At 31.7% G+C, this 1,130,957-nt stretch overlaps 23 protein-coding genes and 10 long non-coding RNA genes across 98 annotated transcripts; 21 read left to right on the top strand and 12 right to left on the bottom strand.

Moving 5' to 3' along the window:
• Nucleotides 1–5,241: 5,241 nt before the first annotated feature.
• On the top strand, nucleotides 5,242–11,739 carry LOC113518913 (uncharacterized). Its single transcript, XM_031910380.2, has 3 exons — nucleotides 5,242–5,281; nucleotides 6,487–6,645; nucleotides 7,328–11,739. The coding sequence occupies exons 1-3, from the start codon at nucleotides 5,242–5,244 to the stop codon at nucleotides 7,555–7,557; spliced, it is 429 nt and encodes a 142-aa protein (XP_031766240.2). The 3' UTR covers nucleotides 7,558–11,739.
• Nucleotides 11,740–14,565: 2,826 nt separating this feature from the next.
• On the top strand, nucleotides 14,566–34,248 carry LOC128200148 (uncharacterized). The gene is made up of 4 exons (XM_052892555.1): nucleotides 14,566–14,682; nucleotides 18,289–22,429; nucleotides 23,348–23,574; nucleotides 33,903–34,248. The coding sequence occupies exons 2-4, from the start codon at nucleotides 22,237–22,239 to the stop codon at nucleotides 34,164–34,166; spliced, it is 684 nt and encodes a 227-aa protein (XP_052748515.1). The 5' UTR covers nucleotides 14,566–14,682; nucleotides 18,289–22,236; the 3' UTR covers nucleotides 34,167–34,248.
• On the top strand, nucleotides 27,171–30,688 carry LOC128200137 (uncharacterized). Its single transcript, XM_052892485.1, has 2 exons — nucleotides 27,171–28,009; nucleotides 28,534–30,688. Exon 2 carries the CDS (start codon nucleotides 28,539–28,541, stop codon nucleotides 29,988–29,990), a length of 1,452 nt encoding a protein of 483 aa, XP_052748445.1. The 5' UTR covers nucleotides 27,171–28,009; nucleotides 28,534–28,538; the 3' UTR covers nucleotides 29,991–30,688.
• A 951-nt stretch (nucleotides 34,249–35,199) lies between the features above and the next one.
• LOC113518952 (uncharacterized) lies at nucleotides 35,200–47,728 on the top strand. The gene is made up of 5 exons (XM_052892554.1): nucleotides 35,200–35,359; nucleotides 40,567–40,779; nucleotides 41,362–41,482; nucleotides 42,407–42,540; nucleotides 45,017–47,728. Exons 1-5 carry the CDS (start codon nucleotides 35,200–35,202, stop codon nucleotides 45,391–45,393), a joined length of 1,005 nt encoding a protein of 334 aa, XP_052748514.1. The 3' UTR covers nucleotides 45,394–47,728.
• Nucleotides 47,729–61,513: 13,785 nt separating this feature from the next.
• LOC128200160 (uncharacterized) lies at nucleotides 61,514–65,572 on the top strand. Its single transcript, XM_052892613.1, has 3 exons — nucleotides 61,514–61,594; nucleotides 62,067–62,177; nucleotides 65,098–65,572. The coding sequence occupies exons 1-3, from the start codon at nucleotides 61,555–61,557 to the stop codon at nucleotides 65,337–65,339; spliced, it is 393 nt and encodes a 130-aa protein (XP_052748573.1). The 5' UTR covers nucleotides 61,514–61,554; the 3' UTR covers nucleotides 65,340–65,572.
• A 7,420-nt stretch (nucleotides 65,573–72,992) lies between these two features.
• Nucleotides 72,993–77,775, top strand: LOC116413797 (uncharacterized). 3 transcript variants are annotated; one of them, XR_008252568.1, is made up of 3 exons: nucleotides 72,993–74,891; nucleotides 75,147–75,679; nucleotides 77,333–77,775. It is a non-coding gene; the product is annotated as an uncharacterized LOC116413797 (long non-coding RNA). The 3 variants fall into 3 exon arrangements; XR_008252567.1 differs by lacking the exon at nucleotides 77,333–77,775 and adding an exon at nucleotides 75,901–76,548; XR_008252566.1 differs by lacking the exon at nucleotides 77,333–77,775 and having other exon boundaries at nucleotides 75,147–75,867.
• A 7,923-nt stretch (nucleotides 77,776–85,698) lies between these two features.
• Nucleotides 85,699–99,671, top strand: LOC116412713 (uncharacterized). Its single transcript, XR_008252563.1, has 2 exons — nucleotides 85,699–88,129; nucleotides 89,095–99,671. It is a non-coding gene; the product is annotated as an uncharacterized LOC116412713 (long non-coding RNA).
• Nucleotides 99,672–147,006: 47,335 nt separating this feature from the next.
• LOC113519049 (uncharacterized) lies at nucleotides 147,007–153,274 on the top strand. 3 transcript variants are annotated; one of them, XM_052892597.1, is made up of 9 exons: nucleotides 147,007–149,649; nucleotides 150,223–150,282; nucleotides 150,377–150,433; nucleotides 150,521–150,592; nucleotides 151,063–151,128; nucleotides 151,354–151,419; nucleotides 151,505–151,576; nucleotides 151,653–151,949; nucleotides 152,725–153,274. In XM_052892597.1, the coding sequence occupies exons 4-9, from the start codon at nucleotides 150,523–150,525 to the stop codon at nucleotides 152,967–152,969; spliced, it is 816 nt and encodes a 271-aa protein (XP_052748557.1). In that variant the 5' UTR covers nucleotides 147,007–149,649; nucleotides 150,223–150,282; nucleotides 150,377–150,433; nucleotides 150,521–150,522; the 3' UTR covers nucleotides 152,970–153,274. The 3 variants fall into 3 exon arrangements, with proteins under 3 accessions (XP_052748557.1, XP_052748556.1, XP_052748555.1); XM_052892596.1 differs by having other exon boundaries at nucleotides 150,220–150,282; XM_052892595.1 differs by having other exon boundaries at nucleotides 150,217–150,282.
• Nucleotides 153,275–153,627: 353 nt separating this feature from the next.
• On the top strand, nucleotides 153,628–155,037 carry LOC128200157 (uncharacterized). The gene is made up of 2 exons (XM_052892599.1): nucleotides 153,628–153,730; nucleotides 154,281–155,037. Exon 2 carries the CDS (start codon nucleotides 154,304–154,306, stop codon nucleotides 154,850–154,852), a length of 549 nt encoding a protein of 182 aa, XP_052748559.1. The 5' UTR covers nucleotides 153,628–153,730; nucleotides 154,281–154,303; the 3' UTR covers nucleotides 154,853–155,037.
• A 19,272-nt stretch (nucleotides 155,038–174,309) lies between these two features.
• Nucleotides 174,310–182,485, bottom strand: LOC116413809 (uncharacterized). Its single transcript, XM_052892536.1, has 4 exons — nucleotides 182,267–182,485; nucleotides 180,169–180,359; nucleotides 178,611–178,770; nucleotides 174,310–178,488 (listed from the first exon to the last, which is right to left on the bottom strand). Exons 1-4 carry the CDS (start codon nucleotides 182,376–182,378, stop codon nucleotides 178,370–178,372), a joined length of 582 nt encoding a protein of 193 aa, XP_052748496.1. The 5' UTR covers nucleotides 182,379–182,485; the 3' UTR covers nucleotides 174,310–178,369.
• Nucleotides 182,486–183,879: 1,394 nt separating this feature from the next.
• Nucleotides 183,880–190,550, bottom strand: LOC116413807 (uncharacterized). Its single transcript, XM_052892553.1, has 5 exons — nucleotides 190,506–190,550; nucleotides 189,759–190,155; nucleotides 188,576–188,860; nucleotides 187,174–187,335; nucleotides 183,880–186,565 (listed from the first exon to the last, which is right to left on the bottom strand). Exons 1-5 carry the CDS (start codon nucleotides 190,548–190,550, stop codon nucleotides 186,381–186,383), a joined length of 1,074 nt encoding a protein of 357 aa, XP_052748513.1. The 3' UTR covers nucleotides 183,880–186,380.
• Nucleotides 190,551–190,869: 319 nt separating this feature from the next.
• Nucleotides 190,870–191,591, bottom strand: LOC128200142 (uncharacterized). Its single transcript, XR_008252561.1, has 2 exons — nucleotides 191,408–191,591; nucleotides 190,870–191,316 (listed from the first exon to the last, which is right to left on the bottom strand). It is a non-coding gene; the product is annotated as an uncharacterized LOC128200142 (long non-coding RNA).
• Nucleotides 191,592–204,239: 12,648 nt separating this feature from the next.
• On the bottom strand, nucleotides 204,240–224,585 carry LOC128200140 (uncharacterized). The gene is made up of 2 exons (XR_008252560.1): nucleotides 221,873–224,585; nucleotides 204,240–205,751 (listed from the first exon to the last, which is right to left on the bottom strand). It is a non-coding gene; the product is annotated as an uncharacterized LOC128200140 (long non-coding RNA).
• Nucleotides 224,586–231,541: 6,956 nt separating this feature from the next.
• LOC113518767 (uncharacterized) lies at nucleotides 231,542–270,201 on the bottom strand. 7 transcript variants are annotated; one of them, XR_004223892.2, is made up of 5 exons: nucleotides 269,799–270,201; nucleotides 267,642–267,821; nucleotides 265,280–265,375; nucleotides 265,050–265,195; nucleotides 263,943–264,318 (listed from the first exon to the last, which is right to left on the bottom strand). XR_004223892.2 is itself a non-coding variant. In XM_031907980.2 (4 exons), the coding sequence occupies exons 2-4, from the start codon at nucleotides 238,656–238,658 to the stop codon at nucleotides 232,719–232,721; spliced, it is 348 nt and encodes a 115-aa protein (XP_031763840.1). In that variant the 5' UTR covers nucleotides 238,659–238,906; nucleotides 269,799–270,201; the 3' UTR covers nucleotides 231,542–232,718. The 7 variants fall into 7 exon arrangements, 1 of the variants encoding a protein (XP_031763840.1); XM_031907980.2 differs by lacking the exons at nucleotides 263,943–264,318; nucleotides 265,050–265,195; nucleotides 265,280–265,375; nucleotides 267,642–267,821 and adding exons at nucleotides 231,542–232,969; nucleotides 237,366–237,395; nucleotides 238,592–238,906; XR_008252559.1 differs by lacking the exons at nucleotides 263,943–264,318; nucleotides 265,050–265,195; nucleotides 265,280–265,375 and adding an exon at nucleotides 268,556–268,587 and having other exon boundaries at nucleotides 265,393–267,821.
• A 1,918-nt stretch (nucleotides 270,202–272,119) lies between these two features.
• LOC116412749 (uncharacterized) lies at nucleotides 272,120–279,854 on the top strand. Of its 2 annotated transcripts, none has more exons than XR_008252553.1 (4): nucleotides 272,120–272,446; nucleotides 274,635–274,802; nucleotides 276,039–276,068; nucleotides 276,431–279,854. It is a non-coding gene; the product is annotated as an uncharacterized LOC116412749 (long non-coding RNA). The 2 variants fall into 2 exon arrangements; XR_008252552.1 differs by having other exon boundaries at nucleotides 274,635–275,008.
• A 30-nt stretch (nucleotides 279,855–279,884) lies between these two features.
• Nucleotides 279,885–288,496, top strand: LOC116412631 (uncharacterized). Its single transcript, XM_052892552.1, has 5 exons — nucleotides 279,885–283,682; nucleotides 284,196–284,430; nucleotides 284,710–284,716; nucleotides 285,555–285,797; nucleotides 286,880–288,496. Exons 1-5 carry the CDS (start codon nucleotides 283,496–283,498, stop codon nucleotides 287,003–287,005), a joined length of 798 nt encoding a protein of 265 aa, XP_052748512.1. The 5' UTR covers nucleotides 279,885–283,495; the 3' UTR covers nucleotides 287,006–288,496.
• A 6,168-nt stretch (nucleotides 288,497–294,664) lies between these two features.
• On the top strand, nucleotides 294,665–297,800 carry LOC116412635 (uncharacterized). The gene is made up of 3 exons (XM_052892535.1): nucleotides 294,665–295,179; nucleotides 295,608–295,775; nucleotides 296,192–297,800. The coding sequence occupies exons 1-3, from the start codon at nucleotides 295,170–295,172 to the stop codon at nucleotides 296,428–296,430; spliced, it is 417 nt and encodes a 138-aa protein (XP_052748495.1). The 5' UTR covers nucleotides 294,665–295,169; the 3' UTR covers nucleotides 296,431–297,800.
• A 7,867-nt stretch (nucleotides 297,801–305,667) lies between these two features.
• LOC113518765 (uncharacterized) lies at nucleotides 305,668–310,388 on the top strand. The gene is made up of 4 exons (XM_026903743.3): nucleotides 305,668–306,264; nucleotides 306,488–307,255; nucleotides 307,331–307,567; nucleotides 307,641–310,388. Exons 1-4 carry the CDS (start codon nucleotides 306,186–306,188, stop codon nucleotides 307,850–307,852), a joined length of 1,296 nt encoding a protein of 431 aa, XP_026759544.2. The 5' UTR covers nucleotides 305,668–306,185; the 3' UTR covers nucleotides 307,853–310,388.
• A 58,395-nt stretch (nucleotides 310,389–368,783) lies between these two features.
• LOC116412666 (uncharacterized) lies at nucleotides 368,784–378,299 on the top strand. Its single transcript, XR_008252554.1, has 3 exons — nucleotides 368,784–372,393; nucleotides 373,199–373,239; nucleotides 374,359–378,299. It is a non-coding gene; the product is annotated as an uncharacterized LOC116412666 (long non-coding RNA).
• A 14,886-nt stretch (nucleotides 378,300–393,185) lies between these two features.
• LOC116412802 (uncharacterized) lies at nucleotides 393,186–399,392 on the top strand. 2 transcript variants are annotated; one of them, XR_008252551.1, is made up of 6 exons: nucleotides 393,186–393,297; nucleotides 394,385–394,611; nucleotides 395,188–396,006; nucleotides 396,328–396,475; nucleotides 397,237–397,449; nucleotides 398,590–399,392. It is a non-coding gene; the product is annotated as an uncharacterized LOC116412802 (long non-coding RNA). The 2 variants fall into 2 exon arrangements; XR_004223898.2 differs by lacking the exon at nucleotides 398,590–399,392 and having other exon boundaries at nucleotides 397,237–398,556.
• Nucleotides 399,393–413,169: 13,777 nt separating this feature from the next.
• LOC116412660 (uncharacterized) lies at nucleotides 413,170–415,366 on the top strand. The gene is made up of 2 exons (XR_004223848.2): nucleotides 413,170–414,065; nucleotides 414,491–415,366. It is a non-coding gene; the product is annotated as an uncharacterized LOC116412660 (long non-coding RNA).
• A 51,133-nt stretch (nucleotides 415,367–466,499) lies between these two features.
• Nucleotides 466,500–468,942, bottom strand: LOC128200139 (uncharacterized). The gene is made up of 2 exons (XR_008252550.1): nucleotides 468,723–468,942; nucleotides 466,500–467,293 (listed from the first exon to the last, which is right to left on the bottom strand). It is a non-coding gene; the product is annotated as an uncharacterized LOC128200139 (long non-coding RNA).
• Nucleotides 468,943–514,123: 45,181 nt separating this feature from the next.
• Nucleotides 514,124–515,605, bottom strand: LOC128200138 (uncharacterized). Its single transcript, XR_008252549.1, has 2 exons — nucleotides 515,455–515,605; nucleotides 514,124–514,737 (listed from the first exon to the last, which is right to left on the bottom strand). It is a non-coding gene; the product is annotated as an uncharacterized LOC128200138 (long non-coding RNA).
• A 49,912-nt stretch (nucleotides 515,606–565,517) lies between these two features.
• On the bottom strand, nucleotides 565,518–928,341 carry LOC113518763 (modifier of mdg4). Of its 50 annotated transcripts, none has more exons than XM_031912373.2 (5): nucleotides 928,185–928,341; nucleotides 927,867–928,101; nucleotides 927,235–927,789; nucleotides 927,080–927,157; nucleotides 565,518–566,901 (listed from the first exon to the last, which is right to left on the bottom strand). In XM_031912373.2, the coding sequence occupies exons 2-5, from the start codon at nucleotides 928,075–928,077 to the stop codon at nucleotides 566,675–566,677; spliced, it is 1,071 nt and encodes a 356-aa protein (XP_031768233.1). In that variant the 5' UTR covers nucleotides 928,078–928,101; nucleotides 928,185–928,341; the 3' UTR covers nucleotides 565,518–566,674. The 50 variants fall into 50 exon arrangements, with proteins under 50 accessions (XP_031768233.1, XP_031768776.1, XP_031768524.2 ...); XM_031912916.2 differs by lacking the exon at nucleotides 565,518–566,901 and adding an exon at nucleotides 567,601–568,164; XM_031912664.2 differs by lacking the exon at nucleotides 565,518–566,901 and adding an exon at nucleotides 572,485–572,708.
• A 5,444-nt stretch (nucleotides 928,342–933,785) lies between these two features.
• LOC113518862 (carboxylesterase 5A) lies at nucleotides 933,786–941,200 on the top strand. Of its 2 annotated transcripts, none has more exons than XM_026903882.3 (11): nucleotides 933,786–934,026; nucleotides 935,893–936,077; nucleotides 936,916–936,980; nucleotides 937,367–937,504; nucleotides 937,693–937,974; nucleotides 938,059–938,125; nucleotides 938,203–938,352; nucleotides 938,536–938,787; nucleotides 939,434–939,571; nucleotides 939,838–940,141; nucleotides 940,653–941,200. In XM_026903882.3, the coding sequence occupies exons 1-11, from the start codon at nucleotides 933,827–933,829 to the stop codon at nucleotides 940,909–940,911; spliced, it is 2,040 nt and encodes a 679-aa protein (XP_026759683.2). In that variant the 5' UTR covers nucleotides 933,786–933,826; the 3' UTR covers nucleotides 940,912–941,200. The 2 variants fall into 2 exon arrangements, with proteins under 2 accessions (XP_026759683.2, XP_026759684.2); XM_026903883.3 differs by lacking the exon at nucleotides 933,786–934,026 and adding an exon at nucleotides 935,272–935,425.
• A 3,188-nt stretch (nucleotides 941,201–944,388) lies between these two features.
• Nucleotides 944,389–952,817, bottom strand: LOC113519050 (glutathione S-transferase 1-1). Its single transcript, XM_052892534.1, has 6 exons — nucleotides 952,714–952,817; nucleotides 950,975–951,188; nucleotides 949,098–949,231; nucleotides 947,582–947,648; nucleotides 944,861–945,064; nucleotides 944,389–944,685 (listed from the first exon to the last, which is right to left on the bottom strand). The coding sequence occupies exons 2-6, from the start codon at nucleotides 951,113–951,115 to the stop codon at nucleotides 944,530–944,532; spliced, it is 702 nt and encodes a 233-aa protein (XP_052748494.1). The 5' UTR covers nucleotides 951,116–951,188; nucleotides 952,714–952,817; the 3' UTR covers nucleotides 944,389–944,529.
• Nucleotides 952,818–955,229: 2,412 nt separating this feature from the next.
• LOC113519051 (uncharacterized) lies at nucleotides 955,230–956,696 on the top strand. Its single transcript, XM_031907722.2, has 2 exons — nucleotides 955,230–955,459; nucleotides 955,544–956,696. Exons 1-2 carry the CDS (start codon nucleotides 955,326–955,328, stop codon nucleotides 956,214–956,216), a joined length of 807 nt encoding a protein of 268 aa, XP_031763582.2. The 5' UTR covers nucleotides 955,230–955,325; the 3' UTR covers nucleotides 956,217–956,696.
• A 1,795-nt stretch (nucleotides 956,697–958,491) lies between these two features.
• On the top strand, nucleotides 958,492–961,565 carry LOC113518813 (F-box/LRR-repeat protein fbxl-1-like). Of its 2 annotated transcripts, none has more exons than XM_026903810.3 (2): nucleotides 958,492–958,743; nucleotides 959,000–961,565. In XM_026903810.3, exon 2 carries the CDS (start codon nucleotides 959,032–959,034, stop codon nucleotides 960,088–960,090), a length of 1,059 nt encoding a protein of 352 aa, XP_026759611.1. In that variant the 5' UTR covers nucleotides 958,492–958,743; nucleotides 959,000–959,031; the 3' UTR covers nucleotides 960,091–961,565. The 2 variants fall into 2 exon arrangements, with proteins under 2 accessions (XP_026759611.1, XP_026759610.1); XM_026903809.3 differs by having other exon boundaries at nucleotides 958,492–958,754.
• A 468-nt stretch (nucleotides 961,566–962,033) lies between these two features.
• Nucleotides 962,034–974,218, bottom strand: LOC113511530 (phenylalanine--tRNA ligase beta subunit-like). Its single transcript, XM_052892604.1, is given in 13 exon segments — nucleotides 962,034–962,214; nucleotides 966,690–966,820; nucleotides 967,000–967,210; nucleotides 967,571–967,620; nucleotides 967,623–967,674; nucleotides 968,358–968,556; nucleotides 969,273–969,448; nucleotides 970,193–970,372; nucleotides 971,244–971,420; nucleotides 971,751–971,907; nucleotides 973,179–973,333; nucleotides 973,901–973,956; nucleotides 974,037–974,218. Coding segments are annotated over 13 exon segments (1,755 nt in total). The 5' UTR covers nucleotides 974,095–974,218; the 3' UTR covers nucleotides 962,034–962,061.
• Nucleotides 974,219–974,662: 444 nt separating this feature from the next.
• Nucleotides 974,663–1,010,612, top strand: LOC113518768 (AN1-type zinc finger protein 6). 3 transcript variants are annotated; one of them, XM_026903749.3, is made up of 7 exons: nucleotides 974,670–974,772; nucleotides 976,979–977,034; nucleotides 979,090–979,227; nucleotides 990,156–990,502; nucleotides 998,863–999,003; nucleotides 1,005,545–1,005,686; nucleotides 1,008,244–1,010,612. In XM_026903749.3, the coding sequence occupies exons 4-7, from the start codon at nucleotides 990,404–990,406 to the stop codon at nucleotides 1,008,390–1,008,392; spliced, it is 531 nt and encodes a 176-aa protein (XP_026759550.1). In that variant the 5' UTR covers nucleotides 974,670–974,772; nucleotides 976,979–977,034; nucleotides 979,090–979,227; nucleotides 990,156–990,403; the 3' UTR covers nucleotides 1,008,393–1,010,612. The 3 variants fall into 3 exon arrangements, with proteins under 3 accessions (XP_031769347.1, XP_026759550.1, XP_026759551.1); XM_031913487.2 differs by lacking the exon at nucleotides 976,979–977,034 and having other exon boundaries at nucleotides 974,663–974,772; XM_026903750.3 differs by lacking the exons at nucleotides 974,670–974,772; nucleotides 976,979–977,034; nucleotides 979,090–979,227 and adding an exon at nucleotides 981,091–981,505.
• On the top strand, nucleotides 1,001,351–1,005,538 carry LOC128200158 (uncharacterized). The gene is made up of 2 exons (XM_052892603.1): nucleotides 1,001,351–1,002,496; nucleotides 1,002,835–1,005,538. The coding sequence occupies exon 2, from the start codon at nucleotides 1,002,865–1,002,867 to the stop codon at nucleotides 1,003,339–1,003,341; it is 477 nt and encodes a 158-aa protein (XP_052748563.1). The 5' UTR covers nucleotides 1,001,351–1,002,496; nucleotides 1,002,835–1,002,864; the 3' UTR covers nucleotides 1,003,342–1,005,538.
• Nucleotides 1,010,109–1,027,008, bottom strand: LOC113518766 (scolexin B). Its single transcript, XM_026903744.3, has 6 exons — nucleotides 1,026,849–1,027,008; nucleotides 1,021,110–1,021,269; nucleotides 1,013,026–1,013,179; nucleotides 1,012,218–1,012,370; nucleotides 1,011,981–1,012,118; nucleotides 1,010,109–1,010,927 (listed from the first exon to the last, which is right to left on the bottom strand). Exons 1-6 carry the CDS (start codon nucleotides 1,026,952–1,026,954, stop codon nucleotides 1,010,772–1,010,774), a joined length of 867 nt encoding a protein of 288 aa, XP_026759545.2. The 5' UTR covers nucleotides 1,026,955–1,027,008; the 3' UTR covers nucleotides 1,010,109–1,010,771.
• Nucleotides 1,027,009–1,031,315: 4,307 nt separating this feature from the next.
• Nucleotides 1,031,316–1,122,545, bottom strand: LOC128200151 (progestin and adipoQ receptor family member 4). Its single transcript, XM_052892581.1, has 6 exons — nucleotides 1,121,853–1,122,545; nucleotides 1,104,168–1,104,386; nucleotides 1,061,204–1,061,307; nucleotides 1,060,395–1,060,532; nucleotides 1,041,826–1,041,966; nucleotides 1,031,316–1,037,625 (listed from the first exon to the last, which is right to left on the bottom strand). Exons 1-6 carry the CDS (start codon nucleotides 1,122,247–1,122,249, stop codon nucleotides 1,037,560–1,037,562), a joined length of 1,065 nt encoding a protein of 354 aa, XP_052748541.1. The 5' UTR covers nucleotides 1,122,250–1,122,545; the 3' UTR covers nucleotides 1,031,316–1,037,559.
• Nucleotides 1,122,546–1,130,957: the final 8,412 nt, after the last annotated feature.

The raw sequence follows: 1,130,957 nt of genomic DNA, 5'->3' as shown, positions 1-1,130,957 counted from the left end.
CTAAGATTAAGGAATTACATAGTATTGATAAAATTGTTAATTCATAGCAGGCTAGTGTACAGAAAATAGTATACGGCCGTATAACCCGTCCAAATTACAGGGGGGAAAGGGATTGTTAGTAATGGAGACTGAGAATCCCATTGCTAGCAATATACCCAACTAGGTCGACCTCCTCGCGGTTCTCCCTAGAAACTATCATGATCAATTTCAAATGAATTCATCATGATGGGCTAACTGGCCTGTTTTCATTCTCATCTATCACCCTTCACTGGTGCTCCGCCAGCGTATCCCGTTAGCGCAGGCGGGATTACCATTCCATTTTCATCCAATAGAAAAAAAAAACCCGTCCAAATTCAGACATAACCTGCTTGCATACTTTCTACATAATCTGTGTCAAATATATATTCTAGTAATTTAATATTTATCATTGATAAATAATTGACATATCAAACATTTTGTACATACACTACCCTGCTATAAAATGAAAAAAATAGCAACTAATGGTCAATCTTTTGTCCTCTTTTCGCTAATTATATTTGCATAAGAAGAAAATAGACAACTATATGATTCACAGTTTTTATTTTATCATTCCTTCTATGTAATTCCTTGATCTTAGGTCGTAACGGATCGTTTGTTAACGGTGGCTCCTAAAAAAAATGAAAAAGAAATAAAATTTATATTTAATGATAAGAATTGGAATTTATCACCAGTTGAAAGGCAAGTTGAAACAGTCAGGAAAACTGTGGGCCCACAAGAACGCATTCGTCTAGCTATCGGTGTGTGACTTGCACATATTCGTATCCCATCATTCAAACCGAATGTTGGGATTAGATTAAATGATTTTAAGCTAGTATTTTTATGAAAATAATTGGAATTATCATATAGTAGTAGGTACTTACCTTGATACGTATCGACAAAATCTTGCCTATCTTCACATACTTAGTGTATTAAATTGTAACAATTCCATTGTGTATTATATATAATATAATGATCTGCGAAATTAAAACGTTCTGCTTTTTTTAATAAGTGAAAATTATATAGTGATCCCGCCTGCGCAACACGGGGAATTATAGGTGAGGATGAAATAGGTCAGTTGACCCATTATGATGCCTTTGTCCTTACCCATATACTTATTATTAAAAATATTATGAGTTACTGAAAATTTTAAGATTGATTAAGCCGTCAAAGCACCGAGAAGTAACAAATAAACATACAGACAAATAAAGTCATTTTCATTTATATTGTCTTTAAAATGTATTTATAAAAATTGTTACAAAATTAAAAAAAATTCTAGAATACCATCTATATTAAACTTATTTCTATACCGAGTAATTTTCTCTTTTTCCTAGAATGAAATTATTAGTATCAGTTTAAGCCAATAGATTGCGCTGTAACAAAATTATTTAAAATAATACTATAATAATTTAACAGATGGCGTTTTAGTTACTTTCTCACACAGAATATGTTAAAAAACTATAATAATTTCCGACTTCACTTCAAGCCTTTTTCATTTACAGACATTAGATTTTTTTATAATTGAATTTCGAGTTCCTATTTTTTTATTAAGTAGTTAACCACATATACATTGTTACAAGATTTGCTAAATTGCGTTCCGTTACACGCTTTACAATGCATAAATGAAACATTCTAGAGGTAAATATAATCATTATAATGAACAAAGACAACTTCAAATTTTAAACAGATCGCCAAACACTGGTTATAAAAAATATCTTAAATAATTTACTGTAGAAAAAACTAAATAATTATGCCATTAACATTTTCAAAAAGATTTTTTATTTTCCGTTGCGTTGTGAAAAACGGTAAGTCATAGAAAAAGAAGAGACTACCAAAGATTTCTTGTTCTTAGGGTTCTTAGGTTCTTTATTTTAAATGTGTATGAACCCTTCATATCATATTTATCATAAAGTATTTTTTGCTGTCCTTTTATGTTTTTTGTATTATTTTATATTTGTACCAATTATTATCGTAAAATGAAACACTATTAAAAACCAAAAGTACAAAGTTAGCATAGTTAGAAAACGATTTCTTAGAAGATTAAGAACTGAAGCACAGAAAGAATAGTAAAATAAAAAAAACGCAGTTAATTTTCTTTCTTCTTCTTATGAAAAAACTGTGAGAAATTAGCTGTGTAATTAATTAGTAATTTTTCCAGAAGACTTGACAATTTTCATTTATTTTTTTGTGTCCCGTATTACATGTTTCTTTCATATTTATTTAGAAATATGAGAAAATTATTAATTTATTTCAGACAAATTTTTAAATAAGAATACTTCTTTAAACTCTAATCTAAAACCACCAACATTCGTAATGCTCTCAGTACAAATTCAAAACTTGTTTGATTTTTACGCTTCGCATCAATTGTACTCGATTCTACTTCAAAACTTTTGTCCTTTTCATACAAAGGAAAGATAAAATGAAATAGCGATAAACCTTGTTGTTTGGGATATTGTTTCTTCGTAGCTCGGAATAGGGTTTACGTACTTTGTAAATGTCAAAATAACTCTTTCGATGCCAAATAAATTATTGTTGTTTTAGTTAGTTAAGTGTTAAATTTTATAAAAATGCATCGAAATCGAGTTACTCGCGCGAAATTTTTTTATAGCTTTGTGCTATAAAACGGCATATTCCGTTTCAAAGCTGCGTTTTTTATGAGTCTCAATAACTTGTTATGTCAATTGTTTTGTAGTGTTATTTATCTATTATTGGTTAAAAAGTTATGAAAGAAATAAGTTATTCTGTTATATAAATTGTGCCGATTATTATTTGTGGCTTAAAGTTCCCGTTAAGTGTCGTTTTAGTGTAAATTTCGATGTGAAGTGAAAGTGTTGAGGTTAGTTTTTGTTCCCGCTTTAAAAAAGCAACTATTCCCAGTTCCTGGCTCCGGTTTGGTGAGTAATAGCGAGTAAGTTTTATTATGAGGGATTTCCATTAAAATTTTTATTATAATGTATTTTTTTGTTGAGTTAAATTACAGTTTATGTTTGTCATGAGAAAGAGGCAGGTATCTGTAATGAAAACATGAATATTTGGTACTATTCTTTAACATTAGGCTTAAATTTACATTCATCAGCACTCTTTTTTTATTCAAGAATAGAAAATGTAAAATTTGTTGAGGTCTAAATAAAGTACTTCCAAAGTTATACAATGTAAAATGTTAAACATTACCTATATTCTGAAATGATATGACATGCAGTTATTTGTTTATAGTTTGACAAATTAACTATAGTATTAGTTATAAGGAAGCTGACTATTCCTGTAATTAGTATGTTATTTTAATATCTTTGTCACAAATGACATTTCAATACAATATGATTTTTAGGTAATAATGTGATTAAAGATGAATGATTATCCAACACATAGAGGATAATCGAGGAGAGATACAGGAGGAGGCTTATGTTCAGTGGATAATAGTTTGTGAATTGAAAATGATATGTCATAGCAATTTATCAAATAATTTTTTAAATAACTTTAAATAATCATTGAATTAGTGTTTGATGTCACAATTTTTAATTGTGAGATCATTATTTTGATATAGTTCATTAGCCAAAATGTAAGATATACTACTACGCCTTACATACAATTTTGATCGGGTTTGATTCCTGGCTGTTGCTTCAATGTTCGGGATTGGACATTTTGAGGTGTCTGTTTGTAGTTACTGTGTGTTCTTGAACATTATGTTTGTATGTCACCATAGTATTTGATCATTATTAAAAAAAAAAATGGAGAATAATATTTTCTGGTACAAATCCCTCACTAAAATATGATATTGATACATCAGTGTAACTAATAACTTTAAAGTATTGTTATGTTGAATGACCATGACAACCTGTAAATGTCCCATTACTGGGCAGAGGTTTCTCTTTATTAAAGAAGAATGTTAAGCCTACCATTACCACATTGGCCAGGTGGTTTGGCATAGAGTTTTGTTTTAAGTTTTTCTCCTCTTGTATGTATGTTTTGTTGTGTTCCCTTCTAACAACTTTCTGAGGATGGCAACAAGTGGTGATATTATATTTCTACTTCATGACCAAATGATTTTTTTATAATTTAAAAATTTAATACTATTTTTAAATTATAAAAAAAAAACAAAACAACAGTCTAACATTTAAGTGAAAAATCCTATTTACATCCATAAGCTGTAGTAAAACTTACTACAGTGTGGGTGGTATGTTTGTTTACAATTGCCATTACTGTTGTATATACAACAGTGTTGGGTGTCAATCTTGATGACTATGGTGACATATCAATAAAAGTAGGTTTGATCCCTGTACAATATGAATAGTAATCTTGAGTATGTTTGTTTGTATTAATCTGGATGTATTGACCGTACTAGCCACAACTCATATGTATGACAGCACAAGTGTGAGGCTTATATATTATACAAACATTATAGGGTAGGATCTTATCACCATGTCTTGGACTACTTAAGTTGGATATTTATTGTTAGTTACAGTTATAACAATGAAGTTATATTTCTTCATGATTTGCCATTGTGTTTGTGGCAAGTCTGCGACAATAATCTAAAACTGTTTGTTTGTTCCTAACAATTCCTTTGATATAATAATTTTTAAGGTTTATATGGTCATGAGTCAACAATATCATATATGTTGCAAGAAATAGAGTTATTACATCTCAGGATAGTACTTATGGAAAATACTGTTTAGCCATAGACAAAGGATCGGTTGACTTGATGATGACTATGATGATGATCATGTATATGTAATATGTCACTAATTCCTGGAGTTACTGTGTATAGATATATTAGACAGTCTGTATATTCTGTGATGCCCAAATGTGTATAGTATATTCTGTGATGCCCAAGTCTATATAGTACCTTCTGTGATGTCCAAGTCTATATTGTGTATTATGTGATGCCCGAGTCTATATAATACATTTTTTAATGCCCAAGTGTATATAGTACCTTCTGTGATGCCCAAGTCTAATTTTGTGTATTATGTGATGCCCGAGTCTATATAATACATTCTTTGATGCCCAAGTGTATATAGTATATTCTGTGATGCCCAAGTGTATATAGTATATTCTGTGATGCCCAAGTGTATATAGTACATTCTGTGATACCCAAGTCTATATTGTGTATTATGTGATGCCTGAGTCTATGTAATACATTCTGTGATGCCCAAGTCTATATAGTATATTCTGTGATGCCCAAGTGTATATAGTATATTCTGTGATGCTGAAGTCTATATAGTATATTCTGTGATGCCCAAGTCTATCGGGGACCGTTATTGCTTTCCACCAGGTAGATTAATAATAATAGACAACTTGGATAAAGGTTGTCAACTGCACTAATTGAATTGATTTCAACTATGAAATTAAGAAAGATAAAAATATAAGAGAAAAACATCTTTTATCTCCTTATTTTATAATTTTTTTTTATCATTTTGACTTATACTGAAGTGAGGTTTTAATAACAAAAAAAGGTTGTGTGATGATGATGATTATAATTATAAATGTTATTGTGATGATCAGTGTAACCTATGTGGCCTATGTTCAGAATATTATCGCATAATTAAATATAAAATCAATGAGTGGAATACCATTTATGAAATTTGTAGTGGTTTTTTAAATAATTTTATAGTGGATTTGAGTCCTACTTTCAAGACAATATTGAAATACTAGTCACATTTCAATTCAATTTTATAGTATGAATCATTTGTAATAGTTATTTGATAGTGGTATAGATTGTTATTATAAATTTTAAAATGTAATTGTTTACCAATGGATTCGAATCCCATTCAAATGAAATCATAGTTGGCGGATCAACTATTTGAAATGGATCAACTTTGATTACTTTATTTCTTATCTTATTTCAAATTTAAAATAAAGTTAAAAATAAAGTCATGTCATGTCAACCATATTATTTTCCAAATAGTTACATAGATTTATAAGTATGTACATAATTTTTTGTGAGATACTTTGGAAATATTTTATAATAATACTTTATAGTGACAAAAATAGAATAGTACTATTTAGTTATCTATGAAAACGATTTCTGCCTTTATCAATTTGGAAATCCTTCAATTGAATTTCTTATGAACTTTTAAAAACCATGGTGCCATTACATCGAACTTTTTTAATTTAATTGAAATTGTATATTAAATATATTTATTTGATTTTTATTTAATAATGTTTTGTAACTTGTTATTAATTATATTAATAAATAAAGACGAAATAAAAAAAAATATACCCCAAATTCAGCAAATAAAGAACTGCGGAATGGCTCGTCTAATTATTTACCTATCCCATCCTTCATTCCTGTCAACACTTTAATTTTATTTTTAATTTTTTATATTTTTTTGTGCATGTTTTTCTAATTAGGTATTTTAAAAGTATTTTAGAACAACATGCACGATTAAAATAAATATTAAGTAATACGATCTATAATAATGTGTTTTATTTATATCCATTACTTATGGTATGGTTAATTTTGGGTTTTTCCATCAGTTCCGGCGCAGTTTATTCCCGGGAGAACGGGTGCTGGTCTGCTAATATTGAACGGCTTCACATTTTACATGAAGAATCACCAAGCGCACGGGAAGAAACAGTGGTACTGCTCATCGAGAGACGTGCACGGATGTCGTGCTGACGTCATCACGTACAAGGGTCTCGACGGACGGGACTACATTTCAATATTTCGCGGGAGACATATACACAATCCCCCACGCTTACGACAATGTCACGACGGCAGATATATAAGGGAAAAAGACATTTTTGCAAAAATGTTAAAGTGACTGTAAATGAATGATGTAGGTTGTATTAGTTTTTTATGAATAATTTTAAAAGATCATGTGATGTACTTATTGATACTACTTATACTGACGTGTCTTCTAAACGCAAGTTTCTGCTGTAGGGACCTGCTAGTTTGTAGGCAGTATAATTTTATGAGGAATTTTAGAAATACAGTATTCTGGTACATTTGTCTGGTTTTATTTTTTGACGAGTCCTTTTTTGTTTTTTTTTTTTATATAATAAGATGATTTATATTGAAATTTAGTTCTGTTCACACTGAGTTTCGCGAAATGGACAGACAAATTGTATTTTTACAAAAAAAAAAGTCTGTAGTCAAATTGAGAATAGTATAATATTGTTTGTCTTTAATATTAATTGTCTATAGTCTTACTGACTGTCAAACATAACCATAATAAATTCATTTATAATAATATACGTTATGAACGAATTTCGACCACTGGGCCACCACTGGTAATAATTACTTTTTCTTATTGTTGTAGATTTATTAAATTCCCCCTTATTTTGGTACATATATTAAAAAAGTGTTTAATTCCAGGAATTTATTATCTCCCGTCACACCGTACAGGGAGTATGGTGTTAATATTTAAAGATAACAAGTATTGGATCAACAATCGATACCAGAACACTATAAATTGGACGTGCCGCGACAGAAAGCGTCTCGGGTGCAACAGTTGTGTACAAACGACAGTTGAGGGAAGGTACATCAAGCACAAAGGTTTCCATAACCACGAGGACAACTATACGAAATATAATTTTAATGACTGATCCAAAGCCATGCCAGTTATAACTTCTGTCAAAAGTTATAGTGAATAATTTATTGTGTTCGCAGCGTCATTTGGTAAGTTTCGACCATTTGCTGCAAACGCGAAAAAGGACTGATTTAATCTTAGTTTTTAGTAAGTTAATATTATTATTGTATATGTACATAGCTCTCCGGGAGATGGCGTTTGAGTCTGAGGTTAATACCATATTTTTTTTAATTTAGTTGCACATAGTGCTACTTAAATGATTTTTAACAACTTTTGTACGTCGTATATATATGTAAGTGGAGGCTAGTGAGTGACTCTTACTCTGTACTTACTTCCTTATTCTGTGATGAAAGCAAGCGGAGCTCAGTTTAATATATGTTACATTACCTTTTTTTTAACCTTAGGGCGTTTATAATATTTAGAGCCACAATTCGCAGGTATTTTATTTGTTAAACCTTTATAAAAATATCACTAAATTATGGGTACTATTCTGTATGTGTCCATAATTTTAAAGTGTATCTGTATAAATCTATTATATCCTTAATAATTGAATATACAGTCGTCTTCTGTTTATTCATATGTACTTCATTAGGTTTATGAAGTGTACTTGATACTCATTTTAATCTTAAAAACAAAAAAGCAAAGTCTGTATCTAAGTGTTTTGACGGTTGATCCAGATTTGATCCTTCAGTGACATTTTAGTAGCGGTTGGCTTTAGTTTCTATCACAAAATTAAGTATATATTTTTTCTAGAGAAATAATTGATAAAGGTTCCTAAAGACTTCTAACAAAATCTGTATGAGTTTTTAGTAATTATTACTAATTAGTTGGTGCCAAACGATTAACACTAGGCTCTCAGCAGCGATCTAATAATTTGGCTGAAAATACCTCGTTTAGAAGTGAAACACGTGACGCAAAACGTGTGTGGACGAAATAGCATTTGGATATTGATAGTTAATATGGAAGATCGTAAAGTTCTGGTAATAACAAATTCAGTCAGTCTTCAAGTGTTGGCAGTTACATTCATACTAATGCTAGCGGAATTAAAAAAAATAATTTAACCAAATAACCATTGATATGTACTCTCGCTTACTTTTTCGCTTTCGCTACTTGAATGTCATGTGTTGAAGAAACAGAATATAAAGATCTCTTTGTCTGTATTTACAGAATAAGTCAAATTAAGGAATTTTCTTGAACTAATTAATTGAATGTAAGTTAAATTTAGTTAATCGACTGAAAAAATCTTTAAATATGTCTAATGTGATTGTTGTCACAGCGTCCGTCGTTTAAATCCTTAAATAGTCTAATTTCTAATTGTCTCAGTCTAGTTTGAAGATTGAAATTAAAGTAAAACGTGAAAATATTGTAAAAATATTAATTTAGCATTTATTATTCCCATATTAAAGTTATCTGTTACTTCTGTCCAACAAAATACGGTGTTGTGTGTGCTCGTGGGCGACGGTAGTCATTTACCATCAGGTGAGCCACATGCTCGTTTGCCCCTTGTGTTATAAAAAAAAATACATAATTTCTTTTTTTTTTAACCTGCGGAAATGTAAGGAACTGGAAACTTTGTTAACTTAGTTTTTCCTCCCATAAAAAAAATTACCGTTACAGTGAGTAATCTGCGTTACGAGGTCTCGAGTTTGATTCTTGGTCGGGCCAGTTCACGAAACGAACTTTTCGAAACTTTAACTAATTTTTTTATAATACAGTATTCTAGTTTGAAGACAGTATTTACTGATAATTTTAAAATTAGCTTTTAATGACGATTTTTATTTTGAATTAAATAAAAAAATGAATTAGTAAGAAAGAATAAGTTTGTGAGCTCGTATGTAGCACGAGTCTTAAGATTGTGAAATGGTCTTTTTCGTGATGCTTTTCTGTTACTTCAGATATTTCAAACGTAGTGTGAAAGAGTATTTAGCAGGTGTAGTGTGGCGAACCGTTGAAAGAAGAATATAATCATAGACTTTACTGTTTCAGTGTTCACTCAAGACCGTGTGGTCAAATGTGCTATTATAAAAAAATATAATTTGTTAATTATGTGTCAGTTGCTATTTTTGTCAATTCATAGCAGGTTAGTGTATAGAAAATGTTATACGGCCGTATAACCTTACCAAATTTAGATACAACCTGGTTGCATATCTTCTACATAAACTGTGTCGAATATATAATCTAGTAATGTAATATTTGCTTTGATAAACATTTTCTATACACTAGCCTGCTATAAATTGAGAAAAATGGCAACTGATGGTGTATCTTTCGTTCTCTCTTTACTAATTATATTTGCATAAGAAGAAAGGAGGCAACCATATAATTTACAGTTTTTATTTTTCATTCATTCCTTCTATGTAATTCCTTGTTCTTAGGATAAACCAAACTTTTGTACAAAATACATCAGTGCCAACTGTGCCATTGGTGGGCATTAAATGTAAAATCTAATTCTGTTTCACTCTAACGCATAACGTACTTTGACATTACTATCTTGAGAGGTACCTACATAGTTTAGATTTTGATCGTTCAATCGAGTCTCGTTGATTTTGCATTTTTTGTTTAAATAATGAATAATGATTGAATACTTACCCGTCAATACTTAATTGTAATGTAATTACGATACATTTATGTAATAATTATATATAAAAGAAATAATTTAGCATTCCTACTCCCCTAGTCTTAGCATTTTTACTATTATAAGTATTGTTCATATTTTAGTAATCTTATGATGTACTAATATACTCATATATAGTTTTAGAGAGTCCATAACGTAACTAGAAGCTTCTTAAAGCCTTAGAGATATTTAATAAAAATATTATAATAAAACATATTCTAGAAACTACCTAATTTGCCAAATTAAAATTAAAATATCCTGTAATCGTGCCGAAATATTCTTAGCCAATTTATACTGTAAAGAAAAAATAACAAGTTAAGCGATATAGTTTAAATATATAAAAAATATTAATACAATTAAAATTACGTATCAATTAATAATATCAGATAATTTTTATATACTTGTAATTTTTAAAGGGTTAATAATTTATAAAAAAAAAAATAATGATGTAATTAAATTGTATTTTTAACGTGAAGGTCAAAAATAAGTACCTACATAAGTATGTATATAATATTAGTTTCGGTTCCTTTTTTTCATTTGTTATTTTATTCGTAAAATTAATTACATAAATTATTTCGTTTATTTTAAATTTAAAAAGAATATCGTGGATAAAATTTTTCATATTTTTTTTATAAAAAAAATGTCAAATGGTGCTGCAACGATGTCATCGGTACTTTATAAGCAATATTAAAAAATATGGAATACATTTTGATAGATTCTATCATAAAATACCAATTATTACTGGGAAGGTACGAATTTCACTTGTTTGTTTTTTATGCATTGTGACAATAGTCTTAAATACTATTTTAATGAATCAATTCCACCTAGTGGCAAATATAAGTACTAGGAACTAGTTGTGATGGACGCCCATGATGTCCGTTGATCGGCGTTTTAGATCTAAAAAATCGCATTATGCGCTTGATATAATCTACATTCTTACATTTTCATTAAAAACAGCTATTACAACTAATTCATATTTGCAGTCTTTTGTCAACTTATTATTATATTTTAATTATTTATATCTGCTTTTTAACCTATTGAACTTATACTAACTGTAGAGAGTTCAATTTTACTTATGAGGGGTCGGGTTTTTTAAATAAATCGACTAGTGTCACTTTTTTTAGAAGGTTGAAAAATACTACTTACATTATTATTAGCAAGCAGTGTTTTTCAACCAATTGCATAAAAATATTATGAAATTTGTGGTATATTAAAATTTTTTTTTATTTTTATTTTGTAAATTATTATAGGTTTATGTTTTTATATTTCTTTTTTAATTTACAAATTAAGACTAAACACTAGTGAACCTTACGCTTCGTGTCATTATATACTGCTAGTAGTCTCATTAGTGTTGGCCTTATAAAAATTTGTACATTTGTTTTTTAATTTTATATTTTGTTGCACTTGTGGACTTATTTCAATAGGCACACATTACAGAGAATTAACAATCGTTTTTACAAAATTATTGTTGCAAAAAAGTAACTTATTTGCAGAATTACGTATATTATTATATTATATATATTTCTAATAATAATAATTGACAAAAATGATTAATATATATATATATATATATATATATATATATATATATATATATATATATATATATAATAACTCCATCTTTTGACTCTTGACGAGCAACTGTATACTAGTGTTTAGTTTTTACGTTGTAAGTATAGATGGCATTACTGTATTACAAAGTTTTGTTCACATTTACAGGTTTTTATTCTTACTGTAAAAATAATTATTTATTATCGCTTACAAACATATTAAGTAAGTTAAGTACGTACTTATTTAATTTATAAGTTATATACGAATAAAATTATCCTAGTCAATATTTTTCGTAGACCTATGTAAAGGTTTTATATATGAAATTGTGCCAAACACGAATTGTTTTTGTTTATAATAGAGCTCTTTAAATTGTGTACTAGTATGTATCTATATTATTTTACGTTGATATTTAGTAAATAATCGTGATATGTATTTTTATATAAATAATAGTACATAAAATAAACAAGACAGTAACAATTTTGTATTTGTTAACTATGTATTGTTGTGTACTATATTCTTTATTTGTTTAAATTCTTTCTTTCTTTCATTATATTTTCTCTGTAAAAAATTTGAAAAAGAAAATACATGTCAAGAATATTTACTAAATATATCAAGTGAAAAAAAGCGTACTGACTTTTGCAGTAATAGAATTGGAATCATGTCGAAAAGACGTCAAGTAGTAGTATAGTAACGACCATTTGACGTCTATTCAATGTATTCGATTTAATCCTTATTCGTCTACGTCAAAAGTCAGCTTGCTGATTATTATTACTGATCTCTGAAGGTGTGATGTGTGATGTAGACATCATCGAATTCTACGGCAAGGTAATTAGGAGACGTTCATTAATTATGTATGATTTTTTTTTAATTGGATTTCGTTTCGTCTCGTGATGATTATACACCTTTTTTTCACCTTTTTTTGGTAATTTTCTCAGTTTTTCCATCATACCCGTTAATTATTGGACGCCACCTTATAGAGCGTGACTAGTGGTTGTTCGAAAATAGAGCTCTGTCACTGGAATTATTGTTAGAACGTAGTGAAATTTTATGTAACTTTTTATATAATCTTTACAATTAATGTTGATTCTTTTTCTGAAATATAATACTAAATTAATGACTGCTAGTATTTTATATTCACATTTGATAATTAAATTGCTAAGTAGGTGATTGTATATTTGAGTAATAAATTCGCAAAATATTGGACCTTATTACAAATTTCAAAATTTAACAAACGTTGGCAGTATATGGGCTAGTGTACGTGGCGGATTTAATGAAGAAATTTGATATCAAGAGACTGGTATTTCGACATTTTGTTTTACGCTTTTAAAAAAAAGAGTTTACTTATATTAATTAGAGTTCATTTTAACAGTCTTTTTTTTCGATTTTCGAACATTATCGTCGTTCTTGTTTATGTAGCGGTTTAACACGAAGCATCTTCATTCTTTGGTTGCAGGTTTGTTCCCCGCATGATATAAATATTCATGAGCTTGTTTTTATTGGTCTGCGAATTGTCTATATGCTGTTATATACTTTTTTTTTGTGATTATTTAAAAAAAATATTTAATATTTCATATTAAATACTTTTTTTTATATCAAGCGTTATATAAGCTACTTCAAATTCAGAAACTACTTACACAGTTTGCTTAATACGATACTAGATGGCGGTGTGCGATACATCCAGGCTTATTAATTTATGGTGTCTAATTTGTGGGTGACGGTTAATTTGCAGTGGAGTTTATTAAACTGCGCAGCGGTTCATTATTAATGATAAAGGACAAATACTCATATTGTCGACAGCACTATTTAAAATATGGCGAGAGATGGCAATGTACCAAACGTATCACGACAAATTGCAAATGTTACATCATAGTCGGACCAGAAAAAACCGTAGTGGAAAGCGATGAATGTCATAATCACGAACCGACTAGATACTTCAAAAATGCAGATGGTACCTATATAAGGTTATGAAGGAAAAAAGATTGATATAAACTTTAATAATAAGATTTCGTTCTAGAAGGCAACGATAAAAGATATGAAAATGATTTTAAGCCGATTTTCTTGAATACATCTGTTTGGTACGCGTAATAAGAACAAATTATAATATATTTATTAAAAAGATATTGATATTGGTTGTCATTCTTAGTCATATAAAAAATAGATGTTAATAAATTATTTAAATTATTCTAAAAGTTTTAATGTGATTCACTTATACTTACCATAAATTCAATGCATTCCAGTATCAAATTTCGTACAATTGTTTCATCTAATTGCCGTGTGGTCCCGGTGTAGAATGGACCATTCCTTTATTTTCCGTGAGTATCGCAAAAGGTGACTAAGAGAAATTGTTGTATTAGCCGTTAACTATTGAATATATTCCCCCTAAGGGGGTTTTGCTAGTAGTTGCAACGCATGGCAGGCGAACTGGCAACCGCAGTTAGGTTTTGGAGATGTTTTAAGAGATACGCTGCTGCCCAACCCTCATCCCCTCTTAGTCGCCTCTTATGACATGCACGGGTAAGGAAGAGGTGGCGTGAATTTACAGGGTACAGAGGAATAACACCCAAGTCCTCAGGAAGGGCAACGCATGGGGGTATCAAAGGGCGGAACAGTATACTCTGTTGTGTCCATGGGACTGCTCATGTGTATAGGCGACGGTTACTACTTTCCATCAGGTGGGCCGTCAGCTTGTTTGCCATTTTAAGTTGTATAAAAAAAAATGTATGTATGTATAATGTATTTATTTTCTTTTTCCAGTCAAATTTATCAAAACGAGACTGCCTAAGAATAGAAGATTGTTGATGCTAAACAATTACACTTACAGTCAGCATTTCGATTTGCGTTTGGGGGTGCGCTACAGATGTACACAGGAGAAGTTGAAGTGTAAAGCTTCGGTGATCTATGACGAGAATACTGGAACACTGGTTAAAGTTAACGACAACCATAATCATGAACCGCCAGAGTACTTTTGTGACAAAGCAGGTTATTATATAAAATTGTAATTTAGTTAACGTTAAACTTTCACGTTGTTTACACATATTTTAAATACACTATCTAGATTTAACGCGATAAACTTTTAACCATATAAATAGTACCTACATACCTACTTCTGTATTGTCGACGTTTCCCAAGTCCTATTGTGACCACGACGCGATGTAATTCACGTCGAAACGTTGGCAATAAAGTAGCAGATACCTGCTTCTTTATTGCCAACGTAGTTAGTATTTACTTGCAAAAAAATTTCATAGCTTTAAGTACCGTTAGTGTATTTAAAATAGTAATTTGTCTGTCGTGGGTAAGGATGGCTCCAGATTCAGTACATTTCACGCTTGTGAAGTAATCACGCGATACACATGGGTCTGGAAACGTCCTGATTTTTTTTACATATTATTGTTGTATCTTATGGCTTTAGCTAGATTTGTTTTTGTTTTACATTAATATTAGCTCAATAGAATTTTTAGGTCAAACATTCTTTACTACTGGTTACGCATTATTACTAAAGAATGTAAGTAATAATCTATAGTAGTAATAAATATTGTTTAGCTTAGTAAACAAATTTATTACATTAATTTTATTTATATATTTTTATTTTTAGGAGTTTTTTTTTTGTCCTGACAACTCCAGTGTTAATTTTACTTTATTATGCAACTTCAGTGAGTTCTATCCTGAATCGTTTCTTCCAATTCTCCACACTACTAAAAATCCAGCTTAACTTGCGTTTGACTTGTATAATTTATTCTTTACTCCTTCTTTCTTTGATATTTTTATTAAGTTATTATGTATATTACCGTAGTTTTAACACCTTGCATCTTCTTAATTTAGTTATTTTTATAATATCTCATTTACACTTCTCAACTCAATACCTTCTCTTTTGTTGTTTTCCAGTCTAGTTTATCTTTCCCACTATTCAAAAACTCCATTTTATTTTTCTATTTCTGTTATTTCTTATCGTTAAAGCCATATATACTCCAAATGTTATTATATATAAACTTCTCACGGAATTCCTTTGATCCTATCCTTATATCCTTAAGGTAAATCTCCTATTATTTTACGCCCCTTTTGCGATTTTTATTATGGATCCAATGTCTAATACACACTTAGTATAATTTGCCATTCTACATCCTAGATTTGAAGATCTTAACGTTTCAGTCAAACAAATAATTGTATTGTTAAGAATTTTGTAAGTACACATTATATTTTAATGTAATAACTATCTATCGGATTAACTTACGTCTCTTATTGTCGAGAAAGCTCTACTAGTTTCGGGACCATCCGGGTCCTTAGTCATGAGTTTTTTCGACTAAAATACACATGAGTTAATCCGATAATTACTACATACAAAAAATTAAATTAAATTAAAAAATAATTAAATTTATTTTAATACTGCAAAGAATATTGGATTAATTACATATTTTTGTATAATTTAATAATCAATTTACAGTTGATTTCTTCATGACACCAAATAGCAAGAAAGTAGCGATGTATAAAGGACATTCGTATTACAGACAATGTCGCCTCAAGTCCGGGGAACGCTGGCTGTGTATTTTTCATACGAGAAAAGTTAAATGCAATGCTTATTTGGTTATTGATGTGAACGGTTTTGTATTAAAAGTAAATAATAATCATGCACATGATCCTGCGAAATTTTATCAAAGTAAAGAAGGGTATTATATAAGAATTTATTAAAAATACATGGCTTAGTCACTTGGGATAAAAATTAAATGTGATACTAAATTATATTTCAATCAAATTAGTCAGAATTGCCTCTATCCCGCGGCTTTACTCGCTTGAATTAGTGCATAAAGAGTCCTATGTGCTACGTTAGGATATATCCTACTCAAATACTAAATTTCATTTAAAATCGTTTAGCAATTTTTCGTGAAACAGTAAGAAACTTTCGTGTCTATAATTTTGATAGGATTATAGACACTTGCTCATCAACTTCATGTGCGGCACTTTCTCGCAAGTGTGCGAAATCCTAGAGCACTAAAAGGTCAGGATGCCATTAATAGTGTAACCCACATTGGTGTTTTTTGTAATAAATGGAATGGCAACTCCACCTGCGCTATCAGTTGACGCTGGCAGGATACCAGTGAGGTGGAAGGAGATTAGTTGGCCCATCGTGATAGATTGATCAAAAATTAACCACATAGTCTCCATGGATATCGCATGGTGGGTGACCTGTTACAGTATATTGCTAATACTGGATCCATTACATCTCGTTACTAACAATCCCTTTTCCCCAACCCTGGTGGTTAGCGGAGAAGCCAGTGCTCGTTGGCACATACGTTTGTCGATCCGCACGAGTGCCGCTCATGAAGTAATCGGGCTGCTACTACTAATGCAAATACATAGGATTAAATCAAAAGGTTCAGAAAATATTTTATTAATGTTCTTCGGGAAAGGTTTCCTTGAATTTTATTGCTATGTATCGGATTCTTACATTTTTCAGTCTTCGTAATCTTTCTTGCTTTATTACAAATTTTATTTGATTACCTTGTACATTTAAAAATAGATATTTACATAAAAATTATTTGACACTACGTAAGTTAAATTATGTAACAAATAATAAGTATTTTTTAAACCCATTATTTTAAATATTTTTAGTTGAATAACTATATCACATTTATATTATTTATTTATATACAAACCTAATTGATCAATTTTAATTTATAAAAATTTAATGCAATGATGTTTATACATACTGCACTTAATTTTTTATTTATAATTTAAAATTTACCAATTCATTTTGTATTAAATGTATCATTTTAGTAAATTATAGTTACTTTCTTTACAAATATTGAAATTAATAAATTTCTGACTGTAAATATAGATAATTTTGAATTGTTTGTATTAAAAAAGTGTTTATATGTATTTAAAAATCTTTATCAGTTGTCTATGTTGCATTGTATAAAGTTCTGATAATTTGGGACTAGATGGCGTTGTGTGTACTTTTTGTGTCCTAAATGATTTTTTTCCGCTCTAGTCGTATTCATTATCACGAACACAGAATATATTTTAATTATTTAACTTTCAAATGTATCATAAAATTAAGTTATACTTAAAAATATTGAATTTAATAAATTGTTGACTACAAATATTTGTATTAATGAATATGTACCAGAGGGAGATTTTGTACAAAAGTCGATTGCTTGGGTATCTCTGTCTCATTCGTATTTCAACTGTGAAGCAGTTGTGTTTGCATGGCTGTGTTTCGGTTTGAAGGGTGGGATATGGCGCGAATTTACTGCGTACAGAGGAATAACACCTGAGTCCTCGCAATGGCAACGCATGGGGCGTATCATGGGCGAAACAGTATACTCTGTTATGTACTGCTCATGTCTAAAGGCGACGGTTAAACTTTCCGTCAGGTGGGCATCAGGGCCGTCAGCTTGTTTGCCATTCTAAGTTGTATAAAAAAAATATATCACATTGTATTAGTCTGGATATATTATATATACGAGTATAATATGAAGGTATGTATTTATCAGTTATCTAATACCTACAGCAAAATGATTCTGCTTGGTTTATGTCTAGATGGCGCTGTTTATGTACTTTTCTTGTCCTCAATGAATGTTTTCGTTCTAGTCTTATTCATAATCACGAACGCCGGAAAGAAATTGGTGATGCGCAATAATTTTACGTACCGCAAACATTGCGAGTTGAAGTCTGGTGTGAGGTTGCAGTGTACCTCGAGTGTCTCGAAGCGTTGCAATGCCTACCTCATCGTGAATGCTCTAGGAAAAGTGGTGAAGTCCAACGAAGTCCACACACACCTCGCAGCTAATTATCACCGCACTGCCACTGGCGCGTACGTTAAGATTTAAAGGTATATTATTACTTCGGCCATATTGCTCGCAGAGTCAAGAAAACTTAAGAAGAATTACTGATAGTGAGCTTAGAAAACAAAAAAAATGTGAAGACCGAATACCAAATGTATAATAGGTGCAGGGAGCTTAGAAACTAAAAGATCTAAAGCTTCAATACTTTATAATAACAGTTAGCAATGGGTAAGAAAGCAAAAGATCTTAAAGAATACTAAAACGATGCTCAGATCAAGTATCGGGAAAACAATAGAAGCCTAGCCAAGAAGAAGTACACCAGGTAACGATTGTAACAAATGGAGGCAGTAAGAGTACATTGATGCTTTAAGATGGAGCCAAGATCAGCAATGTAAGATGGAGCCAAGATCAGCAATGAGAACATGATAAAAAGTACTACTGCGAGGGTGGAGTGTCAAGAGTTTCTAAATCATCTTTCTTGTACTTGAAGGTTTCAGTACTGATTTACCGAATGACGGCTCATCATATTCTCCGAAGTAAAGAGGGCAGAATGTAAAGTTATTTTAAATTGATGTTCGGCTTTCTTTTTTGAGGTGATGCCTAAAAGAATGGGTTCCCAATTTTATGTTTTTTGTGTGTATATATCACACAATATCTTCTTTCCTTACTCTAAATCTATTTTATTATAAATTATTATTTATATTTATATATTCATATCCACAGATCTTTTAATTTTAAATTTCGTTGTCGTGTTTTGTTGAATGTTTTTTGTGTGTATATATCACACAATATCTTCTTCCTTTACTCCAAATCTATTCTATTATAAATTATGATTTATATTTATACATTCATATCTATAGATCTTTTAATTTTATATTTCTTTGTCGTGTTTTGTTGAATGTCTTTTTTGTGTATATATCACACAATATCTTCTTCCCTTACTCCAAATCTATTTTATTATAAATTATGATTTATATTTATACATTCATATCTATAGATCTTTTAATTTTATATTTCTTTGTCGTGTTTTGTTGAATGTCTTTTGTGTGTATATATCACACAATATCTTCTTCCCTTACTCCAAATCTATTCTATTATAAATTATGATTTATATTTATACATTCATATCTATAGACCTTTTAATTTTATATTTCTTTGTCGTGTTTTGTTGAATGTCTTTTGTGTGTATATATCACACAATATCTTCTTCCCTTACTCCAAATCTATTCTATTATAAATTATTATTTATATTTATACATTCATATCCACAGATCATTTAATTTTGAATTTCTTTGCCATCTTAAAGATCTGATGATAATAAATCCAAATAGCTTCGAAGAGTCCATAAATTGTAATAAATATTTTAATGTATAATAATTATTATATCAATTATTGTTAAATGTTTATTAATATAATAAATGCTTGTTTACTGTCGTCGAAAAATATTGTATGAAATTAAAAATATCCTTCTATGCGTAATTGCGTAATTTTTTTAAATATATAATTACTGATTAATTTCAGTTATTGACTGCCCACTGCTGAAATATATTCTTCTTCTAGCCCTTCCCATAGATTGCCACAAGAACTGGCTCTAAACCATTCGCCATTCGATGTTAAAATGGTTAAGATAGCTTTACGGCTTTGAATATTTCCTTTTAGGCCATCTTTAATATCTATTACTCTTATTGAAATGAAAATTCTAATGATAATATTAATTAATATTATATTAATAATTATTATATATTAATTATTAATAATTATTAATTAATTATTATATAAACCATAATGTATCACCAACCATTACTAATATAAACGTTTCGAGGTTTATATTAGAGATAAAATATTCGGTAACACAATATCTGGCCAAATACTAGATTTAAAAAAAAATATTATAATATATTAAAATTATAAATGAATCGTTGTAAGGCAAATCCTTACTAATAGTATAAATGTGAAAGTGAGTTTGTTACCTTATTAACTCCTTAACGGCTTAATCAATTATTATGAAATTTGATGTAAACAGAATATGGGAGTAGCATATAGGCTATTTTTTATTCCAGACAGTAAATATCGGTCATGTGGAGGAAGTCGAGGATAAAAGTTAGTATTAACCCTTAAAAGCCTGATTTTTTAAATCAAATTCATAAATATATTACCTATATACCTTTTACTGTGTTTACTAATTGGGAAAAATAGTAAAAAAAATCAAAAGGATATTTTTATATATTTATTTAAAAAAAAACATTTGGTAACATGTAAACAGCCAAATATATAAAATAAAATCGATTGTAGGCGTCTAATGCGACTTATAACCCCGGTATCAAATTTGAAACTTCAGGTATTTAAGGGTTAAAAGAATAAAGGCTGACGAATCCATTGGTTTTGTGTAAATAGACTTCGGTAATCATTTACTGTCAGGTGAACCGCAAGCTAATATAGCTGATAATTATGATTTCTTTTATTTTAAAGTAAAAGAAGAAAATATAGAGAACACTTAAAAAATAACCTTTAATGAAAAGTGGCTTTCAAAAGGCGGTTTATATTAGCGATTACGTCGCCATTGAACTGAACTGATTTTCACAAAATTGGTTCAGGATTGGCCGGTATCGGAATAAATGACTATCCCTTTCATCTCTGGTTTATACAACGACTAGCTTTTTCCCGCAACTTTGTTCACGTGACCGGACATGTTCACTTACTCTGGAATAAAGAAAATTATAAGTAAGTACTGATTTGATTTGATTTGCATCAAGTAAAATATTTTTAACTAAATCACTCGCCACTCGTATGCACTATTGAAGCCATGGACTTAGTATACTGTACTACGCACTAAATTGAAGCAGTGCGAATAAAGCTTAATATAACTAACGCTTGGTCTTAATATTATATAGATAGATTATATATTGAGCCTCAAAAACGGATTAACTTTTTGTCAGCTAATTGTCAAATTAACTGACTTGTTTTTTATTAGTATTCTACGTACTTATACAATGTATCTTGACGTTTAATTTTTTAATCAATAAAATTAATTTTTGTGCATTAAAAAGGTACAGAATATAATTAATAATATGAGACAAAATAAATATAGAAGTTATAAAGGAAGCACTTATAACTATTTATCACGTAAAATTGTATGAAAAAGTTGACCCGTTTTTCTCGATGCTTTTGTATGGAGACACTCTATTTATATAATCTAAGACTAGGAATAATAGTAATAATTGAATCTAGAAGTGTTGATTTTAGTTTTAATACGATAAATTACTAGCACACCCCGGACATAAAAAAACGCCACGATCCGTGATTGTCACAACTACATGTAACGTCTGTACATGTTAAGATGTGTGCGTGTGTAGTTAGGGATAGCACGCCCTTCGATGTATTTTATAATCTCGATTGAGATGCGACGTTTATTCTCTTCAAACCTCATAAATAATATACCCTATCCTTCTCTGACATTGGCGGCTATTATAGCGTAGACTAGAGACATACATTAGAGTATGGGAGCTATAGCGTACTTCATAGGGGGTGAGGTCAGATCTCCTTTATGGGGTAGATTTACGTTCAGTAGTGGATAGTTAACGGCTGAAATGATGATGATGATAATGGCGGCAGGAATGTCTATACTGTACTACTTCAGTACTATTATACTGTGCTGCTAGTTTAGTATCTACAAAAGGATAATATTATAAAAAATAGTTCTTCATTTACAGCTGCACATACATACATTCAAACAAATAGTGGGAAAATACTACTTATGCTTGACCAGTTCCCATATTCCAAGCACCAAAAGTTGGTGGATGGCGCCCAGAGATGGCGTTGCACGATACGTCATTGTAAAGCTCACGTCATAACGAATCGTAAGGGTGTTATTATTAAATGTCAAAATTCACACGACCATAAACCGATGCAGTATGTATGCACACAAGGAGGTCTCTATGTTAGAGTGTGAATTCCATTAGATACTTTTTTATGGATGGTCGCACGGGTGGACATTTTTACATTTTAAAAAATGGCCATTAAAGGTTTATAACTTAAAAATTTATGTTTTTTATTTCTATATAACATCTAGGTCTATGTAAGTGTAAATTCTTTTACTACTACCTTTTTCTTACCGTATTCCTTTATTCATGAAAACTAGAACCTTCTAAAACCTATTTTTACTATTGGTGCATTTTGTCACTTAAATTAAGAATGTACCTAAAAAAAAATGTTAAATATAAAAAAAAATTGATTTGAAATGTAGATAAAACTTAACAAAAACGAACTTTAATAAGTGAAACTTTATATAATGAAACTCTTATTATTTATTGATGAATGTAGTCTTATATTATGGATAATCTAATAAATAAAAAAGTCAAAATAAATTGTCGAAAATTTTATATTGTTTGTCTGCGAATTGTAAAGGTATTACTATTTTTATATAGCTGTAGATGTATTCATAGAATGAGGCGAAAATTATCTATGACCTTCATTCCAAATACAACGTATGTATGCTAAACATGGCAATTTGTTGAATCTTTAAAACTTAAGAAATAACAAATAAATTCTATTTACATTATTTATTGTCAATGTTTGTGAAGACGTTTCCAAGTTTATTAATCATTAACTCTCAGACGCCTGAACGGATTGTAATGATATTTGGTACATAGATGGGTCAAATTATAAATATACACATAATATTAGTTCTAATTCATTCCAATTTCACTAAAATGAGTGTAAAAATTAGGATAAAAGAAGAAGAAGAGAGACTTAATTTTAGTGTGTGACTTTACAATATTCATGTATTCCTTAATCTATAATATTAATAATGCAATTATTTTATTCAAAGTTAAATGTAATATGAAAAGTGCATTTATATTTTACAGCAACTATGATTCTTACGAACAATGGCAAACATTTATTAATGTTCAACCAGTACGTGTACTGCAAGCATTGCAATCAGAAACAAGGTATACGATGGAAGTGCACAAGGAACGCATCGCGCAACTGCAATGCGTATGTGATTGTTAATGACGCGGGTATAATTGTTAAAGGAAAAGGCGTTCACACACACGAGCCTCCCAAGTATCACAGGAATCTGGACGGGACTTATGTTAGACTTTAAAGAAGATTCTTTTTTACGGTCCAGTCAATGTACAGTGTTTATAAATATGCAAAAATATACAGGGATTATTGGCAAATAGAATAAAAAAAATATTTAACAGCTTGTTGAAACGATTTTTTTTTCGGGTACCTTTTATGGTTGATACATTTCAAGAGGTACACGTTCATAAACTAAAGTATAACTATGTATTTGATCTATATTTCTTTCTTTTTTATTATTATTTTTTTAGTGGTATTTCGCGGCGCACTTTTGGCCACAATAGAATATCAGTGTTTTGCTCTTTTTAGGGCAAAGCAAAAAGCTGAGTTGTGGCCATTTTGCATTACTGTGGCACACGCATGAAGAAAAAAAATTTTATTATGTATTCTGATTATGTTTTTGGTTTTATTTTTTTTTAATCTTTTGTACATGTATCTTTTTTATCTTTTTTCACATTGTTTTTGTATCTTTTGCTGTTTGTGTGCTGTGCTGTAAGTTATGCAAATAAATTATCTATCTATCTATCTATCTAATATTCAATAGTGACACTTTTGTGATTATCACTGTATAATTTTGTATATTTGTGATATGTAAATAATCATGTAAACTCTAAAAGAAATACGAGATAAGAAAATTACCTTTAATTTTGATAAATGTTTAATTCTAGTATATTTTTTTATTTTGATTAGCTTTTTTATATACAATATACATTGACTACGTCCAGATTCTGCACTGTCACGAAATATCTTTTTTTAGTAATAATTAAAAAATAACATGTGAACATTATTAATGTCTTATTTGCAATATAATTTTGGTAATATAGTATAGTACCTTAAACAACTAAAAGAAAAATAAAAAGTAATAGATTTCAAATTATTTTTATACTTTAACTGTTCTTCTTGAAAGTTGTTTTAAATTTTCGCTTTTACAATAGCACTTTTTTAATCGTATCTCTCACTTTTAATTTAAGAGTTTCCTCTTGTCGGTGCAACTAATTCATTAATTTTCTTCTAGCTAGCTCTATTCTATGTCATAATACGATGTGACGCATAGTGTTTCTTTTATCTGTTCCATGTAGTAATTCCTAGGTCTTCCCCTTCCTCTTATGCCCTCTATTTTTCCTTCAATTATGCTCTTTAAAAACTCATGTCGTACGAGTATAAGGTGGCCCAGAATTTTGCCTCTTCTACTTTCTATTGTTTATTTGTTTATTTTGTTTGTTTTTATTATTGTTCTTTTCTCATTCACCCTTTTCAAGACTTCCTCATTCGTTACTTTTTCTGTCCAGCTTATCTTTTCCATTCTCTTCCATGTTCACATTTGAACCGCCTCATTCCTTGTCATCGTTTCCGTTGTTACTAAATCCAGTTTACCACTTACAAAGCAAAATTACCATATACACGTTATTTAACCACCATATCGTTAATTAATTACAGTATCATGTGATTTGAAATGCTTTAAATTTCTTTTAACCATTTACAAAGGAAAGTCTCAATTCGGCTATATTATTTTTTGTTTGTTACCTCATAATTCTGTTAGTTATTAACCGTTTTGTATAATTGTTTTTGCATTATTTGCATTATTATTTTATACAAAACAACTGTTTTTGCCACCATTAAAATTGGGTTTTTTTATATTATTATTATTGTGTAACACAATCTTATTTTTTTTTTGGGCTCAAAAAAGGATCTTTTATTTTAAATTATTTATGTAAATTATATGATACATTATATGAAAATTATTACTAGATTATGTTTTGTTGTACAGCATGTAAAATGATTCAGACGAATGTTGGAAGAACACTACTTCTGCATAACGAGTACCCATTTTCCAAACACCAAATATTGAAGTCTGGTGCTCAGAGGTGGCAATGCCCGAAACGCCCCTGTAAGGCCTACGTAATAACCGATCACCAGGGTTTTGTTTTTAAATTTAAATACTCACACAACCATGAGCCGGCGCGGTATGTACACACAGATGATGGTATTTATGTGAAAGTGTAACGTGTAAGTTAGATAACAAGAAAAAACTGACCTAAATATATATATATATATATATATATATATATATATATATATATATATATATATAATGGAGACGACCTTCGTAGAGCTGTGATAGACACGTTGCTTTTCGCAATAAGGTCTCGGTTCGATATCTAATCAAGCCAATTTAGAAAAAGAATTATTTTTAATTATATATTTATTTATTATTATCTTTTTTTAAATCTCCAGACTTATGTCTGGTTGTACTGGGTTGTGCCTTTAGATATTAAATTCATTATTATAATACCTATGTATCATTTATAATAATTAGATCATATTTTTAATGTAATCTACATATACAGCATAAATTATATATCACCCATATCATATATGTATATCACCCGAACGAAATGGATATGTAGTTACACTTTGCAATAGAACATACAGTAATACTAACCTATCTGTACATACATAGATTGCTAAAACATAACTTTCTCTTTGGATTTGCCGTAGTTTGGTAAAATTTGTATTTTGTATTACGAATATTAAAAAAAAAACATTACTTTTGCATTGTTGACATACAGTTTTAAGTAGATTGGATATGTTCATTTGTATCAGAAAACGCTGCAGTGAAATAATTATACTAGTATATATATATATGAATCAAGATATTCTTTAAATAAATTCTGCATTTGTTATGTTTTTTCTTTTGTAGTTATATTTTATAAAATCAAGATTTCCATTTCAAAATACTAAAATAATTAAAGTCAAAAACTTTTCCATTCCAAGTAAAATGCCATAAACCTATATCTTACAAAGGTCTTTTCTCCTTCACATTGCATAATACATAAATTGTTATTTTTAATAATATATTTTTAATTTGAATTAAAAAACCGTTTGGTTCCAAGTACAGATGGGCAAAGCACCGGGTTTAAACCCGGTGCTTTGGTAAAAAACCAATAAACACCCATAAACTCCCATAATCACCCAAAAAAATAGGTTTTTACGTATTTTTTTGAAAATATGTAAGTAATACCAATAAATTATTTTTATAAATTGTATTGATCAATTCTACAATATTAAATAAAACGTTAACTAATAATATTTCAGGAAATTTTAAAAATCTATATATAATAAAATGAAAGTAATTAATTTTCAGTGTTTTCATGTTGCAGTTGATCAACATGTTGGCCTTTTGCTTCCCGTAGATACTTTAAAATTTCTTCATAACACCTCGTTCGCACACATGGCCGTATATATTTAAATTCTTGAGCCACTAACAGTCCGAAATACTCATTTCTTTTATCCTCTTCTCCATAAATTAAGCATTTAGAACAGTTTGTTTCTTCTTTCAGTAAATTTTCTTTTACTTTATCCTCGTTTTTTTTCTTTGTTGCGACGACGCTGGGTAAATCATCTGGACACTGGGTCTCACTATCGCCAAATATATTTGGAGATCGGCTTCGGCTACGGCTTGGCAGACATTTTTTTCTTTCTACAATTTTAAATTAAATTTATTAGAATAAATGCTTCGAACACACGCGATCTAAGTACCTTTTGTGTTTATTATACCTTACCTACCTAGGTATAAAAAGAGTCCTTACGTAGATTTTCTTTTATTAACTGTTTTATACGAAGATCTTGATCTCTCAAATTAGCATCCATTTTACTTCCAGTGATTATCAACTAAATTAATAATCCACAAAGTATTAAATAACGTTTTTATGAAATATTTAGCACAAAAACAATACCCTTTAAATATCGATCGTCAGTAACTGTGGCTGACTTACCTATATTCTAGCAAGCAGGACTGCCAGATGTGAAGGGGAAATCCCCAATAAATTGTTGCATGTGACTGATGATGTGAGCATGTTCGTTTCATAATAAAAATGTTGCCAGGTAACCAAAAAGTCGTATGTTTTTGTGCGAATTACGATCATAATCTTTACGATCGTACATTAAAAAATAGACAAATAATAGTATGAGTACGATTTAAATCGTATATCTGTCAACCCTGCTAGCAAGACAGCGACAAAATCACGTTGCATAACAATGTAGCCCAAGCTTATATCTTATGAAATATACGGAAGAGATACGGACTTAGAAAAAACAGAAATGTTGTTCTTTGTGGAAGTCATTGATGAAATTCTATGTATTTTAGCCCGCAAACTTTCTTCAAACAAAAACAGCGCCATCTAGTATCGAGTTCTGTAATTATCTCTTTGTTTATGGATTTGAAGTAAGACCGCCACGCATGCAATACATTATGACTGGGGATTCCCCTATTCGTCGACGCTGAATATGAGGCGACGACAATCACTGTCAAACGTGTTCACTATTACTCTGACTCTGGTAACGTGACTTCCTGGTAACGTGTTAGGTAGGAAAAGCAGTAAAAAAGTGCATATTAAGGGAGCAGATTTGAAATAATATTTATACTTAACAAGAAATAATTAAAGGTAAGTGGATTTTTGAATGATACAATTATATCATGATCACTTAACAATTTTAACTTAAAATTAGATGTATTATTACAAGCTTTTATTTAGCTTGCGTTATGTAAATAAAAGTATGTAGGTATGTTCGTATGTTGATGCAATTATCCTCAATCCTCAACCGACTGGGATAAAATTTTCCATACACGTTTATTTTGGATGATAGTGCATAGTTAGCTGAGAGTCGTCATTGGATAATAATGGTGGATAGCCTAAGATGTGTACTAGATATTTATTTTTAACATAATATGCGTAAGTACCTAATCGAATTAAAGAAGTTGCTGAGAAAAATACAGAACAATACGATAATAAACTAGCGTCTGCGTTTAATCCTCCGAGGAGATGTAATTTTACAAAGGTTTTTTGTATTTATTTTATTATTTTTTTAATAAATTTATTGTAAATAACAAGAAATAATCATTGTAAAAAAATAGGCACTCTATTGTTGAATTTTCGTCAGACCAACTAATCATCGTTCATTTTTTTAGGTTCAATGGGGAGACCTAAAGATTTACGCATATGGGAGCACTACCGTACTTTACCAAACAAGTCTGTTTCTTGCAAGCTTTGTAATAAGGTCTACAAATTCAGTAATGCTGCCAAAATGCTTCAACATCTTATCACTTGTCCAAAATCTCCAGAAACATTAAAATACTCTATGAAACTTATAAAAGATAGCTCGTCCAAAACCAAAATGTCTGGACTGTCAGAGATAGAGACAAATGATTCTTTTATAAGCCCCTCGTCGTCTGCTAACACTACAATAAATGCTGAGTTTCAAGACACCGATGATCATATAAAAACAGAATTAGCGAGAGCTATATTTGTAACAGGGACGCCATTATCGATGGTGCAACATCCTTTATGGATACAATTTTTCGAAAAATTGCAACCAAAATTTAAAATACCTTCACGTAAAGCTTTAGCGACAAAATACTTAGATAAAATATATAGAGAAATGCGTTTTGAGTTAAATGAGGAACTAAATGCTTGTAGTTACTTACACCTTCAGTGCGATGGCTGGTCTAATTTAAGAAATGAAGGAATAATAAACTTTCTTATATCAAAACCTCAACCTGCATACGTTAAAAGTTTGAATACAGAAAGTAATCCTCACACTAGTGAATACCTTAGCCAAGAAGTTGAAAAAGTAATGAAAGTGTATGGAGCAAATAAGTTTCTTGTACTTATTGGCGATAACGCTAGAAATATACAAAAGGCATTCGAATTAACAAAACTCAAATATCCACATGTTGTTCCTCTCGGTTGCTGTGCACATATCCTTAACTTGTTGTGCCAAGATATTGTAAAGATACAAGAAGTAACTGTGTTTATTATGCAAGCCATAAATATAATAAAAACTGTTAAAAGGAGTCAACGATTAAGTTCCTTGTTGATAAAATCAAGGCAGGGTGAAGATTCTACACAAACACTAAAATTGCCTTGTGCTACAAGATGGGGAAGTCATGTTACTTCGTTAAAAAGTTTGAAAGCAAATAAGATAGCTTTGCAAATATTAACAGTTAGAGAAGATGTGGTAATTTCAAGAGATATTAAAGATTTAATTCTAAGTGATGATTTCTGGACGAAGACAGGGGAATGTATAAGTATTTTGGAACCAGTCACTGAAAGCATATTTTACTTAGAGAGCGACCAGAATCGTTTGCATCGCACATACATTACATTTAGAGATGTACAAGCTAAGATACGTTTTGCATTAAATGAGATTTCGACATTGAGCGAAGAAAGCAAACAGCAGATTCTAACATCAGTATCTTCAAGATGCAATATGGCAATGAGGCCAATACATTTTGCAGCATATATTCTAGACCCCAGGACTCTATCGAACTTACTCAAGAGGAAGAACTTAAGGGTATGGATTTATCTACAATTTAAGCCAACACTTAAGTTTGTCAAATGTAATGGCAGATTTGGCGTGTTATAAAGCTAAAGAAAACTTTTGGGCCAGAGGATTTGTATGGAGCTCATTAGATAGCATTGAGCCCCTAATATGGTGGAAAGGTATTTGTGGTTCCACTGAGTTAAGCAAAGTAGCGATTCGTATTCTATCAGCTCCCTGTACTTCGGCAGCCACTGAGCGTTCCTTTAGTATCCAAGGCTACATACATAATAACAAAAGAAATCGACTTACAACTGAAAGAACTGAAAAAATTTCATTCATTTGTTATAACTGGAATCTTAAACATAAAGCTGAATGCGAGGACATTCAGTTTAATGAAAAAATACCTTAGAAGCTTTCATTGAGCAAGTAAATGAACATAACAGTTTAGACGAAATAGAGCCTATCGAACCTATACAATTCATCGCTTGTAATAACTCTGAATCTGACAGTGATTGACTGTAGTTTTACATTTTACTTTCATCTCTTTCTTAATAAACTCAAAATCAAATTAAAAGTTTTTTATTCTGTAGGCTGCATAATAATATTGTCTATGTCCAGTATAGTGGACGTCTTGCGGCTGAGATGACGATGATGAAGTACAAAATCATAAACACCCAAAAATTTGGGTGTTTATGGGGTTTAAACCCAATAAACCCAAAACACCCGGTTTTTACCCACCAGACTTTAAACCCACCCAGGTGGATTGCCCATCTCTAGTTCCAAGTAAAATGCAATGTACCTAACAAACGTCTTTCTTTACTTCCCGTCATAAAATAGAAAAAAAATGTTATATTTATTTTTTATTATTGTAATTTTTAAATTTAAATTTAGAAACTGGATTCGAAATGGAACGTAAGTATTGTAAAACAAATATCTAACGAACGTACTTTTTTACAGCAACTATGATAGTCACAACTAATGGCAAACATTTGTTGATGTTCAACCAACACGTGTATTACAAACTGGGTACACAGATACACGGGACGCGATGGAACTGTACAAGGACTTCGTCGCGCCAGTGTACCGCGTATATGCTTGTGAGCAAGGATTCGAAAATAATTGTCAAAGGCCACGATGTGCATACGCACCCGCCTCCCAAGTACCATCAGAACGCCGATGGGACTTATGTTCTCTTGAGATCCAAGGATAAGTAATGGTTTCTCTATGACTAGTTTTTACCTGTGACTTCGTTCGCGTGATGGAAACAAAAAATGCTCATGTCTTTCTGCAACCCAAACAATACATGTAATTAATTGAAGAACATAAGATATACTGATTGATTAAGCTGTCTAAGCCTCAGAGATAATATAATAATTAGAACCATTTTGCGTAATTTTATGTGATCAATTAATGGATAAGGATAGAAATTTATTTACTTATATGCTTTTGTACATTCGCTTTTTATATAAATATCAGATTATAACGAAAATGTACACAGACGGTCTTATCCATTGAAAGGATTTCTTTTAGTCAACCTTGAGAAACCGAATGTAGAAAATATCTATATATATAAAGCATATATATATATATATATATATATATATATATATATATATATATATATATATATATATATATATATATATATATATATATATATAATAGTAGCTGTGTAATTAATAACAGAATATAGATAAATAAAATTATAAAACAAGTACATATATATGTATATATGTGTGTGTGTATTATATAGGAACTGTTTTCTCCGTGGATATGGCACTAGAGTGAAACTTTTTCACCGTGCAATTTGTATTTATTCGTGCCATATCTCTATAAAAAAAGGATGATTTTTTTCTTATCAATCATAATAAGTATTTTCAAATATTATAAAATTTCATCAGTTTTTCTGGCTGTAATGAAACATCCACTAAACATATTAATGAACATGAAAAAAATCCTATACATAGGGGCATAGCCAAACACCTTCTTGTATTAATAATAATATAATAAAACAAAAGTATTTGAAGAGAAAACAGGGGAATACGAATTAATTTATGATTTTGGCTGTTTTTCATTTATTTACCAAGAAGAGCCTTAGTTGTTCCTTACTTCCAAAGCTGGGTATAGTACGACAACATTAAATTTGCAATATACATATTTCTCAAAAATCCCGACTGAGTAATTTAATTAAAATACACGGATATTTAATACCTTCATTTAAATATTTATGTACTTCAACTTAATTTTGTATGGACTGATACTTTTATTATTTTAAATAAGCCCACGATAGTAAGTCTAAAATATGAAGTTAAATAAGAAGTAAAATATGAAATTCGAATAAAATAGATAATTATAATATTTGTTTATTATTTTATTATAAGAAGGGCCAAAATAAAAGTACCCGTAACCGGCGAGCGTGTATGAAAATATTGATGCATGTAGAAGAAGCGAAACAGGTTTGTTTTAATCGAAGCATTTGGCGTTCCATTGTTTCTGCCTACCCTTATGGGAGACAGGCGTGGCAGATATGTATGTATGTATTATAATATTTGTTCCATTATAAAAAAAAAGTACGAATTTATTTTTAATGTTGTTAGTATGATCTTATCTATGTAGTAATTTTATTTTTAAATGAAACGTTAGATAATAAAATTTAAATAATTGTTTTTTTTAATTATAAATAATAAGTGTTTTTTTTACTTATAATGATATATACATAATATAAAAATTGTCAAAAATGTACCTGTTCCATTATTATTAACATCATAGTAGTGTATAGTTAATAAGCAATACCTACTGACTTCAAATACTAGTGAAAATCACTTCTAACTTCCTTTTGAATGCTATAAGAGTTAATAATATTTACATCAATATATTGGAAATACCAGAGGGAGACTTTGTACAAAAATCGTTTGCTTGGACACCTCTGTCCCATTCGTGTTTCAACCGTGAAGCAGTTATGTTTGCATGGCTGTGTTTCAGTTTGAAGCGTGGGATATAGCAGTGAATTTACAGGGTACAGAGGAATAACACTTGAGTCCTAAGGAATGGCAACGCATTGGGGGTATCACGGCCGAAACAGTGTAGTATAGACATAACAATGCCCATGATACTGCTCATGTTTATAGGCGACGGTTACCACTTTCCATCAGGTGGGCCGTTAACTTGTTTGCCATTCTAAGTTGCATAAAAAAATTAATATGAAAGCCAAGTGCTTCTTTTAATTTAATTAGAAAGAAAACATTTATTGCCAACAACAAAAAAGTTACATAAATTATTAATTTAAAAAAAAAAACTTTACATTTGTTATTGCCAACGTGGTCACCACTCGGCATGTGCTGCAGCAATTTAATTGCTACAGCGCTGATATTCTGTGGTGCCCATGCTTTCTATTAGGTTTCAATCAATTCAGAATCACCTAATATATTACGTGACTCCAGTAAAATTTTGCCCATGTAAGATATTTACGGTTAACCCTCGATTAAAGGTATATAAATAAATAAATACCTTTGGGATTCACCAATAGATTATATTTATATAATCTTTGCAATGCTATAATTAATATAACTATCAATTTATTAATTTAAATCTATAGTTGCTATTCTCCTTATGTTTATAATAGTGAATGTTGTTGTGTATCTTGATTATCTATGGTCGAGGACCAATAAGACATCTGTGGGAGAGATGGAAAGACGAATATAAAATGGATCACCTGTCAGATTTAAATAAATAAAACTACTGAATAACAATTTTTCATTCATAATTATAACAAATGTAATGCAGTTAGTAATTATAACAAATGTAATGGAGTATAAAATGATGCTGTGTTATGTAATATTTATTTTATTAATGTATTGATTTGTGTTCTGTGATTTGTATTTGCTATAAATAAATAAATTAACACTAGAGAGAAAGAAATATTTATTTAGTGCTTAATTTCACATTGGTTTGGTTAATTATTGGTTAATTGATTAATTTTCCTATTAAGACAACAATATTACTAGTACTTATTAGATTATGTGGTATGTCTTTTCAGCTAACTTTATTCATACGAGTAAGGGCCATTTGTTCGTAATGATAAACGGGTATACATTTGGAAAACATTACAAGATAAGGACAGGAATGCGGTGGCAGTGCACACAAAGCCATTCAAGAGCTTGCAAGGCGTATATTGTGTTGGACAGTGGTGATCGTATTATAAAATCAATAACTGAACATTCCCACGACCCCCCGAAGTACCATTATTGCCCTAAAAATAATAGTTATACGAGATTTTAAATTAAACCAGTATCATATATTAACACTAATTACATTATAATTAAAATTAATATTTTAATAAACTGATCAAAGTACCTCAACATTTTTTATTTATTTACTTAAAAAATAATATAAAGATATAAGTAAATAATATAAATTACACTTATGGAGTACAAAAGGCGCTTTTATCGCTAAAGCAATCTCTTCAATATAACCTTAGGATAGAGAAGAAAAAATAAAGACAGTATCTATTTGGCGCAAGAAATGTAATCGTACATTTATAGTTCATGGAATTTATAGTTTTTTTTTTTTTATGTAGTATCTTCTTAAGAATCGTTGATATTTCAAATTCTAGATTTGTTAAAGGTCTCTTGTTCACTTGCTTAATGATTTCCTATCAAACAGTTTGATTTACAGGTTTTCATTGAAAACTATCAATTACTAATAACAATAGTAGTCAATCTTGAAATGTTGGCATTGACATGTTTACTAATAGTAGAGAAATTAAACAAAATAATTCTAATCAATTATTAATTGCTACGTCCATATTTATCATCTGTTTTCGTTTATTTAATCTGTCAGTTGTGGAAACTTCACTGATTTATGTAGTTGCTATCTAAATTATTTATATGTTCTAGGAATTGTAGGTTTCTCTAATAGAGTAATAAATAAAAATAAGTAAATTATACACGTGACTCGTTTATCCTACTACAAAACATTCATTTTAGTCCTGGTTTAGTTATCAGAACATTTGAAGTCTAAATCCACTATAAAAGCTGACTTGGAACTGCAAATATATTTCGTGCTAAAAGTAAAGAATAAACACATTCGTAAATAAAAAATCTAACATACTTTAATAAGTCTGTACGCATTGGTTATCTCATAAAATTTTTGTAATGTATTTAATCTCCAAATTTAGTTATTGTAAGTTATTACTATAATTGGAGCTATGTCTATGTCTCTAGTTATGTTAAGGTTATTTAAATTATATATTTAATTAAAGTTAATCTTTTCAGTTAACTTTATTCGTACGAATAAGGGTCGTTTGTTTATAATGGTCAACGGGTTTACATTTGGAAAACATTACAAGATGAGAACAGGAGCGCGGTGGCAGTGCACCCAAAATCAATCCAGAGCTTGCAAGGCGTATCTTGTGTTGGACAGTGAAAATCGTATTATCAAATCAAATACTGAGCATTCGCACGACCCTCCGAGTTATTATTATTGTCCTAAAACTGATAATTATATGAGATTATAAATTAACTTCGTATTTAACTGACTGTCGGTGACTGACAGAGTAGACGATAAATGACCGAGACACGAGTTGTCTAGGTCATTTATCCTATCAGATAAATTGATCAGATCCACACTTGTTTTGATGCTAGATTCCACAATGCCCTTCATACTCGTAGCGCCAAATAATACACACGGATGGGAGAACATCATCACAGAAATTGTGTTCCTGTAGGAGAATAACGACCCTCAGTAACAGAGGAGCATAACCCGAATTTCTTGATTTGAAAAATTTTACGTCACTCAGTTTATAGTTTTCTGTAAACTATGGCTGTATTGATATGTCTGAGTTTAAAAATATGACGTTACAATATCAAAGTTTAATCTGTTAATATTAATCAAATTTTCAAATATATCACGCATCACTTCAGAACGGCTACACGTATTTAGTTGATTCTTTTACACAAGATTACTATGCAAGAAAATGTTTGAAAAATTGCCCGTTGAAGTGAAAATTTTGAGATATGTAGACTTTCTACATATAAAAAGTTTTATAAACTGTCTCTAAATGTTTTAAGACTTTTTATATTAAATTATAATAAAATTGCAAATTATCAGATGTCTTTTTTTACCTATCATACAATACTCTTAAATACCTTGAACTGAATTAAATGAAAAAACATTAGTATAATAATAACATAAACAGTTAATGAATTTAACATAATCAATAGTCATTTAGCCATATTTTTCTCAAATACTACAAAATAAAAGGGATTATATACGTACAACTAGCAGCCATGTATATGAGATGTACAATGGTTATACAAAAGTAAAGATATGTTCAATAAAAGCAGGAGAACGCTGGTAGTGTACCATGGTATCTTCAGAAAACTGTAGAGCTTTTGTGGTTTTGGACAAAAATAATTATGTCGTGAAATCCAACAACATTCATTCATACAAGCTTCCATTAAGTGACAAGACTGAAACAGATTCCAGCTGATTACAAGTTTTAGAAATAAAATGCCTTTTAATACCGTTTATCTTTTACTGCACTTTAGAATCTACAGCATCTATACGCTATGAATTTGAAATTTCGGAACTGAATAAAACTAGAACTTGATTTTAAAATAACCGAAGAAACAAAGGCAAAATGGGTACAATTTTGGTAATGGTAATTTTGGTACAAAATGGGTAAAAATTTCGATTATTCGGATAATTTATAATAGGGTTTATGACGAATAATGCATTGCTTCTATCTACAGGTGTGATTACGATTTGTTTCATCGCATACATGAATTCTCATTGATTCTCAAATATTATATTTGTTTTAGAATATACAAACGGTTGACTTTTTTTTTTATTTAGCAACTCCAGAATTGAAGACAATGAAATTTACATTGTAAGCTTAGGAAAAAATTTGTAACAGAAATAAATAGGGTAAAGTATTGTATTTATTTGACCTCAAATAATAACGAGATATTGTTTGATTATATTTATTTTATATGTTATTATATAGAGATATAAATTACGTCATTGAAGTTATTATTTTTAACTTATGATTGATGTTTGTTAAACTTTTGTCTTTCAAGAAAAATGCTTTAACTTATTAAGAAGGAGTTTTTTCACTATTTAAGAGTTTTCTCTTGTTGGGCAATTTATGTATTCTTTTCCTGTCAGTTCTATTCTAGGTCATATCTTTGACCTCTGTATACGACGTGATACCTAGTATATTCTTTAACAATGTAGTTATTTCTCGATCTTTCCCTTCTGTTGCAATAGTTATTGTTTATTCTTAATATAGAATGAAAAAACTTTTGATTATAAAAAAATAAGGTCATCTATAAGATAATTATTCCCTCAAAGCTTAAGTAGCAGCGTCAGAAATGAATATTTCTAATAAGTTTCTATTTTCAGTGAATTATATCAAAACCATAGGTGGCCGTCTGTTTATATTACTGAACGGCCATACGTACTGCAAGCAGCTCGCCACAAAGTCAGGCATTCGATGGCGGTGCACAATGTGCGCCTATAAAAAGTGTAAAGCATATATTATCATTGACAAGAATGATTATGTTATAAAAGCTAACACCGTCCATTTACATGCACCTCCAAATTACCAAATGACCCAAGATGGAACCTTCATCAGGTTTCGGGTATGATAAGAGTAATTTATGATGGATTACAATTCATTATACCATATAAGGTTTAGTAGTAAATTTATCATGGCCTACTCGCTTTATTTAAAATACATCTGAATTTACTATAAAATACCAGGTACGTCAGATAATGATCTACTCATGTACGAATATCTTGATAAAGATCTTTTTTCTTTCCCTTTTTCTTTCTCTCTTTTTCTTTCTCTTCCATTCTTTTTTTCTCTCTTTCTTTCTTTTTTTAATTTTCATGTCACGTCCACTGGTCAGTAGCACAGACACTTGAACACAATTACGACAATGATAGGAATCTTAAACTAAGCATTGGTTTTTTTTTTGCTCAATGAATGTTGTTTGAATTTATTTTCAATTTACATAAATCAAATTGTTATTCTTCATACTAAAGTTGCCTTGAAAAGATCGGTATTTAACGATAAGGCCGCCCATTGTTGCCTCTATCTTGCTTTTATGTAATTAATTACTCATTTTTATGTACATACTGTTAATCTTTATAATCTGTACCATTCTTTGAAGGAAACAATAAAAAGTTTTTCTACCTGATTAGCGTCATTGAATTCCTATGTTTCCGTCAGTATATGTGCTACTGGGGATAACGTTATGAAAGATATCTTTTTTTTTATAAATATTGCACCATCTTCAATAGTACAGTAGTCAGTAGGCAATTATTATATTAATATATTTAAATTATAATGAAAAAAAAAATCTACTTTCCCTATAGCTTTATATGTTTTTCTGTCTTATTTAATTTTAAACTCATTGATCACTATTATTTTGCATTAAACTTGTAATGTAAATAACTTATGTTTGTTAATTTTTTTTTTTTATTATAGTTTCGAGTAGTCTTGGACAGTCAGGTTTTAACCATAAGACACCAATTCAATTATTTCTGATTAGAAATTGTTCAATAGGTGGACCAACAAATTTATTTATTATTTTTAATAGTAAATTTAGTGATAACCGCTATATATCGTAAAGTATAAAGATTTGTTATGTAGTCTACTTTGAATATAGGATGTATTACTTTTCAGTGAACTTTATCCGAACACAACACGGCAGTTATCAGGTGATGCTAAACGGTTATACATACAGCAGACATTACCGACTGAGGCAAGGGGGACGCAGGTGGCAGTGTTCAGTTCACGCATCGAAGAAATGTGGCGCGTTTTTAATAGTCAGCGATGACGCTAAGATAGTAAGGCGGAACGAAACTCACACACATCAACCTTCGAGGCTGATTCAGGATAGTGATGGAAGTTATATAAGAATTTAGACGCTTTTTAGACCTGAACGTTTCAAAATAGAAGCTCTGCATTTTAATTATTTTTTATATATTTTATCTGTATGGTGTACAACGCCTTTGCACGACGGTGCAAAGTATGAAACAGTTTTAACAATGACTTTATAATTAAACAATTTAATTTTACATACAAACTTTCAAACACTATGTAAATCAATCAATTCAATGTAGGTACCTACGTAATATGTCTACAGTATTTTTTTCTGTTGTTATTAAATCGTCTAATAAAAGCTATGGAAAATAATACTTTCGTATATTTAATTTGTGAACTTAATATAAATAATATTTAATTTCTTTACTTTGCACACAAACAAGCAATTAATATTGACGTAAAATCATATGTTATAGAAATCAAATATTGACATTAATTAATTATGAATTTAAAGGTTACATTATTATGAATATATATTAATTTGTTTCTACGCTAATTGGTTAAAATTTATTTATTTTCGCTAACATTAGTGTGTGTGTTACTGCAAAGTTCTACAACCTCCCATCATATCAGCCTTTAACTGTCCACTGCTGAATATAATCATCCCCCTTGGGGGGTATAATCAATATTTTCCTTTCTCACTACTTATTTTATTTAACACTATTTAACTTCAATATTAACAAAAATAATTTTTGTAAATAATCTAACTTTTGTAAACACATCATCGTATCAGGCTTTAAATGTCCACTGCTTAACATAAGCCTCCCCTTGGGGGATTTTGTCAGTATCTGCCACTTGGCAGACGGATTGGCAATCGCAGTTAGGCTTTGGAGATGTTTTAAGAGGGACGCTGTTGCCCATTCCTCGCCCTTCCTTAATCGCCTCTTACGACACTCATGGGAAAGGAAGGTATGACCTATTTTATGCCAGGACCACACGGCACACAACCTTCCATGTTAGCCATCAATTCGTCAATTAAAATACTCCTAATTAAATAACCAGTGATATGGATTTCCGCAAGATCAAATGAAACTTTTAATATTGTTCTTAAAAACAACACAAAGCTTAGATATACAGAGAAAATATGTATAAACCGGCATTGTTTCGATAATCTTTCCATCAGGCTAGTCGTTTTTCGTTTGCGAGCATTTGAAAGCTTTATAACAATTACGAAACATCATTACCGTCATGTCAATCGTTAACTCTACTGCTAAACATAGGTCTCCCATATTTCAGTTACCTTAAAAAGTAAAAAAAAAAAAACATATTCCTTTAATAAAAGGCCCGCAACACACTTCTTCAACAATTCCTCCGATATTGCGGGTGCTCATGGGCGGCGATAGTCACTTACCATCAGGTGAGCCGCGTGCTTATTTGCTACCTGTGTTATAAAAAAAGGAAAACCGAGATATGTAAGGAATTCGCGATTTTTATACTTTTTTTTTAGTGAGTAAATTCATGTTTCCATTACGACGGTTGCTGGAGTTTGTGACGTGTATCCTTTACCTTAACTTGCAGTCTACTGTCGGTATTGAACTACATTTTGATATTGGTGATAATTTAAAAAATATTTATTGAAAACAATGCTATTTTAGTAAATAACTTGAATTCTTTCTGCACTGTCACTTTTTCAGTTTCATAATTTTTTTTTCTAATGACCTCTGCCAGACAACTTGTACTTACTATCTTATTATAGTTTTAGTTTTAACTTTTTCCACTGATTTATCGATGTTGCACCTTTATCTATTTGTGCATTAAAAAGTAAATTTAAAATATTATTTGTAGCCGGCTTCATTCGCACAGACAGTGGGAAAACTTTACTGATGTTCAACGACTATACGTATTCTATGCACTACCGTTTGAAGTCAGGCATCCGTTGGCAGTGCAGCAGGCATTGCTCCAAGAAATGCAATGCCTATGTTATTCTTAACGAGTTTGGTGTTGTTATAAAAAAGGAAGTTTGTCATACACATGAACCGTGGAAGTATCACCGGGATAGTAACGGAGTTTATATTAGATTATAAGGCGGTCATTATCAACAGTTTAAAAAATTCAGTTTTAGAGCTATAGAAATGGACATCACCTAACATTTATATTATCCATTGTGTATGATCGAACAGCTTAAGCTAAAGAAACCCTTGAAAAAGGATGCCTAATTAACTTTAATATGAAACCAGAAACTGAATTCATATTGAAGAGACTTTTGTATAAATGATAAATTCGTTTATAAATCTATGTTAAAAACAGTATTTACATTGATATGTAGGACATATCTCATAGGATGTCATCAAAGGTAGAGAATAAACTCTTAATAACAATATTTTTTAATTTTTGTATTAAATATACATTAAGATCTTTTTATTCAATTTTGCATATTGTAGCTTGTATAAGTTGAAGTAAAATTAATTCAACAATATTTGAAAATATTTAAAAAAAGTTTTACCTAATCTTTTAATTCATATAAACATTTCGGATATCTAAATAAGCCTCGATCTTAAGAAGAAATAGCTGAGAGATGTGGATTTAAATCGAGATTCTTGGAAGAGAAACATTTCAATCTATTATTAAATTCAATTTCAGTGAAATATATAAAAACTTTCAAAGGCAACGTATTGGCGGTGTACAATAAATTTTTGTACTTCAAAGACTTTGCTGCGACGCGGAATACGATGCAGGTGTACAAGAAAAACTTCGATGAAATGTAAGGCGTTTATAGTCGTCGGTCCAAATGGGAATATAGTTACATTGAATGAAGATCATACACATGAGCCTACTACGTATACACAATTAAAAAGCGGTGCTTATCTTAAAGTAACAGCATAAATTTATGCTGACGTCCACCAGACAGAATCTGAATTTTATTATGAAGACCACTAAAACGACCATATGTTTGTTCTCTTTTTGATATAAGTGTTAGAGAGTTTCCAACAAAAATATATTTTAATATATTTGAATATATATTACAGTTTTAATTAAAATATCTATTTCTACTGTTTTAATTGTTATAAGTATGTTTCATTAGTACAGTTGTGTTATTCTAATGTCGTCTATATTCATTGGTTTATGTTTTAAAGTTTGAATAATGGTGTTCTACCTAATGAAGTTACATTGCGTTTACTAGCAGGTGTGGTAAAGATATTTTTAATAGTATTGCAAAGTTTATGTTTAGCATTTAATGCTATGTCTTTTTTATTATCAAACATGGCAATGTTATGAATAATGATGTAAGGTATATCTATTGAGCTAAGATCAATAAAAATATTTACAGAAAACATTCAAAATATATCAATATTAAAGTACCCAAAGGTTTAAACGGGTGCTTTTTTGTTTATCACATCTCCTTGTTTAGCGTAAACATATTTGCTCCTTAAATTAATGATTGGAAATCAATAATTAACCTGTCTCTATTCTTATTATATATATCTAGTAACATAGAGTTACTGTGTTTGCTACCTGAATTTATTAATTTTTAATATAATTATCATGTATATAATATCTGTAACTAATTATAACACGGTACACTAACACTACAGTCAATTTTCAGTATTGATGGTGAAGGGTCGCAATGGAAAAGACCTTTTGATGCTGGATGGGTACACTTACTACCAGCATAAACTCCTCCGTGACGGTTACCGTTGGAGCTGCACCCAGATGGGCTCCAGGTCGTGCAGAGGTTTCCTCCACGTCACAAACGATATGCTGGTGGTAAGAGCGAAAACGGAACATACTCATTCACCAGCGTCTTACTTCCTGGAAAACGTAAGTGTTTATTTCCTGTCTTCAACTATCTCGCTTTGATTATTTATGTGGTGTAATAGGTAATATTCCAAAGCTAATATTTCCAAGTTTAAGAATACTACAAACATATATAGAAGGTAGTACTATATCAACGCTATATCAATAAATGGTTTTAATATCAGGCCGTGAACTTAAAGATTTAATTTTTGCAAATGAAAAATTTTACTTTTTTATTCTATTTAACTTAAATTTATTATCATACAATAGATATAGATTTCTTATGATTACAGATATATAAGGCTTCAGTCTAATTTTACTTATATATTTTATTTCAGATAAAGAAAACACGTAAAAATAAAGAAGTCAGTAATCCATTCTCGGCTATGAAAATAACAAGCGTACAAGGAAACATGGGCGGTTGATAATAAATTTACAAAAAACATTAAAATGGAATAAAATAAAATTGGATTACGTATCAGAGGCATATAGGTATACGTACCTAGTATGATGTATATGTATATAAAAGAAATTCAATTAGACGTATTAATTTATTTACCTGTTATCGAATCATTGAAACGGAATATATAAAAATATTTCCATTGTGTTATTGAAATCGAATAACAGCACATACCTACAATTAATACAGCAAAAATCGATTAGTTATGTTCTTATAACAAGTGTATTAAAGTTATGGCTGGAAGTCATGTAATTAAAAGCTCATCAAAGAAGGCCATAGTCAAATATTTTAAATTACCATATTTTGTGTTTATAGTCGTCAAATATAACTCACAGTAATACACCTTTAAAAAAGCTGTTATCATCAATATTTCCTATCACAGCGTGATCGAATCTACAAGTAAAGACATTACATATAATGTGTTAACAATCAAATCGTTACTCGATTCTGTCCTATAGATCTGACTCGTATACGAAATCTTTGGATATAAAGTCCATAAATTTTAATTCATAGACACGTGTACATTTGTATTAGATATACCTAACGTGACCAGATGTCCCGTTTTGAACGGGGCTTTCCCATTTTATAAGTCCCTGTATCCCCGAAATGAACTCTGGGACGCAAAATAGATCCGTTTTCGAAAACTGCGTAAAAATGTGATTGATTAAAGGCGATGTTGATAATTAAGGTGAATATAAAAATAAACGTGCCAAGAGTTTATATTCTTACTTAAAGTCTTCACCAGTTATATTAAAACAAATTTGTTCCTCCGATTAATATAACTAAACAAAATGTTTAGTTATATTTATATTTATGGGGTATATTTTTTAATTCGTAACTTTTAAGCTAACCCTTTCTGAATAAATAACTTTGAAAGCGTTTTTTTTTTCATTAACTACCTGTTAATTGAATTAAATAAACCAATGTTGTATTTTGAGTCAAATAATAAATAGTCACGTTAGACATTTCAAACATTTATTTTTTTCGTATAAAATTTAATGAATACAAAAAAGTATTTATTTATTTTTTTACAAATTCTTAGATATGAGTATTTGACATTTGGCTTTTTGATGAGTTTGACAAATTTGCACAGTAGCACTTCGGAATTAGAAATAAGACATTATGCCTTAATACTAGACATGATATATTTTATTATAGATAATTCAAAATTATGTATGTAAATGTATATGCGCACATTATTCTAAATATATAGTAGGAATGTATATGCTATCTATTAAAATATATTTGCTTTTTATTTTCATTAAATTAATTTTTTAGATTTTACGGACCTCCACTATACTTTTTGTCATTATCTTTTTTGTGTCATTTATCAGCTTGCTCTCTTTCTCATCCTTGATATTTTTATTTTTCCTTTATAATTGTTAATTTTGGATAAGCTATTTTTAATAGATTATGCATATATTTCATTTTAAACTTATCATTGTTATGCTTTAATTATGTTATAACATTTATAATGAAATTTTTTTCAAACTTATTTACTTCGTTTATACAATTTTTATAAACTTGTTTGTAATTGCAAGTGCAATCAGTTATTTCCTTTATTTATTGATTCATATTTTTATTAATCTTAATTTTAACGTAGTCTGAAAAGAATAATCGTTCACATATCCCTTACAGGAATGTATATAATGGAAATCCTTTAAATATGTATTATTAGAAATTATTATTAGGCAATAAGTTACTATAATTATCTGCAATATGTAATAATTTAAGTGAAGCAGTTAAATTTATACTTTAGAAAAAGTATTATGGCTTGCCCAATATTTTACAGTATTGATTAAAATAATAGTATTTTCAACTCGAATTATATTTGGTTTACATTGTTTTTATTTTTAATTAAAATTACTTTTAAAATGTTGTTATTCTTATTTGAAAATAATACGTATCCTTAATTTTTAATATCCGATAATCTTAAAAATGAATGTAGTATCCTCCTGCATGACAGTTAAATTTAAGTTTGACGTAACGTGAGTTTGGTATAAAATAAATTCGTGTATTTTTATTAATTCTCATGCTTTTTTTTCACAGCCGAGTTTTACTTACGCCCCAATGGTCGCATCAATCTTCGCTTAAATAACTTTACATTCTACAAACATTTGAAAGCGAGGTCCAATGCTCATCGTTGGAGTTGCACTGCTTATGGTTCTAAATGGAAGTGTAAGGCTCATCTCATCCTCACGGATAAATTGGAGGTTCTTAAAGCTAACGTCGCCCACAGCCATCCTCCCAACAAACACAATTTAAAAGGGAAACCAAATTTTCATTTACCTGTTAACAATATGTTTAACGTCGTCAAACAAAATGGAGCAGGTCTCATACATGACTCTTTTGATGGAAGTTACCATTCTCCTTTACACGACTATTTGGTAGCTCATAGCGTTTTTAGAAATGAGTAATTTAGTTCGCATTACTTCAAATTGTATTTTGTATCATTTATACTTTATTAGTATGTAGGATTTGTGAGATTAGGACAGTAACGTAATACATTTTAAAAAATATCGGTGTAATAGAAAAGAACGCTTATGATAGACAGTGGTGTTTGGAAGATAGATTGTACAAGTACACTACAATAGGAATAATTTGCGAAACTTAACTAAAAAAAAAAAAAAAACAGTTTGAATAGAAAAAAATGTCGCAATTTCATTGAATAAAAAGTGTAATGATGAACTACAATATCGAGTAGAATATAGTTTTATAGTTGAGAGAATTTTTATATTATTCTCATTATCTATTGCCGTTTATTTTTTTCATATAAAACTTCCCTTCTAGGTTATTTATCAAATTATTTGTTAAAATGAATTTTAGTTTCAATATAATATTTTTTCCAAATTTCATTTCAACATGAACAGGATGGTCGGATGACGTTAAATGAATTACTTGGTCTTTACCGTAACATGTTTCCTTCATCCTCGGATTCTTCAAACGTAGCCTGAAAAAGTAAATAATAATCCGGCGAAGTGCGGTTAACCGTTAAGACTAAATAATTTCTTTTTTCGGTTGTTCATATTCATGGGCCATGTTGTCTCTGTGTTCGTTTACGATGGTGTGATCACATGTCGTGCTATAATGAAAAAGGGAAATATGTATGTTGTATTGAGGATTTCAATAAAAATCAGTTTAAACATTTTTGTTACTACTCGTACTACACAATGTTGTATGGAAAAGAATGAAAAACTTTACTGAAAACATTATCAATGTTTGTTCTTTTTTTTTTTTGTAATTTGAATTAACAAAAATATTGAAAAATCCTAATCATTATTAATTTTTTAATTATGTGACTGAATGTAAGTTTCTAAATTAATTACTGCAAACTTTAATATGTTTTTAAATTATTCAAAAACATAATACATTTTCATAGTTTTTAAATTAAAAAAAGTGCCTTAGCGTAGTACGTGTCCTTGTTAGTATAAGTTTTATACATGTAATAATGTTAACGATAGGAAACTCTCAGTAGTGTTTAAATTTGTGTGATATAAAAACTGCATTTAGCAACGTACCCAGTATTATTGTGTGATTCTCTACATATATTTTTGGAGCTAATACTATATTATAAGACTGCATGCTTTTTGTGATAAATATTGTATCTCATATATTGGATCTCGTTGTCAAATATGACTACATATTTGAGTGGACTGTGTTTTAGATTATAAATGTATTGAGACGACGCCTGCGTTTGCAGTTCTGGTATATTTTGTTACCAATATATCGAAGTATAAAGAAATCCTTCTAAGCGATAAGTTTGCATGTTTACTTTTGTTTTCTATGTAACCAGTTTTTCTTGTTTCAAATGTAAGCTTATACAAGCAAACAAACAAGCTATCTTCGTATTTTTGTCTTCATATCAGGCAGCGTCTTGAATAAGCAGCTTATCTTTTAGGTTTAACGTGTGCATGACATTTTACATTAGTTATATCATTATTTTTATTATTTCTTATGATTTGCTGATTTATTAAAATATATGCATAATTGGACTTGTTATTATTTAGATTACCTAATGTTACTTATTTACGTAATGACAATTTATCAATTATTTTCATCTATATAGCAAAAAATAATTAAAGATGCTCTAAGACAATTTTATGAGGTAATCCGTTTATTACATTTGGACCTTATATTACAAAGCATACGTTACAGATTTGAACGGAAATGAAACTGGTGAACTTATAGAACTTGTCAATGGAAAACAGTTACTAATTGTAAACGGTTATCCATTTTATAAGAAAGCGACACTAGCGAAATATTCTGGATTTGCTGAGCGCTGGTGCTGTACTAGATCCGACTGTACGACATATCTTCATGTCGGTGAAGATTTTGAAGTTCTTATGCAGAAACACGAACATAATCATCGTCCTACTATATTTAGAAGGTTGGCTACGGGGAAGTATGTTAGATTATAGGAGTTGGAAAGATTTGTCGCATATATTGTTCTGTTAATGTTATAATTGTGAAAGTTTATATGTGATGTTTGGAAATTTGCTATACAAACTAGAGCATAGATCAAAACAGGTTATTATACCTTACTGTTTATGGTATAACTTCTTTCTTCTAGAAAAGAGAAGAAAATGCACAGTGAATTTACGTGGGGGAAGACATAGAATGCAACTAGTGAGACACTCTCACTAGTGAGTGAAAGAGTTGAGAAATACCTATTATTTAGATTAAAAAAAAATATTTGTTCAAATTATTTGATGTTGTTAAATTTGTTGTTAAATTAAATCGTTATACTATGTCTGTTGTTAAATTAATCATATATCTAAAATTGGTGCCGATTTTGAGAATGTTGATAAATATTCAATTTAGACTGAATTATTTTTATTTTAATAATAATAACTACCACTCATTCATTACCAGGTCTTCACAACCTATCCTGTCCTGGGTTAAGGTAATGGCGTTCGTTGTTACGCCCAGATTTGAGTCAGTTTATATAAATTGCTCTTCCTATGAATCGAACACGAGAAACATTCTGATACGCAATTATATAGCATTTCTTTACTTTATTTAATTGTATTTCGTATTGTTTCTTCGGTATTAAAAAAATATGCTTTAGTATTAAAAGAACTTCTACATTAAGATTTTTCTAATGACTCTATAGACATCGTAAAAGGAATGATATCTTTCAGGTCACATGGAACGTAGAGGTAAACTCATAGAGTTACTAGATGGGAAACAATTGTTACTATTTAAAGATTATCCCTTCTACAAAAAAACTGTTCTGCGGTCCGTAAACCGATGGAGTTGTACCAGAAATAAATGTCCGGCGTACATTCACGCTGATGGAAATCTATTTATTACGATGGAAAAGAATGAACATAACCATTCCCCGACTGTCTTTTATAGATCTCAATCTGGTAAATACGTAAGATTAAGTCATGTGAAATAGAGAAAGAAAAGGTTAAACAGTTGAAACTGATGTATTAGCAGTCGTGAGAAAAAATAAGAATTCTGTTGCTATTTCATATTAAATTGTAAAAAGTGACTTGGAAGAAATAAAAAGCAATATAGTTTTATTCTATAGTTTTATTCAATATAGTTGTATTCTTTCATGGAAAATATGCTTTAATTTCTAATTTGATTCATCGTTATCTGTTACAGATATATGCTTAACATTGTTGCTATTATTTTTTGCTATTCGACTGAATGACTTTCTTGCTATAAATATATGTTTTATCTATAAAAGGAATAAAATGATAATAAATGTTGAACTGTTTTTATTATATGACCTAATGTAAAATTAATAGCGTTCAAATTCGAAATATCTGTTTCCATCCAAGTTGTTGTATCATTTAATACATTGAAAATTAGATTGGATAAACTTGATTCCAGTGATTATTTATTTATAAATGACTGTATGATTATTTATTTGTAAATGACTTAGTCTGTGTAACTGTAAAATGTAGCCTATATTTTCCATTCCAAATGCTGCGTATGACGCTTAGAGTTATCAAACAAACATGCATCTCATTATTAAACTTAAATAAGGATTATTGTATATTCCTTTTTTTATTTCTTTAAAAATATTTTATCTTTCATAAAGAACTAAGTAATTCTGGGTTGAATTAATGAACTCTCTTTCCCTCTCTCTCTTCCTCTTGCTTAGCTTTTTAATTACAAAGAAATTATTGGTTTATTAATTTCACTTTATGATGATTTTTGCCACTTAAATATTTATCAAATTGTATGTTATATTCACGTATACATTAAATTCTACAAATATAATACATAATTATATTTTAATGTCATAAACGATATATCGGAAACTATTGGATTGTTTTTCTAAACTATCATTGGCAAATTAACAACCTACCCCGGCTTTGCACGGGTATATTGGAGGATCTTTTTTTTTTAATAAAATACAATCTATATTACTTAGTAATGCAGTAGCTTTTTAGGTGAAAAATTTTCATTATTCAAAGGAGAAGTTCGAATTTGAATGCTGTGTAATATTAAATATACAGGTATTATTAACGTTGTCGCATTAGAAAACAAAAGCAAGAACCAAGATTATTATCTCATTTATTATAATAATGTATTAATTACAAGATGCATAAATATATTTTTTTTAAATCTGTTAATTATTTTTTGAGTGTATTCATTACAAACAAAAAAATCAAGTCTTTCCTCTTTACAATATTTATATGTTCAGATAATATTGGCGTAGTGAATGGAGAATTGTGCGCCCTTGCTCTGCAATGTGTGAGGTCCAAACTCATCTTGGCCTTGATAATGGCTGTCGACGTCATCGTATCTAAAAGTAGACACAATTCCATGTTCCAAATTGAAATATTAAACGCAAGAATATATTTTAGGATTCACAGGAAACGATGGCAAGCTTATACAATTGATAAGTGGGAAGCAATTATTGTTATATAAAGGATATCCGTTTTACAAAAACGTGGTTTTAAAGACGGTAGACCGGTGGAGTTGTACCAGAAGTAAATGTGTGGCGTATATCCATGCCGATGCAAATATAAATTTTATAGAACAGAAAAAAGAACATAATCACACGCCATTTGCGTTTTATCAATCTCACTGTGGTAAATACGTGAGAATTAGCAATGGGAAATAAAAAAAGAAACATAAGGGCCAGTAGCTGTGGTCAATGTTTCAAAAAATAAGTTAATAAATATTTTTGTTTAGAGTTCATGTTTTATTAACAGATTCATAAGAAAACTATTAGTATAAGAATCCTTATTAGGTTTCTGTATCTATTATTCTATATAGATCTGTTTATAACTTTATAATTCTAATATACTGAATCCTTACTAGTATTATAAATGTAATTAGTGTCTTAACGGCTTAAACAATCACATATATCTTTACTAATATTACAAAGAGGAAAAATTTGATTGTTTGTAATGGATGAACTCAAAAACTACTCGACGAATTTAAAAAAAAAAATATTTCACCTAGAAAGCTACATTACCAGCGAATAGCATAGGTTGTATATTAGTTTCGATAATTCTATTTATCCATGCTAAGTCGGATTGAATCACTAGTGTATTATGGAGGGTGGAGAAGGACATAGACAACTTTTATCCAAGTGAACACATCCAGGCACGCGAACAAAGTCGCAGGCAGAAGCTAGTACTTAAGTAGCTCAAAATTCTTAAGAGGGATAGCAAGATCGTAGTGGTATAATAGTCCGTTATGTTCTCGTCTATTGGCGACGGTTACACTTTTCTGTCAGGTAAGTTTCAATTTGTTAAAAAAGGAAATGTCATGTTGACTCATTCATTTCACTCGAAGAGACGAATGGTACTGTTGGGTTTCTCTCTTCATTCACTGCACAAACCACAGCCTGTTCCATACTTGCTTCCTCTTCTCAAATATGTCGAGGCCATGGATTCGGTTTCGCGTTTTACCGCAATCTCAGCGACAGTGGCATAAAATCTAACTTTTTCTTACATGGAGGAAGACTTTTCCCCCATCCTTTGCTTCCTAAAGGCGAATAAGAACACATACAGCGTGCCTCTCTTACCAGGTTTTGAATCGACGAGGTAGGCCCCCGCTTGTTAACTATTTTCTGAAATTAGAAATCTGTATTGAAATTGGATTGTTTAAACTCAAAAGCTTTGGGCTATTACAGGTTCTTCTGTACATATAACTGGTGAGTTGATCGAATTAATTCAAGGAAAGAAGCTACTACTCGTCAATAATTATCCTTATTACAAGAAACACGAACGGAAAGATGGTGCAACGTCACGATGGAGCTGTAATAAAACGTATTGCAAAGCTTTTGTCCGCGTTACCGACGATTATCGAATAATTGGAGGGAATTTTAACCATGATCATGTACCCAAGAAATACTATAAGTTATTTAATGGAAAATATACTACCATATAGAATGATGATGATGATACTACCGTATAGAATAAGAATAACACAAATGCTTTTGTAAATATAAAATAGAATTAATAAATTATTTATTATATTAGCCTTAAGTATTTGATTTCTGAATCAAAAACTACAAAAGCTATTTCAATGACACCTAACCTATTTTGGAGTCCAAATCCTTATGATATAACCACCTGTAATGCAGTGTTTATCAATCAACAAAAGTTTTTCTTATAACTTAATCAGAGCTCAAGTAAATATTTTTATTTTGATTTAACAATTCAATTCACTTGAAAAGGTTTGCTGGAAGAAATCTCACATTATGTTTGTGTACAATAAAAAAAAAAAATAAGCTCTTTTAGTGCAATGCAAGGTACAATGAGTAATCGTCGTTGTGGTAATTTCTATGGTATTGTTCATGTTATAAGGTATGACGGTTACGGCATCGGGCTTGTAATCTGCTAGTCGGTCATTCCTAGTAATTGTAAAATATGATGGGACATTTTTTATTCCATGGCCTAACATATTGAAAGAATTGTGATATGCTGGTAAATTGCTCCAATTTATAGACTTCAGAGGTAGTAAGTTTGAACTTGGTTGAGACCAAAATTTGTTAATAAAAACTTTTGATTATCATGTAATCCTGATGGGAAAAAATGTTAACAAAGTAATCCGGGTGCTGGCGGTAGACTCGCTCTCTGCCATCTTGGATTTTAATACAATCCCTATTTAATATTATTATTTTGGAGAATTAGGGGCTTATCAAATATAACGTTTTCCACTATGATAGTACTAGACAAATCCCTCTGACTGTGCCACTGAATATCCTATCTAGGATGTCTCTCAGAGAGGACATTCAGAGCCACGGTCATTTGCATATTATTGTATTTCTTATAACATATAATAATGTTAATTTTCAGGACGAATGATACAGTTCGTGAGTGGAAAAAGCATGTATCTAGTTAGAGGGTATACATATTACAGAAGGATTCCTGTGAGAAGAAGACAGGCTTGGCGATGGGCTTGTACAATGTCTAAAACTTGCTCAGCTTATATCCATGTTGACAATGATCTGAATCTTATAGGAATATCTAGCAGCGGTCACACTCACGAACCACCTAATATAAGAAGAACCTCTAATGGCCAATACATTAAATTATAACCTGTATTCTTTGCTGTGCAAACATGAGACTTGATTTTAAAATTTAAGAAACGAACTTTTCATAATTGGCTCAGATCTGGGTGTTCTGGGTTGTACCCTCAGAGATTTGTCGCCAGATTCCTCAATACAGGGTTTCCTAGCTTGTATACCAGACAATTGGAGTGATTGTTTGTCAATTTTTTAATTTGATTAATAAATATGAATCCCGTCCGTTGATATTGTATTAGAATACAATTTCCATATATTATTAATATTTTTATTATGTTCACTATTTTGTTAAATTAATTATTTCTTATATTTCCTTTTTTATTCGACTGTTTATTCCTTTAGTTTTTATTTTTCTTTAATATCCGTACATGATTTGAAAATAACCTTCCCATTCTTGTCTTTAAAAATTTGTAGTATTCTAAAATAGATAGCAGTGAAAAGCAAGATAAAATAGCTATCGACCAATAAAGAGACGGCATAGAATTTCAACTTTTTATACAATTTTTATTTAATACTTTTTTTTTAATTTAAGACTCTTTGATTTTAATGGTTAATTGTAGTTATTTAAATTAGAATTATTTTGTTCAATTCCGCTACCATTAGTATGTATGTGACGTGTTTAATTTTCAGACATATTATTAGATTGCTGCTTGGAGCCTAGTATTAACCGTTTGGCACTCAAACTGCAAAAACGTAAAACATATCTCGCAAAATGACAGTTGAAGTTTGATAGTAATATGGAAAGTTGTAGAACTTCTGATAGTTAATTGTGGTGGTTGATTTTCGAGTTTTGGCAGTTACTTACATACTAATGGCAGCGGAATTAAACAAAATAATTCTAATTAAAAAACCAGTGATATGGACTTCCGATATAATACCTAGTTCAGTAAAAGATTAGTTCTAGGTTTAATTTTAAGATTCCGTATACAAACGTTATATATTGAAGGGACAAATGAATGAATTTATATAAAAAAAAAAACAAAAAAAAGAAAAAAAGTAATATTTTACAACAATCCCCCAAATATTCAGTTTTGCATGCAATTTTTATTGGTTGGCTACTATAAACTGTAAGCGTTTTCAAAAAGAAGGAAAGTAATATCAGTTTCTTTTATGTTTATATTACATAATGTCTTCGCCAATATTAATACTTTGGTATGAATATATAGTACACAAAAAGCATTGGCCAAATTGGGAAATATCAATTTTTTCTTTTTGAAATCGCTTATAAATATTGTTTCATTTATTTTAAAGTAATCATAGAATGTTTCATCTATATAATTAGTTTTCAGTTATTAATATGAATATTGTTTTTTTTTTTAAACCATAATGAAAAATCTAAAATCTTCACTGCCTAGTTTTATTTAAAGTTCCACTCTTCACTGGTAGTCGAGTTCTATAATATTCATTAGTCGATTCCAATATCAACATTATCTAACGAAGGTTTTATTTACCTATTCTTTATTGCACAATAAAGTTTGTACAAATGGCAAATGTAATGCTTTGTGATATTCTCTACCTACTAACCATTAGGTAAAAAAAGTTTTGATAGCAGTGGTGGCGAACTTTTTTTCATTCTTATTTTACTGATAATATTAATTTCCCATTTGATCGTATAAAGCGTTTTACTCCAACAATCTTATTGTATCCAGACAAGAGTGGACATTTCCGTCATATATATTACCGGAAAACTTTTATTTGAATCTCTTTTAAGGTAATATTAATAACTCGCCTGTTCTAAAGTGTATTGTACCAATTTTTTTTAATGCAACTTAGAATGGTAAACAAGCTAACAGCCTACCTGATGGAAAGTGGTAACCGTTGCCTATAGACATGAGCAATGGATAACAGAGTATACTGTTTCGCTCATGACACCCCCTATGCGTTCCCATTCCTGAGGACTCAGGTGTTATTGCTCTGTATCCTGTAAATCACTGCCATATCCCATATATATACTATTATTATGTTACCGTATTGGATCTAACATCAAATGAAGCAATGAAATAAATAATTGTAATAATCTTTTAGTTAATTAAATATATATTCTTTCTTGTTCCCTTTTTTTTCTAATAGTGTATGTAATCAATGATACGTTTAATGTTTAAGGTAAACTTATTACTATGACAAATGGTCGAAAAGTTATAAAATTGAACAAGTATACATACACGCATCGAGGAGCAGCGAGAACAGGTAACGGTAATAATGCTTTCCGTTGGAGATGTATAAATTCGGACTGCAAATCATACCTCCTAGTATCCTCCGATTTGGTTATTGTTAAGGCCATCGAAAAACATAATCATGATCCGCCGATTTTAAAAAGAACAATAAGAGGACTGTACGTTGATTTGGATTGGTTCCCGAAAACCAAGTGATTTACCGTTGTTGTTTGGTGTTAATTTGGAATTGTACTGTAAACTAGCTTCTCTTTAAGTTGAAATTTCTAAAAATCTCAGTGAATGCTTGCATTGTAAAATAAACCTACGTTTCAAATAACATTCTAGGCTTATTAGTTTCAATTGTGTTAATAGATCGTCAGAACAGATTATTTTGTAAGTGTAAATAAATAAAACTACAAATGTAATGATGTAAATAATAAATGTAGTATAATTTCGCAATATGTATTACAATATTTTTATTATATATTTTTTTTCTATAACGTTGTTTGATTTGCTTCAAACCTGAAATGTCTAAGAAACTAATCAACTTCATTAGAAAATAATGCTTAGTAACAAATACCCTACCGCTATTGTAGCACTTGTGAAAGATTTACTCCTGATTTAAAAAATCTAACAAACTAATTTACCTCTTAGCTATAATTCTCTTGCAATAACACCAATAGTGTGAACTAACCGAATGCCGTTTCAGTGAACATATTCATGACGTCGAGGGGCAAAGAGCGACTCGTCTACCACAACTTTACGTATTACAAACAAAGTCGGACAAGAAATGGGTTTCGTTGGGGGTGCACTAAAAACCGCTGGCACAGGTGCAAGGCGTATTTGCACTTGGCAGACGATATGACCATCATTAGGAGTAATATGGACCACACTCATAGTCCATTCGGTACGCCAGTACGTAAATAACTTAATTGAAATGTGATATTACTATACAATACTAATTATTCGTAAGGTATTTTTTTAACAGTAACTATTTTATTCAATTCTGATTTTGTTAATTGGTTTTGTATTAAGTTCTTTTGAGCTATGATTTTATTCTAGTCTAATGTATTTTTTTACACAGTATTATTATATAACTTAATGATCTCCCGTGACTTTTATAAATTGTCATGGAATGTTTATAGCTTACTTATCTTACATATAAGTTCATAAAACATGAACTCGATTCAGTAGTGTTATCTATAACTATATCTACATTCAACATAAAGCTGTCATACAATTTTTCATACATACAGATAGAAATTGCAACAGAATTAACAAGAATCTGACCTCGTATAGATTGCTTTGATTTATCATTATAAATGAAAATATAACATAAATAGTTCAAGTTTTATAAAAATAAAAACTCAATTACACATTTCTTCGTATTTTTATATATTAGAAATCAACGTTAATTTTTTTTTATTTGAAACATTCGTAATTTCTAGAAATATAGCCTATTTGCTTCTCCGCAGACCTTGTTGAGTTAAATTCAGCATTAAAATACTTTTACCTTATATAAATTCTACCCCATCAGTAGATTATTTTTACCTGTGTTTGTTAATATATTCTTTTTGATAGTTATCAGCAGCTCATCAAAGTATGAAATCAGGTGCCTAATTGAACATTGTCTATGCAATCGACATTGTATATACAGACGTGACTGTATTTTTGACATTGTATTTTACTGATTATCAGATTTTTAATGTCATAATACTGAACAAATGGTATAGTTTGTATATATAAAATCATGAAAACCTTAATTTTTTTAAACTGTAATTGAATAATAATAACTTAGCTTGAATGGAATCTTGGATGCATTATAATTATGATTAAAATTTGTTAAATTATAAGATTATAACCTTAGATTATATAGAGAGAGAGTGTCTCCATACAAATTCATAGAGAAAAACGGGTCAACTTTTTAATATAATTTTGGCTGATAAATAGTTATGAGTGATTCCTTTATAACTTCTATATTTATTTTGTCGTATAAGTTTTGCATCTTTTTTTAACGCAAATCTCATTTTATTTATTAAATAATTAAACTTATATTTATGGCAAAATACATTGTGTGCATAATTATATAAGTATATGAACATTAAAAAAAACGAGTCAGCTAATTTGACAAATAGCTGACAATAAGTTGACTTGTTTTTGAGGTTCGTTACTCTGTCTATATAATCTAAGGTTATAATAGCGTATTAAATTTAATATAATTTTATTGATACAAATTCTAAAATCTCAATCAATACATTGTAACATTGTTGATTATATAATAGTTGTAATCGTGAAAAGAATTGTAAATAATAAAACCAATCTTGTAATTGATAGTTATAAGGATACAATAAAATTCTAGTCTATGATCAGCTAGTCATCTTAGATAGTAAATTTTGTTACTTTTGCACAATTTTAATGTTAAAATAAGTGTCCACTATGTACGGAACTAGACGTTTTATTCACACATACACAAATGCAGAATTTATTGAAATAGTCGAATTGTTAGTGAGCACAATTGCTTTTAGATATTCCACTATTTTTTGTTGCCACGATTTGAGTTCGAATTTACGGGATAAGTCGTAAAGTGTATGTCGATTCGAAATACTCTGTGATAATATTAATAAACTGAATAATTTTCCATTTTCATTTTGTGGGAAGTTGTTTAGTTTCATATATATTATAATTACTAGGTATCGGGTTGATATAATCTTTGTAACTAAATCTCTATGTTGAAAAAATTATAATAGAAAAAAAAATCTAGTATCGCCTATTGCGATGAAAATCGCAGAAGCTGTTATATCTTGTAGTGAATTGATATTATATATAATTGTCCGTATTTAAATTTATATTTGGTTTTAATGTACGTATATTTTTATACAAAATGATATTTGTGATTCCCTGTGAAAAAAAAAACTAATGCAAGAATAATTCGTATTATAAAAATTCTTGTTTTTTTTTATATATTGCTGAATATAATATATAATAAAATGTTGCCATTGGCTTATTAGACCACTGGTAGGGGAATGCACAGATAAATTTTTCTATTAACTAATTTGTTATTATATAATTTTTACACAACCGAAATTCGGCGATAGGGTTTTTGAAGTCAAGCAAAATTTTTTTAAGGAGTATACGCGAATAATCATTTGTAAGAAACATCTGTACTATTCCATAATTTTATTTTAATATTATTTATAATAGTGATTGATTATGATAAGGTAATATCTTACTATAATCCATCAACATTATCAATACTGTTTAAATATAAAAATAATAAAGAATCTTTCTGTAAACAAATCGATAATTGTGATACGATTGAATTATATGAAATGGTTTCCCCATTTCATACAATTGCATGAATGAAAAATGAGAAGAGTCCTGAAATATGTAATATTTTCCGTTGTTGGTATTGGTTATATCGATTTATTTCTGCGTATTTTTTTTTTTTTATTTCATATTGAAATACATTACTGCAAAATGAAGTTTGTTTCAGTAATAAAATTTAAATTCCGTTCTTTCTATTAAGTTCGTTCACAATTTTACAAAAATGCTTGCACATCTTTGTATAATGATAATCCTATTTTCTACGTGAATTTACTGGGTACAAAGGAATAACACCTGAGTCGTCAGGAATGGCAACGCATGGAGGGTATCATGGGTGAAACAGTATACTTTGTTTTGTCCATGGTACTGCTCATGTCTATAGGCAACAGTTACCATTTTCCATCAGATGGGCCGTCAGCTTGTTTGCCATTCTAAGGTGCTAAAACTCAAGGTGGTTTCATTAAAATATTTAGTATAAATATAAATAATTGTAATTTTTTTTTAATAAAAATGAAAAATATTTGAAGTAATAAATGTGGGAAAGGGCTTAATTTCGTCTCCCGATATTGGCGTATCCGTGTTAATAGGTATTTCTTGCATTACAAATAAAAAAAATCAAACATTGTATCAGTTTTACAATGTATTTTTCGAAAATGTATCCAAGTTGTATTGAAATGTATTTCGTGTTTGGTTCTCTTGTTGATTATTTATTTATTTAATTTTTAGCACAATTCATCGAAATAGCTGGAAAAGGATCGAAATTGCTTGTGTATCAAGAGTACACTTATTCAAAAAGTGGGAAGATTGCTGACGGTGGATACCGATACACGTGTTCTGGCCGTTTTAGGAAAAAGTGCAAAGCTTATTTCCATATTTCGAAAAATAACACGATCATTAAAGGATTCACTGAACACAACCATCAACCTTGTAAATTTGCTAAGACACAACAGGGCTACATTAAAATATAAATTGCATTAAATTGGTTTTTATTTAAATAAAAATGAAATATACTTTATAGTTCATCATATTTGAGGATTAAAATTTCTTTTACACCTCTCCATGTTAATATTATAACAATATAATATATGTACTACATATATATTATATTTCAATATACACTATTTAAGTAACAATCTTATATTACCCATATTATTTATACATACACAATAATATAAAATGCCAGACACAATATATATATATATATATATATATATATATATATATATATATATATATATATATATATATATATATATATATATATATATATATATTATTCTCAATTTCGTGTATATTATAGTGTAATATATGTGTAAATATAATTGTTAATTATATATATTTATTAGTTTATATATATAATTTTAGTATGTATGTATATCAATAATTAGTAGTACCGCATTCGATTATTCTGACACGTCCCTATAGTTGACTGGGAGAGAATGCTTTTAGCATTAAGTCCGCCATGTATACATATTTGTACTAATGAATAAATAAATATACATATAAATAATATAAATAACATTTCAAAACACCTCAACAACTTTTATTATCTTTGCGGAGTGCTCGGTTGAAAATTGGTCGTTGCAGTAGGCAAGGTGTCGCGAAACGTTTCAACAAATAATCGCCGGCTCATTCTATCAGTTTCTTGCAGCCCTTGTGGCTACGTGAACGACTGGCTTCACTCTACTTACCAACATCCCGGGTCACCCGCCCAACAATCTGAAACCGCTATGATGGTCTAGAGCAGGGGTTCCCAAATTTATTTTGTCTAGCGGCAGCACTTAGAGAATACATTATTTTTAGCGCCCCCATTTTTTCACCTACTTAAAAACCACTATTACTTCAAATTACAAATCACCCCCCAAGCCTCTATACAACGCCCCCATTTTTTTCTGGGTCTCTTACAGCCCCTCTTTAGGCCTGCAGCGCCCACAAGTGGGCGTTATCGCCCACTTTGGGAAAGGCTGGTCTAGAGATGTTTTTTAACTTTCGCATTGCATACCTATCTAATACGTAAATTACCTAATAACAGTATTACACTATTAAATTGTAAATGATAATTATATACCTATTATCAGTTAATTCCTGAACTTGCAGCTCAATTCATCCAAATAGCTGGGAAAGGATCAAAGTTGCTTATGTATCGAGAGTACACTTATTCAAGAAGAGGGCCAATAGGTAAAGGTGGTTCTCGGTACGCGTGTTCCTGTAAGTTTAGCAAAAATTGCGAAGCCTATCTCCACGTTTCGAAGGAAGATGTAATCATTAAAGCATTCAAGGAGCATAATCATCAATCCACTAAATATGCTAAAACACAAATAGGCTACTATAAAATATAAATTGGTTACATTTAAATATTTGAGATGATGTTATATATTTCTGTATAATAAGTAAAAGAATTTAAATTTGTTTTATATATAACTTTTTTCATAAATATATCTATATATCATTTACACAATCTTTTCCAATTTCAACAAACTATCTTTTCTATGTTTACTATCTTCTACACATCTCTTTATGAATGCCCATCCAATATTGTTTTTTTTTTTCACCTATAGACATGAGCAGTACCATGGACATAACAGAGTATACTGTTTCGCCCATGATACCCCCCATGCGTGGCCATTCCTGAGGACTCAGGTGTTATTCCTCTGTACCCAGTAAATTCACGCCATATCTCACCCTTCAAACCGAAACACAGCCATGCAAACACAACTGCTTCACGGTTGAAACACGAACGGGACAGAGGTACCCAAGCAATCGACGTTTGTACAAAGTCTCCCTCTGGTTTGTTTGTTTTGTCCTATGATGAACATTTAATATTTGATTCTTATTGTATTATTATTTATTGCATTTCCAGCTCAATACATACAAATAGCTGGAAAAGGATCCAAGTTACTTATGTATCAGGAATACACTTATTCAAAAAGAGGGTCGTTAAGTAATGATGGTGCCCGGTACGCATGTTCTTGTCGTTTAAGGAAACACTGCAAGGCCTATCTCCATGTATCGAAAGATAACATAATCTTTAAAGCGTATCTTGAGCACAATCATGAACCTCCTAAATATGCTAAAACACAAATTGGCTACATTAGAATATAATTTTTTTTTTTTTTTTTTTTTTTTTTTTTATTTATTGCTAAAAGTTTAGATAACATTAACATTGGTTACATTAGAATATAATGTATTATTAATAATCATTTAATTATTACAAAGCCACATTGAAGTTCAAATTTTATTGTAAAATTATACATGGATGTCAAATTATAATTACCATATTGTTGGCATATTATATTGCTTATATATTTTTATCATTAAAAATCTATTACTTTTATATATCTTTGTCTTAATAAATAATTGTTATATTACATAAAAGAACCTTCCACGCTATGTTAGATGTTTCCAAAAATCTATCCAATATATATTTATTATGTTCTACACATATGACTGTGTGAATATTCATTAAATTTTGTTAGTCTTTGCCTTTGCTTAGATTGTCGTTATTAAAAATTATAAATTGTGTTCATTTTATTATTATATTTGTTTTACTTTCAGCCCAATTTATCCAAATAGCTGGGAGAGGATCAAAGCTGCTTATGTATCAAGAATACACTTATTCAAAAAGAGGGCCAATAGGTAAAGGCGGTTCCCGTTACACATGTTCCTGTAGCTTTAGCAAAAATTGCAAAGCCCAGTTGCACGTCTCGAAAGATAATATCCTTATAAAAGCATTTACTGTGCACAATCATCAGCCTCCAAAGTATGCTAAAACACAAATGGGCTACATTAAAATATAAATTTCATTAATTTCACTTTTATTTGAATAAAAATGAAGGACACGAGTATTGACAGAAATGTTATCGTAAGAGAATTTAAATTTCCTGTTAATAAATATTTATTGCATTAAAACAAAATTTGTCTACACTCTTACTTTTTTTTTCCAAAAAAAACTGTCCTTTTGTATTTCTATCTTCTATCAATGTTCGTATAGTAATGTGCACTATACGAACATCGACCCTATATTGTCTGTCTTTTCATTAAATTACAATCTTAGTGTAGAAAATTTTGTATTATATGCTCATTATATAATTATTTCTTTAAATTCTAGTCCAATACATTCAAATAGCTGGGAGAGGATCGATGTTGCTTATGTATCAAGAGTACACTTATTCAAAAAAAGGGCTCTTATGTAACGGCGGTACCCGGTACAAGTGTTCTTGTAAGTGTAGCAAAAATTGCAGGGCTTATGTCCACATCTCGAAAGATAATGTAATTATTAAAGCTTTTACTGAGCACAATCATAAACCTCCTAAGTTCGTTAAAACACATTTAGGTTACATTAAAATATAAATTTTATTAAATTGACTTTTATTTGAATAAAATTGATGAATATCATATTTGAGGTAATACATTTTATCGTAATTAAAAGTATAAAACTTCTTTTATCTGAGGTTTTCCCGAGAGACTACAGCATGGGGTTCTTCAAAAGTTGGGGGGGGGGGGGGGTAAAGAGGTTTCTTCGGGGTCGGCAACGTACGCGTACGCGTAATACCTCTGGTATTGTAGGTGTTCATAGGCTACGGTAACCACTTACCATCAGGTGGGCCGTATGCTTGTTTGCCACCTCAGTGATATAAAAAAAAAACATCTCCGTGTTAATAAATATTTATTGCATTAAAAATCCATCCTCACTGTCTTTCATTTATTTCCAACGTTTTATCATTTGTATGTTTTCTATCTTCTACATATTTTTTTTCTTTTTTTTTACACAACTTAGAATGGCAAACAAGCTGACGGGCCACCTGTTGAAAAGTGGTAACCGTCGCCTATAGACATGAGCACCATGGACATAACAGAGTATACTGTTTCGCCCATGATATATCCCCCATGCGTTGCCATTCCTGAGGACTTAGATGTTATTCCTCTGTACCCAGTGAATTCACGTCATAACCCACCCTTCAACCGAAACACAGCCATGCAAACACAACTGCTTTACGGTTGACACAAGAATGGGACAGAGCTACCCAAGCTATCGATTTTTATACAAAGTCTCCCTCTGGTGAATATAGCAAAGTTTTAAACCTTCGCGCTGGATGTTATGTTTGATAAGATACATGAATTAACGCGATTATTTAGGTTAATTTAGATAATTTATCTAATTTAATTAACATGCAAATACATACAAATACTTAAGAATTTTAGTACTACTTAAACCTCTTGGGCTTGTGTGGCAGTTTACATTTCGTTCTCAAATGATTAGTACTGACATTGATATTCTGCTGTTTTAGCAAAGTTGTACAGAAAATATGCTCTTAGTTTCTGATGTTTTTACATAACAGTGATATCGCTTCGCAAGTCGGTAGGTAAAGAATTTACTAATCGCCGTATGAGGTAGGCGCTCGTTCACTCGCCATAGTAGTTTTTTACTCGGGTAATGCTCCGCTCCGTCACTCAAAACTAGCTTGTTTTGAGTGACGGAGCGTGTATATATAGCATGATTTTTTTTTTGTTTCCTGTTTAAGGAATTTTTTTATCAGTGAAAATGGTATGGTAACGTTAAACGCTTGCGGAGCACTAATTAAGGGTAAAAGATTAGAATGAAAACTGGCCAGTTAGCCTATCATGATGAATTCATCAGGAATTAACCATGATAGTTTCCAGGGAGAACCGCGAGGAGGTCGACCTGGTTGGGTATATTGCTAGCAGTGGGATTCTCAGTCTCCATTACTAACAATCCCTTTCGGGGGGGAAAGGGTGTTTAAGGAATTGTTCTTTAAGGCAATATATTACTTTTTCATGAATAGGCAGGGTTCGATAATACTTAAACAATTTGGAGTCAATTGTGAGATTTGATTTTAGGCGGGATAAATTTTAATATTCCGTGTTGTAATTTACATTATTGTATACATAATTGTAAATTAGTTACATTAAGATTGTTGAACATTGTTGGTTTCATGTTTTATATATTCAGTAAATGTGGAAGGACAATATATTTAATTACATATACAATATTATATATTATTCTTTCTTTCTTTATTCTTTATTGTACACAAAAGGTTATTGAAATGTAAAAACAAACATAATAGTGCACAAAGGCGAGCTTATCTCCAATAGAGATTTCTTCCAGCAAACCCAATATGAGAAAACTGACAGTTTATTAGTAGTTACAGTCATACATGTGTACCAATCAACTTAAATGTTATAGTTAAAAATAAATAAATAAAATGTCTTTACAATTGAAAAGACCGATAGGTATAAATAAATAAATAAAAATATATATAAGTAAATACATATAAATAGATAGATTTGTGTATAAATCTTCCACATTATTTAAGCAATAAACAACCTTTTCTATGTTTACTGTCTTCTACACATTTCTTTTTAAAAAGATCCATTTTTATCTTTGTTTTCAATTAGATTTTCTGTGTGCGCATTTATAAGGTTCTGTACCAAAAAGGTGCAAAGGAATCTTTATGGTGCGACTTTGTCCGTCGGTCCTTCCATTCGTCTGTAACAGCGGTATATCTCGATAACTTCTGATGCTATCGATTTTAAATTTGGAATAATTTTACATATCATTGGACCACACGTGTTGCAATGGAAATAAATATCCGTTTTGGACAAAACGAATATTCAAAATTTCAATATTAATTAAAAGTAATACTAGTCTACGTGGGTGTCTGAAAGACCTTCATTTGTATATTTTAAACTAATTATGATCGCAAATGTGAGAAATAGCCATCTCCATCCCCTAATCTCCAAAATTTGTAAAATGAAAAATATGAAATAACTATAGTTTATTGCGGGGGAAAAGGCGATATTTTAACTAGCACTGGTTTTGATAAATTATCAGAAAACCTCCAAAAAAAATTTAGTTATGCAATTCAAATTTTAAGCACAGTTATAGCTCAAAAAATACGAATATAAATTTCAAATTATAGTATCAACAGTATTAGGTGTCTATTTCGTATGAGAAATATAATAAAACTCATTTTATATCTTATTTATTTATTCATTTTTCTTTTTTGTATAGAATATGCTCTCGACATATGAATTGAACTCGCACCTGTCTTTTTTTATTTTGACAGTGTCTTTAGTTGAAGTATTGTAGATTTATTTATTTTTTGCTTTACTTTCAGCCCAGTATATCGAAATAGCTGGCAGAGGATCCAAATTGCTTATGTATCAAGAATACACTTACTCAAAAAGTGGGTCGATACGTAATGGTGGTTCCCGGTACACGTGTTCTTGCAACTTTAGCAAAAACTGCAAGGCCCATATCCACGTGTCAAAAGATAATATAGTCATTAAAGCTTTCACTGAGCATAATCATCTGCCTCCAAAATATGCTAAAACCCAAAAGGGCTACATTAAAATATAAATAAAAATATAATTAAATTGCCTATTATTTGAATTGAAATTAAGAATACCAGAGATGATGATTATCATAAATGAAAAGAGATGTCACGTTGCATTCTAGACTAGCCTTTCCCAAAGTAGGTGATAACGCTTTCTGCAGGTTAGGCCTGCAGCGCCCACAAGAAAGAGCGATAGAGAGCGCCACAAGGGGGGCGGTAAGAGACCTAGAAAAAAAATGGGGGCGTTATGTAGAGGCTTGGGGGTAATTTGTAATTTGAGGTAATAGTGATTTGGGGCAGTAAAAAATAATTTATTCTCAAAGTGGGCAGTAGACAAAATAAGTTTGGGAACCCCTGTTCTAGATGCACGTTACTAAGTGATGGCTAGCAAATCAATTTTCACTTTTTAACATTAATATAATTAATAATATGGAACGATAAATAAAAAGAAAATCGCAAATGGTTCTCAACGGTGTAGATGTTAACCTGCGGATCTCCAGTAATGGCCGATCGGCGCACGAGTCGCGGTGATTCGATTCCGTGATCGCGTCACCAGAACGCTCACGAACTTCGAGCGATGCGCCTGTGTTGCCGTTGACAATTTCAATTTATATATTTAGGCTCTATAAATTGAAATTGTAATGAAATTATTATTTTACTACTATATTTTGCTTATAAGCGTGTAATTGATTCCCGCTGGGGTGAGTTTTCATTTATTTTTTAACATTTGTACCTGTTCTTAAATAAATACAGTTGTTGAGTTGTTTCTAACTAAGTTAGATGAGACTTAGTGCTTATTGGTCCTTGACCCAAGCTTGTACCTACCTAATTACCTAGCTAGTACGCTAATGCTGATCGCCTTAAACCACCAGATGAAAACTTTGTACAAAAGTCGTTTGTTTGGGTACTTTTGTCCTATTCGTATTTCAACCGTGAAGCAGTTATATTTGCATGGCTGTGTTTTAGTTTGAAGGGTGGGATATGGCAGTGAATTTACAGGGTACAGCAGAATTACACCTGAGTCCTCAGGAATGGCAAGGCATGGGGGGTATCATGGGTGAAACAGTATACTCTGCTATGTCCATGGTACTGTTCATGTCTATAGGCGACGATTACTACTTTCTATCAGGTGGGCCGTCAGCTTCTTTGCCATTCTAAGTTGCATAAAAAAATGTGCTTGTGCCTGTTTCATTGCTGTAATGGAGACATCGCTGATTGCCTGCTTAGCTTGCTTGCTACATAGACAAGACCAACTTTGAGTACTATTGCTACCACTACCAATACCTCGTCAGGGCAGTAAATATAATAGTTACCCAAGTCTCGTTGCCGTGTGCTAGAAGGAAAAGGACATTATATTAGTACTAACACCGTTACAGTGGATTCATCAATAAACTACCTACCGCTGCAGAGAGTTGATCCTACAATGCTTTAGAATATATATTTTTTTATTTATTATTGTATGTAGACATTTTATATCAAATCTGTTCCTCATAACTTTGTTTTTTTTCAATCCATCTAATTTTTTTGTGCCTTCGTTTTCCGTTAAATATGTTCAATATCCTACTATTTTCATATATACTATATATATAGAATCAAATAATAGATTTTGTGGTCAATTTTTGCCATTTTGAGACTGTGAGGAATTATTTCGTTACTAGCTATATATTGCTATGACCAAAATTAAATTAGACGGGCGCAGGAAAATACTCTATATAATGTGGTGTTATAAAAAAATGTAAAATTATTTTAGTAAATTATACGGATGAATTACTATTAATACCTATTTTGAGGCCAAACATTTTGTTATGGAACGCTTTAATTTTAAGTTTATTATAAGTTATCGTTTCGTATGTAAGCATTTCGCTTGACTTCCAGCACATTACATTCAAATGGCCGGCAGAGGATCAAAGTTGCTTATGTACCAAGAATACACATACTTCAAAAGCGGCGTCATACGTGATGGTGGTTCACGTTACACATGTTCATGTAATGTCAGTAAAAACTGCAAAGCCCATATCCACGTATCGAAAGATGACATGATTCTCAGAGCGTTTACTGAACACAATCACAAACCTCCCAGATATGCTAAAACACAGAGTGGCTATGTTAGAATATGAAAATTCTACTATTAAAAATAAAAATATACTTTGATGGTATAAGTATTTTTACATGCCGTTTGTCCAACAAAAGTATTGCCTGAATATTTGAAATGTAATGGAAACAAATGTTTGAAGTTTATAACAGTGTCGTTTATTGGTAGCTTAAATAAATAAACATATATATATATATATTATTCAATGTAAATTTTGTGTTCGCTTTTGTACCTGTAACTAACACCCATTTTATTTTCTTTTTTTTTAAATATTTTTTTTTGTTTCCGACAATTCACAATTTCTGTCGGACATTCAAAGGTTGACTTGAAGAAATTTCTTTTACGGGATAAGTCCACTATTGTACTTTTTTTTTCTTAAGAACTCCGTGTCTTATAATTTAACCACTGTACAATAGCGTTAGAAACAAGCACGTGTAATCAACCTGTTATTTTTTTTTTTCATTCAAATTATTGTTGTATAATATATACTCACTTGCTAAATTACTAAATAGATAACACCAAATTTAATAAAAAAGTCGTAATGTAACAAGATTTTATACTAATGCTATGACTTACTGGTAATACTAAACGAAATTTGTTTTATAACTTAGTTCATTATTAACATATAATTACTGATTTAAATACAAAACTGTGGAACCATGCAGATGTTTTATTACAAAATCTTGGTAAGATGGTATTTTGGTATCTATACAAAAATTAAGTATTTTTAGTAATCAACCTTTTAATATGGAATATTACAATTTCCTTGTAATATATGAAAACTAAATAAATAATTGACAAAAAAAAATGTTTTTGAATTATTTCAATTGATATTCAATAATGAAGATTAACTCAACTCTACCTTCAGGAACTTTTATGAGGAATATCAGAGGATCAACAATATTGTTTGTTACTTCACGGTTATACCTATAAGAAGAATTCGTCAATTTGTATGTAAATCGTCAATGTAAAAAAAAATGCAAAGCCTACGTCCACGTCTCAAGAGATAATGTAATTTTTAAAACTGTTTTGACACATAATCACGATCCTCCAAAATACTGGTTCACCAAAGAAAAATATTTTATCCGAACTTAACTATTTATTTTGGTGTAGAAATTTTGTTTTAATATTTAATTTTATTAAACCTATTTTTGAGTAATTTTATATTTATTTTTTATTAACATGCTGTTGAATTTTGTGTGTTGAACTGTTGAATGTTTAAATAAGAAAAGACGTAGGGTGGGCTCACATATATTTATATATACATATATTGATTATTATATAAATAAAACACACATACATAGATAATTTAATTTATATCTACGTGTATACAAAAATAGTAAACAAGGCGGTAGAATCTCGACTGTCCGCGGTGAGAGAAGATGCCCCGCCTACATTCACGTGTCATGGCAGCCATAAAAACCGGTTTTGTAAACATACATCTCCATATGATCACAACGCGGGGTGTCGTTCGATCAATTGAATCTGACATTTTTGTCTGTTATAGAATAAATATATAATAAAGTATAAATTATGTATGTACGCGTATTTGTATTTATATAATTATATAATAATTATGTAGATATAAATATATGTGAGTTGCCTATAAATGTTTGAATTTGAAGAAAAGACGTGGGGTGGGCAGCTACGTCCCTCTTAAAACGTCTCTAAAACCTAACTGTTGTTATCTTCCAAGCCCCAAGCCTCCTCGTTTTTTGTTCAGTGTTGTTATTTACATTTATATTGAAGTGTCTTTATTTCCAGAGTATTATATGAAAACACTAAATGGAAAGATAATCCTTCTAATTTTAGTTTGAGATACGCGTGCGGCAATCGTATGTCACGAAGATGCCGTTTCACGTAACTTAACAATCGAGCTAATAATTTTCCTGAAGATGCCTGCCTCATTTAAAGATGAAACACTTGTCGCAAAATGCTCGGAGACGTAATGACAGTCGGATATTGATTGCTAATATGAAAGATTGTAAAATTTCTGGTTTCTGGTAACAATAATAGTAGTCAATCTTTTGAGTGCTAGCAGTCGCACACATACTAATGGTGGTGCAATTAAACAAAATAATGCTAATTAAATAACCAGTGATTCTACAAATTCTTTCAGAAAGCTACATTATCAGCGAGTAACATCAGCTACATATTAATTAAAAAAAAACCTACGAAAATAACAATATTGTAACCTAAGATATCAAAAATAATAAAGCCTATATAAAATACTATATCTTTCCATCTATCTAAGATTCAAGCATTCAGTTTCAAATAGATTATTTGGAATTATATAATGGCGGTTGTTGTCTAGAAAGATATTTGGAGATAAAAAGATGAGTTTATCAACACACAGTCAATGTATGTATAGTTACAATAAAGGACCACAGTCAATTAAAAAACTCACTTCTTATTTTCTTTCTATCTTTTTCTTCCAAATCCTTGTTTACTATTAGGCTCTGTCTACCACATTATTAATTTACCAGTTATTGCCCAGAACATTAATGTTACGAAGTAGATCTTAAGTAAAACTTAAGTTTTAGTTTTAAGAAATGTTTTTACATTTGGAATTTCAACAAGTTGTATTTGATTTTCAGTAAAATTCATAACATTGCCAAAAGGAAAGAGACTACTTATGGTAGACCGATACACCTTCCATAGAGGTGACGTACTGAAATCTGGCAACATAAGATGGCGATGTTCAGCACTCAACCAACGGTGCAATGCTCACGTAATTCTAAGCAGCGACGAACAAGCTATAATAAAAGCTCAATTGAATCATAGTCTACATAAAATCCTTGAATTCAAAGTAACCAATGATGGCACGTATATTAAAATTTAAAAAATCAAGGCGTGTCAAGATGGGATGACACGTGTTCGACGTTTAGTATTAGTTTTTTTTTTTTTTTTATTAAATATTTTTGTTTTATTCATAGCACATTGATAACTGTCGCTATTACATAAGCAAATGATAACGTTTATTATACAGATGAATTTATATCTCAAGTGTCAATAAACGAGACGATAGGAATGGAAAGGGAATCGCTTTGCGAAGGAGTACAATAGTACTATTATATTATTATTCAATACTCACTTGTGTGGACCAGTCTTTTAGAGATTGGGTATTCATATATAGCTTAGTGATAAGTTTAGATTCAAGGCATAATCCAATGTGTAGCGTGTCATAATGTGCGTGTGTGTGTGTGTGTGTGTGTGTGTGTGTGCTTTTTTCGTGACACATTGTTATTATTTAAAGACTGAATTTGATTGGCTTGATTGTAATAATTTAATAATGATTCAGTGTGAATTTACAGTGACTGATATGTTACAATAATTACGTCTAATTATGTTTAACATTACATTTAAAATAACATTACTAAAATGTACGAGTAGTAACGAAACTGCTAATATGCTGCTAATAATATGAATGACATAGCATATTGACAGATGTCACTACTACATAAGCATATGATGAACGTTTATACAAACACAAATGCGTTTATATGTCAATCGTTAATAAACTAGGCAAATGAAGTCAGTATAGGAGGGACAGGGACAGACTTGTAATGAGTGAAGATGAAATGGTAACCCCACCTGCGCTATTGATACACCCTGGCAGGTCACCTATTAGGATTAAGGCAGGTCAGTTGGCCCATAGTGGCCAATTGAACAAGAACTACTTTGCTTTCCAGGGGGGACCGCGTGAAGGTCGACCTGATAGAGTGTATTACTAGCAATGAGGCTATTAAATCTCATTATTAACAATCCCTTTTCCCCCCAAGGGACAAACTTTGCGAAGTAGTAAATTAGTACTTTTATATTATTCAATACTCATTTGTGTGGACCAGTCTTCCACAGACTGGGTATTTATATCTAGCTTAGAGATAAGATTATTCTTGAGGCATAATCAAATGTCTAGTGTATCGTAATATGTATGTATGTGTATGTGTGTGTGTGTGTGTGTTTTTTTTTTGTGTGTAGTTTAAATACTAATTTGAATATGGATTGTAATAATTTAATTACGCTTCAGTGTGAGTTTACTGCGACTGATATATTGTAATAATTACCTCAAATTAATTTTAACATTGCTTTCAAATAAAAATTATAAAAATTACTTGTGTTTCTGTCGAAAAATAACTGCTTGCGTTACTGTGTTTTGGTTTAAAGGTTGAAATATAGGAGTGAGAATGTAGGGTAATGTAAGAGGTTTAACATCTTAAGTTTAGTTAAGAGAATTAAGTGGGTTGCCATATCATGACTTAATGATTTGCTCATTTTTTTAACTCTGAGGTTGAATGATTCAATGAAAAACCGACTTCAATTGTGACATAACCAGTTATTTTTATTTAAAAACTAAACTTCTGAATTGATTTTGTTAGTTTCTATGGGGATATATATGTATATATCTGTAAGTATATAATTTTAGATAAAAAAGACTGATATCTGACGGAGTTATGAGGTAGCATACAAAAAAACAACTGAATTAAGGAGCTCCTTCTTTTTAAAGTAAGTTGAAAAAGTAGAAAAAATTTGCTAGAAAGGATGAAGTACTAATTATATATTTGACTTACGTTTTCTTGTTAAAAAAATGTGACAAAATTAGACAAATAATTTGAAAAAAATGTTATGAAATTTTTTAATTTGATTAGTTTTTTTTTTTTATACCACAAAGGTGGCGAACAAGTGTACAGCCCGTCTGATAGTAAACGATCACTGTAGCCAATGGACGCCTGCAACGCTGGGGGTGTCATGTGCGCGTTGCCGATCCTGAAGAAGTTTAACATACCCTTTTTTAAAAACCTCATACTGTAGTCTTTAGGGAAAACCTAAGCAAGAAGCTCATTCCGCAGTTTGAACATTTAAACTCAAGCGTGTGAGAATGAATCCCCTGTCGATAGCGAGCAATGCGATGAGAAAAGGAGGTTGCAGGCATAATTTAAAACAGTTACTCAAAATACAATCCGTTATTCAAGCAGTTGAACACACAAAGGGAGACAAAGTCTCGCCTTAGACTTAAGGACTCGATACTGTGAGTATCGTCAAAAATTCTCATAGCTCGTCTTTGAACCGAGTCAAGATGATCAAGCTGGTATCCAGATACCCACAGATGAAAGCAGTACTCCATGAGGGGCCGAATTTATTCATTTATTTATTTATTTTTGCAACTTGTACAACAGAAAACAGTGTTTGTCTCGGGGTGAAGTACCATTTCGCTTTATTGAGCACTCCGACCTTTATGGACGTCAGCTTGACCCTATCTTCTGGATGACCTCGGAACTCTGTAGGACTATGTACGTACCAGCGAAACTAATACTAGAAAAAAATATATCTATACATTTTATTTTTCAAATGTAAGTATAGATTTGAAAAATCTTGCCACCACTTTTTACGGTCCGAAAACCTTAGTTTCTAAATGTTTGTTCGAAACAATCTATACCTACCCATATCATGTACGTATCAAGCGAACAGTCAATTTAATTCAAAACAAAGCCGTTAATTTATTTTGACATTAATAAAATTTGTTAATTTAATATGTAATTATATTTATATAAATATTGACAGTATTAATTAAATATATTAAATTAAAATATATTTAATTAACACTGGTATAAAAGTAACTGAAAATACCGATGTGATTATGATTTGATTAAATTGAAATTACAGTCAAAAAGAAGACACCACGACTAACTTCAGCTGAAAAAGCGCAAAGATATAGAGACAGGTTAAAAAAGAATCCTCAAAAATTCGAAGAATACAGAAGGAAGAATTTAGAAAGAATGAAATTGAAATATAAATATATAAAAATAAGTCAAATGTCAGAAGAAGAAAAAGAAAAGACAAGACGATTATGGAGGGAGCAAAAAAGAAGAAAAAAGAATATTGAGACGCTATAAAAAAACGTTCAATTAATTTGAAATTGTTAATTGAAGTTTCTTTGTCGATCACAGTAATGATGATCACAAAAACTCGTAATTGTGTTAAATTTTTTATTATTATATGTTATAAATGCGAAAGTTTGTAAAGATGGACAGAAGTTTGTTACTCTTTCACAAAAAAATACTGAATGGATTTAAACAAATATTGGCCATCGGATAGGTTATAGCCTAACTTAGTACGTAGGACACTTTATATAATGAGCCACAGGAGCAGAGTCACGAGATACAGCTAAAAGTATCTAAAGATATCAGTTCAGAATATATAGAATGCATTTTTTATCGGATTTAGGAAGGCTGATTATTACGCCTCTGATATATTGGAATTATTCCTTAGTTTTATCGATTCTCTTCAAAAAATGAACTCAGAACTGGAAAAGAAAAGAAATATTTGGTAGATTTTAATTACTGAACTATAGAAAACATGTTTTCTGGTTAAACGACATCAGATAACTAACGTAAAAATATTTATAGTAGTTATTTTAAATTTTACTTGTGTTTATTTCTTAATTAATAACTAAATCAAAACAAAATTGCAACTTCAAAGATTAACTTTGAAAATATTTCCACAATAACACTATTATGGTTTTATGATATTTACGTTTACCAGAGGGAGACTTTGTACAAAAGTAAATTGCTTGGATACCTCTGTCCCATTCGTGTTTCAACCGTGAAGCAGTTGTGTTTGCATGGCTGTGTTTCGGTTTGAAGGGTGGGATATAGCGTGAATTTACAGGGTACAGAGGAATAACACCTGAGTTCTCACGAATGGCAACGCATGGGGGGAATCATGGGCGAAACAGTATACTCTGTTATGTCCATGGTACTGCTCATGTCTATAGGCGACGGTTACCACTTTCCATCAGGTGGACCGTCAGCTTGTTTGCCATTCTAAGATGTATAAAAAAAAAATTACCAAGAGTCGGCAAATAACAATAAACTGTTTGCGATTGTACTGAAGATAAGTATTTTGCGGTGTTATACAAACAATGAAACCTAAATGATCTCTTTAAAATGTATTGTTTGTAACTTCAACAAAATGCAAATGGCCAATTACTTTTGGGCGGAAGTGTATAAATAAAATGTCATCATAATGTTGTTCCTAATAGAATATGACGCTTATATACCTGTTATTTAATTAAAACATTTACTTTGAACATTATATACTCCCGAATTGATATTAACGTTAAATTTTATTATGTTAAAACATATAACATTTGAATAAGGAAGTACAATACTTATTACTACTAAAGCGAATTTCAAATACCGAAGATCGATATAAACTCATAAACGACACAAATATACAAACGACTATAATTCTAGATAAGGTAGACAGAGTCGATTGTGACCATGTTGGTGAAAATAGCATTTGATATCTTCTCATTTTGCTGAACATGCTGCCTTTAAAACACAATGTGAAAGGATGATGAATTTACCGCCATCTGTTGGTAGGCGAATTATTTTGGTTTATTACATTAAACAGAAGCTTGACTGAAGTTTGTAATTTAAATTGAAACACAAAATATTGGATGACTATAATCCCATGCAAAGTAAGTTGTATGTTATCGTTGTAGAATGTAACTCATAACTTTTCTGGATTTCGTTAGCATATTCGGGTACTGTAATTTTAATGACTGATTCCAAAAAAAGTTGCAATATCTATGAGTAATATGGGTTACATTTTATTTTGATTTTCACGTTGATGAAACGTCGGAGCTCAGTCAATGGTAACTATCTCATCATCATCAATCATCTGCCTGCTATGATTATTGGAAATATTTTTTATAAGACTATATTATTTTCAGATATTAATTTCATTGAATCAAGAACTGGCACGAGATTGCTTATGCTTAACGGGTATACTTTCCACAAGGTTTTAGAAAACAAGTTCTCTCAAAGGGAAAGGTGGAGGTGTTCCAGTAAAAAGAAGGGTTGTAACGCATTCATTGTGTTATCCAGTTACGATGACAGCATGGTCAGATGTTCAGAAGATCACAATCATTACCCACCAGCGTATATATGTAAGGATGGCTCGTATATTAAAGTGTAAACTGGAACGTGAAATATTATTAATACTCTAAAAATCTTAAAATTACACCATTATCTATCGTCTACTGTTTTTTTATACCACAGGAGGTAAATGAGCATGCAGCTTATCTGATGGTAAGTGACTACCACCGGTCGTGATTAGGCTATTTAAAAAAGAATGTGTTTTTTTTTTTAAAGTTGCCATGTCATGTCTGTTTGGAAATACTGCTGCTGAAAGTTGATTCCAAAGTTGATGCCAAACATAATCATGGGCTTTCCATTTTTGTCATCAAGAACCGATCCAGTCCAGGTATTGACTATTATTAGTATGGATATAAATTAACAATCTTCTTCTGTAGAACTATTTCACATTAACTAAATTATTGCGTACATGAAGTACTTAATTATTGTATACCCTGTGTTTTAAGTAATAATTTAATACCAAGTATTAGCTAGTAATCAGTTTAAAGAAAATATTATATTGTTCTTTGCACACAATGATTTTGTCTAATTGACCAAATATCATTTCAGTAAAATTAATTACATTGAATGATGGTAGAATACTTCTAATGGTCGAAGGTTATACTTTTCATAAAAACACCGCACTTTTGCGACACGGGGAGACGAGGTGGTTTTGCTCGTCGCGCAAGAAAAAATGTCCAGTATACCATATTGTAAATGCAAACTGCACCACCATTTTGAGATCTCACGGTGCACACAACCATATGCCGCCTACTTACCTTGTCAGAAATGGTTATTATGTTAAAATGTAGCTGACAATAAAATAAATATATACAAACATTGTCACTTACTACTATTATTATTTATGTCAAGAACGCCCTCTCGTGCCAAGAGTTTTTTACCATCTAACATATCTTTTTGGACAGCAGATTTATTTACTTCGTAACGCTCGCCGTAAAAATAGCATTTGACGTTGTCATTAGAAATTATAACAGCCCTCCTAGACAAAGTATAAATTAATCTATTGATAGAATTGTTATCGCTAGCGATTCTATGAGATAGAATGAGATGGAAGCATGTGCTCTCTTGCTTTTTCGTGTAAACGAATCTATTGACTTTTAGCAATATCGATAGATTCGTTTGCACCTTATGTATTATACCTATATATGTTAGCTTTTAACTTTCCACTGCTGAACATAGGCCTACCCCTGTTGGGGAAGGGGGGGGGGGGGGGGGGTTGCACTTGTTTTGGCATGGAGTAAACTTTGTCTAGAGGGATTGGAAGTGTTTTTTTTTAATGGATGAAAATGGTATGGTAACCCCGCCTGCGCTAACGGGATACACTGGCGGAGCACCGGTGAAGGATGATAGATGAGAATGAAAACAGGCCAGTTAGCCCATCATGATGAATTAAGGAATTATCTACGATAGTTTCCAGGGAGAACCGCGAGGAGGTCGACCTGGTTGGGTATATTGCTAGTAATGGGATTCTCAGTCTCCATTACTAACAATCCCTTTCCCCCCGGATTGGAAGTGTTATAACTATTCAAATTGTATAATAAAAATTAAAAATATGAAAGGTTAGTCACGTAATGAACTTTTAGATTCATCTGCAGATTGTGATAATATAATATACATATTGGTAAAGAAGAATAACCCTAAAGAGTACCAGTGATTATGGAAGTACTCATTTTTTTTTTAATAATATAATCAACAGCATGGTTAGAGATTAGGAATGGTAATATATAGCAATACTTATATATTACCATAATGTAACAATATCTATGTATAATGGTCCATCAACTCATATATTAAAAATCGGTTATCCAATATACATAGATATTCGACCGGTATGGGTGATATCGAAATGGATGATAGTCTTTTTTCCTTCATCAACGTCTAGACGAACCCAATATATAGATATTGGGGAGATACTGCTATTACTTAGTAGAGATTATATTTACTTCAAGCTAGCCGTTTTAATGACATCTTCATTTCTCAGGTATCATTGTAAACAGACCAAAAGGTCACGGGCTTATCTATAACGGATATATGTTCTACCGACATTTTCCGATACGAAACGGGTATAGATGGAGATGTTCGAAATTCCACGCGGCGCAACCTTGCAAAGCGTACATACATGTGAACAATTTGAACATTGTTTATAAGGATATGGCGTACCACACACATCCGCTCCCTAAGTTCAAAGTCACATCGGGTGGATTTTATATCCCAATTTAATTTTGTATTGTATACAGTACTATCATATGAAAACTTCAGATCCATAACTTTTTATTATAAAACATTTGTAATTAGTGTGCAATAGTTGTATTATATAGTTTTTAAATGTAAAATAAATCGAAATGAAAGTATGAAGTTTTTAAAAAGCTTTAAAATGTATATTGTAAGTATTATTTGCTTTCCTATGTTCTCAATAAAAATTTACAAATTAAATATATGTATGTTTTTTAAATACTCTTCGCCTAATATTGTTATGGTGAATGTTTAACATCCCCGATATAATGGTAAGTATTCAAAGATGTTTTATGAACTTTATAAAACTAAGAAATAGGTAATATACTGCTTTGACATTCTAACTAGATTCACTTTCATATTGGTTACTGTTTAGACAAACAGACTGAAAAATTCAGGCTTATAATATTAGTATGGATGGATACTATTCTTGTGAGTAACAATTTTCAAACAAAGCTAAATAACATTAATTATTTTATTACTTGTAATTTTATTTTGTTGAATTTTTTTTTATACATGTATGTTTAAAATTTGTTCACTTTCATATTTTCTTTTTACGATAGTTTAAAGTTCTTTATATCCACTAATGTAATATTTGATTTGTAAAAAGCAATATAAAAAGATATAAAAAATAAATATTTTTATTATAATTTACAATAACTAAACTTTCGAAAAAGATATTTTCTTTTATGACATACATTTTTTAAAAGTGTGTATTTTTACACACGATACCAAATAGTAGTACGTTTAAAAATATAAAAAAGAATATGACCTAATAAATAAAAGCAAAGAAAAAGTTACTGATCGATAAAATACAACTAAATATTGAGTAATTAATCATATTCCAAATTCAAATTTGTTTATAACAATAAAAAAAAACTACAGTTTGTACCACAGATTAACACCAGACTCGTGCAAACTTCGGGTTCTCACAACAAATGTCTAAATTGATTTTTAACTTATAGATAATTTTTAACTCAATATCGTTGTCGTGTTTCTTTCTTCTTTCCATGTCCTTCTGCAAGCAAAATAGTAACCCTCTTATTCAGAAAAATGACAATCTCTCATAATTCTATTTTGGCTATTGAACTGTTTTGTCTCTTTCCTTTTATGCTACATTCTCAATTTGAAAAAAAGTGACAAAACAGTTTTGAAGCAGATTTTAGTTTTTATAAATAAGGGGGTTCGTCTCCCATACTAACTTAATGTAATGTAACATGCCACAATGTGCCAGTTAGTATGGAAGACAATTTTTTTTTTTTAGTTTTAAAATTATGTTATTTTAGTAAAAATATCCAGTTTCATTGGTGGAGTGATAGGTTTCCTTTGAAAGGTTTGTCCCTTAAAGGTGTGGCCCCTCAAAGGATGCCTATGGTTTCGATTTCATCCCTTATACTACTTGGTTTTATAATTTTGTAATACCTCGTTCCAGTTAAACTGATAACTATACACAAAACCGGCAAACAATACCTCATGATGGACGGCTACACTTTTTACCGGCACATCTTCGTGAAATCAGGAGCCAGGTGGAGTTGCACCCATTCATCAAAGTGCCATGCTCATTTAATTGTATCGGAATCTGGTGCAGTGCTGAAGATTTCCGGTCAACATATTCATGTTCGACCTAAGTATCATGTATTGGCTGATGGAAAATATATCAAATTATAATGGATTCACTTAAAATTCAGAGGAATAACACCCGAATTACCAGGAATGGCAACGCATGGGGGGTATCATGGGCGAAACAGTATACTCTGTTATGTCCATGGTACTATTCATGTCTATAGGCGACGGTTACCACTTTCCATCAGATGGGTTGTCAGCTAGTTTGCTATTCTAAGTTGCATAAAAAAACATAAGAAAGGTGGCCGGGCGTAAAACTAAAAGTAAAAATTCCTCGACTATTAAGTTTCCTTAATAGTCAAGGACACCCACGGAAAAGGAAGGGGTGGCTCATTTTTTACCGGGACCACACGACAACTCTCATATTGATTTTTGTTAAATATCTCCCATGTAAAAATATTGTCTACTTATAATTTGATTATATTAGTAAGACTATTATGTGTGAGAAATATAGCTTAATTACAATATAATTCCACTTGTAAATACGGGAATAGTTGTTATACCTAGTTCATTTTATTGCAGGCCATGTCGCTTGTATTTATTTTGTTCATTTTCTTTTCTTTTTGTTATTTATCACAGGGAGTTCCCCCTCATACTCTACAACCTAGAACCTAGTCGCGTACAACTCGGTTTCAGAAATGTTTTCTCCCACGAACACTCAGGTTATGGGGATTTTCAAAAGGGGGATAAAGAGGTTTCATCAGGGTTGGCAATGCGCGATATTGCAGGCGTTCATAGGCTAAGGTAACCGTTTACCATCTAGTGGGCCGTATGCTTTTGTCACCTCAGTGGTATTAAAAAAAAATATTGTTTAAACATTTGTTTTAGTCCTATGATGTCAACAATTTATAGGCCACCTTAATGATATATAAATAACGGTGAATAAAACAAATGTCAATAATTTTTACAAGAGTCCAACAATAATTGAAAAGTTTTTTAAGGTTCCGTACCAATAAGATGGTTAACCTTTGTATGGTGCGACTATATCCGTCTGTCACAGCGTTATACCTCAGCAACTACTAATGCTATTAACTTGAAATTTTGATTAGTTTTGCATATTATTAACCCATATATATTACAATGGAAATATTTTTTTTTATTTTCTATGTTGGGGGGTCTAAACTAGATACCGAATCCGTTGATCCTTTAGTCTAAATGGATTATCAATCACATGAAAGGGTTACATCTGTACATTTTAAAATTGATTTTCATATATTTTTATGTTGTATAGTTTTTTAGTCACAGTCGAAAATGTGAGAAAAATATCCCTCTCTCCATATCTCCGAGGTTTCTAAAGCGAATACACTGAAATAATTACAGTTTATGATTATATATATGTATAATACAGGAAAAAAAATAGTGTTTCTAAATAGCACTGTTTTTGAGAAATTATCAAAAATCTCCAAAAACAAAATATGAAATTATAAACTGTAATATCAATAGTAATAACTACTAGATATCTATTTCGTATAAGAAATGCAATGCAGGTTTTTTTATATGTATATTTATGTACAGAACCCTGCATGTGAGTTCAACTCGAACCTGACCGGTTTTTTGTGGTATAATTTTAAATTATATATTACGATGTCTATGATCAATAAATGATTTATTTTGTGCATAATAACAATGGTTTCAATTATTACTATACTAAATATTTTAGATACCAGTTATGAATCAAAATCACTGTTTATTTCTCTGTCTTATGTATAGCAAAAGCTTTCTCTTTCTTTTTCTTTTCCTTTCTTTTATTCTTTGGTAACTCTGATTGCGTTAAGTTAAATTTATCGTTGGAATGTTAACTTAGAATAAATTGTTTATTTTTTTAATGTCTATATCTCTTTTCAATATGGATCGTGATAAATAATTATGTTCCTATCTTATCCCATATAATTTGGCTTTCTGTTTTTATCTTGTACCTATCTCTTATTGCTGTAATCTCAGTTTTTCCCGCTTATTCTGGTCCTATACTTCGCATAGACTATCTATTCTCCTTTTAGCTCTTTCTTTATTCTTTAAATCATCCATATCTATACTTCATCATCATCACCCCATTACCTGTTCACTGCTGAACATAAGCCTACCTTTTATAAGAGGGCTTTTCAGTAGTTGTGATTCTTGGTAGGTGGCTTGGCAACCGCAGTTAGACTGTGGTGATATTTTATCACCAAGTAATCTGTCTATGTTACGATGTAGGCTAAGAGAACCGTTTGTCAGACGTCTTTATCATTTATATTTATTAAGCATATTTTACATCATCTAAATTCGTGTCTTGTATATTTATTTATTATTTATTGCACAATAAATTTTTTACAAAAAGCGATTTTAATGCCGAATGACATTCTCTACGCTAACCATTACTAGCTATTAGGTAAAAAAACATGAAGCGTTTGAAAATGTCTGCAAAAGTATTAATAAATAAATTAATACAGTGATAAATATATTGTGATTAAGTTGTACGTAAATTGTACATGTTAACATCTAACGTAATAACGTAATATCTAATAACGCTTTATATTTTAGCTCCCCAAATTATCACCATGTTCAACGGAAAGAAATGTCTCGTGTATGACGGATACACATTCTTCTTCCGCTATAAAGTGAAGATCGGAGACAAATGGGTCTGCACAAACTTCCCCAGGTGCAAGGCTCAAATTATTTTGGACGAATCCTTAAATATACTGCACTGTATGGTCTACCATAATCATGAATCGAAACAGCTGCATATGTGCTCGGATGGCAAGTACATTAAGAAATGAGTCCGGGTTTCTAATAAACAATGTAATTAATGAAGGAAGGAGGAAAGTATTTTTATTGGTTGTAAATTTTTAAGGAGATATATCTAGTGGATATTTTGTGTATGTAAGTTCTTGTTGCTGTATTGTAAGTCTATTTTGATTATTTATGTTGAAAAAGTTTACTTAATTTTAATTATTGAGGGCTTTGTTTACATATATGTGTGTGTGTGTATATATATATATATATATATATATATATATATATATATATATATATATATATATATATATATATATATATATATATATATATATATATATATATATATATATATATATATATATCAGCCATTAAGTGTCCATTGCTGAACATAGGCCATTACATATATAGGTAAATTATAATATACACTGTGTACAAATTTTATAAGAGTTTCATTTATCAACGTTATTCATGTTACAACTGCTTACTACATTCGTACTTTTATATTTTTATGGGATTTAAAACAACTATTAAGTTGTTTTTGTTATTTTTCAGTATATTTTTTAAATTACCACTGGTATATTGTTGCGTAAATAAGGGAATTCCTGCTTGCATATGTATTTTCTAATGCAGTAAAATGACAATTCTTTTGTGCTGGTAACTATCAGTATTTATTTTTAACCGCTTTACTGAATTTTTAAATTCGGTGATGCCTGACAAGTTTTAAACTCGATAGGATCCCATGTTCATGAGCGCGGTTCATGGCTCATAAAATTAAAAAATCGTATATTGTAAATAAAATAATAACAATAGAGTACTTATGAGTTGCGACACTTCTCTCTCTTCGTCCTCTTCATTACTGAAGGTCGTGTCCTTGAAAGATGTCTGTTGCCTCTCTTATGATGTTATTCCATTTTACACGGTCTTCAGCTTCTCGCAGGGCAGCTGCAATCGACAGTCCCGTAACGGCGGTTACTTGGTCCGACCATCGATTAGGCGATCGTCCGCGTGAGATTTTTCCCTCTATCTTGCCTACAACCATTAGTTTATCCAGATTGTCGGACTGTCGTCGAGCAATATGACCGACACTTTACTGCGACACTTTATTGCGACACTTATTATTCAACAATTTCTACTGATAATTGTTCTTATATAATTAACGGCTTAACCATATCTTGGAGCTTTACAAGTGCAAAGCTTCAAGATATGGTTAAGCCACTAAGTAGCGGTGTTTATTCATGATGCCCATTAATCTTGCCTCTCATAATGTCACGGCCAAGTTTCCATTCAACGAGACGCTCGTAACTAAATTGTTGTTCTGGTTTTTAGCTTTACTCTTGTATTAATTTACTTTTAATTCAGTTTATTACACTCGCTAACAGAAAGACACATATTGTTTACGAAGTCTACACATTCTTCAAACATTATCACAACAAGATCAACACCAGATGGAGTTGCACAGCGTACCCGAGGTGCAAATCTCAAATGTACTTAAACAATAAACAGAAGATCGTCAAAGTGAATATTCTCCACAATCATCCAAAAAAACACTTACATCTTACCGATACAGGATATGTTAAAAAAAAACCATTAGACACATAGCTGCAGTTTTGTACCTTTAAAAAATATTTTGCATGTAAATGAAATACGAGTATGTAGATAATAATTAAGTCACGTGTGTGACAGATCGATGTTTACGACGTTAATCAGACCTCTTGAAAAAATAGACATTTAAAAAAAATATTTATTAAAACATAATGTGCCTTAAGAAAAGTATAGGAAAGGTGGAATAAGTTCTAAAATTAAAAAATAAAAATTATAAGATAATATGGTCAGATAGGACAAGAATATAATGATGATTGCAAATGACGATGAGTGGAAGATAAAAATTTCGCTATCTTGTCTTTTATTTGCGTATGGAGTCAACTAAGCCATTACACGTCGACCCATTGAAATATTTTATGCTGTTCCCTGCCTTTTTTATAAATTCTATGTATTACCATTGCGATATTCCGCGGTTTAAGATGTCTATAATCTCCTGGCTCTAGATAAGCCAATCACAGTAGACTAATACGCGTACTTACCAACGAATCACAGTTGCAAATCAGGTGTTCCATGGATTCTGATTCCTAACTGCACAATATGCACAGTGTATCTGAAGATAGACCCATCTTATAAAATAGTATGTGGCGTAGTTTTCCAAACGCTGCCCAGCCAAGTTGGATTCATCGATTAACCTCTCGGTCGAAGTTGAACTTACTGAATCTGATAAGTTGTCCCAGGTATGCATACTTGTCGACAACTTCGAGCGTAGTGTTGAACTCAACCATAACCGGTATAGGTGTATGTACCTTAGACATGATTTTAATCTTGTCGATATCTATTTTAAAACTTACCTGTTGAGATGCATTGTTGAGGTCATTGAAAATGGTATTCAAGACTTACAGGGATATTATAATATTTACTACATCATTGGAAAATCGAAAGCAAGCGATTTATTCACCATTAACGTTTATACCATATTTTTTCTAGTCCAGAAATTTTAAAAAATATTTTCCAAAACAGCTGTGTAGTTTCGAGGATATGACGTCACTCTTACTCCGACTACATTCTTACTCTGTCACAATTTACAGCTTTATTTTACAATCAAAATATTTGCTTTCAGGCGTAATGATACAAATGTCAAATGGCAAATCGCAACTTCTGTTCAAGAGGTATACATTCTTCAAACACTACCGCAGAAAGAACTTTAGTGTACGGTGGAGTTGTACGAGATTTCCCAAATGCAAAGCCTATATTTTCGCCGACGAAGACTTGTTCGTGATCAGTTATGTTAATGAACATAACCACAGTTGTGATCCTCTCCGTCAAATTTCCGACGGCACGTACATGAAAATTTATTAGTATTTAGTCATTGTAATACGCGCCTTCTTTCTTGTCTTAAGGAAAAGTTTAATTTTTGTATAAAATATATGATTGTGTACAATTTTCATAAGAAAGAATGTCAATGATTTATTATTACTGTATTCCTAAGTCTGTCTGTTATTCTTTCATTCTTTTATTTAGTGCCCACCAGTTTTTTTTTTTTTATGTTTTAGTTCCTAATTGTTTCTGTTGGGGAGTAAGGGATTGTTAGTAATTCGGTCTAACAGGCCCATTACTAGCAATGTAGAGTACATTGCTAGTAATGGGCCTGGCTCTATAGGTCAACTTCCACGCTGTTCCCCCTGGAAACTGTCGTAGTTAATTTACAACTGACTTCAAGAAAAAGGAGATTAACTTCCTCGTCAGATTTAGACTTCCTTGTTAGACTGTAGTTTTCTTTTTTTTATGTTTGTTGCCTCATAACTCTTCTCAACCGATTTGGAATTTGCTTTTTTTATCTGAAATTATATACTTGCAGCTTAGTTCTATAAAAAATTATCAAAATCGGTTTAGTATTTTAGTTTTTAGATCAAAATAACTGGTTTTCTCACAATTGAAGACAGTGTTTCTTTTTTTGTGGGATACAATCTTTTACTCTCTGTTTTATACACAAAGTATTATTTTATTTTTAATTTATCTATTAAAGTTTTACTAGTATTTAATATTTCGTTTGTTCATTATTTGGAGTTTGCGTGTCTTTGCTATAGCAGAATTGGATGCAACAATTATTTTTTCTAATATGACATTTGTAAAATGTACCATGTGCAAACAAATAAAATAATTCAAATTCTATTTGTGTTTAAGTTTAAAATTGATATTTTTATATATTTGGTCTTATCTGCTGAATAATGATTCTAATTTTTATCGAATATAAGTAAAATCAAAACAAATGATATTATACAAGAGGGAGACTTTGTACAAAAGTCGTTTACATGGGTACCTCTGTTCAATTCGTGTTGGTAACGTGAAGCGGTTGTGTTTCAGTTTGAATGGTGGGATATGACAGTGAATTTACAGCGTACAGAGGCATAACATCTTAGTCCTTAGGAATGGCAAGACTTGGGGGATGTCGTGCGCGAAACGGTATACTTTGTTATGTCCATGGTATTGTTCATGTCTATAGGCGACAGTTAACACTTTCCATCAGATGGGCTTTCAGCTTATTTGCTATTTTAAATTGCATAAAGAAAATTATCGTATTGAAATATTGAATATGAATTTCAGGGCTGCTATGCCAAAAATGATACAGACTAGTGGTTAAAATTTGTAACACTTCTCTTTTTTATTCACAGCTGAAATAATTTATACGATAAATGACAAAGAAGTTCTTAAATATCGAGGACATTACTACACTCGGGTTCCGGGATCGTCGACAAATCGATGGCGTTGCATAAACACTTCAATTTGTTACGTAACTCTCTGTTTTAACAACAATTTTGAGCTGAAAAAGGAGCCTAAAGAACATAATCATCCATCAAAGGAGTTCTTAAAACTATACGACGGGAAATATGATTCAGTTAGGTGCTACAAAAGGCGTCAATAATATAAAAAATATAACTTCAAAAATGCTAACATGGTGGAACAACTTGGATTTGGTTTTAGCATCCGAAATACAAATTCACAAATAAACAATAATACCAAGTGTCCGGTTGAACCTGTTATAGACTTTTTTGATTCTGTGTAATTTAACAGCCAAATTTTGAAGATTAAATCCTACACATTTTTATCCTAAATCATATATCACATAAATCATGACAACTATTTGAAATAAATTTATAGTACATACGAGGACTTATGTTGAACTTTAAAATATTATAATCATAGTAGTTTACTATGTAATAAACCTGAACCTGTGTCTGAAATCTGAAGAAATGTTGTTATGCCTAAACTTTAAAGACCTTTTGATATTTATTTGTCATACCATGAGATTATACTTGCTGTATGTTAGCTGTATTTTCATATTGAAAGAATGATACTCTAGTTGCAGTTTCAAGGTAAAATTAAGACGGTATAACAGAATTGAGAGAATGTTCTAGAACTCGGAACACCATTAAATTATTATTTCTTTAAATTTGGTTTCAATTTTTTTAACTGTAACGACCTGGCTGTAAATGTTCAGAACATAGTACATGGCAATGAAAATATATCTTTTACGTTTTATTGTCGTATGATTTTAAAAGCTGATTTTCCCATATTGGTTTCTGCACTTACCTAACCATTTATACCGTCAATTTTTAGTTCGTTCATTAACTGTGTATTAACTCTATGTATGTGACGTATATATTTAAAGACAAGTCAGTGAGAAACCAGTGATGTCATATGAACTGGTTTTACCTACGCTTGTACGCGTTCCTTACTAACCCTTAGATTTCATTCATATAATGACCTCATATTTGAACGGCATAACTGACCTACCTTTTATCAGTTTAAACCTACATTGATCTGTTGAACAGATCAATGGTATACCGATAGCCCAGTGGAGGTAACCATTCCTTTTTCATGTCATAAACAGAGTAGGGCTTATTTTCTATTTGTACTTGTTTTAAGAACTATCCTTATCGGTTATCGGTTTTTGAATGTGCATGAAATGCTTATTAATCTGCTGTTTCTTTGGATTGTATGCATAATTTTGGTTATTGTGTGACTGTTCTTGATTTTACTTTTCACATAGTGAAACTCTAACCATAAACGATTTAAGCTTGCTAAGATACTCAAAACTTCGAATCCGATGGTAAAAAAAATAAAGTACTTTACTGGAATTCCCTACTACTTTTTGAGTAACGGCCCACGTGATTGAAAGTAGTAATCGTTGCCTATAAATATGAAAAGGACCATGGATATAAAAGAATATAATATGTCGCCTACAATATTCTGCATGTGTTGCCATTCCTTAGGACTAAGGTCTGTACGCTGTAATTTTATTACAATATTGCTATATCTCACCCTTCAAGCAGAAACACAGCCATGCAAACAATTGCATCACGGCAGAAACATGAACAGGACACTTATTATTTAGATACAATCAAATAAAGATCATTTAAGTCTATAAACATAACCATAGACAATTTTGTTTCAGCGGAAATGATAACAACGGTGCAAGGCAGACAGTTTTTAAAATATAAAAATTATTTTTATGGTAAGACTCCTTACCTGAAGAGAAGGTGGCGGTGCGTGAACACAAGACGTTGTTACGCGTCTATGTCGGTTTCGGAAGACCTAACTATTATCAAAGAGCCATCGCCTCACAACCATACTACCAAACAGTTTATTATATTGCCTGATGGTAGATACCAATTCATTACGCAAGTTACAAATTAATTTTATTTGTTATACAACAATATCCTAGCTTTAGTTTTGTAGTACTAACACAGAATGGTGAGTACGTAAACAATTTTGTTTAAAAAAGTAATACATATATCTATATGTAAAGAAAGTAGATTATTTTTATGAAGTCAGATTCTGGGGCTTATAAAATACACACTATTTTGCTAAACTAGGTGTTATCTTGCAGAAAATCATATCAATGTTTATTTGATTAGAATTATTTTGTTTAATTCCGCTACCATGTTGGTAGCGGAATTAAACAAACTAACTACTTATTTAGCTACTTGATAGCGGAATTAAACAAAATAATTCTAACCAAATAACCATACCCATTATTATTAGTCACGTGTCTCGAATGTAGAAATAATGGCAATGGACTGTGTATATGAGTAAAACGTCTATTTATCTTCGTCTAACAGACACGACTATACTTTGTCTTGTTTACATTACCAATTAGATGGCAACGCATTAGATGTATACTAAACGGAGAGTAAACTCTATGACGTTCTTAATACTGTTTATATCTTTAGGCGATGGTTACCGCTTTTCATCATATTGACCGTCCTTTTGCTTACCAAGCCTTAACAAAACGCTCTTTTTTTCAGATTTTTTGTTTTAATTATTAGCAAGTTTTTTTTTCTAGAAATCTATTAACAATAAAACTAATGATAACAAAGTATGTTTTAGTTTAATTTCCTCTTATATATATATATATCTTTTGTGACAATAAATAGTTTTAGAATCTCGCGTAAATAAACCAACTGTTACTACTCTTCTGAAGTAGTTTTATGTATTTATTAACTTATCTAATTAAATTTTTTAAAAATTGATCTTTATAAAAGGCATTTATTTCAGTGTATCCTTCTCTCGCGCCGGTGTATTGTACTCTTTTCTTTAGTCTGATCATTGATATTTTTTTTACAGTGAAAGCAATAACAATGCTGGAGGGCAGACGGTTGCTGTTGTATAAAGGATATCTCTACAGTAAGACAGCAAATTTGAAAACACGCTGGCGGTGCATAAATACGAATAATTGTTACGCGGGTATTTGTGTTAAAGAAGAGGACGAAACAATTCTTATCAAGGAGTCACCGACGCCCCACAACCATTCGCCCCGAAAGATTCGAAGAATGTCAAATGGCAGGTACACGTTCGCGAAAAGAAGCTCCAGTCCTGTCTCGATTTATACAAGATATATTACACTAATGCATAGATGAATTGTATTAGACTAATTTTTTTTTAGTATTCTGTCTACGAGTACATAAACCGTAAGCTTAGATTATACAGATAGAGTGTGACAAATGAAAAACAAACGGACCCATGTTTAAAGTGGACACAGATATCCTCTGATATCGATTTTGAAGGCAACCATATATTTTATACCAGAGGGAGACTTTGTACAAAAGCCGTTTGCTTGGGTACCTCTGTTCTATTCGTGTTTCAACCGTGAATCAGTTGTGTTTGCATGGCTGTGTTTCAGTTTGAAGGGTGGAATATGGAATTTACAGGGTCCAGAGGAATAATACACCTGAGTTTTTAGGAATGGCAACGCATGTGGCGTATCGTGGGCGAAACAGTATACTTTGTTATGACCATAGTGAGGTGGGCCGTCAGCTTGTTTGCCATTCTAAGTTGTATAAAAAAGGCAATCGGTCGTTAAAATTGCGGCCATTTTGATTAACACTGATATCGGAACTATATTTGAAGTGTATAGGGAATGATCTGTTATCAATTTTGAACGCATTCGGTCAAATATCAAAGAAAATAAAAGTGGTGGCCATTTTTGTTAATTATGACACCGAATCTATATTAAATATATAGGTATCATCCCATATCGATTTTGAATGCAAGCGATCAAATAATAAATAACGTAAAAATGGCGGCCATTTTTATTAATTATGTCACCGGTATCGTATTTAACACTAAATCTACCAAACGCGGTGAAATACCATTTATGAAATTTAATTTAAAAATTTTCATGTTAATATAATATAAAATAAATTTTCACTTACTATACTTACTAAAGGTTTTAAGCATAAAAACAAATGTTTTTATGCTTAAAACATTTTTACCGGTTATAAGTGATTCCTTTATTATGCTTAAATGCTTTTTAACGGTTATAAATGATTCCTTTATTAGTTATATATTTGTCTTATAATTTTGTACATCATATCACTCATGTACCTTTTTAATGGGCAAGAATTTCTTTATTAAAACATTAAATTTAGATACGTCAAGTGTATACTAATAAAAAAACGAGCATACTAATTTGACAATTAGCTGAAAGAAAAAATTATAAAGTTGATCTGTTTTTAAGATTCGAGGCTCTATCTATATAATCTAACGGGCTTAGAACGCTAATGTTAAGGAAATGCTTGATAAATGCTGTGTATAGTATAGCGCTCATTTATTTTCTAGAATTTGTGATTAATAAATCATTATATTCTTAGCATTCTGTTTATTGTCCGTTATTAACTATGATAAATCGGATATTTATATACCAATCTCTACTAATATTATAAAAAGGAAAATAAATAATATTTGTATGTTTGTTTGTTCACAATGGATAAATTCAAAAATTACACAACTGACTTTAAAAATTTACCATCACTTTCACCTATAGAAAGCTACATTATCAGCAAGTAACATAGGTTAAAACTTATGTTCTTTTAAAAACAAACATAGTGTGTTTATAAAATTCTCGTTGTGCATGTATGTAGACATACAGCCTTATATTATTAAAAAAATTAGAGATCCCTACGAAAATTACAATATTCTATCCCAATGCATAAAAAAAATGCCTAGTGAAGTTAACATAACTAAAATATTAATTTATCTTTTTATCATTTACCTGTTCGAAGCCAGAGCGATTCGATAGTTGTTTATAAGAAATATCACTCTAATATCTTTACACGTTAAATTCATTTTCTTTAAAAGGATTAATAAATATTCCCTGTATCGTGTTATGTCAAATGACTAATATGATTTCAGGAAAACAAAATTGAAGTCTGTCTTAACTTTCAAATGTATTAAGTACATACTAAAGTCTAGTTATTGCTTGTCTCATGCTCTGAGACTAGCAACAACTAGACTGAAGAGTTCTAAAATCTTTAGCTTTTTTTACTTTACAACACAGGGGGCAAACTAGCATGCGGCTCACCTGATGATAAATGACTACCGTCGCCCATGATCACCTACAACACCAAAGGCATTACAGGTGTGCTGCCAATTTTTTAATAAGGAATATACTCTTGAAGGTTATGATACCGTATCGATTCGAAAATACTGCTTTCTTTCATTAATCTTTAGCTGTAGGGTTTTTACCCTTGTACATTCTATAGTTTTGTTTAAGATTCTCAAAAGTTGAATGTAAGATCCCTTTATGGGATAAGTCCACCATTGTATATTAAATCTTTTAATGCGTAAAATTATGTACAATAAAGATTTTACGATACAATACAATACAAAGAATTGTGATTAATAAAACTAATTATATTATTACAGCATTAGCTTATAGGTATTTCCTTTTAGTACTTACTCGACGCCGTGTAAGTCTTGGTATAGAATAGGTCACCCCATCCTTTCCCATGAGTGTCGTATGAGGCAACTAAGAGAGCTTATGATGGAGGGATAGGCATCAGCGTCCCTCTTAAAATATCACCAAAAATCAAACTGCGGTTGCCAAACCGCTTGCCAAGCGTTGCAACTACTGGCAAAACCCACTTATTAGGAAGGCTATATCCAGCAGTGGTTAGTTAATAGCTGATACAACAATTTACTCGGTAGCTGATTCCACAACTTTTCTCCATGAACCCGTTATCACCTGTTTCTGTGGGATTTCTCCCGGTAAATATGGAAGCATTGACTCTTAATACTTCAAATTAATAATTAAAAACCATTTTTTTTACAGTGCAAATAATAACCACGTTGCAAGGAAGACAGTTGTTGATGTATAAAGGACATTTTTATAGCAAGACTTCTTATTTGAGGAAACGGTGGAGATGTTTAAACACGAATAGTTGTTATGCAGGTATCTGTGTCGACGAGGATGACCAAACCTATATTCTGAAAGAGCCTCCTCCCCACAACCATTTGCCCAGAAGGTTTATCGTAATGCCTGACGGCAGATACAAAATCCTTAAGAAAAGTCTTTAGAATACTCTTAAATACAAGTGCAGTTTATTTTAATATTGTGTATAGAAGCTTAAGAAGGTTTGTCGAAGTAAATTTAGGAGTAACGCATCTCGTTACTAGTATAATATATAATAGTGTAATAGTATACTGTTTTTTATGCAACTTAGAATGATAAGCTGACGGCCACACCTGATGGAAAGTGGTAACCGTCACCTGTAAATATGAACAATACCATAGACATAACAGAGTATATTGTTTCACCCATGCGTTGCCATTTTTGAGGACTCAGGTGTTAGTCCTCTATACCCTGTAAATTCACTGTCATATCCCACCCTTCAAATTAAAACACAGCCATGCAAACAGAACTCCTTCACGGTAGAAATACGAATGGGACAGAGGTACCCAAGCAAACGACTTTTGTACAAACTCTCACTCTGATAAGATTGTGAAATTTACAATGGTACAATAGATTACAATTCCACTAATATTATAAATGTGTATGTCTGTGAAAGTGTTTGGGTGCTTGGATGTTCCTAATATAATCACATCAAACGGCTGAACAGATTTCAATGAAATTGTATACACAAATGGTCAATGTATAAAAATTATTAATTAATCAATTTCCTTATTAATATTATCAGCTTTATTCACATATACCTTATCGTAGTTACCGAAGGCTCTAGAGATTTATCACTTTTTCTGTTACTACTATCGAGTCTGTAACTGCCTTCCTTAGACGCGATAGGTGCTTTTAATCTTTAAATTGTGTCACAAGCCAATATAAAAAAAAGTTAATCTCCCTTATTCATAACAACTAAAACCTTCTACTTTATTGGATTATTTTGTTAGTTTACTTTCAAATTGGGAATTTAGTGTAAAAGAATGACAGAAAACAGTTCGATAGCTAAAAGTTTATGAGTTTTGACGTTTGTATGAATATCCCTTATTCATGTGCATATCTTTAACGTCCCATTACTGGGCATGGGTTTCTCGCCGTAAGAAGAGGATATAACCAACTACTATTCCCTCGTCAAGGCAGCGAGGGATAGGTTTTTGTTTATTCTGTTTTGAGTGCACTGTAGTTCTTTCTTTCTAATCTTAAATAAAAAGAATGATGACAGTGAATTTTTACTGTACCACAAATGGAGAAGGCTGATGTAAATATTTGTAATTTATTAATACTTGATATATTTATTATACGACTAGCTGACCCCGCGAACTTTATACCGCCTAAGAGTCGATTTTAAATTTTTTTAGTTTTTCTTTTTAATACTTATTCTGCTATTTGAGACGCCGGATCAGTTAGTAAGATAAAAAATTAAAAAGAAAGTTAATAAGTCAACAATTACATTTTGTGAAAAAACAAAAATTATAAAACACGCCGTACCAGGTCACTCGATTGTTTTACCTTCCCGGAACGTCTCCACTAACACTTGAACTTTATGGTATGGTATTAAAGTTCAAATTGACTTTTAAGTATTATTACGAATCGTTTGTATGATTTAGGAGTAAAGAAAAATGTTGTTTTTAGACTTTTTCAGGCATTTTTTTTTTATTTTTCTCTCCATAAGAACTATCCTCATACTTCAAAGAATATTCTAAAAATTAACTACCAAAATTGATTCTGCTATTCTCAAAATTTGCGCTTAGCAACACATTTAGCGATTCATTTCTATATTATAGATAAATGTTTGCCAAAATAATTATAGTACAAATAAGTTGATAACAATCTAAGAGTTGTTTTTGTTCGTTATTCCTAGTGTTTTCTTTTTTAATGGATGATAATGGAATGGTTATCCCGCCTGCACCAACGGTATATGCTGGCGGGGCACCAGTGAGGAATAATAGGCGAGAATAAAGAGACAGGCAGTCAGCCTATCGTGACGAACACACCCAGAATTCGGCATGACGGTTTTTAGGGGAGGCCGCGTGGAGGTCGACCTGACAGGGTATATTTCTAGCAGCGGGTCTGGTAGTCCGCATTACTAACAATCCCTCCCCACCTAAATTTTTTTTACAACACAAGGGGCAAACGAGAATGCGGCTCACCTGATGGTAAGTGACTACCGCCGCCTATGATCACCCACAACACCAACGGCATTGCAGGTGTGCTGCCGACCTTTTAAAAAGGAATATACTCTTTTCTTGAAGGTTAAGTTGTCGTATCGGTTCGGAAATACTGCTGCTGGAAGTTGATTCCAAAGAATGGTTGTGCGTGGAAGAAAGTGTCTTGAAAACGCACGGTGGAAAACCGCCACTCATCCAGATGGTTGGGATGAAACTTTAGTTTATGACGGGTTGTACGATGGTGAAAATCAGCAGCAGGTATTAATCCGAACAATTCCTCAGAACACTCCCCATGATAAATTCGCTAGAAGATGCAGAGATGCAACATCTCTGCGCAGTTTCAGTGGGTCGAGTCGGACAGTAAGGCGGTGACTATCAATAATTCGAGCCGCCCAAAATTTATAAATTTTTATGACAGTACCGCAACTGGGTATATTAATAATCAATAAAACCGGTTTTTTTTTTTCAGTGGAAGTAATAACCACGTTGCAAGGTAAGCAGTTATTGAAATATCAGGACCATTTTTACTGCAGGACGCCATACATGAAGAGACGGTGGAGATGCATCAACACGAACTACTGTTACGCGGGCATTTGTGTTCTCGACGATTTAACCGTTATAAAAAAACCGTTATGCCACAATCACATGCCGAAAGAATTTGAAATTATGCCTGATGGTCGATATAAGTTTTTTAAAAGTTTGTCATCTAGTTTATATAGAAATCAGTATCAGTATTCGACTAGAATAGCAAACTAAATCTATTTCAGTAGACGCCCACGCTTTCATATCTCTAGAATTCTAGACGGTATAAGAAATACGTTATTCTTGGTCTGGCTGTTTTTAGAATTTACTAATAAAAAGATATAACTTTTGTACTTCGTACGTTTCGCGCAGTTTTATATTTCAACTAATATTTTAATAAACGTTAATGCTATCAATTTGAAATGTGAAACATCTCTGATGGTTTTTTTTTATACAACTTAGAATGGCAAACAAACTGACGGCCCACCTGATGGAAAGTGGTAACCGTCGCCTATAGACATGATCAGTACCATGGACATAACAGAGTGTACTGTTTCGCCCATGATATCCCCCATGCGTTGCCATTCCTGAGGACTCGGGTGTTATTCCTCTGTACCCAGTAAATTCACGCCGTATCCCACCCTTCAAATCGAATTTATTTTTATTACATAGATTACTGTGTAGCTATATTTTATTTTACTACGGTGATATTCTCTGATGAATTACTATATAAGGTGAAATCTAAAACGTTTGCGGTTACGTTAAACAAAGAATACAGACAGAACAGAAAAATAAACAGAAAGTTTGTGAATCAACGATAAAAGTATTTTCATTAGTTTGTCAATTATAATTATTTTGTTTAATTCCGTTATCGTTAGTATGCGTATGATGATGTGATGATGAACGTTTGAAGGTTTACTTAGTAGAATATTGGAGTCCGTCAATATTGTTTTCCTTCCTTAGTTTAACTAAAAAAAAAGTACCGACTGAACGGAGGAGTGTGCGCGGACGCTTGCTCCTGTGAAATATATGTTATTGAGTGTTTTAAACTGTATATGCCCTGAAGAGTCCTTTTTTTTTACAACACAGGGGGCAAACGAGCATGCGGCTCACCTGATGGTAAGTGACTACCGCCGCCCATGGTCACCCACAACACCTACGGCATTGCAAGTGTGCTGCCGGCCTTTTAAAAAGGAATATGCTCTTTTCTTGAAGGTTATGTTGTCGTATCGGTTCGGAAATACTGCTGCTGGAAGTTGATTCCAAAGAGTGGTTGTCCTTCAGGGCATATACAGTCATTAAGAATTACTAGTCAGTAAGAATTTGTGTATACGTGCATATACAATTTGAAGAAGAATTGTCGACCATCTACAATAAAGAGAAGTCACGAAGTCGATGCCAGGTTAGTCCTTCTCGACTGATAGAAGTTTTTCCTTATAAAACTTTTCCATTGCGGTATTTTACCTTACAATGAGCATGTAAAATCGCTCTCCGGTAAGCTATATCAGGGTTTTTCGTGAGTGATGAAGGTACCTTAAAAACTCATAGCACTAAAGGATTTTCACACGAGTAGCTCGTGGATATGCTTCTGTAATAACCACTGATATACATTGAAAGAGACTAACAATTAACACAAAAAACAAATTTGGGTTAAACCCAAATTGAAAATAAATAAAAAGAAAAATATATGATCTACATACACTGCTATATAGTATATATAGTATATATATGCATATATAGTATTCAACACCAGTCATGCCTTCCATTTTTGTATAATTTGTAAATTGCTAATTAAATTAAAAAATGGTACTAATTATTGCAGACGATTTGAATTTAATGTAGAATTGACTCTTATCAGATATTTAAGAAAAATGACTGTATTTTTTTTATTATTACTATTTTTTTTCTTTATCTTATTTTTTATTTTGTTGTACGATTTTGGTATTATTTTGTTTCAGAAAACATTACAAGATTAAGGAAATAAAGATGTTTTAAATTTGACTGTCTTGCATTAGATTATAATTATATAGTTGTACATGGATTGGGCCCAAGCTATTTACCATCTTCAATTCTTTCTTTTAAATTTTTTTTCTTTTTTAGTATACGAAATAATATTGTCTGGCGGCAAGAAGTATTTAATGCTCAACGGCTATACATTCACGAAGGACCACAGGGTTATCCGTCACTTAGGGTACAGATGTACAAATACCACAATATGCTATGCAAAGATCCGCGTAGCAAATGATTTGACGCTGCTTAGTGACATCCCTATACATAACCATCGACCTCCCAAATACAGTATCCGTAACGGCACTTATATTAAATTGTGATGGATGCGATTCTCCTAAGTTGTTTTTTTTTTTTCCTTAACTCAACGCGTTTGGACAAGTTTGTTATTTTTTTGCTTGTAGAAATAAATAAATGGTTTTCCAAATGTAGTTGTTCTTCGTGTTTTCCAAACTTTTTGTAATGTTAAACAAATTCTCGTTTGAAAGAATCGTAATTTTAGATTTGCTTTATATTTATTCATTACATGTTTTTATCAATTCTGTGTCTAATTTAATAATTCTTTTTTACCATTCGTATTGTTTACTCCTTTCAGTTAGTCCCATATTAATTATGCCATTATTAAGTCGACGTTTTTTTTTTGTGAACAATTTTTTTATGTCACTTGGAGTTAGACCAAATAAGTTGACAATCCACCTGATGGAAAGTGAGAACTATTGATTAAGAGATGAACAATACTGAATACGCCCACGACCAAGGGCGTTTACTTTAGTACCCCATAATTATTACAAAAGTTAAGTAAATCATTAAATTCAGATTACATATGTACAACACATTTCTAATCTGGATTTCTTTCTTTGTATATATAAAATGATGTGATCTTAAAACAACATTATGTTTTGCGCAGGCGATCCCCAAGAAATAACATTGATTAATGGGAAAAAGTTTATTTTGTACAACGGTTACACGTACAGTTTCGGGTTCACGAACCGAATCGGCCAGCGGTGGCGGTGTAGCACAGGCTGCAAGGCCCACATAGTCGTCACCAGCAACAAGGAACTAGTTACGGCCACCGGGGTCCACACACACGTCGCACCCAATTACCACTTGTTGTCAAATGGCAGATATATGAAAGTTAATAAGAATTGATGTTCACGCCATGCATGCATGAACAGAGTGATAACTCGCCTCACCATCGACAGAGAGTTCACCCTCATACCCTATAGCCTAGATGGTCGCAAACAACGCGGTTTCAGAGATATTTTCTTCCACGAACACTCAGGTTATGGAATGAGGATTCCAAGGGTTTTCCAAGAGATTATATCATGGGGTTCTTCAAAAGGAGGGTAAAGAGGTTTCTTTAGGATCAACAACGCGCATGTAATACTCGTACCCCTGGTATTGCAGCCGTTCATAGGCTACAGTAACCGCTTACCATCAGGTGGGTCGTATGCTTTGTATTACGTATAAATATTTGTATAAAAGAAGGAAATTTTAGTTAATAAGACTTGATCGGCATAACTATTCCAAATATGTCTCCTCCATCCGTATACATCCCTTGATTCATCCATATACATTTTTCACACAACGCAAACACGTTTGTGAAAATTGAAATTCTGCCTTAAACAGGTCACAGTCTAGTGTAAAAAATGTATGTGTAAACATTTTTAATAAAGCTGATGAATCTGAAAGACGGTACCCTCGCCATCTCATTGGATTGGAATATGCTCGGCAAGATGTGGCCAAAAGAACTGTGACAATTATTTATGTTAACAATAGTTTCTATCTAGTCTTAAATCGTGAGATAGTTTGTTTATTTGTATTAGGCTTTTATTAATCTTTATCAATATAAAGATTTCATATTAAAATCGGAAAGTGATTCTTTTGCTAGATCTGTATAAAGTATTTTTTTGTCTACCATCAACATCCTACTTTAGTTATATTTGCCAAAATAATTGGAATATTTTTTGTGTTATTTGCAAATATTTAGTGTGATTTAATTAGTTTTAAATCATAAAGTGGGTGTTAGACATGATTATGTCGAAAATTGTTGTGTCGTTTAATTTTTAATTAATCTTTATATAAGCTTCATAATTTAGGTGTAGTGTAAATTATAGATGTTTTAAGAGATATTTCTCAAAAAATATTTTGGTATATGTCTGGTGTTATAAAGATGGGTTTTGTTAATCGATGCTGTGTAATATGGATTTGTTACTAACAATAAATACAATTATTCCATAAAATACTAGCAGTAGGCTGTACATATATAAATTGTTAATCTTTATCTTCTGTAACATCTATCATTACAGTTGAAATCGTAGTAAGAAAAAATATATAGTTTTACACATTGCCTATGTTTATATAGTTGTATATAGCTGCGCAGAGGTCTCACGTAAAACGGACCAAATGAGAGGTTTATTGCAGAGATGAGAGTCCGATTTACATTACATAGCTGCACAGATGAAGGATTTCATGACCACGAGAGAAATTCTCTGTATTCTATTTAGACGAAAAAAGTACGTCGAGCATTATCCTTCGTTTGTGCAGGTCCTATACTATTCATCGTTGCCATTTTACCTATAATTCCACAGTGTAAGGAAAAACCAGTGGTCCAATTCTTTTGCTTTATTCCGAATAATAACACGACATTTCGAGATTATATTACTCTACTTGAACATGTTCGTTGGACACCCGGTAGTAAAAAGTTCCTTAGGCTGTGGTATATAGATCGTAGTGTAGTCGGTTGGAGAAATAATATAATATTGAATATATACATGCTTTTTATTAAAACATTGTCCCCATTTATTTTTAATCATAAAACGCTAACCAGCTGCAGTAATTGTACATATTTAATAAAATGTGACGTTAAGCTATAAATTCAGGTTCACACAGCAGCAACTCTTCCAGCTATTTAAGTTGTTGCTAATATTTATGTTAACCTGCCAATTTTTACAGTCGCCAGTGATCAAAATCACTACTGTGTGGACCCAGCATAAAGATGTTTATAGTGTACAGATTTTTTAGGCCAACAAAATTTAAAAAAGAAATATTTATCTTTTTAATTGTTAGCAGTAAAGAAGAAAAGCATTCGAGATCATTGAAATATTTTTTTTTTAATCTGGAATGCTTTTTAATTTTTTTTTCTCTTAGGGTCCGCATAATTTTTTTTTTCTATTTTAATTTTAATTATTGTTTTTATGTTTCATGATATGCAAAATGTATGTTACCTTACAGGTAAATCAGCCCCACCATCGACATCTTACAAAGATATGTCGTATAGATTCGTGACATCTGAAAGAGGAAAACAAATTTTGCTTTGCGGAGGTTATAGATACTACTTAAAAAGACACACGCAAACCGGACGCACGTGGCGGTGCGTTAGAACTGCAAATTGTTCAGCGAAATTGATAATGGACTATCATTCTTACATAACAAAACAAGACCCGCATACTTGTGAGCCTGATTTCTTAAAAAATGAATTCAGCGATTTCGTCGAAGTATGCAAAAAGAAAATGTTTTCCGAACCCCATAAATCGGTTCCGAAGATATACAAGGACACGGTCGCCCAATGGGCACAGCTGGGACTGGCGGTGCCTACATTCGCACAAATTAAAAGCACCCTGTATAACAACCGTTGGAAACGAATTTGTGATCTTAGTAACACTTTGTTCCCATCTTAACTTTAATACTCATTGGTTTTGATTTTTATATTATTTTCTGCGAATTTTTTATTCGCGTACTTTATGTTTCGACGTATACTGTTATCATGCATTTTTTTACATCATACATGTTTCATATAAAATCTACAAAAAATTTCGTGCTACAATCCACAACTAAACTTAAAAGTGATATGATACAAGCCATAGATAAAGCGCGCGCATCGCACACAACTCATTATGTCGGGCATAGACAAAAACCTCAAGTTATAATTTTAAATTAGGAATTAAAAAATCTATTAAAGTAAATCATTTTATAAATGCTGGACAAAGATTCAGCATTACACGTAGCTGTACACGTTTTAGTATAAATATACTAAGTATATTTTAGTATATTTATAATAAATGTACTTTATGCTAAAACGTGGATCGGCTGAAATAATATTTCTTAGTATTTTTAGAATACTAATTAAATACACTGTATTACGAGTACTCTATTCTTGTTAGCTTCTTAATGTAAGTACTTTAAGGTAATACATAATTGCTTCATGTTTTAAACAAATAAATAATACATAAAAAATGTACTTTTATTTTAACAAAATTAATTTAGAGTATTTTACGCGAAGGCAGTGTAGGACAAATCACCAAGATGGAAAATGCTTTGACAGCAAGTAAATACCTAAATACAGATTCGATTTTAGTAAATTAACACTTGTAAATACTTAACAGTGTTCACGTTAACTATACATAATACAATATACTTCAGAAATAAAATATATTTATTATTTGAAGAAATAGGTGCAAAAAGTCATTTCGAGAACGTGTCGTAAGTAACAATCTTTTAACACTGGGTATAATCGTAAAGTAAAATAAGTTTTACAGATTTTTTTTTACCTATGGGCTAGGAATTTTGTCTAATGTTAATATCAAGTGATTATAGATTATATATATATATATATATATATATATATATATATATATATATATATATATATATATATATATATATATATATATATATACTATAAAATAAAATAACAAAAGAAAACAATTACTAGAATTAAGGGTAAATATGAAACTTTAAAGGAAAGACTATGACGAACCTCTGTTAAATCCTACTACCTCTCCCTTTAGTACAATTTTCCTGTGTTCTCTTTTAATTTTTCTTCGTCATTCTCTCCTGTTATATGTGTGCTATTAAATATGTGTATGTTTAATATCTATATAATGGGGGGAAAGGGATTGTTAGTAATGGAGACTGAGAATCCCATTGCTAGCAATATACCCAACCAGGTCGACCTCCTCGCGGTTCTCCCTGGAAACTATCATGGTTAATTACTGATGAATTCATCATGATGGGCTAACTAGCCTGTTCTCATTCTCATCCCTTTCACACAAAAACTATTGAACTAATTTGAAAGAAATTTGGTTGGTATACGAGAGCAATAATGGTAGATGATTGGTGAGGATGATAACAGGTCAGTTAACCCATCGTGATGAACTCCACAAGAATTAACCATGATGGTTTCCAGAGGGAACCGCGTGGAGGTCGATCTGACAGCATATATTGCTAGCAATGGGGATGTTAAGACACCATTACTGACTTACATTACTTCTCCCCGGTAAGTTATATATTAATTCAGCACATAGGATACTTTACATACTGATTCACGTGGGAGAAGTCGCGGGATATAGCTAGTAAAAAATAAATATTTATTACAATAATAACAATGGTTTGACCACAGGTTACCTCAAGAAAGTGACATTAATTAATGGCAAAGAAGTATTCATTTACAACGGATATACTTATTATTTAGCCTCACAAAACAATATTTCACAAAGATGGCGGTGTACCAACAAGTGCAAATCCACCATACTGATCTCCAATGAAGGAAAACTAATGAAATCCACCGGAGTACATACTCATAACGCCCCAGTATATCATGTAACGGCAAAAGGATTGTATGTCAAGATAAAATAATGGATGTACATATTTTATACCATTTTACTTTCATTTGAAAAAAAAAACAAATTCTGACGTAATTAGTTTTTTTTTTTTATGCAACTTAGAATGGCAAACAAGCTAACGGCCCACCTGATGGAAAGTGGTAACTGTCGCCTATACGAGTAGACATGAACAGTAATAACAGAATGTAATATTTCATTCGTGGTACTCCTTATTAATCATTTTAATTTAAGAACCTAAATTAATGTACCGACCTTGATCAAATTTCTATGGGACCAATTCTAAAATATCCTTTCTTTTAAAATGAAAAAAATCCGAAGTATTCAAGAAACTTCGACCAAGCTGCATACAGAAATAGTATCCGGGAAACTAAAGAACAACAACGATCGCACATGAAATATAATGTTCTAAAATATTTCATACAAACCACGCGGACATGTTCACCCAAAAAAATTTTTTTTTTTCCATTATCATGCCATATTTGTGTACTTTTTGTAATACGTTATAACTATAATTAAAGATTGTGTCTCATAAAAAACCGAATTCAGTTGTGACAAAGCCAGTTATTTTGATCTAAAAACTAAACTACTAAACCGATTTCCATAAAATTTCTATGGTACCAATCTGTAAATATGTCCTTTTAGATAAAAGAAGAATTTTTCAAATCGGTTTAGAACTGAGAGAGTTATGAGGTAACAAACAATTTTATAATAAGATGCAACACTTTAAAAAGATTCTGTAATTCTATCGGTATTACTTACCTCCTGTAATAAAATGGTAATACTTTAAACTTGTAATAATATCAAAAAGGTTAACTTAATATTAATGTGACGAAAGTTTAATAATTTTTAAAACTAATGCTCTTTTTTAAGATATAAGCATCGTATTACCATGAAGACTTTTGATTGAAGTCGAAATAATTGTCGGAAATGAATATTCAAGTAATGGTTTATAAATTTCTGTTGTTCTGTTGTATATAAGTGTAATTATTGCAGGAATCTCTGTGAACATATTTGAAGACAAGATATTAAGTTTGTAACGTCTCAGAGGGGAGGTCACATATTGTTTTACGAAGGCCATAGACATTCCCTTATGAGGAATTTGAAACAAGGCGCAACTGCATAGCGATGTATAGGCAGAAACCAATGTACTTTTACAATAAGTGTTGTTTTACTAGGAAACCTGTACACCAGTATGCGTCTGAATTTGTTAACAATGAAGTGAAAATGGTCCTTGAAATATGTAGAGTTATAGATGGACATTCAACTCCAATTAGTACAATATATAATGAAGAATCTTCAAAATTAAAACATTCGGTTCTTAACATAGACAACGTTGTGCCTGAGTTTAAAAATACTATTAAAACTCTTTACAGATATAGGTGTTAGAAAAAAAAGAAATCATAATGTATGCAAGAAAGTAATGTACGTTCAAGCAAAACTTATTAATTAGTTTTGCTTCAAGCTTGCTTGCATACTCTATTTGGGTTTAGTGGTTATATCACTATATTATGTATACACAAGTGAACTTACTTCGAACTGTGACTGAAGATAATAACTTCGATAACGCAAGCGTTCATGAACTGCATGGTTGCATCCTTAGTATACACAAAATCTACTGTAGCTATATGTAACAAAATTTTTAAGAACAGTGAGATAATGAATGAAATTGTTACAGGACCATGTCCAAATATTCAAACGCCGACTTCGACAAACCAAAACAATGAAGTTATAAAATTTATTACTTCTAAAAGGGGAGATCAATTATTGCTACATGATGGTTATAGATATACTTTAAAGAAGAAAACAAAGGAAGGCTCTGTATGGCTCTGTCTGCATAAACTACAGTGCACAGCACAACTGTATCTGGACACAAATTATTCTATAGTCAGAAAACATCTACACTATTGCACGCCTGACTATGTAAAAAATGATTTCAAAGAATTCCTTGAAGAATGTAAAAAGAAAATCATTGCTCGACCATTCGTTCCAATAACAAGCATATACAAAGAGGAATTTTCAAAATTGAACAATCCTAATCTTAAATCACATAACACACCCACAGCTGCTCCTGATTTTGAAAATGTTAAAAGTTCTCTTTACAAATACAGATATGATAAAAAGAAGTAAAAATATCCTTAATGTATTTCGAAATCAGTGTTCAGGAGTAAAATTTATTATATTTATTGGTGTACTAGTCAATATTATTGTGCAAGTTGTAACAGAGTAGATATAAGATTTAAACTAGAATATAGAAAGACGAATTTATCAAAATAGAGTAACATAATGCAGCCACCGATTTTAAAAGTAATAAAGGTTCTGTTTTTAAATAATACATGAAACCAAATAGAGAAAAATAAATAAAAATAGCTGTTAATACATATATATTTACAGAAGCACTGTTCAACTATAAAATCAATATTCATATATATTATGAATGTTTAGATATAGTACTCGTTTCAATGTTCAGATATAGTTCTCAGTGTTTAATTATAGTATCAGTGTTCAAATATACAATAACTGTTTAGATAATGGATCAGTGTTCAGAAATTCACTTTAGATAGATAGACAGATACTCTTTATTGTTTCTTCCAAAAGGTAACAGTAGTAAACTTATTATAGATACAAACAATTACAAGAAATGATCACAGTGAGAAAAGAATGGGCAGCCTTATCGCTAAAAGCGATCTCTTCCAGGCAATCTCTGGGTGGAGACGAATTGTTATAAACAGTTTGGTCGGATCTTTATTATTATTGGTATTAATATTTATGCTATTTATAGTTCCTTTGTACTTAGTAATTTTGACGGTTTTTACAAATAATTCATTCCAAAAATTATTTGGGATTGATTTTGGAAAGGGAAGCGGATAACCCAATACTCTTTTGTTGTATATATATATATATAACGTCTATAATATTTATATATTTTACTCTTACGTTTTCATAACTGTGTATTATATGTATGTGTGTACTCGTGGTGTTCGCGTGATTTGTGTATCTTGTGAGTTTAGTGTCACTATTGTAGTGCTAAGTTCTTTTACATTATTATTATTCTATTTATAATTACTGTACATGTTGTGATAGAATTGGTGTAAGAACACAAAATTTAAACTGATTAAAACGATTTTCTCCTAAAGACATTGTGTCAAAAATGAATATAACGTTTTAACTTTTCATAAACGTTCCCATGACTGTGTAATTATATTTTATATTTTTTTTTTTCTATTTTGACCTATAGAGGTAAACCACATGCTTGTAGAAAGTTCTATTTCACAGATAATGTCACAACAGATAATAAATTAAGCATTAAAATAAAACAAACAGAAAAAAAAATAAAAACCGAAACAAAAAATAATAGATATTACATAGTGTACTAAGAATCAGTGTTACTAAATAATTATGTGGATATGGATATACCTATTTATGTCGTTATGTGTTTAAAATTTATCTTTATGAACTAAATGTGATGCACACTGTAGATTATTGACCTATCGGAATGGATTCCTCCGCTTATGTGAACAATTAAATTTAGTCTAGTCAGTGATAAAGTAGATTTATAGTTGTCAAAAATGTTCAGAGTTTGTTCGAATAGATTTTAAAATCTATTCCTAACGCAATAATGATAATGTATCCTGTATCTTTTATTTCAAAAATCTAAATACATAATCTCAGGTCTCCAGCAAAAAAATTACCTTCCATTCTCGATAAATTTCTAAAAATGAATTGCTTTGTTTTCTGGAGTAAAATTTAAGTTTGAATGTTATTTCTTAAATTTCTATATCTAAAGTTATTTATACAAAAGTTTAATCCCCTTTTATGGCCGCATAAAAGATGTATTTTGAAAATAGTTTTTATGTCTTTCTTGCGTAGGAAGAATATATGTTTGGTAGTAATTTCAGCTCAAATCTTGACTGACTGTTATATTTGTTGTTGAATCCGTTTTATGGACTTGAAAAATTTGGTAATAAAATTATGATGTAGCAAATTTTTTTTTTCTAAAAAATCATACTTCTACCTGGAAGATTTGCAACGTGTATGTGCAGTTCAGGTTAATTGTAGTGTCACTAATAATACCGCAAAATCTAAAAATGTACATTTTGTAAAAATACAAATAGATACAACTCTAAATTATACTAAAAAAAAAATTAGAAAAAGAGATGGACGACAAGTATTGTTCTAACCGCAACGTTCCAACATAGAAAATATCTCTTTATAGTGCTGATAACCATGTTTGCGAAGTACTATTGGCTTTGTTATTTGAAATAATTTTTATTTTAATAACATTAAAGATTAAATTAAAGGAACTTAAAAACAGATCAGACAAAAAATGCTTGACTACGATTTGGGAATCGTAAAATGAATTCCTAACCCACAATTTCTTTTTAATTTCATATTAAGGTCATTCCTAAATAATTATTGGTTGCTTCATGCTTCAGAAATCATTTAACTGATGTCTGAAAGAATTATATTTATAGGACTACGTCTAAATTAGAAATTAACTGTCTCAAATTAACTTAAGTTTGCCATTGTAGTTGGTATTATATATATTAAGGAAAATTTTGTTTGTCAAATCATTATGTTAAACTGGCGCTGTTAGGATAATGCCTTATCTATAAATATATTTACTATGTACCATTACAACCTGCCCATTCTATGACCTATGATGCCGGCATAGAATGGGCCATCCTTTTCCATGGGTGTCGTAAAAGGCGACTAAGGGATCTTATAATGGCCAAGGGATGGGCAGCAGCGTCCCTCTTAAAAAATCACCAAACTCTCATTGCAGTTACCAATCCGCCTGCCAAACGTGGCATCTACTGGCAAGACTCATTTATGGGTACGCACTATGTTTAGCAGTGAATAATTTACGGCTGATATGATGATGAGCTGCCTTGAATAATGGGTGTACAAATAATAACATGTGTTTGTTTTATTCATTCAGGTAACTTGTTTTATGGGATGGCTACTGAATACAGAGTGGATCACAGGTTGACTAAGATTGAAAAACAAAAGCCACGATCCCTGAGCACTGGAAGAATAGTCAAGGAGACAGCCAGAAAGGATTGTAGAAATTGTACTAGAAACAAAAAAAGGGTCAACACTACAATGGAATGCAAGAATTGTCCTAGATGCCCCGCGTTATGTTTCAAGTGTTTTTTCGAATTACATCACTGCACTCCTAAACTGCAGCAGAATTACTATTTTTAAAAGATTGCGAAGGGATGAGATTTTCAATTCGCCCATATTTTTTGTCTATGCTACGCGATCTTTTTGCCAATTCTGAGCCCATGTTGGTAATTTTTGTTACAGTAGATAAAATTTCTTGTTAAAATTTATGAATGTATCTTTTCGTTTGAATAATGTAATAAAAAAATACTATTAGTTACTTTTTCAAATGGAGTCTTAACTTATAGAGTAGATATAAAATGGTCCTTACTGATCTTAAAACAATTTTCATTCAAGAAATTAATAATGAAATGCCAGTACTACTTAAGGAATAAAAATCAATTTTGTATATATTTATAATATTTAGATGATAAATATTTAATTTATTCGATATTAAATGATACATTATAAAACTGTAAATAATCGCTGTGCACTTCGTGGTAGCCATTGTACTCATTTAAATTTCAATATTTGTTAATCACATATTTAAAAAGAGTAATTGTTGATTTTTTTGCGAGTTCCTCTTAAAGTTGCGAACTTTCGCGTTTTCTTATATTTATATTTTTAATTTTGTTTGATGAGTTTTTTGTTGGTCTATCACAATTATAATAATTATATTAAAGCTGCAAACTAATCTTTGACTCCAACGATTCCCGTCTTCACTGAATGTTTGACTTACAGTTCTCGACACTACGTACTGATACACGTAAGTAACTAGTAATAACTTTATTTACTTAATAGTGGCATTAGAGTTACAATAGTCTATTTCTTCCAGACATATCTATAAGTAGCAAGAAACACACGCCCACATTATTCCACGATAAAGGAGACGTAAAATTTGTAACATCACAGAGAGGTGGTCAAGTCTTATTACACGATGGTCACAGATACACCCTAAAAAGGAAAACAAAAAAGGATTCATCGGCATGGCAATGTGTACAAAGTCAAAAATGCAAAGCACAGCTGTATTTGAATAACGAAAGTTGTATAATAAGAAAAACGGTACACCAATGTGCACCTGAATATGTAAAGAATGAAGTGAGAAGACTCCTTGAAATATGTAAAAAGAGAATAATTGCCGAGCCCTCAACTCCTGTCACCAGGATATATAAAGAAGCGTTCTCTATGCTGCAAAATACAGGACTCGATATAGACAATGTTGTCCCTAAATTTGAAAATATCAAGAAAACTCTATACAAGTGTAGAATTAAAAATAAATAATTGTTTACTTTAGTTGTTTTAAATTTGTACGCAAGTTGTAAAGTATTAAGCATTTATATTATTATATATTGTAATCATAAAAGAAACTATAATATTTATTAATTAAAATCAAAACCTGTTAATATGGCTATGGCTATAAATGTTTTATTATTAAATTAATTATATTAATTAATAAACGTTTAATATTTGTGAAATATTGTTATAATTTGTAGAATACAACTGTCAATAAATAATAACGTCTTACATAAAATAGTTATAATTCATTGTTTGCGTTGTGACTATTTGATGAAACTTCAATAAGAGTATATCGACTATATGGACTATTTTGTATATTATTATCTTAGAGTATATAGGTAGTGTCTCCATACAAATGCTTCGAGAAATGCAGGTCAACTTTTCCATACAATTTTGCATGATAAATATATGGATGATTACTTTATAACTTCTATATTTATTTTGTCTTATAAATTCTGCACCTATACGTCAAGATACATTGTGTGCGTAAGTATATAGAACACTGATAAAAAAACGAGTCAGCTAATTTGACAATTAGCTAATAAAAAGTTGACCCGCGTTTGAGGCTCGATGATCTATCTATATATTCTAAAATTATTGTATACATGATATATAGTTGTTTTACTTTTTTTGAATTGATAACAAAGAAATTTCTTTGTTATTAATATACAACAAAAATTCATTTGTTTATTTTTTTTTTACAGATACGATATTAATATTCAAAATCGGCGTACCGTCCAATGATAATGATGAATTTGAATATGTTACCTCAGAAAGGGGTGGGCGTATTTTACTACGGAACGGACGTAAATACTATATTAAAAGACAAACGAAGAAAGGTGTCATAACATGGCGATGCGTACAGAGGCATATATGCAAAGCTATTTTAATAGCAGATGGAACAAATATAAAAAGAGATGACAAGCATAAATGTAAACCTGCATATTTTGAGAATGAAATGAGTAAACTTCTCGAACTGTGTAAACAAAGAATTATAACAGAGCCCGATGTTCCTATTTCAGAAATATATAATGATGTTTTTGGAACGCTAAAAGGTTCGGAATTCGACGTGGACAATATTGTGCCTGCATTCAAAAGTATCAAGAAGACTCTAAATAAGATCCGAAATAATTCATTGTCTATGTTTGAGCAGTCCGAAGAGGATAGTTTGTAATGTGCCTCTGATACACTTAACAATGTTGGGACAATTATATAGTTATATTTTATGAAAATGGTTTGGTGATAAAATATTTTATGACGGAAATGTTAAATAAAACTGAATTTGTTTCTGATTTCTTTGATGGGCAATGACTTCTTTATATTTTTAACCAACTTAAAAAAAGGACAAGGCTGTGCTGAAGGTGTTCCATTGCATAGTTCTTTTTTATGTATGTCCACTGATTTCTTCGTTCATTATATTACAAATCTAATATCAGTTTATTTTTCGCTTTTTGTTTCTTTTTTTTTTTTTTTAATCAGTTTATTTTAAAAAGTTTGTTTTTCCACTCTTATTTTGTATAAGATTTTCTTACACAAAAAAAAACATGATTAAACCAATTATTTAAATTTTTGTTTAATAACTAAATTACTAAACTGATTTCGATAAATGTCTATAAAAATAAGTTCTGTCAGATGAAAAGGAATTTTCCAAATCGGTTTATAAATTACGGAGTTATGAGGCACCAATCATAAAAAAATACAAAAGAATTGTGCACAGGAAGTACAGAAACTATTTACCTTATTAAACGTTGGTTGCAAATATAGCGATACACTGGCTCTATTCTATAATTGTTGATTAAATAAACCAAGCATTGACTTGTTAATTCATCGTTCACTTCTCATTCATTTATCATTATCCATTTATCATAAATTTTTAATTCTTTGTTCTGATATGTTTATATTATGTCGTATATATAAATCTTAGAAAATTACATTTAATTATTTGTTAATATAGAATAATTCAAAAATGTATAATATGTAAATGGATATTATTATTTGTTTAAAATATATGAATCGTGTTTTATTTTATCCTTAAGAATTCTTACTTATATTGTAAATGTAAAAATTAACGGTAATAATCAGTCTTTATGAATCTATTTTGTTATACACATAATATTTGAGATAGGGGGAAGAGATTGTTAGTAATACGAACTACCAGTCCCATTGCTAGCAATATACCAAGTCAAGACGATTTCCACATGGTCCCTCCTAGTAGCTATTGTGCTGAATTCCAGGTGTATTCATTAGGATGTGCTAACTGATCTGCCTTATCATTCTCACCTATCATCCTTCAATGGTGCTCCGCCATATCGTTAGTGAAGTTACCATTTTAGTATTATCCGTTAAAAAATATTTAAGATATAGGAGGCTTCATTTATTTAGTCAAAAAACCTAGTAATACAATTTAGTTTTTACTAGTGTTTGTTAGTTTATTACCTCTTAGTGCCTTAATGGCTAAACCAATCCTTATGAAATTTGTTATACCTGTACTATATGAGATGAAGACAAACTTAGGCTGTTTCTTATCAATTAACATATAACGGTCACGCGGACGAAGTCACTAGTAAAAGCTAGTAGTTAATAGAGCCAGTGTTCCACTGTCCAGTCCAATGGTCCACTGCTGAACATAAGCCTTCCCCATAAGGAGAGTTTTGCCACTAGTTACCACGCTTGTTAAGCGGGGTTTTTTTTTATGGATGATAATGAAATGGTAACTACGCCTGCGCTGTCGGTATACACTGGTGTGGCACCAGTGAGGGATGACTAGTGAATATAAAAGGCAGGTCAGTTAGCCCATCATGTCAAATTCAACTATAAATTAGTCACGATAGTTTCCAAGGAGAACCGCGAGGAGATCGACCTGATAGGGTGTATTGATAGCAATGAGAACTAACCGCCCTATTACTAACAATCCCTTCCCCCCTGTCAAGCGGGTTGGCAACTGCGTTTTGAAGATATTTTAAGAAATTTAATCCTCTACCATTAAATATATAATATTAAAAGACAAAACCTAGGCAAAACTTTGCACTAACATTCTACAAGGATATCTGTGACTTAACAATTTTTTCTGCCACCAAGCAGCTCACTTTGCATGCTTTGTTTTTAAAAGTGAATTTCTAAAATTACCTTCCTGTTACAAGGGTCGATGACGGAATTTGAGTGCTGGTACGTAGGTATTAAAGGACTGCGCCGACCGTAGAAAACGAAGCAACATCGAAATATTATTGTTAAAAGTTTTGTAAGTATGTATTATGTTTCGAGAGCACTGTATGTATACGGGGCTGAACAACATAACTAGTGACAATAACACGGTAAACGAAGAGGAAATACTACGGAGCCCAGTCGTTCATACCCGAAAAGTTCCAAACACCGTCTGTCTTTTCTGTGACGATGCCGCAAGCGCCTACAGCGAGCGCGCGGCGGGCCGAGGCACGCAGTCAGGCTTGTGCTTGCGTCACAGTCACTCATGACTAAGGATCACGAATTGATTCCAAAACTAGTCGAGCTTTTTCGATCTAATTATATGTCATCATAACGTCGAAATATTTTCAATTTACATCTAAACTGATTATGATAATTCTAAAAATACAACAACTAACCTCTTTTCTTACAGTTGATAAAGAAGTAAAAATTGAAGTTACTGTACCATCCACGTCGTTTGAAGATATCAAATATATAAAATCTAAAAGAGGTGGTCGTATACTTCTTCGAGAGGGCCATAGGTACAATGTTAAAAGAACAACAAAGAAAGGTGTTGTAACATGGAGATGTGTACATAGAAATATTTGCAATGCAGTACTGATATTAGATGGAGGATCTATAATAAAGCAGGATATCCATCAATGTGCACCTACATATTTTAAAAATGAAATTAGTAAACTTCTAGATATGTGTAAACAGAGAATCATTTCAGAACCAGAGACGCCTGTAACGAAAATATATAAAGATGCGTTCGGAAAACTTAAAACGTCCGGACTCGATATACATAACATTGTGCCTGAATTCAAAAATATAAAAAAGAGTCTATACAAATACCGTTGTAAATAGATTTTAACAAAAATAAAATTATACTAGACGTCTACGGGAACATATCATAACTTGACATTCCATTAATAGTCAGGACTTGAAATAATGTTGTGCCTAAATTTGAAAATATAGAAGCATCTACAGTCTGTCAAATAAGAGTCTGCTTAATTTGTAAAAAAGATTATGTAATAAAAATAAGAAATATATAGAATCATTGTTCTTGATCCAAGCGAAGATGCAATAATATTAGTAACATGTTCAATCGCCACTGGGGTCGATAGTTGCTTGGTATCTCCTAGGTATACTTTGACCAAGTTTATGGCGTATTCGTATGGTAAAGACCTCCAAATGCGGCGTTTTTCAAGATAACTGCTTTAAAGTGTATACTCTTCTTCCACGAAACCTCTGCTGGACGTACGCCCAAACATTTTCAATTGGGTTGGCGTCGACCGTTTGAGACGGCCAATCCAATGTGACAATGCCAGATAGCTCCTTCCACTAAGCGCACAGTTTGCTACGGTGTTTGGGGTCATTGTCTTCTTGTAAGATCCACTCCTTATTTTTAATTTGATTTATTATAAATTTCAATCATTTTTGAATAATTTAGATTGTAAGTAAACAAGTTCAATGGCCCAAAACCCTTCTTTACTGTAGCACGTCATTTGATGTCCTGGTCACGGAATAGCTTACGTATAGTTTTGTAGGATATAACATACCCCTTTTGGCGCAATTTCATCTGTCCCTGTCGCAATGTTAGATCAGGATTGCGCCAAAATAAGTTTACTATGACTAATAAAGTCATAGTAAACTTTAGGAGTCACTTTACTTGTCAAGCCACGTTCCGGTAAGTCATCGAAAGTGTTTGTCTCATTATACCGCTGTACTCACTTCTATACGAATGCTTTTAACTTCCGCATGTAGATGTCAGCGGCTGCTTGCGACATTTTCGGACCTTTACGGTGAATACAAAGGAACACAGCCTCGTAACTCGAAGCATACGCAATGCTCATTGTGATTAACGTGTTTCTGCGATAAAAGATCGATATAAACTGATCGATATAAACTGAAACGTTCTCAAGATGCCATCTATCGGCGTACGAAAGAATTAATTCAACTCGTTTACTTAAAAATGAATTATCCTGACTACGCTCTTACTTGACAGACTGTATACTAGTATCAGAAATATTTGCAGTTTATTTTGAAAACGCTTACCTTTTAAATATAACAGAAACATTAATAACAGATGTGTTTGGAAAACTAGAAAAGCATACTATATTATCTACATCAGGAATCGATGCGAATAATATTGTTTTAATTTTAAATAAATTAAAAAAACGTATACAAATACAGATTGAACGTAATCAAGGAACAACATACAGCATAAGAAATATCCTTTTCCAATTAGTTTAACTAAATATTCTTTGATAATATTTGGGTATATTTTTCAGGGGAGCTCACAGAAATTATGCTGCCGAACGGACGAAAGTATTATATGTTCCAAGAATATAAATACTGCTTTGGTTTCGTGTCTCGGAAAGGAGAAAGATGGAGATGTGTTTCTAAGTCTCGCTGTAACGCTTCTATAGTTCTTACTGGGGATCACCGGTTTGTAAAAGCCATTGGATACCATACGCATCCTCCTAATAAATACCATATAACTAACGATGGAAGTTATATCAAAGTGTAGATTTATATCGATAGAAAATAGAATAGATTGGTGTTGTTAAAATTAAATTTAGATTTAAAAATAATTTAAGTTTAGAAAAGAAATTTAGAGGCATTCGTATGTACTAATAGGAGTGGGCAATAAAATATATTGAAATATCTATACGTTACAGTTACAATATGTGTATATTAACCCAATGACAGATACATTAAATATCACTTAGTCAATATATAATATTGAAATAAGAAGCCTAAAAAAATTAATTAATACAGATATTAGACTGACATGAAATGAAATGAAATGAAATGAAATGAAATGAAATGAAATGAAATATTTATTTGCTTTAAACAGACATTTGACATTGTAAGGGCCATGTGACAAAACTTTTTGGCATCTGTTTAATAAAATTAAAATTTATTCCTTAAATAAGGATACAAATTTAATTTAGACATGGGCGATATTAAAATTGGTGATGGCTTATTTCCTTCATCAATGTTCAGAGAAACAGAATATATAGATATTGGAGTGATACCGATAGAACCTATGTTTAATTAAAATTATAATCTTGTAAAATTATTCGAATATACTGTTTAATGAATATGTATAATTGAATGTTCTTATAATTTTGTTAAAACAACATCAAGTGTTACACACTCAACGAACAACAGTTGTTAAATTATTACTTGTAAATTATAGAAAATATTTTACGAACCATACATATGTTTAACACCACTCATAATTTTGCTGCGATTTCCGCCTTTTTATATTCATTTAAGATGGTTTTAATTATAATTAATGCATGCACGAGAATATAAGTGTTAGGTTTTTGTACATTGATGTCTTGTATTTAAAAATATGTCGTATATCTACTGTTGATTAAGTTGAAAATAGTAAATTTTATCACTATTAAAAGTAGTAAATGTTTCAAATAAATTGAGTGCATCATTAGATGTATTTTCTTTTTTCTTATGCAAATCATTGCATTGTACACAAACTATTTCATTGCAAGTACAACTTTTTGGCCAAAACGAATAAGACAGTGTTTTTGGGATCACCGTTGATTGTTAAACCATACTGCAGTTTAAAAATTTGCTCTGCAAAACAAGTGACTTCATTCCTGAAAAAAATAATTGGGATTAAGTTCTGAATAGATCCTGCCGATTGCATTGAAGAATTGTCTAAATCGGATCTGAATTGGCAAAGATATCGTATAAATTGCAAAATTTCTGAATTAAATCTTTAGTAACATTATAAAGAGCCTATTTGTTTGTCACACCATAGCTGCTAACGGCTTAACCAATCAATATAAAGTTTGATGTAGTAGTCGGCTCCATACCCTCTTTGTGCAAGACGATCACTACAATCCTATTTTCTTTACCACCCCATTCCATATTGTAATCTGATAATGAACACGAAAAAATATGTGAAATGGCGCGAAATCAAAAAAACTTTTTAAAATACTAAACGTGTTCCAAATTCGAAATAATTAAAAAGTTGAAAAAAGAAAAGTTTTTATGTAACAGTATTTATGGCCAGACTAGTTAAATAAAGAGTATAAGTAATTTATCCTTAATAATTTTCTTTACAGAATCGTTTAAGGTGATAACGTTATTGAACGGAAAGAAATATGTAATGTATAAAAAGTACACGTACTGTGTTGGTTACAATTCACGCTGCGGGCAAAAGTGGCGATGTGTGAAAACATCACGGTGTAATGCCTACATTATAATATCAGAGAAGGGCAAGCTTGTAAAAGTCGTCAGTAGCCATACACACCCGCCTGATGAGTACCATGTCACCGCAGAAGGAAGATATCTTAAACTTTAACACTCTTATATAAATATATTACTTCTAATGAAAACTATGTTTTATTTATGAATTAGTTCAACAAAAATAGAACATTTAGAATTTTTTTTTATTTCATTTTTATCTATTTTTTTTTTGTTCGTTTAAATCTTAGATAGTCATTCTTATTTATAAGAATTTATTAATTTATAAAATTTACTACTTAAAAAATAAATGTGCTTAAATATATATACATCATGTATAATAGTTACACCATACTTTTTATTTTATCCTTTTCGCGGACGTCATATACAAAGCTTTTTATCAACAGATAAAATTAATGTTACCCTGGAATTTCTGTCGCCCATCTATCGCCGCTGAAGATCGGTGGTCGAACACAATAAAATATAAATGCAGTATAAGTATATTCCTGAACACGCTTATTATAAATATGAATCTATCAGTGCCCGCTTTCATTGCGAATCGCCCGCAGAAGGAGACAAATATAAGTAAATGCAATGCTAAATTGCCGATCTTCCGCTTATGGAAGATCAAGTCACGCACACAACCGAACAAATGCCGAATGCTTACGGACTACGGCGGTCTATCGACGAAGTTACCAAGTGTGGCCGATTATAGTAAATTGTATGCAATTAGATACATAAGTAACGTAACGCTAGCTTTAAGATTTGATAATAAATAATTTGTCACGTTAATGTTTTGCTTTCCAGGCGATTTTAGAGTAATAACATTGATAACCGGCAAAAAGTATATCATGTACAAGAGTTACACATACTGCTTCAGATTCCGTTCTCGTTTCGGGCAACATTGGCGCTGCACGAACACTCATGACTGCAGAGCGTACATTAAATTGACTAATGACGGCTGTTTAATGAAGTCCTATGGAAATCATTACCACAGACCACCAGGGTATCATGTTACTTCAAATGGGTTATATATAAGGATATAATTGATATAAATTCCGGGAAATAGAAACAATTGAAGACTAGATTCTCCAACTATTGTCTGAAATACCCTTGTAATAGTTTTTTTTTTCTTAAAAGTTTTAAGTCACGGTACACCGGCGCTTTATCTTTCGGGTGATTTGGTGGTATATTATTCTGTCAATCTTAATCTTTCTTTATATCACCAGGGTGGCAAATAAACATACGGCCCACCATATGGTAATTAGCCATGGTAAGTGGTTACCGTAGCTAAAATGTACGTACTAATTGTAGCAGTAAAATCATCAAGTACAGGTAACAAGTCCATAATTTAGTTTCGCTTTAAAATAATAATTTAATAGAAGCGTATTTTGAGAAACAATTAAAAATCTTTCTATTTCATTATGAAAATATGAACAAAAAACATGTCTAAATATACATTTTAATATTTTTATATTGATATGTGTGTAAAATAAATAACTATTTATTTATTTGACTTTTATGTATCTAACTATATAATTCCACACAAAGACATAAGCCAGTCGACTGTCGGTTTGAGTAATTTCTATAAAAAAAATTTAAGTATTTCTGTCAGTTATGTACTCGTAGTAGCCATTATATAAGCTCTGCTTAGTTTTGGACTAGATGGCGTTATATTATGTATCCAGTGATAAAAAGATACTCTTTATTATTTCCTAGAAAAGATTGCATTAGTAAACTTAACATACAAACAAACAAATACAAGAAATTATCACAGTGAGAAAACAATGGATATGTTTATTTATTTAATTAATTCATTAAATGTACGTTTCTATTCAACAGATCAAATAGTACAAGACGCTAAAATAAGAGAAGGTAAAGTGTATAAAATGCTGGATGGATATACGTACGGTGCACCGAAGGCGAGCCGTTCAGAGATCAGGTACAGGTGCACAAGAGGCTGCAATGCATACATCTACCTCACACCTGACGGTCGGCTCGTCCGCGCTGTCGCCAATCACACGCATGAACCGTTTAAGTACCACGTTACCGCTGATGGTTACTATATTAGAATATAGACTTTATTATATTAAACATAAAGGTCAGTTTTGTAATAAAGTATAAGTGCACAAGCAACTACAATCCGCATAATATGTCTAACACATGACGGCCGAGTCGCCCTTATTGTCGCCAATCACACGCATGAACCGTTTAAGTACCACGTCACCGCTGACGGTTACTATATTATAATATAGACTTTATTATATTAAACATAAAGACCAGTTTTGTAATAAAGTATAAGTGCATAAGCAACTACAATCCGCATAATATATCTAACACCTGACGGCCGAGTCGCCCTTACTGTCACTAATCACACGCATGAACTGTTTAAGTACCAACCATGTTACCATTGATGGTTACTATATTAGGATATAAACTTTATTATATTAAACATAAAGACCAGTTTTGTAATAAAGTTTATGTGTACAAGCAACTATAATGTGCATAATATACCTAACACCTGACGGCCGAGTCGCCCTTGCTGTCGCCAATTAGACGCATAAACCGTTTAAGTACCACGTCACCGCTGACGGTTACTATATTATAATATAGACTTTATTATATTAAACATAAAGACCAGTTTTGTAATAAAGTTTAAGTGTACAAGCAACTATAATGCGCATATACCGCGTTAAAGCAAAAGTAAGCCCTATAGATTATAAAATGGATTGTAATCGGTTCAGTAAAATATTCCAATTTATGTTGCCAGTGCATTAGTTTTCTTTTATTTTCTTGCTAATTATATTACAAATTATTGACGTCAGGCAGGCGACCGGTCGTAAAACTAAAAGTCAAATCTTTTTGTAATATGGAATAAAACCTTACGCCGACCCCATACAATAATTGGGATAAGGGTAGGAAGATGATATATTACAAATTATAATGTCTTCAAAGCAAAATGCACTAACTTATTACAAGATTGTTTATTGGATTGTCAAATTATTACTGAAAGGATATATTAATTTAAAAAATTATAAATTGCTGTGTAAAATCCAAAAATAAATAAGAAGCATCGACACCGGCACTGTACAATCGTCCAACAGTCCAACATCCTAAATTGTCCCAACTTCTGGTCGATCCAAACAGACTTTAAACTCCAATAACGACACGTTCCGATATAATTCAATATGGAAAAAGTTGAAGTGATAATATTTTCAGCGCATATTTGCATGAGTTACTGCGCTAATCTATAAAGCTGTTTGTTTGTGCGAATTGGCCAACTCTTTTACTTTGGATACGATTTACTGCCATCGAAACGATTGTGTGCCAATAAGTTCCAACAACGTTGTAACGTACAACGACTACCTCTCTATACATGGAGGATTTGGAGAATTGGACGAAAAATTGGACTGTGGATTGTCACTACACAAACAAACCTTTTGCACTAAGGTATAGCGTACAAACATTTATCATTTCAACGTTCTCCATAATGGATGAAGTTGTAAGGTGGCCTTATTGATGTGCAACGACTACCAGTTTGTCATATTGTTTGACGATGGATGATGTATAAGAACACCTAATTCAGTAAGTTTCGCCATATCTCGGAGCGGTGGTCGGCTTTTAGTCTTCAATGATTACACGAGAAGAGATAAAGACAGTATTGCCTAATGACAAAAAGTGGTCCGGAATACAGACATCACAACCACAAGAAAGCAAGATTCATTAAGCGAGACAATATACTATTCAGAAATTATTCAGTCTAGAAAATTCAAAACATTTTAAATAATCAAGGACGTTAAATGACCCGCTTTCCACAAAACATTATAAAATTCACTTTGCGTAAATAGGTCTCTGGTTCGATTCTCGGTAGGGGCAATTTAAGAAACGAACATTACTAAATTTACTCGGATTTGGGAGTTCTGCGTTGTTCTTCCAAATGTTCATTACTCATGACACAAGGAATCCTAGCTTGAGTCTTGAACCTTAGCTGGATTGTTGTAATTGTTTGGAAGTTATTTTTGTTACTGTATTATTAAAAAAATTATAATCCGCCAAGTTTAACAGGTCTCTTGTCTCGAGAATGTAATATTAATAAACTAATACAGTATTATTTGCGGATTATATGAAATTAATTATTTAAAACGGCTTTTTAATTTTAGTTTTAAAATGCTGGTGTTTGTTGTTATTGAAATATTATATTAAAATATATTTAAGCTATGTGTTCCTTTGACATTACGGAATCTCAATCGGATTAATTTAAAAAATTGCTTCTATAGAGAGCGTAGGTTGCCATTTAGGGTGATACAATACTTGAATTAAATTTAATCAACAGCTTTCACTCCGACAAAATAACACCCACTTCTTGGCTGCTTCTCTCAGAGTCATTGACTCCGAATCAGTACTCAGTATAATAGTTATGATTAGTAATCGAACAGCCTTTCTTCTTCGTTTCAGTCACTCTTAATACATGAATTCTTTTCTCATTCATCATCTCACATACTTCATCTATATTACTATTCATACCTTCACATACATTCATAGTCACAATTTGGCATTCTTTTGACCTCTTTTTACCATTTGGAAAAACAGGGGAGACAATGTAACCCGTGGCATAACGCATCGCAATCGATAAGAAATTTATTTTATCCCCATACAAAATGAGTAATTTATAAACTAATTTCTGTGATTATCTAGCATTAAGTGTTAATATTGTTATATCATTAAGTATATTTTTCTACAGGAGTTTTTATAATGTTATGTACAAGCATAAATAAATGGTTTTAGTAAACAATCTAATATGCACTTAATAGATGTTCTTCTACTTTTTGTGGTAAAATCAGACTACCTGATTATTGTTATGATAAAACTTAACTTTATTAAATACTCATTACTGTTGGAGTACAAAAATGACAAGATATACACTATATTAATTTTATTTTTCTATCAAATAAGATTGCTATTGTAAGGACGTGTTTCTGGTGCTGTAATAAAACCCATCTGCTACCTCAATATTTTTTTTTATTTTTACCACTTCATAATTATACAACCGTTATCTGTCGTTGTCTTGATGATTACCTACTACGTACACGTGCATTTTGGTAGTAGGGATACAAAAGAAGTAGATAGACCACTTTTAGATTTTAAGTTAGATCTTCAGAAGTACAGCTGTAAAAACCGATTCTAGTTTCGTGCAGTAGTTTTTGCTTAATGTCAGAATACACACATCTGTATATACTGACAAAATTTCTAAAAATCATTATTTGTACATTTACTAGTCTTATAAGTACCCTCATATTAGTTTCTCCTAAATATCTCCTAAATCCTGAAATATACAGACATTGTCTAGTTACAATTTTATTATATTAATAATATAATGGAACAATAAACCCAACTGTGATCAGTACACGCTGGTAACGTACGCTGAAAGGATATATTTACATGATTGTTCTCAAATAAATTTTATAAAAATCAGTTGAGTAGTTTAGTTTTTACACTGTTTGTTTTTAATTGGTTTTGTCATAATTGAAGTCGATTTGTTTTTTTTTTGTGGGACACAATCTTTCTTTTATGTCGTTGTAAATGCAAAAATAGATTAAGATATTGTATCAAATAAGACTTAATATTAAAAGATTTTTTTAAGTTAAATATTTAATAAAAAAAAAATAAAAATAAATAATAATAATATGAACAATATGAACCAACTATACATGAATACTTTTTCCAGTAATTTTCGCCACATCGCAGAGAGGGCGTCAGCTTTTAGTCTTCGATGGTTACACATACGGCCTTCAGAAGCTCAGAAATGACATTGTCCAATGGCAGTGTAGTATGAAACAGGCAGGCACAACAAAAAAATGTACTGCGAAGATATTTACCGATGAAAATTACAAAGTACTGAAAATTGTTGGATGCCACTCTCATAAAAAGCCGAAATTTATAAAGCTAAATGATAAACTGGTTAGATCATATTCATGATCAATTTTACTGAAATAGGTGTTATCTTGCGGAAGTCCATATCACTGGTTATTTGATTTTAATCATTTTGTTAAATTTTGCTACCATTAGTCATATAATAATGGTAGCGACTGTGACCATAGCACTCGAAAGTTGACCGTGGCGGTCTTATTATCTTATATTCCTTTCTAGACATATGTTGTAAATTCGAAAATAACAGTATCCATTTAGAATATTGTTATTTTCTTATTTATTTCATCAATACAATTCATCAAATCAAATCATTGTGAACTTCAGTAAATTTGTAAATTTATTTATTTATTTATTCTTTATTGCACAATAAAACTTTGTACAAGTGGCGAGCTTAATGCCATATGGCATTTACTACCAGCTAACCATTAGGTAAAAACAGAAAGCGTATGAAGGGCAGATGTGGTGAAAAATATGTGACATAATTATAGCAACATACTGAAATAATTATACATAATAATACATAAGAAATACACAGATAACACATAAATAAATTGTCACTTATATTAAATTAATACAAAAAAAAAATACTAAAATCGATTTGTGTTTAGTTATTACGGCTTATGGTAGATGTTCACTGCCATGTTCATTACACATGGTTTATCTCAAGTTAGTTCCATTTAGTGTTATCGAAATTCTTAATTACATGCCTACGGTCACTTTCTATCATCGTACGGCTCGCCATCGACAGGGAGAGTTCACTCTCATACCTCACAGCCTAAATGGTCGCGTACAACGTGGTTTCAGAGATGTTTTCTCCCACGAACACTCAAGTTACGGAATGAGTTTACTGCCGAGGTTTTCCCAAGAGACTACAGCATGGGGTTCTTCAAAAGGGGGGTAAAGGGATTTTTTCAGGGTCGACAACACGCGCGGAATACCTCTGATGTAATACCGTTCATAGGCTACGGTAACCGCTTACCATCAGGTGGGCCGTATGCTTGTTTGTCACCTCAGTGGTATAAAAAAAAAACAAATAAAACAAGATTCTCCCATATGGCATGCATCACGTTTCTCCTAGGTCTTATTAGGATAAAGTTAAAAAATAGTTGCACACTATTTGCATCTCAGTCCAGTATTGTTTGATTTTGTTGTGCTCTCTCCCTAATAAATTGGTGCCACGCATGAATCAGCATCTTCTTCGAAAGAACATGGCATATAGCTGAGTAACACCATTTTATCGCTTTTTCTTTTTCATTATTTTTTGTTTATTGTTAAATGTTTTTTAATGTAAAATAAAGCACTAAATAAATATTTATTTCTTTCTTTCTTTAAATAGAAATGAATGGAAGTGAAACTCATTATTATGCTCATTATAAATTGGTGCCACGCATGAATCAGCGTCTTCTTCGAAAGAACATGGCATATAGCTGAGTAACGCCATGTTATTGCTTTTTCTTTTTCATTATTTTTTGTTTATTGTTAAATGTTTTTTAATTTGAAATGAAGCACTAAATAAATATTTCTTTCATTATTTCTTTAAATAGAAATGAATAGAAGTGAAGCTCATTATGATGCTCATTATAAATTGGATGCCACGCATGAATCATCTTCTTCGATAAAAGATACAAATGTTAATTTTTTTATACAGTTGTTTCTTTTTCATTATTTTTTGTTTATTGTTAAATGTTTTTTAAAGTAAAATAAAGCACTAAATAAATATTTTTTTATCTACTTATACAATTTCTAATAAAATTATGGAAGGGAAACTTGTTTATTTAAATTATTAATGGCAGAAGATTGTCTCATAATAACTACTTGATAAAAGATCTCTTCATTTTTTTATATCTTTTACTTTCATATTTGCCTGTGGATCTCTAGGTAATGATTCAAATTATTGTTAAAGGATTTTTTAATATGACAAAATTAGGGTAAAACACTGTTGATTTTTATCTACTTATCTCTCTAATAAAATTATTTGTTTATTTTATTTATTAATTTGGAAAACCTTTGTCAATCAAATTTCCCGTTATATCTTCTTCATTTTATTTTGCTAAATCTTTTACTTATATATATATATATATATATATATATATATATATATATATATATATATATATATAAAAGCAAATGTTTTTAATTCGACGTTCTCAAACTCTCGGCAACTTCAAAACCTTGTTATCCTAAATGACAGCTTTATTTTCTCCCATGATATTAACTATACTGTATTCCTTGTTTTATTTAATATCATTATTATTTGTTTTGATATATAAGAAAATACAGTCGTGAATGACTCTCATATATATATATATATATATATATATATATATATATATATATATATATATATATATATATATATATATATATATATTATTATTTTTATTAATGGTGCAGTAAAGTGTAATTAAATATGGTAAATAAATTTAATACATGTTTATTTGAATGTGAATCGTTATTGTAGTGTTAATCAAACTGTCTGGTTTACTGTGCCTTAATTGAAACATATATTTGACATAGTAATTAAAGTTTTTATTTGTTGTAACTTTTGTTTCTAATAAATATTTTTAAGTACATACATTATCTTTTTTTTATACTAAAAATAAGAACAATAATATGTGCACTTAGTGCTTGTTATAACTGCATGTGGAATATCTCATAGAAAATAGAAAATTATTACAAAGTACCTCAAAATTATATATAAAATTCAAACAATCATTGAAATCGACATTAATATGATAATTTTTTACAGGCACCTTCCTCTGGACCAAGCGAGGTGGAAAACATCCTCTACTTCTTCTATCAGGATATACATACAGCTACCAAAAGCAGAACGCAGATGGAAGGGTTTCCTGGTACTGTTCCAGAAGACTGAAAGGTTGCAGGGCGTCCGCAATCAGTTTTGGAACTAGAGCCTTCTCATACAAAGCTCATGATCATCCGCCTCCGAAACTGCCAGATAACATTGGAGACGCTGTACCTCCAGATAATGCTCTCCCCCTTTTCTTATAAAGTTTGAAATATTTAAAGATTTGTATGATTAATTCAAAATTTACATTTAATGTACAAATCAACAAGATGAACAGAACGCCGATCTCCTCTATTCTTATACTTCTCTTGTTTTGGTGAAGTAATCATACCAGAAGATTACAAAATCTGTTATACTTTAGTAATGTTTTAGAAAAACAGTATGATCTCCAATGAACTATCTCTATAATTTGCATGTACGACAAAGCAGACAGTGGCGTCACGTATTGTTACCTTTATGAATAACGATCGTAAAGACCAATTCCTACATTTTATCAAACACATTGAATTCAACACGCTGTACAGATCTCAAATACTGGTAAAATCTAAGAAGGTAACAATAATGTTTCAAAAATAGAAGAAATCTACTCCCAGTCTTGCAGATTAAATAGATCGATAAATTTCTGCCATCGTTAAAAATGTATAATTTCAAATAGACGCTTTACTAGTGTATAAAAGTTCTTCGAATCTTGCGATCAGGCAAATGCAGTGAAACAAATGCAATGAAGGGGTATTTATGGAGGTAATTTAACAGTGAAGTAAGATAACATGATGATAATGATAACTATAAGATCAAAATTAGGATTGCGTTATTGACCACTGAGGGGTTCCAAGACAGTGCAAAAAACCACTAGGCCATCACGCTCTTAATAAAGGATGAAATCGAAATCTTTAGCATAATTTTAAAAGTTCCTCTGCCAGTAAAACTAAACATTATTACCGAAAAACGATGTTCTCTGATCAGACCAGACCAGTGTTAAACAATACCATCAGTAGCTACAAGAAAGAACAATACCCCGGATGTCTGTATTTCATCCTGTCACATAGAACTAATAGTGATAACTATTATATCGTTAAATTAATTTGCCACTTGGGAGTTGAGTTTAAAATGACGAAAAATTTAAAGGTTCCCAAACTAACTTGACTGCTAGACGAGGCGTGTTAGTATGAGAAGCTCAGTATTGTTTGTCGTTTTCAATCCATGTTTCTGAAGAAAGATTTTGAGTTCACCCTTACAACTGCTAAGTAGCATAGCTTGCATTTATATCCTGTACAATTAACTATTTATTGATTACTAACCGTTAACGTTAACCACCTTTTAACTATTCCTAGTTTAAGAAACTTTAAGAAGCTTATCAAATTTCGTAAAATGACACTTGCACCAAACGTATATTTTTAAGCGTTTTTTTTTTTTTGTTTTTAAATAGAAGGTACTCTTTTTTTTTTTTTCTTATTTATATTATCTTCACTACCTTAAGTTATTATTGTTAAGAGATTTTGACAATCTCTTTTTCTAATACAGATACTTCTATATTGGTTCCATTTGTTATCTCTCTTATGGAAGTCGCATTGACTTTTTTATTTTGCAGAGCAAAATTTAACCATCTTACTAGTAGATATTTTAAATATGAAAGTAGATGTTTTAAATGCATATGTTTATTTATTATACAGCCATGCCTTAACGGCTGAGGTGATTTGATTGAAATTTGATCCATGACATAATCAATATCATGTCCTGGATTACGCAGGCTGAAATCGGAATCATTATGTTGTTAATGTTTTAAAGAATATTCTACTAGTGTAACTTAACGTTTTCCCCAAAGAAACATAAGTACAAGCAAATAAAAAAAATCTTTTGAAGATTTTTTTTCATGTGTGGAAATAACACTTTGAATTTTTTTTTTTCAATTTCGACTCATATTTCTTTGAGAAAAAATTTCCTTTACTGAAGTGATTTTGATTCCACCTGTGTACGTTTCTACTTCGTTAGGACATGTGTTTCGTTTTGTACTTTTGTTTCTATTTTACTCAAAATTGACACGGTTAGAGCCAGGGCTTATTGCTATTAATGTTGTAAATTTCAAAGATGTGATTTTATAGCGGAATTAGAGTTAAAGAGACTTGCTTATACAAGTTTTACAGAATGATAATAGTGTCGAGAAGTAATTCACTACTTTAAAAAAAAATCACGAAAAATTTGAACAAAGTCATGTGATTGTAGTTGTAATAAATTAAAAATAAGTAACCTAAAAAAAATATTGTAATTTTCGTAGAATTTTCTGACTTTCTAATCCTTACTAGCTAATTTGATAAAAACTTTTTTTTCATAAGCCTAGTACTTTTTTTTGCTATGCGACACGATTTATAGAATTAATAGTAAAATAATTGATGATATTTATAAATAAAATAAAATGTAAAGCAACTAATAATCCATATTCCCACGTTCAAATGAATGAAAACCACTTACTAGACAAAAAATATTTTTTATCATAATCCATGCGGACTGAGCTGCGGAATATAGCTAGTCAATTAAAAATAGTAAAATAACTTACATTTATTATAAAAATGATAACTTAATAATTTAACGAATGATATCGAAAAAGAAATAAATGATAAAGTTTCTAAGCGACTGTAAGGCTGACTGCAGACGGTGTGTTTAATACGTGCAGACGACGCGCGTTTCATGAGCATGCGTTTGCGTAAGGGCTCAAAATTAAGTAGAATCATTTGTGCCGATTCAAATGTTGTTTGTAACTAAATGTACCATGAAACATGTCAACGCATGTCATCTACTTAAAACACACCGTCTGCGTAAGCCTTATATGGTTATGATTTTTAAAATGGACGATTTAAAATGTGTTATATAAAATTAAATTGGAGAGAGGCCTAAATTTTTAACAATATTGCCCATGACTAGTTCCGTTTAACTATAGAATTTACATATTGAAGTAATAAAAGAAACCTACAAAAATGACTTCCTTTATTTTATCTGTTTGTCTCGTTTTGTAATTATTCATATATGCATAAGAAAATATTTAATTTTCGAACAAAAATGTCACAAAACCTCACTATTTTAATTATACGTGTACATTCATACACCGAAATGTGAACCCCATTGTAGACAAATGGCATTTATAGGAAATAAAGAATAAACATTTACACCCATATTTATTAAAACAATTTCTCATACAACTATTGTAGCTATTGAACTGTTTTGTCTCTTTCTCTCTCTTGTGCTAAATTCCCAATTTGAAAGAAAGTGACAAAACAGTGTAATAGTTAAAATAGGCTTGTAGCAGATTTAAGTTTTTATGAATAAGGAGGTTAGTGTATTTAAGGTAACAGGATAATTTAACAAGTCGAAATCTAGTGATTGTATTTTTAAAATTGAATATTCACTAATGTAAATATTTATTTTAACCTATCTTATTAAATCAATCACGTGATTGCGCGGTTTGTATGGAAATTTTTAAAAATATTTTCAGATTTAATGCTCTTTGTATGCTTTTATAATTTGCCTTAGAAGCACACTATTTCGTTTGATTTTACCGTCTCGATATAATAAGAGAACAAAATATATGCAATATTATTAAAAAATATTATTATTAAGTGTCAAATTAAGCATTAAATAAATATTTCTTTAATAGTATAAACATCCATAAAATTTCCTTGTTGTTATCTACGATATTGTCATACCTTATACATCCACGATATCATCGCTAACAATTAAAATATTATATGGAAACGATAAAATCGTACGATATCATACGGTATATTCAATTTTATGAATACTGCCAGTGGATCATATACGTTCCTTTAAATGCATTATATAGATAAATTACTGCATTTGATAAAACACAGTAATTTGTGAATAAATTTTATTGTATAACCACGAAATTGTATCAGTGACAAGTTTCAATAAACGATTTACATATAATCGAAATTATTTTTCAGTATATATAAATCGGAAATTATTCATCATTAGGTTTAACTTTATAAATTAATTTGCTATTATTTTGAACTGCTACCTTTACATATAACTATTAGATTTATGCTATATTAATGTTAGGACATTTTTATCTATTTTAGTGGTATATTTATACAAATATCTCCTAGTATTTAATAAGCATTTATATGTCATTTAATACCACAGATAAAATGAGAGGTACCAGTAAATTTACTGTACCCAATAACTTTTTTGTGTTTCTATAAAAAAAAAAAAAGTGTAATAGTTCCTTATTTCGACCATTTATGTAGGTCTGTTTATCATTAATTTAAGTATCAATAATGTATATCCAATAAATTGTAATTACTAAACATGGCTTTTATTTGTTTATATTTTAACACTTTAAATAATTGGTTATTTAAATCTGTTATAAATTCCGTATCTCTTAAAATTACAACTATATATGTGGGTTTTTAGAGTTAACGTACTTGAAAGAGAAATAGAGCTTTTATTACATATGAGATCGTAGATGTTACATAAATATTATTAATATAATAACAGGTGGTTATTCTAATTAACAGAACGTTATATATAAGATTATTTAAGATACAATATATCTAATAATTTATTATTTATTTTATAATAATAATAAATACTAACAATATTTTTTTCTTCAGGTATTCTTTTGCCATCAGGTAAAGGAAAACATCCGTTGCTGCTTTACAAGAATTTCACATACACTTTCAAAGTTCTATCAGGCACAGGAGTGTTATGGCACTGTTCTAGAAGGACCAGGACTGGATGTAAAGCATTCATTAAAACCTCCCCAAACCGAATGAACCTGATCCAAGCAGTTTACGACCAACATTGTCATCATCCACGATTGTCAGCTAATAAGAAAATAACAAGCCCTAGAGATTATTAATGGTACTACAGTTTTGTATGTACTTGTTTTGTATGTACAAATCTATATGTCATACATAAATAAATGAAACAATATTAATTTAAAACAGACTAGCGCCCTGGTTTGCACAAGTAGAGTAGTTTACCAAAGGGAGACTTTGTACAAAAGTCGATTGCTTGGGTACCTCTATCCCATTCCTATTTCAACCGTAAAGCAGTTGTGTTTGCATGGCTGTGTTTTGGTTTGAAGAGTGGGATATGGCGTTAATTTACTGGGTACGGAGGAATAACACCTTAGTCCTCAGGAATGGCAACAAATGGGGGGTATCATGGACGAAACAGTAAACTCTGTTATGTCCATGGTACTGCTCATGTCTATAGGCGACGGTTACCACTTTCCATCAGGTGGCCCGTCAGCTTGTTTGCCATTCTAAGTTGAATAAAAAAAAAGTAGATAGGTAGAAAGATTAGTTAATTATTCTATAGGTAAAGGATTTTTAAAATCTGTTAAGTAATTTTTGAATTTATCCATCATAAGCAAAAAATCAAATCTGTCCTTTTTAAAATATTAGTATAGATTAGAAAGAAATCCCTCGTCACCTCCGATTCTCATGAGAATTTTTGTAGAAAGCGTGGCTTTATAATACTCATGTTGCTTTCTATTAGTGACAGATTTGAGGATTACTTCTGTAATTCCATAATACTTAAATACAATAGACTACTTGAAAAAATGAAGATAAAAACATGCAATCCCGTAATGTGCTACGGTAAACTAAAAAAAGCGCTTTTTGTTTTTATCTATTTTCAGTAATCTTAATACTGTATACGAACGTCCATGTTCATGAACATGTATAACTAACTACATTATGTAATTTCTTTGTGCAAATAAAGAAATATATTGTTAAGCTAAAACTCTTAAATAATAACACCTGAGTCCTCAGGAATGGCAACGCACGGGGGGTATCATGGGCGAAATAGTATACTCTATTATGTCCATGATACTGCTTTAGTCTATAGGCGACTGTTACCACTTTCCATCAGGTGGGCCGTCAGCTTGTATGTCATTCTAAGTTTCATAAAAAAAATTAATTGTATATATTTAGGACTAAATAATTGTTTATTTCTATATTTAGTTAAGACTATTATTAGGTATATATTTTTTGTGTTTAAACCATGACCTAATAAAAGTAGAATAAATATATTAAACAAATTGTATCATTTTATGTGTTTATTAAATTCTTTTAGTCCCATTAATAAGTTACACGAAAAAAAAGTGAAGGGATTCTTACTAACGGGGACTAGTGACCCCTTGCTAACAATATAGAGTCGAATTCTCTCATTCTCCCTTCCGCCCTTCCTTCTGGAAACTGTAATGGTTTATGCTTGATAATTTTGTTACAATGGTTACAATTGACCTGCTTACATTCTCGACTGTCAACCCTTAATGGTGCCCTGCCAAAGTATACCGATAGAGCAGACAAGTTTTACCATTCCATTTCCTCCCACAAACAAAACTTACACGTGTTTATAATTGAATACTTACACTGTAATGATCTTTTTATATTTGTTCCATCATTTAATTCACTGTTTAGTGATGACCAGATATTAATTCAAATGATATTAGCAGGATATCACCCAAAATCATGATATTTTTTTAATATTAGAATATTTTTGTAGATTTCGAAATACTACCTGGTAGAGTTCATCCAAGACTTTTGATTAATGGTTATACGTATAAGTGGTTTCGAATGTATACAAATAACGAAATAAAATGGAGATGTTCAGCATGGCCCAGAGGATGCAGAGTATCTGTTAGAACAAAGATAGAGGATCCTAGCAAAGACTTTATTGTATTCGGCGAACATAATCACAAAAGACCCAATTTAGTTAGGATGCATAATGGCACTCTCGTTAAAGTGTAATTTTAATTATGTGTATAAATAATAGTTCTTAAATGATCAAAAGTAGTTTTAACCATTCAAAAACGGGGGGAAGGGATTGTTAGTAATGGGAAGGTTAGTTCCCATCGCTATCAATATACCTTATCAGGTCGACCCCCACGCGATTCCCTCTGTAAACCATCATGTCTATTTTATCGTTGAATTCGTCACGATAGGATGAATAACTGACCTGCCTTTTCATCCTCACCCTTCATCTCTCACTGGTGCCCCGCTAATGTATACCGATAGCGCAGGCGGGGTTACCTATCCATTATCATACATAAAAAAAACCATTCAAAAACATTAATATAGCTTGGTATTTTTATATTTTGAACCGTTTTATCGAATCACACGTATTTTGAATGGATTATTGTTATTTAATAATTTGAGAATTTTTTTCTTTAAGTATTGTAGTATATAGTATTTTTTTTTTATAGATTACGAAATATTGCCCGGTAGGATTCACCCAAGACTCATGATTAATGGTTACACATATAAATGGACTCGAATGTATACAGGAGGCGAAGTCAAATGGAGGTGTTCGTTGTGGCCTAAGGGTTGTAGAGCATTTGCTAGAACAAAGACAGAAGATCCAAGCACGGGCATTGATGTATTTGGCAAGCATGATCATGAAAAACCTACTTTTGTTAGGACACTAAGCGGCACTTTCATTACAGTGTAATTTTAAATATATGTATTATAAGTAAAAATTAAAATTGAAGATTTTTACTTTTTTATACACTATTGTTTGTAATTAACAGAGTATTTCGACCGGTTAAGAGTTTCGACTGTGGCGTATGTAGTGAAATTGGAATTTTAAGCCAGAGGTAAAACTGTGAATTTATCTTTACTACGCTACTATGAAATATATTAGGACAGAAATTTCGCGAATCAGATGGCGATGTTCATCGTGGTAGAAAGTAAACAGAGCAACAGAGCAAACAAATACAGAGGAATTTGTTGGCTTTGTTGTGATTAAAGAGCATAATCACGAAAATCCAAGTTTAATTGTTATTAGATTGCGAAATACTGTTTAGTAAAATGAACCCGCAACTATTACTAATGGTTACTTGTATAAGTGCTTTCAACATTAATGGCGAAATTAGATGGAGATATTCTTCATGGCCCTAGCGAAATAAAGAATTTATTACAACAAAATCAGAAGATCCAAAAGCAAGGTTCTTAATAGTTGACATGACACTTAATGACACTTCTATTAAAGTATAATTTCAGTTGTGTGTAAATATGTAAAAATTCTTAACCAATCTAATGTATTATGATTATCAATTAATGAACCTACCCATTTTTCAACAGAAACAGAAACTCTAATAGATTTAGTATGTACAAATGCCGTAGTCCGTGAAGTCTCTGTTAATACCATACAAGACTCACTTGGACATGCTATGATTAACGTGGTACTCTCCTTGAAAAAAACAAAATCCTCACCCAGAGTTATTACTTATAGACCCATAAAGAATATTGATTTTGACAACTTTAATCGCGATTTAAATTCTATTGATTGGGAAGGTATTGGCGAGCTTCCGTCTGTCGATGCTATGGTTGATAGATTTAATACAACGATTAAATCATTGTATGATAAATATGCTCCAGTTAAAACACGAGTCATTAAGGATAATAAGTCTTTGCCATGGGTTACTGACAACTGTAGGCGGATGATGGATTTACGTAATGCTGCATACGATAAATATAGACGGTCAGGTTCAGAGGTCCATAAAAGTTATTACCTAGTTTTGAAGAAGTTAGTAAAGAGTAGTATAGCTAATGAAAAGAAAGCATATTTTAATTATTATCTAAATTCTCAAATTGACAATAGTAAGAGTTTCTGGAAAGCTCTTAAAAATAAAATATTAGTTGATCCCGGCAAGAGTGATTCTCTCCCTTCGTCTTTTGATAATCCTGATGCAATTAACTCTCATTTTCTTAATATTCCTAATATACGCACTGTCCCTAATTCTGTTATAGACTTTTTTAAAAATCATCAGTTCTCAAATAATAATAAATCTTTTAGGTTGCAACCTGTACACGAAAGCGAAGTTGCTACTTATATAACATCTTTAAAGTCAAATTCGCTTGGGTCAGACGCCATTAATAGAGATTTTTTATGATACTGCTTACTCTTCCTCGAACACTAAAAATTATTACAGCCATTATTAATAAGTCCATCCTCAATAATGCCGTCCCCCAACAATGGAAAGAAGCGTTGGTTACCCCATTGCCCAAAGTTACTGAACCAACTGAATTTAAAGATCTCAGGCCTATAAGTATCTTGCCTTTTTTATCGAAAATCTTGGAGAAGGTCGTACATAAACAGTGAAATATGTGGAATCGAACAACATTCTACCAGAATTTCAGTCAGGGTTTCGTAAGGGGCGGGGTACAGTAACAGCACTACTAGATGTTACTGACAATATATTATCTGCAGAGGATAATGGTTGTGGTACTATCTTGGCGCTATTGGATTTCTCGCGCGCATTTGATAGTATTAATTTATCGCTTTTACTCTCTAAGTTGTCTTATTACGGTGTAGATCCTCTTTCGATTGGATGGTTCGAAAGCTATTTAAAAGGTAGACGTCAATCAGTTAAACTTGTTAAAGCCAATGGACATTACTTAATTTCTGAATCTAAATTGGTTGATTGTGGTGTCCCTCAGGGCTCTATCCTGGGGCCGTTACTGTTTTCATTATATTGTACTGATCTTGTTAATGTGATAAAGTACTGTAGATATCACTGTTATGCTGATGACGTTCAGTTATATATATCTGAATCACCTGAAAATATTCCGTATGCCGTGTCAATGATAAATGAAGATATGGATAAAATCGCAGAGTGGTCAAGCAAAAACTCCTTAGTACTTAATCCAGATAAATCAAAATGGATGATTTTAGGAACCAAGAAACAAGTGGTTAATATCTTAAACAATAATCCATCTTTATGTATCTTGGGCAGGAATATAGAACGCGTGAAGGAAGCTAAAAATTTAGGTGTTATATTTGATGAACAATTAAGGTTCGAAAGCCATATTTCGAATGTGGTTAAGAATTGTTTCTATCGTCTAAAAATTTTATACAGAATTCGCCATTTGTTATCGGTTAAAGTTCGCATCACTTTATGCGAGTCCTTAGTTTTATCTAGATTCAATTATGGTGACCTAGTGTACGGCCCTCGTTTACTTCGTAAAACGCAGCGGCTGATACAAAAAGTTCAAAACGCCTGTTGTAGGTTTTCTTTCAACATTTCTCCTCGTAGTCACATTTCACCCTACTTGAATATGGCGTCTATGCTTAATATGGAATCCCGGCGACAATTACATTTAGCTACTTTGTTATTTGGTGTAATGAAATTTAAAAATCCGGAATATCTTCACAGTAAGTTGAAGTTCTCCACTTTTTATGATAGGTATTATTCTAGATCAGTGCGACCACCACTGTCACTTCAATGTCATAAAACTGTGGCATTTACCGGCAGCTTTCGCTATCAGGCCACGAAATGTTGGAATAATATCCCACCGCCCCTCAGAATAATGACATCTTTACATACGTTTAGGAAAAATATTAAAGAAATGCTATTAGAAAAACAAAAATCGGTGGCGGAAGCTGTCTCCCTTTGTACAGTACATTTTTATTCTTCTCCGTCGTAGTACTTAATACACCAATATATGCATACTCATATACACATATGTATTATTTATTTGCGTTTATCTTTTTAGTATATTATAAGGATTTAATTATTATTATGATTATATGTAAGTCTATTTTATTTATATTGTTTATACTGTGTTTAAATTGATTCTTACCCATTTTTTCTCTCATATTTTAGTCTTATTACTTTTCTGTCACACCTTTAACAGACACAATTTAATTCTCTCCATCCTTGGGTTGTCTGGGAGGGATCGCTGTCTGGCGATGGGCATGCCTGCTGTTGCCTCTTTAATATGCTTTTATGTAACTAGTTGTATTTGTATAATTTAGGTATTCATTTTGTTTTGAGTGCTTGAAACTGATAGAAATTAACTTCTGACTACCCTTCTTCTAAATAGCGAGTATAACGAACGCACACTATGTATTTGATCTATATTTCTTTCTTTTTTATTTTTTTTTTTAGTGGTATTTCGCGGCTCACTTTTGGCCACAACAGAATATCAGTGTTTTGCTCTTTTTAGGGCAAAGCAAAAAGCTGAGTTGTGGCCATTTTGCATTACTGTGGCACACGCATGAAGAAAAAAAAAATTTATTATGCATTCTGATTTTGTTTTTGGTTTTTTTTTTTTTAATCTTTTGTACATGTATCTTTTTTATCTTTTTTCACATTGCTTTTGTGTCTTTTGTTTGTGTGCTGTAAGTTATGCAAATAAATTATCTATCTATCTATCTATCTATCTATTACATATTTAATATACTTTGGTCTATATTTTTAATTTATAATAAATTATGATTTTTTTCTTCTAATAATAAGATTATATAGTTATATATATTTTTTTATAGATTACGAATTACTACCTGGTAGGATTCACCCGAGACTTATGATTAGTGGTTACTCATATAAGTGGTTTCAATTATACATTAATGGCGAAATCAGATGGCGGTGTTCGTCGTGGCACAGGGGATGCAGAGCATCTGTTAGAACAAAGACTGAGGACCCTGGCGAAGGCTTCATCCTATTTGGCTATCATGGACACGACAGGCCCAACTATAACCGGTTTAAACCACTTTTGACCGGTTAAAAAATATTAACTTTGATTAGTGTTTACTTACCACTACGTACTTTTGGTTGTTTTTTGCAGCCACAAGTGTTTATTAAGTATCGTGACTCTTAATTGGATTTATAAATTGTAAACTATTTATAGATACAAGGCTAGTGCATGTAGTAAAATTCCTATCAGGTTAAAATTAGTTTACTTTAATGGTTAAGTATTTTTTGTTAAAAGTTATATAGGAAGTTCTATTTCAATTAATCGATGAAAACCTATGGTGTCCCACTGCTGGTCTAAGGCCTTTAACGCTGGATAAGTGCACGAGGCCTTATGAAATTGTTAAATTATCTCCCAATCGCGTCCGAGGTCTTCCACAATTTCTTTTCTACGAGTTATACTTTTATAATGTACTTATATGAATGTTAATAAGATAAAGGCTTTCCTGGAAACTATCTCAGTTATATCGCCATGATGGACCAACTAACTTGACTACCTCCTTACCTGTTATATCTCACTAGTACTCCGCTAACGTAAACCAATAATACAGACGGTTATCATTCCATTTTTATTCATTAAAAATTTACATATGTACCTTATAATGTTAGTCGTAAATTATATCCTATTATTTTTTTAATTATATAATTGTGAAAATTTGTAAGGATGGACAAATGTTTGTCACTCTTTCACGCAAAAACTACTGAACGGATTTGAAATAAATTTAGTATACGGGTAACTTATATCCTATTTTAGCACATAAAATACTTTATGTACTAATTTACATATATAAAGCAGCGGGATACAGTTAGTATTTATTGATGTGAATGTTAAAAACAAATAAATGTCATCCTAGTTCTATAGTTTTTAAAATCTTCATTGATTGAATTAAATTTATTGGATACCGAAAAATTTTTTTTTAAATTTGAAAGCAAATAAACGACTGGCTAGAAAGTAACAAAGTTAGTTTTAATGAAACAAACTTTATAAGTTTTAGTAAGGTGTAAAAAACACTAACATTATTTACTCAAAGATAAAATTTCAATCTCTATGCATTACATAGACGGTAACCTTGATTAGAATATTCACATTTAGATTATCAACAATTTTTTCTGTATGTTCAGAAAGGTAAATATAGTCCACCTACAATATTGACAGCGTATTGCGCTTATGTTGCAACGATATTAAGATATGGTGTTATTTTCTGGAGGAACTCAACAAAGAGTCTACCAAGTTTTTATGCATTCTAATTATAAAAAAAAACTTGCAATAATATTTCAATATTGATAATTGCATTTGTTTTGTGTCAGGCTAGATGTACATAATGCATTCTATGTTCCAGAAATTACGTATCTACCAACCGGCAAAAAATATCCAGTCATGGTTTTCCAAGACCACGTTTACAAACGTATCAAAATAAATCGTTCCGGAAAGACGTTTTGGAGATGTGTCATGATACACAAAGGTTGCATAGCTTACTGTTTGGTTGACGATAAGCAAGTGGAGATGCGTAACAACCACAACCATCAACCACCAAATTCTAGAACGAAGACTGGCCGATGGGTTACCTAATATAAAAATTCTAGTCTGCTAAATCAAAGAATAATAAAATTTTTAATTTCTAAAGTGAACTTGAACTAAATAGCACAGGACGAAAGTATTAAATTCAACTAATACAATAAAATTGTAAGTGAACAATGTTTGTACACTGAAGATATTAAAGAAAAATTTAGTTTAGGATTAGGGATCTTAATAAAAGCAATGGAAGCCAAAACAATATTTTTTTAGAAATGTGTCTACCTGTTTGACTGTATGTGTGTTTCAATACTACACCAAATATAATGCGGTTTTCATATTCGTATTCCCGAAGATCTAATTTAAAAAACTGACGTATATTTTGTTTCTACACCATCTAGCAAAAGTTTGTTTCATTGATTTTTCCATTTCTGAAATCAACGCGTATAAAGTAGCGGGCAAAAAGCTAGTTATCAACGTTCGTGTAATGTCCATTAAGAAATGATACTAAGTAAAAGAAATATATACGACTTTGTATAAAGCATATAAAACCAAATTTAATTTAAATAATATAATGAAATAAACTATTGTTGTTACATAAAAAGTTATATTATTTACCTTTGCGGTTGATGGAGACTGCAAAATAACCACGTATATAAAATCTTTAAAGGTTTCTGATCAGGAATTCTCGAAACGAGAATTTCTGGGAAATTTGCTCGATTTATGATGGGAAAATTTAAATATTTTCGATGTGAAATATATATTAAATCGCTGCATTGAATTTTGAATTATAATTCAAAATAGGATGTTTTTGATTTTCTCGAAGTATATCGATGTATGTTGATTCTAGTAACGTTATTTCAGTCAAGAATTAAGGATAGCGTTTTATGGAAACTGACTACGATGATGTATTTAGTTTATATACGTTTTTATTAAAAAAAATAGTTTATATTGTTGAAGAAAATTGTTTTTATTTAACTCCGCTACCATTATTATGTGTGTAACTGCCAATACTCGAAGATTGTTTAACACTATTACTACCATAAGATCCACAACCTTCCATATTAGCCATCAATTTATTAATTGTGTATATCAATTCTAATCAAATAATCGGTGATATGGACTTCCGCAAAATAACACCTATATAAAAAATTACTACCAACAGAGAAGTGAGTGTAACCGTCAAAAATATTACCCAAAAGTTGTAAACAAAAGTAAACGGTTACTGTAGCATAACAGCGAGAGCGTAGCACTTCTAATTCTGTTACTTTCTGTCACTCTTCAGGTGCTTTATAAAACCAATGTCATATAACGTGCATGAATCTTGTTATGTAATACCGATTTATTTAAAATCATTGACGTATTTTTTTTTCGCATATCCACTCTCAGACATGTCTTTGCGAAGCTTTGCTAGCAACCTGGGGTCAGTGCCAGACGATTCCGGAATGAGCACGGCCCAACTGTTCCCTCTTTATATACGCCTATGCTTGAGACTAAAATTCTTCAATAAAGTCAGCAAATTCGAGGTACGTGACTAATTGTATTGATGTCACCGTGTGGTCCCAGAATAGAATGAACCACCCCTTTCTTTTTCATGGGTGTCGTAAGAGACGACTAAGAGAATGTAATAGTCGAGGAATGAGCAAGCAGTGTCCCTCTTAAAACATCACCAAAGCCTAACTGCAACTACTGACAGAACTCTCCAATAAGAGGAGGCCTATGTTAAGCAGTGGCCAGTTAAAGGCAGTTATGATAATATAATGATGATGAAAATAGCAGTTGTATTAAAAAATAACGTCAAACACGAAACAATATAAATGCGTGGAACAGTTGATGATATTAATGTTGCAGATTTTCCACTAATTTCATAATCTAAATGAGGTTTGGCTTTAATCACTGTATTTGGTCTTCCTTTACAGATATCTGTTTAATACCGAGCAGCAGAAAATATCCTCTTCTCATGTGTAACGGTTACACTTATAAAAGATTCACAAAAGGCAAGAATGGTGTTCTTTGGCGATGCTCCAGTATTTTAAAAGGTTGTAAAGCTAAAATATTGAGTAAATGTGAGAATCCTTTAGATGGAATTATTTCATGTGACCTGACACATTCGATGCACCCGCCGCCACAGTTTTACCAGGCAATGAATGGAACCTGGATAAAGCGTTAACAAAGTCGCGTCTTCTAATAACCAACTAAGAAGAAATTAAGATAATAGCGACCCTGAAGAATAGAGAAAGGTGATCATGATGTTTTTCGTAAGAAGTTATAATTTGTAATGTACCTTTAACTTAAAATTAGATATTTGAGAGCTCTATTGGATATTTTGATCTGCGAGCGTTGAAAAAGCTAGACTAATGATGTTCTTACTAAAAAAATATGATTTGTAATATGACTCCATATATCTAAAAGCTCTCATAGCTCCAAAACAGATGCAGTGTGGCGACTACTGGCATAAGAATTTTGCCAGTATTCGCCACGCTTGGCAAGTGGGTTGGCAATCGCAGGTAGGCCTTAGTGATGTTTTAAAAGGGACGCTGCTGCCCATCCCTCGACCGTTCTCTTAGTCGTATCTTCAATACGATCAATTAGTTTATATATTATTTACTCACAAAAGTAATTACTTAGAAGTTATACTTTTCTAGATATTTCTCTAATACCCAGCGGACGAAAATATCCCCTTCTATTACTGGATGGGCATACATTCCGAAGGTTTTCTGTATGCAGCTCCGGTGACATTTTATGGCGATGTTCAAGCGTCATGAAGGGATGTAAAGCTAAAGTTATTAGTAGATATGAGAATCCCTTAGAAGGCATCGTCTTGCAGGATACAAACCACAATCATATTCCGCCACCGTATATTAAAAGGAAGGATGGCACATGGATTAAAGGAGCTTTCATCGGCACGTGTAAGCACGTGTAAGCGCGCGTTAGCATAGGTTTATGCATAATTGTTTTACACACAGACAAACACCTAAATGTGGTGTGTAAATTGATCTTGTAATAATTAACATTGGGTTGGTGCATATAAAATTGCCGATTGCGAAACAATATAAAACAGTGGGCGCGTATTACCGAACACGTTTTGACTTGTTCATTTTTGTTATTGGAAGCTAAGCATTGACCCTTGATTAATATTTTATATAATTAAAAAAAAAATTATGTTGTATTAATAACACCAAAATTTGTATTTTTTATTTCAATCGCTTCTGTTTTTTTTTTTTTTTATTTGTATTTTAAATCATAAAATTGAAACTGAATTAGCTAATTTATTAAATTCAAATTTAATGTCATTTTTTAAAGTTTTATTGTTTACCTCAAGCGTTGCCACCCTTTAGAAACTAAGAACTTGACAGATATTTTAAGACTTTCTTTACTTTGCAGCGTTTTATAGGACATCTGTACGGGGGCGGCGGCAGTTGGTAGTCGACGGTTACTCCTTCATCTGCAGAAGCTATTGTCTTCATCACGTCAAGAAAACCTGGAAGTGCGCCACGCACGCCGACTGCACAGCGAAAGTGCACACAGTGCAGGACGAAATTGTCATTTTAAATAATTGTCATTCGCATCAACTGATACGAAACAATTTCGTTTAAGGCCGTATATTTCCTTTTTTTTTTACTTGGCATATTTAGTAAACAACTCTTTTTCTTTTTAGAGTTCCGTACCAAAAAGGTAAAAAGGACTGCTGCGACTTTGTCCGTTCGTCCGTCTGTCTGTCACAGCGTTATATCTCAGCAAATACAAATGCTACGGATTTGAAATTTGAAATAGTTTTACATATCATTATCTCGCTCATACTGCAATGGAAATAATTGAAAAAATAATTTGATTTCCTTTGTTAGAGGATTCAAAACGAATACTCGAAATTTCAAAAGTGACATTCTAGTCTAAATGGGCTATCACATAAAAGAGCTTTTTATTTATTTTTTGCTGCGTAGTTTTTTTTTAGTTATGGGAGCAAAACCATAAGAAAGCTCTTAATTCCGAAGTTTGTGAAACGAAAAATTTATTTATTTATTAAACTTTTATACACCTACATAAATGGCGTATGGCTTAACACCATATGGCGTTATATACCAATCGACCGTAGGCAGGAATAACTGTACATAATAAAATATATTTGACGGTGCAATGTGATGAACAAATAAACAGAAAAATGCAATAATAACATATAAATAATATACATATAACACTCATATTATCTACATAATACATACCATATTATATAATAATAAATAATATCAGACGAAAAACAATTTAGATATAAGGACAATACCAGCCATCAGACAGAGCAAAATGTTTTAACGATATTACGATTCTAAGAATTTTTAATTAGAATAATGTAGTTTATGCTTGAATGCCGATTGCTTAGGGCAAATCTAATGTCAAAGTGTAAAGCATTCCAATGCTTGATAGACTGAATAGCGAATGAATTAGAGAAAAAGTCAGTATAGTGGACAGAAATATTGAGCATATCTAGAAGATCGAAGACAGAGGGAGACTTTGTACAAAAGTCGATTGCTTGGGTACCTCTATTCCATTCGTGTTTCTACCGTATTTGCATGGCTGTGTTTCGGTTTGAAGGGTGGGATATGGCGTAAATTTACTGGGTACAGAGGAATAACATCTGAGTCCTCAGGAATGGCAACGCATGGGGAGTATCATGGGCGAAACAGTGTACTCTGTTATGTCCATGGTACTGCTCATGTCTATAGGCGACGGTTACCACTCTCCATCAGATAGGCCGCCAGCTTGTTTGCCATTCTAAATTGTATAAAAAAAAGACATCAGTTACTGATGTGAAATTTAAATTTAGACTTAGGAAATTATTATTATTATAAATATATTATCCACCATAAACTGCCTTGGTCATCTCTTACGATACCAACGGGAAAGGAAGGGGAGCCTATTCCATGCCGGGACTTACACGGCGAACCCGTTATAATTATGTAATTATGTATAATTTAACATGCGAGGAGTGTTTACTAAATAAGCCAAGCGTGAAAAAAACAAATTTTAGAGATCTAGTCATTAGATAGGTTTTTGTTTATATAAAAGTATTTCCTTATAGTAGTATTAATTATTTTTCAACCGACTTCTAAAACATGGAGCTTCTCAATTCTAGTGTATTGTTTTTATGTTTGTTACGTCATAACTCCGTCAGTTATGAACCGATTTGGAAAATTTTTCTTTTATTTAAAAAGATGTATGTATTTACAGATTGGTTCCATAGAAACTTTATTAAAATCGATTCAATATGTTTATAAATCAAAATGCCTAGTTTTACCAGAATTGAAGTCGTTATTTTTGGAACATAATCTGAAATTGTCTTTTTTCTTATCAATTAGTTTTGTAATGTCAATGCTGTGTGAATTATTTGATTATATTTTTAAAATGTGTATGTGAATGTATCTGTGCATATGTGTGTGTGTGTGTGTTTTATAATGTGATTTAAAATATACATAATTGTAATAGATCTATAATTTTTTCGGTAATAAATTATGTTTTGTGTGTTTGAAGATCACTTATTTCGTTTAAATTGCAAGTTATCATTTTAATTAATTTATTTTAGATATCTTTATATATAAAAATTAATGCCACTTTTCGTTGTAATTTTATAACTCAAGAACGGACTCGCCTATCCAAACCAAATACTTAAGCTTTGTTCGGACTATTTAGTAGATGGTTTATGTGAAGTTTGCACAAAATCGGTCGAGAGGTTCTTCATTTATCACATTTTTTGTAACAAATGAATTCAATAAATGGCGGATCATTTTGCTAATGGGGATGTTTGTGTCAAATTCAAACTTTTTTCAGTGTTGACTGTACAAGCATGTTGTTATGTCATTCATGCGGTCGTTTCATTTTGGACGTGCTTCGATTAAAGCAAATTGTCGGCGATATTGATGTTAAAATTTATTTTTATCATTATTTCACTTTATACGTAGCGAGGCACGTACCGGGCCGCTAGTAGTTTTATAAAAAATACTGGCCTATATCCGCTTTGGAATGATTAATAATATTACTGTTATGTTTTTACCAGAGAGAGACTTTGTACAAAAGTCGTTTGCTTGGGTACCTCTGTCTCTTTCGTGTTTTAACCGTAAAGCAGTTGTGTTTGAATGGCTGTGTTTCGGTTTGAAGGGTGAGATATGGCGTGAATTTACTGGGTACAAAGGAATAACACCTGAGTCCTCAGAAATGGCAACGCATGGGGGGTATCATGGGCGAAACAGTATACTCTGTTATGTCCATGGTACTGCTCATGTCTATAGGCGTCGGTTACCACTTTCCATCAGGTGGGTCGTCAGCTTGTTTGTCATTCTAAGTTGTATAAAAAAAAATGTCCGTCTAAATAACTTTCGACACTCCACGTAATTTGTATAATAGATTTAAACATTAAAATGGTTATAGAGAGCTATTTGTATAGTACAGGATGCTATCGTTGAATTTTCTGTAGTCCTAATAAAGAAGAACAGTTCCATTTTTCGTTATTTTGTTATATTTCAGCGTTGTCGATGAAAGCTTTCCTCTGACATGTTGAAGAACCACCGTCACATTTCAACAACTTAATGCAAAACAATATTAAATTACACACATGTAATATCTTCTTTGAATATCTCTATCTACTGAACGCATAAAAATCTGTTGTGTAGTTTAAAAGATCTAAGATTTAAAGATGGCAGGAACCGACTTTGTTTTATACTGTGTGGATATTGATATAACAAATGGCAGATGGTACAAGCTCAGATTATATAGATAAAGCATCGAGTCTCTAAAGCAGGTCAACTTTTTATTAGCTAATTGTCAAATTAGCTGACTCGTTTTTACCAGTGTTTTATATACTTACGCATAAAATGTATCTTGACGTATTATTTAATAAATAAAATGAATATTTACGTATTAAAAAAATGCAGAATTTATAAGACAAATATAAAAGTTATAATAGTGATTACTCATAATTATTTATGACGCAGTATTTTATAAAAAAGTTGACCCGCTTTTCTCGAAGCATTTGTATGGAGATACTCTATCTATATAATATAAGGGTATAAGTTAATGATCAAATGACTAATTCATATGATTTTATAACATATTTGATTGAAAAATAGTCTATATTCCTCTCTCAAAATAAAGTCAGTATTTAGTGAAAAAAAAAATAGCTTGATGTGAAGTTATATTGAAAACTCACTAATAATGTAGAAGGTAAAGTTGTCCATAATCCAATACTGAACTGTTATTTTTTTTAATTAGGTACACAATTTCTTTAATAAAGACAAAAAGAACGCACCTATTCATTCATCGAGTATAATTTCTACATTTTTTACTTTTAAGGGTAGAAAATATACTATTTGCCATGTCTTTTAAATAATTGTTTACATATTATTTAATTCTTCTTTATTCTGTACCAAATTTTTTTATTTCTACATGTAAAATAATAAATTATTCATTTAATTCAAAATAATATTTTTTACCCACTTGTGTAATGATAGTATTTCCAAATTTCAGATTCTAAATCAGGTATAGTATTCGAATATAAAAGAATTTGTAAAGACTCCAAATTATTAAATGAAGCGGTACGGGAGGTAATCGAAGAAGGTAAAACTATCAGATCTACAGCGAAGGTATATCATTTATCGAAGTCAAGACTGGGAAGGCTGGTTAAGAAAACAAAAGAAACGTTACTGAATGATATGTTTATTAACGTTAAGTCACCCTTATCAGATTACAATGTGGAATTGGACTAAGCAGTTGTAGATAAAAAAACTAAAAAACATATACTCTAGTCGAAGACAAGACCAAAGCTAATAAAGTTATGTTTAAAAAAAATTATGTAGTTTAAAATTTTCTGTTAAACAACTAATGATGACGGTTTTGTAACAAAATCCGGCTTTGAGGCTTCAATTCTGTGCCTTTATATCATCATACATCAATGTCCAATAAATTATTTTTATTCTCATACATTGAACATTAATAACTGTGTACAACGAGTCTGTCTATTTGGGATTTTATGTGGCGTTATGTGATAATAAAAAAATTTGTAATATTACATCTTATAATATTATTTATAAACGAAAACAAAACATTAGCCGGAGGTGTTTGCCCTCTGATATACAGAGAGAGAGAGAGAGAAAGAGAGAGACAGAGTTGAAGTATAAGTTTAGTTTTTTTTTTTTTATAAATATATATTGCTATGAAAGCAATCATATAAGATTAGTATGTTTGAAATCAATAATGTTGAATTTGACATAAACACATTTTCCAATAACTCTGTCAACTCTTACGTACGTTACGAGTATATATCTTTTAAACACCCCAATTAATGTGAACATGTATTAATAAAATAATTTGAATTCGTTCCTCTTGATGTTTGTGTTTTTTGCAAAAGCAAATAATGTAACTAAGGGCTATATATTTAATGTATTATAATTCGAAATAGATACAAATTTCTGCAGGTTCTATATACTGTACTTCGTCTCAGCGGGGTGGTGTTATTTTACACGTAAACGAGTATACATTCAACAAACGCAACACAAGCGGGGACAGTATTACCTGGTACTGCACAGCTTACTACAACAACCCACCTTGTAAAGTTAAAGTTAAAACAGTAGGCATCCAAATCATCCACATGACTGGGAAACATAATCATTAATGAAACATATCACTTGTTGTAAATAATAGATTTATTTGTTATTACAAATTTTTATATAAATCAACATGTTGTTTTAATGATTTGAGCAATTTATCTTTTGCAAACCATACTTGTATAAATATGGCATTAAAATTATGAAAATGTAACATCTTAGTGCTCAAGAATGACAAATTCAATGTATAATTTTCATTAATTTTACAGTATATTATAGTACGACGTGTTATCTATAATTTTATAAAAAAAATGGACCACTTTCTACCAGAAGGGCTGTCAGCTTATTAATCCAGCTCGTTAAAAAAATATTAGGAAACATTTACAGTTTGCACATTATACCTGATTGCACATTTTTTTAAGCAACTTAGAATTGCAAACATGCTGATGATCGACCTGATGGAAAGTGGTAACCGTAGCCTATAGACACGAGCAGTACCATGGACATAACAGAGTATACTGTTTCGCCCATGACACCCTCCCATGCGTTGCCATTCCTGAGGACTAAGGTGTTATGCATATGTACCCTGTAAATTCACTGCCATATCCCTGCCACCCTTCAAACCGAAACACAGCCATGCAAATACAACTGCTTCACGGTTGAAACACGAATGGGATAGATGTGCCCAAGCAAACGACTTTTGTACAAAGCCTCCTTCTGGTATTAACTTCTTTATCCATAAATCATAGTCGAACGTCAAATCTGTTTTAGCTATTTTATCCTTGTGCCTAAATTCTCAATTTAAAAGAATGTGACAAAACCCTCCATAGGTTTCAGTTTTTATTAATAATGGAACATTTTTATAATACACAATCAACTAGTGGAACCCATGAAAATGAAATGAACAATATAATACTAATACCAGTAGATAATCTTCTTTTAATTATTAATATCAATATTATTCATTCTGCTATTAGGTCGGATTTACACGACGCTCAAAGGTGGGAAGGTGCTGCTGCTAGCAGGCTACCGGTATCATCGGGAATATGGTGATGAAATAAGGAGTTACTGGCGCTGTACCAAAAGGAGTTCACTGTCATGCAAAGGCAAAGTCAGAATCGTAGATGGACGCATCATATTACTGGGTGGACATAATCATCACGTCAACCATAAGCCGAATTTGATGTGCCTGTTATAATATTTTATCATTTTTATTTTGGTTTGTAAATATACGATACGAGAATTAAGTGCTACAAATATTTTAAAAGAAATGTAAACGTAAAGGTGATTCCATTTTGAGTGTAAGTTCTAATAGTACATAGATAAAGTTAAAAGAACAACGCAAAAAATATGTCCAACGAAGTAACGATTGCAAATTGTTTGTAAAATGTCTAACAAGCATATTTACATTGAATAAAAAAAAGAACAAGAATGTTTCGTGTTCAAACACAACATTGGTCCATGTATGTGTTACTAACCAAATTTTAAATAGAATTTAACGATACTTATCACTGATTGGAAAGTGGAAAAACTACAGTCTCAAAATTTCTACTGTAAATGCTGGAAGAATTGCTACTATAATTATAAATATAAATGTAGCAATAATTTTTTTACTGTAACAAATGGCAACGGAATGCAATATTATTTATATGAATACGTATACTACGTATTGCTTTTTTTTTTATTTATTTGAACTATTTGTCAGCTAGTTAGCTAGTTATTTGAACTAGTTGTTGACTAATAAAATTATACGCTACTCAATTATAATAATATTATTAGTAATTGTAAATATAGACATTTATTAAAAGTCTAATAATATTTTTTGTTATTAAATTTTAGTATATAAGTTTAAAAAAATTCTTAATACTGAAAATATGTTGATAACTATCTCATAGTCTGTCCAATAAATGTCTCACAAAATAAACATATGCAAGTCTGGTTCAACAGAATTTAATGAAAAGTATACATTTTCATTAAATTCTCTGACTAATAAAAATCACATTCAACAGCGTTTTGCTTCTTTTTTTCTTTTGGCTAAATTTTTATGTGCTGTCTGTCAGACTTTCGAGGAATTTATCAGCATTTATTTAATAAAATAACCTTTGAAACAGGTGTAGTTTACAAATATTTTAATATATCCAATATTCATTTTACAAAGATAAATCTTTTATTTTCATTTTTATTTGGATTTAGGTATAAAAATTTACAGTAATATAAATAATAAACTAACCTAGCAAGGAAAATCCGACAACAGGACCTCTCAAATACAATTAAAAGTACCTAGATTGGAACTAGTTCAGATAAATTATTTTCCCGATGCATTCCAATCGATAATAGGTACAGGGCCTCTTTTATATTATTACTATTTTAACGCTTAACCCTTTACACTCCGTTGTCGCCGTATTTGCGACATTAAAATGGTTACATTAAATCGACTGTCGCGACTACGCCACCGGTGACACGGTTGTTTTACTGACTCAGATGTACCCTTTATAAAATAGCTAAGAAATAAATGTTTTGTTTCATTAGAACGACTCCATTATTCTTTTACATCACAGGTATGTTCCTGTTAGTAATTAGTGCTAGAGTTATTGGTATCCTCTATGAGTTACTAGGCAGAAGTGCAAAGGGTCAATGGATAAAAATTAAAATAAAACCCCATAAATATAAGTAATTCTAAGTGTTGTGGTCCATAGTAGGTATATATATCCATATTCTAGTTTAAAGGGATATTTGTGAGAAATTGCTAGACTGTAACTCAATACCTTCATGTCACAAATAATAACAATTAATAAATAAATATTTTTCTATATAGTCGTAATTTTATTTCATATAATCCCCTCTACAACCCCATTTCATTAGATTTAAATTACTTTTCTCAGCAATCACTAGTAAATATGTGTCCCTAATGTAGATATGTTTTGCAGGAACAGAAAACTGTACTACGAACATACAAATCAGTGAAGTTGTATCAAAAGCGACTGAAAATGCTGGTAAGTGTAATACATTTGCCGTATGGTCCCGGCATAGAACGGACCACCAGTTCTTGTGAGAGTGTGTGTGTGATTGTGTTCCCGTGGGTGTCGTAAGAGACAACTAAAGGAATATGATGGTCAAAGGATGGGCAGCTGCATCCCTGTTAAAACATCACCAAAGCCTAATTGCGGTTGTCAACCCGCCTGTCAGGTATGGCAACTACTGGCAAAATCCCCCTTATGTAAGCCTATATTTAGCAGTAGTTAACGACTGATATGATGATATATTTAATGTTAATAGTTTTTAAAGTATAACCATAAAAATCTTTACATAATTCATTCTGCAATTAGATATGATAGTAAAACTACAGACTACAGGGTACAGAGGAATAACATCGTAATCCTAAGAAATGGCAAAGTATGATGAAGAATACCATGGTCTTCCAAGTATATAATGTGATACTGATGTTGCTGTTCATGTCTATAGGCGATGGTAACCACTTTTCATTAAATCCATTAGATCAGCCATCACCTCGTTTACCATTTAAAAAATAAAACAAATAAATACACATTACATGTTTTCAGAAGAAGAAACCATTGGCAAGGATAACAATATTAGTGAAGTTGTTCCAGAAGTCACACAAAATGCCGGTTAGTGTGAGATCTTTAATTTTAATAATTGCAATTATTTATCTGTTACGATTTTAATATCTAATCTAATTATAAAACACACTTATGTTTTCAGAAGCGGAAAAGAAGAATCAGATCGGTGACCCTGTAGCAGAAACGGTCCAAGATACCGGTTAGTATAAAGTGTTAAAGTGTATTAGTTTCAAATTGTAAATCTTGTTAAACTCGGCACCAGTAACTAATGTACATTTATTTTCAGAAATGGAAAACGTTTGTGTGGATAATGAAAATCGTGGAGTTGGAGACATGCCAGGAGACATACCAGATTCCGGTCAGTGTGAGGTCTTAATTTTCAATCGATTTCAAAAAGAAGGAAGTTCTCAATTCGGTTGTACTTGTACTTTTTTTATATTTGTTACCTCATAACTCCGTCGATTCTAAAGCTATTTGAAAAATTCGTTTTTTAACTTACAGCTTGGCCCTGTATAAATTATATCAAAGTCGGTTTACTAGTTGTTATAAAAACATAGAGGGCAAACAAGCTCACCCGCTACACCAATGCGGAAGTAACTGCGAATAGAGAAGAATGGGAGAGAAAAACATATTACGGTGACCCCAAATAATAATCTTATCCCGAGAAGAAAGAGGATAGAAAACTACGTTTTGTCATCATAAGGCATACAAATGTTAAATACATATCTGTAAAGGGTCTTCTTATGATTATGAGTTGGAAAAATTATTAACAAAATGTATATTTTAATTTTACAAGTGTCTAAAATAAAAATGTAAGTGTGTTTTCAGGTGCAGAAAACATTTGTATGGATATTCAACCCAGTGAAGTTGTATCAGAATCCAGCCGAAATACTGGTTAGTATAAAACCTTCAGTTAAAGTAATTTTTACAGTATGAACCTTTACGTATGAGAAATTTTATTAAAATAAACATTTCAGAAAATATAACGTCCGCGTGGATAATCAAATCAGTGAAGTTGAATCAGAAACCATTAACGATACTGGTTAGTATGTTCCTTTCAATTGTATTGCATTTTACATTGTGTAAATTTTATGAATAAGGAGTTATTAATATTTTCAGAAGCAGTAAATGTTCATATCAGTAACGAAAACAGTAAAGTTGAATCAGAAGCCATTCAAGATACTGGTTAGTATGATTCTTTCAATTGTATTGCATTTTACATTATGTAATACAATTGACTTTATGATTAAGGAGTTATTGATGTTTTCAGAAGCAGTAAATGATGAAAAACACATCAATAATGAAAATAGTGGAGTTGCATCAGAAGCTAATCAAGATATTGGTTAGTATAACACAATTAAATTTTAATTTCTAATTGTAAAGTTTATCAGCCTCAAGTTACAATAATATGTTTTCAGAAATGGAAAAGGATGGTACGAGTAATCGGATCACTGAAGATGCATTAGAATCCAATGATGACAGTATCTTTAGCAACAGTTGCAGCAGCATCAGCTCCTATATGGACAGCAGCTGCTCCGATGATGTCATTGAAGTTATCAGAAATGAAGCTCCAATAGAAATATCGTCTGACGGAGAGGAATTAGAACTTGAAAACAACAAAGAATCAGCAACCCCAACAGCAGTAACTACTATCCGTAATAGACCCAAAATGTATATAAAAAAAAGAGCTGGAGAACCTCTTAGTAATACTACTAGTAAGTTATTATGAATGATATTACTAAAACTTATTAATTCATTAACTTTGGCTATTAGTTCGATCTCAATGTTTAATACTTTAAAGTAATCGTGATCTTTCTGCCTATTCATAGCACACATTAGAATCAGCGTAATATAAAAATAGCCTTTTTTTTCATCTCTATTTATAATCAATCCCTTTCTATTTTTAGATTTTACTCCATTATTATGACTATTCAATCTATACTTAATTCATTATTTATAACACCATTTATTCTTTAGCATCATACCAAAACGTACCAACTTCCTACCGTTACCTTAGCAATCGTAACTACCAACGAATGCATTTCTAAGGAGAATTGACATGAGACATGCAACCGATCAGGAAACCAATAAATCAATCAGTACATTTATTTTGATTTAATGAATAATTCTGAAAAATTTACTGCAGAATATTTATATAATTATGACCATCCAATTTATAAAAGCCATACCTTCTATGTAATTGCACATCACAAGAGCACTTCAAAAGACAAAAGTCAAACTGTATCCCATGATTCGCTCGGTCAAGTCTGTTAAATTTCCTGTCACTCCAGCTTTAAATAAATATCTATTGAATCAATATCTACTCAATTAAAAGTTTTTATTAAAATTCATGATAGATACAAGATACAAAGTTCTTTATGAATTTCCACATTGTAATATTAGTACGGTACATTTGAAAACAAATATTTTATTATGTTTTATATTCATATTGTTTACATAATTTATACTTTTGTGATTGTCTGGTTACAGAAAAATCGAATGAAAAGGATCATGGTGATTTGTTAACTGAAAATAAAGTAGAAGCAGATGCACAAAACGATAAAAAACGCACACTATTCCATGAACATTTTATATACATTCTAGATTTTCAACATAAGAACAAAGCGTTCTGGAATTGTATTCATCGACCCAATGGATGTAGGGCCATAGCTATTACAATAGATTCAGAAATAGTGAGCATTATCGACCAACATTGTCACAATCATGATCAATAATTTTTTTTTAGTTAAATTAAATAAACTTTAGTTTAAAACTGAAACATATCCAAATTATAAATTTAAACTTTTAGTTTAAGCATAACTTAATTAACTGTTATGAAAAAAAATTGTTAAAACAATTTTTAAAACTGTCAGTCACTGGGATCGATTCTGAGGCGCAATTTAAAGAACAAAATTTTACCAACATTTTAACTTAATATTTTGATTTGATAGTTTCTCAAAATTATTCTTTTATGGACCATCATAAATTAAATTTGTAATAATTTAGACTTAAATCTTTCAGAAATTTAGTTCATATTGGTCCTTAGAATAAAGATTTCGCTGTGATATTAAATTGGAATGTTAATTTTAGAGATAGGTTTAAAGAAATGACACTTCAGTATCGACCTCAATATCTCCGCATATGGCGTCATCCCGAGAAAGTATTATATCATTTATGGACGATATCTATACTATATCGACTATTTTTTAAATGACATGTGACGATGCTACTAAACTTACGAGCATACTGACGACCTCGTCGCATGATTGAGATGTGTTTGCTTGATTGGAATAGACAGCCTATGTCCTCCATCCAAAATAGTATGTTTATATCAAATTTTATGACTATTGTTTAAGCCGCCAACGTATAATAAACAAACTCATTTTCCCATTTATTTAGTAAAGGGTAGTAATTGAAATGTGAGTCACCGGTTAAAAACTAACTGGGCTTTAACTAACTGCATATGATGGATTTTCGGATCGAACGCCATGTGGAGGTAGTGATTGAAATTTATTTAGTTACGTCTTTATTCATTTAGTTGAACATTTTCTAGTGTTAAATTGTTATTTTATTATCTTGTAGTAATGTAGTTTTTTAAAACTTTTTAATTGTAATTTTATACTAACGTTAAATCCCTGTAAAACCTATACGGATTTAAATTTTAATTATTTTTTTAAACTTTCATATGTGAACAAATCGTCACATCATAATTAGTGTTAAATAAGAAGAACAATTATCTAAGCACGTATAAACTAAAATATTTAATAACATAAACGCAATAGTAAAGAGTATTATGCTCGGAATATTATTTACGTGCCTTAACCATCATGGACGGTTGTGTGTATATTAATATGCATACATATAAATACTACTTAAAATCCTACGCCTATTAATTGTTATTCTTATAATTAACTACAGTTCTTGACAATAAATATGTTGCTACGAATTCATAATTTTCTTTTATAGAATAGAGGAATGACATGATTAGCCTTATATTCTAAATCATTATTAGTTTTTACTAGTGCCTAATAAATATGCGTTTTCAGAAGCAGAGAACGATTGTATAAATATGGTAATCAGTGGTGTTGAATCAGAAGCTATTCAAGATACCGGTTCAGATGATGATGTCATTGAAGTTGTCAGAGATGAGGCTCCGATTGAAATTCTATCTGATGGTGAAGAATTTGGACTTGAAAGTAACAAAGAAACTCAACTTGCAACGTTTAACGATAGTTTCCATTTTACATCAGTACCATCAATTGTAGACGTACATAGTGAATACAACGCTGACACTAAAGAAACCGTTGAAGACCCTCTAGATAATAATGCTACTAGTAGTAATGGTCAAGCAAATAGTATCGATGAGCCACTGACACAGATACCTGCTGTGTCTGAGATCACTCAAGAAACTACATCTGACTGTACTAACACAGATCAACCGACTACGAATCAAAATAATAAACAAGATGATAGTTTGATTGTTCCGGATAACTTGGCTACTAATGACTCGGCTACTGTAGAAGACAACACAAAGTTAGCAACTCAGGAAAATGTAACTATTGATAAATCTATAATACTAGAGGCAGCAAATGATGATGGTAGTGATACTAAAAATTAACTCCATTTTATATTTTTGGCTTAACACTTTATTTGTATTCAAGGTGTTATGTAATTTCCTAGTACGCATCTAGTTTGTATTAGAATGTTTTGTTATTTTAAGATTATTGATCTTCAGATATAATTTAAGAATATTGATTTCATTGTAATTGTATATCTAAACCATTAAAATATTATTGGCAAATATTTGTTGAATCTAGATACCTATTCATATTTACAATTGTGGAAAACTGAGCGAGCGTCAGAAATATATGTAAATATCATTATTATGTTTTGTCTGTGTTTGACTGATTACAGGAGAGAATGCATTAAATTCTAATTTTATATTTACTACAAGTGATCGGGGAGCGGTTGTACTAGTCCATGAAAATTTCAAATATCGCCAAGACCGTGTTCGTGGGTGCAGAGCGTATTGGAGATGTGTACAGCGAAAAAAAGGATGTAAAGCTGCAGTCGTTACTATAAATTCAATGTTAGTGAAGGTTTGCGGAATTCATTGTCACGATGAAGAATGTTCTTTCCATTTATAAAATTATATTAAAAAAAATGTTCTAATGTTGAAAGCATCGTCATTAGTCAATTTATTTTTGATAACTGTATATCAATTGTTATTAAATTATACTGTTTTCACTGACGTCAAATGTTAATAGTTGAAAACGATTGAATTGTAAAATTGTTTTTTTTTTTTCTTTCACGTTGCGATAATATGAGGTTGTCTCAATTTATTTCCTCAACCCCTTTCTTCCTTACGTGTGATAAACAATCATGTAATGATGTCATATGTTCCAAATACTATAAAATAGCAGTTTGCATATAGACGCTGTGTGGTCCTGGCATAGAATAGGTCACCCTCTTCCTTTCCCGTGGGTGTCGTAAGTGGCGACTAAGGGAAGGCGAGAGATGGGCAGCAGCGTCTCTCTTAAAACATCTCCAAAGCCTAACTGCAGTTGTCAATCCGCCTGCTAAGCGTGACAACAACTGGTAAAACCCCCCAAGGGGGAGGCTTATGTACAGCAGTGAACAGTTGAAGGTTGATATAACAATGATGATGATACAGATGGTCGATAGGTTAGTTTATAACTTCGTATACAGGGCGATATCAAAATTGTTATCGGTATGTAAAACTGAGAATATGCTCATGTTATAGAACATATAAGGATATAAATTTTGTAAATAAATAATTCAAAAACGAAATATTAATCTCCTGTACTAACTCAATAGCAGAACGCGGTGTGTTAGTATCATCATCATTATGTCAGCCGTTATCTGTCTGTCCACTGTTAAACATAAGTCTTCCCCATTGACTGTCATAATGTACGGGGCTAATACATCATTGTGGGGATTTTGCCAATAGTGGCTACACTTGGCAAGCGAGTTGTCAACCGCAGCTGGTGATGTTTTAAGAGACATGTTTCTGCTCATCCCTCAACCATTAAGTTTCATTACAATTCCATAACCATTCTATGCTTGGACCAGACTATGTTAGTGTGAGAAAGTGTTCAGCTTCATTGGTAAAATATTCCTTTTAAAGAATACTAACGATTTCGATTACACCCTGTAAATTTTATTAATATTTTTTACTGGTTACAGATTTAAGTAATAATTTTGTACTAACTAGAAGTCAACGAGGAGCAATTATACTAGTACATAACAAATTTAAATATCGCCGAGATTCTTGTCGAGAGACTCAAGCACGTTGGAGATGCATACGACGACAGAACGGGTGTAAAGTTGCAATCATTACTGTAGATTCAATGTTAGTGAAGATTAACGGAATTCATTGTCACGACGAAGAATATTAGAATGTATTCAAGTTTATATAAATTTTATTTGTATGGGGAAATTAAGATAAATAAATTTGTAGATAAAAAATTTAAATATCGCCAAAATTATTGTCGAGGGACTCAAGCATGTTGGAAATGCATACGGCGAATGAACGGATGTAAAGTTGCAGTCATTACTGTTGAATCAATGTTAGTGAAGAATAACGGAATTCATTGTCACGACGAAGAATATTAGAATGTATTCAAGTTTATATCAATTTTATTTATATGGGGAAATTAAGATAAAAAATTAGAAGATAAAATTTTTTAATATCGCTAAGATTATTGTCGAGGGACTCGAGCACGTTGGAGATGCATACGGCGACAGAACGATGTAAAGGTGCAATCATTATTGTAGAATCAATGTTAGTGAAGATTAACAGAATTCATTGTCACAACGAAGAATTTTAATTGTATGGGGAAATTTAAATAGATAATATTTTTATATTAAACAAATGTAAATTAAGTACAAATTGTACTTGTCTATAAAAGATTATTGTAATGCTAAAATATGTTGGAGGTGCATACAATAGTACTTTGAGTGTAAAACTGTCAATATTGGTAAAAATTAGCGGAAGTCATTGTCACGACGAAGAATGTTAGAATATATCCAAAGTTTTCCTTCTATATATACCATTGTTAAGCAATATATTTTTAATTACTTATTTTTTCCATATTTAAACGAATTTATCAATGTTTAATCTTGAGATTTGTACTTAAAGATAAACAATAATAAAAATATAATACTCCTGTTATTGGAAACAATAAACAAATTAAATTAATAATCTTTTTTAGACAGTATAATTTCGTGAATAATTCAGTGGAACTTATTAAAAATGTAAACAATCGGATGATTTTACCCGACAAATCCAATAGTCTGGTGATGTTCCATAATTGTACAAATCGTTGATTAATTATTTCGTTATTATTTAGTAATTTCATTTAAAAACTGTTTCTGTGATAATATCCACTAAATTTGTTTACCTTTTTTATTAAGCTTTATTGAAATAGACTACAGTAGAATAGTTATTTAAATTGGGCATTATTAATTTTATTTGCATTGTACTCGCTATAGGAACATTACGTGTAATAGGTGATAATTTTGTATTAACTAAAAGCAAACGTGGTGCAATTATATTAGTCCATAAACAGTTTAAATACTACCAAGATAATTCCAGCAGGAAAAAAATATGTTGGAGGTGCATACGGCGGCATAGTGGATGTCATCATGATGTCATACAGTCACTACTATAGATTCAACATTAGTGAAGGTTAGCGGTATTCATTGTCACGATGGAGAATATTAAATTAAATGTATTCAAATTTATCCTTCTCGATTCACTATTATAAATGAATATATTTTTTTATATCAAATCATATCTTTTAATTTATTTTTAGAAAATAAAAGTTGTAATGAAAAATATGTATCTTCATTGAGGGGAACAAATAATATATTTTTGTAATGAACATAAACCACCCACTCATTTTATCTTTTAATTCTCTTACGTCGCCCACGGGATATTTATGCAGAAACTTGATCGCCTATTGACATAAATATAAACATCGCAGAAATAATATACAAAAGTTGTTTGTTTAAATGAATCTCTGAAGTACATGTTTTTGTATTATTTTTTGAAGTTTCTTAAGTCCGCAATATCACGATAGAACCATTGGCGAAATCACGAGATACAGCTAGCATATTATGTTATTCTTATGCGCTATCAGTGTTAACTAACATATTATCTTTTGTTTGAAGAAAATTTCAAAATAAATCAACCTCCCATAATCGCATTGCTCTAATGCTAATATGGGAGGCTAAATAAATACATAAAACGACTAATACAGGGTGGCCCACTGTAATGAAAAAATATAAACTAATTACACACTATGAATAATATTTTTATTTGTAAATATAGTTAGAAAAATGGGAATTATTTTTTGTAAATAACGTCGTCCAAATGTAATCCGTTACAGTCACGACACTCTTGCAAACGCCTTTTTGTCGAACTGCGCGGCAGTCAGCTGAAATGCTTGCCATTTCTCTGCATGCTTGACCGCAGAGTCGTACACTTTAGGATAGCCCCACAAAAAAAAATCCATTGCAGATCCGCAGTTAGGAAATGTCTCCTCTCTTAGAGATGTTTTTGAATAACGATAGCAGTATTGGAGGTGTTCCATCCCCATCATCCTCCTTTAAAAAAGTAAGGCGTCTTTTGTAACTTTAGGGCTATGTCGCCCACGGGAACATGTCCGTTAATGTGGAAGTGTGCCTCATCAGAGAACATTATGTTATTGAACGAAGTAAACCGATTAAACATTTCATTATCATAATTCACTCTCTGAATAGCATCAGTTTCTGTTAATTCCACACAATATAATACTTTCTTCAAATCCGTTGTAACGATGTCAAAAACTTGATGTGTCCATGTTTTGTTCCTATGTGACATTAAATCGATAAACAAACCTTTGTGTTCTCGAAATTTACAATTGTTGTTTTGACAAAACTCGCGCACACAAAACGCACGGTGATATCGCGACAAAAATGGAAAATTCAAATTTTACTTTTCTAAGGACTTTGGGCCACCCTATACCTAACCCAGATGTCTCGGGAGAGAAAAAGGATTGTTAGTAATGGGGTACGACGTTAATTCCCATTGCTAGCAATATACCCTGTCAGTTCGACCTCCACGCGGTTCCCCCTGGAAACCATCGTGATAAATTATCGTCAAATTCGTCACGATGGGCCAACTGACCTGACTTCATCCTTATCTATCATCCCTCACTTGTCCCGCGCCAGCGTATGCCGATAGTGCAGACGGGGTTACTATTTTATTATCATCCATTACAGAACCCCGATGACTCATATAGAGCTATCTCTAGCGATATTCACTATTCCTATAAACTGATCTTTATAAAATTCGTTGTTATATTGCTAGAAATCATGTAAAGGGAAACGTCATTAAATAAACAAAAATTATATCACACATTAATAAAAATAAACAATTAAAGAAGGTATAATTAAAATAAAATAATATATAATTAAAGTAACTTCGATAATAGCAAACGTCGAATAATTGCACTTTATTATGTAAAAGAAAAATATAAGTTATAAAGTATGCCGTATTTCTGATATATGTTTTAATTTTTTTTTTTTTATAATTACAGGAGAGCCGAATTTTATATTAACTAAAAGTAAACGAGGTGCGATTATACTAGTGTATGATAATTATAAATATCGTCAAGACTACTGCCATGGAAACAAAATATCCTGGAGATGTATACGACGACATAATGGGTGTAAAGCGACGGCTACTACCATAGGATCGATGTTAGTGAAGACTACAGGAAGTCACGATCATAGCGAAGAAATGGATTCTTCTCTATAATAATATTGTTGTCATTTTTTATGAATGAAATAAAATCAATTTGTTATTGTAAAACAAAAATTATAATAAAATTATATTTATTTATCCCGTAAAATAAGTATGTTTTATAGAATATATTAAAAATAAAATCTATATTAATCATTCCACTGTTTAGGAATGGATTTTGTATGTAAAAGGCAAATATCGTTGATCCTATCCGGCTTGAAGGACCACAACAACGTATACTATTTTGGCCCTTACTAAATTATACTTTAATTTTAGGCCAACGTACAGCTGCTTTCGTAGAAGTGAACGGGCGTATGGCGCTGATGCTGGGCAAAAACCGGTTTATGAGACACTACATCAGCAGGCGGGGTAGGACCCGGTGGAGATGTTGTAAAGCTTTTAATAAATGTCGGGCCATCGCTATTACTGACGGGAACAGGATCGTAAAATTAAACAATTTTCATAACCATATTTAAAAAATCTCTTTAGAGTGGCAACGCTTGTCGACTTTCAGTGTTTAAAAATGATACTCTACTGTTCTAAAACTTTAACCATAGACTAATGTGCAATTTATCAATATTTTTTACGATAAAAACTGTTGCATGATACCTACTACTATGATGACGTTTTAATTCAGTATAAATACATTTTAAGTTCTGATTTTTGATCGACGTTGCCAGTCTTGAGATATAAACCCTGCTAAAGGTTTATACATTTTTTTTTTACAATTTTGATTCGTGTTTTGAACATGGTGCTGTATTTATATATTGTGACTTGTCTTTTGTTATTTTATTGATAGATTTTTGTTAAGTATCTACTCTTAAGTAATTTTTATACATTGGGTTTTTTATTTATATTTATTATTATGATATATTGGGAATTGTCTGATAAGAATTCTATGATATAGATCTTAAAGTACGTTAGGTCTATGGCGTGAATTTACAGGGTACAGAGGAATAACACCTGAGTCCTTAGGAATGGCAACGCATGGGGGATCATGGGCGAAACTGTATACTCTGTAATGTCTATGGTACTACCCATGTCTATAGGCGACGGTTACCACTTTCCATCAGGTGGGCCGTCAGCTTGTTTGCCATTCTAAGTTGTATAAAAAAAAAACATATATATTACGTATTCACATTTTCTAAACCACAGTATTAATTTTGATTCTGTCGATTCATGGCCTTTCTCATTTTTATTTTAATGTAAAATAAAACAACTATATGGTTGTTTTAAAGGTTTATTTTCGTATTTTTATTGAATAGATTTTCTTACTAAAGTGAATGTATACCTTTAAAAAAATATTAAATATAATATAAAAGGTACAATTATAATAAATTACAAATATATATTTGTAGCTATAGTAGTATATATTACAGACTTTATATTCAATGTAAATATATAGTTTAGAATTATAAGTGTTTTTAAAGTAACCGCATTTTGTTCAAATATCTTAATACATAATGATCCAGTGTCACAATATTTGTTCATGCTAATATCCGAAACCGCTCAACCGATTTTAATGGGATTTTTTTGCTCCAACTTGAGAGATAGGATAGTTTTTGTCTCGATAGGAAATATGAACCTCGTGGCGGTAGAAGGCAACAAAATGTATGCCAAGTCAGCTAGTCTAAATCTTTATGACTATAAAGATTTGAGTCTTTTTGTTTGTATAGTGTAAATAAAGTAAAAACTATTTAACCGATTTTAGAAATTATTCTATTTTAAAAATTCTTTCCACATAGAAAAGTACATTCCAGTACGAGTAACATGATCTGTATTTTATTTAAAAAAATATAAAAAATTTACCCATCTACCTGTGCTAAGCCGGGTACTGATATGTATTAGTACCCGAAATATTGTAAAAAAAATATAAATAAAAAATAGTTAATGTGGGTAGTATATAAACTGTAAGTGCATTTACAACAAACGATCCTAAGTGATAGCTAACCGTGATAATCTTTTACTATATAGAAATATTTGTTTGCATCAAATTATTTATATTTTATTTAATTTTATTCTTTTTTTATGCTTTTTCAACTCATATTATGCAAGGGTTTATTAGTCATTAGATTTGTAAATACTAAGAATTATACGTTGTATATATATTTTTTTATAATCATTATTCACTTTGTAAACAAAATCTCCAAGACTTACAATAATTAAATTTTGTCATATTGACAACATTTAAGTTTACATTACTTATACATATTAATTGTACTTAGTTCGGACATGAGAAATAAATTTCTCATATTTGTATTATAAAATTTAAACATTTCGAGCAGAAGAAGCAAACTTAGCTTTAAAAGAGTCCTATCAAATAAAAAATAATTAGAATTGAAACATTTTTTATTTCAACTGTATGTTCCTTTTAAAACCGAGCAAAAACTTTATCTAAGACTACTAATCGTTACAAAATATGTTACTAATGGGATAATTATAATTTTAAGTCCTATTTACAAAAAAAAAGGTCTACTGAGTTGGTCTCTGAACTCTCACCACACATAGACGCACCTAACGTGAGTCTGCGTTTGTGTGCCGAGTACATGTCTCACGCAGAATTTGCATCAGGGACGAACTCAGAGTAATACATTAATATTATTGTGTATATTTAAAAAAACATATTAATAATAATTTACTAATTTAAAAGAACCGAATTTCTTAAATATTTTATATAATATATCAGTAAAACAAAATTCTCTTTCAGTGCATTTGATCGCAAGTGATGGCTATCCGAAACTGATGTTTAAAGGGATTCTTCATCGACCCCATAATGCATATCGCAATAGAAGACTCCAATTATGGTACTGTACACATAGGAAGAGCAGCGGTTGTAAAGGCTGGCTTCGAACCTTGGACGGCAAGCTCATAGAAGCGAGCAGCCACCTTATGCACTCTTGTCAGAATATTCCTTACCAACCTTACAGTACCGACCATAATATGTACTAATGTTACATTGTCTATCAATCGAATGAAAAAAATCAATGTGACATTGGACGAGCCATTCCTTTGTTCAAAAAGTAGATGTTTCTAGAATGTACACGATTGGACCTATTCGTTACTAATCTAAACTAATATTGTAAAGAGGAATGATTTTATTTTTATATGTTTGTTTGTTGGTAATGAATATAACTCAAGCACTACTTAACCGATTAAAAAAAATCTTTTACATATAGATACATTATCAGCGAGTAATAATAATAGTAATAGGCTATATATTACGTTATAATAATTAGAGATCCCTACAAAAATTACAATACTGTAACCCAAGGTATCAAAAATTTTCCTATTAAAGTTAACATAAAATACTAATATATATGTAAATCTATCTACCCGTGCGAAGCCGTTACGGATCGCTAGTTAATAATAAAAAAAGCGAATCTTAAACATAATAAATTTAACAAAAAAAAACTATTAAGTATTAACGTAAATACCTTCTATAATATTCTTATATATATATATATATATATATATATATATATATATATATATATATATATATATATATATATATATATATATATATATATATATATATATTCGTTAGTCTCGTTAAAGCTCAGTCGCCTTGACCGATTTGAATATTTTTTGTTCCTAATATGAATATATTAGGAACAAACAAAAATACCTACTTTGAATTATTTATAATAGATGGCGTTGTAGGTGATATGAATTTCACCGGATCAACTAGTAACTAATCAATAATGTTAATTTTAAACTATAAGAGACGTAATTAGAATCATTAGAATCTTTTTAATAAAATGTTGTATAAGTGAATCTGAATATTGTCAACACAGAATTATACCTAAAATGTAAAGTTTTCTCATACTAAACTCTACTTGACAGGTTGACACGCCACGTATAATATGGTGGATAATATAATTTTTTTTTTTCATTTTTCAATATCTTAGTCTTCGTGTGTAAGTTCTTTTCTACTAATAGGACATTTTCCTAAAAGATAGCTAATCATTCCGATATTTTTCTTTATATATTTTATCTTAATATTGTACATTCCTAATAAGTACATTTACCGAAATTGTTTAACACCTAGTCAATTTATTATAAGTACATAATTTAATTAATCATTAAAATAAAGAAATATGTTTAAATAAAAATTAATTAGTGAGTCATTAAAAGACTACGAATTAGATATGTATAATGCCTCTCCAATATGTATAATATTAGATTCCTTTGGACATTCATGTGGGAAAAAGGTAATCACTCGTTTCGATATAGCACATACAGTTGGATATCTATATTTATTCCTATTAAAAATATGTTTAAATAAGAATTAATTAGTGAATTAATTAAATGACTTAGAATAAACCTTTTGTGTAATGCCGTTCTAATGTGTATATATTAGGTTTCTTGGTATATTGGGTTTCCTTGATGTGGGAAAAAAGGTAATCACTTATTTTAATAATGTGCGTACCAGTCGGACATTCATTTCGATCGAGTTCTTCATTTTAATATTATATTGTATATTGGATAAACAATAATTAATATATCCATTATTGGGCCAATATACAGGTATTGTAACTTAAATACCCTATTATTTATAGATTTTATGTCATCATCTCTGTTCATTCATTAAATATTATTAATTTCATTGTATAATTACTTATAAATAAATTGATATAAATTGTACTATATTCAAGATAAGTACTAAGTTGTTAAGTGTAACACAAATCTTAAATATTTACCCTCATATTAATAAAAACATCAAACTTCTCATAAACCTATTTTAGCTATTAAACTGTTTTGTCTCTTTCTTTTCAGTTATATTTCCAATTTGCTACAAAGTGATAAAACAGTGTAATAATTATAACAGGTTTGTGGAAAAGTTTAGTTTTTATGAATAAAAGGATTAATGTAATACATATAAGGACAGTATACTTTAAATAATAAAAGAAATTACAATATAAGTGTACTAAAAAAGGGGCATAAAACTTTGTTACGTGCTGTATTTTCCAAAAGTCACTAGTCAAAATTCTAATCATAAAGTCATACATAGATTGTACCTAATTGTTATATTTTATGGGAGAGGAAGGCTCCTCTTTAAGCAGAAGAAAGCCAATGTAACGGATACGGGGGTCAAACTGAATGTTTTTAGAAAATTAAATATTGATTAAATTAGCAAGTTTTTACCTTTATCTTTTCAAAATAGTGTCCATTCACTTCAATACATCGCTGCATCCGATAGAACCACTGAAAAAAGCACTATGCCCACTCGTCCTTAGGGATCTCTTCGACGGCTTTCTGAAACGTAGCCACAGCTTCCTCGGCGTCCATAAAACGTTTTCCTCGAAGTTTTCTTTTATTTTTCGGAATAAATAAAAATCGCAAGGTCGGGGCTATAAGGCGCATGACCCAGTAGTTCTACATCCGAGGTCGCTAAATAATCGATCGTTTGTCTGGCGGTGTGCGACAAAGCATTGTCGTGGTGAAGGAGGATTCTACTACGAGGTCGTTTCTCATGCACTTTTTCCAAAACACGTGGCAAACAATTGTTCCTGTACTACTCTGCAGTAATTGTTTTTCGATCTTCTAAAACAATTGTCGCGGAATGACCTGTCTTTCCAAAGAACGAGGCCACCATCTTTTTTCCCACGCTTCGACCTCTCTTCACTTTAGTTGGCAACTCCTCGGAAGGAAACACCCACTGAGCTGACTGTCTTTTAGTTTCGGGGTCATTAACAGTAAATCCAGCTTTCGTCTCCCGTAACTATGTCAAACACAGAATTTGAGGCACTTCCGTTAAATCTTTCATGCATTTCACGGCACCAATCAACATGACGGAGTTTTTGAGCCATGGTCAAATTATGAGTTATCCACCAGGCCCAAAGCTTTCTGACCGCCAAATGTTCATGGAAGATTTTGTGCACTTAACTCATACCAATCCCTAAGCATGCCCGGATCTGCTGATGGGTCACTCTTTTGTCAGTTTTTTATCACACGCCACACAACACTGATGTTATCTTCAGTCGTCGCCGTAGAAGTTTGTCCCTCACGCACAACATCGGTGGGTGAGATTAGTGCGACCACGTTTAAACTCATTAAACCAGTTGTAAACAGAGGCACGAGACGGGGCATCATCGTGAAAGGCCAATCGTAGTCTATCATAACTTTCTTGTTGACTTAGATGACATCAAAAGTCATAAAAAATAATCGCACGAAAATTTTCTCGTGTTAAGTTCATTCGTTACACAGACTATTTTCAATTTGCCGCCAAACCGTAAAACAAATGACAAACGAATAAATTATACACTCAGTATTATGCATAAAGAGTTCCATTTTCAAAATTTTTTCAGTTTTTTTTATTATATTGCTTTCAAGTAGCCAGTTTTAAAAATTTTCAGTGTAACCCTCGTATGGTCACTTTTTGTGAGAAAGAAAATAAATTAGATAAAAAATTTTAACTTTGAAATGTTATTTCTAGATTCATATATTTTTGCAACTTTCTCGCAATTTTCTATACTCTCGTTTTGGATTTAAACTATCGTTATATCCCACAATTCTACAGACAATAAATAGCTCAAATCAATATAATCAGGCCACATTTAATGAAACAACTAAAATGTTTAAAGTACAGATATCTCTAAAAACTACAAATTAGATAGTGACTCAATGTTACAATTGGTACTGATATTTTAAAACCTATGTGTAAACTTTAAAGATTAAAATTTCAAGAGGCTTCTACCCGTTTTTTTAACACTTTTTAAAACAGGTATTCATTTGGCATGTCCTTTTTTGTGTATGTTATGCAATATGTTTATCAATTCTGAACTGTTTTGATATTTTTTGCAATGGACTAGGTTTTTGGATGGATTGGAATGGATAAATCATCTCATAATTGATGTAAGTAGCTATTATTTTAAGAAGCAAAATCTTGCCGAAACTAATCGAGCTTTTTCAACTAATGTATACTTAAGTTAATCGGTTATTATTACATTAAAATGTGTACTTACGAAACTTCATAATAAAATCTTGCTTGTTTATTTTTATCTTAATTTGTATTGACGTAGTAAAAAGAAAAAAAAAACTAATTTTATATTCTCTTTAAATAGAAAGGGTGTAATAAACAGTGTATACAGTAAAAATAGTAGTACAGTACCTATAACCTTTGCTAGTCGACCCAAAAGTATTGTAGTATGATTTATTGACCCGACAGGGTATCATGTAAGGAAAATTATGGAAAATCATTGCAACATATTAATGCAATCCCTGCTTATATTTTATATGTGAAAGTGAATTTATGTGTTTAATTATAGCGCTATAACGGCGTAATCAATCCCAATGAATTTTTTTTTTAATGTATACCCGCCTGCTCTGTCGGTATACACTGGCGGGTGACCGGTGAGGGATGATAAGTGAGGATGATGCAGATCAGTTGGCCTAGCGTGTCGAATTCCACAATAAATCAATCAAAAGGGATTCCAATGGGAACTACAAGAAAGTCTACCTGATATACCCCATATTGCTAGCAATGGGGTTGCTAATTCCCATTATTAACATATTTTTTTTGATTTGTTAATATTATTATGTGTAAAGCGAAACATTGTAATGCTTTATATTTATAGGTATATGATGTAATATAAAGATTAGTTATAGATCTTTCTGTAAATCTACTTTGTCATAGTGACAAAAGTGCTGAAGATTTATTTCATTGATAAATTAATTCACGGCTGTACTCCTGTGAGACATGTAACTGTAGCACATGTGTTAGTCAAGATATGGTATATCTTTGTACCAAATTTATTTCCAAACCCATTTAACTATTCAAGAGTAATTGGGTAACAAATATATTTGAAAATTTAAATTTAACATTAGTAGAATTATATGTATATCTACTGATATATGGTTGCATATAACATTTATAACATTGCCCACTTGTAAATTACATAAATATAAACTTTTTCTCATTATCTGTTTAATTATATTAAAGATTATAAACATGTTTCAAAGAATTTGTAAAGATTTAGATTCTTTTAAATGTTTAGTGCTTATGTCTAGATTAGAAAAAAATATATTACAAAATTGGAATTAAAATATTTGTGTTCTAGTGAAATACACACATGTTGCACAATTAATTTAACAATTTTTTTAAATTTAATTTCTTTCCAAAATAGTATGTCAGTACAACGCCAAATTTTTATTGCGATAATTAATTATAATAGTTTATTTTTCTTTTCGATTAAACGTGTGCTGTGATTGTAGCTGTTTTATTATTGAAAATTGGAAAAGAGAGATTTTTTTTGTATCGTTTTATACCACGTGGCTGACAGCATACAGCTTGATAGTAAATGGTTATTATTGTAGTCTATAAACGTCTGCAATACCAAGGGATGTCACGTGCGTCTTGTCGACTGAAGAAATCTTAATACATCCTTTTTGAAGAACCCCATACTGTATTCTCTAGGAAAAACCTCGGCTCATTCCACAGTCTGAGCTTTCGTGGATAAAAATTCCCTTAAAATCTTCCTGTTCTCAATGACTTAAGCTTTACAAGTAAGACCCGACTTGTGGCTTATATAACAGTACTTTTTGTCTTGTTCGAACATTTTATTGATGAATGAAAATAATATAAATTAAAGAAAAATAAATATATTTATCATTGTATATTCAACCATGGAAAAAACATTAAATTATTATAATTATAAAAAACTTACAGTTATGTAATCATTCTTTTAAATACTTTAAAGCTATGCATCATTTCTGTTTACTAGGCACATTATTATTTTAAAAGGCACTGTCTTAGTATAACTACTTAATTGACTAAATCCGAGGAATGATTAGAAAATTGAGGTTGGAAATTACATCGGAATATATCTGAACTAAAAATTATTATTAATATAATCATAATTGTTCCGTTTATCATGAAATCAGATAGTTATGATTAATTAACATTAAATATTTATGAATAGATATTTAAACATCTAAATGCTAGAACTGTCTGCGACATTTTTTTTTAAGGTTTTAAAGCCAACAAAATGTTTTTTTAGAGAATGTTTACATGAGCAAAAGACTATGTTTATATACTTACGTAAATTTTAGTACTTTGTCATAGTGACATTAGCATAGATATTAAATATTTTAACGACTTTAAACAATAATAGAAAATGGTTAAAATGAACAATTTTACTTAATATTACACGTAAGTGTATCACAAATACCAGGATATTTTAGAAAACTTCTCTAAAATACGACTATTTGAAAGCTATTTAAATTTTTGAATTATTTTCACAGCTGTATAATATTTATTAACAATACAGTAACAATTGTGATCATATTTAAGGCTTACTTGTCTTGTTTCATGTTATGTTCATTGAACTAATTAAAATAACGATAGTACCATAGTATTATCATAGTAGTCACGTATTATTATTATTTAAAAACATTTATATTTTAACGCTAGGTGGATAGACAGTGTGAAAGGTAATATGCATAAAAGAGTGAGCCCAGAAATACCAGTTGATAGATATTTGTGGTAAATGAAGATATATTTTGCCGATCCCAAATAAATCGGAAAAGGCAAGGCAATGATGATTTATATTTTAACGTACAACTTTTTATACTTTTACAAAAAAAAATTATCAAAAATATTATTTAACAAATTATCAAATGTTTACATATTATAGCTCGTGACTCTACATAATTAATCGCTATAAAAATGTTGAATGTCATATAAAATTGATACTATGAATGATTATGGTCTAAGAAAGATCTTACAATTACTGTATTTTCAGTGGTGATGCTAGCTTTGCAGCCGAATGGTATACGTTTGCAGCACGTCCACCTGATCTTCTTGTTGTACGACTCGTGTTTGATGAATTTAAACCCGTCCACATGCACTACCAAATGACCACGACTGGATAAACCGAAGTGTACTGCAACAAAACGGTGATGTTAGAATTAATATTAATTGTAATGTAATCATATTCATAATACTTATTATTATATTATAATATAATAATTAGTAATAATAATTGTCATTGTAACAAAGATCAATCAAAGTTACAATTGTCACTATGACAATTTTGTCACTTTTATCAAATATATGCCTAGCGGTATATACACTCGTGAACTTGATATGTTTGACGAAATTGTCACAGTGACGAATGATAACCTTGCACGTTTAGTCAATATTTTTTTAGAACAGTCAAAACATGATACATTTTCATTATCTTATAAAGTCAGTTCGAACGAAGCATACACTCCGATTAATTTTGCAGACGCAGATTATATTAAATCAACTATTATTTGTATCAAAACTGGTTATTTCCATATAAAAATAAAATAAAGAAATTCTGAAAATTTATTCTCCTTTATTACAGTGTTTTTTCATTCACCTGTTTATATATCGCCATATACCAATTACAATATTTATTGTAAGTAGTTTGTATAAAATTATTATAAATGTGACTGCATATTTTTTAGTAATATTAAATATAGCAGATTTTATTATATTCTAAAGAATAATCCAACTGTATCATTTACAACATATTAATGAAAATATTACTACTTATATAATATAATTACATTTGAATTAAATTTAAATTAAAATTACGTGACATTACGTAGTTATTGTTATATAATTTAATTTTAAAAATTGTTTTTATTATTAATAGTGTAAAACAGTGCTCAAATCAGTTTTATAATATATTTTTTATTACAGCTGGTCTAATTGGCGCAGGGATCGATTGCATCGCCTCATACTGCCTCAGCAAGCAAGGCAAGATGGGTATCAATGTCGGCGGCTACAGGTTCCGATTTAACGGCTGTGCAAGAAATGGTAAAATCCGTTGGCGCTGCTCCCGGGGACCCTGGTGCAAAGCCGCCCTCCACACCTTCAAAGGGCGCATAGTCTATATACAGAGCACTCACAATTGTGGCCCCAAACCACCCTTTAATTAATACCATTTTTTTATATTGTTATTAATTATTTTAATCTAATTTATAACAAAATAGATATCTTATTTTTAGAACTTATTATTTTTATACATTTATATGTAACTAGTGACTCGACCTGGAATCGCACGGGTTAATAGAATTTTCGTAAATAATAGGTTTATAGCCTATGTTAATCGCTGATGGTGTAGGTGTCAACTTATCAGACTTATTACTATTAACTCAAACAAATATAGAATACATATAAAATTATAATCCACTAAGAATAAATCCAATAATTTAGAAACCAAGAACATATACCAAGCAGAATTTTCGATAGCAATCTATTTAATCACTACCTCTAGAGAAGTGGCAAACAAATCTAATGAGAGATACGTTTCCCTTAGTGCACACAAGAGAAAAACAAATCCCGCGTGTTGATTTCCCGTACTATCTCGTGTACGTGGTAACGATAACGTATCTATCAATAAATTTGTTTGCTATTTGTCTTGAAAATTCAGTGATATTCCCCTTTATTTATTTTTTTACAGATAATTTGTTTTTCAAAAACGCTTAAGATTTTCTTTTTTATTACAGTTTTCTTTGAATTCAAAATAACTATTTTAACAGTTTAAGTCACAACGTTAAAGTATCTAATAATGTATAAAGAAATCAAGGGTGTAGACATAATAGATTAGATATCTGGTTTTTATATATCTTAATATGTTTAATACGTTGCGAATATTAATCGACAGTTTACTTCTTTTTGTTTCAGCCCTATAACAATGTATTTATGTTTAAAATTAAGAAATAAAACAAAACTTTAAATGTAATTCTAAAAATTATAATTATTAATACCTGTGTTGTAAAAACAACTATTTCTGTGAGATTTTTTTGAAACTCGCATCTAAAATAATTGTTATACTTTAAAAAAATAAATATTTTCACTCACTTACGTTTTGTTATCGAATATGTGAATAGTCTAACATTAAGAAAGAAACCAGTACAAAATTTATGTTAAAAAATAATTTTGGAATGTGTAATAAGTAATTAATGTAAAAATATAATATAAATAATTGTAAATATAATGTAAATTATATCAATTATATGTGTAATTATGGCTCAACAAATACAATATCATTAATAGGGTTATGACGAAATAGTTACCGTCCCTTGATATTAAATTTTAATAAGCAATAATATTCAGAGTAACGTAATATATAAATTATATATGACTTTATTTTACATTTGAACCGTCGTTCACACCGAAAGCATACACTTAAAATAAAAATTGTGTTTAAAATATTTACAAAAAGGATTATTAAAATTGATTCAGAACTGACGAAGATATCGCGTGATATATACATAAATAAATAAAAAGCATTCGAAAATATCATAAAGTAATAATAAGTAATATCCTTGAATACTTTTTATTATCTATTCTCTGCTTTTATCATCTAAATAAAAACATTTCATGTTTTATACAACGTTCTTTACATTAATATGGAATAAGTAAAAATCGAATACTAACTACCCGTTTTATACCCGATTATATTGAAATTTATCTTTTTTTTTAAATAGATATAATTTAAGAAGACTTTACTTAATTGAAAATATTTCTATAATATATGTCATTTATGTTTTGTATCATCTAAAGATTTCTATAATTGATACATGTGTTTTAAAATTTATTTTCGTTATATATTTTTTTCTGTTATTAATTGTATGTACAAATACTCACATTTTATTTTGAGGTATTAATTTTCTCTAAATGTAACGTTATACCACGTTTTTCGGTCGTCATGTCGTTTTAGGTGGTCCAGTTTTTTATCTCTTCTATTCTCTATTGTATAACCTAAACAATTAGTTAATTATTATATTTCATTGGCGTACTTTAAGAGTGCTACCGTTTATATATCGTGACCATACATATCAACATGAGTATATTTTATTTTATTAAAAAATGTACGTAAGTGGCAACCCTATATATAAGTATTACCCTATGTATTACTATATATTAGTAAAATATAAAATCATCAGAATTAATTAACTTTTCATAATCGAGATTAAAATTAAAAATAATTTTACAATTTTTGTACATATAAATAGAAGAAAAATAAGCAGATTTGTTTGTTTATTGATTGTTGAACAAGTTTGTGAGTTCCTAATATGCGATTCCGATCACGAATGTATCGACTACAGATGATTCATTGTAAGATTTAAATTTACCGATGTAGGATCAAATACAGGGTCAGTTTATTCATAAGCAATTTATGAATTTGTCAAAATTGATAAAATTATTGAAATATTTGTAAAAAAAAATATTATTTAACGCTGTATATAAAAAGAGTGTAAATAATAGGTACTTATATATATATATATATAAATGTGAATTAGTAAATATTTCGTCATAGTCGTAGAATACTGACGGATCTGACAAAGATTACATATAAAGATCCGTCAATTTCTACGACTATGACGATTTTATAATGAAGTCTTCAAATTTAATCATTACATGAAAATAACTGCTCGATTACACGAATGAAAAATATACAACAAACTCTACATCTGTAATATAAAAGGTTCTATACATGGATAACATACAAACAGACTTATTTAGCGATCATAAGTAAGAGTTAAAATTAAAAACGTTAATTAATTGTAATTTAAAAATTTATTTTATGATTAATTTATATTTAAAGTTTTGAGTTAAAATTACACAATAGTAATTTATAATAACTTATAAATTTAATTTTTAATTTAAATTTAATTTATACTCTTGTATTTTATTTTTCATTTATTTTTATTTCAATAATGGTGATTATGAATGACCATTACGTTTTATAGTTTAAAACCTGTAAGCCTTTATGATATTCATTTTAAAATGTTTATTTGTCTTATGAACTAAAAAGGTTTAATGTACGTGCATAATTATTATAAATACAGGAAGTATCTACCTCTTAAATTGAATAATAGTATATGGTTGTGTATTTATTGCAGTAATAACTAAGGTAGTGATCGAAATAAATGCCAAATTGTGAGTAGATATAGCGATATTATATTTTGATGTGTAATTTGGTGTTATGAAATAAAACTAGTCATAACTGTTACTGTATGGTTTTATTTAATTATTTTCTTGTATAACTGGCGAATTTGCAGCTTTAATTAAGATAAAATATGTAGTTATTATTATTCCCTCTCAATAATTAATCCAAGATATGATTAATCTAGGTATTAAATTGCCTTTAAATCAATTAAGACTAAACATATTTGAGTAACCAACGTGTAAATATCAGAATGTTCATATGTTTTTTCTTTATTTACTCCTTTTACATCAACTTTCCTAAACAAGTGTCAAATATATCGATAGATATGTTATCGCTACCGCATACATGAGTTGGCGTTCCATCGTGTTCGTGATTTTTCTTATACGTGCACTAATGTATATATCTACAGATAATTTACGACTCGTCTTCTGCTTACTCTATTCTCTTACTCTCTCTACCTTAATCTATCATCTTGTTATTTCTAATGAATGCTAATGGAATTAAGGTCAAAAAGTAAAAATAGTAGGGACACTTGATACGGCACGACGAACTTATGAACATTATTATAGAAGGTAAGATAGAAGGAAGGAGGGGAAGAGAGTTGGTGTCGTGTCGTATCAAGAGGTGAAGAGACTCGCTGAAAATCGCAGTGAGTGGCAAGAGATCTACCAACAAGAGCACAGCTCTTAAAGAAGAATGTACTTATATATATTAATGTTTTCCATCGTCAAAAAGTAGGTGCAAATTTATATTAACACACACACATAGTCTTGTCTATAAATAAACTGTTCTTAGAAGACTCATACCATTGGATCATTTCAATTTGTAACAGTTCTATTAATTCAGGCTGCATTAAACGATTATTACTTCATTGCGGAATCATCATATAATACTAGTTATATGTCGCGGATTTACCCGCCTAAATTAGGACAAAAGTATCCTGTATAAATCTAGGATAATATTGTAGTCTATTTATATAACAAATCTCATTCAACTCCATTCATCGCTTAATTGTATAAAATCTTTCATAATTATAATATAATCAGCAGATAACAGACAGATATTAGTTGCCTGTATATATTTATTTACCTTTTTTACTAAGATCGATCGAGTACTCGTAGTTAGAGTTTGATGTAGTGTCATCTAGTGGGGTATGCAAAAAAAAAATTATTTCTTGTTTCTCATAACTATCGCAGTAGAAACTCCTTGGACAAAATAAAAATACTTATCACATATCAAGAACATTTATTTCAATACCAAAATATTAAAAATGACAAGCCAGTGACAAAAGTGACGGTTCAACTGATAAAAATGGTAACCGTCACCTTCATATTCTCGATATAGAAAAGAACCAATATCGTTCAACAGATTAGAAAGTGTCACATTTATATTAAACCAAAGACCCCCCCCCCCCCCCCCCCACCGGCTTTGCACATCTTTTTTTTAAATAAGTACTACTCACTAATAATTAGTAGTTTTCAATACATGAATTTTTTTTATATCAATCAAGGAGTTTTTGAGTTATCCATTGCAAACATAAAGTTTATATTAATAAAGCAATATGATAATTAGCCGCACTTATTTTATCTAAATAATTAATTATAATTTTAATTTTAAAAATATTATAAACAAATCGACAAGATCAAGTGAGTTGTACAAAGCTCGACAGATAGTATGAACTCGATGCTATGTTAGGATCATGTTCAAGGTTAACGAGTTTATATAAAAATTTGAATATCGAATCTGTTTTTTGAAAAACAAAAACTTGTATTCAACATTAAATATACTTTTTAATTTTTCAGCGAAACTAATATAATATTAATAATATGTACACAAAATGAAAAATTATTTACATAAACTTACTTACATAAAAGTAAGATAAAGAGACAACGGTAGGCGACCTTTTCGCTAAATAACAACCTCTTCAAGGCAAACCTTGAGAAGTGAGGACCCTGTATACCTAAACTATATAATGTAGCAACTGACAAAGGTATTAAACAATATTATTTAAAAAGTAAATTTATTTAACCCTTTTTTGCATGATTTTTTTATTGGTGAAATAAATCAAGGCGATATAATTCATGATCAATATTAATAGAAAAATGTTTAAAAAAATACATTTGAAAGTTATGTTTTTTTTCCGCAATGAACAATAAAAAGCTATCCAGACACGATCGACTTAAAGTGAACGTGTTCTTTTATATAATTTTTGGGCATTCAAAGTTATGATGGCAATTTCCACCATTATGCAAAAAAGGAAAAAAAAAATTAAGAACTAAACGTAATTATAGAACAATAAAACAAATGCAGTTAAAATATAACGTGTTCTTACCAAACTTTTAACATTAAATAAATTTTTCATTGTTCAAATATTGGGGCCTATTTTGAGGTACATATCACAGTGAAGTCTTTAGTTTTAAGACCATCATCATCATCATGATTTCAGCCGTTAACCATCCACTGCTGAACATAAGCCCTCTCCATAAGGGAAGTTTTGCCAATAGTTGCCACGCTTGGCATGTGGGTTGGCAACCGCAGTTAGGATTTTAGTGATGTTTTATGTGAACCAATGAACCATTATGTTCCTTTAGTCGCCTCTAACGACACCCATAGGAAAGCATGGAGTGGTCTATTCTATGCTGGTACCACACCGACAAGCACCTTATTAACTAAATTCCTAAAAGATTTAAGCCAAAATTTTTATAATTTTGGTTTACAAGTTCATAAAACAGTAATTTCGCTATACTATCAAATAAAAATATTAGGTTAAGAAATAAGTTTAGAGAATATACTTCGGATATAAGGAATCGCTTGTCCCTATTAATAAAATCGAATGCATAGTTTTAATAACGTTCTTTTAACCAAAGTATTGCAATATCTTAAATTTAAGAAATTAATTATTTCTAGTAAAAATAATGTGTGTATTTACAATGGCACTGGACATTGTGAACTGAACAAACAGGTCAATTTTTAAAAACAATTGATGACCTTTCAAAGTTTCAGACTGATTATTAAAAAGTTCTCTGCTAGCAAAGTAAATCGACAATAATTAGACAATATTATAGTTTTTACTAAAATTTGGATTGTGATGGCAGAAATGTATTTAAAAAATTCTAAAACAAAATATGAAGTAAGTATAACTTTTTGAGTTGTACATTAATATGCAATGTTTTTATGCAACTTACAATGGCAAATAACGACATGAACAGTACCATGTACATAACAGAATGTTCTGTATCGCCCATGATACCTCCCATGAGTTGCCATTCCTGAGGACTAAAGCGTTATGCCTCTGTGCCCTGTAAATTCACTGCCATATCCCACTCTTTAAACCGAAACACAGCCATTCAAACAACTGCTTCACAGTAGAAATACGAATGAGACAGAGTTACTCAAGGAAATGAGTTTTGTACAAAGTCTCCCTCTGGTTTGAACGTATTCTATGTTTCATATGTATGAGAAGCAGAGCACTCTAAATAAGAATCGAAAACATAAGAAAATGTTCAATTATTTTTGACAATTGACAGATAATTGAAATGTTGCGTCACTTTGTTAAGAACGCTCTAAAGAGAGAGAGAGGTGAGAATTTAGGTGTAAAAAGAATGTAGGTAGGTAGTGTCGGATCAAGTTTCGATAAAAACAAAAATGAAAATATATTTATATTTCAGATACATTAAAAAGTGTTCTGTTGGTGAATTAAAACGATAATATTACACATAGACTACTTTGCACCTACTTCATATTTTGCTTCGAAAATTTTCAAATACTGTTTTTTTATACTGTTTAATTACTGTTTTTGTTAAATTTTGCTACCAAAATCAAAAATTTTTAGTGATACCTTTATAAGAATATTAGCTTTTACCCACGCCTGGGACTGTAGTCTGCGTGACCGACATATCTTTACTGACCGGAATAAAAGTAGCCTTTATCCTTCTTCGTCCCAAATAGTGCGTGTATACCAAATTTCATAGTGATAGGTTAAGCCGTTAAGGCGCTATGAGGCAACAAACTCACTTTCACATTTATAATATTAGTAAAGGATTGTTAAATAATATTTCAGTTCGTTAACAGAACCTTTTTTGAATAATCAATCAAAAATATTCGAAATTGTTAATTATTTTTGATATTGACACACTTAGGAAAGCTTCCGATAAACACTCTTAAATACATTTCGTCATAGTCGTAGAATACTGACGGATCTGACAAATATTACATATAAAGATCCGTCAGTATTCTACGACTATGACGATTTGTTATATCCTAATTTGTACCATATAAAGAAAGTCAGATATGTGTTTTACATATCCAGTTAATAGGGAAAATACACACTATATTCCATTCCACATACTAATTTCGTTTTCTCTATAAACTTTTTATTACATAAGGTGCATTATAAGTAGTTGGACGCAGCCTGTTTTCTTGCTCTTTCCGGAGCATGCTTCAACCATATCTTAATTTGATCTTCTACTTGTTTGACAGTCACGTCTGGGGTGGAACTGGCAATAGCTTCTGCAAGTAAATGAAAGGTTACCATTGTCTACAGACATGAAGCACCGTGAGCATCACAGGATACACTATCATGCCCACGGTATGGAACTATTAGGGAATTATTTTCAAAACATTGTGCTCACCTATAACACACTTTCCCAATAGTAATGTTGAAAATGCTCTTTTGGAGCCTTTTCCGAAATAATTATACTTTGAAGCCATTGTATCTAGCATAAGTATTTTTAATACTCTTGATACTCTGTTTGCCAAATGTCGTCCACCGACAGATCTTATGTATTTGAACTGAAATAAAAATTGTTGAATGAATGAATGAATGAGTATTATACAATATAGGAAATAAACAAGACAATTTACAAACATAACGATACAATTTTATAAGTACAGTAAGGCGGTCTTATTGCTGAGGGCAATCTTTTCAAGACAACCTTAAGGTAATGGACTAATTGTTGTACAAGTAGGTATAATAGTGCTTTATAATTAAAAAAGCATCTTTTGCAAATTAAAAATATATAAAAATTATATACATATATACACACATTGTTGCATCATCGTCATCTTTCCTTACCTTCCTTATCCCAATTACTTGGAGTTAGCGTAATATGTACTTTCTTTGCTTTCTATTCATGCCAGAGGGAGACTTTGTACAAAAGTTTGCTTGGATACCTCTGTCCCATTCGTGTTTCAACCGTAAAGCAGTTGTTTGCATGGCTGTGTTTCGTTTTGAAGGGTGGAATATGGCGTGAATTTACCAGGGTACAGAGGAATAACATCCGAGTCCTCAGGAATGGCAACGCATGAGGGGTATCATGGGCGAAACAGTATACTCTGTTATGTCCATGTTGCTGCTCATATCTATAGGCGACGGTTACCACTTTCCATCAGGTGATCGTCAGCTTGTTTGTCATTCTGTTATATAAAAATAATTATATTCACAGTAATTTCAATTTTCACTCCCATTTTTCCCATATCGTCTTTCACACAGATCATCCATGTCTTTTTAGGTCTGCCATTGACCTTATAACCATCCACATTTATCCTTAAAACATGCTCCTCATCCCTCCGCATCACATTGACATACTAAGATAATTACTATTTTTCTTTTTGTCGATGGCATTACTTTCAAACTTCCTCTGACATTATTCTTTAAGACATTAACTGTCCACTCCTGAACATAAACTTACCCCCCATAAGGGAAGTTTTGCCAATAGTTGCCATGCTTGGCAGGTGGATTGTTAACCATTGGCTTTGAGATATGTTTTAAGTGGGACGCTGCTGCCTATTCCTTGCCCTCCTTTAGTCGACTCTTACGACAACCACGGGAAAGGAAGGGGTGGCCTATTCTATGCCGGGACCACACGGCGAATATACTCATTCTTAATTTTGTCCATCATTATTACACTATTTATTAGATATTCATACACCTTCAATATTAATATAGTTTTTTTTTTTATACCACTGAGGTGGCAAACAAGCATACGGCCCACCTAATGGTAAGTGGTTACCGTAGCCTATGAACACCTGCAATACCAGAGGTATTGCTGACCGTGTGTTGCTGACCCTGAAGAAACCTCTTTACCCCCTTTTGAAGAACCCCATCCTGTAGTCTCTCGGAAAAACCTCGAAAATATATAAAGCAAATAGACCATCCACCAAACCACAGCAAAAATCACGTTTACCTACCAAATTAATATATTTTCCTGGTTCATTTCTAAGCACGAGCTCAATTGCATTCAATTCATCATCATTTTTTATAGGAAACTGAAATTCATGGCGATAATTTTCCGGTTGTGCAGTTTCTTTTAACAATTCAGATATTTGTTCGTTTTGATTTTTTATAGTTGACAGTAGTGTTATCATTTCAACTTGATAAGCTGAAATTGGAAATGTATATTTACAATGTACTTAAAGACAATTTAGTGAATTAATTATATAGCAATGTAGGTTTTATATTTTATACAAACGAAACAAAACGGGTATGTTTTAATTTTTTAAGGGTTGTTTGTGTTTAAATCATATTCAAATTTTATTTCTCTTGTTGTATGGCCAACTTCATACTGTGTTACCTGATCATAGATGTTAGACAACGTAAACACTTGTGAACTTAGTTCCAATAAAGTAACAAAAAATACACATTATATAAAAATTATATAATTATAAATCATCTATAATAATATCTTAGTTTTTTTCTTGGATAATAATGTAATGGAAACTCAAGCTGGGTACCTATTGGTATATACTGACTGGGCACCAGTGAGGAATGATTGGTGAGGATGAAAAGGCAGGTCAGTTAGCCCATTGTGACCAATTCAGAGATAAATTAGTCACGATGGTTTCCAGGGGGAACCGCGTGGAGGTCAACCTGATTGACCATTGCTTTCAATATACCTTATATTGATAGCAATGGGAACGAAGGGGAGGCCCATTACTAACAATCCCTTCCCACAGTTCTCAGGGTTGGCAACGCATGAATATCACAGATACCGTGTACATACAATATACTGGTATTGTGATATGCATGACAATATGTGACGATTATCATTTTCCATTAACAAAGCCGTCTATTTAATCATATAAAAACTTTTTTTTGATTAATTTCCTTCTTGAACAAGCGTGTTATTTTAGTCATAATATATTTAAATAAGTACATATAGTGTTAATACAGGTTTGAAAAATTAACTGTTTACTTTCTTGTCAAAAGCTAACTTTAAACTATATAGCTTTTGTATAAACCTACTAAAGTTTATTTTGATTTTAATATTCTTCATAGCAAAAGACAATGGATAAAATTTTACTTATGATTACTTCAATAACATTGAAACCTTTATCTGCATGTTAGCAACGAAACACAACTCAATTCACTGGCATTGATATTTTAATTTTTTGCGTTTCTTATATTTTTTTTATTAATGTTAATGGAATGGTAACCCCGCCTGGCGCTAACGGTATACGCTGGCGGGACACCAATGAGGAATGATAAGTAAGAATAAAGAGGCAGGTTGGTTAGCCTATCGTGATGAATACACCTGGAATTAAGCACGATGGTATATAAACCATAGGTCGACCTACCCTCAGGTCGACGGGGAGGTCGACCTGAGGGTATATTGCTAGCAACGGTACTGGTAATCCACATTACTAACAAATCCTTCCCCTCCCCAAAGCGTTTCTTATATGTCATGAGGAACGTTCTAGGATAAACGATTAATCTCTGCTGAATTAACCATACGATCCGGAAACTTAAATACTAAATCAATTAGAAAGAATAGACGTTCTTTATCATTTTATTAAGCACTTCGTTCTACGTTCAAATATTATAAAACTATTTTCGAACAGGTGGTCTACCATGAAACGAAAATCCGAATTTTCGGGCTCAATTTCGAGTTTTTGTTCATACCATAATCGACCCAGTAAATGAAGCTTAACATTTCGTTCGTCATAAATCCTATTCTAATAGTCCAGAGAAATGGTATTTTAACTTTTTTAATAATTTTAAATGGCATATATTATGTAATTTTAACATCAAATTTCTGTTTCGTTCGTGCTCGAAATTTTGAAAAATAATTCATGGTAGGCCCTCAGATATGATATAAAAGCAAATTCTAAGGCTGGATATAAAAGGAGTATTGTTTAGATGCACTTTATACACTTCCCCAGTCTTGAAATTGCTCATGGGCAGCGATATTCAGTTACTATCGGATGAACCACATGTTTATTTGCACCAAAAACGCAGCAATAATAAATAACTACCCAATTTATTGGATTATTTTTAAAATTACATTACCTTTGTTTTTTTTACGTTGCGGTTTGCATGTTGTGCCTTTTATATACTGTGCATTATGTGAGATGACTTTATCGATGCATAATTTTGCAATATCTGAAAAAATGGGACACATTATTATTTATGTACCTATAAATAGTACAATGTAAAACTACTATAAATTGCAAAGTATAAAAAATTACTAGGTAGTTCTAAGGTGTTCCTACCTTAACTCTAGTATTGTATATAAATTACCATTATCAAGTTTTAATTTTATATTAAAATACCTATCTGTATTTGATTTAAATAAAACCAATTAAATGTAATTTTTTTTTTTATTATTTTAAAACAGTAAATACGTTGTGGTTACAATTTTTTATTTTGAGACTTCCTTCTTGGGCTCCACACTGTCAAGGACCTATAAATATGGAATTTAAGCAATTCATATGATTTTATAGGATCTAATCGGATCCTATTACGAAAATAAACACATGGTTGAAATATATTTATAATGATTGGTAATTAATAGTAAACAAGTTATTAAAACTAAATAAATATAGGTATCAATGATAATCAATTAATAATTTTCTATGTTTTAAGCAGAATCAGTAGTAATAAAACTAGTGTTTTTTTTATGGTTTGCGGTACAGTATTTAAGGCATCCTCGCTATTGGATACGGGTGACGGAATGCCTATACAAGAGGGTACATGGTGGGCGGAATAAAACTAGTGTTAGATTTACAATCTCGTGATCTTTTTTTTTTTATACATACAACTTAGAATGGCAAACAAGCTGACGGCCCACCTGATGGAAAGTGGTAACCGTCGCCTATATACATGAGCAGTACCATGGACATAATATCAAAACTAATAAGTAATAATAAATAATTACACTACTAATTTTAATAATAATAATTTAAATATACTTAGTATAACTACCACAATACAACTCTTGACGAGTTCACTGAAAAACTCTCCAACGGTTCGACGCACAGATGAAACAGCGACTGGTACGGGTTCTCGTCGCACGTAGCTGCTCTAAGGTGGCGTGGGAAAGCGATCCGGGGTGTTTGTCCCCCTTCTGTTGGTATCGCTCACCGCGCATAACTATGTGCAGGGTGTGCATCTTGGATTGTTCCATAAGGGATAACCACCATTTATAAACAAAACCCAATAATAATTAATTAAAAAAATCATTAATAGCAATAATTTATAAAAAAAACAGATCGGTGTCACAAAATATATTTTTCATCCTGTAACATGCCGCAGGCAGGCATATTTAGCGCGGGCGGTATTTTTTAAATGGTTACCATTCCATTTTTATTACTTAAAAAAATTACCTTAAAAAAATTTATTACTTAAAAAATCTGTTAATAGTGAAACTGAGCATTCATTTCAAAGAAATGGCTAAAATAAATAAAATATCGACCATGAAAGGTAAAACATGTCAAATCGTAACTTATCTTTCTTTCTAAAAAATACTTCAGTTTCACTAGTAGAAAATGCTACTTTTTTCTACATTACCTGTATATATTTCTCCAGCAGTTAATTTTATCTGGACCGAATATTTTTTTTAATTGCTAATAATGAAATGGGATACATCGGGAGTAGAAAAAGGGGTAGAAATAAAACAGGGGTGTGTGCCCAGTTTTAATTCGTGAATAATATTTACATTTCTTAATATTAAAACAAAAGACTGAATAGTGCTTCCCATTAAAATAAATATAAAATCTAATATTTAAAATATTCTCACAAACAATACAGAAATTAGGTACATAATTTTCATTTTAATTGATAGCAACTTTATATTTAGCTTCTTATATACAACTTATCTCGCACTGAAATAAAATAAAATTATTCATATAAATAAAACACTAAATAGCCTAATTCCTTTCTCCCAGCGATTTACATAATGTTTCAACCTACTTCAAAAAGAAAGGGTCTCAATTCAATTGGAGCGTGTATGTTACGCGATACATTTATTGCCACTATTTCGTCATAATCGTAGATAACTGACGGATCTGATAAATATTAAATATAAATCCGTCAGTATTCTACGACTATGACGAATATGATAATAGTTCTATCTCGTTGGATCTATATTTCCTTACACGATTAGCGCAGTCATTGTGATAAAATCGTATTTTACTTAACGATACGCAATTTCAATTAAATAATGACATACATACCTGATATTATTCCCAAAGTTGAGACCTCCCCTGGACTAAGCCCGTTGCGTAGGTACCGAGAATTAATATAATAATAGACGTGTGTATATATATATAAAGGTAACCCATGGTACGCCTTTACATATTTTAATTATAAACAGCCCACGAAAACATGAGTGCAAGAACTTTACAATAATGTCAATTAAACAAATAAAATAACTATTGGAGTCATAGCAATATTTAAAAATTAAGGCTAATTATTAATATTAATAAATAAGAAAAGTCAATTTTTAAAAATAATTATTTCTTTTCAATAACTGTATTTAAGGCGCGTTAAATTTCTAAAGAAGTAGTCAACCCAGATGGGATGGTATGTGTGGGGGCAACACATACGAAAATATGTAATGTGTCGTCGATCTTCCGCAATTGGAAGATCAGCACGCGGATGACCGAGCAGCCGCCGGATGCCAGCATTCCACGACATTATGTCGACACAACGACCGATATTCCGCGTAATGTGACCAACAGTAGGAAAATGTATGCGACCTGATAATGCATTGGCGTTCCATCGCAGAAGATCGGCGACCGAAGATCGACTTAATTGGTGCTAAGTATTACATACAAACTAAAATTTGTCACTACATCAAGTAGGTATATAATAAATATAATTCATGATTATTAACATAAAATAAACAGTTTTATTATATTACCATCTTTTTTTTATACAACTTAGAATGGCAAACAAGCTGACGGCTCACCTGATGGAAAGTGGTAACCGTCGCTTATAGACACGAGCAGTACCATGGACATAACAGAGTATACTGTTTCGCCCATGATACCCCCCATGCGTTGCCATTCCTGAGGACTCGGGTGTTATTCCTCTGTACCCAGTAAATTCACGCCATATCGCACCCTTCAAACCGAAACACAGCCATGCAAACACAACTGCTTCACGGTTGAAACACGAATGGGACAGAGGTACCAAGCAATCGACTTTTGTACAAAGTCTCCCTCTGATAAATGTCTATCTACCACCGCCACGTGGTGTATTTGCATGGGAGTTAATATAATAGAATAAATGATAATGTGCAATAAAATTTAAGCAAATATGACCTCTTAACTGATAATTATAAAGAAAAATATAACTAAATTTTTTTTACACACTTGTATGTCTAGTCGGTTGCTATTAGGACTTGCAGAGATGAGAAACTGTATTCAGCTGGCAGATGGCAACTGCGAATTCGCACGAACATGCGTGCACGTCAAACAATAAAATTGTGTACTCTGATTCGACGGTACATAAAATACGGCTTGGATTGCCCGTCGTCAACCTATATCCCTTATTCTCATCAACAGTCCAACATATTTACATATCTCTTACATCTATTATATTTATATATACATTGTTTATAGTTTTTATATTTACGAATACGTCGCATCTTAATATTCGTACGTTACGATGAACGCTTAAAATTGATAATAATCGTCGAATGAAAACCTCTTGACAATTGGCAATACAAATATAGTATATACGGTTACGCTAACACATGATAGATAGTAATAAAATCCCGGCTTTTTCTTTCTTTTTCATGCGTACATTAATATAAACATATTTCTAAAATAGATTTGTTTGATTCATTAATGAAAACGATTGTTCTTGTCAAAGTTAGATAAAATTACATTAATAAAACCAGCTATACAAGAAGCAAGTTTAAGGCAATGTTATCAATAAAGATCTAGCTATAAAACTGTTATATATTTATTGTATTGGTCATTGTGTCCGAATATGATTGCAAAAAACGTAAAATGTATTATTTTACTAATCAAATGCATTTTCAAAACCAGTTTTTCATACATCAAAAAGTTCTCTTCCACTTATATTCGTAAATATAAAGCATATTGGTATCTACTTTTTATCACAACACGAGTGATAATACAATAGATGGTTACCAAATGTTGGATCACCAACTTTACATAGGGGCAGTTATGATTTGAACACAGGAGACCACGCCATGTTCATCTTTCAAATGGTCCAATATCAAAGACATTGTTCGGACTTTGTCGCTGTTCTTTGAACATTTGTATTGGCAAATTTTACAGGTGTAGTATTTTGGGTGGCTTTGATCGAACACTTTCCATACCCATACGTCGGTTTCTGAAAAGAATCACATGAATTAATTAAATGTATTCACGACTGTAATCCTAAAATGTAACACCCAACATGTGCTCCTTACTCCGAGCATATTATCGATAAATGGATGACAGGATATTAGTGAAAGATGCAACCAATGATAATAAAGCGTCAGTTAACCCATGAGGAATTAACCAGAGGGAGACTTTGTACAAAAGTCGATTGCTTGTGTACTTCTGTCCCATTCGTGTTTCAACCGTGAAGCAGTTGTGTTTGCATGGCTGTGTTTCCGTTTGAAGGGTGGGATATGGCGTGAATTCACTAAGTACAGAGGAATAACACCTGAGTCCTCAGGAATGGCAACGCATGGGGGGTATCATGGGCGAAACAACTTATCATATAATGTATGATAAGTGTAGATATAAATGTACTGTATCCATCGCACACCACATCCAGCGCTGTATCCATCATAATTGGCTGAGCTGCTTTTCATTCTCACCCATCATCTCTTACTAGTGCCCCGCCAACGTATACCGTTAGCGCAGGCGGGGTTACCATTCCATTATCATCCATTTAAAAGAAAAAAGACGTGCGCAGCCGTGAGCAGTTTTTAAACTACTGTGAACACTTACCCTGTGTCTTGTTATGTATCATCTTAAGATGTCTGTTCATATTGCCGGTGGCGTTGCCGCCGTGACTGATGCTGCGATTGCATAACTTGCACTGCGCTATTGTTCCCGACATCTGGTTGAAGTACGACCACACCCAGCTGCGCCGCTTCATGGCTGATATGTCTGTTGATTTCAATAATTATATTGGTATACCATTGGTGTTTGTTTCATTATACACAGCGCCATCTAGTCCTAGACACTAGACAATTAAAAAACAGTTTTTTATAAATACATACATACATGTACACAAAGAAAACAAATACAAACAGACATACCCTTTAATAAAAATTATTGTATTGTGTGAAAAGTGAATCTGCAATAATCGAAAAGTAAAGCAATGTTAAACAAACCACGATCCTTATACAAGTTTGCACAATCTTTTCCTTCAAACCGAAACCACAATATAGACATAATAAATACATAAGTTCGGTCCTTCACGGCAAAATTGGGTACGTACCAATTGGGTTGGGTATTACCACAGGGAGACTTTATACAAAAATCGTTTGCTTGGGTACCTCTCTCCCATTCGTGTTTTAACCGTAAAGCAGTTGTGTTTGCATGGCTGTGTTTCGATTTGAAGAGTGGAATATGGCGTGAATTTACAGGGTACAGAGGAATAACACCTGAGTCCTCAGGAATGGCAACGCATTGGGAGTATCATGGGCGAAACAGTAGACTCTGTTATGTCCATGGTACTGCTCATGTCTATAGGCGACAGTTACCACTTTCCATCAGGTGGGCTGTCAGCTTGTTTGCCATTCTAAGTTGTATAAAAAAAAACGTAATGTTTTACTATCTTAATAAGAAATACTTAATCATCTTCATCATCATAACAGCCGCTATCTGTCCACTGCTGAAGATAGGCCTCCCCCATAGGAATCGGGGCTGTTGGTTGGTTTACTATTGGGGGGATTTTGCCAGCAGTTGCCACGCTTGGCAATCCCAATTTAGCCTTGGTGATGTTTTAAGATAGACGCTGCTGCCCATCCTTTGGCCACTAAGTTCCCTTAGTCGTCTCTTACGCATCCACGGGAAAATAAGGGGTGGTCCATTCTATGCCGGGACCACACGACACAAATAATTAATAAAAACAGTATTTTGTAACATTTTTAATTTAATTCTTTTATTATCTCATGTGTGATAGATGCTATTTATTCTGTATGACAACTTCCATCCTTATACAAGTACTTTTGATGTGTTCTGTGTGTACATGACATGTTTATATTAAACGCCATCTAGTGGCAACAAATGTTTTACCATGCGTAAGACTAGATGGCGCTGTAATCATAAAAATAAACATGACAAGATAGTAGAATCAAATTTTAATAGAAAACACGAAAAATATTACTTAAGAAAAACTCACCTGACTCCAACTCTTCATTGATGTTCTCGCAAGAATCATCCATCACTTTAAAAGCTTCCATATCTTCACTCTGCTCGAAGTCCACTTCTTTTGATTTGTCCTTTTTCAAATATATTTCCGCGTCGTACACGTCCGCGTGCCTAGTTTTAACGTGGCGGTTCATATTGTTCGTGTTGCAGCCCTTGATCGACAACACTATGTTACAGAGGTTGCACTGGAACATAGTATTGTCGTCTTTCACTTTTGTGAAATATTTCCACACCCAACTGCGTCTTCTTGTTTCCACTGAGAAAGAAAAATAATAAGAATTACACAATTTTTTTAATACAATAAAATTGTAACTCGACCATGTTGATTTATTATTATTATGTCCTCTTAACTGTCCACTGCTGAACATAAGCCTTCCATATAAGGGGAGTTTTGCCAATAGTTGCTATGCTTGACAGGTAAGTTGGCAACCACAGTTACACTTTGGTGATATTTTTAGATGGATGCTGCTGCCTATCCCTCAATATTAAGTCCCCTTAGTCGCCTCTTACGATACCCATGGGAAAGGAAAGGGTGGCCCATTCTATGTGGGACCACATGGATAGGCGATATCTGTCTGTATGTATCTATCTGTATGTTCCACCATCATGTAAAAATTACTGCACCATATTGGATGCTACTTTTACAATTGTGTTCCTGAAGGTTTAACTTAAAATCTGGTGTATGTTTTCTATTCTGTATATACATCTTATAGAGAAAACAATAGAATATCTATGTATATAATAACATACAATGGCGGGTTTATCCCATAGGGAGGTGTCTCTTATAGTCAATGTTGCCATTTGTAAAGACTTAGGTGTTATATGCCTTCATACCTAGTGATGAAGAGAATCTGTGAGACACAGTATGCATGTTTTTCTATGTGAAGTTTTACATTTAGATCTGGGTTGTTTCTTTAAATTTACTCATTGCCTCATTATTTTTATACAATTTAAATGGCAAATTAGCTGATGACCACCTGATGAAAAATGATAACCAAGCCTATAGATATGGTAACCACTTCTCTATGGCCAAGACCTCGACATACTTATATATTTTAACTTAAGAACTAGGTACTCGGTATGTGGCACTTTATTTATATAAACATGAAAATATTAATTTGTAATATTCTATAAGCAGCATTAGTTATACTTACAACTAATTAATTTCTTCTTTTTCACTGGTGACACGGTGCAATCGGATACAGATACAATTTTATCTATAACTGGTTTAGTCATCTCCTCAGTAGTTGCTTCACAGACTTCTCCAATGAACACCGGTTCATTTTCTGGGTCCCCGTCGTCCCTTAACACATTCAAATGTAGGAATTCTATATGGTACCCAGCTGGTGATGATGATGTATTATCTTTATGTAGATCATACACTTCTTTGTGATTATCTTTAATGTGATGAAATAAATCCATAGACTTCTCGTTGAACACAGTCAATACTTTTTCACAAATGTTACATTTGTATTCAGTAGCCGATTGTTTCATGTAATATATTATAACCCATTCTGGTAGTTCTGTAAACAAATTTATTATGTTCTCAATCTTTTATAATTTAATCTGCTGCTAATCTTAAGATTAGATGTATGCCATAATTAATAAAAAATATTGGAATTGTCTTTCAAAATAAAAGTGCATAAAATAAACAATAAATAAGGTTTTTCTTTTAATAGATTATATATTGATGTATCTTGAGATTTTTTGTATATTTTAAATTGCTAAATTCAATAAAGACATGCCAAGATTGTTTACTAAAACAGAATATACTTGCTTAAATTTCTTATAAATATAAATGAAACACATAAACTAAATACAATTCACAGTATCTTCAACAGATCAGATCTTATTTCTAAAAGAAATATAAGTAGTTTTATATAATTATAGAATAATTTTACACAATATTGATTTATGGTTTTTCTCGAAGATAAATTTAGATTCATACTAGTATTAATCAAGACAATTTATGACACCTAACTTGAACAAAATGATAGTCAATGACACCAACAGATTAGATTTGTATATAAAATTGTCACTGCACAAGTATCATTGTATTATGTTCAAATTATTTGTCAGTAATGTTGATATAACATAATAGTTTAATTTTCATATATTGTTCTAAATGTTCAATTTATTACAGCTGCTGATACATTAAATATCTTTAGTTATAATAGATATTTATAAAAATAGGTAAATTAAAAAACATGTTCATATTAAAAATTGATTTAATTACAATTTAAGGATAAACAAAAAGTGTATATGTAAATTGTATTGCATTTATTTCAATATATTTTACAATTATACAAATGTACAACCATGACCTCGCTTCTCGCTCTTGGATATATTATCACCTTTTAAATGAAACATTATTTAACATCACTAAAAAAAATTATTTACAAATATCTCTACAATATATTTGAATTTATACAGAAATGTTTCATTCAACAGATTAGTTTGAAATGTGTCACCGAATTCAATAACATATAGATCAGTCACTAAACATTGGTTTCTTGTGATTGTGGAAGTCCCTCACAACTTCAACACCATTTGCTTGCATATTAATCAAAGATATACAACCTGTTTTCTGACGGAACGAACAACACCATTGCTCTGCACCACAAAGCAATCTGCTTTTAAAAACATAAGTGTATCCTTTATACAGAATTTGATGACCTTTTTTTGTCGGTACACACTGCACAAAATCATCGCCTGAAACAACACAAGGCTCTGAATCAATGGTAGCACGACAAAAACAATAAACTTTCGATTCTAAATGTAAAATTCTGAATAAAAACAATACAAATCCCGCCAAGAATCTTTTGTTTTTATTTCATCCCAGATCGATTCATAATGTAACATGCACTTGTTTTGCATATAAATATTAATTTAAACATCTCTCTTTAATAAAATACATAATTTTGTAATAATTTTAAAGAGAAAATTGAACATTTTCATAATAAAAATAATAGAATGAAAATAGAGAAATGTACATGACGCAACCACGCTGTCAATGTGACATAATGACATTTGACGTTCATGTAAACCATAGACGAAGGTTTAACATCTTTGTTTTACAAACAGGAATATTGCAATATTAAAAATATAGAACGTGTAGGGAATTATGAATTCTTTGATTATAGATTGTTAACATTACTTTTAACAATTATATTAGAATAGCTCCAAAGGTGGTCAACAACTTCAGTCTAATAACAATCAAAAATAAATATAACGATTCAAAATTGTTTATTTATAAGCGAACTTAAATAACGAATATGTATTTTAAATTTTAATTTGAAAAATAAGTTCAAATTTGCTTTATGTATATTAACTTATAAAAAAGTCTAAGCTCCTTTTATAAACCGTAAAAACTATATTAACTCACTCATGACCATCTAAGAAGCTATAGAAGAAAAAATAAATATGTAATTTTTATTCTTAGCAAATTACGTAAGAATAATATTATTTATATTATAACCGTAACTAAGGGAATAATTGTTAGATTAGTGAAAATAAAAAAAATAGACACTGGCGCTATAATACAATCTATACAACTACATTCATCGATTATTAATTCGTCATTCAATAGATGGCGCTGTATGTTCTGTAATTCTAACATTGCTTAATTAATGCATATTGACTGTTATCACCTTTGATTAAATATAATTAGATATATCGGACAAAATTCAAAGATTTTTCATTCATAATTTTTAACAACAGTTATTCTATACAATTAACTGTAGAAATAACTATGTTGCACAAACCTACGCTTAAATGTATAAACTCTATAATTAAAGGTATATACCTACTTCCCAGCGAAATCAGAATAATATACTAACCTATATACTTATTTATTGTATATTGTATTTTTTTTTTTTTTTTGTAATACAGGGGACCAAAGCGCTTGCAGTTTATCAAAGTACATTGTGTACGTGAATATATAGAACTTTGGTAAAAAAAAACGAGTCAGCTAATTTGACAATAAGCTAACAAAAAGTTGACCCGTTTTTGAGACACGATGCTCAATCTATATAATCCTAAGAACAAGGAATTACATAGAAGGAATGATAAAATAAAAACTGTAAATCATATGGTTGCCTTCTTTCTTCTTATACAAATATACTTAATAAAAAGAGGAGGAAACATACACCATCAGTTGCTATTTTTCTCAATTTATAGTAGACTAGTGTATAGCTAAGAACAAGGAACTACATAGAAGGGATGATAAATTAAACACTGTAAATCATATGATTGCCTCCTTTCTTCTTATACAAATACGTACTTATTTCTTACCATCATAATGATAACATACATATGCCTATATATATCAACGCAAATGTAGTACAAAAATCCGAATGTCACATTTCTATCTAAAAGTAACACTTTAAAATGACACTGATTAAAATTAATGTAAATATAAGTGATTGTTGTAGGACGAAGCATTCGAGTGTAGAGTCGAATAATTTGCGAAAACACGAACGTTTGACATGACTCGAACTGAGATTTGAAAATCAGAAAGAATGTTATTGTTTAAAAACGAGTGCAGAATTCGGTGGAATACGCTTTATTTTTTAGTACGTTTGTTCCGTTATGGAACAGGCTATTGTCGGATACCATGCTGCCTAGTCTTCAATATGATAAATTGTCTGGAATGGAATGCGCTTTATTTTCAGTGACGCTTGTTTTTTTTTTTGTTTTTGATTTTGACACATAGATTAAGGATAGTACTTGGGGTATTTTTGACGTTTCAGTTTTTTATTTTTATTGCAATGTAATCTATGAAATATGCAATGAATTTTAACATTATATCTAAGTATACTTGTATAATTAAATACTAAACCGGAAGTAAAACATCATAGAATATAAATATATTTTTTCAAAGAAAGTCAGCGTTTAGGTGTTATGTATGAACGCATAAACGCTTAGCTAAGTGGTGACCATTTTGGTCGCATAATTCCTAATTAGGTTTAAGTAAGTAGTAACTATTATTAATATGCGCCAAATAAATATTACTCTTTTCTTTAATTTAAAAAATCGGCTCAAAATTGGAATTTGGGCTGCCATGTGTCTAAACTAAACTCTCTTAAATTAAAATTTTAAGTTGATGTCGCGGTAAAATCTTTATTGTAAGAACCAATATGAAATAATTTTCTAATAGATTGAAGTTAGTATTTTTAATTTTATTATTATTATTAATTTTTTTTTTCATAAAATGATCAAAGATTAAGGGATAGGTTTAGAGAAATGACACCTAATTAGCGGCCCAATTGGTTAACATACACAAAAGTACAAGTGTATTAAGCCTGTGCTTTAAAGTTGATGATAGAAATAAGAGAAATAAACCATAATTTATTGAATTAAAACATTGATTGCACAACAAATATTAAAGTAGAGAGACGGATTAAGGCAAACTAGGCGCGTGCCTAGGATCGCGAAATAACAAATGGGCTTGCGCGCAGAATTTTTAAACAAAAAAAAATATGTTAAATTAATTGTGTCCGTAAGTATCTACACACAATATAAAAGATATTTATACAATTTACCCAAACATTTATGTAGCCTTAAGAACGTGCGTATCGACGGCAGTCAGTTTTTCGAATTCTTGTTCGAATTTTTCCTGTCTAAAGAGAGAAATTATTTTCTTTCAACCCTTTGAATCATACTTATTGCTACCTTTAAACTATAATGACAATTGATAATTTCGCAAGACAAAAATGTAAACACAGAAACTGATTTTTTTTTTAATAATTGTCATTGAATTTGATTAGTATAAATTTTTCAAATTAATAATTCATAACTGCAGTTATCAATGTACTACTAGTTAAAATTTATAATGTAATTATGCCCTATTAGAGGAGCGCAATGAGGTGCTTGCCTAGACGCTCTCGAGATTTAATTCACCTCTGTAGGTAGGTACCTACTCTGTAAGTATTTATAATTATATAAGTACCTAGAGAGTATAAATGTAGGTACATTTAATTGGACGTTCAAGACCAATTACATTTATATTTACAATTTATCGAATCAAATAGATAATTTATCTATGTTCCTACTTATTATGCGGGTATTCTCATGCGTTCAAAGTGCGTAATAATGTCAAATTGTAATCGCAAATATTGATATCTATAGATAAAGTTTACTAATTAATATTACCAGTTTTTTTTTTTTTTTTATACAACTTAGAATAGCAAACAAGCTGACGGCCCATGTGTGACGGCAAGTGGTAACCGTCGCCTATAGACATGAGCAGTATCATGGACATAACAGAGTATACTGTTTCGCCCATGATACCCCCCATGCGTTGCCATTCCTGAGGACTCAGGTGTTTATTCCTCTGTACCCAGTAAATTCACGTCATATCCCACCCTTCAAACCGAAACACAGCCATGCAAACACAACTGCTTCACGGCAGAAACACGAATGGGACAGAGGTACCCAAGCAATCGACTTTTGTACAAAGTCTCCCTCTGGTAATCTATATGTCTTATATATGTATCTATGTAAATGTGACCACATCTCTAATTTTCGCGCTGAGCTCAAGTGGCCCCCAACACTTCGAAGCCGTGATTAGCATATACTTTCTCTTCTTTGTTCTTTTCTATTCAATACATCAAAGAGCGATTTACTCTGTGAAGTGAAGAGTCATGTTTCGCGTACCACGAATAATTTTCATCTAAAAATCCCTTTACAGGGGGGAAAGAGATTGTTAGTAATGGAGACTAAGAATCCTATTGCTAGCAATATACCCAACCAGGTCGACCTCCTTGCGGTTCTCCCTGGAATCATGGTTAATTCCTAATGAATTCATCATGATGGGCTAACTGGCCTGTTTTCATTCTCATTTATCACCCTTCACTGGTGCTCCGCCAGCGTATCCCGTTAGCGCAGGCGGGGTTACCATACCATTTTCACCCATCAAAAAAAAAGTCCTTAGCATCGTTTAAAAGAGAAGTCAAATCGCATTTTCTTTCATTATACTTATCCTTTTCCTTTCTTCTATAATTTCTTTGTACTATATCCGTTATATTTCCTTGTGTGTGTTATATATATATATATATATATTTGATATTTTTGTATAATATAGGTTTTGTAATTTATACATGTACAAATTGTTAACTCACTCTTGCGCCACCTACCCCCTTCTATCTGTTCTCCTTTAAACGAAGGTTGTCTGTAAAAAAATGTCCTAGCCAACATATTTCCCTTGAAATTTCTAATTGTCATTGTATATTTTTATGTTTTTAGTACAATTAAATGTTAAATAGATAAATATATAAGTATATTTTTTCAGATAATAAAAGGACATTGTAACTGACAGAATTATGAGGTAACAAACAAAAATAGTAGAACCGAATTGAGTAAGTTTTCAAAAGAAAACTTTCAAAAGAAGGATACTTTCCTCCAGGTGATTGTAAGATCGTTTACCATACATTACATTAATTATATTATTTACATTTATGGTGCTGTTTATGTTTATAGGCGACGGTTTTTTTAATGGGTGATAATGGAATGGTAACCCCGCCCGCGCTATCGATATACACTGACGGGGCACCAGTGCGGGATGATAGGTGACAATGAAACCAGGTCAGTTAGCCCATCGTGACGAAATCCACTAGAATTAACCACGATAGTTCCCAGGGGGAACCGCGTGGAGGTCGATCTGATAGAGTGTATTGTTAGCAATGGGTCAGTTAGACCCCATTACTAACAATCTCTTTCCCCCCTATAGGCGACGGTTACCATTTTCCATCAGGTAGAACATATTATCACTATTAAGTGTCATAAATAATTTATTTTAAGCAAATACTCTTTGAGTACAAGGATATTGAGAAAAAAAGAGAAAAATATATAACTCTCCTCTTTATTGAGAGGAACAATAAAGAGTTTTTATAACCTAGCCATAGACAATAGAGAGGAAAGGGATTGTTAATAATAGAGACCTAACAGCCCTATTGCTAGCAATATAACCTATCAGGTAGTCCTCCACACGGCTCCGCTTGGAAACTACCTCGGTAATTCATAATAGGACTGACTTGCTTATATCCTCACCTATAATTTCTCAATGGTGCCCCACCAGCATATACTGATAGTTTTTTTTTTTTTATTGGATGTAATTGGTATGGTAACCCCGCCTGCGCTAACGGAATACGCTGGCAGGGCACCAGTGAAGGGTGATCGATGAGAATGAAAACAGTCCAGTTAGCCCATCATGATGAATTAATCATGATAGTTTCCAGGGGGAACCGCGAGGAGGTCGACCTGGTTGGGTATATTGCTAGCAATGGGATTCTCAGTCTCCATTACTAACAATCCCTTTCCCCCTATACTGATAGTTTAGGCAGAGTTACCACTACATTATAACCCACAAAAAAAAATCCATAGACAACACTGTAGACTTGTTGATTTCTATTTATAATAAATTCAGTCGGCAACTCTTATCATTCACGATTACGTGTTTGAACTTGGGTTATCAGGTATTGAATTGATAACGCATCTACCTATGTCTAATGTGATATTGTATAAAATTTATACTCACTAACTTTCATATGCAACTTTGTATTTTTAATTTTTAAATTAGATTATCACTTCTAGATGGCGTGACTAGATGAAACACATACCAGATATTAATTTAGGTCTTAAGGAACTCAACTGCATTCAATTAGGTGCAATATTTTTTGCGTGTTACCAAAACAAAATTATTATTAATTTTTATTATTACATCAACCGTTAACTGTTCACTGCTGTTACTGTACGGGGGAAGGGGATTGTTAGTAATGGAGACTGAGAATCCTATTGCTAGCAATATTGGGTATATTACTAGGTTGACCTCCTCGCGGTTCTCCCTGGAAACTATTATGATTAATTCCAGATGCATTCATCATGATGGGTTAACTGGCCTGTTTTCATTCTCATCTATCACCCTTCACTGGTGCTCCGCCAGCGTATCCCGTTAGCGCAGGCGGGGTCACCATACCATTTTCGGACATCAAAAAAAAACTGTTCACTGCTAAATATAGGCCTCCCTTAAAGTAGTTGCCGCTCTTGGTGGGCGAGACATTGGCGATGTTCCAAGAGGTGCGTTGCTGCCCATCCCTCGACCATAAAGTCTCTTTAGTCACATCTTACGACATCCACGGGAACACACAAGAACTGGTGGTCCATTCTATGCCGGGACCACATGGTATTAATTGACATAAATTATACACAACAGGAACATTTTTAAAACTGTACTACGCTCGAACTTTAATTATTATGTTTATTTATTTATAAAATAGAAGTTCAAAGATTAATTATAAAATTCGCCCCATAGTGGAACATTAAAGCGGTTATTATGTAATTATATATTTATCAGTAGCGGTTCCGTACCTACGAGCAGATAAAAATGGCACACTATTTGTAATATAACGTCGGAAGGCCAGCAACGATAACATAGTGCCCCGTATTTTGTAACGAGAATGCGTTAAACAGTCTATAAGTAGCTACGTTCGGTGCAATAGTATGTAAACACTTAGGGCAGAAATAAATAAACAGCATCTTGCAACAAAGATCTTGTAACATTCAGTTATCGTTATTGTAAATTAAATAAAAATAAATATCATAAGGGGAAAGAGGATAGACGACTATTATTGGAATCAACCGTTAACTATCCACTGCTGAACATATGCCTCCCCCATAAGGGGAGGTTTGCCAGTAGTTGCTCCGCTAAGCAGGCGGATTGACAAACGCAGTTAGGTTTTCAGTTATGTTTTAATAGGACCACTAGAATTTATTTAATCTTAATTTGAAATAGACGAAATTTAGGCTGTTTTATAAAATTACGCCGATTATTTTTTTGGTGAAAAAAAAAATAACGGTCACAATAAATAGACAAGTAAAAAGTTAATGGTACCCCTCACATGTAACCATTTGTGAGGACTAAGACGTACCCTGATACCTTTGTATCTTGTAATTTCAACAAGTAAATATATTTATTTTATTTTAGTAACTATATTTGCAACAACATTTCTAATTTATCTATGTTACACTGTCATTGTAAAATTTATAAATAAATAAACAAACAAACAGACTAAAATCTCAATAAATATATATAACGAGCAACAAACAGATCTAAATGTTATCTGTCTATATGTTATAATGATGTTTAAACAGATTACATCTTGATACAACTATCATAATGTCACGAGAGTAGATAGAGAATTCGATATAATTGATAACGATGACTTATGCTCGGTAAATTTGATTAATTACTAGACGCAATAAGATCGTGCTTAACCAAATCAATTTATGCCATATCAGCCGCATTTATGTCTTGGAAAAATAAAAAAAATGCATTGTTATACCTCTGCACCCTCTGCACCCTCTGCACCCTCTGTAATTTCAGCAAGTAAATAACTGAATTTTGTATATAATTTTCTATAATCTTCTTACACATTAAGTACATCATATATATTTCACTAATCCAATAGTATGTTATTCTATTATTTGTATGTTTGACTCCTAACCTATTGGACAAAAAAGATAATATTAATCTTCGTACTTCGTACTCGTAATCGGTGTTATTGTACAAAAACTTGACTTTTGTACTCAGACACAAAAAAAAAAAAACAAATATATAATATTATTTGGTACGTTGAAACCAATTTCCTCATTCTCAAACTAGGATGCCCTATTTTATACAGTGTTTCCTACAAAGTGTATCTTTCAGCATTAATCCAATTGATTGAAATTGGTATCAAGAAGGATTATTAAGGTTCTCTGATATCCATTGCCTATGATAATGAACAACTGAGAATATAATAGTTCACAGTATCCACGTGGTTCCCCCTGGAAAATCTTGATTAATTCTAAATGAATTCGTCACTATGAGTCAACTGGCCTGCTTCCATCGTCGTTTATCACTTCTCACTGGTGCCCTGTCAACTTATACCGATAACGCAAACAAGGTTAAACATTCCATTTCCACCCTTTAAAAAAAAGTATGCAGAAGGCATTAAATACATCTGGTCAGACAACTTGAGGATCGCCTACAAAGTTCCAGTCAGTTTCTAACATTATTCTTTTACTCTTTCTTCCTCTTTCTCTCTTTTAGCACTCTCTAATCACTAGAGATATTTAATATATAAATTAGAGTCTAATTCATCTAGCGTACTCAATTCTAAAGCTCTATTTTCTAAATATTTCTCTAAAATTAAATTTTTAATTTATTTATTATTTATTTATTTAACTCTTTATTGCACCATAAATAAAAATATACAATGACAAGTGAATAATTCAAGTGAAATACAGTAACATAAATACAGATTGAAATATACACATAAAGGTACAAAAGGCGGTCTTATCGCTAGGGCAATCTCTTACAGACAACCTTTAGTTAAAGGAGAACAGATAGAAAAATATTTAATAGCACAAGAAAATCCTAGGAGCTCATAATAAAGGAAGATATTAGCTTAATATTATTTCGCTAAAACGGTTTTTTTTTTTTAATGAATGATAATGGAATACTAGTGAGGGATGATAGGCGAGGACAAAGCAGGTCAGCCTATCGTGATAAATTCAACAATAAATCAATCACGACAGTTTGCAGGGGAAACCGCGAGGAGGTCGACCTGATAGGATTTATTAATACCAATGGGGGTTAATTCCTATTACTAATAATTCCTTCTCCCTCCAATTAACGTGGATTATTAGATTATTTAGATTATTATTAATTAAGATATTTCGTAAATTTTTCATTTTATTATGCTAATGGATTGTTGTCCGTACCGTACTTCTTTTACGATGTCCTGGACATTACAGAGTACAAATTGAATTTTTACTTTATCACCAAACACTTGAAATTATGTCACTTTCAATTTCCCACGTACTCTTTACAGTTTATTGAACTTAGTTGCAACATTCTAACAAGATAATAGTTGTTATTATACTTACGTTAGCTCTAACTTTAATTCCACAATTTGTGAATTTACTGGGTACAGAGGAATAACACCTGAGTCCTCAGGAATGGCAACGCATGGGGGGTATCATGGGCGAAACAGTATACTCTGTTATGTCCATGGTACTGCCCATGTCTATAGGCGACGGTTACCACTTTTCATCAGGTGGGTCGTCAGCTTGTTTGCCATTTTAAGTTGTATAAAAAAAAAACAAGGGAAAGGGATTGTTAATAATTAAATCTAAATTCCTCATTGCTAACAATATACCCATCAGGTCAAACTCCACGCAGTTCTTCTAGTTAGTTCCATTACTAGCAATATACTCTGTCAGGTCGACCTCCACGTGGTTTGCCCTGGAAACCATCGTGGCTAATTCTAATTGAATTCGTCAGGATGGGCTAACTGACCTACTTTCATCCTCATTAGTCATCTATCACTGGTGCCCCGCCATTGTATACCGATAGCGCAGACGGGGTTACCATACCATCACCCATTAAAAAAAATACGTTTCATCTCATGCTCATGAGTATCCATACATTGTTGGAAAGTATGAACCCTTGAAGCTGATCTAGCTGCAGTGTAAAAATTAATTAATTAAATTTAATTAAAATATAAATGAATGTATAAATAATGTATGTATTTTAATAAATAAATAAAAAATAAATCTTTAACTTTAGATTTTAATAATGCCTTGTGAAATTCGAGCTCTAATATCTTCCTTATATCAGACATTTATATCATATTAGAGATTACGTTATCTCAGCCATAATCGTACGTATGGCTCACGGTCAGAAACGTTTAGAGGTTAAGACGGACTGGCGAACAGACATGCTTTGTTTTACAATATTCGATTGGACTTTGGTTGAGGTCACTTAATCATTTGCGGTCTTACCACAAAAATAATTTTAAACACTGCCTATCTGAACAGTGTTTAACAAAACACTAACTTTAGTCGGTGTAACAATGTTTGTTTGTAATTTTATATGCCAAAGTTTATAAACTATTTTAATGAAAGTTATTATTTTAATAACCTTTTGTGTTTATTAAAAAAGATTATTTTACATTATTGTTATACACGCTTTTATAATAAGACATCTGTTGCGGCCACTTTGACCAATTTTCTCGCTGGCCGCCAATACATTCGATATACAAAATCTAACTGCATTTTCACAAGACAAAGGACTACGACGATGATCGATTAAGAAGACGAACATCATTTTCAGAGAAGAAATATGCCTTTTAATTTAATGCTTTAGACGTCCATATTTCGACCCTCCGACCTTTGATCTTTCAACATCTAAACGTGTATTAAACATCTGTCTATCGCAAGTTTAATTTATTTGTGGTAAAACGATTGTCGTTTGTACTTAATTTTTTTACATACTTAAAAATAAATGTAAAAAAATAGCACCTACATGGCCGTGTCTCGTCTTTATCTTATCATACACAGATTGATGACATGTTAATTATCTATATATGAAATGAATGAAATAATTTTATTTAATTTATCAGAATTTCGACAGACTCGCGACATCGTCTGCGTAGCTAGGATATGTTGATTATTTAGGGTAAAAAGAAGCCTTATTTGCATCCCAAATAGTATGTATAGTACTTACCAAAAAATAGTGACAAATAATGAAACTCACTTTTAATTTTTTTTTTTATTAATGATAATGGAATGGTAAGAGCATATTCCTTTTTAAAAGCCCGTCAGCACACCTGCAATGCCGTAGGTGTTGTGGGTGAATGGAATGGTGAACCAAAAAAAAAAAAATGGTACCCCACCCGCGCTATCGGTATACACTGGTGGGGCACCAGTGAGGGATGACAGGTGAGGATGGAGCAGGTCAGTGAGCCTATCGTGACAATTTCAACAATAAATCAATCACGATAGTTTCCAGGGGAAATCGCGATGAGGTCGACCTGATAGGCTTTATTTTGAAATTTATAAAATTATTAAGAATTTCAATTTTTTTTAATTTCTTTATATATCCATACTAGCTGACCCCGTAAACGTTGTTTTACCACTTATTGCGAAATATAAAAATCGCAATTAAAATACAAGGGTTGGTCCTAAAATGATGAAAATTTAAAGTTGTATGTATTTTTCAATTCTAAATTATAATAAAATAAAAATAAAAACAATTTGTCAAAAAAATAAAAAAATAAAATTTTAGGGTGGGTCACTCTTCTCATTGAGGAGTATGAAAAATAGATGTCGGCCAGATTGTCAGACCTCAGCACACAAAATTTCATAAATATCGGTAAAGCCAATATGCACACAACACGTTTCATTAAACATCGGATACAAACAAACGTTCTTCCACATTCATCAATCTTTTCATACACGCTCGAGGAGTTTTAATTTGGCCCTTCTTCAGCACGTCGCCTATTTGGTCGACAACGTCCGTCTACCGCACGATAAATCTCTTTCGTACGAGAATTTTATATATTAGATATATAAAAAGAATTAAAGAAAATATATTCATCTAATGCAAGTACTTAATCAGAATCTGACTATAAAACCTTCTCAGTAGGTACTAACTCTACACGTGTTTCATATATTATTAGCACTATTGATTAATATTCATTAGGAAGCCAGTGTCAATAGTCAGTTATAACTTAATTCCTACCTTTGAACACTCCTTCATACAGTTTTTCATCGTATAGTTTAAGATTTTTTTTTGGACTTAAGACTTAAGATTGGCCAAAAAAGTTCACAAATTTTTCCTAATAATGTATTGATTACATTATTTTTATTGTTAGAAAGACAAACATAGCAGACGGTCCACCTGATGGAAAGCAAAAACCATCGCCCATGACCACCTGCAACACGAGAGTAGATGCTTGTACGTTGCCAATCTTTTAATTTTTTTTTTATACAACTTAGAATGGCAAACAAACTGACGGGCCCCCTGATGGAAAGTGGTAATCGTCACCTATAGACATGAGCAGTACCATGGACATGACAGAGTATACTGTTTCGCCCATGCGTTGCCATTCCTGAGGACACAGATATTATTCCTCTGTACCCTGTAAATTTACGCCATATCCCACCCTTCAAACCGAAACACAGCCATGCAAACACAACTGCTTTACGGTTGAAACACGAATGGGACAGAGGTACCCATGCAAACAAATTTACTAAATGTTAAATCAATACATTTGTGTAGTTTCAAAAATATACTATAAGACTTGGTTAATTCTTCAATCCAACTAGAAAACCTTTACTGCGAATAACAATTGATAATTTTTCATATAGGAAATAATCTCGCAGTCCATCGCCATATCCATAAAATTATTTTTGTATGTCAGGTGTGTTATGATTTAGTATTTGTCATATAATTGACTGATAATTTTATCATGTTTTGTACAAAATAAAAAAAAACAATTCGCTTTGTTTTGATTGCACTCACCACCTAAATTTATAATCGATCGATCAGTGTACATACAAAAGTACCTATCTTATAAATATTGTTCGAAAAATATACCTAATTCGATTCGATAATATTACTTTGTTAACAGACTTCAAATAAAGAGAATTAAATGTTCCACTGTATATATTTTTTTTATTTCTTTACTTTGAGCGTCTTTAATTATACATGAGTATGTATTTGGCAAGGATTCTTAAAAAAATTCGACATTTGGTTTTCAACCAAATTTCAATTCAATGACAATGACAAAAAAATGACAATTCGAAAATTTGGTTGTTAAAAGATTTATTTATTCAATATTTATCTCTACTTTGCAAATATATGCAGCTAAACTATAAAAATGTAAATTAGATATTTAACAAATAATATTGTTCTTGTTGCCGTGTAGGTCCCGGAATAGAATAGGCCACCCCTTCCTTTCCCGTGGGTGTCGTAAGAGACGATTAAGGGAGGGCGAAGGATGGCCAGCAGCGTCCTTAAAACATCTCTAAAGCCTAACTGCGGTTGCCGATCCGCCTGCCAAGCGTGGCAATTACTGGCAAACCCCCCAAGGGGGAGGCTTATGTTCAGCAATGGACAGTTAAAGGCTGATATAATTATTGTTCTTCTGTTTAATTTAAATAAATAAGTTTAAACTTTTACCATTACCACGCACTTAATTATATTTTACGAAACAATTATTACTCATACCGACAAAAATAAGAAATAATTTTACGTTATTTTTTGTAGGAAATATCTACAAAAGAGAAAAGTGTTTCAATATATGATACATAGATAGATAGAACTGTCCACTACTGAACGTAGGCCTCTCCCATAAGTGGGCTTTTGGTAGTAGTTGCCACGCTTGGCAGGCGAAGTAGCAATTGCAGTTAGGTTTTAAAAATTACAGCATCCCACTTAAAACATCACAAACAATACTAAACAATATTTTTAAATTAAAACTATTACTGCATATTATTTATTACTGTATATTGATTATTATTATAATTAAAAAAATAATACGTCCCTAACTCTTCCTAACTCTTAATGAGAAACATAAAAAGCTCAGCCTGACTTAGCAATGCGTGACGTCACTAATACTTTTTAATATACATAAAATATGTAACAATCAGGCACATAACATTATTGTATGTGTATTTTACACCATACGATATAGATACCGTATTACATACTGTTCACATTGGTCAACACGAATATGTTATTCTAAAACGCCATTTCCCCCAACATACTTTTTAACCTAATATTTTAAATTGATAATTTCGCAATATTACTATTTTATAGACCATCATAAATTAAATTTATGATTATTTTAATGTTAACCTATTAGAAATTTAGTTTATATAAATATCTACTTATACGTAAGATATCCCTGTGATATTAAAGTAAAATTTTAGAGTTATGTTTACAAAAATGGTACCACACAATCGACTGTATTGTATACGTAAATTAAAGGACATAAATATATTTTTAATGGCAACCCATGAGACGGTCTACGACAAAGTCTCGAGTACACTCTTGCGTTGCCATTTAGAAAAATATCTTTCTGGTTAACCAGCAGTATTACATATATCTTCTTTAAACGTCTGATTATATTTTTATTAAAGTTTATAATATTATCGTTATTTCTTTAATAAACCCAACAACCTTTTGATGCGTTCTCTGGCAGCTCCATTAGATTTTCCCGTGTTGCGCACAACGTCACATCTTGAATTTCTTCTATTCAAATGGCTCTGTATTTTTACATCATCTGTATGTATTTTAAGCTCTTGGCGCCGTCGCTCTGAAATATTAAACGTAATATTGTAATACTGATGTAAAATAAAAACATTTTAGACGTAGAACCATTTTGGTATGAGACGTGCTATCGATCGAGAATCAAAAATTAATGGCAGCTTTTATATTTGCATGCATTCGTATATCTGAAAAAAAAAAAGATATTGTTTCTAGTATAGGCAGTAAAAAATATTGTATATATAATTTTAGATAATAATTCTAATTAAAATAAAGAGCAACTCGGGGCATAACCCAGAAATAACCAGATCTCATTATTAATATGGTTGGTCTGGTCATAATAATGTTACAAAACACGATAATATAAAAATTACACTAAAACATAGACACCAAAATTTTTTTTTATAACAGGGCCCAATCGATCCTGCGACTCACCTGATGGTAAGTGACTACCGCCGCATATAGTTATAATATAAAATACAATAATTTATAAGTTATATAGTAAATAGTTTAAAATATAAAAAGAAAAAGTCTACTAAAAGAAAAAAAAAGTCAAAGAAGACAAAATAACCAAAGCCAATATTCTAAAACGAAAATAATAAGCCAGTTGACATGCTAATTTCCGAGAGAGATTATATTCGTATTATACACTAGCTTTATCTCGTAGTTCGCCCACATAAAAATAGTACATTAAGTATCCTATGTAAACCAAATTTCATTCAAATCTGTCCAATAGTTTTTGATAAGCGTTATAAACAACTATCATTATAAACTTCCGTATTTATAATACTAATAGAATTTTTTGATATAAATGACCTGAAGTTCTGTTTTGATACCTTACTTCCGCAAATGAAAATTAAATAATCACGGCACTGAAGCAAATGGACTTTATCATTTGTATTAAATTATAAAGTCGTTTATCAATATTCTGCAATAATTATAATATAGTTTTTGTTACACTCGTATATTACGAATGTACTTTGAACTGCAAGGACATAAGTGACGTTAGATGGATGATATAACAAATAAATTGGGTAGGCAGATATCTGGTTTATTTATTTATAACAATGTAGCAATTAATAATTATAATTGTTTAGTCCCAAAATGGAGTCATAATCAACATGAGATATTTTTTTTATTAAGTAAACAGTTAATTTATCTATAAAAAAATGCATATTCATCATAAGATCTCAAAACTAGAAACTTTGAGCCTTAAAATCCTTTTTTTTTTAAATTCCAATACGACAATTTTTAAAGGAAATACTACTTGAAAAACCTTAAAAAATTTGGCATTTTTTTTTATCCCTTAATTTTTTCCTCTAGTGTAATTAATATGTTAACATGGAAAATTGTTCTATTAACGCTATAAATACGAGAAGTTGCAGCAGTATGTTGTAAAAAAAGTAAAGACGTTTGAATGTCTTTTTTTTAATGGGTGACACATTTTAGAATGGTACACGTGGTAATATAGGAAACGCGTGGAAGTCGATCTGATAGGGTGTACTGCTGGCAATAGGGCTGTTAGACCCTATAACTAGCAAACCCTTTCTCTTCCAGATGTTTGGATGTTGTCTTAATCAAACATGGTTTGACTGAAACTTGGTATATAGATAGACTATATACTGATAGTTGTAGTTAGTTTAATTTTTTATTTTTATATTTTTTTTGTGCAACTTAGAATGGCAAACAAGCTGACGGCCCACCTGAAGGAAAGTGGTAACCGTCGCCTATAGACATGAGCAGTGCCATGGACGTAACAGATTGTTGTTTATATTCACGCGGGCAAAGTCTCAGTATACATAAATTTCTCTTGTATGACTACTAATGACTGGTAGAGAATGCCATCACCTGATGGCATTCTTTATTAGATTAAGTCCGCCCTGTAGGTATATTTTAATGCGTGCAAAAGTATAAATAAATGAAATTATATTAATACGCTCAACTTAATAAAGACCCATATCTCTTACCACATATTTTCCATAAATGCAAGGTGGAACAATAGTAACGTTATTAGATAATTTCAATTATACAATATACTTGGGCTCAGAAATTAAGGAAGCGTAAGTTCATGCCTTAGATTAGGTAAATAAATCGAGCATCGAGCATCAACACTCAAAACGGGTCAACTTTTTATCAGCTATTTGTCAAATTAGCTGACTCGTTTTCTTTATCAGTATTCTATATATTTACGCATAAAATGTATCTTGACATGTTATTTAATAAATAAAATGAATGTTTACGCATTAAAAAGATGCAGAATTTATAAGAATATTATAAAGGAATTACTCATAATTATTTATCACGCAAAATTATATGAAAAATTGACTGTGTACTCTGTTTAATCTAAGGTTCATGAATTTTCGTTATCTAAAAAAATGGCGGGAAACTCAAGTGCAAAATTTGTCCCGCGCCTGCTTCTAACTAATCTGTCAACGCATAACAAAACTACTATGTGAAAAACTTTATAACTGCTAGCTGCACACGTGTTGAACACATGGTAATGTTGCTAAAATTATCAAATGGACTTTATTTTGTCTGAACGTCACGATATTAACAGTGTTATATGCCAGTAAAAGTCATTGAAATATTCTGTTTATAGTCATTTAAATTTTATACTTGGAAGTGTTAATATTTATTTTTCTTCTAAAGAGAGTCGTGGCCCAGAAAATGTTGAGAATCAGAGTTATAACCCTTCTTCCTAACTTTTATTTATAGACTTGATTAGCTAGATAATTTGTAGATAGTCCATAATAACTTTTACGAGAAATTTACAGCATCTTAAATATAATTTTGAATTAAATTTTATTCAATTATACCAGCCATACTGTTCACCGTTGAACCTTTCCCTAAGGGGGGTTTCACAGTTTTTGGTAACGTTTTAAAGGGAACACCGTCGCCCATCCTTCAGTCATCAAGTTCCCTTAGTGGCCTCTTACGACACCCGCGGAAAAGAAAGGGATGGCCCATTCTAATTTGAGGCCACACGACAATATAAATACACAGGCGTTATCAATGTAAAATATACTAAAACTATGATATAGACGTTTTTGTATATCAATCTGTCTGTATGCGTGAAATCTGCTGGTGCTGGCATTACATGAAAACTAGCGCAAGGACTATAACACCTATTGGTGCAATTTCATCATGGTACGAAAAGAGTTTTCTATCGTTGTATCAGGATTTATGAAATAATATGAATTTCATGACCTTTTTTTATTGGCTGGTAGTGGAATGGTCCACATGTGCTCTCAGTATATGCTGGCGGGAAACCACTAAGAAATGATAGATGAGAATGAAAGCAAATCAGTTAGCCTATTGTGACGTAATGAATTTCACAAAAATCAACCATGACGATTTCCAAGGAGAACTGCATGGAGACCGACCTGATATGGTATATCACCAGCAATTGAGACTGTTAAACTCCATTACTAACAATTCCTTTTTCCCCCGTTCATGGACCTTAAAATTTTGTACACGTGTATGTAACTACGTGAACGAAGTCACGAGACAATGGCTAGTTTACAATAATATTTACAATATAAGCAGATAAGTTTTCTCACGTCTAATTTAGATAAGATATATAAAGTACAAAGTCTCATTAATGACGCACGGCATTCTGTTGATATAATTATATTTAGGTACAGTCACGCTACCTCCCTTATCGGACTTCGGCTGTAGTTACCTAAATATTTTTTTGCCTTGAATACTTTGTAAATAATTATAATTAACTGCCGTGTGGTCCCGTCATAAAATGGGCCACCCCTTCCTTGTCTGTGGGTGTCGTAAGAGGCGACTAAGGGAAATTAATAGTCGAGAGATAGGCAGTAGCGTCATTCTTTCAATATCACCACCGAATTGGAATGTTCCATCCAACCATCATGGGAAGTGTTCTTAGGAATTGTTCGGATTGATACCTGCTGCTGATTTTCACCACCGTACAATCCGCCACAAACTAAAGTTTCATCCCAATCATCTAGACAAGTGGCGGTCTTCCACCGTGCGTTTTTCAAGGCACTTTCTTCCACGCACAACCATTCTTTGTAATCGACTTCCAGCAGCAGTATTTCCGAACCGATACGTCAATATAACCTTCAAGAAAAGAGTATATTCCTTTTTAAAAGGCTGGCAGCACACCTGCAATGCCGCTGGTGTTGTGGGTGCTCATGGGCGGCGGTAGTCACTTACCATCAGGTGAGTTGCAGGCTCGTTTGCCCCCTGTGTTGTAAAAAAAATCACCAAAGCCAAACTACGGTTGCCAATTCATCTATCAAGTGTGGCTAGCCACACGGGGAGGCCTATATTCCGCAGTGAGCAGTTAACAGTTGATATTATAAAAAAAAATATATAATGACTTATAACAACAATATATGCTGGTGGAACACTAGTGATGATAATCATCAAATCAGCCATTAACTGCCCGCTGCTAACATAGGCCTTCCCCAGAGACGGTTATAAAGACCCGTTCTAAGCCACCTGCATCCATTGCAAATGATAAGAGGCTTCGCACGGGTGGACATTTTTATATTTTAAAAAGTGGCCATTAAGGCTGCACACGCGACGGAAGCTTAAAAATGGAGTAACTTCTTCCGTTTCATCCCCTTCACTGCTCTGCTCTTATTGATCGTAGCGTGATGAAAAGTATACTATAACCTGCCCAGGAGTATGAAGAATAATTGTACCAAGTTTCGTTAAAATCTATCGAGTAGTTTTGGTTTTTATAACGAGCATACAGACAGACAGACAAAAATTTTACTGATTGCATTTTTGGCATCAGTATCGATCACTAATCACCCCCTGATAGTTATTTTGGAAATATATTTCATGTACACAACTTACCTCTCCACAGATTTATTAAAAGTATACAGATAGATAAAAACAATAAATAATTATACTTACTATAAAAATAAATTTACTATCCTTAAATCTATGCTATTGTTTTTATAATCATCATCATCATATCAGCCCTTAACCGTCCACTGTTGAACATAAGCCTCCCCCTTGGGAGGTTTTGGCAGTAGTTGCCACGCTTGGCAGGCGGATTGGCAATCACAGTCAGGCTTTAGAGATGTTTTAAGAGGAATGCTGCTGCCTATCCTTCGCCGTTCCTTAGTTGTCTTTTAAGACACCCACAGGAAAGGAAGGGGTGGTCTATTCTATGCCGGGACCACACGGCCATGTTTTTATAATAAGTATTCTTTATTCTTTATTGTACACAAAATATAATGTTAACCACAATTCATTTGAAACATAATGTACAAAGGCGAGCTATCTCCAATAAAAGATTTCTTTCAGCAAAACCTTTTCATGTAAATTGTATGTTATTTTAAAAATGAAAAATAGGCAGTCATACGATCTGCATACACTGTATAAACACATAAGATATGTATACACGAAGAATATTACAATAATAATACAAACTACACATTATAAGTTACATAAAATACATAAACCCTGTAAACATACACATATACTTACATATATATATATATATATATATATATATATATATATATATATATATATATATATATATATATATACATATACACATATATAAATATACATACACATATAAATAATACGTCATTATAGTAATAAGTAATGCTCCCTTAGACGATGCTTAAACGTGCCTATACTTGTCGATTCCCTTATTTCGGATGGCAGACTTCCATAGTCGAATGGATATAACTGTAAAGGAATTTCCCAAAAGCCTGAGTATGATGTGGTGGAATTTTTAGAAGTAATCGTGTCTGAGAGTGAAGTGGAATATAAATATAATAATAATAAATAAAAATCTCTTGAATATAAATATTCATTATTTATTACAATGACACAAATCGTATGACAGGTGTCACCTGCACTGCAACTCTATCTATGTCACGATTAGGTCACAATATGGCAACATAGTTGTATATTGTATCAATACGTACTTATGTCAATAACATCTTTGTTTAACTGCACTGAACTTTAATCCGTTTAAGTTTATATTTAGAAGTCACGTATTATCTAATTCTAATTAAATAGGGAATACTTAGTTATCTAATACCGAATAGAACAAAGACCTAATCTGTAAACAATGGGGGGAAAGGGATTGTTAGTAATGGAGACTGAGAATCCTATTGTTAGCAATATACCCAACCAGGTTAACCTCGCAGTTCTCCCTGGAAACTATCATGGTTAATTCCTGATGAATTCATCATGATGGGCTAACTAACCTGTTTTCATTCTCATCTATCATTCTTCACTGGTGCTCCGCCAGCGGATCCCGTTAGCGCAGGCGGGGTTACCATACCATTTTCACCCATCAAAAAAAAATCTGTAAACACTATTGGAGGTTTATCCGTCAAAAAGTTCGTAGTGAATTTTTCTTTTTAATTAAAATTACCGTATTATCTAAAATATTTTTTTTTTTAACTGTAAGGATATATTTATAGATTGGTCGGTTTAATAGTTAAAGTTAAGTAGTTAAATCAAAATAACTGGTCGTGGTCACAATAGATTTTTTTTCGTGGGACATAATCTTTATTTTAATTAATGTAAATGTCTGTCTTTTCCGGGATTACGTAAAAGTAACTGAAAAATTTCAATGAAATCTTATTATAGTAATAGAGTAGATATTAACTGACCTTAAAAACTGTGTATTTGGTTTAAATTATATAAAAAAGCTCAGTTTAAACTTTTATATAAATAATATACAGCCTATGTTACTGATGTAGTCGATTGCTTGGATACCTCTCTCCCATTCGTGTTTCAACCGTGCAGCAGCTGTGTTTGCATGGCTGTGTTTCGGTTTGAAGGGTGGGATATGGCGTGAATTTACTGGGTACAGAGGTATAACACTTGAGTCCTCAGGAATGGCAACGCATGGGGGGTATCATGGGCGAAACAGAATACTCTGTTATGTCCATGGTACTGCACATATTTATAGGCGACGGTTACCATTTACCATCAGGTGGGCCGTCAGCTTGTTTGCCATTCTAAGTTGTATAACAAAAAAAAAACGTAGCTATCTATAGGTGAATATTAACAGTGTTAAGGTCTTTCTACAGGTGAAAGTTTTTAAAATCGGTTGAATTGATTTTGATATTATCTATTACAAACAATAAAAACCTCTCTTCTCTCTCTAAACTCTTTCTAATATTAATACAGACATAGAAAAATAATTTCGAGAACAGATTATAATGAGCCTTATACAAATACGCAGTAATATAAGTTTAGTTTAGTTTAATAGGTGGGCGCGATGTCGTACCTATATTTGTCACGAATCAAAGTCCAAGGAGTAATTACTTACCTGTTATACTGTCTCGCCATATCCAATATTGTTTTTGTTATTTTGGACATACATCGTATTATTCGTAGCTATTTATATCTTAGGTAAACATATTCTATTACTTTATGTTTCCTTAATTCTTAAATGCACTGTCTACTTATTTTTCAATTTGTTCATTAGTTGACTGTCAGAGAACACCTTTGTCGGTTAAATGTATATCTGCATGTATGTATCATTCTGTTTTAAAATTTAAATAAATATAAAAATTCAAATTACAGTCGAACATAGAACCTCTTCCTTTTTTAAAGCCAGTTAAAAAAAATTCGTACACAGGGTACCTATGTCCAATTAGTTTTTTCAGCCAAGCAGTTATACTTAAATTTGCTGTTTCGGCAAAGAACAAATATATTTATAAATTACATAATATCATGTCAAGCTTTACAGTTTTCACCTATTTAATAAGGTCTTATATAAATTTAATGCCCATAATATACCCAAGTATAATAATTTTTATATTAATCACAATTAGTAACAAATTCCGTTACTATCCTAACCAATATAAAAATTGTAAATTAAAATATATATAGATAGTAGCTTATGGTATGTTAGAGTGAAACAGGCATTTTTTTATACAACTTAGAATGGCAAACAAGCTGACGGCCCACCTGATGGAAAGTGGTAAACCGTCGCCTATAGACATGAGCTACTGCTCATGTTACGTCCGTGGTACTCCATGGACGTAACAGAGTATACTGTTTCGCCCATGATAACCCCCATGCGTTGCCATTCCTGAGGACTCAGGTTTTATTCCTCTGTACCCAGTAAATTCTCGCTAAACGACTTTAGTCTCATTTCTATGACTGCATTTCCATTGTATTAGTACCATAGACGTACTACGCACTGACAAAACAATCATAAAAACGAGACAAGAAAATGGTCACACTAGTGTGCGTGTGTGATAAATGTGTGCATGTGACAGGTCTGAATTTGTATGGATTTAAGATTGCAAAAATATAAAAATTAACATATTTGTTATAATTCTAATTTCAGTTCGTGGATATTGAGAACTTTATGTTAAATTAGATATATACTCGTATTTCAAGCAAATTTATCTGATAAAACATGCAATTTAGTGTTTCTTTTTTCTAATTTATATCCTATCTAGGTACACCAGACTTTTAGTTAACTACATTCATTTAAAACTAACTTTACTTTAAAACGTTAAATTTGAACTTGTTTTGTTTATACTCCCGCCAAATTAGCATCGAGCTTATATCATGTAACTCATATACCTACTTATATACTAGATATATATGTTATTCTAGCATATAAATATATTAGCATATAGATGAACTTAGAGCTTTGAAATGTGGTGCTGGAGAAGGATGGAGAAAATTAGCTGGAGGGATCGAATTAGCAATGAGGAGGTCCTGCTTAGGGTTAAGGAAAAAAGACAAATTATTAGAACTATTGAGGACAGAAGGGGAAAAATGTTGGGACACTTGATACGACACGACGAACTTATGAACATTATAATAGAAGGTACGATAGAAGGAAGAAGGGGGAGAGGGAGACCGAGACATAGTTACATTAGGCAGATCAAGAAAGGAGTTGGTGTCGTGTCGTGTCAAGAGGTGAAGAGACTCGCTGAAAATGATAGTGAGTGGCAAGAGCTCCACCGGCAAGAGCGCAGCTCTTAAATAGATAAATAGATAGCATATATGTATTTATTAGTTATTATAATGTCTTTATAGTTTAAAATCAATATTGAGTATGTTATACCTACTACGATGATGATGATTAGTCAATGATGGGCACAGTGTTTCAGAAGAGGAAAGATACTAGACAAACAAAAAAATATTAACAAGTTATAGCTATAAAAACAAACAAGGTCAATCAAAGAAGGTGCGTCGCGATGTATCATAAAAAATACAGCATGTCACTAGCGGTAAATTAATAAATCATAATATCATTACAATCTTGTTTTGACCAATTGACTGTTTTTTTTTGTCGTTAACTGTAGCTTATGCGATATATTCACTAATGAAATACCGATTTTAAAGATACTTTTTTTTAATTGGAACGACGAATTAACCATCGTTTTCTTTCTTGTTAGTCCGATATAAATTTACTCAATTTTTTTTTTGTAATTTTGCATAACACGAGTTATGAAAGTGCAGGAAGCAACAGTTGTAAGGACAGAGGTTTTTGACACTCAGTAGTCTGTCTGTCCCGATAGGAATTTGGCTTAAAGATAGATAGATAGATATATAAAATGTCCAACGGAAGGAATTTTATAAAATTTGCGATACTGCGGTTTTTTTTATCATAAAAATGTCGAATATATCTCTAGATATACCTATTTGCATTTGCCTTATCAGTGTCCTTGAATTGGGTACGAATTAGATATGAATTGATTCATAAAACGTAATTCCATAGCATATTGCTCGAGACTTTATATTAATGTTTCATTATTATGGTGTAATAATAGTTTTTTTTCATTAAGTATATATATATATATATATTCTTTATTGCACTTAAACAATATATTCGACAATTAGTTTAACAACTTGTTAGTAAGGGAGAACTTATCTCTGAAAAAGATCTCTTCCAGCCAACCCAGTGTAGTTAGAGAGAAAATGATTTAATTTGGGTAATCCAGTGCAGAAAATGTACAAGTGAAAATAATGTAAATACATCAAACACTATTGTGAATAAATATGTAAATAAATAAATAAATAAATAAATGAATAAATAAATGAATATCAATAGAGTTTAATAAAAATGAAAGCAAATATATTGGCTATGACCATAAACAACCTTCTGAATGGTAACCTCGCCTGGTATACACTGACGGGGCACCAGTGAGTGCTGATAAGTGAGGATGAAACAGGTCAGTTGGCTCATTATGACAAATCCATCAATAATTAACCACGATGGTTTTCAGGGGGAACAGCGTGGAGGTCGACCTGATAGAGTATATTGTTAGCAATGAGGCCAGACCCCATTACTAACAATCCCTTTCCCCGCAACGAAATGGGTGGGTTATGACCTTTTTTCCTCCATCAATGTCCAAAGAATGCAAGTTGAAGGCATGGGTAATAGCCATGCCTTAAACTTTGTACTACAAATTAAATCTGTAAAATAAAAAATAAAAAAGTATAGAACAAACTTCCTACATCAGTATTTCCGAACAGATACGGCATTGAAACTTCACGAGCATATTCCTTTCTAAAAGGCCAGCCACAACTGACGTTCGTAGGAATCCATGAACTGCGCGCTCGTTTGACCCTTATGTTATAAAAAAAACGAATTCTGAACCTCCTTCTTTCGAAAGTCGCTTAAAAGCATTATATTTCAAATTTTCAAACCTAAATGATAGTTAAGCGATTCGTTAGCGAGGTAAAACATTAATCCTGGAATATTAAGTATATGCATTAATTATGAGAATTAATGAACAAATGATTAATGAAAAGTGATTTAAATACGATTATACGCGTATATTAGGTGCAATTACTAACAGACTACTGTCTAACCCCATATCACCAAGCCTGGGTGTCTACCATGAAATGAATTTTAAAATTTTTTGACTAACTTTCGTATTTTTGTTTATTTCAAAATCCGCCCAGTATATGGAACTTAACATTTCGTTCGTCATAAATCTTACCATAAAAGTCCAAAAGAACAACATTAGTGAGAAAGGAATTGTTAATAGCTAACACATTGCCAGCAATACACCCTATCAGGTCGACCTCCACACGGTTCCTCCTGAAAACCATCGTGGTTAATTCTAGTGGAATTCGTCACGATGGGCTAACTGACCTGTCTTTTCATTCTCACCTATCATCTCTCACTGGTGTCCCGCCAGCGTAGATTAAAAAAAAAGGAACAATATTTTAATATTTTTAGACGGTATTATGTAATTCTAACATCAAATTTTTGTTTCGTTCGGCTCCAAAATTTCATAGGTCTTTTCTGATTTTTTGTTAAAAAAAAATTCAATCACATTCAGTGATCAACTTCCTACCCTTATCGCATTTATATAAATTTTGGGGTCGGCGTAATATATTTATATACATATTACCCAAGGTTTCGACTTTTATTTTTATAATTACATTCAATAACATAAAATGTATAATATAAGTGCTTTATATTATTCCCAAATTCGTGTATGTGTAAGTATATTTGTTATTCATATATATTTATTCGTTTATATATGTAATTTTAGTATGTATGTATATCAATAATTAGTAGTACCGCATTCGAGTATTCTGACACTTCCCTATGGTTGACTGGGAGAGAATGTTTTTAGCATTAAGTCCGCTATGTACACATATTTGTACTAATGAATAAATAAATAAATAAAAATAAAATCATACTACGTAGTAAATTATCGACAATGATTTATGAATGTATTTTATTATGTGCAATTTATATTTATTAATACTACGAAATCAAAGTGTAGTTCCAAATGATAAATGATAACCATTGTTTTTACCGATATGACTATGAATAACGATGCACCTAGAAAGATCTAGAAATAAATAGGTAAATAACTATGGAATCAAGCCAATAATTCTAGGAAGTTCTTCTTACATTTGACCATTTGTAACATTTTTTTAACCAACTTCAAAAAAAAGGTTCTCGATTCGGTTGTACTTTTTTGTATGTTACTTCATAACTCCGTCAGTTGTAAACCGATTTGGACAATTATTTTTTATCTGAAAGGATATACTTACAGATTCGTCCCATAGGAATTTTATCAAAATCGATTCAATATCAGACGATCAGTCAGTTTTTAAATTAAATTAGTTATTTGTTAGTAACAAAATAACAACTTTTTTTGTGGAACACAATTACAAAGGCAATTATTATTATAATTATATTATTAACATAATTCATTAAGGAAGTAATTTTTTTTTGGATTTTTAGAGGAACATACATTTCAAACACACACACCTCTTGCCCGGCGATTTTGAATACTTACTCTAATCCGGAAACTCTGGACTTCCCTTTTTGGTATATATATATGTATATATAATGAAAAAATATTTAAGACTCCCGTATTATTATTAGCTCAATTAATATTTTTTTGTCCATTGTAAAATTAAAAAGGTGCAGTTTCAAGTTAGTAAGAACTAACTACCATAGCTACTTTACTACCATAGGCGTATTATTTTTTTTAATGGGTGATAATGGAATGGTAACCCGACCCGCGCTATCGGTATTCACCGGCGAGGCACCAGTGAAGGATGATAGGTGAGGATGAAGCAAGTCAGTTAGCCCATCGTGACGAATTCAATAAGAATTGTTCACGATGGTTTCCAGGGGGTACCACGTAGAGGTCGACCTAATAGGGTATACTGCTAACAATAGGGCTGTCAATCTCCATTGCTAACAATCCCTTTCCCCCCATAGGCGTATTTAGATGGGGGCCAGAATTGTCTGGTACCTACACAATTCCACCTCCTCCTCTTTTGCTCCTGATACACATATCAGGAATGGAGCTTTGAGTTATAGACAAAGACATGTCTGAGAATACATAAGTAGCACCTTAAAAACAGCGCATGTGTATTCTGTTCTTTTTAAGAAACGATACGCGATTTTTATTATAAAAATAAAAACCTTATTTCAGACAGAGAATGAGAGCTTTGCTTTTAAATTATTATTAAAGTGAATTAAGTTAAAAAAATATTATTATTAAATAAATAAATAATAAATTATTACAAAAGTGCATAACAAACGTTTGTTATCTTCAATACAATGCAAATGCAATCGGAGAGGGACAGTAAGCGATTTATAATGCTCAATCATGTTGATTAATCATTCAGACGACTTGTTTGATACATGAGCTTTCTTGTTTGTAATATGAGACAGCATTTCTTGATTACATAGGCCCATTTAATAGCGATCCAGACATGATAAAAACCTTTGCAGAGATTCTTACTTTGTGAGATCATTTGCAAATATCATTATTTTGTCTTATTTTTATGTCAACTATTTATATAGACACGTCTCCATTTTTCATAGATTTGTTTTATAGTTGATAATGTAATAGACCTGGAATTCAGCACGATGCTTTTAAGGGGAGACCACGGAGAGGTCGACCTGACAGGGCATATTGCTAGCAATGGGTCTGATAGTCAGAATTACCAACAATCCCAGCTCGTTCTAATATCAAACCTAGTACCGTGGTCACATAAACATTCTACGTCCCACAGTTGTGTACGAATCTGTCTGACCCTACAAAAGGGGAGGAGGAGATAATTTTAATAATAGGGAAAAGCGACCCCATTACTAGCAATACATACTAATAGGTTGACCTCCATACAGTTCCCTATGGAAACAACTGTGAATAATTCCTGATGAATTCATTACGATGGGCCAACAGTCCCGCCTCGACATAAACATTCTGAATCTTTTACATAAATAACTATTCCAAAAATAGCACGGAAACACATTGAAACAACATACACATATACATGTTGATAATAGGAAAATGATCGGTCGTTTCCAAAAATAAGATCGCTTTAATTATTTTTATACATATTAATCATAATATATTATAAGCGTACATCCCTGTAGTCTGATGCTAAACGATCACTGTAACCAATGGACGAATTTAACAAGAATTAACCCTGATTTACAAGGGAACCACGTGAAGGTCGATCTAACAAGGTATATCGCTAGTCATGATAGCCTCCTACTAGTTCCCATTACTAACAACTCCTCTTTACCCTCCCCCTCCCACTTATGTCTCATTATGGTTATGATTAAGATTATAAATGCGAAAAATCTATTTATGTTTTAGATTTTACAGTAAAATTATACTGAGGCGATAAAAAAGTAGTGTGACAAATTATTTTGTACGTTTCATTTTAATTAAGTATTTATTTATTTTTATTTATTTATGTACACTTTATTGCACAATTTGTAAAATAGTAAACACATTTAACTGTAATAAGAAATGATACAAAAGGCGACCTTATCGCTAAGCAATCTCTTCCAGACAACCTTTGGGTAGAGAACATTGAGAAAAGAAATTATATATAAATATTTAACTCTTTAAACTTATCTATGTTTACGCCAGGTTCCTTACGAGTTAAGCAGAACCGAGTGCCAATTCCAAAAACTATTCTTACGCACATCGCTTGCTTTGTCTACTTTTATAAACTCTTTTAGCTATCTACAAGTATCTCGCATTCAATACCAGACGCTAAATATACCTTATTGAATTGATACGTATTGATAATGACTCATCAATATAATAAATCTACGAATCGGGAATTGAAATATGACTTTGGGGTCAAAGAACTGTATCTTTGCCATACTATTTTGATTATAGTCTGTTGCTAGCTTTTCGCTTGATACTTCGTAAACGTGGATTTTTTTTAATAGATGATAATGAAATGGTAGCCCCGCCTGTGCTAACGGTATATGGTAGGTGAAGGATAAGTGAAAATGAAAAGACAGGTCAGTTAGCCTATCAGTGGTGATTATCACACCTGGAATTCAGCACGATGGTTTCCAAGGGAGGACCACGTGGAGGTCGACTTGTCAGGGTATATTGCTAGCAATGGAACTGGTAGTCCACTAATAATCCCATCCTCCTTGAATTTCAGAAGTAGGAAAACTAATGATTAGACTACTTTTAGATGATGCTTCATAGACTATAAAATATAGCCATAGATTAAGGTAGACCTTTAGGAATACAACTGTGATAATCGCATACAATTTGGTAGAGTAGTTTTTACGTAATGTCGGAACAAACATATAGACAGACAAATTTTCTAAAAAATATTGTAGACTTGAGAGCAATAACATAGATCTAATTAAGCAACTCTAAATATCATTTTTTCACAAATATCTCTTTTTTATAGAAATAGTCACAAATTTATCATATTATTTTAGCACAGTATAATTGTGTCCCACAAAAAAAAACTGACTTCAATTATGGAAAAACCAATTATTTTAATATAAAACTAAACTATAGAATTGATTTTGATAACATTTCTATGCGACCAATCTTTAAGTATATGATCTAAGATAAAGAAAGAATTTTCCATATCGATCTGCAAATGACTGAGTTATGAGGTAACGAACATAAAAAATTAACCGAATTGAGAACTTCCTTCTTTTTGAAGTCGATTGAAAAGCATTCGAATAATTGTGCATGTATAGACATATTGGTCTGAGGTCTTCGTTATGTTTGTGATCACAGCGACGGTTATCACATTCCATCAAATGAGTGATTAGCTTGTTTGATATAAATTAATAAAAATACTGGGTATGAAATGCATATTTCTATTTACAAAAAAAAAATGTGTCAATGTCTATTGTCTAATAATCAATAATACAAGCTCTGCCTTTGGAGACTAGATGGCGTTGCACGATATGTAAAACTTAGATTATACGTTAAATTGTCTATGGTGTAAAAACTATTTATTACTATCACCTCAATTCGCAATTATTCCCAACTGTTGCAAAAGGCAGTAGTGTTTCAAAAAGTACCAACCGCAAGTATGTGTAAGATAAGACTTCCATGTAAACGGAAAACATATTTTTAATCCACCTAAGTACTTACTACAGTGGATACCTAATATCTTAATCATCTGGCCTTGAACCAGTGTAAATAAAGAAACAAGTGATAAACCGTCAGACGAGTAGGTATGTATAACTCGCTAAAATACAAAATCGTACTTCTTTAACTTGAATCACATACACTGAAGATACAACTTAATTTAGAAGTATTTCAACGGATTCGTACTTTGATACCGACTATGTTTTTATAGGCATATTAAATGGCACAATTTATTGAAAAATATGCTAAATGGAAATGTGGATAAAAATAATAGAGGTTTTTAAGTATCTGTTTATTAACGTTACTATAGTAAACTTACATACTTACTGATAGGCGGCACAGTATATTCTGTGCTATTCGTGGTGTCATTCTTGTCTATAGGGGACGGTTACTATTCCATTGGGTGAACCGTTCCCTTGTTTGCGTTCTAAGTAGCATAAACAAAATATAAGGAGGTATTAATAGAAAGGCAAAATTATACATTTTCGGTGTATTTACTTTTATTACCTCTAAATTATTTAAATTCATGTAATAAAAGTTATTTAACAAATATAATTCATATATTAAATTATAAAATATTTCACTGAGACACTTAATGAAGTAGTAATTGCAATTATATATATTTAATTTTTGAAATATATATAATTGCAATTTTAATTTAATAATTACATACTTATAAAATCTTTACTTAAAAATTATAAAATTGACTCATATTGCCTGTAGTGTAGTAACGAATAATACATATATAAATGATATAATATTTGGAATTACAATGGGCTTGAAGCTTTCAAAAGTACAATCAAAATTAAAAAAAGTAATATTTATACAATTTTCTTGTATAATTACATTTTTGTTCATAAATCAAAATCTTTAAAACAATGGTCACAATATTAACAGTAAATATAATAATTTTAATGATAACAAATGGAAAAAAAAAAACGAATTTTGTTAACAATTAATATTTTTAACATGAGATACAAGTGTAACATCAAATTAAAATTAATTACTTTCAATATTGTCATAATATTGAAACCTAAATTTTAATATTTACAAAACTTAATATATGTTTCACAATTACTTATACAGTTTCATTTAACTTGAATACATCTTACAGCTGCTGAACAATCCGAGCAGGCAATTAAGCCTTAAAATCTCAATTACGGAAAGAGGCAGTCAGGTTTACACACAACAAAGTGAAACACAATGTTTCGGAATACTTTTAATTGATACATATTACACTGCTGTTATGGAGCACTTCTATCTGGCAATGGTGGCAAACTGTAGGTCTTGCCATCAGGAGTCATCCAACATGTCGGTGGTTCATGGTTGTGTCGTCCAATACATTCAGTAACATTCCCAGCATTGTTTATCCTCAACTTCGCAGGGCAACACCTACTGAAGAAGTACCAGCAATACCATAATTGGCTGCCATACGCCTTTTTATACATAAATCGAAATGTGTGATTTTGATAAATGAACAATTTGGAGTTTCCTCTTGTATTTATAAATATGCCTGGGAACATAAATAAATATGAGTTACAACATGCATATTAAAACGAGGTATGATTGATTAAAATTAATTATTGCTAATGATAGAATAAGGAAGGAAAATAAATGAAACAAATAATCTTGTTGAATAATTTAATAGTTTGGTACTGCATGTAGTTTCTGTATTGTTTCCTGTAAAAGAGGTCAAAATACACATTTACAAATATATTAACAGTAAACAATACTGATTTTAGAGAAATGTGAGGTGTGTGACATTATTCAGGGCAAACACCTATTATTTTTTGCTACTCAATATGATTGGCCACAAATGGTCTAAAATAGAAAACACTGTCTATACAGTAATAACTAAAGTAACATTATGCATTTAATATTTTATTAAAATTATATTTTATTATTTTTGAGAACAGCTACAATATAGACACCATATTATTATAAAACAATACATATTTTAAAAAGAATAAAATTACAAATTTATCACAAAAATTATGGTAAATTATAAATTAAGAGTCTAGAAACTAATTAAAGCTAAAAATTTACAATTAAGAAAGTATAAATACAAAATAAGAGTCAATTCTGTTTGCTTTAAAAAGCAAAATTATAAAAAAAACTAGACCTAATACCTATATGAAACACTGTCTGAACACATTAAAATAATTTTTAAATTTGTGAAATATTTTGCACTAAACTATAGAAATCAGGAAAGCGATAACTTTATTATTATATAATCAATGTAAATTTTAAGAAGTTTTCTAGTCCTGTCTTTATAGAAAACTTTTGACTTTTTCAAAAACTTAACTTTCATCACTATTTATTTTTAAAGTAATCCACTAACACTATCACTTTAATACACCATTTTCACAACACTAATCATAATAAATTAGGCAAAATTTTATATAAATCCAAATAAAAGTTAAATTAATTCTGATTCCCGTATAAATACCTCAACAAGTGTATCACATATTTGCACTGGGAAACGTACGACGACGTAAGTTTGACACTGACATTTAATTTTTTTTATGCGTACCGGACCTACCTTAGTGTTGTACAATATAGCAATAACAGAGCGACGCCTAACACATCCTCAACCTACATGATTTGATAACATACTGCATGTTAAAGTCTATCTAAACATGTCATAATTTATCACTACGATATTTAAATATCTGATATCGTTGATTATTCGGACATTCTCATGCGTAGCGCACATTGCCTTTTACTAGCAAAACAAATAAGATACCGATGTATATAGATAATATTTTATCTCGATTATTTTTTTATTATTCTAAAGATAACTTATAAGTAATCAATTGAATAATGTTATAAATCAAAGTAAGTCTACAAAATATGATTTAATAAAAAGTTTTCAAACAATCTTAATAGATACTTATTTTAAACTTAACTATGAAGATATTTATAATACAATTGAACATTGACATTTCAATGATAGGTAACAAAGCAAATTCTTCTTTTAATGCTTCTACGATTACTGCATATAAAGGAACGCAATATAATATACGCATATAAGGTTACCGTATATTATTTAGATTCAATTGTTTTATAAGTGTGCGTAACGGCTGCGTCGGCAATGTTGCCCATTAGCCCTACAAAAGCTATCTTAGCCCGTTTTTTTCTTGATCCAACCTCTTTGTCTTAGTCCCTGTCATAAATTTAACCAGAGTTTCTCCAGTCAGAGCAAAAACTATTTATTAACAGCTAAATTTCGACTCGAGTTCTATAATTTTTAAATCAATAACAATATTTGCATTTTTTTATATTAAGAGAAATTTGTACAATATTTGTCCACGAAATTGATAAAAATATATGAGAATTTAGCACAATTTTATATTTAATTCTTTTTTATTATACCACGAAGCGGCACACAAGCATACAACTAGTCTGATGGTAAACGGTCATTGTTACCTATAGACGCGCACGTAGCCGACCTTGAAAAAACCTTAATACACCCTTTTTAAGAACCCCATACTGTAGTCTCTAGGGAAATCCTCGGTAGGGAGCTCATTCTACACCCTGAGTATTTACGGGAGAAAACTCTTTTAAAATTAGATTTAACCCTAAAACAAGAAAAAGAGTTGGCAACACTGTGAGTATGCGTGCGTGTTAATATTTAATAATAGTGTAGTGAGTACAGTGTTACGAATTTTAGTAGTTTTGTTTAGTTTTTTTTTTTTTTATTGCGTATCCCTATTTGCTTAGTGTATAAAGTGAAAACCAATTATTAAGGATATCATTTGTATCTAAAATAAGTATCAAGAGGTTATGATACATTTTTAATTTTAAGTTATTGAAGAAATATATGCGTTTTGTGGCATACATTGTAGTGAAATGTTCTATAAAACTTTCTATTTAAAAATTAGGGCACAAAGTATTTATAAATATGTTTTATGTTGAAATTGGTAAATAAATATTGAGGTCAAAACTTGCATGAGTTAACTTGAAAGTCTATCGTCAAGTATATTCCTAATACTTATTGTAACTCGTCATAATTATCTTAAGATATTTTAAATTATTGTTTACACTGTCTTTTCATTTGTGTACTTTAATAACTGGAATTTGAGATTACATTATGAATAAAAATTTGTATCTATTACTTGTACAAAAATCTATTAAATGTAGATATTTCAAAAATGATATTGTACCTACGTCAGATATAAATAATTTTGATTATAATAAATTCACATAATTACAAAAAAATGTTTTATTTTATTGATGCATGTTTTGTACCTGTGATAAAAAATAAATAATAAAATGAAACATTTATTAACAAACATAATTAATTTCAGTTGCCAATTTCATACCAACAAGAAAGGGGAGTTTACTTTTGGTGCATGATGGTTTTGCTTTTCGTCTAAAAAATAAACTGGCCTATGGGAAGAAACAATGGTACTGCACATCGAGAACAAAGACTGGATGCTATGTGGACATAACAACTGTTATACACCGTTTGGGAAATGTTATAAAAAGGGTACGTAATAGTCACAATCATCCGGCCCCTGGATTTTACAGACGAAACGATGGTTCATTTAGGGTTGTGTAATATTTTTTTTACTGAACTGTTTACCTGTTTATAGACTGATACTGACTTTCTACCTCATTTTGTACCTTTGATATTATAATATTTTTTTAGAATTTTTACTGTAAGATTATTATAATGTTAGAGATAGTGTTTACAGAAAATGCTTAGACTTTAAACAGTACAAATTATCTTAAATAATACTAATGCAGATGTTGTGAGTAAAAAAATTAAGAAATTATTTATAATTGTATTATGTAACCTATTTGTAGTAAGGCATTTTCACTTTTAGTATATATTAAAACAGAATTTTATAATTAACTCTAAATTACTTAAAATCTAAGCACATGCCAGTAATGTAGTGAATCATGTAAATTTTTTAAGTCAGTCATGTAACAGAAAAATAAAAAAAGTAAGAATGACTTTAAATATGTGCACTTGACTATTTTTAAAATGTTAGTAAAGACTGAGAAAATTAAAAAAAAAAAAACTTTTTTTTGTATTCAATCTTAGTGCCATGATGGCTACTCAAACGCTAACTAATAGATATTTTTCCAAGTAAGTATTAACATTATAAATGTGAAAGTTTTTAAAGATGTTTGTTGACCTTTTAAGTGAAAATGCCCAGTAGGTATTTATTTATATTTATAATTTTTTGTTTATAACCAAAATGATCATAAATGAAAGACTGATACAATTAAGCATACATAACTTCTACCTCAATATATTGACTTTTGTCTTGCCAATGAAAAATAATAAGTAAATAGTGTATGACAGGTTGACTAGTTGAACCATGAACATGTTTTAATTAAGTATAACATTTATAAATGAGAGAAATGCCAACTATTATACAAAATGTGCCTATACCATTATGGGTAGTAAGCCTTACTAGGGCATATAAATATTAATTGGTAAAAATAATTAATTTTAATCTAATGTGGCAATTAAGTTAATGTGGATGTAGGCCAGTGAAATTAGAAGGTAGGTACTTAATTATGGCTTAGGTAAATCAAAATTATATTTTATTTGTATTGTTTTAATTTATCCCCCCACCTAAAATATGAATAATAAATAACTTATTGCAATATTTTTTTCATTAACACAAAAAATGTTATATGTTTAAAAAGGTCAAAGCTGTAAGTTTTCTTATATAGTATTATTAAATAATGAATTATGTATTAATATTATATTTTTTATTATTTTATAATTATAAGATATCAATAACCCATTTAATTTGATTCTAATATTGTTTTATTGTTTGATCTTAATCTATTTTGAATTATTATTATTACAAATATGTAACTAAAGAATACATAATATTGTTATTATTAAAAATAAATTTTAATATTTAATTGTTTAATACTTTAAGATTGTTAAGTCTTTTGAGGCCAATTTGGAACTGTGTATATACTTTTTTAACTTTATATATAGTTATATGATGCATTTAGACATCCATTTAATATTTAATGTAAATTCAAATAAGAGTTTAAGTTTGTCATGTTTCAAGAAGTACAAAAATGTAAAAAGAAAAATAATAGAAAATGCTTTTTATTAGGGAGCCTTAAAAACTTTTTTTTGACTAGTAGGTAATTATTTCAATTCATTAATTTATTTGTATTTTTGCCAGCTTTTACGGGCCCCTCAAATTTTTATTGAGCATATTCTAACTTTTTCTTAATAGTTAAGAATCAATTTTAATAATAGTTTTGTTAATTTATATTAATGGTACTGCTAGATGGCGTTGTACGCAATTAAAACAAATAAATACCTTAAATTTGTACATTTTTATGATGAAGTCTAAGTAGAAATGGACTTATCATAAGTCTATAAATAATATAGTCTATTGGTTTTAAAATAAGTTTGACATGATGTTAGATTCCCATTTGTGAAAGTAGCCAGAACAGTGAAAAATAACGGCAAGAAACAAAACTTAGTTTATTTTTACAATAAAATACTCATATCCAATAAAAATATGAGGTACAAAATACATTAAGTACCAGTGTAACGTAAGACATCTTCATTTAATGGATATGTTACTCTAAAATTTAATATATTATCGGCATGTTGTAAAAAAATAAATGTACTTAATTTTTCACGGCAAACGGATGCGACTAAAATCTTTGATTTCCCAATTAAAAAGTAAAACATATTCTCTATTTACTTATGACAAATGTAAAATATTTAGCAATCATAAATTCTCTATGTTTTTGTTGTTGTATCAACCATTTAACTGTCCACTGTTGAACGTAGCTTCCCCTATAAGGTGTTGACAGTAGTTGCCACGTTTGGCAGGCGGGTTGGCAACCGCAATTTGGCTATTGGAGATATTTTAAGAGAGACGCTGCTGCCTATCCCTCGCTCTTCCTTAGTCGCCTCTTACGGCACTCACGGGAAAGGAAGGGATGGCCTATTCTATACCGATACCTTTACGGCTACAAATTCTCTTTACTTATCATAAATACGAAAGTTTGTTATCTCTTAGCGCTTTAACAACTCAACCCAACATAAAATTTAATACACGTTTAATTTGTTTTTACAATTGAAGGGTTTTTTTTATGGGTGAAAATGGTATGGTAACCCCGCCTGCGCTAACGGGATGCGCTGGCGGAGCACCAGTGAACGGTGATGGATGAGGATGAAAACAGGCCAGTTAGCCCATCATGATGAATTCATCAGGAATTAACCATGATAGTTTCCAGGGGGAACCGCGAGGTCGACCTGGTTGGGTATATTGCTAGCAATGGGATTCTTAGTCTCCATTACTAACAATCCCTTTCTCCCCTTTTAATACAGGTTTTGATGCCATTGCAGTCTAAAAGTTGTATATAAATAATAGAATATTATTTGTTAATATAATAACGTAATAAGCAACATTTTCTTTAAGTGCTCAAAGACTATGTAAGTGTCCATATTGACGATATTTACCGAATTTTAGGAACCTATAAATAGTAAGTACATCGATAAGACAAGTACGTGGAAAAAACCGCACGGAAAAAATTCGTAGTGTGAAAATGCGAATACGTATTAAAATATAAAATTAGATTTAGACACGCACATCATCTACATTCTATTTTTAAAGTTTACAAACATTTTGTTATTGAAACTTAAACCTTATTCTAAACGATATTAACCATTATGTGTTGTAGCTAAAGATTTTTTTTTTTTATTATGTTGCAGTCTGTGTACCATTTGGGTATGTTTTACTAGTTTTTGTTCCCGACTTTGATTTGTGTGATCGATATATGTTCTAATTTTTTTTTTCTTTTTCTAGTCTGCTAATTGGCAATCTGTTCCTTATAGAACAATAATCCAATCTGCTGTTTGAATGTCAGGTTTAAATCTTATTAATATATGATGAGGCCAATCCATTAACCAGCTCTCAGTCTCTGTGAATCTTTCTACCAGTCCTTGGATACTGTCTTTTTAATCGAGAGAAACTAATGCTTCCCGATCCCTGTAATTGAGCGGCCAATTCATTTCTATGGCTGTTCAAACTAGACTGATAGTTTTTGCTGAATGTCTCGATTTCCTGTTTTATCGTTTTCAGTTTGATGTCCATTAACATAAATTTATTACTTATATATTGTGATATTAAGCATGTTTCTTATTGTCTTACTTTGGAACCTTTCCAGTATTTCTATATTGCTGTTATATGATCTAATGGGGTAATCCCTATATATATATGATCTAATGGGGTATAATCTAATAAGGATAATCTAAAATGTAGCCTATGTTCTTCTCCATTCTATATTGTACATGTATACCAATTTCATAGTGATTGATTAAGACTAAAAGATAATAAACAAACTTTCGTATTTATATTTTTTTATACCACTGAGGTGGCAAACAAGCATACGGCCCACCTGATGGTAAGTGGTTACCGTAGCCTATGAACACCTGCAATACCAGAGGTATTACGCGTGCGTTGCCAACCCTGAAGAAACCTCTTTACCCCCCTTTTGAAGAACCCCATGCTGTAGTCTCTTGGGAAAATCTCGGAATTAGTAAGGATTATTGGATCTCCATAATTAGTATTTGACCAAATCATAATAAAATTCATTTCGTACAATCCGATAAGTTTAATGGTTCTCTCGAACTGCAAAAGTGATATAAAGTTTCGTTGGCATGTCGTCTCTATAGTAAAATAAAACTGTTAAGTGTGACTTGAACTCACTCGCCGAGAATTCCGCACATAAATAAAATAGTTTTACATTTTGCATTAGTATTAGTAGGACCAACAATATGTAAAACTATTCCAAATTTCAAGTCCATCGCATTAGCAGTTGCTGAAATATAGCACTGTGACAAACAGACGGACAGACAAAGTCGCATCATAAGGGTTTCTTTGTACCTCTTTTGTACGGAATCCTAACTAGCGTTCCGTTCCAACTTCGCCAAGTAGACAATCTCTACTTTTTTAAAATAAAATATAGCCCATGTAATCAATTTTTTTTAATTTTCACCGCATAATTACATTTCTGTTCTGCCAAACGTTTACTGGAGGAGAATGCTATATAGCATTAAGCCCGCTTTTTGTATCAGCCATTTTTTGTAATGTGGTCAATAAAGAATAAATAAATAAAAATCGCTAACCGCGTCTTTTTCACCGCTTACAAGTTATAAGCGTTGAAACTGACGCGGTAAATAGTAAGTTACTACGATCACAACAAAACTTTTGATATGGCTTTCACTAACATTAAAATATTTTTACGGACAGTGTATGTACTATGGATACAATCCGTACGAAGTCGGCGCCGGTCGTTAGTATGCGGTTTAGTATGGCGAATTTATTAACCCCCTGATGTAGCCCCATAAGTTTGTTACAATTTTTATTTGAATAAGCCATTTTTGCTGGTAATATAATAAATCAATTTCTCGACTAATTCCCTGTTTGGATTCTGTCCTCCTGATACTTTGTTTTATAAACTTGACGCTTTGGCGTTTTCTTTGGTGTTAAGCCCATCGTCGATAGATCCTGTCGGATAGATTGTTCGAGCCCAAATGGTAATATAATATTTAATGAAATTGTTAGCAAAGTAACTTATCTATAAACCAATCCGTGCTCAAATCTTTAGTAGGATAAGATAGATTTTAAATTATTATATACTTTTGACAATTTTAATATTGTATAATAATTTTAATAAAATTGGAAGAATAACGTGACTATTATTTATATCATCGTCATGGTAACCCATAAAGGTCCCGATAGTGGACACAAAACTTAAAAAAGATAGGGTATATTGTTATATAACCTATTAGATCGACCTCCACACGGTCCACCCAGGAAAACATCGTAGTTACTTACTTGAGATTTAGTCATGATAGGCTGACTGGCTGGCTCATACCACGTGGATATATGGTGATAACGCAGGCAGGAATACCATTACTTTTTCCATTAAAAAGTCCATAAGGTAAATAAGAATTTTATGTGTAAATAATACAGGTAAATAGATTAGTTAATATTTATTTCATAATTAAAAAACTAAAGTTTACAAGTTTTATAAATCGAATCTTAGAACTAACAATTTTAATTTCATAAGACCTGATTCAATCAAATCTGTGTACTGTTTTTATTTGCAGACGACTGTTGGCTTTTTCCATTAAATGGGCCAACTTAATGCTTACAAAAATACGATAAAGTTTTTCCTATGTATAGCTTGGAATAAGTTCCAGAAGGACCGAGGGCAAGATCATATGTGGGTACGTCCAGAAACATTCTATACAAATATTAAAACTCATATAAAAATACGAGTAATAAAGACAAATAGGGCTTAAAAATGGTTGGTAAAAACAGTAGCAATTGAATTTGGCCCCAATTACAACTTTGAATACATCTCAAAATAATAACATTATCAAATAATAATTATTTCATGATTATTTTTATACATAGTCCTTTTTCTTAATAAGTATACAATATTTCATTATTAATAAGTAATCACATATAATTATATCAATTAAGAGAATTCATAAGGAAGTATGGCAACATCGCAAATAACTGTCAATTTTCAAATTAATATTGTTATATTATATGTTTATATTTTAATCTACTAGCTTAATTTACGTGTAATCAAGGGTCACGAATTGGTCCCGAAACCAGTCGAGCTTTCTCGATCTAATAACACGTAAATTAAACCGGTAGTTATTAAATTAAAATATAAAGTGTGCTTACGAAACGTATAACAATAATGTAACATTGTATATTTTTTAATCATTATTTTAAAAACTTCTGCTAGCGAATTACGACATTAATCATGCAATAAACATTCTTATTAAGCTGTCACTAAAGAACATTTTCTGACAAAATACTTTTTAAATAATCAATTAGAAATATTGAAAATAGACAAAATATTTATGAAAATTAACAGATAAACCACCTGCTATCAGCCTTTGGAATAAAATTTCTGTAGACCTACGCAAAGCACACAATAAGCCTATTAAAAAAAAAAAAAACACTTCAAATATTTTTTGAGTCAACAAGATCAGCTCTAGCTACAAATTACTTAATAGTTACTATATCTCATAATGCTTATCGTTGTTTTAATATATAAATATATATTAAAAGTAACGTTTATAATAAATAAATGCAACGTTGCCATACTTCGGCAAGCAAAAGTTACAAACGATCTTAAAGGCAGCTACTGTAATAACTGCCTTTGATTGGTATTCCTAAACTTGGCTCGAAGCTTTCGGTAGGGCTGTGTGCATGGCTGCCGTACGCCCTCAGTACAACGTTGTCGTGTGTGGTGAAGAGATACGCTCGGCAGTTCTTCACCTTGGAGCAGTACCAACGCAGACCGGTCTTCAGAGGGTACGGATACTTGGAGTAAGTATAATTGTTGTATAGAAGCAGCGGCCGTCCACGTTTCGACATCACAACTGAAATGTTAAAATAATAAAGTTCACTATAGTAGGGAAAATGTAATTAAAAATATAAATCGTAATATCTATTAATGATAAGCGTGCATGGTGTAATTTTAGACATAGTACATTTAAATATATACACATAATGTTAACAGAGATTTAAAAGAGTAACTGTTGAGTTTCTTGCGAGCTCTTCTCAACAGATAACAACTTTCCGAACGCTGCAGTAGATTTAAAAAAAAATACGTTTTAAAAATGCTTGTAAACAAGTATATTTAAATATTTGAATTTGAATCTAAAACTTGCAGTATCACAAACAATTATAGTTAATAAAGTCTTATATATACAGATATATGTACAGTTAAACGCGTATTAATAACTGGGTTTAATAGAGTCCAACAACGCAGCAAGCATTGTATGAATTCAAAAAACCCAACATATTAAACTATGTTAAGTAAATATTTGCTAATACCTGTACATAAAATTTGATAATGTATTCTAGTATATAAGTTTATTCTTAATAAGAATGTACTTGTAAGACACGAAATTTGCCGTGTGGTCTTGGCATAGAAATGACCTGCCCTTGAGGGATGGACATTAGCGTCTCTCTTAAAACATTACCAAAATCTAACTTCGGTTGCCAAGCGACACGAAAATATATATACCTAAGAAAACTTGATTGATTCAACAACTATTTTGTACCTTATGCACTGCACAATAATATTGCAATGACAATCAATAGTCGGCGATGTTCTATAGAATATTGCAAGCAAAATTGGACATGTTTCAGACTTGACATTGACTAAATATATTAGATTATGTTACATTTATTAATAGCTCAAATAAATATTGTTTTCAAATAATGTTATTTGAAATACAATATTTAGTTGAGATACTATTGATCTTCTTTGCATCATTAATACTCATTTAAAGATGCTTATTAGCTCCAGATTTAGACATCAGTGTTGCTAGGTGTAATAAAACGTAAAAGTTACTCTATCTCAACGATAATACATTTCTCCAAACCATAAAATTTCTCTACAGGTGACTCGCATAAATTATAAAACTGTTTATAATAGTTCCCTTTAATAAACAAAAGTAATATTGTTTTATATTATACAAATATATTAATAATTATACAAATATATTAACAATTATACATAATATATTAAAATGTAGCAAAACAGGAAGAATTTTGTGAATTCAGCCAAGCCGTAAGGACTAACAAAGAAAAGATAGAATGTCTGTCTATAAGCAATTCACTAATAACTCATTTTTTTCTTTAAACTTTTATATTTATTATCTGGAACATAAAAAATGCCGCCATTTTTTTATTACAGCCAACAAATGGCTGACCGTTTTTTGACACTTGACAATGCATTTAAAAATTAAATCATCAAACTCTAAAATATGTAACAAACTTAGATTTAATACATAGATTGTGTATGCATACAAATACTTCTCCAAAAACAGATCAACTTTTTTATCCATGTATGCATAAATTGGGTTACCAGTATGTACAGTTGAATACTAAGTGCGGAGATTCATATTTCAGAAAAAAATTTAAAAATAAAAACGATACAAAATTCTTACGAATATACTCGTATTTGAAAAAAACAAGATAAAATCAGTGCATAATGACTCATAATGATACTTATTTTTATTGAACACTTCAATTTATAATATGTTTATAAAAATATATTTTCGTTTTTAAGCAATTGAAAACGGCTGCCATTTTAATTAATACATATATAATAATAAAAAATAAATAAAACACATTTATATTATTGTATCAGAAAAAAAATAGTTTAAATTCAAATTTAAGAATCGACCTGGTTTTGGAAGTTTTAAATTCAATTACTTGCAACATTGGAAAAAAAAGAGTATTATTTTTATTAAAAAAAAAAAAATCATCAGTCAAATGTCAAATAAATTGACTAAATTTTCACACGTATCTGATACCCGATGCTCTGTCTGTATAGTCTAAGATTACAAATTACCAACAAAATAGAGCCGATACCATTAAATCAAATATTAAATTACCTAGAAATAGTACATGAACCCGAAGTTCTACTAAAGGATCTTCTGTTACATGATTAAAAGTCAATGTGATTATCTTAAATTATATACATAGTGTCTCCATACAAATGCTTCTAGAAAAGCGGGTCAACTTTTTCATACAACATTGCGTGATAAATAGTTGAGTGATTCCTTTGTAACTTCTATATTTATTATGTCTTACAAATTTTGCACATTTTTAATGCACAAAAACTCATTTTATTTATTAAATAATCAAATATAGATACGTCAAGGGGCATTGTGTGCGTAATTACATAGAACACTAATAAAAAAAAAAAAAAGTTAACCCGTTGCACAGTGGGAACTTTGACTCATTTTCATCTCATAAATCTATAATTTCCGTATTAATAAAGATATGTACATGATTTTTTTTCCTGATAATCCAATTCTATAAAAATGCTAAGAGCATCATCTTTTGAATATGCTGTTATATGTGCCGGTTCATTAAGAAGATTACTGCGCATTTCACTCTTTTTTTCTGCCGGCAATGCTCGTAAAATATCAACGATGAATGCTCCATCTACTTCACCGCGTGACCTTAAACCCTGTACGTATGAGTTCAGTATGAAATCAAGTCCACAGGTATCAAGCAATCCCTTGTTTTTCCATTTCTTTGTACTCTCTGAACTGTCATCGTACGTTTTAGAAGGTCTTCCTCTTTTCTCTGTCGAAGTAGAAGGTTCAGGTTCGCAAGTAGTTTTTTCTAGATTTACAGTGAAAATGCCATCCAACCAATTGCTATTTTGATTTAAAAACTGTTCTTTCTTTCGACCACATTTCGTATAGCGTTGACGAAACTGAATTATGAAGGACTTCTGAATACTTGCGATAGTTTTTGCTATATTCGCATCTGAAGATTCGGTAAAATTATTTCGTATATAGTTTGAGATAGAATCAACATAATTTGTATCACTTTCAATCAATAAGAGACTTAAGTCGCGTCTGGTACACGAGAATTCACTCATTGCGGAAAGATAAGTAATTAACAATTGTTTAATAATGACAAATGCTTATGAACTGTAATATTTCATATGAAAATGCACTATTTTATACTTAATAACGTGTGCAAAATTACTTGATAAAAAATATTTATCATTATTATGCGGTTATGCGGTATAGAATAGGTCTGTATGGGAATGGAATCTAAATACTGTGTGAAATACTTGATAAGAGTAATGCAAAAGATAAAATATAAAGTAATAATTGAGCCAAGAGTATTTTTTTGAGTGTCCAGACAGAGAATCTCAAATACAGAAAAAAATCTTAATATACGTACTTAGAAAAAAAATCTCACCATGATATTATACTAGATTTAAATATATTACGCAGTGAAACTGCAAATGTTTTTTGCTATGAAATTACATTATATTTCCTAATAAATAAAACCAAAATCAGAACTTCGGTAAGCTTTGGCAACTGTCAAATCTCCAACTGAAAGTTTGAGAAAAGAAAATAGTACATATAACGATATATGGATATTTGGTTAGGTAATATTTTACTAAACTAAATATATTTTTATTTTGTAGTAAAGTACACACTCTAAGCATTCTAAAATGGTATCACATTATATGACTTCTATTGTTTTGATACTATAAAATTATACCAAACGAATTTAAGTTACATAATTATATTTGATTTTTTTTTATTCCTTGACTTTAGATGCTCTATTATATGAAATATGAATAGACAGAGATTGAATCATATTTATAATGATAGAGTAACTCTTTAGCTACAATTTGAGGTATTATACATGTATATCCACGGAGTTTTAGAAAAAGTATTTATGAGATGGTTTTCTTAGGCGAGTTCCCACTGTGCGTTGTTCAGGCTCGATGCTCACTCAACTACTGAATCGATAAACAATTTGTGTATCAACAATTTAAAAGATTCCTTTCGCATAAAAAATAATTTTGCGGATCGCACCTAGTGTCTTCGAGTAAACGAGAAACATACATGAAAAATTTAAAAAAAGACAAATAGAGAACCTCCTTTTCTGAAGTCAGTTAAAAAGAAAAAAACTGTTTTCTGCACTATATTTTTACGTTCATATGTTAACTTCGTTTATAATTTCTCTTGAAACTGTTTTTGCTTATACATTACTCGCTTTCTGAATTGACCTGTTCCCTTATTGCTCCAAGAAGATTATCCGGTTTTAAATAATACTTCGGCGGTGGATGGCAGTGTTCCTCGAATACGGACGTTATGAACATCTTGTCATCAGTGAAGACACAGCCGCGGCAGTTCTTGAGCGTCGAACAAACCCATCGGGACTTGTTTACCTTACTGTACTGCTTACGATACGTGTACTGTCTAAACAGTAACATCTCCTTACCTTTCCGAGACGTTATGACCATTGCCGTGTCTGTAACAATGGAACAAATATAGATATATACCTTATAATAATAAACTCTTTATTGAGCACAGTAGAGATGTATACAAAGAGTATTTATACAGAATGTGCATACACGAAAGGCGGCCTTATCGCTAAAAGCGATCTCTGATAGACAACATTATATGTATTTATTCTTTCTTATTAATATAATAAAACACTAGTAAAATTCTCCAGTTTTTCACGATTAAATCAAAAGGATATTTAACCTAGTGATGCGCGAAATCAAATTATTTTGTTATTCGATTAATTAGTAATAACTAATTTTATATTTTTTCACTACTAAATAATATACTAAATTTCGTATTGGAATGATTCTACTAACGAATAATTCTATGTAAATCACTAAAACATATTATTTATATATATAATATATATACTTATTACTTATATTATCTTTCCTACTACTATCGTAGCTTCAAAATCCACTACGTTAACAAAACGTCATACACGACCCAAAAAAACCAGCGGTCGACTACATTCTTTGAAATATTTAATAATTAATAAAAATTAATTAACTAAAGAGTATCGAAAGTTGCTAACAAAAAAAGCATTCCAATGAGCGTTTACGTTCATACCGACTCGTATATGAACAACTACTAATGAACGAATTTATCGATTAGCATATATATATATATATATATATATATATATATATATATATATATATATATAAATAAATGTTGAGATAGAATTTAGGATTGATTGATCTGTATAGCAAATTTCATCAAAATCCATTCATTCAGTTTTTGAGTAACTATTACGGCCCATCTGATGGAAAGTGATAACCGTCGCCTATAAATATGAAAATTACCATGAACATATACAGAGTATACTATTTCGCCCATGACACCCCCATGCTTTGCCATTCCTAAAAACTCAGGTGTTATTCCTTTATACCCTGTAAATTTACTGCCATATTCCACCCTTCGAACCGAAACAGCCATGCAAACACAACTGCTTCACGGTAGAAACACGAATGGGACAGAGGTACTCAAGCAAACGACTTTTGTACAGTTTTCCTCTAGTAAAATTTAAAATAAAAAAAAAATATTTATTTGTTTATTTTAAAAGGTACATCAGCAGTAATAAATCACTGCTAATGTACCTTTTAAAATAAACAAATAAATAAATGTTTTTGAATAAGGAAGAAATGCTAATTGACTCACCATCTTGATCTGCATCAATGGAGTCCAGTCTGGCCGGCGGATCATGATCGTGGTGTTCGTTCAGCATTATAATCTCATCATTCTCGCTCAGGTATAAGAACGCACTGCACAGTGTGTTAACGGAACAGTTCCAACGGTTCCCGTGCTTGGATGTATAAGCTTTTCTGTATCTATGCCCCTTGTATTGTAAGATGGCCTTTCCTCTACGAGATTCTAAGAATAACGCCACATTGTCATCTTCAACTTTATCGATAAATTCTGATTCCTGAACGGGCACATCTTCAGGATCGATTAAATCTTCTTTTATATCCGTATCTGTCAACAACGTGAGAATCTCTATTACTTTCTTATAGAATCTTCACATATTCATAGCACTTTCATAATACTGATATTAAATTAAAAGAAAAAAAAATATAAAAAAGTAATTTTATTCGTAAGTACTTATAAAAAGATAAAATCAAATATTGGCTTCTAATAACATTCAATATTATTGAACATAACAATAATTAAGTTACAAATCAACGTAGTATTTTTTTTTAATATTGTTCACATAGATTATAAGAGGCAGAAACTAATGCGACCATTTAGGTAAACTACGAAAAGTTACCCGAGTTATCTCTACTTTTCAACCGGTTTACACCTGCTAATATTCGAAATCACGACTGATTATAAACTGCTCGAAATGTCGGAATAATACAAACAAATTATCATAGTTTACGTAAATATTCGCATTAATTCCCATCTCTTATAAACCACAAAAGGCATGCATCAAAAAAATCTAAAACTTAATGTTTACATAATTCTATTTTGAAATGTCCTACACAGTATTGGTTCATGCGTGTGATCATTATGTATTAATTGTACTTCGTATTTTTCATTAACATGGACATAAACACTACATTTGTTTTGACTAAGCTCATTACAACGCCATTTTGAACCTTCTATAAAGTTTATATCTCTTTTAAATATGTACCCGTTTACTATTAGCATTGTGTTACCAGTAGATAGTGTGATAACTGCAACTAAAGAAAAAATAAACCTGCTATGTGAATTACTTGAATAGTATATAATAAAATGGAAGAGCTACATAGCCAAGTTTCATAAAACACACTTCATACTTATTATAATACATTCTTCGTATTCGGTGTGTTCTATAATAATCTTTTTAAATATCTACAGAACCAATATATCATAATTTAAAATCTACTACTAATGTGCTAAGACTAAGACCACTATGGTCTTTTTTCTAAATTAACATTTTGCACAATCTCTTTATTATACAGAATATTGATTTAAAAAATTTGCAAAATAAAAGTAGAACAAACTAGCTACATATATAAAGAAAAAAAAACACTATATCAACATGTAAACTAGTTAGTATATACAGGACTATTGTTAATACATTCTATTTTAATAAATAAAAAAAAAAATTAAAAAATAAATAATGTATTCTATAAAGATTTTACATATGGGTACGGTATTATTATTTTTTCAATTAAATTAATTAAGAAGCAAAATGTTTCTTATTTTAAAAAGTAATGTAACTTTTTTCCGATGTCTATAAATATATGTAACGAGAAATTAATGAACTCATTGTGTTTGTTTGTTTCTGACAAGAATGACTATATTGGCGGACTTATCCCATAAAAAGGATCTCTTTCAGTTAACTTTTGAATTGTGAGTTGGTGGAGACAAAAAAAAATATTAGCATTTTTTATTATATATTTACTAAGAAAAAAATAAAAAATAATAGGTGTTACAAGTTAAAACACGAGCACCCAGGGATAACAAGAACTGAAGGCGTTTAAGAGAGTGGAGTGAGGCAAATATCCTCCGGCTTATTTCACCAAAGTGAGTACCCCAGGACAAAGTTAGATCCATAACTATTCCCAGGTTTTTGACAGTGGCAGTGAAAAAAAATGTAAGTGTCATCAAAAACAAGATTTCCGACAATTACTTTGACTTCATCTGGAAGTCTTCTTTAAAGGACGTCTGTGATCTTGCCTCGCAGCGTCTCGCCTCGCAATGCGGCCGCAACTCGCATAGCCTGTGATGACGTCGGTGCGAGCGAGGGTAGTAACGAAGCCCGCAAAAACAGTGGTTTCATTAATTTCCCATTACATATATATACATATATATACATTAAGTGTTTCTTATTATCAGACTCAGACAGAATATATATTTGCCATTTATTTTTAGAATATTTCTGCGTGGATTATGATTACAGTTTAGATCATAGTATATTACATTTTCATCATTATCAAACTTCTTTCTTGTTTTAATCCTTTCATATAAATGTTATTTGTTTATTTTCTTAATTCATTTAGCCATAAATATTAGATATAATAAAAAAAATACAACTTAAATTACGACCCAAGATTACACAGCGACAAAAAAAAAAACTATGACAGTTCCTAATACAGTTGAAACATCTTCTGCCTAAACAGGTTTCGTAGTTAATGTAACTTTCTTAAGGAATTTTTGTGGCCGTAACAATTTATGGAATCTTAGTCGTGGATCTTCTATCATCTTTATGTGTGTAGATATGAAACTTGTATTAAGCGGTTTTTAATTTATAAATTTCAGCGAGAATCAACTTACTTGTATTTTATTAATATATATATATATATAATATATATAGATTATGTATAAAGATCTTTTTGCTCAATATAATTAAATAATACGCTCGATTCTGAGGCACATTTCTCTAAATCTATTTCCAAAATTGAAATTTCAATTTGATATCACAGCAGTTTTTTTATTCTAAATACAAATATAAACAATATTTCTAATACACTTAAACCAAAATGATTAAAAATCTAATTTATGATGGCCCATTAAACAGTAATTTGTAGAAATGATTTACTATTAAAGTATTAGGTTAAGAGATGTGTTTAGAGAATTAGCGCCTCAGAATAGGCCCCAATATATTACTATGTTTCCTTAATTCAAGAATGCACCGTCTACCTATTATATTTATTTATTATCACAATTGTTACTAAGGATTACAATGTCGTATATATAATTAACAATAATCGATTGAATCGATATTATTTTATGCAGAAGTTCGGATAATAGACAACCTGAGAAAAAACGCACTGGTTGGCACTTTAGGGTTTTTTAATACCCTTCAAAAAATAACTCTATACATGCCCCACCAGATTCATAGTATTGTGCTGAATCTAGACATTTTTCTTGCGTTACCTTGTAGTATTTTGTTTTCCCAATCTCCAAATAATAATAATTATATTATTATTTAGCGTTATATATTTTCTTTGGTGATATATTGTAAAAAAAGATTAATGAAAACTACCATGGGCATAACAGCAACATCGTCTCTGTACTATGTAATTTCATTGAGATATCCCGCCGTTCAAACCGAAACACAACCATGCAAACACTACTGCTTTACGTCAGAAACACGAATATGTTTCTACCAGAGGGAGATTTTGTACAAAAGTCGTTTACTTGGGCACCTCTGTCCCATTCGTGTTTCTACCGTTAAGCAGTTGTGTTTGTATGGCTGTGTTTCGGTTTGACGGGTGGGATATGGCAGTAAATTTACAGGGTACAGAGGAATAACACCCGAGTCTTCAAAAAAGGCAACGCATTGAGGGTATCGTGGGCGAAACAGTATACTCTGTTATGTTCATGGTACTGCTCATGTCTATAGACGAAGGTTACCACTTTCCATCAGGTGGGCCGTCAGCTTGTTTGCCATTCTATGTTGCATAAAAAGAAAATGTGATAGAGGTACCCAAACAGACGTCAAGTTTGGGACAGATGGCGCTGATAATTGTAATATATTTATATTACAATTTAATGTATGTGCCATCAGTATTCATGTAGTACCGTGGGGGGTCATGGTTGTGCTCACTGTTATAGCAAATGATTTGCCCGTCGCTATCCAATCGTAATTTCGCTTTACATTTGCCTGCGGAACGTCGGGAGCACATCCAGTAACGACTATCTTGTGTTACTTGATTGAATGTGTAATTATCTAACATAAGCAGTGAATGTTTCCCCCTTCTAGAGGGTATTAACTTGTATTCTTTGCCTGAAATTAAAAACAATTGTTTTGAATTTGCGCAATATACTCCTTTTGTAATGTACCCGATATCTCTCGTACTACTCATCAAGTAGATCTTGATCATCGAGTAGATATCGAATACCATAAAAAATCGGTGTTCAGACGATTTGGTTTTCGTGTCCATAAAAATACTATAGTCTAACCCCTTTATACAACAAAATCTAAAACGCCATACAAATCTACATTAATTAGAGTATTTTTGTCACTGTCTTTCATATTGAGAAATTTGTGCAAAAGAAACGAATGATTTCAATAATTAAAACAGGATTATGAGTGATTTGACATTTTTATGAAAAAGAGGTCATACAATTAACTGATATACAGATTACATCTATGTCTGTAGTTAATAAACTCTCATATTGTATGAGACATAACGTCATATCTTTAGCATCATTGACTATACGTTAGATCGAATATAAAGTCTGGACTATGGTACCCAGTGGAATTACATACATTTTACAACGCAAAAAAAAAATACGAATTGCAAACATAATCATAACAATTGGAATTGGTGATAATATTACTGTATTTCGGTTTAAATGGTGAGATGAGAGTGAAATTACAGGGTGTAGAAATCTTACACCACAGTTCTCTGAGATAACAACGAATGAGGGGTACCAAAGGTTTTTCAATATATTCTGTGATATCCATGAACTTCATCTTTATAGGCAATGGTTACTACTTACCATCCATCATTGGGTCGATAGCTTGTCTATTTATTCATCTATCTATCTTAAAATGTTGTCAATTAATCGATTGATGGCATATTTACGACAAATGTTTTTGGTAAGGTTAGCTATGCTTTCTATAATATTAATAGAAAAGTTATGTCTCATTTCAATAATAATTTATTTTAAAATAAAATAATATTGTATTTACAATCTTTGATTTGTATATAATAAACTAATTATATTACATCTGAGTTTCGGTGGTACTACTTTAAATTGTAAAATATTTTACTTTGTGATTAAGTCGAGAAAAATCATACATATATTGTAAGTACCTAAGATGCGTCAGAAAACTATATACAGTACATACACATTTGCTTCGCGTGTTTAAAACGCAATAGTTACCCTGTACTTTAAGTATCCGTACTTCTTTTGTTATAACAAGAATGCACAAGAACTGACAAAGAAAGTGAATTATAAAATTAAACCTTGTTTCAATAACTTTAAACTTTATTTTAAACGCGCTCTCTTCTAGCCATTCTGTGTGAACGAACACTAAGCCGGAATTTTCTTAATTAGCATATCAAATTACCCAAACTAAACGACCTATGTCTCTTATTAAAGCACGCCAAACATAAATAAGGCTGTTTTGGACAGCCTGTACAGTAAGTGGGCACTTTTTTCGTTTTATTCTTTGCCAGTTTGGTGCCATATATTGCAACATTGTTTTTATAACAACCATTGCAGTGTCGTCTCGTCACCCTCGTCGGACCTTCAATTCTGTGAAGCGAATGACTCCTTATGCTGCATTCTTCTGGAATAAAATTCCATTTTTAATTCTTACTAATATTATAAATATGGAAGCGAGTCTAATTGTTATCTCTTAGCGCCTTAACAATTGAATCTAGATGAGATGGAGAAAGACATAAATTACTTTTAAACCCGGTCAGTGACAAATTCGCGGGTAAAAGCTATTCCTTGATAATAATTTTTTTTTTAAATTATATAATAATTACACAGGGCGGAAGGGACAGATTGGCCAAAACGAAGACAGTGGATTCAGATACATGGTCTGAATCAGATGGCAGATTATTTGGTTACAGGATATGAACCATTACCATATAATTAACGATTCTTAATTTTGATACCGCGCAATGTATTTGAAATTTTATGTTCCGACGACGTCTCCAGTTGATACCTACACCGCACAGTCAATAGCACTTCTTCGTTGGTATTTTTCGTACACTTGTGGTGTTGACCTTACAGTTGATTTCGCGCGTCGCGGTAGAATTTTACTGCGTATTTATTACATTGCTGTTTTTTTTATGGTATTTCATAATATTTCGCTATAAAATATTTTTATTTCTTTATATTATGACATAATGATGATATTATTAATATATGTAGATAAACTTCATAGATTACATGATTTAAAAAAAAAAACAAGAAAAGCAAAAAATTAAAAAAAAATCCATTGGTTTTTATTTCAAAATAACGATCTGAATTTACTGTTTCAGTTTTTGCCACCCTGTCCCTTACACCTGTATAAGAAACCGACTTCAATCAAAGCAATAATAATAAGAATGTATTTTGAAATGATTAATTTCAGAAATATTTCAAAATTAATGATGTTTAAGTCATCACCGCCACATTCTATTAATATCAACGTATCTCCTATAAAAAGGCAATATGCCTTGCCCTTGTTCTTTCTTTACGAAAATTCTGAGAATTTAAAAATATAAATTCATGGGAAAGGAAAGAAGGTTCATTATTGCCTTGTCTTGTTTCCATTTTTTAAGATCGGCGAAGTACATCTTTTACTTCAACTCATATCGATGGTACTTCTTTAAGTTATAAAATATTTTAATATCTGATAGTCGGGAAAAAACATATAGATTTCTTTTTAATAAAATGCAGGGGCAAACTAGCGTGCGGTTCACCTAATGGTAAGTGACTACTGCCACCCACAATCACCCACTACACCAAAGGCATTGCAGGTGTGCTGAAGGCCTTTTAAAAAAAGAATAGGCTCTTTTCTTGAAGATTACAATGTCATATCGGTTTGTAAATACTGCTGCTGGAAGTTGATTCCAAAAAGTAGTTGTGCGTGGAAGAAAGTGCCTTGAAAAACGTACAGTGGAAGACCGCAACTCATCCAGATGGTTGATATAGTTACCTAATATCCGTAAACTATACTCGTATACAGTCCATATACATTTGCTTCGCGTCTTTAAAACGGAATACCCCGTACTTTAAGTGTCCCTTTTTATTTTGTTTTATGGAGAATGCTCGAGAATCGACAAAAAAAAAAGTGAAATACAAAAATAAACCTTGTTTCAATGATTTTAAATTTTATTTTAAATGCACTCTCTTCAAGCCTATCTGTGTGAACGAACACAGCCGGACTATTTTGATTACGATATCAAATTACCCAAACTAAACGACCTATGTGTCTTATTAAAGCAAGTCAAACATAAATAAGGCTGTTTAGGACAGCCTGGACAGTAAGTGGACACTTTATTCGTTTTATTCTTTGCCAGTTTGGCGCCATATATTGCGGCAGTATTTTCATAACAACCGTTGCAGCGTCGTCTCGTCAACTTCGTTGGACCTTCAAATCTGCAAAGCGAATGACTCCTTATGCTGCATTTTTCTGGAATAAAGTTCCATTTTTAATCTAAATATATATAAATGTGGAAGTGAGTGTTTATTATCTTTTAGAGCTTTAAATACTAAACCAGTTACTACGAGGTATACATATACTGCATAAGATAGAGAAAGACATGGGTTCCTTTTAATTGCGATCAGTGACGAATTCGCGGGTAATGCTAGTCCTTGATAATTTTTGTATTTAAAAATTATATTATTAAGACATAAGAAGCCAACTTCAACTTAACTAATAATAATAATCTATTTTGAAATTATTAATATCAGAAATATTTCAAATCAATTATGTTTATGTCATAATTACCACATTCCATTAATATCAACGGATCTCCTATAAAAAGGCAAGGCATATTATTGTCATTTCTATACGATAATTCTGAGAATCTAACATTAATGGGAAAGGGGAAAAAATCATCCATTTTATCATTATTACCTAGTCGTTTTTTCATTTATTTGGGGCATTACATCTTCTTCTTCCACAAATACCAGTCAACTTTCAGCTCTAGGCTCACTCCTCTTTCATACCCATAATATACTCAGCCATATTACCAATGCACAATTTAGGATAACAGTAAAGAAAGTTGAGGATAAAGCCAGGAGTTGGTTCATCATGGTATATTCATCAAAACAAGACAAGTTACAATTGTAATTATTTGTACTGACCCTCTTTATTTCGCATTTTAGGTCATATGTAATTTAATATTTGCTTTCTTACGTTAATTAACTATACAATAATAAAAATATGAACCCTGTAAACGATCAAGGTTCGAGTAAAGCAGACAAAGAAATGGGAGCAGTCTCGTCTCATTGTCGTTTCATTTGATCGTCTACAGAGTCTATAAGACTTATGCTTTAGAAACGGTTCTCTCGTGGTGGGAATCCGTTCGTAAACCATCATACATAGAATTTGTATATATCGTAATTAGATTCAGAATTGATTATTTCATGATGTGATTGAATATTTTATGAATTGGTTGTATTTCATGTCTGGTCAGAACAATGAATAATCGTTTAATGATACGAAATCTTAAAGGAATGGCTACCTCTTGATATGGTCAAACATTGTTTGAAAAATAGTTAATAAAATAATAAGAGATTTTTTTGTTTTGAAGAAGGCTAAAAATAGCAAATAGATGTCATTACAGCCATTTAAAAACTAGTGTATCTGAGGAAAACTACTTTCAATTAAACCGAGTAGCTGTTAGTAGATAGATCGATAGATTTCCAAGGCAAGACACTGTTCGTGTAGCAAAACTTCCTTACCTATTAACAATACATCATATATGACACATTTTTAAAAAATTGCCGTTTTAAACAACACATTATTTAAATAACAACGAATTAGTACCATTGCAACATTAAAAACAACTTTTGCTTAATGTATAAAAGATGAAAATAATGAATTTATTTATAATAATAAAAAATATTTTTTTATACAACTTAGAATGGCAAACAAGCTGGAGGCCCACCTGATGGAAAGTGGTAACCGTCGCCTATACACTTGAGCAATACCATGGACATAACAGAGTATACTGTTTCGCCCATGATACCCCCATGCGTTGACATTTCTGAGGACTCAGGTGTTATTCCTCTATACCCAGTAAATTCACGCCATATCCCACCCTTCAAACCGAAACACAGCCATGCAAACACAGCTGCTTCACGGTTGAAACACGAATGGGACAGAGGTACCCAAGCAATCGACTTTTGTACAAAGTCTCCCTCTGGAAAATAATCCAATTAACATTATAAATACGGAAGTTTGTAAGAATGGATGGAAGTTTGTTATTATTTCACGAAAAAACTATTGAACTAGTTTGAATGAAATACGGTCGGTATCTGAGTAGGTTATACCATAACTCAGCACATAGGATACGTTATGTACTGATTCACGCGGCAAATACCACAAGATAAAGCCAGTAACAAACAATTCTAAATATTGAACATATCAATTTAAAATTTTATTATATTTATTATAATCGAGATCAATTTTTAATATTAATTAATATCTACAATAACATTAAGGTGGCAAACAAGCATAAGGCCTACCTAATGGTAAGCGGTTACTGTAGCCTATGAACGCCTGCAATACCAGGGGTAATTACGTGCGCGCTGTTGACCTTATTAATATTATTTAGAATCAATCGGCTTAATTTTACAGATAAAATGTAACATTTACTCACATAATTGCTAGTCGTAATGGTACGATGTGAATGCATAACATTCGATTTCATTATAATTTTTTTAAATGCATACATTTTTATATTCGATAAATTGATTATAAATATAATACCCTGTACAATTTAGTCTTACACAAGTTTTTAGTAAACGATATTAAAGTAATACGAAACATTTCAGGAACTACGAATGGTTGATTTAAAAACAAATAATTTAATAGCTAATTCACAATAAATCTTATAGATAAAAACAAAGGAACATACATCGTATCCTACAAAAGGCTAAAAATTGATTTTAAATCTGATTTAATTTTTTTCTTACATTTCCTAAGAATATTTATTATATATTTATAAAATCTTTTTTTTTTAATAATTACAAATAATATTCTTTATGTCTAAATAATAAAAAAATGGTATACTTCCCGGAAAAAATGTGCAAATATACCTATCATGTGAATTTATCAGAACACATACTTATAAACTATATAAGAACAATGTACCAGTAGAAAGTTATACCTATTGGCCTAATTTAGTTTTGTAAATTAAAAATTACAAAGTATTTTTTTAATATGTAAGTTTATAATAAACAGATACTGAAGTATTCAATTATATAACTATCTTTTATAATTATAAAGGTACATTTCGAGGCGGAGATGTCTATCTGATTATATACTTATATTTATACAACCTTTAGCTACCATTTAAGACATGTTCACTGCCAAAAATATAAGATCATATTTAATTATATATATATATATATATATATATATATATATATATATATATATATATATATATATATATATATATATGTGTGTAACAGTTAAAATCCGTTTTTAATTATATGTTTTCCATGTACACGTTTTCCCTAGTTAAAAAGTTCTTTTTTATCAAATGACTATGTTATATCTGGAATTATCTAGTTAAAACTACAATTTACTGCTAACTTTGAAAATTAGTTGAAATTAGTATTAGATGAAACTTCTTTAAAGGAAACAAACTAAAAATAAAACAAATTGTCTTTTATAATATTCCTCAATCGAAATAGTTTTAACTAAATCGTTTCCATAAAAGGCGTTCTGCATAGTTAGAAATATTGAGTTCAGAAGGGGAAAAATGGTAGGACATTTGATACGACACGATGACCTAATGAACATTATAATAGAATGTAAGATAGAAGGAAAGAGGGAGACCAAGGCATAGTTACATCAGGCAGATAAAGGAAAAAGTTGGTGTCGTGTCGTATCAAGAGGTGATGAGACTCGCGAAAAATCGTAGCTCTTAAATAGGATAAATAGAGATATATAGTAATAGTTAGATTATTAGTATTAGAATTTAGTAGAAACTAGTTTTAACTAGAGAAAACTAAAAACGGATTTTAATTATAACATTATTCTATGTTTTGAACTTATCACTGTACCTTAGCAACTTAGTTTTTCACAACCTTAAAAAATTAGGAATATTCAATGTCACATGCATAAACAATTGTTATCTTTACAAAAATCAAAGACGTATTTAAAGGAGGGGTTGGGGGAAGGCGTGACGTCCTCATAATCGTCTAACGTCCCCATCTAGACAAGGAGCGAAGTTGTCAGCTATTAGCAAAGTCATATCTAAGAGTAAATATGCGCCCAGTTTAAGGGGCCCATCCGACTCTGGAAATTAATCTAAAATACGCCCATCACAAGAACACAGTATTAGAATAATAATATTCGTAACATAGACATTATATTTTTAAAACATATGTTCATTTTTCCTATCTTTATACATATATAACGGGAAGTTAACAAACTCATCGTGTTTGCCGTTTTCGACAATTGTTTCAACTATTGCGAGCTACGGCATGCAGGCAGTGTGAGGCGAGACGCTGTGATGTAAAGCATCATACGCCCCTGAAGAAGACCTGACGAAGGCCGGATGATATCGGAAACGGCGAGTTCGTTAATTTAATGTTCATTAGAAATTATAAATGGTCAGCCTAAAAGTGAGAAAGGAGATGCTTTACCTTTCTCCTCCGACCTCATAACACATTACATGCAAATAGTATATTATATAAACACATACATACACACACACACACATACCGATAAAAGACAACATGTTCAGAATACATAATACAATAAAAATATTTTAAATTCGAACATGGAATAACATATATATTTTTCTTAAAAACAGTTTCTTATTGACGAAGGAAAAACGATTACTTCGGTTGCATGAAATAATATATGGGGAGTACACACGGGAGTCTGTTGATTGAAAGTATAATTATGAAAATTGATTTGCAATTAGTTTCATAATTATATAATATAGTCACAAATAAAAAAATCAGACAGAAACGGAAGTTCTCCTGAGATATTCCATTTTTTAGAAGTCGCTTTATTTTTACAAGACATTTAATTTTGAACATACGAACCTAATCCTTATTTCAAACCCTTACAGTGTAGTTTCTTTATACAAGCCGTCTTCTGTCTTCTCATATACGGGAGGTTTGTGTGTGTGCTCGTGTGATATACGGACTAATTCATAATCATCGTTGACGTTGAGACATACGTTGCAGTTCCATTTGACTCTACCAGAACAATACCAACGCTCTCCCCCGGGAACCGGCGATGGGTTTGTAAAGGAGTATTTGTTCAACATAAGGATAGACGCTCCGTCTACTGCAGTAACAACTGTCACTGGAATGGAATAGGATATATGTAATAGGCTATCTATATACATAGAATTATTTACAATAATATAACAAGAAAACAGTACATGCTCATTTTTAAGACGTCTCTTATAGAAAAAATATATGTAATAATTTTATGATAAAAATATTATTTTATGCGTATATTTTTATTAATCTACGTAATATGGTATTTTGTCTTCTCCATTGAACTGTTTTCAAGTATATCTATGCTTTTGTTAGCTGGTAGAAAATGTCAATAGCATTAAATGCCTTTTGTGTCTTTTTTATGCCCTACGTGAACTGAAACTGAGAACTTAACAGAGAATAAGTTTTATTTCGGGAAACGAAACGGTTTTTGATACAGTAACACCGAATAAATCAAATTTGAAATAGGTACATCTCATATAAAAAAATCTTATTTGGAGTATTTTGAATCGTTTTTGATTCGTACTTATCTATGAAAATAATGTGTATAAGTATATAAATGGATTGCATGAGAATTTAATGAAATTACTATGTTTGTTTCCGACAATTGTTTCAACTTCATCTGGAAGTCTTTTTCAGGCTAAGTACGGTGATTACGTTGCAACCTCTTACCTACCTTGTGAGCCACATCGAAATGAAAAATACAGTCATCACCTTCCTATCCTTATCCCAATTATTATTTGGGATCGGCGTAATATGTCTTTTATCCATATTACAAAAAAAATTGGCTTATAGTTTTACGGCCGGCCGCCTGTCTGACGTCAACCCTCTTTGGGAAACGATTTGGGAATCTTTGGGAAAAATACAGTAAGTTCATTAAATTCCACTCCAGAATAGGCCATCCCTTCCTGGGATGTTGTAAGAGGTGATTAAGGGAAATTGATGGTAGAGGAATGGGCAGCAGCGTCCTTCAAAAAATCTCTAAAAGCCTAACTGTGGTTGCCAACCCGCCTGCGAAGCGTGGCAAATACTGGCGTATACTGAGAAGCAATGCCTTACCTTAAAGGACTCAATGCCCTATCTTAAAATGAAAGGCCTCAAGAAAATTAAACAGATTTGCTTTTTCGTAATCACTTAATTCTTCTAAAAAAGTTTTTTTGGCCTACCTTAAATTTGGGTCTAGCTACGGCCCTGGTTAATTGTGATAGATTCATTGTTCGTGTATTTTATCCACCTATACATTCGAGAGCGATTGCTAATCGTTATCACACACCACGCCTATTACTATAATAACCTGCACTTGACCACCAAATGTATGATAACCAATTTTTGTATAGCAGCCGATAGTCTGAACGTTATCAAACGATGTTCTTCATTTATTGCTTTACTGGCTCTTATCAGATTACTAATTAAAGCCGCGCAAGTCAAACGTTAGGAATAGGACACTAAAGTAGTTATAGTAAAACTATTTGCCAATAGAGGGAAAGGGATTGTTAGTAATGGAGTCTAACGTACCGAATACAAAATATCAGGTCGACCTCAACGCGGTTCCACTGGAAACTATCGTAGTTAATTCTAGTGGAATTCGTCACGATGAGCTAACTGACCTATCTTTTTATCCTTACCTATCATCCCTCTCTGGTGCCCCGCCAGCGTATACCGATAGCACAGGCGGGGTTACCATTTCATTATCACCTATTAAAAAAAATCATTCGCCATTTTGAAATTTTATTTCAAATTATCATTAATTACAAAACAACAAAAACCTCGAGTCTCGATTCCAGCGCCACCTAATCGTAGTATGTCATGCCCAACTTAATATAAATATAATTAATTCTTAAACATGTTGTTAATAAAAAAAAAAAATATTCGCTAATTTGCCACGACTAATACCTTTCGAATTCAGTAATAAATTAAACAAAATCAAATTGTCCATAAGTAGGCCATTGCAAATGAATGTAACTTAAGATTTATTCCATAAATTCAAAAAAGTATTTTAATAATAATAAATGGCACCAACGTGTAAACCTACTCATTGCAAAAATAATTTAAAAAATAGGTTCCGAATTGACGAGATATCACGTAATATAAATACAAACAAAAAAAATACAATCGAATTAAAGATCTTCTTTATGAAATCGCATAAAAGTTATCTGGAAGAAATTGCTTAGCTATAAGACCGCCTTTAGTATCACTTCTCAATAAAATTAACTGTATTTACTATTTTATAAATAGTATATAAAAAAAGTGTAAAATAAATAAATAAAAACGAGTAAAAAAATATACAAGTAATTTCATAGTTGACAGTTAGCATTTACCACCAGATGGGATGGCAAAATGTTTACCATTATAGTCCCATAAAAAGTAGATTTAGATATTGGTATTAGTTACTGATTATTCGAAAAATTTTACTTGTGGTCTCGACATAGCATAGGCCGCCTTCCTTTTCCGTGGGTGTCGTAAGAGGCGACTAAGGACCTTAACTATAGAGGGATAGGCAGCAACGTCCCTCTTACCACCTCTAATGTTTAACTGCGGTTACTAACCCGCTTACCAAGCGTGGCAAATACTTGTAAAACTCCCCTTATGGGGAAGGCTTACACGTTCAGCAGTGGACAGTTAAGGGTTGAAATAATATAATAATATTCGAAAAATAAAACACTTTTTAAAGAATATTTTTTTTAATCTATTTAACATTCCATTCTTACTCTTTACAGACTGCACTAAGGTTATTAAGTAACATTTGCTCCAACGATTTTAAACTAACTCTTACTACTATGATATGCTTAAGTTTGTGAAGATGTATGCATGAATGTTTGTTAGTCTTTCACACAAAAACTACGGATTTGAAAGAAGTTTTGGTAAACGGGGAGGTTATATCCTACCTTAACATACAGGATACTTTATATACTAATTCAAGCGCGCAGAACCGCGGCATACAGCTAGTAATTATAAAAACGAAAGCTAGCCAAGGTATATGTAGATATTTATTAGTCAATCTCATATAAATGACTTAATGGATTTTGATGTAATTCAGCACATTAACAGACTACACTTTGCAAATTATTATTATTGTAAATTTAATGTATAAATTTGATAAATTTAAATGATAAATTTGCTGTATAAATTTCTTCTATGGTATACTAGCTGTATACCGCGGATTGCCGCGTGAATCAGTACAAAAAGTATTCTATGTGTTAGGTTATGATATAACCTATTATTGTACCAATGTTCTGTAGTTTATGCGTGAGAGAACAACAAACATCCATCCATCTAAATATCTTTACAAATTTTCAACGCAACAAATGCCTTAAATAGATGTGTCACCGACCAAGTTTTAGATACTTCACAAACTGATTTTTATATCATTATAAATATGAACATTTTGAGGTAGTTCCGTAATGTCATAATATAAAAATATGTACTTAATATAAAAATTTATATTTTAAAATAAATGTTAGCACAATTTAGGTCAACTCTTACCAATTATACGTACGAGAGACAAAAAAAATGTTATTTACATTTAGTAAACACGCAATATAGCAAATATATTTTCGTTAACGATACAGATTTAAGAAAAAAATAAAAATTTTAAAGACAGCTTATTTCTATAAAAAAAAAATTGACTAAAATAAATTGTAAAGAAAAATAAACATAATTTTTTTCTTAATATTTAATCATGATGTTAATCTCCAGAAGTAAATAATGAAAGTCAATACGATTCTACTATTTAAAAAGACAACAAAAACATCTTATTAAAAATAAAAAATGTATCACGTGTCATAAAAAGATATTTATTTATTTACCTTCTTGTAATATAGTCTAACGATATGTAAGTAAATTTCTTTTTAACAATACTAGTATTGATATACTAGTAATTAGTATTGTAATTATTTGTGTTGGTTTTACTCATATTTTTAAATCGGGAGACCGAATAGTTTCGGTCTCGATAGGAGCCCTTATTTATGAGCACGGTTTATTACAATACAGTATGACTCACGATAGTTATTATTTTACACCATATAATAATTGCAATAGGTATGTAAAGAAATATAAATTATACACTTACTCATAATAATGTTTTTGTCTAACATATTTTTATTATTTAAATATATTATCTTAATACTACATATCTTAAAAGCTATTTTTTTTTCTATTTTTTCGTTATTCTCGTACATAAAGATGTTTTTATCTATGGATTAACATTAAATGTCCAATATAATCACTGATGGATGACAGAGGACCTTTATTTTTATAAGTATACCTAATATTCTTAATTGGGGGAAAGGGATTGTTAGTAATGGAGACTGAGAATCCCATTGCTAGCAATATACCCAACCAGGTCGACCTCCTCGCGGTTCCCCCTGGAAACTATCATGATTAATTCCTGATGAATTCATCATGATGGGCTAACTGGCCTGTTTTCATCCTCATCCATCACCCTTCACTGGTGCCCCGCCAGCGTATTCCGTTAGCGCAGGTGGGGTCATTCCATTTTCATCCAATAAAAATATTCTTAACTATAAATAAAAATACAAAAAAATATGTTCACGACTACAAACTCTAATGGGGTAGTCAAAAGTAATATACCTACTTTATTTATCGACTGTTAACATCGTAGTGATCGCCATTTCATGGAGCATATCCGTCATGGCACAGGGTGGGTGTACCTTTACTCAGATTAATTTGATTTGTTATCGACGTTTTCCATCACCGGAGAGTTAATATAAAATTTTAACGTGTGCCAAATACAAAGTGTTTACGCCAGTCAGATTAGAACTTACTACCTTTGTGGTCTCTAAATCGGGTTTGTATACCACAGGGTCGTAATGTTCAAACATGACAAAAACAACATAGATTTGACTAAATTGTTGCAAAATAAACATGTTTAGGTTTATCCTGTATAGAGGACGGTTCATGGGTATGAGCCTGATTATGATTCTTCTTTTTCGTTGCCACTATTTTTAAATTATCATCTGTAATCAGTTTCGCTTTGCACTCCTTCGCCTTACTCTGCGTACACCTCCATACAGTTCCTCGGTTCGATTTTGTGCTTCTAGAATAACTATAGTTTTTGTGCAAAAGTATGTATCTGCCTTTTTTTTCTTTCATTTTTATTAGAACTGGACCTGTAAAAAATATAAAATAAATTATTTTCTTTCATTAACGATAATTTATTCATTTTCATTATTTTATAATTAGTAAATTTTTTAATTTGTAGGTGATAAAATGAAAAACATACACATATATGAGAATCAATAATTTACTTAATTTCGTAATGTTACATATACATAAAACTATAGTCACAAGTTTGTCTAAATATATCTTAAATATTAAATTGTAAATCTTAACACATATGAAAAAGTAAAAACATCAGTGATGTTTCATTAAACAAATACATTCTACAAAATTATTTATAATTTTAATAAATATGACTAGTATTGTTGTATTTTTTTTTAACATCACTAAGCAATAACACAGTTTTTAATTTTGTTACTGTTACCATTACATTTTAAAGTGTTCTACATTCTATTTGTAGTTCTGCTTAGGTAAAGAGACAAATTATAAGAACTATTGAGGTCAGAAGGGAAAAAATGTTAAGACACTTGATACAACACGACAAATTTATGAACATTATAACAGAAATTAAGATATAAGGAAGGAAGGAAAGAGGGAGACCAAGGCATAGTTACATCAGGTAGATCAACGAAAAAGTTGGTGTCGTGTCGTATCAAGAGGTGAAGAGACTCGAAGAAAATCGTTGTGAGTGGCAAGAGTTCCATCGACAAGAGGGCAGCTCTTAAATAGAAAAGATAGACATTCTATTTCAATAAAATATCGAATGTTATTTGAATACATTAAATTAATTACTACTATATACATTTAATTAGATATATAAGACTTTATAAAAAAGTATAGTGGTAACCACTGTAGGTTGATTTATCAACACTTCATATAACACTTAAATTAGTAATAAATATAATAAAACATAAGATACAGTATCGCAGATATACTGCGATATTCTAATTTGTTAATTTTTTTTATCACATAGGTAAGAAATTCATACATTTTGTATTTTCTTTTAGAAAATACAGTAGGATACCACTTTTTTTTCCACGGCGAATTGTTTGCAAGTTGATCGTGAAAATATTAAATTTTACAAAGTTACTATGTATTGTAGTTACTCACATTTACTTACTGTTTTCATGCACTTTCTACTTACATAAAACTAATTGTGTTTATCAATGTGATCTATTATTGGCGTTATTTAGCAAGTGGTAATAATTGATTCTGACAAAAAATTCAATTTAAATATTAATAATATGCAGTTATCCTCCGAGTACTTAAATTTAATTAAATTATAATCATTAGAATCAGTTTACAATTGGCGAAGATATCTTGTGACATACAAATCGAAACAATCTAGTGAATTCAATTTTCTTTCTTATAGTTTGATTTGGTATTATAAATAAACAATTTATTTTTCATAATTCTTACAACATAATTGATTTATTTTACATCCATTTATTTCAAACATTCAGATTTTTTTTCAGATCTAGACAAACGATTACTATAATGTCTATGACAAGTCTTTATTATCTTTCTTTCTTACATCTAAATATATAAAATCATGTATGATAATTTGTACATACATACAAAGTGATTTTAATAATGTACATTGCTTATATGGTACATATTTCTTTTATTTATTTATTTATTCTTTATTGCACAATAAAACTTTGTACAAGAGGCAAGCTTAATGCCATATGGCATTTACTACCAGCTAACCAATAGGTAAAAACAGAAAGCGTATTAAGGGCAGATATGGTGAAAAATATGTGACATAATTATAGTAACATACTGAAATTATACAAAATTTTATGTATGTTATAAAGAGGCAAATAAATTTTATTTCCACTTGATATCATTATAACTGAATAGTTGGTGTTTACAAATTATTGCACATTTATTATTATATTAATTATGTCAATAAATATTTTATGTGACAAGCCATTAAAATGTTATGTAACAGGTATTATTGTATATCCCTGTATATACAGTGTTCCTCTGTAATATACAGAGGGTGAAATCTAAATAATTATAATCCATTTAATAGAAGATTCTACCAGTAAACCTGAACATTGTTCTCAAAAAAAAAAACAGTTAAAAACGACAAAAATAATTATGTCTCGTATACTCATCATGGCGAATCCAACTGTCAAATAAATGTCAAATAACTGTATTGGAAGAACTATAATTTTTATAATTATAAAATCCACGTTTATTTCTGAACGATGTTCAGATTTACTTGTTCACTGGTAAAATATTTCTTATAATAGTGCTAATGTCTTCGATTATATTCTGAATGTAAATATCGCAGCAACATTATAGAAATAAGAAGTAATTTATACCAAAATATACAAAGTGAAAGTGTTTGAACGCGCCAATTTCTGGAACATCAATCATCGGATTTGAAAACTTCTTTTTACATATGGTAGTTCATTTCTTGAGTAGGCTATTCAACATCACAGGTACAGGACAGGTGGTAGATTATACTATTGAAGAAATATTGTGATTTCTTAGTTTCCTTAACTACTTCAGGAAATAGCTACTACCCTCAATTCTCTTCGATATGCAGACGACTATTAAATGACGTTTTACGCTTTACGAATATGTATATCTTCAATATATATCTTCTTGTGTGCGTATTTTGTATCGTGTGTATGTTTGCCCTCTATATATTGCACTTTATTACAGAAGTCAGTGACAACTTTCACTTTGCACTTTTTCGAGTTCCTTGACGCACAATACCACGTGACATAGTCCTTTTTAGATAAATAGCTCTTGTTGTATGTGTAATCTTGATACAGCAGCATTGGCTCACCACGAGATGACTTCAAAATGTATGCTGGAGAAAAGTACATTCATTAATTTTGTAACAACAAAATTTTCATGTTAATGGTTCGATCAAATACAGGAATTAAAATAAAAAAAATATATTCAATTCTAAATATTAGAAAAATTACATTAATGAAATTACTTACATTGATAATTAAAAAGACAATCATAAAAGTTTCAGCATCTGCTCTTTTCGACGGAGGGACTTCTTTTTTTTACCACTGAGGTGGCAAACAAGCATACGGCCCACCTGATGGTAAGCGGTTACCGTAGCCTATGAACGCCTGCAATACCAGAGGTATTACGCGCGCGTTGCCGACCCTGAAGAAACCTCTTTACCCCCTTTTGAAGAACCCCATGCTGTAGTCTCTTGGGAAAACTTCAACTTTTTATGAATAAAAATAGTGACCCCGCTTGCGCTATTTGTGAGTTTATACCCAATGAGAGATGATGGATGAGAACAAAATATACCGTGGCAAATTCATGAGGAGTTAACCACAATAGATTCCAGGGTGACCTTATAGAGGTCATCTTGACCTATATTGCTAGTAATGCACATCACTACTACAAGTCTTTTTTAATTACAATCCTGTCCCCCGTAAGCCAGTGACTTAACTAGGTATTTAATCGATTGGTTTAAATATTTACAATCATACAAATACAGAGTCAGACGTCTTAGCTGTGTGCACTTTTTTAAATTTATAATGAATGTAATTCCGATACCTAGGTACAATTGGCAGAAAACAACTCGATAGACATACAATAAAATTGCGAAGTAGACGCCTTTGTTTGAAAAATTATGACTACATTACACAATCATAGCCTTACAATCTTGTCTTTTTATCAGATTTAATAATTTAAAATAAATAGACAATAAAAAAAACATACGTATGCTTTTACTGACATTTAAGTAGCGTTATTTAGTTGTTTATTTGAACTCACAGAGAAAAAGGTGTGTAAAAAACATATCGAAAAGAATATAAAAATACAAATATATATATATATATATATATATATATATATATATATATATATAAAATATATATATATATAAAAGGCCGGCTGGCCAAGTGGCCAGTCACTATTTCTTTTACACACTGTCATAAACAGACAAGCTCAGATTATCTTCGAAATGTGCCAAAATAATGCTAAATATAGAGAGACAGATTAAAATCATTCGATTGTTCAAGTTAATCAACGGCTTATTATAGTTTAATACAGCAATAAATCTTTATTGCATTTATCTATTACGATTTATAATACATTTATTTATATTGCTATATTAAATTTAAGCCGAACAAAGTCCGTTGGTGAAAGTCACAGATGTTACGAGATTAACTTTATCACATACCTATTGTGATATGACAAATATGGAATAATGATTAAATAATTGACAATTCTATAATAACAAATTTATTATTGGAATTAAAAAAAATAATAAAATATAAAAGAAAGAATAAAACAATAATATTTTGTTCTGCGCAATTTGAATTTTCTAATGTCATTGTATATTTACGAGTATATGTATTACGTTTAATAAAGAGTAAGAGGTAAACAAATAATGGACATTTTTTTTTCTTTCTAAATCGATAGCCACAAACTTTTGAGAAAGAAATATAATACATTCTAAATAACAATTTAATAAGTGCCACACAATCACACCACAAGATCTTCAAACTAGGATGTTATGACGAATCAGACTAATCACTTAGGGGCACAATCCAGAACACCTAACATTATATCCTTTAAAGGAACTTTTCTAATAGAGAAACATAACATTTTTATAAAACAAACAAAAAAATATATAAACTATACGTACTAACTTGACGGCTAGACTCGCTGTATTAGTAGATATCTTTCTGGAACACCTTAGTTCTTAATATATAATGCGCTATAATCATGTCAAAAGTTGCTATAGCGAGATATTTGGGTGAAGCCCAAACGTCATAAGTATGATGTAAAAAAATAATGAAGGCTCTAGATAAATAATATAAATTTATATTATGACAAAACACTTGTAAATGATTTATTTGAAATTAATGAATTATTATTCACTTAAAAGTATAAGTTCCACACAAGAGTTCCACTTGCATTTCATTAAACTGGTCATCTAATTTAGAAAACAAAGGAACACTAGTCGGGCTAGTGGCCGAGGTAGCGCTAGCGTACTGCTATGTGCTCGCAGGGAATGTAATTATTATAAACAAACTGTGGTGATAGATTCGTAGAAGCAATATTGGTCGTACTTAGTATATAAATACTCTCTTCAGTTGAAAACACTTGACAGAGTGGTCGTGGTTTACAGGATTGTCGATTAGGCTCTTCACGATTGAGGCCTTCGCAATAAGTTTTCATATATTTCTGCTCACAGCCGAGCATATAAATGGACTACCTATCTAAATATTGCTTAACAAAAGTCTTAGTGATTAAACTGTAGTCGGTGTAGTTCGTCACGATGGACGAACTGATCTGCTTCCATTTTCACCTAATATTCGGTAACAATCATTATTATAAAAAATAAAAATTCAGAAAATTTTATACCTTTCAGATGGGATGGGAAATTGGGATCCTGGAAAGTGAAACTCGATTGTCGATTCCTTCAATGATTTTTAGGTACAGTTTATTGAGATTTTTATAAAAAAAAAAACGATACAATTGCGGTAATCGTTTATACAATAAATACTCAAACGGTGTCTATTATGTCGACAGATAGATTATCAAGTTTAGCCACTTCGTACATAACGAATACCGTATTTTTAAAGGGTAATAATGGAATGGTAATCCCGCCTGCACTGTACACTGGCAGGGCACCAGTGAGAGATGACAGTTAAGGATGAAAGTAGGTCAATTAGATTTAATAATAAAATTGAATTGCAATGAGTTTCATAACAATTAACCAAGATGGTTTCCAGGGTAGCAATGGAATTGTTAGATCCCCATTACTAACGATCCCTTCTCCTTTCATTCCACGAACAAATCGAATTAAGTTCAAATAAATAGTTAATGGGGCAAATTAGACATTATTGACAATCCACCTAATAAGAGGAGGGATGGGGAGGGATTGTTAGTAATAAGGACTACTAGTCCCATTGCTAGCAATATACCCTGTCAGGTCGACCTCCACTGGAAACCATCGTGTTGAATTCCAGGTGTACTCATGGCGCTGAGCCGACTTGCCTTTTCACTCTCACCTATCATCTTTCATTGGTGCCCCGCCAACGTATAACATTATCATCCAGTAAAAAAATTAGAGGAGGATATTATAAGTGGGGACAAGTGGCCCCATAGCTAGCAAAAGAAGGTCGGGTTGACCTTCACACGGTCTCCCTGATAACCATCATGATTAAGTATTACACGCGATATAATGACTTAACTTTATCCTCATCTATCATCATTCACTGATATCCCATCAACATATACCAGCAAGCCTCGGTTCTTGTACTTCACACCAAGTTTAAACTTACTTGACTTCAAAAATCTCACTCGACACATAATTATTTCACAGTGTAAAGTGTCAAAATGTCTTACCTTAGTATAGAGTATAATATATAGTAAAGATACACAGCGGGAATTTAGCATTAATAAAAAGTATGCAATTCTATCTATACTCGTATATTTGACCTTCAGATTTAAGTAACTTTAGTCGCTTGTGTAAGTCGTAATGTGCGAAGGGCTTTATTTTATTAAACAATCATTTAAATTGTTCTAATGAGGACAGTTAGATAACTATCCTTAACAGTAATATAACATAGAAATTAATATTAATGAAATTAGAACGTTAAATACATATAGTATTCCATGGATCACATCTAAATTAAAGTTACGACTATGATAATCTAAAATGTACATTTTGTCTACATCTATATGTAATACATATAAGCACGCTGTATTTTTTAGCGAAAATAACAAAAAAATATCACAATATCAGAGGTGAAACGAAGATAATGTTGTATGAACCTTATATAGTATTAATAAGGTTCATTATAAGTTCTAATCATGTTTAAAATCATAATAAATGTAAAAATGCAATAATAAAACAGGGCTACGATTAGATGGCAGCCTTTTGATAGTCGTTTTGCCAAACATAGCGCTCTATTTATGTTTCATAAAATATTAAACTAATTTATAATTTACTACAATTAAATTTTTTATTTTTTATGTCGAAGTTGAGAATCCAGCATGCCTGTCTCATAAACGTCAGTAAAACCAGAGGCATCACACAAGCATTGCCGATTCTTATAAGATTAATAACTTAAATCAGTGTATTTCTTTCCTAATATTTTCAACTGATTTGAAAAAAAGAAGGTTCTCTATGTATTTGTCTTTTGTTTTTTTTATGCTTATCACCTTCTAATTACGTCAATTGTAAACCGATTTAGAAAACTTTTATCTTAAGGGTATATACTTACAGATCGGTCCCATAGAAATTTTATCAAAATCGGTTCAGTAATTCAGTATTTTAATCAAAATGAATGATTTTGCCACAACTGGCATCTTTTGTGGGACACCATTCTTAATTATTTTTATTGTGGATACAGCATGTACTATTAATACTTGAGAGGTACATAATCCGATACTAGTCTTCCAAGTCCGAAAGATCATCGAATCTCACAAGTGTATGATCGATTTCGTCCGTCATGTATTTGTCGCTGTGCCTGTCCCTGACTCTAACGTAAGCGCCTTTCTCATTAATGTAGAAGGTCGGTGGTGGATGGCTGTGCTCATTGTTGATAATCAGCAGCTCCCCAGCATTGGTCAGGGCGACTTGAGCGTAACATTTCTTGGAGCACCGCGAGGAACACGCCCAGCTCGTTCGGTTCTTGCTTTTGCAGTTCTGCGCGTATGTATATTGCTCGTAGACAAGTAATTTAAATCCCTTTTTTGATGTTATAAAGTGTATTTCTGCAACAATATAACATTGTATATAAAGGAAGCCTCTTTTAAAAGTTCTGAAGCCCTGGATGAAGAGAATAAGACAGAATGGGCGTTTGGCAAAATAATCTAAAATACACAGACATATTGTCTGTGAAAGAGAATAGATATTCCTCAAGTAATATGATTGAATTTTGAATAGAAGTTTGGAAATTATTTGTACTTTTGGAAATGCCGCGGCATAATATGTGTTGTATAGCTATGAAAGATTCAAAGATGTATTTTTTATTTATCCACCAAATTTTCTTGAGGAAATCTTCAGTTTCATGAAGGCAGGGTGAAACTGTTATCATATGTAGAAATAAAAATAAAAAACAACAACTTGTATAAAATATATATTTAATTATTTAATGTCATCAACTATAACTGTAATAATCACTTCCAAATATGAAGTATTTATTATAAAATAAAAAATAAAATTAAAATTAATAAATATCTTTATTAACCAACAACGAATTTGAGACCAGATGATACTTTGACTTTTTTAGGGGGATGGTTGTGATCAGAATTATAATTCAATACTACAAAGGGTGTTTTAGTTTCGTCGGTGTTGATGTGAGCTTTGCAACCCTTTTTGTGATGACTCGAGCACGTCCAATAGTTTCCATTCTTCTTTCTATTTCTCAAGGAGAATGTGTATCCACGGAATAATAGCATACCCGTGCCTCTTGTTTGCTTTGAGGGTATTAATGACACCGCTAGAACAAAAGGATTTGTTTTAAAAATATATGATTATTCATTGTTTATTACATTCATTGAGACTTCTATTTTTTTTTTTAATTGTTTTTGTCATCGTGAACAAGCCCTTATCGCGTTTAAGATCAACAGTGATTATTAGTAACATTAAGTTGTAATCTTTATAAAAAATACTATATGAAAACCAAAAATATTAAATATAAAAACATATTTGTACTATTTCTGTATCTGAATCCTTTAAAATGTTAATATTTAAATAACAACTATATAATACATTTTGAATGCGAATTACTTAATTTATACCCTAACAATTTCCTAAGCAAAAACAACAATTAAAAAAGAATTCCGAGATTTGTTTATGTCTATGAGCTTTACTAAAAACTGCATTAAATTTTTAGTTATATTTCATAATATTCTGAATTTGAACTGACAAAAATTCTATAGAACCAATTTATGAGTATATATCCTTTTAGAAAAATATTTTTTTTAAATTGGTTTAAAATTGACGGAGCTATGAGATAACAAACAGAAAAAAAAATACAACCGAATTGAGAACCTCCTTCTTTTTGAAGTCGGTTGAAAATCATCGACGTCATATGACATTTTTATTGAAAAAGTGTAAAATTGTGATCTTAAAAAAATCTACATAAATTCGCTTTTCAACAACGAATTTTACTCCTGTTGCAAACTCCTTAGTTCTTTTATATATTTAATTTTTATAATTATTTTTTACCTTTTTTGTTATCTGTTATAATCCTTTTCGCTATAGATCGTAGTCTGTCTTCCGTAGTTTTCTTTATTATATTTATTTTCCTTCAAACCCATTATTTAATTATACTAAATACATCAATATACATTCCATAATATTGCCCACAGTTCCTTAAATAATAACATCACAGTAAGTAAAAAAATGGGGTACGCTTAGTTTTCTATTTTCCATATGATTTAGAACAAAATACCTACTTAATTGCATCATCATTTTAGTCATTCAATCACTGTGATGTCCTCAGAATATGCTTTCGTGTGTGCGAATTTCACTATCATATCCCACCCTTCAAACTAAAACATAACCATGCAAACACATATACAAAATGCATATTTCACTTCAAATATGTTTAATCCTTACTTATAATATTATAAATGTGAAAGTGAGTTTGTTACCACCTTAACGACTTAGTATAAAGTTTGGTATATACATACTATATGGGACCGACAATTTTATAGGCTACTTTTTATTCCGACCAGTGAATATATCCCGGTCACGCGGACAAAGTCGCGGGTAAAAACCAGTTATAATTTAGAAACACAACTCATCACGAGTTATAAATAAGGAATATATTTGAATATAATAGTAATACAGATTAAAAAACCACTGGTTCGTAAACTGATTTGTTTCGTTCAATTGGCATACAATAAAAAGAAAATTTAAAAATCGCATTTTTAATGACATAATAAGAACACTAATCGTAATATAATGTATAATAAAAATATAAAGATGTATAATATTAATTATTATAATTTCACATGAAATTTCAACGACTTTCGCCTTTTATACAATTAAAACCTTTATTTCTACTAGAGATCATGAGAAATATCATAATAGGAAGAACTAAAAATTTAAAAACCTCCAAAAATGTATATAACAAGTTTTTGTTTACTAACGCACCGTATTAGTATGCGAGGCATACATTGTATTTTTTGTCGTTTTACGACTCAAATTTTTTGGCAAAAATGTTCATTTTTACAAGAACTATTAATTTACTACACTCTATTAATTTTACGCCTGTAACATTATCGAAGTAGGCAGAGAGAACAGAGCATCCTTTACAACTCTCATAACATTAACAATACTATCTTACCTCGAAATCATCAACATTTTTGACTTATTTCTCTGACGAGTTTAATCCATCTAATTTCCATGTACATAATGGTAAAAATATAATGACTAAATTTCATTACATTAGTAGGAATGACTAGCTGGAGTAAACAATAAATTAAAATTACACAAATAAACGTCCTCAGTCAATGTATATAAATACATTAAAAATAAATCATATACTTTTAAATAGAGCATCTCTCTACGAACGCTTCGTCAAAAACAGCCTAACTTATTGATTCTTATGTCAGTGGATCTACATCATAAACCATACAAACTTACTCACTTATACATAAAAACATCCATCTTATCATAAACCTACTTTAAATAGCTATTGAACTGTATCTTTTTCTCTTTCTTTTACACTCAATTTCCAATTTGAAAGAGAGCAACAAAACATTGTAATAGTTAAAATAGATTTGTAGAAGGTATTAGTTATTTTGAATAACACGATTCGCCTTTGTGTGTGTGAGCAAATAAACCAAAATATTACGGTCCTCACTAACACAAACAAATGTCCTATATTAAAAAAATACTCGTTCGGCCAATAGTTGGCTGAACTTTGTTTTTGAGACGTTTTTGACATTCACATACGTCTAGAAGTGTATGATCAAGCGTATACACTATAAACACCTTTCAATTCGATGATCATTGATAATTTTGAACACATAATAATCAATATTATGTCAATAGACACAAAATAATATATAACTTCATATACAACAAATTTTTACAAAATATATAAAAATTGCACACACTTGCTTCTTTTTGTAATTAAAAACAAAATTGTCAATTCGCAATTAAATTATGTTGACAATATTGATAATTAAAAATTACACGATAAATATACACATTACTAGACACGGGTAATATGGATACCGATCCGATATCTATATATTAGGTTTCACTGGACATTGATGGCGGAGAAAAGGTCATCACTCAATTCGATATCGCCCATATCGATCAGATATCTATTTTCGAATATGTTAAAAGTCTGTTATGCACTATTATTTTTTTTGAATTACAGACTTTTAACATATTCGTTATTGATCCAATAAACAGATATTGTAACTATAATATATAGATATTACACACTAAAAAGCCGTAGCTGACAGAAAATATAAAATAAAATACAATTTTACAATTGGAATAAATTATGTAGGAACACTGAATGAATTTCAAGTAATTTCATAATAAAGGTCCGACCCTGATAAAATATGAGATCAGATAACCAACGTCAATTCAATTTAGTTGGCTTTTTAATAATTGTTAAAATTAACTAATATTTATAATTACAAAACAGGTACATAAGTGATTATAATTATGGTAATATTTCCATATTATTCATGCTATGTAGTTTTAAAATTTTCTTCATTTTTCTTTTTGAATGCTCGTACACAATGCCGTTTCTAGTGTTAGTTATAAGAGGTGCTATGTGATTGTGTATACCGCGTATTTGTGTAATGTGATCCAAGAAGTCTGTGGTGAGAACAGATTGACACTGGATCCTGGCATACATAACACAGTACCAAGTCTTATTGCCTTCTTTTGTCGCGGGGCATTGTTGGCGAAATAAAAATCCATTGAATAGTAACACTTTTGCACCACGTGCTGTTAGGACATAGCGAGCTGGAAGAAAAAGAAAAGAAAACAATAAAATCTATTTAATGTATAATTTTTAAAGTACATACATAAAAATGTGTGTTATAAAAAGGAAACAGAAATCAGGTTGGGAAAAATAAAAAGAAAATACTGTTTCATTTAATTTATCAATAGAAACAAAAAAAAAAAACAGTTTCACGATATTTCAATTATATTAAAAAAATTTTATATTAAGAAAAATTGAACTATCTCAAAACTGCATAAAATTGTACTCTAGTACTTCATGATCATCATGAGAATGATGTTACAGTGAAGTTTTAGAGTTACCGTTTAAATTATACTAGGTACTTACCACAAATTCTTTAGCTCAAAGTTAATTTTATTACCAGGACATTTATTGAGAACTTAAAATAAATAAGACACCTTATTACATCAAAACTTTATTAAACACAATCATCTGAAATTGTAATAGACTAAGTTCCATATTTATTAAAATAAAAAAAAAAATACTTCATGTCTTTAGAAAATATTATTAAAAACCTACCTACATGAAGATAGGTATGCTATATATTCTATAATTGTACCTTGATAGGATAGACTGAAAATTATATGTAAAAAATAAAATAGATAATATGCAAACAAATTATATAGAACTAAGAAAGTTTGAGAAAAAAGAAACTTTTATAAAATACTTACAGATACTTTTAAACAAAAAATAAAATTTGTTATAAATACAAAAAACAAAATTAAAAAAAACTTACCATTACTGCTACTCTCTGGACATGCGACTTACCTGTAAAAATGAATTGAATGTTATTAATACACATTGTTATGTATGAAAATAATGGGTAATTTGCTTAATAACTTTTTTGTTAATTTATCTAAGTTAATTTATATATAATTATAATGACAATAAAAATAATTTTGCATAGGTTTCTTTTAGGTACCTCCAATGTACTATGGATAAATCATACATGCAGATTTCCCCTACAAGGCTGGCATAATCACTCATATGTACTGATGTCCCAACAAAAATAAATAAAAGAAACTGGTCAATTGCGAGTCAGACTCGTGCATATAATAGCATATCAAACTTGTGCCTTACCAGCATATACCATTAGCACAAGGCGAGTAACTATTCATTAAGAAAAAACCATAGTGGTTCTTTCTTAATGAATTTATCGCAATGGGCTATCAAATTTGTTTTACTTTGCTACAAATAGTGCAGGCAGGGTTATTATTCTATTTTTACCCCTTTAAAAAAATATGAAATTAATTGAACAAATATTTTTATTACTGCAATTCTATTCCATATAAGGAAGAAACAAAATTATGCAACAAGTTATTATATTTTATATTGCAAATAACTTAGAAAAGAATATATAATTTCATGTTAAAAATCTCATAGAAATTAAGAACAAGGTAATGCAATGCAAAAATGCACCAGAGGGAGACTTTGTACAAAAGTCGTTTGCTTGGGTACTTCTGTCCCATTCGTGTTTCAACCATTAAACAGTTGTGTTTGCATGGCTGTTTCGGTTTGAAGGGTGGGATATGGTGTAAATTTATAGGGTACAGAGGAATAACACCTGAATCCTCAGGAATCGCAACACATAGGGTATCATGGGTAAAACAGTATACTCTGTTATGTCCTTTGTACTACTAATGTCTATAGGCGACGGATACCACTTTCTATCAGGTGGGCCATCAGCTTGTTTGCCATTCGATGTATTATTCGTTGTATTTTTTTTATACTATATTTTACTTAATACTATATAGTATTCTCTCCCAGTCAACCTTTAGAAAAACAAAAATATAATTATGCAGTGACAAATACTGAAAATTATGAACAAGTATAAAATTGTTGAAACATTTGTTTGTTGACAAACATTATGCTAAAATATTATCGGCATGTGGCAAGCCGTGTTTCTAAATTTACAAAGTTATGAAACAAGTAATGTAACTTATAAAGTTGGTAAGAAATTGAAATTATTGAAAATATACCTTTATTCTTCCTGATTGGTTTAAACAGTTTTCTGAAGCAATATTCTGTCACTACACTTTAAATACCACTACAACATTTCTTCAAGCATTTTCACATCACTGAGAGACACCAATATAAACAAGGACTTTTGTTATAATTACCAAAGAACAATTAGCAAAATATTTAATTGCACAAAAATTGTTTAGCAAGTACATACAAATAATGCCTGTTACGATAGGATATGTATATTAGACGCGTATTTAAACACATTCTCACTCCAAAGACAAGCTCGATATAAGTTTAATAGGATTTCTTCCATAATTCAAGCAAATATTGAAAAATTAAAAGAAAAGAAGAAAAATAAACAAAATTTTTTAGGTTAGGTCAACCACAGCGTCACTCGAAATTAGTGATTACAGTAACGCTGTCAGACTGTCAGTGTCACGCGGCGTGAAATAAGTATGGTTATAATATAATACTGACCATGTACGATCCCAAAAAAATCGTATGGTATACAGTTCATATATCATTCAGTATTAATACCCAACAATATTTTAAAACAAAATAACATCACAAATAATAAGTGAGTGTTTTTAAAAATATATATTTAGTTTTTAATGTTTAATGTCGCAGATTCGGAATAATGAAACGTGATAAAAAAAAAATCTAAATCCATTCTTAATAAGTATTAAAATTATAAAGCAATTATAATTAGGAGAGTATTATACAAATTGAACCTAAAAAGAACATATAGGATTTTCATTTAAGTACAATAAAATATTGGTAATTGGCAATAGAAATGGCGAACCAAATGTTCTGGGATATTATAAATATAATTAATAACTATAAAACTATAATATGAATACTCTTAAAATAGAATGTGACGATGGTGAGAATCAATCTTAGAGTTTAATTTTTTTTTATATGTAGCAGTGGAATAATAACCCTGATTAGACTGTAGGTTTTTTTAATAGATGAAAATAGAATGATAACTCTGCCTAAGCTATCAATAAACGCTGGCGAGGCACCAGTGATAGAAAATAGGTGAAGATGGCCCATCCAAGATCAATCATAAGACCTAAGTTAGAATCTAGATGTTTCCCTTACTATCATAGTAATATCACAGGTATACCTGGAAAATGGTAGTAATGTCACTGCATGAACTATTCATTCTATATATAATGTAACTACCTAAGTTCAGTGGCGTAGCTACCGAAGGGTTAGACTGGGTAATGCCCCAGGGGCCCCTAATTTAGGGGTCTCTCGGACTCTAGCTTACAAACTATAAATTGAACTAGTGAAAATCTTTCACATTTGGAACATAAACTGGAACCTGGAAACTGGAATGCGACTTATTAAAGTCGCATTCCAGTTTCCAGGAATGCGACTTTAATAAGGACAACATATTTGAAAAAATACAGGGGAATTCCCAACAGGTCTCGAATATTATTGTATGAAACTTGCAAAGAGTTCCCCCATATTCTCAAGCTGTTTTCACAGTCACGTTCTGGAATGCACTGTTTCAACAGCACTCGCTTGGCGACGAATCTGAATTACAATAAATCTGGATTACGTCGAATTCGGAACATGACCAATACGTAATCAACGATTTTAAGTAAATAGTTTTTTAAGTTGGGACCTTAGTTTATTTTTGCCCTAGAGCCTTTGGTTACCTAGTTACGCCACTGCTAAAGTTCCTTAGATAATAGTAATTGATCAAGAATATAATATCGCTTTAAATTTAATGAAGAACTGAGTAGAAATTATTCTTATAGTATAATCACAGAGCAAATAATCTCTACGTTATAGGTATAGCCTTGCACTATTTAGTGACTATGGTTTTTAAACTTCTTTTAAAATTGATGTTTTAAAGAACTTAATGCATTTAAAGATAAGATTTTTTGCCTTTAACTACTATAATAACTTCTATTAATGATTTATGGTTTTTGAGACGGAATTAACGTAATCAATTAGTATATATGTGATCATGGCCGGTGTTACTCATTGTTAGCAATATATCCTATTTGTCTCTCCATATGGTTTCCCTGGAAATTTTTGTTTTATTCCTAATGAATTCGTCATGATAAGCCAGTAACCTACTTTCTCACTTTGGTATATTCATTTTATGATTTGGTTGATATATTATATTTTACATATACATTTCTAGTAAGTATTACATAATTTATTTTAAGGTAATGTGCGAGATTTGTCGGCGTTTACTGTTGTTTTAGTAAAAGTTCTTTAATAGTTCTCTTATTACGTTGTGTTTATGAAGTTAGTTATTATTATAATTAAAACTTTGTTCATTTTGACACTTTACAAAAACGGAACGCGCCATAAGTTTAGTTGTAAACACTTTGGTTATGTCAAATAAATTTGTTTACTATTTTCTTATTTTGTAATAATTTAGGTGGGTAACTTAATTAATATGGTAATGGTTAAAGTATATAATGGACATAAAAGTGCTTTACTTGGTAAAACTTAATAGATAACACCCATACAGCTTTGTTGTGACAACTCTATAACCTACAAATGTTGTGTGTAGTGTTCTTACTTGTTTACTAGTGGAATATGTGTTATTTTCTCAACAAATATGTTTAGTGTAGTGATTTTATCCTATAATGTGAGATAGTGAAGTGTAATTTGGGTTCCTGGTTGCAGATCACAGGTAAGTACATTGATGAACATACTGCAATTTTACTCAACATTTGTATTGTGTTTTGGATTTTTGTATACTTTATATTATATTCAAGTGCTTTAATATATGTAAATGATTATATGTTATGATTAAGATATATTTGTGTGTATATAGTTTTAAAACCATGCATTGAAAATTATGTTCAATATAAATGGTTTTTGTTGACATAACAATCTATTGACTTTAAAACTTTTATTTTATTATATTTTATATTAATTATATACTTTTTATAAATGTAATAAATGCAGTTATTATTTATTATCTATATATTTATTTAAGAATGTTGTTAATTAACTATTGAGGAAAACAAAAACAAAAATAATTTTTATAAGTATATCAGAAGTCGGATAACCTTTAAATAAAAAATTTTTTGTATTCCCCATAGTACACTAGTTTAATTTCCACTTATTTTCATATATATTTATTAAAAAACTATAATCTAAATAAAAGATTTGTACAAGGATCTATTGTTTTATTTTTTTTTTATGTTAGAATATATTTAAGATAACATAGTTGTAATAAAGTTATAAAATACTATTATAAGCTTGATATGTTATGTATGATAATAATTCTTACTAAAATAGTAAATATGAAAGTGAGTTTGTTTGTTATAGAGTTTAATGGCTTAACCAGTCATTATGAAATTTGGTATATACATATTACGCAGGATGGTAAAGGATATAAGCTATTTTTAATCTTAATCAGTAAACATATCCCGATCACAAATATGAAGTCACAGGTAAAAGCTAGTAGTTAAATATTATTAATAGACTTATGAACTCAATGTGACAGTAATATTAAATTTATCTGTTACATTTTAGCAATTTAATAGCTTGACTAATCATCCTGATATTAGGTGTCATATCATATTTAGTATGGAGAACTCATGGCAAATGGTGGTTTCTAAGAAATTTTTTCCTGCAAACACTCAGTCTGTAGACTAAGGTCCCTACCAAGGTTTTCCCTAGAGACTATAGTATGGGTTTTTTAAAAAGCGTATATTAAAGTTTCTTCAGGGTTGGCAAAATGCACACAGCACCTCTAGTGTTGCAGGTGTCCATAGGCTACAGTAACTGTTTACTATCAGACTGAATCGGGCTGAATACTTATTTGCCACTTTTTAGATATTAAAAGAAACATGTATGATTATATAGCGTGAATGCGAGGTGATGAACCAGGTAAGTGGCAAGCAAATCTATTGATGAAATCCTTATCGAATGCGACTCCATGGGTTAGAATGACATTGCTGAAATTAATTCGCTTGCCACTAGTCTAGAGGGTTTGTTCTCATTACCGCATTTACTATCATTTTAAGGTGATTGCCCTTCCTATTTTCATATTGTATGTATGTATGTGATTTTTTTATGATACTTATTATGTCAGTTAAGCTGATGACTTACCTGGCATGAAGTGGTAATAGCTGCCTATAGTCATGAATATAATCATGGACTATGCCTATTTGCCATTTATTTTGAATACCACGGCACTAGTTACAGGACTATCTAGTACCACAAAATCGGGAGGAAAGGGCTTATTAGTGATGAGATTTAATAGCCAGATTGCTAACAATACATCTTATCAGGTTGACCTTAATGCAGTTCTCCCTGGAAATCATAGTGGTTAATTTTTGTTCAATTGCTTACTATGGGCCAACTGACCTGTCTTCATCCTCACCTGTCCCTTCATTAGTACCCCGCCAGTGTATATCGATAGCACAGGCGGAGTTACCATTCTATTTTCACCCATTAAAAAAAAAGTACCACAAAATTTAATTCGATGTCTTTGATCACTGTGTTATATAGGATCGTTTTAGATCATAGTTTTTCAACATTATATTGTTCATCGCCCACTTTGCCTGAGTTACAGAAGTGAAATACCCACCACTCCCTGACTAAAACGAACCGTAAAACCTATAAACTTAGAGGAGATTCCTGTTCCTAATGCAATGTATCTATTAAAAAAGGGGTTGGGTATTCCCACCGGAACGGGAAATAACGGGATTCGCGTGAGTGAACGCGCAAAGATGTCTTTCTTCTACTTAATAAAATACTATAAATATATATAAAATAAATTCTGTATAATTTATTTCTCGTATGTTTTATTTTTAATGTAAAATCTTAAATATTAATTGTGAATCTTATATGATGCTTAATTTCAGGTCCCATACGTTATATACCATCTAGAAAAGGTTATTTATTGCTACTAAACGGATACACTTACTGGCAGGATGCAAGAAATAAAACTGCAATTTACTGGTATTGCTCAAAGAGACACCAGAAATGCAGGGCGTATATAAAAATGGATCACTTCAACAGTACAATATTGTGTGCGTTCACTAATCATAATCATGGCAAATCGAAATATGCCTACTGAATAATTATACCTATATATAATAAAAAAATAAGCTCATTTCCGTGTGTGATGACAGAGTAAAAAGAAAATGTGAAAGAAAAGGGAGACATTCCCTTTCGTCAGTGTTTTAAAAGGCGGCTAGTGGATAAAGCTCAAAAGACTAACCTTGTTAAACAAACGGTAATAGCTTTATCTGTATATACGTTTTCGCTACTGCGTACATGAGGCAAACTATAATAACCATGAGTGCTGTAATGAAAACGATTCTGCACACGCATTCTTTAATCATTTGTCCAAAGAAGGGTAACTTGAAATAAAGGTCTGATCAAATCATCTAGAAGTATGGTATCTTACTCATTATTGGCATATTTAAGAATATAAGGGGGGAGAAAGCTGGCTTTGAAAAAGCGCATATTCACCCTTACACGTGTCTTTGCCCATAACGGAAAGCTATGGAGCAGATCCCCCTCCTCTTAAATGCGCCTGTATTCGTATGGGATTCCCCATACCCGAATGTTAATGTTATGAAATAAAAATGCAACCTATTTGTTTGTTAAGTAGTATAAATATTATTTAAATCCTTATTCTCGTGTAAATAAAATTATATTGGTTGTCTATGTGTTATTTTGTATTTTTATGTTTGTATGTTTGATTTATAATAATTATCCCAATTTAAACGATTGTCTGTCTGTACGAAAGATATTAATGCTATAATTGCCGAATCCCGACAGATTTATTATTTTTGCTTTAAATGTTACGTACCATGTTTGTATTCAAGTCAATTTGTTTTATTGTTGACTTCCATCTAGGTTTTAAGACTTCCATTTAAGTCTAAAACCTACAGATATAATTATAATGTTGACGTAATCGCGGGCAGAGCTAATATAGTTACCTATATCAGCTCTGAATAGAATGAATAGTTTAGAATAGCAATTTCTATAGAGAAAGGGTTACACAAATGCCTATTGTTGTGAATAAATACTATAGCTAAGTATTAATACTGTACCTCTTTTAAATTACTTGTAAGAAAATAAAGTATTTATTTAATTTTTATGATAATATGTATAATCTGTCACAAGTTGATACACTGAATTTTATATTAAATATACTTTAGAAGTGCTTACAAATTATATTATGTAAACATACTGTAATGTAGTGAATATAATAGTGAAACTTTAGATTAAGATTAATAAATAAATTTTATTTTCAGAGCCTGTAGTGTACATTCCAGCTACTAAAGGTGTGTATTATGTAATTATTTTTTTATTTTTTGTGGTTTCAAATTTAAATGTTGAAACTACCGCTTTCTTGCGACTTCTAAATTTGAAACTTCCATAAGCATAAATATCCTATTTTTAATAATATTATAAACTAGTGATGTTATCACCTCTTCCATGGTTCTGCTCTCTTAGTACTTTATGAGAAATCGGCTGGTATCTAAAAATATATCGCCCTACCCCTTAAATCCTAATTTTATATAGATGATTTGTGTAGGAGGTTTATGTACTTATAGTATTTAAACGTCCTACACATCTTTTGCTCAACCAATTGTCTTTAAATTTGGCATAAACCACACATACTTAATAGAAACTATTTTTCCAGTGAAACCAACATTCGTTCACTACCGTAACGGACTGATTCTACTATACAACGGGTTTACGTACAGTAAATCAAATAGACTTAACTGGTATTGCTCAAGGAGGGTCACGTGCGGGTGCAAGGCGAAGGTTAAGTTGACCACTGACGAGAAATACATTGATAGGTTGGTGCACTACCATGTGCACGACCGCGAGAGATATGTGCTGTCAGCTGATGGGAGTCTGACTAAAGTGTAAATTTTAAATATTCTTTGTATATTGGATGATCTGCATTGATATAGTTTTAGGCTAGATACACACTGTAATTCTAGTCACAGTTCGTTCTAGGTCCAATCTCAATCGATTTGGTAAGTAGAAACATTTCGAGAGGCATCGTGCTGAGAACCGAATTGGACTGTATATATATTATGAACGCATTTTTGCTTCTTCTTTTCATTTAAGAGTTTCCTCTTGTCCGTGTAACTAATTCAAGGATTGGATTGAGATGGCGTGACAGCGTGATAGTGTGAATCTAACTTTAAGGAACTAAATATGCGGATTATGAAAAAAAATGTACATAAAATATTAAAACAGCGGTTAGTACTTACATTGCCATTGCATTATATTTAAGTGTTATATTTGTATATACTTCCTTCAAACCTTAAACTGAGTACAAGGACAATTTGTACGCAAACCTTGCCCACAACTCGTCGGAAATATTTTGCGTATGATTGGGAATCTAATGTATTGTACGTCAATGTAAATGTTCTAACTAAGATTTTTGATTTTTTTCACTGGAAAGATCTGTACATACATTAGCTATTTCTGTTTATGTGCAAAAATGTGACTTAAGGTGTCCCTTTCAAAATTTGTTTTGTCGATATTATAAAGATGAAAGATATGATTGTTTGTTAGTAATAATCGAACTTAAAAGCTACTCAACGGATGTTAAAAATTATAGAAAGAAAGCTATATAAAGCTCATAGAAAGCTATAATATCAGCCGGTAATACTGGTGGTACTTTTTGATAAATGCAGTAAATGGTTTGTTGCCTTCACGCATCATATTCACACTAATAATGATCAAACAAGCCCATTTTATTCCCATACATTATACAAGATCAAATTGATATGAAGTCATTTGCATGCTTTTAAGGGAATTCTCTATCAGTGAAACTAATAGTTATTCTCGAAAAGACGGACAGTTGCAAAAATTTCTGTTTCCCATACTCCTTTGACTCTCGTTGACTACTGTTCCTGTTTCGACTAGTTTCTTTGGAATTGATTTTTACTTTTTATTTACAAATACTCCCTAAAATAAATAACGTCAACGCCACCTGTACATTATTTTCAAATTTTTTAACATTGCCGGATTTCATGACGTTTGGGGTTTTAATAAAATTTTATGATGGGTGTTTATTTTGAGGGATGTTTCATAGATCGTATAAAGTATTTTAAAATTTGCCCGTTTCGATCTCATTGACACGAAAATTGTCGTGCCGTCGAGTGCCATCTTTGTTTACCTATTGCATAAAAATGCAGGTGTACAATTTTTAATGTGAATATTGTTATTTATTTATTTATATTTTTGATAACAATTATGTATTGTAAGTCTTTATGTTCCACGGCTATGTCGTGAGCAACAACAGCTGCTCGCGACACAGCCGTGGAATGCGCTCATGATTAAGAGCTCCTATTGAATTCGGATCAAGTCTGATCTCTGAATTTAAAACGTAAGTAAAGCCGACATAAACAATTACAATATAGTATAATTCACGTTTGTTAATGTAATAATCATAAAGCTGTTTCTATACGTTTCAAAAATATGTCTATAAATACAAATAAATGGATATTAATTTGATTTTTTTTTAATTCCTTACCCCTTTACTCTAAATCGTTTGAAGGAGGTGGGTCTCAATAAGGTACCCAATATTAAATTTTTGTATGATATCTAATGAATATAGGTATTTAATTAATGAACTTATCCGCTTACAATTAGGTAAACTGTGAATTTTATTGTCATCCTCGATGTGTTAAACAAATGAAATTCTTTTTTTTTTTTGCTTATAAGATATCCTGACTAAATTTCATATTTTTTCTTAAAAGCCTTAATTTTTGTTCACCTGTTCTCAAGCGATGCACTTACTAATTAACCGTTTTAATTTTTTATTACGTTTTATTAGCTATTAATTGTCCACTGCTGAATATAGGCCTCTCCCTATTGGGGGTTTTACCAGTAGTTTCCACGTTTGGCCGTCGGGTACGCAACTGCAGTTAGGCTTTAGGGACGCTGTTGCCCATACCTCACCCATTAAGACGGTTTTTTGTATATATGATTTAAAAAAAAAATAATAACGATACAATAAGCAGCAAAAATTAAAATAACTCTGTATTGCACCAATTACACATATTTAAATGTATAATAAACTGGGCATAAAATTACAAAACGTTTATTGTAAAACAATAACTTCCAAGCTTTTTTAAGGTAAGTGTTAGTCGTTATCAAAAGTACTATACATGAACGTTTACAGATTACCAAAACCCAGTAAACACCATTGCATACATTGGATGAATAATGTATGAGGTCAAAGATAGTTGAATATATTCGCCACGCAATGTTTATAGGATTTTGAAATTTTTTGTCTTCATTTTAATGCTATTTCACTCATGCAGAGTGTAAATTCATTCCAACCGTACAAAAAATGAACTTACTGATGTTAAATGGGTACACATAGTCGTAAATGGATTTTTTTTTGTGACACGGGGGCAAACGAGCATGCGGCTCACCTGATGGTAAGTGACTACCGCCGCCCATGGTCACTCACAACACCAACGGCATTGCAGGTGTGCTGCCGGCCTTTTATATATCAAACAAAAAAAAAGTAGTAACTGTTGGGTTCGTGTCAAGTTGAATGACAAGCATAGTATTATAAGCGCAAATGAAAGTCATATCCACCGTTGAATAATATACTGTTATCACGGGGACAGTGCTAGGAATATTATTAATTTGAAAATGAACTTAAACTTGACAATTTGTAGTGTCAATCAAGACACTCCACTTGGTGGAGAGTGAATATGGTCTCACTGTCCGTCAAGTGTTCGTGTCTCATGGACACCATAGAATATACAGTGTCGTTCAAGGTACCCTTAACGTGTTTATTGAGATATAAGTAAGTGTTATGCCTCCCTATTTAAATTTGATTATTGAAAAACAGGCGAAATATTTTAATTCCTGTTGGGTCAACGGATGAGGACCGTAGCAGGAAATACGATAATATTACGCCATGTCACCTATCGCGAGGACATGGTGTCTCTCTGTTGAAATCTTGTACATATAAATATAAACGATGATATTTTGTTTGTCTTTTTATGTTAATTCCAATAAGGAGCTTTCCGTTTCCCAGTTTTTTTTTGTTATTACGTAAGTGTAAATAAACCCGGTTATGTCGCTGATTCTAAACTGCTTTTGAGATTTTTTTTTGCAGTCGATACAGTTTTTCCTCAGCATCATTATCTAATTTGTCGTTTTCTGTAGTAGATGAAGAAAAAATAACTGCCAGTTATTTTTTCTTCAACATCAATAATTGAGGGAGTGCAGATATAATTTATCTATTACTAAAATCCTACAGGTAATATAATAAAATTAAAAAGGTTCATGAAAAGTCTGTAAAAAGGGGTTTTCCCTGAGAATTTGCAAGAGATTTAGATTTGATATTTGTATAATATATTTCTTGTTATAATTATCTTTCGTTTTATTTTAGTAACTCTATAACCTAAAATAGCGGTATATTTTAAAAGTATTAGTTTTAAAAGATATTTAGTATAGTTATATATTTTAGTTTTATTTTAACAGGATATTTCATTATAAAATTTTAATTTCAGCACCGGTGGGTTATCAATTCATTCCTAATCCAAAGGGACAGCCCTTGATAATGTTGAATGGGTATACCTACAGCAAACACAGCAAGAGTTTAAATTATTACTGCTCAAGGAAAAATATAGGATGCAAAGCTCGACTCAATCTAGCGTCAGATGGAAGGATAAAGAAGTGGTTCTGTTTCCACGTTCACGATCCTCCTAAGTTTGTGCTCACGTCGTCTGGACAATTTTTAAAAATATAATTTTTAGGTTTACGTGAAAAGTACAGATAGGGTTGCCAAAAAGTTAGATATTTGTTACCTCTTGCATCGAACAAACACATTGTCATTCTCATATTGTTATGTACCTAAAAATCAAATTGTTAGGAACTTAACATTCGTGGAATACTCTTTCTAATTACTACTTTATTTGTCATATAAGAGTAGATTTATTGTGTAGAGATTAATAAAATGTATGTAGACATAAGGATTTATCTCTGAGAAAGCAAGTCTAATCAACTACACGTTAAGTGCTTGGTGTAATCTACTTATTGGTAATTCCCATATGTGTGTTACATTGTGTGTTTGCTTTAACTAGAAGTTTTAAAAGTTAATCTCTTGGCGAATTGTGTGTACTCGCACTTTTAAGACAGATTTACGCTGTAATGCCGGTCAGTCTTCGATCTCGATCTAGTAAAATCTTACATAAGAAACTTTGTGAGCATTCATACTATTAGATAGTTCAGTTCCATTCCAGTTCAATTTCGATACTTACTCGAGATTGGACCGAGAACGAACCGTGATCGGCATTATAGTGTCATACTAGTCGTACAGTTTGGATACGATTGCACTTTGGGCTTAGCGGCAAGCATCATGATTATGATATCAATGAGCTCTCTCATCGGACATTGCTATCTCATTTTATCTATGTTTAGAGAGTCTATTTTTGAAGCGACTTCCAAAAGAGGTTCGTGTAAATTGTATGCGTCGCCAGTACCTTTTTTTAATTGGCTGTATACACTGCCGCTAGTCTAGATTTTATGTCTATGTTGCGCAAGTATGTCATTAATACTAAACTGATTTTCACAATTCTTTTTTTAAATCAATAAGGTTTACTCCCATGTTAGTCCCATGTTAATTTTGTAACGATTAAAGCTGTTTTTATTTGTGGGTAAAAGGTTTGTTTGTTGCGAAGTAAAATCTAATTGTGGACATGTAATTTGTTGTTCTAAATTCAAATTAACGAACGTGTCTACGACGGTACATCTCGTACTTCATTGGTGTCTGTATGTATTCAGGATTGAAGTCGCTTATTTGCGCCCCTTTTTTTTAATGGGCGAATACGGAATGGTATACCAAAGAGTGATGATAGGTGAGGACGAAATTAGCCCAGTTGGTTCATCGTGATGAATTTAACAAGAATTAAGAAATAACAAGTGGGAACCACGTGAAGGATGACATGATATGGTATATTGCTAGCAATGGCGTTTTGAGACCCCCATCACTAACAAATACTCTCTCCTTAACTCACGACGCCTTGGATACATAAATAAACGGTAGTAGGTACATTCCTTCCTGTAAATAGTATCTGGGGTTCGACTCTGAGTTAGACCAATTTATATTTCGGTCTTTGATATGGTCAGACGAAATGTGTAATTATGGGACATTTATCATTTTTTTCGCGCGTCTTGCCGCCAAGCTCTTGCTTATAGTAGCGTAGTAGTATCCAGGCTGTTAATTACCTGAATTTGTTTAAGATGTTCTTGTTCAAATATCATGTATTTACATTATAATATACAAATCGTCTTAGGTGCAGATGTAATACTGTCTGCCCATAGAGTAGATTTCCTATTATGAAAATCATAATGAAATTCATAAATGCTTGTGAAATAAAGTAAATTGCATGCTTGATTTTACTATGTGTTTTTTTTTTATATCGGTAATTATGGGTAAATGTTATATTGTCTGATATATTTCATATATATTTTACGTAACTCTAATATTCAAACAACCTGGTTGTATTTTATTTAAACAACTACCGGTTCAACTTACGTTTAGTTAGATCGAAAAAGCTAGACTAGTTTCGGAATCAAATCGTGATCCTTATTCATAAGTGACTGTGACGTGATTACGAGCCTATTTGCTTGCCTGCTCGTGCGTGCATCAATTTTGCGAATTCATTCCGAAATTAGTTGAGCTTTGTCGATCTAATTACACTTAAGTTAAACCGATAGTTATTAAAATTAAAATATAATGTGTGCTTACTAAACTTTTAACAATATAACCTGGTTGTATGTTTGTTTTATAACAAAAATCATATAAAAGTAAGTTAGGAACTTTACATCATCGCACCGATATAAATATAAATTAACTAAATTGCGTTACTGTAATGCTGCAAACTACTATAGCAGACAAAAACCTTCACATGGTCTTGTTTAATGTACAGACTCGTGTTGTGCCTGCATTAGTTAATACTAAAAAAATCATATCATTTAAAACGTATCCTCAAATGTCAATATGCAGCTGACACGCGAGAATTAAATATTAATGCTACAGCTCGCATTATCCATGATGACGCATTACATATGAATTTGGAAATTAGACAATTAGGTAATCCAGTATAGTCTTGTTGAATAATAACTGTCGTAAGTCAACTGTATTGTAATTATTTATATCAGCTTTACTCACGTGTTAAATTCGGGGTTGCCCGACTAGTTTCAAACTCAATAGGAGCCCTTATTTATGAGTGCAGTTCATGGATATGTCTCGAGCAGCATTGCGCGACCAGCGTGCTGTTTGCTGTTGCGGGTGATATGGATACCGATCCGATATCCATATATTGAGTTCCTCTGGAAAAAGGTTACCCATTTCGATATCGTCCATATCGGTCGCATATCTATTTTCGAATATGTTAAAAGTTTGGTATCCAATATTATTTTTTAGGTAACAGACTTTTAATATATTCGTTATTATACCAGTATATAGATATTGTAACTGAAATATATGGATATTGCTATATATTAACCATTCCTACCTGATACTATATACTTGTTTGGTGATGTAATATTGATTGTTTACAGCACGAATAGTTGTAGATATGAATAAGTTTTATTGTCTCGTTTGTATATATTAAAGTAACATCTAAGGTAGCAAAACTTAATGTTAGTTCAGTTCAGATGTATATTACGTTGAATTAATCCACGTTTATTCCATAGTGTAAATTTGATATTTCTTATGTATAATTTTTTTTCTCAATCAGAATGCCACTTCATACCAACTCGAAAGGGCAATCACCTAGTAATGTTTAACAAATTCACTTACTCCAAAGACAACAGAAGTCGCAGCAATTACTACTGTTCGAAGAGAAGTATTGGATGCAAGGCGCGGATCAAGTTGCTAGGAAATGGGAAAGTCATAGTTGGTAATAATAATCACGATCATGATCCACCGGAATATGTAGTGACCTCATCAGGAATATACGTAAAACTGAAGTGAAATTATGTTTTGATTTTGTTTGTATATGTACATGAGCACCTTGTCGAGATTTTCCCAAGAGAGAAGAATAAGGAAGAAGGGGGGGATGAAGAGATTTCTTCAAGGTCGGCAACGCGCGCGTAATACCCCTAGTATTGCAGGCGTGTATAGGCTACGGTAACCGCTTACCATCACGTGGGCCGTATGCTTGTTTGCCACCTCAGTGGTATAAAACAAAATGTATTTATTAAAGATTGTCTATCACATGGAGGTAGATAGTATATATTAATATGCTATGGATTCCTTTGTCTAATAATAAAATTTATTTTTCTTTTTATTTATTTGTTTTATTTTATTATACTTCGTTCAAAACATTAAAATCGTATTATTTATTCTTCTGTTTTTATTTTATAGTGTAAAACTGACATTTCTTTTTGACACATATTACTTCTTTTTTCAGATTTGCCATACGAATTCATACCAACTCCGAAGGGGAATCATCTCATAATGCTAAATAGTTACACTTACTCCAAAGATAACAAAAGTCGCAATTACTACTGTTCGAAGAAATCAATTGGTTGTAAGGCGCGGATCAAGTTGTTGGACAACGGAAAACTTATAGTTGGAGACAGTTACCACTGTCACGAGCCACCGAAATATGTAGTGACCTCTTCAGGAAAATATGTAAAAGTGAAGTAAAAATGCATATTTGTTATTTTGTAATCCCTTGTTTTTGGAAAATGTATTTTATTTTTCTGAAATAAAAAAGAAAATGTATCCATAAACGTTGCCACGTTCTAATAAAATGCTTTTTTATAAAGTTGTTTTTCATTTTAATGTTCTATGGTTTATCATTAAATATTAAATTAAACATTATATAGTAAAGTATAAATAACTCATTATATTTAATGAAATTATGTAATGAAGTGATGCCGTAAGAATACAATATGTGAAATATTGTCTTTAATCTCAAGGATGAAGGTGACTAAGGGGATACAGTGTAATCCACCAGTGGAAGAGAATGGAACTTATTAATCCGTTAGCATAAGTACAGTAAGCTAATATTATCCTCTTAGCTGTGGCCAGTAGTGGAACGCTTGTCTTTTAGTTTGTAATAAATAATACTTATGATTATATAAAAACTTTACCATTAAATTGAGAAAATCGAAGAATTCGGCTGTTCTTATTACGTTTTACCCAGATTCAACATCATTGTATGTATTTTATAATCATATAACTAACAAAAAAGAAACAACGTTACTATGTCAGCTAGTTTTCAATTTAATAGTAACTGCTACATTAGGTGCATCATTTAGATTTGTCATCAAGGGTAAAAATAATCAGTGTAATCATTACTATTTATTTTATACTTTTTATATTTTATATAGTAATCTATAGTTAACGTTGTTGGTGGTACAATTAATAATTTTATTATACAAATTAGAATGGCAAACAAGTTGACGTCCCACCTGATGTAAAATGGTAACCGTCGCCTATGAACATGAGCAGTACCATAGACATAACAGAGTATACTCTTTCACCCGTGATACCCCCATGCGTTGCCATTCCTGAGGACTCAATTCCTCTGTACTCTGTAAATTCACTGCGATGTCCCACCCTTCAAACCGAAATACAGTCGTGCAAACACAACTGCTTCACGGTAGAGCACGAATGGGACAGAGGTGCCTAACTAAACGACTTTCGTATAAAGTTTCCCTCTGGTTATATTTAGATGTAAAATTATTATCATGATATTACTGTTTGTTAACTTCAATAAAATAAAATATACTCTAAATTAAATGTAAATTAATAAATTTAGTTTTTTTTTTCAGTATTACCATATCACTTTATACCGACACTGAAAGGAAATAATCTCATAATGCTTAACAAATTTACTTACTCCAAAGACAGTAAGAGTCGGAACTATTATTGTTCGAAGAAGTTAATGGGATGCAGGGCACGAATCAAATTATTGGAAGACGGAAAAATCGTAGTGTATGACGATAAACATTCCCATGACCCGCCGAATTATGTAGTAACCTCTTCAGGAAAATATGTAAAAGTAAAGTAACTGGTTTGTAATGCTTCTTGATGTATAAATGTGATTTAAGTTATGATTAACATATGGCCAGTTGAATGAATGAATGAACAATATCTTTTCCGTTCTCTTCAAAGAATGTACGTCAGTTTAGTTTTTTAAGCGACTTTGAAACAAAGGAGATCCTCAATTCATCTGGTTGTTTTGTCTGCTTATTACATCGCCAAATCTGAACCATATTGAACAATTTTATTCGCAATCAATGGAGTCTACTCGCGTCTTAATCTCAAGTTAATGTTTTGTCCATTGAACCTGTTGTTTTTCTTCGCGGAACATTAAAATCGTTTGTTGCGATGCAAAATCTATTAGTAAACATATGATTCCTCATCTTAAACTTAAATATTTACAACATTTAAACATCTCGTCATTGGGGGGAAAAGGATTGTTAGTAATGCGGACTATAGGCACCCATTGCAAGCAATATATCCTAACAGGTCGACCTCCACGTGGTTCCCCCTGTGGAAACCATCGTGGTTAATTTTTGATAAATTCATCACGATGGGCAAATTGACCTGTTTCATCCTCACCTATCACCCCTTACTGGTGCCCCGCCAGTGTATACCGATAGCGCAGATGGGGTTACTATTCCATTATCATCCATAAAAAACGTTTCGTTATTTATTGGTGTGTGTTTTTGCGTGTGTGTATGTTGTGTGTTCACGATTAAAGTAACTTTTTTGCGTACTAACATACAGATACTTGTTTCATCACTTTTTGCTATCGGATGGTATGGAATGTTTGTAAAAAGTGAAGGAAGTGCTGATTAACATTGGATCAGTTCATTATTCTCGTTTCCAGAATTTCTATGACAATTTATCTAAACAGAGCCATCTATTGTTGTCTCTAATATATGATGAACGTATTAAAATAGTTTTGTCACTACGTGTTCGATATTTCATTTTGTAACCTTCTATATAGATTATTGTTAATACATTTGTTAAGAATGACCACGCATGATGGGTTACATCATCATCATTATCACTTTTGAAGTCTAACACGTATACAGATGTTTATATGATGTTGATTGATGGTTATTTTTCTTTCAGTTTATCAGTTTCTGCCGACTCGCAAAGGTCACCTGTTATTGTATATGGGTTATACATATTCAAAAGACAACAAAAGCTCAAATTATTACTGTTCCAAACGATGGCGTGGATGCAAGGCCTGCGTGAAGATCATTGAGGGTGTGATTGTAAAGGCATACTGTAATCACTGCCACGAGCCACCTCGTCGGTTTTTTAATTAGCTAAAGAATTTTACTGTATATGTCAGTGATCTTTAAAGTGTGCTTTGCTGGGCTCTGTAAGGTTTTTGCGAAGGATCTGCTGTAATGAGACCCAGAGAGCAAAGCATATCATATTTTGTCTGGTGGAAAAAAATTGTTAATAATGAGGTTTAATAGCCCCATTGCTAGTTATGTATTTTATTTTATTTTAATGAGTAATAATGGAATGGTAAACCCCACCTGCGATATCGGTAAACGCTGGCAGGTCACCAGTGAAAGATTATAAGTGACGATGAAAGCAAGTCAGTTAGCCCATCGTGACAAATTCCACTAGAATTAACTACGATAGTTTTCAGGGAGAACCGCGTGGAGGTCGACTTAATAGGGTATATTGCTAGCAATGGGTCAGTCATATCCCCTTACTAACAATCCCTTTCCTCACAATATTCTCTATTACGTCAACATCCACGCAGTTCCCTGTGAAAATCATCGTGGTCATTTCTTGTTGAATTCGTCTCGATGGGTCAACTGACCTGCTTTCATCCTCAATTGTCATCTCTCACGGGTGGGTCAGTACAATGTTGAGAAGTGGAAGCATATCTCACGGAATCGCGGAATATCCGCGTGAATCATAATATAAAATATGCTCTGTTTCAAATTAGGATATAAGCTATTCATGTACCAAATTTCATTTAAATCCGTCAAGTAGTTTTTGCGTGAAGAGTAGGAAAAATATCCAATCATTTATCTACACTTTTTCTGTAAAAATAGTAGTAGGTTTTTGATAAAGCTAGATTTTTCTTATTTTACATACATTCATACATACATATCTGTCACGCCTGTTTCCCATTAGGGTAGGCAGAAACAATGGAACGCCAAATGCTTCGATTCAAACAAACCTCTTTCGCTTCTTCCACATTCATCAATCTTTTCATACACGCTCGCCGGTTACGGGTACTTTTAATTTGGCCCTTCTTCAGTACGTCGCCTATTTGGTCAACATACGTCCGTCTAGGGCGGCCCCTACTGACATCTCCATTCATTGTTGCTCGATAAATCTCTTTCGTAATTCTTCTTTCATCCATCCTCTCCAAATAACCAAACCAACGCAACATTTCTTTTTCGATTTTTGTCACTACAACGTCTTTCAGTCCACACTTCTCTCTAATCACACTGTTTCTTACACTATCTTTTAATGTAATACCATACATACTTTTCAAAGCTCTCATCTCTATAGCATTTATCTTACTTTAATGCTTCTTCTGCCATACTCACGATTCGCTTCCATACATGAGTGTTGGTGTCAGTACTCCTTGAATTATGGCATGGCGAGCTTTATTTTAAAACTCTGTAAAAATGTTTTATTACAGATAAGAAAGTTTGAGAATCGCTGATTTCAATTTTAAATTTCTTTTATATTAAATGTTTTTATGTCAAATTCTCTGGTTTGTTTTCTGTTCTTGTCCCATGCTACGTAATTTTTGCAGTATTTTTTAATAAGTCTTGGCATAATAATGGTTTTAGTAATAAAAAAGCTATTTAGTTTTTTGTTGATCGCTGGTAATCAGGTAATTTTTCTTAATTTTTTTTTTTGTAATTTTAAATTACTGCAAGAACTTTATATTCTTGAATTAATAATTTCTTTAAAAGTAGCGCGCCTTTAAAAAAATATTAATGCAATTTTAATATTCTTCTAGATTATGCACAAAATTATTCTCTGATACAAACAACTAGAGGGAAAAAACATCTGCTTATGATAAATGGATACACGTATTCTCAAAAGAATCTGACGAATAATTATTACTGTTCAAAGAAGAACTCGGGATGCAAGGCTCGCGTCACATTGGGATGCGACGGGAAGATACTGCGAGCATGTTACGATCACCTACACCCTCCTCCGAAGTACATGACACTATCATCAGGACGCTATCTTAAATTATAATTGTTTTCAAATTTTAAATTAAATGATGTGTGAATTTAATTTTTAAAGACTTTTTACAACACAGGGGATAAACGAGCATGCGGCTCAACTGATGGTAAGTGACTACCGTTGCCCATGATCACCCACAACACCAACGGCATTGAAGGTGTACTGCTTGCCTTTTAAAAAGGAATATGCTCTTTTCTTGAAGGTTACATATAATATATTTTTTTATATATAATGTAAAGGTGAAAAAACAGAGCGGGGATCAATGGCTACAAGACGGTGGTTTCAAGCGAGTCGTTGCTGAAATTAGTAAACTGACATAAGGTGCAGAAAGTAAATACCACTTTTATAAATTGAAACCGAACTGGGTTCGTGATATGGCTTGTGAGAAATCACACTCAAGATGAACTAATCGAATGGACAAATTGAACATTACTGTGGGGCTGTATTAAATATGGTGCGCATTGAATGTAACTATCGGAAGCGCCAGTGGCCTGCTGTTAAAACTTCAATTGGTGCTTAACATTACCATCAACACCGGGTCACCCAATATTCTGCTTTTAATCTGTTGATAGACATTGATGCAGCGACGCCCTTTATCCGCAGCTTGATGCGTGATGCGTTTGAGAGCTCCAGTCCTAACAGAGAGGCTCTACGCGAATTGAGCCGCCAAAGAGCGTTGGATTGACTTCGGCAAAATCAACAAAAATAAGACTCCTATGCTAATCAAGGCAGAAAACGTTCCCGAAATATTGAATTACATTTATTGGTTTTTGCCAGGAACCGAGCACATTCGACGGACTTGTAATTGTAATTATTTCTCTTATTATTATTAAAAATAATTTTAGGCGGTGATTTATCTTGTTATAAAAAGAATTTCATTTTAAATATATAAAAATATATAGAATCTAGATAGAGCGTGGAATGTAAAATAACTTCGCAAAAAGAGATCAGCTAATTGTAGGCTGACGAGGCATTTTAAGTGTATTTAAATGTCAATCCTCATGTGAGGGTGCAAGAAAATCTGTAAATGTAATATTGATAATATAGTGAATAAACATAAATAAATTTAAGATTTGTAAAATAAAAGTCACAAATTTTAAGTTTAATTCATTTTTAGAGGGTAATTAGAAAAATAATGAAATCTATTCTTCTAGATCATGTTCAAAATTATACTATGATACCAACAAATAGAGGGAAAAAACATCTTCTTATGATAAATGGCTACACATATTCTCAAAAGAACTTGACGAAATATTACTATTGTTCCAAGAAGGACTCCGGATGCAAGGCTCGCGTCATATTAGGATGCGAAGGAAATATAGTACGAGCATGTTACGATCACCTACACCCTCCCCCGAAGTATGTAATATCGCCTTCGGGACACTATGTTAAATTATAATTGTTTCTAAATTTAAAATAAAGAATTTTTAAAAGCATAATAATTTTTTTTTATATAGAAACTAATAATTAATATGCATCTAGATGGAGTGTCGAGTCTAAAATAACTACCCAAAATACGATAAACAAATATTTTTGTTATATATAAAGCAACAATATTATATATTGTTGGTTTATGTTTTTTGTACGGAGTGTTCAAATGTCCAATTGTTTGTGAGGATGTACAAGTCTGAAAATATAAGATTGATTATAGTAAATATTAATAAATAATAGAGCAGTGACTAGTTTTTGAGTTTCATTTCAAACAATCCATTACAAACGATCAATTTTTTTTTAATATAAATTTAAAATACTCACCAATTAAAAGATTAATACAATTTTCAAAGCGATAAAAAATAACTAAATTTTTCTACATCTTGTTCAAAATTACACTATGATCCTACCAACTAGAGGAAGTCTAAAAGTGCAATGTGTATAATAAATAGCAAATATTTAATATTTTATTAATACATTTGCACGTTTTTGTGAAAAAGGTATTCAATTAGTACCTTCGAAGTATATGACATCACTTTCGGATCGTTATAATATATATGCATATACACACATCCATATTTATGTATTAATTTTTGTAGCTAATTAGATAAAGAGTTATCTTAGTAAATTTATTCAGAGAGCAATTAAATACATCAATTGTATCTGTTGGTTGGTTCGGCGTACGCAGAGTTTTTGTGAGCGACGCCTTATCTTGCTAGATAAGGCGTCGCTCACTGTGTCGGGCAGCAGCACTAACCTGCTGGTTAGTGCTGCTGCCCGACACAGTCAGCAGCCGTGGCCAGCGGCGACGTCACACATATCCTTTAGGGACACAGAAATTTACACAACTCAACACCTGGTTGTTGTTGATTTTACCCCTTATTAATTTAAATAAATATGACACTAGGCACATTTCCCTCCATACTCGCAACTCATTGCACCTTATCATACCTAACACAAATAAATTAGGATACATCAGTAGATAAAAATGATATACCCCATATTTCCTTAAATATGTACCTGATAAAATTATTCTGAATGCGCTTCAACATGAGATTATACTTAGCCATGTGGAGCCCAGACGACTGAATTGCACTCTAGGTTACTTCTGATTAATGCGTTGTACAAGGCAATAATGTCGTCGATATTTGTGAATCCATGAGACCGACGAAGTATGAAATAATTATATCCACACTTACTTCGATCGGCAGAGGGTCTCGTGAATTCTTCTTTTGTTTTCTCTAAAATTAGAGACCACAACATTCCTAAACAAAATAGAAAACTGTACTTGTGTTCTTTTGTTCTAGTCTTTGGTGAATATGAATTAATTCCGACATCAAGAGGCAAGAATTTATTAGTATTTGATAACTACTCATATTCTCAGATGAATAACACACTACATTTTTATTGTTCCAAGAAGAACTATGGGTGTAAAGCGCACATCAAGTTGGGATTAGATGGTAGAATAGTCAAGGTTGAAGGCATACACTCCCATTATCCGCCAAATTATACAAATATGATCACAAATTCAAGAAGATAATCAAGAAGAAAATAGTATAAATAGCGAATTTACCAGTAAGCTGTTTAGGATTGCGAATTTACCGCCCTAGTAGTCTAGTAGTTGTAGTCTAGGGCGCTAGATTTTAATGGCGGTAAATTTCAGGCCAAAGATAAATTTTTTTGTTAAGAACATAAATACAGTTAAACCTGGTTTTTTTTTTACAACACAGGGGGCAAACGAGCATGCGGCTCACCTGATGGTAAGTGACTACCGCCGCCCATGGTCACCCACAACACCTACGGCATTGCAGGTGTGCTGCCGGCCTTTTAAAAAGGAATATGCTCTTTTCTTGAAGGTTATGTTGTCGTATCGGTTCGGAAATACTGCTGCTGGAAGTTGATTCCAAAGAGTGGTTGTGCGTGGGAGAAAGTCTTGAAAAACGCACGGTGGAGGACCGCCACTCGTCCAGATGGTTGGGATGAAATTTTAGTTTATGGCGGGTTGTATGATGGTGAAAATCTGCAGCAGGTATCAATCTGAACAATTCTTCAGAGCACTCCCCGTGATAAATTCGGTAGAAGATGCACAGAGATGAAACATCTCTACGCAGTTTCAGTGGGTCGAGCCGGACAGTAAGACGCCGATCGTCAACAATTCGAGCTGCCCGACTTTGAATGCGGTCTAACGGAACGAGTTGGTACTGTGGCGCTCCTGCCCACAGGTGAGAACAGTATTCCATGTGTGGCCTCACTTGAGCTTTATATAGTTTCAGGCGGTTTTCTGGCGTGAAATACCGTCTTATTGAGTCTTTTGGAAGCTATCTTATTTTCCTTCCAAATGACAAAACTGACGTCGCTAGATATATCGACGCCAAGAATCCCCAGACTCGACTTATTATCGAGGGAAGTGCTCTGAAAGTGAGGAGATACGACAAACGGTGTCTTTTTTGCGGTGAAAGCGCAGACTTGTGTCTTCTTAGGGTTAAAGTGAACAATACTGCGTTAACCCAAAATCGAATCTTTATCGAGTGAAGTTTCGATTTCAGACACAAGTCTGTTCCGGAGCTCATCGGTATGTGCCGATGTGGTTAAGTGAGACATTAAGGGACCTGTAAATTTGTCTCATTTATAGAGATATTCTACTTAACCAGTTTCTCAGATATCCAGGTATAAATAAATATCTGTCTCATTTACTGAAGGTTCTAGTAATAGATTTTTAGATAGAGATTTCACGATACTCTGATAAACGTACACATTTTAATTCCCCTGTACTTCAGATCAATGTGATTGAATTTTTATTTTTATTCTGAATTATTTTACAAAGTGTAGATTTTGGCACATTAAATTCGACACAGACTTCATCGCGTGTCTTTCCACATTCATAAACGGCTATTAATTTCAGTTCTTCACGTACTTATAATGTTTTGAGTCTTCGTTTCGGCATTTTTCAAATAAACATTTGTATGTTAGTGCAGCAAAACTAAAACTGAAGGTCATTGAGGCTCAAACTTATTTAAGTGCAGAATTTGCGGATAGAATAAGTAAGTAATAATTTTAAATCCAAAATAGCCGAAGTTAGATACTATATCTAATCTGAGACACAGTTATAGCGATAACTATGACTATAAAATCGATAGAACGAAAACCAGATATAGAGGTTTGCTTCTAGTATTCTGACATTTCCTTAAAGTTGACTGCTTGAAGAGAATGCTTTTAGTATTAAGTTATATATTGTAAACATACAGTACTAATGAATAAATAAATAAATATGTTTCAAATTATATTTAGAACAGGTTTTATTAGTTCCCAATATCAGTACTGCAACAATTTTGATAATAAGTAAAAAAAATTATAAAAATATAACATGAGAATTATTACAGGCAAAATAGTGTTTATACCGACGCGAAAAGGCTCCCTGTTAATGTTAAGAGGCTATACATATTCGTTGAAAAGGCCGAACCTTTATTACTGCTCTAAGAGGAGTATAGGCTGCCGAGCGGTTGTCAAGTTAGGAAATGACAATGCAGTAGTGATGGCCGATCAGAATCATACACATGATCCTCCAAAGTATATCGTGACGGCATCAGGGGATTATTTAAAAATATAAAATGTTTTATACAGGGTGGAATCGAAATTATTACCGGTACAAAAGTCTAGAAATCTACCAATGCTGTAGAGTATATTAGAACAAAAAAAAAAATTTCTCGTTTTTTGACCCACGTTACTTTGCTGAAATTGTTCAGTTTTAATGGAAGAATACTCCCTTACAAAGATCCTGATTTCGATTTCATTCTATAGAATTTTGTATTGATTTTTTTTATAATAAATATTAATTTACTGCTATAAATATTTTTTGTATAATTTTTAGTAACAATTCTAAATTAAATATAAAACCTCACAGTACGATTTATATTTCATTACTACTTTATTATACATGTAAATATATAACGTACCAACTTTGTATTTGTGTGTATCCTAATAAGTAAATTTTGTAAGTAATTAAAGCAACACAAAACATTTTTGATGTGCCATTTATACAACACAGGCTAATATCAACAATACAACAATTTGTTGTTTAATAATGATTACAATAATTTGATAATAATAAAATATTATTGCAGACCATTAATATTTATTTTATACCAACACAAAAAGGTTTAGTTAAGTACCCCTTTATATTGTGGTTTATACCTAACGATGTCTGAAACGTTAAATTTTAAAAGCGAAATAATTTTAAATATTTCTGAACGATTCAAATAAATAGCGTAATAAAACCTTAGAAAGTCTTGCTTTATACTGTTTTTAACAAACAAAATGATAAGCAGACTTTAATGCTTTTTTTTAATTGAAACGTGGCGTATCTCCAATTGGGGTGAATACTCTGATAAAAGTATTTTTAAAAATGAAATCTTAAAGCTTAAATGTGAAGCATTTATTTTCAGATTGCATTCAATTTATCCCAACACCTAAAGGGAAGAAATTGCTGATGTTGAATGGATACACTTTTTCTCAACACTTGAATTCGTCAAATTTCTATTGCTCGAAAAAAGACCGAGGTTGCAGATCACGTGTCAAGTTGGGAAAGGATGGAAATATTGTTTTTGCAAACATAAACCATATACATAATCCACCAGTTTATATTGTGTCTCCATCGGGGCAGTACATTAAAGTCAGCAAGAAATAAAGAATTGTGTTCTACTCTTATATCTTCTATGGAATTGGCAAATAGATTCACTGTTTATCAGTTCACATGGAAACAGGTTGTAATTGTTACTTTTGCGATTATGAATTGTTTAATTGACACCTAACTGAAACCAATTAACTCCAATTGTGCGAATTAAATTGTAGTGTGTGTAACATGTACAATATTGTTGTTCTCAATATGTTTAAAAATACAATATTAAAAGAACAATGTGCTTATATAATAAATTAGAGTTGTTAATTTTTGAATTTTTTCTTTACGTGAAAGGACGGTAAGCTTGCATGCGGTTCATCTGGTAATAAATGATTATGACACTAACGATATCAGAGATCTAGTCGAGAATGGTAAAACAATGTTTATGCAGAAATACTTTCCTGTGAAGTGCATTGATGAAATTAACAAAGTAACAGTGTGAATAAAATTCTAAATACAATTTCAAAGATTAATTCTGTTACTTCCAAGTAAATTATTCTTTTCATTTGATAGGAAAGAGAAGTCCTGTTTGGAATTACTTTGAGGAATTACGATATAAGTCGGTGCGTTGCAAATTATGCGGAACGGTTATGAAGAAAAACATGATTAGACATTTAAGGATAAAACATCCGAGTTCCTTTGATGAAATGGAAGCAACTAGAAAAGCAACCACTTTTGCGGGTATGTGTTTTTGTGTTGATAGGTCTCTATGAAAACTATTAGTGATAGTATAATTATTACATAATGTTTGGGTTGCTTTAAATTCAAAAGCTCCACTCGATGGAAAATAGTAATCGTCTAATTTTTCAAGATAGGCAAATTAATTTTGCTGTCACATATAGTTCTTTTTATTTATTTGTAGGATCACCAACATAAATACAGTGAAGCATTTCATACAATTCACTAGTGTATGTGGGTTAACTGTTCTTACGTTTAGAGGCAACCGCAGCATGCTTTATGTTTGTGAAACATTATTTTGGGCTTGATTACTTAATTCTGTAATCGATATTTCTCATTTGAAACTGACCTGGGTTAAATGGGTCTCTCTATATACTTCTCCCTACACTCTATTTAATAAAACTTTCTTTTGCTTCTAGGTGTAATAAAAGAGCAAAACAAACAGTCAGAAAGGAGGTGTTGGACAAAAAAGTATTGCAGACGCGCTGGCGACATGATGTTCGCTTGTGTTATCTGTGGTGTTGTTTTGCGAATGCCCGACGGCTTGTTTAGCAACATGAAGCGTCACATTAAAAGCAAACATCCAGATGTTTATAAAAGTGAATCAGAGATCGCTAAAAAAACGCTTTTGGAATCACTAACGAAAGAATGCTATTGAAAAGAGAGAATATTTTAACAATTTACTGTTTGTGTTGCGACTTCTTCATGTAATTTCAATTATATCGACTATATCATATTATTTGAAATACTTGTACTTTTTCCCACCATCTTTAATAAAATATTTTTATTATTTATACACGCGACCGACTACGAGACATCAGGCCTGAAGATTTAAATTTATTATATATTAATATTATAAAGAGGAAGATTTTTCGTATGTTTCTTTATAATGCAGTCTAGCTGACCCTTTGCTAGCAATACACCCTGTCAGGTCGACCTCCACGCGTTTCCCCTGAAGATCATCATCGTTATTTCTAGTGGAATTCTTCACGATGGGCTAGCTGATCTGCTTTCATCGTCACCTATCATCCCTCACGGTTGTCTCATCAGCGTATATCGATAGCGCTGGCGGATTTACCATTTCATTATCAACATTAAAAAAAACTCTTTTTTACAAGGTATCTGATAATAATAAACATTCATAGACTAGATAGTGTCTATGAAATTGTTGTTAAATTTAAATTACAATAAGGTGCTGCATAATACGAATTCAAAGATAAGTAATAGCCTACTATAATAGCGAATACCACTAGAACGGTGTAAAAGCGGAGTTGCTTCTTAAGCGAGCGAATTGGGAAAATGTCAAGCTACCTTAGTTCGTAAATAGTATAATAAATAAATAAAACAGCAATTTTTAGTGAGAAATTAATGATTTTGATTAAGTGTTAAAGCTTTATAAGGTTTTTTATAATAAAACAATTTTAACATGTCTATGATATGACTATAGTTCCTATAAGTGTAGTTAGATGTATTTATCGACTGTTGCTAAAATAACTTATTGTGAATATTATATTTTTTTATATTAGGTGATATTTCAAAGCAAACGATGTTACCAATTTATGATATTTTGGCATATTTTAAATGTCTATTTATTCTTTATTGTACTCAGAATTTTATTTGTTTGTTAAATACAATTATTGTTATTTTATTATTAAGTATGGGGTAAGTTGTTATGTGTGCCATAAAAAGTATTTATAATATTGTAAGCTGAGACAAACTTTACAATTAAATAATATCTGTGGTATTTTGGTTAGCTGCAAATTGTATGTAATATGTACATTTATTGAAAAAAGAAATATGTTAAATAGAACCTATACACAATATTTCAAATCTTTTTCGCCTTTTGCAGTATTCTATAAATGCTGCAAGTAAACTTCACATATGATTTTTATGTGTTAAATATTTTCTTATTTATATGCTTAAATATAGTGTTTTTTTTTTATAAATTATATTTCATTTTGTTAAATTTTAGAAATTAATCTGTACATTAAAATTTAGTTATAATGTATTATTAGTGTAAACTAACCTGCTTCCTTTGTTTACGAAACAATTATTAGTGTATATATTCTTTTTAAAGTTTGTTTATAATTTATTGATGTTATTATTAATTTTTGTTTAAAATTTATTAGATATCATATTTCTTTACTATAATATATGAAAAGTATACGAATATATTTAATAAATTACCATTATTTAATTGTAAGAGCCTTTATTAATTTTATCCTGGTCAGCGTTGTAATATTAGGCTAATGATCTCTTATGGGTTTTTTTAGGAAGATATTAGCCTAATACTCCTGCTTTTGGGAACACACACATCAGTGCAATCAATGTCTCGTTGGGACACAGTGTAAGAAATAACCAGTGTTTCGACGCTTTTGGTATGTCTCGAACGATTACATGATGATTCGAGATCCAATTCTTTTTCTCGGTGTGTTCGTTGGATGACTGGTAGGAATGAGTACTTTGGACTAAGGTTAGAACGGTTATGGAATGGAACCACAGAGTCTGTATGTACTGTATAAGGAGGTACGCATGTTAATTATATAAAATACATAATGAGTATTCCCTATTACCCTCGTGGGTGATAACGGAAAGACATCATCACAATTTGTGAAAGTTGACATGAGGAGTTGTATTGCTAGACGAAGCAGATTTGTAAAACAGTGAGATACAGTGAGATGAGTGAATACATTTGGATTCTTTTAAAAAGTGTTTTACTAATGAAATTTTTATTTTTCTTTTAAAATATGGCTCTAAGAACGATAAGACATAAAGTGGCACATAATCACACGAATTGCGTGATCCTCTAGCTAAGATTCCTTGTGTTGTAGAAAATCAGGCACAACCTAGAACACTCAGAGCCGAGTTTAGTAGTTCATTTCTTAAATTTCCCCCACGGAGAATCGAATGGGGGCCTCATTACACAAAGTGGTGCACCTACCACTGTGTCATAGACGTTGTTAAATTGGTAGTTACTAGTAGAACACTCCTTTAAAAGTACCAATTGTAGTGATAAGGAATTAATTTTCACTGTATTTGTATTCATTCTGTAATTTATTTTATTTCAGTTGATCGTGAGTACAAGTTCATTGTAACTTCACGTGGAAACACACTGCTTATGGTGGACGGTTACACATATTCGAAGGGCAGCCATGCTCATAATTACTACTACTGTTCCCAACGTATTTCATTAAACTGCAAAAGTTCTGTGAAGTTAAACGGAAACGGTAGTATTGTTGTAGTGAAAGGACCCCATAAACATGACCCACCGAAATATGTGATTACATCTCGAGGAACTTACTGTAAAGTAGATGTAACTAACACATTTGTTCGTGTTAATAAGCGTAAATAACATGTATGCTATTGTATATAATAATATTTTTAAATTTAATTGATGAATAATCTTGCAAATTTTATCGAATTTATGTTATTTATTTATTTTATACTTTATTACACCAATTATAAAATAATATAAAATAATTAATTGTAATGAAAAATGATACAAAAGGCGGCCTTATCGCTAAGAATTTTTAAAATATCATATCGTATTGTTATCAAAACATGATTTACAATTTTTACATTATCCATGAAATAAATTTTGAACAGGGAAATTAATTTTATGAAACAAATCTTTTATTGAAATTTACAATATCTCTGAAATCACGCCCCCATCAGCATCAATGCTTTCACGGTTCCAGTTTGATGTTACGTTTATACCATGAAATAAAATTATCATACTAGATTCATTGCATCATCGCGCAGAGTAGACACCATTTTGGTGTTGTAAAACTGTTGCATGCAGTACAATAGTACCTTTAGTTTATTTCATTAGCATTTAATGAAAATTTTAATAATCAACAAATTGATCCAGTAATAAGACGACTATAGGCGACGGTTACCACTTTCCATCAGGTGGGCCGTCAGCTTGTTTGCTATTCTAAGTTGTACAAAAAAAAAAGACGGTCATCTAATGTCCAATAGTGGTACTAATAAAGTATTGATTAATTGATTGAATATTTTTATCTGTTACTGATTTAATTTAGAGAGAGAGTGTTTCTGTGGTAAATTCAACAAAATTTTGTTACCTGTTCATTAAGTTCTGTTGAAATAAACTGTAGAAATTTAAACGTGAAACTGTTATTTAAATGTTATGAAACTAATTTGTTATATAATGTATATATGAATATGGTGGTAAATATACACAGAACATCACTCGCTTGGTTCAGAATGTAATTTCAAGTCTGACAAATGATGCTATGCTAAAACAGACGCAGAACTTGTTCCGGACGATTACCTTATTTATAGTGTAAATAATGATATTTAAATAGTTTTCAAAATAGTTCATAGGATAGTGTTAAAAAACATTGATCTATAGTGTTAATTAATGGAAAGAGATGGACATTTTCGCTTTAATTTGTGAATGATTGTAATTCGTCGATTAGCCAACTTTAGAGCGACTAAGTTGTAATTTTGAATAGTTTTATAGAAAACTGTTTAAACTTCTATTTTTTCATTATAGTTAAAATATAATTGTTAATAGAAAATAAACATATAATTGTATCGATTAATGATAGAAATAACCATTGTCTATAGTTATTAGTAAGAGAAATAAAGCATTTTTCTTACGGTTTTTTAATACCCCATAAATAGTTAAAATAGGCAGGTAGGGCCGTATAGATAGCTAAATAGTATAATATGTGTTATAGAATGTAGGCTAGGGCATAAAATAGTGTCTAGATAGTATAATTCCTATAGAAAATAAGAAAATGGTCACGATAGAAATATAGGTCATAATAGGATCTTGGATCTATTTTATCTTTTTTGCACAAAATAGGTGCTAAAAAGATACAATAGATAGAACAAAACATAGGCATCCTTTAGAAATCTAGAAATAGATAGTATAACATTGTAATGTGCCATACGCGGCATCCGACATCATAATGATGACCCACGGCGTCCCGCTCGCTATATTCATATGAGGGTGTAGGAGAGCGGGGTCATATAAAAGTCGCGAATCGCGTTTTTTATCGATCATTCGTTAATTGTTCGAAAAACAGCGCGCAGAAAGGATGCCTAATGTTCATTATAGGTAGCCTTAAGTCCTATGTTACCACTTGTATAGATGTTTGAAAAATAAAAGAATTTGATAGAAGGGGTGAGGTCACTAGTTTGCTACTGGTCCGCAGGTCAGTTATAAACAATAGGCAATAGTGCCATATGACTCGCTCATACGCTGGCAGTTTGCCAGGCCTCGGGGTCTCACCCGGCAGACGAAGACCACGCAGAGCGAGCCACATGACTGAGTCGGTAGTAGCGCGGCGCGGCGACGACACAACTTGAAGGGGGCCAAAAAGCCCCGGGAGAGTTTCCCCTGCCTCTCTAGAAGGGTGTGAAACGACAGCGTACCGTTGACCACTGATTTCGCAATTGCACTCGCAACCGAACGAAATAGAAGGACACAGCAAGCTAGTATCTCGCCTCACTATCGCAAGATCCTTCGAATTCATCGTTTCATTCATCGTCATCGTTCACCCTTCAGATACGTTACCGGTCTTCTCCATTACTAGTTATCATGTCGTCTTCATGTCTTCATCGTGTCGTCATCTTGTCATTATCGTCGAGTTACTGTGTCGTCGGGTTATCGCATCGCACCTGGTCCTTCGTCACAGTCAATGTCTGCGTCGTCGACAGAGACCCGTTTAGGGCTCTGTCTTGTACACTCACTGTGTATAGGGGGCCGTTTTGGGTGGGATAGGTCGACGTCTGGGCGTACCAGCGCCCGGTGCTAGCTGACGTCGGGGGTAGCAGTGCGGCATCGCACAAGACTTTTTTTAAACCAACGTGCGTCGAAGAACAACAAGACATATGGTGCTACACAATCACACTATTCACCTGGTCCTCAAGCCGGGATATCCAGTGTTATGGGAAACTAGGTACAATCCAGATCACTCAAAGTCAAACCAATTTAGAAAAGTTATTTTTCTAAATTGACCTAACCGAACTTCCATTATGCAAAGCGGTAAGCTTTGCATAGTGTATCACACTATATGACTTCTATTGTTTTGATACTATAAAATTATACCAAACGATTTTTTTCATTCCTTGACTTTAGGTCACCGAAAATTTATTTTCATTGCTATAATATTACTTTAAAAGGATCTTGATTTGATTTCATTCTGTAATTTATTTTATTTCAGTTGATCGTGAATACAAGTTTATTGTAACTTCACGTGGGTACACACTGCTAATGGTGAATGGTTACACATATTCAAAGGGTAGCCATTTACATAATTACTACTACTGTTCCCAACGTATCTCATTGAACTGCAAAAGTTCTGTGATGTTAAATAGAAACGGTAGTGTTGTTGTGGTGAAAGGACCCCATAAACATGACCCACCGAAATATGTGATTACATCTCGAGGAACTTACTGTAAAGTAGATGTAACTAACACATTTGTTCATGTGAATAAGTATAAATAACATGTATATTATATGCTCATATATAATCTGTGTTTTAATACATATTTACATACAAGAAACGTTGCATGTTTTATTATAGATTGTATACAAGAAGTATCGATGTTGGATAAGGAAATATTCTACAAAAGACAATATAACATACACATTTTAGATTAAAAAAAAGAAAATATAGAAAAAGTGCTATTTGTACACTTAAAGACAAATTATACATAATGAACGAAATTTTTCATCTTTTTAAGAGTGAAAAAACTTTGGATATGTTAAATATGAATAATAAAAATAAGTGCGAAGAAGAACTTACGAGTTGTAGAAGAGTTGATGTTAATAGTGATATAATAATGTAGACTGTACTGATTTTTGTGCTTCATAATTGGACCTTCAAACAAAAAGATGATGAAGTATCAAAGTTGAGTGCGAAAATATTGTAGAAAATTAATGATAACAAAATATCTGTGTCTAGTTTGTAGCAATTATTTGAACTACTTAAAAGAGATATAAGAAATATGAATAGCTTTTTTAAGTTAAAGCATTGTTCAAATTATAAACAAGAAACAAATATTAAGAAGACTAACAAAAAAAAAAAAATTCTCTCCTTGTTGAAAGTGATATAATTTCTGTCAAATATTCAAATACAGCTAATGAAAATAGATGCGAAGAAAAAGAAGATACTGAACAAGTTATAGAAGAACGTGGTGGTGTAAATAATAATAAATGAAGCAGTTATTAAAGACGTTAAATAGAACAGTAGTTTCTTCATCGTAGAATACAGTTGAAACTACATAATTGTGAAATCGATATAGAAAAATATGTCACTAATTCAAAAATAGTAAAAGAATATAAAAAAATAGCTTAATTTCAGGGACAAGTTCTGATATAGAGAAAAAGTAAAGAAATTGTGTGAAAATCCTGTATTATGGACTCGTAAGTTTATTGTTGTAATATTTTGCATGGTAAGACATGTTATGTAGGAGACTATTTCTATTTAGTTTTTTTTTAAATTCCAAGAGGGAATGAAACGTGTTTGGAATTTTCTAGAATTTCACACGTACCCCGTGCGAGACGAAACGCTGTGATGCAAAGTGCAGTACACCTCCTGAATATAACTTCTGGATGAAGTGGAAACAGATGTAAAAACGACAAAGATAGTAAGTTCATAAAATTCGCGGTATACATGTATATGTAAAAATTTTTGAATATTCTTCATAGCTTTAGATGAACATCGTCTTTACGCATGTTTGTTTTGTAGCAAAATCTTAAAAAAGGTTTTAAACCTGACATGTCATTTCGGCTACATATAAGAAACTACGTAATAATATTGAAATGTGAGAAAGCTCATGCAAAAGGTCAGGTTATAAAATAATCTAAAGATATGTGTTTAAACTCAGGTGGGTTTTCTTAATTTACATTATTATTGTCATGCCAATGTTTAATAACTTATCTTCTATTTCAGATACTGATGTTGTTACTAAAACTTATTTTGACATTGACGAAGAAGGGTAATAGAAATGTAAATTATGTTTCACTATCATAATTTATGTAGACTGCGATCGCATTATATTGCTCAGCCACATACTTAGAAAAAAAATTTACGTTCATATACAAGTATATGAACTTTTTCAACAACAGACCTTTCTCTTACTATACACATAATTTATAATTTTAATAAATATATATTTATAGAGTGATGATATTAAAAACAATTAGAGATTGCGTTCTATAAAAACAAAATCTTCGATTGTGGCTCGAGACATTTCGATGTAAAAACTGAGATATTGAATCGACTTTGTTAGAAAAATTTCTACGGGACCAATCTATAAGTATATTATCCTTTCAGATAAAAAAAGAATTATCCAAATCTGTTTATAACCGACGGAGTTAACTCTTGTGCTGTTTAATATTGTTAACACCCCAATTTACTCTTAAAGACGAAGGCGGGGTTTTCCTTTGCCACAACAAATCCGATTATGCTTAGTGAGACATAAGTAATTTTAAATCCATTCTCCAGAATAACAATAGTGTGATTAGACAAAAAAATGCCTTTTTTATTTATAAATAAAATTGGAATGACTGTAAAGCAGTGTGAAGTCATAAAAATGTCATTGATCGTAAGTTATATCATTAGTATTTTAAACATCTGTGGTGAGTGTTTTAATGAAACCATATGTGTCGCATCACATGGTAATCCTTTCATTTAAATGATTTCACAGAACATTTTTTATACAAATTAGATTAATGCTTCCGTCAGTGGAAAGTAACAGGAGTAAGTATTAAAAGCTATTTTGCTGTACGTTCTTTTATTTGAAGATAATTGGTAAATTTGCCTGAGCTATTTACAATATACTGGCGAGGCACCAATGAAGGATGATAGCAGTTCAGTGGATCCATCGTTCGAATTCATCAAGACTAACTACGATGTTTTCTAGGGGGAATCGCATCGAGAACGACCTGCTAGGAAACATTGTCAGCAATGGGGTTGCCAATCCTTTACCAACAATCCTTTCTCCTCTCTTTTGCGTATGTTATTGTGTTGTATCTTGTATTCAATGAGGCGTTACCAGGCTTAATATTAACTAAACGAGTTACTGTTATTTCATATAGATATCTCACAAGACATTTTTTTATGCAACTTAGAATGGCAAAAAAGCTAACGGCCCACCTGATGGAAAGTGGTAACTATGAACAAGACATGAGCAGTACCATGGACATAACAGAGTATTGTTTTTCCCATAATACCCATGCGTTACCATTCCTGAAGGCTCAGGTGTTATTCCTCTGTACCCTGGAAGTTCACTGCCATATCCCACTCTTCAAATCGAAACAGCTATTCAAACAACTGCTTCACGGTAGAAACCCGATAGTTAGCTCCTTTTATATAGATGTTTCGAAAATTTTCCTTTTATAAAGGTAGACAAAGCGGTATTGAAATGATAAGTATGATCAAATTTCGTAAAACTTAATGTAAATTATCGTATTTATATTTTTATTATGTAATAATAAGTATATTATTATTATAATGATTAATAATATCTTGCGTGAAAGTTCTATTGGCTCAAATAAATCTAGAAATCGTAAGGTACTTTATCATGGTAAAGAAAGCATTTTTAGAGATTTTTAAGCATTTAACGTGTATATTAATGCAATCAACTAAAAATTGCTTACATATTTTTATTATACGTTTGCAAGTATGTAGTGTATAGCTTTTGTATAACTATTTTCTACAAGTGCAATGATAATGATCTTATTTTGTCGAAAATGAGGAACTCTGCTGTGAAATGCGTTGTTTTATAATTTATTTAATATAAGATTTGTTTTGAAATGTAATTATTTTATAGTGTTTAATATAAGTATTAATAATATAAAATATTTAGTGTATAATAAAGTATCATGCTTAAAACCGTGATTTATTATCTTATTCCTTTATTGACATTTACATATTATATCTCAAGTATATAATAATAAAACGATTATAATATGTTCATGATAATGTAGTATCTAATTATTTCTTTCATTATTTTATTTATTATTATAATTGTATATTTATTTAATAATCATTACAGTGAATGCTCTATATATAAGCAATTCATTTAAACCAATTGTAATAAAAAAAATCTTATTGGCAAAAGTTACTTATAGGGGGAAAAGGAGTATAAAAATACTTATCGTCTGGATAATATTTTTACATATTTCTTTTACTTACTAAGCTGAGTAAAACAAATAAAATATAAAGAATGTTGCTTATAGAGAGGTTGCTTATATAGATAGAGCGTTCGCTGTATATGTGTGTTTTAAATTAGTTACTACCAATTACTACCGAATATTTATCTGACAGTTTAATTTGTTAAACAGGAAAGAACATTAGTCAATTGTGGAAATACTTTAAATCAATAACAAAGAGACGTCAGCGTTGTCTACTTTGCGGAGTAGATATATGCATGAACATGGCTAGACATCTACGGGTCAAACATCCAATTGCCTATGAAAATTACAAAAGCCAGACATATCTTACACGGGGTATGTTATTTTGCTATTAAATTATTTGATATTGTTTAATTCCTTATGAAAACTGATCTAGAATATTTATATGAGTACAACCCATATTATTTATTGTTAATTTTATTAAGAGATTATACATTATTTTCTATCAGAAGGTTTTAACCTAAAAAATTACATAATTATTTTTAAAATGACGTAATGTTAATCTAACATTGTTATGTATTAATCTTATTTTTTGCAGCATCTAATGGAGAGGGATTAATAAAATATTTCAAAAAGTTAGCAAATTCCAGATATCAGTGTAATGTTTGTTCTCTTATTTTAATTGTTCCTACAGAAATAAATAATAATCTAAAAGCTCATATGGAAACAAAACATTCAGACATTTTTAGTGCTGAAACAAACAATACTGATTTACAATGTGATAAGAATCTTGACACATTATCTAACTCCAAGAATTATAAAATGAGGTCCCTCTGTTGGGTTAGAAAGTATTGTAGAAGAATTAATGTAAGGAGATATCAATGTTTAGTTTGTGGTAGTGTATTAAGTCTGTCAAATGGAAGTTTAGCCAATATGAAACGACATTTTAAACACAAACATCCTCCGATTTTTGACGAAGAAAAAAATACTACTACATTTACTATTTATGAAGTTGCACTACCTACTAAAAGTGAAAAGAATCTTACAACTTCAAATATAGTTGAAGAAAATATTTGCGAAGAAGATGATCATACAGAACCAGTCATAGAAGACAGTGTTGATGTAAATACTGACGTAAATGTCACTGGTTTATTTACATTATCTAATAAGTTGGAAACTAAGAAAGATGAAGAGCCTACAATTCAAAATACAAACGAAACTGAACAAGAAATTAATACAGATACAAATAATACTACAGAGACAAAAACACTAGACGAATATATAGAACTAGCTTTGATTTCAGAATCAAATCCTGACTTGGAACAAAAAGTAAAGGAATTGTGCGAAAAAACTGTATTGGGAAAACGTACGTTATTATTATTTTGTCGAGTGACATTGTTATCACAGTATTCATTATTCGTTATATGCATTTTATTTCTAGGAAAGAATAAAACGTGCATCTGGAATTTCTTCAAAGCTATCGATGAACATCGTCTTTACGCATGTTTTTTCTGTGGCAAAATAATAACTATATTTCCTCAAAGTGTTGGAAATTTGAGGCGTCATATTTCGCTCAGGCACAAGAAACCTTATTCTATAATATTAAAATATGAGGAAACTCAAGATAATAATCCAGTAAAACTCCAGTTCAAATCCAGCGAAAAATCTTTACAAGCTGGTGAGTTCTCAAGCTTATAATTTGAATTAGTTTACTTTTGTCACTGTGTTTAATGATATATCTCGTATTACAGAAACTGAAAATTTCGAGAAAACTTATTTCGATGTTGATGACGAAAATGACTATAAATGTAAAATATGTTCGATGGTCGTATCTTGTCTGGACAGCGATCGGACTGTTTTATTCAACCACATAAAGGAAGAGCATCCTGATGAGATTTTGTCATATGTAGAAACACCATCTACAGATGACTCGCTTAATATCATAATTAATGATTTTAAATAAATATACCCGTAAATTAGTACGCTGCAATATTTTAAAACCTTATATTTGAATTACTGCTTCCTTTCGGAGCGGTGTGGTTGTAAAGACGTGGTATAGACAATCTATTAGTGCTATATTTCACAATTTGTAACGTAGGCGCATTATGCCTATCTAGTGAAGTTATCACAGAAAGTGAAGATTAGCAACGCTACGTCTGACGGGTCACTTGTGCAAATGGGTGTACCTCAAGGATCTATTCTCGGTCCATTTTTATTCCTAGTTTACATTAATGATCTCCCATATGCCATGCAGGATAGATGCGGCATAGTATTGTTTGCAGACGATACTTCATTGATTTTTAAAGTTAATAGAATGACTAATAATTATGACGATGTAAATAGTGCTTTGCGGCGTCTCCTGCACTGGTTTACAACTAACAATCTTATGTTAAACGCTAAAAAAACAAAATGTGTTAATTTCTCTCTATCTAAAAGTTTTAATACTAATTGCAATATTAAATTAAATGACGAATCTCTCGAATTTATAGAATCTACTGTCTTTCTAGGAATCACACTAGATAGTAAAACACAATGGGGTGCACAAATTCAAAGCCTTGCAGCGAAACTAAGTTCAGCAGCTTTTGCCGTGCGTAAAGTTAGACAGTACACTGATACTGATACTGCTAGATTAGTCTATTTTAGTTATTTTCATAGTTTACTCTCTTATGGAATATTACTATGGGGAAAAGCGGCAGATATTAAGAATATATTCATATTACAAAAACGTGCCGTTCGATTCTACTGTATGAAGAGTCGTGACTCATTAAGAGAGAAATTCAAAGAGGCAAATATTCTCACCGTTGCTTCTCAATTTATATATTCAAATATACTATATGTTCATAAAAATCTTGACTTATTTCCAAAAAACAGCAATATTCATAATATTAATACTAGATTTAAAGACAAACTTGCTGTCCCCAAGTATCGTTTAGAAAAAGTTAATAGGTCTTTTATGGGAATAGGTATAAAAATTTACAATAAGATACCAAAGGATATGTTGGAATTACCCTTAAATAAATTCAAAACATCTGTTAAATCATATTTACTGAGCAAAGCCTATTACTCACTAAACGATTACTTGAATGACGAGTGTGCATGGCAATAGTTGTTCATGCACTGAATTTTCATTTAATGTTAGACATAGACACCTATATAAATATACATTGTAAATAAACTGGCTTTAAAAAAAAAAAAGTAATTCAATTGAGTTTTTTGCCAGTTCTTCTCAATTGGATCTATATACCGAACTGGACGGTAGGGTAAATATAAAATTATAATGTACAAATTTGACGTTCATAAGCGGCTAAAATGTCCTACATGAATAAATGATTTTTGAATTTGAATTTGAATTTAGTATTCATACATATGAAACAATTGCTTGATTTCATGCTATAGTTAAAGCCTTGTTCTTAGAATAAACAACTTCTACTATAGCCAAAATTGTGCCCCGTGCTAGGTGTTCAGTTAAAATATTGATTGATATGAAATCAAATGTCTTTATTTTGGATTATCACAGTATATTTTCTATTTGAAGATATTGTATTTATTAAATATCACTGGAATATATAATTTTGTTAAACTGAAAACAACATAAAACATGTATCTTTGTATCGAGTAATTATTAAATCTTTTTCTCGATTTTTAAAATAGTGTACTTTTATATGTTATTTTACATTATTATGTAAATAATGTAAAATAACATAATTGTTTTATTTATTATGTAAATAGGTACGTCTATATATAATGTACAGATTCATTGCTACCTGTAACAATGTATTAATCAACATTCTCAAAAATTAAGCATTTTTTTTAATGACTATCTAAAGAGTCTTAATGTCGAATAGTGTATAATTAGGTTTTAAAATTATTCTTTATCTAAACCCATGGACAATGACAACCTCTTTTGGATTATTTTAATAACGTATTTAATATTTAGTCAATAGTCCATGCATCCAGTATATTATGTAAATATCAATGAACACTGGAACGTTTGGTGATGAATGTATATTGTTAGAAATGTGTCTAACTAAATGTATCAATATTCCTACTGCAGGCAATGTACAGGTTGTAATCAAATTGTTTGAGATCATTAGAAGTTTTACCAATGAAACTGAACATTTCTTCCTGAAGAAAAATGGGTCAAAATCGGCAAACTTTAAAGTCTAACTTAATTGATAGTTAGCGTTTTTGACTTGTGTTTATTTGAATAAAAATCTCAGTTTTACTGATAGAAAATTCTCTAAAACGATGTTAATGTCATCCAGTATAGCAATTTGCCTCATGTTGACCACTACGCGGCAACCTCCATGTAATCACCGTGGTTAATTCCCAGCAAATTCATTAGGATGGGCTAATTAATATAACTTCATTCTTATCTACTATCCCTCACTGATATACCATAGGCGGAGTTTCCATTCCGTATTCATCTATATATATATATATATATACAGTGTACATAAATAATGTATATTTTAAAATAAATAAATATATATATCTAATTACATTTTTGTCTCTTAATTACTGATAATATTATTCCACAAAAGGCTATTTCAACAATGAGATATTTACATGAGATCAACATATTGGAGCAAACCTTAATGCTAAAAGAATTATCATAATTATAAAAAAGCTTACACTGCCACTATCGGTAAATAAAAGATTGATTGTCGCGAAATAAAAATCATGATAATCTCTACGCAAATTTACCAAAGACGAAGTATTTTTTACACGTTTTTAAGGCGTATACTAAAAACAATATTTGACCGCATAAAGAGAAGATCTAGAAATAAGTAGATATTTAGCTTAGCTATAGATATTTATATAATTAAGGTATCACAATTTTTGAGTTGTGTTGCTTTCTTTGCATTTGATGTCTATGTAACTAATTGCAAATATTGAAGCTTTTATGTGGTTTATTACGAGGTTTACATAATCGATGACTTAGTTATGTAAACCTCATGACTCGACTCCCAAAGTTAAAATTGATGATCACATACTTTGTGAAATAAGCTCACAAAAAAAAAAAAAATTGAATTTATACATGTACATAATTTTGGACTATGAGGGTTGAAGGAAACGTAACATACAAGTATATCTAAGTGAGATCTGTACAATATGAGTCTATTCTTTTTGGAGTACTACAACTGAGTGATATATTTTATATATGTTATACCAAGTGTTATTGTGACTTCGTCAGCGTGGCTTGTGTTAATTGAAATGTATAAAAAGTAGCTTATGTCCTCCATTGAATATAGTACGTGTGCGTCAAATTTCATGATAGTAGGTTGTGTGTCATGAAGCGATATGCGCCAACAAGTTTTATTTTTTAATCTACGTTTAATTTGGGATTTTTGTTTTTTAACATGTCAATCCCATAAAATTTAAACAAGTTATCTACTATTATAATTATGACTAAACAATACTACTTACTAATTCACTTAAGCACAAAGCAATTTTGGTAGTAGGAGCGCCAAGAAGTAACAAACAAGTTTTCACATTTATAATATTAACAAGAATGTAAACGAAATTAATGGTGTGTTAACACACTGCTTTACTTACCGCTGTTTGTGTGTTCAATCCCCGCATGCTACATTTTGTACTCGATAAGTCTGTTTGTTAACATTGTGTAAAATTAGTAAAATTTTATCATTATTTTCTTTTTCAGGTTATTACGACTACCAATTTATCGATACTGTAAATGGGAAGAAATTACTAATGTTAAACGGTTACACATATTCAAAGAATACTCAAGCTAATAATTATTATTATTGTTCTCAACGTAAATCATTGAATTGTAAAAGCGCTGTGAAATTAAATAGAGACGGTATCATTGTATATATTAAAGATGCTCACACACATGATCCACCTAAATATTTAATCACATCTCTAGGAACTTATTGTAAATTATTTAATTAATATTATAGATTGGAAGTATATAATCTAGCATCAAATGCATTATTTATTATTATATTCATATAAGTAAACTAAAGTATATATATATATATATATATATATATATATATATATATATATGTTTGTATATGATAATATTTATGTATTACTATTTATTATTAAAGGTTGTATGGAAGAGATTGCTTAGCGATAAGGCCGCCTTTTGTATCACTTCTCATTAATATTTACTGTATTTGTTATTTCTCTTTTTACTTGGTGCAATAAAGTGTAAATAAATAAAATAAATAATTAAAATATATGATATTGCGTAAACATATTGTTTTTTTTATACCACTGAGGTGGCAAACAATCATATGCCCACCTGATGATAGATGATTACACGCGTGTTGCCGGCCCTAAAGAAACCTATTTTTTTTAAGAACCCCATGTTGTTATATTTTGGAAAAAACCTGTTTTTTTTTTATTGTTGCAATTGAGCTCGAAATTCCTAATCCAAACGCAATGCAAGAATTTAGATCATTTGGTGAGATGTAATGTGAAGCGGCGCACATAGTACAATTTCATTACTTTTTATTCAAGTATCATGACAATAAATAAATATAAAATTAATTAAACTATAAATTAGCGTTCTATATACATTACAAGAATAATTTATTACCAAATTTGATATATAATAACAATTTTAACGTTTTATTTATATTTAAAGTAGTTAGTCTGATTTTTATTAATAAATGTAGGTAGACATTTTAACACAAGATTTGTTATAAGGTTGCCTCATACTGCGTTCAAATGTATTGAGTAGTCACTAGAGAACCTTTCATCGGATTTAAGTTCTTTAAGTTATATAGCCAAGTCGTTGTTGCTCCAGTTTTTGCCATTTAAACAATATGAGTCACTTTGCTGCTTTACAGGTATTCTTGTCTTGGATTCTATCATACCTTAAACGAGTATAACTCTTTCACAGCTCACTAATCATCTTAAGGATTCCTCGTGATTGTGTTTCATGATAATGAACAATATTTGTATAAATTCATTTTATCATTTCAGATTACTATCATTACAAATTTATTGACACTGCACGCGGGAATAAATTACTGATGGTAAACGGTTACACGTATTCGAAGAACAACCACGCAAAGAATTGTTACTATTGTTCTCAGCGTAAATCATTGAACTGTAAAAGTACTGTGAGATTGAATGATGATGGAGCTATTTTGTATATTAAAGATGTCCATACACATCAGCCGCCGCAATACATGCTCACAACACGAGGAACTTACTTCAAGTTATCGAACTGAAGTGAAAATTCTAAAATTGAATGTGACATCAGTAGCACAGAAGTATTAAAATAAAATGAAGTTTATTAAGAAGTAACTAATCAAAAGGTTATATCAAGCGAGAGAATACTTAGTATAAACATACATACTAATGTTCTAATAGTATTTTTCTTTGTTCGACAGATATTGGCGAACAATTTTGTACGGTGTTCTTTTGTAGACTAACTCTACTTAAAAGACTAGCTCTTGTTCAGTTCTCTTTATTTATTAACTACATTTGCTGTCTATTACATTTACCGTGTTATAAATAATTGTTTTAATAGTCTTAGCTTGTTTAGTAAATGACTGTTAGGAAAATATTTGCTACCCTTTATGGAGTAACCGAGATTGTATACGGCTTCGATTGCTCAGTAGACGTGAAGGGTGCAAATATTTTTGGATCTGTGTTTGGTTTTATTTGTCGAAAGTGATATTTACCTCGCTTAATAATAATAATTTAGTACTATTATCTATACTGTGATAATAATAAAATTTAAAGAGACATTATAATATATGCCGGTCATAGATAATATTATCCATGCATCTTATGTGTCTAAATTTGTTTCTTATAAATAGAACATGCCAATATTGTTGTGCGTAGGTGGTATATTTAATTATATGATGTGACTAAATATGTGAATTATATCAGAATAACCAAGTTTTATTTCTTACATATTCTAGTCATATATAATTAAGATTCATGCTCAAAAATGCTACGGATATGGCCAGTCAAATGAGGTAGAGGTTTTCCAATAAAGCACGATTACCCGATAAAAAATAATTAAAAATAGAAGAAGGGAAAGGAGCGACTATTGGCAAACCCCTCCATAAGGAGAAGTTTGCCAATAGTCGCCTCTTACGACACCCACGGGAAAGGAAGGAGTGACCTATTCCGAGACCTACACGGCTTAAAAATTATATGAGATCTATTAAAAAAGATATGAGATGTCTGAAATTTACCAAGATTATGACAAAGTCTAAAAATGTTATGAAGTAGTAAAATCAAAGTGAAATAAATTGTATTTTAAACATTAATGTTCCATTGTTGCTTCATTTCCGATAATCACTATTTTCTGTTCCCATGGAAAGTATGAAAAATCCTTTCTCAATGACCTTTGTATTTTCATTTAAACAAGACGATGATGATGATGGAAATGAATAATGAATAAAACCTAAACCAGCAGACATCAAGGACTTACTTTTTACCAGATTAGATAGATATTCTTTGTACTTCAGATTGCTGAAGAAAAGAGTGTAAAATATTTGTGTGTAAGTAGTTATATCCGGATTTTAAGTGCAATGTACAGTATGATGAATAATAAATTTGGTGTAATTAGATTCGTCTTAATCGTGAAAGTGCTGTAAGCTTTATAGCGCTAATGGTGTTATGCTTTTGGCGCATATCCCAAAAGATCACTTGGTAATTCGGGACGCGTTGCTCTGTATAGACGTGTCCGTTGGACGCCTGATACAGATTTTATTTTCAGTAATATTTATTGTCTATTTTCTCTTTATGTTTCAGAATATAAATTGATACCTACGCGTAGAGGGAAGCATTTACTTATGTTGGACGACTACACTTACTCGAAAATGAATTCAAAGTTCTACTGTTCAAAGAAACAATTGGGTTGCAAAGCCAATCTGAAACTGAACGACAACGGTAATATAATAGAGCGATATACTAATCATACGCACCCTCCACCGAAGTATGTATTTATGTCGGATGGGCGATTTGTGAAAATTAATTAAGAATTTGTTATAAGGACTCAAAAACTCAATAGGTTAAAAAGCAAGAATCAAAATACTATCTACAGGTCCCCTTTTTTACCTTTATATACACATCTACTGTATTTCACTTGAATTGTTTATATGTCATTGTGTATTTTCATGTTTTTGGTGCAATGAAGAGTTAAATAAATACACTAGATAGGTTTAGACTTAGAGGAGTAAGACAGCTTAAGGTTATTATTAATTTCATATAGCAACTTTCTGACGCTGTTATGGTTAAAATGGATATGTTTTTTTTTATTCCTCCAAAATGTGTATTTTTTATACAACTAAGAATGCCAAACAAGCTGACGGCCCACCTGATAGAAAATGGTATCCGTCGCCTATAGACATTTAAAGTCAAAACCTTGTCTCGTCTGTATGGATCTGAAGTTAGGGTTGTATTTGATGAATAGAAGACGATCACATGCAATTGAGATTATGTAAGTGACGCTTGTGCTTAATGAATGGTTATGTGACGGTGATGGTGCGTGATGGAAACAAATTGTTGCCATTATATTTTTTTTTTATTATTGAATAAGAAGTGGCATACCGTAGTTAGTACACCGCTTTAATTTTAATTTTATACAACTATTAATACTAAGTTTTTACTCGCAATTTTATAAAAGTTACGCGTCTCGTTGCATTTTTTTATCGCATATATCATGGGAAGAGTTCAGAGGAATTGTTCGGATTAATACCAGCTGTTGAATTTCATTACCCTACAATTCGCTATAAGTTATTTAACTTTCTGGACCATCTGGATGAGTTCCGATTTTCCACTTTACGTTTCTGTAGACACTTTATTCCAGGCATAATCAAACTCTGCAACTAACTCCAGCCTCAGTATTACTGTACAGATACAACGTTGAAACCTTCCAGAAAAGAGCATATTCCTTCTAAAAAGCCAGCAACTTTATGCCTTTCTACTAATGGGCGGCGGTAACCACTTACTATTGTGATGCTAATGATTTACTAGAGGAAGACTTTGTACAAAAGTCGTTTGTTTGGGTACCTCTGTCCCATTGGTGTTTCAACCGTGAAGAAGTTGTGTTTGCATGGCTGTGTTTCGGTTTTAAGGGTGGGATATGGCGTAAATTTACTGGGTACAGAGGAATAACACCCGAGTTCCCAGGAATGGCAACGCATGGGGGTATCATGGGCGAAACAGTATACTCTGTTATTTCCATGGTACTGCTCATGTCTATAGGCGTCGGTTACCATTTTACATCAGATGCGCCGTCAGCTTGTTTGCCATTCTAAGTTGTATAAAAAAAAATGCTGATGATGATGTGATGCTTGTCATGCTCGTTTGAATTTTGAATGTCATGCTCGTTTGCCCTATATATTATAAAAAAATATGTGAGTTTATAGTAACTTATAAATAAGTTACTAGTATTACTTAGTTTAATAGTATTACTTATGAAAAAATCAATTTATTTTGTGCATAATCTTATATATTATGTATCGTAACAAATTTTGGCTAGTAAGTAATATTGAATGAAATTTGACGCTTGTATTCTATTTTCATTATTCAGTATTTTTAAATAAAGAACTTTTATTTAATTTGTTTTTCTTCATTTGTAATCATATCCTTGAATTGATTAAAGATACCCCTCAAGTCACAATTAAGTCGACATATAAAACATTTATAAAATTCGTAAACATGTTTTTAATGTTTTTTTCCAGTAACGTATAAATTCATTCCTTCGTCACGTGGCAAATATTTATTAATGTTAGAAGGATACACCTATTCTCAAATAAATACTTCCAACCATTATTATTGTTCAAAAAAAGGTTCCGGTTGTAAAGCCAATGTCAAGTTGGGCAAAAAAGGGAATATATTGCAAAAACGGACTGATCACACACATGCGCCTCCGAAATACATTGTTACATCTGAAGGCAACTTTGTGAAGATATAAGAATCTCTATAGACATATATGCATAAGTGTCTTTTTATGAATTAACTGTTTGTATTGTTTACCGTAATAATATAATATTACGAATACTCCTTTATTATTAATATTAATTATGCGGATGTGGTAAACGAAACGCTTTACAAATACTGGTTTGTTTTTCTATCGTTGACTTGAGATTGTAACATTACCTTTCTCACTGGTAATGTCTATCATAATACCAATATATTTTTATTTGTAGTTGAATTAAACCATTATTTCCCTATGTTTATATCGTTTTATATCAGCGAGTACAATGTAATTAATAAACTTTTTACGAGAAATATAATAGACTATTTATATCACAGATTACAGAGAATATATCTAAAGACGGAACAGCGAAGTATATTCTTGACTGATGCTGACTTATAGACAGGATGTGTTCGGTTCCACGACACTGTCTTTATGCCCGGTAATTGTTTCCACTTCATTTGAAAGTCAAAGAGTACTTTCAAAGAGTTCATTTGTTCTTTAATCAATACTTCGTTTTAAAAATATCTTATACTCTTTTCTATACAAGTTTTTGGCGTGAATTTACTGGGTACAGAGGAATAACACCCGAGTCCTCAGGAATGGCAACGCATGAGGGGTATCATGGGCGAAACAGTATACTCTGTTATGTCCATGGTACCGATCATGTTTATAGGCGACGGTTACCACTTTCCATCAGGTGGGCCGTCAGCTTCTTTGCCATTCTAAGTTGTATAAAAAATACACATTTTGGAGGAATTTGCCAGTAGTAGCTATGCTTAGGAGGCGGATTGACAACCGCAGTTAGGCTTTGATGATGTTTTAAAAGATACGCTGCTCCACATCCCTCGACCATTAAGTTCCCTTAGTCGCCTCTTACGACACTCACGAGAAAGGAAGAGGTGGCCTTTTCTATGTCGGGACCACACAAGTGTATATTATTTGTATACTTAATTCATATTGTTCAGTTTTTTAATAATGTTTACCTATTAAATATGCTTATACCTTGACTAACTCTTATATTTGTAATATAATATTGTTATGAACTAAGATGGAATACACAGCGTACAGTAACATAAATGTTATTGATAAATACTTAACTGTTATGTTTGGCCCATTGTTTCTGTACCCTAATGGGAGACAGGCGTCAGATATGTATGTATGTATGTATGTTAACGAAGATATATGTTCACTAAAAATGTTTTTGAATTTTTGTATGTATTTTCTAGGTTATTTCTTATTTTGTGTACCTTTGTGACTGAACTATATATGTTCTGAATGAATTATATATTATAGTATTACAACTAAAGATTTCTATATTTTTTGTGCATTTTCCTGCTTTGGATAATTTTCTCACTGAACTATATTAAGGATGTATTCCTTTACCAGAGTCAGTGTTTCTACCGTGAAGCAGTTGTGTTTGCATGGCTGTGTTTCGGTTTATTGGTGTGAATTTACTGGGTAAAGAGGAATAACATCTGAGTCCTCAGTAGCAACGCATGGGGGTATCATGGGCGAAACAGTAAAATCTGTTATGTCCATGGTACTGCTTGTCTCGACGGTTACCACTTTCCATCATCCGTCAGCTTGTTTGCTTCTATTTTTATCTTTTTTATATGTTTGTCTATTTTTATATGTTTTCCAAATGTTTTCTAACAGAACTATTATATTTTGAATGTATTGTCATAATTCTAATAGGAAATATTTCATAAACAGGAATATCGTATCAAATAGTGAGATCCAAAATGGGGAGAGACCTTATACTAATCAATGGTCACACCTATTCGAAGACTGGCCGTACAGTATGGGTTTGTTCTAAGAAAAGGTCCAGATGCCGGTCAAGGTTGAAGACGAATCTCAGAGGTGACATAGTAGCGCTGTTCGATGAACACAACCACCCACCTCGACAGTACATGAGAGTGCCTAGTGGCAATTATATTTTACTGTAGTTAAACTAACTTAAGATTATATGTTTAATAACTTTCATGATAAAATTTTGACATAATTTTTTGACAATATCTTAATGTATCATACTGTTTATTCCTGCCCATATTTGATTATGCCGAATCCTGTTATTTAGACCGCACTGAAGAGCAATTAAACAAATTTGAGTATCTTCAAAATTTATGTATTCGCTTCCTATCTCTTCTTCTTCGTAGCTCTTTGCAAATATGATCACATTTCTCAATTCCCTACTCAACACAAGTGGCTCCCTATCTGTTTTCGTCGTGATATACATATCTTATCTTTCCTTTAAGCGATTATTTTTAACCCTTTTAAACCTGATTATCTAAAAGACCGATTCGTGTTTCTCAGTGAAGCTAATGACCATACTTCACGCAGTGTCAACAACCTCCATCTCAAATTTCCCGCTCACTCCACTTCCTTTTATTTAAAATCATTTACTGTTCAGACAGTTCGCCTGTGGAACTCACTACTTGCTTCTATTCGCTCCAACTCCCACAAGCTTCAAAACCTCTGTTAAATCATACTACCCGCTTCTCTACTATTTTCCTGTGTTCTCTCTTCATTTTCCTTCGTCATTCTCTCCTATTGTATGTATGATATATATATATATATATATGTTTGTATACATTAGTATTTATATAATAGTGCGCTACGTACCATTTGTCTTTTTTTCAATGTCCTCTACTCAAGGGTTGTCTAGAAGAGATAGCGAGAAGGCCGCTTTTTCGTATCATTTCTCATTAAAATTAGCTGTATTAACTATTATATAAATGTTGCAATAAAGTGTACAATAATTCAATAAATAATATATTGACAAAGGACCATGTCTATATTAAAAGCATAATTTATGTTAAGAAACTAGTCTCAAGACGTTGATTATATCAAGAATTTGCTTGCATGCTTTAAAATATGAAATAGAGCCAAGTTGTTTGAAATAAAAAAAAATCACTAAATCAATATATTACAGTTCTTGTTAGTCATCTAATTTTATAAATAAACATATAAACAAACAGAATAATCTTTAAAGTGTTAATTACACATATTAATTTAAAAAAATATGAATCTAGTTTCATTGTAAATTAAGCTTTAGAGTTATAAATACAGGGCAATGACTTGACGTTAGAAAATTAATAACATTTACTTAGTGCAAACTGTACAAAATTTAATAAAATTTATAATATGATTATAATGTGCATGAATAGGTTCATTAATTGATAATGTTACTTGTTATGATATTATACAGGGTGACGGCTGAAATAATGATACAGGGTGAAATCCAAGTCGCGAGTATTCTTTGCAGGAAGTATTCCACTAGCGAAATTGAAATTTTTCACCACAGAAACGTGGGTTGAAAAACAATAAATTATTTTGAGCCCCCCATGCCAATACAGCGCGTTCAGCTGTTTTTAAGTTTTTAATTCACAAAATATTTATACAAATATATTCCATAACATGAGGAGATTCTTAGTGTTACCACACGGCGGACACTTCATACAAAAAGGCTGTGATTGTCACAAGTACAGAAATAAGTAATGTCTATACATGTGGCAGTGTGTGCGTGTGTAGTTTTTTTTTAATGGTTGATAATGGAATGGAAACCCCGCCTACCACCAGCACCAGTGAAGGATAACAGGTGAGGATGATAAGGCAGATCAGTTAGGCCATCGTGACGAATTCCACTAGAATTAACCACGACGGTTTCCAGAGGAACCGCGTGGAGGTCGATCTAATAGGGTGTATTACTAGCAATGGGTCAATTAGACCCCGTTACTAACAATCCCTTTCTCCCCTGCGTGTATAGTTAGAATTAGCGCAGAAAAGCGTGCACTTCGATCTATTGTATAATGTGGATTGAGCTGTGACGTAATCCTCCTCATACATCGTAAGGATTCTATCCTCTATCCTTGTCTGGCATTGACGGCTATTGAAGCTTAGACTAGAGGCATCCATTAGACTATGGTATTTGACGCGTGTTTGAGAGGAGGTGAGGTCAGATCGCAGGGGGCAACGTTACGTACTGCTAACGATTCCGATTTTTCCTTTTATAGTATGATATAGCGTAATTAAACGATGTGGCTCCTACTCTACGCGTACCTCGAGTATGAGCGTCGCTTAGGTTTCTTTTTTTAATATTTTTACTCACACAGTATACTTCTACGACTTATTGTCTTAAAATCTAGTTTGATAGTTGGATGTATCTGTAAGGGTTCTGTTGCAAAGGAAATAAAAATGTTATTAGTTACATTACGTTACGATGTAAAAAAAAATTAATACGGAATCTCTTTGATGGGAGCAATGAGTAATATATTTATTTGAAGGTGAATGTATGGTTAATACATTGTTAATATACTGTCACTGGCGTGAATTTACTGGGTACAGAGGAATAACACCCAAGTCCTCAGGAATGGCAACGCATGGGGGCTATCATGGGTGAAACAGTATACTCTGTTATGTCCATGGTACTGCTCATGTCTATAGGCGACGGTTACCACTTTCCATCACGTGGGCCGTCAGCTTGTTTGCCATTCTAAGTTGTATAAAAAAAAAACACACACACACACACACATTTGTACAGTTCAATAATGTTGATAAGTGAACAGTTATTTATTTATTTGAAGATAAATTGTTTTAAAGGTAGATAAGTAATGTGAAATTAGTGTTCGTACTAAGTTTCTAGGGAAACGTAAATGTAACTAAACGATAATGTATCGACAAGTGAAGAATAAATTATTTATTTGTAAATTACCATTAAAAATACGTGAGCAAATTGGAGTACGTGTTTTAATGTTGTATTAACTTGTGTAAACATGATTATTAAATGTAATTTATGAATATTATAAAATAATATACGAAATTGGATTTATAATTTTGATTTTTTTACTTTATAACCATATACAAAATTATGGTATAAATAAATTTTAACTGTAATTTTGTATTTAAAATTTTTATTAAGTGTGATAATAATTTTTTCAGTCTTTTCCAATAACTTAAGATTGGCAAAGCCTTTTTTCCGTCCATTCTGATCTTGATTTGACCATCCCACTTGTCATATCTCTAACATTCATCTCTTATTACATTTATTAGGAAATTACAAGATGCAAAGATACTTATCTTTTGGATCTTTACATATTATAATTTTGTTTAATTTTGTGTCTATTTGTGTCCTTTTTTAAAAAAAAAAATGTTTTTATTTATTAACCATAATATCTCCAAACCAAGTTAACCTCTGTTCTTTTATCAATCGCAAAGAAAATTTCGGCTTTCAGTTCTCGTACATAATATTTTATCAAGTGTTATTAATTATGGTTTAAAATTGTATATTCAGAAACACCGTACGAGCTGATACTCTCCCAAAGAGGACGGCAACTACTCTTACTTAATGGATACACGTATTCCAGAGCTAGCCAACGACGATGGAATTGCTCCACAAATTATCCGTTCTGCAAAGCGAAAGTGAACATGACTGAAGATGGCCACATCCTGAGTGTTGAGAAACACACACATCCGGCGAAACAGATTATAAAAACAGTAGATGGAAAGTGCGTTCGGTACTAAAAGTACATAAAATTTAGAAGCATTATATAAGGTGATTAACAAAATCTAAAACAAAAACAAAGCTATCCTTTAGTAATATGGATGAAACCATATTACGCCGACCCCAAATAATAATTGGAATAAGGGTAGGAAGATGATGATGATAATCACTTTATGTGATTAACGCTGAGTCTTCTGAGTGAACAGCAACGTTTAAAAAAAAGTGAAGTTTTAAAATAGCTTGTAAACAAGTTTATTGAAGTACAGATTATTCTATCCTCTACCAGAGGGAGACTTTGTACAAAAATCGTTTGCTTCGACACCTCTGTCCCATTCGTGTTTCTATCGTGAAAAGCAGTTGTATTTGCATGGCTGTGTTTCGGTTTGGGTGGGATATGGCAGTGAATTGTACTCGTACAGGGTAAAGAGAAATAACACCCGAGTCCCCAGAAATGGCAACACATGGGGGGTATCATGGGCGAAACAGTACACCCTGTTATGTCCATGGTACTGCTCATGTCTATAGGCGACGGTTACCACTTTTCATCAGATGGGCCGTCAGCTTGTTTGCCATTCTAAGTATACATATCTGTCGTAAAAAATGTAATATTAGCTTTTCTTCGAAGAAAGTGATAGAAGACCTTTCTTGTACAGATTAGAGTTTATTCAATAGGTGTGTATTACGTAATATGAATTTGCTAAAATATGGATCTTCATCTGGGAATCCCATAGGAGCCAAGATTGGGAAGAAGAGATTTTTTGCTTGAATTTAATGTAATAAAAAAATACAACATACATACGAGTAATAATACAAACACAGATTCATACATTGATACAATATTATGTTTAGCACTTGAGGAAAAAAATATGAAAGCAAGTGATGGAAAATATATACAATAGTAATTTTATCTTAAATATTTTTTAAACTCTGCTTCATCACCAATGCCCCATGTAGCAATGTCTGTACACAGAATCTACGTAGGTTCGCGTCTAAAGCCACATTAATGGTGTTCAGTGGGCTCTGAATACGTGAATTCAGGAAAAAATTTGTTCGTACTCTTTATAGGTAAATATGTTAGCCTGTAAATATAATAAACAAAGTTGACATTAAATATAATAATGAAAGTATTTGTAGTTACTCTTGTTAGAATAGTAAACACCTGTTTCTGTATATCGCACTCAATATGGCATCCTATTTCAAAATTGGCATAAATATTTTTAATGAACTTCTTACCTTTAAAAAGAGCAACAACATCAACCGAATTAGAAAAAAACTTCTTTTTCTTAGAACTTTCTCTTTAAATTTCCCTGAATTGTACTGTCAAAGGACAAGGAATGATTTTTTTTAATTATATTATATTTTTAATTATATATATATATATATATATATATATATATAATCATAAGTGAAAGTTGCAATATTAATATATAAATATAAAAAATAAAATTATATTAGGTAACATGTTTTATAATTTTTTTAACATTGATTGAGTGACGATAATATACAACTTGTAACTTGTTCCATATCCAGGGATCCCTTATAGAGTGGTCAAATCACAGAAAGGGAAGGACCTACTGTTGATAGACGGTTATACATTCTGTCACAATAGTAACGGTAACTGGGGTTGTTCGTCAAGAAGTAAAACGAGAAATTGCAAAGCGACACTGAAATTAAGTATAAATAACAAAATTGTAAAAATAAATAACGCACATTGTCACCCACCAATTAATTATACGATAAGAAGTGGCAGACTGTACAGGCTGTGGAGAAATTAAAGTTATTATCTCAAGAACTGTAATACCAAATAGTACGGAAGTTGTAACAATTCCATTGCTAGCAATATACCCTAAAAAAATAAAGTCAACTTCTAAGCGGTTCACCCTGAAAGCTGTTGTTACTCTCAGTGGAAATCATCATGAACTGATCTGAGAGTCTACCATGAAATGAAATTCCAAATTGCGGACACAATTTCGTATTTTTTTTTAATACCGAAATCGGTCCAGTAAATGCATCTTAATATTTCGTTCGTGATAAATCCTGCCGTTAAAGTCCAGAGGAACGATGTTTTAACATTTTTAGTATTTTTAAATGGTATGTATTTTATAATAGTAACATGAAATTGGTGTTTCCATGAAATTTTGGAAATCATTTTATGATAGGCTCTCTGATTTCATACTCACCCATCATCTCTCATTGATGCCTCGCCTCAGCGTATAGTGATAGTGCAAGCAGGGTTACCATTCCATTAACTCCTATTAAAAAAAACAGTTGGTACATACAGTATTATGATGTTTTTAAGTTTCAAAAATTATATTATATAAATACATTTTATATTAAATTTGCATGTAATCCCGTCATAGAATGGGCCACCCATTCCTTTCTAATGGGTGTCGTAAAAGGCGATTAAAAGAACTTAATGATCGAGGCCTGATCAGCAGCGTCTCTAAAAACATTATCAAACCCCAACTGTGATTGTCAACTCGTCTGCCAAGCGTGATAACTACTGGTAAACCCTTCCTTAAGAGGAAGGCCTATGTTTAGAGGTGAACAGGTAATGGTTGATGATGATGATGATGTAGAATATTATATATATAATTTTAAACTATATAATAAAACTTTTGGACAACTTGTTTATAGTAGGCTATATTCTCCTGTTACCTAAAGATACTAGAGCCCAGCAGTGGGATCTTGGGTGTTTGGGCTGTGTAGTATTTGTACAATAATAAAATCGTCAAACGTGTTTGTTTGTATTATATGTATTGTATATTTATTCATCATATCAGCCTTTGACTGTCCCCTGCTGAACATAAGTCTCTCCCTTAGGGGGTTTTGCTAGTGTATGCCACGATTGGCAGACGGATGGCGGTAACCGCAGTTAGGCTTTGGAGATGTTTTAAGAGGGATACTGTAATACATCACTCATCGCTTCTTACAACACCTATGGGAACGGAAGGGGTAGCCTATACTTTGCCGGGACCACGCAGTCATGTATATTTATTACGATCTAAGAATTTTTATCATTGTTACTACTATACTATTTTGACATTATTAAAGTCGTACAACACATTTTATATATTAAAATAAATCTTTGCATCAATAAATGGATTTTCTTTTTAAATTGACATACGTAGTTGACGGTTTTTATCATTATTTATTATTTATTTAGTTTGTGAGCGCCGACATGATATATTAATAAATATGAAGAAAAATAGTAAGCAGCTATGTTTTACTTTAAATTGTACCTGTATTTCATCAATCACGTAATGAACATGATTCTCGCAGCAGGGTGTGAAATAAAATTTCTCTTCTATACTGAAATCTAGTGTATGTTTGTACACAAACACACAGATAGTTAAAGGGTAATAATAAACACTAACTAAAGTATGTAACAAATATATAAATTTATATGTAAAAACATGTTAAAATTATGACTTACTTTTGAAAGTACAGTACATGCACACGCACACGCACGCGCGCACACACGCGCACACACACACAGTTTCGGCCAATTTTTAGCCGAAACTGAAACTAAGGCCGAAAGTAGAACTTCTGGCCGAAACTAACCCAAACCGAAAGTTCGGTAGGACACTAGTAAAAACTTGTAAGTTAGGCGTATATGAGTGCCTGAAATAAAAAAAAAAAATAGGACATTTATTATTTATAATATTTAATATATATGTTACCGTAGGGTAATATGTTTTCATAGTGATTTAACTACGTAATTCTAACTACATGTATATGATATATTCTTTAGCAATATAAAGGTTGTAAGCCTCCTGCAGCCTAAGCAGTGATAAATAGAAATGAAACACAAGTACTTACAGTTCATTTAATTTAAATATCATACTATTAAATCATATATTTACTTATTTTACTTTTTATATGAGATATAACAAATAATATAACATAAATACCCAACTTCTGTCAATCTATTGACACTTATTTACTATAGCTTCTTTAGGACTTCCATCAACAATAATTGTGATATATTTTATATAATGACCACGTGGTTTTATTATACTTGTTCACTCTTGATACGTCACGGAGCTCCGCTATGTCCAACGGTTGGATAAGAACTACTTCCCCACCCAAATAACAATCTTTTATATCTACAGGGCCGACTTCGAGTAAACAAGTCAGCGAGACCACGTGTTCTTACAGTTTCATTCCTTTTTATTCGAGTATCATGATAATAAATAATTATAAAATCAATTAAAATATAATTTAGTGTTTTATATATATTACAATAATAATTCATAACAAAATTTGGTATAATAACAATTTTAATATTTTATTATATTTAAAGTTGTTATGCTGATTTTTATTAATAAATGTAGATACACATTTTAACACAAGATGTTTAAGTAAATTAATATAATTTAAAATAAATATCTAACAAGTGCTACATATGTTTTCGTAAGATTCTTATGTCCTTATTCATAAAAACTAAAATTTCCTACAAACCTATTTTCACAATGTTTTGTCACTTTGTATTACTTGTTGTCCCCAAGGAAGGTTTGAAGAACATTTAATAGGTACTACGGATCTTGCCATAAAGTTCGACAAGTACGTGTGATACGGCTGGTGTTGCAATCGTCCATGATTTCCACGGCTGCCTACTATTTGATGGACTTTATTCTTAATCAGTATTGGTAACTAATATAGAAATAATCACACATACAGTAAGGTCCTAATTAGTTACTTTTGAAATTTTTGATTATGACGTCTGTCAAGCATAGGTTCTTAGATGTTTACTAGCTATATTACGTAGCTTTTCTCGCGTGTACAAAGAAAAAACTTATTCATTGTTTTTATCAAGAAAATTTATCTATATAACAAAGTCTATTCAAATGTGTTCAGGAGTTTTTTTATGATACTTAGAATGGCAACAAGTTGATGGCTTACGTGGTGGAAAGCGATAACCATAGTCTATAGACATACGGCACTATGAATACCACAGAATATACTGTGATGCCCATGGTATCCCTCATGCTTCGCCATTATCGAGGACTTTGTTGTTATACCTTTGTACCCTGTAATTTCACTCTCATATCCCACAATTAACACCGAAACACAGCCCAGCAAGAACTGCTTTACAAAAGGTTGAACTCAAACATAGTAACTTCTATATTAACTGACTTGAAAAAGAAAGAGGTTCTGAATTCAGTTGTATTTCTTTATGTTTGTTATTCTATATCTTATTTCGAAAATCGATTTATAGATTTTATCAAGATCGGTTCACTAGTTTAGCTTTGAAATCATAATAATTGGTATTGCCACAATTGAAGTCAGTTTTTTTTTGGAATACAATCTTAATTATAATAAAAAAAGTTTATGTTAAACCTGTTATAGATATTTTTTAATGGTTGATAATGGATTGGTAACCTCGCCTGCGCTATCGATATACGCTGACAGGCAACGGGGTACCAATTAGGGATGATAGGTGACGATGAAAACAGGTCAGTTAGTTCATCGTGTCGAATTCCACTAGAATTAACTGCGATGGTTTCCAGGGGAAACGCGTAAAGGTTAACCTGATAGGATATATTGCTAGCAATAGGTCAATTAGACCCCATTATAAAACAATCTCTTTCCCCCACCTGTTATAGGTAATAATATTGTCTGTGTTTATTAAACGTTAATTATTTTTTCCAGAATTTTATTGCGGTATAGTCAAATCTCAAAGAGGCAAAGACCTGCTTCTTGTTAATGGCTACACTTACTCTTCTGTCCGTAGAAACTATTACATTTGCTCTACTGGATGTTTCAACTGTAAAGCTAAATTGAAACTGAGTGATGACAGAACTATAATGAACCTTTACAACCAACATAGTCATCCACCTAAAAATTATATGAAATTACAAGATGGTAGCTTTATACAGTTGTAATTGTATATTTTAATTTACAATAGTGGCCTTTTATATATTTTATATCGTGGCTTAATTGGACTGGAAATGTTATAAATGTGTTGTTGTATGATATATTTTATTATTTTGGAGTGATTTTAATTATTCTGTTTTTATTGTTAAAAGTTTTTTAAATACACATAATAAACTACTCTGATATTCATTATGTGCCTCAACTGTTCCAAATAAGCAATTTATCTATTAATTTATCCCAATATTTTTAATAGTTTTTTTTTTTAAGTTTTCGAGTGTCGACACGAATATAAATATTTTTTTAATATTGGTTGAAGTCCGAGAAAGTTAAATTTGAGAAAATTGTCTGGAAAAACGTAAAAATTCCATTTTTCTTATTCCCATACAAATCGTTCTTAACTGCTAGTACAACTATCACGGTGCAATTGTTTTTAAAGAACGATGTCTATTAAGTTAGTCAGTAATTATAATATATATATATATATATATATATATATATATATATATATATATATATATATATATATATATATATATATATATATATATATATATATATATATATATATATATATCTTCTTCTAGTACACACAATATAGCAAATCAAGAAAATGCAAATGATTCTTGTCAACGGTTGTACATATGCGGATAATCGTAAAAATTATTATGTTTGCTCTACAAGGAATTGTAAAGCAAAATTACAACTTAATAGTTTCGGTAAAATAATTGGCCTTTATAATGAACATAATCGGATGACTATGTTCTTACGTGGATCGTAAAACATAGTCATCCGGACCGTCTTCCATTTTGATAACAAATTAAAATTTATATTATGCTATTTGAAAATGTGTTCTTTAGTGCTATTAGTCTTTACGAAATTTAGCCCGATTTCATGTATTTTTTTTTAATACGTGTAACTATACAAGTTTTTTTTATTTATTATCATAAAAATACAGAATTACAGAAAGTATGTTATATTAACATTCAAAAATCACGACGGTTTATATTAATGCTGAATACATTAAAACTATTTAACTTGCATTAATATCATGCAAGAAATATTGTTTTAATTTACATTTGATGTTTTTAATAGTAATATTATCTCGTACATCGGTGGGTATTTGTTAATAAGTCGAGGAACTAGATATTCAGCCGTACGCTTACCATATATGTATGTATGTATGTATCACATAACATTTTAATTATAAAGCTGGTTAAATGACATTTTCACTAAATTTATAAATCTATATGTATATTTATTTCACCGAGTTATTATGTCTCGTATTATATATTCATGATATCACACATATACACATACAAATAATATTATTAATATATAATTAGGTTACCTATAATAAAATTACATATATAACCAAAGAACGCCACTGTATGTTTTAATAGTTTTGTTGTCCATGTTAACAGTTACTGTACTTACGTGTATCGTTTCTTCCAGAACTTACCTATGATATAGTCAAGTCACAAAGAGGCAAAAATCTCATTCTAGTCGACGGTTATACTTATGCGGCCATTAAAAATAAATATTACGTCTGCTCAACAGGACACCGCTATCGTGATTGTAAAGCAAAACTGAAGCTTGATAATTTTGGTAAAATAGTTGAACTTTATAATCAACATAATCATCCACGTAAAAACTATGTACAACTCAGAGACGGCACTTTTATTTCAATTTGATGACGAAGTAAAGTATACGAAATGTAGAAAGGTACATAGATAGATACTCTTTATTTTTTCCTCCAAAAGATTACAATAGTAAACTTATTATTTTATTATAAATATAAACAATTACAAGAAGTAATCAGAATGAGAAAACAATGGGCGACCTTATCGCTAATAGCGATCTCTTCCAGGCAACCTTTGGATGGAGAGGATTAATTATAAACAGTTTGATCGGAGGCACGATGAAAAGTCTACTACATTCTATACATATTTCTAAATATGGAGATAAATATTTTTGATGACATTAATCTTTGTGAAAAAATTTAGAATGTGTTCAATTTGTTTTTCACTGACTAGTCATTTGTATTGTTATAGTACATTTAAAAGTATCCTATTAAGTTCAATTAAATTCAATTATAATCATTGTAACATTTATGTACTTAAATATTTATATGATTATCGCAACACCTTTTTAGTTGTTTTTGCCTGTATTTACGTCTATCTAACTTTTTAGAATGTAGCTGTAATATAGTCAATTCGCAAAGAGCCAAAGATTTTTTAGTTAATAAGTATATTTATGCTACTAGTTTACGGCTTTTAGAAATCTGTAGATGATTATCTACATACAGAGGTTTATATAATTAGGTTATTCTTTTTATAAGTCTTACGGGTTCATTGACCAGTTTTCTAACTGACTGCATAATACTGGCTTGATAAAACATGCGACAAAATAAAATATATTAAGGTAAGAAAAAAAAACTAATATTTGAAATATAATAAAATATATTTAATTTGACGACTTGATTGATTTCTTACTATTCTTCTTAACATTCGTTTTTAATTGACGTCCACATTAATTATCCAAACGATCCTTCTTACTCACACATTATGTAAGTGTATGTGTGAGAAGGATGTGGGTAACATAGCTAAAGGTAACAAAGGTAACTTTACATAGATAAAGATTACCCTCCGTATTCATTAAAAGAGCATACCTCTCATAAACCTACTTTACCTATAGAAATGTTTTATCTTTTTCTTTTATACTAAATTCCTAGTTAAAAAGAAAGTGACAAAACAGTGTAATAATTAAAGTATTATTGATTTGTAGAAGGTTTTAATTGTTAAGTGTTGTTCTTGTTTGCAGTTACTATACTTATACATATATGTATTGTTTCTTCCAGAACTTACCTATGATATTGTTAAATCACAAAAAGGCAAAAATCTCCTTCTAGTCAACGGCTATACTTATACGGCTAATAGCAAAAATTATTACGTTTGCTCAACGGGATATAGCAACTGTAAAGCAACATTAAAACTTGATTGTTCGGGAAAGATACTTAACATAAACAATAAACATAGTCATCCACCTAGGAAGTATATGAAACTAAAAGACGGCACCTTTGTTAAATTTTAATGTAACAATATAATTGACTGTATGATTCATGAACAAAATTGAAACTTAATAATGAGAGAAAAATAGTTAACATAGTGCAAATAAGCATTCATAGTCTAAGAAATATATGAAACTAAGAAACAGTTCTTTATTTCATGTTTCAATGCTTTAGTTTTTCAATAGTTTTATTTTGAATATGTTACAGGCTTTAAAATAGGTATTAATAAAGAGTCTATATATTTCATGAGTTGTTACTTGAATCCAGATGATCCTGTCCCCAGTACATCCGGTACATCGAGACGACAGGATCACCCAAGAAGATTGTCAAAAGATCCGAAAAAACATAAAATGATTAAAATTTTTACAGGTGGCAAAAAAGCAAAACCTCAGAGACAATGTCGCGTTTGTGCGGCACACAAGAAAAAAAGTTTAACTTGTTATATGTGCCAATTTTGTGATGTGCCTCTTCACAAGGGGGATTGCTTTTTTAAATACCACACTGTAGAGAAGTATTAAAACTTAGTTTTAGTAAATAAGTTTAGAAAAGCGAACAAACGGAAAAAAAAAAACAATTTATTACACAGTTTATTTTGTAAATAAATCAATGCAATTTGTCGTTTTTTTTTGTTTGTTTTTACGATGTGTTTTGTCACAAAATAGAATGATTATTTTAATTGCTTTTACCTTTTATTTAAATAAAAGGTAGCAATTAAATAAATTAAATTAAATTAAAATTGCTTAGTTTTAGCAAGTGAGGTTAATAACCATAAGATAATTTTTACATTGTATCCATTATATTATTATATATTACGTCAGTATTATTGCATACGTTAAAATCTTCAAAACTCCTGTCCTGTGCAGCATATATATTACACTTCATATATATATATATATATATATATATATATATATATATATATATATATATTACAGTGTGTACACTTGTGTTTACTTATATTATTTCTTTCAGAAATTACCTATGATATAGTCAAGTCGCAAAGAGGCAAAAATCTTCTTCTAATCAATGGCTATACCTATGCGGCTAGTAGCAAAACGTTTTACATTTGCTCGACGGGATATCGCAATTGTAAAGCAACATTGAAACTCGATCGTTCGGGAAATATACTTAACATTAAAAATGAACATAGTCATCCGCCTAAAAAGTATATGAAACGAAAAGATGGCACTTTCGTTCAATGTTAATATAACAATATAATTGACCGTATCATTCAGGGTCTAAATACAAATGTAATGTTTTAAAAAAATTTTATACTTGATTCGCTTTTATTTTTTACTTTGTCTACCTGCTGATGTTATAAACGGGCTTCATTTTATTCGTTAAATTTGGATTAAATCATTGAAGCCCGATGATCATTTGATGATTTTTTTTTCAGAAAGTATCTATGATATAGTGAGGTCGCGAAAAGGTAAAAATTTGCTTCTGATCGATGGATATACTTATGCAGCTAATAGCAAAAACTATTATGTTTGCTCTGTAGGATGCAAAGCGAAATTGAAGCTTAATAATTCAAACAAAATAGTTAACATTTCCAATGAACACACTCATCCACGTAAGAAATATATGAAATTGAAAGATGGCACGTTTATTCAAATTTGAGGGAGAAATTAAATAAACTTTATTGTTCATAGACTTAGTACCGTAATTTTTTTTTTAATGGTGAAGGTGGAATGGTGCACCGGCCTATGCTAACGGTATACAATGGCGGGGCACCTATGAAGGATAAAGTGGTGAATAAGGTCAGTCAACCCATTGTAGGGTTCATCAACCATTCACCAGGAATCACAGTATTTTCCAGAGGAAACTAGCGTCCCAATTATTAACAATCGCTTTCCGAAGTATCGCAATTGTAAACCTGTTATTTTTAATCCACTTGTATTTTTTAATCTCTTTCAAGAATTAGTAACTTTCTCAGTTAGACTATTTTGTTTTTTTTTATGTATGTCATGCGATATCGTTTCTGATTATTTTGTTTTTCTATGTAATAAAATAATAAATAATTTTGTTAATAAATTTCCTTTTTATTTAATAATGAAGACAATTTGTAAGTTTAAGAACTACGTACGTTTACGAATGAAAACAATAATTTGAAAATGGGGTTATATGCCAAATTTCCTAAAAACGAGGCTCTCAGTCCAACTGATGAACTAATTTTTATAATATTTTTTGAGTCAAGATCGTGTCTATTCAAAGTTCGTTAGTTTGCTAGCCAAATTTATTAAAGTAACCATAACCAAAACAACCTTTAGATATTAAGAGATTTTTATAATCTTTTCTCAAAACATAAGTTAGGTCTACTTAAATATCTTACTATAAAATAAAATGTATTTCCAAAAAAAAAAATAATTTATTCATTCATTTGTGGCAAAACCAGTTATTTTAGTATAAAATTTAAACTACTGAAATTAGTATCGTAAATTTTTATAGATTAGTTTATAAATAAATGCATCATGTGGTAACATTCCGTGTGGTCCCGACATGAAATGGGCCACCTATTCCTCTCCCATGGGTGTCGTAGGAGGTAGCAAAGGGAACTTAATGGTCGAGGGATAGGCGACAATGCCCCTCTTAAAACATCGTCAGTGTTTTACTGCGGTTGCTAACCCGCTTGCAAAGCTGTACTGTAAAGTAGCTACTACTGGCAAAATTCCTCCAAAACGGAGAGGTCTGTGTTCAGGCGTGTAATGAATGTATAGCTCATATGACATAACAACCACACTGAGAATTCCTCCATGTTTTAAGTTAGTTGATAGTTTTGAGTCACAATGTTCGTTCAAGCTAATCTCCGAAATCGCTTAACCGATTTTAATAAAATTTTGTAATAGTTTGCATCAATTTAAGAGGTAGGATGATTTTAATTGTGATAAGAGAAAATGGACCCAATAGATGGCGGCAGAGGGCAAACTGTTTGATTTAATGGTTAGCTAGTTATCGTATATAATATTTGTTACAGACGCAGACAATGTGCCTTACGATGTAGTGAAGTCGCAAAAAGGTAAAAAATTAATTCTCGTCGGCGGGTACACTTTTGCTTCAGTTAGTAGCCACACTTGGATCTGTTCCATTAGGAAATTAAATTGTAAAGCAAAACTGAAGGTGGATTCTTGTGGCAGAATTGTGCTTATTAATAATGCTCATAATCATCCTGCTAAGAAATATATGAAACTCAAAAGTGGACAGGTGATACGACTTTGAAGTGTGATAATAATATGGCTGAATAGCTAGAGAAATCCTCTTCCATCACCAATGACTCAATAAATTTGAAAAGAGGTTGGTAGATCGCCTACGCGATAAAGAGACGGTCTTCCCTGATTCCACAAAATGTGGTACGCCTTGGCTGGTTGGTGACTGTCGGAAGTGAAAATCATCTTTTTTTATCATCGCATTGTTTGCCATTAACAGGAAATTCATCCTCATACGCTAGAACCTAAATGGTCACGCACAGTGCGGTTTCAGAGGAATTTTCTCCCACGAACGCTAAAGCTGTAAATGAGTTCCCTGCCATATTTTTCTTAGAGACTACATTATGGGATTTTATAAAAAGAGAGTGTGGATTGATTTCTTGAGGGTCGGCGACGTGCACATGATACCCCTAATGTTGCAGGCTATAGTGACCGTTTATCATCAGACGATCTGTATGACTGTTTGCCACTTTCGTGGTATAAAAAAAATTACTGTTAATATGTGTTGGTTTAACTAACTAAAGTTTATTTATAATATAATTGTCTTTTTTTTTTCCACTTTCAAATACTATGAGACTTTATTGTAAGTTAGTATGGCAAACAAGGTGATGGTCGACCTGAAAATATGTATATAAAAAAACAGTATTTCTATGAATAGTACCAAAATAAGTTTTTTTTACAACTTAAAATGGCAAACAAGCTAACGGCCCACCTGATGGAAAGTGGTAACCGTCGCCTATAGATATGAGGAGTACCATGGACATAACAAAGTATACTGTTTCGCCCATGATACTCCCCATGCGTTGCCATTCCTGAGGATTCAGGTGTTATTCCTCCGTACCCAGTAAATTCACGCCCACCCTTTAAACCGAAACACAGCCATGCAAACAGAACTGCTTTACGGTTGAAACACGAATGGGACAGAGGTACCCAAGCAATCGACTTTTGTACAAAGTTGTTTAGTATGCCATTACATGGCGTTGTGTGATATGTTTAATCTTATATAGTTATTTGTATTCCTGTTAACCAGAAGTCGTGTTCCATGTGGTCAAATCACAAAGAGGGAAGGATTTATTGCTAATAGATGGTCACAGTTTCTGCAAAGTCACCCAAAATTATTGGGTTTGTTCAACACGGAATCCAAATTGCAAGGCCAAATTGAAAACGGATAAGAATGGGAAAATTATTAATGTTATGAATATACATTGTCACCCTGCCAAATATATGTTGTATAATGGTAAATATATACGTATTTAAGAGAAGTTATTTAATAATAAATATAACGGATACATAGATAATAAAAATAACTGATATCGTATAGTGCTCGTTAGCCGTTAATAAATTTTGTCAAAAAAAGTGCTCGTATGGCAAAAGTAATACGAATACTTTTTCGATTTTATATACTAAAGCGACATATCCAAACGCCAACTGTGACGATGCTGTGAAAATAACTAATACTATGAAAGGTACTTAATAAAATTGGAATGTCAAATTTGTGTTTAATTTTAAAAATATCTATATCTATGGCTACAATGTATGTATGTATATATATATATATATATATATATATATATTATTATTATTATTATTATTTATATTGAATATAAGTCTCGCAAGAGAGCGACGTGATCAGACGAGGATTTAACTGCTGCAGTTCGTGCTGTAAAGATCGGGAAGTTAGATATGCAAAAAGCTGTAAAGCTATATAGAATCCATAGAAGTACTCGAATTAAATACGTCAGGAGTGGTAATTTGGTAAAAAAATTAGGCCGGAATTCTGTTTTAAACAGGGAACAGGAAGATGAACTTATAATCAGAATTAACAAACTAAAGGAATTTGGATTAGCTGTAACTGGTGATATACTCCGTCGTATAGTTTATAAGTTTTGTGAAATCAATGATATAAAACATACGTTCCACAATAAGTGTAAAATGGCCGGCAAAGATTGGTTAAAATCATTTACGAAAAGAAACCCAAATGTTTTAAATTTTGCATTTTCTACAAACAAAAAAGCTGGTGAAAAGATATTTTTACAAGTCTACGATGAACTAAATCTGAGAAATCATCCCGAAAGATTGCATAAGATTGTTTTCGATGACTTGCTGGGTGAAGATTTATCATTAAATTTGAATTAATTTCCATAGTTCATGTGTGTGATCTCATTGAGTTTTTGGTATTCCTACCGAGTCTTATATAAATATGAATATTTATCTTTGGTATTTTTTTAAGAATACACGATCCCTGCCTCCTCAGCCGTTGTTTTTGAACAATATGCAATATCTCTCCCTTTTCTTTTTCGCTTCATTCTTTTTTTTCCAACTTCCTTTACTTACTCGAAAGTTCTCTTATTTTTCCTCGATTCTTTCCTCAATACCTTAGGTGGCTGATACCATCAACAAATGCATTCTCAAGAAGAATTGACGTCAGACGGCGGCCGGTCGTGAAACGAAAAATTAAATCCTTAGGTAATTGATAAAAACATTAAGGCGACCCCAAATAATTAGTTTAAGGGCAGAAAGATGTTGATGATGCTTTTGCTTTTTTATTGTGCTAAAGTAACCATGATGGACATCATGGTTACTTATACAGGATTTCCCGACCTGAATGTCTAGTTCGAATCTGTTCATTTTTACTAATTTATTTATAACTGGACAACGTGAATTTAATCAATAATGTTAATCGTTGCCGACAATTGCCAATGAAAGGCGAAACACTACATATGTTGCCATTACGTATGTTGAAGAAGACATTCAGATGACATCGAAATAAAGGTAAAAAATAACAAACATAGTAAGTTCATTAAATTCTCGTTATCCATTTACATATAATTTTATCTGATTCATTCAATTGTAATATTTTTTTTTAATAATTACTATATTAAAGAATGTCTAAAAGTAAAACTAGTCATGTTTAATGTAGCAATGTCATTTACTTTATGTTTGTACCATTATGTTAAATATTGATTACAATTTTATATTATTGTACTAGGACTGAAATACGAGACAGTAACTTCTCAAAGAGGGAAAACCTTGATATTAATCGACGGATACACATTTTCTCAGCTCAACAGTGGTAATAGATGGATGTGTTCCCGCAAATTCCCAGGCTGCAAGGCAAAACTCATATTCTCTAATGATAAAAAGATCCAAAGTATTTGCAACATTCACAATCATCCAGCCCGCTGTTATACGAAGAATGAAAAAGGAGAAATAATTCGAATTCAATAGATTTATAGTGTTATATTTATTTTATTTACCATTCACAAATCCTGACCACTCTTGAATTAAATTCAAGTAACATTACAATACTAAAGAACTGTATTAAAAAGTGAAAATATTTAAGATGTCATAAATGACAAATCAAGAAATTATTATTTCTGTACTAATCAAGATGATGGTGTATGACACAATGCTAGTCCAGATCTTAATTTAAACCAGAATTACGTATTTGTAACATATGTTTTCATATTGGATCGAATAGCAGATTTTTTTATACCACTGAAATGACAAACCGACCTAGAGCTCGCTTGATGGCAAGCGGTTTAACGTTGTCTTTTTACGCCTGTTATACCAAGAGCATTAATAATAATAATAATAACTCCCTTTATTGAATAATAAGTTACATTTATTTATATCTGCTTGCCAACGAACTAGGCCGAGTCTGTATCTGAGTGGATAGTTAAATAACTTCCTGTGACTTAAATATTAATATAATTATAGCATTATGTAATATAACATCATTATGTGCGAGTTGCTGATTCAGACGAACCCCTTTACCACATTCTTTTGAAGAACTCCACACTGTAGTCTCTTGGAAAAGCCATGGCAAGCAGATTCTTAGTTTCCTAACTGTTACCGTACAAGACGCACGACTTGCTATTGGGGATTACAACATCCAAGAAGATGATGCTTGACTCTTACTTTGTTGTCATATGGAAATTATATTTATATAGCGATAATTAAAGGATGAAAAATTATTATAGGGAGCAGCTGTATTGTTATTTTTAAATATTGTATTATTATTTTATATATTATTGGTAATAACAAATAGTATAAGTTCATTAAATTGTTATGGTCTAGTTGTTATATAGAATTTTGTTTTTATTGTTGTACTATTATTATGAAATTCTAAAAAGGTTACATTGATTCACGGTTAAAAGTGAATTTACGGTTAAAATTTTGTTTACTTCATTGTAATATTTATTTTTTCAGATTGTCTCCAATTTATAGAAGTAGGAAAAAATAAAAGACTTCTTGTGATGAACGGTTACACATATTCTAAGTCAAAGCCGACACATTGGTATTGCTCTAGAAAACTCAGAGGATGCAAGGCTAGAATCATTCTGGATACATCACTAACAGTAATAAAAATTCACGATGACTGTCATAATCATGACGTACCAGTATTTAAGAAGTCCATCGCGGGATATTATATCTTACAGAAAGTAAATAATGAATGGAGTTAAATAAAATATTTAAAAAATATTGTATAATATTGATAAGAACAAAAAAAAAAAAAAAAAAAAGAAAGACAGCGCATGCTTACATGTTTTATTGTTATTGTCTATTGTAATATATTTTAAGAAATAATAAAATAGCTATCATCTTAAAGCATACCGTACAATGACTTATATTGTAAACTTATATGAATTTACTACCTAAGCACTATGTACAAATAACATGTTTACAAAACAGTTTGTTTTAGTTATTGTTTTTGTAACGTAATCTATTTGCATTATTCTTCTAATATTGATTCTTCGTAAAATTTGCATTATATCCACGATTATACTATTTATATATTAGCTACTTTTCTTGACTTTTTGTCTTTGTACAGAACTCTTTATTTCGTTGCCGTGGGAATTTCGAATGATCTGAATATTTGAAATCACTGCATAATTTTGTGTTCCTACAATTTCGACTGTACATTGATTAGTTTCTTTTATATACAGGGTAATATTGAGATTATTAGCCTTTAATGATAATATTTATTCAATAATAATATTTTTATTCAAGAAAAATGCAGTTGCATAAAATATAATTTACATTTATATTCAACGAGAAAATATTTGCATTACCATCAGTCCTCAAACTAGGCCAGACCTGTATCTTGGGGACTATAATTTTATGGGCGTGTTCAAACAAATAAGCATTAGTGTGGCTACAAAACTTGAGGTTCCTCTACTAAGATACGTTTCCAGCAATCAAATTAGTACATGACGCTCAAGGGGGTTAAAAAGTCCATCTTACAAGAATTATGATGGGAATTGCTTTGCATAACCCGCCGAGTTTAATAGGTCTCTCGCGCTGAACTATTACAACTATTACACTATTACATTTCCATTAGCGGGTTATTACAAAGCAAATCCTATTAATGATTTGTATAAAACCAATTTTTGTCGTTTTTATAAGAAATTGTTTAGTTTCATTGATAAAATATTATTAAGAGTATTCTAATAACTTCTATTTTGAACTGCATATAGAAAATTAGGATCCTTGTTAGGTACACGGTTGCGTATAAAGATACCTACATATTGTATGTATGTACATGTATAAGGATATATTAAACTTATCTACTTCCACATCGGAGTCCATTAGCACTATGTATACTTACTCCTACATCAAGTAGTTTTCCAATTGTAATCTTTTTAAATTTTTAGAAAAGAACTTTCTTGTACCTAAAATATAGTATATTAAATATATAGTAGTTGTACTAAACTATTTAGGTAATTTTAATTAGTGCGTATGCCTTATCCCTTGCTCTTTACAACACATTACCATCTCACAGCTCGACATTTGTTTTTCCCTAAGAATTTAATAGAGTAGACGATTTAGTATAGGGTATTAAATCGAGTTTCTTTTTGGTCTTTTGTATTATCCTTAGTCGCCCCTTATGGTGGAGATGAAACAAATGGTGTCAATTTCTTATTATATTTAAGTTCTTACTCCATCAGCACTTAGTACATATATGTATTTTTATCGACTTCCAAAAAGAAGAAGATTCTATGTTCAACTGTATATTTTTTTATGTATGCCCACTAATTTCTCCGTCAATTGTAAATCGATTCTAAAAATACTTTTTTATTCGAAAGAGTATACTTCTGAAGTGGTATATGCAACTGTGTGGAGACGCTTTTGATTTTATGCTATGATATCGTGAATATGTACGCTTTTATAATTTACCTTTGCATTGCACACCACGATATAATACAATTATATCCTTACGATATAATAATAGAGTAAATATGATTACGAATGATTGAAAAACTCTTTATTGTTCCCCATAAAGAATGATACAGATTATATATGTTAACAATATGTACATAGAAATATATACATATATAATAGGTATATTATACATGAAATATTACATGGAGTTGTATAGTATATATATATAAGCTTTTAAATTTTTACGACGGTATCGTTTATGGAAAAGTGAAAAAAGTGTTGACATACAATTGCATCAACTTTGATCTATTATATCGAAACGATATAATCGTACGATAATTTATAATATAGTAAATTATACAAGTGCACAATAACATTATTTTCTCAAACATGCTTGGAAATGTGAGCATTATTTTGACAATCTTCTTCAAGATAAATCAAAATTGCCGTACTGGCCAGATACATGCGGGCAGCGGCCGGCAAAAGTTGTATGAAAATCCATATCTGTCGTGTTTTGCGGCCAGATAAATTACTATGTAAACTCATATCTGTCCTGTAATTTAAAAATGGAATGACCTTTTACTTCGAAACATGGCTACCAAGGAGGTAACTAATAAAAGGTTTTATTTAATTTCGAACTGGCTTGCAAATAGAAAGCTGTTTATTAAAAAAAAAACAAAGGAACATTATGAAATGCGCGTGAAAAAATATTATTGTTCGTTATTCGTCATTTAACTTAAAAAGTAAAATTGTGTTTTTGATTTCCGCGCATTGTTTGAGAAAAGTACTATACAAGCCTTGGCCACAACAAGGCATTGATGGACTCACGTATGTGTGCCTCGGCTACACCTCGGCCCACATTTGCACGTTCGTCCATCAATGCCTCAGTTGCTGGCCGCTGCAGTAATGTAATGTTATTGATTGTAATATCTTTAAATCTATTATATTTTTACAGATAACTTTAAATTCATAAAATTGACTGGGAACAGGCGGATTCTTATGATAAATGGATTCACGTTTAGAATAGAATAGAATAGAATAGAATAGAAATCATTTATTCAAATAAACTTACATTGAAGCACTTTTGAAAAGTCATTACATTTTTTTTAATTTACCGCTCGTTCGGAAAGCTGTCTCATCACAAGAAGAACGAGCAAGAAACTTGCGTGATGCTCTTTTAAATAATTTTATTATTATTTTACATTTTTAAGTTTAATTGTGTGAATACAAACCACCAATTAGCACTAATTCAATTAAATACTCAAAAAGAAAAAAAAAATTGAATACATAACCAACTGGTTAAACAATTAATAAGAGGAAATCAGTCATAGTGATTAGAGCAGACCAGTCCCTACAAGCAGCACCCGTTCACGAGTATGACGGATGAGCCAGCCATCACTGCGCTCGACCATATTTTAGGGAGCCCAATGACCCGGCCCACCACGCCGCCACAAGTCTGGACATTTTAGTGAGCATGACTACTCAAAACACTAGACCACGTCAAAGCTACTCACAATTGCCATCTGATAGTTATAGTATTCACATTTTACATAAGAATGCATGCGGCAATTAATACAAAAAACCGCTACGCTTTCATATTTCTAAAATTAATCAATTAAATCAAGAAAGCAATGAGAAAATAAAATTATAACGTTGTATGCTAATAAACTAATTATTTACTTGATATGTTGTCATCTATGAATTCGTCTATCCTGTAATAGGCTTTCTTACATAAAAATTGTTTAATATAAGATTTGAATTGCCTCTCTGTCAGATTTAATGCAGATTCCGGCAGTTTATTATAAAATCTTATGCAATTACCATAGAATGAATTACTGATTTTGTGCAGACGGCATTTAGGTAAAATAAGCTTATTTATATTGCGTAAGTTTCTACTTGTACAGTCTTTGAGTTTTTTAAAACTCGCTAAGTTCTTCCGTGTATACATAATATTTTCATAAATGTATTGTGAAGTAACTGTGAGGATATTTGAGTCTTTAAAGCACTGACGTAATGACTCTCTTGAACCCATACCATAAATAGAACGTATGGCTCTCTTTTGTAAAACAAATATAGTATTTATATCGGCTGCTTTACCCCACAGCAGTATGCCATAAGACATTATGCTATGGAAATAACTAAAATATACAAGTTTAGCCGTCGCCACGTCTGTTAATTGCCTAATTCTTCTAATTGCATATGCAGCAGAACTGAGTCTACTGGCCAATTTTGAAATATGGGGCCCCCATTGTAATTTCGAGTCCACTGTTATACCTAAAAAAACTGTATCATTAACAAAATTTACTATTTCGTCATTAAGCAATAACTGTGTATTTATTAGTCTTACATTAGGAAGTGTAAATTTTATACACTTTGTTTTGCTGGAATTTAATAATAGGTTATTACATGTAAACCAATTTAATATTGCAGACATAGCACAATTTACATCGTCTAATTGATTACTTTGACGTCCAATTTTAAACACTAACGAAGTATCATCCGCAAACAGCACTATATCTGCAATTTTCTCTACCATAAAGGGAAGGTCATTTATGTAGATTAAAAAGAGAAAGGGGCCTAAGATTGACCCTTGTGGAACGCCCATCTTAATATTAGCTCCCTTAGATTTTACACCGTCAATATCTACAGTTTGAACCCTATCCTCTAAATAAGTTCTCATTAATTTTAGATCATTATCTCTTATACCATAATGTTCGAGCTTGTACAAAAGCGTTTTATGATCCACACAATCAAATGCCTTTGATAGGTCACAAAAAACTCCGAGTGCATCCTGTGACCTCTCCCAAGATTCGAAAATATGTGTCATTAGCGCAACACCTGCGTCAGTGGTAGACTTGCCGGCGGTGAAACCATATTGCTGACTGTGAAGCAGTCCGTTAACCCTGAAGTGATGTAACATTTGATTTAACATTATCTTTTCAAACACCTTACTTAGAACTGGCAAAATAGATATAGGTCTATAGTTCCCTGGCTCAAATTTATCTCCTGATTTAAATAGTGGGATTAATTTGCTAAATTTCATTAAATGTGGAAAAACGCCATTATCAATACATTTATTAAAAATAGTGGCTAGATATGGAGCAACAATATCTATGAAAGAACTAACTACTTTTACAGACATGCCCCAAAGGTCTTCCGTATTTTTTAAATTTAGCTGTTTGAATATTTTTATGATATGAAAGGGGCTAACATGTGAAAATTTAAATCTTAAAGAACAACAACCGATATTAGTCTCTAGTAATTTTTTTGCTCGAGATTGAGATGAGTCCAGAGAAGATGTAATATCAATCGGAATATTAGCAAAAAAATCTTCAAAAATATTAACTACATCTTTTGTTGTTGTTATTAATTTATTATCATAATTTAATGTAAATTGATTACAGGCTATTTTAGATCTTCCAGTTTCTTTATTTATAATGCTCCAGATGGTTTTAATTTTGTCAGAAGACTGCTTAATTTGTTTATTAAAATAATTAGACTTAGCCATAATACAAACTTTTTTAAAAATTTTAGAATAATTTTTTACATAAGTGGTGAATTTGTCATCAAATCGATATTTTTTTTGATCGTATAAATCAAACAAAATATTTCTACTTTTAAGTATTCCTACTGTTGCCCATTCCGTGAATTTAGATTTAACATGAACTTCTTTTTTCTTGAAAAATTGTTCATATTCTCCGGATAAAATATTAATTAGCTTGGTGTAAAGATAATCAGGATTATTACTAGATTGTAACAGCAAATCCAATTTATTTTTAATCGCGCTTTTGTATTTATTAATATTGTAAACGTTTATTTGTCTTTTTGATTTTTTATTATTGTTGACTTTATTGATTTGACTGCTAAACTTAACAACTTGACCACAGTGATCTGAAGGAAGTTTATTTATTATGAATTTTTCTGTATACTCGCAGTTACAAAAAACATTGTCAAGACAAGTAGCAGACGTGGAAGTTACACGAGTGGGTTCATGAAAGACATGACATAAATCAAATGACTGAAATAAACTAATAATTTTTGTACATGTGGGTGTGTTACAAAGAATATCAACGTTAAAATCTCCACATACAATAATTTTTTTAATACTATTAAATACTTTTTTTAAAATATCCTCCATCACCCCTTCAAAAACATTGTAATCACTATTAGGAGGCCTGTACACACATATAAGGATATAATTTTCTAGTTCTATACAAGATAATTCTATACAACACTCAATAGAAAGTCTAACAATGTCAGCACATTCCTTTACTTTAATATTATTTCTTGCAATTATCATAGACCCGCCTCTGTTAACTGACTTTCTATTGAAGCAGCTGACAACGTTATAATTATTTAAATTGAACATCATATTGCTTTCTTTAAGCCAATGTTCTGTGAAACAGACAATATCAATATTATACTTTTCTAAAAATAATTGTATAATTAACTCACTGCCGGGAAAACTTTGTATGTTCTGATGAACAATTATTAATTCTGATTGCTTTCCCTTTGTCTTTGTGAGCAGTTTAAATCTGCAGTCATAGTACTTATGTCACAAATATTAATAGAATTATCTGTTATGTCAGCATTTTTATGTTTAAGTTTACCATGTAAACTGTTCATGTAGTCAATATTATAAGCCACTAAAGTGGCTATTTTATTTTTAGATGATTTAGAAAGATACATTGTATCTTTTGTCAAATAAAAATCACTAATAAAACTATTAGTATCAAAAAATGTCAAAATGTCACTATGACGACATGTCAATGTATGTAATAAGTTATTCAGGTAATGTACCTTACTGTTAATTTTTTTATGAAGATGTCTATTTGTGTAAGGAAAAGCGCACAATACAATCTTATACACATTTAATTGTAATAAATATTCAATTCCTTTAATTACATCCTGCCTATTTAATTGAATACTATTACCAAAAAATAACACAATTGTGGTCATATTGTTCATTTTCGTAGACTTAATTTTATTTATTATTTGTGTAAATGATGCTTCTGGCATGCAGTAGTTTAATAAATCACCCTTAAGATGATACTTCAATATAGACCCAAAGTTACAGCCTATTCTGTCAGAGAACACCATTGTGCTACTCTTAGGGTTACAGTCACTGGCACAAACACCCTGAACTTCATTTTCCAGCACAGTTACAACTGAATTATTATTTGATATATTTGTGTGATTACATGTACAATGCTTAGTCAACGACTCAAAACGGTCAGCATTGTATTTACTGACATCAATCAGATCATCCATTGCTAAAATATGCTCCTGGATTTGTTTCTGAGAGATAATATACTTTGTATTTAAATCATGAAGCGAAGATTCTAAACTATTGATTTTTGAAGTTAGGTAGTCTGTATCAATGTCATATAACTTTTGGCTTTCCACTAACTTATTATTACACTTATTAATGTAATCATGCAATTTTAAATTATTCAAAGTGGTTTTTTTCAATAATTGTCCCTTTTTGCAACGCTTATTTAATATATTCCGATTCTTAATTATAAACTTTTTTAGTTTTAAATATTTTTTAAATTTATTATTACTCAACATACAAATATTACTGTTATAGTTGCCTAATTTAGGTGATGTATCACTAGTAAGGTCAATTACAACAGGATGGGTGCATGGAACTGTAGTAGAAGGAGGCACACAGTCAACACTAATAAGTTCCTCATATAAATTACTAATCTCATTACTTTGTCGAGATTCCAATCTTGTGTCTAGATCATTGATTTTAGAATATGCCTGCTTTAACTCAAGTTCCAATTCAGTGATACGCCTCAAGGCTTGCTCATGAGTGTCACTACATTGATGAAAGCTACTTATTAGTTCTTGAAGCTGATCCCGCTGCTCAATAACTTCCTGATGGCTATTATGAAGTTCTGACAATTCTGATTTTAATTGGGTATTTTTATTTATAATTTTTAAAATTTCATCTTCACTCTCTTCTCTCTCCCTGATCAACTTGTCACTGAGATCTTTGGATGCCTGAAGTTCTTGTAGGGCCACTTTAAGCTTCATCTCTGTCTGCCGTGCAGTTGTGGAACGGGTAGATAGTGACATTATTGAATATATGAATAGTTACTAGGGAGAGTGAAGTGAGTTATTTCTAAAAAAAGTATCACAACGAGAACAGCAACTGAACCTTACTTATTTTATGTGTTAAAATTTTGAATAATTTTTGTTAGGTATATTTATACGACCTATATTTTACAAGATTAAGTAAATGGAATTAGATTGTGCTCCTTTCCTTCAAATTACATTAATATAAAACATAAAATTACTTACAATATATTTTGTGGGTATATTTTTTCCTTCGACGTACGCAACAACTGAACTTCACAATTATTAATATCAATTTAACTTGATGTGAATATTTTCTATAAACATGTTTGCTCAAACAACTCCGAGACATTGGTATTGTTCTAAAAAGAAAAAGGAATGCAAAGCGAGGGTCTTCCTAAATAAGAACGAGACGGATATATTATTTTGTTGTAATAATCATGATCATAGTCCACCTGTTTACACAGAACTGCCCAACGGAAATTTTGTAAAACTTGTTAGTTAGTGTAATATATTAGTAGTGGTTTTTGTGTGGTATATATATGTCCGTACGTATTGCCATAATGGCCTGTGCGGACAAGGGACAATTTATCTGATGTCCAATTTTAATAAAGTACAACAACGTATTTTACGCAAACAACACCTTTTGTGCAAACTCGGTTTACACAAAGAGAAATTACCGCAAATATGATGTCCGTCGTTTGCGTGGGCCTTAACATTTATTTTTTCATTAAGAGAGTATTTTTTTTATTTTTATTCTTCAGTAAATGTCACTATATTCGATGATATTTTATTTAATTAATTTAAACTTTAATAATGTACAGTGAAATTATATGTATACATATAATTCTATGTATATACATAATTTAATCAGCTATTATACATCTACGGGGCATTTTAATTATTTAAATTAACAAATATTGGTATAAATTTATGTCGTATTTATTATGGTATACTTTGATTTTACCATTGTTTATGGTATTATTAATGAGGTATTTCTTGGTTTGCTGCATATGTATTAAAGGTAAACATAGTACAAAAGTCGTCTGCAGTGGTACCGCTATCGCAGTAGTCTTTCTGCCGCCAAGCTGTTCGGTTGTGTTTCGGTTTAAAGAGCAATATAGACATATACCACTGAGGAGAGGGAAGAGATTGTTAGTAATGGAGACATTGATCCCTATTACTTGTAATATTTCCTCTTTACGACTGCCTAACGAGTCTACTGACCTTCATCCTCATCGTTTCATCGTTCATTGGCACCCTCCTGTTGTATACCATTAACATACGTGGGTGCACCATTCCATTTTTATCTATTAAAATTTACCACTGTCCATCAAGTGGCGATCAACTTGGTTGCTATTCAATTTTACATAAAAATGTTTTATCACATAACAAATAGTATATAAGTGTTAAAATTATTCTTAACAAATGTATTGGAGGTATTTTCTATTAAAGCTAATTATCGTACTTATGTTTACAGATAGTGTTAAATTCATAAAATTGGCTAAGAATAGGCGGCTTCTTATGGTAAATGGCTTCACGTTTGCTCAAACTACTCAAGGCCATTGGTATTGTTCTAAGAAACAAAAGGGATGCAAAGCGAGAGTTTTCCTGGACAAGAACGAGACGGATATACTATTCTGTAATAATAATCATGACCATAGTCCACCTATGTACAAGAAATTAGATAATGGGAATTATGTGAAATTATATAGTTAGTACTAGTTTTTATTCACTAGTTTGGAATATTTATCAAATCGAACCATATTTAGAAATAACAGAATATTCATCGTGCCTCCGATCAAACTGTTTATAAAGGTTACCTAGAAGAGATCGCTTTTAGCGATAGGTCGCCCATTGTTTTCTCATTATGATTATTTCTTGTAATTGTATCTATAATAAGTTTACTATTGTAATCTTTTAGAGAAAACAATAAAGAGTATCTATATATACTAGATTTTAAGTCTATATATACTAGATTTTAAGTTAGATCCCTAGTAAAAAAAACTATGGAAACAACATATATATAATTTTGCTTTAAAATTGAAAATTGTCACACAATGCCATAATAATAAATCATCGTCATCATCATCATTATATAGAGCCGTTTTTTTAACTTCATTTATTTCATAACAATATACATTGTCGAAAACGTTATTATTAATACATCCTTAACTGTCCACTGCTAAACATAAGGCTCCCCCTTGGTGGGCTTGCCAGTAGTTACCATTCTTGACAAGCAGGTTAAAAATCGTTATAAATTAATAGTTGCTGAAACTAACATTTATTCCAATTGATTCAAAATAACTTTAAAACATCTTCATTGGGTATTGCCCCAAAATATCTAGGTTCGTTTTAATTGATCTAACAGTATAGATGAAGGAGTAGGAATGGAAGCAGTTTTTTATACCAATGAGGTGACAAACAAGCATACGGCCCCCTTGATGGTAAGCGGTTACCGTAGCTTACGAACGTCTGCGAGACGAGGGGCATTACGCGCACGTTGCCAACCCTGAAGAAACTTCTTTACGCCTTTTCTAAAGAATCCCAGACTGTAATTTTTTGGAAAAACCTCGACAGGGAGCTCGCTCTATAACCTGACCGTTTGTGGGAGGAAACATTTTTGAACAGGCTCTAAGGTATGAGATAATATGGTATGCGGCTGCAAGTAATGACAAATAGTGGTTCCAATACTAACAATATACTTGTTAATCTCAGCGCTGAGCTGGAGGGGATAAGTTTTTAGTAATGGGGACACTAGTCCCCATTTTTTAGTAATGCTCTTTTAGACCAGTCTTCACAGAGTCTCCCCAAGAAAAAAACGTAGTTACTTCCTTATGTTTAGTTGCTATAGATCAATTAGTCGTTATTAGTCATCCGATATTGATATTCCGCCAACATAACTCCACCCATTGTAAACCCAACAAAACAATTCCATTTTCGTTTATGTAAAAAATAGATAATGCACATTAAAACATCTGGCATTGATATAAGCTTTCCAATAGCCCTGTGGTTACAATAATTAAATTTCATCAATAAATTTATGTTACAGATGCCATCAGTTTCATAGATATAGCGCCCAACAAACGGCTTCTCATGGTAAACGGATTCACATTCTCACAAACAAACCCGATACACTGGTACTGTTCGAAGAAGCAGAAAGGATGCAAAGCGAGAGTTTACCTCAATGAGATCCAAACGAAAGTGAAATTCTGTAACAATGTCCACAATCATCCTCCACCAGTCTACAAGAGGACCGCCAAGGGATGGTTCATAAAAATTTCTGGTTAAAACTTAGAATATGATTTGTTACTTTTGTGTAATGTAAATAGGACTCCATTTTCCGCAATTAGTCTCTCATATGGGCCGTTGTGCGTAAGAGTCGTGGCTAGTACAGCCAACATAGCTCCGCCCAGAAGCACAGAAGCTTCCTGAGATCTTCACAGGCCTCACGTAGCGACCTCACCGTTCCGAGGATTTCTAAACGTTGATGGGCCACAGCTTCACATTCCAGGATTACGTGAGCAGCCGTTTCTTAGGCGTCGAAACAACCTTGACATAGAGGGCTGTCTGTGGCTCCTGTTGTGTATAAATGTTTGTTTAATTGGCAATGGCCCGTTATTATCCCTATCATTATTTTGAGAAAAATGTTGTTTTTGTGTAAAAAGACCATTATGAAATTTAAAAAATAATATGAAAATTTAATTTAAATAGATTGGATGATTACAGTAGAATCTTAATTATCCGAATATTCGATTATACGGACTTATTTTTTACTGTTCTAATTATAAATTAGATGAAGATTGTTAAATCAAACAAATTTTTTTTCGAACAAATAAAAAAAAATGGACTTTCGATTATACGGAATGTAGGTTTTATTTGATTAGGATAATCGAATTTCTACTATATTAACAAGAACATTAATAAAAATAATTAATAACATATAATACTTTATTATTTATTAGTCAACGTTAAGAGTCACAAACTTTTCCTAGTATTTTATTGAAATTAACTATTTTCTACAATAGATTATATTTTTTACATATTTGTATAATATATATATATATATATATATATATATATATATATATATATATATATATATATATATATATATATATATATATATCAGTGTGTTGTTTTTCAATTATATATTTATATAACTTAGAATGGCAAACAAGCTGACGGCCCACCTGATGGAAAGTGGTAAACGTCGCCTGTAGACATGAGCAGTAACATGGACATAACAGAGTAGATATACTGTTTCGCCCATGATACCCCCCATGCGTTGCCGTTCTTGAGGACTCAGGTGTTATTCCTCTGTAATAATTATATAAAATCTATAAAATTTTGTATATAATTAATATACAATATATCAATAATTAATTAACTATGTTTAAATGTTAAAATGTAATTAAATCTCCTACAGGAATATTATTACAAAGTTTGTAAAATTTCTTTATCTGTAATATTTATGCTAATATTATAAAGAGGGAAGATTTTTTTTTTATATGTTTGTTTATTTGTGATGGATAAACTGAAAAAACTATTCGACTTTTTAAAAAAATTTTTACCCATAGAAAGATATATTATTAGTAAGTGATACAGCTTAGATATTAATACAAAAAAAAAAAAACAAGAGGTCTCTACGAAAATTACAATAATACAACTGAAAGTATCAAAAGTTTATTAAAGCTAATATAAAATACTAATTTATCTTTTATCTATCTACCCGTGCGTAACCGGGGCGGATCGCTAGTCTTTAGTAAAGTATCTTTTTTTTTTTTTTTATATTTTGTTCTTTTCAATGTGTACCAGGTACCCGTCGTGTATTGCAATTCCTGAGGGCAAAGATGTCAATAGTCTATAATTCCACTGTCATATCCCAAAACTCAATTCATCATCATCATATTAGCTTTTGACTGCCCACTGCTGGACATAAGCCTCCTTCTAGAGAAGTTTTGCCAGTAGTTGCCACGTTTGCCAGGTGGTTTGGCAACCGCAGTTAGATTTTGGAGATGTTTTAAGAACCCTCGCCCTCCCTTACTCGTCTCTTACGATATTCACGGGAAAGAAAGGGACGACCTCTCTCTTTCGACGATTCTATGCTGGGACCATACGGGACTTAATTGGTAAAGACAAAACGCAACAACCAGTCTGAATGGAAAATGTTTGAAATTAATGAATTTGCATTTAACTACTGTTCTGTTTCCAGGATTTACATACATACGTACACGTCACAAGAATCTACTGCTTTTATGCGACGGCTACACATTTTCACAGCAACACAGTAAAAAGCATTGGTATTGTTCGAAAAAGAAAATTGGTTGCAAGGCGAGAATTAGAATGACTGATAGGGACGAGGTCGTATTTAGCTATCTTGTCCACACACACCCACCTCCCGATGTTATTGGCTTTAATAAATATGTATATAGCCAATAAACACACTATATACTAGCAATAGTTAAAATGAGTTACTTGTTTTGAGTTAATGAGATTTTAAAATGAGTTTTGCTGAAAATTTTCCAGTCCCATTGGATATTAGTTTGGTCAGGTGAAAGAATTAAAATACATTTTTGTTTAATTAGACTTTGTTGCTTTTTTTTATTTAGAAACTATTTTTAGGGGCTTTGACTTAAAAAAAAAACAAAAGCAATTCTTATAAGATTACTTTGTTGTCCGTGCGTCCGTCTGTCAAAACCCTTTTTGTTAGGAACGCGTGGAGGTATCAAGTTAAAATTAATATCATATATTCAGGTCTGCAATCTCCTAAAGCTGTGAAGAAATCAAACTTCCAAATTGACGCAATCAAAATAAACGGCCGTTTATATTCCATTTATATCGCGTATGTTGACATTCGCAAAGGGAATCAAAACCTAAAGGGTACTTCCCGTTGACCATGGAATCATGGAATTTGGCAAGAAACGATGTCATGTAGCACAAGTAAAGGAAAATATCCGAAAACCGTAAATTTGTAGTTATTTCACAAAATAAGTTTTAAACATGATTTTATGCGGAACCCTCATTGCGCGAGTCCGACTCGCACTTGACTAACATAACTTTTTATTTTTTCTAATTTTTTTTAGATTTGTTCTTTAAAATTACATGTGAAAAATATGGTAGTTGAGTGTTGAAAAGTGTAGTATCATTCTTAAAATACTATATATTTATTTATTTATTATATATTAGATATTTTTGTTGGATTAATGCTATAAAAATAAAGCTAAAATTTTTACAGGAAGAGTTTTAGTACGGCTGAAGAAAATCCTTAATCCCTTTGTAATAAAACACAGATTCTTTACAATATTGGAGTCCGTCAATATTATTTTCCTACCACCTTAATTTAACAAATAAAAAGTAACGGCCGAATGGAGGCGTGTGCGCGGACGCTTGCTCCTGTAAAATGAACGTAATTTGTGTGTTTTAAACTGTATGTGCCCAGAAGAACCTGTAAGAATTTGTGTGTGCGTATATATACGATTTGAGGAAGCACTGCCGATCACCTACAGCAGAAAAACTCACGAAGCCGATGCCAGGTTAGTCCTCCTCGACTGACAGACAGACAGAGAATATTTTCCTTATAAAACGCTTCCACTGCGGGGTTTTACCTTACACTTATGTACATTCACTTATAGTATAGATATTAGGTTATAGCAAAAATGTACACAGGCGGACTTATCCGTTAAAAGGATTTCTTCCAGTAAACTTTGAGAACCCGAAAGGAGAGTGTCTCTAAGGTTTGTAAATAAAAAATACATATATTAAAGTATGTATATACCCGCATTTCTGTTTTATTTATCTCCTTTATTACATTTATAATTTTATATTACAAACGTAATTTGTTGTTAAATTGATATTAAATAAAAATCTTGTTCTTACAGATGAACTAAGATACGTTATGACTGCCAGAGGCCATGTCTACATATATAAAGATTACACGTTCTCCTCAAATAAACACAAGCGACACCTGCGCTGTTCGAGGAAGCTGAGAGGAAAGTGTCCGGCTAAAGTGGTACTCGACGACGACGGGAAAGTGGTTTATGCTAACACCAACCACAACCATCCCCCTCCTAAGTATATTTTCTAAAGTTGTTTGCAAAAATCTTGAACAGGATATCATAGTCCTCGGGATAGGTATGGTCTTTTTCATTAGGACTTAATGAAAAGGTAATATAAAAATATGTTAAAATTTGTGACAGAAATGCTCTCTAAATTAGTTACAAATCAAAATATTTATTCGATTAGTCGTATTTTTTTTATTACTATTGGGCATGAGCTCTTGTTTTCCTTTGATGGATGATAATAGAACACTAGCCCCGCCTGAGTTACCATTCCATTATCATCCATTAAAAAAAAAAAAACTACAGCATGGGTTCTTCAAAAAAGGATTTCAGAAATTTCTCTATAGTCCAGGTCCAGGGCAACGCGCACATAATACTCTTGGTATTGCAAGCGTTAGTACGCTACGGTAAACGCTTAACATCAGGCGGACCGTATGCTTTTTTGCCATCTCAGTGCTATAAATATTAACATTTTCGTTAAGTTTTACTGAAACAGACTATTTAAGCTGTACCATTGGGGTATAAACCAGCATTAATAACGCCTGTCAGAGAAAAATTGGCGTCACAGTATATTCTGATGTCAGTGAAGATGTTTCTGTCTATAGGCAAAAGTTATCGGTTTCCATCAGGTGGACGGTCAGTTTGTTTGTTTGTTTCCCATTCTAAATTGCTTACAAAAGACATGTGAATGACACTTGCATGAATAGCAGTAATCAATATGAACATTTGTGACTTTTTCTTTTAATTTTCTTTATTTGTAATTTTTACTAAATTTATTACTGTAATCTTTTGGAGGGAACAAGAGTATCTATCTACTTATGGCAGTATATTTTCATAATTTGTTTAGGTTTGAAGTTTCCTAAATGAGTCAAGTTTCACGATTATTTCTTTTTTCTTTGAAAAAAAAAAAACTTAAGTAATTAAAAGTCTTCCATTTTCTTGCACGATTTATGCAAGTGTCATCCAAATAATCAATGTTAGATTTATTTTAGAGTAAATAATATGGATTATGACAATTATGTTTTATCAGATGGATCCTATCTTAGTGGTAGTTCCTAAAAGGAGAGAATGGATTTATTCAGCAGATTTGGCAATGAACGACAGAAGTTATTGTAGATAATATTATTTGATCTCTCTTATTCGTAGTTTACTATATAATTAGTAAAAAAAATCATTAGTAATTAGTAATCTCACCATTCAAGGCTAATTAATAAAATATAATTACTAATTTATATATTAGTAAAAGATAAAGGTTGCTTTATTAGAAATTTTAGGAATTATACATTGATTTTAAGTTTTATAGTATTTATTGAGAGTCTTAGACAAGTTTAATCATATAAATGATTGTATTAGAGTGCTTATCTAGTTATGCTATTATATGCTTGAAATGCAATTCGTTTTAATAATATAAGATATTGACATTTTATTGATGTCGTAGGGAGCTTGCGTTTGTAACTTAGACTCCTTAACATTAAACTATGCAAAGTTTATGAAACAATTATATTCTGTATTGAGTAGTATATTAGATTATTGTCTATTGATATTACTTCTATAATACTGTCAAATAGTTATATAATATTTTATAGTCTTATCTAAAAAAAAAAAAAACAAGAATCTCGATAAATCTCGTGTATATAATGGCTGCTTCTGATTAGATTAAAATTATTATATGCAGCTTCTCGTTGTGCAATTATATTTAAGAGATTAAAAAGTTTAATAAATTTAAAAAAATAATATAGCTTCCAAAGTGTATGAATATTATCAGTATTTAAACACTGATGTAAAAAAAAATCTAAGATTGACATGGCCATAAAATGGTTATTTTTAATTCTGTCCTGAATTAGTAGAAATAAGAATTATCTCAGAATGAAACAATAACGTGTATAATGTGAAACATATATATGTTTTTTTTTTTATATCAGTAAGCATATTATCAATAGATTCATATTTCAACAAATAAACCAAATTTTCCACCTTTTTGCGTAGTACAGTCTCAGAGTATCGTATCCTTGCGATTAGCAGGTATTTTGTTTGTTGTTTCTATGGTATTTTGTCGACTAAATGTTAAAGTTTAACTAATCTATTTGTAATTTCTCGTATATTGATGTTAACATGATCTAATTCTTTACATAGAGTCGATTTTACAAGATATTTTCGTGATAAAACTTAAGTACTTTATATAGCAGTTATTCCATTTACATATTCACTATGAGTATTAACATTATTATATCATATGAATGATTGGTTTTTTATTTCAGATCACCGTTTTTGCCATTTATTTTATTGAAAAATTTAAAAAGTTTTAGCGTTTCTTCATAATGTGTATTTTGAATTTTTTATAATGTTAAAAGTAATCTAATATCAGTTTGCAGTATAGATGTAGTATAATATACTACATTGCTTTATATTGCTAGTAAGAGTGAGTTATATATAGCAATATCTGTTTTACAGGTACAGTATCTTTACATATATTGGCCCAATAACAGGTATATTTTATATCAGTTATCCATTATATAATATATAAAAGAATAAAATATATATATAAATATATATATATATATATATATATATATATATATATATATATATATATATATATCGGATATTACCCATCCCTAATTGCTAGTCTGTATTGACAAACCAGCAATGTAATCATAAAAACGAGGCAAAAAAATGGTTACACTAGTATAAATGTGTACATGTGACAATTTCTAATTTATATGGAATTGAAGTTGCAAAAATAGCAATAATTCACGTATTTATGATTTTAATTCCAATTTGTGTACGTTTAGAACTTTATTTAGGTTAAATTACATACATTTGTTCACTAATTCTTGTACAAAAAATATTACGTAGTTTACACTGTATACTAAAATTGGTCTTTTTCACAACATATCTGTCCAAGATATGTTTGATTCTTTAAGGGATTACATGAATTTACAGCTTCAAAAATATATATATATTATTATCTTATTAATTTCTGAAACTTTAAATTATTATTCTAAATTTTCAAGTCGATCTGATTAAAAGTTTTGGAGATACAGCCTTGAGAAGATGCGCCCTCAAAGTTCAGCGCGTTGAGCCCTCAAAGGTAGGGTCAACGCGCTGCAATATCGGAGCAGTTGTTCGTCTACAATATAGGATATTTGAAGGTTTATTTAATTGTAAAAGAAGTACACAAAGTAACGTGATTATTGGAGACTTTCAACTATTATAGATAAATACCATTTTTGTTTCAATTCAATAAATAAATAAATGGATATTTAAAAATACATATTACTTTATAAAGCATATTTATTTGTTTACTCTTTCAACATACTATGTTGAAATCTAATCTCAAAGAATACGCATAATAATTCTTGGATTCGCTATATAAAATTTTTCTTTTTATGATGACCGCTTTTAATTAAAGTTCCCTCTGGAATTTTTTTTATTTAAATTTATTATTTAATGTAGTCGTTAAAAACTCGATAAGGGAACTAACTTCTGTATTTTGTAATTAGAATACTCAGCACTGTTAATATATATCCAGCCATCTCACTTACTATTCATAAATCTCACATGCCATAAAATTTTAATTCGAAATAAAACGTTTTATGATATATGTTTTCAGATAATACAATAAAAACACTAGTAACAAGACAAGGAAATATTTTTGTTTACAAAAACTTCACTTTCTCTTACAAAGGAAACACTAGACGTACATTGCGCTGTTCGAGATACTTCCGAGGGAAGTGTACAGCTAAATTGCTATTGGACGATAATGCAGAAGTTATCTACGAGGAAATAAACCATAATCATCCACCTCCTAAGTTCCATTACGATTATGAAGGGCCATGTGTTAAGGAAAGTTAACTGAGTATGTTTAATTGAAAACTAAAATAGGAATGGTTATTCTAATGTATAATGTGAATTTATAAATGTTTTATAAGATTTAAATTGTATTAATAAATTGTAATAAAATTGAAGAGAGTAATAAATGTGTATGGATGAAGGACCAAAAAGAAGGTGATACGAGTAAATATAATACGCTATTATAGAGGAAATTATTAATATAATAATGACAGTGAAATATCATACGTAAATATAAGAAAGATCAGATCCTAATATTAATAAGTATTTAGAACCTTAAAAAATAAGTGATTTGGCTTTTAAGGAAAGTATGTTAGCGATATTTGATGTCTCTGACAATAAATGCAATTTTTTTTTAATTCCTGTTATTATTCAACCTGTATAGCTTACTATAGAATGACGTTCTTCCTTCTTTCATCCACTAGTGTCCGCAGCTCGTATGCTCCAATCCATGCATTTTCTCTCGAGCTCATCTGTGTCTCTACTACTTGTACAACCTTTATTATCTTGTGAGACTCACTCTGTTATAATTACATAGAAGAATTTGTTTTATTACATTATTTATCCGTTAGCTACTTTACCATATACGCGTGGATTTTAGAAGTAGGATGACCAAAAAAGTTTATCTACTTATAGATGGCGTTTAAAGACAAAGTTTACACAAAATAATAATACGCAATTATTGAAATACATTGCAGTGAGTCAGTGGGTGCAGATGGCTCATGACCGTTCTTTATGGCAGTCTATGGGGGAGGCTTATGTCCAGCAGTGGACGGGTAATGGCTGAAATGATGATGATGATAAGCAAGTAATAAAAATAGTTTACAAAATATCCCAATTATGTTTATTTTAATCTTCTTTATAAAGTTACTCTTACAGTAAATGTAACATTGTAATGAAATTACAGTCTACAGAGTCATAGTACCCTAGTTCTAAGAAATGGGAACGCATGAAGGGTGTTGTGTGTTCGCAGTATACTCTGTGATGTCCATGGCTATGTCTATAGGCGATGGTTATCACTTTCCATCAGGTGGACGTAAACTTGTTTGCCATTCTAATTTGCATAAACGACCATAATCATGTACAATGGGAATACAAATATATTTTTTTACTATAGATGCAATTGTTCTTACTCTCTGATATTTCATGTTATGTCTTTATACCGTCAGGACACAAGAATAAGCTTCTCATGCTGGGTGGTTACACTTTTGCTCAAAACCATAGCAGACAACTCTAGTACTGCTCCCAAAAGAAACTGGGATGTAAAGCCAAAGTGTGTTTGGATGAAAATGGAACCGTCCTATATGCAGACTATGTACGAGTACATGGCCACGAGAAGCCTAATTATCACTTGACTGCATCTGGACATTACATTTTAATAAGATCTCGTTAGATACTCGTAAATAGTGTTTTGTTTTTAATAGAGAAAACACTAACTTTTTCATAACACTGGAATATACATATATCATTTCACAATACTGGATATTTGTTCATTGACGTAAAAAATTTGTAATTCGCCATTTGATCTTCATTCATTCATTTATTTATTTATTCATTCATTCATTCATTCATTTGATGTTATTTCATGTTTTTATCTCAGTGTCATTGCCATTTATTTTGAAATAATAGACTATTGAGATAGTAGAGAAAGATTACATGTGTTAATAACATATATCTGAGTATTTTTTTTATTTACATTTACACTTTCTAATTGTATTTAAGTTTAATAAATAAATAATAAATACATTAAAAAAATTTGCTTCTATTAAACAACGGTCTTAATAATATTAATATGAGATAAACAATATTCTAAAGTTCATTTACAAAATGTCAATAAATCCATTAAAGAAATAGGCAATAAATGTTATATAATAAGTTACCAAAAATATGTTAGACATATCTTTTAATTTTTTTTTTCATTTAAAATTTTTATTAAAAAAGACTAAGTAGAACCTAATTAATTAGTATTTATTAAAGAATGATTTATGACTAACGTTTTGGTGTTAGTTAATTTAAAATGGGATTTATAATATTCAAATTCTAAAAATCATAATGTAAACAGCTCTATCCCAAAGTTTTCTAAATTATGTGGGGTTTGTTTGTTCAGTTTTATGCCTCATTGTTTTTGCCTAAATATTACTAACTGTATATTCGAATCTCGACTACTTTTAAGAAAATGAGCCTAGACAAACGGTGTCACTGTTATTATTATTTACGAAGCAGTCCCTTTCAGGTTATTTCTTCATACCTTCTGGTCTTAAGTACCAACTGCTAATGCTGGACGGCTATACATTTTCACAAAATACTCATCGTCTTTGGTATTGTTCGAGGAAAAAGTACGGTTGTAGAGCAAAAGTGAATTTGGACCAGAATGGGCGCATAGCACATGCAGATAATCAGCACAACCACGAAAGACCTAACTACCACGTCACTGCCTCCGGTGATTATATATTAATGAGAACAAACAAAAATTGATGTTTTCTACAAAAATGTAAATAATTTATATTGTTTGAATATATTATACATATATTGTATTTAATTATAAGTTCTAAAATTGACAATATTTTTCTTTTATATAGTTACCAGTATTTACAATGAGTATGATTAACCTTTTCCACTTTGTTGTCGCTGTACTTACGACATTAAATGCACTGTCGCGGCTACGGCGACACGATTATTTAACTAACTCAGCGCCCTTTATAAAATAGTTAAAAAATAAATGTTTTGTTTTATTGCAACGACTCCATTTTTATTTTACATCACACGTATGTACTTGTAACTAATATAGTGCGGGGGAATGGATTGTTATGTGGACTACCAGTTCTATTGCTAGCAATATACCCTGTTAGGTTGACCTCCACGTGGTCCCCCTGGAAACCATCGTGGTCGATTCTAGTTGAATTTGTCAGGATGGACTAACTGACCTGCTGTCATCCTCATCTGTCACTTTTCACTGGTGTCCTGCCAGTGTATATCGATAGTGCAGGTGGGGTTACCATACCATTATCATCCATTAAAAAAATACAACTGTCCACTACCGTACATAGGCCTCGTCTTATTGGCAAGATTTTGCCAGTAGTTTCTACACTTGAAGTTAGCAACCGCCGTTAGTCTTTGGTGATGTTTTAAGAGGGACGCTCCTGCCCATCCCTCGACCATTTTGTTTAGTCGCCATTTACGACACCCGCGAGAAAGAAAACGGTTGCTCATTATCCTATGTCTATGTATGTATAACATAAGTTTAATTAGAAATTAACATTTCAGATTCAGAAGAAGAAATGTCAGATTTTGTTCGCTACTACAGGCGGTATAGTCAAAGCCATCCTCCAAAACCAGTGCCAAAAAGAAAGCCAGAAGTAGCCAGAAATCCTGTGAGTTTAGTGTCAGATATCCTCAATTCAGCCATTCAGGGATACGGCAAGAAAAAAGAATAAAATTGCTTTTATTATTTTTGAGGTTTTCGATTGATTTCTTTGAAAATATTTTATAATCCTACATTTGGGCATTCTTAATTAATAATAGGTTGAAAGAATCTCTAACAGTAATTGAGACCACAATCAGATATTGTCGGTTCGAATCCCGCTGGATCCAATTTTCGTAGATAGAACTTGTAGTTGGAACTTTTTCAGCCTATTGGTAATTTTAACAATTGGTTTATTTTGTATTGCAAGCTTGTAAGAAGAGCTAGTGTAAATAGAGATATTAAATTATTTTTGAAGTTTTTCTTGTTTATTTTTTAACCAGTTATATATTTACGTATTTTGCTTTCATCAACTCGGATTATATATCCAACCAGGTCGATCTCTACGTGGTCGCCCCTGGAAAACATCGTAGTTATTTCCTGATGATTCGTCATGATTGCCTAACTGGCCTCATTTCATTTTCATCTATCACCCTTCACTGGTGTCCCGCCAGCGTATTCCTTTAGCGCAGGCGTGGTTGTCATCCCATTTTTACCATAAAAAAAAATCATTAATTTGCTCTTGAATGACAAAATAACTTTTTTTTTATTATTCTTTATTTACACAGACGATATTCAATTAATACCGAGTCGTCGGGGAAAGGGTCAAATACTGGTCTATAGAGGTTACACATACGCTCATATGCACAATAAGAACCGTTGGTACTGCTCAAAGAAAGCGACTGGCTGCAAGGCGCGTCTTCTTACGTTCGACAACATGACCCAAGCTATGATACTACTTGAACACAACCATAGTCCTCCACGTTTTATCAGACAATAAAAGGTGCACTGTATCAAGCATAGACTTAGAATTAATACAATTAATACTCAATTAGACGGATTAATTGTTATCGTAAATAGTACAAAACGCATGCTCACGTTTCTGCTACAATATCCTGAGGCGAACACGAATAACTCCTATTTTAAATACAAAAGAAATACTGAAAATGGACCTAAGAAGACATCTACATTTTGAATGCCTAAGTATATAAAGTGGTACAAGAAAAGAAACCAGAGTATCTCTATAACAAACTCATCTGGATGAGAGATTAACATCTTCTTAACACACGAAGCAAGAGTAGAAGCGTATTATAGCTACTATATATAATATATATAGAATAATAATATATATATAATATATATATATATATATATATATATATATATATATATATATATATATATATATATATATTATATATATAATATATTATATATATAATATAATATATATATAATATATATAGAAGCGTATTATACTACCCATAGGAAGACGACAACTAGTGGGAGCTTTAAGTTCTCCACTGCTAAAATTTGACATGATCTGCCTCCACCTTTCCGTGGGGAAATGTCCCAGCTCTACTTCAAATGTAAACTAAAAAGAATACTATTGGAGAAACAAAATAAATGAGAACATAACCGTCGGTAGTATCTGATCCTCAATATGATATTGTACTTATGTGTGTGTGTGTGTGTATATATATATATGTATATGTATGTGCCAAATGTGAGCCTAACTGATAAATTTTCTTCCATTTTCATCTAGTATACCTACTATCTAAGAAATAATTCTTATAACAGGCATTTGTATTTGTACCTATTTGCAATTTTATTGGATTTTATAAGGAGAGGGAAACTTTGTACAAAAGTCGTTTGCTTAGGCACTTATGGCCCATGCGTGTTTCTACCGTAAAGCAGTTTTTTTTTTTTGTAAGTCTGTGTTTCAATTTGAAGGGTGAATTTACAGGGTACAGAAGAATAACACCTCAGAAATGGCAACGTATGGGGATATCATGGCCGAAACAGTATACTCTGTTATGTATACGGCACTGCTCATGTCTATAGGCGGCAGTTACCACTTTCCATCAGGTGGGCCGTCAGCTTGTTTGACATTGTAAATTGCATAAAAAAGAGAGTGACTGGCTGAAAACCAGCGTTGTACAGCTGTACACATTGCACTAGGACACTCACAGTATTAGCTGAGCCAGTTTCCTTTGCCTAATATGAGACACTTCTTATATATGTATTTTCTATTGAAATTGTGTTTTTCTGGCAGTTTTCCTTTTTATATTCTATTTGATTTTTTATTTTGGTTGATAATCCGGATAGTCATAAATCCGTATAACTAAGGTCCGGATGTATACAAGTTTACAGAAAATACAAGAACTGTAATATCTGACAAATTATTATTATTCTGTAGTACAGATTATCTAAATTGTAATAATATATTAGAAAATTCAGTAAATTTGTGAGTGAGAGCGTGGAATGTCAACTCTACATAAAAATGTAGTAGTTTTTTTCGAAAATTGTTTCATGTTCTGTTTATGTTAAGTGTAGGATATTTGTGGTCAATATGTCATAAACCATTCCGTTTATTAATAAAGTTATTTAGAATAGATTTTTTTTTGTTTTATAAAACAAAGTGTGTATTTAATTCAAATTGAAATAAAATAATAATTTTTTTTGTAACAATAATTTTTATTTTTTTTTTCTTGATAATATGAATAGAAATATGAGACTGTCTGATAGAAATCAAATTTAACCTAATAAATATTTATTAGGTTAAATTACAGTTAGGTACTACTATACTCTGCTCTTTTAGATTAAAGAACACCAAATGTTGATTTAAAACACAAATTCATTTTAGATTCAAAGTTGACAACAAACAAAAATTTACTGTTTTTTGACTATTTTTTTTTATTTTAACCGAATTCCATCATCATCACTTTTAATAATTAACGTTTGTTTATAATTTTCAGAGAAAATCATATTTTTACCAACGAATCGGGGTTCAGAGATAATTATGTACAAAGGTTACACATTCTCGTACCGCCACAAAAAACGTTTCTTAGTCTGTTCCAGTTATTTTAGTAAGAATTGCAAAGCAAAACTACGTATGGGGCCTGATGGTCGTACCATTTTAGTTGAGTATGAGAAGCATAATCATCCGGCGTCGCAGTACTATAAATCAACAGATGGCTATTATATTAAAATTAGATAAACATGTATTACTTTTATTCCAAAATTTGTTTTATTAAGTTGATGTTTAAATTATAAATGACTATTATTTTTATGATTATTTTTATTTTACTTAATTTTATTCTTTATCATTAGGCTTTTTTATATTTTATTCCTGTATACCATTATGTTACATTCATATAATATTTTTTCATACAAACCACCTTTGCTATTCGCGTTGCACCCGTGAACTGCGTTCATGATCAAGGGATCCTAATGAGTTCAAAACTAGTCGGGTATTTTCGAATTTAAAAAGTAGAGCAAAACTAAAATAAATAATTATAATAAAACCATCTTTTTGGAGTTTTCTATTCCTTGATATCCATGCGAAACTTTTTTTTAGTGATATAATTCTCACCGTATGTCTCATGTTATACCACATTTACTACCGTCTTCTCCACCTTCGGGTATTCTGTTTTACTCTTTCTATTAAAATTTTGTTAAATTATTTTATTTACTGATTTCATATTCTATTTCTCTATTTGTAATTGTGACTGATCATATTTTTTTTATCAGATCAATTACAATTTCTGCCATTAACACGAGGCACGACTGTTACGCTGTACAAAGGTTATACATTTTCATACCGGAATTGTAAACGCCAAGCTGTCTGTTCTAGCAAAAAAAGCAAGCAATGTAAAATGCACTTACGAGTTGCTGAAGATGGCAAGACTGTACTGTGGGTCTTCGACGTTCATAATCACCCCCCGCCACGTTACAATAAAACTGTTAATGGATATTATACTAAAGTATCTTAGCAAAAAGCATTTGTTTTTTTTTGTAATGTAGATCTGAGAAAAAATAAAACAAGTAACAAATAATTTAGTATCGTGCAGATATTTTCTCCTTAAGTAACATAATTTACATATTTAGTAATAAAAAACTATTATAATTTTATTAATATTAAATTAATATTCTTACGGCTAATTAAAAAAATCTTATTCTAATAATACATAGAAATATAACAGAGGTAAGCAAATGTACAAAGGCAAGGTCAACTCTAATAGAGTCCTCTTTCAGCAAATTCGCAAAAGTCGTTTGCTTTCCATCAGGTGGTCCATCAGCTTGTTTGCCATTCTAAATTGCATAAAAAAGAACCCAAAGGAAAGGAGCATGAATGTCAGCAGTTAGAGCGGTGTACAATATTGTGACAATTTTAAAATAGAACAGAATTAGACAAACTTAAGTCTATATATAACAAATTATATCATATTTAATCGTATATATACACACGTACATACAAAGCGTATGTACCTATAATGTAACGTGTAGTAATTTTTATAATATATTTTAAATGAATGAAGTTACAGATGTATTACAACGATGAAGAGCCTTAGAATTGGGATTTGTACTGCAACTAATCGTCAGTATTATTTTTCTAGAGGAATTAGAATTTCTGCTAACAGCACGTGGCACAGAAATTATATTATACAAAGGCTACACGTTCTCCTATCGGAATGGCAAACGGCAAGCAGTGTGTTCAAGCAGGAATAGCAAGGAGTGCAAGATGAGATTGCGGCTCGCCCTTGATGGCAAGACCATTTTGTGCACTATGAATGAACACAACCATCCACCTCCATTGTACCACAAAACGGCTCACGGACGATATATTAAAGTGAATTAGAAGAAGAATCTCAAATGAAAACTTTGGCGTTTCTTTAGTCTATGATTTTTCACACATATATACATATTAGTTTACCAGAGGGAGACTTTGTACAAAAGTCGATTGCTTGAGTACCTCTGTCCCATTCGTGTTTCAACCGTGAAGCAGTTGTGTTTGCATGACTGTGTTTCGGTTTGAATGGTGGGATATGGCATGAATTTACTGGGTACAGAGGAATAACACCTGAGTCCTCAGGAATGACAACGCATGGGGGGTATCATGGGCGAAACAGTATACTCTGTTATGTCAATGGTACTGCTCATGTCTATAGGCGACGGTTACCATTTTCCATCAGGTGGACCGTCAACTTGTTTGCCATTCTAAGTTGTATAAAAAAAAATATTAGTAATAGTTATAAGTTTTGTTATCTGTGTTTACCATTCTTGTATGGAGTGTTATGAAAAAAAAGCTTAATATGATTGATGAGACAGAGGTACCCAAGCAATCGACTTTTGTACAGTCTCCCTCTGGTAATGGTATGTAATGGTATACAATAAATACCATAGTCTACCCGTTGTATGAAACTGTTATTGTGCGACGTATGTTCGTATTAAATTGAAATTTATTTTTTTGGATTGTACCTATGTACTTATAATTTATTATTGTTAAGAAAACACAGTATTTTCAATTAATAAATAGTGTTTTATTTATGCACCTACTTTCATACCTTTAGCTGACGGTGTCGTGTCTCATTATGACAGCTTGACTTCGAAAAGTTCTCAATTCGATTGTATTTTTTATTTTATGTTTGTTACCTCATAATGCCGTCAGTTGCAAACCGATTTGGATTTTTTTTATCTAAAAGGATATTTGCAGGATAGGATACTTGCAGGTCCCATAGAAATTTTATCGAAATAAGTTCAGTAGTGTAGTTTTCAAATCATAATAACTGGTTGGAAAAAATAAGCTAAGAGAAACGCCACAATATTTTTAGGACCTTTTGAGTGTAGGGTAATATTTATTTTTTTATATATATTCTCTCTTACGTTGCTGAGATAGCTTTTAAACAGTACAAACAAAGAGTGTATACTGATTGGACATAAAAACGGAAGTATACTATCAAGTATTATTTGTTCACGGACTACTTGATGCTTTTTCAAACGACTTCAAAAAAGGAGAAGTTTCCCAATTCGGTTGTTTTTTGTTTTTGCAAGGTGAAAATGGTATGGTAACCCCGCCTGCGCTAACGGGACACGCTGGCGGAGCACCAGTGAAGGGTGATAGATGAGAATGAAAACAGGCCAGTTAGCCCATCATGATGAATTCATCAGGAATTAACCATGATAGTTTCCAGGGGGAACCGCGAGAAGGTCGACCTGGTTGGGTATATTGCTAGCAATAGGATCCTCAGTCTCCATTACTAACAATCCCTTTCCCCCTCCCAATTCGGTTGTAATCTTTTTTATGTTTGTTACCACGTAACTCGGTCATAAGTCGAATGGAAAATTTCTTTTTTATCTGAAAAAATATTTATGAAACCAATTATGATAAATAAAATATTTATCGTAATCGTTTTAGTAGTTTAGTTTAAAATAAAAATAACTCATTTGATCACGGTGGAAGTGGATTTTTATGTGGAACAAAATCTTACATTATTGGAATATATATATACTCCTGTTTATTATTTTGTAAAGTAGTTTTTTGTGATATAAAATCTTAATTATTATGTTAACTAATGTATGTATTTTGTGCCCTGTATGTCTTTTTTTTATACAACTTAGAATGGCAAACAAGCTGACGACCCCCGGAAAATGGTAACCATCGCCTATAGACATGAGCAGTACCATGGACATAACAGAGTATACTGTTTCGCCCATGATACCCCCTATGCGTTGCCATTCCTGAAGACTCGGGTGTTATTCCTCTGGACCCAGTAAATTTACGCCATATCCCACCTTTCAAACCGAAACACAGCTATGCAAACACAACTAGACGTAACATAATAAACGATAATATTGTACCTATCATCTGTAATATATTGAAATTATAATATTATATTTGTTTTAAAAGAGTTATTTTTTATTAATACGCACCTTTTACAGAATTAATTACTAAAAGAAAAGAGAGTAATGTCTTTTGACAATATGTATGTGTATATGATAATATATTGTCCATATGATAATATATAGCAGGGTGGCCGACTTGACTAGACCCAAGATCTACTGTTTACTAACGAAATCCTGTGCGATCTACCAATTACATACTTCTTGAAATTTCAAATGAAACAACATAGTGCTGTACACAATTATTGTAGTATTTTTTATTCTGTGTCCGGGATATATTGATTGACCGGGTTAAAAAGTAATATATGTCCTTCTCCATCACAAATAATATAGTCATAGACTTTTGTATATTTAAAGACTATGTAATTTTAGAGATAGTATATAATAAATGTACATAATGTGAACAGAGATTTGGAATTTTTGTTAACTTTCTTATAATTTCTTTTCTACAGGTATCTTTTCGAAACTATTACTAATACACAAAAAAGACGGTTGAAATATACTTTTATTTAAACGTACTTTAAGTTTATTTTGTTTTTAATGTATAATTAAATATTATTAATTCCAGAACAAGTTGTGATATTTCTCAATACACGAGGAACAGATACTGTTATGTATAGGAACTACACTTTCAACTATCGCAATAAGAAACGGCGTGCTGTTTGCTCTAATATCAACAGTATGAGGTGCAAAGCGACGCTCAATCTTGCACCAGATGGCAAAACTGTGCTGGCCGCTCAGAATGAACATAATCACGGACCGCCATTGTATCATAAGACATCTAGTGGACGATATATAAAAATTGGTTGAATCTATATATATATATATATATATATATATATATATATATATATATATATATATATATATATATATATTGATTTATGAATATATATATATATATATATATATATATATATATATATATATATATATATATATATATATATATATGTATTATATATATATATATATAGTTTTTATTTATTATTATTAGTTATATCTCACCTGTAAACAAAGAAACGACATTTAAAGTTTATTTTATAGCACTTGTTTAATTATATCAGTATTTTATTTATAAGTTTTAATTTTACTTTAATAACATAACCTAAAAATCCACACTTTGTCTTCGATCACGTCAATTCTCCGTTTTACTACTTGTGGCTCCATCTAACGTGTCTGGTAAACAACTTACAATCGCGCGGAGAGCGTCAAAATATCATTAAAGGCGGTTGCAAATCCGACTACAAGGCATGGTGACTCCTGCCGAAACTCCCCAAGGAAGAGGCCTGTGAAGGCCAGCAGTGATCAGTTAACGGCTGATATAATAACACTGGTCTACATCAAATTTACTTTTTACATGGAAATGTACTATATTGATTGTATTTCACTCGCTAATGATACATATATATATACAAGTTAAAATTCATAGTTAGCTCTTATTGTGCATTTGTGCCATATATAATATAATAGCGGGCAGTGCCATAGATTTATCACATTAATGATGATAATTCAACATATTTAGTGATTACCCGCGGAAATTTTATTAATTCATATTTATTAGTTGAGTTTAACGCTAACTGTATTTTGTTCAACAGTTAAAACGTGAAATTGTTGTTTTTTTTTTTATAATAGTGAAAATTTATTTTAGTGAAAAATCTACAGTTTTCATTATGTCGCGTAAATGTGGTTATAACAATGGTGTTGGGTTTACAAATAGGCTATATCAAGTACTGTTTTTTTTTTGTGTGAGTCGGGCTAGATCTTTACATTACATAAAAATATATTGGAATCGTGAACAAAGCCTGAATCCTGAAGAAAAGTACATCAAGCATCTTCCTCTAGTAAATTCTCAAAAAAATCTTCGACCACCGTTACATATTAAATTGGGACTAATGAAAAACTTTGTGAAGGCTCTCAACAAAAATGGATCAGCATTCAAATACCTGCGAAGTAAATTTCCTCGTATAAGCGACGCCATAATAAAAGAAGAAATCTTTATCGGACCTGATATAAGAGAGATTCTGAAGGATCAAAACTTTGATCCAGTTTTACTGGGCTTTGAAAAAGAATAAAAAAGAAGAATTCCACTAAGATATCTTGACAATAGAAGAGAGATACGATGCCGATGGAAGGCGTCAATGTTAGCGGACTACTTCTGGAATTTGAGAAGAGATACCCCTAACAGCGATTACAAAAGACAAACGAAAAAGAAGAGAAAATCATAATTAAAACACGTTTAAATATTTTGTTAATATTTCTATATTCCGAATTTCATATAAAAAGTAAAAAATAATAATAAATAAATATTGTTTTTTTTTTCAATAAATTGTTTTGTACTTTAACGTGTTACTAAAAGTCACATTTTGTATTTTAGGTATATTTCCAAAATAAGAGCTAATTAAAAAAAAATATGCGTGTTTTAGTATTTAGTAACCTCAAAGCAGTATGAAAATATAGTATTCAATTTAATGGCACACAAAAAGTTAAATTTTGTAGACCAGTGTAATATATAAAACATGTACCTATCTAATGCGACTGTCCGAACAAAAAGAAAACATAGCAGTTGGAAACCTGGTAGACCAATGTAAAACTTAGCTAAAAACAAGAAGCATCTATTGGCAACTAAATCATTTAAACAATTTTTATTAAAATTGGAAGGGAGAGGTAAGACTTTTTATCTTGGTCAGTCTATATATATAATAATTAACTATAGTGTATTTCCACTGGTACATTCAAATTTACTGACGCATATGTGTTAGCAGAGTAGCGCATGCAATAACGCATGCGTTTCTCTCTCTTTTCATTTAAGAGTTCTCTTGTCGGTGCAGCTAATTCACGCATTTTCTTCCAGCCAGTTTGATTCCATGTCATATCTTGGATCTCCTTGTACGATATGACTCCTAGTGTTTCCTTTGTCTGTCCCATGTAATTATTCCTCGGTCTTCCTCTTCCTCTTTTGCCCTCTATTTTTTCTTCTACTATGCTCTTTAAAAAATCGTCATATCGTATAAACTCGCTCAGCATTTTGCTTCTTTTATTCTTTTTTGTTTTATTATTGTTCTTTTCTCATTCATCCTTTTCAAGACTTTCTGATTCGGTACATTTTCTGTCCTACTTATCCTTTCCATTCTCCTCCATGTCCACATTTCAAATGCCTCAAGCATCTTTCTTTCCTTTTGCGTCTATGTTTCACACCCATATAATGCTATGTTCCGGGGCGAAAGGGATTGTTAGCAATGGAGTTTGACAGCTCCATTGCTAGCAATATACCTTTTTAGGTCGACCTCTACGTGGTTCTCCCTGGAATGGTTTCCAGTTTTCGTGAACAATTCCTGTTGAATTCGTCACGATGGGCTAACTGACCTACTCTATCCTCATCTATCATCTTTTACTGGTGCTCCGCCGGTGTATACCGATAGCACGGGTGGGGTTACCATTCCATTATCATCCATTACAAAAGAATGCAATGTTCCAAATGTAAGTTTTTATAAATTTCTTAAGGATAATTTTTGATATTTTCTATGTATATATGTTTTTCGTTATTATAAACCTGTAGCGTACTCTGTGATTATACTTCCTAAGTAGTTAAAGTTCTTAATATTTTGGATAAGTATGTTATTTATCTTTATTTGACTTTCCTTTTGTATTGTAATTGGTTTTTTAAGAATAGTGTGTATTTTGGTTTTATTTGTGTAAATTTTGTGTAACATTTTCCTTAAAAATTGTATCCATATTAATTTGATAATATTTCTAAATCTTTACGTGTTTCTGCTATTACTGCTATGCCATCACCAAATTTAATCTATTTAATTATTTTCCTATTGAACTGGACATCTTTATCGATAGAATGTCTTAAATTTTTCTTATAGCTGTCCTCTGTAAATAGTTAAATATGAGTGGTGGACAACCTTGTCTTATTCCTTGACGAATTCTTACTTTTCCTTTCTTCTCTCGTATTTTTTACAGTTTCTTGATATTTATATATTTCGTAGACTATTCTTCTATCCCTGAAATCTAACCCCGAATCCTTTAGTAATTCCATCATTTTCTTCCAATCTACTCTATCGAAAGCCTTCTCCAGATCTACAAAAGCGATATGTGTATTCTTCTATTGTAAGTCTCAGCGCTAAAAATGCCTCACGCGTACCTCTGTTTGCTTTAAATCGATACTGTCTTTCCCTAAATTGACTTTATATTGATCTTATTCTATTTTGTATTATTTTAAAAATTATCTTGTAAGTGTGATATACCGGTTAAGGTATTGAACTGTACCATACGAAATAAAATTTGTTTAAGTTTAAAATTGTTTTTTGTAATAAAAATATTGCCTTTAAACCTTATTAAAAACGAAACAGTGAGCACTGCTTGCAATGTAAAACGTAATAAATGTCGTTTGTTTCAGGACAAATTCAAATAGTGCCTAATTCTCGGGGAAAAGAAATTATCATGTATAAGAATTACACGTTCTCCTATCGTAATAACAGGCGGTTAGCGGTTTGTTCTAAAATCATCAGCAAGAAATGCAAAGCTCAGCTTAAATTTATGCCCGACGGAAAGACCATATTGCTCGCTCACACCGAACACAATCACGAAGCGCCCGTGTTTCATAAAATGTCTAATGGTAATTATATAAAAATTAATTGAATTTGATGGCAACATTATACGGGCTTGGTCATTTCAAGGCGTGGAAGGTAACCCCTATCACACAAAACTTTTTATAGGGCCGAAGGGTTATGTTTAAGGGGTATATATATATATATACATCTATATATATATATATATATATATATATATATATATATATATATATATATATATATATATATATATATATATATATATATATATATATATATATATATATATATATATATATATATATATATATATATATATATATATGCATATTTAAATTTAGTTAAGAGTGTACCAACATTTATATTATGAACTGGTAATTATTTGTTCGACATGTAATTGTTTAAAATAATTTATGGTATATATACTAATATAACAGTATATAAGTAGTTTTAATCATACGAACGCTAGTTGTATCCCACGGCGTTGCCTGCCTGAATCAGTAAGTATGTAAAGTATCCTATGTGCTAAGTTAGGTTAGGCTACCTAGCTGTGTACCATATTTCATTCAAATCAGTTCAGAAGTGGGGGAGATTGTTAGTATTACGGACTGTCGGTCCCATTGCTAGCAATATTCCCTGTCAGGTCAACCTTCACGAGGTCCCCCCTGAAAACCACCATGTTGAATACCAGGTGTACTCATCACGATGGGCTAACAGATCTGGCCTTTTCATTCTCACCTATCATCCCTCACTGATGCCCTGCCAGCGTATACCGTTAAATTTTTATTAATTCATTATTTTTGTCATATCCTACAATTCTTTTGACTTTATCCAGAATTCTTTTTTAAGGTGAGTATGGTGTTTATACCGCAGTCTCTCGCTTCTCAAAGGTGAGCGCAACTTATAAAGCTGGGATTTTTATGGATTTACAATTTCTGTCGAAAACGACATAGTTCATAAAAATTCAGTTATATATGTAGATAAAAAATCACCATAAGTTTTAAAAATAACTATTTTTAATAACTGCTTACTAATTACCGTGGCTCATTATCGTTATGAAATAACACAAAGGAAAAATTTTTCATTGTATAAAAATAAAAATAAAAAAATAGTAACGTGTGTATTTAATTCTTCTTAATGATCTTTAAGGGAACAGTAAAAGTCGTTGAAGGATTAGTTTTATTCACTTTAAAATCTTCCACTAGATAAACGAATCGACTCTACTGTAGAAGGTAAACTCTCTTGTGAATGGAGTTACCTCAAAGATCACAGATATAGAGAATACTCTCTATACAGGATCATGTGTCTGTTCAGCTATAATAAAATAGAAGACAGCGCTCCGGGATTTTCTACTATACAATATTAATAAAGTAATTAATTTAGCTTCGTGACATAACTAAATGAAGAATATAAAAATTGTTGTTCTTGTAGAGTCAGTCGCAGTCTGAGCGTTGAACCATCAACACTAGGCTCCGAGCAACAATCAATAAATTGCCTGATAATATCTCATTTAGAGATTTAAAAATATATCGCAACATATGTGCGGACTCAATGACGGTCAGTTTGATGACTAATGGAGAAGGTGGAGAGTCTCTATTAATTGTAGTTAATCTCGAATAATGGCAATTGATAAATTAAATTAATAAATTTAAATTAATTAAATAAAATTAAACATTGAAATCAATTTAATTAAATAAATTAAATTAAATTAAACATTGAAATAAATAAAATTATTTAAATTGATAAATTTAATGGAATAAAAGTAAATAATAATATAATAGTAGCGAAACGAAATAATATAATTTTAATCAACTCACCAGTGATATGAACTTCCGCAAATCGTTTCGGAGAAATTTTGGGGGAAAAAGAATGAACTTTAAAATAATTTAATTAAGTTTTTTTTTTATTCAATTAACATAATTATGTTTATCTAGGAAATAAAATAAATTACCGTTCTTTTTTCTATCATAATAGCTTAATATTTAATTACTAAAATGTTTGTTTCACAGGAACAGCACACATAATACCAGTTGCGCAAAATAAGACTGCGGTCATGTACAGAAATTATACTTACTCATACATAGGTACTACTAAGCGACATTTGATTTGCTCAAAGAAGAGAAGTGGTGGATGTCCAGCTCGATTAAAAGTGGATAATAACTTAAAAGTGCTATTCGCAGACGTGACCCATAATCACCGACCACCAATATTCATTAAAGGCATTCAAGGCATTTATCATAGAGTTTAATTAATTCAATTTATGAAATTTTGGCTTTTGGTCACAAGAAAATATCAATGTTTTGCTCTTTGAGGGCAAAGTATTAAACTTAGTTGTGACCATTTTGTGTTACTATGGCGCATTCACGAGATATTGGCGCATGAATTTACAAATAAATATTATTGTACAGATTTAACAATATCTAATCATTTAGACAGTTTTGTTAACCATTGTTTATTTTATTAGAACAACCTGTGCGAGACAATGTTTTAACTCTTTGCATTTTGGTGTCGCCGTATTTGCGATATTAAAATGCTAACATTAAATCCACTGTCGCGGCTACGGCGACACGGTTGTTTTACTGACTCAGATATACCCATTATAAAATAGTTAAGTAATAAATGTTTTGTTTTTTAATCACAGGTATGTACTTGTAACTAATATAGTGCTGGAGTTATTTCTATCCTCTATGAGTTACTAGGCTGGAATGCAGTGTTAAATATTATTTGTAATAGACCAAGAATATTTACAATATCTATGGATCGTCTCATCTTTTATTAATACGTTCCCGATTGAAGTTGCTTAATTACAAAGTGATTATACGCCTGTTTGTTTAAAAAGTAATTCCTCTTTGCAGATAAGATCTGCGTGCTACATTTTCCTGGCAACAAATCTATTGCACTATATAAAAATTATACATACTCGTATGTAACTGGCAGAGTGAACCATTTGGTCTGCTCTAAAAAGAGAAGGGGGAATTGTCACGCCCGTCTGAAACTCGACGATGACGGATATGTGATCTTTGCTACCGGAGTACACAATCATCCGCCTCCAAATTTTCATATATCATCCAATGGGACATATATTAAGCTGTAGTATTATAATAAAGTCGATATCACTATAATTCCGATCATGGTAAGTTTTCGATCTAGTGAAGTTATTATTAAGAAACATTGTATTTATATTATTTGATAATTCAGTTTCGTTCTAGTCATGATTAATTTGAAAGTATTTGCCACGCCGACATCGAGCCGGGAACGAACCTTAATCGGCATTATAGTCAGGGGTCTACCATGAAATGAAATACCGAATTTTCGGACTCAATTTCGTGTTTTTATTCATACCAAAATCAGATCAGTAAATGGAGCTTAACATTTTGTTTATCATAAATCCTACCATAAAAGTACAATGGAACGATATTTTAACGCTTTTAATATTTTAAAACGGTATGGTATTATGTAACTTTAAAATGAAATTTGTATTCAGTTCGGTTTCGAAATTTTGATAACATTTCACGGTAGACTCTCTAAATCTAGTCTTTTCAATATCGTGTGTTCAAAACGTATAACAAAAGGGAAAAGTTATTTTTCAACGCAATCGTGTATTTCTCTAAAGCTTTGGGGTTTTTTTTTTTTTTTTACTATAAACTTCATTAAAACAGTTTAAAGAAAATTAATGTAAATTAATTTTGTAAGAATTATTGTGTGTGATAATAATAATTTGTAAGTTTATTGAACATGTACGTTTTCTACACAGGAAGTGTGACGTACTTCTGTACAGAAAGTAGACTTGACCTTAATTTACTAGTATGAGATAAGTAGCATATTGGAGTCCGCTAGTCAATTCTTAATGTTAAAAGTAAATATCGTGCCAAGCAACATAAATTGTGTCATGGTCATGTTGGAATGTGAAATAAAAAAAAAATCACCAACCATTTCAATTATTTTTCGTGTTGAGTATATCATACCAGTCTTAACTGTCCAATGCTGAACATAAGTGAGTTTTTACTACTAGTAAAAAACCTGTACCTTTGAGTGTTTTACTAGTAGTTGCTACGCTTGGCAGGCGGATTGGTAACCGCAGCTAAGCTTTGGAGACGTTTTAAGAGGGATGCTGCTGACCTTCCCTCGCTCTCCTAAGTCGCTTCTTACGACGCCCATATGAATGGAAGAGGTGGCGTTTTCTATGCCGCCACGAGGATTTCGTGTAGTATCCAATGGGATATACATTAAGCTGTAGAATTAAACTTATTATAAGTATTTATATTCAACAAATATTCAACAAAAAATGCTAACGCAGGAGGTACTTAATTCGGTTGTATTTTGTTATGTTTGTTACCTCATAACTCTGTCAGTTCTAAACCGATTTGGAATTCTTTTTATCTGAAAAGATACACTTACTGATTAGTTTTATAGAAATTTTAACAAAATCAGTTCAGTGGCTTATTTAGTTTTTAGATTAAAACAATTAAGGTTTTTTTTTTTTTGTGGGACACAATCTTTAATCTGTTATAGTTCATATGGATAGATAAAACAATTGTCTTGGTTTTTACTGTTTAGCAATAATTTGTCATAAATTTATCTGTGTCAATTATAGTGTTTTATCTCCGTCAAGATAGATTCTTTATTTAGTAAAAATGTTAAAACTGTCTAAAGTGTTTATTGTAAAAATGTAGTAGTATAAAGTGTTTGTTTTGTGTGTTTATATGTATTGTGTATTTAAAAATTGCGTGGATTGTCATTTACTTTACTCTTGATTGTATTTTTATTCTTTTTGGCAATTTTCAGGTGACGAACAGATAACGGTTCTACCTACAACTAACAATAAAGTTATTTTAATGTATAAAAAATATTCTTTTTCATATAAGAATGCTAAAAGCAAAACTTTGGCTTGCTCAAAACGACTAAGAGGCAAATGTCCTGCTAAATTAAAAGTGGACTCTGAGGGGAACGTGGTGTTATCAGTAAATGAACATAATCATTCACCGCCAAATTATCACAAAACTGCCAATGGTTTATATGTTAAGATATCTTAAGTTTTTAATAAATGCCGTCTAATAATGATGAGAACTTGAAACGTGGAGGCGCACCTGATTTAATTATTAATGAGAAATCTCATTTAAACTTTTGTTTTATTCTCTTTTTAAAACAAAAAACTGTACTATGACCTTTTTATTTAATACCTCATCACAAAATTTGTCAAACCAGTAATATTTAGGATAGGAAAGGATATATATTATTTTTTTCAGGCAATCAACAATTTCAGTCAAAAAACAACAACAAAGGCGGATAAAGTTTATTTTTATTTTCAACTTAGAATAGCAAACAAGTTGACGGCCCACCTGATGGAAAATGGTAACCGTTTTGCCCATCACACCTCCCCATGCGTTACCATTCTTGAGGACTCAGGTGTCATTCCTCTGTACCCTGTAAATTTACTGCCATATCACACCCTTCAAATCGAAACACAGCCATGCAAACATAACTGCTTCACAGTAGAAACACGAATAAGACAGAGGCACCCAAGCAAACGATTTTCGTACAAAATTTCTCTCTGGTAAAGTGTCAAATAAAGACTAGAAGAGCATGATTGGTATAATTTACTGAACAGATATTAATACTTCTTTAAACGTACCGTGAAAAAGTACTCACTGATCCGTCATAGTGCGGCTAATCGTTGAAAGTACAGTTCTATTCTCGGTTGGTCGTATTCATGGACCATGTCGTCTGTATTCGCTAAGCATGATGTGGTCACATGTCGAGCTAATATTAAAAAAAAAACACGTCAAAAAAAACTAATTTAAATCCAATTGACACCTAATTGGTATTTGTTGTTTTGTATGCACATTTTTAGAGTATCTTTATCCCATTTTGTGTACGTAAGTGAATTAATAAATTTCTATAATTCTCTTACTAATTAATTACTGTGGTACAAAGTGATCTATATATATAAATTTATCTATATCTGTTTTTATTTGTATGCTGTATGTAATGCAGTTATCTATCTATCTATCTTTCTGTCTTTCTATCTGTCTATCTTTCTATCTTACGCAGTATCTAGGACGCGTTAAATTGTATAAAATGTAATTTTAAATGCTCTTTCCCTCTGCTATTTCATTTTTGAACATAATTATACAAGGTAAAGTCTTATGTAAACTGTTTTTTTAAATATATATCATATAAAAATATTTATTATTAAATACTACTTGTTCCGATAGATGCCGTTTTGTCCAAATTATTCTTTTTCCCAATAATAATAATAATGGGGATTAGCGACTTTAATTGATAATAATATTGTATAAGGTCGACTTCCACGCGGTACTTATTATAAACCATCATTTATTTATTTAATAGTTTTTTTTTTTTTGTAAAACGATTGTACAGACGGAGTGGCCATTCTATTTTATTAAGTGTAATGTAAAAGTAATTCAGCTCGGAAATACGATCAGGATCCATGACCTTCCTCTTATTAGTCAATTCAACTTTGATCTCTACAAGCTAGATAATTGCTAGAAGAAGAAGCTAGAGAATGCTAGATAATTTTGTAAATAGTATTTTTTACCAAAGGAAGAGAATGCTATATAGTACTCGTAGTATTAAGTCTGCCTTTTGTACCAGACATTTTTTTGTAATAAAGAATAAATAAATAAAAAAATAGTATACCTATAACCTGCTAGTTCTACAGTTTGTATATAATTGAGGGCTAACGTGGCACAGTAGTGGTCATGTTGCGTAAATGAGGTCCCGGGTTCGACTCCCGGTCGGGCCAATTTAGGGAACGAATTTTACTGCATTGGCTCGAGCCTGGGTGTGCTGGGTAGTATATATGTAGGTATTTTTTTCTATTTATGTAATATTTAAGTTTAAATATTAATAAACTGGATTTACATATCTATGGTGCAAGTTATTCATTTTATCTTATCGTATTATTATTATATAATTGTTAGTTATTGGAGGAAAGGGATTGTTAGTAATGAAGACTAGTAACCTGGTCAGGTTGACCTTGCGGTTCTGGAAACTGTCGTAATTAATGGCAGGTGAATTCGTTACGATGGACGAATTGACCTGCCTTTTTACTCCTCACTGGTATCCGGCGCGGGGAAAGGGATTGTTAGTAATGGAGACTGAGAATCCTATTGCTAGCAATATACCCAACCAGGTCGACCTCCTCGCGGTTCTCCTTGGAAACTATCATGGTTAATTCCTGATGAATTCATCATGATGGGCTAACTGGGCTGTTTTCATTCTCATCTATCACCCTTCACTGGTGCTCCGCCAGCGTATCCCGTTAGCGCAGGCGGGGTTACCACCCTTAAAAAAAAACTGGTATCCGGCAGGATCAAGGGTCGGCAACCAGCGGCTCGCGAATCACATGCGGCTCCTTGGATGTGAAGCTGTGTGATCTTTAATTCCATACGCAAATATTATTTATTTTATAAAAAAATAATAAATCGTTCTGGATTGATTAACAAGGATTAGGCACCAAACTCTATTTATGCAAGTACTATTTGTTGACAAGAAAATTTTTTATGGCAACACACTCACATGAGGAATAATAAATAGTCTTAATTCTTATTGATACTATTCTAATCTTGTATTTTCTTATTAATCCTATTGTTTTATTGTAGGTATATTTGTAGTACGTGGTAAGAAATGCATGGAGTATCAAGCGAATTTAAAAGTTGCCTTGTCCCAAATTATATCTAAGCAAATAAGTATCAGACAGGCGTCTGTACTGTACAGTATACCGAAAAGTACGCTCCACGATAGAGTAAAATTGTTTAAACAAGGTAACTACAGGCGAGCATACGCGCATATAATTCTCCATTAATACGATCCGGACCAAGATTCATAAGTGGACGTACTGTCGAAGTCATGGAACAAATATTAATCCTAGGAGAACAGTCTACACTGGAAGGATTACGCGAAATCTTGTTATAATATTTAAAGCTTTAAAAGTGAATATTGGAAGACCAAGATTCTTAAGTGGAAGTACTGTCGAAGTTATGGAAAAAGCATTAATTCTAAGAGGAAAGTCTACACTGGAAGGATTACGCAAAATCTTGTTATAATATTTAATGTTTTAAAAGTAAATATTAGAAAGTGTATTGCACAAACGTTGACCGCATTAATACCTCTGTTCATCCCGTATTTGAAGGTTTAAAGAGTATGACAGTGACATTACGGGGCAAGCAGACAACACCACAGATCTTAGGCATACGAAACGTATTGGAAATTCCATGGGTGTCATATTGGTGTATAACAATATGGTGTTCATAATACTATTCATGTTTATAGAGGACAGTTAACACTTTTAATGAGGTAGGCCCTTGATTGCCATTCTAAATTTTATAAAAAAAACTCTATTCACATTTAAAATATTAAAACCATATAATTCTTTAAATGAGTTTTATAGAAATGAAAAAAAGTTCATCATTTTGTCTAGATGTACTTATTTTGTAGCACACTTTGTAAGTATTACATCAAGACAAGGGTATTAAAAAACTGTATGAACTGTGACAGTCAATCAATACATAAAAAAAAAATAATGGGTGCTTTTTTAATCTTCCTGATTTTTTTAACACCAGCAAAATATAATCAATTAATAATATTCATATTAAATACTCTTTTATTATTATTTTGTAACTGTTATAACTTCGTGAAGGGAATTTATTTAATATCTTAGACTAAAGGATGATTTCCACCAAACGGTTTGCGTTATTCGGAACGGATTTTATAATCTTTATTCGATATGAAATCGTGTACACAGTATTTAAAGTCTATATTACCAAGCTGCGCACAGTAGTTTGACCGTGGGCATCTACTGCGACATGCGATTGTAACAGAAAATATGCTGCGACACGCGATTGGCTCCGTTCGCTTGTCGTCGTATCCGGTCGTTTCTTTTCGGCTGTCGTCGCGAGCGGCAAGGCCGTAGCCAGGCGGTGCTATTTATTTTTATTTTATTCTTCTCTGTTTTATGATTATTTTCTTTTACTCTGTTTTATGATTATTTTTTTCTTCCAATGAAATAGCTAACAATGCTGTAACCAGTAACCTTTTTCAAACCTTAGAATTTGTCAACATGGTAGAAAGGAAACTGTTAAACTAGGCGCACAAAAGGATATATTCATAAACGACTATGCGTCGACATCCTACCGGACGCGATCAGCTGTCACCGCATCCATTCGTATCCTTTTCGATCCGATGCGATGCTAGCCATTTGGTGGAAATCATCCCATAGTGTTTTTTTGTTCGGGAAATGTAGTTTACCCGCCGTGGTGCCTTGTTGCGCTAGTGTTCCATAAAATAAATAATATTGTTAAACTTAATACAATTTATAATTAAGCGATTGTTACCATTATTCGAACTTTTCAATAGTTACGTTTAATATTTGTTAATAACTTTATGTATTAACGTTGTAAATATAATTTTATTTTCATCTTTTACATTTGACTATGTTTTATTTTTTCCGAATAAATATTAATAATCTATTAAAACTATATTTTATTTCAGTACATTATTATTATTATTGATTTAATATTAATTTAATCCTTTTGGGCTTTTCAACTTCCGGTTTTTAATTAAAGATTAACCTCCTTTATTCATGAAAACGTCAAATCTATTTTAGCTATTGAAACATTTTATTCTTTTCTTTTGCCGTAAATTCTTAATTTGAAAGATAGTGACAACACACACTAATAGTTAAAATAGGTTTATAGGACCGTTTGTTTTTATGAATAAGGGGGTATTTGTATTGCTGATTTGGCATAAATTAATTTCTCTAGGATACTCACGGGATTTCAAGTCTGTAAAGGTTGTAAGAGAGTATCATTGTAACTAAACTAAATATATATATATATATATATATATATATATATATATATATATATATATATATATATATATATATATATATATACTCGTTTATTGTTTTTTCTACAAACATCAGTTACTATTATCATGTGAATATTTTTACAGATTCGCCGTTTAAACTGCTGCCGCTGTACAATAACCGATCAGTCATTTTATATAATAATTACACCTTCTCATATCACGATCATAGGAAATTGACATTGCAATGTTCCCAAAAACTAAGTACAAAATGTGTGGCCAGGATTAAGCTGGATAGATACGGTAATATCAGGTACGCTCTGTTGGACCACAACCATTTTCCACCGAAATATCATATGACAAGCGGAGGATTTTATGTCAAAACGTCTTAGAAAATGGAAGATTTATTTATTAATTAAATTTTGTTTTGTTTTACTTTTCAATTGATAATTACTATATAGAGTGAAATAGAAGTCGTTAGCATCCTTTTTCAAACGACTTCATAAAGAAGGAAAAGTTCTCAATTCGATTGTAGTTTTTTTTATGTTTGTTACCCACTATAAGCCTGTCGGTTCTAAACCGATTTCAAAGTAGTTTAGTTTTGAAATAAAAATAACTGGGTTTGCCACAATTGATGTCGCTTTTTTTGGGAAATACAATCTTTAATTATTAGTGTTCTCAAAACCAAAATAAATATTTTTCCCATAAAACGTGGTTCATCAATAATAATTTTGGTCCAATTGTGTTAATTGTCAGAGTGCAACCATCTGTCAAAATAAATGCTAATGATTTCAAATTCACTCAGTTCTTGATAGATATATTTTATTATTGAAAATAAAGTACAATAAAGGAAAAAAAGTTGTTTAATTCGTTGATATATTCATACATTGATGATTGTCATTAGTAGGATTGTACTATAATTAGAAACGTGAAAAATGTGTATGTAATTTATTCTGATTACATGTTATTTTTTCATGCAAAAACTACTTACTAATGCTGTTTTCTAAACTTTATTCTACATAAACTTAATGCAGAACCTCCGAATCTATGTTTGGACAGAGTTAAATGCTCTTTGTATGGAGTGTTAATAGATACAGTAATAATAATAATAATTGACAACCAGATAGCCAAAATACTCCATCAAAAAATAGTTCTCAAGTACAGTCTCGTGAATCAGAGGTTGCCGAACTATAATTACGATCTTCAGCCGGTCCTCGAAAGCGACAGCGTCAGACTCTACTGGGACCGATTCGTCACCACGGATAGGACAGTTCCTGCGAACCAACCTATCATGGTGATAGATCCGGCCGTCTCGAAGGTGTTTTTCGTAGATGTCAACATACCGCATGGCGAGAACCTTGTGAAAGCCGAAATCGAAAAGAAGAGGAAATATCTCGATTTTGGTCATGAGATGACCGAAACGCGGGGATTATTTCCACCGAAATTGTCCCAATGGTTCTGTCGTTGAGTGGTCATATTTCAATCAGTTTGGAACAATACCTCAGACGCTTGGGATTCCAAGGCAGTTCACTCCCGAAAAAGTTGTAGAAACCGGTGCTTTTGTTTACTGCCTGCATAGTACGCCGGTTTCTCTCTGGGCCCCTGAAATCTAGTCGACTGTGTTTCTACCGGGCGTTAATCTACCATTTCCCCTATTAAGGTGAATTTTGGTTTAAAAAAAAATTGTATGAACCCAGTTATAAGAAATGGGGGAGTGGAAGGATTGTTAGTAATGCGGATTGGTTGCTAGCAATATACTCTGTTAGGTCGACCTCCACATGGTTCTCTCTGGAAACCATCTTGCTGAATTTTAGATGTATTCATCACGATGGCCTAACTGACCTGCCTTTTCATTCTCACTCATCATCCCTCGCTGGTGGCCCGCCAGTGTATACCGTTAACGCAGATGGTTACCATTCCATTATCATCCATTGGAAAAAGTATTAGAAAGGAATAAGCAAGTATGTTATAAAAAATATACAAGCAATTCATAGCAATACATTTACTCAGCGTACATGTTGCCTTGACATCAAATTCATTGAGAATCATTAAAATCTACATTTATTTAGAAAAAAAGAATTACTCATTAATTAAGTTTTATTTATTATTTCCAATGCATAATAAATTCCTTATATAATTAACTGTAACTTCCAGCATAGAATGGGCCACCCCTTCCTTTCCCGTGGGTGACGTAAGAGGCGACTATAGGAATGGCGAGGGATGGGCAGCAGCGTCCCTCTTAAAACATCTTCAAAGCCTAACTACGTTTGCCAATCTGCCTGCTAAGCGTGGTAACTATTGGCAAAACCCCCCCAACGGGGAGGCTTATGTTCAGCAGTGGACAATTAAATAATAATATAATAATTAATTATATTATTTCTTTTAGCCCTAATCTTTCAATTTTATATATACTTATCACTGTATTTTATATATACTTTCTTTTTGTTTTTTTTTGTATATATATTGTTATATTTCTTTTTTAAGTATATACCAATATCTAATGTTATCTGTGTGCTGTTAGTGAGGCAAATAAATTAAATATCTAACTATCTATAAAAAATATTAAACAATATAAATGTATTTATTATTTCATTGAAAAATTAATCTGACTCATAGGTCGATTTTCGAACAAATTTTTGTTGTTAGATTTTCTTTTACATTATCCTCTAATACACGTCAATGTACTAATTTAATAATATCCAACAGATACGTACGAAGTGATTCAATTATCTAACAAGACTGTGATTCTGTATAAAGAATATACGTACTCCCAACAAGGACCGTCCTTCCGTCATCAGTATTGCTCGAGAAAAGCCACATTGCAATGTAGAGCGAAGCTGAAATTGGACTTGGAGAGAAATATTATTTTAGCATGCACAGATCACAATCACCCACCACCAAAACTCTACAAGACGGTCGATGGAAAATATTTTAAAATTAAATAGAATTGTAAAGCACTTAGGATCACTTTTGAGACAGTTTTCCTCATACTCATAATTGTATTAAGAGATGAACACGAACTGTAAAAGTGTTTCTAAAGAATTTATCAGTGTCATTGATAAACAGTAGTGAGAGTTGGGTGTAGTCTAAACTAATATTACAAAGGTGAAAGATTTTATTTTGTTTGTTATGAATAAATTCAAAAATGTTTAATAGATTTTAAAATTGTTTCACCTATAGAACGCTACATTATCTGTCAGTAATATGGGCCAACTCCCCTGCCAAGCGTGCCAACTGCTGGCAAAACCCTTCTTAATGGGGAGACTTATGTTTAGCAGAGGACAGTTATGGGTTGATATTACGATGATGTAATGAATATAGGCTGTATTAAAAGGAATCGTGTTAAGTTTTTATTTTTATTTTAGTTTTACCTGATTCTAATGTTCCAGTTCTTGTACTGCTCTTCTAACTCTTGATCTGTCTTTATTTTTGTTATTATTTCAGCCGTTAACTGTCCACTTGCTTGCTGCTGGACATAAGCCTTTTCCATAAGGGGAGTTCTGCCAGTAGTTGCCACGCTTGGAAGGCGGGTTGGCAACCGCAGTTAGGCTTGTAGAGATGTTTTAATAGGGACGCTGCTGCCCATCCCTCGCTCTTTGTTAGTTGCCTCTTACGACATCCACGGGTAAGGAAGGGGTGGCCCATTCTATGCTAGGACAAACATGGCGACATGTAAGTGTGGGTGGGTAAATAAGAGATAACATGAATATAGAGCTAATACTATTGAAATTAGTCCTTTAGGCAGTATGAAAGAACTGACTGCTGCTGACAAAGTATAAAAAAAGAAGGGGAGCGCAATAAATAGAATAAGAAAATTATATTGTAGTGGTTTGAGCTTGTTCCATTCCTTGTAAAATATATACATACATATAATTTTGTGTCATAAATGTCAAATTGTGGAACTATTAACACTGAATCTGACGTTACTGTTATTGTGTACCTACGTGTGCGTGCGTGTGCATATGGACGTCAGTGCATGCGTGTGTCTGTGAATTAGGTAATGTCACTTTCTACATTATAGTATATTGAATATTAAATCATATTTGTTTTATTATAATCAGTAATATTAGTATTTCTTTGTCTATCTGTATTGGGTCTTCCTGGCTGTGTCCCCAGACATTTGTTAGCTAGTTTGTCATAACACAAGGTAGGTGATCATGGGCGGCGGTAGTCATTTACCATTAGGTGAGACGCATGCTCGTTTGTCCCCTATGTTGTAAAAAAAAATAGCCTGACGACCAAGCAATTGATGTGATTATACTTATTCTTATTTAAACCGAATTCTTCCTGAATAATAAATTACACATTTTTCGATACAATTTAAAACAAGGGGAAAGTCACCTAATCGAAATTATCACTTAAAATAACATCATTGCATAATAACTATCGAGAGTTATACTACATTTTTGTTATATGTCGGCTTTAAAAATTTGAAGAAGCCAGATTAGTTTCGAAGCGATAGAAGCTCTTATTCATGGACCTTTTTCATGACTATGTCCCAAGCACTGCGCGACCATATAGCTCTTTGTCGCTGTTCGCATGCGGTTGTACGTATTTTAAAAACGTGAGTAAAACTGACTAAAACTGATTACAATACAGTAACAATAAGTAACTCACGGTAGTATTATCCGTGATGTTCTTTTAAGTGATGATTTCGATTAGGTGGCTGTCATTTTGTTAATTATTATCAGAGAATATAATTATTACGAGTAGACGGAAATTTAAGAAATATATACGTTTTATTTTTTCAGATACTTACGAGAATATTAAGGTGAACGGAAGATCTGTGATAAAGTTTAGAAACTTCACGTATTCTCAGCAAGGCTCCCAGCGTACCAACCTTTATTGCTCCAAAAAGGGCAAGTTGCACTGCACAGCTAAATTAAAATTGGACAGTGATGGCAATATCATACATATCAAGGGTGAACATAATCATCCACCGCCAAGGTTCTACAGGGATCTTCTTGGGAGATATTTCAAAATTGATTAATATTGCGTGATAGTCAAATAGAATTGAAGAAGTCTCTATCCTTATATACTCGTACATTCTTGTTTCATCCACCATTCTCATATACTAGTATTGTACTCTTGACTTCTTCATCAGATCGCACATGGTTTATGTAATCGCTACTACTCAGTTTAGAATTTCTGTGACAAATAGGGAATTTTCGCGGTATATTATGATTATTATTATTTCAACCGTTAACTGTCCACTAATGAACATAAGCCTTCCCCATAAGGGGAGTTTTGCCAGTAGTTGCCACGCTTGGCAGGCGGGTTGGCAACCGCAGTTAGGCCTTTCATGTTTTAAGAGGGACGCTGCTGCCCATCCCTTCACCATAAGTTCCCTTAGTCGCCTCTTACGACACTCACGGGAAAAAAAGGGGTGGCCCATTCTATGCCGGAATCGACACGGCGGTATACGAGGGGAGGTCAAAAAGTTCGCGGAATGAGGGAAAGGCAGTTGAAATTAAACATGAAACTATTATTCCTCTTCAATATATTCTTCCTTAACCTTAATAAATTTTTCGTATCTCTCAAATAATTTGTTTATATCATCGAAAAAAAAAAAAGGTTTATCTTTGCTGTCAAAATAGGCCGAAATTGCAAACTTGACTTCTTCATCGTCGCCAAATTGTTTACCACGTAGCTCCTTTTTCATTTTTGGGAATAAATAATAGTCGCTGGGGACCAAGTCTGGACTATAAGGTTTGAAAAATTAGACCACCCAATTTTTCAAATCCGCACCGCTCAATTCCGAGAATTTTTTGACCTCCCTTCGTATTATGATACTTTTAGAATATTATTGTAAACTTTGTCTGATTTTTACATCATAAGTGACCAGTTGTAAAAATAAGTTTATAATTATTGTTAAATGTTTACATATATTTTATATCTATATACAAAATAAAACATGAACAAACAAACAGATGTTCATAATCGTATCCAATTTACAATCACATATACATAATATAGTTGAAGTTAGTCTGTATGATACATTATGTTTAAAACTTTCATTTTTTATACATATATATATACATACATACTATATACATATATAACGGGAAATTATCGATTCATATTTGCTGTTTCCCACAATTGTTTCGATTTCATTTGGAAGTCTTCTTCAAGAGCAGGGGGGGGGAGGTCTCAAAGATTGACTGTAAGAGATCCCTCTATGGGATAAGTCCGCGATTGTATATTAAATCTTTTAATGGATTTAATGTAAATTATGTACAATAAATATTTTACAAAAACAACCCCCTGAACAAGACTTCCGGATGAAGTCGAAACAATTGTCGGAAACGGCAAATAACGTACGTAAATTTCCCGTTATATATGTACATAGGTATCGTATATATGTAATGTATGTTTAATGGAAAGCCGATATGCGAATGCTTTTAACATGTTTAGTAAACTTGGAGGTACAATGGAAAATGTGAATTTATTTGCTTGATCTACATTCACGTAAATCACGTTTATTATATGGTACTGTTTGCTAAGTTTGCTAAGTTACTTTCATAAGTTATTAATTTTTAAAAAACTACAATTACATCGTAGTATTTATTCATAATTATAAAATTTCTAATTGCATTTACAGAAACGTATGAAGTTATAAAAATTGGTATGAAAAATGTAATTCTATACAAGGAACACACATACTGGAAAGCGTCTGGCCAAATATGGTATTGCTCCAAGAAGTCCATGCTGAGGTGTTCAGCTAAACTGAAAGTGAACAAAGATGGCGCCATCATCGAAGCGAATTTGGATCATAATCATCCACGGCCAAAGCTGTACAAATCGGCAGACGGCAGTTATATTAGAGTGTAAAAAAAGATGTTGTCTGAATTAGTGATGTGCCGTGTCTAACTCGAATGCTTATAGGTTCTCCGGTATGTGTTTTGCTCTTTTGAGGGCGAAGCAATAAACTGAGTTGTGACCATTTTGTATTGTTATGGCACACGCACAAATGAAAAATTGTATTTAGCTTTATGTATTTTTTTATTCATTTATGTATATCATATTTATGTTGTAATATGTGAGCTGTAAGTAATACAAATAAATTATCTATCTATCTATTCGAGTACTCAATATACAGAACTTGGATTCACGGTATTCGAATACAGAGGGCCTACCATGAAATGTTTTCCGAAATTTCGGATTCTAACGAAACACAAATTTGATGTTAAAATTACATAATACTTACCGTTTAAAAACATTTAAAATATTAAAATATTATTCTTTTAGACTTTTATGGTAGGATTTATGACGAACGAAATGTTAAGTTCCATTTACTGGGCCGTATTAGGTATAAATGAAAACACGAAATTTAGTCCGAAACTTCGGAATTTCATTTCATGGTAGGCCCCCAGCATTCGAGCGCTTGCGATACTCGAATAGTACTTGAGTGTTTATTATAAGTTTTTCTCTTTCTGTTTCAGTATTATATTAACATTACCCTTAATTACTAAAGAAACATTTATTAAACATTATTTATTGAACATTTATTACTTTGATAGAAGTAAACTTTAAATATGAACTGAAAAAGTACTCAGGTCGAGTAAAGTACTCAAATACGCATACAAGTACTTGGGTATTTTTTTTTATAGGTGAAAATGGTATGGTAACCCCGCCTGCGCTAATGGTATACTCTGGCGGGGCACCAGTGAAGGGTGATAGATGAGAATGAAAACAGGCCAGTTAGCCATGATGAATTCATTAGAAATTAACCATGATAGTTTCCAGGGGGAACCGCGTGAAGGTTGACCTGGTTATGTATATTGCTAGCAATGGGATTCTTAGTCTCCACTACTAACAATCCCTTTCCCCCCAGTACTTGAATATTAGTCAGATTCTTCAAACATGAGTCGGAATTCGATTACGTTATTTAACGAGTACCAAAATACTCGAATATTAATAAACGCCTGTTCAATTTATATAATTTATATACTAAAACATTACCACCCTATTTATACAAATTTAAAACAATTGTTGAAAACAGCAAACACTGAATTTGTTAATTTTCCATTATACAATATATATAAATAGACATTATATTAAAAATGTATGAAATTAAAAAATAAAAATAATATTACCATTCTAGTTATATTCGTTTCTTTATTGTGTCTATTGTGGTCTGTCTGATGCAAACTGTACAATAATGCCTGTACAAAATGTAAATAAAGTATTAGCTTCATTTGACATATCTAAAGACTTCCACTGACTGTACTCGTAGGCATAAGTGAATTGAAATATAGCTAATTTTTTTTTTATGGTTTGCGGTGCAATATTTAAGGCATCCCGTCCTCGCTATTGGATACGGGTGACGGAATGCCTATACAAGAGGGTACATGGTGGACGCAATTTAGACGCAATATTTGAGGAGCACTACGGCCGGTTACTGCAACAAAAAAGAGTATGTGGTCGGCCCCCGAACTGGCGACCTCTGCTGTCTACCGGTCTCCAGTTCGAGGGAGAGTATAGCTACTTAGGATCGGCAACGCGCACGTGAAACCCCTAGTATTGCAGGCGTCCATAAGCTACAGTGACTATTTACCATCAGATGGACTGTATGCTTGTTTGCCACTATTGTGTTATGAAATAAGTGATGTTATCGACAGGTGTCTGTGACTGTCAAAACATTATCCCATATCACGACAAACAAATCGATTCAATTCATGGTAGTGTGATTCAATCGAAGGGTTATGTGAACTAAATAGACATGGGGGGAAAGGGATTGTTAGTAATGGAGACTGAGAATCCCATTGCTAGCAATATACCCAACCAGGTCGACCTCCTCGCGGTTCTTCCTGGAAACTATCATGGTTAATTCCTGATGAATTCATCATGATGGGCTAACTGGCCTGTTTTCATTCTCATCTATCACCCTTCACTGGTGCTCCGCCAGTGTATCCCGTTAGCGCAAGCGGGGTTACCATACCATTTTCATCCAAAAAAAAAACTAAATAGATATGTAAATATATGCTTTTTATTTTATATTGCCGCATGGTCCCATGGCATAGAATGGGCCTTTTTCCCGTGGGTGTTGCAAGAGGTGATTAAAGGAACTAAATGATTGACAGCAGCGTTCATCTTAAAATGTCACAAAAGCCTATCTGCAGTTGCCAACTCCTCTGCCAAGCTTAGCATCTACTGGCCAAACCCCCAATAGAGAGATTATGTTCGTCAGTAAACATATAACGGTTAATATGATAATACCTTTTATTGTTTCTTCCAAAATAATATTTTATAAAAAAAAGTACAAGATAAAAATCAAATAGACAGAAAACCTCCCACACAATTGGCATATATATTTAACGTTAGAATCGTTTCGGTATTGCTCCTGTGAGAATGAAAAAGACGTTGGACGTTGTTATCTCATTCTATCTCATGAATTCGCGATAACGATTCTGTCGATAGATTTCTTTTGCCACTTGTCTACAAAGTTTTTGCTTCACATATTAATAATATACCTATAGATAATACGACATCGCGACTGTCTCAGTCTCAGCTCTTACATCTGTAGTTTACGCCAATTTGTTTTTACGTTCGCAGCTAAATACAAATTAATCAAACTAAAGGACAAAACAGTGATATTATATAATGAGCACACTTTTTGGAAATCGACGGCTCGCTACCGCTGGTACTGCTCTAAACGGTCTGTACTCAAATGTGGTGCCAATTTGAAGGTGAACGATGACGGAGAAATTGTCGACGCGTACAATGAACATAATCATCCGAAACCAACGCTTGTCAAGTTGTCTGACGATATTTACTACAGAGTTTAAAAGATTTTTATTGTTACTTAGAACGTCAAGCACTGTCCGTCCATTTGGAAAATGGTAATCGTTGCCTATAGATACGATTTTAATACGTACTATATGCATTGTATTAATATCATGTGCTGAATGTAAATTCAATGTTTATATTTTGTAGTGCTCAAAGGATTTATCAGCAGTTCTGTGAATTATGAGCTATAAATTTGCAATTTGTATATTTTTGTAACAATAAGGGTGTTCCAAATGTTAATGTTATGTTTCCTTAAATATTTGTACTATATATTCGATTTTATATGAATGAATTAATGAAAACTCTTTGTAAAAGCACGTACATTGGTAAATCTTAAGTTTTACCTCTTTTTTTTCTTACTTACTTAGATCTTAATTTTTGTATCTTTGGATTTACTAATGCGAGTTGGTAAATGTGAGGTTTTTCTAAAAATAAGGTAATTTTTGTTTCTTTCACCAAACCAAACCTACCTTTCTGATCTTTTTTTTTCTTTACAGTGCTAAACATAATTTTAGACATGTTCAGTGTGTGATATTCGTAACTCACATTGGTGACTCCTAACATTTACTGGTAAAACTTAAGACTCACCAATGTACGGGCTTTTACACTAACATATATGTTATAAAGATTGACAATATGTACACAAACCAAAAATAATTTTTAATTACATAAAATTAATTACATAAAAGCAAGACAAAGAGGCAGCATTTGGTGGCCTTATCGCTGGATAGCGATCTCTTCCAGGTAACCTATCTTCTGCAAAGACAAATAATACTTTAGTAATCTGTATTAGATCATACAGATTTTAGAAGATTTATTATAAGTCTGAATTTTGACCGATAAATTTACAGTTTCTTTGTTTATTTGTCAATTAAGTTGTTGAAACAAATATTATTCTAATAATATTATTTTTTAATATTCGCTACTTCTGCCTTCTGCGTATATATGTATAAGTATCTATTTTTTTTATAATTTAGTAATGTAATAAATATACTTATTAATACATAATGTATATAGATATATAAATTGATATATTTTTGAAAAATATTTGTTTTAATGTACTGAAATTAAATATCTAATAATAAAACTTTTTTTGTACAAAAAATGGAGTATTATTATTTTTAAACCGATCAAGTATAATTCTTAGTAGAAACGACAATTTTTTTTTTGAAAATTTTGTGTCATTTTTTCTGGTGTTTTTTTAAATCTGGTATACATAATAGTGTTTTTTTTTTCGATAGATGAAAATGTAATAGCACACCTGCCTATGCTAACAGTAAACAGTGATAAGGCTCCAGTGAAAAATGAAACGAAAAAGATGCATTCAGGTCAGTTAGTTCATTGTGGCGAATAAGATAGATATCTCATCTTGACCCTTCGCTCTTGCTTTAATTATATTAAAGAATTATAGCTTGCTTTATTTCTCATAATAATCTATAACTGTCACTAACACCAAGATCCTCTGGTGTGGTGTTTTATTAGAAAGAAAACTGTAAATTAAGCTAAGGTTCCCTAATAACCATTTTTATTATGCGTTTGTTAGTGGCATAATGGGCAACATTAGCTTTTTGTCAAAATTATAAAATAGAAGATAAGGATGAACTATGATGGTTTCCAGGAGGAACAGCGTGGACGTCAATCTGACAGGGTGTATTGCAAGCATTGATCTTTTCTATTACTAACAATATCTTCCCTCTACATATAGCGATATATTTTGTATGAGCTACAATGTTTATCTAATGCTAGATTGCGAGATGCACAGGTTATAAAAGACAGAAAGGAACGTCCCTAAATCATAGATATGTAAATAAATAGATAGATAAATTATTATTATCCCATTCGTGTTTCAACCGTGAAGCAGTTATGTTTGCATGGCTGTGTTTCGGTTTGAAGGGCGTGAATGTACATGGTACAGAGGAATAACACCTGAGTCCTCAGGAATGGCAACGCATGGGGGTATCATGGGCAAAACAGTATACTCTGTTATGTCCATGGTACTGCTCAAGTCTATAGGCGACCGTTACCACAATCCATCAGGTGGGCCGTCAGCTTGTATGGCATTCTAAGTTGTATAAAAAAAATTTGATCGCAACAGTTCTCGTATCTCATCTTTACTAATATTACAAATGTAAAAGTGAGTTTGTTTGTTTATTTATTATCTCTTAGTACCTTAGAGTTTCAATCGATTGTCATGAAATTGGGTATACATGTATTATTTTGGGTATTTATCCTCATTAATCAACATATTTCGCTTACGAGGGCGAAGTTGCAGGTAAAAACTAGTAAACCATAAATGCGTAGTAATAGTTTGGTATTTTGAATCGAAATATTCTACTGCTGTATAGAAGGACAATTGAGGTTTTTGATTTTTTAATATTTTTTAAATCCATTTAAATTGTTTCACTCTTTCCACAGATAAATTCAGATTCATCAAACTAAATTACAAAGATGCCATCTTGTATAAAGATCAAGTTTTCACGAAAGCTTCGTCGCGTTATATCTGGTACTGCTCGGGCCGATCTCAGTATGGATGTAACGCCAGGCTGGTGATGAATGACGAAGAAAAAATAGTTGAGGTCTATGCAAAACATAAGCACCCGAAACCTATACTTAAGAAGTTGCCTGACGGAGCTTATTACAGGGTCTGTTATTATTTAAATTTTATTATATGTATTATCCTTAGATTATATAGATAGACGGTCTCCATGGAAATGCTTCTAGAAAAACGGGTCAATTTTTCATACAATTTTGCATGATAAATAGTAAAGTGATTCCTTTATAGCTTTTAAATTTAATTTTTCTTATAAATTCTGCACCTTTTTAATGCGCAAGAACTTTATTAGATAATACGTCAAGATACATTTTATGCGTAAATATATAAAATACTGATAAAAAAAACAAGTCAAAATTTGACAATTAGCTGACAAAAAGTTAACCCATTTTTGAGGCTCGACGCTCTATCTAAATAATCTAAGTAATCTACTAAAGGGACCAAAATGATTCTATCAATATAGTTGTTCAATACTTTTTAGCAAATATCACGCTAAAATCGCACTAGCTGCCTTACCCTTTAGATAACAGAAACACATCAAAGTATGCATTTTTTTCATTTACACGGCAGAGATAAATAAGATGCTAGTCTCTGCTCATAGACTTACGGACTTAACCATTAGGATATAAAAATTGTAATAACTATATGTATTTTCTATTATTTTTAGGTACGAACAAGATAATATGACAGATAAGAGAAGCAGTCTACGATCTTGTAAATGGTCATCCCTTAAAAAACCTCTTTAGTTTGTAAAAATTTATTATAAACCTTGAATTACTGTAATGGGATAAAAAATATTTTATATCCAAACGTATTTACAATTTTGACATTTATTATATCAGTAAAATTATTTATTAAATATGTGTTACAATAGTTCAATACTTTTATTTAATTTCCTTCAAATGTTTTATTTTTTTTTAGTTTTTTTTTTTTTATTTTCTTGATATTGTAATTACTAGCATCAGTTATGTAGACTTTTTATATATTTATCCCTCTGGTCGATTCTGAAGCGCCATGATCTATGTTCTAAAATTAAAGTTTCTATTTTATATTACAGGAAAATTATTATTCTAAGGATTAAAAGAAACCAATTTTATAATGTAAATGAGTCTGAATTACTTTCACACTTTCAAGTTGCATAATTAATGGTTTATAAGAGACACGATGCAATATTTTAGTTCTCTCTTATTAATCGTAAATGTGTTTAACGTTTCGCTTATCCTCAATTTGTTATTTTTTTTTTTTTACTCTATCTTCAGATAAATTCCAAATCATCAAAATAAATAACAGAAATGCAATTTTGTACAAGAGACAAGTTTTCGCGAAGGGTTCCTCGCGCTATATCTGGTACTGCTCCGGGCGGAATAGATACAGATGTAACGCCAGACTGGTGATGAACGATTGTGATAAAATCGTTGAGGTGGACGCAACACATAATCACGTTAAACCTACACTTAAGAAGATGCCTAACGGGGTTTATTACATGGTTTGTTGTCATTTTAATTCCTCTTTTTCTCTTTCTTTGCGTATGCGTGCGTGCGTGCGTGCGTGAGTGCGTGCATGCGTGCGTGCGTGCGTGCGTGTGTGTGTGTGTGTGCGTGCGTGCGTGCGTGCGTGCGTGCGTGCGTACGTGTGTGTGTGTGTGTAGAATAATAGTGTGTATAGCAGAAATATAATAAACAGAGATCTGTAAAACAATGGTACTCATAGAATTATAGATAAGTATTTTATTTTAAATATTATAATGAAATAATTATATATGTTTATTTTTTATGTTTTTTGTCATAATATTAATAATTATTTTTAGGTACGTGCTGCAAGGACTAGATAATGTGGACAATTTATTAAACAAAGCAAATTACTATCTCGCAAATCATTCAATCCAAAGTAATTTGTTCTGTTGTTAAAAATAGTGTATAAAAATATTTCTACATAGTGTTTTTCTAAGAGCCCAGGTATGTCGGCTAATATTTATAACGGAGTGTGAAAAGACAAAGAATTGATTTTTTTTTCTTGAAGAGACGAAGGAATTAGGTGTTTTTTTTTGTTTTTGCATTAAGTTACTTGATTAAGATAAAAGTTAATTAGTTGTTTTTATTGGTACTTATATTTTGTATATTTGTAAGAATTTAATAAATAAATAAACAATTTATTTTTAACAAACCATATCCTGCAACTTAACTCACTTCAAAAGCAGAACATGTGTTTCTTCTATACGCTAAACTTCATTCACATCCATCTAGCCTTTTTAATATGATTTATTAAAAAATATTGTATTATCAATCATGTTTATAATTTTTACATTAATAATGTACATAAGTTAGATTATTGATTAAAAACTTATTATATTATAATAGATTAATCGTTTTTTTTTATTCTTGCTCAAGTGTTAATGTTATAAGTATCTACTAGCTTCGTTGATACAGATTTTTTTTTATCAATCCACCCGATTCTGAAACTAATTAATCTGTAATTCTGTGTTTATAAATTGAAAAACGTATGTTTATTAGAATAGTATTCTTCTCTCTCTCTCTTATGAGTATTCCTGACAGTGATGGGTCTGGCTTTATGATCTTTCATATAGCAAGATTAAGATTCGTACTCGCATATACACGAGTCACAAAAATTCTTTGACCAACATATAAGAATATTAATAAAAATAATCTCCTTACGGTATATATCACATTTTACATTTCCTTTTATATTATCTCCGCAGATGCACTGAAATTTATAAAAGTAAACGAGAAAACTGTGATTTTGTATAAAGAACACACTTACTCGAAGGCGGCATCTCGTTACGGTTGGTATTGTTCCAAACGTACCGTACTCAAGTGTTCAGCCAAACTGAAGGTGGACGATGGTGGGATGATTCTTGACGAATACGCAGAACACAATCACCCAAAACCAACACTTATGAAGATGCCAAGTGGTGATTATATTAGACTTTAAAACAATTTAGAAGCCCGTTAGTACGTAGCCTGTGTTACTCTTCATATGCTATTATAAACAATAAAGAGTCTTATTAATAAATTTAAATATAAGAATGGCGCAATATGTAGATAAAGGAATCACAGAAAAGCTGATTTGCCAAACCTATATCCACTATAAAGCAGATATAATTACCAATTATTATTATAGCATAATTAATAACCCATTTCGACAAAAATTAAAATAAGAAACATATGTGGGTTTATGTATGAAAAATAATAAAAAAAAATGAAATATAGATAGTTAAATAGATAAACTTGGTAGAATAACAAAAATAAAATTACAAGAAAAGGTCAAATATAAGAAAATAATGGGCGGCCTTATCGCTAAAAAAGATTTCTACCAGGCAATCTTTGGATGTAGAAAAGTAAACTTCTTATAGTTTAGTGAAAGGCTTGATAAAATTCTATCCGTTTTTGAATACATTCTATATTTTTCTTCAAACATTCTATACTTTTCTTTCAGCTTCTCAAATGTTGAATGTAAGAAATCCCTCTGTAGGATAAGTCCGCCATTGTAAATATTTTTAATGTGTCCAATGTAAAGTATCTACAATAAAGATTTTACAATACAAAGCATGTAGAAACATTTTATTTATTACGTTAAAAAAAAAAAAGTTTTTTTTATTTAAAATGTAGTATTGTTACTAAAATTTCGAAATTTTTATATTATTTACTTTAGTTAGTATCGTTATCTTTCTTAATTTATTTTATGACTTACTGCTTTTCTTAAAACAAGTTGTTATAATTTACCAAAACTGTCACAAAATCCCATTAAATTTAACTGCAATGACTAAACTTTTGTAATATTTAAAATAAATCATTTTATCCGTGATCAGATTTAACTGGGTTCATCTTATATAGGATTTAGTGAAACCAAATTTATAAGTGGTAAAGACTACAAAATTGATTTGGAAATTGGGATCCAGTCCAGGAAATCAATTATGTAAGAGTTAAAGATTAAAAAACTGATTCTAAAATCAGGATTCAGGAGAAATCAGGTTGAAATATTTAAAGACTACAAACCAAATTATTTTGAAATTTCGGAATTCTTAAAACTGATGTTTCTGTTCTATCTACAGGTTCATCGCCTTACGAGTTCATAAAAATTAGGGATAAGAAACTCATTTTGTACAACAAGTATACATTCTCTTCGAAAGGACCGACTAACAGCCACTGGTACTGTTCCAAAAAAGCCGTACTCAATTGTCCAGCTAAACTGAAATTGAACAGGGACGGAGTGATTGTTGATGTAATCGATGACCACAATCACACACCACCTCAGCTGTTTAAGTCGACTAATGGGAATTATTTTAGGCATTACAATGTAACTATGAAAACTAAGTAAAATAACCTTTTAACCACCCCAGTCAGAATTGTCTACTGCGTTAACGCAGTAAGCAAAATAGATACAGAGTCTATGACAATTGAACAATATGTATCTACTATCTATCTATTTGGCCATATGTTCCTGACATAGAATAGTCCACCACTTACTTTACCATGGGTGTAATAAAAGGCGACTAAGGGAACTTAATGGTCGAGGTATTGGCAGCAGTATTTTTCTTAAAACATCAATAATGCTTAATTACGGTTGGCAACCTGTTTTCCAAGTATGGAAACTACTGGCAAAACCCACCAAGGAGGAGGCCTATGTCCAGCAGTGGACAGTTAACAGCTGTATCATCATTGTTAATATATATATCGACTAAAACGTTTTTCGTGCACTAAGATTGTTATAGATTTTCGCTAACTGTTGAGGTTAAAAGAATTTAGAATTTCATAAATAATAATTTTATTGGGATTCATAAAAGAAAACTAAGCACAGTTGTATTTCCATAAGATGAATTTGAATAAGCATTTAGAAATATTTAAAATCTTTTCATTTTGTTTGAAAAGCAATGCAGACAGACATGTCGATCTTTATAATGATTACCAATGTTTGACGGTTTAGCAACTGTTTCTTCTTCTTCTATTTGAATTTCAACTTGTTGCTCAAATGTTTAATTTGTGTGGGAATTAATTAGGGAATTATGTAGGTACATAATATAAACATTTGAGCAACAAGTCTGTAAGTAGATATGTAGATAGATAAGTAGATATTAGTAAATAATGCCACTTTAAACTGTTAGTGAATCTACTTATTATAAATTGTATTAGTTGTATTGCTACCGACAAAATAATTGTATACTGTCTTTCATTACAAAGTAATCGACACAAACCTTTATGATGTAAATTGTTTAGCGTATTAATTACTTTTTGCTTGCTATTTCGTGGCTTTTAGTAGTGAAATAATCATTGAAATGGATCACTTACAGATAGCGTATCAAGATAAAACATATACCAGATTTTAAGTAAGTATTTTAGGAATGCATCTGTGACCGCATCCAATTTGGTTTAGTACTTTTTGCGTAATGCCAAAACAAACATACAGAAAGATAGACCGTTAGACAAATAAGATTTCTATAAATTATTATTTGGCTCTTATTAAAACTCTTCATGTCAATTCATCTTAAGTATCTCCCATGTACAGATATTATCTATTTAAAATTGTATTAGTAAGATATGATTAGTAACTTACTTAAACGCCAAACAACTTAAAATTCCTATCATTGATAGAAATTAGCAGCGAATTTTAAAATAGAGCGAACACAAAAACTATGAAAGTCGTAGTGGCACAAGTTTCTTGCTTGAAAAACCCCGTCTTTTATTAATAATACTTAAATGCCAGTATTAACTAAAATAATATTGTGCTTGTAGACATTTTACGCTTAGTTTATTATTACTGTTACAACTATTCGTAGTTGATGAAATTATAATAATTAGCGTATCTGTACGTAATCACAAATAAATGTATGTTTTTAAATATATCTAGAATTTATAAATACACTTCGTTACATGTATTAGCATTTAACCCCTACTGATTCATTAAACTCAAAAACTATTAGACTACAACTAATTTTTATTTAATCTAATTTATTTATAATTTTTCGATATGTCGACTGATTAATATATAATCGATTATAATATACAATCGATTATATACAAAACCTTTTTATTTTAGCCAATTATTTATTAATCAGTAGACATATTGGAAAATTATAAATAATCATTTCATGTTATTAAATTTTATCTGGATTAGAATTTATTGTTTACTAATTGTGTCAAGTATATAAAAACCTATAGGTTATTTGTAATTAACTTGATTCTTAGTAAAATTAAATATTTTAAAGATTTTAAAGAACAAAAATATATAGTGCAAACGACTCTGTTCAAGATTTTGACTATCTATATCAAGCAACAAGGGTATTACCATTTCCTCAAGTTCAAATAAGAAATCGATAAATTGCGAACCTTCTAGCAAAGTGTTACCTAGAAAAAAGTATTCTGATTATTAAAAATGAGAAGAAAGTCGAGCGAAACTTGGACTCATAATGCAAAAACCTGAAAGGAAAATTGGTCGTTGGTAAAATTTTGAAACGTAAAGTAAATCTTTAAGTGAAACACAAATATTATTTAAGGAATATCGGCAAATGAACTCGTACAAAAAAAAATTGTCTTACCTAAACTTGGTGTGCTAATGGACTTGAATTGTTCGGATTGATACCTGCTGCTGATTTTCACCACCGTACAACCCGCCACAAACTAAAGTTTCATCCCAATCATCTGGACGAGTGGCGGTCTTCCACCGTGCGTTTTTCAAGGCACTTTCTTCCACGCACAACCATTCTTTGGAATCAACTTCCAGCAGCAGTATTTCCGAACCGATACGACAACATAACCTTCAAGAAAAGAGTATATTCCTTTTTAAAAGGCCGGCAGCACACCTGCAATGCCGCTGGTGTTGTGGGTGATCATGGGCGGCGGTAGTCACTTACCATCTGGTGAGCCGCATGCTCGTTTGCCCCCTGTGTTGTAAAAAAAAAAAAAAAAACTTTGAAGATACAAGCTTATCAGAGGCATGAGGCATTATGTACACTCATAAGAACCTAATAAATGGGCCAACTAACCTCTCTTTATCTTCACCTATCATCTTTCACTGATTTTTTATCAGTTTATCTGTATAGATATACGGGGATACCATGTCATGATCATACATAAAAAAAATTATACGTCTATGTTAAAGTTCTTATATGGCAAACATACATTTTCATTGAAAGGTACTTCGAAATACAACTGGTATTGCTCAAAAAAGTCACGACTACAGTGTCCAGCTAAACTGAATTTGGACAAAAATGGAAAAATTGTCAAACTTTACTCAGAGCACAATCACCCGCGACCGAATCTTTTTATATTGGCTAATGGTGCTTATTATAAAACTATTTAATATCGAGTAACATACATACAAACATATTAGTAGGATTTTCATGTTTATTTTTACTATTCAAATATGTTAGTTTTTGTGATTTGGTCAAATTTTTAACGTTTACAAAAATATCGTCTGTTTAGTCTATCCCACTTGTGTTTATGCCGCTCAGTTACATGACCGTGTTCCGATTTGAAGAGTGGGATATGAAAATGAAATTATGGTATACAGAGACATAACATCTTTGTTCTCATAGATAGCAATGTTTGAGGAATAATATGGTCATTACAATCATCAAGGAGTATTTGTTAGTAGAAATACAAATTACCTTAACTCAAATAAACTTTACAAGTATTATTAAATTGGCTTTTTTTTCTTTAAATCTATTGCAGAGTTCGGAAATTTGTTAGTTCTCAGGAATGGCAACGCATTGGTGGTATCATGGGCGAAACAGTATACTCTGTTACGCCCATAGTACTGCTCATGTTTATAGGCGACGGTTACCACTTTCCATCAGGTGGGCCGTCAGCTTGTTGCCATTTTAAGTTGTATATATATATATATATATATATATATATATATATATATATATATACAACAAGCTAGTTTAATTCAATAATTCTCGATTGTTTAACGACAATTTCTTATTCAGTTTAATTTTTCACAGGTTCATACGAATTCATCAAAATTAGAGATAAAAAGATCATTTTGTATAATAAGTATACATATTCGATGAAAGGACCACCCGGATCTAAGAGCCACTGGTACTGTTCCAAAAAATCAATGCTCAGTTGTCCAGCAAAACTGAAGTTGAACAAAGACGGTTATATTGTAAATCTCTTCGATAACCACAATCATTCACCGCCGGATCTATTTAGAACGTCCGATGGAAGTTATTTTAGATTTTAATATAACTAAATAAGTGCGTATAACTCTTATTAGGTTAGAGTCCACCATGTATTGTCATGTATCTATAAACATAAAATGCCAAAGAGTGCAACAAGTAGTCTCGTTGGTAAGAAGAAAGGGTACACAAAAGCAAGGACCCTGAATATCTAAACTATGTTTTAGATCAATGCTTTAGGCATCAGTGCTCTGTTGTTTTGTGAAACCATTATTATAATATCAATCATAATTAACATATACCTTAATTACCTTATAATGTAGTATATTTGTAACTAAGAATTTATCTGTAATAGACTAGTGCAACGTATAGGCGATGAAAGTTGAGTGTGTGCGTATCTCTCTCTTTCTCTCTTTTGTGTGCGTGTGTGTGATTATGTTTAGCAGTGCGTGTGATTTATTAATATTATATATACGGACTGGACTTATTGTCAGTCTCAAATGAATTACAAGGAGCCTAAAAGATATATGATTATCGTAATGTATTCAAATAATCGAAATTTTGAATATGAAGAATTTTTATATGTATTATTTGTTTATTTAACTAAAATTATTGACCAAATTAAAATATGGTTTAATTGCAATTAATTATTGACTTTAGAAAGATAACGTACATTGTTCGCGTACGTACGTTTATTAACAGATTAGACATACATTTTTTGTACTGAAGAATGTACCTAAATATTTCCTCAAAATTATTATTGACAATCTAGATTATCGCGAATCTATATAACTGAGAGCCAAATTAGCTGTTCTTGTAAATTTTGTAATGACATACTAATTTGAGATATCTTGAGGAAAATCATGTCTTTTCCTAATCATTTAATACGAATATCAGATAAAACCTAATATAAAATAAATTACCGTAAAGACATATTAAAATGTTGTTAGAATACGAGTAGATTGTAATATATATTCAAATAAATATAATAAATTTTCGAAAATGTATAAATTGTTTTTTCTTATTTATCGCCCTATTAGAAAAGCAGTTTCAATCGAGTAGTAAGATCGAAAATTTAGACTGTTTCTCTTTGCAAGTCTATTATTATTTTTATAATGAGTATTCTCAATTGATAAATTGTCAAAAGACTATATCGTCACTAATATTGTAAATGTGAAAGTGAGTTTATGTTTACTTCTTAGTGTCTTAACCAGTTACTATGAAATTTAGCATACAGGTACTGTAATAACGGAAGGGAGAAGGATATAGGCAATTTTTTAACCCAGTCACGTACACGAAGTACGTGATTAAAAGCTGATAATAAATAAATTAAATATATTATCTACTTTTAGATATTTAAAAGTAAATACTAATATATTTTCAATAATAATGTGTTATTGTAAAGTCTAGATTTTTAAGTTATCGGTGTTATGTGCCCGGATAAATTTTATAAACCCAAACCAAACAGTAGAGGTGTTATAAGTTTCGCCTTTCCGAGTTTTTTATTTGTGTCTGTAGCGTAGTTCTTCCAAATGGATGAACAGATTTCAATGATGTTTTCTTTATTTCATAACTGGATTAATTGGAATGAATGTATGTCTGTTTGATAATTTTTTTTTATATATTAAAATTATTATTTGCTTAATTATTTTTTTAAATGAAAACTTCTTTAGGCCTTGGACATTTTTTGAGATTCTATCACCTATATATGTAAGTCTCTACATATGTTGTGTATGCACGTACATAGATACACATGCATGTGGGCATTTTTTGTAATGGGAAAAACCGTTACGATATTATTATCGTTACCGACACCTCTGACGATCCAAAAATAACGTACGTAGTATAATTGTTCAACTTTTCACTTCTGTCGGCATTCCCGAAGTGTTATTGTTTTTTTTAAATTAAATAGCACGACATGTGACCACACTGTTATAAACGAACATAGAAATCGTATGGTCCATAAATGCGATTAAATATAAAATAATTTTCTACTCTCAATGGTCGATCATACCGTTTCACTGTTTTTTTTTTAATTGTTATTTTTTTTTTCAGATTATGCAGATTCGTATCAATTTATAAAGCTGGGCGAAAGGAATTTAATTTTATGTAATGAATACACATTTTCAATGCAAGGGGGCTCGAAATATAATTGGTATTGTTCTAAGAAGACTCGTCTACGGTGTCCAGCAAAACTGAAACTTGATAAAGATGGGAAAATTATTGAACTTTACTCAGCACATAATCATCCGCAGCCTAATCTTATTCAATTGTCAAATGGAACCTATTATAAAGCATAAACATATAGTTCGTTTCATTAGAATTAAATAAAAAGCTAAACAAAATCAAGGTTTGTTAAAATTACCAGAGAAACGATCTCTAATTGAAATTTGTAACAAATTACAATTAATCAATTGTTGATTGGACATTTGTTATCATTATATCAGCTGTTATCTCTGCCCGCTGCTAAACGTAGGCCTCCCCCATAAATTGGGGGGTTTGCCAATAGTAGCCACACTTGGCAGGCGGTTGGTAACCGCAGTTAGATCCAGCGGGTCTACCATGAAATGAAATTCCGAAATTTCGGTCTCAATTTCGTGTTTTTGTTTATACCAAAATCGGATCAATAAATGGAGTTCAACATTTCGTTCGTCATACATCCTATCATAAAAGTCCAAAGGAACAATATTTTAACATTTTTAATATTTCCAAACGGCATGTATTATGTAATTTTAATATCAAATTTCTGTTTCGTTTGGCTCCGAAATTTCGGAAAACATTTCATGGTAGGCCCTCTGGTTATGTTTTGAGCGAGACGTTTCTGCCTATCTCTCGACACTTAAGTTCCCTTAGTCGCCTCACACACATACTTACAATATAAGAACTAAAAACAAATTTAATGTTTATATATATAAAGACTCTGTACTAAAGCATATTATTAAATAAATGACTATTTGACTATTTAAATGACAAAATCCATGGATTTGAATATAGTATTAAAGTGTATTGAATTGATTGAAATTGTAATTATTGTAATTGTTTAAATCAATATTATTTTAATGTGGTAATTATTATAATTATAAATGACGTATCATAAGAGTCTGTCACAGATGTATATGATTAAAGATGTTTTAATTGATTGATTGATCATACCGACATCCAGGGGAAAGGAAGAAGCGGCCTATTCTATGCCGGGACCACACGGCGAATTCATTCATTCTTATTTATGGCATTTCATTCATTTATTTATTCATTCGTTTCATTTTCTTTTATTTTTATTAATGGCAACAAACAGTCATTTACAAAATATCAATACAATATACATTACAGTTTTACAACAATATACCTTATAGTGCCAATAATAGTATTTTAAATATAGAGTTATTATTCATGAAGTCCCATGGAAACACGCAAGAAATTTTATAACAAATCCAAAGCAACATATCCGTTACAATAAGTGGTGACTTTATTCCATTATCATCCACTAAGCTAGTGTTGCCGATTTACCTGACAGTATTCCAGTGAGCAGTGGAAGGTGATGTTGGATTCAGGTCTGTTGACTCGTCGTGATTAATTAATGGTGGTGTTTAGAGAGACCATGTGGAAGTCGACCTGATAGGAATAACATAGGGTATATAGCTAGTAATGGTACTAGCAATCCCTTTCTTCTTTACCACATTATAGAGAGGACATATCTACTTCTAGTTTTTTCTTTTAATTTATTTAGCATGCAAATACATTTAAAAAAATGTATGGATTTTTTAGTACCACTTAAACCTCTTGGGCTTGTGTGTAATACTTTACATTTCGTTCTCAAATCTCAATGTTTATATTAATATTCTGCTATTTTAGCAAGATTGGACAGTAAATAAGCTTTTAGTTGAAACTTTATGTTTTTAACAGTGATATTGCTTCGCAAGTCGGTAGGTAGACAATTTACTAACCGCGGTATGAGGTAGGTGCTCGTCCGCTCGCCATAGTAGTTTTTTGCTCGAATAGTGACTAGCTTGTTTTGCGCAGTTAAATGTATCTAACTTCTTAAAGAATGTACCGATTTCAATTCAGCTTTCTTCATTTGAGAACTTTTTTAATTGGGTCAATTCTTAGCATTTTTGTGAATTCATTGGTAATAATAAAATTTAGGTAATTCTAACAATGTTTATATTTAAAAATGATTACTGCAGAATTGAATGATATTTGTACTTTTAAAACATAATTAATATAATTATGTTCGCAGGTTCATACGAATTTATCAAGATTAGGGATAGAAAAGTAATATTATATAACAAATATACATATTCTATGAAAGGATCGTCGAAATGCAACTGGTATTGCTCAAAAAAGTCTGTGCTTAACTGTCCAGCTAAACTGAAGTTAAATAAAAATGGAGATATTTTAGATGTCTTTGATAAACACAATCACACACCTCCTGATCTATTTAAGTCGGCCGATGGAAGTTATTTTAGATATTAAACAAGAAGGAAGAAGGAGAAATAAGAAGAAAAGCAGTATGCTCTGAAAGCAGCCAGCGTTATTGCATCTACCTTTACCATCAAAATGTTACCCAAGCGATTATCTTCCCATTTGACTGAGAAGAATTAGATTTGGTTTCAGTACGGGCCTTAAGAAGGGGTTTTGAGGCTTAAGAGAGACGCTATAGGATTATTATGTTTTTTGATAGAGCGCCAGGTAGGTAATGTAAAGCCAGCATCGCCTGTTTTTAACTTTGTTTGCAAACCAAAGTAATATTTATGTTTAAAGTTTTTTGATTTAAAATTTATTGTTACCAATATATTTGATAAATAAATGAAAAAGTGGCTAAACAGACTCAAATTTTAAAATGAAAATAAATCTATTAAGTAAGACTCAAAACCTCTGTTCCTTTTTTCTGTGTTTTACTGCCTTTTTTTATTCTCTCCTGTTGTATATGTTTATGTATATTTATTTATATGTACATATATATCATCATCATCATCATATCAGCCTTTAACTGTCCACTGCTGAATATAAGCCGGGAAGGTGGGGTGGGGAAGCAGGCGGATTGGCAACCGTAGTCAGCCTTTAGAGAAGTTTTAAGAGGGACGCTGCTGCCCATTCCTCGCCTTCCCGTAGTCGCCTCTTACGACACCCACGGGAAAGAAAGGGGTGGCCTATTCTATGCCGGGACGACGGTTATATATACGTATATGTGTATATTAGTGCCTATATAATTGTGCGCCACCTACCCTTTGTCTTTTATCTCAATGTCCTCTACCCAAAGGTTGTCCGGAAGAGATTGCTTAGCGATGAGGCCGCCTTTTGTATCACTTCTCATTAAAATTTATTGTTTTTTTATTTTTATTAATAGTGCAATAAGGTGTAAACAAATAAATTAAACATGTATAAAATAAATAGGGTTTTAATTTAAGGACACTTGTATTATTTCGTCGTTTACTCGTATTTATATATTTTTTTTGTTATATACTTTTTAAAATATTAAATTGTATGTTCATAAAAAACTTTTATCTTTGTCTGTGCGTATTGGATAAACCAATTGGCCGGCATATATACTCGTAAGTAGCCTATGTCCGTCTTCATTCCATTTAGTTCGTGAATACCAAACTTCATGACGATCGGTTGAGCCGTTAAGGTGCTACGAAGTAACAAACAAGCTCACTTTTATATTTGTTATACTAGTTGTATCCCGTGGCTTTACACGTGTAAATCAGTATATAAAGTATCCTATGTTCCAATCTACGATACGACCTATCGATGTACCAAATTTTATTAAAACGCGTTTAGTAGTTTTTAAGGTAAAGAGTAATAAACATCGATCTATACTAATAGGCTGTGAGAATAACAACATAATGTAAGAGCTTTTGAATTTATAATAATAATAGAATTTGTAAGAATGTTGTAAATATATACCTAAAAATAAAGATTATTGTACAAGTTCAATGACCTTTTGATTTATTACATGTACGTACGAAAATTAAAACAAACCTAGATTCCCTCTACCTAAGAGACGTGACATTAATGTAATAAAATACATATAAATGTGATGAAATTTTATCTACAGACACATATGAATGTATCAAGATCAATAACAAATCGGTGATCCTTTATCAAGAATACACATACTCCAGGAAATGCTCGACCAGTTGGAATTGGTATTGTTCCAAAAAGACAATGTTGCAATGTAGAGCAAAGTTGAAGTTTAATGGAATAGGAGATGTCGTTGAAGCGCGGTTACAGCACAATCACTCACCGCCAAGACTCTTCAAGTCTGCTGATGGAAGTTACTTTAGAATCTAAGTTTGTTTATACTTGTTTTTTTTTTTTGGGTGTATTTTATATTTTGACGTGCCCCATTTTGATGGGTGAAAATGGTATGGTAATCCCGCCTGCACTAACGGGATACGCTGGCGGAGCACCAGTGAAGGGTAATAGATGAGAATGAAAACAGGCCAGTTAGTCCATCATGATGAATTCATCAGGAATTAACCATGATAGTTTCCAGGGGGAACCGCGAGGAGGTCGACCTGGTTGGGTATATTGATAGCAATGGGATTCCCAGTCTCCATCACTAACAATTTCTTTCCCCCCGGCGTGCCCCATTAGGCAGACGCAGGTGCGCTACGCTCCCAGTTTACGCGTTTACGCTCGCTTCCACCGGGGTGGGGGGTAAGGATTTAGAAATGGGGAGTGTGTTTGGAAAATATGTTTTATGTATTTATTAATTTGGGTGTAGGTGTGAGTTTCTATTATTATGTTTGGTTTTGTATTATTATGTTTTTAAGGGTGGAATTTGGGAATAACATGTGTGTGTTTGTTTATTGGTGTCGTAATGAGTATCTGTAATTGTTTAGTTTTATAATATGGTATTTAAGGTTGTATTTTGTGTAGATAGATAGAGAATTTATTTGCATTACTTACAGCACACAAACAACAATAGACATAAATGCACAGTGAAAATAGATAAAAAAAGACACATGTTTGTGTATGTTTATTGGTTGTGGTTTTGGGGATCAGTCTGCTTGTCGCGATAGGTTTGTGTGAAGGCGAGTTTGGGTGATTTATTGTTCGTTTACACTTGTGTGTTTCATATATATGTAGACAATTGTCTGCAAATACGTCGTTTCATATTCATTTATGGTCTTGGCAATTTAATAACTGCAAATTATTAAAGAGTTATTATTACATTCAATTTAATAATTGTTGTGTGATTAAAAACTTCGACAGTCAGCTAATCACTCTTAATTAAGTTGCTGGTAACCACAAGTTCATACTGTTATATTTTAATGTACTAACAACCGGATTGACCTACGTGTATTTTAGTCGAGTATACTTGACTAATTTCGGGACCATCCGGGACCCTTAGTCATGAGCGGTTGTGACGCGATCACTACCTTGACTGAATGTGTACTTACGAAACTTTTAACAATAAAAATCATACTATTAGTATATAATTTAATATTATATTTAGATTGTGGATTTAGGTCGTATTTTTAATGTCAAGTGTAAACTTTAACCTCTTTATAAAAAGTAAAATCTCTTACAAATCTATTGTAACTATGTGTTTAATCACGTTCTTTCATATCGGAAATTTAATGCAAAAAACAAACATTAAAAAAAACATGCATAAATGAAATAAGTTCTTAAAATGATTTACGTTTTTACGACAATGAAGGTTGGAGTTTAAAATGAACATTTATATTGTCTTGTACATGTAAGCATTTAAATTGTTTCGAAAACAACTTAAAACACTACGAATTTTAGGATAGTGTAATTAAGGAATCTACCTCAATTTAGTTCTAATGTAACTTATTACATTTTATACATAATTTTGTGTGATTGTCGAACTTGGATTAACGTTGCTTTACGCAAATAATGTCCAATGATCACTTTTCCGTTGACTTAGCCCACATACACTCAAAATAATCATTACTATTTGTATATTTAAAATGTGCATACATGTTTAATCATAAGTTGTATGTATGATTGTTATCAAGTATACAATATGTGAAATAACATTTCTTGATGTTGATGAAAAGTTATCAAAACAATTTTGTGACTTTACAAATATGTACATGACTATGCTAATCCCGTGTTCAATATGTTATTCGATTAAGTATAAAAATTTTGTCTTTGTAATGTATAATGTATATTAATTAATATATAATATAATTTATATCACGATATATCTATCTTTTATTTCTTGTATTATTATCATAGGCTGCCGCTTATAAACGTTTGCATTGCTTGGTACAATCACAGGTTGGTATTACAGGCACTCATAGGCTACGGTAATCCCGTTTACCATCAGACAGACCGTATGTTTTCTTGTATCAGCTGCTTACTGGGGATTTTTTTTGAGTGAGAATGGAAAAGTATCCCCGCCTGCGCTATCGGTTTACGCTGGCGGAGCACCAGTGAGAGATGATAGGTAAGAATGAAAGCAGGTCAATTAGCCCATCGTAAATAATTCCACGAGAATTAACCACGATGGTTTCTAGGGGGAACTGCGTGGGGGTCGACCTGATAGGGTAAATTGCTAGCAGTGGGGCTGTTAGACCCCATTACTAACAATTCCTTTCTCGCCGCTCACTGAGGTTTTGCCAGTAGTTGCAACGCTTGGCAGGCGGGTTGGTAACCGCAAGTAGATCTTTGGTGATGTTTTAAGAGGGAAGCTGCTGCCCATCTCTCCACCATAAGTTCCTTTAGTCGCCTCTTACGACACCCACGGGAAAGAAAGAGGTGGCCTACGTCGGGACCTATTTAACTACACCGGTTTGTCACCTTAGTAGTGTAAAAAAATGTCAACTGGGACTGAATTTAGTTCTGGAAATAGTTAAAGTAAATATTGATATCAAAGTATTTGAAATGGAGGGAATACATTAATAACTATAATTGGAATTTGAGGGTTTTACTAATATATGCAAAACACAAAATAAACACGACGATAGTTAAAATTAAAATATCAAAAATATAAATACAAACAAGAATATTTATATAAAAATATTAGCTGACTCGGCAAACGTTGTTTTACCATATACGTTATTTCGAGAATTATACATGAAAATTTATCCTACTACAATTATTATTTCGATTGCCATCTTGCAAGCCTATTCGGTATATAAAAATCGCGATTAAAAAAAAGGGTTTGATCCTAAAAGCGTGAAAATTTGAATTTGTATGTATTATTTTTCAATGCTAAATCATATTTAAATAAAAATAAAAAATTTAATGATGAATATAATTAAAATTAATTATTTAATTATAATTCCATTTGAATCGAAGCATTTGGCGTTCCATTGTTTCTGCCTACCCTAATGAGAGAGAGGCGTGACAGATGTAGTATGTATGTATGTAAAAAATTTTGTCATAAAATAAAAAAAAACTTTTATGGGAGGGTCACCCTTATCATTGAGGGGTATAAAAAATAGATGTTGGCCGATTCTCAGACCTACCCAATATGCACACAAAATTTCATAAATATCGGTAAAGTCGTTTCGGAGGAGTTTGGTAACAAACACCGCGACACGGGAATTTTATATATTAGATAGTAAATAGTTCGCTAACTATAAAACCATGTAATTAAATCTATGTAGATTTAAAGTGTCATAAGTAATAGTTTAGAAAATGGCCCATCAATGTACCAACTTATATATCAAATCCATTTTCGCGCATGTTTGAGTTGTCATCGTCATATCAGCCGTTAATTGTCCCCTACAGAACATTGGTATCCCCTTGGTGGGTTTGCCAGTAGTTACTGTGTTTGGCAGGCGGGTTAGCAATCGCAGTTGCTAATGAGGGATTATTAAATTCCCTTTATCGCGTCTTACGACACCCACGGTAAAGGAAGGAGTGACTCGTTCTATGCATGATCGAGTATTTAACAAATTACCCAAAAATTACACAAAATTTTTACTTTGAATGTAATGTTAAAAAAAATAAAAGTTAACTCTTCAATTTCTTTCAAATAACCAGAATCGTACGATATCATCTCAGTAAATCACAGGCCAGTGATTCTTTTCAAGGGATACACCTACTCTAAGAATGGTTCAAGGCACCTGATTCGATATTGTTCAAGAAAAGCATCGCTACGCTGCTCAGCCCGGATAATACTCGACTCTTCCGGAGAAATCGTCAAGGCTTGTATGGAACATAATCATCTACCTCCCAATCTCGTAAGAACCTCAAAAGGATCGTATTACAGGATGTGATAGCTAAATATATTAAATAAAGGGTGAAAAAGAATGCTAACATTTTTGAGTCTTTAGAATTCATTAAAACGAGTGCTTCATTTTTTTATTTATATTTTATTGTATACGTTAATAATATATAAAAAATATGACAGATGTAATCAAATGTACAAAGGCGAGCTTTATTGTAAAAGAGTTGTTCTTTGGAACACAATCTTTAGTTATTATTAAATTATTTCATATCTTCTTTATGTTTTTTTTTTTAATTTCTCAAACTATTTTAAATAATATAATAACCAAAAGTGTAATCAATAGAATTAAATACATGTCCTACAATTTTCGACTATCGCTTGACATTTACAAGTTACGCAATCAAAGGCGGGACGAGTTTTGAAATTAGACGAGTATTTAAAAAAATCATTAAACTCGATTTTTTTTATACAACTTAGAATGGCAAACAAGCTGACGGCCCCCCTGATGGAAAGTGGTAACCGTCGCCTATAGACATAAACAGTACCATGAACATAACAGAGTATACTGTTTCACCCATGATACCCCCCATGCGTTGCCATTCCTGAGGACTCAGGTGTTATTCCTCTGTACCCTGTAAATTCACGCCATATTCCACCCTTCAAACCGAAACACAGCCATGCAAACACAACTGTTTTACGGTTGAAACACGAATGGGACAGAGGTATCCAAGCAAACGACTTTTGTACAAAGTCTCGATCCGGTTCTTATTATAATTAAAATTAATATACATATGTTAAGTAATTCTTTGTTTTTCAAATAATATCAAAATGTATTCTAATTATGCTCTAAAAACGATATAAACCTTTGTGTAAAAGTGACGCGACATTCTTTTCAGTCAGACCAGTGTTGATGGCAATTTGCTATATAAAGAACTTATACATACCAAAAGAAGACAGTCTAAATCAGGGTCGGACAAGGCCGGAAGACTAGATAATGGTAGTTGAACCAGTTGGTATCGGCACCGCAAGCCCCGCAAGCCGAGCCGTGGGGGCCCCACGTAGGGCCTCGACTATATGACCAGCCCGACGCTGGTCTCAATTTAATATTTACTGTCTTAAAAAATCAACGCTATGTTGTGCAGCCATATAGAAATTTGACGATCACTGTAAATACTTTAAGCTTGTACAGAACGTAATCCGCCGCAAAAGTTATACAAGCCGTGTGATGGAAAGTATTTAAAAATTTGAATAGGTGAGGTATCTTTTTAAATTTTAAAATACATCTCAGTCCAAGGGTGTATATTATTTTAACCCCCTCATTCATAAGAACGTCAAACCCTCATAATTTTATTTTAGCTATTGAACTGTTTTATCTTTATTTTGGTACTCAATTCTTAATTTGAAAACAGGTGACAAAACTTTGTAATAGTTAAAATTGTCTTATAGAAGTTTTTAGTTTTTATGAATAAGGAGGTATGGGTAACTCTCTTAGGGTTAATTACACTGACAAATAGCTCCTTCATTTGTCAGCGAACTCCATTTGACGACAGACTTCTAAGTTTTATTACACTGTCAAATGTACAAAATGGTTATATATGTTTTAAAAACATAAACTACCTATGTTACTCATAAGAACTATAATCTTCTATGATCCAATATCATCATATTATTTTTCAGGTGCACTACCATACGAGGTTTTGCCTTCAGGGAAAGGCAAGAAAAACTTAATTTTGGTTGACGGTAATACATTTTCGGTGCAAGGTCAAAACTTGTATATTTACTACTGCTCTAGAAAGTCCAGCATTGGATGTAAAGCAAAAGTTAGGTTAAACAAAAACCAGTTAATTTATAATGCAGACTTGGTTCATAACCACGAACCGCCGATATTACACCGAACCAGTTGTGGGACAGTTTTAAAATTAACAACAAGGCGAAAACACTAATTTTATTATTATGATTACTAACTTAAAACAGTTCTATGATTTATGGTTTTGTTGACCGACTTCATAAAGAAGGAGGTTCTCATACATATCGACCCCCACGAGAAAGACCCCACGAAAAAGGAGCCCCATTCAATGCACCATTCTTCGATTAATTCCTAATGGAAGGTTAGAAGTATTTGCCAATAGTAATAGTTGCCTAATGGTGCATACTAACTATTGCATAATTAATGCAATGGAAGGGAATTAAAATGAGCAACTGCCTTATTGAGATATTACTTTATTAATATTTTTAATTGTATTATTAAATTTTTTTGTTATTGTATTTTTTTTTTATATATGGATTTAGTTGTACACAATAATTTAAGCCATTTATGTATTTGTATATTTCGAAATTTAATTAGAATTAGAACTAGGTAATATAATAATAATTTTGACAAATTACGTACCATTTTAACGGATCTACAAAGATTGGTGCGACTAGACCAGCATTTGTACTAGATGGACTCAGTTGAAGGAAACCTTTGCCCAGCACTGGGCTATCATAGGCTATGATTGATTAATTGATGTACCACTTATACTTAATTTAATTAACAAATGTTGAAAGCGTAATGTGATAGCCTAGATTAATTTTATTTAAATTTATTTTTTTATACGTTTTGTTCGACTCTATGTATCCTGATTCACATAACTTTAGGAACACCTGTTCAAAACTATACTTATTATATAACTTTATTTTGGTAACAATATTATTTTTATTATTACATGCTTACGATCAATAATGCTTTTTATTTATACTTTAGAATTATTTGTGATATTTGATTTAGTTTTTTTTTTTGTGTATGTTTCGTGATATATTCCTTATATCTGAACCTAATTTCATTGTTCATTTAATTAATTAAAATTATTTATCCACATATTAGTTCCATAGTTGTTCGTCAGAAATATAGGCTTTTAAAGAGAAATGCAAATAGGAATCTATTACGACACAGACATCCAAAATGGCCGAGTCCAATTCCGACTAATTTAGTAACTGAACTATTTATTAAATTTTTGCCACCAGATGGCGCTACCTTTAAATGTGTAGTAGTGGTATTAATATGGTATATAATTTTCAGGTTTAATATCATACGAAATACTGCCATCAGGGAAAGGAAAGAAGAATCTCATACTGGTGGACGGTCATACATTTTCCGTACAAGGCGGTAACCCATCTACGTATTATTGTTCCAGAAAGTCGAAGGTCGGCTGCAGAGCGAGAATTGGTTTGAATCAATATCAGTATATAGTGTCCATGCATTTGGTACATAATCATCCTCCGCCAATCATATGCAGAACCTCGGATGGTTTTGTTTATAAGATAACCAGACAATAGCCATAACATATTAACAATGTCCCACTGTTGGGCATGGATTTCTCCCCATAAGACGAGTAAAATAAAATGTAGAAGAGACTGTATGCACATGTTCTAAGAATACTCATTTTTCTATAAACATATTTTTCAAGTGTGTGCGGATATACAAATTTGAAAATTTGAAATTACATTAAAAAATAGCGATAAATACTCAAAAGATTCTCGAAAGCGATTTTTGATAACTGCATTAATTAATTTAATAATTAATTAAATTAATATTAATAATTAATTAATTGCATTATATTAGTTAAAAAAAAAGTATTGTAATCAACTGAGAATCGAACCCGTCGAATTTAAAATAAAAGTATTATTAGTGCACAGCTTCTACTTTATTTTATTAAGTAAGTCTTCCGTGTGTAAGGTAAATTAGTTAACAGTTTTTAATAACATTAAGTACGTATTTTAGTAACATTAAGTAATATATATATATATATATATATATATATATATATATATATATATATTATATATATATATATATATATTTATATATATATATTTATATATATATATATATATGTATATATAATTTTATATATTAAATTATCTATTAAAATAAAAAAGATTACTCAAAACAACCATACAATACTTTATTTAACAGTAGACAGAGTAACATAAACAAAATGTATCCCATCAACGTGTGGGCTCCATAAATTTATATGAACATATAAAACCTACTTCAACATTATGTAAGATTAAAAAAAAAGCATAGATATTATATATATATATATATATATATATATATATATATATAAAGCTTATTATCATGTTAATATACATTTTTTCATAGTATAAGTAGAATAATTTTAATTTTAAGTTACATATTAAGATTATTATTGTTGCATTTTAAATTTAAATATTATTAAATTGTCATAGATATTTATTTATCGACAGTTTATTATAACAGTTTATATTTTATTAAGATGCGATTTTTTACGTAATAATTGTTTAAGATTTTACCCCACAAAAATATAGACTTTAATTTTGGAAAATTTTACAAAAGTGAATGTGTATTATATAGGATCGTGTCGATTGTGAAAAGAATGATTGAAATCGGTTCAGATTGGCGAAGTGGCCGCGCAATATATAAAAAAATATGATCATTATACGTAAAACTATTATCATACGTAAAACTAAAAAACCAAATCTTTTTGTAATATGGATAAAATCATATTACGCCGACCCCAAATGATTGGGATAAGGGTAGGAAGATGATGATGATGATCATTTGTAATAAATTAATGAAAATCACAAATATCAGAAAAAATAGATGCGTATTCTAGCAGACTGCAGAACTTATTTGTTTTATTTAATAATTACTAATTACTAATAATTAATTGTTTTATTTTAAAATTTTCTATCCTTTCGACTTTTTAGTTTAAACATCCCTGTTATTCGTATTTTAATGTACACTAATTTTTTGTGATGATTAAAGCTATTGTCTTCTATTGTGGAGCAAATACTGCATATTGCAAGTAAAAATCTGCTTGTACGTCTACACACTATTTCGCGTTCTAAATTCAAATATTTTGAATCATAATGTCTTTACGAAATATCTCGTTCACGATCGAAGTGTTTTCTTTGCGGACCAAAATTTATTATAGTAATATTTTTGCCAATTCTATAACTTCAGAAAAAAACTCCGGAAAAAAATTTGTCTTCAAATTGCTACACATCTAAATACCATACTATACCAACCGTTAACTGTCCCTTGCTGAACGTAAGCCTTCCCCATCATGGGGGTTTTGCCAGTAGTTGTCACGCTTGGCATTATTCATTCTAATTAGGTGGTATTAATTTGTAGCTAAAAAGTAAATAAATTGTTTGATGAAATTTATTATTCTGTGTTAAAATATGGTACAATAATATGGTATAGTAAACAAAAGTTAGTTTTACACAATTTGTCATTGTTGTATCAGTTATTCCGTTCTGTGTGTTATCTATTTAAATTAATATCTTCTTTATTGTTCTATCTATTCATGATACTTTAAAATTCGTGTAAGATATATATTTGTACTGTAGATTGAAATGCTCACAAAATTTAGTAGCTATTAGTATTAGTAATATTTATAAGTTGTTATGATTGATAAGTATATTTTCATAAGCTGCGTTTATATTGTAATCATAAATAGTTGTCATAGAAATGTACCGTCTTCTATGTTTTATATACAATAAACTAGTAAAAAAACACATTTTTTAATCTTTAAAAATTTGTCGTTCATGTAAATTATCCATTGAAATGGACTATATGTTGATTTATATTTCATCCAAGCCTCCTTTAGACTTTAATAAAATAAAAATTATGTAAGGATCCTTTCTTACACAGGATAGAATAGGATGTGTAGTGTGTGTAGATATCGGAGTGTTAAAAGCCTCTAACTCTACCTACTTACAAATACCTAAGTTCATCAACTTTCATAACTAGTCTCTTATATACACGCAGGTTTTGGTAAATCTTAACTCTTACATAAAAACCATACAATAACTTTGACCACTATCTGTATCCTGTAATTTGTCCCGCGTGAATCAGTACATAAAATATCCTAGGTGCTAAATTAGGATATAACCTACCCGTGTACCAAATTTCATTTAAATTCGTTTAGTAGTTTTTGCGTGAAAGAGTAACCAACCTTAATCCACCCGGATAGAATCTTAGAAGATATCCTTACTAACTTTCATGTTTATAATATTAATAGGGTTATAGGATAGTTTTGTCCTGTACTTGCTATAGCATAGGATAGCTTATGCCCTGTCAAGTATAGGACATAAATTATCCTATATCTGTCTTTCTTTTTCATTCTTTTATCCAACATTCTTTTCATATGTCAAAACTGAAGCAACAATATATTTTTCTTATATCGACTTTTTTTTAAACTATTTCACGTAGTAATGTATTACCAAAACGGTCTACGAGTATTTTGTAGATTCTGTGTAGTGCATAGGTAACAATTACTCTAGCGTTGATAGCATTGATTGATTATAGATACTTTTATTTTCTTTCTTTTTTGTTCAGTTGGGTAACTGTCGTTTCAATACAATTGTTTTCTTCTGTCAAAACTTACTTTATTGATAATAGGGTTCTAACTAACTGGTTATTCTTTCAGGTTTTAAATTTGAGATGATTCACACACCGAAACGCAAGAAGCCACTGATGATGCTTCAGGATTACACCTTCGCACAGACGACCAGCGATGCTCGCTACTGGAACTGCAGCAGGAAGATGTCCAGCAAATGCTCTGCGAGACTCCGATTCAACGAACGCGGTCAACTGGTCTTATACGATCTAGTACATAATCATAGTCCGCCACGGTACTTCAAGACCCATGATGGCAAATACGTGAAATTGTAACTTACGAACGTCATTCAACATCAGCAGTCTTTTTTTTTTTGTCATCAGGAATGACAATGCATGATGGTTGTCATGTACGTCACAATATGTTCTGTGATGACTACTTTGCAGTTTGTAGACTACGATAACTACACTTTCCATCACCTAGGCTAGTAACTTGTTATTTTGAGTTACATAAAAGAAAAGATTTTAAAATGTTTAATTTATTTTTCTATTAAAGATTATATTTTTGATGACACATCAACGAATTTAATTCATAATATTTAGATATGATATATATAAATATCTTTTGATCCGGACGTTCTTAAAAGCGTTCATAATGAAGTATGGCAACGTCGCATTTATCTGTCAATTTTGAATGATTGAATGATTCATTCATTCGTTATTTGTCAATTTTCAATAACAAATGAATGTTTTTCAATGTTTTTGATTGATTATTTAAAAAGCGAACTGAAACGTTAATAATACTATAATATTGTTATTAAGATGCCACAAAAGTTTGGATTTTAGTGGCAAAAATGTATTTGAAAAATTTCTAAGCAAAATAATGATTAGGAAAAAAAATGTGAATTAGGTGCAAAGTATGCACCATAAATTTATATGTAATACATTCATCGTCATCATATCAGTCGTCATCTGTCCACTGCTGAACACAGATCTCTTCCCTATTGGGAGGTTTTGCCACTAGTTCCCACGCTTGGCAGGCAGATTGGAAACCACAGTTATGCTTTAATTCTATTTTTAAAAGGGCGCTGCTGCCCATCCCTTGTCTATTATGTTCCCCTGGCCACCTCTTATAGAATACATTCTATAATTGAAGGTTTTTGTTTGCTAGCAGAGCAGTTTTTAAATAATCTGACAGAAATATTGATAAAAGTGCAATTGTTTTTTAAAATTGACAGATAAATGCGACGTTGCCACACTTTAGTAAGCAAAAGTTACATTCGCTCTTAATTACCTTCAGTTAAATGAAGTAATACCCTTGAAAGATTTAGCAAAAACTTTAAGCATATTGTTTTTCACATTATGAGTAGTTGCTACTAATTATGTAATTTTTTTTTTTTTATTAGAGGAATTCTTCTAACCGTCACGTTTGAGATTATTGTCGTTAACATTTTTTTTTTTTTTAATATGGACGACTGCATTTATACTCATAGAACAAAATTATGGACATAAAATAGATTACATACATAGTTATGTCTGTAACTTTATGTTAATAATGATTATTTCTTTTTTAATAAGTTAAGATATATTTTTTTTATATTATAAATGCGTGCCTTTACCCCAATTTTTGTGCTCTCTCCAAGCTTGAATGGATAGGATTTCATTCATTTATCTCTTTAAATTATCTATAACTTGATCGCCTCAAGTGTATTGGCAACACTGTAAGCTTGTTTTTTTCTATCAACCGTAGTAGTGTGTACCCGTATCATTTTTTCAACCAACTTCAAAGAGAGGGAGGTTCTCAAATCGATCATATATTTTTTTATGTTTGTTACCTTATAATTCCAGTAGTTATAAACCAAATTGGAAAATTATTTATTTTATCTAAGGATAATAAGGAATTTATCTAAGTCAGTAGTTTAGTTTTGAAATGAAAATAACTGGTTTGCCATAATTAAAATAGTTTTTTTTTAATGAAACAAATTATTAATGTAAAAGATTTAAACACACCTAGGACGGCTCTCTGGCTGACAAGAATGACTCAGTATGAACTAGCGCTTTCATTAATCAATCCTAGTCAAAAATCATCTTCCATTTCTCTATTTCTATTGAAAATATAATATTTAGATTTATAAAATCTATAAAATGTTATTAAGTAGTTAGATAGTGCTAAACTTAATATTACATTTATTGTAATAATTCTCGTAGTTTAATGTTTACGTTACGAATACGTTACTTCTCTACGTTATCGAATTCTTTATATTAGGAAATTAAATGTGTAGAAAAATGTAATAAAACGTAGTGAAAATAAATAAATTTGAGCTTATCTTTCTTAATGCTGTGTAAATAAACTAGCAAAAAAAATACTCCGCGTCACTAAGATTGTTTGTAGTAAGTACTTAGTGTATTTTCTTAAAAAATTTAAAAAGAAAAGTTAATATTTAAATTACTAATTCGAAATTCAAATCGAAATTGACTATGTTGGTCTCTTTTTTTTACATTTACTATTGTAATAACGAGAAATGTTCTGTATCTTTTTATTTGTTTAATTAAAGAAACGGGAAAGTCTCTTGTTCCTGAAATTGATTTATTAGGGGCTTTATATAATAATAATAATAGATTGTTTGCAATTAACATTGTGTTGTTTATATCAGTATTATTAATAGCTTTGCTTATTATTGTTCCTAAATTAATAATAAATAGTACATGAAACATTATTTTATTCGTTTTTTATTGCTATCCTTCTCTATTCCAGTTTGTTTTGGAGTAATATAAATAAAATAATCTGACGATAATGTCGCAAACATTAAAGTGTTAATTTTTATTTTATTTTTATTCTTTTTTATTATCCTTTATTCACGATCTGCAACTTTTTGAGTTGCAATCCTTACAGTTGTCATTTTATACAAATTAAAAATTTTAAAAATGATTTTATCAGTGTTTAATTACGATATATAAGAAACTCTTGAACAAAATAATTGATTTCAAAATCACTAGATTAGGTGATGCCTTGTCTGTAAGTCTACATAATTTGGCGTTTGTTTAGACGGAGGACTTTTGTCCGTACAAGGCAAATTTTTCTAAACATCTGCCACGGATTCCGTACTTTCTTTGATATAATTTTGTATTCTATTTTATTAGACAAAATGTATATAGAATTCTGTTATGTATATTTTGTTCCAGTAAAACTTAATAAAAAAGTAAACAAATTAATAATTGTTCCGACCATAAAACAGTCTGGTAATGTCCAATATTAGTACAATAAAAAATCGATTGAATGAAAATCATTGAATATTTTGTTTTGTTACTAATTTAATTTCGTTTTGTCCATGTTGCTGTTAGTGTCTATTCGTATAGGTGACAGTTACCACTTGGGTGGGGCTGTCAGCTGATTTGCCATTCTAATGTGATAAAAAAAAAAACAAAAAAAATGTGTTTCTCTGATAATTCCAACACAACTCATTTACTTTTTCATTAGTTCTGGAATAGACTATTTTTTTTTTATTTCAGTTTTTTTTAATCGGTGATGATGGAATAGTAACTCCGCCTGCGTTTTCGGTATACACTAGCGGGGTACCAGTGAGTGATGATAGGCGAGGATGAAAAGACAGGTCAGTTAGCTCATCGTGATGAATACACTTGGAATTCAGCACGATGGTTTCCAGGGGGGACCACGTGGAAGTCGACCTGACATGACTGGTATATTGCTAGAAATGGGGCTGTTAATGAGCATGTCCATGGTTCTGTTGATGAAGTACCCAGGATGAAATGTAATGGCGTTAGTGCTTCTGGTACGTGTTGTGATGATGTGACGTACGTGAGCGGTCTCGCATTGACGATGGCTTCTGCTTCGAGTAAGAGTGTTGTTAAGGTTTCTTCCTTTAATATTTTACCGTTTAGACAGGCTCTCAGGGCGGTTTTGACAGTACGTATCAACCTCTCCCAGGCTCCGCCCATAAACGGAGATGCTGGTGGGATGAAGTGCCACTCGATTTTGTGAGTTGTCGCAACTGTTGTTGTCAAAAAATATAAAATTGAAATTACAAATAATAAGAACATTCTAAAAGTAAATGTATATAAAAAAAGTATAATAATGTCTAAAGAGTTTGCATCGGCCTGTCGCCAATAGGGGCCCTTAGTCTCCATTATTAACAATCCCTCCCCCCTTTTATTTTCAGATTTAAAATATGAAATCATAACAACATCCAAAGGAAGGAAACTAATGCTGTTCCAGGACCACACCTTTAACAACAGTTGGCAGTACAGATGTTGGTATTGCTCGAAGCGAAGATCTATCAAATGTCCGGGCAAGGTTATGATGGATAAATTAGGAAACATTTCCAGTTATTCAAGTCATAATCATTCGTAATCTTAATGTTATTTCTTTTTTTTTCCTAATGTTTAAATTATTATTATTAATTTGTTGATCTCTGTAATTTTTGTACTACTATAGTGGCAAACAAACATATGAGTCGTCTCTAATTTCTATGGATGCTAAGGATGTCACGCGCGCTTCGCTGACCCCTAAGAAACGTTATTACGCCCTTTTTGAAGAAAACCTATTTTTATTTATATTTTATGTACTTCCATATTTAATTCAGTTATGTATTTATTTTATTTGTTTATAAGCTAAGAAACTTTGACGGTTTTGGAATGTTAAATGTGACGTATGTGGTCATTTTACATGCTTGGTTAAAATAATTTAACAGCGATTGTGAGTGCCAAGATATCGCAAGAGTCATATATCACTAAATACAAAAATTATGACATGAATACATACACTAAATTTACCTATACAGAAATGCAAAAACTTTGACAAACTAACAAACAAATATCTCTGTCTTAAATTTGAAAAGGAATTAAATTATTAAATTGTAATGTATGTTGTTGTAATGCATGTGCATTGTGATGTGTATTGTTGTAATGTATGTTGTTGTAATGTGTATTGTTGTAATTCATATTGTTGTAATGTGTGATTTTGTAATGCATGTGCATTATAATGTGTATTGTTGTAATGTATGTTACTGTAATGTGTTTTGTTATAATGCACGTTGTTGTAATGTATGTTATTGTCTCTTCCGTGTATGTGTGTGTAATAGATGTTCGAATCGTAATTATTTATAATCTATAACGACGTCTATTATGCAATGATTGATATGGTTACCCAATACAATTATACAAATAATCGGACCAAAAAAAAATTTTTTTATTATTTATTATTTCTATTCTTTTTAAGTAATTTTCGCTAAATGATATCTATTGTAGACTTTTTACGTTCCTACGATTTCATTATTATACGATAGGTTTATAATCCATTATTTTATTAAATTGTATGAATATATTTTATTATTATATTTAATTGAAATATGTTTTCATATATTTTGTAACACATAATTTAATTTACTGAAATACAGTAACTCACTAACGTCCCACTGCCATGTTACCTATTAAGTTATTAGGTTTAGTGTATGTTACTAGGTATTTTATGTAGCGTTTTAATATCAGCTTAGATTTTTAACATATAATTAGTAAAAATTTTATTATGTTATTAAAAAAATACATATGATCATGTTCTTTGAACTGTTTCTCTTTTTGTTATACAACTTAGAATAGCAGACAAGCTGCCGGCCTACCTGATGAAAAGCGGTAACCGTCGCCTTTAGACACGAGCAGTGTCATAACAGAGTATACTGTTTCGTCCATGATACCCCAATGCGTTGCCATTCCTGAAGATTCAGTTGTTATTTCTCTGTACCCTGTAAATTCACTGCCATATCCCACCCTTCAAACCGAAACACAGCCATGCAAACAAAACTGCTTCACGGTAGAAACACGAATGGGACAGAGGTACCCAAGCAAACGACTTTAGTACGAAGTCTGGTAAATGTTCTCTGCATGACAATGTTCATAATCAGATAATCACAATTTTCATACTTCTTCGTATATGTATACGTAGAGCTATGTAAATAAAACTCTTAGAAACCATAGATTATTTATCATGGTGATGTTTAATCTATGGTTTAGAGACGGGAATTAACGCAATTATTTCGACATGACTTTGCTGCATGAAATATTTGCAAACAGTCGTGTTAATTCTCGTGTTTATTAAACTATAGATATATACTTATTCTGTGATTATATTCCCAGATATGAAATTCATCGTGTCGTCGCGAGGCAGTCGTTTACTAATGATCGGGAACTACACATATTGTAGAATAAATAAACACTCGAAAATGTGGGTATGCACAAGTAGGACTGCATACGAATGTGCCGCCAAAGTGCAATTAGACGAATGGAATTCCATTTTGTATCAACAACTCAAACATAATCACCCTCCACCCAAGTATTATATTAACCACAATGGTATTTATGTGAAAAAAAAGTATACAAGCAAACTACGTAGTTTGAATTCTTTGTAATGTTATAAATTTGATAATAAGTTTGTTACTTACCTCATAGCGTGTTAACAGCTAAGCTAAGCTAAGCTCAGCTCAGCTCAGCTCAGCGTAATCGTCATAAAAGGATATGATCCATTTAAGACTTGAATATAATTCAGTATCTCGAAAAAATTCAGAAAAACTGGTTTTTTCCAAATTTGATTAGAATAACCAGTTTTTCTGAAAATTATGTTTATTTCCGCTACTATTTATGAGTAGTATGTGTATGACTACCAACACTCGAATATTGACTACTATTCTTACTACCAGAAGCTCCACAAACTTCCATACTAGCCATCAATCTTCGACTGTCATTTTGTCAATTCAGAAAACCACAAGGTTATCTGAAAAATGGAATAAAATAAATTGAATGAGAAGTTTATTAGATAAACAATTATTTATTTTATTTTTTACTTCAAGTAACTTACCAGGTATATATATGTAAAGCAAAAATGAAGAAGCGGTGTAAAAATATTTAAATTATAAATTTTATTAAATTGAGTAACGGTGCGAATATGAATTACTAAAAGTAAACGAAACAAGGTTATAATTAAATATATTTTAAATTAGAACATACTTTGAATTCACTTTTTTATTTATACTGTACATTGACTAAGCCCAAAAAGGCATTTGGCGAAAAGAACATTGGCTTCTATTTAGTCCAGTCACGTAAAAAAGAGCGCTGGCGCAGTTAATAGTACTATATTTGCTATATTCTAAATAAATACTTTTAATTCTTTTTAATGAAGTTGTGAAATAAAATGTTAAAAAAAAAACTAACCAAAGTGTGAATTAAAATTTTAAACTAACGTTCCGGCGAGGAAAACTACCATTAACAAACAAATTTTCTCCAGTGCAATGGTGAATTCGCCCCTGCCATATGAAGTTTATTTTTTAAAATTACCTGCCATATTGAAATTATTTTTTTTAATGTAGACATGTGGAATTTATCACCATGGCAGCGACTAACGCCCCTGACTATCTATTTCAGTCGTAAGCGTATTTATTTTTATTCTTTTAAAAAAGAAAATAATTGAAAATTTACATAAAATGTGTAATGAAATGTGTTTGATGTAATGAATGTGAAATATATTTAAAAAAAAAGTATTAAAATAATTATTCGATAATAATCTTTTTTTATTTTGTCACTTGATAAACGTGATTATTATGAATCTTTTTTAAATTTTATTTCATTTTGTTCAGAAAACAAACAGTACTATTATAAAAAAAAAATTACTTAATAAATTTAATAACAAATAAACTTTCCACTAATAATATTATACACGAAACAGACGATATTTAAGGTTCAATAACCAACAGTAAATAAGCAAATAAATACTGTCACATTAAAGTGTCTATGTCATCTCTGATCAACCTTTTGTACATTGCAATCGAGTTACCAAATATATCGAATATCGGAGAATAATTTACTGTGATTGGTACAAATACGAAATAAAAAATGTATTTTCAGTATATTTTGTCTTTAAAAAAGCCACATGTTTATCAACATTATTGGAAGTTAATAAATGCCAAGTGTTTTACATACTATTTTTTTTATTTATTTTTAATACTTATTATTATCAGTGTTGTAGTTAACAGTTACTTAAAAGATGTATTTAAACGTTTAACTTTACTAACAATAGATTTTTCTATTGGAACAATAGAGTTTTTTTACTTAACTGGTAAATGCTTATCAGATAAAGGTTACGAAGAACTAAAATACAGTATTAATATTAAAAAGTTAAATTACAATATACTATTATTTTTAAAAGAGTTCGATTTTCAAACAAGAAATCCTTCGTTACTAATAAAAGTGAAAGTAGATTTGTTTGTAACCGCTTATCGCCTTAACGCCTTAAACCATCATTATAAGATTTGGTGTACACATAATGTTTAGGACGTAGGTTAATTTTTATTTCATTTAATCAACGAATTCCGGTCACGCAGAAGTTGCAGGTAAAAGCTAGTTAAATAAATATGAAAAAAATTACTTTTTTATGTATTTTCATTTTCTGTGTTTGTTTGTAACTAATACAAATAGACTATCTAAATAATAATTATTCTGTTGCCATTATATAATTAGCAACTAAAAGGATTATGCCTATTTTTCTTTTATAACATTTTTATTATTGTTCTTTACATTCAAATATGTTTGATGTCCGCAGATATAACGTACAAGTTCATAAAATCTACCCGAGGAAGTGTTTTGTTATTAGTAAGAAATTATACATTTTACAAAGTGAACAAGCTATCGACTTCTTGGGTTTGCTCGAAGCGGCTCTCCAGCGGTTGCACTGCCAAGTTGCGTATGAACTCTTTCAATGAAATCACACATCCACAGCTTGAACATACCCACCCCCCACCAAAGTTTCTGGTTACAGAAAATGGAACCTTCTTTCGTGTGTAATAGAGTTAAAGATTGTTATTAAGGAACCTCATATACAACAACAGTTGTTGTAGTTCGTTTGTTTATAAAGAATAACCTGTATACAGCCGATGGGATGAGGAACACAATTTTGAATTTAGAAAACTGTAATTTAATTTTAACCCTTTGAGTGCCGACGAGCGCCATCGCGCTCGTGCGCATTGCAACTAAAAGTGCCACGAGCGTCTCATAGCGCTCGTGAAATCAGTCGCTGTTTAGCTTGCTGTAAAAAAAAAATATTAAAATTGCATAATTTTTGGAGGAGATACAGCTTTTTTAGAGACAAGGGTAAATAACATCAACACGACAAAGATTTCTTTGGCATTTTTAAGTAGATGTGAGGAAAAATCAATGGCACTAAAAGGGTTAATACGACATCTACAAGTATATCCTATAGTTTGTTTCAAAAAAGAGAATAAAATGTAATAGAATAATAATTTTGTTTTCGGTCAAAATGCCATTTGCGTTATATATCAGCTGAAAGCCTAATTGCGGTTGCAAACACGACCGCCAAGCGTGGCAACCCTTAGCAAAACTCCGTTTGTGGAGAAACTTTATTTTTAACAGTGGACAGTTTTTTGTTTATACAACTTAGAATGCCAAAAAAACTGACGACCCACCCTGATGTAAAGTGGTAACCGTCGCCAATAGACATGGGCAGTACCATCGACATAACAGAGTATACTGTTTTGTCCATGATACTCCCCATGCGTTGCCATTCCTAAGGACTCAGGTGTTATGTGTGTCTGTACCCAGTAAGTTCATGTCATGACACAGTGCTAACTATTAAAGGCTAAAATGTAGGGAATAAATTATTAGACACGTCCTCTAAATGTCATCTGATGAATGCTGATTATCAATCCTTTATTGTATTAAAATTTATTTAATTTATAAAACTCTTGTATTCTATTCTTATAGGGATAATCAATGACGTTTTATTATATGTGAAGTAATAAAAGACTTGCTTAAAAGGTCTGGTTTTATTTTTCGTGAAGTGTCACGATCATTACATATGCGAACACTTGTGCAAATGAAGAAGTTCTTGTTTGCAAACCACATGTTCCCTTATCTTTACTACAGAGTTTTGAGTTTGACGATGCAATTATGGGCGCAAATTAAATTCGGTCTTAATACAAACCACAAAATTGTATTGATAACATGCAATGCGTGTTCTCCAACAAATTGTCCGGACAAATTGTCCTCTTTGCGGGTCTTCAAGTAGATATACCATATATAGATTTATCATCGTTAGTGTATACCTAATACCTTATACATAGGGGGGATAATGTATTGTTAAAACTGATGATTAGTAGCCCCATTGTTAGCAATATACCCTATCAGGTCGACCTCCTCGCGGTTCCTCCTGGAAACTATCGTGTTCTTTTCCAAGTGAATCCATCCCGATAGGCTAACTGACGTGCCTTTTCATTGTCACCTATCATCCCTCACTGGTGCCCCGCCAGCGTATACTGTTAGCGCAGGCGCGCTTACCATTCCATTATCATCCATTTAAAAAAATACCTCATACATATAATACTGTATCTATACATAATATAACAAAACGGAAAAGTTTCATTGAACGTGATAATATCTGGAAATTTGACATATAGTAGCTTATTTCTTTAGGAAGGTTATAGGCTACATTTCCTGTTATAGGCTATTTAATATCATGTTACGATCATGAACGGAGTCACGAGACACAGCTAGTATAAATATATAACATCTGAACACGCACAAATGTATAGAATGCTGTACCTTCATTCTTCGTACGATCATGTTTAAATCACGAGGCAGGAATGAAGATCGCTTGAGAAAGGAGCAGGGAGTGGTAAGGACCACTCCTACTAACTTTTACCTCCTAATTTTATTTTTTAAATGTTAATTTGTCTTATTAAATAAACTCCTTTGTACATATTTAATGTAGTTAATGGGGTATCTGTGGAAACGTGACGCCGTGTTACCAGAAATGACGCATGTACTTAAGGATATAATATATTATAATCATACATGTCATCCAAATATGTGTTTTAACATGTTTGTAATGTCTTTTTACAGGTCTAGAATATAGGTTAATAGATTCATTACGAGGCGGCTATCTCCTTATGGTTGAGAGCTACACTTTTTCCAGGTCTAACAAGAAGTCACTGACCTGGCTCTGCTCGAATAAGAACTCCCACAATTGTAAGGCTAGAGTAAAATTGAATAGATTAAAAAAAATAGAGAATTACGATTTGCAACACAATCATTTACCGCCTCGTTATCATGTAAGTGAAACAGGAAAATATATTAAGATATTTTAAAAAAAATATATAAAATTTCTCTTCATCTCTGGTCTTCGTAAATATGATCACGTGTCTGCCTTTCGCAAACAGTTAAAGTGGCTCCCTATCCGACTTCGACGTGATATGCACATCTTTTCTTTCCTTTATAACATACTCAATAACCCCAATTCTCCATCGTACCTCCACTCCCGGTTTAAATTATTACCATCACCAGTCCGTCCTAAACGCTCCTGTCAAGTTCAGTCCAGGATGCTCGAACTTCCTGTGAGTAGGACACACTTTATGGGCAACTCTTTCTCGTATCGAGCTGTCCAGTTATGGAACAAACTCCCTTCCCATATACAAGAGAGTCCCTCTATTACTTCTTTCAAGAAGAGGTTGAAATCACATTTTCTTTCCCTTGAGTAATGTTTTTTTTTTTGTATTTTTCTTATTGAACTGTCAAATCTTAAAATCATTAAACGAAATTTCTAATGTAAGTAGTATATTCATTTATTTTAACATTTATTATATAAGTAGGTAGGTATTATAATATTTTATTATATATTTTAATATTTTATTTAACTCTATATTTGTTTATGTATTAATAGTTGTAGCACTTCAGCTGCCCGCTAACAAAATGCTTTCTTACTTTCTTTTTTCTTTCAACCCAGTATGGGTTGACTGGAAGAGATCTCTGTCAGAGATAAGTCCACCCTTGCTCACAACATTTATAAATAGATTATTTTATACGTAACTTACAAGTGCAATAAAGAATATATATAAAAATTGAGTTAGGATGGTGACAATACAATTATTGTTATAATCCTCATAGGCGTATTTAAAAATGGGTCAGGTGGACTCTTTCTTCCCCAGAATAGTATGGTGTGAATGAGAGCATGATTTCAGCTATTCCCAAAGACATGTTTGAGAGTACATAAAGCAGTTTTTTTTAGATAATTGTACCTGGGTAAAGTGCATATACATCGTATAACGGAACAGTTTTAATAAACCTATTTTCAGTGGTAATGTTAGCGAAACTGGAAAGTTTTCTATAATAAATATACGTGTATTAATATTGTAAATACGAAATTTTGTAATTATGAATAAATGAATGGATCTTTGTTATTCTTTTACGCAAAAACTACAGAACGCGTTCGAATAAATCCTTCTTTGCAGGTTTTTTTTGTTGGTGAAATAAATCAAGGTGATATAATTCATGTTCAAAATTTAAGGATAAATGGTTAAAAAAAATAATATGTTTTTTTTTCTGCAATTCATGTAGGTATTTCCTTGAGTAAATTTGTTTAGTTTCATGAATACCTTATCTGGTAAGCATATTGGATTCCTCTGAATGTCGATGACAGAAAAAAGGTTACCAACCATTACGATATCGCCTATACCAGTCGAATATCTACATTAATTCCAATCAAGTTCCTCATTTCGATATTATATATTAGAAAGAAAGGAATATTAGGAATATATATATATATATATATATATATATATATATATATATATATATATATATATATATATATATATATATATATATATATTAGAAGTATTTATTATTACTTCATGATTTTGACTGAGTAAACATTTTTACATACATACAGAAAGACAAATGTAAAAGTCATAAATCAAATTATAAAATTATGTTATATGAGCTTAGAATTTGTCATTTGTACTAAATGGAATGGTTAACTAAATTAACCAATAAAATAATAAAATAAAACTAAAATGCAGTTTTTTTTCACATTTTTTTATAGGCCCTGTGTTAGTAAAAATGTTAGTAATGCAGTCTACCAGTCCCATTGCCTGCCCTGTCAGAACCATCGTGCTAACTTCCAGGTGTATTCATTACGATAGACTAACTGACCTGCCTTTTTATTTTTACTTATCATTCCTCACTGGTGCCCCGCCAGCGTATACCGTTAGCGCAAGCGGGATCACCATTCCATTATCATCCAGAAAAAAATCAAAAAATAATAACGCAGTCTTTGCTGGTCTCACAGTACGAGTATAAATCCAATTTACTCTTTTGTAAATCAACGTTCTTTTATGTGTAACTATCATTTGATTTGGTTGATATATATATTTTTTTATTGGATGAAAATGGAATGATAACCCCGCCTGCGCTAACGGGATACGCTGGCGGGGCACCAGTGAAGGGTGATCGATGAGGATGAAAACAGGCCAGTTAGCCTATCATGATGAATTCATCAGGAATTAGTCATGATAATTTCCAGGGGGAACCGCGTGGAGGTCGACCTAGTTGGGTTTATTGCGATTCGGTTGATATTGTCCAAAAGTTGACGAGGAGAGAATGCTATATATCATTAAGTCTTTTGTACCAAATTATATATGCCATTTTTGGTAATGTGGCCAATAAAGTATAAATATTGTTACAGATATAAAATTCAAATTCATCGACTCATTCCGCGGCGGCCATCTTCTTATGATCAACAATTATACTTTCTCCAAAACGAACAGGAACTCCAGGATCTGGCTGTGCTCCAACAAGACATCTTATAGGTGCAAAGCTAAAGTTAAATTAGATCAAAGCGAAATCATAGATTGTGATTTACAACATGATCACCCGCCACCCAATTATCATGTGACTGAAACGGGACAGCATATACCTATTTGAGATTATCTTCGGCTCACTGACTACATTACATCGCGGACTGACTAATTCGCCATAATTTTAGTGCATCATGACATATATAAGTTGGTATTTTTTTTTTTGGATAAATATTTTTCTCTTTAATTCACTTATTGTACGTCAAAAAGTCGATAAATGTTCGAAATAATCAGAAAAAAAAAATAATTTCATAAATAGTTTATTGACACAAAAAAAGGTTTCCGTTATTTTTAAATTTATTCATGTTATGCGTTATACGTTTAAAAATAGAACATAGTAAGGCTTAAAGTGAAATTAATTTGGTTGCTCCTACTTGAATATCATTCCTATTATATATATTACATAAATCATTAATTACATACATACATATCTGTCACGCCTGTCTCCCATTAGGGTAGGCAGAAACAATGGAACGCCAAATGCTTCGATTTAAACAAACCTCTTTCGCTTCCTCCACATTCATCAATCTTCTCATACACGCTCGCCGGTTACGGGTACTTTTAATTTGGCCCTTCTTCAGCACGTCGCCTATTTGGTCGACATACGTCCGTCTAGGGCGGCCCCTACCGACATCTCCATTCATTCTTGCTCGATAAATCTCTTTCGTAATTCTTCTTTCATCCATCCTCTCCAAATGACCAAACCAGCGCAACATTCCTTTTTCGATTTTTGTCACTACATCGTCTTTCAGTCCACACTTCTCTCTAATCACACTGTCATTAATTAATTTAAAAAAAAATTGTATACATGAATAAATTGATGTTTCAATTACCATTATATTTTTCTACAAGTATCAGAGCATGCTGATAGTTCACTGGGAAGGAAACATAAGTATCTAAATAATGTTAAAAATTAGATATATATAATATATGATTTTTTTAAAAACGATAATTAAAATCATTGTTAATTATTTAAATTTAAAGACATTAGAAAAGCTTTTTTGTTATTTGTTTTAATTCATTTTTTTTTAATCTAATAAATAGTTATTAATAATAGAAAGATCTTTTATTCCATAAGACATTGTTTAAAATAAAAGCATTCTTAACTAAAAATTTTGAGTTATTTTGTTAATTTTAAAGATTACGATTATACGTATTGTAAGAATTATATACATTGTCATGTTAATATTCACCAAACGATTCGCGTGTAAGGTAATAGTTTAGAAACCAGCATTAACTCGAGGAATGTCTAAAGACGCCATAAAGCAGACACTGCAGTCCATAGATTAAGAATACATAGAACCTATAAGCCGCATTGCAATTATATATTTACTAGAGGGAGACTTTATACAAAAGTCGATTGCTTGGATACCTCTGTCCCATTCGTGTTTCTATCGTGAAGCAGTTGTGTTTGCATACCTGTGTTTCGGTTTGAAGGGTGGGATATGGCGTGAATTTACTGGGTACAGAGGAATAACACCTGAGTTCTCAGGAATGGCAACGCATGGGGGGGTATCATGGGCGAAACAGTATACTCTGTTATGTCCATGGTACTGCTCATGTCTATAGGCGACGGTTACCACTATTCATCAGGTGGGCCGTCAGCTTGTTTGCCATTCTAAGTCGTGTATAAAAAAAAACATTTATAATAGTCATATTTGTAGTCAATTCCCACCCTAATGTATTTTTGTCATGCAACTTAGAATAGCTGTACCATGGACATAACAGAGTATACTGTTTTGCCCATGATACCCTCCATGTGTTGCCATTTCTGAACACTCAGGTGTTATTTCTCCGTACCCTGTAAATTCACCTTTCAAATACAACTGCTTCACGGTAGAAACACGAATGGGACAGAGGTACCCAAGCAAACGTCTTTTGTACAAAGTCTCCCTCTGGTAAAGGTATTAGCTGTCACCCGTAGTACAGAGTAATCGATATATTGGTATTATAGATAATATCAATATAAAACTCTGAAATTACGTATGGTATAAAGTACAAGCGCATTGCTTAATCGAATCGCCTCTTTTTAAACGAAATCGCCATTTTAGAAATAGCGTTAATAAAATAAAATTCAATATTGATATCTTTTATAAAATAATAATAATTGATTTTTTTTATACAACTTAGAATGGCAAACAAGCTGACGGTCCACCTGATGGAAAGTGGTAACCGTCGCCTGTAGACATGAGCAATACCATGGACATTACAGAGTATATTGTTTCACCCATGATAGCCTCCATGTTTTGCCATTCCTGAGGACTCAGGTGTTATTCCTCTGTACCCAGTAAATTCACGCCATTTTATTAATATAGCCTTTTACTTATAAAATTATCAAATATTAGTCTTAATTGGTGGAAGGCGGATAAGAGAAAAAAAAATTAAAATATTATTAAGATAAGGTTATAAATAAAAAAACAGCGAAATTTTATTGAAATTAGAAAACTCTTCGGTTCAGATTTGATGATACAGTAGCTAAATGCTGATGTCATGGAAATTGTGTTCATATTTTAATTCTTTTCAATTTTACAGTTTTTGGACGTGATAATGAAATAATAAAATCAAATCGTGGCAAAGACCTCATAGTATATCATGGTTATACCTTTCACTCAAGGCCAGGCAAAAAACAATGGTATTGTAGTAAGTATGACAGTGGATGTCGAGCGAAGATTCGGATGGATGGAAATGGTGTTATAATCGCTTGTATCTTGGACCATACACACGAGCCACCCACTCTTTATCGAATGAAGGATGGAAGTATTTGTAGAGTTTAATAATTAAGATACTGTCGTGTGCATGTGAATCAGAGGGAAAAGGGATTGTTAGTAATGGGATTTAACAGTCCCATTGCTAGCAATACACTCTATCAGGTCGACCTCCACGCGGTTCTCCCTGGAAACTATAGTGATTAATTCTTGTTCAATTGGTCACTATGAGCCAACTGACCTGTCTTCATCCTCACCTGTCACCCTTCACTGGTACTCCACTTGCATATATTAATAACGCAGGCGGGGTTACTATAACATCTTCACCTATTGAAATAAAAAACAATATTTATCGATCATTTATCTACTATCCATATTACCAACTTGATTAGCTTCAGTTAAAGTCACAAATCATTTCTATTCAAATAGACTTATTTATATTTTATTTAATTATTTATTATTTGTAATATATATATATATATATATATATATATATATATATATATATATATATATATATATTTTCAATAAATATTTATGTAATATTTTCTTCTTTAACTATAATTGTAATATAACATCTAATTGGAATCCTAAACAAAAATATTATTTTCCGCCTTCATTAAGATTAATGTAGTAGTAATAAAAAAATGTTGAATTATTTCTATAAAGCTTTTCCTAAACCTACGAAATAAGTAGTGAATGTTAACAAGTAGGTATTGATAACACGTTTTTCATTTTATTTAACATGTCAATTCATGTCTTAGTACGTCTATTGTTTTATTTTACGATTCTAATTACGAACTAAGTAATTCCAAACGCGGTAACGACATTCGAATGTAACACGTTTACATCTATTATTCCAACAAAAATAATGAAATAATAAGCCCGCCCGTGCTATTAGTACATGCTGGTTTGTCGCCAGCGAGGAATGACAGGTGAGGACAAATTATGTTAGTTAGTCCATAGTATCAAATTCAGGAGGGACCGCGTGAAGGTCGACCTGATATTATCCCCTTTACTAAAAATCTTGTCATTTCAAGCAAGCACCTGAGTTAAATAAAATATATAATTTAAAGTTGGATCCACAAGAAAAAAACGGCTTCTTCAGTGTTAAAACAATTAATATTGTATTAAATTTTGATTACAGTTATCGGTTTTACATATGGCATTCTATTATACTTAATAGATACAAAAAATAGTAAAAGTGGATGTATAATAAAAATAATATTATATTTGTACACTTTTATTATAATCACAATCTAATTTAACATTAAGTTATAATTTGATAATATATTTTTGACTTTAAAAATACTGTTGATCAAGACAAGGTTAGGTAACTATTAGTAAATACGCCAAGTATAAAAATGTAGTTTCAAAACGCAATGCAGGACTGTCATTGTCACTCAAGATGACATTTGTCATAGTTGACACTTGACATTTACCAGTCAGATTTAATATCTTCAAAATGATAAACAAAACAGCAATAATTGAAATTATTGTTAAAAATACTGCTTATTTTTTATTTTTCGCTTAAATATTGATATGTTTTCGTGTAAAATAACACATATTAAAAGTGAAATTGTGATAGTTCTTTACATAACCTAAAAATACTGTTACGTTGTAGAAAGTTTGCGAAACAAGTGTTATTAGCTATTAACAAAATGGAAATACATTTTTAAACGTATTGTGTAAAAAAGTATATGTGTCCAGATGGTATTTTATATATACGTAAAGTATTTGGTGAGTACATAAAGTAATTTATTTGTTTTACTTCATCAGAAGGAAACATGTCTCACTCTCTTTTTTAATTGTATTATTAATAAAGAATACTATTCTGATACTGTTCATACCTTTTATTTATAGATTTGTTGTATTGTTTCCTTTATCATTATAAAGAAGTGGCAATAAGAATATGGCTTACATTTTGTGTAAGTCTAGAATATAAATCATACTTTATAAATCATGCTTTTATACCAATTTTCATCTATATAAATATAGTTACATATGTAATATGTCCTTTAGACAATTTTTTTATTGACTACTGAATATGAAGTAATAATTGGAACCTACTATGTACTTAAGTACTCTAGATAATAAATGTATTTTACTGAATAGATATTACAAAATAGTTATATGATGTAGCACATACACAATCAGTAAATTTACTGTTGATATTGTTATCATAAATTCTATACAAGTGGCATAAACTAAGAGGATTTTGCTTGTAAGTTTTTATTATTTGTACTACCTTCATTTTTTTTTTTATTTTATTTGGATCACAATACTTATATAAAAACAAAGCAAATTGTAAAAAAAAGCAATAAATATTATGAGACACTGAGATTTCAAAAACTGTGTGGACAGCATGATTTATAAATTTACAATTGTATATATAAAAATCGTACAAGTAAACAGAGACTAGAGAGAGAGATTTTACTAGTCATGGCCTATTTTATTCTAAAATAGCCCATGACTAGCAAAATTTAATAATAATATTAATTTTTATAAACTATAATAATAATTATTTTTCTGCAAGTTTGAAGAGGAGCAAGAAAAATATTGAAATGAACAAAAAATAATATATAAAAAAAGGAAGCATTTACTTACAGCCACTGTAGTAATTTGATCCTAAAATTGTGAATTGAGGAGGAATACATTTTGCCATGTGGTCCCGGCATAGAATAAACCATACCTTCCTTTCCCATGGGTGTTGTACGAGGTAACTAAGGGAGGATGAGGGATGGACAGTAATATCCCTCTTAAAACATCTTAAAAGCCTATACTGCGGTTGCCAATCCACCTGCCAAACTTGGCAACTAAGGGCAAAACCCCCCAAGGGTAAGGCTTATTTTCATCAGTGGACAGCTGATATGATGATGAAATTTTATAGTATATGTTAAACTATTGTTGTAGATGAATTGTAAATAGGTATTTCTATTTAGTTTATCTTGGCATCAAGTTCTTTGTGAGATAGATGGAGAGAACTGAGTGGCAAAGGTTACTTACATACATATATCTTGCTTGCTTCATCCAGTTTCGTAACCTATCTTGTGCGTATTGCCACTTCGACTCCTACATCAGGTAGCGTATGGTCAGATAACAAAATTATTTTATAGAAATCCAAAAATCTGTAATCTGTACTTAAAACCCATACATATCTGTATTGATGTTTAGTTAAGTACTTATACTTTCTTTTTATTGGCATTCAAGAAATTAGTTTTGTATTACCATATTATTTTGAAATAATTTGACCATTTTAGTAATTTTTTTATACATTTTTTTTATGGTTTATAACTGATTTAATGTTGTCTTAAGTGGCTTTATTTGGAAGATCCATGCAAAACTCATCTTGTCACAAGCGCTATTTTTAATCTCTGAAATGTTGAAACATGTCTGGTTGATATTTTTTTTTATTATTATTATAATAATATACAAATGATACTGAATAAACATTTTTTTTATTAACTTTTACAGATATATGTATATGTATGAAAAATAATTTCTCAAATATGTGTAATATTTGAGAAGAGTTATTTTACTTAAAAATAGTTTATTTCAAATACAAAGGATTGTTAATACTTAGTGCAACATTGTACTTATATATAATAAAAAAACTTAAATTAAGCATAAAAGGTAATATAAGACTGACTTTGGACTTTATATTGATGTTTCTTTATCATTAACAAAACTAATGTACTTTCAGAATTGCAGTTATTATTTTTGTAATTGTAGTGTAGGTGTTTTGTTTTTATGAATAAAAAATAATATTATTTCAAAAGTCATTATCATAAGGGAAAAACAAAGTTATAAAAGATAATATAAAGGTAAGACAAACAAAATAAAAAATGTAAATGTTATTATTTTAGTTGACTCATAGTTTTGATAAAATATTAATTTTAATATTGAAGATTTTATTAATAATTTAATATAGCAATGTAATGAAAAGGCATATCCTTCTGTTATTTTGTAACAGTTATTTAGAACATTTGAAGTCAATGGTTCTAAATAACTGTTTTAAGATAAAATTGTTTAAAAGTTTAATAAATAAAATATGTAATAAATTAATGTGTTATATACCCTCATGGTGCAAAAATAGTAACTGAACTGCTATCACCAGTTAATTTCTTGCCAGCTAAATGCAAGAAAGGGAAAAAGTAAATTATAAAATTAATCATTATTATCTGAGCTTTATTTATTATGTTCCTATTCTGTGTATTTTTATAATATTTCTCTAATAAATCACATTGTCTACCTACTATGTCTGTTTTTATTGTTACAAATGTACCTGTCTCTTAATTCCATATATAAATAGACTGAATTATTAAATGTATATACTTAAATAATTTCAGATTGGAAACTCTTCTCCAAAAATGTTATGATGCCAACTAAAAATTGAGTTTTATTACAAGCTTAATAAAACTATAATCTGTAATACAGGTAATAGTGCTTATTTAATTGATTCAATCACATACCAAGACTTAATAAAGCATGTGAAGAAAATAAAACAAAAATGGAACAAAGTTTTCGAAGACTACAATTTATTGGCCAACTGTGATGTTTATAAATTTAAGGCAACAAAAAACTTATACAGTTAAGATACGATGTAAAGTTTTACTTACATGTTCAAGATTAATTTGCCGTTCTTCATACTATTCATTTATTGTTTAATCATGCTGATAGAGATGTAATGGATGCTGAATCGAAAATCAATTATTGTAATATTTCGAAAGAAGTAATTAAAATTTATTTGGCATGTTGTAAAGTTTGTAATAGAGATTGTAAATGGAACATTAGCAGTGTATGGGCCTTCGATAATAGTTACCTATTTATTTTATCTGTTTGTATAATAATACTAATGTATTTTAAACCTTTTATAATTAATCACGCTCGCCGATTACAGGTATTTTTAATTGGATCCTTCTTCAGCACGTCGCCTATTTGGTCGACATATGTCCGTCTAGGGCTGCCCCTACCGACATCTCCTTTCATTTTTGTTCGATAAATCTCTTTCCTAATACGTTTCAATTTTTGTCACTACATCGTCCTTCAGTCCAAATTTCTTTCTAAACGCACTCTTTCTTACTCTATCTTTTAATATAATACCACACATACTTTTCAGAGCACTCATCTCTATGGCATTTATCATACATTCATGCTTCTGTCATACCCACGATTCGGTACCATACAAGACTATTGGTGTCAGTAGTACCTGAATTATGGTAAGGCGAGCTTTGCTCGATACATTTTTGCTTGCCATAATTCCGTAACCGGCGAGCGTGTATGAAAAGATTGATGAATATGTATAATTAATCAATTGCGGGATCGTGCAAGCTGTGTAAAAGTTTTACAAAATTATTAACTTATTATAATTTATACCTGGAGACAGTTTATTTTCACAAATACTGTCACTTGATTTTAAAGATTGTATCTTTTCTTTCATATATTATAGTCATATAGTGTTGGTATTTTAAATTTTTATAATAACTTATTAAAGAATGCCTTCGTACACTGTTTTTTCATAAAGGTCAAATAATGTTACCGTTAATATTTTTAACACTTTTATGATTATAATGAAATAAAACGTTTGTTTTACATCTATTATTTTTTATTTATATTATTAGTTTTATTTTTAAAAAATGTAATATTAAAAGTATCCATACCCATGCTTACCAAAATGTAGCAACATCGAAATTACCTTTCAATTTTCAGAAACATATTTCTTGCTTGTCAATTTAATGATCTTATGTAATTGTTAGTTTTTTTTTTTATTTTGCTACCATTTGTATGCGTGAAGTCATCAACAATTGTGCTAAGGAATCGTAGCGGTTGTATCGCTTTCTGTATTAGTGATCATTCTTCTACCGTAATCACTTCTCGACACGTGGTTCTTCTTTAAATGTAATCACTTATTCGCACGAAATGTTGTGACGATCACTAATAAGTACTTTAAAATTAATCAAATAACTGCTAAATGTATTTATTTTACAAACTTATAAGTAAATTATTAATCTGTTTTTTAATTGTGTTTGCTTTTGCTTTTCTTTTTTAGAGTTCTTCCACTCCTCAAATATGTATTGGCTTTCTCTAGCTCGTAGCTGCTCAATTTTGTTATTTACTAATCACTTTTTAAGTTTCTTACTCTTCTTGTTTTTACAGTTACATTCATGATTTCTCGAGACGGCGAGAGACTGATGAAACTGGGTGACTTTACATTCATCAAACAGTCGACTAGTGAAAATAGTCTCTGGTCATGTTATACCCACAATGATGGTTGTCCTGCAAGAGTCTACACTAGAAATAACAAAATATTGTATGCTAAAAATTTCCACAACCATCCTCCTACTGAATTTTTCGTATGACGCTATGCCTATGCTATAAGTCTAGCATTGGTAATGAGAATTTTGTACCGTGTATCTACTCCAAACAAGTTCCTTCAAAAATTGTACTGAAATCGTAAATAATTATGGAGTTGATAACACTAATATATTTTAGATTAAAACAATGATTAAACATGCAAAATGTCAGCATGTGTATTTTAGGACTTACTCTAATAGATCCATAAATGAAGTTACTAATTTCATTATAAGTAAATAAGTAGTTTAAATATTACCATATTATACTTAAGTCGACGTATAGGTGCTAACTTGTGATAAAACCTTATGATCTCTTTATCTATATTGGAATATTCTTGCCTTTTGATATATTTTCTTTACTTACTATTAGTACAAACATAGTGGCATATCTGTTTTCAGTATTAATTAACACTATATTTCATAGCTCTCTACTTTTGTATTAAATTTATTAAATCAAAATCATTGTTTTTCTTTTGAATTATTAATTATAATTTAAGGTAAGTACGTAATTGTATGCAAACACATCAGTTAAGTCCTAAGACTGCATTCAATTCTTTCAGGTCGAAGGGCATTCTTCATACAGTCGCTTAGAGGGAAGCCTTTAATAGTCTACAACAAATACACCTACTGCAAGCATTCTGTCCGCAATGGAATAGTGAGGTGGACTTGTTCTACGCATTCCTACAAATGCTGTAAGGCAGTCGTTAAAACATCTGGTTCCATTATTATAGAAGTAAAAGGTTCACACAACCACGATGCATCAGAGCTTCTGATAAATCGTGGAAAATTTTATGGGTCGTCGCTATCGGAACAGATACTAGTGAAATCATGTGAAGATGCGTACTTTGTATAAACATTAGTGCCAGTTACAACTATTTCTGATGAACTTTACGTAGGACACAAGTAAACCAATGCTTTAGGTGTTAAGAGTTTACGTATGGCTACATTTGAAACTTTATTTTTTATCTCCCGTTAGTGTACTGAATAAAACATTGACAATAGAGACAACATTTTTATAAAGAGAAGAATAAGTAATAGAGTATTTTGTATTTATGAAGTCGCGAAATGTTTTTGATTTGTCTTCTATTAGAAGGTTTGTTCGTATTTTTAAAAATCGTACAAATTAAATTAAACAACCTATGCTTATTCATATAAGTATTTCAAACGGACACATTTAAGGCTAAATCCAATTTACTTGGGAGCTTTTAGAGCTCTCTTGAACGTCGATCTCAATTCATATCTCTGTAAAGATATTTTCTTATTACGTTGATTTTAGTGTGTGGATATAATATTTAAATTATACATTTGCATTTTCTCTAATTAGCGAAACAAAAACAATTTTCTTTGTGTAAAATTTTAAGCAAGTTAATCTACAAATTATTAATAGCCAATTATCTTGTCCATTATTATAAAGACAGACTATACGGAATTAGTTCTTTTAAAGCGATTGGATTGATAAAAATAGATTCTTGGTAGAAACTTCTATCGGTTGATCACAGTAGTTGAAGATTTGAAGTGTGTACGCTAATACAAACTTCACTCTTTACACACACAAAGAGGTTGCTCATTGATGCAGGAATTAGATCTAATAGATCTAAATTAAACTTATTGTGATGGATATTGATATAGGTACTTAAGTTTATTTTTATTGTAATTAATGTTAGTATTAGGCTGCTTCTTATCATTTATTTGGGTTGTGATATATGTTATAATAATTTGAAGACTGGTTATCTGTAGTCATAGAGACTTTGGTTGTAGTGAATTTTTCATTAATACTAAAATATTTTGCATAGATATTTTCTTACTTACCATAAAATAATTAAGGTGTCATCAGTTATCATTATACATTGTGTAAAATATTTTCTTATAGTACCTTTAGTAGTTTTAGTGCAGGTTCTTAAGTTGTTTTTCCGGGCAATACAAAATATATTCTATAGGTGTAATACGGTTCATTCTGTTTTCGTTCAATTTAACAAAATATATTATGTTTGAATATTTCATTAAATTCTAGTTCATTATTAATTAAAAAGGTATTATTCAATAAATAAAAAAATGCCTTTTGTGCTGTATCTTGCCTTAGAGAATTTTCGGTTTTGATGGACATATTTTATGTAAATATTTACCCTCTTATTCACAAAAACGTCAAACCTTTTATAAATCTAATTTAGTTGTTGAATTGTTTTGTCACATTCTTTTAAATTAAATTCCCAATTTGAAAGAAATTAACAAAACAATGCACGAGGGGAGGTAAGAAAACTCTCGGAATAAAGGAGAAGAGGGTTGAAATTAAACATGAAACTATTTTTATTTTTCAATATATTAACCTTGATAAATCTTTCGTATCTCTCAAATAATTTGTTTATACCATCGAAAAAAGGTTTATCTTTGCTGTCAAAGTAGGCTTAAATTGCAGACTTGATTTCTTCATCGTTGCCGAATTTTTTCCACGCAGCTCCTTTTTCATTTTTGGGAAGAAATAATAGTCGCTGGGGGCCAAGTCATATACAGTCCATGTAAGGTGGGTGATCTAATTTTTCAAACCCGTATCGGTGGATGGCAGCCGTTGCAACAAGGCACGTGTGGACGGGAGCGTTGTCGTATAAAAGAAACACACCTTTTGACAGCTTTCCTCTTCTTATTTCCTTGATAGCTTCTTTTAATCTGTCCAGTAAAGAAGCGTGGTACTGTCCCGTTATAGTCACACCACAATCTTTATAATTGATTAGCAAAATACCTTCTGTATCCCAAGAGATAGTCATCATGGTCTTTCCATGTTAACTTATTCGAAGGAGGTGTACCTTTTTTAAGCTACTGGTTTGACTCTTGCTTCAACTCAGGTTTATAGTGGTGAACCCAGGTTTCATCTCCAGTAACAATCCGGGCCATAACTTCTTCCCTACTCTCTTCATAGAGCTCCAAAAAATTGGCCAGTACACTCGACACGCTCACTTTTTTAAAGTGGCGTGAGCATTCTTGGAACTCATTTTGAACTGACCTTAGTCATGCCAAGATGATGATGTAGAATATTTAAAATACTTGTTTCAGATACTCCAACTATTGCTGTAAGCTGCTTCTTCTTCAGCCGGGTATCTTGTAATAACTTTTTGACCTCCCCTCGTAATAGCTGAAGATTTGTAGAAGGTTTTTGTTATTATTAATAAGGGCGTTATATTCCACTAACCGATTCTATAATCTACTAGCTGACTTAGCAAGTATGCCAAGAAAATATGTATTGCCTCTTACCACCATCTATCGGGTACACTATTTAGTTTAACTGGTACAAAAACAATCCTATATCTGAAGTTGGAACAAAATAATAAATATTTACAAAATTCCATTACAGTCAGTCAGTGAGTGGTTTCAGAGATTTTTCTGAGTATGAGTCTCTCTTCATAAGGGATATTACTCTACTACGTAGGATGTCAGCTTAATATTATCACATTGGCTTGATTTATTAATAGGTAAAAATGAAAAGAAAACCGCTTGCGTTAACAGTATACATTGGTGTGTGCAATAGTGACAAATGAGAATGAAGCAGGTCAATTGGCCTATCGTGACGAATTCGCCAATTATTAATAATAATCACGTAAGTTTCCACGGGGAACCGCGTGGAGATCGACTTGTTAGGGTATATTGCTAGCAATGGATCTGTTAGATCTCATTATTAACAATTCCTTCCTTCTCGTCAAGTTTGGGTTAGATTTATAATTCAAATTTACTTTTTCTGAAAATAGTGGTATAGTGTTCCCTTAATGGTGTCTGACAACATTCTGGGTATGGTAAATGTAGTGACATATGGTGTTTTTATAATTTACCGTAATTAAGTATGATATTGTACGATTATATCGTCACGATATTATAGACGAGCAAAATGTACGGAATCGTGTATAGCAGCTTTTATTTATTTATCTTGAGCGAAAACACGGATAATATGATCCATGAATGCAATCAACTGAAAAGACAATGTTCTACTCTTAACGGTTGGCCGCACTAGGCCGGCTCACTGCTTTTTCACACTATTTTTGAAAGAGGAAAAAGGAGTTTCCACAAGTACATCGTGGATAAGTAAAGCAAGAGATATTTTGGGTGAGCATAAACATTAAAAGCATCTCCATACCAAATGCATACATTTTGCACTCCTATTATATCGTGTCGGTCAAATTGTACGATATTGTGCCATTCTACAGTATCTTATAGAAACACTCTTTATATTCTTATACTGTCATCACATGGACGGACGGATGGATGATTTTATATATAATAATGAAATCCTTGAAAATATATCATACTGTGATTTATAAAATACTCTACTTAATTAAAATATAATGATTATAAAAAAAAAAATAGCTTGTAGAAATAGACTATTGGATAGTAGTTGTTGTGATTGTCAGAATAATCTATATTGGACTGGATTCGATTCTCGCATTTTTTTATATTATAAGCTTTAATTTAATTATTTTATAAACTTTTAATATTACGGCAAGGATGTACTAATTTATAATTCCATACAAACGTATTAAAGTTTGTCTCAAAAAAGTCGTTGCTTATTTTTAAAAGTATCGAACAATGACATCTCTTTTTGTAGTTTTAGTTAATAATTGTATTTTCATGGTAGCACCCTTATGAGGTAGGCAAATAGTGAGTATTTTATTTTTTCTTTTTATTTCGTACATAATCTTATGGGTTTTATGAACTGAATATCATACACTTAACTTGTATTTGTTTTATTTATATATTCTAGTTTAAAAATCGATGATATACAAAAAAAATCAAGATACACATTTCTATGTAAACTTAAAATGTTTCCAAATAAAAAAAAAATTAATATAGATATTCGTCATAGGGCAAGCCATGAGTGGAGTAAATAAGAAATTTACTGTCAATATATGCTATTTTTACAAAAATTGTGATAATAATTTCAAAAAATTTGATTTGCAATAGAAATTAGTGCAATATTTATAATTTAAAAGAACTCCGTATTCCGTGCAGTATTTAGCCCTCTGATTTTGTTTGTATCTTGGACTTTGTTGTATATCAATGTTAAAATTTTAGTTTTTACAAGACTGTGATGAATATAAATATGAATTATACTTAGTTTTAAAATTTTGAAGTTTCTCATTTTTAGTTATATGCACTCTGACTGTTATTTCTCGTCCATTCTCGATCTTGTGTTGAAATTATCTGTAATAGGATTATAAGTCTGCAATCTTCCTGATATTATTTGCAGTCGACTTCAAATAAAGGAGGTTCTCAATTCGACTGTATTTTTGTGATGTTTTCGCGAATTCTGTACTGATTTGGTTAATTATTTATGAAATAGAAAATGTATGCCCCTTGTTGGTCTCATACAAATTTTATCTCATTCACTTCCATGCATAGGATTTAATTGCGTCATGTATGTACTTTCTTGTCCCTATAATTTTAATAAAAGGATTATATCTAATCGTTAACACATTAAAGGCGGGGAATCTTGACGAAAGTATGCTAGGTAACGCGGCGATTTAACCACTTCTCCATGACGAGTATACTCGTCAATCACAGTTAACTGGTTAAGCTACAGTCGAGATAAATCGTATTACTACGACTCCCGCCTTTAAGCTAGAGTCAAGATAAATCGTATTACTACGACTCCCGCCTTTAACCTACAGTCGAGATAAATCGTAGTACTACGACTCTCGCCTTTAAGCTACAGTCAAGATAAATTGTATTACTGCGACTCCCGCCTTTAACCTACAGTCGAGATAAATCCTATTACTACCACTTTCGCCTTTAAGATACAATCAAGATAAATTGTATTACTACGACTCCCGCTTTTAATGTGTTAATATAAACAAAATAAAAGTTACATTTATTTATTTTATGCTGTAATATGATTACTCGTTTCTTTTATTTTACTATAAACGTGCGTTTATTATGTATATGTTTCTGGCTAGTAGTATTTTGTAATTTGTACTCAATAAATTAAAATACAGATATCCTATATTAATTTAGATAATTACTACTGTAATTAACTAAATTAAAATAAAATACTCAAATTAGAAGAATACCTAGTCCATTTGTTTGCTGTCTGTAGAACTGTCTACCTTCAAACAATTTTTTTTACTGTCTCTTAGAGGCTTATTGCATTATTATATATGTACTCATATCTTAAAAGCATAAATACAGACTGGAAACGAAGCGATAAACTTATAAAATATATTCTAAAGTAATTTACTGATTCTGTACTGAAAGTACAATACTAGATTAGTCGATTCATATAAAGATGACCTTCTATTTGATAGTGTAATAACTCCTTTAGAAACAGCAAAATATTGTAATATTTTGAAAAGTTGACGTGTGGATTAGAGTTTTATAGTGATTAGTGGTTTTTTTTTTTTGTTATAAGTATACATAGTATGAAAAAGGAAAAAAAAACTGCTGTGAGTTTATATAATTTTTACCTTCAACGGTAGCTGATGTAATTTATAATAAATTAAAAAGGAATACTGTCGTTTTTAATCTATTACGTCCTTAATATTATTATCATTTCAGCTATTAATTGTTCGCTACTAAACATAAAGGAGAATTTTGTCAGCAGTCACGCTTGGCAGGCGATTTTGCAATCGCAGTTAGGCTTTTAGAGATGTTTTAAGTGGGACGCTGCTACCCATCCCTCTATCACTAAACTCCCTTAAGACACCCACAGGAAAGGAAGGGGTGGCCTATTTCATACCGGAATCACACGGCAATAAAAAAGTATATTAGGTATTATACAGTACTGTATAAAAAAAGGATGTGTGTAAAGTGGGTTTGAACCCAGGATAATATATGTTTTTTTATTATACAAACTAATATCTAATATTATGATAGTTGAATAAAATCTATCCCGTAGACTATAATTAGGAAAAGGGAGACTCTAATCTCTTAATTATTTTTGTCTCGCTCGTGTTTCTGCCGATTGGTTACATGACCGTGTTTTGGTTTGAAGGGTGAAGGGAGCAGTGACATTATAGGGTACGGTGATATAACACTAGTTTTCAAGAATAGCAACGTATGAGAGGTACTATGGGCGTTATTATGAATTACGTGATATATGGATATCCCAAAGCATCATGGGGTGCTGTTAATATTCATAGGTGACGCATACTAGTGCTACTTGTCATCAGGTGGACTTGTTTGTTATTCTAATTATCATAAAAACGGATACTTATTGTTAGTCTTAATTGAAAGGTTTTGAGAGTAATTTTAGAATTACATACATACATATCCGTCACGCCTGTCTCCCATTAGGGTAGGCAGAAACAATTTAATTTTAGAATTACTATTAATAAATGATTGCATCTAGTGAAATCATATGGACATGTGAGTATTGAATGTGAATGTGGTTGGCTAAGCCTAAAGGAAGACCTAAACCGACATGTAGGGACTATGTTAAAGATATTTTAAATACACTATCGGGACTTCACGTAATGAAAAATTTATAGATAAATAGTACCTACATACTTACTTTTTTATTGTCGACGTTAAGAAGCTGGTATGTAAGTACTATTTACCTCGCGATTACCAGCGCGAAAGTTTAAATTGTGTAAAACACAATATGGCCAGAATGGATGTGTATTCGGAATTGACCAAGAGTAGAATTGAATGGCATAGGGAGTCATATTCTGTCTATTGAAAATAATTGGGATAAAGTGCAAGAAGGAAAAGACAATGGTATATCTTTAAATTTATAGTCTATACATATTATAATTGCTGTCAAAATTTCAGCCCCCCATAGATACATAACTAACGATTTATTGGTATAAGTTTCGGTAAGCGCTTGTACAAGAAAGAATAAGACATATCACGTCGTCTCATTCTATCTCGTGGACTCGCTAGCGATAACGATTCTATCGATAGATTCGTTTGCCACTTACATAACGAAGTAGATTTAAGCCCAATGAGATAAAATTCTCTGCGTTCGCAGTTTAAAAAAAGAATTTTGTTTGCAGACAAATTATCCATCTTTTGCAACTTTTATGAAACTACTAGCTTGTATTCGCGATTTCAGCTTCATGATTGAGATATATTAATTGACTGATTTAAAAATAGCTTATGTCCTTCTTCATCTCAACTACTCTGTGTATACTAAATTTCATGATTGGTAGAGCGGGCATAATGAGCTAATATGGAAGGCGCGGCCTAGCCTAGCTGTCCTACATTAGGAAATAGATGCGTGCTTGATCCATTTTATTTAAGTACACAGCTTAACCGTCTAAGGAGTCCACAAGATTTTATCACACGTTAGTATAACAAGTCTGTTGTATCATGAAGGCTTGATCTCATATAATTATTTGCCTACCTACTCATTACTCTACGCGTTATAGCACTATGCAGTTGACAGTTGACATTTTTACTATAAAAGTAGTGTATCAAGGTGAAATTTTTGAACTTTAAAAGAATTTAATAATCGTAATGATGAAATTTTGAGTAGATAAATTAGGTTCTAGCAATTTTTGTCTACGGTTTTACAAGTGTTCCGTAATATGCTATAACGCGTAAGTATAAACACAACTTTGCTTCATTAAGGGTCACATTAATCTTGTTTCTCTTTTAGTTATATACGCTATATCAAGAAACCAGCGGCCTATGATGATTGTTGATGGATACAAATTCTCTTTACAATACTGTCGCAATGATAAAGAACGATGGCAGTGCAGCAGAAGAAGTCATTTTGGATGTAAGGCTGTCATACGGAAAAATGGCGGAGTTACATTTCATAGTAATACATTACATAATCATGACCCGTGAAACGTTTGAGTTTTATCATATACCTCAAGATATATCTAGTGTAGTGTCAAAAAATAGTCCAGAAGTAGTCAACTAAAAGTAACATTCAGCTAACTCATACTCTTTAAAAAGACAACAAAACGCGCCATTTTTAAGTGTTGCATTCGATTAAAATTTCCCAGATCAAATGGAGTTTTTTTTTAATTTAAATTAAGAACTGTTTTCAATCTAATGCACGAGTAATATTAATAAACAATTACGTTGTCTACTCCATTTTTTCAAACATTTTTATTCGTGAGAATTTTATATATTTTTTATTTTTCAATTTCTTTTTTTTTTCACACTCATCCCACTTATTGAGTATAACATTCTGGTATAGTTATTCACGGACACAAGAATAAAATTAATGCCTGTACCTTCTGACAAACACAATCTAGAGGTATATGATCTATTTAACCTGTTATTTGTATATAAGGTATTATGGAATTCTCAATTGTCGAAACCAAAGGGTTTGTAACTTCTTCTTTTCATTTAAGAGTTTCCTCTTGTCGGTGCAACTAATTCATGCATCTTCCTCCAGCCAGCTCTAACCCAGGCCATATCCTTTATCTCCCTATACGACATGATGCCTAGTGTTTCCTTTATCTGTCCCATATAGTTATTCTTCGGTCTTCCTCTTTCTCTTTTGACCTCTATCATTCCTTTTATTATGCTCTTAAAAAAATCGTCATATCGTATAAGGTGGCCCAGCATTTTGCCTCTTCTATTCTTTATTATCTCAACCAATGTTCTCTTCTCGTTCTCTTTTTAGGACTTCCTCGTTCGTTAGTTTTTCTGTCCAGCTTATTCTTTCTTTCCCTCTGTGTCATTGTCCATGTTTCACACCCATATAATGCTATGCTCCAAATATAAGTTTTTATAAATTTCTTAAGGATTATTTTGAATATTTTTGATGTAAATATATGTTTTTTGTTATCATAGGCCTGTTTTGCGACCGTTATTCTAGTTTTAATATAACATTTGTTTGTAATATAAATCCTAAATTTACAATTGGGACTCAGGTGAACATTATAATCATCTGATAGAATTTATCATATCATATAACATTGTTATTGAGGTTTCTAGATATAAATATAATAATTACGTTATTATAGTTTTATTTCCCACTTCTGTTATTTTATTTGTCCCAATTGTAATGCAGATATTTTCTCGTTGAATATAAATTGTAAAAATTGTAAATTGTACCTTATGCAACTGTATTTTTCTTGAATAAAAATTATTATTATTATTATTAATTTAAACTATTGTACTTAGTCCAGTCATAAAAAAAGCGCACAATAAGCTCTTGACGCCGGATGTTATAATTTTATTTTTAACCAGCTTTTTGCCCGCTGCTTCGTAAGTTTGGATTTCAAAAGTAGGAGAATTATTGAACAAAACTACATCTAAATGTCTATTAAGATGAAACATATACTAGTTCTTAAGTTAGACGAGGAAATAATGTATTGGGTGCTACGCAGACGAGATTCGTTTGGAGAGGAAATTTTTCATTGAATTTTCTGGATGTTCCATGGTCGTAGACAAGACAGAGAGAGACTTTGTTCAATAGTCATCTACATGAATACTTTACACACTGTCGGTGTCTGCCAGTAAGCATTGGCGTGTCTATAGGCAATTGTTACTAATTTCCATTAAATGGGCCATCAGTTTGATTTTTTTTATACAACTTCAAATGGCCAACAAGCTGATGGCCCACCTGATAGTGATAACCGTCGCCTATAGACATGAGCAATATTGCCATTCTAAGTATCATAAAAAGAATTGGTCAGTACATCCAAGTTTTCTTTTATTCTTATAAGAATGCATGAAAAAGGGTAACGGATTACATATGTGTTTTTACTAAATGTCAGAAATATGTATACTAAGTTGAAAAATACAGAATCTTTATTTCAAAGAACTGGGTTGATCATCATCATCATATTAGCTGTTAATTATCCACTGCTGAACATAGATCTTATTGGGGGGTTTTGCCAGTAGTTGCCACGCTTGGCAGGTAGATTGGCAACCGCAGTTAGGCCTTTGTGATGTTTAAAGTGGAACGCCATTGCCCATCCCTTAATCGTAAAGGGTAGATCTAATGATGTTTATCATCACAAGTTCTTCAAGAAGGATCTATAAGTATTTCTTCAAGATTAGAAATACGCATATGACACCCCTAATGTATTAGACGTTTAAGATCGCTTACTTACAAAGATAGTGGTATCAAATATCATGATTTCGTAAATGCTATGATTAATGTCTTAGCGTTGTCTAACAAGCTGACGGCTCATCTGATGGAAACTGATAACCGTCGCCTATAGACAAGAGCAGTAACATGGACATAACAGAGAATTTTGTTTCGCCCATGTGTTGCCATTCCTGAAATCTCAGGTGTTATTCCTATGTACTCTGTGTTCACAGCCATGTAAACACAACTTCTTCACGGTATAAACACAAGGTAGGGACAAAGGTGCCCAAGCAAACGACTTTTGTTATATATACTCTATAAGTACTAATATATCTAATATTACTTTTTACACAGCCAAAGTTTGTCCCATATGCGGAGATCATGCAAACGGAATCCACTACGGTGTATCCACGTGTGAGTCCTGCAAGCACTTCTTCAAAAGAGGCGTCAAGTTAGAAAGGTACTCCAGCTATAAATGCGTCAACCGCACCGGACAGTGTAATTTGGATCGAAGCACGAGGTCCAAATGCCAGTATTGTAGGTTCCAACAGTGCCTAATGGCTGGAATGTTGCCAAATCTTGTCCGATTGACCAACCAACGTGGTGGCCGGTCCAAAATATATTTGAAACAAAACCAATAGATTAAGTATTTGATTGACTGCCGAAATTGTTTTTAAATCATTAACCTTTTAACTGCTTTTTCTGCAGTTGCAATTCTTCTAACGTTTGACACAAGTCGACAATTTTGCTTTGTACCTTTATTTGGTATTTCTATGACAAGATTGTCAAGTAATTTTGAAATACTGCTTATGTTTTATATTCTTTCACTATTTTATTGCAGTGCTAATGTGGTAGATATTACATATATTAGATAACTAGAATGGTTAAAAGGTTAATGTACTTATAAAAAAAAGGAATAAAGAATTTAAATTACTTTCAACATTGTTTTACCTTTAAATATTTAAATGTATATGTAAAAATCTATAAATTAAGTATTTGAACGACTATTAAAATGATCAATATAATGAAATTAATGTAGGTATACAGTTAGTATATGTACACAAAATGTTATCTACCATGTTTGTTTTGTTGTTTTTATATTTTAAAAATGGAATTGTGTAAATTATTACAACAAAAATATCATATTTTAACACGGGGCCGTAAAAGCAGAAAATAAAATAATGTCAGAGATATTTACTGACCATTGTCGTGTTGTGATGTGAATCAACTTAACATACACCAAGCCCACATTTCTTCGAGCATATATGAATTTAACGTAGAAAGGCGGGCCTTCTACCATTTTTCGGATTAGTTAATGGCCTATGAAAATATTCATTATTAATATTGGTTTGGAATGCTTTTATTTTCTGCTGCCCACAAATTTTTTATCCTTTTATCTTGGTGTCGCATTTAATAAAATATAGGTATAATTATTTCACTAGATGGCGTTGTGTAATAAAAATAAAAACTGCAAGATAGAAGGATAAAATCTCAAATTCATTAAAAGCATTAACGCCCTGACGATGGTTGTGGGTTTAATCTCCGTACACTATATAATTTATATATATCTATTTGTATTTTCCTATGTGTCATTGTATGTACAAAAAATTTATCAAAGTATTCTATAATTTGTCTGCACGGTAAAATTTATAATTTAAGACTAGATGGCGTTCTATGATATTTATTATTTACTTGCCACTTGTCAAAGGCTGCTATCGACTGATTGTTAGATTGTTATTTACTAGGAAAATAGATACGTGTATGTGAATTAAGTGCACCTTATGCAAACGACTTTATCGTTATATTAGAACTTTCAATTTATATAAACAATTTAAAATTTTATTCCTTAAAAAAAAGAACTGATTTTTGGCAAAGTTTAGATAGGACCAGCACGAAAAGAAATCCTTTAAAATAAAAACATGAATAATTAAAATTGATTCATAAAATTGGCAATGATAGAGTAACAGATAAAATAATTAAAGATTGTGTCCAACAAAATAACCAACCTCAAATTAAAAAAAAAAAAACAGTTATTTTGGTCTCAAAACTTAATTAATTTTGATAAAATTTCTATGGGACCAATCTGTGAGTATATCCTTTCAGATAAAAAAAGAATTTTTCCAATCGATTTAAAACTGACTAAGTTTTAAGGTAAAAAACACCGAATGTTTCTTTACATCAGTTAAAAGTAGGTGTGAATGTGACATTCATTGTAATCTATTTAGATTTGGACTGTTGTTAAAAATAATAGTAAAAATGTAATTCTTACTCTATTTAGATTAATATTTCAGTACTCAATTTCACAGTGTTTAATATGCTCACAATTGTAATCCTTGATGAGATAGTTAGAAGCCTTTGTTGACTGTTATCGTTCGCAAGACGTAAAACTCGACATGCCTATATTTCACCGAGTATATTAAAATGCATATATGAAGGTTAAAAAGTATGGTTAATGGGATAAAAAACGGTTATCTCATTGTCCATCTCATATAATAGATGATACATCTAATCATACATTAAATTTCATATTAATTCGTGTATTCGGTATGGCGCCATGATCTAACAAACAGTTTTTCCACATTTATAATATTAATAAGGATTAATGATGCCCTGGTAGTAGTGCCTTGAAAATGGAATTTAGAAGCGTTTTTTATTAACGCAAACCGTCGATTTTGATGACCAGCCAGTGATCAGTTTTCAAGGTATACCATAGGACTTTCAATTGTTTTCTATTCTCATAATATGGGTGTTATACCCTAATTTGAAGACTTGAATTTTACTTATACTTAAGAAGTTAATAAAATTATTAAAAAAAAAGACACAAAAAAAAAGGAATGTAAATAAAAATTATAAAAAATGCACCAGCAGCTCCTTTGTAAAAATCGTAAACTAAATATATAAAATAAGAACAAAATTTTTAAGACTACGATTTTACAAAGCTTGGACCATTGCTTTAAAGTTTTAAATCCTTGTACTGTTACTTAATAGAAAGTGTTCAAATTTAATTATCTAATATAGGGAGGTAGTTATTCTCATATTTAACACTGCCATTAGTATTATTATAATTACCAATTTAATTATTATAATATTGATATTATTATGCCTATATGTAAGATTTTTCTGGCTATATTTATAAATAGGTAAGTTCTATTTACTTAGGTAGTTTTTAACCTTTACAAATTATTACGAAAAATATTTATTAATTAAAATATTTGTTTCTAAAGTCCGTTTTAATGAAACACCGTGAAAAATTAATGAAATCTTACGAAAATAATGATAGAAATGCTTTCTATATGGAATTATGAAACAAATTGATCAAATAATCGATTTTTTATTTTTCTTGCTATTTGACATTTGGAGACTGTCTTATCATGGGGTTAATTAATATCAGTAACTGATACAATGTACACTTGTACATAGTTTATAAAACATTCAATTTTATTGTTAGTAATTTATGTTTCATTTAATTTCAAAGAAAATGCATTTATATTAATAATTTTGTACATTTGTTTTAATAGATACATATTCTATAATTCATATCCGCTTTCAGTACAGGTGTTTTGTTTACATTTTCACTCAATTCTGTTAATACAGTAATTATCTAAATAATATATCAAACATTATTATTCAAGATTCACTTGGAATTGCAAATAGACAGTCTTTCTAAAAACGGAGTTAGATCAAGCGATAATTATTTTTTTACATAGTTTTTGAATGAATGAAAATTCTTTATTGTTTTCTTCAAACAATGATACTGATTATAAAGGTTAAGAATATGTACACAAAAATATAAAAAAATAAAAGCAAGATAAAGAGGCAACAATGGGCGGCCTTATCGTTAACTAGCGATCTATTCCAGGCAACCTTGCTTTGGGATTTTACGATAATGCTATTTGATTGGAAGGCTTTTGCTGTTTTTACTCTAATCTCAATTTCTTTATAATAGAACTATTTAATATTTGTTGCAATTGTTATATTCTGTAGTATATTTTGTACTTAAGTATATAATTTAAATCTGTATAATATTTTGTTGAATTTATTTAAAAGGTTTATTTATAGATGCCTATAAGTTATTTCAGTGAATTTTTAAAAATTATATATAATTAAGCAATATTTTAGATGTTTTATTTGGATCTAAAACAACGCGTATTAATATACTGTAAAATTTCATATATATTTAGCACTAAAAAAATTTGTCCCCCAATAAGGTTATTTATTTATTTAATTCTTTATTGTACACACCAGTTATAAGAATACGACAGAGGTACTCAAATGTACAAAGGCGAGCTAAACTCATTAGAGTTTAGCTCGCCTCCAGCAAACCCAAAGTAGAAAGAAACATCATGTTAATGTATGCAAATATTAATAAAAAAATATTTCCAGAATGGCTAACACATTTCAAAGATCACGTTCAACCATTGTGTGAAAATCCAATACTACTAATTCTAGACGACAAGAATTCCTATTATTCTGTACAAGCTGTAGACTTCAAAAATAATATACAGATGCTAAGTCTACCAAATCGCAAGAGATTCAAAAATCCTTTGAATTGTGTTATTAGTGATAACCTTAAGAAGTTTTACCTAGAAAACTGTAATGATTGGATAAGAGACCATCCAGGTGAACAATTTACTCTAAATTCTATAATACCTGTACTAACAGTAGCGTATACAAAAGCTGCTGTTTCCACTAAAGCTATAAATGGTTTTAAAGCGGCAGGAATTTGGCCATAAATTCTCATGTGATTAATGAATTATTCTGTAGCTTAATTTTAAATTCCAAAAAATAATACTTTTTTGGACTTATTTGTTTTTCTTTGATTTTACTTACTGATAAGGAATTCCGCATATTTAGGATAGAAACGAACTTATATTTAAAAAAAAAAATTTTTTAAGACTTTTTAGGGATTTTAAAATTCAAGGCATTTATAAAAAAATCTAATATTATTGGATACATAACTCCTATATTATATTTTATTACAGCCAAATAGAGAAAGAAAAATGCATTCGGTTCGGTTAACCCGAAGTCCAATCTTTAATAACTTTAATGGTTTGATTTTGACTAAAAATTTTCAGTTTCAAGTTGTTCTCATTGAAGTCTAATTTGTTGGATTTTGGAAGAAGGTAACAAAACATACACTAAGTTCGACTTGCTAAAATACGACTGTGAAAACCAAAAAAGCATGTAATTTAGCAGTAGTAGTAAGTTAGTTTTTGCTTGATGCCGAAACAAACATATCGACAAATAAATATTCTAAGAATTGTCGTTTTGGCTTCTATCGCTCTTATTACGACTCCTCATAATAATTTTTATTTAAATACCTGTTTTGTACATCCAACTAGACGTTGCAATTTTATTATCATCATCTTCACTATCACTGCTGAACATAAGCCTCCCCTAGGAGGGTTTTGCCATTTTATTACACACCCATTTTATTGTACTATTTAAAAATTCAAACCATTATTTCTTATGAATTACAGAGAACGACGACAAATGCCCTATCTGTGGCGACGTAAATTCAGGCTCACATTACGGAATAAGATGTTGCGAGTCTTGCAAAACGTTCTTTAAGAGAACCATACAATTGAACAAGAAGTATCGATGTAAAGAAAACAGGAACTGTACGATCAACGTACAGACGCGGTGCTGGTGTAGATACTGTAGATATAAGAAATGTGTGAAATTCGGGATGAGGGCCGATTTACTCAGATCTAAACGCTGGAATCCATGGGACGTCATAAATGTCGGAAGTTATACTAGTATAAAGGAAACTTACTAATGTACGACTTCATCTGGGTACATTAGACTAAAAAATATCCTATATACTTGGAGTACGTAGGATATTTCTTACTCTAGTAAAAACGTGCAATTTAACTGTAAGGCGTCGAGTTAAACTCCGAAAACAAATTTATATATATAAAGTGCTACCTAATTATATGAATTCCCTACAGGTATTAGATATATACATTACGATAAAAAAGGAATTTCATGTCTAAGTGGCATGAAATTATTTTAAAATGTTAAAATACTTAATTTAAGTAAGGTACTTTTTACATAGTTTGCATTAATTAAGGACATTTTTTGTATGAAAAGTTTTAAGACATTTGAGATATGAAATTCTATTATTATCATGACATATACATATATATAACTATATCCCTTTAAAAGGAATGCTTATTTTTACAATGCATTTGTTGTAATTTGGTAGCACCCTATATTAATATTAACCTAGACGTCAATGTTGCAATGTTTACTTAATATTTGAAGATTTATTTAATATGTTCTTTTCTTTTTTTAATATAAATTTACCATTTTTTTTTTATAAAATAAAATATATTTTATTAATTTTATTTTTATTTAAAAACATTCCTTATAATAATAGAATAATGTTATCATCAATAATAATAGAAGAGGGGCTTAAGTAAACATTTATAAACGAATATCAACAATTCTGGTTTTAACAATCGTTATCATGGCTCTACTTAACCCTTCTTTGCATAATGGTGGAAATTTCCATCATAACATTGAATGCCCAAAAATTATATAAAAGAACAAGTTAACTTTAAGGTGATCGTGTCTGGATACCTTTTTAATGTCTATTGAAGAAAAAAAAACATAGCTGTCAAATTTATTTTTTTAACCATTTTCCTTTAGTTTTAAACATGAATTATTATCACCTTAATTTATTTTACCAATAAAAAAAAAATCATGCAAAGAAGGGTTAAATTGTAGAACAATCAATCTATTATTTATTTAATACATTTACCAGGGTTGGTTTTTGTATTTAACCGAGTTTAAAGGAGGGAACTTTTCAATTCTATATATTTTTGTGTGTATCAAATTTTTTTAATCATAACTTGACATACTCGTACACCTATTTCGCCACAAAAAGCGTTAGCTAGCTTTTTGTTTTTAATTTTTTCTTTATGTTATTATATCAACCGTTAACTGTCCACTGCTGAACATAGACCTTCCTCATAAAGGGAGTTTGGCCAGTAGTTTCCACGTTTGGCAAGTGGGTTAGCAACCACAGTCAGGCCTTTGGTAATGTTTTAATAGGGGCGCTGCTGTCCAGCCCTCGACCATAAGTTCCCTTAGTCGCCTTTTACGACACCCACGGGAAAGGAAAAGGTGGACCATTCTATGCCAATCATACTATTTTTTTTTATTGTTTTATGATAAAATATATTATATGTTATAATATATGTGTAATATTTTTTTTTATAAAACAAAACACTTCTACCCAATTTCAGTCCTCTACGTGGCTCCAGAAATCGATTCATATATATTTTTGTTTCAGATGGCATAGTACCGCGCTATAGCTGGTCACGGCACGGGAACGCTATCATTCTACTAGGAGAATATAGATTCAAGAAACGTTCCAAACACATAAACCAAAAGCAAGAGACACACTGGGTGTGCAACAAATGCGATATAGGTTGCAAAGCTAAACTGACCACGTTAAACGACGCTATAGTAAAAATGTACAATGTCCACGACCATAAAGGATCAAGAAAATTAAAAACCTCTTGATGGTATTATATTTTGTTTTCTAGCTATTGTATATAGAATGAAATCGAAATCGTTAGATGTACGTTAAAATAAGTATTTACTAAAGCATGTTTGTTTGTTTGAAAGTGCTAATCTCTGAAACTACCAATCGGTTATAGACTATTCCATATTGCAATAACACTACGGGCGATGCCACAGGATATTTATACGCGCCATATTTATCCACCTGTTTCTTTGGGCAAAATATTTATTTTCGCTGATCCAATACTTCCTTAAAAGAAGGAATGAATTTTTAGAAATGTGGCTGCCATTGCTAGTAGTATACCTTATCAGATCGAGCATCGACCTCCACGCGGTTCTGCCTGGAAACTGTCATAATTAGTTCTTGTTGAAATCGTCACAATAGACCAATTGACCTATTTTGATCCTCACCAATCATCTCTTACTGGTGCCCCGCCAATACAAGTATACTGATAGCGGAGTATAGCGAATAGGCGCATTTTGCTGACCCAATTTCACCCATCATAAAAAAAAAAACACTCCCATGAAAGAACTCTTATGATTTCGATTTCAATCTATATATAAATTAGGTAAATTTATGTATGTTTGTTGGTAAGCTAAATTAATTTAGCCTACTTTTTTTAAAACTTTTTTTTAAACTGGACACGAAATACTAAATGATGCTGGAATCGAGTCTTTTCTGTTTACTTTGTCTCTGTTATTTTGTAATTAAGGATAATTTGAAATAATGTTTCTTAATTGGCGAGTGGTTTTATTTTTTTTTTACTGATATAGTAATAATTTATCATAAATTTATTTGTTCTCTTGTATTGTAAAACTTTGTAAAATACACATACTAACAAGAACAATTACGATTGTGTGGGTTATAAATCACGTAGGAAAAGATTGCGTATTATGTGTCACTTTACATTCACACATAGTACTTGTCAACTAAGAAATTTTACTTCAAATTATCTTTAATTACAAAATTATCAACAAAAAACACAAGTCTCGATTACTTTAAGGTTTTTAGGAAAAAAATTATGAAATTTTTCATTTAGTAAGTCGCATAATTTTAGATACAATCAGAAACTACAAGTTATCTTTTTACTTGTTAATAACACTTGCTATATGGAAGCAAGTTAAATATTTTTTTTTTTGTATACAAGGATCAAGAAAAATTACAAACAATGAAGTGCACATTGAGCTTATAACAATAAATTCAGCATAACAAAAGAAATATTTTGTACAATTGCTAAATTGTTACAATATATGTTAGTTTGTTGTATAAAATCTGTTATATTTTTAAATTACCATTAAAAGTTGTTACCAACTGCTAATTGTCTTGTTATTTTTATATATATTGCTGGATTATATTAATTAATAGTAATTTACCTTTATTACCTTTTATATAGTATAAAAAGTTGTTGCTCAACAATTGTATGTTATAGTAATTATTAAATCAAGATTTTTTTTATATCACTGTCTATATGAACAGTATTTTTATAAGAACTATATAAGAATCTATTTAATGTCTCTGACTACCTTCTCTGGGATTATAGATGTGTGAATATATGAATTCTGTAACTATGTGTACACATAGGTACTTATTTATGAAACTGCCAAAGCTTAACGATATATATTATTATGGTCTTATAAACCCGTAATAATTGTGAGTTCAAATTGGCCGACACCAAAAATTACATTTGACTAACTTTCCTGTAATGGGAAACACCATTGAGAAAACTAAATATTCTGTGTGAGTTCAGTAGACTCAACTCTGACGGTGAAAACCTACATGGTAGTATATTTATCACAAGGATTATTCGATAAATGTCTCTAATTATTTGATCTGCCTCTATAAACAAATTAATTTATCGATCGAATCGTTACAATCAGTGGTCGCATAAGAAAGAATAAGACAGCGTACGTCGCTGTCCCGTTCTATCTCCCGGACTCTAACGATAACGATTCTATTAATAGATTCGTTTGTACTTTGTCTAGGAGCAGGGGGGGGGGGGGGTATATATCTCGTCACGGATAAGCATATACAATGTTATTTTGTTTATTATATTTATTTTAGGTAAAATTAAACCATAAAAATGTTACCCTTAAAAATGTTATATCGATTATCATTTTATACGTAATTAAATTTTGTTGTAAGAAGGAGGTGATGTATACAAAAACAATAAATTACTCATTAGCATATTTTATTATGACATAAAATAATAACACAAATTCATACACACAGTAATTTGTTACTATGAGCACTTTTTTTATATAATAAAAATGATATAAACAAGTTGCCTATGTTTTTTATTTATTAAAAAAATATTAATTATTTCTATATGAATAAAAAATGTTTACATTAGAAAAGGTGAATCCAATTGTGTAAATTATTTACACAATTTGATTCACCTTTGAATTGTAATCTACTACTACTGTGAGCTTCCTGTAGTGTCCATTTGTGACAAGAGTTTGTGTAAAAAAAAAAATTAAAAAAGTATAATAACTGTCTTCGTTATATACCAATAATTTAAAAAATATATTTGTAATGAATATGTCACTATATTTGTTATTTACTAAATAACTAATCAATAAATAAATTGTATAATAACTACCGTGAGTCATGTTCGATTATATTTATTATCATGTACTCATCTAAATCTTCGAATTGTTTTAACAAATTTTGGATTCCATAAGCCAAGCTCTAAACTTGTTATTTCAAATATAAATTCATGAGTAATTCTGATAATATAAGTAGTTATGACAGTTTTACATGGATTCCTTAATTTGAAGTAAAAGAAATTATTTTTGAATTCAAATAAAATGTAAGGCTATGTAAATCGATACATTTATTCTCTTATGTATATCAAAAATATTATTAAATATAGATATAACCAATCTTTAATATAATACATTATCGGTACTGACCCGGTAAACGTTCTTCTGTTATATAATTTCTTTTTCTGGATAGGGATATCCTAATCACCAGAGGGCCTACCATGAAATGTTTTCCGAAATTTCGGAGCCAAACGAAACACAAATTTGATGTCAAAATTACATAATACATGCCGTTTGGAAATATTAAAAATGTTAAAATATTATTCCTTTAGACTTTTATAATAAGATGTATGGCGAACGAAATGTTCAACTCCATTTATTGGTCCGATTTTGGTTTAAACAAAAACACGAAATTGGGTCCGAAATTTCGGAATTTCATTTCATGGTGGACCCGCTGGTATTATGTACGGTCTAATCTCATATCTACCAAATCATTTCAAGTTTATAAAAATCTGTTGACCCCTTTCAGAGGAGTACGACCACAAACAACCAGACACGAGATTTTTATATATAAGATTTAATTAATAATGTTTTCTTATTTTACTATCTAAATTTATACAATGTAAAATTATTAATTATTTTACAATGTAAAATACAGTATTATGTATGAATAAGTTAAATAAAATATGTGTAAAAAAATATTGGCAAACATCTAAAGAACAATTTAATTTAGTTTTTAAATTAAAATTGTAACAATTTTAATTCTATGCGTCACTCCCATCTGTCAAATCATAAAGGTAGACTTGCGTTGTCTGCTCAGCTATGTATCTATGCTATTTGCAGCAATATATTTTATATAGTTAAAATACAATTGCTTGTACTTATATAGTAAAATTTTATTATAATATTAATTAATGAGACATTATGTTCCACTGTAACAATACTGTAAAGTACTTTATACTGTATATTCCTAATTATAATTTTATTGTCACAACATAATAAATAACTTGAGATTTATATAATAAGCCAAACGATCTGTTTCTGATAGCGTACATAATATTCAATTTGATACACCTAAAATGTTTAGGTTTGTTGAAAGAGAATTCTTTTAGAGTTAAGCTCGCTTTAGTACATTACATTACTTTTATACCTCTGTCATATTTTTTATATATCAGTAGTATGTACAATAAAGTATAAATAAATAAATATTTTTTACCATTCCTGACAATATAATGTATAATAATATGACAATATCGTCATAAGGTTGACCACTATTTCTAAGTTTGTAAGTACATATTTGTAAATATGTTTATTTACAAATATGTAACTCACAAATTCAAATTATGAATTAGTACATGTTACTTAATAATTTAATGTATTTTCACCAAAAAAAACCGACTTCAATTAAGAATATTTATATGGGAATTTCCCTCCCAAAAGGGACCACTAAAATCGAATCACAATTGGTAACTGTAAAAAATCAATTTCCTCGACCTCCTTTTTTGATGTCGGTTAAAAATATACTCATACTTATCATGCACATTCCATGATGTTCCATATCTAACTTACTAGAAAATCATCTAATGATCTGTCTATACATATGTTACTTGTACATGTATATTTTTGCTCTATAAAAAACTTGGTTATATTAATTCGTTTATTGAATTCATTTGGACCATCTAATATGTAATTTATAAAATACATTAGGTTCATTACAAAAATATTATAATGGTATAATTTAATTATATATTTATATGAACTTTGTTTATAGTAATGCAAGGATGGCAATATTTTAATCACAGTTCAATGTTTTTATATAATTTATTAATTATATAATAAAATTGTAACTAAATTAGGTCTGTACTAGGGGTGCATGTAGGATTTTTTTTTTTATATTTGTAATGACCTTACTAATAACAAAATATGTCTTTGGTTCACACATACAATATACAAAACGTTTAATATCGATATAAATTTAAAATTAAATGTAGACAATTAATTATAATTATTGCAGTTAATGAAGTATTAAATACATTGGTGCTTCTTTCGAATCATATTATTTTTACAACATATGTTATGCTTTATATACAAACCCTATTAGACACTTTGTCCTTTCGGGTTCTCAAGAACTGGAAGAAGTTCCTTTAAGGGGTGGACCCTATATACAGTTTTACTATAACCTAATATCTATACTATAAGTGAATGTACAAAAGTATATAAATAAATAAATATTTTTTTTATTTAATAAATTGTTGCTAAGTAATACATATATTTGTTTTATTTTTTTATTTATATTATTACTAATATTTGGGGGTTAGATATTAAAGAAGATTATATACCTGTTATAAAATGTATTTATATAAAAATATATCGTGATAAAATTATTACTGAACCAATATAGGCGAACTATATCGATTGCAAAATAATCATTAAAACCGATTTAGAATTGTTGACAATAATTCAGAAAATTCACATAAAAATGTCGTTGAATTGAGAACCTTTTTTTTTCTAGTTTCTTAATAATTGCAAATTTACCAGAGGGAGACTACAAAAGTCGTTTGCTTGGGTACCTCTGTCCCATTCGTGTTTCAACCGTAAAGCAGTTGTTTCATGGCTGTGTTTCGGTTTGAAGAGTGGGATGCGGCGTGAATTTACAGGGTACAGAGAAATAACACCTGAGTCCTCAGGAGCGGCAACGCATGGGTCAGTATCATAGGCTGTTTCGCCCATACTATACATGCCCATACATATGTATACTCTGTTATGTCCATGGTACTGCTCATGTCTATAGGCGGCGGTTACCGCTTTCCATCAGGTGGGCCGTCAGCTTGTTTGCCATTCTAAGCTGTATAAAAAAAAATACGCCCTTTCTAGGAAAAACCACGACAGGGGAGCTCATTCCACAGACTTAGCGTTTGCAGGAGGAATTCCCTTTAAAACCGCGCTGTATGCGAATATTTGGATTCTAAAGTGTCAAAATAATGTGTTGGCTTTGAAATAAAACAACAATGTACAAAAAGTTAAACATTAATGTATTGAGAGCACGGTCGGTATTCTAAAATAAATATATCATCTAATTAAAAAACATTTGCTCAAATAATACAGAGTTAAAAGCATTGTTTTATATATAAATAACACTATATATTTAAAATGTATATATACTATTTTGAATTATAACAATAATAAATTTCTTTACCACTTTTATTTGCATTAATTTAAAATATGCAATTCAAATGCAAATAAATTCGGAGAGTAAATTAGAAGAAATAACAATTAATTAATGAATGAGTATACTTTATTTGCATTATACAATATCGGGAATAAGCAAGACAATTAACAAATATAACGATACAATTGTATAAGTATAGTAAAGCGGTCTTATTGCTGAGAGCAATCTTTTCAAGACAACCTTAAATTAACCTTAAGAAATAACAATATGTAATAAAAATACCAATTCAACATACATTAAATTCTTTCGTTAATTTGTAAAATTACAATTTTAAATAGAATTCCTTATAAATAATCTAGTAACGTAAGCTCGAAATTTGGTTAAGCAAATTTATGTACAGTTAACACGCTGTAAGCAATAATTTTTATTCTAAACAACTTAATATATTAAGTATAATGAAAAATACATTAACATTTAAAAGATGAAAATTTTTTAATTAAAAATAGTTTAAAAAAAATGTTAAATTAAAAACTGGAAGCTCTTATTAAAAATTAAATTCAATACGCTAATATTATCCCAGTAATATTATCACTTTAATAGTATTTAAATGGTCAATTTATATGCTAATTTTATATACAGAAATATAAATGTATATACAGAGATATATACCCATGATATAATTACTGTACAAAGTCTTTTCCTAAAGGTAACCCTCAATCTATGGAGGATGGTTATGATTACTTTTAACAGCAATGACAGTGTCATCTATCGTGACCACTACAGCTTTACATCCCTTCCTCTGCTTTACACATCTCCATCTGCCTTTTCCTAAGTTACTTATCATTTGTAAACCATATCTATATCCATCTAATGTGAGATGTTGCGCCTTTTTATGCGTCTTGTGACCTATAAAAAGAAAATAATTTACTCAAAGAGATAAAAACAATTTACTCAAAGAGATAAAAACAATTTATTCAAAGAGATAAAAACAATTTACTCAAAGAGATAAAAACAATTTACTCAAAGAGAAGTAATTTAATAACACAATAAACAAAATAAAATTTCTGCGACGATCGTAGACGTTCATGGCAATTTAAGTGTCTCCATACAATTGTATACTTTTTAAGACACACCTATTATAAAGCAAGGGGAAAATTTTAATATTATAGTGAATTAACCGTAGTACTGCAATATTGATTGTATCATCATGATTATGATAATATTTATTATTTATTACACTTTAAAGTTTTCGTGAAGATCGTATAAGCTTCTCCATGCATTTGCATAATTTTTGTTTTCCTTTTAACCGTTTGACAGCTATCTATCAAAATTCTAATACATTCTAAAACTGCTATAGAAAATTTGGGTATAAAATAAATAAAAAATATATATCTACTTAAAACTTTATAACTTCTCCAATTTTAGAAATTTAATAGAATTTAGAAAATTAAAGAATTAATGGAAACAACTGTTGAAGGCAATTAGTTAGAAGGCAAAAGATATACAAGTAGTATGTTATAAAAAAAAAAATGGAAAGCCAAATAAAAATAAAAAAAAAAGTTTAACATTTATGTTTTGCTGCGCAAATTCCATGTAACCCCCTCTTGCAACGGCAACAGATAAGGTTGGAACGTTTTATTCCAGTCCTCCTATTACTGCAGATCGCACACTGCCGTAAATTGCGTCCAGGTAGTTTTTCCAAAGCAAATTTTGGGCTTGAAGTTGATGCTTCATTTTCCATATTTCTAAAGGTCGTCCATTCTTCTTCGATTTGTCCAAAAATAGCGGATGTGAATTGCAGCCGGGACATTAAATAAAATCATATGATACAATTATGCTACGATAAATTATTAATACTAAAAAAAAAAACTTAAATATGTTGAACTTATTTGCAAGTTTTTCGCTTGCTTTTGGTTGTTTTACTCATAAATGAAATGAATAACAGAGATTTTCATTTGACTTCATATCAGGTCCTTTTATTATATTATTTTTATAAATTTTTTGATATTAATACTACTTAAGGGATTTTTTTTTATATTAATATATTTTTATATAAATAAAACAAGTTAACAACACAGTAACCAAGTAAAAAATAATAACGATATAACGTTGTATTTTGGTACGATTTTTTTATAGTAAACCGTTTCTTTGTAGGAAAAATTGTTTAATCGTTTTCTGGAACTACCATTCGATCATAAACGAGTTAAATAGAATGCAATCCGTTAGAAAAATGCATAGAGCGCATCTAGTAGCCAGATTTCAATCGAATGGATTAATATAAATACATCATAATAACATTAAAATACTAGAAACACTAAGGAATAAGTTGATTAACCTTAAAATTTATGTAAACTTCAGGTCGGGTGGGTGATTGTGTTCGTTTACGATAGAAATTATTTTATCGTTGTGCGTAATTATGGCAACTTTGCAACCTCTATAGCTCTGTTTCGAACAACTCCAGCGCATTTTCTTACCAAAAGTGCCGTATTTTAATGTGAATTTGTAGCCGTCCATGAGAAGATTTCGATAGCCTTTATTGTTTGTTAGTACAAATGAAACTGTAAAATAATTAGTCTTATTAATCACTTATTATATTTAAAATAAAAATTTTAAGACAATGGATTTTTTTTATGAAAATACTCTGAATTTTTTATTTTATTAGTCTAGTAGTACAATAAGTTTGGAGGGTAAAGGGATTGTTAGTAATGGAGACTGAGAATCCCATTGCTAGCAATATACCCAACCAGGTCGACCTCCTCGCGGTTCCCCCTGGAAACTATCATGGTTAATTCCTGATGAATTTATATGATGGGCTAACTGGCCTGTTTTCATTCTCATCTATCACCCTTCACTGGTGTTCCGTCAGCGTATCCCGTTAGCGCAGGCGGAGTTACCGTTACCATACCATTTTCACCCATAAAAAAAAAGTAGTACAATAAGAGTTGCATTGGTATATTTTTTATTTTTTAATAATATAAGGAGCAAATATGCATGTTTTAATTTGAATATGTTTTATTTTTTTATTATTTTATGATGATCGTGAAGAAATCGTTTAATTTGGTTTTATTTAATTAAAAATTTATTTTAATTACTACTTCGAAATGACTGTGATGTTTTCCGTTAAAGTAACTTAGGCAGAACGTCATTATGTTATTTTTTTTTTTACTTTTTTTTTCAGCCTCTCGACTGTCTAATAATGTTCGGACATTGCACTTGCAAAATATCACTTATGCATAAGTTTTATGAATCAATTTTGAATAATTTTATTTGTGATAAAATTAAAATAACAAACAACACGTCTGCCTACAACAAAGTTTCGTTATAGAATGTTTGTTTGTTTTTATTCCAATACAAGTTTATGCAAGGAACTTGACATAAACCCATTGACAATACAACGAAATTATCTCTGAGTCTATAGTGTGTTTTTTCTTTATGATGGAATTGCAAATAAGCTGACGACATATCTGATGGAAAACGGGAACCATCGCCTATAGACATAAATATCACGATGGATATTACAGATTATATTATGATATAGATATCATAAGGCATAACACCATGAGGGGTTTCGTGGATGATAATCCTCATGGTGTTATATAAATTTTAAATTTTCTACAATATCTCACCCTTTAAACTGAAATAGAGCGATGAAAGCAATGCTTGCCAAATACAGCTACTTTATGGCTGAAACCGTATAAGTGACTTTCGTAAAGCCTCCCTCTGGAGAAATGTACATTTATATAAAAAGTCTAAATTAAGGAGGAGATTTTTTGATAGGTTTTTAAAACAGTATATTAAGTCTTTATATTATTTAATATCGGTTATTTACAGTTTAATATTAAAATATACATTAGCATAAATAAAACAACTTTATCACATTGAAGTATAATAACAGTTTATTATAAAATAAAAAAAAAATATCTTATAACAATATTTTGTGATAAGACCATACATTTTAACAATGTCATTATGTACATACAAATAATTCAAATTAATCTATGGGTTATTTTTTTTAAATCATAGTAATTTGATGACAGCGATCATGGATCAGAGATGTATAGAAACAATTTCTTGTCCGCTGGATGATTGTGTTCATTTATAATTTTAATTAGTTGTTTATCTTTAGTCACTAAGACCATTTTGCAGCCTCTGTAGCTCTGTTTGGAACAGTGCCAACGTAGTCCCTTCTTATCGTCACCATACGACAGCGTGAACTTGTGCCCGTCCATTATAAGATTTGTGTGGCCTTTACTAGTTTTTATTATTTCGAATTTGGCTGTAATAAGTACCTTTATTAGTTCATATTATATATCATTTCAACCATGCTCATTGATTCTGTCTTCTATATAGATATATTGAACAAAGAAATACATTTATCAAAGAATAAATCAAAGAACATTTATAATAATATATTGCACATTTTAACGAGATCTTCTCGGTTGTAGCTAAATATTTTACAGATCTTTGTTTAGATTTTTTGTAAGGTAAAAACTTTTCTTTGACTTTAAGGTTCAAAACAAGATGTATACTTCAGTTTTCGTTGAATAATTTATCATTATAAAGTCAAAGTAATAAAAAAGTAAGAAAGTAGTCGTTGTGATTGATACAATCACATCAATTATTAAACGAATCTTTTAATTTGTAATTAAAGAGCGTGGATGTTATTCAAAATATTTATTATTAAATTTTCATTGTAAGTACAATTTTACAATTTCTTTCTTATCATTTATATTTTATAGACTACAGCATGGGGTTCTTCAAAAGGGGGGCAAAGAGATTTCTTCAGGGTCGGCAACGCGCGCGTAATACCTCTGGTATTGCAGGCGTTCATAGGCTATGGTAACCGCTTACCATCAGGTGGGCCGTTTGCTTGTTTACCACCTCAGTGGTATAAAAAAAAATACTACGAGTACAGTTTTTACAATTTCTAGAATTTAGTGTCCGATGAAAAGTGTCACCAAGCACGAAGTAACTTCTTATCAGGTGGGTGATTGTGATCATTTGCAACTCTAATTAGTTTATTATCTTTAGTAAATATGACCGCCTTGCAGCATCTATAGCTCTGTTTGCTACAATGCCACCTCATACCCTTATGAACGTCATTGTACGACAATGTGAACTTGTGGCCATGCATTATTAGATTTTTGTAGCCTTTACTTGTTGTTGTTATTATGAATGTATCTGTAAAAATATGTCTTATTAGCTCATACTATATATTTTTATTATTTATTTTATTTAAACTTTAATGTGAAACTATGTACATATGGCAGATTTAACATTAGACTGTGTTCTCTACCAAACAATCATTGGGCAAACCGATAAATAAGTAGGTGGAAATATAAAAAGTAATACTTAATATATTATAAACATATAATTATACTATATATATATATATATATATATATATATATATATATATATATATATATATATATATATATATATATATATATATATATATATATACTAGAATAAACAATTAAATGTATTAGAACAGCAATATATCACTTTAATCATTCTTAATGACTTTGTGATCTATATAAGAGATCAATTAAAATCAATAAACATTTAGAATATTACAATTGCATGTTTTGAAACATCACTTTTTATTACTGTCGGATTCAAAACCAAGTTTTTAGATGTGCCCTTCGGTTTTCATTTACTATAAAAGAGAAAACAAATGTTGAAAAGAAGTATTTATTGTTAAATTAGTTAATAAAATCCTTAAACTATAATTAGATAAACGTTTGTCATTACTTTTTTAATACCGCTGTTTTTTAATACAGTCTTTAATGAAAGGTGCCACAGATCAGGAACTAAATAACTAAATTTTTATCCGGTGAGTGGTTGTGTTCGTGGAGAACACTAATTAATTCATCGTCATTTGTAATTACGATGACTTTGCAGCCTCTGTAGCTGTTTTTGGAACATTGCCAGCGTTTTTTCTTTTTACAATCACCGTATTCGTACGTTAAAGAGAATTTGTAACCGTCCATTACGAGGTTTGTGTGGCCTTTATTTGTTGTTGTTATTTTGAATTTGACTGTAAAATGTAATTTTTATTAATTCCACTGTTGTCTACAGACACGAATAATACCTTGGACATAACAATGTCTATTGCTATGGCTAAGGTATCTCTCATTCCTCTTGAGAAGTAACACCTATCTCAATATTCTGTAAATTTTCTATCATATCCCACTCTTTCTTTCTTTATTCTTTATTGTACACAAAAGGTTATTGAAATGTAAAAACAAACATAATAGTGCACAAAGGCGAGCTTATCTCCATAGAGATTTCTTCCAGCATAATATGAGAAAACTGACAGTTTATTAGTAGTTACAGTCATACATGTGTACCAATCGACTTAAATGTTATAGTTCAAAATAAATAAATAAAATGTCTTTACAATTGAAAAGACCGATAGGTATAAATAAATAAATAAAAATATATAAGTAAATACATATAAATAGATAGATATACATATATTATATATAATACACAAATATAATAAGTATGTACATCAGCATTGTGAGATGTCATAATTCTTCAGACGTGATTTGAAAATCCCAATGCTTGGGCTATTTCTAATTTCATGAAGAAGTGTGTTCCATAATCTATCTAATATATACCACTGCACAAGCAGCTGTGTTTAGCTGTATCCCACACATACAGCTAAACACAGCTTTACAATTGAAACATGAATGAGGCATAGGTACCTTCAAACGATTTGTCTCTAAAGTCTACCTTTGATAAATTTTTGTTTGAATTTGTGTGAAACTAATTAATAAAAAATGTGTCAAATCACCCGACAAGTGTTAGTAGTTGAGATACTGAAGTCGATTCTGAGGCATCATTTCTCTAAAGTTATTAAAACTAAAATTTCAATTTGATATCACGCCGAAATCTTTATAAGGACCAATATAAATTAATTTTTTAATAGATTTAAGTCAAAAACAGCAATTTCACAAAATTATCAAATTAAAATATTAGCTTATGACATAAATCTCGAAAAATGACACCTTGGAATCGGTCCCAATGTTACTACTCTAGCTACATGTAGCTCGCCGTATCCCACAAATAGGAAGAGACTCTTGCATAGCAATGGAACGTTAACAGATTAAGGTAGGGGGAAAGGGGTTGTTAATAAGGTGAACTTTTTTTTATGGGTGATAATGGAATGGTAACCCCACCGGCGCTATCGGTATACACCGGCGGGGCATCAGTGAGGATGAAGCAGGTCGGTTAGCCCATCGTGTCGAATTCAATAAGAATGGTTCACGATGGTTTTCAGAGGAAACCACGTGGAGGTCGACCTAATAGATGCTCTATTGCTAGCAATGGGGCTGTCAAACTCCATTGCTAACAATCCCTTTCCCCCTGGTAAGGTGAACTATCAGTCCCATTTCTAGCACTATTAGGTTGATCTCTACGTGGTCGCCCCTGGAAATCATCGTGCTGAACTCCAGGAGTACTCATCACAATGGGCTAACTAACCTGCCTTTTCATCTCACCTATCATCCCTCACTGGTGCCCCGCCAGCGTATACCGTTAGTTCAAGCGGGGTTACCAATCCATTTGTCATTCATTATTAGATTAGGGTTATGGTAAAATAAATCACAATTATGTTGTAATTTTTTTATAACAATATTGTTTACAATACAATTAATGATATCACCAACCAGGACGCGAAGTAATCAAATTCCTGTCCGGTGGGTGGTTGTGTTCATTGGCAACGCTAATTAATCTATCATCTTCTGTGATTATCACCACTTTACAGCCTCTGTAGCTCTGCTTGCAACAGTGCCACCGCATCTTGTTCTCACATTCAGTATATTCGTATGAGAGCGTGAATTTATAACCGTTCATTATGAGATTTGTATGACCTTTACTTGTTTTTATTATTTCAAATATGGCTGTAAAATGTACTTTTATTATATATCGTGCCCATTGATTTTGTAGGGAATGTTAAAATAATAAATCAAGTCACGTGACTAGAATGGTAATATTTTAAATACACAATAGGTAGCGATGAGAGAATCTTTGCAGGAAAAAAGTATATATTATACATTAACTGCTTGTTTATTGTCGACGTATCAAGTGTGTATTTAAAATATGTGTAAATAACGCGAAAATTTAAAATAATGGTAATAGTTAAAAAAAATAGTATATTCACTTGTCATGGGAACACCCGTGCATTGCAATGGGTATAATAAGTTGATAAGGTCAAGGAAAAGTAAAATACAATTATTTATATAATTATTTTTTTAAAGATTTTTTTGTACAACAACATTTTTGGTGAAAGACATCACAAAATAAGAAATTTGTGATACTGCCCATGTCTATAGGCGACGTTACTACTTTCCATCAGGTGGGCCGTCAGCTTGTTTGCCATTCTAAGTTGTATAAAAAACACTACATTATCTTCTTGTCCCGTGGGTGGTTATGTTCGTTAACAACACGAAGTAGTTTACCCTCTAATGTGATTATGTATACTTTGCAGCCTCTGTAACTCCGTTTGCAACATTGCCAGCGCACCTTCTTTCCAATTTCACCGTACAACAACGAGAATTTGTGACCATCCATTATAAGATTTGCGTGTCCTTTTCTAGATATTTTTATTTCGAATGCAGCTGTAAAATGTATATTTGTTACTTTACAATATTACATAATATAGGCACATTACTAATATTTCGTACTATTTTGCTTCAATATATCGTCATAGTCGTAGAATACTGACGGATCTTTATATGTAATCTTTGTCAGATCCGCCAGTATTCTACGACTATGACGATATTTCTGTTAATAAAGTATGGTAAAGATCACGTTTTGAATTTCTGCATTAAGATCCGTGTTTTCTACCAAATGTGTGAAGTGATAGAGTACCATCCCCCAAAACACCATTAATCTCACGGAACGTTTCTCTAGCGGATTTGCCTTTAAGGAAGGAAAACTTTAAAATAGCGCGAATTTCGGCGTTAGTGAACTCCATGTTTACACGTTTATAACTGTTGAACGCAATATCCAAACCAATCATGCATAGCGTCGTTTTGTAGGTTATGTCAAGACTTTTCAAATGATGTATAGTATTGCCAGATACAAGCTCTGTAGCGCTTTGTACATAGCTGCGAAATTCAAAAGACAAAAAGGCGGAAGGGAGATATTTGAAAACCTTATATGACTGTTTAAGTTGACATAGTGGGAACTACGGATTTGGTGAATTCGTGTATTGAATTGCTGTGAGGTCCTGGTTTAGAATGAGCTATCCTTTCCTTTCCTGTGGATGTCATAAGAAACTTAATGGTCGAAGAAAAGGTAGCAACGTCCTTCTTAAAATGTTATTAAAGCCTAACAGTGGTTGCCAACTCGTCAGCCAAGCGTAGCAATTGGCAAAATCTCGTCAAGGAGGGTCTTTGTTCAGTAATGGACAGTTATCGATTAATATCATCATAATGCATTGGCATTATGATGATGTTCTGTAAATCATTGGTTCTACAGAATAACTACTGTATTTTTGGATCTGTTTGTTTTATTGCTACTAACTTAAGTAAGTAACAATAAATTTATTTTTAAAAATAAATAAATATGTAACTATTAAACATATTTATTTATTTTTTATTGACCACGATTTACAGAAAAAAATTTATGGCCTGTAAAGACAAACAGCAATCCACTTATCTCCAATATGAGTGATGCATTTTAAAATGATTCTAATCAACTAACAGTTCAGTAAAATATGCACATTGATTGGTTTTATCAGTGAAATAAAAATAAATAATAGTGCAACATGCATTTATTTCAAAATTCTTAAAACATTACTTCTTAAATTTATGCGATAATCATTAATGAAAAATAACATTAAACTAATAGATTATAATGACAAAATTTTACGTAAACATGTTTTTAAGATTTTTCTTTATTTTTATTTACCTATCCCATTTGAAGTGTAAAGCGAGAATCCTCTGTCTATATTCTCATCTAGAGGCATCACAAACATCGATATGGATGTGATATACATAGATGGAGCCGATTTGATTCTCAACTACAATAAACAAACTTATTGCTGTCTCTCAAATATTTTTCGGTTTATTCACTAATAATAATTAAAAATTAAAATACAAAACATATTTTTAAACTAAATGTTTATATGAAACTTAAAACTATTTAAATATAAAATATATTCCCATTTTAACCCATTAAAAATAAAATTAATGTAATGTAATTTGAATCCTAAATAGCAGTAAATGAATTTACTGCTATTTATAATAACCATCACCAAAAAATTAAAAGTTTAAATATAAAATGATATTCTGTAACTAAATACTTTATACCTATGAAATTTTAAACTTCTTAAATTAAAAAATATAACTTTTTATCTAATAAAATAAAAAAAAATCTAATAAACCCCTAAAGTAATTTGATCAGAACTATTTTGTTTAATTTCACTCTAACTTTTTTTTTTTTTTTTTACAACACAGGGGGCAAACGAGCATGTGGCTCACCTGATGGTAAGTGACTACCGCCGCCCATGGTCACCCACAACACTTACGGCATTGCAGGTGTGCTGCCGGCCTTTTAAAAAGGAATATGCTCTTTTCTTGAAGGTTATGTTGATTCCAAAGAGTGGTTGTGCGTGGGAGAAAGTGCCTTGAAAAACGCACGGTGGAGGACCGCCACTCGTCCAGATGGTTGGGATGAAATTTTAGTTTATGGCGGGTTGTACGATGGTGAAAATCTGCAGCAGGTATCAATCCGAACAATTCTTCATACTCCCCATGATAATGATCGGTAGAAGATGCACAGAGATGCAACATCTCTACGCAGTTTCAGTGGGTTGAGCCGGACAGTAAGACGCCGATCGTCAACAATTCGAGCTGCCCGACTTTGAATGCGGTCTAACGGAAGGAGTTGGTACTGTGGCGCTCCTGCCCACAGGTGAGAACAGGATTCCATGTGTGGCCTCACTTGAGCTTTATATAGTTTCAGGCGGTTTTCTGGCGTGAAATACCGTCTCACCCTATTGAGCACCCCCAACTTTTTGGAAGCTATCTAAGCTTTTTCCTCCAGATGACCGCAAAACTGGACGTCGCTAGATATATCGACGCCAAGAATCCCCAGACTCGACTTATTTTCGAGGGAAGTGCCCTGAAAGTGAGGAGATACGACAAACGGTGTCTTTTTTGCGGTGAACGCGCAGACTTGTGTCTTCTTAGGGTTAAAGTGAACAAGATTGCGTTCACCCCAGATCGAAACTTTATCGAGTGAAGTTTCGATTTCAGACACAAGTCTGTTCCGGAGCTCATCGGTATGTGCCCGCGAGATCTTTGCATGACCGGTGTATAATGCATCTCCTGTACTGTCGTTCTAACTTTATATTATCGCTCATACTGCGAAATTCGAAGTTTGGTACCAAACGGTTAACACTTACTTACTTACTAACGGTTAAGATGCCTCGTTCGGAGGTGAAATACGTATCGCACAACGTGCGTGGACGAAATAGCAGTCGGAGATCGAGACTTAATGTGGATGTAATGGCGGTCAATCTTTGAATGTAGGCAGTTAGTAGACACACAGTAGCGGAATTAAACAAAATCATTCTAATCGAATAACCAGTAATATGGACTACCGCAATGTTGTAACACCTATTTTAGTAAAAAATCCCTAAAGATATTTTTGTACTTATTAATTATACAAATATAAATTTAAAAATTATAAAACTTAAAACTAATTAAAAAAAAGAAATATAAATTTTTGTCCAACGAATCGCAAAGTTATTTTTGTAATTATTAATTATACAAATAAAAAGAAAAAATTATCTATGAATACATTTAAAAATGTCAAAAAAATGTTTAAAGGGTTGATCTAATAGCTGCATAGGTATCTGATTTATTTTAATGCTTGCGGTTATTACTGCGTTTGATGGATGTTTGTATTTGTCTAGATGTTTTATGTCATACTAGCAACCCGATCTGGCTTCGCACGGGAAGCTGGAATCTTTGAAAATGATATAAAGCCTATATTGTTCGCTGATATTATTAGCAGCTTTCTTATAAGTGAGAGAATTTTTAAATCCAGTTGGGTAATGTGTCAATTTATTTATTACAAACAATTTTTTTCTTTTATAATATTAGTACTTATACATAAGTGTATTATAGTTACTAACTTAACTTTATGATATATAGTATTTGTGTTCCACGAAAATAACCGACTTCCAATTTGTGTCAAAATTAGTTATTTTAATTTAAAAACCAAAACTACGGAACTGACTTCAATAAAATTTCTCTAGTGTTAATCTGTAAGTATCACTTTTTGGTTAAAAAAAGAATTTTCTAAATCTGTTTATAACTGATAGAGTTATTAGGTAACAAACATAATAAACAATCGAATTTGAAACCTACTTCTTTTCGAAGCCGGTTAAAAATCTCAAAATTCATGTTCTTACACAAAAAATTACATTTAAAAGTGTTCCCAATTTAAAAGTAACAAACTTACATATGTCCAAACATTTTTACAAACTATTATAATGTTATTAGGGTTTACATTTAAGCAAATTACTCTCTGGACCGTGGTTATGGTCCTTCACGTAGATTACATTGTGGTCCACCATCAGAAGTACAGATTTGCATTCGCGAGTGTGCCTGACACACCTCCACCATGATCTTGTATTATTCATCCGTCTCAATCCGTATCTGTAACCATCCAGGAGCAACATCTTGGTGCCACGGCGGGTCATAACAATCTCACCTGAAATTTCAATACATGTTACTATCATTGTATTTTTTTATTTATTTATTTATGACTAGACCAGCGAGGAAAATAGGGTTTTTTTCCTTCAAGAAGAGACTTTCTAAAGGGTTTCGAATTAGTAGAAATGTTTCTTAATTAAAAATAAATAAAAAAACATTGGAAAATTTTTGTTTTATTGTTAAACAATTATGGAAATAATTTGCAATAATAACACCATGATATATTAAAAATAGCATTTTTTTTAACAATTTTATACTTATTTAAAATTTATATATACATTTTAAAATTTAAATTTATACATCTTATATTCGCATATGGGGTCAGCTAAGCCATTGCACGTCGACCTATACGGATCTTTTGTGCTTCCCCCTGCCTTATACTATCATTTCATAGATCCTATGTGCTACCTTAACTATATGGCGTGGTTTAAGATATCTGTAGTCCCCTGAATCTGGATAAGCATACATAGCTATAATAATTGTCTAAAAAAATTGTGTATAAACAAAGGAGTGATTTTGTATGCTTTTACGAGTACATTGGGATCAAATAAAAATCAAACGAATAGATATCATTTATATGGCAAAAGTAATATAAATTTTATAATGAATATAATTATATCTACTAAAATAAATTTCTAATTGGCATAACAAGAAAAAGTATATACATCAGACATTAAGTTAGACCTTTAGGAATACAACTATGCATAGCACATCCAATTTGATGCAGTAATTTTCGTGTTATGCCGGTACAAACACATAGACAGACAAAAATTCTAAAAACTACTATTTTGGCTTCTACCAATTGTCCTTAAAAATTTCCCATTTACAGATATGGTTTAGTTTTTTTTTATTTGATACCCAATTCGAATAAAAAAAAAAACTTAAACTTAACAATTGACCAAAACCTTTGATTGTTATTGTAATATACATAATGTTTTTTAGATACGTGCCCACTTCAAAATTATTACTCACTACAGAGTCCATAGTGTGAGTTTTACATAACGCCCACAATTACTTTTACGTCGATATGTTTACATTTATGGAAAACTTTAATTTACATTTTACAGAGTCTAATTTTATTATCACAATATATTTTATTATGTAATTTACTATATCAATGTACGATTAATGAGTATATATGCAATTTGCAACATCCTAGCAAGGTTGCATGCTCGTGCAAAGCTCGTGATGCATTAATAAACAATTAAACTTAGTTTCCGAAAGAATCCGCTAGAGATGCAGCTAAGTTTTCAACACAAATTATCGACGTGACGTGTGACGTAATTCTATGTCAAACTCCCACTAGGAGCTGAGTTTTTACACTAAAAATTACTCCATTACAAGCTTATAACTTTACTAAGTTCCGGGTTTGCTGTGGTTATGTTCTTTGACGTATATAATTTTGTCTTCTATCATCATAACTGTGGATTTACAGCGGTGCGAGTGTTTGACGCACCTCCACCACGATCTCACACCGTTTTCACGTAGCACACCATATCTGTAGTCATCTAAAATCAATATTCGAAATCCGCGTCTATTGGAGACGATTTTAAAATCTGTAAACATAACAATAATTTAATTAAATAATTAATAATATTAAATTATAAAAATTATAAAATTTTATTATAATCACTTGCAACATACATCTTCATTGCCGATACATATTTTTACCGCCAGGAAAATTTTAAAAAATAGTGTCACCATTATTGTGGTAAGATAGAGAGCTAAGAATATAATTAGGTAGAAGAGACGCTCATATATATTTTTTTTGTGAATGCGTCGAAATATACCTACCGTCTTCTTTTTAGACCATGCATAAGGTATAGACTATATAGGCTAATCTAGGGAATTATAGAAAGCTACATTATCAACAAATAACATAGTCTATATGATGCAATAAAATGTAAATAAATAAATTATATAAGTTATATATTATTTTCTAAAATTATATCTGGTTATGCAAAGCCGGGGCAAACCATTTTTTTTATGGGTGATAATGGAATGGTAACCCCACCTGCGCTAACGGTATACACTGGCGGGGCACAGTGAAGGATGACAGATGAGGATGAAGCAGGTCAGTTAGCCCATCGTGACGAATTCAACAAGAATTGTTCACGTGGAGGTCGACCTAAAAGGGCATATTGCTAGCAATGGGGCAAATTCCATTGCTAACAATCCGTTTTTCCCCCTGCGGCAAACCATTAGTCCTGAACAAGTTAGAAATAATCTATAAGAACTAAAATGAGGGACGAAGCGATAAATGATTTTCATTCAGTTGAGAAGAATTTATAGGAAATTATTTATATACGATCAATAAATATTTTATTAAAAATTTACATATAATTACAAAGAGTTTAGTCATATTAAAGACTTTTAAATATATTGTAAACAACAATAAATATTTAGTTGTAACATTACAAACTAAAACGTTTAGTTATATCAATTTGTAATGACCGATAAAATGCTGAACAATACAAACATAAATAAGTCCTTAAAGACTTATTTAGATTTGTTAATGTATTTTATTTAATAGTTTAAGCCCATGGATAATACATATATATCGAACAGCATAATGCTAACGTTTAAGGAAAAAGAATTAATACTTCAATTTTTTAAACAGACCAAGACGATCAAATTGTCATTATCAATGTATTTACGTAAGTTTATATATATTATTGACAATACCAATTGACATGAAATTGAGACTGTTTCAATATATAATACTATAAACACACAGCATTCATAATACCTAAATTATAATATACATATATATATATATATATATATATATATATATATATATATATATATATATATATATATATATATAAAAAAACAATTTATGCCTTCAATACTGTAATTGTAATTGACAAAATGTTCAATTGGATTGGTTTAATGACAATTATCAGTCACGTAAAATTGACAATTATAAGTGATCGTCTTGGGGTAGTGTTGTACCAGTGAAAATAATAATAATTATTAAATAAACATATGTCATATTAATATAAAATATTTAACTTTTTATACTATTTTTTATACAACATAGAATGACAAACAAGCTGACGGTCCACCTGATGGAATGTGATAACCGTCGTCTATACACATGAGCGTACTGCTCATCATAGACATAACAAAGTATACTGTTTCGCCCCATACTCTGATACTCCCCATGCGTTGCCATTCCTGAGGACTAAGGTGTTATTCCTCTGTACTCTGTAAATTCCCTACCATATCCCACCCTTTAAACCGAAACATAGCCATAAAAACATAACTGCTTCATGGTAGAAACACAAAACGGACAGAGGTACGCAAGCAAATGACTTTAACAACAACACTATTTTGGTATAGAAGGCTTATTAAATCTTTCTGTCATTCTCCGACTTGTGTTTTTTTAAGAGAAATTTTCAGTTTCACTGATAGCTAATGATTTCATACATACATACAATACATACATGCCCTTTATATACATACAAAAGATTTTATACATAATTAATATTTCAAAGTGAATAGTATTATTACATTGTATTATCAAAAGAATAAAAGCTTAACTGATATTGAAAATTCAAGTCAAAGTTCTTAAACATTAAGTACAATATTATATATTTCAATTGCCTTACCTATGTGACAGCGGCTACCGTTCAAACTGGCAACTCAGCCTCCTTGTCAGGTTTACATCCGACTATATTTTAGAGATACAATGTTAATCAATAAAATAAAATACAATGCCAGACTCGCTCCCTGTTACGACAAATTCACATACGCTGGGCAAAATGTGTACACAACGATGGGCTCCAACTAAAGTGCGTATTGATATTACATAGGCATATTTATGAGCTGAGATATTAAGATATATTTAGACGAAAATAAGATAGATCAGTTGATATAAAAAATGGGACGTTTTTTATTTCCATAAAGTATACCGTTATTTTGCCACCTCCTCCTTTCCTGTGGGTGTCGTAAGAGGCGACTAAGGGAAGGCGAGAGATGGACAGCGTCTCTCTTAAATCGTCTAAAAAATTACATTACCAAAAACTAAATAATAATAAAATAAAAACAGATCAAGAGTTAGAAGAATAGTACAAGAACTGGAATATTAGAATCAGGTAAAATTTGTCTAGAACAGCAATGTACAGAGACAAGAAGAAGAATAATGAAGAAAAAGAAAGAAGAACAAGAAGACACAGAATGATATTGTTCGTAAGTACAATAAAAAAAAAAATTAAATAATGCTCTTGCAGGTTTATTTAATAAAAATGTGAGAGATCTGAACAAGCTTGATCGGTCCAATTTCACCTTTACGTTACACACGAATGAACTCTGTAAGTACGCACCCCATACCGCGAAATGTGGCCAGGACCTTTGCGTAAGAAGCATTTACAATATGCAAAGAAACTGATGGCACAAATGGTGAAAATTTGTAATTTTAGGACTAGAGGGTTTGTGCGGAACGGGGGGGGGGGGGGGGAAGTGCGCTCATCTCAGAATTCTTTTATATCTACTTTAAGAAGTGAGTGGCACTTTTGACAATGCGCAAAGAATTCTGAGACTAACTACATAATTCTAAAGGGGCCAGGCTCTCTCTGGTATCATCATTGCTTTGCCTTTTCCCATTTGTTTGGGGTCGGTGCAGTAAGTCTCCTTCTTCCACAAATCTCTGTCAACTGTCATTTTTAGGCTCACTCCTATTTTATGCATATTCTTTTTTCCACAGTCTATCCACCTTTTCTTCGGTCGTCACCTTTCTTTGCATCCATACACTTTCCTACTTAACATTTTCTTTGTGACTTTAATTTCTGCGGATGACATGACCATATCAAGACAGTCGGCAACGTACGCGTAATACTCCTAGTATTGCAGGCGTTCATAGCCTACGGTAACCGCTTACCATCAGGTGGGCTGTATGCTTGTTTGCCACCTCAATAGTATAAAAAAATCTATTACTTCGCAACTTCTCCGTTACTGGTGCAACTTTTAGACTTCTCCGTTCACACTCATTCCTTATTCTGTCATTCCTTGCCACCCCATACATCCATCTTAACAATCACATATCTGTCACGTGTATTGTCTTTCATCCAGCATCTTCAGGCTCATCCTCGAGAATATACTTTTTCATCTTTATTTATTTAAAGACCTTTTAGGCATGACAGTCAGATCGTACCTAAATCAATTTTAGGATCAATTGGATTTATTCTAACAGACACAAGACCCCCCCCCCCCTCCGCCACCGCCGCTAAATTGTAATTATACAAAGGGACAAAGGAAATGTAGTGGATAATTACATAATACACATATATAGAAGACAGGACAAAAATAACTTATGACCAGATATAGGCCTCAATGTGGGTAGATTATAGATCTACCCACAGATAGATTATAAAACCTACATCCAACCATATCATAGTTACCATATCATCAGCTGCGCGTCTTCGGACAAAATATACTTAAACACACTAATGGCAGCAACCGTCGCTAATAAACAAGTGCAGAATTATGAACCCATAAGACTATGACACCCATAGTACCCCTCATGCCTTACCAATTCTAAAGATTAAGCTATTATGTTTATATATCAGTGAAGGAAGGAATTAAAGGTATTATAGGAGTATCTTTACTTTTATATCCCACTCTTCAAGCTGAAACAGTCATGTAAACAGCTACATGGTTGGAGAAACACGAATGGGACATTGGTACAGTTAGCAACAAAAATCTATGAACATCTACTGATTTTTAAAAGTCATAAATATAGCTGTCTATATGAAGAGCTAAACAAGGTCAGCATCAAAATGATGCGAATAGCAATTGGTGATTACGTTGCGGTGTCTATTTTTTGTATTTATATTTTTTGCCTTGCCACGATCGACTGGACCTCATAAATAATAGTCACGATCGATTACTCCTTTTGACCACCCCTGTCATAGAGTCAATATTTTTTTGGAAATCTTAATATGTCTATAGATTTTTGATGCTAACCGTACGCAGGTGAATTTTATTTAAAGTTCTCCATTGGTTATTTGTCTTAATTAATTAATTTTTTGGCGGATGTTATTTCATTTGGCGGATGCGTATGTTTATTGTGACGATCGACAATAGTGTGTCCAATGGTGGTGACTATAGTGTGACAGTTCCTCGCTCTGCTGTCCGCACACAACCACTTCACCCTGGACGAACAGACGGAATGACGGGTGTACTGGTAACCGCGAAGCTTCATGATCCGTGCCCCTAATTTAGACGTGTAGAATGCTGGACGGTCTGCAAATAAATGCAAATAATTAGTAACATTTTTTATACTCATTATTCTGGAATTAATTTTAACTTTTAAGTTGTCTAAAACGTATTAAATAATAAATAAACATTTGTCATATTTCAAGTATATAAAAAAGAAAATGCTGTTAGTTACACCCATTCATCAACGTTGCTTAACCTTATTAATCGTTACTAAATACTAGGGATGGATAATATATAGCAATATCTATATATTTTAATATATTGGTCCAATAACGAATATGTTAAAAGTCTGTTATCTAAAAAATAATATTGGATAACAGAGTTCTAACATATTCAAAAATGTTTTAAAATGTTCGACCAATATGGGTGATATTGGGATGGCTTTTTTCACCATCCAGAGGAACCCAATATATAGATATCGGATCGGTATACATATTACTTATGCCTACTAACTAGACATAAGTCATACAGGCTCAAAGCGAAAGCATTAAAACTTTTTTCGGGTACATTTTCCGAATAAATCTGTACATTTTTTCTAAAGAATCGCAGGTCGAAAGGCAGTCGGCCGCTCTACTCGTATGTCAATATAGGATATATGTATATAATATAATAAGATATGTTAAAATAGGGTGAGTCAACATTTTTTAACATTTTTCGATATGTTTCTTGGAAAAAATGATCAGTTTTACTGGTAGAAAACTTAATTAAAAAATGTAACTACGGTTTTATCGTGCCACTAAAAATAAAATTAATACACTTTAAATACTATATATTTATTTTTGGTGTATGATAATTATTCTATATTCTATAATACTTTAGGTTATTATAAAATTTATTACTTACAACACATCTCATTAGGCATTTGTGAAATAAATTTATGTTGATGATATCAGTGTCGGATTAAGGTGGGTGTGGGGGAGGGGAAGTGGCCTGCCCCGGGCCTCTGGTCCTCCAAACTCCTCCATTTTCTTATCCATATTCATATCTACGTATGTCTATTGAAGTCTAATATAAATTTCACTTGCTATATCTTAATTAAATAAACATATTCATGTTTATTCGTACAAGTGTAACAAATTGAATAAAAATCTACCTAAACTGAGGGCCTCATTCAGATTTGCAGCCCCAGGACTCTGACGGGGCTAGTCCTCCAATGGATGACATCAGTGTCGTTGTAATTGTTTAAATTTAAGAAGAGAATATTAACATAAAAATCGTTGGTTGCTCTTTAAATAATTAAAGATTGTGCACTACAAAACCCACTACAATTGTGCTAAGAATTAAATTACCGATTATTATTAAATAAACACCAACCGAGACCGGCATTTTAGTGTGGATACGACCTTATAAATTATAAACTAGACGATTGATTAATACTGGTTATTTGATTAGAATTATTTTGTTTAATTCCGCTATCAGAGGGAGACTTTGTACAAAAGTCGATTGCTTGGGTACCTCTGTCCCATTCGTGTTTCAACCGTGATGCAGTTGTGTTTGCATGGCTGTGCATTGCTGTTTTCGGTTTGAAGGGTGTGATATGGCGTGAATTTATTGGATATAGAGGAATAACACCTGAGTCCTCAGGAATGACAACACAGGGGGTATCATGGGCGAAACAGTATACTCTGTTATGTCCATGGTACTGCTCATGTCTATAGGCGACGATTACCACTTTCCATCAGGTGGGCCGTCAGTTTGTTTACCATTCTAAGTTGTATAAAAAAAAATATCATTAGTATTTGTGTAATTGCTAACACTCAGAGAAGCATCCAAACTGCCGAACAATTAACACTAGGCTGTGAATAGCGATCTAATAATTTGTTTAAAGATGTTTCGTTTTGAGGTGTAACACGTGACAGAAAATGCGCGTAAACAAAATGGAAGTCTAAAAAGTATGGAAAGTTTTGGAATTTGTGGTAAGTAATAGTAATGGTCAAGCTTCGAGTGTTAGTCACACATACTAATGGTAGCGGAATTAAACAAAATAATAGACTTTTGCAAGACAATACTTATGTAGTTCGGTAAAAGATTGTCTAATATATGTAAAATACATTCTAATTCTATTCGTACTTTAAATATTTATTAATTTAGTTAGAGATAAATTTAAAATTTTACTATCTTTATAAGTAATGCCTAAATATATCACATACCTATATATGAGTTTTTGAATGACTAATTTCAAAATGTCACGAAACAAAAATCTCTATTAATCACTATAATATATAATTGGAAAACGAGAATTTAATGAGCTTACTATGTTTGTCGTTACAATAATTTCATATATCACACAGTATCAGAGTTGGAAGTTTGAGTAGTAAAAATTTGATAATTCCAATAAAAAATGGAAGCGACATGATTGTCCAATGGTATTCTCTCTAACGATTAAATATGCCAATGCATATGATATATTATAATTGTTAAAATTAATTTTAAATACACATTCAAAAAATTAATATTTATAAAAAAAAAGTTAGAATTTAGTATCCTTTTCTGGCACAAATATCGACTGAGACAGAACATTAGAACACCTAATATTCGCATAGGATTGGATGATACGGTTTCCACGCGGACAAATCCATAGTAAATAAATAGTTGCCATAGCCCTTTCAGACTCAAGATTTTTTCTTTCAGTTTGAATATATTTTCGTGTTTTGGAGCCAAGCTATCTTGCCGGCACGCACAAGACTACTACCTAACTGCTAAAATGATTTCTTATTGGCTGGTTTAGAATCTCACTATTATGTTATTTCAGCTTCGTGCGTAAAAATGAATTGCGTGCGGTTTTAGAATTTTCTAAAGTTACAACTCACGCCCGTGTCCCACACAGACATTGACACAGGCATCTTAATTACTAAATCGAAATATTAATTTAAATTTTCTTAGGAGGTAAATGGTTATGTTCGTTTTTACATTTAATTATTGCGTCGTCGACAGTGAAGACGACAGCTTTGCATCCTCTGTAATAGTGAGTGCCACACCACCATCGGGTCTTCACACCGTCCTTCGAGACTGTGTGCTTCAGGAACTTGTAACCGCCTAGAAAGATCATTCTTGCACCTCGAGAGGATACTGTGAACAACGGTCCTGCAAGAGTCAGTTGGATTATTATTGGTCTGAAGTGATACAGTGTATTTATTCAAATTCAAACCATCTTGATCCAAATAGACGTGTTCTCAAGCACTTTTAAATCATCATTTACCGACCTAGAAATTCTTGATCCTCGGGAATGTAATAATGTTTGTATAGTCAGTATAGATAGTAATATATAAGTAGTAATACTTGTCTAAGGGCCAAAAATTTCTAAGTTACCTTTATTTTACTCGAAGTTCTCGACGTAGCCAATTGGATGATAGCTTTACAAGCCTTCTGAAGCAGAAAGCAGATGAAATTTGAATCTTTGTTAAAAGATTCAAATTTAAATTTAAAAATTGAAAGGTTGTTAATTCTTGGCATCCTCGGAGTAAAGTCAAGCTATTTTTAACAATGCTGTCACCAATTTGAAGCAAATACTAATTACTATACTGGTACTATATCGTATTTTAATGGAAACGGTTGGCGTAAATTTATACAAGCAAAATATGTTCTATACATGTTCAAAATATATGTTCTATTATATATTATATATATATATATATATATATATATATATATATATATATATATATATATATATATATATATATATATATATATATATATATATATATATATCCCCTGTTCAAATTCGGTAGATCTTTTAACTCTGTTTTCAACTTCAGGCCTATAGAAAAGCCAATGTTCTCTAAATACAAAAAAATAATTTTATAAAATGCTTTCTGGGTACAACAAATTTTTGGAAGATTTGAAACCAATTACAGATATGAAAAAATAAAAAAAAATAAAAAATAAAAAAAATCAAATAAATTATCAAAATTAGACAGATAATTAAATAAAATTGTGCTTTATTACTTACAATTAATGTATAAATTACACCAAAATAATATATTTTACTTTTCTTATTTCACACGAAGTGAGCAACAATTTACCTATTTTCATTAGGTAGACCAAGAATATTGAAGTATCAAATATTGTTTCAAGAACATTGAATTCATTGAACGTGTTTGATGAATCGTTAATCCGTTCATAGTTTAATCAGGCTATGGTCATATATTTAAGTATTGTCATAGTTGGTAAGGTATTATTTAGTTGTTATTAATAGTCGAAGCATATTCTCAGATTTGAGAGTCACTTACAAATATTAATGATATTCCTTATTTTTTTTTTTATAATATATATAGATTGTTTTAGTTACATCTTTTAAAATTATAGCAAGGTACAGTATCGACTACCTATTGAATAATTAAATTAATTCAACCAAATAATACACGAGACACATGCCCAGCAGTGGGGCATATGATGATAACTATAATGATGTTAAATAATCATGGTCATATGCAATCAATGTTTTCCTCATATTTCATCATCGTGATTACTCGACTAGTTTCATATTTATAAAAAAAATATTATAAATCATCAGTTGGTTATGATGTTGATGTTTAAGGTATAAATAATTATAAACCCGGAATCCATTGTGATGACGATAATTGTTGGTGATGATGATATTATTCCAATATGTCAGGTGGCGGATGATTGTGATCATTTCTAATGTTAATGACAGTTTTCTCGTAAGTAAATATAACAGCTCTACATCCAACCGTGGCGCACCACCATCTTGTTTTGGCAGCGTTAACTCTGTGCCGACGGAACTTGTACCCACTCATGGTGATCATAGGTGCTCCTCGTCTTGACGTCGTGAATATCACATCTAGAAAGAAAAATGTTTTTTGAAGACACGAGTAATTTAACATTGTTGCACAAAATATTAAAAACCATGGTGCCATAGCAGAAGATATAAATGTCTTCTTAAGTATTAAACCATTTAAAATTTACAGTGATTTGGCTTAATGATATATGTTTTCCGAAGATAAAATTTAATGTAAACATAAATAAAATAAAATAAACTTTTAGTTTTGAATACATTGCTGCAATTTTAAATTTTGTATATAAGTAATTATTAAATAATAAAAATGATAATGATGTTTTAAATAATTAATATACTTCTTAATTTATACAACATAATTGAGTAGTTCATGTTCAAGAGCATTAATTGGTATAGTATATTATGTTTAAATCTAACACACATTCTAAAAGTATATTGAATAGATAAAAACAATTTATGCCAATTAAAGAAACAAAAATAAAAATAGTAGTATTCGAAATTATATACCATAAAGTAAGTTTACTTTCACATATTATTTTTATATATAAAATGAAATAAAAAAAAAAAGAGAATAATATTTATTCCCACTTATTCTATCACCAATTCTCTAACATAATCGTGACGTCAATTATAATGGATTATGCAGAGATTATGGTCGATGACGCAGAAATTATGGTCGATGACGCAGAGATTATGGCTGATGACGCAGGGATTATGGTCAGTGACGCAGAGATTATGGTTGATGACATAACGATTATGGTGGATGATTATGCACCGAGTAGTATTTAACGACTTGGTTATCGTCAACTGTGTAAATGGCTGCTTTGCATAGCCTGCGTTGATATTCACATTTCCACCAAGTCTTGCCCCCTTGTTCCCTGTGCCGGTAGAATTTATATCCAGACACTGTTTATTTATTTATTTATTTATTTATTCTTTATTGTACACAAAAAAAAATATTACATATAATATATATAAAATAAAGGTGTACAATAGGCGAGCTTAACTCTGTAAGAGTTCTCTTCCAGCAAACCCTGAGTGGAAAGGAGCATTAATTATTTATTAGCGGGCAGTATGCGTACAATAATAGAAGGAAACATTATTGATGTTTCTATTAAAACATATGAAATATGTTGACTACATAAATAACTCATACAATTAAAATCAAAATAAATACATATCTGTATACATATACATATATACATAGACATAAAATATCTCTTTACATACAAAAAAATAGGTACATATACATACATAGACATAATAAGTTTATGAGGACAGAAGATGCTCTTTTAATCTGCTCTTGAATATATTCAGCGATTGACTTTCACGAATATGCAGTGGAAGAGAGTTCCATAGTCTAGCCGCATGAACCGTAAATGATCCACTATAGCATGAGGAGGTATGAGGAGGGATTTTAAGAATAAGGGATTTACTCGACCTACTGGACATGCCAGTGGGGTCAAGGAAAGTGAAACGTTCACAAAGATAAGATGGAGAGGAAGAATTATACAGTACAGAATACAGGAAAGATAAAAGATGAAAATCACGACGTTGACGAATTGGGAGCCATTTTAATATGCTTCTGTAAGAGGAGACATGATCGTATTTTCTAAGTCCATAAATAAAACGTATGCATAAATTCTGTAGCCGCTCCAACCTATTTAATTGTTCCTCTGTGACATCTAGATAACATACGTCAGCATAATCTAGAAGAGGTAGTAATAAAGCTTACTGTTATCACTTTTGCTCCTCTATTAGATGTGGTCATAACGATTTCTGAAAAGAAAATTATAATTTTAATTCTTTATTAAAATCTGTAGAAATAAAATAAATGAAAGAATTAAAACTTTATTGTTCAATATACAAACAATATGTACACAAATAAAATCAATAATAAATCTAATTACATAAAAGCAAGATAAAGTGGCGTAGATTGAGTGGCGACCCCGTACGGGCAAACGCAGTGTAGGACGATCCCCCACTAGATGGAGTGCAGGGAATCAGTGAATGCAGGTGGCTCACGGCCGTTTTTATGGCAGTCTATGAGGAAGGCCTATGTTCAATAGTATGGCTGAAATGATGATGATGATGTAGGTAAAAAGGTAACATTGGATGGCCTTATCGGCCTTAACGCCATTATTAAATACCTACCAGACCAAACTTAGTAGGTTCAACTGTGGTTGCCTATAAATGTAAGAACAGTTAGATCTAATCTACCAGTGTATTGTATTGAAATGTTTCGCTGTATCTTATGTTGGTAATCCTACAAATAAATAAATAAACAATTTATACTTATATAGTTATTTGAAAAATTGTATTGTTCGTTTTCACATTGCCGTTTTCGAAATTAGAATGATATATGTTCATATTATTTGTACATCAGTGGCGCTTAAATTAGCCCCCCTAATGGAGGGGTCGCCGAGTAAATAATAGTCTAAAAATAGCGGCAAAAAAATAGTCTACTGCAAGTTTCTTTGGTCATTTTATATATCATCATCTTCCAGTCTTTATCTCAATTAGGGGGCTCGGCGTAATATGATTTTATTTTTATTACACAAGATTTTGGCCTTTGATTTTGCAATTTACATCTGGCTGAAGTCAATCTTTCTTGGAAATACATTTGTTAGTCGTATCTGCCATCTAATGGTATGGAAGACAGGATTAAGGGAAAAGGAGCAGGACATTGGGTTTAGGTAAAGGAACTTGGTAAAAAAGGAATTAAGGATTTATGAAAAAAAGGAAAAGAGTCTCCCTCTTTTTGAAAGCAGTTTTCTGCAGTTTTGGAAGGGACACTGATTAGAAATTGAAGATAATTGGAAGGCTGACATTGTATACCTGTGTACCTCTTACTCTGGAACCGGACAGATCACTGGAAAAGAACACTTGTAACTGGTAATTTATTATAAAAAGGCGGCAAATAAACATATTTGCTTGAAGTAGCAAAACAATCCGTCGAACACTATACTTCCTTTGTGCGTCCCTTGCGTTCCAATACACGCATATTCAATCATTAGTCCGTTGCATTCCTTCCGATGGCAGTCACTGGCGAAACTCCTTTATAGGATGAGGTCACTAGACAACAGTGGACAGTTTAGTTGCTACGTTTGGTAGGCGAGTTGGCAACCGCAGTTAGGCTTTGGTAATGTTTTAAGACGGACACTGCTGCCCGTCCTACGGTCATTAAGTTCCCTTAGTCGCTTCTTACAACACCCTCGGGAAAGAAGGGTGGTCCATTTTATACCGGAACCAAACAGCATTATTAGTTTTATTACATTAAAATTTGATAAAATTAAGCACCTTATTCCCTTAAGAATGGCATCACCAGAATGGTATAATGGGCGACGCAGTATATCCATGATACTGTTCACGTCTATAGGCGACGGTTACCACTTTCTATTAGGGTGGGCCATCAGCTTGTTTGCCATTCTAAGTTGCGTAAAAAAATATTTTGGGAATAAATTATATTGAATAGTTTTAGTTTCTGTTTGTTTGTCCATGGTGTCGGAGTAGGAGATCACATTTGCTGTCCAAGACCTGTAAAAGAAAACAATAAGAACCTAAAAAATAATTACCAGCATTTTATATTACAAAGTAATTAATCACTACGTTACTTAAGTATCGGCATTCTCCTTACATTAAAGAAACTGGAAAATAAATCTATGTAACCATCTAGAAGTTTCAAAAAGTTATTGATATCAATATGTGTCATAAAATATATACCTACTTTATAGTGTAAAACTTGCAAGTACAATTAAATGGTTACATAAATTGCATTCAAATGCTTTTTTGTTTGAAATGTGCGTGCCTATTCTATAGGTATTTCAAAATTAATGGCTATGATTTTTATCCTTTTTTATAAAGTTTCTATAAAAAGAACACCGAGAAGTTAAATTGTTAAAAAAATTTATTGCTGTTTATTACTGTTATTTCTTTAAAAAAAAAAACTTAAATTGTGGAAATCATTTAAATTTAGAAACTTATAAACAAATTGAATTTACAACGTGAACGCAAAATGCATGTATTTCCATATCACTCATAACAGAAAAAGACAATAATCAACGTTGAATTGTATTTCTCTATGCCCCTTAGTAGTTGCATTAGAATAGACAAATAAGGTATCTTTTAAAGCTAAATTTATTGCCAATAATTCTGTATTCACGTCGCAATGTTCATTTCTTTTTTAATATTATGACTAAAATCAATTATCTATGATACTCGTTTTTCTAATGCTGCGGTCACATTATTGGGATTCGGTTATGGTTCGTGTTGGATGCACGTTTTCGAATACTGTTTTGTACAATTTCGGTAAACCTCCGTATGTCAAATGGTTTTATCGTAACAAAATAAGTATATTAATGTGTGTTGTCAACAGACAATAAAAAAAATATCTTAATGGTTTGTCGCACCATGCGTAAGTGGACAAGCGCTTTTTAGTTTAAAATTATTAAAACGTTACAGAATACTAATTACTAAATTGATCTTTATTGGAGATTACAGAATGACAATGACAGAGATTCGATTTGAAATTTAATACTGTATGAGAGTATAATACTTTAGTCAACAGGAATGCCAACGCATAAATGAAGCCATGATCGTCGCAATGTATTTATTGGTGGTGTTCATATCTGTAATTGATTTACCATACTCCATCACATGGATTCTCAGCTTGTTTGATACTGCGTTTTCATTAATAGTTCGTCGTCGAGAAAATTGTTTCTTAAAAAGGTTATATCGCGATAATGCGGACGCGAATCTACGTCCAATAGTAAAGCCGCAGCATTAAAAAATCCTTTATTACCTAGTTATGTAATTTCTTATATCAAATTATAATTATAAAGAAAATAGGTAAATGAACCATGGTGCCATTATTAGGTAATAAAATTACCATTATAAAATAGGTACTAACAAAATTATATTCTTGCCAAATATCTAACTGTAACATTTAACAAAACAATTATTTCTAACATTGAATATACTAATTATAATAAAATTTAGGATTGAAAAATAGTTTTAATTTTTATCTTCACAAATTATATATATATATATATATATATATATATATATATATATATATATATATATATATATATATTACAATAATAAAATATATATAAACAATATATGATTTATATTTTTTTTAATATAAAACAAGAATACAACAACAACAATTCAATTTTGCCAACATATAGTTATTGTTATTATTCATTTAATTGTAAATTTAACTTTACATATATCACGGAGCATTGACTAACAGACAAATACCATATACAGGTTGTAAGATAAACGTTATAAAAGCTCAAATTTTTCCATTTTTGAAATGCTCGAATATTTACTCTACTTAATCAATTGGTACAAATTAATATTTTCTACGAGTACAAAAAACCAGTATTATTATATGAAACATTGCTTATTAATATTTGCAATTCGGTGGCAAATGGTTGTGTTTATGGTGAAATCTTAATATTGAATTGTCGTCGCAAATAATTACTGAGGCCTTGCAGCCTTGCTTGTGGACTGCACACCTCCATCGTGTCTTCTGCGATCCTAGTTGGCAGTGCCTCGTGTACTTATATCCGTAGACGTATAACACCATAGATCCATGACGACGAGATGGCATCAAGTATGGTGACCCTGTAATGGAACAAAGGTTAGTGACCTTATCTTAATGTCTTTAAATTTAAAAAACTGAATAAAAATCTTTTAAATTACTGAATAAAATATTAGATTCGATTTTCTGTTGAATCGAAAATGGAATCCGGATCATCCTTAGATATTAAATTATGTTTAAAGATTACATGTAGTACTTAATAAGTGATAATACATCTTATTATAAAGAATGCGATACCAGTAGCATTCATTTATGTACCTGCAGCGGCCAATTTTGGTAGCCGCAGTTTTCCCATGGGTGTCGTAAGAGGCGACTAAGGGAACTTAAAGGTCGAGGTATGGGCACCAGTGTCTCTCTTAAAACATCTCCAAAGCCTAACTGCGGTTGTCAACCCGCCTGCCAAGCGTGGCGACTACTGGCAAAATCGCTCCAATGGTAAGTTACCGTAAGAAACGGCCCCATTCCTTACGACAGTCTATGGGAGAGGCCTATGTTCAGCAGTGGACATATTATTCTGGGCTCGAATCATCTATCGACATCACCTGACGGTGAACTTAATGCGGGAGATGACGCAAAATTGAGTAAAATGGTGTAAAAGGGCTGACGCCAAATAGGGAAGTAGTAAGATTGATTGATAATATAAATAATACTCGAAAAAGCATATAATATCACTTGATTACAAATTATTTATTTTCTCTATGACAGCAATGAGACTCTATTACATTCAATATACACATATTTTAAACACACTATTGGGACTTAACGCGACGAAAACTCGTCGTCCTTTCATAACTACGACGTGGTGTAATCCACGTCGAAACGTGCTTGGAAAAAATTTTTCATCGCGTCAAGTCGCGATAGTGCATTTAGAATATCTATCACATTTATTTAAAATTGGAATGATTATGATTGTTCTTGTATTTAACTATAACATCATTGTCTATGGTAAAGATGACCGCATGACAGCCGCGGTAATGGTTGGCACACCGCCACCGCGTCTTGTGGCCTGATACCAAATGTTTCATATACTTGTAGCCTGCCATGCACAGCATACGGGCTCCACGTGGCGAAGTCATGAATACTGGAACTGAATAAATTCTATCAAAATTAGGATCCACAAGTGGTACCATCATAATGTAGTCTGTGATATTGTCACTATATTCACATCTATATTCGGCGATCACGTACGGCTAAACGCAGTGTAGGATAACCCCCCACTAAATGGACTGACAACCTAAAATGCGTTGCAGGGAGTCAGTGGATGCAGGTGGCTCAGGACCGTTCTTTATGGCAGTCTATGGGGGAGGCTTATGTCCAACAGTGGACGGATAATGGCTGAAATGATATTCGACGATTACCACATACCATCAGATGGGCTGTTAACTTTTTGCCACTCCATATTAGGTAAAAATAAAATAAATGAGCTGTATCACTTTGGGTCCAGTCATTGTACAGTGTCTGAAAGAATTGAGAAAAATATAAGGATTACCGGAAAAATAAGACAAATTAATTTACAAAGTAGTTTATTGACACAAACATATTTTCGATTATTTCTTCACAATGGTCATATTATATTACATATCAATATAATATTTAGAATAAAAATGGTATATTTAAATATAACATTTCTATTTTAAAGTTTATAAATCACTATATAAACTATAAAGTAAAAATTTACTTTTCAAAAACATAATTAGAACGTTTAATTTTAATAAATACAAATATGAGTGTCTAGACGAAAAAAATATAATTAAAAAAATCACATCAATGAACCAATCATTGCTTTCTCGTTACATGCTTTGCTCCATATTTGTGCAACATGACTTTTAGATTAACACTGTATTTATGCTGACTGTACTCAGTATTGCTCGTGACACAGGTGTGAACCGCGCTCACGAATAAGGGCTCCTATTGCGTTTGAAACTAGTCGAGCATTCCCGAATTTAAAAGAGAGTAAAGCCAATATAAACAATTACAAGTACAGTATGACTTACTATAGTTATTATTTAATAATTTAATATTATTTCTTGAAATATGGATTTCAATTCTTACCAAATATCCTCATGCAACTGTACCCATTTAAAATTATAATATTAATATTAGTACTGTGATTTAAGAAACTACAATTATGTTTTTACGAAATAAGTCTCATTTCAAAGTATACAATACAGCAGTAAAGCTTTTCGGTTAGAAAAAACCAGTTTCCAATTTTATTGGCCAAGATATCACATAACATGCATTTAAATTAAATAGGTACATAATACAGGTCAGAGAAATGTTATTTATTTATTTAAAATTGTCTTGTAACCCACATACAGTACCTATAAACTTCAAAAGACGGACTTAATGCTAAATGAATTAACCAATAACTAAAAAATAGGAAAATAATAATAACAACTGCATGCATTATAAAGATTATTTACAATAATTTTTAATTAAATACAATACTACGGGGGAAAGGGATTGTTAGTAATGAGATTTAACAGCCCTATTGTTAGCATATACTCTATCAAGTCGACTTCCACGCGGTTCCCCCTAAAAACCATAGTGGTTAATTCTTGTTCAATTGGTCAACTGACCAGGCAAGCAGGCAGGTGAGGATGAAGACAATCCTCACCTGCCACCCTTTACTGGTACCCTGTCAGCGTATACTGATAGCGCAGGCAGGGTGGGGTTACCATTCTATCTTCACCCATTAAAAAAAATACTACGCACAAAATTTTCAATACATTCACTACTATAATAATTATATAATAACACTAAATAAAAGTTACATAATACCTAGCATTATATTTTTCTGTTTTATTATTTAATTTAAGATTAATACACTTAATTCTTAGTTATTTTTTTTTATATCTTCTACAGTTCCTTATCCCTATATCCCCTAAATGATGGATGATAAAATTTGTGAAGATGTATACATATAACGACTGGATACATTTAAATGATACTCAATATAATTCTCGTGTCAACGGCTTTACCGATATTTATGAAATTTTGTGTGCATATTGGGCAGGTCTGAGAATCGGCCAACATCTATTTTTCATACTCGTTAATGATATTTTTGGGGTGATCCACCCCAAAAATTTTTTTTTATTTTATGACATTTTTTTTTATTTTTATTTTATTATAATTTAGCATTGAAAAATACATACAACTTTAAATTTTCTTCGTTTTACGATCAACCTCTGTATTTTAATTGCGATTTTTATATTTCGCAATAAGTGGTAAAACAACGTTTACGGGGTCAGCTAGTATATATATATATATATATATATATATATATATATATATATATATATATATATATATATATATATATATATATATATACTAGTTGTTGCGATGTTTCGTCCACATAACCGGATTTACCGGAATAAAAAGTAGCCTATGTCTTTCTCTATTCTAACTACAACATACATACCAAATTTTGTGACGCCAGGTCGAGTTGTTAAAGCGCTATGAGATAACAAACTAACTTTTACATTTATAATATTAGTAAGCACTAAATTTAAATTTAAATCTACATTGAAACATAATTTATAGAAATCCAAACGAGCGAAGTTTCCGCGAAAAATCTACTTTCAAATGTCATTAATTAATAAATTCTACACAACTCTATATTCTAGAAAACTATGTAGTTCTATTTTTGAGCCCAGTCTTATTTTTAAATTTATTTCCTAGAATCATAAATAATTGGAAAAAAAATATCGATAAAATAATATTCGTTTCTTGGCATAAAAATGGTTTCAGTTATTTTTAAATGTCTATTACGGTTACATCATATATCATGTAAATGTAAAATAAAAAAAAAAGTCAATTCTTAAATGACTAAATTACTGCATATATTAAAAAGAAGAAAAGGTAAGAAATCGCATACAAAATAAATATAATTCTTAACAAAAAACAACTAAATTATTGACATTATTACTAATTAATTAATTTATTATTATTATTATTTATTTATAAATTTTTTATTATTTATTCTTTCATATTTTAGTTTAGCGTGTACAGTTATAAGTAATTTTCATACGTCATTTCTGCAACCAATATCAGATGTGTGTTCAGGTTAGAAGATTACCTTTACCAGAGGGAGACTTTGTACAAAAGTCGATTGCTTGGGTACCTCTGTCTCATTCGTATTTCAACCGTGAAGCAGTTGTATTTGCATGGCTGTGTTTCGGTTTTGAGGGTGAATTTACTGGGTACAGAGGAATAACACCTGAGTCTTCAGGAACAACGCATGGGGGGTATCATGGGCGAAACAGTATACTCTGTTATGTCCATGATACTGCTCATGTCTATAGGCGACGGTTACCACTTTCCACCAGGTGGGCAGTCAGCTTGTTTGCCATTCTAAGTTGTATAAAAAAAGGTTAAAATCGGAATTTAATTTATGCCAGGAAACAAAGCTATGATAAAAAAGCAAAGTTTAGAATTATTTTGTTTCTTTATATTGTATATTGACTGGGCTCAGACTTATTTTTGGAACATCTTTTGCATTTTAAATTCTCATCGGTGGATGAAAGTGTGTATTGATACATTTATCAATAAAGTTGTGTTGGGTTGTGATAATATATGCCAAACATCCTCTGTTATGGTGAGTGGCGCAGAACCAGCGTGTTTTGAGTCCAGTTAGTCGACACTGCCTGCTGAATTTGTATCCTTGAAGAGTGATCACACTTGCACCGCGCGACGAAGTTGTAAATGTTGCCACTAAAAAAAAAATAAAAAAATTGTAACCTCCATTCAATATAATAATTAAACTGTTATACTAAAAAATCATACATGAGCATATTTTTCATGTTCAAGACGTGTGTTTGAAAAAAGAATAATCTTTTTTAATCAGTTTGACATCATTTTTAATGTTCTTACAAATTATTTTTTATTTAATTTTTAATTTTAATTAGTAGAATTTGATTCTCGTATGAAATTTTTATTTATTATACATATAATATATAAAAATATACAAAACTAGTCCCGGCGTTCTGGTAAGTCTACAAAGCTCTTTTCTTACCAGTCGTTCGACAAACACGTCTATACGGAATATATTTTATTTTATTTATTTACAATTAATTACGCTAATTTGACAATTAGCTGACAAAAAGCTGACCCATTTTTAGCGAGAGATTCTCTGAAAAGAGACAGATAATGAGTTACACAGTTTAAGGAATGTCACAGGTGTTTTTTTTTTTTAATTGATGATGAATGGAGTGATAACCCCGCATGCGCTATCGGTATACGCTGGCGGGGCACCAGTAAGGGGTGATAGGTGAATAATGAAAAAAGGCAGGTCAGTCAGCCCATCGTGATGAATACACCTGGAACTCAGCACGATGGTTTCCAGAGGGAACCGCGAGGAGGTCGACCTGACAGGGTATATTGCTAGCAATGGGACTGGTAACCCGCATTACTAACGATCCCTTCCCCCCTGTCACAGGTGTTGGATTACTGATTGTTCCTTACACCGTGGATCTAGTTATTTGTATCATCAGATCTTAATAGTTTGCTTCTTTATAATTCACGATTTTGAATGAGCCAATGCGTTAAATCTACACTAGTAAGATTATCAAAATTAAGGCACATAATTGGAAGTCTCCAGATTCCGATATGTGTTTGCAATACTTGTATCGGATCGAGTATATTTTGGAGGGTGGATATGGTCGTTTCTGCACTTCACTATTTCATTATCGATGGTCATAACGACCGCTTTGCAGCCTTTGTTGTGGTGTGTACTGCAGTACCAACGAGTTTTCATTCCGTATTGCTTTTGCCGACTAAATGTATAGTCGGATACGACTAATTTTGGCCGACCGCGCGAAGAGGTAGCAATGAGGACACCTGAAGTTAAATACTGTATTAGATAGAAATTTTTTGGTTATTTCAAATATACAGTCGGGACTTAATCCAACTTAAAAATCTTTGCAGGCAAATAGTACCTACATACCTGCTTTTTTTATTGCCGATGTTTCAACGTGGATTGCACCATGTCGTGGTCACGACAGGATTGAAGTGAGCAGCGTCTTCGTCTGGCAGCACGTGCATTCTCTTGGGGTACTCTCACACTAGTGACAGATATAATAGTGACAGTGTAAAGGTACCCGAAGAGACTGTGTATGCTGCCAGACGAAGACGCCGCTCACTCCCACATCCAGCATATTTTACTAAAATCTGATAAATTGTGACTCTAAAAAGTACTTATTTTGATTAAGTAGTCATACTTAATACTCATTTTTCAAAATTTTATTATTACCGATATAAGCTTAGGTTTATGTTATTATGCTATTAAATTATCTAAAATTACAATACAGTATGTTAATAAACGTAACCCATTCCTTAAAATTTGTGTTAGTATTCATTAACACGGCTTCAAATATTTTTTTTATTTTCCTTGAAAAATTATTAGTAGTAACAAAGATAATATTTGAATTGAAAAACTATATCACTTTTTGGTTTAATAAATTCAATCGGAAAAATTTTAAAATTAAAGTATTAAACCGATTTTGATTAAACTTCTACGGTTTCAAACTGAAAGTATATTCTTTCGGATAGGAAAATAATTTTATAAATCTGTTTATAACTGAGTAAGTTATGATAAGACAAATATAAAAATACCAACGAATTGAAAACTTAATCTTTTTTTAAGTCAATTAAAAATAACATTTTATAAAAAAAATATAATAAAAAGCATGGATAATATTTTTTTGTTATAATTCATGCGCTTCTTGTATTGACTATATATAGCCTGTTTCAATAGAATTTAATGAAAACAATCAAGATTTATTGAAATTTTCCCAAAAAATATTATCCAAATAAAATTAATAATAAATCGAAACATTCCAACAATTTAATCGATTTTCGATTTGCAATTGACCATCAGTAGACTGTTTTTTGGATCGGGTATTCTTTTGTTACTGATTAGTTGATTAAAATTATTTTGTTTAATTCCGCTACCATTAGTATGCATGCTGCCAAATGTACCTTTAACTGCCAATATTTTTATACTAATGGTAGCGGAATTAAACAATATAATTGTATCAACAACTTATAATCAACTAACCAGGGATATGAATATTCGCAAAGTAATACATAATTCTATAAAATATTATTTTATTTATGTTTTTATTAAATTCTATTCAAATATATTTCTATTCAACTTATATATTTATATGTATATTTTGTTATAATTAAAATTCTTCATTTTATATATTACTAAATGTCATGGCTTTAAAAAATAATTCATTTTCATTAAGTTATAATAAACACTCATTTAGTTATAAATTTATTTTATTTATTGCCCATGAAAGCCTGGGAGCACGTGCTACTATCAAATATATAGAATCATATTAATTAAATATATATTGTTAATACAGATGATGCGAGAACTCATTTATTTCTGAACTATACAAGTAATGTATATTTTTTTACTACTTATTAAAAACGTATACTACCATACTAAATTTATTTAGATATGATTATATATGAAAATATTCGATTCTGTACGAAAATCTACAATATGAACTAATTTTTTTATTCATGAAAACTACACACATCTACATTACGCATTATTAAAATGAAAAAGCAATATATAAGTTTACTTAATCTCACTATATTATACTAGTTTAATCTATGTCATAAAGAAAAAAAAGCGCAATAATTTCTTCATTTCCTCAAAAATTATGCAATAATAAATTAGGAACTGTCAATCAGAAATTAAATACATAGAATTTAATTATGAAAATGTCATCAAGTTTCTTTATCCAAATTTTTCCTTTCACTCAGAAATTATATAAAATTAATTAGGAACTTTTACTTAGAAATTAAGTATAATATATAAAATTAAGGGGACTTACCGAATCCGAATCAATACTTTTTTTTATTTAGAATTTATATAAAATTAATTAGGAACTTTTTTTTAATCAGAAATTAAGTACATAAAATTACGAAAACATGACATGTTCATCACCTGTTTTTATTAAATACTTTATATTTTTATTATTTTTAATACTGTTTTACTCAAAAATTATATACTTAACATTAATTAGAAATTTATAATTAAAAATTCAGGACACAAAATTATGTGAACATTTTAAAGTTCGATTCAATACCTATTTTTTAATAAAATACATTTCAATTCCTATATAATTAAAATATATTATTTTTAATTAAAAAGATGACTTAATGAAAGTAACGAGACTTAGATTGGCCACAATATTAAAATAGTCAACATTTAAGAAAGCTTATACCAAAAAATAAGTCCTTGAAAGTCTCAAGAAATTAGAAATTTACATAGTTATGAGAACTTGTTGATTTCGATTCGAGTCCACTCCTTTTTTGAACTCCATTAGGGGGTGGGTGATTATGCTCATTCTTGCATTTTACAATTTCACCATCTATGGTCAATATGACAGCTCGACAGCCCCGAGTATGATGTGTACCGCAATACCAACGAGTCTTAGTGCCCTGTTGGAACTGTCGACAGAATCTGTACTGGGCCATCACAATTATCGGTCCCCCACGAGCTGATGTTGTAAATGTTATACCTAGAACAAAAATTGAATGTGATTAAGTCACAAAAACGGATTTTATTATACTTCTCAAAATCGTAATGGTTTCCGTATTCCGTTCACACATTTAGCCTACAATCTACAAATAAGATATCAACATACTTACTGCTTATTAATTAGTTAACAACCTTAAATTAAAAACACCTGAATGAAATTAGTATAAGTAATTATAACTATTTAATCCTTCACAACTTTTAACTCCTTCTTCGCTCTTTCATCACATTTCACATCTTCCACACCGTTTTGTTGCAGTTTCTCCAAATGAATATTAAATTATAGTCCATATGGGCATACTTCATAATCTAAACAACATTGGCCTTTTTGCGATAGTTGAATTAAAATGAGTTCTAAGTCCCTGTTTATATTACTATAACCATAAATCTATATAAAAATTTGTTAGTATAATATATATTTGGAATATTAACCTTATCCTTGAGTATTTTATGCATATAATAAGAAAGACAATCCAGCTTGCGATTTGCTACCTAAAAGGACACCAAAACCCATGAACGCTTGCAATAAGTACCATAAAATTAGCGCTTAATGTGATTCAAAATCTTGATCACATTATCTACAATTTCACTATTACATCCCACCTTTTAAGTCAAAAGAATATGCAAGCAAGTTGTTTGTTGGCATATACAAATGAAATATACTTTGTAAAAAATTACCGTCTGGTAATCAAAAACCCTGTTTCTTGTCTACAAAGAGAAAGTTAATAATTACAGATACAGTAGTAGAAATAAAAGTAAACATTTCTGAAACTTCTATATTCGAGACTATTGTTGACGTATTTTATAATAGTATTTCAGTTTATTTCTATTCACCTGTCTATCATTTGTTTTATCAAAATATATATTTAACAACTTTTTCATTCTCAAATAATATGTGTAGTATAAATTAATTAATTTATAAACTTGTTAGTCTAGGCACTTCTGAAGTGAAACAGCAAATTGAATAAATAGATTCAGACTGTGACGTCTATATTATCAAAATCTGATTCATTTAAAGGTTCTTTTAATATAATCATCGTGTTAAGTTCTAACACATTTTGTCACACACGTTCTTTCAAAGCAACCAGCATTCGTAGTATAATAGCTCGAGAGTGAACGCGGTCTCTTCAAATTCTGCGTATTCGTACATTTTGATCACGTTTATTCTACTCTTATAATCTTTCTTAGATAACGAACTCTTGTTGTTATTGTTGTTATGCAATTATATAGGAATGAATACGACCAACTGTGTGTTTTGGCTTTAATTTTGGTTGCCAAATAGCTATTCTTAGCATTCACTCTTCTTTCTATGTATATCTGCCGTATATTTCCCATCCTTTCTAAATCCACGTCCAATATCTCTTATTTTATTAATTTGTTTTAATAACTCATTACATTATCCTTGTAATTTTAGATATTTTCTCTTCAAAGAAACTTCTATTTTCTCTATATTAAATGTTACATACAACCTCTGTTCACACAATGTTCTTTATTAAAGTTTTCAGTTCCTACAGTCTTTTTAATTAGTGCATATAAAATTTTGTATAGATGAAACTGTTAACATTGAAAGATGGTTTTTAAAATAATCATTACATTTCTCCCCTCGTCAAACTCATGTATGATCTGAAGTACCATCAGCTTATGCTCTTCCAACTGACCGCTTTTTCCATTGGCCTTCATGGCTCTAAATATAATGCCTCAAACATGGTGTTTTGAAGGTGGATGGTTATGGTCGTTATTCATTTTAAGAACCTCGTTATCTTGTGTTGTAAGTATGACAGCTTTACATCCGCGGTGATGGTGCGATGCGCAGAACCAGCGTGATTTCCCTCGCCTATATTGAAGGCTGAATCTGTAACCACCCATGTCAATTATGGGTCCACCACGAATCGATGTTGTTAATACCATTTCTGCAATGAAGAGCAAAAAAATTAAATATAAGGGAATTAAAAAATATGTATTAGCATTTACCCGCGACTTCGTCTGTATAACTGGGATAATCACTGACCAGGCTTATAAGTAACCAAAATTTTTCTCCATCTTCTATAGTTCTTGTAACTGTTTTAGCCTAAATTACAAAAAGATAACCAATCTGACAACGCTGCAGAAGTGGAAAGAGGATCGGCGCGTAGTCACGGTACGCAGGGCGAGGTGCGCATGCGCCGCGTGTCCTTTTGTTTGTACAATATTTCTATAATGCATTCTTATTAATATGAAATATATGTAATTATTATTATATACACATGACTTTATATTTATATGTTACATTGTTAATCGCAATGATTTTCGCATTTACTCTCTCTAGCCATATTTTTCCTATACCATAGACCATTCATGTCTTTTTAGAACTCTTTTATTTTATTTTATTTCTTTTTTATTATAGCATGACGTGACCACGCTATCCTGAGCACGAGACGCACAGAGACGACATGGTCCATAAATATGATCAAATGAAACGAGATTGTTCTATTTTCACCGGTCTTTTTTTAATGGGTGATAATGAAATTGTAGATCCGCCTGCGCTACTGGTACCTATACGCTGGCGGGGCACCAGTGGGGGATGATAGGGGACGATGAAAGCAGGTCAGTTAGCCCATCGTGATGAATTCCACTAGAATTAACCACAATGGTTTCCAGGGGGAACCTGATAGGTCGGCCTGATAGGCCTGTGTATTGCTAGCAATGGGTTCATTAGATTCCATTATTAACAATCCCTTTCTCCCCTATTCTCACCAATTAGCTGCACTATATTAGCTTATTGTTTTTTCACGCTAAATTTATAGGATCTGAGGTATATATATATATATATATATATATATATATATATATATATATATATATATATATTTTAAGGATATGAGAATAGGACGATGGAAAGGCCATTCTTATCGCTCTTATTAATACAACTTTATATATTCTTTTTTAAATAACTCCTTTACATGTACAAACATTGTCTAGTTAACATAATAAAATTGTATTATGTTTTTTAAGATAAGAAGATAATAAAACAAAATTATGTGTGATATGTATATATAATATTTATCACACTGGCAATATAATTCCAAAACTAAATCACTCGATACATCAATTAGTAAAAAACAAACTAGGTAATTAATTATTTGCAGCCTAATAAAACTAATAAAACCTTATAAATGCAGTACTTAAAATTTTTATAGCGTTTTTGTTATCTATACTTATAATAAATCTATCTGTACGTATAATAAATCTGTAGAGAGGTCAATTCTGTACATGAAATATATTTCCAAAATAACTATCAGGGGGTGATTAGTGATCGATACTGATGCCAAAAATGCAATGAGTAAAATTTTTGTCTGTCTGTCTGTATGTTCGTTATAGAAACAAAAACTACTAGACTGATTTTAACGAAACTTGGTACAATTATTCTTCATACTCCTGGGCAGGTTATATAATACTTTTCATCACATTACGATCAATAGGAGCAGAGCAGTGAAGGGAAATGTTAAAAATGTCCACTCGTGCGGCGCCGGGACGGGCCGCTAGTACTTAATAAAAATGTAAACAAAAGATTAATCGACCCGACTACAGAATGCCTAGTGATGTCCATTCGTAAAACAAATCGAAAATCAGTCGATTAAATAATTAGATACGTTACTAATTCTATTTAGAGTACTTCTATGATTATTTTAACAAAACTTTATTAAATAATGACTATTGTGAGTTATACTCTATCGGGATTAGAGTATATTAGTACCTTAAAACACAAGTAAATCTAACATAAATAAATACAAAACATAAATAAAATACTTACCTTATCATAAAATTCTATTGAAACATACTTTAGAAATTATTAATACACTATGGAACCGAAACATGGTCTTGCACGGTTTTTTTTTTATACAACTTAGAATGGCAAACAAGCTGACGGCCCACCTGATGGAAAGTGGTAACCGTCGCCTATAGACATGAGCAGTATCATGGACATAACAGAGTATACTGGTTTCGCCTATGATACCCCCCACGCGTTGCCATTCCTGAGGACTCAGGTGTTATTCCTCCGTACCCAGTAAATTCATGCCATATCCCACCCTTCAAACCGAAACACAGCCATGCAAACACAACTGCTTTACGGTTAAAACACGAATGGGACTGAGGTACCCAAGCAATCGCCTTTTGCACAAAGTCTCCCTGTGGTGAATACGGTTGCCCGTATGCAAAAGCTTCAAATTACTTAGCCAGTTATGGAGAGGACTATGCTTGGAGTTTCATTGTGTGGCAGAATCCGAAATGAGGATATCCACAAAAGAACTAAAATGACCGACATAAAATAACGGTCATTGGCTGGTCACATAGCTCGAACCGACTGGGGAAGGAAGGTTTTTGATCGACGACCCTGTATGGGTAAAAGTGTAGGATGACCCCCAATAGATGGGGTGATGACTTCAAATGTATTGCAGGGAATCAGTGGATGCAGCTTTTTTTTTCTTTTTTTTTATACAACTTACAATGGCAAACAAGCTGACGGTCCACCTGATGGAAAGTGGTAACCGTCGCCTATAGACATGAGCAGTACCATGGACATAACAGAGTATACTGTTTCGCCCATGATACCCCCCATGCGTTGCCAGTAAATTCACGCCATATCCCACCCTTCAAACCGAAACACAGCCATGCAAACAACTGCTTCACGATAGAAACACGAATGTTCAGCAGTGAACAAATAATAGCTGATATAATTACGATAGTTGATAGATACGATAGATAGATATAGATAGATAGACCTTCTCATACAGGTGATAACACTTACTAGAAGGTCACTATCTTTGTATTGTATCAATTTTGTTACGTAATAAATATGTTTAATTTTTCATTTTTTTTTTTTATATTCCATTTTCATAAAATCATGATGCTAAAGGATTATATACACATCTAGTATGTAAGTATATAAGTATAGTTCACTCATTAGGCTAAGTGTGGAAGCGTCTAGTTTAACCATTTAGGACCTAGATGGAGTTTACATACAATTATTTCAAACTACTATATTTTTTTAAAAGGCACTTTTTGCAATATACCTAAGAGACCTTAACAGCCAACCAATAGATTTTATTCTACAAAAAATCCTTTTTTCAATAATGGCGGACACACTTTTAATTTAAAACTAAAATACTCATAAGATTTCTAAATGTATGTTTTTTTTTACATAAAAAAGACTTAATAAATAATGAAGTTCTGAGGCAAAAAACATAAAAAAGAAATTGAAAATTATTTAAAAAGAATGATAATCGGTTAAGGAGCTAAAAGGTAAGAAACTATTACATTTATAACATTAGAAAGCATGTTCTTCGGGGACAGTTTATAGATGAATAAATATTACCACTCTATTTCTCGGTATGTCATTAATGGGATGGATTAATGGGATAGTCATCACAATTAAACCTAGATCGACTCTAATTGTATTGTTCTGAACCCTATAAAATTTAAAATCAAATAAATCATTTCCTTACTTAAAACGATATTTAAAACAATGGCCACTTAAAATATTTTCAGTCTTGAACATAACACAAATAGCTACGAGTACAAGGATATGTCTAAATAGTCATAATGTTTATTTATCATTTTTATTTGTGTGTTTGTGCGGGTATGAAAATACATTTCGTGTGGGCGCGCGCACATTCGTTTGTATATGTATGTGTGTGTACGCGCGCGCGCGCGCGCGCGTGTGTGTGTGTGTGTGTGTGTGTGTGTGTGTGTGTGTGTGTGTGTGTGTGTGTGTGTGTGTGTGTGTGTGTGTGTGTGTGTGTGTGTGTGTGTGTGTGTGTGTGTGTGTGTGTGTGTGTGTGTGTATGTGTGTGTGCGTGTGCGTTTATATATGATGCGTGTGTGTATATATGACTTTATTCCTATTTATATTTCTTTGCACTATTACTCTACTAAAACTTGATGACATATATTCATATGCATGTGTTCATTTTTACACTTGATTATTTCATGGTCTATAGTATACACGACAGCTTTGCAGCCTTTGTGATGATGTGAGGCACAGTACCACCTTGTCTTTAGCCCACAGGTTAAGTGTTTAAGGAACTTGTACCCACCAACAAAGAGTACGGTAGCACCGCGCGACGTTCTTTTAAACATTGGACCTGCAAACGAAATACCACTTTATATACGTATAGACACAGATTGAAATCACATGTATAAATGTACGTAGAAGAGACTAAGATACATACTTGGTACTACTCATGCTTACATAACAAGATTGTATTCCACAAAAAAAAAAAGACTACAAAACCAGTTATTTTAATTTAAAAACTAAACTACTAAACCGATTTCAATAAAATTACTATTGGACTAATCTGTAACTATAACCTTCCAGATAAAAAAAGAATTGCCAAAATCGGTTTATAACTGACGGATTTATCAAGTAACAAACTGAAAAATACAACCGAATTGAGAATACCCTTTTTTAAGACGGTTGAAAAAAACGCGACAAATGTGCAAACCTATTAGCGCACCTCTAATGACAAATATGTTTAATTTGTTTTTTTTTTTATCCCACGAAGGTAACAAGCATACAGCTTATCTAATGGTTAACGGCTACTGTAGTCTATGGACGCTTTTAACACTAGGGGTGTCACGTGCGCGTTGTCGACCCTGAAGATACTTTAATATACCTTTTTTGAAGAACTCCATACTGTAGTCTCTAGGGTAAATAGTGACCTTACGTCACAGCTTGAAATCGCACTGTACGTGACCATTTAGATTCAAGCGTGTGAGGATGAATTCTCTGTCGAATCTATGTTTCGAATAGAATTCAAATCCGATCATAATACAAACTTTCACATAATCAGGTTGGTCCTCTTAAAAGAGGAATAGAAAATAAAATCTCTCCTAAGACTTAAGGGTTCGATACCACTTGTAAGCATGGTATCATTGTATTTTACCAGAGGGAGACTTTGTACAAAAGACGATTGCTTGGGTACCTCTGTCCATTCGTGTTTCAACCGTGAAGCAGTTGTGTTTGCATGGCTGTGTTTCGGTTTGAAGGGTGGGATATGGCGTGAATTTACTGGGTACAGAGGAATAACACCTGAGTCCTCAGGAATGGCAATGCATGAGGGGTATCATGGGCGAAACAGTATACTCTGTTATGTCCATGGTACTGCTCATGTCTATAGGCGACGGTTACCACTTTCCATCAGGTGGGTCGTCAGCTTGTTTGCCATTCTAAGTTATATAAAAAAAAAATCGACAATTCTCATAGCTCGTCGTTGCACTGAGTCGAAGGGTTCAAGCTGGTATCTAGTTGCTCCCACTAGTAAGTAACAACAATACTCCATATGGGACCGGATTTGCGACTGTAGTCTTACTTCATCATGAGTGGAAAATAAAAAAAAAATTAACTTTTATAGGGTTGTTACATCCATTAAGCCTAATAAGGGGAACGGATTAAGATAAACTGTAGCTCACAAATGGACCATATCCTGAACAGGACATAATCATCTTATCAGCTATTAACTGTCCACTGCTGAATATAGGACTCCCCCATAAGGGATGTTTGCCGGTAGTTGCCATGCTTGGCAGGCGGGTTGGCAATGGTGGTTAGACTTCCAATTCCTCGACCGTTAACCCTTCTTTGCATGATTTTTTTTATTGGTGAAATAAATCAAGGTGATATAATTCATGTTCAAAATTAAAGGAAAAATGGTTAAAAAAATAAATTTGACAGCTATGTTTTTTTTCTGCAATGTGTATTAAAATGTTATCCAGACACGATCTATTTAAAGTGAACTTATTCTTTTATATAATTTTTGGGCATTCAATGTTATGATGGAAATTTCCACTATTATGCAAAGAAAGGTTAAGTTTCCTTAGTCGACACCAATGGGAAACGAAGGGGTGCCCCATTCTATGATGAGACCACACGGTAACAGGATATACAATACATTTTATTCCAATTCACGCAAACAAATCTACGGGTTAGAAAAAAAAAGTATAAAATTTACTATTATTATTAATTTATAAGTTTAATTCACGGTTTACATTACAATACAAAAGCCATACAAGTGCTTTCAAAAATACATTAAAAAAAATGTGTAAACGTTTTTTGTTATTAGTAGGTTTTTCTAGAACGGTATACAAAAAATCTTTTCAAGCGCTACTAAACTAGAAATGAGTATCTTACCAGAATCTAACGCTAACAATTCAGAGAGAAGGCATTTCTTAATGGATGCAAATGAAATGGTAACCCCGCCTGTGCTATCGGTATACGCTGGCGTGACACCAGTGAATGATAGGTGATGATGAAAGCAGGTTAGTTGGCCCCTCGTGACTAATTTAACAATAATTAAACACGACGGTTTCCAGAAGGACTCGCATGGAGGTTGACTTGATAGGATTTATTACTAGTAATGGGGCTGTTAAACTCCATTACTAGCAATCTCTTTCTCCCAAATAAGGGATTGTTTACTAATACGGAATACCTCCTCATTATTATGAGTATACTTGGCAAGGGAAAACATCCTGGTATTGCCTTGGCCTGCACATTTGCTAGATCTCATTCCTATCGAGCATGCATGGGACATGCTGCAGAGACGTGTTTTAAACGACTTGGATGGAGTGACAACAACCCAACAACTGATGGACTTACTAAAATTTCATTGTGAGCAATTGCCACAGGATAACAATAACAGTGTCATCGATTCTATGAATAATCGGTGCCAGCAAGTTCTCCATAACAGAGGAGGCCACACTTCGTATTAATTTATGCAATTTTTGTACAACCATTTAAACGTTACTATCGTGAAGCAGTTGTGTTTGCATGGCTGTGTTTCGGTTTGAAGGGTGGGATATGGTGTGAATTTTTTATGGGTGATAATGGAATGGTAACCCTGTCTGCACTATCGGTATACGTTGGCGGGGCACCACTGATGAATGATAGGTGAGGATAAAGCAGGTCAGTTTGCACGTAGTGATGAATTTATCAAAAATTAACCACAATGGTTTCCAGGGGGAACCACGTGGGGGTCGACCTGGTATGATATATTGCTTGCAACGGGGCCGGTATTCCGCATTACTAACAATCTCTTCCCCCCACAAATTCAATATTCAAAATATATGGTAGATATTGTAACTAAAATATATAGATAATGCTGTATATTATCCAGCCCTATTGTTCACATAAAAGGAGGTGGGTGATTGTGGATATTATTGCATCTGATAATTATATCATTCTCTATGGTGTTGATGACTGCTTTGCAACCACGGCGGCTGTGACTGCCGCAGAACCACCTTGACTTCCCCCCAATCTCTAGCTGCTTATAGAACCTGTATCCCTTCAGCATAATAATGCGGGCGCCTCGCGACGACGTTGTGAATATAGGCACTGAAAAAAAATATGTTATCAGAATTTTCGTTATGTAACTTAGAACGGAAAACAAGCTAATGGCACACCCAATGGGAAGTGGTAACCGTCGCTTGCGCAAGTCATTCGGTCAAAATCAAGTTTAAATTACTTACATTTCCATATCATATTTAATTATAGTCGAATATGGAGAATTTTTTAAGAAATTACTCGGCTTTCTACTAAATTATTAATGCAATGTGAACTAGGATTAATGACTGATTTGTTTAGGAATCCTCAAACTGCAACGATAATTGTACTTTCATAAGATAGCTCACGAGTGACCACAGAAGTTGCCATAATATTTTTTTCTCTTTTATACCACAAAGGTAGCAAACAAGCATACATCCCGTCTGATTGTAAACAGTTACTGTAAAATAATTAAATTAACATCATCGTTAGAAAGAAATAATCTCAATTAATTGATTGATCTTTGTTTCAATCAAATAAACTGTGTGCTTACAATTTTATTTTATTTATTTACACAACACTTGTTTGGAACAATATTACAGGATTTTCAATAAGTATAGTGTAGTACAAAAGGCGGCCTTATCTCTGAGTATTTTTTTCCAAACAACCATTCGGTAAAGGGCATTAAAAAAAAGACAAATATATACTACTATATACAAATATACATGTGTATATCTTTATTATTGAAAATATTAATTTTGCACCTTATATGTTATGCTTTTTATAGTATATAATATCCTACAATAAATATAAATATTTTCTCCTTTCGGGTTCTCGAGGGTGACTGGAAGAAATTCCTTTAAAGGATAAGTCCGCCTGTGTACCTTTTGTTATAACCTAATATCTATAAGTGAATGTACAAATGCATATAAATAAAATAAAATAAATAAATAAATTTCATAACAAGCATTAGCCATTTTAGGGATTTTAATGAGTGTGTTCATTCGTGCAGCGAACTATCATGCCTTCAATCGTAGTGACGGAGGCGCGACAGCCTTGTTTTTGCTTTGAACAATGCCAACGAGTCCGCAGCCCTCTCGTTCTGTGTCTAGAGAATGTATATCCATTTAAGCACATAACCTTCGGTGTACAGAAAAAATCTGAAATGAAATAAAGTATGAAATAACGTAGTAAAATAGAATACGTTTCTTCCCAAAATTATAAATTTCATTATTGGGATGGCTCTTCCAAGTAGCAATGATAGGCTCTAGCTCCTTTAGACCGCCACAAAAAGAAACTTATTGGAGATTTTTTTGAGGATACATAGAATGGCAAAATGGCAAAGAAGCTGACGGCTTGCCTGATGGAACGTGGTAACCGTCGCCTGTACACATGAACAGCACCACGAACTTCTCATAATTTAGTTATAAATTAGTTAATAAGATTTGTAAGCAGAAAAGGGCCTATGACTTTACGATACAGGGAATCCTAGTGAGAAGTATTGGGAACAAATAAAAAATTGTAACTTGTATTTTTGGATTCAATAAATATTATAATTATTATATAATACACTGTGATTCTCATGGTATTACTCATGTATCCTTCCTTCAGGTACAGCATACCTGAAGACAAGGTATATCTCTTTATCCTATAAAATTACTACTATATCACAGCCTTCCACTTGGAAGTCAATTCTTGAAAACACTACTGCTCCATGCCAGAAACACAATTAGGACAAAGGCACGACGACATTTGTACAAAGTAATGAATAATTTTAAAATACAGTAATTGATGATAGATAATTCATTTTTGCAGTTCAAGCTTTAAAGTTTAGAATAAGATCGAAAAAATGCGTGTCTTTCAGACGATGTTAATACCTTCAGTAATGAAGGAATCAAGGTCCTTAAGTTATTGATTTTTTTTTTATGCTGCCAAGCCATTCTTCATATACTTATACTGCGATTTAAATGGTTAAATCACTGATGATTTTAGATATTTCGCAAAACTGTAAACAAAATTATCACTCGTCTTCCGTTATTTATAGATTTTACAAGATACATTCTCAAAATCAATTAACCACAAAGTGTGCTCACCTGTCTCGTCTTTATCTTGGCTGTAATCCATAAAAATAATAATAGTTTTCAGTCATTTTCTAATCCCCGATTACTTTAAAATAAAATTAAAGACAATTCCAATTTATACATTTGTATATATCTCAATTTATAGTCTGTATATAAATAAAGCATTTTACTATTCACAGAAACATATCACAAACAATTTAAATAAATATTAACATAACATTGGAAAATTCCATAATTATACATAACAATAATTAATACATAAATTAACAATGTAGTGGCGGCCAAACAACATGTTTGTTAGAGTCGTGAGGGGGATGAGTGTGTGTATTATTAACTCGCACTATCACATTGTCTATGGTAAACACAACAGCTGGACAACCACGGTTGTAGTGAGTTCGGCAGTACCAGCGCGTTTTGGATCCTCGCACACGATGCCGGCTGTAGAGGTACCCAGACATAGATATCACACGGGCTCCCCGCGATGTTAAAGCAAATACTGGCACTGGAAGAAGAATAAGACTTTAACAAACTGATAGTATGAGTTATCGCCCATTTCTTTCTTCTTCTTCTTCTTTCTATATTAGGGTGACATATCCCTTGCGATTTGGAGTAAGTGCAGTGTGTTCTTATATTTTATATTAGGTATCTATCAACTTTTAATTCATTTATTCGATTCGACTGAAAGATATTTGTAAATATCCTACTCGGTTTTAACAAAACAATAAGATATTATATTTTTATTGTCCATCATTCATAAAAAAGCGGGTTATTGCTAGTTCATTACATGTGACTTATACTATAGGCGAATAATAGAAAATTGATAAAGACCTAAAGACAAATAGATGCCATAGAAACTTGACACCAGATGGCGTCAGCCTCACACGATCCAGTACTATGCAGGAATAATAATACGATTATTGTTTCTTTTTGGCTACTTCGTAAGAGACTTCTCGTTGCGATTTACTATCTACTTCTACTTTAAAGATCATCAGATAAAATCTAGCTGATACCATATTTAAACAAAGATGTATGTATTAATAGAAAAAAAAATTAAACAAATTATCATTATTATTTACACTGCTTGATTTACAATATATAAGAATGACCTGGTAATGTTTGGTATAGTAAATGAAATGACAATAAAAACAAAGAATATTATATAATTTCAAGAGAACAAAAATTCAAAATAAAACGCTACTCTTAGCCAATGAGCCAGTATGGCAAAAATGGGCTACTGCCCTTTTATAGAAAGATACATTGGTGACATTAGTTATTCCATATTTACAAGTAATAATTAAAGACTATCATTGCAATATAAAAGTCGAATATGTCCATTCAACCACATAAAGATACATTATTACACATAACAATAATTACATTGGTAATGGCTAGAAAGAAGCCATATAGTATATTAAAAAAAAAAAAACTGTTTTTATTATACCCTTAGATTCAATTCAATTCAATCATTTATTGCTATTTCATGTTGTAACAATATAGGTCTTAAGTTATTAAAAGTAAAGAATCAACATGAACCCTGGAAGGGCACAGCAATCACATTAATAAATATTTAATAAAGTACATAACAAAATTTTTACATTATATATATGTATCGTCGATTAACATAAAATAAATAAAACATTACTATATTGAAACAAATAGGTATAAATATAATTAAATTTTCTCATTGAAAAATTCCCGTAGTGTATAATAACTTTTTGTAATTAAATATTTTCAGAGCTATTTCAAATTATACAGATAGAGTATCGAGTTTCAAAAACGGGCCAATTTTTTGTCAGCTAATCATCACATTAGCTGACTCGTTTTTATCAGTGTTCTATATATTTACGCACACAATGTATCTTGACGTATCTATATTTAATTAACTAATAAATAAAGTTAGTTTTGTCACATTAAAAAGATGCAAAAATCATAAAACAAAATAAATATAGAAGTTATAAAGGAAACACTCATAACTATTTATCACGCAAAATTGTATGAAAAAGTTGTCTCGCTTTTCTCGAAGCATTTGTATGGAGACACTCTATCTCAGTGATTCTCAACCACTGTGCCGCGGCACTTTTGTGTGCCGCCAAATTTTAAAAGTGTGCCGCCAAATTTTGCAAATATTTAAAATTTTTGTCATAAACTATTTATGCAGTGTGTTGTAGTAAGTAAATAGTTTTTATCTTTTTCTTTGTGTGCCGCCAAATTTTGAAATCGTTAAATATGTGCCGCAACAAAAAAAAGGTTGAGAATCACTGTTCTATCTATATAATCTAAGGTTGCTTATTATTATATTAATATTTTTATCTCTTGATGTAATGTTTAATAGCCATAAATTTAATATGAAAATAAATATAAATTCACTAGTGGAACTATAGAAGTGGTATTATTTTGGAGTATGTCGTCTACATATCATTAAATCAACAGTTTGGTTGCCAAACTGTGTGTGTTTTATTAGAGTCGCACGAGGGATGTGTGTGTGTATTTTTATATTTTATTATCATGTTGTCTATGGTGAATACGACAGCTGGACATCCTCGGTTGAAATGAGTACGACAGTGCCAGCGTGTTTTGGGTCCTTGCTCCCGGTGCCGACTGTACAGGTATCCAGACAAGGATATCATGCGAGCTCCCCTCGACGATACGACGTATACTGCCGCTAAAACAAAATATGACATAGTTTTTTTAATAGATGATAATAAAATGGTAAACCTGTTTGTGTTAATGGTATACGATAGCGGGGCACCAGTAAATGATGATAGGTGAGGATGAAAAGGCAGGTCAGTTAGCCTATCGTGTTGAAAATACTTGAAATTCAGAACGATGGTTTCCAGGGGGAATCACGTGGAGGTCGATCTGAGAGGGTATATTGCATACAGTGGGACTAATAATTCCCATTACTACGAGTAACAATTCCTTTCTCCTCGTCGATTATATAGTTAGGTTAGTTTTTTTCATTGGTGAAAATGGAATGGTAACCCCGCCCGTGCTATCGGTATACACTGACGAGGCACTAGTGACAGATGACAAATGAGAATGAATGCAGATCAGTTGACCCACTATGATGAATTCGACAAGAATTAACCATGATGGTTTCCAGGGGGAACTGCGTGAGGTCGACCTGAAAGGGTATATTGCTAAAAATGGGGATATTAGACCTCATTACTAATAATTCCTTTCCGGCCCAGTTTTTTTTATGGGTGATAATGGAATGGTAACACTACCCACGCTATCGGTATACACCGGCGGGGCACCAGTGAAAGATGATAGGTGAGGATGAAATAGGTCAGTTAGCCCATCGTGACGAATTCAACAAGAATTGTTCACGATGGTTTCCAGGGGGAACCACGTGGAGGTCGATCTGATAGGGCATATTGCTAACAATGGGGCTGTCAAACTCCATTGCTAACAATCCCTTTCCCCCCTTTCCGCCCAGTTAGGTTAGGTTAGGTAAGTTACCATCTTATTACAAAAAATGTTTACAACACTTTTTAAGGAAGCATATGTACATGTATATGTATGCCTATGTATAATGGAAATTTTATGAATTGTGTGTGTACCTTATCGCAGTAATAATGAATGTGAGTGTTTTATTAAGAAATGATCATTTGAGAAACGGTGAATAAAAATCATACTGTTTAGGATAAAATTATTTATTTATTTGTTTGTAGTAATTATAAGTAAATTTTATAGATGACATATTTACAAATAAATATAAAGTATTTACAATAAACTTACATAGACTTCAAGAAGCAGTGTGAGATAGCTATATTCATCGGTTTATTTTATGTAAATTAGTAACCCAACAGATAAACTACAGTTTATCTATTAGGAACTCTTTCACAGTGTAATAACTTTTATCTTTCCTTTTTAAATTTAAACAAACCTAAACTTCTCTAAATCTGTTTATTTGTTTACTATTTCATGGCCATAATAGATGCTGACCATCAACGACAATTCGCAGACAGCTAATACGACGCATTATTATTTATAGATAAATAGATATTATTCATTGTTTGCTTTAAAAGATTACAATAGTAAACTTATTATAGATTTTTTTTATGAAACTTACAATGGCAGTAACGTTGAAGGCCCACCTTCTGATGGAAAGTGGTAACCGTCGCCTATAGACATGATCAGTACCATGAACATAGCAGAGTATGTCATTCTCATGCGTTGCCATTCCTGACGACTCAGGTGTTATTCCTCTGTAGAACAAATTCCAGGAAACTTTTGAATTATATTACTTTTTCTTTGAATTTTATACTACTATGGACGTTAAAATTTTATCACCTAAAAGTTAGGATGTTATCATTTCATTATTAATGATCTGTACTAAAATGGTGATATATATCAGTTGGCGGGTGAGTGTGTTCGTTCTTCATTTGAAAGAACTCATCATCGACGGTGATGAGCGTGGCGCGACAACGCGCGGTCATGTATTGCGAACATCGCCATGTACATTTTACTTCGTGGTACAACTTCAAATGAAATGTATAACCTTTGTAACGCAGCAGTCTACCACGGCTAGTCTGTACGTAGCTCACGTGATCTGGAAAAGATTTAAAATATATAAATTTAAAATATATATTAAATGTATTTGTTCAATGGTTGATTAGTGGAGAACGCATACTGGTGTTTTTTTCTTATTTAACTGTTTCCTCTTGTTCAACTAATTCATGCAATCTCTTCCAGCCAGCTCTATTCCATGCCATATCTTTGACCTCCCTACTGAATACTGGTGTTAAGCCACATAAATTTAGATTATGCAATAAAATTTGTTTAAAATCCAAATGCTTCATATCCAAATTTTAAAGATTCCGATGCAATTAATGTATTACCTTAACATAAGGCATGTGGTGAACAAATTAATTTTTAATCATTTAATTATAATTAAATTATTCTATGAAATTTAATTATATATATAACAAAATATATATATATATATATATATAAAAATAAATATATACCTTTAGTCGCGACAGTACAATATTCAGCATTGTAATATTTACAAGATGGCCGCCATCACAAAATGGCGGACACATATTTTCTGATCCTCTTAATATGCGTGTCAAATAAAAGCGCATGAATCTTTTGTGACTTTATAATATATTAAATTCAATATGAACGAGGCACCAAAAATGTGTTGTTTTAAAAAATTTTAAACATACTGATATTATTACTTAAAACGATTATGAATGATTTTTTCTGAAGGCGGATGATTGTGTTCGTGTTTTATTTTGGCCAAATTGTCCTCAACAGTCGTAAGAATTACGCGACAACGCGTTTTCGAGTGCTGTGAACACCTCCAAGACTGTTTTTCTCCATGGCCTATCTTCAGGTGGAAGGTATAACCTTTGTAATACAACAGTCTACTGCCTCGGGTTGTTTCTATAAACGCCAATACTTCTGAAAATAAATAAATTGTAAATTACAACCTGTATCCTGCGGCTTTGCTTGCGTTAATTCGCATATTCTGTATGTTAACTTAGGATATAACTTATCTGTGTACCAAATTTATTTTAATTCGTAAATCAAAGTTTAGGATAAAAAGTCATCATCATCATCATTTCAGCCATTATCCGTCATTATTATTATTATTCATTATGCATATGATTTTTTATGGTAATTATGAAAACAAAAATAATACCACTAATTCCATACCTAAATACTACACTTATTTTTTAATAGGTTGGCCACAATAGGCTACCTTACCTGTATATCGTGTCGCTAAGGCATTTACTTACTACGGGAAACGGAAAAAAGGTTGGTAACGTAAGAAAAGAAACAAAATTAATGCCTAATTCAGGTAAAAATCTTTATGTACTTATATATGTATTTCTTATACAGCAAAGGATCGAATGTAATAAATATTCGTTCCTCTTTTGCCATTTCACTACATTTACTTTGGTAAAATGACATATCACAGAACATAATTGTTAGTATAATGCCCAATAACTAGATTTTTCAAGAAACAGACGTATGACTAGATTTTTTACATCTTTCGTGATTTCTTTGGTAGTGGGCCGATATTTATTTCGCGCCTTACTTTCCGATTGTCCCGGATTCGCTTCCCGCACAATACAAACATTTGTATTAATGAGTTGCCTATGTTCATTTGAATTGATCTAAATGTTTTCTATGTATGATATGTACAGAGTCCAGTACTAATAGGACAAGTTCTGCTTAGTTCAGGACAAGATAGCGTTGCAACATTACTTCGTGATTACTCAATATTTTATAAAATTCCTAGATTTTCATATTCTTGTGACATACTAGTATGTCAACTAGTATATAATTAAAGAAGTATTCGATTATTTTTATTTACATAAAAAAGACTTAACGTGCCGATATGAGGAGTATACGGTACATTTTAAATATTACAATAACTACTAATTGACAGTTATACTCATATAACTAATGTACAGTGGCGTAACTATACCATTTGGGGCCCGTGGCAAATTCTTTTGATGAGGCTCTATCAGTAAAAAAATACTATTTAAATAAAATAAAATACTCAGGTACAATGTAAAAAAAGCCTGCCACCCTATTGTTACGCCACTACTAACGTACTTATATATATATATATATATATATATATATATATATATATATATATTTGGATTTATTAAATACTAGCGATTCGACCCGATAGACAGTATTTTCGAAAATCAATACATGTAAAAATCAGCCATTTCAACTGATCGGTTATTTTATAACATTTTAGATGTGAATTTTTTAGATTGATATAACTTTTTATTTATAAACCGATTGAAGTAATATAATAGACACTGAATGTTAAGTGGAGCAAACTGCAACGCATTAGTGAGGACCGCATTCAAATCGGTTAAGCCGTATCTGAGATTAGCGTAAACGAACGCATCGTTCAAAGTAGTAATATTTCTTATATATCTTCCATGTACAGACAGCGACCAGTTACGATTTTATTATATGTATTGATGATTACTGATTACTCAGTATGATTGAGAGCTCTAAAATGACTAAAAATTGCTAATTGACCCTTATATCCAATGATTATTTTTTACAACAGATATTTTGTTTATTACCTTAAGAATTTTTATAAATGATTAGTTTAAAGAATATTCCTTTCCCTTCGATTGCTCTTATTAAGATCCTTCAAATATTTTTTTCTTAAATATCTCCTATCTACAAATATCATTTAGCCCAGAGGTTCCCAAACTTATTTTGTCTACTGCCCATTTTGAGAATTTTTTTTTAGCGCCCCAATTTTTTCACCTACTTAAAAACCACTATTACTTCAAATTACAAATCACCCCACAAGCCTCTACACAACGCCCCCATTTTGTTTTCTTGATCTCTTATCGCCCCCGCTGCAGGCCCATAGGGGGCGTCCCTTGTGGGCGCTATGGGAGTTGTTATCGCCCATTTTGGGCGATGATCTATTCATATTATTATGATCTTCTTCTCTTATCTAATTTACTTAGAGTTGGTGTAATTTGTTTTCTTCTTCCTTTTATCTCTATTCGCAGTCACTTCAGTATTCACTCTTATTTTGGTCATAGCTTAGAAGACATAAATGGTCACAAAGACCATTTATATCTTCTAAGATCGTCCTTCTAAGCTTATAACCATCCAATATCACAATTATTACTTTTTTTAATGTCTATTCACAAATTAAAATATTAATATTAATTATGATTATATAAATTATATATATATATATATAATTTATATAATCATAATTAATATTAATAAATTTGTGAATAGACATTAAAAAAAAGTAATAATTGTGATATTGGATGGTTAACGGTTAATGGTTATATAAATGTTTACGGAGAGGGCAAATTACGACACTGTTGAGACGGCTTCCAATGGTTCATTAACGGTGAATGATTATGATTATCTTTCACAACCAGTATTAAACTATACTTATAAGTTTGAACGGAAGCTTTGCATCCTTTGGAGTGGTGGGTGGCGCAGAGCCATCGTATTTTATAGTTACCATAGACAGTTTGCTTATAGTAAGTATATCCATTGCGAAGCAACATTGGATTCCCTTTTTTCGAGTACACATACACCAGTTTATCTGCGGATAAAAAAGCGGTATTTGAAATTGCTTTAAAAAATCTATATCGATCAATTGATAAAATTAAATGTTTTATGTTATTATCGCTGAAAGAACAATAAAAAAAAAGTACAAAGTTCACATAATTGTAAAACTAATGTTTTATGGTTGGTAAATAAAATACATGATGGAAATGGATAAACTTAGAGCCTTTGAAATGTGGTGCTGGAGAAGGATGGAGAAAATTAGCTGGAGGGATCGAATTAGCAATGAGGAGGTCCTGCTTAGGGTTAAGGAAAAACGACAAATTATTAGAACTATTGAGGACAGAAGGGGAAAAATGTTAGGACACTTGATACGACACGACGAACTTATGAACATTATAATAGAAGGTAAGATAGAAGGAAGGAGCGGGAGAGGGAGACCGAGACATAGTTACATCAGGCAGATCAAGGAAGGAGTTGGTGTCGTGTCGTATCAAGAGGTGAAGAGACTCGCTGAAAATCGTAGTGAGTGGCAAGAACTCCACCGACAAGAGCGCAGCTCTTAAATGGATAGATAGAAATAAAATACATTTTAAACACAATAATTTTATTTTGTTCTCAAAATACACACACAGTACACACAATATGTGTATTCTTACACAATCCACAAGCCATGAACAATACTATTTCAAGTTAGTAGAAATACAAGTAGAGAATATATCCAGTTTGGATTTAAATATATAAATAAATATTTGTTTATTTGTTTTGGAGTTACTTTAAGTTTTAAATAAAAATTAGTTGACATATAGTTTCCAATTAAATATAGATAAATTCAGACGATGTATGAAATTTTAGTCATGTTTGGATGGAAAAGGATGGAAAGATATCGACAACAATTAACTATACCTACATATACATTAACAAATTCTAAAGTTAATATTTTAAATTTACATAAAGTAAATCATTTATTAATCGGTATCATTTATTTACATAAAAATTTTTGGTCACAATAAATAAGATACTTACCTAAATATAAAAATAATTTTTGGTTTCCTAAAATAATAAACAATTTAATATTATCTTTCACAAAAAAAAAAAACACTGACTTCATGATAAAACAAGTTACTTTGATTTCTCAACAAAAGTAAAGGAAGAATATTCCTTAAAAAAAATTATATTGGTTTGCAAATGACAGAATTCTGAGATAACAAACATAAAAAAAATATAAACGAATTGAGATCTTGCTCTTTTTTTTTTAAGTCAATTGAAAAGAAAAACGTACCAAATTTCAACAATGGAGCTAAATATATTTTATTTTTGTGTATGATTGTGAGAACCACTGATTTTAACGATTCCATCTTCACAAGTTGACACGGTAGCGTTACAACCATAACGGGTATGAGTGGAACATCTCCATAGGACGTAAGTGTCGGTCGGGTTGGAGTATCCCTTGTAATAAGTAAAACCGTTGTGTTGCAACAAAGGTTTCCCTCTACGAGACGTTGTGAATTTAGCTGAGAACAAAATGTTTTATTATATTATTTTAAAATATTTACAAAGGGTGTAACAGCCAGTCGAATTACATATACAGTATCCTTTGTAGTAAGATTAAATTTTACTAAACTATTGCAATAAAGCCGTCATTTTATGCGATATGATGATGATAATAAGTAATGAGAAAAAAAAACTTTTTATTATATTATTTTAAAATTGATTTTTTATTTTTTATACAACTTAGAATGGCAAACAAGCTGACGGCCCACCTGATGGAAAGTGATAACCGTCGCCTATAGACATGAGCAGTACCATGGACATAACAGAGTACACTGTTTCGCCCATGGTACCCCCCATGCATTGCCATTCCTGAGGACTCAGGTGTTATTCCTCTGTACCCTGTAAATTCACGCCATATCCCACCCTTCAAACCGAAACACAGCCATGCAAACACAACTGCTTCACGGTAAAAACACGAATGGGACAGAGGTACCCAAGGAATCGACTTTAAAGAGACTTTAAAGACTTTATAGAGCGTGTAACAGCCAGACGAATTACTTATTAGATATAGTATCCTTTGTAGTATAAGTAATTTTACTAAAGTATCACAGTAAAACGTTCACTTTATACGACGTGATGAATTATACTGAGAACCAAATACAAAATGTTTTATTATATTATTTTAAAATATTTACAGAAGGTGTAACAACCAGTCGAATTATATAGTATCCTTTGTAGTAAGAGTAAGTATAATATATATATATAATATATATATATATATATATAATAATAATAATTTTACTATAGTATCACAGTAAAGCCTTCACTTTATGCAACGTGATGAATTATACTGAGAATAAAATATTTTATTATATTATTTTAAAATACTTATAGAAGGTGTAACAACCAGATGAGTTATATAGTATCCTTTGTAATAAGAGGAATTTTATTAACGTATCACAATAAAACCTTCACTTTACATGACGTGATGAATTGTGCTGAGAACAAAACTTATTTCTATTAATATAGATACATACTTAAAATATCTTAACAAGGTGTAACGTATAGACGAGTTACTGTATCTGTTGTAGTAAGTAAACCCGTCGTATTACAATAAAGCTAATAATTGCCGTATGGTCCCGGCGTAGAATAGGCTATGCCTTCCTTTACCGTGGGCGTAATAAGAGACAATTAAGGGCGAAAGGGACTGTTAGTAACGCGGACTATCAGTCCTATTGATAGCAATATATCCTATCAGGTCGACCTCCACGTGGTTCCCCCTGGAAATCAACGTGCTGAATTCTAAGTGTTATTCATCACGGTGGGCTATTAGACCTGCCTTTCATCCTCACCTATCATCCTTCACTGGTGCCCCGCCAGCGTACACTGTTAGCGCAGGCGGGGCTACCACTTTATTATCATCCATTAAAAATAGAGGCAACAAAGATAATTTAATGATCGAGCTATAAGCAACAGCGTCTCTCTTAATCATCGAAAGCCTAACTACGGTTGCCAATCCACCTGTAAACCGTGGCAACTACTGGAAAAACTCTCCCCTTTAGGAAAGACCTATGTTTTTTCAGTCAGTTAGCCCATCGTGACGAACTCTACAAGAATTGTTCACGATGGTTTCCAGGGGGAACCACATGGAGGTCGATCTAATATTGCTAAATATTGCTAGCAATGGGGCTGTCAAACTCCATTGCTAACAATCCATTTCCCCCCGGAAGGCATATGTTCAGCAGTGAACAGTTAAAGGTTGGTCAATGAATGAAATCATAAAGGCTTTTTCACTATGCGTCATAATGAACAGAGTTGACAACTAAACATTTTATTATATTATTTTAGATTATCCACAGAGGGTGTAAACGCCAGTCGGGCTGCAAGGAGTCACTGGTTTTTTTTATACAACTTAGAATGGTAAACAAGCTGATGGCCCACCTGATGGAAAGTGGTAACCGTCGCCTAGAGACATGAGCAGTACCATGAACATAACAGAGTATACTGTTACTACTGTTTCGCCCATGACACCCCCCATGCGTTGCCATTCCTTAAGACTCGGATGTTATTCCTCTGTACCCTGTAAATTCACGCCATATCCCACCCTTCAAACCGAAACACAGCTATGCAAACACTGCTTCACGGTAGAAACACGAATGGGATAGAGGTATCCAAGCAAACGACTTTTGTACAATGTCTCCCTCTGGTACAAATGGCTCAGAATCGTATTTTGTGACACGAGAGAGATGTATGGTAGAAAATGGAAAAGTTGTAAGTATGATTAAAATACAATAATTGTATAAAGATCATTTATTTATTTAGTATTTCAATGGCATGTATATTAAAATAAGTACTTTTTAAAAGTGTGTTGTCTTGATGCAACAAGACCAAAAAATAAATAACTAATGATTATGATATTTCATGAAAAAAAAAAAATGCATTACGTATTCAAATAAATTTGTTTTTTAACAATTTTATTTGATTTTTTTTTTCAACTTTGAACCTGTCACGTTTACATTGTATTGTTATTTGTTTTTTGTTATGATTGCATTTCCAATTCATATATGTATGTCATAAACCATTATATTTATGCTCTTGATCATTGATTTACAGAACCCTATCAAATCACATCCTGAAGTCATACAAATTTTTATTAAACTATATCCATGGTATTGATTTTGTATAATCTATATTATAAAGAATATTTTTTATTATTTGTTTATAATGATTATTTCATTTTCAAAATTTATCAAACAGATTTTTAAAATTCTTTCACCTATAAAAAGCTACATTATCAACATATCATATAAATGAGCGTCCCTTTAAAATACCAAAGCCTAACTGCGGTTGCCGACACGGTTGCCAAAAATGGCAACTACTGGAAAACGTGACCTATGTCCAGCAGTGCAGCAGCAGCAATATATATATATATATTTATGAAAATCCTACCTATCCGTGCAAAGCCAGGGTAGATCGCTAGTCGGGTATAAAGTAAAAAAAAATTACATTATAATATCATGTAATATATCGAGCGGAGGATGATTGTGTTCATGTTTGACTAATATAATTTCATCTTCGATCGTGTATACATAGGCGCGGCATCCCCTCGCGAGGTGGGTCGAACACAACCACCGGTGCTTCGGACCTTTCGACTTGGTCATGTAATATGTGTAGTTGTTCAGCTTTAGTAGACGCTTCCCTCTCTGTGACATTACGTAGTGCGCTGTGGAAAAAAAGCGAAGAATAAAACAGTGAAAGAAACTTTTAAGCCCCATCCACACGTATCATTGCCGATATGTGATGATCAGAGCTGTATAAATAATAATATAATAATATTTTTATTCAAGAAAGATACTCTTGCATAAGGTACAATTTACCTGTACCGATAAGCATCATGATGGTATACTATTCATTATAATTATACTGATGCTGTTTATGAATCTGAATACAGTAACACTCATGTAGCAAAAGTAGATGAAGAAGAAGAATTTCTTTCTCAGTAAAAAGAAAACGAATTTTAAAAAAAAAAATTCTCAAGTAAAAATATTACATAATAGACTGAAGTAACTGAATGAGTTAATATATAACAATATTTACTACCACTGATAGCTACATATCGGCACTGATGAGTGTGAATAGTGCTTTAATAATAGTAATCAATTTAAAATTACAATTTGATTGTGTAATTTCGATGCGAAAAAAAAATATCGTAAATAAATTTTAAGTATAATAATTTAATAATATAAAATAATTTATATAATTATATTATAAATAAAAACCTAGTAATTAAAAATAATATATACCTCATTAGTTATATTTAATAAATTAAGTTTTATATTTACTTCCATGTTTTCCATGTTATTTAAATGATATTTTCTTTACTTAATTTTAACATTAGGAACATAGATTTGCAAAAAAATACTCAAAGTATATAATTAAAAAATCCTCATCGTTCAAAGACTCACAAAATTCGTAAAAATAAAGTTATTACGCTAAAACACATAAATTTTCATATTTCGATAAGTGAATTATAATATTTTATATAAAAATATAAATAGTCTTTCTTTGTCTAAACCAATAATAACACAGTGTTTATTAAATTCATGTTTTTGTATTGATATAACATTATTTTGATTTGTGACAGTGTACACTCTACTAGCACAAGTGCGATTCGTAGAACACAACCTATCATTCAAACCATACATTTAATGATAAAAGAAAATTATTTCTTACGGTACACTAAAATGAAATAATCAAAATATAAAATATGTGTATAATACATTAACTTACAAGTGCAATACAAGTACAAACTTAAAGAATATATATAATACTTATAAATTAAAATTTACGCTTTGAAAATAAAAGCTCTGTCATCACGTTCCATATAATAAAGTATTTAAAATACTATATTAATTTATTTATTCACTACAGATTATATTCCTCACTTTATTTTAAAGTCCTCATTTCATTCTTAAAATAGGGAATATATCTCTTATTTTGTGATTTAGTACGTAATTACAGATCTTTCAAGCCTCTCTGTTTTAATTAAAAAAAAGAGAATAATTTTATAATAAAAAATTGTCGATAATTATTTAACTTATAAACTATTAATGATTTTACGTTAAAAATAAACATTTATTACACATTCCATGTAATTAATTATTTATTTAAAATACTATTATTTTTATTTATTTACAAATTATTTTCCTCGTTCCGTTTTAAGGATAGGAATTCTAAGGATAATAATTCTAAAGATAGGAATTCTAAGGATAGGGAACATACTTTTTTACTTCGTGATTGTGTACATTAGTTATTGACACAATCATATCTTCGACGGTCACAATGCTCGCTCGACAACCACGGCTGTGGTTTGTGGAACACAACCAGCGATCTTTGACGCCTTTTCTCCGACAGAAATAGTATGTGAATCCGTTGTGCTTTATCAAGCGTTTACCTTTGCGTGACATCACAAATTCCGCTAAAAAATACAAAACAATATCATTGGTTACATTTCCTTTTGTGTGTTATCTATTTTTGTGAAAAATAATATTTTGGAACTTTATCGTATTCAAAATGTTGATTCGACGATTTGTGTTATAGTCCTCATTGATGAAAAATGTTATATGACAGAGTTCTATAGGTATTTTAAGTAGCTTTTATTTGGACTATATCTCTTTGATATTTGATCATAGAGTGACTATGAATTATTCGAGATAGGTTATATAACTAGTATTTACATACATACATGTCTATCGCACCTGTCTTGCATATATATTCAGTATTTACCTATGTTACCTATGTCTAGTATTGATTACCATCAAGTAAATAATACAAAGATAGTAAGTAAGATAGTAGTAATTATTACTGATATTAATTTTAAATTGAAATATTTATAATAAAATAAAACGTCGTGTGCATTTGACATTCTTCTAAAACTATATATATATATATATATATATATATATATATATATATATATATATATATATATATATATATATATATATATATATATATATATATATATATATATATATATATATATATGTATATATATATATATGTATATATGTATATATTTCACATATTTTGAACTTATTTAGAAACTAGTCTCGTGCAATATATTTTAACATGCAATGTGTAATTTTTAATTTTTTTTTTTTTATTTAATTAGCATGCATAAATACATTAAAAAAAACTGGATTTTTAGTACCACTTAAACCTTTTGGGCTTGTGTTTTTAATAATTTTGTATTACAAATTTGAGTTAAAACAAAAAAAAAAGAAACAAGAAAAAGATTTATTGCAATATATTAAAAACATTATAAAATATACATCAAGGAAAATAAAACAATATTATATTTTGTAAATTCGCTTAGGACGCAAAGTTAAAATATTAATTATAATTTAGTTTGAACTCAAGAATTAACTATAATAACAACAAAGCAAAATTAATAAAGAATAAAATTTTACTTAAAACAAGATAATACTTGCCTATTATAATAATAATTAGGTACAGCACAATAAAATTTATGTTCGAATCAACAATATTTTTATAACTTTTAACTGAAAAATGAAATGCAAAAATACAACAGTTTTGGCTAAGATCTAAGAGATTTTTTGAAATTACAACGTCATATCCATTTTCCTTATTTAAATCTATTTAACAAAATATACTTCTAAACAAAATACTATAATTTTCACTGCTAATTAAAATACATAACTATCAAACTGTTCTGTAAAAAAGCAGTCACGTCACGCCACTATTAAACCAATTAGCTACTGAGCTCTCCTTCAAGAATTATGGAATTACACTAAAATGTCAAGGAGCAAACGAACAAAAGCTTGAACATAGAACCTATAAGAAGAAACATAGAACCTAGAACCTATAGAAAATAGAATAATTTGAAAAAGAATAACGAAATATCAGCAAACGAAATTATTCACAAAACAATTATCTCAAAAAATAATTTCAGAAAAATTCCCCTAAACAGAATAACAACCTCAAAAGTATTACAAAGAGTCGATAAATGCAGGTGCCATGGAATCAAACTTTGTAGTAAAATATGAGAGAAACCTATATTTAGTAGTGAGCAATAGATTGTTTTTGTTACCAATGGGGACTAATATCCCCATTACTAACAATCACTTTCCCCCAACAATAGATAGGTTGTAATGATCACTTAGCAGATTTACATACAATACAAATTATTTTAAACACTCATTCGTTGTACTGCTTTGAGAGTGTAGTTTTATGGTAAAAAATTCTTGGTGGAGCATGATTATGTTCGTTCTGAATGGCCACGACGACGTCATCAATTGTCTTGATGACGGCGCGACAACCCTGGCCGTTGTGTGTCGAACATCGCCACGTGACCTTTTCGTCTTTTTTCATCGCTGAATAGTATGTAAAACCATTATACTTTATTAAGCGATTCCCTTTTTGGGAGATTATAAATTCCGCTGTAATAATAGAATTACATTATCATTACCAATTTTAGAATAACAACAGCAACTTATATGAAGCACTTTCAATAAAAAAAAAAATGTTGGAAAAAGTTGCTTATAGGGGAAAAAAGGAGTATAAAAATATTTACCGCCTGGAAAATATTTTTACTTATTTCTTTTACTAACTAAGCTGAGTAGAATAATAAAATATAAAGAATATTGCTTATAGAGAGGTTGCTTATATAGAGTGTTCACTGTATTTGACATCTTTTGTTTTTGTCTCCAAATTGGAGAAAAGAGCTATAAACTACATAATAAGACGATAATGAAGAAGTATATCGTCATACCAGCCGTTACATTTCCACTGCTGAACATAGGTCTCTTCCGTAGACTCTCATAAGGAACTAAGAAATAAATACTTACTATATGGTAATTTAAACTAAATTAAATTTAATTAAACTAAATTTACGATTATTTTAATATAGTGTTGTTATAAGCACCATACAAGTATATTATTATAAAAATCAGTCGCAGTTATATAAACGTAGTAGTCTCTAATATAACATTACATGTCCACGAGTATGACGTTTTTATTAAAACCAATATTAAATAATTATTTTTGTTTATTTACATCTATTTATATAATTTTTAGTACAATAATAGATATGCCATATCTATTTTCGTATTACCAATGGGTCAATATTGCCCTTAATTACTCAGTACATTGGCCAACTATGTTGGCTTAACGTGATGGCCCAACTTGTGCCGAAGTCAGCACGCCATTGCTTATTATTTACACATACATTTACATTTTACGAAAAAAAAAAACAAGAAAACTGTTTGATATTTTCCGGTAATAATTTCCATTGGTTTTCAGTTCAGAATAATTCAGAATAATTCAGTTCAGAATGGTCTGAATTCACTATTTCAGTTTTTGCCAACCTATCATATATATATATATATATATATATATATATATATATATATATATATATATATATATATATATATATATATATATATATATATATATTACATCTTAATTGAACATATATGACACTTTATATACTGATTCAAGAGGGTAAAACCGCGATAAATAATTAGTTCATGAATATGTTTGTGTTGTATTGTTTTTTATGTACGCACGTTTAGAAAGAAAGTACCTCAATATTACCATTTATTGTATTCATAGTACAAGTTCTGTTTAATTAAAGGCATCTAGTTTTTAGGCGCTGTATAATTTTCAATAGTATTTCTTATTTTCAACCCTAAAAAACTGTATTAAAATTGAGGTGGATGAATATGTACTTCTTTGACATGTATAATTTGATCAGATATTGTTTTGACAGTAGCCCTGCATCCTTTTGACAGGTGAGTGGAGCACCGCCACCGGATCGTGCCGCACTTGGTCGGAACTGGGTAGTAGGTATAACCATTCATTCTCAGCAGGCGATTCCCCTTTTGTGATGTAACAAAAACAGCTAAAAATAACACGAATGTTTGTTACATTTGATGTTACAAAAGTTACATCAAAACTATTTTTTTAGTCAATACTACAGTATAAAATATTTCGGACCGAAGATTATTCTTAACCTTTTACAATTGGTTTCTATTTTTTAAATACATTTAGGAAAGTAATTTTAAAATAATGTAGAATTATTTTTATATTTTATCTCTATTTCATAAGTCTATACTGTGTTAAATTTTAAGGTAACGACGTAAACAGAAAAAAAGCACACAAAGATCTAGATATGAATAGATAGTTTCTCCACACAAATGCATTACAAAAAAGAGATCAACTTTTTATTCCATGTGGCGTGAATAAGGTGACCATAATGTACATTTATTAATATGTACTCGTATATGGAAGAAAATATATTGTAAAATTACATTAAAAAAAAAGATACAAAATTCTTATAATATATTTTAGAGAAACAGATAGACAATCCATAATGATTCGTAATAATGCTTACCTGTGCTAAATATTTTGACTTATACCTGAGTGAAGATATAAATTATGCATTCCATTTTAAATAATTCAAAATAGTCGCCATTCAATACATGTAATTTTTAAGCAATACAGTATATTTATATTATAACAAAAAAAAAGTACCCAATTCTAATTAAAAAATGTGGAAAATTTTAATTACTTGCAACACCGAAAAGAGTATGTTTGTTCAGATTAAAAAAAAAAAAAACATGCGTTAATCAATTTGACGTTCGGCTGACTAAACGATGACATGTTTTTTACACCCTATGCTTTAATATATTCTTGTGATAGGGTATATGTCAGATAAATCCGATTGTGGTCAACAAAAGATAAATTTTTAATGCTCTATATAAAAATTTCGTCGTGCCTTTCCTATACATTGCATGGTGTTGTTATGTTTTAGAGGATGGGAACGGTGAATAGTAGTTAAATTAAAAGATATGTACTAAGGAGACATAACATCTTGATCCTCAGCTCTGTGGGTATTACAGTAAGTTCCGTGATTATTATTGTGCGGTTTATATCTATAGGTAAATAGCAAACGTTATCTAGATTGCCATTTTAAATTATCATAAAAAACATCAGTCAATAAAACATACTCTAATTTATAAGTTAATATTATTTTTTATTACTTTATTATACAGGAGGTACTATGTACAATAAATAGCATTATAATATGATAATTTTCTGGAATGATATCAGGACTAGCTTACAGCTTGTATTTAATCAGAAACAACTTCTAATCGAGATAGATAGATAGACTGTATTGTTTCTTCCAAAAGATTACAATAGTAAACTTATTATAGATACAAACAAAAGAAATGATCACAGTGAGAAAACAGTGGGCGGCCTTATCGCTAAAAGCGATCTCTTCCAGTCAACCTTTGGATGGAGATGAGTAATTATAAACAGTCTAATCGGAGAGACGATTAAATTTATATATACGTGGGGCACTCAGAAAGTTTTGCAACACTAAAAAAAAAATGTTCTATAAGTAAATATATTTTTATTACATCTTTTCAAAATACTCTCTACCAGCCTCTATACAAAGTTTCATGCGTCTCAACCAGTTTTTTAAACACTTTTCCAGTCCGCCGTAGGCACCTTGTTTACAGCCTGCTCGAAAGCTGAGAGCGGATCATCCGGCGACGAAAATTGTATCGTTTTTAAGCTGATTTTTTATTTTTGGGAATAAGAAGAAGAAGTCACACGGTGCTAAACCAAGACTGTAAAGAGGGTGACCCAGGAGTTTGAGCGGTGTGCTGTCTAGCAAGTCCCTCGTTTTGATTGCGGTATGAGCGGGCGCATTATCGTGGTGGAGCAGTAATCCGCGGAGCCCTGTGTTTGGTCGCTTGTTGCTCACAACAGAGAAAACTTCTGCCAAGTATTTGATAGTATACCATTCGGCGTTAATGCTTTTTTGGTTTCATAAAGAAATTGACACCAAGTAGTGAAATTGAAAAAGCTCGCGATCAAAATCTTTCTCCCGCTTCTAAGTCGTTTTACTTTGGTAGGCGTTGACTCGTTTTGAAACACCCAAACCGTCGACTGGCGCTTTGTTTCTAAACCGTATTGATAAATCCAGGATTCATCACCTGTAACGATATCGTAATCACACCGAGACGAGCCTGCTTCAAATTTGTCTATCATATCATGCCACCATTCTACCCTTGCCTGCTTCTGAACATCGGTGAGGTTGTGCGGCACCCAGCGTGAAACTATCCTCCGCACCCGTAGATGCACGTGTAGAATCTCGTGTAGGCTTCCTGATCCAATCTACAGTATATGTTGAATCTCTAGGTATGTAACTCGTCTATTGTCTTGGATCAAATTTTTCACTGCTAGCACGTTTTCTTCCGTAACAGCTATCAAAGGGCGACCACTTCTTTCTTCATCCCCCAAAGTTAGTCGACCGCGCTTAAATTCATTATATCAACGATACACAGTTGCCTTAGAAGGGCCTTTATCCATGAATGCCATTTGAAGTCTATCGTACGATTCGTCCGGTTTCAGGCGATACTTAAAATCGTAAAAAATCATAGCGCGAAAATGATCTCGACGCAAATCCATTTTTTAATGAGACACGGTAATTTAATTAGTTCGCAAAAATGTGGAGGGAAGTTTTGAATTTAGAACGTACCTATTTTTACTTATAAGTAATCATATTTTTATATAAATTATAACTGGCCAGTCTCACATACATAAAAACTTTTTCTCGCAATACTTTCTGAGTGCCCTGGTATATATGCAAAACATACAAAGTTATAAAATTTTTAGAGATCTGAAGAAGTAAATATGTTAACAAGACAAATAAACAAATTAAGAAGTTGACAACGACAACTAACTAACGACGACTTACTAATGTCCTTATTATTATAACCAATAATTTTCGCTACAATATACTATTTTATTACACAACGAGGATGAAAATCAAGATTACGGTCCTCCTGAATCCTAGTGACAAGTAGCCACTGCAATAAAATGCTTGCAATACCATAGATACCATTTACGAATTTAAGAACTTTGTGACATGGAAAATTTGAGTCAATAATAAACCACCTTAATAGTAATTCCAATTTTAAAATGTATTTATTGCATTTATTGATTACTAAAAATGTTGTAATAAATATATATACAATAAAATGTACCTGTAAATGGTCCATAAGAAATTGTAATCAAGATGAATTATTTTTTATACTATGCACTTAGTTATTTATTTATTTTTTTATACATTTTGGAATAAGATTGAGGTGGATATTTTTGTTTGTGATGTAAATGAGGTGAACAAATTAATTAGTTAATTATACAAAAGTACTTTCTTACTTTCTTTCATAAGTATTTATAATTAAATTTTAAATGAATTATTTCATATAATTCATTTATAATTTAATTATAAATGTACATAATAAATAAATTGTAAATGGGCAATTGTAAATGATATAGGCATGAGATTTAAATTATTTCTCATATTAAGTATACAAGAACAATTACTATTTTTTATTTATTTTTTTTTTATTTAGAATTATTAAGTAAATGATTCTATCTATGGCGTAAATCAGGTGAAGATTCTATATTATTTCAGGCGTTAACTGTCCACTGCTGGACATAAACCTTCCCCATAACGGGAGTTTTGCCAGCACTTGCCATGCTTGGCAGGCGGGTTGACAACCGCAGTTAGGCTTTTAGAGATATTTTATGAGGGACGCCGCTGCGGGTACACACAGCGAGAAGTTTCTATAACTAGTAAATAATTACCAATTTTAATTAGTTTTAATAGTAAATAGCAATAATTTATATCTTATATAAGTGATCCTCGAATATTTTTTAAAAACATTAGGGCAAATGTGTATCTGTGATGCAAATGTCGTGATCAATTTAATTGATTTCTTATACAATTAGTAACTAGTAAATTTAATTAATTTTAGTAATATATAAATAAATGAGATTCATAATATAATTAACGGTTTATATTACTAACACAGATATGTATGTTCGTATTACTAACACATTAGCATACGGGATTTTTGTATATTTTTGAGACAGGTGGCGGTGGATGACTGTGGGTCCCTCTAATACTGAATATGGTATCGTTGACCATTACAACTGTGGTGCGACATCCTCTTGTCCAATGCGTGGAACAATTCCAGTTTTCCTTGTTGGCACCAAATGTTTTACTAAAACTGTATGTGTATCCGTTGAGAATTAGTAGCCGTTTTCCCCTTTGAGACAATGTAAATTGCACTACGATATAAAAAAAAAAGAAATATTATTGTGACATTGTTTGCAATTATACATTTTAGAAGCTTAAAAATAAACCTTAAATGTTAGCTATTAAATTATTTTTTTATTACCAGTACTAATATTGGCTACGTGTATGCTAAGTACTAATGATAATATAGACGTCACAGAACATACTGGGACGCCCATAACAATCTGAGACTATCTGCTTTCTGGGTTCACTTGCTTTCTTCTACTTCGTGGTTCTGATTCTAATATTATTGAAGAATACGAAGATATATGTATGCATTCATCAAAATACATGAAGTATTTTTTTTAATGGGTGAGAACGGATTGTAACCTCTCACTTACGCAGTCGGTAAACGCCAGCGTAGCGACAGATAATAGGGGAGAATGAAAAGTAAGCAACAATGAAAGTAGCTCAGTTAGCTCATCGTGATGAATTCCACAAGAATTAACTACGACGATTCTTATGGGAAACTGCGCGTAGATCGACTTGATAGGGTATATTGCTAGAAATGGATTTATTAGATCCTATTACCAACAATCCCTTTCACTCTATCTTAAGTATGTCAAAACTATAACAACGGGTTCATGAAACACATACATATATTGGAATATTGAAAATGATACACCACTTTCTAAAACCATCGGTTCAACTAAACAACTAATTTATGACTTCATCTCAGCTTTGAGGTGATTGATTCATTACAAACCAAACAGTTAGGTCATTACTTTATTTTAAGCCATTGACAAATCAAGAAAATTCTCAAAACGTCTGAATTTTTTATAATTTTAGGATTTTTATCAATCATAAAAAATTCATTATATAAAACAAGTAACACAATTGTTACAAAACATGCTGTGGTTGCCTCTAAATGTAAGAACAGGTAGCCCTAATCTACTAGTGTATTGTATTGAAATGTTTCACCGCATCTTACGTTGTTGATCATATAAATAAATAAACATTTTGGCGCACGACGACCCGAACACCCAGACTCGAACCTGTTCTATTCAAACAAGTTCGTTTTCTAAATTGTTTCTGACTGGTACCAAATTCTAAAATTAAATACAGAATAAAAAAAAATATTTATTTCATTTATTTATTTTGCACTTTATTGTACCATTTATAAAATAGTAAATACACTAACTACAAACTGTAATGAAAAGTGATACAAGAAAGCGGCCCTCATCGCTATGCAATCTCTTCCAGACAACCTTTGGGTGGAGGACATTAAGAAAAACAAAAGAAAAAGGGTAGGTGGCGCACTATTCTACATAAACTAATATATACAAACATATATATATATATATATATATATATATATATATATATATATATATATATATATATATATATATATATTATAAATATATAAATATATTTCAATCAGTAAAATTTTTATCTGTCTGTATGTTCATTATAGAAACAAAACCTACTAGACGGATTTTAACGAAACTTGGTACAATTATTCTTCATACTTCTGGGCAGGTTATAGTATACTTTTCATCAAGCTACGATCAAAAGAAGCAGAGCAGTGAAGGGAATGTTAAAAATGTCCACTCGTGCGGCGCCGGGACGGGCCGCTAGTAGTACTTAAAGGAAGAGATAATAGGGAAGGGAAGAGATAACTAGAATAACAGAGGTTATGAGCTGGCGATTGAGCGCACCGAATAGAGGCAGGTAATGAGTTCCACAGGCGAACTGCCTGCACAGTAAAGGAATTTGAATAAAAGGAAGTGGTGTGAGCGGGAAATTTGAGACGGAGGTTGTTGACACAGCGCGAAGTGTGGCCATTAGCCTCACTGAGATACACGGTCTTTAAGATAAAATCAGAATAAACAATTTTTATTTCAGCGGTGGGTGGTTGTGTTCTTCATTAACCTTGACTAATTCGTTGTCTATCATCACTAAGGAGGCCCGGCATCCCTTGGGCAGGTGAGTGGAGCATTTCCAGTGTATCTTATTAACATTCGATCTGAACAAATAGTATGTATATCCGTTTAGTCGTAACAAACGATTCCCCTTTTGTGATAACACGAAAGTCGCTGAAAAAAAAATGTCGTTCTCTTTTAATTATCTTAGTGACTATTAATATATTGAAAATTAGTGATTCAGTCCAGAAAATAATGTATACACAGCAGTATTTCCGAACCGATACGACAACATAACCTTCAAGAAAAGATACTCTTTTCTTGAAGATTATGTTGTCGTATCGGTTTTATTCTATGTATTCCTTTATGTATTCTTTATGTATTCCTTTATAAAAGGCTGGCAGCATACCTGCAATGCCGCTGGTTTTGTGGGTGATCATGGGCGGCGGTAGTCACTTACCATCAGGTGAGCCGCATGCTCGTTTGCCCCCTGCGTTGTAAAAAAAAAGACTATGTTACTCGTTGATAATGTAGCATGAACTTAAAAACCAATCTACCGATTATAAAAATTCTTTAACTAAACTACATAAAGTGTATTTTTGAGTTCATACATTAGAACAAGCAATTAAATCTCTCCTCTTTATAATATTAGTATAAACAATCTTAATATATAGGAGGGGGAAAGGAGTGTTAGTAATGGAGACTGAAAATCCCATTGCTAGCAATATACCTAACCAGGTCGACCCCCTCGTGGTTCTCCCTAGAAACTATTATGGTTAATTCCTGATGAATTCATCATGATGGGCTAACTGGCCTGTTTTCATTCTCATCTATCACCCTTTACTGGTGCTCCGCAAGCGTATACCGTTAGCACAGGCGGGGTTACCATACCATGTTCATCCATCAAAAAAAAAAATCTTAATATATAGATATCCTGTGTCACGACGTTCGTTTAGACTAAACTTCTTTTTTTTTACAACACAGGGCGCAAAACAGGCATGCGATCACCTGATAGTAAGTGACTATCGCCGCCCAGTATCACCCACAACACCAACGGCATTGCAGGTGTGCTGCTGACCTTTTAAAAAGGAATATGCTCTTTTCTCAAAGGTTATGATGTCGTATCTGTTCGGAAATACTGCTGCTGGAAGTTAATTCCAAAGAGTGGTTGTGCGTGGAAGAAACCACGAAATTTTTTAATTTGAAATTTAATTCTGAACCGTTTTAATTTTAATGACATTTTGTAAATATGTATTGTATGGGCTTACTCCCCTTGCATAGGATAGTTAGTCCCTTCAGACAAGACAGTTTTTATCCCGATAAAAAAGGTCAATTAGTATATAGTTAGTATATATTTTGTAGTCGATAAGTTAAACGATTAGGAGTACTGATTCGATCGCTTTATTATACAATAGACAGATAAAAAGAGACAGGTATATCTATCTATAAAGATAAATTAGTATTTTATATTAGCTTTAATAAGCAATGATTTTATTTTTTGGGTTACATTATTGCAATTTTCGTAGGGATTTCTTTGTGACATCTTTTGAAAATAATATCATAGTTTATACTACTGACGTAGCTTCCTGTGGTGAATTTTTAAAATCGACTCAATAGTTGTTAAGTTCCTTTTTTTACTGTTTGTCAAAGATATTATTATAGCAGAAATTAAAAACAATTCGATACAGTTGTACAAATTTTGCTTTCGTATTATATCGTGACGATATAATCGTACGATATTATGTCGTGCTATGGTAACTTATAAAAACAATCAACTTTTGTGTAGAACTTGCACAATAAGTTGCTTAGTACGGTGATAATGATGAGAGGGATACTTTTTTTAAATAATCATTAACAAACATTAAAAAAAATACTTTTTATTTATTCGAAATTTGACGGATAATTCACATAAAACATTTTTATTACTAATATTATAGTAATAAAAATAATTTATCACACACAACAAATTATACATAATTAATTACACGCGCACTTGTACAGATCATTATTAACTTAATTTTATTGGCAAAATAACGTTATTAAAAATTAAAGTAATTTAATTTTAAAAATGCCATATTTAAATAAAGAATTAAAGGAGGCTAAAACGAAAAAAGAACTATTCCAGAAAAATGCAATCAATTTTAAGGCTTCACAACGAATCGTTATATTTTTAAAACATTTTCTTTTTACTTTAATTTCTTATATTATAAAAAATATGTTCTTCGGTTCGAGTCATCATAATCTCATAAATTATAGCTAGAAAGTAGGTACAATTATTACCGCTAGAGTGCGTTGTATAAAGAAAAATAAGCATGACCCTGTGACAGAACAACATAAGGTTAAAATTTCACATTCAGTATTGCTTAAGTTATAATAATTATTACTAAGTTCTGAACTTGTTTGGTAAGTTGTTAAACATTTTTAATCAAAATAAAGTATTAATCAGTTTTTGTAAAAAACAAATATTCTGTTAGAACACTCGAATTTAGAAATATTCGTTTTCTAATTTGGTCCGACGGAGAATTGAACCCCGATGTTTATTCACGCGCCCATAGATATAAACAACACTGCGGATATTATAAAATGTATATTAATGACACCACCTTATAAATATGTATGTATAAGGGCCTGTATATATCTATAACACCCCTGTACCAAGCTATTTGATCAGTACATCGTATCGTATCGTAGTATACTAGCATTCCCCAACCTTTTACATGTGATGTCGGAATAATTAAACAATAATTAAGCCACCAGTCGTTGTCACTTTCAAAAAATCATGAAAAGTGACTAATAGAAGGAAAACAGCAATATTACAATACTTTTTGGTCAACAATTAATAGTAATTGTAAGCTATAATATCCACTTAAGTGACAATTAGTGCGTAGCGTAGTAGAGGGACGTTCACTGTATTTATAATAATGATATTTGAAACTAGTTCTGTAATTGTGACGGATGATTGTGTTCTATAGTAATTATATTAAATATATCTTCGTTATCCATTATGATGCACGCGCGGCATCCTTTCGACACATGGGTCGAACATTTCCACCATATTTTGCCTGCATTTGCTCGAGCCGAAAAGTATGTATACCCGTGGATTTTTAACAGCCGCTTTCCTCTTCGAGATGTTAAAAATTCCACTGTAAATAGATATAATTTATGATTATATATGAAAATGCCAGGAATGTATAGTATTATCATGCACTGTACGTAATTCCTGATTACTAAAGTGTTATGTTTTGGCAAATAATAATTTCTTAGCTAAATTTCAACACTCCAAACTAAAATATAGTAATGTAAATACAACTACTCGAGGGCAAACAAAGGCGGGTTAAAGTCACTCTTACAGACTTTTCATGAGAAAAAAAAAGATTCTGATGAAGAAGTCTCACTCTGGTGAAAGCGATATTGTTTGTAGAAGTACATATAGAAATGCATGGGGGGTACCATGGGCGAAATAATAGATTCTGTTAAATCCATGATACTGCTCATGTCTATAGGTGACGGTTACCACTTTCCATCAGGTGCGCCGTCAGCTTGACGGTTGATAAGTCGAAAATGTCCCATGTTTATCCCATGATACACTCATGCGTTGCCATTCCTGAGGATTCAGGTGTTATTTCTCTGTACCCGGTAATATCTTCATCACACATCCATGCAAATACAACTCCTTCACGGTAGAAATACAAATGGGACAGAGGTGCACAACCAAACGACTTTTGCATAAAGTCTCCCTCTGGTAAACACTAATCAGATTACCATTTAGGGTATAATGAAACACTTTATATACGTATTTTAATTATTATTAATAATACTACAATTTATATACAAGTAAATGAAATTTAGTTGCATGACATTCAATCAGTCTTGACGTTTGAATACAGATTCCAGTTTTAATAATGGTGTAGATACTGTAGACCATATCTTGTTGATTGAAAAATGTTCAATTTGCTACAGGTCAATAATTATCATCATGATCATTAATACAACCTATTGTTTGTAAGTCTACCATGAAATGAAATTTCGAATTTTCGGGCTCAATTTCGTGTATTTGTTCGTACCGAAATCGACCCAGTAAATGGAAATTAACATTTTGTTCATTATAAATCCTATCTTAATAGTCCAGAGGAATGATATTTTAACATTTTTAATAATTTTAAACGGCATGTTTTATGTACAATTACATAACATCAAATTTTTGTTTCGTTCGTCCCCGAAATTTCGGAAAATATTTCATGGTAGGCCCCCAGGTATAAGTCAATGATTATGATGTTCGTTAATGTTGATGATTTGATCATCAATAGTCAGTAATGTAGCTCTGCATCCTCTGGGGACGTGAGTGGAACATCTCCACCGAACGATACCACGTTTCGACGGCAAAGAGTAATAACTGTATCCGTTCAACTTTATCAAACGGTTCCCTTTTTTTGACATCACATATTCAACTGCAAACCAATACAAAATATTAAGAATGTATGAAATAAAAAAGCTACTACGCCTATTTAAGACGACAAATAATGTATGTATACACATCTGTCATGCCTATCTCGAATTCGATTCTCGAAGTCGATTGCTTGGGTACCTCTGTCCCATTAGTGTTTCAACCGTGAAGCAGTTGTGTTTGCATGGCTGTGTTTCGGTTTGAAGGATGGGATATGGCGTGAATTTACTGGGTACAGAGAAATAACACCTGAGTCATCAGGAATGGCAACGCATGGGAGGTATCATGGGCGAAACAGTATACTCTGTTATATCCATGGTACTGTTCATGTCTATAGGCGATGGTTACCACTTTCCATCAGGTGGGCCATCAGCTTGTTTGCCATTCTAAGTTGTATAAAAAAAATTAGGATAGTAAATAATATAACGCCAAATGCAAACAAGCCTCTTTCGCCTCGTCCATATTCATATTTTTTTTCTTAATCGTTCGCCGGTTACGGGTACTTTTAATTTGGTCCTTTTTAAGCACATCGCCTATTTGGTCAACATACATCCGTCTAGGACGATCTCTACCTACATCTCCATGCATTCTTGTTCGACAAATCTCTTTCGTAATTATTTCATCTATCCTCTCCAAATGACCAAATTAAACGCAATATTCCCTTAATAAATGACAAAAGTGGTATACGTAACTCACTTTTGGGTCATTTTTAAGAATAAGTCTTGAAGTTTATTTGACGTAATATTATAATTTAATCTGAACATAGCAAGAAGTAATATTTTTGAATAATATTTATTACAATTTAGAAAATTATTTTATTCTTCTGTATTGCCATTTTAATATCCACCTATTTTTCTTCTTAAAACGCTATCTAGCAGTGTTATCGTTGTACCTACAACTTGTAAACTTACAGCAACCAAAGCATATTAAAAAAAAGAAGAATTAAGTTCTGTAAATAAGATATTCAATTATTATAGATACTACATAATATAAAAAATACACAAATATAACAAGAAAATAAAAAAAAAATGATTAGTCTTACAACGTCCATCTTTTTTTTTATACAACTTAGAATGGCAAACAAGCTGACGATCCACCTGATGGAAAGTGGTAACCGTCGCCTATAGACATAAACAGTACTATGGACATAACAGAGTATACTGTTTCGCCCATGATACCCCCCATGCGTTGCCATTCCTGAAGACTCAGGTGTTATTTCTCTGTACCCTGTAAATTCACGCCATATCCCACCCTTCAACAACTGTTATACGGTTGAAACACGAATGGGACAGAGGTACCCAAGCAAACGACTTTTGTACAAAGTCTCCCTCTGGTAGAATGGACAGTTATGTAAATATATTTTATATACTTAGATATATAATAACATAAAAAAATGGGATAGATTTCAATAGACTTAATTTGTAACTTCGTATACTTTATTCAAAAAACAATTAGAAAATTAATCGATCTATCCAAAACTTAAGATTTAGGAAATTTTACATTGAATTAGTTACTGGCATCAGTTGCAGCCTCTACAATTTAGCGTAATATGACAAGATATTCTATGATTTTACTAACACGATATATGTAGTAGGTGAGCAAAATATCTGCAATTGCATGCAGATGCTATAAAATTTTCCTAGACATTAACAATATCGTCTTGTTATGCTAGCACGATACAATCGTGACAAATTAAAAGCGTTACATATAATTGCATACATTTTATTCTTTTATTATATCGATACGATAAAATCTTGCAACATGTGTATCACTCGTGTCTCATTTACAAATTACAGATTCAATGGAAAACTCATTGAATAGACAAAAATTATAACATTAAGTAACATCTGTTCGATGTAGCTTCGAATTTATCCTAATTCGATTACGTTAACAGTCCGCTCGCTATCTCAAGTTTAAGCAGCAACTGAGCCACTATAAACCTGCTTTTTGTTTTCTAAATATAATGTCGACTTATTAGTCGACATTATATTTAGAACATTTTTTTTTTTAATAAAACTAAATTCGAGTGTTTCTTACATTATTGTATGATAACAAACAATAGTAGTATACAGAAAATTAATTTAATTAATAATACAAAATTACCGTCACTCAGTATTTTTGAGTTTATATAACATAATTAAAGATTGTGTCTTACAAAAAAAAATACAATTTTACTTGTGGAAAAATTTTATAATATAGATAATGTAGGTTTAAAAACTAAACTAATTTAGATAAAATTACAATAGATCCAATCTGTAAGTATTCCTTTCAGATAAAAACATAATTTTCGAAATCAAAAGATTTAGAAGCGACAGAGCTATGAGGTAACAAACGTAAAAAAAAATACAACTAATTGAGAACCTCCTTTTTAAAGTCAGTCAAAAAGTATTGAGTTTTATAACAATTGTAATATATTTTACTATGTGTTTAGTGTACAGCTTCTTTAATAGAATATACTAATGGACCTTAACGTTACATTAACGTAACGTTAACAATGAACATTGTAATACTAGCAACTGTTCTTTAAAACATGTTCGCAGTACAATTAAAGATTGTGTTTTCCAAAAAAAACCGACTTCAGTTGTGGCAAAATCAGTTATCTAAAGTCTAAATTACTTAACCAATTTTGATAAAATTTCTATGAATCCAATCTGTAAGTATTCCTGTCGGATAAAAATAGAATTTTGTTTTATAACTGACAGAGTCATAAAGCAAGAAATATAAAAATAAAACCCGAATTGAAATCTCCATTTTGAAGACGGTTGATAATATTTAATATGAAATATAACATTCGTAGCTATATTGGACTACCAATTTTTCTAAAGGCCTGCATAAACGACGGAAATTATAGAATACCTCTTTATATAGAAACACATGTCATTGTATTTTGTATTTTTTCAATTTTAGGTATTTTATTATGACCACAATAGAATATATTTCTTATCTGACTTCAAAGCCTAGGAAGAACATAAAACTATGTCCCTTGTCTCCACATATGCACCCAGAAACTATTAAAAATGATCTATTCAAACATACATAGTCTAGATAGGTTATTATTGATAGATAATAATGGAATAGTAATCTCGCCTGTGCTAACAGTATACACTGGCAGGGCACCAATGAGTGATGACAAGTGAGAATGAAAAGGCAGGTCAGTTTTTTTTATTTTTTTAATGGGTGATAATGGAACGGTAACCTTACCCGCGCCATCGGAATACACCGGCGGGGTACCAGTGAAGGATGATAGGTGAGGATGAAGCAGATCAGTTAGCCCATCGTGACGAATTCAACAAGAATTGTTCACGATGGTTTCCATGGGGAACCACGTGGAGGTCGACCTATTAGGGCATATTGCTAGCAATGAGGCTGTCAAACTCCATTCACAACAATCCCTTTCCCCCCAAAGGCAGGTCAGTTCGCCCATCATAATGAATACACCTGGAATGGTACGAGGTCAACGTGAAGATCGACCTGACAGGGTATATTGCTAGCAATGGGTCTGGTAGTTCACATTACTAACAATCCCTTCCCCCAGTCTAGACATGTTATTTAGTCCAACATTAACAACCTATCCTATACATAATCCAGATAATATCGACAATTTTTTTTATTTTTTCCGAGACGGCTCGTGAGTGTGTTGGTTCCGTATTGATATAATTGTATTCCCAACAGTGTGTATAGATCCTAGACAGCCGTGGTGCTGGTGTGTCGAACATTTCCATCTTATTTTGGGTCCTTTGGATGCCGTCGCTGAATAAGTATATCCGTCTACTTTTATCATCCGCTTTCCCTTCTGTGACATCACGTATTGCACTGTAAGAATGTTGTCCAATTAAAGACATTTAAGTAAATTCATCCTTAATGCTACAGGATAAAATCGAAATTGATAGCAAAGAGTGTTTTAACAACGGAACTGTATATTCTCACCAAAGAAACTTGAGTTGAAAAAATCGATAAAAATAATTTGAACTATTATTTATATATATTTTATGTTCTTTTTGAATTTTTTTCATGAAATTTCTGTCCTAATATGTTTTATAGCATGAGTAAATTCTTAGTTTTATGCACCAAACACGATTTTGATTTCGTCCTGTATTATATTTTAATACTAGCGGCCAGGTACGTGCTTCGCTACGTATAAAGTAAAATAATAATAAAAAAAAATTTTTAATCACCGTTTGTATGAATGCACTCAACAATATGTTTAAAAATATAAACACAAAGCAATAATTATCGCTGACAATTTGCTTTAATCGAAGCACGTCCAAAATGAAACGGCCGCATGAATGATATAACAACATGCTTGCACTGTCAACACTGAAAAAAGATTCATTTTGACAGCACAATCCCCATCTTAAAAAAAGTTTGAATTTGACACAAAAATCCCCATACAACAGTTTAATAGTAGTAATAGTTTGAAAATTTAAAAGTGTGAGACATTCTCTTTATTATCTGATATTCATATAAAAAATATTATTTATTCATATTCAAGTTGCTTACGAGAGCGCTCAGAAATTTAAACTGTATATATTTATACAAATTTTGTTTATTTATAAACAGCTAACTCTCTAAAGGCTTTTGTATTTATTTGGATTGGTATCTGAAAATATTACCACTTAGTGACCATGAAGTCTTTTTTTAGAACTCTAAAAGTTCCACTGATCTACTTACATTGGCACTAAACTGGTATATATAATCTTATATATAAAATTCTCGTGTCACGGTGTTTGTAACCAAACTCCTCCGAAACGGCTTTAGCGATTTTTATGAAATTTTGTGTGCATATTGGGTAGGTCTGAGAATCGGCCAACATCTATTTTTCATACCCGTCAATGATAAGGGTGACCCACCCCAAAAATTTTTTTTTTAATTTTTTTGACAATTTTTTTAATTTTTATTTTATCATAATTTAGCATTGAAAAATACATACAACTTTAAATTTTCATCGTTTTACGATCAACCCCTGTATTTTAATCGCAATTTTTATATTTCGCAATAAGTGGTAAAACAATGTTTACGGGGTCAGCTAGTATATATATAATAGTGTAATAAAACAATAATTTAAGTAAATAAAATATATTGACAATATAAAAATTATGTATATAGAGATGCGTAATACTTAATTATCACTTTTAAGTCTCGGTGGATAAAAGTAGGTAATTCTTTGTTGTACTCTTCATTCACAGCAGATAATGGTAATTTTTTACCATTAGATTTCCACTCTTTGCGGTCTCGGGGGGAGGATGGTTATGCTCGGTCTTGAGTACAGTGATTATATCTTGAATGGTATGAATTACAGCACGACATTTATTATGGGAGTGTGTGGAACAACGCCATCGGACTTTTTCTCCTTTAACTGTACCACAACTGTATGTATACCCTTTCAGTTTTATCAGTCTATTTCCTCTTTGTGACGTCACGTATTCAACTGTAAATATAATAATTCATATTTATATGTGGGCATTGAATTTTTTAAGTTACTCGTAAAATCTTACGTCTCTGCAATGACATGCTTTAAAAAAAATACAATTATTGTATATACTTGTAAATTCATAATAAATAAATAAAAGAATATTTTAAGTGACATCAAACGCTTGTTTTTAATATGTAAATTTTATAATAAAAATGCATTTGAATTATTGAAACAGTATAATTTAATTGTCAATTTAAACTTCGGAAATTTCTGACAGCCAATTTTGGAATTTAATTACTTCGACGAAGATAGAATATTAATGACATAGTTTTTAATGTTTATAAAAACAAAAATAAAAAAAAAATGCAATTATTGTATTAACTTGTAAATTTATAATAAATAAATAAAAGAATATTTTAAGTGACATCAAACGCTTGTTTTTAATATGTAAATTTTATAATAAAAATGCATTTGAATTATTGAAACAGTATAATTTATTTGTCAATTTAAACTTCGGAAATTTCTTACAGCCAATGTTGGTAATTTTGAGCTTTAAATATATCAATAAATAATCGTCTGTATCGTGGCATGTTCGGTCGCATACCTCGTAGGCGGATGATTATGTTCGTTCTTCAACATTATTATGGTGTCCTTGTACGTGTAAAGAACAGCTGCACATTTGTCATGGCTGTGGGTGGAGCAGCGCCATCGGATTTTTTCATCTTTCTTACAAGTGCCACGGCGATATGTGTAACCATTAAATTTAATCAGTACCCTCCCTCTTTGCGACCTCACATACTCCACTGTAAAAAAGAATATATGAAAACGAAAAAGGGTTTAGATTTTGCTTAATTATGGTTTATGCGAACGACGGACTTTTTGTCCGCAGACAAAATTTTTGGTTGAGTAAACTGTTTGTTTGCAGTATATTGTGTTCTAAGTTGTAATATAATATTATTGGTACTTTATTGTGAGGGGACAAAAAAGTACGCCGAGTACTATCTGTCGTCGGATTTCCGACAAGGTAAAAATAAATTTTATTCACGGACAAAATACACCTCGTATATACAGTATATAATTAGTTCAATTAGAACTAATTGAACTAATTAAATAAAAAATACATCGATTTTTCACAAAATTTTCAATAGTTATAAATTTATTTTCCAAAAATATATAAACATGAATAATAGCATATTTTTAACATTTGGATTTTATAATAAATAATTTTAAAATTTAAGAACAATAATACAATTTCAACTTTGACCCCTCAACCAATACATGGAGTATTGACATATTTATGTATTATTCAGTAATATTATGACGCCTTAGTATTCATTCTCTGTCCTTCATTGTTCTCTAACGGATAATTATATATATATATATATATATATATATATATATATATATATATATATATATATATATATATATATATATATATATATATATATATATATATATATATATATATATATATATATATATATATATATATATATATATATATATAAGTAAAAAATAATAAATACAGTAAATATTAATGAGAAGTTATACAAAAGGCGTCCTTATCGCTAAGCAATCTCTTCCAAACAACTTTTGGGTAGAGGACAAAAAAGACAAAGGGTAGGTAGCGTACCATTACATAATGAAGGTACAGGAAAATAGTACTAAAAAAGAGATGTAATATAATTTAACAGAGGTTTCGAAACTAGTGACAATTTGAGCGCACCGAATAGAGGCAGGCAGTGAGTTGCACATGCAAGCTGCCTGAACAATAAAGGAAAAAGAATGAGCGGGAAATCTGAGGCGGAGGTTATTGATAATATTCGTTCTTCAGTGATATTATGACACCCTGGTAGTTATTCTCAATCCTTCATTGCTCTTCGACCTTGGTGGATGATTATGTTCGTCCTTCAGTGATATTATGACGTCCTGGTATGTGTGAAGAACAGCAACACATTTGTTATGGGAGTGTGTGGAACAACGCCATCGTATCTTTTCGCCCCTTTTCGTATCACAACGATATGTGTAACCATTAAGCCATATTAATGTTCTTCCTCTTTTGGATGTTATATATTCAACTGTAGAAATATAAATTGGATTAAATAATAATAAAAAAAATTAATAATAAAAATTAATAATTTTAAAAAATTTTAATTACTTTTTCTTGTTCTTTGTAAATAAATATTTAGGATAATATTTCAACTAGTAATGTAAAATTTGTTACTGACTAATGTAAATAATAAAATTGGATTAATTGTATGATATCACAGACACAATAATAAACTTCCTATGAGATACCCTTTTAAAAAATACCATCTGGAGGACTATCAATTATCATAATATATGTTTATTTTTTTATAATACACATCTATGGTTATTATACATCTATGGTTTTTTTGAAAATCATGTAGAAATATTTAAAAAATAGTTTTCCACTCTGACTGCGCCCGCATGACAGTAATGTATCGATTTATCCGAATAATTTTTTTTATGTCCTTCTTAATCGCAAACATAACTATTGGTTAATCCCTTATAAGCTAGGAGATAAGAAACATAGAAATTACTCATGACAAAATTAATAAGAATAACTTTAAATTCTTTTGACAGATAATACAGACGTCGGATTGCTAGCAATATACCCAACCAGGTCGACCTCCTCGCGGTTCCCCCTGGAAACTATCATGGTCAATTCCTGATGAATTCATCATGATGGGCTAACTGACCTGTTTTCATTCTCATCTATCACCCTTCACTGGTGCTCCGCCAGCGTATCCCGTTAGCGCAGGCGGGGTTCCCATACCATTTTCACCCATCAAAAAAAAATACAGACGTCGGTATGATGTTACAATTACTACTAAAAATAATAAAAAAAAAACCAACCATTTAAAAAAGGAAATAAATTTTAATATAGTACCCACATATGTACGTACTGTCGAGGTCAAAAATGAAATAACTGACAGCCAAGTAACATAGTGAAATTTTGTTCCACTGTGGACAATCAAGAACTGAAATGTGAATGTAAGGTTCGCTGGAAGTAATCTCTTTTTAGAGATTAATTTGACAATGTACAAACACATTATATAAGATGAACGTATCAACCATTTTTTTTGTGTAAACTAAACTAAACTAAAAAAATAAGAAGTATTAAGAGAGAAGTATGTGGTCAATAAAAAAAAATAAAAATAAAAATAAACAACTAAGGGAGATTGATAGTCCAGAAATAGACAGCAGCAACCCTATTAAAAGTCACCAAAAGCCTAACTGCTGCTAAACGTGACAGCTACTGGCAACACCCCCCCCCCCTCTTATACAGGAGACAGTTAACGACTGATATGATAACAGTGATGATGATAATGAGTTATCCGTCGTCTTTCTATTAGATGAGCTCAATCTCTTGCTTCGTTCAAGAGACAGATAAAATCTCATTACCTATCTTTCTAATTCGCCTTGACGTTTACTACGTGTCATTTATCTTAATCTATTTAGTATATTTATATACATATTTTTATGTAATTTAGTCCTATTTTTATATAAATGATATATTTTATTAATGTAAATGATATATTATATATTTAAAATAATATGTATTTTATTTGGTCACTTTTTTCGTATTTACTGTGTCTGACTTGCGCCATCTACCTTTCTCTCTGTACTTATTTACTATTTATGCCAGGTTCTCTGTAAGAGATTGCTTTTAGCGATAAGGACAGAATGCCTTTTGTATATGTACATTCTGTATAAATACTCTTTGTATATATCTCTTTTGTGAGCAATAAAAGACTTTATTATTATTATTTAAAAAGAGCTCTGATATCAGCACATGATACATTTCGGTAAACTAAAATATGAACACTCTTAATTTTAAGATTTAAATGTAAAAATTATTACAGAATAAATTTTCAGTAGTTTAACATCCATAGCACAGCTCTACCTAGTACGGTACTCGATGACACTGTCTAATATCGTCATAGTCGTAGAATACTGACGGATCTTTATATGTAACCTTTGTCAGATCCAACTACATTTGTTTTTTTTTTTGTTTTATAATAAATATAACAAAATAAAAAAAAAGAAATCAATTAATGATTATGGTCCGTGGTATAAATCGGTGTATTGCCGACGGTTACCAGAGTTCCTCTGCAGCCTTTTGAATTGTGAGATGAGCAGTACCACCTGATCCTAATCTTATTACTGTCCCTCGCCCTCACAGAGTATTTAAAACCTTTGTGCCATATCTGTTTTTTCCCTCTGGTTGATGTAAAAACCACCAATTCTGAAATATATATATTTTCTTTTTGAAATCTATTTTAGGTTTAATTTGGTCTATTCTGTAGCGTGTGGTTCTGACATAGAATGGGCCACCCCTTCCTTCTGTGGATGTCGTAAAAAGAGAATAAGGTAAGGAATGGTCGAGATATGGGCAAGAGGGGAAAGGGATTATTAGTAATGCGAACTACTAGTCCCACTGCTAGCAATATACCCTATCAAGTGGATCTCCACGTGGTCCCCTTTGGAAACCATCGTGCTGAATTCCAAGTGTATTCATCACGGTGGGCTAACTCACCTGCGTTATCATTCTCACTTATCATCCATCACTGGTGCCCCGCCAGTGTGTACCATTAGCGCAGGCGGGATTCCCATCCCATATCATGCATTAAAAAAACTAGGAATGGGCATATTTATTAGAAATTTAGTTCATTTGATCGTGTCGTCTCAGCATAGAATGGATCACCTCTTCCTTTCCCGTTGGTGTCGTGAAATAAGACGAAGGGAACTCAATGGTCAAGAAATGATCAGCAGCGTCCATATTAAAACATCACAAAGCCTAACTGTGGTTGTCAGCCCGCCTGCCAAACGTGACAACTACTGGCCTATTTTTAGCAATGGACAGATAATGGCTGATATGATGATGATGATGATTTAGGTTATGTCTCCAGATATTCGTTTAATGATTTCTTATAACACAGCTTTTATTTGACGATCACGCCATTGGTGTAATTCTATGGCCTTGTTATTATTAACATATTTAAAACAACATAATGTAGCCAAATATAACATTTATTTATTGTTTTATTTGTTATTAATAACATTAAAAATTAAACATTTAATTATATAATTTGTTTAGATTGCTTTTTAGTTAGCTATTATTGTTCTCTGTAGTTTTTCAACCTCTAATTTTAATTAGAGGTGTATAAATAATAAAATTAGACAATATATATAATATACCTATATATATATATTATAATTATGCTCCAAACAAAATCGACTTAAATTGTGACAAAACCAGTTGTTTTAATATCAAACTACTGAATCGATTTCGATAAAATTTTAATGGGATCAATCTGTAAGTATATCCTTTCAGAAATAAAATTAATTTCCCAAATCAGTTTAGAACTGATGAAGTTTACAAAGAAATAACAAACATATAAAAAAAAATACAACCGAATCAGGAACTTTCTAGTTTTTACTAACAAATATTAATTTGCCGTGTGGTCCCGGCATAGAATGGGTCACTTCTTCCATTCCCGTGGGTGTCGTGACAATAAGACGGAACGTAATAGTCAAGGAATGGGCAGCAGCGTTCCTTTTAAATATCACCAAAATCTAACTGTGGTTACCGCGGGGAAAGGGATTATTAGTAATAGGGTCTGACGGCCCCATTACTAGTAATATACCCTATCAGATCGACCACCACGCGGTGCCCCCTGGAAACCGTCGTGGCTAATTCTTGTTGAATTCGTCACGATGGGCTGACTGACTTACTTCATCCTCACCTATCATCAGTCACTGTTGCCCCGCCAGTGTATACCGATAGCGCAGGCGGGGTTATCATTACATTATCACCAATTAAACAAACTGTGGTTGCCACGCACTGTGCCAAGCATGGCCACTATTGGCAAACCCCCCTGATATAGTGAGACCTATGTTCAGCAGTGGACAGTTAACGGCTGACATAATAATCAGCGTCACATTTATTCACAATTCAATCAGAGTCACATTTATTATTAGTTACACGGTTTAAAAAGGATGTTTTCTTTTAACGGTACCCTGTATAAGCCAAAACAATGCATATTATTGAAGACATAAGACTCATAATATAATTATTTATATCGGATTTTGTCACTTACTGTAAATTTTTCATAAATTATTTATAAGATCTCCTTTGAAGTTCAAAATTAATCAGGCAATTTCGAATTTTTTTGAAATTTAATTTCATTTCATTTCAATAAAATGAATCTATACTAATATTACAAAGAGAAAAGATTATTGCTAGTGTATACTAATAACGCAGGCGGGGTTACCATTCCATTATCATCCATAATAAAATCATCCCGCGGCTAAAACCTAATAAAGTAAGGGGGAAAGGGATTTTTAGTAATAGAGACTGAGAATCTCATTGCTAGCAATATACCCAACCAGGTTGACCTCCTTGCGGTTCTCCCTGGAAACTATCAAGGTTAATTCCTGATGAATTCATCATGATGGGCTAACTGACCTGTTTTCATTCTCATCTATTACCCTTCACTGGTGCTCCGCCAACGTATTTTGTAAGCGCAGGCGGGGTTACCATACCATTTTCACTCATTAAAAAAAATGTGAATAAAGCCGATATAAATAATTACAAAAGAATATGACTTACGACAGTAGCTTAAAAATAATTTATACAACTGATGTGTCATCGGATCAAAATCAAATGATAACGTAATCACCAAAAAATCATTCAACATAATCCTTATCACAGACTGGCCCATGCGAATGGTCTATAAAAAGTACAACTTGGCCGTCGAGAGTACGAAGATGCGCCTTGCAACCTTTAGAATGGTGCGAGGAACAGTACCAGCGTACTAGTTGCTTCCCTTCGTACCAAGATCTCATGGAGTGCCTATAGCCGTTGTACATTACTTGTTTTCTCCCTCGAGCCGACATACAATACACAGGCCCTGTAAGGAAATAACAAAAATTAATCTGCAACAACCCATTAAGGTCCCACTGGTGGGCACGGGTAGTATCCATAAAAAAAAACTATTTTATTTATTTCATAACACTTATGGTTTTGTGATATAAGTAAAATAAAAGATGTGGGAGGAGGGGTCAATAGCTCTTTTTAAGCCCCGAACGTAAAAAGAGGAGTCTAATAAGTTATAGTTCGAGTCTAATAGTCTATCTGGGTGTCTGTGTATCTGTGCGGTGAGAAATCGGAATCCATGGAACACTTGATATGCAACTGCGGTTCGTTGGCAAGTATGCGTATAATTTTACTGGGAACGGCTTATCCAGAGCAAGGGGACTACAGATATCTTAAACACATAGGATCTATGAAATGATGGTATAAGGCAGGCGGAAGCATAAAAAATCCCGATGGGTCGACGTGCAACAGCTTAGCTGACCCCATATACGAATATTAAATCTGTGTGTTTATCTGTAACGTCATAGGTCCCAAATGGTTGGACCGATTATGATATAATGTTTCAATTTCTACCACTTTGTCTAAGTGGTTTAGTATAGCATTCTATTTGTGTCTTTTTTATTTAACTTATAATGTTGTATTTCGTTAGTCAACCCTTCTGATATTCTGAAATTGAAAAGTGATGACACGTTTATACTGTGCCGCCACGATCGTTAAGATATTTTTTTAAGTTTTAATAACTTATAGATAATTGTTAAAAGAATCAAACAACAAATATTTACTTTTAAGGCAATATTATTTCAAATGTATTACATAAATAAAGAAAAAAATATCACAACAAAAAAATAATCCTTAGTTTAGTTGCCTAAAAGAGTACAAAATTTAAACAAAGTTATGTGAAAAAAAAAAACATAAGTCCATTAAATCTGTTTATATTCCAAATTTCACACAAATTTATTGAGCTAAAGTAATTTTAGTAAAAAAAATTCCAAACAGCGACAGCATACGTAGTCATTCACCATATTATCAAATAATTTAAAAGGTAGGAAGGAAAACGAAAGATAGAGTGAGAAATAGCGTAATTAGAGAGAAGTGTAAACTGAAAGATGACGTAGTGATGTAGTGACAAAGATCGAAAAGGGAATGTTGCGTTGTAACAACTTTGTACAAACAACATTGTAACAACTCTATATTATGTCATTTATGCATTATAATAAATATATAATTATGTCATTCAAGTGTAGTTAAATAAAAATACTGATATTTTTACCAAAAATATAATTTATAATTATACAAAGCAAAATAATGAGATAGGTTGTGAGATTAGAGAAATTTCGAGATAAATTTACAGAAAATATCGTCCGTCCATGCAACCCGTTTCTTTTTATCTTATGTATCTAAATTGTGGAAGACGGGAAGTCTTCAGTCTTCCCTTTACAATATAAAGGAATTTCAAAAAACGTACATACAAACATTTCAAAGACCGGCAACGCACAAGCAACTCCTCCCTTGTTGCAGGTGTTAATAGGCGACGGTAGCCGCTTTCCATCAGGTGCCTCCCCAACAATAAATAAAAAAAGAAAACCATTCAAAATCGGCTTTAACGTTGCTAACCTCATATCTCCTAAGACAACCAATTGCATATATTTTTTATCCACCTGTGTCTTATGAGTTATTCAAAGATATATTTTCACGTTCATGATTATGTTCAACTTTAGCAGACGTGATGACGTCATTGACTGTATATATAACAGCTTTACAACCCCTCGTACAATGGGTCAAACACCGCCATCTTTTCTTTGTGATATCCGCACCGATGACATGGGTCAGGTGAACTGTATACAAATAGCCGTGCATTTTAATGATGCGATTGCCCCTGCTGTTGTACAAGTATTGAAGCGTACCTGAAACTAAATACAACATTAGATATTTTGGTTTTCGTATAACGCACTTTGATAATGAACCAACTTCATCAAAGGTAATTCCTATGGCTTGGTTAATCCAGCAAATACGTCTCCGAGATATGAAAGTAATGGCAATATAGTAACCAGAGTGAAACTTTGTATAAAAGTCGATTGCTTGGATACCTCTGTCCCATTCGTGTTTCAACCGTAAAGCAGTTGTGTTTGCGTGGCTGTGTTTTGGTTTGAAGGGTGGTATATGGCGTGAATTTACACGGTACAGAGGAATAACACCTGAGTCCTCAAGAATGGCAAAGCATGGGGGGTATCATGGGCGAAATAGTATACTCTGTTATGTCCATGGTACTGCTCATGTCTATAGGCGACTATATACAATAAATATAAACCTACTTGTAATAGGAAATAGGCAGACAGTCGTTAAAATTAATACATATCGTAATTGAACGTGAACATTACAAAATATATTGTAACATATACAATGCACGGGGTTGCGTGCGTCATTCCTGAGGATTAAGGTGTAATGCTTCCATGCTGAGTAATTTTGCTGAGACTTTTATGCAACTTAGAATGTTGAACAAGCTAAAGGCCTACCTGTTAGAAAGTAGTAATCGTCGCCTATAGAGATGAACGACATCATAGATATCACAGAGACTATACTGTATCGTCCATGATACTCTTCATGCGTTGCCATTCCTGAGGACAAAGATGTTATGCCACTGCATCCTGTAATTTATTTTGCTATATCCTACCGTTTAAACCGAAACACAGCTATGCAAACACAACTGCTTCACTTTTTCTTCTTCTTTGATATACGACATTTTAAAATTGGAACACAAGCATGTAAGCACAACTAGTTACTAGTTAAGAGAACGAAAACAAAAAAAAAAATATCTGATTTGTATTTATATTCTGTACTAATATACTACAGCTGGCATTAGTTACAATTATATATTGAATCTATTTCAGCATTAATAACACAGATATATTCACTTACTACTACGTACAATTGTTTCATAATCTATAGCCTGTTTAACATCTGGCGATCTATGTCTACCAAAAATATAGTTGGATAGGGATTCTGTATAATATATAAGCTAGCTGTTCCCATAACTGGATCTGTTTTATATACGATTACAAAGTATTCCAAATTTAAAGGATAAAGCGCCCAAATACTTTACACTTACATTTAAACCATTTTCCCGTGAGAACGACATATGTATTTTGTGCATTAAAAGATGCCGTATTAGTTAACTAGTATTAAGTTGCACATATTTTCATCAAAATCTTTGAAGTAGTTTTCGTATGATGTGTCTAAACAGAGAGAAGAATTTTAAAAGTGCTTTAATATCTATGCGATAACTATTGGAAGTGTGAATTGAAACGTACGCATTTGTTTCTAACTTCATATCTATCATACATGTTATTATTTTGACATTGACAGTTATTGTATTTTAAAGAGCATCAAAAATCTATTTAATTTGATCTATTTTACAAATTACGAAAAAAATTTCGAACTTTGTGCCAACAAAACAACATTTGCGGGAAGCTTTGCTTATGTTGTTCAATTCAAAATGAAATGCAACACAAGCTGATGAATTTCTTTCTAAAGTTTATCCTGTGGTTTTCACACTTTAGAAGTGGTGATTTTGATACAAAATATAAGAAACGTCCAGACAAAAAATGGAAATTGGGTTCCACATGAATTGAAGCCAACAGACGTCGAGCGCCGCTATTTCACTTGCGAACAGCTCCTTCAAAGACAAAAAAGGAAGGGATTTTTGCATCGTATTGTCACTGGCGATGAAAAGTGAATCCATTACGATAACCCAAAGCAAAAAACAGCATATGTGAATGTGATGCTACCAGGAAGATGGAAAAAAGTCATACTTTTGATGGCCAATACTTTGATTGATGTATCAATTAATTTTGTTATTGAAATAAAGGCTTATGTTTGATCGAAAATGCGCACGTTTCAATTCACACTTCCTATACAATACCTTTGCAGAGTTTATAAACTATTCTTTGTATAGAATAGAATAGAATAAAATAGAATGGAACAGGGAAATCTACATATAGTTTTAGAGTTCTTCTTGTTCTCTCTATATTCTTAGCAGAGAATTTGTACTGATAGTACGACTTCATTTTTCTCTTACTTTTCTTCTTTAGACACTTCCATAAAGAAAAATAAGTATATACTGCTACCTTCACTTGATCTATCACTATCATGTTGTTTGTATCATATATAGATTTTTTTCTATGTTAATGATTATGATCCATTCTAGTGGCGGTAATGATACCATCCACTGTATGTATTGAAGCTTTACAACCTCTTTTGTAATGGGTCAAGCACCTCCACCTTTTCTTCGTTAAATTACCACCAATACTTCTCATATAGTGTCCGGTGTATAGGTAACCGTGTAATTTAATAACTAAATTTCCTTGTCTATTGTATGAAATTTCAGGTACACCTGTAATGGAATGTAAAATATGAGAAACACTGTGATAAAAAAAAAAAACGATTGTTTTGACTTCTATTAGTCTTTTTAAGACTCTCTCTCTCTCTTTTATTTAAATTATTTTAAATATGTTCCAAAAAGTGGAAATTAGGCTTATAAATGAAAAAATGTTAACTAACCATAATGAACTAATACTTTATTAAAAGATTCTCAAATCAATACAAGTAAGATGTTATATCATGTTCAAACATTGATACATACTTTTATAAGCGGAACAATAATCAGTTAGTACTATTAATGTACTAAAAATTTTTAAATCACAATACAGAAAATGAAATGAAGAAGGATGGAGAAAATTAGCTAGAGAGATCGAATTAGTAATGAGGAGGTTCTGCTTAGGGTTAAGGAAAAGAGACAAATTATAAGAACTATTAAGGTCAGAATGGAAAAAATGTTAGGACACTTGATACGACACGACAAACTTATGAACATTATAATAGAAGGTAAGACAGAAGGAAGGACGGGAAGGGGAAGACCAAGGCATAGTTACATCAGGCAGATCAAGGAAAAAGTTCGTGACGTGTCGTATCAAGAGGTAAAGAGACTCGCGGAAAATCGTAGTAAGTGGCAAGAGCTCCACCGACAAGAGCGCAGCTGTTTAATAGGATAGATAGAATACTGAAAAAACATTAGCACAAAAATGGCCTTAGATTAAAGATAGCGTATATATATAGATAGACTATAGAAATACTTTTCTAAACCAAATCTACATTTTTGTTCATGTATGCGTAAATCGGGATACCAGTATATACAGTTAATACTAAACAAGTAGGAGAAATTTATATTGTAAGGTTAAATTGAAAAAATAAAAAAGATACAAAATTCTTACGAAAGACTGCCGTAGTCAGTAGTAAAGAAAGCTGTTTTATTGACAGAAAAAAAATCATTATATTTTTATATTTTATGCCTTACATTATTTTAAATTTGCATTTATTTTTTTAATAGTATATTATAAATAATCTAATGTATTTTTTTAAGTGGAATGTTTTAATATATTTTACAAAATATAAGAATGTGTGTTTTGTCTTTATATACATATTATAAAGCATTGGAATTGTACAGAATTTATCGGTTTACAAACGGCATCATCGTTACTGGAATGACCGCCATATTGGCGGCTGCAAAATGGCGGTTTTACTAAAAAAATATCACAAGATTCTATAGTGATTATGATGAAAAATATATCATATTATCTTAACTAATAACATATTAATATCTAAATATATATCACTTTTTGTGCATTACTGTGCATTTTTTTAATAGCAATATCATGCGTGATAGTAAGTAACCTAAAATGAGTATTTAAATTCTTGAAATTGTGAGCAATTTTTCAGAAAAGTGTGAGACGTCTACACCGTTTCACCATATTTAAACATATACGTTAAATTCAGGACATATAATCATGCTCGTGGTTGTGTACGGTACTACCGGATGTCATTACATTATTTACTGTGTACACATCAGATTTGCAACCTTTTGAGAAATGAGTAAGACACCGCCATCGTTTCATCACTCGACCCTTTTTCAACGTTTTGCTGAAATGCAGTGAATACAAGTAGCCGTGTAACTTGAAAAGTCGTTCTCCAATCTCGTTGAACACAAATCCAAACTGACCTGTGAATAAAATTGTAAATTTATTTATATTATAAGGATTCTTTATGGCTTTCACTGTTCTATAGTGTAAAAAAAATATTCGCATCGTATAGTTTTATATTATATACATTTTTTTTTTTAATCAAAATAATTAACATCTTTTTAAATAAAATGTTCAACTAGTATAGTTAAATGTTCAAATTTTGAAAAATTACAAATGAATATTTTGAGCATTACATACCTACTTATTGGACAACTGGATGTATCTTGTTTTTATGGTAGACTCAAAAGTATTCAGCGCATTTCGGTTTGTTTTTTTTTTCAGAAAATTGTTCACTTTCTCTATTAGAACGTTTTTTTTTTGTTTAAAAGAATGTTAAATATTTTAATTTTACCGGTAGTAAAGAGTTTTAAAGGATTACCCATTAAAACAAATTGATAATTCCCAGGATACCTCATGCAAAATCGTGACGTAATTATATAATTATATAGTAACATATAGTGAAGGAATATTAAGAAGGAAAATACAAATCATCATTTATTTGTTTTATAATAATTTCTCTTTTATTACTAAACATTAAATTTAATTCAATTAATGAAATAGTTCCTTTCAATTAATGATATATAACAGAAAGTAAAATAATCAAATGCACTTCTAAATAATTATTTAATAACCCACAACTACACCCACAACTGTATATATTTATTTACATTTACATACACAACTAGTTTTTACTTGCGACTTCGTCCGCGTGAGCGAGCTATGTCTGTTTACTGACTGGAATAAAAAATAGCCATCCCTCCATCCATCCCATATAATATGTGTAAACTAAATTTCATACTGATTTGTTAAGGCGTTATATGGCAACAAACAAACTCATTTTTACATTTATAAGATTAATAAGGATTGTTAAGATCCATTAGTATTCCTATTGGATTGGCAAATGGTTGTGTAGACCACCAATTTTTACAATTTTCTCATCCAATGTGAATAAAAGTGCATAACAACGCAGTGCGTTGTGCGTGAAACAGTAACATTTCCTCTTTATTACTTCTCCAACAACCTTCTTGACCTTCAAAGAGTATCTGTACTCGAATAATAGAATTAAGGGATTGCCTCTTATTAGATAGATAGATAGATAGATAATTTATTTACATTACTTACAGCACACAAATTACCATAAAAAAATACACATAATGCACAGTAAAAGAGATACAAGAATGAAAATAAAAAAGCACAAATAAAAAAAAAAAAAACAAAAAACAAAATATATAGACTAACAATCTCCTTTCTTTCTCTTCCTTCATGCGTGTGCCATAGTAACACAAAATGGCCATATGATATGATATATTATTGATATGATATATTATTGATATGATACAATGGATTTGATCTGTAAATATGAGAATAATTGTGCCGACACCGGAATGATTGACTTTTTTTATGCAACTTAGAAAGGCAAACAAGCTGACGGCCCACCTGATGGAAAGCGGTAACCGTCGCCTATAGACATGAGAAGTACCATGGACATAACAGAGTATACTGTTTCGCCCATGATACTCCCCATGTGTTGCCATTCCTGAGGACTCAAGTGTTATTCCTCTGTATTCTGTAAATGCACTGCTTTATCCCACCCTTTAAATTAATTAATTATTAATTGTTTGATTAATTTAAACATGATATTTTTTAATGGGATGAAAATGGAATGAAAACCCCGTTATCAGTATACATTGACAGGATAGTATGATAACAAATGAGGATGAAGTCGGGACTTATGATCCATCGTGACTTCACTAAAAATTAACCATGATATATTAGCACCATAGGGAGCACCACGTGGAGGTTGACTTGAAGTAATCCCGCCCCAGTGAAAGATGATAAATGAAGGTGAGGATGAAAGCAGGTCACTTAGCCTAATATAATGAATACACCAGAAATTCAACACAATGGTTTCCAGGGGAGATCACGTGGAGGTCGGCCTGATAGTGTATTATCCCTTACTGGTGCTCTGCCAGCGTATACTGTTAACTAACTCTTTCCCTTCAAGTTCCTCTTCCAGTCTAGAGGAATTAATTCTTCAATGTTTCTTGGCTTCTTCTATCTTTGAGGTATATTTCATTCATTTTTGTTTGAGCATTACGTATTTACAGCTTCATTTGTTCGCATCTTCTTTCTTCTTCGGAAAGATACCTGCAAGGTGGATATAGAATTACCACTGAAACAAACATTAACATTATTACTTTATCAAAAAACTGAAATGCAGCTACTATTTCAAATTTCTGAAATCTGTATACTTATTTACCTGTAGCTATTATACCTATTTACTTGGTTTAGTATCAATTACAAATATGCAAGCAAGTAAATAAACTCACTTTTACATGTATAATATTATATTATAAAAGAAGTAAGGACTCGTAGTTTCTATTCGTATATGACTCAATATATCATGTCGCGGGGATAAATATTAAAAATCAGTTTTAAATAAAATTTCTCATACATTTTTTTTTGTAAAAGAAGTAAAGATTCGTAATTTTAATACATATTTTATATATATAATATTCTATTATAGTTCTCACAAACGGCTTAACCGACTTTGATCAAATTTTATGTATACTCGGTAGATTTAAGAATAGGGTGTTATCTAGTTTTTTATAACCCTAAGCGATAAGGGTGGCCCACCTCAAAGAAAATTCCCTAGAAATCATTTATATGGCAAACCAACGTTTGTCGGTTCAGCTAGTATTAATATATAATAATTTAATATCTATTTGCAACTGATTTATTTCATATTAACTTGTTTATTTATTTATTTAAATAACTTTATTGACTAAAATAAAAAAAAGTTCAAAAAGCGGACTTAATGTTAGCAGCATTCTCTACCAGTCAACCTTTGGCATCATGAACGCGGAACAGTCGAGTTTCTTACCTGCTCTTATTATCTGGATTAGCATTCCGAATGGATAGTAAAATTATAAAAAAAAATTACTCTTCACAAATGTTTAAAAAGTTTATTTGAATAAGAATTATTTAATTATTTCTTTCACAATAGCCACTACAATATCAGTGTTTAGAACTTATATTTCTAAGTGCTGGATGATTATGTAAATTGTTTAAAAGTACTGTGTAATTTTCTACAGTGTACAATTTAGGTCCGCAGCCGTTGCTATTATGAATATAAGATCTCCATAAAGCTCTAGTACCTTTGGTGTTATTCCTTTATTTTCTCATGTAAAAACAATATCCATTGAAGCTAATTAACTTTTTATCTGTTTTAAATTGTTAAAATTCCCTGAAGGAAGAATTTTTTTGTTTACACAAATACAAATTGAAATTCTGTAATCACCTTTTAAAAGTCACTTAATTGTTGGAAAGAAGTTACCGTCCAGCGATGAAGGAGTCTTATTTATTATAAGAGAACGCCTATATTCAAATATTGCAATAAATACGTGTATATAACACATAAATGTTTATTATAAATTTAAAAATCCCCCGACACACTCAAATCTATAATTAAAAATAATTCGTTAGGTCCTAGATACCAGTCATCAGTCCATTTTCTTCATCAATCTAGCTAGGGCATTGAGCAGACAAAAATATAATTTTTGAATTTTTTATTTTCGTTTCGTTACTTAATATTCCTCATTCCCTTTTAATACAGTGTAAGTACATTATTTTACTAGTCGAGCCCTTTCATTGGATATCCATATTTAGGAAGTTGTAAAAAAAAAGTTATTCGCCATTTTGAGATGGCAGCCATCTTGGATTTGAAATTTGTTATAATGTATAGTATTCTACAAGTCAAGCCCTTTTATTTGATACCTATATTGCAAGAGTTGTGAAAAAAATTGTAATACGACATTTTTGGCGTCGGCCATCTTGGACCGATATCCATCAAACATAGCTAAAAACACTCCCGACTAATTCTCCTTTCAAACAAAAATCAAAATAAAAAAAGACAAACACACACACACGCACACGCACACAGAGACATATCAAACTTATAACACCCCGTCGTTTTTGCGTCGGGGGTTAATTAGTTTCTGAAATTTCATTTTATTTATTACAAAACTCTTATTTGCCTCTGACTATATTGTCAGAGGTTACAGTTGTGACTATATTTATTTATTATAATATAATTTCTAATAAGGAATACAATGATTATGACCATTCTTCACATACATAAGTTGATCATCTATGGTGAGTGCAATTGCCCTGCATCCTCTATTGTGGTGAGTGGAACACCTCCATCTGTACTGCGTTGAACCACACTTTCCATATGGCTGATACTTTCTTTTGGAAAATCTATACCCTCCAACTGATAAGAGCAAATTTCCTTTCTGACTTCGAATAAAGTGGCACGGAGTTCCTGAAACATAATTCGTTGAATGAGAACCTTATTCTGATAGGTTTGAAATCTTGACAACTACTAACTAATGCCCACTGGTGGTAGTGGGAGTTTTTGTGTAATAGTCGTCTGTATGGGTACCACTGTCCCACTCGTGTTTTTTTTTTTCAATGGATAATAGTAGAGTAGTAACCCCGCCTGTGGTAACGGTATACGCTGGCGGAACACTAGTGAAGGATGATAAGTAAGGATGAAAGAGCAAGTCAGTTAGCCCATTGTAATGAATACACTTGGAATTCAGCACGATGGTATCCAGGGGGGACCACGTGGAGGTTGACCTGATAGGGTATATTGCTAGCAATGGGACTGATAGTCCGCACCACTAACAATCCCACTCGTGTTGTGCGTAGCTATGTTTCGCTTTAGAAGGTGGAATACGGCAGTGAAATGACAGGATACCGAGGCACAATTCCTTAGTCATCAGGAATAAAATGCCTGCATTGATATTCCTGAAAAATACACTGTGACGTCTATGGTATAGTATTACCATGGGCGTCACAGTATATCCTGCGATATCCATAATCCACGATTTTCCATAAAATAAGCTGTACACTTGTTTGTAATTTCATGTTACATAGAAAAGACAAACACTATCATGGGACCGCGTTTGCATAAGGAGAGTCGCAGTTAGATATTTATGTATAGAAAAAAGAAGAACAATAAGAACATAAAGTTAGTTTAATAGTCAAATATATTCCTTTACAAAGAGTTATATGCCAAAAACCTAGATAATAAACTTAAAGATATTTTTATTAACTAATTTGTTTTTAGGAAATCATACAGCTTGATTTTTTCAATACGGAATCAAATTACATTAGGTTATTACATTACACAATCGGTTTTTTATATATGTAAAATAATAATTATACAGTTATAAATTTTGTTAATACACTTTTCTAGCTTAATTAGTAATAAAAAAAAATATACATAAAGCATAATAACATTAACTTAAAATAGTTAATTTAGTATAGCATTAAAATATTTGTTATTTAAGTAAAATTTAAAAATAGCATGTGACAACCCTGCTTTAATGTGAATGCGCTCTATACATGAATGCAATCTCATCATTAATCGTATACAACAGTGCCTTGCATGCTTTTCTGTGGTGCATCGAACATCGCCATCTCACTTTGTTCGAGTACTTTTTGTGCTGCGAATACCGATATCCACCGACGACCAATATCGGATAACCTTTCGAAGACATGACAGTCGTATATTTGATTACTAAAAAAAAACAAAATACATATTATTAGTTAGCATTAAAAATATAAATAAAAACTAACTAAAAGATTGTAATTTCGGTGAATTATATTAGGATTTGTTTTGTATAACCCGCCAAGTTTAGTAGGTCTCACATACTGAGAACCTAACATTAATAGACTAGTACATCTATACTGGTGGGTTATATAAAGCAAATCCTATTAGGATTCGTGTACAGTGGGCTTTTCTAATCTCAGGTGGGGTAATTATATGTTTGGAAACGGCGATTCCCTTTATTAATGGGTAAAAATATTAAATGACACACATATTGTTTGTTGTTCTGCTAGATTCACGATGTTTAGGATTTAGTCGAATTGATGGATGGAGGTTGGTTGAGAACAGTAGAAACTCATTATCATCTTCCTACCATTATTTATTTTTTATTTATTCTTTATTGTACACAAAAAATTACAACATATAATATATATAAAATAAAGATGTACAACAACAGGCGAGCTTAACTCTGTAAGAGTTCTCTTCCAGCAAACCCTGAGTGGAAAGGAGCATTAATTACTAGCGGGCAGTATGCGTACAATAATAGAAGGAAACATTATAGATGTGTCTATTAAAAAATAATAAATTTATTTATTTATTTAACTTGATTAGGGAAACATACAATACATAAAACACATAAATAATAAATATAGCAATAACTAATAACAAATGAAGTTTCCACAATAAACTTACACATTATAACGAGAGCCGATGATTAATACGAAAAAAGTACTTGATATTACAAAAAAAGAAATATAACAGTAAAAATTGTAAAATGATTTATATAACAATTAAATGAAAAACTATTTATGGTAAAATAAATGCCTAATTTTAATTTATCACAATTTCTTAATTTCTTATAATATTTAAGGCGCACATTAATTATATAAGGCATGTAGATCAATAAGCAAGGCAAGCAAGAATGTATTGAGCGAAGCTCGCCTTGCTATAATTCAGGAAGTACTGATACCAACACTCATGTATGGAAGCGATTCGTGGGTATGGCAGAAGAAGCATAAAAGTAAGAAAAATGCCGTAGAGATGAGAGCTCTGAAAAGTATATGTAGTATAATATTAAAAGATAGAGTAAGAAACAGTGTGATTAGCGAGAAGTGTGGACTGAAAGACGATGCAGTGATAAAGATCGAAAAGGGAATGTTGCGTTGGTTTTGCCATTTAGAGAGAATGGATGAAAGAATTACGAAAGAGATTTATCGAGAAAGAATGAATGGAGATGCCGGTAGAGGCCGCCCTAGACGGACGTAAATCGACTAAATAGGTGATGTGCTGAAGAAGGGCCAAATTAAAAGTACCCGTAACCGACGAGCGTGTATGAAAAGATTGATGAATGTGGAAGAAGCGAAACAAATTTGTTTGGATCGAAGCATTTGGTGTTCCATTGTTACTGCCTAACGGGAGACAGGCGTGACAGACATATATATCAGTTAGCATGAAATGGATTTTGTATTTATTATAGAGGTGATATCGCAATCGTTAGCATCTTTTAAAAGGTGTGTTTAATCAACATTTTCACCAAACAAACATGAGTCAAAAAACGACAAAACCTTTTGAGCCTCCCATATTTAAGGGAGAGTAAAGCTATGCTAAGTTAGTATAGGGCACTTCCATGCACTACTACCACTGCTTGTTCTTTGGGCACGTAGAGCAGCGGCGTCTTGCGGGAGTGAACACCAGCGGAGCAGTCTCTGCTTCCGCTGAGGACAGACAGGTCATAAGTCCGCTCAAAATGGCTTGCCGTCATCAAGTTGCAGCTTCTGAGCTTCGGCGTGTCTGGGAACCGACGATAATGAGGGCGCCATCAAACGGCGTTTGTCAAAAGGCAAATCGATGGGCATCTAGGTTTAGCATAAATGTTCTTTGATTCAGGTTCACGGGGTAAAGGATAATTAGATCCATCCAAAACTCACCAGGCGGAAATGAGGAGAAATATTTTTTATTATTATTTATCAGATTCCGTAGTATAGGCAGATTCTTAATTTTCAGGACGGCTAACGATTACGATTTCACCTATATAACCACATTATACCATGGTTAACGGTAACCACAATCTCTTATCGTTCGTACGAATTTCTTAAATGTTTTATGTAGTAAAATAGACGTGCATTCATTTTTTTATCACATTTCAGTTGCCTAGTGACTATGATTGGGTTCACTGTATACTATTCTATCATTCACAGTATACACTTTAGCGGTGCATCTATACTTCATGCGACTTGAACACGTCCACCTCTGTTTAGTTACTGGTTGACGGGCTCTTTTGTCCTTCATTAATGTAAACGTATATCCGTTGAGGTACACCATCCTGTTGCCTCGGCTTGACATGATGAACTGAGCTGTACAATAAATAAATATATTTATTACATTATAATTTAATTATTATTAGCAATTAAATGAAAAATTGTAAGCGTGATGTTACACTGATGGGGGAGGCTTCCCCTAACTCTTTCCGGTTCACATGTTTGTTAACTAAAATGTACAAAAACTTGGGAAAAAGCTTGAAATAATAATATATATTTAAATATTTTTTATTAAGTTTATTTGTATCTTTTGTTTTTTTTATTAATTTATTTATTAATTTATTTATTAAATTATTTATTATTTTTTTTATTAAATTATTGCATAATTACAATAAATATTGTTGCATATTTTAACATCAAAACTTGTCTCATGTTTTATTAATTTGATAAAAATTATTTATTTTAATTGTTTTATTCCTTTTTAAAATGAAGTATAATAAAATCTGTTTCCCATAAAAATGACTAACAATTATAATGTTAGATAATTTAATTATTTAAAAAAGTAGGAATGAATTAGGGATAAAAATAATATATAACAATAATAATTGTTTAATTCAAACAACAAGGTATAAAAACATTAATAACTTATTGGAGAAAATTTAATCTTTGATAAGTAATTAGCTACAGTGATTGTTTAATGATTATGTTTGTTCTTAACCGTAACAATTACATCATCAACAGTATAAACAACCGCTCTGCAGCCCTTGCAAAAGTGGGTTGAACATACCCATCTTTTCTTCGCTGGGTACACAGAAGTACCAAATACCTTCTTGTTGTAAAATGTGTATCCACCTAGAGTGAGCTGGGTATTCCCTCGTTGTGATTTCACGAAAATGGCTGTAGGCAATCATTTTAAATATATAAATATATATTATTCATATATTTTTAATTTATATATGCGCAGCAGCGTCGCTCTTTAAACATCACCAAAGTTACCTGCAATAACCAATCCGCCTTTCAAGCGTGACCATTACTAACAACCCCAATCCCCTTCATCCGCATAGCAGTAGACATATAATGGCTGATATGATGATATATAAAAATAGCCATTTCCTGTGGCTTTGCCTGTGCGGATCTTATCATTCTTATAAATCCGAAAGTTTGCAATGATGGACAGATGGATGGATAGATATCTGTGAGTCTTTCACGTAAAAACTATTGAACAGATTTGAATGAAATTTGGTACACAAGTAGGTTATACTTTAACTTAGAATACAGGATACTTTATGCCGACGATTCACGCAGACAAAGCCGTGAGATACAGCTAGTCAGTATATAAAGTGTTATTATGTATCACCTACCCTGTAGCTTTTGTATAAACCATGTATGAATAGATTTATCCATACATACATCCACACAAATAATGGTAGCATCCGCATAGTAAGATGAAATTGATTAATTTTATTTTTGTATTTTATGAATGTTTTATTAGAAACTAATTTCAGTGGAAATGATTTTTTGGTCAATTCAGAAACTCTAAATCATAAAGTTCTTTCTAAAATTTACTATTTTAAGAGATATTTAGTTTTTACTTGGTCCACCAAAACTTGTTATTGTAGTTACTTTTATATCATACTCGTGGTTTCCTATACAAAAAATTCGGTTAAGGACCATTTTTTTTAACAAAAATAAAACATACTTTTCACATATTATACTTTTATTTTAATAGGCTAATACAATTGGCGTTGAATTATTACAAATTAAATAGAATTAGTACAAAGCAAAATTCAGCAATAAAAATCACGTATATTTATTTTTATCAAAACTAAATAACATGGCCGTAGCTAGGGAGAGGGGGCATTGAGGGGCAAAAAAAACTAAAAAGCCCAATACTTTAAAATGAAAGGACCCAAGAAAATTAGACAGACTCGCTTTTTTGAAGTCACTTAATTACGGCTTCTGCCCTATCAAAAAGTTCTTTTGCCCTACTTTAAACATGGGTCTAACTACGGCCCTGCTAAAGAAGACAAAGACAAAAAAAAAATCATTAAAAATTATGTTCATCAAAGAAACATGTAAAACAATATGCTTTTCTGCATTCAAAACAGTAGGATTTAACATTTTTAATTTTTTTCTTCACTTCCGAGCTATGGAGTGTTTTCTTTAGTTTTCCGTAGCAACCCACACAAGCTCTTTCTTTTGAACCTTGTGTTTCATATGTGTGATTCGCCTTCGTCGTGACTGTTCTTGAATTGACTGCAAAATTTAATTATTACACGATTTAAATAATGTTCTTAACATTTTTTAAATTATACATAGCCCATATCAAAACCAAATCAATCTTATATTTTATATTAAAAAACTGGGTTAATATTTTTGTCGCATCATAAATCATCTTGATAATATCATAGGTATAGTTTTAATTGGGTAGTGAAATAGTAGTGGAAAGAAATATATGAGTGTATTTAAAATTAAATATTTGTTTATTTAATTCACTTATTTATTTACGATACAAGAAAAAAGTAAAGAAAGGAAATGGTAAAAATTATTATAATAAACTAAACGAGACCTGGGGGCTTATTACAAATCTTCTGACTACAAACTAGACTCGCCTGTTTTTTTATAATTTTAATACTAATTTGTAGGACAGTTCTATTTAATATTTCAATTGTCAGACTGAATAAATAAACTCATAATAAACACCCCTGAACAAATGTAACATGAAAAAAAGTGATAGATAAACTACTCACTTCCATTCATGCATGCAAATAAAAAAAATAGGTCAGTTTATTTTGTAAATACATTACAAGTACTGTATCATGCGAAATTATTCTTGCTTTATACTACTCTTCAACTAAAGTTAAATTAAACCATCAATCAGTAATTACAACATTCACAATGATCATGCAAAAACTGTTAAAACTAATTCTATATAATGGGGATGCTTAGCTTTACCGCATTCCTTGTCTGTCATTACTATTTCATTATGTTTGTCTTTGTCACACCTTACTTAAGTAGTACATTCACAATTTTTTTCTTTAATTATTCACATTCCACTGTTGATCACAGGTCTCATAAATTATAAAAGAATCATTAAATGCTCATTTATTGATTCTTTTTTACATGTATCGTTGAAGATATTAATTGAGCAATTATGAGCCGCCTCGCCGTGTGGTCCCATCTTTTCCCGCGGATGTCAGGATGTATGTAATTGTATAAGGGAACTTAATAATCAAGGGATAGGCAGCAGCATCCCTCTTTAAACATCACCAAAGCCTAACTGTGGTTACAATTCCGCCTGTAAAGGGCGGAAGATTTATAAAATATGACTATTTAGAATTGTTTACAATTAAGATTCCTTGAGAAAAAATTTTTCCTTAATTATTTAAGATATTTCATTATTTCTCCTTTTAATTGTACTCTTCTGGATCACTTTTTTTCATATCTTAATTTAAAAGCAATACAGACTCTTAACAGTATTTGTCTCTTTTTTCGTTTTTTTTCTACATCCGTCATCAAATTATCCATTGATGAAGATAGGGCTTACCCTTGTGAGGTTTCGCCAGTAGTTGTCATGCTTGACAGGCGAATTAGCAATCACAGTTAAGACTTCGGTGATATATTAAGACGCTGCTGCCCATCCCTCGACCATTAACAACACACAAGAAAGAAAGAAATGTCTCACACTACGCCGAGAACACACGGCAATATTTTTACTTACTTTGCCTAAAAATTAACTCAAACTTTGTAAAATACTAAAACAATGAATATCAATTGAAAAATTATATAAATTAAATGAAAGAAAAAAAAAACAAATTCTTTACAAATATTTTTTTAATGTTTCCACTGGTATTATGAAATAAACTTCCATATTAATAATAGATATTAAATATATTAGGCCTATGTTCAGCAGTGGATAGTTAAAGGGTGATTTAATAATAATTAATAGGTAGCGATGGTTATCTATCAATCATTACAGTATTTAATATTAATCACACACTTAATAATAATTAGAAAATAATACTAACTCTTTATAACTTACAGTTTTGTGTACCTTACATAGTTAGCAAGCAAAGTTGATGCACATCTTTTTTTTATACAACTTAGAATGGCAAACAAGCTGACGGCCCACCTGATGGAAAGTGGTAACTGTCGCCTGTAGACATGAGCAGTACCATGGACATAACAGAGTATACTGTTTCGCCCATGATACCCCCCATGTGTTGCTATTCCTGAGGACTCAGATGTTATTCCTCTGTACCCTGTAAATTCACGCCATATCCCACCCTTCAAACCGAAACACGGTAGAAACACGAATGGGACAGAGGTACCCAAGCAATTAACTTTTGTACAAAGTCTCCCTCTGGTATCTATCGATCGATTACCAACCATACTAAAACCCTTAATACGGTTTTTTTAATGGATGACAATGGAATGATAATCCTGCCTGCGTTAACGAAATACGCTGGCAGTGACGGATGACAGGTGAGATGAAAAGCCACGTCTTTTAGACTATCGTGATTAATGCACCAGGAATTCAGCACGATGGTTGGATGTTGACAGTTGACTTGACAGGGTGTATTGCTGGCAATGTCAATAGCAAATTCCCACACCTCCGTAACACGGTTGGCTACATATAAGTTGTTCGACACACATTATTTAAGATATAAGGTGTTACTTAGTGGAACATATATAATGGCATTTTATTCTATATATATGTATGTATGTTCATCCATCTTAAAATGTATCAAAATATTTATTTAAAATTGCTTTTGTTGACCAATATACCACCATTTACTTTCTCTATTTAACGTAACTGCTCACTGGTAGAAAATGACATCAGGATTTAAATCCACTCTGTTTTAATGTGAGCAAAAGTATAAATAAATAAATGGCATATATGTCAAATGCAGTATGGGGGTTTCAAAAATCTTAACGTGTTCATCAACTTTGAATGCTAATCTACCTTGACGTTTACATTGTTATGAGTTTTAATACTCTTCCCCGGACTGCACCGTGCACGACGGGCGTATGGTTATGTTTATTGTGGCAGAATACTATTACGTCATCAATAGTATGGATACTAGCTTGGCACCGTGGACGATGGCCGTACGTGGAGCAAACCCATCTTACTTTATTGTTCTTGCTCACGTAACTTCTTCTGAAGAACTTGTAGCCATCGATCAAAATCGTGTGGTGTCCCTTCCCGTCGTCGGTGAGTATAGCTGGAATAAGTTAGAGAAGTTAGTATTGTAATTGCGCAATAAAATTTCTCTTTATACAAATTGGAATGACAATCAAGCCATTCTAAATGTAACAAAAAGAGCATGCTTATTTTATGACATTTAGAATGGCAAACAAGCTGATGGTCTGCTTGATGAAATACCGCTGACTAAAGATAGAAACGGTATCTTGATTAATATTGTAAGATGCAAAATTTCTTTTTAATTGTTAAGGGCTTTAACCTTCTTCAGGTATATCAGCACTATCGTACCCTGAAGTGATTTCCTAGATATCTAAATATAGAGAAACGTATCCAAATCTCCTATTCATTAAAAGAGAAGAATTAATGGGCACCAATATTTAACAGAAGTGTTAAAAAAAAAATAGATTTGGCTCAGCTAATATAAATTGAATAAGACCAATATTTAATTTCTTTAGATGAAATTGGCGTATGAATTCTTCTCTTTTCATGAAGTCAGTTCAAAACTTGCGTCAAATTTAGGTAAAAATATTGTGTGAATATGGTGTTTGCATACCAAATCTAGAATAAGTAAGCATAGTAGTATAAGTCCAAAAGCATTTATTGTATTAACGATTGTTTAATTTAATAACAATGACCCTCCAACAACAACAAGTCTTATTCTCCCAGAAGAATGATAGACATGATTCTCACAACGCAACACCACGTGCAAGACTGGCAAATATTGGACTCTTATTTGGTAAAGAATTAAGCTGTGATAGAATTTGTAATGAAATACAGCATGCAATCAAACTGTTTGAGGACGGATGTAGAGACGAGAGGACGATACTAAGGATATGGCCTTTGTACAATGTATTCTCCAAATAATGCCTCCCTCTAATGAGTAAATGAAATTAAAATTATAACAATAGATTTTATACAAATAACAACAATGTCAACTATAAGAGTATATTTTCTTATTTCTAACGCGATTTAGTTAATTTTGTACTGCTATTGTCAGATTATGTACAATAAAGGTTTCTGTAGTGGGTTATAGAATATTTGTTCTAGATACAGGATCATTTTCTTGTCTCAGCTGTTGATCACTTCAGTATAATGCTTCTGTTTACTCCACTAGGAATTACATTTAGTCCTGAGGTTATTCTTCTACGTGCATATGTAAATAATTTGCTCTTTTTTATTTATCTTCATGCCTTTTAGGTGAAAATTGACAAGAACTTCATTCAACCGTGATATGATCCTCTATCTTGTGTAGATCAGTAAGATAAACCAGAAAGGTGACAGACGCATAGCTGAGATGGGAATATTAAGATGAATGTACAGTGTGATAAGGATAGACAATATTAACGATCAAAATCAAAGAAAATTTGAAAAAAAAAAAATGACAGTAACAGAGAACTTAAAAAGTAATCTTTTATTTTGGTGTGAACATTTTATGGAACAGAAATGACAATATTATTTTAAGGAAAAAAGAGAGATCATAAGGCACTAGAATTGATATGAGATATAGACACGAGGATATACGCCATGTGGTCTGACATAAAATGCGTCATCCCGTCCTTTCCCGTGGGTGTTATAAGATCACCTCTTAAATACGAAAGAAACTTAATGGTAGAAAGGTAGACACCCTTAAAATATCACCAAAGCCTCACTGCGGGTGCCAAATCGCCTGTCAAACATGGCGACTACTGACAAAACTCCTCTTATGGGGAAGGCCAATATTCAGTAGAGGTCAGTACGATTGATATAATAATAAAGACCATAAACCATGGTGGTTGACGATAGATCGCTTCATCAACATGATTTCATTTCTTCTCATGATTATGTTCATTGTTTATAGCTATTATTTTATTATCAACAATATGAATGCATGCTCGACAGTACTTGTTCTGCGTACAACACCATCTCTTTCTGTATTTGTGGTTGCCGGGCTTTAAATAAAATGTGTATTCACCGATCTTTATATTAGTTTTGCCCTTCTTAGTCTTTATTAATGTAACTGTAAATAAGAAAACCATTTGTTAATAACACACATGGTTAATTGTTAACACTTATAATTAGGTATAAGTAAGTATGTCAATAAAGAACATGACAAAATCACAGGAAATTTAACTGTTAATAAATGTTATTAGATTTATCATGCAAGATGTCTTGAAAGGCAAACTGGGCAAGAATTTTCTATAACAAACCGTGGATTCCATTCAAACTTCCACCAAGTACCAAATATCTGTAATACCTTATAATGTCGCATGTCTCATTCCAACTCATAGACTCGCTAGCGATGTCGATTCCATCGACAGATTCGCTTGCCATTTGTCTAGAGGCCCTGTGTACGCCATATGACTATGGAACTCACTACTTATCCTCAATACAACACAGCGCCCAGTCATCCCTATAGTCCTCAAAAAACCTAATTAAATCCCACTACCTGTTATTATAATTCTGTATGTTTTTATGTATCTTGTTTTTATCCTAAAATATCTAATTATCTTGTAACATAATTGTAGCATATATATATATATATATATATATATATATATATATATAATATATATATATATATATATATATATATATATATATATATATATATATATATATATATATATATATATATGCTTATACTATTGGAAGTATTTAGATGTAGCTATGTAAGCCATGTTATATTAACAAGAGCATTTTTTTATTCGATAGACTTCTTGCATCAATAGCTACCGTCTTTAAGGTTGGAAAAGATTGTTTTAGCAATAAGACCGCTTTTTGTACTTCATAAGTATTATAGATAAAATAAATAACAATAAATAGATAGGTATAAATAAAATATCTATTTTATAAAGCTGTGGTCTCTAATCGAATTTTTCACAAGAGAAGCTCATCTATTTTTATTAGGCTAGTTTTGTTTATAAACTGACGTTCCATTGCATATGTGCACTAGAAATTAATACATTTTTTTTTTGATGGGTGAAAATGGTATGGTAACCCCGCTTGCACTTACTTTCTCTTTGCAAAATAAATTTTGTGAGATTCCTCCAGACTCTCTGCCACATTTCAAAATCAAATAACTTTTATTCAGTATTTATTTCTATTTATTTACTTATTACTTTGCATCGTCATATATATTCTCCGTTATTCCTGTCTACGGTTGTTTAATAAATAACGCCATATGGTAATAAATCCGCCTTTTTGACTATCTAAATATATTAAAATTCAATAACTAAATAACTAAAATTGACACTTCTTTGTTAATCTACTACACTATTTGTAAATAACAAGAAAGAGGCAGAGAAATATATATATGTCTAAAACATGATGTATCAAATTTCATTAAATTCAGTTGTTTGAATGTTAAGTGTGTCTGTTTAACAAACATATAAACATTCAAATTCTTATGACTATTTCCTGATTTATCATACTAGAAAACTCTATATTATGAGAAATCAAACAACGCGACTATATTTTGTGTGGTAAACCAGATTGGATTCAATTACCTATATCAATATCCGTCTATTCTGAACTGATTTCAAGATATTAAGTATACCGGATTATCACTGACATAGGTTATGTCTTTAATCATCTATCATCTCATATTACCAAGTCACTAATATAACTTCCATCATTGTTAACTAAATACATATAGAGTAATTAATGGGCATGCAATCCAGTCACTTTGACAACCTTCCGATTGTATGTGTGAAGGGAAGCATTGCACGTTTTGTGCGTGGAACACGCCCATCTGATTGTGTTCAGCAGATTGCGCTGGTGCCTGTAGCGATGTCCTCTATATATTATCATCGGTTTTCCGTGAGTTGTCTGGGAAAATGTAACTGAAAAAAAATTAAATGATATGTCAGTATCATATCATCGTCATTGAAATATAATTCAGCAATAAAGGCGACGGTTACCACTTTCCATCAGGCGGGCCGTTAGCTTGTTTGCCATTCTAAGTTGTATAAAAAAAACTGCTTTGTTGCATTCATCATCATCATCATATCAGCTTTTAAGTGTCCACTGCTGAACATAAGCCTCCCCCTTAGGGGGTTTTGCCAGTAGTTGCCATGCTTGGCAGGCGGATTGGAACTGCAGTCAGGCTTTAAATATGTTTTAAGAGGGACGCTGCTGCCCATCCCTCGTTCTCCTTTAGTCGGCTTACGACACCCACGGGAAAGGAAGGGGTGACCTATTATATGCCGGGACCACACGGCCAATTTTGTTGTATTCATACAAATTGTTGATTATATTCCGCTACTATTTTTACCCAAACACACATTTCAAATGCCAAAGCAAGTAGCTCGTTGCCATTTGTCAACGGAGCAATAATTTTAAAAACATTACATCAACATCGTAAGCAAAATTCCAATGTAATTTAAATTCAATGGAAAGGTAAGACAGAAGAAAGGAGAGGAAGAGGGAGACCAAGGCATAGGTACATCAGGCAGATCAAGGAAGGAGTTGGTGTCGTGTCGTATCAAGAGGTGAAGAGACTCGCTGAAAATCGTAGTGAGTGGCAAGAGCTCCACCAACAAGAGCGCAGCTCTTAAATGGGATAGATAGATAGAAGCAAAATTCGGAGTATAGCTACAAATAGAAACTGTAAAAAAACCGCGGCGTTCATCATAGCAGACATTAATTATAGTTATCCACTGCTGCACATAGGCCTTTCCCTATTGGCGTGTTTTGCCAGTAGTTGCCACGCTTAATAGGCGGGTTGGCAACCTTACGACTCCCACGGGAAAGGAACGGGAGGTCCATTTTTTGTCAGGACCACACAACTAAAAATGGTAAGTAAATAATATTATATGCGTATCAAGTGCATTGGAGTGCATCGGATCGGATACGACAAAATTTACAAATCTCATCAAAAAAAAAAAATCGACTTTATGGTTATTTATTATAAGTCGATTTTTTTAATGTGAAATTTGCAAAAAAATAGAATAGACTGACTGATTTTGATTTTGAAAATGAACAACTTTTTTATAATATTTTTTATTGAATAAATTGAACAACCCTCATTTAGGATTTTAAAATCGATTTCCAATAAAACAAACTAATTCAGATCGAATTTTTTTATCGATTTGTAAAACATTTAGTCCGTGGTTCAAATTTAAAGAATTACAACATAACTGAAGTCGAAGTTCAAAAAATCACAATTCCTCGGTACAGATTATATTTCTTCCTATTCATTGATAAAAAATTTCGCGTACTAAATAATGGTAACTTAATTTAGTTTGTGACTTAAGTCAAAAGTAGACAAAAAACTTAGTTCGTATTTCAAATTTAATTCATGACTAACAACATAATTCAGATTGTGATTCAAATTTTAATTATAATACACAATTATGTGTCATAATGTTTGCCACAATTATGTCTCATAATCGTTGCTATAATTATGTCTTATAATATTTGCCACAATTATACCTTATAATCATTGCCACATTTATGTCATCTTTGTCACAATTATGGTAATAATCGGATATCTTTCTAATAATCAATTAGTGATTATGCTGATTAAAAATTTTTATAATCTCATTGTCGATTGTCGCTATAGAAGCCCGGCACCCTTTGTACACGTGTGTTGAACACACCCAACGTTTCCTCATCCCATCGGATTTCCTTTGACAGAATGTGTAATCATCTAACTTGATCATCATTCGTCCGGTTTTTGATGACTCATAAAATTCACAACATACTACAACAAATTTAATGGTTAGTTTTCGTTTAACATTTTACAATACAATTTACTTGACAAAGTCACAATCACAAAACACAAAGTCACAAAACACATGCCAATATTCAACAATAGTCACTTATATTTTTTTTCCAGTTAAATACTAAATAATTTTCACAACACAATACGGTATAAGTTTCTTTCCGGTAAGAGGAAGATGTCACCCTACTATTACTAAATATACCAATTCTGTCTTGGAATATACTATTTTATTTATTAAACTTATTTATTTGGTAAATGAAAAAAACATTAATATTTGTTTCTACATAGAAAATGAAACACATTTTTATATAATTATTGATTTATTATACATATGTAGTCGGAGGTACAGCGATGAGCTCGCTTCTTATAACTTATATTCAAATACGTACAGTGAAATGTGGGCGGGTCGGGTATTCACCATAGACATGTTGAGGAGCAAAGGGATGGGGGGAGGAGGTTGTCCAATGCCGTATCGTCTATCTATATGTCCACTATTTCATTTATTTATTTATTGTACCGAAAACATAAAAATATACAATGACAATTAAATAATTCAAGTGAAATATAGTAACATAAAACACAGATTGGAATATATATATATATATATATATAAACGTACAAAAGGCAGTCTTATCGCTAAGGTAATCTCTTACAGACAACCTTTTTTTTAATATTTCTTTCGTTCATAATATATAAAACCTACACTGTACAAAAATATCAAATACATATAATTTATTAAACTACTATAACCATATATATGTATCTATATATATACATATCATATACATACACATATAAATGCATACATAGCACACACAAGAAAATATGACGAATCCAGTCAAAAGTTACAGAAAAATGAAAAAAACTAAATACATTGAAAGAAAATGTTATTTGACTTGGCCTTTAAACAAAGCTAAGGACTGAGCACTCCGTATAGAGACAGGGTGGCAGCGAGTTCCATAGGCGCACTGTCTGAACGGATAAGGATTTAATCTTCGTTTTAAAATGATTATATCCAAAATGTTTTTAACCCTTTGCACTCTAGCCTAATAACTCATAGAGGATACCAAAAACTCATTAACTTATCAATAACTTGTTATAATGTAAACATAAAAAAACATATCATAAACACTATAAGACAAAGGGAGAAAATGATTGTTAGTAATGGAGACTGAGAATCCCAATGCTAGCAATATACCCAACCAGGTCGACCTTTTCGCGGTTCTAATGGTTAGTTCCTGATGAATTCATCATGATGGGCTAACTTGCTTGTTTTCATTCTCATCTATCACCCTTCACTGGTGCTCCGCAAGCGTATTCCTTTATTCTCATCTATCACCCATTGCATTGGTGCCTCCGCCAGCATAAACCATCGTTAATCTAGCGCAGGCGTGGTTGCCATTCCATTGTAAAAAAAAAAACACTAGAAGACAAACACAGATAATTTCGCTTATCTAAGTGTTAAAGGCGCCGAGTCAGTAAAACAACCGTGTCGCCGTGGCTGTGACAGTGGATTTGCGACATTTTAATGTCGCAAATACGACGACAACAAAGTACAAAAGGTTTATCACCGCTAATGGCCGTATAATTCACTATTTATGTTGTGACATCTTGATAGAAATTCATTATATCGATTATATAATATTACTTAAAATATTTAGTTTTCTGTTACTGTGGAACAAAGAACAAGTCATCTTAATTTTTGTGTCATTACCACAGTGGAACAAGTGTAAGCGTTTTAATTATTATACAATAGATTTAATGGTTATGTTCATTTTTGTTCTTTATAATTTCATTCCCGTATGTATGGATGACGGCGTGGCAGCCTCTGCAGCAGTGCGTGGAACAAACCCATCTGGTTCTCAAGCCTTGACCGGACTGCTTGCAAAACGTATAACCGTCTATACGCAATAACGGCTTCCCTTTCCGTGATCTAATAAAAATTGGTTCTGAAATGAAACACATATGTTTATAAGATGAATAAAAAAGTTAATGTGTCATATATCACACCAGAGTGAGAATTAGAAGAAGACGAACACGTCATCTGCGTAGGTTTCGATTCAAGCTTCTGTCACCAAAGAATGGTGTGTAGCAGAGACATGACAGAGACGAGACATATCACCTTAGTCTTTAAAAATGGCAACGCATGATGGTTACCAAGATAACATAATGCCATTTCCATTTGCCATATTTAAAAGCCGGCAACGTACAAAGAACTCTCGTGTTGCAGGTGTTCATGAGCGACGATAGTCGCTTACCATCAGGTGGGCCGTCTGCTCGTTTGTCTCCCTAACAATAAAAAAAATATGTCCGTAACTTACGATTGCCATTTTCCATCAAAATTTTAACATATTTAACATTTCAAACTGCATGACAAAGAAACACGTAATTATTCTCTTATAAATTATTCTGTACCAGCTCTCGAATAATACTTATAAATATATAACCTTTTTTCTAATGCCTGGAAAATGCTTTATGCAGACCCGTAGACCTTGTGGGAGTTGAATGGGTACTGTGGGAATCTCCCCGTAAGGCGGGGGTGTACTCACCAAAAACCAGACAATATACCCTCGAGGTGCCATATGTCGGAGACATGGGTTCGCTTTCGCACTCACCACATTTCCGACGGTAGCGACCCGCCCCTGATGGTAAGGGCAGGTCTCCTCTCTCAAGATAGGGTGACTGGCGTCCTTACCGTACCACTCGGGGATAAATATATAACCTAACCTAACCTGATCTTTTTCACTGTATCAATAAAGAAAAATAAGGTATTAATAAAAGTAATAATCGCTACTAATAAAATTTATTTACATAAAATCATATTGTATAATAGTCCGACAATTTTTTTTATAATTTCTAGCTTTTAAATTTACAAACAACACGCAAAATACTTTAATTTGATGATTAATAAACGAATATAAGGTGTTTTTATTTTTTATAGAAATAAACTAGAAAAAGAAAGAGCTAAAACAACACAAATACATTTACCTTGGAGAACAAAAATTCATTTGGTTAGTAAGAATCTTAATAATAAATTAATATGATTTTCTTTTTAAAACACAACATTATTTTACCCAACAAATTATAAGAATCTGTATTTTTTTTACCATAATTTAGGTAATAAGCTGCTTTATGCTGTTTCATAAAAGAAAACTACTTACTGAAGTTTAAATGTAATAAATACATTTATCGCTGATAACAAAAATCCATTGTGTTACTACCTTACTATATTAACAAACAATTCACAAAATGTAATAAAATTTCTAAACATTTTCTAAAAGTTATAAACAAAATGCTTTTTTTTCCTTAGACTATCTAGTAGAAGTTAACTACCACATGAAGAAAATATTAAATTTCGAACAACAAAAAACCACTTTGTTAGTAAGAAACTTAAATTATAATTAATTTTAAACATTCGCGTTGTTGTCGCATATTTTAAATACGCTATCGGAACTTAACGTCGTGACCACCACGCGGTGCAATCCACGTCGAAACGTCGGTAACAAAAATCACGTATAAGTAGGTACTATTTACCTACAATTTTTATCTTTTTAAGTCCCGATAGTGTTTTTAAAATATGACTTATATTAATTAGTAGGAAGAGGACAGTAAAAAATAATAATAATACTTAAATGCTTTTTACTGAGTGGGCTTAAAAAAGTCTAAAAAGCATTCGAGACGACCCCTGAGATCAATACCGCACACAAAACAATAGCTTGCTGGAAACAATAACAGGTTTGGATCTACTTGTGACATTAACTCCTAAATATTCGAACTGTTTCTAGTTCACTTACGCTATTCGAAGTAGTATTGTGTTTTTAATTTACTAATAAAATATGATTGAAAAAAAAATTAAGGAAGTACCAAACATTAGTAGTGCTTATTTCTAACATTTATTGGACAAGAAGAGTGTAGATGACGTAAAAGCCACGACAACAGTACATGGATTAACTACCCTATTTCGTTTTAAGTTGAATTGTAAAATTTTTAAAGAAAATTACCATCATAATAAAATGTAAAAAAGAAACATAAATACCAAATATGCATGGAAGAGTGGGCTAAATAGTTACCTTTAATTTATTCACGAGAATATCTAAACGGGATTGCGAATTTAACAGAATACTTTCGTTGATCACTTACTATGCTTCCAGCATTTCAAATCCACTCATACGACCGTGTCATTTTTTTTTTTCATATGAACATGGCCATACCAATATATTTATCTTTCGTGAGATTACTTTTCAGGGCAAATAATGTAATCTATTATTAGTAACCACGATAATGTTACACAAGCTAAAAACGTAAAATTAACTTAAGTACTGTAAACATTGAATGAGAAATTACATACCCGTTTCTATTACGCTGTAATTGGGTTTATTCAGAGATACTCCAAGTCTGTCATTACTATATTCTCCCAATATAATTTCTAAAAGTAACAAATTAATCAAGAAATATCATATACGTCTGCGTAACAACAATTACAGTGTGTTATTGTTGTTATTTTCGATCCGTGTACTCTTAAACAATGTACAAATAAAAAGAAAAAAAAAATTAACAATGGGTGTGCTCATTTCTGACAGAAACAATCTTGTCGTAAAAAGTGTGGACGACCGCGTAGCAATGACGACGAGAGTGCGTCGAACAAACCCATTTTGTTTTCGGTCCGTATGTAAACTTCTTGCAAAATGTAAAACCGCCGATACAAATCAATGGTTTACCTCTTCGCGACGTTATTAATTTGTAATCTGTAAAAATATTAATAAAATTAGTAATGAACCTAATATAAATGTTAGTTTTTTATTTATTAACAACTAGACAAAATATTGTGTAAATATTAAGTTATTGAAATTACTTAAATGGTAAATAATACACACATATCATCAATTACATTCTGATATAATTCTTTGAACATTTGACAAGTAAAAAATGTACAAAACAACAACAATAATACAAAATTTAAACTTAAACTTTATTACATATCCAACAGAATATTATATATCCATTATTTTACATGATATTACAAAGTGAATATTCAATCCGTGTGAGTTATGACCTATGAGAAATGTAAGATATTTCTTTTATGTATTATAGAATGATAAATAAATTAACGGCTCACATGATGGAAAGTGGTCACTGTCGTTTACATATACATATATACATGATATGTACAAACACAATGGATACACTACCTCAACTATCAACAAATAGCTAGGTGAAAAATAACCATGATTATATAATTTTTTGCATTATCTATTCTAATCTTGTAACTAAAAAAAAATCCATCCATTTTAACCCGTTGCTTTGTTATTATACAAATTATCAAATAAGTCTCATAATACTATTTTGATATATGTACATTGAATGTATTGTGTAAAATTAACATTGTCTCTCTCTCTCTTTCATTTTAACTCCACTCAAAAATGGAAACCTTTTTTGTGACTTTAGAAAGAATCCTGAAATGAATTGTCTTCGATTATTAAAAACAATTAAAAATATGAGATTAGCAGTTACGCTTGTCAAGTTTGTATAGCAGCTTCCTCAATAGATCAGCGATATAACAAATAAGTTGAGTCACACAGTGAATATTGCTCATCTTATGAGTTTCATCAAAATAACTATGTAGATGAAACATTCACCAAACTATTATAGGAGATTTGATTTTGTGTGTCTGTTTTATTAAATGAACTGGTGAAGGGACGGACCGCTTCTAGTTATATTATTTAAATTAGTATTGTATAGGTATTTACAATATTTACTTAAAGAATTTAATTAAAAACTGTTTTTTAAATAAAAAGAAAGTACCAAATACCAATGGGAATGCTAATTTTTAACAAAAATTTTTACCTGTGCCTTTCCTGCACTAGATTACCCGTCAATTATTTATTTTCTCTCTAACTGCACTAGGTTGGCTGGAAGAGAGGTCTTTTCTACCCTTATAAGCGCACCCTTGCTTACAAGTTGTCAAACTAATCTCTGTATCTATTGTTCATGTACAATAAAAAATATATAAAATTTGTAGAGAAAAATGTACATATGGGCATAACCAGTACGACATCTTAATGCCGTTTTAGATTCATTTGTAAATTTCTTGGAATATTTAATATAATATAGTAGTAAAACAAATTTAAAAAAATCTTATTTAAAGTTTTTTTTCGTCCAGATGTCAATGGGAGTGCTCATTTCTGACAGAAATAATTTGATCTTCAAAAGTGTAGACGACCGCGTGGCAGCCCCGGCAACAGTGCGTCGAACAAACCCATTTCGTTTTCGGTCCGTACGTAAATTTCTTGCAGAATGTAAAGCCGCCGATACAAATCAATGGCTTTCCTCTCCGTGACGTCGTTAAACTGTACACTGAGAAAAATGAACAAAATTAATAATTTACTTTTAACGAAATGTATATTCCTCATTATATTATGTATATTGTTGATACAGTCTAACAAGTCATTTAAGAAGTAAGTAAGAGACAAATTGCACCAACTACATTGTAATATAAATCTCGGATTTATCCTTTACAAAAAGTATAAACTGGTATAAAACATACAGTATCAGTAAGACAAAATATTTATATACACTAAAAATTTTAGATGGAGTTGATTTTCACCATATCACTTTGCCTCATACATACATTATAGAGTGAATGTCCGATCGACATCCGATGTGAGTTACGACGCATGAGATCAATTTTAAATTTATTTTGTAAATTCAATTCGTCGTTCACTTATTTAGAGAATGATATAAATGCCAATTTTGTTTTATTACAATTTAGCATAGCAAGCTGATGGATCACCTGATGGAAAGTTGTAATTGTTGCCTACATACATTATACTAGAGAGCACTGTAGATACCACACGATTTACTATAATGCCCATAAAAGCCCACGTTTTTAGAGACTAACCCACTTATTCATAAAAACTAAAAACTTATTTAAACTGATAAAGTGTTTTGTCACTGTCTTTCAAATTGGGAATTTAGTGTAAAAGAAAGAGACAAAACAGTTCAGTAACTAAAATAGATTTATGAGTAGTTTAACGTTTTCATGAATAAGGATAAATAAATTATAGATTTCACTACTATGTCCCTTCATACACACCGATGAAACACTGGATGTGTTACATAGTAGTACACCGCTGCTTAGCAGCAGAATCGTGAACAAATCGGTGTTAAGGATCAAATAGATAAAATACGTCAGCCAAATGTCATGTTCATAAAACCAAAAGATCGAAATTGTTTGCAGAGTTATTGGAATAAATTGATATAAACGCAGAAAAAAAAAACAAAAGAAATCTGCAGTGGGCATTCGGTATTACAATGTTTTTGCGTACCCTAGAAGGAGGTAAAAGTAACATACGAGTATATGTATAAAATTATATATAATTCTAGAAATATCATTTTTTAGAATCAGATTACAAAAAAATAATAATACATAAGCAAAAGATTCTGGGAAACTCATTGACACATAGTATATAAACTTAGTAAGTATATATACTTATTTTTATTGCCATACAATCTTCGTCATAGTAACATACCTAATGTTCATATTAGAGCAAATAAATATTATCATTATTTCAATGTAGCTTTGTAAAGGTAAAAGAACTTTTAAAATCGGTCGACCGGTTTTTGCATTCATCCATTACAAACATTTAAATCTCTCTGTTCTTTTGTTCTCCTTATAATATTAATATTTATTAATAATATTTATTTTTCCATTATATTTCGCTAATGATTATGAATATTATTTATTTTTAATATATCATTATGTATTGTGTGAAGCGAAGCGCGACATCCTTTCCCAGAATGCGTTGAACAGATCCATCGAATCTTAAATCCAAGTGTGCTCGCCTTGCAAAATGTGTATGAACCCACTTTGAGTAATAAAGTTCCCCTTTGTGATCTCGTAAAAGTTAATTCTGAAAAATACAAATATACATTTAAATGAGCCAATTTTATCTCTATAACATGCCCCAAAATAGATTTGAATTAATAAAAAAAAAATAGAATGAAATATAAATAACAGAAAAAAAAAATATATTTATTAATAATCATAATCATTATAAATTGTATCATAACTTCATAACTCAAAATTTATTCTTCTCCAAATATTTATGGAATTTGTAAAGCAAAATGTCCATCTTTCCCGATTTGCGCCAACTTCATTTCAATTTATTATATAAATCAAAATATAGTTTACTAACAGATTTATTTGCTATTAAACAGAATTTATAATTTTAAAAAATCATGCTGTTCGGAGTAATCCACCTTTATGTTCATACAGAAAAGGTATTATTTAGCGTATGAAGTATGATAATAACATTGTTCAGTTGTCCTCATTAGTGATATAGAGCTCGTAGAAGTAATTCGTGCAGTAAGCAAGATCATTGCATGCAACACAAGATAATGCGGCCACTTTCTCGACCTGTTTCCAGAATAAACTATTTAGACAATGAAAATTAAATCTATCGATCAAAACGTTTTTATTAACGCTTACATGAGATAGAAAGACACCAACACCTAAGCCTCGCCTTTCCCGTGCATGTAGTAACGAAAATGTATCTACCGGTAGGTTTGCTGCATATCTGAAAGACGCGAAGAAACGAGATGACCAGCCTTTCATCCTCCTGTATGTGTACGTAAATAAATAAAAGTAAAGTAGAATAAAACATAACAATTTTAATTGTCAATGGTTATGAGTATTCTTAGTTTTTACAATTAGATTGTCTATTGTATGAACAATAGCGTTGCAACCTTTACAAGAGTTAGTCGAACAAATCCACCTTGTTTTCGGTCCACGTGTGGACTGCTTGCAAAACGTATAACCATTCAGACATAATAAAGTTGTACCTTTTTTTGACGTCATAAATGAATATTCTGTAAAATATAAGACATATTGTATTAAAAAGTTAACATTAAAATATTTATTTAATTATAAAAATACATACTGTACATTTGGCGGATTTAACAAAAATTAAATATACAATTAATTGAGTAAAACAATTATTATTATTATTAGAAATATTTAAATATATATAATTTCTATAGTTTTACTGCATTTGAAATATTTTCCATTTATCCTTCTATCCGTCGATTATTCAGTCATTGATTCGATTTTTTCCTTTTTGTTTATTTCATTATATTTTTCAAGTTAATAATTTACATACTTTACTAATTAACGACCGAACAGATTTAAATGAAATTTGGTACACGGGTAGGTTATGTTCTAACTTAAAACAGACTACTTTATATACTAGTTCAAAATCACGGGAAACAACTAGTATTTATATACACAATAATAATAATTTATTTGTTCAAATATGAGTTTTTATTACATAATTACTCCTTCATGTCTTACCATAGATGGCGTGTAAATGAAGAATGAATGAATTAATAAAACTCTATAATTAAAAATCTATATTTAATATAAATATTAGTTTTTTACATCAATTGTGATTATGTTTGTATCGAATACGGACAATGTCTTGGTTTATCATGTGCACAACTGCACGGCAACCCAGTGTAGAGTGCTTGGCGCACACCCATCTTGACTTCACACCGAGCGATGACTGTTTATAGAACCGGTACTCCCCGTAATGCAACATTGGATTCCCTCTATTCGATCTTGAGAAATGGCATTCTGAAATCGTTGCATAACTATTGTGAGTTATACTATTTTATATCGGATTTACTCTACACAATAACTTAAGATTGTGTTTTAAAATAAAAACCGACTTCAACCATAACCAAGGCATAACCAATTAGTTATCGTCGTCTTCCTGCCCTTTACCCAATTATTTGGAAACCATATTACCCAAAGTATTGGCTTTTAGTTTCACGACCAACTTGCCTGATTTCAACCTACCTTGGAAATGCATTTGTTGATGGCATCTACAACTTATCGTATGGAGGAAAGGATCAAGAAAAAATGAGAGATATTTTCGAGTGAGTAAAGGAAGTTAGTAAAAAAGGGGGAAAAGGTAAGTCTGCGGTGCCTCAGGTGGCCGAGTTCGCATATTCTTACTAAAAGAATAATATCAATGATAATTTGTTTAAAATGATTAGGAAAACAATTTTTTACAAATTATTTTTATTTTATAAAAAAAATAAAATAAAACAGTTTTAAGATATTTAATTTAAATAACTATATGCATAGATACTTATTTTCAATATATACCTGTATATTTTAGGTAAATGAAAAACAGTGTAATTCTCTACAAAACCTTTATTTTTCATTTCACTCTTTTAATATTAAATATATCTTATATCTCTCTCACACACAACTTATATTCTATTAATACAATCAATAAACAGTCATCCGTCACTTTACCATATGATACTTTTCTTACCATTTGAAATTTACAATATTCGAGAAAGTTGTTTAGTTTCCCTCAATATGTATTAGAATTTTAAATTTTTCATGTTATCCAATAAATAATGATTAATTAATTCATTTTAATTAACAATTAGTTCATTTTAATTATTAATTAATCCATTTTAATTATTAATTAAAATTGTGATGGGTGTGATTGTTTTTAATTTTAATAATTTTATTATCAATCGTGTGAATCACAGCGTGGCAGCCCTTGGACGCGTGCGTAGAACAAATCCATCTAGTTTTTGGACCACGGACCGATTGAATATTGAATGTGTATCCATTTACACGTAGTAAGGGTCTTCCTCTTTGTGATATAGTAAACGTGTATGCTAAAATAATAAATATACAGTTAAAACAATGAATAAGTTGTAAACAAAATATATTATATAATAACTTCATCAATTATACAATATATTTTTCGCCCGAGCAATCTTATGATGTCTTAGCCACGGTGACAAAGTGGCTGGCGTAGTTAATTGTAAATAAATACACAGTTGCTAAATTTAAGACATTATTTTTTAATATCGTTAAATAACTATTATACATTATTTTTATGTTGAAAGAAGGAGGAAGCCAAGCCAAGGAGGGCAGAACACACAAGGAGGGTTGACGACAAAAGCTGTGTTTCGGTTTGAAGGGTGGGATATGGCGTGAATTTACTGGGTACAGAGGAATAACATCTGAGTCCTTAGGAATGGCAACGCATGGGGGGTATCATGGGCGAAACAGTACTCTGTTATGTCTATGGTACTGCTCATGTCTATAGGCGACGGTTACCACTTTCCATCAGGTAAGCCGCCAGCTTGTTTGCCATTCTAAGTTGTATAAAAAAAAACTTATGTAATAAAAAAAACATATTACGCCAATCATACTCTTCTTTGCTGTGTGGTACTGGCATAGAATGGGCCACCCCTTCCTTTTTCATAGGTGTTGTAAGAGACGACTGATGGAACTTAATACTCGTGGGATGGACAACAACGTCCCTCTTAAAACGTTACCAAAAGCCAAACTGCGGTTGTCAACTTGCCTGCCAATCGTGGTAACTACTGGCAAAATCCCCCAATAATAAACTGCCGTAAGGAACGCCCCCCTTATTTATGGCAGTCTATAGGGGAAGCCTATGTTCAGCAGTGGACAGTTAACAGATAACGATAGGGAAAAGGAATTGTTAGTAATGGGGTCAAATAGCCCCATTATATCTACTATCAATATACTCTATCAGGTCGACAACCACATGGTTCCCCCTGGAAACCATCGTGGCTAATTCTAGTTGAATTCGTCAAGATGGGCTAACTGACCTGCTTTCATCCTCATTAGTCATCTATCATTGTTGCTCCGCCATTGTATACTGATAGCGCAGACGGAGTTACCATACCATTATCACCCATTAAAAAAATATGACGATGACGATAATCATCTTTTAATAAAATTTGAAACAAGTTAAAGAAACTAAGATTATTTACAGTATTCAATAAATTTATAAATTATTAACTGCAGAAAAAAATTTCGTTGATTATAATTATGGCATAATATTAAATTTATGGCCACGTCAGTTATTATTTCATTCTCCGGTAACAACGATGTCACCTTCATAACCAAATCCTGATTTTGACACGAAATCTTCAAGTTTTGATGAGTAACCCGATATTTTTATGTATTTAGGTAGTGACGGACAATGAGGAGTTTCTGCTTAGGGTTGAGGAAAAAAGACAAATTATTAGAACTATTGAGGACACAAGAGGAAAAATGTTGGGACACTTGATACGACACGACGCGAACTTATGAACATTATAATAGAAGGTAAGATAAAAGGAAGAAGGGGAAGACGGAGACCGAGACATAGTTACATCAGGCAGATCAAGGAAGGAGTTGGTGTCGTGTCGTATCAAGAGGTGAAGAGACTCGTTAAAAATCGAAGTGAGTGGCAAGAGCTCCACCGACAAGAGCGCAGCTCTCAAATAGGATAGATAGATAGGTAGTGACTAAGTGAATCAATGAGAATGTTCGTTCTTTATTTTTACAATTTTGTTTGCAATTGTGTGAACAGCGGCACTGCAACCTTTGCAAGAGTGCGTCGAACATATCCACCTTACCCTGTTGCCGCGTGTTATCTGCTTGCAAAAGTTGTAACCTCCTATTCTGAGTAATGGTGTTCCTCGTTTGGATAACGTAAAACTGATACCTGAAACAGATTTACATATTTTTATCCTTACTAATATTATAAATGTTAAAGTATTTTTTGTTTTTTGTTACTATATAGTGCCTTAATAGCTTAACCAATTACTATGAAATTTGGTGTACACGTAATCTATGGTATAGATGATATATATATATCCTACCCTTATCCCAATCATTTGGGGTCGGCGTAATATGATTTTAGTGACTAAAAAGTATTCAATATTTTTAATATATCAATATTAATATAAAATATGATATATTTGTTTGTTATCCTTCACATTTTAATGGCTCGATCAATAGTCATGAAATCTGGCATACATGTACTGTTGGGGAATGAGAAGAGCATAGTTATTATTCCAGTCAATCCGTCGAAAATGTGTAAAAGTTAGTAAACAAATATTTGTGAAATGCCAATTGCTTTGTGATAAAATAAAAAAAAAATCGAATACCATTATAAAATAGTATTCAGTGTCAGTGTATTACAGTGTCTTCTTCTTCTTTTTATTGATATTTCAAAGACAGAATTTTAATTTTAAAAATATTTTGACAATTAAAGCTTCTTTTATTTCTTGTTTGCCCGCTTCATAGTTAAAATCAGCTGTATCCTATACTAAGCTATAACTAAGATATTTATAACCCGTGGCTCACAAATATTGACTGATTTCTTTTCAATCATACCAAACAAAATCGAAAATGGACAGCACATTTTTTTTTATAAAACAGAGGTAAAGGAGCATGTGACTCACCTGATGGTAAATGACTACCGCAGCCCATGATCATCCGCGACATCAGAGGCGTTGCAGGTGTACTGCGGGCCTTTTAAAAAGGAATATGTTCTTTTCTTTAAGGTTATGTCATATAGGATATAGGATGTTTTATTAGCACATACTGTTAATCAAATCTCCTGCAATGTTCTGCTCTCCTAGTACTTTATATTAAATGAACTGGTGACTTTCTGTATAATTTCTGCGTTCGTTTGTCATATACATACATAGTTCATTCATTCTTTATATATATTGTAGTCAAAATTCTTAACCAGTCAGAAGTACATTGTGTGTGTGTGTGCGTCTGCGTCTGCGTGTGCGAGTGCGTGTGCATGTACGTGTACGTGTGTGTGTGCGTGTGAGTGTGTGTGTGTGTGTGTGTGTGTGCGTGTGCGTGTGCGTGTGCGGGTGCGTGCGTGCGTGCGTGCGTGCGTGCGTGCGTGCGTGCTTGTGTTTGTGTGTGTGTGTGTGTGTGTGTGTGTGTGTGTGTGTGTGTGTGTGTAACAGTATGTATGTGTAACAGTAAATTAAACAAATTGTTGTGCCGGAATATTTTCTTAAAGTTAATGATTATGTACATTTTTCACCATAATGATTTCGTTGTCATACGTATGAACAACTGCGGGGCAATAGGCGTTCGTCGAACACTTCCATCTTGTTTTCACACCTTGTGTCTCCTTCATCCTGAAGTTGTAACCGTTCACGTGAAGTAGAGGTCTCCCTTTTCGCGATGTTAAGAAATGAATATCTACAATTTAAATTAAATATTTATTTATTTAAATGTCATTACCTAATAATAGCTGTAAATAAGAATCGTGTGGTCCCGGCATAGAATAAGCCACCCCTTCCTTTCCCGTGGGTGTCTTAAGAGATGACTAAGGGAACTTAATGGTCGAGATACAGACAGCAGTGGCTCACTAAAAGCCTAACTGCGATAGTCAACCAGACTGCCAAAAGTGGCAGCAACCTTCCCCCTCCCCCCTCCCCCCTAAGAATGAGGCCTATGTTCAACAGTGGATAATTAACGGGTGATATATGACGATACTGATAGAGATGAAAAAAATTAAATTAACACTTATTCTCTTAGGAGATACGAGTATTACATTTCACTGGACGACGAATGGATCGAATTAATAATATAATTTACGTTAGTTTTACTCGCGTTTTAATTCAAGTACAGTGTCAGACTAGGGTTGAAATGAAATGACAACGATCACCACATTAGAACAAATTCTTTTTTAATTTATTAAAATCCATATTACACACGTTGACATTGAGCAAAATACATAATTATATTTCATTAAAAAACCCTTAAATTTAATACAAAATGTATGTGGCAATATCCATTAATAACATAAATCTTTTCAATATATATATATATATATATAATATAAGTTATAGAGAGAAATATTCAAACTACCCTGGTTTTAGGATATTATAATATATAATGATATTTTTAATGAAACAAAAACATTACCAACAGTAAATGACTCATTAGTAATAAGAAAAAAAAAATAGTGACAGACAAATGAGTAAAAAAAATGTTAACAGTAAAATTCGAATCATATATATTTATATACATAGAGTCCAGATCGTGACCCATTTTAGAAAAGACAAAGTTTATTTTCTAAAATAACATAATATATATATTAAAATTTGCAGGAACTTTAAGCTGAATTGGCATCCTTTTTTCATTTCCATAACACTCACTGAATTCAACTACACTTTATAGATAAATATAAACTTTTTTTCTATATTTTTTTTAATGTTGTTATTACTTGCAATCTAAGTATATGTATGTAAGTGTTGTGGATTATTGAAATAAATTTTAATTCATTAATTCAATCATTTAAAATCAGATACATAATCATTAAAAAAGATTTAATGATTATGTACATTTTTCAACTTGATAATTACATTGTCAACAGTATGAATGACTGCGTTGCAACACGCGTTCGTTGAGCACGTCCATCTTGTTCTCGCACCTTGCGTCCCCTTCATCCTGAAGTTGTACCCTTTCACGTGAAGCAAAGGTCTCCCTCTCCGCGACGTTAAGAAGCGAATATCTATAATTGAAATTAAACATTTGTATATTTAAATATTATTAACCAATAATAAATTAATATTAAAAAAAATTAAAACAAGCATATTGTACTGTGGCCAAACTAAGGTATAAATAAAATTACCGGAATTTGTATTTCAATCTTGAAATTTTTTAAAATTTTTTTTTTTTTATACCACCAAGGTAGCAGCTATGCATACAGCCGATTAGATGGTTAACAGTCATTGTAGCCTATGGACGCCTGCATTACTAAGGGGTCACGTTCGCGTTGTCGACCCTGAAGAAACCTAAATATACCCTTTTTAAAAAACCCCATACTGTAGTCTATAGGGAAAATCTCAACAGGGAGCTTATTCCACAACCTGAGCGACTGTGAGAAAAAAATCCTTTGAAATCGCACTGTACGTGACCATTTAAGTTCAAGCGTGTGAGGATGGCTTCCCTGTCTATGAGGAGCGGTGCGATGATAAAAGGTGGTTGTAAATTGAATTTAGCTTTTAAATTTAATTTAAACAAGCATTGTAATGTAATATAATGGACATCTGTTAAAAACAGAGGATCGTGCACGGTAGAAGGCAGTGGTGAAGGTCTATGTCCAACAGTGGATAGGCACAGGCTAAAATGATGATGACGATGAAATATTGTAAGTTACAAAGGTAAATTATAAAAGAAAATTCTCTGCTATCCAACCTTTGAGGAATATAAAGACATTCGAAGGTGGTTTAGAGTAGAAATTATTAAAAATAAGCATCTACCGGATCTTCACTCGTGTTATTTTACACTTTAATACATTCTTGGAAATCAAAATCTCGGAGATATGATAGAGTCTATGAATAATGGTTAAAATGATAATGACTATGTACTCATCGTTTCAACTTGTCTTTAAACTGTTACAGTATGTATAAAAATCTAATTGAAAAAGTATAATATATACAAAAATATTAAAGAATAAAATATTTATTTCATGAAATTTAAAGCGATGTTACATTTATATTAATAGTGATCAAAACATACTTAATATTTATTTGTGACTAGCTTATTGCCTGTTACTTCGTACTTGTGGATGTCAGGAATAGGAAAATTAACAAAATAGACTATTTCTAGGTGAAATATTACACCATATTTTAAGTTAGACATTTAGAAACACCAGTATGAGAACCGCATTCAAATTAGTGCAGTACTTTTTTCGTGATACAGGTATAATCATAAAGATTGACAGATACGACATGAAGAGACGTCGTCTGTACATCGTTATATTAGTAATACGAAACATGTCCAATTCGACTTTATTTTTCAATTACATAATAATCATTGAAATTTGATTTTCACATTTTAATAATATTTTAAAAACAATAATTTAATAACTTAAAATTATTAATTATAAATTTTAATAAAAGTAGTGTCGTTTTAAAAGTATCAAATTTTTTTATTACAAAAAATCATTATAACATTATTCCTATTTTTGTCACTAAAAACTGTGCTAGCATGTGTCAACGTTTCGTTACAGAGGCATAACACTGTCATTTTTGATCAAGAACTACACTTGATAATGACAACGCATAAGAGACACTTTGGGAGGCATAGTGTATTCTCTATTTATTATTTATATGTCATGAAAAATAGTAATTAACGTTTATCCCTTTCTATCAGGTATTCCAAGTTACATATAAGATATCCAAGAGAATAACTAACTTCAATCAAATAAATATAGCCAACAAAAGCCATATTTTCAGATGAGCTCGCTCCTGAGTTCATTTTAGAGAGACTCCAGAAGCAGACTTTTCACCTATGGGCAAAGATATGTCTAAGAGAATATATGAGTCATTTTAAGGGGTTAGGCCCTAAAAAATCATTTTAAATATGCTAAAGAATACCAATAACACACGACGAGTTAATGATTATGCACATTCTTCAACCTGATTATTTCGTTTTCGAATGTGTGTACCACTGCAGTGCAACAAGCGTTTGTTGAACAACGCCATCTAGTTCTCCTTCCACGTACTATCTGTGTTCTGAAGTTATAACCGTTTATACGAAGCAGCGGTCTCCCTCTGCGTGATGTCAAGAAGTGACATTCTGTAAAATATATTAATAAATTAAAACAAGTTTGTTAATAGGCGTCATTGTTGGCACTTTGCGGAACTTTGTAATAGATATATTGATATTATTAGACACAATTAATGGAAGAGTAAAAGTACTTTTCTAACAATAAAAATATAAAACAAATTTTAAAACCAATCAGAGGGAGACTTTGTACGTTTGCTTGAGTACTTCTGTCCCACTCGTGTTCCTACTGTGAAGCAGTTGTGTTTGAATGGCTGTCTTTCGGTTTGAAGGGTGAGATATGGCAGTGAATTTACAAGGTACAGAGGAATAACACATTAGTCCTCAGGAATGGCAACGCATGGGGGGTATCATGGGTAAAACAGTACACTCTGTTGACAATATTGAAATACGATAAGATAAATGAGTTAGTAGGAACTAGTTTACAAGATGTAATCTACATCAAACAAATATTGCAAATTACACAGAAGGTTGTAGTAATAGTTGTTTTTTGTTTAATTTTAGAAATAAGAATATTGAGTGAATGTGAGGCAGTGTAAAATGATTATGACCACACATAACAATCAAAAAAAGAACAATACGATATAAATGAATACTGTATTTATATTATCAAATTATTCATTAATAACATTAACCATAATTAAATTTGAATAATTTATATTATTAAATTATTCATTAATAACACTAACCATAAATTAAAATTTAAATAAAACGCCTTAAATCTCTTAATTAAAAAAGTTTCATCTCAATCGGTTTATCATAGATATAGAAAGAAAAGACTTTCACTTCCTCAGTTGGATATAAAAAACCATAATTTAATTACAAAATTCCAGTTTAATAAAAAATACTATAAATAAATGTTGAGAGTAAAAGGGTATCATTTAGGTACTCTATGTTATATAATATTTTTTTTATATTAAAATACGATTTGTACGGACTTTTTCCTAAAAACTAACTTAAACGACTAATATCTTATCAAATTAATTATATCGATGTAAAATGTACTTATAAACTATGCATGCGAAAAAATAAGTTACACGTGTATAAAATTAATCTAATAACTCCAGTATTTAAAGTTATAGTGGATTACACTTAAAAAAAACAGCCAAAAAAATTAAAACTAAAAAAATGTCTTTAATATGAATTTCCACACATGTATTTTACGTCATTTTTTAAAGTCTTACCTGGGAATAATGGACAAGAAATTTAACTATGTTTAAAGTTTTAAAGCATAATTTTTGTGACACATTTTATAATTATATAGAAAACTTAATATAAAATATAAGATAAGACAAAATATAAATACAAAATTAGTTCAAATTAGAGTTAAATACAATAATTAGTTGCAGTTAATTAAACCAAACTGCAAATTAATGGTTATGTATATTTTTTACGTTGATTATTATATTATCGTATGTATGAATTACTGCTCTGCAACAAGAGTTTGTCGAACATGTCCATCTCGATTTCTGTCCATGGCTTGACTGTTTACGGAAAGTAAACCCGTCTACACGAAGTAAAGGCCTCCCTTTTTGCGATGTTATGTAGCAAAATTCTAAAATGTAAATAAAACAAAAAAAAATTAACTCTCACCTGCAACTTAATTCTTGCTATTTTTACATGTTTATGTATTTTACTGTCTTGTATATAATATATAGATAATTATAGATGATAGACAAGTTTTTACATTTTTATGCAATTTACATTCTTGGAAAAATAGATTAAGACAAGTTAAAATGATCATAATAATAAATAATTATGTAGTATATGTATAAAAAATATCAAAAGAGAGATATAAGATGAAGTATTTATTTCATCAAAACTGCTTATTTTACATTATATTCCTTAACTAAATATATAAAATATAATAAAATTTTTCATTTTGGTCAATGTTAAGCAGATTTTGTTCCATAAAAAATGCATATTTGAGAGAAAAATAATAAAAAACATATAAGTCCTAGCATGCAATTCACATACGATTTATAATATTCAGTAATATAAACCATAAAAGGAATACCGACAAATTGAAAATCTCTTAATTTAAAAGTCTAAAGTCACTTTTAAGATAACTAAAACTACTACGGCACTATACTGAATGTGTTATAAGTAATCATAGCTACATTTAGTTATAATTAATCACACTTACGTAAGACACGACTAAGTAAACCTAATGATCTATGAAAGGGCAACAGCATCCCTTTTAAAACATTACTAACCTTAACTACAATTACCAACCCGTCTGTCAAGCGTGGCAACTATTGGCAAAACCCCCCTATATATATAATAGGGGGAGGCCTATGTTCAGCAATAGAGAGTTTACGGCTGATATGATGATGATGACGGTAATGAATTACACCTATTTTTAAGTTTAAATAATCACACTTACATTTAATTATAAATGATCACACCTACATCTAATTATAAATAAGCACACCTACAGTCTGTCAAGTTAGAACGTAGTCGGGATAACTCTTTTTTTAAGTAAACGTATCGAACGAATTCTTTTGTACGCCAATAGATGGCACCTTTCTGCTCGATGCATTGTTGAGAACGTTTCAGTTTATGTCGATCTTTTATCGCAGAAACACGTTATTCGTAATGAAGGTTGCGAAGGTTTCATAATGAAGGTTCATAATGAATGACTGTGTTCCTTTTTATTCACCCTAAAGGTCCAAAAATGTAGCAAGCAGCCGCTGCCAAGTACATGCGGAAGTCAAAAGCATTCGTGCAAAAACGAGTACAGCATTACCATATAATGACACAAAAACTGTTGATGACTTCCTGAAACGTGGCTCGACAAGTAAAGTGACTTCTAAAATCGATAAAGTCATAGTAAACTTATTTTTGCGTAATCTTACTCTATTATCTAACATTGTGACAGGGACAGATGAAATTGCGCCAAAAAGGGTATGTTATATCCTACGAAACTATATGTAAGTATTTCTGTGACCACGACATCAAATGGTGCGTTACAGTAAAGAAACCTTTACTAAGTAAAAAACACATGACGAAATGACTTGCCTGGGCGAAGGAAAATGTCGATCGGGATTGAAGTAACATCATTTTTTCAGACGAAATATTTGTCTGAGCATATATATCCATGCCTCGAGCCTGATCAATCCTCAACAACAAATTGGTACAGCGGACCGTAAAACACCCAATAAAGATTCATTTTTGGGGTTGCTTCTCAGAACAGGGTTTTAAGCTATTGGACTTGTTTACCTACAATCTAAATGCTTCAAAAATGATGGAAATTTACAATAAATCACTATTACCGGCTGCTAAATGCTGGTTAATTAACAAAAATGAGGAGTGTATCTTACAAGAAGACAATGACTTTAAACACCGTAGCAAACTGTACGCTGAGTGGAAGGAGCAATCTGGCATTGTCACAATGGATTGGCCGTCTCAATCGCCCGATGCCAACCTAATTGAAAATGTTTGGGCGTACGTCAAGCGGATGTTTCGTAGAAGAAGAGTATACTTAAAGCAGTTATCTCAAGAAATCCGTCGCATTTGGAGCTCTTTACTACACGAACACGCCATAAACTTGATCCAAAGTATGCCTAGGAGATGGCAAGCAATTATCGACGCCAATGGTGACTACACGTGTTACTAATATTATTGCATCTTCGCTTGTATCAAGAACAATGACTCTATATTTCTTTTATTTTTATTAAATAAACTTTTTTACAATTAAGCCAACTACGCTCTTACTTGACAGACTATATAATTAAATTACAAATAAACCATTATATCTAAGTTGATGTTTTAGTTTTCGATTAAAACAGCAATTTCTTTTCCAAACTAATGTCAGTGTTAATAAAATTACTACGATTAATAATAGTTGACAAAACTAATGATTATGTACGTTCTTCAGCTTCACAATTTGGTTCTCGAATGTATGAACCACTGCGGTACAACTGGAGTTCGTTGAACAACGCCATCTAGTTCTAGTTCCGCGTATAATCTGCTTTCTGAAGTTATAACCGTTTATGCGAAGCAATGGCCTCCCTCTTTGCGATACCAAGAAGCGGCATTCTGAAACATAAATGAATAAGTTAAAAACTGTATTAATTTACCTTATAGAAATAAAGAAATTTAAAATTAGATATTTTTGTTGGACAGATAGACAAGTTGTGCCAGGTTCATACTTATATAATATTGAAGCGATAAATTTAATTATGTGGGTATGATCTCACATACCGTGGGGCCTACGAATACTCTAGAAAGCTTCTGTCCTTTTGCCTAATTCTCTGGCCATGTAAGCCACGGCTCTCACAATGGTCCAAATGAGCCATTCATTTGGGCCATTGTGCAAATACGGAAAATGGAGTCCGATTTACTAAGTTACATTTTCATAGCGATAGTCAATGTAAAAATTGAATTAAACAATTATATATCATAATACTTCTATTTATTTTTTAAAATTTAAGGAAATTTTACATACAAATGTTGACAGTTTGACTATGACCAAAATTTATATAATGAAATAATGAACAAATGAAAAATATAATTTAAATCTTTAATTTATTAATCAAATTGAAATAGAGCCAATACGGAAATAAAAGCTCAGCTTAAAATATACATCAAAATCAGTTCATTACCATAACAATTTTGTAGAACTGAGTATTTTTGTGAGTTGAAAATACATTATTATAATTTATATTATATTAATTTATACATTATTATAATACACATTTTTATAAAAATGTATGTGTAATTGTATGACACCATTCTGAAAATATCTAAGGATTCTGACTAAATAAATAAATAAAAAATAGTTATAATAATCATCACTGATATACAAAAACCAGTAGAAAGTATCCAAGCAGTGGGAGCTAAATTTTACAAGCCCCAATGCTCAAAAAGAACCCACAAACTCTCTGATCACACTCTAGATCTTATGAGGAAATGGCGTGAATTGTGATCCCAATCTTCAACGTCTACGTCAGAATATAGGCAGTTTAATAGCCATATCTCCAAATTATAATAAATAACTGACTGGCTTGCCTAGCCGTGCAGGTCCCGGCATACAATAGGCCACCCCTTCTTTTCCCCTCGGTGTCGAAAAAAACAACTAAGCAAACTATGGTGGAGGGATGGGCAGCAGCATTCCTCTTAAAACATCACTAAAAGCCAAACTGCGGTTGTCAACCCACCTGCCAAGCGTGGCAACTACCGGCAAAACCCCCTAGGGAGAAGACTATGATCAGCAGTGGACAGGTAACGACTGGTACAACAATGATTGACTTGACAAAACTAATGATTATGCACATTCTTTATCTTGATTATGTCGTTTTCAAATGTATGAAGCACAGCCGGGCAACATTCGTACTTCGAACATATCCATCTAGTTCTTAGCCCACGAGATGACTGCTGGCGGAATGAATGATTGTTTACACATATTAAAGGCTTGCCTCTTCTTGATGTTTTATAAGTAACTAAAAAGGTTTACATTCGTTTAGTTATGAGGAAACTTAAAATATATATTTAAAATAAGACAGTAATTAACACTTACTATTTAAATTCTTACAAAACCTTTATTGTTCCTGTGATCGATAGGTACTCTCTTTCTCTCTTTCATATCACACTCACACGTGAGTTGTACACGCATATATTCTCGTACACACATATGTGTGTATAATTACGTCTCAGCTATAGAAAAAAAATCTCTTCCATAGTAATGCATATATAGAAAAATAAATGCCTACAGCATCTCTCACTGCAAAACCCTAGGTTTGTCAAACCTTTAATAAAAAGAGCATAGAGTTGTCAAATTAGCGTAACATCATTAATATGAGACTGAGTTAAAGTAACTGTAAGGTAGCTAAATAGTTATTTAAGAATGCCATTATTAATTTAAAAAAGTATTTTTAATTCTTTCCACTCTAGCTTTTTTATTACTACAAATAAAAATACTGAATAAAATACATAACGCTACTTATAATGTATTGTACATTGACTATAAGAACACATATTTTTCTTTAAAACATAGTAATGTCGTCAGTGTATTCTTCTTCTATTCAGATTCTGCATAAGTTCATAGGGTTGTCACAAATTTCGTATTTAACAAATAATTTTACAATATGACACGAACTCACACGACACGCAAGTAAGCGAACGCACGCTCTCATTGCGGTATTTGTTTCTTGCAAGCCCTGACTTATTACTTGATAAGACCCGAACTGTCATACCATTATTGAATTCATGGAAATATCAGTACTATCTGAATATTTATTCTTAAGTCGCGTCTTTTCCCTTGTAAGAATAAAAGCATCAGACATCCGGAAAATGGTACTTCAATGTGGCAAATTTTATTTTCATTTCACCGATATTTTTCTGTTATATCCACTTAAATAGTTAAACATCTTAAATGTATTTACCTATATACGATGAATAATGCATTAAGTTATTTTTTCTAACTTATGTCATATCAATGTATTGCATATGTAACTAACTACATACAACTGTATATATGAATTTATTTGATTAACAACTACGGCCGATACTTTAAGAGTCTATAGTATGTACACATGTAGCATGTCTATCTATCTTGCTCTTACATGCATGTATATGCATATAACCTTTCTTTTTTACTTTATCAATCAATATATTTTAAACTAAACTGTTTTACGTGTGCTTGTGATTATTGTTGATTTTTATAATTTTCCCCTCAATAGTGTGAACCGAAGCATGGCAACCTTTGCATGAATGCGTCGAACAAATCCACCTCGTTTTCACGCCATGTGTTGCCTGCTTGCAGAATGTATATTCACCCAAACATAATAAAGGCTTCCCTCTTCGCGACATTGTAATATTATACCCTAAAAGACAATGAAAAATAACCATAGTGTCGATAAATATATTTTGAACTCATAAATTATAGTTGTTATATTATAAATATCTTACAGTTAAAACTAGTTAAGTATTTTAAACACCTATTTCTACCTGTAAGAAAAATGCAAAGGATGAGGGAGGAGTGATAAATGAAAATGAAGTCAGGTTCATTGGCTTATGGTAAAATTTAAATTCAAATTTATCACGATAATTTATACGAAGATTGCGAAGACGTCGACCTAGCAAGGCAAACTGGAGAGAAAAGGGACTGCTAATAATGAGGTCTAACAGTCATTTCTAGCAATATACCCTATCAAGTCGACCACCACGCAGTTCCCCCTGGAAACCGTGGTGGTTAATCTTCGTGAAATTCAGCACGATGGGCAAATTGACCTGCTTTCATCCACACCTACAATCTCTCACTGGTGCCTCGCCAGGGATATACCGATAGCGCAGGCAGGGTTACCATTCCATTCTCACCTATTAAAACATAAGACAAATTGGTAGTCATAGGGTTACTAGGCCCATTAGCACACCTCCCTCCAACTAAACTAGTATTTTATTGTAACATTTAATAACTGATGGAAAGTTTAATTAAAGGAAACAAGATAGGTCATATTTATACTCGTATTTTTATATAAAAACAAATTTATTTATATTTACAAATATTATTACCTATGTACCAAGACAGACAAGCTGCTTTAAGCATAAAGTCAAAATGGCGCAGAAAATATTAGTGGAGTATATATATTGAATCGATTATTTCAACTAAATTAGTACTAAACATAAATTTATCATTTAAAAATCTGACAACGGTAAAGGAAATAAGTTTCTTTTCTTTCCTTCTTACTTTGTATTCCTTTGACTACTACGTTTATTTTGAATTACAATTACTCGTAGTTATTCTCATATATAGGCACATTTTTTTTATTATAGTTTTTGCAACTTAGGATGGCAAACAATCTGATAGCCTTCTCTTTATGGAAAATGGTAACCGTCGCCTATAGACATGAGCAGTAGCACGGACATAATAGAGTATACTATGTCATCTATGATACCCCTCATGCGTTGCTATTCCTGAGGGTTAAGGTATTATGCCTTTGTATCCTGCGATTTCACTGCCATATCCTATCTTTTAAATCAAAACGGAGCCATGTAAATACGACTGCTTCGTGGCATAAACACGAATGGGGCAGAGGTACCTGAGCAAACAAGTTTCATACAAAGTCTCCCTCTAGTCTAAATTTTAGAATATCCGACAATAAACATGTGGCCAGAGATATTAACGAAAATAAAAAAAATATATGAAATTAGTAATACACAATTGTGATTCCCGATTTACAGAGGGAGACTTTGTACAAAAGTCGTTTGCTTTAGTACCTCTGTCCCATTCGTATTTCTACAGTAAAGCAGTTGTGTTTGCATGGTTGTGTTTCGGATTGAAGGGTGGATTATGACAGTGAATTTACAAAGTACAGAAGTATAACACCTTAATTTTCAAGAACAACAACGAATGGGGAATATCATGGGCGAAATAGTATACTCTATTATGTCCATTGTACTGTTCATGTCTATAGGTAACAATTATCATATTCCATCAGGTGGACCGTCAGCTTGTTTGCCATTGTAAGTTGCAAAAAAATAGAGTAGTTGGGCCAATGGAGATATCTGTTGTTAATGAAAAGTTAATTCATTGAACCTATTTTCCTTAAACAGTTCACAAAGTTGTCATATTCTTCGTATACATAAAAAAAAAAAACTATTTGAAGAATTTAATCGGCAGAGAAATTAATGATTATGTACATTCTTTATCTTAATAACCTTATTAAATAGAGTATGAATCACAGCGTAGCAACCTTTGCAACCATGCGTCGAACATATCCACCTCGTCTTGCCACCTTTGTTGGCTTGCTGGCAAAATCTGTAGTTACCCACACACAGCAACGGTTTCCCTTTTTGCGATGTTGACAATACAAAGTCTGAAAAATAAAATCAATTAAAAAATGCCGTCTATAAATATATTATAATACATGGATTTATTTAAATTTATATTCTCCATGCAATCAACTGAAATAAAACCGGCGAAATCGATAAAGTATTTAACAAACTTTTTATTGTGAAAGAAAAACGTACAAATACTTTTCTAATAATATTATTATATGTTCCATCAAGTGCCGACAATCGTGATTTTTAACATACATTTCAATTATTTTTGTTATTTATTAGTTAATTAGAATTATTTTGTTTAATTCCGCTACCATTAGTATGTGTGCAATTGCCAACACTCGAATCCTGACTACTATTAGGTACCTATTATTACCAGAAGTTCTACAATCTTCTTTGTTCTTCTCTTTTCTTCGAGTGTTGGCAATCGCACACATACTAATGGTAGTGGAATTAAACAAAATAATTCCAACTAACTAACCAATAATATCACCCAATTAAGTTAAATATCTTTGTTATTTTTAAACACTTTTAAAATTTAAAAATAAATTAATTGGTTAGTATTTTTTGTTTATATTTACCTTTATTTGTACCTTTCTCGCGTCGTCTATGTGCCCTTTTTTGTTGATTTAGTTTCTATCTGACTCTGGTACTTCAAATATCGATGCTAACACAAACGTAATTGAAATCGAAACTTAACAGTAATACAGGATCTTAATTAAACTTTAATGAATGTTAATTAACATACTGTAAACAATATTGTACTGTATACTGTAAACAAATAATACAATTACAGGCACCTTTCAAGGACACGACCTTCAATAATGAAGTGGATGAAGAGAGAGAGAGAGGAACAATATTGAATAAAGGTTGGTTGTTCCTGGAACAGCTGGACGCCCGGGACTTCACTTTGGCTAGATCATCACAAGAAGAGGTTATCAGTCCTTTTATTTTTAAAATAGTTTGTTTATTAGCAGTTAGTTATAGATTATATAAGTTGATTTGGTCAAATCACAGACTTTTAGTTTTCTTTATTTCACATTTATTAACGTAATATAAACTTTTAAAATATATATAATATATTAATTGACATAATTTCGATTCCATAAAACTAGTATTTATTAATAGAGTTTAAAAAAGATTAAATAAAAAAAAAATAATATTTATTTATTATACTAATGTATTTATTAGGTCATAAGAAATCACAAGGTCTCAAAATATATGTTTATACATTTATGCTTCAATAAAAAATAAGTGAACGTGTCATATAAAAAAGAAAAAATAACAGAGACACGTTGTTCAGAAAAAAAAAATTATATGACTATTCTTCTTCCTACCCGTATTCCAATTATTATATGGGGGTCGGTGTAATGTTTTTTATCCATATTACAAAAAGATTTGACTTGGTTTTACAACCAGCCGCGTGCCTGATGTCAACCCTCTTTGGGCAAAAAAAAATATTAAAAATGTTAAATTAATAATATATATTTCGACTACCAATGTAATAAAATGTAATTTTTAAAATAATAAAACAGAGTGAGAAGTCGCACACTTTATTATTATAAAAAATTACACAATTAAATTAAGTGTAAGTTTACTCTTAAAAGCTGTATTAAAAATAATTTCTATTCCTTATACTAATATGGAAAAAATTCTGAAAGTAAAACAAAACAGTAAAAGTAGTATAAAAATAAAGCATATTGTATCTATATATCCATTATTTCTTCTTTTGAACACAATGGAAACAGGACTAAGGAAATAGACTAAGGCGGCTCATTCAAAAGTTGCTCCAAAAGTTTCTCTCTTAAGACAGTTAAAGTGTTGAATTCTGAAAATAAAAACAATAATTTTAATAAACAGTTAATTATTAGTCATAGATTGAGTGCGAAATTAAAAACAAGGATTCAAGATCTTCAAAGTAGAATTTTCAAAGAATTCAAATCCTTCGGGCCGGATGCTCACTATAGCGAGAGCAGAGTGAGACCGGTACTACAGTGTGGATCCGGCCTTACTATAAAAATATAACCCATTGAAAATATTTATTAAGTAATAATATTATTTATATTTAATACTGCTCATATCTTATACATAATCTTTTCATTGTATAATAAATATTTTTAAATAGAAAACTAATATCCTACAAAAAATAAATTAGATAACCTTAACATAATAAAAAGAAGAAAAAAATAAATAAAGAAAAAAGTAAAAAAATTGGTTTGTTATTTAGAATTATTTTGTTTAATTCCCCTACCATTAACATGCGTGCTAGTACTAAAATATTTCCTCATCGACTGACCAATGATATGTCTATATCAATGTACAAAATAACACCTAATTCAATAAAATACTTTAGAAAATATTAAAAATATAACCTTTCTACAGCTCGATCTAAATAATACTCATACGTATTGTAATTATAAATGTTAAAAAAATAGTTCATAAACATGGCAACAATCAACAACATGATAATATTTATTTCCGATTTGTTTGAAGATTATATTTTTCGACCTAATATTTCTAATAAATACCTCTCTCTCTCTAACTAGACTATTTTTTTTTTATTCTATCATTTGCAATTCATGTTTTATTATTCTTTAAGTTTTTATTACTTTTTTCAACATAAGGCGAGAAACGCCAGAATGTTCTGAAAGAGATCGCTAAGCAATAAGGCCTCATTTTGTATGACTTCTCATTAAAATTAATTATATTTATTATATTACAAATGGTGCAATAAAGTGTAAAATAAATGAATAATGAACTAAAAAAAAATCTCATTTTACTATTTTTTAATCAATATCTAGACAACGATAAACAGTTCCCTACAAACATTCAAATTGGGTGCTAAACCCTCAAAAGTAAAAAATGTGAAGAATAAATATTTATTTATTTATTTATTTATTCATATTAGTGACAATGAGTATTATTTATTTTAATTATTTCATCATTGTAAGTATGTATCACTGCACGACACTGCTTGGCGTTATGAGTGGAACATATCCATCTAGTCTTGGAGCCAGTACGCGTCTGTACACAAAATGTGTACCCACCGACCCTTAATAGCATTTTCCCGCGTTGCGATTTCACATAGGTCACTGTAAGAGATAGATATTAAAAATTAATTAAAAATGTGTATTTATAGCAGTAAAAAATTAAACTTGTACCAATAAAATAAATAACATATAAATAAATTATATTACAGGTAGTTTTTTAATTATTTAATAACGTTCTTGCATGTATGGTATACATATTTATTTTCGTTAATATATCTTTAAAAAAATAAAAATCAATAATAATTTCGTCTATTATTATATTACTTTAAAAAGTTTGTAAAAGAATTAAATCAAGCTAATGTCTTGTTATTATTACTGTGTGACATAAAAACTGTCACAAACACTCAATTTAAATACATAGACTTCTAAAAATATTATAAATACTAGTGATCCGGCCCCCTTTCGCAAAAGGAGATAGAATTTTCAAAAATAATATATAATATAAATAAAATAGTAAATAAATAATCTATGTTATTCGTTGAATATAGCTCTATATAGGTAAAATATTTTTTACTTGAATTACCTATCGTGTTACAATACAGTTGTTATCAAAAATCCTTGATTTGACAGTGACATTACTTTTTTTATTATTGACAAGCGTTCGACATTTAAAAAAAAATTATATAAAATTATGAATTTCAATGACTCATTTAATTAACATTTACTCTTTTTATGTTTTAAACTTTGCATGCCTAATTATGGCGAAATATGAGGACTTATTGTTAACATCTATACACTTACCATGTTTTTTATAAATAAATAAATAATAATAATATAATAATAGTATAATTGAGAAAATTATCCTTTTTGAACCCTAACCTACTTCAGGAGGTAAATATGACATTTAAATTCCACTAAGGCTCAAGAAACTGAAAAAGATAAATACATAGACTATAACTGGCAATGTAAATTGATTCTTATATTTTTTTTATAATGATATCTTTATAAAATATAAATCAAGGATGATTATGTGTATTATTAACTTTTATTATTTCATTTTCAAAAGTGTGCACCACAGCGCGACACTGTTTATTGTTGTGTGTGGAGCAGACCCATCTACATTTGGGGCCTGATGTCGTTTTTAAACAAAACGTGTAACCTCCGATAAGTACTAATGTCTTCCCTTGGCGAGATTTCACAAATATCGCTGAAAACATAATACTATTTAATTTACAAATCACCGCAATAATCTTCAGATTTGATTCCGGATCGAGCCAATTCTAATATAATCATTATTATTTTTCTATATATGATTCATAATCATCACATTATTATATATTTTTTTATATTTTGAGATAAAACGATAGATACAAAAAATAAAAATAAATTTTATAGACAAATATTTAACTAATAATAATAAATAAATAATTTTTGTTCATTTTTATTATTTAAACATCATAAATATATTCTTTCGCACTTAGTTTTTCGTATTACGTCTTTCGCGTTTTGATTGCACATATGTCACTTTAGACATAGATAACAAAAGTCTATTGCTTGGTCTTGGTCTCTCTGTCCCACTCGTGTTTCAACCTGATTGTGTTTGCATGGCTGTGTTTCGGTTTGAAGGGTAGTTAAAACTTACAGTTTTTCGTATCATACGTCTTTCGTTATTTTTGCTCATGTCTATACATCATTTCCATCAGATGTAGATAACAAGTTGTAAAAAAATACGAGATAATAATAAACAAAATATTTTTTATTATATATTTTACAATATAAAAAAATAACATTAGTGATTATGTATATTATTCACTTTGACTATTTGATCTTGAATCGTATGTATCATAGCGCGGCACCGTCTGTGGTTGTGAGTGGAGCACACCCATCTACTCTTGGGGCCCGAGGTCGTTTTTAAACAAAACGTGTACCCTCCGACAGATAACAAAGTCTTTCCCCGACGCGATATCACATATTTTACTGAAAACAAATTTTACATTTTTTTACTTACTTATATAACAAATATTTTCTATATTTTATACAACCCTGGCAGAGGAGCTGACAGAATGAGATAGCAACGTCGGATGCCTCATTCTAACTCACGGACTCGCTAGCGATATCGATCCATCAACGAATTCGCTTGCTACTTGTCTAGAGGGCCCATTTAGTACTAACAATAGGTACAATACCTTTAACTTACCATGTAAACAGAAACATAAAGACAGGAGCATTAATGTAAAGTGAACGACCATTTCAGACAGGTTTGAAGGGTGGGATATGGCAATGAATTTACAGGGTACAGAGAAATAACACCTTAGTCCTCAGGAATGGCAACGCATGGGGTTGTCATGGGCGAAACAGTATACTCTGTTATGTTCATGGTACTGCTCATGTCTATAGGCGACGGTTACCACTTTCCATCAGGTGGACCGTCAGCTTGTTTGCCATTCTAAGTCGCATAAAAAAAAACAAAAAAAAATAAGAAAATTTTGATTAGTAAGATTGTTTATTTGCACAATACATTTTTTTTTACAATATTAAAATAGTTATTTAATAATGATTATGTGTATTATTCACTTTTATTATTTGATTTTCGTAAGTGTGCACCACGGCGCGGCACTGGCGGTGGTTGTGAGTGGAACAGCTCCATCTAATCCTGGGGCCCGACACCATTTGTGAACAAAACGTATATCCACCGACAGACAACAAAGTTTTCCCCCGGCGTGATTTCACATATTTTACTGAAAACATAGTTTTACATTGATTTTATTTTGGGTTGATACATATTCTATTTATTTATACTCTTGATTATATATTAAAAAAAACCTTACATGTCAAAAATATCACAATTGTAATTCAGGTTAGTATGTACGCTTAGGTACTAAAATTGCAATAAGCTAAATCTGTGAATGGATCTCCTAAGTGAAATATTCTTTGAATTAATTGAATAGAATTAAAAATATAAAAAAATCAGTTATTACCAACTCAACAAGTGGGCATGGTTAGTTTTCGATCTTTTATATTTAATTGTAGTAATAATATGTTAAAAATATGAATTTTAATAAATAATTCAATTTTAACAATCGGCTTTCAGCAGCGACATTTCCAAACGCATACTCCTTTTTAAAAGACTGACAGCACATTTATAATTTCTGCTGTATTTCGGGTGCCCACGAGCAGCGGAAGTCACTTATCAACAGGTCAGCCGCATGCACGTTTGTCCCATGTATTATAAAAAAAAATTAGATATCAAAGATTAATGCGATGTAGACATTCCACAGCGCATTAATCTCTGAATTCAATTCTTGGTCGAGCTAATTTACAATTATTGCATAAATATTGACTTTACTCATACATAGAACACTATTTAGTATTATCGATAGATACATATAATATCTTTAATTTACAATGATTAGTAAAAACAAAAAGACAGAAGTTCTGTGATGTAAAGTGGGCAGTCATTTTAGACAGAAAAAAACTATTAGAATTTTATTTGTTTAATAAGAGACCAGTAGATAATTTTATTTCGCAATACATTTTAAATATCGTCAGTAAAGTTTTAACATTGTGCAAGTCAACCAAAACACAGCCATACAAACACAAGTGCTTTACGGTTGAAACACGAATAGGACAGAGGTGCCCAAGCAAACGACTTTTGTACGAAGTCTCTCTCTGGTTAAGACTTTTTTGACTTACGTACTGTTAAAATTTCACTGACGAATATTACATTATTAAAATAATTAGTCAAGGATGATTATGTGTATTATTCGCTTTTATTATTTCATTTTTGAATGTGTGTAACACGGCGCGGCACTGGCGATGGTTATGAGTGGAGCAAACCCATCTAGTCCTGGGGCCCGACACCATTTGTGAACAAAACGTGTAACCACCGATGCGTATTAAAGTCTTACCCCTACGAGATTTCACGTATGTTACTGAAACCAAAAAAATATTCAATTTACAGAAAATTATTAACCTCTACTTATGCTGTAAGACATACATATCCCTAAATGAGAGCCACATGGCTTATTTATGTAACTTAGTTTAATTACAAAACCTGTATCTTCACTTGTAACTGAAACTGTCAAATGGTACATTATTAATAGCTGAATTGTTAATTTCAGTGTTTCAAATAAAAGCTATTATTCATTAAATTACATAATTGGCCAGTTGGTATAGGAATATTAACATATTGTACTATTATTTTATTTAGATAACAATAGCGCCCTCTAATGTCGATAAGTTATAAGATCAGGGAAGTGTTAAATAAATATATATATATATATATATATATATATATATATATATATATATATATATATATATATATATATATATATATATATATATATATATATATATATATATATATACCGACGAGATAAGAAGATTCCTGCAGTCACCCTGCACCACCATGCAGCAATTGATGTCACGCCGACCTACATAACATCTGGATGTCAGCTAATACCCGATGACCCGGAGGTTGTGGCCTCCGGAGTTGAAGCCGGGGTAGTGAGATTCGCTTCGAGGCCCCTACCTGACCCGTCAAAGGCGGGTAAGACCAGATTGATTAATTGATTGTAAACGAAAGCCACTTATAATGGATTACCAGATTTAAATGCCCTTCATAACAGCAAACAATGGATAAAAATTTTAAAATGATCTAAAATTTAGTTTCATTTAATCTTTGAATCACCAGATCAAAAATAAACCTTTTTCGACTAAGATCCTATACGTAAAAAAAGATTGTTATTTTTATGATAGAATAACAAACAAGCTGACGGTCTACCTGATGGAGAGTAATAACAGTCATCTATAGACATGAACAACAGCATGGATATCACATTTTTTTATCTAACTTAGAATGGTAAACAATCTGACGGCCTACCTAGTGGAAAATGGTAACCGTCGCCTATAGACATAAGCAATACCATGGACATAACAGAGTGTACTGTTTCGCCCATGATACCACCCATACGTTGCCATTCCTGAGGACTTTAGTGTTATTCCTCTGTACCCTGTAAATTCACTGCACTCAAATGCATTGTGATGCCCCTGACACCTATCATATGTTACTACAACTACTAGTTTTATATCCCCCCCCCCCCTCCCTAATTACGAACATAAGTCCATTTCTTCCTTAAGAATTTGATAAATTTTTGTGCTTCAACTAACGTATGTAGAAAAGAAAATCAAGTGAATTTTAATAAGACATTAGATTTTTAATTATTTGTATAAAACAAAGTAATGTAAAAAAGAAAGAGAAGATATTTACAAAAATATATTTAATTCAAAGTCACAAATATTTTAATGATAATATATTAAATTGTACGTAATAAATTAATGAAGACTACATATTATTTCTGATGAAATAAAAGGATCTCTCTCGTATACTAGTTATATTATTAATTATAATATTCATTAGAAAAAACGGTTATATTATTATATTATATTATATTAATTATATTATAACCCCCGGCAGAAGCACAGTCGGCCGAGGTTCAGGGCCCCAGGGAGAGAAACCGGCGTACAATGCGGGCAGATTATTATTATTTTTCAATTTTTACACAAATTCTCATCTCTCCTCTTAAGGAGAGGAGATGGCAACTATACTATATTATTAAAATACTTTGATATATTTTTTTAAGAGTCTCCTTTTATCAGGGCAAATATATCATGTATTCTCTTCCAACCAGCTCTATTCCAGACCATATCTCTGATCTCTTTATACGACATGGACGCCTAGTATTTCCTTTATCTGTCCCATGGAATTATTTCTCTTCTTAAACTTCGATATAAGTAATAATAAATTAATTTTATAATAAAATTTAAGAGATGTTTATTTACGTCACTTGCAAGGCACCTATACCTATAAGACTTACAATATTGTCACAATTTTTCATATTACAAAGCTATAGTGAACTATCCTTTCTCCAGCTGGAGCAAAATAAACACATTTACGAAAGAATATCGGAGATTAGCATCAATGGACATACATACACGAGTTTTTATATATATAAACATAATATAAATCAATTCTTAAGAATACGTTATAGCATGCTGTTCTAATTTGGTCAGACTTATGGACTTTACTGCAATAAAATATATTGTTAATTTAATATTTATTATAATAAAATATAACTAGATACGAGTCCATGATAATTATCACACTCTTTGATCCAAGTTTAAGTTTTAGATCAAAGCTTAATGATTGTGCGTATTGCATATTGCTCTCTATTACGCCATCGATTGTATATACCGCCAAACTACACTTAGCACTTATGGGGTCTTTTATATTTAAAAATATTTAAGATGAGACCTTTAGTATCATCACATTCTTTTATCCTAGTTAGAGTTTTAAATTAATACTTTAATAATTGTATTGATGTTATCACTATCACGCTATCAAGTGTCAACACCGTCATACTGTGTTTAGTAAAATAATGCTATGTCTTTTATATTAATCTGTTGCCAAGCCATCTGCTAATTGTGGCAACTACTGGTAAACCTCCTCTTTAGGGTAAGCTTATGCTCACCAGTGGGCAATAGACAGCTGAGATCAAGTTGTATACATTCTCATTATTTTGCCATAAATTGTGTATACCGCCTTTATTAAAGATGGAGTGTCTCCATAAAAATACTTTGCAAAAAACGGGTCAACTTTTGCATACAATTATGCGTGATAAATAGTTTTGAGTGATTCCTTTATAACTTCTATATTTATTATGTTTTATAATTTTTGCATTTTTTTAATTTTTTTTATACAACTTAGAATGGCAAACAAGCTGACGGCCCACCTGATGGAAAGTGGTAACCGTCACCTATAGACATGAGCAGTACCATGGACATAACAGAGTATACTGTTTCGCCCATGATACCCCCCATGCGTTGCCATTCCTGAGGACTCAGATGTTATTCCTCTGTACCCTGTAAATTCACGCCATGTTCCACCCTTCAAACCGAAACACAGGGACAGAGGTTGGGTACCTAGCAATCGACTTTTGTACAAAGTCTCCCTCTGGTAAATGCGTAAACACTTATTTTACTTATTAAATAATGCATCAAGATACATTTTATGACTCAGCATATAGAACGCTGTTAAAAAAAAGTCAGCTAATTTGACAATTAGCTGACAAAAAGTTGACCCGTTTTTGAGGTTCGATGCTATATCTGTATAATTTAAGATATTGCTATATATATAGTAATATTAACAATGTGTTTCATATTTAAAAACATAGTACTAAAGACAAAGCCTTTACAATTAATCACCTTTAGAATATTAAATTTACGATGAATATTTTAATGATTATGCATCGTGTACATTCTAACTATTTGATCATCGATCGTGTATACCGCCGCACTGCACCTCCGATTGTGATGTGTTGAACAGACCCATCTTATTTTCTGATTTGTAACACGCTTCTGATAAAACGTGTAACCATTTATTTGTAACAGTGGTCTCCCTCGCTGCGATCTTAGTAACAAAATACCTGAAAAAAAAATATAAATAATATATCAAATAAAATAAATCTTTATAAAATAAACGTTTAAAACACTATTTTTAGTTTAATGGATACATAACTTTTTTTTATTTACACATTTTATACGTATTAAATAAAATAAAATTATTGATTGTTCCATAACAATTAGCAATAGCAGTTTCCATAAAACAATGTTTTATGGTAATATCAAAAAAATAATGAGGCAATTCTATATGTCCGTTAAAAGAGAAGTGACCTAATTAGAGTAAATGTACACAGCGATAAATTATATTTATGTATGCCTAGTATGTATGTATCTCTCTCATACACCTCTAAAGTCTGACTGCGGTTGTCAATCCGCCTGCAAAGCGTAGCAATTACTGATAAAATCCCCCCAAGGCGGAGGCTTATGTTCAGCAATGGACAGTTAAAGGCTGACATGATGATGATGCTTAGTACATTAGTTTGTTAGTTCGTGCAATTGACGTACGTGCGTGAACTTATAGTTAGGTGTTCATACACGTCACTATAATATACGTTCATATATATATGGACAGACTGATGGTGATATCATTATCATATCAGCCGTAAACTATCCCTTGCTGAACATAGGTCTCCTCCTATTGGAGAGTTTTGCCAGAAGTTGTCACGCTTGGCAACCACAATCAGGCTTTAGTGAAGACAGGTGATGGAAACTCTACTTGTGCTATTAATGTGTGCTACAAGGAAACCAGTGAGGGATGATAAATAAAAATGTAGTAAGGTCTTTTAACCCATTATGATGAATTCACCATTAATTAATAACAATATTTTCCAGAGGCTACCACGTGGAAGTCGATCTAAAAGTATACTCGTGTATTACGTGGAATCTGGCCACTAATTCCTATTACTAAAAATCACTCCTTCTTCCCTCACGTTTTTCTGATTTTCCTGCTGTAAAATATCTCATTTCTACAAAAAAATACAAAAATACTATAAAAATAAATTGTTAAATGTATATTATAGAATGTTTATGTTTTATGGACCTTTTCACTATAGTCCCATTAACCGTATGTATCACAGCATTGCAACCTCTATTATGATGGGTGGAACATACCCATGATATTTTCCCATTAGTATTACGCTTTTGGTAATATGTGTAATCATCCAGTTTTAGCAGCCGCTTCCTCTTCTTTGACATGATGTTTACATATTCTGAAAAGGAAATCAAAAATATAAATATTTTTAAACATCTTTTCTGAAAATATTATAATCTGTTATTTTGTTTTAGATAGATTGTTTTCTCCAAAAAATTACAATAGTATATTTATTACAAATATACAATTTGTACAAAATCACCAGAGGGAGACTTTGTACAAAAGTCGATTGCTTGGGTACCTCTGTCCCATTCGTGTTTCAACCGTGAAGCAGCTGTGTTTGTATGGCTGTGTTTCGATTTGAAGGGTGGGATATGGCGTGAATTTACTGGGTACAGAGGAATAACACCTGAATCCTCAGAAATGGCAACGCATGGGGGGTAACATGGGCGAAACAGTATACTCTGTTTTAAATATGGATCATTTTTAAATATGTTTGTTTACCTTTTAAACCTTAGAACCAATTTTAAGGAAATTTTGTAAATATGTGTTGATTATTGTAACTTGAGAGCTAGGATGGTTTTTGTTTCGAAAAGACAAAAATGGACTTTGTAAATTGTCAGTTGAGGGCATAACAACATCTGCAGGTCAACTAGTTGATATATAAGTAACTTAAAAAAAACCTAGAAAGACTAGACTATTATGAAAAGAAAAAAAAAAGATAAAGTTAAGAAAATCATGTTTAATAAATTATGAGTTAAATTCGATAAAATGTAACTTCTCATAACAAAAAGAGAAGAGTCCTGTCTAGATCTTTGAAAAGAAATATTTATTAAATGTGGATAATGGGTAATTTTTCCTATGGCTGAGGTTATACTACCGATAATACATACACACACACACACACACAACGCACACGCACACGAACACGCACACGCACACGCACACACACACACACACACACACACACACACACACACACACACACACACACACACACATAAAATTACCCATAATCAAGCATAAAATATATTTTCTGGTTTTAAGACAAATCCTAAATAGTGTACATTTTATTCTGTTCATTAATACTCGTAGAACTCCTAAAATTGTAAACATAGATTAACATAGAAGTTTGGAATTTTTTTGAATATGCTACATATTCACATAACATATATGTTGTGACAATATATGGACTACATTATACAAATTTTTCTAGACTAAAAATGCATGGTCCTCGTAAGTTTACGGACTTAATTAATTAAAATTAATAACGGTATTGTTATTGTAATTGGAGATTTTTGTATACTTACATATATTACTACTGTATATAGTCACAAGAACTTTTAGTACCAATGAAGTATGAAACAATTATGTATTATAAAGAAAAAAGTAAAAATGAAATTCGGTTATTTTCACAATTTTATTTTTATTAAACTCACATTTTAATTATATTTATATTGCAATTTATAATATTAATCGAATATTAAATAATTTGCTTACTATATATGGCATTATTTTATTGCACAAGGATAATATAAAAACATAATAAATAATCAGTAAAATCAGTTCACATTAGAGAAAGATATAAAGTACCACAAAAACAAATCCAGTTATTGGAGGAATGATTTTTTATGAAGGATATTTTGGATGTATACGAATATATATCAAGTTCATTGTATTTCTTAAATCAACTTGCATGACTATATTTTTATTTGGAAGAGTTTTCTTTCAAGATAGTTCCATGCTAAATGTTTGAATTGAAGGCGTCTTTTTTGTGTATAAATAATTTAAAAAATAATAAGAGATTTTGAGTAATTTTTTTTAGGCAAATTGTTCAATTTATTTAATATTGTCACTGGGTTTTATCTTATTTTACGACTGACTGCTATTTCCGCCAACTGTTTCGTTTGTCAACGACTTGAAGGAAGCATTAATACCGAAGATCAAAGAAAAAACTAGGGCAAAAAAAATAGTAATATAATTTAGAGACTGAGTTTTGTATTAAAAAAATAATATTTATATTGAGAAAAAAAAACTAATAAAAAACGGAATTACGAGGTGTGATATTTTTTGAAACAATTGTTACGGCTGTTATAACAAAGAGCCGTTCCACATTTTTCACAGATCGTCAGTGTGTAACCGGTGCATAGTGGAAATTTGCACCGCAAACGTTTCTCCATCCATCCGGGCCAGTGTCTATATTGGTCTAATCTCATATCATCCGATGGAACATTCTTCCTTTTCCTCAACGGGAACTCAACATCTATTACATAAATAATTATTATATAATTAGTACGTAAATTTAAATCACGAGTAGATACATTAATATGGACGTAATAAGGAAAAGTACCATGGATTAAAAACGTTGGCGAAAATTACATACAATATAACGAATTAAGAACGTTGGTTGGACATTGGACTTGATCTTTGTTGGAAAAAAAAATACAACTTCCATCATGACAAATTTAGTATAAGAACAACAACAGTGTTACCATTTCAAATAAAAATATAATAATATAAATCGGTTATTGATTACACACTCTGTACACATACTATATATACATTATTAATACGAATAAATATATATGAAAACACATAGAATCTAACTAACGACGTTATGCTTTTTAAACACTGTTAATAATTGACAGTAGCTTAAAAAAATATTTATATGGCAACACTTCATATCCACCTTGTTAACTAAGTTGGTAATTAAAATTTAATCAACAATATTTCAATAATACATAGTTTATTAAAAAAGTAATAAATATAACAATAATAATAGGTGGAAAGCAACATCTCTTAAAGCTAATGACAAGAAAACATACTATTCATACCACGGGCATGTCCAACAAACTGGACCAACAGTTGTTAAAAATTTAATCTAATGAAAATATTATTTGAGAAAAATGTTTAATTTCATTGAGAAATATGTTCAGATTCTTTGAGAAATATGTTTAGTTTTTTTTTAAGAAATATGTTTAGTTTCTTTAAGACAAAAAAGTTTAGTTTTACTGACAGAACACTCTCATAAAATAATGCTAATGATTCCGAATTCAGAAAAAAAATTATTAGTAAGAAGGATTGCCGACCCTATTGTTGTATCCAACCAGATTGACATCTACGTTTCTCCTAGAATCCATTGTGATTAATTACATCATCGTTATGACGGAATAACAGATCTGATTTCGTTCTCACTTTAAATTCCTCACTAACATAAACCTATAGCACAGTCAGAGCTACCAGTCCATTTTATTTTTTAAAGAAAATACTTTTTTTTAATATAAAAAAAAACAATAGATACATAAATTACTGTTCTTCTAAATCATTGTATGTCGTTGTATGATGATCCATATAATAAATTATCTGATCATTAATTGTGTGTACGGCAGATTTACAGCGATACTTCGCGTGTGACGTGCACCTCCATCTCGTCTTCCCTCCTCCGTGTCCATTGAACCTAAATCTGAAGCCTCCCACTACTAGAATGTCCCTGCCTCTAGAATTAGTCAGGAACAAAGCAACAGGATTATCTGTGAATAATACCAATAAGATATTTCAGTAACAGATTTTTTTTATAGAAAATCATCTTTATAAAAACAAAATTTAATGACTCTATTGCTGGATTGGAAATGTATGCTATCTGCTGAGAAGAATCCGTAAGAAATCCAACAGTTACTCTTTTCAAAGCTCTAATAACATTATGTGTATTGACTTAAATAACATGGTATTTAAAAGTCCGAGCATAATCAACATCAAGCACGTTTGTCATGTAAGTAATCATTTAAAATTTTGTTCAATAAGGGTTTCTCCTTACACTTACGTAAGGTCAATAACTTCCTGTCATATACCCTTTTTTCTTGTTATATTTCACACATATATGTACATACATAGAGACAAAGAGAGTACTATATATAAGATGAATTAAAAAAGGTAAATCATATGAAGCACCTAAAGCTATGGGACATATATATACTTCTAGTCACTAAGCAATAAATAAAAAATGTAACATAAAGATAATTTCCAACAGCAACGAGCAATAACTATGCAAATGCAGTATAGGACGACCCTCCACTAGATGCAGTGACAATCTTAAATGCATTGCAGGGAGTCAGTGAATACAGATGGCTCAGGACCGTTCCTTATGGCAGTCTATGGGGGAGGCCTATGTCTAGTAGTGGACGGATAATAGCTGAAATGATGATGGTGATGAATCAACTATAATTACTCATAAAACCACAATAGCAATCAAGCATAAGGCCTGCCCGATATTATACGTTTTCCATGGCCTGTACGTAAGTAGAATTAAAAAGATAACGCAAGTAGATTTAAAATCTGTGCCTGTTTTTTTGTAATATATAAAAGAAGAATGCATTCTTCAATTGGGGTAGATAAAAAAAAATCAAAAGGCATAATAACATTATAATATAAAATTTTCAACAGTTATAATTATCTATATTGTATATATGTATCCTTTAAATTATTTTGTTTTGATTTTAACATTTTTTCACAGACAAATTTCATAAAAATAAACATTAATTGCTCAGTAAACAAAACATACGAGCTAATTATAATATTTCATTATCCTATTTTATAACCTATTAAACCTTAAACGTAATATAACAATATTATAATTAAAAAAAAAAAAACTGATAAAGGCAAAATGCTAGGCCATCCTATACAACATGACAATTTTTCAAAGAGCATAGTAGAAGAAAATATATATATATATATATATATATATATATATATATATATATATATATATATATATATATATATATATATATATATATATATACAACGAGGAATAACTACATGGGACACATAAAAGAAACACTAAGTGTCGTATAGGGAGGTCAAGGATATGGCGTGGGATAGAACTGGCTGCAAGAAGATGCATGAATTAGTTGCACCGACAAGAGGAAACTCTTAAATGAAAAGAGATATAGTTGCAGAATAATCGCATAAAAAAATTATAAAAAATCAGGTCAATACTTTAGTTCTGAAATCATAATAGTTGATTACGCTACAATCTTCAATTCTTTATTATCTACTTTTATTAATATGTACGTTACACGATATATTCGACAATTGATATGCAATCAGTAATATTTTATTACACTGGTCCCAGAGTAGTTTCATCTCGATATTGAATCTTCACATTTATCTCCATCTTACACTAGCTTTTTGCTTGTTACTTCGTACGTATGAATTGCAGAAATAGGAAAATGGATGAAATAAACTAAATTCTAAATGGCATATCAAGATAAAATATACACTAAATTTTAAATTACACCTTCAAGAATACAACTGTGAAAACTGAATCCAATTTAGTGCAGTAGATTTTGCGTGATACTGGAATAAACACACGGATACGAGCAAAAAGGCAATATTTAAAAAACTATTGTATTTTTTTTTTAATGGATGATTAATGGAATGGTAACCCCGCCTGCGCTATCGGTATACGCTGGCGGGGCGCCAGTGAGGGGTGATAGGTGAATAATGAAAAAAGGCAGGTCAGTCAGCCCATCGTGATGAATACACATGGAACTCAGCACGATGGTTTCCAGGGGGAACAGCGTGAAGGTCGACCTGACAGGGTATATTGCTAGCAATTGGACTGGTAGCCCGCATTACTAACGATCCCTTCCCCTCTGACTATTGTAATGGCTCCTATTGCTTTTCTCAAGACCCCTCATATTTACTTAAATATGTCCCATGTATGTATCCATGTATTTATTATATTAATAAATAAGATTATTCGATCTCTATGAATTGCAGTCCACTTGTTATATGTTCGTCTATAAAGTAAACCACATTTTGATTAATAGTATGGACCCTGGCTTTGCAACCGAAGCGTTCATGGGTGGCGCATCGCCACCGTACTTTGTCTTCTGTAGCTTTATTTACTCTGTACTTGCAACTGCGGAGGAACATCATTTGCCGGCCTCTTGAATTTTTGAAGAACATCGGCTGTAGGTCTGTACAAGAAGACTGTATTGAATAATTAAAATTTGCATGATTCAGCTTTATAAATAAAACAAAAATATATAAAAGATTTTTTTTTCAGAATCATTTGTCTACTTCTACCGCTGTGATGAACGCATCGTAAAAAAAAGATATGTGAAAAAATAAAAAATATAATAATAAGATTAACAAAAATTATCGACTAGATAAAAGAAGAATATAAAAGAAGAGAGAATAAAAGTATTCATAAATATTCATTATGCATATAACTCTAATGTAATTGTAATCTTTATCTAGAAGAATCTCATTTTAATAAATAAACTACATATTTATTATGTACACTTCTTATTCTCCAGAAGAGGAATTACGTATACTAAAGTTATTATTTACATGTTACTATTAAAAAAGAATACTAAGTGTAATTTCGAAAATACACTACATGTGATACATTTTAATAATTAAAGTGTCTTTAGATTTGTGTTTATTTTGGGAATACCATAAACTACGTTACTATATTACCAAATTTATCAAAAACTGACGACAATTAATTTATTTTACATTTGAAATTCGGGATTTTGTGATTTAATCACAATCGCTTATTGTTATTGTTGTGGTAAATTGATGTAACAAAATTTCTAATAGATATAAAATACATTGTAAGAATTATTTTATTTATTTTCCATCTTCTACATTTATATTCTCAAATTTTCTATTAAACTTTAGTTTTTCTCTTCATATAACATTCTCGTATTCTCGATTATCGGTACAGTAACTTCGTACAATAACTGTTGCATGTCAATAAATAATTCCGCCATTTCTTGTGATTTCAAACAACCATCTTACTCCTTTCCACTCCAAGCCTTTTTTTTATTCCACCAGCTCCACGCTAAAATTGCGTTTTTTTTTTACTTTTAGGGGTTTTTTCGTATTTTGTAAATAAAGTTGATTTTTTCTTATATGATAAACTTTATTTTATGAGTAATTACAGGATACTATATTATAATTCTTAATTCTAATCTTTATAATCCTTTTGGTATGGCACAAAATCAATGTCGAGTGACACTCGACATTGGAGTGGAAAGGGTTAATATTTGTAACTTAGTTACGCATATCTTTTGTAAATTATCTTTACAATCTGACATTCAGATACAGACAGAATGATAGGGTTTAAAAACAATTTGTGGTCACCTTACCACCGACAAAAAAAAATACTTTAATAAATAATATAATCTATTCTGGTCATATCATCTGATATGGCCAGAATGGAAGTGAATGCGGAAATGACTGCGAATAGAGAAGAATAGAAGAGAAAAACATATAACGCTGACCCCAAATAATAACCCATTAATGCGCCATTGTTGGGTATGAGATATTAACTATCTATGCCAAGTTAAGCAAGAAACTTGAGGGTTTACCATGAAATGAATTTCCGAATTTTCAAATTCAATTCCCTGCTTTTTTATACTTAAATCGACTCAGTAAATAGAGCTTAACATTTCTTTTGTCATAAATCCTATCATAAAAGTCCCCGTCCAAGGAACAATATTTTAATATTATTAGTATTTATAAATAGTATATATCATGTAATTTTTAACATCAAATTTGTGCCTCGTTCGGTCCTGAAATTTCGGAAAACATTTTATAGTAGGTTCTTTTATTGTAGGCTTCATTTTCATGTTTCACTTTCACAATTTAAAATAATTTCACTTCACTTTTCACTTTGATAAACAATTAATATCGACGTAATTCTTAGTGGGCAGGTGACAATGTTCATTTCTAAGAGACACGATATACGATTCGACCGTTAAAATTCTTGCACGACAGCCCTTGGAGTAATGAGTGGAGCACGCCCATCGCAGTGTGCCCGAATTCTCGGAATGCTTGTAGTATGTGTATCCTAAGTGCTTCAACAATAGTTTTCCTCTTTGAGAATGCACAAATATGCCTGTAAACAAAATATAATCAAATAGTCTGCAAACATTTTCTTTTTCATCTTGAACGCACACATTATAAAAATGTAGCGGAATTAATTTTAACCATTCTACCAAATGAATCTAATGTTGTCAATACTTACGTATAAACTAAAAGTCTAACATTACATCATATATGATAAACCAGTTTATTAAACCTTATATATATATACGACATATCGATATATAGTACGACATGTGACCACATCATCTTTAGCGAACACGACATGCGAAGAGACGACATGTTCCATGAATACAACCAACCGAAAAGAGAAAATTCCACTCTCAACAGTTGGCCGTTCTATGCCGGCTCATTTATTAATAGCAGTGCATATTAAAACCCACAATTACCATTATACGAGCACCTGGATACCAACTTGGTCTTCTAAACTTGGTTTAAAGACGGGTTATAAGAATTGTAGACGATCCCAAGCTCACAGGCGGTATCGAGCCGTAAAGACTAAAACGAGACTTTGCCTCTCTTTGAGTGTTCTACCTCTTGTACAACGGATTGTGTTCTGATGAATTGTTTAAAATAATGCCTACAGTCACCTTTTATCATTGCACCGCTCGTCATCAACAGGGAATCCATCTTCATGCGCTTGAGCCTAAATGATCAAATATAATGCGGTTTCAGAGAAATTTTCACGTATGAACGCTCAGACTACAGCCTATTACAGCTGAATTAGCTCCCTGCTGAGGTTTTCCCTAGAGACTACAGTATGGGGTTCTTTAAAAAGTGTATATTAAAGTTTTTTCAGGGTGGGCAACGCACACGTGACACCCCTGGTGTTGTAAGCTTCCATAGGCTACAGTGATCGTTTACCATCAGACGGGATATATGCTTGTCATCTTTGTGATATAAAAAAATCAAAACTCATTAATTGCATGATTTACTTTTTAGTAATATAAACACAATATACTATTTTTAGCGTAATATAAAATTTTTAATGATGTAACTCTCGTTTTATATTTAAATGATAACATAATTTATATATGATAACATATTGGGTTGGTACATATGAAATTGCCGATTGCGCAACAATATAAAACAGTGGACGCATATTACCAAACACGTTATGACTTATTCATTTTTGTTATTGTAAGCAAAGCATCGACACTTGATTAATATTTCAAACACCATCAGAGGATTTAGTCGTTAGACGTGATTCAAGTTTTTCTTTCTTATCATGGATTCGAAAAAATTAGAGGTGTCACGTTTTACGAGTTCAAAGTTGGATAAAGTGCACGTGCAATGCAAACAGCAAAAAAAATGAGAGATTAGGTGAGAATACAGTTTCTGAACGAACACTGAGAAATTGGTTCCAAAATTTCTTTGTGGAGTAGAGAATTTTGGAAATGAGCCTCGCGGTAAACCTTCGCGCGTACTGGATCTACAAGTTTTACAACAATTAGTGGAGTCCAATATACATTTAAGCGCACGAGAACTTGTACAAGAACTCGCTGTTAGCCAAAATTGGTTAACAGAAGTGGTGTAATTCTGCTTCATGACAACGCTAGACCACATGTCGCCAAAATCGTTAATAAAAAAAATATAAGAGCTGAAATATAAAGTTTTACCGCACCCTGTCGCCTGATCTTTTTCCAACAGATTACCATATTTGCAAAAGTTATGACAATTTTTTGAAAAATAATGCCCATGATAATTATTTTGTCAAGAATAAATAATTTTCAAATAAAAACGTTTTGTTTTTGATCCTCTGTTTAAATCGGCAATTTCATGTGCACCAACCCAATACAAATAAAAGTAAAACAAGAAAATATCAACACTAACTTTAACAATGAAGAAAGGTTCTTTATTGGCGACCTCAAACGGAGAAACGCCATGTAGAATGCCTCCCCCCACAAGATGGAATGACGACCTCAAATGCTTTGCAAGAAAACAGTGAATGCAGGTAGCTCATTTCCTTTCGGACGGAACAAGTTTACTAGGCGCGAATTCCACAGAACGTAGTCAACTACGCGCGAATTCCGCAGAATGCATTCGACTATGCGCGAATTCCGCTGACATTTTATTTTATTGTTTGGTGTTTATTATTCCTTAACATGATTCGACACATGCAAGTTGGAACTATTATTTGTAATCGTATAAAATTAAGCATGTTCTTCAAAATCATGATTATGGCCTTCAAAAGCACGTATAATCGTGTTTGTTTCGTCTAATACATGTACATATGCTTTGCATCTACGCTTGTTGCACCTCCATCGACTTTTCCAATCACATTTTGAATAGGTATTGATGTCTCGATAGAACAAAAAGCCATTTAGATATACGAGATCTGTCCCCCTCCGCGATTTTACATACTGCACTAAAAGAAATAATGTTATATTACGTTAAGTACATTTAAAAATATATTTTAATCAGAATGCAGTAAAATGAGGGAAAAAAATATTTGGGTGCGCATAGAAAGCAAGAAAGTAATATATAAAGACATATATTACTTTCTTGTTTTGAAACAGCGCATTACATAACGATAATGACAGAATGATGACTGATAAGTCGTACATCATTCCGTCATTCCCGTTGTGTATGTAATACGTTGCACCATACTTACTCTTGAATGAGCGTTACTTGTTATTTTTTACAAGTACAGTACTAATCTATGTTCTTGTGAATGAAACTGACTTATACTAAATATTAGCTTAAGTTATATTAATAGTAAACAAATAAAATAGCAATATTTTAATAAAACAGTTTATTAATCACATGATAAATGCTTTTACAATAATTTTCTTATTAATTTAATAGACAGAATAATTATTATAAAAGCAGTTATCATTTTATTCTCGCAGAGAAAAAAAAACAATACAATGTAATAAAATATTTTAAAATCAAATACACAACGATATTATTATACTTTTTTTTTTTTAATTCTACACAATTTTATTACAACTAAAATTGTATATAAACATTATGAAAGCTCGAAAAAAATATTTTTTATTTAATTAATTAATTTTTTGAGTCTGTATTTGGAAAATATCCCTCTATTACTTTTATTATTATTATTATATAATATATTACTATATTACTATTAATTTTCGGGGAGATCAAATTAATTTTCAAATAGTTTTCATTAAATTAAAAATATCCTCTGTTATTATTATTTTTTAATTATTTTTCTTGATCATTCGAGCTACTGCAGATACAGTTTTAATCTCCGGGGATAACAAATTAATTTTTCAATCGTAATCCAGTTTGCACATTCTTTTAGGATGTGAATGGTCTTCAATCGCCAATATTATTTCACCGTCAACCGTGTGAATCCTGGCGGAACATTTTCGAACTGAGCACCGCCATCTTATTTTGTTTCTGCTTGAGGTATTTCTAACATAACTATAACCGTTGAGAAATAACAATTTGAAACCTCGTGAGGTACACACCAGGCGAGCTGTAACAAAAAAGCAAAATGTTATAATTACAAATAAAAAAATTTAAATATACAATCAGGACTTAATGCGATGTAAATGCTTTTACATGTGAATAGTACCGGTGGGAAAGGGATTGAAGTAATGGGGTCTAACCGATGATAATGATCAACCTCCACGCGGTTCCCCCTGGAAACCATCGCGATTAATTCTAGTGGAATGCGTCACGATGGGCTAACTGGCCTGCTTCATTGTCACCTATCATCCCTCACTGGTGCCCTGCCAGCATATACCGATAGCGCAGGCGGGGTTACCATTCCATTATCAGCCAATAAAAAAGAAGGTTAATAGTATCTACATTGCTTATTATATTTTATTATATATATCTTTCATGCCGTATTAAGGCTCGTTTAACTCATTGTTAAACATTATTTCTCGTGTGGTCCGGCATAAAATAGGCCACTCGTTCCTTTCCCATGGGTGTCGTAAAATCCGACTAAGGGAGGACGAGGGATGGGCAGCAACGTCCCTTAAAACATCTCCAAAGACTAACTGCGATTGCCAGTCGAAACTTGCTTGAGGGGAGTTTTGGCACCCGCCTGCCAAGCGTGGCAAGTACTGGCAAAACTCCCCTTATAGAGAAGGCTTAAGTCCAACAGTGAACAGTTAACGGCTGAAATAATAAATAATAATGAACACAATTATTAAAATATCCTTTATTTAATAAACATTATTATATTACACGTGATGATTAAACAATTTTTCGATTTAAACAATGTTATTTCACATAAATACATATTTAAAATGATCTAGAATATTTTTTTTTATTTATAATCTGTTACTAAATACATTGATTCTGACCTCAGAATATTTAATACCTATCAATGTCATTCATAGAGATATCTCTGAAACCTTTAGAGATCGATTATCTCTAAAATTAAAATTTGATAGTTTTATGAAGAAGTATCATTTTTGAATCAGGCCTGTTCCTAAAAAGTCTATCTTCAGCAGTGGACAGATAATGGCTAATATGATGAAAAAAAAAAGTATTATGATTTATCTACATATCTGTGATCACACGGATCGTCTGGTCCTCTAACTACAATACCCTGTATTATTTAAGAAAATTTAAGAAACCTTTTAACCATTTAAGAAAACTTTATTTCATAAACTAGCTCAACAGAGAATCGAATTCAGAATCTTATTCAAGCAAAAATTCATCTAAAACGAAACTCATAGTATCTGTTTAATTATTTCGCTGTGATATCAAATTCAATTTTTAAAGATACATTTAGAAAACGGCACTCTAGAATCAATGCACGTGAAAACGAAAATGTATATATCGAATAGAAATTTTCATGAAGGTGATGAAAACAAAATTTCTTATTACGGCACTTTTAAAATGCCTAAAATACATATTAAAAACAAAAACAAATATACAGAAACAAAAAAGTAACAATTAATTAAATCTATCGTATTATATTAAAATCCAATAGATCACCATCACCAAACCTAAATCCCTCAACTGTTTAAATTGAATATAGACTAGGGTTAAATGGAATAAAACGGATTAACTTCACACAAACTAATTAAAACAGATTCCATTTACAGATCTTAGAAACAAACTAATAAAAACTCAAAAATTTTTTAAAGTAATCTTCAATAAATAAATCTTGTTATCCTCAGATACGAGTAGTAAATAATCACTACCTTTATATTGACGAAAGTGAAAAATAATGCTATGCAACCACTTTGAAGCATCAATACGATAAAATAATTAAATTATTTATAATATTATACATTTATTACAATATGCCTCTGCCCTAAATATTTGATATCGATTGGTATTACAAAAGATCTAGCTACTTTATAGTGTAACATGTTTAAATTCAATTATGTAACTAGTTGTGTAGATTTAATTTTATTTCCTAATATAAAAATAATAGACAAAATTGCGTGCTTTACAAAAATTTTTTTCAAATTACGAATTCTGTTTTTTTTTTTTTTATAATATGAATCATGTTATTGTATATTGTATAAAGAATGCCCTCACAAATTAAAAGTAGTACCCGTACGTTCGTAATTATTTATAATTTAACGCAACATATCTGCTATTGTTTGCAATTCAAGAATAGATTTTTAGAGTCTTTGCCACTTTAAACTACTAGCTTTTTACAATTTCTAATAATAGTGGAAAAAGAAACTAGAATTTGGCTGAATGAAAAGTGATAACTATGACCGACTCTTATATTAAAAAAAAAAAAAATTAGCCCACCTGATGGAAAGTGGCAACCATAACCGTGTGAAAGAACTTATAAATATGACTGTGGGACTAAGATTAAAAAAGAGAATTCGTGCCGAGACATAACCTCTTTTTCTTAGGTATGTATTTGGATACAAAATTTTTAAAGGTCTTATTTTTATAAGCAATTTTTTCACGTAAAAAAAAACGGATTACTTAAATGATGCTTACATTTCATGCTACAATCTAGATTAAAGTCATCTAGATAGATTTATCTCCCCACAAGCATTTCGTAAAAATCCATCACAATTTTCTTTTGTAGGTGGGTGAATTTATATCATAAGCAACACGTAGATATCAACAATTTATGTATGATTACATATTAAAACATTACAGTTATTACATGTAACACGAAATAACTTTTTTTTTGTAAAATAAAATTAAGCGTCAGTTAACTGACATACATACATGCCAACTGTTTTTTTTTTTTCAAATATAACGCTCTATGTATGAACTAAGTGTACAATATTAACATGGTTTCACAGGATACGGCAGGAAATGTGTATGTGTTTCTTGCATCCTTGTTATAACACCCAACACGGTGAAGTAGTACGCCTTGCAGCCCCTCTTGGTGCACCTCCATCGAATCTTACCAATGCCCTCTATTTGTTTGTAAAATTTCTCATCTTTGTACAACATCTGCTCCTTCCCACTCGCCGTTGTTACGAAAATAGCTGAAACTATAAACAATGTATTAATAAAAAATATATACTTTATCTTTTATAGACTAGAATATATATTTTGTCTAATATTAATATTAAATAATTAAAAGTAAAATAAAGGCACAAACATAATTAGTTATTTGATCAGAATTATTTTGTTTAATTTGACCACAATTTTTTTGTTTAATTAGTTTTACAATCAATATTAACCAATCTTTGAATGTTGGCAGTCGCACACATACTAATGGTAGCGGAATTAAACAAAATAATTCTAACCAAATAACCAGTGATATGGCCCTCCGAAAGATAACACCTATCTATCTATCCTATTTAAGAGCTGCGCTCTTGTCGGTGGAGCTCTTGCCACTCACTACGATTTGCAGCGAGTCTCTTCAACTCTTGATACGACACGACACCAACTCCTTCCTTGATCTGCCTGATGTAACTATGTCTCGGTCTCCCTCTCCCCCTCCTTCCTTCTATCTTACCTTCTATTATAATGTTTATAAGTTTGTCGTGTCGTATCAATTGTCCCAAAATTTTTCCCCTTCTGTCCTCAATAGTTGTAATTGTCTTTTTTCTCTAACCCTAAGCAGGACCTCCTCATTGCTAATTCGATAAGATAACACCTAGTTCAGTAAAATATTTACAAACAATGAATTTCTCATTGTTAAGTAAGGAGTTACCTCATTATAAATTAATACATAATATATATACTAATTTATAATAAGAGTATTATTAATAAATAATATATTATTAGATTAATATTAAAAAAAGTTTTATACTCTATTGGATTTCGTATACATTATCATAAGCTTCTTGGTTTTCAATTTACCGATTTTAACCAAAGATTTTTTTTTAAATATGAACAACCAATGTTATACATTTTACATTACGCGGGTTGGGGAGAAGAGCCGTTATTAATGGGGATTGACAACTTAGGTCAATCTCCACGCAGTCCCATGAAAACCATGGTTAATTCCTAGTGTTCCTATTCCCTAATACTCACTGATAACTCGGCAGCGTATGCCAATAGCACAGAAGGGATTACTATCACATGCATTAAAAAAAAATATTAAGTTATTTATAGACGTTGTACTTAAATAAATCTGCTGATGTAAAATAAAAAAAAAAAATAGTGTTTGTTAATTTTTTTATTTAAATGAACACTATCAAATATATTTGAATATATTAACAATAGATAGAATTTAAATGACTTCCATGGTCCTTCTTGGAAACCAACGTGGTTAATTCTCAGTAAAATTGATGACAAGCCAATTGACCCGTCTTCATTCCTCAGTATACTGCGTGCGTAAATCAGCGTAGACAAGATTACCGATCAATTTCCATCCATTAAAAAACCTTCTAACCTTTTTATATAAATGTTTCATAATTGTGCACATTATATTTTAATGTAAGAATACCCGGATTGACTTACGCGTATTTTAATCGAGAATGCTCGACTAGTTTTGGGACTATCTGGGACTCTTAATCGTGAGCAGCTGTAACGCGAACACAAGCCTGAGCATATCCCGGTCTTACAGGGACGAAGTCGCTAATAAAAGCTAGTAATAAATACTCGTATTTACAGGGGTGGGAGAAAAGTTGATAGTAATGGAGACTTTAATCCCCATTGCTAGCAATATACACTGTCAGGTTGACACATGCTGTTCCAATCGTGATTAATTATTGTTAAATTCGTCGCGATCAATACAATAAACAGGATGTGTATAAAAATATATTTAATTTACAAATAAATACTAGAAAATTAAACATTAAATCCAGATAACAATAACAAAATAAAGTAACAATAAGGAATTAATGATTTTATTTTTTATTTAAAAGTTTTTCATTTTAATTGCAAACAGACATGAGCAAATCATTTTCCTATAGTTATAAACCAATTTTATATTACATAAAAGTAGTAATAAAGGTTTTAAAAATATATAATAAATAAAGGGGTCGCAAATTTTTTTACACAGTGAAGGCAATTTACAAACTCATCGTTAGATGGCACCTTCCTCACGTAATTACTAGTAATACTACACACGGTAACCATAACTTGTAGTCTATCAGCTACAAGTTATGGTTACCGTGTGTTCCTGACATAAAATAGGCTATCCCTTCCTTTCCCATAAGTGTTGTAAGAGACGAGTGCGGGAACCTAATGGTCGAGAGATAGACAGCAGCATTCCTCTTAAAACGTGACCAAAGCATAATTGTGGTTGTCAACCTGTCTGGCAAGCGTCACAACTACTTTTCCCTTATGGAGAAGGCTTATGTTCAACCCTGGACAGTTAATGACTGATGATGATGATAATGAAGTCATAGTTCATGGCAATGACTGCCATGAACAGCGATAATCTCGCAGTTTAAAGTCTGAACAGTCGCTGGACAGCGCTTGCGTTTTTTCTTCGAACAATACCAACGACACAGCTTCCCCTTCATCAGTTTGTACTTGTCACACCAGAAAGTGTGGCCACCGTATAGAAGCCTGTAATTTCCTTTATCGGTTGGCAAGAATTCTGCAACTGATACCAAAAAAAATAACATTCTGTTGATTCGGAAAATCGTTAGCCACTTGGTGAAATTTGGAGTTCAGCGCAATAAGTCAAAACAACATTTATACCATTACAACTACAATTACTAATAAAATAAATATAATTTCTTTCTCAATCAACAAAAAAAAAGTATTTATTTATTGAATGTATTTGTTATTTTTCTAACTGGTGCAATAAAGTGGAAATCAATTTAAGAAAATACATTGTTATAGGATTTAAACGATAATAGTATAGATATGCCATTATTGTTTAAAAATAGTTATAATATACATGTAATTACATGCATAATATAGCTTAAAATTATGCATACTACATAAAAGAAAGAGAATAGAATAGAAGAAAATAAAAGAAAAAAAATTCAACTAGTCATAAGAGAATTTTTATGAAAATTCTTTTAATTTCGAGCAGTTACAAAAAGTTTTTGCGTCCTGAAGGGTTCTGTACTTACATCCTACGATTATAAATATTTTTCTCAATATCTACAAGCATATTTTGGCACGAGAAATGTACTTTTTACATATTATGGCAAACATAGAATATTTTGTATTCTATAATAAACACACTTAATAGCTTAATAAATTATTAAATATTCTAATATAGAATTTTTTACATTTTTCTTTTATTACTAAGGAGAATTCGTTGACTTTTTTTAGAGGATATTTAATTTTAGATAAATCCTTTCGTTTTATTTAAATTGTTCAATATGGACTCTCTCTGTGTGTCCAACCTCTATGTTACGTTATAGTTTCATGTTCCCCGTGCATATCCACAACTTTGATATACTAACAATCGTATGACATTTAACAAACTTCCGTTTCAAGCAATATCACTATCGCGTTGGCTTCAATAATAGGCATGCAATTCCATTAATAAATGATTTTGTTCTCCAAATACATCCACAACTTTGTTCTACAAGGTACTAACAATCGCATAACACTCAGCGACTATTCTCTTCGAGCAGTACCATCTTCGCTTCTCATAATTACGAATAAATAATTATATTTCTAAATGACTGTGTTCTCTATACACACCCACAACTTTGTCATATAAGGTACTAACAATCGAATGACATTCAGCGACTATTCGCTTCAAGCAGTACCATCTTTACATTTCATAATTACGAATAAATAATTATATTTCTAAATGACTGTGTTCTCTATACACACACACACAACTTTGTCATATAAGGTACTAACAATCGTATAACACTAAGCGACTATTCGCTTCAAGCAGTACCATCTTTACATTTCATAATTACGAATAAATCATTATATTTCTAAATCACTGTATTCTCTATACACATCCACAACTTTGTCATGTAAGGTACTAACAATCGTTTGACATTCAGCGACTATTTGCTTCGAGCAGTACCATCTTCACTTCTCATAATTACGAATAAATAATTCCATTTATATATGATTATGTTCTCCATCCATACTGACAACTCTGTCATATAAAGTACTAACAACCACACGACATTTAGCGACCTTCCGCTTGGAGCAGTACCACCGACGCATTGGTTTGTCACGGTTCAATTTGTACCAGTTACACCAGAAAGTATGATCGTTGATTCGAAGCAAGTAATTCCCTCCTCTGGTTGGTAGCCATTCCACATCTGAAAACAAATAGATGTAACAAAATTATAAAGAATGTATACTTCATTCACATTCATAATACCAAATTAATTATTATTTTACAAATTTACAATCATAAATTTAAATACATAACAATAAAAAGTATTTTAAATAAACAATCGAAACTTAACACGATGTAAAAGTTTTTACAGGTAAACAGTACTATATACCTGCTTCTTTATTGCTAACGCTTCGACGTGGTGTTAAGCATCGAAAATTTAAAATTACCTAACAAATAGTATATACAGAAAAAAATATTAGATATAAAACGATACTGACCTATGTCCAGCAGTGAACACAAAGAAAATTTTGAAATAATAACAATAAAATAATATTAAGAATATACCAATGGGCATATATTAAAAACCATATCTGTCTACATTAAACTAGTAACGGAATAGAGATAGAATATAGAACAATAGTGGTTGTTTACAATATTTTGAAATTACTTGTCATAGTCGGAAATAAGTATAATATAAAGTTACCGAATCGAATCAATCGTTTAAGGCCATGACAATTAGTAAAAAAAAAAACGAAACGGTTAATCGTGTGAATGAACTCCGTAGAAAACAACTTGATCTTTGTCCTTTCTAACTGATGCACTACACTTTCTACTCAGCCTCTTCGAGCAGTACCAACTTGATTTACCAGAGATATCTTTACGGTTAGTCGAGTATGTATGACGACCCATACGCAGCAAATATCCACCAGATTGTAAGATAACAATGTCGTAACCTGTAAAAGATCAACCGAATGGTCATAATACATAAATCAAACATAACTAATACCTGTATTTACTTCTACCACCAATTCAGAACTAATCGTTAGGAAATTTAATATTACACATACTATTTGGGATGGAATATATATATATATATATATATATATATATATATATATATATATATATATATATATATATATATATATATATATATATATATATATATATATATAAAGAAATTATAAAAACAACGAATTTGCAAAAAACATTGACAAAATAATTTTAACTGAAAATTATTGTTTTAATGAGTATAAACCGTGTAATTCGAAACTCAATCGACTAGATTTACATAGAAAAAAAAACGATAGGAGTACTTATTCTAATATGTTAGTATATGGTTTGTCTATGTGCAGAATTGCATTAAAATCTATTCAGTCATTTAAATGTAATTAACACGCAACTAAATATCTCTACAAACCTTCTATATAAAATATTACATTAATCATTAATAGTTTTAATAGTTTTTTTTATACCACTGAGGCCCAGCTGATGGTAAGCGGTTACCGTGGCGTATGAACGCCTGCATTACCAAGGGCCATTACTCGCGCATTGCCGACCCTAAAGAAACCTCTGTATTGTAAATATATCTTATGTAAAACAACAAATTTTATCGGATTTATGAAGACTTTGTACAAAAGTCGATTGCTTGGGTACCTCTGTCTCATTCGTGTTTCAACCGTGAAGCAGTCGTGTTTGCATAGCTGTGTTTCGGTTTGAAGGGTGGGATATGGCGTGAATTTACTGGATACAGAGGAATAACACCTGAGTCCTCAGGAATGGCAACGCATGGGCGGGGGGGGGGGGGGGATATCATAGGCGAAACAGTATACTCTGTCATGTCCATGGTACTGCTCATGTCTATAGACGACGGTTATCACTTTCCATCAGGTGAGCCGTCAGCTTGTTTGCCATTCTAAGTTGTATAAAAAAAACAAATCCTTCATGAAACTAGCCGTTTCCTTGCATTCTTCTGAATTCTTATCACATTCAAGAGTAATGTCCAAACATTTTTAGATATGTATGTTCATTATATTATCGTAATAAAATGGTAGGACTTAAACTCCTTTCTTTGAAAAATTGCTCACTATCATAATGACTACGAGTACTATCACTGATTTTCAACTGTTTATAACTCTTTGTTACACCCTATCATACCAGGCATACCAGGGGTGGCCGACTTGACTAGACTCAAGATCTACTATGTACTAACGAAATCCTGTACGATCTACCAATTACATACTTCTTGAAATCTCAAATGAAATAACATAGTGCAGTACACAATAACGTAGTATTTTTTATTTTATTAAGAGGGAAAACATAAAACTGAAAATTATTCTTAGTAACTACCTACTTATTACATATGAGCATTATGTCTGAACATCTTCCGCTAATTAGCAAAATATTATATTTATTGCCTTACCACGATCGACTGGTTGACCACCCCTGATTCATACGCACTGGGAAATAATGGGGACCACCAGCCTGATTACTAGCAATGTACCCTATTAGGTCAGCCTCCACGCGATCCCCCTTAAAAGCTATTGTAGTAAATTAGCCAACTATCCCGGCTTCATTATTCATACTACACCGAAGGGATCACCATTCAATTTTTATCAATAAATTATATTTTGGGGACAATTTTAGTCTTCACAAAATTTTAGAGAAAAGAAAATTATCGGAAGAAAATGAGATGAGAAATATGTCAAATTATCATATAAAAAAACCATAATTTTATATGATAATTTGACATAAAGAATATTGTAATTTGGAAAATGTTTGGACTTTATAATTGTAATATAATGTAGACTTAAAACCATTTTAACATTGTATGTAACTTCTTATTGTACCATGTAGCAAGCGAATAAATATGATTTAATTTGATTTAAAATTTCAATAATTCTTTTAAATATTCGCCATTTTTTAGATATTCGCGTAGTAGTTACAAGGTAACAAACAACAAGTCTATGATTGGGCAAAAATTAAAAAAAATGTGTAAACATAGAGAATCAATATTTGGCGTTTGGACTGAAATAGAAAATTGTAACTACGAGCACTATCATATCATTCAAAGTGGTATTTATAACTTCGTAACTTTGATATACTCATCAACATGGGTATGTTGTCCCACAATCTCCGACACGGTTTTCTCCACCATTTTGACACGGACTGGACACTTCTTGCTGATCCTCTTTGAACAATACCACGTAGTCCTACCAGAAAAGTCTTTGCCGTTAGTAGAGAACGTGGAACTACCGATCCGCAGTAGATATCGTCCAGTTGACAGCGGAAGCAGATGAATATCTGAAATAAAAATTCCAAAATAATAGTTAATAAAATAAAGTTTTGTATATATAATTAACAAACAATACAAATGTATATCGTGATTAAATTTAAATTTTCAAAACTCATTATAATTTTTTTAATATTTTGTTGTACAACGTAATTAACAAACTTTTATAAAAGAATGTTTTAATTAAAAACAGCATGCTTTAATTAACAAAAAAGAAGTATACACTAATCTTGATCGTTACTTTGTTTATAAAAAGGTCTGTACGTTAGAGTATTTATATAGAGAAATCAATGATTTATAAAAAGAGTGTAGATAAACAATATTACATAAACAATATAATATATATTAAATTATATTTAAATCATACATTCATTAAATTTAACATTAAATTCATCAGTTTTTTGTCAATCTTTTTTTTTTTTTTGCAGGTACACAATCTAATTTAAACTATGAATTTAGTTCAAAAGAAGGAAACAAAACACGTGAATAGATGATATAAGTTTTAGCTAATATTGAAGTAGATTGAAGGTAAAACTTTTATGTTAAATTTACATTTTTTTTAATTACGACGTCACTCATGTACAATTACTGTGTATTATCAATTTTACTTATATATGAAGACGGATGATTATGTTCTAATTTAGCTCTAACAACCATATCAGAAATAATTGTGACTCTCGCTTTGCATCCTTTGTGCGCATGCGTTGAACATCGCCATACTTTCAAATCTTTGCATCGGACATCATGTGTCAGATAATATGTATAATGCCGGTAAAGCAATAACGGTCGACCGTTTCTAGATATGGTGTAAGTTATACCTGCAAAAATAACATAAATTTAACAATTATAAATATCTATGGAATTTAAATGAAATACAAAATCCGTTTTTAATTATGTGCTCAAGTATTATTTAACGCAATTTGGGGTTGTCTTGTAAAACGTTACGACGCGTTACAGGAACAGCAGGTATGTTCGAGTAACGTGTTACATAACGTTTTTTTATTTAAATAAAAAACTATGGAATTATAATAAAATCTCCTGAGTTGGTAACCCGTTTCATTTACGTTTTACGGTGAAAACGTCGACTACGTTTGTTTTTCCAGGATTCGTTTACGGTGTACTTGAAACTATATTTTTTTCTTTTTATTTTAATATTTTTCCTATATACATAGTATAATAGAAATACTTGTAAAGCTAATTAAAGGTACATAAGATGGTCTATCCCCACCAGAGACATGGGAACGCTATGTACTGTTATGGCCTCAGTACAGTAAAAGTGAACATAAATATATGAATTGAATAAACATTGTCTATGACTAACATGGTTTTTTAAGTCCTGTCAATAACATATTATGGTTTTTCGTTCGAAATAAAATATTATTTTTTAATAATAATAAAATGGCATAATAATATTTTATTTAGAACTAAAATCCAATGTCGGAACGGAAGTTTTCTCAGGGGTTCGTCTTAAGTGGCTAAAAATAATTAAGTCACACATTAAGAGTTGGCACTAGTACGGCAATAACTTGGTGTATAATATAAAATAATAAGATATAAATATAAAAATATTTAATGACCAAATGACACTTAATGACATTAATATTCTCTTCCATGTGCATTATAAAATTGCCTACACGTCAACTACTTAAAACCTGTCTCTTCAAAAATATAAAAACATAATAATCTAATTTGTAGAATAGACTTAAGATATTCTAGCGCCATCTCTCGTAAAAAAATTATGTGTTTTGCAATTAATGGCGAATACCCATATTGTTGGAACTTGTTTTTGTAACAATATACTGTTCCAAAATCAAAACAAAGTGTTAAAATATAAATATTAAAATAATTCTATTGTGATTTTTTTTATAAATAAATAAAAATAAAAAAGTATACCTACACAAGACATGAAAAAATCCATTGTAATAAATAAATTGACTTTACAGAAGACTTTGTCCGCTCGTGCGCTCTCGGCCGTTAATATTTAAAAAAACATTTAATATTACAAATGTCACAATAAACAAAGAGTAATATATATCTGTTAAATATATAAAACATTATTATTATATATTTTTTAGCAATTCTATGGAAATCTTAAGTATTATATAATACAAATATTTTATTTTCCAAGCTAAATTCTAATTTGTAATCCATAGCTATCCATTCTAAGTGCATTTCCAACCACCTCACAATTTACAACTTCATAAGATATTATTAACAAGACATACTAACACCTCTTAATCCTGCCCAATTAAACATATATATATATATATATATATATATATATATATATATATATATATATATATATATATATATATATATATATATATATATATATATATATATATATATATATATATATATATATATATATATACATATTTGTTGTCAATTCCACATTTAACCTGTCTGTTCTGTAATAAATAAATAAATATATTGCTATATTTTTATTAATTTTCAAAATTTGTCAGAATATATTATACTCTTAATCTTTAGACAGTCATGTAAAAACAATAGCGAGACGACACGTTCAAATGCAATATTAGACAGGAATAAAATTGCTAGTACTCTTTTGTCCAAATTTTAGAATGTCTTTATAATGTCATTAATTAATACTTTTTAGTTTCATTAATGAACTCCTTTTAATGTCATTAATAAACTCTTCAGTGTCGTTAATAATCTTTTTACAGTCGTTAATGAATTTTTTTGTATCATAAATGAATTCTTTTATATAATTAACGCACTTCTGATCATAGTTAATGAACTTTTTAATTATTAATGAACTTTTTAATTATTAATGAACTTTTTAAAGTCATTAATGAATTCTTTTGTGTCATTAATTATCTCTTTTTAATGTCAGTAAGCCTGATGTGTTATTATGTTCATCATATTAACGACATTAAAAAAAGTTATAATATTATTAACTACATTTTTATATATTGTCCGTTGCGTATAAAATACTTGGCCGGTGGGTGCGTATGATTGTTTTCTAGACCAATTATTGCGAAGTTCTTGTCCAATATCAACTTGGCGTTGCATCCCCTACAGTTGTGTGTGGAACAGTACCAGTGAAAATAGTTAGTTTTCTTGCATTGCTTCTTGCAATAATACGTATAGTCGTTGTACATGACGAGATGTTTGCCAGAATAACGGGATTTTGCTAAAAGAATCACTGAAAAATAAGAGTTAAATTAGAAATTGCCTTGATTAAGGTGTTACCTATTCCTTTTATTTATTTTTTTTTAATAAAAAAAAAACAGTTATTAATGATCTTGATTCAGCATGCCACTTATCGGCACAGTGCAACGAAGTGCATGTATTTAAAATAATATTGTAATTATAATTGACTAGCTTTTACTTGTGAATTCGTCCGCGTGGCCACGATATATTCACTGACCGGGATAAAAATCAGTTTGTGCCTTTTTCCATCGCACATAGTATATGTACCTATATCAAATTTCATAACAATTGGTTAAGCCGTTAAGACGCGAAGAGGTAACAAACAAACAAACTCACTTTTATTATATTATTAGTAAGGATATAATTTTCTTCCTTTAAAATAACTATAGATATAGATTCTTCTGGTATCAATCCTTATCTTTAGATGTTACTTTTATCCAAAATCTATTATGGGTCTTTTTTTTATTCTTTATATCCGTCTAGATTCAATTTCATTGATTTTTTATACACAATATTATTCACAATTTGTTATCAATTAATGGTATTTTTACCAAATTATTTTATTTTACTGTATCATTTCATCATCATCATATCGGCCTTTAACTGTCCACTGCTGAACACAAGCCTCCCCCTTGGGGGGTTTTGCCAATAATTGTCATGCTTGGCAGGCGGATTGGCAACTACGGTTAGGCTTTGGAGATATTTTAAGAGGGACGTTGCTGCCCATCCTTCTCCACTCCCTTAGTCGACTCTTACGACACTTACGGGAAAAGAAGAGGTGGCCTATCCTGTGCCGGAGCTACACGGTCAACTTCATCATTTACAAGTGAAAATTTAATACAGTATTTTTATACTATTTATTTTACAAATTCAGCACTTAAATATTTATTTAAACGTAAAATGTCGGTAATGTTGAAATCAAAATTCTACCTTCTTCTCTATATTGTATATAATATTTCTAATTATACATTTAAAATAATTCTTCAAAAACAACCTTTCTATTGTAAATTCCAAACTAAACGCGAGAATCGAACCCGTGATCATAGGATGATAAGACAGTGTAATAAACCGCTGTACCACTTTGTTGTTTATAGTTTGAGATAAACCCCATTTGAGATTATAAAATTTGGAGATTCGTGATCGTGATCTAAATTTTGCGATTTCATAATATTACAACTAATGTCGGTTATGAATCGAGCCCGGCATTTCCCTCCCTTAGTACATCGCCAGAGTTGAGTGGAACAGGTCTTCACGGCGCAATAATACGTGAAGCGGTTGATGATAGCCAGTTTCTTGCCAGACTGGTTTACGACGTATTGCACTAGAAACAAAGTTCAATTTTTAATAACATACGTAGTTTTAGGGAATACGTCGCTTATCATTTAAACCAAATGGAGAGATCCAAATAAGACTCCTATAGTACCTACTTCAAAAGGTGATATTTAATTCAATTAGGAACTGAATTTGATTTTTTTTATGCAACTTAGAATGGCAAACCAGCTGACATGATGGAAAGTAGTAAACGTCACCTATAGACATGAGCAGTACCGTGGACATAACAGAGTATATTGTTTCGCCCATGATACCCGCCATGCGTTGCCATTCCTGAGGACTCAGGTGTTCTCTGTACCCTGTAAATTCACTGCCATATCCCACCCTTTAAACCGAAACACACTTTTGTACAGTCTCCCTCTAGTTGATTATTACTTTTCTTCCATAAACTGGACTTAATTCTTCAGTGGTGATATTACTATAATGTTTTATTATACTTTATTTCCTTGTACTTCGGTAATAAAACTTTCCGGAATGAAATATCGTAGAATTCAAGCCTTTGGAGCTGGCGAACATACATAAAAAAAAAATGTAAATTGATAAAATACGACGAGTTAAAAAATGTAAATTGATAAAATACGACGAGTTAAAAAATGTAAATTGATAAAATACGACGAGTTAAAAAATGTAAATTGATAAAATACGACGAGTTAAAAAATGTAAATTGATAAAATACGACGAGTTAAAAAATGTAAATTGATAAAATACGACGAGTTAAAAATAACTGAAACTGAAACTAAGAATGAAACTGAAAATTGAAATTTATACTGAAATTGAAACGATATTCAAACTGAAGAAGAAATTAGCACAAAAACCAAAAATTGAAATAAAAATATAAAAACCCACTATAATACCCAAATGCGACAATCGAAGACATTTATTTCCGTTGTGGAGTACAAAAAATTACAGTTTATTATAAAATAATAATAGTACAATAAATAAAACCATACAAACTACTTTCTCATTAAAATTCTTTATTATTTTTTTTAATTAAAGGCAAATTACCAATCTGCTATAATAAATACACTTACATTATATATATAACATGCCTAATTTTTTAATGTATTTATTAGTCGATGTGATGAGCGAGCTGACAGTTTACCAAATGGATACTGGTAGGTAACTATAGTATGTGAGCACAGATAGCAGAAAATAAAAAAGTGGGAATTATCCAAGTGCAAAACTATAGGGACTAATACAGGTAAAATATTATACCTCTTATGACAAATTCATTGATAGACAACACACAACTCCGTATTTTGAAGATATATATAAATTTGACAGAATATTTACCAATGACGTATATATTATACAAAACAACTTTAAAAATAAAAGATCGTGTTTCACAAAAATATCGACTTTAATGCATCATCTTCAAAGTAGAGCCAATAATGGAGAATTTGAGAAGTATTATAATATGGACATGCGATGCGTAGGGAAGAAGAGAATGTAGTATTACTTGTAATTGTTTATATTTATAATAAGTTTACTATTGTAATATTTTGGAGGAAACAATAAAGAGTATCTATCTATCTATATTTATTATTATTGAAAGACGGGCTTTTTCAGGCAAAAAGAAGCCTGGGACACTGCGACCTTTCCATGATCTTTTGTGCTTGCGCTTTTTTAAAGTCGCGGCTAATTCCTATCAATGATAGGAATTTTAAGATGTTAGAGAATATAGTAAGGAAAGTGTAAATGTGGATGGTTATAAATGCAGAGGAAGACTCAAAAAGAGATAGATGGACAGTATAAATGATGACATGGTCAAAAAGTGAGTGACTAGTAGGATAAAAACGAATTATGTCTGAATTATACTGAAATCGATTCAGCAGTTTAGTTTTTAAATCCAAATAACTGTTATTGCCATAATTCATCTTCATCTTACTAATCACTCCATTTCTGGCCATAAAGAGAATTTTAGAAATCAGTTTATAACTGACATTGAGGTAACAAATATAAAAAAAAATGCAACCGGATTGAGAACCTCTTTTTGAAGCCGCTTAATAGAGGACCAGTATTGTTTTTTTTTTTTTAAATAAATTGGTGATTTGTTTGTGAAAAAATATCTGTGTCACCTATACAACAATCCTTTATGATGGGCACTAAAGATTCCACCTGCATTCAACAAATACATTTCCGATTAAATAGACCGTTCATCATTTTATTTTTTGCTGTTAAATTTATAGCAGATTCCGTCTTGAACAATGAAACGTGGATTGCTGTGAGTATGTTGTAACTGCGCTTTAACTAACTCCAAATACTTGTTAACAGTGAAACGTGCTCTACATACAGATCCACTTGTGCAACGATAGATGTCGGTTAATGCTGATCTTTTATCGCAGTAGAAGGTGTATCCACTTATTATAGCTAGCGGTTTCTGGTTAACACTTCTTACCCAGTATACTGAAAGAAAAAAACCATTTATTTGTATTCAATTCTATTTTTGACATAAAATAGTAAGCTAAACAATTTAAATATGGAGTTAGATAAAATTTTGTTAGAGGATTAAAACATAATCTAAAATAAAAGGAGCTAACGACAAATGTTTTTTTTTTGTAACATAGATATATATAATTTAAAATTGTGTTTTACATAAAAATGTAAAAAAACCTCAGTATATGAACATATACATTTTGTTCCACAAAAAACCCTACGATCATAGAAAAACAAGTTTTACTGATTTAAAAACTATTGAATCGATATTTATAAAATTTCTGCGAGACCAATTTGAAAATATATCCTTTCAGATAAAATCCAAATAGGTTCATGACTGACGGTTTTATGGGGTAACAAATATAAAAAATACACCGTATTAAGAAATATCTCCTATTTTTAAGTCGATTGAAAAATAACAAAGTCTAGTATCATGCATTTATTTAGTATTTTTGTTAGCAAACAAAGTATGTTACTACAAATTGAGATGATTTGTACACAAAATACTTATATTTAATTAAAGATTTGTACACAAAATGTTTATATTTTATAATATATTCCATCACGAACAATAAAAGAGGGAGGCTCATGAATATGTTCTGACGATGCTCTCAATAACGTACGATTCTTGTTGATCACGAAATGCGCTTTGCATTTACGTGTCTTCGTACATCTCCAGGTATCTCGCAGCTCGCCTCTGCTGTGGCAATAGTGTGGATAGTTATTAAACAATCCCACGAGTTTCCCCGATGAATTTATCACCCATTGCACTGTAATGTAAAATGCACTTTTTAAATGTAGTTGTAAATTCTATTATATATATGAATTCATAGGTCGACACTAATTAAATGATATTAAATTAAAGATTTTGTCCCGCAAAAATCGACTTCAGTTGTGACAAAACCAGTAATTTCGATTTAAAAACTATACTGAATTGACTTCGATAAAATTCCTATGAGACCAATCCGTAAGTATATCTTTTCAGATAAAAAAATAATTTTCCAAATCGGTTTAGAACTGAGGGAGTTATGAGCTAACAAACATAAAAATTACAACCGAATTGAAAATCTTCTTTTTGAAATCGGTTATAAATCTAAGTAATATAAATCATATTTACATCTGTATAAATAATTCCAATATAAGTAAGATACTGGAGGGAAAGGGATTTTTAGTAATGGGATCTAATGAACCCATTGCTAGCAATATACCCTATCAGGTTGACCTCCACGTGGTTCCCCCTGGAAACTATCGTGAACAATTCTTGTTGAATTCGTCACGATGGGCTAACTGACCTGCTTCATCCTCACCTATCATCTCTCACTGGTGCCCCGCCGGTGTATACCGATAGCGCAGACGGGGTTACCATTCCATTATAACCCATTAAAAAAAAAGTATAAGATACTTATTTCTTAGACATTAAATAAAACTAAATTTAATATTATCTTTTCAATAGAGTGAGCTCACTCAAAACATCTTTTTATCCTATTTCGTAAATAAAATGACAATGTTCTATTTAATGAATGTTTTATATATATCCTTTTTTTTTTCAAAAAGAAAAAGCGTATGAAAATCCTGAAATTTTTGTATAAAAATAAGTCATTCATTAAATTATCCATCCAAATTTATAATCAATGTATTGGCTCTAATCCAAATATTTGAAAACAACAACTGCAAATTTCTTCAAATTATTCTAACGCTCCGCTCATTTCTTTCTGATATAAAAAAACTAATTGGAAACTTTATTAGGCGTATCTACATTAGTAGGCATACTATTCAGAAATCACTAAAATAAAATCGGTTCATTTATATTTATGAATTTTTGATATAAATATTTTGGGATAAATAAATACGAATTATCTTTTTTCTGACTATTTTAATTACTTTACAGTTATCATGACGACTGTGAAATAGTAATTACTGAATGAGTTACAAGCTTTTTCATTCTTTGTAAACTTATATCTACTTAATATGCGAGTCATATGTTTTAATAAAATACAAATTTTCATTTCAGATACACACAAAAATACTCATTGATTACAAACATACAATTTTCTTTTACGAAGTTAGTCTAACAAGTAATTTTAATCGAATACCTATATTTTACTACATATTTAATGCATGTTTTATTTTTCTTTTACGTACAAATAAAACATTTATACTTTCGTAAAAATCCCATTGCGAATGATATATCTTGGTGGATTATGACAATGATCACACATTCCTCTGACAATGTGCAAATCGGACTTTCTTATGGTAACGCGGGCCGGACATATGGAACCGTTCGTGCATCTCCAAAAGTCTGTACGTGCACCCTTGTTCTTGCAGTAAAATGAAAATCCCATGAACAACATAATCTGCTTTCCGTTTCTATTTTTAAGAAATTTCACTGAAAATAAAACAATCGATTAAAATGTCTGTGTTAAAATACAAGAGCGTTTATGATTTATAAGGGAAATTAAAGTGATTATTAAGGTAAAATTTTATATACCTATATATAAATTTTTACCTAAGTAAGTTTGATTTACCAAGAGTTATCTAAAGGACCAGCAGGCTTACTCTTGAATCTAATATCGATATCAATCCAATACTAATACTAATAACAACTTCTACTACAGACATAAAATAACAATTAGGAATTAAGTTAAAATTGGGATGGGTTTGCAATTATTTGCATTGGCAAGTTGCACTAATACGCATCTATCACAACAGTATGAAACAATTTTAGAATGTGAAACTTATCAATTCCATTATCGATCGATTTCAAGAGTAACCCCACAGGTTAATACCATAAACTATGTAACATGAAAGTATTAAAGTTAATAAAGAAAAATATACCATGCACGGAGACTGTATATGTTCCGAATTTAATGAAAATGCATTCAAACATACATGTTTTATTAAATAACATATCCAAAATACAAAACATACATGTTTTATAAACAATTAGAATATATATTCTTTACTGCACATGTTAAATTACTTAGATAATGAGATAGGCAGTTAGAAATATTGTGAGCAAGGGTGGACTTATCTCTGAAAAAGATTTTTTTTAGTCAATCCAATACAGAGAGAAAGCATTTAGTACTATTTATTAATTTATTTAAGGATATAAAAATAAATGATGTTGCGGAAATAAATAAAACTTAAAATGAGATTGATTATTTACAAATATAATAGAAAGATCACTGAGGTAAATACATGGTTTAAAAAAGAACAATTACACGATTCAGTTTTAACGAAAATATTGTGTAACAAACTAAAAAAAACATTACAAAAGAAAAAAAAAAAAGAAAAAATAACTCCTATCAGTTTAAAAAAAAGACCTTTCATTAACTAACGTCTTTCATTACTTTTTTAATTCTTTTATAAATATTCTTTTTTAATAAAAACATTTATCCACTTCATTATCAACTCGTGATGACATACTTGACAAATTATAGGTACAATTATTACCGCTAGAGGGCGCTATATCGAAATAATTATACAAAAGAAAAATGTGAAAATAAAAAATACAAGTTTCAACCAATTATAAAGTTAACAAAAAGGAACACATTATGAGAACATTCAAATTTTAAGATAATTCTGATCATGTATAACGTAATTGGGTGGAGGATGCTGTGGTGTATGTTCGAAATGTGTCTTCAATATTTTATTATACTTGGTCAAAATAAAATGAGCCTTGCATTGTCTACCGAAGGTACATCTCCAATAAGCGGTCGCAGCGCTTCTGTTGTTGCAGTAAAATGTGAAGCCGTCAATTATAGCCAACTTCTTGCCGTTCTGTTTTGTCACCCATTGAACTGGCAATATTAAATAATTTGTTAGGAAAGAAAAGTATTGTTAGTAACGTGAATGTTAGTCCCCACTGCATGCAATATATTTGTGAGACCGGCCTCCAAGCGGACACATCTAGAACCTTCGTAGCTAATTCCTGGTGAATTATCCACGATGAGCCAACTGACTTCATCCTCATTAATACTTGGCATAAAAAAGAGTTTATTTATATTTATAAAAAGAAAAAAACTTAGTTTTTACTTAGTTTCTTTTTTACTTAATTATATTTAAGGCTTAATATAATAAGTGTTGTACATCTATCTATGTATTTATCCTATTTACATTTTGCCCCTTCTGTCCTCAAGTGTTGTACATAAAGACAATTTTTTGTTTATAATATTAATAGGTTAAAAAAATGTTGGAACACTTAATACGACAGGACGAACTTTGAACATTATAATAAAATGTAAGATAAAAGGAAGGAGGGGAAGAGGGAGACCAGGGCATAGTTATATCAGGCAGATCAAGGAAGGAGTTGGTATCGTGTCGTAAGAGGTAAAGAGACTCGCTGAAAATCGTAGTGAGTGTCAAAAGCTGCACCGACAAGAGCGCAGCTCTTAAATGGGATAGATAGAATAGGCTAATAAATATTATATTATGTAACCTAATACAAATTTCTCATAGTACAATATATGTATTGTACATGCAAAAAGCTTACAGTAAATTTTTTTTTATTAGTTTCATCTTGTTGGAACAACTAGCTCATGTATTCGCTTCCACCCAACTTCATTCCAGATCATATCTTTGAGATCTCTATTTTTCATCATCATTATTTATTTGTCATTTTAATTAATTTTTCGTCACGTAATACAAATTCCTTACAATTTAATGAAATTTCCGTTACGTATTAGAAAATTTGGCGGGTCATGGTTGTGATCTAAAACCATGCGAATCATCTCACGGCTTTTCGTCATCGAGAAATGCGCTTTGCACTTTCTTCCCGATGTGCATCGCCAGTACTGCGTCGCTATAGCTGTTTTATTGTCACGATAGTAAGTATATCCGTCTATTATGGCCAGTTGTTTCCCATCTTTTTTCGACACCCACTGCACTGTTAACGAGAAAAAAAAAGTCCAATTATTATTAAAAACTTTTGACGTTAACCTCCAATACCTCCTAACTGACATTTTGTCGATGAACTTCTCGTAAGTCAAAATTTAACTAACTTCATGTAAATCAAAATTTGGCACCTTACAGAAAAGCAAAAGACCTCATAATTGGCAACGCATAGGGGTGTATTATGGGCGAAACAGTATATTCTGTTATGTTCATGGTACTGCTCATGTCTATAGGCAACAGTTACCACTTTCCATCAGATGGGCCGTCAGCTTGTTTGTCCGTCTAAGTTGCATAAAAAAAAGCAAAACGAACCGAATATAATAGATTTTGTTCCACAAAAAGAAACCATCTTCAGTCGTGCCAAATTTGTATGAAACCAATCTGATCTTAAGTACATCCTTTTAATAAATAAAAAGTTTCTAAATCTATTTATAAATGACGGAGTTGTGAAGTAACAAACATAAGAAAAATACAACCAATATAAGATTCTCAGCCTTTTTTGAAATCGGTTGAAAACTATGATTAATGGCCAATATCTCCCAACTAATATAGAAAACTAAATCTTATATAATTTACTATAGTATGTTACTGTATAGCAAGGATTTTATGGGAGAGCAAAATGTATGTACGTACTCATATATATGTACGTGGACATGCAAGGAATTTTAAAAACATCTCCATGCAATTACATACGAGTATGGAACTAAAAAAGATTATAATTGGATTAATAATTAAAATAAAACAAACATACTTATAATGTATTATTTACATAATATTAGAATAATTAAACAGATTTAAGTTTAAAAATCTACATGAAATTTTTATCTTATATTTAGTTCTGTTTAAATAGATACTTAGACAATTTGTATCATAAGTCCCATTAGTCACCACCCATATTAAACTCACCGATTCTGTTCTCGATTGATATTTTTAATTTAATCAGTCACTTAACGCATTTTTTTTTATAAATTCCAACTCCATCACCATGCAACAATTAAAACAGCACCTTGCTCGAACACATTTCACAACCGTGTCATCACATATTTTTATTACATATCTACCTTCTATATTTTTAAATATACCCTACCATATTTATTATGATATACATCACAGTATTAAAGAATATTTATTGCTTAATTATATACAGAAAACAGAAAAATTAAATCCGTAATAATAACTAAAAATTGTATTTAATGAAACTGTATCTGTAATTTTTTTCTTTTATTTTTACTTTTTATTAAATTTTATATCGTCACAATAAAATCGTGTCGTGTCGTGCTACGATATATTGTAAAAACATCCGATGTTCCGTTCAACAGAAAAAGTATTTGTAATTTATTAAAACAATAATAATATAGTATACAATAATTTTAAATATTCATAAAAAAAAAACTAATCACACAATCACTGTACCTATACATAGATGTTTTTATGGGGTAAAAAGTAAATAGTAAATCCTGCGCCTGCGCTATTGATATACATTGGCAGTATACTTATGTGGGATGATGAAATCAAGTCAGATCAGATTATCCATCGCGAAAAATTCCCTAGGAATTAACCATAATACTCAACTACCATATTAATAGCAATGGAGATATTATTTCAGCCGTTAACTGTCCACTGCTGGACATAAGCCTTTTTACCAGTAGTTGCCACGCTTGACAGGCGGATTAAGACATGTTTTAAGAGGGACGCTGCTGCCCATCCCTCGCCCTTCCTTAGTCACCTCTTATGACATCCACGGGATAGGAAGGGGTGGCTCATTCTATAGATTTGATTAATGAATAATTGAGATACTAGTCTCTATTATTGTCAATTTCTTTCCTCTTTTATACATTCATTTATTCGTTATGCCAATTTTTTGCATTTTAATATATTTCCCATCACGTATTATAAATTTGGGTCGCTCATGTTCATGGGTAAGATATTCCCGCAGCATCACGTGGGATTTTGTCGTTGTGAAACGGGCTTTACATTTACTTCCCGTGCATCGCCAATACTCCGTCGCTATAGCGCATTTGTTGGAATGGTAGAATGTAAAACCATCGATTATAGCTAATTGTTTACCATCTTGTTTCGTTACCCATTGCACTGAAAAATACATAAAAATAGTTTAATACCTCTTTTCTAAACTTTCAAAAGACATTAAATGTAAATAAAGCTTGTAATAAAAATAAAATACGTAAAGGGGCAGATGTCTTCACCTCATAATAAGAACATGAAAATAGGGCAATGGCTCTTCACTTAAAAAACGCCATATGATATTCTACATATTTAATTATAGTTTTTAAACCGATTGTATTGAATATTAATTGTAAAAAAAAATATGCATTGTAAAAAAAAAGTTCATAGCTCGGTCATATTAGTTATAGACTGGTAGAGAATACTACTAGAATTAAATCCGCTTTTTGTCATTTATTTTCATTTGTTCAATAAAGTTATTTAAATAAATAAAAAATTAATTAGATAAGTGAGGAAAAAATATTACTTGCAATATACCTCATCAGGCCGATCTCCATGCGGGCTTCCCTGAAAACCTGTTACGAGTAATCGTCAAAATGAACCACATGAACTAATTCTAGTCTCACCTATACACCGTTTCTTCTTTTTTAAGTCGGTTAAAACTAAAAGGTGAGACGAAGCCAAATTAAATGGTGTGACGAATTCATTCATAATTAACTCAGTATAATTTGAAGGACCGCGTGGAAGTCGAACTGACTATATTAGTAGCAATGGAGACACTAGTCCCCGTTATTACCAAACTCTTTCCTCTTGTATACAACATATGCTTAACTTATAGTCTAATATATTTCCCATCGCGTATCAAAAATTTTGGCCGCTCATGATTGTGGCTTAAAGATTTACGAAGCATCATGCGGGTTTTCGTCATAGTAAAATGAGCCCTACACTTTCTTCCTGAAGTGCATCGCCAATACTCGGTCGCTAATACGAATTTATTGGAGCGATAGTATGTAAATCCATCGATTATAGCTACTTGTTTTCCATCATGTTTTGATGCCCATAGAACTGTTAAAAAATACATAAAAATAGTTTAATATCTTTATTTTTTTTTTTATAACACAGTGAGTGAACAAGCATGTGGCTCACCTGGTGTTAAGTGACTACCGCCATCTATGAGCACTCACAACATTGGAGGAATTGCAGGTGTGCTGCCAGCCTTTTAAAAAGGTATTCCTTTTCTGATGGACGTACTGCTCTTTTCTTGATGGTTACAATGTCGTATTAGTTTGAAAATACAGCTACTTGGAGATGATTCTAAAGATTGGTTGTACGTGAAAGGAAGTGTTTTGAAAAACGCACGGTGAAAGACCGCCTCTCATTCAGATAGTTGGAGCAAATTTTTAAAAGATTAATTACTCAATGAAAGAAAAATCCAATATGTCTGTGTTCCAGCTAATACGATAAAAAAATGCATAATTATTTGTTGGCATAATGCTGCGTGGAATTATAATAATTTATATACATTTAAATTATTAAAACATTTCATTATTTATGAGGTATTTTAATAATTATTAAAATATATTTAATCTTTTTACAATAACACTAAAATATTTAAAATTTTGTTATCATATATTAGGAAGTCCTAAATAACGAAAAAAAAGTATATTCAAAATATTAACAAATATAGACGTAACAAAGTTTGAAAATGTGCTTAAAAAATTTGCCAACTAATAGAATTCCTTCCGTGACACAACTTACGAATACACTTGGCTCCCATAGCAGAGAGATGTGGGTTCGAATCCGTCGAATCGAGATGTCATAAAGTATTTTTTAACCTTGGATTAATTTACACTTTTATATAATTGCCATCGTGTATTATAAAATTCGGCGGAGCATGATCGTGGTCGAGGTTGCTACGGACCATTTCACACGTCTTTGTCAATAAGAAATAAGCCCGGCACTTTCTTCCAAAGGTGCATTTCCAATGTTCAGTTTTGGTGTTACTTTTGTCACAGTAGAAAGTAAATCCTGAAATTATAGCCAACTTTTTGCCATTTTTTTTCGTCACCCAGTGCACTGGAAAAGAATATAAATAAATATATATCTTTATAACAATGTTGCATTGCATTATTTAATTTTTTTCTTATTCTAATCAAATCCTAATCCTTACTCATCCTAAAACAATTCCTTTTTATCTCAGACCGTACACACAATAGTAATATGGTATATCGTATCGTACCAATGTACTAGTAAAAATGGGCAATAAATAAAAATTATTATATTTAAATAATTATTGTCATTGGATGAATAAAGAATAAAATGATTACTTGTATGAAAAGCCACAAAATGAATGCAAATATCAAAATTGTATTATTATTTTTTATTAGTAATTGTAAATGTACCTACTGTAACACCCTAATGGGAGACAACCGTGACAGATATGTATGTATAGATAAATACTCTTTATTATTTTCTCCAAAAGATTACAGTATTAAACCTATTATAGATATAAACAATAACAAGAAATGATCACAGCGAGAAAACAATGGGCAACTTTATCGCTAAAAGCGATCTCTTCCAGACAACCTTTTTATATTATAATAACGTAATATTAGAAATGCCAACATAAATAAAATACAAAATGTGTAAATCGGGTTTTATTAACAATTTTACTATATTAATAACATATTCTTATACACGTATATTACAATACTTAATGATATACATAGTATAAATACTTTTGAGTTATTCCTTTACTGTTTTATTGTAAAAAAATTCTCTAGTTTACTTTTAATAGATACTCTATTTCTTTAATTCGCATTAAAGGTTTATGAGATTCGAATGTAGACATAGATATATGGGATGACAAGGAGAAACAGAATAAGAAATGAGTATGTACGGAGAAGTCTAAAAGTTGCACCAGTAAAGGAGAAGTTGCGCAGTAGCAGACTGTCTTGATATGGTCATGTCGTGCGCAGAAATGAAAGCCTTGTTTTAAAGATATTGTTAAGTATGAAAGTGTATGCATGTAAACAGGTACAGATATATCTGTTTTCATTTGTCTAGATGTTTTCTATATATAATACGCATCTACGTGTATTTACAAAAAAAAAAAAATTAAGCATGTCTATCAATTGTCATAATATGCTCTACTTAGTTTAGTACTACAGATGGCGCTGTGTAAATAAATAAGTCAAATTGAGAATTCCTTTTTTTTATTACAACCCGACATGTGACCACATCCTGAGTGAACACAGAGACGACATAATCCATGAATACAACCCAAAAATTTCGGAATAGAATAGAATGCATAACTCACATAGTGTATTGCTCATTGTATTTATGACATTGCCAATGCGTTAGAGAGGGATAAGCATATGAAAACGCATCTGCCTTTTTAATAGTCCGTAGTAGTCAAATTCATCAAGCTATTTCCTAAGAATAATGTATTTCCTTGTTCTTAGATTTATACACTAGCCTGCAAATATTCTTAGGTAGCATGCTACGAATTGAGAAAAATAGCAACTGATGGTATATATTTCATCCTCTTTTTGCTAATTATATTTGCATAAGAAGAAAAAAGGCAACCACATGATATATAGTTTCTATTTTATCATTCCTTCTATGTAATTCCTTGTTCTTACATACAACCAACGAAAAAAAGGCGTTCCACTCTCAAACTTCTTTTCGGTGTCACTTAAAAAACTCATTCTTTTTATTCTTTTTTTTTATGTATTGAGAATATTTTACTGAACTAATTATTCGGAAAATTAATACGAAATTCCATATGACTGGTTATTTGAATAGAATAATTTTGTTTAATTCCGCTACCATTAGTATGAGTCACCTTGAGTATTGGCTGTATACACATATACTAATGTTAGCGGAATTAAACAAAATATAATATTCATATATTCCAGCAAATTAATATGGCAAAGAAACTGATGGCCTACCTAAAGAAAAGTGATAACCATCGCTTATAGACGTGAACAATGCCATGGACGTAACAAAGTTCTAGAATTTTCCATTATTTACAGTAAGACATTCTTCTTGAGCTCACATAACTGTCACCATGTATCATATAACTGGGGGGATTATGTGTATGGTTCAAATTCCCCTTGGTCATTTGCCGGCTACTCTTTTGTAAAACAAATCGGGCTTTACATATCTTCGTCACAGTGCACCTCCAATATTCCGTGTTTATATTTTGCCTCTCACAGTAGTATGTAAATTCGTTAATTATAGCAAGCACTTTGCCATTACTTTTCCGCACCCATCGTACTGTAAAATGCAATGAAAAAAATATATACTGTTGCTGTATATTATTGCCAATAAATAAAAATGGAATAAATCGCAAAACCCGATAATGGATACCTATCCCCTTATCGAGTTTTGCGATTTATGATTGAATTGTGAATAAATTTAAATGTATTAAAATAGCCTAATACCTATTGTGCTATTTTAATACATTTCAAATACTTAGTAATATACAAATGCTCAAGGTATAACAACGGTTCGAAACGGGAATAAAAAAAATAGATATATATATACGATTTACACAGTTATCAGGTATGATTTTATCACAACACGCCATCTAGTGATTTATTTTATTAGTTTTCCTACTTCATAAATGCACGTGTATGAAGAGGTGAGCAAAAAGTTAGTAAATAAAAATAAAACGAAAGAAAAATAGCCCGGTTATAAACAGACATTTATATACAAATATGAACTTAGTAAAAAGGTTGTGCATCTCTGGTTACTGGAACAAAATACTATACAACGTTAAAGATGTAAGTGATACAATTATAGTATTTTAAATTATAATTTAAAATACTGTATTATTGGCTGTGTGGTCCCGGCATAGAATAGGCCACCCCTTCCTTTCCTATGAGCGTCGTAGGAGTCGACTAAAGGAGGGCGAGGGATGGACAGCAGCGTCCCTCTTAAAACATCTCTAAAGCCTGACTGTAGTTACCAATCCGCCTACCATGCTTGGCAACTATTAGCAAACCTCCCAACGGGATGGCTTATGCTCAGCAGTGGGCAGTTAAATTCTGATATGATGATGATTTAAAATTGTATCTTAATATAATTATTCTTACATACCACAAATCTTAGTGGACTGTGTAAATGGTATAAATTCCCTCGGATTTTTATACCAGTACTTTTTTGAAAAATGTAACGAGCTTTGCAATTTGTATGGGTGCATCTTCAGTATTCCGTTGTGGTGGAGTTATTTTCACAAATAGCATATAAATTCATCGATTATAGTGAGTAGTTTCCCGTTACTTCTTCTCGCCCACTTTACAACAGTTCATGAGTGATCACCCCGTATGTGCAAACGCAATGTAGGACGACCCCCCACTAGATGGAGTGACGACAGTCTATGGGGGAGGCCTATGTCCAGCAGTGGAAGGATAATGGCTGAATGGCTGTTGTTAATGATATAAAAATATGTTTATTCATGTATAGACAATTTTTATTAATTTTTATGTTTTGTACAAAAGTCGTTTGCTTGGGCACCTCTGTCCCATTCGTGTTTTAACCGTGAAGCAGTTGTGTTTGCATGGCTGTGTTTCGGTTTGAAGGGTGGGATATGGCGTGAATTTACAGGGTACTGAGTCCTCAGGAATGGCAATGCATGGTGGGTATCATGGGCGAAACAGTATACTCTGTTATGTCCATGATATTGCTCATGTTTATAGGCGACGGTAATCACTTTCCATCAAGTGGGCCGTCAGCTTATATGCTATTCTAAGTTGTATAAAAAAAATTAAAAATGGAAAACGAGCTAGTGACCCACTAGATAAATTATATAAAAAACACCATAGTTTTCGGAAACGCATAAGAGCTACTACCATGAGTGTCACATTGAAGGTAGGTATCGACAGTTCCGTATCGATGGATCGCAACGAATTAATCCGTTTATAAGTCCTTACTGTATCTGCAGTCATCGAAATATCGATGCAACTCCCTACCTATCGAATTACAGTTGCCATTTTCCTTAGCGAGGAGCGAACGAGTTAACTTGCATGTGTGTTAATTTTTAAATATTTGGCAATAGATTTGGAAGAAGAAAATAAATAAATGACAGCCAACGCGAGCGCGCAGGGTGCGTCCAATACACGTGACGATTACTACTTTCCATCAAATGTATTGTCAGACGGTTATTCTTTCTAAATTTTATTAAAAAAAATATGGTATGGAGATACGTTGAACACTAGGTAAGGACATAGGCTACTTTTTTTAATTTATACAGGTTGTCAATATAGACGCACGTACACTATACTTTGTCTATATAATATTGTTATAATAACAGCAAGCAACAATATTCTACAAGAATCAGAATAATTTAAAATCATAGAACATCCAGAATTCAGGTTAATTAAAAAAAAATCGAAAGATCAGCAATAAAAATCAGGTATGCATGTATTATTTACCTGCAACTTTCCTACCGATAAGTCAAAATAGTGTATTAAATATACATATAGTATGTCTACAACTCGAAAGTCTAAAATTAATTACGTACATATATATAAGGATCACTTAATTACACTAATATTATATGCTTTAAAGTTTAAAATTTAAACCCTGTATTATGAGAATCTAGACAAGAAATAACTAGCTTTATAAAGGTACATTACAAGAATCGTGCCTCTTTACACAAGACAACGTTCCAGCAACTTCGCCAATGAGATCATCAAATATTCTTAAAAACTGGAGCCTGCTCCAAGAACACAATGAACGAAATCCGATCAAACACCATAGTTCTTTCTATAATCAAATTATCAGTGCAATCAAATTTCACTATACATTTAACTTCAAATTTTGTTTAGTCGGATCATTAACTTTTATTTATTACTACCTACTATGTTTAAAAAAAGATTTAATTTTGCTGTTTGTAATGTGTAAATTAAAAAAATAATAATTTAAAAGAAAGAAAACACTTTCTTTTTTACAACACAGGGGGCAAACGGGCATGCGGCTCACCTGATGGTAAGTGACTACCGCCGCCCATGATCACCCACAACACCAGCGGCATTGCAGGTGTGCTGCCGGCCTTTTATACTACTTTTATATACTTATCAATAAAACAATTAACTGATTTTAAAAATTATTTCAAATAGATAAAGATTATCAGCGAGTAACAGGGACTGTATTTTATTTAAAAAAAAAACCGTGTGAAATAAGGGATGGTCGCTATATAACACCACTTAGATCGAATAGCAAAATTGTAGTAAAAGAATGAAATCAATGAAGTTCGTAACAGAACAAGCCGAAACTTTCGTTCAGATTTGTCACTTCGTAGTAGACCCCTTAATTATATAAACACATTTCTACAATTTACAATAAATCCCATTCTGTATAACAAAAGGTGCAGCTTTGTGGCTGTGAACAAGGCTGGCGCGTAATATTTCGTTCTCCTTGCTGGTGATCAGCCGTGCCTTGCAAGAAGACTTCGTGGTACAGCTCCAGTGATCAGTGTATGATGTCTGCCGGCGACGGTAGAACGTGTAACCATTCACGACGAATAACTCTCTACCCTGGTTGTTCAGCACTAATTGTACTAAAAAATATAAAATAATTTAATAAATAACTTTGTTTCACAAAAAAAGAAAATTGAATATAATCTCCCTATTCTCTTTTTCTCCCAGTCAACCTTTGGCAAGACAGAAATGTAATTATTGTATTTGTTTCATTTCTACTGTTATTGTTATTTAAACAAAATATCGCATTGAACATAATTCTGACAAAATATTTTATATTAAATAGTACAATTATTATAACTGACAGTATAACCTATTTTAAAAAAATGTAATCAAAAACAACTTCCCGTCTTATACCCGATTCAAAGATCTACTCATAATGCTTACAATATTTCCACTTTGGATTGCCTATCTCTGGCTTTTGAGCCAGAAACGAACCGGTACGACAATCATTCACAATGCGTTAAAGAATTAAAAGACTTTTTCTCAAATAAACATATATATTATTACTCTTATATATAGGAGTAAACCTAACTATAAAAAATTTAATGTATTACTAACTTTTATCAGTGATTTCGTCCTCCTCCTATGCTCAGGCGCATCATTAGTCGCGGACGTTACTAACCGATCGACTGCTTAGTAACGTCCCATTTCTAAAATTTAAAATTAAACTGAGAACACTCCATCAAACTGTGATTTTTGCTTCGCAGAAAATGCAGATTTACAATATATAATTAAGGAATGACCGACCTTTGCTTTACGAAGACTTGTATTGGTAGATGGCTTAATAAATAAAAAGAAACTCCGCCTCCTGCCATCTATCCTTCAAAACAGTGATACTTATCCAATTATCTATGAATTTATTCCCCACACTTTTAAAATAATTACATCAAAATGGATTCAATTATATACATTTTTCAAGAAAAATATTCGCTGTAATGAAATAGTAATTAAAGATGGGCTAAAAAGATATATCCAAAGCCGTAAACCTATCACAAAAAAAACATACTGTATTTCAAGGAGTGAAAAATTGTCTTCGTTCGGTTACCTAACTCAATATAAAATTCATTAATTCAAATATTGGAATCAGGTCAAAGTTATTTTAAATTTAGAATCAATAAACATTCCAAACTGGAACACCCATATATCCTTCCATCTATCTATCCTTTTCTATCCCATATAATACGTGCATATCGTACTTTATAGTGATCCGTTAGCCGTTAAGGCGGTAAGCGGTAAAAAATAAAGTCACATTGACATTAATATTAGTAATTAGTATAGATGATTTATTTTATTTTATAATAAACGCCATTATTGATAACAAACTGCGTGGGCTCGTGGCCGTGTATTAATGAGGCGCGAATGACAACTTTGTCCATAGTAGTGATGATTCGAGCCTTGCAGTTAGGATGTCGGGTGCAGTTCCACTGCTTTGTAGTCTTAGACTGACGGTAAAAGTAGAAACTGTATCCGTTGATGATCAATCTCTCTTTACCGTCGGCATTGGTTAACCACAATACTGTAATTTGAAATGCATTTTAATATTGGCTTAATGTATTTGGACATTAATAATAGTATCAATTCAATTAGTAAGCACAGGATAAGAGGAACATTCGAGACCAAATATTGTAATTAATATAATTTTTATTTGAAAAAAAAAACTATAGATTAAATCGAAATCTAAACATTTATAAGCAATAGTGCAAAACCAAACCAATGGACAAGGTGATCCCGAGATGCAAAAACCAATGGTTGATCAACGTAACGAGTTCCTATAAAAGGTTACCCATTGCGTATTGCAATCTCTTTGCTATGCGGATTGAATGCCTATTTCATATATATATAAGGAATGAAATTATTGGATGCTCATTTCTTTGCTTACTTCACGAAAATTGCATAAAATTATTTTAACAATGTATTTAACAATCAATTTTTATATATCATAATTAGTATGGCTAACAAACTGATGGGCGAAATAATAGTAATTAATAACCATCGCCTATAGACTTGAACAACACCATGGACATCAGAGAATACACTTGAAGTCCACGGTACCCCTAATACAATAACCTAATTAAGTAATTAAAACAATTTACTTATTACTGTTAATCTAGAGTTTACGCTCTTCTGTTTACGTTTATCAATTCTTACAAAATTAGTACTAACTTCATAAATAAGGCATCTCATTGATCCCAAAACTAGTCAGGCAACACTAAAGTTAACATGTGAGTAAAATAAATAATTATGGTATCATCAATAATCATCCTAGTTATTATTCAAGTCATTTATTGACATTATTTAAATTTTATACAACACCCCCTTATGAATCTTATAATTAGGCGGTGGGTGAGTGTGTTCGATCTTAGCTCGTATCATAATTTGATCTTTCGTCGTGATGAACCTTGCCTTACACCGTCCGTTTGTACATTGCCATACATCCTTCAATTTTCCCCTTCCATCCCGGTAAAATGTGTATGCATTCATTACACCTACTGTGTTCCCTTTATTGTTCGGTAGGAATAATACTGAAAATAAATATATTTTACCACTCTAATAATTACAATTTATTAATGAAATAATAATAAGACGCGTAATGTAAAGAAAGTCAGAGTTGAAGCAAACGTCGTTTTGACTTTTGGACTCTATAGAAAAATGCACACACTTATATTTATAATGTATTATTTATTATTATAACGTTACTAATACAATTAAAAATAATCTGTCAACGTATCGCTTAATTATTATTTTGCTACATTAACAGAATTAATATTATATTTTTTATTAATGTTTACAATTAACAATTATCAAGTGTATAAAATAGGTAAAATAAATGAGTTTTAAATTTTATATAATACCCCCTTATGTATCTTATATACAGGAGGTGGATGCGTGTGGTCAAATTGAGTTCTTATCAAAATATTATCTTTCGTTGTGGTGAACCTTGCATTGCATCGTCCGGTCTTCGTACACTGCCACACATCCCTAGTTTTTGCTCTTCCATCCCGGTAGAATGTGTATCCATTCATTACTGCCATTAATTTTCCTCTATTATTCGGTATGAATGCAACTAAAAACAAACTGCAATTTTAAGAAAGTAAAAAAAAAGGGTGAATATCCTGTAATAAACTGTATAGATTAAAAAAGTTTCATTAATAACGATTCACTATTATTAGCTCTATATGAAATAAGTAGTAAATACATTGTAGAACTTACACACAACAACAAAAACAATTTTTTTTATGCATCTTAGTATGGCAAACAAGCTGACGGTCCACCTAATGGATAGTGGTAACCGTAGCCTATAGACATGAGCAATACCATGGATATAATAGAGTATACTGTTTCACCCATGATACCCCTCATATGTTGCCATTCCATTCGTTATTCCTCTGTACACTGTAAATTCACTGCCATATCCATAAATACAACTACTTCACGGTAGAAACACAAATGGGACAGAGGTGCCCAAGCAAACGACTTTTGCACAAAGTCTCCCTTTGGTATTATTATAGCAATATAAAGGAAGCAAAAGCTTTGTATCAGAGCATATAATAGTAAAAACGATACTCTAGTTGTCGGTCTCTTATTGTTAATTTATCAGTACAGTACGTATGAATACAATTAAAACAATTGCTGTCCTCTTTTTAACGTAGACTTTATAATCTCTTAATTAATAATTAAAATATATTTTTTTACAAAAAATAGAACATTAATTTTTACAAAATTAGTACCAATTGGATGGACTGTTCAGACATAATACAATATATACGTAATATACTTAAGAGAATTAAAAATAGAAAGACACCCGAAATGCATCTCCTAAGAAGATTCAATAGTCTTTACAATTTCCGGACTTCGTACACTGCCATACATCTGAAACTTTTCTCTCATTGGGCTTACTGCCAGTCAGAACACCATTTTAATATAGATTTTTTTCGCTAACTAATTATAAAATATCTAGTCATAATAAATGTATTTTAAATTTTATATAGCACTACCTTATGTATCTTGTAGTTAGGCGGTGGATGAGTACACATGCCGTAAAATACATCTGATGAACTTTTCTCTCTATACATCTGTAGCTTTCTCTCATTGGACACCGCCAGTCAGAACACCATTTTAATATAGATTTTTTTCGCAATTAATAACTAATTATAAAATATCTAGTCATAATAAATGTATTTTAAATTTTATATAGCACTACCTTATGTATCTTGTAGTTAGGCGGTGGATGAGTGTGATCGACATTAGCTCGTAAAATGTACTTGTCTTTCGTCGTGATGAACCTCGCTTTACAATTTCCGGACTTCGTACACTGCTATACATCTGTAGCTTTTCTCTCATTGGACTTACCGCCAGTCAGAACACCATTTTAATATAGATTTTTTCGCAATTAATAACTAATTGTGAAATATCTAATCATAATAAATGTATTTTATATTTTATATAACACTCCCTTATGTATCTTGTAGTTAGGCGGTGGATGAGTGTGGTCGACATTAGCTCGTAAAATGTACTTGTCTTTCGTCGTGATGAACCTCGCTTTACAATTTCCAGACTTCGTACACTGCCATACATCCGTAGCTTTTCTTCTACCATCCCGGTAGAATGTGTACCCGTTCAATATACATATCATTTTTCCTCCTCTGTTTGGCACGTACTGCACTGAAATAAAATATATTTGAAAACTTACTTTGCTTTTTGAAGCTTTCAAAAATTGTGAAAAATAAAAATAAAAAATTGCAATAACTAAATGAAAGAATTTATTTATTTTTATTTTGTAGTAATTTTTAGCTGCGACATCGTCTGCATGACTAGGATAAATTTATTGACACAGATAAAAAGTAGCCCATGTCTTTCTCTTATCTCATATAGTTTATGTATTGTTTGGTATATGATTTATTTATTTATATTATTTTATATATATTAACCCATCAAACCATATACAGTTTATGTATATGGTTTGATGGGTTAAACCATTACGACTCTATATGATAACAAACAAACAAATAAACTCACTTTCACATTTAAAATACTAGTAAGGATTTTGTTTTTATTATAATTTGTGTAAAAAAAATTTAAACAATTTGAATAAAAGATCTGTTTATAATTTGGACACCCACTTAAGTCCAACTTTTCGAAATTTTTAACGTTAAATCAATCAACGTCAAAATAATTTTATATATCATCACCATGTCAGTCGTTAACTGTCCATTGCTAACATAGACCTTTCCCTATGGGAGCTTTGTCAGTAGACGTCACACTTGGTAGGCGAGTTGACAACCGTAGTTTGGTTTTAATGTTTTAAGAGGGACGTTACTGCCTATCCTTCGAACAAGTAAAGGGTGGCCCAATCTATGCCGAGACCGCACTGTCATAATGGAATTTAATATAAAAAGATTTATGTAAAAACGACAGACTAAGTAAACTATGAAGGCAAAATCTAAACTACTGCGGTTAGAAACTAAATATTTTAAACAAAATTTTACTCTATGACTCGGGCATCCACTAAAAAAGAACTTTCTGAAATTTTACATACGTTTCACAACAATTCCACTATTATTACAAATGTGAAACTTTGTTAAGATGTAGAATTTGGATGTTTATTACTAAATCATGTTTAAACATCTGAACGAATTTGAATGAAATTTGATAAACTTAACCTATTGGACACTTTATACTGATACAAGTAGACAAATCACTTAGAAACACTAAAAAAAGCTAAATTATTTTGAAAAATTGATAAATAATTGCGATGTTGCCACACTTTGGTAAGTACAAGTTATAAACCCTTTTAAAACTGTACCTTGTTTTAAATTTTATAATAATTCCCGTCTTTTATAATAAATCTGGGTGGCAAATGGTTGTGTTCGAAGTTGCCAGTAATCAGAACACCTTGCTTGGTTATAATAAACCTGGATTTGCACAGACCCCATCTGGTACATCGCCAGGTGTTCGTCGTGCTCCTCTTCACGTTGCAATAGAATGTGTAACCACCAGTAATAGCCAATTGCTTCCCAGATTGGTTGAGCACGAACTGAACTGAGAATTAGAATGTTTACTGATTAATGTTTGACGAAGATTGAAAGAAAGAATATCTTAACAATACGACATCAGAGAAGCAAAAAAAAACTGAGAATCTAAATTCACAACTTTTTTACAAATAAAAAGTCTGTAATATTGATCGCAAACAATTAATTATTAATTAATTATTGGCGGTAGATACTTACAATCAGGTGAGCCGCATGCTCGTTTTCCTCCTGTGTTATAAAAAAAAAAATTAAATAAACCGGTAAATAATTTTTTTATGGATATTATTCAAGTATTTTCTAATAATATTAATATGAAAAAAATACCGACTTCAATTGTGGTAAAACCAATTACTGAACCGATTTTGATAAAGTTTCTATGCGGCCAAACTGCAAGTATATCAAATAATAGACTTTTAAATTGTCCTATAAATGACCTGAGTAGTGAGGTAAGAAACATACTCGTAAAAAAATACCTATAACCGGATTGAGAACCTTCTCCTTATTTTGAAGTCGATTAAAAAAATTTACAATAGACACAAAACTAATAATAACTATTAAATTCATTTTAAAATTAATTACTTTAACAAATTACACTATTGTTACTTTTATTTTTTAAACACGACAATTTAGAATATGGAATCGTACACATGTGCATGAAGTACATCTTGACTTTTTTTTTGCAATAAATATAATTTTGTTCTGCAAACAAAAGCAGTTGCACGCACGCACGCACGCACGCACACACACACACACATGCACACAAAATATAGTCAAGTCGCAAAAAAGTATAAAGTTACATAAGTAGTCGTATACTATTCATATTTCACCTTTCATATTAAAAACAAAATTCTAATTACAATAAAAAAATCAGTCAAATTGAGATTTTTTTATTTCATTAAGATTTTCTCAGCCATGTGACATTTATTCAGAATATTTTTAACAATATTAAAATTTATAAACAAATAACATGTACAAACATTTTAAGTAATATTAAATTAAAATCAGTGTCATTACGGAGTTACAATACAGAAAAATGCATTGAAATGTGTTTTTACCTGTCGTTTTCTCAATATTTACATAAAAAAAAAAAAATATTAGACCTGGCATCTTTCAACGCTAGAGCGAACAGAAAGATAGATAAAAAAAAATTATTCAAAGAAGTCGAATAAACGATATTGCTCCAACTTGTACCACCATCACTTAGATGAAACTATAGTCGAACATGTTCGAAATTTAAAATACAGTATTTTTTAAATTCTGTAATACTGCCCATCTCTAATCATAAAACTAGGAGGTGCATGGTTATGCTCAAAGTGGCCAGTGACAAGCTCTCCGATCTGGGTCATAATAAACCTGCATTTACACGAGCCCCATCTGGTGCACCTCCAGATATTCGTCTTGGTGCCTCTTGCGTTGCAGTAGAACGTGTAACCACCGACAATCGCCAACTGCTTGCCGGATTGATTTTGTACGAATTGAACTGAGAAATCACAATGTTACATATAATGCTACCGAAAATAAAATAAATGAAATACCAACAATAAAATGAATAAATACTTGAAAATGAAAGATCACGTTCACACTTTAGTTTGTTAGTGTCTGGATGATCTATTAATTATAATAAACAATTTTCAACGTTTCAAAATAATGCTTTAAGTGCTATTATACTTTTCTATAGTATACATATATACTATTTAATACTAAAAAAGTATTTGAAAACTTCAATAGCAAACTTACGACACCACAATCTTCATGCCAGGAACATTATGGTAGACAGAGAGAATTAAGCTTTAGACCTATGTGACACGCCGTCTGTATTTTTTATGCAACTTAGAATGGCAAATAAGCAGACAACTCACCTGATGGAAAGTGGTATCTATTGACATGAACAGTACCATGGACATAATAGAGAATAATGTGTCTTCTATGATACCTTTGCCATTCCTAAGAACTAAGGTATTATGCCTCTGTACCCTATAATTTTATTGCCATAACCTTAATATTGAAATATAGCCATGCAAACACAACTGCTTCTGTAATGCTTTCTAAAATAAAATACTGTAATAAATAATATAAATTGTGTATTTTTATTTTTACAAATTACATCAATGTACTAATTAAACTACATTACATTATTTTAAATAACTGAATTTATAAAACACTTATAAAATTTAATAAAAAAAATGTATATATATATATTACACAAAAAAAGACACTTCTGTGTCTCATATCGGACATAGGCCATCGGCCAACTATTTGATAGTGTTTATTTTCCATAAAATAAGTATGAAAACATTGCTTTTACAAAAAAAAAATGTAAGAAAAGATAAAAGACAATAAATATATTTTTATTTATTTTATTTATATATGTTCATATAATATTTATTTTTATCGTTCCACGCATTATTTTTCCCCTAACAACAGATTAATCCCTGCATAATTTAAATCCAATTAAGCCATGAGGAAATGAGAAAATTTGCTTTTAAATTATAGATGAAAATTATTTGAAGCCATTTTGAAATGACTAACGAAAATTATTTAATTAAAAGTAATATCTTAATGGATATTTTTTTTTCAAAAATGCCCTTGCTTTATCCAAATGAAGTTAATACAGTATAAGTATTTTTAAATAAATCTAATTTAATTTTCTGTAATTTTATCTGTATATACCTATCACTATATTTTGATTCATATTTTTTTAAACAAAGATGGCAAATAAATCTTTAGATACTGTTATTTTATAACTTAACGCTTGCAAAAGCAGAGTTGTTTTCAGCAATTGAAAAAGTTTTGCAGTCAACATAAAAATCTGAAGTATTATGTATTTTATATATTATAAAAAAATAAGTATTATATACCTACTTTATATATTAAATTAACATATGGTCACGACTTTGCTCGGATAAGATTAGGTAAGGTTAAAATTGCACGTTAACCATGAATCTACAATTACTGTAAATTGAAACCAGTTTATTGGCGCGACTTAAAAACGTCTATCTCAGCTTCTTCGTTTTTGCATTTAGTTAAAATTAAAAATTTTGAATCTTTAGTAATAATATAAAACAACATAACGCAATCATGTTAACACAATTGGCATAAAAATATACTTATTTATTTACACTTTATTGCACTATTTGTAAAAATAATACATACAGTATTATATATATATATATAAACTATTGAGGACAGAAGGGAAAAAATGTTAGGACACTTGATACGACACGACGAACTTATGAACATTATAATAGAAGGTAAGATAGAAGGAAGAAGGGGGAGAGGGAGACCGAGACATAGTTACATCAGGCAGTTCAAGGAAGGAGTTGGTGTCGTGTCGTATCAAGAGGTGAAGAGACTCGCTGAAAATCGTAGTGAGTGGCAAGAGCTCCACCGACAAGAGCGCAGCTCTTAAATGGATAGATAGATATATAATTGCACACATATAACAGAAGAGAATGAAGGAGGAAGATAAGATATATTTGTTATAAATATAAATGGTAATTCGCCATAATTTTAGTCATTTACTAATACGCCATTGTGATTGGCTGTTCGCGGTGAATCATGTATGTTTTGTGATACATCCCACACGTCTCTTGTATAGTCGGTAGCTATAAAACGTCCCTTATAGAGATCTCTCTTTTCGATTCAATTTTTCTTTTTACTTCTCGTATATATTTTTTTTAATATTGCATAAATTATATATATACGAGGTCTGTCTTTCGTATAAAAGTGTTCTGGAATGCGAGAAAGAGGAGTGGGGAGGCCAGGTAAGCGCAGGACCCCTTCCTTATGTCCCTAACAATGCTTCAGTTCTGGTCTGACCGCCGTGCGGTGCGAAAACGCCATCTGTGAAGTTACCTCTTAACGAAACCCCGTCGGCATGGAGCCCGCTCTCGTAATCAAGTTTCTCTCGAAACTCGGCAAGAATGGCAGTGAAATTTTTGCCGATCTAATTCGATAAGACATCCGGGGAACCACGAATATATATATATAAAAAAATATATGTTATTGTTTTTTTCGATGTTCGGGGGATTGTCCATCAAGAATTCGTCCCTCCAGGCCAGACAGTTGATGGAAAATTCTACGTCGATGTGCTCAGACGCCTCAAAGCTCGTGTGGCACGAGTTCGTCCAGAATTGGCGCGAGAGGGGCGTTGGATTCTTCACCATATCTCTTGTTGTCCGTGAGTTTTTGAGTAAAAATTCCATATATATATATATATATATATATATATATATATATATATATATATATATATATATATATATATATATATATATATATATATATATATATATATATATATATATATATATATATATATATATATATATATATATATATATATATATGAACTAATGACAATTCTATTAAGCGTATAGACTGTAACTCGTCATACTTTTAGTAAGCTTCACTAGTACGCCATTGTGAACAGCTATCCGTGGTGGATCGTGTGTGTGTTCTAACGTTGTAATTCTCACAACTTCACCAGTGTCGGTAGCTTTGAAACGTGCCTTACAAGGATACCCTTTTGTACACCGCCACATTCCCATAATGGATTCCGTACGTACGTTGCCACAAAAGTAGTACGTGTACCCTTCGTAGATGGCCACCCGTTTCCCCGTTCTATTCTTTGCAAAAACAACTGAAACAAAAAATAACGTATATTATTAAATTCGAAAAGTCCAGGTCATTGAAAAATACTTACAAATTTCAACATTAACATACTTTTAAAAATTGTGACAAATTTAAAAATTTGCTATGTTTAGAAAGAACTAATTAAAAAGTTACGAAACTTTTTCTTTTATAATAAAAAATTTAGTATCGAAATTCATTTCAAACATATTATTTATATTCGGCACAGCAAAGAACTGAAAATAGTGAATGAGAAATTGCTCATCTAAGGCATTTTGACAGGTTCCAGCAACGTGGACACTGTGTCTACATTTTGCTATCTCATTTATTTACCTTCTGTGCTTACTCGTAATATGCCGAATCGCCGGTTGCTTGCCGAAGTGATTTTGTTCTTAGCAAACTGAGGATTTACAATAGAGTTTGTAATGAGGCGCTATATCTCTAAAATAAACATTTCTTTTTCAAATTCTAAAAATTTCCTTTTGAAATTATATTTTTTATTCTAAATACGAATATAAACTAAATTACTAATACAATTAAGTCAAAGTTAGATATATAAATTTAGCTTATAATGGCCCATAAAATAGTAACTTTATGAAACTACCAAATTAAACTACTGTGTTAAGAAATTAGAGAAATGACGTGTCAGAATCAACCCGAATGTTATATAAGATAGTACTTGTCTCCACCGTTAACTGTCCACTGCAGAACACAGCCTCCCTCATAAAAGAGATTTTGCCAGTAGTTGCCACGCTTGGCAAGCGGATTGACAATTAGAGTTAGGCTTTAGGTAGTATTTTAAGAGGGACGCTGCTGTCCAACCTTCGACTATAGCTCTTTTAATCGCCTTTTACTACACCTACGGGAACGAAAAGGGGTGGCCTATTCTTTGATTTACCTGTCTATTATTAAAAACAACTGAACAATTGTCAGAATTTCTAAACAATAGCAAATTCAAAAGTTAATAATGTTATAATTTTTTTATTAGATTACCACTGAAATTTAATTTTTACTTCGATAATGAACTACAAAGTGATTAAAAAAAATAAACGACACATATTACACACACATTTATTTGCAACTGTTATTTGATTTACATATTAATTCGTTGCCTTAAATTTATAAGTTCAACTCCTATAACTTCAGCTTCTGCACTGGGGGGTATCCCTTACAGAGATCCCTCTTTTGTCTTCTATTACTACAATTACCCTACAATTACATTTTTTAACAAGACATTAACTATTTTATTGTATTTTAATTTTTATTAATTTTAATTGTTAACTTATGTTTTTTTCTTATACAACTTAGAATGGCAAACAAGCTGACGGCCCACCTGATGTAAAGTGGTAACCGTCGCCTATAGACATGAGCAGTACCATGGACGTAACAGAGTATACTGTTTCGCCCATGATAGCTCCCAAGCGTTGCCATTCCTGAGGACTCAGGTGTTATTCCTCTGTACCCAGTAAATTCACACCATATCCCACCCTTCAAACCGAAACACAGCCATGAAAACACAACTGCTTCACGGTTGAAACACGAATGGAACAGAGGTACCCAAGCAATCGACTTTTGTACAAAGTCTCCCTCTGGTAATCCCTTACAGAAATCCCTCTTTTGTCTTCTATTACTACAATTACCCCTACAATTACACTAACTATTTTATTGTATTTTAATTTTTATTTATTTTAATTGTTAACTTATGTGTTCAACCTTGTTACTTCATATAAATATTAATTTCCCCATAACACAAAAGGGGATTGGGGCTATGGCCCCTTAACACAGGTTATTATTTTAACCTATTTAGAAGCCTAGTTCTAAAGCTACAACTACTGTACTCATTCAAAATTAAAATTAATATTAGTACTGTAACTTAAGAACTACAGTTATGTTTTTACAAATAAACCTTATTTCATTTAAAAAAGTCAGTTTTAATATACAATAAGATTACTAACTATATATGAGATTCTCCATACTTTTTACCTTCACCAGTACGTCATTGTGAAGAGTAATCCGTATATTACGTAGTCGTAATGTAGCGAGTCTCACAACTTTACCAGCGTCAGTAGCTATAAAACGTTCCTTATACAGATATCTCTCTTTTGGTTTCTATTACTATTTTTACCTCTCATTTATTTAATATTTTGCGTGTATATCTTACTGTAAAAGCTAGCACATTGGCAAATCTTAAGTTTTACCAGCAAATCTTAGAATTTACCAATGTGAATTGGTAAACGTGAGGATTTTATAAAAGTAAGATAATTTTTGTATCTTTCACCAAAACAAAACCCAACCTAACCTATCTTTCTGTACAGTAATATATGCATTTGAATTTTATGTTGATTTTTTTTTATTATCACATCTCTTATGTAGGCATAGCAAAAAAATTACCGTACTTTTACAGTGCTAGACATAATTTTAGACACGTTCAGTGTGTGATATTTGTATTCGTGGTTAGAAAGACAGGTTATGTTAGGTTTGGTTTAAATCCTCACAAATAACAACTCACATTGGTAAATCCTAAGATTTACTGGTAAAACTTAAGATTTACCAATGTGCGGACTTTTACAATGAAATGACATTGAAATGAAATTTATTGCGATGAATGTGGTAAGTTTAGGTAATATTATACATTTTGTGTAACCTTAACATTCAGCCAGTTTGGCATGCAACATTTTTATATGGATTATTAACAATCGACTATTAATGACAAGTTATATTAGTAAAGCCACAAGTACAGTATACAGTAACATGTATATGAACTAATTACTATTTTATTTTACAAATACAATACAAATTTAAATAAGCCTTACTAATACGCCATTGTGAATGGCAATCTGTGGTGGTTCGTGCGTGTGTTGTAATGTAGTGATACCCACAACTACACCAGATTCGGTAGCTTTAAAGCGTGCCTTACAGGGATACCCTTTCCTACACCGCCACATTCCTATGACCGATTTCGAACGTATGTTGCCACAAAAGTAATACGTATACCCTTCGTAGATGGCTACTCGTTTTCCCATTTTATTTACTGCAAAAACAACTGAAAAAAAAAATTTTCATTATTATTAGCAAACAAAGTCCCAGTACACTGAATATTAATATTTTCAAATTTTAACATTAATATATTTAAAAACTTCTGAGAACTTATTATATACCTGGTTACCATTGACAAGCTGTCATATCTAAATCATAATAGATTTATTTTACACGAAGTCCATCTAGTGGACCCCCAGTGTAACCACGTATAATCGCCAATTGTTCGGCGAATTGATTTTATACGAAATTAACTAAGAAATTACAATATTATATTCTTTTTATGCAACTTAGAATGACAAACAAGCTGACGGCCCACTTGATGGAATGTGGTAACCGTCGCCTACAGACATGAGCAATACCATGGACATAAGAGAATATACTGTCATAAGGTTACCAAAAATAAAAGATGGTTGTTGTAAAATATACTTTATATATGTTAACACAAAAGTTTGACAATGCCTGAATTGTTTATTAATTATCAAAAACAAATAGTTTTGTAATAAGTTTTTTCAAAAATGCTGTTACAGCGTTACTAATACGTTAACTATATAACAATATTTTCATTTAATTGAAATTTGATGCTAATAACATGATTTTAATGTTAAAAAACATTTAGTTACTTTATTTGCTAAGAATTCTTAAGCGAAGGATTTATTTGCAACTTGTTATTTGATTTTCATATTAATTCGCTGTCACAACTTCATGGCATCAACTCTCATAACTTTATCCATGTCTATGACTACAGAACGTTCTTTACAGAGATCATTCTTTTTGCTTCTATTATCTTTCCAATTTTTCTTTTTACATTCTATAACAAGATATAATACAAGATAATTTTATTAATTCAATCAATCAAGTTTTATTATACATAATTACTATGTATGTAATTCTCTACAATTCTGTTTATTAGTATTAATCTGTACATATGCAATGTAAAACAGTTATTCTCACAACTACACCAAGGTTGTGAGAATCATTATTTATAGCACGTCTCCGTAGCTATGAAATGTTCCTTACAAAATTCTCTTTTTCGGCTTGTATTAACTCTTATTACATATCAAATTGGTATTTCTTTAATATTATACAAATAAATACGAAACATATTTACGATTTTATTTTACATATAGATTGTAAATTTAATTAAGCCTCACTAAAACGCCGTTCTGAAGTGCAATCCGCGGCGGTTCGTGTGTGTGTTCTGAAGTAGTAAATCTCACAACTTCACCAGCGTCGGTAGCTTTGAAACGTGCTTTACAGGGATACCCTTTTGTACACCGCCACGTTCCTATTATGGATTCCGAACGTACTTTGTCACTAAAATAAAAAGTATACCCCTCGTGGATGGCCACCCGTTTCCCCGTTTTATTCTGCACAAAAATAACTGAAACAAAAAATCTTTAATATTAAATTCGTGCAAAGTTGAAATATTATGTGATCTCGATATAACTGTGTATAGAAATAATTACCTATTATTAATCAACAAGTATCATCTAATTAAAAATGTCTGGATATTTTCCTTTTGTAATTACAATTATATAGTACAATATCGTAAATTAATTTAATATACGCATATAACGTATTATTAACACTCAGTCCTTCTCTTTAACGATCAACAGAGAAATAAGTATGAAAGAACATCGACTATAAACACAACATAAAATACTTCAAGTATAAAATTTATATAAGTATTCAATTCCTTTATTTATGCAAAAAAAAAAAAAAAAAATTAATTTGAAGATCTGAAGATTTTTTTTTAGTAAATCTACATCACGAGAAGTAGTAAATTCATTTATTGATTATAAACGAAGGTGGTATCAGCCCTTAACTGTCCACTGTTGGATATAAGCCTTCCCCATAAGGAGAGTATTTGCCAGTAGTTGCCACGCTTGGCAACTGGGTTGGCAACCACAGTTGAGCTTTTTGAGATTTTATAAGAAGGACGTTGCGGCACATTTCTCGCCTTCCCTTAGTCGCCTCTTATGACACCTACGGGAAAGGTAGGAGTGGCCCATTCTATGCCGGGACACACACGGCGCACAGAAATTACGTATTATTTTAATTAACGCGATTAAAGATACAAGATTAGATTATTTGTTTTAAATGAATAAACATAAAAAAAAACTTAACCGATTTTAAAAACTGCGTACATAGCTGGAGCGAGTGCATAACCCGGTATAGAATGGGCCACCCCTTCCTCTCCCGTGGGTATCGTAAGAGGCGACTAAAGGAGAGCGAGGGATGGGCAGCAGCGTCCCTCTTAAAACATCTTTTTTTTTCACAAATAGCATATAAATTCATCGATTATATACGGACAATATATATACGGACAAAGTCACACAGATTGAGCTAGCCCCAAAGTAAGTTCGAGACTTGTATGTTATGGGATACTAACTCAACGTATTATAGCGAGTAGTTTCCCGTTACTTCTTCACCCACTTTAGAACAGTTCATAAGTGACGACCCCGTATGTGCAAACGCAATGTAGGACGACCCCCCACTAGATGGAGTGACGACAGTCTATGGGGGAGGCCTATGTCCAGCAGTGGACATTTCTAATAGCCTAACTGCGGTTGCCGACCCGCTTACCAAGCGTGGCAACGATTAGCAAAACTCCCCTTATTGGGAAGGCTCATATCCAGCAGTGGACAGTTAACGGCTGAAATAATAAAAACATATATATGAAGTGTCTCATATTAGGCAAAAGGAACTGGCTCAGCTGATGCTATGAGTGTCCCAATGCAATGTACTAATGTACAGCTGCACAGCGCTAGTTTTCAGCCAGTCCGTCTCTTAACAATTATAATAGGAGGATTAGTATCTCCAAAATATAGTTAATGATTATGACTGTTAACTGCTTTTACAATAATATTCTCTATAGTGGTGATAGAAGCGTAGCATCCTTTATTTTTCTTAATGCATCTCCACCTGGTCTTCATACCACTTGTATAGTCTTTAATATATCTAAATTTATTTAACACTATAGCGACTTGACCGCGATTTGACGAGGTGAATATTGCTTCTGGAAAATAATAACAAGTTCTAATAAACATCAAGACAGTAATAAAATTATTAGACAAAACAAAAAAAAAAAAAAAAGAGATCCGTAGACGATCAAGCGACTTAAAACCATCATGTAATTATTACTACTTGTAAGATAAAGAAGATGGATCAGCGTTTCTGCTCTACAAGTGACAATAGACGTGTACTTTTTTCAAGCTGCTTGATTGTCTATGGAATTCACAAGAGCAAGAAGAATAGAATTAAAATAAGAACTTTGAGCCATCATAGAAATGGTACTATTTTACAAATACTGTAAAGTTACTTGCTTGAAGGCTAGATGTAAGGTAAAGTAAAATGTAATCTAAGGCAAAGAAGATGGAAAGCTCTGTTTTAGTTTTACAAGCAACAATAGATTTACGCTTCATTCTAGCCGTATGATCGTCTATGGGACGCATAAATGTACTCGTAATTACATGTAAGCAAAACAGAATAAAAATAAGAACTTTGAGTTAGTGTAGTATTGTGTATTGCAGTAAAGTTTTGTAAATAATATAAAGTTACCTGCTTTAGGGCCAAACATAGAATAAATTTCCAAATTAAGTAAATCTTATGAGACTAATGGCAAAATAATATGTATGTTACCTTTTTTTTTTAATACCACTGAGGTGACAAACAAGCATACGGCCCACCTGATGGTAAGTGGTTATCGTAGCCTATGAACACCTGCAATACCAGAGGTATTACGCGTACGTTGCCGACCCTGAAGAAACCTCTTTACCCCCCTTTTGAAGAACCCCATGCTGTAGTCTCTTGGGAAAACCTAAAAATAAATGAGACTTAAAATGAATTGATATCCTTCTCTTATTTGGATGTCGCTTTAAATAGGAATGGTGAATTATTAAGACTAATTAATATTGATTGTCACGACTAAAGCCATATATTATTTTTTAACATATGTAAGGTAGTTTAGATAGCTTTTTTGCAATGTTTTAATGTAGCAACATCTATATTTTTTTTTAGCTTGAATAAGTGTTGCATTTTTTTTAATTTCACAAACTTATTCATAATTTTCAATTCATAAAGTTTATTAGAGACATAAACATTATTCATAAAGTGCTTTAATAGTCAACTAAAATGACAGAATACTCTGTATGTAAATATTGCATCTATTTTGCATTTTGCTTTGGAATTTTTCAAATACTTTTTTATCATAAAGTACCTTTTTCAACGACCACGGTACACATTATATTATATTATCGCATGATTAACGTTTGACTTCGCTATCAGAGCACTTTTTAAATAATAATTAGTCAGAAAAATCATTAGAATTATTTTTGAAAATTGACAATTAATTGCGACGTTGTTATAATTCGTTATTAAAGCTCTTAAACATAGTTATTAAAAATCATAGTTTACTTTTCCCTGAATCAAAATCAATAAACTTACCCCTTTTATAGAGTAAAACTATTTTTCCTTTTCTTCTCTTCTTGTCCCGTAGGTATTATAAGAGGCGACTAAGGAAATTTCTTTACTCTTCTTTTCCCATGGGTTTCGTATGAGGCGACTAAGGAAATTTAATAGTCGAGGGATAGGCAGCAGCGTCTGTCTTAAAACATCACGAAACACATCACAGCCTAACTGCGGTTACCAACCCGCCCGCCAATCGTAGCAACTACTGTTTAGGAGAAGGCTTATGTTCAGCAGTGAACAAGTAATGACTGATATCATGTTGATTGAAATGGGAAACAAACGAATAGCCCACATGATGGAAAGTCGTCAATATAGACAGATATAAACAGTATCATTGCCATTACAGAATACATTGTTTGTGACTTCGTCCACGTGACCGTCACATGTTGGAATAAAAAGTAACCTTCATCACATACAGTGCACGTATTTATTTTAATTTTATTGTGGTCGGTGAAGCTGTTAAAGCGCTAAGAGGTAACAAACAAAGAAACTCAATGTCGTAATAAAACAAGTAAGGATTGATTGACAACATTAAAGAACATTCATCCAGCACAAAGAAAAATACAAGATGATTTGTCAAATTTTGTATTATGTACATTGTTACATATATTGTTTAATATTATTTGATTAATTAATTAATGTAAAGGTCTATGCAAACTGTTTGTTTTTTTCGACAACTTAAATATCATTTTGTGTAAACCGTATACTTGTACAACACATGTATAAATAGAATCAATAAATAATGATGTGAAACTATGAACGAGTCCACGAGCACACATTTGATTTAACGGAAAAAGCATTCGGGCACTCGAACATAGTTATAAAAGTATAAAAACACAGTACAGTGCTGATGTGTGAGAGCTATCAATATAACTGTAATTGGAAAGTAACGAAATAAATTGTTCAAATAAGAAAAGTATAATTTGTTACAGTCACAAATGAATAAAGGATGAACGAAGACAAAACCAAATAATGTCAGTGATCCTGATATTACTATGCCAAAAATTAGGCAAAAACACCACCTGCTTCGTTATATACAATCTAACAATTCCATAAGTATGCATATGCTATTTAACAACCAATTTTTTTTTATACGACTTAGAATGGCAAACGCTGACGATCCACCTGATGGAAAGTGGTAACCATCGCCTATAGACATGAGCAGTACAATGGACGTAACAGCTTATACTGTTTCGCCCATGATACCCCTCTATGCGTTGCCATTCCTAAAGACTCAGGTGTTATTCCTCTATACCCTGTAAATTCACTGCTATATCCCACCCTTCAAACACAGCCGTGCAAACACAACTGCTTCACGGTTGAAACACTTTTTTTTATGAATAAATGGAATGGTCTAAATGGAATGGTAATCTCGCCAGTTTTAGTGCTCTATAACAGAGGGATACCGGTAAGAAATAAAGTTAAAACAGATACCTTATCAAGCTGAATTCACCAGGAATTAAAAAACATAGCATTTTTCAAATAAAAAATTAACTAATCAGGAATAATAAAATTATAGCTACACGTAAAATAGTAATCTTTGTGTGCAATTAAATATTAACAAATAAATACTAATATTGTTTTTCTTTTTAATTGACGCATTATTTCAACCTTGTCACACTTCAATAAGCTTCTGTAAGAATGCTCTTTTTGTGAAATGCATTTTATCACTGTTTCATAGACAGAGAGAAGCCTTTATCCGACTGGGAGAGTTGGGGCGGCTCATGATTATGCACCCCAAGGTACATCGTGACGATTAAGTCCTTCGACGTCAGCAGTGTGACCCTGCAGCCTCTGTGGTATTGTGAACAGTACCATCTCCATTTACCTTTGGACATTTGTCTGCGATTGTATGCATAATTTTTAAACATAAGCGAATATCCTCCCCGAGAAGTATTTATAATTACTCCTGTAAAAAAATATATATATTAATTAGTATTTTTTTTTTGCTTTCCCCATGATGTGTTTCTTTCATGACATACTCATTTAGGTTGGATTCTTCACAGTATGTTCTTGTTTTCAGGTTGCTATTCGTATCTATAAGCGATGTTTACCACTATGGGTCGATAGTACAGTCAAGTGAAAGTGCTAAACGTGTAAATCAAAAGAGTAGTAAACAAAATAATATGATTACAACCTTTACTATTTCGAGGAATAGATCATCAAGACTCTACTCTATGTAAACTTGTAGCAAAAAATAAGATTACCATATATAAACAAAAGAATTTATTTGATTGCACACGTAATATGGAAGCAGAGAGCTAAAAATATTAATATAATTTTAAATCTTTGTTTTACTTTTAATAATCGATAAGTTTACAACAATGAGTTTGTAATAAATTGACAATTATTTTAAGACAATTTTGGATTAGTTTATCTCAGAAACTAAGTTCAGTTTCTGAATCATTTTTTATTTTTTTTTTATTTTGGAATTTATCGTGGAAAAGACACAAAAGACGACTGACATGAAATGACGAAAATTTGTAGTACTTTGCAATATCGAATTGAAAGAAGAAATATTTGAGTAGGAGCAAGGAGAATATTAGTAATTGGACTAGAGACTCCATTACTAGCAATACACCCCGTCAAATCAACGTCCACGCTGTCCATCCTGGAAACCATTGTGGTAAATTGCTAGTGAATTCGTTACGATGAGTCAAATGACCTGACTTTTTCCTCACATATTATCACTCAAAAAAACAATATACTTTTTTATAACACAGGAGGCAAACGAGCATGCGGCTCACCTGATGAACATCAGAGACATTGGCAGGTGTGTTGCCGGCTTTTTAAAAAGGAATATGCTCTTTTCTTGAAGGTTATGATATCGTATCGATTAAGAAATACTGTTGCTAGAAGTTGATTCCAAACAAAGGTTGTGCACGGCAGAAAGTACCTTTAAAAATGCACGGTGGAAGAACTTCAGTTTGTGGCGGGTTGTACAGAGGTAAAAATCAGCGGCAGGTATTAATCCGAACAATTCTTCAGAACACTTCCCATGATAAAGTCAGTAAAGATTCACATCTTTATGAAATTTCAGTAGGTCGAGTCGATAAGTACTCGGTAGTTGTACAAATGGGAACCCGGGATCCAACATAAGCGCCTCGAGGTACGTCCTGTGCTTTTTAGTGGGTACGAATCCCACACACCCCAGCTGCCCTCCCTCCGACAGATGGGACGGTCTTGCTGAAGATTTTCCACACGTTAAAAAAAAAAAGTCGAGTCGATAAGTAATAATTATGTAATACTCATGTTGAATCCAACTAAAATCTAAAGTAACTCCCATCTTTACGCTTATAATAGTTATTCGGTGAATGGTTATGCTCTCCATTCTGTTTTACTACTACCAGATCCTTTGTAGTGACAACAGTGACAGTACAACCTCGATGGTATTTAGAACAGTACCAACGCAGTCGGTTAAATGTTGTAGGCCGTTTGCGGTTGTACGAATAATTCTTATAAAGTAAAAACTTAACCCCCGTCTGTATTTGAATAATCTGGCATCCTGTAATAATAAAGGCATTATTATAAATATTATTTCTTATATTTGAAATACACTAAAGGAACTTAACACGATGAGTTTGCAGGTGAATAAATATCACGTATGGCGTGATTAAATCTTCATAATGTATTGAAATATGTGTCAATAACGCAAATATTAAAATTAATTAATATTATTCTTAAAACTGAATAACTGTTTTCAAAGAAAACAAATAACAAACAGGTCAAAATATAAAAAATCTCTTTAACTTTCTAGATAGACACAAACCCAATCATGTCGCTATTCAACAGACCATTCATATATGGTATATATACTAGCTGACTCAGTAAACGTTGTTTTACCATATATATTATTTCTAGAACTATACATGAAAATATGTCGTACTATAATTATTATATTCGATTGTCATCTTGCAACCTTATTGCGGCATATAAAAATTACGATTAAACAACAGGGGTTGATCGTAAAAGCGTGAAAATTAGAATTTGTATGTATTTTTCAATGTTAAATCATAATAAAATAAAAATAAAAAAAAATTGACAAAAAAATCTAAAAAATAATTTTGGGGTTGGTCACCCCTATCATTGAGGGGTATGAAAAATAGATGTTGACCGATTCTCAGACCTACCCAATATGCACACAAAATTTCATAAAAATCGGTAAATCCGTTTCGGAAGAGTTTGGTAACAAACACCGCGACACGAGAATTTTATATATTAGATATATATTGTAATCAAGATAGATTTTCTAGCAACTTAGAATAGCAAACAAGCGAACGGGTCACCTGATAGAAAGTATAATAACAGAGAATAATTTATATATTATATTAAAAATATTATAAATAATGTACGCGTTGTTGTATTTCAATTCAGAGGACAAGACAGCCTATATAACATAATGTACATGAGGTATCCTGATTATTTACACCATGAGGAATCCTCATAAGTGATAAGGAGATCCACAGGCAGAATAGTATATTTTGGACATGTTATTCTTAACATGAATTTACTTATTCACTTAAAATTTTGCATCACCATCTTATTACATGTAATGATAAAACCCATAAATTAAAAATAGAAAATTTTAATATTTTTATTAAGTATCAATAATTTTCCTATTTAATAAATTCATTTAGTCAAACTATATAAATCTTTTAATTCGTTTATTGTCATTTTTTTTGTAAAAATAAATTTAGTTTTTAATGAAAGAAAGAAATAATTTAATCGAAGAAGCATGCGGCCCACACAGTAGCGCACAAAACAAGAACAAAAGAAATCAAAACAAAACAAACAAAAGGAAATAAAATATTTTACATTATCTTATCACTAAAATATTGTTTTTTTTTTCGTTTTAAAAATTCGAATATTGTTAGAAAATGTACTTGCATTTTACAATACTGTTCATACAGTATGTCTCAAATATAATCAAACTCTATACATTAAATCTTGTAACGTTCAAAATAAGCGATTTACAAAACATTATTTTTATATATTTTATGACAACTGCCATCTTTAGCGAAATACAGATATGGTGGTTTATGGTTGTGTTCGATATTGTTTGTCTGTGTGAGCCCATAGTCATCGGTTGTGGCGATCGTCGCCCGACAACCTCGATGATAACAAGAACAGTACCATCCTAAGCCTTCGCGCCGTTTGTATGGACGGTTGAATGTGTATTTATTCACCAGTAAATACTTCTTGCCATTTATAATTATGAGGGAACATTCTGAAAACAAAATTAATTTAATTAACATTCATATATTTAATTTAATTAATATCCATTTAATTAACATAAAAAAATAAAATGTTATTTAAGCCATCAGAGTATTTAAACAAAGATTTACGTTAAGACTACATTTACGTTTACATCGATAAATTTGTACGGATACCTGCGTTTCCGAAACCATCAGTTAAAGGCGCTGTTAACAACACGTCGTTAAATTTAATTTTTCAATATAAACGTTAAGGCAGGAGGAAAATAAATCTATGTTTAACACTCATCAGAGAGACATCATTTAGACGACTCATCAAATATCAGCTTATTCCAAATATAGTGTAGTAAAAAGTAAAAAAAGAAAAAATCTGGTTTTAGTTATATTTATAATATTTATAGAAAATATTAAAAAACATGACAAGAATTTCATGTGAATAAGACACCTCGCTCTTTACTGGAGATATAAATGTATGTATATACTGTAACAATTAATTTCAAAATTTTGAACACATTTCACTTCAAACTGTTCTGACCGTATAAACGTTAGAATATAACGAAGCTCCATAAAATGTTGAATTGCATTATCACGTTTTTGGACCGTAAAATCCTTAAATTTGTTGATTCTCATAAACTGTTATTAACAGCTTTTCTAAACCTATATTAAAAAAACTGTTAGTAACAGTTTTTTTTTATTATTATTATTTATTACAGTTCCAATTACAAGTTATTGTAAACTAGTTTATTTATACAATACACTCCAAAATACCAATGGTCCATACTCAAATTATTATCTTAATATCCTTAATCTGTCGAATATTTAAATATAATAAATTTATTTTAATAAGTATATTATTAAATGGAATGTATTTATTTTTTTAATACTTTAAAGTCACCATTACATAGTATAAAAATATATTATTAAAATCTAATATAGACGACAAAACTTAACAATAAATAGTCTATGAACAACAAAATTGATTTTAAGATAAACTACAAAAATGAAAAATATTTAAAAATGCCAAAACACAGATTCTCTAGTTATAATCTCTAATAAGTAGGATATATTTTTTGTGGATCAAAATCTTATTAATTATATTGTAACAAAACTTATATGCGACCAATACTGAAATAAAGCCTAATTAACTGCATAAATATTTATCAAAATCGATTTATATAATATTATATAAGAAAACCCTCTCTTCGAGATACCTTATATATGTATATTTAATTTTTTTTTTTCATTAAAAAGTTAAAAAACAACAACAGTACCAATTATGCGTTTAGATATATTAGTTGAACACACAGTTAGTAATTTTAATTATAAAACGGATTTAACGACATGTGAATAACTACAAATAGCCAGTAAAGGCACTGGAAAAAATCAAACAACACGGAATATAATACTACGTATTATAAACGTAAAAGTTTGTGAGGTTGTATGGATGGATATTTGTTACTCTTGCACGCAAAAACCACTAAACGTGTTTGAATGAGATTTAGTACATATATAGGTTATATCCTAACTTAACACATAAAATAATATATATACTGATTCACATGGGCAAAGCCGCGGGATACAGCTAGTTCATAATATATTGTAGTAAAAAAAGTACTCATTGAGTACAGCACCCTGAATCTAATGATAGTTACATTATCGCTACTGCATGCATAAGATGAAACAAAACCGGTGTTTTGTGCCTTCTCATTCATATATTAATAAAAATATGTATATCTGACGGTAGATTACTATAAATGACATGATATAAAGCAGTAATGGTTTATAGACTTGAAGACCTGTCTATATACAAGAACAAAACCATGGATATCATAGTATACAGAATGATGACTTTTATACTTTTCATTATTTGCCTTTTTTATTATCTACTAGCTTTTGCCCGCAACATCGTCTGTGTAACCGAGACAAAAAGTAGCCTATGTCCTTCTCCATCCCACATAGCAATGTACCAAATTTTATGTTGATTGGTTAAGTCGTTAAAGCGTTAAAAGATAACAAATATATAAACAAACTCACTTTCACATTTATAATGTTAATAAGTAAGTAAAGATTCGAACTCAAATTTAATCCGTCAACAATAAATCCACAAATTTCAAACCTAATTATGAGTTTTAATCGACTTAATCGAAGTTAGTTATTAAATAAAATAATACCTAATTGTATACAGAGTATTGCAAATAATAACATGTTAATTTCAAATCTCAATTAATAAATCAACAGCAACTAACCAAAGGAGAAAATACGAAAAAACTAGTTATTTATAGCTAGTTATTTAAAACTAGTTATGTGAGTGATGTCCATTAGTCGATATCACAACACCATTGATGGTAACAGCCGAAGCTTTGCATTTGTGCTTGTGTTTCTTAGCACAAGTCCATCTGATCCTGTCTCCGACCAAAGACCTTGAGTGTCTGAAGAATTTGTGTCCGGCAATATATATATTCGTAGTATCTCTTGCTAAACGAGCTCGTAGTATCGCTGCCATGATGTCTATTTAAAAAGAAAATATTATTTTAATAGTATAATTATTTTACCGTTACATAAAATAACTGCCTTTAAAATCTTATTCCAAAAAGTTATATAACTAAAGATAGGCGTATTTACACCTTTATATATATATGTACATAGGTATACAAAGAAATTAATGGCATATGCATTTTAACACAAATAAAAAAGTATATAAAAGTACATTTATTTATATAATAAATAGTAGTATTAAATAGTTATATACTTACATGATAATTATATTTCATTGACTCATGATAATTTTGTCAAAAAACGTGATAGCCAACGATTGAATTAAGTAAGAGGTACTACATAAAAATCAATTAATATAAACCAATCAATGACTTACAAAGTATTTATAATTTACACAAAAAAAAATCAACTTAAATTTCATTTGCTTATAAATTATATCAAATTTGAATTATCATTATCCTAACTTAATTATTATCATATTCAAGTAAAGAAATTTCTAGAACTATCATTAGGTAGTAGTATATATTAGGTAACAAAAAATGTTCAAAATATTATATTAAACTTTCGCGTTGTTTACACATATTTTAAATACACAATCAGGACTTAACACGATGAAAAACGTGATAACTACGACGTGGTGGACGATCCACGTCAAAACATCGGCAATAAAGAAGCAGATATGTAGGTACTATTTACCTGCAAACATTTTTTCATTCAGTTAAGTCCCGATTGTGTATTTCAAATATTATGAAAAATAATCACAAGCAATAGATTTACAAATGTTAGAAATTTGTGAGATGGCAGTCCTTCGTGAAGTAGCATCTTTAAAAACATAGCAAGAACCTTCTCAGAGTCAATAATGCTTTGTTATCTAAAAAAAAAAAAAGAAAATTTGACTTATGAAAATCTATAGGATCTATAGGAGTCATCCTGCTCCTTCAGATTTGTAATTTATTAAGATAAAGGATTTCCAGATTGCCAGTGGCCTTCAATGGACTGCGAAGCCAACCAGGCTATCATGGTGACCATGAGACATCTCCTGACCTGTCCTTTGTGTCCTTTATCCTGCACAAAGCAGGTCCTAAATCAGGTCACCGATTTTACTGTAAAAGTCACTAAGTTCTGGTCCAAATAGTATATCGTATATATTGTCTATTGATACACAAGAAAAATAACTCCAAAAATGGTGTGCATACTTTGACAATTTTTTAGTGTAGTTTTATGTATTCTCCTTTCTCAGTAACATGATATTTAGGTGGTATATGATTGTGACCTTCAGTTAGGCTAAGAAGTTTGTCTTTCTGTTGATTAGTACGAGCTTTGGCATAGCATCCTTGTCTCTTCTTAGTGCAGTACCAAAACGTTGGAAAATATTCCGAGTATGTGTACCCGTTGATCATCATTATATTCTTCTTTCGACTTGGTATCATGATCACTGCAATCAGAGAAATCATTTATAGAAACTAATATATAGTCAAAGATTTAGTTGACATTATCATTATGTAATAAATTGCAACTACGATATATAGTTCAAGCAAAGTCAACAATGTTAAGTATTTAAAATATATTTACAATAAAAATAATTAGCTTGCAGACTCTCCACAAAACCGAAAAAATCAGACGGTACAGGAATAGATATTATAAAACGACTAGCTTTTACCCGCGATTATTCGCGTGACCGAGATTATGTCTACTAATCGGAAAAATAGTAGCCCATGACTTTCTCCCATCCATATAGTAAATGTACACCAAATTTTATAATAATAAGTTTTGTTTATTTATCAGTCAATTTATGACAAACAAACAAACTCAGTTTGCTGTTTATATTATTAGTAAGAATTAAAATACATTCTGTCTAAGGTCCTTATTCTCAAAAACGTCAAATCTCTCATCTCATAAACCTATTTTAGTTATTGAAATGTTCTGTCGTTTTTTTATGCTTAATTCTCAGTTTATAGGAGATTTGGGTTTTTATTATTAAAAAAAAGTATATATTCCAATATAAAATAAATAAATATAAATGATAAAATCATCATTTTCCTACCCTTATATCAGTTATTATTTGGGGTCGGCGTAATATGTTTTTCTCTTTCATTCTTTTCTAATCGCAGTCATTTCCGCATTCACTCCCATTCTGACCATATCATCTTTCATACAATCTATCCATATCTTTTTAGATCTTCCTCTGTCCTTATAGACATTCACATTTATTCTTAATACCTTTTTTAGACATGCTATAAGGAATGATAAAATAAAAAAAAAACAAGAATAAAGTAAAAACTTATATGGTATTGTTATAAGGGTTTCTACAGATCAAACACGAAGTTATCATTTTAATAAAAACCGATTGAAACACTATGTTCTAGTGGATTTTAACTTATTTTTATGTATTCCCCATATTCACTGACGTGGTATTTAGGCGGTGGATGATCATGATTTTCAGTCAGGCTAATAAGCTTATTTTGGTAATCTGTTCGGGCTTTGGCTGGGCATCCCTGTCCTTTCTTAGTGCAGTACCAAAATGTTGGAGCATACTGTGAGAAGGTGTATCCGTTGACCATCATTAGGTTCTTCTTTTTATATCGACTAGGGATCCAGATCACTGTAATCAAAAACTCGTTAATAAATGACCAGTGCAGAAGCAGCTTTCAAATCTTACTAAATATAATAAATAATAAATATAATTACTCTGTTTGAGACATAGATTACTATTTGCTGTTCTACAGTTGTTTTATCTAATTGTTTTATATTGTAATATTATATGTACATATTTATTTAATTAATATATTAGGTGTATGCTTATATTAGTCTATTTATATATTTATATTAAATGAATATATCAAGTATTGCTTTATTTTTCCTCTATTCAATATTAAAGAACACCGTCCGGTGTTAAGTTAGCCACATAAGTTAGTACATAGAATTTTATTGTGCTTTAAAGTTTAAATAAATAAATAATAAAATTGTAACTTGACGATGTCGGTATATGGGATAGGATTTCTGTCTATTTGTGTGTATATTTGTTTCGGTAACACGCAAAAACTACTGCACCAAATTGAATGCGATTTTTACAATTGTGTTTTTGAAGATATAACTTAAAATCTGGTGTATACTTCATGTTGAAATGCCATCAACTATCTGTTTTATTGGTTTTTCTACGTCTACGTACTATTAGCTACTTAGAAAAAAGTTTACCGTAAAATTTAAGAATTAGTAATTAATTGTATCTTCTTAATATTAATGACGTTTATCGACATTCATAAATATATTTTCAATTTTTTTTTTATTTTTGTATTTTAACACCATATGTAGACACGAATTACATCATCATCATAGCGTTATTGTATTACATCACCTTCCAATTGAGCTATTCCGAAATTACATACTTGAGTAAAGGCGATATAAATAATTATAATATAGTATGATTCACGATAACTTTTATTAACAATAAATGCATTTCTTCAATGATTTTGTTATTCGATTAATTAGTAATTACTAATTTTATTATTGCACTATCAAATTAGTAATATACTAATTTTCTTATTCGAATTAGTAATCGATCCAAATCTAAACCTCTAATATAAAAACAAAGTTCTTTAAGTCCTTTCCTGTATCCACTACTTACCACACCACTACCTTAATATAATTAAATAGATGATACGACTGAATACCAAAAATTTGTAAACGAATGTAATCAGTAGTAGAGTAGTAGTAGTAGGAGCACATGAAATCACTTGTCAGATGAAATTTGTAGTCGAATAAGTAAAATTAGTAATCGAATGAATTGAAAACCATTCGAATATTTCGAATTAATTATTCAGTCGAATAATTAGTAGTCATATTAGTAAATTCGGGCATCGCTACTTAATTTAACGTATGACTTAAACAAGGTAATAATAAGTGGAAGAACATGTTTCAGCGATCCCAAATAATATGAGCAAGAAAATGATGACATATCCTCAAGAATGGCAACGCATGGGAGTATCATGGGCGAAACAGTATACTCTGTTATGTCCATGGTACTGCTCATGTCTATAGGCGACGGTTACCACTTTCTATCAGGTGGGCCGTCAGCTTGTTTGCCAATCTAAGTTGTATAAAAAAAAACATCTAATAATAGTGCTTCTCGTGAGGAATATGCCCAGTGACCCGAACAACACTGCCATTGTATGTAACGACAGCTCCTCTGCAACCTATGTTCCTCTTTACACAACGCCATGTCACCCTCTTATCATTGCAATGGCCTTTAGTATATCTATTTCCATCCATCAATAACGCCTTATTTCCATTCCATGTGGGAACGAAGCATATATCTATAAATTGAATTTATAATTTTATTTACACTATTGAGTACAATGATCCAGTGTCACATACTATTACGCCAAAATGATTTGTAAGAAATTGAATAAATTTAATTAAGTTTAAATCTTTTTGATTAATTTTAAAAACACGTATTGAAAAAGATTTTAAAATACTGGTGTATTTAACACCAGTATTTTAAAATCTTTTTCATGACGGGACCCCCTTATTATGTAAAAATATCTTACGACCCCCTACCCCCTACGGTTTCGAATGTAAAATTCATATATTTTATTATAGTACAATTATGAAATCCGTACAATTATATTTATATTCACAGTTAGGTATCGATAAAATAAATAATACATAATAAAGTATTTAAAACAGACATGTAATGATGAATGATGATGTCTATGATAGTTACTTCATTATGTATTATTGATTGATTGATGTATATACGGAACTGTTGATTTTTCACTGCTTCGCGACCTTCCGCAATCCCCATGTAGAGGCTCGGGAACCTCCTCAAGGGGTCGCGACCCACACTTTGAAAAACACTGAAATACACCATCGGGACTTAAAGCGATGAAAAATGTATGCAGGTAAAAAAACTACATACCTGCTTTATTGGCGACGTTTCGACGTGAATTACACCATGTCGAGGTTACGACAAAATCAAGTCAATAATAGTGACAGTGTGAGGGTGGGTACCCGCAGAGACTGCGTGAGTTACCAGACGAAGACGCCGCTCACTTCAGTCCTGTCGTGACCACGACGTAATGCAATCCACGTCGAAACGTCGGCAATACAGAAGCTGGTATATATAGACACTATTTACCTACAAACATTTTTCATCGCGTTAAGTCCCGATTCTGAATTATCATTTAAAGTTAATAAAAATAAAATACAATATTCGTCCACGCTAATCTTCGAAATAGCTCAAGCAATATATATATAATGTTGAATCAGCCGTTACCTGTCTATTCCTGAACAAAGCCTCCCCCATAAGGGGGTTTTGCTAGTAGTTGCCACGCTTGTCGAGCGGGTTTCGAGCGGGTTGGCAACCGTAGTTTAGCTTTTGGTGATGTTTTAAGAGACGTTGTTACCTATCCCTCCACCATAAACTCCCTCAGTCGCCTCTTACGAAACCCACGGGAAAGGAAGTGGTGGCCCATTCTTCGCCGTGACCTACACGGCCTACATGGCTATATGTATGTATATTCACTTTTATATTTATAAAAATGTAAGCAAGCAAAATTATTTTTTGCTGTATAAATTATACAGTACTTGTTTAACTGTGTTATGATTTAATCATACTTTTCGATAACTTAAACGAAACATTATCGTACTGTATAAATTAATGTGATATATATAGTAGCTAATCCAAAAACATTGGGGAGAAAGCGATTGTTAGTAATGGGGACCGATAGAGCAGGCGGGGTTACCATTCCATTAACACCCATTAAAAAAATCCAATAAACATTTTTTAAGTTTTTTGTTGTAAATTTTGATATCGAGATGTATCTATCAAAATACTTTCAACATTTTCATATTTTTTATTCGCTGTGCACATAAATGGTAATAATTTACATTATAAATAGGGATTTAAAAATCATATTACACTATTTATATTTATAAATAAAAAAACAATATACATACAATTTACAATACGTCAATAAGCATTGAATAACAACAATATTATCATTACTATATGCCTGCGATATCAAGTGTATGATATTCCAAATGGAGTTAAAAACATCGAGTATTATTACTATGTCCAGTATTAGTATACCATTATTAAATACTAACACTTCTTTTGAGTCGCAGAATATATTAACGCCTTCACTATTTTAAAATACCTCTACATTCTACATGACTTTATGCCATAAAAGATCAAGCTGCATATAAAGAGCTGGATCGATAATACGATACAAGAGTTTAGTGTAACCTACTGGGTGGAAAGATAATGTTAGTAATGAGTTCTAACAGCCTATTGCTAACAATACAGGGTGTATGTATCAGGTCGACCTCCACGCGGTTCCTTCTGGCAACTAATGTGGTTAATCCTTTATGAATTGTTCACGATGGGCTAACTGATCTATCTTTTCATCCTCACCTATCATCCCTCACTGGTGCTCCGCCAGAGTATACCGTTAGTGCAAGCGGGGTTACTATTCCATCATCACCCATTAAAAAAAAATCCTCGAATATTTAACTACTTTATGATATATTCAATTTTTAATTTTATTGTATTGCTAATACATAAAAAAATGTAAATAGACAATATCTGTTTCTCACTCTGTCCGACATATTTTGAGAAAAAATATAATACAAAAAAATAAGAGTAGTAAAAGCCAAAATAATCATTTTTGTTTATCCATATGTTTGTTCCGGTATTAAACAAAAACTTCTTTACCAAAATGTACGCAGTCTTCACAGTTATGTTCCTGAAGCTCTAACGTAAAATCTAGTATACGTTTTATCTTTACTATTTAGAAGTATTTTATATATATAATTATTTTACACTTTATTGCACCAAGTAAAAAGAAAAATAACAAATACAGTAAATATTAATGGGAAATAATTGCCTACTTCTAAGATTCACTATAACGAAATTGCAAACATAGTAATATCTATCTATCTATCCTATTTAAGAGCTGCGCTCTTGTCGGTGGAGCTCTTGCCACTCACTACGATTTTCAGCGAGTCCCTTCACCTCTTGATACGACACGACACCAACTCCTTCCTTGATCTGCCTGATGTAACTATGTCTCGGTCTCCCTCTTCCCCTCCTTCCTTTTATCTTACCTTCTATTATAATGTTCATAAGTTCGTCGTGTCGTATCAAGTGTCCCAACATTTTTCCGTTAGTAATATAGATAGATATTTATTTCCAAATAAATTGATCTACGTTTATAAATATATTACTATTAGCATTTTACGACATTCGTGCAAATATTTTTTTTTAATTTTATTAACAGTAACAGAGAAAGTTATACATTTGTAAATAAATTATTCTAGGTAAACATAACATATAATAGGTATTAATGTGAGTGACTATTCATGTATTTCACAATTTGGTTCTCCACAGTCCATACCCTGCAACGGCAGCCACCATTCCTTTTGGCGCATCTCCACACCACCTTACCACCGGTACCGCCTTGTTTGTTGAATCTTTCGCCTTGTATAACTAATATTTTGCCGCCATCTTTCTTGTAATCGTAATAAACTAGAATAAAATAATTCAAAATTAGTAACATGGTCTGTATTATATATATATATTTTTTTTTATGTTACAAAGATGGCGATCAAGCATACAACTCTAATGGTAAACCGTCATTGTAGTCAATGGACACCTGCAACACTAGAGAACGTAATGTAAATAGATCAATGTAATATTTAATTAATTATTTACTTTAATAACTTAGTAATATTTTGCATCTTCCTTCGTCATGTGTACGATTAAAGAATGAAACTCATTCTCTGCTTGTGTTCTTATAATCTTATAGGAGTCCTTATCACTGGTTATTTATTTAAAATTTTGTTTGATTCCGCTCCCATTAGTATGTGTGTGACGGCCAACACTCGAAGATTGACCACCACTATTACTATCAGAAGTTCCACAACCTTCCATATTAGCCATCAATCTCCGACTGTCATTTCGTTCACGCACGTCTTGCGATTCGTGTTTCGATTATATTTTTCTATCGAAATACAATTTACATCAATTTAAGGCAAATGGCAATTCGTATCTGGCATCCCTGAAAATTTTTTAAAAATCGTTCGATTTGTTTATGTGAGTGTTATAAATGCTACTTACTATATAGGTTATAACCTAAAATAAATAAACATTTAAAAAAAAATTAAAACAATGATTGCACACTTTATTTGAAAATATAACAAGTGAGTGTTTGAGACTTTGTCATAGCGATGCGCAACTTTACTAATCCGACTAGGTACTAATTATTCGATTCACCAAATCATTCGTATTATTTGAATGGTTTTCAAATCATTCGACTACTAATGTCGTCCGACTTAGTAGTCGGACATTACTAATAATTAGTAGGACGACATTAGTAGTATCATTTATCAATATGTAATTAATTGTTACGTACATTGGAAAGAAAAATAGTTGGCCGTTGTTTGGTAACATATATAGTCGGCCACGGTATTTTTCCCCCTCACAACTACTGTTCGACTATTGTTGTAACAGTAGTAACGGCAAAAGGGAATGAACTTAATAGTAGATTAGATAGAATAACTTGTTACTAATTAGTAAAACGATTCGAATAAGAAAATTATTATATTACTAATTTAGTAGTCGAATTATGAAATTAGTTATTACTAATTATTCGGAAAACAAAATCATTCGAATCGCGCATCGCTACTTTTTCATATAAATTGCTTTATTAACAATCAGCAATCTCATGGTTGTGTTCTTTAATCGCATTGATAATAACATCGTTCTGAGTGCGTAGTTTGGCTCGACACCCAAACTTTTTTCTACTACACCTCCACGAAGTGCTGCGGCCCGCTGTTTGTCTCTCTTTGTAGTAACGCTGGCCATAAAATATTAATATTTTATTGCCAGTTTTGGGATTTTCCACAAATCTTACGCCTGCAGTAAAATGTTTAACGTGATTTTCTTATTTTAAATATTTTATCTATATAAAATTTTCTTTATTTTCATACAAACATTTAGTACAGTTACAATTCATGATTTGTTTTGAAATAAGGACAGTACTAGTAACTTTATATATCTACATCGACCTTACCTAATACTTACGACTGTGAAAATATGAATAGCATAGATAAAAAAAAGATTTTTTTTTAATTAGATTATTTAAACGTAAACTTTTTACATATAATGACATTTATAGTTTTTTATAGAAAAGAAAATTTATAAACAATTTAAATAGAAACAAAAATACATACAATACTTCAAGTCAACAGACGGCATTTTTATTTACAATTAATATAATATAATTAATAAATAATACCTATATACAACAAGAACCAGCACATCTTTACAAACATAGCTAAACGCATAATTTTTGAATTTATCGTATGAAAACCAATCTGTACATCAAATATATATATATACTCATAATTTTACAAAAAGTAATACGACTAGTAATGAAAAAATTGTAAAAGTTTCAATTGAAAAATGCCTGACTGACAAAATTTACACAGTATGTTATTAAGCTAAATCTAAGACAATTTATAGTTTACAGAAATTGTGAAAACTTATCCCCCAAACGAGTAAAACTGAAACTTTTTCAAGCTCTTCATTGTCAAAAAAAAATTACAAGTGCAGATTATACTTCGCAATAGATTACGTAAAAAAAAACATACGTAAATGCTCTCTCTACCTATTTCTCTTTCGCCTCGCCTTATTCCAATTCATTTGAGATCGCCAATCCTCGTCAATCTTCGCCAAACCTATAGGTTTGAATAAAAGTTATTCTAAAAATATTTCTTGATCGGATGGTGATGATCAGTAACTCGGACGACAACATCATCATAAGTGATGACGACACTTTTACAGCCCATGTTCCTTTTTATACACCGCCATGTCACCCTTTTATCGTTGACGTGGTCTTTAGAATATCTCTGCCCACACATCACTAGCGCTTTATTCCCATGCCGCGTAGTAACGAAGTATGTATCTGAAAATATAAAACTAATCTAAGAAACGGTAATAACTCCGCCTATTGCCGATTTTTTTATGGATGCAAATGGAGCTGCCGAAGTGATAGGTTAGTGAGAGATGATAGATGAGAATGAAATCAGGTTAGTTACGAATTCATCAGACTAAAGCATAAAGATCAATCTGAGATAAATTGACTGAATGAATGACGCTTGGATTTCGATTTGCTTGCCGAAACATGGACAACCCATAACTATAAATACAGAAACACTCTCTTCAAATCATAATCTCTCTTAAATAAATTAATTAAAATGGGTAATACAATTCTTGGAGACAATAAAAATAGCTATTTTAATCATGCTCATATTTTAATTTTTCTTTGTCCAAGTTAAATAATAACGAATAATAAATAAATTTTAAAACAGTGTAATAAAAAAGTATATATTTTCTTCTTCTTCTAATGATTATGGTTAGTGACCCGAACAACAGTATTGTCGTAAGTGATTGCCATGGCTTTGCAACCCACGTTCCTTTTTATACATCGCCACGACACTCTCTTATTATTGCAACGATCTTTGGAATATCTGTGGTCACCGAGCACTAGTGCCTTATTCCCTTGTCGCGTGGTAACGAAGTAGCTACCTGGAAAAAAAAAAACTTTAACTAGTCAATCTAAGAGATTAAGAAAGATGGAGACATAAATTTTATTTATTGCAAAACCTCCTTCCTTTCCCGTAGGTGTCGTAAAAGGCGACTAAGAGAACTTAATGATTGAAGGATAAGCAGTAATCGCACTTAAAACATCACCAAACGGTAACTGCGTTTGTCAACCTGACTGCCAAGCGTGACAACTAGTGGCAAAACTCCCCTTATGGGGAGACCTATATTCAGCAGCGAACAGTGAACGATTAATATGATTATGACGATGAGTCAAGGAATTTTTGGTTATACATAATAATATTTGTTATATTAAGTTTTCTCTTCAGGGTTGGTAACGCTAACGCGACAGCCCTAGTGTTGCAGGCATCCATAGGCTACAGTGACCGTTTACCATTATATCTGTAGGCTTGTTTGCCACCTTTTTGGCCTAAAAAATGGCATACAGTCATCATCTTCCTACCCTTATCCCAATCATTTGGGGTCGGCGTAATATGATTTTATACATATTACAAAAAGATTTGGTTTTTAGTTTTACCACCGGCCACCTGCCTGACGTCAACCCTCTTTGGGCATACAGTATTATAAATAATTATAGCTAACATAAAAAAAATTAAATTGTATTGTTACCTAAAGTATACGTAAATTATTGTTTTGTTTATTAATTAACTAGCGTAGTACGTTAAAACAATTATACACTATGTATAAAAAGATAACATTTTTAATAATAAATCAGTATACAACAATTATTAGGAGACCTAATAAAGATAATAAAAAATATTCATTTTTATTACAACACATTATGACAACCATAATATTAAAAAAAAAAATCTCAATGATTATGTTCAGTGAATCGTGCGACCGTATCATCAATGGTGATGACGATAGCTTTGCAACCTGTGTTTTTCTTAATACACCGCCATGACACCCTGTTGTTGCTGCCATGGTTCTTGCTATATTTATGCCCACCCATCACTAATGCTTTATTACCATGCCTCGTGGTAACGAAGTATGTATCTGAAAAAATAAATAACTAATTAACAAGACCAATGTATTATATATATACTCGTATATATATTTCGTTATGTCTATGGTACTGCACATATCTATAGCCGACGTTTATCACTCTCCATCAGGTGTTTTGATGGGTGAAAATGGTATGGTAACCCCGCCTGTGCTAACGGGATACGCTGGCGGAGCACTAGTGAAGGGTGATAGATGAAAATTAAAACAGGCCAGTTAGCCTATCATGATGAATTCATCAGAAATTAATGATAGTTTCCAGGGGGTACCGCGAGGAGGTCGACCTGGTTAGGTATATTGCTAGCAATGGGATTTCCAGTCTCCATTACTAACAATCCCTTTCCCCCACTTCTCCATCAGGTGGGCCATCAAGGTGACAACTTGCTATTCTAATATTCTATAGGACATAAAAAAAAGCCATGACGTGGGATTCTTCGAAAAGAGCTTAAAAAGACGAGGTACGATTTTAATATTGGAAGTATTCATAGAGTACAGTGACCGTTTATTATCACACGGGTCGTATGTTTATTTGCCACCATAATAGTATAAGAAAATATTTTCTAAAAGTCAGAGGTATTCATTATTTTGATTTAGCTTGCCCTTTTTTGAAGCAATTTTGCAAGCAAAACAGTGTACACTGTAAAGATTACATATAATACAATAAACATTGCGACTGATTTTAAATTACCTTAAAATACTATTATAGTACTTTCTTGTTATACCAATTATTTTTTTACACAACTTAGAATGGCAAACAAAGTGACGGCTATGTTGAGTAGATTTTTTTTACATATAAAACACTTTAAAAGTGGCAAAACAGATTATTTTTATTTATAAATGGAACTGCTAAACCGATCTTGATATTTTAATATAATAAGATAAAAAGAATTTTCCTAAACGATTTATAAATCACGGAGTTCTAAGGTTACTAAGGTTATTTTCTGTTTTTTAGACTCTGTAACACACTAGTTATTGAAGTCGCTGGCGGAAGACCAAAAAAAAAAAAAACAATTTTATAAATATAACTAAATTGAATTCTCAAATTAATTATTACAATAATAAGTGTCTTCAGATCGATGTGTGATCCGTAAGTGAAGTTATATAAAATCAAACATAAAGAAAATGGGTATTTTTGCTGCGGGAATTGAAATGCTGACTCGACGCAGGTGTCTTTCTCGGTAGCGCACCTTCTTGCGTCATGCTAGGTGGTCCGATCCGATCACCGTTGAGGGTGTGTCGTAATACTTGATAGGTATCTACCATAACACACTTGTAAATATAAAACTTGCACAATAATAAAAATGTATAATACAAGTTTCTCTATCTTTATTTATTCATTAAAAACAAAATTAAGAAAAGAATTAAAAACAAATAACAGCTCTTTATAATACAAAACAAACGACACATTTTTTTTTACATATACACCGATAGAGTATTGACAATAAAATTTTTTTTTATTTATATATTCTTTATTTACCACATTATCAAACAAGTCTGGTACAAAAGGCGGACTTAATACTATATAGTATTCTCTCCCAATCAATCAATCTTCTTTTGGCAAAACAGAAATGTAAGTATGCGATGAAAAATTGAAAATTATTGTAGATAAACAATTACACGTACGTATCCATATTGATTTACAAATCATAACACATACAAATAAACATAAATGAATACATTAAACAAATATTACTTACATATACAAATATATATATTTGATAATTTTTATGATATATCATACAACATACATAGGTACAAATATAAATATACATACATACTTATAAATTATATTCTATAATACAAATATAATATCGTTGTGACAAAGATCACAGGTGATGATGATGAACATGATGAATTGCTTTCACAGCTTCTTCAAAAGATATAAATAAAATAAATATATAGTTCACAATCAAGACATAAGCAATGGTATCTATAAGACACACAAGCTGTTTGATATTATATTTTATCTACGAGTACATAAGGTTTTAAATTTATTCAGAATATCTCGAAACATGTCAAGACTGTGATAGATTTCATTATATTCACGACAATCTCTTATAAGGAAACTATTTAAGCAATACCTGGTCTACATAATGACAATGAAAATAAAGTATGGAACGACTAAATCTTACGTTAAGTTTGAGGACATAAAAGTCCATCCGAATCCAATAAATTATTAAAAAAATTTAACTAAAATGTTTAATCTATTAAGAACGTCTCTAAAATGATATACATATATATGATAATCATTAACATAATCATCATAATCATGTACATTAATACGGTACGCGGAAACGCAATGCAGTACTACCCCTCACTGGATGGAGGGACGACCTCAAATGCATTGCAGAGTCAGTGGATGCAAGTTAGCTCAGGGCCGTTCCTTATGACATTCGATGAGAAGGTCTGCGTTCAGTAGTTGACAGATAACAGCTGATACGATGATGATAATGTACATTTTTGTCTACTGGTGATTATTATGCTTAGTGAAACGAATGACTTTATCGTTGAAGGTGATGACAACAGCTCTGCAACCGAGGTTCTTCTTCACACATCGCCACGCCACCCTATTCTTGCCATGATCTTTGAAATATTTATATCCATTCATTATTAGTGCTTTATTACCAAGCCGTGTGGTAACATAGTATATATCTAAAAAAATTAATTAATTAATCAGAAAGCAAGATATGTAAGAGTAATAAAGTCTTTGGCACTATCTTCATGCTAAGTCCCTTGTGGGATTAGCATCCCACAAGGGACTTAGCATGATATATTAATAATATATATTAATAATTATTATATATATTAATAATTTGAGAGATAGTTATATTTTGAAACTAACCATAAAGTTATGAAATAATTAAAAATATATAAGAATTTATAACCAAATTAATATCTCACTATCCTATTAATACATGTAAAAGTTGAGGCCATATATTAGAAAAGAATAGATTCTATATCGGCGCCATATGGCGATATACGATTACGATAACGGTTACAAATCCGCTTGCCAGGCTTAGCAACTACTGGCAAACCCCCCGGGAGATGGAGGGGGTAAGGGATTGTCAGTAATGGGGTCTAATAGCTCCATTACTAGCAATATACGCTCCCCCTGGAAACCATCATATTAAATTCTTGTCGAATTCAACATGGTGGGCCAAATAACCTGCATTCATTCTCACCTATCATCTTCCACTGGTGCCTCGTCGGTGTATACCTATAGCGCGGGCGGGGTTACCAATCCATTTTCACCCATTAAAAAAAATACCCCCGGGGGAGGATATGTTTAGCAGTAGACAGTTAAAGGTTGATATGACGATGATGGGAAAGATTGTAAGACGTTTGTTACTCGATCACAATTAAACAGCTAAACAAATTTTACTAAAATTTGATACATAAATAGATCATGTCCTAAATTAACATAGTAATTATTATTCGTAGACATTGCTTATACCTTTTGTATGAAAATATAGGATTTTAATTCTTAATGTTCGTTTCTTAAATAGATATTGAAGAAAACAAAGTTACATTACTTCCTTATTTTTATTCTTTCAGAGTACATAAAAATATGGAACTATATATTAATAGAGATCTCATATAAAGAAAAAAACAATCTAAGTATCTGTAGTAGAATTCAGGAAAAACGAGTGTATAACGTTTTACTTTTTGACTAATAGATGGCATTCTCAGAACATTTAGTAGTTACTCATCGGTACAATTTTTTTCTGTACCGTTTAATTTCAATACATCTTGAGGAATCTTACCCCCTATCATACGATCAATTGGAGCGTGTTATGCATAAAAGAGACATTACCTATGAAATCAATAACATTTGACTATTTTCTGCATAACTAAATCCAGTTATTATAAATCCATGATAGAGGATTAAAATTTTCAACTTCCAGTAATTTTGAAGCAAAATAGGACACACCATCCTCCGTACAAAATCTCTGTCCTCTTCATTGGTATATTGTTTAGTTATGGTTATGGTCATCCTTGTATCGCATAATAACATTTCCCATTGTAATAACACAAGACTTGCATCCCCGTGATCTTTGACTGCACCGCCAGTACACCCTGTCATATTCATATTTCCTATGTCTGGTGAATCTTTGTCCGTTAAGAAGTAAGACGCGCTGCCCGGTACGACGCGATAGAACGAACGTTGCCTTATAATCTGAAATACATGGAAATCATCATCATAAAATAAAGAGATCTTAACCAAGATATTACCTAAATTTACCTGTAATATTTCAGTGTCAAGTGAAAGGTTTCCAATCTTAATTTAATTAAATTTCGAACATTTGCACCTCAATCTTCTATCTTTCGATGGTTCTTTTTAAGTGTAAATCGTTTTTGAGACCCTTTAATACATAGAACAAAGAGTAATCTATGATATTCCATAAATGTGCCATTTCCCGTGTAGCGTTCTTTTAGAAGGTAGTTAATTTCCTTATGTATGTATTAGTGCGCATGCGCGTGCTTGAGAGCGCATGTGCGTGCGTGTATGTGAGAAAGAAAATATAATAAAATAAATCTATGGAAGAAAACAAATATTCTCGCTTTATAAAAATTAAGTCGTTATAAATAATTAACCAACAATTATTAGCAGTAATAACTTGTGTACTTATAAGTTCTATTTCATAAGTAAACAGTGAGCTAATATGAAGAAAACACGAACAACTTATCAAATGGCATCACGATGATAGATACCTAATTAAAACATAAAAATCCCAGATCGATATAGATTCTAAGAAAGAAAATTTCTACATTACTGTTATATTTGCAAAATTTTTAAAAATTACATCCCAAATAAAACAATAAAATGTATTCATACGTTTTGATGATGTATTTGTTCCGTAGTACTAAAAATATTTATATTTATATATAACTCTAATTAGAATTCTCTATTCAACAATTATATAAATAATCCATTCAATTTTGTACTATGACACTGACAATACTCAATGTAGACAAACCTACTCGTTTTTGTATTCTTGCTCTTATTCCTTGCTCTGATTTATTTTAGTATAAATCCACCACCATTTTTTATACTATCTGAAATGACAGTAGAGCTGTCGACCCATCTGACAGAAAGTGGCAACCATTGTTTATATGAACATTACCATGGACACCACATAATACAACAACATCAATAGTACTCATCATGAGTTTGGTTAGATTTAAAATTTTATATGCTCCCATGCAGGAGAAACTTATTGAGGGTGATTGTGGTCATGTTTACCGTGTATAACCTCATTATCAACGGTGCAAGCAGAAGCTTTGCATCCGTCATTTCGTCTAATACACCGCCAGAAAATTTTCCCGTAACTCTCTCGATGTTTGCTGAATCTATTCCCGTTTATCATTAAGACTATTTGACCGCGACGTGAAGGCATAAAGAATACTGCTCCTAAAAGAAAGTAACTTAAATAATAACTCCTTTAATAAATATTTAATAAAAATTATAAATATGTATTATATAAACATTGAAACTACTACAAATAGAATGAAAGAAAATAATTATAATTACCCAAACTAATTTATCAATACTTCAATACTCGTTGATAAAAAAGACGTATTATTTTTAAAATTTATGTTCATTTTTATCCGATCTGTATGTGCATATGTAACGGGATTTTTATGAACTCACTGTATTTTATCGTTTCACAGTTTTATTTTTACTTTATCTGAAAGTCTTCTTCAGGAGACATTTGGCCTCGCACTCGTCGGAAACGATAAAAAGACAACGAGTTCATTAATTCCCCATTACATATGTACATAGACAAAAAAGAAGTATTATTATATAATAGCGCATATTTAAACAAATAAATAAAAGCTTTTAATGCATACCCTCCTGCGTTCAGGAATGCTATATTAGATTAAAAAATTTGTCCAGCCAACTATTCGATTAATATATGAATATGTTCAATGCATTCCACTGGGTTGAATGCGTTTCTAATCATAATATAACATAAAAAGAATACTACCAGAAGCCAAATTTTGTAAGGTCTTTTATTAACGTTATTAAATCAGTCGTAAACGTTATAACTGAATAGTAGAATAATAAAAAGTAAAAATTAAAAGTAAGTGAAAATTAAACGTAACACAATAATTAAAATAATGTAAATTCATTTTAAAAATTCAGAATATATATATACAAGACCCCTTTTTTTATTATTTTAACAGATTCCATTTATAACGATCGTAACGAAATATTGAGAAGTAGAATCGAACTACGTAAATAATGGAACAACAATGATTTCAGTACTATTGGAATATACATTACGTATTGCATATATAAACAGGATACAAATTAATCAATTATGATCAAATAAACTATCAGAACTTCATCTTTTTTTATACTACTATGCTGACAAATAAGTATAGGACTCGTCTGATGGTAAACCGGGTTACCGTAACCTATGGACGCCTATAACACCAGTGATGGAGAAACCTTAATACACACTTTTTGAAGATCCCATGCTGTAGTCTCTAGGGAAAGTTTCGGCAGAAAGGTCATCTGATACACTACGAGATATTTAATAGTCTCCGGAAGTTGCATATACGCATAAGGCAAGTTATAAAAGTGAATGCTTCAAAAAATATATGCAAGCGTAGAGACCTCTAAAGAGAAAGTATTCAGTTATTTTTACCTAGAGTTGTTGTATGTTTATCATACATTTTATCTAAACTAAGAAAGAGGAAAATTTGTTTGTAATCTGAAAAAATACATAACTGATTTTAAAAATTCTTTCACCTGTATAAAGTTACATTATCATCGAGTAACAAAGGCTATATTTATTAAAAAAAAACTGTGAAGATAAGGCGGGTCGTTGGTTAATTATACATTACGTACTATGGTTTGTAATGGTTATGTACATTGTTTTGCCGAACAATCACTTCTTCAATGGAAGTAGCCGTCGCTTTACAACCTTTGGATCTTTTAACGCATCGCCAAAATGTTCTACCTCGTTTTTCTAAATTCTTGTTGAACCTGTAACCATCTATTGTTAGAGTGTAGCCTCGACTCGTGTATAGAAACGATGCACATCCTAGAAAAAATTACAATATTAAATATCTCATAACAGAATAATATCACATAAAAGAATATATATTAACACACATACGCACGCACACACGGTACCGTATTATGCTTTTTTGTTCCCTTGTTTTTTATGTTTGTCACCACATAACTTCGTCAATTTGAAAATATCTTTTATCTAAAAGGATGAACTTACAGATTAGTTCTATAGAAATGTTACAAAAATCGGTTAAGTAGTTTAGTTTTTAAATAAAAATAACTTATTTTGTTACAATTAAAGTCTAATATTTTACGGAATACAATCTTAAATTATATCCCAAAGACCGCAAGTACATAGGAAATGAAAAAGAATAATTATATTAGAAAATCTTCGTTTTGACATACTTATGCCAATAGACCAATTCACCGAACCTTTTTATTAGATACAATATATCCACAATCGATCGTATTATGTTCTAGCTCAAATCTACAAGTTTCCGGAATGTCTCACCGCTATGAATGGTTCCAATAGAATTTAAACAAATAATTACAAATTAACTTTGATTTTAATTTAACATATGTATGTATAACAAAATATATCTTTATTAACTATATCTTAATAATCCAAATATATTATCTAACTATGAAATAATCCAAATATAAAATATTTGAACGTTCTGTACATAAGGAATGATGAAGTGAATGATAGCTTTATAGCATGATGCAGATTATAGCTGACATTTTGAAAAGTTATTAAAATAAAATACTCGTTTTGAACTTTACTGCAACACAGAATGATATCGATTTTATCGTAACGATATAATAGGAAAGAAGAATATATTTTTCCGAAACGATATCACGAACATCTTTAACACAACTTTGTCGTAACTATGAACGGAAATTTAAAAGTTTTCATATTTATCATCTTTTATATATTAACAATTAAATGGGCTCTCATTTTATATCCTATTAAATCCTATGGTGCTACAGTAAATGATAAATACTCCAAATGTGTGTGATCTTTGTTCTGCAAATCATATAATTATCATAATAACCTTGTAAAGTGTAATTCGTGTTGTCTACAGTCTTTTGTCGTTTATTTATTTATAATTAGCTTTTAACCGCTACTTCGTCAGCGTAATTAGGATATATTATCCTGTCCTCCATGCTATCCATCCAATAACATGTGTATATCGATATTCATAACAATCACATGAGTCGTGAAGTGGTTACAAATAATATAACTCATTACTACATTTATAATATTTATAAGAACGGTTGAGAATGGTTGTGTACATTATTGAGCCTTATTACCACATCTTTTATGGTACTAGCTGTAGCCTTACAGTGTGCATTCCTCTCCACACATCTCCAGAATACCTTTTCGCCTCTATCTTGATTCTTATAAAATCTGTAACCACCTATCACCAGGATCCGGTGTCCTCGAAGTGACGGCAGGTAAAACACGTCTTCTGTAATCATAATTTTAAACATTATGATACGTACATTTTCCAATTTCCATGTAACTTCGAATGACAAACAATTGGACGACCCACCTGATATAAAGTATATACAGTATGTTAACTAACGTAGCCTATTCCTCAAAACTGGTGTTAGTATTCATTAAAAGGATAAAAAAAAAATTCTTGAAAAAAATTATACTGCCAAAAATTTACAAAAAAATAAAATTCTGATAACGATCCCATTACTATTTTTAATAAATAGATAACAATTTATATATATATATATATATATATATATATATATATATATATATATATATATATATATATATATATATATATATATATATATATATATATATAAATATTACTTATATTAATTACAATAAAAAAAATAAAAACAGAATATAATCTACATTTAAACAATAATAATCACTATGTATATATTTAATAACTCTTCTTCAATTACTATTCAGGTTTAGAATGATTATGGACGTTATAAAGTCGAACTACTACATTATTATTAGTACTAACTTTAGCCTTACAATGAGTCTTTTTTGCGTATCCACAGCGCCAAAATACTTTACTATCAACTTCCTGGTTTTTGTGGAATCTAAAACCATCAATAATTAGCACCCAATTTCCACGTTTCGATGGAACGAAGAACACCTTATCTAAAAAACAAAATTTCAATTTTAAAAACATTATACTGATTTAAAAGTCAACAAGTTCATTGTATCTTGTAAAAATATACCAATAAACGAACAAGACGTCTGATATGCATGTTACATTGAAAGTATTTGTACAAATAAATTTTGTTCGCAATAAGCAGTCATTTCTATAATAAAAAAATCGACCACTTCAATCGTCTCAAAATTTAAATGCGACCAATGCTACAGTAAACCCTAACGATTTCTAAAAAAAATATTAAAATCTGTTGGGATTCCATGTAATAGCTTAACATATTATAGTTATTTCCTCCTATTAAAATGCATAAAAAAATTCAACATAATTTATTCGTATAACATTTTTTCCCCCATTTTCATCACAACATGGTATTGTGAAACATGTAAGTAATTTTCATCGGCAACCAATTGATTGTTAAGAATATTAACATTATTATTTGGTCATTGTTTACAAGCATCCATTATACAATTATTCTTATGAACTTTCTAGCAAAATATGCAACTAACTTTTTATTCAATTAAAATATTATATTTTGACTGTATTTTACAAATTTACCAATAAACTAACATTTCACACCTCTCTCGAAAACAATATTTGATAGTTCTATTTATTCAACTAATAAAATAAATATTAAATTTTTCAATAACAGGTAGATACATCATGTACATGTTTTATATAATGGAATCCAATTTATTAAATTGTAATAATATAAATTGATCCTTCATACAAATCAAATCTACTAATCATGATTCAAATTTCTATTTTGTATTATATGAGCTAAATTAGTACAAACCAATAATTGCAACAACCCATTACGAGTAATTAAAAATTCTATACTATAAAATGGATGGACGGCCACATTACAGGGTGAATATTTACCGCAAATATGCTTATAAGAACACGTAAATGACTAAGGTTTATGTTCAGTTACATGAGCATGCTCAGGGTTTAATACTCACCCTAACCGAGGGTTTTTACAAAGTACTTATCGCAAACATATTTCTATGTTTAAATTATATTTATCGACAAACACTACGACAAAAACCATGGTCGTGACATCCACCTATATTTTATACGTGTATCACACAACACCGTGGTCATGACATCCATCCATATTTTATACATGTATCACACAACACCGTGGTCGTGACATCCATCCATATTTTATAAATGTATCACACAACATGCATAAAACTTTGTATAAACTCTCTACACACATTCCATGGAAATACGATGTCATGTACATGTTATAAACAAAACAATCCAATTTAAATTAATTCAATTCGCAATTTTTTTTTAATTTAAAATATTCGAAAATAGAATATACAATTTCTAGAAAATACACAACAGAAATTTATGTACGTATCATTACAAATCTACCTAAAAGAATCTATATAGGTCTGTCTGATCTACAACCTATTCCCTAGAAACTGCTTTAACATATGGATGAGTTTTAACCATAAACAAAATCTCCCAATGTAACAAATAATGTTATTGGAAATTTTTGTATTATTAATAGGGAGGCAAACAGTGATCCACCTGATAGAAAGTAGCTTCTTGAAGAATAAAGGAGGTTATATTAACCTGCTCGTTATTCATTTTATCTGCAAATCATGCAATATACTCATACATTCCAATTTCAATATCTTGTTTATAAATTTTACAGCTTTTACTTATCTGGCCTAAGATGGTTGTGCACGTTCATTAGACGAGTGACAACATCATTGACCGTCGTGGCTGCACCGGTACACCCACGAGTTCTCTTTACACACCTCCAGGACACTCTACCCCCTTTACCGGATTCTATTTTATTGAATCGGAACCCGTCTATCATTAACACACGATGATGATCACCACGAGTTGATGGCAGGTAGAATACAGTTTCTAGAAAATATAACATTACATTCATTAATCCATTATTAGAGATAATACGCAGATATTTTCGAGCTATGTTTATTTTCTAGAAACTGCATTTACTTTGGATAAGTATTAGTGATTTTGTAACAAATTTGATATTATTTTATATATTCATGTACATAACATGTATAATACAAACCAATTTTAATCTGTAAATTCTTCTTCTATTCTGCCTTTAATTAATAAAATCTTAAAAGATTAATTACTACGTTGTTTGTAATCGTTTCGATGCAACTATACCCACGTTCAATACTTCATGCAATTTATCTCTTTTATTTAATTTTTTATTGTATCTGAGCTTGTCTATTATTAAAACACAATAATGGTAGCCAGGAATCTATAACAGAAAAAATGCAGTGTCTAGAAAACACAATATAAGAACAAATGTAAGTGTAAGCTAATTACTTAACTAAAAGAAATCTACACGAATTACACCCGTTTCCTATCGTTTCAGTTTAGAATATTAACTCACGTGAGAAACTTCTGTACAAAATCAAGTAAATACTCGTAGATTCTACAGCCCAACTCGAACTATGAGTATTATAGTATCTTAGTCGAGTGACGAGATTTTTCAAAAATACTTTACAAGAATTAATATTAATTAAAATTATGATGTGCACGTAAGTTTTCTGGCATTCGACTTAAACTGCTAAAACTTTTCAAAGATTGCTTAAAATTCTGTAGACTTTGTCATTAAACAAATTGCTATGTTGTAGAATTGTGATCTGTCCTATATTAAAAGGACTGTCCTTTTTTTAGTATAAAGACACGCAATTGCGATAATTAAATACAGAATAAAATATGGGAATCCATGAGTTTGTGTGTTATTTCCCCAAGTAACATAAATTTTGTTAAATTTAAACTTTCGTGTTGTTGACGCATATTTTAAATATACCATTGGGATTAAGGTTGATACATACATATATGAACTACATGAAAGATTGTAATTAAAATAGATATTAATTCTGATAAAATAGATATAAAATTATCACGGAAGTAATTATTTCAATTTAAATAAAAATCTGTACACATTAATTAAAATGTCACGTAATAAAATAAAAATAGATTATTATTATAAAACAATACTGTATTGGTATCTATACATAATCTAAACCCCATATTTTTAAACCAGTTGCTTCATAAAGAATTATCTTAAATCAAGAAATGGCGAATAGCAGACACACATCAGGTGTCAACTTAGTATAAAATATAAATCTTAAAAAACATAATATATTAATTCTGTTATAAATTTTAAAATAATATTACAAAGATTTTTTTATACACTTGCTTAAGTTAACAAGTCGTAAATTTTAAATAAATATTAATTTATATAAAACTTATCAACGGAAATTTAATGAACTCACTCATTCGGAAGTCATCTTAATAAGCACCGTACTGACCCTCAAGAAAATAATTGTCATAGTCGCTCAACTGGTGACCTCTTGGTATATCTTACGCATCGATAAGCATAAATAAATAGTAATAATAAATTAGGCTCGCGCTCGGGTTTTTTTTATACCACTGAGGTGGCAAACAAGCACACGGCCCACCTGATGGTAAGTGGTTACCGCAGCCTATGAACACCTGCAATATCAGAGGTATTACGCACGCGTCGCCGACACTGAAGAAACCTCTTTATCCGGGTTACGGCCGTTCGAGACAAAGGATCCCGGATAGTCCCGAAACTAGGCGAGTTTACTTAAAATTACACGTAATTTAAACCGGTAGTTATTACATAAAAATAAATAAATAGTCCTTTAAATTCCCGTCAATCAATTATATGTTAACATATATAAGAAAATAAGATTATTAAAAAAAATACGTATAATTTTACAATATAAATTTAGGCACGATCTCTACTTCATGATTATGAGTGTTGTTACAGCGTATAACCACATCCTCTTGAGTGCACGCAGTGGCCTTACATCCGTTGTATACTCTCTTCACACATCCCCAGAAAATTTTGCTCCGCTTCTCTTGATTTTTATTAAATCTGTACCCGTTTATTACGAGGACCCGTTGACCGCGAATGGACGGTTGGAAGTACACTAAAAACATATAACATTTTAACAACTCTAATTACTGTTAGGGGCACAAATCAACGCCCATAAACGAGCGAGCCAATTCAGAAATGTTAATTTCTAAACTGTCTCAACCGTGAATTGAACTTAGGTCCAGATCCATAATGCAATTTGCAATTATGTCATGAATCGTACCTTTACTGCGTAATAGATTAAAAAGACAACAACAGAAGTTCGTTAATACGGCATTAATAACATATCTTGATGAAAATAAAAAGAAAATTACAACTAAAAATATATTTATTAAAATATTTGAAATAAATAACACATTTGAGTTTATGTACAAATTTAAAAACAATTTTATGGTACATAGAAAGAAGACGTTTGATGGCTAGATTATAAACACCTAGATGGAGTGTTGAATTTAAAAAAACGTCTCAAAAACAGCCTATTGGTGATTAACGCAGAATTTCTTTAAAACAAGACAAAACGTACATATTTTTGGTAACGATAACAATAATTATAATATTATATAACATTAATAACTCCGTTCAAACACACAATATATAAATGCGTTAGTCTACTAGCTTTATGATACAAACTCACTCATAAAAGAATAAAAATTATAGGCTATTTTTGACAAATCGTTTGTAGAAACACACTCTGTCTAAATGTTATTAATCTATGAAATATATTAACCTTTTTATCGCCACAACAACGATGTCCGATTTATCCAACATTTTTTATTATTATAAAAAACAACTGCCGATTATATTAAATATAATATTTAGTATTAATTATTTATTACACAGTAATAAAATATAGACAAAATATAGAACAAAATTCAAAATATTTTAAAGTTACTTAAACATTATTGAAACATAATTTCAATAATGCACAGTGTAAACGAATGTAAATGAAACCAAATAAATGCTTTGACCAGCGAAACAGGTTAAGTATTTATTATAAATATTTGTAGAAAAATAACAATTTTTCTTCGTCATCATCATATCAGCCGTTAACTGTCCACTGCTGGACATAGGCCTTCACCATAAGGGTTTTGCCAATAGCCACCATGCTTGACAGGTGGGTTAGCAACCGTAGTTAGACTTTGATAATGTTATAAGAAAGGCGCTGCTGATCTCAGCCATTAAATTCTCTTATATATATATATATATATATATATATATATATATATATATATATATATATATATATATATATATATATAAAATTGTCAAAAATGTAGCGGTCAAAAGGTTAAACAGTTCCGTCTTCACATTCCGCCATCGGTAGCCTCAAAAATGATTATGGTTGTTATTGACTCGAACGACGAACTCATTAATGGTAGTCGCATTGGCTTTACACCCATAAGTTCTCTTAACACAGCGCCAGTACCGCCGCCAATGGTTCACACCTTTATTTTCACGATCCTTATTGAACCTATAACCATCTATTAGCAGAACCCGTTGACCCCGTGACGACGGTAAGAATAGCGCATTGACTGTAAAATAAAAAGTCTATAAGTAACTAACATGAATAGTGAGATTGATAATTAAAATGAAACTTAAAATGTCAATATCATAAGGTTTTATTTTGCATAGCTTAGTTAATTACCTAGCTTCGAAAAGCAGTCTCTGGTCATTATCTGGCAGAAGGAATTAATTTAATTTTATATTAAATTATTTAAAAAATAAACTCAAATGCTCATATGTATTAAAACTAATAAAAAAATCTTTAATTCAAGGCCAGAATCGTCACCATCATCATTACAGCCCATCTACCGTCCATTGGTTAATTTTTGCAACATTTTTTATGCAACTTAGAATAGCAAACAAACTAATGGCCCATCTGATTAAAAGTGGTATCTGTCGCCTATATACATGAACAGTACTATGGATATAACAGAGTATACTGTGTCGCCCATGACACCCTTTATACATTGCCATTCCTGAGAACTAAGGTATAATCTCCTTCAGACTTGCATGACCAAGTTAGCATAAAATTATGTAATCAGACAAACTGCAGTAGCATAAAAGATCTGTAAACATGTATCTTTTATAACATACCAAACACGCATACGGTTCGCCTGATGGTAAGCAGTCACCGTAGCTAGATAGATACGATACTGAAGAATATTTGGTCTTAAATATTTCATTGTCATTCTTATTTCTGTAACCAGATTATTTAGGTAAAAATATTCCTTCCGTTAACTGTTACATACCTTATACCTTTACTCAATAATAATTTTATCTATCTAATTAAAATATTTTTTGGTAATAATAAATAAATAAAATAATTAATAACGAATTAATTTATTAACATGTCACAATCCATACATCTATACATGTACATCGGTTACATATAATCTAAATCGGTTAATGTAATAATGTAATGTAATAATGTAATGTAATTTATATCAAAGTACAAAACGAATGAAACGAATCCTAACTCAAATCGAGATGAACCAACAATATTTCTTATTGAAATTAAATAAATAATATAAAAATATTAAATAAATAAATAATATATTAAACAATTCAAATTTTTACAGTAATCTCTCGAACAATTTCTGATAATTTTAGAAGTAATTATAGAACATATATTACGCATGATTGTGATCATGATTATATTGTATTATGGTTTTGTTTACAGTGATGACTGTAGCTTTACATCCGATTCGCCTACGTTTAGAGCAACGCCACGTGTCCTTCGTGGACTGCCCTTGATGATGATCTCTGTGGTACTTGTAATGATCGACATACATAACTTCACGACCATATGATGTAAATCCAAACTGTACAGATCCTGAAATAAATTCAACTTATTAAAAAATAAAATATGTATTTTGATATATTCCTAATGCAAAAAAATCAGTACAAATGATTTTTAAATAATTAAAGATGGTGTCCCTCAAAAAACCGAATGTGAAAAAGCAGTTATTTTGATCTATCCTACCGAACCGATTTTAACCCTTCTTTGCATAATGGTGGAAATTTCCATCATAACATTGAATGCCCAAAAATATATAAAAGAACGTGTTCACTTTAAGTTGATCGTGTCTGGATAACTTTTTAATGTCCATAGCAGAAAAAAAAAGATAGCTGTCAAATTTAGTTTTTTAACCATTTTTCCTTTAATTTTGAACATGAATTATATCACCTTGATTTATTTTACCAATAAAAAGAAATCATGCAAAGAAGGGTCAACAAAATTTCTATGGGACTAATTTGTAAGTACCTCCTTCCAAATTAAAAAAGAATCTTCCAAATCGATTTAGAACTGAAGAAGTTATGAGGTAACAAACCTAAAAAAATACAACCGAATTTAAAATTTCTATTGAAGTCGGTTGAAAAAGTTCTTTGTATGGATAACGTAAACTTACAAACAATTCAAAAGTGATTATTATTGGATTTTGAAATAAATAAAGTGTTTAAATTTAAAACATGTGTTACTCTTATCATTCTATTTATTATAAATATCATGCAAGTTAATACAAACTATAAACTGCAGCAATAAGTGCATTTTTATTTATTTATTTAAATAACTTCATTGACCAAAATAAAATAAGGTACAAAAAGCGGACATAATGCTATTAGCATTGTTTACTAGTCAACCTTATGTAAGTGTATGTTTCCTTTTTATTTTTAAGAGAATTAAAATGTTTTTAGTACTGAATTAAACAGAGCCAATTCTATTTTCTTTCCTTTCTTATACTTTCCTTTTTGCTTTATCCCTTTTTTCCTTTTTCTTTTTCTTAGTTGTGATTATGGAAACCAGCTAATCGGACGACCTTGTCATCCACACTAATCACGTTCGCTGTACATCTGGTCTGTCTACGCTTAGAACACCGCCACTCCACCTTTTGTCCAACCTCGCGTTCTTTGAGAAATTTAAAATCATTTACCATCAAAACTATTTTTCCTCGGCTTGACTCCAAAAACTGAAATACTGTAAATAACTTATTTATTCAATTAGATGGATATTTTCAATTACAAAGGTTGCAATGACGGAATTGACGGATTTTAAATATTTATGATAAAAATTCTTAAATTAAAAAAGAAGTGACAAACAGAGTCCTTGGTAGTACTAATCTCTACTTATAATTCATTTGAGACAAATAAAAAAAATGTAAAAGAAAACCTAATCCTATTACTAAAAAACGATAAAATAAAAAGAACTCAAGAAACAGGAAAACAGGAAAAATGAAATAATAATTCTGTTAATATTTAGATCGTGGGATATATTCCACTTATGGATATACAATTAATTAAGTAATATGGACACGTATTCAGTCTCTAATAGAGAATAATCAATATTATTTAAAATTTCTATGACAACGGTTAGGAACATTGCAGTTACGAACATTTAATTTAAAAGTAAAAATAAAAGAAACAAAAAGAGAATGAGTTAAAAACAATCACTTTTTACCTCATATATAAACAACAGAATATAATTTGAGAAATTTTATTCTAATGAGGTTTCATTTAGGTAGCTACATTTACAATAAATCTAATAATATTGTACTTTCATTACTACTCGTATCTTTGATTTATATATTTACTTATTAAGTTATTACTATTTTGTAAATATTTATAAATAAACTAATATTCCTTATGGCAGTCTATGGGGAAGCCTATGTTCAGCAGTGGACAGATAATGGCTGAGATGATGATGATAAAGCTAAAATTACTAGTATAAGTAACAGCATATCTTTTTTTTACAGTCGCTTACATATAGTCGCTTGTTTCAAAAGGACGGGTTAAAACGAATCATATTAATAAACTGAATAATATTAGTACTTCCTTTTTTATGATCAGAGATCTAAAATCATAAATTCTTCGGGATCTTTTCCACAGAACTAAGTATATAAAGTATCCTATTTATGTTAATTTAGGATATAGCCCACCGGTACACTAAACTCCATTCAGATCCTTCTAGCCGTTTAAGCGTGACTACTTCCAAACATCTATTACATTTCCTATCCTCAAATGAAGATGGCTCTGTGTTATAAGACACTGGGCAGCAAATATTTGAAAGCAAACACTAGTCAATTTGGAAAAGTCCATTTTTTTCTTATTTCGGACGAACGATCAAATTAGTAACGAGGAGGACCTGCTTAGGATTAAGGAAAAGAGACAAAAGGAACTATTGAGATCAGAAGGGAAAAAATGTTAGGACAGCAGCTGCTCCCTTAAAACAACACCAAAGCCTAACTGCGGTTGCCGACCTGGCGGCCAAGCGGCAACTATTAGCAACACCCTCCTTATGTGGGACTCCTATGACCAACAGTAGACAGTTAACGACTGATATAATAATAATAAAAACGTGTCCACCACTATACGGCATACTTGCTCGTGTACTAACATTTTCTGCTTATGTAGTAGTAGCCATGGATTACGCTGTTGCTGATTGTATGATTTGTATGAAACTTAATAAGTGTGCACTATGATCTACTTCACACTTATCAAAAACATAGAACTTTTTGGAATGTTATGGAGATTCATAAAAACCCATTGCTATCTATATATCACAAATTATTTACAAATAAATTTATCTTAATAGATGTTAAATTTGAATACGATATTATCCACAGGTACGATACAGTAAATATATTAAAATTATTGTTTACTTATTTTATATATATACACTATATTCATTAATTACAATATTTATTTTTTGTATTTTATTGTACCAATTTAATATCATATATTAAATAATTTCAGTTATTGTGAGATCACTTGGTAATACTTAAAGTATTACATACATTACAGTAATGGACATCACCTAAATAAGTATTGGCATACTTTGAAAGTAATAAATTAAGGATGATGGGCGTATTCATAATTTACCTTAGCGCGACACGATATCATACGATTTTACCGTCACGATATAATAGAATAGTTTATAAAGCTCGTATAATATAATATTTAAGTACAGTATGCAATTATATGGGCATGTTTTTAATTTTCTGTGACAATATTTTGTATCAATATGCAGAAATAATAAACTAATTAATTGTTTTAGAATTTAAAAGGGGTTTTTTATACAATAATCTAATCACTTGCCCTCTTATTCATAAATACGTCAAACCTGTCATAAACTTATTTTTGCTATTGAAATATTTTGTATTTCTCTTTTGCGCTATTTTCTCAATTGATCAAAGAAAATGACAAAACACTTCATTAGCTAAAATAGACTTGTAGGATATTTTAAATTTTATGAATAAGGGGGTGTATCGTTCTGCTTTCCTATTATATCGATACGATAAAATCGTAAAAAATCGTGCCATACTAGATTGATTTTTGACATTTAAATATTTAACAATAACACCCATAGCTAGATGATGCCGTGATACATGTCAAGAGATGATAAACTAATGAATTCAATCATCAATAACTTTAATGATTATGTTGTTGACGCACTCTGATGATCACATTATCAATAGTCATAACAAAAGCTTGGCAGCCTGTTGTCTTCTTTATACATCTCCACCGAACCTTGATGCCTTCATGCTGATGAACAGTATATCTAAAGCTGCCTATGTCCAAACAACGTTTTCCCGAAGTGGTAAACCCGAAAAAAGCTGAAAGGGAAAATGTATTTGAATTTATGAGAAATATTTATTACTTTGCCTTTGTTAATGACTCCTATCCAATTAAGTACACATTACTTTCCACTATCGAAACGAGGTCTAAGTTATGCTTAAAAAAGCGTATACACTAATAATGTGCGACCAATATCATGCGCTAGAATAAGACAGAATGATATGCCCAGTTTGTTAGAATGCACTTAACAGGGCGGGCATCTAAAGAGTAGAACCTCTGCAAATAATGTTACTTTACGTACTTTATAATAATTTATTACTCAGTTTGTGAAAATATAATTCCATTTTGGTAATAGTTAATAAAATAGTAATGAATAAGAAGAAAAAATAATTTATTATTATGTATTACATTTTAATACAGTATAGGCACAAAAAATTGTAAAACTGTACAAGTGATTAAAATAAATATTTTAAATAAGTAATAATGACTATCGAGGTTGCAAAAATAAACAATTTCGGAACTAAAAAAAATTTTGAAACTGCATTACAAAATTAATATGGAATTAATATAGTAGTAAACAACATCCCCCCTCCCTCCTGTAGAGAGAGACATAGGCCACCCTATATTGGTGAGCATAGCTCAGCAGTGAACAATAAACGACTGTTTTGGTATGGTATAGAAACTCTTTCTTTGTGAAGTAGTTTCAGAAGCTAATTTTCAACATCATTACAAATCATTGACGCCCCACCATTGGTCTCTCACACAAAGGACACTTCTAAAAAAATGGCCAAGTGGCTTGTTATATGGTTTTATTTAGTTTTTCTTCTCTCCCGTTTACCCAAGCAAACTATCTAATAATTAAAGATTATTTGCTACAAAAAAAAAACGATTCAATTCAGGAAACACCAAAATTATTTTGGTTTAAAAAATAAAATATTGAATTGATTTCGACAAAATTTGTATGGGACCAATCTGTAAGAATATTCTATCAGAAAAAAAGAATTTTCAAATCGGTTTGGAACTAACAGAGTTATGAGGTAAGAAGAAACATAAAAAAAATGCAACCGAATTGAAAACCTTCTTTTTGAAGTCTGTTAAAAAATATTACTTAATAGTAGAATGAGTATTCAATTTTAATTTTAATAAGTATTAGAATAATAATTTCCTTGGATAAATAGTATCAGTAACAATGAGGGGAATGTAAATTATTTTTAATATTATACATATAATTGATATACAAAATCCCAAGATTCACTTTATCCACAAGTTGCATTAAAAAATGTCCCAAATTGATATTATAAAAATTATACCAATAAACAAAACGTTATATTTTTACAAAATTTACAGAAATATTTGGATATGTTTGATTACAAACGTTATTCGGAGGCTATAACATAAATGAGTGCAAAATTTAACGATGCAAAAAGAGTGAATATTGCGCGCTCTGTATCTAGGATTTTCATGCATATCAATGATTTTGTACCGAATTATTGTTGCGAGTCCATCCATCTATTCTTTAATACTGATTATTCTACTTACACTAGTTCACTCAGATCTGTCCATTTTTTGTCATGAAATAAGGAGTATCCTCCAAATTTAAACATAACAGAAAGGTTTACTTCAATTCCTGTCAAATTTAGCATTTGAACATCATGCCTACCATCAGGACTATACTTAAAGTAACGCCTTGTATATGTATAGGATTTTCAGTATCTACTGGTATATAATAAACTCTATTAATGATATAAAATTGACTTTTTACACAAAACCAATTTCAATAATAATACCAATAATAATAAATCTGTATAAAATTATATATACTTAATACCTACAAAAGAAAAATTTGGCAGGAATTAATAGTGTCCTTTCTATTACTACCAAACTACCAATATTTATACATCATAATAATTTAGCCAAAATACACTATAAATACAACCAATTCAACAACATATGTACAATGTAATATTCAAAACTCCGACTACATTTCAATGATTATGACAGTTCTTAATTTCTACCACCTCACTGTCAACAGTGACCAACTGCGCTGTGCATGACAGTCGTCGCCGTTTCACACACCTCCACGTGACTCGTCTACCAAAACGGTCACTGCGCTTGTTGTATCTATGACCGCCTAGTTCAATAACCGGCTGACCGAGTATAGACTTAGTAAATATCGGACGCAATTCTAAAAATATATTCGAATATTTTAGTCATAAAAAAAATATAGAAAAATAAAGCAAATAGGATTTATAAAAGTAAACACTGTGAAAACAAAAAACAATCTTAAAATTTATTATTAAGTTAATTATTTTAAGTACATGTAAACTTAAACAAAATCAATTAAATAAGTATTGTATACTTAATCCCTCTAATTCAATTTATATATAACCAATATTGGGCAGCAATTTTCAATGATTATGACAGTTCTTAAGCTCCGTATCTTGATACAGCGCCACGTATTACGTTGATCGTGACGGTCAGGGCGCTTACCATATCTGTAACCGCCTAGTTCAATAACTGGATAACCGCATAAAGACTTGATGAATACTGATTTTGATTCTGAAAAAAACAAAATATCTTTACCATACTACATTCTAAATTCAAATATTTTAGCTATTAAAATATAGAAAAAATTGAGCAAATAGTACTTAAAAAGGTAAACACTGTTAAGACGGGTAACCTTATTGTTTATTATTAATTTATGCCTAAATGTCAAGAAGGAAATCAAGACATCAGTATATAACAAAAAGTCTATAGATAATTAATTAACGGTAAAAATAAAAGAAATCCATCATTAGTCAAGTAATACTATTGAAAATAAAAAATAAAATTATATGAATACTTGAAGTAGGTATTAAAGTAAATTAATATTGTGTACTTAATTAGTATCCCTGTAACCATTTCTAAATTAAATAATAGATAACCAACCTTTGGAAACGGATTTCAATGATTGTGGCAGTTTTTTATTTCAATTACTTCGTTGCAGTAAGTGATAATTTGAGCAGGACAACTCAAACTCCGTCTCTTAACACAGCGCCAGGTAATACGTAGGCCATGACGGTCAGTGCGCTTATTATATCTGTGACCGCCTAGTTCAATAACTGGCTGACCGCATATAGACTTAGTGAATACTGGTTTTAATTCTGAAAAATAAAGTAATTTTACCATACCAAATTATAAATTCAAATACTTGCTATGTATTTTTACTAATATAGCATGTATTCAACACACCAGTGAAATTTTACAAGATTCAAGCAATCCGTATAAATACTGATCACCCATAAAACATAATATAACGTAAATTTTACCTTCAAATCTTATAATATGTAAATACAATATAATGTTTAAATCAATAATAATTTATTCACTAAAAAATAAACAATCTTATTTCTTTGAGATCATAGTAAATAAAATATATAATAAACATATTTGAACTACTTTATCAGCGTACATATGTTAAAAATACAGCCAATCTATAAAAAAGACATTTTTGTTTCTTAACTAAAATATTTACAATGTATTTATATTAAATAATGAGAAAATAGAGAAATGAACAAGAGAATTAATCTGTCCTGGAAAATATATTGGTTACTAACGAAAATATTGAAAAATACAGAATACAATATTTGATTTGAAATCTAAGAAAATAATATTTGATTTATGTATTCTGTCCAATATAATAAATACGACAAACATGGAGTTTAACGGAACACAATTTACGGAAACTAGAGACTTATCAGCCTGATATGGGAAGAGAAGCATACTCAATGTAGAAATTAAAATAATTCGGAAACAAACCGGAACTATGGATGTAACATATTGCATTAAAAAACTGAAATGGAGATAGACGGATCACACAATGAGAAACAGAAAGGACAAAAAGACTAAGGATGTAACTGAGTATTCAAGACAAAACAAAAGAAATGGAGACAGCGTAGCTGGGAGGATGACACAAAAAGAAAAGCAGGCATTGGCTGTACTGTACCGGTAAGAAACCCCCACTGATATTGGCACAAAAGGTTGTTATGACGAAGGTGACCGGATAATCGCTCTAGTACAAAGTGTTCCAGCACCTTAGACAGAATTAGAAGGATCGAGATGGGACGATATTCAGAGAAGGAGGAAAGGTTAGGTTTCTTAGGAAAAGAAATCACATATTCGTTCTTCCCAACGAACGGAAAGATACCAGAAGCGAACAATTTAATGTCTGCTAACAAAGGTGCTATGGTATATTTAACAGGCTCAATCATGTTAATATTAAATCCATTCTCACCTATCGCCTTAAGTTCAATAGAAAAATCTCTTCTCTCTCTCTCTCCTCATCTCTCTCCATATCTCTATCATAAAAACAACCGTAATGTAAACCAATATTACCCATTAAAATCAATATTAACCTGTCAGTGATTATGGAAGTTCTTAATTCTTATTAACGTTTCTCCCATAGTGACGGCAGTAGCGCGGCACTGGCGATCCTTTTTTGTGCAAACCCAATTAGTGAGAGGGCCCCGGCTATCGCTGCGTTTGTTGTATCGATAATGGTCGATTATCATTAACGGATTGCCGTATCGAGTCGTCGAGAAGAATGGCTTTGTATGTTCTGCAAATCATACGGGTTTATGATAATAATAATAAAAAAAAAGTACAGTAATATGTCTCGGACATATAAACAGGCATGGGTATATATGTATGTTACTTTTAATTGACTATCATGATGAAATTATTTTCAATTTTCATTGTATTTTTGTTTACAATATCACACTTGTTACTATTTATTATTGAAAATGAAATATTAGTTGTGATTTTTATGATCAGCATACTATTATTAATTTGCTCTTTAGAGCCTAGTAGGCAGTCAAATCCGATAACATCATAACGACAATCAAAATTTTTCACTGCTTGTATATATAGCAATTTATATTATATAAAGATAAATAGCAGGACTTAGTCACCATAAAGAAAAGAGCATATTCCTTTTTAAAAGCCGGCAGTATACTGCAATACCTTTGTTGTTGCGAGCGCTTATAGGCGATGATAGTCAATTACCACGAAGTGAACTGCATGTTTATTTGCCCCCTATGTTATAAAAGAATTGATAATTTTGTATTTTAAAATAAATAAAAAAAATAAAGCTTTTTTTTATAATTTTGTATTGGTGCAGCTTATGATTTTGCATTTCAATTCAATTTATATGCTATGAAATATTTCAAGCTTAATTTTGTTACGCGTCACCTCGAATCAGTCCTACAGATAGCGTCACTAAAGGAAGTTGTTTAAAATGCCTTTTTATTAAAATACGCCCTTTAACAAATATTTACTAATGATATAAAAATATCTTTTTTAACTTTAATTATTAATAAATAAAATATATTTTATTTATTAAAATAAATTAAAATATATTATTTTATTTAAAAAAATATGTTTTATTAATAAATAAAACATATTTTTTATGTTTAAATAAATATAATATTCAGTAAATAAATTATGGACACTCATTAACTATTATGATTTATTTTTGGCATTAAATTAAAATAAAATTTACAACTATCTAGTAACTTTTGGTTAATTGGAAATTAATTAATTAATTCATTACCATGAGTATGAACAACACGCACTAAACATGTCTAAATATTATGTTTATTTTTTTACATTTACCATGTTCCTGATGTAAATAATTTAGTCACAGAACATTTCGGACTTTTCCTCGAACTTGTGGTCAGAAATATAGGTTTGGTGAAAGTTCAAAAATATTTTTTTTTATAATCATTACATTTGTTGGTAAATGTAATTCAAAATTGTAAAAAATGGTAAATCTTAAGATTTACTAGTTAGACCTAAGATTTAATTGTACGGACTTTTACTACTGTAAAAATTCATAAAACTTACTACATACACTTTCTGTACTTATACAATTGTATTGTTATATTTATTAATTATCTTGCTTATTTCCTATAATGTATAATGCAAATAAAGTATAATAATAATAAACTCTTTATTGCGTACAATAAAAAATTTGTTATTTTATGTTATAAATAATAATTGAGCTGTGAACGCCTATGAGGAAAAATTAAAATCACTCATGATTATGTGCGCCTACAATCTTGATAATAACTCCCTCGCAAGTCATCAGCGATGCCGTGCAACGCAGCTTCCTCTTTTTCACGCAAGTCCATCTAGTTTTGATGCCAAACTCTCTATCTTTAATAAACCTGTGTTGTCCTATTAGTATAACAGGGTTTCCACGTATAGACCAGCCGTAATGTGGCTCTGAAAAAAAATTAATGTTTACATTCCTTGTATAATGCATTCTCTTATCAAGATGGAATTACATAAAGATAACTACAAATAGAATAGAAATGGAAGATAAGAAATTTTACTTAAATAGACTAGTTTACATCTTATTTACTTACCAACTTTTAAAATGATGATATCTGTTTAAAATGATATCCCTGTACATTTCGATTTAAAGGATTTAAACAAAAAAAAACGTTATATATTCATTTATATATATATATTATTATCATTATTCATATTCCTGTTGAAATATTCAAAACAGATTTCAACTTAGCAACTAATAATAAATTTAATACTAAATGATAATTATATATGACTCTCATTTTTCGGCTATTACTGTAAAATATGTAAATATTATTATTTAACACAGTAAAAAAACAATGTTCCATTTGTTTTATATGAACTTCCGAATGATACCGAAATTAGTTTAAACAAAACACACGTAAGACAAATATTTTTACAATTAAAATACGTGTCTATATATGTATATCTATAACGCTAAATTTTATAAAAACACAAAGGTTCATACGTCCTGTTAAGAAAAAATTGTCGGAAACGACAAACAAAAGTAAGTTCATAAAATTCTTTATAAATATACATATAGACATCGTTAAAAAATGAAAGTAAATTGTGAAAATAAAAATTATTGAAATATAAATATAATTTAAAATAACTATCTTTGTTCCCTTCTTCAACACTATATGTCTTATAAATATATTATAAAGTAAATCTCTCTCTCTTGACCTAAAAGTTTATTTCACCTATTCATATAATAAACAATCTGACTAAATGTAAATATCAAATACCAACTATCGAATTATAATATCGATTGAAAAACCCACGACCAATGATCACTTCTCTTCAAAATATAGTCGTAAGTCTGCGCACACATTTGTGCAAAATGGCCGTACATTTTGCTCAAAGGGGAAAATTCATATTGTGCCCACTTTTAAAAGGTTTTTTTTTAATAATCGAACTAAATAAAATACACGCCGAAGAACATTGTGTGTAAAGACGAGGTAAACATAAAGGGAAATTAAATTTAGGGGTAAAAATTCTTCAACTGGGTAGATTTATATTTTTCACGCTTTTAAGTACAGTAAAATAATCCTGGGCAAAAATTTTTGTCTGGTCATAAAAGAATACAAATTGCAAGCAACAATGTTCAGATGTCTTATAAATGTATTGACATCGAGTTTGTCGATAAATCTTCATAATCTGTGGTCGAATATGTGTGTTTAAAAATAGAATTAATTAATTGAATTAATTTAACCACTTACCATCAGGTGGGCCGTATGCTTGTTTGCCACCTCAATGGTATAAAAAAAAGAATTGATGTCAACACTCGTTATATGTATTATATCTATATCCATTACAGCAATTGTTTACCATCAGCCTAGCCGTATGTTTTTCTACCTCACTCATACCAGCAGTTAATGATTATGTTTGCCCACGGTCTTAAGAATAACACCTTCGCAAGTCATGAGAGACGACGTGCACCGCTGAGACCGCTTCTTCACACAATTCCATCTAGTCTTTGGGCCAATATCCCTTTCCTTAATAAATCGGTACTCCCCAATTAGTATAACCGGATTTCCACGATTTGACAAACCGAAGCGTGGTTCTGAAAAAAAAAAACATTTTAATAGACCAGCGTTTTCGAAACTGACAAGTGCTTATTACTAATAACTGAAGTATCAAACTGTCATAGTCGAATCGTAATATTAAAAAGCCTATAACCTTAGATTATATAGATAGAGTGTATCCATAGAAATATTTCGAGAAACGCGAGTCAACTTTTTCATATAATTTTGCGTGATAAATAGTTATGAGCGATTCCTTTATAACTTCTATATTCATTTTGTCTTATAAATTCTGCAACTTTTCAATAATTAAATATCGTTATAACGCCAAGATACATTGTGTGCATAAGTATATAGAGCATTAATAAAAAAAAACCAGTCAGCTAATTTGACAATTAGCTGACAAAAAGTTGACCTGTTTTTGAGGCTCGACTCTCTATCTATATAATCTAAGCTTATAATCTTTTTTAAGAAAGCTATCAAATGCAAAAAAAAATCAAATCTAACTGGTAGTTTCAGAGATTAGTACGTTCAAACAAACTTTTTATTATATTAGTAAAGATAATCCATCTCACAAAAAAACATGGAAGATGTAAAACTATTATTTGTATTATAAAAAAAAAAGAAAATTAGTTACCATTACTTCAATATATAATCGTTGTATAGGAAAAAACCCACAATAATAAATCATCTTTTATTACAAGTTTATTTATTTTTTAATTCAAAATTGGTTACAAAAAACATTTTACATGTACATATTTGTTTACATTCTAAAACACATTTTATTCCATAAACCAAATCCAGGTTACTCTATTTTTTATTTTCTTATTTGAGGTACAGTAACTATAAAATAAAAAAGTTTAAAAATTACCGACACAAACAAACATATAAAAAGAGCTGATGACCTTGAAACGCCTGATTTTCATAAATTGAGGCTAAGAAGCATCTCGATCACGTCAGCTTTCAAACAAAAAAAACCGCATCGTAATCGGTCCATTCGTTTAGGAGCTACGATGTCACAAATAGGCACACAGACACATAGGAGACATAAATACATAGACACACACAGATAGAGACATCAAACTTATAAAACGTCTCTTTTTGTGTCGGGAATTAAAAGGAACAGATCTTCATAAATTAAAGCTAAGAAACATCTCGATCACATCAACTTTTAAACAAAAAAAAACACCATTTTATAATCAGTCTATTCGTTTAGGAGTTACGATGTCACAGACATACATATAAATACAAAGGACACACAAATATATAGACACATAGAACACACAAATACATAGACACACAGTGATGTCAAACTTATAACACATATCTTTTTTTGTCATCGATTATAAAGAACTGATGAACTCGAAATGCCTGAACAGATCTTCATAGATTGTAGCTAAGAAACATCTCGATCACGTCAGCTTTCGAACAAAAAATACCTCATCATAATCAATCAATTGGATTAGGAACTACAATGCTACAGACAGACACACAGATACATAGACATATAGGACACACAGACACACAAAGGCAATGTCACACAAAGACAACGACACACAAAGATATCGACACACAGAGACATTGACACACAAAGACATTGACACTCAGAGACATAGACACACAAACACGCAGAGTCGCTAAAGTTATAACACCCCTCTTTTTGCGTAGAGGGTTAAAGATGCAAATGATGTATCGCACAGTTCATTTATAATATAATAGGTTAGTTTTTCACTAGGTGTCGTGTAAGTAGTTCCTGTAAATCTAATTTAAACTCTGATGGTTGTTTTATGATGACACACTAGAGGTGGTAGCTTTTCTTCTAAAATCCACGCGTGCGAAGTAGCGGACAAAAAGACAATAATAGTATAAAAGTCAAAATCGTAGAGCCTCATTCACTTGCATGTGTATGCTGTCCATTAGCCTTGATCAGCTCACCATTAAATGTGAGCAGCGTGGCTTTACAACTCATGGAATTTCTTTTGTAGCAGCTCCACCATATCCTGGGACCGTTGCTTCGGTTCTTTGAGTATCGGTAGCCTCCATACCACAGATGTTGTCCATCACCGACATTCTTTGGAAATCCTGGTAAAATAAAATAAATATTAGACGGTGCCCTTGATAAATATATGTATATTTTTAATGCACCTTAGAATGGCAAATGAGAACGTCATGTATGACATTAAGTGTCATGGATATAACAAAGTACACAGTTACACCCGTGACACTATAAATCGTTCGACGAAAATATTCCGACACTATTAGTCCACAAGCACATGATAAAAATATGTACATATGATTTATCATTGACATTAATTTCATAATTAAATAGATGGCCTCTACAAACCACCGTTTACATTAATTAAGAATTTTTTTTCATAAAAAGTCCGATATTTAAATTATGAATTGACACATATTGGTTTTTTTTATTATTTAATCTATATAAAGTAGTTACAACTAGGATACATGGGGCAAATTTTATGTCACAAAAATTACTATCAGATATCACGTAAATTACATAATTAAAAATACAATCCAAAACATAAAACGAATGTTAAAATAATTTAAAAATTTTGTAAAAAAATTGATTTACACGTCACACTTAAAACACCCATTTTTTACGTCGGGGGTTAAAAATACACATTATGTATTATATATTTTATTTATAATATGATGGATGTTCACCGGATAGCGTGGAAGTAGTTCCTACAGCTCTAATTTAAAATCTGGTGTAGGTTTTATCTTGACACTCCATCTAGCGGTGGTCTATTTCATCTTTTCTAATTCTGTTATTGTATGCGTCAGTAGCAGTCAAAAAACCAATAACAATATAAAACTCAAAATCGACGAGCCTCATTCACTTGCATGTATATGCTGTCCATTAGCCTTGATCAGCTCACCATTAAATGTGAGCAGCGTGGCTTTGCAACTCATGGAGTTTCTTTTGTAGCAGCTCCACCATATCCTGGGACCGTTGCTCCGGTTCTTTGAATACCGGTAGCCTCCGTACCATAGATGCTGTCCATCACCGACATTCTTTGGAAACACTTGTAAAGTAAAACAAATATTAGACGGTGCCCTTGATAAATATATGTAGATTTTTTAATGCACCTTAGAATGGTAAATGAGAACGTCATCTATGACATTAAATGTCATGGATATAACAAAGTACACAGTTACACCTGTGACACTATAAATAGCTCGATGAGAATATTCCTACACTATTAGTCCATGAGCACATATAAAAATTACGTATATATGATTTATTATTAACATTAATTTCATAATTAAATAGATGGCGTCTACAAACTACTATTTAGATTAATTGGGAAATTATTTTCATGAAATGTCCACTATTAAAATTATAAATATACACACATTGGTTTTTTATTGTTTAATCTATATGAAGTACTTACAACTAGGGTACATGGGGCAATTTTAATGGCACAAAAATTATTATCAGATACCATGTAACTTACATAATTAAAAGTACGGTTCAAAACATAATACCAAAGTTGAAACTATTTTAAAATATTGTAAAAAAATTTATTTACACGTTAAACTTATAACACCCGTCTTTTTACGTCGGGGGTTAAAAATACAAATGAAGTATTATATAGTTTATTTATAATATAATAGTTCTTCGCTAGATGGCGTGGAAGTAGTTCCTGCAGGTCTAAAGTTGTATATTTTAACTTGACACGCCATACAGCGGTTGTCTATTTCATTTTCTATTTTACTTCCGAAATCTACGCGTGTAAAGCGGGCAATAAGTTAATAACAATATAAAAGCTAAAATCGTAGAGCCTCATTCACTTGCATGTGTATGCTGTCCATTAGCTTTGATCAGCTCACCATTAAATGTGAGCAGCGTGGCTTTACAACTTCTGGAGTTTCTTTTGTAGCAGCTCCACCATATCCTGGGACCGCTGCTTCGGTTTTTTGAGTATCGGTAGCCTCCGTACCACAGATGTTGTCCATCGCCGACATTCTTTGGAAATCCTGTTACAATAAAACAAATATTAGACCGGTGCTCTTGATTATTAAAATGTATAGATATTATTAATGCCTCTTAGACCGGCAAACAAGAACGTCATCTATGATGTTAAGTGTCATGGATATAACAAAATACACAGTTACACCCATGACACTATAAATCGTTCGACGAAAATATTCCGACACTATTAGTCCACATGCACATGATACAAATATGTGTATATGATTTATTATTAAAATTAATTTAATTATTAAATAGATGGCCTCCACAAATCACCATTTACATTAATTAGGAAATTATTTTCATAGAAAGTCCTCTATTAAAATTATAAACAGACACATATTAGCTTTTATTATTTAATCTATATGAAATAGTTACAATTAGAATACATAGCGCAATTTTCGTTTCACAAAAATTACTATCAGATACAATGTAAATTACATAATTAAAAGTACAGTCCAAAACATAATACCAAAGTTGAAACAATTTTCAAATATTGTAAAAACATTAATTTACAAAAACCATCAAGTATAAAATATTATAAGTATAAACAGAAATTATAATGATATTACAAAACTATATCAATCAAATACAACTACATTAATTTAGCCTTATATTTTATATATTTAAAAGGCACTTCTATTATTTCAACAAATTGAAGAGTAACTCTTTTATCTCTATAATATAAAAAAGATTTTTTGCTTAGTAATACATATTAATACTATGTCGATAAAAACTTATTTGTATGTATGAATATATGTATGAAGATACCTACATATGTAATATTAGGCTAAATATGTAACCTACTGACAGCTCGATATGCAGAGTTTTTAAATATAAAAGTGAAATGGTAATCCCGCCTACGCTATCATTATACGCTAGCACTCTGCTACTAACGAGAAAATAAAGATGAGAATGAAGTCAAGTCAAATAATCCATCGTAATAACTCCTTCAAGAAATAACCACGATTGGTTCCGCGTTGACGTTAATCTGATGATATTTTCAAATGTAATGTGAATGATTATAGGGAAAATGTACAAATATGTTCCATAATCGTAAACAGAAACTTTAATTTTTTTTTTATACCAATGAGGTGGAACCAAGCATACGGCCCATCTGATGGTAAGCGGTTACCGTAGCCTATGAACGCCTGCAATAAAAGGGGTATTACGCGCGCGTTACCATTGCGTTGCAGGAAGCTCATTCCATAACCTGAGTATTTATGGAAGAAAACGTCTCTGAAACAGCGTTGTACGCGACCATCTAGGCTGGAGGATGTCAGGGTGAACTCCCTATCTGTGGCGAGCCGTACGATGGTAGAAAGTGGCCGTAGGCATCATATTGAACAAATCCTCTGAGCACAATCCCTTGTACAAGCGGTAGAACCCACAGACTGAGGCAAAATTAAGGCTCTTAAGACTTAAGGATTCTATACCGCTTGTAAGTCTGGGATCATCGACAATTCTCATAGCTCGTCGTTGCACTGAGTCGAATGGTTCAAGCTGGCATCTAGGTGCTCCCGCCCATAAGTGACAGCAATACTCCATTTGGGGCCGGATTTCCGATTTGTAGAGCATTAATCGTTGATCCGGCGTAAAGTAATGCTTGGTTCTATTAAGCACACCGAGTTTTAGGATGCCAGTTTCACCTTATCTTCGAAGTGGCCACGGAACTGTACGTCACTAGAGATGTCGACACCAAAGGTCCCAATACTTTTAGAAATGTTAAGAGACGTGCTCTGGAATTGTGGAAAGGGAGACTTTGTACAAAAGTCGATTGCTTGAGTACCTCTGTTCTATTCGTGTTTCAACCGTGAAGCAGTTGTGTTTACATGGCTGTGTTTCGGTTTGAAGGGTGGGATATGGCGTGAATTTACTGGGTACCGAGGAATAACACCTGCGTCCTCAGGAATGGCAACGCATGGAGGGTATCATGGGTGAAACAGTATTCTCTGTTATGTCCATGGTACTGCTCATGTCTATAGGCGACGGTTACCACTTTCCATCAGGTGGGTCGTCAGCTTGTTTGCCATTCTAAGTTGTATAAAAAAAAAAGGATTTTACATAGACAAAATTTGATTTCTATATACGATTTATTTATTTTTATAACACGTAGAAAACTTTTGGAATATTCAATTATGTACTTACTATAGTATATATAATATATACCATAGTTGCGATGTTTGTGGGTACATCACTAATGTGGGATATAATTGTAAATGTGTACCTATCTCTCAACCAGGATTGCTAGTCTGTTGCCAACTTTAAAACGTATACGTTAATAGTATGTTTAAACAATATGTGTATATTTAAACAATATCCCTAAACAGTATAATAGTATATACTTAATATGAATCTACGTATTCGAAAACTGATATTTTTTACTGTAAATGGCAAACTAATTGCCACTTATTAGTAAAAGTTTATCGCGCGTATACCTTCTTATGTTCTTAAAATAAAAATACAGTACAAACTAATATTCTGTCTCACATAAAAAAAAAATATTCAAGATCATATCAATATCTAATAAATACTGACATAAAAACAAAATTATACAGGCCGTGTATATTTGCCACACAAAGACATTTTGCTCCGCAAAAAAGTTACCTCCTTCAGAAATTGAAACACACATTGAAAACAATATTTTAATTATAAACGTTAAATCATGTGTATATACAGGAGATATGAGACAACAAACATACAAAATACAACCGACTTGAGAACGACCTTAACTTTTGATGTCGGTTGAAAATGAAACGACAAGGGAGATAAATCTTATCGATTACAAAAAAAATAGCAAAAATCTGCCCAATATTGACGAATCGCATAATTCAACCACAAAAAATATAGAAAATTTTTCGATCGATTCAAGACTTTATTGGTAAAAGTTTTGTAAGTACACATTATATTTTAATGTAATAATTACCGATTTAATGTGTATTTTAGTCGAGAAAACTCGACTAGTTTCAGGACAATTCAAGCCTTTAGTCATGAGCGGCTATGATGCGAGTGCGAGCCTGACTGAACAATAGTTATTCCATTAAAATACAATCAAAAACTGTTTTATCCGAAGCAAAAGCTTGTTTATCTAATAATCCCTCTGGATGCAATTAAAAATGAGCCTGCCAAAAATATGCCTTAACGTACTTCTCTTGAAAACACTGAGATTATAAAATTCAGCGAGACTCGCTTCAAACATTAAAATACTATTGTTCTCACCAATAAACATAGCTACATATAAATCACTAAAAATAATTGATATACTATACTATACCTGATTGTTGTCAGTAATAATACCAATTTTTGCCATTAGTAGTATATTTTATTTCATCTTTACTTGCCCACCTTTCGTCGTATTCTAACCCACCAAGACAGGAACATAGTTCAGTCTCACACATCAATTATATTAAATATTTACGATATTTAGAATCAAAATTAAACATTGTAATCGATTAGCCAAGCTTTGGTTTAAAATAGAAACGCACTTGAAACTACTGAGTTTTAAATCGAACACCGGCTAATTAAAAAAAAACTGAATTTTTCGTAGAGGTATCGACTAAATAAAAATTTTCTCATACGTTAATTCAAAACCAGGATTAATATCAAAACATATTTTTAATAACTAGAAAACAGCAAATAAATGTACTATTCGGCTCTACTCGAGCATAATCGCTTCTTAGAAGAAGTAGCTATTGAATTGGTTACCTTATCCTAGAAACCAAAACACAGCGACGTTACTGTTTTACAGCATTAGACAAGACGGTGCTAATTTTGCTGTATTTTCACATAAAAACCACTGAAACCAAGGCATATTAAAAACCAACAAGATTTGTCTCGAATCCCTACTAGAATACATTTTGATCATCACTAACTCACTGGGTAAAAAGCTTTTAGATTACTTATAATTTTTATTTTATGTAATTTTTAAGACTTGTTTAATCAGTCATTGATTTATTCAAAACATATTTTTCTAATTTAAAATATTATTTAAAATTAAAATAGAGCGAGAATAATGTTTATCGTAATAAATTCACACACATTCTATACCAACGTTTATAAAATTATAATTAATATAAGTGAATTAAATATTAATAATTTAAACTGGCCAAGTCTAACGATATTTTAAATTTATTTGACGACTTTTTTTAATCATTCAATGTAAACATAATACTTTTACACTAAGGCACATCAACGCCTATACCGTCACACTTCAACAGCCCGTTTTCCTTAGCAATGAATGTGAGATAAAGATATGAAACATAATAGAAAATATGTAACAAAACCATGTTAACATTTCCATAAATTCCACAAAAATTATATAAAATTATATAATTAGACCTGCCAAATATAATGAGGCAACAATGATTAATAACATTCTCATGTACATGGCCGTAAAAATAGGAAAATAAACTAAATTTATAGAACGAAATTAAGGGTTCGCTGGATGAAAATTATTTTACCCAAAAATATATTAGCTGAGTTAATTTTTTTATTATGTCTCTATATTATTGGCGTACATTAATCCCTCTCTTTCGCACCTAAATAATGTAAATAAATAGTTTGAAGTCCATTTGAATAATTACTTCAGAGTATGATACAACTAATATATCTAAATACGGTATAATGTGTAAATGTAATATTAATAAAAAGCCCTTAGAAAACTATATTAATAAAAAATGCAGAGTAATACAAATATTGATATAAAATCTAAGTCTAATAAATAAATCCGTTAAAGTCTACCACCGCTTAAAAAACATACAAGAATTACGTAAAATCTTAATGTATAATAAATATTATAATGTTTGGAAGCGTCAAACTCTACTATTGTTTACAGACATAAATTCGAAAACACCAAATAATATACTATGACGTCCAGGGATGTACTCGATCATAGTCACTTCTTAGAAGAAGTAAGTAGCAATTGAATTGGTTACCTTATACTAGAAACCAAACAATAAAGATGTTGCTGTTTTACAACATAAGATAAAACGGTGCTAACTTTGCTGTATTTTCACATAGACAACAAAAAACCGCAAGATTTGAAGTTTTTATAATTGCATGTTAGACTCATATATCTCATATCATAAATACATTATGAAGTAATAGAACGACGAATGCATCCAATTAAAAATCTACTATGCAATTTCCACTATGACGCAATCATGAGATTTGAAGAAAGACTCGATTTTATGTATACTAAACATCTACATCTCAAGAAATGTATTTTAAGTATATCGTCATAGTCGTAGAATACTGACGGATCTTTATATGTAATCTTCGTCAGATCCGTCAGTATTCTACGACTATGACGATATATTTGATATTTTTTCTGCAGAATGCTTAAAATGAAACAATGTTAAAAACCTAGTTATTATAAGCAACGAAATTAAGGTACTAATTTGTATATCATATGTATTGAATGCTCTATAGTGAGTAGTTGTTGTCAGTTTTTACTAAACCAGGTGTATAGAACAATTCTACTATTTTGATATATTTTTTATATAACATTGAATGACAAACGAGCAGACGGTCCACCTGATAGAAAATAGTAACTCTCGGCTAACTAATATGAACAGCACATTGGGCATCACAGAATATACTGTGAAGCCTCCATAGGCTTCCATTATCCTTACCCTACGCTACTAACGCATTAAAGGTAATGGTACCCTATTGATACTATTCCTGAGGATTAAGAGGTTATGCCTATATACCCTGTAATTTCACTGCCATATCCCACAGTTCAAACCTAAACACAGCCATGCAAGCACAGCTACCATGAAATTAAATTCTGAATATTCAGATTCAATTTCATGGTTTTGCTCATATGAAAATCGGCACAGTAAATAGAGCTTAAAATTTCGTTCATCCTAAATCCCACCATAAAAGTCTGAAGGAACAATATTTTAACACTTAATATATTATAATACGTAATTTTAACATCAAATTTATATTGCGTTCGGCCCCGAAATTTCGGAAAACATTTCATGGTAGGTCTCCTGTATAGCGGTATAAACAATTAGGTAGCCAAGTAGTCGACTTTTGTACAAAGTCATCTTCTGGTAAATCACATAATTACATTAATGGTTATGTACAAAATTGTACCGTTCAATTTGATCGAAAGTCAATCTGACACTAGCCATGCACCCTCTTGAAGACCTCTTAATACAATGCCACCAAGACTTGACTCCGTAACCAGACGTCCGTTTGAATCTGTACTTTCCAATCATCACCACCGGATTACCCTTCTGCGACATTCCGAATAGAACTGCAACATGAAATTGTGTTAGTAATCCTATAGAACACTCTAGAACTAATCTAATTCTATGCCATAATTGTTAAGACAATTTATAGTAAATTATCAAATTCGAATTACCGAAGAACACAGGATAATTATGCAAAATACATACCCATATTATATTCGATTCTTCTGTTAATAAAAACGATATATGGACCTTATACACAATTGAAGGCCTTCAATTCAATTTTATGGACAGAAGACATAAGTTAAATATTCACTAGCCTAAAAAATATAACTTATTATAATATATAACTGACGAATATAAGTTATAGCTTATATAGCTGAAGTCTATAGAATTAGATATAGTTTCGACAGGGTAAACAAATACAGATGTATTTAATTTTTTTATTTTTAATTTAATTAATTAATTGGCACAAAAAAATTGTCATATTCAAATATTTAATTAATATGCAATAAATTTTAATTAACTAATATACAATTAACTATTTACGTACATAATCGAAAAAAACAATATCAAGACGACTTTTGTACAAATAAATTTATGATTTATAAATAAAGAACTCTTTTTACATATATAAAACTTTAGCTAAAAACCAAAGCTTAACAAAGCAAATTAAACAATTACATTATCCATATAATATTTATTTTCGCTAACTCTATCTTATAAAAACATTAGCACTTTGACTAAGAATTTTATACCTTTGACTAATAAACGCCTACTTTTTATTGAACACTAGATTTTAATAAGAATACATAAATTAATACAAAATCAAATTATTTATTTTCTATTCTTTTGCCATAACAATCTATGAATTAAAAAAAAATTAAACTAAGCAATTACTATTTTTATATACAAGTTATAGAAAATATTATTTAGTTATTTCATGGAAATTAATTAAAAGCTGAAAATTTTAATCAACACTGACAATGAGAAATCTCATGAGCTTTTAAGAGGAGGTGGGTTCTCACCGACTTAACTAAATTTTCGTATGTACGCGATGAGTATTCTAATTCTATGCCAATTTTAATGATTCTTTTTGTAATCGGTGTTCTCCTGTATTGATCCTACATAAATTTTGCCTCGATTGAAGTTTCTTTTTTATTTATAAATATTTAATAATATTTTCTATAACCCTCTTGACTGGTCAGAGGTTATGTAATTATCTTGTAATTTCAAGGCTTAATTAGGTACCTATTAAATAAATTATTTCTAAATTTAAATAGTGATTTACATATCAATTTTATTAAACTTATAATTGACTAGCTGTATCCTACACGTTCACTCGTGGACTTAACGTAATATTATTTGTGACCTTCTTAAAACATTTTACTATCAAATGCAAAATTTTTTTTTCCAATCCGACTAAGAGATTAGCGCGTTCAAACAAACAAAGCAAAATTCAGCTTTAATATATGAGCATTACTAGTCTTAATCTACGACTTTATCTGCATTACCGGATAGGTACATATACCTATCCGGATAGGTAAATATACCTATAACCGGGACAAAAAGAATGGTTAATATATATCAATATCTATATATTCTAGTTACAATATCTATACATACATTGGCCTAATAACAGATATATTAAACATTGGCGATCCGATATATAATATCAAAATGAAGAAACTGCTCGTAACGAATATAGATATCTGACTAGTATTCACGATATCGGAATGGATGATCATAAATGTTCAGAAGAACAGAATATATAGATATTGGATATTATCCATTCCTATATACAGGTACTGTAGGTGTGTACCAAATTTCATAACGATTGTTAGGCCGTTAAGTTCGAAGTGGTAACAAACCAACTCACATTCAAATTTATATTACTGTAGCAAGGAATATATCCTTAGAATGACTATATCATCACAATTCATAAATTTGTACCTTAATCCTTCTTTGCATGATATTTTTTTATTGGTGAAATAAATCAAGGTGATATATTTCATGTTCAAAATTAAAGGCAAAATGGTTAAAAAAATAAATTTGCTATGCTTTGTTTTCTGTAATGGACATTAAAAAGGTACTCACACATGATCAATCTAAAGTGCACTTGTCCTTTTATATAATTTTTGGACATTCAATGTTATGATGGAAATTTCCACCTTTATGCAAAGAAGGGTTAACATCCATATTGTCCGTGACTGTGATTGGAGTTAATTTTTATGAGTTGCCTTTCAAAGGTGACCATAGACGCGCCGCATCTCGTCGACATCCGCTTGCTACAAATCCACCACACTTTACTGCCTTTCATTTTATTTTTTGTAAACCTATAACCATCGTACCATAAGTAGAGACGCCCGTCGTATTCCTGGTACATAGCTGTTGAAATAAAAAAAAAATACCACCATTTATTAATTATCACCAAACATTAAACCAGTTATCACCAAACACAAATATAAATACTGCAAAATAATTCGAACACAATTGCAATATAAGTGATATTAATAATAAGTATGATATTAAACGAGTCGTACTGTATTGTAAATATGAGACATTTCTCATCACATCAGCCATTAACTATTGACTAGTGAACATTGGCAACCGCAGGCTTCGGTGATGTTTTAAGAGGAACGCTGCTCTCCAACCCTCGATCATTAAGTTCCTTTAATCACCTCTTATGATAGTCACGGGAAAGGAAGGGATAGCCCATTCTATACTAGAACTACACGGCTATACCATTATATTACCTTACGACCTCAGTACAAAAGTAAATATACCATTAATTGTTGTTATTAATGAAAACTATTTTTTTTTATTTTTTTGTTACATTAATTGTAAAGTGGTAACCGTCGAAGGACATAACAAAGTATATTGTTTCTCCATTTATTTCTTATAAAAAAAATAATTAATTAATAAATAATTTTCTTACAAATATTATAAATTACATTGATACAAAAAAAATAAGGAACAAACATAATTAAAATAAGAGTATTAAGATACCTGCTATAGATATATTTGGAAACTAAAAGTTATAAATAAATATATTCTTACATAAATAAAGGTATTGGGTGGTAAATAAAATGGCTAGAAAGTTTGTGAGTGATCACTTATTTTATCTATTAAAAATGAACAATTGATACAGCTGTCTCCTACTTCACGTATTACTGTATTTCGTATCTCCATAAGAATAAATAGATATTACGTTTGAGATAAATCAACTAAACTTAATTTATTTAACTAAATAGGTACATACTCGTAGATTAATAGATAAGAATTATATATGGCTTCTTCTTATTATAATATCGAAATGTAGAGAAAAAACTATGATGTTATTATCTCGAAAAACCTAACGAACACAACCAAATCAACAAAATATATCTTTCATATCGCCAATTATAATCAAGAGTCCATACAAACGGCATAATTTTTCTTCGACTTTCCAGGAAACATCCAGATCTTTTTTTCTCTTCAGATTATTACAAAAATAGGGAATAAAAAAATGCCAAGTCAGTTCGGGAATTTATTTTCATTTATACTGATAATCAGATCCAAAATTGCCATTTTTATAATGGGCGTGTGTGTTGTTTATTTTTATTATATCATTATTGTACGTCAGGACTGTAACGCGACAGCCTTGGGCCACTTTGTTGCACACCCAGTACCTCTTGACGCCCCTTATTTTCTTCAAATTGAACCGAAACTGATTTATCTGTAACAGAGGTCTCCCTCGCTTGCTTAGCAAGAATACTGCTTCTATTCCACCTATAAAAGAATAAACATCATATTAAGAAGAGCTCATCTGTATAATGTGCATTATAATAAAATATATATGTCGGAAGGTGGCCATAGCTAAGGTCTCTTTTCTCCGACTTAGACATTTTTTTAGCGCTTTCCTTCATTTTTCGCGCTTGTATCTCGAATATCTTTTTTATTTTGCGCCGATATGTATATATATAATATTACCATGTAGTCCCAGTATAGAATGGGCCATCCCATCCTTTCCCATGATCGTCGTAAGAGGTGATTAAGGAATCTTAATGATCCCCTGATAATAGCGTCCCTTTTAAAACATCACTAAAGCCTAACTGCGGTAGGAAACCCGCCTGCCAAGCGTTATAACTTATGACAACTCCCCCCAAATAGGGGAGGTCTATGTTCTGCAATGGACAGTTAAAGGCTGATATGATGATGATGATGATACTATGATTTAGTACTAATACAGCACATTTACCTGGACACATAATATTATGTATACGTGGACAATATTTATGCAAGTATGTTTCCCACCGACGGTAAGCTGGTTGCAACATCGACTACTAAACTGTAGATTCCAGCCTACCTGCCAAACGTGGCAAATACTGGCAAATAAATATTAAAACACCGTAATAACGGCTAAAGTTTAACAGTACGCATTTAACGGCTGATATAATAAATTTAAAACATTATAATAAAAATGTAACAGCGAATTACTGAATTATTTCGAAAAAAATCAGCCAACTTGGCTAAAGATCAACAATAGATGGATTAGTCAGCTTTTCCAAGAAATGACGTCTATCGACAGACATTTCGAGAAAATGGATGGGAATGGAAAAAAAATATTATTCTCTCTAAATTTATAAATTTGAAAATGGGTTTATTTATTTATTACCTTTTAACGCCTTAACGGCTAACTAATAGTTATAAAATTTAGCTATCATATACTATTTGGGACGGAGAAGTACATAATCTACTCATGTACAAAATTTCATTGAAATCTGTTCAGTAGTTTTTGCGTGAGTAACAAACATTCATCCATCTATACATTTGTCCATCCATCGGTATAAACTTTCGTATATATTATATTCATAGAATTATTAAAAACGAATTTATAAATTATATCATGAACATCTTTATATTTAAATAGAAAAAAATTATACAAAAATATAATACAAACAAGTTATTTTAGATAATACATTATATATACAGAGAGAAATGTGAACGAACAAATAGCTCGATAAACATATGTATATTAAATGACATATGGCAAAAGAAAAAAAAACATTGAATTCTTTCATTAGTTACAAAAAAAAACTTTTAAATATCCCCAAGTTACAAGTCTACAAATCACACGCACACTAGCGTAGTATGTTTTTGGTCTCTCTGCGTCTGAATTTCCAGTCTCTCAATAAATAATACACCTGTCATTTTAATATTACTATCTATTTAACTGAACTAGGTGTTATCTTGCGGAAGTCCATATCACTGATTAGATTTAGTTAGAATTATTTTGTTTAATTCCGCTAACACTACGATATCGCAGCTTGATTGCCGAACAGTTAGCGCTAAGCTCCGAGCAGCTATCTAATAAATTGTATGGAAGATGTCTCGTTTGGATGTGAAACATGTATTACAAAACGTGCGTGAACATAATGGCAGTCGGAGATTGAGTGCTTATATGGATGGTTTAGGTAGTAATAAGTTAATCTTCGAGTATTAGCGATCACACACATGCTAATACTAGCGGAATTAAACAAAATAATTATAATCATATAACCAATACTATTTACTTGGTAAGATGGCGTAATGTGTGAATAGAGAACTTTATTATTTCCGTTAATTATGATTATGGTCGTTATTCGTTTTGATTATTACACGGTCATACGTTATAATCGAGACTCTGCATCCTTGGGGCGCTTGGTTGCAAGTCCAATACGTTTTGTTACCCATTATACGCTTACAATTGTATTTCGTGTTGTTAATCACCAGCAGAGGTTTACCCCTTTTCGTCTTTAGTATCTTTAGCCCTGAGGACGAATATAATTTTTATGTTATAAAACAGTTACTTAGCATTGATATTTGTACATAAAAATATTTATATTTATTACTATCTCAAATATTCAATTTCATTTAATTTCTTTTTTTTTTTTATAATCATCCATGAAACATTTTGAAATTCAAACACAATGTTCATTGTTTTTTTTTTAATAAATTTCCTATCATTAATGTGTCCTCCTGGTGCTGGAATGTGATTTTTTTTTATGGGTGAAAATAATATGGTAACTCCGCCTGCGCTGACGGGATACGCTGGCGGAGCACCAGTGAAGGGTGATAGATGAGAATGAAACAGGCCAGTTAGCCCATCATGATGAATTCATCAGGAATTAACCATAACAGTTTCCAGGGAGAACCGCGAGGAGGTCGACCTGGTTGGGTATATTGCTAGCAATAGGATTCTCAGTCTCCAATACTAACAATCCCTTTCCCCCCACTGGAATGTGACTGAAAGATATTTTAGAAATGCATGGACCCCAATCACCCTACAATACATATATTAAAAGCTGATTTAATACATACTTGACTTTAATGAATCTTTTCATATAACTTCACTTTCTATTATAACACAATATAAATTCTAATTTTAATATTTACAAACAAAGTCATACATGGCCTCATTGATAAAATGACGTATTAAGGTCATAATTTAACTATTAAACAGGTGTAATTAACTGTTGTCATCAGTAAGTAATTTTTGTGCTTAACGCAATTTTTTGTTTAAATAATTAAGGGTTATTATATTTACATAAATTATAACATGAGATATTATGTAAAAATATAAAAATAACCAAAAACTATTTTTATGCCAACAAACTCCTTAGTAATATTTTTGTTATTTTACTTTTCTAATGACTTTGATATTTTTTCTATTTTTTTTTTCGGATACTGTACATTGACTGGGCCTAAATAGAACATTTTCTTAAAAAATTAGTTGTTTACTTATTAAATATCGCACCAATTAAATAGTAATACATAAATATTTTAGACTACAACAAAAAAATACTATTGACGGTCTTAACATAACAATTCAGCAATCTCTTCTAAAGAGCCTTTGAATAGTGAAGAAAAGATAAAAAGAAGTTGGCTAATTACAACTTGGTTTTATTATTATTTACTTACTAAACAAAATTCCAAGCTGCTTAAAACAAACTTATACGCTAAATAGCCAATACTTGCATCAGATTTAAATTACAATTTTGTTTTATTGCAACTGAAAAGAATAAAAAATAGAGCAATTTATTAGTTAGATTTTTTTTTGTTTCACTTACCCTATCAATAAAATTGATAATAATTCAGTTTACCTAATAATAACCTCATATTTCTTCTAAAAATAAAAACTATACAGTAAGTTTAGTATATTTATTAAATACAATTTTCTTTTTAAATAAGATTTCAGACTCAGTGAATGTATGAGTTTTTAAAATTCATGAACTTCTTTTTTATTTCTTTATGTTACTAAATGGATGGATTGGTTGCACCGACAAGAGGAAACTCTTTAATGAAAATGAATGAATGTTACTAAATAATGTGAAAAAATAAACAAAATGTATTTGTCGTGTGTTCCCCGAATATTTAAATCATGTCTTTCTTTCCCGTGGGTGTCGTAAAAACCGACTAAGGGAACACAATAATCGAGGGATGGGCAACAGCGTCCCTCTTAAAACATCACCAAAGCCTGCTGTTGACAATCCGCTCGTCCAGCGGGAGGCTTTACCAGAGGGAGACTTTGTACAAAAGTCGATTTCACAAAACTTCTGCCAGAATTTTTGGGCTTTTTCAAATTTTTATATATAACGCCGTCTAGCGGTCCAAGATACGTAACACCATCAATCATGAGTATGGTAATTATTATTTTGGATAATCCTCCTTTCGAATGTAATAATCCTGGCATGGCACGGTTTATTTCTTTTTGAACACTGCCATGTCTCCTTGGGTCCATTAGTGTTCCCGAGATTAAACCGGTATCTGCCTATCTTGATAACCGGGTTACCGTAACGAGAAGTTGTTATTATGGCATCTGAAACATAAATAAACTTGTCCGTATATAAGCATTATTATATTTTACATCTCATTAGCTTTACCCGAAAGAATGAGGTTAAAAAATATTCTATGTATCCAAAATATAATTCTTTTAGAATTCTCGACAAAAAATACGTAAGCCAATTCAGTCACTTACGAATTATTACTTGTAAATTAAACGACTTCCAGAAGTTCACAATTTATTATTATTTTTTTTTGTTGTCTATATTTTACCCTATGTCTTCGACTAGACTAAGCCAATTTAGATAATTCTTTTTTCAAACGATAAGGTTTACTCTCGTGTTGGTCCCATGTTTATATTCTAATAATAGTACCATTGTTTTTCTTTGAGGGAAAAAGTCTGTTTGTAAATACACTATTTATGTATCCAATTCTAATTCCGAATTCCAAATAAAAATTGCAGTCTTACTACAATTTTTATTAATAAATATATAAAACACTGTTTATCTAAACAGATTTTGGCGCAACAAAATTACAAATATAGTTTATGTCAAAAATTTTACATCGAAATTTATAGATTATTATATTAAAATTTACGATTTTATTACACTATATTAAACACCTTTTATTTTAGATAACATAAATTTTCTTTCGTTTAGATAAAAATAAACATATGTTAAAAAAGAAATAAAATCTTAAAACCACCTCTTAAGGCGGAGGCCTATGTTCAACAGTGGACAGTTAACAGCTGATTTGGTATAGTATATGGTATTAACACAGCTGCTTCGCGGCAGAAGCACGACTGAAGCAAAGGTACCCAAGCAGGCAACTGTTGTACAAAATCCCCCTTTGGTAAATAACAAATAAATCTATGCCCATCATCACATCAATAATGGGTATGATTATTGTCTTGACGAACAATCTTCCTACAGAACGTAATGATCTTAGCGCGGCATGGGTGGTTCCTTTTTGTACACAGCCATATCTCCTTTTTTCCAGTCTTGGATTGAAGGTTGTACCTAAAGTTACCCAACTCAATCACTGGATTGCCAAAACGAGACATCAGTATGATTGGTTCTGAAAAAAAAATTGTTTATTCCAGTCTAGTTATAAAACAAACAAAAAAAAAACTAACTGCAGCGATATTTTTGTACAAATACGACTTAGGGACCTTAAAGAGTTTGTATACCTTTTTAAAAAGCCGACAAAACACAATTTTGTTAATATCTATGGGCTGCAGTAATTACTTACTATCAAGTCAGCCACATGCTAGTTTGCCATCCTTTCACAAAAAAACTATCTTCACGCTAAGTTCCTTGCGGTGTAGACAAAGAAAACTGAGTGCCACATGTCTTTTGCTTCCTGCATTTTCATAACTCGCCTCATTTATGCATACTGGTTCGAGAGACTCTTGACTCCTCTCTCAAATAGAACACAATCTATCTAATCATTAGGTTAGACTAGATCTGCCCCATTTCATCCACTTTCATATTGTATATCTATTCTCTGCACCTAGTATTTTTTCACATGCCTGAAGCAACCAATTGTAAATCGGTCTTAATAATTGTTAGTTGATTTAAATTATTTTGTTTAACTTCGCTACTATTAGTATGCGTGCAACTCTCGAAATTGAACTCGAAATGTTCTTGAATTGAAATGGAACTTCGAGTGTTGTTAGTACTCGAACTACAAACAACACTCGAAGTTTCATTTCAATTATGAATACCAGAAATTTTATAACCTTCCATATTAACCAGCAATCTTCGACCGTCATTCTGTCCACGCACGTTTTATGATATGTGTTTCAACTCTATACGAAACATCTTCAGACAGTTTAATAAATTACTGCTCGGATTCTTGATAACCGTTCGGCGTTCGTTCGACCTTAATATTTTTTATTGAGTTACTCACTTGTTATAGTTCCATACTCATACAAGATTGAAGACTTTTTAGATAAATATTTTAAATTAAACTTGTTACTTAGATTAAACTTACAGTAGCAGAAAGCGACAAAAATAAAAATACTTGTAGTAATGTAATATATACATTCATTTTATATTACATTTTTATATAACAATGTCAACATAACTGTACTGGATTTTTACCCATACACATAAATTATGTACTTAGTTATATATCTATATGAAAAATAATATTCAGTAATCAATGTACGTTTTAATCATGAGTGTGGTTATCGTTACACTTTACAATAACGTTGTCGACTGTGATAAGAGACGCTAGACATCTGCAGGTCACTTTCTTCACGCACACCCATTTGGTTTTCGCACCTGAATGTTTGTAGTACCGATTATATCGATGACGTCCATATAGAATAACCGGTTTGCCAAAACGGGATGTGGTAAATATTACCTCTGTGTAAATATAATGACACAAGACGCTGTAGTAAATTAATAAAACTATAATTTACAGAAGAAATTTATAAAAATTGATGAGAAAAAAATAGTTGTTGAAATTAAAGTTAATGAGAGATAAATAAAATATTCCGAGCTGCATAACCAAAGACTAAAAAAAAATATAATGTTGCCATAAAAATAAAACACTATCTATCTAGAATAATAAGCGATTATGTTTAAAAAAAAAGTTAAGTCAGTACAACAATGTTTATTTGTAATTTTATGTGCAATAGATAAACAAAAGCAACAGATTTTTATAACTAAATTTATTATTTTAAATACCTTTTAACTTTTTTTTGTGATAACACAGCTAAAGTTTGATAGATGTTTGATGTTTCATACATACCTCAAACACTGTTAGAGATGGCATAGATTAAACATAAAACACGATAATTCAGTCAAGTGGGACAGCATTCCTGACATCCTTTCCTGGATCGAATCGATCTAATTATTTAAATGTGCACACACAGTTGTCTTCATGTTTATTTGACCAATCATGCTATCTGCCTAATAAGTTTTCAGAGTAAAACTGTCAGTACGTTAATAAGAATTCCCTTTTCTCCTATTTTGATGGTAGGTAATTTTTCCATATTTATCCCACTATTTTTTGAGACGATATTGATATACATATATTTGTAAACAAGTAAAATAAACATAATTATAGTATAAGACTTTTATTTAACCAGGTACAAAATCATTATTTAAACAATAATTTTAAATATATCCAATGGGAGACAGGCGTAACAGATATGTATGTATGTCAAATTTGAAATCACAAAATCATTTAATGATTATGAACCGTTTTTTCTTTGATAATAATATCGTGTAATGTGGTTATTGTAGCCCTGCAACCCGTACTTACCCGACAACAAACCCATAATATTTTTGGACCGATACTCCTATTATTCCGGTTAAACCGGTATCCGCCATATTGAATTGCAGGTTTGCCAAAACGTGACAACGTAAATCGCGGACCTGCAAATACACCAAACATTCATGTAGTCTTCATGTATAAGTCAAGTCGATAATGTATATATATAAACTTGAAAGCATGTAAATATGTATTTATATTCCTAAGGATAACAAAAAGAAACAAAAAATTAAAAATAAATCAAAGTTGTGTATAATCACATAACCGACTTTTTTTAAAGAAAACAGTTTTGTGGAAAGAAATTGTTAAAGATAAGGTTTTGCTTTGTATTACTAATTTAATACCAGATTTTTTTTCAAACCGGTATTGAACCAAAATACATTGAAAGGAATAATAATAAATCTCACATTGTGTCCCTTTGCTTCGCTTTATTTCACTTCATGTGAGATCGACCCACCTCACCGATCTTGGTCAAGCATGGCCTGTGTCATCGTAGTATTTGTCATCGTAGTTAGTAATTACTGTCCTTCAAGTCATTATTGATCATCTCATTTATAGTTTATCTTATAGATTTACACACAACATTTCAATAAATTTTATATTTAAGGGTAAGAAAAGAAAAAAATTGTAGTAGGAATTAGACACGACAATATTTATTTGTTAATTTATTTTACATTCTTAACCTATTCATCAATGGTTATGTACTGTTCTTAAAGTGATTATATTATTCTCAACTGTAGTAATAGACGCTCTGCAACCAGAACTTTTCCGTGAGCAAAGCCACAGCGCTTTAATACCGGTACTACGGTAACACTTATTATACCGGTACCCGCAATATTGTATTACCGGTTTGCCATAACGAGAATATGTAAATTGTGGAACTGAAAAAATAAGAAAATATAAACCATGTAAATTTATGTAAATATATATATTTATATACACAGCTATGCAAACACAACTGCTTTACGATTGAAACACGAATGGGACAGAGGTACCCAAGCAATCGACTTTTGTACAAAGTCTCCCTCCGGTATATATGTACGCATGCTTACTACATTATTCATGGAGGACTGGTCCTGAATGTGGAAGTGTTTACTAAACATTTATGTCTTCTGTAATTTAAAATTTAAACAATATTTAACATTTTGGTAAAGGTGTATCTCGAACCTATATTTAATACCGAATAATGAATCTGAATCTAAGCCAACCACATTTTAAATTAATGTCACGATCCTAGCTAATTCGTCTTAATGATATATTGTAAACATTTACTTGAATAAGAGAATGTTTTCTATTAAGCCCATAACTGTACAATAACTGAAATTTATTTCAGAAAACGAGGATTATCAGCAAAATAAAATAAAAATAATTTACAAATTTATTGGCACAAACATGTTTTCATTTTTTGTTCCACACGTCACGTCACATCTATGCACTAAAAAAGGCAAAAAATAAAACTCAATAGCTTATATAAATCATTGTATAAACTGTAAAAGAATTACAAAAAAAGATCCTAACTTTATAAATTACACAGGACAATATTATAAATTAAATACTACGTATTCAACAGTCTAAATTTCTGGTCACTAGCCCAATCATCATCGTCATTAATAGAATAAATGACATTTACATTCCGCCATATTTAACTTATTGCAACTGTTGATTCGGAACCAAGAAACAGAGAAAAAAAGCAAAAATGTCATATTCGATTATGAATGAATAAAAAATTTACAATTTTTTTTTATTATATAATTTTATCATATTTGATTTTTATTCGATATTTTTATATTGAGTATAGTATCATTAATTGCATTTTGTAACAGATACAATTCATAAGTTAATTTCCTATATTGTATAATCTAAAGTATACTCATTCATTCATTTATTCATTCATTCATTCAATAATCACTCTTTAAACTCACTCATATGTAATTTTTTAAGTAAGCTGTTTAAACGCTTGTTCCGTGCATATTCTGAACACGATTTTCAATGTAAAAACATTAATATAAATATAATGATATATATAAAGAAATACAATTTAAATTAATGAACAAATTGTATATTATTTAAAATCAACATAATTATAAGTACAAAAAATAAGCCACTTTTGATAATATCACATTCCACGTACATATTTACATTTTGCTAGAAATTCATTTTCTTCTTTCGGAAATCAAAATTTCCTCTGGTACTCTAAGCCCATGAACGTTTTTAATAATACTAGAAGTATCACACATTTTTTGCCGACCCTTATAACAGGGAGTTGTCGACACATGTAACTATTAACTAACAATATCGTGTCAGATCGACCTCTATACGGCCTCCTCTGGAAATCATCGTGGTTGATTCCTGATGAACTCGTCATGATGAGCCAACCGACCTTACTTTGTCTACACCTATCATCTCTCACTGCCATTTACCCCGCCAGTGTATACCCATAAAGCCATTTCAATTTCATCCCATACAAAAGATCCTTATAACATAAAACAATGAGACAGAAGATACATACGACTTTGCTCATACTCGCTCTCTATTGAGTCATAATCGTTAATAGTGTTTCTTTTAATTTATTGATACTTAATAAAAAATATCTTTACATATTTCTCTTCATTCTTATTATATTCTTAACATAATTATATATTTTTTCGTTGTTTATTATTCATTTTTCTCTCTCGCTAACGATATCTCGCTAAATAATTTTCAAACATGTGTCCATTTAAATTTTGATTTAATGTTTAATGGAATGATACTTATTGAAACCTACATAGATATATTCTGCGGCTTTGCTGACATAAATTAAAATACCAAATTTTATTTAAAATTTGGTATTTTGAAATAGTGTTCTATTCATTAAAGTCAATAAGTAATTTAAATTACTCTCAATATCCACCGATCTGTTAAAACTAAACGGACGGCGAGACGGCACGAGACGGGGCTTCATCGTGAAAGGCCAATCGTCTATCGTAACTTTCTTGTCGACGAAAGTCATAAATAATCATCGCACGAAAATTTTCTCGTGTTAAGTTCATGATAACGTCACACAGACTATTTTCAATTTGCCGCCAAACCGTAAAACAAATGTCAAACGAATACATTATATACTCAGTATTATTCGTAAAGAGTTCCATTTTCAAAATTTTAACAATTTTTTTTATTATATTGCTTTCAAGTAACCAGTTCTAAAAATTTTCAGTGTAGCCCTCGTACAGCATGAAAAACGACTCCCTCGCGGTCTCCATCGGAAACCATCGAGGTTAATTTCTTGTAAATTCATAACAATGGACCTACAGGCCTGACTTGATCCTCATCTATCACCAATCACTGGTGCTCCGCCAGCGCAAACCGATAACGCAGGCAGGGTTACCATTCCATTATCATCCTATAAAAAAACTTAGTGAATTATCATATTTTAGTTAAATAAATAAAAAAAATAAAATAATAAAAGTTAATTCCCTTCTCATATAATATAAACCATAAATATTTATATGATTTATATGAGACCACATTAATGGTTATGATGATTCTTAACATCCACAATGCAGCTATCCTGGGACACCACGTAAGCCGGACACGAGCCCCTGGACTTTCCTACCCTCACACACTCCCACTTCACCCTTAGTCCGTCCGCGTAATGGTAACTATGTCTATAATTATACTGGCCACTTCTCAATACAGGATTGCCCTTTCTAGTTGTAGAGAATCTGAAATCTAGATACATCATATGATTAGGTAAAAAAATAAAAAAAGCTTTTTACAAGAGACTACAGCATGGGGTTCTTCAGAAGGCGGGTAAAGAGGTTTCTTCAGGATCGGCAACGCGCGTGTAATACCTCTGGTATCGCAGGTGTTCATAGGCTACGGTAACCACTTCCTATCAGATTGGCCGGTAGACAGCTTGAACAAAATTGTAGCATTACTGGTGGTATACACACTGCCTTATCTTCCAATGGTCGCGAGTTCGATTCCTGCACAATACAAACATTTGTATTGCTATTTTTGTTGTCTGGCTGTTTTCTATGTATAAAATGTATATATTTATAAAAAGTATGTAAGTATTCTTGTCAATTATATAGTTAACTATAATACAAACTTTGCTTAGCTTGAGACTAGACGGCGTTGTAGTTACTAAATTCCCCGTTACTAAATAATCTCTTCGTCGCTTCATCTACGGAGTAACGTTAAATAAGGTTTAAGATATAATTGTTCTTATAATAAAATCTGAAAGAAATAAACAATCGATCTCTTTAATATGAAATAATAAGTAAGCATACATTCAAGCATACATACATATAACATATATGTATGCACGTCACCTTTTTATGTTACATTAGCTAAACAAACATTATTTCTTTTTTTTTTTTTTTTAATTCATGCATGTCATGGTAACCAGTAATTTAGCCAACACTACATACATGAACTATTTGCATGAGATAAAATCTATTACCATAGTCAATCTTGTTAGTTGCTTTGATAAATAAATAAAAAATAATAAAAAAAAAACTGTAAAAAATTACTACTATTATAAAAGTGGGAAGTCGTAAGAATTCCGATATTTGTTACTCATTCACACAAAAACTACTGAACGGATTTTAATGCAATTTATATGAATATAAAATTTATGTGTGGGCCCTCGACCTCTATCATCACACCATGACTTTCTATCAGGTGAGATTGTGACCAAACGCGGAACCCTTCAACGGTAAAATAATACACGGATCTGTTATATTCTAATTTAGAACCATAATTAATATTCACGCATCCGAAACCGCGGGACATAGCTAGTACTCTAGTAGTAAAAGAGTAGTAAAATTCAACATAATCAAATCAGCTGTATAATTATCCACTGCTGTACATAAGTCTTGTCCACAAGGAAAGTTTTGGCTGTAGTTGCCACGCTTGGCAGACGTTGGCAACTGCAATGAAGTTCTAAGTAAATTTGTGAAGTTTTAAGAGGGACGCTGCTGCCCATTCTTCTACCATTAACTTCCCTTAGTCGCCTCCTACGATACTCATGGGAATGGAAGGGGTGGCCTATTCTATACCGGGACCACACGGCGGTAAATAAAATCCATGTTTTTTGTCAAATATATTGTTTAATAAAATATTAGCAGAATATTACCGAAATAATTATATTTTCATAGTGAATATATTACAAATGATAAGTAGGTATAGCTAGGTATATCGATAATTTTACATAAACGTAATAATATTAAATATAATTAAAAAAAAAAAACTTGCTGATTTTTTATACCAATATGTTATAAGTATATAAAATAAGGAAGAATTTACGTAAAAGTTAATCAACAAGTTATTGACAAAAAATACAGTTACAACCTAAACATCAAAAATTTCTTTTGTGACTTCTTGTTAGAATTCAGTTATTGCACTTAATAAAAAAAGGAATATAATAATATTATTTAAAATTAAGTAAGGATTTTTCGAAACCAGTTGCGAGTATAAATAATAAAATGTGTAAATACAACAGAACTATAGTACAAATATATATCTAGATAAATGACTAACAATCAATTCTGGTATTTTTTTAGTGTACATAAAAGTCCGAGGTTCTTATGAAGAGAAAACGTTATAAATGTTCGTTAATAGTTTATTATTATAAAACAGTTTATATGAGTAAAAAAAAAAAATGTAAAAACTTCATTTTTCTTTTGCACATATAGACTATTGTTGCTTAGTCAAACATTCTTAAAAATTGTAGCTTTTGATAGAACGCCCTCTATCGAATCAACTAGTTTTAAATTGAAAGACACCACGCCGACATACACAGACCATCAGTGTATGTCGGCTGCAAACCCAGTGACCCGGAGGCTGTTGCCTCCGAAGTTGAAGCCGGGGTTGTGAGGTACGCCCCGAGGCCCCTACCTCACCCGCTCACACCATCTGGCGGGCAATGGGACGCCTTGATTGACTGATTGATTGATATAATTGATAATATTATATTTGACTAAAATATGTAATGACAACATAACAGATTTGTAATGTATATAACTAAATAAAATATTAATAAATATATATATAAATATATATATATATATATATATAAATAACTTCCCGTTGTACATATATATATATATATATGTATATGTACAACGGGAATTTGATGAACATAATATTTGTATGACGTTACCAACAATTGTTTCGACTTTCGAAAGTCTTCATTAAACTAAGTATGGTGCTTTACATCATAGCGCTTCACCCCGAAGAAAACTTACATATGAGTCGTATTTGTAAATTAGTTCATTAAATTCACGTTATACTCGTAGATGACATGACATGTTTAAAAATGATCATAAATTTTAAAAATAATATTAATGGTTGTGTTCATTCTTCAACTGTACCAACATATCGTCGATGGTGGTGACGGAGGCACGACAGCCAGGCTTCAATAAACTTCTGCTGCTGCTGTGTGAACAGAACCATGTAGCTTTGGACCCTCGGCTCCTATTGTTCTTATAGTACCGGTATTTTCCCATAAGGAGAACAGCGCGACCACTACTGGTCATTGTAAAAATTGCATCTGAAAAAACCATTTGATATAACATGTTATTTAACATATTCAACATAAAATTATATTAATATTATTATTTAAATAGTATTAAAAAAAAACACCAATAGGAGAAAAAAAATATTTATGGTCTAAACAAAAAAAAAAAACAACAATTCTAATACGTTACTGAAATACATTATTCATCAACATCATTGAATATTGAAAGAAATACACTTTCATTTAAATAACATCGTAAGAAATGTGATTAAATTAAAATTGAACTTGTGATTCAAAAATAATTATTTTCATATTTTTATTTATTTTACTATAAATAATAAGTAAAATACCTTATATTTATTTATAAATAACAGACATTTGTACCACGATTTCACCCAAAGTGAAACAGTATATATTCTGTTTGCTAAGTTACAAAGTGTGTTAAAGTTATACGGTAATCGTGCGCCAAATTTCGTTCAAATCCAACATTAAAAACTATTTATTTCTTTATTTAAACTTTAATGCACAGTAGAATTCTATGTACATTTGGCGAAATTAACACCGGACGGTGTTCTCTACCAATGAACCATTGGGCAAACCAAGAAATACGTAGACGCATTCTCGAATAGAGGAAAAATAAAGCAATACAATCTATCCGTATAATTTTTTTATTGAAATTATGTAATACTCATAACGTAACTATGAACCACACAATATCAGATAAACTGTAAGCTTTTACAAAGACATGACTCTTCGTATTTGCTCTATCTATTTGAAAATTCATTTTGTATGATAAACCAAAATTTTTTACATCTACATTAATACTATCTAGAAAAACTATGGAGGGACGCCTAATCATTGAAGTTTGCCACATTTTACAAGGATATATCTGTTTATATTTCCTTCTGTATTACAAAATTCAATCGGCATGATTATGAGAATTCTTAACATGTACAATAGTGTCGTCTAAAACTATGACGGACGCTCGGCAACCAATTCGACGTTTGCTGCAGAACCACACCGCTTTGGGCCCATTGCTACGGTTGTTTCTGTAAAATCTACACTTCCCAATGTCCAAAACTCGCTTGCCCAGACGAGACAACGTAAATACGGGAACTACATGAAATACAGAAAAAATAGTATGAATATAAAGCATTAGTAATACAGATCATAGATCACAAACTACCTGTTTATAAATAATAATAATATAATTTTATAATAAAGTTACCAGGACCTACGCAAAAAAAGAAAAAGAAACAAAAAAAATATATATATATATATATATATATATATATATATATATATATATATATATATATATATATATATATATAAATAAATAAAATATGGGAGATACACAGTTAAAAGCGACGCGACATTAATCACGTCATCGAAAATATCAGGAAATATGTTGTACTACAATTTTATCCCCACCCTGTATATAGTCAAGATATACCTTATTTCTAAACAATGTATAGTAATAAGGAATACCCTGCATAGCATTAAACACAGTTATATTCCTAAAACTGTTTAACCCAAGCCTACCATCAGGATGACAATAAGAGACATTTAAGCCACTAATTCGATCTTCCTGCTATTACAATTGCCCTTCTTGTAGCCAAGATTTGAGTTTTAAATATTAAAATATGTAATCTAATAGCAATCGTTATTATTATCACAATAAAAGATTACTTACACTATAATAAAAACAAAAAAGTGGCATTTGTAATAGAATTATTTATAAATAGTATAAGAATTAAAATCATTGCATTTACTGCAATAAATATATGTATTTAGAACAAATATATATTAAATATGCAGGTAAGAATAACAGAAGTCAGTGGAATCAGTGGTTAATACAAAACCTATATTGCAGTATTGATTAACTTTATTCGAAGTAATTTACTATATATAATAAAATGTAGTAGCATCCAGAATGCAACCAACCAACATCTGACGCAACCTTGATTTCTATGATTAAGTACACTGTATTTTACAAATACTATATTAGCAAAGTCAATATCATTTGCAAAAATATTTCATACATAAACAAACATATTAAAAACATTCATATAATGATTATATATGTAATTGCAAATTGCATTAATTATATATATATATAATTACAATGGAATGACTATGGTTATCTCCCTTTAAAGTTTTTCTACATAAAACAAACGGCGGTCCACGAGCGCAATGAAATCAGAATAGTGCCTTTACAACCCTGGACGTTATAGATTACAATGTACAATAATGAATAATATTATAAATACTAAGATATATATACAATAATCCCCTTTTTCATAAAAACTAATACCTCCTACAAACCTATTTTGGCTAATGAAGTATTTCTGTCACATTCTTTCAAATTGAGAATTTAGTGCAAAAGAAAAAGATAAAAGATTTCAATAGCTAAAATACAGGTTTATGAGACGTTTAATGTTTTTATGACTAAGGAACTAAAAGTGTACTTTTTTTTAATTCTATTTTAGATAATATGATTACATTTGACGAGAATCGAACTGGTATATACAGAACGCAACGAGTATTGTGATCATTTACATTACATTGTGTAACACAACAGTCCTTTTTCTCTAAAATTATTCACGAGGGTTAGAATTTTCACTATTTACTCACTGTAACATACATACATATAGATTTATTCCAATTTGTTATAAATGACCGACACAAAACAAAAATAGATTTGCCAATAACCCAAATAGAAATGTTTCGAAACAGCCCGCAGTATTAAAATGTATAATAAAACACCTGATAGTTTGAAAAGCATAGAGAAGAACAAGAGATTCCGATATCAACTTCGTAATATATTATGTAAAAAAAGGGCATTACTCGGTACGGGAATTAATTTACTGTGATTCTAAACTTCGAAATTTGACTTTTTGGAAGAACAATTTGGTAAGACAGAAGCCATAATTAAATAAGTTCGAAAAACAATCTGTCTACTTTTCTTGGGGTATTTCATTTTAAAGTAAGACATTGCCCCTCAATCCCCTGTCCCCATCCTAACTACGGCCATGAACCCGATAAACACAGTAAGTTAAAAAAAATCCCATTGTGTATGTATGCAGACATCGTTAATAGATGAAATATAAGTTTTAAAAATAATAATGTGACACCATCAGTGAAACTTTATACGTAGTGGTCTGAAGCATCCGAACTGTGTTACTCACAACTGCAATTACAGACTAGAGAAGATAAACATATGCACAGCAGATTATTGGGAATGGTTTTTTATTTATAAAAAAAAATTGCTACTTAATGATTATGGAAATTCGTAGTTTTCAAAACTATATTGTTCGCAGTGGATAGCGTGGCGCGACAATATTTACTGGTCCATTTTGCACATCTCCAAATGCTCATGCCGCTTTGTCGTTTCAAATAATGATAGTAGCGATATTCTCCCACTTCTATCACTGGCTTCCCAAATCTGGACGTTTTGTATACAGGGTCTAGAAAGTTTTACAGCATTACAAGTATGTTCGCAAAGATAATGTAATTAGATTAGGTACCTACATCTAAATTTAGCAAATATATGTATTTCATAAAGGGATTTTAAAATACAGAAATAAGTGAATGTACAGATCTATTGAGTATTTATTTAACTTTTTGAACAATTTATACAGGTTACCAGTTAAAAACTAACTGGTTTTATTCATTTTAAAGTTTACAAATATAAAATTTCTTTATAACAGTATGTATAAAGGTATACGTAAGGCATCAATGGTGTAACTTTAATTGACGCCATGTTTAAGATTGTAATTAACAAACTCTAAACGTATGTAAATAAAACTATGACTTAATAGTAAAAAGCATAGGTCTCGCTAAGGCAAAAAGTTTGGGTTTGATGAGACAAAAAATCATCATCATCATCGTCGTTATATGAGACAAAAAAAGTTTTTTTCTAAATAATCAAATACACCGAGTGAATAAGAAATTATTAGCTTCTTTTATGCTTTGTGCCTTACCGTTTGGGAAATCAAAGAAATGGTCTGGAACAAAGCTTGATGTAAGAGAATAGAACAATTAGTAGCCTCGATAAGAAACTCTTAATTAAAAAAAAAAAAATTTCCTATATAATATAAAATTCCCGTTATACATACAGTACATATATAGACCTTGTTAAAAATGCAAATAATTTTTAAAACACCATAGGTCCTCCGCATAAATGCTATATTAGTCTGGAGTCCAATTTTATTTTTGTCTTTTTAAACTTTGGTAAAAAATGTTCAGTTCCAGTGTAAGAACACTGCTTTAAAAGTTACTGTTAAAAATAAAACAAAAAGCAAACGAGCAGGCGACTCACCTGATGACCAGTGACTACTGTCGCTTGTAAGCACTCGCGACACCGGAGGAATTGCAAATGTACCACCCCGCCTTTAAATAAAGAATATATTTTTCTTGGAAGTTGCGATGACGTATTGATTCGGAAAATAAATTTCGGAATTATACTGAAGATTTAATTTCACCCCAAAATATTTACACTATTTTCCACGTCAATGGTTATGCTTGTTAAGGGACTTCACAATGTAACCATCGATGGTGGTAACACTGGCCCTGCACGCCGACGTCGCCCATTTGCAACACAGCCACTGCACCTTGGAGCCCTTGCATCTGCTGTGCCGGTTATACCGGTAAATACCAATTTGTATTACCGGCCGTCCGCGTCGGGATACCGTGTATAATGCTAAAATATAAAGTAATAATATATAAATAGTTTAGAAATAGTATTAAAACATGAAAATCATACTTCAAAAACAAACGAGTAATTGAAAAATTACGAAATGGGTAACATTTACTCGCATATGATTTTCATATTTTTATAATATTTTTGTCAATTTACAATTGAATTAACAACTGTAACGTATAGTAATAAAGTATAAATTATACCATCACCAGAGGGAGACTTTGTACAAAAATCATTTACTTGATTACCTCTGTCCTATTCATGTTTCAACCGTAAAGTAGTTGTGTTTATATGGCTGTTTCGGTTTGAAGGGTGGGATATGGCGTGAATTTACTGGGTACAGATAGAATAACATTTGAGTCCTCAGGAATGGCAACGCATGGGGGGTCTCATGGGCGAAACAGTATACTCTGTTATGTCTATGGTACTGCTCATGTCTGTAGGCGACGGTTACCACTTTCCATCAGGTGGACCGTCAGCTTGTTTGCCATTCTAAATCGCATAAAAAAAAATATAAGATTGCACATATTACCAATTATCACCTCCATTCATTCACAGAATAGCGAAAATCCAAGAACGTAATATCACCTTGATCTATTTATGTCCTTGATTATAACTGTATCATAAATATAACAACCTTTAAACGTCCTGCTACTGAGAACATGTCATGGTACTGAACTATTATCCCGCTGGCCAAGAAGCTTGGTCAGTTCTGTTCTTTTTTTTATAAAAATTGTAATAGCAAACAATATGACGACCCTCCTGGTAGAAAACGGTAACCGTCACGTATGCCATGAATACCACAAAATATACTACCATGTGATTAATACACGAAACATGAGTAAGACAAAGTCTCGACCTGGTTATTTTTCATACGATTTTAATTTGCAGGCACTCCTTACGACATTCTGGAATGAAAAGGAGGCAACATATATTTTATCTCATCTTACACCAAATTAATTTGATATTTAGTCGAACAGCAGTAGAATATTTCTTTATATCGTACTTTATACTACTTGCAACTATTGTCTGTAAAAAATGAATGTATCAGTACTTTTCAAATGTGTAATTTTTTTTATAACACAAGGGGTAAACGAGCATGTGTATCACATGATGGTAAGTGACTACCTCAGTCCATAGTCACCCGCAATATCAGAGGCATTGATGTACCTCGCAATATGCTATAAATATTTTCTGAAGTTATATGAACGGCGACAAAAAATTCGTGCGAAAATAATATACATGGTTAATTTTCATGCAAAAAATATGCGATGCGATTCCGCAGTATGGATTCCCCCTTACAAAGAAATAATTAGCTGATGGCTATGAAAATTCTTGGTTTTCATTATTGCGTTGTCTATGGATGTGATCGATGCCCTACAATCACTACAGGTTCTAAAATTCTTTGGCCGGATACTAAATAGGGGTATTTAGTGCCCGGCCAAAGAATTTTAAAACCTTCACTGTACCTGTTCCAGCTATACAGACCTATTATACTTACCAATCTCGTATACCGGCTTGACTTGCCGCGACGTCGTGTATTTAGGTTCTGAAAATAAAATGCCCACGATTTTTATCATCATTAATTATTTATTTTATAAACAACAAAAGTGTAACCTTGTGCACATTAAACCGAACATGATTATTTCTAATAAAAATATATTTTTAAAGAACAAAAAAATAAAATACAAATGTATTAAACTAATTTAAATGTATTAAATTTTTACTTAAAAAAACTAGTCTTATTTCTATCCAATTTAGATGATGTACGATGTGCCGCAACTTTAACCGATGTCAGCAAATTTTGTGTAGCTGTATTAAATAGGGTATAATAAATAATTATCTTAGAAAGATTACAGATAGTCAAGTTAGTAGTTCTAGAATTCTAGATTGTTCCATATATTTCTGAAATAAAGTAATTATTTGTGTAAAATATAACAATTAGCACAACTCCTGTTATGATATAAAGAAATTTAAATTATTTTTATATAACCATATAAAAAGACAACACTGCGTATATAATGTATATACTCGTATAACAGTACAAAAACCTTAGGAACAACAAACTGATGGACTTATTTGGACGACCCGTATTATAGAATTACAAAATATTCTTAATTCAAAAAGGTAACAATTTAAAAAAAAAAGCAGTCTTACAAAATTATATATAATATAATATAATATATACAATTAAATATTTTATACTCGTATTAAGTTTTCTATTCACACTACAAAAATCACAGCAAGATTTTTCTCGACAAAATTCGAATACACCTCAATATAAACAACGTAAGACTACGATTTGTCAATGAGTATGGGAATTGTTCATCTTTATTATTTCATTTTCAACAGTATACAGCGATGCTCTACATCCAGCCGACCATTTGGCACACGGCCACTGCACCTTGGGTCCCCTGTGGCGACTTGAACGGTAGTACCGGTATCGTCCTATTTGTATCACTGGTTTTCCATATTTTGACTTCGAGTACACTGGTTCTAAAATAAAATAAAAATTGGTAGCACAAAGATCTATTCATATCACAACAAGCGGTGAACCGATGAACGAAAAAAGTTTAATATAAAATTGTTACGCTCTTGCCTTGACTTTACATTTATATTAATATTTTATATATTTTTATTATTATATACAAATTTTTTACCCAATGGTTAGCTGGTCGAGAATGCCATATGGCATTAAGCTCGCCATTTGTACAAAATTTTATTGTGCAATAAAGAATAAATAAATAAATAAATATTTGTGTATTTTGAATGTAAGTATATAAATTAGTATATATTTGGGTGAGCATAATTTCTTAGTAGAAACACCACAACCATTCTGTTTCCTCTTTTTATTGCACACACACTGCCCGCTGTTATACAATGCTCGAAGAGAACTCTAACAGAGTGAAACTCGACTGATGTCGACATCTTTATACAACTATGTAACCTTTGTGTACAATAAAGTATAAATAAATAAGGATAAAGAGCATAGATGAAGATACAAGTATAGATATGTATACATAAGTATGAATTCCAATATTTTGAGGACGAGGACCAATCGGCGAATAAGCGGTAATAAGAAATACAGGAGAATAATAGTCAACTGTCAAAGTATCAGCTGTCAAAGTTCTTCGTCTATGCTGACATGAGTTACACTGCGCAAATAACGAAGGATAAAATTTCATCATTATATTAGACGGTAGTTGCCACGACATTTTTTGCATTACATTGCCACGTACTCGTGTGCAACGTGATACAGTGTTCTATTTTGGCAAACAATAACATTTCATGATATAACCGTCATTAATAATTCGTAATCGTTATTAACATTATTTTATATCGCACTTACTGTGCTCGTCTATATTCCTTCCGTTGTAATATGAATAAACCTTAAAACCGAAAATTCTTAGAATATTTAACCGAAAAAAAAATTCCAATGTAATTACATTGGAATTATTATTTTTAATAACACATTAAACTGTACAGGTACTGACAACATTAGTTTATAAATATTCAATAGATTAACACATATTTATGGACTATAAAATAAATAAATAAATTTCTATATTTGGAAGTATTTTACAGAAATCTGCTACTAATGATTATGAGCATTTCTGGCCATGACAATTTCATCTTCAACTGTGTAAAGCGATGCTCTACATCCTGCTGATCTCCATTTTATACACGGCCACTGAACTCTTGGCCCTCTGACTCGACTCCACCTATAATACCGGTACGGACCAATTTGTATCACCGGTCTGCCATTTCTAGACGTCGAGTAAACTGGAACTAGACAAGAATTTTATATAAACTCACTGTTACAAAAAGTATATAGGATATAAATAAGCTAACAAACAATTCATACAAACATTCAAAAAGAGAACATTCACATACAATCCAAATAGTCCAAGGTTGCATTCATTAACAAGCTGATAGATCAAGAATGTAGCTTTAACTAGTTTCTTTTTTTGATGGTTTGCGGTACAGTATTTAAGGCATCCCGTTCTCGCTATTGGATACGGGTGACGGAATGCCTATACAAGAGGGTACATGATGGGCGCAATTTAGACGCAATATTTGAGAAACATTAGGAAGGTACTACGGCCGGATATACCAACAAATGAGTATGTGGTCGGTCCCCGAACTGGCGACCTCTGTTGTCTACTGGTCCCCAATTCGAGGGACGACCGATCACCGGCCGCAAAAAATGACGCACGGCGTCTATGAAAACACACCAATCATATAGTTGCATTACACTGTGTAAAAATGATTGAAAACGGCTTATAGAGAGCGGCAGAATTGTTGTGGCCGTAAATGTAGCTTGAAGTAACGATACCTGATGAAAAAGATTCTTGAATGACACAGCACTAAATGTGTTGCAGTAAATATACGAATATACAGGGCTTAGGTTGCCGTGTGTGCCCTGGCATAGAATGGGCCACCCCTTTTTTTCCGTGGGTGTCATAAGAGGCTATTAAAAAAGTGAGAGGAATGGACAGCAGCGTCCCTCTTAAACCATCTTCAAAGGACTAACTGCGGTTTCCAACCCTCCTGCCAAGCGTGGCAATTACTGGGAAAACTCCCTTTATAGGGAAGGCTTATGTACAGCAGTGGACAATTAAGCGGCTGAAATAATAATAATACAGGGCTTAGGACCAGTAATTTTTTTATTGTTTAAAATGAATAATGACCCCGCCTACGCTATCGGTATACATTAGTGGGACACCAGTGAAGGATTATATGTGAGGATGAAGCAGGTTAGTTGGCCTATTGAGAAAAAATTAACCATGATGGTTTCAAAGGTGAATCGTGTGGAGAGAGACATACTAGCGAAGGAACAGTTAGCTCTCATTACTAGAAATCCCTTTTTCCTCTAGAACTAGTCTATTAGGAACATACATATTTATCAGTAAACAGTGAATGACAGAAATCATGAAGAAAGTAGCAAAATTATGATCGATGATACTATTAATATAATAATTATTACATTAATAGTACGATCCAATTTTACTGTATTGAACTTTTTTTAGTTTATTTAAAATCCATGAGTACTAAGAGTTTTATTAATCTTTCTAATACTAAATTAAAAAACTTGAAATTCGAAATAAAATTCATGCTCCATATGATAATATGAATATTCTATAGTATTCCAAACATCTATCATAATTTCAATTTTCCGTCCTTATTTTTTCATACATGGATAGATAGATACTCTTTATTGTTTCCTCCAAAAGATTAAAATTGTTATAGTAAAGTATTACAACACACCTTCAATGGCGATCGGATAGGACCACCTAGCATGGCGCAAGAAGGCGCTACCGAGAAAGACACCTGCGTCGAGTCAGCACTTCAATTCCCACAGCAAAATTACCCAGTTCCTTTGTATTTGATTCGATATGACTTCACTTACAGATCACACATCGATCTGAAGGCACCTATTATTGTAACAATTAATTTTATGATTAAATTTAGTTATTTTATGAAATTGTTTTTTTTTTTGGGTCTTCCGCCAGCGACTTCAGTAACTCAATAGTAAACTTATTATAAATACAAACAATTACAAGAAATAATCACAATGAGAAAACAATGGGCGACCTTATTGCTATAAGCGATCTCTTTTAGGCAACCTTTGGATGAAGACATACACACATCGCATATTTTTTTTTTCGATTACAGTTCCGATATGGTATTGTATGCGAAAAAAAAAAGAAAAAAAATACAAAAAAAGTAATAAAACAAGAAGAAAATAAACACAATATATTTCATAAAATAAATAACATTGCAATATACAATATACATACATTAACATTATGAAGGCTTCCACTTGATTAAAATTTACATTTGATTGAAATGAAAATTAATTATTTTTTTATTGACAAATTTCAGAATACTTTCTTTTGCGAAAAAAAGTCCTGGGTTTGATTCCAGATTTATTTAGTAACTCTCCCACTCAACTATATTATAAATAAATAGGATAAAACAAACACTAAACAATCACAGGAATTGTCTAGTCTTAATCTAGAATGCCCTGTATTAAAACTATAAACTAGACATCACACATATAGGGAAACAACCCAGAACAAGATCCCAGACACCAGCAAATTTAATGGAAGACATATACAAAAGTTAAATCTGTAGTACAGGGAAGCCTTGACTCTCATTTTGCTGCAATAAGTACCTCTATCTGACTGTATTTGAGCCTGATTTGTGAGAAATGGAAAATAAATCACAGAGTACGATGAGAAATTAATTCTTAGAAATGGCAATACAGTTGCGTCACAGTGACATCAGTAACACAGTACTGTTAATGTCTGTAGACGACAGTTCCTCCTTTCTGCCAATGACGGTCATTGGACGACTAGATAATAATAATAAATAGATTTCCATTCTAATTTACATAAAAAGCACATTTTCTAAACTACCCCGACCTAGAACCTTCTAGAATTAATGATTATGTATATTCTTGAACTCACAGATTTCATTGTTTATAGTATAAAGAGTCGCTCGACAGTTCGTCTTAGTCCAATTGCTACAAACCCAACGAATTTTTGGTTCTTTTGAGTTGGGAGGTCGAAAATACCGGTATTCGCCTATTTGAATTACAGGTCTTCCAAATTTTGATGTGGTAAATCGAATATACAGTTCTGTAAATAAATTAAATTTTCAAGTATAAAAAAATGTAACATAAAAAGACTTATCTACACTAATATTATAAAGACGAAAGATTTGTACTTTTGTGTGTATGTTTGTAATGAATAAACTAAAAAATCTACTTTGCCGATTTCAAATTTTCTTTTACCATTAGAAAGCTACATTCACCTTGAGTAACATAGGTTATATTTATTGCTAAAAAACATTAGGGCTCCTTACTAAAACTTTAGTAACGTAACTCAAGGTGTAAAAAAATGCTATAAAATATCTATCATCGCGTGCACTGCGAAAACTATTGGTGATAAAACAAAAGTATGTTCTACAATATTGAAGAAAATATCAATAACTACAAAAACATATAGTATATGTCCAACTATTATCGTTATGTCACAATAACCACTTTTTACATATTAAATGTTGATAAAAATACCGATCAAAATTTTACCATATTATTCAAACTTCTGTTTAAATCCTTATCCAAATAAATCATATTGTTTTCAAAACTGTTTCAATTTATGTAGATTACTTTTTGAATTGTCAAAATCGGCTATTCAATTCAATAGATATTACGAATTTATTAAGTCATAGAAATAGAAAAAATAACACTGTCTGAATTGTAAATGTTATTCATACCGATTTTAGCGGTGCGGGCGAGGGGTAGGTAGGGGAGGGCTCATCTATGAAATAGGTAGCTAGGTAGGATCAGATAAAAATGTAAACTGTTGTAAAAATGTCTACCCGTGCGAAGCCGGGACGGGCCGCTAATTGTTTTATAAAGTTAAAAGAACCCCTTTATCCTTTTTAGGAAAATTCAAAAAGATAAGATTCTAAATATGGCAGTTTTTTTTTCTATTTAGCTACGTATGCATAGTTTACAAAATAAAAATAGAAACGCATACAACCTTGCATAAAATATGGACTAACACTAAGATTCTAGACGTTATCTTTTTATCTTATAAAAAAAGAAAGGTTTCTTTTAACAAATAATTAAATTGTTTCCTTAAACAATTTATTTGTACAACAAAAATTAATGATTATGCACATTATTAGACCTCACAATTATATCCCCCACAGTGAATAGTGACGCCCGACATTTCTTTCTAGTCCACATACTACATAACCACTGCACTTTTGGTCCCTTGTAACAGTTGCGGCGATAAAACCGGTATGAGCCAAGAGTGATCATCGGCGTACCTATACTTGTCGTTGAATATACCGGTTCTAAACAGAAAAAGAATTATACATCTAACAATTGTTATACCACTATTATTATAATAACCCATTCTGTTCTTATAAAAAAAGGTTAATCCTCTTTATACCAAGCTGGAAGTACAGCTTAATCTATAAAATGTATAGACACATGCTTTTATTTCAAGTTTTTCTACTCTAGCATTAGCATTTCGTGGAGGAGAAAAAGTTATGACACATTGTAATCATCCATAAATACCAATCCAATAAACTATTTCTTTAAAAATATGTATTATAATAGTAATATTCAAAAATAAAATCGTAACATTTACATAACTATTTACGTTTACAATAATAAAATACATAAGCTTTTTTTTCTCTTATCCAAAGAACTAGATTAAATATTTTATATTTAATCGCCATTTATTATTCATTTATTTGATTTATCTAGCTTATTTATTGATAGTATCTGGTCGAATGTGTAGGTTAGGAATAGGTTAATACAGATGAATAACAATTAATGTATGTATATTATGTATAGTATGTACGTAACTTACATCAGAATTGCCATGGATCTAAAATAACCACTATAGTACAATAATTTAAAGTTTGTTAAAATATTCATTTTATAATATATATAAACTTATATTACTTATGTATATGAATCACCTTCATCACTTCTCAACAAGAACCGATAGAACGAAACGTTAATTTAGACTTGACATAATTTATTTTTGTATTTTGAAATATCAGCATTTTCCGAGTTCATAAAAGAAACTGTCAATTTAATATATTTCGCAAAAATAAATCTCCTTAAAACTCTATTATAATACATTAAAGCAGTCATTTAAGACCCACTGTACGTTATTTTAAAAACAATGTTGCCATAAAATGAATGTGCGAGAGATGTGTAGTACAGAAGGTATTCCGGTTTATTATTTACCGGTATATGTTATCGGTTACCGGTTATCGAATTACCGGTATATGATAATTACGTTAATATGTATTATTGTTTTATTTACTGTACATTAATGGTTATGTGTGTTTCTAAATTGTATAATTTCATCATTGAAAGTATAAACAGATGCTCTGCAACTCGTCTTGCTCCAGTTGTTACAAACCCACTGAAATTTCGGTCCCTTTGCAGCGAAGCGGCGATTGTACCGGTACCTACCAATCTGTATTAATGGTTTTCCAAAAATTGTAGTAGTAAATATAGCCTTTATATTCTCTGTAATATATATATACATAGTACGTATTAGAAAATAAATAAAACTATTTCCATTTTTTCGGCTATGTTACAATGTTATTTGTTATTTGAATATACTAAAAAACAATAAACCTAATATTCTACCAAGACTAATTCATGACACGCATAAGAGCTGTAGATAATCTATAACAACAAAAAACATTTAAATATAAATTGAATTTATTAACATTTTAATTTATAATTTATTCTGTAATTTATACTAATTATATAAAGAAAAATATATTTTTGAATGTTTATCCTATAAAATATCCATTTTGTTACATAAAAAAATTACAAAATACATTTTTTTCATCATTCCGACTAAGAAAATAAAACACAAAAAGAGAGATGAAAAAAAAATGAGATCCCTATAGTAACAAATTATTAGACATTTGGCTAAAATTTAACAATATTATATATATATATATATATATATATATATATATATATATATATATATATATATATATATATATATATATTAAATTCTCTCATTTGGTATATATATATAACATGCCTATCCAAAATGTTAAGAAATTTAAGTACTTAGGAAGTATAATCACAGAAGACGCTAGGTGCGCATTGGATATTAGAACTAAAATAACGGTTGCAAAACAGATCTATGATAACAAAAAACATATCTGCATCAAAAAATAATAATAAAAAAAAATCATTAAGAAATTTATAAAAACTTATATTTGGAGCACAGTATTATATGGGTGTGAAACATGGACAATGGCGCATAAGAACAAAAAGAAAGCTTGAGATATTCGAAATGTGGACATGGAAGAGAATGGAACAGATAAGCTGGACAGAAAAAGTAACGAGTAACGTTAGAGATTTTTGATATCAATAGGCAGCGCATTCCAAAGGTTGGTAGCTGAGATGGTAAAAGATTGAGAAGAGAAGTTTGATCGGTGATTGTTAGCCATTAAATTAAATCAAATGTACTCGTATTATTGCAAATATCAATCATAAATCACTCATTACCTAAATAATACTGTAAACACTACCCTACATATGCACCCCGATAAAAAATATAAGGTATTGTTCAGTACATCAGTGTAATCATATGAATACATTGCATATCACATTATTTGTCACGTCAAAGCATAATATCAATGATTATGTCTATTAGACACCTTAATAACAGCCTGATCGAAGGTCGTAACCGACGCCCTGCACCCACTACGCGACCACTTCGCACACAACCACTGCACCTTCGGGCCCTTACAGCGACTGTGACGGTTATACCGGTATTTACCGAAATTCATTACCGGATTGCCACGTCTTGACGCCGAGAACCAAATAAACGCTGAAATATACAAAAAAGGTATTAGTTGATAACACGGTAATATTTAATTTAATGCGACGTGTGGTCCCGGCATAGACCATGCATTCCTTTTCCGTGGCTGTTGTAAGATGCGAATAAGGGCGAGAGATGAATAGCAGAGTTCCTCTTAAAATATCACCAAGACTAACTGCGGTTGCCAATCCGCCTGACAAGCGTGGTATGGTTACATTACATAAAGAATACTCACCCCCATTACCACTGCTGCAGCGCCTGTAGTTGTCACGCTTGGCAGGCGGATTGTCAACCGCAGTTAGGCTTTGTAAATGTTCTAAGAGGGACGCTGCTGCCCATCCCTCGCCCTCCCTTAGTCGCCTCTTACGACACCCACGGGAAAGGAAGGGGGTGGCCTATTCTATGGTGGAACCACACGGGACTTTCATTATTGTTTGTAATTGTAATTTGACATTTTTATTAATGATAAATTTACACTTAGAGACTTTACAGCGAAAGCCTTAACACGTTATATAGATATAGAGTTGCACTTGTTTTTCCCGCATGAATGAAAAAAATATTTAGAAGAAATTAGTTTATTATCAAGTTATATTAAACAATTATCACATCTGTACCTATAAAAACACTTATATTAAATATACAGCGATCCAATTTAATACTGAACTCGACCACAGTAGGGTTTGTAAATCCCAGTTTGAGAAACTATGATTTAAAACAACAACTATAGCCTAAAACAAGGAAGATTCAAGTGAAAGACAAACACTTTGTACTAAGGTCACCTCTGTTCCACTCATGGTCCACTCCTTTTTAGTTCGTAGGTTTTTTTTAAATGGATGATAATGGATTGGTAACTCCGCCTGCGCTAACAGTATACGCTGGCGGGGCACCAGTGAGGGATGATAGGTGACAATGAAAATGCAGGTCAGTTAGCATATCGTGATGGATTCACTTGGAATAGAACACGATAGTTTCCAGAGGGAACTGCGAGGAGGTTCACCTGACAGTGTGTATACCTAATAATGGGGTAGCCTGTAAACACACCATCACGGTATCATCCCATCCTTCAAACCGAAACACAGCCATGCACACAACTGCTTCACGGTAGAAACACGAATCCCCAAGCAATCGACTTTTGTACAATCTCCCTCTCGTAAATACCTAACTGGTGTATACCTAACAATGGGGCTCCTAATCCCCATTTTTAACAATCCATTATCCCCCCTTAGATTGTAAGTTAGGAAATGGCAGTAAAATTAATCCTCAGGGTTAACGACACATGAAGGATATCATGGGACTCACAGTACTCTTTGATATCTGTAATCCTGGCATGTCTGTAAGTGACAGTCGTCATTTTTAACCTGGTCCCATGTCATTTCGAGTTACATAAAAAAAACCGTTTTCTAAACTATAATATCCAACATGTGTTTGATAAATCGTTTCAATAACATTTCATTTATGGTAATGCGTATTATTGATCTTGATAATTTGATCTTCAAAAGTGGTGACCGAAGATCGGCAGCCACTGCACCATTTGATACAGACCCAGAGCTTCTTTGGACAGTCCCTTTTGTAACTACTGTGCAGGTAGTAACGATTTGCGCCAATCATCAACAGGGGGCTACCTTGCCGTGTCTCGGTCATTCTTATATCTAAAATAAATAAAAAGCAAAAATAAATTTCAATACATTTTATTTAAAAGCAACTTTTGCCCGCTATTTTGTATGCTTGTACTTTCAAAGTAGATGACTATTTCTAGTTAACGTATCAAGATAAAATCCCGGATTTTAAGTACTTCAAGACTACAACTGCAAAAGTTGTATTCATTTGTATGTAGTAGTATTTACATGATGCTAGAACAAATTGACAGACAGACTAAAATTCTAAAAAATATTGCTTTAGTTTTTATTGCTCTTATACTCTACGTCATTTTTTTTTAATATCACCTATATACAGACGTCGTCTAACATATTTATAATTTTACTACTTAAGTAAGATAAAATCTTAGACTATATAGATAGACTGTCTTCATACAAATGCTTCGAGAAAAACGAGTCAACTTTTTCATACTATTTTGCGTAATAAATAGTTATGAGTGATTCCTTTATAACTTCTATATTTATTTTGTCTTATAAATTCTGCGCCTTTTTAATGCGCAAAAACTCGTTTTATTTATGAAATAATTAAATAAGGATACGTCGAGATACATTGTGTGCTTAAGTACATATATAAAACATTAATATATCAGTTAATAATTTTTGTCAGCTATTTTAACAATTAGCTAAAAAAAGTTGAGCCGTTTTTAGGGTCAACGTTCTGTCTATATAATTTAAAATTCAAATTTTAAATATATAAATGTATCATTACACACCACGAATACATACAACTCCAATCAGACTACCCAGTCTATCGAAATGCTTTACTGCATCCAACTATTAGACAGAAATGTTAGATAGAGATAGTCGGGAATATACATTATATACTATTGTTTAATATATCTGATGATTTTCCTTCAAGCCTGAATACTTACAAAATGATATCTCTATATTAATATACAAAGCAAACAAGTAATGTTCAATCAAATGGTAATGTGTTTTGCTTGGATATTAAAATAAATGTACTGTACTGAGACTGCAAATGATACGATATATATATTATCAAAAAGAATTTTAATAAACTTATATAAATTTATTGATAAAACATTAAAAATAAAAATAAAATATTTGCTAAACTTCAACCTTGTTTTACGAAACATGAAGATGCGAGGTAACATTTAACATTTGTCATTACAAATTTGATTATTCTTACAATGATGTTTTACGTATCTACACTATAGTTGTTATATTATTTTGATTAATTAATCAAAATAATATAACAACTATATACATATTTAATTAAATATGTATATATTTGTTTATGTGTGTATATATACATATATACACACACACATATATATATATACACACACACTTATGTCCTCTCGACCCAAATGACCCAAAGCTTGTCTAAGAAAGATAGCTTAGAGATAAGATCGCCTTTAGAATCACTTCTCATAAAAAAAATATTGTCTTTATAAATAAAATGTAAATAAATAAATAAATAATACTTAATTTTACAAATTATTTTATTTATAAACATTTGGAGAAAAACTTAGTTTGCTAAAACTTAGAAACTAATTAATGGGTGTGTTTATTCATACTTTTTACTATAACATCATCAATGGTGACCAGGCCCGCTCGGCATCCACGGGACCACTTTACACATCTCCAAATAGATTTAATACTGTTACAGCTATATTGGTTAAATCTATGGTTACCAAGAAGAATAACAGGACAACCGTATTTTGATTTTGTATAGACTGGATCTGAAAATTAATAAAAATGTGCAACTTGAATAAATAATTAGGAGTGGTTAATAAATAGCAATAAAATAAATAAATAATAATAATAAAAATAATTTTTATTCAAGTAAACTCAATAATAAGCATTTTTGAATTGTCGTTTTTTTATAAATCTCCCACTCAGTTTAGAATGCAATTTCAGCTGAGAATAACGGGCAAGAAACATAGCTACTTTTTATTAATAAGAGTTAAGTATACAACAAAAAAATGACTGGATAAAATGACTATCACAATCTTCATACACTCCACGTGTTGATAAAAGAAAGAAAAAAGCTACTACGGTACAATCAATCACAGTATTCTTGAAGAAACTATATATATATATATATATATATATATATATATACAGTGAGATAAAAATAAAAAAAATACGAATTTGATAGACTATTTATCTAATTTAAATCAATACTATTAAATATTTTAACATTCCCGCACGATAATTTTTGTTTTTTAATAAAAAAAATTATACCATAAAAATATTTTTACGTTAACTTAATGATAAAAGTAAGTAAATGAATAAAAAAAATATTAATACTTTGTTGGACCACCGTTAGCATTGATGATAGCTTGGAGTCTCTGCGGCATCGAATCAATCAAAATATAAGAAGAGTATTCTTTACTCGAAGATTTCGAATTATCGAGATAATCCCACACATGCTCTATAATATTAATATCAGGTGATTGAGGAGGAATATCTAGGTATTTTAGAAGCGTTTCCATGCTTTAGATATATATATATATATATATATATATATATATATATATATATATATATATATATATATATATATATATATATTCCAAAAAATTTGAAAATATTATATTTCGATTCATCTGAAAATAACAGTTTGCCAAAAATGATTTTTTCATTAATATATTTTTTTGCAAATCTTTTTTTCTAAATCATTTAAATACTTTTTACCGAGTTCTTCCATGATATCGAGCAATATCGGGACAGAAATATGGCAATCATTGATATTATTAATTTCTTGTAACACTTTTTTTGGATTTTTTTTTACACAATTTAAAATTTTCCGCCATCAATCTCTAGTGTTTTAGTAATAGAAAACCGATCAATTATACAACGATACAAATTTTGCATTTGCATTGATTATTAATAATTATTTTTCTCTCCTCTTCACTCGTTTCTTTTGCTTTACCGTCTATATGTCACTATAAAACGTCTAATATCTATACCTACGTGTGGTCCCGAAAAATTCGTTGATAGAATAGGCCAATACTTTTTGTTTGTCATTATTTGCTTCATAAAAATATTTTTATGTTGTATAATTTTTTTTTTAAAAACAATAATTATCATAAACAAAGTGGGTGTATTGATTTAAGTTAAATAAATAGAGGAAAGTCTATCAAATTCGTAATTATAACCCTAGAGACTTTTTACACTCACTGTATATATATATATATATATATATATATATATATATATATATATATATCAAAAAATTATCGGTTAAATATTCAAAATTATATATATTACAGATATCGCATCGTTATCCGTACTACCGATGCCTATAAACAATGTCCCTCGTGTGGTCCCGGTATAGAATAGGCAAGGCCTTCTTATCCGTGGGTGTCGTAAGAGACGGTTAAAGGAGAGCGAGGAATAGAAACATCTCTAATACCCTAACTGCGGTTACCAATCCGCCTGCCAAACGCGACAACTACTCGCAAAACTTTCCTTACGGAGAAGGGTTATGTAGCTAGGTTAGCAATAAAGAGTTAACGGCTGAAATAATAAATAATAAAAAAAACACATGAAAATACTCCATATTACAAATTTATTAGAATTACTTTTTAAAATAAGTAATATTATTAATTAATGAGTATGTACATTCGTATATTTCACTATATCGTCACCAACTGTGATTAAGCTCCCTCGGCAGCCCTCAGGCCACTTCACACACCTCCAGTTGGATTTGGGGCCATTAGATCTTTGATGATTAAATCGATATTGACCCAGGAGTATTACAGGCCGACCGTATTTTGATGTTGTATAGACTGCTTCTGAAAATTAATGACAATATGCTGCTATATATTTAGGTACTATTTGTGTGATCGATTTTAAATTACTTCTCAAATTCAAAATCATCTTTATTCAAATAGACTTGTTTACAAGTACTTTTAAATTTTCATTTTTTATGTATGCATAATAATCTATAAAACCATCCAAAATACAGTAAATGCGCCGATGGGCACATGTATAAATCAAACTTTATCATCAATCAACAAGGGTTTCTCATGCCCGCCAGATGTTGTGTGGGCGGGCGAGGTAGGGGCCTCGGGGTATACCCCTCTACCCCGATTTCAACTCCGGAGGCGACGACCTCCGGGTCGCTGGGTTCTTCAGCCGGCATACACTGATGGTCTGGTATGCTGGCGTGGTGTCTTGGTTATAATCCCTCGAAACGCGAAAAGGCGTGAGAGATTTTTCAAAAAGTGGAGATGATATATAAACTATGTTCAGCTAGCGCCTTTCAATAGTCGCTACTGATCAAACTTTATAACACTTACTAATATTGTAAATGTATAGATGGAGCCACTAGATAGAGTGACGACTTTTAAATGCATTGTAGGGAGTCAATGGATGTAGGTAGCTCAGGGCCGTTCCTTATAGAGTAATCTATGGGGAGGCTTATGTTCAACAGTGGACAGGCTAATGGCTGAGATGATGACGATGATTATAAATGTGAAAGAGAGTTTGTTTGTTACCTTATGATACCTTAATGGCTTAAACAATCACTATGAAATTTGGTATACACGTACTGTATGGAATGGAGAAAGACTTAATTTTATCCCGGTCAATAAACATATCCCGGTCACGCGGACGAATTCACAGGTAAAAACTAGTAAAATAAACTTATGGAGCGAAAACAACGTTGAGCACAAGACAGGGTTTTGTGAAATATCAACATTAGAATATAAGTTTTCATGAATCTGTTGGACAAAACGGTGACAACCCATTTACAAAATCTCAGAAGATCGATTCAAAACTCAGTTTAATACATGAGTGAACTAAAAGTCTATGGTCTCTGCCGACTCCAAAATCAAAAGAGCGAGTGTTAATAATAAAATGTTTTGAAAATCAACTTAAATTTTTAATCAATACACTAAACAATACAAGAGTTCTAATGATAAGTATGAATGTTGCTAATCTTGACGATTTTGTTGTAGTGAGTTTTTATCGAAGCTCTGCAACCCCAAGGCCATTTGACACACACAAACAGCCCCTTCTCACCCTTACTGCTGCTGTGTTTGTTGAAACGAAACTTGTTCAGTTGTATGACGGGATTTCCATTTCTTGTTTGCATAAATATTGCTCCTGAAAGAGAATTCCTTCGGTTTTATTAATTTGCAAATTGATTAGGAAACATAAAAGTTTTTAATTCCATTTATTTACTTATTTAAGAAAAATATACAGCTTTATATTTTACTTAAATAAGTAATAATTGTAATAATAAATATAACATTAATATATAGACCAATAAAGGTTGGTTTTAGTACGAATGAAAAAAATACACAAAAAAAAAACAATACTGTTGTAAATTAAAGTAAACATTTATTTCAAAATACTAAGACAAACAGATTTTAAGGAACCTGTATAATAGATAAAATTTAAGTTAAATTTTATCTATCCTTCTTTTTTTGGGCGACTTAGAATGGCATAGAAGCTAACGGCCAACCTGATGGAAAGTGGTAACCGTCGCTTATAAACATGAACTGTACCATAGACATAACAAAACTGTCGCCTATGATGACATTCATGCGTTGCCATTTCAGAGGAAAAGGGTGTTATGCCTCTGTACCCAGTAATTTAATTGCATCCAGCCTTTACAATAAAACTGCGTGTGTAGTCAAAAGACAAATTAAAACCAAATACCAAAATATTAACAATACAGAAATAACGTAGCACAAATTCTATTGACAAACATTTGGTAATAGTATTAGGCGAGACGCTGTGACGCAAAGCGCCACCTGAAAAAGACTTACGGATGAAGTCGAAACAACTATCGAAATGAGTTAATTAATTAGACATCGAATAAAAAATTAACATAAATTTTAAAAATAATATTATCAAAAGGTTACTCTTACAAAAAAACACATGATAGATATAATTAATTAAACTTTATTTAAATAATCTCAAGTTATTAAAATAAAACATTTTACACGAGCGTAACGCAGAATTTTAGTACTTTTAAAACTTACATAAACTAAATATAATTTCGTTAATAAAAATAAACGTCACATATATAAAAATAACATAATATATAGGGGTAAATATAAAAAAAAATCTAACCCCATTTAATATTTATATTCTATAAAAATTTAAAACACTAATGGACTAATCATGCTACAACGGGCGGACACTGTACGTATACTTTTATTCTCTATATTGTTAATATAAATATGAAACTTAGTAAAGATTTTTAATCTTTACATTTTTGACAATCAATCTTATTTAAACATCTGAAATTTTATATATTTATGGATTGTGTCCTCTAATTTTGTATTAAACATCACTTATCATTCACATGGTTAAATCTACAGATTAAAGCTAATACATGTTAAGCAATATCCTTTATTGCACTTATTGCGTCCTTTCTTAATGTTTTGTGCCCGTTGTAACACGAATAGTCCTAATTCCTTTAATTAGTTTGTTAACATCTTCCTGCATGCCCTTATCCTGTATAATTCGATCGAATGAATGATATGCGTAATATGATCTTAACCTGCATTCATCTCTAGTCGTGTTTGCATTCAATCCCGTTCTAGCCATATTGTCTTAGACTATCTATCTGCCTCTTAGTAGATTTTCCTCTACACTCATAACTATCAAATTTGATAACTTTTTTAAAACATCTTCGTCCCTGCATATCACACCAAAATAAACAATTACTTCGTCACTTCTCTGTCACTGGCGTTACTTTGAATCTTTTACTGATATGGATACTTATTCTTTATCTTGTCCACGCTTCACACATACAATCATTTTAATATTCGTACTTGCAGTCATCTATGGTCTGTCAACTTTCTGGACCAATATACCGGTTCGTTCAAAACAGCGGATCGGATCACATTTCTGCAAATACTCGAAACTTCACAAGTCACGCGTGGTTGCCTAACCTACTCGTATATTAAAACCTCCTTTGTAATATATAATTAGTATTTAAAAATGATTGTGATATTGTCTAAATCGAATTATTTTGTTTTCACACGTAGTAATGGTGGATCTGCAACCGCTAGCCCATTTTATGCATCTCCATACTTTGTTGCGGTCTTTTGGGTTCTTCAAACTAAACCGGTTGCCGCCACATTGGATTATGGTGCGCCCACGCCGCGACATGACATATTCAGCGCCGTCGATTCCTTGAATGAGAAACCCTGAATAAAAAAAAAATTCTATATAAATACATATAAACAATAAAAAAAAAATTAATAACAGAATAGATAAAATACAATCGAAATTAGTTTAAATAGTTGTACTAAATATATATAAGAATGTATTTATAAATACTAATTATATTATATATATATATATTAGCGTAATAGATTCTTACATAATATTTATTAATATTCATATATTAACAATTAAATAGGTAATCATATTAGTAGTAAAAACTCTTTTTTGCTCAATTATTTAATAACCACATACAGAGATACACTCATACACTTGTATTAATTTTGAAATAACACATCAGGTACTTAACCACAAGGTGTATTTAGAGTAACATTATATTTTGTTACAATTCGTTCTTAATATATTTTATATCTCTTTCTTTCTTATCGATTATCAGAGGATCTACCATGAAATGTTATCTGAAAATTTGTGGCCGAACGAAATAAAAAATTGATGTTAAAATTGCTTAATACATACTGTTTAAAAATATTTATAATGTTAAAATATCATTCCTTTGGACATTTATAGTAGGACTGATGATAAACAAAATGTTAAGCTCCAATCATTGGGTCGATTTTAGTATAGAACAGAATAGAATAGTATAAAAAATTATTATCTGACAAAAACAAAAATTTACAATCGCAGGAATGAACAATAACAATAACATGAATGAAAGAACTATAAACGAAAACACGAAATGGCATCTGAAAATTCGGGATTTCATTTCATAGTAGACCCCTGTTGTGTATGTTATATTGATAATACCACGGATATTTTATTGAACTGTCTGATACTCATAGTACTTGCTAAAACCAATGGTTACCACTTTTCATCAAATGAGCCGTTAGCTTGTCAGTCATTCAAGTCGCCACTTAAGAACCTTTCTTCCCCATCGGTTGTCAGTTCTTCGAATTATGTGACCAGCCCATTGCCACTTCAGCTTGCTTATCATTTGGGCAATGTCGGTTATTTTGGTTCTTTTGCGGATATCCTCGTTTCAGATTCTATCACGCAAACAGACTCCGAGAATGTTAATAAAATAATGTTAATAATTTTATCTAAATATTTTTATTACAATGCACAAAAATCACATGACTGTTTACTTTTATTTTTAAATAACAATTTATTTCACGTGACAATGATTGATGAAAGAAATCTTTAAAATTAAATGTTTTACCACTAGGTTTGTGTACATTAAAACAAATATATGTAACCTTTTTAATAACACAAAGTATAAAGGAAAATCAGTATTAGTGATTGTGATCGAAATTGGTTTTCACTATGACATCATCTAATGTAATGATGAAGGCCTTGCAACTAGTAGAACACTGAATGCATACCCATCTAACTTTGAAGCCTTTTGAAGAGGGTTTGTGTTTGCTGAAGCGGTACTCGCCAACTTTAATCATTCGATTGCCGAACTTGGACACCATAAATTCTGGAACTGTATGAATTTGTCAAATTAATTATAATGAAATATTATATTAATATAGTAAGTACAAGCATAGCGAGTCTACAGTCAAATTAAGCTATTGCTTATTATTGGGAATATGTTATCAGGTAGTATTATACCTAATTACATATTCCCAGTATTTTTTAAAAATTGTTTTGTTTTTTTTTTTATGCAACTTAAAATAGCAAATAAGCTGAGAACTTACCAGATGGAAAGTGGCAACCGTTATTTATAGACATGAGCAGTATCATGGATATAACAGAGTATACTGTTTCGCCCATGATACCCTCCATGCGTCACCATTCCTGAGGACTCAGGTGTTATTCCTCTGTACCCTGTAAATTCACTGTCATATCCCATCCTTCAAACCGAAACACAGCCATGCAAACACAACTTCTTCACTGTAGAAACGTGAATGGAATACAAATACCTAAGCAAACGACTTTAAACAAAGTTTCACTTTGGTAATCTAGTTGTATATAGATATCAAATATAAACTCAATCAGTATAAAGAATTACGATCTTATTAATAAGTACACAGCTATACAAGTTTTACAACTAATTATATAAAAAAAAAAACATATGGCACTTGGTCTTCTGGTGAAACATTAGTACAGATCGTTGAACTCTATTCACAGTTTTATAGTAATTGAATAAGTAACACATACGATACAGTTTTAGAATAACTTTTAAGAAGAATCCACGGTTTAACTTATAAATTAAAAGAACATATTCGAAAACCTAATAACATATTTTTAATAAAAAAAAAAATAGATTTAAAAAAGAAACACCTGCTCCATAACTATAAAACATGTCAATAGAGTTTTAAGATAATGATGGCGATCTATTTTATACTATAGTAATTTCAATTAAAAAATCCTTATCCATATTTAATTTTAAACTTAAATGCGCAAATCTGTATGTTTCTATTACCTTTTGGTCCCTTAACAAGTCAACCAAATACCGTGGAATTTGGCATTGCACAGTATTTAACGCACCAAAAAAAAAAGAAAAACAAAAGTAGAAATTGAAAGTACTATGTTTTAAAAAAGGTTCCAAACGACATTATATGTTTAATTTCTAATTTACATAAAGAGTTTACATTAATTATTATTTGATTTCAATGACAATGATTACTGTTTATTTTGAGGATAGTGTCTTCTATAGTAATGATATACGCCCTACATCCTTTAGTCCACTTGGTACACAACCAGCGCTGCTTCTGTCCATGTCTGCACTTGTTCCGACTAAATCTATGTCCGCCGAGCATGATCATCGGGTTGCCTCTGCAAGATTCCACAAATATCGGTTTATCTAAAAAAAAATACGAATATTTGTGTAACCTAAAATTGTCGGGGGGAAGGAATTGTTAGTAATAAGGATTACCAACGCCATTGCCAGCAATATACCCTGTCGGATCAACCTCCCCGTGGTCAATAGAAACAATCGTAATGAATTTCAGGTTCATCACGATGGGCTAATTGACCTGCCTTTTCATTCTCACCTATTATGTCAATAAACCTATCAATGAAATAAAGAGATTGTTTACTAATTGCTAGCAATATCCATCGTAGTGATATTGTCATAATGGGCCAACTGGCCAGACTTCATCTTCGCATATTCTTTACTGGCACCTCGCAAGCGAAAAGCAAGTAAGATTACCACTACATTTGATTGACATTGACACTAATGATTCAATTTGACACACAATCAGATGACCTCAACTATCGATAGGATCTATTTCTGTCTCGATTCCTGCTTGAGGAGACTCGGAGTTTGTTCCTGACCGATACCAAGCGCCTGGCCGCTGAACTGTGGGATCAAAATCTTGGTTCTCGCCAGCGAAGACGGTGTAATTATTCTAGCACAGAGAAAGAACCAGTACCTATATTTTTGTGGGCGGTTTTATATACATTTTATTATAAAGAAATTACATTACTTTTTCTGTAAAGTGAATAATTGACTTCCCTTCTCAAGTACAATGAACGAATTATGAAATATATATTAAAGTATAAGTGCTAATAGAAACTCGTGAATATAAGTAAGTACGTATTTATTGAAATAATATAAATAAAATATTATAGTTACATTATCAATGGTTATGTGAATTATTAGTGCTAATTATTGTTTCATTAAAGGTAGTAATTGTCGCTTTGCAGCCGTTAGATATTTTGGTGCAGATCCATCGCAACTTGGGACCCTTGTATTGGCTATGTTTATTGTATCTGTGGCTGCCGAGCTGCAGGACGGGATACCCGAAACGAGATGTTGTGAACACTGGTCGTAACACTAAAACAGAAGTAATGTAAAATATACTTACTATACTAATATTTAATTTGGGTCACTGCAATACACTGCAAGACACACACGGCGAAAACATATTTTCGTATTTTATCTTTTGTTTTATTTTTATAATTATGTAACTCGTGTGCCATAAATGACTCAAATAATGTGTTTATCTATCTAGCTAATATTAATATTAATAAATAATTGTCATATACTTCTGAAAAAGCTACATATTGGGGCGATTCTGAGAGGCCATTTTTCTTTTTTTCAATTTTGAATTTGATATCACAGTGAAACCTTTGTTTTAAGGACCAATATGAATTTCTAATAGAATTAAGTCGAAATTATTATAAATTAAATTTATGGTGGTCCATAAAACAGTAATTGTACAAAACCATCAAATTTAAATATTAGACTAAAAGATAATCGAAACCGTTGTTGAATGACTGTGACTTTGGTAAATAAAATTGGTCAGCAAATTGTTAAGTTTGTAATTACTGGTGATTGTTTATTTAATAAGTGAATATGATATCAAAATTTTCTAATAATAATCTAAATCGAAAACTAATATTACTTATAACTCTCACATACTAATGTATTTCATTAAAACAATATAAACAAAAAAAGTTATGTAGTTACGTCATTGCAGATGACGTCTGTTAATGTTATTAGGGTTTTACTTTCAAATACTTTACGATATATATACTTATTTTTAAAAATTATTAAAAAATAAAATGTAATACAAAATGCTATTATTAAGTAATTATCAATAGGCACCTCAGAAAAAACAATGTGTGTAATAATATAGTATGTATGTATTAAAAAAATAGATTATAAGTCAAAAAAAAGTATCGATAATAGTTTTCTGTTGTTCACATCAATATTCTCTTCCATTTTTATGAACCTCGGACCCACAGGATTTTTTTTTTATAAGAGAGTACAAAACGTCACCCCACATACTGCATTTGATCCCCTTATTCATAAAAACTTAAACCTACTACAAATCTATTTAAGCTATCAAACTATTTTGTCACTGTCTTTCAAATTGGGAATGTAGCATAAAAGAAAGAGACAAAACAGTTCAATAGCTACAATAACCTTATAAGACGTTTGATGTTTTTATAAGAGCATTAGTTTTTTAATACGTTCACATACCTTATATACATGAAATGTAAATAAAATAATGGAATAATAAATAACGACAATAGTAGCTTAGTGTTTTATTTTTCACAATATCTTACTCCACATAAAACTGTATTACATCGCGTTTTCTTTATCTATACTATTTTGTTTTTTTACTTGACATAAACTTTCCTTAACAACCTATGTTACAGAATAAAAGAAAAATATATATTATATCTACATCCATATATTTATTTTTTTATTTAATTTGTGTTTCTAGCTTTAGTCTATAGTAAGTTATTTTTAACCTTTAAGCAAGTCATTTTTATTATTTTTTTTTATTATTTCAGCCGTTAACTGTCCACTGCTGAACATAAGCCTTCCCCATAAGGGGAGTAATGCCAGTAGTTGCCACGCTTGGCAGGCAGGTTGACAACCGCAGTTTGGCTTTTAGAGATGATTTACGAGGGACGCTGCTGCCCATCCCTCGCCCTCCCTTAATCGCCTCTTACGGGAAAGGAAGAGTCGGCCCATTCTATGCCGGGACACACACGGCAAAGCAAGTCATAAGAGAAAGTAATCAAAATTAATACTGCAATCAAAACATTTTCTTACTTGAGCTGATTAATAGCACACATTATCGTACAACTTTGTACGAATTATGATATTTTGTGTGCAAGAAAAAAGGAAGAAGAAACCAATTTACCGTAATACGGCACAATATCGTCTGGTTTAACCGTTACTATATGATAGGAGAGCAAAATGTGAAAACTTTTAATTTTTCGTGACCGTATCGTGGTTGTGCACGAAAATGTAAAGGTCTGTAGTTACATACAATTTGCTTCTCTATTATATCGTAATGTGAAATCGTATACGTGCCATGCGATAGTAAAAAGTAGTATAGTAAAAGCGTCTTTTTCAGAACTAATACAAGGAGATTCTCAATTCTACTGCATTTTTAAGTATATGATATTAAACAATATTTTTGGAAGTAAAAAAATTTATTTTATCGACATACTTCTTTATCCTTCTATATCAGAACTTCCGGTCATGAGCATTTATTTATTTATTTTATTATACGAAATAAAAACATATTATAAATACTTAATTCCACGACGGGGGGAGGGGGGGAGATAAATGTGTACTGATGAATCAATCAAAATCAATGAATCTGATTGTGGATTCAGACCAAATAGACGACGTACTGAAGAAGAGGCAAATTAAAAGTACGCCCATAACCGGCAAATGTGTATGAAAGGATTAAAGAATATAGAAAAAGCAAAAGAGGTTCGCTTAAATCGAAGCATTTGGCGTTCCATTGTTCCTGCCTACCCTAATGGGAGACAGGCGTGACAGATATGTAATTCCACGACAGTTGTGTTCTTTTTTTATGTAACTTAGAATGGTAAACAAGCTGGCGGTCCACCTCTATGTTTTAGTTTACTAAAAAAACTATTTAAATCTAGTAAATAATCTATTAAAACTAGACATCGATATTAAAAACATTTAACAGCCATACTTGTATGATTAATTCTCACAACACTACGTAAATTAACTACTAACGAATAGTACCTACAACATTTACAATCTTACTAATGTAAGATTGAAATGTATTTAATAATAATTTTTTTATGCAACTTACAATGGCAAACAAGCTGACGGCCCACCTGATGAAAAGTGGTAATCGTTGCTTATACACATGGGCATAACAGAGTATACTGTTTCGCCCATGATACAACTCATGCGTTGCCATACCTGAGGTCTCAGGTGTTATTCCTCTGTACCCTATAAATTCACTGCCGTATCTCACCCTTCAAACGGAAACACATCCATTCTAACACAACTGCTTCAGCGTTGAAACACGAATGGGATAGAAGTGTCCAAGCAAATGACTTTTGTACAAAGTCTCCCTCTGGTACACATTATATAAATACATTATTTTAATATATTCTTTAATCATCCCAAACTATATTCCTAACTCAACCTATTATTTTATTTCTAATTATTTTCTTAACATAACTGAAATGTGTTCAAACTATATATACCAACAAAATTGTACTCAATCAGAAATACAAGTAGTAATAAAGTATTTTTATGGATATACACACGGCGATGTACTTACGAGTACTACTGAATAATGACAGATAATAATGAAGTCAATTGGCCGACAAATAAGGATTAATGCCCAGTGATTAAAAAAATAAAAAAATTTAGTAACGCAAAATATTTGTGGATTGAAACATCGTAGAATGACTACGGCATAATTTAACAACATCTTAAAAATGGTTATAGTTATTATTCTTAAGGATGACTATGTTGTTTACAGCAAATATCGTAGCTTCAAACCGACGAACCGCTTAGGGCAGGTCCGTCTAACTTTAAGGCCCTTGCTCTTGTAACATTTGTTGCATCTGTGCCTCCATCATTATTATGAAATAATGATGACTTAGAAAAAAATCTCAGTTGAGTTACAAAAAATGTAAAGAAAATGAGGCCATAGAATGAATACGGCGCAACTTAACGGTACCTCAAAAATCTTAAGATACTATTATGAAGTAATGAAAACAAATCTCGGTTGAGTTACAAAAAATGTAGAGGAAATGATGCCATAGAATGAATACGGCACAACTTAACGGCATCTCAAAAATCTTAAGGATGACTATTTTGTTTAGGGTCCTTGCTCCTGTAATATTTGTTGTATCTGTGCCTTCTTGACTTCGATATGATTTATGGTCATTATTATGATGTAATCCTTACTTATAGAAAAAATTCTCGGTTGAGTTAGGAAAAATATAGAGGAAATGATGCCATACAATGAATATGACACAATTTAATGGCATCTTAAAAATGGTTATGGTTATCATTCTTAAGGATGACTATGTTGTTCACAGTGACTACGGTAGCTTTACAACCGACTGATGCCTTGGTACAGGTCCACCTAGCTTTAGGGCCCTTGCATCTGTAATACTTGTTGTATCTGTGTCTCCCTAACTCCAATACTGGTTTACCATATCGTGATGTTGTGAATACCAAGCCATCTGTAACAAAAAAAGTTTTGTTAGTAATTTCATCATCATCGTTAGGGATTTACAAATGATAAAATGTCCCATTTTACCAATATGGTTTTTTAAAGAAAAGGGAATTACCATGCTCATGTAGGGAAAACATAATTCATTTATTCAGGGTTACCTACATAATAGTGTTAATTCCCCTTTATAAAAAAAAATATAGAACGAAAGTTTAGAAGTTAACAGTTCATAGTAGAATTTTTACAATAAAATGTTAATATAGAAGTAATAGACGGTACTTACCCAGAGAGGACACTTACATAACTCTTCTACGAACAAATACTTCGCACTAAGGACTATAATACGAGTACAATCAAATCACTTCATTACAACAAACTATTACAGATGGATCTGTAATAGTTAGTATCCTGGATTTTTATTCATTATTACGTGAATATCAACTATAAATACCGTAAATTGCTAAAAAGAAACATTTTTCATAGCAAGGACATTATTTGTACTTGTACTAACAATAACTTTATTATTAACATTTAATAATTTTTATGATAGACTTACAGAATTGAAAAAGGTACTGGTAAACTGTACGTATTTATAAGTTTAACATTAAAATTTTTTATTAGACATTTTGTTTACAAAATGTGAATTTATATGGTTATGGTTATTATTATTATGAATTAATTATGGTTATGGTTATTATTAGTCCTGACTATGTCATTGTTTATAGTTATTACCGAAGCTCTGCAACCAACAGAAGCCTTGGTGCAGGTCCATCTCGCGTTCACACCTTTATATTTACAATGCTTGTTGTAACGAAATTTCCCCAAATGTAAAACAGGATTGCCATAACGAGATGTTGTAAACATAGCGTATTGTACTGAAATACATAATCGTATTAAATAGCGTAAATTTAATGAAATATAATAATGTAAATGTAATATATTTATATATATTTAATTACTATTTTTATTTAAATGTTGACAACTAAACAGTAAGTATGTAGGTACATTTTACCTGCAATTTTTTTCATTCCGTTAAGTCCAAATAGTGTACTTAAAAATAAGTGTCAACAACGCTAATGTTTAAAAGTAATAATCAACAAAACACTAATAACCCTATATATATATATATATATATATATATATATATATATATATATATATATATATATATATATATATATATATATATATATATATATATATATATATATATATATATATATAACGACAATGGTTTTCATACATACTTAATCACCACTGCAATTTATTACATAGCACAATTATATAGGTACACTTATTTTTAAAAATGTCATCTTTCGTTTCTAGAGATTTTATATGATTAAAAGTTTGTAAATCTAATTATGGTTATGGATATTATTAGTCCTGACTATTTCTCTAATGACAGTATATACCGAAGCTCTGCAATCACCAGAGGCCTTAATACAAGTCCATCTAACATTTACACCCTTATTACAGTGCTTGTTGTAATAAAATTTCCCTACTTGTAAAACTGGGTTGCCATATCGAGTAGTTGTAAATGCAATGAATGGGATTGAAAGTACAATTAAATTAGCAACAGTAAAAAATATAATTACCAGATACCTCTTATATATATTTAAATCACTAAGGCAGTAAACAAGGATACGTTCTTGATTAATGATGGTCTGTGGTTACCTTGACTTATGAACGCCTGCAATATCAGAGATAATACTTTTATTTTATTTGAATCTAACCCCAAAGGTTTTATAGAATTTTCATATAAATATGAAAAACTAAAATTTATAATGATAATTTAATAACATTTACAGTTCTGTATTTAGTATTAGTTATAAAATTAATAAAAATATATGTTGCCTCCAGACTTGTTCTCATTTCTATCTACAGTCTACGGGGTGAATAGCAATTGCTTGTCGAACAGTGTTGCTATGCATTGATTATTATTTCTCCCTATATGCATTGACAACCTCCCCCAGGTCAAGGACAGAAAGTTCAGACGCTTGAAGATCTATTTTCACGTCATCGTGAAGTAATGAGCAGGTTTGGTGCAAACTTCGTTGATAAATTCTTTCGCTGTTTTAATATCTGCGATTCTAGCGATTCCATCTCGTCCAGGGTATAATTTATGTATACTCGTACATCCAACTCGTCATTATAATGGTGGAATATCAGGATATTTCAAGACAACCATGTCTCCTTCTTTTACATCGTCTTGCTTTATTCTCCATTTATTTCTAAGGCGATTTGCACACATATACATTTCTCCAACGTCCCCAAAAGTATCATTTCAACTGTTTTAATACGAATAACTAGTACCGGTTTAATTGATGATAACGTCATCAGTCGTAACCAGAGTAGAGTAGATATTTAGAGTGTATTTAGAGTCATTACTGTATTTAATGATTTTGTGGCTTCTGTTTGATGATAATATTATTACTTGTAATCAAACTGGCTAAATATCTAGAGTGAACCTAAGTTCATTCTCTCGATCTATATATGTATATAAATATTTTCTTATATTCTCTTTTTTGTACTTTCTGTAAATATATAAATAGATACTACAGTATGAATAGCTCTAAAACTGTATTTAATGACTGTATTAATGATTATGTGGCTTCTGTTTCATGATAACGTTATCAATCGTAATTAAAGTGGCTGGACACCCAGAGTGAACTTTGACGCATATCCACCTTGCACGCAGCCCTTGACTTCGGCTCCATTTATTAAATCTGTACTTGCCTATTTGAATGACAGGTTTGCCACGTGCCGAGATTGTATAGATTGCCTCTGTAATGTGTCATATTATAATATTGTATATTATTTTGGAGTTTTGAAACATAAATATAACAAACCCATAGATAAATTCACTTCTCCATACCTCTTTAGTATACTTACATCTTGAAGTGTACGAATCAAAATATAAAATAGATATAAAAAACGAGACACACTATATTTTTATGAAATTTTAACAATACATCAGCTCCTCCGGATGTTTCTGGACGGTTCGTAATAAGACTCGATTTGCTTTAAAACGCTTTGTGGTCAGTGCCATCTTTTAGTCTTCGATTGTGTAACTTAAGTCGATGTATATCAATGTAGTGATATTTTTATTAAATAAAGTACCTAGTTAGTAATTAATAGCTAACAATGATATCTAGAATTAATGAGAAACAACAACACCATTCTAAAATTCACAGTCTTATATTTTTTTAACGGACGTTTAACAAACTTATTGAAAACATAGAAATTCAGTTAATAATATATTATATTATATTTATACTTATGTACATTTAAAAATTTATATTAATTTATTATTTCTCAATGTCAATCATGATTAAATAAAAAAAAAAATTATCAATGATTGTGAAACTGAGAATATTTGACAATCTCTTGCTCAATAGTAGTGATTCTCGCCCTACATCCCTGGTGATCTTTGGTGCAGACCCAATGGGTTTTAAGTCCAGAACTACGAGAGTATTTATTGAATCGATAACCACCCCATTGAATGACAGGTTTTCCTTTACGGCTTACTGTGAAAACTGGCTCTGAAACACAAATAGTAAAAATAAATAAATTTTAAAGACGTAGTGCTAGAACAGTCAAAGTACAAGTACGATAAACAGCTCGCTTGCATGCTATGTTTCAAGTTGAAGAGTGGATATGGTAAAGATACAGGATACTGTGACTCTTGTATGGGTTGACAAGGGGAAGTTTAAGTATTACGTAACACAACACCTCGCAACATTTTCTGTACCCTCTCTCTCCTCCCTTCCTAAACGTCATGTAACAGCCAAGTGACCATTTTTACCTAAAAGTCACAACATTAACAAATACTAGCAACAAAATAAAAATTACAAACAATACAGTCGCGGGATTCCCTGTGAAACATAAACGAAAGGGTTGCCAACTTGAGAAATTTTAATGCCCTATTTTTCTATTTACATAAAAAAATGTCCTTATAACGCATCCTTACCTTTTATAAAACCACTCCCCCTTCCCCGAAATTGCGTTACATAATAATTGAACGCTCCCAACATGCGAGTAATGTCTCTGCTATGAGCTTTCATGAGCTATACGACTATATGATCATTAATATCGAGCAGACGGTATGTTCGTTTGCAACCTCGTTGTAATTAATTTAAGTATTCGTAACATAATTTTTAATAAAATAAAACGTCATCAGCTATGTCTGAAGGCATGTATTATCATAAAACAAGTACAAAATGTAATTTTAAAATGTGTTTACTCCTGTCGAAATACCAAATATGTATACTCACGTAATTACATATATATATATATATATATATATATATATATATATATATATATATATATATATATATATATATATATATATGATTAAAAGTTAATATATATATATATATATATATATATATATATATATATATATAAAAGCACATTGTCATTGCCACTTTTCCCTTCAGTTTTCTTTATAACAAAATCTGCAAATTTTTATACAAACGTTTGTACTATTGCGCGTGGTACTTCTATCGTTACTAATGAGTATGTTCATTATGTTCGTAGACAATTGTATTGTCGATGGTAATGAGTCTGGCTCGACATTTATGAGTGGGTTCCTTGACACACAGCCATCGTCCTTTTGGTCCTTTGCCAGCCTTCTTGTTGAATCGATAACATCCTAATATAATGACGGGATTCCCGTACCGAGAGACAGTGAATATTGGCTCTGAAATGCATGTAGAATAAACAAATATTGGGCATACTGCACAGCGCCATCTAGTCCTAAACTAAGTCGAGTTTGTACAATAGGTACAAAACAACAGATAGGTATATTTAAATATATTTTTTGGTAAATACATCAAAATAGACCAACACAGGCATAGTTATGAACACAACTTGTACTACACGGAGATCGAACTAACTACAATCAAACGGTTTTACAGTGTATTAAACCCATAGGCGTATTTAGGCTTGAACCGGGGAGTGCCCGCCCCAGAATTGGCTAATGTCCACCCCAAAACCTATTCTGGTGGATATATATTGTAATAAAGGTTTCAAAGGGCCAGGCTTCCCCTGAAAAATACTCTTCAATACACAACTGGTTAAACGGTCACGCCATCTAGTTTATAAAAGATCGTAATTAGCTTACTTATACAGCAGTCAATATACGACATAATTGAACACACTTCATTTGACATTTTCTATTTTTTTAAAATCAAAATGTATTATTTAAATATGACAACCATATTCTAACAATGACGGTGTGAATGAAAAATTTTGAAGCGGAAAGGTAATACTAGCTGCCCGCCCCGGCTTTGCACGGGTGTACTAATAAAAAATACTGTTTCTAAGACTTGCGAATGAAAATATAGAATAAAATATAAAAATAAGTGCAAAAAAGAGAAAACGAAAACAAAATAGAGAAAAAAAAACATAAAAAGAAATATATAAAGGCTGCCAATACGTCATGCAATAAAAACGAAACCAAATTTTCTCTTTTTTGTCTCAGATTTTTTCATTTTTCCGTGCAATTTTCAAAACTTTTTTCTTTTGTATAAACTTTGTCTTGACAATTACAAATACAATAAAAAAATTGTCAAAACTAATGCGGTCGTTTTGAAAACGCACATAAATACATACATATGGCAATTTACTTTTAGTTATATAGATGATTTTCATATTTTAATATTAATTCACAATTAGTAAATTGCTTATAATGTAATCACAAATAAAAATTAATTCCATATAAGACTAGAATTAATGTATATACATATTTCAAGAATGATTATGCACATTTAAACACTTGACAATTTGGTGATCGACTGTGGTAAGTTTAGCCCGACATCCGTAATGGTCTTTGACGCAGATCCACCGTACTCTTGGTCCTCTGCTACCACTCCACTTATTAAACCGGTATCCATCCATAACGATAACAGGATTGCCGCGCGAACTTGTCGTGAACACTACCTCTGACGAAAAGGAAAAGAGTTTTGATTCACAAGAGTACAACAACCTTGTCAATTTATTGAAGTCCCATTTTGGGAGGAAAGGGACTGTTTTGTAATAAGATCTAACAGCCCCATTGTTAGAAATATTAGGTCAATGAAAATATCGTAATTAATTACTGATGAATCATTTAATTTTTTTCATCTCCACCTATCATGACTCACTGGTGCCCCACCCACGAATATCAATAACGCAAATAGAGTTTACCATTTCATCTTCAGCCATAAAAAAAAAAACATTATTTAAAATACGCAGAGTTTGCAATTTAAAACAATAATTCAATTAATATACAGCCATGTCATATCAAAAATTGTATAATCCATCTAATAGAGAACTAGTTACAATTCATATGCATATATACACGGTAGATCATATATCAGACTTGATGACGTTCAATTCAATGCATACACACCGACACACACACACACACACACACACACACACACACACACACACACACACATATATATATATATATACACACACACACACACACACACACACGCACATATGCATGCACATGCACGCACGCACGCACAAGCCGCAGCTATAAAAGCACAGCTTGTGGCAGAAATAATAATGGAAAAAAGATTGTAGACGACTTTTGTACAAAATCACCTTTAAAATTTATCTTGTGTACATAAAATAATAAAACTCCAACAATTATAGTAAAACTTGTTATTGTAAATACAAATTGAACTAAAGATATTTTAAATATATTAAAAGTTATTATTGAGGTAATTAGAAGACATTGTTAGAGAAACATAAAACACAACCTATATATCTAAAATAAAAAAATATTTTTATGTAACTTAGAATGGTAAACAAGCTGACGGCCCACCTGATGGAAAGTGGTAACCGTCACCTATAGACCAGAGCAGTATCATAGACATAACAGAGTATACTGTTTCGTCCATGATACCCCCAAACCGTTGCCATACCTGAGGACTCAGGTGTTATTCCTCTGTACGATGTAAATTCACAGCCATATCCCACCCTTCAAACCGAAAGACAGCCATGCAAACACAACTGCTTCACGGTAGAAACACGAATGGGACAGAAATGCTTAAGCAAACGACTTTTGTACAAAATCGCCCTCTGGTAATAATGTATTAATTATAGTAAGTATTAAGTAAAATATATATTATTATAATATAATATAGAATATATTTATAATATTGTACATTTTATCGCCTTAGCGAACTATTTAATAAACCTGTATTTACCTGATTGTAATCTCAAATTACATTCAATGATTGTGTTCAGAGTCGAATAAAATTATTTCATCATTCAAAGTGACGATCTTTGAGTGGCAGCCTTTGCAGGCTTTCACGCAATACCAGCGAGCTCTGTTACCCTTCGAGCCGACCCACTTGTTAAAACGGTATTTTCCAAATTGTATAACCGGTTTTCCATATCGCGATTTTGTGTATACCGGAACTGAATGAAAAAAAAATAAAGGTATATATTTTATAAAATAGATCTTTTTCTGAGAAACTTAAATATATAATGAATTTTAATTAAAGTTTTCTGTTTATATATTATTATAGTAAAGTATAACTCCATTTTAATTAAATACATATATTTATATGTATATATTTATATTTAATCTTGTAGAAATGGGTGTGAAAAAAGAATAACTCTACCTCTCTAAATTGAAACTGAACAATAGAATTTTACACATTTTGTTTTTATACATATTAATACTTTATAATACTGGACTTGTTAAAATTAATCATAATAAATACACATCAATTCTCATAGGCAATAGTTTAATCCAATACAATTCAACATATTTTAATGATTGTGGTTAGAAAAAATTTGAATAATATCATCATCCATAGTCAAGACCTTAGCACGGCAGCCCTTGTATGTTTGTACGCAATACCAGCGTCCCTTGCGACCCGTACATCCAACATTCTTGTTAAACCGGTATTGTCCAATCTGAATCACTGGATTCCCATACCGAGACACTGTGAATACTGGCGCTGTATATAAATAAAAAAAAAAAGTATTTATAGAGGATCACATATTTTTTTTTTAATGGAATAAATGTTATATAAATATCACCACTCCTAGGATTATTAGTATTCCCAGGATATCGTATAAGGAGATTAAGGCAACATGTATAATACACAGAGAAAACAAAACTTAAATAAAAAATTAATAAAGAGATCCCGCTGTGATAAAGACAAGCAGAAATTATAAAAATCCAAATACTACAAATTCAAATAGACCTCATTTTGAATGATATCGATATTTTTATTCTTTATTATTGATTTTCGATATGCTACCGGTAACGGTATAAAATAATGGACTTGCATGAACTTTAGTATACAGATAGAAATTGCACAAAATTAAAATACAGAGTACTTATTGTCCGCATGGATATTTTTTTTTTTTCATATTCTTCATATTTATTCATTCTCCACAATACTGTATGAACAAACTATTTACTTAAGAATATACAGTTTGTGGAGACTGATGGCTGTACTAGGAAAACCTATGCTAGCTACAGCCACTAGGCTACCACCTGCAGATTCTTTCCGATGTTCTTCGGAATACGTAGAAATACATATATAAAGGGGAATTGAATTTGTAATTATGCGATTTTTTATTTTTATCAGCAAATTCGTCTACGTAACTGAAATATTGATGAATCGAATTAAAAATGATCCTATGTTCTTATAACCCAAATACTATAAAATTTCATGACGATTGGCTAAGTGGGATAGATGCCAAAACATAACAAACATACTACCACATTCATATTATTAATAAAGGTTATCTAATACCCCACAATAGTATCAAACTATATACCACCCATCAAATTTAACCACAATGAATACACAATTTTTTTTTATAGGTTGAAAATGGAATGGAAACCCCGCCCGCGATATCGGTATACACCGACGGGGCACCAGTAGAAGATGATAAATGAGAATGAATGCAAGTCAGTTGGCTCACCATGTTGTATTCAACAAGAATTTAATGATTTCAAGAGGGAACCGCGTGGAGGTCGGCCTGGTAGGGCATATTGCTAGCAATGGAGCTATTAGACCTCATTACTAACAATCCCTTTCCCCCCAATATTTTCCATGTGGTCCCGGCATAGAGTTAGCCACCCCTTCCTTTCCCGTGAGTGTCGTAAGCAGCGACCCTCTTAAAACATCACCAAAAGCTAATTGCGGTTGCCAACCTCCCTGCCAAGCATGGCAACTACTTGCAAAACCGCCCTTTATGGAGGAAACTTATTTTTAGGAGTGGACAGTTAACGGTTTACATGATGATAAATAATATACAATAATAGTTATAAAAAGTTTTTAATTTGTTATAGTCAACATAAAAATGACCTTAATGATTGTGATCAGAATTAATATAGACGATATCATCATCCACGGTGATGATCTTGGAGCGGCAGCGTCTATGTGCTTTCACGCAGTACCAGTGAGCTCTGTTACCTTTAGAGCCAGACCACCTGTTGAAACGGTACTTTCCAAGCTCGATTACTGGCTTTCCATATCGTGATGTTTTATATATCGGAACTAGATGGAAACATTACAAATATAGTATCAATTTCAATATTCAAATAGATTTAAAAAAAAATATTGCATAATACTAGAAATAATACTAGGAAAAATAAAGGGCAAAAAAGAAAGGAGAAGACCGAGGAATAACTACATGGGACAGATAAAGGAAACACTAGGTGTCATGTCGTATAGGGAGGTCAAGGATATGACCTAGGATAGTGTTGGCTGGAAGAAAATTCATGAATTATTTGTATCGACAAAATGAAAACTTAAATGAAAAGAAAAAAAGACAGCATAAACTTTTGCTTTACTTAACTGTCTAATGTAAATATTCTTCTGAACATGATGATTACCCATTACGGGAGGGAAGACATTGTTAGTAATGGAGAGGTTAGTCCCCACTGCTATTAATATACCCTATCAGGTCGACCTCCACGCAGTTCCCTCTGGAAACCATCGTGACTAATTTATCATTGAATTTCTCGCGTTGGGCTAACTGACCTGCCTTTTCATTCTCACCAATCATCCTCCACGGGTGCCCGGCCAGTGTATACCAATAGCGCAGGTAAGAGCCATTTAATTATCATCCATTAAAAAAAAACAACCATTACGATATCGTCCACACCAGTCGTATATCTATATTTACTATGAGCGGGTTCTACTTTTCGATTTTTTTTTTATACAACATTGAATGGCAAACAAGCTGACGGTCCACCTAATGGAAAGTGCTAACCGTCGCCAACAGACATGAGCAGTACCATGGACATAACAGAGTGTACTGTTTCGCCCATGATACCCCCCATGCGTTGCCATTCCTGAGGACTCAGGTGTTATTCCTCTGTACCCAGTAAATTCACGCCATATCCCACCCTTTAAACCGAAACGCAGCCATGCAAACACAGCTGCTTCACGGTTGAAACACGAATGGAACAGAGGTACCCAAGCAATCGACTTTTGTACAGTCTCCCTCTGGTGATTCGATATTATATATTGGATAACCTATAGTTAATATATCTGTTATTGGGTCAATATATGTATAGATATTGTAACTACAATATATAGATATTGCTGTATATTACCCACTCTTAACATATACACGAAGTTGACTGTAATCGAAAAACAGGCATAAGTTAATATTATATAATAACAATAAATATACAATTTAATAATATAACTAAGATTAAATACATATTCTGCAGAATTTAAAACAATTAATAAAATAACTAATAACACATGAAATTTCACTAATATATAAAATTAAACGCACATTTTGAAGGTTCATAACATTTTATTTTCAACCGACTTAAAAAAGGAGATTTTCAATTCGGTTGTATTTTTTATGTTTATTATCACATAACAATTATAAATCAATTAAAAACCGATTTGGAAAATTCTTTGAAAGGACATACAAATTAATTTCATTAAAATTTTATCAAAATCAGTCGAGTACTTTAGATTATAAATCAAATAAACCACAATTGAAATTGGTTGTTTTTTATGGAATCAATCAAAAAACAATCTTATTAAATATTTATATACGTAATACTTTCTTAACATGAACCACAAAAAAAAAGTAGTTTAATGGTTATGTTGGGCGACGATATGAACAATACGATTATCCATGGTGAAGATTTTAGCACGGCATCCATTGCAAGTTCTTACGCAATACCACCGCGCTCTGCGACCCTTGCAACTGGTTTGTTGGTTAAACCGGTATTTTCCGAGCATTATAACCGGTTTCCCGTATCGAGATGTCGTATATACCGGAACTAATAAAAAAATAAATATCACATTATAAAATACACAAAAATTACCGGTACCAGCAGAAATATGAATTAAAAATATTATCAGAACAACACCATATTGTGGCATCTTAGATTATATAGATGGAGCATCGAACCTCAACTTTTTCGTCTTTTTTATCAGTGTTCTATATACTTACATATTTTTTATACAACTTAGAATGGCAAACAAGCTGACAGCCCACCTGATGGAAAGTGGTAATCGTCGCCTATAGACATGAGCAGTACCATAGACATAACATACTTACATATAAAATGTATCTTGACGTATTATTTAATAAATAAAATGAGTATTTACGCATGAAAAAGATGCAGAAATTATAAGATAAAATAAATATAGAAATTTTAAGAAAATCACTCATAATTATTTATGACGCAAAATTGTATGAAAAAGTTGACCCGTTCTTCTCGAAGCATTTCTATGGTGACACTCTATCTATATAATCTAAATGTGGAATATACAAACTATTTAATTACCTTTCAATTATGTGTTACAAATTATCTCTATCACTCCTTATTGTTTCCAAAATATTGTAAGAGATAACTAATGAAACTAAGCATAATTCATCAAGAGAAGAGAGACCCAATACCAAGCCACTTGCATTAGTAATAATAAACCAACCGTGTCTTATGATGCCCCAACAATGGGACATTACAGATCATTGTGATGATGATAAATATACATTTAAACATGTATTTTCAAAAAGTTACATTGATTTTAGAACATTTCTTTTTATAAGAAACGCTCTAAATAAAGAGCTATTAAAACAACGATAAATTAAAATAACAATTACCACAAGGTATAATATTTGCGCACAATTGTTAAATATGTAAATATTAATCGAGGAAATGGTAGCTGAGGAAGTAAGCGGTTATTTTTTTAATTGAACGGTAAAATTACAGAACAGGGAAATATTGATAAATATATCACTTTATTACTTACATAATAGTTTCTAGTATTATATAAATATACTTATACTAAGAAAGCGTACATGGAACTAGAACCAGGCGTTGTAATACTTACATCCTAATATAAATGCATTACGATGCAGATCTTTAATGAGACCTAAATGTCTACTTTAAATATTGTATTGTGTTCATTTTTATTTATTTAAAAGCGACACTTGCTACATAGCGTTAATATTGATAATATACAATCTTAAAAGTAATAATACTTTGCAAAAAAGTTAAATTTAAGGACTCATAGATTGACTACGCTAATTAGTATCCGCCCATAATATAGGTTTCGGTTTTAATCGAAATTAAAACGAACCGAAATTTGTTTTGGGTTTCAATAAAATTTGTTTTCAATCGGACACTATCGTTAACTATTTAGCCATCACTCCACTTTCTCTTTAGAGACAGAACATCACTTATTTTGTATATAAGAACAAGGAATTACATAGCAAGAATGATAAAATAATAACTGTAAATCATATAGTCGCCTCCTTTCTTCTTATGCAAATATAATTAGTAAAAAGAAGACGAAAGATACACCATCGGTTGTTATTTTTCTCAATTCATAGCAGGTTAGTGTATAGAAAATGTGTATGTAAAATTTTTGTTCATTTAAATCACTAGATTATATATTCGACACAGTTAATGTAGAAAGTATGCAAGCAGGTAGTATCTAGATTCGGTAGGGTTATACGACCGTATATCATTTTCTACATACTAGCCTGCTATGAATTGAGAAAAATAGCAACTGATAGTGTATCTTTCGTCCTATTTTTACTAATTATCGTTTTTATTTTTGTATACTTACTCATATTTTATTAATACTTGCATATTTGACTGATCAGCGACAATTATATATGTAGTTTTTTGAGATACTAAAAGAGCTTTTACGAGATTTTTTTCCCTAATATTATAGTTCAATTTACACGACAGTACATTTCACACCGAACTATCTACATCATTTTATCTACAGGCTTTTATTAAAAAAGAGGAAGGCGTGTAAATTTATCGATTTCAAAACTACAGTGAAGCTAGCTGCCTAATATATTTTTTTACAATATAATATTTTTTGATTGCGTAGGTACATATAATATTTTTGCTATAATTTTTAATAACATTATATAATATATACTTTAATACAATTATTTCTTCGTATATATCTAATTAAATAACAGATATACTAATTTGAAAAATTATTCGAGACGAATACCACGGAACTATACTAGGAGACAAATTTCTTAAATTTCAAATGTCACAAAACATGATTTATACTATGCCATATTTGTAGACTAATAAATGTAGTGTTAACTTTTTTTTTTTTTTTAATAAATACCCAAAATATCCATTCCGTTGCCTAATTGCAATAATAAATAATTTGAATCTATACTATTTATTTCATAATATTTTAAAGAACTCCGAAACACTCAGTTTTTTATGTTTAATGGATTTACAAAAATTGCAATTTAATAAAAAATTATAAATGCAATTTATATATAATACTGTAATTTATTTCTGAAAACTATTAAATTAAACATATCATTAATATTTATTAAAATAAACACAGAGTAATAAACAGATACGCAGTGTAATCGATTATTACCCCATACCTTAAGCGAGAAATTTGAAAAATGACTGTATTTGCTAAGTACAAATTATAAAAGATTCTGCATGTGACTAGGTGAGTCAATTAGTACTTAGAGATAAAAAAAATACTGAACTAGATGTCATTTCGTAGAAGTTTATATCACTAGTTGATAAGAATTATTTTGTTTAATTCTGCAATCCTCAATCTACATTTGAGTGTCAGCAGTTACACGCATACTAATGTTAGTGAAATTAAACAAAATAATTCTAATCCACTGACTAAATATAAATAATTAGAACTGTCGTATTACTTGAATTAGAATATTGAAAAATAGTTGCGTTCAATAAACACATTTACAGCAAATTTTGGACATATTAACCGTTCACGAAACCAAAAACCCAGAAGAAGCTCTAAAAAAACCCGATGAAATCTGTCAACGTAGGTATGAAATGCTGGCAAATTAAGACATCATTTTGACTTTCGCGCTGCATGTTTTAAGTTTTAGAAAAAGACGGGTATTAAATTTATCATTTAGATAAACTTACATGATTTATTATAATTTACATAAATTATCTATACGTTTCGACCAGGATAGACGCGTCTCACAAATGGTAATAAGCAACAACAAAAAATCCGAACCCAGTATGGGTTAGCTTGAAAAACTGACAAAGTGTCCATGTAAAAACTAGTATAAAAATTAGCCATTATCCGGCTCTGTATTCCGAGGATCAAATAATTAATAAAAACAATTAATAGCCGAAAATTATTATTACTACTAATAAACAATAAATTCTGACATCCCATACAAGAAAAGTAAATAAATTATTTCTTATTCGGTGTGAAATTTGGCAAGAAAAATTTATAAAGTATAAATTAATTTACAAAAACAGTTATAAACCTTACATCACATTTAATTTCTATTAACTAATCTGTGACTTATCACAGACTCGCAATCGCAGACTCGCTACAAAAACCAAGTTGTGGTTCCCATTAATTTTTTTTTTTTTAATGAATGACATTGATAAATTTGCCTACGATAACGGTTTACGCTAGCGGGGCACCAGTGAGAATGAAAAGACAGGTCAGTTAGCCCATCGTGAAGAATACTTTTTTTTATACCACTGAGATGACAAACAAACACGGCCCACCTGACGGTAAGCGGTTACCGTAGCCTATTAACGTCTTTGAAGAACCTCATGCAGTAGTCTCTTGGTAAAACGTAGGCAGGGAGCACATTCCATAACCTGAGTGTTCGTAGGAGAAACCGCGTTGTAAGCAACTATTTAGACTGTAGGGTATGAGAGTGAACTCCCTGTCGATGGCGAGCTATACGATGGTAGAAAATGGCTGTGGGCATCATATTGAATAATTCCTCTGAGCACAATCCGTTGTACAAGCGGTAAAACACGCAAAGTGAGGCAAAATCTCTCCTAAGACATTTTTTATTGTTCGTCATTGCACTCAATCAAATGGTTTAAGCTAGTATCTAGGTGCTCCCGCCCATAAGTAACAAAATACATCAGGACGATTCAGCACGATGGTATCCAGGGGGGACCACGTAGAGATCGACCTGACAGGGTATATTGCTAGCAATGGGACCGGTAGTCCGCATTACTTACAATCCCTTACCCTCGGTCCCCGCAAGTTGGCGATGTGATTATTTTAATAGGTATGTATTGGAAATATAAATAATTAATACTACTTGGATTAGCAAATAACCTGCCAGCACAATAAAAAGCAGTAACTTCTTATTTTTAAATAGGCATTTGCGAACACCGCTGCAAAATAAATCGTATGTGCATAGGTATATATGTTTAAACAACTACATCACGAGTGTATATGTTGGTTTTTAAATTTAACTATCATGTTGTCTACAGTAGTAATGGTCGCTCGACAACCCTGCTGGTTCTTCACGCAGGTCCATCTGACATGCCTGCCTTTGCTTCCACTCCACCTGTTGTACCGGTAACGCCCAGCAATAATGACAGGGTTGCCAAAACGGGTTGTCGCAAACATTATATTGTTACCTAAAAAAAATGTTAAAATCCTAAACTGTAGTAACCGATTTGTCACCATATTTTTTATAATAATATTTTTTGTTATGTTTTATCCTTCTGTCCTTTTATCTTGGTGAAAAAAATCGCAGATAAATACATTTAATTGTGGAACACTTTAAAGTAAAAAAAATAAAAGTAAAATTAGCTAATTTAAAAAAACAAGGACAGATATACACCAAGACATAAAAACAAAAGCTTTGTGAAGCAGACAGAATTTTTGTATTACAACAAAAAATTAAAAAAAAGCAATAGAACTCCAAATCCTTCGATTCAAACAGAGCCCTTCGCATTTTCCACATGCATCAATGAATTCAAACAAGAACACATGGTAATGGGCATTTTAGTAAGGTATTTAAAACAGTCTACTTACGTAAATAAATTTCTGCATTTTCAAACTTTAAAACATGCACTTAGGAGAACATGCAGCATTATCACAACTACAACATATAATGTAACAAAGGTAAATTATAAAAAGTCCTTACGACTATTTCACCAACTAGAGTTAGGAGACAAAATAATACACACACAATTTTAAAAGTTTCTTTATTTGGTACTTTTACCTAATGAAGTTAAAATATCTGAAGAATCAACAAATTAAAAAAATATATAAAAATTCAACTAAACAAAGTACCAGAATATAAAAACCAAATCATGAAAACAAGTTATTTATTTAAAGAATTTTAGTGGCCAACTTCCTTCGTTTTCGACTATCAAAGATACTTGCTTGATCTCTTAGTTATGTAGTAGCTAATAACGTAAATGTAAAAGTTCATAGAGACGCCTGGACGTTTCTTACTTAATCACACCTAAATGTTGAAGAAGTTTGAATAAAATTAAGTATAAAAAGTAGAATGGGCCGCCCTAGGGACCACACGGCACATATACACAGATATTCTCCTTGCGAAACAGTCTGTCATATCATGAGGAATATTTTTAAGATTAATATTTTAATACTATTCTATCTGTATAATATATAGACAGAATAAATAACTAAAAGGACCAAATAAAGAGTCTCTTTTTATTGCATCATTAATATTAAAATAATAATCTTAAAAATATTATAATATCGTAGATTTCATAGTAATGGGTCGATTTAATTCTTTGGATACTTATTTTTATGTGACAGCTAATTTAATAACTATTATCTTTGGTTACATAATTGGTAATTTGACTTGTATCGTGGATAGTTACGAAAGAAAGCTGCTAAACACGAAAAGTCTGCTCAACAAATTCACGATGAACAATTGGCCCAAAGAATCTGTGAAGCGTGGGCGATATTAGAGGCGACTAAAATGATCAAGGAATGGGCCGAAGCGTCCCTCTCAAAACATCACCAAAGCTTATTTGTAAGTACGGTTGCTAACCTGCTTGCAAAGCGTGACAACAACTAAACTCACTTTACGAAGAAGGCCTATATTCAGCAGTGGGCAGTTAACGGCTGATCATCATGTTAATGACGATGACCCCTTGTGATGCTATCCTCTCAGAACTGTGATGGTTAAAAAAATATTAAAGATCCTAGTGTTAATAAATAAATATGAAAATAAAAGTCTTCCATTAATTTAATAAGAATTCACATAATATTAAATTTTTAATGCAGATCCCTATTATATTGATTGTAAAAAGCATTCTCGAAATCACTTCCAAATTGTCGAAAATATTGCGTCACAAAAAAATACAGGTACCTTTTGAAGTCGCTTCAAAATATATTGTAATTTATGTATAAATATTTTAAACTGCAAGGCAAAGTTTACAAATCTATTTTAAGTCCTGTCGTCCTGTATGGATCGGAATGTTGGCTCATAAAGATAATTGATAAAAAAACAAATACACGTGACGATTACCATTTTTCTAAAGAATTTTAATTTTATATGTACCTACCTACAGAAAAAAATTAAGATATACTAAAATATGAATCAAAAACACTATTATAAAATTTCCAAATATTTTTTTTTTGACAATCTAAAATTTAAGTTGTTAACGTCTTTAATAAAACTATCAGAAAACTTTTTGAACAGCCATCAGAGACACTGAAAACCAATTAAATGATTTGAAAATAGATAAAATCAGACACGACATACTTAACCGTCTTAATGATTATAAAATCAACTGTCTTTAAAAATAGATAAATTTAGAGACGACATACCTGAACATCTTAATGATTATAAAATCAACTTTCTTTAAAAATAAATAAATTCAGACATGACATACCTCAATGTCCTAAAGATTATGACATTAACTGTCTTTGAAAATAGATAAATTCAGACACTACATACCTGGACGTCTTAATGATTATGATATCAACTGTCTTTGAAAATAGATAAACTTAGACACGACATATCTGAACGTCTTAATGATTATGATATCAACTGTCTTTGAAAATAGATAAATTCAAATACGACATACCTGAATGTCTTAATGATTATGAAATCAACTGTCTTTGAAAATAGATAAATTCAGACACGGCATACCTGAACGTCTTAATGATTATGATATCAACTGTCTTTGAAAATAGATAAATTCAGACACGACATACCTGAACGTCTTAATGATTATGACATCTAATAACTCTGACTATAAAGTTGTCAATTGTAGTAATTTTAGCTAGACAGCCTTTCTTATGCATAGAACATCTCCATGTAGTCTTGCACCCGATGTGTGACAAGATATAAAACTTGTGACCGTCATATGTTAATGCTTTTGTACCGTTACGCGTTTCTAAATATTCCGCTATTTCTGCAAGAAACATCAAATTAAAATAGCTATAAAATTTGTTAAATACTTGTTTGAAATTATTAACTGAAAATACTGCTGGTAATTAAATACGAAACCAATAAAACAAAATTTAACCTTTTAAAATAAAGTACTGTACTGTAATAGATATTGAAAATATTTTTTTCCATAATAATATAAAAAAAATATTAATAATGTATATATATTTATTGAAAACAATTGTTATAAGTATACAAAATAGAAATAATGAACAATTACAAACTAAGCAAGAAACAAAACAAAATAACATCCAACTTAAAAAAATATTATTCTTGAATAAACTGACATTGCGTAAGATTCAACAAACATTGCCATTTTACTAACAATTAAATACGTAATACCCTCATCTATAGCATTTTACTTTTTACGGACATATACAAGGATGTAAAAATATATAAAATTAAAAATTTTAACTAACCCTCGAACACCTGAAGATCTGCTTCATAAATTGCAATTTATTATATAATTAAGAATCATCTCGATGACGTCAGATTTTAACAAAAAAATCGCATCATAAACGGTCCATTTGTCTAGGAACTACAATGCCACAGACAATAGACACACAGTTATTGCACTCCTCTTTGTGTCGGGGAATATAAATAAACAAATTAAAAGAAAAACAGAAAAAGTATTGCTGTCGGTTTCACAAGCTTGTCAATAATTCAGTTGCAGTCTTTTTTACAAAAATAATATAATATTTACTAAAATTCAGTAATCATAATAACAGTAAGCATCAATATCTCAAAGATAACAACAACACGTAAAATTATGTCATTGGAAAACAATAATATATTATATGTCAAGGCATTAATTATACTTATGTATAAGAAAACTAGACTAATGGCAGTAAATGCGATGTAAATTGCTAGTTTTTAATAAATCAAAATTAACCACTACAATTTAAGCATTCTTAGCTTTTATAAACTACTACTATTTTATATAATTTCTAAATTAAGGCATTAAGTCTTTAGTATTAATTAAATCATATGTGTATTTCTTAAACTAACGCACCCTATATGATGAACACTTTAGATAAGAAATAAAAAAGAAATCTATCCATCTATAAATAATTTAAAATAGTTTTCTAGAAAACTATTGACTATGCAATGGTGACTAAAATTTTAATCAATTTAGAACACTTCAATTTATGCTTTTTAATAATAGAAACGTTATTTAAAAAATATTATTATTTAATATTATATATGTAAAACTTTGAAGACACGTTCAAGTATTTAGTGTTTGTAAATTATGCTTAAATATTTGAATGGATTTAAATGAAATTTGGTAGACGTAAGTTGTATACCCAAAAAAAAAAACAAAAAAAAACATATATATATATTTTTCTAAGAAAAATAGATCGAAATATGAAAAAAAATTAACCCTATAATACAAACCGCATGTTTACATTATTGTCATATCTCAAAGCGTCTCTTAAACAAAACTACACTCTTCAAAAGTATTCAACATATTTCATTTACATTTTGCTTTTAAATAATTTTTTTTTTATTTCAAAGCAAATTGTGAACTCTGTTCGATGATTTGAAAAAAAATTGTGCTCCTACAGAAAATATCCTTTATTAAATTTAAACACCACGACATATCGATGCTTCAATTTATGAAAGTCTAAGAACAAGGAATTACATAGAATGGGTGATAAAATTGTCAGTACATAGCAGGCTAGTATATAAAAAATGTTATACGGCCGTATAACCTTACCAAATTCAGATACAACTGCTTGCATATTTTTTACATAAACTGTGTCGAATATATATTCCAGTAATGTAAAATTGGTCATTGACAAATAATTGACATATCGAACATTTTCTATACACTAGCCTGCTATGAATTGAGAACAATAGCAACTGATGGTGTATCTTTCGTCCTCTTTTTACTAATTTATTTGCATAAGAAGAAAGGGGGCAACCATATGATTTACAGTTTTTATTTTATCATTCTTTCTATGTAATTCCTTGTTCTTAGATAAAAGTAAAATAATGTAAATTACTGTATCTATGGGTCGTGGTTATGGTTCCAGGAGGTCTTTACAATGATATCATCTTTAGTGTACAAGGTGGCTCTGCAATTCTTCGTTTGACAACGCCAAGACGTTTCTCCTTTGTTCGTTTTTCCTTTACGGAACTTATTCTTGCCGACATAGATGATACTCTTACTGACGTTGAACATTGGAGCTGAAAGAGACGGCAACAAAACACGTGCAACAAGCGAAAATAAAACGGAAAGTGCAAAGATTAGAAAACTAATAGAGTGGAAACAGTTAAATGGCAAAACAAAATATTACAGTGCACAACAAGGAAGGGACAAGAAAAAAGACCTAAGCGACGACATAACACAAGTCAAAAAACGATTATATTTAATCGCTTTTTGTAAAAATTACCAATAATTGTACTGGTGTCAGCCTACATTTAAACTTATTATACATTTTTGCTTATGTCTCTTTCTTCTTGGCTTGCGAAGCCTTTTTTTCTCGTCCAGGGTATAAAAATAAATTAATAATACAAAAACAAAGAATAACATTAATTAAAAAACTAATAAATATATTTTATGATATTAATTAAATACAATTTAATGCTACTATTAACATTAAAGTACATTTAACACCTTATAAAGGCGGTTTACTCGCTCTATGATAAATTACAATATGGTCGACAAAATGTAAGTCGAGTGTTAAATTTACCATAAAAACAAAACTTCCGATTATCCCATTAGGGATTATAGTTATTTCTTTTATTAAACGAATATATTTTTTTAATAAAAAAAATATTTACATTCATTAAAATTTAGCAACTTAGGTAACAGTGACCACTAATTCAGTTCATTGGAATCTAAATATATTTAATGGAGATAAAAATTTCGACACTTCACCATTTACATAACTTACAAATTTTTTGAGTTTATGTTCTTAAACAATTTATATTATAATAATTAAAGGCGTAGTATATGACAAAACCACTTATTAAATCTAAAGTTTAAACTGTTGAATCGATTATGATAAAATGTCTGTGGGGCCAAACTGTAAGATAAACCTTCCAGATGAAAAAATATTCCTTATTAATTTCGACTGACGGAGGATAAAAAAAGAAATACAATCGAATTGAGAAACTCCTTCACGAAGTTAGTTAAAAAAAGATTATGACTGACTAAAGTATATACTTCGAATTGTAGAATTTAGGTGCAGTAGGCTTTGTCTTTTGTTAATGTCCAAAGATATGCCTCGACTTAAAATTTTCACTAGTTAATTTTCTCCATAAAATTGGAAACTTATGGAAATTACATTTTTTTAACGCTTGCAAAAAAATGGGTCTAAAGTAATTCCTTAAAACATATCGTCGTGTGGTCCCGGAATAGAATAGACCGACCCTTCTTTTCCCGTGGGTGTCGTAAAAGGCGACTAAGAGAGGGCGAAGGATGGGCAGCGTATCTCATAAAAAATTTCAAAGCCTAACTGTGGTTGCCAATTCGCCTGCCAAGCGTGGCAACTACTAGCAAACCCCCCAAAGAGGGAAGCTTATGTTCAGCAGTAGACAGTTAAAGGCATAAATTAAATTAATTTAATTAATGAAACTTACTTCAACCTTATATAATCTTAATAATTTAACAATAATATAACTAGACGATGTCTGTGGAGATATTTATATCAGCAGATGGCCTTTACAGCTTTACCGGGCGCGCATGCAGATGGCACTCCAAGTATGCAAGAAGGAAGTGACAGAGTATCGACTTTTACTTATGGATTGCGGCGTACACCAAAAGAGCACTACAGTGGCTTGGGCCTCGGCTTAGGCCACCGCACTTCGACCTCCGTCGAGGAACTGAGGGTCGGTTGGACTTAATGAAAGACGGGGAGGAGTCGAGGACTTGCACTCAAGCATGTACCTGATCGTGTACGAACTGTGTGAACGGTCTTCGTCCCCGCTAGCGGGGACGTATGTGCGATGTGTCGGTGTATTTGTTGCCCTTATACTCGTATATTAATATAAGAAAATATATCTATCTGTAAATTTATTCGGGCATCAAATAAAAACTGCTACATCAAACTCGATACGGTTTTCAGTTATATTCGTCAAGGTCTAACTCTAAACCTGGCAAAGTTTCACCTTGATACACCATTTACGAATCTATTTCATTGATTTTCTACTTCTGAAATGCACGCATACGAAATAGTAGGCTAGCAAAGAGTACGGTATTCAAATTAATGGTTGTGCTTGAATGAGATTTTGACAACGACGTTATCAATGGTGGTTATTTTCACTCGGCAGCCTCTCTTGTGCATGGAACACCTCCATATAAACTTGATCCCGTGGTTCTTCCAGCTGTAAAACTTATTACCGGCATACTTCAACGCTCTGGTACCATTACGCGTTATAACAAACTCCGGCAGAACTAGAGAGAATAAACAAAAAGAGCAATTTTTTTATTAATTCTTATATATTCTTTAATACTAATAAAACCATTTCAGTCTAAGCAGGATTTGAAAACAAGAAGAGCACACATTGGCGGCACTGCATTATTCACAAAGTTTACAAGTGGTACTTCTAACCAGTCTATTCGGGGGAAAGGAATTGTTAGTAATGGGTTTTAACACCCCCAATGTTAGCAATACATCCTATCAAGTCGACCTTCACACGGATCCCCTAGAAACCATAGTGATCATTTCTTCTTCAATTCTTCAAGATGGACCCACAGACCTCATCCTCACCTATTATCTATCACTGGTGTCCCACCAGCGTTTATTTATACCGCAGACGGGGATTACCTTTCCATTTTCATCCATTAAAAACAAAACCAGTTTATTCTTCGTATAAGCGTAAATTCCGTATACATATACGCGAACCACAACTCTACTGTCTTAGACAGTCGTTTAAAAATTCAATGATTATGTTTATTAAACACTTTGAGAACAATATGATTAAGCATAAGTACGCGAACTTGACATCCTCGGATCCTTCGCATGCACCGCCATATTCTTTTGCTAGTCTTGCATTCGTATTTATCCATGTGCAAACGGTGTACACCTAAACATAGAACTTTATTACCCTTCTTCGCATTTTCGAAATAAAAACCTGTAATAAAAGTACATACAGTAGGTTCATTACGAAGAATGAAAATAAAATTAAAATAAAACAAAAAGAAAATTACATACATATAAACTTTTGCACCGATACCTGGCCCTCTAGACAAGTGACAAGCGAATTCATCGATGGGATCGACATCGTTAGCGAGCTAAGAACAAGGAATTACATAAAAGGAATTATAAAATAAAAACTGTAAATCATATGGTTGGCTCCTTTTTTTCTTATGCAAATACAATTAGTAAAAAGAGGACGAAAGATACACCCTCAGTTGCTATTTTTCTCAATTTATATATAGCATAGGCTGGTGTATAGAAAACGTTTGATATTTCAAATATTTGACAATAACAAATTTTACATTACTTGTTTATATATTCGACACAGTTTATGTAGAAAGTATGCAAGCAGGTTGCATCAAAAAAATATTATATATATATATATATATATATATATATATATATATATATATATATATATATATATATAAAATATATATATATATATGAAATTAGCATACAAGACATATACAGTAAAAAAGTCACATGTAAAAATCAAAATCAAAACCATAATGTATAATATAACCAAAGTTTATTAGTAAAATAGTATCAAACAGAAATACGAATTAATTAATTAATTATCTTAATTATTATAATAATTGCTTTAAAATAATATGTAATACGAATATGTATGTAAAAAATTTGTAGAACTCTTACTGGTAACAAAGTAAACAAGCTGTCAAACATAACTAAAATCTATACTGACGCCTTCATTAATAAAAACATTGAAATCGGTTCGTTTCTTAAAAAGCTAATAGGTACACTACAGCACAGATACAGAGGGTCAAAGATTTATGAACAAAGGACAGAACAAATAAAAGTAAATTTACAATTTGGTTCATTATACTTCGTGGGATTATCTTACTGTTTTAAAGAAAATTTGTACAACCCCAATCGAAAGGACAGTTTTAAGAAAAATATCGCCTATAAATTTGATTGGTGGCATCCTTGCTTCGCTTGTGTATGAACGACATGACAATCTATATAATAAATAAAACACTATAAAATAAATTTGGTCAAATGTGATGTATTAAAAACGTCTCTGAACTACCTAGATTCAGATCTATTCACAAGTCGCCGCCCCTCTTATTAACCTATATACTATTTACTACACAAATGAACACACTCTTAATTGCTATCGTAATTAGTAGAAAAAAATTCTAAAGATATATTAGAATACCAATATTTACAGAATACCTACAAAATAAAATCGATTTCAATTTCAACTGTATTCAAATATAGAGGGAGTTCTATTAATTATTTGGGATGAATGAGTCACTATTTAGGACTCTTTTATACGCCGACGACCTAGTACTGCTTGCATCTTCGAAGTATGAATTACAACAAATGGTGACTGTAATGAATGAAGTATATGCAAGAAAACATTTATCGAGCAAGAATGAAAGGAGATATCGGTAGGGGCCGCCCTAGACGGACGTATGTCGACCAAATAGGCGACGTACTGAGGAAGTACCAAATTAAAAGCACCCGTAACCGACGAACGTGTATGAAAAGATTAATTAATATGAAAGAAGTGAAAGAGGTTTGTTTGAATCGAAGCGTTAGGCGTTCCATTGTTTCTGCCTACCCTAATGGGAGACAGGCGTGACAGATATGTATGTATGTATTCTATTAATTAAAATTCAAATCTGATTTAAAATACAGAATATCGTTCCATATCTTTGACAAAATATTAGTTTTTGTAGTTTCCTGAACATTTAACAGGCTTAGATTTAGCTGTCTTTGATTTTATAGGTCTCAATTAAACTTGTCTCTACTGTACATACACACTTTCTAGAGACTTGAGCAGTCTATCAAATAATACGTACACGGTCAGTCTGAATAGTACCATATACATATTTTTATAAAATAAAAGGAAATTGTCCTTAGGCAAAGTAGAAATCATTAATTAAAAAATATTTATCATGCATTACAACGACAATATCACCAAAGAAAAATTATGAGAAATACAATATGGCCAAATACTTAGAGAAATATAAAATCGTAGATAAATCCATGAGCTAACTTTTTTAACTACACTTTTGAATTACGAATGGGTATGCTCGTTGTGTGTTTTAATTATGACATCTTCAAGTGTAGTGAGCGCTGCACGGCAACCAGCCGGATTTTTAATACACGTCCACCGAATCTTAGGCCCTTTTGCACCACTGACCCGATTATAACGGTAAGGACCCAATTGTATAACAGGGTTGCCTCTCCGCGTCTTCCCAAATATTGCTGGAATCGTTTAAAGCTTTAATTATTAGAACGTTATGAAGACACCTCGTGTACGCAATTTGTCACAATCATGAGTACCTTCATCTACTCTAGAAGTTATAGAAGGTAATCCAAAGGATTCAATTCCGAATTAATAAGAAAAGAGTATAGAGGTATAATAATCACCACATATTTTCAGTCATAATTTCATTATTTCATTTACTGTTAAAGGTACTTTTAAAAACTTCTAGAATACTAATTAGCTTTTAAAGATGTCCGCTATAGACCACAGTATATGTTTTCCTTTCCAATCGCTTATCATTTTTCTATGATATAAATGGTTGTGCTCCAAATTACTGATGTTTTTTTTTACTATTTAAGAGACTCGCGATTGATCGCTATCTCATTTGATGGAAAGGGATGGTGTTGTCTAAGATAAAGCTCGCGGGCTTACAAATCACTCAATTGAGTGTGGTGACAGAAGTTTATAGTTCACCGTCTTAGTGGAAGATTGCCGTCACATCTTTTCGCCAAATTGTTAACTTATACAAAATCTAAACCCATACACAAATAATACTCACATTTTCATTCCTCTGGATGGATGTTCAAAATTCATTGAAATTTATCTATTTCTATTTTTCTCTGGAAATACTATGCTAAAAAACTCAAAAAAATTATAAAACAAATAAAAAAAGAAAATTTTAATTAAACACCAATTGTTTCAAGATTAAAAAAGGAGTAAATTAAAATATTTTATTTTTTATACTTCTTTACAGTTATTTATTACAATGCTATAAGTTTCAAAAATCATCGTGGATTGATTAAAAGAAAAAAGAAAGGACAAGTGAGCTGTATGAAATGCAAAGATATAAGGAAACAACCAACAGAATACAGAAGAATATAATATTATAATCAGACTGCAAAAATAACTACTTTAATTACACTATCCGGACTTAATTTATACAAAATATGTGTCAACAACGCGAAAGTTTAAAATTAACTATTGGAAAAAGAACAACAGCTATGAGTTTAACTAGTTAAAATATATACCTAGTTTATCATGTTATTCACCTTATATCTTACTATCACTTATCGATCACTAATGGCAGATGCTATCACTATAATTATTATGATCAGGATTAAAATTCTTCTTGACAGATACGTCAACTTTCAGTTACACCAAGATAAGAAGCATCATCACATGCCCTAAATAGATGTAATGCATGCATATCTACATTCTCATCTATATAAAAGACAATACAATGTACCTTACAGATCTATTTGTATATCTCCGTTCAATATATTAATAGTAAAAGAAGTAGAATAATTCTTATATGGAAAATAATATTATTTTTAGAATAAACAATTTTACATTCAACGTACTTTATGCTGCTCTTGGAATTTATATCATTATTATAGATAATTATTTGTGAAAGTTAATTACTAGAAGACCATTTCTTGCCAGCTATAGATATTAATTTGTATGATTATGATCATGTCTACTCCTGACGATATGACGGTTGATCGTGATAAGGTAAGCGGTACATTTTGTGCGACTCCTCGTTGAACACTGCCATCTAGTTTTCTGTCCGATAGTGTAAACCTTCGAAAATCGATAACCGTCCGCGGCCAGCATTTGAGTGCCTCTGATCGTCCGTATCTCCTGCACTGTAGATAAAAACGCATATGATTTATTGTAGTTCTAAAACGTTTAAGAAAAATTACAATCAGTAAAGTCCAATTATTAACTGAGAAATAAACTATTAAAGGAAATATATAATGTATGTGATTGATATTATCGTACTGAATCCCTACAATGATATGTTTTGGTAATGACCACTCACATCAGCTTTACGCGGTTCTTTAAGAAAAAAATAGCCCATAGTCAAGAACAATGTGTACGTCGACAATTACAAAAGCAACTAACAAAAATTAACAACCTTCAGATGAAGATACCGTAGATACGGTAAACACTGCAAAATGGACAGGCCATATAAACATTTAGAGAACAAAAAACTAAATCGAAAATCGTACGCCAAAAATTTTTTATACATTATTATTAAAACTATTTTATAAATTAGATGACCCGGTAAACTTCGTATCGCCAATAACGCCATCTATAAAAAGTAACCCAAAGAGCGATTCCCATATACAAAATTACCTATTTTTAATTTTTTTTCGATCGTTTTAGCAAGATTAACGAATAGCAATAAAATAGATTTTTTTATATAGATTTTTTTTGTCGTAACGTAGAATAACAAAACTGCTATCTGCTACTATTCTACCTAACGTCAACGTTATAACATAGAAGAAATACGAAAATGTTATAATATCCATAAATATTTAATATTAGTGACACAGAATAAATAACAATATAAATAGTGAAATTGTAGAAAGAAGGAAGATAAATAATTAGACATCACATTTCACATTTAAATACCATAAAATATCGTACATTACTTACAAGTATTTTATTAAGTATCGAGTCGGACAATTAATGATTAATTCGGAAAGTGTCCATTTTATCTATCCACTTAGAACATTGAACATAGAAGACATATATTACTTTGCTCTCCAAGAGAATAAGTAATAATAGTTTATTACTACTCGTATTTTAACTAGCAGCCTAATATATAAATTTTAGGCTACTGGATTTTAATATTCTATGTCTTTATTTACCTATGTATATATGTCAAGATATTATAAGGATGTTTTTAAAACGTCTTCATTAACATCAATTAAAGGAATAAAGCTGGGACTAGTATTCGTTCGATGAGTGTAACTCTGCCTTTAACAATTGTCTGTATGATCGAGATTACTCCTGATGACGACCCCGTCAATAGTGGTGATCAGATAGGCGGTGCATTTAATACGTCTCCTCCTTGAACACTGCCATCTTATTTTGTCGCCGACGACATAGGACTTTGAGAAACGGTAACCGTCTATAACTAACATCTGATTACCACGGCTATTCTGAATCACCCTCACTGCGAATCGGAGATACATATATCAGGTTTTATCTACAACGCATCAGATAACATTAAGGTAGATTTCATTTACCCATAACGTAAGAATATTATTATTATTACTTAACAGTATATTAATTCTAATATAATTAATTGACGGGATTTTTTTATGCAATTTAGAATGGCAAACAAGCTGTCGGCCCACCTGATGAAAAATGGTAACCGTTACCTATAGACATGAGCAGTTCCATAGTCATAACAGTGCACTGTTTCGCTCATGATACCCCCTTCGTTGTTGCTCCTGAGGACTCAGAGAATTTAATTAACTTACTATGTTTTTGTTTTCGACTGTTATTTCAACTCTTTGTTAATTAAGGAGAGGGATTGCAACACAATGCTTCATCAAAGATAGATCGACCAAATATTTTTTTTTCTATTCTTTAATTATTTCCCCAATTAGTATACTTGCATTTTAGTTTTTTAATACACCTAATGGGTTCCGTTTTCAGTTCTGCCTTGTAGTCTTGTATAATATAAAAACATAATTACAGAAAAACTTCTTTAGTCAAAAAAACTAAAATCTATCAAATTGAGACTTTAATGTAAAGGAAATAACATAGCACTTCAATAGCTAAAATAAATTTATTGGATAGTTGACTTTTTACTCATTACGAAAAGCCAACAATCAACATCATCAATGCTTTTATTGCTATCATTACATACAGATTAGATATAATATATATTAGATATTATTTACACAAAAAATTCTTACACATACTAAATACAAATTTTTAATTTCATATTTAGATTCTACACAGGTACTTATCATCACTACCTTCGCTACAAATATTTTTTCTCATACGAGCACTAACCTATCTCGTATCAACTAATAGATTCATTTTCCTCTTGTGTAGTGGAACTTTCTTTTACGTGGGAAAATGCATCATGCAGACCCATACGCCCCGGGAGAGATGTATGGGTACTGCCGGACTCCTACCGGCTGAAACCACCTGGCATCCTTAGCCGCGCTATAATGCTGGGGATCTGGGTTAATGTAGTGGAACTAGTTCAGGCTGGTTTAACCGCCATTTAACCCAAAGTCGTCAAAATGAAACAATTAGAAGAGTACAAGAGATTACAATGTCAAATTAATAGGTCATTCGTCGCAGGAGCCTGCCCAGAAAACGAATGCGTGACGACCAATCCGCATTTAAAGGAGATTGTTTTGAGGTGACGTTAATAGGAAGTTTTGGAAGAACATGGGAAAGACTTTTGCCCAGCAATGGGATATCGTGAGTTAATAATAGAATACAATTATATATTTAAATAAATACACGTAAATAGGCGTCTATAGACTGGTAATAGTTCCCAAAGAGGGTTGACGACAGGTTGACGACCGGTCGTAAAACTATAAGCCAAATCTTTTTGTAATATGGATAAAAAACATATTATGCCGACCCCAAATAATAATTAGGATAAGGATAGGAAGCTGATGAGGCGTCCATAGGCTACAGTGACCGCATACGATGGTATACGGTATACGATGGATCTGATGAGATGGAAAGTATGCTTGTTCGCTACCTTTGTGTGAACCCAGAATTCAAATACGGTAAGTCACAGAAAGTGATGATTTACGGTGGATGATTATGACAGTTATTGCCTCGAATAATTTCGTCGTCGATGGTGACTTGATATGCGGTACATTTAGTTCGGCTCCTCTTAGAACACTGCCACCTGATCTTGAGTCCGTCGCCGTAAACTTTCGAGAAACGGTAGCCATCCGCGATTAGCATCTGAGTACCTCTTTTGGTATTAGTGATAATGTTTACTGCAAAATAATACAGAAATTTAAATGATACAATTATCAACAAGTAACAAGTTTTTACGTTACTTTACATTGGTAGTATAACCTGATATAAAAAAGCTGAAATGTTTTAAATTACTGACGACGCCAGTAACAAACTACAGAAATGTTAGCTACGTTATTAAGTTGTCAAAGTGACGTTACCACACATACAAACGCACACAAAGAAAAAGATTTTTTTATTATAAAAAGACATGTCCACACCTTCCTGAGTCAACACTGAGACAATATGGTCCATGAATACGACCAATCAAAAGAGAATAATTTTACTCTCAACAGTTAACCTAACTATTCCGACTCACTAAATGCTTTTTCACACTACGTTTGAAGGGTCCGAGGTTGTAGGATGAAGGAAACACATCTCGAGAAATTACGTAAGAATTGGCTAACTTATTTGTACATGAGCTCGGGCAGTCAACCGATGTAGTCGCTGGCTTACCCTTATGGTACATTTTTTTAGACCAGTAGTATGTTTATATACACTCCTCGCAAAAATTAAGGGAACATAAAAATTATTGAAATTTTTGGGTGATTTTCAACAGGCTGTATTTCAGTGAAAAATAATCGTACAGGAAATTTAAAAAAAAGGGTTTTGAAGCTTGAAAACTCTAGTTTTCAGATTTTTTGGTGAAAAAATTTTTTGAGCTCCGGTTTCCATGCAATTCTTAAACAAAGCTGAAAATATTTTTTTTTTTCAAAATTTTCTAGGTTTTGTTTTTCACTCTATGGGCATGGAAAAATTTTTTCGAGCTACTCCATTGTATAGGTCTCTTAGCGTGTTTATTCAGCTTCAAAAATCGCTTTGGATGGCTCAATTACGACTATTTGTCTCCGAGATATCGAACTTTGAATGCAAAAGCATCCTTTTCCATTCAACTGCTAATATCTCTGGAACTACTGGTCGCACAGCAAGCGGGCGCCGAGTTTCTTTATCTGCATAAAATTTTCTTGATTTTTTTCGATTTTTTTTTTGATAATGAATTTTTAAAAAACAAAAAATTGAGTAAAAAGTGAAAAACAAATGAAATTATTGATTTTTGAATGGATTAGGGTGAGTTTAAGGGACAAAAACCTTGTTCCCTTATTTTTTCCAAAATTTCAATCAATTGGTCCGGGAAAAACCGTTGAACCGATCGCTCCAGGGATTTGGGGGGTTCTTTAAGGAACAATAGACTGTAAAATTTTCCTCAAACCTTAGCTTTCCCGCCCATATTAGCGAAGATACAGCCAAGTAACCAAAAAAGGAGAAAAAGTCACTTTTTTCCACTTTTTTCAATTCAATGTTAGAGGTGGAAAAAATTTTTTTCTTCACTAACTCTTGACTGTGCTTAATTGGAAATTTTATGCAGATAAAGAAACTCGGCGCCCGCTTGCTGTGCGACCAGTAGTTCCAGAGATATTAGCAGTTGAATGGAAAAGGATGCTTTTGCATTCAAAGTTCGATATCTCGGAGACAAATGGTCGTAATTGAGCCATCCAAAGCGATTTTTGAAGCTAAATAAACACACTAAGAGACCTATACAATGGAGTAGCTCGAAAAAATTTTTCCATGCCCATAGAGTGAAAAACAAAACCTAGAAAATTTAGAAAAAATTATTTTCAGCTTTGTTTAAGAATTGCATGGAAACCGGAGCTCAAAAAAATTTTCTGAAAACTAGAGTTTTCAAGCTTCAAAACCCTTTTTTTAAATTTCCTGTACGATTATTTTTCACTGAAATACAGCCTGTTGAAAATCACCCAAAAATTTCAAAAAATTTTATGTTCCCTTAATTTTTGCGAGGAGTGTACATTTATAACGGGAAGTTAATGAAACAAAAAAGAATAAAAGATCAATAAAAGGGAAATAAATAAATTATTATAAGCTAAGTAGAAATAAAAATACTATCTTTAGTATTAACAAAATAGTACAGAACAATCCTAAGACTGTTTCTTATTACAAAATAAATAGAATTAAAAGCAATCCCCAATTTGTCAAAATGTAATATTTCAAATAACATCATAAATAGTTTAAATATTATAATTTATTAACAATTTTTATTATAAAATCTTCAAAGGCCAATGAAGCCCAGGTAACAACAGCATAATTATATATTATCTTTACGCCAAATTCTGTGCAATGTAGACAGAAAAAATAAATGCCAAGGGCATCTATATGTAAAACTAATAATTCATTAATTTTCATATTATGATTCATCATACAAACATACCAATTATATTATTATGTATTTAAATACAGGCATATGTACCTATCGATGTATGCAATTTGAATCAACTTATATAAACTGCTAAAAACAATAATATTATTAGAATACATGTATTATTATTTATTGTATATACATTTTCACTTTTATTTTTTTGTTATAAAATATTATAATAAAAATATAAAAATAACATATTTAATTCTACAGTGTCAAATAATAATAACAATAATTTTAATTATTATCTATATAAATCTGTGAACAAACATTCTTATATCGATAACTAATACAGGACAATTTAAATATACAAAAATATATATGTGCATAATATACATGTGCATATACTTGCCATAATCATACGTACATACTTGGTACTTTACTTACCTTGAGCACAAAACCCTTAAGCCTAATTCAGACTGCTTTAGTAATTCGAGTTCTAAAATTATAGTTCTGTGAGAACAAACATGTTCAAACAAGAGCATTTTAGTCATTTTTTTTTTTACTTTGAAAAAGTTTTTGAATATTATTTTTATTTAATCTGAACTGATTTATTAATTTATTCACTTTTTTCCATTAAATGGTTCCATCCATCATTGTTCCTCACTTCTGTATAGATTTCATACTAAGGTTTAGGTATATTAAGGTATACTCGTCATCACTTTCCATTCCAAATTTTGTATCATGTAGCACTTGCATAGAATGGACCACTCCTTCCTTTCCCGTGGGTGTCATAAAAGGCGGCTAAGGGAACTTAATGATCGAGAAATAGGTAGCAGCGTCCCTCTTAAAACATCACCAAAAGCCAAATTGTGGTTGCTAATCAGTCTGCCAAGCGTGGCAACTATAGGCAAAATCATCCCAATGGTAAACTTCTACAAAAAACGCTCCCGTTCCTTATGACAGTCTATGGGAGAGCCCTATGTTCCGTAGAGGACAAATAACGGCTGAAAGGACGATAGTAATGATGACTCTCCATTCGGGGATAGGTCATTGTTACTAATGTCTACCAACGGTTCTATCAGTAATACTAACTCTATATCCATTTGATACCTGCTGCTAATTTTCACCACCGTGCAACCGGTCATAAACTAAAGTTTCATCCCAACCATCTGGACGAGTGGCGTTTCTCCGTCATCCGTTTTTCAAGGCACTTTCAACCATTCTTTGGAATCAAATTCCAACAGTAGTATTTCCGAACCGATACGACATTATAAGCTTAAAGAAAAGAGCCTATTCCTTTTTAAAAGGCCGGCAGCATGCCTGCAATACCGTTGGTGTTAGTGATCATGGGCAGCGCTCGTCACTTACCATCAGGTGAGCCGCATGCTCGTTTGCTCTGTGTTGCAAAAAAATAACCACTTAAGACAATGTTCTCGGGGTCCCGTCAGAAAACCGTGAATAATTCCTTGTGCATTATCATCATCATCACGATAAGCTAATTGATTTGCCTTCACCTTCACTTATAAACCGATTGCGCAGGTTTGCGCAAAAAAACCGCTCGCTACCCGACTGAATTACTAAAGCAGCCCGATATTAACCTTAGAAATGACTATGTTCATTATTAAACTTCGCAATGATACCGTCCACCGTGGTAATGAAGGCTTTGCATTTGGCCCGCATTTTGAAACCACACTGCCACCTGGTCTTCGGACCCACTACCTTTTCCTTATAGAACTTAAAACCACCAGCTTCTAATACTGTTGCACCCCTAGATGTCTGAATCATACAAACTGAAATAAAACAAATTCAATTCATATCGTATTTTTTATTACCGACGCTAGTACACCAGCAACACATTTCACCCCTTTTTATATTTGTTTTTATATAGATAGATAGATATACGTATAATTTATTATCATTACTTACAGCACATAAATAACGACGACAGGAAGGAAGGTATTGTTAGTAATGGGGAGGTTAGGTTTCAATATACCCTATCAGGTCGACCTCCACGTGGTTCCCCTTGGAAACTGTCATGACTAATTTATCGTTGAATTCCTCACGATGGGCTAACTATATACCTTTACATCCTCATATATATATATATATATATATATATATATATATATATATATATATATATATATATATATATAAAACAAGTAACAATTTTGTGTTTCGTGCATGTGCCATAGTAATTATTATTTTATTTTGTGTTATACTCTTTAAAAATAAATGACAGATAGAACATGTTTTACTGAAAGGAATTTTAAACTTATTACACATACCTATTCATAGAAGGGGAAAAATTTTGGGACACTTGATACGACATGACGAACTTATGAACATTATAATAGAAGGTAAGATAGAAGGAAAGAAGGGAAGAGGGAGACCGAGACATAGTTACATCAGGCAGATCAAGGAAGGAGTTGGTGTCGTGTCGTATCAAGAGGTGAAGACTCGCTGAAAATCGTAATGAGTGAGTGACAAGAGCTCCAACGACAAGAGCGCAGCTCCTAAATAGGATAGATAGACACATACCACTTACAGAATTATTATTTTATTGGAGTTTTGATGTGACTAAAATAAACTACAATTTAACATCATAATACATATATTCAATATTTTATAAAAAATATGTTTACTACACACATGTACCTATGCATAAACTTATGTATGTATAGTATAAACAAAATCTATACAGATAGATAAGTTATGAAAATGTATCTATGTATATTCTCATAAAATATGAACTTACTGTACGTATGTATGTGTAAGTATCTATGTACTTACTCGTATCATCATATTGATATTCTTTATGATATGCATTTTTTTATACAACATAGAATGGCAAACAAGCTGACGGCCCACCTGATAGAAAGTGGTAACCGTCGCCTATAGACATGAGCAGTACCATGGACATAACAGAGTGTACCGTTTCGCGCATGATACCCCCCATTTGCCATTTGAGGACTCAGGTGTTACTCCTTTAAATTCACGCCATATCCCACCCTTCAAACCGAAACACAGCCATGCAAACATGCTTCACGGTAGAAACACGGATGGGTTTCGCCATTTATAAATGGTCCCCATTAGCCGTATGGTTCCGGCATAGAATGGGCCACCCCTTCCTTTTATATAGGTGCCGTAAGAGGCGATTCAGCGAACTTAATGGTTATAAGGAGGGTAGCAGCGTCCCTCTTAAAACATCTTATAACCAAAGATTAACTGCGGTTGCCAACCTGCCTAACACGCGTGGCAACTACTAGTAAAATAGTTATTCTATTTTATATATATAAAATAAAATGTAATTTACAAGTGAATAAAATAAAACAACTATTTTATTCACTTGTAAATTATATTGTCAAAACATTTATAAATATTGTGAGCAAGAGTGTACTTATTTCTGACAGAGATCTCTTCCAGTCAAGCCAATACAGTTAGAAAGCATGTCGTTAGCGGGCAGCTGAAGTACTACACCTATTAATATTTAAAATACATATATTATATATTTGTAAACAATTTGATCAACCTTCAAAGCGGCTAAGTTGTCCAGGTGTTACACTTTGTAGCTAAATATAAACAAAAACGCCAGTCAGTCCAAACAAATTATCAAAAGTACTTATAAACTTTCATAAACATCATAAAAGTCTTGAAACCACGCAGCTACCATAACAGTCTGCTCGTCACGGAAATCTCTACTCTTCAGGCACTTCAGAAAATGAAATCTGTTTAAGATTAGATAAGTGCATAGTAATACTAATAATCCATATCCAGACTATGTTCCATAGTATGATCATCATATCAGCCTTTAACTGTCCACTGCCTCCCCCTTTTGGGGGGGTTTTACCAGTAGTTGCCACGCTTGGCAGGGTTGGCAACCGCAGTTAGGCTTTAGAGATGTTTTAAAAGGGACGCTATTGCCCATCCCTCGCCCTCCCTTAGTCGACTCTTACAACACCTAAGGGAGAGGAAGAGATGGTCTATTCTATATCGGGACCACATGGCTACATAGTATGATAGTAATACTAATAATCATGGTTATGATCCATAAATGCCTTCACTACCTCCCCGTATACAGTCGTTATAAAGGCCCGACACTTGGTTCGGGATCTGGTAGAACACTGCCATCTGACTTTCGTGCTTTCTTTTGATACCCGTTTCTCCCTGGAGAAGCGATATCCTCCAGACATGAGCATCACAGTGCCTCTGTCAGTCTTGTATTGATGTACTGAAATAATACCGAATAGTACATAAAAATAACAACATAGAAAATACCAATTACATTCAATATTAAATGCCAGACTAATCAGGCATCCCTGAATTTAAAAAGTGAACGAAGGGGACATTTTTTTATGCAACTTAGAATGAAAAACAAGCTGAATTGATGAAAAGTTAACCATCGCCTATTGACATGAACAGTACCATGGACATAACAAAGTATGCTGTGTCGAATATATTACCATTACCTACATACATTACCATTCTGAGGACTAATGTGTTATACCTCTGTATCCTGTAATGTCATTGCCATATTCCTATGCCAGATCAAGGGTATAATAGATAATAGATATAATAGATCAAGGATGACAAAAAGTAAAAAACCCTTCAAACCAAAACACAGTTATGCAAACAAAATTTCTTCAGCAGACGACTTCCGTACAAAGTTTCTCTCTGGTAAAACATAAATAATTACAATACAGTATAACTCGAGACAGTTATTATATTCAATATTTCGAAAACCGCCAACATAAAACTCTCGTTCAATATACCTACCATTACCTTTTATATATTGATTGAAGACTTTACTAACTTACACAAAATTTCCAAATCCCGTTTCATCTACTTGCAAAACTCGTCTACTTCATACATGCTGGTCCCGGAATGTTTGAAGTCATGACTTCACCTTCAAAGACAGCAGGATCTATTTAATTATTAGAGGATTTTTTCTTTAACTTTTCCGATATTTAAATGATATAATTGATAGGACGACCACCTATTGACACCTGTCATTTACATATTTTAAAGACATCCAAGAAAATTACAGGTGTCTCTTAATTTTAACATATTAATTTGCATTTTATTAACCTTCATAAATTAACTATGAGTCATTTTGTTTTGTGAATTACTCACAAATATAACGATGGACGCAAAACAGTGCGAATTAGACAATTATTAATAGCTAATGGTGTCATCATTGATTAAGGGTAAATAAAACAACAATGAAAAATCATAATTATAGATATATATGTAAACTATGATGTAAGTAATAAAATATTGTGATTCGAAACATTACACTTGATGAAATACTGAATGAAGCAGCTTAAGATTTTATCCACCACCATACCTAACTACAATATTAAGTTAGTATCATTTTAAGTGCTTTTAATTTTATTGTTTATAAATTGATCAAGTTAGTTACTACAGTTAACTTAAAACTATGTTGTAACACTTATCACTACCCACCTTACAATCAATAAATATAAGATAGTTCAACCTGTTCCGTCTATCCAAACTAAACATCCAGCCTGGTAACTAAACCCAGATTCAATCATAAGTGAATTTTTTCTGTATTACTCCAATTTATTCTCTCGTTGAAAAGTATTAAAAAATTTAAGTATCAAATTATTTATTTCATGTCTCAAGGAACACTCTTGTTAATCTTAGTAAATTTTTCTCTTTGTAAATAAGTTCATCAGGATTCAGAAGTAATTGAAATACGAGTAAATATAGAACACTAGCTACGATTAACGCGTGTTCATTTTTCAAAATTGTTTTGAACGGCATGAAAACTGACACAAAGAAAATGAAAATATTAGTTATGAAGTTATATAAGGTGCATCATCATCAGAAAGAGTCCTGTCCTTGTCCTAATTATTTGAGGTCAATATAATTTCCCTTTCATTCATCTCTATTTGCAATCATTTTATGATTCACTCACTCCATTTGAGAACATATCATCTCTCGCACAGTCCATCCATGTCATTTTAGGTATTTCTCTATCATTATAATCATTTACATTCGTACTTTTCTGAAAGTTATTTAAGATTTAACATAAAAAAAGGACAATCCCGAAACGAGAGTAACCTTTCTACTGAACAATTTGATTTTATTTTTCATTAAATACACCGACTACAAGTGTGGTAAAACCAATTAGTTTAATTTAAAAACTAAACTATTGAACTGATTTTGCTAAAATTGCCATGAGACCAATTTGAAAATATATCTTTATCATATAAAAAAAAAATCCTGAAGTTCTGAGATAACAAACATAAAAAATATATAACCAAATTAATAACCTCCTTCTTTCTTAGAAATCGATTGAAAAATATCAAATATTAATAACCTTTTAAATTAGTTGAAGGCATTGTAGATAGATAGATACTCTTTAACGCTTCCTCCAAAAGATTACAGTAGTAAACTTATTATAGATAAAAAGAATTACAAGAAATGTTTGTAGTTTATTCTTTACTAGCCAATAGCAATACCATCGTACAAGAATTGAATAGGTTGGAAAAATGTAAGAATCCATTAAATCAAATCAGGCTGGACAATTAATTTGGATAGATGCAAAAGGTCGATAGATCATTATTTTGTCATAGTTTAAAATTTCATTAAAATAACGCCCACAAACACAAGCCTCAATAGATAACTCTTGCAACAAGCAGTGTCTATGGGAAAAGCACCGTTTTGTCATGATGTGAAGGTTTAGAGGCGTACGACCTTATAATTTCTGCATATCTATCTCGGTATAACAAAATAATTCATATTTTTATTTATTAGCGGAACACCATGTCAAAGCCGCGTTTTACTATACATCAGAAAGTCTACATAACTATACTAATTGTTCAAAATTTATTGGTCTGTAAAAATCGTATATATAATTAAAATAAAAAAAAAATATATAATAGTATAATGCATAATCCAATAAATTCAATAATAAAATACCTAAATCTTGTATAGGGTTACAACCCCTAAAACAGCGGTAGGCCCGTTGCTTTACATAAATGAAGTGCCCGGTTCGATGCTCGGTCGGGCCAATTTAGAATTTTTCTTTCTATATTGGATCAAAATATATAACTAATCCGGATTGTGCCATCCGCGGTTGACTTATGTTGTTATGACTCAGTTATTATCAATCTTAAAATCTCGTTTGAAACAAATTTAATCTGATAATTGCATGATAATGAATGTACCACTTCACAAATGTTGCAAACCGTATTTGGTTAGTAACTGACATTGTCAATTTTTTTATGCAACTTAGAATGGCAAACAACCTGACAGCCCACCTAATGGAAAGTCGTAACCATCACCCATGATATCCACCCATGCGTTGCCATTCCTGAGAACTCAAGTGTTATTCCTCTGTACCCTGTAAATTCACTGCCATATCCCACCCTTCAAACACAGCCACACAGCTATGCAAATGCATTCATTCTTTGAGTTTCAAACGTAAATAGTTAGCAACTTGCACAATCCGACCGCAGTAATCATTGTCCAGTTTTCTATTTCGAGAACTTAGCCAATGGTATGATATTTTGCTTCTATATATTTCTAGTATGTATTAGATACGAGTATTTAACATTTCTAGGTAAAATATATTTCAATGTCTGATCACAAATTTTTATAGTATACATTCTCTATAATTTACGAAAACAGGTAACGATATTTTAGGAATACAGCCTAAAGCGTTCAGAACCAAGTATGTTTAGAAAATTTCAAATTATAGTCGATATGTTAACTAGTGTTAAACGAGCCATATGCCTGGTTGCCACCTTTATATAAAAAAGTGGTATAAAAATACGTTGTGAAACCTTAACATTATTTATATATTTTTATCATCACGCCCGGTTCCTTTTAGGATAGGCAGTGAAATCATAAATTGAAGAGTATCTGGGTCAAACGTCTAATCACGCGCGAAAATATTGTTACAGACGTAACTAGTATTACAGTAAAGTACGTACCATCAAGCAGGACTAAAACTTATGACATCATTATTTATTACTAGATAAGGATATAGCATAGCTTTATTCTTGTTTAGTATTCGAGTAATCAATGAGAAGAGAAAATATTACTACTGCCAGAAACTATGCCATTTGTTTTCCAATCTAAATCCCAACCAAAACCATGTCCATAATACACAGTTACGCATTCAATTTATACTTAGAGGCCATCTCCATAACGATTGAATGTTAGTTTATTATTTATCCATAGATAACAATAATAAATAGCTAGTGAACTTGACAGGAAATCGTAATTTTGCCTCTCTCATCAGATCGGCCTCTTAATATACAGACACAGATACGATGTGATACCTAAGCCCCACATTGCTAGATCACGGAGCGAACTATATCAAATCTAAAAAACTTAACACTAAACAATAACCGCGTAAAAGCGCTTACACTGCGTCCGACACGATTTCGAGAAAATTCCCTCCATAGTAATCATAGCCATAAGACTATTTTGGATTGAACTGATTTTGTATTAGATGTATGTATGTAGATTATGTACTGAATCAGAGTTCAATTTTACGAAGTCAAAATATGTCAAATTCGGAATGGATTTAAAAAATTTAAGTAACTACAATGTTATGATCACTTCCAGATTGCTTCCAATCCGAATCTGACCCAAGATGTCTTGTAGTCGGCACTTAGTCAAGAGTCTTAAAGGTTTAGTACAATCAATTGACTATTAATGTACAATTCTGTTGCTTCCTTTTTTTATGCAACTTCGAATAGCAAACGAGCTGCCAGCCCACGTGATGGAAAATCATAATTGTTACCTATAACATGAACTGCACCATGGGCATCATTAAATACACTATGACCTTTGTTGTACTCCTCAGAAGTACAACAAAACTCTCCTGAAGACTAAAGTATTATACCCATAGCTTGTAATTTCACTGCCTCATATATCTTGCGTTTTAAAATAAAACAGCCTTGAAAGCACAGCTGTTTGGTGGTAGAAAAGCAAGTAAAACAGATGTGCTGCGTAACTGTTGTGTATTTCGTTAGCTGACTTCTGTCCAGTTTCTCTCTAAATTTCGTTCATTTGAGGAGAATAAATCGAGAATTTACGCGATGAAAAAATTTGCAGATAAATAGTACTTATATATCTGCTTCTTTATATAATACCTGCTTCTTAATTGCCAACGTTTCACAAAACACGAAACTTTAAATTTAACAAGATACACATCATATCTTGGATAACAATAGATTCCTAGGATCAGACGGGCTTTGTAAGAAACATCTAAAATCAGCTATAAATTTTTAATACGGTATTTAAAACCAGCCATTTTCATGTCGTATAGGGAGATCAAGAATATGGCTTGGAATCGAAGTAATAAAACTAGTTGATCCGATAAGAGAAAACTATTAAATTGCAAAGAGAATTCTCGGATACAAATCGGACGCACTGCAATCGCCTACAATATTTCAGAGTCGTCCGGTGTTCCGCACGATTCGCATAATATGATGTATCTAAATCATTAATACTTTAATTAAAATCGATTAGCACTTGTATGTGCCATGGGGTCATGGAAACCCCAGACCCTTACGATCGCGTTGTCCATGGTGTGGAGAGACGCCCGACATCCTGCCTTCGCCTTCACGCATACCCATCTCGTTCGGCTGCCGTACTTGTTAACACGATTGAATCTATATTGACCGATCATGATGACAGGATTGCCGCGTTGTGACTGAGCAAACACTGGATTTAGATCTGAAAGGAAACGCTTTTGTTAGCTACTGACCAGGATTTTGGGTACTAGGCTCTGTATGTACAAAGCATATGAGTTTGAAACAGATTTACCAAATAACTCTAAGTATTTTTTTTATTTTCTGTTAAAAAGATTATGCTTGCGAAGCCTTTACTGTCTTAATTATTTATATATAAGCGAACAATTGGAATTTAATAAACAATACTATGTTTATCGTTTCCTACAATTGTTAATTATTATCCAAGTATACACACATACAAATATAAATCGTATTGATCTGTTATTTTTATTAAATAGACCGTCATTCTCGACTACTATGATTTCAGTATGAGAATAAACCCTTTCGTTTGAAAAATAATGGCCAAAATAGATAGGCAAAGACTTCACGTAATATAGACAAAATAGAATCTAATTAATATAAAAAAATATATAAAACACATTCTATCACATAGCACAATCTTTATAACTTTTTTTAAACAAAATATTATTAGGTACTTATAAAACAAGAAACAAACCAAAAAAAAAACTATAACAATTAAATTGAATGACCAATTAATCTGTTACCGGTTCATAAAATAATTAAACATTTAATTTTAATAATTTATTTCAAGGGAAGAGACATCATAGACTATTTATTCATATATCATAGAATACTTATTACTCATTGACGATTACATCTTAATAAGTTTGTACCATAAACTTATCTACGTACTTATTTAAAATCTAGAACATACGAATATAATAATTATTCTAATATTATTTAAACCTAAAACATTTAATAAAAGTCACTAATAATAAGTAAACAAAATACACATTTTTATAAACCATATAGCGTCACTAGAGGGAGTAAAGGCATCAATACTTAAGGACTTCTAATTAGTAGAATCTAATAATTGATCTACGACCTAGTAGAAACCAGTTTATACCTAAAAGCTAAAATACATTTAAATCCAAACAGTTAATATTAATAAATAATAACATTATCTTATATTTTGTTATTATTATGCTTTATCAGATATTTAGTTTTCATAACATACTTAAGGTACAAATAAAACAAATAAAATACAAAAAAAATCCACTAGTGGAGAACTAAGAGTCATATTAATTATATTTTATATCAGTACCTAATGTATAATATAAAATAAATGATAACAGAATGTAAATTGAAATATTTCAAAGCAGCAATAAGCTGACTAAATACCTCAACAACAATGGAGTGTATGAAAAACTCATTTATTTCATATATAATAAAAAAAAAAAAATTTACATCGATACAAAAATAATAATCATATCAGCCATTATCTCAGCAATTTTAAGATTTACTATTTCACTGAAGTAGATGTTATCTTGCGGAAGTCCATATCACTGGTTATTTGTTTAAAATTATTTCGTTTAATACCGCTAATCTTCTAAAAATCTAATCTTTGAGTCATCAGTCTCCGACTAGCATTTTGTACACGCACATTTTGCGACACGTGTTTCACCACTAACATGACGTCGAGGCATCTTCAAACAAATTATTAGATCATTGATCGTGTTAACCAATCAGCATCCAAACTGTGAAACAACAGTGCCACACATACTAATGGTAGCGGAATTTAACAAAATAATTCTAATCAAATAACCAGTTAAGATTTATCACCAGTGAATAATTTATTGGCAGCATACACTACTTTTTGATGAGTTTAGAGAAAGAAATAAGAAATTGTAAATAAGAAATTATAGTACAAAAATATACTTTCACCCCTTAAATGAGAAATTATAGTACAAAAATATACTTTATTTAGGTTAAGGATAAAGATCGATTGATTTTATCAATTTGTGTCCCGATTTTTTTTTCATAATTTTTTTTATATTCACGATAGTTTTAGAGTTGGTGAACACAATTCAAATACACTGGCCAAAATAGAATACAACAGTCTTAAAGTACTACTGTAATGTTATAAAATAAAGAATATAAATTACATTTATTCATTCATTTTGAATGAAAATCACTTCAAAGTGACTTTGGTTAAGGAACCATTTGCATTGGCTTTAAAATGCAGAAACGAGTTTGTAGGCACGATAACTAATTCTAAGCCTAGCTTAGACAAAACACACTTAACTACTCACAACAATTGGAAAACCATTTAATAACTAACGAAACTATTTATAATTATTTATTTTATTTTAATGATAAATGCATCTCTATGCCATTCAAAACGATTTTTAATTAAAATTACGTGCGCATGCACGAGTGACATTTATCACCATTACAATTTCACCATTCTTATTAAACCTATTTTTAGTTTATTTAATGATAAATGCACGTCTATATTCAACAAACACTTACAATATTTAATTTCATTTTCTCATTAAAATATTACGTACAGTTTCACTAAATATTTGTCATGTGTAAGCGGTAGCATGCACGGGTGACACAAGTTCATGTGATACAAAAATGTAATGACAAGAATGTCACCCATACGTACTAACTCCAAATTCTAGTTGTTAGATATATTGCTAGTTACATTCTGTCATATTCATGGAATCATATTTAGATTAATTTATTACGCTAATGATACGCTTTTAATATCAATAATTATTACATTTTAAAAACAAACGAGTGATATAATTTTTTTGCAAATTGTAATTACAAAGAAGCTAATGCCCCACCAAATATTAAGGGGTAACCCTACCTACACACATGGCGCCATAGACATCATAGACTGTGATACCCACGATACCCCTCATGTATGTCAGTCCTAAAGACAAAGATGTTATACCTTCATGCCCTTTAATTTTACTGCAACATTCCACTCTTCAAACTGAAACACAGTCATAAAGACACGGTTGCTTTACAGCAGAAATAAGAATGGAATTTATAATCAACTTAGAAAGACACAATATGAATACGATCAGGCAGGAAGGAATTGTTAGTATGTAGACTGCCAGTCCCATTGTTAGCAATATAACTTATTAAGTCGACCTCCACGTGGTTTCCCCAGGAAGCCATCGTACTGAATTCCAAGTATTTTTTTTATGCAACTTAAAGTCGAAAACAAGCTAACGGCCCACCCGATGGAAAGTGGTAACCGTCGCCTATAGACATGAGCAGTACCATAGACATCAGAGTATACTGTTTCGCCCATGATACCCCCACGCGTGGCCATTCCTTTGTATATTCTATATTCTATATTTCTAGTAAATTTGCTGCAATATCTCACCCTTCAAACCGAAACACAAACTGCTTCACGGTAGAAACACGAATGAGACAGAGGTGCCCAAGCAAATGACTTTTATACAAAGTCTCCCTCTGATGTATTCATCACGATGGATTTTTCATTATCATCCATTAAAAAAATATAAATATGATCCTATAATTATGACAGTGTCATTCCTTTGTATCACTTCTCATTAATATTTACTCTATTTGTTATTTTTCTTTTTAATTGATGCAGTAAAGTGTAAAATAAATATATAATAAATAATTTCCCCATAGCGATACCACGATGACATTTAATGATTATGCTTTCCGAGAGTCTTCACAATGACATTGTCGATTGTAGTGATGGCTGCTGTGCATCCATTCTTCTTCTTGATGCAAGTCCAACGCACCTTGGAGCCCCAGCAGGCATGTTTATTGAATCGCCATTCACCAATTTGCACCACTAGATTCCCACGTTGCGACAATCCGAACTTCGGCTCTGCAAACATTAATACCAGGTTAGATATCTAGTTCTAGATATTTTTTTACTTAAACAACCATAATAAAGCTTTTAGACTCCTAACAAATATTAAAATTATCAAAAATTTATTATACAATAATCATTACGATTAAATTAAATTTTTCATGGTACGGAATGTTTTATCCATAACTCGCTTATAATCTAGCAAAGTAACTGCATGCTATATTAAGGAACTATAACAAGTTACTATTATTATAAAATCAGCAGACACACCATTTACAAAAAAAAAAAATTAACTAATACATTTTTTAGTCAACTTAGTATTATTTAGCTAATAAAAAAAAAATACTAATGATAGCGGAATTAAACAAAATAGTTCTAATCAACTAACCAGATTAATTTTTCTCAATAGTAATCTATAATTATTATTAAAATAAAATTACATAAAAAAAAGGAAAAACAAAAAACAATTGAAACGCCATATTCAACTAAACATTAACTTTATTACTAAAACTTTCATAGGTTGTATACATGACCATTGTAAAACTAATCGACTTATTTCGGAATATACAATATGTTTTCTTATAAAAACGCATTCTTTAAAGAATCTTTGCACTGCATATTGTGCGGCTACGTCTAAGGAATATAGACTTACATTTAATGTTATATTGTAGTGTTTTATTAGGCAAAACTAGTCTGCGATATATGTATTACTATATATTGTTTATGTACTAATATAGTAATATTTTAATAAGTAATAAAAACATGTTAATAAGGTCTTAAATACGAATAACTATATACTCTTATTATAATTATATATATATAATATATATATACAGAGTAAAATCAAAATCAATAGCATCCTTTTAACAAAGTATTACCATCAGTGAACTTTAATATTTTTCCAAAAGAAACATAGAATTAATTTAAAAAAAAAAAAGCTACGCATACTGACTTGACAGCACACACCGTGTCAACCAGAGACAATATATAGCAATATCTATATATTATAACTAAAAACCGAATATATTAAATATCTGTTACCCAATATATTCCACTTGGTATGGCGATATTAAAATGGATGATGACCTTTTTTCCAATATCAATGTTCAGCGAAACCCAATATATAGATAACAGAGCGGTACTGATATTACCTATTCTTAGTGTAAACACTGAGTATGAGAAGCTCAAAATTGTCGTTTTAACAAATGTTTCTTTGGAAAAAATATTTAGATCCACTAGTATATGAGTAATTTTCACTTAAAATAACCAATATTTCATCCAGTATTTAATATTGTAATGTAACACTAAAGTCTATGCAAATTAAAGTCAAAATTGTCTTTGCAGAGTCACTTCAATTCGATTCACATGGCATAAAATCATAATATGATAAACCAGTACCAATTTAAAATATCGTTCAACCCAACTTAAAATACCGCGTAAGTAATACCAACATAATATTTATTCTTATATGAAATCTCAGTAATAGTATTTACAACACTAAAGTTTTCCCCATAGTACATGATTAAAATATAAAAATTATTTTTCACTTATTCATACCCCTTATGATTATTACCCCTTATTCATAGAAACAAATATCTCCTACAGGGGAGAAAGGGATTGTTAGTATGGGGTCTAACTGATCCATTGCCAGCAATACACCCTATCAGGTCGATTTCCATCTGGAAACCATCGTGGTTATTTCTAGTGGAATTCGTCACGATAGCCTAACTGTCCTTCCATCATCGCTCACTGGTGCCTTGCCAGCGTATACCGATAGCGCAGGCGAGGTTACCATTCCATTATCACCCATTAAAAAAATCTCCTACAAACCTATTTTAACTACGGAAGTGTTTGTGTCACTTTCTTTTAAATTAAGAATTTATTCCAAAAAAAGACAAAATAGTTCAATAACTAAAATAGGTAATAAGAAATTTGACTTTTTTATGTATAAAGATGTAAGCTTATCAACTTAATAGCAGTATAAAATGTTTAACATACTAACCCCTTATTAATAAAAAAAAAATCAAACATCTTGTAAACATATTTTAACTATCATTTTGCTTTTTCTTTTCCGCTAATTTCTTAATTCGAAAGAAAATAATATTGTAATAGTTCTAATAGGGTAAATTGATAACCTAAACCATGGAGTCTAGGCAAAATGTTAAAAAATTACTTACGGGACAGGTATGACTGTCAAGGGGACAATTAGTCAGTTCTATGATTACTATTAGATAGTTTTGGTATAACACTTAGATAGGTAGGTACTAGTAACATTATTTTTATAACTTATGTTCATTTTTTATGCGATGTCAATATACATTTGTTTTTTTATACAACTTAGAATGGCAAACAAGCTGACGGCCCACCTGATGGAAAGTGGTAACCGTCGCCTATAGACATGTATAACGGAAAATTAACGAATTCATGTCATTTTGTCGTTTTCGACAATTATTTCGACTTCAACACGAAGGTTGGTTTTGTACGAGGCGAGACGCTGTGACACAAGCGCCAAACGCCCTCTGTTTCGACTTTCGGATGAAGTTACAACAATTTTCGAAAACGGCAAAATACATTGAGTTCGTTAATTACCCGCTATATATGTATATTGACATCAGGTATTTGTAACACTAATTTATAGAAAATATTATATTACTACCTTCTAACAAGTCTAACTGTCTGCCAACTTTACACATACACGCCAATACTCACAGCGCGAGATAGTCATTTAATTTCTTATAACATTGCCTAGGAAAACAACATAGCGTGATTTCTAATGTCAATGGTTTCATCGTCATTTAAGAAGGAGCATAAAGCCAGTATAATTTTAAAATTCCCAGCATGTCCCAATTTTTTTCATGCATCTTGAAATGACAAATAAGCTGAGGGAGCACCTGATGGTAATTGGTAACCGTCGCCTATATGAATTGGGAATAAAAAAATACCTATTTAAAAATGTCCACACATAAGATAGTTAATACGATTAATTAAGATTCGAATAAAAGTACAACGCGAGAATAAAATCTAAATTTAAATACACTATCGGGACTTAGCGCGATGGTTAATTTTTGCAGGTAAATAGTACCTACATACCTGCCTCTTTATTGCCGTCGTTTCGACGCGGATTTCTCCACGTCGTGGTCACGACAGGACACGACATGGTCCAATAGTATAAATCCCAATAGTATATTTAAACAAGTGAGTAAACAACGCAAAAGTTTAAAATTAAAAATCCAAATTGTTTGCAAATAAAATTGAACAACGAAAGAAAAGTAGATTTGGAGAAGCACGAGAGAGAAAGAAGTAAGAGAACTCCCCCACTTTGTTTTTTTTTCTGGGTTACCTTAACCCATTTAAGTAGAAGTATATAAAAAAAACATTAAAAGCGTTATTTCAGTACCTCATAAAATTGTGAACTCATTTTTTTTTAATTAATCTATCGCTGTCTTATTGGGAACCTTTATAGTCATAATTAATTATATATTTTAGAAGCTTTTATACTTGTTTAATTTCAACTTCTACTTTTACTGATTGATTACAAATTATTTACAAAGAACATAATGAAAATTCTAATGATAACAATGATTTTTTTCTATAGCAAAAATAATTATATTTTTTATTACTAAAATATTAATATATTTACTATATTTTTCATTAATACTATCACAGATAATCAAAATTTATATATCCTCTAATTTTCGTAGCTATTTAAACTTAAGTGACTAGCATAAAGTTTAAACTTACCATTATTAATTTAGCTTTATACCCCTTCTTAACTATAAGATTTTACTTTCGTTATACATAGGCGACATCTTTGTTAACCGTGACTATTACCCTCCTACACTAATGCAAACAGTACCATATTCTTTGCGATACGTATATTAATCTAAAACTATATATCTATAGATGCGAAGTATGTCTGTACATTGAAACATACAAGAAGACCATATATATAGTCAACTAATTGAATTGTGGAGTGGAGTTGTAGGTATTAACCATTTAACTGTTTCACTGACCATGATGAAGATGATAAAGCAGGAAATAACATTTCCAACTTATTTTTAATTAAATTTTAAACTCTATTTAGCTTTTAAATACGTTGAAGCAAATACCGTTGAAGTCTATGTAAACTGTGATTAAGTAATGAAAAATGTCTTAATTAAGTATTTAAAGAAAAAATTCGTTCTCGTATCTTATACAGAACCCTTTAAAAACGTTCATTCGTACTGAAATCTGGCAACGTCTGTATTATCTGTCAGAAAACAATTACGAATATTAACAATTTAGAATTATTTTACAAAAATTACCATCAAATTTTAAAACTATGGCAGTTTAATTAGAATTTTACTGTATCGTTCGACTTTAAATACACTGTAAAAGCATTCCTGAACATAAATTAAAATATTAAAATCATAGGCTTATATTTATTATGATTCGTTGTAAATAAACTGACGGTGACTATATGGAAATGAGTAACCGTCGCTTCTAGATATGAACAGCTCTGTAGACGTCACAGTATATACTATGACACCCATGGTACGCTATATGTTTCTCCATTCTTGAGAACGGTGTGTGGTTTAAATTTAATATAGTTTTTACAAACAATACACACCATGCCAGTTTTGTGATATATACTCATATATACTTTGCAATCACGTTTAATGGTTGTGCCAACCAATGAGTTTCTGGAGACGGTCATCAACAGTGACCGCCATGCATCGGCACAGTTTACTCTTCCTCGAGGTACACTCCCACCATGTCTTATGGTTTCTTGTCAACTTTTTAACGAAACGATGTTTACCCCACGAGATAACTGGATTCCCGAACCTTGTCACTTCGTATTTCAGCGGCTCGGCGATTGACGCTAATGAAGCCGAAACTGTAAATGAAAAATGTTTAATTACATATGAATTATAAGGCAGTGTATTAAATCTATAAATAAACTAATACAATCATTAAATGAGATTTAATAATTGTAAAAATACTTATATTAATCAGATATTTACAATTAACTTAGAGAATGAAATTAGCAAATAAAATGCAATATAATAAAATTCATTTTAATAATAACAGAAACAATTTGTATTTTAATTTACAAAACAATTATTTTATATTCAGTTCATAACAACAATGATAGGAATCAAGAGCACCTGTGTGATATTTTGCTTATAAAAAAAAAAAACTCCCCGTGTAATCTTCGGGAAGAATTCCTCTTTAAGCAACCACGATTTAAAGGAACCAAGTATTAAATAAAAGAAATTAAGTAAATACTCATAGTAAAATTAAATTGTACACAACATCTTATGCATGATATAAATTATTTAAAACTCACAACCAAGTCTTACATAAGGGAAGGAAATCCCCAGAAAATTTCACCATATACTAATAGGACTTTTGTTTGACTTTTCATTCCTCTTAAACCTCACCATAAATTATCCATATTACTGATTTCTTATAAGTTTGACATTTTTTTCCTACATCGTTTTAAAAACTAAATTAGTATCACTAATTTGGTCATTTTAGTGATTGTGTACTTTCCCCAATTTTACGATAGTATTTTCTATGGTAATTACGGTGGCCCGGCAGCCATGATGGACTTTGCTACATACCCACCACGTTTTCATCTTGTAAATGCTCCGCCGCTTGAACTTATGATTACCAATTACAATCAGTCTATTTCCGAATTTGGTTTCAACGAAAGTTGGAGTAGCATCTACAATGTAACATTTCCTACATATACCAAATTGTAAAAAGTTGGTAACATTAAACATTGAATATTTTTCGATGTGTGGTGTGTACTTATACCACTCGCTGTGTGATCTCGGCATAGGTAGGACACCCCTTCCTTTCCCGTGGGTGTTGTAAAAACCGACCAAGGGAGAGCGAAAGATGGGCAGCGATTGTCAATCCGCCTGCCAAGCGTGGCAACTACTGGCAACACGCCCCCTAGGAAAAAGATTATTTTCAGCAGTGGACAGTTAAAGGTTGATATGATGATGAGGATTTTTTGTTGCCAATTTTTATTTCACACCATAACTTCCCAAATCGTAAAATTTTGTGCACGTATTGTATTTTTACCTGTAATAATCTTTATTAAGGATATGGTTTCCAGTACATTCGACTAGAACTTATTCTATGATCCAAATATAAACAATCCATTACCTCTAACAACATTACAAAGCTAAGCTGCAGAACAATTAACAATAATAATAGAAGATTCGTTTGTAAAAGGTAAATTATAAAATAATAATAACAATAACAACAATTAGTTTATTAAGTATATAACAACTATTACAACTTTTGTAAAATTGTATATATCACACCCACTAGGTTTTATACATCTATTATACTTATATATTATTACAGTTTTTTATATAAACTTCATAAATAATTAACCAAAACCAAAACATTCTTTAATATTTTCATTATTGTGTAAATGCATTTATTACTTTTTACCCACAACAATTTGCAATATTTTCAGCCCAATTTAAAAAAAAAGGTTCTCAATTCGGTTGTATTTTTTATTGTCTTTTTATGTTTGTCACTTGATAACTCCGTTAATTCTAAATCTAAATCAATTTGGAAATTTCTTTTTTATTTGAAAGAATATAATTACAGATTGGTCCCATGGAAATTTCATCAAAATTGGTTCAGCAGTTTAACTTTTATACCAAATTAACTGGTTTTATCACAACTGAAGTCGGTTTTTTTGTAAGACAAAATTTTTAATTATTCCCGGTATAAATACATTTCAGTTTTTCCAAAGGTTGACTGGAAGAAAATCCCAATAAAGTAAATATATAAATAAATTATTTATAATTTACCATTATATATTATTTATAGTATTTATATTTAATTATTTCCTTCACCGATGATTTTAACATAATGTTGTAATAGTTCATAATAAACCTTTGTCTAGAAAAGAGCAATGAAATTCAAAAGTATTTTTTCCAATCCGAATAGAAGGTCATTTAAACAAACTCTTCCGTATATATTAATATAATACATTACATACAACAACCGTAACATGATATGCTTAAAAATAATGTTCATTGCTAATAACCCTTTACATGTACAATTTGATTATATCTAAAATTTAATGGTTGTGTTTTTTCGAGCCCACTGTAACAATTACATCATCGATGGTGATGACGGTCGCCCGACAGCCTGTAGTGTACACCGCGGTGCACACCCACCAAGTCTTCAATTTATAACTTCTCTCGCGTTTGAACCTGTAAGGCCCCATTATGATCACCTTGTTCCCGCGACTCGTCCTACCAAATACAGGTTGGAGTTCTGTACAAATAATATAGTTTCATTGAATTTCGATTGATTTTTCCGATTGGTTTATTAATAATGATTCCATACATTCATAGATGGACTATATTAAAGACAATATGGCTAGAAAGGAGTTTCTTTTTGGATGGATGATAATGGAATGGCAACCTTGCCTGAACTAACAGTATACGCTGACGGAATATCGTGAAGAAGAATGATAAATGAAGATGAAAAGGAGGTCAGTTAGCCAGTCGTGATAAATTATTTTTTTATGCAACTTAGAATGGTAAACGAGCTGACGGCCCACTTGATGAAAAGTGGTAACCATCGCCTATAGACACAGTCATAGACATAACAGAGTATAATTAAGACAGTTTCTAGGGGCACTGCAAAGAGGTTGATCTGAACAGGTATAATACTAGGAACAGTTACTAGCCCCAATAAAAAGGAGTAATTGTTGAAATGGCTACAAACAGAGATGTGCAAAAGAGAAAAACATAGAAGCATTACAATTTATATCAAGTTTTTTTTTTTGTGTGGCGAGCACACACGCCACCACTGCTCTCAAACGCTTTCTGCTTTTACGCTCGCCACTTGTACAAATTGTATTGTGCAATAAAGAATAAATAAATAAACATAATAAAGAAAAACAAATAATTGGGATAAATGAAAACAGATGACGGCTGTAAACATTCTCTGGACATTTACATAACATTATATTTGTTTGCATTAAAAATTATATTTTCATCTTTTATTACTTTTATATTATCTAATGGTTGTGACCTTTCGACCCGATTGTAACAATGACATCCCTGATTGTAGTGACGGATGCTCGACAGCCGGTCGTGTACATCTTGGTACACACCCACCGGGTCTTCAGTTTATAGCTTTTCTCGCGTTTGAACCTGTAAGGTCCCATAATGATCACCTTGTTACCGCGATTTGTCACGCCAAATTCGGGACTGTGTTCTGTAGAAATAATATAACTGGTATTGAATTCTAGTTATGAAAAAAAGTAACATTTTTTTATTACTATTAACTAGCTTTTACCCGCGACTTTGTTCGCTTGACCAGGACATTTTCATTGACAGAAATAAAAAGTAACCTATATCCTTTTATATCCCATATACGTTTGTAGCAGATTTCATAATGACTGTTTAAATCGTTAAGGGCATAAAAGGTAACAAACAAACAAACTCACTTTTAAATTTATAGTATTAATAAGGATTAATATTTTATTACAATATCGCCGCATGGTCCCGGCATAGAATAGGTCACTCCTTCTTTTCCCGTGGGTGTCGTAAGAGACGACTAAGGGAGGGCAAGGGATGGGCAGCAGCGTCCCTCTTAAAACAACTCTAAGAGTCTAACTGCGGTTGGCAACCCGCCTGCCCAGCCAACTACTGGCAAAACTCCCCTTATGAGGAAGACTTATGTTCAGCAGTGGACAGTTAACGGCTGAAATAGTAATAAAAAAAATATTTTATTTACAAAATAAAAAGGTGTAATTGTATATGACATAATAATACAACTAAAAGACGACTTAGTTTTATATTTATAACTAAACATTCTATATATGAAATTCATATTAAATTAATCTGTATTCTCGGTTCATATGACAATAAATGCCACCTTGTAGAAGAATATACAAAATTAGCTACAGAGTTCATGTCTTCGAGGTATAGCTTTAGAGTATTGAAATGTATTATATATATTTTTTTTGTTTATGCAACTTAGAATAGCAAACAAGCTGACAGTCCAGCTGACGGAAAGTGGTAACCGTCGCCTATAGACATGAGCAGTACCATGGACATAACAGAGTATACTGTTTCGCCCATGATACCCCCCATGCGTTGCCATTCCTGAGGATTCAAATGTTATTCTCTATACCTTCTAAATTCACTGCCATATCCCACCTTTCAAACCGAAACACAGCCATGCAAACACAACTGGTTCACGGTAGAAACACGAATGGGACAGAGGTACCCAAGCAATCGACTTTTGTACACAGTCTCCCTCTGGTATCACTATACTATAACTGGTATCACTGTACTAAGTATCATTAACATGGCATACTTCATATAGTGGTTCATGCGATCAAAAACGCGGGATACATATCAGGGCTGCCAGATGCTATTAAAATATGATTCCTTCGCTTTTACCTAATCACAAACTTGTTCGACAAATGAAAAATGAACGACGAAATAAAAATCGTTCTTTAAGCTTAACATTTTTGCCTTCTGCTTTGCCACTCGCCACCTCCATTGTAATGTTTTATTATACTTATACACTACTGTAAAAAAATTGGCCACATTTCTCGAAATTCAAAATTTCATTTTCCTTTTCTCCAAAATTTCTCAAAAACTAATTGGCCATTATAGTTTATAAGGAGACGAGAATTACACGATCATTTAGATAAACCATGATAATGTGCCTGGGTTATCAACAAAAAAAGAACTAGTGAGAGAGAGAGAAAAAACTTAAGTATGTTTTCAAACTGTATAATATAATTCATTTGGACTACTGTAAACCTACTTTGGTTGTAATTTTTAATATTTTAAAAATAATTTATTTATATTATATATAATTTTAATATATACATACATACCTAATTAGTTTATTTTATTATTTTCTCTATAGCTGCTCATACTTGATATAACAAGTCTGAACTGCTTGTAAGTGAGTTGTCTCTTTTCAAAGATACTAATCTTGGAAAAGCCGCCACTGTAATGGAGAAAATAATAAAATAAACTAGAATGCAAATTTTGTTTTTCCAATAACTGGTTATATTTAATAAACATCCTTGGGATATTAACATACTAAAATTTAACTATAACGATTCTTTTAACTATTACAGTACCCATAAAAAATGACCAGACGCCAATATTTCTATTGATAAATAATATTATGTTCCATAAACAATACCCACTTCAAGTGTGTGGCATAATCAGTTATTTTGTAAACTGTAAATAAATCCATTCAAATAAGAAATAATTTTCCAAATCGATTTACAACTCACGGAGTTATAAAGTAACAAGCATAAAAAAATACAACCGCATTGAAAACCTCTTTCTTTTTGAAGTCAAGTTCAAACAACTTAATGATTGTGATTTTTGAAAAACTTGACTATATCGTCTTCAATAGTAGTAATTGCGGCTCGACACCCCTTGGCTTTGGACATGGTGCATATCCACCGCACCTTGGCACCCATGTTGTTCTGCCGCCTGAACGTATGGGGTCCGATTATGATCAATTTATTACCTCGATTCGAAGTCCCGAATACTGGAACAATATCTATGAAATGAAATGAATTATTACACGATACGATTACATCAAGCGGTGAAAGTCGACGCTCAGTGAAACGCACTTTATAATGCATTAAAGGAATTTTTCTGAGACTTCTTTTTTATTACAAGATGGGTTTGTACTTGATCTTACCTCACCTGATGATAAGCGATGATAAGATCTTGTATGAAATGTGTTTACACAGTAAATACTTATTGACCATCGAGTTGAAGAGTCACAGATTGTATTTACCAGAGGGAGACTTTATACAAAAGTCGATTGCTTGGGTACCTCTGTTCTATTCGTGTTTCTACCGTGAAGCAGTTGTGTTTACATGGCTGTGTTTCGGTTTGAAGGGTGGGATATGGCGTGAATTTACAAGGTACAGAGGAATAACACCTGAGTCCTCAAGAATGACAACGCATGGGGGCATCATGGGCGAAACAGTATACTCTGTTATGTCCATGGTACTACTCATGTCTATAGGCGACGGTTACCACTTTTCATCAGGTGGGCCGTCAGCTTGTTTGCCATTCTAAGTTGTATAAAAGAAAAAAAAAACCATTACAGATTCGCAGATTTCATTTCTTAGTAGTTCGTATTAGAAATGAAAATATGAAAAAATTGAGAACAGTCAAACTAATGTTATTTTTTTATGATACTTAAAACGGGAAAGAAACTGAGGGCCTATCTGATGGGAAATGGTAGCCTATGTACATGAACAACGCAACAGACTCTACAAAATACTCTATGGTAACCATGGTACCCCTCATTATTAATATAATTATTAATGTCTAATTTCCTTTATCGCCAAGTTTATATTTAATTCAAGGAATACAAATTACACGCATTTTCAAAACACCACTAGGACTGTTTAATTTAATCTTAATGATCAATGTATTCTTCTTCGAGGTTCTTCATCAATAAATAATGATAAATACATTAATAGGTGAAATTATATTCATAAAAATAATAAAATTAAATTCTACTTTTAAATGTTTCGTTGTGTATCGAATCGCGTTCAATAATAAGCTTACGAATGTAAAGCAACCGATAACTTGAAAGTTAATAAGTAGAGCAAATGTTATTTTATTACGAGCAAATGTGTCGAAATCATAACTTCAGTTCTAATACGACAGCATTTTGAATCTACGTCTACTTTACTATATGAATTAACAGACTATTGTGTACTAGTGTGTATCTTACTATATGAAATAACAGACTATTGTGTACTAGTGTGTATCTTACTATATGAAATAACAGACTATTGTGTACTAGTGTGTATCTTACTATATGAAATAACAGACTATTCTGTACTATCATGTATTTTACTATATGAAATAACAGACTATTCTGTACTAGCATGTATCTTACTATATGAAATAATAGACTATTTATCACAGTACTCATTTATTCCACTACTATACTCAGTCACTACAACTACTGTAAAAATGTATCCTTTAGAGTTATCTGAAATATTTGTGGTAAGAAATTTATCAATTAGCTATTTTGAAATTTGATATTTTATGAAATTACAAATAACCAAGATTCAGTAATGCTATTAAGCATTTTGAAAAAAATAAAAAATATAAATAAACATATATAGAAGACTAAATGCATAGTTATAGATTAAAAACCATAGTAATATTAGATAAGAATATTTCTTTATATATTTTTAAACCACTATGGTGGCAAACAAGCATACCGGCCCGTCTGATGGTAAATGGGGTTACCGCAGCCTTAGGGACGCCTGTAACACCAAGGATGTCACGCCCGCTTTGCTTAATGGTCACTTAAGAAACCTTAATACGTTCTTTTCGAAGAACCCCATGCTATAGTCTATAAGGAAAACCTCAGCAAGAAGATTATTCTCTAAACTGAATGTTCGCGGGAGCTCCTTTGAAACCACACTATGCGTGACCATTCTGACTCGTGTGAGGATGGGTTCTCTGCCGATGGCGGGCATCATTCAGTCCATAGTACTACTCATGTCTATAGGCGACGTTTACCACTTTCCATCAGGTGGTCCATCAGATTGTTTGCCATTCTAAGTTGTATTTCTATCATTATCATTTCTGTCATTTATATCAGATCACAAAAAGCAGTTATTATTTAAATGTAACCAACTTATAGGGGAAATACGGACAAAATGACATGTATGGACAAAATGACATAGACACCTTATATAAAAATTGGCGGGTTTTGGTAACGTCTCCACGACTGTATCACGTGACGGCAGCCATATTCACAAACCTGTCAGATGTTAAGCGCCATTGTCACAGTCGCGTCGCAGTAACCAGTTCAAACGTGTTTCGCGCTTTCAAAAGTGTTTTTTAGATGGTTTTCTTCTGTTTTCTGGTGAGTTATTTGTTGTTATTTGTAATTATTTCTATTAAAATCAATGAACTTATGCCAGTACCCAGTGATTTTGATTAATTTTATTGCAATTATCAGCTGTTTGATGGAATTTTGATTTTTTATTCATTTTTGTTCATATTTGGACAAAATGAAATACATATACAATGGACAAAACGACATGGTATGTCATTTTGTCCGTAGACATCATGTTAATTAACATTTATTATTTTGTTTAGGTAATATGCCACGAAAATACGAAAGAAAAACTAATCGGCAGTCTTGGAGCCAAGAATCCATGAATAAGGCTATTGAAGCATGGAAGTGGGATGGGAATTGGCCGCATAAACATTCGGTGTTCCTCAGGCGACTCTTAGAAGACATGCACTCAATATGAATAAAACTTTGAATTCTAGCTCTAAAGTTAGGAAGATTCAAGAAAACATTTTCAACTGAAATTGAACAGGAGTTAGTAGAACACATAAAGTTTTTAGAAACACGACTTTTTGGTTTCACGCGTACATCACTACAAGAGCTTGCCTTTGAACTAGCCGAAAAAAATGGTATCGATCACCCTTTCAACAAGGACAAGAAACGTGCTGGACAAGAATGGCTTGACGGTTTCTTAAGAAGAAATAAGGACATTTCTCTGCGCACCCCAGAACCAACTTCTGCTGCAAGAGCGCAAGCGTTTAATAAACCACAGGTAGCTAAATTTTTTCGTATTTATGAAGAATTTTTAAAGACTCACAACTTGGGACCTCACCGAATATTCAATATGGATGAAACCGGGCTCACTATCCAGAGACCACAAAAAATTCTGGCCACCAAAGGCAGAAAACAAGTCGGCTGTCTCACCAGTGCTGAGAGAGGTTCGAATGTGACAGTAGTGTGTTGTACGAATGCCATCGGTTCATTTATTCCGCCATGTATGATATTTCCTAGAAAGAACATGAAAAACGAACTAGTTGATGAGGCTCCCACCGGTACTCTTGGACTAGCACAAGAATCAGGATGGATGAACAAAGAGGTGTTTGTAAAATGGTTAAAACATTTTCAGGCACATACGAAATCTAGCAAAGACGATCCGGTTCTACTTATTTGTGATGGTCACTCAAGTCATAAAAGCATTGAATGTTTGAGTTATGCCAAAGAAAATGGTATTCATATGTTGTGTTTACCGCCACATTGTACCCATAGAATGCAGCCCTTGGATGTTTGTATCTACGGACCATTAAAAACTTATTTCAATCAAGAAATTTCTAAGTGGTTAAAAACTCATCCAGGGCGTGTTATTACCCATTTACAAATCGGGTATTTGTTTAATGAAGCGTATGGAAAAGCCGCAACTGTTCAGAATGCAAGTAATGGCTTTAAAAAGACAGGCATCTGGCCTGTTAATCCTGATATTTTTCCAGACTACATGTTTGAACCGGCAGAGACCACAAATATTACGTTGAATCGGGATGATATTGCAGACAGTACACCTAAACTTCCCAGCTCACATTTACCATCAACTAAATGTATCAACACCTCTTCAATCCAAGAAGATCCGAGTAACGATGTTGCGTCTAATTTAAATTCATCAGCTACAAATGACGATGAAGTAGATTCTTCACAAAACACAACGAAAGCCACCACCAATGCTGATATTGGACTTGTTGTTTCCGATGTGATGAATCTGAGTTTAGGAACATGTGAAGAGGAGTCTAATACAGTTGAGGTAGCTGGAGCAGCGTACGATGACGGAGCGAGAGCTGGTCCATCAAAGCAATTACTGACATATCCAATTGCTTCTATTTCGCCAGCACTACAGGGGCAGTTCATTCGAGGCCAAGGAAAAAGAAAATTGAAACCTGTCAAAGGTAATTGGCTTTTAACTTCTACTCAAAATATGCAAGAAATGATTGCTAAAAACAGACCAAAGGATCCACAGGTAAAAAAGAAGAGACAGGTTAAAAGAAAATTTTTGGATAAGGATGAAATAAATATTCCTGCTTCCAAAAACGCTCTGCCATCAGAGAAGAGATTAAGACCATCGAGGCAGCGTAGAACTGCTCTGATATATGATAGCTCAGGAAGCGAAGATATCTTATGTGAGACAGAAGACGACGATAGTGACTGCGCTTGCATTTATTGTAATGATCTCTTTTCCCGGTCTAAGCCCGGCGAAGGTTGGTTACGATGTATGACTTGTTCCCTTTGGGCTCATGTGTCATGTGCTGATGTCCCAAAGAGGACCAAACGATTTATTTGTGAAGTGTGTTCTTAAAAATTAGTATATCATTATGTCCTTACCTTATATGTCATTTTGTCCGTACTATATGGACAAAATGGTTTTTGTGATTAGTTACATTTTTTCTTAATATATATTTTATTATAGTTCCTACTTAATTAAAAGACTGTATTACTGATAGTCAATGAACCTAAGATGAGTAAAAACGATTGAGACTGATTATAATATTATTAAATAAATAAATTTTATTCAAAAACAAAACACCCTGTCATTTTGTCCGTACTTCCCCTAGATAAAAAAGGTACTTTTTTATACAACATTGAGTAACAAAAAACTAGTAAACCTTCGCAGGACCTAATATCCTTTTAAAATATATTTTTTTTTATAACAAGTACACATAATATAATACAAAAGTAAAGCAAGTTTTTTTACAAGTCGATTACTACATAATCAAAAAATATTTACAAATGAGATTCCACAGTTAAATATTTCATTATTTGCTAATTTGAATTACGTATTATCACGTAATATATAACTATAATTATATAGATAAGTGTCCTTTCCCTATCCTAAGAAATTAAGTAAGAGTTTATAAAAATATTTGTTTACCATCGTAACCCTTCCTTTCCCATGAGTATCGTAAGAGATAACTAAGAGAACTTAATGATCGAAAAGGGAGCAGCAACATCCCTCTTAAAACATCACCAAAACCTAACTGCGATTGCCAATGCCTCTGCCAAGCATGGCAACTACTGTCAAAATTGTCCAATAGGGAGAGACTTATGTTCAGCAGTGGAATATAATATAATAATAATTAAAAAAATAAGATCTATCAAAAACTACAAGTTTTTCAATTTACTGCGTACATCCATATGACAGTCAGATAGTCAATTTGTTCGTTTTCCACTCCCACAATACTACGTGCTATGGTTATGTTCATTTTGGACCTTCATAATCTGCCCCCCAATTGTGATCACGCGTGCTATACAGCCAAACTTGTTACATTTCCACGATATCTTCTCTCCATTCTGATAGTTTTTAGAGAAACGTATTCCTCCGCACAATAGAATTCTCGTTCCTTTCTTTGTGCATAAAATTTGTGTATTTGCTGAAAAATAAACTTAGCTTATAAGAAACCAAAATTTAGAACAATTACACAAATGAATATGAGAAATTCAGTCTCTAGAGTTAAAGAAACTCCCCGAAATCTATTTACTATACACAGCTCTGCACGATATTTTATAATTTTTACGACGCAAATTTAGCGAGACTGCATCATAATCTTTAATCTGCTCCTTGAACATGTAATGTTTTTGATAGAATTTCAGTTAAAAGTAAATCTTAGCAAGGACTCTCAAATACAATGATTTATTAATTTGAAGATTACTCTTCATAATGTGTATAAAATCAATTATTTTTAATTTATTAAACCATTTTGTAGGATATTTGCTACATTGAGTTAAATTTAGAAATAAGTAACATTTACTTAATATAAATATTAAAATTTCCGATCATATAAAATCTACTAATCGACGTAATGGATAATAAAATAACTAAATGATTTAAGCATAATTATAATTCATAAATGGGAATAAGTCTATATTAAAATAATAATATATTATTTACAAACTCAGATAAAATAAAAATTATCTTACACTTAACGTACAATAAGGCTCATTACAAAATATCACTGGATTACGTATCGCGTTGAAATATCACTGAAAGCGAAGCTTTATAACTTAACTAGCATAGTTCCAAATATACAGTTTCATAGAGATCAACAGGTAAGCTAACATTAAAAAATTATTTTGTCACTTCAACAATAAATCTAAAAAACATTCTAATGCGGACCAATAATTGACAATATTTCAATATTCACCCAAATTATAACAGCACTCTGTCGAAATCAAAGAGGCGTCATAATCAACAAACCCTTGTTTGTAGGTATAAAACACATCGTAAAAATGTTTATTACAAACAATAATGATAATAAATAACGCAGTCCTTATTACGATCTTAGGTACATTTCAGTTTAGGGTTGTACTTATTAAATCCATCTTATTCTATTTTTTCAATAAAGATTGTCTTTTTACTAATTTTTAATATGCTATATATTTAGATTATATAGATAGAGTGTCTCCATAGAAATGCTTCAAAAAAAGCGGGTCAACTTTTTCATACAATTGTATACGCGACAATGTTATCAGATTTTGTAAATTAAGTTTAATTTAGTTTAAATATAATATAAAAAATGATTGTATGGGTGTGTGTGTATGTGTATGTATATATATATATATATATATATACACTAAAGTGTAAGTATACAAAACACTAATATGAAAAACTAATATAATTTGACAATTAGCTGACAAAAACTTGAGCCATTTTTAAAACTCGAGGCTCTATTTATATAATCTAAGGCTGTACAATAACATACAAAGATACTAAAAACATACCATTTTAGATAATACTGAATTTAAAAAAAAGCATGCTTTCCACACGTGTACCAAAACATTCAGCACCATTTAAATTTTGAAATGTTGTCAATTAACTTTTGATCACAATCTATGAGTTCTTATTCACTTCCGGATTAGGCATTCGCAGCCACATATCTGTTTTGGGGAAGAGACGTGGAAAATTTAACGCATGGGTGAGGGCTAAAGCTGCCGCACTTGGGGACGTTATGGGAGAAGGTAGGATAGCCGGAGGCGTCGAGAGGGTTATAGTGTTACTACGAGGTCTGAGCTGAACAAACGCGCCGTTGCCGCATCGAGCGTGTGATGGTGGCGCATGGTTGTGCTCGTCCCCCGAAGCTATCAGTTTGCCAGACATAATTCTTACACGGGCCCTGCAGCCCATGTGCTTCGAAGAACAGTAGAAGAAGCGCCCGCCAACTTGAGAGTATGTATAACCACGTAGCACTAATATATATTTTCCCTTTTCCGTCGGTATGAATTGGATGTCTGAAACATATATGTATTGAGGCTTAGCAAACTTATAATGTACTGCATTTGCATGTCTTTTTCTTGATTATCCATGCATAAATTTTGTGAGGTGATGTAATTATATAAGTCTATATATATGTCACTACTATTATTACTATGATGACGAAAATCCCTTACAAGATGGTTGGAGAGACTCAAATAGCAACGGCGACTATTCTGAATCCATTCCACACCATAATTCTAATTAAATTTATATAATATATTAATATTAATATAAGTACATACTTATCCACATTTTTCTTCTTAATTTCTTTCTAAATTCACGTTATGTTAAACAATCCCTTTTTGGAGATAAACTAGCAGTTACACATAGATAAAAAGTTAAAAAATATGTACCCATACATTTTGTAAATTATAAAAAGTTATGAGAAGTAGTGTTAAAATTAGTCCAAGAACATTATAGTGAATTGTTTCATTTATTTTATTAATATAATATTTAAATATAAAAATATGTAGCATAAATTGACTTAAAATTTAAATTTTTTCAATTTATATTTTTTTTTTATTATATTTGGTTATGATTTTAGTTATAATGAATTACCAGTCACAAACATAAAATATTATGTACTTAATCCAATTATTAATGTTAATCTTATTAATAATAACATTAAAAAAATACAAGTGAAAGTAATTTCTAAACACTTTAACAAATATGTACTGAAACAGAATACGCATTTTTTTGTGTAAGCAATTTGAAGGAGCAATGACGTCCTTAATCCTCAGGGGTGGCAACGCATGAATGGTACCAAATTACTTTTACTTCCTGTGCACTCATACAATCGTAAAGAAAAGGAAAAGATACATACACACGCAAGTTTCTCCCTAAAATTCTAGTTAAAGATATTATCGGGTAAATAAAAAATACATCTTGCCGTGGCTCAGAATATTTCTTTTCTTTATATTATATTTTGTAATAATTGCCATTTTGAAAAACATATTTAGGTGGGGGGTGATTGTGCACGGTATTCACACGTATTATGTTTCCATCTTTGCCGCGTCGAAAACGCGCGTTACAACCCTGGCCCTTCGACGAACATAGCCACAGGATCGAATAGTTAATCTGTGAGTATGTGTACCCGTCCAACATGATGAGGAACTTCTTACCGCTCCGTGTCGGTATCAGCTTAATTTCACTTTCTGTGGGAGAAAACGTATAAGTTTACGCAGTTAAATTATTTGTTAAATTAAGTTAAATTAATCCTTTTAACTACTAATTAAGTAGCATATGTCTAGACCAGTGATTCTCAACCTTTTTTTTGTTGCGGCACATATTTAACGATTTCAAAATTTGGCGGCACACAAGGAAAAAGATAAAAACTATTTACTTACTACAACACACTGCATAAATAGTTTATGACAAAAATTCTAAATATTTGCAAAATTTGGAGGCACACTTTTAACATTTGGCGGCACACAAAAGTGCCGCGGCACAGTGGTTGAGAATCACTGGTCTAGACAATGAAGGAGGTCTAGTCGCTTTAGAAGAAGAAATTAACTTCGAATATATGAAAAAATGTTTTATATATACATTATATTCTGTAATAATTGCCTATTTTTATTACATATTTAGGCAGGCGATAGTTGAGCCTGGTGTGTAAATTTACACACATGATCTCCTACTTGTTGGTACGTCAAATACGTGCGTCACAATTCCTCCCCCCCCCCCCGAACCCTCTCGTTCGAGGAACAGATCCAATGGACCAAATTATAGATCTATAAGTACATGTACCCTCCGTTCAACATAAAAAATATACTTCTTCCCATTTCGTATTGGAATCAACTTTAAAACAAAACATAGTTTAATTTATCAAACATTATTATTAAGTATTATTTTGTGAGATTCATATATTAACGAAGTAGAACTAATAGCTATTCAAATAAAAAAGATGGTGAGTTTATTTCAATTACAATGAAACTTATTGTTCATTTATTTATATCTTGTAATAATTGCCATTTTTGTATACATATTTAGGTGGAGGATGGTTGTGCTCGGTGTTTACGCGTAAGATTTCCTTATTGTTGATGCATCGTATACGCGCGTTACAGCCCTGACTCCTCGACGAACAGTTCCAATGCATAGAGTAATGGACCTGTGAATACGTGTACCCGTCCAACATGACGAGAAACTTTTTCCCGCTTCGTGTCGGTATCAGCTTAATTTCAGTTTCTTTGAAACAAAACATAGCAGTTTAATTAATTGAAACTGGTATTATTTTGGAAAAACCAATTACTCTAGTTACTCTATTAGATAGGATAATCATCGTCATCCTTTCAGTCATTATTCGTCCACAGCTGGACATAAGGCTGTACTGTGGACTGTCATACAGAACGGTCCTGAGCCTTCTGCATCCACTTACTCTGCATTTCAGGTCGTCCCTCCATCTAGTGGGGAGGTAGGATAATAAATGATAACAAATAAACATATAAAGCCATTATTAATTTATATCTTGTAATAGTTGCCATTTTTGAAAATATATTTAGGCGGGGAATGGTCGTGCTGAGTATCAACACGTATAATCTTGTTGTCGATGCGTCGAACGCGCGCGTTGCAACCCTGACTCTTCGACGAGCAGACCCAACGCTCCGAGTAGTTGATCTGCGAGTAAGTATACCCGTCCAACATGATAAGGAACTTCTTCCCACTTCGTGTTGGTATCAGCTTAACTTCACTCTCTTTGGAACAAAACATATCATTGTATGTAGTTGAATCTGGTGCAATTTGGCAAAATTTTCTACTATTTTAGGTAATTCCACCGTTTCACCAGTGTCGACTACAGGCTTTAACAATAAACAAAAGAGTATATATACGTATGTGTGTCAAATACATGGTAAATGTGTAAATTTTTTTTATTAATGTAATATATTTTTCTGCATAATTTAAAAAAATATATTAGCATTCTGTTATCATGTTTAATAATATTATTAATTCATTATATAAATGATTAATATGTTTTGCTTTAAAATTGCTACTTGAACTTAACAATTATTAAATTCAATTCGGTTGTCGTTTTTTTTTCTATTTGATACCTCAGTGGTAAACCGATTTGAAAAATTCTTTTTTTATTTGAAAGGATATACTTACAGATTGATGCCATAGAACTTTTATCAAAATCGGTTTAATAGGTATTTAGTTTTTAAAACAAAATAACTAGTTTTGCCACAATTGAAGTAGATTTTTTTGTAAAACATAATGAAGTTTATTAATACTTTTAGCGCAACATACATAATACCAAATCTAACTTCTAATATGAAAAAAAAATAGTGACAGCTGTCAATCTTCTTTTTCACTTTATTGTTGCCAAATCTTAATGTCATCAATAAAGTGCATATCACTAGTTATTTGATTAGAATCATTTTGTTTAATTCCGCTATCATTAATATGTGTGTGATTGCCAACACTCGCAGATTTACCATAACTGTTATTACTACCAGAAGTTCCATAACCTTCAATTTTAGTCATCAATCTCCGACTTCCATTTTGCTCACGCACGTTTTGCGACACGTGTTTCACCTCTGACCGAGGCATCTTCAGGCAAATTATTAGACAGCTGCTCGGAACCCAGCGTTAACCGTTCGACACCCATTCGCAGTTTGGGCAGTAACACACATACTTATGGTAGCGGAATCAAACAAAACAAGTGTAATGAAGTAGGTAAAACATAAAAAAAACTAGATTATTAACGTAATAAGTATTACTTTTAAAAGCCAGTAAAGTAATCTACTATTGTCGTTAATGTCTATGGGCTATAATAATCATTTACCATCAGGTGAACTGCATATTCATCTGTCGCTTTTTCGCATAAATAAGTGGCACCCTTTAAATGTCAATAATATAGAAAAAATATTTTTTAATATGCACAATACAACGGGTGCTTTGTGGTTTTCAGATTAACAAATTAATCATCATCCTAATTTATATATATATATATATATATATATATATATATATATATATATATATATATATATATATATATATATATATATATATAAATTATAATAATCCTAATATTAAACCCGCCAAATCAAGAAAATATCTTCGTTGGCTTTTCTTGCCTTTCATTGTGAAACGGTTACTTTAAAAATAATAAACTTAGGAGCTTATAAGAATTCTGTATTTATAAGAAAACAATAATAGTACAACACATTGCTATATTATGTTATTGCTTATATATTTTAGGAACTATTATATTTTAATATTAGAAATACACAATCAAATCAGCTACATAGACTGAAAATTATCAATGCTTTCGCATCTCATTTATCTTTGGTGTACCAGGAAAATACCATTTGCTATGCCAATTATTGTATAACCAGCAACTCATGGCTCTTCTAAGATTAATGAGGACAGACATAGGTGTACAATAAAGTCTATCAAAATCTGATCAACCACTTGAGCGTGATTAGCTTATCATTCTAACCACTTCATCCAAACTACCTTTTTTTTATACAACTAAGAATGACAAACAAACTGACGGCACACCTGATGGAAAGTGGTAATCGTCGCTTATAGACATGAGCAGTACCATGGACATAACAGAGTATACTGTTTCGCCCATGATACCCCCCATGCGTTGCCATTCCTGAGGACTCAGGTGTTATTCCTCTGTACCCTGTAAATTTACGCCATATCCCATCCTTCAAACCGAAACACAGACATGCAAACACAACTGCTTTACGAATGAAACACGAATGGGACAGAGGTGCCCAAGCAAACGACTTTGTACAAAAGTCGTTAAATGTTAATTAAGATTTTGTATATCATCTTCATCATCGTCATCCATTTACTCTGGTGACTTATCGTTATCTCCTTTATTCGTTATCTCCTTTTACAGTCTTACGTTACCACCTCCTTTGGATCTCACCATTTCTATTAACATCACCCTTATCCCTTTTTAATATTTTACATAGAAGATACAATTTACATAAGCTAAATATTGATCTTATAACTGTCTAAACATCATTATTTTAAAATTATATCTTATAAACAATTAAGAAATATATATGTGTATAATAAGGCTAATTAAATGGAAGCACTGGCGAGTAGTATATCAAATCTAGCCTAAATTGCTTTAGCACTTATAAATTAAAAAAAAAAACATATATGTTAGTACAATGATCACAATCGTAAGCACAGCTATATTCATTATTATTAATTATATAATTCCTAAGTATTTTTGTAATCTTCTGACTAGTATATGCATCTATATTGATTTTGTATACAACCCTTAAAACACCTGGTTTACATAAAAGGTTAGCTCCAGGTCTCGTATATACTAGAAAACAACTTTAATATTTAGACCATAAGATCGTAATTCTATTTTCACTAACCTAAATATGAAGTGGAATTCGAAAGGTGGGTAAACTATTACTATGACGCAGTGTGCACTATGTTTATGATATCTCCTTAATTCTTCTAGATGATATTTTTTAGTCGTTTGAACAGTGATGTAGTGCTATTTCTAGATCGTAAAAAGAATACAGTCTTCCACGAGCTCGATAAAACTCTTCTTCATCTGAAAACAACATCACAATGTGACATTAGAAAGTTTTGACTCAAAGTTTAAGAAAAAATGCAAGTACTCAAAACCGGAACAAATTAAACAAAAATGAAAAAAATAATACTTATTTTAATCTACAATATAAAAATTAAGTAAACATTATTAATTCTCTCGTTTTCAACAAATTCAATGCATATTTTGTTAATAGCACTATTTCTTAACAATATACAAAAGTTAAAACTTCGAAATAAGAATAGATAGCACCTTTTTCTACCATTAAACTGGTAATGTCATGTAGTCTTGATCGTTTTACTGATACGTTATATATATATATATACGTATAATGTTTCGAAACAAAACACGATCAAACCTACACAAAAAGAATTATATCCTCATATATATTAGACTTAACTAGATTGAGCACTATCATGATATTGTATATAATATAATCAAGCAAATCACCACTTCCTGACTTGTCGGAACGATAACGTTTTAAATTGCATTAAAAAAGGAGAAAGTTCTCGATTCACATATATTTTTTGTATGTATATTAACATAATATCATTATTAATTGTGAACTAATTTTGACAATGGCGCTGTTTGGAAGGAAAATCTTTAAGTATATTTAAACCAATTCGATAACGATTTAATATCGATTCTCTATTGTAATAATCTACTCCCACTACTGGCCACAATCTTAAGCGATAGAATATTAGTCTATTATTACTATACCGGCTATGATGCTTGAAATAAAAGTATCGAAATAAAAGGCTGGTTCCCCTAATTACATTTTACAGAATCCTGAGAATGAAAGAGATTTATAAGAAAGTGTATATGTACTTCATTACCACATGGAGATTCTAAACCTTACACCTATAATTCAATGACAGCTTCCCAACTTTTGTAAACAAAATGTAATAGAAAATATCCAAGTATTCATAAATGAGGTAATGTTTACTGCAAGCTTATTAACTGAACAAGTTTATTTATGTACAGAACCGTGTCGACAAGTCTAGAAATGGCTATTTTATTGGAATTCAATAACAAAATCCTCTAATCGATAATTTAAGTCAAATTAATTAGATTGACATTGAAAAAGGATTGAAATGAATCTCTTATGTAATTATTCATGAATTCAATTAAATCCTTTTAAATTAATATACGTATAAAAATAGTATTTCAAAATTTTTTATAATTTAACAAATAACAAATTCAGAAATGGGACATGAATTCACTTATCTTTGTCGTACCAGAGCCAACTCAATGTTCTTACCAACTCATCTATCGATTCCTAAAGCACCCGTTTTGAATATTATAATCAATACACCTTAATTTATATAGATAGAATGTCTCCATACAAATGCTTCGAGAAAAACAGATCATTTTTTCATACAAATTTGCGTGATAAATATTTATGAGCGTTTCTTTTATAAATTGTATATTTATTTTGTTTTATAATTTTTACATCTTTTTAATGCGTGAACTCATTTTATTTATTAAATAATTAAATATAGATACGTCAGCTAATTTGATAGTTAGCTGACAAAAAGTTGACCCGTTTTTGGGACTCGATGCTCTATCTATATAATCTAAGCACTATACACATGTCCTCCATACATGTGACACTTTCCATAATCTCTGGAGTCTAAACTGTTATAATATCAATTTCCATCTTTAAGGATTTGATAAAATAGTCAAATTAAATTACAACGTCAATAGTCAAACTAAACTAAATTAAAACCATACAATTACAACAAATCAGACAAGTTCACGTCCAATATCACTATAAAGCTACGGTTTCGAAAAAGTGCATCACTTATAGTAAAGCAGACCACACCAGCGAGCCATAATCGTTAGCTGTGGTTATGGTAACCATATGCCTTGACAACAGTTCCGTCTACTGTGGTGAGTGTGGCTATACACTGCAGTCGCCTCTTCCTACCGCACACCCATCTTGTTTTCGCACCTCGAGACCTTTCTTTTATGTAGTTTATTCCGTGGTACAATATCATTGGGTTCCCGCGTCGCGACGGCACAAATCTAATACCTGCTAATCAAATTTGAATTATATAGGAAATCAATGTTTCTATGTAATAATGTACCACCAGTAACTTAGTGACACGATGGCATATAAATTCATATACTTTCGATTATCAATATATTAAAATAACACAATCTATAATTGCGTTGTATGTATTAAGTACTCTGAGAATTACATGTTACAGATTTTTTATATATTATGGAATGAACTACCTCTCGAGGTTTTCCTCGAGATTACAGTATGAGTCTTCATAAAAGGAAGGATTTTTTTTTAATAAATGATAGTCGAACGTTAACTCCGCCCGCGTTATTGCTATATACTGGCGGGATACTAGTGAGGGATGATATGTGAGGATTAAGCAGATCAGTCGACTCATCGTGACAAATTCAACATTAAATCAATCACGATGGTTTCCAGAAGGATCTGCGAGGAGGTTGACTTTATCAGATATATTAGTAGTGTATTATATTGCTAGCAACAGTTGCTAACCCCATTACTAATAATCCCTTCTTTACCGGGAGAAAGAGGTTTCATCGGATCGACAACGCGCGCTAATACCATTACTACCGCTGATATTGCAGATCCTCATAGACTACGGTAATCGCTTACCATCACGTTGCCGTATACTTGTTTATCACCTTCTCTTCACTTTTATTCTTAAAATAACTATTGGTCTAAAATTTACCATGCAGGTCAATGTAAATTAGAGGCTGACAAATATATTAATACATTGTTTTAAGGGAACAATAAAAAGTTTTCATTCATTCACATTAAAGTAAACTAACTTGGAAACTAACTAGTATTAGTTTTCAAGCTAGTTAACCTTTAAAATCTATCTTTACAACTGGCGGGTGAGAGCCAGCGGTTTTATTTCTATATTGGATTAACTGTACAATTTTATACAGGCAAGTACTATGAAAATGCAGTTACAAAATATCTTTTAAACTGCGCTCATGGAAGCATATAAAATACTTAAATTATGGTTTATAAGAGCCATCTCTTTAATTGCATTAGCTCTATAATTTAGATGAATTATCATAAATTACGAAAAATCATAATCATAATATATATAGACATGAACAGTAACATGGATATAACAGAGTATACTGTGTGGCATATGCCTTGTCATTCCTGAGAACTAAGGTACTATACCTCTGTAGCCTGTAATTTCACTACCACATCCCACCTTTCAAATCAAAAACACAGCTATGCAAACACAACTGGTTCACGAGAGAAACACGAAAACTTGGATGTACAATTTATTGTCTTGTTTATATACCCTATATTGTATAATGCAAATGACATACTTGCAATATACGCTTCTTCATTTAGATATACAACACTGATTTGCCAACACACGAAGATTGACTACCACTGCGGCTGCCATTTTGTTCGCGCACGTTTTGCTCGAGTGTTGGCAATCATACCTCTACCTTTGTACCTCTGTCCTATTCGTGTTTATACCAGAGGGAGACTTTGTACAAAAGTCGATTGCTTGGGTATCTCTATCCTATTCGTGTTTCAACCGTAAAGCAGTTATGTTTGCATGGCTGTGTTTCGGTTTGAAGGGTGGGATATGGTGTGAATTTACTGGGTACGGAGGAATAACACCTGAGTCCCCAGGAATGGCAATGCATGGGGGGTATCATGAGCGAAACAGTATACTCTGTTATGTCCACGGTACTGCTCATGTCTATAGGCGCCGGTTACCACTTTCCATCAGGTAGGCCTTCAGCTTGTTTGCCATTCTAAGTTGTATTAAAAAAAAATACACATACTAATGGTAGCCAAATTGAACAAAATCATTCTAATCAAATAACCAGTGATATGAACTTCCACAAGATAATACCTAGTTCAGTAAAATATACAAGTACTTATGATTATTTTAATATTTTTAATTGTGATTTCGAACTTCGTTAGTTTGCATAACTATTTATTCAACATTTAAATCCTTTACCCCAAGGCATTGAAGTAATCTATACTACGTAGTATGTACCACACCTCAATGCCATAAGACCGTCTAGAAAAATTAAAATATACTCATTCATTTATTCATTTAATAAAACAATATTTTTACTACGAAGACGCAATTTGAAAACCATAGTGACTCAATTTACGTCACTCAAGGTTTTTTTTTAACAAAGTAATACGCATTTTCATCCTATTCACTGCAAAAAGAGAATAAGAAATAACGAGGCGCTTTTAGATACAACTCATGAATATATTGTATATAAAATGGCATACAAAATATTGTCATTTCGGAGAATTTGAAGCTTGAACGTAATGTCGAATTAAATACGTCAAGACGGTAATGAGTAAATGTGAAAGATAATGAAATTCACCAGTAAGATGGCGAAATTATGTTATGATCATAATAAGAGGGTGTGGGAGAGAATGAAATTGTAATGTACCTATGTATAATGCAACTGCGACTGGTACAAAAGGAACAAAGCAAACGAAAAAGCTTTGCAACGTAGACAAATTGGTTTTTTCTTCGCAAATTTGAGTAAAAAATTTGTCTTCCTGAAATTTTGGAGGAATGAAATTTTAGAAAACAAAATTAAGAGGACGTGGGGGTTTGGGTAATTTTTTTTTTTGACAATATTTGGCGGTATTTGAAAACTTTATAGCAATATATAAATTCAATAAAACATTCCGATTTTAGATGATATAGATAGAGTGTTTCCATACAAATGTTTCAAGAAAAACGGATCAACTTTTTTCATAGAATTTTGCGTGATACATAGTTATGAGTGTTTCCTTTATAACTTCTATATTTTATAACTGCATCTTATTAATGCGTAAAAACTCATTTTATTTATTAAATAATTAAATGTAAATACGTTAAGATACATTATGTGCATAAATATATAGAACACTGATAAAAAAAGGAGTTAGTTAATTTGACAATTAGCTGACAAAAAGTTGACTCATTTTTGAGAATGGATTCTCTATCTATGTATGATATCTAAGATTCCAATGTATAGGTAGCAACATTCTTTTTACATGTTACATGGCAAAACGTTTGAAAACTGTCAAATTTGTAAATGGTAAACAAAATCGTATGAATTAGAAGAAAAATATACCTCACTACTATTGTAAATCGCTATTCATATTAATCGCTTTCTATTCTCGTTTCCCATTGGCAAAGTATTCTTTAAGGTCTTCTGCTTGCAAAATATTATCTAGCTAATATTCTCCTTGCAAAAATAAAGACGTTTCAATTACCTACAGGTTTTTCAATCAGCTTCAAAAGATTTATTAACTTTTCTTTTCTCGCTTTTTTTTATCTTATTCTTGACATAAAATTTACATATAAATAAATAAATTTCTACAAAATTTCTCATTTTTCTTTCTTTAACATTTTTATTTCATCTTTTAAACTTTTAATGGCTTCCATAGCATTAAAAAGTAGTTATCCTTTTTTCTTCTTCTACCTTTTTTAAACGTTTACGAGCGTTTTCGCACCAGCTTCGTCTCTTCTCTTTTCTCTTTTGAGCTCATGTCTTTAATGTGTTTTTACTTTATTTGGTTCTTTCTTAAAACATCTTTTTTCTTTCTAATTCTTTTTGAATACTGTACAAATTAGGATTTTTTTATGAAAACGTATTCTTGATTCTAGCGTAGTCGCCTTGTAGCTGCTTTTTCTTGTACTGAAATTCTATTTTTATTTCACCTATAAAGTGAAATAAAAATTAAATTAATAAACTATTAACAAAAATAACCTGTACCAAAGCAGAACAAAATACAGTATGTCTTTTCATGTCTAACAATAGTAATATAGAAAACAACCTTCAATTTTCTCGCATTTTGCCGCATTTTAGTCACGATTCTGAACTGGTGCTGCCATCTCTTTAGTGTCATCGTAAAAATAAAACCGTCGTAATTTTTATGTAGTAAACATGATTTTACATTTTTCGAACTACAAATCCGATTTAATAAGAAATCATAACTATATATTATGTTAAAGTAACTACATTAAAAATTCACGATTTTATTATTAAAAAAAAATATAATTGGATCATTTATTCCTATTTTAACTCTTCCTTTACTTATTAAATACATGCCTATTAATCAGTATATAGAATTTACATAGCAATTTCGGTTATTTTCATTTTTACTTTTTACCTATCGAAATCAGAAAATATATAACTAAAACTAATAGCTACATTTACGTACACCAATTGCGTATTATTTGTGTTTTAATTTTATATTAAAATGTATGAACTTTAGTGTGGTTCAACCCGATTGTGATACACACAACGCCATCTCTTATACGCTCTTCAATCCTCTAACAATAGTACAGAGTGATTTGTCGTGTAAAAGCGAACCAGTTTACGTTAAAATATCGGCGAGGGCGCCACTACCATGTGTTTTCATATTTTTCCTCTAGCTGTTATTTTTAGATTTTAAGCCTGCCTGTTGTAGCTACGCAAAAACTTTCAAACGCTCAAGTAAACAATTAATTAGTTATTAGAATACTCTATCTAAAGATTTCATTTGTAACTATTTTCATTATTTTTTATTAATGTTATAAAAAATTTATTAAGTAGTACCTTAGGAATCCCTGATAGTAACTTTATATAATATATCCAGCCATATAACTATGTACATTGAAATTGTTTACTCTGTGACATGGCATATGATATATGCTAGATATATGAACTACTTCGACTGCACGCATCTCTTGGATATTTTTCCAACGCCCATTAGGTACCCAAATTAGATCGACCAAGGCCGACTGGATTTCGTGAAACTAGACTAAGTCGGTCACAAAAACATTATAACTACTTACAATAAACAATCAAATGTTGAAAGAAGAACAATAAGTAACGGATTGCTCGATGTGAATGCGCTACATGTAGGTAATATAATAGCACATAGCCATTCTCACGGAACGATACACACGTATTCACAATTAACATAATATTTCGTTTCTTTGTCTAACATATTGAGATGAAATAGCACGTCGCGATTAAACAAAACAGAAGTCGTTAAATTTTAGTGTGTAACACACCAATGTTTTTTAAATTAATTAAAACGAATTTGCCACTTAACTTGTTTTTTATTGACTAAGGTTAAACTTAATAATACATTTTGTTTTTATTTTCCGCTGTCGTACAAATTCTGGAAAACGGTCACCTTTGTATAGACTCGTGAATTCATATAACGCTTTATTTAATGATGTTGATATTATTAATGAACGCCCAAGCACTTTTAAAAAGCTAATCTCTAAAAGATTCATGTAATTTTTAACTGTTCTTGTTCGCTTCAGCCATTTGTATTATATTTGAATTGAAACTGTGGTAAACGGTGTTGGTGGCAAATTTACTCAATGTTTTCTTTGATTAATATTATGTATTATTCTTTATTTTGTCACTGTTAGTTTTCCCAAATAAATGAAAAAAAAAAACAAACAGTATTTTTAAACATAATTATAAGATGAATGAATACAAAAAAAAATTACATATTAATTACATTGTTTCTTGTCAGTTACAAATAGTTACAAGATGTCAACATTCAGAACAGATTAATCAAAAACATTGTAATTGATTCAAATCATGTTGATGATAATGATCATCTCAGGACTAAAACAGTTGATTCATCGCCGGCCTTTTAAGGAGCAAGCTCTCGTCTTGAAGATTTCCATGTAGAATTTGCTGGTAAACACCGCTACAGTTTGTCCCACATTTTGATGGTACTTAAACTAAATATGTCGCTGTTATGAACAATTACAGTTCTTGCAATTCGCGAGCGCGCTTAACTTATAAAAGAGCCACAAGGCAACCAATTGTAATTGTTAATTTTACATAATTGACAATTGTAAATTGACAATTTTAATTGAAAACATTGTCAATTGCAATTATCATATTGCAGGCAGTTGATGATAATTTTAATGAATAATCGATAAAATCATTGAAAGAGAAATTAATATTTTCGCTATAATTAATCCTTTATCTGTTTGCATTTATGATGATATATATAATTAAGTACTGATGGAAAATTCTTTATGTGCCAAAAAGCGATGTCAGAAAGCGATTGAAGGCATACGAGCTAATATTTGACGCTTACTGACGCACCGATTGAAACTGCATCAATTCCACTTCAATGGGCATTGTCAATAACGTACTGACGCGAACAGAATATCAATTGATGGAGTCGGAGAGCGCTTAAGTAATACACAAATTGTTATTATTAATAATTGTAAATTAATCAATTTTTAATGTTATATATAAATGACTATATCATTTTAGTAATTGTAAAAAAACATTTACACACCTAAATAATGATAAATATTACTGATTGTAATTAATTTTAAGATCTACCACTAGCAATCAATAATATTTAATAAATAAAAATTCATTCATTCATTCGTATTGTTATCATATACGTAGAGTACCTTTTGGGTCCATTAGACTACTTTTAATTCATTTTCCAAAATCGAGAACACATATTTACATAATATTTTAAACTTCGGTTTTGATAAATTAAAGGCGGAAATTATTGCATATTAAATTTATTCCCTTTGGTTTCCACACATATCCACATAACTTATCTGTACAAAACTGTTAAAATACTTTTTGATGTGTTTAACTGACTGAGTGACAGTCCAAGTTACAAAATAGGATTAAAAAATAAGATAACTCCTCGACTGCAATCCATAAAAGGGTAGATTTTTGTTAAAGTATGAAGATGGAATGGTGCACCTGCCTATGCTAACGATAAACAATGGCAGGGCACCAGTGGAGGACGACACGATGAGGATGAAAATGAATCAGCTAGCTCATCATGGCGAATATGTTACAAATTAACCACGATGGTTACCAGAAGGAACCGCGTGGAGGTCGACCTGACGGGGTATATTGTTAGCAACAAATATTAATTTCCTCATTACAAACAATCCTCTCCCCCCATAAAATGGGTAGTCATTTATTTACTACTACTCGTAAATGTAGTACTCGACTTGGCCACATTTTATCGAGCATATTTGAATACAACGTGACTGGGGGGCGAACTTTCTTACGAATGCTTTCCAATCATCAAAATAGAGATTACAAATATAATAAAGACAATTATGAAACAAGATGATAATAAAAATAAAATTACATAAAAATATATTAAAACACTACATTAACCCTACCCAGTGGCAGGCATTATATGTGCTTGCTTCATTACTTTTAAACGCTATCTGCTGTGTATATGTGTACTTTTCTGTATATTAAATTGTATGTGTACTTTCGTATATAATGTATGTGTATTAAATTAAATTATGTATTAAATTCATGAATTTTATCTATATATGAACGAATTATTTATTATACAATACAACAATTTAAAATAAAAGTAGGCAACTATTATAACCAATTTACGGCTGCAATAAACATGGCCCTTGTAAAGTTTTAACGCCACCACGGTAAGTTTCATGTAACGATAACATCATCCACTAATGGGCACACAGTACGGTGCAATATAACAAAGAATCGTAACTAGGTCGTACATGTCAGATGACTTTCCTCCTCGCCTACCCTCCGGGCCGCCGGGAATACCCATGCTACCTGGATGATGTAGTTATTCTCTTAATATTTATGTGCATAAATAGACGATGTACCTTACAAAAAGGGGGCCGAGGGAGGTAGCCTAAACTTACATTGATCAATACCATCTAGATAGAGTAAATCTATAGAAACGTTTCTGAGAAAACGACCCACGATTTTTTAAAAATAGCTCGCTTTGTGGTAGGTATAAAATTGTATTAAGAATTTCCTGCAATATGTACAAAAAGACAGGGCCTACTGTTTATAAAGACGTTTCTTCACACGCTCATTCAACACTATATAAATTTATTATGATCAACACATTATACAAATCTACTATAGTAAAATAGTAACTACAGTGTGCAAGATAAGTAACAGATATTACTTAGATTCAAACAGGATGGTTCCAATGTACATACATAACATGCGTTTGTATGTATGTGAACGCCTACGAGTCCAAACGAACAAATCAATTGTCAACGCGCTTTTAGCAATTCACGTAGCTTGCAATAGACAATGGTCGATAGCAACTTAACTTTAAAGCTCTTTTCACACCTGTTCCGTTAATTAGAACCGAATCCAAAATATCTGTATATTTTACATAGGAAACAAATTCATTCATTCAATTTCATAACATCTCATGCATACATGTATGTTTCAAATACTTTCTTCTTGACAATATACGAAAATTATATTTTTATGTTGTTTTATTCGACTTTCTCGTGTTAGCTTATCAAATAAAAGCAGATATGTATTGATTTCGATTAAATTTGATATTCTTTAATATAAAGCTATACCTATTTCTTAAGAAAATTGCAATAGGAATACGAGATAATAGTCTTACGCAGGCAGAACCGTGAGCATTTTTATTGTGATGTGATGCAACAAGGGAGGTGCTTATCAATATGTACTTATAATAAAATTAAAAAAAAATATGCTCACGACTTCCAAACAAGGTATTCAGAAACATTCGACTGTTGCCGTTATAATGAACGTAGTACTCGATTAGCCCACATTTAGTCAAACCATATTACTCAATACAATATGACTACTCGCTCTCAAGCTAACCCATTACCGCACTGTAACTATAACATGACTAAAAAACGTTTACATTCAAGTTTACGAGAATACAAATGTCTCTTTCATATAATATTGATTGTCAACAACGTGAAACTTTTATATATAAATATATAAAAAAGTCCATATTTAGATAATTTAAGCTTTATTCATATCTAATAACTGTTACTACTTTTGTACTGTCCTTTATAATACTAATTATGTGTCTGCTTCTTTCAAAATAAACGCAGCTTGGTATCTGCCTTTTCCTCAACCAATAGTGACAGACAAACAATAGTGAGAGCTACGATTCACGCTATTTTTGCATAACCATGCTGAAATTAAGAATTGCGAAGAGTATACAGCTGACTTACTTCTTGCCATATTGAAATATAAGAATTAGAAAAAAACGCATTGTTTTAAATGTCTGTCAGATTAGAATTCACGACAAATAAATCTCATAAATGAGAGTAAAAAACTTAAATCCAAAACATAAAACACTGTATCAGTTCTCTGTTTCCACAATAACAGCAATTCCTGAAACAATTTTAGTAGTGATGAATCTGAAATGACGAGAAGCGTAGAGTATCAAAAATATAATATGTGTTTTGATCTATTAATCTTTAACAAGCTTTAGTGAATATCTTTGTGTAACTAAAAAAGTAGCTTCCTCTTTCAAATAATTCCTTAGAATTTTTCTTTTCAATAAACAAAAATATTCTATGTTATTTACCTACGAAAAAGTTGGCAACACTACATGAAACATTCCAAGAAAACTATAATAATTTAAATGAAGAATACGAAGTACATACTCCACTTTCAATAGAAACGAGTAATACCTACTCGTTCCTAGTAAGTACTATGATAATTGTTTGTGCCTACTCATAGTAGCATGGCGGAGAATGACTCGGCAAATTTACAAGTAGCCACATAGGTACTTGTGTTAAGTTTTTAACATTAATTGCCTCCAAATAAAACTAGTTACAATATTTTTAAATATGCTAAACACCGTATATGACTTCCCAGTTGACTAATGAGTGATCGTTCGATACGAGAGCTCTACCTACATAATACATCCGAAAGGGTTCATAACCTTAAAGTTTCAATGTTACTAAACTAGTCAGGTAGTCATTATAGCCAGTTTGTTCACCGTAACGGTACGAAGAGTACCTACCTACCTGCGTAGGTATTACCAGGTGTTTACCACCATCGGACACGGAACCGAGCCGAGACGAAACGATCGCCTCTATTAAAATGTATTCTAGCCTCCTATAAAAATTGTAATCAAAAGTAATCTCTTTTACAACTGAGTGCGCTTCCATAAAGTTTAACGTTCGACAACATTTTAATATTGTTATTTTTTATTGTGCCTTTTTACCTTTGGCACAGTTTATACAAGATGTAACTGCCTGTTTATACTCATAATACTCATTCAAATACAGAACTAAAGGGCCCAATAAACATATTAACTAATATTATAAATGTGCGCTTTAACAGCTTGCGCGATTACTACGAAATTTAGTATAAACGTACAATATGGAATGAAAAGAATATAGGCTACTTTTTATCTCGATCAGTCAGCATATCCGACGAAGTCGCGGGTAAAAACTAGTGGTTCTCAAATATAATTTTTTTTTTTTTAACTTTTAATTTTATACAAAATATATTACATGAATACATGGTTTGTAAGTTCAACAAATATAGATAACTTGCATAATGGTGGAAATTTCCATCATAACATTGAATGCCCAAAAATTATATAAAAAAACAAGTTCACTTTAAGTTGATCGTGTCTATGGATACCTTTTTAATGTCCATTGCAGAAAAAAAACTTAGCTGTCAAATTTATTTTTTTTTCAAATTTTTTCTTTAATTTTGAACATGAATTATATCACCTTGATTTATTTCACCAATAAAAAAAATCATGCAAAGAAGGGTTAAGAATAAACTGTTATTTATTCTTATATTTAGTAATCAAAATCACACAATCTTGGCGTGTATTACTCGAAATAACAAAATTTTACTAAGGATCATTAACACCGATACACATTTGTCGATTAACTCTTCTCTCTCGACCTAATGTTTACTTGGTATTATGTACATCCTTTCTTATATAATCTTCTCCTTATTAATATCATATCATAGTGTTATTATTCCCTATCCCAATATTATATTTCTGAAAGAGAGGTTGTTTATTTCTTTGTTTATTACATCTTGATACTTTCGGCTCAATCAGTCACCGCAAATTTCCTATACACTTATCCCTCTATTCATAAAAACGTTAAATCTCTCATAAACCTATTTTAGCTATTGAACTGTTTTGTCTCTTTCCTTTGCGGTAAATTCTCAATTTGAATGAAAGTGACAAAATAGTATAACAGTTAAAGTATGTTTGTAAGAGGTTTCAGTTTTTATGAATAAGGGGGATTAGTATTTGGACGAAGAAAGGTTATCGGCCACTTTTTATTCCGATCAATCAATGTGTCCCAATAAAGATTATACAGACACATCTATTAATGATTCAATTAATGGTCCAGTCATATTCGGCATAGCAAAGACCAAAAATACACCTGATAATCACCGTAAACCTGATTCGTAGGTACCAAAGGTACGTTAACATCACATCGAAACCTACCATGGCGTGTTTTTAACGCCAAATATTATAAACATATTAGCATAAGTATCTACCTATTAGCATGCCTACTAGATTTCGTATCATTTAAACTAAAATAAACCTGAGTAAACAAAATTTATAAAAAAAAAACAACATCCGTAATTACATTTTATTTTATTGATATATTTTATTATGTTTATATAGATTGTAACGAAAAAATTGAAATAATACTAAATACAGCGCCAGTATTCATCTAAAATTTTCCCAATACGAGTAAAAAAACTTAGCCCGAAATATGTCAATTTTTGAATCCTTCATACAAATGATAGTTATCAAAACGATTTCGTGTGAAATATTCAAAATTTATTTTCATTATTTCGACTAAGTTTTATGGGAAATCTTTTTTAGATTTTAGATTGGCATAAAAAATTTCCTTTACAACCTATATAAATATATACGAGTATGTATAGCTAATATCGATGTATAACGTAAGATATTTTTTATAGTCGGTCAAAGATCTTAGTTACTTACCTATATGATCATAAAAATGTGATGCTGAATGTCAATTTGAAACGCGCTTTGTCAGCTCATAAGGTAGTCTCTATGTAAATAAGCAATAGTAATAAAACGTCGTTGTTCAATCTCGGCCATAATGAAGTAGGTATACACCATGACTTTCAAATATTCACAAAAATTGAATCAATATTAAACTGCAAAAAATAAATCAATTTTAAATTCTAAATTCTTTATACATTTAATAGTCATTTTGCGCTTCCACCATCAATTAGGAATTCCACACTGAGCTTGGTGAAATTAGGACAATTCTCTTGGGTGTCCATAAAATATAAATTGGATTAATCTTCAATGGTTTTTATCGTCATAAAATTTATAATAATTTTCGACAACATTCAAATTTTATTTAATTAAAAACAAAACTCGACTCTTGATGACTCCACCTTTAATAAAGAATTAACATAATTTTGCCTTAATCAGTATGATCTTGGATTAGAACATTTGTGTGTATAATATAGAGCAAAGAGCATGTAAATATTCAAATAATATATTTTAACCCAATATAACATAACTCACAAAATTAACTTAAAATAAAAAATGGCGACGAAAATAATATAAAACATACCTTACTTACACCATTAAAGGCGTAGTGCAGTGTAATAACAGATATCTTTGTATAAAGGAATGTAAAATATTATCTAGAAAAAAAATCAGGTACCGGTTTATAGCTTTCTATGCATTAAGTGAAGATTTGTGGCAGATATAAAATACGTCTCTAATTCCAGGCAACAGAGTAGTATTTGTATGCGCAGCGCCGCCACTACCTGGCCTAGACATTTGGTAACGACAAAGTATTTCATAAAAACCTTTTCTATTAGAAAGCTTCATCTCACAAGCCCTGCCTTGTGAGTTAAAGCTTTCTAGATAGATATTCTCTTTTTTTTTTAATTCTCAGAATGAGCAGGTAAGGAATAACACAAAAGCAGATTTAACAATTTTGTCGGTATACAGGCACAACGGTAATTTTATAACTACGTTTGTTGTTTCCGACAATTGTTTCGACTTCATCCGTAAGTCTTCTTCAGGAGGAATCTTCGTCTTATTCGTTCACCGATTATTAATTAATAAGTTCATAAAATTCTCGTTGTGCCCATATATTAACATCGTTCAAAAATCAGTTTTAAAAATAATTACGAATTTGGTGGTAATAATAACTCATAGTGTATTTTTAAAATTTATTAAATAGTACGCGTACTATTAAAAAATTTGGCATATCGTTTCTTTGACACAGATTATTGACAAAAAACGCAATTTCACTACTACTTCATAAAAACATTATAATGTTTGTACTTGACTATCTATCACATTTATTTAAAGAGACAGACATAGTGTATGAAGCAATAATTTATTTAAATAAGTCTAATTTTTTTTTAACAATTCAAAACCATTTATATTTATTTATAGTACTTGGAATGGCAAATAGATGGCACACTGAATAAAAGTAGTGAAGTGGTAACTGTCGCCTATAGGCGTGACCAGCACCAGACATCAGGTTATGAAGTATGGCCTATGGCCTACACTTCATACATTGTCAAGTCTAAAAACAAACGCGTTACGCCATTTCAAATACTTGTGTCATTTCATTCGTTTGTTATAATATAGGTACATCTTAAAACCGAAGACAAAAGTACGTTCCCAAATTTGGCAACTCACAAGACTAGAATAGTACTGTTTTCAAAATCTGATACACATTATTTTAATTATTTCCTTTAATTGCAAAAACGGAAGTGTAAAATGTGAGGTAGACTTCGTATGCTGATTCTGTTGCTGAAATTATTTTCTATTTTTGTTTTTTATTTTTACATTTGAAAATTACAATTTCTCTTTAGGGCACAAAAGCCTAGTTCTAACTACTCCAGTAATTTAGTCTAGTGTCGAATCATTTATTAAATTAAAAAAATATACTACTCGATTATAATCGATTTTCATATTCAAACATTTAGGTGCGTAATTTACAGTACGTGAACTCGACACGCGACAAAATTAGAGCAGTCCGAACTAGGGTTAACATTAGTCACAAACATTTGATGTTTATGATCGATATATCATTAATAATCGTCTAAATTATTGTTGCCGTAAGTACTGGAGACTTTAGGTGGATGGGTGTGCACTGGCGACTGGCCGAGCACGCGGTCGTTTAGTGTTAGCACAGATGCGTGGCACATGCGGCTTTTGCGCGACGAACAGTACCACAGTAGACGCGCTTTGTCCTGTTTCTTCCTCGAGTTAATGAAGAACGTGTTACCCTCGTAGAATAGCAGTCTACCACCGCGGGCCGTGGACAAGTACCGAGCCTGGCCACCTTGTAATTACAATAAAAATATGAAACAAATATTAATCGAATTGTCTCTACTACTGAGACATAATATTTAAAAAATACTATGTTCACATATAGATTTTCTTTTATTTTGAAAAGCAATAGTGACACACAGTATTTTAAAAAAAAAAAAAACTCGAGGGTAAAAATAAAAACGATAATACGTACCTTAAAAACAACTATTAAAATTGAAATATTAAATTTTTATTTTTTAATCTTTATTGTTATGGATATTAAAGTTCATATTTAAAGTGCATGTAATATTTTGTATCTACTTATTTACTCAATACTGGACGGCATGTGGAAAAAATGAAAATATTCTTAAGGGGGCAAATTGCACAAGACATGCATTGCCAGTCAATTTAAAAAAAAAATTAAACGATTTGAAATATATTACGATGATTATTTTAATTAACTTCGTAATTGCTCGTTTAATATCTAAAATGGAATAAATTGAATGGCAATTCTATTTCGATTTTGTTCAAAGATAAAATTTTAAAACCGTTTAATTTTTCTGAAATTGAACCAGTAATGCAATTGTTGCTATTTTTAAGGTTCCTACTTATAAACGAATTTGACTAAAGTACTACTAATTTGAATTAATCTATTATAAAAATAGACGAAATGCATTATTTAATATACAGGCCCCTCTTTTCACCATTTATATCGACCTATCAACTTATACTCCTTTGATATCTTCGTCATATAATCCATATATAAATTGTTCCCGCCAAATATTCTTTACAAAATGTCTATCCAAAAGTTACGTGTTAACGTTCAATCAACATATGTTCAACAATGACTAGATTACAATTTTTTTTTTCTATTATGGTAGCAAGGACGGAAGAAACTAGGACTCGGAGCTTTGCTGCTAACCGATATACAAATAAAGCAATGTACTTTCCACATGCTATTATGTAACGAATTAGCTTCCAAAGTACCCACGAACAGAGTATAAGGTTTCCAGCCAATGACGAAAGGAAAGATAAGACTCAAACAAGAAAAAGAATTATTAAAATCGGTCTACAATTGACAGAGAAATCGATGGGAATAAATAAAAAAAAATATACAGTCAAACATAGAACCTCCTTTTATGAACTTGATTAAAAACAACTACTTACATTGTAAAATTATTTCTATCAATTACAAAACAATAATTTGAACTCATCGAATCGTTGTTTGAATACATCAAATGTATTTTTTTTTTTTTTTACGAAATTGTATAATTAGTAGATAAAACCTTCCTTTCAATACTTTTTATGTTTTTTTTTTGTATAATTAGTAGCCTGAATCTGAAAGGAGATATTTCTTAATAAAGCCCAACAACAACGCAGCCAAAAATATCACGTACAAAATTATACTCATAATCAGTCATTATACAATTTTACAAAATAATGGGTACTGTCATTGTTGAACAAATGTAACCTCAATATATTTTGAAAACACCTGTATTTTATGCATGTAAAAGCGTATGACGTCATTATCCAACATATTACAATAGCGTGACCGTTTGGCATATTTTTTTTTTACTTTTTGGCCAGTTTTTGGAATTGGCCGAATTGTTTAGTGTATTTTTTATATCATTCGAGTGGAACACAATGTTCCCATTTTCGTAACATTTATTCTTTTTGCGTAACTTTTTTTTTGAATATTTTATACTACACCTACGTGCAATACTCAATATCTAAAAATATATTATCCATATATAACATATTTTTAGACTAACAGAAAATTACAGATAATTGTATGAAGAGATATGAAATGATGAGGTAAAAATAAATTTATCGTTTCAGTCGACTTAAAAAGTCTCTAAAATCCAATTGATAAACGGTCATACTGCACTGCGATATATTTTGTCGTTCCAGTGTATAACAAGTGATTAGTGCAAACGTCGTCGCAACATGCAGTCGCAGCGGCGGTTGACGTGGACCGTGATGCAGCAGGTGGGGGCGTGCGTCGTGGACACGCTGCTACGTCGCCAGGTCAGCCAACGAGCCCGCAACACCCAACATCTTTTCTCCCAGTAGACGCGAGGCGCTACAATCACCAACCAATCTATGTCCAAAATGCTCATTCCAAACTACGACGAAGCCGTGATGATGATTGACATGATAAATTTAATACTGAATTAAAAAAAAATATAACCGAAATCTTTAAATAAAAAAAGTGCCAAGTTTCATGATTGCAATAGAATCCTGAGTCTAATTGTGAAATAATTCATGGAATTTCTTAACAACTCAACACACAAGAACTCCATCTATAAGGAACGTATACAAAGAAACAGTTTTGCGGCAAAAGTTCTTTTATAACAGCCATTAAGCATAACAGAAATATATTTGAAGGCACGCTAACGAAAAAACGACTTTATTACTTCAATGGGATGTTATATTTTGACGAGTATGGTGAGTTAGGGCATCGGGAGAGGAGCGGAGAGTGAGAGGGGCTCCCTGAGTGAGATTCTGGGGCATTATCGATTGGGGGTCCCATCACCAGGCGGAGGCGAGTGGCGCCACGCGCATGTCCCGCCGCGCGCCGCGTCGCGCCCGTGGGATGACGCGCGGCCCGCGTGCTGCGGCCCCGAGTGCGCTCCACCACCCAGCCAACCACGCCGCCGCGACCCCACACCGGCCCGCGCGCTACATTTCTTAGAAACTCTATGGCTCTGCGCACACGAAGCACAATTCTTGGCGTACATTTCCCCGTCAATACAGAATGATTTGTATTACGTAACGCACATGAGTCCGTTTCGGGTCTCGACTAACAAAATTGGAGCGTTTGTTTTCATGCTTGCAAGCTTCATAGCATGCCGTCCAAGTGAGCATCATCATAAACCTATAACTTCATGTTCAAACGTGTAAACCTTTTGCGACTTTGGTGGTGTTGTATTACCTCACCTCCCAATGCTTGCAGGTTCAACTCCTGGCTGAATACAAATATTTTTACTCACAAGTTTCTTTGTATTGATCTATTTTCTATAAACATATTGTATTTACAAAAAAAATACAAATGTCCATCAGTTATTTAGTAATTCTAATATCAATATAATAAAGTTTTATTTAGTTTGAAACTAGACTACACTACTTTAATTTTCAATAATATTTTCTATTTCTTTCTTTTCATATAAAATATTGACATTCAAACAACATAATATTTATTATAAGTTCCGGGAAAGCTTTAGGTAAACATTTGAATGGCTATTTATAAGTCGAGAGTATATAATCGTACTATCAACCCCGAAATCTCCGTTCCCATAGAGACAACGCAGCTAGCGATGAATGTAAATAAATTATTACTGAACGTATACTACTACGATATTAAATGCGTAGGCATTACACAAACGTAGTACGCAGGATGACGTAGGCACGCAGGGCACGCTCACACACACAGCCGCGCCGCCCACAACGAAAGGGCCCAGCGTAGTAGTACGTCAAAATTAGGGCATGCAGGGCGTAACTAGGCTGTAGCTGTAGCGCGGGAGATGGCAGGGCACGCCCATACGATCCCGGTGCCCTGCCGAACTTTCTTCTTTCATAACTTTGTAGGTTGTATTGATCCGTCACAACTGCGCAATTCATGTCCCGAATACATTCAATATTGCAACACAGTATCGAGAAAACTCACTAATATTATACTCGAGTTGGAACGCCTAAACAAATATAAACACGCCTTTTTACTGTGCCTTCTTCTGAATACCAATTATTTCATGCTATTTTTAATATGTTCGCATGAGCAAGTTTGCAATTTTCCTCATGCTTTATTGTATTAATGTAAAATATAAAAACAATTTGTAACTTTTTGAGTGTTCTGTGTATTTAATGAATATATTTGAATTGAAAAAAAGAACATTTAAGGGAGAGTGCATCCTTATCACTCCTGATCGATATTTGATCCGACACGAAAGTAACTTTTAAACTGGCCGCTGTGTGATAAATATCATCGATAAACCTAATTAATACGAGAGATGACCGTACGCGACCCCCTGTCACGCTATATTCGGAATGTTTACAAGCACAGATTACCTATGTGACTTGGGCGCAAGTCGGAATGTCACGTTCAACACTACGGCAGCAGGTGAACGACCTCAACCTATTCTATCAATGGTTACATGAGACTTTTTTTATTTATACACAACAGCACTTGATTGGCGCCACACGGTTCCGTTACATCCACTTACTAATGACTGTACCCCATCGGAAATTAACTGCCTAGATTATTTGAATAGAGGAATTAGGCATTGAATTATTTTGAACGGTCACAAATATTAAAAACATGTGGCCGTACATTTTTGCGGCATCCAACAAGGTATCTAACATTAAATATAGCAATGAAAAGTCGCATTTCCCGTGGCGCATTATGTTTGACGTAATACCTCCCTGCCACCCACGCGGTACACCCCCGCAAATGTTAAAGTAGTATTACGATATTGTTCCGCGTTGTGACTTACAGAAACACAATATTAATAAACGGCCATACTTGTTTAATAACTGAGTATTTCATACACTTCCAACGTATTCTGGAGTAAATATGTCGACAAAACAATAAACTTATTCTTTATCTCATAAACGTAAAAGTTACGGACAATGGGTTGCTAGAAAAGTTAAGAATTAATTAAATGTATTTAGTAATGAATATTTGGCTTCTAAATAAACACACGTTCTAGGAAATGTCGATAAAATTAAGAGTTATATTTCACATTGATAATGTAGTTCCTAAACAACTTCGTATAAATGGGACGAAATGAATTATAAAGACTTTAAAAATATATGTCCGTAACTCGCAGAAAATATAAACATTAATATGAACAAAACTTGTAAACAATTAATATTACATAGTACTTTTAAGTATACTAAGTACATATAATTTGAACGCTAAGACGAGGCACTGAATGTCAAACAATGAGACGATGTGAGGAACTTTCGATTAATAATTACAATTAAGTACTTTTATAACAAATTGATTACATTAATAAAAAAAAAACTAAAAAAAAACATATTAAAAAAAATAATATAAAATACAGATTAAAAAAAAGTATACATGAACAAAAGTAAAGGCACACGATAAAAAAAAATATAAAAAAATTTGCAACAATAGAAATAAAAAATTAAAATTGATTGACACCGCTACCTATACCTGTGATAAACGTCCTTGCGTCTCACATACTTTCCATCCGGCGTGAAATAATAATTGGGAGGGCCATGTATATGGCGACCGCGCACCAAGAACAGCACATCTCCGGCGCCCGAGTTGGCGGGCGCGGTGATGACGTCCGCTCGACATCCGGCCATGTCGCGCGACGAGCAGTACCACTGCTTCCGGCCGTGCGCCTGTAGATTCTTCAGGTAGAACGTGTAACCGTCATGCAGTAGAAGCGACTTGCCAGTCCTCGAGGGCACGTACACAGCTGGCGCTGCGTCAAAATCATCAGCGTGAGGTGACGACGCCGACCGTATCGAACAAACTCCGGTTGAACTGACGACCGCACCGTCGGCACCGTACTTTGTTGGCGAGTGGTGCGCTTGTTCGGTCAAGCGGAATTTTTCTCTACTAAATATCATTAGTTAGTACCTAACTACGTATGTCGAAGCTGACTAATGTTAGTTATCTATTTACTATTTATCGGTAAAAAAAAAAACACGATCACAGGCTTAATTTTTTTTTTCAGTTTGTAAATTATAAGATAAACAAAGAATTAATAACAAATAATTTATGTAAACTTTGTCATAATATCACATTTGTATACAAATTCTGTCTGTACCTTAATTTATATAACAAAATTATACTAACATAGATTAAATAAAATTCAACAGTCAGTAGGAAATAATTTCCATTGATAAACACAAAATCGTTGGCAACTATTCTTTAATATAATACACGATCCTAAAATGTTATTTACATTTGTCTTTAAATGTAATCCTATAGAATAAGAGTCAAGATTTAACTATTCAATAAACTATAAAACTTTATTCACGTCATCCTTCAAAAATCAAATCCACTTGTGATTAACAAAGATACGAGCTACTTAAAAATATATTCCCACATTTCTTGCCTATACAGTTTCAAAATATTTCATATTTTTAATTGAAGAGTATAAAAATAACATATGAAAGTATCTATTATACGCAAGAGTATCACACATTTTCAATTTGGAACATTCATCTATTGTTTCAAAAACTATCACAAACCTACTATAATTAGGTAAAACTTTACAGCCGGCACCTTCTTCATGAAGTTAATCGAATGATCTTTCATCACGCTAAGACAAAGCATTGCCCACACTGGAATCAGCAACACCAATTGCAAACCTCTCGCTGTATATTTTGAACATTTTCTGCATGTGCATCATAGTGAGTTCGCGCATGCGTCCCGTGTCGGTCGCACGCGCACGCGTCGGTCAGCGTTCGTGGTTATGCTCGCCGGCCACCGCGATCACTTCGCGATGGTACGTACGGAGTGTGGCCATACACTGAAATTTACTTCGAGCCGCACAATACCACAAGACTTTCGGCTGATTGCGGTAGGCGTTATGAGGCCGATAAAAGTAACCGTTCAGTGACAATTTCGGGTAACCCGTCTGTGAATGTATCACTTGCACTGAAATTGAAACGTTGTGTAGTTAGTCTCTACAGCTAAAATCAAATAATCCGTATAGAAATCTTTAAATAGAAGCAAAAACAAGCTCTTATAGTTTTCCGTGGACTTATTCATTCATTCTTTTACCTGTGCGATAAAAAACTTACGTTACACTCAACACAAATAAGGTTTATAGCGTTGTTCACATAAACAATACGATATCTTTTATGAATTTAATATCTTACTAAAATATTATAAAAATAGAGTAAAACAATCGAAAGAGCGGTGGGTAATTTTAGTTCAACAGCTTTTACATAATCTCTATGAACAAGACGTAAGAAATACCTATATATTCAGATCACAATGACGGACCGCACGGTCCTAAATAACGTTTAAAAATAACATATAAGAATATAAAATAGTGTAAAAATCTAATACTATAATTGTAAGTAGTTTACTATTCGAAGAGTAAGTACAGATAACTAATGTCACAGTAATTCTGGAGGATTTTACAACTCAATTTACAAAACTACAAGAAATATTGCAACGGCATTTCACGAGTTGTGTATAACAATAAAAACAACAGTGATATAATAATCTGTGACGTCCATGGTGTTTGTTCCTCCCTCTCAGTGACAGTTATCCCTTTCATAAAATGGCACGTCAACTTTTACCAGTTACATTTACTCTTCTCTTTTTCTAAGTGTATAAAATATTGCAATTTAAAATATTGGACTTAACAACTAAAATATAAAATTACTAGCTTAACAAAATTCATGTTGCAGATATGAGTAATTCTACTAAGACTATGCAGCCATTTAAGAGAGACAATTCAAAATATCCAATTAGGTACTATGAACTGCAAATAATTGATATGGATAATATCAATAGAAATGGAATAAATATTGTAAATGCAACAACACATTCCAATTTCCGAAGAGTGTATCATATACTGTTATTAAGTATTTTACAGCGGTGCCTCAGTTCTGAATAGACGATTTTCTTGCCCTCCGTATGAATCCTTGCACCGCATTGTCGTGCGCACAGCCATCGCCTCTTCCCTTTGTAGCAAGCGTCCAATCTGTACCAGTAGATGCCCATCTTCAGTAAAGGACCCTCGCTCCGGCCCATCGGGGATAAACACTCCGACGCAGAAAATGCTGTCCGAAAAGTTTCATATAGGTACGTTTATCTAAATAAATTATTCACCAAAAACAAAAACAAAAATTAGGAATGAATGAAAACATGATTAATCAATAATATGTATTTCGTCATAATATATAGGGGAACAAAATACTAATACAAAATATGTATAGGTTACCTATAAACGTAATACCAATAAATCCTTGTAAATAATTGAATATCAATAATAAATAACAATAAAAAAATAATTATCAGTACCTTAACAACTAAATCTTTGGATAAGGAAATGAGTATGAACGCTAGGCCCTAACGATATAGTCCCGTGAAAGATACAATAATATATTCATATGATATAAATCTCTCACGGTAGGTTAAGTGAATACTCTACATAATTGTCAGACTACTATACAGATAATATCTACATTTGATAATAATATAAATGTCTATTATAAAAACTACTATAGCTCATAATATTCTGTTCATAAGCTGGTACATTATATCTACGTATTCTACAACTATAGCTAAATACAGATCATAAATATTGGAGTATTTCGTAACATCGTCTATCAGTCAGTCCGCAAACTACAACGCGGTCAATAAATAGAATTTTATAAAAAAGCATCAACAAGACGGCTACACTATAATTAAAGCTATACAGTTTGTATACATAATTTCTAAACATTTTGGTAAGAGAATATTGCACATTCACGTTATACATTGGTTACAAATGTTTCCATACTCATTGTCTTAATATTAGCCGCTAAGGCATTGGTGCAAGGCGACAGTTCAGCATCATTTATACAGACACTATTGCTGATTTCCAATATTTTCGACCTAGTTGGACACGTGGCATCGACATGCCAAATAATACAGTCAAGCTCTTTGATAATGTCATTTGGTCATTTTACTTTAATTTTACCGCGAAAACTGCGTAACTATCTGGACCAAATACACACTGTTTGTTGTACTTAAAGCAACAACAAGGATATAGGATTCGAAATGATTACGTGTCGCCCCAGCAGCAAACTACTAAGGCCACAAAAACGACCACATTTTCAACAACTGTCTCGTTATACAAGTACCTAGTAATAAATTCGGTGGATTATAACTCATTCTTACAGTAAGCGTACTACTCAAATAGGAAATAACATTTGATTGATAAAAAAAGATAAGTAAAATATCATATAAAACTTGTAAATAAAATTCTAACACACCCATTGGACTTCGTTTCTATACATTCCTACCAAAAAAAGAAACATAATTAGTTCCTTTCCTTCATAATTAAAAAAAAAATATCAACACAATTATTATGACAATCTGCACGTACGCGATTATTCTGATCGACAAACAACAGCCACCACTTTCCCTCAGGTGAGCAACTAGTAATTTTGGTATTCCAAGTTGTACAAAAAAATAACTCCATCGTAAAATGTTTACTACATTCAGAACTGATAATGAAAAATGCGACACTCCTGGTGCGCGATCAGTGCCTTTCATCTAAGAGACCGCGAACAAGGAGGTCGCGCCAGGCCTAAAGGAGTAGGGCGGCGTGGGGTGCCGTGGGCACCAAAGGTGCGGGGGCGGCTACCATAGCAACCCTCCTTGGCGCTGTTACAGCTACTATCTTATACTTGCCCATCGGATCCACTTGAAACCGTCTAGATTCGTGTTTGGCGGGGTTATATGTCGCTGGATGGTTGTGAGACCCCCGAAAGTAGACGAGGCGCCCGTCTCTAAGGCATAAGGCAACTTGGCAACGTTCGGCTTTCTGATACGACCTCGCACACCGCCAGGTCACGCGGCGAGGATGTGAACCACCGTCTTCGTAGAATATGTGACCATCAGCAACGAGGTGCAGACCACCGCGAGCGGAGCGTATGTAAAACCAACCTGTAACAATGTTACAGTCAGACAATTGTAACGAACAATAGCGAAAATGTTTGCATGCCGACATTTAGATAGTTAATTCCACTGTAACAAGTACATACCTTGAAGTTGTTCAGATTAGACATTTTATTTCACATTTCCAAATACGAGTTTAATGATGGATAATGTTTCAATAAAAATTGCCATAGCATAATTTCTTATAAAACGCTGTATTTCTTTTATCTCGATCCAGATGGTTGAGCTTCTATAGATATTTTTCTAGATGGCTTATTTAATTTCATATAATGCGAAAAAATATTATAATTCTGTTGACGAAGGTTTATTATACTGTCAAATAATAATCTACTTACTAGTTACTTTCTAACAGTGAAAAATGTAGGTTATTGCATAAAGTTATTACCAATTATTTTTTCTTTTGCAAGAACCCTATCTTTTCTTTTTATCACAGATTTGAATAGCCTAGCCTAAAAAGGTTTATTTTTTTAAATAAAGTAATATCTGACTCTATACAGAGTTGATAACTCATGGATAACTAGTATATTCATACATAATTAAGATTGTATTTAAAAAAAAAAACGACTTCAGTTGTGACTAAACCAGTTAAACTTGAAAACTAAACTACTAAACCGCTTTTAATAAAATTTCTATATTTCCAATCTGTATGTCCTTTCAGATAAAACAAGAATTTTTCCAAATCGGTTTACAACTGACGAAGTTACGAGGTAACAAACATAAAAAAAGAATACAACCGAATTAAGAACCTCCTGATTTTTTAAGTCGGTTGAAAAATAGGAAAATCAGTAAAAGTCATGATTGTTACATCAGCGCAATATAATCGTTTCTTTGTACCTATACACGAGAGAACTTTTCTCCAACTACCGATATTGACTACACAGGATAAACATTCTCAGATCGACAACTGCCGCTTATAGCTATCTTTAATCCATAATACTTTCAAGGCTAAAATCATATAATAAAATATCTTATCACGACACATTAAAATAATACTTTAAAATAATACTCTGAAGGTTAACATATAGAAATTCTATACATTTCATATGGTAAAAGAACTAGCCTTCTGTACAAGTAGCAAATGATACTATTTCTATATTTGCGCCACCGCACGCATAATAAAAAGTGACACAGCGTATTCGGCATCTCATTTCTTCTTATGCATACAGTAGCGTTAAGAGCATTCATTCAATCTTCATACCAAAGTATGCGAACATCGGATTTGTCGGTTTTCATATATAATCTTATTTTTTTTTTATATTATTTTAAAAAGTGCTTTACTACTGAACTAAAACTATAATCATTCTTATGTTTTGACTAAAAATTTGGATTTTGACGTCAAAATATGTAATCTTTCTGTTACTGTTTTTTTCCCCTCCCACTTGATCAACTTACATTTATTTATTTATTCAGGCCATTTGTACACATTTTATTGTGTAATAAATACACAATAAAATGTGTACAAATGGCGTGCTTAATGTCTTATGACATTCTCTACCAGCTAACCATTAGATAAAAACAGAAAGCGTTTAAGATCAGTAGTGGCGAACATATATTACACAAAAAATTAAATTTACCTGCTAATATAATTATAAATATAATGCCGAATAATATTATAAATGTATAAAGCATATATATATTTACACAATGATAAATATGTTGTGATTATGTTGACTAAGTAGGATTAATATTTAATAAATAAATGTTGTTATTATAATATAAAAATGCATAGGAAAACTGTTTAATAAACATGGAATTGATATTCAGATAAGTAAAAAGACACAAGAAAAATATATATGATATAAATATATAAACTTAATTTAATAATAACTTAAATTATATATATATATATATATATATATATATATATATATATATATATATGACAGATAATCCCAACATTGGCATACTTAGGTATGAATGTTTGCACTAATTAAAAAATGGAATTGATGTTTGTTACTTATGTAGAGAAGTAGAAGCACTAACACTGTTCATGGTAAGGTTTTATGACGGTAAACATAGTTATAACAATTCTTTGTGTAAGTACAGCCGAGGCTTTGATAAACTTTTTATTACATAATAAGTACTAAAAAATGTAAAATAATAAAAAAATTAATGTATCTTAATTCAAAATAATATGATCTCACTAAAAAAATATCTTACAAACTAGAACGTATACATTGAGTATTATCATTAAGTCGATTGATCGATAAATGCAGTTTCCTACTTTAACAAGTTGTTACATAACCTCTTTTAATTCGTATACATGACATGACTTTCCTTATACATCTTCTGACAAAAGTTAACATAACCGCACCAAAAACGAAACTAACCGCGCAGGAGTCGACGCTCCCCTACAACAACCTTCAACTTTATGTACACTTCCACGAATAAAATAGTAAAAAAATAATGTAAAAATAATGTATAAAAATACTTAGGATATCATAAGAGAACTATCACTTTGTACAATACTCTACAATTAGGACCGTTGCGTGCGGAAGATCAGAACTGAGACGGACGCTCTTGACATCAGACGAGAGCCACGTAATGTTACACACCTTCTCATGAACAACCCACGAAATGGAATTGACTAGAGAACTTGAATACTATATTAAAATAAATGTAAATTGTCACATAGAACTGGCCACGAACAGAACCAAATATCTGTATAGATACTCTGTTAGAGCATAACATTGTATACATTTCTCTTGTCTAATATCGAATCAGTCTCAAGCCATTTGTACGCAAACGGTCACACTAAAGCCTATAAAAGATTCGTATACTTTACACAGCGCAAAATATCTACCCTAAAATAGTATAGTATAATATACATATATATCATAATAATCTCTTTGGAGAATATCATTATAATAGGCAAACTAACGTTTGCAATTTCACATTTATGTATAGTTGAAATAGAATAAAAGCGTATAGATGTTGGAGTTTTCTTACTGACCACCGGCGGAAAGGCACAAGAGCAAAATCTGACTTTCCGTTAGAAATAACAATCCAACATCACCTCCGAATTCCTCACAAAAAATCAGTATTGAGATCAAATTCTGTGCCATTACTATATCATTTTACGTGCCAGTGGTCAAATCAATGATAATAAAATTGACTTACACTCGCTAATGTACCGACGAGATCATCTTATTTACGTAATTGAGATTATTATCAAATGCCACCGTTTAGACAAATAATACGATTTGGACGATTCTTATTCGATATTCTGTTGCTTATGAAGTCTTCAAATTATTACTATGAGTTTCTAAATTGTTAATACAACATGGTCGTTTGTCAATAATGAATCTAATAATTTAGTCTTTTTTTCTCTTGTGCAGGACTGCATGATCACTACTCAAAGTTTTGCAAATAGATCGTCCATTATTTTTGCCTGTTTAAGTATTCAACAATAATTATACAATTCAACAATGGTATATGTGAAATTAAAAATAGCTGCCATTGTTATGAAATGGTCGAGAGTCGTTTCGGTTTAAAACATGGGCCGAAGAGGCGTAGCTCGGACACCGCAAGTGTGTGCACTATTCATCTGCACTACACGTAAACCAAATGTATGAACAGCAGCACGGCATCGGGGGTTCCGAGAACAGCGCCACCACACTTTCCCACTAGCCGCTCGTCCGTTAAAGCAGAATCTGTGTGCTCCGACCTCTATAGCCGGCTTTCCACGTTTGCTCAGACAATATCGAAACTGTCCCGGGAAGCATGGAAAGGGAAACGGTAAGCCCAATGTCGGCGTGGGCTCAGCTGGATTACCAGTGCCGGTGCCTGCAACTAAATACCTGAACAGTTAATATTCGCAACGAAAACAATCAATTGGCCATAATATTAAAATTTTCTTAAATGTCTACGAGCTGTTGCCAATAAGAAATTAAAAGATTTAAAATACTGTTACTATAAAATCACAAAGTAAATAAAAGTCATTACATTAAAAAATCTGTATTTTAGTCGCTTACGTAAACAATTATCGGACTAGAAATACAAAATATATTTTTCTTTTGGAAACATAAAATTTTATATTTACAGAAACTGGTAGGTTGCTAAATTTAAATAATTTAGAAAAAATATTATCATTCATGACGATTATCACGCTTCGTTTGTTTCCTCTTTGAAACAATTATCATAATCGAACTCGATCATGACCCTATTATATTCATCTATCAATTCTTTTTTAACTTCTTTTAGAATGTTCTTTTTCCTGTTATTTTTCCTATATTTTTTCATGGACAACTTTTTCCTGGGCCGCTGCTTCTGCTTGCGTCGCTTGCCATTATGATCATGCGCATACCCAAATGCAATGAGACGGTTATGAAGAGTGATCACGTAGCATCTACAGCCTGAATCAGATTTAATACAAAGCCAGGTGCATCGGTTGCCATCCCCGCATTGCCTTTTACGAAAACGATATCCGTTAACAACCAAGACAGGATTGCCTTTCCGCGATACGCTCCAGTTTACTGCAAACAAGCCGATCTTTCATCTACCAATCTATACAAATATAATTTGTTGATTATGTATCGCAATGAAATACAATGTAGAGAAATATTATTTTTTATTACTTTCTAAAGTTGACAATTAAGATGTCGTTACAATTATCAATTCATGTTGAAGACAAACATTATAAAAATTGTCTTGAATGATTATGATATTTCCCTTTAAAAAAAAAATTAAATACATCAGCCATGGCTCAATATGACACAAAAATTTTGTTGTACATACAACTATTACTTATGAATTACAATTGTGACGAGTCTATTAGAATTTCTTCTTACATGGTAAAAAAATCAATTATGCAGCTATGGCCAAATATATAAACAAACACCTTGTTCATCATAATTATTCTACTAATTAGTGCATAATGAGTAAATATAACTTATTTTTAGTAACTATAAAACTTTTAAAAATACAAATCACATTATTTTCTTCAGCCTTCGTAATTAGTCTAATTATCTATATAAGTTACCGACTCTATGAGATTTCAAATAACACCTTGACAAAAAAAAAAACTAATCGATATACACAAAAAACAAAATGCACTAAAACCAAAAAAGCGGTACTAAAAATAGAGTGCATTCAACCAAATTATGCAATAATTTCTACGAGATAATAAAGTTTGTAATCAAACGTCTAGAAACGTCCTATAGAACTTAAAAAATAATATTGTAAAAAAAAAAGTAAATATGGTACACCTGACTTGTCATAATTCATTTTAAGAAAATTAAAAATGGAGACTATTCGCAATCGTCTGTATAGTATTTAATATTATATTCAACAATTCTAAACCGATTTTGATAATTCTTTTTACAATCGATACTTTTCCACGTGTAATTTTCTCACGACAAAAGTAACAGACGAGCGAGACGCTATGACCCAAGCACCGTACGCACCCTGAAGATTTCTAGGTAGTCGAAACAATTGTTGAATACGACAAAATTCATAAATTATTAATATATATAGACATCGTTAATAAAGATTGTGTGCCTCAAGTAAAACCGACCAATTGTGACAAAACCAGTTATTTTAATCTCAAAAACTAAACTACTAAATATATACTTTTGGATAAAAAAAAAAATTCCCCAAATCGGTTTAGAACGAAAACCTTCTTATTACTGATACCAAATGAAAAATAAACATAAGTTTTAAAAAGAATAACAATAAAAGTAACTTTTATGGAGCAAATTCTTAAACAGTAATTTTAATTCGCCACACTTTTTAAGGACAACTAGCTGTTGTATATGAATGTAAATCTTAAGTTTTTTGTATATCAATTTTGAACTAAACACATTTGATACATATTTGCGATGAAAGTACATTTTAATCAATTTTCTTGAAATTTTGTCGGTACATTGTTAAATGATAACCCTACAACCTATATATGTATATAACTTAGAGGACTCAGTCGAAGGAATGTGATGTTCTTAATATGTCAAATGTATAATAAATACCGAGAATCAAGTTACCAGTATCACAGCCACCGAAGCCACTTAAATTGTTCCTTGTTACATAAATAAACTTATAACCTTACATTTAACTGGTGAATCCTTACGTTCCAAGCTGATGCTGCGAATTATTAACAGGAGAATTCCATTCCTCAAACGTCTTCTCTTGCAGTGCAGGTGCATCAAAGTTATGTGGGGTAAAATTCGGCTCATGGTTGTGTCCGCCTTTGATTCGTACAAACCGGCCTTCCATAGTAGTCTGTACACGACAAAGGCATCCTCTTAAATCCTTATCTCGACAAGCCCAATTCAATTTATCCCTGTATTGATTGTTCATCCAAAATTTATTAGATTGGAATATCAAGACCGATTTACCAGCTCTAGATGGTAAGAAGAAAGCCTCTGTAAAATGAAAACAAAATTATGTCCGACCGTTTTTATTTCAATATTCAAATCAATATAACAGGTGGATAGTGTATAAAATGAAACTCCATTGGCCATGTATGACAACATTAAAAAACATATATGTTCAAAATTGTATTCACAATGTTGTCCACTTATTATCATTATCAATTATCGTGTTTTTTTCCTCTTGTCCTTGATCATAATTAGGCATATTGAAAATCATTTTTAACAAAATCAAAGTACTATATATGAGATTTAAAGTTGAATCATCTTCTGTGTAGTCTTCTGATAGAAGCGTGGTTTCTCATGGTTGTGTTTATTGTTGACCGCAATCACCTCTCCGTGCTTGTTGGTGCGCGCAGAGGCACGACAGTTGAGATGTTTACGCCTAGAGCACACCCAATATGTCGGGAGCGTTTCTATAAACGAATAACCGCCGAGTACCAAGTTCTTCTTGCCTCTCCCCGTCGGTATGTATGCTGCTGACATTTTGTCTACAACAATCACAGGTATAGACTATTTACACGAAACCGACGGACTTAGTGAGACCAGTTATTATATAATTCTCTAAACCAATCTTAGTAATTTTATTGTTTTATATTATTATCTAACTATATCCCTATACAGTTAGACAATAACATTTGCTTGCATGGAAGGGTTGATTCTGATACTAAACAGATATTATTAAAAGAATAAAAAATGTTATTTATAAAACTCAGTACAGATATACTTCAAACCCGTTCTTGACTTTATTATATTGTGTAAATAAATTGTAAGTCTATACGGCACTATTGGATCAGTAAATACAGACTCGAATATGAACGAAAATATGGTATCTAAAAGAAATAATGGAGAAATAGAAGAAGAGAGAAAAAGAAATAGTTTACAAATAAGGTTAAATGCCCTATGCGGTCTTTCTGTTGATTTTTTAGTTAATGATCAATGAAATACACACAAGCGATAATTCTATAGGAATTAGTATCAAAATTGATTACATTTTCAATGTGTAAATCTCTAATCTTATCTTAATTCTATCAATTGATGCAATTTTAAATTAAACGATACTGAATAAATGAATAAATACAGTATCATATCTTTTCGACAAATTGTTTAAATGGAATAAAACAAAAGATAATATATACCAACACATTTTACGGCTACATTTATAAAATAACCTTAATTTTTTTCTAAATAAATCTAAATAAAATAAGTTTCATTATCTTCGAACGTCTTGTTAAAACTGGGATAATCTAGATAAAAATTATACAGGTATACACAAATACTACATCGATATTTTATTACAATTAATACAATAAAAAAAAAAACAATATTTTTCAGCAAATGCTGATAGAAATTTCATATCAAAAATTTGTCCGAGAACTGTCAATTTTACACATGGTCATGTTTATCATAGACTAGTACGACGTCTGCGCCGACGGTGTATATGTTCGCGGGGCATTTCCCGGAAGTGTGACCGCATCGCCAGCGCGTGCGCCCATTGGAAAACTCCCGGTCTTTTACGAAAGAGAACTTGCCCGAGAAGATGACGGGATCCTGCCGGCGGGAAGTCCGCCCGAATCTATACTGAGCCATCGGTGGAGGAGCACCTGATGTAACAATAACTTACTCATTATTAATTACAAAATTTACTTATTCATTTAACATTCAACATGTATCCTGAAACAATCTATACTAACATTATAAATATGATATATGAATAAAAATATATATTTACATGTTTGTAACTTAATCACTTTAAAACTATTAAACAAATCTGGACTAAAATCTTTTGATAGTACATAAAGCATATCCTTAACAAGCACGTAACTTTTAATCCCGGCAGTATATTCCCGTACGATAATGAACAACTGAAATTTACTTAAGTATTGAATTTAAGGGTGAACAAATTTGAAATTTTTTCTTTATGTTACAGCTAAAATATTGTTTGAATAATTTAAGATTTGTTCAAAGTTTTCAACCTTCACCAAAGAGTATAATTGCTATTTCGATGAAGAATCAATTAAAATTGATTCACAATTGGCGAGAATTGCGAAGTATACATAAAAATTATATACAAATGAAAAACCTTTCACTTTTTTGTAATAAGTATTAAATATATCAAATATAAGAATTACAAAATCCTTTTTGGAGATATACAACCGTACTCTTCAGTCGTAATGTTTCATGAAAAAAGTTACAACTGACGTAAAACATGACCCAAACAGAAATCAAATCGAACGGTTTAAATCTAAAATAAAAAAAAATGAACATAATTCCATAATTTATTATTTGCATATCATAAAGTAACAAAACGTAAGTTTGTAATATACACTACGACATTATTTCTTTTTTTAAACTTGAACTTAAATTTGACATATAAGTTCTAAAAATTAAACTACTTATATGTCATATCGACATCGTATTTCATTCTATCATACGTATTACTTAAAAAACAAACACTACGCAAGTAGCAATTTGTTATGTTGTGTTATCGAAAAGTTTTTATATTTTTATTTATTAGGCCAGTAATGAGTTTTGCCATGTGAAAAAGTAAAAAACAAGATTAATGTTTAAGATAAATTTATTTAATATAAATCTTAATGAGTAATACTCTGTTGGCATCGTAACGATGCCTGAAACGATTATAAAGATATCAAAATTTATACACATATAAAGTCCAGCAATAATGTTAACAAGGAATGTTCAGTACAGCGAATGTCTTAAATGACAATGGTCCCATAAACACAAGGCACTTCTCTTAATATTTTCTCACAATTTTGCTACATCTTATAAATATATGTCGAGTTCATAACAATATCATAAGTACAGTATACAATTAAAATTTAATTATAGTTAATAAAAATTATTTAATGATTCTATCTTATCACAACTTGGCATTAATTGCAGTGCGTATTTCTTTTTAATATTTCTATTTCGAAAACTCGTATCAAAAAGTACATTATTAGTAATTTCATTTATCATAATTTGATAAATTCAAGTATGATAAACAAGTAAAACTTGCATATACAACCTTAATACGTCACTAATCATAAGCACCAGAATTAGCAGAAACATAAAGGCAATGTTTAATGGAATGAATTCAGTTGAAGTATTGAACTTAAAAGTAAAAATATATTTAAAACCCTTATTCAATATAATAATATTGTCTTTTCACTCATCACAATATCCTACGCTCTAGTATAATAAGTCAAAGCCTAGCAATTATTGTCTACATTGCTTTATAATCGATATGATAACGTCACCTACATATAAAACGTGTCAACTATTATAACATACCTAAGTAATATAAATTTTATTATAAATTATACTTAAAATAAGTCCAAGTGATTGACCATGCAATCATTCAAGTTTCGGAACCTGCATTGCTAATGCGTCAACATGTGGGCCCAGGATAGGTGTGGCAGTAGGTAGATGAGGAGAGACCACCGTGGGGCCGTCCAACTGCTTACGTGCATTTGAGCGTCGAGACGGGAGGCACAGCGCTCGAGGTGGATGATTGTGCATACCCTTCACCGCTACTACACTGGAACCTAACATGTGAATGCGCGCTTTACAGTTGGTCTTCTTTGATGTGCACCGCCAAATAACCTTGTCCCTCAATTTGGACTCCTCACAGAACGGAAACGTGTTCACCATCATTATTATTTTCCCGCGTCGCGACTTCAAAAACTTTATACCTGTGGAAAACAAAGTGGTCAGACCATCGTTTACAGAAAACAGAGTAAACAGATTCGCTATTTACTTTTATTTCATAATTAAGACATTACTAGATGCTTTGTGCTTTGTACTAAAGCAGTAGCTCTGAAATGAGGTTCTAGTGAAGCTATTAAAGAAAACTAACGATTATTTATAAGTACAATTTAATATGATTTCACAAAACGTACCCCGTACATATGAAATAAAAAATCTTATAATATAGTGGTATAATTATAAGTTTACGCTATGATTGAGACTTGTTTTGTTGTACATAATAAAAAGCCACTGAGGTAAATAGACGTATTTGGTCACACTTAGCGAAAGCCGTGGTGGTAGCATTGTCTCGAACTAACACACATTATTATTCACTATCTAAGAGATTCAATAATTTAACAACATGAGCAAAAACAGACAAGTCCGAACCGACCAGACCGAAGATACGTATATATTCGAATATTGAAAATCGTCACAAATATTAGGTGATACAATAGCGAGGTAAATATTGCGTGAAATATAAACCAATATTTACAAAGTGTGTGAGATGAACTTACAATTATTCTAAAACATAAATCGTATCTTAAATAATTGACGTATATTGTCATTGCTCTAAATATAATACATATAAACTTACAAATATTTTATAATTACAATAAAAAGCTATCGCCACGGCTTGAAAATGTCCGCTGTTCTTATTGTTTCCATTGGATGTTATCCCTGTTTTATGTTGTAGAATATATTTTAAAAGTTCAAAGAGGTACATACATACATACAAGAAATTATGAATTGTTCGAATATCCACTAGGTAAGTAACATTCAGTTACGGTGCAACTTTCAAAGAGGTAAGTACACTAACACCTGAATCTCAATACATCAGAATATTTTCTCTCACATCATATGATGATTGTAATATTCGACATTAAACAATCGAGACCTAATATAATTTAACGCCTAGATAATTCCGTACATTGATAACTCATTCGCACACAAGATAATCCTCAGTTATTAAGATATCTAAATAACAATTAAAATTAGTAAAATTTGTACTTAAATCAGAGTGGTAAATATAAAAGCAGAACCACGATTTCATTGATAATAATTAATTCGACAAGCAACAAATTATTATATCAAAACAATCCATAAAATATATTTAGACAACAGTCTCAAAAAGTGCCTATTTTTATATTATAGTCGTCAACAGCGAACGATCGAAATACAAGTTAAAACTAAGTAAAGAGGTAGTTGAGTTTCGATATTAACTAGAGGTAGTAAGATGGCGCGCCGGACCCTGCGCGGCGTACCGCCCCAGCGCGCACGCCTATCCTAACTTACATTAACGTGCTTAAATCTAACACACCTTACTCAAGTAAAGCTTCTGAGTATTTAATCATGTATATAAAATTGTATAATTAAACTAATCTGTAAAACCCGTATAAAAAAGTGAAGAGGTAGTTGATTGAGCTTAAGTACTTAAAATCAATCCTAGAGCACAACAACATCGATTGTAGCCAGCGCGGTCGGTCCTGTGCTTGTGCACGACGCGACCGTTTGTCATCGAAGGTAAGTACCATTAATATTTGCAATAGCTAATGTAAATTCTTAAAGATAAAAGAGGCGGACATCTAATAAATGTCTACGTAGCAATATCTGAAACTTTGTAAAGTTTTACTCTCAAAATAAATATTTTTCTAAGTACCAGTCGTGGGGATATAATATTGCTTTGTTTCGAACAGAGTTTCCGCATTCAGTCACCGACGCGTCGTCGACAGCGCCTCAGTATAGAAGGCCGCGACCTATCTAGCGCAACCGTGTCTCGACTGCTCGCACGTTCGGATGCAACTTCTGATCCTGACCGGCTTCACCTGATGCCTACTGACCAGCTTGCTTGCATGTTTAGTACCCCCCTCCGTTTTCATAGCGCTACATATTCTGGGATGATGCTGCACGGATCGACTGAGCCAAAATCAAAACGCTAAAATCGGCCATATTCCGGATAATAACCATCTATCTAAACCTGACATCGATAAGAGATGACACCATTACACATTCAAAAAGTTCTTATACATTTAACATTCTCCTTATTCGATTCGATAAATAACCCACACCTATATGAATAACTTCATAGGTCTCGGAGAGACCACCTAACCTACGTACTTTGCGACTTACTGGTTTAACTGGTCGTCGTTCTATTGCCTTCACTGGTCATAACATTCAAAACACCACAACACCTACATAAATGTTTAACATACATTCACATTACCGATGATTAATAACCCAACAATATCCATCGCTGAATCTTAAACAAGACCTTTCCCCTTATAATGTACATTATATAATAATTATTCTAAATAATTTATGCTATATCGTATGCCAAAAGGCGATCAGAAAATATCGAATGATTGATAGTCTCATCATCTTTGAAATCCATTCGCAAATATTATGCCTAACAATCGTAAACATGCTTCGAAATATATTGTGACGTTTAGAGAGACTAATTGTTTTTAGTCTTCCTCCTTGCAAGGAGTGTCGACAAGAAGTGGTTTAGCAGCTGGTGTGTGTTGCGCCGGCTGTGGTGGCAGAGCATTGGGCGAGGGCTGTGCCGGGGTGCCCGTAGTGGCAGAGACTGCAGCGGATGCATTAGCGGTGGCAGTTGCATGAGCGGTGGCCGCATACAGTGCGAGAGCGTGCTGCAACTGCAGCAGTTGATGGTGTGGATCAAGGGGAGCGGGTGCACGATGTCCGCTCTGATGCGGTGTGCGTACTACATACCGGCCATCAGCAAAACGCCGCACATTCGGTGGTGCGTGATTGTGAGCATAACGCGAGCGTACTATGCGCTCGTGACCTTCGGGTCCCTCAGTGTTAACGTCAGCAAGACAGCGGGAGGTAAGTCGCGACGAACAGTACCACTGCTTACGTCCATGCGCCAAGTTGTTCTTCAAACGAAATGTGTACCCACGATGCAGAAGCAATCTCCCTTTGCCCGCGCGAATGAAACGCGCTGAAATAAAATGTTACATTCAGTAAAAAAGTTCAAAGATACTCCGTACAGATGTTATGGCTAATTTAATAAGCAGCTCATGTCAATGATCGTGAATCCTTGAACTAAAGCTGACTTTTTAAAATAACATGCATACATAAAATCAAGGATAGAAACAAACATTTGGAAAGATGTTTAATTTTAGTTTATTCATTTAAATAAAACAAAGTACATTGATGGAAATTTTATTTTAGGTAATTTATGAGAATTTAATAACACATGAAGTCATTTGTTTTTTTATTGACCACAATTACACATACACGACTCATCGTTTCAAGATGCAAAATATCTAATAGGAAGATAACGTACAGGTTGGTAATGTAATAAATATAGTGATCATCAAATACTTTTCTCTATGAGATAGGTCGAATGAGCAATTAAATACCTATTTGGCACATACATTGAACTAAATATTTGGCAACAAGTATTCAACAGTGAGCACTCAGTTAATCTAAGACTTGAATAAAACTCTAATATTTTACAATAAATAAGAGTAAAAATTAATATTTCGTTGCGTAATATAGTTAGAGATCATATCCAAGGATACTAAACATAGTTTCGACAATTATCTTCTAAATTCAATTTTGTTATCTCTGCTATAAAACAAAGCCGAATAAAATAATAACAAAATGTATTCAGTATAATAGGAAAATCACAGTACTCTACTAAATCAAAATAAAACTGGTCACATGCATAAAAATATTTTGACTATATCTGTTAACTATAAGGAGTTCATCATATCTTATTTACTAAAACCTACTGTGATTTTATGCCTACTACACGACTCACATTAATACGATATTTTGGCACTTAAATAAAATGAGATCTTATTCACTGATCTACATGATTATGAGTGTATTATCACAAAAAATCACATACATAAAATATTACAACATTTGAGACTAGCATAAAAACTAACTACATGGCACGAATTCATAAATCATAGATTATAGGCAGGTTAAATTTTTTGAACTTAATAATAATATTACGAATATTTTGAACAATAGTAACACATACCGAGATTTATTAACCCTTAAATACCTGAAGTTTCAAATTTGTGACCGGGGTTTGCATTATTTCATTGTTAAATAAATTTAAATATTTTGATTACCGTAATACCTAAAGTATCAAAAATGATACCAAATGTTTTTTTTTTTTTCAAAATAAATATATAAAAATATCGTTTTGATTTTTTTACTATTTTTTTTACCATTAGTAAACACAGTAAAGGATACACTTATATATTTTTTAATTTGATTTAAAAAATCAGGCTTTTAAGGTGTAATAACTTATAGACATTTAACATTGGAAATGACCAGTTAGTGAAGGAACATTATGTCACGATTACAACTAAATCTACCAATCTGGACAGCAATTTGAAGACAAAGGGAAGCTAATTTTGATTACCTCAGCCACTCCTTCACAAAAAAAAAAAAGAGTTTAACTGGGAACAATCTGAATCACCTCCGAAGTTGAACGCTATAGCTAGCTTTTCCAGCTACCATTATTGATAAAATGTATCAAAATAGTTCATTCCAAAATATATTTTTTAAATAGATATTAACAGCCTGATGAATCGAATCGATCAGATCAAAAGAAAGATGGGCATCATTTTGAATTTATAAAACTAATATCTTTTATAATTTCTCAAATTCACTGGCTCGATGACTTATATATATAACCTTATTTGTACTCTCACTAATAACGTACCACCCAAGCATTTGGGTCGAAGTTATGGAAGTCGAAACGGGGCATCCGCGGTAAAAGCAACGGCGTCGGCGGCGATGGCGCAAGGCTGGTGGAATTTTCTAACTTGACCTGCTTCGCGGCAGCGTTCCGCCGACCGCAACGCGTGGTATGATTGTGTTCACCGACGAGCTTGTGTAGCGTGCCCTTCTGCGTATAAGCTTTACACCCGCAGCCACCCATCGTACACCGCCAGCGAACGACGCCTGACCGCATCGTATGCGCTGCGTAGAAGCTGCGCCCGCGCACCCAAAGACGCGGCCGCCCGCCCGGACCCACGCACAATCGCACGAACTTCTCTACAGAAACAAACATTATATTGAAACAAAAGTTACGTTACAATTCCACATTATTTAAATTCAACAACAATTTGACCAACGACGGCATGCAATGTAAAGCGTTATTTTGTTAAAACTAATTATTATTGGAACTAATCACATTGGTTTTAGAACAGTAAATACATATATACATACAATTGTTAGATTTCAACGCCACAAAAATAATGTTATTTATTTGTTCAACTTCACTTGACATTACGCGAAAAATATATATAAATTAGATATTATTTGTATTATATTACTATATGACTAGACATAGTTAATATCAGGTTATTATTACCATTGACATAAGCTCTCTCTTAAACACACATTCTACTACAAAGAACAGTACCAATAGAAGCAGATACTGGATTATAACTATCTAATAATTTATTGCTAAAATTGTTAGTGACATTACAATTACGCTCTAACAGAATTATTATCAATTATTATTAAAACCACGTGTATGTAGAGATTAGGTTAAACTCAATGGTTAAACCTACTGAGATCATTAGTATTGACAAGCACAATAGGTATTAGGTACATTAGATGACATTTTTAACATGAAGACATGTAGTTCATTTACAACTACATATTTGTGCAAGTTACCATAGAAATAAATTCTATTTAAAAACATTGACTAGATCAGCTTCAACACAACCTCTCTTGTCAGTAAGTACAGCACTCGTATCTTTTTTATACATGACATATTTAGTAAATTATCTTGGCCTATCTTTATCGAAATAATAAAACATAAAAAAAAAACAATTTCTGACTATTTTCTGTTGTATTTTTTTAAATATTGAAGCATAATAAAGCAGACAAAAGAATCATTTGTACAACAATAGCTTTCCCTTAATTATATATAAACTGTGTCAGACACGTATATGGCTAAATTCGTAGAAAAAGACAAGCCAAGATTATTTACTAATTTTATCAAGTATAACAAAATAGACTACACTAGGAATAGACTTCACAAAAATGAACCAGTTTCAGATTCAGAGCACACATCTCTCTATGCGCTCATAACTGTTCATGAATATTCTTTCGCAACCTGTTAGTCTTTTTAGTTAGCAACACACGACCAACGCCAATAAATCATAAATCCAATTTAAAGCTAAAATAGCATCTTATCGTTCCAAATATGTAGACGTTAAAGCCAAAATCTTAGCCAGTAAAAAGTACTTTTGATTGGTCTGTCTATGCTGGTAATTGATTTAATAGAATAAATCTAAAGCAATTGTACTCCTTTACAGATTCTTGCCTTCGTCTTTTCATTGTTTTCTTTTTACAATCAATAGTACTTTTGTAATGTAATGTGTTAATATACTAAGTATATGAATAACTATTATGAGAATAACATTATCACTCTTATTTTAAGAATCGGATAAGGTATTGGTATCGGTCGTAAGTATTAGATAATTATTCGAGCCATGCGTGGATTAGTCGTCGAGCATAGCCTTCGCTTGAGCGGCGAGCGCGGCTTGCGCGAAGGCGCGCTGAGCGGCTGCGGTAGCAGTAGCGGTGGCGGTGGCGGTGGCGGCGGCGGCAGCGGTAGCGGTAGCAATTGCAGGCGGTAACACCGCCGGGGGCTCGTGTGAGTGCACATTACTCAGAGCGAAGATACGGTCGTGCAAAGTGTGCGCGTACGCCCGACACGTGCGCCGCGTGCACCGCCACCGCACCTTATTCTTCTCGGGGAACACCTTCTCAGCATAAAAGGAGAACCCACCGAGTCTCATGTGTCGCCGGCCTCTATTCGATATCACGAACTCCACTGTAAAACACCACCCCCGTCACTATACATAACCACATCCCAGACAGACAAGTCATGCTGGTTAAGTACTAATCATGATTTCCAAACCACAGTCACATGCTTACAAATAAAAAAAGTCGAATTTTATTATACATTTATTTATATAACAAGTCATTTGGATGAAATAGTCTCAATCAGACTCTCTATTCGCGTGTGTTCGTTTATATATGGCGTATGCGGTGAATGATTGTGTACCGCCACCCTCGCTAGTAGTCGTCCCTCGTACGTGAGCGCCCGAGCCGGGCAGCCCTGGGTGCGTCTGCGGCAGGACCAGTAAACACGAGCACCGCGCCGCTTCCGAGCAACGAACCCGTATCCCTCCACTAGAAGGGCAGGTGCTCCGCGCCTCGTAACCGTGTAGCGCACGTCTCTCGAAACACCTGTTCCATCATACTCAATGGAAATATTACAATCCATGCAAATAACACGTCAGACAGTTAAAAAAATAAAATATTCATTAAAATTCATTATTTTATTTATGCATTACAATTATGTTCTTATAGCTATTTGATCACAATCTTTCATGTAACTACAGTACTTAATTTTTGTGATTACCTTACAATTTGACAATTAAATTAGAAGAATCTTTAGTAGGTTCAACTAAATATCTACATCGAATTATGAAACGATATAATACAACTAACAAAATTTCAAGATTTAAAATGAAAAAGTCTGACACACGACAGCGTCAATTACATTGCTTATTAGTAAAATAATTGTCCTAGTCCTTCACTTCAAAAATAGTTAATTGAATTCCTCATCATAAATAAAAACAAACAAAAATAAACAGACACATTAAATATTCAAGTCCTAGTAGAAAAAGAATGTTTTTTAATATTCTGTTATAGTCAACATGTAAAAAGTATAAATACATTACAATAACTTTACAAAGGAAATAAAAAATGACAAATGTTCAGATAACAGAATTCACAAAAAAACTAGCTTTTCTCGACTAAACGGGTTTACGTTTAGTTCCTTGTGTAAAAAATGAATGTAATGAAAATAAAAAGAAATTCTAGGAAATATGAACGCATGTTATTATTAGCTATGGAAAAAGACATGATTGTATGTTTAAAACGATCACACACAAAATATACAGCTAAAATAAAAATAAAAAACACTCATTTAGAGATCAAAGTGTACTAAACAGTGGGGCAAGTGACTACCTCGCCCTGTTCGTATTTCCGGGCGATCTTTTGCAGGTGGTTATCAATATGATTATGCACCGGGTTAGTTATTCGCAACACGTTATTCTTCGACGTAATTCTCGCCCGACACCGTTTCCCGTACTCCATGCATCTCCAAAACGTTCTGCCACTGCGCACACTGTCTGTCACGAATATGTACGGTTCATATATCAATTGTAGATGGCCACTCTTCGTCTGAATGAAATGGAGTTCGCCCTTGACGTTGCTGTTTATTGACCCTACAACTAAACAATAGAGTTGGGTGAGCGTCATAGCAAAATCACATTGGTGACTACAATACTAATGTTTGGGATTAAAATTTGACAATCGTATAGGTAATAAAACAAAGAGGTGTTCTCCAAACTTTATTGTTTTAAATAACCACTCACGAGCGTGTCGATATGTTCCAGGTTCTTAGCTTTTGCATTGACGTTATAAGACATTATAATAATATAAGTAGTTAACAACAGCGTAATTCGAAAAAAATCCTTATAAACAATTAAAATTGCAAATAAGTACTCCTTAAGCATTAACACCGAAGCGTAGTAATACAAAAAACAACTATTCTTTCGTGGTTAGTATTATATTTATAAATTAGAATTAGCGCATTTGTTATTCAATTTATTCCCTAATACTATATAACTTTAGGATTAGGATAGACCCTCGAATTAAGTAATGTCAATTTAAAAACGAAAAAATTAAGTAATTTGGTCACATTTTTGTAATATTTTATTTTATATTTTTAATATAATGTATAAAAATTATACTATCTATTCATCACTTCATGAATTAGTAATGGAGATTTCTGACTATCTTGCCGTATTCTATCTAAAGAGATATCGATGTATGCGGTACATGGTATAAAGCCTTGACGATTAAGTTTTGTTTTTATATCATACATAATAAAACTTTGTAACTTGTTGTCATTAAATAAACAAAAATAAATATACTTAACAAAAAACAAAATCCAAATACGAGTTAGATACAGTAGTTAGTACATTTTCAATACTGATTTATTTAATAATATAACACAACAATAAAAAAAATTATGAAACAAACTTGAGAATAAAATTATATTTTTACTAACAATATTGAAATATAACAAAACGTCATTCTTAATATTATACCTAAATGCGATAATTTGAAAAGATGGATATTTGTTACTCTTTCACACAAACACTCCTGAACGGATTTGAATGAAATTTAGTGCACAAGCAAGTTATATCGTAACTTAGCATATAAGATACTTTATGTATTGATTCACGTGGGAGAAGCCGCAAAATACAGCTAGTGATAATAACTAGTTAATAAATTAAGAACAACTTATTGACTATAATGTTATAAATAAGAAACAGCTCAAAATTATCTTGTGCAAACACTAAACAAAAAAGAAAAACAAACGAACAAATCTAATAATTTAAAACCAATAGTTCCCATAGAAATCATCATCAGGCTCACAGAACAGAAAAATTGGACTGGACATTGTCGAGTCAGTTAGTTGAACATAAAATTACATTGTTTGATGTTAAATTATTTCAACTATTAATTTATGACGGATTAGAACCATTCCAATGACCGCTACCAGAAAAAAGAATTTGTATTTGATTAAACAATTTTTTCCTATTTGACATTTCGAGCATATTATGGATATAACACCGAATATAGGTTTTACAACCCAAAACCGAACTTTCGGCCTTGGTCTCATTTTGGCCGAAACCGACACCGAAACTTACTGAAACATATTTAAAGTTTATCTTCTATACTGAAACCTAGTGTATTTTTTACACAATTATTTACACAAACACTAACTAAAGTATGTAACAAATGTGTCATATATATTTATATGTAAAAACATGTTAAAATTATTTATAACGTTAACTATAAAAAAAACTTTCATTAGACACACACACACAGAAAACACACAAAGAATTTTTATTTGATTATACAATTTTTTCCCTATTTTGTCGTTCCTATACTTCATACATAGCTGATATATCTTTAAATAAAACCCAAAACTGCGTAACTTATACTAAAATTAAGTACTTTTATAACCTAATGTTAATACAAATTATGCAGTATTCTGGGACCCAAATATGTTATTAACAAAATTGGGCCATAGTCTAAATAAAACAAATATATTTAATAATTTCTTTTTTTATGCAACTTAGCAAACAAGCTGACGGTCCACCTGATGGAAAGTGGTAACCGTCGCCTATAGACAGATGCAGTATCATGAACATAACAGAGTATACTTTTTCGCCCATGATACCCCCCATGCGTCGCCATTCCTGAGGATTCAGGTGTTATTCCTCTATACTCTGTAAATTCACTACCATACAAACACAACTGCTTCACGGTAGAAACACGAATGGAACAGAGGTGCCCAAGCAACCGACTTTTGTACAAAGTCACCCTCTGGTATATTTAATAATAAATGTTTTTTTACGAAAATACTGTAACTATAAAAACCAAATTTTTACAACAATTTTTTGATGAAAATTAATATCGGAGATCTATCACATTTAGTTTAAAAATTTGTATTTACATTTAGCGTTTTAATCTTTAAAAGCTTTAGCGAAAATTATCTTCTAAGGAATAAATTTGTCGGTAAAAATATGTATGGTACGTAACTTTATAACTTAGTCTTGAAAAATTTTATTTACTCTTAGTAATATTTTCCGTATTTCCCAGCACAGAATAGGCCAAACCTTCCTTTCGCGTTAGTGTCGTGAAAGGCGACTAAGGGAACTTAATGATCGAGGGCTGACAGCAGCGTCCCTCTTAGAACATCACCAAAGCTTAACCGCGGTTGTCAATCCGCCTGCCAAGCGTGACAACTACTGTCTATACCCCCTTTTGGGGAAGGCCTATTCAGCAGCAGTGGATAGTAGACGGCTGATATGATGATGACTATATATAAAACTAAGGGGACAAGGGTTACCAATGTACCAACAGAAATAAGTATAGGAGAATTATAAAAAATCATCCCTTAATTAAAATTAGGCATTAAAATTTGTAAAGAAAGTTCGCCATTTCTTTTATTTAGTGTCTCCTAAAATAATAAACGCAAGTTTTACCATCTTCAGTTGTTCCAACAATTTTTTTTTTAACTACGAAAGTGGCAACGAGACATACAGCCAATCTAATGGTAAACTGTTACTGTATGGATGCCTGCAATACTAGGGGTGTCATGTGGGCATTATCGACCTAGAAGAAACCTTAACACCCTTCTTGAAGAACTCCATGCTTTAATATCTAGGGTTTTGTTTTTATATTTTTTAATTTTCATAGAACTTTACCAACTAACTATTGTTGAGTTCCTAACATCAAAAATAATTATTTTGTCAATTCAATTCAATAATAGTTTCATTGTCTCTTTTATCTAGTTCTATTGTTCTAGGTTTACCAAATAAAGGAATAAAATAGAAGAAAACCAGTAAGAACCATACTACTTCATTTGGGACAAACCACTACTTAAGTAGCATAAAATAAAGTGACTTGTTCTATAGTAAACTAAACACACATAATTGTAAATACTATTACGAAAGATGTTAGATGCTTACATTTAAAACACGAATAAATAGTGGTATTCGATATACGAGTAGACTTGCTATATTTTAACTTAATTCTAGCGAGAAAAGCGGAGTAATAGAGATAGCAAAATAATAAATGTTAAAATTAATAATAATTTTTAAACCTTCAAGAAAAGAGAATATTCCTTCTTAAAAGACGATCAATACACATTTTCACTGATGCTGCTAGACGACGGTTATCACCAAGTAAGCTGCATGCTCGTTTGTTCCTAATGATGGAAAAAAAAATACGGTCATGTAATTTAGTAAACATTATATTATTATTAATATTGTGTGAATACGCACTAAAATATTCAAAACATATACTTCACCATGTTACACACGTTAACAAAAATAAAATAAGATATGTTAATTACTAAACCAATAGTAATCTTAAAGTCTGAAATTGAGAAAAAATAAAAATAAATTACATTAAAATATAGATATTTTGTTGAATTCGATTTTTTTTTATTCATGCAGTGGTTCTCTATTATCATAATTATTACGCCTGACTTCTTTTATTGACTTCACGTAACTTTCATGCACGAACGATTTTGTAACTCTAAATATCGTATTTCAACAACGCCAAATTATGTTAAAATGTTCAAAAATTTGTTTTACCTACCCTAATGGGAGACAGACGTGACAGATATGTATGCATGTATGTGTGTTCAAAAATTTTAAATCACTACTGTAATCTCAAAAAATCTATCATCATTAGTAGCTATTTCAAACATTTTTTACTAGTGCGCAGTACGACTATCTCCATTACTGATTAGCTTTAGAAAAAAAAACAACGCACACGTCACTAAATTTACAAGTGAAACATCGTCTCGTTATTACATATAGATTGGGATATAGATCCCAATTTGAACAGCCTATAAAATTCCTTAAGTAATGAACTATCAAATGCAAATAATTAATGACTCCCACTAATAGTTTATTTATAACTACTATAAGCTAATACTGTGTGCATAGCAAATAAGGATTTTTAAAACAATTAATTATAAAGCTTTTTATAATTAATGTAATTTGAATTGTATTACTGTAGCTGTGCCTAAATAAATAAATAAATTTGTTTTTATTTATTTATTTAAAGCATACATACTCTAACAACACAATAGACAATTACACCATTAAATAATCTGTCAGCTAATAAAAAAATGGTATTGAAAATTACATTTAGTTCTAGAGTTTTTTTTTTGATGAGTGAAAATGGTATGGTAACCCTGCCGCGCTAACGGGATACGCTGGCGGAGCACCAGTGAAAGGTGATAGATGAGAATGAAAACAGGCCAGTTAACCCATCATGATGAATTCATCAGGAATTAACCATGATAGTTTCCAGGGGGAACCGCGAGGAGGTCTGGTTGGGTATATTGCTAGCAATGGGATTCTCAGTCTCCATTACTAACAATCCCTTTCCCCCAGTTCTAGAGATTAGCGCGTAAAATACACTCTGTTGCGTTATTGTATGGATGTAAAAATCAATTGCGCTACGTAAAAGTATCACAAACGTAGCTTAAACGTATTCTAAGCCTTGTATTTGACCTACTGATCAAATACAGGCTTCAGGTCAAATATAATAAATGAAATATTATACGCAACGTGAAATCATACGTCACATCTTATAAACTGCTACAAATCACTCTTTAATGAAATCACAGAATGCTGCGTTCGGGTTTATTCGTGAGTCATCAGCTACGCTCGGTTAGCAGTGACGTGAAATCGCTGGAGACGGCCGACTGGGTTGTACAGAGCAAGTGAAAAAAAGACTTTATCACATTGCGTCTCTATTCGTTCGCTCTTATCATAAAAATCACATGTAACTACCAATAGCAAAAACCCGCTACTATTACGACCTTAAACAAGCGAAGTATATTTACGATTTGTAACTGTTGATATCGCTGAATAAAAACAATAATTGCAACAAATGATAATGAATATACAAACAGAATTATTTTTATAAAACTAATGAAGAAGGGCTTGCTAATGCTCTAAAAAAAATAGATTTTACTCCAATTTATTCCACTAATGATCCAAATACAGCAGCTTCATATTTAATTAAACAAATCCAGTTAGCCTTATCTAATAATACCAAACTAAGTATCTCTTCTCGTAGACGAAGTGTTATTAAACCTTGGATTACTCCTGGCATGTTAAAATGCATGCGCAATAGGGATCGGCTACATAAAAAACTAAGAAAAGCGCCTGATGATGCTATATTACAGGTCACTTATAAAAGGTACCGTAATTTTTGTAACACTATAATAAAAAAGGCTAAAATATTATATGAAAAACAAGAGCTTCGGAAGGCTGGAAACAACGTCAAGCAAGTATGGAATGTCATGAAAAATATCGTCAATATCAATAAAACCAATTCTATAGCAACTGACCTACTTTGCTCTCAAAACAATCCTCAAGAGAGCATAGATAATATTAACCAATTCTTTGCTAACACTGGAAAGAAATTAGCAGAAACATCTTGCACTTCAAGTAAAGCAAATAGAAATAGACTTGAATCGGCTACCCTAGATTCCTTTGTACTGGTTGAAACTGATGAGCTTGAGGTGGCTCGACTCATTGACTCTCTTCGTAATAACTGTGCAACTGGATGGGATGGTATTTCTGTAGGACTACTAAAAAAATATAAAGATATTATCATTTCACCGCTTACTCATATTTGCAACCTCAGCTTAAAATCCGGTATATTTCCCGACGTTTTCAAAAAAGCTATTGTTCATCCAATACATAAAACGGGAGATCGTAGTTGTGTAAATAATTATAGACCAATTTCGATACTTAGTTCCATGTCCAAAATTTTAGAACGTATTATAAATTATAGATTAACAAGTTATCTTGTGTCTAAGAATATCTTATCTCCGAACCAATTTGGTTTCAGAAAAAATGTTTCTTCCAGTGATGCCATTCATGAATTGGTTGATTATGTGGTTGCAGGTCTTGACGATAATAAAAAATGTTTAGCAATATACCTTGATTTGGCTAAAGCATTTGATACCGTTTCGATACCTTTATTAGTTGATAAACTCGAAAATATTGGTATACGGGATGCGCAACTATCCTTATTTAGATCCTACCTTATAGGTCGTTCTCAATGTGTAAAAATTGGCACTCTTACTAGTTCCTACCAACCTGTCACTTATGGAGTTCCTCAGGGGAACATACTGGGTCCAAGTTTATTTTTGATTTACATTAATAATTTGTGTGACCTAGAACTCGAATATGGTAGAATTTTATCTTATGCAGATGATACTGTATTAGTGTTTACATCTAATAACTGGTCCGCTGCCTTTGAGATAGCTCAGAAAGGATTTAACTGTGTTTGTGGGTGGCTTAATGATAATTTGTTAACTCTTAACCTTAATAAAACTAAATTCATGACTTTTACAATACGTAATTCTACTCAACCACCACCAAATAAATATAAAATTGTTTTCAACGAGGGGTATGACGGGTCTTCTTCGGTTCCCAGGGTATTTTGCTTGGATAGCACGAGTTCAATTAGATATCTTGGTATAACCTTAGATCAAAATCTATCTTTTAAACCTTATATTGAAATCTTATCTACTAGATTACGTAAACTTATCTATATATTTAAACAATTGCGTCTTTCTGCTGATACACACATAATCCGGTTGGTTTATTTTACATTATGTCAATCCATTTTGAACTATGGCATCTCTATTTGGGGTGGTGCTACCAAATCGCACTTCATAAAAATTGAACGCGCACAAAGAGCGGTACTTAAAGTCTGTTATTTTAAACCACTATTATATCCCACAAAAGAATTGTATAAAATCTCAAATGTTCTTACTGTTAGACAATTATTTATTCTATCAGTAGTTTTGAAGCAACACAAACTGACTAATTTCGATCCTTTTATGATAAAGCGTAATCATCTTGTAATTAAAAGTACTGTTTGTAAGAAATCCTTCTGCCAAAGATTTTCTCTTATCTTGCCCCCTTTCTGTATAATAAATTGCATAATGTAATTTCTATATATGCTCTAACTTATTACAAGTGCAAAACTTCAGTTAAAAATTGGCTCCAAAAACAAAATTATGACAAAACAGAAGACAAGCAATCGACTTTGTACAAAAGTCGATTGCTTGGGTACCTCTGTCTCATTCGTGTTTCAACCGTGAAGCAGTTGTGTTTGCATGGCTGTGTTTCGGTTTGAAGGGTGGGATATGGCGTGAATTTACTGGGTACAGAAATAACACCTGAGTCCTCAGGAATGGCAACGCATGGGGGGGTATCATGGGCGAAACAGTATATTCTGTTATGTCCATGGTACTGCTTATCGGTTACCACTTTCCATCAGGTGGGCCGTCAGCTTGTTTGCCATTCTAAGTTGTATATAAAAAAAAAAAAAAAAAAGATCTTTTAAAACAGATAATCTAAGATATATGAATATAAAACCACTTACATACACGCACACGCACACAATCACATATGCGCACATACACATATACATACATTGACTCACACACCGAAAATATAGTCACACGTTCAGATACAAATACACATACATAACATACACTCTATAACATAAACTCGTGTCACACTTTTATACTTATATTTTAATGCATTCTTATTTACCCTAGCATATAATTTGTTTTTGTTTTAATGTTATACATATCAAGCTATTTATTTTGTATACGCGCTGTATTTGAATTTTTTATGTACTCACCATCACCTTTTTTTTTTTTTTTTTTGAAAGTTTTTATTTTTATAATTTTTAATGCTCGAGGTAAGGGTCCTGGTGACTTGTAATACAAAACCTAGTACAGGCACCAGCTCCCAAAATAATATTGCTAAAATGTTTTGCAAGTTATAGATGTTAAGTCCTTAATTGTTTGTGGTGAGAAATATAATAAATAAATAAATAAATAAATAAATAAATAAATAAATTAAATGCAGCAATAATTTTCATGGCTAGGAGCGAGTAAGTAGACCAGTAGGTAGAGGCTATTGGAAGCGTGCGCGTGCACCCACACGCCTCCCCTTGCGTAGGAATTAGAGCGTTTCCACATTATCCGACTCGATGTTGGTTCAGTCGGATGCTCATATCCGATACCAAGTGGTTCACCTATTGTCGATATTCATCACTTTTGATAACAGATTAAGAATAAAAGGTGTCATCATTCCTTTTCCTTTCCAGGTTGCTGTAATAAGCGACTAAAAGAACAAATTATAATACACATGTGTAAGAGAAGAAAATCTCGAAAAGAAACGCTATTCTATTCATAATCTTTAAGCGTGTGTGCGTGATAATCAAATAATAAATTATGCTCACAACTGTAATCGTTGTGTAGTGTGTTGTAATAAATGTAATACATGATATGCCCATATTTCGCCGCGGGTATCAGAACCCTACGTGGCAGGAGGCGAACCTGTCGCCTGCCAGCGAATTAGGCTAACATATAAATGTAGACATATAAATAAAATGTAAATAAATAGACAGAAGCCCGTTTTCTAGCAATAGGGCGATAATGGGTTGTAATGATGATAACAAGAGTATCACTGAGTAGCACTCATACAAAATTATCGTCCGACAGTCGATATTTATCTGACGAGGCCGCCGTATCGTATCTGACCGTATCAGCATCGGATCTGATATCAGACCGGACAGTATGAAAAGCATATAAGTATGTACTGTAAGTAATGTAATATTTTAAATTACATTCTGGTATATACATTTTTGGCAACTATCTTTATGCCCTCTATTTCGTATGCGTGGATTTCAAAAGTAGGAAAACTTCTACTTTTAGGTGGCGTATTAAGATAATCCACACATCCATCTATCCATCAATCACATCCAATTCAGTGCAGTTGTTTTTGCGTGATACCAAACAGACAAACAGTCAGACAATAATTTTATTTAAGTACTATTACTTATTATTTTATCTTAAATATCTCATATGTATGGACATCATCTAGTGACAATTTTATTATATTAGTAAGCTTATTCACATAGCAAGCTCTAATATATAAATACATACATGTATGTATTGAATATATTATGACGGATCATTTAGGACTAAGTTCGAAATACATATAATATCCCAATCTGTTTTAAAACGGAATTGAAGTAAAATAATAAAGAGCACAAAACAACAGTTAAAACATACAATCAGTTATACATATTTAAAAAAAACCGTACATAATTATCGGCAAATAAATAATGCCAAGTAACAAAAGAATGCTTGCAAAAAGGTAAAAAAAATTAAGGAGCTGGTGAAGAAGTGGATCGCAAGGTCAAACTTTTTAGTCAAACTTTAGAGAAACTGAGATTTGTTGAACTCAAGTATCTATCTAATAATAATAATATCAAAGACAAAAAAAAAACACGAGATCCAGACCGTCTACCGTCTTGACTGTATTAATAAAATAGACATATAATGTATAGTATTGAAAAGCACTTGTATGAACTATCTTTATCAAAACATATGGACTGTGCCTTAGACAGTAAATTGTATATATATCCTACAAATTTACTAACAATCTACATGTGAGAGCTTATAAAGATATTTGGGATGTTTGTCACTCACATATAAACAACTAAAGGGCTTTAAATAAAATTTGGCATACAGATAGACCACATACCTAAATTCATACATGCTGATCCTCGCATATAAAGTCGTATACGCCTAGTATGTAATAATTTGTGGTAATTACGCATAAAATTAGGTACCCATTGCTATGGAGACGGTGAGTTTCGGCCCAGATACTTCATTGTATGAATTCTCATAGTATGGAATATCTTAGATCAAGAGCCAGATTGTTACTATTATCTTTATACTTTCTATATTATTACTTTAATTTTCTCTCAATGGCTTATTTTAATTTCCAGATCTGGCACTTGCGCTTTTTTTTTATACAACTTAGAATGGTAAACAAGCTGACGGTCCACCTAATGGAAAGTGGTAACCGTCGCCTATAGACATAAGCAGTACCATAGACATAACAGAGTATACTGTTTCGCCGATGACACCCCCCATGCGTTGCCATTCCTGAGGACTCAGGTGTTATTCCTCTGTACCCTGTAAATTCACGCCATAGCCATCACGCCACGCCCACCCTTTAAACCGAAACACAGCCATGCAAACACAACTGCTTTACGGTTAAAACACGAATGGAACAGAGGTACCCAAGCAATTGACTTTTGTACAAAGTCTCCCTCTGGTTTTGGTTACATTGGTTACGAGATGACAGCAAAGGATGAGATTAGTTCGATTATCCCATTTTAATGAATTCAAAAGGAATTAAGAAAGTTAGATTACAGAGAGAACGATGTGGAGGCCAACCTAACCGAGCATATTCCTACCAATACAGCGAGCAGTCCCAATTACTGACAGTGAAAGAAATTAGTCGACTGTATGTCGTAGAATTCGTGATGAACATAGCATAGCACTCTATTTTGCTCAACAATTTCAAACGAATTAAACAGGAAGCGAATATACTGCGCTCTCAGATTAATTAAGGGCATCATAGGCGAACAGTATACTCCGTTAAGACTACGGTACTGTTCATGTCAATAGGCAACGATGGGAGGTGGGCTATCAGCTTTCTTTCCATTCTGAATTTTATAAACAAAATTGATTGGTTAACGTAACCAAAAATTGACTCGATTTCATCATCATCATCATTTTAGTCATTAACTGTCCACTGCCGAACATAAACCTAACTCATAAAGGGAGTTTTGCCAGTAGTTGCCACGCTTGGCAGGCGGTTAGGCTTTTAGAGATGTTTTATGAGGGCCGATACTGCCCACTCCTCTACCATTAAATTCCTTTAGTCGCCTCTTACAACCCCCACAGGAAAGGAAAAAGTGGCCAATCTAAGCCTTGATCACACGGCTAGCGACTCAATTTAAATCCCCATAAACCATTATGGAGATCTAAATCGAGAAACCCATAAATATGTAAATACAAAAGATAGGGGGAGGAAGGGATTATTAATAAAAGAAACTAAGGGCCGTATTGCTAGCAATATACCCAAGCAGGTCGACTTCCCTGTGATACCCCCTGGACACCACCTTACTTAATTCCAATTGTCCATCACGATGGGCTAACTGACCTGCCTTTTTCATTCTCATCTATTATCACTCACTAGTGCCCCGCCAGTGTATACCGTTAGCGCAGGCGGGGTTACCATTGCATTACCATACATTAAAAAAAATACAAAGTATTGATAATATTAAGCGTTTTGTAGCAAGAACGGCTGTTGGCGCTCAACTGACACATGACATATACCAAGCTACTGCAATCATTCACTCTAGAGATTCATGCTCATCGATATAAACTGACAACTCGATATAGATACTCAGTATTAGTTGGGCGCCGTTGCGCGTGCTGCGCAGTTATAATATTGTTTTATGGTTAATTTAACGGTTTACAAAATATTAATTAACAGAATTCCTCAAATAAATTTCCAAAATCTATACTTCTTTAATTATATTAAAAGAAGAATTGCCAAAGTTGTTTGAAGACCTCTATGTCTAAATTCAAATTGACTTGCACATCATTGCAATCTACAATATTTAAGATATCTATGTACTCAAAAATAAACAAATAAAAAATCTTTCACTATTTATATGATATCTGTTTGTTGTGTGGCCCCAGCATAGAATTAATCACCTCTTCCTATCCCGTAGGTGTCGTAATAGGCGACTAAGAGAACTTTATGGTCGCCCTCTTAAAATTTCACCAAAACCTAATTACTGTTGTCGGGGGGAAATAGATTGTTAATAATTGCTAGCAATATACCCTATCAGGTCGGTCTCCACATGGTCCCCCCTAAAAAGCATCGTGCTGGATTCCAGGTGTATTTATTACGATGAGCTAACTGATCTGCCTTTTCATTCACTCACTGGCACCCCACCAGCGTATACCGTTCAGCGCAGACGGGTTTCCATTGCATTATTACCCATTAAAAAAAATAAACTACTTTTGCCAATCCGCCAACATGTGGCAACTGCTGGTATAACACCCCCATAGCAATAGGCCTATGTTCAGCAATGACCAGTTAACAGCTTACATGATTATGATTATTATATCTAATTATTAAATACTTAAGCCAAATTATTCATTCTAACAGCTTATAAAAAGAATGTAGGATCAATAAGTAATATATATTTTACTATTACCTTGTCACTCCAAGGCGATGTGGATAAATATATTATTCATTTATTGTTCCGATACTCTTTCCATCTATGCGGTAAACTATAAAACACCCTTCCCACCACCACCTTCAACCGAGCATAACAAGTCTTATAGCTGAAGACCGTTGGACGTTTTTTAAATAAAAATTAAACTTTTCCAATAACTGGATTTTGTGAGATTTACAAACATTATTATATTAAAAAAGTCGAAATATTATATAAATATAATATCAGTACAAAAACAAATTGGGGTTAATGAATAGATAAATGCAGTGCTTACAAGTAGCACAAGTTTAGAAGTCGGCCAACATTTAATGGAAGCCATTTATCATAAAGAAAATAATAAAATAGACTAAGCGTAATTATGGCCCACATGTAGGTAACATCTTCAAAACAAAACCCTTGGCAGTGCAGGTAGAATAGGATTGCATAAAATAATACCACAAGTATCTAAAAATAAACCACATGCGGATACTTTCCGGAAGAAACCATAATTAGGATTGGCATGATGGCATCCTTTCCGTCTGTCTGCAATCCCATTTTCGGAATATATCCCAAAAATCTAAACCAAACATAAAATATGTATAAGACATAAGTTACTAACAACGTTAAAAAGTGAATGCTGGTATTGGTTCACCTATGCTTACATGTATGATGTTGTATTAATGAGAATAGAAAAACAAAAGAGAATCGAGCGCATACAGCAGATTTCAAATTACAGAAGCGTACATACGAGTACATAATACCTACAATAATTACACCTTAAAAATAAGTATTTCACATAATATAAATCTTCAAATTTGACCTATATCGAAAAGTTACTAATTTTAGAAATATTTTGCTTTTAAGTCCCTATAGTTTGAGGTACGCAATATGAGTCAAAACATCGGTAAAGTCGCTCTAGAGGACCGTATGTCGATCAAATAACTTTAAAAGTACCACCACAAAGAAAGGGCATGTGGAAAGTGCCAGTAACCAAGGATCTTGTATCAATAGATTGATGAAGGCAGAGGAGGGGAAAGGCGTCTATTTGAGTCGGAGCATTTGACGTTCCATTGTTTCTGCTTAGCCCAATGGGAGACAAGCGTGGCGTATATGTATGTAAGTATAATATTGTTTATGCTAGCAAGCGACATTTACCACATTCCAGATTGATCCCTGATCAAACTTTGCACTCTCTTCGTATATAGTTCTTCGATACACATAACTATTGAATCTGCACAAGTTGCCTAACTGCTACGTCGTTATAGTGGTTAATTTGCCTTGGCTATGTGTCACTTTTTTTGCCTCAACAATAACAGTAAACAGTGAATGAAAAGGTATCTCAGATCAAGGAATACAAATTCGATTCTGACGTAAAAATTTCTATAGAATATAAAAGCATACAATAGTCAACGCTTTGTTTGTTCGTAACACTTTACTGTACTGTAAAATACTAAATTTTAGGATACAGAGGTCTTAAGAAAAAATAAGTACAATAGCGGAATTCCATAAAGGGATTTCTTCAGGCAAACCTTGTAATAAAAAACAATAACAGTAAATAATAGCTGACACTGTAAGAACTCAAATGACTTGAAATTTTACAGAGATTTGTCATATGACATGAGTATATCCTCTAAAAGATATTTTCAATAATGCACAGACAAAACTAGGTAATTTTCTAAAAAAAAATATGTTCTAATAAATTGACTAGACATAGAAATAAACGCGGCAAGTACGACCTTTTTTTTTTATTTTTCTTCAATAATCATGTCATTCCGGGTAGATATATACATAATATCGGATTTTAACTCCTCGAGCGTTTATGTATCATACGCTGTACCTACCGAAAAAAAAATGTGGTACCGCGTGCTAATGTAACAACGTCTGTCGCATAACTCGAATTTGCAGCGTTGTTTTCATGAAATTTATGTAGGTCATTAATTTATGTAGGTAATAAACCCATTTATCCATAGGGGGGAAAGGGATTGTTAGTAATGGAGACTGAGAATCCCATTGCTAGCAATATACCCAACCAGGTCGACCTCCTCGCGGTTCTCCCTGGAAACTATCATGGTTAATTCCTGATGAATTCATCATGATGGTCTAACTGGCCTGTTTTTATTCTCATCTATCACCCTTCACAGGTGCTCCGCCAGCGTATCCCGTTAGCGCAAACGGGGATACCATACCATTTTCACCCATAAAAAAAACATTTATCCATAACCCTTAATCGAAATTTGGTAATTTCAAAGATCGGTGACGCAGTGGGTGTAGCGAGCTAGCCTAGAGCCGATCGCTCCACGGGTAAAACAATCATATCCAAAATTGGCAATGCAATTATATGAATTTAATGTTTAATCCATAAAACAAACCATAACCTATGGGCGCAGACGATTTTACTCTAACTACTCGTATTATATACTGTAGCCGACTGCAAGATCAATAAAAAAAAATATTTTCTCTCTAACTACACTGGGATAGCTGAAAGAGATCTCTTTCAGAGATAAGTCCTCCCTTGCTAACAAGTTGTTAAACTAATCGTCGCATATATTGTTTAAGTGCAATAATGAATATATAAAAAAACCCTAACCGCTATAATTCAAGCCATCAAGTTTGTGATGGACGTAATATTAGAATTAGCTACATATTAGGTTTCTGCCGTGGTTTTCCCAAGAGCCTATTCATGGGGTTCTTCAAAAGGGAGGTAAAGAGGTTTCCTCAGGGTCGGCAACGCACGCGTTATATCTCTGGTATTGCATATGTTCATAGGCTACGGTAACCACTTACAATCAGGTGGGCCGTATGCTTGTTTGCCACCTCAGTGGTATAAAAAAATACTACTGCCGTCTCTTAGAATAACTAAGAACTTTCACACATGCCTCGTAACGTAGCCATAACAATCGGAATATAAAATAATGTGAATATTTGACTGAACTAGGTGTTATCTTTCGGAAATCCATGTGTTTGGTTATTTGATTATAAGTAGTTTAATTCCGCTACCATTAGTACGTGTATGACTGCGAATACTCAATGATTGACCACTAGTGTATGCTCTCAGAAATTCCACAACCTTCCATTATCGTCATCATCATATCAGCTTTTAGCTATCCACTGCTGAACATAAGCCGCACCGTTGGGGAGGTTTTGCCAGTAGTTGCTACGCTTGGCAGGCGAGCTTCAGAGATGTGTTAAGAGGGACGCTGCTGCCCATCCCTTATTTGGCTCTTATAACACCCATGGAATAGAAAGGGGAGACCTATTCTATGCCAGGACCACACGGCTATTCCTTCCATATTAGTTATAAATTTTCGACAGACACGTTGAAAAAGACTATTCACACACGACACGAGATCAAGATTCAAATCTCGAACTACATACATTGTATACAATTACTAGCGACCTGCCTTGGTTTCGCAAGTAAATATCTTCTATTTATCTCTATCTTTTTTTAAATGATGATAATGCTGATTTTGTTAATTCTCTAAACTTTTTCCACACAAACCATAAAGTATTTTTTTTTTCAACATAGGAGTAAATTTTATAATTATTACTTGCTCTTTAAATCGAAATTTATCCACAGTTAATTAATATTAAACCTAATTTAAGGCCAAAAATCAATACACAAAGTCATATATATATACTACTCGAAATAGAGAATGATGGGTGCTTTTTATCTCAGATATATTCACTGGACATTTGCACGTCACGCGAACTTAACACGCGGATATAAGTCCCATACCATCATTACCATTACTTCAGCCATTGTAGAAAATGGTTTCATTATAGATTACCAAATAGACCTAGAGCTTTACATCAGCTTAACAACCTAAAACTAGGACATAATTGTCATCCTTATCCACTTTTTTATAATAGGAAGACATGTGCCCACACAGTCCTATGGCAACACAGGAACAAAATTGTATATGAATATAAACTGATAATAAACTGAAAACAGAACATAATGTTGGCCCTACAGTATGTCAATTGGCCTGTGTTTACCAAACAAGAATCTTTTTTGTGTGTGGCCACAGCAACTTCGTATTTAGAGAAATAATAGAAGGGGTCCTAATATGATTTTTATTAATAATAATCAGGCTAACCTGTGCCATGAGGGACCAAGCAATGAACATCTACACAAATCAAAATAGGGCACAACAGAACAACTGGACTCGAGCCAATTCAAAAAAGTTTGTATACTAATTTCACCAGATGGGAAATTGAACCCGGGACTTCATTTTCAGAAAACAATGCACCCAACCATAGAGATCATCAAAAAAATTAATAGTATATGAGTAACATTTACGATGATGATATTCGATAACATTTTAAACTGCCATTTCATACTTGGTCAATCTTCTGGATGATTAAAGAATACACTCATGATATTTCTCATGCATTTCCATCCATGAGAACTAAGGTATTATGCTTGCAAATCCAAAATAAAAACTGTTTGACAAACTTTTATATTCCTATACCTACATAAACTTAATAATGGAAACTATTATTGATTGGTGGGAGGGGGTTAATAGTACAGCCTCACTACAAGCAATATGCCGTATCAGGTTGACCTCCATACAATTCCTCCTAACCATTATAGGTAATTCCTGGTGATCAATAGACAAAATAGGTCAAATGAACTGACTCCATGCTTGCATATCATTACTCAATGGTGCCCCACAAGCATAAATCAACAATGGAGTCTTTCATAATTTTATTTTTGTAAAAGAAATGAATATTTATATTTTCAACTATTTAAATAGTGACCTGTACCTTATAATATTATAAAATATTTTTACTAAACTGAGTATGTCACTCAAGATTTAATCATTTATATTTCACAGAATGAATAATTTTACTAACCTGGTTAAATATTAATGTACTAAGATCATGGGATCTTTATTTTAACCTTTAAACTTTATAACATGTGAATATATATACATTTGGCAGACTTAATGAAGCATGGTGTTCTCTACCTTTAAATTTATAACAACTTTATTAGGCAATTCAATGCTATCTTAGAGAGTAGCAATTCAAAATTGACTATTATCTCATTATGGCTATCATATAGAATATACCACTCATGGTAAAATAACTATAAAACATAATTATTACAATCATCAGTATCAGTTGTCAAGATGTACACCATCACCAGGTTAGCAATGTACTTTTTATTTGCTTTTTATATTTTTCTGAAATATATGTAATGTCAAATATTTAAAAATCTTGTGTATGTGTCATACACTATAATCTCCAAACTGCTGAGTTGATTTTAATAAAGTTTTAATAATAAACTAGAAAAATTGGAAAAAAAGTTATCCCGATAAAACAATATGGACCCTCAGGATGGTGCCATGGGGTAAAGCAATATATGGTGAGTTAGCTTACAATAATCTTAAACATTAATATGAATATTCTAACAATCTCCAACTCTAAAAGAGAAAGGCGCCAGAACTTCATATTAAATACCTTTTTTACTTAATAATACATTCTTGTTTATTTAGTGTTAGTTTTTCAGGCAACTTCACTGATATATGGTATTGTTATATTGATTATTTACTTTTTCTAAGAATTGTGTGTTCCCCTAAAATGTAAAAATAAAATAAATAAAAAAAATATTCTAGGGACAGAATATTATTTAATATTCTAAATTCTCATACCAAAAACGTAGACTTAATTTGTAATTAGAAGAATATTTTCAAAATACCACATTACTAAAAAACTGACAACCCATAAGCAACTCCGCATATAAGCATTTGTGAGTACAGTATCTACTGCTCACAAGAATATAAATTTATATTATAAAAAAAAAACTATTTATTTACTAAAACTCAATTGCACTAATACTGAGAGATATAGTTAACGCAATAATTTCCTGACAACCTTTGAGTAGATGGTCTATACAAACACATAAACACAGACATACATACATAAACAAATTTAAAAATATTAACCATACATCTACATAATTTAACAAACAAACAAAATGGAGTAAGTAAAAACAGACAAGTTTACATAAAGAATTCACAGGACTAAACTAAGTTCTTAAAAGTAGCCAAGGACTAAACACTTCATAAAAAGCAAGTTCTATAGGCATACAGCACATACAGAAAAATATTTTGTATAGTAATTATTGAAATATATTATAGTATAAGTAATTATTGGTATAATTTTAAGTTGATGATTATCTATACTATCCTAACCAGGGTTTTTAACTTTATGGACCATAACCTATTACTGGGCTTGATTGAAAAATTAAATTTTTTAAATACTCCAATGTTCCTCCAGTGCATCTTTATATAATTAGTAGAAATGTAAAAGGCTAAAGGAATATTAAAAATGCATTGATTAAAAGTATATTGATATTCACAGAGTAAAAAAAAAATAATTTATGGCCTAATATCCTCACTGCTAACATTATATCCTACAAGATACTTTCATATAGTCCTTCTCTAAAAACCAGCATGGTGAATAAGTTCCGATGGGCCCAAATGACCTAAATTCATCTGCACCTATCAGTACTCCTGGGAACACACCAGGCAAGTAAAGGCAAGCAAAGTTGCCATTCTATTTTCAACCATAGAAAAAGATATGCTATTACCTATAACATACCTACATTAGGGATGACATTAGATACAGATTACATAGTTTTTGAACTCCCCAATTTAGAACATTATACATTTTTTTAGTAGAATAATGTTTGTTTTAAACTATTATAAATAACAAATAAGTGAAATATTCTATGTTGTATTTAATTATTCAGACATACAAATACATATTCTTGAAGTAATTTTAAGTTTATACCGATATAAAATACTTTTTACGGTATAGTTAGATCATAACATGTTTATTTGATGTTAGAAACAAAATTACCTGCTTCATATTTTTAGGTTATGTTTACAAGCTCCCAAGTGAAACGCGGTAATTTTACTTTTTCATTTGGTTTTGTTTATGTTTTATCACTTGTCTGAATATTACATTCGCAAAAGAACCCATTTTTTTAGTAAAGGTGAATTTGAATAATTGTACGTAATACCTGGTACTCTCGTTGACAACCTGCATTCGTTTACATGTACAGTAACTTTCCCCAATGTAGAGATCTCCAAAAGATAATACTGCACACATCACAAGATTCCACCATTGAATCACACTGTATTTATTTATAATCACTCATTAATAACACATCCTTTATTTATTATCACATAAAACACTTGACGTAAACACGTTCGAAACTGAAATGGTAACACACTGAAAATATATCAATAACTAATATTCCATTATTGTAATACTAATAAGCTAATACCGTAGTATTCATTTTAAATTATTACATTAAACAAAATATACAACAAAATTTTATTATTTCCCAAAATAGTAAACAATCTTTGAATGACACAATTGCAACCATAGATTTCACGGCGTGAAGACGGACAACCACAAATAACGGAATCGTATTCCTGTTATACGCAGAAATCACAAAGTTTAATATAAATGTCACTTTCTAAAAAAAAATTGCTATGTAATAGCACGTTATTTATAGTTTTTAAATGTCGATTTGTTTATATTTATTTTATATTTCAACTATTACTTTTTTCTGTATGGTCTTATCATCCTTTGTTATCTATTTTTTATGCATTTTGTTAAAAACAAGATCAGAAAATAAAATTTATCCAACATTCAATCCAGTACACAATTATTAGTATAATTATTAGGAAATAATTATTATAAATTGTTCAAATTTACTAGTAGGATTTAAAATAGACTTTTATAATTACTTCTTTTAAAATTACATTACCAGTATTAAATGGTGGCGCTACCATCGCAACATTTGCAGTGGTTCTAACAATTTTAGTCGTCTATTCGAAAGGTAAGTGTTTAATTCATTGCTTATATATACAATATAAATAAATATATATATTATTAGTACTTTCTTTTGATTGATAAAAATAAATTTGCAGTATAATGCCATCCTAATTTAAAAAAACTCAAATTTTTGACATTTTATATAAACGTGTTAACTAAGTTATTTACTTTCGTAATTATTTTTCTAAGATACGGTCAAAAAAACTAATACAAAAAAGTGCGTATTTAAAATGATCCAGTAATATTTATTTTTGGTTTTATGGTCACCGGGACTACTGACGCCCTCTATTATCTCGTTTAAATCAATGATAAAATATATACATTCAACATTCTACAATGTTTAGATAGATGGCACTGTCGGTTTAATTTCAAAATTGTATTTTATAGCAAATATAAAAGTTTTTTTTTTAATTTTTTATACAACTTAGAATGGCAAACAAGCTGACGGCCCACCTGATGGAAAGTGGTAACCGTCGCCTATAGACATGAGCAGTACCATAGACATAACAGAATATACTGTTTCGCCCATGACACCCCCGATGCGTTGCCATTCCTGAGGACTCAGGTGTTATTCCTCTGTACCCAGTAAATTCACGCCATATCCCACCCTTCAATCCGAAACACAGCCATGCAAACACAACTGCTTCATAGTAGAAACGCTAATGGGATAGAGGTGCCCAAGCAAACGACTTTTGTACGAAGTCTTGCTTGTGTAAAAGTTTTAAAACAAACAATTACCTTACGTCAATAAACATGCCTGATTTTTCTAACTTTTAGTTCTATTTTGTATTAAAATTGTACTATTATTAGTTTTATCCAAATGTTTCCTTTCGCATAGAGTATAGAGCAAAAATTTAATTTAGTGGTGAAGTCCTTCATGGAAAATAACCTTAAATATACCAATGCAATAACTTACTATAAAATAGTCACAGATTAGATATTCCTTTTTGGTGCCTGAAAATGGAATAGTAACTTCGCTTGTGTTATTATATACCAGTCACCAACGAAATGGCCAATGAAAAACTCCACAAGAATTAACCACGATGGTTTCTAGAGAAAACCGCGTGGTAGTGGACTTGATAAAGTATATTGTTAGCAATGGAGCTGTTAGACCTTATCGCTTACAATACTTTTCTCTCCCCTCTAATTTATCTGTGCTCTTTACATTTAGTGTAAAAACCAAAGATTACAGATAAAAAGTAATGATTGATCTAAGCCATAGATGTATTACGTACTAATAGACAATGCAATTACAAAAACGAGACAAGGAAATGTTTGCACTAGTGTGCATTTTCTGTAAATATATTCTTCTTCTTTTCATTTAAGAGTTTCGTCTTGTCGGTGCAACTAATTCATGCATCTTCTTCCAGCCAATTCTATCCCAGGCTATATCCTTGACCTCCCTATACGACATGACACCTAATGTTTCTTTTATCTGTATATAATATGTACTTGTGACAAATTCGAATTTATATGAAGTTGCAAAAATAACAAAAATTCACGCATTTTTTATAATTTTAATGTCGATTCAGGTACATTCAGAACTTTACTTGGATTAAATTAATTTTTTCCCCCACCAATTCTTGTAAAAAATATATCTGATTATTCTATAATATTGCTTTTAAAAATATAAATATTTACAGTGTAATTATACGAAAAATGAGGAAATCTATGGTCTTTTTGGTACATTTTTCTGACTTATCAATTTAAAAATAATTGAGTTCCATTAATACTCCTGCCAAATCAGCTTCGAGCATATATTGTGTATATTTTTCTAGCTCGCTCTAATATATACGTTATTATGTTTCCTCTCTTTAACATTGCCAGCCTATATACTTTATAATGTAAGTACTTAATTATCAGCATTATAATTATTAGTCTCTTGGATAATTGTTGCTAAGAGAATTGTATTTAGTTATATCTTGCTCTTTATTTACCTGTAATTTATTGGCAGAGGCCATTTCCGAGTGATGGTATTTAAAGCATCACATAGGACACTTTTTCCGTCCTACAACATACTAAGTATGAACCTAGGCAATTAGTTAATCAGTTTAATAAACACTATACAATAGATCTAATAAAGCCACTGTTATACCTACTGATTCAGTAAATTTTCATAAGTAAAATATTATTATACAATTTTCCATTTGAAAATCTTAGTTCAGTGACAAGTAACGCCATCTAGTTCATTATTAATAATCTCTGCGTAATTTCTTGCTCCCTTGCTAACGGCCGATTATAGGACTCGTAACTTTTTTATAATAATTTCCAAGTTGCTTCCGATTTAAGACCCTACCTCAAGGTTTCCATGCTTATATAATTCGATAATTATATACCAAGTACCATCAAAATATTAAACAAGCGTCTGTCGAGAGAGTAGACTGTATTTGCAAGTTTAAACAAAAAACAAAAAAAAGAAATTGGTGTATTTGTACAGTTATTAACAAAAAAATATAATCACAGCGACCGTATCACAACCATAATTCTATATCACGACACCAGGTGGCGCTACAAGTTGAATACATATTTTAAAAATAAATTTCGTTGGTAGCAAATGACAATATAGGCTTTCATTATCATGTTCATGGTAGGAGTACTTACATAGTTCTTTAGTAACAGTGATAATAAATAACTTATGGGCGCATTCTTAATTCTCTACTTACGGATTCGACTTAGGAACAAATTTAAAATCTCCCACACACCATCGTCATTAGTGTAATCACTTTCATTATTAATTATTAAACGTAGGTTATCCCCATAGACTGCCACAAGGAAGAATTTTATTTTAAGGAATACGTTTATAGTTCGTACATTCGAGTTCGTCACTCCATCTAGCAGCTTCTTAAGTAGTTCACCCACTTGTATTACAATCTCCAACCGGGTGCACACACTGGCAACTTTTCTTTATAAACATGACCTACTTAACAAGTAGTCAGCAAGTTGAGTGCCAAAAAGCATAATTATGATTAAGTTTAAACAAAGAAAGCTAAAGGATTGTTTTAATTCTCCGAAATGTCCGGCAAGATCAGATAACTAATGAAAGATGCGATATCGCCGAAGTATAATCTATATCTCTCAAAGGAGTTTCCATAATTTTTTATCTGATCACCATACTTACCAAAATATTCCCCAGAATATTACCACTTTTTTCGTACAGTGCAAAATTTTCTTCCGTGAATGATCAGGCTGTAGACTGAACTTCCTGCAGAGGTTTTCCCTAGAGTACTACAATATAGGTTCTTAACCCTTAATCAGGCCCCATGTGCATTGGCATTGAAACATTTTTAAATATGGTGTTTTAATTTTTACCTGTACAATGTATACCTAAGATCAGTTTCTTAAAAAATATTAAAATTAAGACAAAAAAGTGATCGTATTATGCACTATGCCTGTTAAGGAGCTCTCTGTCGTTTTATAATTTGTTTCCATTATTCCTATTTTAATTTCTTTCCCTATTAAATTTTTTTTTACGCAACTAGAAGAATATTATTATTAAAAAAAAAACGTAAAATATTTTTGTTAGAAAAAAACGTAGAATATTATTTTTGTTATAAAAAACCTAATAATTTACAATTATATTTTTATTTCAAAATCATGTCTTGTATAATGGAAACAGTGTCCATATCATACTACCGCCAGACAGGTATAGGACATATAATGACTACTTTCTTTGAATAATTTTCCCCAAAATTAATTGTTTAGTAAAAAAAAGTTTAGCTTCATACGAAAGATACAAATATTGGTAATCAAATAAAGGTCTTATGAATTAAAAAAAAAACATCACTATAAAACTCCAATTACTTAGGTGGTCGATAAATCGTACTATGCCTGATTAAAGGTTAACCTTTAAAAGCCCGATTTTTTAAATCAAATAAAAAAATGTTTGTGTATCCTTTACTGTGTTTACTAATGGGGAAAAATAGTAAAAAAAAATCAAAACGATATTTTTATATATTTATTAAAAAAAAACATTTGGTATGATTTATGATACTTTAGGTATTACGGTAATCAAAATATTTAAAATTTAACAATGAAATAATGCAAACCCCGGTATCACATTTGAAACTTCAGGTATTAAAGGGTTGGGGGTTAAAAAAGGTTTCTTCAGAGTCGCCAAACCCGCACATGACACTTCTAGTGTTGCAGGCGTCCACGGGAATAGACCGTTTACCATCAGACGGGCTTTTTTTTATGGATGATAATGGAATGGTTGTTGGAGGGAAATGGATTGTTAGCCATGGAGTTCGACAGCCCCATTGCTAGCAATATACCTTATTAGGTCGACCTCCACGTGGTTCCCCCTGGAAACCATCGTGAACAATTCTTGTTGAATCCGTCACGATGGGCTAACTGACCTACTTCATCTTCACCTATCATCCTTCACTGGTGCCCCGCCGGTGTATTCCGATAGCACGGGTGGGGTTACTATTCCATTATCATCCATTAAAAAAAAAATGGAATGGTTGCACCACCTGCGCTATCCATATACACTGACAGGGAACTAGTGAGTGATGAAAGACGAGGATGAAAGTCAGTTCTCCTCCCCCCCATCAGACGAGCTCCTTATACTCGATTGCCACCTTTGTGGTACAAGTTTGGTCTACCATCCAATAATTTAATTATTTCAAAGGATAAAGTAATCCGTAAATTCACTGCCAACCTTAAAACTATAAAATAGCAATCATTTCGGTAACGTCTTACAAAATTTCCAATTTATGTCGTAAAATTATCTCTGCGTGCGACCTTAGGCACTCCAGCGAATCATATTGATCGACATTCCTTAGTACCTATTATATACATACTACTAGGTTACTAAGGATTTCCACTAAGGCGCTATACCAGTTCGACCCTTGAAATGTTTCTACGTCAACTTTAGGAGTACGATGTACCATCAATTTTAGAGATCCTAGTGTGAAGAATCAAGTTACCTTTTAAATGAAGCATACACAAATTTCATACAAGTGCGCCGATGGGAACAGCGCGAGGTTTAACCTACAAAATAGTAATGACCAAGCACACCGTGTCGTTTTAACAGAATACCTAACAATTAGAAACGTTGAAAAAAAGTTTCCATGAATAGTGGGAGGATTTAAGAATGAGAATATGTATAGGGACGGGCTAGTCAAATAGGTCATTAATTGGTAGTTTGTCATAGATTTAAAATGGTCGGGTCGATCTTGAAATGGCCCTCTAACATTCTCGCAAACATCCTCACCAATCACGTGTACACGTGTAGTGATAAAGGAAAAATGAAATAATTTCTAAATATTAACTTGAAGTATATAGTTAGAAATTTTCAATTAGTTCAGATTTTACCATGTTAAAAGAATTTGAGGAAGTTACAAGACCTTGCGTGATTGCAAAAAGGAACTGGTCCTTGTAACAAACTCAAATTTTAGTAAATACCAATGGGACTCCGCGGAAATCAATACAAAGTTACCTACCAATATTTACCTTTGTACAATAAGTGTGCCATTATAACAGGATTCAATTAACCAGAATCTGTACCAATTGTTAACCACAATATAATTTTGTTTTTACCAATACCTCCATTACCTTTGAAAACCTTTACAAAAAAACCAACAAAAATGTTGCTTCAAGAATGTAATCTATGGAGCAGCAGATTTGTTGATTAAAAAACCTGGAACAGGCAAAAATTTACTATACAAGAATTACTAGATTCTACAACTACTTAATCTAAACTTACAAATCTCATTTTCTAGAACTAAATATGTACATGATCAATGATATAATAATGAAATAGTTAATTATAATTTAAATTGATGAATTTACAACTAATCATGTACATACGATTTTTGGTACAGTTCAGTCATACGGAGATGACCAAACTGTACTTCGAGTGGGAATTGTAAACCTACCTTGTGCGTCGCCTACAGCTCCACCTTCCCCACCCGCACCAGTTAAATTGCCATCCCCAGTTGCTGAACCATCAAAGCCTGTAAAATAAAAGTACATTAGATTGCTATAGTGTACAAAGATTAAATAATGACAATTCAAAAAGGGAAATATTCACCAGTCATTTCCATATTAGAGTCATCTTCACCGAAGTTTGTTTCATCATTATTCGCGCCGTCTTCGTCGTCATCCCACATACTTTCATTAACAAATTCGGGTTCCATTTTGGGTGCCACAGCGTTGTTTTCATCCTCGTCCGGTATCGTTACGAATTCTTCTTTCGCAGATCCAGAAGGGCCGGCTTCTAAGGGGTCCACGCATTTTCGTTTCGCAGGTCCACTTTGTGAGGATGATGAATTATTTGATGCTATTGATGGCCTATTTGGTCTCTTAATTGCTACTGGAGTTGAGGAGGGCTTAGAATCTAAATCAGTCTCTAACTTCATAACAGATTGCCTTTGTTGTGACGACCTCGGGCCTGGCCTCGATGTCGGCTTTGGTTTGGATGGCGTGGAACTTTCTTCATTTTGATTACCGGTTAAACCTTTCACTTGAAGCTGTTCCGCGGTACTAATAAACGACGCTAATTCTTCTTGCTTAACATTAACTTCACCTTGGTACATAAACTGTAATAAGTCTCTTAACGCAGAATGACTAACATCTTTTAAAAATACTGAAACAAAAAATAAAACATTAGTACAAGATAATGAATAAAGATATTCCATTATGACTCAAAGTAGATGTACATACCTATGGGATGTTGAGTTGGGTTCATTTTGAACATTTCTTGAAAATAGGGAGAACATACTGATAAAACTAATTTGTGTGCCTGTAATAACCTGCCTTCGGCAGCCAACGTTACATCTACCAAATCTCCACGCGACAGCAGGCCATGAAAGCCTGCTGACATATTCGCGTGGAAATTGTTCCAACATAATGAAAATTGTTCGTCCGACGCCATGATGGCGGCGCCTCTATGAGGAACCTTAAACAAAGAAAAGAGATTAAATATGCAAGATATAAAACAAAGAAAACTTGATAATAAAAAAATTACAATCGGATGAGTACCTTATCCTAATAACTTTGTACTTTATAATTTCGATATTAGAAACATTTGAAAAAAAAATATAGAATGTTTCTAATTAAGCACTGCACACTTTCATCGCACGTCCTCCCAGTTTGAGCGCTGTTCAAGATGTGATGACGCAAACGCGACGTATACTGTGGCGTCACAGGTTTCGGTGTTGCCATCTTTTTCCACGATTTCCATTAAAATCATGTTTATAACAAAATACGTCCTTATAAAATTATATTTTATATAAATTTGCAAATTAATAAATATTGCACAGTTAGGAGTAGATTATTATCCTTGAAAAAAGGCTTCTATAAAATATAAAAGATCGGATAAATGATCGTAAAAGTTGGTGTGGAATTGCAACAACACAATGTCAACGTTTTACCATGAATGAAAAATAGTAGTAATGTATATGTCAAGAATAGTTTTTTCTTACCATTACATACATAATACTTTAGGTACACCTTGAAATATGCTGCAATAAGTTTTTTTTAACCTTAGTCTTTAATGGGCGACGTTATTTTCATAATTAAGTAATTACTTAAAGGAGTGAATTAGTTGATAAATATTAATTAGGATATATGTAAGTATTTATAATAATAAGCTCAACTTTAATTATAATCTTACAATAAAAGGGAAAATGACGCTAAAAAAAAATTGAACATGACACTGAATTAGAGCTTTTATAATACTTGCATTATTTACTTTTTTATATTGTTCTATATATAATTATTGCATTAATTACTTTTTTATATTATTTGACACTATCTTCAAATGTATAAATAAAATAAATAAATACTTCTTTCGGCTTCAAACAAATATTTTTAATCTACAATTTTTTTTAATCGGTAGCCGTTAAATTTTATATTACTTAGATAAGTACTTATGTACTAATTACATTAGCATTCCGCTGAACGTAAACTGAAAATATAAATAATAAAGATTTACTTTTCTTTAAACGAATTAAAAGTAAACCAATTTAAATGAAAACTAAATTTAAATTTTTGTAATAATATTTATAAAAATCAACATTCATCCTTAGTAAGAAATGATTGTTTCACGCATAATAGGATTTACCGCTTCAAGAATGATTGTAGAAAGAACTGGGCAGAATTCCACGGATTTTGCTAATAATCAGTCAATTTTATACTCTATGTGTATAAAGCGAGAGCATAAAATTGATAAAATTAATTTCTACGATAATGTTGCTAGTACACTAAATTAATTTACGTTTCGTGGAAATAAAAACGGTGAGTGATTCCCAAAAACTAATATGTCATCATTTACTTTTTAAAAAAATATGTATATAACTATTTCGCAATAGATTCATTTTACTAAGTTATCAAATTAAAATGTTAGTGTAACAACAAAAGTACTGAATGTGCCAACAACAACTTACACTTTTGGCAATTTTTACATAGCATATAAATTATTTGGTATTACAATATGGTTAAATACACTGTCAAATATATAATACTTTGGATTGCAGATTGGATTATATAATAGCGACTCTGAATTAATATTTTAATTTGATAGTTTGGTAAAATTAATATATTACAAAGTAGTCATAAATATATTTAATACCATTTATTAAATATATTTATGACTACTTTGTAATATATTATATAGAATCACGTTACAAAATATATATCTACCTATTTTCAGAAATTACTGTTCATTTTATTTCCACAATATAATAAATTACTTTAATGCACTAGCAACATTATCGTGCAAGTTATGTTTTTAGAATTATATTTTATGGACTTATTCTGTACACGCAGGTAACGTATTATTACGTAGAGTACAAAATTGACTGTAAATAAATTACATATATTATGTAATGAAAGAATAAATAAATAAATTTTCAATAATTTCTAAGACGACAATTCGTTCTAAAATGTTGCCAACTCCGTTTAACAAAATTATCTTAAATACCTTTAAAATTATCACAAAATAGTAAGATCTTTTCTAAATATTTTGTCAATATTGAAAGTTAAATATAGATAAAAAAAAAGTGATGGCTCGAGTCACCCATTCAACACGTCACTTTTTTGTTACATAATTTCGATATTGTTCATACATATCTGTTATGTATATCGATTTCAATCGGTTTCTTTACTTTGATAACATATTGGGTAACCGCTATCTGATATATTCGTTATTGAATTGGATTTGATTAAATTAAATAATCCGAACACGTTTATAAATAATTAATAGAATTCAACAGTGTCTTATTAGTCACAAATTTAATCACAATTCCTGTAAAATAAAGAATAATAATAATATACTTTTTATTGTGCACAGTAGAGATGTATAAAAGTAGTGTTTATATAGAATATGCATATACAAAAGGCGAACTCATTGCCACAGATAATAGAATACTATACTAGTATTTGTGTCATTGCTAAAGCAGAAAGCAAACTCAGACAACCTGGATAGAATCCTCAAACCCTAGATGACAGTAGGATTGGTACCTTGTATTAGAAATTACAATAATATGCAAAAAAAAATGAAGATCCACTTAATGAAATATTAAAAATAATATACAAACGATACCGTAACCATTGTAATAATTTGATTAAAAATCAGAAACGAAAATTTAAGAGAGAAAAACTAAGTAATGTACAATATAACCCAAAAATTATGGGATACTGTAAACTGTATTGCTCAAAGAAATCCTAAAAAATTACAAGACTTGAATTTACTGGAGATGGCATCAACACAACACACATCATTTTTCCAATATTGTTAAGGTACAGGTAGATAAAATTAAGGTGGCCTCCTTCACTATTTAGGATCCTAATATTTATGAGCCTGAAAACCCTCCTAATTCTTCATTTGTGCTATACGACACAGACCCTGCTGAGACACATTCAGTTCTGATGAGTTAAAAAGGGACATTGTAACTGGAATTTATGAATTACAAACTAGTATTTTAAAAGTAGCACATGAAATGATTGTAACTCTGTTATGCCATCTATTGAATCTATAATGTGAACAGGGGATTTTCCCTAATGCTTTGGAGCAGGCTCTTATAACGCAAATGCACAAAGAAGAAGAGGGTAACAAACCCGAAAATTTCAGACCAATTTCAATCCTAACATCCATTTCGAAAACTTTAGAAAAAATTATTAACAACCGGTTAATAAATTATCTATTAGATGTTGGCATTAATGCGTAGCGTTTTTTTAATGTTATAAAATATTTTTATCAATGGAAAGTAAAAAAAAAAAAATACACTAGTGGAAATATTCCCCATCGCTTTTTACTACTTTTGACCATCTTCCGGGCAGGCTACGAATACCGTGTCGGAAGAACACCTCGTTTTTTGATGCAATTCATGAATTGACCCATTTTTGACACTCTTCGTAAGAAGTAAACTTCTGCTCAGAGAACGAAACAAATAGTAATCTGAAGAAGCGATATCTGGAAAATACGGCGGGTGGGGTAGGACTTCCCATTTAAGTGTTTTTAGGTACATTTGTACCGGTTTTGCGAAACGTGGACGAGCATTGTCGTGCAGCAAAAAAACTTTGTCTTGTTCTTCGGAGTATTTCGGCCATTATTCTTTCATTGCATGACTCAATCGCATCAAATGCAGTCGGTAGCGATCTACTGTCATAGTTTCGTTCGGTTCAACAATTTATAATAAGTCACACCTCTCTGATCCCACCAAATAAATAGCAGGAGCTTAAACCCATGGATATTTTGCTTTGCCGCTGATCTTGATGGTTGGCCGAGCTTAATAGATGACTTTCTGCCGCTCGGATTGTTGTAATGGATGTTCATCACCAGCAAAAAAAACCTTTTCTCTCCTCCCGTTGAAGCAGCAGTTCACATGTCAAAAGATGCCTCTCATGCCCCTTGGTTTCAATTCATATGGGACCCAATGTCCCTCCTTATGGATTATAACTAATATTTTGAGACGTATTCCTACCGTCGATAAGTCGATTTCCAATGATGCATGATGTAGACAATTCTTGAAGTGTATGATATGAGTCTTCATTGAGCGATGCCTCCAGCTCTTTATCTTTAAATTTTTTTGACAGGTCAGGTCGCTCCTTGTCTTTCAGTTCAAAATCATCAGCTTTAAAACATGCGAACTACTTCCAACATGTTTGCTTAGCTAGAGCATGATCACTATATACTCCGTACTTATTATTATACATGTATCAATATATGCTGTGTTTGCCTATAAAAATTGTTACACTTAGTTCTAAGCTCCATAATTGTATATATATTTACATTATTTTGTGTAAACAATTGTTGGTAAACCTAAATAAATAAATAAAAAAAAATATACTTCCACTAAAATGTTAAAAATGTTATGAAAAAATAATGTTGCTGAAGTACGATGAACTTCAGCAACATTATTTTTTCATAATAAAATAATGAAGTAAAACTCCCCGCAAAAACATTTTATTTGGCACAAATGTTGAAAATATGTTTAATTTGTAAATGTTTAATTCCAACACATATATTTGCGCAGGAGCAATTTTTTTTTAATGAGTGAAAATGGCATGGTAATCCTGCCTGCGCTATATTGGTATACGCTGGCGGGGCACCAGCGAGGGATGATAGGTTAAGATAAGGTCAGTTAGTCCATCGTGACGAATTCAAGAATTAATCTCTATGGTTTCTAAGGGAAACCAAGTGGATGTGGGCTAGCAATGACCTTAATACTAACAATTCCTTTCCCCCTCAATATAATGTTATTAAATATAAAGGTAAGGCGTACCCGATATCGATATCGATATTGGATATAGCGTGGGCGACGTCGTAACAAACTTTAAGGGGAAGAGATTGTTAATGGGGTCTAACTAGCGGTTCGCTGATACCTGGATAAACCACGTGAGATTTTTGAGTAAGGCAAAAATTATACTGTGTATTATATATATATTTTTTTTAAATAATAAAAAAACTGCCTCCTTGCTAGCAATATTAGGTCAACCGCCACACGGTTCCCCCCAACAAAATGTTGATGTTTATAACTATGTATTTAATTCGTCACGACGGGTCAACTCACCTATTTCATCCTCGTCTTCATGAACGATCCTTTAATGTTGTTCCGCCAGTGTATACCGACAGTACAAACGGAGTCGCTACTACATTTTCACACTTTGAAAAAAAAGGTAAAGTTCCATCTTGAAGGATTTTTTGTGGTTGACAATAAAATGGCGCATATGCTTGAGTAAATGGTACTATAAATATACCGTCTCAGGTTGACTGCGTGGAGGTTAACCTGAGAGGGTATACTTATCTTCCCAAATGGTCCAAATGCCAAAGGGTCTTTCCAAATATCATAGTGGTAAATTCTTGATGAATTCGTTCTAACATTTTGTTTACCTATCATCACAACCAAAACCCAGGTGGAGTTACCATTCCAATTTTATCCAATATAAGAAATCGAAACGAGATATTAAATTAAATTTAGGTAATGTTTACTAAGTAATTAGCTTTTTCATGATCAAAAATAATAAAGATAATGAAATAAACAGTAAGCGCTTTAGAATTCAATAATCCGCCCAGTCGTATTTTTTTTTTCCACTAAAATATTGAAGTGATATCACAGGACATCCGTTAAAAATAGATTGCAGTAGGTAACAAATAAAGTTTATTTTATTTCGCTGGTAAAATGAGATCTGTATGGTTGTGGATATGGTGTGGTGTAATGACGAGCCTATGGTGGCCAGCTGATGCTGTGGTGGGTGGTAATCCTGCTTCTCCGCCAGAGCCTGATGCAGCTGTGGTTTTCGTGCAGAAATATGGACGAAGCTCTCGAATAGAAGGAATCAAGGATCCGAAGCTCGGTTACTACACATTTTTTGGGATAAGGTTTGTTTTGGTGCAATAATCATCTTCCTTGCAATAGTAGTATAAAACTTAAGACATATAATAGGATGAAAATAAAATGCTAACCTTTACTATTTTATGTTGGCTGGGTACAAACGAATGATGATAGATGAGGATTAAAAAAGAAAGCAGGTCAGGCGGCCTATCATTTCGAGATCACTAAGAAATAACTAAGGAAACCACATGGAAGTCGACCTGATAGGGTACTCATTACTAAAAATCCCTTCCCCTATACATAGTACTTCGTAGGTACTACTGATTGCGATTTAATTACTATTCATGTTCAGGGTTTTAGCCTTAAATTATATAGATAGTGTTTCCATACAAATGCTTCGAGAAAAGCAAGTAAATTTTTTCTTGAATTATTGCGTGATAAATAGTTGAGTGTTTCCTTTATAACTTTTATATTTAGTTTTATAATTTTTGCGTTTTACAATGCAAACACAAAAACTCATTTATTTATTAAAATGTATTATTATAATTAAATATAGATACGTCAAGATACATTGTGTGCGTATGTATATAGAACACTGATAAAAAATGAGTCGGCTAATTTGACAATTAGCTGACAAAATGTTGACTCGTTTTTGATATTCAATGCTCTATCTATATAAGGTTTTAGCATTTTAGAAATTTATACGGAAACATAACACCATAATCGTCTAAAATGAAAATGCATAAAGGATACCTACCATGGGTTTTACAGTATATTTATTTCCATTCCTTACTGTCAGCTTGATTGCCATTACATGTTGTATAAAAAAATTAAAGTTTGACTATGCTCTTAGAAGCAAGTTATTCAGTTTAATAAATATTAAACTCCAGTCCTGGAGTTCACCTTGATATAGTCATTAGTACCACTTACTAAACCTAGTTTAGCGAACGAAATTTTGTACCTACTTTGAGTGACTATTTTTGGCTCAAAATTTTACACTACAGTTTATGGCAGATACCACCTATTTGCTAAAGCTTTTGTAATAATCACAGCAAGTAAGAACTTGTGTTATAAATCTGTAAAGTCTCTAAGAAAGTAGGTTTATTTTATGACACAAATAATTCCTTACCATCAAAATAATAAATATTGCCATTTATTTATCACGAAATCACTGTGCGGATGCAATATTTGCGGATGTTCTGATAACAATTTTAGTTGTTTAAAATTTTTACATAAGAATTGTATTTATGTCATATGTATATATTTAGATAAAAAACATTATAAAAGTATGATGTGAAATTGGGCATTTACAGTAGTAGGTAACAGAAACACAGAAAAAGATTCTGTAAGCGGACATATTCAATGCACCTGTAATGTATTATGCGATACCTTCTCCAGCTCTGAACACAAGGTTTATTCCCGTAATGACGTAAATTTTGTCATGAGGTTTGTTCTTTTTTGTCTAGATTAAATAAAATCTTAAATTATTACACAATGCAGTAGAATTTTTACTAAGCAAGAATTTGCTTATACTTGCAAATTTTTCCTTGCTTGAAAATTTTACTGTATTTTTTAATGGGTGATAATGGAATGGTAACCCCGCTTGCGCTATCGGTATACGCTCGCGGGGCACCAGTGAGAGATGATAGGTGAGAATGAAAAAGCAGGTCATTTAGCCCGTCGTGACGAATGCAAGAAGAACAAGAACAAATTAATAAGAATCACAATGGTTTCCAGGGGGAACCGCTTGGAGGTCGATCTGACAGGGTGTATTGCTAGCAATGAGTCAATTAGATCCATTACTAACAATCCCTTTCCCCCAATTTGACTGTATTGAATATTGCAATAAATAGTATAGGCAATTAGAGATACTTAAGCTACGTAGTATACTCGGTACTTATTCTGTTCTATAGATATGCGGAACCGCCAGTGGGTCCTCGGAGATTTCAAAGGCCGGTGCGACGGATCCTGGCCGGAGAACTAACTGCATCCAAACCTTGTTCCGCTTGTCCTCAGCCAAGGTTAATGAACATTTTCGGAAATGAAGACTGCCTCTGCCTAAATGTCTTCAGTCCGAAAATGCCAGGAGACGAAAAAGGTGAGTCTCTAAAGAGGGGTAATATAAAGGGTTAAACGATCTGGTTATATAATATAGTTAAATAAAAATGTATGGTAATAGTATAAGTGCTTTCTCACTTATAATAATAAAGGATTAAATCAAAATCAATAGCAACCTTTTACGGAAGTATTCTATGAAAGAAACTGTACCTTTTGCACAAACAAATTGGCTCTAAATTTAAAAACGACATGTTGCGTCCTGTAATTAATTTAGTATGGATAGCTTTATAATGATGGATGTAACGTTTATCAAAACAATATAAATCACTACCTAGTCAGTGAATGACTGATCCGGCAAAAGAACATTGCTTTTAACTCATTGGCTAAACATATTTCAATAATAAATCTTTCAGGTTTTTACAATAACATTCTTATGATTTCCTCTATGTATCTTTTTTTTTTATACAACTTAGAATAGCAAACAAGCTGACGGCCCACCTGATGGAAAGTGGTAACTGTCGCCTATAGACATGAGCAGTACCATGGACATAACAGAGTATAATGTTTCGCTCATGATACCCCCCATGCGTTGCCATTCCTGAGGACTCAGGTGTTATTCCTCTGTACCCTGTAAATTCACGCTATATCCAACCCTTCAAACCGAAACACAGCCATGCAAACACAACTGTTTCACGGTTGAAACACGAATGGGACAGAGGTACCCAGGCAATCGACTTTTGTATAAAGTTTCCCTCTGTAAGAAAATCATAATTCTACTGGATGAGTACCTATACATACACACACACACACACACACACAAATAATAGTATACTAATGTTTTAACTGATTAAAATTTTGCAAAAATATATATATTACAGGTTCTCCTGTCGTTTTCTTCATACACGGAGGCAATTATAGAACTGGTTCGGCGCACCCTTATGGGGTGAGTTTTGTGACTATAGTACTATAACCGTAATAGTCTAATGCCGTCTCATTTTACAGATCTCCCCTAAGAAAAAAAGATATTAATCCTAATATTACAATGATTACCGAGAGGCTAAGAATAGAGTTTTATTTCGATTTCTTGTTTTATATTAGTTTATTGTGTTTTGTTTTCTCTTAGTCACCTCTTGGAGATGAAAATGTATTTTTATGCCGTCCATTAACATATAGATTTTTTCCCTTTAAATTCTATTTTCAAAATTAACTCAGTATTTCAAATGTTTTGATTAGATCATTCCAATCGTCATTGAGTTGATTTCAAGGATATATTTCCTATTTTGATTTGTAGAATAAGAATTAATCTTAATTTTTATGATCTCTTTAAAGGGTAAGCATTTGGTTCAAGCAGACACGATAGTAGTGGTGGCTCAATATCGCCTTGGGTCTCTTGGTTTCATTACAAACGGTCGTAAGGATGCTTCGGGTAATGCGGGTATGTTCGACTTGCATGCCGCTATGTCTTGGGTAAGTGTACAAAAGTTGGTTTTTAATAATAATAAATTATATAAAAGTCAATTAAAATTGTTTAGAAATAGTTTGAAGGATGGAATTATACTCTCTCAATTAGACTACATAAATTCATGCTTTCAAAATACAGTTTGTATTTTGTGTTGTGCAAAACAAATCAATATTATTCAAATACAATGTTTAAGGTTAAAGACTACATTCAGTTCTTTGGAGGAGACCCAACTAAAGTTATTATAATGGGACAAGGTTCTGGAGCTAGTGCTGCGTCCATGCTATCCCTGTCTCCTGAAGATCGGAGTTCTAAAGGTGTGGCTGCATTATCAGGAGCTCCATTATCACCAGGTGCTGTACGAACTAGCCCAGAGAAACATGCTGAAGATTTAGCAGCTCGGACAAATTGCCCGTCAAAACCAGTAGAACGTCTTGCACTTTGTCTAAGGGCGCTTCCTGTTGAGAAGATCATAAAGGTAACACAGTACAAAAATTAAGTTACTATATGTACTCAATTTTGTATCATAAACAATTCTAATACATATATTATGATTTGATAGGCGGACCAAGATTCGAATGTAGATTTTACAACACAAAACTTTTTGGATGAAGTGGCAGGACGTAGTGGTAAGTTAACTTTGTATTTTGTTGTTGAAAATATAAGAGCAGTGAAATGAAAAAAATATTTTTAACGTATTTTTCAGGTACTGGTGCGCGTGTGGAAGGTGCGGACGATTATCGTGCCTTACCTATATTAGTTGAAGAAATGCCAGCAAATTCGCTTAAAAAGAAAAGGCAGCATGCTCCTTTGCTTACGGGTGTTACTTCCGCGGAAACCTCACGAGCTGTATTCGGTATTTGTTAGAATTATATTTTATTGAAGAACGGTAGAAAAATAAAGATACATAAAATGATTTCGATTAGTTATGTTGTAGGTTACTAGAATTCTGTTATGCAAGAAAATCATGAGTTACATAAGTTTTTAAAAATAAGAGCCACAGAGTTTATGTACCTATAATAATGAAAAATAATTTCAGGTAAATACTCGAATTTCTTGAAGAAACAATTGGAAGAAGTTTCTGACTTTATTAAGAAAGACATAATTGGAGGTTTGCAAACCGTTGTTACGGATGTTGAAGGTCTCATACTGTCTTCGTTAAAATTGGATCAAGTGCAAAAAGTGTTTCCATTGGGAGATTTTTATCAATCGTATAGTGCGATAAGAAATCAGTCAGTACAGAACACAATTTCTTCAATTGACGGACTTACGAAAATCGTCGAAGCAACAGGTAGGCATATTACTAGTAATAATAATAAAGAGATATTTGACGAAATTGCAGGATTCATATAAGTGTCAAGCGCATATTTAGCCACAATTTTGAACAATTATCCAATTATATCAATACACGTGGTATTCGATTTAGCTAATAGTAATAAACGAATGTAACAGCTGTCGGACTGGACTCGCGCACTCTATGAGAAGGGTCTTGGTGAATAAAAGGGTCCCTATTACATTTTTTTTGTATTCTCACAAAAGGAGCTTTTACCTACAGCGATGACATGAAACAGACATGAGGCGCTTCAAATCTTTGATTAAAAATATATTTTAAATAGATTCGAATTAGAGGTTATTGTATTAAAAATAAAATAAAGATAGTCGATGTTTTAACTCAAATTAATTTATAAAATATTCAGTCCAGAATTTTCATGTTGTTATTTAGTTTTGGTGTGAAACAGCAATGTAATCATTGTATTTCTTTATAATGTCGTGTCCAAGGTTTCATATTGACTTAATTTTCAAGAATGGTCTTTATCAACGTTATTATAAATGTGATGTTTCTAGGTGTTAGTCAGTTTCCATTAGGTAAACCGTTTGCTCGTTCGTCATATACAAAAAAAACTGCTAATTATTTTGATATATGTATTTGTTTATAGGAGATGCCTTGTTCAATTTCCCTGCATATCAAAGCGTTAAAGAGTGGGCCACTGGGGCCCCGTCTTACCTCTACAGCTTTGAATTTGTGGGCAATCTTACAAAAGGATCGCATTTCTTACCTGGAGTGATACTAGCTGGTATACTAATTAATTTTTTATATTCGAAATAAAATATATTGTTATATACGTGAGATATTAGAGAAATTCAAGTATAGTATAAGGCAATAAAATTTTTTATGAGAACAAGAAATTCTGCATGCTCGGTTAGTTCGGAGCCTGTAAATTTAGATATTGTAATGACTAAGTGAAGTAAATATCAAAAAAATTAAAATCATTTTGTAAGTTTATACACTAGAACATTATACTCGTGTTTAAAAAAATATATGTTTTTATCGTTATTATAGAAAACAATGAAGAAAACGAAGATGCAAAAAAAAGTAACATTAAAGGGCCAGCGCATGGAGATGAATTAGCTTATTTATTCGATCCTCTAGATGAAGATGGAAATTCTATAGAAAAAGATGAGATTTCATCTACAGATGCGCATGTCCGTAAATCTTTTGTAGGCATGATAGCCAAATTCGCTCATAGCCTACACCCTCTTGGAACAAAAAAGGAGTCAAAGTTTCCCGACCTATTACCATTTTCCAAGGATAATGATCAATATATAAAAATCGATAGTGATATTTCTCTGGGACAAAATTTCAGGTAAGTCAAACTAGTAAAATCAAAGCATTTTTAAAAACCGTTTCTCCGTTCTGAACAAATAAATCGATACCTATTCTTAAAAATATAAGAACAGTTGTCTGCTATATCACTAAGCAGATTTACGATGTATTTCGTGCTCAAGAACAGTAAGCAAAACAAAGAATATCTAACAGTTATATAAACTCGTTCATGCAATTTGTTAAGAAGTAAAAACAAATATCGTAATCTATGTATTTTCGATCTGTATATTGAACCTTCTGATATTGTACAACACTAATACAGCAGGATGTTAATTTTACTTTTATATCGATTATTTTACCAGCAAGGGCAAACGAATTCTCAATTTTTTTTTAATACTATTCTATTATTCCCAATTTCTTTTTGTACGGATTAATACGAGTAACAGGCTTAGTTAAAAGATTATATCAATTCGAAGCTCAGTAATAATTATTATGAAAATAAACAATACAATAATTTCTGAACGTATTATGTTATATTATCCATTTTTTAGATACTGCCAAATGGGTTTGTGGGGCAATATGGCCGAAAGGACCTCGGGAGAATTCTGCAAGAAGCTGTTCGATGGTTTATTGAAATTGCCAACTACTCTTCTCAAACCAGTGACGGGTAACGGCGTGGTGCCCAACTTGCTTAATAATCCTATTGACAATCAGGCACCATTAGTGTCTTTGGTTCCACGTCAACCACGACCACCAAAAAATAATAACACTCCAACCGTTTTGAACATACCTTTCAGAGGCCTACAGTGAAATGGATGATATAATATAGGGACCGTAAAAAATTCATGAAATTGGACAACTTATTCCAAAGAATTCGAAGTGAAAAAAATGTTTGAAAGTATAATATTTGATCGATCGCGTAGTTTCTTTAAAGAATACATTTCCTTTTCAATCCATCTTATAACAATTGTTCAGTTTTTATAAATGCTGTAGCTGGAATTGAAATTGCTTATTACATTTTTCTGTTAAAACTTAGTATTGGCAATAATTAAAATTTTCGCTACAGCTTACCTATATCTAATAAAGAAAGTTTACACGACATCTGTATTTTTAATAATTCTACCATACTCGTATCACAATAATTTTTTAGGGTTTGTGAGAGATGATTTATCAGTAGGTAATCAATCAAATAATACATATATATATTAGTAATTTCGTAAGAATATAAAACTCTAAAATATTATTTATTTCTTACAACTTTTTCCAAACAAAATTATTTTGAAATATAATAATTTTTCAACCTTTCATGCTAAATTGATCATAGGACTGTGTGATTTATAATAAAATTTATTACTTTCTCTTCAAATTGGCGGAATTGATTTAAAACACATTGCGAAATATTATGCATTTACCGATTTAACTTAGGCTCCTTGTAGGATCTTCTCTTATAATTATTTGTATTTATAACAATATTTTTATTTTTAAAACTTCTGTTCATTGTTTTCTGAAATTAATAATCTATAATAAGTTCATTTCCGTAATTTTTTGGAGAAAGCAAAAGAAAATATCTGTTCATCTTCTCAAAACGATTTAGTTTTTTAAATAAGTAATATTATTGGGTTTTAATATATTTGCCCATTACGTCTATTTTTGTATGGTAGGTACATAGAGTCGATTTTCCTCCACCATTGCTTTATCGGTTGTCAATAGATTATACACTAATAACAGGTAATTAAGTATTACGAACTATTTGGAGCAGTCAATGACAATATTAAAAATCATTAGATAGGTAAGAAAAAAAGTGGAGTAGCAGCGATTTACCTATTACAATGGAGCCCTATAGGTTGATTCTTATTTTTAATCCAGGACTGGGTTTACTTTTGATATTTGTCAATCAGACTTGATTTCTATATATTCAACCAAAGAGTAAAGTTAGCGTTATTTTCGACTAATGCCTTTTAAATTGAGTGGTCACACATGGAAACGCTATATTTGGAAAGATCAATTTAAAAGAAACAAATCATATGTGGATCATGCTAAATTGTATTAAAGCTGAAATATTTGAATTTAAAATACTACAAATGTGTCTATAAACAATGTATATTTTGAATTGTCCGTTGTTGGACATAGCTTATATTTTGTTTAGCAGAGGACAATGGAAGGCCGAATGATGATTATCAGATGGCAGTGGTAGTTGTGTAAAAGAATCTATGGCTGCTGCATTTCTCGTGGATCATTTCATCTAATTTCAATGCCCTGCTCAACTAAAGAGATTTGATAGTTGAACAAATCAAACAGATAAATACACATTCGTGTTTATGATATTACCAAATACAAAGTCAAATGTTATTTAAGTTTTGTGATTTTACTGCAATTACAAGAAATTGAACTATTTGATATTTTTAAAAACCTCTATTAACAGTATGTGTACGAATATTTATTTAAATGTATTACGTCTAAAATAACAGGTTCGTTGAATATTCCATATTACTATAACCTAATCGTTATAGTAATGAGCTTTTACTTAATAAGAATTTCTTAATGAAATGTTTATGTTTTTTTTAAAGAATTGTACCACCCTGTTTGCGTTGTTTACTGTTATATTATCTGCCGTTACCCATTAGGTATGCGGGTAGCATACTTTGGTATAGATAGGTTAATCGTAAAAGCCGCACATTTGTTGACAGTATATAATCATGTATCTTCAAGTAGTACCCGTTAGTGTCGAATACCTTTTGTCCACAATGTCTCGTGTCACACCTATTATTTTGTTTTTATCCTTTGTTGTAATTATTGAGCTAGTGACCAGTAATGTAATAGATAATGGTAAAATTTCCGAAACTGATATTAAAGACCATGATGAACCTAATAATGCTATGACAGAGGATAAAGATGCTAAAATCGAAGAAGTAACAACAAATCAGGCTCCCGTTTCTCCAAGTAAAGAGTGTGTCAAAGTTGGACAGTATGTAAGTAACACTATACGAGTATAATCATATTAATAAGTATAACACAGTACTCATGATAATTATTGAAATCATTCATTCAATATAATGTTCCCGTCTCGGCTTTGCAAGTGCGTACGGATGAAGAAAATAAAACCAAATCTTTCCTCCCGCTCATTCGCTCAATTTTTTTATGTAGATTTTTTAATCCAAACATTTTCACTTTTCTATAGAATTTTTCAAACATTTTCTATCACATATAACTTGTTCTTACAATTATAAAAATAACAAAGAAATAATTCCTAAAATAGGAGCGGCGTTCTGAAGTGATGTGCTTCTGTGATAAGTGCATTAGGCAATTTATTTTTATTTGTATAAATAGATTATGATTTGGTAACTATTTTCAATCGTCGGAATGCATACTACGAGTTTTTACTGCAAACATAATGATCACAGCCGTGTGCTCCTGGCATAGAATGGGATACATCTTCCTTTCCCGTGTGTGTTGTAAGAGGCGACTAAGGGAATTTAATGGTCAAGGGATGGATAACAGCGTCCTTCTTAAAACACCACCAAAGCCCATCTGCGGTTGCCAATCCGCCTGCCTAGCGTGATACTACTGGTAATCCCCCCTCCCCCTTTATGAGGAAGGCCTATGTTTATCACTGGATAGTCAACGGCTGATATGGTATAGAAACCATGGTCTATTCTTTTTTCTTATAATAAAATTGTACCTAGCCTATTGTCTCTGCATAGAAGATATCTATAAATAATTGATATGGAGCAAGTAATATAATAATTTGTAGATTTTTTGTCTACGTGTTTGCATATTTATTACAGCATCATGCAAAAACTAGTGCACCAAATTGGATGCGATTTGTTTGTCACAGTTGTATCTTTAAAGATACAACTTAAATCTGGTATATATTTCGTTTGTTACATTATCTAATAGATCTATTTTATTAGTATTCCACTTCCAAAATCTAAGCGCATAAAGTTGCAAACAAAAGATAGTGTCATTATATTATCACTGTCATCATCTGCTTTAGAATCTGAGCTTTGGAATCCTTCGTAAAGAAACCATGTACTTATATTTAATAACGTCAAGCAAAATTATTTTGCGGACTTTATTTCATTTACCAATTTGAATTTTGGATTAGCAATCGTTTTATATGATTTTTTTTCTTTTAAAAATTACACCTCACATATGACCAATGAAGTTATACCAACAATAATAAAAAAATGTTTTTTCTAATTTCAGTGTAATTTTCATACTGATTGCTGTACAAACTCTTGCCTCGGTTACATGAAGAGATGTGTTTAAAATAAATTTGGACAAAGAAGCGATTGTAAAGTTAAATTTATTATTTGAAATAAGTACAAACAATAAATGTTAAATTCAGTTTATGTATTAGTTCATTATTTTGATGTACAATTATTGTGTTGTTGTATAAAGAAATAAATGCGTTATTTTAATATATCTCTATTTTTTAACTTTACGTATTGGGTGGATAGGATGATTCAGACCGGATAAATCGGGAGGATTTGCAGCAAAATGTTGGATTATCTTCATTGCTTCCTCAGAAATCTTCCATAAGTCTGGATAGTTTTGTTTAAAATCATTATACCATTTATTAATCTGTAATATAAGAATATAACTTTTTAATAAGATAATATTTAGATCACAATATATTTAACGTGTTAGCGTTATGGATTTGATCATTAAAAATCACTTAGTGGTGTATGATCGAAAAATCATTAGCAACAATCACATTATACTATCGGAACTGTATATGAATTTAATATATACATACTCTTTTGTATTTTGAGATATCAAAATCAATAGCTTCAAGTGTCATCGTGGAGTTAATAAGTGGGAAATCTGCGATGGTGACATGATTTGCTGCAGCATAGCTCGTCCCCAGACGTTCTAAGTAAGTTTCAAAAACATCCATCGCCATATGGACTTTCTTCAGACCTAATGGGCTGCGTTCGTAATCAAAGAATATTGGTGCCATCTGAAACAAACAAATTATAAGTACTTATTGATTTTTGACAACTCAGCATCATCATCTCAGCCATTTAGTCAGCCATCATGTTCACTGCTGAATATAGGCCTCCCCCATATATTGCCATAAATAACGCTCCTGAGCCATCTGTATCCACAGATTCCCTGCAATTGGGGGAAAGGGATTGTTAGCAATAGGATATCACAACTCCATTGCTAGCAAATTACCATATCAGGTTGACTTCCACGCGGTTCCCCCTGGAAACCATGGTGATTAAGTGTTGTTGAATTTGTCACGATGGGCCGAATGACCTGTTTTAATCCTCATCTATCATTCCTCATTGGTGCCCAGATAATGTATACCGACAGTTCAGGCGGGGTTACTGTTTCATTTTCACCCATAAAAAAAAAACTCTCTGCAATTAACCACTTACCATCAGGTGGGCCGTATGCTTGTTTGCCATCTCAGTGGTATAAAAAAAATGCATTTGCGGTCGTAATTCCATCTAGTGGGGGTGGGAAGGGGTTGTCCTACACTGCCTATACGAGGTCGCTACTCAAGAGCCTTTCTTTACCATCGGTTGTCAGTTCTTTGGGCTATGTGGTCAAAGTGGTACCACTAGTTGAAAAATATACCAGTAATAACAAAAATATGTGTTCATTAAAAACACATTTAGAACAAGCGTGATATTCTTCATGAGTTAAGTTGTGAATGAGGGAGGTTAAAGAAAAGCGTGTAAATATTACCTATCAATGTATGAAAAGATTTGCAGGCTCGAGGTCAGTTTAATATGAAGATGTCTACAATATCAAAAACTATACAACAAAATTTCGATTACCATATTTTCAACAAAGAGAAGTAATAAAAAAGAAAGAGATTCCTAAATTATACTAGTTTTTCTATAGACAGTAAACAAGACCTGTTTTTATTGGATAAGTAGGTGATGTTTGTAATACGATTATCACGGTAACATTGTCTGGGTTCAATGATCTCTAGCTGATAAACATATATAAGTATTAAGTTTTACCAACATTAGTTGGAATTTTTTTTTTAAATATCATTTTTGAGACTTTTGCCAAACCAACTACAACATGGCCGTGTGGTCCCGGCATAGAATAGGCCACCCTTTCCTATCCTGTGGGTATCATAAAAGCCGACTAAGAGGGGCGAGAAATAGGCAGCAACGTCTCTCTTAAAACATCCCTAAAGCCTGACTGCGATTGCCAATTCGCCTGCTAAACATGGTAACTACTGGTAAAACCCCCCAAGGGGGAAGCTTATGTTCAGCAGTGGACAGTCAAATGCTGATGATGATGAAATATAACATAACCTACTTATCTAACTATATGTACCTACGAGTGCACGCACTTCCTTTATACGGAGTACTTTGTAATTTTTTAGCACGAAACCCTAGTAAGTTATCAGTGCTGTATGTACTTAGATTATGTGCTATAATAAATGGAATATTTATCTTTGTGAATTAGGATATCCTTGTTCTACTTCTACATATATTTATTTAACTATATTTCATTACCTGACCAGTTTCGCCGTATTCAAGATATGTATATAAATATGTATGGAAGTAGTACAAGGATGTTCTATCTTATAAAGATGAATTCCAAACTCCACCAGGTGTCAATAATGTCCAGCCTTAACTGAAAGGGGTATTGCCATTACTATAAATTCTCATTCCTGTTTGTAGCACTGCATTTTTTTATTTATTAGTTCATATATGTGTACATGGCGAACTTAATGCTAAAAGTATGTAATGTATGCAGATGGGGGAATGGATTGTTAGTAATGGAATTTAGTTTTCCCATTACTAGCAATATACCCTGTCAAGACGACCTCCTCGCAGTCTCCCTTGGAAACCATCATGTTTGATTCTAGGTGAATTCATCATGTTTGACTCCAGGTAAATTCATCACGATCGGCAAATTGACTTGTCTTTTCATCCTCATTAATCATCTCTCACTGGTATATCATTAGCGCAGGCGGGGTTGCTATTTCATTATCATCCATTAAAAAAATCGTATGTAGGCGGAGGTAAGGGGTACTGATTGTCAATAATGGGGACTACCGACTAATATATGATGCCAGCCAGTGACTGATGATATATCCGATAGCGCAGGTGGAGCTACTATTCTTATACCATCGTTTAAATTTTTTTTATACAACTTAGAATGACAAACAAGCTGACGGCCCACCTGATGGAAAGTGGTAACCGTCGCCTATAGACATTAGTAGTACCATAGACATAATAGAGTATACTGTTTTGCCCATGATACCCCGCTTGCGTTGCAATTCCTGAGGACTCAGGTGTTATTCCTCTGTACCCAGTAAATGCACGCTATATTCCACCCTTCAAACCGAAACACAGCCATGCGAACACAACTGCTTCATGGTTGAAACACGAATGGGACAGAGGTACCCAAGCAATCGACTTTTTGTTCAAAGTCTTCCTCTGGTAATGTATGTAGGTAATGGAAAGTGACGTATTCGACGAAATGTGAAAGAAAAACTTACCGTATATGCACTGATATTGGCGTAGTATGTTGATAAATTGAAGCACAGTCGGTGATTTATAATGGCTCTGAAAAATAAATACAATTAATCATACTTTACCGCTTGCACTATCGGCATACACCGGCAAGACAACAGTGACAGATGATGGGTGAGAATGAAAGGAGACCAGTTAGCCCATCGTGACGAATTCTATACGAGTTAAACATAATGGTTTCCAGGAGGAGCTGCGTGAAGGTCGACCTAGTATATTGCTAGCAATGGGTCTTTTAGATTCTCATTACTAAGAATCCTTTTTCCTTCCACATTGGCTATGTTAACTCATGTTGTAACTGGTGGGTATACAATTTTGTATAGGCGGAAAATAACACTCTAATAAACAGTAATTCACCATTCAGAATCATAAAAGAAGTCGCTTCATAGTAGAAGTCGCTAATAGTGAATTTATCACTATTAGTGTCTTCTACTAATATTTCCGATACGCTACTCTGCAGATTGTTTGCCACCAAATTATCTATACTTAGGTTTTTTTCATGAATGACAATAGAGTGGTCTTTTTTTTACAACACAGGGGTAAACGAGCACCTTTAACACTCAAAAGACTCATTACTTCGACTCGGAGCTCGAGTTTCCGATCATTTCTCACAACACTAAAGTGACTACTGCCGCTCATGATCCACAATAGCAACGGCATTGCAGGTGTGCTGCCGGCCTTTGCGTTAACAGTATACGCTGAGGAGAAAAGAGATTGTTAGTAATGGGGATAAGTACCTTATTACTAGCAAAATACTCTATCAGGTCGACCTCCTCGCGGTTGCCCTTGGAAAACATCGTGATTGATTAGACATAGTGAATTTATAATTATAAAATAAAATAAACGATGAACTAACTGACCTGCTTCGTCTTCACTTAACCCTCACTGGTGCCCTGCCAGTGTATATTGATAGCGCAGGCGGGATAACCATTCCATTGTCATTCATAAAAAAAACAGAAGTACGCTGGTGGAGCATTAGTGAGAGATCATTGGTGAGATCGAAAAAGCAGGCCAGTTTTTTTTCTAGTGTTAATGCATGATTAATGGAATGGTAACCCCGCCTACGCTAACGGTATACGCTGGCGGAGCACCGTCAGCACCGTGAGGGATGATAAGTGAATAATGAAAAAAGCAGGTCAGTCAGCCCATCGTAATTAATACACCTGGAACTCAGCACGATGGCTTCCAGAGGGAACCGCGTGGAGGTCGACCTGACAGGGTATATTGCTAGCAATGGGACTGGTAGCCCGCATTACTAACGATCCCTTCTCCCCAAAAAAGCAGGCCAGTTATAAATACACTTGGAATTCAACACGACGGTTTTCACGGAGAACGAGAAGGTTGACTCAATTAGGTACGAGTATATTGCTAGCAATGGGACTGGTAGTCCACATTACTAACAAACCCTTTCCCCCTCTTCTTACTTAGGTATTCCTAGCATGATATTATTTCCTTGTGTAGTTCATAGAATAAGCATTGGCTGACCTTATCTTAGAATCCACTGGGTATAAAGGCGTGCCGGGCCTATATTTGTCACAGAGGTACTGCAGTATGGCGTTGCTCTCGCTCAGGTAGAATCCATCGTCGTCCAACACCGGTATTTCTTTTTGAGGATTCATCTGGAATATAATTATGATTTTACACCAGAAGAGAGGAAAGGGACCAGTCATACGAATGTAATTCAAAATCTAGCAATATAGATAGATTTAGAATTACTGAGGTACCTTACCAACTGGCAGTGATCTCAAAGAATTTTTTTATATTTAAATAATTTTCTAAGTACTTGTTCTTGATATTTATAGCAGGTAGATGTCAGGTGTGTATATAATAGATAGACTATATTTTTAACATATTTATATATATAATATATATAAAATTTTGTATTTTTTTTTTTAATGGATGAAAGAAGAATTACGAAAGAGATTTATCGAGCAAGAATGCCCTAGACGCCCTAGACGGACGTATGTCGACCAAATAGGCGACGTGCTGAAGAAGGGCCAAATTAAAAGTACCCGTAACCGACGAGCGTGTATGACAAGATTGATGAATGTGGAAGAAGCGAAAGAGGTTTGTTTGAATCGAAGCATTTGGCGTTCCATTGTTTCTGCCTACCCTAATGGGAGACAGGCGTGACAGATATGTTTCTATGTATGTAAAATTTTGTATATAATTAATATATATTTTTGATAACTGCATAAACTATAAGATATTGAAATAAAGTTAACATAAAAAAAAATTACAGAATTACTGATATTAAACGGTAGAGAATGCCATCAGGATTTTAATGTGTGCATAAGTATAAATAAATAAGTCATTAATGAAACAACAATGTTAATCAAATAGTATGTAATTAATTTTATTTTTTACCTTTACCTATGAAATGTAGTTCTTTGACTGTAGTCTACCCATTAAAAACTATTTTGGACTTAAGCAGATTACGTGACCGCTTGTTTTGTAAGCATGAAATATTTGAAGGACTTTTCATTGGAAAAGTTATTTATTTTCGAAAATACAGGGATTTGACCGATTTTGGTATAAAATCCAATAAAATAGTTTTATATTTTGATTCTGTGCTTGATATGTTACTTCTCGACTATATTAATTACTAGCTTTTATTCACGACTTTGTCCGCGTGACCGGGGAATGTTCGCTGACAGAGATAAAACGTAAGCCTATAACTATCTTCATGCTATATAGTATGTGTATACCAAACTTCATTGTAATGGCGGAAAAGGATTTTTAGTAATGCGGACTACCAGTTCCAATACTAGCAATATACCGTGAAGTCGATATCCACGTGGTCCCCCCTGGATACCATCGTACTGAATACCAAATGTATTCATCACTATGGGCTAATTGACCTGCCTTTTCATTCTCACTTATCACCCCTCACTGGTGCCCCGCCATCGGATACCGTTAGCGCAGGTAAGACTATTAAAAAAAACTTAATAGTAATTGGTTAAGCCGTTAAGGCGCTATAACTTAACAAGCAAACACTTAATTTTTTATAATATTTTTTTTAATGGGTGAAAATGGAATGGTAATGGCCCATGCTATCGGTATACACCGACGAGGCACCAGTGAAAGATGATAGGTGAGAATGAATGCAGGTCAGTTGGCCCACCATGATTAATTCGACAAGAATTAAACATAACAAACTCACTTTTTCTTATTTTTTCCCTTTTCCCCTTTTTTATAATATTAGTAAGGACTACTATTATCTTACTAGTATTATAGATGTAAAATTTTGTAACGACGTTTGTATGTTTGTTAATTAATTACGCTTAAACAGCAAAACGGATTTTATACGCAGCTAATACGGATTCAAACAGCTAGTAAGAAATAAATATCTCTTTATTTACCAATGCATATTCGGATGTCATGTGAGCTCCTGTACAATAGTCCACCTCGACCAATTCGAAAGGCAACTCTAGCTTGGCCAACGCTTGACGTACCGACAAAGATGGCGGCCCGTCACACACCGCGTACAGTTTGAGCACCATTGTTCAGAAAATGTAGGTATTGTTGTTTGAGAAATACCTAGTTGAAACGGGTATACACAGCTGCAATAATTACCTGAAATAGTAATATTAATATTTGCAATGCGTTCATTGTCACTTTTTTTTATACCACGAAGGTGGCAAAAAAGACATATATCCCGTCTGATGGTAAACGGATAGTGTAACCTAAGAATGCCTTAATTTTAATGCGATATAAAATAAATAGCATTTATATATCTTTTTCACCATTTTCTAAATTTTCTAAATCATTGTAAATTGGGAAATTTAATAAAATTAAATTTTGGGAAAAAAATTAAATTAAAATTAGAAATCACGGAAACCGAATCGGACATTTAGGTGATTTCATGTTTTATATGAAATACGTGTTAATTGACATTATGTTAGGTATCTTCTAAGTTAAATTCCACCCGAAATTGCAAATTGTAATAGTTTTAAAACTCTCGATAAAATTCCGACTCGATTAATTATGAAATATTTTATTATATTTTGTTATTTTTCTATCCATAGTGATTGCAACTTTATTTTTCTAAACTTGAATACAACCGACTTTAAAAATTATCTGCTGGCCATTATAAGATGAAGAGCTAAGCGTTAGCGTATTTAAGATCATCATGTAGGAGGAGCCCGGCTTCTTAAAAAGGAAACATATTTATTTTTAGACATATTTTTGTTTATAACTGAAAGCAACTCAACCCTGGGGGGTGCGCCAAACAAATCTGGGTATTTCTGGGCGTGGCGACGACCCACTAGACTCTCCTTGAAATGCAGTAATACACTTGCAGTTAAGGTGAAACCAAGTAAGTAAAATAAAGAAAAAAAACACAGATATGCAATCCATTTTTTAGTCGTTTTAAAAAAAAAAAGTATTGTAGTGTATTCTAAAATCTTTATTGTACATAATTTACATTAAATAATTTAAAGGTTTTAATGTACACGTATATGTTAAGTATGAAGTAATTATAATATTCAATATTAATAACATTTAACATGAATTAATTTTAAATTAAAATAGATACTTCCTACGCTTGTGCCACTGAACATTTGGCTAAATTTTAAACTTGTTTTGAAGGCCGTCACAACAGTTGAGAAACGCATCGAGAAAAACAAGTGCATATTGAGTTTGTTAATCAAAATAAGTGATACTGAAATAAAAATAAATAAGTAAACAAGACTATAATCTTTAAATTTGCATAAATTTATTAATTAAATAGTTGAATATTAAGAAGTTGGTATATATTAACTTCAGGGAATAGATGAAACTCATGAGTTCATAGAATGCATTGTAATCGTTTTATATGTAATAATAAAGTAAATACGAATAGATAGGCATTTAATGTATTAATTAACTAAACAATTAATGTACGAAGTTCCTAATCACTATTCGGTTGATCACTGTTAAAAAAAAAACTGGTTATTAAGTGTTTAAACGAATATTGTTGTTTTTAATATTCAAAATTCGAACACACTTCTAGTACAAGTAGGCATGTAGTTATTAATTCCTGCCATTATCTGGCTGATTTGAATCATTTATATTGTTACTTAAGAGAATAAGTTAAAAAAAATAATGAGTGCATACGAACCAGAAATACAGCGAGACACTAATATAACGTTTACTATGGACCCAGCGTGTGCGTACACTAACATTTCCTTTCACTTTAACTCGTTGGATATACTCGTTTACTATACTATAACGAGCCATTGTAATTAATATCATTGTAAGAGAGTAGAGTATGCAGACGACAAATGTGCTTATGTTTTTATTTAATATTTTTCAGATAATACCGACTCCCTTTCAAATAATAAAGACTCCCTCCACCCAAATGTTTACAGTCTTTGATTTCTTTTTTAAGTTTTTTTCTCACAATATTTTGAAAAAGTAAGCACCACACTGTCGGCCAGAAAGTTTACTGTAGTAAGACGTATCAAATTACGTCCTACTACATAAGTATTTTATATTTTTGGCGACGGTTTACAATTTCTATCAGGTCGGCTAGTAGGTATCTGTTATTCAATGTAGCATTAGAAGGAAATAGGTGTGTTTTATACATACCCTCTCAACCTATTTGGCCTAATTATTTATTTAATTAGCCAAAATTTGTCAAAATATTTTTTTTTAATTCAAATCATCTTTATTCAAATGGACTTGTTGAATTTTTTTTTCTTTTTTTAATTTACTGCAGGGTTCGGAAAGTTGTTATCAGCTGAGAGGAGCCCGCAAGAAATTCAACAGTTATTCTTTTAAATCTCTGTCACGTTTATAAAAACAGATATATTTATTTAAATGTAACTATGTCTAAAATTACATGATTATTAAAAAGACAAAACGGTTGATGAAGATAAAAATCTTTTATTAGGAGTACAAATAAGTTTCCGCCGTTTTTTAACACAAATTAAATATTTATTATAGAAGAACGGTAATATAGATTTATATAAAATATTGCCCATCACTTGCAACCACTTTTTCCCATCTCTCAGGCAGCATTCGAATTCCACGTCTGAAGAACTCCTTGTCTTTTGAGGCTATCCACGAATCAACCCAATTTTTGGTATCCTCATAAGATGTAAACCGCTGCGTTGTCAGAGCATGTGCCATGGACCGAAACAGGTGATAATCGGACGGTGCAATGTCTGGTGAATACGGCGGGTGGGGTAACACTTCCCAATCAAGTGTTTCCAAATCTTTTTTACGTCAACATGTGGACGAGCATTGTCATGCAGAAGAATAATTTTTTCGTGTCTAGATATATTTTTTCTTTCATTCAATCTCATCAATTGTGTTCGATAGAGGGCTCCAGTAATTGTTTCGCTCGGATTAAGCAACTCATAATACACTACACCTTATTAAATACACAGCATAAGTTTTTTTCCGTGAATATTCGGTTTTGCTGTTGATGTTGACGCGTGGCCAGGTAATCCCCATGATTTTTTTCTTTTTGGATTGTCATAATGTATCCACTTCTCATCACCAGTTACGATACGATGTAAAAAACCCTTTTTTTTATGTCTAGCTAGCAGCATTTCACTTAAGCATAATCGGCGTTCAATATCTCTCGGCTTTAATTCGTACGGAACCCAATTTCCTTGTTTATGAATCATTCCTAATGATTTTAAACGATGTGAGACTGCTTGCTGAGTGACTTCTAATGTTAGAGCAAGTTCTTTTTGTGTTTGAGATGAATCCTCCTCCAATAATTCCTCCAATTCTGCATCCTCGTAAATTTTTGGCCTTCCACTGCGATCTTTGTCTTCTACGTCGAAATCACCGTTTTTAAACTTTTGAAACCACTCTCGACACGTTCTCTCAAAAGCACCCTCACCATATGCTTCTACGAGCAATTGATGCGCCTTAGCAGCAGATTTCTTTAAATTAAAGAAGTAAATTAATATTTCCCGCAAATGACGCTTATTTGGCTCAAATTTTGACATTTTCAAGTTATAAAAATTATATTTTACCAATATCAAATCAATAATATTAATAGGTTATGTTGGTCTTGAATGTCGAAACTATTTTTTAAGATCATCTGCGAAAAACCGAAACTCCGTGCCGCGCCATCCACAATAAAACGGCGGAAACTTATTTGTACTCCTAATATTTCATTACTGCTACAATGAATTCCTAAACAAAGAATATTATTATCAAGTAAATAGGTATAACACTAAAAGTAATTGCATTCTGTTAATCTTCTTACTTCGTAATTTTGCTAAACCACATTAACCCTTTAGCGGTGGGCTTCTCATAATAAGTAAAAGGTACTCAGACAGTAATACAATTATTTGTAGTGTATATCAAGCTGAGTTTAAATGATATTGATATATTTATTTAAAAGAAGTGTTAATCACGATTCCATTAGTGTTATTGTAAAAACTGGAGGAATAAGAAAGTACAAACAATGAAATTGGTCACAAATGCAACATCATTTGCATATTCTTAGAAACCTTAAGCACTCTGTCCTCATCAGTTACTTTCTTTATTCTATTTTATTTTCTCAGTTTTTTATAAATAGAAAAAAACAATGTATTGTAATACAATTTTATAAATAAACAGTTGAAGGGTTAACAGTGGAAGTATGTCACAATATTGCAGAGGTAACTTCCTCAAAATTATTATAAATAATGGCAACTAAAATGGAAGCTGTCTTTTTGCAGATAGATGTCTAGTTAACAAATCAATATACCTTAACGTGTTTACAAAATGTTTGTACGTATAAAATACGCAATTGGCTTTATATATCTGATCACTTTAAATGTAAAAGCAAATTTTCTCGATGTGCAGTCATCCCCACAAGACTACAGTCCAGAAATTGTTCGTGTGAAGCGTCAAGATGGGTACGTGTATAATAAACCGAATATATCGTTTGATCTACCAACGCGACCTTCGACTGTCTCCACTCAAGCGCCAACTGTTGACAGGACACGGGAGCAGCAAATGTATTACGCGTATCCAGTTCCATCGAGTGGCGATACCGTCAATATCGGCTACTCAAGTTCCACTGCGGCTTCTACAGCTGCTACTGGCGGATCTGCTAGCGGTGCAAGCGGGTACAATTATGGCAGCCAAAGCTCAGGCGCGTCAGGTTCACAGGCAAGTTCGGGTGGAACATCTTCCGGTTATAACTACGGAACTCAAAATGCTGCCACGTCTGGTAGTCAGGCATCTTCGGGCGCGGGCCCCAGTGGTTACAATTACAACGTACCAACATCAACCGCACCGAATATAGTTGCTTCTGACAGTGTGTCGACTAATGCTCCTAAGTATCTACCTCCTGTAGCGGGAGGCAACGCTCAGGTAGATGTCAGTTTATCAGCCAATGTACCATCTGTAGGTGGCACACCTGAGCCGATTAAACCGTTAAGTCCAACCACATTACAGTTTAGTTCACCTGGCCCTGTCCAGGTGCCTGAAACAAACTATTTGCCTCCGAAACCTGCTCCTCCTTCCGAACCACTTCCTGCACCCACTCCAGCCCAATCCCCAGCTCCCATTGCAGTTCCGGCTCCATCACCGACTACCGGATATTTGCCTCCTTCAGGATACGGCACTGTATCAACGCCAGCAGCAACTTATTTACCACCGGTTTTATAAATAGTATTTTGATTCACTTAAATGTACTTCTTTCTAGATGTATTTATTTATTAATTTACCTCTATAAATAAATAGACAAAAATATTTTTTCGTTTTACTCAACCTTAGATAAGGAAGCCTCAGATAATAAACTTGGCCACAGTGCGCCACCAGGCTACGCCTTTTCCCTGACGTCAGAGCTACTACTATTATACCACAGGGAAATAATTTAGGAATGTAAACAAAAAATAAAAAAAAAAAAATAAAAAAAAAGTTAAAAAATACTTTTTTTTACTTTTTTTTTATTTTTTTTTAAAGTGTAAAGTTTTTAAAAATATTTGTCTACAGATGCAAATCTACTCAGATAGGAATAGTGACAAACTCGGCTCGTTTGCGTTGGCACTTTGATACTAGCCACTTGCCGCGTACTCGCTTCGATTGGAAAAAACCGGTTTGTGCTAACTCGGTCAGTGCCTGAATTCGGTGTTTATACCTACGAGCAATATTCGAAACACGTCGAATATTTTCGCCGCATAAATTATTAACACATTAGATATTATTATATGACAATAAGTACCGTAGTATGTATCTTTATAAATAAATACTTATAATAAATAATTATAAAAAGGTTTTTCAAGAGTCGGCAACGCACGCTTAATACCCCTGGCATTGCAGTCCATAGGTATGTTTGTTTGCCACCTCAGTGGTAGGTATAAAAAAGAAGTAAGCTATAGAATGTGTAGATATCAATCTATGACTACGTTGTAAATAATGAAATTGCGAATATTGAAAGGTTTCAGTAATTATTTTTATTATTATTCACTACATTTAATATCATCACGACTTTCTGGAGTGGTTTACACGTTTTCACGTAACTATTCATTATTGTAAGCATGAAGGCAGTATGTGAGCGTAAAGACGACAGGCACTGGTTTAGCGTCAGCCAGTGCTCGAATTCACGGTTGATGTGAATCGTTTGTTTTAGCATTTCATCAAGTGTATGTAAGAATGTCTGAATGTAAAAAATGAAAATATACGTGTAAGTAGATACTGCAAATATGTAAGAACAATAATAAAAAAATAAGTATGTATCATTTTAACTATCCTATAGATTCTACTAGGTAAGATAAGAAGATATAATACAGACATATACATGTAGTTATAGATGCACGAGTGCCTTATGAGATCTCACTCTCCTTCCAGGGTTGCCAGATGCTGTTTTTGATTTTTTACCCAAATGACATATATTTTTTTCCAAATCGATACGATTTCTTTCGCGTTTACCTAGATGTGGGCAATGGCGATGGGGAAGGGAGGGAAGTATGTTAGTAATGTGAAAAATATAGAATATGTGAGGAAAACTTCGAAAGAATGTACATAAAGTTTTTAAAAAATTACTACATATATTTTACATGAAAATGCTTTCTCAACACTTAATTTACCGTCACATGCCTGTAACAGTTTGAACCAATGTGACAATGTAGCGAAACCACAGAAGAACAAAATCAAAATTTTCCCTAACCCATGTTTACTAATGAGATATTTTCAAGATCAGTTAATTATTTATGTAAAGGATTCATCATTAATAATTCAACATCAATAACAGAGAGTATAGTAATATAAAGAGAATATGGATAATTAAGCTGCTTTTGATTAGAGTTTATATCTGAACTATAGATTTGTGACCGGCGGTAATCACTTACCATCAGGTGAGTCGCATGCTCGTTTGCTCCCTGTGTTGTAAAAAAAAAACATGCAAAGATTTGTGCTGTTTGTATTTGTGAGCAAACGTCTTCAGTATAGGTCCGGCTTTTAGAATTTTTTATAACGGATTATTTGGAATCTAGATTTGATCTTGCTAAAGTCGTCGCGATGGGCTAACTGGCCTGCTTTCATTTTCACCTATTATCTTGTATTGGTATTCTACCAGTGTATAGGCACCGATCGCGCAATCGGAGTTACTATAATATTATCACCCATGAAAAAAAAAACATTATCTATCTCATCACTTTAGATATCTAGGTATAATATGGGCCAGTCCTACGGTTGGTCGGTCATAGTAGGGGGCCGGATTTAGCCTTCGCCATCTGATATGTCAGCTAAATCATCATGAGGTTAAAAAAATTTTTTTTTTCTATGGTACAGATGATGACTGACACACTTGACATTTTAAGTATTTCTTGCATTCCAAATTATCATATTAAAGACTAGGCACCATGTTTTCCGACCTTAGCCTGTTCTACAACGGAACAAACGTACTAAAAAATATTCCTTGCCTAGAATGTCAAAGTCAATTCTATCTAATGTCAGATACATCAATTCCGTCATACAAAAATAGTATCAAGATGAAAGTTATTTTTAATATTTCTTTTAAAAATTGATTTATTAAACATTCATTCTCACTATTTTTAGAATGCAATATTTAATTCCAAATGAAGCGTATTACTTTTGAGTTATTTTTTACATTGTGAACATCTGTGTCTAAAAAAGTACATAAATTATGATTTTACTAATGCAAACATTACGATTATCTCAAATAGGAAGCAAGGTAAATCTGAGGTAATGATGTATGTTGTTATACAGTTATAGCGTGGATATTAATATACATATATATACAAACAATATTCATTTTTACCTAAGGTTCGTGACCTTAAAGTTAATTAGGGAAGTAGCTGCTTTGTTTCAAGACTAATGAATTGATTATATTTCAACTTCTCAAAGTTAGCAACAATATTACTTTTGTGATTTTTATTGTAGTTCCATAAGTAGTGTTCATTGTTCTTATTCTACTTTATTGGTTGCAGTGCTACCATAGGGGGGCCTGCTGTCATCGAGCATGGTGCACCTCGAGATGACAGGTGCTCAGTTAAACAGCAACACTCTTACCATAAATGACCTACCAAATGAAATACTGATATATATTTTTTCCATGATTGACTTTGAGTCACTTTTAGCCATTGCTAAAGTCTGCATGAGGTGGCAGCAACTGTGCCTCACACCATGCGTCTGGGACAACACACGGCTTATAGTCTGTATGAAGAATTATGTCAGGATTAGTGAAAGTATTGTGCCTTTTGTTGCTAAGTATTTAAAAAATGTTAAATTACAGTATTTCAAGTTGTATTCTCAAGTTAGATCTTCCCTAATAAGTTACTGCCCTAATTTGACCCATTTAGAAATCAGTATTTCTCAAGTTGATAGTTGTATTTTTGAAGATCTGGGACACTGGCCTAATTTAAAATTCTTGAGTTTTCGTAACTCTTTGATTGTTCAGAATCCAGAAAATGCTAATGGAAATTTTGTATACCATCTACCATTTGAAAAATTGAAAAATTTAGAAACATTGGTATTATCAAATTTTGCATTGACACAAAGTAGTCTGTATAGCATGTTGCAGTGTACAAATTTAGTGAGTATTAGCATGGAGAAAATGAAAAATATTCCAGCTGATTTTCTAGAATCCTTATTGAGAACCAAACAGTCCTCATTGAGGGCTTTGCATATTTATGGGGACACATTAAATGATGATATTATAAGGTATATATCGAACTGCAAATTTCTACAGGTGCTACATATAATGACTTGTAAAACTTTATTCGATTCAAGTTTATTACACTTGTATAGATTGAAAAATTTACATTCTCTGAAACTTCGTCATGGGTATTTCTCTACAAGTGCTTTACTTGCATATTTCTCAAATAACACTTTTCAAAATCTAACATACTTGAGCCTGTCCAGGTGTTTGCATGTTACTATGCAGGTTGCTAAAGTAATAAAGACTAGTGCACCAAATCTTCAAGAACTCTCATTTTATCTCTGCCCGTTCATTATAGCCCCAGACTTTAACAGATCTGAGTTAGAAAAAATGTTTGATATACAATTATTACTTGATTGAAATGAAATTAAATGAATTATGATGTTTTTTTAATGAGAAGCAGCTTAGATATCCGTCCGCCATTTATATTGTAACAGTACTTGGAATAATTGTCTTCAAAACAATACTGTTTAAATATAGTCAATTAATATACACTTTATGTACACACATGTTATTCAGCATTACATTAGACAAAAAATTAGCTGAACTGTTTTATGTGTAAGATTGTCATGAATTGGTGCTTGAGGTCAGAAGTAAATTGTACATTTATTGAAGAAAATCCTAATTTAAATACATAAACATCCCAATTATACATTTTTCTTACTAGACATTCAATCATGATGATCTTTGATGTAGTGAAATGTAAAAATTATGTGACTCTCCATGACAAAAGGTATTATAAATATCGATGAATTTAAATATTATTAATTATAGTTTATAGGTTGTGTTGTGAATGTGTCAACTAATAATTTAATTTGCAACAATAATAGTATTTACAGTATTTAGGATCAGTATTTTTTAATGTTAGAATACATTTTACGCTCTGGAGAGATAGGTACTTAAAGTACCAACTTATTACAGATGTTATTGTATTTACATATTGTTAATTTATACATATTCTGTATTCTAATAAGTTTCCTCAACTACCTTGGTGGAGACAGTATGAAATTTATTTTTATTTATTATCTATATATACAAAAATCTACATAAAGTTGATTTTCAAAGCTGTAGTAGTGTCAACAATGACGAGTAGTCACTCAGGATTTCAGGATTATAATATTATGTGGTTGGTAAAGATTGTCGTTATTGTTTTATATACGTATAATGTTAAAGTTAAAGCCTTTGTAAATCTCATTATTTTTAAGCAGCCAATACACATGAGCTAGTAATCTTAGCTTCTCTAGTTTAAAGAAAGGGTGAACAGTGAATATTATCAAATTCGAAATTTGACAGGCTTAAAGTAACTAAAGTAGTACTTATCTAAACCACAACCATACCATTAGTAGCCTAATTGATGTAGTACTGTTTATTAAAATATTTGATAATGGGTAGAGACCTTACTCATATAAAAATCATATGAAGATATGCACGTACAAATATGTATCGCGTAGCATACGAAACTTGGTTATTTCTTTTCTGTTTGCCAATGTTAAAACATAGTCAATTAAAATGGAAGTGCCTTAACAATAATGATTTTGGATGTTGAAATATATCATATAGTATATATAAATTACTATTGTAAATAATTTCTTGTTATCAATTTAAAATGTTTGGCAAAATGTAGCTAGTAAACATTATAAGTATCTTTATGACGTGATAAACAATTAAATATTGTTCACTTGTTCTAGTTAGAACGTCATTCTACTTAATATTAGGTAGGTATATGCATATAAAATAAATGTGATTAATAGTCCACTATTATAATTGTTTGTGCTCTTTTTTTTTATGAAACACTCAATAAATTTTTTCAGCAACATATTTTATATATTTATTAACCAATGGTTCTTTAAATTTACACTAATGTACAATTTATTTTAAATGGCGCACGTCGGGCCTCGACAAAGGGCGTTTTATAGTAAAATTAATTCACATGATACTGATGTCACAAAGAACATCAGTATTCTGTATGGGAAAACATAGTGTTGGTAAATTTTTTTCATATTTTCTACATATTTGAATTAAAAAAAAAATATATCAAGATCGTAAATCAATATAGCTGACAGTGCTGTCATAAGCTTCGACGAAAGCATTTCAGTGAAACTCCTTTGGCAACAAATATTATATGAATTACGTCCATTTTCGTACAACGTGCGTATTGCCAATCCATAAGAAAATCATTGCAATACTTAAAAGTTACTGAAATACGACTAGTCCAAATATCAAAACACTTAGAATTATTCAGTTTTAATATTTCATGACCTAACCAAATGAATAATAAATGAGAAATATAAAAAAATGCAAAATAAATAAATATTTTTTTATTATAATATTTTATACAAATGGTTCTATATTGATTTCAACCGCTGAACAAGGATTGGTGAGGTCAAAAGCTGCCAGCACAGTCGGATGGATAACTCCTATTTTGCCAATAACTTGCCCGTCCATTACGACTTCTGCACAACGTCCAGGGAAATACGCTGGATCTGTATATAGAAATGATTATTAATTAAGTTTATAGTAATTTAAAATATATAATAATAATAATAATAATATTTATTTAATTAGACAACATAAGGCCCATTTTGTTAGTTACAAATTGATAATTGTTAAAATGAGCGGTCACTACATTGATAACCATTCCCACCCAATATTTTAGGATGGGACAGTCCATTTTATCAGCAATTGTCTTCAGGACACTGTTTGAGCTAACACGCACCCTACCCACCAGGAAACAATTCGTTTGCGTCGTATTGAAAAATCATCTGTATGTGTGCAAACATGTGTGACGCACTACATTCTCTTAACAGTGCCCTGAAGGCATTATTGTACACTGAAGAGCATTGGTTTTTTGACTATAGCCAGCATATGCTACTTGTGAACGCTGACAAAAAGCTTTAAACAGGGTTATTTTTACTTGTTTTGTACATCTAGTAAAATGGGGCCAACATGTTAACTAACTGCCACTCTTCTGCGTTCTATATCCAGGTCATCTTTTAAAGTATTTGCAATAATGTGCGGAGATATTTAAAATCAGTTACCACGTCAAGTACATTTCCATTAGATATGAAAATACTTCGGTTTTTTATGTCTAGATACAAATGTCATAATTACATGATGAATTATATACCAGACCATGGTTTTTCGCGTATGCTTCACACACAGCTAGCATTTTTCTTAAAGCTCCAATTGAGGGGCTCAGCAGTACCATGTCGTCGGCATAGCTTATGTTATTGACGCTTACTCCATCAATATAACACCCAGCATGCATTCCGCTGAGCTCCTCAATTAGGCCATTTACATACATATTAAACAAGTCGCCCGGCATTTTAATCGGTATGATTATAAATATCTTTATTACAATTACCCTCATCTAACTCTGTAGGAGTAGTCTTATCAATTTAATCCATAAAATAAAGATACCATATCAAAGGCTTTCATGATAAAGAAACATGCATAATATATCTGTAATAAATGCTTGAGACACAGAATGGCGATTCAGTATCTGCCAAATAAATTTCCCTGTCGTCTATGTTCAAGAAACTTCAAACACCTTCTGTTATTGTAGCCAGTGATATAGCCTGTAATTACCGCTGTCCGATATTTCGTCCTGTTTTAAGTATTGGTACAACAATCGTTTTCAACATATCCTTGGTAGGTAGAAATACAAAACGTCCATTGAGAGCAGAAATGTCTTGCCTGAAAAAGCTAAAGGCCATCATGCCCAGGGGACTTTCCTCTAAATGTTCTTTATAATAAATTCAAATATTTTACATGTAAAATTATGCATTTGACCTACTTCTTTTTACTACAAGCATTTGTAGTCGACTGTAAGTTTTGTCCTTTATGTTACTCTAAAATAAAACATATTAGCTATTTGTTTAGGACAATTAATACCATTATATAATAAGACTATTTGTCGCTCTCCAAACCCACTAAAGTCACTTCTGGAGCGGCAAAGAATTATATCCATTTTTATTTGGTCTTGGTTATTTTGACACCATTTTAAAAATCTCTTACGACTCTCATACATTTCTTTATACATAAACAAAATGCCTTTTTTTTAGTCATTATTTTTGCCATGTAGCAAAATGTAGTAAAAACGATTACAAGTTTGTGACAGGCCTGTAAAGCTGCAGCTTCTGAATGTATTCATTATGTATAATTGGTTTATTATGGTCTTATGAAAAAACTCTCTATCACAACAATTAGCAAGCTCAGATGGGAACTCAATTTCAAACTTTTTATTACAATAATTATTATATAATTGTATCTGTTCATAGTCTCTAATTCAATATTTTATTACAATGTCTTCCATTAATTTTTTTAATATATTTATGTTACATTTTATTTGAATAGGGAAATGATCAGACCAATATATATCATAAAGATATTTATCTCTGTAATAGACTTCCAAGAAGCTTGTGTTACTAAAATATGATCGTTCATCGCTAAAAAAGTATAACTATCGAATTCAAAGCAATTTCTCTATATCCGCACAAATCAGCTGTTGTTCTGTACAGAAATGTAAACGTCCTTACCGAATCCATCTGTCGCATTGTAATCACCAAGAATAAATACGTTGGATTATTCTCAACAATTGCACAGATCTCGCCTAAGCAGATCGCACATCGCGGCATGTAAACACTCATAATAACCATTTGTTTATCACTAGTCTCTGCATTAATTGCTATTATTCGCGAACTTTCACATTTAATCACCGACACTGCACGAAAACTTTTCCGGAAATATTGCGACACCACCAAACGGTCTACCGTGAAGAATGCTCGCCCGCAGTTTCCAGAATATCCAAAATCATCATGAATGCTACCTAAAATATGTATATCATGAGCGTCGCCAGTTACGTGCTCGACTCTATGTTGATTGACGTTTTATCATTTTACTGATCTTTTCAATTTAAAAACTATAAAGAGGTTCTATTATGCATTGTTATTTTGTATTTAAAAACTTGTCAATAAATGTCTTTTTAAAAAAAAAAAACCGACGAAACGAAATTCCATCAGGCCATAGACTATCCATATTTTTTACTCTATATCTATATACATTTGAAATTTCATGGGGTTTTTCATTGCGCTAGAGTTATTTGTATATGAAGATATGTCCTGGAAGTATTTTTATCAACTTTATTTATAAAAAGTATCTTTACATCTGCTGCTCTTATCCGCTAGTTCTGTACTTGCTTGTCCTCTTTTCCCCATAAATCTATTTCAAGTTTTTCACAACTATCCAATCTTCTGACTTTTTTCCATTTTTCCATTTTCCGCCAGAAGCAATATCAGCAAATGATTTTTCCACTACTAATGGATGGGACTGTGTTGTGACTATTGGCTATGTTCAACTCACTTGCGTGTCCGCTGCTATGTTTTGTTTGATTGATGTGTGCTGCCCTCGCACTTACGTTTATGTTCACTATTTATCAAACAATTAGATTGCGTTTTCGATGATATTTATGTCTTCTCGATTTAATTTCCATTTTTCTCTGAATATGAAGCAATCCAAGAATGAAAATTATAATTTTTTGCATTTTGTGTTTATATATTGTGAAAAAAAAAAATAGCTTTTTATAACATTTTTATCTTTTTTCCGTCTATTTCCTTTAAAACTCCTCTTGCAACACGACTCATATCTTTTAATAATTTGTATAGATCTATGATCAAAACTATGGGGAAGTGCTGAACACAAAAATCGGAATTTTTCAATAGTGATAAAATTTTCTATATCCCGTTCTCTTTACCGTCCTTTTTCCGCATAATCTTTCGTATCTTCGTAGTGTGTATGAAAAGATTGATGATTGTGAAAATGAAGTCGTAACAATACGAATGAGACTTTGTTCCATAACATCACATTTATTTTGAACAAAAGATAATAGTTCACTATTGTATTACAATTATTGCATTTCAATATATTTGTTGCCATTATGGGAGACAGCGCCTTTGCACATCCGTACTCAATGAAACGAATGTATGATATAGATTTAATTTTCTAAGTTAAGACAATTGTTAATGGTAGCGGCTCCATTACTATTTTGTCAAGTCGATCTCCACGATCCTCCCTGGAAACCACCAGGATTAATTACTGGTGAAATCGTCTTGATGTGTCAACTGGACAAATCCTTTACATGACTGGTACACCAAGCATTGCAATAAAGATTACCATTATCCTTTTATAAAATAAATCGCCAGGTGGTAGATTATAAATACCTTTATACAATACCCATCTAGCAGTAATAATAATAACAATAAACTTAAATGGCTTTCATGATAAAGAATGTAATATAAGTAATAAAGGCTAGGGTACACAAGGAACATTTTATCTGCAGATAAATTTCCCTTTATGTTCGACTTTTCTTAGGCAGCCTTGCCAGATTGGCTATTTATTTCGCAATTTTGGGTAATCATTTCTGAGAAATAAAATCCTTACAGAAAGTCTTGGAAAAAGTAAAATGGGCTTGGATAAATTTGAGTAATTATTTGGAAATTTTGGGTAATTATTTTAGTATTTGTAAATTCTATAATAATAATTATGTCTTTTATTACCTCAATAACATTTTTATATATAATATTGTGCATTTACTTTGCATTACTTTGAATATACATAACAGAAAAAAAAGAACAAAAACAAAATGTCTTTTTTTTTGTCATTCAATTTTTGTAACATGTAGCAAAATGTAGTAAAAACGACACAAGTTTGTGACAGAGTAAAAGTCTTGAAATTCGTATTAATTTGGAGAAAAAATATTTAACATTTGGGTAAATATCAATATTTGTATCTGACAACCCTGTTCTAAGATTTTAAGGCATAATTAATTTTTTAAAATGTTTGCTACCTCACACGTGATGTGCAACTACTTGCACAACACGTGTGATTACTTGCGTCTTACACAAAAGGAAAATTCGTTCATGTAAAAAATTTACGTCAGAGCAGGCCCTGAGGGTAAGCTCGTCCGTCTGTCGCAGCGAACGCCAGCGGCATACGCAACATGAGCCGGTCGAGCACCCGTGCACGAACTGGAACCCGGCCGCTCGCCCGCAGTGCACCGCGCAGATGCGTCGCCAGTTACGTGCTCCAGTCTCTGTATGATTGACGTTTCATTTTAATTTAAAAACTATAAAGAGGAAAGGTTTGTAATGAATAAACTAAAAAAAAAAAAAACTCTTCTATCAATTTTTATCTATATCTATATACATTTAGATGGGGTTTTTCATTGCAGAGTTATTTGTTATCTGTTATAATCGAGATAAAGTAACTAACCAGCAGTCTTATCCGCTAGTACCACGTCGCTTATTTCAAACAGTTTCAACGGTAGGGGCATTTTCTTGTTGGCTGCCAGTGTCTTCAGTAAACCAGGCAGCAGGACAGTTCGAACTACTTGGAACTCCAGCGTCTTGGGATTTGAGATGTGTGCTGCTGGTATATCTTCAATTTTGAGTCCTAGTTTCGTTGATATGTCTTCTCGAGAACACTGCAATGTAAGAATGTTATAATTATTTCATTATGTAATATGAATTTAAAAAAAAAATAGCTTTTATAACATTTACCTTTCTCCATCTATTTCCAAAACTCCTCTCATAGACTCATTCTTTCTCCATCAGTATGGATCTATACCAAATAGGCGACGTGCTGAAGAAGGGCTAAATTAAAAGTACCCGTAACCGGCGAGCGTGTATGAAAAGACGTTTTTTGGTAAAATAGGGACTGTGAGTTAATTTACGCTCGGAACATTTTCAGTATTTCCGATATACTACGATGTTAAATATAAAAACATGAATTAAGCATTAAATTGACTTTCATAATGGGATTCTATGTTATATTTAATAACAGCTAACGAGTTGAAAGTGAGCGCCTCCGTGAAGCCTGCGTGTGCGCACTGAGCCGCAGTTGTTCGGTCAGCTTCTCAGTCGGGGCGCCCGTGGTCACCACGCGCGCCTCCTTAAGATGCGGTTGTAAAATATAAAATAATTTCAAAATGGGAAAAATAAATGTCAATGTGAATTTTATGTAATTTAGAGTTTTCAAACTGACTTTGGTAAAATAGGGACTGTGAGTTAATTTTCAAATATTTTCAGTATTTCCGATATACTACGATGTTAAATATAAAACATGAATTAAGCATTAAAAACTTTCATATCTATATTATATTTAATACGTCGGGTTTTCTCCTTGAAGCCCTAAACCCTGGCCGATTGTGCTTCTGTCGGAGGTAACAATAATTTTAATTTCTGACTTTTACATCCACATTATGTGTTAGTAGCAAAATTCTTATAATAATGATCAATATAAATTCATTTTCAATGATAAAATAAAAAAAAAAAAAAACAAAATTAATTATAAAAAATGTTGTAATTAACGTTAAATATTCGCTGCCTTTTTAAAATTATCTATCAGAAATATACTTATATGTATATGAAAAAAGTATAACCCTGGCAGGTGGTTTGACATAGGGTTTTCTTTCGTGTTTTCTTTATCTCGTTCTGGTGCATTGTTTCCTTTACTGTTTTTAATATTCTAGAGGAAAAACGTGGTGATCCATTGTAATCCCACACTATCATTACTACCACACTAGTGGTCACAACAATATTGTTTGAAGAATATATGGATGACAACAACACAGGTATAATCCCAATTTCAATAAAAGGCGTCTAAAGAGAAACGAACCCGTAAGCGATGGCGATGTCTTCATAGAGGTCGCAAGCGTGTATGACGTCATGCCTGGTGGGCGGCACCCGCACCGCCAGCGACGCGGGCTCCGCCAGCCGTGTCGGCAGGCACATTCGCGACAGTAATGCCGCCAACTTGTCACCATCCTCGCTACAATATACAAATTGTATATGCAAGTGAGAATGTCAATAAACAGGAGATACCAAACCCTGTAATGTAACTATCTTTGTATAAAGAAATAAATAAATTTTGGAAAGTGGTTTATGCAACTTAGGTGGTAACTATCGTCTATAAACAGGAACAGTACCATGGACATAACAGAATTTATTGTGTCGCTTATGATATCCTTCATGCGTTGCCATTCCTAAGGACTAAGGTGTTACGCCTCAGTACTCTGTAATTACACTGCCATATTTTTCAAATCTAAACACAGCTGTGCACATACAACTACTTTACGGTAGAAACACGAATGGTGCAGAGGTACCCAAGCAGACGACTTTTGTATAAAGTCTCCCTGTGGTAGATGGAGAATGATCTAGGAAGCGCAATCATTCTGCCTTAATCCCTGCATTTTTTTTTAAATTAGTTATTCAACCACATTTATAAGAAATAATAGTGGTGGTGGGGATTATATAGCACTTTGCGAGTTTGATTCCCAGGTCTATTCGTAAGGTAAAATCGCAGTATCCACACTCATAAATAAGGGCTCTTATTGAGTTGGAAACTAGTCGGGTGTCCCCGAACGTGAGTATAACCACATAATTAATTACAATAAAGTATGGCTTACAATAGTTATTATACAATAATTTTACTGTCAATTTCGAATAAGAGATATAAAAAATATAAAATATATACTACTAACTTACTTGATTCCAATATAATTATTTGCTTTATCAACATTGATTAATTCTTCCCTATATTCCAATTTTGGGTAGAGTTCATAAGTTCCCTCTGGACTGTATACCTTACATTGCTGTACCTCATACTGGTTGGTGCAATATTTGGAGAACATACAGACTATTGTGTCGAGTACTATAATAGCCTGGAAAGGTATAAAAACAAATTTAAATAAAAGAAATTATACTTTTTCTTTACAGTTCCCTATTTTTAAGAAGTATATATTTATTCAAATTTTATTGACCAATAAAATGTAATGCAAAAGGCAGACTTAATGCTATAGACATTCTCTACCAGTCAATCATTTAGTATACTCAATAGTAGTTTGGGTTATGGCATAATAATTTATATTTTAGTGTAATATGGAAAATTACATACAATATATTTATATAATTGAAAATTTATAACATTTATGTTTAACATATTTTAATACTCTTTTTTCTATGGATGCCGTAAGAGATATTTACAAGGACAGTGCACTATACATCCATGTAAAACAACAAATATGAAATAAGAACATATATCAAGCGACCAGGCCCCCATGGCTTTTTTTTGTGGGTGAAAATGGTATGGTAACACGCCTGTGCTAACGGGATACGCTAGCAAAGCACCAGTGAAGGGTGATAGATGAGAATGCAAACAGGCAAGTTGGCTCATCATGATGAATTCATCAGGAATTAACCATGATAGTTTCCAGGGAGAACTGAGAGGAGGTCGACCTGGTTGGGTATATTGCTAGCAATGGGATTCTCAGTCTTCATTACTAACAATCCCTTTCCCCCCAGCCGCCATAGCTTGAGAAGTAGTAGTATTTTCTTTTAATTAGGAGAGACAGTATCCAGTAACAAGATGTTAATGGCTTGTTCTAAACATTAACTAATTAACTAACCTTAGTTAGATCAGTGGCAGTGCATTCGATGAAGACATTTTTGGTGTTTAATGTAATTTTAGAATGGTCTCCATTGATGATTGGTGGCATTGACAACACTATGCCGTCCTTGTCTTTAATTATTGGATAAACAGGACTATCCCGTATAATGCCCAAATACTGTTTCAATTGGGCATGGCTCTGGAAAAAGATAATTATTGAACAATATATTAATTAACTTCATAATTCAAATTATGGTGCAATAATACCATTGTTATTAAAATATGCAAGTAGAATTAATACCCCCATGGAATCATTATCATTAACCCTCTGACCAGGTATCCCGCGATTTCCGTGTGCAGTATCTACTAGTTTAATTTTATGCATCCCGCGATTTCCACGTGCTCGCATTTTTTATGCTTATTGACGTTGTTATTTCGCGATTTTTGTTTTGGTAAATTAATATTGTATCTTAGAATCTCGCTAGATGGCTAGATACTCATACTGCTATTTATTGTCAAAACAATGTGGTTTATTGTTGTGAAAAAAAAAAATATTCGGTCAGAGGGTTAAGAGCTAAGTTAGTGAGAGTTTACAGCGACAGGTATCATAGTAAGAGCACGTGTGTTACTCGCTCACACGTGTGCCGCGTCATATCGTAAAAATAATTGTTGTAATCGAAATTGTTACATGGGAGGGTTGTAACAATTTTGATTGTGTGGAGTCTGAAGTGAAGAAGTCTATTTTAAAGGTACGTATTTACTTGGTTTATTAATCATTTGGTATTGTAATTTTTTCAACATATGAGGTAATTCCTAACAAGCTACGACATGGGGTTCTGCAAAAATGAGGTGTTCATAGGCCATGGTAACAATTTATTATCTATATAAATAATATAAAAAAATTACTGAAGTGACAGACAAACCATTTACGTTTTTGTCTACTTATTATAAGTAACTGTTTCATTAAGATCACTATTCTAAAGAAATAAAAAGAATGCATATTTTCGTTCATGAAGATAGTATAGTTTAAAATGTCAAAAGAAAATTTATAATTAAATAATATTACATACCGAATATAATTCCATTAGTTCTGATGCTGTCATTTCTTTCTGTTGATTTAAAGCTTTGAACTTGATCTGATCTGGTGGCAAAGCATCATAAACAAAAGGTCCTTTAACAGTGTCCAAATCATGAGTACCAATAGCTACTAAGGTTCTCTTTCTGCAAATGTTTTGATGTAATTTGTCCTATAATAATTAAATTAAATATTAATTGAAATCAATATAGTTGATTTAAATTCTGAGATTTCATATATTTGCAGAATATGGTTAAATGTATTAAAATATATTAATATAAATAAAATACATTATACTGATATACTAATTATTTGCATATAATTTAAGATCTGTTGAATTTATTATGAAGTATATTAATGCCTTATAACAAATTTAGAAGTAATCTATTACAGTGTTTATCCTACTTCTGAAATCTACGTGTATGAAGTAGCAGGCAAAAAGTTAGTAAAAAATAAAATCTTTTCCCTTTACAATATTAGTCCAGATTAATATACACTATACCTGTAAATCTATGAAACTATCATATGATTCCTTGGTGAAAGTGATGCCTTTAAGGACTGCAGCAACAGCATAAGGCCTGATCTGTGCTGTGGCAGGAGTGAGGTGTAATGAATAACAGTCTTCATACTTTTTTAGCCGGTACTGAGGTGGAGCCTTCCTGAAAATTTTAAATAATTTCAATACTATTAGAACAAGGGATGTTTATTGCCAATTTATTTCAATATTATTATATTATAACATAACCAAACTTCAACTATTATCTGTAGTGATAAACAAGAAACAAATGATTAAAAATTTTTGTTTCTCACTGTTATGAATCTTATTATTTGTGTTTGCATGGCTGTGTTTCGGTTTGAAGGGTGGGATATGGCATGAATTTACTGGGTACAGAGGAATAACACCTGAGTCCTCAGGAATGGCAACACACGGGGAGTATCATGGGCGAAATAGTATACTCTGTTATGTCCATGGTACTGCTCATGCTTATAGGTGACGGTTACCACTTTCCATCAGGTGGACCGTCAGCTTGTTTGCCAATCTGAGTTGTATAAAAAAAAAAGACACTGTTAGTATAATTATTCCCATTGATAAATTGGCTGTTGTTTACATTGTAGCATGTTTCTTTTGACATTATAATAACTATTACTGAGATGCAACATTATTACATCTGCATATTAAACATGAGAATCTAGAATATATGGTGGGCTTCATACAACAGGGACATACATCCTAAATTCTTCATGAGAAAAAAAGATTAATAAGGATTTTGAAAGTTGGGTTTTTTAAGTATCTTGCCATAATTACCAAGTTGATGGTCCATCTGAAGTGGTCTATAGACATGAACTGCTCCATAGACAAGAATACATTATGATGTCCATGGCACTCCTTATGTATTGCCATTCCTGAGGACTAAGGTCTTATGCTTTCTTATCCTGCAATTTTATTGCCATATTAACTTAAGTAATAATAATTAATAGTCTGTCATCGGAAATAAGGGAATCAGCAAGTATAGGCATGTTTAAGCGTCATCTAAGAGAGCATTACTGACATCATTATATCATTATGCTGACATATTGTGTATATGTGTATGTATATTTATATATGTTTATATGTATGTTTGTGTAAGTATATACATATACTGTTTACAGGGTTTATGTATTTTATGTAATTTATAATGTGTACTTTGTATTATTCTTTGTGTATACATATCTTATGTATTTATACAATATATGCAGATCATATGACTGCCTATTTTTATTTTTAAAATAACACAATTAACATGAAAAGGTTTTGCTGGAATAAATCTCTTATTAGAGATAAGCTCGCCTTTGTACATTATGTTTATAATGAATCGTGATTAACAGTATGTTTTGTGTACAATAAAAGAATAAAGAATAAAATAATTAACTAATAATAAATACAACTTACTTATTTTGGAATACCAATATTCCTTCCACTAGTCCCTCTAGGCAGAGTAAATCATAACGATTGGCAGGTATGTCAATTCTATACAGTATTTCTTCTGAGACACCAGCACCTGCCTGGTCACCTTGTTCTTTGATTAACATCTGTTTCTCAGTTGTCTGCAGATTTAACAATTTAATATGCTTTACTTATAGAATATAATAATCATAGAAAAATATAAATTCAGTAATTAAGTTCCTCTAATTAAGCTCAAAACATGAAATGTAATGAAATAGCACAAAACAAAAAGAGTGTCATGGGTCAGTAGTACACTATCCTAACTTATTGACAATCAAGAATCATGCATAAGAATTTGTCAAAAAAATTGGAACATACTTATTTTAAAACTATATTTCAGCAGTTAAAATTTTAATGTTTTATTAATAATGAGTATTATTATTATAAAATTTTAAAATCTTTAGTTAATGGTCAAAATGAAAATAATTTGAAATAAAAATAATATGAAATACAGTTGTGAGGATGGAGGTCTTTATAATTTAGCCTTATATACCAAACTGGTAAAAAACGGAGAACTTCAATCTAATCAGAATTCCAATTCTTGAACATTTATTTAGAAAAAAATTACCATTTATTTAGAAAAACCTACTAAATTGATTAAACAGAGAAAAAACTGGAGTTTTTTAAATGAAACTTCACTATTATTCAATAAAGCAAGATATACTTACAACTTCATCTAGCTCTAAGCCAAATTCAAAACATAAATCTTGAAACTCGTCATCAGCTGAAAATTACAAGTTTTTAATAAAATTGAGTGCCAAGTTGTAATCTTACTATGAAGTAAATCATTACATAAAATCTTACTATAAGTTTTGCCAAGTGCTTCAAAAAGCAAATCTCTCTTCACAGATATTGTTGGCATTTTTAAATTCTCGTGTAATTTTAATATATTATAGTAAAATTGTTTAAAATATGAAATTCTTCACTTTATAGGTTAAACTTCAAATCAAGGTAACAGCGAAAGATAGGTACAGTCATTTCAGATAGAAATACAGACACATGACAATGGTGACAGTGACTTAGGAGTTAACAGACATTGACGTTTATCTATATTGCCAATTACTACTATATATACTATAATTTGTTAACTATTAACAAATTATTGGGCGAGTAAACGTAGAATATAGGTGGTTAGTTTACAACATTTTATATTTTTATATTTTTATGTAATCTTTTATATTTTTGACCGATTTGATATTATTTGTAATTGTAAAGCTATAATTATTTTATAAATAATTAAAGTGGGATTGTGGAACATATTATTTAAATTGTTTAGATGTTGCTTTATGTACATTGCATGCTACATAATATGAGAATATTAAATTCTGAGATGTGTTCATATTTTACAAATTATTATTTTATTGCAAACATTTCCTTTTGTATATTTTTGTACCATTTAGACATTATTATAGTAGTTTTATTTATCCTAGTAACCCAGTCGGTCACGTGACATTAGTCTGGTTTTGCAAACGGTGAGTGGAGTGCCTTGTCATCAGTCCTTTGAGTTTTTGGATGATTTTCTTTGGAATTTTTATTCAAAGTGAGTACTTCTATGAAGTAAATAATTTCTACAGCATGTATTTGGTTTCTGTGGTGTAAATATGTGATTGTGTAATGTGCTTTCGTATGATGAAATTGTACCTTGTTCCGTGACTAGTGATATGACGCCATTTTCTTCGTGAATGCCAATTACTGTGTTCTCCAATATTTTCTTTGTTTCTGTTCCACAGAGGAACGGGCATTGTTGAAATGGTTAACTTTAGGATATAATTGCATGTTTATGAGTTAACTAATGCAAGTACCACGGGAACCATAGGTCTAAACTATAGCACACTTAATTTCAATACGCATTTTTTGCATGACACCACCTTGAAAGATGTACCGAATAGATTCTTCCATTCTTGAAATAGGTTTTAAACTACGTTATATGTAAAGAATAAAGCTTTTCATATGCTCATTCGAGCTATACATAATTTTCATAAAATTGGGTATCTCAACTTATGGACTTCCTGTAGTAAACTATAACATGGTGGGGTTTATTTGTTTGTGTGTGTGTGTGGGTATTTTTTATTAGATGCTTGATCTCATCAGCAATTATGGTGTAATGCGAAGTTAGAATAATAATTGTACAGAAGTTACATATGTATTGAATGTTGCTAGATGTAATAGCTAATTGGGCTCTCCTAATGAATTTTCAATTGATTTTAACCATTTATAGGTTAGAATTGATTTGTGACATTATATTTGTTCTTTGGCACCAGAGATTTTATCTTGTTTGGTTTTCAAATATTACTGTATTTGATATATTGTTGTTCAGTATTACAAATAAGTGAGTTTTATTTAAATAATAATAGATAAATACTATTCTACATATTATACAGCGCCATCTAGCCCTAAACTAAGCAGACCTCGTATAATAATAATAATCTCTTTATTGCGCACAATAGAGATGTGCACAAGGATTATTTATACAGAATGTGCATATACAAAAGGTGGCCTTATCGCTTAAAGCAATCTCTTACAGGCAACCTGGGTACTAGATAACTGACAGACTTACTTTCTGTTTAATATATACATATATAGCAAACACCCAGGCTCCACATGGTCCCCCTAGAAACCATCATGCTGAATTCTGGGTGTATTCATAACGATGGGCTAATTGACCTGCTTTTTCATTATCATCTATTATCTCTCACTGGGGTTCCATTAGTGCATGTATACTATTAGTGCAGGTGGGGTTACCACTCCATTATCATCCATTAAAAAAAAAGAAGCAAACATCCAGACCAATACAAAGACTACTCCTAAGTATAAATGGTTGTATTGTGTGATTAAACCTGTGATCATCAGAAAGTGAGGCAGTGTATTAAATTATTACACCTTCAAGCTTCATACTACTACACCTGTTATTTTGTCTTTAAGCTAATAATACTCATGTTATGAGAAACCTGTAAAACATTGGGCATAACTGAGAATACCCAGATCTGACTAAAGAATTTTTAAAAAAATTTTTGTTTGTGCATAGATCAGAGATGATATAGAAACAGTTAAATAATATTATTATAGTTAACAGTAAAACTAATAACAATTTTTCAAAGAAAATTTTAGAAAAATAAATTTGGACTCTCATTAATACATTTATTTTATTTGAGGTACAAACAAATATGATAATTATATGCTATAGTAGCTATTATGGGATTCATTTTTATATGAAGTATGAAAATAGCTTTATGTGTCATGTAGTCAGACATTTACATTATGTCCTAATATACCATATATTAGGAACATGTATGGTATGAAGATGATTATATTAACTTATAATGAATCATCAATTTGAGAAGTAATAATATATTTGTTACACAATATACAACTGTTTTAACAACAAACATCTTTGAAAGGTAAAAAAAGCAATGATACCTATGAAAAATGTGGTGAATAATGTTTATTCTTATTAAATCATGCATTTAGTTCATTCTATCTTGACTAATTTATTTTCAATGGATAAAGCAATCAATTATAATGGTATTGTTGTGAAATTTCTTTAGCCTAGGGATACATTTGAAAGAGATAATTTATAAGTAATTATGATAATGAGCTAATAGATTTTGATAATTACCCAGTCCAATTATGACCTATTTATATATTTATTATAAAACTATTAAATTTTATTCTCTGTACATAAAGTGACTTAATTTTTCAATAATTCGTAAATTAGTTTTAGATATTACGTTTTATGTTTGTTTCAGCATTATGAAAAAACTAACCCGTTTTTGTTGGGGATTTCACTGTTTGAAAATATAAGGTTAGATATATATTAACCATATTTACAACTGATTTTTAACCATTATTGCACCATTACAGCTTTAGCTTTGATGATATGTATACATAACATTATGTAGTAAGATCATTTGTAGACCTAGTTGTTGCACATATATTTTAGTTATATTAAATGTATTACTTATTTATTATCCCAAGAATAAATATATTACAACAGTTAAGAATTTTGGTCATTCTACTTAGCTGAAACTGCTATCTGAATTGTGTGGTAATTTCCTAAGTAAAGACTATTCAAAATTCTAATTCTAAGATTAACATGCAAAAACATACAGACAAACAGAAAAAAAATCTAATGATCATTGTTTTGGGTTCTGTTGTGTTCATAAAGCTGCCCTATAATAGTTTTTCCTATATATCTTCCATGTACAGACAGCGATCAGTTACGATTTTATTATGTGTATTGATTGATCAAATTTAATTTACATTTATTATATTTTGTAAAAAAATATACTCATGAATATATAATAATACCTAAAGGTATAGCCAGAGATATTTCAACAATAGTCAACTGTTACTGTTGTGGTGAATATAACACTCAAAATGCCCACATTCATATTCAATTCTTTATACAATACAAAGTTTAAACTGTTATTACTCACAGTGATATGTGGTACACAGAATGGAGTCTCAATTCTGCTATTTATCTACAATTTAATATTTACATATGTTGATTAAGTATTTGTAAACTTCTGATATATGTAGAGTTATAAGTAGTTTCACTCATTTGATTGTCACTATGTTGTTGTTACTATATTGAAACATTTGTAAATATGTAGAAGAATTGGGGCATTATAATTTTATCACTTTTCTTAAGTTATAAAGAACTAGATTGAATCCTTTGTTTATAAATAGTCTGCTTATACATTTTTCCATAAAAGAGCTCTTTCAAATCAGGTTATATATAGTGGCTGCATGATAGCAAAGTTGTTCCATGGGTGTAATTTGTTTCAATAAATTTCTTTTCTTCATTGACGCCGAATGGACCCGGTAAACTCGGTATGTCGGCGTGACTCGCTCATCGCTCGCTTTGATGCAACAAGCATGTATATTATTATGTAATAATGAATGAACATATTTATAATGACTTACTTGAATAATGTGTTTGGTATAGAACTTTATTTAGTGTGGTGCTGACGACGTTGCTTCGAGTCATGTCGGGTATAAAAAATAATTTCGGAATCAAACTCTCTTACTACTATTTCTTATACTAGTGTTGTCGATTGTAGACATTAGAAACATTACTTCCCAAAATATTGGATGCATTTTTTCAAAATCACAATTTTACGATACGATTTAACGGATTCGATTGACAGCGTTCATTTTTATGTATTGTCGTTTATGTTCATTCTTTTATATACGGTACACAAATACCCTCATTTTGCCTACAATACCTTATTTTCGAGCTTCTTAATTTTATTAATTTTACATAAACTTTTTTGTTTACTAAAATCAATCTATTTCATATTGTAATATATTTATTCCATATACCTGAAAATAGCTTCCAATTATTATTTAATTTAGAGTTGTTAATTTAATTAAAATCCTGTAAACGAAATTGGATGATGTACTAATGTATCGTATTTGTGGTCATTGTTTAGACGAAATTTAAATGTAAACTATCTTGAGGTAGCGACGAAGTTTGTTTATTAAAATTGTACTATATTTTAGCATGTTTTTATAAGAAATGAAGGCATAAAATTGTAGTCTAAATATACGCATGACGGTACATTTAGTTATCACCATGTATATTCATCACGTGAACAAAAAAGTGCAGATATAAATACGAATTTTTCAAATTCCATAAGTACTATTGTTTAAAAAATGACTAGCTGATAAATGTAACGACTAATCGTCTAGAAGACGGTGTAACAATGATGCGTAAATGTATTCTAAAATCTGATGTTACTTATCTACAGATAACAACTACGGATAATACAGGAACAGTATTATAGATTTCTGGAAAAAAAGTCTGTATCTGAATAGTATTGTACATTTGTTAATATTGGCCATGTTTGTACAGGTAGAGTAACCATTCATTGTGATGCCGGTGGATGCTGACCTCAACCGCACAGACGTGGTGTCGCCCGGTTGTGAGCTGAAGGGACTGCGCACTTGGAAAGACATTTGTTTGGTACGGAACTCGCTTTTCCAAAATCAGGTAAGCGTTCATTACAATTTGCATTTTATTATATATTTTTAGGATATTTCCAGAAATTTGCCACACTTCTCAAAATATGGTGTATCAGCAGACAAAATTATTATGAGCACGCTGAATGGACTGACAGAATGATAACATTAATATGTCGGTGATAATGACTAAGATAGATAATGACGACAATGATCTTTGTTAAAATTTATGTAACTTTCGGTGCCAAGTAAGTGATCTTTTGAAACGCACATGAAAACACGTGTACTCCTGTTAATGCGTCGTGCCCAGAGCGTTGTCTGTTCTCGTTCCACGTGCTTTTATTTCATTGACCTTACATGAATCTTCTTTACTCGTCTTTGTCGAAACTTCACGCTCTTTGTTCTTGGGTATGTTAGTCATGCTTTGTTTACCTAAATCTTACTTATTGCTGATCTCATTGTGAGGTAGTGTCTCATAGGGGGTTGTTGTAGCGTGTAGTGTAGGTTGTAGGGCAAGGAATTACCAAGCGGCGGCGTACGGCGCGACAGTGGCAGCGGGCGTACTGGAGGTCAGCGGCCCCGGCCCAGGACTAATTCGGGGGAGATCGACGACTCGCGCTGTCGTCCGCGGCTTTGTCTGCGTCCAACGCCCGCCACCGACACCGCCGCTGCTGTTTGGCCCTCGCACTATTCATGCTCGTACACTCTGCTCACACATGGCTTTGTTTATGATATTACTTTGTCACAATCCATTAGTGACATTCAATTATTGTTCTTGAAACAAATAAATTAGTGGTCATAATTAAGATATAATTATTTATATTTGTATAATAAGTAAACAGTTGTTCTAATATATTTAAATTCCTTTAGTGCTTGTTTACTCAAAGTTGATTGACCGCTAATATTCGAATAATGACCTTAGTTTTCACTTTCATCTCACGGGAGTGCAATGTACTTTTGATTTCGAAAATTTATCCGATATTTAAATATCTGTGGCGAATAATTGAACGACACGAATTAAAAATGTTACGTTTTCTATATTCTAATCTAGCAGCGTGTAAGAAACCTATTACATACTTAAATAATTGTCGATGATTTCATAGTTTCGGGAGATCACGCTGCGGCGAAGAAAGGCATCGAAAGTTGTGTATCGACACGAACATGCTATGCGTATGCGTGGTAATATTAATGTCGTTGCATTTATTTGCTTTTATTCTTAAAACGCAAATCATTAAATGTTCTATGTTTATTCATTCATATTATATTATTATTATATTATTCAGTTATTTCATCTATATGTATATTAATACATATAGATGAAAATGAAATAAATATTCATTGGTAAAGATATCTCTTGAGAACGGATAGATCGATTGGGCAATTTTTTATTTAAATTAATTAAGGTATTCAAGGAAAAAAAAAATATGCGTGAGCTAGCAGCAGATAGGTTATTAGAAAAAGAAAAACGTATTGCAAATACATACTACTTACCTACAATAGATGTGTAAGTTTCGAAGAGATTTTCATACTCAAATTGTTTAAACTTAACAAAAACAGGAATAAAAAATTATTGTATCTTTTGTGTTTAAAGTTTCGTTGGTCTTAAACATGCTTATAATTAACAATCGTTTGCAATCGTTTGTTATTTACTTTAGAACTTTTGAACAGAGCCAGCATCTGTCAGGACTATTTTGGGCAAAACATTTCCTTTTACTATATTAAAAAAGAAATAAATAACATACGGCGTCATCAGTGTGGTTTCTAAATACTAAGTTTATATTCTGAGTCGCAGTTTAGACTTGATATCACGAGGTACATAGATAAAGGTGTTATTGAGCAGTTTGTGCTAATGTAGCGATATTACTGTAGCATTTTGTTGTGTGATGTCGAGATGAGTGGCCTAGTCGTGCATGTGTTTATAGTTTGCGAATATCAAGCATTGGCTTGTTTGTATTGGTTAGTGCGTGCGCGTGTGGAATGAAGCGACACGCTGACGCGAATAGTTGCGGGCGGCGCGACTGCTGCCTGCCTTCTCTGTTCGACTCGGGCGGGCGCCTCGGCTTCGGGCAGTTCTCGACAGCACGTCAAGCGGTTCGGAGCTCGCTTTGGCGAGGCCGACATACGATACAATATAGTAAACAGTGAACGTCAAAGTGCGACTAATGCACCTTATCTCATCAGATAATAGTGCAAATTAGTGTGTTTCACCTCTATTCGGATTACATGTGGTTTACTTTTGGATTTTGTGACCGTACAGCGCTTTCAGGCGTTGTTTCTACATGGCCATGGGCTCGCATTTCCATTCGAAGGTAATACTTGTTTGTAGTTAAGTGTATGCCGTTTTTGTGTGCGTTGCTGCGTTGTGATCTCTGCCCGTCCGAGAGGAGCCTGCGAGGCAGCTAGACGAGGCTATTTGAAGGCCGCCGCATCGACCTTGATGCCAGAAGGTCAACGTCCTCACGTGCTTGGAACTTTTATGCAATTCATAGTACCCAAAAGGTTTAGTCAAAAAAGAATCCAAGTATTTTAAAGAAAAGAAATAGATTTTTAATTCGAATTAGTCACTAATTACTACATTTAATGATGTAACGAATTCTTGGCAGTCATTATTACTGATAATAGTTGAATACAATATTCATTTAACATTTACAGCTTTGTATTTTGCCGATTTATTTTTATCAGCTTATCGTGTTATTGAGGTCTACGTTAAACTCGCATTCACTCTAGAAAGTTTGTTTTGTACAAAGGTGACACACCATGATGACACGAACGTGTTAATTTTCGTAAATGTAATTTTTCGTTTCACATTTCGTTTCTTTAATACATGTAGGTCGATACCTTCATTGACGATTTCACAAACCGTATTGCATGCAAGTATTCTTCTGGCGTGTAGCGTAAATAACCAATTTACTTACATGCTTCGGTATATTTGTAATGAAAATATATCGCTTGCATTATTATTATATGATATATGTCTATAGTTAACAGATAAATACTTTTTATATTTACCTTATAAAAAAAAACACGTGTTTATAACTTGAGAAATAATTTAATTAAAGCGATCGGAATCATACTTGTAACTTTGATTATATGCACAATTTTTCATATTAGTGTCTGAATACGAATATAAATGTATATTAAGTAAGTACAGAAGAATAAAATGTTGAATTCCACCGTTTCTTTGTCTATTTTAAACATACCTAATGTCATTATCATTGTCTTTATAACTGCGCATTGTTATTGTAAAACAAAACTGTTTAAATGTCAAATCTAGGCAAGATTATTAAAATACAGTAACTGGTTTTTATTTTTTGCGTCGGTTTCAAGTCAATTCGATTAGAGGGCGTCGATTTGGGTTTAAAATTTTACCTGTTCCTTTTTTTTTTTTACAAATTTTCGTAGTCTTGTACAAATCGATTGAATTAAATGTGCAACATACCTGCATCCAGCAAAGTGTCCAGTAAGCATTGTGTTGCATACAATGCTATTCAATCCATTGTGTTAATCTTTCGCGATTGAAAGAGAGGGCGATATGTTTAACCAGTGGTCACAGCTGCGCTGCGTGTGCGCGATCAGCTGACGCCGCGGCAGCCATCTTGCCGTGCGTGTTCGATTGTCGCCGCGTCATTGTTCCACGCTTGTGTGACGCAAGCTCTTCCTTCAAATGCTAATGTCATTGTCCTTCCCGTCCTGGCTGTTTGCTTTGTATCTACTGAGCAAACTTGTCGATACTATGATCGACAGTTGTCGCGCCGGTTTGTTTCCTTGATGCAAAAACCACGCGGAAGTTTCGCACGAGACCCTGGCCAGTCTATTTTTGTTTTGTGTATATGACGTTTCCGGTATATACGTCGTGGTTTTACTGGCACATCATAGATTATTGCTTATTTTTTTTTAGTTCGTATGAAGGAAATATTTTGTTTGACCTCAATCAGCGTTAATACTGTATTGTATTTGTGGTTTCTGAAGTTTATAATAAAGATTCTGTACCAAAAACGAGGGCTTCTGTTTAATTTAAAGCTTGACACTATGAAACTGATTTTCCTAATTCTTTCTATATAATGTTTACATTTTTAGAGGAAATAAATTTTAAGAGAAATTGATTTATTTTTACTAAATCAACATGCTGCAACAAGCGCATTAATATTAAATCATCCTAGTTCTTATTATTGACAAAAATATTTGTATTCTGACGGAATTCCATTTAACCTCGGAAATGAACGCTTGGTAAAACCAAATGAAGAATGTTTGTATCACGGTGGTATTTCAAACATTTGGCTGCTTCAAATGTTATATTTTTAGCTAATCAATTGAGCTAGAAATATTTAAGTCCACTAACCATTTAGAAATCAAGAATCTAAATGTATATTATACTAGACATACATTAGAGTTAATAGCGTGTTAAAATGACAAAGGCCACTTCATTATTTTCCAATAAAGTGCGTTAATGTAATGGCCCATCTGAACCATGTGTATGTTAAAATTGGCCTATGTTGGTAATGTTGTGTGGCAGGCCGGTTAGGCTACTATTGACGATGCAGCATATAAATGACGCCACTTTTTTTTTTTTGTAAGAATTTTCTGTGCACTGCACGATTTTTGTCTCGAACCGTTACTGTTACCGTTGATCGAGTGGTCAGACCTGTATTTTGTCTCAACCTGAAGAAAATTCGAGCACTGCACCTAACTATAGAACTCAATGAACAGATCGTTTCATTTATACCTACTATTAAAGTCTCGTCGACCTCAATACTATTCATTAGATGCTAGCCTAGATGTTATTTAATATTTGGCGTTGGAAATATTTTTAATTATAATAATAATTTGAATGACAAACTATTTGATGACTTATTTTAATAGGAAGTGGCCTATAAACATGAATTAGGATTATATTTATAATATGCAATAGTATAACTGATTGAATAATAAAAGAATCCTACTAATAATCTTACTCGTTCACTCTTAAGCCGTTAAAAAATTTGGAACGTAATAGACCGTGTCTTAGATTAAAGTTTTGTTTAAACAGGATACATTTGTAGAATAAAGTTAGATAAAAAAAATCAAAACTATTTAAGAATCACTTATATTTTACAGTCGGAGTATTGGTTTTTGTATAACCTTCTCTTGTTTGTCTTTTCTCATCTCCTAATTGTATTGTATTTTTATAGGTATTGATTAGGTATTTCTGTGTACCTAAAGTAACCTGTCTTTTAGTATCCTTGTCATAATCTTCTAGTCCACTTTATGAAAGGCCTTTTCTAAACCCACAAAAGCAATAAGTGTATTAGTCTCTAAATTAATTTGTTTTATTTGTATTAAATTTGTATTGGTCTTCGCTATGTTGAATATTTTCGTAATTTTATTATATTGTATATTATGTGTAATTAGTGAGTTCTTATCACGAGAAAGTCTAGAAATTTAATGTCTTAATAAGTTTTTATTAATTAATGAAGATGTGCTTAAGGAATAAGTCTTAGTATCAGAAATTGTAAAAGAGAGGTGGATGGATTTTATGAAAAATTATATGCGTAAAAATTGTTTGTTAAATTCAATCTAATACTTATGATTTTGTTTAAGTGGACTTAATAGTGATTTAAACAGTGGAAACGTATATAAAATTCTAATAAAGGTTTTAAACTCGAACAGTGTGTCTATATCCGAATTTGAGCACAAATCTATCTATTCAGTCTGTTATACCTATTAACTAGTAAATATTTAAACATTTTAGTCGAATCTGAGAGGGTCTCATAACGTCGTTATTGTAATCAGAATGCATTAGTATGCCATTTTTGAAATATTGACAAGAAATGATAAATCATTTAGTCTGATCAAATATGAGTTTATTTGTATTGGATTTCATTTGTATTATGTTTATCTACGTGGAATATGTAAATATATTATATTTAGAGTTTTCGTTTTCTATAGTCCGTGGGAGGTAGCGTCATCAAGAAATCTAAGCAGAGCAAGGTGATGAGTTTAAACACATGTGGTATATATGCCAGAAGGTTCACAGATGTTTTTGGTTACTTCGGTCGTGTGTACTGCACCTGTTTTAGTCTAGCCAAGAACAGTTTAATCATTTGTAGGGTGGTTACTGGGTAGGGCTTATCTTTATGATTGTACTGATAAAATAAGTCGGCACGAAAAAAAATTCTATTTCAACATAGAATAGTGTAATATTGAATTAATGTTAATTATTGGGTTTAGTTCTGAATAAATATTATATGTATGTATATGCTGAACAATGAATAAAAATGGTATACCACTATAAACCACGCGTGTAACCAACCAAAATGTAATAAATGGCTTTAGTGATGCGATGACCTTGTATCAACAACTTTATGTCAGTGTCTTATGGTTTAGTTTTATTACATTTCAAAGGAGTTGCAAAAGCCACATGCATCAAAATTCAAGTACTGAATTGTTTAAAAGGTTATATGTCCTGCATTATTAGGACATCTGGCGGCCTAGCATCAGCGTCGGTGCAACGCGAAGCAGGTCGCGCTCGAATTGCGTAGCGAACACTTGGCAAGTGGGTCAGCGGGGCACGGCGCATATATACCGCGACGACCGCCTAGACATACACATACGGACAATATCATTTATCTTAGACGATGTCGTTTTGTTCGTCCTATATCAATTAAATTAAATATCTCGATCCGCTTTCATGGATGACGTCCGGTTGTTATAATAATTGAGTATTTATTAGCTATATCCGGGGATTAGGTATATTTATTTACTATAATACACTATTGCGGAAATATAATGAGGTAATAAAGAATAAAAGATCACGAAGTATTATGAGGAAGTCGGAAAGTAATTCTAGTTGGCTAGTGACACGAAAAAAATGTTTTAAACGTTTTAATTAAATATGGTTGTTTATGGGTTTCAGGGGGAAAATGATGGAGAAGAAACATATGTAAAATAAAAAAAAAAGACTAATAAAACTCATAAAAATTAAACTGATAAATTTAGCTCCGCGTTATACTGAGAACATCATTAACTCATAACCGATTTAATCGACTTAACGTGGTTCTCGACCAATAGCGTTAATTTGGCAATAGAGTTTCGGTATCGCCACTATCGTAATGCTATAATTGAACATCACGTTTCCGACTGGCCGAGTGTTGATAGTCGCCTTGGCATACTTATTTCGTTGTAATATTGTGTGAGCCTTTAAATTTGCCAGCGATGTTGCAAAAAATTATGTCCATATACTAATTCACATTGAGTGTCCGTGTAAAAATATTCACCCTCGCATCAGGGCGGTTGAATGATGTAATTTGGAAGCAATTCGGATTAAATTGGAAGGTTTTTAATTTTATGAAGAGCCATCGTCGTCAGTAATGTCTTTGGCATTGGTCTACGTTTGTAGCTTACTAGTTTATCAAAGAAATAGTCAATTGGCAGTTTCTTGTAATCTTTAAATATTTGTATGTACAAATTTCAATAAGTTAGCTGGGTCTGGCTTATAGCGACCATTATAGATGATGTTTTTATCTGCATTCTGTTTATTTTTTTTTTCTTGAATTTATTTTTAAACTATATTGTTTTTCTATTATGATTTCACGGAACACATTATAGTTTTCCTTAGCCCGAATACTACAAGCGTGTATTTTCTGAACAGATAAGAAGTTAGTACCATAATTATTCTCTTAAATTTATTCCTGGTCTGTTTATCTGTTACGAATACATGGAACCTGCATTTTCCTTAGACCCGAATGCTACATTCATCTTCTGGAAAGTGTATCATCAAAAAATTCAGTAATCTAGCTTTAGTAGTGTATGAGTATGACTCATTGGTTATTTAGATTGAAGCCTGAGTCACTAAAATTTCGCTGTTTTCGTGCAGTGTTCATAGAATTAAGTACAATAACAACCGTATCCTATATTATAAACGAAAATGTAATATTGACTCTTTTTGTTAAGTTTACAACGGATAAACATTGACGATTTCAATGAAATTTTGTGAAAATTAGAACGAATATGATTAAAGGTCCCGAATGGTCCTGAAGCATTCTCGATCATATTATACGTATGTTAAACCGGTAGTTATAACATTAAAATAAGAACATTAATGATGTTCTTTTTTTATATGTAACTTCCTAAATAATATGGTAATGAAATGGTCCATAACTACATAAAATATGCGGGCGGAGTCGAGGACGTCTCCTAATTTCAAACAATGTGAAGTATATATTTGTGTGTGTGTATCTATATATATGTATATATATATATATATATATATATATATATAAGTGTGTAAGTAACTATATATAGATTTTTCATATTTTAAATATATATATATATATATATATATATATATATATATATATATATATATATATATTATGATATCCTTTATGCTAACGCATTCCATTCCTAAAGACTAAGGTGTTCATTGTTATTATTAATATTACACACGTTAAAAGGAATGATTGATTACTAAATTCCACTTAACCTCCGTGAAGCGTTGTCGTTCAACAACTAAGTAACTTAGTAGGTAATAAATAGATTTTTCATATTTTAAATATAGTTCTATGGGGAGAAATGAATATAATACAATAAAGGCTTATTATTAATTATTTTTTATGCAACTGAGGTGGTAACTGTCGCCTATAGATATAAACAGTACCATGGACGTAATATACTGTGTTGCTTATGATATCCTTTATGCTAACGCATTCCATTCCTAAAGACTAAGGTGTTCATTGTTATTATTAATATTACACACGTTAAAAGGAATGATTGATTACTAAATTCCACTTAACCTCCGTGAAGCGTAGTGTAAGCAGATTCTTTTGAATTACACGTGTCTAATAAGGGCATGTTGGTCACGTACTGTGCTCGTGTAACTGGACTTTGTGCTGATGGGATTGTAACTTGAACATATCCAGCGATAGCTGAGTGCAGCGGTGCAGCTAATAAAGCGGTAGCGTGCGCGGGCGCCGACGCATTGCATTTGCACCCCTGCGTGATGCCCGGTCGATGACTCCCCCAAGTCCATTCCCAGTGCTAATGACCTCATGGATGCGCGTTCTCCCCACCGAAGATTCATTATTGCAATAATTAGTAATTGGTGCACATTTAGATGTAGCCAATAGCAAAAGTTAAAAGTGAATCATATTTGTACACGCCAAATAAGCAATCTTGGTATTTTGTTATCGTATAAAGATTGTTTCAAGATAATTTCTTTTTTGTATCCTTATCACTTTTTGAACATTTTCGCTTATACAAAAAAAAAAAAAAAACGGAAATTGATAATATTCTTTTGTTAGACACCAGTTAGTTTTGATAACAATGTGTCATCTGATATTCACAGTGTCACGACAAATATATTTTCATATTTATTATAAAATAACATAAAGCTGATAATTTATTAAATAAAAAGTTACATCGCTGTGAGGTTGCGTTAGCGGGTAGCGGTGTCATTCTCATTGTTATTGTGTTGATACAGTCGTTTTTCATAGAGGTAGCTCAAGTATCGATATACACGTACCACATGTAATATACTAACCAACACTGCATTTGTACTAATTTGTACCCTATTTTATGGAAGCCCAAGCAATCGATTACGGTTTTTATATTTATTGGCTAATCTGTATGTAGTCAGCCGCTCTAGACAATTTGCAAATGAAATTGTCGATAGATACGCTGCTGTATGTATGTGTGGAATAGAAACAGAAAAGAACATCTGTTGTCCTTTTGTTGCCGAATTCTTTGTTGCAACAGGATTGTAAACGGCAACTTAAAATGGTTACTTTTTTAAACTAAACCCGCATTCAAATTGTTCTTTTTCGGTTCCTTTAATTTAAATTATTCTTAAATCCTGAAAATGCGTATATAAGGTAGTTGATGTTACTACAAACATGTATAATTTTTAAGAGAAGGTTGAATCAATTCACTCGAATTGAATAAGTATCTACATAGCATCTATGATTAAGTCCCTTACGGTAGGCAGTGAGAATAGAGTGCTAAAGGCCTCGCCTGTTTTGCGTCATCGATTTTCAGAACTCGTCTCAAGTATCTAATTTATATTTGTTATGTGACTAAAAATATTCTATAGTTGTTAGGTGAATACTTTGTAATACATTAAATGCATTTTCCGGTTGGTAGTCGATTGCAGCGGCTACGTTGGGCCGAGTCCGACCTTGGCGCGGGGCAACACGAGTACTCCGTTTCGCGGGCGCGTTCCACTTTTGCCCGTATAGCTCTCTCTTGTTACGCAAACTTGTCGTTATGCATATTATGTTTTGCCTCTACGAAATCGTATTCTGCTTCCAGATACCACTTTCTATATCATATTAATTGTTTCCTGCAGGTGCTTTACCGTCATTCGTCGCTTTTTTATTGTTTTATATAAATAATAAGCACTATATATATGGAAGGCTTTAGGTGTAAAGTAATAGAATACAACTAATAATGATAGAAATCAAAATTATTTGTTATTATAATGGAATAAATTATAGATTAGAAATTATTCGAAGTGATAACACAGTGTACACCTACATACGTGCTCTTATATTTAAATAACGTATATTTATCTAATATATACCATAAGCCTTTATACTGTCGCAACAGTATAAAGGGATTTTAGACATTTGCCTGCTCTTTAAGATCCGTAAATATGAAAGAAAGTCTTCGTATTAGTAGTACGTAATCATTAGAAACAGTTACCGTAATATTATTGTAATACGTCACATCACATATCAGAATACAAAGGATATCAAAAACGTCATCGTGGCTAGCCACAACCGTAATAGATATGATTAGTGATTTATAATATTGTTTAAAAAAAATGAATATGCTCACAATTATAATATCTAATGAGGTAGTCATTGCCGTTGTGGTAAAGGCGACATTCAACATCCAGATATTTCGTTGGGGTATATAGATATAAATGAATCAGACCAATAGCAATATTTGTTTGTAACGTGTATAATTTTGTTTTATTTGCAGGGACCTCTGCGATCCTGACATAAAAAATATAGATTCAACTCATTGGCAAGGAAAGCCACTTACCGCCGACACAGCAAGCCAGAGATAAGCATCTAAATTGAAACGTTTTAGTGGACATTATACTGTGATTATTGTGAGACATTGTGTGCGACAAACAAGTGCAATATACTGTTAGTGCAATCGTACTGTTGACTACAAGTGAAGTGTTTAGACTTGTTGTTACGTTCAAGTGAAATTTTAGTCGAACAATGGAGCGTGAATCGAATCCAATGGAGGCTTTGTGCCGCTCAGGCTGCGGGTTTTATGGCAACCCATCCACAGACGGCCTCTGCTCAGTTTGCTTTAAGGTAAGCCGGCTAATTATCTTAATCGGCAGTGCTAATACAATGAGCGTTAAACAAGAGTTAGAATACAAACCCAGAGGACCTACTATGAAATGTTTTCCGAAATTTCGAAGCTGAAAGAAATACAAATTTGTTGTTAAAAATACATAAAACATACCATTTTAAAATATTTAAAGTGTTAAATTATCGTTCCTTTGAACTTTTATGGTAGGTTTTATGACGAACAAAATGTTAGGCTTCATTTATTGGGCCAATTTTGTTATAAACAAAAACACGAAAGTCCAAAAATTCGGAATGTCATTTCATAGAAGATTCCTTAGTTGATTCCTTTGGTCAAAACGTCAAATGTCTTATTAACGTGTTTTAATTATTTAACATCAACCGGTCCGAAAGAAACGCAAGAACGACGTATCAAATCGTTCACGATTGTGTTTGTGTAAAAAAAGATACTCTTAACCTTCTAAAAAGAGCAATCCTTTCATAGTACAAATTCACTTGAGCTAAAATTGGAGCATCTTATATAGGTAACTGTTCACCTTAATTTGCAGAAAGTAGCCATATGATTGGGACACTTGAGGCTGTGTATCTGTTTTCTACATTATTATCTCTAATTATAAATGAAGATATTTTATATACCGACTAGTGACATGTACCAACTTCGCATGGGATAAATTGCCTTTCTATCTATCCCATACGAAGCTTTAGTAGTTTTATTAATTAGTAGTAAAAGTAATTTAACTAGTATTTAGACCAATAGAAAAAAAAAAAAACTTCTAATCGTAAGGTTGTCCACTCACCGCGGCATTTTTCTTACTTTTAGCATTTTTATATCCGTCGTAACTTTTAAATAAAAGGTCGCAATTGGAATAAATTAAAGAGGAATTTACATGTACATAATCAACCATGATTATGAAACTATTTAGTTAAATAAAGATTATCGTCTTTATTCAACTAAATAGTCATCATGTTTCGATTTTACCCGTATTTTGATTGACTAATTTGAACAATAAACGGTACTTATAACTGTAATTATTAGATATACACTTATTAGATATATATAAACAATGACTGTATAAGCAAATTTTTGTTACCTTGGGTTATATTATTATAATTTTTGTAGGAATCTGTAATTTTAAAAAATAATATACAGCCTATTTTATTCGTTTATAGTGTAGCTTTGTATAGGCGATAGAATTTTTAAAATCGGTTAACTAATTTTTGAGTTTATCTATTCAATAAATCATTGATGTTTCTCTCCACTTTGAATTTGCTGGAAGAGAACTCTTGTAGAGTTAAGCTCGTCTTTGTACTTTTGCTTACTTCTGGCATACTTTTTATATATTATTAGTGTGTACAATAAAGTATAAATAAATAAGTCTTTCATTATAATATTAGTATAGATGCAGCATGAAATGACTATTCAAAATAGATTTAATTTTAGAAATATGCGGAAAGTAGGAAATAATTTTGGTGACTAGGTACGCTGTAACGTTTTAAAATGTCACCATAAAAATAGTTACATGTCGTTTAGTTTTAGAAAGTAGTTTTTATTATTCACACGTTATTCAACTTCAAGTTTAAAAAGTATGCTCTTCACTATAATTTCTAATACCTTAGGGTCGTTAAAGGTATTTGCCGCCTGTTAATCTCGTATTAATTGAAAAAAAAAATTTGTTTATTTTCGAATAATATTAATAATCAAAATGAATTTAAAGTAGCGAATGTATCACACAATTATTATTCACGACTCCTGAAAGGAGGAAGGTTTTGAATTTGTCTATATTTATTATACTATACAGTATGCATACTGTGATGTCCGTGATATTCTCCATGTATATAAGTGACCCTTGCCGCTTTTCATCACGTAAGCCATTAGCTTGTTTGTTATTCTAAGTATTATAAAAAAAAAAAGGAGTTATTTTTCGTCTTCCTTTTTGAAGTCTCGTCTTTATCAACCGGCTTCAAAAAGAAGGAGGTACTCAATTCGGCTATATATTTTTTTTTAGGTTTGTATAACTCCATCAGTTTTAAACCGATTTGGAAAAATATTTTTTATCTAAAAGAATATACTTACAGTCGGTCCTATAGAAATTTTATCAAAATCGGTCCCGTAGTTTAGTTTACAAATCAAAATAACTGAGTTTTTACAATTGAAGTTTTCTTTTTTTATGGAACACTTTGTAATGATTTATTACAATTTTTTTCAAACGTTATCGATCTATTTCTCGAGATACATAGGTGCGCCTGTGTCGAGTACGCGATAGAACTTTCCTGTACTTTTGTACTTTAAGCTAATAAAAAAACGTACGTCGCATCAATTTGAGGGTCACGAGTTCTGACGTTCAAAGCAAATTCTCTGCGTTGTGTGCGTCACCGTGGAGCGTCGAAAACACATGTGCCTCATTTATGTCCCCCAAATGCCGCCCCCGAAGTACCAATTTGGTTTTTGGGAACAAGAAGAAGTCACACGGGGCCAAATCCGGCGAATAGGGGGTGTTCGACAACAAGAGAGGTGTGGGCAGGGGCATTGTCGTGGTGAAGAATCCAACAAAAACTCACGGACAACAAGAGAGTGTGGGCAGTTCCGGTCACCGTAATGGAATTTTTACTCAAAAACTCACGGACAACAAGAGAGGTGGGCAGGGGCATTGTCGTGGTGAAGAATCCAACGCCCCTCTCGCGCCAATTCTGGATGTCTGAGCACATCGACGTAGAATTTTCCATCAACTGTCTGGCCTGGAGGGACGAATTCTTGATGGACAATCCCCCGAACATCGAAAAAAACAATCAACATTGTCTTGACATTTGAGCGGGATTTTCTTGATTTTTTTGTTCGTGGTTCCCCGGATGTCTTATCGAATTAGATCGGCAAAAATTTCACGGTAGAGAAACGTACGAATTGTCATTCAGTTGATTTACACCCTATGAAGGAGATCTAGGAAAAATCGAGTCTTTTATATGAATGTATAGGTAATATATGATTATAAATATATTTAGTCATAAAATTTATATTGTGTGTTCAGTTACTCGGTTATTATGATCCTAATCCTTCACTCAATCATCATTAGTTTAACTTCAAAACGTTGATAACCGTTGCCGTCATATCTCGGCTTCATAACTATTGTTATTTTTCGTGTCATTATGTTCATGAATCTACAAACATTCTTTTGTAGATCTACACACGAATTTCGAACACTCAAAAAGGACTATATAATCGACAATTGTATATTTTTTCATCTTTTCTAAAAGTAATTGTATCTGTATTGGTATTGGAATTCAATATAGCACTAATTTGATTTGTTAATGGTGTTTACCTATCGCCAGAGACTGACTGGACCATAATAAAATACAAAAAAAGTACACGGTATGAATTCACGTCTTGTGATTGTATTGGTCTTCTTCTTTTGGGTTATTAATACAAAGTCATGACACCACAACGCTCCCAACAATTATTTATTTCATGAATAACGGAGAAAAAGACGTGCGAAATAGCGAGACATATTCGTATGATTTTAAAAGTACACATAACGAGCTGATCCGACATTGATTCTGATAAGGAAAGGCGATAGTGATGATAAATGTATATACTAAAAATCTATCATATTGCAACATTTTATTTCGACATTTCGACACGCAATATTTATTTTAAATTTTTATTTTCAACGAAATCGTATTCTTACTAATATTATAAATAAATGCGTAAGTGGGTTTGTTTGTTTGATACCTTATAGTACCTTAGCGTTTTAACCAATTACTATGAAATTTAATATATACGTACTATATGATATCTAGAAGGATAAAGGCTACTGTTTTATCCCGGACAGTAAACATGTCTCGCTCACGCGGACAAAATCGCGGATAAAAGCAAGTAAACAATAATGACAAAATCGATGACAGTGTTTAAAATAACATTGTACTTTCCTGCGGAAATGTTGTATCTGGGAAGGAAATACAGTTTTTAGAGAAGCGAGGTAAACTTGTTCGTTATACGATGTGAACGGTGTCATATTCTGATTCGATATTGAACAAGTAAAATGTATGACTATATAAGTACATTATAAATAACTGCTTTTCATACTGTTATTCTTTATAAGATTTTCTAATTATGAGATATTAGCCTACCACGATTCTGTTCGAGATTGCGGAGTCTAATAAAACGTGAAGTTGAAGTTAAAATTACGAGCGTAAATATTTGTGAATGTTTTTGGAGTTTTTTTGGATTTTGAATGCTAAGTAGTAGTTTTAATTACGAATAAAACATCATTCTCCGCCTATTGGAACGATTTTTGTTTGAACATGTACAATATTATTTGTAAATTACATAAATACTTATTATTGTTGTTTAGATTTCTGTTTTGCACTACTGCTGCCCACTCACTACTTCCTATGCCATTATGTTGACTGGCAGAGATTCTTTTAGAGATAATTTCATCTTTGTTTACATTGTTTCTAATTGTTATTATTACTGTATGTTTTTGTGCATTAAAAAAAATATAACAATTTTAAACTGAAATATCTCATAGGTTACCTAGGTTAGCAGATTCAATATCACAGGTTGACGCCCCTGCTGGACTGTGGGGCCTTATCGTATGATAATGTATTAATTGTTTGCGTATGTGCTGTATGTGTATTATATTTTCTATAGTTTAATGTGTGCGTGTGTGGCGACAAAATGGCCGAATCAAAACGATATCATTTAGAATAATTATGTAAGAGTACCACTTGGTATTGGATTTGGAATATTGGTTATTAGCATCCGATACGGTACGATATCATATCAAATAATATGAAAACGTAACGTAATAAACGTCATATTCAAGGGCAGTGGATGTGTGTGTACACCGCTATATACTCTAATGCTCTGATTAATAAGCATTGTTCATTTATACAGATTACCAACGAATGAAAAAATATAATAGAGGTTCCATATCTTTATTAGTGTCTTTGGTCTATCTATTATACGTCTACATTATAGTCTTGTTCTTTTTTTTTCTACATATACTGTTTTAATTATATTTTCGGCCCATTTACAATCTTCACACGTAGACATTTGTCGTGTGCGCGTCACCAGCACCTGTTGGCCTCACTCGTTGGCAAAATGCCGCTCGTTTGTAGCAGCCCTAACAACACACCCCTGTTTAATGCGTCAAGGCATTGACCTCTCATCATTGTAATTGAGTTATTGAAATGATGTGTCAGTATATGATATACGAATGAATGAATGAATGAATGCTTAAATATGTTTCTGTCATGTATGACAGGAAATATTATTTAAGATAATAATGTACACCTATATCTTTACGTTTTTTTTTTCATGAATATTAAATATATTTTAACAAAAAATAACGAACAGCACACCAGTAACTATAGTTTTTTTTAATGGGGGTAAATATGGAATAATAACTCCGCCTGCGCTATCGGTATACGTTGGCGGAGCCCCAGTGAAAGATGATAAATGAAGGTGAAGATAAAAGTAGAACAGTTAGCTCCTTGTGATGAATTTAACAATAATTCACCACGATGGTTTCCAGAGGTAACCTCGTGGAGATCGACCTGATAGGGTATATTGCCAGTAATGACGTTGTTAGACCCCCTTACTAACAATCCCTTTCCCCCAATGGGGGGGGGGGGGGGGGGACAGTTAATGAACTTAGTTATTATATTAAAAAAGAATAACGAGTTAAAAACCAGGCTTTCAATATTTTTACTACTAGTTACATGTCGCGTCGCAATAAAAGACCTGCTCCCTAAACAAGTGCCAAACGAATCTATTGCTAGATATATTTCGGTTAGCGCTTACACGAGAAAAAACATACGGGACATCGCTGTCTCGTTCTATTTTATAGACTCGACTGCGATTACGTTAGTGGTAACGATTCTATCGATAGATAGAATCGTTTGCCACTCGTCTAGTGGGTTTATTCGACATTGTTGTATTGGGGTGAATCGTAAATAATTTTTATGTTGTAGTGAGAAATATTTCGCGTTTTTATTTAAAACACGTGCTGCGTAATTCGGATTTCTCTATTTATTTGTAAAATGTTATACGTAAATAACAAAAATAAATGTCGTTTTGTAGTAACGACACGTGTAATTGCGTCACATGAAATTGTTGAGTAGTATTAGGTATATAATAATAATAATATATTTATTTATGTTTCCTCGCAAACAACTTAAATTTACACATAGGTATTTAGAATAAAATAAAATTAAAATAATATGGAACTCTGCTCTGAGGAGCTGGTGTCTATTATATGTGTGAATCGATTAATTTTGTTTACTCATAAAATATGTATAAAATACATTTTATTCAATTGATTAAAAAAAACAGCTGGGTTCGTATTGTGGCTGTATTTTTATAAGTATTTTTTTTTTTCTGAGGAATAAACTCTAAAATTATATTCCATGACAAAAATATAAAGATGATGATGGTAAGAGATATCCGTATCATATATTATATGATATGGATAACGGTATCAAATGTAAGTAGATATACGAGTACCTGCAGGTGCCGTAGCGGTAGTTCATTTTTTTTTCATGGAACTTTTAAACAGTTGCTGTCCTACTAGAATTTATTATTCGGTAATTTTATTCAACGCAGGACTACGACGCCACGAGTAGCGTTTTTGATTGCGTATAATTTATATTGCGGGTCAACAAAATGGATGTTTTCTATCTTGAGAAATGAACGAGTTTCGTCATTTAAAGTTCTTGAAAGAAGTCGCGGTCTACTTGTTTAATGAAAATGATTACTTTAAATGGCTATAAAAATGATAAATTCTTCCTCTTTGATAAGTTAATGTAGACAATAATTAATAATAACTATTATAAGGACTTTATTTATATTCAAGGAAAAGAGATGTTTCAAGATTGTATGGAGTCAATGTACACTGCGTATAAAAAAAGGCAATTCAAAATATATTTGAATTTGACAATATTTTTCTTGAAATTTTGCTTTGTTCTGTGATAAAAATCAAAATAATTTCGACACAAATTTAAACGTGGTGGTACATAAACGTTATTTGGGGTAATGACGTTAATTAGGATCGTTTAATAACTCAAAGTCACACTTCCTGATTTTGTTGCTTTCGTTTAGAAACTCATATTTGTTATCTTTGGTAATTGATTAAAATTGAAGGTCAGGTTCTCATTATATAATTACGTCTATGACTATTTTTTTAAGGCTGATATATATATATTTAGACTAGGATATAAAAAAATATATATATATATATATATATATATATATATATATATATATATATATATATATATATATATATATATATATATATATATATATATATATATATATATATATATATTGGTCCAATAACATATATTACATCTTGGTTACCTAAGATATAATAGATAAGAAGAACCCGCTCGTAATGAATATAGATATCCGACTGGTATGGGCGATATCGTAATGGGTGGTCATCAAAGACCAGAAAAACTCAATATATAGATATTGGATATTAACAATCTCTACATGGATAAAAAGGTGTACCTACATGTTACATACAATTTTCCAAGGTTTTAATCTAACTGCTCATTTTTTTTATATTCATTAATGACGATTGTTAGAATGTATTTTATTTATCTTGTATAAAGAATTTTTGTCTGTTAAGCGTAATACTCTGGTCCACTATCTTAGTTGAGTGGTACATAGAGGTTTATATTTTAAATGTATAACGTAAAATAGCCGTCGTGACCTTTACGGTTTGTAGCCTATACCATACTTTTACGAGACATGTTTCTTTTAATGACTGTCATTCACCGATAACAGAAGTTCCGACTAAGTGCGTGTAGTTCTAAGAAGACACAAATAAATAAATATGTATGCTTATTTGTTCAATAATGGATTTTGCTCTGTATAAATTGCTACTTAATTTGATAAATATGAGATCGATGCGACTTATAGATTGCAAAATATTATCAGAATTGGTGAAGACAAATGAAAATACCCGAGAATGTGAATCTCCTTCTGTTTGAAGTTTCTTATTAATCAGATGTTAATTTTTATAATTCGGTTCAGATGTTTCAAACAAAGGAAATTATAAAAACGACGCAGTTTAAAAAATACAGTCAATTTGATCTCCTTTGAAATCGATAAAAGAAAGAAATGTTTTTATTCAAGTAAATTTACATTTTTGAATAGTAATTTTTTTTATTACCGCCCATTCGGAATGCAATTTTAGCCAAGAAAAAGGGGCAAGAAATTCAGATGTTGCTTTTTTTAAAAAGTTTGAATTTGTCTGAATACAAACTACTAAGATAATAAAAAAAAAAAATAAAAAAAATCCCGCAAATGACTGATATATTTTTGGTTTTTACTATAATATAAAATGTATATTTTTCAGGAGGCGCTGAAGAAGAAACAGCAGCCACCAGCGACGACGCCGTCGCCGGTGTCAGCGCCGTTCGTGCCGGCCGCGCCGACGCCGCTGGCGGCCGCCGCGCCCACCGTGCCGACGCTGCCCGCACAGCAAACACATACAGACGTGAGGCCGTATTTCTCTTGTCTTACTGTTAATATATCACGAGTCACTTAATCAGGGATTATACCACAGACATGGATTTAAATAGATGTTACACACTTTAAAGTTCTAACTCCTTGATCACGATAAAGGTGATGTTGCGTGAAGGGATTGACAAAAACAGCATTACATTTTCACAAAGTGAATTAGTGAGTTTGTTATCAATAACTTTTGTACAGTAAGTAGAAGCGCCATCTGTCTTGATCTATGTCTGTGGTGTTTACTGGATTGATCGCAATTCTGATGGATCCCAACTAAATTCTTTATATGGTATGTCGTTACTGGTGATTCTCTGTAATATTCCAAATCGGCTTTATACATTTAACTTTATCATTAACTAAATGTGTCATGTCTATTTGGTTTTGTAGTACATTTAAATGTAATTTGGGTATCATAAATCAAATTAACTAAATATAATATTAATAGATTGACATGAACAATGATGTCACTAATAGTCTAGACAATTTGGTTTTATACTAACCATTTTAATTCGTCACTGTTCTAATTATTATTTCACTACCTTTATCACCTCTATTAAAAACGGAGGTGATGAAAGTAGTGTCATCACAGTTCCATGCTAGCGAACTGGTTTTAATGTTTTAGTCCATGTAACCGCTCGCACTGACTCGGTTGAGTAATTTTAGTCGATTGGGAAATTATCAATGGCGTCAGTATTATATCTTCGACTGTTTTCTAACGTAATATCCAAATAACATTATTTTTCTAAAAGTAGAAGCGGAATTAAGTAATTAATTCATGTATGTAATTTACATGAAGTATTTTTCCTTCTCCATGCTTTTATAAAGAGATATTTTAATGTATTTATTATAGATGCTTATGTTCATTAGATGTTTTATACACTCGGAAAAGTCTCGATACGTACGTAACCTCGCTGTCGACGACATTGAGAATTCCGCTAAACTGTGCACACATTATGTTTACCTATAAATTATGTACATTTACATATTTGACTATGAAATACACTTGGTTTTATTGTAGTCGTGAGTATTAAATAGAGAACACATTATTGTTCTACTTTATTACCGGTTTTTACTAGTCTTACATAGTGTTCACCGCGAATGGAATTGTTTATTGTATTCTGAATTTCCTATCGCTGAATATTTTATGTGGCTTGGTCCATATAGCTCTATTGGCCCAATTCGAATTTGGAATATAATTTATGATCACAATGATCTCACATTCTGTCTATTGGCCTCATTACTTGTATGTAGGCGTACGATAATTCTATGTATACAGGTAAGTAATGCTTGAAATTAAGTTCATTATTTGTTCACAAATACGCCTTACGTTTCTATACGGTAACCATTGTAGGCGGTTCAGATGACGTACATGCTGTACACGGTTAATAGCTAACAGACTTCAAGTGTTGTTTCCACTGGAACTATTAACTCAACAGATATTACTCGTATTTTATCGTACAGTACTAGCACAAGCGTATCTGTATGGATTAAGAGCAAAAATAACTTGCCACAACATTGGTTTCTTCTACGTTTTGGTAAAGTTATCTCGCAGAACAAAAGTTGGCATAGCAAAGTATTTTTCTTTAATATTTTAATATTGAGTTATGGTTTGCGATTATACGTAATTTAGTTCTTATTTGCAGACGTTAATAGTCTTAGTTGCATCTTATCAGGTTTTATAGTCACGGGGAAAAGTAAATCAGTGAAATGATTACAGGCGTCGCAGGTAAGAAGTAGATAAAGCGAAATGTATGCTGTAGTATTATTACATTAAATTTAATGAAATCGAAACTGAAAGTGGAAACGAAATTGTGGATTTCTTTTTATAACGGAAAAGATGTATGTAATCTGTATTGAACGATAGAAAGATTGAATAGGTGATTCATTATATCCAAATTCCGCGTATTCACAAGAAATTAATACTCATATATATTAAATTATTTATAGACATGTTTACACTAGTTTGTTGTTTTATAAATATACAGAAGTCAAGTCATGATAGAGTCGTAAAAGGTTTTTTTTTTTTTTTTTTTTTTTTTTTTTTTTTTTTTTTTTTATGCAACTTAGAATGGCAAACAAGCTGACGGCCCACCTGATGGAAAGTGGTAACCGTTGCCTATAGACATGAGCAGTACCATGGACATAACAGAGTATATTGTTTCGCCCATGATACTTCCCATGCGTTTCCTGAGGACTCAGGTGTTATTCCTCTGTACCCAGTAAATTCACGCCATATCCCACCCTTCAAACCGAAACACAGTCATGCCAACACAACTGCTTCACGGTTGAAACACGAATGGGACAGAGGTACCCAAGCAATCGACTTTTGTACAAAGTCTCCCTCTGGTCAATCTTAAGCTAGTCCGTAACTTCACGTCTTAAAAATCTAAATAATTGCATATAAATATTGATTTATTGGGATTGTCTATAATGCGCTCAATTTTAACGTAGACAAGTATTGCCAAATAAGGAATTTTAATTATTTTGTAATTATTTATATTAGATTCTCATTTTCAGAGTCGTTGGTTACTTGATAATTGTTATAGAGGAATAGATCGCAGCGATTCGCCTAACCTTTTGGCGGTATCGTCTAGCTATACCGGATAACCTTTGGCTTCATTAATGAATAAGTTTATAACATCGTAAATATTATGGAAGATTTCGTAGTATTTGGATTTTATTATTACTCTTATAAGTAGGTACGTATGAATGTATATTCATACGCAGATATCGTGCTTCACATCACGTTACTCTTCTGTATCCAAAGATTTCATACGAGTATGTCTTGTAATTTTTATTTCTGGCATTTTAAAATCGCCTTTTGGAGAAAACAATATAGTCTATTTATCTACCTGATCGCTAGTTTTAAATCTATAAAATATTCAAAAATTCCTTAATCTAATTTATAGCTAGCTTATAATATCTCGTACTTCGCAATAGTATATAAATTATCAAGTGACAAAGTTCACAATGAATGTACGCTAACTAAAACTAGAACAGATAAGCGGTTGAATTAATCCAGTGTATGTCTTTAGATAGAAACGTTTAGTGAAGTATATGTGGATAAATAGATCCAGTTAATGCTTCAAGCGTACTGTCCAAGAAAAGTATTAACAATATTGTGATTTCTTATATAATAGATACTTAATACACGCATATTAATTACGCATTTAATGCTCAATTTTAATTTCTTATTTCTTGCCATAATGGTGTATCATAAATACGAACTTTTTCTGATTCCTACTAGTAGCAACAAGTAATGACTTTTTAAAATAAGAATTTGTTGTCAAATAGACATTTTATACACAACAGGAAAACGAATTTGACTTTTATAGTTATATTTTCAATATTAAAATCATAGTTCAGCTCTGCAACAATATTTGTGGTTCCATTATGTTTATTACATTACCTTTTTGATACTTTTTCCCCCAAATCTACAAACTTGAAATGGGGGCTCTTTTATATCTTGAAGTGTGGTAAATAAAGAACAGTTTTATAATTTGCATCTGTCATCAATTAGAAAATGCTTTCTGTAGGATCTTTATGTAGTGCGAAACTTAATGGACGATATATTGATAGCATCTGCTCCAATTCTGTTAAAAATGGAACTGTTACTCTAGTTGTTTCTAAGTATTATTTTATTCTTATAAAATGACAAAAATTTGCTTAAAAAACTTTAGTCACATTTCTTTTAGACATTTTAGCTTAATAGACTCACCAAAATTATATAGCTACAAAGTAAAAAGATGCTATGAATGTATCCAGTTATGTGTTCCTTGGGACGCAACGTTTAGCACTATTGCTTTGATTCCAGTCAAAATGTCCAATCTAAAATAAACTTCTAATGATGGAAAATGACCCTAGTAAAAAAGAATCGAAAGGAAAGAGGATATTCAAGAAAGCAATACGGCGCAATAGCAAGTCTAGCAACAATAGTCAAAATTCTCCTTTAGAATCGGGTATTAATATATCACGATCCAAGAGTTTTGAAAATAAGCATTTATCCATTGAAATAAATGATAGTACGCCATTACCCACGCCAGATGGTACGAACGAGAAAGTTGAATATAGTCATTTAGGACAGAAGAATATAGAAGAGAAGGAAATACCAAAAGATTTCAATTTCACTCGTCCTTCTGAGGAGGTAAAAGTGAAAAAAGTCGAGATACGTGAAAACCGCAACGAGATTTACGACGAGCCTGCTACTGCGTCTAATAAGGATGCCAAGTCGAAAACTTCGCCGAGGCTTGAAAAGAATGAGCGTCTTATTGAAACAGACGACGGCAAAAGATCTCTTAAGCGGGTTTGTTTTATGTTATGAGTGCGACTCATTTATTATTGTTGTTTTGTCTACATTTGATAATCGTTTCGGGGAACGATTAGGTATTATAATTTGTACGTTGTTTCTGGCTTAATTAATTTTTTCACGGATTAGATAATGATACTAACTAGACATAAGACTTGTTGCTTTTGGAGAAGGCACTTGTATTCTTAGCAAACTCTAGTATCCTACAAACTATTAAGAACAAAGTCTATGTATTTATCAACGTTTATGTCAACAGTAATGTTGATAAATCTATTGGCTTCCTAAACTAAGGAGTGAATCAGGCTTGACTTGATGCGGATTCGCTTTCATTGTCTACATTGATTTTATATGCACGTCCTTTGGAAACCGGTTTTCTCACTACCGTTATTAGTAATCGATATTGATCTGCGTAACGTGAGAAATGTGTTTATTTCTTTCTTTCTTGTGTCTTATCGTGTTTATTTATTTATTTTTTCATATGAACTATAAGAAATTGCTTTGCCGTGTGGTTATGGCATAGAATGGGCCACTCCTTCCTTTCTCTTGGTTTTCGTAAGGGGCGATTGAGGGGATTAATTGGTAGAGCGTTGGACAGCGTCTCTCTTAAAACATCAATAAAGCCTAACTGCGGTTGTCAACTCGTCTGTTATTACTACTGTTGGCAAAACCCCCTAATAGGGAGAGTCCTATGTTCAGCCTTGGACAATAACGGCTGATGTCGTCATTAACTGTTCTTAAATATTTTTTAATTTGTCTCAAATATTAGAAAAAGTAGTCATTGATAACTGCAGTCTAATAGGCAGGTAGGTAGCAATATAATAAGCATTGTAATATATTTTTGTGTTAAATTAGATGACGACCGCATTGAGCGTATTCAACTGATCGGAACGGTATCTAGGTTTACATAATCCTAGATATAGATAGCTTCACTGGGCGGCAATATTGATAATGTAATGTAATGTGTGTACTATGTGTCATTGTGTATAGAAATTAATAGAATAAATATATACTTTGGTATGAGGAGTAATCCTAAGGGACGTAATATTTAGTTCTAAATGATAGCAATGCATAAGGTGCTATGAATGACACAGTGTTCTCTGATGTTATTCTTATGTTCAGGTAGGCAGGTAGGTATGGAAAATAACTTTCGTTTTTTATCGATTACCTGGCGAATAAGTGTTTTTCTCCATATTTATTATCGCGTCACTATCAATAATTTGACTTGTTTCTGAAGTTTGTTTGGAATAACATGTTTCGTATCTTGATATTCACATGAACAATTGTTTGTTTGAATATCTTGCTTATTTATCGTTATATCTTATAGATTAATAATTCAAATATTATCCGGAATTAGAATAAACTATCATTTCAAAGATCGGTAATACAAAATTTGAATAATAACTATGATATTTTGTTTCTTTAACTCATCATATAAACGTGGTTTAAAATTATTGCTACCGAATGCCTGCGTGTTGGGTAGGTGTATTATAATTATATAGCTAATAAGAAACTAACACCATGCCAGTTTTACGCGTTGCAGACTAATAAAATTAGTTTCATCTAATTGATTTAATTTAATTAAATTCAGGAAATTAGTTTCATGATGTAGGAACTAGTTTCGTAATAAAATTAGGTTTTATTAACGCTACCATGGCGTTCATTAACCTTGACTCTACAAGAGTATCTATTAAGTCTTTCGAAATAAATATGTTCTTAAAAACGTTGTAAAGAAAGTTTTTTTTTATTTCTAATATGGATACTAAATGTTAGTTATAAATGTGACAATGTAAATGTATTTGTTATGAGAATATTCTGCTGACAGAGATTGTATTTTTTGTCTTGACTAAATTATCTTTTAAGAGAGGCCATAACGTATTTTGTTTGAATATTGGCTGGGTATTTTCGCCTTACCTGATCCTACTGTGAAGTTAGAGCAATGCAAGCATTATAATTCCCTTTGGAAGGTATGATTTCTGTCATACGTTTTTAATGTTTTTTAAAGTGTTTTGTAAAGGAATTCGAATGGAGGTTCATATTTTTACTCAATTAAGAAACGTGATTAATTTGGATTAAATTATATTTGGATGTTTTTGTGTTATTTTACGATTTTGAAACTGAATATGCTTATAAAACTTTATGGGCCATTGCAAAAATAGATATAATTCATTGATGTGCGAATTAACTCTTGTACTTACGATGCTGTCGTTGGTTATTGCAGAAATTGGAGGAGGAGAGCGGAGCGGGCACCAGTGGCGCGAGCACCGGCACCTCAGACACCGACGCTGACGACAAGGACCCTGGCAAGGACAAGAAGAAAAAGAACCGGTGCGCAGTATGCCGCAAGAAGGTTGGACTCACAGGTGAGGCATACGCTTGCGTATAATCCGTGAAGTAGAGAAGCCGCTGAATGTTTGTGTGTGTGATGTGAGAGATTGAGAAATAAGCAAATTATGATTTCAACGTGAATCTATCACATAAAATTTACCATAGTGAGATTTTGTACAAAAGTCGTTTGCTTGGGTACCTCTGTCCCATTCGTGTTTCAACCGTAAAGCAGTTGTGTTTGCATGGCTGTGTTTCGGTTTGAAGGGTGGGATATGGCGTGAATTTACAGGGTACAGAGGAATAACACCTGAGTCCTCAAGAATGGCAATGGGGGGTATTATGAGCGAAACAGTATACTCTGTTATGCCTATACTACTGCTCATGTTTATAGGCGACGGTTACCATTTTCCAACAGGCGAGCCGTCAGCTTGTTTGCCATTCTAAGTTGTATAAAAAAAACGAATAAATAAAAATAATACACGCATATAATATTAAGTAGACTAAGAATTATGTCATGATTTGCGACGCTTACCGCTTGCTGTCGTCGCTATAGTAGATCGTCAGTTTCTTTGTCATATCTAGTAGTACATAGTAGTAGTACAATAGAATGGAGATCCTTCTTTATATAGGCGTGTATAAAAAAAGCGCATAAAGAACAGGGATATATTCTATTTTACTAATCCTATTACTATTATAAATGCGAAATACATAGTATAATTAATATACTGACTAGCTATATTCCGCGGTTTTGTCCTCGTTAATGAGCACACAAAGTATCTTTTGTACTAAATTAGGATATAAACTGCCTGTTTTTATATTTTCATACAAGACCGTTCAGTAGTTTCTGTGCAAAAGAGTAACAAACATTCATCCATCTATCGTTACAAACATTCGCATTTATTTATAGGACTCATACGGGCCAACTCGGGGGAAATAGCTAGTTATGAATAAGATAATTATATTACCTCTATACTTAACAGTGATTTAATAAAAAATACAACGTAAACATATTGAATAACATCAATCCAGTATTGACAGTGTTATCTATCTAATAAAATATATTTATAAAAAGTTTTGTACTCTGATTTTTATTAATTTCGGGGCTCTTTTTTATATTTTCCAATAAGGTCCAATAGTCCGGCTGTCATATCAGTTTAATATTGTAATGCGTGATTATTTGTATTTAAATTTGATTAATCATGTCAGAAACAAATAACATAATTAGTTGATTATACAGAATTGTAATTGAAACAAATTGACGAATCGTTATTTATTTATTTATTACATCCACTGAAAGAAATTGATGAATCACAAAAATATTTAACAAAAAATAATATAAAAAGATTTAACTGAAACAAAAAAAGTGAACACAAATACTCTGTAACAGAAAATACATCAAGTACGGGTTAAAAATATCAGATAAATAAACAGAATTTCAAGTTTATAGATGAATAAGTCGCTATAGATAAAGTACATTTGGTTTTCTTATAATATCGCTAACAGAAATGAGAGGATAGGTAGTTGAATATTCAGTAGAAACAAAAAAAAGCCAACAAAGATTGTACAGGAAAATAAATGGGTGAACTTTTTTTTTCACTCTTTGCATCGAGAGGAGTAATCATAGACAGTAAATGAATTATGTGCTTATGTAAATGAATATATGTCATTTTGAATCATTGACACACGTTTGCATGAACTATTTATCTGTTTGCCAATTGAATAAACAATTATTGCACGTCATAATACGGTATCTATAACGTGCCTACTGTTTTATAAGGTAATTAAGTAATCACGACAGAGTAAAATAATTATAATAATCTATATTAAACTAATCCCCTTGTTTTTCTTATGTTAATTATGATAATAATAAAAATTGTCTTACAAAAAAAAAAAACTTATTTCAATTGTGACGAACGACTAGTTATTTTGACCTAAAAACTAAATTACTTTTTTTTTAAATAATTTTTAAATTTTTTAATGATTTTGATAGAATATCTGTGAGATCATTCTGTAATAATTTTTCACATCCATTTAAAATTGACGGAGTTATGAAGTAACAAACAAAAAAAAAAAGAATACAAATCAATTGAATTGATATATGATCTTTAACCTTTTTGCATGATTTTTTTTGTTTGTGAAATAAATCAAGGTGATAAATTAAAGGAAAAATGGTTAAAAAAATAAATTTATAGCTATGTTTTCTTTTCTGCTATGGACATCAAAAAGGTTCCAGAAAATTAAAGTGAACTTATATATAATTTTTGGGCATGTTGATCTTTAATATGGTTTATTTCATTTGTTTGTGTACTAACTTTCGTTCAAATCCGTATTTCAGTAACGATCATGTTTACAATTATTGATATAATTATTGTTATGATATATGATCATACAGTTTGATTGTACCTTAACAAATAATTGTACTATATTACTTGTTAAACTTATGGCACAGTTCGTGTAGATTTCTCTTAAATACAAATGAATTTAATCTTTTTGAACGAAGCGTGAGAGAGCATAGTGCGCATACAGTGACCATTGTAAGTATGGTGTGTTGTGTTGTCGAGTCGCGTGTGACGCTTGTCGTTGGTTGTCCAGGGTTCGAGTGCCGCTGCGGGGGGCTGTTCTGCGCGGTGCACCGGTACAGCGACAAGCACGAGTGCTCGTTCGACTACCGGGAGCTCGGCGCGCAGGAGATTCGCCGCAACAACCCCGTCGTCGTCTCCCAGAAGATACACAAGATATGAGCTCTCCCGCCCACTCGATACATCATCACCGCACCGCATACATACCTTTTATGATTTTCTCTAAATAAACATTGGATCGAGTTTGTGTTTCTTATTTGCTTTTGTTGTTGTAAACTTTGACAAGCTACATCGAACTAATTCAGTTCACTGACAATTTACGATAATTACAACCGAGTCTTCTTTTGGACAGAGATATATTTTTGCGTATCGTTGTGCTAATGTTATAAATCGGAATCGCAGACTCGATCTAACGTGTATATAGATTTTTATTTGTGGCAAGTTTTCCTTTTAAATTTTTATTAAAAATTGTAGATATGTTCGTTTTGGGTAGGCATTTCAGGATTGATTTTTGAAATAATAAGTATGTAGAGTTTTGAATATTGTCCATTCACCTCCATTGTAAATATTAGATATAATTAATTATAGAAAGAAATCCTATATATTGTAAAAAAATAAAACTCCAAAAAAAGCTACATTGTTATGACTCTAACGGGGAGTATAGCGTGCTTAACTCATCGAGGTAACAATTGTAAGCTGAAGCTCAACGAGTGGGGCGCGTCCGGGCGGCCGCCCTCCGCACCTCCGTGTTGTTTGCCTACATGGAAACTGTACACAAGTTGCGCTGCCCACTGACGCGTGTATCGAGGGACATTGAATTGGTGACAATGATGCTTGGTGGGACTGTGAACGTGGCGTTACTGTGCTAGAGAACGATTTGTTCGCGAGTGTGGCTTGAGCAGCGAGCAGCGAGCTGCGAGGAGCCCGGCGGCCGGGCGTCGCTGGCGCCGCGCCCGCGCACACGCCGCTGGACTATGATTAACATCACCTTGAAATCGTTAGTACTGTAATTTTGGTTTGGGAAGTCGTCGCTTTCTTATTTGTCTAACATTCGGCATAAGTGACCCTAGTGTTTAGAGAGATTGTGGTGTGTATCGGCATTAAGGTGAGCGTGCGGCCCGAACGGGTGGGGCGTGTTTGCGGTCGCGTGGTCTTAAGGTCACGTCAGAGAAGACCTTACGTGCAGACTGTAATCATTGCAGCCAGTGATGAGAATGTGGTTAGCCGTCATATAGAAACTATGAACTGGACATCGTCAAAGAAGCATTTTGTTTTTATATGATGATCACTAACGCCCTCACTGGCTGTACTGGCTAAAGCTTGCACCGTATGCGTAGATCGTCGGTGATCGCGCGATCGCAGGCACGCCTAGCCCGCTCCCCCCCTCTCCGCTCTTTGTGTGAAAATTTAAAGTAAGCATATGAATAGTTATAAATATTATAAGTAGTCGACACTTTATATTATTACACATTATATAAGTAGAAAAGAATTATTTAGCTTTTTTCTTTTAATCACAATATTATTCAAAATTGTAAGTTGTATTATGTAACTTGTTCATTTTAGTGGTTGAAGTTGAGACATTGATACCTATGTATTGCTTCGTTCGACGTCCACGATAGACTAACTGATTGATTGGACTTAATTATTTAATGACTTTTGTTGTATATTTTGTTAGGTCATTGATTAATTTTGGTCTTTTTGCTTGAACATAATCGAAAAAAATGATAATGTTAATAATGATTGATTTTTCTTCTATCTTACTGTTTTAATTTAGTTATTCTTCTATTAAAGTCATTAAATTTTCAGGAACATATGTATTGTTATTGTTATTTTTTACCCACGGTTACGTTTAAAGGAAATTGAGTAAGCAAAAGGAGATATTTAAAAATATTATTTATTTCCCAACAGTAATAGAATTATAAAATTAAATCTAATTATAATTTGAGAAAGTTCTTAAGATTATTGTTTATCACAAATTGAATATCGTCAAATCGCTCACGATATCATTAGTGTAGTGTAGTCACATTGAGAGCTTATGTTGCATATGGCACACTTTGATATTTATTACTGTCCCGTACATAACTTTTACAAAATAACCAATAAATATTTCGAGGAGTCGTTGGAAAATGTATTTAGTACATTTCTAACTATATGGGCTAAAATATATATAAAATTAATATGTACGATCTTTGGCACACATCTAGTATACCATAAAAGATAATAGAATGTACAAATAAGACCCTGATTTTGTTAAACTTAATATACATATAACATAATAAATTTACCATAATAATTTTTGATTTTTTAAAAAAAAAACCCCGTTATACATCAGACTTACTTCATTAACTGTACTTCAGTTTTTTTTTTTTTTTTTTTATTATTTATTACAAACCACGATGTGCAGAATACCAAGTTATTGTTGTTAACTGCATAACCTTAGTTACTTTAGATTAGTACGTTATGCTGCGTCTATGTATATTACCAAATAAACGGGTGTTGGTATACAATTACTTGGTTTCTACATTAGTGATCATAAACACATTAGATGTTGGTGACTTTCCTAATCCAGTCCCTAACGCTTGCTATTCTGGAGAACACAACTAAGTTCCCGTTGCGGCACTCGATGGAATCGTTTTCAACCCAGGACGCGACACCAAGTAGTTTGCCGCCACCGACGAGACCGCTCCCGCTGTCGCCCTGAAACGACATACAATTTTAATATAAAATATTTTTTTATACCACTGAGGTGGCAAACAAGCATACAGCTCACCTGATGGGTAAGCGGTTACCGTAGTCTATGAACGCCTACAATACCAGGGGTATTACGCGTGTGTCGCTGACCCTGAGGAAACCTCTGTACCCCCCTTTTGAAGAACCCCACGCTGTAGTCTTGGAAAAACTGCGATAGGGAGCTCATTCCATAACCAATAATATAAAATGTCTTTTATTTTGCCCATAGAAGCAAATCTAACAAAGTCAATAATTCGGTTATCGGTTTTCATATTTAATGAATGCGAAGACTTGCTGGCAATTATTTGATTTTTTCGCTGTGAACACTGTCTTTTTGTATTTGAAATTAGATGTCTCCGTGTGGCAACGGGATTAAGTATTCAATTGCATCACATGTATTCATCCTCAATAAGTTTTAAGAGGCGATTAAATGGATCAAACGTCTGCAATATTACGTGCAAGGGAAACTAAACCCTTTGTCTAATCCCCTGACTATCCTGGAAAACGGTTTGGCAGTAATGTTACTGGATATGGAAGCGTACGTATCTAGTTCACAGTAATTGTAACGCGTTAGGCCTGCTGTAAGCATTAGTTATAAATGCTTCTGTTTCGAATAGATGTCAATTATAAGGTAACTTGTATTTGACTTAATGGCAGACAGGTGTGACAGATATTTATGTATGTTTTTGATTTATTCGATTCCGTGAAGAGTCTTGCAATCTGGAGTATGGAGTTAGTAATTGACTTGATGGAAACGTTAGAATGGCAAACAAGCTAACGGTCCACCTGATGGAAAATGGTAACCATCGCCTATAGACATGAACAGTACTGTGAACATAACAGTCTTCTGTTTCATCTATGATACTCCCATGCATCATCATTCCTGAGGACTAAGGTGTTATGTCTTTGTACCTTGTAAATTCACTGCCATATTCCACCCTTGAAACCAAATCACGGCCATGTAAACAACTACTTCATGGTAAAAACATGAATGGCATAATATAATATTCTGTGACTTACATTACACGCGAAATCGTATCTTGGCGGACGTCCTTTCGTGCAAATCATATCTTTTGATCTGTATTGCTCCAGTTTGAGGCATACGTCGTCTGCCTGGACGGATAGCTCCCTCCCGTGCATGATCTGACTCATTATACCCTGTAATATAATTGAAAGCGTTAATAATTACAAACGTTCAACTTTAATGCTTATCTTACAATAATAAAATACGATTGAACGGTTATAAAATATACTAACCCCATGGCGGTCAGTTCCGTAACCCGCGAAACCGGCATCGAGCCCTACGGGAGTCCTTATCTGGTCATCAAGCGGTATGACGGCTATGGTCTTATTGTTCAGAGGTAAGGGCGTTTCTAATTCTGCTAATAGGAAGTCCCATCTGGCTGCTATCTGTAATATTATTAAGTATTAAATATATTTTGTATGAATATAAACAAAAGTAGAATGGTATCAAATTACAAATAAATGTCATCATGTGACTAGTAAATAAAATTATGCACTAATAAAATAGGTACAAATAATTAATTTTTTATAGCCGTAATACCTTAAGATTATGTTCTGTAAAAAGTAATCTTCGTAAAATTAATAGAGATACGAGGAATACGTACGAGTAATATTTGATCTATTACAAAAATAATTTATCAAACTCGGTTTAATAGTAGCGAGAATATCGCATAAACAAAAAATATATTTTTTTAGTTACCTAATTTTATATATATATATATATATATATATATATATATATATATATATATATATATATATATATATATATATATATTTTGTCGTATTATTAAATCGCCAATCTCGAAAAAAGACATGCAAAAATTATTTTGTGCCAGTGTCGATGTACTCGTAACTGTAACACCTATTATTTTTTATTACCTATTATTTTTTTTGTCTCCACCAATTCACAATTTTTATCAGACGTTTAAAGGTTGACTAGAAGACATCCCTTTTATGGGATAAGTCTTTTCTTAAGAATTCTGTACCCTATAAAACTTCACTATACAATAAAGTGTTACAAAACAAACATGCCAGTTACCTGATTTAGGTTGAATTGTTTGGTATCGAGCCAGTAGGGTCCAACAGTGAATAAGGGGTGTATTACAAGCCTCTTTACTCGGTGAAGCAATCCGCTGTCATTTTCCGAGTTATTGGTTCCCGCCAATATGAATCCACCGCTTGTGAACAGGGTGCTGGAGACAGGTACAAGAAATGAACATATTTATTATTAAATAAATCATATATAAATAAGTAAATACCAAAGTCGTTTGCATGTGTAATTACCTATCTCTCTCTCACTCAGTTGTAAACTAAACGTGCTTTAATAGCTGTGTTTCGGTTTGAAGAGTGAGATATAGCAATGAAATTACAATGTATAGTAGTATAATACCATAGTCCAGAAATGACAGCATATTCTTTTTTAATAGGTGCAAATAAAATAGGGATCCCGCTTGCGCTATCGGTATGCATTGGCGGCGCACCAGTGAATGATGACAGTGATAATGAAGGCAGGCCAGTTGACTTCTCGTGATGAATTCAACAGCTATTAACCACGATAGATTCCAGGGGGGACCGCATGGAAGTCGACTTGATATTGCTACCAAAGGAGGCAGTTTTTTTTTTGATGGGTGAAAATGGTATAGTAACCCCACCTGCGCTAACGGAACACGCTGGCGGAGCACCAGTGAAGGGTGATAGATGAGAATAAAAACAGGCCAGTTAGCCCATCATGATGAATTCATCATGAATTAACCATGATAGTTTCCAGGGGGAACCGCGAGGAGGTCGACCTGGTTGGGTATATTGCTAGCAATGGGATTCTCAGTCACAAGGAGGCAGTTAGAACACATTAACAATTCCTTTCCCCTTGTTAGCGAATTTTTTTAATGGACGATAATGTAATGGTAACACCGCCTGCGTCAATCGTATACCGGGGCACCAGTGAGGGATGATAGCTGAGAATGAAAATGCAGGTCAGTTAGCTTATTGTGATGAATACACTGGAAATTCAGCGCGATGGTTTCCAGGGGGGACCACGTAGGTCAAGCTGATTTCCACGTGGTATTTTGCTAGCAATGCAAATAATATTTTAAATTTGTTTTATAAGTAGTTGTAAAATAATATCTACGACAATATATTTTTTTGTGTTGAAAAAACTGTTATAGAATTACTTAGGTATAACAAAATATACATATTTAGTATCAACTAGTTAGGCAGACAATATCTATTGGACCATGCCAAAATGACTCGCTTCGTTGCATTTCAGCTACACGGTTGAAATCACATTGTAATTCGCGACTAAAAATGAATAAGTAGGCACCTAGTGGGTATTTATCATAGCATGTTTATTTGTAAACAATATAATTATTTAGAGCATTACAAATTTTAACTAATAGGTGTATACCTAAAATAATAAAAACATATTGTCTAAACTAAAAACATATCTACAGAGTACAATTTTATTTATGTTTACTCTATAAGGTAATAAGTAGGTATGTAGGTGCGCATGTTAATTTATAAAATCTAGGTATCAAAACAAAACACAAAAATTAATAAAAAAAAAATCTTTAATGGATGATAACGAAATGAAAACATCGCCGGCGCTAACGGTATACATTGACGGGGCACCAATTTTTTTTTGATGGGTGAAAATGGAATGGTAACCCCGACTGCGTTAACGGGATACGCTGGCGGAGCACCAGTGAAGGGTGATCGATGACAATGAAAACAGGCCAGTTAGCCCATCATGACGAATTCACAAGGAATTTACCATGATAGTTTCCAGAAAGAACTGCGAGGAGGTCGACCTAGCTGGGTATATTGCTAGCAATGGGAGTCTTAGTCTCCATCACTAACAATCCCTTTCCCCCAACGGGGCACCAATTAGCCTATCGTGATGAATACACCTAGGATTCCAGCACAATGGTTTCCATAGGCACAGATAATATAATACTATACCCAGGGGGTACCACGTGGAGGTCGACCTGATGGTATATTGCTAGCAATGGGACTGGTAGTCCACATCACTAACAATCCATTTCCCCCCAATAAAAATCAATTAGGTAGGTATCTATATTAGTAGTAAAGTGGTCATAAATGAATTAAATCTCACTGATATTATAAACATGAAACTTGGAAAAGATATTTGGATATTTCGATTTTTGTATTTTTTAATGACAAACACTGTTACGTTACTGCTCATGTCTATAGGCGACGGTTACTACTTTCCATCAGGTAGGCCATCAGCTTGTTTGCTATTCTAAGTTTCATAAAAAAACAATAAAAAATAACACTGAAGGCATTCAAATTGAAATCGTCTTGTTGTCAACAAGATTTGAGCAACAACAAGCACATTTAAATCGCCATTTTTTATGAATACAGGGTTCGGAGAGTTGTCATCTGATGTAAAGAGCCAGCAAGAAACTCAACAGTTACTCTTTTAAATCTCAGTCTACATTATGTGTTGTTAACATTCGAATGAAATTCGTTACACACATAAACAGATTTTCGCCTAACAAAACCACGGGAAACGGTTAGTAAAATAATAGATAATCTACGTGTTTACAGATGTCGCAAGTCATACCTAGGTATCTAGCTCGTAAATTAAACATCGATTAACATAAATAAGAGGCTAAAGGAATGTGATTTTAATTACTGGCACAATAACGTCATAGTTTGTGGTTGCGGGTTATCAGCGTAGGTCCCACATTGGCCGGCCGTGATAATGAGTCTCAGAGCAAATCGATACAGCGTACAACGTTGCACTCAATGTTATTTACACCAAAAGAAGGCGACTTGTGACGTCATTACGGACGTAAATGCGGGTGAAATTACGACCGCGCATATTTTAAAATTACCCACATTTAGTAAATTCAAGGACGAAGTATGTCCATAGGAACTTCCCTATACACATATACACATCGCAACTTCACACAGAGTATCTATAGATAAAGCAAAAGCTTCCTTCATATCTACTACTTATACTAAATTATATTTGCCGTTTTTGCACTGGGTAAGATATACCAGCAATAGGTTTGGATAACTCCGTTCATACGACGTTTGTATTTTATCTTGTATTGATGTATATTGTTCACAATGCTACTTTTTTTTACTACTAAGGTGACAAACAATCATACAACCCGTTTGATGGTGAATGATCACTGTAGCCTATGGGCGTCTGCAACACTATGGGTGTCACGTGCGCGTTGCCGACCCTGAAGAAACCTTAATATATCCTTTTTGGAGAACCCCCTACTGTAGTCTCTTGGGAAAACCTCGACAAGAAGCTCTGTAAGCAGCTGTTACTTCTTACTGATAAATAGTAGTGGTGACACTGTTTTGAGGGGAAGGAATCGTTAGTAATGAGGTGGAATAGTCTCATTGCAAGCAATATATAAATAAATAAAAGTATAGTAATAAAGATTTTTTACAATATATCCTATTAGGTTAATCTCCACGTGTACATACTTCTGTAAATTATCGTTGTTAATGCCTTGTGAATTCGTCACAATGGACCTGCTCACAAGCATATACCGATAGCACTCCCACACCATTCGATTTTCGCGTCATTAAACAAATATGAGAACTCAGATAGTTGATTTTAAGTTCTACAAATCTGCATATAAGCATTTTTGTGAAATTTTCAACTGAAATGTCCCAGCTCCGATATTATTCAGCTACCTACACAGCCTCTATAAGACTTGTTTCTTTTAATCACCAACTTGACGAGTATATTCACAAGATTGGACAGCGAAGTGCTATGTATGTCTGTTCTCTACAGTTGTTCTGTCAAACAGATATGCTTAGTCTGATAATGACCGAGATGTGGATTCAAGGCTATATCGACTTGACGTGAATAACAAAACAAAATAAAAATGCAAATATGTACAATGTACGTTAAAGGAAATAGAATTTATAAGTTTATTTATACGTGAACTTAAATATATTAATTAATATTTATGATGTAAATAATTATTTATATGTGAAATAGTTTTATAATAATATATTATATAATAGAAATGACGAGGAATCCGGTAGCTGCTCCAATACATGGATAGCATTGCCTTGGACGGGTAAACGTCGCGTATTGAAATTGAGTTCCACAGAGAATTTGTGACCTACATAACAGCAATCGTGCTTTACCGTCTCTGGAGACTATAGTGTTTTATTTTTGTGTCGGAATTTACACTACACCTTTTAAATTAAGTAAACTAGAGGGAGAGAAATTTTAGTAATGGGGCTAAAGGTCCCATTGCAAAATAAACTAACATATAAGGTCGACTTCCTCGCAGTCCCCTAAAAACCACGTCGAATTATTGATATTCCATGTGAATTTATCACACGTGGCTTATCGTGACGAATTCACTAGAAATCAATCTTACTTCATACTTAGGGGAAGAGGAGGGATTGTTAGTAATGGGAACATCAGTTCCTGTCGCTAGCAACATAGCTCATCAGTTGGCCTCTTTGATTACAGCCGGTTCCCCCTGGAAACCATCATGGTTAATTATAACTGAACTCACCACGATGGGCCAACTGATCTGACTTCTCCTCATTATTTATTATCCACTGGTGCCCCGCCATGGTATCCCGTTAGTATAGGCTATTAATGTGTGAAAATGGAATGGTAACTTCGCCTACGCTATCGGTATACGCTGACTGGATAGTGATAGCTGATAGATGAGGATGAAGGCAGCTCAGTTGGTCCATCGTGAAGAATTAGGCAAGAATTAACCACGATGGTTGGAGAGCAACCGGGTGGAGGCCGTTCCTTCCCTCCCCCCTCCCGCCCCCGTAAACATCGGCGTGCGCACCATTCCATTTCCATCTATTAAAAAAAAACTTCATTCTTATTCCCACTGGTACTCCGTAAACGTAAACCGTAGGCGGGGTCCATCCCATGTTTATTTATTACAAAAAAAAAAAACTATAGCACTGGTTACGGAACTATTTTGTGCGTGTCCGAGGAGCTATTGGCCTCTTTTTTATTCAATAACTATAAAAACATACTCTTAGATTATATAGATAGAATGTCTCCATAGAAATGCTTCGAGAAAAACAGGTCAACTTTTTCATACAATTTTGCGCGATAAATAGTTATGAGTGATTTCTTATAACTTCTATATTTATTTTGTCTTATAATTTCTGCATCTTTTTAATACGTAAACACTAATTTTATTTATTAAATAATACGTCAAGATACATTTTATGTGTAAGTATATAGAACACTGATAAAAAAATGAGCTAATTTGACTATTAGCTGACAAAAAGTCGATCCGTTTTTGAAGCTTGATGCCTCTATCTATATAATCTAAGACCTACGTCTTATGACGAAAGAAAGGTAAAAAAGTATAATATCGATCTCAAGCTTTGTGAAGTTGTTTAACCGGATAAGTAGCGAGGACCAAAAAACCCAGCGCATGTGAAGTTGTAAGATGATTATAGGTAGGTGGGTAATGTTATGACGTTGTGTGCATTTGTTATTATTGCCTATTATGTTAATTCCTTGTAATTCTATTATTCATATTCCTTAGTGAAGTTTATAAATAAAATTACTCATTTACATAATATATACATTATTATTTTTAATTGCTTAGAATGGAATAATAGCCCTACCTGCGTTATCGGTATACGCTAGTAAGGTACCAGTGAGCAGTGATAGGTGGGGATGAAAGCAAGTAAGTTAGCCCGTCGTGATGAAATCCACAAGAATTAATCATAATGCTTCCTAGGGGGAATCGCGTGGAAGTCGACCTAATAGATTATACTGTTAGATCTTTTTACTAACAATCCCTTTCCATCCTATACATTATTATTAGGTATTAAAATAATGGTACAATAAACTTTTAAGGACCGCGATTGGAAATGGACAGGATTCAATTGATGTCAAAAAGCTTTATACTTATATATATAAAAATCTTTAAAGTTTAAATATAAAATATCCCAAATCAACTTTAACTTAAGTAGTGAAAGATAGTATTATAGTAGGTAGATTTATACATTGTAATATTATTAATTACGATGTTGATAAACAAGGCTATTTCAAGTACGTATCTAATTATGAATTCTTATGAATGTTTATAGGTACAACAAAGTTGCAAGGTATCAATAAATCCATATCTACTTATTTGTTTGCAGCTAGTATGCCATCGTGATATTGTGCAACTTTAACCTTTTTTCGCGCCATGTTCCTTGCGGGATAAGCAGAGAGAACCGAGTACCAAAAACCTTACATGTATTCCATTTTACCTTCATCGCTAAGAATATAACTTCCAATTATTGTTTACAGTCAGATGATGTTTTCCTTATACCTCATCGGTCTTTTTCTTTTCAAGGACAATGGTATAATATATAAATAATTATACATATAGATTTTTACATTGAAATACGTAGGTATATGAATAATTGCTATGTACATTGATTTTGAGTGCTTATCTTTACCTTTACAGAGTAAATTTTAATAACTCACCTATAATGAAAAATAATACTGTCTAATATATATAATAGAAGGTAAGATAGAAGATGCAGGTGGCTCTGGATCGTTCCTTATGGGGTGGGTCTATGTTTAACCGTGGGCAGATAATGGCTGAGATGAAGATGGAAAAAGGGGATAGGGAAGACCCAAGGCATAGTTACATCAAGCAGATCAAGGAAAATGTTGGTGTCGTGTCGTATCAAGAGGTGAAGAGACTTGCTGAAAATAGTAGTGAGTGGCAAGAGCTTCACCAACAAGAGCACTGCCTTTACATAAGAATAAATGAAATGAATATATTTCATGTAGTCCTACATACATTAATATAATAAACTAAAAAATATAAACTTAAAAAATACTGCACACTTCCTTGGAAATCGAGTAAGAAATTAAAGTGGCAACCCTTTTATATACCCTATAAATACCCTACCCTATAATAAGAAAATAAATACAGAAAGAGTAGTGTTAAACTATATTAAATTCAAACTATATTAAGTTACTTGATTAAGGTGTCCTATTCTTGGGGAAAGATTCATGCCCAGGTTCGGCCTTAGCGTACTTGATGCAACTGGGCAAATTTTTGACAGCTCCTTTAAAGGCGTTTACTCCAAAGTACCAACAAGTACAGATTGGGGGGGAAGGGACTGTTAGTAATCCAAATTACCAATCTCATTGCTAGCAATATACCCTATCAAGTCGCCATCTACGTGGCTTCCCCTGGAAACTGCTGCTGAATTCCAGGTGTATTCATCACGATAGTCTAAGTGACCTACCTTTTTAATTTCATCTATCATCCCTCACTTGTGCCCCGCCAGTGTATGCCGTTAGCGCAGGTGGGCTTATTCTTAATTTATCTTTTATTAAAAAAAAAACAGGTACAGATTATTCATCAGATCATCATCCGCGAGTTTGATGTGGCTTCACTGATGCGTGACTCGTTTTTTACATTTACATACATATATCTATATATATGCGTACATTTGGACTAAATCAATCCCATGTAAAGGCAACATCATCTCCATAAGTGAAACAATAATTTGGTTGGTAAAGTGACTGATTATGTCTCGTTTTACAATAGTTAGTGACAGTGACGGCGTTTGAACAAACCTCTTACAAAAGGATTTCATGCGTTTTGTGAACTTACACAAGAACTACGTAAACGCAAGTAAATTGGTGTTAATTTACTAAATCTCTTTACTCAATATTCTATTTCGGTTACGCCTGTAATAGATATTTTAATAAGTTTATTGACCTTGCGATATCTCCGACTTTTATTTAACTCATATTTTTGTTCATTTACTGAAATTAGAGATTCCAGAAGTAAATATTAGTAGTCGTGCAAGTAATATCTAAATAATTTTTTATATTGGATATGGATATAGAGGTATAAAAATATCAGAATAAGATCGAAAGATGAAATATGAAGATAGGCGATTTCAAAAATATCAATCTTTTAATTTGAGGTAATTAATTAATTGTTTAATTTTATTACTATAAATTTTGAATTATCGTGAATATCTACGTCAATTGGAATCCCAGTTATTTTCCACTACTGGGCTTGTGTGTTTTTCCACAATAATGATGAAATAAAGAACAGCATCCGTAGATATTTTACTGTAAAAATCCCGTAATGAACCATAAAAATTACATACCAGTGCGCCGCTGTAATAATCCAATTTGCACTGATGATGGATCCACCGCATACACCTCCGAATAGCACTGCATGGGGGAACTTCTCGTTAATGGGTATACTTGCTGGAATTTCATTGTTTTCTGTTAATTTACTGTCCAGAATGATTCTGTTTTCTTGCGCTGTGGAAATTGATGATTAAGCATTAGTTTATAATGATACTGAATGTACCTCCTCATATATTAATATGACAGCTAGATGCGCCGTACTATGGGCAGTTTAAACTTTATTTTTTAGTTCGACGCTTGTTCGTTTTTTTCGCATAAAATTATATTAGTTTTTATATTGCTTTAAAAGAATGCCAAATAATCATTTCGTTTTCACTCTGTACATCTACTTTATTTTTGTAGGCCTTGTGACATCGTACGTGTATGTTAAATGGAAAATATAGTTATTTAAAATATACAGGATTTTCCTGTATGTTATCTTTTGTTTACTTGTCTGACATTAATATTACCGAAGGTTAAAACATGTTGACAAATATGACGTGCAGCAAACCTATGAAAACGGATTAGTCATTAAGTATCTAAACACCTTATTATAACAATTAGTTATATGTACTTTAACACCTATTTACATTGCCAGTAGGCAGTACCTAGTAGACTTTTTTTATACATAGTGTTTAGTGTATATAGTCACATTGTCTCTGCAATACATTACACATGGGGGGAAAGGGATTGTTAGTAATGGAGACTGAGAATCCCTTTGCTAGCAATATACCCAACCAGGTTGACCTCCTCGCGATTCCCCCTGGAAACTATCATGGTTAATTCCTGATGAATTCATCATGATGGGCCAACTTGCCTGTTTTCATTCTCTTCACTGGTGCTCCGCTAGCGTATCCCGTTAGCGCAGGCGGGGTTACCATACCATTTTCACCCATTACAAAAAAAAAAACCTATGAAAACGGATTAATCATTAAGTATCTAATTACCATATTATAACCATTAATTATAAGTACTTTAATACCTATTTACATTGCCAGTAGGCAGTACCTAGTAGATTTTTTTTATACATAGTGTTTAGTGTATATAGCCACATTGTCTCTGCAATATATTACACATTATTCTACAAATAAACTGACTAAGCCGTTGACTAAACCTCTGTATTACGCATTAGTTGCCTGTTGTAACTTATTGCAATAGAGATACAATTTTAGAATATTGAGCACTGTTTACAAACAAGGTAACGTGACAGTCCACCTGACGAAAAATAGTTGCGTAAAGACATTGAGATCGATTTTGAGGCATCGTTTCTCTAAATTTATCTTTTAATGTAATATTTTTTATTATTTAAATTCATAGTTCTGTGAAAGTACCCTTTTATGGATCATAAAAAATAAAATTTATATTAAATGTAGTAGATGCATATAACTTAAATCTACTCGTATTAAAAAATTTATTCATATTGGTTTTTAGAGTAAAGATTTCGCTCAAACAAACGAAATTGTATTTTTAGAGATAGCTTTCAGAATCGACCTGAATTCAGTTATTATGCACTAATTATCCTTGCTAAAATTATAAATGTGAAAGTGAGTCTGTTTGTTATTCTTGACGCCTTACTGACTGGCTTAGAGAGGAGAGCACATTTTGATTACGTACAAAAGAGAGCTTTAGGTAATTAAAATAAGGTATATTTTTATATTTTACTTTTTTATCCGTTTTCGAGCATTCTCATAAACAATAAAAGATTTTAGTTATTTTATCCATTTACAATATACATATATTTCTTTGAAGGTACGTTTTTATATAGAGATATAATTACGAAATACTTGCTTAGCTAATTTGTACAGGTATTTCGTAAGTATTGAAAACAATTGAATATTTACTAATTTAAGACACAAATATTTTTCGCGGTTATTTACATATTTATTTATATGTTCCACGCGAATCTTACAACATTCAGAGACGATTTGTTCCGCTAACATTTAGAAATATCAACTCTTAAACTTGACCTCCAACCTACGGATATTTCGTAAACTTGCCACTGATGTATCTAAATGTCGGTAAGTACTTGTTGGTCCCATAAAATTTATATTAAATTATATCGTCATTTCGTAATATTACGTATGCCTTGTGTTTATTTCCGTCCTTTTTTTATAGAACTAAATCATGGATAAATTAACAAAGATTGGGTTCTATAAAAGAAACCGACTTTGATTTTAGCAAAACCAGTTGTTTTGATTTAAAATTATTATTAAATTTTAGTATACTCTGTTATGTCCATGGAAGTGCTCATGTCTATAGGCGACGGTTACCACTTTCCATCAGATCGGCCGTTAGCTTGTTTGCCATTCTAAGTTGTATAAAAAAAAAAACTATTACACTGATTTTTTTTTCATTTCTATAGAACATGTTTGTAAGTATATCCTTTCAGATAAAAAAAGAATTTTTCAAATCGCTTTACAACTAACGGAGTTATGAGGTAATAAACATAAAAAAATATAATCGAATTAAGAATCTCCGACTTCAAAAAGATGTCGGTTGAAAGCCAGCATTAATTTCAACATACGCTAGATAGAGAGATAAAATCATTAATCTTCTACTGTCAAATCTATCTACTGCCAGGTATTATCCTTATCTAAAGGTACTGTGGATTCAATTTGACTTTGATTTGTCCGCAAATTGTACTTTTTTCTATATAATAATTACATTATGGTTATATTAAACTTTAACAATGATATTCATGGAAGAAAACCAGAAGATGATTTATTAATGTGGTTCTAGGTTATGTTCTATTGTTGCTATGTTTAATTTTACTATGACTAGTAAATATGACCACGATTCGCACAAAATTCATTCTGATGTTTCATAATTCGTATTAAATAATATATTCTGTTACATCAGCTTAAGCCATTCCAAATAATACGAACATACCAAATTTTATCAAACTAATCGTTAAATTTAGCGCGAAAAAACGTACGATGTCTGTGGAGACATTTGATAGAGTGATGGAGATATTTGAGAAAAATTAATATAAGGAGTTCTAATAAGATCAATGAAAGTCAAAATAATAACTTATAGAAATTCTATCTGTCTGTATGTTTGATCTGGCATCACGCCAAAAATCACAGCACAGTTTTCACAGTACCTGAAAGTCTAACTTAAAATTTAACCTAGTGCAGGTATGTTTTATCTATGAGAAGATACGCCGTCTAGAAGTTTGGATCATTTCTAGATGGCGTATTGATTGGATTTCCTACTTTCCAGTCCACGCGTATGAACTAGCAAGCAAAATATTTTATAACATTAAAAAGGATTTATTTTAAAATTTCACAACACTATAACTTTTTAAATCAATCGAGGCATAGACGCTAGATAGACAGTTCAATCGAAATTACTCTTCGTGTCTTCAATGTAGCCTCGACGTCTTGTTTCACAGACAGATATTACCATACAATTACTTGGATGCTGATAAGTTTTTGTTAAGTTGTTGATGATTGCACGAACTCACGTTATGTAGATACATGTACTAACGATTTAATGACTTGTTAATTAAACTCAATTTCAAATATAATAGTGTGGCAACCCTGTCTTTTTGACAGATGATTTGCCCGCGCAAAATGGTTGTTGCTATAATATGTATTGGGAGCCAGAAAATATTGTTGTAACCTACTGGATTATTGCCTGTACCTTTTGTATCTTCTGCATATGTGGTGAGGCATTATATTATATTAAAATATTAATTGTGCTTGTATACCAAAACACCGCTGTTTGTTTGTACCACATCCTCATCGCGCGGTCTTCGCTCACAAGCCAACCCCAAAATAGTATAGACAAAAAATGATAAAAAAAAAACAACAAATGAAGAAAGAGATCTTTTTTTGAAAATTAGTCTATTCTAATGTGTGTGCTATTTGGCCGTGTAACCTAGCATAGAATAAGTGTCGTATTTTAATAATAAAATAGGAACGGACAGCGGCGTCCCTGTTAAAAATCTCTAAATGCCTAACTTTAGTTGCCAACTCGCTTGCCAAGCGTGACAACTACTAACAAAACTCCCTTTATGGAGAAACCTTATATTCAGTAGTGGACAGTTAACAGCTGAAATGAATATGTATAAGTTATACCTCCTACTGTCGTATTTATAGGTAGGTAAACATATCTTGTGTGATAAAAATCTATAGAAAATATAATGGTTTTCCCGATGCTATTACTGCTGCTAATTACTACCTACGCAAATGTTGCTTCGTAATATAACGGTGATAAAAATTGTATATTTCTGTACTAACATGAGAGTATAGTACAAATTAATGATGTTTACGTTCAGAATAGAGAAGTTAATCGTGAAATTTGTCTACTATTGAGTCAAACTAAAAATTACAATAATTTTGAATACAATTTAATATCTGTATAATATTTTATGAGTAAATTAAAGAGTAATTTGATGATAAAATATTAAATTTTAAGTTTTGACAATAATTTGACTAGTAATTTAATTATTTTACCAGAGGGAGACTTTGTACAAAAGTTTGATAATTAAATATAAAATTGTTTTGCAGTTTTGATAATAATTTGACTAGTAATTTAATTGTTTAATGCTTGTAATGTCCATGAGTCCATAGGCAATTTTTCGCTCATTAAAGATAAAAAAAAAAATAAAAAAAAAAAAATTTTATGCCTGTAAAGAGTTTACAATTTCGCTATTAAAGATGCGGACTAAACCAACATATTTTACTAATATTTAGATGGAAAAAAAGAATGTATTTGTTCATAACAACTTAATTTAACTTATGGGTAAGGACATAAGTTAATTCATCAATTAACATAATCCTGGTCACCTAAAAAGGTAGGTAAAACCTAGCAATTAATAAGTTTGATTTCTCACGAAGAAAAGTATCTTGCATGGTAGACAACAAATATACATTGTTTATTGTGTTTTATGTTTTTTATCTAGTTATCTAAGGATGTTTACAGATATACTTAATCGAATTTATATTTTTAATTTTTAGTAGCTATCTTCAAATGATTATTTAGAAGGTATTGACACCTGGCTCTATAAACTTGTGGTTGAAATCTTTGCTTAGGTATTTTAATTGATACCTACTCAATTAATAACGATTTTTATTACTTGTTATTATTAATTTTCATTATCATTTTAAGCTACTTCAAGTGATACACGATATTTCCGTTCTTACATCAATATATCCCGGTCACACGAACAAAGTTGTGTCTTAAAATGTATGTTTATATTTTTTGTGACTGTTTTGGTCTCATTTTAATTTTGTAACTGTTTTTTGTAGGGCAAAATTTTGATACATGTGGATTACAAGGGGCATCTCTTTTAAATGTCGTTGATAAGTTAATTACAGAATCCGCGCCGTTAATTCCTTTTAGGTACCTAAATACTGTTATTGTTTTTATAATTAGCTCTTACTCACTTGTTTATATTTTAGTTTTTATCTTAATTAAGTAATATGGCGATTTACGTATGATATATAATTTTATACACACATGTTTATATTTAGAACAGGATCTACGAGATGTACCGACATTTGATAGGATAAATAACTGAATGCAGTGTTCGTAAAATTAAAAAATTAACACATTTCATTTTTAACGTGTATGTCACTTAAAATTCATACGATTAATATACACGTCACAGAATTGGTTAAAATGTATGAAAATCACTTGAACTGTAGTATAGACACTATATTTTAAGATCCAATCGTTTATAATGAGGTAATAAGTTTTATACTTACATTTGGTTTCATCATCGAAACGCACGAGATCGTTGTCGCCGGGGCGTGCGCGTGCGCACGACACTAGCACGAGCGCGATCACAGACAACCGTTGCGGAGTGAGCATAATGCTGTTGTTTCCTCGCGTCCACCGGACTCACTTTATATAAGTACATTTACTTGATCGCCTCTTTGTTTTTATTTTGTACATTTTCGCCGTCAATGCTGTGAGTAATAGGTACTTTAGTTAAAGACTTTTAGTTTGTAAGTTCTGTTGATATTTTTTGTTCAATATCAAATTCTTAACAATTATTTATATCGTCATAAAGGTTCCTAGATATTAGGATTTTTTATAACAATCTAAATTAACATTACAAAGAGGAAAGATTTGAATTTTTGTTTGTAATGGGTAAACTAAAAAAATATTTAGATATACTAAATAAGTATAATAAGTAAATATTTATGATGATATTAAATAATAATACTTGTAATTTTTAGTCTGTTTGTGCACCTATTAAGGGACATCCTATTTCGCAGTAATGACAACGGTCCATTGGTATCTCCATTTTTCTGATATCCATCCATATTGTTCATGTGGCCACCATCACCATTTACAGACGGGGGAAAGGGATCGTTAGTAATGGGGTCTAAGAGCTTCATTGCTAGCAATATGCCCTATTACTCATAGATCGACCTCCACGCGGCTCCCCCTGGAAACCATCGTGGTTATTTTTGTGAAATTCGTCACAATGGCCTAACTGACCTGCTTTAATCTTCACCTGTCACTGGTGCCTTGCCAGTGTATACCGATAGCGCAGACGGGGTTACCATTCCATTTTTGTACATTAAAAAATCATTAAGAGTTATGGTATTTTTATATTGTATAATTAAAAAACAAATTAGACAAATAGATAGATACTCTTTATTATTTCCTCCAAAAGAATACAATAGTAAACTTGTTATAAATAGAAACAAACAATTTCCAGAAATGAGATTTTAATTAGACTACACTACAGACATAAACTTTTCAAAATTAAAATTTAAATAGATGGAGTGGAGACATCAGATCTATTGCAGTTTTAAGTAGGTAAGACAAGGATGAAGGGACTTAAGACTGTTCCTTAAGTCTGTTACAGAAGCCTAAATGTTCTGTAGTGTAGTGGACAAAAAATAGCTGAAATTATAATATTCTTAACTTGATCAATGTATCTGCATGACCATTCAGCGTTGTAATGCGGCAAGCCTCCTAGTTCCTACCAGTTGGAAGCGACCTCATAGAAATATTTACCTTTAATATTGTATTTAAATAGATAATGTTTTTAAGCCTGACATAAATCTGAATATATTTTGTTTGACATGTAACTCAATATAATGTTGCCTAATATAATATTTTTTTTAATGCAAGTTAGAATAGCAAACAAGCTGGCGTCCCACCTGATAGAAAATGGTAATCGTCATCTATAGACATGAACAGTAACATGGATATAACAGAGAATACTGTTTCACCCATGATACCCCCCATGCCTTGCCATATTCCTGAGGATTCAAGTGTTATTCTGCTGTATCATGTAAATTCACTACTATATCCCACCATTCAAACTGAAACACAGCCATAAAAATAAAACTGCTTTACGATAGAAACACGAATGGGATAGAGGTGCTAAAGTAAACAACTTTTGTACAAGGTGTCCCTCTGGTAAATATCAATATTACCCATGCCTACTAGTGATCCGTCCCATCTTCACGCGGTTTTTTTTTTTAAATAAATACAGCTCATATTACTCGCTGACAATGTCGCTTTCTATAGAAAAATGGATTTTTAAAATATACTATAATATATAAGTATACTGTGACGCCGATGATACCCTTCATGCGGTGATGTTGTTTTTCAGCACGTTTGCGCCACGTAAGTGTTTTATGTTAATAATATCAGTGACATAATTGTGTATCCCAGATTAGATTAGATGCATATTATGTATTAAATTGTATTATTCTTGGCATATTTAAGCGATGAAAAGGCAAACCAAGGATGTTTATGGATGAATGTCTAAACACTTAGTTTAAGTTTATAATTGTTTATGTTTTAGTTGTAATTCTCATTGATATGCGACAAATAAATATTTTTCTTTCTTTCTTTATTTTTTTTATACCACTGCAACGATAATCAAACAGAATGGATCGTCATATGGTAAGTGGAAATGAAGAATAAGGTCCATTTGGTCCATCGTGTGTTTGAAATGGACAACATCAAAAACTATTTGAATCAATATAAATTTTCCACTAAACCAAATTAAGCACAACGATGGCGGTAGACTCTGTTTTACTAGAATCAAACCTAACAGGGGCTACAGAGGGGGAAAAGGGATTGTTAGTAATGGAGACTGAGAACCCCATTGCTAGCAATATACCCAACCAGGTCGACCTCCTCGCGGTTCCCCCTGGAAACTATCATGGTTAATTCCTGATGAATTCATCATGATGGGCTAACTGGCCTGTTTTCATTCTCATCAATCACCCTTCACTGGTGCTCCGCCAGCGTATCCCGTTAACGCAGGCGGGGTTACCATACCATTTCCACCCATAAAAAAAAACAGGGGCTATTCTGATATCTATATTATAATTGCTATCTATTGTTAGATACGATTTAATGGCACTTAACGAGATAATTACTGTCATCATTATTTAGATATGTATTACATGTTACAACTCAGTTCAATCTTCTAATCATAAACAATATATTATTAAGCGTTTTTTTTTTTTATAAGATACACTTCCTGCGTCAAATATATCTTTTTTTTTTTCTCCTTTACTTAAAGGTGGTTATGGAGAGATTACTTTAGCAACCGCCTTTTGTATTGTTCTTTAAATGACACAATAAAGAGTAAATATTTTTTTAACATAAAAATTTTTTTAACATAAAAATAATTTTATGAACATATTTCTTGCTACTTTCACATTACCGATATTAAGGAAAATTTCAAAAAGTAATTTCGTATTTCGGCCAAGAGTACGTTGCTTAGAAAAAAATAATTTCATCTGTATTTTAATTAGGATTAATGATAAATTTATGTCGGTTAGTCCTGAAGAAATAACAGCCCTAAATTAAGTTCCACAAAAAAAAAAACCGACTTTAATCGTGTGCGAATTATTTTTATTTAGAAATTTAACTAAGACCAATCTGTAAGTATATCCTTTCATATAAAAAAGATTTTTCCAAATAGGTTTACCACTGTCGAAATTATGAGGTAACAAACATTTTTTTTATACAATTTAGAATGGCAAACAAGCTGACGGACCACCTGATGGAAAGTGGTAATTGTCGTCTATAGACATGAGCAGTACCATGGACATAACAGAGTATACTATTTCGCCCATGATACCCCCCATGCGTTGCCATTTCTGAGGACTCAGATGTCATTCCTTTGTACCCTGTAAATTCACGCCATATCCCACCCTTCAAACCGAAACACAGTCATGTAAACACAGCCGCTTCACGGTTGAAACACGAATGGGATAGAGGTACCCCTCAAGCAATCGACTTTTGTACAAAGTCTCTCTCTGGTAGGACTAAAACTTTATGTATAAAGTTTTCTCTAGTAAATTTTTTAAAATGCGTAATACTACATTTGGTAATCCCTCCCCCCACTAGATAGAGTGACGACTTAGAATGCATTGCAGGGAGTCAGTGGATGCAGGTGGCTCAGGACCATTCCTCATGGCTGTCTATGGAGGCTTATGTTTGACAATAGACAGATAATGGCTGAGATGATGATGAAAATGAAAAAATATCTGCATGTATTATTTTGGGAAATAGGTGTGTGTTATTAACATGTTCACGGGCACAGTAAAATAACCCTAATTTAACTACTTACTTATGTTTACTTGATTTGTTTTGGAATTCTGCAATGAGACGGAGGGCGTTGGTACTCGCAACAGTTTTATAATTCTGTGGATATTATCGTTTTTCAATAATGTTGTTACCATTGTTTTTATTCCAAATAAAGATTTATGAATATTATAGATTTATTAATAGTATCTATCTATCTATCCTATTTAAGAGCTGCGCTCTTGTCGGTGGAGCTCTTGCCACTTACTACGATTTTCCGCGAGTCTCTTTACCTCTTGATACGACACAACACCAACTTTTACCTTGATCTGCCTGATGTAACTATGCCTCGGTCTCCCTCTTCTCCTCCTTCTTTCTATCTTACCTTCTATTATAGTGTTCATAAGTTCGTCGTTACGTATCAAGTGTCCCAACATTTTTCACCTTCTATCCTCAATAGTTCTAATAATTTGTCTTTTTTCCTTAACCCTAAGGAGGACCTTCTCATTGCTAATTCGATCCCTCCAGCTAATTTTCTCTATCCTTCTCCAACACCAATTTTAGTATAAATAATGTTAGTGTAATCTAAGCCAATGAGTTAGGCTCGGTAAGTGCATCCGTGAAAAAGTCAATAGATGACGAAAGGGTATCAAAACAATTAGTTGAATTCAAATTAATCTTTAATACTCTCTTCAACGTCTACAGATTGAGAATTTTGATCAAGGATCGTCTATTAATAAGTGCAACTGATGAGATTCCCACAAAGAAACCTTCCAAACAATTGTATTAAATACTGTTATATTGCTTTCAAATATCACTACAACGAATTGCATTACAATATGTGTTCATAATATTCGTATATAATTACATACTTACAATAAAAACTTGAACATAGATCGAGCATTTTTAAGAAGTAGTCCTATTTTTGTTTCTGTTAGATGGTTTGCAAAAAATTAAATAGTCACGATTATTTCAAATGAAATTATTTTCGCAATAGACTATGTCGAAAAATATAATAATCAGCTTCATTGGCAGTTTGTACATAAATTCCACAAAATGTATAATTCTTAATTCGCATTAATAAATTTATACAACATTATTTATATTGTATTAATTGGTGCATTGGTTTTTAATTTGTCTTTGTTGTTATTAATTATTATTAATATCATGATGATACGATTGGGTAGGTACATTTGGTTTTTTGAGTGGGCGTCTTCAAGTTTTCTATAGCTAAAATCTATTGTTAACTTATAAAATTAAACGCTGTATAGTACTAAACTATAATTATACTTACTGTATGCGATTCAAGGTTTCTTTATCAGTGATTTACTTGTAAATATTATGGAAAATCCACCGCTTAACGTAATACTGAATAAATGGCGTAACATAAACTCCATATAATATTTACTAATTAAAATGGATATCTATTGATCTTGTATAGGAAATTATGTTTAAAAAATATTGTATGACGATACATTGTACGTACATGTATGTATAAAATATTGTAAAAAAATCATGAGTGGGAAAAATTAAATTTGTTCTGAAATTAACTAGATCTGTGACTCTTACGCTAGGTATGTATCTAATAATAATCCTACAGTTACAAAATAGCATGATGTATGTTATACTCATAAAATAATACCTAACATATCTTTAATTTTTCGATAAATGTCCAAGGTAGTAGCTTAATTTTAATTACAAGAAACTGATTAAGTATATTTGTTTTTATATCACCTCTTTCACAAGTTTGTATTAAGAAAAAGAAACATTTAAACATGAGTACGAAATAAGTATTAAACTTACATTATATTTATTAGTATTTAAAAGAAAATCAAGTGGTAGAATTAAGTAGTGCTAATAATGTTAAAAATATCATAAGTACCTACTTTTTAATTTTGGAAGCGTTTAATCTTTCACTTGTAGGTACATAGCTACCTATTCGATTATACCTATTCGGTTTGTTAACTGTAACCAATTGGAACTAACTTTATCTCACCACAATGAACCTCCCTGACCCTATAATGTATATATACTTATATAAAAATTACTGTAAACAGTGAATATTTAGGCAAGTAAACCGTCTCAAACTATATGAAGTATATAAAATATTATTTTATGCATAAACTAAGCTGACAGCTATGATAAAAATAACGTATGTACATTTCAGATTTACTTCGAAATATATAGATGCCTAATTTAGCTATCAATAAAGTTTTCATAGATATTACGTTAGTGTAAATAAAGTTGTTGTTGACTGTAAACACTCGTATGCTGGTGAAAATATGATTTTCGAAAAATATAAATTAAAATTGGCAAATAGTTATATTGTTTTGATGTTAGCGAGCATTATACATGTGGAGGTCGGCTCACAGCGTACGGAGATACGAAGACACTTTCCGACAATCGCAAATAGTAAAAAACCTCAAGTACACTTCGTTTTATCTATAATACTACTTCATTTACAACAAATCATTATTTAAAACAATAGAACTTTGACAAAAGTAGATGGTGGCCATCAAAAAAGATGTGTTATAAAATTCAACAATTTACTTGTGTAAAATCCATGGTTATAAGACTGAGAGCGACTACTTTTGTCAAATTTCCGAACAATTGTTGACTATTTATTGCTTGTAATCTACCTAACTACTGTCACTACGGTTAGCTTTATCCTCGAATAATACTAAAGGGAAGTTTTCGAAGAGTATTAATTACAAATTCAACGTGGGAATTGCAATGCCTCTTTATAGTTAAAGCTGTGAAGCACACAACATTGAGAATATAAAAATATATACCAACGATTGGTAGCAGAAATAAGTTGTATCGAATACTTAATTCTGTACGTACGTACATTTGTAATTTTCGCTCATATTGTGACACAAATGCAATGGAAAATGTCCGAAACTTTAGTTAGTAGTACATACTCAGTTATTGTTCACTTATAATTAAATATAATAAATACCAAAAAAAAAAAATAGATAAATTTAGCGAAGTCGTGTTTATTTTTTTAATGTTTAGTAAATTAATCTCTGTGCAGTTTTTAAGACCTAATGTAATATGGATATCATTCAGTAACATATGCAGTATGACAAATTGTAAAGTGTCAAATTTAAATAAGTAGTTGTATTAAAATTAGATAAGATGGATCCCGCACATTCTTTATCGTTTTAGATTATCGTACCTATCACACAAAGTGTAGTAGTGATGCATTCTTCAATTCCTATATCAGTATATAATATCAACCAACAACGATTTTTATGTTATTTGAAAACAATTATTTACGCATCTCGTTTGCTTACACAATTTCAAATACACCAGACAAATAAATATTAACTCATATTTGTTTGTAAATAAGAGTAGATATTAAAAAAAAATAGCAAAGTTATCGACAAATATTATAAAAAAAGTTACAATATTTTTAATATTCCTATATATTGCATATATAATACATATTCTGATAAACTTAAGAACAAAATGCGTTTATCGTAATAAAAATAAGGAAACAGTTATTTATATATTAATTTTCTGCATGAAAGAACAACATTGATGGTAATAATTAATATATAATTAAACTCAGTCGATTGAAAAAAATAAAATCTGTTTACAATTGGGACAATAATATATAAAATACTTTTTCTTTTTGAAATGATTTAAAATTTTTTTTTTGTCATAAATATTATAATACCTAGTACCTAAATGGACTAGATACTTGAATAAAATACAAATATTTAATTTTCATTTACATCTTTTTGGATATTAAAATTCATATTTATAAAATAGATAAATTATACATTCTTACATTCCCATCGGTAATAGTAAACACAACGTTAGTCGTTCATGAGTTGGTGATAATTACAATACTGAATTAGATATACTCATAAATAGATATAAGTAAATCTAGCGTACGCATGCCATAACTTTTGGAAATAATTATTTATAATAATTATCCAAAATGCACCATCATATGAAGCAGCAAACAAAATTGTTTCTCCTTTAATTTAAAGCTTGCCATGTTATCTTAACGCTAAAAGGGACAGTTTTAAACAGTATTATTTTTATTTGGAAACTACACTTAATTACATACCTATCTACAGAGAACTCTAAAAAGGATTCATTGCATTCAAATAATATTTTAATTGTACTCGAAAACTTATCACTATTTATTACCACGAGTACTTACTATTAAAAAGAGAACGCTATCTAAGTATTAGTTGACAACCTAGTTATTGTTAAAATATAAAAAAAATAGCTGCATTCACCAGGCCCATAGCAAAATTAATAAAAAAATTATTAATAAATAAGTACATAATTAATTTTTATTTAGAAAGATTCTATGCGGAGTTGGTTGGGTTTAAACGATATTTTTTTCTAAATAATATTTATTACATATTTATATAAAAAAAAATCAGTCTCACTAATGTAAAGATTTCACTCTGGAATGTCATATTTCGATTAAAGGTTCATCCAAATATTATGAAATTAAACATTCAACTTTGTCTATGGACCTGGCATTTATGACGTGACATGTTTGATGATGTTTAAAAATACATACATAAGATGTTTGTTTTTTAGGGAAATTAACGAATATCATCATAATTTGAATATGCATGAAAATGAGAATATAATAAAATAATAAAAATGTTTATTTGGATTAATATAGAATGGGGGAGGGGGGGGGGGCACAAATTATTTTATTATTTAATTATGTAGCTATACTAAGTTTATAGGCCGTTATATTGTCAACTAACGATAACCGCTAAATGGAATGTCTACAAACCGCTGTTATTCTTTTTGAACGGATTCGTAGTTAACTTGAATTTTATAGTACGTATTTAATAAATTTCTTTTTGAGATTTGACTAAATCCTCAAGAATCGACTTGTCTGCTGCAATCAATTGATCGTTCAGTCATCGATAGTTTAATAAAATAACAATAATTATTATTTGATATTTTTTTGTCCGAAACATTATTTTCTTTTAAAACTGCCATTGCCATGACAGGCGCGTAATATTTATAAAGAACTCTATAAATTTTCTAGTAATATAATTAATGTTTTAGAGTACTTAAGTGCATCGTCGCGCACTGGTACATCTTAAAGCTATAACCTAATCACTAATATTTCCACTACACTGTATTCAACTCAGCCGTTTTCCATTATTACCTATATAATAAATATAACAAATGTAATCATGTCTTGCACTACAAAAATCGTGCAAAATCAACACATGAAACTAGTCATTGCGTGCATAGACTGTAGAACCGACACGGTTTACCAGACGTATTTTCAATGGGCTGATAAAAAAAACCTATTAGTCATAATCGAGGAAACTTTATAAACGTTACTTATTTTTGGATGCAATTATTTTGACAGCTCGAATCGTACAAAAAATCTGTGATTTTTGATCAATCGAATTATATTCGTAGATTTTTAAAAAACAAATTATTTTTTTGTGTTTAACATAACTTTAAATTGATGTAAGTCAGTTGAGAAAAACGCAAGATATCTTTCAGCTATTTTTTTATTTATTTAGCAATGTATATCTTTATGTGCATTTTTCTTTGTAAATAGCCTGTGGGATTGTAAAAAAATCAAGTCCTATTAGCCTAAGCTAGTATTTTTTAAATGTATTACACACCATAATGTTAATAGAAACATTATAGAGAAAAAAAAACATTCTAGTAGAGATGGTTGCATGTAGATATGTTTTTATACGTACATAGATATAATTGTTGACGTATATAACCACAGAATAGTGGAGGTATCGAAAAATATGTATTGTGAATTGAATATAGGTAGAAATACTTCATAGCAGAGAGATTTTCGGCCACGATGCAGTTTCACGATTAAATAAAATTATATTAAATAAAAGTTTTGATGACATAGATGATCATTTTAAACACAGAACCGCCGGAAAAATTCAAGTCAAATACTTTCACCAAAAGGATCAGGCATAACAATTTATTGTTAATTTAAATTTTTAAATACCATATTGCATAACTTTTATAAACTTTAAACTAAAAATAATAATAATAATAGTAGGTTCTTACTTTCTGTTTCTAAATTCCACTGCAGCTTAGATACGAATACTGTAAGTCCTTTTTTTATTGCAAAAAAAATATGGAGAGTCAAAAGTGTATAAATATCAATTCATTTGGTTGTTCAATACTTTAATTTGGATAAATTTATTAACCGCAGCATTCATTAAATACATAACAATTTAAAACTCATTTTAGAACAACTACCTATATATACTCCGTGTGTTATAGCTTGGTGCAAGTGGCAGGTCATTAAAACCATAAAACATTTCGTTGATTTTAGTGACATCTGCACCATTACTAAAACGTAACTAAGCATATACTGAGAAACTCATGGTTATTGGATAGATGTCGACACCAAAAATCTTAACCAATACAGTTCTGTAAGTACAAAACTACCAAAATATCAACTGTCATTTGCATCGTACAACGCACCGAGTATACCATATTTTACCTCCAATGGAGTCCAGTTTGTTCAGACATTTACTGATTGTCGATTAATAAATTGATTTTTTATTTAATCTATTTGGTAAAATAACAAAAACATACTAGTATCCAATGTAGATAATAAAAATAAAAATATAGGTTAAAGGATTACTAATTTAAAATTGAATTTAATATAAAAAAAAAATAAAAATGAAATTTTGCTTCATTGTATGGATGTAAATTGTTTTGCGCATGCACAATGGATAATTTTACATTAACTGTTAATACGTCGAGACCTCTGTAAGTTCTCGAATATCTCATCGCAGTTTTTATGTTGAAATAAACTAAAGACGGTTTGAAGAGAATTTAGAGCATCAGACGTGTGGTGCAAATGAGTGGTGGTGTACAGGCGGTGGTGAAGATGCGCCGAAGTATGGCCGGTCGCCGTCAGAGCTGACGCAGCGGCGCGCGACAGTCTACGCGCGACATCCACGCCAAGTCCAGAGTGGTAACCTGAAATCAAAGTAGCAAGTTCGTTTTTACCCAGATTTTTTAAAAGCTCTTTGTCGTACTTATCGCATAGAAGAAGATTGTACAAATCATCTGCTCAATTACTTTTCGTTCACTTGTGTTTTTCCAACTAAGTAGCCACACAAGGTTATATTTCGGTTTGGAATGCAGGACATGGGGTTAAGTTACAGTTTAATTAAAGTTTAGAGGTGTAACACAAATTGTAACACATGCGTGGACTAAATAACGGTCGGAGATTGATGATGAATATGAAAGATGTTGTTGAACTTCTACTAATAATAATAATAGTCAATCTTCAAATATTGGCAGCCGCACGCATATTAATGCTAGCAAAATTGAACAAAATAATTCTAATTAACTAACCAGTGATATGGACTTAATAACATCTCGTTCAATACAATATTGAAATCATAGGATACGGAGATACTAAGGTATTGTAATCCTTATACTTTAGTTATTGTATAATTGTGATAATATCACAACACACATCTTAGTTCGCAGGAATAGGAACGCATGACGAGATCATGACATGCATGGATATGCTATTGTATTCTGTGACGTCATCATGCATTTGTTTAAATCCGAGCATGTTTAATTGTAGGGTAGAAAAATAATAAAAAAGGAGCTAATGTTATGCAACATGTTCTACAACAGGGAGAGAGAATTCAATCAAAGAGGTCATAAATCAATCAAAGGGAGCAAGATTATGGGACGAATGAGTAAAAAAGTTGGAATCCGCGCCGCCTATTAGGGACTAGTAATAGGCGCCAAGGGTGCGACCTCTGATATGTTATAGCTACACATAACTGCTGTACATTTGTGTTTTTGTCTAGGTATTTGTTGTTTTTCGCGGCTTTGCCCACACGGACTGCGAATCTGTTTAGTTGCCCTTACGAAGCAATTTTGGGAAATACTTTTTTGATGCTAACTTGCATTTTATATAAAACTAGCAAACCAGCCCATCTTCATACGGGTAGATATAATACCCAAAAAAAAAAAAAAAATATATATATATATATATATATATATATATATATATATATATAATAGCCTATTGTATGTTACGCGCTCATAATGTAACTTTCTATAGATGATTTTTTTTACTTATTCAATTTATTCATTATGAATAAACAGTCAAATTTTTCTTTATAACAGTAGTGTAGACTAATTTTTACCAACGTTTTCGTTCGTGTGATCGGATGAAAAGCTCGTGCTCATCTCACAGTTACTCACGACTAAGGATCACGAATTGATTCCGAAACTAGACGAGCTTTCTCGATCTAATTACACGTAAGGTAAATCGGCAATCATTACATTAAAAAGGATAAAAAGTAGCCTAATTTTTTTTCATTGCTTATAATGTCTGTATGCCTAATTTCATAGTGAATGAAGCCTAAGAAGTAACAAACAATATCTCTTTCACATTTATAACATTAGAAAGTATATAAGGAACTTAAATGTTGTTTCTAAACCTGTCTGTATGTATGTGGTCCTGGCTGTGATAATTCATAGTAACATCAACAAATTTATTATTAACAATTAGTTATCAACGTACCTTCATAGAAGCCTCCATTCTATGAAGGTATATTTAAGAAGTATAGATTTTTGAATTTACTACTCGTAGACCTATTTTGAAATGGCATAATGCCATTCCATGTAGCATTAAAAGAAATAACATTTTTTAATTGATTATTAGATTAAAAGTTACATTCAAATTTACTCAGTCAGTTCTATGTAATGATGATGACGTCAAAAGTAAAAGATTATGCATATATATGCTCAAAGAATTAAGTGTCGTTGATGTATTTTTAGAAAAAATATTCCTGATCCTTATATTATTTCATTAAATATATAGATAGATAGATACTCTTTATTGTTTCCTCCAAAAGATTATAATAGTAAACTAAAACATATAAATAGTAAACTATTATATTTATTAACGGTTTTATAATTAATTACCTGATAGTGACAAATGATTCAGTGCTGTACCTAATATGGTTGGAATTTCGGTAATGACTTATGACGTTACAATTATTAGGGGAGTCATTAGCAGACGTTTTTTGTTACTAGTTACAAATTATTTACTAGATAGGCATAGGGCCTGTGAGATAGGCGTATTTAAGGGCAAGGGAGGGGGGAGGATTAGCCGTGCCTTCCCAAGGTGCCCACCTAATGTTCGACCCAAGGTCAAGGAATCTAGGAATGATGTTTTACAAAAACATATCTGAGAATTCATATGTGCCATTTCAACCGACTTAAAAAAAAGGTGGTTCTTAATAGAATTGTATTTTTTTGTATTAATGACCTCATAACTTCGTCAGTTCTAAACCGATATGGAAAAATCTTTTATTATCTGACAGGATATATTTATAGATTAGCACCGTAATTTTTTTTTATCAAAATCGATTCAATAGTTTAATTTTTTGATCAAAATAATTAGTTTTGTTATAGTTGAAGTCGGTTTTTTATGGAATATCTAATCTTTAATTATATAAGAATCTGAATTACCAGAGGGAGACTGTACAAAAGTCGATTGCTTGGTTACCTCTGTCCCATTTGTGTTTCTATCGTGAAGCAGTTGTGTTTGCATGGCTGTCTTTCGGTTTGAAGGGTAGGATATGGCTTGAATTTACAGAGTACAGAGGAATAACACCTGAGTCCTCAGGAATGGCAACGCATGGGGGGTATTATTTGCGAAACAGTATACTCTGTTACGTCCATGGTACTGCTCATGTCTATAGGCGACGGTTACCACTTTCCATCAGGTGGGCCGTCAGCTTATTTGCCATTCTAAGTTGTATAAAAAATAAAATTATATACGCTAATGTACTTAGGTATACGAGTATGAGTAGGTATACGGGTGGTTATATTAAGACTGCGTAATTCATTATAAAAATAAATAACAATGTCGTTTTAAATTTGTATGATAATTATTAAAAGAAAATACATTTATCATTTGATATGATATTTATAACATTATATATAAAGCTATTTTACGACTTGTGCAAGATAAGATAAATTATTTGTCAAAATTTTATTTTTAGTATGCAGCTATATGCAATCGTGCAAAGTACACGTATATCTATTTTTTATCGATGATTTTTGCTCGGCATTTAAATATAGCTTGTTATGTTTAATGTAATGTTTAAGGAGTAAGAAAGTGACAAGATGGTATCCCAGGGAAGGCAAACGGAAAAGAGGCAGACCTTGCATAAGATGGGAAGATGACATCAGGGAATTGGCTGGAAAAATGTGGGACAGAGTGGCTCAGGATAGGCGAGAGTGGAAACGGTTGGAGGAGGCCTTTGCCAAATGGCAAACAGATCTTTAAAAAATAAGCAAAAAACAATTATTAGAATAAGTTATTTTAAGTTTTTTTTTTTATTTTATGTTTGTTTTTAATGTACTAAGTTGATCTGAATAAAGGCTATATTATTATTATGTTTATTGTATGTATTAATTTAAGTAGACGAGTAAATAAATCTAAGTAGATTTACTCGTCTAGGATCGAATAGGACTGGAGAGCAGGGCCGTGCCTGGGTATATGGCCGCCTGCGTGCCAGTCTGTATGGCCGCCCCCAGGATAACATTAAAAAAAACTACTTTAATTTTTAATGTTTATTATTATACACAGGGCATCAAACTTCGTTTTTACTTCGTATCTTAATGAAAACAAACCGATTGTATTTTTGCCTAGTAAACAACTTGTAACGATTTGGCCGCCTCTTAATTTCGGCCGCCTGCGTGCGGTGCACGCAATGAACGCCCGTCAGGCACGGCCCTGCTGGAGAGGATACCTCTCAGACTGTCCCAAGACCGCGTCTCGAACTTACACTAACGCGAGTCGAGCAACCTTGAATTTGGAAATATAAGTAAAGCTGACATAAATAAATTGTATTTAATTCAGTATAACTCACGATAGTTAACAATAACAGAATAATTTCGCTGCGTGTGTTCCGGCATAGAATGAGCCATCCCTCCCTTTCCCGTGGGTGTCGTAATAGTCGACTAACAAAGGGCGAGGGATGGACAGCGGCTTCTTAAAACGTCTCTAAAAGTTTAACTGAGATTGCCAACCCGCCGGCCAAGCGTGGCAACTACTAGCAAAACTCCCCTTATGGGGAAGGCTTATGTCCAGCAGTGGACAGTTAACGGCTGAAATAATAATAATTACAAAGTTACCTGATGCATGGAGTAGACAGCGAGCACAACGAGCACGTGCATGATGTTGTGTGAGTTGAGGCAGCGGTCCACCGCTCCCGGGAACCACTTTTCCGGGATATGCATCGCACCGATCACTCCGCCGCCCAACGACACCGCGTCCTGGAAATGAAAATGTAATCTGTTTAAGTACCTGTAGGTATGAGGACGCGGGAGACTGTCAGTAATGAAGACTGAGGGCCACATTGCTAGTAATATACCCAACGAGGTGGAACTATACGTAGAAACCATACTGGAAACCATTGTTCTAAATGCCAGGTGTATTCATCACGATGTTCTAACTGACCTGAATTTTAATTCTCACCCATCATTCGTCATTGATGCCCCGCCGGTGTTTACCGTTAGCGTTTATCAATCATGGGTTTATCATTCATTGTCATCTATTAAAAAAAAAAGGTATGACATATAGAAATATTTCTACAAGCCTTCTCTAAACAACTGATTAACGAATCTATTGGTAGACACGTTATCGCTTTCATGTGTTTGAGATAGAACGAGACAGCAACGCGCAGACAGTGTCTTGTTATTTTTCAAGCAATTTCAAGAAAGGAGGAGTTCACGACGGTTTCCAGGGGGAACCACGTGGAGATCGATCTAATAAGGCATATTGCTAGCAATGGGGCTGTCAAACTCCGTTGCTAACAATCCCTTTCCCCCAGTCTAAATAGAACAATGTATCTCGAATTGTCATGTTATCGTTCGGGACATATCAAAAGCGTTGAGCCATTTATGTAGTAAAATGTTTGATCTAAATATATTTTGCGTAACCAATTTTAGGTATTAAAAACGTCTTAGGGAGCATTCAAGTATTACGTAATGCAATTTGGGGGTGTGCGGGAGTCTTGTAAAACCTTACAATGCGTTATAGAGCGGAAGGGGGCTTCGAACATCGCTTTACGTAACATTATTTTTCATTTAAATAAAAACTAGGGAATTTAAATCTCCCAAGTGGCAGCCCTTTTCATTTATGTTTTACGGGTAATCCCTTTCCTTAATTAAAGATATAAAACGTAAATGCGCAAAATAGTAACGTAATTTTTTCTTTCGTGCGTGTGTTACAGAATAGAATGGGTTATAGTCATAGGTTATGGCATAGAATGGGTCACCCTTTCTTTCGCGTCGAAAAAGGCGACTGTAAGAACTTAATACTCGAGAAATGGGCAGCAGCGTCCCTCTTAAAACATCATCAAAGCCTAACTGCGGTTGCCAATCTGCCTGCCAAGCGTGTAAACTATTGCCAAAATCCCCTGATAAGGGGAGGCTTATGTTTAGCAGTAGACAATTAACGGTTTTTTTTTTTAATGGATGATAATGGAATGGTAACCCCACCCGCGCTATCGGTATACACCGGCGGGGCACCAGTGAAGGATGATAGGTGAGGATGAAGTAGGTCAGTTAGCCCATCGTGACGAATTCAACAAGAATTGTTCACGATGGTTTCCAGGGGGAACCACGTGGAGGTCGACCTAATAAGGCATATTGCTAGCAATGGGGCTGTCAAACTCCGTTGCTAACAATCCCTTTCCCCCCCACAGTTTACGGTTGAGATGATTATTTTGTGCTTGATTTCTTTAAACGTCTTTTATAACATATCGGGAATAAGAAGGCGTTGTACCTATTCTTGCTTTGTCATACGCGGATAATTTCTAATACAATATTCATGACACGTGTTTCAACCTGTGCATATTGTAAACAAATATGCACATGCATCTATAAGATAGTATGTATTCAATATTTAACGTGGTCGGTGGTGTGCACTTTACACGCCAGATAACAAATACCTATGATAAATTATGGATTTTGGTATGAAGTTCAATACAGAGATTGTTAACGTATTTTGGAATGTTCTTTGGGAATATTTTTGGCAGTTTATAAATTAGACGTAATTTTTAGCATACTATGGGTTCGTATTGTAGGTAACGTGTTTAACTAAATAAGTCATACATTGTAGAATAGAGAAATGTCGATCGCGCCTATAGCATAAGGGCATGTTCTCTTTAGCAATGTATCAGGCCTTTTTATTATCACTTTCCCTTTTTGTCTAGCCAAGGGTAGAAAAACTCAGATTAATGTTGCCATATCAAAAGACTGCTCGAAAATTTTGATTTTTTATTTAAATGACGATGACCTTTCATTTATTATTATTAATTCTTAAACATTTGAACAATCAAACACTATTACAAATTTTCACATACAATACACATATCAGTAGAATTACATGCAATTACATTTAATGACCACGCCCTGCAATTCTGAAAGTCGATAACTATATGTACTTTTGTATTACTGTTATTAATTGCGTAAGGGTGCCACCCTCTAGTGTATAGAGTTTCTAAGCCGTCTTTGTTATACATGAGAAAAACAAACAAAATTTATTCATCAAATTCAAAAGAAAGACGAGAAGGATCCAGTTTTTTATACGAGTATTAGTAACTTTTCTATGATGATAATCATCAATGGCATTGATGCCAGTGACTCGGGGTAATGGCTCCTGGTGATGAATTCGGAACAAAAGAGTTCGCCCCAAGACCTCGCCTGAGCCGTTCTGGAGGAGGGTTTAGAAGACTTATGTAGATGTACATAAAGTCCTAAGCACTATAGTGTACTTTGAAGCACTGAGCGATAAGTTACTTTTTAATACCATTTCCAAATAAGGAAATTATTTATTCCTCTTTTTTTTGTCGATTCATATCATTAAATTTACGTACATGACCAATCCTGGACAGATTTTGTAAAATATTTATTTTTGCTGTCAAGTGCAAGTCCGATGCACTTTTTGTAGTACTATAATTTGTGATGATCAAAAGTGCTGTTTTTTTTTGTGTGGAGCAAAACTATGTATTTAAAATGAAAATATTTTCAATGTAATGAGTTTAGGTAAAATCTCGTCGCGTGTATGTGTGTGTTTTGGTACAATTCAAATCGTTGTTTTTTTTTTCAATTGTAGTTGTTTGTTAGTGTAGTGTGTTAGATTATGTTCCAAAACAATACTAGCCAGGAAGTAGTCATTTAAATCGGCGAATATATTGCGGAATAATAGAAAATATGTACGAATTATGAAACTCTTCCTTTTTGAAGCCACTTGAATAAGTCAGAAGTTTTCAATCTATATTATAGGTAGATATGAAATCCAATGATTGGCATGTAGTCCCGCTATAGAACAGACCACTCCCTTCTTTGCTATGGGTGTCGAGAGAAGGGCAGCAGCATCCCTCTTAAAACATCACCAAAAGCTTAACCACAGTTGCCGATCCGCATGTCAAGCTTGGAAATTACTGGTAAAACCTATCTTATGAGGGAGGCGTATGTTCAGCAGTGGACAGTGATGATGTTGATGATGAGCCCCAGGCCAAAGAATTGATTATTGATATTTTATCTTTGGTTTTATAACTAGTTTTATGCAATAAAGAGTGACTGATCTAAGGTTAAAATAAATATGAGGAAAAAAAAACTTTGATGCTAGAAAATGCAAGATTTCCACAGGAAAATGATTTATTATGCCACTTCAAGATACTTATGAGTGTAGATAATAACATGTATATATAACGTTCGTACGTTATGATTAAGTACTATTTGGGTTTATATATTTATTAAGTAGATAGATAGATACTCTTTATTGTTTCCTCCAAAAGATAACAATAGTAAACTTATTATAATTATAAATAATTACAAGAAATAATCACAGTGAGAAAACAATATATATTTATTAAGTACTAGCGATTCCACCCGGCTTCGCACGAGTAGACAGAATTATCGAAAATCAATACATACAATAAAAGAAGTTTAAACCAATTCAACTGATCGGTTATTTTATAGCATTTTATATGTGATTCTTTAAATTGATATAAGTTATTTATTTGTAAATCGATTGAAATAAGACAAACGCTAAATGTTGTGGAGTAAACCGCAACGAATAAGGGAAAACCGTATTCAAATCGGTTAAGTCGTTCCTGATATTAGCGTGCACAAACGTACAGACAATCAGATAAACAGACAGAAATCTTAAAAATCATTATTTTGAGTTCTATTACGTTCATAAAGCCCCTCTGTAATAATTTTTCTTACGTGTCTTCCATGTACATACAACGACCAGTTACGATTTTATTATATATATTGATCTACTGAGCTAATGCAGTGGTGTACGTTTTTAGTTTTCTGTAATTTAGATCTACATTACTGATAACTTGAAAATTATTTTAGTGGCATGTGGTCAACGTACGAGCAGTAATACATAATATACTGTAGCACAAAGAACAATTGTGGACAAAGTGGTCCAACCATAATATGAGGGGGGAAAGAGATTGTTAGTAATGGAGACTGAGAATCCCATTGCTAGCAATATACCCAACCAGGTCGACCTCCTCGCGGTTCCCCCTGGAAACTATCATGGCTAATTCCTGATGAATTCATCATGATGGGCTAACTGGCCTGTTTTCATTCTCATCTATCACCCTTCACTGGTGTTCCGCCAGCGTATCCCGTTAGCGCAGGCGGGATTACCATACCATTTTCACACATAAAAAAAAAATATTATTACAATACCTACTGTCTCCTAACAAAAATCCTGTCTTTTCACCTAACAAAAAAACCATAATATGAACCAATATTCTCATATATATTTAAATAATTTTTTTTATAATTTTAGTTTACGATGGTCCATAAAATATTAATTTCACGAACTTATCAATTTCAAAATTTTAGGCTAAGTGATAAATCTAGAGGAATGACACCTCAGAGTCGGGTCTATTATCAGATTAGCCGAAGTAAGTTCAGTTTTTTTTAATGGATGATAATGGAATGGTACATTGTTTGCGCTAACATTATACGGTGTTGGGGCACCAATGAGGGATGATAAGTGAGAATGTAAACGCAGGCCACTTAGCCCATCGTGATGAATACAACTGGAATTCAGCTCGATGGTTTCCAGGAAGGACCAGGTAGAGGTCGACCTGATGGGGTATACTGCTGATATACTGGAGCTGGTAATCCGCATTACTAACAATCCTTTCCCTGCAATGTAGTTTAGTTAGTTCGTTTAGCTTAAACTCGCAGCGTGAAGATACAACGAAATGACGCTGTAATTATGTGCACTAACATAGGTTCACTGGGGGAAAAGGATTGTTAGTAATAAGATCTAATAGCCCCATTGCTAGGAATATACCCTTTCAGGTCGACCTCCACGCGGTTCCCCCTGGAAACCATAAAGGTTAATTCTTGTCGAATTCATCATGGTGGGTCAACTGGCCTGCATTCATTTTCACTTATCATTTTCCACTGGTGCCTCGTCGATAGCGCGGGCAGGGTTACTATTCCATTTTCACTCATTAAAAAAAACATAGATTCATTTAGCTTAGCTTTTCGTATGGTCTGTGCTTTAGCCATGGGTGGTAGACACGTTTTAAATATGCAGGCCGCACGGGGAGGTAGGTAAGCTAATTGCGCATTTATGCAAGAAATGGCAGTTGGCAGTGTGACGCCTGTTGTATTTTGCCGTGTGGACATTCATTATTCAGTTGCACGTTTGTAGTGTCGTTTAATTATAAAATTCATTAAGAAATAATAATAATATAATATCTACTTCAATAATTTTCTTTAGTCCTTTAATATATTTATGCTGTCTTCTAAAGAGTTATACCTGAACCTTATAATTTATGTAGCTACTGATACCGATAACTGCTTGTTTCTCGCAGATGTTCATGCACAATATATTATTACAGGGGAGAAAGGGATTGTTAGTAATGGAGACTGAGAATCCCATTGCTAGCAATATACCCAACTAGGTCGACCTCCTCGTGGTTCTTCCTGGAAACTATCATGGTTAATTCCTGATGAATTCATCATGATGGGCTAACTGGCCTGTTTTCATTCTCATCTATCACCTTTCACTGGTGCTCCGCCAGCGTATCCCGTTAGCGCAGGCGGGATTACCATACCATTTTCACACATAAAAAAAAAAAAATATTATTACAATACCTACTGTCTAAAGTAGATATTATAATAATATAGTAGTAATAGTATTAGATTTCCATTAGTAAAATAATTTTCAACAAAAAAATTATTTTACTATATTTTATGTGTACGTACTTTTATGTGTATTCCCCCGTATTAAAATTAATCATTTAGTTAACATGAAGGTCGGTTTATTTGTGGAAAAAACCTTAAAATAGTAAAATTATTTACCTAAATACTCAACATAAACAAAATTTCATCTTTTTGTAACATAATATTTGTAATGATCATAACTTTAGATACGATAGATAGATACTCTTTCTTGTTTTCTCCATTAGATTACAATAGTAAACTTATAACTTTTATTAAAGTAATATTTTTTCTAGATATTCCAATAAAGACGAAGTTATACCTAGTTACATCTGTCTTTTAAATAAAGACTTAGACAAAACTTTTAAGAAACGTGTAAGAGACGAAATTAAAAAATCAACTCTTGTTTAAATATTTATTAATTGTATAAATATAAATATTTAGATTATAAAGGCGTGTTTTTGTAAGCTCTAGGTGTCAAATATTATAATTCAAATACATTGTATGTATTCGTATACTGCATTAGGCGTTATTTTGTGGAAATATATATCATTAGTTAGTTGATTACAATTAACGATGGTCAGAGATTGATGACTAACGGGAAAGGTCGTAGAGCCTCTACTTATAATAATAATCAATGCTCAGTGTCAAATATTTGTAGTCGCACGTATACTAATGATAGCGGAATTAAATAATTCTAATACAAACACAGATATATGTTTCAATAAAGATAGATACTCTTTATTGTTCCCTCCAAGGGATTACAGTAGTAAACTTATCATACGAGTACATATAAAAAAACTAGCGGCCCGTTCCGGCTTCGCACAGGTGAACATTTTTACAACATTTTTAAAAGTGGTTATTGTGGCATAACGATAATAGTTGGACGTATAGTATTTTAGAAGTTTTTTGTAATAATTGATATTTTCTTCTATATTGTAGAACATACTTTTGTTCTATTACCAATAGTTTCCGCAGCGCACGTGACGAAAGATATTTTATAGCATATTTTTACACCTTGAGTTACGATACTAAAGTTTTAGTAAGAATCCCTAATCTTTTCTAGCAATAAATATAGCCTATGTTACTCGGGGTGAATGTAGCTTTCTAATGGTGAATGAATTTTTGAAATCGGCAAAGTAGTTTATGAGTTTATTCATTACAAACATACATACACACAAAAATTCAAATCTTTCCTCTTTATAATATTAGTGTACTCGTAGATGATCACACAGAGAAAACAATGGGCGGCCATATCTGTAGTGTCAGTTGTTTGAAGTGTTGGTAGTATAAATGAAGCTCTAGTATATTGAACATAAGCTCTATCTCTAATCGAAATTTTCCTGTAAAAGTCTAGGTATATGAATACCTAGACTTTTCCAGTAGAAAATTACATTTTTTTGTATGTAGGCTACCTACATTGCAGTGGCAACTTGCCAGCTGATGCCGGTATTGTTTCGAATCCAATACACATATGTTACACTCGAATAAAATGGGATTTAATTCCTCTAATAAATGTGTGTCGATTAGTAAATACACAAACAGCTAAAATCCACAACTACTATAATTAGATTAATTAGATTCAAAGATCAAAAGGATTATACGTAGTTATGATATAAGTAATGAGATGCTTATAGTTTATAAGCTTTTTGATAAATGTTTGCCTAATTGTCTAAGATTATCTTTATCTGCTTCTTGTTTTATTTAGCAACAATATTAGGCGAAAAGTGGCCTGTCTCTGTATTGGATGTTATGATTTAAACGTTCTGTTATACGGATTACCTCAATTGGGTTTTTTAAAAAAAAAGGAATGGTTTACACACACGATATATTAAAATAAAGGACTTAGGACAAAATAAGTTTGTATGTCCTTAGGCAACCGTTCGCTTTGAAAGCTCGAGACAGACTGACTTAAAAATGGCCATTGCTCGTCAAGGGAAGCAGAAATGCTGACCAAGGTGGGTTAGAGCGCCAACGCAGCACTAACCCGTACAGGGCTAGGGTATAACACCTCCCCCTTTAAGAAGAGACTTGGGGTTGATACCGAGTCTCTTTCAAATTCTGGTCCTTAATGGGGCAATAGGTGTAATTACTTCTATTTCAGAGTCTTGTCTGTTAGTTGTGTTGTCTATTGTTTTGGGAGCAGATATGGGAGATGATTTCTTAAAGTTGAATCGAAAGTGGCGGTTGCTGCCGGCTCTACAAAATTCCTTAAAAATTATATATGCTATAATAATAATAAAACACACTAAGATTATAATTATAAAAATAGAATATTGTGTCCCATATTTAACAATATGTGGGCTTTGAGGATGTTCAATTGCCCTTAATTCATTTAAAAGGGAATTTATAATTATTTTATTTTTTGAACTAAATTCATCTAAATCAATATTTTGTAGTTGAACAGGAGACACATTATTTGAAAATATATTTAACTTAACTAAGTTGCAGCAAGTGTCATTAATCAAATTAAATTCTGGTACATGGTTAATAGGTGAAGTGATATTTAGAATGTTGTGTCTTGGTATTAGTGTGGTGCTTTTACAGTATCCAATACAATTATCCGGGATGCTCAATATGCCTGTGCCTAAAATGGTTGTTTCGTATAATTTTGAATTTAAACAGTCTATTGAAACTTTATTTGGTTTCGATTGAATATAGAGCCACTTATTGTTTTTCAAAGGTTTCCAAACATCCAGTTCTCCTATTATTATTTTGGTTTCACATTGTACTGGTTTTTCACTTATCACTTTCGCCAATAATTCACTTTCACATACAGGTTTCGCATCCACGGAATACACATTTTCAATGTCGCATATGTAACTTCCCAAACTTACGGGTTTACAGATTTCCATATTGTCGAAAACGCAATAATGGGATTTGTCTTTGGTCATTGCTATATATTTATTTTCGGGTATGATTAAGCTAAACGAATCTGGTTCTTTAGGGTTGTACGGTGTCGGTAAGCTAATACTATGAAATAATACATATTCTCTGGTATTGACCAATGGCACTTGCAAAACAAATATAATCTTATTATTAACATAATAGCATAATAGTTTAGAAATACTTAAAATAAGATAAATTGACTTAATATCTAAGTTTACAGGCAATTCGAGATCGCTGGGCAAGTATCTGTAGTTATCGGCAAGCTCTCGGTATATCTGACTTGGTGTTATCATTGCAGGGTGCAGGATATTTTGACTACTGAATAAAATGGCGTTAATTATGTCTTCTAATTGGAATGATAAAGCGATATTGACGTCTCTAGGATACCAACTATCTCATTAATATTGGCCAGTAATTGTAATTCATCGGTGGTTTCTTTAATGTTTTTTACATTTAACGAGAGTTTGTCGATAGCTTCATTAAGATTAATTTCATTATCTCTTATTTTACTTAAAGTATCATTAAAATGTGTTAAAATAGAGGCAGTAACCAAAATATTTTCCTTCATTAGTGAAGCCAACTGTTTTTCATTATTTTGTAAGGATCGTATCGCTTCGTCATATTTTAATCCATCGTTTTCATCTAAGGAACCTACAATATGTTTTAGGATTGTTCCTATACCTCCTATCCAAGCGTTTCGTCTGAATCTGTTATCCATTAAATGTGAGATAGATGCAAAGTCTCTATTCATATCGTGAAGTCTTACTGTTAGTGGTAGTAATAATTTATGACATTCCGCATCAATTCCTTTTCTGGTTTGGTTACATAACTGTTCTGTAGTATTTAAGGCAGTTTCAATGTTTAGAATATTTGGGCCGAAATGAGAAATGTCTACAGGTATTAGTATTTTTAACTCTACATTATTAATCTTAAGGTTCCCTAGATAATCATAGTAAAGGCCTGAGCTTGTAGTAATTGGCTGTATGTAATCTTGTTGTGATTGACCTCGAACTGGGCTGTAAATAATGGTTGTATAGTAAATAAAAATAATAAAAATAATGCTTATAATCTACTATTCCTAATCCTATTTGCATCTTACTTCTACTAACTTATTAGCCTAAGATATCAAAATTAACTACTAATTTGTGACACTAACGTCTGCTGCCTTCACTTGATCGAAGTGATGGGTCACATGGCGCCGGTTGATGAGTAAAGTAAGTGTGTTATTATTATTTACCCTAATTATTTTGTAGGGGCCTTTCCATTGTGGGGAAAGGGCCTTACGCATTCTCAAGTGATTCCTTAAATATACATACTCTCCAACCTTATATCTGATTGGACGAGTATGGCTATCATAGTATGATTTGGAAGATTCTTTAGATTTCCTTATGAAATCCAGAGCCTTTTCTCTAGAGTATTTTAATCGATTTTGAAGCATGCGAACATAATCAGGATATGTTGCACCTAGCGATTCCTCGTAAATAGAGTTTGGTATGAATGGTTTGTTTCCGAACATAAGTTCGTAAGGTGTGAAATGAGTTGTGCAATGGACAGATGTATTGTAAGTGAGCATGGCTGTATAGACGTAACGGGGCCAGTTTGTTTGTTCTTCATTAACATAGGATCTTAGATATTCTTTAAGAGTTGAATGACTACGCTCTAAAGCGCCTTGAGTTTGTGGGTGGTATGGAGAGGACCATAAATTCTTTATTTTAAGGAAATCGCAAGTCTTCTTGAATAGATCGGAATTGAAATTGGTCCCTTGATCTGTGAGTATTGTTTTAGGAATACCAAAGATGGATATGTAGTGAAGCAAGCATTCGCTTGTTTCCTCTGCTGTGATGCTGCGAATTGGATACGCGGAAGAGAATTTGGTTAGGTCATCTTGTATAGTTAGGATATATTTTAGTTTTGCTGGTCCTGCTTCGGGAAGTGGTCCGACAATGTCAAGAGATATTCTTTGACACGGTTCGGTCGAAGTGCTGGTGATTTGCATGGGTGCTCGATTAATCTGCCTAAGGGCCTTATTAGTCCGACATTGAGAACATTTCTTTACAAAAGTCTCAATATCACCACGCATGTTTTTCCAGTAAAAAGTTTCCTGAATTCTTTTAAGCATACGAGTACTACCAAGATGTCCCGCAATTGGAATATCGTGGTTCTCTTGAAGTATTTTTGGAATCTCAGAAAGAGCTGGGTATATAATTTTGTTTTTAAATATATGTATATTAATACCGGTATTGTGGAACAAATATAGGAGCATGTTATAAATCTTAATATACTGGTAAGTATCAAAAGGGTTCTTAAATTCGGTTATAGCAACATCTAAATTAGTATCATTGTCTACATTGACTACTAATTCGTTTCTAAGCGTTTTAAGGCTTTTATAGATATCTTCGTAACTGGATTTATCGAAATGGTAGACCTTGAAGAAAAGGAGATAGTATGTTTTGCCCTCGTGTCTAAATGATGTAAAGGAGTTAAGAGGTCTTTCTTTATTCAGTATTTCAGAGCTGTCAGGTAGACTATCAAGAGTATTTTGAATGAATGGGTTAGATTCATCCAGATCAATGGAAGTGGGTAAGACAATGATTTTGTGGGTTGATTTACTGATGTCTTCGTTGTGTTCTAAGATATTCGTGTTAAAGGTGTTTTCCTTTTTAGTAATTGTTTTCAGGAAGGTGGAATAGTCGTCGTTAGGTAAATCTGGGAAAGAGCTCGTAGGTGACGTAGATACAGCTTCAGACTGAGCATTTGAAGTAGATGGCTGTGTGGTATTACCTTCGGGGGAATTAATTAGGTCAGTTTCACCTCTCTGTACACTAGAGTGCTGATTTATTTCAGATGGCGCTGGAATGTCTTGATTAGGATTTAAGGAAGATAAGGTTGTTCCAGGTAATGTGGGAGTATCCTGGTTGGTATCGAGAAGATCTGTTGGAGATAAGTCTATTTCAGGTAAGGGCAAGATATCCTCACCAGCACTAGGTGGATTTAACTCGGTCGGGTTAAATGAAGGAGGTGATATTAATAAGTCCATAAGATCTTCATCTATTGAAGGAGATTCTCTTTGGGCACTAGGGGCGTTTTCAGGTTGGATTGGGTTAACAGGAAATCGGGACAGGGCATCCGCATTAGTATTAATTTTCCCCTTTTTATATTGAATGTCGTATTCGAACTCTTCCAATTTCAGGCGCCAACGGATAAGTCGCGATCCCGGGTCTTTGCACTTGAATAGCCATTCTAATGGTTTGTGGTCCGTTAGAACAGTGAAACGATGGCCATAGATATATGGTCTGAATACCTTGGTGCCAAAGACTACGGCAAGACATTCTTTTTCAGTGACACTATAGTTGCACTCAGCTTTATTAAGAGTTCTAGAGGCGTACGCGATAGGACGGTCTTTTCCTATGGGACCTTGGGATAATATGGCAGAAATCGCGTAATTTGAAGCATCACATGTTAGGAGAAAAGGTTGCGTAAAATCTGGGTATGCCAGGATGGGAGCGGAGATTAGTTTATTTTTCAAATTTTCAAAAGCGAGCTGTTGCTCGTTTTGCCATTGGAATGGGGTATCTTTCTTTAAGAGGGATGTTAGAGGCTTGGCTAATTTTGAAAATTCGGGTATAAATCTTCTATAATACGATACCAGACCTAGAAACGACTTGATGTCCTTGGGAGACTGAGGAATAGGGAACTCTGATACCGCCTTAATTTTTTCTGGGTTTGGTTTTACACCGTCTTCACTAATAACATGTCCCAAATAGGAGACTTCTTTTCTTAGGAATTCACACTTCCCTGGTTCGAGTTTTAGAGTAAATTTACGAATTCTATCAAAGATCGCTCTTAAATTATTAATATGGGAGACAAGGTCAAGTGAGTAAATGACTATGTCATCTAAATATACGAAACATCGAGTGCCTTGAAGACCATAAAGACAATTATTCATAAGTTTTTGAAATGTAGATGGAGCATTCTTAAGTCCGAATGGCATTCGGTTGAATTGGAAATGGCCCTGAGGTACGGAAAAAGCAGTTTTAGGAGCGTCCTGGGGGGAAATAAGGATTTGATGGAAGCCAGAAGTAAGGTCTAATGTTGAAAAATATTTACAGTTTCCCAACTGATCAAGTATTTCGGATATTTGTGGGATAGGATATGTCTCGCCGATGGTGATATCGTTTAATTTCCGATAATCGATAACTATTCGCCATTTTCGTTGACCTTGAGAATCTAATTTTTTAGGGACTATCCAGATTGGTGAGCTCCATGGGGAAGATGAATGTTCTATGATGCCCTGGTCAAGCATCTTGTTAATTTGTGACTCTACTTCCTTTTTGTGAAATTCTGGGAATCGATATGATTTTGTGTGAATAGGAGTTTCGCTGCTCGTCTTAATTTTGTGGTCAAGGACGGTGGTATAGGATAATTGATCATTGGGGAGGTGAAAAATATCCGAATATTGGGAGCAAAGTTCAATAAGAGCTTCCCTTTCTTCTTGATTTAAATGATCGGTTCTTAGTGAGCGAATAACTTCATCAGTTCGTTTAGATATCTTTTGGGTATTCGGAGTTACTGGGAACACAGTAAGTTCTAAAGGTTCAACCTTGAGGTTTAGGTTTTTTTTGATATTTATAAAAGACTCTGAGACATTTGCAATGGTTAGATTAACACAATTGTTGTCTTTAATTTTAACAATACAGTTAGATATCAGAATATTATCGGAAATGTGTTGATCGGTAACTATGCCTTCTTTAAGATTGGTCTTCTTAATTGAACATTCAATAACGGTTTCAGTTCGAGGGGGAATTACATAAAAGGGTTCGGAAAAATGTAATTTGATATCGAATTTACCAATTTTCAACCTATCGTTAGTATAATCGATTTTACAACCAAAAGTGGTCAGGAAGTCGGTCCCTATTATTCCATCATAGGGTAGGTTAATGTCTCTGATGACGTGAAATTTAAAAGGCACGAATTTGTTATCACTTAAATTGAGCTTGAGTTGGAAATGACCTACTGTTTGGGTCGGTTCGTCGCCGGGATCTATACCCTTAAGTTTAATGGATTCTTTAATTATCTTTTGGTTATTATGGATACTGGATTCTTTTAGAAGACATATAGCAGAGCCTGAATCGACCAGTAAGGACAATGGGATATCTGAGACTGGTGAATCTAGTAACACATGCGGTAACATTCTCTTTGATGTATCTATGTTTACCTCATAGATATTGGTCTCATTGCGCTTAGAGATATTCTCTAAATTATGAGTATCAGAAGGAATAGCTTTAGATATTTCTTGGATGCCGGTTCGAGACTGGTTGTTTACCTGGTCCCGAGAATTAATATTATGGGCACTTATTTGGGGCTGGTTACCCGTGTGGTCCCGTAGATTAATGGAATGGGCGCTTATTTGGGGCTGGTTACCCGTGTGGTCCCTTGGATTAATGGAATGGGCGCTTATTTGGGGCTGGTTACCCGTGTGGTCCCTTGGATTAATGGAATGGGCGCTTATTTGGGGCTGGTTACCCGTGTGGTCCCGTGGATTAATGGAATGGGCGCTTATTTGGGGCTGGTTACCCGTGTGGTCCCGCAGTGTAGAAGGTTTGAATACGGCATCGACTTTAGGCTTTTGTCTCGCGCGACGCCAAATCGAGACATCTATTCGTTTAAAGTATCTACTTCATCACGGCCTGCGTCTTCATTAGGTTGGTTTTCGAGGAAGTTTACACGTGGGGATGCCCCATAAGGATTTTGGCTAGATATAGGATTTTGTGGGATTTTGAAACGATTGTTATTATATTCGCGTTTCTTACACATGGAGATATCGTGACCGGGAATTTTACAGTATCGGCAAAATAGGCTAGAGCTTGCTTGCGATGCAGGGTTAAAAGGTTTGTATGAAGATGGGGATGTATTGCTTGATTTATAATGTGTTGGTTTAAATTTGTTGGCGTTACTGTTATTAGGTTTTGATTCTGGTTGTGGGCGTCTGTACAGTGTTTGTTGAATTCGCTCTTCGGAAACGGCAAAATTGATAGCTTCATTCAATGTTTTAGGAGATCTGCATCTCACAATGTTTGAAATTCGGGGTGAAGCCCCATAAGGAAATGATGGAGAGCTAAATCCTCCATGGCTGCAGTGCGGCCAGGTAATTCTTTTACTTTAGTATTGGACAAGGATATTTCGGTCAACAATTGTGAGAGGTAGGTCTCTACGCGAAGGGCATATTGGCTTACATTATCTTGCGGGCCTTGCTTGCTCTCTTGGAGTTCAGTGAGAAGGTGCGAATAGTGTTTACGTTCACTGAATTGGGTTTTTAGGAATTCCTTGAGTTGTTCCCATGATGTAAAATCTTTAATAGAACAAGCAACCTCCGCTTTCCCGTTCAATTGGCTAAGAATAAATTTAAATAGGATAGGTTTTGAGATTCTGTAGCTAAATCAAAAGCGTTATCACAGTTTACTAAGAATGAATTTAGAGTTTCCCTGTCGCCATTGTAAGACTTGATAAATTTAAATAGAATGCTAAGTTCTAATTCGGCCATAGCTAGAGCTGCTGCTGCCTTTCTAGTAATACGAGGAGAAGAAAGTGGTGACTTCACTAATGTATTGCTAATATCTTGATCTACTGCGGCAGTATCAATAGTTAATGTATTTTCTTCAACCTTAGGAAATTTTGGCATAATACTTAAATTAAGGATGTAGTTACAGAGTAGGTCATAAACTGGTTAAAATTAAAAATTGTAATAACAATAAAATTGGTACATAAAATAAATGTATTGATATAAACTAAATGCCTCACAGAACCCTAAATATTGAGTTAAGATAAACAATGACCAAAGACTTACTATACGAAGAATACGTAGGCGGCCGATAAGAACGCTACGACGGCGGCTGGCTGCATTCCGATGCGATAAGGTCACGTCGCCAATTATTACTTCCAGTTGTCGAATTAAGATGATCTGATCAATGGATTTTTCTTCAGGAACAGGATACCACGATGAGCAGCACGAAGTAGGATAGAAGTTTCTTCTTCTGCGAATCGGGAATTGAACACGCTGCGTAGTTAGGAACTTATTCGTGGTTTAGAATTCACACTTATTCACCAACACAAAGTACAGTTATAATTAGGACACTATAGTTCATTAAGATGTAGGATCCAGAGAAAGAGTCTGTTGAACGGTGCCTGGCTACTGGAATTTCCGGATCCCACCGCTGCCACCAAAAATGTTATACGGATTACCTCAATTGGGTTTTTTAAAAAAAAAGGAATGGTTTACACACACGATATATTAAAATAAAGGACTTAGGACAAAATAAGTTTGTATGTCCTTAGGCAACCGTTCGCTTTGAAAGCTCGAGACAGACTGACTTAAAAATGGCCATTGCTCGTCAAGGGAAGCAGAAATGCTGACCAAGGTGGGTTAGAGCGCCAACGCAGCACTAACCCGTACAGGGCTAGGGTATAACAGTTCGTTAATAGTCAGGACTGTGCAAATGGTATTTTAGTTTTTTTTTTTATACAACTTAGAATGGCAAACAAGCTGACGGCCCACCTGATGGAAAGTGGTAACCGTCGCCTATAGATATGAGCAGTACCATGAACATAACAGACTATACTGTTTCACCCATGATACCCCCCATGCGTTGCCATTCCTGAGGACTCAGGTGTTATTCCTCTGTACCCAGTAAATTCACGCCATATCCCACCCTTCAAACCGAAACACAGCCATGCAAACACAACTGCTTCACGGTTGAAACACGAATGGGACAGAGGTACCCAAGCAATCGACTTTTGTACAAAGTCTCCCTCTGGTAAATATATATATGTAAATGTAACTGCACGTATTATTGTTTAAACTTCAAAGTGAAATTCAGAATAAAATAGATTAGAGATCATGTCGTATTAAATTAATTTGGGATTGATAATTAAAAGAACGTATTTGATTTGTCTTTAAATAATACAGAGTAAATAACAGGAAGTTTGTACTGTTTTCGACTGACAACAAAAAGTAGATTTTTAATTATTCTTTTTATGTTTGTTAGCTCATAAATCCGTCAATTCTAAATTGTATTTGAAAAAAAAAAATTTATTTGAAAAGATATACTTACAGATCGGTCTTATAGAAATTTTATTTAAATAAATTCAGTAGTTCTGAAATCAAAATAATTGGTTTATTATTGCAGTATGAAAAAGATTATATACATATACATAGTGCTATATGATGATCGTAACGCATACGACTTGCGTACATTTATTTCAATCACATTTGAAAATAATGCAAGGGTACAAATAATATAACACTTCTAGTACCAAGGGCGAGCATACTATGTTTTATTTATTAGGCTATTAACGATGTTTACTGCCTAATAAATACGATTATTACTAAATAGTTAGATTGAAATTGCAACATGGCGTTTACGATTGATCATGAATAATTTTCATATGAATAACAGTTACTGTACTTATTTGTAAGAGTATAATAAAATAGTAATTTAGTTAGTCATTAAGTTATTTAGTTAGTGCTGGTAACTCTAAATGTTATAAACTAAAACAATGTGAGTTACCAGCAGTGTACTAAAGGTTTATGGTTATTGTACTGTAGGCGTCCAAGTGCTTTGCTGCTGGCATCTAGTTCGTGCTCGTTAGGCAGGTCGCCAACTCAGACTTGTAACATTGTTCATGTGTACGGTAACTTACAGTTTTCAAGTTTTTAATCTGTAAATTCTGTAGCCGGTTGTGTTTTGACAGTGTTCTTACAGCACTTTACTAAGACCACTACTTACAGTACATTTTAACGCATTTTCCTTTGCATTTGTTTTATTAATTTGGAGAGTTGCCAACATAATTGTTATTTGTGCATTTGAGATTTTTAAAAAACACTATTCACAAGTAAGATTGAATTATCATCATTATTATATCAGCTCTTAATAGTCCATTGCTGAACAGAAGCCTCCCTTTTGGATTTTGCCACTAGTTGTCACGCTTGGCAGGCGCATTGACAACCACAGTTAAGCTTTGGAGATGTTTTAAGAGGGACGCTGCTGTCCATCCCTTGCCCTCCCTTATTCGCTTCTTACGATACTCACGGGAAAGCAAGGAGTGGTCTATTTTATGCCTGGGCCACATGGAAGAAGACTGAATATAAACGGGAAATAAGATATCTACATAAAGCTGTATAATTAAATAAATAGTTATAGTTCATCGTGTGATCCCCGCATAAAATAGGGCACTCCTTCCATTCTCGTGGGTGTCGTAAGTGTCCAATAAGAGAACTTAATGGTTGAGAGATTGGCAGCAGAGTCCCTTTTTAAACATCACCAAAGTCTTACTGTAGTTGCCAACTCGCCTGCTAAGCGTAGCAACTACTAGCATAGCTCCCCTTATGGGGAAGGCCTATGTCCAGCAGTGGACAGTTAACGGCTGATATACATAGTTTTAGTTATTCTTTTTTAGCTTAATTTTTAAGAGATTTTCTTTTATTATTTCTCTTTACTTACGTACTTTACAGGATAGGTAATGAGTGTTTTGACACTTATTACCCACCTTGCCTTCCAATTTTTATTAATCGACTAATTGCTGATTGTTCTTTTAGTATGACTGACCTGGAGGAAGACGTGCAGTATTGCATGCGGGTCGCCGCCCCCGAGGCGGGCAGCGCGGGCGCCCGCTAGCAGCACTCGCATACAGAACGGCGCTGCGAAGCACAGCCGTCGCTCCCAGGGTGACCATGCTCGCATCGCCTGTGTATTTAGAAAATATCATACAGATTTCAGCAATATTCATGCCTTAGAGAGCACATAAAACTGTCGTCTGATTCATTGGAGGACACAAAAAGATGTAATCGGATAACTGGAAAGTATCTAAGTTGTAGTCGGATACCTACAAGCAGAGGCCTTTATCGTCATGGAGACATTTTTATAATTCACATGATTAAAACAAAATTTTAATATATTGTATGAAAGTTATTTTTATATTTACTTAAACTTTAATACACTTAGTAAGTGTAAATGAATGACTTAACACCATATGGGATTATCTACTAGTCGACCGTAGACAGGAATAACAGAAAATGTAATTGACGGTACAACGTAATAAACAATATTAAATTAAAACAATTTTAAACTATTCAGATAAAGTATCCAAATGGCTTTGAATATTAGGGTATTTAAAGCACCTTTTTTTTAACTAGGGTGAAAATCTTCCAAAGAGACCCATCCGCCGGCGGGACGACGAATGGGTACTGTGGGATTTTTACCCACTAAATACACCCCGGTATTCCTCACGGTGCCTACCCGTCAGTGACTGAGGCTCGCGACTAGCAAACTTCCCAGTCACCGGCAGCAGGGTATTTAAAGCACCTAGGGATTATAGTCGTGATAATATTTATTTATTATTTTGTCTGTACCATTACCTTATATAGGCCGATCAGGCTGCCGAGGCAGTAAACTGCTAGAGCGGTGTACCTCAGCGGCGTAGGCGCACAATATACGGTAGCCGTCACCATTGGGATTGCGCCTGTAAACATTGAAAATGCAGTCAATACATCTCAAAAATTAGCTAGTATTAATTAACTAGCTAGATAGGTTAGAGTGAATTAGAACACCTTGAAATATATACAAGCAAAGGTATAAAAATATTGGGAAGAAATGACACATCTATAAATTTAATAATAAATAATTATATTGCCACGCGCAATAAGCTGTTTGCTGGCTTTGATGTCCTTAAATCGGGGTTAGTCAAGGCGATTATGAATGAAAAATAAATAATGATATGTCGACACACTTATGTCACGCCTGTCTCCAATTGGGGTAGGTAGAGATAATGGAATGCCATATCATCAAACATGCATCTTTCGCTTCCTCTCACATTCATCATTCTATTCATACAAGCTCGCCGGTTACGAGTAGGTACTTTTAATTTATCCTTTTTCAGCAGGACACCTATTCGCTCGACATGCGTTTATCTAGGGCGACCCCTACCGTTTCTATTCATTCATAGCTCGTGTGAAGTTACAATTTCATTTACATCTACTTTTAGATTTCCTTTAAAAAAAAAAGTCGAAACCGCCGCAGTCGGAGATTAGTTCACCAATCGTGATTTGTATCTGAAAAGATTTTCATTGGATACGCACGAAATTCGAGTCATTACCGAGATTAAGCTGCCAATACGCACACGAATTTAACTTGATAAATATGTTTTTAACGACGCCGGCCTCCGTGGGGAAATTATAACTTCATTCAGGTGCGTCGAGTTGCGGCCGTTTGTACCGTGCAATGATGGAAATTATTATACTACGGCAGAGATTTTATTCCATATAAACAAGAAATAAATTCTAAATTTGAAAATTGTTGCTCCAATTAACAAATTTTAATGAAGTAAATATAGCCAGAGCGGTTCCAATTATCCAGCCTTTAATGAATATAAACCGCATTAAAATTTATTCAATAATATCGGTTTTGTGCATTAGTATTCGGGTTTACGTCAATCTGGGTACGTTCCCCATGTTCAATGTGTTTTACATCCAAAATATTATAATTTATTAATAATTAAAGATCTCTGTTCAGTTTATTTATTTTTTCTTTTAAATAAAAAACAACACTTTTTTTATACTACTTAGAATGGCAAACAAGCTGACAGCCCACCTGATGGAAAGTGGTAATCGTCGCCTATAGACATGAGCAGTACCATAGGCATAACAGAGTATACTGTTTCGGCCATGATATCGCCTATGCGTTGCAATTTCTGAGGACTCAGATGTTATTCCTCTGTACCCTGTAAATTCCGCCATATCCCACCCTTCAAACCGAAACACAGCCATGCAAACACAACTGCTTCACGGTTGAAACACGAATGGGACAGAGGTACCCAAGCAAACGACTTTTGTACAAAGTCTCCTTCTGGTACTTTGATTGTACCTGTTTATTATACCCGAATATATATGTATATATAGAAGAGGTTACATGATCATAAATTCCTCACTTTGCAGATGCTAATTTAGAAAAGGAATTATGTGAAGTTTTAATGTGAAATACAGAATCTGCGTCTTAGTTTTAGCATAACGTTACATTCTGACTATGCAGTTTAGGATGACTTTTGCCCAAATGTAGGACACCACAGCCTATGATGATGAGCCACAAATGAATGATGAGTGAACAATGTATCTTACACGGTACCTTGGTGAATTGTGAATCAATTTTAATAATTATTTTGGCAACATATAACTTCCCATGTTGGTTTGATACTCGTTTTATTACGATAGCGCCGATGTGATATAGAAGATGCTGTTTTCTTTTTGCGCAGCAAAACCTTAAATTATTAATACCAACTTTATATAAACGTACGTGTAATGGTTGCATAGGGGTAGGATATTAAGTACAATTTCAGTTTCACCAAAACAAATGTGTCCCTTTCGCTTAACGCAGAGCTTCCGTGCGTGTAGCGTCCCTGATAATGAAGTTTTTAGTAGGCATTATTATATAACGTAACATTTGGCGTACATTCATGGTAAACTTGAATCTGATCTAGAAATTTAGGTTTATGTAGATAACGAGATGATAGTTATATCCTTTTTTAACGTTTCCTATCAGGGTACACATATAAATGAGAATTTTGTCAGACTCCGGGATCCATAATGATTATAATAATCCTAGCAAAAATACCGCCTTTTGTACCTTTATGTATGTATTTTATATTACTGCATTAAACTTGAATTTATTGTTCTATATTCTATTATTATAAAATACTACTTATTGCAAGAACATTCTAATCCTTTCAAGCACATATTTTTATATAGTTAACCAAAGATTTCGGAGTTGACGTTGTTCTTAGTATTTCAGTAGTAGTGGTCATAGTTAATGGTTTTTATAGAAATAATTAGATAAATAAAATACACAATTTCACTCTGTGTATGAATCTGTTTTATATTCTTTTTTCAATTATACATATGGCCGTCACTATGCACACATATGCATATACACAACAATATATACTGATAAGTCACAGAGTACAAGGCACCGCCATATTTTTTAATGCAACTTAAAATGGCAAACAAGCTGACGGCCCACTTGGTAACCGTCGCCTATAAACATGAGCAGTAGATAGACATAGTAATCAGTATTGCTTGTGATAATTTTATAAACACGTTTAAATAACAAAGTTTCACGTTTAAAATATTAATAAGATAAAGTCTATTACATCTATATATTCCTAGGTATACCTATATAACTTTTTGTTCAGTGTTCGCGAGATAATCTCAGCTCTCGAACGTCAAGTGTCAACTTGAACTCGAGTTATACTTATGGCCAATCGAAGATTCTTGTGTTCGCTCCAAAAATTAATGAGTATATATTGTCCCACAAAAAATACGATGGTTTATATATATAACCTTCAATATTTTTGTAATGGATGATAATACAATGGTAACCTCGTCTGCGCTAACGGTATACGCGGGGGAAAAGGGATTGTTAGTAATGGAGTTTGACAGCTCCATTGCTAACAATATGCCCTATTAGGTCGACCTTCACGTGGTTCCCCCTGGAAACCATCGTGAACAATTTTTGCTAAATTCATCACGATGGGCTAACTGACCTGCATCATCCTTACCTATCATCCATCACTAGTGCCCCGCCGGTGTATACCGATAGCGTGGGTGGGGTTACCATTCCATTATCCCCCCCAAAAAAAACGGTATACGCTGAAAAGGTACCAGAGAGAGATGATAAGAGAGAATGAAAGAGCAGGTCAGTTAATCCGTCATGATGAATACACCTGGAATTCAGCACGATAGTTTTCAGGAAGACCACGAGGAGGTCGACCTGATTTAATAATGTACACTACATTGTTAGCAGTGGGACTGGTAGTTCGCATTACTAACAATCTTTTCCCCCCCAACCTTCCATATTCCCTCTCTAGCTAGTTGTAGAACTTCTGATAGTAGCGGAATTAAATAAAATAATTTTAATTAAATAACTAGTAATGGAAAAGAATAAATATTGCATACAGACACGACCAGAATGGTGAACATGAGATAATACTGTTACGCAAATGGCACTCCTCATGGTTGGATGCCTCCGTATCTTGTAACTTTACTGTCGAATCTAACTTTTCAAATCGAAATATAAGAAATGAATAAAAAATAAATATCTAGAGCACGTATATATTTATAGAATTGGACGAGTTCCAAGGGGAATATACAGTTTCTATAGGTATAATATTAGATAATAATATTTTACTACCTATCCCAATAGATACTCTGTTGTTGTTTACAGCAAACAAAAGAACCTTGTCCTTGTGGCAACCCTACCAGTTAGTAAATACGTATAGAGAATTACTAATATCTCTGTTAGAGCAATAAGGCTCGTATGTTTCACTTAATTTATTATTAGTTCAGCCAACCCCAGCCACATTGGCTGCAAACGTAAAGTGCACGTCACACTGAGCGCTAAGTTAATGCGAATTTAGCGATCGTAACTTTTTATACATTAAAGTAAATACCACTGGACATAATGTTCGGTGATATTTATTTATTATTTATACTTTTATTCATACAGTAAATTACAGAGCTAAAATAAGCGGACTAATTGACCTGTATAACAGTGAGTTAGTTAATCCGGTAATGCCAAATAAGCTTACTGTTACTCTTTGCGTGGGAGTTACAGCTCGGAACACACGTCAATAGATATCTAGATATTTCGTTTATAACTACAGATGTATAGACATTTTCAATATAACCCAGATAATTAAGCTTGCATAGCATTGCTTGATCCTATAGTTGGAAATGCACTAAACTAAGTGAGCTAAGCTAAACGATGTTAAATTCACTTAGTTTATCTTTCTGTGTGACTTGCACTTTATTGTATATATATATCAACACAGTATTTCCGCCTGTAACAATCTGAGCGTAAGTTACGTACAGCTTAGGTACTACTGCGCCAGCCTGTACGCATGACCGCACCGCGCTGAACTTTATTGTGACCACGTCGTTACAAAAACAGGGGCGGCTAGTGTAATTTGTAGTTTATTTTATTTTGTGAGTTTTGTTATAAGATTACACATTACTGTTTGTTGGTCAACTTGTATAGCTTAGATAATTGTAAGTGTATTAGATGATTTTATTAATATTGCAGATTCATTTATTACAATAAGGGATGTTACGTAACTTTTTAAATTGTTGAAGTAATTTTAAAACTATAACTTTCAGTTAATTTTTTTGAAAAAATAAATGTTACACCGGCACACTATTTAATATATATAACTAGTTACCTACCCCGGTTTCGTACGGGTGTATCAATATATTTTCCGTAACAATTTTCCAGTTCCAAAACTTTTTCCGTAAATTTTTTCAAACATTGTTTTCTTAATTTTCACCTTGTCCTGACACTTACAAACACTACAATAAATAATTACCTAAATATGTGTAAAGTGTTTTGAAGTGATGTACTTACAAAATATCAGCAAATGATTTTTTAAACAGATATTGTAAAGCATGAGTAAACATCATCATAATCAATGAGCCGTTAATTGTCCAATGTTGAACATATATAAGCTTCTCCCTTTGAAAGTTTAGTTAGTAGTTGCCACATTTGGCAGGCGGATTGGCAATTGCAGTTAGGTTTTGGAGATGTTTTAAGAGGCTGATACCTATGCTTTGCCTTCCCTTAGTCGCCTTATACGACACCCACGGGAAAGGAAAAGGTAGCCTTTCCTATATCGAGACCACACGACATAAAATAGATATATATTTAATAGTAATATATAATAGATAATTCAATTTAGCATATAGGATATTTTTTGTTACAAAAATATTTCATCATATGTAATTTACAAATAAAATAAATAAACAAAGGCTACTTTTAAATAAAGATTAATATACAATTTGTTAATTCTAATTTTGAAATAAATTGTAACCTTGTTAAACGAAAATAAAAATCTTATTAAGGGAGTACAGAGCAATTTATCATCGGTGTACTTTACAAGCTCGTTGGAAACATACGGAGGGTGATTTAGGGCTGTCATGTCATGCCAAAAGCAGTTTGCAATCCTACCCGGGAGTCCACATTCATACCTATTTACATAATTTATAACAGAAATAAATTATTACATACTAAACAAAGTTGAATGGAAAGGGCGACAAAAGTGTAAAAAGGGACTTACTTATTCATGGTCAGATTATTTTGAAGTTTAAACTTTTCCAACGGTGGGTATTTCGTGGCTTTTGAATGAGAACCCAAAATGTTTGAAACGCATATTTATCTTTTTGTACATTTCAGAAAAAAATATATTTATTATACTTTGACAATTTATTATGCACAATGTTTGAAATAGTCATTTAATTGACAATAGAATTGTTATCAATAAGTTCTGGGTAATATATCTATAAATTATGACGTCACAAATTAAACAAATTACGGAGCACCATTGATGATTTTTTTATATAGGTGAGGAGGGAAACAAACATATGGTACTTGTAATGCGGGCGTTCATAGGGTATGAAAAACGGCTATTGATATACTCGTACAAAGGGAATTACGCGTGCATTGCCGACGCAGATGAAACCTCTTTATCTCTTTTTCGAAAAACCCGCTCTAGTCTCTTATTAAAACCTCGGCAGGAGGCTCATTCCGTAATCTGAGCGTCCGCGAAAGAAAACTCGTCTGAAACCGAACTATACGCAACTATTACGATTCTAAGGTACAGAGATGTACTTTCCGCCTTTTCTGTATTTCTGTGTGCTATAGATATTGCCATACAAATAGACAGAAGTTGTAAATATTGCCGAGCTATAATTATTACAATAATTATCCATATAAGTGTACAATTGCGTAACGTAATTTGTACAAGTACAAAAAACGATTTCACGATAAAATACATCAGTCTAGAAATGGTTTAATTTAAACCGCGAAATTTACAAATTGTTTTAACTTCGCAACAAGCAGTGTTTGTACCACAAAGAAAAATCGCGGTTTCAATCGTCATAAAAGTAGGTAAACTCCATCGATTGTAAAAATAATTATCAAAGTGGATACAGAATCGGCGAATTGATAATCTTCTTTTGCAATGTGGTTGCTTATTATGCTTGATAGAAAACTGCACACAACGCTGAGAAAAAAAATCTTTATATTTATAAGGTACATAAGTCGAGTGAGCCAGACAGTATACCGGCAGTGGTCGTAAAGCAGTGTACTCCGGAATTATGTCCTGAATTAACTGTCCTAACGTTATTGGATTTTAGCAACGCCTTTAATACTGTTGATTTTGATATTTTATTAGAATTGTTGGCCTCTCTCAACATATCTCCAGTGGCAATTGACTGGTTTCGTAGCTACCTGTTTGGACGTCAGCAGCGCATTCGTATTGATGACGTTTTGTCTTCTTGGTGCCATACGTCTGCTGGCGTACCGCAGGGTGGCGTCTTATCTCCTCTTCTTTTTGCCTTATTTATTAGCACTATCTCTTCTAAACTTCAGTCTTCCTACCACCTTTATGCAGATGATCTCCAAATTTATTCTCTGGCCCCTTTTGCTGATATCGCTTTAGCAATATCTACTGTTAACACTGATCTTACACATATATCAGCCTGAAGTAAATCTTATGGTCTTGTTGTAAACCCTTTAAAGACACAAGCCATCATTATAGGTAGCCCCAGGCTTATTTCAAAAATTTTCTTGGAGAGTCTCTCGCCTCTGATTTTTGATGGAGTTCTAATAGATTACAAAAAAAAAGTAAAAAATCTTGGCATTATCTTTGACAGTACTTTATCGTGGTCTCCGCAAATTTCAGAGGTTAGCAAAAAAATTTTTGCTGTTACTAGCGCCTTGAATAGATTACGCAATTTCCTTCCTGTTACCACCAAAATTGCGCTTGCACACTCCTTACTCCTGCCCATTCTTGACTATGCCGACTCCTGTTATTTAGACCTTACTGAAGAGCAATTAAACAAGCTTGAGCGTCTTCAAAATTTATGTATTCGCTTCATATTTGGTCTTCGCAAGTATGATCACATTTCTCAATTTCGTACTCAACTCAAGTGGCTCCCTATCCGTTTTCGTCGTAATTTACATATCCTATCTCTCCTTTACGCGATTCTTTTTAACCCCATTGTTCCTGATTATCTTAAAGACCGATTTGTGTTTCTTAGTGAGGCCAATGGCCAAACTTCACGCAGTGTCAATAATCTCCGTCTCAAATTTCCAACTCACTCCACTTCCTTTTATTCCAATTCCTTTACTGTACAGGCAGTTCGTCTGTGGAACTCACTACCTACCTCTATACGGTGCGCTCAATCTCTCGCTAGTTTCAAAACCTCTGTTAAAGCCCATTATCTCTCCCTTTAAGTAACTATTTTTTCCCATGTTCTATCTTCATCTTCCAGTGTCACTCTCTCCTGTTGTATGTGTACTTTTAAGTTTGTGTATGTTTATGTATGTATTTGTTTATGTATATATATGTATATACATGTATATGTATATATCTTTGTATATGTTTGTTTATATATAATTAGTACTAATATAATAGTGCGCCACCTACCCTTTATTTTTCTTTGTTTTCTCAATGTTCTCTACCCAAAGGTTGTCTGGAAGAGATTGCTTAGCGATAAGACCGCCTTTTGTATCATTTCTTATTACAGTTAAATGTGTTTACTATTCTATAAATGGTGCAATAAAGTGTACATAAATAAATATTAACGCGCTTCTTTACGATTTCGTACAGGGCAATTTCCTTCGTCACGGAAGACCACCCTTGTAGAACTTGTATCTAAAAAGGGCGATAGGTCGGTTCAAATTACAAGCCTATTATGATCGCCTCCCATTTTGGTGTGTGAGCATATAATTATCGCACAGCTGTTGGGATATCTTGAGGTATACGATTTGTTGATTGACTGCCAATACAGCTTTTGTCACAGTCGCTCAACGGGTGATCTCCTGGTATAACTTACACACCGATGGGCATCAGCCATCGAGAGCTAAGTTGACGCTTTCGCTGTTAGTTTTGATGATATAAAGATATTTGATTGGATCTGGTAACGGGGTCTTCTATCGAAATTGCCCTACTACGGACTTTCCGAGAGTCTGGTTAAATGGATTATCAGCTTTTTTCCGGCAGACAAACCGTTAAAAACCGTTGTAGATGACTGCTGCTTCGATAGCATGGACATTAACGCTGGTGTCCCACAAGACTGTACTATCCCCAACACTGTTTCTGTTGCATATTAATGATATGTTAACCTCTAATAAATGATATCTAATGTCATTCATTGTTATGCGGATCACAGCACTGGGGATGCCCATTATACAGGTCGTACTAATGTGCCCCTCGTTTAATCGTGAAGGAACATCGTGAACAGTTTGTGTCTGAAATCTAGAGAACTTAGTCCTGTTTAACCCCAATAATCTTGCTCGTTCACCGCTAAAGAAACCTGTTTGCTGTGGCTTCATAATTCCGGGGCATATCCCTTAATATTCCTAAGAGCGTTGGGATCCTTAGCGTCGACATTTCTATTGGAGTACAGTTACGTGGCCACCTCGAAGATAAGGTGAAGCTCGGTGTGCTTAATAGAGCGAAGCAATACTTCTCGCCGGATAAACGACTAACGTTCTAAAAATCACAAATTCGATCCCATATGGAGTATTGCTATCACTTATGGGCGGGAGCACATAAATACTAGGTAGAACCGTCGACTTCGTGCAACGACGGACATAACGATAATTTAAGTGGTGCAATAAAAAGTAAATAAATATTATATAGATAAAAAATATTTTTTTATGGAAACGTATTTATTTAAAACAAATTTTCAGGACGTTCACAGTACAGTACAACCTTTAAAGTTTATATTTGTAATTCTTTTGTAAACACCACAAGTATATGTATGTTCTTGCCCTCTTTCGTAGTGATAATTAAAACGATTAATTACTAAAGCTCTCGATATAGCTAACACACTAATGGATTCCCATCAAATACTTCTTCAGGATACATTACTGTATCATTAATCAAAACATTACGTAATTGCGGATGATCGAGCCTCAGCTTAGACCGATAGTGGACAATATATATATATATGTATATATTCGACATTGGCTGCACAGCTACTATGAAATGAATGTTTGTGTTTATTATATTATGTTATCAACCGACTTCAAAGAAAAGGAGGTGTTCAATTTAGTTGTTTTTGTTTTTATATTTGTTACCTCATCACTCTGTCCGTCAGTTTTTTGTCAATTCTAAACCTATTTGGAGGGGGAATGGATTGTTAGCAATGGGAAGGTTAGTTTCCATTGCTATCAATCATCAGGTCGACCTCCACGCGGTTCCCCCTGGAAACCATCGTGACTGATTGATTGTTGAATTCGTCACGATGGACTAACTGACCTACCTTTTCATCTTCACCATTCATCCCTCGTCGGTGCCCCGCCAGTATATACCGATAGCGCAGGAGGGTTTCCATACCATTATCATCCATAAAAAAATTACCTTTTTGGAAAATTCTCTTTTTTTATCTGGAAGGATGTACTTACAGATTGGTCCTGTAGAAATTTAATTAAAATCGGTTCAGTAATTTAGTTTTTAGATTAAAACAACAGGTTTTGTCACAATTAAAGTCAGATTTTTTTGTGGGACTCATTCTTTTATTATGTGCATTCAGTATAACAATCAAGGACAAATTTATAAGTACATTTGTACAGTGATTGGTCATAAACATAAAAAAAAAATACTAGAACACAAAGAATATTATATTTCATATATACTTAATCATTATACCAATCATTAACAATACCAGTCATTGTAATTACTGTAATCGTACACGTTTCAAAGTACATTAATAATAATAATAATATACTTTTGTAGGAGTGGCTATTTTGTAGTTATTATATTTATTTCATCATCATCATCATCATCATCATCATATCAGGCGTTATCTGTCCACTGCTAAACATAGGCTTCCCCCCTAGACTGCCATAAGGAATGGTTCTGAGCCATCTGCATCCATTGACTCATTGCAATGCATTTGGGGTTGTCACTCCATCTAGAGAAAGGTTGTCCTACACTGTATTTGTCACAAGGTCGCCGCTCGAGAATTTTTCTTCTCCATTAGTTGTCGGTTCTTCGAGCCATGTATCCAGCTCATTAACACTTCAGTCTGTTTATTATTTGGGCTATGACGGTCACTCTAGTTCTTTTGCGGATATCTTTATTTCGAATTCTTACACGCAAAGAAACTTCGAGCATAGTCCTCTCTATAGTTTGTTGAGTAACTTGAAGCTTTTGTATATGAGCGAACGTGTAGGACCATGTTTCGCTTCCGTAGGTCATCACTGCCAACAAGCATTGTTTAAAGAACTTCGTCTTGACTTTTGAAACTTTGACCCTCTTATTTATAAAAACTATAATCTACTACAAATCTATTTTAATTAACGACGAAAGTGACAAAGCATTGTATGTTCTGTCACTTTCTTTCAAACTAAAATGTTAATAAAAAAGAAAAATACAAAACATTTCAAAAGCTAAAGTAGGTTTCATAAACCTGCGTTTCACGTTTTTATAAAAACGTATACATCGGTTTAATAACAAGTATATTAAATATTAGTTATATGATATTGCCCCTGCTTATATTTTCGTTTAATATAGTTAAGAAATATCTCTATTAAATCGGATAAATATGTATATGTTGTTTAAATGGCTGCACGCAATTTATTTAGAAGAGAGCTAGCTATCTTTCTAAATGGAAAAGTGGGCGTTTATACGCCCACTTCTTAATTTAATATTAAAAAGTATCTTACAAATATAGTGAGTGATACAAACTCTTAGACCAATAAAAATAAATACTATTCTATTATTAATGCATAGTGTCCTATTGCTGAACAAAGGTGTCCCTCATTTCTTCCCAAAGTTTCTATTTTGGACCGCCTTAAAGCAGAATAAATATTAACAAAAGTATGTAAGTAAAAAATATAAAAAATGTGAAACTATTGATTGTGAAACTTTTTTAACGCTGTTAATTTTTGTTTTTTGAATCTATTTCATAAGAATTTACCATATGACATATTTTTTTTTATTTCAAAGCAAGTATGCGCTTGATCTTGCTTCATCTGATGATAAATGATGATAAGATTTAACATAGAACGCACTTTTATTTTATAACACAGGGAACAAACGAGCATGTGGCTTACCCGATGGTAAGTGTACTGCTGCCAATGAGTACCCACAACACCAGAGGCATTGCAGGTGTGTTGCCGGCCTTTTAAAAATGTATATGCTCTTTTCTTGAAAGATACGATCTCGTATTGATTCGAAAATACTGCTTACCCAGAAAATAACACACGACTGTAAGTACGAATATCAATCAATAGGAGTACAACCCAAATATAAGGAAAAAGTATCCATTACTTTTATTTTTCCTTTATTTTTACAGATTAAAGTAAGATAAAGGAACGAAAATGTGTGTCGTTCGCATTGTAGAAATAGCGTTGGATGCAGAAGTAACGGAGTAATTTATTGCGGTGCGATGCCGAGCCCAGATAGTGAGTATGTTTTCAAATCTAAGCGAATTATTGATGATAGAATACTTTTTATAATTTTTGTTTCTAATATTAATAAAAAATTATACGTTTTTTTTTAACTATTGTGTTTCATATATGAATTTTTAATAAAATTTAAGATTTTTTCGATCACAATTGGCTTAGAATAAGTGGAAATATTACATATAAAATAAAAACAAAAACAAGCTAATTAAAACATTCTTAATTCTTTTTTTTTTTGTATTTTTTAAGTTGCAAAAATAACATAAAGTATAGAAGGACATTTCGATAAGTTATAAAAATATTCTGAAAAATAAAAAATTTATAAAACTAAAAAATGAAATAATTAATCGCTTGGCGCTTATGCTTGAGTCCTGATTCGCTCATCACTTTTGACTATTCAACGCGAAGCTGGATGAATGCTGGCGAGAAATTGTGTTACTTTGCCTTACATCTTAATTAAACTAATGGTATATCATAGTGGTATGGTGTTGTTCAAGTATTTACCAACACAATGTGCTCTCAGTTTATTTGTTGTTACAAGTTGTAGGAAAGAAATTAAAAAAAAAATATGGAATAAGTTACAATTTATTTTCGTTAATTGAAAATATCTGATGCTGAATATTGATCACTCTTCGCTTATGCCTAAGTCCTGTACAATGTTTATAAAGTGTAAAGAGTCAAAATTGTATCTGTTACATTGAAGATAAGCTGTGAATAAGGGATTTCTCGGCATTTTTTTATATATGTTCTTTATTGTACTTAAAAAAAAGATACAGCGATTATATCATTAGCGAGTAATCTAGTGCAGGAAAGATACAGGAAATATTTTTATCATAACTTGAAAATTACCGAGGTATACAAAAAGCATTATATGTTTTTAAATGTATATAAATATCTCTTTCATATTATACCCACTCTAAACTGATAACCTAACATTGTGTTATTCATGGCAATACACAACAGTTAGGGTATGATCCAAACAAAAATTCACATTTGTAAATCGTAAATAGAAAAAAAAATTATGATATATATCGACCGCTCGTCGCTTATTCCTCATTCCTGTACATTCTGATATAGAGTTTCATAGTTACATAGCTTTGTTGTGACATGCACGTGCCTCATCACGTACGGCTATTCATCGCCGAGGCTGGATGAATGCTGGCGAGAAATTGTGTTACTGTGTCTATGGAACAAACGACGTCTCAGCTTGATTGCTGCTTAGTGTCGTACAATGTTAATTAGAAATGGAATTTTTATAGTGTTTGTAGAAAGAGAGAAAAGAGCTACTAGCTACGTTCGCTGCTCGTAGAGTGCGGTTTGGTAAATTAAACACTCGTACATTTTGCAAGCTATCGACTTTATCTGTGTGAATAATTTACTGACAAATAAAAATTCTCTCCGTATAAAAGAATAGTACGACTTTTGATAATATTTTGTAAAGCTTGTTTCAAATAAAATGAATATTTTGCGATTTCTACTTGTATCATAACTTTGTTTTATATTTTATAGCTAATAATATAACATAATAATGTCACCTTCTAGAAAAAAATCAGACTATATTGTTTCAAAACGAGATGTACAGATGGAATTTGTTAAATCCAATTTCCGAAATATGCAAACTGTATATTCGGGAATATACGAATAGATACGTTAAGCATCAAGCATCATGATGAATCCATATTTTATTCTCCAAATAACAATAAGTTATTTGGAGATTAAAATATGGATTCATCATGATGAGCCACCACACCTGTACCCCGGCAACGAAATCCAATAACTGAGGTGAAGTTATCTTGTATATTTATCAAACTCTTTCCATTGTGGAATAGAACCGCTAAGAAGTAACTAAGGAGTACATACTTGTATTTTGTTCTATTTAAATATTTAATCCTATCTCTATTTTCACGCTAGGTATTATAAAAATAATATTTAGCTTATATAATGTAAATTTGTGTGTCAACTAACCTAGATTTAAAATCTACGTAGCTAGTTAATACACCATTTAAGTTCAAGAAGAATATAGCGGTTTGCCAAAGTACCTACTTAGAATTGTTCTATCGTTCGAATTTAAACTGGCTAAAGCGTCGGTAAGTTGACCTAGAAAGCAACGCTTTGCAGACGTCGTTGTATGGCATTGTAAGTACTAAGGTTTAAAAGATAAAAATAAATTAAAAATTGAAATAAATCTTTAATTTTTATTTTAATTATATGTTTGGAATCTAATTGTAAATTTATAGGCATTAATTTTTTTTTATTTAAACAAGTTAATATTAAAGCATATAGATGATGATGAATTATGAAGATGGATCGATTACCTATTTTATATTAAACTGTAAACGAATCTTGATTAGTTAATTATAAATGAACACAGGTGTGTTCATTAGATTTCCAGATATCACCTGATTTAGAGTAGGAAGTATAAGAATATTGTACAGGTATATCAGGGAAAAGAGCATACCCTTTGAATAAAAACAATATTGAAATATATTAAATTAAATAATTATATATTAATAAAAATATTATCATTATTATTATCCCTCGTCTAGCAGACATAATGTATTTAAGTCAAATTAAAAAAATACACCTATTATAGTATACCTATCTGATTATAACATATTTTAATGTTTAAAAGAGATGTTATTCCAATAAAAGATTATTTTTAAAAAAGAAAACTTACTACCATTTTCTCTGTGGCCCCATTTAGGGTTCACTACTCCACAATACAGATAATCTGTTAAGGCAGGATGAAAATATATTTTACCTTTTGAATAATTTCTATGTGCCAGGTCCAGAGGCATCGTTCCCCACCCGGTTGAATATGTGACGCAGTAGGACATCGACTAAAATAGATAGTGACCCGGGCTCTGTTGAGTACTATAGTATAAGCTGCTTTTGGACTTATTATGTAATGGGCAATTTCTATTAAGAAAAATGATGGATCTACAAGATATGTACACCTATAAATTTGTATATATATCGTCATAGTCGTAGATACATATATGTTATTGACTATATGGTATTGATTGATGTTCATAAATGAAGACGTATTTTTTTATTATTACATGCGATTGTTTCTTCCATTTTAATCATTTTCTTTTTAATTAGGAATTTGTTTAATCCTGTATTAATATCGTATTAAATTTGTTAAAATTGAAGTAATTTTTTTCTGAAACTAAATCTTAAATTATTTAATAATTAATTAATAATATATAATATAGTACTGTAGTTAAAAAAATCGTTTCTACACTTTACTTACGTTTTTATGTTCAGGATTGCCCGACGAATGTTTATAATTAAGATGTAAATGCAAGTTAAAGCAAAGTTTAACTTATCTAATCGTTTTTTATGTTTTAAATAATTACAAGTATATTTACAGCAATAAATAATTTTATTAGTATTAAAACGTGCTCCATTCTAAATATAATTTTACTATATTACTACATCGCAGTTAGTATTCTTGCATTGTAGAAAATAGCTACGAGCTACGTCCGCTGCTCGTAGAGTGCGGTTTAATAGATTAAACGCTCGTACCTTTTGTAAGCTATCGACTTTATCTATGTGGATAATTTACTGGCAAATAAAAGTTCTATTTAAGTTTTCATAATATTTGTAAAGTTTGTTTCAAATAGAATGAAGATTTTGCGATTTCTACTTATATCATATCTTTGTTTTACATTTTATTACTGTAATTATATCATCAAAATATCAGACTACGTACTTATTAATCTAAACAAGATTGTATAGGTGGCTCAGTTATTATTCTTAACAATATCCAACCTCTATTTAATAAAAAGTAATCCTTAAAATAGATCATCTTGAAAAAGTTTTATTAATAATCATAATATATGTATTGTATGGGGGTTGAATATCCAACCATCGGAAGGTGAGATCATGAATTAAATCACAACACTAACGAAACCAGATTAGTGAGTGTGTATTTTTATTCCTAATTTGTTTATTGAAGGCTCCAACCCGTGTCTGTGGAGCAACCCTAGCGTGTCCATTTCGTATGTCAAAGCCGACAGTGTGACCTGGGGTAGCAGGCTGGGCTCTTGGATAATATTAGATGCTCCAGTCGATATAGGTCGACATATCACAAACACGCAATCCATCTTTATTTGCCGATCCATAGCTTCGGTCGAATTAATGATGAATTAACTTTTATCGAGAATCAAATACATATGATTTATGTGAATTTCTAAGCACATTTTATGAAATTTGTAAAGATGTTTTCATATTTGTTGCACGATCACTTTTAAATGGATTTGAATGAAAGCAAAATAAATTACATAGAATTTTAATTCTCCCGGACAAAGCTGCGTTTTACGATCAATCTATTTTAATTATATTTCTATGTATTATCTATATTTATAAAAGCGAAATACAGTTCACTTATTCTTCACATATCTCCGAAATCATAAAGCGTACATTATTTGAAATTTGATAGATGTGCTCTGCTAGAAAGGATTTTTGAAATTCCCATAGGAACGAGATCCGCACAAGGTCTTTTCTTGAACATATCAAAGCTACAGTTCGTTTCATGTCTTTGTACGTGTTACATAGTATTCACAAATGCTTTTTCCGTGTCATAAAATATGGCTATTTTCCGTGGCTGCATTGGACCGATTTGAAGGAAAGTTGGCAACGAGTTAGCCTTAAATCAGATGGTAAATTATATAATAACGACATCGTATGTTTTATAATAAAAGTTATTGGTCTTAGTAATTTCATTCAGTTAATTCCTGTAATTCCTGATGGTGAAATAGAAGAGGTGGTGCCTTTTAAAATGTTAAACAACCGGAAAGCAACCGTTGCCTATGAACATCAATAGTCATCAGAGAATACCCTGTAACGTCCATGATATTTTTAAGGTCTATGATTAATCGCTTGATTCAATATCATCGTATTACCCATTTTGCTGTAAGCTACAATGTGTGTACTTTGATTGGATGGGCAACGAAGAAATTGAAACGTAAACAATCCGTTACGCGTAGGTATGTCATGATTTGACGTTGTTCACATATTGATTGACATACGAGAAATGCGTCGGCATTCGTTGGCATTTTATTTGTTGACAAGTGACCTTTAACATGATCGGCAAGGTAGGCGCCGCGCCCTGCTTCATTGTGTGCTGAACTAGTAGTAATAACAGCTTGATTGCTTCCCTTCCTCGATATAGATCACAATATACATTATGATAATATTGAAAAGTTAACAGCACAAACAACCTTGGACACACTGCGTTACTGTTAAAGTCTTGAAAAGGTTCCAAAGTTGAGGTGCCTTTATAAATAATATACAAAGGGCGGCTTAGATCGAGTGCGAAGAGAAAGGAAGGGTTTGAAACTTTAAATCATGATGAGGCGCGTCTCAATTGGGCTTATAAACATCAATAAACATATATATACATATCATTATCATCATATCAGCCTTCAACTGTCCACTGAACATAAGCCTCCCCTTGGGTATTTCGTCAGTAGTTGCCACGCTTGGCATTCGGATTGGCAACAGCAGTTATGCTTTGGAGATGTTTTAAGAAGGATGCTGCTACCCACCCCTCGTCGTCCCTATATAAACAAAAGTTCGATCTCAACCATCTGGATGAGAAAGCATCTGATGAATGTTTTTAAGACTCTTTCAGACACAACTACGCTTTGGAGTCAACTTCCAGCAGCAGTATTTCTGAACCGATACGACATCATAACCTTCAAGAAAAGAATATATTCTTTTTTAAAAGGCCTGCAGCACACCTGTTATGCCTCTAGTGTTGTGGGTGATTATTTACGGCGGTAGTCACTTACCATCAAGTGAGCCATATGCTCATTTGCCTCTGTGTTTAAAAAATCTATAATAATTGTAGTGTATCTTTTTTGCGTATTCTGATGATAAAACAGAACCGAAAACGACTGTAGGTACGTTGAATATTTTACGATAATGATTCATTGCTCGGTAGTATAGATGGTTATCGACATATCAAAACATCAAATTCTGAAATTGTTGTGTGTCTGTGCACCTATCATGCATTAAATGGACGGATTTGTATTTCGGTGGGCTTTTGATGTATTTTACTATCTACTCGTAATAGGATACCTTTTGTTCTTGAAAGATACATATTTGCAAAGCAATAATATATCATAATTGCGTATTTTGAATGTATATTATTCAACCTCGTCTGAGCGAATCCGAATGAAATGAAATTTAACACTGAGATCTACTTGGTAGATTCTTTGATTTAATAATTTCATATTTAAATTCATGATCGGAACTTAAAGTGACGCGATTAGTTGTAAATAGTACCTACATAGATAATTTTTATTTATCATCATCAACTAAGCTAAGCCATTATCTGTCAACTGTTGAACATAGGCCTCCCCCATAAACTATCATAAGGAACGGTCCTGAGTTCCTTGCATCCAATGACTCGCTGCAATGCATTTGAGGTCCTCTCTCCATCTAATGGGAATTGTTCTACATTGCGTTTGCCCGTATGGTAACGCCACTCAAGAACCTTTCTTTTCCATCTGTTGTCGGATAAAGATCGATCGGTTAAAGGATAAGTAAGCTGTAGTAGCAATGGGCTGGTCACATAGCTCGAAGAATCGACAACCGATTTTTATTATTGACGTAAAAATCGCAATCGTCGTCGTAATCTGTAATCGCGTCGCGGTATCTGTAAGTCTCGGTCGTGAATTTTAAGACGTGTAAACAAGGTGCAGTTTAGAATTAATAATTTCAGTCCAAAAATTTATAATTTTTTTTTTACAATTTTCAATGACAAACAAGCTGATGTGACGTAGCCTGATGGAATCTGAAAATTGCCGCTCATTTGTGAATATAGTCAGCACCACGGATATAACCGAGTATAATGTTAATAGATTTAAGCTAATACAAACGGTGGGTAAGGAATTGTCGCTAGCCATATAGGGGATATCAGGCCGAATTCGTTCGAATTCGTCTCAATGGGCTAACTGACCGGCTTTTATCCTAAAATGTCATCTCTCACTGGTGCCCCGCCAGCGTATATCTACGGATAGCGCAAGCTTGATTATCATTCCATTCACACCTATTAAAAAAAAAGTCAGTACAAACGAAGTAGTTTTTATTACTACTGAGAGAGACGAATTGCTCTTACTCTACGGTCACGGCCTACGCCCAATACTTAGGCATGCCTTGGAATTTGTTCGTTCCGAAATTCCGAATCACGTGGACCGTGAAAGAAAAATAAAATGAAGAATGGCTACCTACGCATAAGAAGAATGACACCCCTTCTGTTGGCGTGCTGTAGGTATGTGTATATAAACCCGCCATAAAACCGTGATTATATAAGCTGCGTATAGTGATAACAGGAGAGTTTCCGCTATTTCTGTGCCCCAGCAGACGCAGTTCACGAGGGAAGCGAGTAATCAACTTAATGTTTCTACCACTTCCATTCCACACATATCGGAACTGAGATAACTCCAGAAATTTTATATTATCTGCATAAATATATTACATTTCAACTGAAAGTATGGTTTAATAATGTGTAAATATCAACAAATGAAAAGGGTATTATTTATGTTCTTCAATAACGTTAATTAATCCTTACTAATATTATAAATATAAAGGTTCTTGAGTGGCGACCCTCTACAGTCAAATGAAGTGTAGGGCGACCCCCCACTAGATGGAGTGACGACCTTAAATGCATTGCAGGGAGTCAGTAGAAGCCGGTGGTTCAGGACCGTTCCTTATGACAGTCTATGGGGGAGGCCGTGTTGTGGCCGATGTTTAGTACAGGATAGATATAGGCTGTAATGATGATGAATATTATAAACATGAAAGTGAGTTTGTTTCTATTTTTGAACATCATAATGGTTTGAACTAATCTCTACGAAATTAGGTATACAAGTACTATATGGGACGGAAAAGGAGGAAGTTATTTTTTTTTCTCAATCAGTGATTGTATCCCGGTCACGAGAACGAAGTCGCGGGTAAAAGGTAGTATCTACCAAGGATTGCAATAAGCATCTTAATCTTGTATACACAAAATAAACATATACCCATTAAGCAATAACAAAAGTGTTTTTATTTACAAACTTGTTCAGAACTCTTTAATTTATTGTATTTTTGTGTGCAAAATTCGTATTCTGCCAAATTCCTTTGTCTCTCGTTTCGAAGTAATTCAATTAATTACGCAACTTTTTAGAAATAAATTCGATTTTCTACCTACGGTACAGATAAATAAAATTATAGAACTAGTGACTATATATATATGTATGTGTTATTTTTATACTAGGGTTAATCTTAATGTACTATTTTCATGTGTGTGTGTGTGTGTGTGTGTGTGTGTGTGTGTGTGTGTGTGTGTGTGTGTGTGTGTGTGTGTGTGTGTGTGTTTGTATAGGCACTTATTTAGGACCTATATAGGACCAATTTTATATATAGGACCAATTATATATTGGATCAATCTGTAAATAACCTTTTCAGATAAAAAAAAATAATGTTCCAAATCGGTTATGAGGAATCGGAATAACAAACATAAAAATTTTACAACCAAATTAAGAATCTCCTTTTGGAAGTCGATGGCAAAATTTGAAATGGTTTTCTAAAATTTTGGAAATTTAAATGAGTAAAGTTTGAACTACTAAATATTACAAATTCAAATCATTTATTGCACGAATACCAGAGGGAGACTTTGTACAAAAGTCGATTGCTTAGGCACCTCTGTCCCATTCGTGTTTCTACCGTGAAGCAGTTGTGTTTGCATGGCTGTGTTTCGGTTTGAAGGGTGGGATATGGCGTGAATTTACTGAGTACAGAGGAATAACACCTGAGTCCTCAGGAATGGCAACGCATATGGGGTATCATGGGCAGTATCAGTAACAGTATATTCTGTTATGTCCATGGTACTGCTCATGTCTATAGGCGACGGTTACCACTTTCCATCAGGTGGGCCGTCAGCTTGATCGCCATTCTAAATTGTATAAAAAAAATATGGGTACATACATTGGATGAAAATATTTTTTATAAGTCCATTATTCCACATTCTACCATATCGGTATGTATAATATAAATATATTATGAAGTATGTATTTGTTTTGAAGTCGTAACGAGGTTTATAAAGGTTAGTTCCAAGATGAGAACGTTACGGGTAACTCGGAATAGCCCATAATGATCTTCTTTGATAACAATCCTTTAATCTGATACTGAGCCCTGCTGTCTGAAGTTTGCTTTGTTATTTTAGATTTTCTATTATAGTTTATCTTGTTAATATTCCTTTTGCGGTCGTAATCAGGAAACTTATGTAAATTAACTGTGCATTATTAAGTTAGTTGTAAGTGATGTTTGAACCTTGCTCCCCGTTAATTTAACTTTGAATAAGCTGTACAATGCTTTATAAGGACACGTAATCTGCATTATATTTTTAGATAAAACTAACTTACATTTTAAAGTTCACTTAAAAATATTTTAAGTGAACTTTAAAATGTTTTATGTCTTTTACTTATGTAACTAGAAGACCTTTGCGAACAGTGTCAGGCATGTTATTTTATATAAGTACCAATAGGCTATTTTTGGATTCAATTATGAATTGTAAAACGTAATGATTTAATTGTATAAATAATAATACTGTACGCGTTGTAATCAACACCGTGATTACTATAATTTGTAGAATTTCGTAATTAAAAAAAAATGCTCACGACTAAAGCAGAGGCAGTCGACTGTTGTCGGTACGGTGAACGTGACAAACTCTATAGTGTTTTTTAAATTAATCTTGTAATATTTTTAAAGAGAAAATATGATTTATTTTTTACCATACATTATGTTTGGATAAAAATTACATTTATAGACAACTAGCTTTTACCCGCAACTTTGTTCGCGTGACCGACATATGTTCACAGACCAGAAGAAAAAGTAGCCTATGACCGTCTCCAGGGTTCCATCTATCTCTATATGAAAATTCGTATTAATCGATTCAGCAAACACACAAAAACAAACTTACTTTCGTATTTCTAATATTAGTTATGATTGAAATGCATAGGATTCAATAGGATGTCCTTATTGCTGAAATAAGGTAAACAATAATATAGTCTATTTATATTAATTCTAAGATAAATAATAATACAGTCTACATGAAATGACAACAGAGTTGTGTTGAAATTATCACAGAAACACTCTGTAAGTGAAATTAGTAATAAATCAAAATATTTAATAAAATAATCGATGTTTTTTATTGGTACTACTGTTGTTAGCTGATTGCTTTTTTTTTACGTTTTTTTGCGAAGCTCTATTATAATTAACGGTATGTGCGTGTATACGTCTGTGCATGCGTGAGTGCGTGCTTGCGTGTGTGTGCGTGTTTGTGAGTGCGCGCGTGCGCGCGTGTGTGTGTGTGTACGTGCGTGCGTGAGTGCTTGCGTGCGTGAGTGCGTGCGTGCGTGCGAGCATGTGTGTGTGTGTGTACTTAGACCATTATCCAGTCACTTAATTAAAGTAGGATTATGATGTAACAATAATAATAAGAGTATTTGCCGGTTAAGGTATCATTGTCATCTCTAGTCTCTGTTTAATCTCTGTAATTCTTAATTTAATCTCTGCAATTTTCTGTAATTGACAATTAAGCCTTTGATTACGCGTTTCAAATCCGGCGCACGGTTACAAACGCCCGTGAATCTGAAGTAGTGCTGCATTCCCTTATTAAGGTGACCCAGTTAGTGAGTCGGCCTACTGACATTTCTGGACTTGGCCATGCAGCTTGGTGCCAAACGAGCCTTTTGTTTAAGGCCCGAGCAGGCGAGTAATACCTAGGGCTGTCACCGGATTGGCTTTTGTTCTAATTCTAAAATCTATTTTTAAATTTTATAAGGTTTCATAGCTTATGATCGGTTATTTAATTGGGATAATCATATATATACTAAAATATTTTTATATAATATATAATAGCTTAATACATATCGGATTTGTATTACTTGTATTATATAAAAATATAAAAAAGAGAGAAATAACAAAAAATATGGCCACACGTACATGCACTAGACAAGTTAAAAAAGTATATATTAAAACTTCTAACTAATTATTATTATTATATATATAGCAGTTTATATGGGGATATAAAATTGTTACTTTAAATATTTTCCTTGTTATATATATATATATATATATATATATATATATATATATATATATATATATATATATATATATATATATATATATATATATATATATATATATATATATGTTATATAATATATGAATTGTGCTTGGTTATAATTATGTTCTCGTATTTTCATTAGTTACATCCCTAATTTACGCTCATTCGCAGGTTAATTCGATTCTTTCACTTTCAATTACTAATAACGGGGCGTTTTTGTTTTCTTAATATATTTACGACGATAATGGTAACTCTTTAATAGGGTTACTTCATGACTATGCGAATATAATTAAATTTATTTTAGGTCAGATTTATAGAATAATTGTGTATATTAAATGCGAATTTCAACTTATTTCAAAAAGAAGTAGGTTCTGAATTCGGATGTATTTCTTTATGTTTGTTACGTCATAGCTCCGTCAATTCTAAATCGATTTAGATTTCTTTTTTCTGAACGGATATACTAATATTCTGGTCCTAAAATAAATTTTATCAAAATCGGTTTAGTTGTTTAGATCAAAATATCTGGATTTGTCATAATGAAAGTCGATGTTATTTGTGGGACACAATCTTTAATTATCATTTCTATAGAAATAAATATAAATGGGGATTATTTTCTCCGAATAATGAACACTAATATTTTTTTTATTTATTATCGCCGTCTTGGTTCTATCTTAATGGGATAAATATGGCGATGAAGTATATAATCTTCAAAATTTTTATTATCAAAATAATATAGTAATATTTCCCAAAAAATCTGTTGTGTTTAAAGAATTTAATGAAAAAGTTTAGATTACTGTCTAAATGAAATTAGTAACAAATCGATATATTCAATCAATGTATTGATTTTTTAATATTAATGTTGCATCCAACAGTATAAATAAACAGCTATTAACTATCCACTACTGAATGTGGCCTCCTCCATAAGGGGGGTTTTGCTAGTCGTTCCCATGCTTGGCAGGCGGGTTGGCAACCGCAGTAAGGCTTTTAGAGATGTTTAAAACGGACTCTACTGCCCATTCCTCGATCATTAAATTCTTCTAGCCGCCTTTTATGACACCCACGGGAAAGGAAGGGATGGTTGTACCATACCCATTCTATACCGGAACCACACGGCAACATATAAATATAATACAAAAATAAATAGTCCGCAAACTATGTTTTGATCGTATCGATTATTCCTTCGTTTACATTACATTGAATCCTATTGAACCATACTTCTAAGTTAATAAATAGTTCCGAGAAGCATATTCACAAATGCTCCAGCTTATCAGTTTGTTAATTAGAGTTTCAATTTTGTATATTTCCTTAGGAACTCTGCAATTTTATATCTTTCCTTAGGAACTCTGTTTTCCCTAATCATTATAACATTCAAAATTAATTCCGTTACAGATTATTAAGTATTTTTTTTATTTTCATTAACAATTAATTTCGTTCATTTTTCATTTTAGTCGTTAACTGTCCACTGCTGATATGTTCAGCCTTCTCCATAAGGTAAGTTTTGCTAGAAGTTGCCATGCTCAGCAGGGGGATTGGCAACCGCAATTAGGCTTTTAGAGATGTTTTAAGAGGAACGCTGCTACCCATTCCTCTACCAATAAGTTCCTTTAATCTGCACTTACGATACCAACAGGAAACCCACCTATTCTATGCCGGAACCTCATGGGCAATAATTAAATGACGTAACTGAATAAATGAAGAAGTGATCAATAAGCAAATGGCTCTATGCCAATAGATCATAATTATTCATTTGTCACGTCGCTCGTCGTCGTTTAAACAATATTTGATGCACTTTTTATAGCTAGGTATATTTGAAACGACAGTTATAAACGACGACTGTTACTTGTTTGATAACTACGTTGTTAGCAAACTTGTAGAAACACCTGAATATGTAACTAAGTACGTAATGTGCTGGTACAGTTTCTTATATAAGTGCTCGGATCGAGTTTACAGTGCATTCAGTAAAATATTTGCTTTATGTTTGAAATGCAAGTTGTTTTACTTTTAAAGTGTAAACTGTTTTAGGTTATGATCTATCCGTAAACTAAGTACTAATGATCCGGCTTGGCTTTACACGGGTAGATAGAATTTCCGAAAATAATATATAGCCTATATTACTCGTTGATAACGTAGCTTTCTATAATTGAAAGAATTTTTAAAATCTTTTCTTTATTATATAAGTATAGATCAATCAACTATTCAAATATGAAATTATTTTAATAAGTTTTCACATATCATTAATAGGTTAACATAGGAATTATTTATGTACCTTTAAACTTATTGTGTGTGGTATGGATAAAAAATACCATCTATAGATGGAGTATAACGTACTAATTCTTAATCTAAGGCGTCATCCCTTTACGTTTAGGATGCTGCAAGAAATGATTAAAAAAAACAAAACGCAATACTAAGAAGGACATTTTTAAATTGTAAACGGACTGTACTTTTTGTAGTAAATAATTTTAACAAGTAGGTAACAGGTATTACGTAGGCTGGTTAGAAGCAGAAAGGCCAAAGTAAGAGTTTTAATTATACTTTTTACTTTGCTATTGTTGCCATGTTTGATAATTATTAATAAAAAATACAATACTACTTTATGATCAAATTGTCTTGAAAAAACCCAATACTTTGCTGCCTGGTTATGGTATCATTAATTTACCATTATACCAGAGGGAGACTTTGTACAAAAGTCATTTTGCTTGGGTACCTCTGTCCCATTCGTGTTTCAACCGTAAAGCAATCATGTTTGCGTGGCTGTGTTTTGGTTTGAAGGGTGGTATATGGCTGTGAATTTACTAGATACAGAAGAATAATGCCTCAGCCCTCAGGAATGGCAACGCATGGGGGGGTTCATGGGCGAAACAGTATGCACTGTTATGTACATGGTACTATTGACGGTTATCACTTTCCATCAGGTGGGTCGTCACCTTGTTTGTCATTCTAAGTTGCATTAAAGAAAAATAAAGTTTATATTTTTCTCTCATGGTGAAAAATCCGTACCCAGAGGAACGTTGTTTGTTTAAATCGCTATATAATTGCTAATATCATAAATGTGAAAATGTTTTTACTTTTAGCTGCTTCAAGGGCTTAACCAACCACTATAAAACTAGGTAGTATTTGGTAGTATTTGGGATGAAAAAGTTCTCAGTTGGATTTGCATCTAAAATCTAATTATATATCGCTATATATATATATATATATATATATATATATATATATATTTATAGAGATATACAGAGAATAAGAATGATTACAATGGGGGACGTATCGCATAAAGGAATTTCACGTTCGGATTTTCATAAGCGGAGATTGTTGTTATGACGAATAAATAAAAGAGAATCTCTTAAAATCCCATCACGTATACACTCGGATATATTTATGTCTGTCCGTGTATCACAGACGAGAGCTTCATATTATTTTATATATGAATCACTCATGATTCCTACATGCCAAGATGATGTTAAAATTTTATAAAATTCAAGCATTTCATTTCATATTTTCAGAGCACATTTATTAAAAGATTTTTTTTATTTGAAATGAGACGTCATGGACCCTTCGAGGTTTTTTTGCTCATTAACCTTCCAATTAAAATGATATAATTACAGAGGTCGGTACTTTGTGAATCAGTTAACTTTTTGTATGAAAGAACGTATTTTTTTACTTTTATTTAATTTTACTTTACTCTTTAATGTAATAATGTTGTACAAGACTGTATATGAGCAATAGAAGCTAAAAAATCATTCCCAGAGTTTGTAGCGATGTATTTTGATAGAGCCTGATACATTGTCTAAAAGCGCTTACGTATTTCCAAAATTAATGCATAAGAATTTTCGAGCAAAAGGTAGACAGAATAGTATAGTAAATATGTTATAGAAAGCATCAGCGACGTTGAAAATAATCCTATTGATATTACAATAAGTATGTTTATAATAACTTTAGAAAAAAAGGGCGAGCACAAAAGATCACAGAAAGGTCGTAGTGTCACAAGCTTTTCTGTCTGAAAAAATCCTCTTTCAATAATAATAATAAATACTATATGTATAGTAAATTAAGCATAATATAAGTGGTAAATTTATCGATATAAGATTAATGACGTGAATACTTAATACGATTTTATGATCAATATTTTGTTTATATTGATATTATTAATAATTTAATCAATATATAAAATAATCATAAATATATTGTCATTGTAATTATGTGTGAATTTATTATTGTTGACTGTCATATTTTATTCTATTCTGAACTTTAATGACTTCATTGTATAACTATAAAATCATTAATATAAGTAATTACATTGTATGCCCGATATATGGGTAGGCTGTGTAAATTTATTTTAAGACGTAATGAACATCTTACGAATTATTATAATGTACAGCTATTATTAAACAAATTAATAGTTAAATTTTTGTAAAATTTTTTTTCTGAAATTCGCAATTTGTAACTTAGTTGGCTTTTTTTATTTTATTATACGACAGCATATTTACAGTTATAATATAAACAAAATAATTATATTTAATTTGATATATTTGTGACAATTGGAATGAATGGTTTTTCGAGCGACCCCGTGTAGAGGCAAGGCGACGATCGCGTGTTGTTGGAAGTCTTTTAAGATGAAAGTAGTAGTACTAGTATCCTAGAAGGATTAATGGGAAGAAATAATGGGATCAAATAGCTCCATTGTTAGCAATCGACATGGACATCGTAACTTTCAAGACAGCATATTCCTTTTTAAAAGGCCTGCAGCATACCTGCATTTCTACCAGTACCATGGGTGCTCGTTTTTCCCTGTGTTATAAAATAAAAACGCAATGTTCCTTGTCAGGTTGACCTCTATACGGATCCCTTGAAAACTATTATAGTTATTTCTTATAAAATTTGTCAGGATGGGCTAATTGACCTGCTTTCATTCTCACTTATTATCTCTCACTGGTGTTCCGTCAGCTTATACAAATAGCCCAAACGGGGTTTACATTTCATTATAATCCATAAAAAAACATGAGGGTAGTTATATTTTATAAAAATTATGGGTTGTAAAAATTATAAATATCATATTTATCACAGTACTGATATTATAGATTATAATTATTGTAACGTTCAACGTATCCGTTATGTACTCGTATCGCCGCGACTCACAAGGAATACAACTTGATATTATATTCTATATTTATTTATTTAGAATATAATATCAAGTGAAGGTAAATATAATGGACACATACAATGCAGTTTATTTATATATATATATTTTTTTATATTGTAAATTTTTAATGAAATGTTTCGCAACTGACTCTTGGCCACAGCAGAATATCAGTGTTTTGCTCTTTTAAGGGCAAAGCAATAAACTGAGCTGTGACCATTTTGTGTTACTATGGCACACGCATGAAGGAATGGTAAGAAAGGAGATTGTTAGATTATATATTTTGTTTTTGTATTTTTTTTATTTGTGCTTTTTTATTTTTATTCTTTTGTATCTTTTACTGTGTATTATGTGTATGTTTTTTTTTTATTGTAATTTGTGTGCTGTAAGTAATGTAAATAAATTATCTATCTATCTATCTATCTACAATACAATACGTAGTTTCATTATAGAAATATAAAAATTACATTATATATTACTAAATCTACCACTTTATAATGCTATTTATACATTTTTAACACAACAAATAGTATTTACGACTCTAAAAATATATATATAATTATAAACGAAAGTCGTTCAAAACTATAGTATCCAATAGTTTATTTCTATTGACTGAATTATATGACGATATTATAACATTGTTAGCGGGTACTATGTTGCAAAATACAAGGTATTGTAATCGTTAAAGTCTAAAACTGACCTGTAGATGTAATTATTTGATAAAAAAGGAATACTATGAACTCTGTGGTCAAACACATAATTTTATGATTTTTATCTAGCTCTGCTTAACGTATATTGATTATATTTATTATATACATTATGATGATTTGTTTGTGTCATTTGTCCCCGACAAAAGAGTACAGTGCTGTTTTTACATCTCTGTTATGTTTGAATAACGAATGTAATTTTCGACCGACTTCAAAAACAAGAAGGATTTTTAATTAAGTTGATTTTTTTATATTTTCTATTTAATAATTGTCAGTTATAAACTGATTTGAAACATTCTTTTCTTATGAAACGAAATACGTATTGATTAGATCCATATAAATTTTATCAAAGTAGTTTAGTTTTTAAATCAATATGTCTAATTTCGCCACAACTGACAATTATTAAATATATACACACACACATATATATATATACACAAATTAATTGAAGTATATGTGTGTGTGTGTGTGTGTGTGTATTTTTTTTGGAACGTAATTTTAAATTATTTCTTTTTATATTTGCACCAAATCATCCAACCAATGTGATGTTATGATTGGTAATTAATCCCTTGCCATGCCCAGCATACGTCATAGGTTGTTAGGCGAATAGGATTATTAATGAAGGTTTTAGTCTCCTTTTTTAGACCTATTATTTACCATATATAATATATATTATATACGTATATATATACCATATCAGTGCGACTTCCACACGCCCTGCTCCCTTAGGTAATCATCGTGCTTAGTTTTTGACGAATTCGTCATAACATTCACTAGCCTCCATGGATCATGAGCTAATCTATTATGAAGAACTAGACAACGATTATTTAAGGGTTAAACCCAGAAAACGTAGACACGTGACAATTCAAGAAAATTCGCTTTCTAAATTGGCTCGACCGGAAATCAAACCAGGGACCACATTTACGCAAAACAACATGGTTACCATTACGCCACGGAAGTCGCCACACAAGAAACTGGTAACGATTATTATTTTTAGTAGTTGAGGGTCGTGTAAATAGCAAATCGAGCCGTCCTCTCTATTGGATACGGATCGACCGACGGGTCAACTGGAAGTATGGTTGGTATCTACCCTAAGTATATTTGTAGTAATCGCTGTATATTTTGTATATGTATATTACGCTTTTATTTTTTCGTGGTAAGAGACGATTAAGGGAACTAAATGGTCGATGGATGGGTACAGCAGTGTCCCTCTTAAAACATCACCAAAAGCCTAACTGCGGTTGCCAACCCGCCTGCTAAGTGTGGAAATACTTACACTCCCTTTATGGGGAAGGTTTATGTTCAGCAGTGGACAGTTAAGGGCTGTAATAATAATATAAAAACTTAATATCGGGCAACTCTTATTTAGTTATATACTATAGAGTTTATATTCAAATTATATTATAAACTACTGGCAATATAGCCTCGCCCATAAGCGGGTTTTTTTTTGATGGTTGAAAATGGTATGGTAACCCCGCTTGCGCTAATGGAATACGCCGGCGGAGCACCAGTGAAGGGTGATAGATGAGAACGAAAACAGACCAGTTAGCCCATCATGATGAATTCATCAGGAATTAACCATGACAGTTTCTAGGGAGAACCGCGAGGAGTCGTCCTGGTTGGGTATATTGCTAGGAATGGGATTCTCAGTCTCATAAGAGGGGGTCTCATGGGTGAGGTTTATGTTCAGCAGTGGACAATTAACGATTGATATGTTGATGAATGAGCGAATGAGAATAATTTATTTGCATTATACAATATAGGGAATAAGCAAACAATTGTTAAATGTAACGATGAATGAAATAATGATAATGATATTACGCGATATCTTCGCCAATACTGATTTAAATTGTTAATTTTTTTTTTTTTTTTTAATGCAACTTAGAATGGCAAACAAGCTGACGGCCCATCTGATGGAAAGTGGTAGCCGTCGCCTATAGACATGAGCAGTACCATGGACATAACAGAGTATACTGTTTCGCTCATGATACCCCCCATGCGTTGCCATTCCTGAGGAAGGTGTTAAAAAAAATTCACGCCATATCCCACCCTAATAAAACACTTTTTTTCACGTAACACGAATGGAACAGAGGTGATCAAAGTTTAAATCAAATGTTTATCTATGAAAGTACTACTATAAATTTTATTTATTTATTTATTCTGATTCGATCGATACATATAGCATGATTCAAGTATACACATAGATCTTACACAATGTGATGGCTTAACAGCTAAAACATATTAAATCTTAAGATCAGATCAGAAAAATAAAAAAGTACACTAGTTATTCTGTGAAACAAATAAGTGACAATAGCCACCTAGCAAAGTTAGTTTTAAACATCAAAATAGTACAAAATGAAATGAAATGTATCTACTTTATAACACCAACGCCAAGTAATGTGAGAGTAGTTTAGGCAACAAAAATGTTTTATGATTATGAATATATTTTATGTTTTATGTTGAAAGTACTACTATAATGGATAATATGTTTATGTAGAATAATTAATTTTAAGCATTATTGTATAAGCTATTATATTATACAAGCAGCAGTTCTGCATTTATGTCTAAAATATCATTTTTGCATGTACGATGCTACGGTTTGATGCCAGCGATATCATATTTCATATAGTATAAAAAATTTCAACACTATTCAGTTATAAACCGCACTTATTTCAATGGAAAGAATAATATTTTATTTAATATTGTAATGTTTAATAAGAGATTAGACCGAGATCGTAGTAAACTGCTTTGCATTAAATTATAACTTAAAATTAAGTACATAGAGATTGTTGGTGCTTTGTTTTTCCTTTAAACTTTAAAGTGCTTAATTTAATTATCTTCGTCGGTTATTTGTATGGGATCGTTTTATAATTGGTAGTTTGTTACTTTAGTATTAACTCAAAAGTAAAATTTATTTTATTGGTTTTTCAAGCGGATATACTATCTAATTGTTTTTATTAAGTAAATGATTTTTTATTTTAAAATATATATGCAATGGTAATGGTAATATAAGTAACTGAAATACGTTATTATATTTATAAACCCATTTTCAAATAAAACTATTATCCTGAAAATGAAATGGAATTGTTTATCTGAAGAGTTATCAGCTATAAATAATAATAATGTAAATTAAGTACGTAAATTTTGTGAACAAATTGCAAAATTGTAATTAATTTTCTACATTTAGCATAGATATTTAATTAATATTCGTAATATTAATGACATGTCTGATTATACTTATATAGGTGCAGTTTTGGGCGCGATTTTTCGTTACCAGTAAATATTATAGGAGTCTCAGAATCCTTTATCGATTTTCGATCCATCTTTAAGTCTTAATCTGTACAGGATTTTGCTGATAATGACATAGATATATTTTTATGGATACTTGTGATTAGTTTTATTAACTTAAATTTAATAATAATCTACAATCCAATTTTAATTTAGTAGGTAAATTTAATTAAAAAATTAGGCTCTATAGATACGAGTATTAAATATATTTTATTATTGTTTTGTTGACTACTTACTGCGGTATATCTATTATTTTTACCAGAGTGTGACTTTGTACAAAAGTCGATTGCTTGGATATCTCTGTCCCATTCGTGTTTCTATCGTGAAGCAGTTGTGTTTGTATGGCTGTGTTTCGGTTTGAAGGGTGGAATATGGCGTGAATTTACAGGGTACAGAGGAATAACACCTGAGTCCTCAGGAATGGCAACGCATGGGGGGTATCATGGACGAAACAGTATACTCTGTTATGTCCATGGTACTGCTCACGTCTATAGGCGACAGTTACCACTTTCCATTAGATGGGCCGTCAGCTTGTTTGCCATTTAAAGCAGTATAAAAAAAAAAAAAACATCGGATATTGTAAATATGAGCGGTTATTGTAACTTCCAGTCTCATAGTTTTTATTGAACTACTATATAACACTGGGTATATTATACTATACAAACTACTGTTTTATATTGAATTTTAAGTGTAGTTTCAAAGAGGAGGATACAATCTAGGACAATTAAAACTGCCCCAGTCGAGATGCACCGCGCTGTTTGGCGCGACCAGTTTCTTACGTTGCAATTGATTTTATTGAATCATTAATTCAAGTTGTTAATTTATATTGTTGTATATTTATTTTCATTGCTATACGATACAAAAAAAAAATTAAGCGATAGCCCGAATTACTGTAAATCAATTTTTTTCTATACTTAGACCAGAGACGTGGCAAATTACAATAAAATAAAATAGACATAAAATGAAAATAAACAAATGCATATGTTATTGTATAGAAATATAGGGTGGGTTAAGTTTGGTGTTGTGAAAGATACAAAAATGATCTTCTAATATATAAAATTCTCGTGTCACGGTGTTTGTTACCAAACTCCTCCGAAACGGCTTTACCGATATTTATGAAATTTTGTGTGCATATTGGGTAGGTCTGAGAATCGGCCAACATCTATTTTTCATACCCGTCAATAATAAGGATAACCTCCCCCAAAATTTTTTTTTTATTTTTTTGACACATTTTTCCATTTTTATTTTATTATGATTTAGCATTGAAAAATATATACAACCTCAATTTTTCACAGTTTTACGATCAACGCCTGTTTTTTAATCGCGATTTCTATATACCGCAATAGGCTTGCAAGATGGCAATCGAATATAATAATTGTAGTAGGATAAATTTTTATGTATAATTCTCGAAATAATGTATATGGTGAAACAACGTTTACGATTTTTATATTTCGTAATAAGTGGTAAAACAACGTTTACGGGGTCAGCTAGAATTTTTATAAAATTCTCACATTTATATATATAGGTACTGACATACATATATATTACGCTTATATTAGAGTAAACGGAAACTAATGTCTGTCCATATATCCACTTTAATTGAAAATACTGGTTTGTCGCTATGTGAATATACAAGGAAAATAAAATAGCGTTATATAGCTGAATAGTTTCTGTTAGAAATATCCTTGAAAGGGAGAGATTTTCATTATTTTTCTGAAAACAATGTGACAAATATTTACTTTGCCGGGGGAATTCAAGCCCCATCGAGACCGGAGGACAGTGTGTACATATTTTTATCACTAAATTGCTTCTAGTCAATATTAGTCTTGCATTAACTGATTGTGGGCAGTTCCTTCCTTCCGTCCTTGTTTATTGAAAAAAAAAAAAAAAAATAAGCTTGAGAGTCATCTTTAAACGACTTCAAATAGAAGGAGGTTCCCAATTCGGCTGCATTTTTTATGATTGTTACCTCATAAATTGGAAATCAATTTGGGAAATTCTTTTTATCTAAAAGGATATATACATAAGTATAGATTGGTTCCATAGAAATTTTATCAAGATTAATTTAATAGTTTACTTTTTAAACTAAAATAGGTAACTAGTTGTTAACCACCAAATTGTTTATAATTACTCCTCTCCATCTAAAGGTTGCCTGGAAGAGATCGCTCTTAGCGATAAGGCCGCCCATTGTTTTCTCATTGTGATTATTTCTTGTAATTATTTATATTTATAATAAGTTTGCTATTGTAATATTTTGGAGGAAACAATAAAGACTATCTGCTACTACTATTATATTAGTTTTGCCATGAATGAAGTCTATGGTTGGACATATATTATGGTAATAATGTATAGGCATATATTAAGATATACAGATGGCATAACTTACAAATGAAATAATTTAATATAATAAAATATTTTATATAAACTTTAATGTGATTTTGCAAAGGAATAAATACTTACTTTGTTATTTATAACCTATGAAAGGTTAGCTTGTAATAAAATGGAGCTCGTAACTTGTAACATTAACCAGAATCATACCGTATCGCATATGAGTATTGGAAAAGTATTCTAAAAGTTACATGTTTTGTATAAAATAATGTATATCATAATATATGGTATATGGTCCTGGTGAGCATTACATTTATGTTATATTGCGTATATAATAGCCAAATAAAAATAATTATTATTATTTGAGCGAGAGATAGGTAACAGCGTCCCTCTTAAAACATTTCTAAAATTCATAACTGCGGTTGCCAACTCTATAAATGGTTTATGCAATAGAAGTTTAAAAAAGGGTTAAATATAAATATATTAGTATTAAACTAATATTATATTTGATTAATGTATTGCCAATTACATAATTTATTGAAAAGATGTATAATAAAAATAAATATTATCGATTGAATAAATTAATACAAACTGTGCCTTTTTCTATTTTTCACTGATATACATTTTTGGCATAAATGTGCAATGAAATAAGCTCTAACTCCAATAACGGTATAAATAAATTAAGGGTGACAGCCAAATTACAATTGCAACCTTGAATTGTTTTCAGAAGTCCAAAATTGAAGGATTTTTAGAAGGCCAAATATGGAGTGCAGAATTAAAGCTATTTCAACCAAACAAAATACATTCTTTCGAAAAGTACAAATCATGTGCGAATATGTAGAGCTAAGGATTTTACTTAAGGTGCATTATGTATTTGTATAGAACATGTTACCGGCTCTTTCTCGCCACTTTTTCTCGAAGAAAATTTCTCTAGAGACGTGAAGTTACGTATTTTCTATATTTGCAAGGAATGTTCACGGTTATAAGTTAAATTGGTTTACACATTTGTAATCTGATTATAAAGGTCGATGTAACAAGACCAGCGCTGAGAGCGCTGCTGTTTACGACCGCTTGTATTTTCAATGTTTATTTACAATTACGTCTTTACTAATATAAATTTTATCGCTTTTTAATATAATATAATATAATATTATAATAATATATAAATATATATAAATATATATATATATAAATATATAATACTTTTTATTCCAGTCAATCAAAATATCTTGTTTGGGGGGAAAACGATTGTTAGTAATGGAGACTTTCACCCTTTAAAAAATATAAATGCGAAAAGTTTGTTTGATGTTTTAAAGGCTTAACCAATTGTTGGAAAATACGGTATATACGTAGTATTTGGAATAGAAAGGTATATATGAGAATGATGTCTTTTTATTCCAGCCCATCAAAATGAATTCATCAGGAATTAACGTTTGATAGTAATGGAGAACCGAGAATCCCTTGGTTGAGTATATATAGCAATGGGGTTCTCAACTCCATTCGACCTCAATCGTGGTTTCCCCCCAAACTATCATGGTTAATTCCTGATGAATTCATCATGATGGACTAACTGGCCTGTTTTCGTTTTCATCTATCACCTTTCACTGGTGCTCCGCCAGCGCATCCCGTTAGCGCAGGTGGGGTTACCATACCATTGTCACCCATCAAAAAAAAAATATCTCGGTCTTGCTAAATAAAACATTTAGCATGACAGGAAAATATGAAAAAGGATTTGATTAAGAATTTCGATTTCGTTTTACCATTTTTATAAAAATGAATGCATGATTATTCCGATTTGAAAGATTATTATTTACGTTATCTCAAAACCCCTTTCCCCGTAAAAGGAGGATATTAATTTGATACTGCAACGCTGCTCAATTTCCGTATTGATGCATAGTATTCTTACTGGATGTGGAAATCCACTTCAGGATAAGATAATTTATATTAACTATTGAATAAATGAATACAAGCGTGCCCTACATTTTATTCACATCCATAGATTAATTGCAGGTTCTGAATTATTTATTGTTTTGAGGAAACAACCCAATCCTGTTTAATATTCCGGCAAAAGTGCAAATTAAAATATCGTCCCAAAATAAGTGAGCACTAGGGTGATTTTTGTTTGGATGAGTTTATAAATTCTCTCTTTTGTACTGTTTCTGTATTAGCTGTGTAGTTACTTATATTTTTAATCAAGATTTCCATTTTGTCTGTTTCTTGTGCCTTTCTTATGTAGTTAAGTCGTCGATTCCGAATTGATTTTCAATTTTTTTTTGCAATCAATAGAAATTACTTTCGTCTTGGGTCTCATAATAATTTATCGACAACTGAAGTTGCTTTTCTTTCTTAGCGGTAATAAATACTAGTTATTGCAAAAGAAATTTCTATTATAGACTTGTACATATCGGCTATCTAAATTTAATTATTAAATATCTCAATATTATTTTGAAACTTAGTTAATTTGACGTTTTGATTGACAAAATTTTTACACACATTGTTTTAAATCAAAACAAAACGCGTTTTTCCCAAATAAGGTCAACTTTTTTAAATTGAATCAGGAACTATTTTTTCTAATATAATATAAATATAGATACATATGTACATACTGCTTACAATTTAATATATGCCAATAAATAGAAATATATAAATAATATACATCAGCTGTAAATAAAAAAGTCCAGTAAAATTAAGCATCTTTACGAATCATTATTTAATATGTTTAGCATTATGTTTCATTTATTCTTTTAAATACGTTCATAATATTTTTTTTTTATTTATACTTATAATATAATTTCTTACATATACTGAGCAATAAATGTATATTACGATAATATTATTTACACGCATATAATTAAAAAAGTTTACTTGCTTTTAGTAAAGCATTTGTATGAACACTCTCTATTTATGTTGTATAAATAATCTAAGGTGTCTTTGTTCATCGTTATAATTTCTATTTTACATTAAAATTCAAGTAGCGTATAGCAAAATAGTAATGAAAAGATTGGAAGATGACATCTTGACACATGTTAAACAAATTAGCGGCATAATTAATGCTTCAGGATAGGCGAAGCAATCCGTCACCCCGTCACGGGCTTCACACCCCACGCCCTCTGTCGTGACTAATTGTTAAATTTTTAAACTTTCCTTTCTCGCGTGACTTAGTTATGAACACAGTGGAGTGTGATTTATAAGTAGATAGAACAGGGCGCCGCCCGGTTTCCCCGGATATTTTGGTTGAAGGGCTTTTGTTTTACATTTATTTTTCATACAACTTTGAATGGCAAACAAGCTACTCACCTGAGATGGGTCAGAGGTACCCAAGCAAATGACTTTTGTACAAAGTCTCCCTCTGGTAGATATTATTTTAGGTTTTACATTGTCAATGGTTAAAATCAAAGGACATCAGAGCTGGTTTTCACATAACAAACATTGCAAACAATTAGAAACGATAGGAAACCTTCGGATTCCATTGTCTATGGCTGCGAAATAGTCTCACTCTTTTTGTTAAGGATTATGACTCAGATAACGTTACCTGGCATCAAGCTTATAGTGTGTGGTGTATACTAATTCACACCAAACCACTTTGTCAAAGTTCAATCTGATGATAATTTAGTCGGAATTCGATGTAGAGTCGATAGTCTCGAAGGAAACCAGTCCCTATGCTAAAAATAAGTTATATGTTAAATTATAATACAATTTATAAATTAATATATAACTTACTTTCTTGTTAGTTTTGTTATCAAATAATTTTTCGTAATTATTTATTTAATCAATATTATTTGTCTCTATGTACTTATCATTATACATAAATGCTACACAGACAAGTCTGTGGCCCTTACAAATATTACATAAAGACTTTCCCCACAAAGAAACGACTTCAATGGTAAACTCAAATTCAAGTGGTAAAACTGATTTAAACATAATCAAACTACTGAATCGATTTTTATGACATTATTATAAGACTTATCTGAAAATATATCGTTTCAAACAAAAATAAAATTTTTCAAAACAATTTATAAATGATGGAGTAACAAACATAAAATGATGTCATCATTTTTAAATTTGGTATATTCGTACCAATGTGATGGCCAATGAACACATTCTAGTCACACGGACAAAGTCGTGGGTTAAAACTAATATATAAATAAAGAAAATTAAAAGATCCTTCCTTTTATATACGATCGCACATGATCTCAAATATAGAACAAGTTGATATTTTGAAGTGTTATTGGCATTTCTTGTTCATTTCGAAATCGATTAGTGCCAATCGTCTCTCCGGATATTAACTGAAAACGTTCTCTCTAAGGTGGAAAACAGGACTATAACGAAACCTGTACTCTGATATTTATTTTTCATATTTATTTATAAAAGCTACGCAAGATATTTAGTCAATGTTCAGCTTAAATAAATGAATTGAATGTACGACCTTTTTTATGTAAAATTATATGTATTGTTTGGCAAATTTATTTATCCTTTTCTGCATAATACAATTTGTGCACATGGCGAGCTGGATGCCATATGGCATTTTCTATCAGTTAACTATTAGGTAAAAACAAAAAAGCGTTTGAGGACAAAAGTGGTGAACGAAAAAATTTAATTTACCTACTTATATAAATTGACATATAATAAATATCATAGAGATATGAAGGAAGAGAAAGAGCTTTGTTTGTATTGGAACATTTGGTGTTCCATTATTGCGGCTACCCCCAATGGGAGACAGGAGTAACGGATATATGTAACAAATATACGGATATTTGCTAAATAAAAATAGACATTAGTATTTTTAGATCCTATTGTAAGCGGATATTATCCCTGAATCCCACATGAGAAGCTTGATTCTGGATTCTTATTGTATAATGGGGTAAATAGTTTTGATATTAGTGTCTTTTTCTAACACAGCGACCCGCTCCGGCTTTGAACAGGTACGTAAAAGAACTTTAATTATTTTTTAAATCATATACAGGCCATATTACTCATTAATAATTTAACTTTCTATATACATAAAAGTGTTTTGAAAATAGTTTATGTATTTTTGAGTTCATCCATTACAAAAACAAATTATTTCTCATTATAAAAAAAATAAATAAATAAACAGATAAAGGAAACACTAGGCGTCATGTCGTATAGGAAGATAAAGGATATGGCCTAGGATAGAGCTGGCTGAAGGAAGATGCATGAATTGGTTGCTCCGACAAGAGAAATCTCTTAAATGAAAAAAAAAAAATAAATAAATAAATTAGCTCTTACCGGCGACTTCGTCTGTATGACCGAGATATCTTCACTGACCGATATAAAAATTAATCTATACCCTACTCCATCCCATGTAGTATGTATTTACCAAATTTCATATTAATTAGTTAAGCAGTTAAAACGCTATGAGGTACAAACAAAAAAACTCACTTTCACATTTATAAAATTAGTAAGAATTATAATAGTTAAAATAATTGACTTTATTTAGCCAAGTTCACGGTTGCATTTGCAAGAAACTTAATGTAGTTACCTAGCGAAAGTTAGAGGTTGCATGCCACTGTCAATCGATACTGATCAGTTGTATGTAAACTGGCAACAAAGGTCGGGAACTGCGTGCTAGGTACCGGTTATGTGGTGCAATCGCATACAATATTGATTAGATGTCAACTTAATTGAGGGGCTCTTCATGTTTAGAGGCAACGGTTGTCTAACAACACAAGGAGGATGCCAGCTTGTTGATCATTCGATATTGTGCAAAGAACATGTTTCATCATCAACATCGTTACCATATCAGTCATTATCTGTCCTCTATTGAACATAAACTTTTCCTATAGACTGTCACGAGGAACGGGGCTGTTCTTTATGGCAGTTTACCATTGGGTAATTTTGCCAGTAGATGTCTAGCTTTGCAGGCAAGATGCCGACCGCAGTTTGACTTTTGGTGAAGTTTTAATAGGGACACTGTTGCTCATCACTCGACTATAAATTCCCTCAGTCGCCTCTTACGACAGTTAGATGAAAGTAAGGGATGGTCCATTTTATGCCGGGACCATACAGCGTGTTAGTATTGTCATACACTGCTGCCCATTATTCGACTATTAAATTCCCTTAGTCGCCTCTTACGACGCTTAGGTGAAAGGGAAGGATGACCCATTTTATGCCGGGACCCATACAGCGTGTTAGTATTGTCATACACTGCTGCCCATTATTCGACTATTAAATTCCCTTAGTCGCCTCTTACGACAATTAGGTAAAAGGAAAGGATGTTCCATTTTATGCCGGTACCCATACAGCGTGTTAGTATTGCCACACACCGCTGTCCATTATTCAATTTTTTTTTTTTTATACAACTTAGAATGGCAAACAAGCTGATGGCCCACCTGATGGAAAGTGGTAACCGTCGCCTATAGACATGAGCAGTACCATGGACATAATAGAGTATACTGTTTCGCACTTGATACCCCCCATGCGTTGCCATTCCTGAGGATTCAGGTGTTATTCCCTAAATTCCCTTAGTCACCTCTTACGACACCTTCGTAAAAGGAAGGGTTGATCTATTCTATGCTGGGACCACACGGCACAAAAGAATGTTTGATATTTATTATTTGATACATAATTTTAAATTTACAATTGGCTTTATAGGTAGGTTGCTACGAAACTTAGTTGTGAATCGGAATTGCATCTATATTGCTTACAAGCTTTTTACTCGCTACTTCGCACGCTTTCAGAAAATCACAAGGATTTCACAAATAGGAAAACCAATAAAATAGACCAGTTCTAGTTGGCGTATCAACATAAAACGTCTACCATTTTAAGTTAGATCTTCAAGAACACAACGGTGAAAATAGTATCCAATTTGGTGCAGTGGTTTTTACGTGATATCGAAGCAAACGTACAGATAGACAAAGAGGTAAACAAAATTTTTAAGATGTACTATTTTGACTGTATGTATTAAAATTAATAATACTTAAATATCTTTCACGTACGTCTGTACATGGGAGACGATGTCTATCGTCTAACATAATTTTATTATATTAATCTCGAGTTACTAATGATATGTAATAAGTCAGTGGTTTCATAATATATATTGCTTATATTAGTAAGCAATATATATATATATATATATATATATATATATATATATATATATATATATATATATATATATATATATATATATATATATATTACAAAAACCAAGAGGACTATATAATAACTATAATATTGTCAAGTTTCAGATAGTGAGAATGAAGTAATACAATGTGCCATCACTATCTTTTATATTGAATATGTTCTATTCTGACATCATACACAGTTAACGGAACAGAGTATCATATATAGAAAACATATAGATTTTTTTCTATTGAATTTAGTCAAGATTTTATTATATAAGGTGTTACCAAATTATCTGCATTCCCTGCTACAAGGCATAGTATTAGATATATACATTATAATAAAAAAAGTCTAAGTCTTTCATACTATGAAATTATTAAAAAAAAAAAAGATAAAATACTTAAATTTCTTCATTGCTTGTAAAACGTCCTCATAACTATACTTTTCTCTATCACGTTGTTGGTCGTGTTCACTCTGTCGGTTTTAGCGTAACGTTTTTAAAAAGGCACTTTTTACACAGGCTGAAAAATTTATATTCATTAAGGATATTTCTTTGCATTAAAAATTTTATGACATTTGAGACATGAAATTCTATCATTATCGTTACGTATATTCGCAATTTTTATATCCCGTTAAAGTGAATGCGGATAATTTGGTAATATTTTATATATATTTATAGTGTATAAGAAATATTTATCTTTCGTCTATTATAGTCACAAATAAATGTGCAATTATTCACATCCTTATCGCTTGTTTGTCTTGTCTGTATTACTTTTGTTCTTAGCAGGCGCATATATGTATATGCTTGTTCTTTTAACATATCTGCCTATGTTTAAACTAAATATAGGCGACGAATATTCGATAGGGACATTTTCACAACAAAATATATTTAATTCGTAAATATCTTCATAAACTAATACTAGTGGAGTAAATATTAGATATAATAATGACAGATTACAGATAAATTATTTATAAAAACTAGAACCTTCTACAAATCCACTTCAACTGTTACACTGTTTTGTCATTTTCTTTCAAATTGGAAATTTAGCGTAAAAGAAAGAGACAAAACAATTTAATTGCTAAGATAGGGTTATGAGATGTTTGATGTTTTATGGATAAGGGTATTAGAATCTAAGTATTATAAATACTTCAGTTTTTAGAGTAATTATTAATATTGTGTAATATGAACTCACCTATGCTCTGGCTGACCCATATGCCTAACATGTCAAGCTGTAGCAGACGGTGGTACAGCGCCGCACCTCTCGCGTGGTTCATGAACAAGTGGTAAAGGAAGGAACCACACCAAGGCGCCAGTGCACCCAGCAGGTGGCAAAGCGAGAGGAACCAGGAGCCTCCTCCGCCCCACGGCAGCAGGCCTGGTAGTACCGCCATCATGTACACTAGAGACACACCTGGAACAGAATTAAATAATGGTATAAATGGATAATTTAAAATTTATCGTAACAAATCAACTAAATTAGATATACTTAAGTTGGGAGCCTTGTGATTTGTAAAAGAGGGCTTCTAGACAAATGGTAAGCGAATCCGTCGATGGAATCGATATCGCTAGCGAGTCCATGAGTTGGAGTGAGACGTGCAGCGTTGCTATCTCATTCTATCTCACGGAGTCGGTGTAGATTCCATCGATGAATTCGCTTGTCACTTGCCTAGAGCCAGGTTATCTTAGTACCAAAACCAGTCTCTCACAAAGATTGTTTTAAATTGTTTAGAACAATAACTGTACGTTTCATTATGTTGTTATTTTGTAAGAGAAATAAATATATATTTACTTTACTTTATGTCATATAAAAAAATTGCGTACTTGTAAAATGTGAAAGTTTGTAAGGGGGTATGGATGGTTTCTTGTTATATTGTTAGTTTGTTATGTTTTCAGGTAATATTTACTGAACAGATTTGAATGAAATTTGGTACACGGATAAGTTACTTCCTAACTGTAAACATAGAATTTTATTATATCAACCGTTAACTGACAACTGCTGGACATAGGTTTTCCCTACAAGGTGGATGGTGTTGCCAATAGCTGCCACGCTTGGCAGGCGCGTTGGCATCCTCAAGCTTTGGTGATGTTCTAAGAGGGATGCTGCCTATCCCTTGATCATAAAATTTCCTTAGTCGTCTCTTACGACAACCATGGGACAGACAGGGATGGTCTATTCTATGCAGGGACCACGGCAAAACATAGACTACTTTATAATAATATAGTGATTTACGCGAGTGAAGCTGCGGGATACAGGTAGTAAATAACATTTTTCAAATATTGTACAGAAATAGGTTAGAGCCAAAGCACTTGGCTTCAGTTCTAACCTATTTTTTTAAAACGCTCTCTATTCCATGACGTGCGAGGACATGTCTATTGTTCAGATCCAATAATAGTCTTAGACATGTCGGCTGTGGAATTCTGAACCTATTTTGTATTATTGTCGACTTGAAGTCATAGTAATAGCTTTGTTAGTATATATAAATTCTTAAAGATACTAAAATATCATTATCTATGATCCCCGACGTTGATTCTATTAGAAGCGAGAGACAAAGAATACCATTTATTTATTTTATCTACATGTACAAAAATTGTGTTTCTTTCGCAAAGTAGCTGCGTTTAGATAGCGATGTTTCAATTTGAAGTATGACGTATAGCAGTGAATTTACGAGGTAAAAAAGGCAACGTAACACCACCATCCTTAAGAATAGTAACGCATGAGTGGTGGTACCATGGGTATCACAGAGTATTCTGTATGGTCCATGATGTCGATTACGTCTATAGGCGACGGTTATCGTTTTCCATCAGGTGGGCCGTCAGCTTGTTTACCATTCTCAGTTACATAAAAACATGACATTCTGTTATGGGCACAGCCACTATTAAATTATTTTTAAATATTTAATTTATTTCTTTAGATTTTTGTTGTAATGTTTTGTCTATAAAAATGAACCGGTTAGGGGAATACTAAAACTGAAGTAAAATAATAAAAAGCCGGTCAAGTGCGAGTCGGACTCGCGCAAAAAGGGTTCCGTACAAAATCATCAAGTTTATTTTTTTTGGGAAATAATTACAAATTTACGGTTTTCGATTTTTTTTCTTTACTTGTACTACATGACATTGCTTTTTGTCAAATTTCATGATTCTAGGTCAACGAGAAGTATTCTATAGGTTTTGATTCCCTTGGCGAATGTCAAAACACGCAATATAAATGGAACATAAACGGTCGTATCTTTTGATTGTGTCTTTTAGAAGCTTGAATTTTTCACTGCTTTAAGAGATTGCAGACCTGAGTATATGATATTAATTTCAACTTAATACACGCGATCCCAAGAAAAAGGGTCTTAAGGACGGACGAACGGACGAACGGGGACGGACGGACGGATGAACGGACAACGAAATAATACTATAAGGGTTCCGTTATTCCTTTGAAGGTACGGAACCCTAAAAACAAAGTTAGCCAGGGTAATAGATACTAGGTAGGTAAAAATTTTATTCACACAGCGACCATTTATTCATAGCTGAAAATGAATTCTCGTTACGTGAACCGGTATCTACGTGAGTTGTATACAAACTATCTCGTACAATGGCGGTAGAGTTTATGCCAGTATGGAATTTCTACGATTGTGGCACATCGATGATTTAAAATATATAATTTTTATTTAATTTCTTCGCGTTCAGCCCGTGACGCTGAATTATTACATAGCATTATTTGATAAAAGTTTTTTCGGTATGGTTTCTAAAATATATAATAAAATTCCAAAGGCAAGGAAATAGAGAATTTAAATGTCTTTAAGAAAAAAGTGAAAGAATATTTGACAGTCAATTGTTCTATATATTACATGGCTATTGTAATGATAATTTTTTTTATTTTGATTTGGTAGAATATGGAATAATGGACTCGTAAAAAATATTTTTATCTAATATATGTACCCATATTCATGCAATAAATTACTTGAATTTGAAATTTGAATTTAATGTTCACAATAGATAGCAGTACTTTATTGTTTTTTCCTATTAAGTGTTTCTTAGAAATGTACTAAACATTAGGTAACTGCGCTCTTAGTCCCCAAGATACAGGTCTGACCTAGTTTGGGGACTGATGGTAATGCACACTTTTCATAAAGCAACTTCATACAAGTTATATTATTATTCTGCTCTGTTTCTGTTATTTGTTTTTGACAATAAACGTATTTTAATTTTAATTTAATTTATAAAATAATATATTGGAACTATTATATTTTTAAACTTTAAGTACCCAGTTATACTGCCCTAAATCCTGGTATTAGAAATCAAATGTGAAAGTGATTTTTTTTTTGTAAATAAAATACAGCCCAAGTTACTTGCTGACAATGAAGCATTCTATAGATGAAAACATTTTTAAAATATGGTTATGTATTGTTTGAGTTTACAGATTAGATATCTTGATCCTTTCCACCAACTGCCATAATATTTGGTATACATATAGCATTTAGAACGGAATAGTGGTCAATAAAGAATAAATAAATAAATAAAAAAAAAAACGGAGAATAATAATTATAATAATGTGTTTCTTTCTAATCAGTATACTCTGTTATGTCCATGATACTGATCATGTCTATAGGCAACGTTTACCATTTTTAATCAGGTGGTTTGTCAGCTTGGTTACCAACCAACAACAAAAAACCAACATTCGAAATACAATGGATTTAGTTCCCCTGCTGAGATTTTTCTTAAGAGACTACAGTATGGGGTTTTTCAAACAGGGTATATTAATGTTTCTTCAGGGGACAACACGCACGTGACACCTCTAGTGTTGCAGGCCTCTATAGGCTACAGTAAGTTTACCATCACACGGGCCATATGCTTGTTTGCCACTTTCACGGTATAAAAAAAATACAAAATACCATAAAACACAAGCGTCTTATTGGTGAAGGATGTACCTGTAAGCTATTTTTTTCCCTGTAACAGAGACAGACTTTTATGTTATAATCTTGATGGTTATCAGAGATATTTGTCACCAGTTACAGTTCTGGAGAAATTAATACTCGACATGCCTAAATTTTGCTGAGTAAATTAGGTTTAGCGTACTAGTTTTGTATAAGTACATATATACTCGTCGCGTATTAGTTCTATATAAGTATATATATATATATACTCGTCATATATTTGAAACCATTACATACATGTTCAGTCCCAGACAATATAAATACTATTCTATCTAGAGCTCGCTAATATGAAGTATTTGAATCACATTATAGTCGGATATGTAATAGTATTATAAATATGAAATTTTGTTAAGGATATCCCATCCTTAACAAAATTTCATATTTATGGCAGTGAATTTACACGGTATAGAGGAATAACACTTGAATCCTCAGAAATGGCAACGCATGGGGGGTATCATGGTCGAAACAGTATACTCTGTTATGTCCACGGTACTGCTCATGTCTATATGCGACGGTTACCGTTTCCCATTAGGTGGGCCGTCAGCCATTCTAAGTTGCATAAAAAAAGATATGTTAAAATTTACCTTTTTTTTAATTACGATTCCACAAATTTGCTTGACATTTTGTACACTGATGTATCATATTTTAGGTTAATAATATAAGCTTTTTTATCCCAAGTTATGCGAGCAAAGCCACGCGGCGCAACTATATATTATTATGCTTAATGACACAAGGTGAGTAAAATTAAATATATATTTGTCTAACGGTGTATCAGGCTAATAGAGGCTCATGGGCTATTATGGGCTCACTCACGCAGCACGGAGACTATCGCACGCGACACAGCTTGTCGCTAGGGTGAATATGGCTTCACAGATTAGCTACTAGCGTGTTACTTCGTCTAATTATAAGTACAATAAGTATGGACAAGGCCATAGGAAATTGATGATCCTATTGTTAGAATAATAGTATTCGGAAAACAAGGTGATGGACGTGATTTAGAAGTTTTCTATGTCGGAGGGTAACTTTATTGATATAATTGAATTGTTGAGTAGAGTTAAATTATAGCTGATATAAAATTTATGTGGAATTGTAATTAAGAGAGCAGGATGATCTTTCAGAGGACATAAACACTAGATGACGTAGACAATTTTCTGCCTCTTGCCATATTACATAGATGATAAAAATTTATCCCCCCTAAAAACGACAATTCGTCACAATTGGCCAAATATACTTCGTTCTCTTTTAATTCTTCTTCATTGAAGGTTACATTTATTTATTTTTCCATAAAAAAATTATGTACAATTTAGAACCTTAAAGTTTTTTGTTATAAATTTTGTTTCAGAAAGTTCACATAATATTTCTCCATACCATACCATATATATGGTATACACTAGATATTTCTCATTACATCAGAGGAAAACTTTGTACAAAAGTCGTCAGCTTGGATCCCTCTGTTCAATTCGTATTTCTGCGGCGCAGCAGTTGTTTCCATGACTGTGATGCGGTTTAAATAAATGAATGAATGAATAAAATTACAAAGTACAAAGGCATAATACCTTAGTCTTCAGGAATGGCAAAGCACGAAGAGTATTATGGGAGCCAGTATACATTGTTCATGGTATTGTTATTGTTCATGTGTATAGACGATGATTACCAATTTTTATTAGGTGGGTTGTCAACTTGTTCGCTATTTTAAGTTGCATAGAAAACATAATAGTATACATTATGAGATTAAAAAAGAAGTAAAATTTCATAATATTTTTTTTTTTTTTTATACCACTGAGATGGCAAACAAGCAAGTAAAAATACTCACACTATACAAGTACACCTATTTTATATACTATTTTACTGAGCGTAAATTAAATTATTTTATATTTCGTCATTGAGATATAAAAGTCTCGGCCGTTTTAAGTGCCGCACGGATTACAAATATATATGGACATTTTATATTCTTTAATAGCCAGTCAAATTGCAGTATACGGGGGTCTAAAATTTTAGTACCTACTCAGGAATAGTAATGCATGGGTCACAGCGTATTCTATAAAGTTCATGGTGCTGTTCTTGCTTATAAGCGACGCTCAGGTACACCACATTCGAACAGTTGGGCCGTCAGTTTGTATGTTATGAAATGAAATCAGTTTATTTGCATTAAACAGTTTAAAATTATTACAAAAGCCACGTGGTACTATTGTTATTCTAACATACATTAAAAAAATCTAATCGCAATTGTTGTATGTGTTTAGTTTGTATGAAATAAAAAAGGTATGTATTTCTTCCATTTACTATGCGGTGTCGCGTAAAGACTATGATACTGAAAAGCTTCATTCTTCATCATAGACAGAAAATTTTATATTTTTTAAGTAGTTTCTACGTAATCGTAATTTACTATTTTCTTATTTACAATTTTTTACTCATAATTCATTACTAAGATAATTTTACTCTACATCTTATCAACCAGTTATTATTTTAAATTCTGAAATAAACGCAAAATAAATAATAAATCGTGTTTAGATTAATTCGATACAGTCAAAATTTAATTATTTATATTACCATTTGACGCCGAACTTTGACTTTATAAAATAAATTAAAATTAAAAGTGGTAAAACGAAACGCAATAGCTAATAGCATTCATTTAATTGTCAACGTCTCTTATCTCAAGTCAGAAAATTTTAAACAGTTAAGATAACATTAATTTCCATTCCTCTGAATGTTGTGAAAGGCAATGCCGTCTCTCGCCATTCCTAATTTTGCAATCGTCGACTAATGTTAACAATATAAACTTATCCAATCCAAGTTATTACCCGACTGTTTCGCTAAATTATCATGCCATTTCAACAACTAAACGTCGAGGGTTAATATAATTATAACTTAGTTGCAGTTTCTAGAAGACTAAGATCTGAAATAGTGTGAACAATAATTATTTTAATAGTTAATAATAAGTATGCATCTCTATGAAAATGCTTAGTTTATATTTTATTATGGCCATTATAATAATCTTCTTAAACAATTAACATGAACATCTCATGATTAACAATTTATTTATTATTCAAACGTAAAATTTTAATTTTGTTAAATATAATCTTGAGTATTATCCCAAATTAATACATATATTGAATGGTATATATATATATATATACCATTCAATATATGTATATATATATATATATATATATATATATATATATATATATATATATATATATATATATATATATATATATATAATAAAAAAAATAACAAAGAATTGCTACTATATAAAAAAATATATATCAGAACTATCAAACAAATTGTGTCTCTGATGTTACTGACTAGATATAAAATACTACGCCTACACTAAGCACCTACAATACCTACGAGTAAATTACTTACCAAGTAACTCATATATATGTAATCTGAGTTTAAAGAGATTATTATACAATAAGCAAATAAGTTAAATCCCTTTACGCCTACCGAACTAACTATTATATTTGTATTTGACAAAGTATCTCGTCCGATTTTAATGTAATTTTTAGATAGATTAACTTTTTAGGAAGGGTCTCTAATATATCCGTCCGTAAGTCAAGAGTTTTGTTACGAAATCTTTATACATATGCTTAACGTACTGGTTGTATATATATGTGCAAATTTGGGGCGCCTATCGATTGGTGAAGGGGTTGGAGAGCTAGCTGCATTATGGATGCGCTCGGTTGTTGTTTGCCCATTTACTCTCGGACGCCTTTGGATTAAACAGATACTGCCAACCTACATTAAACACGTAAATATTAAATAACCAGGAACGGTACAATTTATGTTTTTAAGACAAAACATAAATTATATAAGCTGCTACTATACTGTAAAAGGGAAATTAAATGATATTGATCAATAAAAATAGGATAAATGGTTCCAGAAATACTTATCAAAAACAGGGACATTATTATTGTATGAAAGAACAAGCCCGGTGTTACGACTTACAAGGGTTTCGATGTGAAAGCTGCTTAAACGTTCTTTTATGTAACCAAGTCATATGCAATTAATTATTTTGAATGACGAGGGAATTGTTCCCCATTGTCGCTTTGAAGTTAAATCTCGAAACAATGCCGCAGGGCATTTCATTCTCTTAGGTATTGTTTACATATCGATTGGTAGAGGGAGACAGAGGACGACGAAGGCGTTGTACCTAGGTTACATTCATAGGCATGAAGTTCGGGCCATGATAGGGTTAATCCTTAATAATAAATTGAATTGGCAATGTTTCCGGTAAAATTTTCGAAATTATTGCTTATCTAAAATGGATTTATAGGTATTACGTAATCTGTGCATATTTACTAATTACTTTTTAGAATATTTAGGTTGTATTTGGTGCAATTCTTTCAAGTCGCTTTTATAAGACAAAGTTTGTTGCGTGGGCAGATTTTACAAGCCACGAAGTAATGTTTCCAGTCAAGATTTCCATTCCATGCTGGATGCCATAATCTCACCTCTGCTCGATATTTATACGATTACGTGACTCTTATTTAAATTGTTCAGCGTATTTCTGTGCGCTGAAAAAAAAAATACAAAAAGGTTAGCCCTTTTCATTTGTAGACTTTTATCAACTTGATTTCTGTTAGAAGAGAATTTTTCTTTGAGTGAAGATCTTTTATCAACCTAAATATTTCAAATATTAAGTTCAATAGTAAGTTTGTTTATGCGGTTTATTAAAAGCTAAAAGTAATTATATAATATATTAATGGTAGCCGTTAAAATATTTGTTTTATTTATAAACTGGTTTAGTCTAATGCACCACCACCACTGGTAGAGAATGACATCAGGTATTACGTCCGACCCGTATACATATTTTAATGTATGCAAAAGAATAAATGAATAATAACAACAGTTTCATGAACATCACATCACAAGTTACCATTCTTGGGCAGTAACGTGTTTAGATAAGTGTTAAGGTAAGGATTTGAAGGGTCCGACCATATCGTACCCTTCAAATCAACCGCAGCTATGCGAGCAGAGTTGCTTGGCGGCAGACACATGAGAGGTCAGAGAACTCTAAAGTTAATTTATGGTATATATTATATTTTACAGTCGTTAAACCTCTTTTTTTTTCATTATTGTCATGATAAGAATCCATTAACGTCCAAAGTTCGGCGCGGATTTCTTCTTTTAAAGGAGAAGGATATAAACCTATTTTTTTTTTATGCGTGAAAATGGCATGGTTACCCCGCCTGCGCTATCGGTATACATTAGCGGGGTACCAGTGAGCGGTGATAGGTGAGGATGAAAAGGCAGGTCAGTTAGTCCATTGTGACGAATTCAGTGATAAATTGGTCACGATAGTTTCCAGAGGGAACCACGAGGAGGTCGACCTGATAGGGTATATTGATAACAATGGGGACTAAACTCCTCATTACTAACAATCCCTTCCTCCCAATATAAGCCTATTATTACCATGCTGGACAATTGTCTCGGTATACGGTTATTTAGTTTAGAAGTTTACTTCTCTACCAATACGTCATGTATTGAGATTAAGTTCTTTGGTCGATTCTTACGACAATCAGGGATGAAAAGGAATAAGATACTTTGTATTTTATTACACTGTATTTGAGGAAGTTGGTGTGAAAACATATAAATTTATGTACTTTCAAGGAGAAGTGAAGAGAATATATTGCCGTTGATACCGATACAGGTTGCTCTTTTTTTTTCAGAATTTTATTTTATTTTATTTTTTGGTAATATTAAAAAAAATTGTAGGAATTTTTTTTTTGAGATTCCATTTTGAAATACTACCACCAGTTTTAAGAAATTGGTTACGTTAATCAACATACTCTATGGTAATATAGTTTACGTTAGAAATATTTACAATCACTGGGTGTAGTGTGTACATAAATAGTATAGTGTAGTTAAATCATATAATTAATTTATTGTAATATACCACGCTCTGCAATATTCCAGTATCATCGTCTTAAATGTATTTGTCAAATTTTACACTAAAAATGTTTATTTATATAGAAAAAAACACCGTTGCTACTTTTAAAATAGGACCTATTCTTAATTTATCTCACTCAATCTATGTGTATTAATTTTTTTGTACAATGATAATATTATATAAAGAGGTTGATAACCTACACACCATTGTTTTAGCCATAAATCCATAACTTATATATTCATCGTCATAATATATTTATTTTTCACTGAAGATTCTTCATACCTCCCAATCCACTCTATTGCCAAAAACATCTAAGCTGTCGGGGATTGGGGACTCTTTTTTATGTCTGTCATAGGACATTTTCCTTTTAGCTACTGCACTTGGCAGACAGTTTGGCAATTCTATGTTGCTTTAATAACCGTTATACAACATCCACGGGAAGAGACGGAATGGTCTCTCCTCATGGCCTGTTCTATTGTGTTTTGGTAATGTACTCTGGAGACAAAACCAACAAAAACAAAGGATTGGTATAATTCACTGTTTGCGTTGTGACTTCCTAGTGGAATATTTCTTATCTAGTTGCTGTAAAGAATTAAAATAAGCTAATAATATTATATAAACAAAGGATTGCCTAAATTGTAGTTGATTGATGAAAAACTTATTGATAATAAACCTACTTTGTAATGTCTATAGAATTCAAAAAACTGCAAAACGAATCAAATTCGCAAAATTGTACATTTCAATATTCTAACATGTTGGAAATAATTACAAAAAATGTAGATTGTATTTAGATAAATAAATAGATAAACGTTTTATTTGTGTCTTCAGCCTACGCATAAAAACAAAAATAAAAATATATTATACAAATACAAAAACATATGATACAAAATTAAAATAAATACAAAAATATCACTAATATCATAGTTTCAATGAATAATATCTAATGTAGATCGAGCAGAATGAACTATATTTATTTATATAAAGAAAGTATGGTATATATTTCATTTTATTTAATATTATATATGAAAGTATATATATTTTGAAATTATTGATAACTGTTTAAGAGTTGTAGTTAAAAACATAAATTGAAGTATAAGTTTTTTATAAGAACTTATTTAATATATTTATCATTAAACACTGTAAAAAATGTAAATTAAAAATACGAGTATACAATTGTGATAGGGATGAGCAGCTGCGTCCTAAGCCTAACTGCTTCATTTACTTTGGTTCTTTTGCGGATATTCTCATTTCCAATTTTATCACGTAAAAAAACTCTGAGTATAGCTCTCTTTATAGCTGTGTAATTTGATGCTTTTACATACGAGCAACCGTGTAAGACCATGTTTCGATCCCATAAGTCATCATTGTAACAAAGCGCTGATTCGTCTTCAAACTTTATGATATTTTTGATGAAAATAAACATTTAATCTATACCATAATTGTTTTGCGAAACTATCAAATTCAATTTATAATTTTGTAGATAAGTTTAAGGGATGGCACCTTCAAATCGATCCTCAATACGACAAAACTTAGTAGGTGCCTGTTTGCCTTTTGTTATCAAATGGATGCTTTATTTTGTAGACTCTACACTAAATACATAAAAAAAATGATTATAGCACATTCAGAAACATCAATTTACTTACAATAAATAGTAATTATCAAAGTATCTAAACGTATTCAGTAGTCGGTGAACACTTATTAATCGTGTAGGCGGGCATAAGCCTCACCATTAGTCATGCGGACATACCCAATCGATGAATTGATAATGATGTATAGATTGCCTATAATGCGATCAGTACAGTTAAAATAGAGATTAACTAGTTATATATAACGCTTAGCTTGTAAATTTGTCCATTTATATATTCTTTTACAAAATATATCTTAAATATAATTGCACTTCATTGTATTTATTTCGTCTTGATTTTTACTCAGTAACTATTAAAACTGTATCAAAAATGTTATGTAAAATGCATAATATAAATATTTATTTAATATGGTATATTAACCTACATACAATATTAGATTATATAGATAGAGTAACGAATTTAAAAAACGGGTTAACTTTTTTCAGCTAATTGTTAAATTAGTTCATTTGTTTTTTTTTATTAATGTACTGTATGCTTATGTACACGATGTATATTTAATTAATAAATAAAATGAGTTTTTGCACATTAAAATTAAATTAAGACAAAGTAAATATAAGAGTTATAAAGGAATTACTCATAACTATTTATCACGCAAAATTGTATGAAAAAGTTGACCTGCTTTTCTCGGAGCATTTGTATAGAGACACTATATAATCTAAGCCTTCAATAAATGCTCACTGCCTGCTATTCGACATTTATTATACTAAATAGCACCATGGTTACTATAAAATACAATGTTACGCACGTCACCCCTTATTTAATTCCATTTCTGAATTTCTAATTTCACTGCCATTTCCTACCCTGCAAACCGAAACAGTCATGCAAGCACAGCTGTTTGGCGCCACAAGTCTGTGGATATTTTACTGAACTACGTGTTATTTTATTATTTCTACTAATATACAATAATAGTAGTCAATCCTCCAATGTTAGCTGTTGCTCAAATTGTAATAATAGCGGAATTAAATAAAATAATCTAATACTGTTTCTTAAATACAAAGCATACTGTGGTTGCCTCTAATTTTGTTTTTTGTACAACTTAGAATGACAAACAAGCTGAAGATACACCTGATGGAAAGTGGTAACCGTCGCCTATAGACATGAGCAGTACCATGGACATAACATAGTATACTGTTTCGCCCATGATACCCCCCATGCGTTGCCATTTCTGAGGACTCAGGTGTTATTCCTCTGTACCCAGTAAATTCACTAAATGTAAGAATAGTCAGTCCTTATTCACTAGTGTATTGTATTAAAATGTTTCGCTGTATCTTTATTTATTTATTCATTAGTACATATATGTGTACACGGCGGACTTAATGCTAAAAGCATTATCTCCCAGTCAACCATAGGGAAGTGTCAGAATACTTGAATGCGGTACTAGTAATTATTGATATACATACATGCCAAATTTACATATATAAACAAATAAATATATATATAAATAACAAATTTAACTTATACATATATAAAATACATATAGTATTTTTATTATTATATTATTTTGAACACGAAATTGAGAATAATATAAAGTACTATCTTATGTTGGCGATACTATAAATAAATATATAAATAATACCTAATCGACTAACCAGTATGAAGTCTGTGTCTGTGTTTCAGAGGTATTCATGTAAAAGACTTGTACGAAGCCTGTGGTGGAATAGGAAGTTATTTATTAAGTAAAATGTTTTTGTAAACCTAATATTAGAAACGCTCTCGAATGTTATTCTTTGCGTGACATACTAAATAGAGAACATTAATTTTGCACTAAGGTCAGCTTATGGCAAACTTAATCGGCCTCTGTCGAGGTGGGCCCGGGTTTATCCATCCGTTTGTTTATTGACCTAGGCGGACCCAAATAGTCTGCTTGTATTAGCCTTAGGGCTGTTACCGCATCCCTTTACTTGCCGTTTCACCCAACTAGCTAAACATCAAAAGATTTCCAGTAAGGATTTACAAATATATAATATATATGTTATACTATGTATCTTGTATAAATATATACTATAGAGACCGCATATAGACATGGGTTGTCGGTGTATTCTATCTACACTTTTCAAATTATTATGATCCTATTTTTGGTATACATTTTTAAAGTGAATTATTACAGAATCTATATGGAGCTCAAAACATTATGATTTTTATTATTTTATGAATTTACTGGATTGATTTAAATAAAAATTGGCAAACTATAAAACTTATAATAAATTACAATTTAATCACACACATGTATAAAGTTTTTATATTATTTACTAGCGATCCGGTCTGGCGTAATAAAATCATACATAAATAGCTATTATTGAGTTTTATCTGTAGGTGTATGGTTTCTACCCTTAAACATTTTATAGTTTTCTTTCAGCTTTTCAAAGGTTGACTGAAAAAGATGGGCTAAGTCTGCCATTGTTTTTTAAATCTTTTTATGTGTCCAATATAAATTATGTACAATAAAAATTTTACAATACAATACTTGGATGGCAACATTAATTTATTTCAGAATGTTCAAAAAATTTGTGACAATATTTCCATAGTGTAGAAGTAAGTATTAGTAGAAATTCGTGGGCAATAACTGCTATTAAACTTGGGTAAAGGTATGGAGGGAAATGTTATACTTGTGTCTGTATGTAATATGAACGTTTCCGAATAATGTAATTTACTTATGAAGGTATTTCGCCATGGTTTCGGATCCTTACTCCAAACCCTTACTAATATTATAAATGTGAAAGTGAGTTTGTTTGTTACCTATTAGTGTCTTAATGATTTAACCAATTATTATAAAATTTGGTATATACGTACTATATATGTATAAATGTAGCATAGAGAAAGTTATAAGCTATTTTTTTAATGGCCAATCCAGATTATGCGGATAAAGTCGCAACTAAAAGCTAGTGAATGTATAAGTATATGTATATTAGATTATAATTAAAGTTTGTATCACAATTATGCAGTTTTAACCCAACACAATATATTTGGGGAGAAAGGGATTGTTAGTAATGGAGACTGAGAATCCCATTGCTAGCAATATACCCAACCAGGTCGAGCTCCTCGCAGTTCTTCCTGGAAACAATCATAGTTAATTCCTGATGATTTCATCGTGATAGGCAAACTGGCTTGTTTTCATTCTCATCTATCACCCTTCACTGGTGCTCCGCCAGCGTATCCTGTTAGCGCAGGCGGGGTAATCATACCCATTTTTACCCATCAAAAAAAAAAACCCAACACAATATTGCAAAGTTCATTTACACAATGTCAAAGTCTACATACATCATTCATCCCTAGGAAGAGTTATAGATTATTATGTCGGCAATGCGTAACATACCTGGTATTAAGCATATATAATATAAGCATCCATAGACTAGAGTGATAAAAAAAAATTGTCCATTAGTTGTCGTCAAGATGCCAACTACGACAATATACTAGTGCAAAAATATATAAATTCTAAATAAAACTATCTGTGGTAGCATTAGGCTCATCTTTCTATAGCTCAATAGACAATTCCCCAGCTCTCAATAGACAATTGAAGAAATTCGATTGATTTCGTAAATATAGATAGTGAGGTTTCTCATGTATTCTGTTGCCATTATGTTCTTTCCCAATTTTCTGTCAGATCGTTTGGATACGAATGTTCCATATTGGATGTTCACCGTATTCCTTTCCATGCTGGCTTATTGTACTGGTATATATTTGAAAACGAATAAATTGTTTACCAGTTGCCACTTTATTATATTTATTTACTAAAGAATATAGTTTGAATTAAAAAAATATTTTGGGGGGCGGTAAAATTACTTGTTTCTACTTTATCGTTTCCTTACCTACTACGGGCAAAGACTGTCTTTTTCCAAATATTCAACTGTACTATTGAATAGTATCATAAATAGTATCTACTATTACATAGTAGTAGTATCCTACTAATATGTGTTATAAATATATTACAATTTTTTTTTAAATTATGTAAGTTAATGACTCTCAAACACGCTCCGTTTGATTTGAAATGAAATTGGCGTAGTATTGATTTGAAATAAAAAAAATATGGCTATCCATAGATAGTCTATATACTTTTTTTAATAAAGAAACAGTCTCTGCATACCTTTACTTCTTGGGTAATGGTATGTGGAATATATGTACGAATATGTGGAACTCCCCATAATACAGGATTACCTACTCCAAACCCCATAGATTGAGATAACAGTAACCCATCCTCAATCCCCCTGGATCAACACATATCCTACGTTATTTTTTATCCTAATCCACACAGGCAAAGCCATGGATTATCGCGAGTTTAATTGTTAAATGTAAAGAGGATAAGTGGTTTTGTTGTTATATTTTTATAGAGTGCAGCATTCAACAAAGTAATGTTCTGACCCACTGTTCAATAATGGGTTACTAATGACGTACGCGAGTTTTTTTAAAACCTTTCACTTGATTGACTGCCTATTTTTATCAGATTCTACTATATGGCATATTATGCCATAAAGATATATGATAATTTTTATATTAATGTTTGTAATTTCTGTTTTATAATATAATTTGAATGAAATCTCTAATAAGTATATCTACCTAAATAAAAATTGCCCGATATTAAGTTTTTATAGTATTATTTCAGCCCTTATCTATCTACTGCTGAAGGTAAAGGGTTTCCCAATTTATGCCGGAACCATACGGCATAGAATGACCAAGTTTTTTATATTATTCTAGCTAAAATTTTTCTTACATGGAGTATTCTCACTTGTAGCATAAAACAGCTCACCGGGTTGTCTACCAGGATTTCATCACCTACGGTTTAAGAAGACTAATTAAAGGCGAGTCACTTGTAGCTTAAAGCTACAAGTCTGAAATTCGCTGAGTCTAGAACAGTGTTACGTAGCTATCGTCATAGGCGTATTAAGAAAGGCTGAGTGGGCCAGAATTGGCACAGAATTGTATGGTGCTCACTCTAGGATGCAAAAGAAAATTTTAACCATATTTGACAATACAAACACATTATATGTGCCTTTTTAAGAGGCCAGGCCTCTATGGAAAATAATTTTAAATACGCTAATGGCTGTCATTAATCAAAAAGATGAGATATATCTTTCTTTGTTAATAAATTAAATATAATATAATAATAAATAAAAAAAATTGTCCTTTTTCTTCTAAAATCAATAAATATATATAAACGCCTGATGTTTATTGGTATGATTATTTAGTTTACTTAGGTGCAAATTTTTTTGCCATTATGATGTACCCGGGGTCTTGATAATCCATCCCCTGGTGTTAGGATAGTATACTGCTTAATATTTAATGCGTAATTGTTAGTACTTTCATCAATACAGTTAGATAAGTCATTGACAGTAATGCTGTCACCATAACCAGAAAGCTGTTTGACTATTTTTCAATTGACGATAACCCTGCTTTCGTTATTTGTTTACTTTCCACAGGCGGGATACCAGTGAGAGATGATAAATAAGGAAGAGGTTAGGTCAGTTCAGTTGATCCATTAATATTCATCAAGCTGACCACTGTAGTTTCCATGGAGGATGATCTAACAGAGTGTATTACAACTAAAAGGGACTGCTAGTCCCTGTGACTAAGATTACTTTCCAGCCAGTGCTTAATTTTGTTAAATACAAGATAAAACAGGTATTTTAAATTTTAAAATTTAAAAAAGAAATTGAAATTGGAACCTTTGGAAGAGACATTGAGATTGATTGTAATTGCAACTAGTCACGAACTTTTTATTATCATGATGGTAAAAAGCCATCTTAAGGCTTTAAATGAATTTTATTTGCATGCTTCTATTGTTTAATTTGTCTATCACATTATAATTATATAGCTATAATTATTAGGCCATCCATTGTTGCTTCTTTACTTTGCTACTTGTAACTAAGATTTTTTTGTATATATGTAACTTATGTAATCTGTATCATTCTTTCTGGGCAACAATAAAGGGGCTTTCTTTCATTCATTCATGCTTTATGAATAGAAATCAAGAACTCTAATCATTTCTCTCTTTTATATATTAAGTACTGTAAACTCGTAATAGTCCAACAACACTATTTTATAGTAAAATCAAAAACTTGATAAAAAATAAATTAATTATTGCACTTAAGAGGTTAATGGTCCAATACTCCATAGAGTAAAAAAAATGTGTACGAATTGTCCTATATTAAGTAAATTTTACTGGTTCTTTTAATTTCAGATTTTCTGGGTTATAGAATTATGCAATATTTTTTTTTTATATATAAATAATAGATACCTTTACAACAGGTCGTAACAAAGAATTATAATCACTGAGAAAAGTAAAAAGCATGTTACAATCTGCAGGCCTATTGCCGTGATTATAACTTTATATGTCTCTTAGCTTTTGGCATTTTTGCGAGAATATAATTTACCATTACAAATATATCGTTATAATTACATAATTGTATATTATTAATTACCATGTGTAAGTATATTGATGGTCTCGTTGTGGAAGTAAAAGAGGCTGGCGACACATCCACCCCATCCCTGCAGCGGGCGGTAGCCGGTCAGCACGTACGGATTGAACTGTAAGTGCTGCGGCATGTCGCGCCAGTGCAGCAGCTCAACGCCGTTGCCGCCGCCACCGCCGCTTCCACCGCCGCTACACCCACCCACCGACTTCTCGACCATTTCTCCATTCTTCCCTTCGATTATTTCAGACTCACTCGCATTTAAATCGGAACGTTCCCGTCCCTCATTATCACAGATACGCTCTAACGACTTTTTCCTCTTTTTAGGTCCTTTACCGTTCACTTCTTGAATTGACATATCGAACATATTTGTACATGGATCAGGTACGCTCTGAACGTCCCTCATAATAGTGTGCTAGCGATTTCGCGGCACGTAAGAGTGGGAGGCTGCGGCGCGGTGCTCTCCGATGGGGGGTTCTTTGCCCGCATGGCCGACAGGCTTCGGTCAGATTTGTACAAATATCACAGCTACAGCATTGACTGGGGCAGCGGTACAAGTGCGACAGTTCGGTTAGCAGGTTTTCTGTTAGAGTTGTCGGTGCTGGTGTGTGTGAATACCGCCGCGCGGCCCGCTCCAGCGATGCGGCGTCGGAGCGCGGCTGAACAGGGCTTGGGCGGCGGGCCGCGAGAGCGCGCGACTGGCCGGCTGGCCGGGTGCCGCCGCGCGCCCCGGCTGCTTTGCGCACCCTTCGCCCCTAGCCCCGCAGATTTGCGCACTGCGCAAACCCGATCAGCTGATTCCCGCCAGAAGGTCGGAACGAACCCTCGCTTACAATCACACACTTTCACTCCTCAATAAACGTATTTTAGCCGTAATGAAAGTCTCTTGCATGAATTTCAATATTATTTTAGACCTCTCACTAGCTGTGACTGTTATTTATTCGGCGTTTATTTTACCATGAAAATAAATTGAAGAGAAGAAAATAATAATATTATAATATTTTCATTATTGTATATAGTAACGTGATATTAACACCATCTAGGGGTTTTCTGGTAAACAAGACCACCATTGTATGAATAGGAGCCGAACGCCGATAAAACATTACCGATTTCAGTAAAATCCGTATTGTAAGGTATTATACCTATTTTCTTTTAAAGTAATAAATTGACAAATAGACTGACGGCCTTCTATTTCGACTCTTTATATGCAATAATTTAGATAAAGATTTCAATGCAATTCAATTATTATTGTAACGTAGAATTATTACATGTTATCTTATCATATTATATATCTATATGTATTTTTTAAATTCAATAACACGGGCCTGGGGTATTTATTTATTTATTTAACATTTATTATTAATCAGTATAAATCATTTTTGAATATTTATCAAATATACTAATATGCTTATGATTAATATTCCCCGTGTTATGTTATTCGAGGAACATAATTATACCATAGATACGATAGTAGCTTATATATATTATCTGTGGCATAGTGCTTGATACACTTTTTTGTTCAATAGAAAAATTAAACACAAAAAAAATATATAGTGTTACTAATAAATGTGAAAGTTTATGAAGATATTCGGATATTACATAAGGTTTTGAATGTTTTGTAAGTACATTATATATATTTTTTTTTATCCTAGTTCACACGGGGAAAGCCGCGGATTACAATTAGTTATATACCTGTCTGTATAATTACAAGTGCTAATGTTAACAGTGTTAGATAAATAAAATGTCAGAATTCAGAAACTAGAATAATGAACAATATAGTGGAGGCTCTTTTAAGACTGCCATAAAGTCCAAACTTCATAATATTTAGGTCTGATAAGCAAACAGTGTTATCTTATACTCACATAGATCACAGAATACCTAGGCTAATTTAGTTCAGTGCACTCTAACATTTGATAGTTTGCAGGCATTTAGAAAGACTTGAATAATTATTATTTTTGTTAGATTCAAAAAGTGTTAATACGTACAAATAGTACAAAAATCGTTAAAGTAAGTAAGTACCTTAACCATTTTATTTTCTTATGTATCATCATTATTATTATCAAATCAGCCTTTAACCGTTCACTGCTGAACATAAGCCTCACCCTTGGGGGTTTTGTCAGTAGTTGCCACGCTTGACAGGCGAATTGGCAACTGCAGTTAGGATATGTTTTAAGAGAGACGCTGCTGTCTATGCCTCGCACTCTCTTAGTCGCCTCTTACGACACCCACAGGAAAGAAAGCGGTGACCTATTCTATGCCGGGACGACACAGCTATTTCTTATGTATAATATGTACTAATATTAAAAATGTGAAAGTGAATTTCTTTGTTACCATATAGCGCTTTAACGGCTTCACCAATCACTATGAAATTTTGTATACACGTTACTACAGAGAACTTTCGGCCCCACGGATGAAGGCGCTGGTAAAAGCTAGTAATATAATATTACGTATGGCTATAGATATTTATTTTCTCAAAAGTTTTACTATCACTGACAGAAAAATACAAATTATAAATGCTTCAAACTAACCTTTAAAGTAACTAGAATTACGAAAGAAAATAATATATAAAGTTAAACAAATAAAAAAAGGCACTCGCCAATAATTGCAAGTTAATGAATTGGAGGCGTTTAACAAAATGTTTGTTAATCAGGCTCATAGCTGAGTGATTATGACATAAAATTTATGATTACAATTTTGTTTTTGTTGCCAACATAATAAAACTGATGGGGGAAAAGAGATTGTTAGTAATGAGTTCTAACAGGTCCTCGTCGGGGGGAAAAGGGATTGTTAGTAATGGAGACTGAGAATCCCATTGCTAGCAAAATGCCCAACCAGGTCGACCTCCTCGCGGTTCCCCCTGGAAACTATCATGGTTAATTCCTGATGAATTCATCATGATGGGCTAACTGGCCTGTTTTCATTCTCATCTATCACCCTTCACTGGTGCTCCGCCAGCGTATCCCGTTAGCGCAGGCGGGGTTACCATACCATTTTCACAAATCAAAAAACAGGTCCTCGTCTATCCATCCGGTCCGACTCCATCAAAACGCCCACCACGTAAGAGCCGTGGTGGTTAACTCTTTTTATATTTACCATAATGCACCAACGAACATGCTTTCTACATGTACTTGTACCGCGCCATGGATATCAGTACCTTTTTTATGGATGAATATGATATGGTAACCCCGCCTGTGCTATCGGTGTACATTGGCGGAGCACCAGTGAGAGATGATAAAAGAGGATGAAAGCAAATCAGTTGGCCCATCGTGACGAATTCAATAATATTTAGTCACAATAATTTCCAGGGGAATCCGCGTGGAGGTTGACCTGGTAGGGTATATTGCTAGCAATGGAGCCATTACATCCCATTACTAACAATCCCTTTCCCCTCGGTACCAGTACTAGGTGGTTTTTTTTAATAGATGATAATAGAATCGTAACCCCGCGAGAGTTATCGGTATATGCTGGCGGGGCACCAGTGAGGGATGATAGGTGAGAATGAAAGCAGGTCAATTAGCCTATCGTGACGAATTCCACAAAAATTAACTAAGTTAGCGCAGGTAGGGTTATAATTCTATTCTCACCCGTTAAAAATAAAATAAATGCTTACTGGTAATTAATAGCACGAGAATTTCTACAAATTTAATTCGATTGAATTCATTTGTTCACTCGTCTCACCATCTCGTGTCGCTGCCACTGAAACAGACGTGCTTATAAACATCTTGCAGTTTGAAGGAAATATACCTGTGAAAATATAGGATATAGAAACAGAACATCTTAGTTCTGGGGGAAAAAGATTTTTATCTATGGGGATTGTTATAATAGAATTTAACCGTTCTTTTGTTACCTTCCTTGCACTATTAACTATGATTGTTTAAGAGGGCCGTGAACCGTATGGAGGTCATTCTGATAGGGTATATTGCTAGACATAAATTCCTATTACTAAATAATTATATTTTTACCTAATGATGTCGTAAATACTTTTTGGTCAAAGCAAAATTATATTACCGTACCTACTAGAATTTAGAAGATTTTCTTTTTTATGAACAAGGGGGGGTAAGCTTATAATGTACTGAGCTAACAATTATAACATGTAACCCGTATTTTAGATAACTCAAATAATAATTAATAGTATACAGAATCACAAATGGATGAATTAAATTAAAAAAAAAATAATTAGAAATAAAAACTTTCCGAAAATTTCTGAACGCAGTCCTTATTTTCTTTCGGTTGGTACCACTACTTGTGTATTACTAAGTTTCTTTATTCGTTTACTAGATGACGTTACTATCTCTTATTATATTTTTTTATGTTATTGGATATTTTATTTAAATATTATGCTGTTTTATATAATTTTTATCACACAAGATGTAAATAAAAATACTTATCGACTGGATAGACTTTAAAATATAATACTGGATTCGTTATTTATCTAATTAGTATTTATTTTGACAGAGCGAAAAAAAACACGGTTCTTGATTTACGCCATCGCAATTCAACCAACCAACCAATAAAGGTGTCTGGCATTTGGATCGATGTTCGGGCCTTTATTGCGAAGAAGCATTCTGCAAGGTTCTGCATCGCGAACTTGGAATTATTTTGCTAATTTTACTCAAATACTTTGGTGTAAATTGAAATATTTACGTGAATTGAGGGTAAGTTAAAAATAGATTTACTTTTATTAAAATGGGCGCAATGTAGGGCTCCAAGGAGCCGTAGAAATCAACATGGCGTCAGCATGTATAATGTAAATAATTTGACATTAGAGCTTAATAGTAATTTGGGTAGAAAATATTATCCGTTCATTAGTAACGTTTAATTATTATTAATGAATATAAAATAGTGGTTAAATATATTGAATGCATACAATTGTTTGAATAATACATTTTCATACGTGTTGCATACAGCAGCTGTCTTACATGCATTCAGTTTGACACAGTTTTCTTTTTGTTATTGTATTATTTTAGACTTATGTAGTGAGAAATCACCTTTGGGCTATTCACAAAGCGTCTGCTTACATATTATTTCATACCTAGCTGAAATAAAATCATAAACATGCATGCCATGCAAATCATAGTAATAAAATTGTGATCATTTTAAAATTAAAGCATAGTGATACAGCTAGACATTTTAATGATAAATATTCTTATACTGAAATTAATCTATCAAAATTGTTTTAAAAGATCTGGTACTAACATTTATGGACTTTAATTAAATGCACTAACACTATTTTGTAGCCACTGTTTTCACTTCTGATTGTAGTTAGTATTTCTTTATGAATTGCGTATATAATATAAGTACCAAATCAACTTACTGAAAAGCAACCCCTTTAATAAATTTATTTATCATCATAGTAGGAATTTTTAGACTCTAATTCAAAATCCTTTTTTTGAATAATGCTTTTTGATTACTATCTTCCTATCAATAGTGATATTAAATTTATGTAAAATTGTGTAATTGACACTGATATTTTGTAAAAGGACATTGACAGTGTAGTAAAAATTGATATTAAATTTTCGTAGTAGCGATGGGTAAGTTCAAAAGGCTAACATTGCTTCAGCTCAATAGGCCTGCACAGATGAGGAACATTATATCTGCAAACATAAATTTTCTTTTGGTTGTTGTAGTATGTAATTTCAAGAGGTTTATAGTAACTACTAAAATTTTATGCTGATTATTATGCCTCGTCAAATTTAAAGCTTGGAAAGGTGAAGTCCAAATAAAGGAACCTAGTGTCTGTGTAGAATACTTTTTATTAATAGTGACTTATCTGCACAGACCATAATAAAATGTTAAATATTAAACTATTTAGGTATTTTGTTACATATGTCTTGCAGTAGTCTAGTATAGCATAGTGCTTAATTTGGGATTTGGCACTGTTTATGGCTGTGGCTATTTTTGTTTATTTTCATTAAAATTGTTATTCGATAATTTGACAGAGCATTAAATTGTTAATCTAAAAATCAACGTGATCAGTTTATATGGCTCTTTTGAATATTCATTTTATAGTTAGTTTTGCACTTAATTTTTGCTAAATTATGATTACAATTTTTGACATAGATTTAGATAACAATAATTGAATTAACCCCAACTCTTAAGATTTCAAAAAGGTGTATATAATATTACACAAGACTAATGTGCTATTGATTCATATGAATCCTGATCCAGCTAACTCATATAATATTTAATTTATTAAAGTACCTGTATGAGATACAATCATTGTCTACAAACTTCAAGATTAAAATCTTACTGAAACCTCTTTCTATTTGTAGAAACATTTATCCTACTGCATACATGAAACCAAACAAGGCAGCAATGTTCTGTATCTTGTTTTTTCTCATGTGTGAGGCAGCATTAAGTGTGAACTACAAATAGATTCATTTAATTTACTTCTTGTCGAGGCAACAAGAATAGATGTCCTTTACATCTTTTAATAGTTACACCGAAATCACTTTCTTATTTAACTTAACAAGAACAATATAACAGTATATATTAAATAATTATGTGAAAAAAACAGTATCATTACAACACAGGATTGTACTATACAGTACAGTAGTACCACAGAATATAATTTTTTTTTCTTCTGTTACAGTGCTGTACAGTTATTTCCCAGATCTTATTTAATAATTTTGATAGCTCAGTTTGTATTTATTACATAATGTAAGAATTTTTTAATGATGCTTCACTTTAGTAAAAATGTTTGAAATACCTATTCCAATTGAAGTGCAAATGATAATAGAGGCATTTATTTTGTCTACTCTTTAAAATCTACTGAAAATTATAAACAGAAGTAATGTGGGTGATTTATGTATTAATCTAAAAACTAAAAAAAAGATTAAATTTTTTTAATACAAATCAACCTGCATTATATTATACTTAATTAGTTTGCATGTAACCACATCTTAAGAGGACTGCCAATGGTCTAAAAGATTTATGTTTTTCAGCTTAAACTGCTTGGATACGAGTTTTGGTATCCGTGTTATGGTAAGTGGAAGTACCTGGAGTACTTTCCTGAACATGTGAACCTGCCAATAATAATTTTGTTGTGTTCATTTATGATAAATTTTGATAACTGAACTTTACTAATATACATAATTGTGTTTATAAATATTGTAAGCAGAATTCTGAGGTTGGTCAGTATTACCAATAGTACATCCATTAATCATGCAATGTTATAAAAAAATTGCCAATCTATGGGAATTTCATTCCCTTAAATTGTTAGCAATTACATTCACCATTTATCTATATTTTTTTAAACTTCTTTCTTTTTATATAAAGCATTTTAAACTGTAAATACAATTTAACTTTTTGTGACTACAATTTTGTTTAATTTTGTAGCCAAGATGTCATAATTATCTGATTAATAAACAATGTTTAGTCTGAAAGTCTTAATTTGTTGATCTTTCTAAAGTACAGAAATAGTAACAGAAAAATTTTATATTGAAATTTAACATTTAAAATGTTTTATTAATAACAATAATATAAATTATAAATATGTACATAACAGATTTATTCTTGACAGGAACACTAGCATGATTTGGCTCTGATGGTATGGCTTTGGAGCTGTAATTTTCTTTTGACATTTTAACAGTTTTTTTTAATAACCAGTTGATGTTGAGCTTGTCATTACAATGTTGCACATGCATTCAGTATTACAAAATAAAAATATTTTGTAATACCTAACTTGCAAGGGTCATCATCTTTATAATTTTTTTTTGTAAAAAAAATATATTTTACAAACTTCTATATGGAAGAGCTTTTTAGCATAGATTTATCGCATTTGGCATAAATATATGCATTATGCTGTAATATTTTCCTCATCAACTCAAACATATTCCTCTTAAAAAATGGAGGTAAAACTAAATCATACTGTTCAATATTAATAAACTAAATTACCTATATGTGACTAAGTCTATAGATTATGAATAAGTTCATTGCTAATTCATAGCATTTTGACATTAAGAATCATTTCATAAAAGAACAAGTCTTTCGGTTGATTTAACACACATTAAACATATCACGGCATACATTAATAAGCAACATTTTACTTTTTTTTTTTTTAATTAAGAGCCTCCATGTTCCATATTTCGCATTAAATATGCCAAGCTTGTTACTCTTAGCATGATTCACCAAATCAAAATTTCTGAAATGTGAATTGTAACTTGTCAACTAAACTTTTGTTAAAAAATGTGTAGCAAATTCTTAAAAAACCTACTAAAGAATTTATTAAATAAAATGGTTCATAATTGATATTACAAAATTAAAATTTGACTTATAGCTGATTACATTCTATTTAATTCTAAACACAACCCCAAGAATATTCAGGTAATATAGATAATAAATTGCTATTTTTTAGCAAGCCTTCTATATATTCTATATTTAGTGCAGCTTGCTATCCTCCCATCATCATTATAGTTTTTCTTTTCAGGTTTCTGTAATTCGTTGCTCACTAGCTTTCCTTAAATTTAAATTGAATTTAATCTCTAGTGGCATTATTTACAAGAAATCTTTGATAGTGATTGAAGAATTACAGAATGATTGGTTGTGTGGGACTCCAATCTCTAATAGTAACAGTTTCTTGAGATTGTCAATCACTAATTGATTGACAGCTCGGTACTTGCTTTTACAGACAGCAATAGCCATGCTTATGGTACAGCGCACATACAATATGTAGATAGCAATAAACAATATTACGATTACAATGCCATTTGCAGATGCCGCGAACTCGTAGGAAGCATTATTCCTCACACTCCCGGTCGAGGTCGAGATCGTACGAGGCAAAAAGGCGCAGACTTGACGATGGGACCAGGGAGGGATCATACAGGAAGAGAAGTCGCAGTCGGGAACGTGACAGGTAAGGAATTTATAATATTTATCATTATGCATTTACTAATTTACTACAATAACAGTTAATATTCAATAAGGTTTATTATGAGTATATACAGTTAAACTTGGTTAAGTGGGACCTGGATAAGTGAGAAACCTCCATACAGATGTTTATTTGAAAAATGCCAAAATGAAGGCTCAAATTGTTACGTGACGTGTTATGAAAGTGTGAAGACATGTGATGAAGTCTGTGTCGAATTGAATGTGACAAAACTACTCTTTGTAGAA

The sequence above is a fragment of the Galleria mellonella genome, unplaced genomic scaffold (genome assembly GCF_026898425.1).
Source record: "Galleria mellonella isolate WM207_F2 unplaced genomic scaffold, CSIRO_AGI_GalMel_v1 utg159, whole genome shotgun sequence".
Taxonomy (NCBI): domain Eukaryota; kingdom Metazoa; phylum Arthropoda; class Insecta; order Lepidoptera; family Pyralidae; genus Galleria; species Galleria mellonella.
This window is presented reverse-complemented; position numbering and strand designations above follow the sequence as displayed.

Excerpts from the sequence above, each read along its gene's own strand:
- LOC113518913 (XM_031910380.2), top strand. The coding sequence starts at position 5,242 with ATGCCCAAGTCTATCGGGGACCGTTATTGCTTTCCACCAG. Across the intron at positions 5,282-6,486 it reads CCGTTATTGCTTTCCACCAG|TTCCGGCGCAGTTTATTCCC; the intron begins GTAGATTAATAA and ends TTTTTCCATCAG. Across the intron at positions 6,646-7,327 it reads TGACGTCATCACGTACAAGG|GAATTTATTATCTCCCGTCA; the intron begins GTCTCGACGGAC and ends GTTTAATTCCAG.
- LOC128200148 (XM_052892555.1), top strand. The coding sequence starts at position 22,237 with ATGCTTGACCAGTTCCCATATTCCAAGCACCAAAAGTTGGTGGATGGC. Across the intron at positions 22,430-23,347 it reads AGGTCTCTATGTTAGAGTGT|CAACTATGATTCTTACGAAC; the intron begins GAATTCCATTAG and ends TATATTTTACAG. Across the intron at positions 23,575-33,902 it reads GGAATCTGGACGGGACTTAT|ATTATGTGGTATGTCTTTTC; the intron begins GTTAGACTTTAA and ends AGTACTTATTAG.
- LOC128200137 (XM_052892485.1), top strand. The coding sequence starts at position 28,539 with ATGGGGAGACCTAAAGATTTACGCATATGGGAGCACTACCGTACTTTA.
- LOC113518952 (XM_052892554.1), top strand. The coding sequence starts at position 35,200 with ATGGTCAACGGGTTTACATTTGGAAAACATTACAAGATGAGAACAGGA. Across the intron at positions 35,360-40,566 it reads GCATTCGCACGACCCTCCGA|CCGGCTTCATTCGCACAGAC; the intron begins GTTATTATTATT and ends TATTATTTGTAG. Across the intron at positions 41,483-42,406 it reads AAGAAAAACTTCGATGAAAT|ACGGTTACCGTTGGAGCTGC; the intron begins GTAAGGCGTTTA and ends AACTCCTCCGTG.
- LOC128200160 (XM_052892613.1), top strand. The coding sequence starts at position 61,555 with ATGTATCAAGAATACACTTATTCAAAAAGAGGGCCAATAG. Across the intron at positions 61,595-62,066 it reads TTCAAAAAGAGGGCCAATAG|TCCAATACATTCAAATAGCT; the intron begins GTAAAGGCGGTT and ends TTTAAATTCTAG. Across the intron at positions 62,178-65,097 it reads TACCCGGTACAAGTGTTCTT|CCCAGTATATCGAAATAGCT; the intron begins GTAAGTGTAGCA and ends CTTTACTTTCAG.
- LOC113519049 (XM_052892597.1), top strand. The coding sequence starts at position 150,523 with ATGGAAAACGTTTGTGTGGATAATGAAAATCGTGGAGTTGGAGACATG. Across the intron at positions 151,129-151,353 it reads AGAATCCAGCCGAAATACTG|AAGCAGTAAATGTTCATATC; the intron begins GTTAGTATAAAA and ends TAATATTTTCAG. Across the intron at positions 151,950-152,724 it reads ACCTCTTAGTAATACTACTA|AAAAATCGAATGAAAAGGAT; the intron begins GTAAGTTATTAT and ends GTCTGGTTACAG.
- LOC128200157 (XM_052892599.1), top strand. The coding sequence starts at position 154,304 with ATGGTAATCAGTGGTGTTGAATCAGAAGCTATTCAAGATACCGGTTCA.
- LOC116413809 (XM_052892536.1), bottom strand. The coding sequence starts at position 182,378 with ATGTGTCCCATTTTTTCAGATATTGCAAAATTATGCATCGATAAAGTC. Across the intron at positions 180,360-182,266 it reads GCAACGTAAAAAAAACAAAG|CTTATCAAGTTGAAATGATA; the intron begins GTAATGTAATTT and ends TTCCAATTTCAG. Across the intron at positions 178,771-180,168 it reads CAGGAAAATATATTAATTTG|TTCAAATACATAAGATCTGT; the intron begins GTAGGTAAACGT and ends TTTTTATTTCAG.
- LOC116413807 (XM_052892553.1), bottom strand. The coding sequence starts at position 190,550 with ATGAATCTAAATTTATCTTCGAGAAAAACCATAAATCAATATTGT. Across the intron at positions 188,861-189,758 it reads AAAGAAGAAATTAATTAGTT|TGGAAACAAGAAGACGCAGT; the intron begins GTAAGTATAACT and ends TTTCTTTCTCAG. Across the intron at positions 187,336-188,575 it reads CAATGAAGAGTTGGAGTCAG|ACATATCAGCCATGAAGCGG; the intron begins GTGAGTTTTTCT and ends TGAAATCAACAG.
- LOC113518767 (XM_031907980.2), bottom strand. The coding sequence starts at position 238,658 with ATGCTGAACGAACACCACGATCATGATCCGCCGGCCAGACTGGACTCC. Across the intron at positions 237,396-238,591 it reads CATTGATGCAGATCAAGATG|ACACGGCAATGGTCATAACG; the intron begins GTGAGTCAATTA and ends CCATTGTTACAG. Across the intron at positions 232,970-237,365 it reads GGTCATAACGTCTCGGAAAG|TTGTGATGTCGAAACGTGGA; the intron begins GTAAGGAGATGT and ends TTAACATTTCAG.
- LOC116412631 (XM_052892552.1), top strand. The coding sequence starts at position 283,496 with ATGTATAATTTTTTTTCTCAATCAGAATGCCACTTCATACCAACTCGA. Across the intron at positions 283,683-284,195 it reads AAATGGGAAAGTCATAGTTG|ATTTGCCATACGAATTCATA; the intron begins GTAATAATAATC and ends TTCTTTTTTCAG. Across the intron at positions 285,798-286,879 it reads CTTCAGGAAAATATGTAAAA|TTTATCAGTTTCTGCCGACT; the intron begins GTAAAGTAACTG and ends TTTTTCTTTCAG.
- LOC116412635 (XM_052892535.1), top strand. Across the intron at positions 295,776-296,191 it reads AAAAGCAACCACTTTTGCGG|GTGTAATAAAAGAGCAAAAC; the intron begins GTATGTGTTTTT and ends TTTTGCTTCTAG.
- LOC113518765 (XM_026903743.3), top strand. The coding sequence starts at position 306,186 with ATGAACATGGCTAGACATCTACGGGTCAAACATCCAATTGCCTATGAA. Across the intron at positions 306,265-306,487 it reads CCAGACATATCTTACACGGG|CATCTAATGGAGAGGGATTA; the intron begins GTATGTTATTTT and ends TATTTTTTGCAG. Across the intron at positions 307,256-307,330 it reads AAAAACTGTATTGGGAAAAC|GAAAGAATAAAACGTGCATC; the intron begins GTACGTTATTAT and ends TTTTATTTCTAG.
- LOC113518763 (XM_052892487.1), bottom strand. The coding sequence starts at position 928,077 with ATGGCGTCGGACGAACAATTTTCATTATGTTGGAACAATTTCCACGCG. Across the intron at positions 927,158-927,234 it reads CTCTAATATGGAAATGACTG|GCTTTGATGGTTCAGCAACT; the intron begins GTGAATATTTCC and ends TTTATTTTACAG. Across the intron at positions 895,498-927,079 it reads AGCTGTAGGCGACGCACAAG|CGCGTTTCATTCGCGCGGGC; the intron begins GTAGGTTTACAA and ends ATTTTATTTCAG.
- LOC113518862 (XM_026903882.3), top strand. The coding sequence starts at position 933,827 with ATGAGATCTGTATGGTTGTGGATATGGTGTGGTGTAATGACGAGCCTA. Across the intron at positions 936,981-937,366 it reads GTTCGGCGCACCCTTATGGG|GGTAAGCATTTGGTTCAAGC; the intron begins GTGAGTTTTGTG and ends ATCTCTTTAAAG. Across the intron at positions 938,126-938,202 it reads TGAAGTGGCAGGACGTAGTG|GTACTGGTGCGCGTGTGGAA; the intron begins GTAAGTTAACTT and ends CGTATTTTTCAG.
- LOC113519050 (XM_052892534.1), bottom strand. The coding sequence starts at position 951,115 with ATGGTGCTCAAACTGTACGCGGTGTGTGACGGGCCGCCATCTTTGTCG. Across the intron at positions 947,649-949,097 it reads CCAGTGGATTCTAAGATAAG|AGCCATTATAAATCACCGAC; the intron begins GTCAGCCAATGC and ends TTTATTTTTCAG. Across the intron at positions 944,686-944,860 it reads ATATCTCAAAATACAAAAGA|ATTAATAAATGGTATAATGA; the intron begins GTATGTATATAT and ends CTTATATTACAG.
- LOC113519051 (XM_031907722.2), top strand. The coding sequence starts at position 955,326 with ATGTTTGTACGTATAAAATACGCAATTGGCTTTATATATCTGATCACT. Across the intron at positions 955,460-955,543 it reads CGTGTGAAGCGTCAAGATGG|GACACGGGAGCAGCAAATGT; the intron begins GTACGTGTATAA and ends AACTGTTGACAG.
- LOC113518813 (XM_026903810.3), top strand. The coding sequence starts at position 959,032 with ATGGTGCACCTCGAGATGACAGGTGCTCAGTTAAACAGCAACACTCTT.
- LOC113518768 (XM_031913487.2), top strand. The coding sequence starts at position 990,404 with ATGGAGCGTGAATCGAATCCAATGGAGGCTTTGTGCCGCTCAGGCTGC. Across the intron at positions 990,503-998,862 it reads TCTGCTCAGTTTGCTTTAAG|GAGGCGCTGAAGAAGAAACA; the intron begins GTAAGCCGGCTA and ends TATATTTTTCAG. Across the intron at positions 999,004-1,005,544 it reads CACAGCAAACACATACAGAC|AAATTGGAGGAGGAGAGCGG; the intron begins GTGAGGCCGTAT and ends TGGTTATTGCAG.
- LOC128200158 (XM_052892603.1), top strand. The coding sequence starts at position 1,002,865 with ATGATGGAAAATGACCCTAGTAAAAAAGAATCGAAAGGAAAGAGGATA.
- LOC113518766 (XM_026903744.3), bottom strand. The coding sequence starts at position 1,026,954 with ATGCTCACTCCGCAACGGTTGTCTGTGATCGCGCTCGTGCTAGTGTCG. Across the intron at positions 1,012,371-1,013,025 it reads AACAATTCAACCTAAATCAG|ATAGCAGCCAGATGGGACTT; the intron begins GTAACTGGCATG and ends ATAATATTACAG. Across the intron at positions 1,012,119-1,012,217 it reads ACGGAACTGACCGCCATGGG|GGTATAATGAGTCAGATCAT; the intron begins GTTAGTATATTT and ends ATTATATTACAG.
- LOC128200151 (XM_052892581.1), bottom strand. The coding sequence starts at position 1,122,249 with ATGAGGGACGTTCAGAGCGTACCTGATCCATGTACAAATATGTTCGAT. Across the intron at positions 1,104,387-1,121,852 it reads CATCAATATACTTACACATG|GTGTGTCTCTAGTGTACATG; the intron begins GTAATTAATAAT and ends ATTCTGTTCCAG. Across the intron at positions 1,037,626-1,041,825 it reads CTGTCTACTCCATGCATCAG|GTTACCACTCTGGACTTGGC; the intron begins GTAACTTTGTAA and ends CTTTGATTTCAG.